At 37.5% G+C, this 936818-nt stretch overlaps 5 protein-coding genes and 2 long non-coding RNA genes across 41 annotated transcripts; 3 read left to right on the top strand and 4 right to left on the bottom strand.

Moving 5' to 3' along the window:
• The first annotated feature begins 75235 nt into the window (after window positions 1-75235).
• LOC129211566 (uncharacterized) lies at window positions 75236-119694 on the top strand. 4 transcript variants are annotated; one of them, XR_008578867.1, is made up of 7 exons: window positions 75236-75560; window positions 87129-87209; window positions 87574-87717; window positions 97958-98148; window positions 100980-101065; window positions 111137-111233; window positions 119263-119694. It is a non-coding gene; the product is annotated as an uncharacterized LOC129211566 (long non-coding RNA). The 4 variants fall into 4 exon arrangements; XR_008578868.1 differs by lacking the exon at window positions 87129-87209; XR_008578870.1 differs by lacking the exons at window positions 111137-111233; window positions 119263-119694 and adding an exon at window positions 106692-108071.
• A 50091-nt stretch (window positions 119695-169785) lies between these two features.
• Window positions 169786-185389, bottom strand: WNT5A (Wnt family member 5A). Of its 3 annotated transcripts, none has more exons than XM_054838603.1 (5): window positions 184354-185389; window positions 180762-180895; window positions 179347-179612; window positions 174234-174526; window positions 169786-172641 (listed from the first exon to the last, which is right to left on the bottom strand). In XM_054838603.1, the coding sequence occupies exons 1-5, from the start codon at window positions 184357-184359 to the stop codon at window positions 172183-172185; spliced, it is 1158 nt and encodes a 385-aa protein (XP_054694578.1). In that variant the 5' UTR covers window positions 184360-185389; the 3' UTR covers window positions 169786-172182. The 3 variants fall into 3 exon arrangements, with proteins under 3 accessions (XP_054694578.1, XP_054694579.1, XP_054694580.1); XM_054838604.1 differs by lacking the exon at window positions 184354-185389 and adding an exon at window positions 181679-181874; XM_054838605.1 differs by lacking the exon at window positions 184354-185389 and adding an exon at window positions 181308-181788.
• Window positions 185390-201165: 15776 nt separating this feature from the next.
• On the bottom strand, window positions 201166-710365 carry ERC2 (ELKS/RAB6-interacting/CAST family member 2). Of its 16 annotated transcripts, none has more exons than XM_054838820.1 (22): window positions 709942-710365; window positions 692969-693771; window positions 639147-639170; window positions 638092-638508; window positions 593619-593693; window positions 582017-582172; window positions 576009-576176; window positions 536443-536610; window positions 508368-508505; window positions 500805-500945; window positions 500115-500255; window positions 496644-496679; window positions 491016-491045; window positions 489945-490138; window positions 484800-484811; window positions 470256-470391; window positions 427440-427600; window positions 351180-351327; window positions 333358-333492; window positions 317710-317775; window positions 261323-261513; window positions 201166-202669 (listed from the first exon to the last, which is right to left on the bottom strand). In XM_054838820.1, the coding sequence occupies exons 2-20, from the start codon at window positions 693623-693625 to the stop codon at window positions 317749-317751; spliced, it is 2964 nt and encodes a 987-aa protein (XP_054694795.1). In that variant the 5' UTR covers window positions 693626-693771; window positions 709942-710365; the 3' UTR covers window positions 201166-202669; window positions 261323-261513; window positions 317710-317748. The 16 variants fall into 16 exon arrangements, with proteins under 16 accessions (XP_054694795.1, XP_054694796.1, XP_054694797.1 ...); XM_054838821.1 differs by lacking the exon at window positions 709942-710365 and adding an exon at window positions 707819-707948; XM_054838822.1 differs by lacking the exon at window positions 484800-484811.
• LOC129211558 (uncharacterized) lies at window positions 708107-718925 on the top strand. Its single transcript, XR_008578862.1, has 3 exons — window positions 708107-708330; window positions 712561-712634; window positions 718898-718925. It is a non-coding gene; the product is annotated as an uncharacterized LOC129211558 (long non-coding RNA).
• Window positions 718926-737250: 18325 nt separating this feature from the next.
• CCDC66 (coiled-coil domain containing 66) lies at window positions 737251-760783 on the top strand. 6 transcript variants are annotated; one of them, XM_054837782.1, is made up of 20 exons: window positions 737251-737370; window positions 738629-738693; window positions 741046-741068; window positions 741869-742286; window positions 742620-742755; window positions 742921-743024; window positions 744031-744155; window positions 744969-745145; window positions 745964-746095; window positions 748730-748983; window positions 749421-749505; window positions 750266-750427; window positions 751937-752084; window positions 752535-752657; window positions 753905-754383; window positions 754932-754969; window positions 755242-755528; window positions 756003-756130; window positions 758929-759013; window positions 759655-760783. In XM_054837782.1, the coding sequence occupies exons 1-19, from the start codon at window positions 737360-737362 to the stop codon at window positions 759010-759012; spliced, it is 2979 nt and encodes a 992-aa protein (XP_054693757.1). In that variant the 5' UTR covers window positions 737251-737359; the 3' UTR covers window position 759013; window positions 759655-760783. The 6 variants fall into 6 exon arrangements, with proteins under 6 accessions (XP_054693757.1, XP_054693755.1, XP_054693760.1 ...); XM_054837780.1 differs by lacking the exon at window positions 759655-760783 and adding an exon at window positions 759136-759611; XM_054837783.1 differs by lacking the exon at window positions 759655-760783 and having other exon boundaries at window positions 737299-737370; window positions 740992-741068; window positions 758929-759611.
• Window positions 760784-760806: 23 nt separating this feature from the next.
• On the bottom strand, window positions 760807-793274 carry TASOR (transcription activation suppressor). 7 transcript variants are annotated; one of them, XR_008578767.1, is made up of 24 exons: window positions 792770-793274; window positions 785341-785486; window positions 784113-784205; window positions 783695-783767; window positions 782230-782321; window positions 781721-781879; window positions 780285-780412; window positions 779582-779613; window positions 778778-778883; window positions 778249-778352; window positions 778034-778137; window positions 777746-777818; window positions 777527-777601; window positions 775225-775941; window positions 773007-773449; window positions 770403-770547; window positions 765496-766439; window positions 764638-764760; window positions 763910-764069; window positions 763179-763287; window positions 762825-763003; window positions 762577-762735; window positions 762018-762211; window positions 761804-761942 (listed from the first exon to the last, which is right to left on the bottom strand). XR_008578767.1 is itself a non-coding variant. In XM_054837774.1 (23 exons), the coding sequence occupies exons 1-23, from the start codon at window positions 793125-793127 to the stop codon at window positions 761380-761382; spliced, it is 5085 nt and encodes a 1694-aa protein (XP_054693749.1). In that variant the 5' UTR covers window positions 793128-793274; the 3' UTR covers window positions 760807-761379. The 7 variants fall into 7 exon arrangements, 6 of the variants coding, with proteins under 6 accessions (XP_054693749.1, XP_054693751.1, XP_054693752.1 ...); XM_054837774.1 differs by lacking the exon at window positions 762018-762211 and having other exon boundaries at window positions 760807-761942; XM_054837776.1 differs by lacking the exon at window positions 762018-762211 and having other exon boundaries at window positions 760807-761942; window positions 765496-766316.
• Window positions 793275-799131: 5857 nt separating this feature from the next.
• Window positions 799132-933932, bottom strand: ARHGEF3 (Rho guanine nucleotide exchange factor 3). Of its 4 annotated transcripts, XM_054838447.1 has the most exons (13): window positions 933715-933932; window positions 921027-921122; window positions 889434-889500; window positions 863168-863230; window positions 818750-818857; window positions 811699-811869; window positions 809863-809925; window positions 809429-809525; window positions 809251-809327; window positions 807488-807745; window positions 805119-805289; window positions 802385-802571; window positions 799132-801430 (listed from the first exon to the last, which is right to left on the bottom strand). In XM_054838447.1, the coding sequence occupies exons 1-13, from the start codon at window positions 933747-933749 to the stop codon at window positions 801084-801086; spliced, it is 1740 nt and encodes a 579-aa protein (XP_054694422.1). In that variant the 5' UTR covers window positions 933750-933932; the 3' UTR covers window positions 799132-801083. The 4 variants fall into 4 exon arrangements, with proteins under 4 accessions (XP_054694422.1, XP_054694423.1, XP_054694425.1 ...); XM_054838448.1 differs by lacking the exon at window positions 921027-921122; XM_054838450.1 differs by lacking the exons at window positions 889434-889500; window positions 921027-921122; window positions 933715-933932 and adding an exon at window positions 876807-876962.
• Between the last annotated feature and the right edge of the window lie 2886 nt (window positions 933933-936818).

The following is a 936818-nucleotide window of genomic DNA, read 5'->3' as shown; positions in this document are numbered from 1 at the left end:
TAATTCTGGTGCTTGAAGATTGCAGTTTCCGGATCGGGAGTAAGTGTGGTTTCAGCATTAGATAAGAGCTAAGCAGATTTGCTGTGTATCCTAGGTGAGAATAGGGAGCTAAGCCACTGAGAGGGGCTTTGTTTTAAGGAATACTATCCAACTTGTAAGAGGAAGAACTAGTAAAATAAGATTTCCACTTCAGTGCTTTAACAGGTTAAAATGCACTGGTACTTCCTCTGGTTCTGAAGCCATACAGATCTTTGTCTGGTCTCACAATTTTCCTTTCCTCACCTTTTTTGGTTAGGAGTGTTTTCCTGCAGACTTCTCTGTCCTTTCCTGTTGGTCTCAAAATCGCTCACTATGGGAATAATTTTCCGGCTGACATTCAGTCAATCTGTTGTCCTAGCGACATGCTCTGGTTACTAAGCTAATTGGGAATTCAAGGCATTTTCTACACTTGGACTGACACAGATATCCTGCAGCTTTTTGCTCAGTTTTTCTCTGAGCACCGTTCTCCCTTGCACTCCATCATTCTCTCCAAAATTAATCTCAAAACCTTATTTATAAAGTATTTTAGTTTCTGATTTTCTTGATGAGCTTCCAGAATGTACCACGCTGCAGCCTCATAATGCTTTTGTATGTCTGATGCTTGTTCTTTCTCAATGCAACTTAAATGGGAAATGTTCATAAACCAAGACGGTCCAGGTGATTTTTCCTCGTTAGCAGAAAGTGAAAAGAAAAATCTTTCTGATTAGACCCATTGAAACGCTCTGCATGCCTGTCCTGTCTGATGTATAAATCATCATTGCTCTTACAAAGAAAAGAAATACATTGAAGGAGAAAATTTATTTCTGCTGAACCAAGATGAAAATGCCTGATAATAATTCATTTTAAATTTTGGAAAGAGGTGGACAGTTTTGTAATTAGAAAAGAGCTGGGGAGTAATAAGAGAGATTATAATATGACAATCTAAATTAATATTGTGAAAGAGATTAAAATATGGGTATGTAAATGAATATTGCTAAGAGAATTGTGACAGTTCATTTTCACACGTTAAGACAAAATTATAAAGCAGAATGTATTGGTGTACACAAACAAGTTACTATGTAAAGCAGAATAATCCAAATAACTTGCTATGTGTAAAAACATTTTTTATGAGTTGCCATTTCTTTGTTAATGATGATGTCTTTTTAAGTTTGTATTTATTCCTTTACAACTTTGTGATGCAGTGTGAATTCAGGTTCATAAAGCCAGTAGTTTAGGAGGAATGGAGATGTTGCCTTGGGTTCGCATTTGTGGATCTTTGCCTGTGCAGGTCCTCGTATGCAACTGAGTATGTTCAGTCATTGATATTCGTGTTGCTTTTTCTGAATTTCAAACATCAGTCGTGAATGCATGAAACATCAACGGTAGGCCGCTGATAATGCTGAGAGATCTCTATTTATTTGAACTGATTGGCTCCATCTATACTAGGAAAGTGAGTGTGTCTGGAAACATTTCTTGGCACTGAGGCCAACTGGCTCAGAGCGGTGTGTGTATACGCTAGTAAGATCTCTTGGTCTCCAAAACGGAGTAGCTCCAGTACGAACAGCCTATGTCCAAACAGAAACAATGATTGTATGTTCTCTGTGACAGAGCTAGCTGACACAGGCTGAAAGTTTTACAGAAAAGCCGATCTCATTCTAATGCAGAGGAATGTTCCTGATTGTCGTTGTTTACTGGTCTGTATGTCATCATTAGCTCTGAAAGACTGAGAAGGTGTGAAGATGCCGTGAAGTGGGTCTGTGCTGTCATACCATAACCTGTGGTAGGTCGTAAAAGGTGTAATTAAATTTCATAACCTCACTAATCATAGGTGCTACTCCTCTCAAATCCTAAAAATATCATGCAAGGTCTGATCCGAAGCCCATGTAGTCAGTAGAAAAACAGATGCATATCTGTAAACTATATGATGCATTTTTAATAAACAGGAAATTCAGACATCGTCTATATTTTTCATCTCCTGAATCTGAGGTCAAATCCAAGCAGAACCAGGACAACCATAGAATGTTTCCACACAGCAAGAGACATAGCTGAAAGTTTCAGCTTCTGCAGGGCTTGGATTCTTTTTCCTTTTTTACTCTCTTTGTTAATGGCATTGATTTTCATCTTATTAGCCCCAGCTGCCTTGTCTTCCTTTAATCTTGATACAGCAAAAGCTATTTAGGGGCTCAGGACTGGCCAAGGACACACCAGTTTCTAATGGCTTTGTGTGGGAAAACTGTCTGCCTGTAACTGTCAGTGCTGCAAACGCTCCTTTAAAATCCTGTAAGCCAGAGAGCCTCAGGCAGGTTTCTGCAGCTGTGCTATCTCCTCTCATTGTTTTTGTGACACTGAGACTGCCTGACCCACTGCATTTTGCTGCCAGGGCCAATTCTGCAATATATATGCTAGGCGAAGCAGGTGGTTGCCTTGGGCAAGAAGATATTAAAAGCAGCAGTGATTGTTTCATTGCCTAAATGGCTTCAAGAGACTGTTTCAGTTTTCTTCTGATAGCAAGAGCCCCAGAACAAGGCACTGGCCTGTTTAGCCCTTTGGGTTCAGAAGGCAAGATAGAAGTTTGGCTCAGAAGTTTTGTGGCTAGAAGACGCCAGATACTTCCATTTGTCTCCTGAGCCCTTTATGGCCTCCAAGGACTTCTCTATCTCGGGACTTCCTATGCCTCAGAAATTCTGACTTTTGCAACTTTAATGTAAATAGGCATTCACAATCCGAAAGTTTTCTGTAGAAGAATGCATCAACATCTTGCAACTGTGGAAAATATTAAGTTTATTCAATTTTCCTTCTTGATTATTCTTTTCCATTACTATGGTTTTTTTCTTCTTTTCCAAGTTCTTCCCCATGGTTCTGAAGGTTTCAAGTATGTATTTAGCTGACTTGCTATTTATCTGTTTTACAACAATGTACTCTCTCTGACAGGTCCAGCTCCTATGTATCTACTGAGAGAGGTATGGTTCCATATACAGCATCTTCAGAAGATCCCACTGGAGTTTATCACAATCCAGTCTGAAGGCAATTTTCTTCTCTCTCCTCTTTAGCCTTTGGCCATTAGGCTCAGATCATATTTCTTCCAATATAATAATATTCTTGCTATAGCTCCTTGGGAGGATTTACCTAATCTTCAAGAGTCAGTCGTGTGTTTCTTCCCGAGGATACTTTTGGAGCTGGATGTATGTTATGACTTGGATATACCAAGTGATAGTACATTCTTGTGATGCTCTGAGTGGAAGGAGATGTTTCCAACTCTTTCAGACTTTTTTTCCTTCTTCTTCCCATAGTAACTGTGGTCAACTAAGAAAATGTTATTTTTACTGTTTGCAATTCCAGTACAAAATATTTTAAAAGCCCAGAGTTCTGCCTAGCAGATGCTTTGAAGAATTTCAAAGCACATTGGTAAGCTAGGAAGAACCCATTGACTTTCATTGGATTAGAGCTGGAACAAGAGGCACTTTTGCATTATGGCTGAGCTAGATCCCAATTAAAGATGGCAAAACAAAGCTATATTACCCTTCAGTAACTAGTATTAACAAAATGTATGTAATACATTTTAAAACAAAAATTATACCTTACATAACATTTGTTAACTGCCAGATGACTGCTTAATGATCAGTTTTAAGAACATGAAACTTTGCTTACAGAAATAGATCTGATTACAACTGAAAGGAGTGTAAACAAGGCATGCTCTTTCATTGTGAAAGCATTGCATTCCTGCGTACGGACATGTTAAATATCTAGTTACTGAGACTTTAGTTGTGTGATTTTTAAAAAAGGCACTCTTAATTGAACAGGAAAACAAGCAAACAAACAAAACCAAACAAAAAATAAAAAACCCCCAACAATTAAAGAGTGGTAACTGCATTCTTTTATGATTTTCTCCTAAGTCTGAAGGTGGCCTTACTTAAGAGTAGCCAGTAGAGCTGTGAATTGATCCAGCCATCCAAGTGATGAGATGCTGAAACCTTAAGAAGACAATTTCCATTTCAACAGTTTTAACAGATTTGATTGCTCATCATTGTGGCAGAAATAACCAGGTAATTGGGTTTATGTCAAGCTACCCTCTAACACCTCACTAGGTGTTGAAAGCTCACATTTGTTCTCTGCTCTGCTGCTAACAGTTTCTGGCAGCATATGGGGCACCTTATCTATGCAGAGATTTGCGGGTAATTCACCCAAAATTGACAAAATAGTATTGAAAAAAAAAATCAATGCAGTATCAAGATAAATGACTACTGTATTGCCTGTGATATTTTCATTATTAATTGAAAGTCCTCTGTTATCTTTACATTAAATGGAATTGAAGCTAAATTTCCAGTTTGTCATGTCAGAGTGCTGTAGAATCCAAGATGCTTGTTGAAGAGTCGAGCTCTAGTTCATTCAAGTTGAGCAGAGTCTGGTTATCTCTTACTTGAATTCTTTTATCAAAAGGTTATAAGGAGTTGACAGCTAGTAGGGCCTCTGTAAGATCAAACTTGAAAGCTGACTTTTTTGTTCCAGATGCGGTCTGGAACTGCACTTATTTGTGTTTAAAGCAGCTTTGTAAGAAAAGGTTACACTTGACAATTCTGAGTCAAATTTGAACCTTAACGCCAGAAGTTCAAGTGGTTAATGCTGGGTTTGTTTGACTATGTTAGGATTTAGTTTGCAGCTTTAACACACTGGGTATTTCACTTCCAGGAGAAAGGGAAGATCAGATTTCAGTTCATAGCAAGAAGTGTTTTGAATCAGCTATTTAAATGTCTTAGGAAGAGTGCTAAATGTTTAATAGAGAAAGCTAGTTGGGACTAGTTGGGATAGCTGAACTAATCAAGAATGCTTTTGGCAGACATGCAAATGTGCAGATGGCTCCTGAGACAGGAAATAAAGAATTGTTTTGTTTCATATCTTTGTTAGTGTTTTGGCACTGGTCAGTTGAGTTTAGCTGGAAAATGAAAGATTAATTTTCATTTGCCGGTGTTATTTGTGGGGAAAAAAATAGATAGAATTAATTTGTAAGCAGCCAGCTGCATTCCTGGATCTCCTAATACCGCCTCTGAGACATTGCTGTGATATGTGCAATGGTTAAGATAGAATCCCAAGTTCCTGTCAATATTTTATTATCAGTTATAGTTAATGAAGCTGTTTAGGTACATCTGTTTCGTGTCTACAGATGTGAGTGAAATATTTCGGGGGGGGGGGGGGCGGGAATCTACTTACATTGCTAGTTTCCAAGTATCAAAACCAAAACAGAGCCACAATTAATTTGTAATTTCATTATCTCTAACAGACTTTAAAAAGCAGGACACAAAACCTAGTGATAAAGACTCTAACGGAGACTTGTGATTTCCCATCATCAGATCTTTGTGGGTTTCAGAAAGGCATTTTGTTTTAAAGCAGACATTCTTCCTGCTTTTTCTTCTTCAGTCTTGCAAAGTCCAAACCCAGATAATTTCACTAACTCCCAGGAAATTGATAGATTTCTCTGGAGAAATGGTGAACAAAGAGTAGTTTGAATTCAGCTTAAAACCTGAAGTTAATGTGATACACTTAAATTCATACAAGCATGGACTCAGTAAGGGATATCTAGTTAATATCCTTTAGGTCCACTAATAACGATATAAGCAGAGATCTCTGTAGGAAGATAAATATTCTGTGAGATATAGGAAGGTCAAGAATTGTTATTTTCCACTGATAAAACTTTTCTTGGCAGAAAACCACCAGATTTTATTTAAAAGAAAAAACTTTAAAAACTTGGGTTTATGACAGCTTAGAGAGGTATTGTTGAAGTCCATTTTTTAACCATGAAATCCTTTTGGCATATGGCAGTCATTATGTATTTGCATCTGTGTATCTTGAAAGATTTTTTTCTAATAGAAGGTACTTAGAAGTTTCACATTGAACATATTTTTCAATAAACACTTGAGAACTTCTTAACAGTAAACAATGATCTTAAACTGCCTTGCCAAGCATGTAAATGATCTACAACTCCTAATGTACCAAAGATTGTTGCATAGTTTCAGCTCTGCATTTGAGACCTCTAGGCAATGCTGTTTCAGATTAGGACAAACCATGAATTTCTTAAATGTTTCACTTGAGAGAAGAAGGCTCTTCTGATATTCGTGGCAGAAAATCTGGAAATTTGTCCTGCCCATTCCTTTCCAAATACAGCAACCCTATCTTCATTAGCATCTGACAGATTTAAGATTAGTGGAGGATACCCTAATGAAAAAAAATTAAATACTCTATGAGCAAAATAAACAGGAAAAACTCCTCTATGCTTTATACTGCTTTTCCCCTGCCTGTCCAGCTTCTGCCTCAGTCTTACACAAGAAGAAAAATCCCTTGTAACATGGCAGGCATAGAGAGGAAAGATTATGGCCTCTTGAAAGCGAAGAATGACACATTTTTCCTCTTGTCTTGTTGTAACAGTCAATAGAAATATCCGTGCCATGTTCTTGGAAATATTCTTGCTTTCATGCAGACCTGCAGGTAAAACTACCTATGAACAGGTAGGGCATATAAGATTCAGCTTTTTTAGGTGTTACAGAGTGAAATGAAATTTTGTTCAGACAGCATTTTCATGGCTTTAGTACAAAGCAGTTATTATGCGGAAGGACGAAACCATATCTTATTAAAATTAAGGAACCTAGTTATGCACAAGCAATGTAAAGGTACAGCTCCAAAGAATTTTACCTATCAGTTTCATGTTCAGCCTTGTCCTGAGACAAGATAGGCTGATTGTTTAAATGGACAGAATAAGAAATCAAGTGAAAAATCTCATATCTGTTGCAAATGCTACTAGAGTCTTATCCATTTTTTAGTGGAAATAACACGGATATGGGTGCAGGTATCTTTTCCATAGCTGTAGTGAACTTTAGCTTGGAGCATATAAAGTTCTTCATCTAAAATATTTGTTATGTTAAGATTAATGCTATAAATAAAGAAGCTGATTTGAAAAATAGTTCTTAAAGTATGTTGTGTTTATCATGCTTATCAGAAGTCCCATTTTCTCTCAAAGAGAGAAATCTTGAATAGTGCCTGTAAGACCTGAAGTGTAATGTCCTAAAAAGTCTGCTTTCTGGAAGAAGAGAGTATTAAATTATTCTTAAAGCCTTAACATGTCTAAGTAACTGTGTAACATTGCAAAATACTCCCAATAAGACTCTTGGCCCATTTATTACTGAACTTCTAGAAACATTAATTTCTATTACCTGCACTGTCTTCTGGGAGAGATTTGCATCCCATATAAATGAAAAAACAGGTGCTTATCAAACAGATAATGCTTTAACAAATCAGTAGATCAGGTTTTGCATTTTTTTAATGGCCGAATAATCACTGGAGAAGCACAATCACAGCATTCATGAAGAAGAAAAGAGAAAGCAAATGGATATAAAATTGACATACCATGTCTTTAGAGACTGCTGTACTCCACATCTGTTTCTTCTCCATAGTTTTATCATGATGGATCTTTTCTGCTATAGCTTATAGGGCTCTAGGTCCTTTTAAATTCTTCCATTTTGTGTTTCTATTCCTACTTACTTTTTTTTCCATGAGTTCTGAAAAAAAAATCCTAAACCACCCAACAAACCACCAAACCCTAGCATCAGATTGAAGAAGATCAAGAGCTCAATCTCTTTGGAGTTTTGCACACAGTCAGCTACCATTAGAACCAGAAAGATCAGTTTCACAGTACTATAGGGGATATGTGTACGTGTATGCACCTATAGAGGTATGTATATTTGTATATTTTATAGTTCTGGAAAAAAGTTATATTGTGAAGAGCATTGTTTTACTTATGCAGATATTGATAAGCAACATGTCATACTAGAACATCCTTACTTTCTGGTTCTGATTACACCCTCTTAACTTAGTCTATACCTCTGCACTGGAGTGCAATAATTCATGGAATATTATGGGCCATGTATATTTCAAGCTGGCTTCTCAAGTGACAGCATAACTCTTTCACAATCTCCTGGTCCAGTCTTCAACAGAGAATGTAAATCCTTGTCTCCTTTCCCTCCCCGATGAATTTGAATAGCGTGGCAGCATTCCCTTTGTCCATGCACTGCACAACAAGGCTCCCTACACTTCGTTCCATCTGTCCTCCCTACATGGACTGCCTCTAAAGTCACTAATGTATGGGCTGGGGGGTGAATTAGGAAAGAACATCTATTGAGAAGCCTCAGGTAACTATTTTTTCCAGTTCTGTTTACTTTTACTTGATATTTTCCAAGGATTTGTTGGAGAGAATTAGCTTCAGTTCCTATTTATACTTTCACATAATGTGCTTTTAGCACTTGTGCCCTACTTGAAGTGGCTTGGCAGGACCATTCAAAGGTATTTGAATTCCATGGTGCACTTTAAAATTATGTTCTTAAATGCAATATAGAGTATAGTGCCTTAAGATTTACCTGTCAATTCATCTTTCCTTTAGATTCATGAAAAGACATTGGATTTACCTTGAGGCCTGACTGTAACAAAATGCTATTTTTCCTTCTGTTTCCACTGAGTTTGCTGGAAGCTGTATTGGAAGGGACCAATGACACCTACTTAGAGCAATTTCAGCAGGAAAAAAAGTACATATGGACCTGATTCTGTATTCCACTGCAAGCAGTGGGTGTTTGAGGTGACCACTGGAAGTAGGACCGGAACCTCGCTGTTTCTGGGCTTCTGAAACTTAGAGTTTGTTCTTCTTAGCAGAGTTTTAAATCATGTGTTAGCCTCCTGGCTCTTCTTAAGATCTGTTAGTTCAAGCTCACTCCTGTGCTAACTCCTTCAGTTGCAGTGAATTTAACCTTTTGGTTAACACAACTGCAAGAAGAAGTGCTATTTGTATCTGTGGGGCTGCTATGTTTTCCCCCTTTTCTTTCACCTACACAGTTCTCAGAAAATGACCGTTCTTATAAAGATTGGAGGCCATGATTATTCTTTTTTTCTTTTATTCAGTTGTCTCAGGTTAATATATGACCTTTTACCTTTACTGAGGAATTTCCCCATATGTCTGCTCAAGGAATTTCCTTGGATGATTCTCTGTGGATTTCATTCCATGTTTTGTGGAAGTGAATTATGATTGGATTAGAAAGGCGTAAATCTTCCTGAGTTTTCAGGAGATGATTTCCTGGATTTCCAAAGTTAGCAATATGTCATTCTATCTTCACCCATGCCATGGGCTCTGTATCCCTGTTCCAGGTGGAATTGGTTTCTGCCTGGCTGAAATTAATTTGCTTTAAGTTGGAGTTCTTAAATTTTAGCAATCAAAAGCAACTGAGCTCATGCAAATATAATCAAATAGGTTTCGAACAGAACTATGAAAGTAATTCAGAAAGCCTACTGCTGAGAAAACATAGTCTAGCTAATTTTCTGTCTGTAGAAGACAGCTTTCTACTAGGTGAGATCTATTTGGTCCAATGGGATAAGGAGAAACATTCAAAGAGCTAAAGCTGTTTAACTAATTGACAGCAAATGATATTCTAATTTTTTTTTCTTTCTTCTGAAAGCCCTACAAGGCATTGCATATTGCTAGTGTTTATCAGTTTTTTATAAAGACAAACGTGTTCTTCAGCATTCACTTAGAACTATTAATGCAATTATTTCTGATGATTTTTCTGTTGAGAAAAATAACGGATCATGCCCAGTGCAATGCTAGTTTAAACATGTTTCTTCAAGAATTTGGAGGAGTATTCTCATAAGTTTTTCAATATTCAATGAACACATAAAGATTCCAGTTTCTGTGCATCTCTGTCAATATGAAGAGCAACATTAATTGTATATGGAGGGGCCCATCTGTGCATAAGAATCTGACATGTCAGGAACTTACTACTGAAAAAAAATAAATAATAGAGATGCCAGATTCACACTGTAGATGCTTCCTAAGTAGAGGAAGTCGAATATTAGAGCTGCTTCCTAAGTACACCATATAAGCTTATATTTTTGCCTGAAAGTCTCTCAAGGAGCGCTGAGCAGCTAGCGTGCTTCCCTGCTCTGGGCTCTTACAAGTCAGCTATTACAAGTGCTGCTACTTCTCTAAGTGAGTAGAATTTTTGATCAATTTTGATTATCGAATGCTAGTGCTTTGCACAACTACAATTGCCAAGTCAAAGTATTTGTAGCTGATGCTACCTATATCACTCGCTGTAATTTTCAATATTATCTCGATTGTCAGTCTTTGTCACCTGCTGCACAGTCTCGGTAAGTGATGAAGGGCACTTCTTTCCCAAGGACACTGTCAGGTGGGACTCCACAGGCTTCCTTCTGCTTTCTCATCCTCTTAACATATACACGAGCCTGCTAGGAAGGACTGTCTGCAGGGGAACATTCGTTGGCTTGGTTTTACTGGCATAATTATATCAGTCGTAATTACACCAGTCTGGCCAGTATAGCTCCTCCTTTGGATATATTTAGTATGGAATAAAGATATCTTTTTCTCCTTAAACAGCTTTCAAAGTGACATAAGCTAAACCAGAGATAAGCACTCGTAGTCCTTATATGAATGTCCAAATAGAGAGTTATATTTTTATCCCAATTATAACAGTTATAATTAAGCCACTATAACTATGCTGGTAAATTTCCCAGTGTAGAGAAGCCCTTAATTAGGAGGTATAGTCTGAAAAGTTTTCAGTTGGCTAATGCCACCCAGCTTTAAAAAAACACCGTGTCCAATTCAGCCAGCAGCATTTTGTGCCTAATTCAGTGTGGGGTAAGCCTGAGGTCAGGGGGGGACCTTTACGGGCTGAAAACCTGTTCCTAATATAGCTGAAAGTATAGCTGTAGAATGGGGGGGGGGGGGGGGGGGGGGGGGGAGATGGTGTGGCCAGTCTGGTGTTTCCACCTTTTTTAAAGGTGCTTGGTGAGGGTTTGTCTTTGGGCCGGATTTGTGCCTGGCAAAGAGCGTAACTGTTTCTTTCGGCTGTGGACCAGGAGCCTCGGCCGCTCCCAGAGGAGGCTGCTGCAGTGCCCCTTTGGTTAGACCATAACTCCAGGAGAGCAGGCTGATAAAGGAGGCTGTCGCCTACCTAATAGATGATGTTGTAAGAACACAAAGTCCTGCTGCTTTGTCATCTACAGGTATTAGCTCCCAGGCTGAATTTAAGACGCTGGTTTTGATTTAGAGAGCTCCAAACAGGTTTGGACTATTCTATATAAGAGGCTGACTTTCCAGCACCATACTTTTATAGTTAAAATGAGCAAAGGCATCCCCTTTCACTCTAAAGAAAGGAGGTAGGTGTCTATAAATCCTTTGTTAATGTCATCTCTTACTAGAAAAGCTTTAGTGTGCTGATCTTGAGGGCATCTTGCGAAATACATCCTTTTCTACGAATTTTGGAGCTCATGGGTTGTGGTGGAAATTGGAGGTCTGTAAGGGATAGAAGGTGGGGGAGTTTTGCACAGGCGTAATCCTGATGGTTGTTAAGGAAGGATGTGGATATTTAAATTTTGTCTGGGTTGTTTAAAAGGTACAGAAAGATTTTGGGTAAGTGCTCACTCTTTGTGACAATTTCTATAAATATTTAAACATATACTGTCAGAGGCACTGATAACCTTTGACCTCAGAATTGGTTATATTTTAGTTGTAGTTAGAATAGTCTAATAAACTGTATATAGAAATTATATACACTTAGAGAGCTAGCTGTTACAGGAAACACCCTTTGATTTTTTTTCATACATTCAAATCAATCTGTGTTCAGGATCAAGCATTGTACTAAGCATGGAAAAATTGCTAGAGGACATGTATATTTTTGGAACTCTAACCCTGGTTTTCTATTATTAGATTTTGGCCACTGAAAATAGTGTAAAACATCGATAGAGATTTGCAGCTCTCAAAGAGAGACCAAAAAAGTGAATAAATCTTCTAAATTGCTGAACGCATTCAGAAGGGAAGGAGTTCTAATCACATTTCAGCTAGTGCTGCAGACAGTAAGTAATGAATTGGGGAAATCAGATAAAAACTGTTGCAACATTTGTAGATAAAATCTAGAGCTGATAAATCAGGCACACGTCTTCTGCTGATGCAAAGAGAGGAGAAGCGCGTGGCTGACGATTTACAGAGATTGATGCTAATGCTTTAATTCAACTCTCTGTTGCTTTTCTCAATAACGCTTGAAATGAGAAATGTCTCGTAGTCAATGATCAGTATCTGCCTATCGTTTGTACAATGAGAAATTTTCCACTGCTGGCAGAATTGCGTGTGATACACAGCGGTGTTCCGCAGGGAGCAATGCACTTTGTTTCATTCTCCAGCTACAAACTTAGTTACTTTCTCATAATTTCATCTTTCCTGACTTGATTGTGGGGCCTAATTCTAACTGCCTTTGCACAGGCACATCTCCAGTTGAAGGTAAGGAAAATTTGGCTGCTGTGAGACAATCGTGGAGTTAGTCTGATAGCTTTGTGAAGTGCTTCAGGATCCTTTGGGATGAGATGTGCTATATAACTTCCAATTATTATGTTTTAAACTGTTCATTTAGAAATGCCTGCTTGAGCTTTTGGCAGAGAGAGGCAGGACTTCTTGAACCAAAGTTGGAGGCATATGTAAAAGCAATAGTGAGTGGCTTTAATGAAGTTCTCCCGAGGCTCTACAGCTTGAAGAGCTTCTTAGAGAAGTGTGTACTGCCAGGCTGTTTTTCCCCAAGCTCTTAGAGCTCGAGTAATATGGTTTGAAATGAAAATAAAATACAGAAGCTTAGTTAATTTATGCCACTTCCTTAGCTGTGTTTAACACACAGGCTGAGTCCTGAACTTATTTGGTCATTTTGATGATTGACCAATTATGTATAATACACGGTACACTTTGGCTTTTTATTTCCTGTTCAATTCTGAAAAACAATTACCTTACCTCTCTAAGAAACTCTTGTAGTCCTTTTAAATGTCACAGCATATTAAATAAGCCTGTGTTTTGGCAATTGTCACAATGCATTACTACTTAAAAAATCATTTATGCACATTACAGATAAAAGACACAATAGATTTTGTGGAAAGAGTGCATGCCACAGGAATAAGTGATGGCAGTTGTACAACAATACGGGTAGCTGTTAAGTTGTATTAAGTTGTGGTCAACATTTTTGGACAAAACCTTTTAGTATGGTTTTGTTGTAACCTTCTTTCCATGGAAAATATTTTTTCCTTGAGGGAAAAAAAAACCCAACAATTTTTTTCTTAAAAAAAAAAAAGTACAATCCAAAAATGTTTACTTTGAACTGACATTATGAAACGAACAGTTTCTTTTCCACTAAAAGTGTGTAATTTTGAATTTAATGTCAACGTGTTTATCAGAATGGGAAATGCTATCTTTTTGTTGACTATCTGTTCTTTTTTTTTTTTTTTTTAACTTGAGAGCTGTTAAACTACATAACATTTTAAGTATATATAAGTATCAGCATTTTGAATAAGGAAGCATAATTCAGATCTGTCTGATTCTTAACGTTAGGAAAAGCAGATGAAGAATGAGACACTTTCCTAAAAGAAAATGCTGTTTCTGTTCAATAAGTTTTCCCTTTTATATTGCAGTATAACAGTCAGTGGCCCTGATCCAACATGCACTAAACTAGAAGGTTTGTTCAGATTCATGCACAGCTCCCTCAGCTTTGGTAGAACAGCTTTTTTGCTAAAAGTCAAGCATGTGCATGAATGCCTGCTGGAGCAGAGCCTAACTTAGCAAGGGACTTTACCCCCTTGAAGCACAGTGCTTCACAAACCCAGTTCTGTGAGATTATATGCACAATGTGTTCCAGAGCCATGCTCAGTGACTGATGCATCGTTTGACTTCAATATGTGCTCATTTTGGATTCTTTGTTCCAAAATGTGGATCTGAATACAAATGGGCCTGAACACAAGCCAACGGAGGGACCTCTTTCTGTCTTAAACTATTAAATGCCTAAGCGTCTTCAATTAAAAAAAATAAACAAGGGACCTGACACTAACTGGCCTGAGCTGTAACAGACATGTGCTTATGTGGCTTTATATATTTTTCACATGTGTGTAATTGAACACTATCAAGGCAAGCCCACGCTAAAATACAATGGAACTTCAACATTAACATCTGTTTGCCCCATGCTGCTCAAATGGAGACAAACAAAGTCTCCTTTTACATCAATATCTCTTACACTCTCCTTTCCCCTTAAGGGAAGCAAGTGAGCATGGACTGGGCTTGGGGCGTGGACCAGCTTTTGGGCATCGCGCTGTTGGTTCGGGTAGGAAACGGAGTGCCGGGTGTGCTTTCAGCTCATCTGCTCAGCCAGACACCCCATGATTTGTATACGCTCTCTGATCTTGAATTGCAGATCAAAGGAAAACGCAGGCTGGTAATGTCAGAGCACGCAGCTCCCAGACTCTGAAAGCGAAGAACAGCACCTTGAGCTGCAACCGTCAAGCAGATCTGCCATAAATCCTGTTGTGGCAGTGGAGCAGGATAGGTGAAAGCCACCCAGTTTGTTTGACTTGTAGCTGCCACTTGGGTTTTACAAAGCCTCTTCACTTTTTTTGTTTTATTATTTCAAGATACTTTGTTGGTCTCTGTTCCAGTCTCATGTAGTTCAGTACTCTTATAAAAGCAGTGACTTGCATGCTCTTTGCTAGATGATGAGAATTTTTGATGAAATGCACATTTATGTCAAGGGAGTGACAGGCATTAGTGGCAGCAGTTGAGACTTTCCTTTCAGTAAAGAAAGGGAGAAAATCATTTCCATTCCAAGGCCTGATGCACTATTTAAACCTTGCGTTTGGACCAAAACCCTGGCAAACTATAGGTAAGTGGCAAAACACTCAATAATCAGGATTAGGTAATAAAATTGAAATGGTTTATGGGACCTTTGTGGGTCCTGGGCATGGAGACAAATTTCCCTCACAATTTCCATTGAATTAAAGCATCTGGGGAGAGAGGCAGAGTGCCTGAATGGAGATAGACGCAAGGAGAAAGCAGTAAATGGTGGCCCGAGAGGAGCTGCTCAGTGTGCCCGTACGATTACACAGCACTGCCGCAGAGCCGCACAGCAGGTAGAACGGGTCCTCAGAAACGGGAAACTTTGGCAATACGGATTCAGCGCTCTAGGAAGAAGGTGTAAGCTTACCATGGTACAACCCGCATCCCCTTAGTAGGAAAATCTTTGATTGCACTGCAAGAGGTAACCTGGGTGTGGAGCTGAGGCAGAGGGCAGTGCAGAGTTAGCCGCTCTGGCTCTTTCCCATTCTCTCCCTTGCCTAAATTCCTACGGAAATTTTGCCTGGGAGACAGCAGATAGACAAGAGGAAGAGTATTTCTCTGGGGAAAATGATGCTGGGAGGAGGATGAAGCAAGACAAGACAAGACAACGCCTTGATTCTTTGGTTGAAGTCCTTTCAGCTTTGTGCGAGACACAAGGCGGAATGGTTATTTAGCCACCCTCAGCCCTGCAGTTGAGCGAATGAAGTAGTTGCCTGCTGCTTTGGGGAGTTCCTTTGGTGTCTTGGTGACTTTCCTTGTGTGATCGTTACAGGCATTTTCTATAATCCCAAAGATGAAGCACAACCAGTAATGAATCAGGTAGCAGAAAGAAACCCCAATGCCGGAAGTCATGGTGGACTCCAAACCGGTTCAATGATGCCCCAGACCAGAAGCTGTTAAGCTCGGTTGGGTCGGGTCATTTCAAAAATGAAATGTGTAAAGATACTTCCTGCAGGAATCGCCACGCTGTAGTGACTGGTTAAAAAATGAAAACAGACGGGCTTTTGTTCTGGGTGCTTTGTAACGGATAATACTCAAATGATTAATGAGTTACTGGAGAAGAAGTATAGGCCTAACTATTATTCTGTATGGCATTCACGAACTGCATGAACATAGCTGTTCGGCTGGAGAAAAAAAGTCAGAGCTTTGAAAAGCTTAAGCGCATAAAAATGTTACACTGTTTTGTGTCTCCAGGAAGCACACAGTAATGTGAAACATCCACCACATGTTTAAATTGTGTAGGATTATTTATATATGTGCATGTGTGTGTATTTATAGGGAGAGAGAGAGAAATAAAACGATGTGATATTAGAGTTTTAAAGCTGTTTGCAGATATTCTATAGCAATTTTGTAAAAGGAATGTTTAGAATGAGAGAAATGAACATCCAGCATTAAAAAAAAATTTAAATCGGATTGTTGGATATCATGCTGGTCAAAAAACTCAATCTACATGAATTAATGGAGGAACTGGACCATGAAAGCCAAGAAATGGGGTCTGAAAATAAACTTGATTAAGAAGATAATGCTCAAGATGTACAAAGGAAGACTGATTAGCATAGATGAGAACATCAGTGAACAAGCAGAGGAATAAATCTAACATAGACAGCTGCTCAGATCAGATCGGAACATATTTAAAAGATGAAAGACAACATAAGGAGCAATTTCTCATTTAGACTGGAGAGGAAGGCCTCCAACTGATGTATTCCTTCCATAAATGGCTTTTGGCCAAGACACAAAGCTTCGTCCACAAGAAAATATGGTAGTTGGTTTGCTTTTATCCTGAAAATCTGTAGAAAGACCATGACAGGAATTCCATTATGAGAAAGGGATACAAAATGATGAATAAACCAAACAATCAGCAACTACATTTAAAGGCAGAAAAGGTAGTAGACTGGGGGTATGAGGGTGAGAATGAAGTTATGACTGATAGCTTATGCACATACGAAGTAAGTGGCCCCACTACCTCACGGTGGCTTTGGTGGAAAAAGCCCAATTGTGATTTTTTTTTTTTTTTTTAAGGGAAAGGCCTTCAACCAATTCAAACTGTGAAAGCATCATCAGAGTGCAGATTGCTAGCTGTTTAATAATTATTGTGATGAGGGTTTAAGAGTGAGGGTAAGTCTCTAGATGGTGGGTCATTCTGCAAAAAACTGAAATGCATCATCTCTGCTCTGAAAGACAAAATTAGAAACAAAACCGCAAGAAGGGTGGCGAATACATATACTACAAGGAAATATTTATGATACAGACAAAGTTAGCTACAAGAGCTGGTTTATTTCATTTATTTTTTTCATTGGGAATAGAGGCTTAGAGGAAGACAATAGAAGAAAGACCTGAACTTGTCACCTGTAGTTTACCCAGGGTGAGTAATCAGACATTTTTTTGTCCTGAGAGAAATGAATAAGGAGAGAGAGAAAATCTAATTTGGCTAATGGTCTGTTATCATTGCTATATAGCTTTTTGGTGAGCCTAATTCTGAACGGACATTGCCATAGGGTGGCCTCACCAGCTCGATGTGTCTGAAGGGGCGCAGGGTTGGGTATTTTCGGTCAGGCATAGGCAGTCACGGCTGTTGCTATTTTTGCACTGACTCCTCTCTAATCACTCAACACATTTTAAAACAAGATATAATGATAGACTATGTTGCCAAGACAGAAAAATCAACAAAGTATCTAAGGGAATATGAAAAGAAATGAAAATTCAAAATGTATCTGGAAGAGAAATATAACAGACAAAAAAACTTTTGATAAAGGTTGTTTCTATAAACTTGGCAATGTCTCTGCTGTAAGTAAATATGACTGTCTGCCTGTCTTGCTTTATGTTCAATATGTCCAAAATGGAGGGGGGGAGAAGGGGAGGAAATACAAGGAAGTCTGTTCTCTTGGTATAGCCAGCTGAGTTTTCAGGCCTAATCCATTCTGAAATTAAAATTAGCTCAAATGGTTGGATTCTATCAGGAAATTTAAAATGGAGAATTTCCTTCATAAATATGGATAAGACGACGACAACTTTTTGGATGTTCTGCACAGTGACTTCCATTAGAAAAAAAATATTTAAAAATATATATCTTTTCCCAACAGTTTAACAATGCCATCTCTGAATTTCAGATGTTATTTTATACATGACTTAGGATAGAAGTCCCAAATCCCCGCTACTACTTATGAAGTATCTGTGGGTTTATATTGACATTTTTAATGGTAACCATTGAATCATCTTAAATGGAACTCAAGGACAAAGTTCCATTAACTTCAGCGCTGCCGAATCAAACATGAGAAGTAGTAAAACCCCTTTGATTTAAACGAGTTAGGAAACACCATGGTTTAGCACTCCCCTTCTAAGTAATAAAAGTCTCAATCCAAAACAAACTGACATAAGTAGAACAACTTGTGTTTCTGATATCAAAGGGTTTTGGTTGCAACCGCAAATCATGGCGAATTAGGCATAATCTAGCTATGCTTCTCTTTCCTTCGTTGTAAATACTGTCTTTCCATCTCCATTTTTTTGAGGGAGTTTGGGGTATTTTTGTTATTTTTTTGGTAAATACTAGTATTTTGAAAAACTAAAAATGTTTTCTGGCAATTGTAGGACAAATAAATTCCATCGTACTGGCAAAAAAATAGATCTCCTGCTGAATCAGGTACTCCATTTACCAAGCATTGTAGAAGCTGAAATACGCGACTTTCTGGAAACAGATCGCTGGTAATTAGTAAGACTATATAATTTATGTTTGAAAAACATACACCGCATCTACATTAGCAAGCCATGTGCTCAGCAGGAGAAAGTCTGTAACATGACGCAGTTGGTGCAGAGGATCTGTCAAACCAACGTATAGATAAAGCCGGGAGCTTAACTCTGGGCAAGGTTCAGCCCAATCCCGTGGGCAGATCACCCATCAACGGCTCCAGTACTTTACTGGGGCTTCAGAAGCAGCTTCCTCCAGATCGTGGGCTCCTCCACAGCTTCACAGCGTGAAGCCCAGCTGAGCAAGTCGGGGAGCTGCTTCAACAGGTACGTGTCTGATCCCTGAAAAATACTAATGCAAGTGCACACAAAACAGCTTTTTTTGCTGTCGATGTTGCTGTTAGACGTTCTAAAATAGTTTCTGAAGACAAAGCCATAGTGTAAAATATGTTTGTGGATATTACTCGCCAGAGTTCTTTATGAATTGACTGCACTGCCTCTGAAGTACAGCTTGTTATTACTTATAATAAGAGATAGACGGATTACACTGAAAATATGTGAAAAAGTCAAAAAAGACTGTGGTTTACAGGCCGTGTAGGAGGTCCATACTAAGTCAACATGGAAGTTCTTTAATTTTATATGTAAGATTTCATAACTAAAATATTGTATTGTTTCAAGTGATATAATCAGAATTGTTTTGCTTCAAACCTGTCTGATTTACTAATGTTGACTAGAACTAGTCACATAACTGCATCTCAGGCTGGATTTTTCATATGATGTTGATGTTGGATGCTATTCTGGTTACTCAGAAATCTTACTATTAGCCACAGCGACTGCTTGGAACTACCTGAAGGTATTATGTGAATTATGCTTTTCATTGCTTTGCTGATGCGGGGGTAAAATTTGGGAGTGTTGTGTTTCCCAAGGTATGCAATTAACACCCTTCCTTGTGGCACAGATGGTGATGGCAAATCCAGGCAATATGTGCAGCTTTGAGCGTTCATTTCTTTGAAAACTTTTCCGGTACATCATAGTACCAGATAAGCTTTTGGCTGGGGACTGTGTTTCTGTTTTGTTTGTATAAAGAAATGTTTATATAAAGAAATAATAATAGCTGTTATTCTTATCACACAACTAATCCTGAAAACAAGCTTTTGGATAGGAGGGTCTCAGTAATGACCATTAGAATAATTTACATTTCCCTTTTATTTTCTAATTTAAATATCACTATTTTCTACTATAAAAATGGATATTAATTTTGGTATTTTTCTTGTTAGTTACACTTGTTTTAAAATGCCCTTAGGCACAAATTTGTACTCTATACCAACGCGAAAAGAAAATTTGATATATAGCAGTCCTTATTTTATCAAAATAAAATAATTTTAGTTAATTTTCCTAATTAATAAGATTTGCAATACAAATAGCACTGACTTTTTTTTTTTGCATACAGATATTTCAAATATAAATATTTTTCCCTTTTGCAGAATTTAATTTCTCTATGAATACTTACTGAAATCAAACCCCAATGTGAAAAACATGCCAAAATATTTTAAGTAGAATATAACAGGAATGTGCAAACAAGTAAGTAGAAACAGAGCTCCACAGGAAAGATCACTACGGATCCTCATATTAAGTAAGACAATTCAGTCTTATTGACATATAGCTCAAACCTGAAAATAACAAAATAACTGAATGGTTTTTTCCTCAAGTGGACAAATGCTTCTCACTTCTTCATAGTTTTTATTGCAGTTCTGTTTCCTGAAGAATGGCATTGCCTGCGTAATACACCTGCTTATCATAATAAGCCACACTTGGCACTTTTCTCTTACGTTTCCCAGAATGAAAGCAAATCTGCAGCTGTGAATCTAAAGTGTGTATTTAAAGTATTTTAACATACTGGTACTTTTTCAGATCTGTAACTTTGCTTTTGCTTCCAGAGGCCACCTACACGTGGCAGGACTGGTAACCCCTGAGGTACCAATCTGTCTCTTGGTTCCCCGCTTGCCCAGACTATGAAATCTCAACGAGTGCCTGGGTCGCTGCCTGAGCCACGTGCCTCAGCTCCGTCCCAAGGAGACCAGGTTGTCCCCACCTCTGGAGTCGAGGCACAGCCAGGAACACACCTGAGGTCAGGACTCACTTTCTGGCTGATGGCAGAGTGTTATCTTGACCCGAGTGCCATTCAGACCAAAGGATAGGCTCCTGTAGACTTTAATGAGCTTTAGACATGCACCTGAAGACTGGAGTTCAGGTTGGGTTACTTATAGAAATGTTAAGTATTCAAGGAATGGCAAGCATTGATATTCGATCTTGAGTCAGTCTGGGCTGTTAATGCATATATTGCATGATCATGGAAGACTCAAGCATAAGCTGATCAGGTCACATAATGACTTTACTTACTTGGCAGGGTTGGAAGCAAATCCTTCTGTTTCAGTAGCTAGACACTCTTTTAATACTTGGAAGTATATCCCAAAAGTCTTTAAAGACTTGCTTTAAAAACAAAGGCATAGCATGTCCCTCTTACGTACCTATGAAACCAGTAATACCCACTATCACCACAGCAATATTATTACATCTACGTTATCACATCTATGTAATGTTGTTGGGAGGAAACACAGGTAAATATTTCACATTCTTAACCGTGCTGTATCTACTGTCCCTCCAGGTCCCCCATTAAATAGCTGCAGGATGGAACAGGAATAATCTCCTCTACCTCTTTCACTGCTGGGATTTCTCAGTTGCGTTTTAGTTTGGGCACGCAGTATTGAGGATCTTGCCATCGACTGATGAGAATAAATCTCAAGCAGGCACACTTGTAAAGAGTTTTATAGGGTGGAAGATGAGTGTCTGATTCATCCAAAAGCCTGGGTAGGGATCCCACCAAGCCACTGGGATACAGATTGCAATTTATCAGACTTATGAAGATCTTACAGGTAAGTGGAACAAAAGAGGTGAAATACTTAAAGTCAAATACCTCTACATAAAAGTGAGTTTTATAGGAGTATTCACTGTGTGTGTTTTTTTCACATTCAGCCTTATTCTAGATCTTGTGCTTCACTTTCCTATCTAAATTGATTTTTTAAAAATGCCATGTTAAAATTATGTTTATTATGCCAAATGTAAGGGGAAATATTTGCTAGATTATTTTCTTTAACTGCTTCATATATTTGTTGCAGCTTGAGACAAGAAAACTAAATGGCTAAAATTCCAGTACCTAGTATACACCTACATCTTGTTATGCAAAGTCACCCTCAGGTAATACCTGTGCTCATATAAAATAATGAAAGTTAAGGCAAAAAGGAAAAGAGTATATAAAATAGCAACAGCATGTGACACCAATTATGTTACAGCCAAAAATAATATTTCTTGGCATGTTATGCTTAAACTATGTTCTGTTAATGTTACTTGGATATAGGCAGTTTTCGATGTACACTTAGAAATATTTCTATTTGAGAACTATTAGGAAAATATTTTGAAATTACGATGTTTGAGCATGTGGAATGAGTTACCTCCCACAATTATGTGAACTACTGTATAGTAGAGCTACATTAGCTTCCCTGCAACTAATGAACCATGTCATTAATTACAGACATTCAAAATAAAAATTGCTCCAAGGCAAGCCAAATATTTACTATAAATAAAAGGGTCAAGAACTACAAAGTAGCCATTTCATTCTAAACCAATTGTGTTTCATTTTTACCCTCTTTCTCCTCAAATTTAATTTGAAGCAGATTAACTTGATTTTATATGTCAAATTTGACAGCTGTAGGTGTACCCCCAGCGAGACTTCCATCAGGGGCCAGGTTCACTGGAAGATTTTCCATGTAAGTGTTAACTATTTTAAGGATGTGTTTATTAAACTCACGTGACTTGTTCTCAGGATAGGTTTCTCTTGGATGTAGCTAGGAAACATATTTTCACAGGTTTCCCTTTGATTGTCTCACCGGCAAAACCGCCTTCAACTTTCAGCCGCAGCACCAGACTGGTAAATAGCCCCATTGCCCCATCTCAGAGGGGCTCGTGGATGGAGGGCAGAGCCCTGGGACTGCAGACAGGGCTGCTGGGCAGAGCCTGCAAAAGCCAGAGCTGGTGCTTGCCACAGCGGTGGGAGGAGGAGCCCTTAACCCTCTCCATTTCTGCTCACCCGCTGGAGTAAATGGGACCTGGCGGGTGCCACCAACTGTCTGACATCTGTGCACGGGTGCTCCTCAGCGTTCATTCGGAGCTGGGGTCCTGCAAGGCTTTGCGTGGTTGAACTACTGCCGTAGCGTTAAGGTACAGCAAAATGCCGTGCAGATCCTAGAAATTCAGGTAGGGCCAAAAGCTGACCACTGCTGATTAAAAGTGCTGGGGTGGAGAACGCCCAGAAAGCTCCCTTCGGTGCATGAGACAGAGTCTGGCTATTGCCTTGGCGTTGGTTGCTGCAGCTGGTTTAAAAGCTGCCGTACCCATTGTGCCTGCAGGAACCATACTGCACAAATGGTTGCTTTCCTCCTCATTTCAGGTCGTCACTTTGCTCCTCTATGTGCTGGCTTGGTGGCAGAGTGGGGCAAATGATTAAGATTTGCATGTAAATCCCTCTGTGGAGGAGAGTCTTCCTTGCCAGGCATCTAAAGGGAACCCTCTCAGGTCACCCAGCGCTTTATGGAGCGCGATAGCGGTCAGCAGCCGAGGGCACTGCCTGCTTACGGTCCTACGAGCTCCACTGCAGGCTGGCTGACCTGCAACGTCTGCCCAGGGCCAGGTCCTCTTCACTGCCACTGTAATAATATTTCGCTTGTACGTTTGCTATTTTCTCTAGGGTTATTTTTGCTTGCTTTGAGTGATTTATTTCTTTTTATCAGATAATATAGTCCTAAATAATGTAATAGCATTTTCTTCTGTGAAATCATTATAATGGTTTGTGTAAGTCACATCATGTTACAGTATTGCAAGTTACATCCCTGAATATTTTATATCAAGCATAATATAAAATATTTTCCCTCTACTTTCTTCTGTCTCCTCTTTGAACCACGTTGTTAATTCTCCAAAGTCAGGCATGAGGGTAGACAGATGCACCGACCATACAGATAGCAAGCAAGAAGTTTCCCCAACGACACAACCACATGAAAGTTCCCCAAACGTCCCCCCTTATGTTTGTACCTTAAGCGTTTGGCATAATAAAGATAAGAGCAGTAGATGAATAGTTTATCTAAATGTATTGCCAAGAACAAAAGCAGACGAGATGGTGAAAATCAGGGAGCCAGAAAGTGCCAGCGTCCGGCCAGGTTCCGTATTGCGTTCAGTTAGCTTCAGTTGTGTTCACAGAGATTTTAACAAAAGTGAAAAGAACAAGAAGAGGAATTGGGTGGAAGGAAATAGTTTAAGTAGGCTTTGCTGGAATGTGGGAAAGTTGCTAAAAGTCATATTAAAATCAACAAAAGCATTCAATACATGTCTCGGAGAAGGAGGTTGTGTTTAAGTAAGAGAAAGGGTCAGCTGTTAAAAAAAATATTTGGGCAATATGAAAAATTACAAATCCTTTCATCAGGAGTTTGGGACTGATTGCATGAGGGTGTACAGACTTAAAAGTGACAACTTTTACAGCTGAACGATGCTTTCACAATGAAATCCTGGCTCCGTTCAAATCAATGGCAAAATTCCCATCCGCTTCAATGGAGCCAGGATTTCGTACATATCTGCCTTTTTTCATTCTTCCTTGATATTTGTATCACAACTATCTGGCAGGCTATTGTCTGCACAGGTCAAAATTACAGCTTTCTATTCATATGTGTCAGGGTTACTGTCTGTTTTCTCACAAAAAAAAAAAGGTGAAAAAGTGTTATACATACTTCTAGTGCTATATCATTCCCTTCTTTGCTCAGAGTAAAGGGAAGAGAATTGTCTGCTGCATCTGGTAGGAGAAGGACAAAAATGCGAGCAAAAGGGCTAAATGCTGCTTGTGTGTAATTCTTACCTCCAAGGCTTTTAAAGAGCTCTTATTTTCAGCTCTACGTGTATTGAGTTTCGGATATGGGTGTCACGGGATTTAAGTAGGGGCAGAATTACCCCAGTGCTGTCTCCTCTTAAAAATGCTTCCTGAATATGGAAAAGTATTGCATGGGCAGGAAGGAAGGTGACTTTCATCAAACAGATCTGTCATGCAGTGAGACTATTTAACTCATCAAACAAACCCTGGCATTCGTGCCTCTGAATATAAGCATTAACCTCAAAAAATGAGAGAGATTAATGAAAATTCAAATCGAGAGAATGAAAATAAGAGATAAACCACTACTTCGCAGATGAATGAATTTTTAAAAATGCTTAAATTCGCAGAGCTTGTCAAAATGCACCAAAAAGTGCTCTGGTAAGTGAGAAATGACACAGAGAAGGCAATAAATGTGAATGGGGAGCTTTGTGTTCCCCCAGTGCACTATTTGTACACTACAAAAGCTTTAAAAGAATTGTAATTCTACACTCACTGTTGCTTATCTTGAGGAAAGTACATGCAGTCTGCAAAGCGGCTATTGCTACTCTGGTTTTAAAGCCCATCTGAGAGCACATGGACATTACCAACCAGAACATTTCACAAATATAATGGGGAGCCTTAAAAAAAGTAAAGAAACATTCAAACAAGCGAAAATCCTTTAACCGTAGTCAAAGAAAGTTAGAAAAGAGGCAATACATCAGCTGACTTTAGTTTGTGGACAGTATCATGGTAGATGAAAACGATACCCATGGTAGTGCATGTGTATCTATCAAAGACAAAGGAATATGTCGATAGTGAGTGAATCCCACATAAGAAAATTATAGCAGTGTTGATCTCCCAGAAGAATTCAGCTCCAGGCTAGATACAGAGTGAATCCAAGAACAGTTTTGTATGTGGTCAGTAAATAAGAACATGTTCATAGTTCTTCTGATATTTTCTAGCTTCTTAACTCTTCTTGTTGCTATTATCTCAGACAAAGTACATGAAATTACATCAGAAACATTACTGTGTCATTAACTTACTGGACAGTTTATCTGACCAAATATATTTGTTATTTAAAATAAATATACACATAAATTCTCAATTTGGTCATAGTTAAATCTTGCACAATCCATCCTTCTTTGGTGGAGTGCGTGAGCACGGTATTTGGTATGCAAGTGCTGTTGCAAATATTTGTGAGTACATCATTAACATTCAATACCACAGTGGTCATTTCTGAAAGCTGTATCAGCAAATATTTCTGCTAGCAGTCTTTTTCTGCAGAATATTAGAAATTTAACACACTTGGGAAGTGCAAACAGTGGCAGGGTTGATGAGCCTGGGATCGGTGCCAGGTTAACGCAGCTACACAGCTTTTGTACCAGCCAGCTTGGAAAGCAGCTAAGGAGAACGCATCCCTCCATCTAAGATGTACTTAAACAGGGCCAAGACACCGAGGCAAACGTCATAATTACTGATGGAAAAGGATGCCAAACATATCATCTCTCTTTTCAGCTGGCCAGTAGAAGAGAAAAATATATCCTTTCTGAGTAGAAAAAAAATCATCCTGTATTTCTCTTTTCTGCTTCTTCACGGTCTGTCTTCTGATTTCATTGTCTTTCTTAAAGAGATGCTGAATGGTGTTTTGCAAATTGCAAATGCGGATCATGAAACTGTCCTTTTTCCTTTGGCATATTTGCTTTTTTTTTTTTTTTTAGTTTTTTTATATATATTGGTAATGATGAGAACTTTATTAATGCTAGATCCTTAGTTTCAAAGAGAAAAACTGCAATAAACATGGTTAGGAAGCTTGCTGTAAATCTCATTGCCCAAATTTAAGCTGGAAGCCACAGGGAGGCAATAAACATGGTAACCCCTGTTGCCATTTGTGTTACTTTTCAAAGTACAATACGATCATAGTTTAATTGTGTTTACCTCAAGAATCTCTTTGTGACTATTTCCATGAAATTCAAGATAGTGAAAATTAGTAATTCTGTTTTGGGAGCAAAAGTTACCAGCTGTTGCCAAAGAATTGCGTGCTGCTTAATTGAGTTTTGAAGTTCTTGCTGCTGTCTACAAGTCCAAATTTTCAATGTGACTTTCTGATGAGATCTAAATCTCTGTATCAAATGTTGAAACCCATGGCACTTGCAAAACAGAAAGATTTATGTAATGAGCAGTGGTTGGGGAAAATAAGGTTGTTCTCACTAGGGAAGGGGAGTCATTGTGGTGATCTAATTGATGTTTTTCCTCATATGAAGACGACTGATAAAAATGACCTAGACAAAACTTTCCCACTGGCAAAAACACAAAAACAAGATGACATAATGCACTTCCTAGGAAATTAGGAGCAGATAGGAACTTAACATGAAACTACTGTATTTCATCCAAAGGGAAATACACATATTGAACGGATTATAAAAAAGGTCCAGTAAGAGTGGCAAAATCAATTCTTTCAAGAGGTAGTTAAAGAAATTGTAGACAAAAATGATTGAAGGGTGTAGGAAAAAGCAGTATCTTTAAAAGGACAAAAAGGCAAAATAGGTCCTTTGGTTTTCACATACCTTGATTTTCTGGTTTAAAAAAGATGCCAGTTCAAAAGCACAGAAGCAAGAAATTATATACTGAGATATTCCAAGTGTAACATCCCAATTCTGAAATTCATCGCCTTGCTCCTATTGTATGCTGACCTTGAATATATATTGAATGAGACTTATATGGTCCTTTTGTGGGGGAAAGTCAGCTTTCAATTGGAAGAAAACAGTAGTTCTAACCACTTTCAGATGACTGTGCTTCCCCTGTCTTTCTTCAAACTCAAAACGATGGAGGTGAGGCAAGCACATTTCAAAGTAGTGAAAACCTGACCATGGAAACAAGTTACAAAATTGCTACTGTTTCCCAGTCCTGACTTTTAATGAGGTCAGAATCTGTTGAATGTAATCTAGGTATTTTGACTGAGTTTAATTAGGTCAAAAGGAAGTTCTTTTGATTTAAATGTTCTTTTGGCCATGAATCTTTCTTCCAGCTGTGAAGATACATATTTGTAAGCCCCACTGACATGTGAATTAGCTCAGAAGTGAATAACATAGTTCAACAGTTTGTCTTCAATTCTCTGAAAAAGTACTGCACTATGTCCTTCTGAAGTCAAGGTTGATAAATTTGCTTTAATTGTGTCATCCTCCTTAAAAGCGTTGCTTCAATATCCCAAAGAATTTATATGCATCAATGAAATTGTATTCTTCCTTCTAGAAATGGACAAAATTCTTCCAATGATCCATCTTTAAACTGGTCTTAACATAGGCAGGATTGTAGTTTTGTCCTTCTCACCAGCAAGACTGCCTCCTGAAGTCTGTCTCAGCATCACCTGGGCAGCTTTGCTCATCATTGTCCTAAGAACGTGTCCTAACTCATCTTAAACTTTTGAAATGACAGCGTTTAGCCTCTGAACTGAATAACACAAGTTGAGTGACTGCAGCAAAGGCTCCACAACACATGATCTCCTCACACCGGAGATCATGAAACACTGTTAAACCTTCCCAAATTCCATCCAGGTGTGAGCTTTTTAGAGCAAGGGAATGACCACATCTCATGTCAGTTGTTTGTAATAAATCTGAAGAATGGGAAAATCCTTGAATAGGAGGAGGAAAATATAGTCTGAAATACTGAGAATTTTAAGAAATTTAAGATGAGTTCAGAAGGCTGGAAAAAATGCTGGTATCTTGGACCTGAGATTTCTTTTAAATATGGGATCAAATAAAGACACTGGTCAGTGAGGAGGAAGTTTGGTTTGATTTGCCACAGATGTCTGGTGAGAAAGCACTGTGCAGAAAGGGAAAGGGACTAAAGCTCTAGCTTAAGCAAACATTGCTTGAAAATGGTCAGGAATCTTGAAGGACAAAATGTGTATCTATTTTCTGTTGATGAGCTGAGATCTTGTGCTACTTTGTGAAGTTGGTCATCTCCATTTACATCTACTACCAAGTGTCCCCGAAAAGGACAACTGTAGAGTTTGACTTTTGAACCAGCATCACTGGGCATTCATTAGCTAGGGTAAGTCTAGGCACAGGAGAAGGCCAGCCAGCTCCTGATACACCGGGCAGCAGATAGACACCAAGTCCCCTTTCCCGAAGTACCTGTATACTGTGTACCTGAGTACTTGTGCAAAGGACATCTGCCAGAGGTAAGAAAGAGGTAAGAAAGCACCACTGGTTCCTGTTCAGATCAAAGGGAGTACTTTAGAGACTGACCAATGGGGTGGCCTCATCAGGGCTATTCCCACTTTAACAAGTCTGAGTTTATTGGGCATGAGGGACTAAAATTACAGAGAGAAGCATATGCTTGCTTACTTCACCGGCTGAATCAGAGCCTAAGTACCTGAAGCAGTAGGGTATGCAGGAAAAGCTGACTGATTCTTGGGGGTTTTTTTAATCTGCTTGTAGATAAGGTTTGCTAATCCCCACAATTAACTACAGAGAAGAAAAAAGGGTCTTAGCCCTAAGAAGACAATGTTTCTTCTTCTTACGCTAAGTGTTAAGGCTTCCCTGGCAAGGAATACTGGTTTTTCTCCTGGTCTGGCAGATTGTCTGAAACTGAGAAGCTGCATTAGCACTTCTGGAACAAGGAATAAGATGAGGAGCTGAGAGCATGGAAACTCATTGTGGAAGCCTTTCTGCCTGAGACACTTAAAAATTAAATGACTGAAGCTTTTAGAGACATAGTATAGAAGATTGACACCCAACTAACGTGTAAATAAAAGAGATTGCCCGGGAGTCCTTTCTGAGTTGCAAAGTTTTGCCATTCTCTGGTGCTAGCTGGGGCATTTGGCTGAGTTGTTCCCAGGTGAATGACTCTGTTCCTGCTCCTACGGCAGGCTTCAGGCAGGGACTGGCAGGAGGAGGAGGCAAGCAGAAGGTCTCAGAGGTCATAACTCACTGAAGGAACAAGCTCGGTTGGATCTGGGGTGAAAGCAATCAGTGGAGACGAGCACTTTCACTGTTACAGGGTGCAGCTGAGCTTTGAGCATTTAGGTGTCTGTAGTAGCAGGACCAAGGGAGGCCAGTTTTGCCAAGATTGTAAAAACTGAATCTTCTTCCCCCCATCCCCTCATCTTAGCACAGAAGAGAAGCTAAAATCGAGAGTATCTGCTTAATATGCCGCAGTGCAAAAGGAGTCGGTTCGTTGAGAGCCTCTGGAGACAGGTCCCGTGCAGCTCTCGGGGCCGGCTGGCCCTGCATTACAGTCAAGGACCAGGCTGCAGCAGGTCAGGAGCTTTGGAGGCAAGGTGTCTGCTGGAGGCAATGAAGATCTTCAGATCCATTGGTTCAATAAATATAAATCTTTGTATTTCCAAAGTAATTATTTAGGGATTCTGGTATCTCTTGTAACCGTATATTCAGGCCCTGGACATTGTTCATTGTAGTTATGTTTCTCACAGTGTCAAATAAACCTTCACCCTGCTATTTAGCCTCATCTGCCGTGTCTCGACTTGTCTATGCATCTGAGCCAACAATGAGGGAACTTTCTGCTTAAGCAGATGTTTAACTTTCAGCACCTAAGCTGACCTTTTGACTTGGGTTTGAAATTCTGGCCCTGCTGAAATGGGTGGAAGTTTTGGCACTGATTTCGATAGAGCAAGCACTTCATTCCAGGTGCTTTGCTCAATAAAGCATATAAAATTACAAACCATAGGCCTTTCCTCTTTCTCAACTCCTCAGTCATCCTAGGTATCACTAAGTGATAAACACAAAAATCTTGAGGAAGCAAAATGGCATCTTAAAAAAGGCTCCTACATGAGTGACTAAAATACCTTTTAATATATATAATAGGTACACACATGCACACATGCACGCACATATATAAGATGTCAACGGGATCAAAGCTTTTCTCCAGCACTTTAATAGGTGGCATGCACCCTCGCTTATCTGCTAAAATCAAAACTTGTACATGCATGTGCAGGTGCTGGGAGCTGCTTTTTCATATTGTTGGCACAGGGCCACATAGTAGAGCCATACACCTTCATTTTTTAACAAGCCCGTGTTTTCTCAGGTGTTCATTTATCTCTGTGAAGAAGTTTCTCAGACCTGTAACCTCAAGTTTCGTATGCTAATAGGAAGAGGTGCTCTTACTGCCACTAAACAGGCCTTATACTTAGATGCAAGGATATAACCACAGAGTTCTTTTTATATTGTTTATAAATATTCTTTGCAAATGTAGGGATCATGCACACGGAATAGTAACAATCAGCATTTGGAACAGATTACCAAAGGTTGTGGTAGATTTTCTACCACTGAGTTTTACCATCAAATTTGGATAACTTTCTAAAAGACAAGTTTGGGTTCAATCTACAAGATGCTGTCCTAGAGGTATGACCCACTGTCTGAAACGTGTGGCCTGTGTTGTCATGGCTCTTTTTGGCCTTAAAAATCCATGAGTCCATGCTGGTTTTGGTGACAGAAAGATACCATGGACAAAGGCAACTAAAGATTATTTTCTTGAAAAAAAACCCCAAACCGAATTGCTTTGAATAATGAAGCAGAGCTAAGGAAGGTGGATATCACTATCCACGTGATTAATGTAAGCACTCTGCTCAAGTGGGCCAGTCTTTTAATTCACCGTTAAGTTTTAAAAGTGCAGAGTGGATTGACTGAATTTTTGAGTGATTGAATTGTTTATATTAAATATCTTTTTGGCAATTTAGGAAGTGACTCTGTTCTTGCTACTTAAGCCCCATTACAACAATTGTGATTTTTCTGCAGGCAATATTGTCAGCTCCCATTTCTCTCAATCCTTTGCATTTTGACAGCAATGCAACCTAGGAGTCATATTACTGGTTTTTTCATTGTCTGAGAGGCCTTTGCTTTCCTGCTGTTGTCTACTTCAAGGGCTCATTCCTTCTCCTCTGCAGTCAGTAGAGTTTTATTGTTGCCTCCCACAGGCCAGGGACGGGGCTCTGGTTTTTCTTTTGTGCATTTATTTGATCCAAAGAGCTGGCGCTTGTTATCTAAACTGAAAGTCACTTTCTCATCCATTAGTCAATGTATGTTAAAGATCAAAAGTTTGGGGGATTTGTTGTTGATTCTAATCTCACTACATTTTTCTTTATTTAGTGCTCTTGTAGATTCTGTATTTGAGAATTTGCAAAACTTGTTTTCAATGTCAACATCCAAGTACTTCCCATAAATAAAAGAGCTGGAGTCACTTAAAATAGTTTCAAAGACTTCCCCGCACAATCTCAGATGGAATAGTCTGTAGTTTCCTGGTATTAATCTATGTTTTTATTTTACATTGTAGTATTATGTTGCCATTTCTTTTTTCTAGTCCTTTTGGATCACTGCTGAAATGTATGAGGTTATGAAAAGAAACTATATCTTTAAAGAATGCTAAACCCCTTCTAATTTCTGCTTGCTTTTATGGGTACTCTGGAAGATGTACTATTTTCAAATCTTATTACGATCAAAAATGTTTAACTCTTACCTATTTCAGAGTTTCTTGTAAGAGCCTGAAAAAAAACCCCAAAGAACAAACAAAAACATCGATTACTTAAAACCGTATATTTTTCTAAGTATTAAAATTAGAATAACTTTCAGAGTCATCACTTACTCCCAGGAGGAGGACATATGACAGAAGCAGGCTTTCGAGAGGGAAGTTGGTGTGCAGGACATTTCAGCTACCCGAGCGACCCAGCGTTCTGTGGACAAGCTAACATCCCACGTGTCCACTGCATGGACCAGCAGGAGCCATTAGAAATGTTCCGAGCTGACCCCGGCACTGCAGGAGCTGCCTTAGACAGGTACAAAAGTGCTTCTTCTGCACCTAGAAATGTCCTCGAATGATGTATATGGCCCCGTTCCTGCCTTTGCCTCCTGCGCCCTGCTGTCACTCGTGGAGACGCTGCTACATCACCTGACAGCAAGCGACACCCACGAGCACAGGTAGATACTGCAGACGCTATTTTCCAAAGCCACGCCGCAACGCACGTTGCATTGTCAGCGGGTCACCCATCGCCTTCACGTTCGCATCTCCCAAGGGTCGTCTCTCCGAAGCCGATGACAAACGTGTGTCTGCTCTCTCTGGGCTGTACAGAACCACAGCTGCGGGGGGACACGGCAGTGTGACAGCCTCCTGCTCTCGGGGCACCCCTGGATCCTGCGTGAGGAGGTTTGAGGTGTGTCCCCAGCAGCTTTGCAAATGAAATCTGAGTTGAAATATGTGATTTTTCTTAACATGCTGTTTACAATCTTCCCTTTTAAATTAACAATGCTTTCCTCAAAACTGTTGTGGTACGCTAAGGGGCATCTCAGAGCAGCATGACGTTGCCACTAGACCCAGCCCGAGAGCCGGGCAGGTCTGAGACCACCCGGGTCACGCTGCCGTGTTCACTGGTCATCAGAAAAGGCAGGAGCCATCACTCACGGTAGGAGCCATCCTTCAGTGTCAGTCATCTTTCCTCTCTTTTTCCTGCTGTTTTACAGTAATTGGTTTTAGTAGCTTTTATGCCTCAACTCCTCTTTTCGATGGACTTAGTGGATCATTTATTCTCTAATTTCTGGTGTGGATTACTTTGGTCAAAGTGCATTTTTCTCTTAGTACATTCTTTAAATAAAACAAAGTGAATACTGCTTGAGAAAGGATTTGAAAAATTCTGTTGGTTTATTTTTGTATTTGCAACCACTTCACTCTTTAAACTTTCATAAAAGGGATTTTTAAATTATTATTATTTGTGGGCACAGTGATAGGAAGAATAAAGGCTGTAAATATTTATAGGTGCAATATTTATACTGCAATTCTATGTCTGTTTACCTTGGATGCGGAATCTGAAATAGGTACTCTCTAGTCTAGGAAGGGAGTGATAGCATGGGGCTCAGGCGGACAGTAATTATCACGGACAATTAGTCTGAAATATTGCCCATCGCCAATAGATTTTCAGCAGTCCTCAAGGTGAGTTGTAGTTTCATTGAGCTAACAGGACATTTTTAAGTAAATGCATTGGTAAAAAATGCTAAAGTTGACTTGGAAATAGTTTGCTAACAAAATAGGGACTGTGTCATACGAAATATCAGACATGGATAACTAGCCAAGGTCTAGTTGCAATGGTTTTTAAGTTCTGATACACACAAGCTTCATTTCTACAGAGGAATTTGCATATAATCCTCTTTAAACTTCCCCTTAATTTTGTTTCCAAAGAATGACCATCTATTTGTATTTTTCAGGTAGTGCCTTTATAACCTGCTTTAGTCTCTCACTAACGTGTGTCCCTCCCCAGTAAAAAACCATGAAGCAAACCGTAGATTTCAAAACGCATATCTTCCTAAGTACTTTCATAGGAATTTTGCTGAGCTTAAATGTCTTCAGTATGTGTGAGAAAGTAAATATACATGTAACAAAGAGTTCTTCCTTCCCTGGGCAACAGCATGTTATATAACGGAAGAAATATTATTCTTGGCATGATAATTAAAAAGAAATAGCACTTTTGAATAGTACTAGCCCACAAACTCCAGGGCTTACAGCTGGCAAGCCATATAAATTTATTCTAGGGTGATTTTTTTCCTACTACGCTAGGAGTTATATGGGTGATAATTCATGAGCCTTTGGCTTTTGTTAGTTTTTGTAGTAACATTATTACAACTGAAACCATGAAATTTTATTTTCCGTATTAATTTTGCAGAAGTCATTTTCTTCTCATTTCAGCTGGACAGAATTGAATTAAGTCCATAAGTACCAAATCCAGAACTGTTTCATAACAGTATGATGATTTCTTAATTTTTCTATGGGATTTCTTGCCCCAGCATATTAGAGGTTATATGTTTATGGAAGCTGTCTTTTCTCATCCTTCTTTCTCATTTTGTGCTGTAGCAAGGCTAGTGTAGTGCTGGTTCCCACTCTCCTCCCAGGCAGCACGACCCTGCCGGGAGACGCGGTTCTGAACACTGAAGTATCTACCACTTTCAGGGGTTATTTGCACTTTTATTAAAGATCCATAAGAAGCCTTCAGCGTCCTGCAGGTCAAGCATGGAAGCCTGGGGAGGCTGTGAAGCTCTGAAACTAAATGCCCTTTTTTTTTTTCCCCCCCAGTTTTTTTTTTTTCTTTTGAATGAGTGGATTTGCAAAATGATCTCGGTATCAGCAGATGGATAAATACCACAATTTTGCTGTAAACGACTATATTGCCAGAGCACATAGTCAGCATCAAGCACTTTCTCTGGGAGATCCTGTTGAGGCGAGGGAGCAGTACCGCTGCCAGAAAGAGCCAGAGATGTCCTGGCCTCTTTGTCATTCTCTGCTTTTCCTGCCCCGCATTCTCATGTCCCCCTAGTGCAGGTGTAATCACAATCTCCCCTTAAAAGAACATTTTTAACAAAAGGGAGGAGAAAAAAAACTTCAAATCCATTCATTTCAGTTCTAATGAAACTAATTATCAGATAATATAAGCCATCTGGAGTCATATACTTAATTATTGCCAAGTCTGGGAAATGAGCGGGGTTTCAGTGATTCTCGGTTCGAAGGGGACAGGCAGACACGATGGCTGTGTGCGCCAGCGGGCGTGCTGGGGAGCGGTTGCAACATCACCTTCTGGTGGAGAAATCTCTGTGTTTACCTTTACGGAATGATCTGATCCACAGCCCACGGATTCTGCTGCTGGGTGGCTGGCAAGGGCATTCCTCGCATGCTTCTGAGTAAGTGTTTGGGAGGAGGGTGGGTGGCCGCACCTGCCAGCAACCGCAGAAGAGGCCCGTAGTTCCTACCTGCTAGAAGGGTAAGGGCTCTTCTACCTTATATTGCCATTGTATCTTCCTCCACTGCAGTTTATTGCAACTAGTCCGTAAAAAAAAGGACGACCAATATGAAACCTTCCTGATGGGATAAAAATTGTAAAAATATTCTTCCCCACTCCGTGATATAACAGTTTGAAGTGTTGCTGAAGATGCCAGAAATACTGGGAGAAAGAAGAGAGGTAGCACAGGTCACCCTGTGAGATCTTTCTTCTCCTCCGCTGCACGCAGGATGAGCTGGGCTCACACCAGCCCGTACGGCGGCTCGGGGCTTTCAGGCTGAGGAACCCAGGGAGGGATGGTCTGTGACAGAAACTCAAGGGACCCTCCGACTCTGCGGATCGTTGAAGGGCTCTCGGTTTCCAGTGTGCATGAGTGTGTGTGTGCAAGGCTGGTGGGTTCCTCAGGCACCGATAGCCTTTTGGAAGTCACAGTGTATTTGAGAAGGTTTGCTTTTGGCATCATGCAGCCGGAGTCGTTTGGAGCCCAATCGCGCACTAAGAACATGTCAGGAAACCACAAGACATAGTTTCTCTGTGTGGCGATAATCTGCAGGGAGCCTGCACAGCCGTAATGGTACATTGCTGCTCGCTTTATGTCTGGCTTCGCATTAACTCTTCAATTTGCTTGCTTTGGCTTCCCTGACTGTTAAATACATACACGCAGGGTCACTTCGACATAGTAAAAAATCGGTTTCTGGAATCGGCTCCTTAGTCTCCAAACCCCGGAGCTCCTCGCGCCGGTCCTGCTCCCGCGTGCTGCGTGGGGTCGCATGCACCGCGTCGCCGGGGTAAGTCACCATCTCGCCTTCCCTTGCTAATTTGCTGTGACAGTGACTAATTCCAGAGGCACCAGTAATGAGCTAGGGATTTTCACCTGAATAAAAGTTACTATAAAATTTACAAGGATTATTTTTAAGTGTTATCAATTGAAAAATAGTTTTAAAAGGAGCTCTGCCTATCACTCCTGCTTTGCTGTGCCAAACTCCAGTAAGCACGGGGCATCTGGCTTTTTAACCCTTTTTACAGTTTTCTACTTTTAGATCTCGTCTTCTACTAATGCAGAAGTTTTGCCATTTCCAGCAGGCCTGGAGTATTCCACTCTCCTTTTCTCTAGTTCTTCTCTATTTTGATCATTTAGATTTAAAAAGACTGGCCAAAACCGGGTAGCTGGAACATCCGAAATCTGTCTTTGGGAGAGGGGATCGTTGTCCTCCTCTCCCCGCAAATCAGGTCAGTGCTTGCAAGGCTGCAGAAGCACCATTTCCTCTCACGTCCACAACATATTTACAAGATTGTATCTCAGGCCCAAGAGATGCAAAATGTACCTGGGAAGTAAGATCCCCATGAATTTATGCTGTTGGAGGAAACTTTGAGTAATTGTTGGTAGATCTAGTTTTGGTTAGTATTTACTGCAGCTTTTATTTAAGCACGTGTGCTTTACGTACATTATATTCCTTGCTGATTGCATCTAGTAAAAACAAACAAAATAATATTTGATAAAAAATAGCCTGTTATTTGAAATACATTTTTCTGGAATGACTATCATCAAAAGTAAGTGAACTTAAAAAAAAAAAATCCATATTTTTCCATACTAAACCCATCCAACCTCAGATTTACACAGTCTGTGATTTTAAAATTAGATCAAAGAGAGACAGAGAGGCAAAGAACCACCAAATATTAACAACAGCAAGAAGAGAAAGAAAGTGTCTGGCAGAGAGCACAACAGATGCTTTCCTACCTAACCTGCTGTTTCATCTTGACTCATAAAATGGAAACTGGCCTTAGAGCTAGGTGACCTGCAGGAGCAGAAAGATGCAGCATAGAAAAAAAAATAATCAGAGCTGCGATGTAGCTACATATACCAGAAAATATTTGGTTTGGCTGGAGTGTCAGTTTAAGGTTTAAGCAGTTCTTGATTTTTTTTTTCCCCAGGTTGGTTTATGCATCATTAACAAGGACCGTACTATAGTTAGCTCAGTCACACAGAAGCTGCTCCCAGGATCTCGATATCTTCAGCTATGCTAAAGGTACAAGTCAGAATAAATATACGATGTTTAGAATTTATACTTAAAGTGAATAATGCTGCATTGTCAAATCTCAATTACCCGTGGCTGCTTATTTGGTCTAAGGATTATCTTTGCCGTGGACCCCGAGCACTTGAATCTGGCAGATTTCTTACCCGAGATAAAGTATTGTGCAAACAGGGCTCTTCTGCCCCAGGGCCGGCTCGGCTCGGTCACTGCCGGGGCTCGGTCACCGCCGGGCGCAGGCCCCTGGCCAGCCCGGCCGGGCTGCGGAGCGGGGGGAGCGCAGCCCCTTGGCACCGTGTCCCCGCCGCGGGAGGGACGCGCTCGGTGCCGACATCCCACTCACCGCCCCCCCGCTCCCACCCCAGCTCCTCCGACCCTCGTGGCACTCTGGGGCTGTGCCGGCGGTGACCGAGTCCCACAGGGGCACGGGCCGTCCGTCCGGAGCGCAGCTTGCTCCTGCTGAGCAGTTGGTGGTTCCCTGTATGGCCCCCGCTTCTCAGGGGGCTTTTGAGTTTAACCCTTGGCTTGGGTTTGTAAATATTGGTATGTCCAGGTCAAGTCAGCCCGGGCTCCTGGCAGGGACACTTTCTACGCAATTCTGTGCAATTTTGGATGGGATTCTTTGTAATTTTGCTCCTTAGAGATTTCCTCCCAAGCCCTCATGGAAAACCCAATTAAGGATAAAATAACGATTGGCAATTATTGCATTATTATTGGAGAAAGAAACAATGTAGCTCATGAATAGTAAACTACCAGAGAGGTTGTTAGCCTCCTTGTCATGTGTCTCTTTGGTAAGGGTGACAGTGCGGTGGCAGGAGCGGAGGATCACATTCAGCTGATGTATAGATAACCGTACAGCCCTCTGGGAGGCATTATGCCGTATGCGTATATGGCACAACCTGTTGTTTCTCACACACCAGGGATTTCAGTCATAATATGAAGGCTTGCACTTAAATAAAAAATATATGCAAGAACACATATTAGAAGTTCATATCATCTTAGCATATTAGACAAACGATTTTCCCTTGTAAATAGAAACCTGGATTAGAACTTAACAATACCTTCTATAAAATACTGTCCAAATGTAAATGTTTTTCTCCAGATAATGCAGATGCCTTAAGACTGATTAATAAAAAAAACCCACCCATTTTAAAAATCCCTTTCTAGAATTCTGTGGACGGATTTAACACTAAATGATGTTTCTGCAGCGAGGAGGGGTTAAGCAGGCTCGGCTCTGATGGCTTTATTTCCAGCCCCAATAATATATTCCAGAGTATCTTGCAAGAGATCCTATAAATATGAGTATAGAAAAAGTGAATGTTCTTTTACACAGGCAGGTCTTTTCCTCAAGCATAAATATTCTTAGTCTGTTTTGTTGAGATAAAGGCTGTATCATTACCAGACCAATGGCTGGAATTTCTCTTTGAAAAGGACTCCTTGTAAATGCTTGTCTCTCTGAAGCCAAATGCTTATAACTTCCAGTGAAAATTTCACTGAATTTTCCATACAAATGGCAAATTGTAGTAACTAACATCTTTCAAACTTTATGTAAAGTTAATATTACATCATTGTAAAAAAAGAGAAAGCTACCTTCTGTGTATAACTTGGAGTTTTTACGCTTAAGGAGATGTAAGTCCCTTCAAGATTTTTGAAATTATTGATGCATCTAAATCCCATGGAATTAAATGGAGGTTAGGACCATAAATATAAATGTGTTTAATTTTATTGTTTATTATTAATTTTAACCTGAGCTTCTTCTGAAGAAATTTTTAAAATTCTTCAACTTTTTCTTTAATTAAAAAGTAAAAAAGTGAATATGCAAGCAATCCTATTCCTCGGCGTATGCATGAAAACAAATCCACTATGAAAAGCTCCATAAAAATAAAGTCAGAAGTCTAACATGTTACCATCATGTATAATATACCAGAATATCTTACAGTAGTTTTAAAAGCTTATTTTCAACCAGCATTGAGCTCTAAACTACACAGAAAAATAAATAATAATTCCATTAGATCTAGATCTTTTTTGAGTTGTTTGTTTGAGGATGCTTGACTTGATTTAAAGAGCTTTAAGATATTCTTTTCCTTTTCTTATGACAAGTAACATAAAAAATAAAAGATTTCCCCATATAACAGTAGCCGCTGGTGTCCTGTGTCAGGGTATTAACCTTTTTAACCCTGTCAGTTGGCTGGGGCCAGGAAATATAGACCAGTCTTTTACTACTCTTCTGTGTGTCACAACTTTATTACACATCACATTTTTACTCTTCTGAAGTGTCTATAGTACTAGAAAAAATAGTCTTGTAAAGAGAATGCAGTGTTACATGGCCAAAAGGGTATATATTTTATCAAAGCGATGTCCTTCTTCATCCAGAGTGCATTATTGTTGCTCTGTAAAATCTTAACATCAAAGGAAGACTCAGGGTTCTGTTTCATATTTTGGCAAGGTGATCTCTGAGCATTTCTAGTTGAATTATTCAGTAGATTGCTGTATATCATTTTGCTGATGACAAGAAAGCTGTCCTGTACCTTTAATGGTGTCTGTACAGAGTTGGCTTGTCTTTCAAGTTAGTATAAAGTCATATATAGCTGATTAGCAATAAATATTTCAACTGCTATTAAAGAAATATTAGTTTCTACAGGCAATAGTATTGTCCATTGCTTATGCATACTATACTCTCCTCAGAAAGTTTGTGCATATCCTCTATTATGAATAATAATGAAAATTATACGAGCACTTAAAAATCTTATCACAGTAAGATGGCATCATATTGCTAGGAAAATCAAAGACACCCTTTGAGTCATAGCAAAACATTGCTTTATCACTTAATTATAAATCTTCAGAGACTTACACATTATTTTCAGTAATCCAGATGGTGGTGGAAGAATGTTATCTTCCAGTAAATATCATTTTGTTAAATATGTAACAGCTTTGGGCATTACACGGCAAGTTGCATCCAAGTCTCTTCTCACTGCTGGGGTTATAGCTGGTGCAATAGCTTGGCTTCTTGCTCCTTACTCTTAGTCCATTTTTTCCAGATTGTCGCCATAATTTACTATTCATGTTGGTGCAAAAGGTTTATCACCTCACGCACTATTTCTTCTGACAACCATGGTAGCAACTGGTTCAAGTTACTTAGAGGGGGTGTCCTCAAACCATAGCAGTATCTCCCTGCCAGGGGCAGGAGCATTACAGGAGGAGGAGTCCTTTCCCCACTTTTGATCCTGACCTTGGACCCCTACCTGGTGCGGGCAGGTGGCCCCAGCCATCACCGTTGGCTGGGGAGAGCTGCCTTGCTGCCTGCACCTCCTGCCTGCACTTCCCTAGGATCCCTTCACCCTGCTCGCACCTCTGCCACCACTCTCCTCCCTTGGAGCCAAAAATGTGTAAGGTTTCAATCCACCTCTGATGCAAAGTTTACGTCCTTTGGTGGGCAAACCCAACTGGCCCACAGGGCACCAGGTGGGCTTCCACTTCCCAGGTCACAGCCCAGCCCCTATTACCTTGGACCCTCCAAGTTCTTCCTTGTTTTCTTTTTTTCTTTCTCTCTCTCTCTTTTGGTGGGTGGGGTGTGTGTTAATTTGCTTTCTGCCTCGGCAGCCTCCTTTGATTTAACTCCTGGCAGTCAAGCAGGGTAATGTCACACAGATAACCTGAGAGAACTGTGACATTTATTCCCCGTAACTGTCATCCTCCGCAGCAGGGTATTGCTTCGAGGAAACTTAAACATGATCCAGGGAGCATTCAAATGAGACTTCATCGCTACTAGGTGGAATTTGGTTCCCCAAATCACTCCGTTTCTCCTTAGCAACGTTAATCCTTTAGAAAACAGTGGCAAGGACCGTGGCAACGCTCCCTGTGAGGAGGTTTTGTGCGCTGCAGTGGGATTTCAGCTTCGTCCCAATCCCTCTGTGCACCTCTGGCAGCCTTTGGTAGACAGCTTTTTGGGAGATGGAGGTTTTGGGGGTGAATTCAATCAGGAGAGCAGTAAGAAATAAAGTGAGGGGAAGTTTTCCCATGTGGTGAGACGATGCGACACTGCAATAATCTGGAAATAGATGGACTGAACAGCCTTTTGCTTGACTGATTTATAAGTGAAGTAGACAAAATAAAGGAGAATATACTTTCAAGAATAATCCTACCTCAGACTTTTCATCTGAAACTAGTTTGAGTTGGTCACTGTTCACATTTTCCATTTCTTAAGCTAATCAGTATTCACAGATTCCAGTTTTTTAAAAAATGCTTAGTATTCAAAATGCCCAATTCTTAACAAATGTTAACTCATTCTGACCTGAAATAAAAGCACAGCATTTTTAAAAGTTTATAAAAAATCAAAATTCTGGGAAAAAGATGTTTCCCCAGCATTTTTATTCCAGAATTATGAAGTGTGTTCTCAACCTTTGGACATATTTATAATTTAGCAACAGATTAGTTCTTAGAAGCCAGTTGTGTTCCTGGTTTGTGATATGTCAACACCAGTAGTAATCTGATAATTTAGTAATCAGTATGGTCTCTTCAGTTTAAATTAAGGAGAAGAAGTGCTCATCTGATTAAAAACATCATCTTTTCATTCACAGTGGGTATATCTTAACCACCCCTGAGAGCACTTTACATCACCAGAAGAAACTCCGTAGCGACTGGTGTGTCTGTATGGTCCAGAGAAGAGCGATGCCGAGAGGTTAACGAGGGTCCTAAACTCAACGGAGCTCTCCTGGAAAAGTTAGAGAGGCAAATGCAGCAATGGGTTGGGTCTACTTTATAATCTTTTGTGGACCCCTTAGAAGTAGTCCAAAGACTTCTGAAGAGACCAGTGGAATTCAGGTTCATCTCTGTCTTTTCCTTGTGCTCCACGCCAAAGAGGAGCAAGCCATCGCAATTACTTTGTGCCGTGTTAGGCATCAGTAGGTTGTACACTGCGTACTTCTGCTGACTTACCAGAAACTAAAAATTAAGAAAAGAGCATTATACAAATTGCTGCCTGAAAAATTGAAATTATAAATGAAATTTCAAAATATACTGAGGTAAAAAAAAAAAACAAACCTCAGTGAAAATTTAGTCCTTTCAGAATATTTTTCTTGAAAAACTTCTATCAAAACTTCTGAGATTTTATCAAGCAAGTTTATGGCGAAGGAATATTTGACTAAAATCTCACAAGCCATCTCATATATGGAGAAGGACCAGACATATCTGGTCTAAATGAATTGCAAATAGAGATGTAATTTAACTGAAATTTCTGATCTAAGGAGTTTTAGTTGTTTTAGTGGGAAGGACAATTTGTTACCCTTCTTTTTTCTGTATCACAGATCTTGGTTTTTTGGGGAATATGCTTTAAACTTTCGCATCATGTTTTAGATGCAAATAGTTGTTGGGTTTTTTTGGTGGGGTTTTTTTTTTTGTTTGTTTGTTTGTTTTTTTAAACACTATACATGCTATATAAAGAAATACCATCCTGTTTTAGTAAGGTAATCAATTTTACCCATGCCAAAAATGGAATTCCCCTGTTCTGCATTTCTAGCTGAAATAATTTTTTACGTTCAAGATTTCACTTTCATTTTTTAACCAAGTGAGTGTTGTGGTAAGAGTAATTAAAATTGCAACACATTTGGTTTCAGCAGCCTCTTGGGATGCATTTCATGCGATACATGCCTCTGCTTTGCCTGGCCTTGCCTCTCCCTCTCTTACTTTCCCTATTGTCTTTTTCCAGCACAGCAAATACAATTGCTTTATAGCAAATATCACATGTGACTTTTTTTTTTTTTTTTACAAAGGTTATCCCTTTCTGGCATATTTTTCTAATTTATAACATGTTAGCCCATCTTCATTTTCTTCGTATTTCTGGCACGACTGAGAGTTTGGAGCTTGTTTTTAGATTTTCATCTATATGCAATTAAATACAATCAACTTCCAGTAGTAAAGTTTTGGTCACTTAGTTGAAAATGCTGAAACAACATCTCTTGTTTTAAGGTTTTGGGTTTTTTTCAAGGCACTAATATGGTGTTCATTATCAAAGGACAAAGGGCACTCTGAATTGTAATAAGGACTTTCTGGTTTTAAATTCCATTACTTGCATTAAAACCACTTACTGCCACTAAGAAAAATGAGTATAACTTTGCACAGTTTGTGGCAAATAGGCAGGCTTTTGATATCTTATAGCAGAATGTTTCAGTTAATAGGCCTGTACTTGAGAGTACCCTTTCACACCAATGGTTGCAAGTGCATTCTGCGTTTTTGTTTAAGTCTGACATCCATGGAAAGACAACCGAGATCTGTTTCTTATTGTGCATTAAAGAGGATTCTTTGGAAATTGCTGAATAACTTAGCAATATGCTCTGTATCATTTTTACTGATGACAAGAGAGATGTCATCTCTGGTGCATCTGTCTAAAGTATCCTCTTGGATAACTTCTGTATATCGCAATCTGCTTCATTTCTTCAAATAGGAAGCAGTTTCAAAAGCCCTGTTAATTGGCAAATACCAAAATATTTAATTTATTTGCAAGAAACAAAAATGGAGCATGATGACTCTTGGGAATCAGTTCCCAATAATACTAAGTATTCCATTAAAAAGAAAAAGGAAAAGGAAAAGAAAAAAAAAAGAGAGAGAGAAAGGAAAAAAGCCACAACACTCTTGCACTTAATTCAAGAGCAGGACTATTTTTTTCAACAAAAATATGTTGTATCATTTCAAGCATTCAGGTCTTTGCCTTGGTGTGTTTAGTGATCACAGCTGTACCAAGTTGGTTTATCTTCCAGTTAAGGTCAGGACAGCTGGTCAGGCCTGCAGACTGACTTTTATTATATTTTAGTGTTTAGATTAATTTTATTCTGTTTATCGCTTTTGTACTTGGAACAAAAAAGGGGTCCTTTCCAAATAAACAATGTTTAGTGAGATGTGAAGAACCTAACTCTTATTGCTACCTTCCACGCTTCTTTCTCCCAAAACAAAATGTAAAAGCTAGAAAAATCTTACCATTTAAAACTTTAAAGACTGTCTCTTTTCACTTTTCTTTATGGGCATATACTTTGTTTTCTTTTTCTAACTTCAGTTCAGACAACGTCTCTGTCATCCCAACTTATACTATGATTTTAAGATGTCATCAGAAACATTTCTTTAAGTGACTGCCAATCATTAATTGCTTCTCCTGCATGTCTCCATAAACATTACATGGAGATCTATTGGTATATAATATTCATGTGTTTTATGTTTGTATAAACATACTGCTAATACTGTGTTTCTCCAATTGAGACCTCTATAAATCTAGACCTCCAGAGATACCTTATAATGACTTAAACATTACACCAAACAAGAGATTCCAAGGGGACATGATCAGGATGTAATAATGGGCCAATGTCAAAAAGGATTTATGATTATTATTCATATGATTCAACCATATGCTCCAGCTACTGCTGTAATCTTGCTAGGCTTGGTCTGACATCTGTAGTGATAATGAGTAAAGTTGCATTACACCACAGAAAAAAAATCAAGACACTTAAAAAATAACTAGTGGGCTGCCAGAGGAAACATTGACCTCCTCTGTAGGGTCAAGAGATGGTTTTAAAATATGCTGGATGCTCCTGACAAAGTTGAAGCACTCCAAGGATCTGGCAGCCAGCTGTTCTAGCTTTATTAGAGAAGAACTTAAATATAATTGAATTCCTAAACCATATGTGTTTATCACTGCAGTTAAATACATGCATGATCCTATTGAGTTGACTTTTTTTTTTTAAAAAAAAAGGAAGTTACTTATTTCATTTTATATAGTAGGACAAGTTGTATCTGTTCTAAATAATGTGAGATTGGGGAAGATAAATAATGTGTATTTCCTGGATCACCTGAACAGTCATGCTACCTGTTTGTGTCTCCTGGTTAAGCATCGAGCTTCCAAGTGACTCTAGTGAAGAGACAGCTATTTCTGGTTTGTTTCCCTCTAACAGTCTTGGTCTGTCTTGGGCTTTTATGGAGCAACCCTTGGCTCCGGCAGCAGCTGAATCTGGTGCCAGCTGGGAAACCGGAGCTTACCTGTGCCATTTCCAGGCTTCCCCCTTCAGCACGAATCTAGCAAACATGGAAAGAGCTTCTGGAGAGATGTCCAGACCCCCGAGAACTCCTTCCTGCTTGTGGACTAATACATAGTGTTGTGCAAGGTAAACATATGAGCATAGACTTCCTTAGTTTCTGTCAAAGTCCGTTAACGTTCCATTATTGACTGCAGCACTCGGGTGGGAGGTGAAAACTCATTCGTTTCTCACTGAAAAAGAGAAAACTCAGGTGAAATGGCCTGATGTCAACCCTTCCAATCCTGCAGTGGGGATTAGCAGATGGGCAGCAAGCAAAAGTCAAAGGAGCTCATGCATAAAGCGGGCTAAGTCACAAACCACCAAAGTTGCTATAAAATCATGGCCAAACATAGCAGTAAAGGACAAATATTTAGGCAGTGTCAGTCAGTCAACTAATGTATGTATCAGCATATTAGCGAGGAAATCCCCAGAAGCTCTGTGGGAGTTTTTCTTTTTGATCTGCCACCACCTGCCAGGCTGCTGGCATTGCCGGCGCAGTCACCAGGCAGGCGGGAGCAGTTCCCCTGGGACGCGAACAAGTTGCTCCTTAAGGCAAATAGCCACTTCATTAATTCAAAGGCAGACTGAGCAATGCGCAGCAGGTGAGGAGCAAAAGACAGGGAACCAGACTAGAGGCACGCTTGTCTGCCTGCCCCAGAAAAGCGACGGGAAAGCTCCTTCTCTGCTTGTTACTAGCAGCAAATGTTCTTCATTGCTGTCAGACTTGCACAATCTCCATTTTGCTCACACTAAACTCTGGTGCCTCTCCTCATCCTCCTGCGATCCTCAGCCAAAAGACACGTTCGACATCTGTGAAGCCTGAAGTCTTGGCTCACACGAACGCAAGCACTGGTAGACTTGGGATGTTGTTTTAAGCACCTGACATCCTCCATCTGTCTTCTTTATTTTTAATTATTTCTAGTCTATAGGGTGACCTAATCAAACAAGCTCCCGTCTGATGTCAAGGTTCTTTCTTTGCTTTAATCTCTTCACATTTCTATATAATTTCTTTTTCCTCTGGAACTATCAAAGTATTTTCTTTAACAAGCCCGTCAATGAAAAACAAAGTCTGCATTCTTGAATTCTAAGTCACACATAAACCTTAAAGATGCTGTTTGCTCAGTGTTGACAGAAGCAGTCGTCTGCCCTAATTTACCTTCATCGTGTGTTTTTATTAGAGCTGTGAAAGCATGCATAAACTCACCAGGGGGACATGCACGTTACAGGGCTCTTTTCTTAAACTCTCTCAGTTCTAATGAAAACACACAAGCTAAAGCACTGTCCTGTATTGGGACAGTAATACCTCTCTGTCCTGTGTTCTTTCAGTATCAGAACAATTGTCTCTGAGAATATTCACTCACTTAAAGTCGCCACAACCAGAGTCAAGGAATGGCCTTCAAGGAATGGTCTCTCTTCTTTTTATGTTCTTCTGCTCAGTCCTACCAAAGAGCTTAGCGCTGCTTTACCTCTAACTCAGGTGTCAAGTCTGATATCCCTTTTCTAACCCAATTGTTTTTCAGGTGCTTATGGGGAGAGAGTGGTGCCATGGACTAGCACTAATGGACCTCCAGAAGTAACTAAAATGGCTGACCTATTGCTATAGACTCACATTTTCTAAACAGGATTTTCAAATCCACTGTGAATTTTTTGAATTTGTGAATTACCAACCGACAAATATTAGGTATGGATGTATATATACAACCACATGCATAAACATCAAATGGAGACAAGGTAAGCTCAACAGTAGAAGGGTTATCACTGTGGCTGATCAGGGTGCTTCACATTTAACTTGTAGAAATTACTCAGATTAGAGAAAGGTGTCATTTAATCTTCCATTTTTCCACAGATGCTGCCAAATAGTTTTCTAAATCAGTCCCAAATGTGGCCTGGTCTCGGTATTGGGCCAGTGTGAGTATAGTAGTGGTTTTGTTCCTTCTTGCTACCTTTTCTTCTCCCCCCATGCTTCCTCCCAGAGTTTGGGGCGAGAGCACGGAGCCCCAGAACATCACGCAAGTTAGACAAAACAAAGCTCCAATGTGCGCTAGATGTAATAACCTGCAATGTCTCCCCTGTCATCCCAAATTACTGGAACACACTGTTTCAGCCCTGCCTACCTACACGCCTGCCGGTTGGAGAGCAGTGCCTCCTCCTCCTCAACTGGCCTGGTGCAGGGTCAGGTGTCAGCTCCTTCTTGCTGAAATGTGCTTGCCTCGCGTTCTGCTTGCCTCCGAGGTCATGGGCAAAGAGTGCTTACGCTGGTCACCTGTGGTGCTCTTCATGAGTTATGCGGCTCCTCAGAAATGTTTTGGGGTTTGCTGGCTGTACCCAGTAGTACTGGGGAGATTGGTCACTGCCAATAGTTATTGGAGTCAGGGGGAAATTTTTCCCTCCGTGCCAGGCTGGGAAGGCTGCGCATTTGGGAGCTGTGCTTTGTTTAAAACATAACTATTCTATGACGTGGTACGCAAGCTATTTCTGAAAAGATCCTGGATGTGCATTTAATAAATGCTCTGGTGTCATAGGGCAATAGGTCTTGGGTGATGTCATTGATCTCTCGCTATCTTAATGAAGTTCATTGTAATTTTGGTCTTTTACCTTACTTCTTGGGTTTTGTAGTGGGTGTTCAGAAACCACTGCAGGCCAGGGCGGATGGGCTGTGTAGACAAATACTCTCTGGGCTCTTCTGTGCAAGACATGTACTGCTGCAGTCTCAGGTGACTGGATTTTAAGAGCTAATGTACTGTTTCCGCCTTATAGTTCTCACAGTCCTAAAGTAAGCTGGATCCATTGAAATAATTTATGAAGTTAGTCTTTGAAAACTCATCTCAACCAGGCAGAAACAGGTTAGAAATCCCTTGTTAAAGTGCACAGCGAGCGCTAACAGCCAAGTGACCGTGAGTAATTGAAGGTAGTAGACTCTTCCATTGGATTAGATGCATCCAGAAGAAAACATTTTCCAGAGCCACAGTGAGGGAATAGACGCCTACCGCTGTATTGTAGCCCTGTGTGCCTTAAAGAGGGTTGAGGCTACACAGTGACGCATCTGTAATCTATCCCGGTGTACTCGCTGGCATAGTTGAAGGTATAAAACTAATATTCCAGGTAAATCAATGGAAATATGGCACAAAGTGATAAAACAGGTGTTTTCCTGTAAATCAGTGAATTGCAACATAACTTGTATTTTTTTCTCCCCTTATCCCCGCAAATACTGTGCGCTGCATCCATCAGAGGACTGAGTCCTCAAATAGCCCTGAGATTGCGTACGTTCTCGCACGCGATGTTTTTAATCACTGATAGTTTGTGCTCTGTTTCACTTACTGCTGCCTTGTTCTTACATCCGGCTGGCTTTCTTAGGAAGGTTAATGATGGAAAGGAGTTTGATTATTTTGTCGGATGCCATTTGCTCTCGCCTTCCACGTACTTTTTCCTCTCTTTACCTGATAAAAAAACCCAGCAAGCACAGCAGAATCCCGTAGGTATGGCCTGGCACAGCGCCAGTGGAGACCCCACCCACCCAGAAAACCAGATTTTTTACAGTACTTTCTTGAAGCGCGAGTATATACATTTGGAGAAAACATTGTGGGAAGAACTCTAAGGGATTGAAAGGGCTTGTTTTGGTTTTATTTGGTTTGCACAATGTAATTTTTTGCTTGCAGCAATCTTATTTAATGATAATCGTGGCAGAAGTAATTCCTAGTGTCAAGCAGACTCTTGCTTGACTCTAGGAAAAAAGTCCTGTTTCATCTTGCATTTATTTTAAAGCCTGTTTTAAAAAACATCAGTGGAACACTAAGTGTTCAAGAGAACAACTGGAAAGGCAAAGTTCAGGGCCTCAAATTCATCTCTGCTCCATTTTCAGGTGTGAGCTGACTAACACCTGGCTAAGGACAGGGATGCAAGTGGAAAAGAACATGTGTCATTTTTCTGAATATCCAAGGTAAGATACAGATAGTTCTAAGAGGATGACTAGATTTTTACAGTAACAGTTGCCTAATTCACTTCTTAGAGCCTGCCTGTCTGGAGATTATGCTTCTAAAGGAGGAATTTGGAGGAAGAGACTTGGAGGACCAGACTGGAAAGCCATACCGTGTTCAATAGAGCAGCATGAACACAGGGATTCCGGAGGGTGCGGAAGCAGACAATAGGGCTATAGTAGTTGGCGCTGTGGATAGATTAGTTAAGATAGATACATGAAGGGATTATAGTTAAAAAATAGGCAACGCTATTCTGCTCAACTGTGCTTGGGTCACATAACTGAGCTCTGTGAGCGGACTCCATATCAGGATTGCACTGTCCTAAGCCAGGGGCTCATGGTGACACCATGGCATCTGCGTGTTATGTGGTGGAGAATGGCGTGAGAAAGATTGTATTCCCAAAGCCTGAACTGGACTGAAGAGAATGTCTGTTAGTGCCACTGCTTCTTTTTGATGTTTGCTTTTGATAATGTCTATTGGCGCCATTGCTTTGCTCGGCATAGAAGTACGTAGGAATGCTTAAGTATCGTCAGAGGTGATGGAAAGAGAAATCCCATAACATAAAAGTGTATTTGCACATTGTTAACCAAGGTCTTTTGGTAGAATGCAATCTGTATGGCTGCTAATCTACCAAAGATGTCAATCCAGGAGCAGTGTGTCCAAAATCAACGCAGGGAAATTTCCCCGCAGTGGTCACAGTGCGAGAATAATCACTGCCACCTTTGTATCACAGGGATTTCCTGTCTTTCAACAGACTTTTCTATCATCCTGGCAGTAGTGGTTTGTGAAATGAATGAGGTCCCATAAGTGAAAACATAAGTAGAGTAAGTGACCTTCATACACAGAGGTATAAAATAACAAATCAAACATCGCAACAAACAAACAGCGCAGTGTGCACGGATGGAAGCAGACAAAATAAATGAAAACAATGTTGATATCTGCTGTATTCCCCAGTATCTCAGAGGCTCTGAAAAGTCATCTACATTTTTTTTTTTTCCCATTGTGTATATTCAGGTTTTAAAAAGCTCAGAATAGATGTTTTCCCTGTCATTTAATGACAAATTGAGGGAGGGACTACTATAACTTCAGTAACTAATTGAGCTAGTAATTTAATCATAAGTTAGACAGCAAAACTTTTTTTTTTTTTTCAGTAATAAATTTAATTCTATTTTGTGCTCTTTAAGATTAAAACCACTGATTTAAACCCCCATCTTAAAACTCAGAACAAAAAAGAACTTATAAAAGGAAGTAGCTGAACACTAGTTTCAGGATGTTTTTATTAGAATACTTTTAGAAGAAATTGTTGGTGAAATATTGTTCTTGTAGCTCAGTTTTCCTTACTACTGAGGAAAATCAGAAGCAGAAAAGGAGGTGGTTTCTGGTCACACCACAAGTCTAGAGAATTAGGGCTCAGTCTCTGCTTACTGTTTAAACTCATAAAATGCGTAGGCTCGTCGCTTAGTTCAGTGGAGTTGCTCCGATGAGCTGGAAGCCGTGCCAGCCCAGTCACCCAGGTTCTTTCTAACCAGAAGTACAAGCCCATATTCTGCCTTTCCGTACCTGCGTCGCAGTGCCGACAGGAAGGAGCCAACGCGTCCTTCTGTAAGCAGAATGCAGCCACGATAGCGTGTCACGCCAGAAGAGATTTCTTTATTCCAGAGATTGATGTGTTTTACAATGGTAACGGAAATGCCTTTCCGTGCAAACTCTAGCACTGACACACTGAACTCAACAGATTTAAGCCAGGAAAGAATTTGACCAATACATCTAGAGTAGAAAAATCAGAAACAGAAAAATGGAGTGGTTTTTGTTGTTTGTATTCTTTTTCATTTAATTTTACCATTTTATATGCTGAGTTCCCAAAGTTTCTGGAAGTTCGAATGCCTCTACCGGGGGGAAGAGGCCCCAGCAGAGGCATAAACTGGGCACTTTTGTATACCTGGTCCTATGTTTTCACTTAGTGCATGTATGACACTTGACATACAGCTAACTACAGATACAGCTACACAGCCAACTATCTGTGCAAGCAACATTGCATGAACATTTTTGTTTTCTGTGTTTATTAATGTTTTCCACATCCTTCCATCACTTGTGGGGGCTTAAAGTTATGAAAAGCACTACTGCTGCACGAATACTACAAAACTCCAAGACAGAGAAAAAGCTAGGTTACTGCCCTAACAATTCAACGACCTGAAACATTTTCTCCATGTAATCAAATGTGCCTGCCTCATTATCAGGCTTACGAAAACAGCTTAATAGGTGTCTTAGTCCAAGGGTGCACAACCCAATATAAGAAAATGCAGCTTTGTAGCCTGTCTCATGAAAAGCAAAATGCAGATTATGCTCTGGAAGTTGTTTACAAAATTGCTCTTGGTCTGACCTGAAGATCAGGTTGGTTTTCAGCTTTATGAGCCTCTCGGCTTAGTTGCTTGTTCATGTTTCTGTGCTGCCCAGAGCACTCGTTTCCTGGAGAAATAAGAGTGTCCTCTGGTGGCTGATACCCCGCTGCAAATCCCGCGGGTCTCGCACCGAGACAAGGGGGGGTCTGTAGGGACTGTAAACTGGTGAAACAAATTACCCTTATTTTTATTTGGTAAATCAGATAGTCGTCTTTGCCATGCAGTATCTTATTTTCCTTGCAAGCACCCTTGTTATTCGAAACGTCCTGTGATTAATGAAAATGCTCGAGCGGATCCCACAAAGCGTGTCGTCTCCTCGTGAGTCCATGCAGTGGCCCTGATGCTCTCGCTGGTGCAACCGTGGCGTTCGTACCACTGTGAGGGGGCATGACAGGATGGGTTAAATGACTTCTGCCGTGAGATTTTCATAACCATAGGTTGTGTCTGTGAAGGCTTGTAACTCAGCTTGCGTGCACCCACATCACACAGTGCTGTGGGAGCTGCTTTTGCCACGAGGGCTAAGATTACAGAGCAGCTTCCTTCCCAGCCTCGTGACTCTACACGCACACACATGCACATTTCCAAAATACTCCATTCTGAGGGATGAGGGGTTTTTTTGGTGGACTTGCTCTATGCCAGAACATTCAGCAAAATCTTTTGAGCTTTTTGGGGGTTATGAGAGGATAGCAATGATGCTCTTCCTATTAGTCAAAAAATTCCAACCACCATTTATTTCAGCAAGAAACAAATAAAACTACTGTCGGCACCCAGTGTATCTCTTCACAAGCCTTCTCTTCTCCAGTCGCTCTCCTCTTTCCCAAAAGCATTGCTTTCACTTTCCCCACTGCAAAAACTATCTCCCTCAGCTCTCTCTCCTTTCTATCAAACCTGTTCTTCCCTTTCCTAGCAAATCCTTGCTTCTCGTCTTCCCCTCAATCTTTTTAATACCAGCTGCTCCCCTGCTTGAACCTCTTCCTTTTCCCAGTGGCCAGAGCCCACAGTGTCACCATCCGTTGGTAAGACCACAAATGAGTGGAATTTGGCCCCATAGTGACCACCTGGACAGGACCCCAAACGCAGGGTTCACAGGAGTGCCCCTCTGAGGATGTCAGTGCAAAAGGCCCTGGTTTATTCTCTTCCCCGGCATTTTAAGCAAAGGGCTGGATCACCCAGATACAGCAGTATCTGAGCCCCAACGGTCCCACAGTTTCCATGAGTTAGCTGGAGTATGCCTGAGAACAGTCCTGTGCTAAAGCCCCTGAACTGCTAATTATTTTCTTCCGTTAGCATGACACTTTCATTCAGCGGAGTCAAACCCTCTCTCTTCACTCTGCCTGTCACTCAGACGAGTGGAACTGGCCCAGCTGGACCGCAGAGCAGGATCTGGTTCTGTTACTTGGTGCTATCTTCCTCTGTTTGTAAATTTTGCCTTCTGTACTTCAGCCTGCGTGAAGTGGTGGCATCTGACATTTTAAGCCAATCTCTTTGTAACATCTCTAAATTAAACACTCTGTGTTGTTTGTTAGCTTGGTTTATCTTTACTAGCGTCAACCATGAAGCTACAAGCTCCCCATCCCTTCAGAAAACAAACATGACTGACAGCAATCGTTATAGAGAAAAGCTGAAGCAAGCCATGCTTTGATGGATTTTCTGTTAGTATTCATAATAGCATGGAGTTAAAAGAGAGAAAATAGGTGCTTTGGAGCATAAGATCGTAAAATGCTAATTTCAGTGACACAGTGGTGGACTGAGTAAATATAGAAAGGATTTATTATGAAGTTCTTTAGTGTTGTTGGCACTGGCAGCAAATTGCTGGGCAACATTATATCGCCAAAATCCAGGAAATAGCACAAACATTGAACCACTGTATTTTCAATGACAATAATGAGAGAAGCTTTGGTATTGGTTGGCATCCTCACAAAAGGCACATGTTGGCATGTTAAGGAATGTAAATGATAGATCTGCTGCTTGAAGTTTATAATTATTTAATCAAACCCAGACTGCAGAACCTGGAGGGACATCGTGTATCCTTAAAGGAGGAGAAAGAAAAGAAAGTCATACTTTGCAAATGATGGAACGTATCAGTCCCCTGGGTGTGCCTACCATGTATTTGTGATTGCTGCAGAATTTGTGGGTGATCTTTTCTGCTCACTACACCACCATATATTTAAGTAGCCCTGCAGAAAACAAATTGCCGACAATCTCTTTTATGTGCTGATGGAAGTCAGATCAATTATCTCCATTTCCTTGCGTGGAAGAAAGAAAATCTACAGATCAGGACAGGAAACCACTCATTTGATGAACTATTTCTACACTACTGTACACAGACACACACACACACCACCCCCCCTTCTCTCCTGCAAACAGGCATGCACACAGCCACAAGCCCTCTCTCTTCTGGACACACAGAGAGGCAGGTTATTTTCAGCTTACATTTCACGTTTAGATTATTATTATGGAATTTCAAGACAACTTATTTTGTTTCCATTTTTTGCAAAAAAAAAAAAAACAAAAAAGAGAGATAATGAACATTCCATTTTCTGAAATAAATCTCCTGGCACTGTGTGTTCTGGCTGGTAACAGGCTGAGTAGCAGAGGTCTGCTACGTTCCCAGCCTGGGCTTTGCTGCCGACTCAACTTTCATTTTAGTCTAGCGTGATGGAAAAAGAAAAAAGTCTTTCAAAAGCAGTAATTGGGTGTTTCTGGGGAGAGAGAACAAATTACTAAATCAAATTAGCATTACATTTCATTCCTAGACCCTAGGAGAGTCAAGGATTTACATAATATACTTTCTTAAATTATGTTGTTAGTATAAACATTAAGATTCTGCACAAAATCCCTGAGAAATGATGCATCATCAAGTGATGTCATGCAATATTTAAAAAAAAAAAAAGCCTTGGCTGCACATATCAACACATGATTGCACAATTTTTAAAAATAAAAATGCAAGATTTTATTATATTCTGAAGGATTTAACGTCATTAATCCATTCACTGTGTGTGCTAGGAATACTTGCATTGTTTTTTCTTTTCTCTCCTCACAGCCAAAAATATTTGCTGTAGGGTATTCATGGCTATAGAAGATGAAATCCAGGCCCCCCACAAGGCTGTGAGAGAGTTACCAGGGATTTCCATGGGGTCATCACTTGACTCAAAGAGGCTAAATAAGGGTCCTCAATATTACTCCATTTCCAACCCCAAATTTCTATATCTAGTGATCTCCTCCTTTGTATCACCAAATTCTCTGTAATTCTAACTCAGTTTATCGATGTCTTTTTCGCACCACTGAGGTAGAGTGAAGTTTCCGCGTGGGGCTCTGCAGCTCGTTACTGCCCTATGGGCAGGCGCGCTCCTGCGCGCAGCCGCAGCCGGCTGTGTGGCGTGGGGCTGCTTCTAGCTCGAGTTTTAAAAGCCACTCTGCCAAAAACAATGGTGCAGTGATCAAAAGCAAAAGGAAAAAAATGGCTTCCATGTCTAGGGCACGTGCATTTGATAATCACTTGAAAATTAATCAGAATATAACGTAGAGGATTTTATTGTTAATTTTTACGAGTTTCAGGGCCACCAAAGAGCTGCAAATGGTAAAAGGAGAAATGAAGTAAAACTTACGTCCTAAGACAAAAAAAGGACAGTCAGGACTGTTGTAGTTGTTGAATCAGAACTGCCCCATTTGAGGAGCTAAGCCACAACAGCATAAAGAGGTATGCAACTTATGTTTAATTCTTTTTAATTTAAAGGTGACTTAAAGAGCCATATAAAACAAGGACAGCATTAAAACATATGCAAGTCAAAAACCGTCATAACTGTAAAAAATTATTGTGGTGTTTGGTTTTTTTTGAAGTTGGACTAAACAGTTCTGTTTATCTTAGGACTCTCTATATAAGTTTTCTGTGTTTCAGACAATAAATACACCCCACAAATTTATGCAATAATATGTAATATATTCAGGAAAACTAATTACTGAAGCAATTTATGTTTGGAAAGTTATCTCTAAAGCCAGAGGGATATAAACATTTTGTATAATGAGAGTTCACATCCCACACATAATTTCTTTTACTTAATCTACTTGTGCATAGAAAACTATTATTAAAAAAATAATTGGCAGAATAAATTCAGCAGTTGAAAGGCATACAAAAATATGCAAATTGTGAAATAAACAGCTAAAATTACAGGTATTTTAAAACTCCTTTATTAAAAATGAGTATGAAACTAAAAGTTGAGTATATTTCATAATATGCTACCACTCTAAATGCATCTGTCCCCTACCTCAAAAATGGGCATTTATATTAATAGTGTATTGGGAAAAAATGAGCAATGACCCCTTCTTCTTGTCATTTTTTTTTTGGGGGGGGGATGTCTTTTCTTGACCAGGAATGTGGAATTTATATTTAAATTTCCTGGGTTTTGTCCATTTGTTAGCACTAGGGCTATCTCTGTGAATTACATTTTTTGCACTCAATGATTTTCTCAAACAGAATAAGAAACTCTCTTTTTTAGTGCTCCTTTTAAAATCTCCAGTATTGATAAGTTTTAAATGAGATCTATGATTAAAGAAAGCTGTGGGTTGATTTCACTGTTCAGACTTCTTTTTAAGTATAAATAATTAAAAAAAAATAAATCAGAATCACTTGGGAAAGCCTTCGCTCATTCATTAATCTGTAAGGATCAGCCAGAAAGGTGAAGGAATACTACAATATCTAATTATATTCATATGAAAACCATAACCCATGCACATTTTTTTCTCTGTGTTGCAAAAAGTTTCATTTCCTGCTAAAGTTTCCGGGTGCGCTGTTTAGCTGCTGGTCTTTCTCAAAGCCTGAAATTTCAAATGAGGCAAATCTATTATCCGAACGCGTGTGCTCTCTGTAGCTGATCCTAAATCCAGTGAAATCAAGGGGAGACCATGCGTGAAGATCAGACAAGCCAGCTGCTCCACGCAGCACGGCTTCACTGAAACCGAGGGAGCCGCATCACTTTGCACCAGAAGCAACACTACACAGAGGTTGTTGTTAACTGATATTTTAAAACTCGCTCAATTTCCCTATACACAGAAGTCTCGGTATTTGAAACACGTAGAATACGTATTTTGTATGCCAGTTGGTTCATTGCTAAATAATATGTCAAATTGTATCCCTAGGTGTGTTGAAGACACTTCCAAGGTAGGACTAGGAGTCACACATTAATACAAATAGACAGAACTGGGTTTATTTACTAACTCACTATGCTCCAGAAATGTGTTTCTACCTCAACACTTTCTTTTTTCTTTCTTAATCTTTCCATCAGTCTTTCCTCAAATTATATGCCATATTTGTGAGTTGGGTTTTGTTTGGGTTTTTTTTCCCCAAAGTCATCATTGTGTTCAAGGCCAGGTTGGATGGGGCTTCAGGCAACCTGGTCTAGTGGAGGGTGTCCCTGTCCATGGCAGGGGGGTGGAACTAGATGATGTTTAAGGTCCCTTCCAACCCAAACCATTCTGTGATTCTATGACTGTGACTACGTCAGCTTTTTTATGCTGCAGTTGGAAAGCCCACACAATTCTTTCCTGATTCTCCAAGAGAGCTGTGTGCACCAGCAGTCTCTATTTTGGGAATTAAGAAAATGCAATTATATGCTTAGATATCTTACATCCCTAACTCATTTGCTGATAAGTAGTTGCCAACTTTTAGCCCTGTATTCTCTGTCCTCTCTAGCACTGGGAGCTTTGTCTGTGTCAGGGGGAGTTTTGGCATGTTCCCATGGAGTGGCCAGCTGTGCTTGAGCCAGCTGCACTTCTCCCTTCTGCTTCTGTATCACTGCATGCATCTTTGGACACTGAAGTTTTTGATGGCAAATATGTGGCTTAGTTTGTCCTTCAGCAGCTTCAGTTAAATTATAGCTCCTCTGTTAATAGCTATCTTCCTTTTGCTATTTAGGACAAAATCTGTTCTTCAAAACATTCTGTTTGGTTAGAGCATTTGTGTACGATCGTTACCCAAAATTTTGTCTTACAAGATCTCATTTTGACAGGCACATATAGAGCATGCAATATGTAAATGTGGTGTATTTATATTAGATGTATACATAGTAATTCATTCATATCTCTGTACATCAGATAGTTTTGTGTATAATGTAAATAGCACATCTTTTCCAAACAGCACTTATGCTTCAACAGCCTAAATCTCCATTCATCCCTATGTTAGCAACATGAATAAATTTCTCCAGCCCTTCAACCCAGAAAGCTAAACATGCGGTTGAGTGGTGAACCCCTAAATTAATGACATGGTCAATGCTGATGTCACTGGACATGACAGTAATTCCACAGCGTAAAAATCACCCAATATAATATCAACACACACAAGACAAAGTCTAAACTGAACCCTTTTCTGTGAAAAAAATCAGTGTTTCACAGTTGAAGTATTTTGCAGAAATGTGCTTATACAAACAAAAATGTCAATGGAGAAAAACCTACACTGTTAATTTCATTTCTTTTTTAATAAGAAACATGTTACAATAAGAAATGATTCATCATTTTAATTAATCTTGTTTTTTATACCACATTACTAAATATCTCTTTAACATTGTAACATAACACAATGATGAAAGACACTCAAAAAAGAATATTTCAGTGGCTGTAAGCTACAATGTCTTGCAGCTTTCACTCTCATGTCAGTGTTAATGTTTCAACTCATTTTAATGTCTTGCAATAATTTATTTTTGATTCCAGAATAGCCATTAAGTTGGAAGTTCCGATTTCTGATCATCTTTAGAAACACAACATCAATATCAGGAGGAAATTATTTTCAAATTTGAAGAACTTAGTAAATATTATAGACATATATTGATATCCTTTCTCTGTGCTTCATTTTCCCCTTTTTTAAAAGGGAGAAAGATAGGTCTTCCATTGTAAAGTACTTTGACTTATGACGAATTGTTTATGAAAAATTGTTTTGGTCTTTCTTACGTGTTCTTTTTTTTCTCCTCCTCTATGATCAGATTGTCTCTCAGAAGCATGAAACTACCCAGAAGCTGACTCACCCGCTGTACCTTGAGGCTTCTTCCTGCCTACAAAACTCTTGCCACCATTTCACCTCATCTTTCCAACTGAGTGTGTATCATGCTCGCATTCACCTGACTCAGCTGTAAGTACCCTCATCGGCTGGAGCAAGAGGCAGGGCATGCACCTGACTTAATTCTTTCCCAAATGCTATTGCAGTGTGTGCCATAGGACAGACAAGATCAGGATCCCGGGCTGCATTCTGAATCAAAAAGGCTCTTGGCTGAGCCCAGTTAGAAGCAGTATGCCTTTGGTAACAGAAGTGTGGGCACTGGGCAGCACGAATGCACTCATTTACTGAGGCAAAACCATGCAGATGTACCTGGCGTAGATAGATTGAATGCCACTGAATGAACCAGTTTACACAATCGAAACACTCAGGAGATTTTGGCTATCCTCTTGCTCTGGAAGGTAGCATTGTATGGCAGTGAGCAGATGACCCAACAATACAGTGCCAAGGACATCTCACAGGTAACATCCATAACGCTGGGAGGTTAGGATCTGTGCCTGGGAGGACAGGATGTGCAAAGCATTTAAAAATCTTGTAAGGTTGCTGTTAAAACTAGGAAAATAGCAAAATTGCTGTTAAAGTCCTATTTAAATTCTACTCTGTACTGTTTTCCATTGTGTCTGAAAACCTGGTAATAGCTCAGCAGCCTATCAAAAAAAAAAAAGAAAAAAAAAATATTACTTTTCTGTAAGTGGGAGGACTGACAAGATTACAGCAGCTGGGTGTCTATTACTCCAGACGACATTGTACAGAGCTAAAATGGATCTTCCTACAGAAAGCTAATCAAGGTGGAAGAGAAAAATTGGGTTCATTAACAATCCCCGTCACTGAAAAGTCAGATAATTTTTCACTCTTCAGTTCAGTCCAATTACAGAGATATTACTAGAAATTGTTTTTCTGTGACAGAGAGCTTTGACGGTGGTTTTTCTTTTTTGGCACTTTGCTTATTGCTCACTCCCATTGCACCCATTGCTGGGTGGAGATTAACACCTGTTACTGTTTTAACAGAAAATGATGAATGGTGCCATTACCGGCACAGCTTTATGTGAACAAAATTAAGCTTGCGTGTGTTAACTTTTGTAGTTACAGCAATTACCACAATTACTTTCAAATTATAGTTTGCACAGACCCTGCACCAAAGCTGAACAACTGAGAACAACCATCCTCCCATTTTCTTGGAAAGGGCAGTAGGCAAAATGCAAACTGCCAGCTCACTCCATGTCTCCCTTGAGTGAAGGGAAAGCTATAAAGCACCCCCCTCGTTTTGCCCTCTCAGCTAGTGATTTTCATAACAGTCCTCTCTAATATATGTATAAGGGTCTCACATTTCCGTTTATAGCTACATTTGACTCAAATATGAAATAGATATTTATAAAGCTTGAGTCAAATCTCAAATGCTTATCTGGATTTTTGAAACCTGACCCACGTGACTAAATTAATGGGCACAGTTGCACTTTGGTTTTAAATATATGTATCAGTTGTACCACTTGTTATAATTCATCTCACCTGGTGCTGACTGTCGAAGGTTTGAGTTCCAGTCTAAGCTGCTCATCGAGGTTCCCTCTATAGTCATTGGGGATCAAGGCATGTCACTCCACCGAAGACAGACAGCTGGTATCAATGAGATCGGTTGCCATCCAGGAGTGCCTATTGCTTTCCTTCGACTATAGAGGGAGCCAAGACAACTGGCTTAGACCAGAAGCACAGCTTTTATTTAGGATTAAATTCAAAGCCATGTAGACGAGGTGAAGGAAAATTGCCACCCTCAGATAGTGACTTACTGCCCTTCAGCTGGACCAGCCAGTTAAGCCACTGTTGCACAGTAGCATGTTCTGCTGGGTAAACTTCTGTATTAAAACAGAGATGCCTCTGAGGGCAACTTTTCTGTTTCTTTTGTCGGCAGGCTGAGTTCCTTATAGTGACATGTACAAAAATCATAGACCATACTTTCTGAAATGTGATACTTAAAAATTTAGTTGTTAAGAGATCTAATAATCTTTTAGATTATTAAACCTATGGCTTATAAAAACATTAATGACATTTTTAAAAATTTTCTATCCTGCAGCAAACCATGAAACTCAACATCCTTTCTTTGTTTCGTGGTGAGACCAGAAAAAGTATCTTTGTGATTTAATCTGATATAAAATGTTCTCTAAAATACTTTACATAAAAATTGTTCTTACAAAGAAATATATTTTCCAGAAATAAAAAAACCCAAACAATTCCCATATCACATTTCTTGGAACTAATTATCACCATTCATACAAACCAACCATTATATCTTCCTGTTGACAGCACTGTGTTTTCTTTTCTTTTCTTTTTTCCTAGTATATTTGTAGCATGTGGATCAAAGGTTTATGGATTTTGTCTTTTTTTGAACCCACAAGAAAAGTAGTAACACAGCCAAGTTTTAAAAGTTTGCAAATCATTAAGAAACGAAGCAGACAAAACATAGAGTGTTCCCAAGAGACCTGAGACATGAAAGCATCTGTGTTGTGATATACGTGCACAAAATTTGTTGGGACTAGACTTAGTTGTTCAGTAGGACTTGGAATGCACTATGATTCAGATCTCCTGTTGTAACTTTAAGGAATCAGTCTATATATTTTGCCACAAATCCCCCAAACACTATGTCTGCAATGCAGTTGAACCTGTCCATTACTCTGGACGGAACTTCAGATTTTAGGACACTCTGATCTCCATCCAGATTTTAAGTACATGTCTCACAATACATGTTCTACTTGAAGACAAACTCTGCAGAAGTTTCCTAGGTTTTGGTTTCTTTACAAACCTTGTATGAAAACTATCCCTATTGAAGTTAATGCTGCTGCTTTCAGGATTTCGTTCCTGTTTCTTGTTGGTTTCTTGCCATGGTGCTCTGGTGGGAGACTGTTTCTGGTCTCCTTTCCTGCTTGCTTCACCTGACAACAATTAGCCCGACTCCACAGATAGCAAGAGCAATATCAGGCAGGAAACTGGCATGTGCTACCATGTGCAGGTATTATCCTCATTCTCCACTCTTCCCATAAACTACTATCCTCAGTGCTAATGCTTTAATCAGGCTATAGTGAGTTACTGAGACAAGTGTCTTATGCAAGACTTACATCTGTGTAGTTACCTTCATCAAATTGTTTGACAAGACTTATTTTTCCATAAAGCTGTCTTGACTGGCACCAATTATACTGTCATCCTTTAATTTTATACTAATTGAATCCCTTATCAGCTTTTCCATTACTTTGCTTGGGACTGATGCCAGACTAACTGACCTGTAATTACTGTGATCATTCTGCTTCCTCTCTTCAGCTTTTGGCAACGTTGCATATTTCTACTGTTCTCTAGCAACCTTTGGATTTCATCTCTAATAAAAGGATTTTAACAGTGACTTCCTGGGCAATGTGATGCAAGGGAGTTTATTATCAGTGTGCATATGAATGTGTCATCTTTTTTCTCTTCAAATATTAAACAGCAGAGTATGTGTGTGTGTCTGCATATGTCTATAATACGTATTATTTCTGTCTTATCGATAATATTAATAACACTGTTGATTTAAACAATCCAGTAATGTGTTCATACCATTTTCAGGAATTGCAGTGGAGACAGTATAGTCCTGAAAAACGTTCTTATTGTTCCTAGCAACACATATTTCCTTAGTTTTCTTTATCATATTTCTGTATTTTTTATTGATAATTTATGCAGACCACTGTCTAATTTGATATACGTATATGTACATATAAACAAGCAAGAGAAGGTTTTCCATGTTATGCAGTAATGTCATGTTATGTTTTGATGTTTTCTGCCAAAAAAAAGAGACATAATCACAAACACTGCTCATATGTAATCAAAAGATCAGAAAAGATGTTCTGATTGAATTTAATCCATTCTGTGCCGAATGGTGCTATTTTACAGCCCAGAGCATTTATTCTAGTATGTTCCAGTAAAGACCACAAGACACCCTCAACTCAAGCTCCTCTTTGTTTCCTTTTCCATTGTCCTTTTTTTTCCTTTGTTTAAACATGAGCTGTTTGGACTTTCTACTTATTCTCATAAACTTACTCATTTTTCCTTCAAATGGTCAGCATACTTATGTCACTGCACCGATGCATACCAACATAGCAGTTTGAAGCTTACCAATGACATCTTGAGAGCCAAAGCCTGCACTCTTGATTTACTGGGTTTTGTATCTCTCCTGTTTACTGTAGCTTCACAAGAGAATGATATTTTATAAACACCTGGTAATTTAGTTAAAATAAGGAGTTGGACTTTTAACAAGAGATTGCTTTTTTTAAGGTTTGGCATTCAGATATAAAACAGATGTTTATTGTGATTTTTAAGTGTCCAGAAGATCTTGTCAAAAGTGTCTGGCATGTACAGTTATTTTTATGTTATATGTAAGTGTATATTATTCTTTGTTTTCATGTATTAACACATGTATATTATTTCATAAATGAGTTTTGTTTTCTTATTATGGAATAATACTTTCAGTAATTGCCCACAGCTCTGCATATAAATGTGGTCTACAAAGGTGTTTGGATTAAAGATGTCTGGCTGCAGCTTTATTAAACAGTTAATTAATCTCAAATATTATCTAGCATGCCAAAGGCTTTCCCTTTGTAGACAATGTAGGTTTATCTATGGAATCTTCAGTCGCTTGGGCTTTCTTACCTCTTATATGCCAAACCCACTTCAGCTGTTTCCCCATACAGAACACTGGGTGTAATAACGCATGTGCAGCCCAGAGCTAAGGTCTTGATATGCAGCTTCGCATTGCCAAATCACATTATCAGCCCGGACTGGACTATTGTCTTCACATTGTGGAATGCAGATCTCACCTTTAAAGTTGCACCAAAGAAAAGCACAAGATCAACTTTTTAATGGCAGTTTCTCTTAGGACATCAGTCCTTTTCAAGTATTATTCTTAAAAGAGAACAAATCTTTGTTAAGGAAGCAAAGCTCTGGGAATAGCAGCCACAAAAATGTTCCCACTAGATTCTGCAGAGTCCACCAGTTTCTGAGCTCTTGGCTCGGCTCTTACTCCTGAATAAGGACTGACAAAACCAAGAGGGATTAGTTCTTAAAACCCCTCAGAAGACACACTTTAGGGCTAGACTAACCATTCAGTGTGCCAGTGTCAATCTTCGTCAGATTCTGTCCTTGTTTATGCTAATTTAAATCTAGTGCAAGACTGTTAACTTCAGTAATGTTCTAACCAAGGAAATGAAATTCTGAATTTTGACCTATTTTTCTTTATGCCGCCATCTCTGTTCTCTTTCATGCTGTTTTGTCTCAGTCTATGTCCTCTCCTTTTGCATCAGCCACTGAGTCCCCTCTGTAGCTTTATTTCAGCTTTTGTTTGCCTCTGATCTTTTTCTCATTCTTCAAAAGGTCGTGAAAAGGTGTTTTTACTGACTAAGCATGAATATACATGAGACAGGTATAATACTTCTCTCTGTGTCTTCTGATTCAAAAAAAAATGCTAATTATGGAGCAGTTAGTGGAGGAAAAGGGACAATTATAAATGAGCCTAAATTTAGAATTATGAGTTTGAATCAAAGCCCACTGAAGACCATAAGAGTCTTTCCACCAACTTCAAGAGAATGTGAAACACACCCAGTCTTACCTTGCTACTTAACACAACTTTGGGTTAGAGCTGTACTAACAACCTAGGGAAGCTTCCTTGAAGGTTAATCTCGCCTTTATTTTCAAAGGGAAAGTTTGACAAATTTTGCCAGACTCTGTAACTTAATTAAAACACTGGAAAATTTCAAAGTGACAACTACTTTAAGACTCTTTTTTTTTTTTTTTTTTTTTTACTATATTCCTTCTTGGGTGGATCAAGTAAAGTAAAAGAAAAAGAGTGTCTTTCATTGCTGAGAAGTTTTTCTTTCATTCAGATGCTTATCCAAACTCCATTCACAGAGAGGAAAAAATATTACTTTGACCTCCTCAATATCTTTTGCAGAAATTAAGTTATGGATTATTTATACATGTTGCCCTGATATTATACCAAGAACACGTCTGCTGCCTTTAAAAAAAACCCCAAAACATTACCAGTCACACTGCTCCTGTGATGATCTTGTGTATCACAATTCTGTTTACAAGTACCTGTTGCTTTAACTGAATGCAAAATTAGTCTGTAATTATGGATTTTAAAACTAATTTATTGAAAAATTGGTTACTCTGATCCATTATAAAGGTTTCAGGCCTACTCATGTTCCCCTTTTGACAGGATCAGCCACTCATTTGCTGCACTACTCTAAGGCAGAGATGGAGCTCCCATTGGTGTCATTGGGTCTCAGATCAAACCAGTTGGAATTTCCTGCTTGTAAGAAATACCTTTCTTTTTTTTTTCTTTTTTCTTTTTTTTTCTTTTTTTTCTTTTTTTTTCTTTTTTTTCTTTTTTTTTTCTTTTTTTTTTTTACTTTGGGCATTGTTTTACTCCAGAGCAGTAGGCATTTTTAAATGTCTTTGAGGAAATGGAGATTGTGAAAAAAAACCAGCTTGAAAGCAATGCCTCATGGTACTGCTGAAGCACAGCACACACATGACGATCCAGAAGGCACTGAATGAGGTGACATGGATCATGCTGACTGTGCTCATCCACCATAAACTGATTTGCCCTCCAAAGTTATAAGTCTGTGTGTGTTGGATTTGTGTGCACAGTATGTTTTAAAAATGCTGTGACATGGTGGGTCTCCTGGGGAACTGTGGAGAGTTTTACCCTCCAGCTTCTTCCTACTTTTCCTATTTCAGCAGTCAGCGTGGGGTGCTGTCCCATGTGTCTTAGAACTTTGTCTTAAGACATATATAAATCTTGCATGTAGAGATGTGTGTAAATGTAAGATATGTATACAATAAAAAATACTGGTGTGTGTATACAGACATGTATCTAACTGTATTTAAAACTTTTTCCTAGCATTGATCTAAATTTTTGAGCATTTTTCTGTGTTTAGATTCCCTTTATCCCATGTGCAGATTCACTATTTTCTTGAATCAGAAAACAAAAAAAAAAACCCAAGAGTAAACTGTTTTCTCATCTCAGTTTACGGTATCATCTGATAAAATGTAGGTTTCTTCTCCAGATAAACTGTACAAAAAGTCAGCACTTTGCCAGAATCCCTAGAGCGCCTGTTAAATACTTAACAAAAGGCTTGTTTTGACAAAGGAATATCACCCCTAATTGTCAAATCCATTCCAAACAAAACTGGAAGAAGAAGAGTGGTTAATATTTTCAGTCAGCAGTCAGGCCTTTGAAAACTTAATTGTGGACAGTCAGAGCTAATGCCGCATTTTTGTCTTATCAGTCACAGTTTCATGGATTTCATTATTTTCACGGGTTGCTTTCGTTCGATACTTTAAACATTATGTTTGACATGTGGGGAAGATGGACGTGGCAGGACAGCATTTAGAAAGAAAACCACTGAGCTGATTTCCTCACGGTGCGTGCTGGTACGTGCTGGTGCAGGCTGCAGAGCGGCGGGAGCTGGGCAGCAGCGGCCTACCTGACAGAGAGGGCCGGGCCCAGGAGTCCATCTACAACAAGGTTTCCTGGGCTTTTTTGGAGTAACATCTGTTGAGAATGAACTAAGTTTCTCCTGAGTTTCTCGCTGTCCCACAAGGGTACTGTCTTATGGTCTCTGTCTCAACTCTTTTTCACTTTGTTTTGTAATCCCTTTGAGGCCTCTTCCCCACCCTCTTTTCTTTTTCCAGTACTGTGTTGCTTAGAGGTATTATTGTCTTCCTTCCTCTAAGGTCTTTGCACTTTTAGCTAGAATTAATGACATTTGGGTCAGACAGCCAAGAGAAAACAGGATCCTTCCAGTTTAGGCACCAACTTTGTTGGCTTTGCAGAAGGACCAGCCCTGGAAATAGTTGAAATAAAAGGAGGCTGCACACTCATCTCTGCCTGTATATTTTAAAGGCTGTATTTTCAAACAGGACTCTGGTTTTGGAGAAAAGAAAAAACCACAGGATACACTTATGAGGAAAATAATTTCTAAAGCCATGCCAGATTCTCAGCTCTTTCCTCTGGCCCAGCACTAAGAAGCAATCTTTAAGCTGCCTGCAGAGGACATCTGGTGATCCTGTGGTATAGGGGAGTCATCATGCTGCTTAGCCACTTTAGGACATCTGCTCTTTTTAGCTATTGGAGACAGCCAGAATTTGCAGTATTTCAAAATAGATCTGTCAGCAGAATAGTCCCTGGAGAATTTCATTCCTGCTGGTGTAATTTCAGGTTGGTTCTCTCTTTGCTAGTTCTGAATCAAGCAGAAAAGACCCAGTGCATCTCCAGATGAGATATCAGAGAGGTGTTTTAAAGCAGCTTTGCCACTTCTGTGGACTCTGCCTAAAAAGTAGGTTTCCAGACAGGAGGACCTGTTCTGAACACTGAATGTAAGTTTTTCCAGGAAATATCTTAGTCACTAATAAGGATAAGAAGTGTGTAGCTTTATTGAGTCAGCACAAATCAAGAGCTAGGGATTATATTAAGTCATTGAGAGCACGAGGCAGTCGGTACGGCTCTGAACTTCCCTGGGCATGTCCTCTATGTGAGACGATTGCAACTGCCTGCTGTGCTGGTGATGTTTCTCTATGTCAGAAATACCGAAACTCTGACTGTCAGCACTACCTGTCCGGACCCTCATACCACCTACTGCTCCACTATTCTTGGATTCAAAACATCAAAGACTTGATTGCATGTAGTTATGCTTCATTTTCTACAAAATAGATACACATAGTCTTAGTCTCACTGTTCCTACCTGAACAAAAAAGCAGAGTAAATCATTCACACATCCATGGCGATGGAAAGAGAATGGCTCAGAGGTAAATCTGCCTGAAAGGTGGGTGGATTGTGAATTAGTTGTCTTCTGCCACTTTCTGCTGCCCTCTTTTTTGCTAAAGATGGCCCAACCTCTATCAAGAAAATATGATAATAAAAAGATAACATAAGATAAACTCATTTAGTATGAACTCAAAGAGGATGACATAGAAATTTTCTCTCCCATGCTATATGTGGTAGCTGCATAATTAGACAACATATTCTGTCACATTTCTAACACATTATTCTGTTTCATAAAGCAAGTCTCATAAGTGCTTAAAACATAATCTGGATTGATCGTCTGAAAAGTGTGATGTTTTTGACTTCTAGATAAATAAGCACTCATGGAGTACACACTGCGACTTCAGTATGGACAAGACAGACTGGGACCTATGGAATGGTATCATCCCTCTTAGCACAAAACTGAGTTGGTATGTACTAAATTATTTTTGCTCTTTAAATATTATAAGCACGTCTTCTTTTCATAGCTCTAAGTAGAAAAAAATTAAAGCGACTTTTATATTTATATTCTAGAATGCCAGCAAGGGAGACCTAGGAAAATCATTAGGAGGATTGTGTCTAATGTATAAGATATCCATGGAAAGTACAGACATTTTTAACCCTGTCATGAACAGATACAAATTCTGTCATTAAAACAAACAAACAAAACTCCCACAAAAATGTTTGTTTTGGTCATTATGCAAAAGAGTAAAATATTCCAATTAGTTTTCAAGATGTCTGTCATGTTTGGATTTGTGAAAGAAAGACATTAAAATTACAAGGAATATCACTGTTTGTGTAAATGTGAATTCCTCTTCAAGCATCTTAAGCACTGAGACATAAACTGAGTGGTGGAATAAGGAGGTGTAAAGCCTGTTGCCTTCAAAAAAAAAGATTTGCATCGTTTATGCCGTCACTGAATTTGGTGCAGAATCATTTAATCCGGTAGATCTGATCTCCTGAAATCATCTTTAGATTTAAGTCTCTTCTGTAGCTCTTCTAGAGACAGACATGTATCCAGAGACATAAGCATCAGAATTTTAGTCACTTTTTAAGACTGCTGGCACCAGTGATATGCATAATTCACAAGTTTTGCATTGCAGACATGTTAAGGCAAATGAACTATTGCAAACATGTAGCTACTTACTGTGTACATACAAATCCAGAAGTAAATATTATTCATACTTCACTGTGCAGTGCAAAATGCCTTTTTTACTCTTGAAATACAAAGGCAGGATTTTGTGATTTCCATGGCTATGAAGAGATATGAGGGTGAATAGGTGGATTTCAGTATTTCTGTCATGATGGAGAATGGCAACTCATTTTCCTTTTCACAGGTCTTAATTGTTAAAATACATAAATCTGAACAGCGGTTAGAATTTTAATTAGAAATGCATCTTTTAATTAATTTTTTCCTCTGCTTTCATTCTTCAGAATCCCAGAGCCCTTTTCGAATTCAGTTACAAATATAGTAGAGGTTTTTGAAGCAGTTCATTTGCAAATCTCAACCACAAAAGAGAAGCAGTCACTGCTGAGATACCTGAATGACCTCAACGAAAATGGTAATGTCAACGTTTACCAGGGAGGTGAATGATTTTTTTTTTATTTAGGGCACCCTTAACTTTATTAAAAATCCCTTTGTCGCTTCAGTGCCTGTGAGGAGAGCCAAGATGCTGGTTGTTATTCTTTGTCTACTGCTCATTTGTTCATTCCCATTTATCTTCTGCATAGCATTAGCTGATACGTGAAGCAAAGCACCTTCCCATGTGCTTGACACATCGTGAAAAGCCACCCATGTTTCTGAGAGATGCTGCTGGCTTCTGTAGCAGTTCAGAGCAGGGAATGGAACAAAAGGGTTTGAATCAGGCAAATTAAGAATGATCTCTAAGATAAACATATATTATTCAGTAACTTTATTTAAATTCCAGGAAGTCTGAAGTCTATAGCTCTTGCTTTGTGTTGCCCAAAGCCTGCTCTTTGTCTGCTGTCAGATTTTCAACGTACAGCTGGGGATGACTGACTTTTCCATTCATCTCCAGGCATAACTATTTTCTCACTCTTCAGCAATGCCTTCAGATGTTTGTCACAATCAAACTTTGTGACTGTTGGCATGAATTCCACCACATCTGAGGAGGAGGAAGCTGTTGCACATTTTCACCAAGACAACTCTAGCCACCCTTCTCCTATTTCTGCTGCACTCCACTGTCCCTGTCTAAAGTGATCAGAAAACTTTACCTTTTGCACCTTGGTGATACCTTAATAGATTCACTATTTCTGATCTTTTTTATTTTTATATTTTCACATGTACTGTCTTCCTGTTTAACAAAGGAGGTGGAAGAAGGAAAAAAATAACTGCCTTCAGTCGTTCTGCAGGGACTGAAGATGGGTAAGCTTTGAATTTGACATACCAGTGGCATGAGAATGGTGCAGGGAGTATGCAGTTTTCATGTCTTGAATATGAAAATATGAATGATGGGTATAAAGTACAAGCTTGCTGCAGTTATTGCTCAAGTGGAGCTCACTTTCGACAAGGTTCAATGAGTAAAACAGGGGAACAATTGTTTACCCTTTGGGTTTTTTCCATTCATGGTAGAAAAAGATGCAAATTAGAGCTCTGTCAAATATAGGAGATTCATCTCATGCAAGGTGTCGAAATATGGCTTTGTTCCAAATTGCATCAAAGATCCAAACTTTCCAAATGTTCAATGAAGAAAAATGTCAGAGAAAAATAATTCACACTGGGTTGGCTGAATCATTTTACTTTGTCAAAACTGAAGTGTTCTATTTTGACTTTGATTACTTTTGATATGACGCATCTAACCTGATGCAAAATAAAATACCTCATTCAAAACTCTTAAGTCCAACAATACTGGAAAATAACATCTGCTGGGGATACCACTTTGAAAGCAGAGTTACCAAAATCTTCACAGATATCTACAGATATTGTTGAGAAGTGAGTTTCAGTCGTTTATTAATTTGTAATTGCTCATTTAGAATTGTTTATAACCATTTATTCAACCATGTTGAATGAGTCACCCATCATAGTAATGCCAAGAAGCAGGGAGTCCACCTGACATACACCCAGCCCTCCCCACTAATGCCATCTGAGTGTGGTCCCAGCAGCACCTAGGGAAGACCATGCAGATGTGTGGGTTATCATGGCGCAGGCTGAGTGTATGCCTCTAGCTGAGTGCAGTCGCCCAATGCTTCAGGTCACGAACCTTTTTAGCTGAAGGTGAACAGTCCTGGTAGACAATGTTAACAAATTTCCTTCATGATTTGAGTTAGGATGGACTGCAGGTTGGGTTTTCATAACCTTGGAAGGTAGTCCTGTGAATTAGCCTTGATTTAAGACCAGTGGGAGCAAGGTCAGCAGGTGTGCTCAGACCATACAGGTAGATTTTACGTATCCTAGAACAACCATTGACCCTAATGAAATATTTAATGGCTACATTATCCTTTTTTTATTATTATTTCCAGTACCTGGCTAGAAAACAACCTGGGTGCGTAACTGGGAATGTATGTTTTGAAATGATCGAAGCCAACACTGGGAAAAGGGTTGCCCTGCCCCTTCTCAGCTGCCACAATGTTGATCTTATGGGGCTTGTTTGGTTTTGTTTAGTAATCAAGCAGGGGCCTTTTTACTCTTTCTTTAACCATCAGGGCACAACTTGTTCACATGTGGTCATGACTCACAGCTCCATCACAATTCCTTCCGACTATATATAACAATGTGTGAGCTCAAACTACCATGCTGCTTAGAATAATTTGTTGGTAGAGAGTAGACCTCTAAAATGTAAAGCATTAGGTTAGAGAGTTGGTCAATTCCTGCCATTCATTTTATTTCCTTACGGAGCGCTGGCACAGTGAAACTCTCATCACAAAGAACTATCATTAACTAGTGCACATTTATTTGCTTAAGGAGTCTAATAATCAATCATCAAATTTCTCCACTTGTTTTGTGGCATTGTATTTCATCACTTGGTAGGGTATGAAACATTATCATTCTTTACACAAGTTTGTTAACGGAATATTTATTTGAGGAAGGTTTAATATAAATAAAGATTTTCTACATATATTTCTTTAAAACTGATTTATTTTTATTTCAGCTATTTGCTTTCCTATGAAAAATTTATGTGAAAAAATAATCCAGAAGTGTAAATGGCATGAAAATGGAATTATCCATCAGATGAAAGGGGTGATCACTCCAACTCAGGTATGTGGGTTTGGGTGGGGTACAGCAAATGGCTTCATTGGTTTATATTTTTGGAGGATTTCTCTCCATGCCCCTCTCTCCCCACTACTGTAGATCATTTATCCTTTCAGAAAGAAAAGGAAGGCTGGTATAAATTAGAAATGGTAATGTAAAAGCTTATACCCACTGCATAAAAGTTTTTCAAATTAATACAAGCATTAAATTGCCAAAGTTTTTTCCATATACTGCCAATATTAAACATGACATGCCTGCTAGGGTTGGTATAAAGTTTTGTCAACATTTTTTGGCATACAAGGTCTCAGCCTGGGGTCAATATTTTCTTGACCAAATTTTGTTGTTTCAGTTGCCTTTTTACACTCATATATTGTAACTCAAACATTTCCAAAAAAAATGAAATTTGGCAGGCTATTAGTCCATAATGTGGTCTAATGCCTTTGGGTATTTTTTTAAATGTAAATCATTGAGATATTTAAGGTTTGAGGTTTAGGAACTGTGCACACACTTTAACAACTTCTTTTAAAAATATTTAGTATGCATATTTACTACATATGTATCTTATAGAGACTAGAGATTAAACTGGAGATTACTTGCTAAAATATGCAAACTGCTGTCCATGAATAAACATCCTCATGAACTCGTATTGAAAGTTTCTTATTTAAAAAATGTTGTTTAAAACTACAATAAAAGCAAAGGGAAGTAAGATGGGGGGGAGGAAAAAGCAACGTTTAAGTACCTTTAATGGTTTAACTTGGCCACAGAAAATAAAGACGTTAATTTTTTTCTCCTGGGATCTAATCCAAAGCCCACTGAGGTCAAAAGAAGGCTTTCCACCTATTCCCACGTGCACTGGATCCAGTCTCTGCTCTGTTGCTCCCTTACTGTGCTATGCAGCCCATAATACAGTAGCCCACTCATCTGCCATAGGCATTATATAGGTTTGGGCTAAGTTACTGGTGGCAAAGGAATTCTCCTCCGGAGTGTCCTTCCTTCCTCTGTAAATTTGAATCAGATTTCCAGTTTTGCTTTGATGTATCAGTGCTTACCAATTATTCGTTACAGTCCTCACACAGTAAAATATGGAAGGAAAGTTGTAGCATCCTGCAAATGTGCAAATGTCCCAGTGTGCATGTGCACATAACAGTGTTATGTATTGCACAGCATCCCTCAGCCTGAGGGTTCTTCTAGGTATTAACCTCATTTCAAAGTCATTTTTAACATCAGCCCAGGAATACGTTCTATAACTTTTGTTAGTTACAAATGACAGGATTTGTGTAATCAATGAGCACTGGCGCCATCGCATGCAATGCTCGTTAGAATGCAATTCCTGCAGTTCGTGGACAATCTGTTCCTTATGGTGATTTCTGGGAGCTTGTAAACTCTCACTAAGACGCTGGCAACATCAACCAAACATCTCAGACACATTGTCTTTCTGAACCTGAACTTTTTAAATGGTGGTTAAACATGTTGTCTGCTTTAGTTTCCTGTCTATCTTCATCATAAGCCAGCACCTGTTTCCAATAAATTATACACAGAGCTGTATCAGCAACACCTTGGCAGCAGCTGCCACCCTGAAAAGCAGAATGCCCTTGAGGACAATACACCTGTGAACACATACAGTGTTTATTTAGCTGAAAGGCAAAACTTTAAGTTACATAAAGCAATTATCTACAGCCTAATGTATGCCCATTATTAACACAAAATAACCTTGTTCTTAAAAACCAATAAAAATCTATTTAAAGGCTTTTTCCAAATCCCAGAGAAACATGTACTAGCACTGTGGATCTGCTATTAGTCTAGGACTTAAATGTCTGATGGTGGGAAGACATGTAGGGGAGGCTGCGTGTGCAGAGTTACAAAGTAATAGGGCACAGATTTGTAGTTCATTATACACCGAGATGAGAGAAGAAGCCAAATCATTTTCAGAGAGACTGTTGAACAACAGACTTTTTTTCTTTTTGGTTCCGCATTATGAAGTAGCATTTTGTTGCCGAAGCATAGAACTATTGTGTTTAAGATGGTGTTTGATCTTTCCTTCTTATGAAACAGTAGGAAAAAATGGTCCTGAGAAAAAGGTTTTCTTATTACTAGAACAAGCCTTTCATATCCAGTTCACTACCAGCACTATCCTTTCATGTAACAGCGAGCCTGTTTTAGCAGCAGTAAGTGGAGTTGGTTGTTTGCAGCAGATCACAGGATAATGCAAATGAAAAAATTTATGATTAAAATAGAACACAAATCTGAGATCAGTTTTGGTAAAGCGACATGTAACATTAGGAACTCTGTAGTTCAAATAAACTGGAAAATACATTTTCAGTTCAATATGCTTACTTTAAAGATTATTTGGCATGTGAACCTTATAAAAGGGGAAGACATTTTCTACTTGGTGTTTCCTAAATTAACACTAAATATGAAAAGTTTATGCATGTGTGTGCATGTACATATCTGTTCCTGTATTAAATGCTCATAAAATGCTTACATTTTTAAGTCATATGCTGTCTGATGCTTCCCAATGCCATTTAAGTGATCAACTTGAATGCTCGTAGGTGAAAATGTGTTTTAACACTTCTGTTTGGCCAGACCTGAAAGCTGTGGAAGGACTTGCTAGTGAGTATTACAGCTTTCATAGGTGTCATTTTTTTTAAACCCTTACAATGCCGAATGTAAATACACACAGAGTGGTGACACCAGCAGATATTCTCCCATCAATAATTCTGTACAATTAGATCCAATGGGTTATGTTATATTTTATAGAATCATAGAATCTTTAAGGTTGGAAAAGACCTCTAAGATTATCAAGTCCAACCGTCAGAAGTGCAAAATAAAATTTTAAGAGAATAGCATTAGCATAACCTCACAATAATGCCTTGTCTTTCAAATGTTGCTAATAAATGTAACATATTTTGTTTCACGCTTTATTTTTCAGATAGCTTGAAGTTTAACATAGCTATATTTTTTCCAGTTGACTTTCATAAAACTGCTCTATTTTCATCTCAGAACAAGCATAGTACGTTTCAGAGATCCAAACTAAAACATATGGATTAAGTCAATGATTCAGTTTCTAAACCTCCAAATGACTGTTCTGATTACTCATGCAAATCTATATTTTTGCCAGGTTTCCTTAAGACTTTAATACAAGTAAAATTAATAGGAATGTATTTTATTCTCCTAATACATGTGAGAATATGATAGAATGATGGTCTCCATATACAGATACAAGCCTGCTTCTTGATTTCAATTTTCTTGGCTGTGTTTGATTCTAATTGAATATAAATGCTAGGAGCACCCAGCTACGATTCCAACCAAAAGGAAATTTAGCTATGGCTACAGAATAAAAACTATTTATTTTCCCCTGGAGTGTTTAGCTTTTATTAAATGTCAACAAATCTAAAAACATGCTTTACTAATCTATGGTGTATATGGGAAATAAGTCACAAGCACAATTCAGAAGATAATGTTTGCTTTGGTTTAGATAAACAGGTTCCAGAGAACTGAAATCTCTCACAAGCATTTAAAACCTACCCCTTGTTTTCCTTTAACATTTGTCAGATCTCCCACTGGTGATCAAAGAATGTCAAGCTGTGATATAGCATGGGGGCTGAAAGCAGACCTATGCTTGTGATTGTTCACTGCCCTCTGTGATAAGTTTATCGATTATTTTCTGTCCTGTTGACTTTCATGCACGTTATTAACCCAGGACATTGCATGTTCTCAAACAGCAAATGGAATTATGAGTGGAAGATGCTGCTGCCTGGAAGGTCTGCCGCCATGCTGCCCATCAGAGAATCGCCTTAGGAGTGAGGATCACAAAAACAACTTGGCACTGGGACCTGCGGGGAGCCCCACCTTGCTGCAGTGTCAGCTGGATTCCTCCTGACCTCACATCTGTGTTCACATGAGTTTTGCTGAGATTGGGAAGTTAGAGTGAAGGTAAGCACTGTACATAGGAGAAATGTGTTAGTTATAAAAGAGAGCACACAACACCATGCTTCCTCTGGCACAGCTTCTCATAGATTCAAGGAGGGTAACAGGAGTGCGGGACCATGTGGATCAGTCTAGTCTCACCCAAGGGATCCCAAGTTCTGTTCAATTTGGTGAAGACTGCTAAGGCTTTATAAACCTGGGTTGCCTTGGGGAGGGAGTGACAGGGCAAACCATTACTAACAAATAGCATTGCAGCCAATATATCCAGGACAGAAGTGCTGAGCCAACAAAAGAAGGAGGGTAGAGCTGTAGAAACCTGTTAACCCATCAACAACATCGTTGCTGCAGTGTGGTCTCTTCTATGCATTAGCTGTCATCACTTGCTTTCTCACGGTATGATGTTTAAGCCAGGCAAATGTAGGGCTTGGCTTTGGTCTCCAGTCAGATAGCATCCACAAGTAAGTATCAAAAGGCACCCACCTCTTTTTAAAAAGCCAGACAGAAGACAGTACAAATGCAAAATACAATTTGGGTATACAGTAGACAAACTACTACCAATGAGGCTGGGTATCTATCAGATTGTCTCCTTGGAGAACATTTTATCTCAGGCACAGTAAGGTGGGAAGAGAGCAAGTGGTATGAGAGTTTCCCTTACTGCAATGCTTCATTAAATTCTTTTTCACCCATGGAGATACACAAAACAATAAAAGAAAGCAATATGAAAGTTCACAGTATGCAAGATTCATCTTGTATTCACAGGATTTGTGTAACCTATTTTAAACTGATGTTTGCTTGTTTAAGAATGCACAACTGCACATTACCGCTTGTGGTAAATAAGTTTATTAGCCAAGGAATGTCTGAATGCTTGCTGGAAATCCCATGTAAATGCAGTTATGTTTTCTGTTAAGATCCCTCTTTGGTAAAAAATGCTATCCCACTGCCATACTCCAGGGGAAAAAAAAGCAGTAAATGATGTACAAACATGCAGGAAAGATACAGGTGAAGAGATTCACAGAGCTTAAAAACATCATATGCCTGATGATTCAATGTGTCTTTCCACATACGATTTAAGCATTCTGTTTCACATGATATTTATGTCAGATCAAATGCTCCACTCAGAGACTGGAACTTTATTAGTGTCTCATTTGTATTTGGTTTTACATTGAATTAAAACCTAAAGGTGGTGACAGAAGAAATTCTGATGCTTGGCGTAGGATTAATACTTGAGGGCCATTCAACTTTGCTAATCATCCGTTTGAAGAGAATTTCCTTATGCAAAGAGATTGCTCCACTTAGGACAAAACCGTTTTTTCATCTCTGAACTCCAAAAGAGCAGAAGGGTGGAAAGAAAGTGAGGGGAGGCAAAGGAGCAAAGGGAGACGGAGCAAAGTGGGAAGCTTTGATCCTTTCACCAAGGGGCTGAGGCAGTTCAAAATGAAAGAATCTCTCACCACCTTTAAAAAAAGAAAAAGAATAAAAGAAAAAGGAAGAGAAACAGAGAATGCAGTATGACAGGAGACAAAAAGTGAAGCAGGAGCCAAAGCCTCAAAGGGTTGATGCCAGGCTCTGAAGGAGAAGCTTTGCAAGGAACAGAAGAGAGGAAGCATCTTGGCTTCCTAAACCCAAGGAATTTCCAAGACAAGTAAAGAAATCATGGGAAGAAAATACATTCAAGTGACTTCTGATTTCATCTTGCTCATTAAATTTCTTGCACTATCTAAATTATAAAATAATTGTGCCATAAGCAGACTGAACAGCCTGAAGCTGTGGAAAAACCCATGCCAAAGCTATTGGGCAATCTGCAAGAAGAGCACTGGCCCCAAAGCCTTCAGCAGTAGAACTGAGAGACCCCGTTTCTAGAGCAGAGAGATGCAGCCTAGGTGTCTACTGGCGTTTAGGGAAGGGGCAGTCCTGGAGCCCACTCGGCTCAGGGTAAACTTAAGAGAAAAGGGGTCTATCAGCAGCTGGTTCATGACCCATGTGGGACAGGTCTAGTACAGCTGTATCTCTGATTTAAAATGAGCAGAAAATTAATTAATATAGCATATGAGTATAATGTCATAGCAAATTTGAATGGCACTTTATTCCACCCCAATGAAATGAGTAGGACTTCCCACAGAGCAAAGCACTTACACTCGAGGCAGGACCAGTGTTCTAATCTGCTACCCTTATACATCCCAGTTTTCTTTGTTGACACCTTTTAAGTTACATCACCTATCAGTAAGCATCCTTTTGGCAGACCAACAAATTGAGGTGGATATACAAAAGAGCCAATTTATCTATGCCTGTGCTTTTGCCAGGGATCCTAATGGAGTATGAACATACAGCCCAAACACTGCAGTATGCCAGCACTGCTCCTGGCAGTATGTACTTAAGCATGAACAATCTGTGATTTGTTGAAGACCAATAAGAGACTTGAGTCTATCTTAATGTGAAGTAAAATCAGTTTTTGCAAAATAATGATTGCTATATAAGTATGCTTAGTATGCTTTTATTTTTGCATGATGGCAACCTCTACTATCATAATTTATTCTTGAAGAACTACAGTGTTTAAGTAATTATAAACAGCATATGAATTCAGTGCCTGAATAACTGCCATCTTTTTTTTTCCTACTAACAGCAGTCACTATTCAGACATTTGAATGATAGAAAGAGAATACACACCTACCCACTGTACTTTATTTCAGTCATTTTCAACAAGATGTCCTCTTTAAAAAAAAAATTCCCTGAAAAATCCACGTCAATCCTTCATCTCTCCTCTGAGGAATGTGTATTTATATTATTCTTGAGCCAAGAATGGATCATCATTCACATATGCAAAAGAAACATTGCATTAGTTCTAGAGTTTGCCCGTTCTTATTTTATTCTCTTTACTCCACTTATATGCAGAGTTATACATTAAACCAGTTCATCTGCTAAGTGTAACAGGACTACCTGGAACCTTACATAGAAAGGAGTACTAAGACTGGGTGAACATCACTGCTTATTTTTGCAAGAATCTGCTATTTTTATAAAGAAACAATACAAAGACAGTCTTGGGCAAGCTACAGCAAGGTACTAGTCTTCTGAATCCTTCTGGAAATACTACTTTCAAACATGCCAGACCTTTTCTTTGTCTCATTCAAAGTCCATGCTCAAAGAGAACAGGATTTCACATTAATTTAGCTGTATATGTTTGTTATTTCAAGTTAAAATTCTCAAAGCATCAAAAGACCTCTATATATGAGGTATTTCAAGAAAGCAGACACAGGCACACCAGATCAAAGGTACAGAATACAGTCTGATTAAACTAATTTTTTAAAAATGCATCCGAAGAAATTTTCTTTGATTCAGGGAGTATGAAAACCAAACTACCTTTGAACAAAAAGTTCCAATGAAATCCAATATTTTTTTATAATTTAAGAAATTCAGAGGTTTTAATGTTTCTTTGCTTTTGCCTTTTTATATGTCAATTAGAGTGGGACAAAGCTATTGCATGAAATATATATGGGGTCAAAGCCTAAAGTAGAGCCATCAATAATAACGTCTGCAGAACATCTGAATTTTCTTTGAATTTCATGCCACTTTCGAACAAAGATGTTTGCAAAAGTCTCAGCAAGAAGCAACACTTTAGGTTGTTTACTTAAAAAATAAACAGATACCAAACCTTTGAAAAGCACACTAGAAGTACAACTATCCATGTTAATAAATTTGGAAACTTCTTTTCTGTTCAGCATTTATCCTGTTTAGTTATCATACGGCTGGTCTCACTTGATGCAATCCTGCCAGTCTCACAAGATGTAAAGCATCCCCAATATCCAGGGCATGAGAAAAATTCTGGGAAAATTTGGGAGCACATTCAGATTGCGACTTATGGTAGCAGTTAGGCCTCTTGTCAATATCTTGTTTTAGGTAGAATTATAGTATCTGCTCACTGTATGCTCAACTTTAAAAATTTAGTTAGCTCCATCCCTACATCTTTATGAGTTTTGATGCTTTGGTAACCAACCAACATGCTGCTATAGTTTCTTACCCTTTTTTAATTGAGAAAAATGAAGAAATGAAGAATCTGAAGATCTGAAGGTTTGGGATTTTTCTTGTTTCCATTGACAAGAATTTCTCCAGCTAATGGCACATACCTGAAAGTTCCCAGCCCTCACAAGCTTTATTCCTGAGCTCTACCAACGGCAGCACTCTTCTTGGTCATAGTTTCAGTAGCTTGTAGGTGAAAGAATCTCCAATAATACCTAGTTTCTAGTCAAGATTTGGAACCAGTCTGGAAAGTAAATGCTATCATCCTAATTTATAATTTTTCCCTTTTCCTACAAGAAATTGCCTGAAAACTGGTTGTCTCTCCATCAGCTTTGGTTTCCTGACTAGCTGGATTATTTTTATACTGTTCAGTTGTCATCCCTTTCACTTCCACAGTTTCTAGACTTTCATCTTCAAACTGTCCCTCAGAAGCTCCTGAATTCTCTGAACAGATCAGCCTTTCTTATGGCATTTGTACATTCCTGAATCTAGCTCTTGTGTTCTGGTGAAGGCAACTTCTACAGAGACTCTGCTTCTCTAGAATGAAAGGTATGGTGCCTGTTGGAAGTCCTGCACATAAAGTCACAATAGCAAGTAAACTAGTTATGCTTACAAAGATGTGGTAACTATAATCAGCACGGAGGCTATGAGCTTTCAACAATGGCAAGCACAAAAAATGCAGATAAATGGGTATCAGTGGCTGTTAATGCATTGCCTGGCATCATGACAGAAATAAGAAAACATCTGTTTAAAAGTGTATTTTACCTATTTGAGAAACATCTAATGACAGCCACCTTGACCACCAGTTGCCTGGTCCTTGCATATTTTCAGGATATTGATGCAAATATCGGCTTTGGACTGCGATTATAATAAACAAAAACCTAAAGACTCACCAAGGCATTGAGTGCAAAGGGACTGAAGAAGCTGTCAGACATTCTCATGTGTTGTCTGTGCTGTAATTGTTTCCAGTGGTCAGCAAAAAACGAAACAGACCCATAAGGTTTTAAAGATTAGGCTTAATGTCTCCCGCATAGTCTTATACATGATATGGCCCTTTCCTGGAACACTCTACGCACTGAAAGAGAATGATGAAGCAGAAGAATGGGCACTATGCCATTCCATCAGATGAAAGGGACGTTGGTGGATATTTGCCATGGGAATACTTGACTGTTAAGCACTTGATCTACTGTCTGTTAGCTCATGGGAATGGAACTAGTAAACTTGGGAAACCTCAAATAAATTCCCATTGTATATATAATATAATCCAAAACAGAATCTTCTCAGGAACAATTGCTAATGATACTGGAAGTCATCCTTGTTTAGTGGAAGAAGAAAGAATTTTCTATGATCCATTTCAGTACAGATTTTTATACTGAAAATTTTTACCCAATATTTAAAGGATGGGAAGTCTGTCATTAGTGAAATCTCCATTTTAGGCATCAGCTTACTAGGGCACTACAAAGAATACTTTTTAAAAAGCCTGCTTCTGCCACCCTTGCAATAACATGAGGAACCTTTAAAATTACCTGGATGATAAATTACTGTTTCAGAAGAATTCTTGAATGAGCTCATCTTTGTACCCTATCCACCATAGTCATGGTTTCTGTTACAAACCAGATGAGCTGAACGTTTACCTTAGATCTTTTTTCTAATTTATGAAACAAATGTGTAATAAAGACAAAGTTAGTTTCACGTACAAACATTTTAACTGACATCTAAAACAATCCAACAGTTTTGTCACTGTATGTTCAGAGATGAACCTATTTTAAAATTCTTCCTCAGCCCAAAACTGCTAAATTTTTTCTAATCAATCATCTGCAGATACCTCACACTGAGTAAGTCATGCATTTCTAGCTGGCTTCCCTAGAGGGGTTTTATTCAGTGTTTAATAGAAACCATTAAGTCATTGCAATCAGAATATACAGCTAACGTATTAACAAGCCCAGAATAGAATAACTGAAGTCGATCTGTAAAGAATTTACCTTTTAGTTACTAGACCCCAAACAATGAATCAACATAGACTAGTGAATGACATATCAAATATACCAGGTTTATAAGGTACACATAAATACTTAAATAGTGTGGCATTAGAGTTGGGGACATGAAATATAATGAAATCTTTACATACATTCTTTTAGAAAGTAAATTGACCAGTGTCAACTTAATAACAGTTTTCTGTTATAATAACTGTTTAATAAGTTTTCTTTTTTGTCTTGCAAATTTGTTGTTTTAAGTTGTCTTCTCCAACCCTTGAAAGCATGTTTCTGTATTCACTGTCTAAACTCAATATCTCCATTCAAATTTTATCTCAAAACATCTTTCTTGCCCACTTCTTTTACTTTCACAAGACATAGCCAGAGAATAATGTGTCTCAGCTGCCACAGAATGCATTCCACCAAAAGAATGCACCCAAATTTGACCCAGGGAACAAGATACACCCCACAGTATATAAAAACCTTAATATTAAGTTGCCAGAAGGGTATCTGGCAAGCTCCAAATTAAACGTCTTTTCAGCCGACTCTAGCTACTCTGTTACTCCATAACCTTCCCATGGCCCATTACTTGTATGTACTTTAAAAAAAATAAATACCAGTTTGTTGGAAAGACAAGTCTTTTCACAATAACTCCAAGGTGCAGGTGAAACTCGGTTTTCCTATTTAAATTATGCTCAGTTTTCATTCCCCCTTTGTCTACATTCTTCTCCCTTTCCCTCTCTTTTTCTGTCCTTATTTCTGAATGGATTAAAATTAAATTAAATTCTTCAGAAAAGAAGGGAGAAAAAAGACACACACACATGCATATCTTCTCAGCTGTTTTTTAAAAAATTCTCACAGCTCTAGGAAAAATACTATATACCTAGGCATTGCAAACCAACATTATTTTTGCTGTAAAAACACCATGTGCATGTTCTTAGACACAAGTCCGCTGTGCAAGATCTTTTCACACATGCAAAAACAGCTGACATTTCATCACTTTCATGCAGGGATAAATAGAAGAATCGTGGAAGAGAAATCCACTGCTGTTCTCATCTATTTTTCTAGTTACACATGCTGCTTCTTTAGCATCAAGATTGTGCATGCTGATATTAATTATGAAAGTCATTTTCTTATATACTCTCTACTCTAGTGGCTATTACTGCAGAAGTTTAAATGATTTCAGTGTGCCCTGCAGTTGTCGCAAACTTCTTACAAAATGAGAAGAAAAACTCACTTCCTGGGCCAATGTCCCGCTGAATGTAATACAAGTACTAATCTACTATCCTATTTCACAGAATCACATAATGGTTGAGCTTGGAAGGGAGCTCTGGAGGTCATCTGGTCCAATCCCCCTGCTCAAGCAGAGCAACCTAGAGCCAGTTGCCCTGGACCATGTCCAGATGGCTTTTGAACTCCTCCAAGGATGGAGACTCTACAATCTCTCTGGTCAACCTGTGCTAGTGCTCGGTCACCCTCACAGTAAAAAATGTTTCCTGGTGTTCAGATGGATGCTCCTGTGTTGCAGTTTGTGCCCATTGCCTCTTGTCCTGTCACTGGACACCACTGAAGAGAGCTGCTCCATCTTCTTTACACCCTCCCTTCAGGTATTTACACACATTGATGAGATCTCTCGTGAGCCTTCTCTTCTATAGGCTAAGCGGTCCCCGCTCCCTCAGCCTTTCCTCATGAGAGATGCTCCAGTCCCTTAAACATCTTCATGGCCCTTTGCTGATCTCTCTCCAGTATGTCCAGTATTTGCAAGTAAGGGTGGGTTTAAAGCAAAGCACAGCCTAGGTTAAACATGCTTGAATAAGGCAGCAATGCAGCAAGTGAAACAGAAGATAAAAAAGCTGAGCAAATAAAAAGTATCACAGATAATCTGTTACACCCTGGATTTTGTACATAAAGCCTTAGCATACAGGAATACAACTGGCCTGGGGCACGTTCTGCTTTGTTTCTGATGGGGAGCACAGAGGGAAAACCAGGCGTCACAGAGAAGAACTAGGAGATTGGACAGAGCAGAGATGTTTAGAGGTAACGTGCATGTGTGGATGCATAGGTCCATGTGTCTGTCTGTATGCATGCCTATAGATAGTGGTCTGCTACTGCTAAGGCACTGTAATCTGATGCAAAGTGTTTCATATATTAAAAAGCTGCATTAGTAAAAAGATCTTTTCAGAAATAGACAGATGTAGTATCTATGCCAAAAAATGACATTGCAAAGGGATTAACTGTTTAAGTGGTCAAATTAAACAAGACAGAAATAGTTAGCTTCCCTTGGCCTGTAGCTCCTCTGCATGAGGCAGCTTGTCTCAAGTTGCCAATACCTCACTGCTACTAAGGCGAGGAGACAGTAACGTTAGGAATTGGGACATTTCCCAGTCTCTCACTGTCTGACCTTATGCCTTGTAGTCTTATCTGCACTAAGGCAGGATCTCCCAATCTCCCTATGCCTAAACCTGGGCCATAGCAGAGTGCTTTCCCGATGTAGCTATTTCTAGAGAACTGTCCTAGCACTTGGCGTAGACATGTTTATTCTGGCAAAACTGCACTTCTGCTGCGTAATATGGGTGAAATAAGCTACCCTGGTGAATACTCAGTTTTGTCATAACTAAGTCCACAGCAGGGACTTCTGCTGACACAACAAGGGATAATACTCTCTGACTGATATTGTAGTTTGTAGAAGCCTGGCCTAAGTCCAGGACTGGGACCTATAACCTGCTTATTATTATTCTTATTAACAATCTTATTTAGATTAAGGCACTGGCCTGATACTTGATTCAGGAGATTAGGAATACCAATGTGCACATGGAAGAAAACATAGGGGCATGCAGAGGTGCTCCAGCCAAACTGAGGGCTATTCCAACACAATTGTGGTGTTTCTGGCACTCAGCTTTACTCTTCAGAGCAAGCTATCTTTGGACAGCACTGCATTTTGCCATGAGACTAATAGGTCTCTTAAAAGAGTATTAGCTGGTATGAAAGAGCATCAGTTGTGGGTTTTTTTTTTTTTCTTCTTCTTCTTTCTTCAGCAGGAAAAACTCACTTTATAATTACCTATTCAGCTGCTTGCTTTAGTCTCAAGTTCCATAGCAAAGTAAGTGAAATGTGCTTTAGTCCTGTGTTAGCAATACCAATTTACAGTATAAAATGAAGGAAGCAGCTCTCAAAGTCAGCCTAATATTTCCAAAGACTGTACCTGGTCTCTTCTCCTTCCCTCTTGCCCAACTGTTTTAATTTTCCCAACCTCTGTGTACACAAGTCCTGTCACTTCACTGCCTACTGTGCCAATGCACAGCTCTTGGAGCATCTTGAGCTAAGTTGTTTAACCCGATCTGCTCAAAAACACAATGGCTTCATAACCATGGGAAGGTGTGCTCCTTCCCACTCCCATTTCACCTATCAGCCACAGTGATACAGTGCAGTCATAGGGTTTTGTGATAGATATAGGCATTCCCCACGTGGCATCCCTATTTCTCACACAACGTATCCTAGATGGTTCACTGACCCTACCGTGGACCATGTATAATTATCATGCCAATTTAAATCTGCCAGACTCTTCACTACCAAAACATAAAAAATAGATTCTGCAAACCTCCTGCAAATCTTAAACAAATTGCCAGAGATTGTTAAAGTCCCTAAGTAGAGAAAATTGGCTTTGCAACCACAGTAAATCAGAAAAGGAATAACAAATGAGTTAGCAAAGTTTGCTACTGATACCGGGTTCTGAAAGATAACAAAAACATTTGCAGAAGAATTGTATGGCACGGGGTGGCTGGATGCTAAAATGGCAATGAACATGCAGCCCTGCACAGACCGAAAGGGAGTCACTGAAGAACGTACCAGCACTCCCAAGGAATGAGATCTGGAGCCATAATAGATGTGTTTAGGAGAACCTCAGTTCACAGTCAAGTTAGACCATAATGAATTATTAGGAAAGAAAAACAAAACTGAGAACACCCTATAGAACTAGATCTGCATGGCCTTGTGTAGCTGGAAGAAAACCTAAAGAACAGGCCAAACAGAGAAGAAGAGAAAACAGAACATGTCCACAAACTCTGAAATCACCAGTCAATACAGCTGGAAAAAAATGTTCTGGATAAACAACTGCAGCCAGTAGAAGTGGTGAGGTGCAGTTACATGAAAGTAGAGCAGTTCTGAGTGGACTTTGTCAAAAACATGCTTGCACAAGCAGTATCTTCAGCGTCATTCACAAAGCTGCTAGTTTCAGAGAAGCTGACCTTACCCAAAATAATTATGCATTTTTCTGCTTTTAAATATTCTCTAGATTTACAAAAGTAGCAGCAGCAGCTCCAATCTTCTACAGCATCTATCTCAAAGTCAGCTGGATGTACAGACAGGGATTCACACACGTGCAACCACTGGAGCCGCATCCGAAGTCTGGTGGGGTACAGCGAAGGCAGCGGCTGCAGAGCCTGCAATGATCCAGGGGCTGTCCCAGGTGTCACGTGACCAAACCACTAATTCAGCAAATTGCTGGAGAAATGCTGAGTACAATACATCATTGATTCTGTATTATTTGTGCTACATTTCTCATTTATGGTGTCATGTCTGACTATCGCTATAGCTTTGATCATAGAGGGACCTGGCGAAGGACCCTTCTAACTACATTTTGCATCGCTCTTTCCATGAGCTGCCTCGGCATGGTCGGTATCTCCCTGTACAGGTTGCCTGTTTGCCACATGTTATCCTTATGTATACAGACATATGCACACGTCGATTAATAAGTTAATTTAGCGCAAGAATTCGATGGTGAGACAGAAGACCCCAAGAGAAAAGTTCTTTCCTGTTGAGATAAAGCAGCAACTCTGTTAGCTTAAGCCAGGAGAGACTTTTTTTTACATTACCCAGAATTGCTTAGACTGAGATTTTCTGAACATCTATGCATTTGAAAAAGACTAAACTATTTGAAAGGAGCTATTAGCATGCATGCTTTAACTTCACTTCTTTTTCATGTTTGGCTCTTACGGAAAAATACCAGATTTTGATACGAACATCTGTTTCATGTTTTTCTAAATGTGAGCTTAGTATGAAAATTAACCCCTGAATTTTTGGTTTCAGCAGCCTTCTAGCTCTTCAGCATGCATTCAGGAGCCTTGTCTTCCTAGTATTGCTAGGAACTCATCTCACCCTATGGCTGCTTTGTCCTCTGGAAATAACTTGGTCATCACTGGGTCTGTTCAAACGTTTAATGAAGGTATTTTTCACATAGTTACCATTAGCAGTTTTCACTTCTTTTCACTGAGGCATTCCAATAGAAGTAACTCAGCAGTCTCATGCAACCTCATTGAACTTTTATCCCAAGAAAATGTAGGGAAATAACAATCATCATATTTGCTCTTTCCAGAAATGTGTTTTAGTAACTAACAGGCCTAGCCAACTCCCGAGCCAACAAAACCAGACCTTTGGTACCTCCTGCTTCAGGCTGGCTCAGGAATCGCTCAAATGTGATCTTTCTTTTCGACAGATTGTCAGTTCCCATCCAGAGTTAAAGGGGGACTATTCAAGGGGGGAAGAAAAGAACTAAATAAAAAAAAAAATCTTTTATGCATTTTAAACTCTTCAGAATGTTTGACCTTGACCCGGGTGAGTTTCCAGTTTGGCTATCTGTGATCATAACAAGGTTCTACGTCAGCTTATGGAAACGGTAAGTATATTATCCTGTTACTATGAAACCATTTTTCTTTTACCACAGTGAGAAAGTTTTGCACATATTTGCACTAAGGACTTAAAAACTCCAGCAGTAACGTGTTTCAAAGCTAATGAGACACTGTTTATCTCCCCTTCAAATGTATAGATGATGTACAGGGTTTTCTTTTAATACCTGTTCATGGGGTTTTTTACAAACTACCATTGTATTTCTGAGGCTATCAGTGACATCCAGTGGCCGACTAGATTAAGCCTAGACATGTTTTATAGACATCTGTCTACTGCTTTCCTTAGTAAAAAAAAAAAAAATCAATAAAAATGTTAACCATGGAGCTGACTTGTTTAGCTTAATTCTCACACAGGTGTGATGGGAATCTGCCTGAAGAAAAGCTCACAGGATTGGATCCTCACTCTGTTCCCTCCCTTTGAACTGGTGAAACCCAGATGTTTAACGAGAGGCACAAGGATATGATTTGGGCTCTGCCTTCTGTGCCAGTATCTCTGAGGTGAGTCAAAACTCAAGCTGCAATCTCTCGGGATTTGGTGCAAAACTATAACTTGACTTTTTTCTTCTTGACGCAAACAAACATGAATCTCAATATAAGCGCGTCCTGTCCTCTCTGCTTCATTAATGAGATTTCGGGTTTACTATTTTAAATTAGCCAAATCATACATCTGGATAAAAAACAAGTGTGAAGCACTACAGAACAGGTAAAACTTAGCACTACAAAAATGTTAGTCACACTGTATCTTACAGAAATGTGAAAACAAAATTAGATGTGCTAACAAATTTTCAGTGCTGAATTTTAAGCTTGCTTGCAGTGAGTGACTGTGCTATTAACTCCGTTAATATCTGTCATTGGGTAAAAAAAGAGGTGTTCTGGAGAAGGTGGTTGATGATGTTCAGTGGTGACAGCAGGGCAGCCCTCACTGGGGGTGGTGAAAGTGCATGTCCACCCCCAGGCACCCCCTCCTCCTCTCTATCCCTGGGGGCACCCAGGGTGCTGAGCTCAGCTGAGTTTTGCTGTCCACAGGGAAGTATGCTACACGTGGTGTAAGCTAACAGGGGTGATGTTTGCCCTCACATGGTTAGCCCATGCAGAGTATAAAATGATTATATTTTTGTTTGTAAAAGATCTCTTTAAATAGAAAGGATATGAAAGGAATAGAAGTTAAGGACCAAAACTTTTGGCATGCAGTTCCCAGGGACTTCAGTTGCAGATTTAGCACTATGAAGCATGGACAACAGTACCAAGGGTTGCTGCCATTGTATTCCAACAGCAGCAGTAGTCATCGTGCTACTAACACGTCTGTTTTGTGGTGCCTTTCATCTTTTACTAGCTAGACAACTTTCCTGTGACATCTGCACTTTGCAAAAAGTTGAAGAGCCAAATGCAGTACATTGGAAAAGGACATTCATGCCAGCTATTACCATTGTCATATTTGTGATTAATTTTCCCCCCATTATCCTTTCTCCATAGCTGGCACAAACTAAAGAAACAGGGCTGCTTATGAAAAATAGTTGCGGTCATCAGAAACAAGAAGAAAAAATAATAAATTCCAGAACTCTAGAATAAAGTGGTTTACTTCTGGGAAACACAGTATAAGTATGAAGTAGTAGTGAACAAAAGCTAAATGTCTGTTGTTCATTAGTCCACCAGATAATGAGTTAACAATACTTCACGGATGATAGCATGTAAAGATGGAATCTGTGCTCATGTATACTATTGATGAGGGGGAAGAGCATCAATGAAACTGAAACTCCCTATTTAGACTGATATTGTCGGAGAACGAACCGCCCCTTCGTTTACAGTATTTTAAATTCCTATAAATACATAAATAATCTGCATTTAATTGGTAAAGAGAGGCCAAAACCAAACTCCTGGTTTTATAAGCGTACATATTTGAAGTGCACTAAATAGATTTTAAATTAAAAGGTAATGGATGTTTACTAAGCATTTTTGGTTCTTGCCAAGGACAGACTGACTTACAGGGCAGACAGCCATAGGAAATATGCCACCTTCTCATTGTAGGCAGAAATTTTTCGTTGTCTCTTCATACAATCACAGTTCCACTTTCACCTCTACCCTTTCCACAGTAGCCAGCAGCCACTTAAATGGCAGCCTTGTGCACCTGGCTGCCAGTGAGCAATGGTGAGGAACTGCAAATACAAACAAATAAATACTTGTAGATATTTTTTCTATATATATATATTGTATATGCATAGAAATTGTTTTTCATGCCAAGCACTTGTCCAGAAAAAGGACTTTAATGACTCTGTTGAAGGTGTCGTTACAAATATCAGCATTCAGATTCAGAGTATGAGTGCCTTCATTTTTTTCAGTGGGAGACCAGCAGTTTCCTCCAATTTCACAGCAAAGAGAAAGGGCAAAGCTTGCGGAACTTCTACAAATGAAATACAGGAAAATTGTTGTGGATCATTTCTGTAGTAATTGCCTCTGAAAGCCAGTAATACATTTAGAAACTAGCAATTATACGTGCAAGGCATCGTTACTGGCAAGTAGCACTGCAATGAAAGGCTGTATAGTTGGTATTGCGGTTACTGACAGTTTGCTCTGTTCTGCTATATGGTTTCCTTTTTATGTATCATGTAAAGATATTTTGATGATGTTTCACCACTGTAATATACAAACATCACTTTCTATGAGGCAGAAAATTAAAATCCAAGGTAGATACCCAAAGGCATTGAGAAAAATATGTTAGCTACTTTCTTTATGCAGTTAAAGAATCTCATAAGAAAACTGGCATAGCTAAGCCAACAGTACTCATTTGGACAGGATAGTTGAGCTCAAGATCTTCAGCTCACCATCAGCTGCATATTCAGCTCATTGCATGGAGTTTTTGCAATGCTTTCTTTGCACTGTGATGATAACACACAGTTTAAAAAGGTTTGTCTCAGGTTAAAGCAATTATGGAATTAATTATTGGCTGTACAGCCATTCTCCCCACACCCTGCCAAAAGTCAGCCTAGCATACAGTCTTCCTTGCACAAAATCCTGGTGACAAAGCAAATCTAGCATGCTTAGTGCAGTACAGAAACAGCAACTCCCATCATATAGCCAAAGCAGAGGATTACAAGCAAATGCTTGCCAGGAAAGCTGCCACACACCCAGCATGCCTGTCACTCTGCAGCCTTTAGGCGTGTTGTGAACACACCTCTGGGATCTGTAGCATGTAATATATGAGAGTCAGAGATGCAGATTGGTTTATCCTTACAAAGCATTTGCCCCCTCTTTAGACCACCAAATCCTCAGCCCCACAAGCTGCCTGCAGCCAGGGAGAGGGACAGAGTGCCTGTCCCAGACCTGGTGCTCCCAGCATGGCGAGGCTGCTGTGGCCACATGCTGCCTGCCTCTGCCCTCAGGACAGGAGCTGACAGGAGCACCCGGCTCCTCTGCAGGAACAAGGTGTGGGCACAAACCTAACATGTGGCTCTTGACTGCATTTCTCTTAGTTTGGTTCCTTTGCTTTAATCAAAACAGCCAACATGCACCTTTTTCTGCTAAGACCCTGTAAAAGTGCCAAGCAACTTTGATGCTCTCAGAGAAATTCAGGAGCCTGCGGGACAAAACACAGCTGCCATGAAGAAGCAAACTGGGCTGAATTTAAAGCTGCAGCTTAAACAAATGTCATCTGCAAGCGCTGCAGTTCAGCAGAGCGCTTCCTGATGGCTCTCACCAAAGAGATCGTCTCATTCAATAGTCCCCACAGCATCTCAGCAGAAAAGCATATACCCTTCCAGTGTGCTGCACATTATTATCACCACTTGTAAATGGAGAACTTCAGGCGAACAGGGATGAGAAGTCAGACTTTCAAAGATAGCGCTACTTCTCCATTGTTACATTTGCAATTTGCAATCCATTGGATTATATAAATCACCCAATCGCAACCAAAACCAATACCACATCGCTTCAGAAGCTAACCACACCGAGGCTTCTGACATTTGAATAGTGAACCCTTACAGTGAATAGGTTGTGTACTATTCAAAAAGCAAAACAACATTTTGAAGAAATGGCAAGTAATTTTGAATGAATAGACTGGACAATTTAAAAAAAAATGTGTGAACAAAAAAAATAACTTCTTAATTGTAGTTCATACTCTCAGCCTTAACCTCTGTACAACCAAATCACATAGCTAGGTGTTTGCACTCTGACTATCCTCACCATAGCTTTACTCAACAGCTAGCAGAATTGTTGGTGGGGTTTTTTTTCTTTTGAGTATTGTTTTCATCTGGAAGAATTATATTAGGTACAGAAGTGGTAATAAGGATCTTTTTGGAACAATATATTTGTTTTCTAATGAAGTGCATTTTATTATTATACTCATTCTCCTCTGTAAGTGAAATGTGAATTGGCCCTATAATATCTGTGAAGTTGTGCTTCCGTGTCTAACCCTCACATCGCTTCTAGCTTTCAGTGACTTTCAGTAAGTTGTCCAGTGGCTCCCTGCCAATCTGAAAATCTCTGTGAATGCAAAGCAACTCTCTGAGGATCATTTTGGAAGCACAAATGCTTTTGGTTTCAGTAATAGACAAGGCAGAATCTAAAAAAACATTTTTGGATATTTATTTATACAGCACAAATGGGCATAACACTGCATATCATGCTGTTGGAGTTTTAATTACCAAACTGCGTCTTGGAAATTCAGAGCTTTTTCCCTCCTACCGTGAAGCCTGACTGTTGCAGAAGCAGAGAGAAGCAAATGAGATTTTTCTAAAATGGTATGAAAGTTATCAATAACTAAGAGACCAAATTTCACCCCTCTGGTACATATAAATCTGAAATGACCTGAGTGGTTTCAGCTGAGTCATTTCCAGTTTGCACTGACATATCCGACACTGGAATTCTGCTTCTCAGTGATATTCATCAGCCGCTTTTCCTATCTGCGTTGGTCATTTTGGGCACAAGGACGGGACTTGCCCCCACATGTTGCATCGTACCTGCAATCTGAGCACACATCTGCTGTGGTCCAGTAAAACAAAATAAGCTTTATAAATAATGTGCACAAGCCTAAATTTGTAGTCCAACACTCACTGGCTCAAGCAGCCCAGATTACAGGTGAGGTCTGTAGATGGTAACACCTGCTTTCAGTGGGTGTTTGAGGTGAGGACTGGACAACCAGGCAATTAACACTGGAGTTTTGATGTTGCTGGTTGGTTGGTTGCTTGCTTGCTTGGGGTTTTTTACATCTCTGAAGAGTGACAAAAATTTGTAAAGCAGAACTGGGCAGACAGTTTGCTGGCATAACAGGAAAATAATGGGAGTGAGCAGATATTAGGACTGAATTTTCAGCTACCCCAAAACAAGCAAGAATTAACTTGGATAACGCTCACTCTTTGGAGCCAGACAAGTATTTCATTCCAAAACCTGAAGTGTTTAGGGTTTAGTTTCTTTTTTGAGCAAAATAATTTCTGTCTAGCTTTTGTTGACCTGAAGGTGGTGGGAGGAGGATTAATAAACAAACTGCTCAAAAACTTCATCCACCTCACTTGTAGCAGTCAATTTTACACAGAACTACTCCTTGCAGAGCAGTGGAAGTTCATCTATCATTCCTCCCCACTGATGCAAGAGAAATAGTGGACCCCACCATGCCCAGGACAGCATCTCCGTGTGAGTCCAAACATGTGAAAGCACTGATAGTTGCAGGGCAGCCGGGAGGGCTGGGCACCCCCACCTGCCCATTCACTTGCTTTTTCAGTCATAAAATACAGTGCCATTTGCTCTGAGCTCAGATCAAAAATAGCCAAATTAAAGAGGAGAGCAAATAAATAGCAGTAGTTACATAAAGTGTGTCAGTGAAAACAGGAAGGATTTAGATATCTATTTTAGGAGGATTGCGTTGCTTTCAGTGGTTTAGATTAAGCAGCTCTAATCCAGAGAGAATCTGGGACTGAAATGCAGAGGTAGGGATTTGTTTCCTTTTTTTTTTTTTTTTTTTAAGATCCTCACAACCACTCCTTTCTCACTACTATTCTTAATTAAGAACAGTACCTCCTCTGAGGTTTAAATGTAAATGTATTAGACTGCATCATCAGCTTGAGTAAAGGAAGATCTGTCCCCATATGTTTTTCCTAACTATTCCTACTATGAGAATGCACGAACATCAAATACCAAATACACAATACTTTCTTCTTCAGCAGATAATATACTGTCCTATTTGATCACTGTTGTAACAAATTTTGCAAAATCAAGAGACATGCAGAAAGAGTTCGTGCTCCTGAAATAAAGCCACACACTTAGCACCTGTTAATGCTATTACTAAAGACTAATGAATTCTGATTAGTAAAAAGGAGACAACTGCAGCAGACACAAAACTAAAATATGTTTTTTTCCTGCTGATATTTTCAACAGTGCTATTTTTATAATCATCTTGGAAAACTGCTGTAGACTTAAGATGGAGAGCTGGCTGAAGCACATGGAGTATCCAGCAGATACACAAGACCCAGTGCTTACCTCAACTCTAATAATTAAACTGACCTCTGTGGCAATTCTTTTTGCTTCGCACTCCAAAAGGACTGCACAGGCACTGGTTATAATAAAACAAATATCAGTTGTGCTTGCCACACCATGCCAGCTAGCAGATGCACTTTAAAAGACAAGTAATTATAAACTTCCAAGATTATTAGATTAGATTAGCAAAAATACAGCTGCAAAACAAAGTAGACACGAATTTAATTACCATGCTAATTTTCTCTTGGTATGAGAAATACTGACTGTACTCCTGTAATTACTTGCTCTACACATCAAACCTTGCTAATTTTACTATTTAAGTTACTAAAGCATTTTAAAAGGTGGAAACTGCATTGCAGTTGTGAAGTATTGTGCTGAAACAGCCTGTGAGTATTACGCAGTTCTGAAATCTTAAAAATGCAAAACTAACTTTCATCCTTTTTAAGGGAAAGAAAACCTGGAGCTGCTAAGCACTATGGAAAATACAAATATATTTTACCTAAATATGTCCTCTCTTCTATTAAGAACTTCTGAAATTTTTAGTAATTGGTGCAAAATGAAATAATTTTGTGAAAAATCTGGGGATTTTCTACTCCCCCAATTAGCATTTTAGCATTGATTATGAAGGAGTCTTTCTAATGAAAGGAAAGAAGGAATCAGAGGGACATTTACCCAGACAATGCTCAAATTGGACCCAAGCCCCGGATATTACTGGCAGTTTTACTCAGCCAGGAAAATAAAAAGTGGAATTTGCCCCTGAGATCAGTATGATTTCCATCATATACCCTTTAACAATGAAAACTCCCTGGCTGGCTGGTGACAGCCCCAACGGGCTTGTGTCCAGGGCAACTCATTGCACCAGTGCCTATGGGTCCGAGGCTGGCACAGAGGGTCCGAGAGCAGGAACCCACTGCGGGGGCAGGGGGGTGGTGAGCCCAGGGGGGCTGTGCTGGCTCGCTGCAGCGGTGCAATGCACACGTGCTTCTGCCGCTCCCGAGGCTGACTCGGCTCCACTGTGTGGGAAGGGGAAGATGTGACGTGAGATTGGAAAATGTCATGTCTCTGGTGTCAAAGGAGATGTCAGATCAACTCCCCTAGGAGATACAATCCCATTTGTATATCAGAAATATCTACCATTCCTCTAGAAGAACACAATTTTTTAGCCTTTTTTGTTTCTTCTTTTTTGGAGATTAATTTTAATGCCTCTTGTTCCATTTAGCTTTACCTTAGATAGCAACAACTACCACTTTTTCCATTTGGGAATATCTGCTATAGCTGATACTAATATTCAGCAGTGAAGAACTGTGCAATATGAGCCTTCAGGAAACAAACTCTGCCCTCAGATGTTCCATTGAACCTGGGGCATAATTTCACCTTATAAAGTAGTTTTATCAGCGGCATAATGTTTCTCTATAAACTGTTCTGGATCGCTAGAGCAAGTGTAAAGTGCTATTTCTGAGCAGCAAAGCTATTTCCCCCCAGAAGTAGAATATGCTTCTATTTTTGGCAAGAAACCCACTCTCTACCCTGGGATAGCTTGAGTGAGTAAAAGGAACAAACCACTATGAACTGAATACTTAAAGAAAGAAAGAAAGAAGGAAAACTCTCCTCCTGCTTGCGAACACAAGATCGGTTCACTTGCACATGCTGTGTAAAGCTTGCCACAAAGTCCTTTGTGCCATCAGCATAAAAAGAATCCTTTGCCCAGGCAGGAGATTAGGGTGGCCAGCGGGAATCCCTGCACCCGAAATTCAGATCAGAATGGGTAAGTTCATGGGAAGTTGGGATTTTAAAGGGATTGTTCTGATGATGCCAAAAAAGCAGCAGTAACAACAGCCAACTCCACGGGCCCATCCAAATTTCTGTTTGCTCTCTTCAGTAAAGGTATGCTGAGGAGACGGAGTGCAAGGGGCTGGTTTTGCTCACCTTTAAGGGTGCTCTACAAGAGTGAACCACAAAGGTGACAGCAGGTACGTCAGGCATCTCATCTGAGACCCCCAACCGCAGCCTCTCCCTCCCCTTTCTATCAGCAAACCCTGAGAGACTGGTGCCGGTGCTAAAAGCCCTGCAAGGAGGTAGCGGCGGCAGCTGAACACTATGGTCTCACGCAGCACAATCAATGCATCAATCTTCCTTACATCAGTGTCTTATCTTGGCTCCCAGAGTCGTAGTCAACTCCAGAAACTCTAAGGGCAGCAGGGAGCGGGCGCTGAGATGCGGGCGCCGCAGCTGCCACTCCCCTCCTGCGCCGGCAATTGTGCTGCCACCTCGGGAGCGCTCCCGGCCGCCCGGCCTGGTCAAAAGACCTTTGAAATAACCTTTTCACTAGAAAAGAGATTGTGGCCCTATAGAAAAGTATGAATTCAGAGCAAAGCCTTTCTGCAGGATTAGTCCATTAGAAGCAAAAAGGAGAAAGGTTTTTTTGTTGTTCTGCAAAATATAAGTGATTACGGGATTTAAAGAAAAAAAAATAGTCTCTCTATAGTGGGGAATATCAGCGTTGGAACAATGCGCGCTCTTATCCTCCCCCTAAGTCCTTGTACTGCCCTTATCTCCATCACATCTGACTGCCTGCCAGGAGTGTGAGCTAAGAGATATAGTGTAACCACTGTCCTGTGTGGTCCGTTCCTCCGTCCTGTCTCAAGAGAAAAAGGTGTGTGTGAGATGCAGATCTGCTTTGCTACAGGATTTTTTTAGGGAAGGGAGAGGGCTGTGCTAAGATTTTATATCAGAGGAAGAAAAGCCAACTAATTCCCTGTCAGTTTCTTCTTCTTTTTTTCCCTCTTTTTTTTTTTTTTCCTTTTTTTTTCTTTTTGGTAGCCTTTTCTTTTCCTCCCCTTTTTGAGTTTTTCCCAATCAGTTATTTGTCCCATTAATAGCCAAAGCACCCCCCAGCAGCCAATCTCACCTTTGGGTGAAAAGTAAAAGACTGTGGACTGCAAAATACAACGCTCTCCTCACCACCTTAGAAACAAAGGACTTCTTTGTAATTTTTTAATATGGTATCCATACACATATGCTTAGTACACAGGATATTTTTTTTAATGATCAATTATTTGGGAGGCATTTTCAGTTTGGTGACATATTAGAGTAATTTTAAGGGAGTGAGATTTTTTTTTTCCCCCCAGCAGTTGTAGAATAGCATGCATTTACTAAGAAATCTGTTCCCTATACAGTATTTAAAAGCTGGTAGAGAGCAAACAGTGAGCACCTCTGTTTTAATTCAGCATTCAACCTTAAATAAAGCTTAGGTTCTTATAGGCCCCATAGTAACTAAAGGTAAAAGGCTTTTCAAATTTCAGATCATGCAGTCCTTATGTCAAAACTATTTAGTGCGGACCTTATGATCAGACTTTCAAATAGATTCTGATCTTTGTTTAGAAACCATCTGGCCAAAGAAAAATAGCCAACTGTTTCATCTCGCTGTTTGGGTTTTTTTCTTCTTTTTTCACCCCACCCCAAAAATATGTTTTGAGATCAGCATTCCACTTTTCATCTCTCTTTGTCAAATGTGATAAAGGACTTTTAAACATCCAGTGCAGTGCATGTTCATTACACATAACAAAGTTTGTGTAATCATGCTTGTAGCAGGAAAATCCCATATTCCTTTCCTTTACAGATGGTGCAGTAATTATAATTTAGCTATCTGAATATAACTCAGGGTGTCGAAAAGATATGCAAAGTTTGCATGCATGCTAGCCCATCCTTTTACAGAATTTCAAATGTAACCAGTTTTTTGGTTGTATGGTCACATTAAAATTCCCCTTTTGCAACACTTTATGCAAAAAACAAACACCTGGATTCAGAGTTTCCTAAAGGAGTCATCTGAAAATAGGTACTTTCTGCCAAAATGTCACGAAGATTTATGTGCTTACATTCACGGATTAAATTGAGGACAGGTGGGAGAACATTCAAGTATGAGAAGGAATGATAGCAAATTTATGTGTAAAAAAAAAAAAGGGAGGGAGGGTAGTTATTATGATTTCTGGTGGTTTAGATAAAACAGACATAGATTTTTGTAAAAGGGAAGGTACCATGCCTGGAAAGCCATCCTTCAGCAGTGAAATAATTATCTATGGGATTGTATTTCCTTAAAACAAAAATAGAGGCATTCTGGAATTCAAAACATACTGTCTCGACTACAACCGCGGCACTGAATGGCACTTGGATGCCGCGCGGTGTGTCGGAACAGATGTTCACGGGGAGGACTCGCAGTGTATCAGCACGGTGCACGCAGGCACTATAACACTGCCGCTTGCTTTCCTTCCCTGGCCAGGATAATTGTCCCTCTCCCAAGGACACCCCTTCCCACCACAGAGGAGACAGCGACAACTGCCGCAGAGGAGATGGATGGTACCGCCATTCCCCAGAGCCCCTCAGACAAGGTGACCCTGCAGAAAGCCCGTGCACAAGTCATGGAGCACCAGTGCAACAGCTTACATCAGGGTGAGAGGAGACTCAAACCAGGTAGGCTGAAGTCAAAGCAACAAGGACACCAAGTCATATGTGAATTTTTTTTTTAAAAAAACATCTGATTAGTATTTCAAACACCTTTGTACACCTAGGTAATCTTAAAGTGTGATCACCTAATGACTGGCCTGCTAGAAATGGATGCTGGAGTCTGATGAATGTCACCTTATCTGGATTTGGGGATGGGGGGCTGTCCATTCCAAGTCCTGCTGTGTCCAAACCCTATATAAGACACTTACAAACCACATTTTACACCGAAGAAAACTGTAACACAGCTCAATAGTCAGCCAAGCCGACTGCAGTTTTAGTCTCTCTAAAACACCATCCCAACTATTATCGGCATCCATAGCTAAGATACGTTGTAAATAAAGCTGTTCAGTGGGCACTAAATTCCTTTTAGATTAAAATTAACATTATCCCAATCCATGCACCAAAACCTGGGCGTGTATACATTACGTTCCTTTAAACAGTGGTGCAATGAAGATCAACATATTCCCAGCTTTTAAATCACAAAAGATGATTACACTGAGGCGAATGAAAACTGAAGCATATCGACAAGCTTGCTTTTTTTTTTCCGCCCTGTAGGAAATGACTGTAGATGTAGGCAGTCTAGTGTTTCACAGAAGTACTGTGTTTTATCTAAATAAATATATAGCTAGGAACAGTCATGAAGGTTAAAGGGCATCTGTAAAGAGAAAACTATGATTCCCAGACTCTTTGTTAAGTTTATTTAGTAGAGGGACTAGAGAAAGTTTCAGATTGGGCTGTAAAGTGCTAATAGTCCAACTAGATAAATGTTAGCTTCCCAAGTCTGGATGCCAGAAGAAACTGTAACATGGTTAAGAGCTGACACAAAATTCTTCTATCCAAGAAAAACATGTTATTCTGCACAAAAATTAGGGTATAAAGTATTATATCTCAGTATAACATTGATGTATTATTCTTTTTCAATTTCTAGCCTTCAGGACGGTGCAGTGTTATTGGTCTATATAAATCCTCCCATGCATAAATTTATTTTTAAAATTGTTAAGTGGAAACCATCAACCTAGGCTTCATAATTTAAAATTTATTTTTATTCACTGTTGCCTATAATTACTTCTTAGAAATTTAAAGCTGAAATAGGTTTCCTCTCTAAATTTATTTTTCCTGTATCACACATCCATAAAGATTTATCAACATAGAGCACTTGCACAAATTCTGAACCACTGGAATTGCTCTTCTGTCCAGAATTGAATTAATTTACACAGGGACAGCGATGGCGGGATTAGGCCTTAATTACAGCAACACTTTCACAAGCAAAACAGGTTGAATTTAACAAGTTTATCATTGATAATCATTAACAACAACCTGCTCAGTGAGTATTTCACAATTAATTTCACAACATGCATCAGGTAATGCTCCAAACAGGGACATTTTTGCCTGTTCAGTTACCCTGTACCAACAGAGTTTGCTTCCTGACCACGATCAGGATAACACCAGGCCATCTGGACCCATCTGTTATCTCTGAAATCTGAAAGAAGGGTTATTTTTAAAACTATGTCTCGTCATTTCATCCTCCAGGTACAACTGAAGCTTCTAGGAATTAATTATTCTTCAGATAACACAGCATTTCCTGTCTAAGGCTCACTGGTTTAACACAACCTCTGGAAATATTTAAGTTAGACTAATATGTTATAGCTACGTTGTTTGCAAACTCTTTGAAAAGCGGCAAATCAAAGCATTCTCTCTCCCCAGCCGGATGTTAAATTTTGTATCTCTTTACACGGTGGGACCAAATCATGCCCCCATTTTCACCTGTACAATCACACTAAAAACAGTGGAAAAAGGTAAGTGAAAAAAAGCAAATGTTAAGTGAGGTCATTGTTCCTTTCTTGCTCAACAATAAGAAGATTTCACATAGCAACGCTCTCTGGGAAACAATCCATTTTAGACCAAATTAGTCCCAGCGGTAATGTTGATTTTTAGCAACTGTGTTGCACCAGGGATACATTTAATCCCACTGTTCTTTGTTGTTCTCATTAATAAGCCACATTATGTCACTCAGTCTGCATGCAAAAGTATCATTACTGTTATTTAATTACTTTGTTTTTGTAAGAAAAACTACCAGATTTGGTTGCGTATAACCAGTAAATGTGGCCAAATCAAAGTTGTGCACTCCAACCCAAATATTTTTTACTTTGTTTCTACACATATAATTGCATGTAATTTATAGTTGTGTACAGAATTTTTACGATAAAACCTCATTAATCACAAATTCATCAATGCAGTGAAAATACATCCAAGCAAACGTGCTATAATGTTACAAACATAAGACATGTTTTAGCATGGAAAGAGGCCAGGATCCCCATCTTCATCTATCCCCTAATGTTACATAAATGACTAAGTCATCATATCAGTGGTTTTCACATGGAAATATAAACACCACTGAAATTCCATACGCTATAAATGGCCGTGACTCTAGAGTGCTTAAAATTACCAAGAGTACCATAAGAATAGTGTACACAATATCCATTGAAGGATGAGAACAGCCAAGGCAGCGCTGGCAGCGTGGTGCAGTTGATACGGGGCATTAATTGCCATCCAGGCTTCTGCTCCCGGGCGCGTTGCCACCTTCCCCTGTGCCCTCACACACAGGTTCCTTCAGACCTCTGGCCGTTCAGTTGCCTCCAGCTCCTGCAGCGCTTGTGGTTATACTTCCGTCACTCTGGTTATTTAGCTCTGAAGACCTAGCATGCATGTGTACAGCTCCTGAGAGAATAGGGTCTTGAACTTTTTTTTAGCTCCCGAAGCCCTACTCTAGCACTAATAAAAAATAACCTCTCATGTAGGGCACTGTGGACCCAGCTTCGCAATCTTCCGCAGCACCTAAGAGCCGAAGTCAGCGGAGTTGCTCCTAATCCATAGCAGCATCCAGGTGAGAAAAATTTTGCTTTTGCAACTGTCTGTGCTTTTGCAACTAAACCAAAGCCAGGCTATATTCTGATCTAATTATAGTCCTTAAATCAGCAGCATGTTACCAGCTCAGGGTCTTTTTAACTTCAGAGTCTCGCGAAGACAATTCACAGACAAGCGGTGGTTGTGAAATCCAGTCAGGCAAGACATGCCTCTAATTTTGAAGCAGAAATCCATTCTATGTTGATGGCACTATTGGCTCAAATATCATATTTACATTCTAGTTTTTAATGGCTTGCAGTTAGGAATCAGACAAGCTGTTCTGTAGGTGGTCTAAATTATATCCTGTGTGCACGCTGCATGCTGAGAAGCGTTTGCTGATCTAACAAATGATAAAAGACTAAGCAATCACCCACTGAAAGTCCAAATCTTTACCCTGGCAAACCTTACACTGATTTTTCACAGGAGTTTTGCTTGAGTAATGACTGTAGAATTTGGCCCATTTTGACCACACCAGCATCAGGACCCCTGTCTCTCCAGGCCATTTTAGGTATTTAAAGCTGATTCACATTACTGCAATAACCAATACAATCTTTTAGTCTTTTTTAACCTCAAATTTCTCTGTGATGAAGGTATTTTCTCCATTTAGCAGAGACTTAATACAGTTTTTAGCTATATCTGATTACCTAAAAATGTAGATGCCTGCCTTGCGGGATTTTCAGGAGTCTCTCACTAAAATCAATGTGAATTAAGTCCTAAATGTCTTTATTGAGTCATACCAAACTGACTGATGAAAAAAAAATCACATTAGACAGCTTCGACAAAGCAGGAGACTTATTCTGCCGCCCATATGGCAGAACCGCTACTCAGGTCCCTGCACTTGACTTTTGCTAAGACTGTCATTCTCCTTTCTCTTCAACTCACTTCATTTCATGCACTTTAAAAAAGGGATCTCTAAGATACGACCCGGTCTTTCAATCTGTGCATAGCTCAGCAGTGAAGATCTTAATCCTGACTGAGACCAGAAATTACTGAACTGAATTCATTTAATTCAAATTAATGGTAAAAATGTAGAAATTGTAGTGGCATCAGTGGAAAGCTTCCACTTTCCATTTTTGTTTTTAATTTCGTATTTAACATAAAAATGCTTGCAAAAGGGCTTTCTTATTTGGGATGGTGGGCGGGTAAAATTTAAACAATGATTCTATGACAGACCCCTAAACAGTATCAAAAACTAACACCTTTGTGCTATAAAAGGTCCAAAAGATGCTAGAAAAGCCTCTGATGCTCTGCTCCCTGCCCAGAAGCGAAGCGGCTCCGGCTGCAGGCTCGTCCCCGGGTGCGCGCACATCTAAAACCTTTCACCTGAAGGTCCTGAGGGCAGAGCAGGCTGCGGGGCTGCGGCTCCCACCCTTTCTGTCCTGGCGTATTCATGCCTGTATCTATGGCAGCAAGTAAGCAGTGCAGGCAGGGTGGATCTAAGGTTGTGGACCCAAAATCAACACTGGGTGCATTTCTGGGCAGAAAAGGGATTAGCTCCGGGCCAGTCCTGTGGCCTGGGCTCATAGTGACAGCAGCAGCCCCGGAGGTGTTTCGGAGCATACCTCCCAGGAACGTGTACTCAGAAAACACACTGGCTAGTGGGAACAATTGGGAGATTTACATCCTGATCCAAAGTAACATGAGACATCATGTAAGAATAAGATTAAAATGATTAATTTGAGGCAATCACAGGAGAAACAGCCCTTTTTTATGTTACTTTTTCATAATCCTCAAATAACCCCTGGAAGAAAGTGATTTTCAGTTTCCTTCAACACCTGCTAATATGTTTGAGATACATGTTGTAACCCTTATTCCCCCTTCCTCTATCTTATTGGACTTTAGCTTTTGGGGATAGATTTCTGTAGCTGTTTCTCTAACTGAATATAGTTCTGCTTACAGCCAGGAGTTACCAACACTGTGAAAGTCCCTACAGTGTCTCAGCTCTCCATCAGGCACAACTTAACAGTTTAGCAGATAAGGTACTTGCTTGCTTCCTCTCTTTATCCCATCACCTTCCTACAGAGCCAGAAAAGAGCAGAGAGTAGGAATACCTGGGCTACCTCTTCCTTCTCAATAAAACAACGCTATGCTTGTGAATAACCATGGAACGACAGGAGCAAATGCCCCAGCAAGTCCAAATCTGCTGCCAGCCCTAATGGTCAGGCAAAGGAGGGAGCTTGTGGGTCCCCGAGCACGAACCCTGTCTCAGTGGTGTGTGAGCAAGGCGAGTAGGCAGCGAACCCTGCCCAGGTCTCACCTGCAGGAGCTGCTGCCACAGTTCATTGACAGTCCATGGAAATGCAGCTCCCGCACCTTCTTGGAGTACTTATTAGCAGTATAATAGTTAAGATTACTCCTTTTTTTTGCTGTTTTTCATGAAGAGCACTACTGAAAGCACATTGGTAGTGTATTGATCTGGATGGTATTTTCAACCTGGGCGCAACAATCTGTTATTTTCCTGCCCAAGACCTTGGAGAAAGAAGGCAGGACACCTGCACCATGCCGGTTCTGGCGAGCAGGTGGGTGCTGCCCTGCGGGAGGTCAGAACCCGCAGAGTGGCAGCTTTTACTCAGAGAAGGAAGTTTCTTCTTCCAGGAGCAATGTCCTCATCTTCATGCCTCGCAGGCCCTCACCAGCAAAAACTATAATTCTCCACAGTTGTGTTTTTCCCCTCTTTCCCCTCCCTTGTCGGCTGCCCACAGCCCGGCCCTGCCAAGAGGGTGCAAGTTACTGCCTCCGCCCAGCACCCCGGATTGAACCGTGAGCTGTTGAACTGTTAAACGTGCTTGTCGGTGGGTGCACACAGTCTTGTTTTGTCTGCTGCTCCTTCTAACTTGAGTTCATTTGTCTTGGTGTTTCTCACAGATGGTTACAATAAGACTGTAAATGGTTTCCCTGCTTCAAAAAAAAAAAAAAAAAAAAGGCAACAAAAAAACACTCTCCTTTTTGGTTTCTTAAGTGAAACTGAGATATCGTTGTTAGGAAGTATACTCTGGATATTATGTTAAACTATTCAGTGAAGTCATTTTGGTTTTGCTCACCTGGATTTTTAAACAGTCAAATCTCTTTGGGATGGAAATGTTCCTTCTGCAACCCAGGAAAGAAAAATCTTTTCTGCAGTGTCTTAGGTGGAAAAGGCTATATACAAACATGGTAATATTTTCATCACTATCCTTGGTCATTGCATTAATCATCCCTATGCATAAAAATCAGTAGGCTCTCTGATCTGCTTATATATTGCTCTGCATATTTGTTTCACATTTATAGCTTTTTTTTTTTTTCATCTAGCTTGCTAGATCATGATGGGATAATTTCAGGAAGCCTACGGCTAGATTCCCTCCTGCTTGCACTGACTCTCTGCTCTAAACAGCAGGACATCTATTCCACACTAATATAAGACAAATAAGAACAAGTTTTCACTGCAAGTGGTTCCTCTCCTAATTCATTCAGACTTTCTGGGAGAAGGGATGAAAATGGCTTTTGAAATATAAAAGCCTGCTATAGCTGACTCTTCACTAGGGTTTGTCATATCCCATTAGCAGCGATCTAGAAATATCAGTGTCATAATGTGTTGGCAACGACTCATCTTTACTAGTATCATATGAATGCCTATTCATGTTAACGTGCAACCTGTCACTCAAATAGCTACAAAGACATATTGTGTAACAGGAAAAAATTGCTAATGCACGTAGACTTTCACATTACCAGTACGAGTAATGGAATAACATGCTTTATCCTGTAGAGACTGGTACCTATGTCAGTGTACACAAGACCAGAAAATGTCACCATCACAGGTGCTTTCACTACGTCTACAGATTTTACATTTTAGATATTGTTTCAGCGCCATTAAAATCCCTTGCTACACATGTATTTCATGGCCACAGTGTTCATTACAGTTCAGATGTAAAAACTATCATCTCCTTTGCCTAATAACACCTCGGGTTTTGCCACTTGTATTCAATTAGGCCCATTTTATTATAGAAACCTCTATGTTCAGTCATTGTAAAGGATTACTGTTACATATTCCTGTAAATAATTGTTCATTTTAAGGATAAAATGAGTAGGAATTTGCTTCCAAAGCATTTTCATCAATATACTGTCAGCTTACTGTTGATAACTTTTAATTACATGGGCTTTTTTCTGGAGATTTACCCTTAAATCTCTTGATAATCCCAGCAAAATCTTGATGTCAACTAACGGACCACTCTCCTTACAGTGCAACTATATCAAGCAAAGAAAAGGATCTAAATGGTTCCTTTCCTTTTCCCTCAATTTAATAATATAAAATTGTTATATGGGAATAGAATTTAGGAAATGCCAGTCCACAAACAAGAAAACTCCCAGTAAAAAAGATTGGGTTACACGCCTTCCTCCGAACAGAAGAAATTCAGCTGCAAGTCTGTGGCATGCAGTTTCATCTTTTAGGAATTTTATTCAGGCTCACAAGTGAATACGCATTATTCAGCTTTTGTCCGCAAATGAAAAAACAAAGCCAGCCGTGCCTACAAGAGTTCGGAACAGGAAACAGAGAGAAGGAAAAGACCAGTCTTGAATTTTGAATGAAATCTAGATGTTAGGTGGCTGAGCCACTTGAAATATAAATGCAGTTGCAAATATTCTAGGGTTGCTCGGTGAAATTTAATAAATAAATAAGAAATCGGGTGTGAACACGGCGTTGATCTGGGCATTCGGCAAAGTGCCATCTCTTACAGACCTGCGGAGGTTTTGTGCGCATTCTCCTGATTGAATGCTATTCTCCCAGTCAGTCAGAGCGCAGCACGAGTTGCCAGAAATCATTCATCAGCCCCTTGCAGAAAAGGCTGTCAGCTAAGGCTACAGGCCTAGCGCCAGGCTGTCAAGTTTTGGGCTTGCAGCCAGTCTGTCATGGTTTGAGGCTGGTAGCCAAGCAGTAACTTTGATGTTTAAGGGGTTAGCCAACTGGTATGTGAGGGTGGCCTATCAGCTCAGAAATAATATACCGCACTCAAAGGTCATGAGTTCTGAAACTAATCTGGCTGTTATAATATTTCTAATAAAAACTGAGGTAGACATTTTATATTGTAAAAAGTGTTCAAATTATTTCAGTATTTGTTTTGATTAAAATTTCCATTACACGTGCTTTTCATTATGCAACTCAATTAGTATATAAAAGATTTTCTGTTTAAAATGTTCAAATGAGCATAATTGTTCAATTTGGAAAGATTACAATGCTTTTATTTAATTAACACTGCAATAAATACTTCATTTTGTAATGAACCCCATACTTTTGGGCCATTAACCATTCAATAAATTTACAGTATGGAAGGCTCTTTATGAGGAAGAAGATAAATAAAGCTATTTAAATGAATGTGCAACAGCTCTGATGCTAAGCAGCAAATTATAGCTTTTTGCTTCCCATCCACTAGAGTTGTACCTCGATTACAAACATATGGGAATGTAATAAACACTATACATTTCAATTACTATTTTGAACATGAGTTACACAACACTCTTTCAAATCCGCTACGTAGAAATGCAGTCCGCGTTCGTGGCATCTTCCCAGAAAAAGAAGATGAAGTAAATTTTCATCTGCCTTTCACCTTCCCCTTCTCCCACCCCATCCACAGCTTCTTCAGTTCTGCAACCCCGTGTTGGAATTTCCTGATTTAGATCCGGTCATTTGTTTCTTCATGGGAATAAAAGGAATCAAAAAATCTCCCAGCTCTTCGACAGTTCATTATTTGCAATAGCAATACGATGAAGGAAAATCCCCTGGTAGCAGTGCAGCACAGTGCACTCAGGTACACACCAAGGAGTGAAATAACAGAGAAGAGGGTTCTGACACGGTAGCAGGAATGCAGTGCAAACCCTAGCACTCCCGTTGGATCACCTATTCACATCCCTCCATCCTGAGGCCTACAACAAGCGTGTCTGAATCAGTAAATCAGAAAGAGACTGGAGAGGTGGAAGTGGCTCTTGCCGGCAGCGGAAGCACGGTGCAGAGTCAGGCGGAAAGCAAGAGCCTGGAGTCCCCACACGCGGGGTGATCCGAGCCCGCGGTGCCCGACGTGACTGACCGCAAGGTGTTAAACGCCTTCAAATCCCAACAAAATCAGCGGAGCGGGGTGCTCTCAGAAGCTGCTGAGCATCCTGTTTCATCCCAGGCTGCCGGGGAGCTGCCGCCGGGGCCGCGGCCGTCCCCCTGCTGGGTAGCTGTCATGGAAAAGGGGCTCACTCCTGTCAGTGTTTTGTGTGTTCCATGGTTGTAGGCAAAGAGGTAAAATGGGAGGGCAACGCTCTTTCGGATTTACAGGGCGGCTCAGCCAAAAAAAACCTCCTAAAACTCTGGTTTGCCAAAAATGGCAACGTAACCAGGAACAAAATCTAATTTGTGAACTTCAGTGGGAAAATATTACAATCCAGAATCTTTAAATGAAAACAAAACAAAAAAACCCACCCAAAAACCCAAACCAAACAAACAGAAAAACAAACCCAAGAAAATACTTTGTAAATGTGTTAGACTTTGCTTTTTCACACTTTTAAAAAAGGCTGGACAGCATTTTTCTACAATGTCCATGGGAGCCCTTTCAGATGTTGCGCTGTGTTTACAGTATCAATTGTTTACGATAATTATGAAATTAAAATAAGCCACATAACCATGTATTTAGGCATTCCTTATGAACTGTAACCACTGAACAAACTACTTGGAAAACACAACCACATGCTGTATTTCTCAGCTGTTATTTGAAGATTTTTTTTTCCTAATCTGAAAATAATATATAAACAGCACAGATATAAAATAAAATGAGATGTAGATTTAGAGAATATTTAAAACTACAGGTGAAAAGAAAAACTACTACTGAGACTTGACTGAATAAAAAGTTTTTCTTAAGAGCATGTAAAATTCCTAAGTATACCTTAAAACAAGTAAACATTTTAAATAGATTTTTCTCAGGAAATCTAGCCACCTGTTTTTGTATATTTACTGGAGAGGGAAAAAAGATAGACTTCTGTTGTGCAAAAATAAATTGTGCAGTTTGTGGTAACTTTATTAAAGATGAGTAATTTTTAAAGCTAGCAGTGAGGCATAAATGTTTAACACAAGAGTCTCTTTTTCATGGAAGCTTTGAATAAGGACATGCCTGTTTTAAACTGTAGATTTACAGGGAGAGAAAGAGCAAAATTTTTAAAGTATTAACTGCACAGTCTGGTCAATGAAAACGTTAAAATTAGATTCAAATTTTAATAAGCCACGTCCTGTCCTATACAAGCTTCTTAGTCCCTGGCACTTGCAAACCTAGTGAACCAGGATACGCGCCTCCCTGTATTTCAGTGAGGCTGGTCTCACTCTAATAGGGGTAAAAATACACTTAACGTTTCTAGGAGAAGAAAGGATATATCCCTTAAAGTCTGTTTTGAGGGGCTATTTCAAGGGCCTGATTGATAATCGATACACTTAAGCACGTGCTACATTTCATGCTACTTAAACACAAGTATATGAAGTAGTTTAAATCCAAATGTTTCTCTCCGATAGTAATCTCTATCTGATGACTAGTTTTCTTTCTAATTTCAGACTATGAGAACTGCTTTTTTCTTGCTTAACTGCATGATTTAGGGTCAATGAGACTGAGAAATGATAAAGGATTCCTTCATAATTAACTGATGTTATCAAACTCCAGACATAAAAGTCAAACAGTCTGAAAAATCAGGTCCTCCAGTTTAGTTCTGCAGTGCTGTCGCTGAACTCTCCACCTAGGGAGGGAGGGAGGTGTCTCTGGTTTAGAGCTCAGGTACCAAGGAAATATGACATACCTACCTTTCATCTATATGGTAAATTTAAAAACATTAGCCATAATAGTCTAAAGGCTAAGTTATTAATTTCCTGCTTTTGACTGTTCTGGCAAAATGATTGCTGTTTACACAAAAGAGGTTGATTTTGTTTTGAAACATTTTGTCTTTACCATTCTTATCCCAATCCTGCAAAACTCTTCACCCTTCTCTTTTTATGGCAACATAAACATTGAAAGTAATGATGATACTGTCTCCAATGCTGTCTTCCCTTATATCTGAACCTTAATCTACCTACTTACAGCATCTTAAGAAAATAATTGAAATTAGCAGAATGGGGTTTTCTCAGCTCATTCAGTACATGATTATGAACCAAATATACTATTTTATGAAACATGTGTTGTAGGACCCTGGCACTGTCCTGGAGAGTAAGCTGGGAATACGGTCAAGAGTGCTAATTTTTTTCACCAAGCTGTCTCATAACAGCAGTAGAAAGGGCTGGGGTTTTGTGGGCGGTTGTTTTGGTTTGTTTTTTTTTTTTTTTTTTAGTTTTGCAGAAGTCTGAAACTATGCCGTTAAGACACTTCTGAGTTACATGACCAACAGACAGTCTTGTCTGGTGCCTTAAATGAATGTCTGGTCCTTTAGTAGATGGATCAGAAGTCGCAGTATCACACATCTCGTACGCACAGCACTCAGCACTCGGTGCAAGCTCTTCTGAGATCCTTGTCTGTGAACCAGTTTTTCTTCAAAGTCATAAACATCTGGCAATTGTGCACTATTCTTGCTGTAGAAATCAAACACGCGAGTCCTTATTTGATCTCCCAGGGAACATTCCCATTGCTTTCTTCTGTTGTGTAGGTGCCACAGGATTTGGCTCTCTATTTGACAGCTTCTTTTCTTAGGTGACTGGGAATCAGTCAGACAAGGATAAATTAGGTCTTTTTGTGCCAGCTGCATTATTTAACTGACTAAGTAACAAAATGTTCAGGAGACAGTGGGAGCTTTATACTGAGATAAAGTTGTTACGAGAGAAAAGGTGAAGTCTCATTTGTCCTTACGAGGCACAAAGTGCCCGGTGCCACCCAGGCTTTACCTGTCCCAGAAAGCTGTGGGCCATCATGAAACCCAAACTCTTAAACATGCTTCTGGTTGTGGGTGAGACATATGCCTAACATAATGTTTTGCCTGGCAAAAATGGATAAACAGGGCAGGTATACAGAAGAAGAAGCCCTTGCAGCTTCTGACAGTATCAGGGTTTGGGACTTCCTAAGTTGTTTGGTCATGAATTAAATTAATTTTCCCAAGTTGAGTCTGTTTTGCCCGTGTTTTGCCTGTGACGGTAATTGGTGAGTGATCTCTCCCTGTCCTTAGCTCTATCCACGAGCCTTTCATTATATTTTCTCTCCCCCGTGCAGCTGAGGAGGGGAGTGACACAGTGGCTTTTGGGGGTCACCTGGAATGACAGAGCAGCTTTTGGGGGCACTTGGCATCCAGCCAGGCTCGACCCACCACAACATTCAATACTGTCACGTAACTGAGACATTAAGAGTTTTTTCCAAAAGAGACAGATCTTGCTTCATCTGAATGCGGTAACAGTTGAGCTTGGCCTGATGTTTAAGAATGGAAATTTCCATAGCAGCTTCTTAAAAACAGGTTTGCAGAGAAGACTCTCGTGTGTGGCCACGGCTCGGCTTTAAAAGGAAGAGCTTTAAAGGATTATTGGAAAGTTTTTACTATCTCATCCTGATTTTCCCATTTTCTCTGTTACTACCATCAGGTCATCTCGGGATAAGAAATTGAATTTAGGATAGTTGTTTTAAATTTGTCAAAAAAAAAGCCATGGTATATGTTACATCCTTGATTTATCTTTAGAGCTATGTGCCCCATATCATCGTGATCCTACTGGCCTTATGGTTAAAATCCTGTTCCCATCAAAGCCGAGCAGCCCATATTCCCTAATAACATTTTATTTGATGCTCTTCATTCAGAGAGATTCAGCTATTGTCATGAACCACGACAATGGCTCAGGAAACAAGGAGCATGTGCTGGGTTTTTTATGGAAAATACAGTCTGAATAAAACATCATGAAAATAGAAGCATGAACTGCATGTTGGAGAAACAAATCTTCCATTTTTCATGTCAAACACATCAATTTCTCATTGAAAAAATGGAAGTTTTCTATCGAGTTGCTTTTATTTGCCTGTAATGTTGTCTTCAGGAGAAGAACAATTCTGACCAGGTCTATTTTTCTGCATGCTGAAATATAAAATTTCCTTGGCAGCTTTGCACCTGCAGGATGTGGCCCCCTCCATGGAGCGGGAGTTGCGGGAGGAGCTGGCCCATTAGAGCATCTCATAAATAGGAGAGACCAGCACCAGGTGAGCAAATGTGCTATGTTTCAGATCTCAGTTTATCTTTGTGCTCTAAAAGCCTGAACCTGTTTCATATAAATGTCTTAATTGTAAGGCTGTAAATAAGGTGCACCTGATTCTGAAATGGAAGTTATGAAAAAATACATTTTTTAACATGTTATCCCACATCGTTAAACTTTCTGAAGGACTGTCTGTATTTCTTAATTTTTTTTTTTTTTTGCACAACCCCTTACAAAACATTTAAGTCTTAAAACTCATTCAGAAGATATTTATAGTTATGATGAAGAACAACAAGTTTCACATGGGCATATGAATATTTGGGAAAAAAGCAGCGAATCAGACTGACAATACACTGGTGAAGCACCAAATATGTATTTACTTTCATGAGTTCAGGATGCCAAGCTAGTTTATGAGCAGCTGCCTGAAACAGAGCCATAAGTGAATTCAAATAAGTGATCATCCCAGATAAGTAAAAAAAAAAAACAAACCAAACCATCACTACTACCCTCGCATTTAGCCACTGGAGATGTTGCCTGTCAAGTTAGACCATGTATATTATCTGTGCAGTATGGAACAAGGGGAACTTAACGCTCTTCATGGGGTCTAAAATGTACATTTAGTGGTATTAGTAAGCAATTGTGCTGCAGGAATCTTCGTGGCTGTCTGTCTTGTTCTGGTGTGGGAATTGTCAATCTCTCTACAGCACGTGAGAATAACATGTTGGGATGCCACAAGTATGTGGGTAACATTTATGTAACCTTCAGCCTTAGTGGGAAAATAAAAGCCTTTGTTACTTGGATTTGACTCTGTACCAGATGGTATGAATAAATGTTTGCAATGCCAGTGTTGTTCAGCTTGGCTGATCGATTCTGTCATACTCCCAAGGAGGTAGAGAGGGCTTAAATAACTGATTCAGGATGTAGAAAATATTTTCCTTTTCCTGTTGCAGTAGTATTATGTAGAAGTGATGCTAGTCTGACTGCCAGCTTCTCACTCGGTGGGATGCATGAATTATGTAAATATTGGTCAGGTTTTTAGCAAAGTTCACACAGCTCATTACTAATCCTTTCATGTATTTTAATTAATTCCCAAAGATGCTTAAAGCACAATGAGCACAATGGGCACTTTTTTTTTCCCCCCTCAGTATTATTGTTGCCTGGAGTAACCAGAGCTGATGCAAAACCTGTGTTCAGTTCTTGATCAAATTCTCTCAAATTTCCAGCCTGGCCAACGAATGCGTTCTTATGGCAGAACAATTTGGCAGACCTTTCTTTGGCCAGTACGAGCCTGATGACAGCAATCACCTTATTTCTTATGTGTGGAATATAGTGCCTAGTGCACTGGCCCGAAGCTGACTCAGGGCTTCTCGGTGCACACTATGAATAAAAACAACAAAGCAATTCATTTTACGGAGTTGGCATATCTCTTCTTCTTCTTTGAATTTTCCCCCTTTCTTTTCAGGATCCAAGGTGGTGGATCTCACAAACGCAGGCACCAGACTTTTTTTTTTTTTGGAAGGGTTCAATCCCCTATGCCCTGCATCCCCAAAAGGCTTCAGCCCTTGAAGTTTCATCATGTGCCAAGCTTTATGTGGCCCCTGATAAAGCTGGGCCACAGAGCCCAAACTGCTTTTTTGGTGCAAAATTGCAACCGAAAAACTCACCGATTTTTCATAATTACCAAAAGCATGTGCTACTTTCAACTTCTGTGCTACATACAAAAATTTGCTGAAACACCTATTGTGGTATCAAGTGGGAAAAGTAAATTTCTGCATTTTTTTTATTTTTTTTAAAAACATTTTTATTTTGGCAATGTTGCATGAACAGCTTTATGTTGGTTTTCTTCTTCAAACTCGTGGTCTATTTTAACCCAGCTCCTCCATTTGTGCTGCACTGAGCCATGTAGAAAGCTGTGAAGCCTCCAAGGGTTTTTCAGCCCTTTTATATCCTTACCACAGTACGTATCAGACCTGCTCCTGCAGAGAATTCCTCACTGCTCTTATCAGACCACAGCAAAGTCTCAACATAATCTTTCTCCATGTCTTAAAGTGGGGGAGATACCTAAGTATTTAAATATTAGTGTCTACAAAACTATTATTACAAGAAAAAGAAAAACCTCTGGGACAAATTCACATATGAATAATTTCATTGATACCAATAGACCAAAGCTGTATTTACAGTACTGTAACTTAGAAAGAAATTCCTCTGTCTCTATCCTACCTGAATTTATAACAGATGCGTAAGTACTCTTTGGGACATATACATTACGAACACAGAACTGTCATCACGACACTCAGGACTACATTTTAACCTGTACATGTGGTGTACACCTGTGCTTTTTCTGACAACACACTTGATTTGCAGTGTGGGAAACTCCCAGGTTCAAAGCTAATCTAGTGTCTTTGTTTTCTCTTATGAGATCTTTTTAAGCTTTCCTCTGTAATTCTTACACAGCTTCTGGGGTAGCTGCATCTTTAGTTCCACCTCCTTTAAGAATATGGAACTTATTTTCACTAATACAGAGTTAACTACTAAGAAAAGAAGGACCCATTGCAGAGCGCAAAGGATTATGATGTGTCACAGCAATGTTGTTGTTCAGATGCCCTACTCTATATATTTTCTCTCCAAGTCAATAATGTCCAGGAAGAAATCAATTTCATCAAATTCAAAAAAAATGATGGAAAGTCAAACCCCACACCTAAAGGTAGAGCTTCTTCACTGTTTCACTTCAAAACCCATAATCACTGTCTCTGCTGTATTCACCCCGCAAACAACCCTTGCACTTTCATGTGAAGAGCACTGTGGAGACATTAGAGAACTCTCTTTCCATGTTAGTCATTCCAAAAAAAGATCACCAACCTCTTCTCTTCCTCATTTTCCCAAGCCAGACTGCTTGTGGACAACCCACCTCCCTTTCCTTGTACTTCTCTCACCCTTGCTTGCTGTACTCAAGACAGCTGCCGCATCCTGAACTCAACGATAACAGAAGTTGGCTATCTGGACTTTTACAGGCAAAATGGCTATATCCTATATATGGCATATACTAGCCTCTTTGTAATTTAATGCTGGCATCTTTGACAAGGTAGCTGCATACTGTCTCACAGCATGTTGTATATTTTAAATGCTGTTGTACAACTGCTAGCCAGACCGCACAGTATAAAGTAACGGCTGAACAAAAAAGAGATTCAGTACTAACAGGCAAACCACAAAAGTTTTGGCTGAGCATCCAAAACTGCTAATGCTTATCGGGACCTCCTGAGAGCCCCACTCCTTCCTGCAGCACAGAAACCTCCACCGCCAAGTGTCCTGATCCTCATTAACTTCACATCACTGTCATTTGCTAGTTTTTTGCAGCAGCAGCCTCCGCAAGCTGCTTGGCACTTCCCAGACACAGTAAGAGACATGCTTTGCTATTGTTTTCTCCTAGGGTTTTTTTATTATTATTTTTGGGGATGGCAGGACACATGAGCTGTGCTGGAGAAATCATAGAATGAGTGCAAACCCTGCTCTGTTTCTGTGCAGCAATGTGGTGCCCTCTGACGAGAGCTGGAATCTGGCCTCCCCAGCCCTTTAGGGGTCCTTTATTATTTGTCACCCCATCAGGCCTCCAGTCCTGCCAGCTTAGTCTGAAGCACAGAACAGCTCCATTAAGTTCAAAAAGATGCATTTTAAAAGTTATGCCTGAGAGCTTATGTCTGAGCAGGGACAAGGACTCTTATACACATGATGTGAGAGTGCATGGAAGTGTAGTGCAGCACCATTGAAATATAGCTCCTCACGTTAGCTTGCGCCAAGCATTCACCTCCCAGACAGCAACTTCTCAAGCTTTTCCCTCCCCTCCCCATTCCTGCTTGGTCTGCATCTGCGGGAGCAGGACCACAGCTGCCATCCACAGCCTAGCTGTCAAATGCAGTGCTAAGACTCCATACATACTTCTTGACAGAAATACCATCGCTGATCCTTTCCTTTGCCAATAAGCACTACTGCAAGATCGTCTGGGGGTTTTATGCAGTTTCTTAGAAATGGCCTGGGACCACAGATGAGCTTCAGGATGCACCAGGTAATCTTGGCTTTACCTGAAAACTGCAATTACTCTCCCAAAGGACAGAAATTAGAAGAAGGCAACACAGATCTATCGCGAGATCAACATTTTCTTCATTAATTCTCATTTTCTTTCTTTTCTCTTCCTCCTTATCTGGCTGTTGTTCTTCTCCTACTGTTATTTTCCCATTTGGCTTCCCGTGACAGACTGACCCGCTTCCTGCCCCTCCCTCTCCTCTCTGTGCCTCTCCCATGGCTTGCAATGCTTTACTCCTACATTACAATTTATGAGTTAGATCTGCAATCACAAGACCCAGTGTCTGAATGGCCAGTCAGGTACGATGGCAGATGCATGACCTATCACCAGCAAAAAGATTAGCAAAACTGATTTTCCTACAGATCATTAAGAATCACAATTTTACAGGAAAGCAACTACTCCAAGTCTTAACAAATCTGTGACCTGCCACTGCCCTGGGGAATATCTGTTAGGTGTCACCAACACTCAGATAAAAGCGCTTGCTAACATGATTTCACTCACTCAGAGTGTAACAATATGATGTTATCCCTTGGCTCTGATCTGCAGTGCCAAAAAGGGTGAGTATGTATTGAGGGGGTTTGTTTGTTGGTTTTTTCACAATAGCAAACATAGCTTCTGGCTTCCTTGTGGGTGGTATATTAAATTTGAATTTTTTCTCCCTAAAGAGGTTCAGCTATGAATTTATTTTCTCCCCACCCTGCTTGAACCATAACTTGTGCTAATATTAGTTATACCTTGGGGTTGCTACAAATCAGATATGATGATTTTAGGATTTTCTTCTTGTTTTGTGCCAAGAGTTAGGAAAAAAAAATAATTAGCATATAATCTAGCACCAGAAAAATCCTGATTCCCAGGATTTTCATAACATGCAATGTCTTCCTAGAGACATAGTCTTACTGTAGAAGATAATAAAATGGTATAGGTTCAGTAGTTGTAGTGGTATTCCTTAGCACAGGCTAGCAGTGTAGATTATCTATAAAACAGCAAATTGTCAGAGGTATCATTAGAAAATTCTCATGATTCCCCAGATCTGTCTCCATGGGAAATGAAGTGGCACAAGTACCCATGAAATGGCTCTAATTAACAAAGTAGTGCTTGTTGGCAGTTGAAAAACTAAATAATCCTTTATTTTAGGAAAGAAGTTGAATCCAAATAATAATTCCCTGAGGAACTCCCCCCCATCAAGTACATCCTTCATTGCTGTTTCATTTCGCACTTTGATAAAGAGACAGGTTTTTCTTTCCCCAGCTGGCAAAGAAGAAAATAATGCACAACTCACAAAGCACATCTGTCCTTTTTAACTACATATTAGAATTACCAAATCATCTAACATGCTGCATTATTAACAAGAAATTGAACTTAGGGGTATTTCTGAGCCGGTGTGTTAAGAAAGAAGAAGAAAGAACCCCCCCCTACCTGAAAAGACGCTCTTAGAGGCTGGCTATTGCTCGTGTGAAGCTGTGACCTTGCACTAACTGCCATCAGCAGACACCATAGTTAGGCCTGGGATTACTCGCTGACTGCTGACATGTTTCATAACTATATATTATTGCACAGATACTTCATATCAGCTCCACCGCTTCCACTTCCCTCATCTGGCCACTCTGCTGTATTACCGTACAGTGGAGGGGAACAAGGCCTTTGCTCTGTGTTTCACTGAAATTCTGTTTTATTTAAGCTAAAAATATGTGTTCAAAATGGCTAGCAGAGTTTCACGAGCAGGAAACTAGACACCGTGCTTTCTAACTCATGCCTCAGAACCATCAGAAATAGTGACTTCCCACTAAGAAGTCCCCTCCAAGCGCTTTGGCTCACTGGCTGGGCAGTGTGAGAGGAGTTTATATATACACTGGATTATATACAATCTTTGTCTGGCTAAGTCTTTTGCTTTTAAGTTTGTTAATCCTGGTATCTTTGGGTTCTGACTCACAAGTCAGATAGTTATCTTAGGATGTCTGTAGTGATTCCTGCTCTTTGGTGCCTGGACCACCCGCCTCTCGGAGGTCTCCCCCCATCCCTACCTTCCTGCCACGGCAGCGTGACTCACCGGCTCGTGGACCAGCTGTCACAGCCCCGCATCTTTCAGCGAGGAGGGAACGGCAAAAACCCACACCGCCTCCAGCACAGCGCTCATCTGCAATATGGGCGACGCAGACTTGTGCTTTCTGACACTTTAAAGGAAGTTAAACTCAGTTATCTGAATTCTGGGCAAATGGTAAAAGGCCATCGCTCATCTCCTCGTCTCCCTTCCCAGAGGTTTCAGCGGCAGCAGTTTGCTGCGCTCTGTGCGAGGCCCTTTGCTATGAGACCCGGCCACACGCCCGCGTCGTCTCGGAGGCTGTCGTGAACAGAAACGCACACAGCGCATCCGCTGTCAGGACCTGCGAGGTCTGGCTGTGTTCGGAAGCAGCTATTTAGGTGTTTAGAGGTTTTTACAGTTAGAAATGTACTCAGGTAGGAACTCAATCAAACTGAGGTACAAGCTGCAGGGGAATTTTTCCGGATCTACAATTTAAAGTCCCCAAGTCCCTTTAGACAGCTTCCCACACCAATCAGTGACACTTTTAGAGTTAATGAGTAAGGAAGCAACAAGCATGAAAAAACAAAGTTTGCTGAAATGTGCGTGTCTGGCACAGGATTCAAAAGACTCTGGTAAGCGATGTAAGAAGCAGAATTTCCTTTCAACAGATGCAGCTTTTGGGTACTGTTTTTGTGATGATAGAAGTTAGTAAATATAAGTTTGCATCTTGTAGCTGATAGTGGACAACCCACTGGTTGTGAAGAGATGGACAAATATCGCAAGTTTGTATGAAATGTTAGAAACTGTCCCCGAGGCCAATTCACGCAGACTGTATCAAGCTATTCGTTTTTCTCTGGGGGAAAAAAAAAAAAACAAAAACAAACCCAAACAGATTTTAGGGAGCACTGACCTCTCTGAAAACCTTCTCTAAAAGCTGCCAGTGTTGATTTTGATCCCATGGAACAACAGAAAGTTTTATGTTGTTTACACAAATCTTCCCAGTATTTTTGTTTGGTAATGGAATGTGTATTAATACCAAGTCTTCTGTATTCTCACTTGGAACAAATCATCCCTAGCACTGACATTCAACCTGGGAAAATCTATTAGTACCTTGCCTAGTACCCAGAGCTTTTCTATTCTTGACTTTTTGACTGCAGACTTTGTTTCAGCTTTTCATGTCATGGCGCTCTGTCACCTGTCGAAGAAAAATTATTTAACAGGGTTTTTTTTTATCCTCAGACAGTTCTTCATTGAATTTTGCCATCTGGCCATCATGGCCTGTTTTTCTGCATGTCATCTGTTTTTGATTTAACAATTCTAGTTTGTGGTTTAGAAACTCTCGTCTGTGACCTCCGTATCTTGAATATCCTCTGTGAGTCACCTTCACCATCAGTGTCTTCTAATTCCTCTCATTTCTTCTGATCTCCTCTTCTTATACCTGTCTAAATAGATTTGTTTATTTTGGCTCTAGTTTAGCCTCTGATCTTGTGCTTATTTAATCCTTAATCCTTTTAACACCTCAGTTGAGATACATATTTCTTTTGGGGCTGTCAGTTCTTTCTAAATGACTTCTTAACTACAGTAGTGTCTCAAGCAGCCACTTAATATTTAGATTTTCCTCCTTCTTCAACACTAATAGCACAAATAATAATTTGTTACTGATGTTAGTAACGCAGTGCTCAAGCAGTAGGTGGAAGGCAGCGCTCAGCTAAACCAGGGCTCCTGTAATATTTCCATTGCTCACATAAACGCAGCTAGACAAATGAGCTTGGGCTCTGAGACAGAAATTTCACCAACATAAATTTTGCAGCTGACAAAAGGAGATACAAGGCTATCTTTGGTTTGACCTTTTGTCCCTCAGCACCACTATGTTCAGGTTTCCCTGTATTGCTTGTGAAGAGGCAACAGTGTAGTAAACACAACTCTATTTTTTTTCAGTACAGAACTCTGCAGACCACTGGCCAACTTTGACTGTTCCAAAAAGGATGAGTGATCCCTAATATTTCTTCATTACCCCTGTGTGCAGTATTAAATTCATAAAAATTGTATGTATACCTGCTGGACTGCAAGAAAGATTGAATTCACTTATGCATTTATTCACCGATTTATGCTACTTCCTGACAAGACTAAGGATCAGGACACAACTTGGATCATCGATATAGTGACTGGAGCTACAAAAACCTCCTTACGGATGAGCTTTGGTGACAACAGCATCTCAACTATGAGAGATCCTGGTTAAGGAGGAAAGGCACACTTTAAAAATCTGCTTTCCTTTATATATATGCTGGAAAAATGATTCTATACCAAGAGAGGAAAATACAATTGAAATGGTATGTAATGCAGATAGTTCTTGAGTATTCAAGAACATAAACTGACAGTAAATTGCTTTGTTAGAGAAATATGTATTTTTTAGCATTCCTTTCCTTTTTGGTCTTTTTTTTTTTTGTTCTTGTTCTTGTTTTCTAAAGGCTTCATATAATCATTTTGTACATGGCAGAACATGTAAAGAATAACAGTGACTGAGCTTGAAAAGTAGAAATTCTCTGTAATATATGAAAGTTCTTTTGTTGTTCTGGCAATTTTAATCAAAATAGTTGATCAAAAGAATAACTCTACAAGGCTGCTAAAGGCACGTATGAGGTAGCCACAGTGTCACTTAGTAATTTCTGTCTTCATGATGAACATTAAAGCTTACTTAGTTTACAAACACCTTCCATGCTTACATACATTTTATTAGCGATTAATAAGAGTTTGTGTTTCTTTGTTTTGCCTTGAATTAAAGTTGACTCCTGGAACGTGGCACCACTGCTTTTGCAAAGGTAGTGGTAAAAATTCATGCTCGTACGCAGATCAGCGAATGTAAGCAAACATGCTTTACCATACCTGGGCACCGTGAGGACTGTGTTTGCTGTGAACTTGAATTACACAGACCCAAACCTTGGCTACAACTTGGCAGAGGGAGAATGCATAGAAATGTGTGGATAATTTTATCATTCCATCATCTGTGGCTTTGGTAATGGCAATGTAAAATCAATGATAAATCACATCTCTGTGTGAAATTGTCACTGGGCTGTCTCTTGACTGTTGCGGTTTTGGAGTCAGGCAACATAAATCCATTGCTTCCGCACAGATCTAACATCTTTAGAAAGAAAAGGACAAAACTTCTCCTGAAAGGCTCCCTTTTCACCCTTCAGTTGGCACTTGAGTTCTTTGTGAGAAAACATTACTGAAACAGGTGTGTACAGCTTGATACTGCTTGGCTCTATTGTATAATATGAAATATATATGAGAAATATAAATCCTGCTGGTCTCTTCTAGACCTGGTAGCTTTACAGCAAGCTGCTGGCAAATTTCAAGTCTTCTACTTTGACTTAGGCTTCCCCCCTCCCCAAGTAAGAACAATGATGCACAGCTGCTTGTCTTTGGACCTTTGGAACTGGCTGGAAATAAATACAGAAATACATAACTACTCTGCCTTTAAGAAAGGAGAACCTCAACTTCTGCGTAGCTTTTCTAGAAGAGCTGCTGAAAAACTTATGATGTCTTTTTTTCCCAACAATTGCTTCGTAACTTCTTTAAAAATTATTATCTCTGTTCTTATCTCCTTATTAGGTAATTTTAATCACTTTGCAGACATGGCAAATTCACCCTATTACTGAGAACATAAAAAACCCCATGCATAGCTTTCACAGTTCAAATGAGCCATGCTTCAGAAGATAAAAGCAAATATTTTCTACAAAAAGATAATTTCTTATCCAAATAAATACAATTAGAAGCAATCTGGTGAAATAGCACTCACAGTCCCAATTAGTGTATAAGAGACTAAGAGAAAATACAAAACTAAACAGCATCTAGATTCTTTTTTCAGTGTTTTTGTCTAATTTATTCTAATTCATCAAATTTTAGAAGTGAGCAATGCAATCATACTCTAGATTTTTAGCCAGAAACTTGAAGCAATCTTGCCATCCAAACTACAGACCAAGTCTGGGATGTAATGACTTCTCTTCCTCAAAAAATATAGTAAACAATTTTGCAGTGTATATGACTAAGTTTATCATTGGCCATGCTAACTGGTATATACTTTACCATAGCCAGCTCAAAGAAAAAGCATTACAAAAGTGAAAGATGCAGAAACGGCCCTCATTTGTATATGTTATATACACAATTAAATGTACCAGCTTGTAGTAAGAACAGATCCGACCTTCCAGGGAGCATTGAGCTTTTGTGAACTGTTCAAGCACTCATTAGCTGTTGACATTCTTTAGAAATGAATAATTTATTTGAGTTTGGGAGAGTAGCACATGATCTAATAAAATAAACAAGTCATTGTCATCTGCAGGTAGTGTGCCAGATATATGACTTAAGCCTCGGTGGAAGGAATAGTACTATTTGCATACAATACTCATTTAATGCTAATGTTCGGAAAGCTCTGCTGACAGGTCTTGGCCTCTGCAGGGAGATATGAATCTTCACCTGCTGTCTGCTCCCACCTGCTGTTGAGGTCTCTCGTAAACTTAAGGACAGCCCTTGGCTCCTCTAAAAAAAAATTAATCATTCTATATATAACTACTCTGCACCGGTCATTTAAAGCATAACTCGCCAGCCTCAACTTCTTTATCAGTACTTATACGAGTATGCTAGACCGCGTCTTTTGTGAAAATAAATATGAGGGGAGTGATTTGTGATCGGTGCCTTCTGCTCTACTCAGACTGAGGACAGGGTTGCATACAACATCCTATTCCCAGGCAGCCCTCCTGGCTGAGCAGATGTACCGGAGGACTCCAACTGGCACGTTCAGCACTTCGTGGTGAAAGGGCGTCCCACCCGAGAGGCAGCCACTCCCATATTTCAATCCTTATCTCCAGAGACAGCTGAGTAGTCGTATGGAACCGAGTATGACTTGGCATAGATATCTTTTATACCATCATAGAAAAACTGCATCAGCTCCCTCAAGCACATTACGTTTACTCAAATGCTCACTATTTAGCACACTGAAGGGTTTTGTTTTGCCCAAAGGACATTAACAGAGAACTAACTAGAAGGCACATTTTAAAAGTTGATGGATTTGTAATAAAAGTGCATGTTTCGCTAACAGTTACACCATGGGAACTGATAAAATGTACAATATCAATTAAACCGACTTGCAAGTTGTCATACCAAAAAAAAAAGTATGAGCTTTTAAATGTTCAAAGCATCAGCTTACAGAGCAGGAACTAATTAAACATGCACTAATGAGGCATGATCTTATGAAACAAGAATTAATGAAACTTCAAAGTGCTACCTTTTGAAGTACAAAGCTGGCAAAAACAACTCCAGAAAATTGCCTAACTACTCGGAGTCAGGTGCCAGTCCAGGCTCCAAGACTGGCCTAAAAAATCAGTCGTACCCCCTCCCATAGCCACAAGGAAGTGAACAATCAATCTGGACTAACTTCTGATGGTGGCATTTAAGGACTTGTTCCCCAATATATAAATTTATATAATATGGACAACCTCCATCAGGAAGTGAGCAATACCATCACCTCGCCAAGAGGAAACAGCTGGGGGCTAAACTACACAAAGCTGTTAAGTCCTGTGTCTGCAGGAGACTGTTATGAAGTTAACAGAGAGAAGACAAATTCCTGATCTTGGCAGCTGGAGCCTTACAGCTTTGCTATCTGGAACTTCGTAAGCCAGTGTTTAGGAGTTTCTCTAGTTAATTTACCAAGGGAGTGACAAAACCAAGGGTTGGAGTCTCCAACTCTTGTTGCTTCCCTCCCTGCCTAATGAAGAGTTAGTTAATACAAAGCAGGACAGCTACAAAATAAAAATCAGGGACACATCCAGAAATAACAAATAGTCTGGTAGCTAAGGATGCTTGCCAGACATGCAGAAGACTGCCTTGTAGGTCCTGGCTCTGAACCAAGGCCAAGCAAGGACTCAGTTTTGGTATCCAGCACCCGTACCAGCAGGTTACAGAGGTCATAGGAGCACTTGTTTTCTCCATCAGCAAAATATTTCACTAGGTTAGAGAAACACTGTGAAAAATTACTTTTTGGGGAATTTTTCAGAGGTTATGAGTGTGAGATGTGTCCTTTCAAAAAACCTGGGGACAAGGCTACCCAGGGCAGAGAATGAATTTTAAGATACTTTTCCAACCAGTAACAACTGATAAACTGCCATTTGCAACTGTCTAGACCTTTTCAAAATGTACTTAATCCAAAAGATGCTGTTGCCGAATCTTTGCTTTGAACACAAATCATGCTTCACAAGAATCAGTCCCTGACGGGTCTGCAGGACCATGGGAAGAATGCATGTAATAATAGAATGAAAAAATGGCTTATGCACTGGTAAGGAAAATACAACTGGGAAATGATGCAGTCTAACATGTTATCTTCCAAATACTTCAAAGTCACTTACATGAAACATAACTCTATACTATTAAATATGATCCCTTCACCCAGAGTTCAGAACATTATTCATAGAATCATAGAATGGTTTGGGTTGGAAGGGACCTTAAAGATCATCTAGTTCCAACCCCCCTGCTGTGGGCAGGGACACCCTCCACTAGCCCACGTTGCCCAAAGCCTCATCCAACCTGGTCCTTAAACGCTTCCAGGGATGGGGCCTCCACAACTTCTCTGGGCAACCTGTGCCAGTGCCTCACCACCCTCACAGGGAAGAATTTCTTTCTAACATCAAATCTAAACCTACCCTCTGTCAGTTTAAACCCATTCCCCCTCGTCCTGTCACTACACTCCCTGATTAACAGTCCCTCACCATCTTTCCTGTAGGCCCCTTCAGGTACTGGTAAGCCACAATTAGGTCTCCCCGGAGCCGCCTTTTCTCCAGGCTGAACAACCCCAACTCGCTCAGCCTGTCCTCATAGGAGAGGTGCTCCATCCCTCTGATCAGCTTCGTGGCCTCCTCTGGACTCGCTCCAACAGGTCCATGTCTCTCCTGTACTGGGGCCCCCAGAGCTGGATGCAGTACTCCAGGTGGGATCTCACAAGAGCAGAGTAGAGGGGCAGGATCACCTCCCTCGACCTGCTGGTCGCACCTCTTTTGATGCAGCCCTTTATTGACTTTAATCGGAAAGACTCTAAGCCCTTGTGTCACGCAAAGCCTTTATAGGAACTATGAACTCTAGCCTCTCTCACAAATATCTCTATAAATATGAATACAGTTTGCATACTACCAGTATTTAACATTTGCCTTGAGGAAGAACCTCAAAGTCTAACATATTAAATGCACTTTCTTCCTCTAGGTACTGTAGGAGAGCAACAAATGACATTCCTAGCCTCTGATCTGAAGCTTATTATTTGAATAGATCTCAGGTGTCTGTGTGTGAAGTGTGAAAGGCATTGCAACTTCAGTTTGGGTTCGCTTCACACAACACTAGAAAATGGTGCTGCTCAACAATACAGGTCGAACTTCCCAAAGAAAATCTGCATACTGGATTTTAGATAGAAATAGATAATTTTCACCATTTCATAACTTGTTCATGCATCCCAAATTTGGATTTAGAATATTCCATTGTTGACCTACTCTACTGTACCTTGTCATTCACTTTATGTTTTGCTTTGTGAACTGCTGCCCCCACCACCCCCTTTTTCTCTATGATGTCCACTGTGTAAAATAAAGATTTTGAACCACACCTGAAATGTCTGGAACTTTAGTCTTTCTGAAATCACCGTGTCTTTACTTTCTTCAACAGCTCTGGTTTTGATCTGATTTATAAGTACTTGTCCTTCCTATTTTTACTACACTTTCAAGGAAGAAAATGAAAACTGTCATACAAATTATTGTTCTCATACATATACTGGAAAGCCAGATAAGGATGCTGGATGTAGATTTGAAGCCCCTTTCTTTTATTTAAAAATACTAGGATTATTTTCATTAGAACGTCTATTAAAGTTTGCTCAACTTTTTCGTAGATATGCTTTTTCCCTTTTTTTTTCTGATGGAAAAATATTTCCCAAGGACATTTGGATATGCTTTAAACAGACAGTCACGAAATATGCGGAATCATATCCTCAGCTGGTGTAAACTGATGACAATCCATTTCCTTCAAAGCTAGCTTTGTGCAACCACCCTGTTTTTCGCCAGTTGTGGCTCAAGAACTATCTGGAAAACAACCACTTTGGAAATGTTTACATGCTTGGCTGGTCTTATTCTATCCTCTTTTGTTTATATCTTAAATATTTTGGACCATATATGTGATTAATTCAGTGGAAATTTTACCCTGGCTACTCACGAGTTGCTTTACAGTGGTTGATTTAACTTCAGGGAGTGGAGAGATTGTGTTTACTGATGGAGGAGAAAGAAACAGCAGTCATAAACTCCACACTTTGACACTGCCGATGCGCAGGAATGCTGCATACCGCCCTGTCAGCATCGCACCATGCTTTCATACTTCTCCTCTCACAGTTTAGCAGTGAGATTCAAGATTCCTACAATTCCCAAAGTGCCCAAATATTCTAGACTGAGTCCAAAATCAAGTTATCACAGTAAACTTCAATGAATTGTTGTAGCTTTTCAAACTGTATTTATAGGTCAAAAGGAGGATTTGTTTTGGTTTTCCCTCTTTGAAGCTTCAGAACATATACTTTTTAACAAGATATTATCTTTTAATTAGAAAAAAAGAAAAGGCTTTCTGGCCCTAAAATCTATGGTGTGCAAAATAAACATACAAGCTTTCTTCTTTCATGTTTCCCAGACCAGACATCTTTACACTCCTGGGAAGCTCCTACCTCCTGTTCCTATCAAAGGAAGACAGTAAGGAGGGGGACAGGGGAAGCCGGAGCTTTCAAAATTGGTTTATTGGGGGATCAATTGTAGACTCCGTGATGCTGCTTTTGTTTTACACAGATACCAGAACTTGCGTCTTCCTTCCTTCCTTCCACAGAAACCAAACCTCCCTTGTCCTCCCCGCCACTTCTGGGGCTATCAGAGCTTTCAGCTACACAGAAGCTGTAATGAGAAGAGAGATCCAATCTCCAACGGAGCCCAGCTAGGTAGGGAAATAACTTTCTTAAAAAGCTAATTCAAGCCCAAGCCATTCTCCCAGCTCAGGTCAAAAAGACACCCTGCCACTGCCTACTCTTAAAAGACTGGGCAAAAGTCACTTCCTTTTGCATTTTAATGAACAATTTTAACATCACAATACTGACATTGGAAATGATCTTGAGACAGATAGCTTGAAAATACTTCATTGTATGAAACATAAGTTGAGAGAATATGCCACAGACAAGTCAATGGGTAGGGAGAAGATGAAGAAGTGAATTCAACTCCCACAATGTTGTTGAATAATGCTTAATGCGCTGTAATTATTGCTTATAAGCAATATGATGTGAAAGCAGGTCAAGTATTTTTAGCTGCCTTTTAATGAGAAATTGCAGGTGGAAATAGGGAGAGGAGAGAAGTAGCAGTTCACCACAGACCACCAGAGCACCACAGACCACAGACACCTTCTGTCAGGAGGCATCAACTCTGTAAAGCTCAATTAGCTTCCTGGTATTCAGTATAGCCAGATCTACACACCCAGAAATTATGAAAGACACCCCCAAAATCATGAGACTGGCATTAAAGTGAGATTTAAGAAAAATATGACTGTTTTATTTGCTTTCTGGGTGTTCAGCCTCTAGGGTTAATATTTCCAAGCTTCTGTTTGTAATCACAAGGACTAGAAACCCACTATTTAAAAAATGGAAACTGAGATTTGTACATGCTTCAAGGGCTGAGGTGTGAAGAAAAACCCTAAGCCTTGTAAGAGATGTGATGAAGTCGTCATAGTTGGCAATGCTGTGGATATTATATAGTTTGGCCTTGTCCAGGAGAAAAATATTCTCCCCAGCTGCTGACCTTACAAATTCTCCTGGTCTCTACTGGTGACACGGCTCTGTCTCCGGCAGTTCCTACACCTCTGCACAACTCTTCTGAACTCCGAAATGTTTAGAGTTTATTCCACAGTAAACTGAGCTCAACCCTGAACGGGCTGATCAGCCAAGGAGCCAACATCAATAGCTTTTCATAGTTTGGTTGGCCCCAGGAGTGTCAAATATGCCATAGCAGATAGAAATCTGAGACATATAATATTTTTCTAAAAAGAGAGCTAATTTTCTCAACATCTAATTGAACTCTCTAGCAGTTTCACTGAGAAGTCTTGTGCAGGTTTCATCTCAACATTTAATGAATACTGATATTTTAAAGAAATTGTTTATTTGCATTAAAAATTTACTTCCCCACATTCCCCAAAGTATCAAAAGAAATTGAATGTTAGATTTATAATTAATGTGGTTTGGATTTTAGAAGAAATTTTTTACAGCAAAGAACATTTCCATAAATCATGTCCATGATTGAAAAAACATGGTCATAACTGAAGACAAAACTGCTTCATTTTGCATCTGGTTCACATATATAAATGTGTCAGGTTTACATAAAACACACTGATAAAGATGAGAAGAAGGGAAGAAAATTATAAAAATAGCCTAGGTTGTATCGGTAACACCTCTTTTATTATAATTCTTTCTGATACTATTGTGACCTAACTCATTACTTTTCTTACCTGATCCAGTCACTTAAGCTATTAAAAAGTTAAAAGAAAAATAACTTTTATGGAATTAAGCTTTTACTTCAACCCTAGAAAAAAGCTGGCGTGCACAATGCGTCATTACCTTATTTTCTCCTGACCACAGATAACAGCCCTAAATGAATTCATCTCAGAAGTGATTTCTTTCTGCTCACACCAAATGTGGTCATATCAATAGCTTTGATTTCAGGGCCAGACACCCGCCTGGGGTAAACCAGCCCTATTCTGCCAGTGTTGGCACGGCAAAGCCAGTTTGCACCCAGAAAGGATTTGCCCAATGCACCCAAAACGCAGCAGAAGTGAAGCAGTTTGCCAACAGAACCACTTATCGCATGCAATGTCCTACTTGTAGTATTACTCCACAGCATAACATATGTCTTCCGAATAAATAACTTTGCTGCCTAGTTGGCCAACAATCTGCTGTTAATAAAAAAGGAACACTAATATGTTTCTTCTAATATTTTTAATTAAAATATACGTCTTTAATATACTTGACTTCTTTTTACCGCAGTAGTTTGGCATGAAACATCAGAGAGAACAAGAGTATACAGCAAAAATAAATTAAGTATTTAAGCTACCACCATCTTGATGGGAAAGCATATGTACTAAATTTTTCAGAGGTAAAAGTAATGTGCGACATAATTTTTTTCTTCTAACAAGTGCGCAGTTGGGGTGGCTAATGCAAAGTGTATCTCCTTCTTCACACAAGAAGTCCCTTTAAAGTTGTTTTCAGGTTCTTTCCATTTATAGTTGAATCTCCTTCACTTTACTCAGGACTTAAGTGTTTAACTGTTCAGTGTGCTTAAAAAAAATATGCAATTCTTATTTTCTATAGCTTATTCTAGCAATAATACACTATTTAGAAAAAAAAAAACTCTGTGAGAAATTTCTGCCAATAAATTCCCCTGTCCTTCAACAGCGAGGTATATTTCTTTTTGTGATATGTCCATTCATTTACAAATTAACAGGAAAAAAAGAAAAACCCTTAAACATTCTTCATGAAATGGTAGGTAAGAAGTAAAACCATTCCTCTGTTTTCAGGTGTTTCAATGAGGCAAACTTACAGGCAATGTGCAAGCTGGAGGGGATCTAAATGAGACTGCCACAGTATATGTGGGGTTTGCTTACTGATTTTTAGCAAGTAAAAATCTTGGAATCTTACTGATTCTAACTTTGGTCTGCCTCTGCCTTCTCCACACATTAGCGATGCGGAGTGGCAGCTTTCACTTCCAGACGCCAGCCCAGCACCATTGCCTGTGTACCCGCAATGGCCATGGGGCCTTTGCTCCCTTTCTGGAGGCGGCAGCCTGCCCTCGCTGGCTGGGGGCCACCTCCCGGCACGCCAACACGGCCACGGGGTGGAGAGGCCCCGCGGTGGCCCAGCAGCCAGGGGCAGGGTTCGGCCCTTTGCACTCTGCTTTCCCATCCAGCCTCAGGAGGCTGCTAAAGCTGCCGTGTGGCAGGCCTCATTATTGTTTTCTGCTTCCTTTTTATTTTAGTTGGCGTTTATTTACTTGCTGAGGGCAAGGTAGCCTCCAAACTAAGGCAAACCGCATTTTTAGAGGCACAGAAAGAAAGACGCGATACAATTTGTGCTGACAAAATGGAAACTCGATTTGCTTCCCCACAGACCCTGCAGCTGCACCGCTCCCTAGCCACAAGGCCCCGACATGGCTGCCCAGCCGGGGCCGGGCCTGTGCTGCAGCCCTCACTCTTGGCCGCCTGGACACCCAGCATCACTGTGGCCACCAAGCACAGACACACAGGAATATCGTGGCCATTTGTGAACAGCCTCCCCTGAAATGTCCTGTTCCCTCTTTCTAAGGGTTTTCAAAGGCCCTGCCCCTTCCCCACCCACTGAGGGTGAGCCAGGCCCAGTGCCCACCAAAGGCTGTGCCGTCCCCAAGGCATTGGCCACAAGGAGTCTCGCAGCAGGGAAGGGCTCGGCCCCATTCCCTTCCCTGAGGCCGGGAAGCAGCAAGCCAAGAGCGGAAACGCAGCTGCCCTCGCTGGTGTGGGCCAGGGGTCCCTGGGACCCTTCCTCCTCCTGCCCAGCACCTCGCTGGCACAGCCCAGTCCCCAATCTGAGACTGAGGAAAACATGAAACCAGATAAAATAAGTGGTGGAGGGGAGGGGGAGAAGGCAGGACAAAGAAAAGAGACAAAAGCTTACATAAATATAAATAAAACAATGAAGCAACAGGCACTGGAGGGCGAATCTGACAAATGACTCGGCTGCTGACAGCCGGCCTGGCACTGGGACACACGCTAGAGCAGAAGGGCTTGTACACGCAGATGGGCTCGGCCATACTTTGGGAGAGCCCTGGCTGTGCTTCCCCCCGTGGTGTCCCGAGCAGCCCTGCCTTATGGGCCTCCGTGCTGACGGATTTCTTGCGACTTCAGCCGGCGCAGACAGCACAGAGCGAGGAGGCAAGCGAGGAAGGACGCACTGGGGTCCCTTACTGCCTGAGAAATGTTCATAAACCTGAAAAGCAAATCGCCCAATCATGATATTTTTGCCCTAACGTGAATAAGCTGTATGAGAAATTTGTTTTGCATGAGCAAAGACTGCAGGACTGAGCCTAGGGACCACCTTATGAAGATGAAATATTTCTTCTGATTTGGTTTTTATATTCCAAATCCTTGCATTAGCCAGTCTCCTAAGTAGCAGCAATGCCAAATTTCCTTTTACTGAGCCTCAGTCAGCTGGCTTTAAGTGCCAAGCCAAAACCAAAAAAAAAAAAAATTTATTGTGTGCTGCTATCTCCAGCTCCTAACAATATATTACTCAAAACCTGAAAATTTTAACTGTGCCAAGCATTCTTTATCAAGGAGGTACCTGGATAGGAACCTTAATTTCTGAGTGTTTCTGCAAAGAATAAACTACTGCTTAATGGTAGGAACATTACAAGATGGATATATTCTGGCTCTATAAATTTGAATTCTGTGCTGATTTAACCCCATATACACAAGAACAGACGAACAGCCATACTGGGGTACATCTAACCTGTATCCAGTCTACAGCAGTCTCTTGGCTGCCACACAGGGAAATTTAGGAGAAAAAAAAAAAAAAAAAAGGCAAAGGTGTTGAATACTCCAACTATTTTCAGCTCTCCCGATTCTCAACCCCAGTCTGGTTTGCTCAGTAACCCTCAGAGGGTCTCTCTCATGAGTCCTTCACCAGTCTTGGTTAGAGCCCATGTGGATATCTAACATCCAAAATGTCCTTGGTCCAGAGGTTCTTCTGCTCATCTCATGGAGAACTTGGGGGTTTGGACCTGGCCCCACAGCCCTCGCCTGCGAGCCCTCATTCTGCTCTTAGAGACAGGCAAGAATCAATCCCAGTCCACCTACTCACAATTTTCTAAACTTAAAAGAAAAGCAAGTAGTAAGGCACTGTGCTTTTAAGAGGTGGGGGGCAAATGAACAAAAAGGCAATTAGGAGGTAATAGCTCTACTGGGTGAGCTATTGAAACACTTTGATTTCCACATTAAACCAGCAAAACTCTGATGTTTCCAAGTTCACTGGGATGTGTGTCCAAATTGACCTTTTATTGCATATGGTCAAGTGCTGTGAAAAATCCCACCACTTAGCATCTCGCTGTTATCTCAGCCACAGGCAGGGAAATTCTCCCCTTCAAAGAGAACCATAAAAAGAAATAACAGAGACAGGGACTTCTGTGCCATCAGCATTTCAAACTCCACATCCCCTCAGGAAAAGAGGGGGGTGTTTGTGAGGGAAAAGAGGGTTATTTGTAAGAGTAAACTGATCAATGGCAGTAGTTTCTCACCCACCAACTTTATGCAACACAGGAGAAAAATGCCTCTGGGCTCTCCACCTGGAAAATGTAGTAGCAAACTAGTCAGGTACAAGTCTTGGAGTACTAATCTGGCACCAGTGGCATTGGTAAATCACCTTACCAAGCACACAAGCTTACAATTTTCCCATATAGTTACAGTGCAAACACAGGTTTCTACCCAATACTTACACAACCTCCTTTCGGTTCCCTTTTTACCGAGGAGCATGATTTTTTCTTACACTAATAGATCTATAGTCAAAACTTCTGCTGTATACTGAACGCCAAAGTAGATGCTGCTGTATGTGGGTGGGAGGGGGAAGGAGTCTGCCAGTATAGCACATTTCATTCAGGGAACTGGTATAAACTACATACAGACAAAACACTAGCTTGCCAGTATAAGCTGTGGCTACACTAGGAACGTTTGCCAGAATAGCAAACTGCCAAATCTTTTCTAGCATAGAGAATCCATGCTATGCCGCAGATAAATGTTGCTTCAGACATTAACTCTCACTAGCCTCACCATACTGCACGTAGGAGCTGACACCACTGATAGATGGCTACTTCTTTTCTCCATAGTCTCTCTGAGGTCAGCAATTTCGGGAGGCCCAAACTCTTCTGGGTGGGTGGGACGGGAGAAAGCCTTTGGAGGCTGGGTTATACCCCTGTACGTTTGCTGCGATGGGACAGATGCACTGGGGCATGGCCGCTGCCGCATCCAGGGACAGAAGACCTGGCTTTGCTGCATTAGAAAAGACAGGGGCCTACCATTTCATTTCACTTAGGATCCTCAGCTGAATTCATTGAGCTGTCTTCTGTCGTAAAACGTGAAGGAAATGGATTTTACTTGCAAGTGAGAGGACTGGACAACAGCCTGACAACGAGTTGGAAGAAAAGCATGTTACTACAGTAGGGGAAAAAAAAAAATCATCTGGTAACAGTCATCATTTCACAGGGTTTCCCACAGGCTTGTGCAGGACTTCTTCATGTACCACCTGTGCCATCTTTCCTATACTTTTACCCAGAGTCAAAGCAATGATGGCTACGGTCCTTCAAAGACTTACACGCTTTACAAACTAAGAGTAGACACAGAAAGACCAGAACATCTGGCACAGCAAATAGCATAGGTGCAGAAGTGGGATTATCAATCTAGCACAGAAAACAAAATAAGTGCATTCCTTACTTTTTTTTAGGTGGCACTTCAATATAATGCCAAGAGCTTTGATCCAAGAACATGTGTAATATAATATAATCACATCTGAAAACACAACAAAAATTATGTGAAAACACAACAAAGATCATGTTATATTCAAAACATTTGTCACAGCCTGACAAAATTCTTTTTATTGTTCAAAGTAATGGTTGACCTCAGCATCTGAAAGCAGATAGATGGAGGTAAAGTCAATCAATCATTTAGCAAAGTAGAGTGTTGCATATATGGCTTTTTCTGTGCACGTTGGTTTTTTTAATGGAATTTTCCTCACATTCACAAAATCTTGATAATTAACATGCTAAGAACATTTAAACACTATTTGTCTAGAGCACAGAAAATGATACCATTGAAACCACCAGAAATAACCTCACCTTACAAAATTTTGGAGGTGATTCCCCAAGGCCATCCAACAGTAGTTCATGCTTTTCACCACAGTGAAATAATTAATTTCTGATATAGGTTTAAACTCCAATCCCCTTCCCTATTTCTTTTTGAGAATTTTTCCTTCCTTTTTGCAGGTAGTTGCTTTGCTTTCTTATTTCATACATGTATTTCATTCCATTTGCTCCCATATCATCCTGTCTTTTATTAATCTGATTTCTGAGAAAAACGAAGTCTTCAGATTTTCCCCGCATCCCCAGGCTGGCTGGCAATTGGTCCTACACCGTTAAAGGAGAGATGACAGATTATTAAGCAACAAGTTACAGACTAATGAGTTCTTGCCAAAGCCTGTCAGAATTAATTCATTTTCCAGTGAAGTGAAATGAGTGGCTGAATGGATCAATACAATTGCCTGCAATCAGTGCTCCTCCACAATAAATGCAGGAACGCGCTGCCACTAATATGCTGCTGTATTTGCCATTAGTGACTGAAGTCTCAAATTCCCCAGCTTCTCTTCCGGCTGCTTTTGAAAAAGAGGTTTGCCAGGGAGGGTGAGGAAATTCAGGCAAAGTAAATAACAGTGTTATTAACTAATTTCTTATTCTTGTCCAACATTTCTCCCCCTATTGCCCACATTTGCCAGAAAGTATCAGATTTCATGTCTCCTTTGACTTTCAGGAAGAAGTATTTCAGTTTCTCGTAAGGGCCAAACTTTGGCTATCTTACCACTGCATGGGATCTGGCTTCAGAGATAGTCCCGCAGATTTCTGGGAGGGGACCATAAAAACACCAACGGTGGAGAAGGGCTTCAGACCAATGGAAATACACATTCCTGGGTTAGGCAGTCCTCAGTGTGAGCCAAGGCATTAACGTGTTGCCACCAGGTTGTCTAGACTAATTAACTTAAAACACCACTGTTTATTATTAACATTTATTTCACAGCTTTCGCTGTTATTCCTGAGCTCCTGAGTTGGTCCTTGTGACTCATTCCTCTGACTGCTCCATCCCCTCGCTATTAAAAAAAAATATTAAGAAATCCCCCTTCCCCTCTGCCCTGGCCACCTTTCCTGAGCATAGCGTGACCTAACTCACACATCAGCTCTGGAAATGCAAAAGGCTCTGGGACCCCTTTGACATAGCCACTGACTGATTTAAGAGGCGATTCTTATTTATTATACATTATGGTAATTCATTTTTCATTGTTTGGGAGATTCAGGGGGCTTTGTGTTACCTTTAAAGAAAGTGCTGACAAGCTACCACAAGTGTAAGGAGAGAGGCCACACAAGAGGAGGAAAGGAAAACTGGTGCTAATGGCTGTTTGCTTGAATATGGCTGATATTCTTCATTCAGTCTGTATTTATTTAGGAACTCAAGGAATATTACAATTGTGGCAACTAGTTGGGGGCTACTCCATTTTATAAATTGGTTCACTTATTCATATCAAGTGCTCAAAGCCAATAAATGTCCTGGTTTGGGATGTATGACACCGAAGTGCAGAGTCACCGAGGAAGGCAATGAGCGCTCTCCCTCACTCCAGCACTCAACACTTAGCAATCGTTGGCCGCTACATAAATACCGCGTTGTGTTATGACATGTGCTAGGCACAGCCTTGTTCTCTAGTTGAGCCCAGCACCGCCGCTCTGGTTCTGCGCAGAAACAACTTAGCTCCTCTCTTCAGACTTGGCCATAGGAAGCAGAGCCCAGCTTTCCTTTCCTGTGTTTACTTATTTCTTGTGTCTTCTTACTTTTAGACAGATGAAATTTATTGGTTTTCTAGGATCAAGAATGTAAAATGTTGATAATGATCCCGTCTCGGGGTATCTTCGTAAGCAAACTCCCTGGGAGATAACAGTGTGCTAACGGCAGAGCCGGTAAAGCCTGCTTTCCTGAGAATTTGTGCCTGATACTGAACTGCTGCATGGATGCGCCGTTATCTGTAGTAAGAGATTAACATTCACCACAACCTGTCCTGTGGTAGGGATGCCAGTTAGGTCCCTTTTCTCTGCTGGGTCATTTTTATAAAACAAATAAAAATGGAAGCTATTTTAGAACTCTCCCTTTCTGCAAAGTTTGGTTTAAGCATCATTGGATGAGAAAGGAGGAAAACTGACACTCAAAGCCCAAAATCCCCTTCAAGAAAGATCATTAGGTACTGTGTAGAGCAAAGGTTGGGCACTCTAGTCAATTCTAGTCCAGGTAAGAAAAAACTGGAATAATTTTTCAAGGACCCCACGATTAGTATTTAGCCGATTAATAACCTATATGTAAGGCATTTATAGGATTCAGACAAGGAAGAGGAATATGCAATTACAAAAATCCTCATATTAATTGCAGAATTACACCTCATTCACTGTAAAGTGGATATAAATATAGTAGGTGAGTAGTGATAGTCTCTCATTTCTTTTATACTATTTCTACGTATCATCAGTATTTGTTAGTCCTAGCTAATTCTAAGGTACATTTTTATTTCCTTTCAACTCTGCATTCTGTAGAGATAACATTATAAAATAAATCTTCAAATCCCAAGCTCCATGTTTCCCTATGCTCAAAGTTAATATACACATACATGTGCATTATGCACAAAAAAGGGGACAAACAGCACATGTTTAAAAGAATAAAGAAATCATTACTTTAAAGCCAATATCTCAATCCTTTGAGGGAGATGGAGGAAGGGGAGAACAGGGAAGATGAAAAGGACCAAGTCACAGTTTTAGAGGTTTTACAGATACTGTTATATGTAGCAGGCTGAAATAAATCGGCTGAAACCAACGTGCTCTTTCAGCAAGAAAGATACCCACATTCAGAGTGCTCACGATGTCTGTGCTTAGAGCCAAAGCTGACTTTATTTTTTTAATCCTATGTTTTTTCCAATTTCAAATCAGAGCTCTGCAACTTGGTTAAAGGTCTGTCAGATATAAACTATTGGACTAAGTAACAGAGCTCCCTCTAATGGTGCTTCTATAGTTATACTGATTTATAGTGTATTACGTCGTGTTCTTCCTACTTGTTGCTAATAAAGTTCCATCAAGCTCAGGACTGCCTTGGCTCTATATATTTGTGTTTATTCATTCCCATCTGGTACCGCAGCTTTTCTCCCTCAGAAAAGAGCAGCTCATTGCAATGGAGTCTGAATATCGAAGGGGGCTTGTGCAGAAGAGGATCATGATTATGTATTAATCAACCCAAAAAGGGAGCAAAATCTAGATAGTATTTCATAAGGCTTTTTTTTCCTGTTTGTAAATATTGGTTACTCGCTTGCAAAAAGCATGCATTAACAACTATAGTAATGCTTTCTTTGCGTGTTTGGGGTTTCTTTATTGTTTTCTCATCCTGGCATCCCGTCATGGGAGAGGCTGCTGCTGTCTTTGGGATACTGCCAGGCATATAATTGTTTAGGTGGGTAGAAGACAATACAGAATTCAAAGAGAAATTTGAGGAAAGAAATGTAAGCACTTGACAAACCTAAAGTAAGATAATATGAAAACTTGCTGATGCAGAACATTAGTTCATTCACTTGCTTTTCATCTAGAAATTGGCCAAAGCCAGGCTTATTTCATGTAATTCTCCCTGCTCCACCCCACTTGTTGCAAATTCAAATGAAACAAGACCCAAAGGCAAGCCACTCCTAATTTTGATCTGGAAAAACAAAAACTACGATGAAGATTCTGTTTGTTTGTTTTACCCCCAAAGCACTCCAGTTTTCCCCAGAAGAGCTCTGAATATTCCAGTTTGACCACAAGTAGAAATACTCCACAGTGCTTCATCTTTGCCTTCATTTGTGCACATCACCAAGCTTAGTAAATTAACAAAATTACAGCTACTCAGTGAAGGACTAAGCATAACATGGAAGGGATATTGCCAGCATGAAATAAGAGGTGGTGACATTGTTGTGCAAAGAAGTCGGCACCATTAATTCCCTCTTTAGTATAAGTATGAAACTCATGCGTACATCTTAAGCAAAGATAGAATTGGACAGAAGCTTTACTACGTAGTGTTGAAAGAATAATAAAGCAAGGACAATCTGTCCAACAAAAATTAAAAAATAAAAAGTAAGGGCGGGAGAGAAGGGAACGGAAGCTATTGGAAGGAAACCTGGCTTCGCAAAACTGTAACTATGCACAGTTATGTTTATACGTATTTTGTACTTTATAAAAAATTATGAGTATACACCACATTGGTTTAAGAAAAAAGAGCAGCAGAAGTACTGAGAGAAATAAAACACACCCTTGGCTAAGTATCTCGTTCTGTCTCCCCAGGGAGAGAAAGCATTTTTGGTGGTCAGGCAAAAAGGAAAGCAGGGATTCATTATTATTACTTTTGTTGAACTACATTCTACATGCAAAAGGCACTTATTTTAACTTGCCCATGTACTTAATCAGTAGCACAACTTTAAATAACTCGTTCTCTTTCTGCATAGTACCTGCCTATAAAAGGGTTGGCCGGTAATCAGATCCTGTTTAAATTCTGGGTTTTTTTCAAGTTGGTAGTGTTGAAAAATCCATCTCCTTAGAAAATCATCTTACAAGTTCAAAAATGTGGCAATCCAGAGCTAACAGAGGCGCCGTTCAGCAGCGGGGGCACGGCAGGTGTACGGGTTGCGAGCCCCTCTTAGGTCGCAGCAGTGGGTGGTAGTGGGTGGCACTAGTGGCGCCTTATTTCATCCTAAGCTACCATCTTACTTGAGTTTGAAAAAAATGCCTGTTCGTGGTTTTCAAATTATGGAATGAACTTAATTAAACTGAAAAACATTAAACAACAGTAGGAAAGATGATATCCTTGTGGGGAAAAAAAGAATAAATCAAGTGCCTTAGTGACTTGGAGAAAATAAACATAAACTGGTTGTAAAAATAAATCGACGGTTTCTGGTCCCACCCAGCACCTTTTTAGCAGAGACAGCAAGGTGAGTTTGCTTTTTAGAGAAAAGTTTCTTCAAGAAAAAGAAAAGAAAAAGCTGATATATAGATGCAGGTCCTTGAGAAAGATGATATCATCTCCTTTCTCTTTTTTTCTTTTCTCCTCCCCCTGCCCCCACCGCAGTCACTCTGTCATGCTAAGAGCTGCACACTCCAAAGAGTTTAAATGTTTTTCTAAAGCTGAAGAAACATGGTAAACTGTGGAGCATTACAACATTACCACTCTAATTTATCAAAAGTTTGGAATGTTTCTCGATATGTGAGAGTGGGAAGACAGAAAGAGGCATTTTTGACATGTAGAATCATGATTGGAGAACTTTATAGAAAAGTGCAGGCGAAAAGGAGAGCAAAGAAAAAAAAACCCAGAAGACAACAAAAGGAGAAAAACTTATGGTGGAGAAGCAAATTCACAAGCATATCTGACATTAATTTTTAAACAAATAAAAAACTGTCATGAATTGTAAAGATTTCCTGCATGTAATTGAAAGGAAAAAAAATTAAAAATCAGATGAAGTCTTTTACATGAGACAAAAAATGTGTTTCTACCAGCTGTCATGAAAATATTGCACAATGACTGGCACAGAAAACTAACCCTCAGCGGTTTTGGGGGTTTTTTCTGGTGGTTTTTGTTTGGGGGGTTTTTTGGTGTTTTGTTTTTTGGGGTTTTTTTAAATGTATAATCAATGCATCAGAAAAGCTAAAGTGGAAAAAGAAGCTACCACATTGTATTTAACTTTCAAACAAGCAAAAGCCTGGTACTTCTCTTACTCTGTGCATTGGAAAACTACTGAAGACTGAGAGATTGATTCAACACCGTGCTTAACAGTGTGCCCGACTTCAAATCAACGTGACTGCTCAGCTGGGTCAGTGAAATTCTCCGAGTCAGGACTGCAGCAAAAATCAGGGACAATCTTAATATCTTCTGTAGAAGAAACTGTCAGTAAGAAGTCCTTGGTCTTTAGCAGACTCTTGGAACTGAGTAAATCACAGAGACTGACCAGGAATGTGAGGACAAAGACTGTCAAAGAGATAGGCTGAGACTATGTAACACCTTACAAACAAGGAGAGCGATTTCAAAACCAGTATGGTATTTGACTGGCAGCCAATACATTTTCAAAATAAATCAAATGTGCTCCTGTCGTCTCCTTTTCATAAGAAACCTGGCAGCCACATTCTGTGCTAGTTGGAGTTTATGTAAAGTCCCCGGTTCCCTTAACATAGTGAAAACCCAGCCTACGCTACAAGTATTTTCACCGGTCATCTAAACCATATTTGCATCCTCAAACACCACTCTGTTTTCCCATGATTTTTCATCATATTGCATTCACGAAGAGTCTTTAAAAGGTTAGATTGCACTGATGAAAAAAAAAAAAAACCCACAAAACCATTTCCTTGCAGTGTGTGATCTCAGGAACATCATAAATTGAAGATTAATTCTGTATGTATAATTGAATGCTAAACCAAACCTGATCATTTTCAGAAAGAAAATTAACATATCTCATTAAAATTTGGAATGAATTATTCCTCTCTGAGATTCATTTCACATTAGTAGATGAACAGTTTTTTAAAAATGGTACTATTCCTTTCCAAATATAGTGTATTAATATTGCAAATTAATATTTACTATAACAGAAGAAATATTTCAGTGTCATTGGAATTCTGAGTAATAACTGAGTATTTTCAAAAGATTAAGCAGAGCAGGAATTGGCAACAAGTTGGGGAGGCAGGAAAGCAAAGGTATTGTTAGGCATCGAAAGGGAGGGAAGAGATGCATGCAGGTATGGTGCAATAAATCTACCTTTAGAAAGCAACGAAACGAGCAGCCAGAAAGGAAAATGAAGAGCCTTGCCACGATGGCGCGCAATAATCAGTGGTGATCAAATCTGTAAGTGGGGAAAATCGTTACACTGCTTTATACAAGCTAACAAAACCAAATTACAGTAATTCAATTAGGTTTTTAAAAATCCAAGTATATACAAAATTTCCAGATTCTTAATATCGGACTCTTGATTGTAATTTGTGGAAGATTCCATTAGAAACAGCCAAGATTGATACAGCGGCAGAATTTTAGGTGAGGAAAAAAATGCAGTGGATATAGTGTGTTGTCATAAATGTCTTTATAAGGGCAAAGAGCGAGCGATTGCTGGATAAATGCTAGAACCAATTTTATTTAACATCTTTATTAATAATCTCTAAGAGGGAGCACACAGCACATTAACTAAATATGCACAGCACATTAATTAGAAAGTGCTACAAACATCAGAAAGGACCTAGAGATGCTTAAAACCCCAGAGAGCAAAAACCAAGTGAAGTACCACCCGGACAAATGTACGCAAATATCCTGGGGAAAGAGGTGGTTCAATTCTGCGCTGAACTTGGAGGTCTAGTGGCTCTTGCAATATATGCTGAAAGCAAATTAACTGCGCAACACTTGCTTCACATAATGCTGCACGGGGCAAAACCGCCTCGAATATTTTGCATGCCTCCTTTTAGACAGGGAGAGATCTTCAGGCTTCATTGTGGCAAGGCTAGCTCTTCACAATGATGCGTCGAGGGAAGAATGTCACATTTGGCTAGGATTTATCTAGATAACCAGATGAGTTATCATGCTTTTTCCTCTCTAATTCCTATAGCTTACATCTTCCTCCTTTTTAAAGCAGAAGAATCCTCCCCCGATCCCAAATATGAATTCTAATTAAAGAAGAGAGTGCAATGCAGCCTGATTACTGTGTTTTACAAGTTATTTGTCTAAATTATGTGGCCTGTGTATGAATAATTACTCTTTATCATTCAGTATGCTCTCTATAAAGATAGCTGAAAGCTAATTAGAAATTGTTCAGTGGTTAGCCAATGCTGTCTTTGATCACTCCTTGCTTTTAAAGTTTGTGCCTGTGCCTGTACTGCATTCCCAAGATGTTTTCATTTACCATCAGGAAAGGAGATAGAATTAGATCATGTCACAGGAGAGGAGTGCTGAGAGGATGAGTAAAATCAATGGGGAAAAAAAAAAAGGCAGTTACAGTTTATCTCATGAGTTTAAAAAAAAAAAAAAATCCAAATTGGATATTTTAGGATTTTTTAGTACAGAAAGGAAATTGGTACAGTGCTTCCAACATGCTTATGATCAAACCCACAATGTGGCAGCCAAATATCCAGTGCTCAGTGCTCATTGCTTCAATAGCTCCTTGTTAATTCACTTAACTCAAATATTGAAGTTATGTTCGGGAAGCCCCACTCAAAATTTACATGGCCAACTGACTCAGAAACGTCCCCCTGCTTCCATTAACTCTTTTTATATCTTCCTTTCAAAGCCTCATCACTCACGGAAAATGAGGCACTTGTGGCAGGCTCTGATTTTGGCGGGAACGCCCCGGGAACGGTGATGCACACATAGGCAGGGTGGGCAGAGGACTGTTCACGGAGAACTCTCCAAAGCTCTCGTGGATCCTCCTGGATTCAATACCACGGTAAACAAGGAAGTTATCAGGACGGACTCCACACCACTGGCCATTCGATACCTGATTATGCAGCAGGCTCGCCAGCAAGCTTGCTGAATAGGCTTTAAAATGTCTTATATGGCTCAGTGGTCCCATAATCCCCATTATACGAGACCTGGAACATCTCTTTTGGAATTCACCCCTGCTTCGCTCAGTGTAAGTCTAACTGTCTTCAGCCTAAACAGAACATATTGATCCCATTTGATTCTACCATACGTCTGCTTCAAAGAGATTTTGCCATTATAGCTTTTATTGGGAGGAAGCTTCACTATAAAGGGCAGCCTGCTGCCTGCCCAGCATTTATCAATACCTGTCTTCAGGGAAAATGAGCTCGTTAGCAGTGCGCTATGTGGAAGGTCTGGAAACAGGGAACTGCATAACAAATGATAACCCATAAATTAGAAAGTAAAACATGCTGTAAGACTGGTGGACAAATTTGACATCACAGCAATGTCCCTGCCCACGCCCAGTGAGGAAAGGAGGTCTGCACTGCGTTTGAAGTTTATTCTAGAGAGCAAACAGTAAATGCTTCTCATGCAGTTGTCTTGCAGAATTAGCAGTGTGGCTAGAAATTGCTCTTCTGGGAAAAGCTTTGCATTTTATGTTCCACATCTTCCTGAGAATTGTTGGCACCTCTGTCTAAATCTTATCAGTAGGTTTTACCAGCTATCTCCTTCCTCACTCCGATTAGCATAGAGAGAAAAGAGCATTTATCTTTGTCTTCTTCAGGGGCTGAACAAGATGACAGGAGTGGCAGATAGCACTGGACGCATTACGGGAATTTTTAGACCCATAGTTGCATGCACTATGCCCTGCAGCACAGGTTTTGAGTTCCTGGTGCTCTCCAGCCTCTGAGATCTTCTACAACACATAGCCCGTGGGATGGTAAACAGGGATGTGGATTTCAAATAGTGTGAGTGGCTGCTCTAATTTTTTTAACAGAAACTGGCTTACCTCCTTAAGACGACAAGACCCAAGCTTTTCCTATAAAAGTGTCAGCACTGGATCGGATCACAGACTCATCCAGCTCTGTATTCTGCCTCTGACAGCAGCCCCTGGCAGGCAAGGAGAAGACGGTAAGGATCATCTGAAGCTACACTTCCAGACGAGAGTGCAGTGGTACTCCCTGCAGCATCTGCCCTCCTGCCGGCCAGTCCTAAGGTGGCACGGGGACATCCAGAGCTGGGGGCTGCACCTGGGCCATAGGCTTTAACAACCCCTGAAGGACTCAGCCTCCACTAACGTACCTAGTTCAGTTTTTAATCTATTACACCTTCCAAAACACAGGCCCAAGGTTCTCTTCTTCTCCCGATGAGCTCACAAGGAAGGGAGAGACAGTCCGAACACGCGGCCGCTGCTCTCTGCCTGCTTGGCTGTGCCTCTTTCGGAAATTTCTTATGATTGCTGAGGTGACACTTGAGAAAGGGGTAAGCAGGACTTCTGTTTTCATCATGTTTAAAAACAAACTTCCACCACCACCCAAGCAGTCCGGCAGCCTACAGTAAAGGGAATTGTATCCACTCTTGCAAGTCCTGTGTGGGAGATCGGTATATTAGATGTGAAACAAGTAGAGCTGCAGAGCAGGATGTGATACATGAAAGACTAGACTCCTCACAGACTGTCTCTGCTATTGAAAATAAAGCGGAGTCTTTTTCTAAGAGATTAGAAGGTGCTGAAAACAAGTTTGCTGGTCTGCAAATTAGCTGTGCTGGATATGTTGGCATGTTTAATATGTTGCTTAAGGAAAATAAAGTGCTACAATACAAGATAGACAAAGTAGATAATGAGGCTAGAAACGGGAATTCTAAGAGTAGTTCTGCACGTCTGAGAAAAACGAAACAGGGAAAGAGGATGTTTTCTCCGCACAGCGGCCTGAGGATCTGTAGTACTGGGGGAGCACTGGGTGCTGATTGCTTTGATCTCTGCCAGAGGAGCACCACGGAAAAGCAATCTATTCTGCAGGAGTCTGTTACCTGGCGCAGGGGGCCCTTCCACACCGATGGGAAGCTCCCAGAGATTGGAATGTCCCAAAGGCAGCTCTGGGCTGGGGAATTGACTCCCCCATCTGCTCACCACTTCTGCTCCCAGGGTAAAATACAGCTTTTTGACCTCGTTTTCTCTAACGATTGCACATAAATTGCCACAAAGCTGCCGTGGTGTGATCTCTTACCTTTGGGAGGGGACGAGAGAGACTCTCCGGGGGCTGCTGTGCTTCATGTGCAAGTGGAAAGCACCCACAAGGTGACAAGTGATCCTCAGAGCCTCATTTACGTGCTCCGGTGTCTTATTAAACTGACTCACCGTCCTGCTGCACGCAACACCTAGTTGCTCATTTCATACACGAAACTCTTGTTCCAGTCACATCAAATATTCACCTTGAACTAGCTCAGAGGTCCTTTCCTCAAAACATTTCTCTCTCAGACAAACATTATATCAACCGCACGATATTAACCAAAGGAAGCAGAAATTCTCAAAATCTGTGTTCTTTTACACTCAACTCAATAGCACGTGCCTCTGACATCAGCGTGCCCATTTTTCCAAAGTGCAATATCTATTGAGTGCAGCGATTTCACATTTGAGGTAATTACTCCGACAAGAGGGGAACTCTCTTGGTTTGCATGTGAGAGTAAATATGCACAAATTTCTATCATGAAATCCTTTTTTTCCTTCCCATTTGCTGCTGCTTCCCCTCTCTTTGCCCTAACGGTGCGATGGGGACCTAGTTCAGCATCTCCTGCTCATGAACACAAGTGAAGCAGCTGTTCAAAATGCCCATGTGGTTTCTGAAAAGAGGCCAGATAAAATGCATGGTTAAGTCTTTTTAAATCAGGGTGTTACACTTAACACAGGCCACTGTGCAAAGCCTTAGCTGGTCAGCTTGATGTAATAGGGACCACTCACCTTTTTTCCGGTGCTAAAAACACTGGGTTTCTAATCCTGATTTGGTTTAACGTTGCATTAAAAAAGACCTTTTGGTGCCTGGTGAACAAGAAAAGTTTTGGTGCATACGGCAACTGCTCTACGCTTTCAGCTCAAATCCAGCTTGTTTAGATAGCCACAAGTCGCATGCGAATAGGTTGGTTCCCGGTACCCTGCCGCAATCTTGTCCCTTCCGTCACTGAATGCTGTTGCAGTGGATGACAAACAGCCCCCCACATCAAAGGAAAGCTAAAGGTCATACTGCCTCTTCATTCCGAAAACACAGCACTCCAATTCACTTCCTACGAGAGACAACACAGTCCTCTTCACGAGAACGCTTTGCTAAATCCATATTACTTCGGCATAGATACAGAGGGTGGGAAGCGGGGGCATCATCTTGCAAACCCCGGCACGCAGCAATAACCTGACCCCGCAGGCTGCTCCAAGCCCGACTGCCGGGTTGCCAGGCGCAGCGGCTCCCGCACACAGCGCCGGGCTTTGGGGATCGGCGAGACGCCTTGGAAATTGTAGGAATGACTTTGGGAGAAGGGTGCGGAGGGGGCATTCAAAATTCAGAAACATCTACTTTGATGTTGCCTGCTTTTCCCCTGTCATTCAAGCACATGTTTTTTTGTTTAAGGATGATTAATATATTTTTAATGTTTTTCCTAACTGAAGGGAAGCCTGGGCTATATATTAAAAGAGGCTAGAAAAACACCCCGAAAGCTGAGCTGGCATAAGTGGGTAGCCTGTATGTGATGTTTATTATGACTTTTCCTTAAGATCCTCGTCTCCTCATTTTTCACTGTTTCTTTTTGCATTTGTCACTGCCCTGTTCGAGGCATCTTGTCTTCACTCCCGTATTAGTCCAAGTCCCAAGAAGAATTCAACCCAAAACGCTCTTTGAGAAACCTTTAACAAGCCCAAAACTGAGCCAAGCTCCCCGCGGAGCTTCGTGCCGCTTACAGAGGGCTAACCCTTCTGCCACTGCAGGTCGACTTGCCAAAAATCTGGGTTTGATAGCGCAGGTCTCGGGCTGTTTGGCAGGTGCCTGGCTGAGGGTACAACCTGGGCCACTCAAGCCTGGGTCTGGGAGACCTGGAGCTGCAGGGGAGGAGGAAGATGAACCAGCAGAGACGGGCCAGGGCTCTGCGCTTGCCCCGCACGGCAGCGGCGAGGCGCCGGGGAAAGCCACCTGCCCCGGCAGCCCCGGGGAAAGCGCTCGCCTCGCCTCCGCCTGCTGCTCAGGGAAAAGCCATTTCGGTGTCTAACCCCGAGCGCAGGCAGGTACGGCAAGTCCTACCGCAGGCAGGGGGTTTATTCTCTCTCTCATGATGACATTTTTCAGCGTTAACCGCAGTAACCGCAGGCGACGGCTGCGCTTGACACGGGGAGCAGGGGGGGAAATGGCAGAAGAAAAGTTTGTCAGCAAATGGTCAAATGTGAACGGTTCCTGGGACTGGATTCATGGCACTTGTTAAACACTGGAACTGGGGGAGGTACCAGGTTTAGCAGCAACAGCTAAAGCTGTGCTCAGGCTTGTGGGTCAGATGAAACAGCTGCTTAAATGTCCAGGAAAAATGACTGCTCCAAGGGCATGTGGCACAAGCTGTAGCATTTATCAAATAAATAAACAGTGGTCCGTGAGCTCCTCAGATTCATTCTTTTCTGTTCCTATTATTTTCACCTTGCAGATAAGATGAAAAACCTCATTATATTTTACTTTCCTAAGTTTTATGGCTCTGACATACACTCAGAAAGATTGCCTTTGCCGCTGTTAACTACCTGCCGGCACGCTCATTAAGGTTCATTTAGGAATAATCTATTACCAAAAAGGAAAGGTCCATGTTTCAAGGATGGATTATTTAAATCACAGCATGCCATTCTGCAGGAACAGGAAAAGGGCCAGTTCCCCCCACCAGCACCTTTCAGAGCTGCTCAGTGGGGGAAGAGGCAGCCCATGGGACGGCATATTGAATTTCCAGATGGGAAAGTAATGGCAGAAAATTCAGGCCGCCACAACTCTGGACAAGTGCAAAAAAGCAGTATTTCACTCTAGTATGAAGAGTTATCTGTAAAGAATATACATTCTGCACCGCCCCTTAAAAACTATCCAGACGGATTTTAAGAATATTTAAGAAAGCATGTGCCATGTAATAATATTTGCGTATATTGTATTCTTCTTACTTGCATGTATAAAATAGAGATACAGAAATTACTAATATATTCCTGGAAAAGATACAAACATTGGCAGAATACAAAGCACGAGGCTATTCTAAATGACACGTAATAATACATACACCCATTTTGCTTTTCTTTGATTTTTAAAAACTTCTCTAGAAACTTAAATGTATGCTTGCATCAAAATTTAACAAATACTATAGTTCATATTACTATCCAAGTACCTTTGATGGTTCACTTTAAAATATTTCTCATCTATTTTACCTTTAAAAATGCATTCAAGTACAAATATTTTAGGAAAAAGCAAAAAAAAAAAGCTAATAGAATAAGAGGGGGAAAAAACCAAGTAATGTTGACTGACACATAAGAAGTAGGCTTTGTTAATGTTATATTCATTACCTTAGAAAACGTTTTACAGGAAGTGTAGTAAATCCACCACAGATGTGATAAAGATTAAAACCTCTTTTAAAGCAAATCTGTCCATTTAAAATAACCCAAAAGGCATGCGCAACATTTCTCAGCAGTTCTGCAAACAAATAGCTGATGAAACAAACTCCATATTAAACTGAAGCATTTCATAAATTCTACGCAAATACAGTCCTGTTAATCAAGATGAAAATCACAAAGTTCCCATTTTCCCCTTCATATCCAAGAGCTATTAAAAAGCATTTAGAAGCCACTTTGAAATGGCAGTCCATTTGCTACCTACCACAATGACACACAAAACCACTTGCAGTGCAACACGCAGAATCCAAGCACTGCATTTCCCTTAGAGCACTACTTAAATTAAAGAAATAATAATAATTGTGAAATACAAGTACCTAAATCAAGAGTACATTATCTGATACATTTAAGGGAGGAAATGTTACTATTTTATCCACCATGTTTCATTTTGGTTTTTAATAGACCATCTTCAGATGAACCAGGATTAAATATTTGCATTAAGCGTACCTATAAATGCCATCGAACAGCTGGGTCCTATCAACCCAGACATCACAAATGGCTTGCGAGATTCTGATTACTCCATGCATATTAAACCAGCATTAACATTTTTTCCTGAAGAATATATGACAGCGCAGTAGAGTTAAATGAGAGTTTAAAAATAAAGAATTAAACCAGCCACTTCATCATGATAACATGTTGTATTTCATTCTCCTCCAATGAGTGTCCCTGTCCTCCAATTTTCATTTAGGATTTCTACCATTCTCCCGTATATTTGATCAATGTTTTAAAGCAGGTGAAGTAAAAGGAATATTTAGATCAACAACAGAACCCAGAAGAAAAATAATCACTTCTTCTACATACGAAAATATTTTGCTATTGCTTTGTAAGACGTGGTATAACCCGATCATTACATACTACTCCCACACAGGAGGGCTATAAGAGAATACAAAAAAGTTGAAATGGTGCAGCTGAAGAGGAAAAACAGCCTTGGGACCCAAACCTGCAAACATTTTTTTCCCATGATTAACTACTCTGCCATGAGGACTCTCATTTGAATCATTAAGAGCGCTCAAAGTACCAAAGTTAAATACATACATAAGTATTTACAGGCTTGGACTTTGATATGACCCGAGGAAGCAGCAGAGAAACTGTCCCTATTTTTCTCTGTCCTCAGCTGAGCTAATTCCCATCGCTAACAGGAAGGATTTCTTCAGGAAAAAGAACAGTCATTGGATGGCAGCTTCCTCTGGGTACACGGAATTTTAACTCAGATTTTTAATTTGAAGAAAAAGTTATCTCTTTCCCAACAAAAGCAGTATAAAGAGAACATGTGTGCAGATTACAGCCCGTAAAACAACTATATCTAACATTAAATATTTGCATATCTTCTTATGTGAGCTTGGCAAGAATTAAATTTGCTACTCATGAGTATTGCTGACATTCCAAGTTCATGCCAAGAAATGTATTTACTACCACACACTGCCATCTTTTATATAACATAACATATGTGTGTGTTTATATGCATATACATATATGCATGCATAGTCAAAAAGAGCTGTGCCATAAATAATAATAATAAATCAAGTGAAAATAATATTTAACACGCACCCCCCCGAACTCACTAATAAACACAAGCAATGTATAGACAAAACCTATGCTTGACTTTCATCATGATGTAATTGCTATTTCAGATCAAACTGAGAAAATTAACATGCTAGCCAAACTAACATGAAGTAGGCTAATTTGGCCCAAACACTCAATTTCTCACTTTCTCTCTGCAATAAAAATATTACTGAAAAAAATCCAATTATGTAAATAAGGTAGGAATAAATAAAGTGTTAAAATATAATTCAGTTCCAATGGAAGGGGAACATACAAGGGTATGAACCCTGCTTCTTAATCAGGCTAATTCTCTGCTGCAAAAAAGAGTGCGCAGGTCGGGATATGCCAAAAAGAACACAAGCGATCCAAACACAGCACCGTGTGTTACAAGGAAAATGCAACCTTTTTTTTTTCTTAAAAGAAAGCAATGCAGTAAGTACATAGACTTCAATGCTTAAGAATTTTTCCCCATGGATGGCATACATAATTTGATATATTATATGTATTTCCTTGTACATTTCCTCAAAATTCCTCTACTCGAGTCGAGTCAGTTGTAATACGGTATTTCTCAACAGGAGCTTTAACAGACATCACATCTTTCATTCCGTCTGTGAGTATGCCGTTTTCTCACAGAAATAACCAAGAACCAAACTTACTTCCAATTGATTCCCCGCTGTCCCATGTCTCGGGAAGAACAAGGCCCCAGCGTAAGCGGAGCCCTCGGCGCGGTAGCCAGGGTTCGCTCTCGGACGAAGCGCAATCCCGCTGCCCCGCCGTTGTTGCGATACATTTGCGTTCTCTGCTGCCCAGAAAACGGGACGTGTTTGGCGCTGAGCGAAAGAGCCGCGGTTTACCTTTCGCATCTGCATCAGGGCTGAAGAGGGCCGCGTATCCAATGCCGGGCGGTGTGCTCTGTTGGTACCAGATGTCCTGACGCAACGCTGTTGGGCCCCTGCACTTGTTTTCTTCCACGAAAAAGGGCATCTCTTTGTCTAAAGGGGTTTCCGCCTGCCGAAACAGTCCCCGGGGTCCCCAGGGCCACTTGGCATAGTACAGAACAGCAAAAACAACCAGTGCAGCCCCCCGAAGCAGTTATGAGTGGAGACACCCACGTCTACACCATGCGTGCACCCGAATTGACGTGGCTTTTCTGAGACGAGCCTGGCTCACCTCTGACTGCGCCCGTAGCCCTGCAGGAGCTGCCGCGATGCTTACGGGTCCCATCGTGGCAACTGGCAGAAAGAGAGGATGCTCCCCACTTCAATAGGGCAATAGCAAATGTTTATGTAGTCCGAGACCACATTGATGATACAAATTAATGTAAAGTTCAACATAAAAAAGGAAATAAAAATGTTTGGGTCAATACACAAAATTCTGCAGAGGTCACCCTCAGGATTTCTGCTAGTGAGACAGAGAAAAATGCCCAGAAAATGTAGACAGCTGGTAGTAACGTCATGGCAAGGAAACCTCTACATATTGCTTAGAAGCTCAAGTACATTTCAATTCGAAAATGCTTAAGCAAACTACATAAACTTAGTGCAAATCATATTGCAGTAATTTACCTTCTCAATAAGAAAACCAACTTAAAGGGAGACTAAAATACACAGTATAAGAATTTGTTTGCGTAAGAAAGACACATCCTGATTTTTGTAATGTATAATGTTAATAACATATATTTAAATGAGCCTCTATAATCTGTCATCCTGCTACTTTAAGTGTTTCTTTAATCAGCAGAAAGGGTGGCCTGGATGTCAGCAATTCTGAGAAAGCGCAGCTCCCTGTCCTTCTGCGAGAGCTGTGCAAAGCTCCGTGCTCTCCAGGAGGTCTCTGTGGGGCTGGGCTGCCCTCACCCTGCTGAGAGGTGGTGGCTCTTGCTCCGGCGTAGCCGCCACCGCTGCACACCACGCTGTCTTCCTCATGTGAAGGCCTCAGAATTTGACCTAATTTTAATTTAAGTTGGAAAATGACAACCACTATTTTAATAATACACTAAAACCAGTTCTAAACCAGGGAAGTATTGGTTCCTGTCTGCCGTTCCAGATACAAGTCAGCTACAATTTTAGGAACAAAATGGACACTGCCCACAAAACTCTTGTGACGTTGCCAAGAGCGGTAAGTGCAGCAACCAGTAGCTCCTATAGTAGGAATTCCAAAAATCAGCATTCCAAGAAAGAGCTCATAAAAAGCATCCATCTATTTAATAACAAAAATCCATTGTGGATTTTTTTTTAACTTCGAAGTAATTTATCAGCTCCTGAGAGGTATTAGGATCGAATTTTGTGACGCTGCCCCAGCACGAAGTTGCCCAGGAGGTAGTTTAAGCAGTCAGTGGAGAAGCTTCATCCAATGCTTCGGGGTCTTTGGGATCTCTGGAGACACCAAAGCATCGCTCAGGCCCCACTGATCTTTGCAGCAGGATAAATCGCAAAGGGAAAGGCCCGCGTCCCCTCCCGGATGTCCCCTGCACACAGCCAGGGCTGGCTGCCAACGCGGGCAGAGGGGCTGAAGAGCAGTGACCCCGCAGGGTGGCACGGCGGGGGCAGCAGGAATGGCTGAGCCGCTCACCTCCCTCCCCTGCTCCGGGCGCACATCCTTCCTGAGCTCTCCACCTTTCACAAGGCACAGGAGTTTAAGCCAAGACGTGTATTATAGCGGGTTTGGGAACACAGGAATCCCCACCCACCCAGAGATGATCCTTCCCTGCACCGTGCCGGCCGGTCACAGGTACCGGTGCGGCAGGAGGAGATACGTAATAGCTGTAGCAAGCAGCTATGGAGCAATCTTCTTGTAGGAACAAATTCTTCCAAACCCTTAGTCTAGGATCCGAACGTCTGCACTTACATCTGTTCTGAGTTTTTAAGCACATTTGGCTATATTTTAATATATGTAATAATTTAATTATAATAGCTGTCTATGAGATGTGCTTTTTGTGTAAGTGTCAGACAAGGCTCGGTCATTTGGGGGATTTAATTAACGACTACCTGGAAATTCTTACTTGAAAATTGCACAGTTAATGAATGCGCAGGTGACTGTCACCAGTGGGGTTGCTAGAGAGTCATCGAAATCATTTAGGAAACTCGAAAAAAAGGAGAAGAAACTGCCCCCCCTCAGTTTCAAGTTGATGAATGACACATGTGAGTGCCCTTAAACAAATAAACAAAACAAAAACACAAAAAGAGAAAAAAAAAGGTTTCCTGATTAACTAATGAGCTATTGCCTGGAACAGCAAAAACACATAAACAAATACAGTGACTGAGAGAGCTAAAATGAGGAGAGAAAGACAGTTTCAGGAAAGCCCAAGAGCCTCTCCAGAGCACAAGCTGTAAGCAGCAAGCCAAGCCCACGTCACCAGTATGGTTGGCACCAGTTACTGCCGAGGTCATTAGGTACCAAAATGCGCTGATTTATTTTTTTTTTTTAGCACTGACCCCAGCGCCTTCCATCTCCCAGAGTGCATTTCTTTTTTTTTCTCTTTTTTTTTTTTTGTTGTTGTGAGTTTGTTTTGGTCGGGGTTTTTTTAAGTAGCAACGCAAAGTAAAGGGGTGGAACAGGTTGATATGGTGATGGCATTGGGTTTTGATCTCTTGCTTCAAACAAAAGATGCACGCCCAGCTATCAAAATAAAGTGAACATTGTTTAACGCTACTTGCCTGACTTTCCCTCGCCTTTTACCTTGCATAGTCATATAGACCTGAGCCAACAGGATATAAAATGTTACCCAACCAGAACCATCCACAATGCAGATATTTGAAACCCATGTTGCCTCTTCTTGTTTCTGAAGTCTTTTTATAAATGTCCTTTTTACCTTTGTCGTCTTTGTAATATTTAAGTCATTTTCAAAAAAATAACAAACTCCCATCTAACACACAGTGTCAGAAAGGGGAAGCCTTTTTCCCAGGACAGCTTCCCTCCCTCCCTGTCAGCGAACTGCAGGCTACGATGGGTCCCAAAGCAGGTGACTGATTTGCAGAAATGCTGTGTACAACTAGGAAACCCCTCTCTGTTCACCAAGAATAACTGCAGCTCCTACAAAGGTAGCAGCAGCAGCAGCAGCATTCTACGCAGCATTCTTTTAAATGGCATAGTTGTAATACTGGGTGTGCAATCAGTAGCTTCCACACAGCCTCTTGTTTTAATTTTGTCCAACCAGAAATATGGCAATGTATGTATTATTCATAAGGATTCCAAACTTTTAGCTATCTCTAGCTGGGAAAAACAAACAACAGCTCCCCTGCGCCCTCCAAGCCTCCCATTTCCTATTCCTGCAGTGCAATAAAAATGCTTGCAAAAGTTTTTGGACAGTCTCCTATCTTTTCTCCTGTTTGAGGAGAAAAATAAATGTTCCTCAGACTCCTTATAACAGAGAGAGGTTTAAAATAGTTTCTAAAAGATTTTATAGCATCTTAAAATATTCTCTTTTATCTTTTATATTTTTCTTGCAGTGTCTGTAGATTATGGGCCGAGTTTAAAAAACCCTTGGGTGCTACTTTTGGAGTTGAGAGTATGCATATGGTGCACACATTTCCAACTAAGTGATGACTTCCATGAGACGTAGTACTATATGTGGGTGGGATGCTGGCAAGTAACAGATTTTAATGTACAATTCAAATAAGGGCATGAAAATCCAAGTTTTGCAATAAAAGAAACATGTCGAAATTCAATGGGAGAAATTTAAAGTTATTTATTCTCTGCCTTCAAAAGAGCTGGGATTTTTGGTTCTGTCCTGAGGCTGTACAAAATGGCTACATGGAAAATCTGTCTCCAACCAAATCTGTCCGGGACTGCAGGCATTAGGCTGGTTTTGTGATGTCATCTAGAGTATTGTTTCACACAAAATATGGAATTGATTGCATTTTGCTAAGTGAAGTGGAAACAAAAAGATTTCTCATGCTCAGCTGTAATCACTTCAAAATTAGGGCTAAATATATCTTTTTGCTCTCGACAGAAATCTCTTTACCTATAAGCTACTCCAGCGGCCTCGAATGAGGTGTGCTGATACCATGGTGCCGCCTAAGAAGGGGGCTCTCGATGTTAGCCGGGCAATAGCGGTGGCCGCATTAGGATGCGGATAGTGTGGTCTTTCAAGCTGGAGTAGCAACACCATAAAAATTCTTTGCCCAAGGCCCTAGCATAATTAGGGATGGCTCTGATCATTAGTGCTGGAGAAGCAGTTATATTGTTTTGCAATTTATCCAGTACCAGCAAAGTTCTCAGCTCTGTACAGTACATAGTTCACATTTATTTCCTTCCCCAAGGAAAGTATAGATTGACCACACCACAAAATGTACTGGGACTGGGACATTGTGTCCCAAATATGTTATAACATGCTCTGCTCTTTGTTGTGTAGACAGTTACTGAATTGTGTTATAGCCCTACATTAATAAAATATTTTTAGGTCTTTAAGTGTGCTGACAGGATAGTACGTAACAGATAACCACCAGATTCTTGAAAGTCTAGGATCGAATTTGTATGGATCCAAGTGATTTACCAACAAAAGTCTTAAAGGAAGGATTTGTTGTAAAGACAGTTCCTGATGAAAAGAAAAGTAGGTGTCTGTTTACTACAAGAATGGGAAGATGTTCTCGCAAACAGAGGGGGTGGGTGGTGACAGCACAAGGCATAGGAACGTAAGTGGGAGAAGGATGAAAAGTTTGGGGGATGCGGTATCAGGAAAGAGCAAGAGGTTATGTAAAACTAATGAGACGTGCAGAGCCCTAAAACCACATGCTATTAGCCAGGGATCAAATCCCACAAACATCCCATGCAATTTAAGAAAATAATTTTTTCTCATTAGATCTAAGACATACAATATAGTAGGAAAATAGCGTCTCTTTTTTTTTTTTTTTTTTTTTTTTTTAGCTTGGCACATCATCAAAGTCTGCTGTGAAGTCAAAGAAAAGCACCTCCACCCTAAACTGAGGCTTCTACGCGGGGAAAGAAAACACATTCCCTTCACTGGCTGTTTCCACCAATGAAAGCAGAAAGTCGGTGCGAAACACAGAGAGCCGTCAGCTCTTCCCGTTCCACCTTAATGAAGCTGGAATTCAGCCAGGACACTACTTTCACAAAAACGCCACCGAAACCTGTAGCGATCCAGTCCACCTCTTCACAAAGATGGCACCTCTGGAAGTCCACCGCTACCTTAAGCGCCAATTTACCGCTGTCTCGGAAGGGCTCTACCTCCCGGTAACCCACCGCTCCCCGATGCGCCGGGGCTTTGGTGGCTTCCCAGCCAACTCGCCTGCGAGCTGACGGCTCCCACACCAACGGGGAATGGCTGCGGACTTGAAAGACACGCTGCTTAAAAGGCTCTCTCATGTTTCAGCTGACCATGTGTTTTCTCTTAGTACCCTGCGAGTTCAAATACCTCTGTATAACAGAAGTCAGACTGAAAAGGCATTGTGCATAAAATAATTCTTCTCCGCATTGGTACGAGCCTTTGTGCTTTTTAAAAGCATATACAAGTAGGCAGGGTACTATTCACGCTACTTGGTGCGTAGATTGCATCTTGTTCAAATTCAGTGATTAAAAAAAAAAAAAAGAAGGTTTGTAAAGGTTTTCTTTTAAACCCGATCTGTAGCAGCACAGAAACATTTAGCAACATCCACATCATTCATAGGTAACTGTCCTTTGAGAAAGACCAGATTTCTCTCTCTTCCCATGTAACACTGCTAACTCGAGTACGTGTGCCAGCTGCAGGATCAAGCTCACGGTAACGACACCGTTTGTAACAGCATCCTACTAAGTCCTAAAGCCAATGCCAAATCACACAGCTGTTTTCTAAAATACATTAAAACAAAAAAACCCATTAAAGAAATTTGTAGTACTAGTTCTGAAGTATTGAAGTAGTATTGAAGGACACGAGTCTACCAGTGCCAAGAAATCAGAAATGCACCAACAATGTGTTAGGTGAACACACTCTAGTTCAGAAAAAGTGTTTGTTACCTCTGCTTTTTATTACTTATCTAAAGGTACCGGTTTTACAGTTTATTCAATGCACTCTGAATGCCACTAAACCTATAGTCACTGAAGTAAAACTTCCACATAGCAGGAGCAGTCACTGTCACAAAATAAGGTGGTATTGATTCAACTCAGAAATTGAGACTTCTTGAGGACAACAGCGTAAGAAAGTATTTTGATTAAATGGAGAGGCTCATATTTTACTCTGCTTTGCTTTCTACCATGTTATTCATTGTCCACGAGCAAACATTTCAGCAGCACTCCTCAAAGTCTTTGCGTTTATACTGCAAACTCTGGCATTTGCTCATAGGCATCATTTAGGACAATGTGATGGACTCTGCATCTTTGATCTCACCGTCTACTTACCAAACTCAGCCAGTTGCTCACTCGTTGGTGTGGGAGTTAGGAAGCAGCTGAGAGGTGTCTTCATTGATGATCTTAGGTACTAACACAGGGGAAAAAAAATGATCTTTTGGTGGTGACTTTCCAACACACACACACAGAGTAACAGGATTGCCAGCACTGCCCACAGGCTAGTCCAAACTCCTGCAGACCTGCACTTAGATTAACATCAGGCGTTAGGGATTTAGCCCGTCATCCGCACGGGTCAGAAATGACTCCTCGCCTCTCCTGCCTCCCTACTCCTGCTTAATAGCCAAAGTCCAAAAACCGGAGAGGTCAGGGATGCGTTTTGAGGCAGTGCAAATAATCCTCTCTTAGGCTACCCGGAATCCTTTCCCCAAACCAGGTCAGAAGGTCTGGGGGATCTTCATCTTCTTCTGCACCACGGGGCCCGTTGCTGCTGCATCCACTTGAGCAAACCGTACTGCAGCAGCTGCAGCTACCAACAGTGTCTTGTGGAGAGCAGCACTGGGGGTTTCCTATTCTCTGCCTGCAGTTTAATTTCCCAATTTCCCCTAATCAGCTTCTGTGGAGCATCTCACTACTACAACCATATTATTCTGAGTCTCCAGGTTGTGCTGTGGAGACTAGTCTTAACAGTCTGACTGCATGACCTGATGCTCTCCTATGGGTTTTAGGAAACTCTCAATGCTTGTAAAACCCATGTTAACATACTGCATCCCATTGTCACAAAAATTTTTATCATACAGAAAAATTCCAGTGCCATGAGAGCATTTATGGTAATCATTTCTATGTCAGAACAGTGTTTTACAAAAGCCTTTCTCATTTGATAAAAATCAATCTACTTTGTTAAATAAAACATTCCCAAGCAAAGGCAAGTCTAATTCAAGAACAGCAAATAGGACTAGAGCTTGTATTGTTTGTGTTTGAGCCAGAAACAATTAGTTTTAAGATGCTTATTAATGTATACCTTTACTACGATGCTGACTCAGGCTTCCATGCATTTCCTTTCCTTATACCCCACTTTACACCATCCATCCGCTCTGTTCGCACAGAAACCTGAGACTGGCAGCCCGTAAGAAGTGCGTTAGCTGGAAGAGCTAGAGGTATATATTTGAGATTTCATCTATTAAATTCCCTCAGCCTGCTGACCTTTTCCGCTCTCGGGGAAAACGCAGGCTGCATCACTGGGCAGGACTTCCAAGCAATTAGGGACAAGGATTAGACACTACTGGACTAGTCAGGGTGAAGATTGCCTTTCCTTAAGAAAATCGACAAGACTCATGCTTCAGTTCTCAGCTGCAGTTTTGCTGGAGCACGACGTGTCCTGTGTTGCTATGGGTTATGAACACGTGTTAGGGAAATTAAATAAGTACCTAATCCAAGCACTGCTCAGTTAATTAATACTGTGCTGTTAACAGGGTTATAACTGCATGCATTTCATGAGAATTAACAAGATTTGTTTGCATTAACATGGTCTTACATCTCCCAGGTGACAGCAGGGACCATGCAATGGGGATTTACACTCTGCTCCGCCAAAGGGGCTGGGCAGGGACCCCAGCGCTGGTGCACGGGGGGCTCCGATCCCCCCCATCACCTCCAGCGCCCGCTGAGGAAGGGCACAGCTCGCTCCCCACCCTCGAAGCCAACTGTACTTTGCACAGAAGAATTAATGATGGCTTGGCACAGAGAGAGGGGAGATGACCCTCTGGCCTACTGATTAAATGGACTAGAACTGAACTTGCAACAAAAATAAACACAGCAAGTACACAAATCAGCAACACTTGCGTGACTTCATGAAGGCAAAAATCAAATTACTTCAAGATGATCTTTACAATTACGTTAGCGAGTTCAATAGAGCATCAAAGTTGACAGCTGTAGCTTTCTGCGGCGAGGAGCCCACAGAAGGAGGTGACAGAGCTTCTCCGGGCTTCAGCAGCAGCAGCGCTGAGCCCCTCTTCCCTCTCATTCCTCAGCCGTTACTCACATGAGTACCATGAAGATATTCATTCTACAGTATTGGGAAGGAAGTAGGGATAGAAATGGTAGTCCTGCTTTGCATTTGGCGCTGGTTAGGTGAGACTTCTACTATTTTCAGTTCATGATTTCCTCCCTTTGCTCCTCTTCAGTTGTCTGTCTCACCAACTTTGCAAACTCCTGCGTCTAGAGGGGAGATGCACCTGCGTTGCTGCCTGCGCACTGCCGACAGCCATGCCCGGAGCCTTAGCGATGGGCCCGGGCTGCTGACGGCAAAACTGTGGACATAACTCTGCAGTAATAGATGGGCTCTGCTGTCTGTTGGTCTACACGGCTATTCATGATTAAGAGAAATGATCTTGCTTGCTTTTATAAATCTCAACCGTAACAATATTCTGCATTAAATCGTTCACCTCCAAACACTGGTTTTGCCTCCATTACTAAGAGTTAAATTTATCTGTTTTCAGGAGCAAGTAGGACAGTAGGACCCACAACAATTTATAGATGAACACCGTGCCAAATACAAGCTTTAGACCCTTGAAAGGTCAGTACTACACAAGGTTTCATGTGAACTACACAAGGTTTAGCCAAATGGTACAGGCCACATTATGGGGCAAATTTCTGTAGATCTAAGATGAGGTCCACATATTCTGCTAGTTTGCTCATTTGCAAACATCTGTAGCAGAACGCACTGATCTTCCACTAAAAAAACCACACAAATGGAGTCAGTTCCATTTGTTTTCCATATATGGGAAGAACCATCTCTAAACAATCTTAATTCTTGACTCCAAGCGGGATTGAAGATGCTTTTCAGATAAGAAGTGGTAAAATAAAATCGCAAGAGATCACAGAAAATGATGTTGTTATTCCCTTCCTGCAGCATTCATCTAATTTTATGTTTCACATTGGGGCAGTTTGGCCTTCTCATAAGACCAGAAAGACAGAAGACAAACAGCAGTTGAGCGGTGGTTAGACTGCACTCATGTAACCCAGCAATCATAATTCAAGGGAGAAAATGATTTCCTGTCAGAAATACAGACTGAAACTGCCAAGAAAATCTCTCCAAAGCTACAAAGTTATCACCATTCACCCATTAGACTTGTGATGGGGAAAAAAAATCAAAATTGCACCACTTAGTAAACCATGGATAGAATATCACACAGAGAGGAAGAAAAGAAAACGTACCCATGAAGTCAGCTTGAGTTCTACTAAATACTTTGTTTTGAAATCACATTTCTAAAAAAATCAGAGAAGTAGATAAAAATACAATTGCACGGACAGCCTACCCACTGTAACACGTTTTCCAGACAACTGGCAAGATTTTGTATTGGCTACAAAGCCATGTCTTAACAATCTTGTGGATTCAGCCGTCTCTCCACCCTTGGTGCCAGAACTATCGTGTGTGATGAACAGCGGCATTGGCTTTAGGACATCGTGCGTCCGATGTGCAACTTGGGGGGACAGCAACCTGGGAGCGAGTGCCTGGATAACTATTCAAACCTCCCCAGCTGCAGTCCAGCTTTCATAAGGTTTATACCAGCATTACAGTCCTTTTGAGTTAAAATAACCAAGAAAGGAAAGTTTGAGAGGTGACATTCCTTGAGCTTTTTCAAAAGTATTTGCCCAACGACAGCGAATTTCTCTCCCCAATATAGAGTGTTCTGCACCTTTGGCACCAAGAGTAGGAAAAGGGAAGAAAGTCTGCACAGTGTGATTTCCTGATTAAGCTGCTTGTAACTTGTAACCTTCTTGGTCTATTTTAATCTACTTTGTTCTGTTGGTTTTTGTTGGGTTTTTTTTTTTTACAGTTTCAACCGCTGAGCCCAAAGGAGAGCCATGTTAAAAATGGATGGTTGGATCATAGCAACATTACCTTATGCAGCACCGGAGATTTTCAGATGTGAAGCCTTTGTCCAGTTTTTTCACACTGGTGGCTATAGCAGATAAAGCATCATCACTAATGCAACAGCCCATGTATTATTCCAGCCTCTCAGAGGAAAACAGACTGGAAATTCAATTATCTATTGCCACGAGTCACTTTGTTACACTGTGAAAACAAAACCTAAAGCAGATCAATTTTGTTTCATAGAGCTCCAGAACACAAACCTTATCAAGAAATGAGAAGCACAGTAAGAGCTGAATCTAACTATAAATTCTGACATATCTCCACTAATAATGATTAATGACTAAGAAAAAGAAAAGGGAGGCTGCATGCGCAAATGCCAACCTGAACTGACATTAAGACATACAGCTATTTTAAATATTTTTCCCTTCTAATTACATGTTTCTTACCACTGTAAAATATCCAGCATACAAATCCAGATTGGCTCTATTGCCTGTCTTAAAAGCAGCAGGCAGTCAAATAAGCTCTGAAAAGCTAATTCAAATGCCACAAGTAAAACAGCACTGCTGTTTCTTCCATAGCAAATACAAATAAAGCTCATTTACTTCTCTCGTGAGTATAAGACAAAGGCATTAACGCCACAGTTGAGTTGTTCTACAGGAACATATGAACAAGGAGACTGAATGCCCAAACCTGCAGTCCCTACTACAGCCTCTGATATTTTTACTTCCATTTCAGTGGGAGCACAACTCATTTGACTTGTGGAGAGGGCTGTGGCCACGCTAACTCAGCTTGTTCACCATTGCAAGAGCGATCTCCAAAAGAGAGAGCTCAAGAGCGTCCTAGTAAATGGTATTCAGCGTATGCCACTTTGTTCATGACTTTCCAAGGACCGAAATTACTTTTCCTGGGCAGAATGGCTCTTCTTAAGACAGCTTTACAATTAACACATAGCCCTTCACGTTCTACATGACCTGAGTTTCACCATTCAAGTGCAAAAAATGTAAGTTTTAGTATTTCCCTGTTTCATTGACAGGTGTAAATGAGAATGTTGGCGTGCCAGAGAGCATATTTGTACAGAGCTATGCACGCAGCAGCAAAGGCTGTTGGAGCTCCGTGGGTCCACATAGCAGTGGGTGTTATACCAGCACCACGGCATCAGCAGGCGGCTAAACGCTTGCGGTATAAAACATACCGATGTTATTAGCGTGACGCCAGCATGATGCCCCACTCTGCAGCCCACCTTCGCCTCCCAGCCTGGCTCCCGGGGAAGGACGATGTCACTGCGGCAGCGCAGGAGGGCAGCGTGGCTGGAGGGGGGGTTGTGGCTCTCCTCCTGCTCTCCGGGAAAAGTGCCTGTGCAAACCAAAGCTGCTGAGCACCCAAATTCAGGGGCTGGTTAGGGGGTTTGGAGGTGGGCGAGGGAGAGTTTGGGTCATGCCAGGGGTCGCAGCTAGGACTGGTTTCAGCAAGGGCGCATCTGGCAAAAAGCGGCGTCTAGTGACCGAGAACAAACCCCAGCCCTTAACGCCACTGACCTTTCATACAAAAAGTTTCACAGCGTGTTGGTATTTGGGGATATCAAGGTGCCCTCTTTGCTGTCGGCTATCATGCAAGATTGAAACGGCATCATTTGTCACTGGTTCAATGCCACGTAACACATCTGGAAGCAGGGTGTTGGTGGTGGTTGCGTTATGCTCTCGGTGGGAGATGATTTGCTAGTAGAGACCATGACAGCACTGCTGGAGATGAAAACCCCCAAAAAAGTGTCCATGACTGGCAACTTTTATTTTGCAACATATGTGAAACTCTTGTCTGTGATGTGGCACAACTAGCTATCGCATGATGTAAGTGCAATAGCGCGTATTTTAACATACAATGCAATTGTCTGGGAGAAGTTAATTTCACTCCCCGTTGCGAGATGCATTACGTGACAGCCAAGTCCTGAAAAGTGCTCTAAGTCCCCTTAAAACAGCGCTGGGAGCTGAAAGGGATTCGCACAAGGCCGGATGAACTGGGCAGAAATTTCCAGAAGTGAACTGTAAATGGAAAACCTTGAAACAAACACAAATATTAACCAAAGTGGATGCAGAATTACTAGTTTGGGTTGGGCCTCCTCAGAGTAATGAAGCAATTCCCTTAGCAATGCCTCTATATGTTCAGAGCCTGCACTTAAGGCGGATTAGCCATGTTGTCATCTTATGCGAATACCAGTCTTTGCTTGGGAAAATGAATTAAGACCACACCAAAATTACTCCAGTGAAGAGTTTTCAACAGCAGCCGTAACCTCAGGGATGCCGTTATAACAGCAAAAGGAACCAGCAAAATACAGACTGGTTTACCAACGCTGTTTTACTGCAGAGCAAAAACACAGTTTATGAAAGTGAAACACACCAAGGAAATACTTCGCTCAGCCCCCAGCGTGGTGGTGCATTTCCTCAAGAGAAGAAAGTCCTTCTTCAGCCCTTCCAACACGGAGCTTAGGAAAAAATCACATCTGACGTGAGTCATCTTCTCATTCAGACATGAATTCAGTTTATCCTTGCTGGAAGGATGATCTAACCCCTACCTTCTCCAGACTTTCTCAACAGGGGATGCAGGCACAGGGATAGAGAGGAGCTCGGTGACAGAGGTGAAAAGAGGAAGGAAAAACATACACAAACACACAGAAAAGCGATAATTCTGGAGCTTTCCTCCAGGAAACCATGTGCCACTGCAGAGCAACAAAAATAACCCAGGGGTTCCCTCTCTGCTCCGGCTCCCTGCGAGGAGCCACTTTAAAGCTTTTAGAACATTTGCAGAGTTCGAGAGAAATGGTTTTTGTTTAACTTCAGCTACTTCAGAAATGCCTGGGGCCTGAAGAAACATATTTTTGGATTGCTCTTAAAGAACAGGCTGAACTTTGAAGTTTGGGGAATTTTTTTCAGATCAAATGTTAAATTAATAAACACCAACATGACAAATCGGTCTGAGTACTGGGGGAAAAATTAACAATCACTAAAAAATCTTCTTGGATTAATTAATTGTGGCATATTGTTACTTATTCCAATACGTTGATGGGTCTGGCACTTCAAGCCCTATAAGCCACGCTGCATCATGTGTTTTTGTGTCCTAACTAAGCACGTTTGATATTATTGCCCATTTGCCTCTAGAAGATAAAAGGCATATCATCGCCATTGAATACATCTCAGTTTGGCTAATAATGAGATCACGAATAACTAGTTTACTTATGGATCGTTTAAGTTTAAGAAATGCACACAGAAATTCAAAGCATCTGGAATCTAAATTACTTCTTTGTACGCGGCTTCTTTATAACAGAAGTTTCATCAGTGCCACTGAATTTACCCCGCACTTTCTTGTTAATTGAGGTGCTCAACCAAAGCGTCCCACGTGACTCATTTATTCTTCGCTGTATTGCAAGAAATGGCTGGGTAAGGAAACCCTGACTCGCTGGGAAGTCGTGGGTCAGTCGGCTGCAAGCCACACACAGACTATTAATTACCGCTACGGGGTTGCGGAGTCATCTGCTAACGCTGTACAAACAGGAACAGTATCATGCCAGCATTGCCACATCCACATTTTTGTATTCTCGCCTCAATTTTCCTCACCCTATTTTCGGAAGAAAAAACATTATTCATTCTTAATAGGTGCCCTGTTAAGTACTTAAAAAGCAATAATGTAAAACAACCTTCCTCTATAAATACCGGTAAACAACAGTTCACTCCCCGCTGTAGTTCCTTACCGTCCCAGTGAAGTATAGAGGGGGAACTATTCAATGCACTTTCCTGAGATTTCAGGGACATTTTTTCAGGAATCTGTGGACTCTAATGCTTCAGCAGCCCAGAACTGTACCTGCCACGGACCACAGGAATGAGTTTGCTTCTCACAAGTTAGCTTATTTGGTTAAAAAAAAAAAAAAAAAAGAAAAAAAAAGAAAAAAAGAAAAAAGAAGGAAAAAAAAAGAAAAAGGGAACCCCTCCAGATTCTAGTCTATTCTCATTAATGCAAGCCAAGTTAATTGTACCAGGACACTTCTACTGTGGGATGGAGCTGAGATGGGAGAGTTACTACTGGTTTTATCCCCAGGGAATCCTACACCAGAATCACCTCCCTGAAAAAACGTGGTCCCTGCAGAGGGCCAGATCCTCAGCGGGCACTGCCGGACAGGGCACTTTGATTAACACCACAAGCTCCTGACCCAGAACATCAGCGCCCTGAGGAGGATTCCAGCAAACATCTGTTACCATTAAAGATCGCTGGTTGAGATCTACACCCAGAGAGGGCCAGGGCTGAGGGACTGCATAGTTCCTCTCTGAGGCCCGAACAGCACGCAGATTTGAATGTTAGTGGAGCAACATTTAAGGAAATCGCCTTCAGAATCAGGAATGAGGAATGTGAAGCTAGTCATTTAGTGGTTTCTCTAATGCTTCTCCATTTAATATTTGCAAATTTAATATTTACACATGCAAGCCTTACAAAAATCATGTTACGAGGAACAGCTTCTGTACTTTTCATAATAAACAACCAACCAAAAATACATGGTATGTATAGCAGGGGTTTACAGCTGGGATCCTATATTACTTCTTAGAGCCACTTATCTAAGATCTAGTATCTATAAAAAGCCTCTCTGTTTGCTATTTACACAGGTGTCCTGGAGCATTATATAATCATGTAGCAGATCAACATAGCCTTAGGATCTCAAAGTATAACAAAAGTACATTAGGATCATGACATAGATGGAAAAAGTTGGCTACTATTTGACACTGGTCTTTTACTCCTTCCAGAAGTTCACCTAGACATGGAGAATAGATGTCTTCAGTTCTTCATGAGAATAAGGCAAAGAAAACACACCTTTTCCTAATCTTGCTTGACTAGATTTTTAAATGTAGAGTCAAGCTGTCTCCTCACATAAATGTTTAAATTTTGCTGCTCTTATTTATGCTAAGTAGTTCCACTAAACTTGACAATAGATCTCCTACAGCAAGGTCCACTAAGCCAGAGGTCTTACAAGATGTCTACTTGCAAGAATCAGCCTTTAAAATAGTCATGCCATAGTAACTTAAAGTATTCAAAATATACACCACCAAAGAGGACAGTAAGACATGAGAGATGACAGAGTCTACACAAGGCATAGATGTTTCCACATATTCTCTAACCACAGAGAGGAGCAGAAACTACATTACAAATTAAAGCAGATCCTGTGATAAAAATGCCCTCCAGAAAACCATATATCATCCCTTAAAAAAAAAAAAAAGTATTATCCATAACATTCCCCACAATGACTAATCTATCATTTCAGTCAGCCAAATCCTGAGGACACGGTTTGAATCCTAACAAGGTAACAACCAAATCCACTAGAATGTAAGAACAAGGGACATAGTTCCTATTACATCTGGCTTCATTAGAGCTTATTCTGCTTTTAATCTGCTATAATAAAGACCGTACGTATGAGTAAAGATCTTAGAATTTGACATATTCATATAGAAATATATATATTGCATGCAAATGACATGGCAAAGGCAACACTAGTACATCAGACCTTGTACTTACTGTGATGAATTATGTCCTCGGTTCATGAAGTCCTCCCGTCATTCTTTTCCAAAGCATCTGTTATGCAGGATCTATACACACTGCCTTGTTATAGGAGACAACATCAGGATGGGGAAACTTCCACCTCACATTCCCTAGGCTGTGTACAGCTGCTGCTTCTGCCAAGGCGTCGCACCCTCTCCCACAATTTTTACCAGCTATTCAGGTGCCCATGTATATTAGGAGGCTGTAGCAAAAAAATAAATTCTTATATATAATGCAATGCAAATCATAATACTTGTACACATTAAAAAAAAAAAAATCTTACCACCTATTTTCAGGTACAAGCATGCCATCATGCATACTGAGTGAGGATTGCCAGAGGTCATAACTAGCAAGCATTCCGTATAATGCGCGTAACTAGGAAGGAATTGCTCCCAGACTACTACCATTGGCGTTTGCCTAGTTGTACGTGTATAAATCGAATGGCATGTTGCTTAAAATGGGCATGCTATCTTTGACAGAAGTAACCATTTGCCTGCTTCAGAACTATAGCAATGCTACTTTTTTAAAAAATATATTTGTTTGACACATCTTGCACAGTTCATTTTCTTTACAGTGGGTTTTGTTGGGGGTTTTTTTTGAGATGTTGCTTTGGTTATGGTTTTACTTCTAGTTCATTAAGTCCTCGGACTTGATTTACTTACAGGCTCTTTACCCACAATTGTACTATGTAAGATGAAAGTATCATCAAGGGAATACTTACATCCAGAAAGCATAAATGCAGAAATACACAGATCTTCAATTTTATATAAATGTCAATCAACACCAATGAAAACTGCTAACAAAGTCAATGTATTTCCCCAGCATACTTTGGTCATTTCCCCATTTTCTTCAGATATTTCCTAGTTCATGTCTTGCAGAGTAACAACTTTCTTTTTCCGGCCGTGAATCCTATCACCCAAAGGAAAGCACGAAAGTACAGCTGAGCAGTATTTCACAGCATTAATGACCTCAATCTCCCTGCCCCGAGCAATGGCCAGTTCAAGTTTGCTCAGGGATTACTATCCTTTGCTCCTCCAAGGCTGCCATTTCACAAAGCAAAGAGATACTTGAGAAGTCCTAAAACGATTTGTCTACCAAGCATTAGCTCTTCTGAAATCAATAGTCATGGAAAGTAAATCCCAGCCCACACTCGAGACAAGCTGTGTAAAGATGTAATTCTCTTTATGAAAAACAACAGGAAAACCTAGCAGAGGGTGGGCTTGCTTCCCTGGTTGAAAGCAGAGGCAGAAAGCAGCAGCCAACGATGTAATGACTGGCAAGCTGCACTTGAAAAAAAGAAATTCTTTAAAAAAAGGGAATTTTGGAATGGGCTGCTTTATAAAAACAAAACAAACCCAAAAAGAACTGTGAGCCACGCTATGAACTCGACACTACAGTTTGCATTTTTTAAATTCCTCGCAATGGATCTGGAATAAATCAGCAGTGGGTCAAACCGGTTCAGAAACTGTTTGAATAACTGCCCATGGAGTGTCCAGGGGTTCTCCGTCAGCTAAGTATTTTGACTGCTGCTGTTCAATTACCATTTGAGAAAGCAAGACTGCTGGGAAAGACAACACAACGTAAACCAACATTGGCTATAAAAGCATACAGTGTACCAATATTCACGCTGCACAGCCCGGGGTTCAGAGACGTTACCAAAAGCAGCTTCACATCACACCGCTCAGTGACGCTCCTAGCCAGCAACATTCAGTACAGCCAAAGGTAAGCGGTCTTCCAGAAATCACGAGCACCCGAAATACCTAATTTTATCTCTATAATAGAAACAGTAATTGACAAATCATGATTTTACATTTATAAAATATGTGATGAGGAACATACCACATGCATTCTAGACTTTCTGTCTGCACTGGAAATCAACTGGGAAATTAGGAGGTATGGCGTAGAAACATCACTACGAATATACTGTATTACTGCTTTTGCAGCTGCAGCCCTAGAATTTGTTTCACAATAATTCAGTTACCCATGTTTAAATAACCAGCCAGCAGAAGAAAGGCTGATATATTTCATATGCATTCTCTTTGAGCAGGGGGGCCTTCACGTCTGGTCGAAAAATGTCAGGCTCATATGACACCACCGAAGTCAGGAGAGATGCCTAACCATAACTAAAAGCAGAATTTGGCCAACACAATTGGAAAATACCAGCAGAGTATATACAAATGCACACACGCAACCTCATATAAGAGCAGAGCATGAGACAAATTGGATTTTTTTTAATCACACCTTTTAAAAAAACAAAATTTCGTGTACAAACCCCTCGCTGTGCTCCTACGTGGTTCATTTATCCCACTACAGCATAAGCGGACATACCAGAGCCTGTAGTAGGGGAGAAAGCTTTTTTCCTGGGGGTTTTTTTTTTCCCCATTGAGGATTTTAAATACAGTTGGAAGAGCAAAAGAACAGATCTTCCAAACTGACTTCAATAATAGATAAGCAATTTTAAGACTACAACGGTCAGCTAGTATGTACATAAGCTATACATGAATGTATTTATCTGTATTTTCAAGAGAGCTTTATTTTTCCCCTTTGTTTCCATAGTTTCCTCTAAGCACATAGTCCAGAAGAAAAAAATAGCTATCTTTCCTGATTCAGCAAAGCCACCTTTTTACAATGAATATCCTCACGGTTTAGGTATCATTTCTCAAGAACCCTTACCCAAAGGCAAGCAGTCTGTCAGCTTCAGGATTGATTTCTACAAGTTTTGTATCATCTTTGTAAGCTCGCTCTGTGAAACACGTCTCCTTCAGAAAGGAAGGATTTCAGCTTGCTTTCTGCCTGCGGTGCCTGACCCGAAGCTGCCATTCACTGCTCCGAGCTTCTCGCCTGTTCTGGTACGCATCCTGCTAACACCTGGGGCTTCAACCCTTTGCAAAAACAGGGTGAAAATCAGTACTGGCAAAGCCATAACCCGACAGAAAGATTTGAAGAGATTACTAAAAATACAAGATTCTGAACCAGGGGATAACAGTATTTTTAACAAAATTAAACAGATAAACTTTGCTGCAAATTAAAAACAACTCTCTTGTATCTGAGCCCATAATGACTATTTTGAATACAGATATTTACTGCTGCCAATAAAGAAATTTTTTGGTAACTTTTCTGTTATTGGGAAGAGCTTGAATACAATCCAGTCCAAAAAAAATGCTGACTTTCCTAAATAGGGGCTGTGTTTTTGCAATAAAGAATACTGGTCAATATACAAGTGAAGGAAAACTGAACCAGATGTCAGTAATAGGACCACAGAACGTTGCATTTGCCCAGAATCGCTATTTTAAACACACGATGTTGGTCTACTGGTTTGTGGGATAATACATTCTTGGCAGCCAGAAGGAGTTTCGATATGTTAGAAGGTTATCCTTGAGAAAAAAAAAAAAAAAAAAAGAAAAAAGAAAGGAGCAAAGAAGCAGAAGAGAGGTAGAGAAAGGCCACTAATTCATCAAGCTCCCAATAGCACAAAAAACCGATGATGTACTCAGGAAATCAGTTCAAAGGAAAGCCAGTCTCAAAACAGGGAGCTTGGGATTTACATCAATTTTCATTTTCTGTTTTACTTCTTTACTACTAATACTTCGTTGTACTTGCCTTTTTTTTTTTTTTTTTTTTTTTAAAGGATTCTTCCCTCCATGCACGCTGACTTTCTGGGCAAGCTGTCCAAGGAAACACTGGTGAGCTCTCACCTCGCAGCTCCCGGGCAGTCGGACTGGTGGGGGGCACAACCGCACCCCGGCGACCGCACGCGCAACCCAAACCGCACAAACCCCAGTCCTGGAAACTCGTTGCCTTGGAAACCTTTGCTCACACGAGGATGCTGCGGCTGTCGCTGGGTTTACGGGAGGAAGCTGTTGGCAGGATCAGGCCCCGCTGACCCGGGATCCCTACGGGCAGCCTGGCAGCCGTATGCACACAGTTAGCACGGGCTCAGGTCCTTAGCCACTGCCAGTTAAGTACTTACCCCGCTCTAAAATGCTTTCTAGTTCACAGTTGCAAGGATTTGGGATGGGATTTGGGGGTTTTTTTCCCCCCTTTCTATTGAAGAAGTAGTTACATCTGTATGCCTGCTTAATATAGAAATAAAACTGCAAGATGTACTTTGTATGTTTGGCGAACAATCGCTTCCCTGTTTTACCACGTAGTAAATTTAAAAATCAACTCTGTTCGTTGTTTTAACAAACCCTTCTCTGAAAGATAATTAAAACCACTTCCCAATATACAACCAAAGTTTTATTTTTATAGTCTATCTTCCATTATGGCATAATCCTTTCTTTGTTTTTTAAACCAGTGAAATATACAAATCACGCAAGACAGAAATATGTACATTAAATGTACAGAACAGAGGAAAGGACATAGAAGATTTACATATCTGAATGACAAGTAAAATATTTTACATTAAATAGTGTTTTAATAGCTAGGATCATGAGATTCAGTTCTGCTCAGACAAAAGTCACTAAAAAGGAACATGAGGTGATTCAGCAAATGAAAAAAAAAATTATCGTGGTTTTTGTACAATAAAAACCAAAGTGACATATTCGATGAATTAGTGCTTTATTTATTTATCTTACTTTATTCTTTGCAAACATCTGAAGATGAGGGGTAAATATGTCCTTGTACAATAAATTAAGAGCAATAAAGCGCCATTTAAGAAGCTGATAAATGATCAAGATGAACTTAACGATACAGCTTAAAGGCTCATGAAAAGTTAAGGCTTTAGTACAACCAGGCTAAAGTGAAAGATTTTCCTCACTTGGTATTTGCAAAACCATTTTCTTTAGCTCGTTGGATGGGACTGAGTTGGAAAGAGGCACCTGAACCAATGGTGAAATCCTGTCTGACTACACAGCATCGGGGGGAACGCATGTTGTCCAACAAAAAACAATTTCCATCGCAAAACCTGAAAAGCAAGGGCCAAATGCAGCACGTTTTAGAGTTGGAAGGTGTCTCCTTTCAGCAATAATCAATAATGCCCTTAACGTCAGAGTGGAACAGAAGCGATCTCCAGACCAGTATCAGTTCAAGTGCAGGGTGCTGCCTCTACCAACCACCCAAGAAAGTCCTAACGCTGGGAGGAGGCTTATTCCTTTGTGATTATCCTTAAAACTTTTGAATGATAAAAGCTTTTAAAAAAAAATTTAAAAAAAAAACCCAACAAACCACCAAAAGGTTAGAATCAATCTAAAAACCTGAAGAGATCTGAAAAAGAAAATGAGGGATGAACTGCCCCTGTAATTTAGACATTTTATTATTATTCCTTAAATCATTAAAATATATATGTACAAAAAGCTTTGAAATATCAGACACCAGCAGACCACAGTTCTCCCATATATATGTTACTGCTCAAGTATAGGCTGAACAGTTGTAGTGTATATCTGCAATATATTATCTAAAGCATGTGTATTAAAGACATAGGATGATAAATTTGGTATTGCTGCAACATTTCATTGAACTATAATAGTCAGTTAATGTTATTAAAATATGAAACTATTGTCTCCTTGAGTGAAAGCGTTCCCAAAATCTGCGAAAAAAATAAAAATCAATCATTCCAAGAGTGGCCATCTAATGATTTATTTTCTCACATAAAATTAGAGGAGTTATTTGTCAAGCTGTGTTTTGAAAGACAGCCAGCTATTACACTGTTTTTAAGGCATTTTCAAATTTGAGGAATTCTGTTTTCTATGGGCTTTCCAGGCTGGGAGACCAAAACTGTTTGCAAGCATGCAGCTCCCCTCCGCCCAGCTACAGCGCTCCATGCAGTCTGCACCTCGGCTGCTCTCCACACTCGCTAGGAGCGAAGCACTGCTCTGCAAGATGAGACACGCGGACGTCACGATTAGCTAATAAGGCCGAATGCTACCTTGAAGAATACCTTTATTATTCATCAAGGCAGATTTTTTTTTTTTCTTTTTTTTGGTCTTGTTCGGTTCTGGAAGCAGGCACGGTGACTCAGGAATAGCGCAGTTGAAGCCTTTACGATCCCTTTGCTCTTTACCTTCCAATGACATTGCGTACTTAAGATTTGCAACTGACACCGCACTTCATGATGAATGTACCCCTTATTTACAGAGCCCTAAACGTACTGAACAGCTTTATATACCCTATTCTGATAACTTCTAGCGTCTGAAACTAAAAGTCACGGACAGGTCTGTGTGTTCCTCACATCCATAAGGATTGTTCTAACATCCCAAGCACGTTACATGGTTGCTCTGCCTACTGCACGTGTATTACATCCCATGGGACTAAATTAGGATATGTTGGATTTTCCCCTCAAGCTACTCTATTGTTTTTAAGAAAAGTCAACTTTTTTTTTTTTTTTTTACTTTGTAAAATAAATATTCTCAAGTTCTCCCCCATTATTGCCAAAAATATAAGCCGCACACAGTTCTGGGATGGACGCAGAGAGGGTTTCCAGGCACTTCTCTTTGCAACCTTTATATTTTTCTTTTTTCTTTCTTTTTTTTTTTCCCCTTCCCCTACCTTTTTTTTTTTTTTTTTTTTAAAATGAAGACAACTCGTTGGACTCTATAAATAAAGTGGAGATAGTCCTGTGGAAAAGGAGAGGGGCCTGCACCCCTTGCTGGCAGGTGGCTGCAGTTCCTCCCACCTCGTCCGTCCCCTATTTGCACACAAACTGGTCCACGATCTCTGTGCACAACTTGCATTTCACATAGCAGCACCAGTGGAACTTGCAGTGGCAGCGCTCTCGCTGCACCGTCTTGAACTGGTCGTACCCCCGGCCGCAGCACATGAGTTCGCAGCCGTCCATGCCCTCCGAGGTCTTATTGCAAAGGCGGCCCTGGGTGCCCAGGGACCCGGTGCTCTCGTTGCGCACGCAGTAGTCAGGGCTGGGATCGATGTAGACCAGGTCGTGGATGGTGGGTGCGTTGAAGCGGCTGTTCACTTGCACCAGCTTGCCCCGGCTGTTGAGTTTCATGGCAGCAGCGCTATCGTATTTCTCCTTCAGGGCATCGCCTACCTTGCGGAAATCGGCAAGCTGCAGCCAACAGGTCTTCAGGCTACAGGAACCAGAGACGCCGTGGCACTTACAGGCCACGTCAGCCAGGTTGTACACAGTCTGGAGAAGCCAGGGAGAGAAAGCAGAAGGGATGATGAAAGAACAGCATGGCTGTGAAAGCTTTTATTCCCCTCGGCTCCTGCCCTCCGTTACATTCCCACTTGCCCCTCCACAATATTCGCCTCGGCATCCTCATCCCTCCTGCAAGACGCTGGGAGGGAAGAGCGAGCGAGCAGACACACGTGCACCCCCAGCACCCCCGTTAGCGGGGAGGAGGAAGGGAGCGCTCTCGCCAGCCTCTCCCCGCCACAGAGACAGCCGCAGCAGCACAGACGCAGCCCAGACAGCAGCATCAGTCAGGCTGCGCTCGAATTTTAGGAATTCGCTCTCACGCCAGCAAAGGATTTTGCTGTTTCATTGAGAAATGTAAAACATCCCTTTATTTTCTATCTGAGTTCCTCTCTCTATTGATCTCTGCTTGAGGCTGCAATTAGGGAAAGAGTTAAGATTCCTCTTGCTCCTGGCTCGGCTGCAGCTGATTGTCTACTCTTGGCTCAGCATCCTCCTCCTATCCCAAATACTGCTCTGCAAGAGAGACTTCATCCAAGAAGAAACCCCCAAACACCTATGGGTGGGAGACAGAGCTACATAGCAATATCCTCTTTACAAAGCTTTGGCAGGGAAATATCAGTCGTTTGCCCTGTACAAATAGAAATAAGAGTCAGTGTTGACACTTCCCCAAAAATCCTGGGGTCTGACACATTAGATGATACTGTAGACAACTTCCACCCAGCAGTTAGAGAGTCTCAACGCTGCCAAATGGCACTGCAAAGATGGGGCTGAGGAAGGAAAAAACTGCTCGAGTCTCCGTAAGCAACTGTGAAAGTGTCATTTTTCTTCTTGCTAATAGTAAATTGGCGTGCCCATTGCTTTCAGACACCCGCCTCTCACATTTAAATACTATTAATTTTCAATTATCTTTCATCCTTCTTCACCTTAGAACACAAGTGTAAAGTCTCCAGCCGACTATTTCTGGCACTTCAAGCTCTAGGAAAATAATGATTTTGGCTCTTCATATTCAGACTATTAAAAAAAGAAAAGTTTACACCCATTCATTTAAGGCATTTTTGAGATTAAAGAAACCATAAAGACATGTTTAACCACAGAAGACCATGTTTTCTAATAATATGGAGGAGCTTTTCACATCCTCTTAAAGCAGGGGAAAAAAAAAAAAAAGTCAGAACAATCCTGCGGCACAATTCCAGCCTGGGAAGCCCAGCGTGTCCCTCTTCCCTCTGACACACACTGTCCTGGTTGGAAATGCAAACTAATAAAATTCTGTTCTGCAGAGGAGCCACAGCGAGCAGGGCACTTTTAATGAAACAACACGGAGGGAAACACAACACGCTTCGGTCCCAGTCCTCCCCCGTGGGGAAGCAGTAGGGCTGTCAGACAACCAGAAGCAACCCAAATTCATACCCTCCCCACCCACCTACACCCTGTATTTGCTGTTTTCTTGCTTTGTGCGTCAAAACGGAGACAAGTAGGGGTGGGTGGTCACCGCCCCGCACTGCTCTGTGCCCCGCCGAGGCACGGCTTGCCCCCAAAGGAGGGACGGGGACAGAGGGACACGCTGTTTCACAGCCACTTACTCTTCTCCCGGCCTCATTGTTGTGCAGGTTCATCATGATGCGGGCGCTCTCGTAGGAGCCTCTCTGGTAAACCCTCTCGCGCTCCCGGGCGTCAACAAACTCCTTGGCGAAGCGGTATCCGTATTCGATGTTATCCCCGCAGCCGCCCCAAAGCCAGTCCCGGGGCAAGTCCTTGGGCCGCGCTGCTCGGCTGCAGCCGCAGGAGGAGAGCTCGCCCTCCCGGCAGGCACGGCTCATGGCGTTGACCACCCCGGCCGCGCTCACCGCATAGGTGAACGCCGTCTCCCGGCTGCCTGCGCGGAAACATAAGCGGTGTTAGGGGAGAGCCCACGCGCACCGCTCCCTGCCCGCTGGTGAGCCGGGAGGGCAAAGGCTCTCCAGGAGCCGCCAAAATTCATTCGCCTACTAAAAAGGTAGAGGAACCCCGAACCGTGCCGCTCAAAACGTCTTCGCTCTGACAAGACCAAGCGAAACCAACCCATTAGAGCGCACGGGGTGTTTGTGAAGAGCAGGAGGCGTTTCTCGTTCACGTGGGTGACAGCTTGGACGAGGGAGCGGGGAGGAGGTGAACTGGGGCCGGAGCATGATGCCAGCAGGGCTGAAGCAACCGTGCCTGCGTGTGAGGGGCGGAAAGGGAAACAGACACCCTGTCTTTCAGAAAAAAGAGATGTTAAATACAACTTTTAAAAGTCTGGTTCTTAAATTACTACTTCTCAAACATGATTTATGCCGTTCACCCACTTGTTCCAATTTATTTAAAGTTCCAGTGTTTTACAAAGCCTCCTGGTATCAAAAGAAACGCGCGACAGAGTAACACACAACTTTTCACCCTACGCATAAGCCAGGCACTTCTGTAGGAGGCTATTTAAAACTAACAACAACCTGTGCTGTTTAGTATCCACCACTCCAGCTCATGTGAATATGGCAAGTGACTCCATGGACAATCATCTTTACAAATTACAGGGAAGAAAAAGCCCTTGGCACAGCGCGGCCTTGAAGGTTTTCTCCTGCATCTGGTGCCCTTAAATGGAAATTGAAAACCTCGAGTTTCAAACTTTTGGAAGAAGTTACCATACCCACAACGCAAGATATGGCCACGTACCATCCCCTTGACACTATCTAACCCCACCTTTATTTAGAGCCTGACTTCCCCTGTCGCTTTTCCAAGGGTGCCACAAGATCTGACTACCAGTAGAAAAGCTTTCAAACAACCAACAAAAAAACCCCACAAAACTTGCACCAGAGAGCCCACTTCAAGGTTTTATTTTTTTCTTAAGAAATGCTTAAGAGACAGCATCCTACTGGGTCTTTTCCAAGAAAGTTCCCAGAATGACTGAGAACAGACTAATTTCTTTTTTTTTTTTGTTACTTTTTATATGAGTTAAGTTTTATTCCTAATCTTTAGTCCAATCGCTAGATCAAGCTAGTTTTTAATCTTGATTTTACAAGATTTTTCTTAGGGAACAGCATGGGCCTTTGTAAAATTAGGGCTTTAAGAGGTTACATTTTGGACATGTCATATGTATTTAGGCAGCAACATTCTGAGGCAGAAACTCTTTGTACAAGACCTACCATAACAGGTCAAATCTAACAGGAGCTTTTGAGCACTTCTGGAACATAAATAATTTGCAGCCTGGTCCACATTTAACGTCAAGATGACACCACGCTCAGAGCAGCCTTTAGTAAGTAGCCAATTTTAGTAATAGAGGCTGGTTTTAAATGGGAAAAATCAGAAGTCTTATGTTGGGAAAGACCAGATTTAAGGAAGATGAGAAGCACTTTGCTCCCTTGCTTACAGTGGTCTGTTCTCACAGACACCTGCTCATGGAAGTACTTACATGAATTACGGGTATAAAGGTTACAGGAGCAGCCTTTTCAGTTAAAAAAGATTTGGCTTTATGCGGTGACTTATGCCTTGTATTTACTGCAAACTATAGCAGGGGGAACCTCATACAGATTTTAATGTTCCCGTTTGTTCCGTAACACGCATTTTTGGATTAATTCCTTAAGAAAAATTTCCACTAGATTGAGAGGAAAGAAACGTGGTCTGCTTCGGACCACAGGACTCGCCTCTTCCGTTCCGTTTTATTCTTTTTCATGTTTAGTTAGCTCATGCTTTCGCATGGTTAACTACGCCATTTACTGCAGGACTTAAACTCATAAAGCTGACTTTTTTTGACTAGTTTTCATTATTATCCTGGAGCATATTTTAAAGAACTTACTCTTAGTGGGAAGGAGAAGGAAAGGCTGGGGTACAGAAAGGAGAGTTGGCCCCCAAGTTCCCTCCTTGAATATTTAGGCAAATTCTAACCAGCATCAGCTGCTGAAGCAGATTTCGAGCCCCCGGAGGTTGCAAACCAACACTGTCTCAAGTCATTGACCCCAGGAACACATTAAGAGTGATGGTTCCACATGGATGAGTTACTCTGCCATTTTTTTCTTTTTTTTTTTTTTTGTTTTTAAGCCTTTAGACACAACTGTGCTCTCCTTCACTGTCAGACATATCTGTCTTTTCCCACAGTCCAGCATTTCTCTCCATTGTAGCCATGGCAAGGAAACAGACATTCCAAACACGTTCGAGTCCCCTCTCTCCCATATATATAAAACATAGAAATGGAACTGTTCAATATACACGCACTGTAAGAAGCCACCCACAGAGCAAGGAGCTGAGCTTTACACTTGACATGAATAAGTATGCAAGAACAGAACAATTTTTTTTATACCTGAACACAAGATACAAAATGTTCTTTGTCTTGTATTTTAAAAGCATTCACCACCAGGCAAGCTGGCATCAGTGAACTGGACCCCAACTACACCAAGATGTTGGGGAAGGATCCAGTTATTTTCTTTGATGTTAGCACTTCTCAGCCGTTCGCAAAGCCCAAGCTCAGCCAGCCCTGGGCCGACCATGGAGCCAGGAGATGGCGCAAGGCAGAGAAGGCAGCAAGGACCATGGCCTGACCCGGGAACCAGCAGCAAAGAGCAGCAGAGAACAAAAGCCCTAAAATTTTGCCGTTCATAAGCCACAGAGCAAGTTTCCAAACCCAATGCTAGGTTTATTTGTACAGCTTTAGCTAACTTTGCAGGATAAATCCTGGAAGAAAGACTGTCCATTTATTCACTGGGGTAATTACTGTGCTGTCAGTCAGTGCTTCGCCTAGGCGCTCTCCTGCGCACAGCCAGCGACCGACAGCGCGTCCATAGCTCGGATGACAAAGTCCTCCCAAACTATGTGCATTCAGATCCTGACTACCATCTTCTCACGTCAGTGAGAGTAAGGAGTATCCGACAGTCCCTAACATGCCAGGGTACTGCAGGCTGAAGGAAAACTGAATCGGGGTCTAAAAGTACCCATTTTTCCTTCTCTCTGAGGAACAGCAACTGGTCGTTACCGAAGGTCAGCATGAAATAATACAACTGTTACCCACAACACCTTTCTTGTTCTCAGTGAATACGCTCTTTAGGCTCTTTAACTCTTGAATATGGCTATTAACCTTGCTTCCATCTGCAATTAGAATAAGTGGCTTAATTACATGATGAATTGCTGTGTAGACATCAGCTAATACAGTCATATTCATCAGAAGGGTGCGGCAAAGTTATTTAACTTGAAAGAAACCACCTTTAAATAGATCTGTCATACTTGGGGAGGGCAGAAACATCTACTCCAGAGACAGACACCACAAATCACAGGCCTAATCCTGTGCATTTCTTCACACCAACAGTCCCCTTGAGCTAATTTTCACTTGCTTGCATAATAAATAAGGGCTGAAGGATGAAGGTCTAAATTTTAAACAGATTATTTTTCTGACATTTGTTAGATTATTAGAACAGAAAGGTGTACAGAACAAGTTTTCTTTTGTGTTTCATATGCTTTTAGACTTTTGCTCAGGTAGGGTAAAAAGAACCAAACTCGGGGGGGGGGGTTAATACTGTACTTGCAAAAAGCCTAGGGAAGGTAATTTATCTAAAATCAGCTATTTCAATTAGGTACTTTCATGCAATAGATTTTTTTTATTTGTCTGACAATCTCCAAATAAAAACTTCTTCTGATATATTCCTTCAACCTTAACTGGAGTTAGCCCATTTACAGATAAACCTAGCTTGAGTTTGATTTTAAAACTTTATTTTTTTAAAGCAGGACAGAAAACCACTGATGTAAAAGCTTTACTTTACATCTCTAACTAAAAAGCACTGCTGAGTTTGTCAGTGTACCGATCACTAGGTAAAAGATTACAGCTGTCACCCAGAAGAATAGGCTTTTTTCAGTTGCATACACAGAATCAGCAATCTGACTTGGGAAAGTCAGAGGAAGGTTTCACCATGGTTCAACAGCACTGGTTAAAATTTTGCCAAGGACTTTAAAATACGATGAGGTCCTTAAACGACAGGAAAGGCAAAAGGCAGGCAGCACGTGAGCATCGGAGAAGCCCATTTCAAAGAGGATCTGATAGGGAAGGGGTTGGGTGCCCACCAAATTGTGATAAGCTGTTAAACAGGAATCTGGCTCTCTTACCAGCCACGTGATTACATTAAATGCGAGTTACAAGGACAATCACATATTTTGGCCTGATAGAACTGATTTCATAAAAACTCCCCTGCTACATTATTTTTAACATAAATCTACCTTTCTCAAAAAGGGAGAAAAGTTACCAGATCTGGAAATAAGCAAGAAGGAATTGCCTATAAACACTAATAGACAGAGCAGCTAATTTTCAGTTAGCCTCCAGACCAAGAGCAATTTATTATGCAGCCGCTAACTTTGGAACTAGACATGGACATCTTTAATTTTACAAGACACTCCTGTTTTTAATTCTCTTAGGTTGCCTTCATTTTGTCCCAGGTTTTCCAAAAGCAGATTTCAGGGCCGCATTTTCCTTTCTCCTCTATTCCCATATGCAAATATATATTCCTACTTTGTTTTCCAAGACACATGGCTGGACAGCGGTGGGAAATCACCTCCAGCTAAAAATAATTAAACTCCTTTGCCAACTTTTAAAAACACTTGATTGTATACAGAACTCAGTAAGAACCTGGCAAGAGTTTCAAGTGCAGAACAGTACGTGCCATACATATCCTTAGACAAGAGTTTAATCATAAAGATGTTGCTTCCTACCTATCTGCATGACTCTGCCAAAAACAGAGTTGTTGTCCACAGTGCTGCAATTCCATCTTCTATGTCTGAACTGATACTGGCACTCCTTAATGCCCGTCTTTGCACCCTCTCCAATGAACTGCATATGGTCCTGATACAATTGGCAGAGTTTCTTCTGTCCTTGGGAAAGCCCTGCTAGCTGGCTACATAGTGGCTGGGCTCCTATTATATATACCTCTGACATCTGAACAGGGTTCATGGGGTTCATAGGGTTCATCCCTAAAGACCTGCATAAAGAAAGATTTGGATTAATAAAGAGAAGACTCAAAAAAAAAAAAAAGAAGAAAAAAAAAGCCTATAAATCCAAAAGAAAACTGTATCTTATACAGCAGTATACAACTCCTGGTTTTGCTAACAGGTGAGAAAAAAACCACTTAAATATGAAACTTTTGTTTTAAAGATAGCACAGACCAGAAGTTATTAGTTCCCATCCATGTGGTTATCAACAATACATTAGGGACTGAAGTAAGACGCAGACTTGGAAGACTTGCATCTACACAGTCCTTTACTAACTTAAATGGACGTAGTAAAAATAACAGAAGCTGCAAACAACTGCAAGGCCAGAAAAATAAATAAAGCAAAACCAAAAAAAGCCCCCCAATTTATTTTAACACACATTTTAGATTTAAGTCTGGATTTTTCAATCTGTTCTACCATAAACAAACAGAGAGACCTTTAATAAGCTAGAAGTTAGAAACTTGCTACAGCCTACTTCTAGCTTCTTCCGAACGACACACAAAACCACGGAGGCAAGTATATTCACTATAAACAAAATCAACTTTGTTTTCTTAATTCTTAAAGTGCTCTTCACATAATACATTTCAATTAAAAAGTGGCCTTTAATCTGAAAAGGATCATTTGAAACAGCAGAGAAACACCTATTTCAAGAACTCCCAACATCGCACACTTTACAGAAACAATTTGCCAAAGCAGAAATTTAAATGTGCTTCTTTGTACCAAAGTATATTTATAAACATTTAAGTTACAGAAAAGTTCAAACCGAAACTTTAATAAAAGTTTTTACTTGTAAATCAACATTCTCTCTTATATACACAAAATTTCTAATCTAAGGGAGTTGAACCGACTCTTTTAAAAGAGAAACAATTCTGGTAATTTAAGGATGATCAAATCCATAGAGAATCTACCGTACAGCATTCTAAAAACTGAATTTTACAACATGAGATGTTGCACGTTTACACTTATTCAAGAGAGCCGTTCATTTTACTACACAACGTATTGCAACTAAAACATTACTCCCCTGCTGTCTCCTTCATGCGGTACTCCCTCAGAAACAAAGTACATAAGAAGTAAATAGACATTTAATCAAGCAAATCTTGACACCCCCTTTTAAAATCAAGTCAATACAAGATGCTTACCACCAAGAGCTGGCTTCTATTACAACCTGGGTAAAAGAGGAGAAAATGGCCAGAGCCACTATGAGGTACTGAGAAGCCATTGTACTGCCAACTGTCCCCAAAGCACCTCCTTGGATTAATACTGCAGTGGATTTCTAGAGGGGGGAGAAAAAGGATCAGATTGTTTATTGCTTCTCAGACCATTTTCGAGCATTCAAGTTTAAACAACGGAAGTATCCGGGCCCCTTTTAACTTGACTCTGACTCGCCTGCCCTTCTCCCCGCCGAGGCTCTGGTGCCAGACGCAGGCACGTCGCTGCTCCCGCTCCACCGGGCAAAACCCACCCACGCACCCCCACCCCCCCGCGGACACCGCCTTCCCGGGGCGGCCGCAGCACCGACCCGCGCCCGCCTGCCCCGGCCCCGCCGCTCCCCGCACCCCGCCCGCGGCGGGACGGGACGGGACCGCCGCTCCGGACACGGGGGACCCCATCCCCGCCACCCCGCCCGGCCACCCCCTCTGCCCCGGGGGCTACAGGCGACCCACGGGCCCCGGGCCGGGCATTACCCCATCGCTCCCCGCTCCGGAGCCAGCATCGTGGACACGAAACGCTCCTAGCTGGCTAAAGGTGGCTTCAGGTTTGCAAAGCCCGAGCGGGAAGGGGGGAGCAGGCCGGTGCCACGAGGGAGTCGGTGCCGCGGGGGGGGCCCGGCAGCTCCCACCCGGGGACGATGCGGCCGGTCCTCGCCCTTCCCCGCCGGCCGGGGAAGGCGCTCCCCCGCTGCCCCCTAAACCATCTCGCCGCAGCCTCCGTGCTGCGCCGCCGCCCGCTCTCCGCGATCGCCGAGGCAGCCCCGAGCTCCGCGCTGGCGCCGCGGTGACAGAACCGACGGCGGCCCCCGGGCCCCGCCGGGGTCGGTACCGGTCCGGGGAGGTACCAGGAGCGACAAGGGGCGGCTCCGCGTCCCGACCGGGGCCCTGCAACAACCAGGCTGCCGTCTTGGAAGTCAAACTCTTCCCCCGACAGGTTCCGCGATCACCATCTGCGTCCTCACACGGGACTCTTTAACTTGCTAACCAGTGCCATTCACGGATTTTTATTTCCCCTCCCCTCGGAAGGAAAAAAAAAAAAAAAGACAAAAAAAAAAAAGACATTTCGACACTTGGGGGCTCCCTATTCATTCTCAAAAAGCCCTGAATGCCGAAATGAAGGTGCTCTTAATTCTAATTTATTTCTGTTTGCGAAGGGTCGGGAGGAGAGGACCGATCGCAGCGCCGCGGCGGGATGTGGGGCTGACAAGAAACCTGCCCGGAGACACGCGGGGAAGCTGCACTCAGCGTGGGGGCCCGCACGCGTGTGCGTACGGAGCACCGTGCCGCTCATCGCCGCCGCGCCGGGGCTGCAGCCCGGGGACGAAGCCTCCCTACGGCCCTGGCCGCCTCCTGCGGGTTAAATAGCTCCGGCCCGGGGGAGCCCCCAGTGCCTCGCTGCTGGGGTGGGGGAATGGGAGCCGGTCTCCCGCAGCAGAAGGAGCCTGTCCGGTGTAAATGAGATCAATCCCGGGAAAGTACGAAAGCCGAGGGCATATTCAGCAAGGGACGAGGCGAAGCAAGGTGTGCGAGGAGCTCGCTGCGACACCCAAAAGCCAACGTGTTGGGGTTTTTTTTCTTACATCTGTTAGGTCTTAAAATAGTAACAATAATAAAGAAGTGTCGTGGAACAGCCCGAGCCCTAAGGATGTCGGAGACGCCGATGCCCAAGCGGGACCCTAGCAGACGTGCAGCTCCCCGACCCAGCAGCCAGCCGCTGCACGCCGAGCTGCCCCGGAGGGGCGGGCAGCCGAGGCCCGCCGGGCGCGGAGGGAGCCGGTGGCCGGGGTACCGCGGGGAGGGGGGGCAGTGCCGCCACTGCAAGACCCTGGCGGCGGGGCCAAAGCCCCTCTGCCCCGTTCAAAGGGCCCGGGGAGGGGCGGGGGGGGGCTGGCCGACGCCACAACCAGCGCTGCATCGGCCCGGAGCCCCGGAGCCCCCGAGCCCCGTCCCGGCGGCCCCGGGCGAGCTGTGCTGCCCCGCTCCCAACAGGGGGCGGCCTCGGCCGCCGCAGCCCCGGGAGGCGACAGGGACGGGCGGCGGCTGCCCCTCCGACGGCACCTCCCGCTCCTCATCATCCCTGTTATCGCCCTCCTCGTCCTCCTGACACGGCGCTGCGTGGCGAGGTGGGACGAGGCACCTGCGCCCGGGGCCGCGGGCGGGGGCCCGGCCCCTGCAGCCCGTCCCTTCTGCACGCAGCAGCTGACAAACTACCATCAAAAACAAAACAACAAAAAAAGCCAGCGAAGGAAAAAAAAAAAAAAAAGACTCGCCGGCAGCATGGCAGCATTGGCTATCAGGAGTGTGAGGCACCATTTCCAACTTTGTAGGGCCGCGGAGATTGGGTTTTGGTATTTAATGCACCCCATGCGGAGCCCGCGCTCTTTGCTGAGATGAAAAGGGAGGTTTTTACAGATCTTGCAGCCGCGGGATCGCCTGTGATCCTGTTTTACACGGGGTGTCTGGAAAGCCTGCTAAGGCATCTGGTTTTCTGGGAGCACTACCTGCGGGAAGGCGGCATCCAGAGCCCCGGCTCCGGGGGGCTGTAAACCGCGGCGGCCTCCGCGGGAGGCGCAGCGGCTCCGCGGGGAACCCCCCCGGCCGCCCCCTGCTCCCCGCTGCGCCTTTACATCCATTTTGGACGGGCGAGACCAGGTTTCACGTTTGCAGAGAAAGGCACTCGCCGGGTCCCCAGCCCAGCTCTCTCCTACCGGGGATGCGGAGGGGGGTGTTTTCCAGGGGGGTTTAAGGCGCACCTCCGTCCTCCCCTCCGCGCCAGCTGCGGCCGGGGAAAAGCCTCGCTTCTCGGCCCAACTGAACTCTCCGTGACCCTCCGAGCGCAACCGATTTAGCATACAATTGGCAATTAAAAACAAATAAACAACAAAAAGCCAACAGCCTTTCCAACATGGAGTCCTCGCAGCACGAAGGGGACCCCGAGGAGCCGCGCTCCTCCGCTCTGACCCAGGCGGGACCCTCTGCAGATGCAGAGTGATAATCTCCAGAAACTTAGAATAAAATTAAAAAGGAGGGGGGGGGGGGGCTGACTCTGGGTCCTCCGCTGGCCCCCAGCCAGCTCTCCTTAAAGGTACAGGCCACCATTAGCGCCGACGTTGAGCTCCTCCATAGCGATCCTCCTCGGGAAAGTTTGGGAAGTTTGGAAAGATGTCTTTAAACTCGAGTTAGGAGCCGCTGCCAGAAAGATGCACCGGGACGCGGCGGGCAAAGCGAGCCCAGCAAGTGTCCCTGCGGCGGGCAGCCTCTCTTCGGGGGGGAAATTTAAAAAGAGAAGGAAAAAAAGAAAATAAAGGAGCTTTTTTTTTTTTTTTTCCAAGCGGGGAGCAGCACTCTGCGCGGTGGGTGAAAGCGGAGAGGTGGGAGCGCCCGGGAAGGAGAGGGCCGCCCCGCGGCCGGGGACCCGCGCCCGCGCAGGGCCGCGCCCCGCCAAGGTGCTGCCCACCCTGCGCGTCCGCGGCGGCGGCCCCCTGCGGCGCGGAGCCACCCGCGCCCCGCGCGGACTCACCTCCATTGCCGCGGGATCACCGAGCGAGAGCAGCCAAGTAATCCAAGCAGAGCAGGAGGGGAAAGGGCGAGGCGAAAGTAAAATCCTGGATCGCAGGAGCCGGGCGGTATCCTCCCAAGCAGCGGACGGCGGTGGCTGCCGAGGGAGCGTGGGGGCCCGCGGAGCTGGCGGGGGGCGGCGGGCGAGCGGTCGCTCTGTCCGGCGTGGGCTGAGCGTGTCCGACTGCGGAGCGGGGCAGCAGTGCAGCCTTCTTTCCAAGGTCCATCAGCAATCACAGTAATTAGGGCTTTCCACCACCAGAAGAAGAAGGAGGCAAAAAAAAAAAAAAAAGCCAAAAAAAAAAAGCCAACCCAACACACGCACACAGCGCCCGTGGGCGTGATTGTGCGGAAGCAAATAAAAATCTTCACAAGCGGCAGCGAAAGCGCCGCGGGCGACGATCCGTCCCACCAGCCCAGGTGGTGCCGCCGCGGGGCTCCCCGCGCTCCCACCCGGCCCCCGGCAGCGCTCGGGCCGCCGACGCGCCCCCTCCGCGGCTCGGCGCGGACCGGGCAAGAGGGGACGAGTGGAGCCGAGCGGGCGCAGGGCTCCCCCCTGCCCGCCCTCCTTCACTTGCTTAAAGGCTGGGCGGTGCGGCGCCGGGCGTCCGCGGCTGCAGAGCCATCCTGGGGCTGGCTCCCTCCATTTTACACAGAGAAGAAAAAGCCAAAAAAAAAAAAAAAAAAAAGCCCAACAGAAAAAGAAGTTTCTGCACAACCGGGGAAGGGGGAGGGAGGGGGTCTTGTGCACGCGTGTGTCTGTCTTACGGGGCGACTGATCCTGCAAGGCGAGTAGGGGCAGGGGGAGGGGAGAAGTCCGGGGCTTCAGGCGCTGCGGCTCCCCCAGTCCATCGCTGGCAAAGGCACCCAGCGCCGGGGAGCAAGTTACGCGCGGGAGATCGAGCCGGAGCAGACGGCGTCGCGCTGCAGCCGACCCTTCCTCCTCGAGGCTCTGCCCCCCGCCCACTGCAGGCGGCCCGACTCCCCCCGTGTCTCTCCCTCGCTTCTCTTCACCCCACTGCTTAAAACTGTTTTAAAAAAAAAAAAAGAAAAAGAAAAAAAAAGTTGGAGAGCCAACGGCAGCTGAAAAACTTTCCCCGTAGCGCATGCGCCCGGAGCCGACCTATTGCAGCCTGGACTGGATTTTAAAGCTGTACGGCAGCGAGCGGGACCCCGGTAGAGCCCCGGGGCGGGCGGGGGACGGTCGGTTTCTGCGGCCGCTGCGCGTCCCTGGAGCGCGCCCGCCCGCCCCGGCTGAGCCCCGCGCCGCCGGGCCCTTCTCGATGGCCAAGCCCGGCGTGAGACACCGTGAACACAAACTCTTCTCGCAAAAGCGGTGCCCTCCACGCTCACCGCGTCCGGACGTGTGGGTGCGGGAGTGCCCGGCCTGCCCTGTGCCACCAGCACCGCCGGCTGGTTATCCTGGGGCGGGGGACACACGCGCACTCACACGTACACACACACACACACACGATAATCGGCCGTGCCGGCCCCGCAGAGCCTCCCCCTCGCATACATGTGCGTGCAATGTGCAGCGCACATGGCCGAGCCGGAGGGGGCTGCACCAGCATTCCTGATGAGTGGCTCATTTGACAAGTCTTGTTTATCGCACGCTCCGAGACACGAGAGGCGGCTGCCGCCTGCCAAGCGCTGGGGGACGGAGCGGGCCCGACGTTTGGGTTCCTCCTTCAGCCTCTTTTTTTCCGCTGTAAATTTGGCACGTTGTTGACAAAACAGTTTGAGTTAAATCATGTAAGACCCAATCGGAGGTACAGGCGAGGAGGGCTTCGCGGCCCCTTTGTACTTCAGAGTGCTTTCCCCGCTCTGCAGTCCTCATCCAAAGGTTTTTTTATTGCACATCTCACATGCACCCAAGCGCAGGAAATGGGAGCGTTCCCCCAGCCATGCCATAACTCCGCATTATTTCCCTTGTATTCGCCTGCGACTGCGGGTCCGGGGAGGCGGGGGGGGGGAGGGGGGGTCCGGGGGAGGGAGCACATTATCAAAGCAGCCCTGGGAAATCCAAACAGGCTGCGAGAGCAGCTCCGCTATCAATAAATGCATTCACTCCTTCAAAGCCATTCCAGTGCAAATAAAATCCCTTCAGGAGCCCAACGAGGGGAAAGGCACAGCTCGGCCGGCCTGAGCCCGCTGCGGCTGCACACACGCCTCCGGGGCCAGGAGCTCGCCCGCCCCGACGGGGCGCTGCCCGCCAGGTAAGCGCAGCCCTCCCCGGCATCAGCGACCGCTGCACGCTCTTGCCCCGACCACTGACCGGGCAAGCTCCCCTCCTCGAGACGCGATCGCTCCGCTCCCCCCTCTCCCCAGCGCCCCCCGGGCCGCCCCCTCTGTCGCTCTGCCCGGGGCGCCGCTCCCCGCCGAGCCCGGCGGCGCCCGCCGCCTCCCCGGCAGGGAGACGCGCCGGAAGGGCGGCCGAGAAGGGGGTACCCGGCTCTGGGAGCCGAGGAGCGGGCAGGGAGCGGGACGGCGTGGAAAGGGGGGCGCTGCCTAACGGAGCGCTGGAGGCTTCAAGGCAGCCCCGGGGGCGGGCGGTCACCCCGGGACCCTGCGCGCCCCCGCCGGCACCTGCCTGCCGGGACGGGGCCCGAGGCCGCAGCATCGCTCCCGGCAGGTTTATTTACTCCCTGATATCCGAGGAGCCTTTCCATTAGGCATCCTCGCAGCCCGGGCTGCGGCTCATTCCTCGGGACGGCTGGTGAGGAATTTATAAATTAGGTGTAGCACCAGGTCCGGGGGGGGGGGGGGAGGAATAAAGGGGTTGTTCGTTCCTTTTAGGAAGACCAACCTTAGTTTTATGCCTAGTAAATAATATTTTATTGCCTTTGGTTTACTGTGGCATTTCAATTATCCCCTTTAGGAGTCTGCAAACTGCGTGGGTTAAAGGTCATTTCTCAAATCACTAGAATTAGTAAAGAATAGCAGAAAACTGTAAAAAGGGGAGGAGCCGTGCAGTAAAACAAGAAAGATCGCCTGAAATAAACTAATAAAGAGCCCCGAGCTGTTTACCTCTCGCATTTGTATTCCCGAATGATGTTTATCATCATGTAATTGCATAATGTCATCGGGCACAGGAAAACGCCTGGCCCGGGACGATCACTACAGGCGGGCCAGCAGGCAGGGCTGTGAGCAGCAGCTTGGCAATAGGCGAAGCCAACACCGGATCATTTTCGTTGCCGGGATTCCTAGTCGTTGCTTTTAAAAAGAGAACTGAACAGGGAATTTACAAATCGCAGGCAAATTTTCAAGCCATGGCGCATAGAAGTGGAAATAAAGGGCAGAAATCCAAACATCCTGCAAGGCTTTAAGAATTTTAATTTCTCGTCGCTATTTAAAACAGCTGGGTGAAGCTAGAGCGGGCAGGAGGGAGAAGTATTGACAATGTTACAGGCATTCGTGCTGCCCAAGCTTTTGTTTTCCAGGTTTGCTGGTGATGGAGCTCTTAAGTTAACTGGACAGTTGATCCGGTGTGCTTTACTGCCAATGTCAAAGTGTTTTCTGGAGAAAAAAAAAAATAAATGCTCAGAGTAATGTAATAGGAAGTGCAAAGGTGCTGTTGAACATCAGAACAGCAGAACCCCAAACAGCAACGCTGCAGGATTTTAGAGATGAAGGTCTGCTATAGCTCTAAGACAGAAACAGATTATTTCTGGTCTTTTAGATGTGTTTCTGCCATTTTTCTGCAGAGTAGTGCATTTTAAGAAAGAGTAGTCACATCAAAATATTGCATGCATGTGTTCATTTTAGCATGTAGTGCTGTGTGATTTATATCTTTACACCTTGGCCAATGGCAAATATGCAGTCAGAGGCCGATAGACATGGTTTTCCATCATGAAGAACCTGTTTGGGAAGCAGAACTTTCAAGGGAAGGTATTTTCCTGTATTTCTTTTTTAGTTCATCATGGCATTTGAATATATAATATAGGAATTATTACACATAATACATTATTGCACTGAACCTTTGTGAAAGCATAGCACATCTGCAGGTACTTCGGTATTACTATGTATAGTGTATCTGCATATATGCTTTTTTAGGTGAGGGCCATACGTAGTACCATAACAACCATTTGACAGAGCAAATATGCCATGTTATTTTGGACATGTAACCTGCACTCTGCCCACCAGCACATCTACTCCAGGGATGACTTTTTCTTTTAAGCTCTGAGGAACTTTGATATAACTGCCTTGAAATTGTATATGTACTTTCCCAGGGCTGTTTTCTTTCCTAAAGCATACTGTTGCTTTCTTGTACATACCACCCTCTCATCCAAAAGATGGCTAAACTACAAAAGAAATGCCAAAGATGATGATTTTATGCCCAATCTTGCAATAATTGTTATTTTCCTATATTCTTAGCCACTAGAGCCTAACTGCTGAAGAAACTTTGACAAGTTAAGAGTGTAGAAGACAAAGACAAGAATGTGGACATGTGTGTCCGTGTGTCATGTCTCATCCTCCCCCCCGCCCCCCCTCCCCCAAATCCCAAATCCATGATGTTGAAAGAAGCCAGGATATTTGGGACCAGCAATAACCACTAGACAGGAAGAAATAGAGTTTAGATTAGCATCTGTCTTAACCAGGTGAAGACATATTTTAGATGCAGTGAGACGCAAATAAGAGGCAGCAGGCAACAGAGGAAAGTGTACAGGGTAACAAAGTGTCACAGATTCTGGTAAATACACCGATCTACAAACCTGCAAAGTCTGTAGAGAAAAAAATATGCCATTTTATAGTTTAATTGATGATAACTATACCAATTTGTTATTACTGGTAATGAACTGCATAACAAATAGCCCCCTCAAAACACTCAGCATTTGTCTGCATTATCAGCTGGAGAAAGACAGTTGTGGACTCACTTTTTACTTTTAATGTGCGAAATGCAGGTGGGTTCTTTTCATTCCCTCCTCCTGAGGTCTATAAACCTCACCGCCACGCAGAAAGCACAGCCCAGGTACAACACGTGTGTGTGCTGGGTCATAGAGGAAGATAAAGATATGAGAAAATTCTTTACGGAAATGAGAAGTAATTCTAAAAGCTGTTGAACTGGGATGCCGGTCTGGTGCCGCATCTGTTGGAGCATGGGACTTGACTGCCGTGAGCTAATCCAGGTGGAAGATGGTCAAAAAATGCCCTCTCACAAGAGCAGGGAAGGCTGTGTTTTGGTGTCCCACAGTGATGATTATTTTACTGTTCCTGGGAGACTGGTGCCACAGGCAGCTGCTTGTGCCCAACCCCGGCTCTGGCACACTGAGCTCAGTGAGCTGAAGGTGCAGGTGTGGACGCTATTGCAAGTGTCTGAAGGAGGTGTTCAGGGAGGACGTGGCTGTCCCACAGCCAACAGGACACTGGAAAGCTGCCGACACCTCCATTTTCTGTGGTAATAGAGACCGTGAAAGGGGAGCTTCTGACATTTTTAGCCACATCTCTGGAATAGCAAGGTTATTGAAAGTAATTATCAAGGGGATAACTACGCCTCCAGAAGCATTTGCTGTTTCTTCTCTGTCCTGCTTCTCTCCGGGGGCAGGCGTCCCTCTCCTCACACCTTGTGCCTCTGCCGACAAGCTGCGGGTCTTTATCTCGGTGATCCCTCTCCTGTCCACATCTCGGCCATACCCCTGCTGCCACCATATGTCATTGGAATGTTTCAAGTAGTGAGTCTGGTTTACTTAAAGAATAGTGCTTTTAGAGGAATAATACTTTGCTTTGTTTCCATTAGGACCTTAAAAAAAACGTTTATGGGAGGAAAAATAAACAATCCCACCACCACTCCTTAACAACAGAGTACTTTCCCTCTCCTAATGCTACCAGTTCCTTCTTTCACTGAGGCCAAAGGCACCTCCCATAAACTCTGGAGGGCTCTTATATGTTTCTTCTGAGTGGCCTGAACATAACTCTCCCCAATGCACACACACAAAGGCACACACAGAGTTCATTTTCCAGAGATGACCAGGCAGGAAGCTTTGTCCCACTGAATGCGGACCAGCACAGTGTCCTGTTTTTTCCTGAGAGCGCCGCAGAATAGCTGAGACATGGAAGGCCATAGCTGCAGAGAGGGTCTGCACAGGAGACAACGGGGAAAGGGCAGGACAAAGCTCTTCTCCACAGCCTACGTGTGTCACTCGCATCTAACAGCCCTTGACCCATGGGTCTCTGCCTTGTGGCTGTGCTTCAGGTCCTCAACTGCAGGGGCAAAGAGAAGGCAGAAGCAGCCCAGCACCAGCTGTAGAGGGGAGGGCCCACGCTGGGTAGTCCCTGCCCTTTAAACAGACACCCCTGTAAGCAGATTGCCGTTGCGCTCCATTTACACTGCTAATACACCCTAGAAAGCCTGAGACATGTTTTGGGGCTGCGCATACGGTGCTGGGTGATACATCACCACGCTTGTTTCACCATTCTCCTTGGACCGTGTAAGATGGCACTCCTACCTTAGGAAACTTTTTCTGCCTGGCATCTTTTCATGGTGTGGCTGTGATTGTGGTGCCATGCTCATGACCCACAGGTAACTAGGACTCTCAGGAGATTTTACTGATGGGCATGAATTTACATGTGGGAAGAAGAGAAGAAAGGGCACCACAGACTTCCCCTGAGCATGGACCACTCTGACACCCAGTCCTGACATGGTCACAACCATCTGTGGTTGCCTGGGGCTGCGTCCACTCCTGAATAGCACTAGTTAACTCTGAGACGATTAGAAGATTAGGCTCGAGTTTATAATTGTAGCAATATTAGATCCTCAAAGTCTGCATACCTCAAGGAGGAATGTAGGTGGATGCTGTCTGAAGCTCTCACCTGAAATATCACTAAGCATTTCTTTAAATATGTACACACACATGTCATCAGTAAGGTGTGTTTGAGTGAGAGGAGGGAGCTTGATTAGCCCTTATATGACACTTATCTTAAAGACTACTTAGCTAATTCATCATTTCCTTAGGACTAAAGATATGTCATAACAACTAAGCCAATGTATATTTGTCTATGACTGCTTAAAGCCAATATAATTCTGGACCTAGCTATCAATCTATGCATCATGAGCAACACATCTGATAAATTTAACCCTATCTTTCAAGCTCTGTAATAGTCTGTGAATTGGCCTTGATTCTTACCAGATTATTTAGAATATGCCATTGTTTGACAACTCATTTTACAAAGATATTTAAGATTTAGATTAATTTTGAACGCTTCATATTAAGTATCTGATTAGGCAAACCTTGTGACTTGTCGCCCCAGTGATACTATTGTCTTTATTTTTTTCATGGAATGATTAAGTTACCATTTTAGTTCTACATGATTTTCCTCAATTTAAATGAAAATTGTGAAAAATTTTGAAAACAGCACTGACCGTGAATGTTTGCTTACAGTGAATAACACAAGGATATACCGATAGCACAGCCGTGGGACCAGGCTGAGTAGTATGTATTAAGATTCTATGCAGAATAGGTGCGATGGCCACATGTGTAGACCTGGCAATTATGGCAAGTGCTTCCCCTGCTAAAATCACTAACCCACCCTTGAAAAGTTGGAAATTAATTTATCATGGATGACTTCTCATTCTCTTCTGCTGTTTAGAGTCTGTAGACTGTCACTTTTTGAGGAGTGACCTGACAAAAAAACGCTTATAGTATAATCTTGGAAGAAACAAGGACCATTGTGGTTGAAAGTGTATTGTGCTTCAGGCAGGACCTGGCAACGGAGTGGATGAAGGCTTCTGCAGTGAGGCCTCTGCTGCGCTCCAACCTGCCTGAGTTCTGGTATCGCAGTCCATAGCCTGTGTACGTGTGACTCCTCTTGCTCTGCTGCTCCATTCGAAAGCAGAGAAAGCCCATCCAAACATCTTACCGTGCCATTGGAGCTGACAATCCCAGGGAGATGGGAGATGGTCCTTCTGTTCGTTGTACTGTCACAGAACACTGGAAGCTTTTTTTGTCAAGCGGCTGTAGTTTTGCTTCTGGGAGAGCATGACAGGTACTCATTACTGCCCAGTGTGCTGCTTTGAACAGCTATGGTAATTGCCCAGCCCTGCCTCGCTGGCATCTGTCCTGGTCACAGCATTTCTTCCATCCAAACAGTAACAACCTATAATTCAAAGCACGGTAGCGACTCCATGATATCACTTTTAACAAAGCAGCCACAGCTACAGAAGTAGCCACTTAATTGCTTGATAATACTCCTTGCTTTTCAGTTTATCTAATTGTCTTTATTACAGGTTGCCAGTTTAGCAAATTTTCTTGATTTAATCAGCTGTTTTGCTAATATTTTCATAAAACACTTCCTTCCGGAACATCTGAGGCTCACAGGGTAACTTACCCACACAGAGGCGGATGTCCTGATCTACTGCTGGTTGTAGTGAACTCCACAGGAAAACAAAATCTCATTCCTTTCTGTAAGGGTTTATGCAGAACATTGATTGCATTTTCATGATCAGTAACGTATTTCTGTGGAACGATGGAAATCCTGGCGGCTAATACCCTGCTTACTTTTCAAGCAGACGTGTGTTTCCATGCATTCCCGTCATGCTGTGACTTATTTTTTTGACAATGTGATACGAAGTTATTGTGAGAGCTGCATCATCATGAGTAGGATATCATGAGGAGGTTCTCTATTTCCATAGAAGCTGACGGTATTTCTGCCCCATCCCACAACACCAGCTTGTGTTTCTTGGGAAAATATTCCCGAGTCTTTCAGTATTTTCTTTGTACCTCTCCTCTTTATCAAAAAGGTGCTTTAGATCTAAGTCCCAGCTTGACTCTGTAGGCAGGAAGACAAGGAGTATAGAATATGCATTGTAAAAGTCACTTAAATAGTTAAATGTGACACGGCAGGGCTTTTTGCCACTAAGTAGGCAGGGTGCTCCCCTTCAAAATACTCTATACTCGCCATTTGTACCGGAATGAATATTGACAGTCCTGTGCCTGAGACTAGAATGGTTTTGGGGAAAACATTCCTTGTCTGAAATACAATTTGAGCAGTATTTTATTATGCTGTGACCCTGTGAGTATACAACCAGGAGGGACTCCGGGGTTTCTTTCAGTTGATTGTGGAACACAGAGCAGAATACAGCCAGTGACCTCTGTAAATGATCACATATTTGACTTTTGGATAAGAAGTCATCTAGTCATAAATGATTTATCTAAAAGATTCTATCTGATCTGAGCCTAAGCTTCACTCAGCTGCATTAGCAAAGCATGTAACAATTTATGAATTTCACATACTGTAGTACTTTAGAAAATATATTTACATTTTATATTCTTTACATAAATCTGGACTGGATTTTGAAAGCTAATTCAAAGTGAAATCAGATTTTTAAAATATTTGTTAAAAAGCCCTTCCTAAAAATCTGGTATTCATTTTGAGTTGATATCCTGTATTTAATAAGAATTGTTAATATTGTCTGTGTAGCATAATTACAAAACTGTACTAAGATGTGGCACTAGAAAGAAGTGTCCTTCTCATCTTCATTCCTGTGGTGCAAGTAGGATGTGCATAACATCAAAACTATCTCTTCAATTGCCATTTTGTTTGTAACATAGTTTAAAGCAGCAACTTTGAAATGTTTTGAATATGCAAATAGAAAGACATTTAGCAAAATAAAAACATGTGATTTTTTTTTTTAATTTGTCCCGTTCCTCTAGTGTTTGACCTTCATGAAAGTACTAGGCTATCACACATCAAGGCACCGTTCCTTTCATATGAATTACTCAGTTCAAATATCTCTTTTACTTTATTTTCAGGCTGCAGTTTAATGTCTGTGTTGCTAAGTAATCTAAATTCCTTGCAGAACTTGCTGTGGTGTCAAGGACCAACAGATCAGCTTCAGAAAATGCCTCTTCAGCCCGATTTCTCACCAATCACTCGGAGTTAACAAACATGCATGGTCAAATGTGTCCCAATTTGTATTTGGAATTTCAGAAGTAAGAGGGGAGAATAATCATTGAGCCAAGCTGATTAGGCAAGTGAATTCTGACAAAAACAGCACTTCTAAGCAACCTATTTTAAAATTTCCTGATTTACCTGATTCTTTGGGACCCTAATGATGGCAACCTAATGTGTATTAGGAAAATTTTATAAGGTTTTCTATAAGTCACTGTCCTGCCAGATGCTGATGATATTGGTGATATTGAAATCCCACAGCAAGCACAGGAAGGAGAGCATCCCCAGCGTAACACTGCAGAGAGCAGGACCCAGAGGTAATCCAAGCCTGAAGCGTGTGTTTCATTTCAGACAGTCTTACCTTAGGTGCCTCCTGCCACCTCACGCCATGTCCTCTGCGCACCCCCAGAGAAGATGGCAAAGCAGCCGAAGAATCGCAGGGCTCTTTCAAAAAGAAGTTTTCAAAGAGGGCATACGGCACCTCTGCGCGAGGGAATTTAGAGCGAAAAAATGTGCAAAGCACTGCAGAAAGTAGAAAAATCAGTCCCGTATGCCCCCATGGGTGCAAGGGAGAAGAGCAAACGGAGTAGCAGCAAAGCGTAAACATTTTAACTGAAATCATTCCCTGCAATGTATATAGAGAACAGAAGTGAATGAGGATTGCTCTGAAAAGGTATCGTATCGGTATGACCATGAGCATTCACATTGCCCCAAAAACATTTATAATTGATTTCAGGACCTGAAAGCCTTCAATAAGCTATCATCTGGCCAACACTAGCCAAAACTGCCAAGCACTGATATCCCGTACTCACTGGAGGAGGACTGGGAGTAATTCCTTCCAACTTCAGTAGTGTTACTCATGGAAACAGGGTGCTACTTCTGCTCTCTGATTTTTAATTCTTAACCTGTTACAAAGACTAATGAATATAGTAACATTTATAGTCAGATTCCTAAACAGTTCTCTCTATTTTAGAAGAATAACTGTATCCAGTGCAGTATGCTTCACACAGAAGGAAGATTGTGAGATATTTCAATTAATTTACCTATAAATTGAAATAACTAATGGTAATCTTAAAGAAAAATTAAGAATACCTGCACAATACTCAGGTCTGAAAAAGATGCTTCCACTGAAATATTCATGTTCTTGTAACCACTTAAAAAATCCTTATCATATGAGCCGGACAGGTCTTTTCCTGTAGTTTTCAGACCTTGATGTTTTATTGACCAAACTCCTTGCTTTAGACCTGAGCTCATGTTCTCCGAGGAAGTACAAGTGGTAATTATGCAAGTCTTTCCTTCCCTGTCATAGGCAACATTCACAAGGGAGATTTACAACCTTCAGCTTTCCGATACGGAGACTGGTCGTTTAACTTCAGTGAGAATAGCTCTGACATGGTGAATGGCATCAGAATTGGAACAAATCCTCTAGAAACTGGCTACCCGGACAGCCCTGGGAGTTAGTTGTTACGGGGTCTTTTTTCTTCTTCTTCTTTTTCCTGTAGTAACCCCAACTGAAAGATTGGTCAGAATTCATTTTGTTTTAGAAAACAGACTCCTTAGATATAATGCATTTTTCTCCCTGAGGCAATGGCAAACCTATCTATAGCAATAGCAAACTAACCTATAGACTGAATGACGCTTACTCACTTGCAACAAATACCATGAGAGAGGTGACCGTAATGTAGGAATACGGTGTTGACCTAGAAACAGAGTCAGGACAACTAGAAACAAAATACATTGTAAATGACCTTCAGTAATGAAACCTAAGATACGTTTTCTTATCACAAAGCATTCAAAAAGCCAGGCAGTTTGTTCATCTAAATTACTTTTAGCTCAAATTCTGATATATTGAGGAAACGGTCTGGCCCCATGCTCCTGTAAACATATGCATTTGCTCTAGAAAGAAGCAAATGGGATACAATCAGAAACTTACTTTTAATCAATAGTCTTTCAGTTCACGTCAGTAAAGTTTGGATTAGTCCCTTAACGCACACCCTTATCATGATTGACAACAATTCTGCCTCCACACGTTTGATTGATTTAAGACCGGAGAAGGTACAGAGGGCAGGAGAGTTATGCACAAGGAATATGGTTGGTCCGTAATGACCGCATTTCTGTGACCCTTAGTGGATTGTAATAAGGATCTTTTTATTAAAACAAAACAAAATAAAACTGTAAGAGCTCCAGGGCAGATCTCTGTTCTCTTTTGGCCTGTGTTAACCTCTAACCAAAATCTGGCCATTTAAAAAAAAAATGTACTTCAGCTGGTTTACTTTATTTTTAGAAGTTTAAAATGAAATATAAAGCCCATAATAAAATGCATATGAGGACACAAATCAATAGACTTGAGAACTACGTTAAGAACTACCCAACCATATAGGTCTTCATTAACAAGGGTGTTCTCCTCATGAAATTCAGAAAATGCTCTTATTCGCTTGTACGCATCTTGTTGTTCATGGTATTATTTATTTCTATGGTAACCAAAGCAGTAAATACAGCAATATTAGACAACAGTAATCAAAAAAAAAAAAAAAAAACCTTATTGCAAAAGAAGACAACTCAGAGCCAAAACAGAGGTGTTTAGATGATGGTGTAATTTGCTATAATAACTGTTTAGCCACATATTTGGCAAGCCCTGGATAACTCGCTTATGAGTAATGCATTTGTCCAAATTATATTCAAATAAAAAATAGTTACCATGCTACATTATCATGCATTCTGCACAGATACTTCCTTTCCATCGATTTTCCCACGCCAAGAAGACTTCTTACTGAACTCAGGTTAACTGTGGATTGGTGCTTATTTCTCTTGTGCAGCCTCTCGAAAGTTGGTTAGGTGATGTGGAGCCACACATCATCAGTCCTTTGCTATCTGGAGCTATCTAACTTCCTTGTGCAGCCTCCCACTCGCCTCTCCACTGTCTGCTCCATCTGGAGTGAGCTGGCTGCTCTCCTCCAGCCCCGGCTCCCCGAGCGCAAGGCAGCCTGCAGCTGCCAGAACATCTGCTGTCTCCTGGCCTCGCTGGGGTGAGTACCAAAAGCACTGCCTTTTCAAAGTTGGACAGTCGCCTCCATTAGAAACTGGATGAGTTCAAAGTTCTTGGATTTGTCCTGAGACTTGTAGCTGCGTGGGAACGTATGGTATAACTACCTGTAACGCAAATTCAAGTGCGCGTTTCAAAGGGATACACGTGTTGTCTTTAGGACGTGCTGGCATTTTGCCTGCTCTTCCCCCGAGTCTGTGGTGATCTGGTTTTAGAATAGTCTCATTCTGAAGGCAGAGTCATTTTGAAGAGCAAGAAGCGGAAGGAATGTAAAACCAAACAAAATCAGTCCTTGACTGGCGATTGCATCCATCGAGGCTGGGCTTCTCAGTGGGGCTACTGCTGCATCAGCACCTCCAGGCCACACCAAATTGGTAGTGATGGGTCGCAGGCTACTCCTGGTGAAGGCAGAGGTTGCCTCTTGTTTGAAAAGGTGCATTTGAAAGAGAGATGTCTTGTTTGAAAAGGCAGGAGCATGAAATAGCATCACTCTAAGGAGGAGTCTCACTCTAAAAACGTCTCACAGGAGGAAAATCTGTACAGCAGCCCCACATCAGCTGTCCTTTCCGTACACGGGTCAAATCATGCCCTGGCGACGTGCAGGGCTCCCACTGACTTCATAACGGGAATGCATTACTTATTTAGAGCTGACTTGGCTTTATTTAGAACGATTTAATACATTAGTTATTAAAAGTTTTGTGTTTTGGAGAAGCAGTATCAACAGGTGAAATCCAGTCCCGCAGTTCTTTGACCCTCTGTTTTGTACTTGCTGACAGGTTTCTGAACGGGGCAGGACGCAGCGTGTGCAATTAGTGCGGCTCTTTCAGGATCAAATCCTGGAGCGGGAGCACAGAGCGAACAGCCAGGAGATGCAGTAGGTGTTCTGCAATTGGCTTTATCCAACGCATGCTGGCACTGAGCTGTTTGGGGCTCTCAGAGCGTGTCTGAGTTGACACGTTGGCTTGAAATGCAAGCTGGCACATGGCTTCATCCCCTGAACGTCCCCTGCTGCTTATACGTTTGCTTGCACAAACCTCGAGCTACTTTGGCTTCAGTCCGGAGTGAACCAACAGGCTCTGCTAGGAAGAGACTTCAAGCTCAGGAGAGGCTGACTCTGCTTCAGGCTCCCTGCTGCAGGGCTGGGGGAGCTCTTGACTGTATGAACTCAAACTTAACTTGGGATGTTCCTGCAGCCAGAGCTGCCCTCTGGGGAGCTCCCCTCCCCTGGGGCACCCAGCAGGCACAAACACACGGGTCCTGGGTCCTGCCCCTTCCCCCCGGGGCCCTCACAGCAGAGGACAGACTTGCTTTCCTTGCCAAAAACAATCTTACAGAAAATGGGGCTCAAGAGCCTCTTACAGTTTCCCCAGATCCACTGCCATCCTCCTGCACGTCCTTAGCATGACGCGTTGGCACGTACTGTCCCCTTCAGCGCGCAGGGAGGCAGGAGCTGCCTTGACAGCAGGAAGTGATTAACGCTGCAAATCGAGTAAAAAAAGCGTATTTCCAATGGAGGGGGATGGAGAGTCCCCTAGTACGCGCGCTGCCTGACTACAGAACGAGACCATTCTGAAAAATTGTGCAGAGAAGATAGAAGCAATTGCTACTCAATTTATAGTATTACAACTCAAAGCTAAGTAGGCGTAAGTAGAATACACAATAAATGTATATTTAGCTGTAGTTAAAAGTGAAACTTAATATCCTATGTTAGTGCATAGTACTCTCTTACCAAGAAAACTAATTTATAGGTAAAGAAACAGAGCTTAAAAATAAGAGACTGTGTGTTTTTAAATAACCTAAGTAAAATGCATACTTACTTACCTTTTATTCTCCTGCTGTGTGTGCCCTGAGCTGGTCCAGGGAGTTCTATGAGGTAAGAAATTCCTGTTCAACAAAAGTTCCTTTTCTAAAAAAAGTGAACATAATGGAAACGGGGAACCACTTACCAGGCAGCTGAAAAAGGAGCTGACTGTGCAGAGAATTTCACACCTTATGGCTTTTGGTCAGTAAAGTACATAAACAAAATGTAATTTTCTATGCAATTACACAGGGTCACACAAGAATATTATGTTTTAGAAACCCACTCAAAAGCATATTGCTCTCTAAGAGCCCAATCTGGAAAATGGTTCCTCACTTCAGTAAAGTTGCTCGTAAGCATTTCTGGGAGTGAGGCCTAGGAGACATTTGCCTTTTTATGCTTTCTTAAACAGTTTATGTGATAGTAACAACAGGAAGATAAATTACTTTGAATGGTAGCAATTAGAGAAATAAGGAGTCTGATAGATTTACCATGTGGAAAACATCTCTCACACATTTTCTTACAGTCATTAAACCTACTTTTAATGACACAACACTGATTTCAGAAAGAAACAAAGTTTATTTGATGAATATAAACAAGCTGATCAACACTAAATACTTCCCATACACATGATAACAATGTTATGAACTCTAAATACCTTGGTACTTTACACTTCTACTAGACGTTAAATTACAATGACTGTCTAATACATGCCCACTGGTAATTTCTAGGAATTCCTTAGTTTCATATCAATGTCCTTAACCACATATCAATATCACAATCCAGAACATGCCACTCACTTGAAAAAATTATTACAAGAAGCACTATCAAATGAGGATCTAAGGTAAATAGGGAATACTGACCCATTGCTGCAGAACATCACATTCAAACGTCACCCTACACGCACAAAAAAAACATTGCAGATATAGTTTGTGTCAATACATCTGAGGTCTTTTCATAAACACTGTTTAAAAAGTAAATTGAAACCCACTTTCAAATGAAAGTCAATGTGCAGGTACGTGCATTCTGGATACACAAAATTCATTAAATACAAAATTCATACTGTACACTTAAATGAAAGAAAGAATGTGCAGTACAAGACTGATCTCACATTAAAATAATAATCATTATCTTAAATGTTAACCAAAAGTTGGTTTGCTTCTTTACAGTTAAAGAGGGGAAGAAAACCTACTAAACATTGCTCAAATAAAATATTTCCCGACATCACAGTGTTTATTGTAAACCCCGAGATTCTATTACAGTATATGAAAAGATTTTCTCCAAACATCATAGAGTATCACACGAAACGAAAAGAAAAAGAAAGAAAGAAAGAAAGAAAGAAAGAAAGAAAGAAAGAAAGAAAGAAAGAAGCAATGTTAGACAAAATTTTCCTCTTTAGGGGCTAACTTGTTGATAAAGTTTAGATCAATACTCTTACAACATGAGTGGAGCAAAAATGCCCCTAAAATAATATCTGTGACAAAATTGGCACATACATATAAATATCTAACTATACAGCTTTGTATCTGTGACCCTATTTTCCCCCTAGTTTAATTCCTACTTCAAGTATTCAGTTGCAGAGTTAAGGTAAAGACCTGATTGTAAGAGACACAGACGATTGTCCCCTACTGCGACAACAAATTTGTCATGAGAAACTAGTTTTGTTGTCTGAGTTTCCAAGTGCAACATTTGTCATATGTGCTAAATATACTCCCAAAAGCTTTGCTGTTTCAAAAACAAAGATCTAAAATGCCATTGATAGTTAAAGGACAAACTTTTTAAACATGAATGAAATTTGGATTATCTATGCTATACTAATTCTATACATTTTACTCTATTTACTGAAGACAGTAGCATCCAGCAGGACTCCTGCTCGAATAAATTGCTCTTTGATTGCACCAAGAATTATGGTACAAATAAATAAAATATCATCTCTAGACAATAATTTTAAAGGGGTTACTATGTATGGCTCATGTAGGATGTTTAGGGTTAATCGCACCACAGGTTCAAAAAATAATTTTTCTAAATTCAGTGCAAGACTTTAGGAGTATCCATTTAGATTTTTTTTTTTTTTTTTTTTTACAGCAGCAAAGAAAAACTACTAAGGATTAAGGCCACCCATGCTTAAATTTATTGTTTGTCCTTTAAAAATGCAGATATTCTATTCCCACTCCCATCAACATGGAAGCATTTCTTCCATGGACAAAAAGATGCCTCGATAAAACAACCAAACATTTGCACGTTTGCCAGACTGACTGAAAATGTTCGTGGAGTCCTAAGGATCCTCTCCTTGAGAAGTGGTAGAGATTTGACTATCAGGTATCTTCTCTCGCTGAATGTAATAGCTTTGCATTTTTATTTTTCATTGCATGTGCTTTAAATTTATTTTACTAGACACATTTTGTTGATACAAACAGCCTTTAAGTGCTATTTGTTCATCGGTATTTTCTTCTTTAACATCTAAGATTTGTTGGGATCCATGTTGGAGACTTTTTCCATGTAGAAAACAATAACAAACAGTTCCTCATTTACAGGAGACCTAGTGCATATACTGTATTCACAGCAATCTTATCTTTATTTTTGTTTTTTTTAAGAGTCCCAGCTTTTATTTTTGAAAACCTGTATGCATTTGGATGGTAAAAGGTTGAAACATCCTTGTGTATATGTCCATATATATACATACATTTGTATTTATATACGCCTCAAGCTTTTACCATCCAGGAATAGATACATCTTGTATATAATCTTATATTTATGCTCAAATTAGATGTCCTATGCATTGTCAGAGACACACACCATATTTTCATAAAGCCAATCTTTGTCATCGGTTATTAGTACCAAAAATTGATTTCATTTCCAACCTGGCCCAGAGCTTAATACCGGTTATACCATCAATGTTTTTTGGGTTTTGTTTTGTTGGAGTTTTTTTTTAATTATTATTTTATCAGTAGATGTAAGAAAACAGAGGAGGGTAAAGGCTTGGATTTTATTTTTTGGAAAAGCCCACATCTAACTGGGGGTAAGATTACTGCCAACACCCTTATATAGCATTTTACTAATACCTCTTTGATAATCTAGTGCAATAGAAGTGATACGTTAGAATAGACTAGGTAAAATCAGCAAATGCAGATACCACACCTAAGAGAATCTGAATTACTTATTGAAATCAATATCAATTTACCAAAAATTAGTTAAATAACCTGTTTAACTGAACTGCATTAAACAATAATATTCTGAACAGATGGTTTCTTTGTGAAAACAGAATAACTTGCAAGACCCATTAAAGACAGAAATGAAGCTCTTATAATTTCTGCTTGAGTCTCCTTCATTATTTTCCACAGTATCTAATTTCATAGTAGACTACAAAAAATAATGGAGAAAATGCCAATTAATGCAGCATTTCATTAGATATCAACCTTAGCATTCATTTTTCTGCATCTGTGATCTTCTCCAGGATATCATGGTCATGTTTGGAGATCCAATGCAATAGATTATCATCGTTACCTTCCAGTGCTACATTTTTTCTTCCTCTTTCGCTAGTTCCTCTGACAACTGTAACAAGGGAACAAATATTCCAATTAGTAACATGATTGAAGCATACAAAACATCCTGGTTCTCATCTAATCAAGCTTCTTATAGACATCAGTGGATATATTGCTTCTCTAGAGACTACGGATTAAGTGAGGATTTAAATTTGATTTGAACCCACTTATTCTGTTCATAGGGTGGCAATTAGTTTTACAGCTGATTTGTATGACAAGATTCCCCATTAATGGGAAAGATTTTCATTTCCAAAGGTGTGAGATTCTATTTTGCTTGTGATTCTGTAAACAGTGAGTCTTCTGCTCGTATCTATAAGCACAGTAGCTTTGAAGTGGAAATGCTATTAGTAAAACTAAATTTTTTTTTTGGAAACCAAAGGTATCATCCATTTATTTCCACCCAGTTCCATGGCAGGTGGGAATAGGTAATGCCTCTAGCAACTCTCCAGAACTGAAGGTACTGAAAGCAACGTTTTATTGTTATAGTTTAAGCACTTTAAGTCCACTTTAATTTACAAAACAGTGGAGAAAGGTTTTTATGAGTACAGGAACCTCAGGTTTATAAAGGGTAAAATATACAACAATCCGTTACGAGTTTTTCAACCGTGCAGTCACTAATCAATGACTGTTGGTCTTCATGGCTTGGCTGGCATTGCTGAAACCCAGGGGACTATGAGAGACAAGTGGAGTAAGCCCCGGTCAGCCAGTGGAAAGAGTCTTCCCTCTTTCCACAGGCTCTGGATGAGGCTCCGTGTCTGACGGCGAGTGACTACAGAGTGAGGCCTGAATGATTTTTATTGTTACACTAGTTCTGCTGCAAGCAAATGACGCAGTAGTCTTGAATAGAGCGCAGTGAATTAGTCTTATTCACATTATCTGTGTATCAGATAAATGGGAGGAATTAAATGATTCCTTTACAGGTGTCGTGGTTTAACCTGGCCAGCAGCTAAAACAACCGCACAGCCGTTCGCTCACTTCCCCCGCCTCCCAGAGGGATGGGGGAGAGAATTGGGGGAAAAACCAGTAAAACTCAGGGGTTGAGATAAAGACAGCTTAATATGAAGAAAATGATGATGATGATGATAATAATAATAGAAGAATATACAAAACAAATGACACACAGCACAATCACTCGCTACCCACCAATGCCCAGCTAGTTCCCAAACCACAATCCCAGCCCCTGGCCAGCTTCCCCCCAGTTATATACCGAGCATGATGTCATATGGTGTGGAATATCCCTTTGGCCAGTTGAGGTCAGCTGTCCTGGCTGTGTCCCCTCCCAACTCCTTGTGCACCCCCAGCCCCCTCACTGGCAGGGCAGTGTGAGAAGCTGAAAAGTCCCTGACTGCTTGGCAACAACTAAAACATCAGTGTGTTATCAACATTATTCTCACTCTAAATCCAACCCACAGCACTATACCAGCTACTAGGAAGAAAATTAACTCTATCCCAGCTGAAACCAGGACAACAGGGCAGTTGTTCATTTATCTACTGACTTTGTTCCTAGAAAAGTAGAAATGCATTATGGATGGGATTCTGCGTCACTGACCTTGCATTTATGTAACCTTAGAAGTTTCCAAAACATCCAATTTTATGAAAAAGAAATTGCCATAGAATGCTTACACTTTTCTATACAGCTGAAAAACTGTTATGTTTTGTAAACAGAACTAGTTGACTAAAATGCCCCTTTAAATTCTAGAAGTTAATATTAATCAGAGTAATTATACTGCCTAAAGTGACATGTTTACAGAATAAACGTGCAAATTATTCTAAATACCTATTTTCAAATTCATGTCTGTGTGGCAAGTACATATAATGGTTTATATAATACAAACTTAGATGAATAGTTTTACTTTTCCAATGGGAGGTTGGTTAAAACACTTAGGGACTAATCCAAAGCCCACTGAAATATGGAAAGGTTCCCACTGACTTTAACAGGTTTTGGATCTGGCCCTTGCGTGGAGAAAAAAAATGACTTCTGCAGAGCTGGAAAGCCAGGGAGTTCCTAAAGTAGATCATGTTACTAGTTCTGGCACATAAAATCTTTGCAAACTTTTTATGAAAACTGTAAGTCAGAGCATGCATTACGTTTCGTGAACTGTGCATAGCTGCCATTCTTTTGTGTGCCGAGCATTTCTTAATCATCATTCAAAGAGATATATAGGCATAGGAAGCACCCATATAAATTAATGAGGAGAGTACATTCCAGAAACCGTAGCACAAAAACGTCCATATTTTTTAACAGGTTTGCTAAAACATAATCACAGCAAATCTTCAATATACTCGATATTTTACAAGCTGAAGTTCCCTTGCAATTAACACTCATTTTTGCTCTTAAAAATAAGAGCCCAGAATAAAGTGTCCAATCTGAGGAACAGCAACAAATCACAAAATACAATCCCTCTCTGATTGGTCCCTAATTTTTCATTGGGGTTTTAGCATAGAATGAAGCCCCCAAATAAACCCCACCCACTTAATCAACCCACCCGTTCATCAGGAAACCATATATGTATTGGAAGTGCAACAAAAACTTGTTCACCACAGGTAGGAAATGCAAAGTATTTCTCAAGTAAGTCAAATAAATATATAAAAGGATATTGCTGTCAAATACCAACTGAGGTTGAGTAAATTAAATTTATATTTGTTTCTTCAATGCTGTACTTGGTCTAGGTCACTGAACCTCTAAAACAGAAATAAAATTTGGTAACATACATTGGGCCTGAGATTCAGCAGTGCTCCAGCTGAAATGAATGTCTTATGAGTTTGGCACCTCTGACAGTCCATTAGATACCAGTCAATGAAAACAGCAGAAGGATGTGAAGATATAAAAGTGTAGTAGCCCACAAATATTTGTTCAGATTGTTTTTCCTTTGGATAAAGACACCTGCCTGATTACTACTTTTTACCCCCAATCCTTTCCTCTCAGCAGTGATTTGCAGAAACAAGCTGGAGAGGGTGGGTAAACACAAAGGGGTTAAAGGGGAAACTGTTTAATAACAGTAGTAAAATGCAGGCTATTTTTGACATCTGGGTTAATGTCCATTATGCTCCATATGCTTTCCAAATGTTTGCAACAAGCACCCAGATACAAAAACAGATACCCATTCACATAGGCTTAAATTGCCCTCTCCTAACCTGTTACACATGGTACCTACATAAAAGGCCAACAACTGATATGGTAATTAGTGAGTCAGCAAGAGAGGGAATAGCCACTTTATTGCAGGGAATTGGTATCTGACCAAATGTTAGTAGAGAAGGATATTATTATTGAAAACCTGTTAGGGCTATTTCTGCTCCTTAATCTATGACAAGGCAGCTGCATTATAATGTGACATCTTTTAAAAAGCTGTCAGGATGAATTCCTCAGGTTCCTTCTCTAGACTCATTCATCGTTACTGCGATCAGAGTACTAACAAACGATGGGAAATTATTTCATTTTCTGGAAACAACTAGCTAGACTGAAAAGTAGTATTTAAAAAATAAGGCTATAAGTCATAAAGTCTTTCTCAAGTGACCTCCTGGAACTCAACTGTGCCTCTTGCAACAACAAAATCTAAGTGACATCCAGAAAGAAAAGAAAAAGAACCCCATTCTCAATTTTTACTCTCGTCTGTGCAAAACTATGAAAAGAATGGCACGATTAACTAAGGCAACGCCCTGGCACGGCACTGTTCTGAATTCTGTCCCCGCCACTGGCTTATTGTGTGACTAAGGAAAAAGTCGTACCAGTTTTCTGTGCCTGACTTGCTCTCTGCTATATAGTAGGGATAACATCAGGCTCCTCGTAGGACTTTGCAAGGCTTAATGTTTGTAATGTGCCTTAATAGTCTTGGATGAGTGCTAAGTATTATTATTTTTCAGTTCCCGCATTTGATTAAAACTGAAATAACATAGTAAAAATTAAATTAATATATTAAGTTACAAGTAAGGAGCAAGCATGTGGTTTGTGGAGCTACTTGTAACACTTTTAATACAAGCATATACTACAGACTAGGTGATTCCCAAGGTCTGTAACGACATGTACCATGTGGGCATAACTTAACAACTGCAGAATCCCCCCAGATGTCTGACTCGGCCAAAAATCTGTTCGTGGCTCCTGTGCAAGCCCAGGGCTCGGACCGGCGGGAGCACTGTGGGCTGCTCTTCCCCTGCCCCTGAAGTGCAGCTGTAAACATGACCACGGTCCAGATATTTGCAGCTCGGCACAAGAAACAATATTGGGTAGCACAGATCTGCTGGAGGGCTCACCACTACACAGTTCCCTTAACACAGGATATGAAAATGGCACGATGTGTACTATTTGAACTTCTCTGTCATTACAGTCCCAACAATAAATCCTGGTTTTGCTACTTCCTCCTGGCCTAACTCTCATGGAAAGAACAAAAACCCACCTCTCACTTTCTAAAGAATACAGTAACCTGTTAAAGCCTGTTATACCAATGTGAAAAGCTCTAGCGAGGAGGGCCAAGAAGAGAAATAATTAAGTCATAAAGTTGTATCCAACCTACGTAGAAAACTTTCAGTGCTGAGATGCCAAAGACACCTAAGACACTTGTTGAGCTGAGTGAAAAGGTAAAATCTAGTTTAAATTTATAGCATTCCTTCAGTGTCCCTCTAGGAGTTTGGCTTTTTGCCAGTGTTCCTTGTTAAAAATTTGTTAAACGTGTTTGGCATTAATGCAAACACAAAGTGCTCATTTGTTACAAATTCTATTGGAATGCATTCATTTAAGGCAATGAAGTAGTTACCAGAAAAGAAAAAATGTTCATTAAGTACATTTTAAAAATACAATGATGTATGCGGTGCATAACTATGGCGCCCCAGTGGCTATATAAATATCTGACAGAATAACCACAAGTTGTGTTTGGTTTGAAATTGGAATCTTTTAAACATAACCAATAGAACAAAACCTGGTTTTGTTTGTTGTCAAAACTGATGTTAGTCTTTCTTGTTTAGAACTAGTTAAAATAACCAAAGTTTTGGCATACAATTTCTTCCATCTCAAATCAATAAAGCCCGCAGGTTAAAGTAATGCTAAAGGAAGTTTCTTGATTCGAACGGTAAGTGCCGCACTGCACATTATCTGGAGAACACAGAAAGTAAACACCCTGCCTGGAGGAGAACAAATTTTAGTCATTCTCAAAGACTCCACTTAAGGAAATGTTACCTGGGAGATCTGTCTGACAACATTCAGGTACACCTAGGCAAAGGTGTCCTGCTCTGCTCTCAATGCACTAATCCTTTCACAAAATAAATAGTTCAAACCTAGTTTACAAAATCCTAATTAAAAAAAAAAATATATCTCTTTTATAATAACATGAAATATCCCGGATAATGATAACTCTTGATTTTGAAGAAGCAATTCTGAGGCGTATTTCTTAGAGGCTAGAAAATATCTTCTTAGCTACATTGTAAAAGTAGAACCTTTTTTCTTTTTACTTTTTCAATGATTTATAGTTACTTACAATAAAGCTTAAAAGTGGTAAATACATAAGTAAAATATACTTTAAAAGAAAGATCCAGAAATTGTGTGATTTAGTTAAATATTGAAAGGTTCACAAGAAACATCAGTACAAAAAAGTTATTTATAAAGACAGAATTAACTTTGTTCCAATTCTGGCAAAGAAATTATTTATCCCATTTGTTGCTATTTATGTTTTAAATTCATTATACAGTAAACTTCAGAAGGATCTGCAGCTGGTGGTAGAATCACTGCATGAATGTGATGAACTTTCCATATTGCTATAATGCCAGAATTGTTAATCTGAGTTAGGGGTAAAGGCAGATTCCATTGGGATGAATAAAATCAAATGCATTCAAGCCCTCTAGAGAGTGAAAGTCCTTGAAAACTACTGTACAATTATATGATAAAATTAGCTGAAGTTTATGAACCTTGAGACTATTTGGACAAGGATGCCTCCTCTACTGGGAATGTTTATAAATCAAAATTAGACAAGTGGTATATGAGTTGAAAGATTTTTTTTTAATAAACTGTTTTTTTCTTCATAAAACAAGCCTAGTCCAAATCAAAGCTCTTCAGAAATAGGAGAAAACTCAGGACATGTTCTTCAATCTGTCACTTTCACACTGAATGAAAAAGAGGGTTATGGGAAATATTAAGGATGGCTTCAGACTAGCGCTCTTAGATGGGCTGAGCTGGAGCGTACCGAAGATGATGGAAGACTTTCCATCGACTCCAGCGCACCCGAGAGCCGCTCACAGAGGCAGCAGTGACTCAGCAGCGCAGGGCATGGAGCTCTTTGTCAAGACATTTATGACTTCCCTACGATGCAGCATGCGAGACCATTAAGACTTTTTTTTATTATTACTATTTAAATCAAACAGAAGCGACAAATAAAGAAGAGTTCTTCGGTAAAGTCATTCAAACAACAAGAGTTCCCAATGTGATCCGAAAAACTGTCAATAGGAGAGATTACTTAATGAAATTTGAAGGAGCCTTTTTCATCCTTGCTGATGTGGAATGCCATTTATTCTCATGCTAGGGACTAATTAGGGGCCTTTTTTGAAGATCAAGGTTTTGCGATCTCTGCTTCTTAATAACATGGTTTGCCTGTCTGCCACCTGGGACAAGGCACGGCACTCTCTCTAACTCCTGAACAGCAGGCACTGCCTTAGGCCATTGCAAGTGCAGGCAGGAAACTGATCCTGCCTTTCCAGTCACTTAACCCGTTCACTGCCCGCCCTCCACAAGCCCACTCAAAGTCCCGAGCAGGCAGTGACCGATCCAATGGGAAAGCATTCATTTAATATAATAAAAAAATCCTGGGGCTGGAAAGCTGACATTAAGAGCAGAATTAACGTATCGGTATAGTGATAAGGATGGCATCAGAAATCATGCTCTGCTTGCAGACTGGATTGAATGCACGTGGCGGCGCTTGCTGCAAATCCACATACCGCTTGCTGCGCTCCAAGCAGACAGACAGTTCGTGTTTCTGGTGGCTGGGAAAAGAAGTGGTTAAATAAAAGCTGTGTCAAGCCCCCAATCTAATAAGTCATCTTATTAGGAAGTTGTGATGCCCTGTTTGCCCTAGCCTGTGGCTTGTCTGCTCCACTGAAAGGTCTCCTGCTGGGACCTTTGTGGCATTATATGAGGTAGAGAAGGCTGCTGCAATATATGAGCCTTGGTTTTGAGCAGCCAAAACAGCAGGAGGACTAAGCTGCAAAGAATTAAACGTGTAACAACTTTGTAAAAGCACAGACAGTGATTGAGGTTGGCCCTTTTGCTGTTGACACATTCTGGCCCCTGTAGGTTGTGGTCACTAAGCCCATTAGAGTTGCAGTGTGGCAACATCTAGTTCAGCAAGTTCAATGTGTTTCTGTTTTATTTCTAAATACTGGACGCAAGCTGGCAGTGATAGGAGAGCGGAATATGGCACCAGAAACATGTCATAAACACAGTCGTCATTGTCAGGGATGTCAAATTACTTTTCAAACTATTTTTGGCAGCTGGAGGTTGGGTGTATTTTTGCATTTTGTTAACTGAAATTTAATTGCAACTTGCTGCATGTTTTGTTTAATTTAAAAAGAAAAAGGAAACCTCAAGATGCTCTTTTCTCTTAAAAGAGAGAATTTTCACTGGATAGAGAAATCGTTGTTGATACAAATTCACTGCAAAATGAAAACAGAAAAAAACAAGCCCACTAAAATCTCAGCTGGGATAAGTTTCACTTATCTGCTTATTTAAATCAACACCCCCCACCGCTCTTGTTTTTTTCATTTGTTTAAGATAAAACATCTATTTCAGATTTTAGAAACTGGATTGTGAAATGGACAAGAAAGACGAATTAATGAAAGGAGCTATTACAGACGTAACTGAGGGGAGGATTGAAATTATAAACTCTAATATGAGATACAAATTAGAAGAATACCTCATCCTATCTCCCTAAATTTTTTTCAGGGAACAGTGCAAGGTTGCTATTGCACTTTGATGGGGACGCTCATGGTCCCTGAGCTCTGAATGTTCTCTTTGCCTTTCAAAACTGCATTGCGGTCCCGCGTTTCGTAAATCCCTGCAGATTCATCCCTTCCAGGAGTTACCAGTCAGTAGATATGGAGCAAATGACGAGTTGGCTGAACACTTGTGTATCTGAAACTTTTGTCTCTCTCTCAAGCCTGTTAGGTGTTGCCGCTGCCCTCGTTCCCAAATGAGCCACAGCCGATGTAAGAGGTTAAACGTGCAGAGGATAAAGACGGGTCGCAGCTGAAGGAGGGAAGGGGTTGGCAATCTTTAGTTCCTTCTGTCCGCACGCATTTCCCTGGTGCCCTCCCCTGTTTCTTCATGGGTGCGGTAACAAGGTTTTTGCTCAGGCGTAGTCACCCGTTGGGTGCACCCAGCTCACTGCTGCTGGCAGCACCGCCGAGGGCTCAGTACGTTCCGACTTGCTGATCCACAGAAATGACTGGCCACTCCTTTTGGAGGGACAAAAATGATGTCAAAGGCAAAGCACGTTCTTTCTTTGGCCATCAGTGATGAAGGAGTGTTTCTTTTCTGTTCTTAGGAGTTCCCTGAGCCAAGCAAGGTCATAGCTGTGGCTTTTCGCTGGATGAGGGGAATTTCTAGAATTTCTAAGACTTATTTTTTCTTTCGTCTTTTTAGATTTGCTGATACTTTGGGACTAGAGGGAAATTCTTAAAATCTCATACATAGTTCTCTGGTTGTAGAGAGTATGACTTGGTTTTCACCTCATGCATCCTGCCAGAGTCAGTCAATATTTAATAGCTAAAATTGGCTGGCTGTTGTGCTTGGATAACCCTAGTTACTGTGGCTGTCACCACACTCCGTTGTTAGAAGCATATTGGTTACTAGATGTTGTACCAGAGTACATACTAATAAATTTGGTGGTTGTGGTGAGGAAGTTTAATCCAAAAGCATTCCAGCCAATGAGCAGACATACAAGGGCTGTACTCCTCCTTTTGAAGTACCCAAAGGCTGGATGGAGTCGGGAGGAAGAAAGGTGGTGAGGGTTGAGTGCAGGTTTGAGGTACTTCATGTGTGGGCCTATTTCTTCCCTTAGGAAAAGACTGAATTCTTGGCTAGAGAGGACAAGTCTTCTTGGAAGTGCTGGGCATAGCATGGTGTCCTTAGGGCAGATGACTCCAGTAAATTGGCAGAAGTTTGCTGGGATTATCTTTTTCTTAACCAAATAATAATAAGAAAATTAATAAAGATGCATCTAATGGCTTGCATGTGCTTTTCCAATCACCTTAGATTGCTTATCTTCTACAGTTGAGAATAAACTAATGAGCTTCAGAGTATTGCTCTGTGGATCTGAATATTTGTACCAACAGCTGTATGTCCGTATCTGTACTTCATAACTTAGGTAAGCCATTAACATGCCATGTCATTAGTTTGTTCTGCTAGTTAATAGCCCTGTATTCTTTAAAGTTATCCTATCAGTTATATTTAAATACTAATTGTGCTGTGGAGGGCATTGCGAGGTGTGCTTATTGTATTACTAATAATATAAAAGAAATCAATACGCTAAAGGATAGGTCTGACTTCTGCTAGACCAAAAGCCTATTTTACAGTACATGAGAGACACTTGCATCTTCTCCCCCTCCAAATGATCCGAAATATTTTTTAATTTACGTCGTTCATGATATGAACCTACTCATAAAAGTGAAATGTGATATTTACAGTTGCATCTTTTAATGTGAAGACGAAAGAGATACAGCTAAGGAAAGTGTTAGTAGGTTTGGTCTATTTGAAGTGAGACCAATGCTGGATCCACTTAAAACTCCTTGAACTGCTAAAGCATTACAATGACTGTGTGTGGCAGTGTGAACATGACCATACATGCTCGACAGCTACTTATTTTTTAAATACCCATCCAAACAACACGCAGCATTTTGAAATCTAACTTGTGTGGTCTAATTATGCAATGATTTTTATACTTTAGGTCCCAATATTATGAGCTTCTCCACAATTATGGGTCTGCCCACGCACTTCTCAGTGCACGATATGGAAGACTTAGGGACCAGTTCTGGTAACCATACAAGCATATGTTTTAGTTTTCACTCTAAGTGAGACTTAAATGTGCACCTAACATTAAGAGAATGCTTAAGAGTCTATCCTGAAAGGGACCTTCCAGGCTATCCTTTTACTAAGGGCATGCATACAATATGCTACGCAGATCGAAGACCCGCAGTTATCAGCATACCAACGCTAACCACTCTTGCATAAAGGGAAATAATAGAATAGCAGTAAGAAATTTGTTTAAGCAAAATGTTGCTCTCCCCTCAATCTCCAAACAAACACCATCTTTTTAACGTTTATGAAATTAAAAGCAAGCGAGTAAGAGTTAGCGAGATCAGAGGCTTAGATTGCAAGAGTTCCACAGGAGATACTCATACCTTCCATGCAAGTGTCAAATGACAGGTAAACATATACAACCAAAAATATGAACTTCATTATTAAATCATGTAAAATGACAAGGGCAACATTTTCTGCTTGATGCATTTACGAAAATTTGATGCATTGCAATTAAACTAACTATGGTTAGAAATACAAGATTAATAACTTTATGAGCAAAAATAATCCCTATAATCCATCATTAATCACAGATTACACTATTAGTATTTTGTCTAGAGAGCTCCATTTCTCTAGGCCCATTTTCTTTCCCCTCTCAATCTCCCATTCCAACTGTGCACAGACCTCTGTTTTTTCTCTCTATTTTTCTGCTTGCCAAGCTTTATTTCTCCCCACTCTTTTTTATTTAATTCTCTGCAGTAGTGCTCTTACCACTCTGTCAGTCTCCACTGCCGATCTCGGACCAGCTCATTGCTGAGTGATGGTATCGGACTATAGCTGGTAAATGCGTGATATCATCACTGTCTACTTTACCTGCATTTTGCAGTTCTTTTGGTTGGAACAAGATAAAACACGAGAAAAGTAATGCACAAAAGCATTTTTGAGGTCAACAATTTGATAATTAAAACCAGCAAAACAAAACCAGAAGATATTCCTGTGCTTGCACAAATGCGTCAAACCCACTGAGGAAAAAAGTGAAGCCCAGAGTGGAACTTAATCTATAGAAACAACTTGGAAAATAAGAACAATGATGGCAGTCCAAACTTTGTTCATTACTCCATTAATTTGAGAGGGAGTAATAACAGAACTGGTACTTAAAAAAAATATCTTTTCCACTGAAACAACTATATTACAAGAAAGACAAGATAGTTTCAGGACTATTTTCCAGAAACTTTGTTCTTACTGGACTAATTCAAGAAGAGAAAACCAAATTTGAGAATACAGCCTAACTTCTCATTAAGTATTCTAAATGCAAATAAAATTATCCAGTCTATTTAATTCTAATGTTCTGGATTTATTATTTTCCTCACAGTTACATACCGTCTCTCTTTTTCTACCTGGACTTATAATATAGGTCCCCACTGCTGCATACACCCCCCACTTTCATATTTATACACTTTGGATATGAGACATAGTGGACTGCGCAATATAAAGAATACTAGAGTTGGACACAAAGATGTGGGAAATTCAGCAAAAAGCACAGCTGGACCATTCATATTTGAATTTAGTGTACTGGGTTTTGAGGGCTAGAATATAAAATGTGAGGATTAAGTCAAAGAACGTGGTTTCACTGCATTTTTTTTTGTTATTACAAACATTTGCATAGATCAAACCAAACTAACTTTTTATTAATTTGTCTAAACCATTTGTGCTTTTGAACAAGCCAATTTTTGTAGCATATACCTTACCTGTAATTTATCAATTGTTTTATCATCAAAAGCAATTAACTAAGCCAGGAATAGCTTTTTAAGAGTTTGAGAATTAACAGTCATGTAAACTACCAAAAACCCCACTAATTTTCTCATGCAAGTCCTGGGATCACAAATATAGGACATAAAAAAGGAAGAGGAGCATTACCCGTGTCCTTTGCATGATTTTTTTCCAATACAATGTTTTGGGATCTTTACTTTCATTTAATTAAATGAAATTTCATTTTTAATTCCCCAAGATATGTTTCTTCCACCATTAGGCATTGACACAGCAATGAACACAAATGGGGTTTTTTTGTAGGCTCATAGAAAATGTAGCTTGTTCCAGGAATAATTTCTAATTCCAAAGTTTGAAGCGTGGACCGGGAACAACTCCCACCTTCCACTATCCCTATGCAGAAGGAACCAGGGCCTGCCCTTCCCCTCGGGGGAATGCATCCTCCAGGCTCCCCGCAATGCACGTGCCCCTGAGAGCTCGGGGCTCCCCGCTAAATCCGGAACATTGCATTTAATAAGCCTCAATAGGCCAATACCATCCACAAACCATTTAGCACTGTGCTCATTTCTTTTATACTTGCGGTCTCCGCAGTTGGCACGGCAAGCCTGGGCAACGGTTACGCGATATTTGAGCAAGTATTGCCTCATGCTACATCGAGAATCCACTGCCTGCTCATTCCCTGAGTGCCCATCTTGTGGGAAAATTTGCCAATCATTTCACATTCACACCCTCCAGACTATTCATGATTTTAGAGACTTCTCCTATTTCTACTTCTTTTCCAAGCTGAAGAATTCTACTGTAACAGTCTCTATCATCTTCATAATCCTTTTTTCTAGCCTTTTCTGCGCTATTTGTTCTCAGGTACAGGGTTTAGAGTGGCTTTGTGCTTAGGCATCTATTTCTTTCCTAAGTATTTATACTATTGTTTGCCTTTTTGACTACTGCTGCAAATAAAGCTAAGTTTTTGGAGGACTGTGCATAATAATTGCAACATCTCCATCCCAAAGAGTAACGGATAAATTACATCCTGACGTTTGGTATGTAGTCTTAGGGCTGCTTTTCTCCCATATGCTTCATTTTACATTTATCTAAAGGAAATTTCATCTGCCGTTTTACTGTCCAGTTCCTCAGTACCATCACTATGTCACTGCAACCTAGATTTTGAATTTTCAGAATTCCTTCAATCCTGCAGAGGAAATTCCCATGAAATATATCTGGTTTCTCAAAAGCACGAGCTGAAACCTGCAGGGCAGCTGGGACCGAGGGAAGGCAACAGTCGTATTTTCATTCTGTGCATAATTCAACAAAGTGCCAATCCATGCTTGTGGAATCCTTTTCTGTGTTGGTGTTGCTGGCTGACAGTGTCAGCATTTTTTCAGGATCATGCCGTTATCAGCCTGTACATGGACCCTTTAAAACAGCTGAAAAAAAGAGCACGTTGTGCATATTTATGCCATCCTGCTCTGAGCACTTCCTGTTGGCCCCAGTAAATCTCTTTGCTAAATTTCAATTGACTCTCGTGGTGTTCCAGCTGTTAGATAAACTTCCAAGGATATTTTTGTGACAGGTACAAACCTAGACAGGAAATCTCAAGAAGAAATCCTAAATTAATTATATGTCAACATTCAAGCCACAAGAAGGAGCAATTGTCATAAATTCTTGAAAGTTAGAATCCAATTTTAGTTGTAAGTGCAAAAAAGTTCACTGACTCAGTTGTGAGTCAGTGCCAATAAAAGAATGTATTTCACATTCTTTAACAGTTCACTTTGGCTAAACATAGAAGGGAAGAAGCTAAGATTAGTGAACTGTATATTTAAATCACATAAAAAGACTACAGACACGAACCAATAACAAACTGTAGATTTACAAATTATAATTCAGTACTGCCTAATCTTACCTCACCTTTTTGAAAACATGTACAAAATATAAACTACTTTTGTGATAAATGAAAACATCTTCACAGCCTGAAAAGCTGATAACGATGCCAACAAAATCTTTCTGCAATACCACACAACGTGTATCCCAGCTCTCCTCCTCTACCCATACGCCGTTTCGTTTGCTTTATGAACGCTAGTAGTATCAAGCAAGCCAGGGGTTGAGAGGGCACAGAGTGTTGAAACAGAACCGGCCCACAGAGGGTTGCCCAAGTTTCTCTGGTTTTAGCATTGCTACGGATTTCTTGACAGCTTTTCCAGTTCCTCTGCGACACATCCTTGCAGAAACTCTGAGGCCGCATCCAGGACACACAGGGAGCCTGAGTGCTCGGCAGCCGCCACCGGCTGTGCAGGTGGCAGAGATTCCCTACCCCGTTCCCCCAATATTCAAAACATTTTCCTGGGAACGCTCTCGAGTGCCATAACCCTCACTGTGCTCCTGCCCGGCAGCGCTTTCCCGGCAGCGCAGAGAGCGGCAGCGCGCATCCTTCCCGGCCCGTCAGCTGCGTGCAGCTGGGAGCCGAGCTCTAATCCGCACCCAGCTGAGAACAGCTGAAAAAGCCAACCGCTGTGTGTCACGTCAGGTTCTCCAACAGCAACCTTGTGCTCTAACCTGGTAGGGGGTCCCTTCCAGACCCGTCTGCCTAAAGACAAAAGGAAGAGTTTTGAGATACCTGTTGTCTCAGTACAGAGAGACATGTGTCGTGGGGGTAGGGAGAGAGGGGGTGGGAGAAGAGACGTTAGGCTTTGCAAGCTGCGTTTCTCAATGCAGCACTGGGGCACACATGGGAGATGCTTGTGGGCCTCTCTGGCACCAGGTCTGTAACAAGCTCAGGCAAACGGCAGAGCAACGCAGCGCTGCTCTGAACCTGGCGGCGTTGATGCAGACCTCAGGGCGCTGTCTGCCAGGTTCGGAGCTGGGGGTGAGAAACTGTCCTGGGCACGGCCATTACTCCCACCCTTGGCAGAGCTCTGCACCACCAGCCGTTGCCCACATAGACCATGGATCGTGAAAGAAAAACCCAAGCCAGGAGATGCAGCCACCTTCCTCACACAGAGGCACGGCAAAGGGAGCAAGCTGGAGAATCTGCTTTAGAGCCGGAAGAGTTACAGGCCAGAGGGAGAGAGAGACTCAGGCTATTGACAGGAGAGGCTAGAAAACAGTCATCTCGCACAACGGGCACGAGGCCACGGTGAGTATTCTGTTCATAAACAATACCCTTTTACAACATGCAGGTAACGTTCCCCCTGCTTTACTGAGTGCTTTCTCTTCACAGATGAAAGACACTGAAAGGATCCATCTAAAGCCCAAGGAAGACAGAGTCTTTCAAATTTTTTCAGTGGAGCCATGTCAAAATAGTCCCAGGAAGCAAACACTCGGACCCATCTGCAGGCAAAACTTGGCCCACGGCATAAACACAAATGCATCAGAAATCCAGCAAGGCACCAGCAGGAACATACTGCACTTAACTGACCACCTTGATGCTGTGTCTCTGAAATACTGTGGATAAATAACTATTTATGTCACCCTGGGAGAAAAGGAATGTATGATATGGCTATGAAACCACCTGGACTTTTATATATAAAAAGTGTTTTCACTACTTATGGAAAGCCAGACATGTAAATTACGCTACCTTTAGCAGGAAAAAATATGTGCCAAAGACCATGCTTAGGAGCAGAACTCAGGAAGAATGGGGGTATGGTCATGCCAGTTTTGCAGTGTTTTCTTTTACAAGCCTGTTTTACTGCTGAGGTGGGGGAGACTAGTGTTATTGCTTCCTCAGAAAGCTGTTCTCACAGGATTTGACTATTGGTCATGAAAATCTTACAGGGTCAGACAATCCTGCAAGATTTTAACAAATTGAAGGTTTAAATGCGTTCCCAAGATTTTGGCTATGTCCGTTTCTAAGACGGAAAGTAATCCCCTTACAAATGTGTATCCCCTGGGAAACCAGAATTAAATAAAAGCAAATCTGGAGATCGGAACTAAGTTTCCTTGAAAGTTTACATAAATTTGTTATCAAATTATTTATCTACTTTCAGCATTTCTGTATGGACAGATAAAGCTGGCATTATCAGCAAAACTACATCTGCATATTTAGTATGGAAATAAATAGACTGAGCCTGTTTTCTTGGTGCTGAAGGCTGGTCATTTTGCAAGACCAAGAAGGCACACAGACACAGCATCCTACGCCATTAGAGGTCCCCTCAAGGCTGACTGTTAGCACTAGAACATTAGCAATCTGTATTTATCAAAATGTGGACACTAGAGTGGCTTGAAGTAGTTTCACTTCCCCTTAAATGATAATAAATTGGCAGCGTGAGTGTTGACTGCCTGAAATGCAACTTCATTACTTCAGAGGTTAATGGAGCAACCTCTCTCTGTTGATCTTCCTGTCACCATTGGCTACAAAAGACTCTCTGACACAGTGCAGTTTTCAGGAGAGGCAGAAGTATAACGGAGATTAACCACATGAAAAAGAACACTGTCCCACTCCATTATATTCTGCAAAGCTGGTGTGCAGTAAATCACAGTGGCCAGCAGTGTGATCTGCTTTGTCTGAAAATAAAATTAGCATAAAAAGAGGTGATGATGTGAAAGAAAGAAAGAAAGAGAGAGAAAGGGAAAAAGGAAAGAAGGGAGGGGGAGGGGGAAGGAGGGGGCAGGAGAATGAGAGAGGAGACGAGAAGGAAAAGAGAAGGAGAGAAGAGAAAAGAAACAAAATGTAAATACTTTAATTATGATGTAAAGTATTAGGAGCTACTGACCTTGAGCTATTTTGCACTAATTCTATAGAATCCCTCTTGTATTTCTTACAGAAAGCTACACAGTGATTTAGCCAAACTACTATTCTTTTGAAGGCTGAATTCATGCTTTTGCAGGACATGAAGACTGACAGGAAAAGAGTAGGAGGTGGCCACTGAGATTCAAAGAGGATTACATTTAATGCTGGTTAAGTGAATAACCCACTGAATGAAAATGTATTCATTTAGGGAAATGTGCCTCTTCTTGTTATACATTACTGCCCTGAAATGCCTGGAAGGTGTGATAACTTTCAATAATTCATAACTCCTGTTGATCACTAACACCACAATGAACATGCCCCTCACAACTGTGAACAGAGAATATCACCCAAGGAAAGAGAACATTCTGTACATCCTATAACACAAATAATTGAAAGTCACTTCCAAGAAGGGAGATTACTCCTGTCCTACAAGCAGCATCCACTTTGTCAAGAGCACTAACCTAAATTCACAATACATGCAGGTTAGTTTTCTTTTTGTGAATATTTGGATGCAATAAAATTTCTCATTAGAAATATTTCATTTTGTTCAATATTTCTGCTCTCTTCAGCAGATTAACAGATGAATACATAACTAAAAGTACATCAGACATACAGTTACAGCACTGTAAATGCATGCACATATCAAGTAATTATATGTGTAGTTGTGCAAACAATTCGGGTGTGTTTCGGGTCATTTGTATCCACTCTCCACTTCCCACCCCTGCCAGTGGCTGGGATGGTGTTGAGCAAGTCTGACAACATGTCTACAGCAAATATATCAAATTCCCTTGTTGAACCCTTATCTTTTGGAAGTTTCAATTAGAAGTGAATACTTTTGAGCATGAAACACATCAACCTGAATGCAAGCATCCACTTCCTCCACACAGTGGCAGGTACCTGGACTTCTTATTAGAAGGCAACACTGATAATAAGACGTGTCTGCTGATAGCATAAGGGAGGAGAACCTACTGGAAATTATGGGAGATAAGGAAGATTGGGATTTCTTGCTGGAGAAGTAAACTGGGCTGAGATTCCAGGAAGAAACTCCTCTGAATGCCAGAACAACTGTCACCTTCCCGGCCTGTGATCTAAATGTTGTGAAGTACAGGACAGGAGTTCAGTGTTCAGCTCCAATTGTGTTAGTGGCTCCTTTTGAGACCTTGGGCAAGTTGCTTAATCTGTCAGTATCAAGATTTTCTCAACTGTGAAAATCAAAAAAGCAGCTACTAAACCTGGAGAAGTCCCTTAGAACCTACAGATCAAAGTTGGATGCAAATGCTAAGCTTTCTCCCGTGCTACTACACCATTTTCAATTTCTTTAGGTCGAAAAGCATGTGCAGTGTTATCTGAATTCAGGGTGATTAGGAACCATGGCTTACCTTTTAAAAGAGTGAATAGCGGTTCTGGGTGACAAATTTGAAAAAATTAAAAATGTTTTACTTTTACAAAGTCTTCAAACTTTCTCTTACTATCCAAAAATGCGGTCCACCAACTTGAAGTTGTGTTTTGCAATAGCTGCTATGCTGCTGTAGAAAGATAACCCTTTGGGGAACGATTTAAGAAAAGAATTGAAGAGAAAAAATTGGTAGTACAATGGTATGTTGACCCCATGAATGTCAGAGAGTTGAGAACATCTCTTCCAGAAATATATCAAACTCAAAATTGATAATTAAGGTGACAGCGTTGCAGGTTCTAAAAGACATCATTTATAACAGCTCAAAAAGTCATTGTCCCACTGGAAAAAATTTGAGAAATTGTATGTTGCATAAAAATATGACAGTGTAAGACAACTCTTAAACATGGGAAAACTCTGCCTCTGCATACACAGAGTATCAGAATGCACAATATATACGTCAAAGTACATATTGCTGCAGACAAAATCAGCCGCATCTCTCTCTGTAGACTCTCCTTTGAAGAAGGAACTTTATGGGTAAGTGGGTGAGAGGTATAGCTGCCACTTGTAGCTACACAAGCAAAGTTGTCCTTCCTTATCCCAGAATGCTTCATTTTTGCTCCAGTCAAAAATGCGCTATGGAACGTCAATGGTCTACAGGTTAAGAAAACATTTTTTAGTATCAGTGAGAATTTCATTGCAGCTTTTCTTCTATGTCCATAGAAATTTTTTTTATTTATTTTTTTGGATCTCTAAATCACAGTTAAGGCTCTGCTGACATGTTACTGCTGCAATGCAGAAGTAATATACAGCTAATATAATGTTTAGAATCACATAATTCCATCCTGCATCATAATGAATACTGTTGTGGATACATTGATATAGAAGCACTTCACTTGAAAAACTCGGAGGAAAAAAAATCAATCTATTATGTATTGCAGAATCTATCAGTAACACAGTCTAAAAAAATCTGTGTGGCTACAGATGATCACCTTGGACAAAGGTAAGTTACAGGAAATAAGAAACTTGTAACAGAAAGTTTTGTATTTTCTGAAATATTAATTTCTTACTACTCATATCAGGCATCAGTTTTTATTCATGTTGATGTGTATATTTACAGATGCCTTACCACCCAACATTGTAGCACAACAGTGCATTTTTATCTAAGTATGAGAGCGAGAAGTTCCCATTTTCAGCACATCACTGGAATTAAAGCAACATCCTAATTTACAAAAGTAATTGAGCATAGATAGCTTCTAAAACAGCTACTATTAACTGCATTTTAATGACATATATGGTTTCCAGAAATGCCTATGGTAGGTAAAATAATCCTAAATATTTTAAAAATTTCTAAGGAAATATTCTAGCTCTTTAAAATAGATTCTGAACTTGCATCCTGAATTTTTTTTTTTTTTAATAAAAACCTCTCAGTTCTTTCTTAATTAGAATTTTTATCAACAAGGGCAGAAATCTTAGAGGGAAACCTGTTCCAATGTATTTTTCAATGAGATGCAAACTTTAGAAGGATTTTCTTTGTAAAAAAGCAACACTTTTTAGATCTTTATGTCTATTTGCATGGTAGAAGTGTTCAAAGGAGTGAAGTATTGCTATCATTAGTAAGTAAAAGAGGTATCAAGTGTACTAAAATTCAGAGATTATCCATCAGAAATGAAAGAAAACAAAGCCCCTACAAGTATAAGATAGCCTCTTTTTCTGCTGGCTGAAATCTTTCATATGGTATGTAATGCTGGCAAAACAGAATTTTTCTATTCACCTTTTTCCCTGTTGAAAAGTAGTGCTCTCTTTATCTAACCTTTCCTAAACCACCATTGAAAATTGTATTTTCTGATTCAAACAAAACATTGTTTTTCCTTCTGCCTCATATGGCTAATAATAAAGACTTGAGGTAAATCTCCCTACAGCTGCTTTCAGTTCATTTTAAGTCAATGAAACCTATATAATCCTGTAATACAGTCAATTGTTTCTTTTCTACTGGGCCTGAAGGGCTGCAAGCTTAGAAAGGGAAGAATTACTGTTTTGCTTTTAAGCACCTATTAATATTTTGCCCCTCCAGCAGTTCTTTTTTTCCCCTTTGAAGCCTTTTCCCCACTAAATTAATGTTTAACAATTAAATCAAGCTGAAGGAGATCTTAAAAGATCTAGACAATTACCGATTGGGTAGAAGAACAGGCCTTTAATTTAAATGGGAAACATCTCTGAAATGATGGTATGAGACCCCACAACTAATTACATAATTTTCTGCATCTGAGAAAACACGAGCTGAGAGAATGCAAATAGAGCCACACATGTAATATCAGGAAGAAAAGCTGGAACTCTAACATCTACCTATTATCTTTGAAAATAGAGCAACTTGTAGAAAAACAAGCTTTGTGCTACTAGATATACAGAGTGAAAATATAACTTTACAGAAAAAGAAGAAAATCCAAGGGAGGGCATCTCTTTTTCAGGCAAGTATTACCAATACACCTAGAAAGGCAATACTAACTCTCTATGTAAACAGCACAAGCAGGCCTAAGAGCCCTTTCCAAATTGTATATTCTTTGTATACATAACATACTTTTGTGTACTTGTAAGATACAAGTGTTCTGAGTTTCTCCCTTTCTTCTATAGCAATGTGTATGTTAACTTAAAAATATATCCACAGCTGAGTAGTAAGGTATGATAAAGGAGTTCTTCTGTTAGGCCTGAATAAATAGGGTTTGTCCTGAACAAAAATCCTTAACCTGAACTCCAAAGCTGGTCAGTGACCGCCTCCTTTGTCAGATCCTCTGAGCACCCGGTCAGAGAATTGTCTGCCCCCTTCACTCAGATCGTCGTTTGGGTACCGAGACCTACTCGGCTCCATCACCTCGTGTGTCTCTCCAGATCTCACAAATACACTAATGTGTGCTAAGACCCCAAACACTGTTCTTTTTTCCTCCTAACACAAGAAAATTTCATCTTCTCCAAGCAGAGTACCATGACTAGCCTTGCTTCTTAAAAAGGGTCAGACCGAACTATGACCAGGGAGTGTTTGGACCAAATGTGCATTACTAAGACCTAATTAACAGTCAATGACTTCATCCTACTTCCAGTGTAGGTGTAGAAGCAGCTATGGGCACCTACTAGAATGTCCAAGAAAATGATGGATGATACCAGCAGAAACCAAGTAAGTCCACGGTGTGAAACTTCCAAAAAATGGACCCATGCCTTTTAAGTCTGTCCTCACGGAACTATCAGGGACAGATGTTCAATGAACTAGACACCTAATTTCTCAATAGGTCCTCTAAAGTATTTCCAAAGGAACCTGACTCCTACTGATTCCAAATATATGAGAAAACTGCAGTTATAAGAGAGATCCTCAAAGTTGCTTCTACTTATATGGTTGAACTCTCAGGGAGCTCGAAGGGTTTGTTTGCTGTTTCAATGTTCACCAAACTATAGCTACTCCTTAAACATTTCAGGAATTGCACATTGTTCTCCTGTGAGATTTTGAGTACTTCCTACTACAAGACGAGCCACAGGTAAATGAATTAAAAAAAAAAATCCCAACAGATTTTCACAATTCAAATACTTGCTTAGTATTTTAGATGAAGCTTTCTCTAATTCAACAGTTTTACTCATCCCTAGATAGAATCAAAACATGATCTGAGGAAAAAGTGTTATTCAATTTTTATGAGTCATCAAATCATTTTGAAACACCAAGCACATTTTAGCTCACCATCTGTTATATAACCTCAATGCAAAGTAAAAATTATTATGCTTTTGGCTAGGAATCTGAATTCCTTTTTCAGAAAAAGATTGAGATGACAAACAGACTACTATGAAGGACACATTCAGCCAACCAAACACTCTCTAGCGCTTCCAGGAATTAAGCCTCTCATTCCTGTAATAACAAAAAACATCACTGACATAAGAAGGTCATGTCCTTTCCTGCTTTTGATATTATTTTTTTAAAATATAAATTCTTTAATATCTTTCTTTTATTCATTTTAAATGTTTCATTTCACCAAGCCAATTATATCGACAATATCTTTCCGAATACAGACTGTAACTGATTCATGAATGTGTGCGTAGCTGAGGCATACGCACTAAAAAGCTATCCTCAGTCAAATGCCTTCTTTTTGTCCACAGAAACAACAAATAGGTAACGACGTCACGTTGGTGTAATTTACACAACATGTCGTTAAAATTCAACAAAACCGGAAATCACTTGTATCTTATGCAAAACCTCCCCCCCAGGACAATCTATGGTAACATTTCATTTACGCTCCTGAAAGGAATTGACTCTCTCAAGGAAATATATACGCTGAGGATGCACGTAAGCACCAGCCCCTTGCAGACAGCCGAGCGCGGGCTCTGCTCACGGGTTCGTTCCACTTAGTCCCTGTTTGAAAATCGTCTGTGTGCGAGCTGGTGGGAGGGGTGACAACCTCGGGGGCTGCGACTGAGCAGGCAGCAAGAGGAGGAGCCACAGCCGGGAACATCAGATGGGAGCTCAGGGGCTCCCGCCACCGCTGGCATCAGTCGGGTGCAGAACGCGTTGGCGGTAGCTCTCAAATGACAAATCTGAGGTGTGGCTGTAAGTGCACAAGTCTCTACTGAGTAACCAGCACTGACTCCAGCACACTCTTACCTGCTGCCACTTTTTCTTCTCTGAGTCATTTTAAGTGCCGCCAGAAGTATCTGTCTCACACATCCAGTAAGATGCTGGAGCTCAGCCCATCCCCGAGGTCTCCATCACCTTCTGAGGTGTTGAGGGCCCTACGCAGCCATACAGCTCGAGAGCTGCTCCCTCACCTGAGCATGACGCAGTCACCAGGGAGCAGAGCAAGGCCTCCCGCAGCGCCGTAGCAAGCAGCAGCCGGTGACTCAGGAAGGGGCGCACAGGACAGATGCCACTAGGAAGGAGATGTATGGTGGCTCCCGGAGAGCCTAGGCCAGCCAGTGGCAAACCTGAGCTGCACGCAAAAGCCCGGTCCTGCTGAGCGGCTGTGCTTTACCTCCCCATTAGGGAGCAGCTCCTGTTACCAGCAGGCTGTGAACCATGTCCTCACTCTTCCCCCTCCATTTCACGCACCAAGCAAATCTGATGAGGACACTGTCCTCTGACGCCTTCTGTTTCAGAGAAACTACAGAACAAGCACAGATGTTGCTAACACTTCAAGAATGTGCTGAGCTGGGCAGCAAGTTTGCTAAGGATTGCCTGAGAAGGCAGAACCACCCTCCTGGGGCAATCTGAAGGGAGCACAGCATTAAACACTGTTTTTAAAAGCCATGAAGATAGGGTGGGTCAAGAAGACAGATGACGCAAAAAGTAGGAGAGAGATGAACAAAGGCACAGGCTTTGGGCCAAAGAATAAACTTTCCTTACTGTGTAATGGCAAAGGTGAAGGGGAGTGGACTGGCAGCAAGAAACAGGCTGCAAGTTTCTGAAGAGGGACTGTGCCCCTCTCTAAAAGCTGTGTTCCTAATGCAGGAAGAAAATGATGCAAGGACGTAAAGATGTTTCTTCCTTTTGGATTCAGTATATTTCTTACAGTGTCAAAAGTTCAAAGTGAAAATTTCCATCTCCGTCTGAAGAAGAACAGTGCAAAGATCTGAGCTTTGGGAAAGCATGAGGATCATCCTGGAGATACAGGCCTAAGCAACAGAGAGCAGGTCTGAGCAATTAGGAGAGCATGTCTTGAGAAGGCGCGTAGGAGCCCCGAGCCAAAGGCAGTCCCGGGTTCTGCTCAAAGTCAGGAAGATTGAAAGAGCACAGCTCCAGCATGGTGGGACCTAAAGACAGAGCTTGGGGAGCATCCAGCCAGGGGAGCTTGTCCAGAGCCGTGACACCTAGTAACAAATAAATAGCAAACAAAGATATACCGATGACAACAATCAGCTTTAGAAGCTAACAGGAGAAGCCTGGAAAGTGTAAAACGTATTTGTGTTGCTAGGCAAAGGCAGTGAAACTAATTCTAGAGTAATGCGGTGTCAAGTAGAGTTTTGCGCAGAGGAATTCGAAGACCAGAAAACAAGGAAGATGAATTGTTATTTAAATTTCCAGATTTGGATCCTTCCCATAAGCCTGAGAATGAAAAATTAATAATACAGATTCATGAAGATTGTAATAAAGAGGCAGATATTATGTTCTCAACAAACATTGGCTAACGGGCATGGGAAGGTTTAAACTGTCACCATTCAGAGCAGTGATGATGAGTGAAAAGTGACACGGGAAACTTGGGGACTGTTTTTAATCACCCTTGCATAGCTGTTAAAGGCACAATAAAATGGCAACAGGACATTATAAATAGAGCATGTAAAAGAGCCTTCTGTGACAGGGAGAACTGTTACAGGCTCCCTTATTAGACAGGTTGGCTTAAGCATTCACTCCGTCACCTTCCCCAGTTGGTCAAATGCTCTGTCCCATCTTAGAGACAGCTGAGCTTGTTCAGCTTGGTTTGGCCCATCTCTAGCTTCATATAAAAAGGGTGATTTATCGGAAACTTAGTTTAAAAAGCAAACCAAACAACAACACAAATGTGTTAAAATGTTTTCAATTTCACAGAAAGGATGCCAGCTTTGTTTTAAAAGCTTCACATGAATTGAAATACAATTTGAATGATCTGGGATGTTTGGAAATAAATTTGTTTGTAGAAAAGAAACCTTTCTCCCCACAAAGATGCTGGGAGAGGACGGGGCTTCCTGGCGATTTCTGGTTGTGTCTGAACTGAATTTTTTGCACATCTGTCTGCAAATTGCTCCACAAACAGCATTGCACAACATTGTCTTTTGGCCTAATTTTCAAAGGTCTTAATACCAGTAATTCCCACTGAAGTCAGCAGGACCAGAGAACTAGCGAAAGGAATCTGAACATTTCTGTCATTTATGAGGAATAAATGATAATCAGTCCATTTAGTCTTGAAATGTAGCATGCAAACATATTAAATTCTAGATGCTATTCACAATTTACAGCAACAGTTTCAGCAAAGAGCATGCAAGCTTACAAAAATAATCAAGACAAATGTTTCTGGTTTTTGAATAACTTAGTTTGGATTCTTATTTCACTGCAAGTCATGAACTGTAATACTGAGCATAAAATCAACTATCATTCAGAGTGAGCACTGAAGAATTACAAATTTGTTTCCAGCATTTACTTCTTTTTTTGCTATTATATCACAGATGTGCACGCATTTATTTTACTATGAGTTTTGTGCATTTAAGACCACAGTTAAAGAAAATGGGGTCTCCTTTAATGACTTCTTAGCAATACATGCCCTGTAATCATACAACAACAGACAGCATGAATCCCATAAAAAGGAATATTGATGCTCATGTCATTTAAATTTCTGATTCATCCTTCCTTTCCCCAAAAGTGTACTGTGTTCAGCTAATCTCACTTGTCATTCTCAGAAATGTTTAAAATAATGAAAAGAAATTCCTTAAAGAGAAAGATGATTTCCCTTAAGGCTAGGCATAACTGAGGTATTCCAAGGAAGTAATATCTGTAGTGCTCAAAGACAAAGGACTGTTCACAAGACCTACAGTTTTGGACATTTTAACTTAAATTCTTCTCCCCAAATGAGCTAGAATATCAATGATTAAGAACAATGTATTATTTTTGGGTCTCCCAATGGAAGAAAAAAAAATTAATAATAAAGAGCACACCGAATGTTGAGAGGGAAATTAAACAGTAAATAAATACATAAATATGATTAGATTTAAGCATGCACTTCATAGATGTTCAGAATTCTTCACTCATACTTGACTCTGTTATTGCACAGATCACCTTTCCTTTACCCTTCCCCCTCTGGAAATGTAATTAATGGTATGGATGAGAGATGCTCACTAGGCACAATGAGATGTGCGAAGGATGTACAGGAGGAATACGCTCCTTGTTGTAAATCATCCCAGGTTTTGTAAACAAATGAGAGTGTAAATAAGAAGTTCACATACAAGTCAACCACACCGCACTTCTGCAAACAGACAAGCCTCCCCTCAGCAGCAGGCAACAGCCTGCAGAGAAGACCAAACCTTCAATATATGTTATTTCCTAAGATGAGAAAGGATCATGCAGCAATGAATCTTACTGTTAGTATTTTTAGGTTTTTAAGTTTGGCAATTTTGTTCTCTTGCAAACTACTCCATTCTCACGGCTTTCAATAGCTGCAGGCATGCTTTAAAATACCACTACCTGCATGTCTTTTCCATTTTACTGTATTCAACTGGTTTTAAAGGAAAACCATTTGAAAATCTTTTCCCTCAAAAAATATCTCCTTATACAAAGACCATCTCTGAAAAAAAAAAATAAGATTGCTCAATGTTAACCTAGAAAAGGATTGCACAACTCCAAGAAATAACCCCCTAGATATAAGGACATGGTAAATGACAGGATGTCAAAAGCAAAAGGAGGGAGACACCTGCAAATTAATTCCGTCATCTGCTCACTACTCACCCACTCACATCACATGGGGCTGAAGAATGAGGGACCTCATCTCCGTGGGGTGGTGAAAGGATCAGAGAGAAGAACAAAGCAGCAGCTGATCATAACAGTTGCAATCAAAATTTGGAAGGGAAAAGCACAGGGAAAATTGAAAACCCGAATTTAAATACAGACATGGAGAAAGGCCAAGATAGAAGAGATAAAACACCCTAGGCAATTAAAGAGAGAAGACTACACTAGAAGAAAACCACGGTTTAACCCGGTGCGTTAAACAAAGGCAGACTGCAGACTCTGCACCCGAGGGCCCCTCTGTGCCGAAGTACATTGAGGGGACTGATGGACGTCACTGCTGCTTCTGAACCTGCAGGGAAACCTCCCCGGTTCTGGAAGAGGAAGAAGGCAGGTACAGGCATGAGTGATATCCACCATCCTTGCTGAACTCCACTGGAAGGCTGCCAAAAAGCGAATGCAGTTGAGGATTAATTAAACTATGAGCAAACTACCATTGCTGAGCAAATCCTTCTCTCCTCCCTGTGTTTGAGAAACTGAAACAGGGAAGACTGAAGTGCGGAGGTAGCACAGAAGCACCGATCACCCCTGAGGATGGCTTTGTGGCTCTGGAGGATTCCCTGTCACCTCTGCAGACCTCGCTGCTCACAATGGAAAACTACACTGCTCCTACTGCGCTACAGGCAAAAACATAAAAAATTGGAGTAACCTACAAGGGATTTTTCCATATTTCTTGTAAGCTTTTTTCCATGAGAGTTAGCAGGTCTTAACTTTAAGATGCAGATGTCTGGCTTGAAAGTCTGCAAAGCTGACCTGACAGCATACCTTTAAGGAATGGTTTGTGTGGAAAAGGGCTGTGTATGTTGGAATCTACCCTTCTTCAAAAGTATATGCATCCTTATCAATGCACACTTGCCTTCCCTCCTTGGGAGTAGGTACAAGTATCAATGTAAAATGATAGCTTGACTGTTCAAGCATTTACATGGTTTTAATGAGTAGTTGCTTAAATGGTCCAGCAATTCCACACATAAATATTTGACCCCAGGGCTACAGTAATTTATGGACCTTCCAGTTAAGGAAAGTATTCTTTTTTCTTTTGCATTGCACTTGGATTGTTCCTTTTATTGCTTACCCCATATCCTTTCCCACTGTTCCCCTACGGAGCTTCGGGTGATTGTGGGAAGTGACAGAGGGATCTGTACATTACCCTCACACATGAAGGAAAAGGGTCTATTTAGGCTGTTTAAAATCTAGGCAAACAAAATAACAAGGAATTGTGGAAAAGTTTATGTCAAAAAGTTTATGTCAAAAATTTCCACATAATTTTTATTTTTCTAGAACATTGTGAAAGGGAACCTGGGCTTAAAAATGGGGTCTACAGCTAGAGGTTCAATATGTTATATATATTTGCCCCTAGTTAAAAGTCAAAATCCTGGGCTTTCAAGTATGTGTCAATAACTACTGTAAATGTTTATGAGAGGGAAAATGGAAATTCTCCTCTAATTCAAGCCATGCCAGAAACATATTTGCATTGTCTATAGTGAAGTGATATATAAACTGTATCAACCACAGACCGATCACATTAAAATTTTAATTACAAAGTTCTATGTAATTATGAACAAAGTCTTTGGATGTTTCTTCATAAAGTCCAACTTAAGACACACATTCCGGTACTTAAAAATTCTTGCTGTTTATGGCAGGGGATTAATTAAAGTACTTTGAAAATATAAATTCTATATCTTCCACAAAATATTTGCAAAATCTGGTTTACGTGTGTGTTTCTCAGTGCAGGCAACATTACAACAGAATTGGAAAAGAAGAAAGCCAAAAGTAATCTCTGTCCAATTAATAACAATGTTTTCAACTATCTGGGCTAGCTAAAAATACACTGCTTGGATGAGGAAGGATAGCTTTGAGGTAAAAATAGCAGAAACAAAGAATATTTAAGACAAAACAAACAAAAAAATCCTAAATCATTCTTAAGAACTTGTGCAGAGCTTTAATATTTATAACCTCCTTTCCCAAGTAGAGCTTCAAAACACAAAGAGGACGTGAAATTGATAACAAAGGAAAGATGCCAAGAATGTACAAAATAGAAAGAATTTCTGCATTCCTTCTGTGAACATGGAAGTCCTCCCTCTGAAGCAATTTATCTTGGCTGATGAGGGATAAGTGGGTGTGCCCAAGACAAAACTTGTCAGACAAAGACGTGTTTGTTTGCTTTTTATTTATCTTAAAGTCAAAAGCACAATACATTACAGTGCTAATGTGGGCCTTTCCAGATCTTCACTCTTCAGTGGGATATGAGATGGAGAGAAATATTCATTCCAAAGGGAGGATAGATCTGTAACTAACCCTATGGTTATCATAAATTTGTATAGTAAGTAGCCTTTGAAATGGCTGTGCAAGCATATTGAAAAACATTCTAGGCAGATAAGACAAATAAAGACGGAAAACGGCAGCGAAGACAGAGGTGCAGCAGTGTGTTCCACCTCCTGCAGCAGAATAATGGCCCACTCGCTGCTGGAACCATTAGACTCTAGCCCTCACTCCCTGCAGTGAAGTTCCACCCCAAAGAAATGCAGATCCTTACATTAACAGAAGTTAGTCACTCAGAACACACTCCAGCTAAAAATTAAGGCTTAACTGGAAGACAAACTTTCTTACTGTTTTCAATTCCATTCTTGCATACACTGAAAATCTGTTTTTGAAGGCTCATTATTATCCAAAAGTAACAGCTTCAGGAGTGTGACAGCAGAAAATGCTGCTTAGGGAGTAGTTCTCACTGGTAGGAAGATGAAATGGCTGAACATATATATACACACACACACATATATACACACAACCCCCCTTCTATTTTTTTTTTCCAGTTTTTTAATAAAATTTTATAAATTTCTATTGTCCATGGCTCCAAGTGGACAACAATTGACCTTGAAAGCTGCATTCCTAGCAAGATTAAACAGAGTACAATGAACTTTCTGTTTACAACAAGATTAAAGAAGATCTCTGGAAGACAGAGAGTCAATGCTTTACTTCAAAGATAGGTATGAAAATTTATCCTGACAAAACAAAACAATATCAAGTGAAAAGTCAGGAAAAAATGGTCTTGGATCTCTACTAATCAACATTGCTTTTTTCCAAATGGAAGTCCAGGAATTCCATCATCAGGAATTCTTTGTAGATGAATTACATGTTAAATGACCAGTTCAAATCAATTTATTCATGCCACATGTCTGGATTTTCATGCATTATATCTGATATTATTTTATATTTTTAACTGTAGCTTGTTTTAAAATGCAATAGGCATAGAGTTAACGCACTGGACATACATTCTTCATTCTATTTATATAGTCACAATTTCAAAGTAGAACTTTTGAAAATTGGGAAGTTTTGAAATGCTGAAGTGTTGCTACATCACTCTGGGGTAAGTTCAGCCTTGCATATTCTTTTGAATGATTGACAAGAAGAATAAAAATAGTACCATGTTAATCCTTTCTCTTGATTAAACTTGATTAATTCTAGTTACATTTATAATCTTATTAATCTCTTGGGATTACTAGTTTTAGGCTACGCAAGCTAAAATGTATTATCTGATGCAATCATTTGATGAAAATAATGGGCCGAGTGATTACTATGGAAAATGAGTGTTCAGTACCTCAGGGGACGAGGGCCTATCAAGGGGATAGCAAGGCAATGGGTTTTGTCCAAATCTTAACAGTTACATAATATTCACTGTTACCCACCCTTATACTGAAAACACCTAATGCAGATGGTATTCCTAACTTGAATTTGTCTCATTCTCAGAACAGCTCATGGTGATTTTATTTATTTCCAAAAAGACACTGAAGAAAAAAGATCTTCACCGCACTTGCATAATTCCTGGTCAAGACCTAGGGTTTGCTTTAGGCTGCATGAGGTTTAGAGGACTCGCACCCTCCCTCATGCTGGAGTTTGCCATATCCTACCAACGCCTGAATTTTAGTCATGTTATTCTCAATCCTGGACAGACTTCTATTGGTTTTGTTTTTGTTTTTTTTTTTTTAAAGAAAATTGGACAGAGGGAAAATGGGAACACCTGGAACTCTGTGCTAATAAATGGCATTTGATAGTTTGTCCATGACCTATTTACAATAGGAAGAACCTGTAGAGAGGGATTCTGCGCCTTCCAGCAGCAAGGAGTGGGAAGAAGCTTCTGCCTAAATAGGATGCTACAACAAATTTATCATTTTCTCCTCAGTCTCACGAGTTTCAGAAGAAACAACAGCACTATACTTTTTTTTTTCTTACAATCCCTTTTTTTTGTGTGCATTCAACCAGTTCTATCTCACATAAAAGATTCCAACTACCTAAGATCATTATAAGAAGCATTTCCATTTTCAGAGGTAGGTCAACAGCAGAACATTCCATATGAAATGCGTACTCTCTCATGAAACAACATCTGACATTTATCTGTTAAGCAGACAGTGACTAGATGGTACAAAATAAATGTAATTAAGTAGCCAAGTCCAGGAACAGTGGGATCAGAATGAAATCTTGAACAGTCTGCAGTGCAGCAATTTATAATTTTCTATAGGTTTTAGTCCTAAAGTAGAGAAATCCTGGAAAGTGATATCTTTTCACGAGATTCATATGAAATGTAAAACATTCATAAATATGGTTTTAAGCTCCTCAAAATATAATAATGTAAATCTTATTACAGACTTCAGATGCAATTGTTCTGCTGTTTGTCTCATAACGCTGTGCCTCTTAACTTTATACGGTTACAAAGGGGATTAATTTTGCTTTAGTTCTTTGTTTTCTTTTGCTAATAAAGACCAGACTTGTTTGTTCATTTTCTTTCAAGTACTTCTGTTTCTCATAGTGTGAGCTCATATAGATGTAATATAGAAAATCGGTATAAAAATCTAGATGGTTCAGGTAAAGCCCAAAAATTTGGACAACTTGAGAATAATTGAAAGTTTTTGAGGTCATCCATTCATCTTTTATTTCTCATATTTCCTCTTATATTTCTCTTACTCTGTATTTTCTTTTTCTTTTGAACTAATACAAACTTCTCTCCTCTTAACTTCATATGCTTTCCTCCCAGAACCCATTTTTCCCTTTCCAAAATATCCCTGGCAATTGAGAATACTTTCACATCACATCTTCTTCAAAGGTTGTCTTGCCAACAAGGATGTACATTTCTAGAGAAGAATACCTGACCCTCCTGCCAGCTGAAGGGACAGGCCCCTCTGTTTGTATAGACCTTTGCTGGTATGAATGTGTAGGTGTATGGCAGATTTCCCACATAGCGTATCTAGATCAGGTCCAATAGTAATAATTCCTTTTAAATACAGCATCACTTAATAGGGCACAGAATATAGGCTTATAAATTTAAAAAAAAAAAAAAAAGAAAGAAAGGTGAAAGATGTTTTGGAAAGTCAGCTGGAGTAGAAATGCCTTGACATTTTAAAAATAACATAAATAATAATTGAAATTATTTTGTACCGCGAGCCCCTAACCTGTGCTGTGAACCCAAACACAACAGCATTATGAACAAAAAGACCAGGGTAGGTAATGCGTTATTGCCAAAAGTGAGAGCAAGCAGTCTCATCATTCAGCCTTAGAAATGAATTAAATACAAATGTGCAACTGAACCAAATTTTAGAGGCAATACAAATTTTGGTAATCCCTCTGCTGCAGAAGCCCAAGATATTAATAACAAAGTAGGAGATATATAGTTTACCTTGTCAATATTCCCTTACATTCTCTTGTTATAATTCTATTTAAAGGAAGAAGTACTGTTTTAAACAAACATTTTCATGAAAACAGCTCCTTTCATTGTACTCTTCAGACAACACAGGGCCCTCTGACCTGTAATTTCCTGGACTACAGCTTATGTACATATTAATGAAGACACAATAGCTCTGACTTACTACTGGCAAACATTTTCATCTACTTACTCTTAGAATGTAGATACCAGAAATACCAGAAAGCTTGTTTGTAGGTATTTTTACCCATCTCACACAGTTGTCCAAGGCAGGATGATTAAAGTTCAAGCATTGCCATGCTGTTTAAGTAGACCTTCATACAGTCTTTCTGACTTCATCTTTCCTTCCCCTCTAAATATATAATATTCCAAGCAGCATACAACTATGCTTGTATATGCACTTGGTACTAATAAGTTTAAAGTAGGAAATGATGGTGATGTGATAGCAAATGAATGTTGGCAAAATGTCAAATGTCCGGTGTAAAATTTTATGAGCGTGCACATTCCAACGTAATGTGGACACAAGCCATCCACTGTAGTTCATTTGGCAGAAATATTGCAAAAATATAATTTTAGCATATATTACAATTCACTTACGGATGCTTAAAAACACATTCATCAACCTCCCAAGAAAAGTCAAAGAAACACATGGGTATGCCATATACAACAGGAACTGGTGTATCAGAAAAGACTGGTTGAAAACTGAGACACAATAGATGCACCAAAGCTATTGCATGGGTTTCTTAATGCTGACTGGGCTAAAAGTAAAGTCCGACAGTAGGGAAAATGTAAGGGAGCATGGCTACGCTGATTTTAGCGGAACTATAGCAATTTAATCCAAGTGACAATCAGGCCATTAATATGCAAAAGATTTAAAACCCTTCTCATCAACTTTAAATGTACGACATTTGATGCTTTCTGATGATACATATGTAGGGCCATGTTTATAATCATATCTGAGACAGTATCCAGGTTTTTTGCATGGAATAACCTAGTGGTTTAATTTGTGTATTAAAAAGATTGAGTAGTGCAGTTAGTTGTGTGTGTTGAATTATGGGTGGAAACTGGAAATCTGTTCTTGTAGTGGAAGAGCTGGTTTTTTTAATAATGGACAGAGAAGTTGTGAAGAGATGAAAAGGATGAAATTATATACGCTATTGGTGTACAGCTGCATGTCACACTGGCACAAACGTAAGCATCAAACAAGCAAACTTCGGGGCAGGACAGTACATCTAGAATCCACCAAAAAGAAAACTACTTTTACATGATGTCTGAGCGAGAGCCCCTGGTCTCAGAGGGGTTTCTCAGTGTGTACAGGGCTTATGGCTCTCAGCTCAGTAAGAGTCCAGAGGTACTGTGCTGACACAGGGGGTTCTGCCAGCACGTTGGTGTGCAGTCAGGCACTTCTGAACCTCTCTAAACAAAACCTCTGTGCACCAGTGACTAGACTACAGAATGACACTCAAATACGCCTCAAAAATATATTTAAAAATACGCTTAAGTCTACTCTGTATAATATGGGCACTATATGGTGGACACTCACGTCATAGCAGCAGAGTAGCAAGCGCATTACAGTGTTGAAAATTTTGTTAAGTCATTTGAGCTGGTAGGTTTTGAAAATAAGACATCTTTACTTTACCTGATTTCATTGGGAATTAGAAGTTTTTGGGATGGATGTAAATATTTGCTCTTATATTAATTACTATTTATACAATCAATTCAAATTCATTAACGGAAATACAGTATTTGCCACACCAAGAATAATCCTGTGATATGCAGTATTTCTTCAAGTCCCAAAAAGCACGTGAATTCATTAATTTGCAAAAAACCGCCTGGCACCTGGAAGAATTGCTTTCTTGGGATCTTCTCTGTACACAGTTTCATCACTAATCATTATAATATTTGTGAAAAAGGAGAAGCTAGTCAAGGCTTTCAGATCCTCTGCGATAGCTTACAAACCCACTAACTCTCAGACAAAACTCTCCTTTTAGAGAACATATGACATCCCTCAAAGCTCTACATTTCCCAGACTCATTAGCAGTAAGTGATAAAAGACATTAACAAGGGAGATAGTTTTAATGAGTTTGCACAGACATCTGTGGGTGTTTGCTAGCAGCCCGACCCCTTGTACTCCTGGGCTCCTGTCTTACCAAAACAGATCTTTTCTGAAGTGTGATTCTCTTCCTTCAGCTTTTGTCATCACTTTACAAGCTGTAAGTAAGCACGTAAACTAAAAACAAAAGAGAATTCTGCTAAATACCAGCTGAAGTCTTCATTATGGCTGCTCAAGAGTCTCCAAACACATCAATCAAGGTGCCCCAGATGGCAAATGGTAAAGTTGCTGTCACAGCAGAAGTCATATCGCATGTGCAGAGAACATATGATATCTGCTGCTAGTGACTGCTTAATACTACACAAAACCAAATACCCAATGTCCTTCGCTGAGCTTTGTGTGGCCAGTATTATCTCTCCAGGAGTGGGAACCTTCAGCTCACAAAAAATGGGAAAAGCGAAGATCCTTAAGACTTGTGACTGGAGTGGCCACGAGAAGTTAATGAAACATCCTACTGAATCATACACCCACAAAATCCCTATCATAAACATTTGCTCGTCCATAGGGTTAGCTTCAGGCAGAAGTTAATGGAGAAGACCTCTAAATGTGGAGCGGAAAAGTTAAAGTAACACTGATTGTCAAAGGTGCCCTGGGAACGCTGCCCAAGACACTTAAGAACCACCTCAATGACTTTTTCATTAGTCTCCAGAGTTTCCAAAAGTCTAGACTTACTATCTTGAAAATGTCAGTATCAGACAAATTTATGGTGAGAAGCAAAGTTCATGAGATAATGGGGGTGGGGAAAAGAGGATGCTGGGGGAGAGGGGGAGAGAGAGAGGGTGGGAAGAGAGAGAGATAATAAGTCTGGACTTTACTTTGAATATATCTTCCATTTTGTGAACAACATCTTGACTTCTAAGCATCTGGTTGATCTTGAGCTCCGGAGGAAATAAATCCAGTTCACAGACAATGGCATCAGTTCATCTGATTATGATACAAACTAATAAAACCAACAATCCTTGATTTTATCCAATTAGACTAGCTAATGACAAGGGATTCATCGTGATGTACATATAGCTAATTCCTAACTCAAAAAAAGTATCGATTCAAAGCTGCAGACAAAGAGTAGAAGACGGGGGTCATACAGAAATGAATACGCTGATAAACTAAGAGAGTTTTCTGATGTGTGTCCTTCAGTCAAAGTTTTACACTTGGGACTAAAAGTAAGGTAGATGACAGTCCTGCCTAAGGCTCCTTCCATTCTTATCATTCTTCAATCCTTAATTCATGGGTGTCTTGAACTGTAGTTTTACTGTACATATTAGTTCCTATGCAGCCTGAAAGCAAGTAATGCTTAATAAATTTGCCCATTTCACCTGATGAACAGGCTGACCAGAACGAGCTTCCAACCTGTCTGATCAAACAACGGAGAAAGATAGACATGAAAACATTAAAGGGCTTAAAAATCCACTTTGATTGTCATTAGCTGATCTGCATCTGGAAAAGGCATTAGAGAGCATAATGTGATAAAACGAAAAGGTTAAGATGTTTGCAGAACAAGAATAATCCTTATGCTATAGACAGGAAATATTCAACTCAGAATAAAGTTTAATGAGGGCAACATAAAGCCTAGGCATGTGGAAATGCTCCTCTTTGAGGATATTCTTTATACCAATTACTCTTCAAAGGTATTGCATTAATGTTTTTGGCAAAAGATTACAATTAAATCAGATGAATAGTTTCCAATGTTTGTGCATCTAATGTGCTCAAAAATGTTCTTTTGCTCATATTATGAATCTGTCATCCTTGTATTTTATTTTGGCAATTCATATAGATACTGATTTCAATTACGTCAAGAATTTAAAAACATCTCAGCCTATTAATCTAGTTTATGACATGACAAATAATTAATTGGCTTTCATTATTGTTTTTTGTTTTCCACGAATATCGCACGGGGAGAAAAACTGCCAGTAAGTTCCTACTTCTTTCTCTTTCTTCCAAAAAGACTTTTCTTTTTAATTTTTATTATTACCATTTTCCCCTTAAGGATTAACCACTGTCTTGAACTATACAGTCTCTCCTAATTTCATTCTAAAAACTCTTTTGCTTTGCTTTGCTTCTGATATTAGCACAGTAACAAAATTATACAACACATTAATTCCCTCATAAAGCTAAATGTTGGGACACAAAGGAGAACATTTTTTGAGCAGCAAGTGCAAGATGGAAAGGCACATCTGAGTTGGGATATGTGTCAGTGGGATTCATGTGTTTGACTTCCCACATATGCCCTCAAAAATTTAACCCTGCATTTCAAAAACAATGCTGTAAGCACAATGTTAATAGAAATAAGCCTTTTTTTATCCCTCCCCCCCCCTCCCCGGATAGAGAGATCCCTTTTCTCCAAAAATCTACTTAATCAGGTGATAAAGATCACCTTGCAAAGATTTGGGAGATGAAGTGCACATCAAAGTAACGATCTCTCCGAATGCAGTTAAGTAACAAGGGCAGGGGCTGAAATCTCCTCTCTCACGCATTCATAGAAACCTCAAACTCTGGATTCCTCCTTTCCTCACCCCTTTCCCTATTCTGCCCATACCATATCTGGAAGTTCTCCTATGGCTGCCATACGCCATTCTGCATAGGAAGCCCCACCTTTGCAGGACTCGGTAATTCAGCCTTTTTTCTGACCCGTTTGTCCCCAAAACACTGCCTCACCCAGTGGAGCTAGCTGCCGCTGAAGGGTCTTGCGAGCTCTTTTGGGTCACAGAAAGCGACCTGAGGAAGCAAATGGCAGTTGTGGGCAGTTAGGAGATGACGGAAATTTATTGTAAAATTTTTGAAAACTAGAAGAAAATTGTGACATAGGGGAGAGTCATGGAGAAGAATCCCAGACAGGAGGAAGGTTTACCATTCTGTGTTTTCAGACAGAACTACTTTTTAAAACTCCCTGCCAGAAGAGTTGGAGGAAAACATGTGTTGGGTAAGGATGCCAAGCAAGGGACAGCCCGGGCTGGGAGAAGGCAGCCTCTGGCAATAGGTGCTAATGTAAGGATCCCTTCATACTAACTCCCTTGCAGTTTAGCTCAGGAAGACACTTGTCCCTTCCAGATTATCAAGACTTTGAATGAAACAACAGCCTTAAATAAGCAGGTTGTTCAGAATTTTTTTGGTTAAAAAAAAAAATTATAGTAAGAATAGGTCACCGTAGTGTTTAACCTTTCATTTTCAAAACACCTAAGTGAGCAGATAGGACTTTCTTATTAATCTGGTTTTGGTTTTTTAGAGATTAACTACCTAAGCAATGTATGCCCAAAATACCCGTACAAAAGACACGTTACTGACAGATCAGACCTGCTGCACCAGCACCTCGCCAGATTTGCCCTCCCCTCACTGGAGCCCAGTTGCTTTGAATTACAGTTCTCAGCTCTTTCTGTTTCCTCTTGCATTACTCCATGTACTAGTGTAACCTCTGCTAAGTGCATACTTATTTCCACTGCTATGCTCTCCAATAACAAATCCTCATTTTAGCTTTTTATGTATCATAATTGCTTTATAGTTTTAGGAGGTTTGCTAAAACAAAGGAGGACAAATCACCATAATAACCACAGAATATACATTCCCATTGTTTCCTAGCCATTATGAAGAATTTAGAGATGAATTCATGGATACCATCAGCATTTTATTCCTCTGATATAATGGCTTTTGTGCTGTTCTCCCGGCAATTACAATGAAAATAAAATAGATGTGCTATGTCAACTACCGAACGAAAGGAAAAATTCTGTACCTCTCTTCTGTATAACAGTATATTAAATTAGGAAAACAAGATGGATTTGAGTGGAAACAATGTAGCTGTTCTACTCAAACACCGCCATAAATCTGACTCAACTTAAGTGCTTAGTTCAGAATTAGCGTTAAGGAGCCATTACTGCAATTCTCCTACTCCGTTTTTCCATCCCACTTCCTCAGCACTGGAGAGCCCTGGCCCATCCCTGCGCTTTGCAGCGCGTGCTGAGCCAGCGCGACCCGCTGCCTGTCCCCCCCGGGGGTACTCTGATGCCATTCGCCTTCCGCACTGCACCTCCATTTCTTTGGGTGATCTTTCCAGGCAGCCGAACGATCACGCCTGTTACCAGGACTAGTAAAGAAAATTTTCGGAGTCCCAACAATATGAATGGGGGCGGTATTCCTGCCGCAAGGTGTACAAACTTGCTGCCTGCAGGTACGGAGCGTTCCGGTCTGCACGTGGAGCGGGCGGCAGCCAGCAGGCAGCCTTTTATGGTGGCGTACAGGCCCACCAGTAATGACAGCAGTAAAAAATGACAACACAGAATGCCTTTTATAACGTGGCTAATTCGTGGCAGACTACAAAGCACATGGGCATGCAAAAAAGGGAAAAAAAAATATACATTGCATATACTGCTAACAACTCTTGTATAAAATAGAACAGTATAATTTGAAAACAGATATTCTAATTATAAATAGCTGGAGAGATTTCAACACTAAGGTCTTCCAGTATTATTGCTGCTAATTTAGAAGAAGAGGTTATTGGGTGAAACGGTCTTAAACCACGTCATCAGTGCCTATTGCTACTCCTCATTCTTTTTCACTATACAGTCTTTTGGGCATGACTGTAGTTCTCTGGTTTTACCTGAAGCAGAGGAGCCAAGCAGCGCTCCTGTTTAATCACTGTGGCCCCACTGTGCGTAATGTCGATTCCTGGGATCTGGAGGGACCAGAAGCTGGAGCTCTGCGGGTCACTTTTAGCTCACGGGTTGAGTTTTTTGTGATAGGTGTATATATTTCAGGCATTAATCCCGATTTTGATTTTCAGGATATTCAAGAACTTTGTGGTTCAGCTGAAAGCAGCATATTGTCCTGTTATAGAAAGGGTGGGACAGGAGGGGGAAGCGTGTAGAAATCAGTTTTCTGAAAGGCAGCCTCTCTTCTGCCAGTATAATTTCAAAATTCCAGTTGAATTGCAAGTACAATTTCTGTTCCTTGCACCTTTAAGTGGACTTGACTGTGGATACAAAAAAAAGGTACCTGTTTATTCTCTAAGGGAAAAGACTATTTAGAATAACTGTATGCTTACAATTATGGTAATGCTCAGAAAGCTCAGTTATGAAAGGGTTTGGGGTTTTTTGTATATAAGTTGCAGTGTAATCTAATGAATTGTATTGAAAATGTATGATTTTTGCATTCACAACACATTGCTCCTTCTCTGTTCGCAAAATCTCATAAATGTAACTAAGACAGATCAAGTTTCACAGAGAAAATTAGCCTAAGAAAAAAAGCAGAATTCCCTTCCACTACCACCCTTCCTGCTTTCCCCATACATTCACGAGAGAAAGACTGGGGAAATGTCAGTTGTACAGAGAAGAAAGAAATTAGGTCCAAACTTGAGACTTCATGCTACGCGTAGACTATATATTTAGAAACAGAGCTTTACGTGTCCTGGTATTTGTCAATAAAAATATGGCTCTATTTAAATTCAGGGAAATTGTGAAACACGCACCATATTTGCCTTTAATTTTTCCTTATCCTCTGAAGTTTGACTTCATATGTAGAAGAATAAAGATTACCTGTCAAAATAAAATGCTGTAAGAATGAAATATACAGCATGTACTGTGGGAAAGTACTTGGTTTACTTACAGATGCCGCAGCTGGTGTGCACTACTGAAAAGTGCTTAATTTAATCACCAGGAAAAATAAAAGAGTTTATGGCATATTTCAAGCGACGACATCTTGAGTTTTTCACATGCTTAGTATTCAGTATTTATTTTAATATTCATAAGTCTTCACTGAAAATTAGCACTTCATATACTAGGAAAGTTTCATTTTTAACTTTCCCATTCAATGTAATATGCTATTACATAGCAAGGAAATCAAGATGTCTTTTAAATCCAGTTTCAAGTATCCACACATTCCACGTTAAGCTGCAATGCTTAATTTAATATCTGTACAGCACTGGTAAACATTTTAAACAATAGATTATGTAGCCTAAGGGACAAAGCCACAGTGTTCAGAAGGTGGTATAATAGGTTTGAAGGATGACTGTACACTTGAGAGGAGGCAGAAAAACCAAAAGCAAGGAAATCTTTACCACAATTGCCAGAAAATAATGCAGTCACTATGCGAGCACACCCTCTGGCACTCTCTTCTGTCAGGACAGGAGAGAAGTCTACAGTACTGTCATGGTCCACAGGCTGCAAATGTTCCCAATGTAGCTTTGTATTCAAAGCTTTTGACAAAAAAGGTCAACAGCTGTGGTTCACTGAAAGTCTGGGGGCAATAATTCTGTGTTTTAATGACATAAATGACAATAGTTTTTCAACAAGAGAAAGAACAGAGAGAGAAGAGAGACAGCAAAAATGGAAAATAAAATTAGTCTTATTTCATTTCCTTTATACATTACTAGTTGGAATAAAACATAAAATATCGTTCCAAATTCCCTCAAGTGCTTGAAATCATTCTTCAAAATGAAAAGCGTTAATTACCTGAAACAGTTACGTTCACATAACGTAACAAGATTTCATTTAGCCTGTCTTAATCTCCTCAAGACTGTTATTGGTCTTTTATTTGTGCAGTGAAGGGAGGGCATGAAGGTTGTTATTAAAAGATTCAATCCCAAATTTGCAAACAAAAATTCCTCAAGAACCAAAGGAAATAAGATCATTAATAGCATACTTGCGCATACATTTAAAATTCTGTTGCTAAATACTGGCACCGATAGCAAAAAATTCCACAACTGCTGCACGTGACACTGCAAGCCGCATACAGCACTTCCAGGAGTGAGGTACAAGGCAGTGTCTAGGGAAGACAAAATGTTTCCTAGATGATATTAACATTACCGGTTAGGATGAGCCAAAAAATATCCTTCTGCAGGTTCAACTAAACAGCTTGGGAAACTCTGGCATCAAAATAATTACTAGATCCAGATGTTAAGAACTTAACAACAACAAAAAAACCCTTTTAATCTTTCCTTCTACGCTTACTCTACTGTTTTCCTACCATTCCTACCATTTCATGATGTGCTTGTGATTTTTCACAGGACCTCAAAAGGTTCAGCTCAACTAGGGAACCAATGGACTAACTTTCCGCTCTCTTGTTCTCCATAATCTCTTTTATCCCCAGAACACGCCTTCCACCACTGACCATGCGTGTCACCTGCCTGATCCTTTTCTCCTCCAGTGACAACCAGCAGCCCGAGTACCAAAATTTGGTCTCAGATACGATCCCTGAGAGCTCAGTTCTGCGGTCCTAATGCAGATTTTCCTCTTCCTTTTCAAAGATTCATAACGAAGCCAATAAAAATGGAGGGCCTGCTCATGGAATCAGTTCCACACGTACTTGTCTTATGGAGGTGAATAATCCTGCTGATTTCAAAAGAATGACAAATGTGCATGAAGTTCAACAGAAGTGTAACTGATTGCAGGCTCGTGGCCTGGATGCTGATCCCAGGATTTGGCTCCAGCGGCACAACCTTATGCAGCTTGTGCTGATAAGTCTTATTTTAATATTAGTAAAGGGGATATGGCACAGAACGTGTCTGTTAAAAGGTTTAAAATACATGTGTATTTTATTTAAGTAACGTTGAATTTCTGGGCAACCTCCCTAAATTCCTTTAGTTTGCTGAACAATTAGAATCAGCTTTGGCATTCTTGTGTAATGACGCAGCGGAGAATTAAATGACAGACCATATGTATATGAAATGTATGTAAATTAATACAAACATACAGTAAAATTAGACATATTATAAAAGAAAAAAATGCAAAAGTATATGCTGCTTTGTGCACACAAGGTTCGACATTGTGGTAGAAAACCCGCTGTGCTTGTCTCTGAATTCATCCTAATTTGCTTTCGATGTGGAACAAACGTTTAAAACTTTTCAAAAACATTTCTAATAAAAAAGCACACATCTGTTCACCAAATTTGACCTGAAGTTGCATACAGTATTGCATCCTTCTAAACATTTTTTTGGAAAAAAATTTAGATTTTTCAACGAAAATGTTCCTAATTATCCCCGTGTAAAGATCATTTTTCTACACTGTAAGACACCAAAGCCCAAACTAGCAACTAATCGTGAATCCTAACAAAAGGAAGCAGACCTCTCTCTTATCTGTGTGCCCAGCCACTTTTCTACAAGAGTTTGAAAGCCGCACAAACACACACACACACACACACACACATATACACACACACAGAGGCACTTGTACATGCAATCGGGGGCAGTGCTTAGATACAAGATCTTAGTCAGAGTGTTACCCGTATATAACTCTTCACTTACAGAATGTCACAAGTATTTTAACACCCCTAGCAAGATGCCACGCTGCTTACAAAGCAATCTCTCAGAAGTACAGGCAAGCCAGGTGCTTTGCTTTCCATCATTTCACTGGTGTTATTCTCCTGCCATTCACGTTGGGACGCTTGACCTAGGGGCTGGTGTGATCCCCATGAGAGCAGCACGCCGGACAGACCTGCCTCCTGCACAGGGCTTCCTAGCAGGAGGGACGGAACTTGCATTGTCCTGCTTCTGCTCCATGGGCAAAAGCCAGCTGCAGCAGCTGTCCTGGTTCTCCTGAATGCACCAGCCTGACAAAACCCTACGCTTGCAGCAACGCTGATAATACTCAGAAAGAGAGCCACAACTATCACTTGCGTAGCTGCACCGGTGCACGGGGAAGTGACCGGTCCTGCTGCGCAGTCGCCAGCAGAGCCGCGGCCAAAGCGTGACACCTTTGAGCAGGGAACTGCCTTGGCTCCCAGCGGCTCTGGGCCAGGACTAGGAGCGCTGCATTCCTGCTCCCCTGGAGGCTGTTATTTGCAAGTCACATTAGAGTTCCTGAAACTGGCACCGTGCCATCTTTCGTGTGGGGGAATGGTTTCGGAAATAAGAACGAAACTATTGTATTTGCAATCACATAGTTTAGTCGTAGGTTATCTTTTTAAAGAAATAATCAATAAAAGCTTTGCTTTCATGCAAAGTCAACTTTGAAATACATCAGTAGTTTTGCATAGAACTGGAAAAAAAAAAAATTAGTTAACCTGCACTCTGAGAGAAATCACTGGAAGAAGAAAAGAGCTCAGCAGATTTTGGAAACATTTTCCAAAATACTTCAGGCCAAACTTTCCACAGGCTTTCTGAACCATGATCATAGCATTTATGCATGTATGATGACTTATTACAGATTTCCATCTAGCCCAAGGCATTTACTTTCTTAATTTGTTACATATCATAACAAGGAGAAAGTGAAAATAGTTTGCAGTGACCACCAATGAAGATGATTTGTCAAATACGGACCACATTGATCCATGACAACAGGGAACACGAACAATAAATGGACTGAAAGCAATTCTCTCCCAAAACACAGTGCTCGGAAAACCTCTTCAAAAGCAACACTGATTTATCATTAAAGAACAAGGAAATGTTAAAATGAAAGTCCATCTCTATCCATCCTACATCAATAAGGAAAAGAACAAATCAGTATGGTCCATCAACTAGATATACATCTGCTAAAATAGTTTTGTTAACACTTCTATAGTAATTTACTACATTATAATTAATTTCTAATTACCTTCGCAACTTGAGAAACTCCTAAGAAAAAAATAGCCAGATATTAACATTGGCTGAACTCATTAGCAAAAGCAGTCACCCTCATTGTGGGAAATTCATCATCACTGTGGACAATCCTAAATAAGTAAGGAATATTTCCATTGGCTTCTGGTAAGCAGTAACTAAGGTAAACTCAAATTAATTTGTATTTGTTTTTTGCATACCTCATTTTCCCATGAACTGGTCCAAGCTCTCATTTGCTACTGCAATTCCCAATGGGTCTCGAAATCCAAAGAGACTTCTTGAATTGATGAGTCTCTGTTAGGAAGCTGGATGGCTTCCAGGACACAAGATATGAACTTGACCCTCTGACCTGCAGGCAGCAGTTCAATACTTCTAAAGGGAAGTGCTGTTGGAGTGGTCAGTAAGATCTGAAACTTGCATACACCGCACACGACACTCTCTGTCCCCCTAATCCTCCCCAATAATTTCCCAGCCTATAACCAGACAAACTAACACACATTAGCAAGAGCAGGGGACAACAGCGTGCAGTTTGCATCCATTCTTTCTCAGTTGTACGGCGACTGGGAAATGCAGCTGACATCTGAAAATGATCTGGAGAGCAACGAATATTTAATACTGGACCTGGTTCTTCCTTCAGAGATTTTTATATCCATTCAAATGCAAGTTGAATTGTAGGGCTAAAAGAAAAGATATCACACTCCTATGCAAGCCATAACACTAAGAATTCAGTTTTTTTTCCAACAAGGATTTAGTAGGTCTCATACACAGCAGTAAATTTTTTTCTGAAAGAAGTTGCTCTGTTTGCATATGCGCTGCAATTGCATGGACTGGTGACCACAAAGTAACGCTGGTCACAGATTTTGCCGAAAAACTATTCAGTTTACCAAAAAGGTAGGGAAAATCAGCAATTTTCCTGTTTGAAAATATTTTTCTAACAAGCTACTAAACCAAAATATAGTTCTTTTACTTTCATAAAAAATGTCAAGTGGCTTTTAAGTGTGGAACTTTGTTCTTGAGCAAGATGCTATAGATATACAAATGATCACTCAAGGAAAAAAAATCCACTAATGGCAGATCTCTTCATCACAGACATATGTCACTGTAGATTTATCAGTTTAATTATGGCATCCGAGAATGTCTGTGCAGCTGTTTTTGTTATTAACTACGTATCCTGTGGTAGTGCTAAGTTAAAAGCTTTCAAAAGAATGTCATTTAGCTGTTCGCTAACTGCTCAGCAGCTTGGATTTACATAGCACGGCAGAGCTATTACTGCATTTGACAGCATGCTTATTGGAAGTCATACATGACTGGGCTTTGATATTTATGCTATGCACTTTTACCCAGAAAGAAAGAATGCAACCCGTGTACCAGCTCATTTCCTGTATTCTATAATCTAGATATTCTCTTAACGGTTAGTTTCATCGTATGTAGATAATATTAATCATTACTAATCGATTTATGATGAACTAAAAAATTATTTTGTTAGCGTCAAGAAACTTAAGATTTGCCATTAGTTATTTCCAGATCTGTTTCCAAACTGAGGGTACGGAGCAGAAATACAGAATATAAATTGAAAACAGATAACAAGTGCTTTTCTTGTGAATGACACAAAAGCAGGGAAGGATTTAGATGGCTTTGTGATTGGCATTGTTTCAGTGCTTCAATAACTCATTCCTTGTTTAGTACAAATGTAAAGCTGCCAAAGAACTATATTTTAGAGATTGATTATGTACGGTATTTTTAACTGGTATATTTCTAAGTCTTGTTGTGAATGGATTAAATAATTAACTAAGTGTAACTAAGTAATTCGGCAGCCTCAGCCATCTTCAATTTATATTTTTTTCTGGCTGAAAGGAAAAACAATTACTATACTCTGTATTACTCCTAAATCTTAGAACACGCATTGGCTAAATATAAACTTAACATTAAATAAATGCATTTCAAGCATGGATATTCTGTATCAAATACATTTAAAAATATTCAGTAATAATTATAGATCAAGTTTTTCATTGCTGATAGTCTAATTGATTAATGAAACAGTTACTCTAGAGAGTCATTTGAAATTCCATTCATATTTTTCTATTAAAAGACATGCAATCCCTGGATCCTTGTTACAGGATCATGTAAAACCTCATATACGATGGAAGATAACATCATACAAAACAGACACTCTTTTGACTATCATCAGAATTCATTTTTTTATTAACTACTTATATTTAAGACATGCAAGTTCGAAGGCTTAGGTCTGATTGACAAAACAGTTCTGCACATTCTGTATTGAATAAATACTGATTTCTGAAAATTTTGTTAAAAACATGATATAAAACTGTTACTGAAAAAGGAGGAGTTTTTCTGTTCTTACAAACTGGTAGACCTGCAGCACATGTAAATATTTAGTGTATGTAAGTTCTACTACCAATATGACCAGTCTACTTACCAATACGTCAGCCTTTTCTAGTATCTTCAAAAACTGAAATGATCCAAAGTATAACAAAGGTATATAGAAAATGCCTCCATGACTTTGCTCCTAAAGAACCTGAGTGTCCCAGAATAATAATTGTCTGGAGGAACAGCAGGTTGCTTTGCTCTTCACATACGTGCAGATAGTATCATTCACTGATACGCCTTTTCATACTCCTTAGACACTATTATCAAAATCATTTAAACCTTGATTTTAGAGTCAGGTCTTGATGAGTAAAATCATGTCTAGAACTGCTTCAGTGATCAGAGAAATTCCTATATGGGTGTATATGTAGAAAATGGGCTCTTTAAGTTCTCTATAGGAATAGTAAATCTCTCAATACAAGGATAAGGGGAGATGCTGAAGTTCTGACTTGAATAAGTAAGAGAAAGTAAAAAACAGAAAAAGAGAGAGAGATAGAAAAACAAAAAAGTAAATAAATGCAATCAACACCAGCTAGGAGAAAAAGAAATTAAATACTAGGAAATCTGAATATCCCACACAAATCATTACAGGGAAAGCTTTGGATTAGGCTTCTAGAAACCATGATTAAAAAAACCAACAGCTGCCAAACTGGTACCAGACATGACAGCTATTTCCTGTCCAGTGATGTCCATTATGGAAATAAATTTACTAGATTACTAAATCAGTATGAAAAATGCTGTTAAATAAGTAATTCTAGTGGAGACCTTTTTTCCTCCCTATTTATTATTTACTTTAAAATAATGCCCAGAGGCTGTAAACAGAATTGGAACCTAGAAACAAGTTTAGACAGCTCTTTGCATAGTGTTGTCTAAGCTTGCTTAATAGGTACGTATACATAAAATGAACATGTGTGTATGTATGCACACATACACAAACGCAAATCATCCTTCCTTAGTCCATATACAAACATACAGACCTCACTTACATACTCAAACCCATTCTTTAACACTATCAGGATCACAAATATATATATATATTCATGTAGTATATAATGCAATGACCTCCTGGTCCATAAGTGCATGGAGTAGACACTTCCTTCTTATAAAAAGCGATCTAGCACATAATCATCTGAAATCTGCTATTTCTGTAAGCAAAGTCCATCGTACTAACAGAAATAGATGTCATACACCTTTTAGTATTGTTAATTATTTTTCTACCACTTCTCCATTTTATAAATTCATTATATACAAAGAAAAAAAACAAGTTATACTTATTTGTTAATTATCTGATCAGTATTTTGCACTTGGGATAAAGTAGACATCTTTTTTTTTTTTTTTTTTTTTTTGGCTATTTTCTCATCTCCATGGCACTGTAGTAAATAATTGATCAAGATTATGGTAAAAATCCTTTAGGTTGGATTTTTCCTTATATTTCATGTTAAAAGACATGAAGACGTGGTTTCAGAGCAGCTCTGCTAACTAGGCAGGTAAGAATGCTCTTCATCTCTGCCCGGAATTAGAGTATGATGTATTGCTGTGGCTGTCAAATCCACAGATACTCTCAGTCTAGACACACAGCTTGCTCTGTAGATCACTTTGCACCTCGTGACAATTTAAGTTTTATATCTGTGTCTGCAATCTGAATGGGAGGGAAAGCAGAAAGATAAATCTACAATACATCTTAGTCCCATGTTGAGACCTCTGTTAATTAGGTCTTCCTCAATCACCATCTCCTTAATTGGCATTTTTCTAATATCAGGAAGAGACGCCTAACGTTTAGGTGTCTGATGCTGCATCAGAAGGCCACTGATAATGGCACAGCCCTATTCCAGTCGGACAGAGCGTGCTGTCGACAGAATTACTTCATGTTCTAAAAACAAAGACGAAGCAATGAAGAACTTACAACGTCACAAGTGAAAAAACGCTGGGGGAAGAAGACAAGCAGGAAAAGTGTTACAAGCTGACTCTGAAAGTTAGATGATGTTCCCTAGCTATGTGGACATACCATCATCAGAATAGAAAGACAGAAGAATAAAAGAGGACAATATCATTGGAAAAACTCGGATACCAAATGACTCTGAAAGCTTTTTTCTCCATCTGTAATTTTCACATGTATTTTATAAGTAAAGGGCACATACTTAAGAAATTCCCCTGTGCTAGTGATTAGAAGCTCATGATGTAGCCAATAGAACTGTTTGTCTGAAAATCTACACATCTGTTTAATAGAGAAAGAGAGAACAAGGGCAGGAAGGAACAGTTTTTGGTTATCTAGAACTGGCTATATTTAAACTAAAGGGTTGTTTAATAGCATCTCAGGCTTTGATTTATTTTACATTGAAGGGATTCTGTCCCACATCAAAGATGTCTGTTAAAGAAAAAAAAAAAAAGAACCCTTTCTTAAAAAAAAAACAAAACCCCCCAAAAAACCTGTGGCGGAACAAATAATTTTCAATTTAGGAGCAGGTGACAGTAAGATATCTCCCAAGGGCAGAGTATTTAGACTTACATGGAACTAAACAACTCTGTTATGATGAAAGCCGGACATTCCTCAGTGCTGGGGTCTAATGAAAACATCAATGTTTTACTAAGTTTTGAAAGTGACAATTTAACAGTTTTACAAGAACCATTTAACATTTATCATCACTTTCTGCAAGTTACATTTAGACAAGGGAAATAGTTACATAAAGCAAACAATTCTTGCATATAGTAAAAAAAAATGCACAAACTTCTTAAGATGAATGTACATTTAAGAATGATGCCTCTTTGCAATAAACTGTCAGCAATAATAGGTTCCCATAAACAGGAACCCGTTTTTATAAAAAGAGGAACAGATTATTATCATCTCTGATGACAGAAACTACATTCTTTCTTTTTCCCTGACTACGCTCGGCGCAAAGTCCGTCAGGCTGAGCACTTGCATGGACCAAATAACAGGAAATTGTAAGGTCAGAACAGAACTGTGAAACTTACTCCAACAGAACTGTTACAAACCTCGTGTGCCACTGGAGAACAGTAGGAAAAAAGCTGAAGAGGCACAGATAGATGATGTAACCTGGCAAAGTGGGGGTTTAAGTTTCGAAAAAGAGAGTTTGAAGACCCTGCAGGTTACTAATGAGGAAAGAGGAAAGAAGGGCAAAGAGGCTGGAGATAGGCTTGAAAATAAATCAAATGAAGCTGAAAGCCTGGAAGGAATACTGCAGCTGGAAAAGGCTGTAGAGGGAAAGGAGAACAGAGCAGACAGACCGCATATAAGAATGAAGAGCCACTAGAGGCTGTGAGAAAGGACACACTGAAATACTGGATGAAAAATGTTAAAAGAGCAAATTGGCAAAATAAGGATAAGGTGCTTCCTTGAATTAGGTTGCCAAAGCTGAATATAAGGCATATCCATACAAGTGCTGAGATAGTAGTAACCGGAATATTGCAACATTTGTCATTTAGATAATTTCCATTAATGACATGAGGCACATTGTCTTTGACAGGAGTGGTTGGCAGAAGACAAGCTCTAGGTGCTCAAGCAGACAGCTGGAAGACAAATTTGGGGAGATATCACAGTTCAGGATTTCTGAGATGTCAAGAACGTAGAAATGATGAAAGGGACAATACAAACTGATATTGTTTGTCCTATAATGCCTGGAATGGGAAGCTGCTATGTTTTAGAACTCTGTCTTACAAATATTACAGGTACTAAATGACATGAAAATTAGTTAAAGGAAATAGAAACAGTTTTAGAAACACATGCTAACTTTTAAATATGACTTTAACTGCCTATACAAACCATTACGATAAGGGAAATTGCATATGTCTGTTTTGCAAAACACCATTTCCAGAAGTGGAGCTTGCTCTCATTGAAACACATCTAAATATTTGCGTTCAGATGATGAATTCATTTGCTTGTTCTAAACATTCATTATTTTAGATTCTGCATCTATAAGAAAAACAAATTTGCCCAGAGATTTATCGCTATACCATTTCATTAGCACACAGAACACTGAAACTCTTGGAAACGCGCAACTGTGCCTTATGCAACAAAAGCCTATTTATGAATTATGACTCTATACACAATATGCCTTGGGGATTGTTCTTGTTCTAATCAAATACTTTTGCAAATTTGTTGGCCAGGAACTGATAAAGTATTTACCTGCAATAGCTAGGTAAAAGAGTGATACTATCAAGTAAAATACATTTTCATATATACTTTGGATGTTTTATTTACTCAGTACCCAGCTTCCAAAGGTTCCACAACGAAATTAAGCCGCATAGCTTAAATATTTGTCCACAAATAACACTGGTTAAATAACTCTGCAACATCTGGTTTCCTTTTCTGTTTGCTATTTGAGCACTTTTTCTGAGTATAATTAATCCTTCTAAAATGGGAATAAAGCAAGTTATTGTCTTCTGGAAACTAATGAAGTATATTACAACTACAGACAAAGGGACTATACTTCATTCTGTACAGCAGAGTTAAAATGCCCACAAAGAGAAAAAGAGCTTATGTTCATGTGAAAATGGTACTTGGAGCTCAGAAGTCTACATTCACTTCACAAATTTAGTAAAAGGAAGTACTTAGAATAACTGCATAGCTGAAGTGGAAACTTTCAGAAGGAGGACCGTTCAAAGAGATGGGAAATAAAAGCACAGGGAGATGCGACAGGACACTTTCCTGCTGTCTTGAGTTTTCCATGTTGAGGGCTCTGTGCCAACACAGACTGAATTTGTGGGCTGGTACAGATAATCCAAGTGGGGAAAAAACCCCACCAGTGGGTGAACAGTGCTTCTATGGGAGCTGTGGTAACATACACAAGTATTTGCATTTTCATTACAGTATTGATCTAAGACCAAAGAAAGGTTTTGTTCTCCCTGTATCTGCCAGTGTACGCAGGAGAACAAAACAACTCTTAGGAAATCATCCCTGAATTTAGGATTAATGACTGTAACACTTCAACCAGCAGACCTTGAAGGTGTAGCTCCAGACCGAGCGGTTTAAAAACTCTACAATGAAAAACCATCTTTTTGATATCTAATTGCAGAGGGCAAAACTAACATGTCCCAATTTTTCTTTTATAAATCAATAAAGCTTTTGCCATTGATTTCCATGAACACAGGTTTAACATAAAAAAGTCAACAATAACCACTGAATCTTGTTGAAAATACTGTTCTACCCTCCTGTTTTCCACAGGAATAGAGATTAAACCATTTTATGTTCTCTCACATCATCTTTTTCTATTTGATAGAAAGACAAAAGAAAAAGGAGAAGCAATGCTAAACTTAACTAAAACAGTCTTTACCACTGGTCCAGTTCAGGCACTTGGTCTACACATAAAAATCAATTAAAATAAAGGGTGGATTTCTGTCTCCCCTTTAAAATTAATTCTGCAACCTCATCAAATTCAACAAAGGAGATTCATATTGATCAGTTAATTACGTCTCTGTAATGAATAATAAAATATTATCTACTTTCCATTTCTCTTTTAAGGTTTGGTCTGATCTTGCCTTGTAAACACGAAGTGCTATATTTGTAACTGTCTGTTTATAGAAGATACCTTTTATAATCAAAGCTTATTTTATGTTTCAACGATATATTACCCACAAAAGGATCCAGACTTTACTGAAAGGGCTGGTCTAACCCATTAGCTACCTACACAAGCTACAGTTTGAGCCACAGACTCCAAAATATAACAAAGAGCTTGTCTTTTTTTTTCAAGAAAGCCTCAGTGGAACTGTGCCTCAGGATGTAACCTTCAGCATCCCTCAGCAGTTCAGATTGTACAATATATATGGAAGGAAAGTGAGGAATATACATAGCAGAGTCACACAGTCATAACATCACAAAGCACAAATGCCCACTATTCACTGTATTCAGTTTAATGAAATTTTATTTTTACAACTCTCTTAATTGTATCTTAAGAATAGGATCTAGACCTGCTGCATACCTAGACTTGTATTGAACTTTATTTGCGTGGATCAAATTAAAACCATGAATTTGCATTACTAGTTTCGACTGGCAATAAAGCCAAAATTAATTAAGTACTCTAGGTATGCCACATTATGCCGCTTCCAAAACCCAGTTTGCTAAAGGAAATCTTCCTGGAGAAGATGTCAGTTGCGTACCTTTCAATATGCTTCATATTTCTGCATTTTTCTGCATCAATTTGTTATGGAACTATCTTTCAGATTATCCCTGCTTTTGTTTTGTTTGGTGTTTGTTTTTAAGCAGAGTCATAAATGTATTTCCATTTCATGCTATTCCCAGTTAGGAATAAAATGACGGTACTTCCAAGAAAGAAAATTACCAGGGAATCTGGTCTGCATTTGTAGGCAGGAGTGAGGCACTTTGAATGGAGAAGAAGAATTAAATTAGCCCCAGATATAGGGGCTGAAATCTAGCCATGTGTTTTTGAAGTAAGTATCTGCAAAACCTTTCCTATAGATCCTTTATAGTCTGAACTTTATACATCTAAATATAACAATATAGGTATAATCTGGTAAAAAGTTTGCTGCCCTACAGCAAGCACAAGTCTATCAATTTTTAGGCAAAACACTTTTTTTTTTTTTCCCTCTTCCAAAGGGACCACTGGTCTCTGAATAAAATATTTTTACCTTCCCCCACAGCCACCAGTTTAGAAAGAAAGCATATTCCATGTTTAAGATTCTATATTTACTTAGTTTAAATATTTATGGGTGAGATGTATATACAATATTGAATAAAACAGAAACCAGATTCATTCCTTAATGAGTGAGAAAGAATAGACTTCATATGGGGCAAAAAGTAGTGTTAGGAATTGTCACTACTTCTTTAAAGTCAGCAACCACAAGAAATGTTAAGTCTTCTCAACTACCGTACAGAATAACAAAACCAAAAGAAAGTGTTATTAGTTTTTCTTCTATATTATCAGATTTTTATGACAAAGGTTAGAATGTTCAAAAATGTGTTTAAATTTATTCAGCTGTTCTCATAGTTTCATGTTTCACTGGGCTGCTACACTGCATTATGTTCCCATATGACTGGATTAAAGCTATCTAACAGGCTGGTTAAGTTATTAGTCCAGCATCTGAGTACTTGTTCAGAACCTTCTTCATCAAGTATTGACAAGCTGCAAAAGTCATACTGAAACCTTTTTTTTTTTTTTTTTTTTCTCCTTAGGAACATCAATGGTATTTGTCAGATCAACGCTTCTAAAGACTGCTCTTCGTCCAAAGCCACTGATAAACTAAAAATGGTGTGAAACCCAGTTGTAGGGGGACTGGACAGCCCAAGGGAGAGGTAATGGGATACAGAGACTTTAACCTTTAGGTCATCAGTGTAAATTCAGCTCAAGTTGATCAGGACCAACATTCCCACATGATGAATGTTTGTTAGCCTGTGTAAAGAAATAGACACAATAAATATTGGTGGACGCATTACCAAGGTAACTGATCCCTTTTGGTAATCTCAGAAGAATACCTACACACTGACAGGGCACAAAACAATCCTGATTCCTGTACTTTAATGGAATACATCATCAACTCCATTTTCCAACACAATGTCCCAATCACAATCAAACTACCTATGACAGGGTTTGGATTTTTTTTTTTTTTTAGTAGGTGCACATTTCAACTGGAAGCATCTTCAACAGTGATCACCACTGAGTTCACTTTGTCATAATAAAGTATGAGGTGCAAAAACAGAGATAGAAAACTATATTGAAAAATGTAATTAAATTCATTGCTGTTATATCCCAAGTACTACTGCTAGGCAGATTTGGTTGAACTGTTAAATGTGTGGATATAGGAAAAACAGAGAAAAACCTGAGACAGCTGACAGGAATAACCAGAGGCATGGAAAGACAGCTCTATATGGAGTCTGAGATTGAGATTTAGTTTAGAGTCCAGATTAATAAATGTTGCCTGGTATGAATATATAAAATAATGATTATTACAGGCATTTCTTCAGAGCCTGGGGGTTATTAATAAAGCCAGGCACAAAGGTTCTTTCCTAGCCTATAAGAATTCTGAAGATTTCAGAAAGGTCTTGTTAGTATTAGGACAAATCCTTTCACAATTTCCACAAAAGCAGAGATACCCAACCTATTACAAACAATAGTCCAGTGGTAATGACAGTTGCCTTGGATGCATTAGATATTCAGCTGGGTTTAAGTCTCTATTCAGCTGGATTCAGAAAAGGAAATTGAACCAAAGTCACATGTCTTAAAGGATAATGCCTTAACTATTAAGCTCTGGGTATTGTAATGCAGATTTCTCTCAAAGTTTCTTATTGAGCAGTTTCATTTTCAATAAATTAGTTATTTGCTATTTGAAATTAAAACTTCCTAAAGGAAGTTTCTTTAAACTGCCCTTGATATGACAGAGGTTTCAGGTTTGATAAAGCAACAATTTCTGTCAAAAACTCTGTTAACGTGAAAAATTCCCTAGCAGCTTCGGTATTTCCAAAAGCAAATGCAAATAAGTTTCAGACATTTGCGCACAGTCCTTTTTTCCTTTGTGGCAACCATAAAGAGGGGACAGTGAGACCAGGCCATGCAATCTTTTCCTGTTCAAGATATCAAGTAATTTAAGGCTGGGGAATCATCCATCAACAAACCTCTCATAGAAAATAAAAAAAACCCAAAATATGCAATAAAATGAAAACCATTTTAATTTAAAATTGATCAAGGGAAAACACAATAGCATTCATATTACCTTTTTTTTTTTTTGCTAAGTGACAATGTAGTTGACAATTTTTATAACTGGGAGGATAAAGACTTTAATCTGAGCTTTAATTAACATATGAGTCATCTTTACTGTGATTTCCTTTTTATTTCCTATCTGTACACTTGAAAATATGCTGTTCCCAAATTAAATACTAGTTTTCATGTGATTTTAACCATAAGTCTGTTTTTCATTTCTATAGCTTGTCTTCCATCTGACTGTTACCTGACTCTCTGAAGATGCTTATTGATCACAACTGTTTAATATTATAATTGCCTTATGCAAGGCTTCCACTTCAAAGCAACTAGAATCTTGTAATATAGTTTATCCACAGTTATAAAAAATTATTCATTCTTGAGGACATCAACTTACCTCCAAAGTTTACCACTCTATCAAATCATCGCTTTTAAAAATTTTCCCTTCAGTAGAAATGTTTCTGTTTTCTCCACTCTCCTACTTAATTTTCCAATTCCAGTTTTCTTTCAGTCCTCTCTATCCTTCTTTGTCATTATGTGGGTTATTACAACGGGTTTTTAGCAATTTATTCATAACACTGGTATCTAAGCACCCATAGATTTCCTCCTTTCACATACTGACAAACAGCCGCTTCTCTAGAGCGATCAAGTAAACACGGTGCTAAGCAGTTCCCTGCGCTGGTAGGTCCCCACGCACACAAAATCATTAATTTGATGTTGACTTATAGTCTTTATCAATTGAACTTCTGTTCATTGTGAAAGGAGAGATAGTGCTAAATTGTGTAAATGGTAGTCCTTCTAAAGACAGATTATGAGACAGGGAAAGTCCTGTGTGGGGAACCATAAATGCTGCCAAATGAACCGCACATAAAAATCGACTCAGTCAATAGCCAGGATACAGACTGCATCCTTCCTACTAGTGCTGAGTGCTATCCTACTGTATGAAAAGCTCCACTGCAATGAAAATAGACACTAGCGAGGCAGAAAAAGACTCATCTTTAAAACCAACAGCCTGTCATGAATATAAGTTTCTATTCCCACCACTCCCAGCCCCAATTTACCATATTACAAAGCAGCAACAGTTCACAATGTAATATATTTGGATACCAAACTAGGTCATACATCTACCGCCAGAAAACACCTCCAGTGTTTTAAACAGGTAGAAACAATACTAAAAGAACTGCTAAGGAAGTCCAAAGTTCTAATTTTATACTGTCTGTAGTTCTTCAGACTAAAAATAATTTACGGAAGTAATTTTCAAAATTAACATTTCTCTTAAAAAGAACACCAGACTCATCCTAGTTGATCTTAGACTTGACTTACCAGAATAATTCCACTGAGGCAGATAAATGCATTTGCATGAATAAGGACCTGCACTGCAGGACTTAATAAAAACGTACGTACTGGGGGGGGGAAGCCTAGAATTAAGTCAGAAATTTTGACAAACATTTGGTTTTTAACTGCAATGCAGCTAATTTAGTTGACTTCCTGAGTTCAGATCTAATGCACATTGCTCTACAGAACTGCCTGAAAAGCATTAACACATTTAAAGCAATTTCACTTTTCAGAGCTTCAAAACCCACTGTGTTTGTCCATGGTTCATAACTGTCAATGCCCTTTTGAACCACAAATTCTTCCTATCACCTTATTTAATAATAACACATTCTTTTAAAGTTAACTTATGTTTGACAAACAGGTTCATAAAAGCCCTCAGTTCAACATTCAAAGGAGCTCTTAAATTAAAATAAACTAATTACAGGACTAAAAATATGGGAATTCAAAATGGGACATGAGGAGAATTTAGGCACCTCCAGCCAAAATGGTGATCCTCAAGGCCCCTACCTCATCTATGCTCTGAAGCCAATACAGTTTTCTATGGTAAGACAGGCCAGACACAGGAGCTGCGTCTCCATGCATGGCCAGAGTCTACGTCCCCAGCCAGGTCAGAACCTCTCCCTGCACAGCTTATGTCTAAGCCCGGCTGGCATCTAGAAATGAAGCCCACCCCTGCATAGATGATCTGAGGAGTTTGATCCAACAGGTGTTCTCAAAGCCGGCCTAAGCCAGCCTAATAAACACCAACCAGGTGGGTTTCCTACAAAATTCTTCAGGTGCTATTTCTTTGTAAAATGGTACATAAACAGCAGTCGTTCCTAGCCTAGCAGCAGGACTACTCATCCCAGAAGCAAAATCCCCAGGTTCAATTCCTTCTTCAGTCTAGAACTCAAAGCAATGTCTCTTAGCAGCATGTTCTAATCAATAGGCTACAGGCTGCGTTAAACGCGGGGGTGAGGATAGGGATATATTAAAGCTCTCCTGTTGAAACTGTATCATTGTACAGAAAATAATTCAAGATTCATTGGGCCAGAGAAAGAACACAAGAGGGAGCAAGAGTCTGTAGCCTAGTGATTTGGGCACTCAGCTGGGAAAAGGAGTCCTGGGCTCCTGGCCTTTGCTCCTTAGAAGGTTCCTGCAATTTATCTAACAGCCTTTCAATAATGTAAGTCCTAGCTTCAATCTGGCTACGTTTTCCTTCTTGATCTAAGTTTATAAATAACATTTTGTATAATCACATTTATCATTTTGAATTTCACAAACATCAACAGGTCTTCTGTATGCTTTTAGAGCTAAATTTTAAATAGAGAACATTAAAAAAAGTGCCAAAACCCTAAAGCTTATTTCATATTAACTTTGCTTTATATGTACAAAAAACCCAAGAACTTACTTGAGAGCAGGTTAAAAATAATATTAACATGCAAATACATTTATTTACCTGTGTCAATAATGCTGCTTTGAATTACTAAGTTGGAATTTATTTTTTTCATCTCATCTTTCTCAGGATGTGGTAAGATTTTTAAGAAGTTATAACAATAGTAACAGACTTCTCGTATATTAATTCTGCTCAGTTTCAGTTTATGATTCGCTGTTAATAGTATTTTCATTTGCTGGTTCTCATTCCCTAGCACAACAGTGCAATGTCATGCAGGCGACTGTTTAAATCCAAGCAAGTTTACCCTGAAATTCCCACTCCAACAATTTCATGGACATATTTCCGTTTTTGCTAAACGTTCTTTTTATAATAGCTTCATTTTGGGCCTAAGCCTACATAACAGGGTCCTTTTAAATAATATTCCATGCCTTGAAACATATTACAAAAACTGTTGTATCAAGGCAAGTTATGCAACAGCTCTATGGTTTTAGCATATTTACTCTGTCACGCCATATGTGAGACTACAGCCTCCACAACAAAACCTTTACACACTGAAGTCATTATCTCTGTGAAGTCTGCAACTGGCATTTAAAACTTATTGATGGCCTGGGTATTGGTGGCTCAGTAGGCAGCACTCTTGCCGGAGGCCCAGAAGGTCAGAGGTTCACATTCTGCTCAAAGAACAAGTTGGACATATTCCAGGATTGTGTGTGGGCTGTGCTAGACTCCTAAAGGGGCAGTCCTTAGGACAGTAAGCGAAACCTTGTCTGGTTTGTGGATATCAAAGTCCTCTTGGAAATGGAAGAGGAAGAGTAAGAAGCAAGTTTAACTTGCCTGAAGCAAGTGAATGAAAACGAGCGTACTTGCCAGGGACCTGGATTGAGCTGTGTGCGCTACATACGGAATGGTACAACTACAGTACACTGAACAGTTTTAAACAAGCCATTTTGGTCTTTGTGGTAAACACATGTTCAAGAGACAGGTACAGACTGCCAGGCGTGCTCAGCACTAGCTAACTTCCATAAAGCAGAATGACTCACGCCATGGAACTACCAAAAAAGCACGTGTCGTTTCGGTAAGTGAGGAGTCTAAACAAAAAAGGTTTAATGCTGGTAAAACTTCAGAGCGTACTATATAATTACTGAAAAAAATTTTCGGCCAAATATCCAAGTCAATACTAACAACATATATAGAGAAGAATATAAATTGAGATTCAACCTGCTCTGGTGTTAAACTTTGATACTTGAATATCCCAGATGTCTCCCTCCTCCTCTTCTTCTTTATAGACAGGTAAAGATGGATCTCTTGAAGGAACTGGGGATCACACTCTAGGCAAAGGTTGGACAGGTGATCAATGTACAGCATGAGATTTTGCCGTGGCTATGTGCCTCCAACAGTGACTGGATCATCTGGTTTAGAAAAACAATTAAAAATTGTAATACTTTCTAAAGAACTTATTTAGGGAAAAATTAGCAGAAGGGAGAACAAATTATTTTTATAACATGGAATGTATCACAGAACTTCTTCCCATATAGTTCATTCTAAAAATTCATTTATTTCTTATTTAACATTTAGTTCATTAACTCTTTAATTCCTTAGCAGGTAGTCTTTAGAAGCTTGTATCCCATTTCTATTGGCAGAATATTCAATAGTTACCGATGAGATATGAAGCTATTTTTAGAAGTTTCAGTTTCTTTTTCTGGTGTTTAATACAACCATACCAAGTGCCAAGGCCATGCCTGGCCCGTTATTTAAACAGGCTTTGGAACAAGCCACTACTTATTAGCCAAATGGGATTCTACTCTGTAGTGCACTTCAGGGAGGTATTCACAGAGGTTAATGTTTGTTAATGAAGATTCATCTCCCAACACTCCCTCCACAGACCTTCAGTCAATAGACTGAAAGAGCATTTTCTAAAGGACCACTCAGAGCACATAAAGTGAGACTGCTCCTTCTAGCATTTAGGAACATCATCTTTTATCTACCTATCTTGTACATAGTGGGGGTTTTTAACCATCACAGAAAAACAAACAATGCCCTCCTTCCCAGAAATATCCATTAATGTAATGGACCTTTAGGTTTAAGTTTGGTGAAATCAACCTGTATTTAAGCAACAGTGTTTACACACAGTAAAAGAGATCATGAATTACAAGCATCATGACATCTATAGGTTATCACACAATTAATGTGTAAGCAATGAGTTTCTTAAACAAAACAAGTTAATGATAGCATTGTTTCTAGTTTAGAGACAGAGGAATCCATAACATAATCCCAGTGCAGATTTGCAGAGAATTATGAGTTCATTTTGTCACTAAAATATGAAAAGAAGCTATTTCAAGGAATGAAGGATGTCCTCTTAACCTGTGACAACAAATTTGTTTGCTTTTTTCTCTTCTCAGTAAGAAAGCAATTAGGTTTTTTTCCAATAAAAATATCCTTGTCCATATATAAACACTCCTGGTAATCATGTAATTACCTTACCCAATCAGATTAAATTGCTGTCAGTTGAGTTCCCACTGTTGATTAACTTTCGTGTACTCTAAACCTAAATGAAGTCTTTGGTAAAGTCACTTAGACATTTACAAAGGTGTCTCTATGATTCCAAAAAGTATAACAGCAATATATTATTTGCTATAATCATCAAATATCCAAGGTCAAGGATAGATCACAGTGGACCCCTTTTTTAAAACCCAAAGAAATACAGAATTAAACTGTGTTGCTTATTTTTGTGTTTCTTGCCATGACTTCTAAATGTAATAGTAACCTTTGACCCACACACATTAAACACCATAATTATGTAATTAAAACTAATTATGCAATTTAACATACATATTTTTGTCCTACAACAGGCAGGTCAATTACCTCACTCATTGACCTTGGAAGCTTTCACAGTTTAAACAAAACAATGAGGCTTTCAATTAATTTTAAAGTACAAACAGAGAAGGAGCAGCAGAACCACAAGTCTTCAAGCTAATATTGCAGAGACGGATCGCTTACAAATCTCTTCATTTTGTATTACATAAAATAAATCCCTTGATAAAAACTTCTAAACATCTTTCCTTCTTATATGATTCTATCATTAGAAATGTTAACACATTTGTGAAGAAATTGTATACACATTACTTGCCAAATGCAAGCAAAAAGGGAGGCCATATATTATTCTTTTCTTTGTCTCACTTCTTTTCTTCAGTATGGTTTCCTTTGCTTCCTCCTGTATTTCTCTAGCTCTCTCCCTGTTTCACCTTCACTTTCTGTAGTCTTTTTCTTTGCCCCTTTTTCTTCGTTGTCTTCGCCGTTCCATTACTAGCTGTAAAATTTGATAGTAATTTATATATTATCCAACTGCTGTAGCCATTGTCTGTTCCAGTTTCCGCTTCCATCTCTAACCCCATTCATGGGACGGTGTTTCTCGTCAGATCCTGGCTCCTGCCGCTGATAATCCAGCACACCGAAGGAACTCTGGACTGCAGAAAGCTACAGCTAGAAAAAACATGGTACATGCTCTAAAAAACATTCTAAATTTTCCAGTGCTGGAAGCTTGGTACAAGTGAGAGATGCTTGATGAAATTATTGAAATAGGTTTTCACCTGGGTAATGTCTTTATTCTCTCAATACACTTAGGTAAGCTATAGCTACTGCCCTGAATTTTTTTAAATGGTACAACAGAGACTCATGCAGTATTACGTTGTGTCCAAGGAACTTCTTTCTTTTCATAGAGTAAAATGAGCATCATAATTCAACCACATTTTTATTTTTCAGGAAACTAAATCCCATGCACTAAAAAACAATTCTTAAAGCAAGTGTAAGCCTAGGAGCTCTACCTTAAAAAGGATCACATTCTGCTGTCCTGTTTTTTCAATTGCTGGTTTAGCCACAAATAGATCTACCAAAGTTAACGGGCTTAGCTGTGAAGTGACAGACAACGTATACACAGGTATAGCAGTCAAGCTTTAAGTTGTTTTCTCTAAACCTTGTTTTATGTGGGGAACAGAAAATAGCTACTGGCAAAATACATACGCAAATCTTTGCTGACTTCTTGAAAGTAAGGCAAAAATCTCTACAGTGCACTTCGTGTTTTGGTGTCATTTTTAACACCGTTTTTGGAGTCCTTTCAGTTCTCTGCTTTAATTAGGCCTGACTTGCACAAGCAGCTCAAAAAGGTATCAGTAAACCTTTGACAGAATGGAAACAAGGAGCACTGAACTCTGAATGAGGAGTTACAACAGGAAAGAAACAATTTAAGATGGTAGCAGGCCTTACTGCAACATTAAACCTCAAATTGGATCTGATTTATATAAAGTAAAGCAATATTTTGAAATTGTGCCCCAAACTTCTGGACAATAGTTTGAAGGAAAATAATATAGTGCATGTACAGCAATTCTGTCCAAGGGAACGGAGGAGATTATTCCTTATACTCCGATTTAACGAAAAGGTTCCTTCTGTTTTGAACGGAACATTAAAATTCTATTTCAGCTCATAGAGCATCCCAAGCAGAGCAGCAAAAGAATGTGTGAAGGAGTCCAAATATGGTGCTATTGAAACAGAGCGGATTAGAGGAATTGGGACAGAGTCCTACAAGTGGCTAAACAGCAGCAGGAGATCAGCTTCACAAACAGCAGGATGCTGTGCTTTCCAGACGTGAGTGACATAATACAGGCAAAACAATCAAGATTTCAGCTGATAAATGTATGCATTAGGAAAAGGCCTCGCTGCAGAACTTTCATACTCAACAAACTTTTAGGTAAATTCTGTAGACGTAATTTACACTGGAGAGCATTTTGTCTTATATGAACATGTTACGTTAATCATGTAAAACGGAATCCTTTATAACATAAAGACAATAATTTTTAAGAGCCTAAATGCAGAAAACACAAGAGTATTTGCTTAAGGATTCAGTAAATGGATAAAGACAAAAGCTTTTGTAGTTTGACACAGCTTCAATTCTGTCCTGAGCAAGTTTATGTATATTAGATTAAACAGACATAAAAATATTAGCACCTATTATCTAGGATATCTAGAATGAATAAGTAACAGAATTTATGTAACCCTATTGATTATTCATAAATTCCATATTATAGCAGTAGCACTAGAGAGGTTTTAAGGTTCCGAAGGGAACGGTTGCATTTGTAAAGAGATACATTGAGATATTAAAATAAGATGCACTTAATGAAAAAAGGATCAATAGATCATTTTGATTTCTAGATTTGATGGGATTTTATAAAATCACACTTTCACTCTAAACATCTATTTTTCAATCACACTATTTTAAAAATATTTTTAAAAGGCTGAGATTCCACTTATTTTCCATCTTATGCCATAAGCAACCAGAAGAAAATTTATTCAACTGCTTTTTAGCTAGGGAAGTGCAAAATACTATGCATAAAACATTCCTTTGTCTTCCCCAAATTCTTCTCTGTCCTCCACAAAATATTCTTGTGGACTAATTACTTTAGTAAATTTGAAAAAAAAAAATATAATTCTTAGGTCAAGAACAGATTCCAGCCTGGAGTAGAGGCTGAACTTCTCCTTGACTGTTAGAACATTGTGAGACAAGAATTTCTGAGTGGTGAGGTAACTGCAGGAGGCCTGGTAGAGAGCTAAAGAACATAGGAGCACACCACCGGTCCATCCACCACAGCACCTTTCTCCTGTGGTGGCTCCTGGTATAGTCTCCCAGTTTAAGCAACCTTCACAGCATAGATTTTATGCATTGCAAACGATCTCAGCGTTTAATAGCCTCTGATCAATTTCCACCCACCCCCCATGAATTAATCAAATCTCTTTTTGAACCAGTAAAAACTTTGGCACTCACAGCATCATGTAGCAAGAAGTTCCATAGATTAATTGCAGTTTATAGAAATAAACACTCCATCCTTCCCTCTTCTTTTTTTTTAAACTCATCAACTGCTAATTTTATTTGATACTGAGATTAACTGTAATATTAGAGATTGTAAGTAGGTGTTTTGAATTCACTTCTTCATCAGGGATGGCTTTGTATGTTCTGGAAACTCACAGGCATTTGGTTAAACCTTAGTAGTTCTCCAGTTAGCAATTATCCAGTTGACTGTTCTCATTCAGAAATCAGTTTAAGAGGTAGTTGTGCCTTTGTGAACATGAGCTATAGTGATTAAAGAGACAGGACAGAGAAAAGGCCAAACAGAAGCACAAAGACACAGAGTTCCCCTGCCATGGCTTGGGCAACCACATAAGAACATCATGACATTTGCAGAAGACACCTAAAGACTGTATTCCCTGAGCCCTTTCTCAGCACATGACTAGAAGTTCACCTATCATCTGATCACAAAACAGGCATTTTGCATCACATGATTGAGGGAACATGACAGATGATGTCTGTATTTTGATCATTTGATGGACATATAAGTAGATTTATGGTCACTTCTGAAGAAAGACCAGATTACACAGCAGATCAAGTTCTAGCTAGCTGGCTCCAGTCTATGGATCTTGTCACAAGTTGGCCATCTGTGTATGATGTGCGTGATTTCTGGAGATCTTTCATAAAACTGTACGATCAGGAACTTGAAATGGTGTAGAGATAACCATAGTACTCAGCTCTAGTCCCCTGCTCAGCTGAAAATCAACTAGACGATTCTGCTTCTCTATTACCTGCAGCATCGTGCAGTTATTGAAATATGTAGTCATCTTGTTCTCATCACCACAGGGAGTGTGACTTATTTACATGTACGGATGTATTGCACATTTATAGCATGTTTGGTACAGAGCAGAGCAGCTCTGTAAAAGCTGATTAAGACATTATGCTGAACTAAAAATTGGATGCTTTGCGAATATCTGTGTTTTGGCCTTTCCCCAAACGTCTTTCCCCCACAAAGTGAGAGAGGACAGCTGGAGTAGACTAACTTTCTGTACACGAGAGACTTTTTTTTTCTTCCCTTTTGAAGGTATTACTTGCATGTTATTACATTTACATAAAGGATCTTTATTTTTTCCATATATAGCAAATTGCACTCCAGTATGTGAACGCTGCATAGCCATTTCCCCCCCAAATACAAAATAGAATTATCCTCACTGTCAGTCAAGCTTTTTTCCCCCCATTACAAAGAATTGATGCAAATCTATTTTTGTTTGGTCTGTTTTATGCTGACAGCAATTAATTCTAAAGCCTACAGCATAAAGACATACAACTATCACATATGTTTTTAATCTACAAGCAAGTTATCTAATTATTTTAGGTAAACTTTATGATCACAACCATTCTTACCAACTCTGATATGATAGGTTATTTTCTTCTTAATGGCTTAAGACTCATATACACTGCTATGGGGAATATACTCAGGAACATTCCTCATGTTTTACCTCCTGATCTTGAAATAATAATATAATCAATGAGCACGTATTGTTTATACTTATTAGTAAAAAGCCACTAAAAGCATGCTGGGAAATAATATTCCATGCCTTAGGACTCAAACAAGTTCTCTTTATAAATAGAGCTTGTGTAAATCACAGACAAAGTTGACAAATTTCATGGATTAGTCATGGTGAAAATATCAGATTTCACGGTTTAAAACAGATTAATAGGAAAATCAGAATCCTGATTATCCAAATTCTGCATGTTGTTGAAGAATAAAATGAAAAATAGTGATAGTTCTGGAGTCCATTCACTTATTTACACTTGCACTGAGTCACATATAGAGTATAAATCTTCCTCATCAACCAAGTGCCTTGTAAAATCTCTGAGATCTATATTTAGCTACATTAGGCAAGACACACTAGAACCAGAACATCAGGAATTATAGAGACTATATTATATTCAAGCTATTTCAATACATTTTTCCATCAAATTATCCTAATGTGAAAATATTTTGTCACCTTATAGAAAAATTTTAACTAAAGGAAGAAACAGACTTTTAAATTAAATCTGCTATTTTTCACAATTACTTACATTTGGTGCATTTAATTAAAAACTAGGGAAAGAATCTACTAAAGAAGTTCCACTTTAACAGAATATCTTGGTATTCTGGTAAAAATATAAAATTCATGCCAGTGAAAAACAACATTTGGAGTTAAGAGAAACTATCAGTTTTCATGTAAAACTTCATGGCTTTTAAGTCTTTCATGATGATGTAATTTAAAGTGAGGCCTTATTTAAAAGAGAGGTTACATATAACCATGTGATTCAAAGAGACTTGTTGACTATATAACTATTTGGCTTGATGCCTACATCTCTTCTAGTTAGTTGTATAGACCACTTGTCATCTTTGCGTATGAAGACAGCCCATTTGTCAGACATTTGCTTTAATTCTTTTTCTTTGTCTTCTTTACAATATCCTTCATATACATCCTGGTCATCAATATCATATATCTGACTGGAGGATGGAAATTCATTTGTGTCTCCGTCTTATTTCCTTTGCATGCAATCCTCCTGGGTCTTATAGGATGTACTTAATAAGAACCACATTACTCTGCTAAAGGAAGTCCTTGAGCAGACTTTGAGCAGCAGTATGGCAAATTAGTTTCAGAACGTGGAAGGTCAGGTTGGAAATAAAAAGCTGCACTTATCTGCAGTATTTTCAGCAGTTCAGAAAGTAAGAAAAAGAGGTCTAACTTTCGAGAAAGGATTTGTTTGATGTTTTTCCTTTAGAAAGCTGGACTAATTTAGCCACAAAAAATAATGTGATGGACATTAGCTGAAACAAATTAAAATTAGCTTTTAGTTAAATTCACATTTTTAATATACGAGCAATCACACTTCTCTTCCAAGTGTACTTAAGTGCTTTTGTTGCCACAAAAGGAACACATAGAACATTATCTGCAACAAATTCTACACCATTCAAACATTTAATAGTGTGTTTGAGTTTGAACATAAATAGCCCTTTAGATGGCTGGAAATGCCAGGTTTATAGCTGTCCTTGCAACCTTAATTCTGCCCCCTGGTGTCTATAAATTATGGTTATTTCTAACTAATGCTCACACATTATTTTTCACTTTAGGATCCCAGTGTCATTCTGTTCACAGGCTAAATGTTTCTTACAGAGTGAAGTTGCCTTTCAGTACTACCAAAGGTTTTAAAATGCCGCCTTTGCTAAGCATCGCCCTGAAACTCTGTTACAATTTGCTTCCGGGCTTCTCCGTGCTGCTCCTCACCCTATCTGGATATCTCTGGAACACTAACAAACTGCTTTCTACATCTTCTTTGTGATATGAAGAGAGCATTATTATCTGTGTGGGAAAAGATGGTGCACAGACACTGGGCACAGTTTCAAAAGTCTTTCTTTGTTGCAGATGTCTTGGTCGTTTGCTCTACTGCATTAGGCTTACTTGTGTAAAATTATTTGGGTTTTATAGTCCTGTTCATTTCTGAAACAGTTGTATAGACTTTAACATGTTATATTTGACACATCTCTATAAAATAAAATTGTACATTTTATTTTCCTCATTTTGGAGATGGTAAAAAGCGACTTTTGCCTAGAGGCAGCCCAGAGAACTGTTAGAAATGGCCTAAAACTCAGCACCATTCCTGGTGCTTCAGCACTGGTCTTGTTCCTGATGCCCAGATACTTTTACTACCACAGCTGCGGTGTTGCCATTGCGCTGAGGTACTTTGAATGCTCTATACATCTGAGACAGGTCATGACTGAAATAAATAGGAGTTCTATATCTATATTTTGGTCTACACAATTTGTTAGCACGTAAGAAATCTACAGCAAGAGAATGGATAGGGCTAAGTTGGCCAATAACATCATTGCTTGTCTCTCCCACGGTCACTGTCTCATTTAATATGCAGCTCAAGAATGTATTTAGCATAATGGTAGCAACCATGGAAGAGCAGTGAGGTGCTACAGAACAGGTAGGAAATGGCTGCATAACTGGAAAGCGCTGTAACATGTACCAAAAAGGGCACCAAAACAAAAATTGCACGAGCTACTTTAAATCTGGCACCTCCTAACTTCCAGACTTTTGATTTACAGGGTAATGTCCATTTAATGAAGCCATTTTGGTGACTTGCAACATGAATTTGCTGTATTAAAAGACCAAAGTTACAGACAACTTTAATGACGGCTCATCAGTATTGGAAGCAAAGTTTGAGCTCTTACCAGTGACAGCTGAAGTACAGATATTCACCACTGAAAATAAGGCTGTGGTTATTGGGGATCACTTCCAGTTATGGGGTTGTGCACTGAAAGGAAAAGCTGCTAGCTTACATACCTAGGCAAAGGAAAGCATTTTGGTTTGCTTTGCTCTGTTTATTGTCAAAACGCACCGGAGCATTAATCCCTCGCTTATTCGCTGAACAAAATCCGAGTGCCTTCTCCGGAATGGCCATGCAAACTAAAAAGAGTGAAAGTATGGCTTTTGACTCTTTAGACCTACCAGCTTTTCCTCCCTATTTTGAAATGGATCTGATCCACAAATCGGCTGGACTTTTGGAGCCTTTCTGTTGATTTCACAGTTAGGTGACATACAACGTGGAGGAGTCTGAGCAATGCATATGGTCAGGTTAAAAATAGGCGATCTACCCTTTGTTTTTACCATCTGGTTTTCAATCACACAGACCTCAATGGTTTTCTCATTATCTGTTCTAACATCAGTAAATTAGAATCAGCTACAAAATTTAATTTAAAAAATTTCTTCATAGAAGCAATGAATGCATCATTAAGACCCAATAACAGTCTCAGTAAGTCTATCAAAAACCTGCCATTTTCTTTGGCAAGAGCAGATTAAAACCGAAATACTATGAAAATTCCAATTTACTCTCCAGTAATGAGTTTATGTGTTCTGTGTCTGTATTTCATTCTCCTCAGTGATGACAAATTATTATGATCAATTTTTGGTTCTTAACATTTTTGGGGTGTAAGAACTGCAAAAGACATGTTAGATTTTCTAGTAACACTGAAATGAGAAAAACCCCCCAAAATATTTCCTTTGCAATTCTAAAAAAAAAAAAAAACAAACACAAACCCAAAAAAACCTCCAAAAACAACAGAAAAAACCCCAACCAAAACAAACACCACCACAAATTTTTGACTAAATTTGGTCAAAACTTTGACATAATAATCATATAGTGAATGAAATAATTAATCCATGTTTGTAAAAAAAAATGACCTCGGATGAAAATTACAGAAATGAAAAGCAAGTATAATTGTTGTTATTATGATGAAAACGTATAGTTCTACTCACTATGTTCATTGCCTTAAGTAACACAGTGGGTAGCCTGTTATTACTAAAGGAATAAACTTTTTCATCAAACACTCTTTATAAAAATATTTCCCTGGAAATGTAACACAGCATGTAGCAAGACTACTACAATTTTCCATCAACTATGAGTACATGCAGCATAGGTACTGTATTTAGATAATTTTACTTGAGCTTTTTGGCAATAGCTCCTCTCAAGGAAACCTACATTAACCTGAAATTTAGAGTCTGTTATCCCCAGGCCAGCTTCATTGGAATTTTTAATATGGCACTGTCTATTCAACAGTTGTGTGTAAAATGCCAATAAACTGGCCAGAAAAGAGCTGAAGGGCTAATTGCCTTTTAACTCCACTGTGATGATAAAGTCACGTAGAAAGAAAGGAAAAACTCCCACTGCTTTAACAAGTTTATCTGACTGCCACTTTAACATTCTCTGTCTGCATGCACTTTAGTGCATTCACCAATAAAAGGATAAAAGCATTCAAAATCCTATACCCTCAATAACTAAGAAAGTCCAGATTCAAAACGTCTGCTCTGCTGGAACCAGCCCATTAGGTCAGCTAGCTTTTTGCGTGGTGCTTGATTTCCACTACCCAGTATATACCAAGAAAAATTTTCCTTTTGATGCAAGAGATTATAAATCCTTAGGAAACCGGAATGAGAGAAGAAAAGGAAGGACCGTTTTGAAATAATAAAAAGCAGAAACTGCTTCTCACAGATGAAGGGTGAAATAGTGCCCATCAAGTCAGTGGTGAAATTCCCATTGACTTTAATAGGTCGAGGATTTAATCTCAAAATAAAATACAACACAGGGAAATACAGCATCGTTTAATTTCAATGCTGGATAAATACATAATTCCAATTCTCAACTACTCTCTGCTCCTTCAACCACATTTTATATTCTTCTCTTCTATACTCCCCTCTTCAAAAATCCAGTTTTAGAAATGCAATTTTTTTCATCTGATTGTGCATGAGATTTTCTAGCTACCTCTGGTTTTCTGTACTTTTTGCACGGTGTTATTTCTTATTACTCCATAATTAAAAGTAGGCATCGAATAATGTCAGTTATGGAAGTCAATATTTATACAAAAAAAGGCGTATTTTCCTTTGCCAGCTGAGTGATAACCATTCTCGTCCTACTTGATTCCACAAAATGAGATGGTTATTAAAAGACATTTCGCAGAACGATTGCAAGGAAGAAACCAGTGGTCACTTAATTTTTTGTTAGACCTGTATTTTCACTTTGACCAGCGAAGGAACACAATCAGCTCTGATATTGAATTGACCTGTTCCACTTAATAAAATAAAAGCAGCAGCAGAGGCATTGTGATTGCCAGCTGAAAACCACTGAGTGTTGTTTTTCTATTAAAAATCTTTTCCATGTTTTTCTTATTGTAACCTGGAAAGAATACAAAATCTGAAATCCAAAGGAATTTCTATAGAAAAGAATACTGTTAACACTGAAAGTTCCTCAAATACTCACCAAAGCAAATGTTATATCATATTACAGTAAAATTTAAAAGCAGAAGTTCAAACTAGAAATGAAGTGTCCTTCAAAACAGACTTATGTGCATCAGAGCCTATGCATTAATGTACTTATTTCCATAGACGTCTGCATTTCCCTTCTCCATCACTTCATAATTTGTTCCATATTTTGTTATTTCTTTCACATTTGAAGGCACATTGTTCCACATTTGGGTGATAAAAGACTGAACTGGATGGAAGTACAGTGAAATGTTAGAGGGAGAATAAAAACAAAAATGAAGTTAAATTTTCAACTTATAAGGTAGTAGCAAAACTAAAGAAAATTCAGTGCTCAGGGAGACCCAGTACGTTCATGTTCACAGTACAAAATAAACAACTTTGTTATCCTTCCAAACTTAAAATGCCAATACCTAAGGGAAGTAATGAATTTAGCCATAACAATACACTACTTTTAGGCTGTCACTGCAGTTCAGGGGTATTCTTAAGGCTTAGATCTTCGTTACTAGATTAGAAGGCAGAGTAAACTAAAAGATCAGGCTAATCTAGGATAAACTTCTTTTCCACAGTTCAAAGGCATTGGCCTTTCCACAGGTTCAATTGCAGGTTTCTTTGAAGATGTGCCCTAAAGTTCATTAAAGAAATTTCACTGACTTGAACTGATTTCAACATTAAAAAGATAATGCAAGGGCTTCATTGCCAGAAAGAACCTGACAGACAGACTTTGAAGCTTTTTTAGGTGGCATTAGATTCTTTTTTTTTATTCTTCCACTAAAAGCCTACGTTATTTAAACAGATCTTTATGTTTAAATCCTTAAGAAAACTTTAAAAATTAAATGAAAAAAAACCTTGAAAACATAGATTTTTAAAAAATCTATTAAAAAAAAAATCATTACTTAATTCTTTCTACAGAATCCAAACTCAGCATCACTGATGGTTTTCCCCCTCACTGACTGTCCTTACCACTGTTTCCAGGTGGTAGCGCACACGATGAACTGTCAGTTATTGCTCATGCAGCATCGAATCTGTGCATAGAGCTCTGCAAAGAAATATAATTGCAAGAACAACTGCACTCTTTAACAATGTAAGATTTAGAGAGATGTACGTCTTAATAATAGGTGCTCCATAGCCTGTGCCAATAGGAATATGAAGAGGGAAACACTGTTTAAGATTTTCTCAACCTCTGCTGAAACAGACACACACACATTTGCTGATTGTAACTCTAGAGTTATACTTGGTTGTTAAGATAAACATTTGTTTCTTGCACTAGGCCGAATGCTAATCTCCTTATTCAGAAAAAAATAGTAATTGTTGATAGGATAGTCTTAGGAAGGGGACGTTTATTAATAAACTAGCTGAAAGGGAGCCTCTGCCTAAAGAACGGCACTGCACGTACTTTCAAGATTTGGTACAAAATAGCTTGCAATGTATTACAATTATATGCTTTTTTAGTGCACAAAGCTGCCCCCATGATGTGAACAAAATTAAGACACAGAAAATTTCCCAAATCAAGAGTATGAATAGCAGCATCAGTTTTTAGAATAACCAGGCACCCTCTAACTTTGTAGCAACACAAGCTGTAGAACCTGGTTACTATAGACTTCAGATTTCTGCGCTGGACTCACAAAATGGTATTCTTGAATTTCATTTGATTTCATGTTGACTCCGAATACTAACCTACTAACCAGATCCTGCCAAATAAAAACCCCATCATGGACTCTGACAACGGTTATTACGTAAACACTGCTGATGCATGGAACTTGCCTTCTTGGACAACAAATTCTACATATTTAGGTCAATTAAATACTTGTATCGCCTCAAAAAATTGCCTATGGGACAAGTCAAATATTCTGACAGTACTCTATTCCACCTCTAAGTTATTCTACCATGAACCTTTATGAGAAAGTCCTAAACAGAGAACTGTCATATGCACCAAGGTTTACTTGAGACACATCATCCGTGGCTTTTTGATGTACCTTTGTTATTCCTTCTCTTCATAAAAGCACACAGCTGTCTCTAAGCCTGTTTATTGTATTTACTTTGCTTTTTTGAGTTCAAGATTTTATCTTGTAGATTAAAAAAAAAAAAAAAAAAGACAGAACTACCTGTCAATGTTTGCACATTTAGGCCTTGTAGTAAAAGTTGTCAGGCTATGCAGCTGACTCAAGGAAACTGTGTTTTATCAGAACAATAGAATTGATTTCAAAATAATTATTTTAAAAATTAAAAGATGACTGATACGGGTACACACACTGCAGATAAAACACTGAAATTCACATTACAGCTTTTGTCATTTAGCAAAATCACTTGCTGTGTATTCAACCGCTTGCAGTGATGAACAAGCAAATATTTTACTGATTAAAAAGATATTGAGAAGCTGATCCTTCTTTCTGTCACCTATCTTAATGTTAATTGCACAATGTGATTAAAGCCTAGACACACATCAACTATTTTTTTTAAATTTACACAATGAATTTCCAGAAGTTTGTCTACTACCTTGCATACAATCTACTTAACACGTATTACCACACAGAGATAAAACTTCTATGGTATAACAACATTATCAGTTTACAAGTTGAAACAAGCAAAATGTAAAACATTCCAGAATTAAGATTATCTGTTCAACTTGAATTTTGTACCTTATTAGATATTAGTTATGATACAGTCCTTAATTCTGCACATGATGTTTTCCCTCTGGACTCCTGCGTCAATCAGTACACAGAATGGATGTCAGGCCCTCGCCCATGACAAACTAGACGTACATCTCATTTTCAAGCTTGGTTAATTGAATGTTATCCAAACATTACTGTCAAAACAAAACTAATAATTTCATTCAGGCTTTTCCAGAGCATTCTTTATTATGACATTATTGCATTAATTTACCTGAGTATCAGCATCAGCTACTTGGTCAACTTGTAGCTATCCTCATCTCTCTGGACTTTCTTCAGTTACTACCGTTAGGGATTTTGCTCAGCCAGTTCCAATTTCCTCTCCATCTTCCCTATTCAATCACTCTTACTTGCGCACTCCAACCTCCACCATGCTCTCCAATCCCCATCTCACAATCCCCTCCTTCACTGTTTAGCAGTCCCAATTTTTCTCCTTGTCTTCTGAACTACCAACAAGTATTCTCAAGTGTTCGCACAGCCACCTCAGGTCATAACATCACAGAATCATAGAATCACAGAACGGTTTGGGTTGGAAGGGACCTCGAAGATCATCTAGTTCCAACCCCCCTGCTGCGGGCAGGGACACCCTCCACTAGACCACATTGCCCAAAGCCCCATCCAACCTGGCCTTGAACACTTCCAGGGATGGGGCCTCCACAACTTCCTCATAGTTCAGTTTATCAAAATAGAAATATAATAGTTCCTCTTTACAAATTACTTTGTGAAGTTTAACTTTATTTTATTAAATTTTAAAAGAGCACATGTTATTAGTAGCAATTAACACCAGATATTGATTATGATTAAAGATGCAATCAACGGCCTCTCAGAGGAACATAATGCATAACCCATATATATACAAAATACCTAAAAAGAATGGGCTGCTTGAACAACACCCTTACACTTCAGCAGTGAAGGTAAAACTTGCTTTTATAGTTTGATGTAAAAGGTAATGGTTGACTTTCAACTGACATTGATGGATTGTAGATCACACCTTCCAACCTAGCTGGATGCATTCCAGTTTTCATAGGTGTGATATCACTATCAGTATTGCTGCCACAGTCAAATAATTGACCAGTGACATCACACTCAAATTGTAAGATTTTATTTTGAGTCTATGGGCTGCCATGTGTTTAATACTACAGTGTACCATGAGGGCCCTTAAAGCATTTCCTTTTATTTTTTTTTTCTTCTGTTAGCCGGGCTATTAACTGTATTAGCAGTATTTCCTATTCTGCATATAGGAAATACCTGCTCATACCAGTAATACTTTGTCTAACTGTAAAAAAATCTAAAAGGAAACTATCCACTATCCACTATCCTACACTCCATAAATACATCAAGCTCTTAGGCACATAAAAGTGAGACCCTGCAATCCCTGGTTAATACCAGATAGATCTCTGTTAGAATATTTTGGCTCCTTCTACACATATCCCACTATTAAATTTGATTCAACTTAATCCAGTTTAAAATTAAAATAATGGTCACCTGCTATTATTTGCTTTATTGACTGTGAATGCTTACTATAAGAGGAGAAAAAACAACTAAGTAGAAGAAATGACAGCAATTGCAGCCATTTGAAATATAAGTATTTGACAGTTTTTAACATATAATTATAAAATTAAAAGATAATATTTTTAAAAATCAGATTTATTTGCTGACAAAAAAAAGGTTATCAGTTGTCTACAATATCTGCTGAATTCAGCAAGTGTACTGCATTATTATGTAGGGCAAGGACCATTCATAACAATGCAAACACATTTTATCTTCCTTGGGCTCTTGGGAATGACTGTTCTTTTGCTAAGATACTATATATTTTATTCGATGAGAATGCTATGAAAATTCAGCCTCATTAAATTAATGCCTCACATAAAATTCAAAATTGTTGGTTCCCAAGGATGATGGTGTATGGAGGATAACTTTGTTAGCATATTGCATTTCCCTTAACTTTTAGCCCATTAATTTCTGTATCAAAATTCCATTTTTTAAAGAGTGTAAGTATAAGATACTTTTTTTTTTAACTTTATGAAGTGAAATAACAAAAGCCTTAAGGTTTTTCTAATTTCAAAGGTAAAAAGCCCAAACACATTTTAGTGCATTTACACCTTGAGATCAACAGTTTGAAACCCCAGCTAAGTCCAGGATACATTGTCCCACTGAAAATCTGTATTAATTAAATATTTGAAAAGTGCATCTTTATTGCTACAAAGATTACTTTTAAATAATAACAACTTCAAGAATCCCTTGGCTGTAGATGTTAAGCTATATTTAGAATTGTAAAGAACTTTCTCTTTTCCTCTTAGAGGAACACGAAGAACTATATACATCTGAAAACATTTTATTTATTAAAATTTAGCCATCTCATTTCTGGCTTTTTGTACCACAAACAGATACAGAAATGTATAACATTCAGTGTAGAAGTGTCTAAAAATGAAAGGCAACAGTGTACAAGCCAGAGTCAAATTCTTTCTCAGCATTAATTCCACCCTGTTTTCCTCCACCATGCATTCTTGCCCCTTCTACAACGGTCCTTGAAGTTTAGCAGCTTGAAATCATATGTCTGTCCGTTAAAGCTGCTAGGTATGTGGAAACAAAGTTTATAGGAGACCCATAAAATCAAACAAGATCAGACTAAATTATCTGCTGCTGATCTGCACTGATACATTACTGCTAGTCACTAAACCAGCCGCCTTAGATCCTGCAAAAAAAAATTCAAGGGGTAATGAACCATGATATGCAACTTCATTGAAAGCTAGTTAAGCACATTATCTGACAGAAAAAGCATTTTCAACCCCCTTTTGGTTGTCAACTTGGAAAACAGTAAGAGCGATAATTACCTCTTTAGCACTAGTAGAGACCAACTGAAGTATTACAGCACGAAAGCTCTTTCATTACACAAACTAATCCACTGACTAGGAATGCATTCAACTATTTGTAATTCTGGGATAGAAATTACGCCACAAAATTTGTACAGAGGCCTACTTGAAGAAAGTAAGGCTGCACTTCAATCACTTTCTCCACCATCATGCCTGTGCAGATACCTTCTCCCACATGCCAAGTATCTGAGATCAGATCAAAACGTGGGCGTTGGGCTTTCACTGCTCCTTCTTTTCCTTTTGTGAAGACAGTATATCAGACATTGCTCTATTTACCTCCCACTACAGAGCTGCCACTGAGCAACTATGTTTTCTTCTCACTCCTCTGTTCTTTTTCCTATATCACACACACAGTCTGTTCTCCTCTTAGGTTTATACTTTCTAAGGCAAAAAAGGGACTGCAACAGTCACTTAAACAGTGTTTCCAAATGTTTTCAGGTCACCTGCTAATTCTAAATGAAATCAGAATTAGCTACAATTCTAAAACTAGCCACAACTCCCTTACAGTTGCTGTTAAAGAGAGTATGAAAAGGTGTATAAAAAATAGACTGTATTTGTGCACGAGCTTGAAGGATAGCAGCATGCAGGTGGTGAGGAAGTTAAATCTTCCTTACTTTATGATGAAATTCTTAACACTTCTCCAGGTCTTTTGCTTTGTATAACTTCCCTCATGGTTAAAGTCATGAGAAGACAACTGATAAAGCCAATGTCCCTCCATGACATTGTGCAACAGATCCAGAATTTTTTGTTTAGATGGAACACACTGTCTTAAATGAAGGTTTTCACAACGACGGAGAATCCACCACAATTTTTTCATGTTTAGTTGTCTTCCCTGTTACAAATTTCTCTCTCATCTGTCCTGTCAGGTTTTTTTGGGTGTGAAATATATGCTATAACTAGTTCCATCACAAGTTTCCAGCCATCCTAAGTGGCCTCATCTTCATGGAAGTGACTCATTAGGCTCCCATGATGGGATGTGTCAGGTTGGATGAGGTGTACGAAGCAATCTCCTTGGCCCAGGCTTCTCCAAGCCTTGCTTTCTTCTGGCTGCCCAAGCACTTGCTCAGGTCTCTGAACAGTGCTGAATTTCTTTCTTGAAAAATTGTCAATCTATTTTCCCCCTTTCCAGGATATTTGCAATTTCTAGCCCTTGAATGTCATGCCAGTGGCTTCTAAGTGCTTCATCCCGTTTTCCTTCACAGTCATGACTGATCTGTCCTGTCCGCTTTATGCTTTTCAGTTATCAGACTTCTTTTATTTCTGCGTCCTGCGAGAGTCATATTGCCAATTTCCACTTTCTCTGTTCCTGCTCTCGCTTTGCAAAATATAACCACAAAAAACCTCACATCCATACGGCTTCCTTTCTTACAAATTTGTTCTTTTTGTCTATTTTTAATGGGCTTGCTTTGTTAAAATTATTTGCACTAGCCATGACTCGTTCCAAGATCCAGATATTTATTTGTCATTTCTCAAGTTTACCTCCCAGTGTACTGTCACTATCTTTGCTCTGAATGGTCTTGTCACATACTGTCATATAAGTTAGCTGACAATATGGAAATACCAAAAATTAAAGATGGAAACGAAAAATATTTTAAAAATATATCTATATGCAGATGTGGGTCAAAAGATTAAAGGTTAAAGTGATAAAAACTATGTCACTTATAATAAATGATAAAAAATAGAATCTTCTAGGTTAGATACATTAGTTCAGAACTACCAAAAATATTGTTTCTTTTCTCCACTGTTTGACCTATACACTTACATGAGGAGGGAAAATAAACTCGAGAAACACAAGAATCATAATCTCTTTTTTTTTTCATAAGAAAAAATTAGACAAAAGAATTATTTCAAGTACAAGTAAATCCTGACTTACTCCCTAGTTTCCAGCCACTGTATTTCAACTTGAAGAGTTAAGAATAAAACTGAATAAGAAATGAGAGCATTAATGTCTGAATGATGTGATGAAATACTAGAAATTATTAAATGCATTAAAACTTTGTCTGCTATTAATAGATTAATAGTCAACTATAGCAATACACTTAATATACTGAAATCATTATTATAAATTAAAATACACAAAAGCAACTGGCATGCCCTGGTTACGTATTGCTTATGACCTGAATTATGACAGTAGAGCATTAAGGGTCTGGGTTAAAGGTATAGCTACAAGAGATTTGAATCATGTTCCTAGTTATGAATCTTGCAAGCCAGTAGCTCCTAATACTGGAATAGCCACCCTTGATATTAATATCCTAGCTTCTTTATGGACTCAATTTAATTACCAACATTTGAAAAATATTTTGGCTTCAATAAAATAAACCAAAACTTGTTTATTGTTGTTCCAACAGATATATCAACCCAGTCCTCAAAGACTCCAAAACCTTTGGCTTTGAGAATAAGCATCTTTTAAGTCTTTGATTCTTTGAATACTTATCTTCTCTGAGTACATCAAGGAAAATGGCAAATAAATAAATAACCCAACTTTGAATTGCTATGCCTAAGACCTTTAAGTAGCAAACAAAAATATTTGACTGAGGTACGTTACAGTAAGGAGCCAAACTCTGTGTATACAACACCATGCCACACAGGAAAATGACAGCCACTACACACAATAATACTTCTGCCTTTTAATTCTCCCTAAACACACAAAACATTTTATACATCAATATGATGCACAATAGGTGTATGTCTTTATCCTTTTTTTTCATATTTTGTTTCTGATCATCAGCTTGGAATACTTTCTTCTTTTTAAGTATAAGGTGAACGGAAAAGCACCACTCACAGATGGGTTTACAAAGCAAATGAGGTGAGAACCGTAGAACACTTTCACGCACTGACCTTCTCCATCACTTGCACGCCTGCCATGCCTGATTAGCTCCCTATATTCTCAGAGCCATTATCATCAGTTATGAGGCAGACACAGTAACTAATTGAAACAAAAAATTCTTTTCCACTCCTAAATTCTGGAAGCTTTTCCCACATCAAATACTTCGTGGGAGACATCACTAGAGGAGGCACAAAATGATCCAGGATGCCATAACATGCTCAGTAATGTAAACTACACATTAATAGCTCTGTTACAACTACACGGCATGTGGTTGGAGTGCACGCAACAAAGCCAAGGAGCGCTAGTTGAGTTGTGGATCTCACCCGAGTTCAGCCTCTTGTTTCAATAGTCCTCTCCTGTGTCCACATTCTTCATTGAGCAGCGACCCTCACTGAGAGGGATTATTCACCACTGACTGTATAAATAATGACAGCTACGATTATCGTATTCCTCATTTCAAAAATTAGTATTCCTGCTAAGGTTTATTAGATAAAGACTCTTTTATCTTCTGTTGTGAGAAAACATTTAGTGTGCCTACAGCTTACACCCTACAGACCTTCTCACTATGAACAAGAAAAACAAAGACACTATCTTTCAGAGACAAAAAGCCTTAACAGCAAAACTAGATATCAATCCTAGCAATTCACACTTTTAGAAATAATACTATTTCTACACCTACACACAAAAAGTGAAGTGTATCAGGTAATGATGGCTTCTGGAAGAGCTATTCAGATTAAGTAGCTATTTGCCCCATGCACCTCAAAGACAAAGTTTACTGACCAGCTGTCATCCTCAAACGTTGGACTCTAATTTTCTACTGCATTAATGGCAGATGCTCTACAGAAAGCAAGCAGGTATGAAGATAGAAAATAAGGAATGTTCCTTGAGAACAAAACTACAGCAATATTTTGATGCACAATGAATTCCCAAAGACCTAAAGACTACTATTTAGAAATCTGATTAGGTTAAATGAGTTGATAAAGGATATTCCTAATACATTTTGTAGTAACTTTACCAGAGATTCAGGGCCCAAACTGATATGCTTATAGTATAAAAATAGCAACCACTGTATGTATAACACTACTGTAATACATATTCCTCAGGCATGTCAGCATTAAGTTTTCTAAGGGGTTCAAGAGGTTCCTATGAAAACCTGCCACAAAAGTTAATAGAAGGCGCTTGGGCAACATATTTCCAAAGCTGGTGATCCTGAAGTGTGTCTTAGGTTTCAGACAGCAGACCTGGGAAAGCTCCAGGACAATCTCCAAAATGCACATGTGCATGTTGGAAAAAAGGAAAGCCATTTTGGTGACTGGCGTTTGAGCTAACATACATGATGGAGGAGCAGCAAAACCAGCACAGGACCAACATGAGGAGAAAGTAAAGCACAGCTAGAGAGACTCTGACCTGGACAGCTGTGTGGACTGAATGCTGCCCAAACCAGGATAGGACATCAAGCAGGGATGGCACTTTGACTTTATTTCTTCCATGCTCAGGAAAAAACAAGCTCTGTATATTAGAACAGAGATAAACAGGTCTGTAACGACAATTCGTTATCAATTGTCTCTGTTCCTGGATTAAATGCACTGGGCCCCAAACATTGACAAGTTAAAAGTGGCAAGTTTGTCATCATGTTGAACAGCTTGGATATTCATAGCATCTCACCTTCGTGGAGATGGAAGAGCCACTGATATCAGAAGAGAGTAGAACATCCTTTAAAAGTTCTAGTAATAGATTTACCTTCGAAGAACAAAGGCAGCTGTACGTACTGCTGTGAAACCTTATGTACACATCTGGGTAACATTTGCTGCATACAAAAAGATATTTTATTTGTACTTCATACAAAAGATATTTTATTCCAAATTCTTTACCTACTTTAGTAGGTGCATTTATTCAATTCTTGCTTTGATTTAAAAAAAACAATAAAGTAACTTAGAACTGAAATTACCCAGCATTCATTTAAAATTATGCAGTTTGGTTTGGGTAACATTTTGAAATGCACAACTTTTCTCTTGTACAAGTGCAAATAGAAGCTTCCCCAAGCACATGCCAGTAACTATAACTGCCAAGTCTCATGTGCTAAACACGAAATTCATTCTTTTGGCTTCATCTCGTGCTCTCCTGCTGCAAGACCTCATGCATTTACAGCATGGTGCCGCTTCCTCTCTCCAAATCCATAACCTAATACGCCCCATGCAACTGACAGGCTTATCAACCATGTGTATCCAGCGCGACTTAGGTGGCAGCAGGGAAGTGACAAGGGCAAGTCATGCCGGTGAAAAAGCGTGCTACCAGGCCTGCATGGGCCAGGCTGTCTCTATCAGGTGAGCAAACGCCCATCTCCATCACCTACACAGCTCAGACGTCGGGATTCCAATAAACTGAAAGGGCTGGAGTGCGTAGGAGGGATTGACATGTGGAAAATCAAATATGGAGGGGAAACACTTCTTTTATGATACACAAAACCCGTTGGTGTGGTCAACAGATGGAATGTAGCCAGATGCTCATTACAGCAATGCTATTGACATTGCTACAATTAAGGTAAGAGTCACTGTTTCCACTGTAAACTCCTGTTTGCAAGACCTTATAAATTGGCCGTAAAACTTCACTTCAGGCAGAACCTTAACACACAAGCTCTCAGCATTAAAGTATGTTTCACATATATTAAAAAAATGGTGTGCCTTTTAGATTACATGGTAGCTCAAAACAGGTTTCCCATTCTTGTTCTGGTATTCTCTGCTCTCCTTGTACTCAGAAAAACCTTTGTGTCTACTGAGTAGAATGATGGAATTTTCCATTCTAATTACAATTTTCCATAGTTGGTAGCAGTTTCATTTCTTATTTTACTATCGCATTAATAAGCTGTTAGCTTTGGAAAACTGGATATCATCTTTTGAAACGGTATTTTTAATTCACAACACCTCCTATATATATACATATATATATACATCTAACATAATCAAAATAAAGCACCTTGGTTGAAAAGGATGCATTATAGTTTTTAGTCTATTTTCCTCACGTAAATACTCCCCCCGCAATGTAAAACAAATTCAGCCAGCTAATACAGTATGTTATCCTTTGTCCCTGAAGCAAGAGGGAAAAATTTCCGTGGATTTCAACAGGAGCAGACCCAAGCTTTCAAAATACATGGGTGCATAACACTATAATTACTTCTTATTTATAGAGTGCTGACAGTAGGCTCAGCACTATACAAACAAAAGAAGACATGGTCCCTGCCCCTTGGGGCTTACAATCTGAAAACACAACAACTGAGGCACATAAAACATCGAGTGGTGATACAGTCCACAGTGGAACACTGACATGTTTGTTTTCCCATAAATAAATTCTTCTTTGAGGGTAGAGAAAAAAGCAGTAGATAGTCTTCTTCAATTTGCTTTTTAAGAGAGGATTCGAAAGAATTCATATTCCCAGCACCCAGGCTTCTAAAGTCCCCATCAAATAGGACTAGGAGAAAAAATAATCTATGATATGTAAGGACTTAGTAGCCAGTTATTGTTACAGAAAAAAAGTTTACATTCCCTTTAGAAGGAGCTGAAATGCTACTGTATATCTGGTTTCCTCAGCCACTGAAGAGCACACATCATCCTTCTACTCTTCCACAGAGCGTAACCGTGTGTTTGTACGTACACAGAACAGCGTAACTAACCACAGTTAGTCCTCTGACCGGTGAAGTTAGCTACAGCAGGACAGGGTACTGCACTTTTCAGCAGAACTTCTGTGCTTACGACACTTGGATTGAGGTATACAAAACCAGCGCACTTTCTTTTTACAGAACAAATGCTGGGTTTTCCAAGGCTCAGGAATGACAACTGGTCTAACCGCCCTAAGATAGGGTCCCATTTCAGCAGCCCTCCAGCAGAAAGAGACCGTTTCATTCCATGCCCTTCCAGGCCCTTTGCTGGTTACCTTCCCAGCAGACACCGAGTCAGACTCATCCTGTTCTAGTATCAGTAGTTTTACACTTAATTTAATCCAATCAGCTACAATGCAAACATCAAAGGAAAGCGAACCACTCCTTTTTCCTAATTTCATCTCTTCTGGGTAGCAACAGCTATCCAGTGTGCCCTCTGTGTCTTCCTACTGCCAAATTAAGTTAGGAAAAATGCTGAAAACAGGAAGACAGTTTGGCACATGCAACACTGAACCCTAACTGAAGTGCTAATGTTCATGCTTGTGAAGCACTCCCCGATTGTGTATACGACAAAATCCAGTCAAAACTTTGTAAGAGCTGGATCCTGCAGCTAGTAAGTTCCACAGTGCAAGTGCCTGGGACTATGGCTTTGCATTCTTCACATAAACTTCTTATGACCTATGGCTTCATGACTGGATACAGTTGTTAAATTAATCTAGCCTTGATTATTTATCACACTGGATCACTGACAAGTTTTTTTTTAAAAAACTATTCTTTAAATAAACATTTACACTGTTAACTTAATAGACTGTAATGTCTTCACAGAATTACAGGGTGGTGGTCTTGGTGGGTTTTTTTGAAAGTGACAGATCAAGACTGGAAGACCTAAAATTTTACCTATCCTGGCATTGATCCTCCTTTCCATTTATTTATTTTTCTAACCTGCTTGCCACTGGTAAAATTAAATTAATCAAAGGCAAGTGATATTAATACCAAAATAATCAAATTAATGTATAGAGCACATGAAATAATATATAAAAATTAGCAATAATATAATAATATGAAACAATGTGCAAGCTTCTTTGTTTACTGCAATGTCCAAGTAACTTGTGCTTTTCCAAAAAGTTATTTAATTGAGGGAACATTGAGATTGTAGAAGCAGAATGTGTAACTGCCATCACACACGTGAAAAAGAAACACACCTATACCGCACGGATATCCACCGCCTATCTGAACAGCATCCTGTTAGACAGAAGCTCTGCCAAGGGAGGCAGTAGCCTTGACTTTAAGAGTCAGCTTCCAGGACAGAGACATTTTAGTTGGGTGCTAGTTAGGATAGCCCTGATGAGTTAGGATCAGCACATCACGGATGCATGAGTTGTTGTTGTGGTCCCCTAGGTCTAAAGGAAGGGTATTCTAAGAAACATGAGTGCCATGGTATTTGCAGCTTTGTTTGATGTTTTGGCAGTTACTGACTATAAAACTGGACAGAAAGATTTTTACCATAATTGTGTAGGGGTTGCAACTGAAAACATTTGAGATCAGAATAATGTTACACTTAGAGGAACCTCTCAGGGGAGAACAGACGTGCAATGCGGTATTGTGGAAGGCGCACACGCGGACACCAACTCAGGTATGCAAAATGGGGCTTGTAAAATGAGCACGTTGTAACTGCAGAGCAGGATGTTGGTGGAGGGGAGATGATGTCCCTGCCTATGGTGGGGTGGGAGGCGACTAGATGATCTTTGAGGGTCCCTTCCACCCAAACCATTCCATGATAAGGAACCTACGGCAGACTAACTCAAGTTTTCAGTTTTTCTCATACATCCAAATATTGAAATAGTGTGCCAAATTAAGTATAATTGCACTAGGGTTGAATATCAGATTTTAGAAGAAACAGAAAAAAAGGAAGAGGCATTTAATTTTTGATCATCCAATCACACTGAAGTAGAATTTGTGCTGACAGCACCTTGCAACTAAGTACTTGAAAGAAAATGTAAGTGAGCGCCCTCCCTTCATCCACATTTTAGCACACATGTTCCTGAGAGTTCTCCTTCTTCTATTCCCCAATATTATGATTAAACCCACTTATGCTACTTAAGACATCTTTGCACTGTTACTACATTCAGAGGCAATGAAGAGCGTTATTTACACACTGAGTGGAGGTGAACACAGATGTGTCTAGAAGTATAAAGTGGTACAAGGGAGCGCTTAAGGATAAGAGATGAGATTTAAGTCAACCCAGATAAGACTCTATCAAGACTTAACTAGATCCCATCCACAAATACATATTTGCAAAGTAGGTATAGATTGATATTTATCCTGAAATATTACAGAATCCTTAAGTAGTTTGAAGGGATAGTGAAATAGATAGCAAAGAAAGAATTGAAAAGTATGTGGTATGATAGAAGATACAGGACGTGCTTTGTGCGCTCTCAGTGCATTTGATGTGGTTGTGCATGCTATAATCCACAGCCGGTTACAACAGATATGCACGCAGCCCTCCGCTCTTCTTGCTGGCAACCAACACCTGCCTACCGGATCTGCCTTCTCATGCTCCCAGCTCCAGTGTATTATGGACAAAGCCCACTCCTTTCTGCTGACCTGTCCTGTTGTGATGATTTTTTTATTTCCAAATTTTGTCTCGGTTACATTCCTCTCAGCCACTCCCCATTAAAAATAGTTATTCATACATGCAATATACATACATGATTTGAATATAAGCATTTGGTAAAGATTCATTCATAAGCAAACAATGTCTAAATCAAACCACTTCAAAAAAACCCCAAAACATTTTTCTTGGTTTTATTGAGCACTGGAGGCTTTACAGTGTAGGTCACCTATTGGAACGTAAATTACAGCAGACCAACGGCTGTCACTTATTTATGTATTTTTGGTTTGTTTAAGTTTCAAATCCTTTTTTCTATAACTGGTATGGCTTATTATGTAGAACTAATTCCATTTTCATCAGCTTTGACTTCACTCATTCTGTTGCTCAGTGTTCACTGAAAAGGCTGTACATATTGATGATTGTGTAGTTGTGAAAAATGGAAGACACCAGCAATTTCACTTTCTATGTGTTTAAAAACAATGCTATTTAAATCCAATACTAATTTAATTGTAAGCATATTTAATAAATTTAAACATTAAAATATGTAATGCATTTCTAGGTAAAGACATTGTTGCTAGGCATTAAACTGCAACTGAACAGAATGTTTTATTAATGCCAAATGAAAAGCAATTGACTTTACCTGCAACAGGATACAAAACTCTCTTACAGAAGTCCCCTATTTGCTCCTTGCTGGGGTTGGCTCAGTCACAGGGAAAGGAGGAATCTTATCTTTTCTTTGATAAAAGGCTATTGCAGATACCCTTCCGATATCCAGGAAATATCATGTCTAATGAATAGGCACTTTGTTAACAGAAGTTCAACTTCTGGTTAGAAATAATTTTTCAAGTGCTATATATAAGAAATGACAACTGAAATCTATCCAAAGCAAGAATAGTCTGTATGATTTATCGCCCGCATTGATGGGAAAACTCCATTTTCGTTATGCTGAATCAGTAAAGATATTACAGGGTGAATTTGTATTTGACCTTTAAAGAACTGGTTATGTAGGTAAAATGCAAAGACCTCATCCTGGTGAACTGTTTACAGGAAACAAAAAACCCCATATTGGTTGAACATGTTAGTATTCCAAACTCCTTGGATTTTTTTGTTTGTTCTAGCAGTATATTCCTACACCAGCACAAACATTACAATTGATGCCAATGGCTATCATTTGACAATTGCCTTCAGTTTATCTGCTCTCCCGCTAAAAGGGGACATCCTGCCTTCCTGTGCCCCCTCTCGCTGCTCCTCCACCTCCCAGTCACAGCCATGCAGTTCTCCTCATTGGCCTTTTTCAGCATCACGATTCGTTTGGCTAACCGGTGAGCTGGATAAGCTCACTGATTCAATACAGCAAATTTTTTTTTTTTTTTTTTTTGGGGGGGGGTGGGGGGTAGGGGGTGGGTAAGGTTTAGTGTTCAGCCAGAACTGTAAGCTGTGTGTGAGTACTAATAATGGCAAAAAGACCACGCAGCCAGGAGTCAAGGAAAGGGCAGGAGCATCCTTCACAGCAGCACCAACAGACCTAGACCAGCTTTCGTGGACAATAAAAAAACCTCTTGGATATTTTGTACTTTCCATATTCACTGTTCTATCTCTGTTTTTTCAAGCACCATCACTGTCTTCTGAGATGTATTTTTTAGTTTTTTGTATCATATGGCTATAAAATAATAAACTAAGATTAATTAGAATGCCTCACCATCCTATGAAATATCTCTAAAATTAAACAGTTTTGCAAGTTCATTTGATTTCTATTTTATGAAGCTAGGAAAATGGACAAGCCAGGCTATTGATAAAAGAAGTTCTCCTCCTTTAGAAGAATTTAATAATTATTGCAAAATTACTACAATCAAATAGCCTTATAGCTGGCTAACATTAAATTAGTTACTATCATCTGAGTCCTTAACAGACAGTAAGAAGTACTGTATAGTTGGCCAGCACAGTGCTACTAGTAACCTAAAGGGAGAAATGAAGGCAGAGCAGACAGGATTCAGGGTTTCCAAATATAGAGAAGAGGTCCATTCATAGGGTTCTCCTGACTGCTCTAATAAATTCACATACCAAAGTGTATTGGCACTGGTGGAGTCACCAGGAAGGTACGTGCTCTGTTCCTGTCACTGCAGTTCAATCTCCTACAGAAAAAGGGCATTTAATGATCTCCAGATATGCAGGTAAGTTCGATTCTTAAAGTCTCTGTTCCTGACTGACTGCTGATGAATTAAAGTCTCCTTGATACAAGCCCCAAGTCCTCCTGCTGAGAAGGGATCATTTACACAGCACTTGTGATGCCAGCAAAGACCTTTCAGTTACATCTGGGAGTTTACCATCATCTCCACAACATCCTGCTACATCCTTGCTTGCATGAAATGCAGATAGACAAATACATAAATTATTCTTACTTCTGTATTACCTGTTTATAATTTTCCATATATTTCACTAACCATATACTGTGAAGTCTCAGTAAAAAAACAAATCTCAGTCCGAACAAGGGCCTGAGCAACCTCATCTAAGGCTGAAGCTCATGCAGCTCCACACAGGAACATCATCTTAAGTAAAAATCTATTCATGATAAGGCATAGTGGAAAATTTAAACAAAATATTAATTTCAAAGCTTTATGTAACATTTTGATTTAAGCCTGAAGCCTGTCAGGATGGGACCAAGTGTTATAGCAATACTGAGCATTAGCCAAGTTTGGCTCAGAAAGTATTTATTCCCTTTTGTCCACCAATGAACGTGCTTTTAAAAATGATCTGAGCTGCCACTTGGTTGTGAAGTGCCCCAGACCTGAGGATGGTTTATATACAACTGCCTATTCTCTAAGAACATAAACCAGCAGTAAATTTTTTTTTTTAATATTACTTTTTATGTACACATGCACTATTCAAATACATCATCTACAGATTTCCCCTAGAGCTGCTTGCTACACGTGTATATGTTAGCTTTTTCCATGAAACTGAGCTACTCATTTTCTGCTATACCACCTGAACCATGTCTATTAAAAATTGTCACTCCCATGTAACGTAATCCCAGCTAAAATTCACATGCAAGATGTAATCTTGACAAACCACTTGGAATCATCTCTAAAATAAGTAAAAGCCTGCATTCTTCCAAGGGAATGAATCAATACGATAAAAACGTCTCAGATGGATGTTTAATCTGTTCACATGAGAACCTGTCAGTAGAACGCTCACTTACACTGAAAGATTAAACCATCTTCATAATCTGTCATTAAAAGGAAGAGTGATTCATTTAATTTCCAAAACTGCTCTTAGACTCCCAGTTAAAACCTTTCTTTCACATTTTCATGTTTGCATGGAAACTCCAGCAACAAAATGCATTAAAAAAGTAAAAAGCAAAATCTAATTTTGTTCACAAATTCCTGTTTAGTTTTGCCTCTAAAAATCTACATCATTCAAATCCTTCCTCCAGAACAAGTGTATAAGATTTAACTACTAAAACAAGGTACCAAGAGCTCCAATTTATGAGAATTTTCTTTAACTTGTGTCAATTTTTCTTTTAAATCAACACACACAGATCTGAAACTACAATAGTCATCTTCATGCATTCTTAACACTGATCATATGTCCAAGTAATTATTAACAGTAATATAGAAAACATTCTATTTCCATGACAAACTTCAGATGAGGAATCCAGATATCAACTTAGTTGCTTTGTAGTGATTAAAGATATGGTTGGTCATTTGATGAGTTTCTGTAGAGTTCTGTTGCATGTGGAACCTTAGCTAGCCTCCACTTAAAATAATTTACTATTTCCAAGAAAAATATATCTATAGCACAAAGTAACCAAAAATATTATTTTATTATGTCTTATGTAACAGATTTTTTTTTTTTAAATTTTACTTTAGAAAATCCTTTCCACTGACATTTTTCTCATTACTATTCTTTAAAGGTAAAGCATTCATACTTCAAAAACTACCTCCTGGGAAGCAGAGATCTCTGCCTTATCTCCCTACAGGAACCAGAAGAGATTGCTACTTTAGAATTAAAGAGACACAAGTCAGTGGCTTAAAAAAAGCTTTCTAGACTAGGAAATAAATATAAGCTAATTCTGACAGCTCTGCTAATCACTTGCTAAATCATCTTTAGAAACAATATTAGGGCATATGACAGTAGTTTATCTTTGTAACGTCTGTCATCCAGAAATGGTATCTATCCACCTTTAAACGATGTATATTTGAACCAAGACACGTCAAGCCACACCTCATTTTGAGTAAAATCACCAAGAGTTAAATAAAACTAGCAATGTGACTGAATAGTTTAGGAATAAATTAAAACATACTGATTCCAGCAAAAAATACAGTGGAGACTTTTAAGTGAGGCAGCATATCAAGAAAATGACTGCCTAAGTTAGATATGAAACTAAAGAACTCTATCTTCCTGAAAAATGTGGTAATTTGGAGACAAGCTGACAATGGCAATACCACTAGTATGACAGCAAGCAACCTAACTTTTTTCGTCAGAAGCAGTGGTATCATAATGATTTCACAATGGATAAAGCAATATATTGGAATGAAAAGGAGCTGGCTTGAATTCTTCACAGGTAAGACCGGGATAGCAGTAACCAGGATATGTGTCTCACCTCACACATGTTGGATGCTTACACACGTATTCTTTAGAGCAGCGTGCATCTCGGTGTTGTTTTACCATCGCTTATCCTATATAAGCAGCACCTTTTGCCTGGCTAGAAAATGTCAAAGCTTTCTCCTTATCTATGACTCTACTGGGCACCACAACACAGGCACCATGTCCTCCAGAATGGACTGCTGCAACCTGGAAGTAATTTGGAAACATTTCGCTGATTTCCTGTCATGGAGTGGGCTGCTGTCGGTACATAAGCATGGAGCTCCAATCTCCCAGAGACTATCTATGCCTATGTCTAGCTCAAAATGCTAAGCCCAGCTTTAGCCCTGGACCAAAGGCATATCTAAGTAACAATGCAGTACCTTGCAGCAGCATTAAGTTCTACCTGAATGTTTGACCACCACCACCAGAAGCAGCAGAGCTTTGCAACCTGATGAACAGGATAACTTGGCGCTGTAGAGTGACACGCAATTTCATCTCCATAAAGTATTAAATCCTGCATTAAATTCTGAATAGTCCTGTCACTGTTTGTTGGTTGTGTTGGTTTGGGGGGGTGGTGGTGGTGGTGTGACTTCTGGCAAGAAAATGTTCTAAATGAATGTCATACTAAAATCTAGAACAAAAATTAGCATGACAGAGTAAGTGGTTAAAGAGAAAGCCTATGAATAGTCAAGATAATCTGCATTATAGAATCACAATTTGTGAGCATTGACATTGAAAATTACATAAATTCCTGTTCCAATAAGAAGCTAGAAATTAATAACATGCTGAAAGAACCAACTGTTAGCATTCATCTTACCTCGGGTGAATTTTCTGTGGTCCTTATTTTAGGCAGTATGAAAAAACATACAGTAAGCATCTTTCCTTGCTCCAAGAAACATAGTGAAATGTCGGCTCTATTTCATTAGGACTGATGCTATCAGAACCGTGCAGTTACCCATGGCAGAGGCCACCTGGGAAATGGGGTCTAGGTAATACTTAAAGACATGTTACTTATGCCATAAGAATAGGGACCAGTTCATAGTCTGCACAGTCTGTGCAGCTATATCAATTCCTAAAAGTATAAAATACAGCAGGATGCTATTTCTAACCTTTAAAATCAACAGTGTATCACTTTCCTCAAAGGATCCCTGTAATAACTTATCCAGGATACATAAGGTTTCTTGTATTCTGGCTCACATCTGCTTCTAAGTCTTTTATCAGTCACTCCTCCATACTGTGCACTTTGTTAAATCATCAAAAATCCCTGATTTGTGTTTCAAAGGAAGCACCATACTGCTTAAAAATTATGCTAAAAGATGAACACCATAGATGAGCCTACTAACTTGAACATATGCCTTTTTCATTCCATAGACTTTTATTTGCATAGTTTAAGACACAAATATTTTTGACCGGGGAAAAAGCAAACAGGGGGAAAGCAAATGATTGTGATAGCAATGCTACTGAGAATCTCTTTCTTAAAAAAGCACTATTTACAGCACGGAAAATAAAAACCAGAGGCCAGCTGAGGTGTCAGTCTTTTAATTCACAGTAGGGCAAAATGATTACCAGGTTTCAATCCAAACAGGCAGTTGATGGGCTGGATTCAGAAATCAGGTGGGATTTTTGCAAACTGTTTTCAGAAATTCAGATGGATTACTTTAGCCCCATGAACTGAAGTCCCACCAGAAAATGCTACCCAGCTACAAATGCAACCAGGACTTGAAAATAGACCTTTTCGAGATTTGCATCCCACCTAGGAACAAAGCAGGGGCACAGACCGAAACTGGGTAATAGAGTCAAAGCTACATATAAAAAATTTCAAAATGGAATTTCAACTTTAAATTCTAATACTGGCTCAACTTTGGAAACAGCAAACAAAAGAGATATTTCTTTTAAACAAGGTCTGAATGCTAACAATCTATGCGAATCATTTTTTAGACTAAAATATGCAAACAAAACACATAGGTTGGGGGTTTTTTAACCACTAGGATATAAATACAATGTAATTAAATACCATGAGACCTGTTTTCTACCTTATTTCTTACCTTACCTGTTTTCTGCCTTATTTAGGGCACTCAGCAATCTCCTTTCAACACTTTTAATTATTGTTATTATTTAATTAAATTAGAAATTTGAAAAAGAATGATTTATCATTGAAGAAGATTCAAGCTAGGGGAAATTTTCTTTTTGTTTAAGAAACAGAAAGGGGCACTTGCCTCATCTCAGCCCCTTGCCCCCATAAATAAATGAATAAATAGTATTTTTATGTTTATGGCAAGTTGCCAAAGCTTAAATTGGCCTCTTTGAGAGGCTGATAGAGCTGGTTTAGTCACTACCACATTGTTTGAAAAACTGAATGAAAACCAGGGAGGCTAAAAATGTCTTGGTTTACATTCAGTAATATGTAAGAGAAAAGAAAGAGTGATAATGGATACAGTGAGTGTAGCTATGCCAAAATACTTTAGAGTCTGTCTGCTTAAAAACAATGAAGAAGGAAAAAAAGTCTGAAAATTCTCTTTGCAAGCTTGGATGTTCTAATTGCTTTTCATTAGGCTAAGTGGTTGGAACTGACACTGGACCTTTTCAGAAATGAACTAAAGTCTTATTAAAGTTGTGAAGGATTTTAAATAAAGCATAATTTCTTTATGCGCTCTAAATGTACTGTAAATTCTTTGCTTTCCTAGAATGATCTCACAGTATTTCACCAAACCCTTCTCAAGATTTTCCCACTAAGGGGGCTCTACTTCACTCCCTCTTTTCATTCCTCCTAGAGCCTCTGCATACTATGAAGTTCTTTACAGACAGAAGGCTCTGTGAGTCCCAGAAAGGAACAGAACGAAGAACCTAGATTAGAATGCTTTCTTCAGATTTGTAATTTGCCCTGTGGCAGCTAGTCACATAGCAGTCTGCAGGTAGCTGAAATAGGCATGTTCCTTTAAAGTGTTGCAATGGGTACCTTCTCGGTCCAAGGGCTCTAACACACCAACACAAAACTCTTACTTTAAAATGTTAGTAGAAACAAGCATCTTTAGAGAAGACAAGCTTCTACTGTTACTATGGCTATCAGTAGTAGTAGCAAAATTACAATTATTGCTACTATTATCATAAGCCATCATATCTACGTTGTGCAAAACACCAAGACAGGTCTCTTCAGTAGGGCATTGGCAGAGACAGGAGGAAACGGAGAAAGGAATTTTCTATCTATTAATATTTTCTGGACTGTGAACTTTTCATGTTAGTTTTCTGTGCGGTATTTTCTTCCTATTGTGTGGTTAATCAGTACCTTCACATAGGTAGACCCATATACATTTTTTAAAAATTCTCATCACTAGTATGTCTTTCATAAAAATACTACCAATGGTCAAGCATAATCCTCTTATCTCTGAATAAGTTTTAATTAAATTAACTCCTACTTGTATTTTTGAAAGATCTTCTAAATACATTATTTAACATGCATTTGGATCAAACCCCATGAAGAAATCCCTATTTAAATTCCGGTTGCTTAAATGATTCCTGATGCATAAAATGAGGCTGCTTTTAAGAAGATGACCTCCCATTCGGTTTTATGCAATGTATCAAGTTTGTACAAATACTGTCAGAGGAGCCTCATGTAAGATATGGTTTGATTTGGGTGTTATCATCTTAAGAAGAAATATGTCTTGTTCAAAGTTTTAGCCCTAAGAATAATTTATCCCAGACTACAGACAATGTATGAGTTAATGATTCCAAGGGCTAAAAATGTACTTGGGGTAATGGTCAAAGTTATCTATATGTACATCAATAGGCAACAGTTAATTTTTACGACAATACAGACATCAGGCAGTTCACAAAGATTCAAAAATCAGCTTCTGCAAATGTCAGAAAATACTAATTTGAGTGTGTTTTAAATTTAAAATACCAAAGTAATATATTTATTATTTTAAATACAATAGAAAGATGAGAAATAGATCATCAAGGAGACCAGCTAAACCCTATTTAAAATAAGTTTAATTTTTTTTTTTTTAAACTTCAACTGCAACTGAGTATGAAGTTTTGTTATTCTGAAAATGCTTTGATGTTTGTTGAACTAAAACTGAAACACAATTTCAATCACTTATCAAACCCAGACTAGAGATGAATTGAAAAGCTTACTGGTTCAATCCCCTGGCAAAAAAAATTTAGCAATGACACGTATTTTTTAGTCACTAAAAAGCTGGGAGATTAGTTTCTCATCTCATGTATTGTTTGGAAATATACCTTACCAGACGCATTTATTCCTAATGCAATTTAAATGGCATCCAGTGGATTTAAGCAGACACTAGAGCTGGTACTCTGTTTTTAAAAGAATGCCATTCACCATTGTACATAACCAAAACTCAAATGAGATCAGAAGAAACCAGATATGAGCATTTCTTTAGCCCTACTTAAATTCTGAAAAACTTCAGTATCTGCCAAAGCACTTGGGATCATTTCACCAGCAGATTATTTGCCCTCTATACTTCACAGCATTTAAAAAAATAAGAGAGAGAAAGTTTCATGTAAATTTTCATGTTGCTTATCTTCATTAGTATTTTGTATCAGTAAGGCTTAATTTTCATTGTGCAGAATACAGAAGCAGACTTGCTATAAGTAATTGTTAATTACGAGTATCACAAAGTATGAAATGGTCTGTGAAAGAAGGCCCATTTGGCAGCAACTGTGAAAACTGAACCAAGGTATTTGAGGATTAATCTCCTGCCGAATGTGGTCTTACAAGTGCAGCTTTGGAAATGAAGGTAAAAGAAACTACTGCTGTCCAACCACAAATCACATCAGATTATAAAAAAAAAAAACAAAACAACCAAAAAAACCCCTGACTGATAAGTCATCAAAAAGGCAAATCATAATCATAAGGAATGACAAGAAAAAAAATCCTACCGAACTACTGCCAAGGGTCAGATGATGTCCTCTTATTCTGTGTCTTTTAGTTTACAATACACACGTGCATTTTGTCTCAAAAAGCAGAGATACAGGAAGAAAAATTTCTTTAGATAGATTTACACATATCTTGTAAGAGTATAATTTAAATCAAGTACAAAGCTCAATTTCAGCATTCCTTATTACTAGCCCTGTTACAAAGACCAGCAAATTGGGAGGTAAAGCTGCTTTAGCGGTGATGGTTATCTGACTTCAACACATCTTTCTTCATGTTTCAATCAAAGAACGGCTGCTGTCACCCTACTGAGAAAACAGTGATAGCAGAACACATAGCGAGCCTTAAAAACTGCTAACACAGGAGCCTTATTGTGGAAATAACTCATCTACAGTTAAACTTCACATACAGGAAAGCTTGTAACGGAGGTGAAAGGATGGATTTAGCAGTAACATTCTTTCAAAGTCCTGTGCTCCCTTTCCAGAAGGACAGCTGTGAGCCAAAACAAGGCCTTGTTCTACAGGTGATGCACCTTGATCTCCTCCAGATAACTGCAGAGATGGTCTTTCAACAGCCAGGCTGTTGTAATGATTACAAATTACTAAATACAACACTGTCCCATCAAAACCCTTTAAGACAAACTGTGGTGTGTCTTAATGTTGACAACAACATGAAAAAAAAGGGGGGGGGTTGTTAATAAAATATTTCTATTTACCTTAAAACTGCTATTTGGTGCAAGGGGGTTGTCTGTTTTGGATAAGATTACAACAATTTTCTGTTTGTTTGGTTTGTTTTTTTTTTTTAAATAAGAGTAGGAGTTAATTTTATCATTCAATGAATTATTTGGAGAAACATGATCCTTTAGGCAAAAGATTTAAAACATAGTAATTTCAATAAAAGTAATGTCCTAAATCAAATGCAGTAGTGAAAAGCAATCACCTCAGCTGTAGGACAGGTTATTGAGACATCATGTCCATGAGAGGAAGGGGAGAATTCCCTGCACTTGCTAGCTTAAATGAGGACCTGCTGTAGCTTTATGTTTGGTGCAAATGAGAAGAGAGTAAAAGTTTTGTAAACATAACACTTCAATTGATCTAATTTTGTTCAGGTTTTATATGAATGAGATCTGTGTACTTTTTAAAACATATTCACGTTTTCTTTAATACATGTAAAATAAAGTCTTCAGAAGTTATATGAGCATAAGAAGGTGAACTAATGAAGCATAAGAAATGAACTAATTTTAGGAGGACGAATACCATTCTCCTCTAAAAGGAAGATAGGGAAAATGAAAAGTGAAAATCCTTCTAGGATTTCACATCATTCCTATTGCTTCCAGGAAATAGCTGCTAATATGTAAAATCTCTAAAGATTTAAACAACAAACCACAAGGACCAACATATTGACCTTCAACCTAAAATAACTTTTACTGTATATTGACCTTACTCATACAGTTGTTACTTTGCCTGATAAATAGAATATTAAGCACACTGCATACTGTACCTTTGCTAACACAAGAAATTCCCATGAAGAAATGTGCGTAAGGAACACCTCGGACCTGGATGTGCTCACTTTGCCAGTTGCTAACCACTTTGGTAAGTAAAACTTCCTGCCAATATGAACAACTAGATCCTTTGGGAAGGAAAACTGGCATGCTCTACCTCATCACGTTGGCCCTCACACCACACAGCTAGTTAAAGAGACATTCACTAACACGTACACCAGCACGTTATCTGCTTAAACTGCAGATGAAGAGCAAACTGAGGTATTATTCCTGAGTATGTCCTCTACACTCCCTTCTTTCTTTCACTGGCTCACAGAGGATGCTACTGGTCAAGCTAGTGTCACAAAATAACAGACAGCATTTGACTATGCCTACAAAAAAAGATACAAACCATATAGCTAAATATGCAAATTAAATGGGATGGGTAAATGCCAAATGGATTTACATTCATGTGGGTTTAGTTCAGGTATGAGTGATTGGAATGATTGACTCTGAAAGCTTCCAGTCACTCTGTGTAAACAGGGATGAATAAAAAACTTTGGCACAACTACTCATTCCCCTGACCCTGGCAGGAAAGTCAAGCCAAATGACCAAAGGAATTTAGATTTAGACTTCCTTGAACATGATAGGATAATAAAATGGTATATTAGAAAATATATCTTATTCACTAAACAAAGAGCCATGTCATTTATTCTTTCAACCCCAAACAGATATATTTATGTTTCAATGCATGTCAAATTGTCAAGCATTCAGAAGCTAAACCAATGAGGAACTCATTAACCTTATCAGCACAATATATTTACTTTTTCAGGCTTACAGTGTGCTTGCAAACATAAAAATAAACCGACAAAATGTAGCATGTATGGCAAGGCAATTAATGAGTTTTCTTTGAAGTTGTTTTAAATAGGAATAGCAAATCAAAATATGCCCTTATAGAACCAGGAAATTATGCCAGAAGCCATCTCGTCGTTTTTATAATATTGTTTTAAATAAGCAGATTGACTAGTTGACTAATTTCCAATGATGACACTGTAAGCATCTTGATTTTTTTTTAGCTCAATGGCCATACAGTAATTTATTGAGTGCTAGATAACCTACCAGATTCCTACCTGGAAACTCAATAAACAGCACTGTCCTAACCACAAAACCAAAATAGCTGAGTTTATACTTTTAAGGCTTCTGCACAACAGGCCTTCTTTTTACTAAGTGGCAAACCCTTGGGAAAACACTACAGACCTGATCTGGAATCTGGTAGACCTGATTTCTGCCCTGACATAAAGAAAGCTTAAATCTGGTGAATCAAACCCTCTCACATTTTTTTAGCACTGGGAATTCTTTGATGGTGTACTGGCATTTTGGTCATATTCTTTACCATGATACACCTCTTACACCACAGTAATGCAAATAGTGTCCAATTCTAAGAAAATCAGAAGAAAAGGGAAATGTGCTAGATTTCAAATGACAAAAATGCAGCTATCAAAAGAGTATATTATTTCTTGATACCTCTAAGCATGTGATTCATTGATATGTTGTCAATGACATTTTGTAAAACAAATTGATAATAAATGTAAATGCACCGAGTCCCAGTAATTTAGAGAAATCAGTATTTTCAAACCCAGGTGCAAAATACGTGCACAAAGCTTTGTTGAAGCTTGACTTACATTTGATTCATTTTTTCAATCTGCATGTACATACTGGGCTTTGTGTTCAGGAAAGGGTACATAAAAGGATTTGGAAACGTAAGCCTCGGTGTGCTATATCATACTGCATTCCAGTTTTATGTTAAGATTTTTTTATGACATGTTAATTTTGTTTTAAAAAGAAATTCCTTCTCCTAAATCTGCAAAGCTTTTGATTATTGGCTCTAAAGCACATAGATGTTCACATCGTAAAGTTATTTAAACTATGTGCACACCCTACAGATTAATAAATACCAATTCTCACATTGTTTCCAAATTGTCCTGTTTTGGGTATCACACAAGATGTCCTATACAATAGAACTTCATCTCTGCCAGAACTTGCTAAAGCGAGAACAAGTGTTTAAGATTGATTTCAGCAGTTGCTTTGGAAATCAGCAATAAGGATTTAGAATTCTTACTCTGCCACACAGCAGAAGTCTTGAGTTATTCCAGATTTCATAGGAGTAAATTTATACTGTGCACTCTATACTAACAGGTTCTTTTTAAAAATCTCTTCTTCATACTCTACAGCAAAGTAGACAAACAGAAATCATGATGCATCTGTTTGGAGGGAGAAGAGTCAGATGGATTCTTATTAATAAGCTATATTTGGAGTGGACCTAAGTTTCTGCCCATCACCTGCCCTTAACCTTCTTTGTAGACTAGATAGACCAGCAGAGAAAACAACTGGCAGACAAGCCCCTGGCCCTTTTAAATCAAAACCATAGTGTCAATGATGATCCACCCACACTGAAGGAAAAAGTAATGGACTTTATCTTCTATACAACTTTCTACACCTTTCCTGAGTCCTCCTTACCTCCTGAAAATTATTTAGAATTTGTGAAATTCTGGAAAGACTTTTCAAACTCTTTAAGACTCTATTCTACCTTTCACCAACTGGAAAACAGATGACAGGGTATTATTAACCTTGAATTTTCATCTTTTTTTTTTACTCTCACAGTTTATTACATAATAAAAGTGAAAACTTCCTTAAAAGTGACTGTTCATGCATAATTTTCTGCCTTAATTATTCTGATTGTCTTCTTAATCAGAAAGATTTGAAAAATACTAAGAACTGTAGAATAAAAAAAAAAAACATTTTCCTCAAATCAAAATTGGAATGTAATATGATATATATGATTTAATATGATATGTAATATGACCTCATTATTTGTTCACCATCTCAGAACAGCAGTTTCTAAGGAATTTATAACATCATCACATGTTTCATTATATTTTATATTCTATATCTAACCCCATTATATAAGTCAGAATTCTCCATCCACTACTGGATAATTCTTAAAAAAAAAAAATTGAAGACCTAAATGTGGCCTGCTTATCTGTCTTGTTTAATCTAGATATCTGACAACATGAAAAATCAGATAATATGTGTTTTCCAATGTCGTTTCAATTAGCTTTGGAGATCAAAAGAACAATTTTTCAGGCTTTTCTGAGGCAGTAAGGCTTTTTTGAGAACTGAAAAAAAGCTATGAAGAAAGAAGAAAAGTTTTCTCACTGCTCATATGCTACGGCTAGCTCACAAAAGCAAATAAAAGCATCTGAAACAAATAATAGCACTTACAATACTATTGGTTTAATAGTTTGGTGGGGTTTCTTGCTTAAAATTTGACCTGTTCTTCAGCTAGAGGACATGAATTAGGTATTCCTTAACAGAATTCATGAGGCAGAGACGTAAATCCATTGTAGGAAAAGAAGAATTTTAAGTCTTGAAAGATGGTGTTTGAAGACTTCAACTGTTGAATTGATCTTTTGAATACCTAGGTAACATCCCTGTCCGCCAAGAGTGGGATTTCTTTAATCTGTCCACTTGACATCTGCTATACCTACACCATTCCCTTTTTTTTTTTTTTCTGTACTCTGGTCTGTAGATGAATGAAGATAATTTAACTCACTGTGCCAATTATGACTATTTCTTTCTACTGCAATAGCTTTGGTTATTCTTTGTTACAGTAACATAACTAATATATATGGTCTAACTCACTGGAAAGACCCCATCAGAAGATTCTTTTGTGGGCTGGCAAGATGATGTGTACACTACATCTCCATCCAGACTAAATTCCATCCAGTTTATTTTGTATTAAAACTATCATGCGGTGACTCATCTAGAGTAGCAGACGGTTTGTACGTGTTAGGTATTACCTTTAGCAATGAATGAAACAACTGTATTCTGAAAGCTGGAAGCCAATTTCCTAAAGGGGCTTTCACATTCATAGCCTAAAGTAAACATCATCAAAACAAAAGCTGCTCTGGCACAACACAGGCACAACAAAGAGAAAAAGAAAACTTGGTCTTCCTCCGTGCTCTAGACCTCACCTCCCTCCACTTTCCTGCTTTGAGGTTTCAGCTGTGTGCAGCTCGTTTTATGTGCCTGCAGAAGTAAGCTACAGGTCATGGTAGTCTGGCTATTTGGGGAATGGAAACAAATTAATTAATAAATAATATTAGAAAAGTCAGATTATGATATAATGATAATGAAAGTAAGTAAACAGAAGCAGAAGGTAGCTTACCTGTTTTAGACGTATTTCCTCAAACTAATAACTAGATACCTGAGGGCTGCAACAGCCATGATTTTAATTTGGAGGCACTTAGTTGGACCTGGAGTGGGAATGCAGATTATGATCTATCAGCAAAGATATAGTAAATAAATTGGGTTTACAGGTGAGATTATCCAAAGATTAATGTGTAGAGATATAAGAAAAGGGTAAGAAGAGAAAATGGAAACAAAAGGAACCTCAAAAAAAGTGGTGGTGAAGATCCATCAAAGAATAACTTGAAGAGAGTAAAGAAATAATGACTATTTTTATGTGTCTCAGCACTTTGTTGTTCTCCCCCTATCCTAATTCCGTCCCTAAAGCTAACTGTAGCATACATTTTACCTGCCACTTTCATTGGACATAAACCAAATAACCTGTTTTGTCATTCAACTTTTCACTCCATCACCTCAGATGTTCAACCTTGGTGAAACAAACTACGCTCCATCCTGGTGCTAAACCTAGCCAGGTTGTTCAGCTCCTTCCTACTTCCACCTGCCTGGAAACATTCACACCAGTCAGCAAGTCTGTCTCTCAATCACATACAACAATCGCAGGTTTGGAGAAAGCTCTTTTTGTCAGTCTGCCGAATTCCCATTTCCGAAAGCCATTCCCCACTTCAGAACCAGTCTCTTCCTTCTCACTGACATGTCACCAACCCCAAACTATCTTCCCTTCCTGATTACTGACAGCAGAAATGAAGAAGCAGAAGCAAAATACAGCACATCAGCCAAAATTGTTAAATTTTGATGCAAGCACAATTGATACAGTTATTTGGTGAAGTTTCAGTTCCTTTACGAGAATGGCAAAACTAAAAATAAACTACCGTTCTACAAGGAAGAAAGCATATTACCTGCCACCTCATCATGCTCCATCTCTGTTCCTGGGGACAGCTGCATCTTGCTGTGATAATCTTCATTCAAGGATCATTACCTTATACGAATTGTAGCGTTGTCACAGGCATTGAAACATTTAGTAATTTGACAGAATCCACACAATTCTTCAGGAATTTAATTACTACTAAGTTTTAAAAGAACATAATTTACTACCAGAATCTGCACCTCACCATGTTACTCATACATTGGCCCATGTGACTAAATTAGCCAAAAAAACCTCCCTGCCAAACCATAAAAGGGGAGAAAATGAAATAATTTCAAAATGTAGATTTAATATCATATTGTAATATAAATTTGCACACATTCCATATATAAAAGCATTGATTGCAAGAAGATACGTGGAAATTAAACCAGCCTCCTGCATGATCCCACTTCCTGTAAGTGGTTTAAAACTAATTTTTTCCATTTTAATCCAGTATTTCAAAGCAGCATCTGGGCAAAATACGCTTTTAAAATAGCCAAGTGATTTATTTATTGCTTGCAACAATATTTGGCAATAAAAATACGCATGCAACAACTTCACGCAATACTGTTGCAAAGACATTCGGAAAAGCAAGTACTTGTAAAGGGCAATTAGCTCGCCAAGGCGGCAGGCAGTAACATGCAGTTTGAATGACACGTCTAAGTTTCAACAGCAGCTTCCAGGAAACATTTACATTTGAAAAATCCCTACTTTGACCTCCTTTTTCCCCAGTTTGCTTGCTGGCAGATAGGAGTACATGACAAATGAACCTAATTTAAGTGGGCTGAATGCCAGATTGCCTGTTAAAAACGAGCACCTGATTGTACATTAGGTGAGAGGTCAGCGACACCGCACACCAGCAGGTGTAATAACAACCGCAGGCTTTTTGTAAAGGAAATGCAAACAAGAATTCACCCCCAGGACAGTCAGGATAGTGCCTATCTGCTCAGGTACCAAGTGATTGGCAGTGGGGATTGCACATCAGGACACGCGGTGATGCTTTGTTAAGCTGTATCATAACAAGACTTTCAGCAGTATGGCACGGAAGATGGAGTCTTTAGCTAAAATCTTAAAAACAACACAAAACTAGTCACTGAAGAAGAAAGCAGCTTTTCTACTATTAAAAAAGCCTCAAAATACACAGAATAAATCGTTCTGCATCTCACCACCTGTCTTCTCCTTGCTACAAAGCCTTTATTAATCTTTCATCATTGAAAAACACCAGTGTTGGAACTACCTGATCATTAATCTTTGAAACATTTGCCAAGAGAATATTAGGTTCTTGCAAACTCTGCACGCTCTGCCCACCATTTGTGGGAAGAACATAGAAAAAACCAATAAGTAATTAAGATTTTAAAACACTGTTATTCCATCTTACTAAATTACATTAATTTGTCAAACACCTATCCTGCAGATTTGGAGGTTTTATATTCCAACTACTGCTTTTTGACCTACATGACTGGTTGATAAACAATATTTTTCTTACACAGAAGCTTGCTGAAATGGCATCACAATACCAATACCAAAGCACACAATTTGTAGCAACCACAGTGCAGTCTTGTAACAAAGACAACATCCAGTACAGCTTTGATAGATTTTGGGGCCTTATTTTCTGGAATACCACATCCACACTTCATTTCTGGAACGTTTGCATCTCTCTTGGTTAAGATTTATTTATTTATTGTTGGTTTAGAATTTGACAATGCATCTTTGTTTCAAAAATTTAATCATGATATTAATAAGAATTGGGTAACAGGATAAATACTACAGTTAATTATTGTTAGCGGGATCCTAGCAAAAACTGTATGTGTGATATGTATACCTACATTTGATCTCACATAATAGAATCACGAAAAGGAATAGTTTGCTTAGTAATTAGCTTACTGCCTTCCATTTTCTGAAATACATTATCTGAATGATGATATGTGGCAGATTCCGCTTGGTGAGAGAGATGGCTTGATTATCTTTCATATAAAAATATTTGTGCTACAGTGAATTTTGAATACATTTTTTCTAATGTTCTATCAGACATCCCAAGTCAGGCTACTTATTAAAAAGACACTTACTGATGAGATTTTCCTATCATACTAGTAGTGAAATACAGCAGAGGTGTTTTATATTTAGATTTCAGTCATTATATTCTGATTTGTACTGGAAAGCAATTCATAATCACGAAAATGAGAACATCACAGCTGACATACTCTCCATTTTAAAAGTTCTTGCGTGAAATTTTGTCCTCCAAGAAGTCAGTGGGACAACAACAGTTTATTGACATTAGTGTGTTACTGCACTGTAAATTCTTGAGGACAGTGGTGGCTTGATGTGCTACGTCCTTCCTCTTCAACAAACGTGTACTTGGCATGTTCTAAATAAAATTAGATGAAACCATAAGAAAATAGAGATTTCTAAACCCAGTATTATACTTCTAGAACCAAAGTGAAACACCCACTGTCATTACTTTTGAAGTAGAAAACAGACCTTGGCTTACAGATCTTCCAGCTGGTCAAGTCCGCTTCTGAACGGCTTTTGCGTATAAAACCATGCACAACCATGCCCTACACCATGGTTTCACCATACTCAAAATTCATGGTGCAGTTGACTATTAATGAATTTCTCCAAATACAGAAAGCATACACAACTGAAAAATATGCAACAATTTACTTGTGGAAAGAGCTTGTTTTCTGAAAATAAAAACACAGTTTCACAAGGTGCTTAGTAATTCTTCCTTTAGAGAATTTCATATTCTAAGACAATTTAGTAGCACCTTACACGCATCAGATCACGTAACTTCGTGAATACGGATGCACAAACACAGGATTTGAACTATGTCTAACACCAGTTTATTAACTGATGTTTGCTTTATGGGTTTTAAGCGGATACTTCGTTTTGTCCAATCATCCCATTTAGGGGAGAATGTACTTCTGCGTTAATCACCTGCTGGGTGGTGGTGGGGAATCTATCCTTTGATCAAAGGGAGACCTACGGGTTTTACTTTACATCCTGTTTCTCTAGCTCTCAACTGGCCCATAGCTGGAGGGATTCATTTCAGGATTTTTCTTTATTCCAAGTATTCTGTTACTTGCTGCATACCACCACCCAAGACATCAGGGCTAAAACCAAACACTCTTTGTGGTACACCCATATGACAGACTTCAAAATGGAAACAATATTTAAGTTAAACCTGTAAGATCAAGTTTGCTGAAATCCTGCAACACATGCAGCTTTTGATTACTTCAACATCAGAACAAAGTTTGACAGACAGAGTCAAGGAGAGAATCAGGACATTCAAACCGATCAATCCTCAAGGAAAAACAGAGTACATTGGTAAAAGTACGGTTGACAGTATTCATTTTGTCTTGGTGCTAACAGCAGTTAAATATACCTAGAGAGCTCATGGTTTTTCTCTGTAGGGTATCTTTTTTCTGTAACTAAGGCAGGGTTCTCACTCAGCGTGTCTTAAAATACATTCTTAGAAGCTACACTGCTTTCAAGAGGGAAAGAAAGAGTATTTTTCTTCTGATTCTTATACTGAAAGACCATTTTGAGATAAAACTTCCCCAATTTTTCCTCAAGCAATAAGACTGTATCCGTGGAGGATTCACATACAACTTTAGCAGTTTTCATAGTAAGACTCCTCTTTCCTACAAAACCAAAAGACAAGGTACTCTAAGACATTGCAGTATTTGAACAAGAAGTCTTCACTTCTTCCAATTAAAAATTAGTGAACTTATTAAACAAGTAAAAGAGATGTAATCGAAAGAAAGAATTACCCCTCTGAGAATGAGCCTTCTCTCTCTTGCAGTCAGTTGCAAGCATTTTTGGTTAACAGGTTCAATTCTAAAACTTTTACGAGTAGCAGATATTTTTTTAGCATTTATCATTTTTCTTCAAATGAATAGCAATTGGAGTTCTAAATATTTTTCCATCTGTTAATTACACAGTGGAAATATATTACAAGCCTCAAGGTAAACTGATTTGCAAGACTGCAATTCTAAAATAGTTCATTTGAATTATAAAATAGTTAATAATAAGACAGTTTCTTATTAAAGTTTCTGCTGCTGATTTTAGAAACTAAGCAAATTTACAAATGAAGAAAAAGATCTCCTAGAAGATGAATGACCACAATTGCCTAAAAGATGGAATAAAAACTGAATCTGGTTTGGTAAACAAACCTGGGAGAAAACAGTAAACATTTCAAGCATGTTTAACCGTTTTTAAAAGGATGACCTACCGTTTGTCAATATTTTACAAATGAGAGCTGCAGGATCTATGTAAACTTCTCAACAATTTTGTCAGCCTCAGACAGAACGTGACTGAGGGTAAATTAAATAGGGTGGATAAGGAGTTATGTTTCCATTAATTCTAACCACAGATTTAAATGATAACTACAGCATAGTTGGGTAGAGAAGAAAATTTAGAGAGTTGTAAAAAATTCTTTCAGTGTCATGACACTGAAGGCAAGTCCAACTTGCCAACCAAGTCCAGTCAGGAACTAGTGTAAAAACAATTTGCAAAAGGAGTAAAGCTTTTCACCTTTATCCTTTTCTTCCCCCACAATTAATGCAGGTAGGATATAATACTCAATTACATTAAAAAATGTAAGGGCAATCACAGAGCACTTTCAATCCAAAAGGCTTGAACACAACTTAATTCAATCAAAATGTTAGGATCTGTTGGTACTTATACAGGTATAAATTCCTATGGGGTATAGAACCAATGTAAGTCAGACCTAAAGCCTCTAACTGCCATAATCAAAATCATCCTAGCTAACAGAATTCCTAAATCATTAAAAACTTGCCTCAGCGTTTACATTTGACCCTATCCATATTCTTAGACCTAAAATGAATCCTCATGAAAAGCTCATGTGCAGGAGCCAGGTCAACAGATGTAAAACACTACACAAAGAATGTGACTCTACTGTGCTGCTTTGATGGCTCCAACAAATAAAAATTTAGGTCTCAGCCACATTAGCGAACAGTAGTCATTCGTAAACACTCATAGATAGACTTTAAGATCTGCTATAAAGAGCAAAGCTTTCAGCTTTGAGATTTATCGCCTAATGCATTTCAAAGTCCTAGAACTATGTGTGACAAAATTAATCATATTATTAATATGACTGGCCCAGCAAAGACTTACTGCAAGATCTATCTAAACTGGTTTTCAGTTGTTTTTTTCTCAGAACTGTTTTTCCTAAAATTTAACACAGATTTACTATCCAAAATCATAGCTCCTATATAAAATGGAAAATATCATTTATTACCAATCTCCATGCTTGCATCTGGTAAAAATATGTCTATCTGCAAAATGAACAAAGAGGTTCTGATTCTGATTAGTTAAAGAAGAAAAGTGCACTGGTTTAATTTAAATTATTTTAATAACCTGATTACCTAAATTGGTGCAAGAGCCTTTGAAGATAAAGTGATTTCAGCAAAGGTCTTTTTGTTTTTAACTTATGGACATAATTCTCTTCCAGACTGAGTTTTTCCACTTGAAGATGTTACCACCATTAGCTGCTCTTCACTAACCATCAGCTGGAAGTTACTACAGAGTCAGAAATGTCAGAGCGCTCTCTAATCCACGCCAGGCAACAACAAACGGGCTTGCCTGATGAATGGGCACTCATCACTATTGAAGCTAACCTGGCTCAGTTTGCTGGAAGTTGATATGGGCTTGATGGGAATGATTTCTTCTGTTGAGAGATCTGGGAGGGTAACAATCTCGAGCAGAAAAGTAGTAATAAGCACATAAGGGTGGGTGGTAATAACGTCATCAACTGGCACAGCTGTTTGTAGAGTGCTCTGCCCATGGCCTAAGGCTGTGGACAGATATCCTCATCTACATCCAGATATGCTGTTCAAAGAGATTCCAGCTGCTTGTCCCTCTCCCTTCTAAGACTATTACTTCTTCAACTGTTCCAGTAAAGCTGTTCAAATGAGTAGCTTGCTCATTTTAGTCAAAAAGATCTGGTTTAAAATAAAACTAATACATGAACCATTTAGCTAGCTTGGCTCAGTTTGGAAGAACTCATAGCCAGGCTGAAGAAGAGCCCATGATCTGGCCAGCCAGAGGATCTGAAAGGCTCCAGCAGGGAACCAGTGAAATCACCGCTGCTCTCCTGGAACACAGACCTATAAACATTTTCACTGGTGAACTGTCTCTAAAGCAAAGATCAAAACAGAAGCAAAATGAAGCAGCAAGACTCTGCCATTTGTGCTATGCGGGGATATTCCATCACAAATTCACTCTTCGCCTAATGGTATCTTGAAACGGGCAATGAACACAATAGTTTTTGTTGAACAACTGAGAACATTGATACGAAAATGGATGCCTAATTAGAGCGGGACGGTATAGAAAAATGAGGAATATTAACAGGCATTCCTTAACTATTTCTAATCCATTACATTAATATTTGCTATCAGAGCACAAGTATACAAATAGCATAATGTTGTCAAAGCAACGTTCCCAAGATGCTTGATACTGAACTTAATTAAATCACATGAATAATTATTTTTCCTAGGTTTTTGTATTGTACTCTTTGTTATAGAATTATCAATAAATTAATCCTATAAACAGGGAGCCACTGCTTCAAGGCTCAAACTCAAGACAACTCCATCCCGCCCAATGCCTCTTCTTTGGCAGAAAAAGGGAATGGCTATGCAAGTAGTACACATCGGCTGCAACAGCCAAATGCCTTTTTTTATTTGTTTCTCTGCATCTACAACTCACTCAGCTCAGTCTGAGCTCCGGCCACCACACCCAGACAAAGTGCTTCAATTATTGCATGTGTGTGATCTGAAAATCTGCGTTAGAAACCACTGCCAGAATAACCTGAAGCATAAGAGACAGGGATGTGTCTCTAAACTGGCTCCAGGCCTTGTGGCTGGTAGGACTGGATATCTAGGATAGCAGTCATCACCTATCCAAGCTTTTCCTTGAGGAAATCAAGAGACATATGCAATGACAACTGGTATTTCATTGATGTTAAGTAAGTCAGCACAGGAAGGTTTTTTCTTTTCTTTTCTTTTTTTTTTTTTTTAAGCAGCATTATAGCATTGTAACTAACAGAGATACTACATAATTTTTATTAGGCATTATTTTCTGTACTCTACTGAACATTTTCTCTTGTATTTTTCATAAACTTCCCACAGCAATTTATATAAATCTCATGTTTATTCAAAATCGACTTTTTTTTTTCAAATTTTAGTATTCAATTGTAAAATCCTACATTCAAAAGTTTAAGTCAGATGAACTTTGATTAGGTCTTTAAGTCAGGTGGCACTTCTGCTTCCAAATGATCCAAGAACTTCCAAGAGGAATGCTGTGCTGTCAGTCCCATATTCACATACTCTAATATTCACAAACAACTGCGTGAAACTGTTTCCGAAACAAATAATAGCAATTTCACATTCACATCAATATGTGTAGAAGTGCAATCCAGCAAAATGCAATTCATCATTGAATTCATCCCTTTAAAGCAGATTTTCACTACTATTTTCAAGGTGTTGGCTTAGCTTCAGATATTAAACTATTTCTAGATTATCTGATTACTTCTTTCAGTGTGAAGTCAGTGATAACCTACTCCTGTTTACAGCAACTATAACATTTTGAAACAAAGTTTAGCTGTGAAAATACATACTGCCTTTGCTCACTTTCTATGGTGTTAAAAATTGCTCTAGTATGTTATTTATTTTTCTTGTGGAAGATTATAAAAGAGGAGAGCTGCTGATTGCAGGCCCCTGTGACTGTTGTCTTTAGGCTGACTGCACCAACAGCTTTGAAGTTCGGCTCAGCAGCTACCTTGTCAGATTGTTTGCACACCTCCTGCACCTGCAGTAAAGAAGCTGAGGCCAAAGTTCAGACAGAATGGCCTGGCTCACACAGCTAAAATACAAGGGACAGACAAAAAAACTATTTAATTTATGTAATAAAGTTCTATAGCTAGACGTGAGGGTGATTTGGTGTCTCATAAATACCAAGGATAAGATAAGATAAATGCCTGTCAGAGTAAAGTAAAAGACATCTACTTTGTGCAAATCGCTTTGAGAATACATATATATGTACACGCACACAGATGTTTTTCTACTAAGATTATGAACAAATCAAAAGACAGAAACTACTCTGAGTGAAAACTTAACAGTATGAAATAAATAACAGGACTCTCACTAACTTCAGGGGGCACAGGGTTTCAACTTCTGACCTTAACTCTAATGTATTTGACCATAGAAGTGTTGCAACAGAAGGATTTTTTTTTTTTTCAAAAGAACAACGCTGATCTTCTTTACTTATCTTCCATTCCATAGGAAACACAGAAAAAGTTTCATGTTTGTCAAGCGATTCATGTATTTCCAGTGTGTAATCAAGAAAACATAACCAAATACATACAGCTAAATAAATTTCCATGTACTTTTAATGAAAACCCTCTGTCTTCGACGGTGGGCAATTAATACCCAAAAATACTAGCAGTAGTAATGACATCTTTAAGAAAAAAAGAAAGGTAACTTTTTAACAAACATAAAATTTCCCAATTAAAATAAAAACTATAAATGTCTGCCATTATGAATAAAAATATTTTAACAGGAATGAGGACTAGTCATAAATCTGTCCCTAGTTTGCAAAACAAACATTCCCAGGGAGGTTCCTCCTTTTGTTTAGTAAAACCCAAGTTGCAGTCAAACAACAATCATGTCTAAAAATTCACAAATCCAAAACGCCCTTGGGCTCCCGTCAATGTAGCAACACCCATTCAGCTAATTAAGCATAGAGCTAGTATTCATACACTCTATGAAAGAATTAAAATGAACACTGCAAACGCTCATGCTCCTTATTTTTCAATTGCTTTGCATGCTACTGAGACACATTTCAAAGTTAACATGTTTTTTTTCCAAAACAGGCTAAACAGAATATCCAAACATAAAAAAAAAAAAAATAAATTATTTACAAAAAATCTTGACTTGAAATAATGAAAACAAAAAGCAGAACAATAGCTAATAGTTAATGTCTTTAAACATATCCTTATATAGTAACATGACCAAATTTTGTTATGCTTTATACTGCTATTAGTAAGGACATCTTGAAAGAAAACTGTTCACCACAGCTCAACAAAGACAAAGCTAGGCACCACATTTGCTTTAAAACAGCCTTTTCCTCCTCCTCCCTGAAAACACATCCAAAACACATCCAATAGTTTGAAATGACTGGTGAATATTTGCCTGAGCAATAATTAAGCAGCTCTACTCTTTCACCCATTCTGTACACAATTTCTGCTTTGAAGGGTTTTTGGTTTTTTACTGAATGACACTGATGCCTCCCAAAAAAATGCCTCCACAGTGACTACTAAGGCAAAATCTTACAATTACAGCTTTATGTTCAGCTCCTAAATCCAAGTTTAGCACACTAGCTTTATGATTTTAGTTTCAAAACCACCAGACATCATTTGCTGCCAGACACAAGCTTCAGTTTCTCTTTGCTTCAGGTGGGAAGGTAACCCTGTTCTAAGGATATCACAGACAATAAACTTGTCCAAACACTCCTCAACATCTTTTAAAACATCTGATTTACTTCACATCTGACAAAGAATAAAGTCTACAGCACTGTACAAACAAAATGCGGCATAAACAGCTTTGTGTTGATTTCTGTTACAGACACAGCTGGACAGCTTGTGGCAAAGTCCTAACCCTTTTTCCAGTGTCTGCTGCACGTCACGGGTAGGAACGGGAAAGGAAAAAACAAGCCCTTGTGCTCTCCCTGCACACCTCAGCTGTGCCACCAAGCAGATTTTCTGCAAGTCAAATGGCTTCAGTTACCCATGACAGACTGCTATATGCGCTTAATTCTTAAAACCATCATCACCCCCTGATTTTCTTTCTTTTTTTTTTTTTTTCCCCTTTGTAAGGGCGAGGAGAGGGGAAGAGATCCTGTTTCTAACAAGCCCCAACCAGTGCAGCTACATGTGCTACTGAAATTGCTGGGCAGGGAGATACCCCTGAACACCTCGTCTGTTCCTTAATGAGTAACGAGCTCTCTATAACCTTACAGCACATTCTTGTCCTGCCGCTCCACATTTCCACCATCATTTCATGTCACTCTTCCGGAGTATTTGAGCACTGAAGTGGTAGTGTTTAAAAGGACTTCACTGAGTTTTAACTTACTGCTTTTTAACCAGAACTGGAGGACCAGCCTGCACTATCCTTACCTAGGCAGAGCGCTATCTCATGGCGTCAGGAAAACTTTTGATTGCATGAGGCTATCTGCATGGTACCGACAATGTTAGTAAGACTATATAATCAGGGTAAAATTAGACTTGAAACAAAACAAGTTCAGAAGCTAAACATTTTGCTGTCTCAGGTGCTTTTTGTTTTGTAGGAAAAAAAATCCTCTTAAAGAGAAATCAACTTTAATTCAAAAGCATATCAGTTACTTTATACTACTGTAACCAAGTTTAAATTAAGATTCTCTTAGTCTCTTGATAATCAGTTTTCAAAATTATTGTACACTTTGTATACAAGTTTTTTAAACCAAAACAACTGTGTCTGAGACTCTAAAAGGACATTGATATGCTCTGGTTCATAACCAAAAGTGTGTGTCGCAATGGAACTGCTGCACCCATAGTTTATATAATTTAAACTGTATAACTAAATCTTATGGCAAATACACAAACTACAGAAAAGTAAGGTGAAGGATTTTTTTTTCTAAAAATCCACATTCTTGCAGTTCAAATACTTTTAAAATTAAATTGTTGCTAAAATTTTATTTTCCTCTCCAACATAAAATATATCCCTCATGTTCATTCTCGTTGGGTCTCTTGGTTTTCTCATGTTCACAATTAGCTTTTGATAGAAGTCTGCAGTAAAAAAAAAATACAGAAAAGCTTTTCTGAACAAGATATACACCCAATGTGATTGTATTGTCTGTGGTTTAGTATACACTCAGCTGACTGAGAGATTTGATTTCCTTCAGCCATACTACTTCTTATGACAATCAGGAGAAAGTGAGAGGAAGAATGGTAAAACCAACATGAATTAAGGTCTGTTCTAAGAGTCCTTACATTATGAAGAGTGAAATCAGCTTCCTAAGATGAAATCTCCATCTCCTTCCCGTTCCATTTATCTATTCTCCAGATCTATTTCAACAGGCTGCTGAAAGTTCACTAGTTCGACCACTCATCCACTCTACTACTATCATGCAAAGAGGGTCGGACCCATCCTGCCTAATCCTACAGCCACAGTGCAACGAAGATAACCCAGTGAACTGTGCACCCCTCATTCCTGGTGGTGAGCAACTGCTCAGGGAGTTTTATCACCTTGCTTTGGTGAGAAGAGCATCCAGACTCCTCTTACATGCACTGTCAGAAACACAGGGTAGAGTGCTCTGGAGTGGTTTATGCCTAGAGGTTTATAACTCGGCACAGAAATGGATTCATTGTAATCACTTACTTGGATATTCTAGTCATGTTAACAATGCCACTTTTAAATAGTAATGCAACATTCAAGACAATTCATTTCACCCTGATTACTAACCATTTGAGCTATTAAATTCATTTAGCCTTGAGCCATAAGCATCCAAGACAAATCTTGTGTGTCATATTTAAATAGCAATAGAAATTATTAAAATGTTCCAAAATTAAATCACAGGCATCATAAAAGTTGGTTATAAAAGGAGTGTCATACAGTAAGTTATAGCAGCTGCTTATAATGTCCAGACTTTTTACAAAGCAAACAAATGTGGACAAACATTTATTTTACAAAGACAAGATTCAACTGTATCAACTTTTGATTCTTAGTATTGATTGTAAGTAGAAACAGGAAATGATCCAATTATCCAAAATTTTCATTTCCTTAACAGATCCAGGGCTTTAGTCTATGTGGCAGAAAATACCATAGAGTTATCTTACAATCAAGTAATTTTTAACTGCTGCTCCGCTCAAACATCAGAAAGTAGGAATAAAGACCTGAAAAGTAGTTTATGCCATAACTTTTACTCCTCAAGAATACTTCTGAGAACTAAACCCAGTTTTCCTCTCGTTTATTACAACTACGTAGCTCAATTCTACCTGAAGGACCCGCACTGCAGAGCTACGTGAGTGGAGAAAGCCAAGTCCAGCTGTTAGCTCTCAAGGCTGTGCAAAACAAAAGAGGTCATCCATTATTTTTTCTAAGCATATCTTTTGTAAGCTTCTCTTTTGTAAGATATACTTACAGCTCTTAACAGGGAATATGAGAAAATTTAGTATTACCACCTGTATTTTCAGAAAGTTTTATAGGTCTGGGACCTAAATTATTTCTTCCCCTCGGGAAGGAGGTCTATGCCATGAATTTTCACCTTGCGATAGCCATTCCAGCAGGCTCAGGGCTATTCTGCCTACAAGGACGCGTCTGCCCATGAGTTCAGTCTGGAGGACAGGCTATGCCGGCTGCCAGCTACTTGTTGTACTACCTTTGCAGTGCTCCCCCACCCGAAAAAAACCAGCACCAAGTTATTCGTCAAGGATCTGGTATATAATGATACCCGATAAATTATGTTGGCATTCGAACAAAAGAGTCAGAGAGGAATGCCTGTTTTGAAATCGGAAATATATATGGGCCTGGAAAATAAACAAAGATCTGCTCTCCACACCCAAAACAGAAGAATGATGCTGACAAACAGCTGAAAATTACATTACTTTTAAATAACATCATGAACTGCTATTAAAATATCATGCAGCTGCGGTTAACAGAACTTGCTAATTACTTCAAACACAACACTAAGAAAACCCATAAACCTTTTTTACATTTTTATATGAAAAAGAACAATTCCAGATTCTTTTCAGGGCTGCTTATTTTCAGGAAAGAAGAAAGTGTAAAAAAATTTAGAATATTAGTCACATCCTTTCCTACTGTTACCACTTGCAACGTGGGCCCATAAACACAGAAGTTGTCTACACATACAACATGTACAAGTATGACATTTAAAATTCAATCAGAAAGCATAAAACTCCCAAAGGTTTAACACTATACTCTGAGAAACCAAGGTTGCTTTCTTTTAAATGTTCGTGGTATCAGAGTGCCCATTATTTTATTTTAAAATTTTTGAATCTTACACTTCTCTGTGATAGAAAAATTCAACAGCTTAATATTTTAAAACACAATACAAATTATTCATTATGGATAGCACTAATTTTGCATCTCACAACTATTCTAAAAAGTACGCATATAACAACAACAATTATTTTGGAGATGTTATTACTGTCAAATAGAAGGACTGACTTGTAATGTGGCTTATAACACTACTGGAAACAAAACAAATCACAGAGACTTCAACTTGGGGTGACAGGGGCCAAAGTAATATAAAGTATGGCAACTTTAATAACACATTAAAAATGTGATAAACTCTACTTATGTGAGTAGATTTTGTCCTCTGAACAGTCCCACTGCAGCAGACAGATTTGTTCCAGTAAGAAGTAGTGACATGAGCCACATTTTCTACGAGCGAACCACCAGGCCTGATGGTCTTAGCAATGCTGAGACCACAGCAATCATGAGCTCCAAATCACTCACAGCTCCAAAAGCAAGCACCAGAAAAGTGGATAGGCATTGATCAATAACTGACACACAGCGACAATATTGTATTTACTCATAAGTGAAAGACTTAAACAAAATAAGCTGCACTTTGTACTCTTAAATATCACAGCCAAATTGTGGTATGGAAGTTACTCCATCAGATGATTTCAGGCAAAGAGCATTTATTGCATAGACAGATACCTTCCTTATTAAGCATCTGTTGCTTATTTTAAAATTTCACTAGAACATTTTAGCTTAATAGGTAGTCTCATTTTTTCCATGCATATTATAAATTCTATTCCAGTAAAATTGCATGCTTAATCTGTGGCAAACTTTCTTAAATATCAAACTTCCATACTCATTCTGCAAAGATATTACAGCATTCTTATAGGGATTTTTGAGATGATACAGCAGATTAATACAAGTTTAAAGAAATGCTTTTCTACTGAAAACAGGAAATTGTTTAGACAGATACAAACAGATACAAATACACTCCTCCTAAAGTTTTGTATCTACCCACACCTTTAGCCACAACAGGTTACGAAAAAAATTAAACCATTAAACCATAGACATAGTTTCTCATTGTTCGTTGCATATGAGAAAACATTTTTTACAGAGTTCACAAAAACACTTGTCAAAAAACACACAGCTCCATACGGTTTAAAATAAAACAATAAAAATCAGACTGCAACTTGAAAGAGATAGAAAAGAGAATTTCTCACCCCTCAAAACAAAACTGGAACTTTGGTTTATAGGAACGGCTATGCCCATATACCCTCCTCGTCATCCTGTGTGCCAGACATCAGGAGATGCACAGAGAAGATGTCAGCATTGGAATGAAAGAAGAAAAGGTTAGTTACTTCCATGCATATAAAATACAATTTTCTTGGCTTTTTTTCTTTTTTTTTTTTTTAAATGCAAGCCAGCGAAAACAACTGAACAGGTTTGTGTTACATATACAAGAACCTGCATCTATAGCAACCAAAAAACACAAGAACAGTGACGTAAACATTTTTCCCACCCAGTTAAAACAGTGTGTAGGAAGTAGGTTATACGATTAAATATTAAAAGATTATATATTTTTTAATTGCATGCAATTCAAACCAACATCGACAGCAGAAACAGATCAAACCTTTTAAGGAAGCAAAGTAATTGCTATAATCACATTGTCTTACATTCTGTTAGGTTAAAAGATACAAAACTGCTGAAGAATCAAAAAATCTATCATTAGCGAAGTACACTTTTCTAACACACTATTAATTAAATCTATCTTTTTAAGCAATCCTCAAACACTGCACATTGTTGAATACTATTAGACAGTTTCTCTCATTTTTTCCATTTTTGAACCATTAGGATTACTCATTTATTTAGAGTTTTAATGATAGATAACATACTGGCAAATACAAAAAATCATAACACGTTCATGAATTTATTTTTAAAAGGGATCATTTTACTGTAGACATGCTGAAAGCAGAAGGTCTGTCTTTACATTTATTAGAAACCTGAAGTTAAAAAGAACAAAATAAAAACCCCGAACTAAATGAGGAGAGCAAAGCGTTCTTCTCTGGATACGTTTACTGAAGACTACGTTTTTTACAATGATTCTTTATCTATGCCCACACAGATGTGTATGTGCATATCTATATCTATCTATAGCTCTGCTATGCCAAATTCTGATGCAATACTCAGCTTCTAGAACACAGAGGTGCACAACACAATGTCTTTCATTTAACTCAGCATTTCTAAGTCAATTCAAATCTTATCATTTTAGATCTTCTTAAAATTCACCCACTAATATTTTAGAAACGTAAAAAAATTAAATTCTATAGTTTCAAAACTTTGAAAGTTAGCTGGTATACCATATTCCTGGCACTTAATTAAATCTAAAAACTAAATAAAATGAATGCTAATTAATTATGATTGAAACGGACAGGAATTTCAGCCTGAAAATATACACTGCCAGTATCACTACTGTTCCTAGTCCATTCTTAGAATAAAAAAGAGCTCCCAGATGTCAACTGTTATTAAAAACCAGATGTTAAGATAGATGTCTTGCATGTTGCTGAATTAAGTAAAGAAATCTGACAGTCCACTATAAACTTAGCTATCATTTAACACAGAAGAAATGTGGGTAAATTTTTTACAGTTGACTTGGAACACCGCAAAGACACAGTAAGGCCTCAATATTCTTATTTATTTTTGAAACAAAGGGACAAATTCTGTAAAACTTCCAATGAGCTGGGTTCACCTCACTGAAAATACAAGTCCTTCCCCCTGAATTCTACAGGCGCTACTTTAATTCAGGCCTGCTAATGCTAATTGAACTGACTTGGAAGTTGACAAGTTTTTCCAGGGAAAACGTTGAAGAAAGACTGAAGGATTTCTTTTCCACTGAGCAGTTTGATCCGATTTCACTAACAGAACGCATTAGGTTAATCTTTGGTGATATCTTTAAAAACAGCAGAAATCAACAAAATGGGCAACTGGGTAGGTTTCCAAATGACTCCTCCTAACCGCATACAGCTGTTGTGCTGCTGAGTGCATGGGAATTCTTCAAACAGGCAGAGGTTCATTTTTACTTCGATTATTTGTGTGATCTCTTTTTGGCAGAATTCTAGAAGAGTTTAAAAAATCAAATATTGTCAAACATTTTTAAAGAGTATTATGGGAAAATACAGACTATGCAGTTTGACACTGATCCTGATATACAATAAGCAATAAATTAAAAGCTGGAGCTCAGTTAATGTCAATCACCATCGCTTTATTGAGTACTGGTCCTGTCAAAAGAACTTTCTATCTCTTTCAGTTATGTAGAGACTCTTTTTGATAAGGTAAATGCTTTGAAACAATATGCTGAGAATTCTGTAAGGCTGATTATGTGCCACAAGAGGCAGTGTCAGCAAAATTAGTTCTATACAGAACGAATATTGCTGGAGGAGGAAAGGGACCTGCAGATACCTTTTCTCATCCCAAACGGGTTCTGTATTCCCACGATCTGAAAGAAAAGACTGACAAAGACTGCTTGGAAAAGCAAACATATTTGGGATTAGCTGCATAAACGTTATCAGACACATACGCGTACGACTGAAATCATGTATAGAGAGTCGTCATTTGAAAACACATAGGGCAAACTTAGAACACAGGGGAATGCATCTGAAATCGATGACGTCAAAAAGGGCTTTACAGATCATGGCGGGAGTGAACATGTGATACAGTGTTGAATTTACAAGGACCAATACAGGCAAAGAAATAAAACCCCAAAAGTTTGCGGTGTCTCTATGCAGTAGCATAAGACCATTAATATAATTACACAGCTGGTGCTCAGGTCATACTTTTCCGAATATTTGAAAGACTGTAACCAGATCAGGAAGCAGCTACAAAATTACGGAAAAATAAACTTGGCGGTGAGAAACAAGAGTCTCAACCTAACTGGTCATACAGAAAATATGAAAAGATTGTTTGATCATTATTAACTAACACATACTGAAAAGGAGACAGCTCTTTTCTCTAGCAGAAAAAAAAGTTAGATAGAGATTTATAGGATGTAATTAGGCTGAAAATATGGTACATATTTTTCAATAGTGCATCAGTTCTGGAAAACTTGAAGATTTTATATCAAGACTTAGACACTTTCTAAAAGATATGGCTAACTATTCAAAATAATTCAAAAAAATTACAGATGTAATGAAGAAATTATTGAGCGGTCAGGTCCACATTATGGTCATGGTCCACTTCACCTTCAACACCTACAATTAATAAAAATCCTTTTCCATCTTTTTCTTCACATCTGTTTGAGTGAGAATGCCTGTGCCATGATCTTATTCTGTACACAGAGTTCATTACGTATTTTCCAATTTTAGTGATTAGCAAGTTCATAAAAATTAATTAACACAGTGATCTGTTTTGACACACAACTGAATAGCAAAAACAAACCCTCAATGGATTTTAAATTTTTAATACTAAGAGCAACCTCAAAACCAGTCTCAACATACTATCTTGTTTTAAAAAACTGTATCTATATAGTATTTTGACTTGATTTATACCTACCCCATAAAATAAGTTCATATCTCATTTTTAATTCCACACACTAATTATTTATAGAAGATAAATAGTACTTTAAGACTTGCACTAACCTAAGCAGAGCTCACCCACTTAGCATCCCTATCAAAAAAGCCCAATATTTCATAATTATGTGAGAAAAGTAACATTCTTCCAGATATCAGAGAATGTCAACCCTCTTTTCCATTAAAAAAAAAAAAATTAAATCAAAGAACCCTAATTTTATTATATGTGCAGCCACTTTTTAATGGAACAGAAGCCAGAACATCCAGATGCAATCATAAAGGAATATTAAAAGAACTCATTGATCACTTATTATTGCCATTATGCAGACAGGTTGTTTTCAAGCGTGCCCTTCCTCCTTCCAGTGCATTGGATCAAAGTACTGAGATAAGACTCAACTATCCTTGTCATCCTGCTACCTCTTACATTTTGAGGAGTGGATGTTTACTGGTGTAATTTAGTGTTACGGGCTTTACAGATTTTTCTGTATAGATAGGAACAACTACCCAAAAGCACCATCAGTCAGGATTATAGTTTTCCTTGGTCTTATGAATAAACTATTCTATCAAGAAACTAAGGTTTGGTACCTCAATGCAAACAGATAATGTAAGAGAATACAGAATTCCTCACTGATATTCTGAGACAAATTATGTTCATTAACTATTTTTGCATTCTTGACATACTGTGAAGCCAAATAAAAGCTGCAGTTATGCCTTATCATTTATTAATATTGGTTCAGAGGCTTCCAGAAGAATGCTTAGTCTTTCATATCAGTGTGTATCCTACAGAATCATTAATCTATGGCTCTTTCAAACAATAAACTATAATCAAGCAATTCTTGATTAATGTTTGTGTACATTAACTGCTTTTTAAACTTGGATCTTTCATTGGTTTATAGGGTCAAGAATAGCAGTTCAATGACAAAACCTGCAAAGCAAAATCTCGTTTACAGATAAGCAAAAAGTGAAAAAAATATTCAAGAAATACCATTTGAATTGATAAATTAGTATGCATGCTTAATTATTATAAAATTATTATAAATTCAAAATAGTTAAGACTGAATGCCTTCTATTTTTAGGACTGACATCCAAGTCTCTAATTTGGACATAGATTTAGTACAGTAGAGTGGTATAAGCTCAAATGCTATGAAAGCCTTTGTACATGGGCTATTTATAGAATATTAATTCATTGATTTTATCTCATCCTTTTGCTAATCCTTTCTTTTGTCTGTGTTACTACTAATCATATTTTCTTAACATCTTAAAAAGAAATATCTGGTGTTAATAAATAAGATTTACTGTTCTGATCCAATTGCCACAAAACTTAATGTCGAAACCTCAAAACCAGCTTCAAACTTGCAAGAGGAGGAACTTAAAGAATAGTGATTGGAAAATACTACACAGATGTAGAAAGCCTGTATAAAGATGTCTTCTGTTTTATTAGTGTATCTCAATACAAGGTTGGCAGGCGTATTTCTCAGCCATCAATCCTTTAAGGTTCAGCAGTTTCACTAGTAAATTTGAGACAGTGACCTTCAGATAAAAGAGGCTACATTACACAGCATTAGAAACAAAGGAGAACTTTAATCATGGTCTACACGATTAAGTATATCTAAAAAAAAATGTAATAATCAGGTGCTAGAAATTATAAGCCTATTCATAATCATTTTGCATCTAGCATACTCTTGAATGTGAAATGGTTGCAAGCAGTTATGTTTAGCAGTGCGGTGCAACAGGAACAGACCCATAGCCAATACAACTGGTACTGAGAATCGGCATCCGTACAATACACCTATCTTGGGGGGTATTCTGGATTTTCCTCTATCTTCAAGACTGATTTCCCTTTAGCAATTTCGCTGTGTTGAGGGACCTCCTGGAATGCATCTTTCAGTTAAATTTAATCAAAAAGAAATTCAGTGTGCCCACTCCAACACCACTTCTAGATATGAACCATAGTGCAGTAAGTGGGAATGATCAGGAGATTTGATTCGAATCTGCACTCGATCAGAACTAAAACCCCAAGGTAGATGCAATCAAAGATTGCAGGATTCTGCATTACTATGAAGCCTGCTGGTGTATAAAATTTGGTTACCTGAAATGAAGAATGTAGTGATTCTGATTCAAAAAACAGACAGCAAATACTTCGATGAAGCTGAAGTACTGCATACATCCCCTCACTTTTATGGGATGCAAGTATCTTTATAAAATCCTTTCTTTAAATAAATAAATTTTTTTTTTTTAAAAAAATCCTAATCTCCTTTTAGACAAAAGCTTTTGCAACACAGGCAACATTAAAAACTTGATGAGTTAAGCTTTTCTGGCTGTCTTCCCACAATAGAAGACCCTTCCTGACAAGGCTCATCACATTTCCTTTCAAGTGCCGGCATGCTAAGAATTAATGTCTTAACTTCAGTTAAATAAATCTAGTGATAACCTGCTCATCTGTTGAACTGACTTTCTGATGACTGATTTACACTACTCTCCTTATTATCTGTGGCTACTAATGGGTCATTAAACATGTAACTACTGGCTCTGGACTGTGAAACTGTCCTACTTACAGCAAACAATTACATTTACAAATATTAATTTCCCCTTGTGACACAGAAATCTACCTGCTAAGTAATGACATTTCTTTCATATCAAGAACTTAGCCTAAAATCAGAATCTTTCAGACCGCAGAGAGACTTTTATCTGCTACTCAATTTCTAGGAGCAAACAGCTGAGGACTAATCTCACGAACTCTCCATACACGGAACAATTGACTACAGGAGAGTTTTGTGCATGAATGATTTGCAGAACTGAGCTTGTAACTGGAAAGGGGAAAGACTAACAGTGGGTTCATTTAAGGCTTTGGTGTGCAGAGTTTTAGAAGGTCTTCATTTTATGTTTCATTTGTACATTCAAAATTGAATAAATCTTAAAAATGGCTTCAGTAATATGGATTTATGCCACAGGTCTATTTTCAAACCTATCCATAACAGAAGGGGTCACAAGTAACCATGTATCATCCAATTATGAAAATGACCATAAAACCCGTCTCACCATTTGTTCTAGTTGTATATAGTTGGGTTAAAATCAAACATAAATACTGGTGATGGGGGTAAGCAAAAGGTTGTTTCTGACCACTTACTTTACAACACCCAGACTAGCATTAACATGAATAAGATGTTTCACCAGATACTCATGCATTCTAAAGCTTTATCACTAGATGAAGCGGAAACCCAATGCTTCTTACAAGAAGTGGTCCGTGAAATCAGATTTGCAATGCAAAAATTTATGGTCCCCTTTGTAGTGAAAGTCTGTGACATGTTATCTCACTTAAGTAACCAGCGCCAGATATGCAACTTTTGTTATCAAGTTACTGTCTCCCAGAAATGCATTTTTGGCTCTTTCAGCTGGTCTAAAGACCTATTTTAGACGATGATGGTGGCAGCTAATTTTTCTAGTAAGAAATAGAAGATAAATGTAAACCTCTATATAAGTGTTGTATATTCTAACACACACATTCAGGGGAAGTGAGGGGGAGAGGTTTCTATAGCTAAACATGATCTCAAAAAATTCTTCCATATGTGGAAAAGACTGCAAAGCTAACATATAAATATAGATATATATAAATATACACACTGAGCAGTATGTATACATTATATCACATTCACTAAACCTCAAAACATAAAATAAATTCATTTCTGTAAGCAAAGGAGAGGTATAACTTTTCAATATACAAAATCCATCTCCTGGAGGTATCATAGACAGCAAAACCTATTTTCTACTTCTAGCTTTTAATACAGCTCCAGTTTAGCTGGCCTATTATTCAAATTACAGATTTAATATAATTAAAAGGTATATGAAAAATCATCTGGCTACAATATAATTATGATTAAGAGGTAGGAATAACAAAAGCATTAACAAATATTACAAACTTCTATCCGGTCTTACTGAAACAAGAAACCTTGCACAGAGCACAATGATTGTAACTGTAAAACAGCAGTACACCAAAATCAAGAACTAGGGTGCTCCTGAAAGGTAAATTCAAAGTCAGAGCAGACTCTTCCAAATTTCAAGGCTCTTTCTGTTGTTCCATCACAAGTACAATGTAATCTACAATGAACTTTAGCTTTGAAACCAATCATATTATCCTCAAAATGTGGGCAAGCCTCTGTGGAAGACTATTTCAGTTTTAGGGTAAAGTAGAGAGCAATCCTAGATAGACGTCAGAGGCAGGACAAATTCTCTGCATCTACTGAAATAAGCATATGATAACACTTACTGACTTTTGGGAAATGCTTAGACAGAAATTACATACTTATTAGAAGAGAAGTATTTGCCATTCAGTAGCGTGTGTATAGTAAACAATATAGCAATGATAACTGCATACAATTTCATTGAAAAATTGACTTTTTAATGGTGACTGTGATACAAATAGGATTTTATTGCATTCAGTTCAACAAGTCTGAACAATGTGTGATATGAATCACAAGTTCTTTGTTCCGGAGAGAGAAAATGTGTAGCAAAGATGAAAAATTAGAGGAAATACTTAAAAATGTGAAAGCGTTTATATGACTAATTTGCACTGCACTCCTGAGATCTCAAAACTCTAATTAATTCAGCACAATACTAGTTATTCACAGTGGATATGCCTGGGATTGTTTATACCGAATGTACCGACAAGCAAACCTTGCCCTGCCCAAATTCCTAAATTAAATCAATCCATGTGACTCCAATGAGCTTAGTGCAGGCTCAGCGCTGTGCTAATGCAATTGCGTGCTTCCTTGCAGCTTGAGGCACCAGCAGAACAAGTTCACATACATTTAGCGAACAGACAAGAGCAAGCTCACACCTGCCCAAACACAACGTGTAAACATACATGGTAAAGAAACACACCAAAATCTGCGTCAGGGAGGGAGCCAATAATTCCAACTTACTGCATTAAACAGCTATATCATATCACTGATATACTAAAATGTTACTGGTGCTTTGGGTTTTCCCCTTATTTTAGTTTCCTCTTTCCTGAACAACTAAAAGACAAAGTTTTAATGTTGCAAAAAACTCCCAGAAATGATATTTCAGTTTTCCAGATACTAAACTTCTGCTCAGATTGAACTTTTGATTCACAGTCCAAAGAAATTTGAAGAATTTTATGCTTTTCAAATAACCATGGTTATTTGAATAAGCTAAAATAATCTGTTCTGGTTTATGTTTGTCCTCCTTCTAAGTTGTGTTGTTTGGTTTCGTGGGGTTTTTTAAAGACAAATCCCAGTTTCAATATTCCTGAGGCCTATTCAGGATTTGAGGTTGGCAATTTTCCAGTATGGCCACAGAATATAAGGCATTGTGCTAACAGCCAGGGCTGCCAAAATATACAAATGCACTCCTTTCCCCTAGAATTATATATGGATCAATACAGTGATTTGCAGATCAGAATCCTGACACTAAAATAATAATCGTTGTTTGACTGTCCTGTGGCTCTGATTTCAAAGTTATCCATCTCAAACAAAATCCCATCTGACCTGTTCAGAGTTTTTCACTTATCGCCTTTCAGCGACTCCAAGGATATTTAGGAGTTTCAGCTGATGAACAAAGACCTGTTGCCAAGACCATTCACCACTTTACAAACCAATAAACGCTTTTTTTGAGAGCACACAGTCTTCTTCAAAAAGTTAGTTTTTAGTGGCATATTCCTACTTTGCAACAGTCATACTGTTTTGTGCATCATTGCCTGTGATTTCTTTTCTCAAATGAATGACTTTACCAGCATAATTTAAAAAAATCTTTTTAAAATGACACATATTTAATACTAAGACAGTTATCAGATAGTTCTTTAAAAGTTGGCTTCCTGATGGAGAGTGGCATTAAGGTAAGCTTCATAGAGACACACTCCCCCACCACTGTCCTAATAAGGAGGAGTTTTCGTTTAGATAAGAGGATAGTTCAGAAACCTTGAACTACCTTTTAGGCTTCTTTGATGAAAATTAAGAGTAATGGAAAACCTGACGGTGAGTTTATGACAAATTACTTCTAAACACCACCGTCTTGTTGAAGGGCCATCAAAAAGGTTTTAAATAGGAACAAAATTTCTACGTAGCCAGACTGGATTAAAAGACGTAAAAGGACATGCTACGTGCTTATGACACCACGTGACATTCCATCCTCAATTACAGCTTCTAAGAATAGGGCCAACTTTTTAGAAAGCAGCCACCTCCTACAGCCTTATGGCACACCCTATGATATTCGTATTTATCTAAAAAGCAGATTCTTTTTTATGAGAATATCGTCTCTTATCATGAAACAAAATTAAAATATATCTGTAGCTAAGGTGACCATGGAGTAAAGCATGTGATTCAACCACAGCTTGGGAATTCTCTTACGAGATGAGAAACACCTTACATTTTATGTTTTTAAAAATCTCCAGTACTATGGGAAGTAAGAAGATTTGATAGTTCTTCTAATCATCAGCATTGACTATAAAGTCCTAAAGTATGAAAATTCTTTGGATGTTATACCTTCAGCCTTCCACTGTGTGGATGCAGAATCAAGTTCTTCCATATGCCCTCTCAAATAGCATCACTTCCCATTAAGAACACCATCAAACTAACTTAAGTACATCCTAGAGACATACATGTCATAGATTACCTATGCAACTTCTTTTAAGTCCCTTTTTTATGTAGAGATGCTGCTTTTAATTTAAATAATCAAGTACAGCTTTTTACTATGTAGTCCATAAGCAGCAACTTGAACTTAGGATATTTTAACCACATAGCAAAGATCTCATGAACTTGAACAAGAAAGTCCTGGGTGACAGCAAAAGAATGCTCTTTGTTATGTGGAGACCATCCTAGACTTAGAGATCTGTCATACGTGCCAATAAGTTAGGGACTGTTTCAGAGATAGCAAGGAACGTCAATTACTCACAGAAATTAATAGTAAGTGAATATGGGTGACTAGAGCCTGAAACTCAGAACAGGATACAAATATGGAGGGGCAAGAAAGGCTTCTGAGATTAGAAAACCAAAAGGACTGAGATGTCTCAATTTGACCAGACTTGTCTTAGCCAGACAGAATTCCCTATTGGTTAGTAACTCACAGGCCTCTTACGACACTAAAAGTGCAAGAAAAAAAAAAGACAAAAGGACTGCAGTACAGTAAGGCAGCTGTGGCAGGCAATACAAATGCGCTAATTCCTATCAACTTTCAACAGCAACAGCAATTTGCTTCAAGAGCACGCAGTCACTTGTGTGACACAAATAGGCACTTCCTTTAAAACATTTTCAATACCAGGAAGAAAACTGAAAGATGAGGTAGGCAACTGAGGCCAAGAGAAAAAGTTTTTAAGGAAAAACAGTAAGTATGTAGAGGTGAGAAATAAGAGAGGCAGGGAGATGGGACAGTAGACTTTGTGATGAAGTCTACGCTATGGGGCAGGACAGCTTCTAAATCTGGAAGTTCAAATTTATCTAGCCATGGGATTTTTTTGCTCCAGACAGATCTTGGATGTAATGATCCAGATTAGATTACTGTAATGCACTCTAGAAGGGCTACACATCACAACTCCTTGGAAACTGAAGCTAGTACAGAATGCTTATTAAGCTCATTTTCATGCTAGGAGTATTATACCCGCACTCCAGGATACACTCTGACTGCCAAAATGTTTCCAGGTGGAATTTAAGAACGATTGCCAACTCTCAAGCCAAAATTGAAGAGAAAAAATTTAAGTTTTTAGTGCAAAGCTGCAAAATTATCTTTTTTCCAAGTTTTTTAAAGACTAGTAAAAATGGTTAATATTGCAATGTTATTGACGTGGCAGCACTCAATCCCCAGAAATTTATTTATATCAAATAAAACTCAGATGCATCAATATAACTAGGGAACACATCATGACTCATTGTAACATGGCCATGTGTATGGGCAGAGGAGAGTTAGAGTCTTCCTACTGCTTGTGAAGTTTTCTCACATCTTCCCCAGAGTTTAGGTCCAGACATACAAGGGCAAAAAAGGTTGCCAACCTCTATCTCTCTCTAAACAGAAGAGCAAAAAAAGAGGGGATAAAGGCAAGAAGTGGCTGGAAACTTGGCTTTGCTCCCTAGCAACAGCCAGAAGACCTAAACCCTTACATCTGAAAAAAGATGCCCAACTAGTTCCTTCAAGAGAAGTCAGAGATCCTATCCTTTGCTACATCTAGAACCATGCTGCCACATGCTGCCAATAGCAGGATATGATATCGAGTACCAGTTATAACAAAAATATGACCATTAAAATAAAGGTCAGTACCTGAACTGAAGAGCACCATGTAAAAGGTAAGCATATTTCAAGCAGCATGTGTGCGTATTTTCCTTCCAAGACACTGGTAATACACCATTCTCTTTAAAGGAGGTATAGACTCACAGTAGCATATACACAGTGTTTTACATCAGTAAGTGGGAAATGTCTTAACGTTCCTTACAAATATGTACTCAAATGCACAGGTACATACTTTTACAGCAGTATATAACAACATACATGTATTTCTCTATATAAATGTAGCAGATAAATTAGAAAATCCAGTATTATTCATAGAAATGAGAAATGTTTCAAGATTAACACTGTACATTCACCTATCTCTTTCTTTTCAGAATTTGTGAGGAAACTTTCAAAACCCCTCCCTAGCATTCACTAAATTAAATGGAATTTATGTTACAATATGCACCACTTTCTTGTCTCCTTACAAAATTAAAAATGCCCTCTGATGATTTGCAAGTTTATTATTTTCTCAATTTATTCTGTGGTTTCGAATCACTAGCAGGATGTTGGATTATGGTCATCAAAATCCACTATCCAGAATTTGTGTGTAATACACTACTGAATGGAAAATTCAGGTTTGTATGACACATGGTAATCAAATTGCTGTACAAAAGAATGCTATATGGAATGGTAAATAATACAGAAATTAAAAAATGAAAATGTAAGCTAAAGCAATGACTAGAATTCACTCAAAATTATCATTGACTGTGCTGTTCTCAAAGATTATTTCAGGAAGGATTTTGTTATGGATCTCCTATTTGCTTGCTTTACAAGTAAACATTTGCTGAGCTAACCCATTGTTCACAGAGTCTGTGGAAATTTAGAGGCTTTAGAGTACTTCAGAAGAACACATACTCCAAGCCCAATGCACCAACACAAAACGAAATAAAGCTATTATCACGTGCCATAGATATTCATCCAACCTGTTCTTAAAAATCTCCAAGAAAGGAGCTTCCATTACATCTATATGAAAGAATGTCCACATTTTCTTTCGACTCACAGATTCATTAGACTCATAGTGAAAAAGGTTCTTTTTTTTTTTTTTTTTTAATAACTAACCTAGTTATTCTTGGTATAAATTAAATTTACCACTCCTCCTCTTTCTCCAGTGGGCACTGGAATACAATTGATCATCGTCTTCTTTACAACAACATTTTATGTATTAGAAGACTTATGTCTCCCCTTTAGTACTTTCTAGACTAAACAAACTCAGTTCTTTAAGCCTTCCTCATAGGTCATGTTCTCTAAAACTCCTATCATTCTTGTTGCTCTCCTTTTGTCCCTTTCTAATTTGTCTATCTTTCTTAAAGCATGGTGATCAAAACTGTATACAGCTTTTCAGATGAGGTCTCACCAGTGCTCGAAAGAACAGAATAATTGCTTCCTGCTTCTTTTCCAGTATTACATCTATCCCAGAATTAGATCCAACTTCATTGCAATGGTATTCCATCGTTGCCATATATTATGTGCAATCCAGATTCCTTTTTCCATGATATTGCCTTATCAGTACACGTGACTTCTCCCTCGTAAATGGACTTGTCTTTACTGAATTTCAGATTACTTATTCTAGACTTTCTCTCCCGTTTATTGAGACTGGAGCAGCTTATTGAGCAGTTTAACTGCTCCTGCTATGCCTGCAGCTTCTCACAGCTTGGTTCACTGTCAACAATATTCATGGTTTTTTTCTATTTCATCATTGAAATAATTTCTAAAAACATACTCCACAGAGGCAGAGAAAGACAGACCTCTTTGGAACCCTGTTGTAAATGTCCCTCCTGTCTGACAATGAGTAACAGAAAATTGGTCTGTAGCATGTTATTTGTAACAGCTGCACACCCATCTCATGGTGATTTCATAATTAATGACATTAAAATAGTATTATTTATAGTTACAGATTTTATTATTATAATGCATTTTACATTACATGTTAATTACATTATAAGTTAATGCATTTAGTTGTATATTACAAATATATGGCGGGACAGTGTTAAAGGTCTCATGAATTCAAAGTATGTCACTGCTACCACTTCTTTAGCCCCAAAGCCAGTTACCCTATCGAAGGAAATTAGATTTGCTTGACATAATTTGTCCTTGACAAATACAGCCAGACTAAATATAGGATGGGTATGCTATGTAACAGCCATCTAGACCTGCATTCTGTCTTAGAGAGTGGCCCAAAACTGTCACCTAGGAAGGAGTGCAATAATAAAGTGAGTACATAGCGATAACCAATCTCATATCTTCGAGAATGTAATGTAAAAATAGTTTATCTGCTCTAGGATAGGAACCACCAGTTGATGATTAGGAAAAGAGGAAAAGGGCAAAGCAAGTATAAAGTGATCTGATATACACGGAGATGGACAGAGAGATCCCTTCATACAGCCTGATACAGACATCAAGCTGCTGAAAACAAACAGTAAAAAGGCTACTGCGTTTCTATGGATTCACTGATTAATAATTTATTCCATAACTTTCCAGGATCTAAAATAAGTGCATGCATGCACGTACACGCTGTTTTTTACCATAACAAATTTTTAACAGCATCAGACCCAGACACCTCAGAAAACAATTATGAAAACATGTTCGCTGGCAGAAGGGTACTTTAAGGATGAGATAAAGTTGTCACTAGAATTTGAAATACTACTTTGGTGTGTATATCTACAAATATAATGTATATTTTATATAATTACATAATGAAGTAATTTATTATTTTCAAAACTATAGCTTTATAATGATAACTAACTATAACAAATAACTGTAACATTATTACTAATAGCTATAGCAATACTACACCACTATTCTCAATATTAGAAGTAGAAATTTAAAGCAGATACTTTATTTTTGGTGGATCAGGTCTTTAAGCTTTCCAGAAATAAAAGGCATGGCATTTTCTGTCTGGAAACACTGGTTTCAAACACATCAAAAAAATACACTTTTCGGTCAAGGTGTCTGCTTCACCCAGTCTATGAACCACAAGTACTGAGCTTGTACGCTGGACACTTAGCAAATTGCTGCCTATTGACAGCAACATTATCTGAAAAACCACATTGAAGTATTCCAAAAGACAAAGTGTTGGAATGCTAATAAACCACAGAACATCACGACCTCCTCGTTCCAAACATATACAGTGTAAGTATTAATTTAAAACTATGTGACAATAAACTTGTTTTAATAATTTTGTATTTTAATTTTCACTTAACTTTCAAATAATTAATATTTTAAAATATTGTTAATAAAAGCAAATGATTGACATATTTAAAATATTTCTGTTTTTCTAAAAATTTATTCATTTGTAAACAAATATTGAAATTTACAAACTCAAACCAGTGTTGGGCTTATGGATGTTTTGTCAACCTGGGTGGAGAAAATGCCAGTTTAATGCTGGCATGCTGAATTAACGTACTCTAGAAGACTATGTTATCAGGACAGTTATTCACCCTTTCTGAAAAACAGGACTCTAAGAAGAATAATATTCTAAGAAGAATAATACTGAATTAGTCAACATTTTTAAATTAAAACATCTCTGGAATTTGGCTTATCTTACCTAATTAAAAATGCATCACTACTGATTTTCAGCTATATCTGTTATTTGAAAGCTTCAACAGAAAGATACTTTCAAAAACAGTTTAGAACCATTGGTTTACAAGTTGCCAAAGGGAACTGCTGCACATTTTCAATACTAATGATTAATCCATTTACTTTAAATGAACAAAAAATTATTCCAAAAAGTGTGTACTTCTGAAATCACTAGTAATCACTAAATAGGAGATTTTTCACCAATTTTCTACTGAAAAAGTTGACTTATGAAATGCTGAAAATAGCTGCAAAACTTCTAAAGAAAGATAGAGAAGAAAAATATAAGACACCAGACAAAAAGCCAAAAAGTTGAAATGTTTTCAGGGATGGAAATAAATACCAGAGCTGTCAGTTTCAGTTCAAAGAACACATCTCATTATTTCTTTGGAATATTTTTTTTATCTTGAAATATCAAAATAGTAAAATTATAAAACTGAAGTGAAAAAAGAGGTGACTAACCTGATCTGGAGAGGGTCTGTGGTTGGAGTGTTGTGGCCTCCCAGGAGATCGATGATGGTGGTGGTGGTGATGGTGGTGGTAGTGGTGATGGTCATCATCGTAGTTATCTGCCATCAGTTTCATTCTGTTTTGTGTCTGTTTAAGAGGTAAAGTGAGACAATTCTATTACATGCTGGAATAGGTTATTCTAACAGAAGATCTTAGCTCTTTCTTATCTCTCTCTCTTTTTTTTTTTTTTTTTTTTTTTTTTTTTTTTTTTTTTGGTAGCTGTAAGGATCTAACAATAGAAGTCCGGACTGCTGGCTCACAAAGAAAAGGAAACAGAAATAGAAAAAGATAACAAAGTATGTGAACACATCTTCTGTCTCAGTTTTCACATGAGTAGAATTGCACAAAGAAGTCAGAAAAGGATATGATCAAGGATGTTATGTTCGAAGGGTGTCAACAAAGACATTCAGCTTTTCTGAATTTACTATTTTAGAACAGGTTTTTATTCTGTCCAGTCTATTACTACGTCTTGCCCATTAACTTATAAAATTTCACTGAAAGGAATATTATGTGTAGTTCAAATATTTACAGTTAGCTACTGAGGCACGTCAACCACAATCATGAGTAGTTATGCTAAAAGCTCTATTTTGCCTTAAATATTTTAATTGTACACCAGGATCACCCTGGTAAACAGTAAGTCAAAAGAATCTGAAAACTAACTGATATAGACACAAGCACTTTGAGAAATAAGTGATTATGGAACCTGACACATTACTGAATGAAAGTAAGCCTTAGATATAGATCTTGAAAAAAAGATTGACACTTCAACTACTGCCGTGTACAGATAATAAATCCTGTGTCATCATGAGATAACGAGATACATCACTGCTCTTTATCAGTATTACAATTATTCCATGCCATGAAATAGATAGACTGAAATAATTCAAACCTGGCTTATAATACAAAAAAATATCTTACACCAATTGCCCAGTACCAGTGGATACAGTACTCATTTTTTCTGTTAGTAGGTCTGAAGGCTGTCTCAGGCAAACTTGTTAACCTGTAACCAAGTTGCACTTATTTTTGCATGAACAAAACTCGGAAGAAAATGCTATCAACTCTCAAAGACCTCTTCCAAAATTAGAAGAATCAATTACAGACATATACAATTAATATCATGCTGATGACTGAAGGAAAGATAGCCTAACCCTATAGGAGAAAGGTTGCTCTTGAAGGAACATTATCTACTTTGTGCCAATTCTCTATGTGGCCATCATTTGAGCTGGTCCAGCACAAACAAGTCTACTTTGCACATAGACACTTTTGGTGAACAGTAAAAAAAGAAGAGATTGAAACCAATTGCAAAAAGCCACAGTTAGTTCTACCCATGCTCCAAGGCAGCAGGATTCGTGCTAACTCCAGTGAGGACGCTAACTAAACACGTTACCTCAGGACTCTGCCCAAACTAACGAGTTCTAAAGGACCAATTTAAACAAATGAATTTAAAAACAACTCGTTTGGGTATGCTCCTGTATTAACAGGTCTAACTGGCTTCCCATTAGAAGTACCCATGAGATAGCTAGGGTCCCATAGCTAGTATGTGGTAAACTTGCTTCCAGGACTATTGTAAATTGATTTTCCTATGAGAACAATTCTATATCAAAATCTCCATTGGGAAAATTTCACTGGTAAGTGTATTTTAACAGAAAATACAAAAACTCACAGATTGCTATTACATTCCCCAATTTTAATGTTTTTTGCTAAAGTAGAAAAGATATTTGGGAAAAAATTCAAACTAAATATTCATACTACACAATACTTGAAGTATAACAAAATGTAATGTGAGGAAAACTATGAACCACAGGGATCACAGGAAAGCCTGATGGGTCTTTTTAGCAATTAATTTTGTTTTAAATGTCACGATGCTTCTCAAGCACTTCACATGATGTCCATTAGAAGGATCATAGTTTTACAGGAGGAGATGTATACTCAGTTCAAGTAAAAACAACCAACCAACCAAACCAAACCCAGAAGGCATCCACAGTAACAAGACAGAGGAACAACCACAGACTGGGTGTGCACACGCTTTAGCCACTGTCAGACTCTTTCTGAACATCTCTATAGCACTAAAAGAACATCTTCTCAGGGTGTTACAGAAAAAAATGTTCTCCACAGGTCAAGTGGTGAATTCCTTTGAACAGGAATTCCGCTGGAACTGTATGGTATCATTCCACATTTTTTAACACTGCACACTCGGAGCCATTTCATTTTCTCCCTCCCAGATAGGAAGATGAGAGCATAAAGCTGTATGCAAGCTACAAATTTCTACTGATTTTGCCAAAAGACCAACTCAGTCAAAATCATCATAGCTGGTCTGTTTGTCTTTAGATTCAAAGAGGAAGGCCTTTTGAACAAAAGAGTGGAAAAGATGGAGAATTAATAGACAAATAATAACCCACTACTGTAAACACTGTAATATCCTGCCTCTTTGGGGAAGCTCCTAACATTTTATTAGTTTATTTTCTTATCAATGAACAGCCTTAAATTTCCTACCTTTCAACTGTATTCCATAGAAGAATGCAAAAGTTAAACAAGATGATATATGCAATCCTAAAAGTGTCCCCTGTAATGAGGTGTTGGGGATTAGACGTGTCATGGGATAAGAACTGTAAATGAATGATGTCATCTTTCTAATTTGGTGCTGAAATATAAATAAACCACTTCTAATGTTTCTTCCTTTTGGATGCCAGATTGCAGTAAAATGTGCACAAAGAAATGTTAATGCTGTAGTAGGCTTCCTTCAGTGTGCCTGTTCTGGAAGCAAAATATATAAGAAATGTGAAATGAGAATTTCTTTTCCACTCAAGTGATAATCAAACCATCCAAACTTTTACATGACTTGTGATTGCCATTAATTTCTTAAAATGATGTTAAATATTTTGCAAAATATTATTTTTAAAACTTTTTAGTTTTATTTGTTAGCTCCTCACAACAATAACTAATATGATTCTGAGGTTCTGTTTGTCTTTGCTGTAGCTGCTCTCAGAGAACTGTACTTCTGCATTGAACTGCATTTGCTAGGTATGCTTAGCTTTCATTTAAGAGGTACAAAACGTGGTATGATTTCAAACTTTTAAAAGCAGGACTTTTGAGGAGGACGAACAGGAGGATTTCCAGAGGAGGAACAAAAGTAAAGCCATCCAGAGGAACAATACAATCCTTTGTAGGTCCTTCTAAACAGAAATCTGTAATACTACTTCTGGTTGCTTACCTTGCTAACTCTTTTAATCTTTCGCAGGCTTTGAAATGCCAGGTATATTTTTATCTGAGGGAGAAATTAATTAACCACATTGGAATTTGTTCAGGACCCCAGGGCTTCACATCCTCACACTTACATACAAGCACATACACCAACATACAGAAAGGCATATACATTTTAGGACGTTGGTTTATCAGACAGATAGTAAATCCTTACGGTCTGGGTCCCATATCAACACGTTGGGACGCTGCTTCAGTACTGACTGCGTGGGAGAAATACCTCCTACTGACTTGGCAATGTCATAATTTCCTGCAGCATCTTCAGCATACTTGAAAATTTCCTATTCAAGAGCATCCAAGACCTTTTCTTACATTACTTTTGAAAGCACAACAGATTATTCAATATGACTTTTCTGAATGATCGCGAAACTCGGTCTTGGAATGCACAACTAGTGAAAATTAGTGATGATTGTACACACATTTAAACTGTGCCGTATATATTTTGGATCATATATTACTCTGCATGAGTTACTCAATATTTGAAATATCTATTTTATATAGTTCAAAACGTTGTTCACATTTTCCTCTCAAAACTATTATTATTGATATGGTTTTCCTGAAAATGGAGTTTCTCAAAATTTACACAACCACAGCTCTGACAACAAAATTATCATACCAACAGTCCTTTTTGAAAATGCCTGGTGAACACCAGGCCCACACCTGAGAAGGAGCAGTTTTTAATGTGGATTTATACTAGGAAAGAAAAAAAGTTAACTTGTAAAATGCAACAATTAATTAACTGCATCTCCCACAGACCGTGCATAGCCTTATTAGTTTTAACCTAAACAGATTTTTCTTCAGATTTTTTTACTTTAAATTTATTGACTACATTCAATAAATACTGCATCCATTTTGAAATAAAGGAATGATAGAGGAATTAAAAACAGCTTAAATCTAGGTGCACAGGTATATTAACCCTTAGGGCTTGAAACAGTTGTCTTTGATCATTCAGTATCACTATTTGCTAAGCTGTCAAGGTCATGAATGGTATGTGTAACTGAATTTTTAACCCACTTACCAAAGAATTTATGATCTAGCATTGTAAGAAAACTGACAGATATTTCTTGTCCTCCTAAAATTCTGCTGAGTTTAAGTAAGGATCTACTGAAGTGAAATGAAAGTCTTTGATTGACTGGTAACAGACTAAATAGCTTAACAGCAATCTGTAACTGTAAAACTATAATATTAAAACTGTCTTTTAAAAAATATTTTAGCAAGGTGACAATAGGGAACTATGCTTTGATCTGTCATCTGGATCAAGTTAACAACAAAACTCTCATGAATGAGGTTCAAATGAGGAAAAATAGTAAGATTTGTTGCTCTAGGATATAGGTGTAATACCATTCAATAGTTATTACTTTACTTTGGATTTTCTTCTCAATCTCTCTTCACTAAATGGAATTTGAAACATTTCTAGAATATTCACTTTCAATAGGGTAGGATTTTTCCCTATATAATATGAGAGGGAGGTAGATACAAGGCCTACAAGCTATCCTGGAGATATCCTGTGGTCTAATTATTAAAGCATGGAATTTAAAATCTAGAGTCCCACATCTTAGCTTTGATTCTGCAACGGCCTCTTCTTGTCTTCAATGACACAGAACGCCTATTTCTTGCAGTCTCACTATTTGAAAATAAGCATGCTAATATTTCCATAAAGCATTTTGAGGTCTTCTTGTGGCAGACGTTTAGTTCCACTTTTCCTGATTTTTACTAATAAATTATTTAATCTGAGCTTTTTTCCCGCCCCCCCCAAGATGATAGTTTTAGAAAACAGAAATAATTTTTTTTTTAACTTTGAAATCCAGAAGGAAAGGATCTCAAAAATTGTGTGCTTAACACTATATAATTCACCAAGTTTATCCAGAAGTTGCATAAACTTAGTGGACTTACCCTGGATTTAATGAAAGCATGTGCAACTGCAATTGGTTTTCCAGTATGAATCCACTGCTTCAGGCCTGAATTCCATTAGCTGAGGGTTAACAAAATGCTTGCTAATTAAGCAAGCTCTGTACTTACTCTCTCCAAATAAAATCAGTTTTCATGTCAGAACAATAGTTTTATACATTCTTTGAAAACTGTTATCGAATGAAGTGAAGAATTTCTTATCATTTCTACTGCTGCACAACACAAAAGCTGCTAACTGCCACAGAATACAATTTATAGCTGATTTGTTATTTAATAAGTTACAGTTAATTAAATATTGGACAACTGATGCTGTACTTGGCCTCAAACATCCCTAAAGTTCACCAAATTACATTCATCACTCACAATCTGTAAAAGGACTATAACAGTTTGCACAAAATGAAGACGTTACGAAAACAGCATATATTTGTTCATTAAAAATTACAAAATATTCCACAATGTAGACTGTTAATGCTTGTGTAACAGAGGAAGACAGTCTGGGAAAGTAGCTACAAAAGCCATTTTAGAAGGCAACACAGAATGTTGTGTTTCTAAGTAACTTATGGTGATTTCTAAGACCAAAGAAGTCATCACAGGCTACACTGAAAATTAAAATTAAATGCTATGTAAAGCCTGTATTTCTAGAACTCGATCAAGTTCACTGCCTGGTTTGGGGTTTTTTTTTAAGTCTTCATCAAGTTTCCATTTATTTCACTTCTGTTGTCTGATCATCATTAAATATTTTTCTGAGATCAAAAACAACAAGGTCAAGTTCCAACCTTGGAGCCTCTAAAACCATGTTCAACATCACTGCCATTTAGTTCCACCTTCTCTGAGCACCTCAAGCTTACTAGAGATACATGCATCCTGCATAAGTCATTTGGTAATAAGCCAAATAGTGAGCTTTATTTGCCATCTGGGAAAGAGATTGAAGAGAGATTCCATTGCAAAGTTCCAGCTGAAATTTCTTTTGCTTAAACTTCTTGATATACTTAGAGATTTTTGAGCACTGGTTCACTAATTATCTAGCTGAAGAAAAAAAGATAATTCCAAGGCTATTACTGTTAAAAAGCCTAACCTTGAGACTGCTCTCAATTCTTTTTAATGGTAGCGCACTTCTTGAATCAACATACGATTAAATTAGACAAATTGGTAAAATATATCCACCAACTATGGTATTGACAGAAGGACTTGCGTCATTTTTCCACAAGCCGAAGGATCTGTTAATTGGCCATTGCTTTGAAGGATCTTTTGCCAATACTAGATAGAGCTGTATGGAAGAAGTGGACTTCAATATTCTTCAATATACTTCAAAGTATCCCAGAGCTTGTATTACTTTATGCTAATTATTCAGGCCACTTCTAACAGCATAATACTAGCAACATAATGCTAATTATTTCCAGAATAAATTATACTCTTGTCTTTAGAAATGTATGATAATATTCAATTCAGCCTTTTGTGTTGCTTATGCAGTGAGTTTTTAGACACCAAGAAAAGTCCAGTAGAAAAAAAACCCCTAAGTTATGAAGACTATAAGTTTGCAAGCACTCATCAGTAACCAAAAGATAACAAAAACATTACAGCATAGTAACTAAGTAGGAACTCCAGATGCTAAATAACTATCATAATCATAACTGTATGGGTGTTGGAATGCATCACTATGGGGTAGAGTTATGTTTTACTGAGTGCTTTAATTATGCGTTTTCTTTTTATAACATCCCTGTAATGTAATCTATTCTTATATTCTTACTCTTAACTGTATTTTAACATGGGTTTTGCTGCTTTGTTTCCCGCCTCTATTGAAGAACAAAATTAATTTTTTCCCTGTTAAAATTCCAAAAGGGCTAATAAGCATGTCTTTCTTTTCCTGTTACAGTATATGACTTGTCTTGGAAAGTGTGAGAGACAGGATGCATGCAGGCTAAAAGTGTGCGTGACAGCTTATTGGAGAAAGGTTTGGCTACTCCTCCTTTAACTCTCTTTATTTTTTACCTCATTAATGATATGACTGTTGCATATGAAGTAAAGAACACAGTAAAGATTTTATGCTAAGAAAGCATACATTTTTTTCTTTTTTCCTATCCATATCTAGTTATACATTAAACCTAATACATGTAATGTTTTACATTAAAATCTTACAATTCTTATCATTTGTAACATGCATGTAACCAGAACACTTGTTCCTCAGGCCCTGTCTGCCCTCCCCAGTTTCATAGGACAGAGAACAGGGACTAAGAAACAGTACTGAGTGTTTTTCCAAGTTTTCGTAAAATCCAACCTTCCCCCCAGGTGAAATACAAAAGCGACTGCTGGCCAAATTAGATACTCTGACTTCTGTGCAGCAATGGAAAGCAGCTTCCAGTGTAGATCTTTTCAAGGACTTGGATCTGATAATTTAGTGTTGAACACAAGCATAAAAGTTTTACATATATTTCAGTTCTTTTTTTAATTAGAGTACTGTTTAACTGATATTAACAACCATTACACCTGCTGTTTTGCAAGATTACAAAATGCGACTGACTTATCCTGAAAGAAGTTAGAGCTCATAGTAAGTCTCCCTTTTCACGAGCTGAAGGATAACAGCCTCACAAACACCAGCTGGGATATTAGACACTTGGCAGAACGAGACAGGCAGCAGCTCCAAGTGCCAAGCAGACACTTATCTAAAGTACTAAGGCCAAATTTCAACTTTCCTGACGCTTGTGATTGAACAACGTTATGTTGATTTGAACATGGTCCATCTGACTTTTTAGCTGCGGTCTCTGCATATAGAGTTTGTGTTTTTGAAGTCTTTTTAGGTTATGTGAATTAAAAGTATGGCTTGAAGCGCAGGAAATATCTTGTAATAATACAGCATACTCAGTAATGTATAGGCTAAAGTCATGCTGAAAGTATTTGTCTGAGTCCTACTACTAAACATGGTAATTACATAGAAGTATGTAAGAACACAGACACAAAGAAGTGGGTTAAAAGCATAATTAAAGCTCTGAAACAGTGCCTGCCTGAGGACATCTCAGGCCAGGTCCTACTAAATGAAGACAAGCAACATAAGAAGGTGAGGTTCTCTGGTTTTTTTCCTTTTTTTTTTTTTTTCAACAGGAAATAACTCATTAAAAAGATACTTCTCCATAATAACTATTTAAACCCAGACATGAATCAGAAACTTCAGTAGCTAAACAAGACCTTGGAAACTGCAAATCTCTGGTTAGGAGCACTGATTGTCTTTCAGCGTCTTTAATGTCTGAATAGTTCATTTCAGCTGTAATTTTTGCAATTTCATTACCAAGCCCAGCTCTCTCATTTGTACCATACACAAAATATAGCCTAAATTACCACATTTCTTCCATTGTATGCAATAAAAATTGATAAATAAAATTTCAACACATGGATGGTATATTGGAACATGGACCGAAACAGAGATAACAACACTGTCTTGATATGTTATATAGAGACACCTACCTATAATTAATTTTTGTTTGATGCTAGATTGTAGAAATTATAAGTTTCATCCACCATCACAGAAGCAGAAAAATTTGACACCCAATTTTTACAATTTTTTTTAATAACTGGCTACTTAGGACTGTACTTGAGATCAAGTGTTAAACTATATTTAGCTTTATTATTATGGGTACTTTGTAGTAGAACTTAAGGATTTGTTTGAAAAATATCTCATGAAGAAAAAAACCCCAAACTTTTTGGCTTGGGAGTTCACTAATTGATATAATAGACATATTCACTATTCTTATCCGAGATACTTAATTCTCATTTTCACCTATGGAGCTAGCCAGATCAAAAATTACAAAAGTTGCAGTGTTAATATGTACTTTATTTTATATGTACATTACCTACTTTTTCCATTTAAGATTTGCAGTCTCAGTGGAGTTAAACCATTTGCCCGAACAAAGTGCGTTATGACAGCGATAGCTACTGAGAGGTTCTAGTATAAATTCACAATGAGATTATCACCAGTGAAAAGGGTGCCGTTAGGCATGGCCATGCTTACGATATGATATAAATTTTTTAAGAATAAAAAGCCCCTCTGAACAGAGAACAAACAGAAACAGATTTTAAAGCAGATCACCAACTACAAAGCAGGAAAGGACTCATGTACCAGGCCTGTGATGTCCTCAGGGCCTCACTGCTATAGGCTACAAGGCAAAAAAAAGCCCCTCTCATTGGAAAATGTTTGTGTAAAAATACCGTCCGAAAGAATTCGGATTCCTGAGAGCGTAAAGAGGAAAAAGTGATGCCATATCCAGTTATGACTTCAGTCCTTCGAGTTTTATAATATAAATTGTCAAATCTTACTGAGAATACGTGAAAAGTGTTACGTGAGCACTGCCAACATTTTCAGTACTTTTCCAACACAGAACGTTTCTTCTGAATTCACTAATTTGATCTGGGCAAAGGCTATTAGCTGCACACACACATTCTCGTTCTTCCCTTGTGCCATATGGAGTCTGCTGCATTAGGGAGCTACAGGGAGAAGTGGGACTCTGCTGTTTCACCTCTACACTAATCTGTCCATGTTGGGCTTCTATCTAAGATGCTTCTACTCAGCAAAATTGAGAATTACAGATTCAGATTCAAAAATACTGATTCAAAATTTAGATTACAAATGAAGAGAATAAGACCAAACATTAAGACATGCAGAAATACTGCCTTAGGATATTTCTCATTAATAGAAAAGTAAATAACTACAAGCATTTTTAAGATAGCAAATTTAAGACCACTGAATGCATCGGCTGCTTGTATTGACATCAAATGGATCTGAACAGACACATTTACAATCAGGGATTAATAGCCATCTTGCTATATTGCCTGAGAGTTTTTAAGGAAAAAATGACCAGACTGATTTTCCTCATATGAGAGTTCAATATATGAAGTTATTAGAACATCTTTTCTTATCTGCCCAAAATAAAATAAAGAATTTATGTAGCATAACTGCAACAAAAATAAAACTCCTAAAATTTAAGGGTTTCAGGTTACTCCTTTGCCCAAAGTTAGGTGCTTAAAGCTTGAGTAAGACCAATATTATGAGTGATACTAAACAGCATAAACAGAAGAGGGAAAAAAATAGCACAGTGGTCAAATATGTCTGCAGTACCCCTGTGAATGGCTTCATTACATGGATTCTGTTTACTGTGCAGTAACATTTAGACTCAACAGTACAATAAATCTCTGTCTGAAGTAGATCTGTGTAAATAATAATAATAGTAATAATAAATGGTAATAATAATGTAGTATTCTGCGCTCCTATAATATCGACACCTATGAAATTAAAGGAAAACAGAAACATTAACTTAGTCTGACAACATCAGAAACAGAAGCAATAGTGATTAGGAACCAACACAGTACCAGGACAGCGCTACTGATCACACGGTCTACAGATGATAATGTCTACAGACGCCGTACGAAAGCACTGCAAGGCTTTTTTGCTCCCATACTTGTTAAACATTGGAGGGTTTAAATGCAATTAATTAATGCACAGTGTTGCAGAAGAACGCTTTGGGTTGCCAGAATAATCACAATCACAACAACTTCTAATCCTATTCTTTTTCTTATACAGTAACATAAACACTTTCAATATCATAAAATACACAATGCCATACAGCTGAATTAATCTAACAGGGAAAATATAACTTGGGGCATTTTGTTATTCTTGAGTGCTTGATGTCACCACCATAATATCACATTAGCACTATTTCTGATGTACTTCACTATATAACAGTATATATAATGCAACAATAACTATAGAACAGTATATATAATGCAACGTGCTGCCTTCAATTTCATTTTGCTCCTTTGCTGCTGAAAGGGTTCTTTGAAATATTTGGATGCTAATTAGCAAGAAATACTTCTATGTATTGCATGCAGGAGAAAATATTGCTAGTGGTTAATTTGCTGAGAAACTAAGGTTACACAGATTTTTAAAATTCCTTGATTGTTTCTCTCCCTTTTTGTTTTATTAGCAACATGTTCATGCGATGAAATATAGAGTAGTGAACTAATAGACTAGAGAAGACTGCCAAACACCAGCTTTGCCTCTGGCCAGAGTATTCTGTACACCTGCAGTCTCGAAAACGCTGGAAAGGTTTCTAATTTCATGTTTTGAGAAGAAAAATAAAATGCTCTCAAGGAGTTAGAAGACCTTGCATTTTGGCCAACTCCACTTACATTTTTGGCTCTATATCCTAAAAGTGAAAAGAGGCAACTGGGAAATTTCTTGCAGTATCCAAGTTCAGAGTGAATCAGTAACACAGCAGTGTCTTCTGCTCTTACCAAAATCTCTTGAGATGTTCTAAAAATGGACTTGAAGCTAATTACTTAATGAAGGATTGCATCACTAACCAAATTTCTCTAAAAATAGCTGTCTCAGAATTCTCAAAAGGAATCTTGGCCGGGGTGATTATAAATATTATGTAATCACTCAGCCAAGCCCTCGTGGTGATCTTGCTTAATACTGTATTTCTGAAAGGTTTTTTAAGCCTGCTACAAAGTTCCATGGCTCTCAAAAAACAGCATTTGGTGCATGAATGAAAACAATTCCAGTGGTTCTGTTTTTCTGGGAGTGCGTTACTATGTTTCCCATTTATTTAAACCACTAAACAATAAATATTTAACTGACAGATTGTAGCTGCTCAATTGTATTGAAATCATTAAATATGCTCGTTTTTTATGGGAAGGTGTTTGCAACACAGAGGTCAGTATTATTACTACTAATTTTACAGGTGGATACACTGTGATACAAATATTTTTCCTAGGTTATCAAAATATAATGTGAAAAAACCTGTAAAAGCCAGCCAGCACTTGAGATAAAACCAATGCACTTCTTCCAGCTTAGAAATAACAGGAATGTAAGTAAAAGTCACACAGTCACAATCCATAAAAAGACTGCTCAACTCATTCACATAAATAATATTTTGGTCTTTAATATATGTACATCTGTAGCTTCATATTTAAAATAAATCACCTATGTTCTCATTCCCCTACAAAGGCAGTATATTTCCTTTCTTTGAGATGCTTCCTTTTTTGTGTGTGTGAAGAATTGTGACAAATTATGTCAAAAATCAATGTCTTCGTAGTTTACAATCTGTTTGACATTCCCAAAGGCCAGAACAATTAGAATAGAAAAACTGGAGAAAGGCATTTAACTGCATATTTGGTGCTATTTGAGTCATGAACTATTTAAAAAGAGAAAAAAACCACGAAATTTGCAATTGAGACTTAAACTGTCTTTTTTGAACACATTCTATTGCTGCTTTAATTCTGTTTTAGTTTAAATTACTATTGGGATGTCCTTTGTCAGTCTGCAGGCACTGTCAAGCAATGGAAATCAGTGTGGAAAACATTGACATTTTATGACTAAAAAAATAATTGATTCACTGGTGTCTTTTTGAGTTGGGAGGGCACGTGCATTTGGGAAGTAAATACTTTGCCTCCAAACTGAGTCATAACTGACTTCGCTGTTGTAAGACAAACCACATTAAAAATAAAAGACATAAAATAACATCAAGTTTATGCCACGGATACACTAAGATGAATATTCATGCCTAAGCAGGAAGTGCACTGTATTTGTTGTATCTTTGCCAGGGTGGTGCCTCTGTAGTCGATAGCCTGTTACTCCTAGATAGTGAAAAGCTCTTGGTACTTCTCTTCCTCTCATGGAATTTGTCATGTTCATTGCCTGCGGCACAATGTTAATATTCTTCTGAAGTAATCCTAAGGAAGCTTACGGAGAGCCAAGAAGCTTCCAGTTGAAATACAAAATACACCAGGATGCTTCAGGAGTCTACCAGAGTGATTAGAAAAGTTCTTACACAGTGTAACTCTGTGGTAAAAGCAGCCACATTTGCACTTAGGCAATTCAATCTCAGTGCAAGTCTGCGATACATTACAGCGCAGCGATAGAATCTGTTTTTCTGGCCTTAATCCAATAACAGTAAAATTCTATGAGTAACCTCAATACTTTGGGTTACTCTGCCGAGTTTAATAGAATTGACCTTCTGAACCTTTAAGACATCTACTACTTACTGCGCCCTGTCTCTTTAAATGTGAAGCAGGCTTTTGATGCCTACAAATGACCTCGCATGGTGGGAGCCACCACAGCTCTTGTACAGCATTCCGAGTAGCAGCAGATGAACTTGCAAACATTTTGATGTTCTAACTAGGTAAGCACCTATAAATGTTACAAAGTACATCCAGTAAAGCCCTTCCCTTAAATTGCGACCCTTATTGGCCTCATCAGAGTTAGGGGAAAGAGCAGTAGTTAGCCCTCTCCTGCGCAGGGAAATATAAAGGAGGAGTATTCACATTTTTTGTATAAAAGAAAATTCTGACTCTAAGAAATTTACTTTCATCAACAGGATTTTCCAGAAGAAGATAATGACTTCCCTTCTTACACCAGGGGATATTCCTGGGCATTTTATGTACACAATCAGAAATCTTGGATTCCAATGAATTTGCATGCATACCTCTCCTTCTCTCTCGCTCTCAAGAAACAGCCTCCGTAGCTCTCTCAAAGAAAAGCCCTTTGAAGTCACTTATTCATATCAGCAGAGGACTTTCCAAGCTACAGCGATCCTACCTCAGACACTGAAGCCACCACTTCAATAGCAAGAGCAAACCAGCATCCTAGGCTTGGAGTATAATGTTGCGCTTTTTTAGGTATTATCCATTGCAATGATCCATAGTACAGCATGATTTGAAATTGCTAGAAATATGGAATTGCAGTTTATCAACTACATGACAAAGTCTAGGATGCCACTGAAAGAGCCAGAGGCAGAAACAGACTCAGAGAGTTTCTGAGATAGAAAGAAACTCCCGAAACTACAAACAAAAGCAAAAAGCAAATCAAACTGTCAGATATATGACGATACAGCGCTATGGTTGAAGTTACACAACAGCTTATCCAGCCCAAAGTGATTTACCTGTCTATAAAGATCACAAAATAAAACTTGACTGAAACAATAGTTTCTCTTTCAAATGGTAACGCTCATCCTGACTGAAGGCTAATTTCAAATTATTGCTTCTTTACTATAATGACAAGTCTTTGAAAAACAAGATGTTCTTGGGAGACATGCAGGACATAAGGAGAACAGATGCAATTAGAAGCTCAATCGTAGCATCACCACATGAACTCTGCAGTATAACGAGGAAAATATAACAAGATGATCTACAGAAACTCTAGGACGTTGCTTCTATATGAGCTTTGCTTACATCTACAACAGTGCATGTAGATTTCCAGGCAAGGTGAAATTATGTTCAAGCAAATTTCTAACTTCTGTTAGCACTCTAAAATAATTACAAATGATTTCCCAATAGCTCGTCTACATGATTTAAGACATAATCCCTATTAACTGCTGCTTTACACTGTAACAACTGCCCTTCTGTTTTGCAGGTCTAACACAATGGTGAAATGAAAGTCTGGTTCTGAAGAGAACACTTCTCAGCAAAATTTGGAGAACATTAGAAGTAGCACAGAAATAGTGAAAGGAAATCAGAAAAATAAGTGGAGTAAACCAACTTTCTTCTGAAACAGAGTAGAAAATATTTTTACATTTAATGAAGAAATCTCCTAAAATTGATGCAGCTGTAATAGTAGCAATTTTGTAGCAACATAGAACAGATACAACAGTATTTCTCATGTTCAGGAGATGCATTATTTGATGTGCAAATCGAGAATGGGACTTCCTCTAGGATATAAATATATCAGAATAAATGTCTGAATTGCAGATGCTGAAGGAGAAAGGAGGAGTTTGCAACACATTTACTCTTATCAGCCGATGCCTCTTTGTGGAACAGGGAAAGCCTACTCTTTCTGATGCTCTGCTAACAAGATTTTCAGCCACAGTGCCTCATACACAGCCTAGCTTTCCCATCACTAACTGAAAGACAGAGAACCTTTGTGAGGAGCAGCACGAAAAGGAGCAACATAAAAAGAAACTCCTTGGATTATTTAAGGTCTGCATTTCACATCCTTTGCCCGGCTGCCTTGATAAGTTCTCAGACTCCTGTAGCCATGAACAGAAGAAGGCTTCCTGCTCGACTGGATAGGTAGAAGCATGAAAAATCGATTTGCTATTGTGGATATACATGAAGGGAATATAGATTTTTATCATTGCCCACCATGTTGTTTTGCCACTCAAAGCAAAAATTCCTCCTACAGTATAGAACAGGAGTGGATCTGGGGGCCTAATGTTTAGCATTATTTAGTGAGTCATCTTCTAATTTTTATAAATCTCTCTCCTCTCATGATCATATTAGGCTGGAGAAGTTGGGCCTTTTTTTCTTCTTTCTTTCAGCAGTATAACAGCTGTGGAAATGGGACAAATAAGGCCGTAAGAAAAACTTTGATGCTGCAGCTGATCATTCCTTGAGGTTCTCGTGAATCAGAAATAGATTGAGACACAGCACCTCTCAAAGAAACTGAGGAACAGGGTGGATATATCACACACTGTGGATATATCACACACTGTGGAATCTGTCGCTTCCCCCCACCACCGAGTACAAGGAAGAGTAGCACTAACAAGCCTTTGTGTCAGATGCACATATGAAAGCTTTGGGGGTTGACAGTGGTTCTCCCCAAAGGGATTAAAGAAGTATGAATGATCTCTACAACCTCTATTATCAGATAATTCTTAAGTGTAATAAAGTGGTGACCTAGTTAAACCACATTCCTGTTCCTGGTGTCTCTTTTTTTTGTGGTGTCTGAGATAACAGGGAGATTATTTTGGCATCAATTTAATCTAGTTAAATAGCTTTACTGAAGATCTTTATCACTATAAATAACGGAGGTATTTGAAGTATTTGGTTACAATTCTAACTGAAGTTATCCAAAACAATGCCTCTCTAGCAATCCTCTTCTGCTGTCCCTTCACTCTGTCTGAAGAAAGTTATGAATGTTTTGAACACTTTTCAGCAATAGCTTAAAGGTACAAATTCAAACAAAACAAACAAAAAACCCACGAAAAAAACCCCGGTTTGCCCAAGTCTCTGATGAACCTTTTAAAAATATCCATGACAGGTATGATGAAACATGGCAGAGTGGTGTATTCATTTACTCTTTAGTAACAAAAGATAAAGGTGAAAAGAGAAGGAATCTAAAGGAGAAAATAACTGCCTTCTCTTTTCCAAAGGAAACCAAACCAAAAATCCCTAAAATTATCTGGAAGGTAACATCACCTGCTCTGATGCAGCACAGTGGGATGAAGTACTAAAAAGCGTAAAACACATGTGCCTATTTAGCATCTAAATTTTGGGTGAAATGTCTCCTGGCCAGCTGACTGACCTGAGACATGAGTGCATCATGACTGGAACACAGGTACTTGGCTGGAATGTCTCTAATGAAGTCAGCATCACGAGTGGATGATAAATTCATGCTCAGGGGCTGTTTCCTATTTTTATAGACCTGTGGGAAAAAGCTATAATGATTAGATGCATGAGGTCAGAGCTATTGGGAATTTAGCATAGCAGCAAGGGTTTTCCTTAACTTTCTGTTATTGACTGCATGGAGTTCTACAGTACGTAATGCCTGATTCAGAATAAAGAATCATAACATTGACTATGCAGTATGTCCTAAAGATGATTAACACGGCATGCTCATTTGTAAAGTGGCCCACTGCCTGACAGCAGAGTGGTTACTTGGACAGGCTAAGGAGACCAGAAAGATTTTGCAGATGGTATTCTCCTCCTCCTCAAGCAACAATCACAGAATTCAGTAATATCACACAAAGCAAAACATCAGATACAACACCTTCAGACACGGTCTGAGAACATCTTTCTCATCTTTTTCACCTATTCTGAAAGAGGAAAGGTGTTTAATGTCACACAGTACAGGTCTTTAGTACCTAGGCTATCTGCACATCCTTCGTCCTCTCGCCTACAGTACCTCTTCTGGCTATGACTATTACCTTTTAAAAACCAGGGGGAGTACCCACTGCACAGTATGCAGACTTCTGTTAAATATTGGAAGTAGACGGAGAAGAGACCTATGTACTGGGTCTGGCACATGTGTACCGTGTCTAGGATGGTTATTTTTCTCATTAATAAAGCAGAACATAAATTAAATTTGCTTGTGATAAAATCTGTTTCTAGAGTTTGTAACTACATGCTTTTTTATTAAAACCCCAAATGACTTACAGTGTTGAAGATAGGGTGATTTTTACTCATTTGAGAACTTCTTTTAAGGATAATCACGATTTCCAGATAACCTCTCAGAAAGCCTGAAACCTTCTGAAAACACAATTATTTTACAACAGATAAGCAAATAACTGAACGGAAGAAGGTTAGAAAGAGTCAACGGAATGGATAGATCTTGCTCTATGGCAAGGAGCATCTGCTCCCCTCTGTCCCACACAATGAAGAAGGTTGGAAGCTATATGAGGAGGGAAAACAGAAAGCGTATTGGCTGCATGTAATACGAGCCAAGCAAACGTGCAGCTAAATGCTTATCAACCACAGAGAAGCCATACAGAAACACACTGAACACCTCCTACCTTTCATAACTGCTGTCATATGTCAGACCTGGCTTGAAGACTTTCAATATGAGGTCAAAATAAAATAGTACAAATGAAAATGCCACGAAAGCATGAAAATGAATGCCTCCCCACCTGCTGTTTTAACTGATGTACTAATCTGTCCTTCTCTCGCTTAAGAGCCATTACTTCCTCTTGAGTCTTCTTTTTCTTTGAAGCAGACAGTTCAAGCAAGGCAATGTTTGCGTCTTTTTCACTAATTGCAGCAAGTAAAGCTTCCTGTCTGATAAAATAAAATAAAAAAAAAATTGTTATATTCTCATTAAAACAGAACATATATTACTATTGCATACTACATTAGGTGTTTCTTTTAACCATTGGGAGAACAATCAACTACCTTCTGAACACTCTTTTAATTGCAAACACTCTCAAGTCTTTTTTTAGCCAAAAAGTTCTCTTTAAAGATTTTTCATTATTTAACTATTTCATACAACATTTACCTCAGTCTATTTTACTACAGTATGATATCTAACAATATTTCTGTGAAATGTCTTGCTTTTAAAAATCTTCGGTGTTTATTTTTTTTAATTCACTTTCCCAAATTCTAGAATATCGTACATAAAACTGTTATGAATTATTCAAATCATGCAGATTCAATAATAAAAAGCAAAGTGATATGGATAAAAATATTTTTATATCACCCTGTTAATTTGGTACCCTAGACACCTCAGTACAGAGATCTCTGGACATCGTCCTCACATTTACTTACATGTTTTCCTACAGATTTATTACTATTCGTTGTGTTACCACAAAACTATAATTCTAGAAGTAAAATACAACATCTAGAAAAGAAGTTCCTTGATCTAATTGTTCATGAGGAATCTTTTCCTTTGGAATCTTGACCCCTCAATCTCCATAAAGCAAACAGAAACTTACAGCACTCAGAAACATACAGAATTACATAGAAGGTAGCAGGGTCACATCATAAATAGTTTGTGAGGACATATGACAAAGGGAATTTTTACAACATGCAGTTGGAAACACAGATCTTGCAGTATCTTATTATTTCTTATACTCTAAAATGCTCACGTTGGCAAGGCCATAACCGGTCCCTTATTTTCCTAAATAAAAGAAATATATTCATCTTCTGCAACGCATTCAATGACAGACCATGACTTATCAGCCGAGAAAAAACATATAACACTTAATAGCTTTTAGAACAGAATGTGTTATGGCCTATGCTTTTCTCCGGGACTATATAAGATCAATCATTAAAAAATAAACATGGATAAATGAGCCATAAATTAACCTTAAGTTCCAGTGTAAGAATATGGCTCCTGAACTTCGTACAGTCAAGGTGAGCTAGGAGTTTGGAATTCTCACAGTCCTTCAGCTTGCCAGCAAAAATGTCAAGAAAGCTATTTCACTTTTATTTCAAAGTTCCTTATGTATTAATGTAAATATTTAAAGGACAATATTTCTGATGGAGTCAAAGAAAAACAACTCATTTATTTTACTCTCAAAGTTATGAGACATGGATCAATTTTAGATAAACAGTTGCATTTTATTCATACACTTAAATAGTCTCATTTATTATTCTGTCTTCATTCTAATCACAGTTAAATGATGTTTAAAAGAGGATGCCATAAGTTTCCAACAGTCCTAATTTAAATGAAAGCTATTAATTACTTTAAATAACAGGTATTAAAGAAAAAATAATATATCAAAGGGTCACATGTCCATAATGCTAATCTGAAATGAGATACAGGTATATTGTTTTCTGTAAACCTCATAATAATAAAACTTGCTGTGTGGTAATTTGTAAAAGACTGTTGGAGTTTTCATGTGTTGTGATCAAATACAATATCAATTCCTTAACATCTGCATTAAAATCTTAACTTTTTAATGTGTTGAAATAGAAGAAAGCTGATTTGCTACCATATTCAACAATTCCTCTCACCTTGCAGAAAGCAGAGAATTTATGCACCATATCCAATCTCAATATGCCCTCTCCTGAGCATCTGGCTCAAACAAAGAAAAATGTAACACAATTTCAGCTCGCTCTCCGCAGTACCTTTGATATGCAAGTCTGTACTTTTCTCTTTTAGAAATGTCTCCTAACCCTCAAAGGTGGGTTTTCTCCAGGGGTGATAACATCAGCTTTCTGACAGAAAGTGTCAGCAACAGGTATTCTGTGACTTTAAAGCCAAAGGAACAGCACACTGCATTATTACGTAAAATACTCCTCTTCTAAAACCTTCTCTAAAAATGGTTTCACAGTGTTCCTCTGGTTTTCAGGATACACAGGACAAACATTTGACCTGTCTGCAACACCAGTGAGGTTAAATCCTAATCTTTAATTCATGGTAATCATTGCTGTAAAGTAGGAACCTCTCGTAAACAGCAAAATACAAATCTATTTATACCATAATTATCAGTTGAAATATAAACTTATTTAATATCTGAAGACAAACATTTATGTAACCATCAAAACCCAACAAATTCAGAAGGAAAACAGGTAAAGAAATCTACATCTCAGAAATTCCAAGGTTTTTAAATATATTTAGATTAATTCTTAAGTTATGTAAATTAACTCCATCCCAACCAGACCCAATACATCTGCTCATCTAATCCCAAACATCATGGTAAATACTTGCCGTCTATGAGGTTTCTAATGATATATAATGTTATTTTATTATACGTAACACGTTACAGCTGTAAAAAGCCACAAACAGAATAAAGGTTTTAAATTGACTTGAAAGCTACATGAAGCTATACTGAAATTTTACTTCTCCTCCAAAGTTTAGATTATTTCACTGCCTCAAAATCGGCAGCGAAAACACAAACCTGACCAGTGAGGAAGAAGAGTCAGAACTCCTGAATTCTTTGGTATCTTTTCAACATCTGATAATGGGATTCACTCACATCCATCTTTTTTGTATTGCCAGCCACAATGACGACACGTTCTTGTGGTCGTTCAACTGTGCAACACCCTCTAACCCCACTTTAAAGTAGCAGATGAGGTAAAACCTTCCACGGGAGAGGAGAGCCAGTCAATACACTTTGAAAAAATCTGCACTCTGGATTCTGCAGCCACAAAACCACAAGATTTTGCAGACCCTAGCATGCTTTTTCTCAGCTGATGGTGTTGAGGGATTATGAAAACCAACCAAAAGTTATGAGAACATTTTTGCAAGGGAAAGCTAACAACATTTTTTTTCTCTATTGTCTTGGGGCTCACAGGATAATTCCATTCAGTACACTACTTCTCCTATCTTGGGAAAATACTTGGGAAAATACGTAACCAAACACTTAATTCCAGGAAATAATGATTCATACCAAACACTTCCAGGAAATAGTGGTTCACAGCCATTGTAAAATAGCTGCTGTCATATGACTCCATAAGTGCTCCACTGAGACGCTCTAAGATTTGAATCAAACCCACAACACATACACAAGTTTGAACTGGCCCTACAAAATTATTGTCAATATATTTTTAAATTCTTATCTTTATAGTAAATGTAAGTGGAGTTAGGAGGCCTTAAACCTACGAATGTTGAGAGATGACTGCACAAGAATACAAGGATGGAGATTTCTACTGAAGTCCTTCCACAGCAACGTGGAATGATGAATATATCTACACAGATGGGCAGCTGAATGCAAACTCATGCTGCCAGTACTCTTGAAGTGGCCTGAATGTGAGTCAGCTTCAGTTCAGAAGCTGTAAAGCCTCATTTATCTAAAAGACAAGGTGTTTTAGCTTGGGCATAGTGCCACACAACAGGCTGATGGCTTCCAGACTGGAACTGGCTCACATACAGCCTGCTCAGAGGGTGGGCAGAGCAAGCTTGCATCTGTCTGCACAGACGTACTCCTGGAGTATGTCGGCATATTATCTGTGTCTATTATCATGGATAATCTGAACAGTAATATCCTCAAATATATAATCCAGTGGCATTTAACCAGGCATCCGGGTTAACAAGAGTTCAGCAGAGCAGGACTGTATATTCTACCAAATAATACATGTTGGTTGCTTATATCCTTAGCAATTAACTACTACAATACAGAGGGAAGACAGAGAGACCCAACAGTTTTTATTATTATTTTACAGAGTACAAAATAAAGATGCAGGTTGTGACAGGGCATCTAAAGAAATCGAAATGGCTTCCTTTACTTGTGCATGGCCTAGCATACCACCAGGGTTACAGTTCCTCCACTAAGACCCTGGGAGATAGAGGTTGAAAAATACCTTGCTCATGCTGTGAGGCATCATAAGCGAAGAGATCCAAGCATTCATGAAGCAGCCTGTGGGGGTAGACCCAGAGCTCTACATCATCATTTCTCATTTATTACATAGCACACACAGGTTTAGCAACGTCTCTGAAAATTGCTGTGCTACCCTGTCAACATACTTCAGGTTTCCTATGGAAGAACAAAATCTGGTGAACAGAAGCAATTTGTTTTAGCTACCCCGTGACCCTGCTAAAAATTAAGATCACCATTTTTGTAGGAAACATTTGAAATTAGATTATCCGACCACTAGGAACAAGGCTAAGATGCCAGCAAAACAGCTGACAATAATGACTTTCTCGCTTACAAACACGAAGTAAACTTCATTCAGAAACGTAAACAGGTGGCAAGGTCTTCGTCTAAATCTCTCAGGTGAGTAATACACTTTTGCTTCACTGCTAGAAACTGAAACTCATCGTGCGTTTCTGTGCAAGAATTTTTGAAATTTGAGACCTGAACCAGCACCAAGAACAACATACAGTCTGATATACTCTCCAGCTAACATGCTGAAGAGTGTAAGCATAATTTATAATTCCTAATTATCTACTGTGTCAGGAAAAAAAAAAGACTATCCAAATACAGCTCTATAGAGATGTTATCATTTGCAGCCAAAATGTCTCCTTATTGTTTAATAAATGATGGTAATAAAATACATTTTAAAATAATTTATTAGAGCACAGAATTAAATGACATTCTTTAACAGTAGTATTTATAAAGAGTAATCCTTTTTGCTATTAGTAGTTTTTCCTCTTTTTTGGCAAACTAATCTGTTATACAAATAACAGGGTAGTACTCTTAATACCAAGAAAAATCACTCTAACTGTACACAGTAAAATTAGGTAAACTCTCAGATTAATAAAACATATGTTAAATCTAACAGCATTTGCTCCACATTGGTAATTATTCCGTACATTTTCCTTTGACACACATAAAGTAATTCCTAGGATTCCAAATGTATATATCCTCCACTATAATATGGTTGCTCATTACAAGGAGAGGAGAGAGAATTTTCCATGGAAAAGCAAAACTCATGAAATGAAACTTCGCCTCTCCTGGCAAAGGAGGACTGCATTCCACTCCAAAGCAACGTACTACCTCAAGTCAGTCTCCTTAATACAAAGCCAGTGAATATAACAGTGTCTTAATGAGCGCACTTGCAGCTGCGAGATCAGAGCTTAAGGCACTAATGATTCCAGTGAGAAGTACCAAGAAACTTGCACAAATATCTTAGTCATAAGATTTATTATTATTTATTATTATTTATGCACAAATATGTCATTTCATACTAAAATACAAAAGAAAAGACAAAAGAAACAGTCCCTTCCTAACACCAGGAATTAATGTATTTATGCAAGTGGTATTCCACCCAAAACTATTCCAGATTCCACTCTATTTAATGTTTTCGTTAACTATGTGGATGATGGACTAGAAAATCTACTTATTACATTTCAGTGAGACTTGAGACTGCAAGGATCTTCAAGTGCCAAGAAGACAAGAATAAAAATGTCTTGACACACCGAAGATGCCATCTAGAAAACTAAGGAGAACTCCATATTAATGATCTGTTGTGAATAAGGCAAACATCAAACTGTGAAGTATAAACAGAAATAGATTGCAAGACAAGTGAATCTTTTGATCTACGTGACTTCACAGAGATCTTAGCTGAAATACTGAATCCAGTTTGGATACGATTCTCCATGAACAACTTGGACACTACTCAAGGGAGAACAACAAAAGCAGCCAGAGAAATGACTGACGAGAAAACTTTGGAAAAAACTATAATTAATAGTCTATGAGTGGCAACATGGCAATGAGAACATAAAATGCTTTGTCAAATTAAAATAGAATATTTTTTTTCCACATCCATGGCACACAGAACAAGAAGTAATGTGCATAAATTGCAGTAGAAAAAGTTGTGGGTTTTTTCCTCCCTATATCTAGCAAAGGTCTAACGACAATGGCAGGGAAGTATGAATAGCAATTGAGTTCTGGAAGAAATTGCTGGGGAAAGACGGTCACTGCCAGTGGAAGTCTTTTTGAACAATTTAGGCAAATGCCTGTTAGAAATGACATGGGTATAGTTAATTTTGCCCCAAGACATGACCTTACCAGCAATCCAATTATTCAATGATTTGATGTTTTAAAGCTGATTTACTCTGTGTCTCAAACGAGACAGTAGTCCTTGGAGTTAATGTCACGTTTTATCTTCTTCCACCACATGCTTGCTAGCCTTCCTATGACTGGAAGACCTTTTACATTTAAATTTCTACATCTACAGTAACAAAGAACAACACAAAACTTGAGAATTATCAAGTTTCTGTGAAAAGTTCCATGACAGCCATTACAGATAAGAATGACTTTATACTGCATAGGCCATTCCTCAACGACAGTGGAACACGGAGATGCCTTTCCTTGGATGATCTGTCAACTATTCATCTGATAATAGGCATGGCTTTTAGACAAACAAAAAGTATAATATCGTATAAATCTTTTAGTAAAGTCACTAGAAGAAGCATTAAAGAACAATTTGAATTAAAGAAAAACACCATACATAGGATTAGAGAAAGCAGATGATACCAAAGCAACTCAATTATAAATGTAACCTAACACCTGAAAAACGCAATCTTGTAGATCTCTAGCAATACAGACATAGAGTATGCATTTGTGAAAGCGTCTGTCTTGGAGTGAAAAAAATTACTTAATATGAAAAGGAAGCCTTAGCATACTAGAAGGGAAGATAAGATAATGCGAGAAGAAATAAATCCATGAAAGACCCTGTTGAATGCCAAACTGAAAAAGTATATTGTATACAGTATTTTATCAAACTGCAGCCTAAACAAATGTCAAATGGAATAATTTCTTTAACAAATATGGGCAACAACTGAGAAAAAAGGGTTGTTCGCTAGCATATATTTAGTCAAGATTAACTATGGATAAAAAAATGTACTAAGAACAGATTTAATAACCCTAAACTGTCATTCAGCTTGTAGGAGGTATTCAAGATACAGCTAATAAAACACAAAAAATGGTTCTAACCACCCACAAAAAAATCTCAGTAGTATAAAACACTGAAGGATGACCACTAAGATAAATGCTTTCTTTTGAGAGCTGCCTTGCAGTTAACCTTCTTAAAGAGTCTCCCAGAAACCTCTAATCATAATACATTGCATTGCCACTTATCACAGTCAATTTAGAAGTGAACTCTGTAAACACTCCTGCTTTACTCCCCACCTCTGTTAGTCTAAGAATAATATTCTGAGCTTTAATAAAAGAACTCATGACAACTTTTTCGGAGGTGGGGTGAGTTCTTAGAAACAGTCCAATTGTAATCCAGCAGAATTCCAAGATTAAGATTTATAGAAACAAGAACTTTTACTGCCTTTACTACTTAAGCCGTTCTCCACAAAATACAGAAATGCAACATAAAAAGTCACCATTAAAGTTAAATCAAGTCAGAAATGTTTGAACTAATGATATACAGTAGAGTACTCAGCCAGCTTCTCACATGCTAATCGTACTGAAGGAGAAAAAAAACAGCTCAATCAACTTTTTCCCTTTAATTATTGTTTTCTTTCCCTCATGACCCCCAGTATTCAACCTTAAGTTCAGTAGGAGGTGACTAGAGATAGACGGTGATGAGAGATCCTGTTTGAAACAGCTTCTCTTTGTCACTCCTAAAGCAAATAAATGGTTTGTTAAAACATGCTGTTAATCCATTATGGATGTGCATGCATTTTAGAAAATAAACTTCAGAATATTATTAGTATTTTAAAGCTTTTTCTTTAAAAACAAGACATACTGATCACAAGCATGAAATTTAAAATCTGTATATTCAACGACAGTTGTTAGACTAAGCTAGTTGTGTGACACAAACATGTAAATTCAGTCACTATTGATTTTAGATGATTATCCAAAAATTGTATGTCTGAGGTAATTGTCTCCAATTACCTGACTAAATGTGCTTTACAAAAGCATATTCATAGCTTACTTTTTTTAAAGGAACAATTAATTTGCACTGTTTTCAAAGAACAATCCCTTCTGAAATACTTTCAGAAGAAACAACCAGCATGAAATAGCACTTCAGACTGGCCTGGCGCCCTTACAGCAAGCACAGAGACCTACTGACGCTCCACAGCCCAAACACACCACGAAGCGGAGAGGACGCTCCATTAACTATGGGACAGAAAGACGGGGGGCCCCGCTCTCACACACCCCCGTCCACTAGTCCAACCCACCAGGCACTTTTTCTCATATTATCTGAGTATCAAACCTTGAATGTACCGTCTGCTCAAGACTTCTGCTGGGAGCAGGTGTGAGGAGGAGATCTCAAAGCTTACACTGTGTGAGACAGACAACAAACAGTCTCTATATTACACCTGTATTAGGCATATATTTGCATTAGGCTAGAATCAAGCAGCAACAGGAAGAAGCAGCTGTCCCTACTGTGGAATTTGAGAGTAAATGCAAAGAAGGAAAGGAGAGGACTTGATTCTGAATAATCACGGAGGAGTTTCTTGAAAAAGCTGCTTTCTTTATCCATTTGTCCTTTTCCTCCAGTTTACCTCTCCAGCGCCACAATTCAGTGCTTCTTCCCTATGTTTCACTATTCCCAAAACCACACCTCTCCTTGCATCTCCCACTAACAGTATTGTCTTTAGATTGCCAATTTTAAATTATTCCTTTCCTTTCCCCTTATCAGCAATTTGGAATGTACATATAGGTCTTTTGATAAGCAAACAAAAATCATCCAGTATAAAGGTACAAGTTCAGAGAGAAATTTATGCCCATCTTTTGGGGCTAATTTTCAAGTAAGGAGTAGGCACTCAGCTGCCCTTTGAATTCTCTGAACTTTTTCAAGCCCTGTAACATTGCACTTCTGATGTCTCGATGATTTATGTTCTAGAAATGACAGCTAAGTAAAACAGACCTCCTCAGAAAAGACATATTCATCTGTGAAAGCAATTACATCATCATTTCATAGCTCATGCTTCAATAACTGCTGCATTATCATTTCATTCAAATGGGCGGCATTGCTCACACATGAGTAGATGTAACAAGCTTCGGACTCTGAGTAATGCAGAGAAAAAAAATGAATTCACAGCGCTGCAAAACACAGCTGAAGTTAGAAGGTGACAATTATTTCTGGGTTTTGCAGCTTTTTACTAGAATTGACTCCTATTGTTCATTTGTCTTTGAACGCTTCTCCATAGGAATGCAACCAGCGCTCGGTTAAAATACCGCTGCCTGTTTCATGCCATACCACAATACGGCGCAGAGATGGGGACTGCTGCGAACAAGAACAATGGCATCCGAACACATGGGATTGTGTTACAGCAGAACATAGCACTGCACAGGGTCCACCTAAGTTAAACAGGAAAACAAAACTATAGGTAATCTGTCATTGTCAGCCTCCTCGTCCTTCAACACTGCTTTTTGTGTTTATAGAAGACAAAGATAAAAGTACTTTGCAGGATGGATGGCTGGGTCTCTAGAATATAGTTCTTGGTAACGTTTTTGAACTGCCAAATAAACGTTTAAGCTTGGAAAAAAGTTACCATTAAGAGTTACTATTGTTTTAATGAATTTGCAGAGAACTCAAAATATTTGAGTCAAAGACACATAAAACTCAGATGCAGAGACAGAATATTAAAAAGCTCATAAACTTTTGTTAATTGCATTCTGTTCTTAATTTGAATGGACAATATATTCCAAATGGCCATTTGTTACAAAGTAGATGTTTATGCTAAAGAATGAGAAGGGCTTTCTTTCAACTTTTAATAAATGCTGATCAACAAAACTATCCTTTTGGCAAACAGATAACACAAATAAAAAGATACTAAAATCTATTTCCTTCCTTTCCATGGGAAATTTAAGGAAAAGATTGGTCCGATTTTGAAAGAAGTAACTTAAGGCCCTCCCTCTAATTTCCACAAATTTACAGGCAGCTGCCCTTTGAATAACATATATAACAAAACTCATAAAATCCAATGTAGATTACATTGAACTTTAAAGTATATCACAGAGGGAATAATTAGCTCCATTTTGAAACAACATATAGAAATCAATATGAATATGAATATGTATTAGAATTTATGCCTTGAGCTTTACAGTATATTAGAAGGCAATTTCAAGAATAAAAATTGCCTGAATATGTATGATTAACAAAATGCACTCTCTTGGCAGTGCATAATTCATATTTGATAACTCATTGGAGGGCACAGTTGAAATGCTCACTCACTAAATAGGGTGTCGGACAGAGATTATGTCAACCAGCGTCATATAATTTCCACTAGGCACAAATATGTCAGAGTACAACTCTGTATGTTAGCCTTAAACTAAAAAACTCCTCAGAATTTTGAACACACACCCTCCAAATAGGCTGACGGTTTTAATATTTTAATTATTCTTGTGAAGTCAGAATCATCATTACCATTATTAACAAGATGATGTCCATTGCTTATTGCTACACTATGAGTATGTTAAAACCGTTACATAGCTTAATTAGATAGATACAGGAAAGACTACAAATTACTACACCTCAACATTTTTTATTTTTTAAAACTACAATATTTTTGTTAAATTTGCCTATTTGATAAGGTATTCCTAGGTACAGAATAAACTTAAACATATCGCTCCAGACATACCGTTTCTGAGGATTTTGTTATATTGGGAACCATTGGATATATATTTATGATCAAGCCACAGAAAAGCAACTATTAACCTTAACATTAAAAAATGTTCAGCATCTGAGTAAAGGAGATAATTAAGATATTTATTCTCAAACTAACAGGCCACCATTCCTTTAGGTGTGGGATGTCTGAAGACCTAAGTGCCTAAAGGCATTTGGTCAGAGAACATTTATTCAAACCCTGCCTCCATCATTTTACCTCAATTAAAAAAAAACCCTTCATTTTTAATAAAATACTACATGCCCAAAACACAACATATGAAATAATAAATAGAAAATAGAAAAGTATCAGTAAAGACAATGAAAGCCTAGAGCAGGCATAAGATATTTTAGGAGGAAGGAGAAAGGGAATTAGACAACAGTACAGAAATATTTCTCCAATTAGTATCTTAAAAGATTGGGAATGAAAGAGATAGGATACCACATGATGTTATTTAATTATACGACTTCCCTGCTAACAGAGCTATTCACAAGCATTGCCAGGAGCATGAAGACCATCATATGATTCAACTTTGCATAAAGAAGTTTGCTCATTGATCTTCTTTGGTGGGTTAACTGTTTCAAAATTTGTTTCAGACTAAGGAAGCATTTTAAAAAAAGGCATATGTACAGTCTTAGAGCTCTAACATAATACACATTGACTCACAGTGAAGACAGTTCATATCGACTTTCTCAAAGCTGATGAAAGAGGCATAATGTATATCACTGAGCTGTATCAGAGAGAAGGCATAGTGCCCAGCAAGATGGATGTCTGAATGGCAACAGAGCCATCGCAAGAGAAATAACAGTAGTTGCATATTTTAAGATAGTTCCACAAAAAATTGTAGCATGTTTTGTCTCGATCAACAATTAACTTCTTACATAGCATACTAGACTAACAGGACTAATACATGAAGTTCTCTATTGATTTGAATATTTCTAACCATCTTTAGCAAAACTTCTAAAACTGAGAGACTTTCATGCTGAGAGCAAAGAAAGTCTGCTTTTGAGCTAAGATCAAGTTAGTTCAAATTTTACTACAAAAATGGATAATAAAATTACTTAATCCATAGGACTACATTGATGGAAAAATTCTTTGATGATACTTTTAAAATTATTAAAATCAGTGAACTAGAAATAAAAACTATACGGCACTTACTGTTAGTTGGGTGGGTCTGCTGGTTTTGGCTGGGACAGTTAATTTTCTTCATAGTAGCTGATGTGGGGCTATGTTTTGGATTTGTGCTGGAAACAGTGTTGATAATATAGAGATGGTTTTGTTATATAGAGATGTTTTAGTCACTGCTGAGCAGCGCTTGCACAGAGCCAAGGCCTTTTCTGCCTCTCACCCCACCCCATCAGTGAGTAGGCTGGGGGTGCACAAGGAGTTGGGAGGGGGCACAGCCGGGACAGCTGACCCCAACTGACCAAAGGGATATTCCATAACATATGACGTCACGCTCAGCATATAACTGGGGAAGAAGGAGGAAGAGGAGGGATGTTCAGAGTGATGGTGTTTGTCCTCCCAAGTGACTGTTACACGTGATGGAGCCCTGCTTTCCTGGAGATGGCTGAACACCTGCCTGCCCATGGGAAGTAGGGAACGAATTCCTTGTTTTGCTCTGCTTGTGTGCATGTGGCTTTTGCTTTACCTATTGAACTGTCTTTATCTCAACCCACAAGTTTTCTCACTTTTACTCGTCTGATTTTCTCCCCCATCCCACTACAGGGGGAGTGAGGAAGCTGCTGCGTGGTGCTTAGCTGCCAGCTGGGGTTGAACCACGATAGTAGGGCAATCAAACTGCTTCTCCTTGTCAGTGTTTTAACTAGCATTTTCCATAATTAGATTACTCCCTTCTGTAGATATCAGCTGGGTGTATGTCAGAAGGTATCTGTTCTAGTTGGGTATTCTCAGGTATATGTTAAAAATAACTGACTGAGGTGAATCTTCTTGGGGAAAGGGGATATTAAGACCTTTTCCGAAGAAGCTACTGAGCCTGCAAGGTGGGGCACAGAAAGATAGCACAGCAGGGAGCTGGGGACCAGCAGCTTGCACAGACACCCAGGTTACAAGCAGGAGTGGCAGGGGACAGACAGTACTTCTGAGGAACCAGTGGGAACTGGATAGAGTTTGCCGCCATTCAAAAGTCACTGAGTTAGCTGGAAAAGGGGCATGTCTGCAAGGGGGGAGTTATATGTAGATCTTTTAATTTCTGATAAGATGTTCCTAGCCTTTCACTCATCTTTGACGAATGCTTAGGGGGAAAAAAAAATAAATAATAAAAAAAAAAAAGATCCATGTCAAAACTATGACCAAGCTGTGGCCCTGTCACAAGGCATTAGACTTTCAGACACTTATGTGTGTAGTCAATTCAGTCATGTCTCCATCAACCGTAGGATCTGAGATCCATCCAGATGGCACACAGCTGAGTTTACTCATCAGTTAGACACATATATGTTGGCAATGAATGCACTGCTGTAATCTTCAAAGTGACAGTGGAGTTAACAGGACCGTGTATAGTGGTCTTTTGTATATTTTCCAATCTTTCCTTCCTAACAAAGAATGCGGTATTTTCCTCCTCACTCTTTCTGCTTTTATCTTATGGAAAACGACAAGAATAAGCAATGTTTCCCTCCCACCTCATTGTATCTGCAAGATTTGCAAGGTCTGAGAGTTCCCCTCCTCACTGAATTTCATTAATGGGAGGATACAAATGACTTTTCTGTTAGAAAGAAAATATGTTGAGATCAGTGTGCAAAGTCTATTTTTAAGGTAGAGCTTTAGAAAACAGAGAAGTTATCTGAAAAACCATCAATAATTAAAAAAACCCCAAAATACTTTCAACAATAGAACTTCAAAATACTATCTAGATGTTATTTTGCAAACTTTTGATGGCTGTATCTTAGAAAAATATACAGATCTGTTGCAGAACACTGGGTAAAGTGATGTTTATGATCTTATTAAAATTTAAGAACTCTTTAATAAATCAACAAAAACTACAAGAGGCTTTAGTATTTGGCAGCCAAGCTACTTAAACCTGTATTAGACATTACAAGAGCAATACAAAAGCAGAAGATAACTTGTTCCATTAAAGAAACAAAATCAGAAGGGATTGAAAGAATCAAAATCAAAAGGGATTATTATTAGAAACCCTGATGCTTAGATCAGGATGGATGACACTTTTCGGCAAAGAGGATGTGAAGATATTATCGTACGCTTGAATTTTAACACAGGTATAAATTTCGTAGCTTAAAAGAACGTTGCAGTAGAAAAATAAAAGCACAGCACAGAAGCATCATGCAGGATGCAAATCATTTCAATTTTAAATTTTCTTTTTCAAATCTGACATTCAACAGTAATGAGAAACTTTATCCCTCCAAATTTAAACTCCACTTAAAAAAAAAAAAGCAGTGCAGATTTCAGCACTGAAAACTGGAAAGTACTCAGACAGTTCAGACAGTAAATTCATACAATCAGGTTTCTCCAGGGATAGTCCTACAAGAGATATGTTTGCAAGAACATTTAAATTAACAAAGATTGCTAAATTTCTACTGTGGCTATGGTACAGCCAAAAACTTTAAATTACTTCCAAAACCTAAGGCAAGGTAACAAAAATCAATAGTGCTTTTGGAAAAATAATAACCAGCCAATTCAAACAAAAAAAGGTTTGCTTAGAATCAAATGCAGGAAACTTGCTAGTTGATTTGATTTTTTTTTTTTAAACTATGTACAAAATTGTACACTTACTATAACCTTGGATGAGTTCTAGATTCCAAGACAACAGAAAAATAAGATGTTTCTAAGCAGGATTTTGAACATCACCTGAATCAACAGCACATCTGGAAAGAATCGTGACAGAAAGCCTAAGGAGGAGTTGCTATGGAAAATGCTCTCTTAAATTGCTATCCGGGTGGCCTTGTGACTCATACAAATAATATGATCGATTTTAAGATGAGCTGCCACTAGAAGGAGGAATGCTAAGAGAAGTGAGTGCCATTGCTACAAGAGATGAAACAATAGCTGTTAATGTCTGCAATGACCAGAGATTCTGTACAGGAACTAATAGCAGCCCAGCAGCTCAGAGAAGCCAGAACCAAATCAAAGCCTAGATACAAAAGCAGATGTAGGGTTTCTTCCTGTCATGCAAAAGGGAACTAGTTAATTAGTACAACTCAACTCCGCAGGTAGCTATGCTGTTGAATGCACTGTCCAAGACAAAAGAAAATGCCCACTCTCAAAATACAACAAAGATCTGCAGTATTCCAGAAATTATTTTAAAGCATATGAGTACCATGTTAGCTGGCTATTTCCCCAAATAAGAAAATAAAAAACTTGCCAAAAAGATGCTGAAAGACAGAATGCAACATTAGCCTTTCTGAAAGAGAAGATTAAACAAAATAAAAAATTCAGGTCAGTATCAGGTGCTAAGAAAGTTTACCTATGTCTGCCTTAATTCTTCCAAAAAGAGACACATATATAGGCTATTATATTGTATTCATTACAAAAAACACTTGATTTAACAACAGAAACCAATTATTTGGTTAATAAAGAACTGATGTATTTTTAAAAGTAGGAAACACTATGTAAAAATCTAATAAATACAATATTTAAAACATTAAAAGCTACAATCAAGTATTTAAAAAGTGGCAAAGACATAATTGGTTTGGCTGTTTTGCTCATTTTAAAACTATGCTACGTGAACACTGCTCGTGGTTCCACAGTTAATGTTGACTTGAGCTTATCCTTAAGGCAGAGAGTCATGTTATTTAAGTACAAAAGAACAAAGTGTATTTCTCCCCAAATTACTTCCATGATTCTGAACATTAGTAGAAGTTACTTTGTAATGAACAATTCCTAACAGCTACAATTGTTTGGGAGGAACAGAGTGCATATGATGTTTATAAAGGCTGACATATTCAGTTCACATTTACAGGAAGCAGACTAGCTTGAAGCAAGAGAGCTGAAGAACACGGAACTTAACATATCGGTGCTGACTACCTAAGTGAAAAGTAAATCAGTGTAGTGTATGGGAACATAATTTCACATATGTTGACAATATCTCCAAAATACGTAGTTTCTAATGTTTTCTAAGAAGTTACTGTCTCAGCCACTCATATAATACAGTTATTTGTTCTACTCTGCAATCAATTCAATCTATAAGACGCATGTGCATTATAATAAAAGGGGGTACCGCTAATAGATATTTCCTCAGTTTTTTCAACACATAGAATAGCTATTACTGGTTATAATCAAATCCTATGCTGTTAGCCAGTGAATTTTTGTTGGAGCTGGAGTGCTGAAGGTATAGTAATTTTTTAAGTCTTTCCATCCAAATGTAATCTACATCACTAGTTCCCAACCTTTTTGCAGCTGAAAATCTCTTGAGTAATGCCCGATGGAGTGATCCACCTTGACGTTCTTCCCTGGGCTGTTGCCACCTGCCTTTTTTCTTAGCGGGTACTGCTGCCACTTCCACTCACCTCAGTACCAAGAGCTCTTCTGCATCCTGCAGTCGTGCCCGTATTGTCACTAAGCCAGGATGCCGGCTAGCCTGAAATCTCTGCCCCATGCACCCCAGTATCCCCAGTTCCAGCCAGCTGATACACAGACAATTGATGGACAAACTGGACAAACTTAAAACCTACCTGGCAGAGTGGCACTACCGTGTAGTACCTCATCATTAGGTTTATGTCATTATCTGGTAACTAAACATCAGGTAGGCATAGTAGTCAACTGAATAAATCACAGCACAACCAATATCAGCTGAAAACAGTTCCCAAAAATCAATGCCATACCTACAAATGACCAATTCTTTGAGCTGAGAGGTGGACAGAACCCCAACTGTGCCCCCACCTCCTTTCAGGAAACAGCTTAAATTCCTCAAAGAGACCCAAGTTTGTATTGTTGAGGGAGGCCATAGTTTTTTCAAGTAACAGAGTAGAGTCTCAGCAATTATGACTTTTTCCAAGTCAGCAAAGAAATGATTACTGACAATGACTACTGTTAAAGATGTTGATAACATTTTCTAGTTAAAAAGCTGTGGCCTTCATTTTCTAAGGATGGATCTAACACCAATCACCTTAAAATAATTTATTCCAGCAGTGAAACCTCAGCCGCTACAGGAGAGGAGAGAAGCAGATGCATGTTAGCTACCAAAAGAACAAATAGCATTTACCAACAGAACAAATAGCATTTACCAACTTTTACCACTTCATAGATCAATTTTTAGTTATCTTCTTTGAGGTGACTTACTCAAACTTTGTTCTTAAACATACAAATACAAACCCACCAAATTACAAATTATTTCATACTGTACATGTGGCAATAGGAGCCTAAATGTTTTTTAAAAAGCTGCAACTTCTTTAGCCTAATGAAAAAGGAATTTTTTCAAAAACATTCAAAATATCCTGCAGATCCCTTTTGCACAGAAACTAAAATGGTGACAACCCTACAAAAGGATATGGAACTCTTGGATTGGGTAAATATTGCTTATTCCAGTCAGCAAAGATCACTCTTAGGAAACCCTACTCAAGAAAATATTTTAAGTAAATCTCATTAGTCGTAGACTGTGCCATTACCAAGGACAAAGTCGCAGGTTCCAGGTATTGCATTATTATAGCCCACAATAATGAAGAGAAACATAACCATAGCTCTCAGGAGTCAGACAAGGTCAACATCTCTGATTGAGCAGAATGCCTATAATAATACAGGAAATAAGAGAGCTTGCTAGCAGGCTTTACAGCAACCAGGTAACACTCACACATGAGAAACAGAAGTCCTTTGCTCCTTGCTTGAAGTACCACTGGCCCATAGACTTGAGATAACACTCTTCTGTATCTTCTCTAGCCCTAACCACAGCAATACATGAGCTAATCTAGTACTGCAGAGCTTGAGGTAGGGATTAAGTTTCATACTGCTCCTGCCAGGAATCCCCAGAAAAATTATCAGAATGTGTCTTCTGAGTATAATAAAATAGAGATATTGAGAATTCCAGACCTGGTCTTTTCCTATTCAATACAGACAAGCAATAGTATAGCTAACTAAACCACAGCAACCCTCTAGTGTAAACAAAATCCAGCTGTTAGATTCGGTCCAGGTCTAATTCTGAAAAGGGACCCCAAGGACTCTAGTCCTCATAAGGTCACCATGTGGTATTAATTGTGCTAATGTGCCTTTCCAAGCGCCTTTTTTTGTCAAAGACTCTTGGTTCCCAATGCTACATCTAGACTGCACAGCTGGCGCACATTATTCTTCGGCTCATCCAGATTGGAGGCCTGGTTTTTACAAGGTCACAGGATCAGAGGGCACAGCAGCTCTCTTCTATCTTATATTCTAGAGTTTCCTTCCTGTGGAAGTATAAAGGTGAGTTGATGGGATTACACACAGATCTCATCCTGCCATAGTTCAGAGGTATTCCTGGCTCTCATACTTTCAGCACTGCCCATCAACAAGAGGCTCCCTTTGAGAAGTGCAAAGCTCTGTTTTAAGGAAACAAGTATTTTGAGATGCCAAAGGAAAAGATCTCATGTGTCCAATTCATTCTGGTTCTGGCTTTGTCCATTCCTTGCAGACTCTCGTTAGAAGGTACACCTCATACGAAACAAAACTGGGCAGGCTATGTGTCCAACAACAGACACTCTCCCACAAAGACGGCCTTGCTCTGTACACAGTCAGTTTAAATGAAAAATATAGCCATCCTATTGAGGGCATCTGACTGCATAAAGCCTAGGGATTGCAGAGATTTTGGCAGTGGAACAGGATGGGTGTCAGGGTCAGAGCTTAGGTGTGAGTCAATGAAGTCCTAGGAAAGTCAAGCAATCGCTTCAGATTAGCATCACCATGAGCATTATCTTCTAGAGCCCTTCCCCATTTTCTTTTGCATGGTGAGATGCTATGGGCCTAAATTATACACTGGAATAACCAGAATTTCTGTATTACAGGCATCAGGAAGAAATGAACTAAATGAACTCTATGGCTGAATCACTGTTCCAGCTACTAATAACATCTGTTTGTAAATTAATTTTATTGCATGTATAACAAACTGGTATGTTCAGTCCAACTCACAGTACTTTTACTTTCTAAATACTAATATTTCTCTCACTAGCAAATGTTTACACACCATATCTCAATCAACAAAGACAACATGTTAAGAGATTACAAAGCAACTCTCCAACACGGCTTCCATTCTCTCATAGTGTAGCTTTGTCCAAACGTTTTGTACACATTTGGTGTTATTCAGTTTTATTCCTTCTCACTTTTTAAAACAATTAAAATCTGTGGAAAATTGTAAGAATATTTATAGTCATTCATAAAATATGCAAATACTATATCAGGAAACAAAAATTAAAAGGAGTATGAAGGATCTGGTGACAACTATAATGAAAATGTTAATTGCATCCCAAACCAAGGACTTCTGTAAGCTGCAAATTCACAGCTCTTTACTAACTAGAAACGATGAGACTCATAACTGCAGTAGTGAAAATATTATTGCTTCTGTAAACTCCAAGCTCAAGTATAAAGAAGATATGTAATCTCCAACTCCCTACACACTCCAATTTGGCCACTAAAGATGCTGTTTTACATTTCCAAACATTTTCCCCTGTCACTACTTTTTATACTTCAGTTCTCAGGTTGTAAGTATTTGTTACTTGCAAAGCAACTCCTTTTGAACGCAGAATCATGGGAGGCATTTGTTACTAACTGCTAATGCAGCCTGCCAAACAAAAACTCCCTGCTGGTGACATGACCACCTAGTGACCTCTAAAAATGTTTTAACAATGTGAAAAATATCTCCCTCTTGTAGGAAACAGCAATTTTTTAAATTAAATGTACATTGAATGTTCGCTTACATACAGATAAATGGTATTCAGAGTCACCTTCTCTGTTTCCAATTTCAATCTTTTGAAACCCAGCCCAAACCTAAATAAATAAACGTTGATACTAAGAGGAAACTAAGAGCTCAAGAGCCTTGTGATTTCACAAACAGCTTTTTTCCATTTTCTAAAATCTAAACTTCGAGCCAGACATAGAACAGGTAATGAAAAGAAACAAGTTTGGCAGCCCCTATGTGGGTCTAAGCTGAAAATATGTCAGGCAAAAATAAGTGGCTATAATTTGGCAGATTTAAAGTCTTTAAAAGTTTGCAGCTTGCTAGACTGATTTTTTTTTTTTGTATGTAAAATTTGCAAATTGAAACACTATAACTGTGTTGAAAAGTGACTGTTGCATAATGTCACTATAATCAAGCTTTTAAACATCATTTTACCATTATCTGTCCCTTATGCAATAGCATCACAAAGAGAAATATAAATTAGGATATCTATTTATATGATAATGAACATCTAATGCTTAAATACGCTATGTTTCTTTAATACTCTCTGAGATTTTTTTTTTCAAGATACCAGGACATTGGCACCTTTCAAGTAAATACTTTTTAGATAACTAAATCTCATTTATTTCTTTTTTCTTATTTGGAAGACACTGGACTAAAATATAATGCTACCTGATACCTTTTTAAAAATATGTAACAGTTTCTGGAATATTAGCCTGTAATTACTTTAGATCATTCATAATAAACAAATTTGCCAATCTCACTCCATCAACATTTTACGATTTTTACTAAAAATAATAAGCTAGCTAAGGTACTAGTCTTGAATCTCTCTCCTACCCAGAACTACTTGGCCCTCTGTCACAGTGGTGTATCAGGTTAAAACAGGCTTAGCAGGCTAATGCCACAAGACTGACAGAAGTCATGGCTCCTTCCATGTCACTGACACAACTGAACATAACTTCAAGCATGCCATGTAAATTAAAGGACTTTAGTCCTATTAAAAGAAAACATTATAACCTTTTCCCATACATAAGCTGCAAATGAAAAGTCAGAAAAGCTGAGATATTAGAGCCGAACAGTTGAAATACTGACACCACTAATAATCCAAAGGAACTGCCCAGGGATTCTGAACACATTGAGTAAAGTCCACGTTACATCAACATGCTACATCAATGCACAAAGTCATATATTTGCTAAGATCTAAGTACAGCTTTCAAAAAGTTTCTACTGCGCTAATCAGTGGTCACGTTCACTATAAAGCATGGACCACTTTAATGGAGTCAGGAAGAACGCTCTTTCAAGTACTATGATAACAGAACTTTTTATCCAGATAAAATTTTATTTCAGCATATAACATAATCAGGAACTTATGCAGGTTTTATACACAGCTAGTGCATGTAGCTACTAACAGCTTTTAGGTGAAGTACTCCTATAAGGAGTTCCAAAAGTGTATTCTTCTAAACCTTATTCATAGGCTACAGCATATACCTACTTGATTCTTTCCTTTGTTCCAAAGCAAAAAGTGTTATTTACACTTCTATAAGTGCAGCTACTGCCCGAAAGGAAAAGCATATAATTCAAGTTCTGAGTCACAGAACAGAATGCTCTTCACAAGAATAAGACCCAAGGCACTGAATTGTTTCTCATCTTTGACCCTGACCAAATACTACCGTTATCTGGGCAGCCTTATGCTGGTTTCCACATCTGTCTGGAAGCGATCTGGAGCAAGGTGTTCTCCATTTAGAGGCACTCTCTCAGATAATATTCAATATAGACATCTGATATAGCCTGTAAGATAAATATACTTCATCTTCTTATTCAAACTTGTGAAAATAAAATCATAAACTGATGAAAAAAGAAAAAGAATCTCTGTATTGCAATATTTTTGCACCAAAGTAGAATTTGCTGACTTACGTGAAGTGATGCCCTTTTGATATTAGTATAAGAACATATTCTCAGAACCAATTCTCACCTGTAATTTAAGCGCGCTTTTAGTGGTGAGGTGTACAGGTATACATAGGGCTCCTTAAATCAGATCTCCAGCTGGTACACATTTTGTAAATTCCACTAAAATCACAGGGACTGTCCTAGTTCAAACTTAATGGTCTGGTACATAAACCTTGCACTGAGTCCAACTACCTTAACTTAAAAGTTGTAAAGATGTTATTATGATTGTTAGGCTTGTATTTATTGATGCAAAACAATAAAGCTAAAAAAGAAATATATTTTAATGTTTGAGTACACTTATTAATATTTTTTCTGACACTTTTTCTCTACACTGTTTTTTCATCGGTTTGATAACAAACTGAGGCAAGACATCTCTCAAATCCATCTCCAAATAACAGTACTACTGACTCTCTGCCTAATACATTATTAGGTTTTATTCATCCTGCTAGGACTACTGCACAGGAAGAACTACTCAAAGTTTTCTTTCTTCTTTTTTTCTTTTTTTTTTTCTCACAACAGTGGGAGACATGCCAGCTGGGACATTTTAAGTCTCTTTCATTAAAAAAAGGTTAAGGTCAAAATAAGTATGATAAACACGGTAGTTCATCTTCTCAAAACTGAAGATGAAAGACTAAACAGAAGAGAATATTTTAACCTCACTAACTGTAATTTTTTTTTTTTTCCTTAGAGCATAATTAGAAGCAAAAAAGACTTGGGAAAAAAACATTTTTGCTATAAATTTTTTGTCTTTAAAGGTACTCAGTAGTTAATTTAACAACTATATAAGTCTTAAGTTTATTATATGTTTTCAATTATCTAAATGACTGACACTTTCAAGTTTTATGGAGGATTATGAAGAGTAACACACTTAAAGAGAAAAGAAATACATTTTCCCACTGTAAAAGAAAAAAAAAGTTTAAAAGAGAACTCACATTGTGTTTCGGTTAAATGAGTTGTCCTTTGTCTAAAAATGTCTAAATGCTATGTCTCAGAGTCCCTTGCCTGTAGGGATATATTAAAATACAGTAAATCCCCATACTTTGGTTTCTTATACTAAAATACTTTGTTAGAAGAACACTGAACTATGTTTTCACTCACTTTCTTACAGAAAAAAACAGCCCAAAGGTTATCAGACAAATGGGGACGATAGATTAACTTCCAAATAACTATATTCTGTTTCTTGTAAAAGAAAAGTAAATTTATAGCACATCAAGCTTTTATTCCCAAGTGAATATAATAACTGGAATGCAAAAGTCTAAAACTGGCAACAAGTAGAGCTGGTCAAAGCATATGTAATGAAACTTGAAACGAGGCAAAGAGATTTGAGAGGTTAAAGGGAGACAGGGTGGGAAGCTAGCAAGGCAGACCTGTTCTCCCTCAAAACTGTAAGAAAAATCTTCAGTACAGTGAAAGCAGCACGGGTTGCATAAATTTGAAATGACAGTGTCTTTTGGACTATGGTGTTATTTAAAGTGGGAGGATAGTTTGGGGGGTGGCAGGGACCCGTGGAGCACTACATGGGAGCAGCTTTCTGACCAGTCCTATGGGTTACAGTGAAGGGAGAAATATCAAATGGAGCGTATTAAATTAACTTTACCTCAGTGACTGGTGCAGTGAATTACCCATGGAGAGATAAGGAGAACAAAAGGCTCAACTAGCTATTTCCCAAAATGCGCTGCCACAAAACCCCTCTGTTAACCCAAGAAAATGCATTGTTATTTTTTAGTATTCCTTTAAATCATAAAAAAAATCTGAAATCATGGAAGTTTTAATAGATCTAGTAACTATTCTTAATGGGTAACATAAGTCACGTAGCATCAGTGAGTAAAATGTCCACAAACAGCAGACATACAATTTATTAAAGGACGAGGGGAAGGCTTCTAGTTAGTACAGTTATAGAGAAAAGGCAGCTCAAAATGGTGCCAAGTGTCAACAACTAACAGCATAACTCTGTTCTGATTTACATTCCATATACGTTGGGATGACGGGCACTGTAGAGGGCGTAAAATTAGGTAAGAATTTAGTCTAAAGTGTCCTCTCAGGCTAATTACTGCAATGTGCTCAACATGAGGCAACTCTAGCACTGATGCAAGGGGAAATCTGAGCTAATGCAAAGGGCAGCAATCCATTTAGTAAGTCATATATTTTAGACAGAGATCTTAACACCAATACTCCATGACCTGCGCTGGCTGTCTGCCAACTTCTGGGTGAAACGGAAAGCGTTAGTTTTGATCTACAAACTCTTAAATGGCTTGGCACCTGCCTACTTGAAAGATTCCCTCTTACCCTTCCTGTGTGCAGGGCAGCACATGAGACCCGGCAGAGGCTCTTCCCTGTGGAAGTGTGAGTGCATCGAGGGAGGGGGGAAGAAAGAGGAACAGGGATGAGTGAAGAGGAGAAAGTATTAAGGAGTGTTCGCTTGTTGAAAAAACTGCACTTCTTGATGAGAAACAGTCCATGAGGTTGGTTATCCTATAAGGACCATCATTTTATTTGGGTGCCTGAAGAGGGTATGATTTCCTATTCGTGACTATTTGACGAACACACTAACTGCACCGGCAAAAACTCAGCCTTTGACTTCATGAAAGGTGAAGTTATTCTGAGGTTTTCTTTATTCCTTGGCTTCACTTATGGAGCTTCCTTAAAGAGTGACAAAAAAGCACTTGGAGTGGTATATGATTTTTTTAAGCCATCACTACACAGCTAAACAATGAAAATAAAATAATAACAAGGCTTTGTATTTTCACATGATGTCCTAAATCCAAAGCAAAAGGATGTTACTAAAAATCCATATTCTTATCAATGCTTAAAGTACACCTTACTTCCAGGCAACTAAAGTCTCTGCATTCAGTGGTGCTACTCTGGATTTACCGCTATGTTTTAAGATTGAAGCACTGCACTTAATGTAAAGACAAGCATTAAGATATAAAATAAATTATATAGCAACAATTTCCAGAGAAATGCTGTGTCCACAACAGCAATAAAAAAGATTTAAGGATTTTGTAACTGAATGTTTGGAATGGTCAATGAATAGAACACTGGTTTTATGACTGTTTAAAAGACACTTTCACCACATATCACATAATGCTTTTGTACACTTGGCAACCAGCTCTTACTTTAGCGTGTAAGTAGTTAAAAGGTACTGAATCAGGATAAGGAAAAAGTAGCCATAAAATTCAGTTGTTATTCAATATATTATTGCACTATTTTCACATATACCCTCAAGGAAATGAGAGCAGAAACATGCTGCAGAGTTAATACACAGTTCAGCTACGAGACTACTGTATTCAAGCAGTAGATAAAGTCTGGGGGATGTCCCATAGGATATCCCTATTAAATACTCATCTGTGATTTAATCTAGTTAGCCACAGGGTGTCAACACTGGTCCACACAGAGGCAGGCTCACTGAATTTGTATTTGCCAGTTTAAAAATAAATCTTAAATAAAACAATCTAGAAATAACAGTTTGAACAATTTGACACGTACAATAAACATATGGAATGACTTACAAGGGAAGGAGACTGAAGCACTGAGCAAAAGTGAGTTCAGGAGACACCCTGTCCTGTTACTTAAGCAAGCAGTAAAATTGAATCAAATTCTTTTTACTTAGAGCCAATGGGACTAGGTACACGACTTAGACCAAGAGGGTACAGATAACAGGGAAAAAGCAAGATTAGATAAATAAGAGAACATCAGGCCTTTTCTTCATCCAGTTATACTGCTGTTCTCCAAATTGCTTCCCCAAAGACAGCATGAACCCAACTTAATTTTTCAAAGCTGATTATGGTATATAGTAAAACCGTAATTGCACAGCTTGTGTTCAGCTGATTAATCTGCAGTGCAAAATCATCCAAAATAAAAGTTCCATCTTAGTGATCTCATGCATGTAAGACGGCAGAGCTGTGTTTACCCTTACCCATTACTGAGCAAAACAGCTGCATTTAGCTGAATGAGCTAAACATAGATCCAAAGCTTACTAAATCTTCAGGTTTGCTTTATATAGAGTACTTTCTTCCAAATCTATTGATTCTGTGATATCAGTTAGATGTGTATGATGCAGCAATAAAGTATATATTTGCATAATCTATTTTAATAATAGAGAATAAAGCAAAAAACCCACCAGATAAAATGCAATCTCTATTACAAAAGTTAGAGTATTGCCAGTTCCACTTAAAATGAGCATTTTTAAATTAGTAATTCCAACGGAAAGAAATTAAACATCACAGAACTGCCATTATTTCTTCAGTCATTTTGTGATCTCATTGATTGAGAAACTGCTTGGTATCAGATACAAGTGTAGTACTATATTTATGCTGACATTTTTTAAATAAGTGGGAGTTAGAGAACACTCAGAAAAATATTTTCTTTTATGTGAAAATGTTCAGAGAAAGAGGAAGCAGAACAGAGTCCTGAAAATATTCTCTAAATTAACACCCAGCTCTTCCTCCCTTTATCTCAAAGAGGAGGAAAAATAGGAATAAAGGATGAAACTGACTTTTCTAAAATAATTTTTAAAATAGCAAAAACCAAATCAGGAACAACATTGAAGTTTTATGTTTCTAGAGTGCAGCTTTATTCACTAGCCCCACTGTCTTAAGATTGGGTATGGATTATCGTGTAATGTAACAAGTTTTGGTAATCTACTGCAAGCCATCCCTATGTACAGATCCTACTGAATTTCACTGCAGGGGAAGAACTGCTAAAGAACTGTAGCTAAACAGAGATGGATTTTAGCTCCCAAAACTCATTTATACAAACAGTTCCATCATTAGTGCCACTTTCTGAAAGCTGTAATTTTTTCTTTACCCCAGATGCATCCATAAAAGTTAGTGAAAAAAAAAAAAAGTAGAAGTGATAAATAGCTACTTCAATACTGGAAGATTAATATCTATCTATCTATATATAGCACATTGGAGAAAACAGAAATTAAAATAATGTTTGCACATTATCAAGAATAACTTGCATGTTCTGTCCTGGAGTCACAGAATATTATAAGGAAGAGATCCATCTAAAACCTGAGAATTATAAAAATTACTTCACAGTGTTGTTTCAGTAAAGTAATAATGTGGTAATAATAACCACGCTATGTACTAATCAAGCATTTAATGGTCTATACAGACTAGGGAAAATAATTAAGATCAAGTGAAAAATTGCAAATACTTGATTTTCATTCATTATTCTAAATGGTCCTGTTTTAACAGTTCAGACCTCTCCACCAGAGTCCCTGACTGCATGCGCCATATACAGCACCTGAGAAATATGCAGTCTGGTCAGTGGGTTTTCACTGTCATGACTTGGAGCAAAGCTGCCAAAATCATTTCTCTATCCAGAATTTCATTCACTGCCCAGAATGTCCATCACTTCCCTATTCCAGAGATTCTGAAAGGGAACTGTTTCATTATGTAATATATTTGAAACACAGCAATTAAATATGGTCCTCTGTTCACCCTAAATGTGGTGTTCTCCCCTGCAATGACAAGACCTCTCTTTAAAAAAAAAAACAAAAAAAAACACCAAACCACAAAAAAATCCCTAAAAACCAAAAAAAAACCCCAAACCTAGTTTGCCTAATTTTTCCATCCAGTGCCACTTAGTTATAACTAGCAAAAGAAATTTTATATCTGTTATTTGAATTCTTCCAAATTATTGAAGACACAACTGAGAAAAGTGAGAAATACTGTAAGAGTGATGCATACATGTACAAGTCAGAACAGAAACAAGTGACCGTAATGGTTCATTGAGTCAAGGGTGTAGAAATACCTAATCAAAAACCTGCAATCACCATTAACAATTATACTCCATGTCTACAGAATCCCTTTAAGCTTATTTTCCTTGACTAATAGGGTCAAGTCCTGAAAGCCGCAGAGTGGTCTGCTCCTATTCACTAAAGCATTTAAACATATGCTTTCTCATAAGCAAACCCGATTTGGATTCAGCAGAACTACCCACATGCTTACAGCTAAGCATGTGCTTAAGTGCTCTGCTGGTCAGGAACAGCAAGATTCTTACTTGTAAGATCCTCCCTGAAATCCCCATCTATTTGTGGTTGTAGGAGTTGGTAAAGGGTCACAAATAGTCTGTGACATTCTTCGTGTTCCCCAGAATCTTATTTAATCTGCAAGTAAGAGCAACTATCAATCTTTTTAGCATTCTGACATCTCTATTCTGTTCCTTGACTTAAAAGTACATTACCTCTTTGTCTTCTACCTCAGTAATACAAAACTAGTATTTAAAAGTTTTAGAGAGGTTGGCGGATCATTGGAAATCCACCTGATGCTGTAAGGCAATATTTTTTCACACCAGAAAAACAATAATTACAAACATTAAAAAAAAAAGAATTATCGACTTAAAAAATGACAGAAAAGATGAGGAGAAGGGGAGACAGATTTCATATATGGAAGAGTAAGACCTGAAATATGGAGTAACGTAGCATGTTAAGGACACTTTAGAAAATTAAAACACTTCTAATCCTTCAATACTTCCAGTGGCAAACCTCAACATCAGCAGGCACACGTGGCACTTCTGCCTTTTCCACAGTGGATGTTAATTCAGACCCACGTAAGAACGCATCCATCAGAGCCACTCCTCTGTGCTGTCCACAGGAGACAGGCCCGCTACCCATTGCAAAAATGCGGGGAGACACAAACTGAAGTGTTCCAAACTGAAGTCATGCTGGTAATAATTTACAAGAGGTGATAAACATACACATTTGACACTGATGATGCCTGACTGCTCTAAAAATCAATACACCTAAAGTAAACCAATTTTATATTACAAATAAATGGTAACTTCTGATGCTGGGGCCAAAAGTTGAGTTCAAGGAGTTTGGGATTTATTGCTACCTTAGATCAATTATACTGCACTAGTCCTCACCTGGGCTTCACTTTATGTTCCACTTTAAAGCACAACATAAATCTATAATCCTAGCAAATTTAGAAACTTCTTTAGGTTACAGTAATTCATTTCATAGGTTACAGTAATTCATTTCATCTTGAAAGTCTAACAAGGCTTTACACTGACCATTAATTCTGAACTGGAATAACACAGCTGATTATTTGAAAGTGTCATCTTTCTAGTCTCCTTAAGCAACTTAACTTTATGCAAAAACCTTCCTGCAAGAATGATCATCCAGTCTATATGTCAGAGATCATTATTTCTCTGCAGAGAGAATTTATAGAGAAGCAGTGAATCAATTTTAAGATCTTCTGCTAACAGACAGTGCTCTGCTTGACCTTGCTTTTTGCTCTATCGTGTTTACATTCTCTTCTACAGTATGTCTCTAATCCCCAAAGTGTCCCTAAGGGAACTTTACTGTTTCCTAAGTCATGCTCGACTGCTGAACTTTGCAAAACACAGCCAGAGAAAAAAAAAAATTGTGAACTAACAAAAAAATTGTTTTCTACCTTAATTTTGTCCCAATTAAATATTAGCAGGGGTTTTGTTTCTTAATTTAAAAAGACCTACAATTATGATAGTCATTCACTTTGTATTTTCCTCTCATGAAAAACTTTACTTTCCAAAAATTTATTATCTCATTATTATTTATTTATAAATTACTCACTACTATGCTGAGTAGTAAAGAATTGTGGCATAAAAATAAGAAATAATTTTAATTCACAGAAGTAACATTCAGAATTGATCTGCAGTTCACAGCTGTTAGAACATAGATGTGACTAACTGGCCTGCTAAGTACTTAGAATTTCTATCAATAAACTCCTTCAAGCTACCTCTGAGATAGACTACTCTCCACTAACATTCAGCTATCTTGTTTGTATATATATATATCTTGAAATGATCCTGTGCGAAGTAACAACACAGTTTCATTATTAATCTCTTACAATACCACAAGAAAATCTTGTATTGATACCACTGAAGATTAAAAAAAATAAATATACCCTCTCTCCATGTTGCAATCATAAAAATACTTCCACAGAGGTTGTATCACGTCTCTCATCTGTGATATTGCTGCATAAGTTAATGCTACTTGGAGATTTTGACATTGTATAAGAAGATACAGTTTTATATTTCTTCTATGTTCTTATATCCTTGCCTACATATGCAAAAGAAATCTAGGCTATCAAGGAAACAATTATTGTCAACAGGCAATGCATTAAGCACATTTGAAGGCAGATGATGAAAACAGGAAAATAACTCACCACCTCTTACAGTGCAGACATGGTATGCTAGAGTTGAGGTAATGAATCTTTGTTAACTGCAGGCAGGGCAGGGCTTTCAGAGAAAGCCGAACCGTTAACATAACACGCGCAGTAAAAGAGCCGTTATGTGCCTGTGGACACAATGACTGAAAATTGGCATACATCTTTGATCTCCTCACCTGCTCTCAGCCTTCTTATAAATTTCTCCAGAACACTGTTTCACTGTTTCACAATGTTTCACATCCTCATGCCTGGTACTAACTAGTCTAGTACTAACATGTTCAGTACTAACTGTCTAGTACAGTTAAAACATCAGGCATGAGATAATGATGTGCCTCTTGCTTCTGTCCCACATTCTACAAATTACTTTGGAAAAGTTACTTAAAGGCAAGTTAGGAAAAAGAGTATTTAAGAGTTTAAAGATACAGTTAGGAACTCGATGAACTTTCTGAAGAAAATACCCTGGTAAGTAATAGCCAGTCTGTGGCATCTCAACTGTTCACCAACTGGCGTGCTGGAAACTCACATGCTTTCAACACGGTGCTACACCTTGTCTTCAGCTTTTCTACCAAACATTCCCGAGAGTTTGAGTAATGAAGACACCTCTGCTTCAGAGGAAAGAAAAGCTTACCTAGATTCATTAATCTCTGTTACATCTAGTGATAGATCTCATATAGGAACTCGCTCATGACAGGTGACCCAGGGCATGAATCACAAAAGCTAGTACTGATAAAACTTCCAGAATACGTCATTGAAACGTTTTCCATCATTGACCCAGTCATTTTAGAAAATTCCACTGATCTGTTGTTTAATTATGTAGATATATGCACAATTTTAAAAATCTGTCTTGTCTCTATATCACTTCTAATCTACAAAATAGGAACATGCCGGGCATGTTGCAAGAGTTAACTACACAATGTTATACTATAAGAACTTGGACAGCAATTTTTTCATGCTTATATGTGGTACTATGATTCAGAGACCTGAAGCTTTTACCTAGTAGACATCATCTGTCCATTAGAAGTCAGTGCTTGCTCCTCATACAGCAGACCAGAAATACTAACCTTAACACAACACATTGTACAACTACAAAAAATTAATCCTGCTTAAAGAACTTAGGAAATCCGGCTTTCACAAACCCCTATACAGTAGGACTGATTGTAATTTAAGGCATTCGGATTACAAGGGATGCAAAAATATCCAATGTGAAAGTTCTTCATTGTTTAGAGTTCTACCTTAAACATTTTATTTTTTACAACATCTGGCATACACAGAATGAGCAATAGTATGTTATGGTAACTTTTGTCAAAAGGCACGTAAAATCAGCATATATATACATAGATACACGATGTTTGGCTATATTCTGATACAAGAGAAGGTGATGGGTTTAGGAGTTACAGTTGAGGAATGGGTGTTTTTGTAAGGGATAAATTAATCCCTAGTGCCATTCTACTGATCTACTAGAAAAAAAACAGGGATTAATCTGGCCCAGGACACCAACTGTAGTAGTAAAATTATTTTGTGGCTGCTTTTCTATGTGGATTTATTATGCCTTACTGTGCAGAAGTATATTCTCAATAAATAATGTCTCTGTTCACCTAGCACAAGGCATTTCTTCTTAAAAAACTATATATGGTAAGTCCATATTCTAGCACTTTCAACTTTTATAACACCATCTTAAACAGAGAATTCAAAGCTTCCTCTGCTAGTATCACAAAAAACCACTGAATTTTGTTTTTCTTCTAAGAATCATATTAAGCATCATTTGCTCTATTAATAATGATGTTTACGTCTCTCATTTGGGAACATTCATAAGCTTTGACTCTGCTGGGGGTTACACATGTACTTGACAAAAGTCAACAGAAGTATTTGCATTCTAAAAATTAAGCAATATTTAAACATTGGCAGGAGTGGATCATAGTTTGGTTCCATAGAAAATTTTAAAAATAGTATTTACTTACAAATATTTCTTAAGCAAAGTGTAAAATTAAGTCAGAAGAAAATTTGTAATAACATAAAAATAAAATGGTGAAAAAACAGTTGCTTTAAACCAACAGAAATTATAACAAAGAAACAAATGAGACAATATATTTAAATGACCGTACCTTCCATCTTTGAGCTCCAAAGTATGGCAGCATTATCATGATAACAAAGTAATTCAAAGACCACATAAATTAACTATAATTTTCCCGTATTTTATCAAAATAATTGTATTATATTTAATTTTCTTGACATGTTACATAGTCCCACACAGAAAAAGCTGAATTTCATCTTTCAGTCCTATTTCAATTAAAATAGGAACCCAAACATGAAAACCAGTATATACATAGCAGAATATCTTCCAAAGGAGTACATGATTCAATAAACTCAAGTAAATGAACTTCTACTGATCATTACACGTGTTAAAACAGGCAAAGCATTGTGTCAATGCATCTATGCCAAGAGAATACAAAGAACCATGGACATCATCTATTTTTCTGAAACTATGACAGGCTAATTAACTCATAGTACAGCCATTATTGACGTCTTAAGGCTTCATAAACATATGTGCCATTTCACAGACAAAGATTGCTAAGAAAAATCTTCCCTTTCCTGTCCCCTGTATCCATACAGGCCCAGGATTTCTGGGTTGGTGCAGAATCCAGCCAGTCTCCCGTGCTCCCTTGGAAGGGTCCTTCCTTCTCTCTCTCTCTCTGAGGCCTGGGGGCTGCTTTCTGCTCTGCTCAGCAGTCTCTGTTTAAACTGCTAACTCCTGCTTCCTGCTGTGTCTCTGGTCCTCACCAGAGATCCCCTCCAAGCTTTTTCCTCCATCCATGCTTAGCTCTTCCACATGGAAAAAGCTATCTCCACTCACCTAGAAGACAGCTCCATATAACCCTGTCTTTTCTTTTTTAGAGGAATGCAATGGAAAAGGAGAATCAAATAAATCAAAGACGTGTCAGTGCTGCACCTTTCAGGTGAGGCAAATCCATTGGATGTTTGCAGTAGGTGTTTGTTTGACAACATACTTCCTTTGAAAAGCCAACCTACTGTTAGGCATGGGACTGGGTTTTATCCTCACTGAGGACACTTCCCATGTCATCTTTGAACAATATTTATTTATATTCAAAATATGATCTTGTTTTATGGAAATATATATGCAAATATATAATCTAGAATGATATTTAAATATATGCAAGCAATTCTATTTAAATACAGTTTCACACAAAAGAAAGCAATAAGAAATTCTTCACAAAGAGAATTCAAGAAGAGAAACTAGCATCTCCAAAGTAATTTCATAACTTATAAGCAGTATTCAAAATGCAGTAGAAAAAATTAACAGGTCTTTACGCAGAAGTACATTCATAGAAATTCTTATCAATTTATACAATAAGACATTTACTATAATTTGATATTTTGCATTGGAGAAATAGGGGTTCAAAGTTCATTTTGTATATGAAAACTATGACACAATATTGGACAAAATCCTGAAATCACAAAAGCCATGGTTTTAATTTCAGGGTAGGAAGAGTTTCTATTTTCAGCAATTCTGATTTCTTTTGATCAAAAAATATGGACAGTGGACATAAACTTTTCACTTTTTTTTTTTTTTTTTTTTTTTTTTTTTTTAGAAAGTGCAATACTGAAGTTGTATTAGGAGGTCATCGTTTTATCAAACAAACTTTCTCAAGGGGGAATGTTATTTTCACCACAGTTCGTCAAGCTTTCTTTTTCAGCCATCAATATATAATAATTTAAAAAAGGATATATTGCTTAAGCAAGGAATAATCATATTACATTGCCTGGAACATCACCCTCAGCTTGATCCTGAGATCACTGCATAGGAAGACAAATGATATTTCCATTGCAAAGTCTCCACAAATAGTTCAGTGTTTTAATAGCTTGCTCTCCAGACAGGCTTTTTCCTTAGCCTTTCAAAAACTACAACTTCAGACAATATGATAAACATAGTAATACAAAGGTGAAATTCACTTTGTAAACCAAGATCCATAGGTAATGCAGTTGAAAAATTAGGCGAAGGCAAGAATGGAGTGAAGTCTGTCTCGCTTCACATGATGTTTGCTGCCTCAGAGGGCTTGTATGCAGCCATGACCTAACACAAATTAAGTAACTCCAAAGTAGGACGACTGTGGCTACATCAGCAGAGTGCTGCATCCCAGCTAACAAGACCTGACAAGGTTAATTGTTTCAGATAATGATGTATTGCTGCAGTTAAACTGTTCCTAGAATTCAAACTTGCACTGCTCTATAGAACAGGAAGATCATCCTCAGTTAATAAGAGTGTTTCTGACACTGCACTCCTGCTAACCGTCCTAACGACCTTCCACTAAAATTGAGCTAGCATTTGTAAAAATAACTTATGTCCATCTTCTACACCAGTATGCATATACCAAAGCTTCACAGGAGAAGACTGGTCTCAGTTATTCATTATCATGCCATCCATCTTGATAGAAAAAAACCAACCTACAGAACCAACTACTCATAACCTTTTCTTGTTGCTAACATGGACATTTCTACACCATAGCAGAAGGCCTATTCTGTACAGAAAGAAATTTATTCTATGGAATAAAGTATTTTATGATATTCACTTCATAGCATTCACTTGGCCTTCTATCCATTGTTGCAAAATGCATTGCACTTTCAGATTCTGTCGGTCAGTGCCCATGCACTTTACAGAAAGGAACCTGGAGGACAAACACACCTCCAGTTAGACCTTCCACAACTCTATACTCACGAGGAGAGCCCTACGTTCAGGGCTGCTCATCTGTGGTGTAGGACAGGAAAGTAGCCGGATTTTCAAATAAACTGAACAGCCAAATGATACCCACACTAACTCTGTAAATACAATCACCTTCCCCACGCAGACTCTCACTAGAGCTTTTGCTAGCACTTCTGGAGCTGCGCACCGCGTCAGAAAGGCAGGACCAAAGGGAGACAACACAAGATTCCAAATTTTCTCTATGAACTCCACTGAATTGAAAGTTGTCTTTGGACAGATTGCTTACTTGGTTCGGGTTTGTTTCTGGGATTTTCTTTCTTTTTGTTTATTCCTCTATCATCTTTGACAAAACTGCAAGGATTGCCCTGTCACCTCACTTAAAACTTTAATAAACGTAGAGGATTACACTTCCTCCACTAAAAGTCCAGATTTTTTTTTCTTTAATCTTCTTATATACATCTCCAAGAAAGCAGTGATTAGCTACAGCAGTACACTGAAACAGGAGTGGTCCATAACAACATCAGTTTGCCCCTGACTTCCTTCATAAACCATAAAGTAAAAGGAAGCCACATGTGAAAAATCTAAAATACATACAGAAAGTAGAAGTCAAAAAGAATTTATAGACACAGTAGATTAGTTTAGCTTTAGTCTTTCTCTATTTAACAACAAAGATCAAACTGCTGAAAACTTTTTGCTTTGTAAATCATATATATTCATACTCTGATATCAAATAAGTGCAATTTAAACATATGTAAACTTAAGAGCACTTCATATGCTGCACAGACTTGTTCACTAATCTCATTTTTAATACTAGAAACACAAACTGAGGTGTAGTATAGTATGCCAATCAGCAGTACACTTTGTCAAATGTTTTGCACTGAACACGACAGCTGTGTGCCAGCAGGATATGGTGATATATATGTATTTTTTTAATGTTTTGGAGTTGCCAAATAAAATAAAATAGAAGCATAATGAGATAACTTCTTCAGTTTCTGCTTCTTACCATTTATTAAGGCTTCTAGACCAGTTAAGGAGTGACAAGATACCAGAAAAAAACAGGGATGTGTTATTTTTTATGTTACAACCACTATTATTAGTACTTCTAGTGCTGCACTTTCTCTCAAGACCCTCACCCACGATTGTGTATCTTATGTATCCATGCACATGGAAGACATAAAATATATGTCAAACAAAATAAAGCAAGTTATTAAGTCAAAATAGACCCTAAATCTTAGTGGAAGTCAACAGATAAACATACTATAGGTCTAGTATAGCCTAAGTACACAATGCATAATTCAGAGCTGAACAAAGTTTATAACTTATTGCAATATTTCTTACTCAGAGAGAGGTCTGGTATATTAAAGCATTGTTCACTCACTAATTCAGCAAAACTCATGAGAAACTTCTTTCTTTCTTAGACTTTTTTTTTTTTTTTTAAAGCCAGTACAGCGATATCTCTCCCATGATAGGCATGCCTGGGAAGAAAAAAAATCTGGTCTGAATCTGTCTATAATTAAACACAGAAATTTATTGCTAAATTATTTTTACACAGTGCTCTCACTGCCACGTTCATACACATATCACTTTATGTAATTCCATTATGATTGTTAGCAAAGACTTTTTTTCCTTATCATTGGCTTTCCCAGGCATCCATCATTATAGACACTGTCATATAAATTTTGCTTGCCAGTATGTAGAAAGTTTAAAATACTTTATAAAATATTTGAAAATATAATGTGAAGTTAAAAGCATAACAGATTTATGGAAGCATTTATCATCACCACCATTAAAAATTTCATAATATTCATTACAATTTCCATCACTACAACATACTGAAATACAGAGATAATCATAAATATTAATATCTATCATCTGATTCATAATGTGTGAAATCCATGCAACAAACCTAACCGTTCTCTGCTCTCATACCTGTCACTTTGCAATGCTGAGAAGGAAGAGTAGCTCAGTTTGAATGTAGAACATAAGGAATTCCCTTTGCTCCCAGCTGAAAAGAAACATCCTGATAAAACCAGACATGTTCATCTCCAGAGGGTACAATATAAATCCATCATGCAGACTAGCAAGATGTTAGGAGCCCATGAAGGAACAGTAGTATGTGGGAATCAAATCAGAGGGAGACGGACCGTTGGGGTGGAGACAGAAGACTGTAATTTCTACTTTACACTCATCTCCTGAACCCAAGCTAGGGCCTACCACTCCTGAACAGTTCAACTTTCTGTTCTCCAGACATCATTCATGGTTCATTTTAGTCCAGGACCTTGCACCATAAATGCTTTCTCTATGGGATGAAGGTTTGGCACTGGTGACGACAATGTGGCAGTTTTCATGGAAAGTCATAGGCCACATATCAAAGATTTATAAGGAAATAAATTAATTTTTTTTTAACCATAAAAACAGGATCACATGAGAAACAGTGACCTTACGTATGGTTCTTTATTGCTGACAAAAAGACTAGAACTATGTTAAGACTTCGTAGTGAAACAACTCCAATACGTATTCACTTAACTGATAAAATGCCACTGCATCAGTCCAGAGTATTTATTATAATCCAGTGAATGACTGAAAAAGGTGGTGGTTACTATTTACAAATAAAGTATCACTGTGGTGAACAAAATTGGTTTTGAGATATTTTACATTAAAATAAGCACTTATATAGAAACAGCGCTGCTGTTTAGTACTGCCTCCCCCAATTCTTTTCCAGCATCACAGTACTAACCTTTTTTTCTCTCCAGTATTTCCTCACTGACTCAGCTTTATAATTGGTATTTCCATTTTCCATACAAATCACGAACAATTTCCTCATCCTAACATTTCTCTTGTCTCATTTTCTAACATTCTAAAATCCTTTAAGCTACCTTTTTCTCAACATTTACTCCACTTCCTAAATAAACTTTAAGTATCTCTAGTTAGAATACCTACAAAATTTCACTCAGTAAACATTGTTCTATGATTATTGCCTCCTCAATTAATTACTGTGTGACAGTACTACTTCAGCTTGTTCCAGCCATTTAAATTGAACTGCAGTGGTATTCCAACTTAGTCATGATATGCCTGGCATATTTCCATATTTCTTCCAGCCTGCTTTCCAGACCATTGCCCATGAGCACAGCAGTTGATTAGGATAATAAACACATGCTGAAAATTATCTTTTATAACCTAAATTACAGGATTTATGATTAAAAAACTATTTAATGTTGTTTTCCATTTTTGACATCTGAGATTCGTGAAATAGGGAGCAGTTTCTGATCAAACATCTTTTAGGACATCCCTTATTCATGCAATCTTAAAATTAATATTCTATTATAAATTTCAGATACAAGAATTGAAATTGAAAGAAGAATAGAAGTACTAGTCTTCCTTTTCTTTAGTGTCAAACTTCTTAATAAAAATTTCATGTTAAAAGAAAAAAAAAAGTTGAATAAATGCATTACTCACAAGGCAAACCCAGGATATGACAAATTATGGGACAATACTTAATTTCATGCCAGTGCCCAAATAGCATATTTTCAGTGACAGGCTTGTCATCATTATTAAGAACTTCCCCTGTCTCCCAGTGATGAAGAAACACACTACAGACAAACACATTAATCTTTCCACACAGTACAATGTAAAACCTTAATTACAACCTCATGCTTTCCCCCACAAACACACAACATACCACAGACCTAAACCGTACATATGTCAACCCTGAATATCTGTTGATGTTCTTAAGATTGCAGTTAAGGGTTTGCGTTGAGCTATGAGGGAGATCACTATAGTGAATACAGTATGGTTTTTATCAATCGAAAGTTTAGAAAAGAGCCCAGAAAATCCAATCTGTTCTCACGGATTGGGGCTGGAGGTTTGTACACTTACACAGACCCCCAATACAGAGGTTTCCAGCAACAGGACTAAATTCTCTTTTTAAGTTAAAGACAGAACTCAATACGGAGGTGCAGTTCAGTGGCAAAGCGACAAAACGATAGAACCAACATACTCAAATGCCATCTGTGCACTGATCATAGGCAACACCTCGTATCTGAAACAGAACTCGGTATCTCAGTATTCCTCTGTTTTCCCAATACCTTAGTCCAATAGAAGCTTGGACAAAAACTGGGACTCAATCCAGATAAAACAAAATAAATGTTTCCCAGGGAAGTAACACAATTAGAGTAACTGAAGGATTAGGGTTAAATGTTTTTTATTTTTTTCTTTTAATCCACTGGCACAAGGATTGGAACCCAGGTCTCCCATAAACATTGAGTGATATTTCTTTTTTCTTTCCAGGACATTGTTGCAATAGCTCTAGGAGAGACTGACTGCCATCACACAGGTTACAACATTCTCCTGGCAGGTGAAGGATGTGGATTCAACCACAACCAATCAATTAAATGAAGTCAGTACCCCTTCTTCTCTGATACTGTGAGAACCTAAGCCCTACCTTTCTTTCTGTTACAATGAGCGAAATGAGTGAAACGAATGAGTAAAAAACCAAAACAAAACTTGCTTGTTTTGAGAAGAAACCAATCCCTTCGTTCCACCACTGGACAAACTGAAAAATAATTCCATAGCTATAAATATGGAAGCTTATTTGATTAGTAAAATGTGGTCACACACTGATGCTTTTACTAAAGTAATTTTGATTCCTGCCTGTTGCTGAATTTGCCTGCACTTTACAACTCATTTTCCATTACGGCAAGCCTGTATTGGCCTTCTGCTGCTGAAAAATTGCAGGTCATCACTCTATTTGACCTCCATCCTGTATTATTGCAATGCTACGATTAAGGATTACCCTTGAGATCACTAAGACATGTCAGTCAACGTACTTCAACATTGGAAGCAAGGATTCCCATGGTTTTGTTACACAAAAGTACAACTTAATAAATGAGACAATAGACAAGGATTGGATAACGAAATTTGTCTGCACAATGTTCAATATATGTAACAGGATATGCCTTTCACATACAAAATTGTAAGAGAGAACTCAGGAGCATTACTTTATTTCTACTTGAGTAAGATACATGCAGCTTGATTTTTTTCTGCCTATCATCTGTGGTCCTAACATATCTAGAAGATACGCTGCAAACATTAAAGCTTCTCGAGTCAGAGAATGCCAGAACAGAAATGTTGATTTCTTAAGTACCAGAGACAAACACAGTCTTGTCTACTAGTTTACACAGATTTTAAAGAAAAGCTGCAGATCATGCTATAGCAAAACCTACTGCTGCTGTTTTATGGGTACATGTGTACAAAAGGCAAAATGTGCTTCTTTATTTACTTTTCTAAAATATTTTTAAATATTATGAGGGGACAGTAAAAAACCATGCTGTCTGCAGTGCTGTGCTGAAATTTCACGATTCATCAAAATTTTCCAGGGAATGAACTGATTTTCACAACTACCTTAGAAGAAATACATTTCCACAGAGCAATTCAAAATCATATTGAAAAACTGCAAGTAGAGACCTGTTCCTGTGACCTGCTCAGAACCTGTAACTGAGCCTTCCAGCAAAAGCATTATGTTCAGCATCCTACAGGACACATTCAGCACATCAGCCTGTATGAAATGAGGCTATGCTATCAGGTTCTGGTCATTTTTACAGGGTTTTAGTAAGACAAAGATCAAAAGAAATGTTTGTCTCTGGTCCTCTGTAGATTTACATCACTTCAACTGCCAATATTTCTTAATTCACAATGAAACTGTGCAGGGCGCCCTTCATAAATATTTATTCAAAAAGTTAGACAACTGAATTTTAGTAGTGTGCCAAGCTATAAACTAACTGAAAGACTATTTGTTCCTCCAGGGAACAGATGTCAAGGTACCAAACTTCCTCTTCACGTAGCAAATCTACAGGCGTATCAGCTCCATTTTTAAAGTTACTTATTACTAAGTTGATGAGTAATTATTTCAACTACTAAATGTGCTGGAATTCAGATTGTGCAGTAGACCTACTATTTGTATTGTTAAAGGATAGACCTCGATCTCTTCTTGAACATGAAAATTACATGTAATGAGGAACTGCCTGAACGGAAGAGTGCTTTATAGAGCTATTTATCCATTATAGTAAGTTGTTTCTAGTGATTACCTTAAGTGAAATAAAATTCCAAAAGAAATAGGAATCATGCATATACTACAATAGTTTACTTAAATATTATGTAAGCATCATGCATTCCATAAAACCTATGTTATAAACATCATCTACTTTGTGCCATATGAAATATCTAATCTTTGGTTCTCAACTTATACTGAGCTCAAAGGTGAGTAATTCCACCTTAAGAAAAATGTCACTAATAGACTCCGTAGACGTGTAAATGGTATTAAAAAGGTCAAAGAGACCAAAGTCTGGCTTTCATGAGGTCTCACAGCTACAAGGCGTTTGTCTTTGTTGTTGGTGCCAGTTAAGGCATGTCTGGCTTATTTGATCCCCCAGATTAATACAAAGAAGATATCTGAACTGTGAAAAAAAAAATACACAACAGGAAGCTTAAATGCAGCCATATGGACCATCTGATTCTTTCAACCTCTTAACAGATGAGGGTTGAAATAACTTCCTTTGCTTATTAGCTAATTAAATCGTCCTAACAGTGTATAAAATGGCTATAATAAAACTGAGTTTAACCATAACCTCCAGCTATGTTCCATTAAGTCTCACATTCTAGGTCATCTAACCATACAGTATACAACATATTGCTAACTGAGGTATAAATATATATTTTCTCAACTTAAAAAAAAAAAGTCTCATTTTAAAACTAATACAGCTCACAAGAAGACAAGAAAATATAAAAAGTACTTTAAAATATCCATTAATATATAGTTAAGATTTTTACCAAGATTAAATAATTACCTTTATATGGCATTAATACAAAGTCAGTTATGCTTTAGCCCCTATTAAACTTTCTAGTAATGATTACATGTCAGTACCCATAGTATCTAAACCAGCCTTCTTTTTTGTTGTTTTTTAACACAAGGAATAATTTGGAATCAGTCATAAGAGAATTGAAATCTCTTTTTTAAAAATAAAATGTTGTGCTTTAATGTTGTGCATTACATGCATGCAGATACATGCTCCTCCTCCACAATAGCTACTTTATATGTTGCTTAATTATTTCATTTATTATTCTGAAATGTACTTCCCTTTTCATGATGCACAGCTAAATGACTATATAAAAAAACCAAAACGTATCAATGATTCTAATGCATACATATCACCAGGACAGCAGTTCCTTTTTCAGTTTTCCTTTGCCAAGTTCAGATGAATTTTAATTAATGCAGCTGAAAGGACTCTACAAAATACATTCTCTGAACTCGAGCAAGGCCCACGACTCTTTCGAGAATGACTGAAAGCTCCTTTATATGCTGTTATCTCCAAATGATAACTCTACCTTTCAATGTATATTTATTTCTCCTAGATAGGAATAGCTAAAGCACATTTCCACAACATATGACTTCCATTAGAAGATGTGATGAATGACCCTCTCTCAACAGCCCACGGAAGAGCTCATCTGTGCATACTGAAGTAACATGACTACAATGAAATTTTTCCTCACTTCACCATATATTATTGAATTGACATGCACTCTAATTTTGCTAGGAGATACCATACTGCCCGAATAACAGTAAAAATAATCTCCAATCTGCAGTTTTCAAGGGTAGTACTTCTTTTTATTGCTACTTTGAAACTACTCTTCCTTAAAATGTGAATTAATTACAATTCGCTTGACAGTGCTACCAAAAATTGCTAGTGATAACCTGTTTTCTTTACTCAAAGCCAAATTTGCCAATGACTTCATGGTGTACTACTTCCACACTGTCATTTTAAAAGCAGTGATCATGAGAAAAATGCAGCATTTAGTGGCCTATGAAACAGCAATAGATTGAAAGAAGAAAATTGTCCTTGCAATTGAATATATTAACGGCATAAGTTTACCTCAGCTACAAAAGGTGATATTCAGTGAGGCATGAAGAATCAATGCAAAGTACCCTGGCTTGCTTAGGTTTGCACTAACTTGCCTTGACAAAGTTGCCGGTACAAAACTAGAGGGAGGTGCTTCTATATTTATGGCATCTTAGTAAGGTAGGAGAACATGGATGGACCAAGAAAATATTTGGAAAAAAGCAAGTCTTTTGTGATGATGCCAAAAGAAACAAGAAGGACAGTGGGTTACAGTAAATGAGGAAGTCATGCCCTGTGGAACTGGGAAGACTATTCTCTTGTCACCAGCATTATGAGCTGGTTTACTGTGAGTTAAGATGAAAAAAGTGAGTATCACTCACAAAAAGAAATTAGCTCTCTGGAGTTCCTTACTCCAATAACAAAATATATTCTGCTATATAAATATTAAAGGCTCTATTTTTTCACATCTCACATTTGGAGACTTGCCTGTGCAGCCCATTTTCACTTCAGCTTTCTTTAGCATTTCAAAACTCACAAGAATAAACATCCATTACTTCAGGAGAAAAAACATTCAACTCCCAACTTTTCATAATTTTTCTGGCGTTTCAGCTGTTCCACTACATTTTTTAGGTTAGTAACAAGAAAACAGTAATCGTATATTTCAACTTTGGGTACACAAATAACCTCAATAAGCACAGCTGTACTGTCTGGATTTTTTGAATGGTTGGGTTTTCAGATAATGCAGTGTTACCTTTCCTAAAAGTGATAGTTTTTAATTTATTCTTATTTTACCTTTATTTCCTGGAGTGTTTGAGGCTTTTCACAAAGAGTCAGCTCATCTTCCACTACAAAATAATAGTCATGAAATATTTTAGAGCTGTTTAGTTCACCAAGATTATGGGAATAATAACAGTTACCATTGCGTATATTTTAGGTATATGTGCATACATATATTTTTAGGAACATTATATCCCCACTCAAAGCCTGAAAAAAACTTAAAAATCATTTAGAGTGATCACATACAGGACACTTTTTTTTATATTTCTTTTGAAAGTCAAAAAGTGAGCTAAACAATGATTATGCAATTTTCTCACAAATTGCCGAGACAGAACTAACAACAGAACTAACTCTCTCTACACAGTGGCCATGATACTATTCTTTTTCTCTTCATCTCTTTATCATGCAAGCTGATATGCTTGAACAATTTACTAACAGAGCAGGATGAAGATTAACGGCTGGTGGAGCAGTAATATGTCTGTTTCAATCAAGCAAGCCATGGACAAACACCAGCTACAGTACGAGCTCCTACGTTACCTTTGAGAAAATACCCACCTGGGTACATGAGTTCATTTCCACATATGCTAGCAGCAGTAAGCAAAAGAAAATATTAAGGGTCTACGCTGCAGGAAGAGATCTTGATTTAAAGTATGTCAAAACAACTGATCAAACAAACAGATTGGTCCGAGAATCACAGAATGTTGGAATGCCTAATGGATCTGTCAGTAAAGGTTTACTGGATGGGGAGACCTTCTGCCGAGACTTTTTCAGCTATTGTACTAGAGCAGACCATAAAGACATTCTTAATGTTTTTTAGGAGATTACACAAGCCACTCTAGAACTTCCAGAATGGGTAGTGCTGATTACAGCAAAGAAATAATTTCCCCAGATTAAACCTTTTATCTCCCATCACTGTAAAGGTGACATTTTTTTCTTTTTTACTACTATCCACCCAAACTGAAAGACAGCTGCTACTCTAAAACAGTAGATTGCAAACGTTTAAGTATATATTGAGCCTGTCCTATAATACCAGATATTAGCTGTTAAAAATATCCAGGTTTTCATTCCATTTCTCTTTGATAAAGAAACAACATTATAGCACATATGTGCTACATGTAACAACAAGCAATCACAGTTGGTTTGAGTAGTGAAGAACAGTGAAAAAAGCAGTGTTTTAAAAAGGAAACTTCTTTTGCATGCACCAGTTGGGCTTGCAAACACAAACGAGTCATGCCAAACATAACAAGTGATGCCGTAACAGCATCATTTTTCTCATTTGCTACAAATCAGAAATGAGTACATATACGACCAGTAAAAAAAGTTAAACTTCTTTGTGAAGAGGAGTTCCTACCCCCTGTAGGCTTGTTACCCCATCAGAGCTTAGGAAATTATGCAAGTTAATTGACTAGAGTAGCCATCCATCCGCTGCTTTTCTGAACCCTAACTCTGTGTCCAAGGCATTACTGCTTCCTACTACTAACTACGTAAGATTGGACTCCATCTTCTACATGCTCTTCATCCTAGTTTACAAACACTGCAAGATTCAGTAGAGTAGCTCTCCAGCTCCTGATTTCTCTGACTTTAACCTTTACAGCTACCTAATGTACACTGCAAACATGGCTTTCAGTACAGACTTTAACATTCACTTTGGCTCAAAGGATTCTTGCAAGTAAATAATGACCTAAAAACGAATGATCAGTTCCTCCCCTTCATAGTGTGTGCATACTTCCTCCTGCCAGTCTATCCAAAATCCGAACCATCCTCTAACACTCTCCTCTGTCCAGAGGACGAAAAGATGAGGCCATCTGTACTGCTGACATTTGCCCTTATTTTGTATTGGTAGAATAACCAGTATTCAGCAAACACACTGATTTTTCAGCTCATGGTTTTGTAACTTCATTTCAAACACTCACATGAGCACAAGCAGACCTACCCTATTCCTTGCTGACTTTCATCACCAGCCTCACTTGCCGCAGCACTGAAGATCCTGCTAAATGAGCTGCCCAACTTCCATTTTCTAATCTTAACTGCATACCTTCCCTTCAGTATCATGTGAGGGAACTCCCACATCCCCTCAGATTTCATACTAAAACTACAAATGTAATTGTAAATCTGGTTCTATAAAATGATCTGGTTTAGAAAAAATCCTTAAGCATTGTTAAAGAATTTAAAATAACTTTGATCATTTTGATGGAACTAGAGTAGAAAGGAAACCCAAGTACAAAGAGATTAAAGGACAGCAGTCTCCTCTAGCAGAGCAGAAACATGCAGTCTTGAACTAGAGGAGGGAACTTCATAACCAGACTCAGCTGCAGCCAGAACAGGGTGTCTGAAGGGAGGCTAAGACATGCAAGAGGGTTAAATCAATCATGGAAAACTTACCAACATTTTCACTCCATACACTGAGATTACAGTACAAAAGTTTAACATAAGACTTATTGACTATTGCATTTTCAAACTAACTTAAAAACATGCCCTATTAAAAATAAAGAAAAAAACAATACAGTTAAGATAAGTCATTTCTAAATAAAACAGAGGCAGTGTATGCCTCTACTCCTTTTTTCTTTTTTTTTCAGTTTTATCATAATAATATTTCAGGTCTACTACTCTGTTAGTACAAGGCTGTGCTGTCAACAAGTTGGAATTCATTCCGGGACAAATGCATAAAGAAATAGTAATAAAAAAACTATGCTATAGCCAGGGGGAGATTCCCAGTGCTGAAATAAGTCTTCAGGAAATCAATAAGAAAATTCTAAGCTGCAGTGACTTACTATGATAGCATGCAAGCAGCAGGATAAAACAAACTTTATATTACTTGAATGAATTCTTGCTTCAAGATTATCTTATTAGCGCTATTACATAAAAGAATAAAACAAGAATATTAGAAGTTCAATCATCCAGTCAAGTAATTTACTTATTAGGTTACTTTTTCCATATTACCAAGGTCTCATGCCCACAGGGCAAAAAACCCCACTCTCTAGTTCAAGTCCCTTTCACTGCCAATCACCCACCACAAAGTTTAAGCAACACTATTTGCAGTAGATTCTAATGTAAACATCAGCGGCAGCATCAAAATTATCATATAACACAGAAGTTACATAATCCTACTAAAAATAATGAGTGAAACCGCATTTGCGATACAAAACCACAAACACATACATACTGATTATGACACAAGAAAGTAGTGTACGTTTCCTTGAGTAGGAAAACATTTTAGCCTTGTTTTAACAAACCTAACACCACAGCTATAAAGGCCCTAAGATCTGTGCAGTGCTGGAGCCCAATGGTGCAAAAGTGCTGAAGTGTTAACAACTGCATTTCCATCTCATCCGCTCATTATGAAATACAGTGTTTATTCCAATTTTAAGTTACTCGGAGGAGGACAGAAATGCTTCTTTTAAAATATGGCAGGGATAGAATAGAATGGAATAGTTCAGTTGGAAGGGACCTACAACGATCATCTAGTCCAACTGCCTGACCACGTCAGGGCTGACCACAAGTTAAAGCATGCTATCGAGGCCATTGTCCAGCTGCCTCTGAAACACTGACAGGCTTGGGGCATCGACCACCTCTCTAGGAAGCCTGTTGCCGTGTTTGGCCACCCTCTTGGTAAGGAAATGCTTCCTAATGTCCAGACTAAACCTCCCCTGGCACAGCTTTGAACCATTCCCACGTATCCTGTCACTGGATCCCAGGGAGAAGAGCCCAGCACCTCCCTCCCCACTTCCCCTCCACAGGAAGCTGCAGAGCACCATGAGGTTGCCCCTCAGCCTCCTTCTCTCCAAACCAGACATACCCAGAGTCTTTAGCTGCTCCCCACAGGACGTGCCTTCCAGCCCTTTCATCTGCCTTGCTGCCCTCCTCTAGACACATTCAAGTACCTGAACATCGTTCTTAAATTGTGGGACCCAGAACTGCACGCAGTCCTCAAGGTGAGGCTGCAGCAATGCTAAATGCAGTGGGATAATCACCTCTCTTGAACTGCTGGTTGCACTGTGTTTGATGCACCCCAGGATGCGGTTTGCCCTCTTGGCTGTCAGTGCACAACAGTCATGTGGTCAAACAATATCTGATATGGAATAGGGTCTGCCAGAAAAAATACGATTACAAAAAAAAAAAAGAACCATAAAGGTGAGTTTGTACAGCATTCATACTTTATAACATTATTGGTCTGTTAATAACTACCCTAAAACTGCATTTACTGTCTCCTGAAACAAAAATCCGAGTGTGACAAAGATCTGCAACAGGGCCATACTGCTTCCTGGTAAAATGGCCTCGAATTTCTGCTCAGAGAGGCAAGTTTTGGGATTATGCATCTCTCACAATCAGTTATTTACTGGCAGGACTTCCTAAGCATGATATCTCTGAGAGTCAGTAGTTCGCACAACTACACATACTCCACTGTCTTTATCCATCCATCCTTCTTTAGAAACTTTACATTGCATTGCCATAACACTTTTCTCACCTTTAAGATTCTGCTCCTTTACTGTTATAGATTCATTGTGCATATTTGCAGACTTTCCACATTGTTTGTAGCACTGTCTACAGCATTTTTACGATGCAAGTTGAACACTCCGCTAACCCAAGCTGTATCACACGCAAACTGAACTGGTCACAGTGACCACAGCATATACCTTTTCAAGTCCAAGCCAGCCTTCTCTTTCATTCTCCTCTCTGCTTCCTCCTTGTATCTTTGTGTCCCCAGCTAGTATGAAGTTGGTTCATTCCAGTCACGCGTCAGAAACCGAACCAACGTGTCAGTCCAGACAAGAACTACAGGTTTGAGTATAAGACAATTGTCAAGATGACAAACCTAAAAAAATTAGGATTAGAACCTTTAAAAGTCTCTACTAATCTACATGCTTTCTTTTTTTGAGTACCCAACTTTACCTACAGCTGCATGTAATCAGCAGATGATAATATTTTTCTACTAAAAACCTCAAGTTGAAAAATTATTAAACTGTGACTTCAAAATCTTGAGAAAGCTGTAGAAAAACAGAACTAAAATATCTTAAACTTTACTCTAGTATCATAAATACTCTGTTGAGTTTTTGCTGTTCTTTTTCAGTCGTTTACCTTGGTCTAACTTATACCATCAGAGATACACTCGGACTTTAGATATTATTGAATTTAGAATGCCGTATGTACTAGTTAGAAATTTTGGGCCTTGGCTAGCGTATACAATGCCTAAGTTCCCAAACTAAGCATTTTGTTCTTTAATATTTATCAAACTCTTGTTACCATTTTTAGCTGTTTCTAAATATACAATAATTTCTATCAAGTTGTATCGTGAAATACGGATGTAGAATAAATTCTATATAACAAAAGCTATATTGAATGCTCACTTTATAATGTAAATACACACTACATTGTAGCTATAGACATTGTAAAATTCATACAGTATGAAACAAAATAATTTAAGCATAGATCTCCAGGTTTAAAAGTTACAAAAGAGCAGCAAGGGCACGAGCATATGCACACAGATCGGCTAAATCACAAATATTTCGGCTACAGATTGGCATTACATTTCAGCATACTATATTTTTCTCACTTTAACTTTGTTTTCCATGTTGACTTTAAATTTTTTTTATTTGCTTGGTATATTGAACCCTGGCTTGGAATAAATGGATTCAAATAAACACAATTCAGTGCCAGAATTGCCACAGGCACATATTTTTCTTTCAGTGGTCCTGGGAAGTGGTTTGTTAAGCTATTGTTCTCAATTAAAAACTCATGTGTTTGTTCAGTACAATATGGGTCGCTGCTTTGAGTGAAAGATTCCCTTGACATGGCAAAACCTCTAATTGTAACAAGTCTATGCCAAGTATGTTTAACCAGATGCAGCCCCGGGTTTGATTAGCAGCCACTGGATTCCATGTACAATCAGATAATGATGGTTTTGCTTCTCTGCTGAGCAAACATCCTCAGCTTTTAATCAAGTATGTATGTGTATCTATATATGTATGTACGTATATGTGTATATATCTAAAAACCTCTATACACATAATTATGAACAGCACAACTATTTTAAAACTATAGTTCATCTCAACTTATTTGACCTTTGACTGTTTAATCTTAGGAGGACCTGTGCAATACCAACTAAAAATAAATGGAATAAAATATTTATTTTGGCAGATACCGTACAGATATAGTAGAGAGACATGTGGTGCACGGAAATTTTTTACCGCACATGTAGAGAGCAGAAAAGGCTCTGGAATACATTTTTGTTTTCCCACTTGTGGGATAGTATCTATTGGATAATGATGATATTAGAACTGCAAAGACACGTGCCATTTTGGAACAACATTCCAATACTCTTTAACTATGCCTGAGGGAAGGTGGTGAAGGTTGGTGTTTGTTTTATATAAGAGTGGATATTAGTTAAATTTGCTAATGTGACTTCAAGAATATTTTGGACTTCTGCTATTTGCATTTATTTTTATTTGCATGTATTCAGTAAGGGCTATTAGTGGAAGTTAATAAAACAAAATTCTACCCCTTTTTTTTAAGCCTGGACTACTTTTTTTTTCTCCAGAAATAAATATCTTAAATACCCCAAACAATCAACATTTATTTTTCTCTTTGTATGAGAGATAACGTCCTTCTTTCACACACTATATACACAAACATCTTTAATTTTATCTTATTCTGTTCTGGTTTCTTTTGTTCAAAAGCACAGAACTGAGTTCAAAAGAACAAGGCAAAAAAGAATTAAAAGTCATGTGTAGCGAACTTCAGTCTAGAATAAATGTGAAACAAATTTTTAACAACTTAAATGAAGGCTACACTGAAGAGTGTTAGGGAGAAATTCTCCTGTATCTTTCAAATATTAATCTTCCACAAACAGCAACAATACATATTCTGCAGTATTGCCAATGGCATATTTCCCTCTGTACTAACATAAAAAAGCATATTTATTTATTTCTATATAAACTAGCATTGTTCTTTCACTGCGAAGCACGTGTGTAAAATTAGCTTCATGAAGTACACAAAAAATAATTAAAAAACTAAACATAAAACTACGTGAACAGTTGGTAATATGACTTTTTTTTTTTTTAAACTTGCTTGCTGAAATTAATAGAAGTCTCAATTTACTCATCACTTCAAGGATGCTGTATGTAAATGCACTGGTGTCCTGGCTTCTGTCATTCCCATTCATAAGCAGCTGAGAGAGATACGGGAAAGTTACTTGCACGTGCTTTCTACCAGAGTCTTTAGATCAAAGCTGGTTCTAAGACATCGTGTCAACTTTTCTATTACATTAATATGCACATAGTGAGAATAGAAAGAAAAAAAAAACCTGAAGGCACTATACAGCTCACAGTACTGGGCTACTAAAAATCCTTGCCTCCAACAACAAACAGAAAATAGCACAGAAAACATTTCTAATTTTCCTCACTTAAGCTTTTCCTTTTCCATTTTCACAGTGAAAACTAATGCAGTGCAGTGTTCCAGACTGGAGTTACACTTAAAGTTTTACAGACATTTGAAGAGTAGCAGCATGTCCTTATCATATGCTTCACAATGAATTTTCACCATGTAGATAAGCAGCTAAAACATGGTTGAAAAATCACTCAAACGTCAATACACAATTATCTTCTTCAGCTAAACTTCTTTCTTGTGTTTACTTTGCAAAGTAGAAGATTTGGGGGCAGGGAGGCAGAATTGTACCGCTTTGTATCTACATTACAGTACCACTGCTGTGTTACGCTTCTGTGTCGTGCTACCTCATAACTCCATGGATACCTATTAATTCCTCCTTCCTGGTTCTTTCTTGATTCACATATCTGTGTTGAATGTTATTTCCACTGTGTGGTCTTAATTTCCTAACACGCTGTAAAGAAACCACGTTGTGAAATAAGTCATGTTGTGTTTAATTTAGTAGCTCATAATTTGAAATATGTATAGTAGTACCAAATGAATGATGAAGATTGCAGATTTCACCTGATTCTAACGGAAACACTCAACTTTAGGATAAAAGATTACTGTCCATAGATAACTTGGGAGAAGAGCATTTCCCCCTCCACCTCCATGAGGCATGATACCTTGCAGCTGTGGCCTGGTGAAGTAACACAGTTCTCTTTGCCACTGCAACCTGACTGCTTGTCATAGCTTGGTTATTTTTTCACAGTAGGCTAAAGTGTTTCTAAAATGTTTTCAACACAGACATATTTTATAGGTGTGATAAAGCTGAGAATAAGCATTGCAGAATTACACCTGCAAAATAAAAATTAATTTTTTTGCATTTTCAGGAGATTAAAGAAGCACTCTGGGAAATTGGGCAGTTGAACACAGGCTCTAGGATGCAGAACAGGAGAGCATATACATTCTGACTTCCTATCTCCCAGCTGTGTGCACCTCTCTGTAAAACTGAGATAACGTGCAAGAACAATGAATTCCCAGGGAAGAATAAGAAATGTTTCCAACACTGCACTCCCTCAAGGGGTCTACTAGTTCTGGAGAGCTGGTGAAGAACACTAACTGACATTGGGGAGCAGCTCGTCCTCTGCCATCGCTGGCTATATTCCCCAAGGACAGTTCTTGTAATGCAGTACTGGATGCCGGCGGAACCGTCAGCAAATGCTGCTGCCTGGGAAAGGAAATAGCCTTACCCTGAGGATAAAGAAACTTTGGCTTTGTTAAACGATGTATGTGTCTGTGTAAGAGGATTCCACAGTCAGCGGACCTCCACTGAGAAAGTCCTGCCACCAGATGTTTAAATCAAGGGACTGTTAGTGCACCAGCTGATCTCAATTGCTGGTGGTGGTAGTGGAGGCACTTTTGGCTCTCTTCTTTGAATCGGGCTGTTGTCTCCCTAGGTGGGGCTGTCATTTTAATAATAGATCATTGTATTTCCCAGTAGGAGGCCCACTGTCATGGTCCAGAGTAGGATGGAGAGAATTAAGCTCCTGTTTAATATTTTGTTGTTATGTCATATCTCACAAATAGCATTGTTTTACTCTAGTCCATGGAGAGATCTCATGCCTAGGACTTATTTGGAAGAAACAGAATTTTCAGATTTGCTTACAAAAAAGAGTTAGCTTATAAGCCCATGCACACAAAACACAGAATTTAGGAACACTGCCAGAGATCCGACATATTATTAAAAAAAAATAAATCATAGTGCAGCGTATGTGTGGTCTATTGAATTGAATAAAGGTCTGGTAGCCAGGAACTATTCAATTCCTCCCCACTTAGCCATACTATGTGGCTAAATACAACATTTTAATTACAAAGCAGTTCTAACCCAAGCATTACATGCACTATATATGTACTTCATGGAGTTAAAAAAAATCTCATTTATCTAAATGAATGCCAATGTGATGAACAGAGATGCATATTTGCATTCCCAAACCCCAGATGCACTTCTGTGGAAATGCACAGGCAGTGAAGAAGGAAATGCACAGCCTGAAGTAGTGTGAAAATAATGTATTGCCTAATTCTCACGTTGAAAAAAACTTCATAAAAAGAAGTAGCTTTATATCTCTGTTTATCTGTAGAGTAAAAACTGCAGAAGCACTACCTCTCTATCACATCAGAATGCTTCAAGAATATGTCCATTATTGATCGCTTAATCATCAAAATACTACTCTATAAATAGGTAGGTGATGTTGCCTCAGATTCAATGCTGTTTGGTTCCCACAGATTATTATTTTTAAATATGACCTTAGCTGCAAAACACGACATTTTCAAGCATTTTTAACATTAACATACATTTTCAATTCAGGTATTTTGCCTCTAACCTGTTTACACACATTTGCAACTCCAATATATTATTGCAGCTGCCAGGCCACTTGTTTATCACATGTATCATACATAATGCTTCTACACTTGGAGTACACTGTGTAAATTATGTAATTTTAAAAAATCATCACACAAATCAGGAATCAAGTAAAATTCTACCATAATGTAATCAAAAACTTTAAAAGTATGACTTTTCTCACAACCAAAACGTTTTCAAATATTTGACAGTAACTAAAGCATAACGCATTTTATTTTTTCTTCTATTAAACATGGATGGTCTTTGTATTCTGTCTTTATACAGATAAAAACCCCTTGGTTTGTTCCATATTTGTTAAGTATTCTTCATATATATGTCTTTTAGCATACGAGTCAAATGTCAATAGAATAAAATGAATGAATGTATTATTTACAACACTTAGCAAACACTATTCACGGATTAAAATAAAGTATAACTTGTCCAAGAGGACTTAATCCATTAAAGACATAGGAAACCAGCTTAATTTGTCAGAATGGCAGCCATTAACTCTGCAAGGTTATGCAAATACAGCAGATGGATGAGAAAGTGCAGGCCATCCCCACTGCGTCAAACGTAAATAAACCCGGTATGGAACTGGCAGCTAACAAATTTGTTGTGTAGAGAAGGCAGGTAAGGAAACACAAATACTTTTATCCCTTAAATAGGAACAATTTAAATAATTCTACAAATGTTGTTAATGTTTCCAAAGTTATACAACTACTTTTGTTCTAAATAGTTAATACACTTCTTGGTCTCTGAGGTTCCCTAGAGGGAGGAAAGCTTCAGAAGCTCTTGACACTTTATCTGTGTGGAATTGGCATGTCAATTGGTAATTACAGACCTATAGGGAGTACTTAAACATAGTCTAAATATAAATTTAGATAAATGAATAATACTGCTAATGAATAATATTGCTGACATGGAAAACCTTTGATTTTAAAAGTATGTGATTTTACTGACACCATCAGGTCAATAACTCTTTTTAAAAGCAGTAATTTCTGAACCTACTAGATAGCAGAGGGGGGTTAAAGGATCTTTCACATCACTGACAAACAAATACAAAAATCTATGTGTGTGTGTGTGTTTTAAAGATGCAGATAGACACAGACAAATTGAAAAAGATCTTGCAAAACTAAACGAAAAAAGTTCTGAGGTGAATCATACAGGTTTACAAGTCAGTACACCACCGCAATAACTTCAAACGTGTGTCGTTGCTCTCTATTGCTATTGTTATCTGGATCTTTCACGCATGGAGGCCCCTTCTTCTAAACATGAGTGTGGATAAATACCTAGTCAAAGAACTTGTGAAGGGGGCAGAGTATATCACCTGGGGAAAGACACCTGAATGCCTTTGTAAGAGCTGCTGCTAAGTATAAACCAGGTCATTAAAAGAAATACAGGAACATGTAACTCTGTGATTACTATTTATGAGGGAAGAGAAGGAAAAGGAGAGAAAGAAGCACCCAAATCAATTTGAACAACAGTGTTACAGTCAGAAATACTGGAGAAAGATTACATTGTACAGGAGTAAGATCATCATGACCTATCATGTAGCATTAGGGAAAGAATCGAGCATAAATTTCAGGACACTAAACACATGTGCAACCAGTTTTACAATTCTGCTTTTAGGTTGTTTTGCAAGGAACAACTTACATTGCAACTTAAAAAAAAAAGTGGGTCACATAACTAGCCACACGATTCCAAAAGATGACTACAAATAGCTTTGAGGTAATTGCTATATATTAGGCAATACATCCAAACAGAAGGTCAAAGAGAAGATAAATTGTGAGAGCGCGCTTGAAGCAAGCTCCTAGCTTTCACTGAGCAATTTCAGAAGGAAGACAGAGGGACCAAAGTTGTTTACATCCTCTGTTTTTTCAGCGCTAGATTGCTGAACTCTTTAGAGGACTGACTGAACCCCCCTTAAGTAACATCAGTTCAAGTTATCATTACCATTGAACAACCCCTAGCGTACCTCTTGACCAGTGACCTCTTCTTTCCAGTTGCCCATCTCACTTTTTTTTCCAGATCTTCCACAACTACATGAAACAGAATCTTTCTAAGGCTGAACTTCTTTTTTTTTCTTCTCAGCTTGCCCTCCCCTGTCTCGCTATTCTGCTTCCGAAAAGGGCATTTTCTCCCACTCCAAATTTGCAACTTTGTTTATCCTTCAACATCACACACACAACTTACAGTGCACGAACTTTTCCTGTGCTGTCAGGAAAGCCCTTCCTTGGATCACTCTTCCTTAGGTTGGCCCCTGTTCTGCAGAACAGGAGAATTTGCTACCACAGCCCTAATACATAAGAATGAACATAGTATCACATACGATCTACTAGCACTGCTGCTCTCAGTGGGCTACAACATGAACGAAAGCATAAACCACACAAGACGGTTCTTATTCTCTACCATATAAAAAGCACTTATCAAACAATTTAATATATTTTTCATCATTAAAATGCTTAAATATTCTCTTTGCCAAAGTAATCCAAGATAAACTCTTCCTTTTATCGATTCATTCCACTACTTCCTCCCCCTTCCCCCTGCCCCCAAGAACTCAGTCTACACATTCCTGCTAACAACTTTTCTTAAAAGGTAGAAAAAGATATGGAGCCATAGGAAATGCTTCTCTGAAGTTTCACTAATGAGGAAGCAGATCTTAAGGCTCTTGCTGCTATTGGGCTCATTTGTATTTTTTATGAGCTGATGTACTAGTGGGTAGAAAAGAGACAGACTCTCTACTGGCAGATTAACCAGCCCTTTAAGGGTGCCTGCTATTAATTTTGGTTATTCATCTGCACATCTGTCTCTGCCCAACTGTGTCATGACTATTGCTCCTTGCAGCTTACTTCATTTAACTAGAAGCTTTTCACCACTGAAATCTGTGAGCTTGTTTTCTTCTCTTATAAGACCTAAACTCTAGTTATAATCTAGTTGAATATCAGATCTTTCATTTCCACTAGTGGGAATAAAATGATCTCCGATACTAGAAATTTTAATGTAATAGTTATTGACCACATGTGTATTCACCACGTTACTGACATGATGGTTCCTGACAACAATTGGTACCTCTATTATTTTCCTTAAGAAAACACACTTTGCTAAGCCCAGACTGTCCTAGCTGTGATTCTAAGGAGCTAGTCATACTGTCAAAATCTCTGAGTGGAATACAGGTTAAACCCTCTGTTGCCTTAAAATTTCACAGACAATTCCGCTATCTTCCAATGGAAGAAAGACTAGCTTGTACCAGCTTTCAGACAGCAGATACTGTGTTCTCAACTGGAGAATATTTCCCTTTGTTTTGCCAAAGTGTGTCCCTCTTCTGCATCTTAATTCTAAAGGAACAAGGTATATGATCTGTCTCTTTAATGTGTTCACTTTCATCTTCTAGACTCTATCTGACTATAATATAATTGACTTTGGATTGTTACTACCACATACCTACAAAGTGTAGCACATTATCATTTCAGAAGGAATATACAGCACATTACTGTGCAGTTCATTTAAGCTGTGCTCCCGTCCCACTACTGCTTCATTCATTTAGGGAACCATAAGAGTTTTCTCAAGCATTCCATACATCAGGCAAGTAGGAACCTGGAATCTGCTATTCTTTACCTTGTGCCACTATAAACTCTTGCCTATACGAACAAAAGACTTCTAATACACTGTATATTATCCATGCCTGCCCTTTATGAGACCTCAACATAACTGCTTTGTGGTTCACCTGATGTAGCAGAGTTGGGATTAGATCACATTGATTTTTTTTTTGTGTTTACATTTGCTTTCATATGACTTCTACATTAGAAGTACTTACGGTCTCTCCCATGTAAAACATGTTCCAACCACAATGGTCAATGTCAAAAGAACTACTTGGTACAGAAATCAGTTCTTTCCTTAGCGAGGCAGGATGTCTGCTCTCAATGTGAATCTTTTATCTGGTGTTCTTATCAGTCTGAGGGTTAACCACCTGAAGGAACATAACTGAAGAAGACTTTCTTCCTTTCATAGTTTTGCCACATTTACAATACAGAGTTCTCCAAATCAGGCTATCTTCCTTACACTCTCTTTAAAGAACCCCCTGCTTGCTTTGCAATGTCAGAATAACACAATAAACCACAACCTCTGCCAGACTTTGTCTGTGGATTACCATTTATCTATCTCTTCAATAATATTTTCAATTTATTTTCAGTAATACTTAATATCTATTTAGTCAAACTTGGTTATCTACACAGAAATTTTAGCATTTAGATTCATCTAGCCTAGATGGAAGCAGGCACACTGCAAAGTTCTAACCATTAGCAGTTTCTCACAAATCCTACCACACCACGTCTCTTTGGTGCCACAGCAAATGGAGCCACTTTATTATGAATGATAGGTAAAACTGTCAGTCTGCCCAGATGTATTAGATCCGTTAGAGGGCTGACTTGCATAGGATCAAAGAAAATAAACCGCCATAGATACACTTACACTATTTCAAAACCTAGGTACTTTTACAAAATGCAGGGTAGGAAAGAAGCTGTTTCTTATAAAAGTAGGCTTCCATATCACCTATGTCTGGGATTTTTACATACCTTTCCGTAGACTGGGGTAGAAAACTTTTATATTCAAGTTTCAGTCAAGGATGCACACATACAGTCACCGTTATTTAAAACAAGCTAAAAATTTAGTGGTTTTGTGAACACTTCTACAAGTGAATTCTTTTCCTACAATATTTATAGAAGGCAAGCAATAACTTAAATAACTTAAGATGAGCTGAGACAAATTCAGTGTCTTATTTTAGCAAGTATTAATTTATTTTTTGAGGTCCGAACAGATTCCATGTAACAGGATGTTAACATGGACATCCCCTCTTGAAAATATTTTTCTCCTCCTAGTGTCTCTACTTGATTCAATAGCCATTATTATGGACTGTGAAATAATACTTTCCCATAGGTGAAGAAAACAAAAGAACTTATTTCACGATTTCTCTGTCTTTCTGCTATCTCCAACACAGGTGTTCAGATGAACTCCCTCTGTGTATTTGTATTCTATGAGGAATATAAGGGCAGCGGCTGCAGGTCAAGATTTGCTCTATCTGATTGGGGGTGTGTGGCTTCTGAACTGAGAGTTAATACTAATATAGATACCCCAAAGAACAGAGGTTTTATTCACGACTTTCCTGCAATTTTTAAATGAAAAAAGTCATTACGTGTAAAAGATTAGATCTTAAATTAATTTTTAAAATAAACCCTGAAACAGACCAGAACAAACAAGCTTCTCATATTTATTGCCAAGCGTACTAGTAAATATGATTCAGAACTGCAACTGCTTTGTAACATTTATACACAAAAGACCAGCTTTGAGACACCAAATTACAAGGACCAGCCCCAGTTACAACACCTGTGCATTCCTCGACATATATGAAATGATAAAAATAAAGAGCAGCCTTAAAGTTCTACTCTTTTTGACATATCAGTATAATCTTTATGGTAAAATTACGAAGTCTAGTGCTCTCTGAAAACAGAACAATTTTATGTATTATATGAGATGTGGTTTGGTCTTGAAAAAGAGAACAAAAAGGAAATTGTTAGATTTCTTTGTCAAGGGCATGAGAAGGAATAAAAAAGAAAAGAAATTACTCAAGTGACTCAGAAGGTAGCTACAATCTTCAAGAAAAAAAAAACAAACTGGGAATAAAATGGACAGGAACATGGATTCAAAGAAAAATCCTGAATCAAGTCTGGTTGCCTCTGGAAACCAGAAAAGGGGTAAAATTAAACCACAGGTTGATTCTTAGGGCATAAAATTGACTAAGGACTATTCCCTTCTTTATGTCAAAAACCAGTGATTTCATGTGGAAGTCTTTCAGAATGTCCCAATTACTACTTGACAAAAAGGCCCAGAAAACAAACATGGATCCTTCCCTTTGAAGGGGCACCTGAATCTTCTACCTGACACAGAGACTGCTGGAAAAGTATTATCAAAAGGAGAAAATTCACATATATGAAAATGCTGGACCCATCTTTCTGCTGTATGGCTCTGGCAAGGTAACAATTATGTAAATGGGACATACAGTGTTGAGGCACTTCGAACAATACCAGCATTCAAAGGAATTTTTTATATCAATCTTTCATGCTTATGTTCAAGAGATTTTGTTTGGTTTGAAGTTTTGTTTCGTTTTGTTTTCAACCTGTTCAAACTCTGGAACTCTTGCCTGAATCAAAACACGTGACTAAATGTATCACTTTCCAGTGGCAGAATCAACATCTGGAATTATTCTAAGTAAGCCTCAATTGGCATACTACTGTCACAGGGACCCTCCTAACGTCACACAATGCAAAGAACATTCTGGAGACACGTAAGAATTGCTCTGGCTACCTCGTGTTTTATTGATCACAGCTGCTACAAAACCTGTTTGAAAATGCTAACAAGATGCCCAAGCAATGGCAACCCAAGAGGTGTTTGACTCAGTACTGCACTAGAAGTAGCTTCAGAACTGGGGAGAGCACGATCCTCAACTTGGGAGATAGCTCTATGTTAAATGGCCTGAGTGAACATTAAAGTGTCTTAGTGATGTAATATAATGTTATAATTAAGGTAGCCCAATATTAGAACTCTCCTCTTACTAGCATGCTTTATTTTACATTTCTGACAAATAAGTTACACACATGAAAATAACATTGTAAGGTAACCGAAAGGAAAAATAAACACCAGTTTCAGGCAATGAAATATGGCTATCATTAATTACACGTATTTAGTTTGAAAAAATAAAATTAAAATGGAATTTATACTCTACCCCCGTTCAGAATTCCTATGGTAAGTATGCATGGCTCACAGAAGTCTTTATGTTCTCATTTTTGAGTTTTACAAATGAAAGTAGTGGCACTATGCCTTTCTTAGGGTATTGCTTTGACATGGAATGATAACAGTCCCTCCACTACATATTCGGAAATCTAAAATAACAAAAGTGATGGGGTTCATTTTCTGACCAAACACCACCACTCTTGAGATATTTTATGGACATATATTGACAGTCTATGTTTTCACATGTGTGAAGAACTTTTAAAAACTTAGAGAGATTACAGCAGTTTTCATTAAAACAGCTTTAGTTCACAAACCAGAAATGACTACATGAAGCTAGTGCAAAGGTAAAAGAAGACAAATATTTCTATTAGGGGAAAAGTCAGTATTACTGGTGCAACTGAACATTTAAAACTTATATTAAAATAATCTAATTTTATTGAAATAATATATAGTCCAAACAGCAACAAGATTTATAGAGTTCACAGTTTCTTACATTCTACTATCTCTCTGATATTAAATAAAAGCAATCATTGTTGCATTTATAATGTTATTTAAAGCTTGCTATTTTCTAAAGATACATAGCCTTTCAGGTTTAAAATATGTATGTTCAAAATCTCAGAAAAAAATACTTCTGCTGTCAAAAAATGAGTCATTTTTTCTTTCTCACATGCTGGTTGTGATCCACATATTTTGTCAAAATTTATCCTCACAAAACAGTAAGATCAATAGAAAAAATTCTAGTGAAAGCCATCTGCAATGAAGTACAGAATGAATGTTGTTAATCTGCTAAATAAGAAAAAGGAAATTAGGGGTGGACTGGCTGCTGGGAGAAGTATCATCATACATTTTAATTAATATTTTCTTAATTAAGTTTATTTGTAAACAAATCTTCAAACACAGTGCATCATTTGTGTTCCAATATTTTCTGAACAAAACGAAAGTCACTGTAATATGGATTTTGACAGCTAAATCCACAACATAATTAAAAGGTAGCAAATGAAAGACTATAGTCTACAATAAAACGTGAGCTTGTGAAACGATTACCTCCTTTAACTGGGGTTATTATACCTTTCTTTAGAGTTATAAATCAGTCTTTAAGCTAATAGAATTTTAGATTTGTTCCGCACTTTCGAACAAATTATTCTCAGATTGTTTCATATTGGTACCTACCTTTCTGCTTTGACTTCCCACAGCACCACTGAACCATATGAGAGGTATTGAAATAATCAACATTTATTCTGATCAGCAAAATTCTACCCTCCACTCCACGTTCATTTTAGGTTGGGTTCCTTAGATGCCCACATCAACGGTTATGATAGACAGTTAGTATGCGCACTTCCCCAAAACATGCCAAAATGTTGAATGTTCTCCATCAGACTCCTGAGCAACTCAGAAATAGCTCAAAAAATATCCTTAAATTTCTATCCTCAGACCTTCCTTCCCCAAAGGAATGAGCAGTGCGAAAAAACAACTATAGTTCTATTTACATTTAAAAAAAAAAAACAAACCCACAAAAAAAAAAAAAAAACCCACCAAAAAACCCCCACGGTTCCCCAGGGATGTACTTCTGTAGCAGTGGGAATCAGCATGCATTACTTTATAGCAGTACGTTCTGCATGCTTAGCTCTTTAGTATATAAAGTCACTTCATCAACCCAATTATTTCTTTTTTTTCCTGTTTTTTCCCCCAAAGTAACTCTAAACTACTTTAAAGCACCTTCATTACAGAAATGATTCAACCAGCACTGCTGCAAACCATGGAAATGTAAAAGCTGTTAAAAATGTATTAAACGCTGTCCATGCCACAAGGGTACTAGTGTAAAATGACCTTAAGTTTAAAGGCTCCCTATGAAGGCAGAACAGTAATCTGCTCTGCTTCTCCTAATGAATAACAAATGGGCCTTCACAATTCATTTAGTTCAGTACAAGCTGCCATTACAACCCATTTTGTTTTTTTAACTTTGTGGTAATGTATCATCTTGCCTGACTCTATGTCATCTTCTTGAAGGTCACCAAAGGTATGTAACTCCACTCTTAATAATGAAAAAAAGGAGGAAGGAAAAAGAGATATGACAAATTTTGACAAAGCACCGACCAGTCCATTCTGATATACTGTATCACACAGCGAGGCTCATACTTCCTACACAGAAATGCTTCTTGTATTCTAAAGAAAGTCAGAAAACCACTGAAGTCTTCAGAATAATTCTTTCTTTTCAATTAATAACTAAAATACAACAAAACCTGGGAAAGAATTCTTTGGGTTTCTATTTACTTCCTCTTGATTTCTGTTATGCCCTAAAATACAATCTGAATCTGAACATTTGGAAAGGAATTAAAAGACCACGAATATTTATCTTTATTTCACAGGTATTTAGAAACATGTATTATGTTGCTATGGACAATTAGCCTTTTATCCAATTTTAGTTGGTAGTTTAACTCACCCACCCTAAGGTTTTAATTATCTCCTCAGTCTGCATGCTTAGGCCTCAATTCATGCAGCTGGAAATCTGCCTCAATGATGTTATAACCTTGTTAATGTAACAAAAGAGGAGTTTACTTAAAACTGTACTGACTGTGGACTTAAGCCAAATTTACTTGAAAGAGGAAAGAGACTGTCAAAAATCCTACAATAAACACAGAAATGCAGTTCTTTCATAACCTTCACCTTAATTCATATAGACAAGCAATTTACATGTAAGTGGATTCATATGGCCTGCGAGGGGCCTCCTCTCTGGAGCTGGACTATTCTTTGTACCCTACCCCCATCCTTAACAAAAAAAGCTCCAACAGTTCACTTTACAGAAATGGCAGAGTATCTGCAATCTTTTTTAATCACAATAAAACATGATTAAGATAAACATTTGTAAAGCTAGTCAGTATCAATAAAGGCAGCATAATTTCAAAAAGGCAATTTCAAGTAAGTTCAGCTAGTCCTTTGTCAAATACATATTTTAAATTCAATAAAGGTTTTATTGGTAGAGTGTAAAGTTGCACTTCTAATGAGGTAATAGTTACATTAGCCTTAAGTGGAAGTTGCTTGTCATATACTGATATCCCTCATTCATTTAGCTGCCAAATTACAGTAGGGATTTCCTAAGTTCATCTGTTAATTAGATTCATTTTTAGGCTAGATACTAACAAAAACCTACATTAGACTAAACAAAACATCACAGTATAGAAGTGTTGAAGGGAGATATTTCTAACAGAGAAAAAAATATAAATTATATTTCTTAATACAACTGTGAAAATGCTGTAGGTAATTTTCATCCTGACTGGATCCTTGTACTATTTTTTTTAAGAGGGGTCCGATGGGAGGGGCAGCAGCGGGTAGCTGGGCGGTACACATGTATGCATAGCCACAAAACCTCAAAAAGACTCTGTTTTCATTTCACCAGTTTTCTTCCAGTTTTTGACAAAATAATCCAGGGGGACAAGGAGGGTAAATGGACACCCAAAACAAAGCTGGAAAGCAGTCAAGTTTCTTCCATGCATGCTGAAAGTTTAAATATTTTTCAATAAGTGAAAAGTCTTTTCTTTGAGCTCATGAATGTCAGAGTATTTTCCGCTCTGTTAAGAGGGTATCAGGTTGCTGGATGTCAGATGATGTACCACCACACTTCTTGGGCTTCTATTCTTTAAGTGTTATGTAATAATCTCTACTTTTTTGCTACTGAATTTCACGCTAGTCTGAACAGCAGCTCCTGCTCTAAACCCCACGCATATGAACTACTTACCTTTTGTTTACAGACCACACAGAAAACTAAAAAGAGTTTCTCAAGACAGTCATATAAGACCTGGATGAGGTTGTCCAGCTCACCAAAATAGTCAGAAGTTATCAAACACGGTAAATCCCCCAAATACTGATGAGACAATTCCATATTTTGGAGCTTTTACGGGGTTTAAAAGTTCAGATCACTCTTCCTATTAATTGCATCACTCCCTCCTAATCAGGCTTTGGACTATTGCTTGCCATAACATGCTGACAGCTGAATGCAACTACCTCGAAGTCCCCTCACTGCCACTCACTGATAGATGCAATAAGGTCCTATGCTCAAACCTGACTGCAGAGTTTTATTCAAAACTCTTCCAGCCTAAAGAAATAAGACAGAATATAAAATTACATTCTTATGGATGTAGATTTAAGTGGAATTTTGTTCAATAAATTATATTCACAATCCACATAGTGTAAGGATTTGAAAGTATCTAGGCTAGTTTTGATTCTGTGTTGCACACAGAGGTGACCCACCTTTCCTATCCTACAAAACCTACCTTCAACATTTTCTCCTCAGTACCTATCTCTGTTTCCTAACCATAAGAAAGCTCAGGAGGGTTGAAAAGCATAAGAACAAAGTTGTACATTTAATGACTATTTCTGTTAGACCAATCTACATTTTCCCTACCACCTAGAGGATGAGAACAATGTAAGCTAGTCTTCAAAGAATGCAAGAGGAGTTTCTTAGGAAGCAAAAAAGAAGAATCCCTTGTAACTAGAATGATTTTAGCAATATGGTGATTCTCAGAGGCCTGTGTGGCCTAATTTTGGTCAGAGTCAAATGCAACAAAGATAAACTACATGTTTGAGGTAGGAATGGTTAGAAACCGGGAAGAGTTTAACCACAAAAAAGTATTTTTACATTTCTAATCTAAGCCAGTGAATCACAGTTTCCCCTTTAGTATCTACATATTCACAAAACTAAAACTGGATGGGTTTTGAGAAATTCACTATTAAACATGAGGGGAAAAAATATACCAAGTCTTTCACGTGCATCCCCCAATATACTTTTAAACACTAAAATGCAACATAATAAGCATAGTAATCCTATTAGGATTATGCAAGCTCCACTACACATGCCACATTCCCATTTATCAACAATTGAAAAAATCTTTCCACTACCAATATTCTGCATAAGTTTGTGCTGTCACCAAGCTTGTGTTTGGCCTTGAAAAGTTTATCTATTCAGTTGAAGCCACTTCACCTTAAGGAAGTAAGCCAAGGTGTCCTTTTAAGGTGATGTTTATCTTGAACACAACAGTTTGACAATAAGATGTAGCACAGACTTATATAATGTACCTTCTTAAATAATGTACCTTCTTAAATAGGGCTTTTCTTTGCTGGTACACTGCACAACAGTGTGGACATAGCCAAGTTTGTTCACAATCAGAGAAAATTGAGATGATCTCATCCTAATTTCCACTGTCATCCCCTAAATCACAATCTGCCAGTCTCTGCTAAACAGCACAGCATTGAAAGGAGAGGTGCTGCTCATTAGAAATTCAGTACTTGAGCACTTTTTTGTGTGCTATGCCATACTTTACCAATGCTATTTGAAGAATTCTCTTCTTACTACAATCTTTCTACACTCACTTTGTTTAGTGTTGACAGTGATAACATATGTTTTTATTATTAACTTTTTTATTATAGTAATGCTTCATGGCCAGTGAAGGATGGGAGCCTATTATGCCTGGCACTGTATTAATAAAGAGTATTGATCAGTCTTGTCAGGATAGTACTCTAAATCAGTAAGCTATACACAGTTCAGTGGGAGGGCATAAACATCACCAGAACAAATAGCATGAAGTTCTCTTGGATTTAAAATACAGTATGAGTGTGTTTCCCTCCCCAAAGGACAGAAACGCTTTGACTCATTTCAAGATAGAGGTACAGACCTCTATGACAACAAATTCTTACAGGTGTCATTTTATCAGTTAGAAAAAAAGAGTAAATCTTACTTATGCCCTTACAGACAGAAAGGCTGCCCCATGAGCTTACACCTTACAAAGCATGAGAGAACGCACATTACAGAGCCTTAATGATGTTCTCAGACATGAGAGCAAAACTTCAAGCACATCTTGCATGTTATTAGACATGAGAGAACCCAATCAGGGGAAAGAAAGCAATAGAAACTTGGATTTATTTTTCCACAGCCCACTGAAAAGTACTTGTTTTGCTGGGGGCATGGGGAAAGGGAGGAATGAGGAAGCACAGGAAGGAGGCAGCAGTGGATTTACTTCATAGCACCTAAGGAGTAATGGGAAAGCAGAGAACACTAACCAAACCTTTCCCTTCTGCTCTAAACAAGCTGTTCCTGTCTGATTGCTTCTGACTTTATACGACCTTTTCCTTTTAATAGAAAACATCATCATATACATTTCTAAGCATGTTTCATATTTTTATACAATATTAAACAATAATCCTGTAATTTAGTTTAAGTGATCCAAACCTTTAAATTTCTTTGGTTCTCCCTTTTCAAAGATCTGAGTTTACATTAAGTTCAGCATTATCCCACTGGGGAGACCCTCAGCTCATAATTTCTACCATTGAATCGCGTGTCCTGGATCTCAAGTATGCAAGATTTGCCACTGGAAAAAAAAAAAAAAAACAAAACCCAAAAAAGCTGACCCATCACATTTTGAGGTCTAAAATGCAGAAACATCTGCTAGAATCATATTCAGTTGGCTGAGGTTAGGAATATGGGAGCCTGCAGTTGATCAGCACTGCCCTAGGTGTCACGGAGGCCAATGGGAATTACACTAAGAGGTTTTCAGTAGACAAGGGCGTAATTCAGTCAGCTTTAAAAAAAAAATCCATGAAACAGAAGCCTAACTTTTTCTTTCTTTTTTTTACTTTCAGCCTCCTACTCCTTCCTTTCTGTCTTTTGAGCCACTTGTTGTTTTGAGTATATTATCAGAGGTGGAGGCCTTCGCATTCCCATGCTGGCTGAACTTCAGAACAAATGCCATCCTATTTCATCATTTTTATCATTACTAATTTTTTAACTCATATAAGCACTTTTGAGGTAGTTTTAAAATAAATATAGCTTTGTCAAGATCAAGACTACAATTTTTTTTTTATAGTATTGTTCTTCTGGTAAAATGATTTTGTTGCTTATATTTTCTCACAATAATAATAATTAAAAAAAAAAAAGTTGTTGTGCAATAGAAGCCAGACAAAAAGTTTTTAATGCTCAATACAGCATACATACTACTTCTTTGTCTAAAAAGTTAAGATTGCTAAACTCCCCAGTAAGTTAACTTTAGATAAAAATAGTAAATTTCCTTCAAAATAGAAACATACTTCAAACTAGACTTTGCCTTTTGAAGAGTCCAGATCTGGATTTTCATTCTTCAGGTTTGTGCAGCCCTCTTCCTTTTACCATTGTCCATGTTTCACTGAATACTAACTCAGAGGCCCTTCTCACTGTTATATACTATCCTTCTCATCCCTGTCCCTTTCTGAATACTTTTCCACCTCACATGAATTTAGAATGCTACAAATCAAGATTTATCATAAACTGGTGTATTTTGAACCCTAACACATTTATAAATTAACAAACAAACAAAAACCAGAAAAGCATTTTAAAGAAGTTGATTTTTTCAAAAAGGAAAAAGAAGGAAATGTAATGATTTTCAATTGCAATTGTTTCTTCAAATTTTCATTTGCACTCAACAGACTAGACTGCAGCACTCAACAGACTAGACTCTGCATCTCAAAGTCCTTCAAGCAGCTTGAGACACCTGTAAACCTGAAGCACTGTTAATTCTGTCTGTCTTCTAAGTGATTGAACCACTAAAGAATGTAATGTAACTGTCATCTCTCACTCTTATAACCTGCACTTTGAAACAATCACTTGTCACTTGTATCATCATGTAAATCTACTTATACACTACAGGGCAACAGAAGATGCAAAAGGCGATTCAAAGTGTGGTCTTTAATCTTTCCAGAATGTATTAGTTGACTTCATATAACTGGTTCTCAAAAAAAAAAAAAGTTTAAAAAATCATCTGATCATTAACTATGTGTGTTTCAGTGTAAAGGCGCAATGTGGGAGGAAAGAGCTAATACTTCAGAGAGAAAATAAATGTTATTAACATAGTTCAAGAACAACAGTCAAAGAGTATAAAGAAGTAGCTATTTGTGGATCTCTTGTCCATGAATTTGTCTAACCCATTTTTGAACCAGCTGATGCCACTCTGCCTTCTGTGGAAGCAAGTTCCAGAAGGTCACCAACCAACCACTCCATAAAGCAGCACTTCTCTCTCTTTCAAATCGATCACTGATTAACTTCAGCAAGTGCCTGATGTTCCTTATGCTGGGGGATCTGATAAACAACAGTTCTACGTTCAGTTTATGCCTTCCTTTGAAATTCTGCAAACTTCAAACATATCCTCCCCTTGCCTTCCCCTCCCTAGAATGAAGAGTCTTTAAGTCTCTCCCTCATAAACCAGCTGCAGGATCCCCTTGATCTCTCTACCATTCAAGTTCCGGGGAAATACTCAAGGAATAAAACCCTTAAGTAGTACTGTGGAATTTCCGACATAAAATGTTTGCTAGAGTATTGACTGTTATTTTTCTACTGAGGCAAGGTACCTGCACGGGAAGAGAAAACCAGCAACAAAATCTCAAAGAAAAGTGCAGTACTAGGATACAGAGGGGCAACTACCTTCAAAGTCCCATTCTGCCTCAAACCATACAGATCATAGGAACCTGGAAGATCATTTTTACAACTAGAGAGCCAGAAGCTTAAATTTCTATACTTTCTTGATAACATTATTCATAGAAACACATGATAATTAAGCCAAAATATTTAGGAGAAGAAGAAAACAAGCTGGTCAAAATCCAGACCCATTTTCTCAATCAGAAAAGTACACCAATTTATTATAACCACAGTACACATTGTCTGGAATATGTTTGAATTCTTTCTGGTTCACCTTAAAGCAATGTTTCTGTTTCTGTGACTACAGCACTACTGCCATTCCATAACAGAGAGGAAGACATTGCCTTATTGGAAGGGAAACACTTTGAAAAGGTTGTTACTGCACTTTCCCACCATCTACAGGGGACAGGAAACATGGGAGAGGCTCCAGCTTCCTTTGCTTGGATACCCACATAAAAGCAGGCAAAATATGGCCTCTCACATTGCATCTTGGAGAAATCCTAAACTGATCTTACTAACTAGCCTTCAGTAGCAGGTGACAATCTATTTTGAAAGTAAATTATGACGTTAAGAACAAAATGAAGAAAAGAAATGGCACACTTTCTTCCCATGCTGATGAAATTTCAAACATCACAAATCTTATAAAATAAAATCAAAGTATACTATCACTTAGTCTGAACATACAAGACTCTCAAGTGAATAGAAACTTGGTGACACTCATATGTCTTTAAATAAGAGAAGTGCTTTGCCAAGTAAACACTTCACTCATTCTATTCTCACAGAGAGAAACATTTTATTGCTTTGTGCCCCTTCGTTGTTTACAAAAGAAAAACATCTCTTCATTTTAGTCAAGAAAGCTTCTGTTCCAGAGAACAAAGCCTTCATTTGGGTTTCTCTAATCTATATGGTGTTTGCAAGTTGGTGTCAAAAATGTTAGTCAAGGCATGCTGTGTTACAGGTCTGTGGGGCAAAAGCAGTCACAAGAGACTTTCCACCCAAGTTAGAAGGAGACCACATTACCATTCTAACTACTTCCTATGGAAGTCACAGTTGTATCAACATCCTGCTGTTTTGTTTGTATTTAACTTGGGATATGACTCTCTACACTCTCAGCATGAATCCTACAATTAAATGGAAGCAGTCCACAGGTTACTAAAAAACAGTCCAGTGTTCTACATTCGAAATGGTACAATTTTTGAGACAATCGACTTGCTAACCATTCACTGAACATGTTTATAGTATACATTACCACAGTTGAAACAAGTCAAAATAATCCCTCTAATAAAATTACAAAAAAATACTAAACTCTTTCTGAAAATTATTTTTTCTCCACAGCTATTTATACACTACTCTGTTATCTAACCTATTAAGTAAAGATGTGTTAAAGAATTCACGTTAGAGAAATTATCATAGCTATCTTTCTCAAAATGTAGGCTGTACTAGAGCTGACCAAGTAGCAAAAATGATTTTAAAATGATCTTACTTTCAAAATAATACTTTATTAATATAGTCTAAGAAATCTGACCCTGGTATATTTGCTTAAACTTCAATTCAAAGAGTATTCTTTAATGTCATGCAGCCATTACTACTAATTTAGCCTAGAACTATCCCCAAGGTAGGTGTTGGTTCTTTTTAGAATATGCTAGCATTTAAAAAAGGAGCATAAACTGAGCATCTTTGCTCACACGTTTTAGTTAAACACCTCAGTTTCCAGTGTAGGCAAGAGAAACGGTTATCTACCTTCTCGCTCTCCTTTCTGGAAAGGGGGCGGGGGGCACGCGCTGCCTGACTGCAACACTGAAAGCAGACAGTGTCTATAGGGAAGCTATCGTTTCAAGTGGTTTTAAAGAGTGAGTTCCCAGCAATTTCAAAGAGCAGTTCCGACATTAAATCACCTTACCAATTTCTCCTACCTCACTATATTGCTTTCCTTATCCTTGCTGCTGTATGGAAGACCCCAAAAAAAGGAAATTAACTTCATGACTACATGCAAGTAGAGTCCCTACAATTTCAACAGGGATTTTCCCACCAATGAGTGTCATGGTTCTGGCCTGTGTTTGCACTGAACAGGTGAATTGCATACACAATTACACTGAAATGTTCCAGATGCACTGGATTTACTACTCACACAGAGATTTCAGAAGCGCTTTTGACCATAGCTGTACCCACAGCAATGAGAAAGAAACCACTATCCTGTGGGTGACAGAACCTCTCGGGGTGGAGTAATTAGGGCATAAATAAAGGAAAACATGCAGAGCTCCTCTCCCTTTTCCTCCCCAAGTACCAGTCTGAGATGGTGATGGATGGAAATAGCAATAGGAGAATGTAAGGCAGGGACATGAGTTGATTTGTCCAGGTGCTGGAAACATGTCTAGATTCTCTGGACATCCAACAGCCCTTGTCAGAGCTGCAGCTCCTGCTGAGCTGCTACACAGATGTGAAATCCCCAACTTCTACTCCAGTAAAATTTATAGATGGAAAAAAGGGGTATATCTGCAGAAAACCAGATGAATGGGAAACTTCCTTATACTTCTGCCACTAGTACTTCATAAAGCATTTTGACTTCCCTACAATCTCTGACTGTGACTCTCTAGTTTTACATGTTACACAGTCTTCCCCTTAGGCTGTGATCCCTGACTTCCAGTATCCATTCAAAGACCCTCTTCATCCCCACAATATCCTCAAAATTCCACTTCAGGCCATTTGTATACTTGCCCATGCTTGAATTTCCTGCACGAAAAGGAAGGAGGGGACTAGTGAGACCAGGGGACAGACAAACCGACAAGACATATCCTCTTCCCTGCAACAAGAGAAGCTTCCTCCTCACTCTGTGACGCTGCTCATACTCAGTTTGTTGAACCAAGCAGATCAAGACCATGGTCTTGCACCCGAGACTGGCATCTAGTGGCAAACAGAAGTGCCCTCTCCGTGTTTGGCCGAGCAGCTGAACCCCTAACCCAGCAGGTAAAAGTGCAGAATGTAGTCAGCACTTCTGCAAAGAGCAGCAGCTGGTGGGACTGAATGCTTGCAGAAAAAACATTTTTATCCCCTTCTGCCCACAAATACTTCATCCTTGACTATACACAGGTGCTGTTAAATGAATAAACATACTGAAAAACAGAGATAAGCAATATTCATTTATTATTTTCAGTGAAAAAAAAGGTGGACGTTCTTAAACAAAGGAAAGGATGTTTAATTTTATACTGTCACTGTAAAAAATTTACTGCAAAATCTAATTTAAAAATAATTTTTTTTTGACAGCACAGCAATGTTCTATTTTTGTTATTGAATGAAAGGACTAGTAGCTGGTTATTTTATTAGGAGATCTTAAATGCTTCATTACTGAAGTAATCTGATTTATTCCACATAAGGGAAAATATATATTCTTCTGGATATTTGTAGTGAATTTCAGGGCAAAGTTACTTCCAACAAAACTGATTTAGCAATACCCACAGGTGATGGCATGAACTCTATCAAAGTAAAGGAAATTACCTTTCAAACTCCTGGCAAGAATTTCATTCAGGATACTCTGAAAGCTTCAGAGCACTGAGCGTACTGAGTTGACTGCTATAAGAAACACTCGGTAATTAACAGCTGGATCTCAAAAATTAAGAATTCACAGTCAAAACATGAAGCTCAGTCTTTTGGGGGATTAATTCCATGGTCACTCATTACTAAGTGCATTGTTTGTCACATGTAACTAAGTCACTGAAAGATCAAATTAATGCAAAACCACAAGGAAATAATTTTATCTTGTTTTTAAACATATTTCTGAGTAAACGCCACAGAAAGTTAATTTAAGGCCTTTTAACCCAGAAAACCCCAAGTTTTGGTTACAAAATTTTGGGGGGGTTTAGGGGTTGGGGTTTGTTTTGTTTTTAACTTTGGTGGTTGCACCTTGAAGATTACATGCATATAATTTAAAAGTTGAAATAACAAAAAAGGTGATAATAATTTTTATACCTTTTCCCTCACATGCCATTAGACTTTCTTTTACAACTATTGGCTCTCAAGGTCGAACTTTATATCTTTCAAAGGGAAAATAATTTCAACCATTTCTTTAAAAGATGATCTATTCCACAATGTAAAATCCACATTCCATTAGGACAGGCATTTCTTTCATATAAAGCAAATTTAATATTACATAAATACTCATTTATCTATCTATTCAGCTATCTAATTTTGTTACAAGCAGGTTTATGAGTTTTGGAAGGAACCACCATATAGGAAAGGAACCACCATATAGGAAAGGACATCTGTATGAAAGCATTGTGGATGCCTTGTGGTCATGAAAAAATGCTCCACAAACACGGCATTTCTGAAACATCTGAAACAAAACCCACCACATCACAGCACAAACTTCTCCTAGCCTCAAGCTCTTCATATTACAAAATGAATAAGCTTTTCCAGGCAAGTCTTGTGAAGCTCTCAGTAGGCTGTGCTCCTTCTTGAGGACTCTCAGAAAACAAAAACAATGTCTAGGAAAAGTAGTCTTGATACATATTTCTAACTACCAATTTTTAAGTTCAGGCCAATTGAAAACTTTCTATAGATGACAAATGCATTTTTAAAAACATTAACATGCCTTTTGTCACACTGCAATACAGTATTTGTTTTAAACTATCACTTATTAAAAAATAAGTGCATTGATATGTTTTTTTACGCTCAGAGATAGAGCACAAAGCATTAAGACAATTAGGCAAAATGATGGATTTGAACACATGCTGCATTTTACTGTTAACATGTATGCGTAACTTCCATTAATGTCAGTATGAGTTATGTGTGCACTGCTAAAATAATATGACCATAACAAAAATATTTCCTCCAGAACTAATATAGTAATATTTTTAATAGACATTTGGGGGGGGGGGGGAATCACATATTTAGAAAGTAACATGCAAATGCAAATCCTTCTCCAAACTGAACACTTTGGAATTCTTTAAAATAAATCTTATTTTTTCACATGCTGGCATCAATTTAGGAGTAACTTGATGTTTATCTCCTTCCATCCAATTACCTTTCATTTAATGGGTACTTATCCAGTTTCCAGTTCAAAAAGACCAACAAGCTAATGAACAAGATTAAGCTGCTATCCATTCTTATTCTAAACTTCCTTAAATAACTGAATGTATATAGGAACATGTAATGACAACTGAAGAAGTTATCTAAAACTGACAACTGATTGTAGCCAGTAAATTAAGACGGATCTTGGCAATGTCAGCCAGATGGGCCTAGAATGCAGAGTTATGTTTGGAACTTGAACATAATATAAGCATAGGAAATCATCATGAATGTTCTTAAACACACCGTTCATGCCTATTTAACTGGAAGCTAGCAGCCAAAAATCACACAATATTGAATTAAAAAAATGATAAATAGAAGTTATGGTCAATGCTGCCAATTAATAAATTATCTTAAAATATCTGAGAGAAGACACACTATTTTACTATATTACTACAACACAGAATTATTATTCTGTCAGTGGATGGCTGGGTCTTAGCTAGCTTCTACAAACTGTTTTTGAGAATACTTTATTCATTAGAAAAATGTGATGCCATATTTAGCATATTCTGTTGTAATGTAACAGTTTTATAAAGTTTGTCATACACTTATTTCAGTGAGCAATTTCAAAAATTAAACTATTGTGATGAAATATCTGAATTATCTCTAAAAGATGTGTACTAATACATATGTATCAATTTATGTTGTTTAGTATATCTTATTAAAGAATCTGAAATTCAGATTTACATTTAATTTATATGTAATAGCAGTCAAGTTGCCCTTTCCCGTACATAGAGCTCAAAAAAATGAATAAGTATGTTCATTTTTGCTTCTTTGAATACTAATGTTGTTAAAAAGGCAATAAAAAGAAAAAAGGAAACACGATCATGTGAATTTCTGTCATCATTCTATTTGTTCTCTCTGTTTAGTAATATTGTGTTGTGATTTTCTGCATTTTGCTTTGTTCATTAACTCTATTTCCTATTTCCTAGACAAGCAAAACCATCCTGACATCTGAGCACCATATTCATTTCTTTACGTCTCACCACAAGCAATACAAGTTCTGTCTGATTCCATCTCCAATATGAACTCAGCTTTGTAACACATTTTACAGAAACTAATAGTAATAGTAATTGAATATATGGTTTTTTAATGAAAGTTAGTTCTAATTCTAAGTTATTAGCTGAATCATAGATTTCAGGGGGAGTGATTTGTGTATGAGAGCATCAGACTCTTACAAGTAACGACACAGGGCTAGGTAGCTGGGAAAGCTACCTAGTAGAGGATTAGGTAACCCTCTGTGGCCTAAGTAGGAAGAAGCATGCATTATAATTAATTGCACTTTATTATTACAGGTTAGAAGGGTTTGTTCAGGATTAAAAAATGAAAACTGTACATGAACAATTGTTTCACTTGAAGATAGAAAAAAGGTAATGGCAGAAAAAGTTTATATACTTACAAAGCTAACAAAGTAGTAATTAAGAAATCAAAGGCAAAAAAGAAAAATAAGTTGTTTACAAAAAATATATTAATGACTACTCAAAGAAAACTAAGACACCAGAGATTTGTATTAATTTAATTTTTAGATGCTAATTTAAAATTTTCTTCTAATTTTACTATTTTACTTTTAAAATTGTTACTGTAAAAAGACACTCTTTGTTTATATCTCATTTTAAATTTCAAACTCTTCCTAACTTGGACCTTTGATACTGGGTCTTTCATCACTAGTACCATCCACTCAGTCCTTTATGGATAAAATAGAACAGCTTTTATCAAGACAATAGTCAAACTTCACCAGTTTTTGCCAACCTCACTTCCCAGACTGAAGATACTTGCCTTACGCAGTTCTGTGACGTTCTGTGTACCCAAAACAGAATTAAAGATACTGCTTTTTTTTCCCCTTTGTTGCTCAATAATTGAAAATTATGATAAAAAGAAACAAAAATCTTACCATTAGGATGAAAAACAAGCATGCACTCAAAGAAAGCACTACAGAGAAAATAGATGATGCATGAAATATACTGGCACTGAGCATCTGAGTGATCATAGGTGAATTAATATATACAGATAAAAGAAAATCAGAAAACTAACCCAATGCATCTATTATAGAATATAATATCATATACTACTCTAATTCATATATGCTCCCATTTTTCTGTATAGATATAGACCTCATTAGGAGAAAAGCACAAGTTCTTTTGATTTCACTGGAAACCATGCTTACATTACAGTATTCTTGCATCTATATGATATGGCAACGATTCTTAAAACCTACTTTTATAAAACTCTAGTAAGCATAGGTCTCCATTTCCACTTTGTCTTGTTTACAGCCACATCATTAAAATATTTTTTGTGATTATTTCCCTTCCTTTAAAATGTGAGGGTATCTACAACAATTTAGCTGAAGTCATATAGGACTTAACTGTTTTGGGTTTTTTTTTTCCCCTTCCTCAATAAAAAAGTTTCGAAATTACAACTGTGAATTTTCTTTGTTGAATGTTAACCACACACTTATCAGCCTAGCCAAGTCATAACAGGTTCACTCGTTTTTGCCTATTTTAAACATCATGTCAGAGTTTTAACATATCATAATTATAGATATTTACCTTTATTGTGGGTAGAAATTTAGATTTAAATTATAGGTCTATCTTCTTTTTTTCAGTTCTGTACATTTATACATAGTGATAATGTGTATGCAAATAGAGTTTTGTGGGTTTGGAGTTTTTTTAACCAATTCAATGCAATAAACTTTGCACCATCCATATAAAGTTAATAAACCCCTTTCCTTGAATTTGACACTAACAGAAATTCCAGCATAGAATTCCCACTGAAAGATGGGGCTTTAGACCCTCAATTTCTCATGGAAGTTATACCGTGCTGATATTTTATTTGCATGTAACAAAGGACAGCTTTAAAAAAATTCTTTTCATGTCAATTATTGAGTACTTCTAAAATGAAGAGGTTTGCATTTCCATATTTTAAAAGGAATTTAACAGTCTCACAACCATTAGAAGACCTTCGATTCAGACTTAAATATATACATAGAAAAAAAAACCACTCAGAAAAAACCTCTTCTCTTACGGCAAGAAAGTAGTAATTTTAAATTTTCCAGAAATTAGATAAATCAGTGTACTTACTTCATTTCTAGAATTTCTTCAAGCTGTTTTCTTCGCTCTATTCTCAGGTTAGCCAGATGTGCTTCTTTTTCAGCCAAAGACTGCTGTGTTGAAGCTAGACGAGCTTTGGTAGAATCTAATTCTTGTCTAGTCTTTTCCAGTGCATTCATCAGCTCTTCCACCTAAGAGAGAGAAATTTTTTAAGCTCCATATTCTCTACAATAAGTAAATCTTAAATCTATATAAATCCAGAAAAAAAAAAAACCAAAAACAAAAAAAACCCACACAAAAGTAAATGGCTGTTCAAATCCATTCCTATCTTAACTGTTTTAAAAACTAACAACAAAAGTAGTCTTTCGATACCAAAAAATCTTAATGTTTCCATGAATCCACCAAGTAATAAGCAACACTTATACAAAACAGAATTAACACAGATTGCCAGAAACCTATTTAACCTGGGCCACTGCCACATACAGACACAATCTATAAATATTTTCTGCACCGTTTATACTATTTAAATTCAGGGTAGTAGCAACTCATCATAATAGTAATTTCAGAAAATTTAGATGCATAGATATATATTTTAATATGAAACTGGTCATGACAATCCATATACTTTTCATCAAAAGATGCACAACCCTTCTGTGCAGAACAGGTTGCCCAGGGAAGCTGTAGACTCTCCGGTCCTTGGGTATTTTCAGATCTTGGCTGAATGAAGCCTGGAGAACCTGATCCAACTTTGAAGTTATCCCTGCTTTCAGCAGCGGTTTCGACCGTATTGCCTTTAGTGGTCCCTTCTAACGCAAATTGTTGTATGATTCTGAACTTTAAATGTTTGTTACTGCTGTAATAACCAAGTTATTTTTCTCATGACAACTGTGAGAATCTCTGAAGTATGAAATAAAGGATAGTTAGGGTGATCCCACTCTTTCTTTAGCATTAGTAAATGTCAACTGGATGTAGGATAAATTACTTATTGCAGGAATTAAGAAAACCTTCATCTTTTCAGAAAACAGAATTTAGAAGTAAAAAAATTGTATGACATACTCTATCACATTATTTAAAGAACACATTAAAGAATGACATGACACCTGTCTGGCAGCAGAAAATTTACTTGTGGGGTGAATCATATTTACAGAACTAGAGGGTCACAAACAGTCTCTGGCAACCAGGACACCAATATGATTTCCCACTATTCAAATGATACAGTTTACATTAAAAGCTGCAAGTAAACAACAGATTTAATTTGTTTTTATGACATATAATGATTTAAATAATGAATGTCCAATTTCCTGTATTTTCTTTCTCACCTCCTTTGTACAAATATTAACATTTTATAAATTAGCCAACACTTCAGGAAGAACATCTAAACAAAATGAAATGGGAGAGAAGATATATTCCAGTTGTTCATGTTATGCAAGTCGTGGAAAAGTGTTCACTTTTGCTGCTGTATTGAAAGTCTGACAATACTCCACTCCAGTCATATAATCAGTGTGTCTACAGAGAAAATAAGATGTTTCCTCCCAAGTTCATGCTTAAGTGTTTGTTATCTACATCCTACTAGCATGCAATAAGTGTTTATAAGCCACATATTGTTGTTCAAATTGAACACACATTGCCTCCTATATAACAGGTTCAATAAAGCAAAATTAATACAGTCTTCATCAAATTATAATGAGGACTCACATCCTGTTTGAAAATGATACACTGATTACTTACACCTTCTACACTGGCTTCATCTGCATCTTTATAAACCCTCTAATAAGATCAATGAAATACTACAACACACCCGACACCCTTCAGTGCATAAGAAGCTGTATGTCATGAATGCAGAATCAGAATTACCAATAACATTGAAACTACTGATGTCAACCTCCCACTCAGACTGTAAAACCAGTGTAATACTGATATAAATGAAGTAACAAGGAGTGCAAACTGCGCAGTAGAGTCTGTGCAGGTGTAAGATTCCACTAAAGCAAACATGAAAAAAATGAAGGCTTTAGGTATCTTTGTAAAATTACTATCTAGTGAACTTTCACAGTAGAAGCAGCAAAGCGAAAATATACTTGAGGGAAATAAAAAAATAAAAAAGCTGGATTTGCACTTATATCCTAGGGAAAAAAATAAAAAAAGAGATCATATTTCTTTAAAAATATACTCAATTTCTAATGTAACACCAGATACTTGATTTCTGGTTTAGTACAAGAACAGAAACCCATGCTGTCTCCGACAAGAACAAGCTTCAACTACTACAACCCTGTTTTCTTGGGTTATTTCTTAGGCTTGTCCTTGTGTTTTTTAAAAACTGCATAGAGTTTCTGCTGAGCCTCCAGCCTATTAGTTAATTCCAGGCAACATACATTAATGGAAACGGTAGTAAGGATTCAAGACTGCACAGTCATTCATTCATACACACTCTTGCTTCGAGACAGTATCTTTAAACACAGAGTCACTCCACACTTGCTGATTTGTTTGGCAGATGAGAACATAAAAAGGCAGAAGAGTAGCACTTCCATTATCTTTAGTATCATTGCCCTCCTTTTCCTACAGGTTCAGCTGAATTTAGTACCCGACCTGTTGACTGACTGAATGCTCACCTAAGTTCTGATGTATCACATCAGTTACATTTTAAAATATTTAAAGGAATTAAAGACTTGTGGAAAACAAAGCTGTGGATTTGTTAATGTATATTAATAACATACTCTTATATTACCAGACAAAAGAGATCAAAGTTTAAGAGAGAGAAAAAACCTTTAAAAATTTAAATATGAAAACTTTTTAAAACCACAAATCGTTAACATGTGTAGACTTGAAAGTTATACTTTCATTTACACTTTCAACACAATATTTGCCAGCTAGTTCTTCCTTCTTTTTTTGAATATGACCCAAGTTCAGAGTTGTATGTTTTCCTAGTTAACTCTCACCAACACCTACAGCAGAATTCAACTGGCAGGAATGTGCAGAAGAAACTGATTTAGGGTTTTTTTAATCAACTACTATCAAATGTAAATGTGAATGCTGAAATTGCACACGCAGTCATCTTAGCATGTTTATTACATAGCTGTAGCACATTTATAACAAAGGAAAATTAACTTTAAAACACTGAAGGCAGTATTATCTAGATATAGAAGAGGGGAAAAGCATTGTAAAATGTCAGTTGAATTCTTAATGTAAGCACATGTTCTCTTCTTTGATATTAGAATTAAAATGACAGCAAAAAAAAATTAAAGGTTAATGTTCATTTACTACCTCTTAGTTCTACTTTAAGAAACAAAAGGAATCCAGTACTACTAGTGCAAAATTTTAGCTTTTTGACCTATGGCAAATGCTTCTTTTGCTGCATTTAGGGCACTTCATCTAGAGAATAATGTGCGTCTGGGTCCATTCCTCTCCAAAGCACTGGTATGGTCCTGCCTTCCAGTTTCTTTTCAGTTTTTCCACTCTCCAGCTATTGGACTGAGTTCCCTATGGAAGTATCAGTTCAATCATGACCAAGTAGCACATTTACTTAATCATTGTACAAAGGATCAGGATAAAGTTTGTATTCATGACCGTATTCGTTACCTGTAATATCTCATCCAGCCATTTTCCTCCAAAACTGAAGCATCTATTCTACCTTAATTATCACATACGCATCCTTAAGACCTTTATTTACGCAGAAAGACAAGTCCCTCAAAGTCAGCGTCGCTGACAGTAACACATTCCAAAGTCCCAGCAGCACCTTAAACGCCTCCGCGGGCCGGAGCCAGGGCGGGCTCTGTCACCGTGCAAGCGACGCTGAGGGTTTTGCAGGGCGGCGGTTGCCGGGGCAGCCCCTCCCGCGCACCCCTGCCGTGCAGCGACACCTGTCGGGGAGGCTGACCTCATCACCCCCGAAGGGCTGCGGGGGCACTCGGCGTCTGAGAGCCTGCTCAGGCCGTGCCTGCCGCACCTCTCAGCCTAACCACCGCTCATCACAAACTTTGCCATTTTAGATACCAGCCAGAGAATCAATCAGAATTCATGTTTTGAAAGAGTTTACCGTGAGAACCTCATTGCCCACCAAGTTCTTTGCTAGCAAGTACTCTATGCCCGGAATCCATTATTAACTGGGTTTTCTTCCCCTTTGGAAGACAACGGCCTCATTTTATCCTTTGCGTTTCCTAATAAAAGCCATTATTTTTTCATACTTTCAGAAAGCCTCACTGACCTCAGCACTTCAAGGATTTTATTAAAATCAGTACTAGAATTAAGTTTACATTTCAGAATGGCAGAAAACCAGCAAACTAAACTACTACAATTCTTAGTTGTGAGTCTATTTTAAATGAACACTTTCCACTTCTTCCACAGCTTCACATTTCCCAGTCCAATCAGCAGTGTTTCACACCAAGATAAGAAAAGAAAAAGAAATTAATGTGGCTGAAGCGTACATCTGTGTTACCAGATTCTGCAAATTAAAAAAGGTTAGAGTTCAAATGAATGACAGTTTATTAAAAATGCCCTGGAGCATTCTTAATTCCAGATTGGATTCGGCTCAGCACAACTCATGCTAACATAATACTGCTCCAGTTTGTGGGAATGGGCGGGGGGAGAGACGATTGCATGTTTTCTCGGTTCAAGTATAATATATTTCTGCAAGATGATGAAAAGCTGGCAACTTTCCAGCAATCAAGGTTAGTATTATTAGTATTACTATCTTTAAAGGGTTGGCACTTCATTTTAGCAACGATATTAGTGATAAATACAAGAGTTTTGGATTTCCATAACTGACTTTTTCAAGTATCAGTAGCTATACAAAAACTCCATAACAACTTTAATTTAAAATCTAATCCTGTGCTAGTACACACAGATCATTTATAAATTTTACATAGTAAAATAAAATAAATAAATCCTACTATATACTTACAGTATCTTCACTTTTCTTTAATACAAGAGTATTAACCATTATAGATAATAATAATAAAAAAAGGTTTAACAAACTATTACATTCATCCAGTATGGGTTTATGCAAGCTGCATTTTTATAATAAGCCAGACAGCGTAAAAATCCATCCAGTTGTTTTCAAAGGTGCTTTCTTTCTTCCATTTACTAAGGAAATGCCTTTTTTTTTTTTTTTTGCCAAGTTACGCACTATATAAATTTCAGTTATCTTCAGTGCTGTGAAGATTAATTAATAAAAACTGTATTTGGGGTTTTCCCCCATGATTAAGTATGAGATTGCAAAAAAGGAAACACTGTATTCCTTAAATTTCTCTTTGTGGCTTTCCTACAGATTTAATCTGTCACTGGACTAAAAGGACATAGGTAACACATTCCCAGAGATGAGGGAAAACAGATAAAAACCTGAATTTGTACACACAAATATCCACTTACCAGTGCTTCTGACTCACAGGCTGGAGACTTCAGCTTTTTAACTAATGGACTGCCTAGCTTTGCACAGTGAAGGATGAGTGCCAGGCATCCCAGGATCCCGTACCAGCGGCTGCGGGCCACGCAGAGAACCACTCTATCTCATGACTAATGCAATTACACACCTACAGGAGGTCCAACACACATCATGTGGACCCACTGCTCTTAAAATTGCCAACACTGTCCTGCAATATGGTTTGTAAATAACTTGTTTCTTTCTGTTTCTAATGGGAATTTCTCCAGTGTACAATGCCTAAACAGCTTCATTACAAAGGTGTTTTTTACAAAAGCAAACAGACATAGCAAAGTGTCATACTGAGCTTTGCAAGACATGGAAATAAACTCTTTGTCACCCTCCCCTTCACTCTCCTCCCATCCCATTGGTCATCCATAGCCAAATTCCTCGCCTCTGACTTCTTCCATCACAGCTTTTAAACCCAGGAAATAGGTCTAACAAAATCAGTATATCTATGGAGGCTGATGCTCCTGAACCTTTCCGAATGAAGAAATCAGACACATGTTGTCTCTCACAATTTTGGATATTGTCAGAGAAGAAAAAGGTAACCATAGTCTAGAATGTATATAAGCTTTAAAATAAACATCGCAAATGAAGGATTTGACAGAAAATTAAGTAGAACATTTATAAACTCCAGGATAATAGTTCATTTCCAACTTGGGGTTGGTTTGGTTTTTTTTAATATCAAAATAGACTAAGCAAGTAGTGCCTACTGATATCAACCAGCAATGCAGTGGTAATGTAACAGAAATTACGAGCGCCACTGAAATAGCAATCCTCATGAAATGGCTTGCCATCTCCATAGGAACGCCACAGCACGGTTATCAAATGGGATGCCATGCTGCAGAATTTGAAATGGGAAAACTTATTGAGATTACTTTATTACATGTAGGAGGATTTAAAATATTTTAATCCTCTTGCTAAGTGCTACATTAATGATACATGAGGTTCAGTTTTACTCAGATAAAGAGAGACAGTATAGATAGAGCACGTATTTCCCATCTAGCTGTGTAGGGACCACAGTCAGGGAGAGAAGGTACTTTAGTTTCCTTACTAGTTCTTTGCTGGCTGTCCCATGGTAGCTACCAGTCACGTTAAATGACATTAGCATGGTGTTATGACAGAGACGTGTCCATCTCTACATAAAAATATTCTAGAATTTAGCAGAGTCCCATAGATTAAAAGAAAAACATACCCTAAGTGGAAAGACTAATAATGTAATAATCTTTATTAAGTTAATCTAAGGTTTTGCAAGATAGTTCTGGGAACTGTATTAAAATTATTAACTGTCTTGATACTGGCAGTTAGAACATTGATCATCTTTTATTCTAAACCTCAATAATTCAGTAAAATACAGGACCACAATAATGTAATTCTTGGATTCATTATCTTGTCTTCCGATTAATATAGTGATTTCACTTATAACTGAAAAACATAATGAGATCATTTTGGAAAATATTGGTAATAATCAGTTAAATAGAATTAATAATCAGTTTAAAAAGCCAAATCAAAACAACAACCAAAACCAACAACAAAAACATTTTAATATATATACATATATATTTTTTCAATGAAATCAAACAAAAATGATGGTACAAATAACGTTAACCTCTGTGCTCTAGGGTCATGTTTCTTGACAGATGAAAACAAAGACTATTCTCAAGTGCAAACAAAAATTATGCTTCTACTGCAGACCCAGGAATATTATCATCTATTTAAACACTTCATCTTGTGAAACACAACTGGCCTCCAGTTATAATATTCTCAATTAGTTTCAACTAGAAAACACTCTGTGTCACAATGTGAACGTGACCTCCTGCAAAACTGAAAAGGATGGGCAAAACGGCAGAATACTCCTCGCAGATGCAGTTGGAATGTTTTACCCCAAATAAAAGCTCTTTCATTAGCAGCAAAATAAAATTATATGATGGAGTAATATCACATTCTGATTTTGCAATGCTATATAACTTAGAAAAAACCTCTCAGACCATGACAGTAAAGATACAGTATTCAAAGTGTTGCGAGAATCAGTCAACAAATGTTCTTTGTCCAAGGTAAATGTCACACTGACAAGGCCTAATTCACTGTTGGCCTCATTCAACTCTAGAAGTCACCCAGGCAGGCGCTGTAACGGAAACAAGACCAAGCACCTAAGCAGTTGTGTAATTCTACTTCTTACAAAAAAAAGTAGCATCTCTATTTTTTTTCATTTATTTTGAAAATGAATTATTTTCTTGACATATCTTACTAGTTTTCTCTCTTTTTCCATTGACCTTCATTTGAGCAAGTCTGTGATTGCTTTGAACGACTGGTGGCCTGAGTTCTGCTCTAACTTACACTTGTGTGATACTTTGCAAACCTAATTACAAAAGTAGCATTAAAGGTGTTTTATAGTTGTGCAAATGAAAGCAGATTTAGATATAATATACTGATAAATCACAGAGCTCAACGTAATGTTTTCAGAAGTACAAAAAAATATGTAATCAAATTACCTATTGAACATATGTTGATTTCAGTAGGATACTCGATTGTCTTACAGGATATTGTATCTGGAAGGGAACTCTTGTAGACTGAAAACAATTACGCTGTGTGATTTCAGTGTTGAGTCTTTTTAGATAAACCATGCAAGTAGAGCAGAGCAACTCTTTAGCTGGTGTTAAAGTACAGCGCTGTCAGACTGGCCTCTCTGGTTAATGTCAACAGCACTGCGTATAAAAGGTGACTAAAGTGTGTACAAATGTTGATCTTTGGAGAAGGCATGCCTAGAATCATACACACATCTACTATTTCATCCACCAGGTCAACTTCAGGGAGAGAGGGCAAATTGGGAGTTTTCTTGCCAAAAGTTGATTCTTAGCACACTTGTTAGGTTACACTGCACAAAGCTACTTCCCCACTGCTTTTAATCCTTAATCCCAATATATTATTAAAGTTAGAAATGCTTCTCCCTTAGAATATTCCCAGAGATTCACATGGTATTTGTAAGTCTTGCTGCAAACAGGTAGTTTATGTACATAAGAGTTTCTCCACACACTACAATGTGTTTACATATTGTGAAATAGCAATAAAGATGTATTAAAGTGAAAATGTTATTGTATGAAAATACTTGGATAGTTTTATGTGAGAAACCTCAGAAAATACGGTTTCCTATCTAGTTTTGACACAAGCTAAATAATATTAATATGCAGCAACATAAAGACTCATGCAACTGGTAACAAGCTATAGCTTCTGCACCAAAGAAATTTGGTATCATCTTCAGTACACAGTACATAAACATAGTGTTGGTGTGAGTACTGAATGCCCAAGGAAGCTGTACCTGCCCTCTTCTCAATGCAGATAATCTTTCCATGTTTACTTAATTCTATAGCATTTTTACTATAGTAATTTATGCAATATTTTATTGGTTTGGCACACCTACAAAAGGCACATCGGCATGGATATGCTACATGCTTAAAAACTAAAATTAATTCCTATTGTATAGAATGCATTATCAGTTATACAAATAACCTTAAGAAAAGTCATGCTATGGTTGTACATTAAAGAGCCAAGTTCTCTCTGGCATACCCACTGGCAGATCACTGTTATCAAGAAAAATTTTAATACTTGGTATAGCAATTGGTAGTTGCATCCTTACTCAAATTTGTCCAGAGCCACGGGTGAAGCACAGGAGAACACGTGGAGCATGACTGCAAACAGTTGAATAAGTTAATTGTTTCAGACATGGTATGAACATAAGCAACACAAGTTTACCAACATGGCTCTGTCTTTATAGGCCAAATAAGCTGCAGTTAAGCTCTAAAAATAAAGGTTATATATTTTGTGTTATTTCTGGTACTTTTCTGAGGAAAAAGGTTCCTTAGCAGGAAATCTTTCTTAGAGGGAAAAAAAAAAAAGAAATTAAAACTTGCTTTGGATGGTCACTTCAGAAAGAGACCAGTCAATAGGAAGAGAATTGAAGTGCTTATGAGTGCCCAGGACAGAACAGCCCATCGGACAGTCACGGGAGGCCTGCGGGGAGCAACAAAACCTCTGACAACTGGACTCCGTTATTAACACACGATAAGCTAGGACTGATCACACAATGGAGCAAAAATGTCAACCCAGAATTTGTCAGCGGGAATTCCTCCATGAAGGCAGTTTAAAATCAGCATGTCAAATTTTCAGAGCATTAAATAGAAATCTTACTCAAATAGTAGCTCCCTGTTCATGAAACTATCCCCACACCTACCACACAGTAATAAGCTCACTGGATAAATCAGTCACAGATCACAGTGCCTCCCCTCAATCAACACGCTGGAGAGAAATTCCCTGTGGGAGGAAGAAGCAGTGCTGGAGGAGCAGGATGCCAAACTGAACTCAACAACAGTCTCAGGAAATACTACTTGTGCAAAAAGGGAGCCAGATGTGAGGGTGGTTGCACAGCCTGTGCCTCCGAGAGCAGGGCTGCCAGCACTCAGCAGAAGCCGAGAAGGCAGTAACAGAGCCTAGAGATGCCTCCACAATGCTGCAGCACACTAGCTCAGGAGGAAACTATGCAGCAACTAAACAGATCCTTACACATAATTGCACAGGCAGCATGCGATGCTGCAGATCAAAGTCGCAAAGAGACAGAACATGCAGAATTATATACACATGGCACATGCAGAAAAGAAACTCTGTAGGAATGGCTCGCTATGTCTACAGAGATGGGAGAAGAAAATCAGGTGAGGGGGAGAGCGCTGACAAGGGCAGGAAGATAGCCCAAGAAACACTGTCCTTCTGAAACTGAAAAATTTTACTCAATCACTATCTGAAGGAAGGAAGAGGAAGTAAAGAGACTTTATAACAATGGTTTTACTCCAGGTTAGCTCCTAAAAAATTCATCTCCATCTCTTTGTTAACTGCTGCTGTATTTCACAATTAATAAAAACATTATTGGGAAAAACAAAGATGCTGAATTACAGAACTTGCTCTTTTCCAAGCAACAAAACCACATTGTCTGACTACCACTGAACCAAAACAAGGTTTAGTGAGGATGCCCAGATGAAGAAACAGAGCTGTCAAATAAACAATTCCATCACCTACAAAGAAAACAAAGATTTCAATTCTGCCACATCAGTGTGTGAGAGTTTGGCCCAAGTATAAAAATGCAAATATTTTAACTCAAAGTTACACCACCTAGACTTTTTGTTTATCTCCCCTTATGCAGTTGCTGATATAACAGCCAAATATGCATTTGGCAATGTATTTCTGAGTGATAGATTTTGTTTCACTAGACTGAAAAAGGGGAAGAATATAATACTTGCACTCCTAGTCACCTTATCACTATACTATTCCAGAGTACTTATATTATCCCAACATCTACCAGATACAAGAAAATAATAGAAAAAGGCAATAGAAAATGGTGCTTAGTGCTCTGTTCTATTCAGTTGCTTCTTCCCTCTCATAACTGTCCATGAGTGCCCACTACAATGCTCTGCAATTCAATTTTCTATGTCCATTCTAGTCCCTTTTGGCTTCTGATGGAATAAATATCATAAAGCTGCCTCTTTAGCAAGCTCCCAGACTTTGCTGAACCAACTCTCCCACTTCATCCTCCCAATCTCCTGGTTTAGGTCATAGTGGGACATTTCCCCCTATTATTCTTGGAGTGCTTCAGTTCCAAATTCTGCTCAGTAGTCACTTAACTAAATGTCTTTGCCTTTCTTTCTTCTCAGCCCAAAGATGTGACAGTTGAAATATTCTAACAGATCTTCCCTACAGAATTTAATTGATTTCCCAACTATTACCAAGTAGCTATTACTCAGCCTTTCGGGGGCTATATGCTCAACAAGCGGGGTAAGACAGCTTCTCCCATTTAGTGATTACAAGCAGGTTTTACCATCTGCTAGAATAAATATTGAAGAACAGCAGCTGTCAACATTTAGAAAGAGCTTTCATGCTTCCTCAACTGCACTTCAGGTTACATTACAACAGGAATCCTTATGAAAGGCAGCCTCATTAGATGCAGAAATTCTATTTACAGGTAGTATGAAGAAAGTTTATGTATAGATAAAGTAATAATCAGTTTATAATAAGAAAACTAAGAGAAACTGCACTATAAAGTCTTGGCCTGAACTGGGCAACCAAAATAATTGCTGTATGGAATTTACTAAAGATTTTACTATTGTAACTGTTCTTGTATGAACATTATTTAGATACCAAAGCAACGGGCACTTCTATAAGAGCCTAAGTTTTATGCAGCTATAAATACTATTTTGGGCAACATACATTAGGCATAGTTTGATGAGAACAATATTTGTCACCAGATGAAAAAAGGAAAAGCAGTAACAGAATCTTTAACTAACATAAGCTGCCTTTTATTCCTCAGCTAAAAGTTTGTTTTCCTTCTTAGTCTCCCAAGCCTCTTCCCACATGAGGCAAAATGCAAGACAGCAAGAGAGTATAAACAGAAAACATGCAGATCTACAAGTTGATATTATTCACTCTATTTCGAGGCAAAATATATGGGCATTAAGAAGATAAGTGACAGAACTTGGAAAATGTACAGCTGGGAGGCTTAAACTGGCCTTGATGAGAACTGTATTTTGAATCTGCTTGACCTTTCATGTAAACTAACATCCTTGCCACTGTTCCTATTCTGTATAATAATTCTCAACAGGACATATCTTTTATTATTCTTAAGTCCCTCTCATCCAAAGACAGGTTCGGTTTCAGAGCATAGAGATTACGATCCCACATCAAGCTGTGCATTTCAAGTATTTTTTAAGATCTAGAGACCCAATCCAAGGAACACAATCCCAACAAGTGAGGATACATTCAAACTATATTAGAGTGCATTTACATACATACATATTTACGTAGCATGTTATAAATTAATGCTTGCTTGCTTTCTCAACTTCGTGCCCACTTTTGTCCCACAGATAAGCTTTATTACAGAAGTCTCTGCTATACTCAGCAGTTAAGTCCTTTAAAGAATCAAATTTCTATTTTACTTGCACAGGTAAAACTTATGAAACAAACAAAAAAAATCTTACATTTATCATCTATTAAAGTAAGCACTTATGTACTATGAATTACATAGGTAGTGTTTTTAAGGTAGAAGAGCTTTTCCATCCATTTCAAGGTGTCTGATACAGACACATGATTCTTTAATGGTGAACTTACATACATACTGTTTCAGATGGGCTATTCGGTGTCTCAATTTAGCTCCAGTACACGATAGAGTAATTGAAGTTTCTTAAGCATCTGATCTGCATTATGAGCAAAATCCTCAACATCGTATTGATGTGTTTTAAGAGCTCTCACCTCCAAAATGTTGTTCAGCAAAGAAAAACTTATTCTTTCATCCACAGTCTAACAAAAATAGTAACATCAGCAATATGACTGTGTGCTCACAACATATGATGTTCTTAGAAAACTGCCTACAATGGCTGAAATTATGACGCCTGTATAAGCACACAGGACTCTAAGAAGCAGTTTATATAGTTATTTAATTATTTTATTCTTTGTATTTCCAGTTGGATACAAATATTTTTTGAAATGTTTGGGAATGAGGATAGTTTAAATATAATATATTTCTAGTGGAAATAACATTTACTCCATTTAGACCTCAAGCACTGCTGATGGCAGAACAAGATTGGAATGTGCAGATAATTATCTTTGAGGCTAGTCAACAGCTAGAAGTCCCTCATAATATCACCTTTAAGATCAAGCCAAGACATTCCAGTCTGAATCAAGGTTTATTTATTAAAGGATTTAGCACTTTTAGATCCCATATTGCCTGGAAGACCACCAATTTCCATTCCCAAATATCTAATTTCTCCAGTTTCTCACTGCATTCATAAGACCTTCAAAATCACTTCAGTGAGCACACACACATGCGCATAAATGACATACAAATTCCTTCTCCTCTCTAAGATGAATTCCACAGCAAAAACCTCTACAAAGCAAAATGTCCACAGAGACTGTAGGAGATTTTAATAATTCTCATTCATTTAGGCAACACGGCTTAGACAAATTCAGGCTTTTTTTTACTGAAAGTTGGATTTTTCTTGATCTTGATTGGTATAAGGGTTACTAAGAAGAATAGTGTTTTAAGGCTAGTAAAAAATAAAATGAAATAAAATGGTATATGAAATCATCATATCTGTCCATTTTCCTTGGGCTAACAAGGACAAAAGACACAAAGACAACAGTGGTAAGCAAATACATACCAGATGTGCTTTGAATATTTTCTTACGTAGGAAGAGAGCTGGGCACTTAAAACTTAAGAGTTTAGGGGGTTTTTTTCTTTTTAAAAACCACTGTTTACAATGATTACAATGTTTACAAAATTATTATTCAAAATTAGAGCTCAACAATTCTCCTGTTGTAAGATGGCTTTTTCAGTCTGGGGTCTTTTTTGTGCTGGTGCCACTTATCTAAAATCTACTGTTCATGACAAGATCAAAAGCAATGGCTTATAATACAACATCTGTTCAGTAACTTCATGTGATAGTGTGATATTAAAGAGGCTTTCTATAAATGAACAAAAAAGAAATATAGCTAGCCTTTCTACATATAATGGATTTGGTCAGCAAAACCCCTAAATACTCACAGTATGATCCTGGTTATCCAAACTTCCCTGCTGTTCATGTCTTCCTGTCTGAGAGTGACTCCTCATGATACAATCTCTGAGTCACCCAGACAAATTTAGTATCATACAAGTTGTGTGAATAACTGATATCCTACTGTACTGCATTATGAATCTGAGATGTATCTCATGGTGCTTCATGTAACGTTATATAACATTCCACCTCAAGAGGAGGGGAGAATCAGCTATTCCAAAAGAGTAATCCTCATTGCTATAAATGCACAGTACCATACGATAACAGAAATAATAAGAACTATTAACTTACTATGCTGGTGTAATACTACAAAAGCACCAAGTATTTCATATTCAAAAACCCCAAAATACTGGCAAAAAATGTTTAAAGTTAAAAAAAAGGGAAAAAAAAAAAGGAGAAAAGACGACCACCATCTACTTTTCCAAGACAATAGCTGTAATATCTGTCTCTACTTTAGTTGAGTTAGTAGTACAGCTGCAAAGAAAGGTCCAGAAGAGAAAAGATTTCCCAAACCAAATGACATAAGTTTCCTAGACATAGGAAAGAAGATTCAAGCTCCTTATCTTAAAGGACAGCAACCTTCCTCCATGCCCCCTGCCTTCTCCAAATAGGCTTTCAAAGAAAAAAAAAAGAAAAGCCAATTATATCCTCTGCCAGAAGGATTTATTTCGCTCCCCCATACTGCCCTTGGCTTCAGCAGGGTAGAAGCAGCATAGTTAATACAGATAGCAATCCCCTATTATTTTTATTCAGAGTTGCATTTATAAACTAGAACCATTTTAATATTCCCAGCACAGGCTTATGGTTAAAAGCCCACATGGTCCCATATACACTGTAATATCTAAAATGAGAGTCTTGAAAAAACAAAGAACTGAACCAAAGCAAAGAGCATTGCTGTCTTTACCAGAGAAGTCAACTCAGAAATAAACACAACTGTTCATGAGAAAGATATTAGAAGCAGTAAATTTTCTAGTGATGAGTGGTTTTAGGTGTATAATTTATGTGTGCAAACACTCACTGGTGGTATGACCAGAAACACAGATATCATGGAATGAAAAGGAGAAAAAATAGGAGAAAGTAGAAGATGTGGATAAACGCTCTACTGGGCTGATAAATAAAACTAGCAAACTTATATGAAAGACTAGATTGTGACATATTTTCACAAAAGCAAAAACAAAAACAAACATTGTTGACTCAAGAATGAACGTTGGCAGGAAGCTGCCATTAGGTCTTCTGTAGTTTACACTATATTTTTTTCTTCCAGACACTGCCAGTGGGAGGTTTTATAGGATAATGATATACTGAGAAACTTATGACAAGCATGTCCAAACAAAGTAAAACATATTTTTCACAAAATAGTAAACTCTGATAGCTTTAAATCCGTGGAGCCAGAGGTAGCCTGAAGACTAATTATAGCAGAATTGTTAACTTGTAAAACCTGTTTAAGGTATTTAAGTATTCTTGACTTTTTTCCAGAAAATATTGTTATAGCAGGAAGTTACTTCTAAAAAACAGAGTTGAAATAGGAAAGGCATTATTCACACAAAAATGCTGAATAGTAATATGTTTAACAGCTTGATAACAGCAAAAATAGACAAATATCATAACTGGCATCAATTAAAAAAATGTATCTGGCATAGTAAACAGAATTTTAAAGAACTGTGTAGGCATAAAACTTGAATAATTTTTTCTTCCTAGGAGCTGTCTTTTCTAAGTCATACTTAGAGTTTGTTAGCAGAACAGTACATGAGGGTGTACCTAAGTTTGAATATATTTAAATGTGTTGTGTAAATGGGGATCATTACAGTCACCCATGCATTCATTTCTGTAACTTTTATTGTTCAACCACATGACTAATTCCTGAAGTACCAAAGCCCTCTAAGAAAACATAAAAGCCTTTTTACATATTAAAAACAAGTTTATCTGAGCCTGTATAGAATAAAAAGATTGCTGAAGAACCAAAAATACGTTAAAAATAATATAAGTATGAAAGAACATTTTAAATTAATGGCAACAGAAGTTTTTCTAATCCTTTTCTTCCTCTTAAAACACAATCTTGATACAAGAAAAATTTCTCATCTGAGTTAGACAAAAAGGTCAAATCAATATCTTATAATTCTCCTGACACTTTCAGATAGAGAGGAGGAAGTATGCAACATTTCTCTGGATATACAATTCAGTCCCAAATCTATGCCATAGACTATTAGCCACTACTTGGGCACTGGCGTATGACAAGAAGTGCTGAGTATGCGCATTATGATGATTTTCCTCCTTTCCTCCTAATATAAGGAATTACTAATTCTTTAATTCTAATAATCCCTAAGAGGGGATTCAATAGGTCATAGGAACCAAGATGTAGCTTTCCCAATAGAGAGAAGGAACTGAATTCTCAGCAGTGTCTTGGGAGGACAAGGATAATCTCCTAGCATATTTACATGCCACATCTAATCACAAGAAGGAATTTAATTGTTTGTCCATCTTCTTCCATGACCGCAACAAAAGGAAATAACGAACAGTTTCAGCCATACCCAGACACAACAGATCCATTCTGTCTTCTACCTGGTGCATAATTGGTCTCAGAAATAAAAAGGCTAACAAGCAGCTAGGATATGGGACAGACTAATAATCTAACAGCTATAAGAGATTATTTGAGCAAGTTAACTATATTTTTCAGCTACTCCTTTCACACATAGTCTTAACTGTACTGATGGCATAACACTTACATTCCATGTGTATCATTCAGAGTTTAGTCCGTAAATTCTCTAAAGTCATTTTTCTGTTGTTACTGAAGTACTTCTTTAAATACATATTGACTAATCTATGGTTTCATACATCAAGTAGACTATTTTTCATATACAGACTTAAATCTGGCTTTAAAAACTGTACAATGAATTGTAAAAACAGTTTAAAGTTATGATTGGCTGATAAAGTGAAACTCTACTCCATTTCACTTGGATTAGTGTGCAGCTGCAAGATATAAATTCTGTGTGAGAAACAGTACATTTTTTAATGCTCTTTGAATTATCATGTTTTTGCAAAATGAAAGACAACTGGTTTCATATGCAGGTAAGAAATATTGGCATAAGGAATGTTATTTGATTTTAACTGAGTCATGTTGCCAGAATGCATGAAACAGCTGCATGAGCCGAGTATCTGCCTGAGGCTACAACTATATTTCCCTCATCCTTTACCACCTGTCTGTGCTAAAGTTACTGGATGCTGGTAGATATCAAGCCCCACTGGGATCTTTAACTCTCATAATTATAAAATGCATTCTCTACTATCCTATTGACTTTTAATGTCCAGGCATTTTGTACTACATGAGACAGCATTATCCCTTTCATTTGCAAACTTTTAAAACAATGTCATAAATCAACTCAGATACAAACAAAATTACTAAAGCTGTACTGAAAGAGTAAGGCTTAACTCTATTAAGCTTACTTTCTTTTACACATCTGTAAATTTATTAAATGAGTATGCCAAGACCACCAAAAGGCTGATGCTCTTTTATATCACTCTTAACGTAAGGGTAGCGCTGATGAAATAGCTAGTAAAAAAGGAAAAATATCACTGTTCGTGGGGGGGAAAAACCCAACAGATAACAGAATACTGAGATGTTTTAATATTAGCTATAGTAAATTTTGTCCTAGGAATAAAAACGGCTGATAAAATCTCAGCACTGTAGAAAACAAAAGTTATTGAGAACTCTTGGGGAACAGTTGTGATAGCAAAAACACTAGGGAATGACAAGCATAATTTTGATCTTATCAGAAAAAAAGGAAGATTGGAGAATTATAGATAAGTCAGTTTTGATTCTGAGAATTACTGGAACAAGAAATTTGCTTCAGACTATTTGTAAACACCTAGAAGAATCAACATGGACTTCCCGAGAAGTTATGTCAAATGAATCAGACTTTTTCATATGACAGAATAATTGGCTTTGTGGAAGGACAAGAGTAGCAGTCACATTTGGTAACAAATCTCAAGATATTTACATAAGCAAGCTAAAGAAAAGTATGATCCAAGTGAAAATTACATAACATGGATGCCAAACTAGTTGGGAAACTGTAGTGAGCCTTCAACAAATCACTGTTAAACTAGACGGATATTTTAAAAAATGGGATTTTGCAGGGCCATATGATATTTGTTTCTTTTATTAATAACCCAAAATACTAAGACTATAAATTTGCAGATGGCATTAGTATGAAAAACAAAATTGTAACTTTAAGACATCTTCCCAAATCTGAGAACTGAACTGGGAAAAAAAATATGATATGTAATAGGGAGAATAGCAAGGTCATACATTTCAGCAGAATTAATCAACTCCACAAATCCAGGAGGAGAAATAACTGATGAAGAAGTCTTTTTCTACTAAAGAAAAGGATCAAGACACTAAGGTGACAAGTCAACAGTGTCATGTTGTTGCAAAAAACACAATATGAAAAGATGTATATATAGTAGTAATCCTGTTTTCTTTGGCGCTGGCAAGATCTCAGCAGGAGAACTGGATCCAATTTTATCCACTCAAAGATGTGAACAAACTGGAAAGACTACAAAGAAAAGCAACAAGGACAATAAGAAAACTAGAAAACATAACCTCTATGGTAAGATTGAAAGAATTAGGGTCTATCAACTTCAAGAAGAGAAAACTAAGAAATATGCTATGCATTTTCAGATACAGGCCATCACAGAGGAGGAGAAAAAAAAATCAGCTCACTATGTTCACTGTGGACAAGGTGAGAGATAACTGCCTGAAATTACAGAAAAAACAGACTAAGTTATTAGAGAAATCTTTTAATACCTGTGGACAATAATTCATGAACAAGGTTATTGCAAAGATCACTAAGAACAAGGTAGACAAACTTCTCTCAGAAATAACAGTAGTATAATTGATACTCACTTCGTACTATAGGTACATTAAAAGATACCTTCACATCCCTTCCTATTCCTATAGAATATCTATGATATTCTAATTTAAGGTATATATAAAACATGTTTATCTTATTTTCTAGCATAAAACACACAGAAGAATTGCTAGAAAAAACATTCCAGACCTGCCAAAAATAATTTCAGAAGAACCTACTCTCCCCGTTAAGAAAGACAAGCAACTTAAAAAAAAAAAAAACTATCGGCAATGAGAAAAGGCAGACTTTCTAGCAGGACTTTTCAGCTTGGAAAATGCACTATTAAAGAAGAAGTGAGAGACCATAAATGCTATAAGAGAAGGTGAACCGGGAACTATTGTTCACTATTTCTCACAGCTAAAGAACTATGGGTACCTAAGGACATTACTAGGCAACAGGCTTAAAAACCACGTAAGAGGAAAAACTCTTAATATGACATTTTAAATTGCACAGCTCAAGGATCTGCGGTAATTCTCAGCCCCAAAATGACTGCCAAAAATTTTTAAACATTTTATTGATTATAAATTCTACAGCTTCTAAACACAACAATATATATGCTATTTCCAGCTCAAAAGGTCCCTAAAACCACCAACTGGTAGAACCTGAGACAGTATACTGAGGAAAAAACACTTTGTCTATTCGTATTTTTTAATGCCCTAATTCTTGTATTATTCCACTTAAAGCTTTTTTTTTCTGCTGACCAGGACAAAAAATTTAAGTAGATGCATCTCTTATCTGATCCAGTGTGTCAGTTCTCATGTTGCAAAGATTAACGCATTTTAGTTGCATGAAAGAAGGACAGGAATGATGTCAAGGCTCATGATTCCTTCTTTGAAAACACTGCTGCCAACAATCATTCTCAATTCATCAGGAAGGCATAATTATTATAATAATACCCACAGAGGGTAGCTGTGATGCAGAATTACAGAACTAGTTCCCAAGCTGCAGGGACCAATCACAAAAACTGCAGACATGTTAATTAAAGCTACTGCTGTGCGTGGCTCGCAGCCTAATATTCATTCTGGGGAAATATCTAAAAACCACTCAGGTATGTCAGACAGGTTACTCTAATTCAGCCTCAGAGTATTAATAATGCAATGTATAACCTTATATGGAAACAGATTTTTTTTTAAAAAATTAAATCTCAGGGTGAAAAGTGCTTACAGAAATGCAGAAAGATTCTTATCTAGAAGAAAATTCTCAGTCATTCTTTTGCACAGAGTGAAGAAATCACTCTTGCCCAGACCACTACAGTTCTTAATCAGCTAAGGATACCAAAATAGGAAAAGAAATGTAAGTCAAATTCCTCTATGTTTCTACTTAAAATCAGGAAAGTCTATCAAAGAGTTAATGAATAAAAGTACTAAAAGCACTTCTCTGTTTCATGAAAATAAAACAAATATTTAGGAGAGGATAAAACGTATTATAAATTGAAAAGGATTCACAAGTGTTATGGAGAGTAAAATGGTTAGTACTGAACACCAAAAGCCATGACAGGAGCCAGAAGTTTGTGATCTCCCCACTAAACTAAAGAAGAATGACATGTCTCCTACCCTTCAGGAAATCTTTATTTCTCAGTGGCCAACTTTGTCTATAAATCAAGCTGTTTATAGAAATGTGTATTAGTTGCTTAAATACAGCTGTGCATAGACAGATAAGAACCGACATACTCTTGGTCCTCTAATATACAGTAATGTGGATAGAAGTGCCCTACCGTAAATCACAATATGTTACACTAATGCGTGCACATTTTTCCTTGACAACACTGGAAATTAAAATGTATATATACTGTATCATTACATTCATAATTACTTACTGAAGTGTAATGATCATATGAAAATCTCAGGAAACAATTTGTCTCCAAAGACACTGCAGCACAGTTCAGATGGCTCATGAAACAAAGTTATTTGAGCTGCCATTTTGGATTCTTTCCTTGGAAAGTAAGACACCAGCTGGCTGGATTATGGGCCTTGATGTCTAGAGTTTACTTTGGGCTTTTACAAGCAATCAGTGACTTACATCATGAAGTTGTTTTCATGTTCAGGATATGCTGTTGTAGCATGGGGGTGGGGGGGAAAACAGAGAAAATCTTACAAATTATTCTCCAGGTACAAAAGTTTAAGGCTTTTGTTCAGATTTAAAAGTAAAAGAAAAAAAAAAAAAGCTCTGTAAAAAATAAATGTCTTTCACAGAGTCTTACAAAGATCCAAGCATAATATTTTTAGCTTTTTCCTTCAGTCCCAGATATTCTAAAACATTCTCGTACATATTTCTGTAGCGTTTTAGAAAGTACAGAACTAACTGGTGGTATGCAAAAGGATGTAAACCAGGAGTCTCAAACGTATTATATTAATCTTCTACTAAAGTCCTAAGTAACTGAGCAATTGACCCTATATACCTGCGTAGCAGTTAAAGCACATCCTCCTTAAGTATTACTCATGCACTGAACGACTCTTAAGAGTTCCGAGACATGGCAGTACCACATGCATCCATTTTACTTTTGCAGATATTAAAAAAATATTAATTTATTTCTGTTCTGCATAATTGAAGGGCCAATGAAATCAGTGAAATATCCTTTCATTTTAATGGGATCAGACTTAGCTCAGTTAAATTTCATATCCAAATTCATGCTTGCAGAGAGCAGGAGATGCTTAGTTCTTCCGTTAAATGAGTTTCCTCCTTTGAGTTGGGTTTTTTTACTGTCTTTAAAGACATAAAGAGATACTTGTCAAGACTTATACCTGCTTATCTTCCTTATCCTAAGCCACATTTTGGCTGTATGTGAAATGAGTTTCCAGACTGTGACTCTTGAGCCACATGTCTAGTGGATAGGTCAAAAAAAGTTCCCGTGATAGCGTTTTATTACACAACTGATAACAGTGCTTTGCAGTAGGGATACAGCTGGGTAATCTGCATCCCTGGCTGGGAAGGAAAAGAACCAGCTAAAATTATGAGATTGATTTCTATGCCAGCTCCATAGCTAAAGCAGATTCACCTACAGACCCCCTACAGAGAGAGTCATTTCCTATATGGTAAACAATCCCAAGTGCCTATCTTACACCTCCTTACTTTTGATTTTCCAAGGTGTACCTCTTGTGACTCCCATCCATGAAATTTTTGGTCCACAGGTTGTAAGATTAAGGAATCCAGTCAGCTCTGGTATACAGTCTCACCCACCCTATAGACAAATGTGTATCTTTTTCTCCTTTCTAACATAATATTGTACCTTCAACTAGTAAGTACAATGAGAAAAAGGACAGCTTACACCCATCGTGCTTCTTTCCCATCTCAAGTGATGAGATCAGTTCATTATGCGTGAAGTGCAAATCTTGATTCTTGATGTCATTCCTGATTCTTCTGTTCAGCTGCTAACTTTCTTAGCTAAGCACACTGCACAGAATTAAGTCCATTATTAAAAGCTACAGAGTTGTATTGGTGTCTTAACTAATGTTTCACAAAGAAATAGACATTTTCATTGTTTACAGTAGGTATTTCTGTAAGTTAAAAAATAATTAATTTTAAAAGGCTGTATGTTGGTAACGTGACATTTCATATAAACCCTGTGTATTTCTAGTATTCCATATCTCTTCAGAAACTTTCACCCCAGTTCCCCCAAGACTACAATATTAAGCATCTGACTCTTCTTTCCTACAGAGTTTTCAGTGAGACCCCTCACTGATGAAATGTCTATTTACTGGGCCAAACTGCCAGAAGTGTTACCATAAGAGTGCAGAAGCCTTTTATGTGTTTATGAATCTACATAAAGTCTTCACACATAGAATCTTCTCTCTGCTGCCTGACCCTGGAGAAGACGATGCTGAGAAGGACATAAAAATAAAGGTGGAATATAACTTTTTCCACATATGCTTCAGCATCAGTGTGACATGTCTAGAAGAAAAATGTGTAGCATCTTCATGGAAAGAAATAGCTGTATATTCCACATGTAACATATCTCTTCTGCTTACAAATTCCACACAGATCTTTCACTGAAAAACTAATCTTCACTTAGAAAATCTAACAAAGGAAACATACTTCCAGCTTTTTTATTCTTAGTTGGAGCAGAAATCTACTGGGACCTGCCCCACCCCATTCCCCCCTCCCCCCCCCCCCAAAAAAAAAAAAGGCAGAAGGGAGTCTGCACTGACCTAGAGAGAGCATTCAACCACACAGATGCACGTAGCATGAAAGGGTCTCTCTCCCTAATCTGTTTCAGCTATTGACTTACCATGGGAAGGGGACACAATAATAGAGCTGCATTCCAATGCACTCCAGATATACAGTCCTTGCTTTCAAAACAAGTACCAAAAGAGAAATGAGGTTGGTTATGCAGCATTCAGAGTAACAAAATCTGTGTGTCTTCCCCTCTCCTCAATTCCTGACAAACTTTGCAAGGAGTTTGTTTTCTAGTTTCTCCCTTAGTACCCACAGATTTCTATTGCCATAATTTACTGTGGTCACTGCTTTGCCACTTTCTTTTAAACTAATTTCAATTTATGGGTAAAATTAGAAGAATTTTGTCATGTTAAAGTAAGTGAAGAAGAGGATACTAAATTTATAATTTTTAGATAAACACTTGACAGTTCAGCTGAGGATACCAAGTTATTCCAGTCTACAAAGCCAACGTAAAAAAAAAACTATCATGAAACTGCATATATAGTCACGATATTGTCAAGACTGCAACTATTCTTTCCAGATAACATCTTCATGATACACACAATAAAATTCTGGAAACATAAGTTTTCAAAATGAAACTTAAACTCAGCTCTTCTGAGCTGTAATATTTGCCTAAGGTTACATGTGAAGTTTTCAGAACTCTGTAATTCAAAAATTGGCTGAACTTCTGCAAACTTCACACACATACACCCTTTTTTTTTTTTTTTTTAAATGAAAACCTGAGTGTAACCAGGAAAATTTTTAGGCCAAAGGAAAGCTTAAAGCATGATCAGTTTTGTAACCTTATAAATGGGGCCACAAACATAACCCCTTAATAATGTGAAGAATAATATGTTTTTGATTTGACCATACAATGTAAGAAAAAATAATGGGAGGAGGAATTTGATAGTCTTAACTTCACAAATCCCATATGGTATGTTTATCATTTACCATATGTATAGTGTCTGATGTGCATACAAAGACTACGGATTTGAGACGCTTTCTCAGACCGGCAGCTTGAACATATCGTATCCTGCAGTTTCATGAGATCCAAACGAGATGCAGAACATGCACCATTTACTGTACAGGCACGGCTGTCTCCATGGAAAGTGGTATTTATATTACCAGAATTTAAGAGATACTTGTTAATAAGTGGTAGAAAGAATCCAAACTATATCCCTTTCTTAAACTGTTCAGTGCTTTGGATGTCTTAATTATGTCATTTCATATTCTGAAACACACAAGGAAGGCCAAGTATCTAATATTGTCACTTCCAAAGAGACAAAATATTTCCAAAATGGACATGAAGACATCTCAACATTTCAGATGGTATCTACAACCTTCTTGTTCAAATTCTGCTGTAATACAAAAATGAGACACAAAACCTTTGAGCTCTCATTTTTCATCTCCTTAGGCACATAAAGAAACTTTTACTGGATATAGAGATTCCTATCCATTAAGATTCAGAAATAGAAAAGCAGGTCTGGAAAAAAGTGTAAAGAAACAAAGAAAGGGGAAAACCATTATGATAATTAGAGTTGTGTGAAACTTGGCTGTTATGGTATGCACGGTTCATCCAAACCTTTTCTTTGGCTTTGGTTCATATCCCAAATGTTGCTTTGACTTCTGGGCTTAAAGGAAGCCAAAAACTCCAAGTGAAACATTGCCAAATCCAACATATTTTTGCAGGTTTAGGGTCAAAACCATGCAAACCCACAGAGTTCCTCCTACCATCATAAATCAGCCTGAGTTTGCCAAAATGTTCTTTTCTGTTCTGCATAAGCTTTTTCACTACCCTCTTCCCTGTAACATTTAAGCTTTTTGCCAGCAGTACTGCATTTAGTAACATGATTACATAGCTTCATGTCTTAATGGCTTTCTTATTCTATGACAGTTGTCTTTTTTTTTAAATGACTCTTATGGGTTTTATGTTTAAATACTATCCAGTTTCCTATGATTTTGCAGGGAGGCACAATCAAAGAAACAATCCTTGGTCTTGGAGTGGATGATGCTGAATTTCATTAAACTATTCACTCTCTTTTTCCAGGCCTTTTAAAAACACACCGAACAGTCGCAACACAGATTCTTATGGGACTTTTGAAAAATATCATGACTTGTGAACACATGAGGAATGAATTAATTTTAGGAAAGACATTTTGCCTCTTCACCAACATACTATGTGCCCACTAATTCTGCTTTTTTAACACAATTTCTCTTGATTTGTCCAATAGAGATGTCATACATAGAGGTAGTTTTCCAAAATTTACGTGGAAGCCGTTTTAGAAACAGATGTCACATTAGCCATCTTCCAGTCCTCTGGTAAAAAGGAAATTTTAAACAAGTTATACACTGGGGTTATAAATTCACATATTTCACCTCTAATTTCCAAGAAGTTTAAAATGAAAACTACTTGGTTCTGACAGCAACTTGGCCTGACCACAGGCTCACCCTGCTTTGAACAAGAGGTTGAACTTGATGGTCCCTTTGAGGTCCCTTTCAACCTGAATTGTCCTCTGATGCTCTGATCCACTGATGCTATGATGATGGCATTGTTAATTTTGGTAACTAGTGTGTAATCTCTTCTACCGTAGCCTTGCTCCGAGATAAATCTTCCAATACTTTGCCCATAAAAAGGAGTTCCAGAAGCAGAAACTAACCAAGCTCCTCTTCTGTGAGCATAGGAGAAAAATTCCCTTCATTTTTTGACCTCATGACCTTATTTTCTGAAAGCACTCTTTATATTTCTTAATTATCTTTGGCTCTGTAGATTCTCTGGCAGGCTTCCGCCTTCTGGCACATTGGAAAATTACTAGTTTGAATGCATTTCATGACTTACTCCTTATTGTGCTTCATGCATGTCATGGTCTGCCTATTTGTGCTTGTTTACTTGCCAGGTTTTATGATTCTATTTTTCTCAATTGGACAAATTTCAGTTTTTTTGAAAGGTTTGGGGTCTTTTTTTTTTTTTTTTTGCTTTTGATAGCTTCCTTTATCCTGCTGTTTAACTATGCTGGTTTCCATTTGGTCCTCCTAAAGTAGTTTTTGATAGGTGGTATCCATTTAATCTGAGCCAATATAATTTTCTTTAAATATCCTTCATGATGCCTTTAAAGCTTTTACTCCTTTGCCTGTCCTTTTTAATTTCTTTTTGACTAACTTCCTTAATTTTGTGCATATTTATTTATTTTTTTTACACAGATACAATGTATTTCTTGGTTCTTGTAGTGAGTCCAGGTAAAATGTCAACTGCTACAGCATCGCTCTCGGTTCCTCAATTTTTAAATCAGGTTTCAATTTCATTTTATTTAATCAGCATAGGCTAATATTCAGTTTCTTTATTTGACTGAAAATACTGAACAACTACAGAGACTAAAGTGCCAGCAGTTAATATCAGTGCTAGTCACCACAGCTGTACCACATTTGACAACACAAGCTGCATTATACTTGCTTTCAAACTTTACCTCAGGAATTGTGAAACTTCATTTACACCAAGAAAAAAAAAAGAACTTGGCAGGTTCTCTGAATGGGGCATCTGTCAAGGATGTTGCAGTGGTTTATGAAGAATGATAATGTGTTGATTGTTAATAACTACAGATGCACCAAAACAAAATTCCTTAGGTACTCAACACTGGGAATCAAGACAAAAATATGAAGACATGATACTGCCAACATACATAAAGATATTTGGATCATTTAAAAGATATGAACAATAAAGACAAGGCTTTGAGTGAACGTTAATGAAGTTTTTGACAAAACTACATGGCTGAGAAACTGTAGAGGAATAAATAAACCTTTTATATATGTAAAAGACAAATCAGAATAAAAATTGGTTCAAATTTTAGATTTATATACTTTTAATAGTGGACAAAATTTTTAGATGGCAGAAAAAAAAAGTAACAGCAATATGGATACTGAATGTGACTGAGACTAAAAGCCTCAGAAAATTCATGTTCTCTTAAGCAGACTTCCATTTGTCCGTATTTCAAATATTAATTCGACCAAAGAGAGATTCTTTCCAGAACACACACACACAAAACCCCACTTTTTTTCCCCCCACAATTTGTAACTGCTACGTATATGGAAGTAGTCTACATAATTTATTAATGATAAATAAATTTGTGGCATTCAGGATTCATACTAATATGTAAAAGCTCACATATTCATATTATGAACCTAGTTTGACTCAGATTTTGTTCAATTATTACATTTCAGAAGTAGTTGAAAAGTTATTTTTTCCTTCCGAATACATATTCAGTGCTAAACATCTCAAATGTTAGGAAAACACTGAGCTATTTTGCAGCATGCTAACACTGTGAAAAACTTAAGTTCTTTCTGAATTTATTATTGATTACACTTTCCTTTAAAGCACAAATGCTGTAGTTACATTCTGCCTGATTTACTGACTTTCAATCACTATATGAGACCTCTGGTCAGCTGTTTTTTACTCAAGAACTAGTCCTGGGAACAATGAATTTGAGGGGAAAAAAGAAAATTTAAAAAAAAAAAAAAAGGACAAGAAAACGAAACAGACACCCAAAGACACCAGACTTCAGAACCTTGCTAGAAGAGACAGATAGGTTTACATTTGCTATATCCATATCTGCGTTAGAGGACAGATAGTCACTGCACACGTGGTATAACCTGTGAAGGAGAATTTAACACATGTGCACCAAACAGTGTAATTACAGCATTAATCCTGGAAGAGGAGCAAGAAAAAGCACCTGCAAGATGAAAATGTAAATGTATTATTAAATCATGAGCACATTCAATATTTGAAACTGCAGTTTTCTAATTTCTCGTAAGACTCCTTTCACAAGGAAAAAGTGCAACAAAACCACAAGATAATGTGCTGTAATGCTTCAAGGTAGCTGTGCATGTCATTTTCAACATATGCAACAGAGTCTACCCACCAGTTGTTTACTGCTTTAAAATCAACATTACATACCTCAACCACCGGGCATGCGAGGGCAAAGCTGCACCTATATATGAACTTTGACGATGTATATTCAGAACTGTAAGAAAGCTGATTTAAATGAAGTACTTATGTCTATGTCCTTTAACTAAATCTACTGTAAGGTGCAGTCTAACACAAACAGATTTAAAGACTACCCATTTAAACTACTTATTCCTTTCTCAGAAATCTCATGTTAAACTATTAATCTGATAGCTCTTCATTGTAAAAGGGAAAATAAATAGACTATATAGTAACTCTTCAATTACTTAAAATGGTTTAATTGAATGATTATTATTCAACTATTTTAAATTAAAGCATCGTTTTTATGTAAAATGTTCCCTTTTTGTTCTTGAGGCTTTTGCTTTGTATTTAAGTGATGTTTCCAATCAGGTATGCCTCAGCGGTACAGGGTATTTCTGGTAGGCACTGCCTGGCTAAAATAGTAAGAGTGGACACAAACAGAGAAAAGGACATACAAAGGCTCCAGAAAGTCTTGACCTTTCAGCACTTCCCCTTACAGACTAAAGGATTCCTATGCTTACTTTTTTTTTTTTTTTTTAGGTTTTCTGTAGGAAATAACTTGGTCAAACCAACAGTGAGGTGAAGGAAGCAGTTTACAGAATATATAATCCCTCTGCCAGTACTGTGATGTAGGTTTACCTGTCTCCATCCCTGTTACCTGGACAGAGCTCAGCCCTCAGCTGTCAGTATCTGATCTCTTGAGCGGACCTGGAGGGTAGATGGCAGCACCTTGTCCCCAGCCAGGCCTTGGCTCCATCTCCTGCTCCTCCTGCCTGGCTAACAATGGCCCTTAGACCCAATTCACCACCAGTCACACCTGGGACTGTGGATAGACCCTCTCACCAGCACGCAGCTTTGTCCACCATGTTGAGATTCATGTGGGACGGGACCAGCTGGTGAGGGCACAGCTGGTGCCTCATGGCCTTGTGCTCCCGGTCCTCGAGGAGGCGGCTGGCCTGCCCTGCGGGTTGGCGCTGAGCCCTGGCCTGCTGCAGGCCTGCACCATGGAGCCTGCCTGCGTCCCTCCTCCTGAGGGCCTGGGCTCTGATGTCCCCGCAGCCAAGGCCCTGCCCAGCCCCAGGCTCCTCAGGGACTGCCCTGTCAGCGTGTGGTTGGAAAATGGAACAGAGCGCCTTACAGAACCAACAATACACAACTTACCTTATGTCAGGCAGCTAAGTATAGTTAATAATTCATAGCCTTCCACAATGGATTTAGGATACCTTCATCCAGGTATCCCATGAAAGTATTCACAGCAAAGTTTTCTAGGTAGAAAGCTATTAGGTGCTGTTTTATATGCTAGCTTTCTGGTACTCTTGCAATACACTTATTTCACATTTAGAGAAAACATACAAAAGAGAAAGAGTTTAAGATACCAGTTATCCTGCTGTGCTGGTTTTGGCTGGGATAAGAGTTAATTTTCTTCATAATAGCTAGTTTGGGGCTGTGTTTTGGATTTGTGCTGGAAACAGTGTTGACAACACAGGGATGTTTTAGTCACTGCTAAGCAGTGCTTACACAGAGCCAAGGCCTTTTCTGCCTCTCACCCCACCCCATCAGTGAGTAGGCTGGGGGTGCACAAGGAGTTGGGAGAGGGCACAGCCAGGACAGCTGACCCCAACTGACCAAAGGGATATTCCATAACATATGACGTCACGCTCAGCATATAACTGGGGAAGCTAGTCAGGAGGCGAGATCGCTGCTCAGAAACAGATTGGACATCAGGGTTTGTCTTCTTTCTCCACAGGTGGTAAGCAGCAATTGCATTTGTGCATCGCTTGCTTTATATTTTTTATTATTATCTTCCTTTGTTATCTTATTAAACTTTCTTTATCTCAACCCACAAGGTTTTTTTTCCATTCTCCTCCCCATCCCACTGGGGGAGAGGAGTGAGCAAGCAGCTGCATGGTGCTTAGTTACCAGCTGGGCTTAAACCATGACACCTGCTTATAGTACCACTTTTGTGTTTATCAGTTTTATAAGAAAAAGGGGAACAAAGCCATCATGCATAAAGGATAGATGCCTATGCTGAAAACACCAGAACCAGACAGCAGCCTTCCAGCAATCTTTTCTAATGTCTGTATTAAGAGAAGTAATGATATTTGTTAGGACTTGGCAGCCAAATGTTCTTAAAAACGAACACCCAGACAGAAAAGCCAATCTTGACAAACCTTACAGCTGACTGCAGAAGGACTTTCTCACAAATTACAACTGCCATCAACAGATCAGATGTAAATGATGAATGACAATGGACTGTTTCCATTTGTACTTAAGATCTGCTTTCTCAATGACCTTTTAAGTTTATTTTTTGTCTGTACATGGTTTTTTTAATTATTTTTCTCTTCATGTGAGAAATCTTTGTCTGACAAGGCAGTGGCAAAATTCCCATTAACTTTACTACAGCCAGAAATTCACCCCATATGCAGGAAAACACAAAATTCTTTCTTCAAAATGGACTATAGCACTCATGTGACACACTGTTCACATTGTTATAATGTCCCTTTGAAGTTTAAAAAAAAAGGGGGGGATCACATACACCTGGCTTTTATCTTTGTCATAGCTTCTAGATGGATAAATTATGGTAGTTCTCAGTATGACAAAGGTATGTGACAGATAAAGAGTAGGTGTAAAATGCTTCTTTCACTATGCCAATATGCAACTGTGAAAAGAAACGTGACTGGCTGATACCAAATAATATTGCTTAATAAAACTCCACCCTACTAAAGAACAAATGCATCGGTAAAAGCATTTCTAATTCATGTCACTAAAATATCCACTGAAATAAAAAGAATAACTCAAAATGAATTTTTTAGAAGGCAATATGAAAAAATTCTGTATTCTGTCATAGTTTTGCTGTTTCAGTTAACATTTTTATAGTTCATCTTCATCAATATTTTAAATTAAGTTAATTTTTCCCTATTGACAATTATGAAAGGTGTCGTGGAAAAAAACTCCAGCTGTATTAATACATTTATATAGGAAAAACACTGGGACTTCAAGAATATCCAAAACCTATCAGGCTTTCTCCAAGGTATTTCTAGTGAAGGCTGCAGAAAGCTGAACAGACTGTTTCCCAACGAAAAAGAGAAATGGAAAAATACAAACAGAAGTAGAGGATCAAAGAAATGCTTGCTGAGGTAAGGACCCTAGCTGTAACGAAAGAACAGATAAACCTCAGCCTTCTAAAAATTTGATGTAATGCACTCCAGAGCTGTTGTTGAATTATCTGATTATCTTGATAATCCAGGTTAAAAAAAAAAAAGCTGAATCCATTGTAAAAGAAATCTAAACCACAAATGGCAGTACTCTTTCTTCATATGCAGCTATCCACAGAGAAGCCAGAGACTAGTAAAACCGCCCAGTTGCTGCAAAATAGTTAACATGGTACGTACCTGTCTGTCTTTCACATGTTAAAGACAAATCTTCCAATCGCCTACTGGATCAAAAACTATAATCAAATTCACCTGCACTAAGTACCACAATCAGTAGCAATTCATTACCAAACATTTTTAGTATCATGAGTAACACACCATTTCAAAATCTTATGTTAACAGTTCAGACCAGCAAATGGAATATTAGATAGACTAAGACTAAGTGTATGCTCCTTAATGGTGCCATCAGCCATCTGGGATGCCTTGCACTTAAGCCTTTATTCCTTATGCCTCAGTTTCTTTCAAAATATTTGTTACATCTCTACTCTGTAAAATACTTTGAGATCTATTCACAAAATATGCTATGTCAATGTCTGGTTTCTTAATTGAACACTAAAAGTTTTAACTTTACCTTTAGTATTTTCTGGCAGCCTGTGCATACTGTTTTAACTTCCATGTATTGCAAAACAGCCAGGAACCCTGAAATACGACTTTGCTCTAAATGACTACAGATTTCAATAGATGGCCAATACTTGTTTGTTTCTAATTGGGTTTAATCTGATCACATTATATTTGTTTAAATTAGGAGTGAAGTATATTTTCTTTAACTCCAAGATCCGATGGTTCAGCTTGATTTGAAAATCACCTCCTCTTTCCCCTGACTTATCACTAATTTTTTCTGGCTATATTCTGCCCAACTAAAACCAAACAATTCAAAAAAAGGTACTAGCAAAGTATTACAGTGAAATTTGGTCCCAAAATCTTCTAATGAAATCTATCAGATGAAAGCTTCTCAAAGCAAAGATGCGTTTAAAATAAATAATTTTAAGAAAACTTTCCAAAGTAGGCGTGTTCTAGACAAGATTATGTAAAGAAGCACCTTCACCTCCCTTCTCTTTTCAGTCTGTAACACAAGGTAGTCTGTAAGTAATAGTGTATAGGGTTATTACAGAACACTGTAATGACAGATAAGTGGTATAAATCTGGCTCATTAGCAACCAACCAAAATAATTCTACTTAGGCTTACCTCAAGCAGAACTTTCGTTACTGACCAGATGTATTAGTAACAGACTTGCATGCTATTCAAAACGATCCATGGAGAGTGACAAACAGCAGCAATAGCTAGCACTGGTTACAAACAGGTAAATACAACAAGACCGAATTATGAAACTAGCTAGAAATCTGAGCTTGATGCAGACCACAAGCAGGTTTTTGAAAACCTTTTTATATTTTCATCCAGCCTATCAAGCTTTCAACAAAAAAAATGTTATACCCCATGGATAAGCTACAAATGTAACAAAGTATATAGAGATACAATTTGCATAGAATTTAGCTAATTGGTTGTATTTCTAGAACACAAATACTTTTTTACAAGTTTATAGGTTGGAAAACAGCTTTCATTTGTGAAAAGTGAAAATAAAAAAAGTATAGGTAACATTTTTAAGCAATGCTTAAATTGGAAAATCTACACCAATACAAATTTCCATTATACTGCTTTTATATTACAGGGTTAAACCTCCGATATTCATCTTATATCAAAGACAGCTACACAAATAGGGTCAGACATTTTATTGCAATTTCACTTTGCAGAATTTCAATCTAAATCATTGTTTTTGTCATTGATTATAATTTATGTAATATAGAGTGTTTAAATACATAAGTTAGTAAAATATTAGACAAGCTATAAGTCAATGTAAAAGTTAAAAATGAACTATACATGGAATGCTATATTGGACAGTCATGTGCTGAAATACTAACATCTATTATAATGAAGTTATTGATGTAGAGTTGACATATGACTTGATTTGCAGATGCCCTACTGACTAACCTTTTGCAACTATATCTCAGTGTAAACCTGTGGTAATTATTGCTGGGTAGGGAGAGTTGGTTTAACTGAACTATTTCTTTTGATGCATGTTGAATGTGATTGCCCCCTGGAGACTACAGGAGTCCCACATGTGTGAGTTATTACTTAAATATTGAGGGGGAGAAAAAAAGGTGTATCACATTAAATTTTTCCTGTTTCCTATTGTTGCAGTTTTGTTTTTTCCAGCAGGATCTTTTTCTTCCGCTGCCTTGCCATATATGCCCTTTTCAACTAACAAAGCACTTATTAAAGCACACAGTAGAAACAACTTACATAATCTAAACAGAAGATACTTGTCAATAATTGCAGTTCACAGATTTCTAGAAAATTATATTAGAATATACTGATTTAACTTTGCAAATCAAGATGCCCAGGTTTTACTCCTGGGTACTGAAGTCAGTGAATTACCATTACTTAGACAACACTGAAAAACACTGTGTGTCTGACTTAACTGTAGAAACTCAGAAAGATGAGAAAATCAGTATTCAGACTTTCTGATATGGGATGCTCTAGAAGTCCTTGTAATAGTGCAAAGGTTGTATTAATAACTATATTCAATGTTCTATAATACTGCGTACTTGCTTAAAAATCCAAAAGTAATGAATTGGGACAGTACTAAGAATAAAATTCATGTTATTTTATACATACTTATATAATGTAATACTCTAGACAAAAGAAAGGGCATGGCAGCTATGTACAACAGTTGTACTAATAATGTTTTGCCCACTAAACTTTATATTATAGCTGGTTAGAACAACATCGCACAGAACACTGAGTCACTTCTGTCAGTCTACCAATTATGACAAAAAAAAAGATTTAAGAGACTGTGAGTCTAGTAGAAACTGATCTTCAAGCAAGATTTTCATAGATTGTCTATAGGGACATTTTATAACAAGAGTAGTTTTGGCTTCTGGGGATTACACTGCACAATGAAAACAAATGTCAAAGTAAATCCCCAAAGAAAAAAACCACTTCTGGTATTGATCCTCAGACCTACCAATCAACCTTCCTGCCCTCTGTAGACTCTCAAATACTTTTCTTCATCTGAAACCTTTTAGAAATATTTTCTTCAACATAATCTTAAACTACTGGCTGAAGTTCAACACACATTTCAGCAACACATATGGAATTTATCCACAACTTATGGAACTTCCACAGGCCAAGGAAGGAGAATTCCTAAATGTCCATCCATGTTTGGAATCTGAATTTATATTATGTTAGAAATCTGAAGATAAGTACACTAGCTGTGTCTTCAATAGACTTATGTGTGGTTGAATTGATTACTCTGATTTTTGTAAGTATGCACTTTAACCTGATAATCTTTTTTTAATATATTGCACTACATCATCACAGGCTTATTTATTTTTTCTGTTACCCACTGCCTGAGTCTCTGCTCAAAGATTTTTTTTAATAGATTGGTTATCAATTCATCACAGAAAATGATATTTTTCTTAAGTTTTACTTTTTCAAAATGTCTATTAAAAATTTATGTTCAGCTACATGAAAATGACTGCTTTAAGAAAATGCAGTTCCTGCATTTTTCCTAGATATTCACAAGAGAAAAAAACTTCCCTGAACTGTGTGAAATTCATAATAAGCTATACATTTTGCTGAAGGCTGGACATTTTTGAGGTTGTAGTTATTAGCTACACTCTATCTTGGCAAACTCCAACTATAATTAGAGAAGCAGAGAAATGCCAAAGGAAGTACCTGTGAACATATCACTAATTCACACAATTGTGTAATCTACTGTGCTAGGTTCTCTCCATTTGCTAGTACATAACTCTTGCTTTATAAGGGTAAAACTATTTGATATGTACACGAAAACTAATTTTCTTACAAATTGACCAAACTTCAGCTTAATCACTCAAAGGCGAAACTTTACAGTCCCCAGGGAACCTATAGTTCAAAAACAGAAGCATACAAGAACATATTTTAGAAGTAGATGTGTTACAGAAAACTAGCATAAAATATTGACTTTTACATTTCTTCATAGGTTAGTTCATTAACTTAATAGACTATATATGGAGAACTTAGACAAAAATTTAAAAAATTGCTCACTTGCACTTGGAATCAAGTCACTCATTTAAAAGTATTTGCAACAGCTTGAACAAAAGTATCCAGTCAAAAAAACAATTTAGTGTGAAACTTTGGAAATAAGCCTCTTGCTGAAAATATTTCTGCATGGGCTACGATATTCAATAGAACATCTACAACACAAGACCATCAGAGTCTTCAATCTTAAATGTCAGGTGCATCATTAAGCTTCTGCTTTAATTGTAGAAAAGTTCTGGTAAAACAAGTTTTTAACCCACTACAACCATAATAAATATAAGCGTCTAAGAGAACTTCATTCTAGCTGTAGCTTACCCCATCATCTGAATGTGTCACTGAGCTGGTTCCAAAAACTTATGATTCTTCATTATCTTACACAAAGACTGAAAGAACTGTTGCAGCTTACTCTTATACAGACTTGCAAAAAAATGAACTTTTGCTTCAAAATATTTGTATCTGATAGCAGAAACCTTAGCAAGGTAAGATCTTCACAAGCATTGCAGGCCATGGCTTATCCCTTCTCTTGCCTCTGTACGTATATCTCCATCATACCTCATCTGTGTGTTCTGTCTACTCCCAATATTGAGAAAGGAACATCAAGAGTGGTCACCTATTTCCTCTTAGCCCCTGCCCACAACTGAATGAGAGGTAGGGAGCAATTCTACTCATCAGAGCTAGACCATAATGTGCAATTCATGCATGCACATTGTGGAAATCAGAGAGGAATGTTGTAAAAGGCAAAAATCTCAATCTCGCCTCCATCTTCCCCCACAAAACAACCTTCTGAAGACAGGAATATACAGAATCTCCTAAACTCTCAGAATTCTTAAAGCCTTCCAGAGAGGTATAGGTCCACCTTTGGATGCATGCTTAAACTAGAATTCACTTTTAATACAATAACTCATGATTTTAACCTCTTAGAAGGTTGAGTTTTCTCACTGCGTATGTATTTCAGCACTAATAAATACAAAGCTGTGTGTTTATGCAATGAATTCTCTCCTGCCTTATGTCAGCTACATACACTAATGCCTGTCTGCATAAGTCACGACTGTTTCCTCTGTCTCTGAACTGATTACACTGCTCTGTTCTTTTTTATTTGCAAGACCATCTCGTTCCCTAGCTTCATCTTTTTATTAATATTATAGTTTCGAAGTTTTTGAGACAATGGAGTAGGAAATACACTGCATTAAGAGAAAAATCATAATAAATTAATGTTGAGTATACCCCTTGTTTATGCCATGCTTCTATTTTATTTTAAAAGACACAGACATAAGATACAGCAGTGTGCTAGGTCTTCAGTATATTTTGTATTTCTAGAACTATTATGGAGATTAAAGTTATATGCTGAAGCACAGAGTGAAAAATAAAGAAATGAATCCAAGTTTAAGGATTCACACTGACTAGCTGTGAAATCTCTTGGGAGCTATTTTCAGTAAGATACCACAGATATTCACATGGCAAGAATCAGACAGCAGTACCATTAACTACCTAGTTTTTCTATCTCTTTTGATAGTACTTTCTCCTGATTCTGTTTTATTCATTACCTAAGACTAAATTTCCAGCCATTACACAACTCTTGAAAAACTAGAATTCTTGCCTTGCCTCAGTATGTCCAGTGACAAACCAAGGCTGACATGCTGGCTTGTGTGTAAAAAGTGAGATATTTATACCTGGAAAATGTACATGCGTACACAATCTGTTTCACAGTACTTCAGGCTGAGAGCATTGCTCAAGTTCCCTATGTATGATATTTGAAATCAATGAGAACTACACATTGTCTCACTCAAAAACAATTTTTTCAGTAAAATATCTCTTTTCAGCATGTGGATTTCTGCCCAAAGAAAATCCAAGCTACCTAGGAGAGAACTGTAACAAATAACCCAAGCATTTAAAACATTAGGAAAGTTAAAGACTTTTCCAGCAGATAAATCAGAAGAAAAGGTGGAAACACCCAGAAGCTGTGTAGATCAGAGCAGAATCAGGTATTAAACTTTTTAACTTCGTTTTCAGGCTCATCCCCGCACCTCTCTCATGACATGTATGCATCAGATAGTTTGCAAAAAGTTCCCACAGAGCAATGTTTCTGAACTTAGTACAGATATGATTCCATAAGGTTCAATTCACTTATTAAATTGATACTTTAGATTTATGAAAAGTATAATCAGAAAAAAAACATACATTGAATTTCCTTTGAGGCTATGTGATGAGACATATGGGACGATTATTACATGCACATTCTTATTTACTCTAGAGAAAAGAAAGGACTTTGTTGTTATTACAGCAGGTTTGAAAATCAGAATCAAAACCAAACCAACTCAAGTTCTTAATGTTATGCAAATGTTTTCTTTCCCAATTCTATTGAGGTAACAATGTTACTGGAACAAACATGTTCCATATAAGAATCAAGAAAAATGCATCTCAGGAAATAAACGTGTCTCACATCTATAACATTTCTAGATCCTGCAAAGAGATTTGAAGAATTATGCACAAATTTATGACATGATATCTATATATTTCTTAGCTCAGCATTTCTCAAAAAGGCTTATCTTTTTAAGATGGACAAAAAAAGAGAGAAAAATGAAGGCATGTTAGATACACCATTCTCAAAAAATTTCATGATAAAGTGTTCAAGGGCCAGCTCTCCTGCTGCGATGCTTTATGTAATATATGACCATCACATTTGGCAAGATTTGCACAGGTCTGCCCTTGATTTGTGGAAGGAAAAAGCAAAAAAGCTCACAACTATTCTTCATTCCCAAGAATTAATCTGAAGTCTGGCTCCCTGATGTTTCCAATTTTACAGTGATCCAAATAACTCCCCAAAACCACACCTGAAGCTTCACTCAGAATTATAGCTGATAGCTGAGGGAGACCAAAGTGAATTCACTCCCTGGGCATCCCAGGGCACTCTCCATCTCAGCAGTGGCTCTGGAGTACTGTGAGATGGGGCCATCAGAGACTCAAACTTGACCTGCAAACGCTGATGCTAGGATATGAACCAGCTTTGAGAGGCTTTTATCTGAAAAGATAGTGAAAAGTGTCACGAACATACATGATGCTACGAGCCTCAGGATCTATTACATACTATTGACGCTTCAAAGAAACTCCAGACTGAACTTCTTCAAACCTACCAGAAAGCAAGTGGACAGCTGAATGCCCCTACTTGAGCTGTACAAAATGGATGGCACTTCAACTGATTGCTTCAGTTTGCCCTGAATGACTCCCCGAATGGCCCATGGACAATTATACTAGCTTTCTTATTGCATCTTTTCCAGTACTTCTGCAAAAGGGATGGAGACTTGACTGGAGTAAATGCAATTTGACTAGTCTAATTGCTCTTCGTTTCTCAGCCGAGCTTATCACAGCTAGCCAACAAATACAATCATTACATCAGGCCAGAGAATTTTAGGATATATTTTACCCTAACAGCTCAATACATCATTCACAAATATAACAAGTACACTATAGACACAAGCACTGTGTGTTATAAATGCCTATAAACATAGGGTGTTTACACTAAACATAGTAGAAGGTATTATAAAAAGTAACAAGAAAAGGTGGTTGGATCCCTATGGTTTACTAAGATGTTAATTCAATATTTATTGAAATACCAATTCATTTTATTTTTAGTTAGCAGATGCATAGAAATTTGTCCTTCAAAGTATAGCACATATCTCACATGATGTGTCTCCCCAGAAATCCTACCTCACTTAAATCCTTGGATCACTACTGTTACAACATTTTATTAACTTTATAGATTATTTATAAACTGAAATGTAATATCAAAAGTGATCAAGTATTCAAGTCTGTCAGATTATTCATTTAGTCAATTCTTAACATCCCAATTTGAATTCGGTATCTGTTCGGTATCACTAGAACAACTTCAGTTTGTATTTTGCTTCCTGGGGAAAACATTGCACCACTGGGTTGGTAGGAAAGAAAATAAATTTACCTTTTACATACTGCATTATACGTATCCTTCTGAACACATGCATAAATAAATTCAGGTCTAGAACACTCACAAATGTAGCTGCATACTCAGACCTGTGGAAAGCAGGCGTGTTCCATCCCTGCACCCAAGCATTTGTCGATAAATATTACAGGAGTAAATGTTCATCTTATGCCAAATGCATTCAACAGTTTTATGTGACCAGGTACAAAAGCCTCAAATCAAAATCACTCTGAAACGACAAGCCATATAGGCTAAAATCATAACTGCATCCACCAGTGCTCCTGGATCAATTTTTTTAAAGGTAAAAAATTGCATTTTAAGAGATACTTGCTCTTTCAACAACTCCATGGAGAAGGAAGGGGTTTTTTAAACAACTCTTATGAAAAAATTTCCTTTGTATACCAAGGCTGACTGGGGCTTTAGAGTTTGTTTGGCTTTTTAACCAGTCAACCACCTACTTATCAGATTCATATAAGAACATGACTTGATGCTCTCACCTAACATTTGTAACTACCTTACACATATAAAACAAGTAAATCGCACTGGTGAAAAACTTTAAATCAAAATACTCTCCTACCAGCAGAATAAATGCACATCAGAGTGATGTTACCTCCACTACTCAGTGTCAAACTATTTGCTTTACTTGCAAGGTTCACTATGGCGTTTATGTAGAACAACTAAAAACTCCCCAAGTTTTGCAATGATAGGTAAACCTCAAGCTCCCAATATGTGAGGCGCGGACATGTTTCCATCAGATTTAGAAGCAGTATCATAAGCTTTTATTGGAACAATGAATTTTGTGATTCATTTTCTAAAGCAAACTCTAAGGAACTTCCACAGAGAAAAACAAATCCTTTACCTCACAAGAAGAACAGAAAAAAGAGCCCCAGATACTACCACCACCCCATCTTCCTTAATCATATGAAAGAAGCAATCATACAAGGACACACGTTACCAAGACCATTTTGAAAAGGGTCCATTGAAGCAGTGAAATGGTATCTGTCTCCTGTACATGCTAGACCAAAGCAACTCTGTATCTTAATTTACTGGGGAAGAAAAAAGCTGCCAGACGCTCATCAAGTTTGGCCGCTTTTCTGCGGCCCTCTCCACTCACTTTGTTTCCTTAAGGATTTACTTGAACACAACATAATGCTGTAAAGTGAAACTTCTATTTGCAACTGCACATCTCCAGGTATTTTATGGCTCAATCTGTAAAGTCAAACAAGTCATTTTCGTTCAGGTGGATTTGCCTCCTCCATGATCCACGCAGTGCGAGCCAGTCTAATTCACTAAAGCAGCAAACCACAAAGAGAGAACACATCCAGCGCTGCATGAATGCAATGGTCAACACTAAGAAAGGCACGGGAAGAAATAAGCCAAGGAAATGAGGAAACGTTTATAGACGTAGGAAATCTAACAACTAGTTATGGCAGTGCACTGCTGAGAGCAGCAGATTGCCTGTTTTGCTCGTGCCAGAGAAGGCAGGATTGGCTGTTCTGGCACGCCGGCAGTGCAGACAACCAGCTCTCACTTCGTCCCGCCATTCCTGCAGCTACTGGAGGAAGAGTTGGGGAATGCAAAGCATCTACTGATAGGCAGACACAGCTGGGATCCTCTCTTTTTCACTTTCCCAGCAGGTCAGCAAGTGTAGGATGGGCCACAACATATACACACATACATAACTGAAAGTAATATGTTGGAGTACACGATGTTAAAATATTAACATTTTAAGGCATAGTAACAGAGAAGTAACAGTTCTTAATTAACTGGGTTTTATAAACTCTTCTTAGTGTGTAAATGCTTTACAGCAAGTGAACGGCACAGAAGAGCTATACACCAGACAAGGTTTTCTCTTTCTAAATTCAGGCTATGCAGCCACACTGCTTCCATTTGATGTGGCGAGAATGGGTCTACCACTTGAAAGCTCCAAGTATAGCAGTTACATCAAAGACCCTAGGAGTGACTTCTAGTGATTTTCTAGTGATCACACCACTCTGACAGATTTCCAAAATAATACTGAAAAAATAAAGCTCTAATATATTCTTTTTACTGAACTACATCAATTACAAATAGCTGCTCATCACTGAAATTTAATTTTAATATATCACATTGTCAGACCAAATACTTCACAAGGTTTTATTACTATATCACAAGCAGGAGAAAGCATGGTGATGAAATCAGTATGTAATGACCAAGGTTATAAAGTATACATAACATTACACAGATACATAAATGACGTATCATTTCCTGAACTTGATTCTGACATACAGTTTCACCAACACAAGCCTGAAGAGAGGTGTGGTGTTAATTTCTCCATTTTGCATATAGGAACACATGAGAAATACAGGACCATATGAAGCACGTGAGGGTCAAATTCCCATCTATCAGAAATTTTCCAGAAATCCATTACATTAACCAGATCAAGGCAAAATCGATATTTTCTATGGTAAATTAGACTTGCCTATAAACACTCGGTATGGAGACATTGATGCTGTTTACAGAAATCAGTACTTCTCTTCATAGTTTTTCATGGTCAGATCTCAGAGAATAATTTTTAAGTCCAGCATCAAACTTGTTTTGTGGCCTTTAATACAAATTACCTAGTATGTAACATACCTTTTAACCAGATCAACTCAATAACTTACAAACTGCAGAAATTCTCCTAGAATAAGGTTCAAAGTCCTTCTTAAATAAAAAATAATAATTATAAAAAAAGATAGGAGAACCTTTTCTTTCCAACTGTAAGAAAAAAGTTGTTGATGTAGTAACTGTGCAGTAATTATTGTAAGAGATGTGTCAAATGAGACAGCTATAGCTCCAGTGCTCCTTTATGTTATGTCTAAGTACATAAGATAAAAATGATCTTTGGTGAGGATTCTAAATTCACCATTACCCTGTTAGACAATCTATCCTCACTTTTTTAACCCACTACATATGCATGTACATAGAGTTAATAAGATTAAATTACATTCATTAAATGATCTGAGTATGCAATCAGATGATGATATCCCTGTTGATATAGAATTACACTCCCAGTCAGTGGAATTTAATGGGAAGAGCTACATCTATAAATATAGAACAAGAAGGGGATCATGTATCTCAAATGTTGCCGCCTTCAATCTCCACACTAGAAAATATGGCAGAATTTCTTTATAAAATTGTATGCTCTTGAAAAACTAAAATGATATTCAAACGTGCTGAACATTCATTACCACACTATATAACCTCACTATGGCTTGTGGATATAATGCTATGAATAGCACAGAAATACAATACAGAAAGGATAATTATCCTTTTGTTTTCTGACTCTCCTCAAAACAAGCTATAATAAATAAGTAAAATACAGTCCTTGTGAGGAGAGGGCTTCAAATTCTATTGTTTTTTCCTCACCCTAAATATTAATTATTTCACGGGTGCAACTGAAGTCAGTAGTGCATTCTCTGTCAGGAAAGGAGAAAGCCATCAGGTCTTAGTGGGAAGAGATTCATTATACATCCTGGAAGACACACAGTAAAAGAGAAGTGTATTGTCTTTGATGATTTTGAAACACAGTTGAAAAATAAACTCACTTGTAAATGTTGAGAGTTGTCTGTCATATTATCCTCTCGCCTACGAACTTCTTCCAACAACTGCGCATTCTTCTTTTTCTCCATTTGTTGATTGTGCTTCAGATTGGCAACCTTCTTGTTTTGGTCCTTCATATGTCTACGAATTGTATACGCATAAGCATTAGTTTTAATGACTGCAATCACTTCTTTTTCTCTATCAATTGACTATGACACAGGACATAGATTCACCAACAGATACAAGCATGTCAAGTATCAGATGTAAACAATAAAACTTCATCTTGTTTTCAAGCTGGCATATCAAAACACCTTTAATACCATCAGATTATACAATGGTAAAGCAATTATTTGGGCCTATAAGATTTTTTCTTTTTTATCATCTGCTCACAAATACTCATCCATGTTCTAAGCACTATGCAGAAAAATTGTTGCTGTAAAATAGGGAGATTATCCAACATCTTTACATACTCAGTGAGTTCAGGAGCAATTTTAATGGGTGCTTTAAGTAGCATTAATTTCAGAGGAAGCAGAACATGAAGGTGATGAATAATGTATGTTCTGAAATTCTATTTTTGAAAACCTGGACTACACATACAATGTTTCTGAGGATTGAAGCGTGATGGGGTAGGAGGTCAGGTCATAAACATGCCATGAAGAATAAAGGCTGCCTTTACAAATAGCTTTGTACATAACAAAAACATCACATTTCTATCTTTTTTAATAACGGACTTCTTTCTACAGATATTATCAACAAGTAGATTTATGAGTAACTTCTAATGAAAATGAAACAATCTTTACCACCGTTATATATTTTCTTTTGTTAAGACTGTACTCAAAAAAAAGTTTCAATGTTTAATTATCTTTTGTTGTGGATCTTACTCATTAAGTTACCAGAAGCTTTCCTGATTCTGATACTTAGCATACATCCTGTAAAGAAAGAAGGCAAGCTAATTTTGCCTGCCAGGCACTGAAAAAATATCCTTGCAGTAATGCTTTCTACCTGCTTGGATTCTTAGATATTATTTTCCCAACTTTCTTTGACTTTGAGGAATTTGCTCCCTTTTATCTATATAAAAATAAAGTCATGTGCAAATTCCTAATGAGATCTACTCACTAATCCTATTTTGGCAAATGAAGAGAATAATATTCAATGCCCAAAAGGATCACTGAAAATATCTCTGTTGCTTCCACACTAGAACTTTCAGTGAAAAAAAAGTAAAGTTATAGAATATATTTCTTGCACTGATTTTATTATGCTAAAGAAATGAGGTTAAATTTACTGCTATTACTGATTTCTTTGTCCTACCACTGTGTTTTTCACTACTTACTTATACTGAAAAACTAACAATGAATCTCTAATCAATAAATGTTGCCATGGTATTAAAAATTCTTAGAAAATATTTCATATACAAGTTTGTAGGTACAGTACATAACAGAAAAGCTAATCTATTATTACTAAAAAAACCTTCAACTTGTCTAGAAAAATAAAAGTGGGTACAACTAATGCAAAGAAAAATCTTTGCATTTTAAAAGAATCTGCATCAAGCTCACAGATAATTTTTTAAAAAGACAAGTATGAATTCCTCTATTTAAAAACCAGATTTAGCCTATAGTTTTGTTCAAGAGTTTGCATCAGCCTCTTAAGGTACAAAAATACCAGATTATCCTAACATCGTCTGTTTACAGCGTTTGTCTTTTGTACTCATTTTTTAATGTTAGAAGTAAAATTCATGAAGATTGTACATACCAGAAAGTGAAAAGAACTGTTACCAGAAAAGAGACCAGTTTCAGAAAAAAAAAAAAAATCAAAAGCCATCATTCTAAAATTTATTAATTTTTAGTACAATCATTTTTATATTACACAAAACAGCAACTGGAAGATTAACAGCTGAGCTTCCCCAGGTCAAATCAACTCTAGTCAGGAGTTAGCATTTTGCAGTGCTAGAGACTTTAAGACCTTAGCTAGTATCTTCCTTAAATATTCTCAAATATTTTTTTAGAGCACCCAGATATAGTTCTAATAAACTATACACCTAAAGCTCTCCCCCCTTCAGACATACCTTTAACAAAATGACAAGACTCCTAAGAAATAACACCTTTTTCCCCAGCTCAAAGGGACCACCAGTACAGCACTACAGCTGTCTCAGTAGATTTCTGGCATTATGTTTAAATCCCCAAATTAAGCTCACTTGAGAACAAAAAAAAATACACTACACGATGGTCAGAGGAAAGCTGCCTACATGATACCTACTTCATCAATAGGCCTGGGAGTATAGCACAAATCACCAGTATTTTATCATAGTGTTTTTCAGAAAATTAACCTTTGTTAAAACACAACACTGTGCCATAGCTAACCAATAATAATCAAACAACATGACAGTGCTAAAAACAGCAGGGATATTTCTGTCAAAGTTACACTCACAGATTAATAAAAATCAACCACAAATTGCATGTTCCAGGTTAAACTTGTTTCTAGTACTTAAAGAATATAACTGGTTTAGCTATTGGGTTGTCTATTTTTCACTAAATTTCCTCAAGAACTTTAGAGTGATGCCCTTTCTCTTTCTAAATCAAGTATTGAAATACACATTAGATGCACTGTGCAACTCTAAGTGAAAATCAGTTCTCTTTCATGGGTCTGTGTCGCATAATTGTAAGCATAGACATAAGCAGCATAAAACCAAAATCAGTATTAGAAAAAATACTTTAACAACTTCATATATAAATGTGGTATTTGGCAGAAATTTTGGTGGTGTAATATGACTTTGTGCTATTAAAATATAAAATGGTTTCCAATCTAATGCTGAGTAAATGATAAATTCATTTATACTTAATCTCTGTAAGAAGTTAAATTTTATGCCAATGCTAACTGCTTCTTTCATCAGCCTTCCCTCTCACAACTTCCCACTTCAGTTTCTGTCTAATGCCACACTGAAAAGCAGAACATGGCAAAGCTGCAAAGGAAAACATCTGGTGCCTGTGATATGCAAAATCTTGAAGAGAAGGAAATAAAAGAAAGCTGTGTCGTAGCCTCTCTTTCTTCCACAACTGACTACATGCCTATGGAAATGAAAAGAAAATGCTACAGTTAAAAAAAACCCTAGCTGAGCAGTTTTCTTTTAGGCCTGTATTAAAGGTACAGGAGGAGTTCAACAGAGGAATAAATACAAGAACACATTCCCCGTCAATTTTTTTTTAAACAGCAAATATATCAAATATAATCCTTGACCCAGTATATTTTTTGAGTATGCCTGCTCTGGTATTTTTTCATATGGCTCTGTTTCTAAAATGCTTTTGATTAAAATAGAAGATTAGGATAAGTAAAAATTGTGCATGAGAAAGAGACAAGTATTTGGGAACACTACACAATCAGCACAAAATATCATATGCTATTACCATATAGGATATAAAATATCCACATAGTTTACTAGTAGCTATGCTGATATGCATAGTTGAGTCTACATTACTCTTTATCATGAGGAATTAGTTTCACGTGTTCTGTTACACTGTTTCAATTTAAAGTTATAAGACCACAAAATTCATTAGACAGAATAAAATAAATAAAAAAATTACTGTTTAAAATAAATGTCTTCAAAATCTGAGATGTATGCTGCAGGGGTCTGGGCAGTAGAATTGATCTTACCATCACACAATAATCATATTCTGGTTATAAAACATGCAAAAGTACTCTCTGATAGTCTAACTGTCCCAAAGCAGTAAGATAAAAGCCACAGCTTTCTGATTTTCCCCATTGTTATAGTTAATTTTGAAGTTGGGTATCTATTATCTTATAGTGAGCTAAATTCTTTAGCCACTGAACTAGGCACTACAGTCATCTCAAACTAGTTATTACAGAATACTATGTTGTGTTTGTAACTTTACAAACTTCACATAACTGGAAAGGCAGTCTTCAAACTAGTTCTAAAGCACCCGAGCCCAGAGCACGCTGAAGTAGGGCCAACACCACATTTGCCTTAAAGAAATTATGTTCTGAGCTCATAACATTTAAGAAGCAAAAAAGCAGTCTAAAAAGCAGCACAGATGACTAACACTTTACACAGATGCTTAATCTTGGCCAAACATTAAAATGGCTGGTTAATGACACTTTTTCAGATAACAAATTTAAATTTCTGTTTGTGTTCCTATGGTTATAGCCAGTCAGCAATTGTAAAAAAACAATAAAACATCTAGCAATGTCATCTATGGTGTGTTGGGTTTGCATGGCAAGGTTTTGGTAGCGGGGGGGGGGGGGGGGGGCTACAGGGGTGGCTTCTGTGAGAAGCTGCTAGAAGCTCCCCCTGTGTCTGACAGAGCCAATGCCAGCCGGCTCCAAGACAGACCCGCCGCTGGCCAAGGCCAAGCCAATCAGCGCCTCTGTGATAACATATTTAAGAAGGGAAAAAACACTTAGAAAGAGAGCTTTTGCAGCCAGAGAGAGGAGTGAGAAGATGTAAGAAACTCTGCAGACACCAAGGTCAGTGCAGAAGGAGGGGGAGGAGGTGCTCCAGGCACCGGAGCAGAGATCCCCCTGCAGCCCGTGGTGAAGGCCATGGTGAAGCAGGCTGTCCCCCTGCAGCCCATGGAGGAAGGATGAGGGGGTGGAGAGATTCCACCTGCAGCCCATGGAGGACCCCACGCTGGAGCAGGTGGAGGCACCTGAAGGAGGCTGTGGCCTGTGGGAAGCCCACGCTGCAGCAAGCTCCTGGCAGGACCTGTGGACCCATGGGAGAGGAGCCCACACCAGAGCAGGTTTGCTGGCAGGACTTGTGACCTTGTGGGGGACCCACGCTGGAGCAGTTTGCTCCTGAAGGTCTGCATCCCATGGGAGAGACCCACGCTGGAGTAGTTCATGAAGGACTGTCTCCCGTGACAGGTACTCCATGTTGGAGCAGGGGAACAATGAGAGGAGTCCTCCCCCTGAGGATGAAGAAGCAGCAGAAACAACACATGATGAACTGACCGTAACCCCCATTCCCCATCCCCCTGTGCCGCTGAGGGGGGGCAGAGGTTGAAGCTGGGAGTGAAGTTGAGCCCGGGAAGATGGGAGGGGTGGGGGGAGGTGTTTTGAGATTTGACTTTATTTCTCATTCCTCTACTCTGTTTTGCTTGGTAATGAATTAGATGAATTTCCTCTCTCAGTTCAGTCTGTTTTGCTCGTGACGATAATTAGTGAGTGATCTCTCCCTGTCCTTATCGTGACCCACAAGCTTTTCGTTATACTTCTTCTCCCCTCTCTAGTGAATGAGGGGAGTGACAGAGCAGCTCTGGTGGGCACCTGGACCCCAGGCAGGGTCAACCCACAACATATGGACAAGAAAAGAATTCAGAGTTGAGCTAAGCTGTCTTCAAAATGGAGCTAGAATGTAAGCACATCGTGAATAGTTAAAAAAGGAAAGGGAAAGGGAAAAGAGCTGAAAAGGGAAAGGGAAAAGAGCCAAGTTCCATCCTATTCCATAGTTACAAACTGAAAGACTTCATGGGCATCTTCCAACTCATTTGATCATTCAATATAGAGAAGCAGTATCCAGCAAACACCCATGCCACATAAATACTAGATAACAATGACATTCAAAGTTAATAAAGAAGAAATGCAGAACACTAGACGGATGAAAAAATTCTAAATAAAATTTTATTCTTCTAGTACATTAGACATTCTCTCATTCTGAATGAAGAGAAAAAGATTATATAAAGTAACATACTTCTCTAGAAACTACCTTACTGTACATCAAACTGAGTTAATGAATTTTTTTAAACCTAGATCAAGCCATTGCTCTGAACTGTAAATGCACAGTAGACTGCAGCTATGATACTCCAGTAAAAATCAGCCAGTCGTAATTCCCCATTATTCTTCCTAAATCTTCCTGATCTGGGAAAATTTTCAATAATCTTTCCCAACACATAGAATGCTCCACAGCCATTAATTTCCACTTCATCTGGGCACTAGACTAAAAATAAGGTATCTAAACCACAGCAATGCCTACGTCTGTTTTTCTCCGCATCCAAAAACTTGTTCAGAAAAAATGGCCTTAAACTTCCAACACAGGAATCAATACACTGTAGCAGCTCAGATTTCTGATACTGCTGAAGAACCACCAAACCATGACTGCTAAATACTCAGGTACACTTAGAATATCACAGATTTGAACAAGACAGGTAAAGGGAAAAGCCAAAAAATTCCTATACAGCCCTATAACTTTGTGTCCTATGAAGTCCGGACCAAAGAACCTAGAACACCTTAATCTTTCTGTGCAAAGAGCAAGATGCCCTTACCTCAATTACACTAGCCATTCATTCTATTTAGTTTTTTAATTTAAATGTCTTTGTAAGAAATAGACATCAGCGTCATGGAGACCCAGACTCTGGATCAGCAGAAAGACAAATATCAAAACAGTAGTAGCACTTAGCTCTTACTAGAATGAATATCACTAATTGTAATGACTACATTTAACCACGTGTGTTTGTGTTTTTTCCTTGTTCTTCTGGAATAGCATACAAATTGATCTTGTAGTTCTAACTACAATACATTTAATTCCTTCAGTCCAACTTTTTAAGACAAATATTATCATTTAGTTTCTGCATATACGTATCTTTCAGCTTTCATTTTACAGTAGTGCATAACTGTTGTCTAAACTCCAATGCTTTCATCTCTGATAGCTATAGAAAATCATGCTCTTTCACTATTTCATTAAATTCCTAGCTTTAATTAGCCACCTGGGTACTTTGGCCAAAAAGTTGGTAACGTCAGCCAAAAATAAGTGTTACATGCTTAGTATAGCCTTTACTCTATTTCAGAAAGATTTTTTTTCCCTCAAAGCATCCAAAAAATGCAGACATGCAAAATACTCCCAAGAGCAAAATCTGTAACATTTTCTAAAGGAGTATGTCTCTGTAATAATTTTCATCGCATTAAACATCATTACAATGGGACCAGCTGTCTGAAAGTCAATCAAAAAATTATCCAGTATGTTCGGAACCTGTACTCCTGAACAAATTAAAAAAAAAAAGTGTAATAAACTTACCAAAGCATGTTTTTGGGAGGGGTGAGGCGAGTTATGAAATACAACGTAGTCTATAAAATAAGAAAGTCTTAAAAATACATTTTAAAATTTAATCCTGTACACGTATTTTAAATAATCAAACACCTTCACTTATTGTTCTAGGCATGCACTGAGTAGCACAGGTTACACCTTTACAAACAATTCATGTATGTGAGCAATAAAATTAATCTTAACATTTTACTAGGCACTCTGGATCTTAGCAGCTAGTCATGCAGCAGACCTGATCCGGTAAATCCTGTCCATGTGAATGTCCATTCTGAAGTACATTACCTCAGTAAGACTCGGTAGAAATATTTCCAACAGTTCAGTTCTCACTGTCTTAAAAAATGAGAGTACACGTAGGTACAGATCCAACTAGGCTGAAATCAATCTAGTTTGGTACAACTGCAGTACCAAAAAACAAAAAGGGAAAAACAAAGGTACAAAGCATCTGCCTGGTTCTCCCAATAGGGAATCTTTAAAACATAGAAAAAAATGCATATATGTTGCAGGGCTAAATGCACCAGTGTGAACTGTTTCAGTAGTGCCCTACCAAAATTGATCCACGACCCACACCAAGTGCATATTCGCCTCCAATACAATACACACCCACAAAACAAGCAACATACGTAGAATGGAGCCTAAGAAAGTCCCAAAGCTATACTTAAGCAATTTACCACTTCTAATACCTTACCCCCTCCAAAGTAATTATTTCATTTGGGGTTTGTCTCTCTGGTTATTCCAACAGTCTGATGATGAAGCTGCTATGAATACCTGTTACTTTGTTAAAAATGGTGCCAAAACATGTAATACTGTCTCTGTGCAGCCTCTTTATTCCATTTGATAACACTATACAATGCACCCAAATTCTGAGAATAGAAGCAGCCAGATAATTGTCTGCCTTAAGCAGAGCATGGCTCATACTGATTCATCTGGAACTAAAGTATAACATTGGCGTAAATCAGCTCCATTCTCTATTTAAAAGCTATTACATCATTTAAAAAAAAAAAAAAAAACCCCAAACATTTCTTCTGCTCCTTTTGAATTTGAGAGTCTTCAAGATTCCTTGATTTTTGTTTAGATAGACCCAAAAGAAAAAAACCAGAATTTTTTCCATGTCTGTTATCATAAAGGGCACATTTTGGAGGAATACTTCATCCCCAGATTCCAAGGGATTCCTTTCTTTGCATGCCTGTTTAACCTATTACCATCCTATAGAAAAAAATCCTGTCTGTCCTGTCTCACCTTTACCCTTCTTGCCATCACTATTCCAAAGCAGAAAATCTAGCAGATCTTATTCCCACTCTTTTCCTTTTCTCTATAGAAGAACTATATTTTCGCCTCTCTACTTCCCACTGGAAAGGAACAGGGGCAAGACTTCAGCTGCCTGAACTAATTGCCTTTATAATTGTTTAAACTCCTAAACTGTGTAACAACATAACCCACCACCCTACGGCTGACCCTGTGACACAATTTCATTTTTACAGTGGTGCTATCTGATCTTGTAAGTGAAAAAAATATCCATTCTACAGGGACATAAATGGGAGTAGCTCAGCTTCCATAGCATGTCTATTATAACACGAGATGAGAAGGAAGGTTTGAGTGGACGCCTCCTAGAAAGATGGGAAAATGTTGTCACACTGGGCCTGGATTGCCCCTGCTGCCAGGAAGGCTAACGGGGGACAGTAAGACCATCCCTGATGAAATAAGCTTTTGACAACTGCGAAAAACTTTGTAGTCTTCTATAGAAGAGAAGAAGGAAAGTAAGACTCTCTGGTTAACTTTGGCCAAACTGACTTTATCTTTTGGTAACAAAGGCCACTATTCTGCTACACACCTCAGAGAATATTATCACGAGAAGTTAATATTCTCATCTCTTACTGAAGAAGAATGCTTGGTGGTCTTTCTGCCAGTCACCTGAAGCTGAGACTACAACAAACTCCAGGTCACAGTTCATACTCCATCTACTCACCAGGAGAACTATGAAGCATCCTCTGTTCTCTCTATATTGATATAAAGGACTGGAATCAAAATGACCAGCACAAACAACGGACCAAAAAAACCCAAAAACATCCAAACCAGACAATATTTTAAAATCTCCAAAGAATTTGATTCCCACATCCCTAATTCTGCATTTGAATGCAAAAACGCTGTAAATACCCAGAGTTATCAGTTAAGAAAAATGAAGTTTAGTATATTCGATGTTTTCATTACATTCCCAGCTCCTGTTACCAATGGATTACATAGCTATTTCAGTTTCACTCAAAGCAGCAAGCTTGCAGCCCACACAGATCTATAGGTCTCAAAAAACACAAGGCAATTCTATTACTGGGTTAAAAGAAAAAAGCCGTAAGTTCAAATAATCTTTTTTCTTTTTCTTTCTATCTCCCCGCCCCTCCAATCTCATTATTTCAGATGTTTGAAGCCTGGTTTAAGATTTCTAATACTCAGATTATGACAGTGCTTCAGTGTGACAGCTATTTTGCCTCCAAATGCACCACAAAAAGATATTGTTGTCTTGAGAGAACCAACAACTCTGCCTGGTAGAAATAAAGCGAGTGTCACAGAAGTCACTGAAACATTTCTCGCCTAAAAGACAAAAACATGGGAGGAAGGGTTTACCTAACACACAATCTGGGAAGTTTTCCAAAATCTTTGTTTAAGTGTTTAGTCTGACACAGTTCCCTCCAAAGCCCTAGAGAGATCCTAGAAATATCCACATGAGGATAACGCATGAATGAAAAAGACCTACTAAAACCCTGTTCCAAACTATGGTTCATATCACTTTGTTTCAACACATATCTGCACTGCAACCACTGAAACTCCAACACAGTGCACTGCCCTACTGTCTTTCTCAGCACATTCTTACTGGATGATACTTTATATGAACATGTGCAAAATCCGTACCAGAAGACTCATCTGTCACACATCTCTCTTGCACACCAAAGATTGTTCTGCATTGTCTTCTGATGTTGTTTTTAAGAAAAATAAAAAAAATACCACTGATGACAGGACACTAGATGAGAAGGATATTTGATCTGATTTAATGTGGCAATTGCTTGCTCAGCTATTTTATTAATTGATACCGTTAGCGATAACTGTAACCAGTAACTGGAAATAGTTTGTTGCCTGATATTTGCAGCCAAGGAGCTGAAGTCCTGCTGCTGCTTTATCAGGTCCTTTCCAGCTGCTGTCCAGATAAGCTTTTTTCTTTGTGGGTTTTTTTTTTCTTCCTTTAAAAACACACCAAAAAACACCACCAAAAACAAACAAACAAACAAAACCCCAAAACCAAATCCCACAAACTCCTGATTCTGTCCAATTATTCTCTGGATCCAAGTGCTCCACAGCATGTCCAGCTCAGCCTGACAGCAATCAGGATCAAACCTCCCCTGCTGCACTTCACGTTTCATTGCAATTTCCTTCTGAATCAAATCTTTCAACTGTAACGCCTGGCTCAACCTAGCAGTTCTCAGGATCAATCCAGCCATTATCATTCAATACGTAAATGAAACTTTCCGTGCTTTTGCAGTAGCCTCTTCAGACCTCCAAATAAATCAGGAAGACTTTGCATGATTTCTTGTTCTGACATACTGACTTCCCCTTATTATAAATTCAATCCAGTCACAATCACGTTGTCCAGGCACGTTGCTCCTGCATTATGGAAGCAAGCAATGCGAGTGGAAGAAGTGGTTCTACCAACAGCCCAATTCCTAAATTTAGTTCCCCTGTCTCTTTTCAGTCACAGCTTTTTGAGGGTAAGCTGTGCTATCTCACAATGATTCTTCACACACACACCCCTCCAGCACACAGAGGGAATCCTGACAGCATCGTGCCCAGGCAGTCCCCAAGCTCCCCAGAGGACTGCTGCACAGCTACTTTAGTCACACTTTCTAGAGGTAAAGAAACGTGCTCTGTGGATCTTCCCCCTGGGGAAAACTAGCGGAAGCAGCAGGTCTAGAGAAGCATAGGAAATATTGCTGTCTTGAAAGTAGTAACCATGAAACAGAAAGAGTAACAGTTCCTTATGTTCTCTCTTCCCCAACGCAGCGTTGTGGTGTCAGGTCCAACCCAGTCCAAAGTGGGGATTTTTCCTGCAGGGATGTAGAGCTCTCCTCATATCCAGTTTATGCTGCATATCCATTTACTCCCACAGAATGTCTACACTCCAAATCAAAACCAAAAAAACCAAGCACATCATTGAAAAATTACAAAATATCCTTCCTTATTTAAATAATCCATTTCTAGTTGTCTCAAATTATTATTTTAACCTCTACATGCCTTTAAGTAAACTGAAAGGGCAAAGTATAGAAATAAGCAGTCAGGTTGAGGTGTAAGTCGGATAGGAATGAACAACAATGCATTATCCCGTCCCAGGGACTTGTGTGTATCTTTTTATTGTTTACAGCATGCTTTCTGCTTATTTTGTAATGTATTATTATTTTATTTTTTTTAAGAAAGCAGAATTCCAAGAAAATAAGCTTTCTACTGTAGTATTTCTTAAATAAAATGAATGTGAATTTACACAAATTCAAAACCACACCTGTAATCAGATAAATTTAAATAACCTCTTCTCAAAACGTCATCTCCTTCAAAACGTTCAAATGTTAAAATGTCCACAATGTTAAAAGGTTGATTCTGTATATGTAGCAAACAGACTAAAACAGAAAGACATGACAACAATCTGCCTGTTATCCAATGTGACAACTATGTTTCTCACTCAGAATAACCAGTCTCTCAGAAGAGTAATGTATATCACAGATTCTCTCAGTTTTCATTAGTACACTATCTCCATTTCTCCAGGGAAATTATCTTTGAACAACATATCGCTCTGCCCTTGGAACCATCAAACTGACATTTGACAAAACTGTGGAAGGCTCATAAGTTAAATTTAAAACTCTGTTAAACCTTGCCTTAGACATCTCATTGAGCTCTAGCCTCCCACGGAAACAATTAGGAAGGCCAACATCAGAGGCTGGTGGGAAAATTTCTAGCACTAGTGAGTATATTATACATGGAAAAAATACCCATCTCCTCTTTATCTGCAGGCAGAGAAGTTCAAGAAGTATATAACCTGCTGTAATCTAAATGGAAAAAAGTTACTGTACTGATTCTTATGCTCAGAACATTTTTTTTATTGTACAGGAAGATGCACATGGGGGCAGAAGGGGTGGTATACCAATGTATTCAGTTTTCTTGTTTGCCATCATGCCATCAGTATCAACAGCCAGTCATGTTATAAAACAGAAGCAGCATTTTTCTGATCATTCTAATCCTATATAATTACAGATGAACAGAATGACAGCTCGAGAACATATTGATTAGCAGAAATTAAAGAAATTAATAGATCTGTTTCTTAAATTAAGTTTGGGCCTTAATGATGATTCAAGCTGTGAAAACTTAACACTTCACTGAAATCCCACAATAAACTCTAATCATACGCTAAAACTTATCTGGGACTCTAGGGATGAAAGCTGGCAGGGTTATGAGGACAGTTTGCTTCAGCAAGGTCAGCTGGTTTTTTAGGTCAATAAAACATAACAGAAATTGCACCTCCAACTGCTGAACAAATGTTTCTGCATACTAATCATTGAATTCCAGTGAAATCAACCATAATGACATAGCATAATACCCTTCTCTAAGCTCTCTCTGGCTAGAGAAATTTTCAATCGATGTTGAGTATGTTCTGATAGAAGTGCCAGAGTGGTCACATTCAGACAATAATTTCATCACAGTCAATTCCAGAGTAAATGCATTTAATTAATTTCTGGCAGAAAGAAAGATTCTGAAAATAAATTAAGTATTTTTATAATTCAGGTGTTATAATTATCCATTCAAGCACATTAAAATGTGCTTGTAGTAGATGGACAATTAAAAGAAAGTGTTCATCTGATTCATTACTACAATCAATAAGCCTCAAATTTCAGAAACACAATTTTCCAGCTGGAAAGTAACTTGTGATTGTGACGTGCATTAAAGCACATCAGGAAAAAACCTCATCAATCTTTTCATAATGAGCCATCTTTTGCCATACGGTTCGAAGGCATCCACATCAGAAACTACTCTGACACATCTGAACTGTGAAATGTGAACTGTGTTTGGTTTTGAGACTCAGATATCAAAACTCTCTCAAACTGGCAAGCGCTGCTCTATATGAATAGAGAATGATGTTGTACAAAAGTATACATGGACATAAAAATTCTGAAAACTTCAGATCTGAACACATCATAAAGGCAGACTGGACATTTGCCATGCCTCTAGTCAAATGTGCTGCATGGCAACCTGATACCTGAACGGTATCTGCAAATGCAAAGCTTCGCTACCTGAAATCCTCCTGGGAAGTCTTTGCAGTATACACCCTCCTTTATACTCCAGTCCAGTTATGAAGAGGTAAACACTTTCTGCCTTGATAATGATTGAAAATCAGGTCTGCTCCTGCCTAAAGCAAAGCTTCTTCAGCACAGGAAACAAAACTTTGTGCAAGTTTCAGTCACCAATTTCAGAAATTGAAACATAAGGGATGAGCTTAAGAATACAGAACTGTCTTAAATATCTGTCACAGGAAAAAAAAGCCACACTGTGAAACAAATGGGGAAAGGAAGAAGCAGATGAACTTGTAGTCCAAACCATTTAAAGTTATTAGTTTCTAAAATACCAAGTAGATGTTTCAAGACTTCACTAATTTACACTTTACAGCCATTCATAAGCATGAGAAAGAAAAATTAACATCAAGGCCTACTAAGAGAAAAAAAAATGTTGACTAGATCAATTTTTATTTTCAACAAGCACCACCAGACATGTAGTAATACTTGGTAAGATGACAAGATTACTCAAAAACAGTGCACAAGCAAAAACACTAGCAAACGTGATCTAAAATCCGGAAGAAAGACAAACATGAATCTGACTAGATGATGCTATATACAAACACAGTATATAAAACATACACATACATACACCTCCCCTGCAGTTATGTGCTGGTTCGGAATCTGGCCAGCTCAAACAGCTTAAAGTTTCTGAACCAGAAGCTGAACCACTCCAACTCATCCTATTACATCTGCAGTAACAGTAAAAGTGATGACAGTAAAATATTGTCTCTGATCTTAAGTATAAATCTCCCCGTGTACTCTTGTTATTGTTCAATCCATTACCTGCTGGGTTGGGTTATCTACCAAAAAGTTATTCCCAATGTTGAACTCACTAAACAAAGATAATAAATGTAAAACCAAAAGAAGAAAAAAATCTTCACACAAAACAACATATGAATTGAGTATGTTGTTAATAAACATTTTTTTCTTACTGACTTTTGATAAAAGCATTCATTTACTGTAAAGTTTCTGATCTAGGAGTGGAATGACCAGAAACTTCACAAGGACAAGCAGAATAAAAACAAAAACCAAAAGAGACCAACAGAAGTTATTAATATGGAATCAAAATGGCCAAATAAATGAAGCATCAATGAAAACCTTCATTGTGGAAGGAGCAATTAAATAGGAGAGCAGAAAATACTGACCTGGAAGTCAAGCTGGTTGGAGTAGGGGTGAAAGCAGCAGGTTGGAGAAAAACAGATAGGGAGGAAGACAGCAAAAGAGAATAAAGGGAGGAACACATTAGTTCTTTAAAAATATAACAAGCAGATGTTATATCAGCAGATTTTATTTAAAAAAAGAAAAGGAAAGGGAAGGGAAAGCAAGAAATAAAATAAAATTTCTGTAGCAGTATCCTTGCTGTGCACTGAATGAAACAGAAATTTTAAAGCGGCACCTTGTCATTTGTGGACTGTGGAAAATCATCCATATTTATAACCGCCCAAATGCATGCACACACCAAACAGAACAAATAAATGAGTTGGATATTGGTAGTGTTTGTTGCCACACAAATGTCTCATCATATACCATGAAGTCTTTTTTTTTTTTTTGAACCAGCATAGGTTTGATGACCCACATTCATCAAGTCTTTCCATGAAAGCCAAAACAGCTAAACAATTTGGTAGCTTGTCCAAAGATATCATTTAGAAGTTCACAAAGCACTGTACTTAATAATCAAAGACAGAGATTTGCCTCCCCAGGAAATACAGCCCCTTCCAACTCTGACAGCAATTTTCTTCTTCAGTCTGACAAATAAGATTAATACTTCATAACTGAAAATACTCCAATGTTTGATAACTTAAAAAATACCTAACGTGCCCTTTCAAATAAAGACAGAAAAGGAGGTAGGTAACATGCTAATCCTGCTCTATCTCTTACTATCAGCCTTTGCCCAAACTCTTTCTGTGTCCCTTGGCACGACTACAGTTAAGAGACCACTGTGTCCTGAACTGCGTTAAGCAGCTTGATAGGCAGTCTGGTCTCTCCGGTAAAGGCACTCAAAGCAATTGGCAACAAGGGATTTTTAAATACGGCCCTGCCTGAGAAAGTAATTACTAATCTAGCTCTTCTCCTTTACTACTGCTTTACACTACTTTCCTGCATGGAATTTGTTGTCCCATTAAATGAGGTTGCAGAGAACAGCTGGAATGTTGTTTGCAGTGTCTGGACCCATGAGCAAGGGTGGCCTCTCCGCACCTTTTTCATCCTCAGTTTCACACACGCCCATCCAGTGTCCTTTTTTCTCCCAGTCATTCTGATTTAATCCAAAGGGCACAACGCAGGCGACTGGATACCTGCATTTCTTGCATTCTGAGAGCACTCGGTTATAGTGCTCATCCCTAAGAAACCACTCAATATAAACAGTGAGGTTGCATAGATATTTGTAGAACGTGAAGGTAAAGTTAACACAGAAATGACATGCACACAGGTTCCTAACGACATACTATTCTTGTAAGAGGAATAATCTGATTCTGAGGACTGAACTTGAGCACGCAATTGCAGGCAGCCACGTGTCATAATCAGGTTCAGAAATTTATCAAGCTGCATTTTAAAACGAGTTAGGTTTCTCATTCCCTTTGTTTCTTTTAGAAAGCTGTTTCAGAGCCTTTATTCCTCTGAGAATTAGAAAACTTTTTCTCCCTTTCTTTCTCCTTTCAGTCCATATTTATTAATGGATAATTTATACCCATTGTATTATGTGTCAACACTCTTTTACTTAAATCACTCTTCTTTCACCGCAGTGCTTACCCCTTCACATATTTATAGAGAACAAGCATCCCTACTGAGCCTTTGTTTTGCCAGAGAAACAAACCGCCGTTGTTTGGACTCCTCCCGTGACATGAGCACTCCGTTGCCTTAATTACCCTACCAGCCCTCTCTGCACCTGTTTCCAGTTTTAACTCAACCTTCTCCAACATGACTGATGAGAAGTATAAAGCAGCGTTCCACACGGAGTCTTGCTAGCGTTTGATGACATTAATACCTTTCTATCCTTACTGCAGACGTTTATTCTGACATATCAAGATTCGCACCTCATTATTTAAATCTCTGCTTCATTATTTAGATGGCTCATAATGACACTGCCACATGCAAATTCACCCAATCTTCCTAAACCATAGCAAGGATTATCCTTAGCTTACAGCAGGCAGTCTTACTGGTCCTAACTTCACAATCATGCATTTTGTGCCATTGTATTTCACTTAATTTTATTATTCAAACTCCCTAGCATATGTCATAAATATACTTTTCATTCTAACACCATTAATAAAAGCATTAAATAATATACTCCTTCCATCCTGACAGTTCCTTTTCAGCTGCAGTTACCTCCCTTTGGCTAGGCCCTTCGCATTAAAATTTAAGCTGATTACTATCTTACCCAGTTTCATTTACATTATTAAAAAAAACCCACCAAACATTTCCTTTGTCAAGAAAACCAAAGAAAAACATCAAGCTAAGTTTACCGAAAGTACATTAAGCTGGGATATACTGCATTTAATTTTAACGTGTTCTCATTACAAACAGATAAATCATGAAAGATGTAATAAAAGTTATCAAACAGCTTTAGTATAGGAGGAGGAATTGGTTCTCCTATGTAGTAATAAGAAGTCATAAAATACAAAATTAATATATATATGGAGTAATTTAAGAAACAAACCAACATGTTTGTATACACAAGGAGTAGTATGAATCACGAATCTTAAGTGATGCAACTCAGAAGTGTGATAGCTGCTGAGGCAAGAAAATCATATTAAAACCAAAAGAATTACCATTCATATGAAATCTTCAAGATTATTAATAATGTTCATCTGCCAAATAGCATATACTTGTACATTTAATTGCCCATATCTTGAAGCAGATATTTCTGCCCTTGAGTATTTCACACTTTGTGTCAATACTTCCTAATAAATAGTAGAACATTAGTATTCATCATCTTGTTTTAATTATTTGAATTTGTAAATAACTTTATTACAAATGCTTTTACTTTTCAAACTGATTTATACAAGTACACCTCATTGTGCTGATGAATTTATATGTGAAAATAATAAATATTGTGAAGATACCATAGCTTGCAATACTCTAGATTACAACTCCTCAGAAATTTCTGTTTATAAATTTTCAGAATTTATGTTGTTGCAAATATCTTGCAATGTAAAGATGTTGGCATAGCAGCGAACATGGATCCCAGCAGGCTATTAACCAACAAATACATTTCAAAAGGCATTCATTTTTATATAAAACCCCAGAGAAGCATTCGCATCTGAAGTTTGGGGAAATGTTGAAGATACACTGTTTCTGAGCAAGAAAAAAAAAGGAGAAAAAGTAAGGAGAGAAAATAGCAACCTAGAGCACACTATATGAATTACAAAACAGCGGGACAAGAAGGAAAGAACATTTTCAAATATGCTTCTGTTAAAGTTGCAGTCATTTTCACAATGCTTTATTCCCATAAAGTGGGTGAACTGAGCTTTGGCTCCACCTCTTCCCTTCAATAACGAGCCAATCAAGTAGCCATTACGTGCGGAAAAAGTGGTAGCACTTCCTAAAACGTTACAGCAATTTACACTCCACCTAACTCCCTAGAAAGGGGAATTTCAGCACCAAAGTTCTCTCTCTAGGGACACCAACAGGTGGCACAGTTATACACAGATTTAGATCTTTAGGCCAATGTTTTTAGAAAATAAGGAAAAGAGAGAGAAAATAAATTAAATTTTAGAGAAACCTAAGTTGAGCCTGATTAGTAAGAAGGGTTAGATACCCACTCTCTAAAAATATGTCCCTATTACACCTTTATATTGCTGGCAGATTGCTAGCCTTACTGTACCAATCAACAAATTTGTGCCTGTGCTTATGCATGGTGGAAAATAGCTTTAAGACTCCATTACCAAGTAAATGCAGTAACTTCTGTTGATGAAATCAACAATCAACAATTTTTATGTAAAACCTTTTTTTTTTTTTCTAGTTTACAATAATTAACTTACATATACTGTGTGTATAGGAATTTGGAATTAATCTTGAAAGCTGTACCTAAGTTAAATCCAGTGAGAAATTACATTAAAATTAATAGAATTCACAAACAAATTTTAGAGCATGATGATTCCCAGAAATTGCAACATACTGGTCACGCCACAGATATCTTATTGTAAGCATTACAGAGGCACTTAAAGGCTCATAGCAAAGTTTAACTACTCCATCACATTCAAAGTACAGTATATCCTGTTCAAAAAGTCTGTACTTAGTGGTGCCAAATTATTTTCTGAAAAGTTACTTCAGGATCAACATTCTCATCAATGATAACAGAGTGGAAATTGGTGTCCCAAAATTTCACTGATAAAAATTAATACAAAAATAGAAAATTCTGTCCATTATATAACCCATTACAGGGTTCTCAGGCAATAAGAGCCTGTACGCTGACAAGGTCATAGCTACATCTCTGCATCCCTTGACTCCTTGGTTGTTTGCAATCATTGATTTGTAATCAATAATTCCCAATTTAATTCAAATAAATCTACTCATCTATATCAATTCTTTATCTCTTTTTATATGAAATATTTAAATCATATTAACATTTACTAAAAATTATAGATCACAAGCTTTCCTACTTCATCATGTTCACCTTTTAGATCCACGGAAATTGCTTATCAATTAAATAAATTGCAGCATACCATATGAGAGAAGGTTTCAAGAATCAGTTATGAAGGGACGTGAGACAAATGGATCCCCAAACCCTCCTGTCCCCATTAAAGAAAGACTGTGCAACCTTCCCAGAAATAAGACAAACACTGCCTGGCCAACGTCAGAAAATATTAATTTGAAGTGGACAAACACTACAGAACCAGTGAGAAATAATTACAAGTATTATTAAATAGTTACGATACTGGTTGCAAATACTTACCAATTCTTTTCAGGATCTCTGAGAACTAGTGATGCTGTTCACACCAAAGAAACACATGTGGGGACAGTTTTGATTTACCAGTTATTGAAAAGCAGGGTTGTTCCCCAACAAGGTTTTCTGGGAGGGTTTTTGTCACTGTAAAGTGCCTATGGCTTTTCCTATATGTGTTCCTTTTATGACGACTACTTAAAAAGTGGAAACCGTAAATTGTTCCAAAGTCAGCAGACGGGTGATGCAATTCTCAGGTAGCCATTTTTCTTTCATTTCTGATTCAATTTTACAAGATATAACAAATACTCTCTTAAAAAACATATTCTACTCAACTTCTCTGCTCTGCAATGAAGATCAAGTAAATAAAAACGCTGCTCAATGTAAAAAAAAATCATACAAGAATTACCTTTCTAACTCAGCAATTTTCTTATCTTTGTCATTCTTCTCATTCTCTACTTCCTTGAGTATTTCTAGAAGTCTGTCAACCTCAGCCTGAGCTTTGCCACATTCTTCTCTATAGTACGATGCCTCTTTGTCAAGCTGTTTCATTCTATCTGCAAATTCTGGATTCATCCGTGCCTCCTCTTCAGCCTCATGAGCCTTCAGAATCAATATTTTTAAAAAAAATAAGGATGACAATAATTTATATAGCTTCAAGAGCTTTGATTCTTCAGTCTTGGAGTTAAAATTTTCATTAAAAAGGATTATCGGTATTTCTGTCTGATGACAATATTTTCTGCAGAAGCATTATAAACAGGAATGAAAATATCTTCATAGTCTAAAATTATATCAAATGCTATCACTCTGAGGGGAGAGGGATTTATTAAGGTTTTTTACATATCAAAGTGACATATTTTAAGGGTGTTTTTTAAATTAAAAAATCACCTTGTAATTCATTTAATTCATATTAAGCTTTTAAAGTGTTTCAAATATATAGGAAAATTCTTAATAAAGCATGTTCTCTCTCTTTCCCCATATATACACACACATTTTGTCCAGGTATATATATACGCACACACAGAGATACATATATACATATAGTAATCTGTATCACCAGGTGTTTCAAATGCAGTTTGACACAAAGAATTTTAAAGGAAGAAATTGTTTTTATGCAGTGCTGTTTTTAAAAAGCCAAACCAGTAAGCCAAGTAGTTGCTTTCAGCAGACATTTTACCCAATAATCCTTTTTCTCTTATTGTGAATACTTAACCTGAAACATCGGAAGAACAAGCCCATTGGTGAAAACGGCACAAACCTGGCAAACACATGCATGGATGGGTGGCAGTTTCACAGACAAGAAAGAACGCAATGAATACAACAACAACAGTGCAGAGCCCAATCTTACTCCCATCAAACCTAATGGCAAAACCCCAATTAACTTCAACGGGAGCATGATCTGGCATCAAGTGCTTTAAACTGTTGGCTGGAATAATCACAGACAGATGGAAACAACAATGCACTGCAATGCTTAGCCTACCCCTTGCTTCCCATTATTCCTAATTGGCATCTTGAAAGAGCAGGCAAGGAAAAAACAAGTAGTTTAAGGCAGTGCACATTAAACATAGAAAATTCAGATAACATTCTCTTAATATACAGGAATTTTATAGAAATTCAGGATATTTAGAACTGAAGGTCCTCCAACTATCTTATTGCGCAGAGAAGACGTGGACTTATTTATCTTCTTAATTTCAGGGAATAGACAATGCAAGCAAGCAAAGAAAGAAATGCAGGTCAAAAGAAAACATGCGTGTTTTGGAAAGAATTAATACAAACTAGATATACTAGAAGGTTCGTATTCTTTGCAATGGTTAAAATTTTCTGTATAAATAAAGAGCACATCTGAGTTTAGTATAAATACAACAATTAAAAAATTGAAATTACTACAGAAGAAACTTAGGGGGTTTGCATGTAACATATCATTTAAGCATGAGGATAATAAGAAAAAAGATAGTAGATTGTAAGTGTTATTTATCCCACTGCAAAATTTTTATTCAGAAAAAAAATATTTAGTTACCAAAATAAGCCAAGGGAATGACATGAGAAGCTTTCAAATTCTCTATTTTGGACAATAATACATACTCCAGCCTGAATTCTATGCAGATACAGGACTTTCCTAACACTGAGCCAGTTTCAAGGTAACATCCAGTGAGTATCTTGACTTTACTGTTTCGGTGAGATGCTAGCAGCAGATTGCTTTTCATCCTCATAAATCTTTCTGCTCTAATAATCAACTTTGATTTATAGTGGGTGTTAATTATGTCAAGAAATTTACTTTCAGCTAGCTGTGTAATTTTTTGAAGTAAATGCAATATTCAGACTCAGGGCCAATTATGTGAAAGACTGTGTACCAATTTCCAGTTGCAAACCACTTCAATTTTCCATCAGCTCTATTAAGAAATTAAACAATGTTTAACTCTCCAAAATGAACACTAAGTGTTCTTTTGCAAAGAATAAAAATAATTCCAATATGTTAGTAAAGGTAAATTCACTCTAGGGAAAAACAAAACAAAACAAAAAACAACAAAACAACCCAACTCCCGCCTTTAAGATACCAATAAAACTATGCAAAGAGCATGTTGTTCCCTATTGCTCTTCAGATTTCTCCTCCTCTCCTAAGGGTAAATGCAGAATTTCACAGTTCCCCTCTAGAGGCTATCCCTCTTTCATATTCCTCCCTGTCACCTTTCTTTCCCTTCTGTTCATTTTACTGTATAATTCAGTCATTTTCCTGCCTTGCTTTCATCATTTCATAAACAGGCAAAACACCCACCTTCCTGCCTCTAACCAGTCTTTGCTTTACTTTAGCATAGAGGAACTCAGCTTCAGCTCAATTTTTTTTCCATAGCACCTCTACCCTAGTTTTAATCCAGGACAAGAAGCAATGCAGAAGAGATAGAGAAGTCGGGGAGGGTGGGGGGGGGGTGGTGTGGGTGGGTGGGTGTGTTTATCTTTTTCTTTTCATTGCCACACTGGGCTTTCTATGATGAAAATACATAATTGGGCAAGAACATAATAGTGTCACCAATGCAAAGGTGCCAAATGTTCAACTATCATAGAATATCCCTGTCACACAGCAGCTCAGAAATGTACTGAACAAATTATCTCCTGCACATCTTATAACTATTTCATCTGAAATAATAAATAGAAATTATATTCTTCAGTGTAGCCCTATAACCCCTGCTCAATAACATGCTAAGGAAATTAACATTACATTGCAAAAGCATTTCAATTCTTCTGCTTTCTGTGGTACTCATCCCATTTATGGGATGTGGTTTTGGAAAATTCTGTAGCACAAATTTGGTAATTGTATTTCCCTATGGTTCTCCACAGGAAGTGGAACCTATAAGATATGATTAAATCTAATATGATTAAGTATCTGAGCTATACGGGGTTTTGAGGTGCAGCACAGTTATCCATAATGTCACATAATAAATCAATTAAGTTGGCTGCCTCTACTTTTACAAGCACTTCCTATAGAATATGTTTGGACTATTTGCAGACATCAGATTTCTACAAGGGCATTGCCTTAAAAAAGGAAAGGAAAATTAGTTAAAAAGGGAGAGAAAGAACATAAAACATTTTTTTACAAAGAGCTTTCTGCAGGTGGTAACTTGCAATGAGTCCCTTAAAGGGAATCCTCGTGTTGCAAACAAAGCTGCTGATATTACAAGAGCGCAAAACAATCCATCTGATGTTCCCAGGACAAAGGCATAGAATTACTTATAAGAGCCCCATTATATTTTATGGCTTTGAAAGATGTATTTGGATTTGAACTAGGCACTTTTTTTTAATTGTTATATACAGATCAGAGGTGCTTTGTTGACAGATGGAACTTGACTCTTGAGGTCAAACAGTAGGCCCAAAGGAGATGAAAGGCAGCTCAGCTGATACTGACCCTGCTCCCACTCGGACAGGGCAGATTTCTTTGCCTTTTTTGCAGGCTATGGGAGACAGGCTTGGATCACTTCTGACCAGAAGCTGCATGGTTATCACATGAATCCGCATGCAAAGTAATTGATCTCAAACTGTATCTGTAAATGATAATACTTGTGTGTGCAGATCAGGCTAGTTTTAAACTAGCACACTTGGTTTACGATGTTTCGTCTGTCAGTCTTTCAACTTTGTTCTATGTTATTTTTACAATTCAATAAAAATAGCATATCACTCTACTATTAGAATTTCACTAATTCTTACAGCAATTATGTGTCTGTTCTGATATTTGCTTAATAAGTCCTAGAAATACTTTAGAAGTAAAGTAACATTTCCTTATGTAAACCACAAATTTCCTACAGAAACACTGTAATAGTGTGGCACAGACATGCAACATGAATTATTTATCTATTAAAATTTTATGCTACAATCATACATGCATTATTCTGCATAACAGAAATGGATGGATATAGTATTTCAATTTTAAAGCTTCAGACACAAACATACACAGAAATCAACCAAGTACTTCGAAAAAAAATAGAACAGCAGAATTTACATGCAAGAAATTACTTTGTAAGATCCTTCAAATTGTATTACTTCCAATAATAAACTTAAAAAAAAAAATTGTCACTTTAAAATTTACAGTACTTGCAGAATCCACTCTACATTGCTTAGAACAATCCCTGAAGTTAAATAAAAGCCCCTTGAATTTTAAGGAGACTACGAAAAAATTAATCTGACATTGCTCTGATGGAGCATTTGGAAAATTAAGTCTTTACTATTCAGAAGAAGGTTCACCAGAACTCCAAAGTACATCATTATATTTTCATTCAGGACAAAACCAATCATGTAACTTCTTATAATCAATTTTGCACAAGAATTCATTGGGTATTTCAAAAAGTTCACCTTGCAAAACAAACATGAAGAAATGTGTGCCCGATTCTGTTGATATCTTACTCAACTAGGTGAATACATTGTGAAATCATTTACTATAGAGTACGCAGGATTTGCATCCCTTCTGTATCATCTCCACTTTGGTACTCTTGGTCTAAGAATAAAATACTTCTATCCATTGCTGTATTTTAGAAACATTAGATTCAGCAATAAGTGAAAGTCTTGGAGTTGATACTTCTATGACATAGTAGAAAAAACACATTCCACCACAAAAAAAATGCTATATTCCTGCATGGGCTAAAAGAGGTCAGAGATTGACCGTTATTTCTCTGGCACATGTAAGCAAAAGAGCATTAAAACTTCAGTGGTTTAAGATTAGATTGCCATCTGTTTTTTTTAGAACACTATTATTCTCAAAAAAAAAAAAAGCTGGCAAGGAAACATTCTATTAAATAAAGTATCATAATGATTTGCAGTACAAAAAAAAAAGTTTCAAGTAACTGCTATTATGCCATCTCAAAGAATCTTGACCTTGTAGAATTCAAAGAACATGTTGCCATTGATTTCAATCAAATCACAATTCCATTTGAAGACCTTAGGTGGTTTTGGGGGAGAAGAGGGTCATTACTACTTATGTTGTTAAAAGTAAATGTGTATATATATAAGTAGGAGAAGAAAGAAGATGAGCAAGAAAAGTTTATTTAAGAAAACCTGTCTCATGGATATACTACAATTTCTGCCTGGTGCCAAAGGAAAAGGATCTTGCATCCATTATTTCGGAACTGGCAACAGGCTGTCCTTTTGAAAATTAAGCACGTAACAGTAGATATAATAAATTAAAAAAAAAAAAAAAAAACAAGCAAAAAACTGACTGACTTTGGAATACCACACACGAATAGACTAGGAAGTAACAAACGAATTCCATACAGCAGAGTCACTAATATTGAAATAATGACTGGAAAGCATTTATGAAAATCAAGAGAAAAACTAACACAAAATACTCTAGTCTGAAAATACATGCACAGTAGGAGTGCAAACAATATGAATAGAAACATAACTATCACAAAGATGATCCAAGATGAAACAAAAAAAGGGGGTTATCATTCAAAGGGAAAAGCTCTTTGACCAGAAGAGTGCTGGATGGTAGAGGTGATAATATCAGGTCTTATGCCACCTAGGATCTATTTCAATTCTAAAAGCAATTAACCAATAAGTTTAAAAGTAAATACACCACATTCTGTGGGACACTCTTTCCCCATGCATAAGTCATGACATATCCATTACATGGTTAGAAGCTACGAAACTTAGCAATAATAGACTCCAAAGCCGGATTCCTGGGCCACTGACATTAATGGCAAAATTCCCACTGACTTCAGGGAAGGCTATACCTTCCCTAATGCAGAGCATCACATTACTTAAGCTACAAAACCAGTTGTTCTATATATACTGTCCCAATGACATGGTAATTCCAACTATGATTACTATGTAAACTATAGCTTGTAAATTGCTATTACAGTTACATCATGTTTTCTGTCCTGTGATGCTCACAGCACTTTAAATGTAATGGTCTCAGCCAAAAAAAAAGAAAACTGTTCTCTGCAGAGAGAATGTTTGTTACTGTTCTTCCTCAAATTGGAAGAAGGAACACAGTCAAGTCAAAAGGGTAGATATTGTACAATTAAAGCAAAGTAATACTGTTTGGCTTTTTCAAACACTACCCTTCACGTTCATAATTTTATATTTCAGCATTTTCTTTGATTAAATACAATATTTCCATATTCTTAACATATATAAAGGCCCGTATGCATTCAGCATATGAGTAAAACTGATCTGAATGATTTTAATCATATAGACTCTTGACAATAGAACCAGTCACTTCCTAAATATTATTATTCACCTAATCAACTCAGTCACTTAAGATAAGATGAATAAATTAGAAGTTATTTAAGTTTGAAGGATCAAATAAAGTACTGCAGAAGGAGGAAGTAAAAAGCAAAGCAAAAAAATAAATCATCTGCATGCTTTTTCTAATGGAGAAGTTGAGGACCTAAAGGCTAGGATGTTTGTTTCCCAAAAATACTGTATGTACCTATTTAATACATTTCGTATTCTTAAAATGGCCTTGAAGTCCACAAAGTTCATTTATTTTGATATAATGAATAGAGCATAGTGAGCATCAGAAGTAATTTGCAAAGCTCCACAGAGGAAGAGCACAACACAGTAAAGTAACAGATCCTCATGCTTTCATATGTTACAGCGGGCATTTCAAAAAAGAACTTACTGGATTGTACATCTGATTGAACAACTGTTCAGCTTGCTACATTGCAAAGTTGGAAGGGAGTGAAGCACAGACAGGAAAAGAAGGAAAGATCCAGGAAAACAGCATTAGCTCAACAAAACCAGTGCATTTGCACAGAAGAACTTGTCATAAAAAAGTAGAAATTTAAGATTCTAAACATTCCTTGGTGAAAGTGAGAGGCACTGAGGAAACATAAATGTTGACTTTGGCTCCTAAAAAAGAATAGCTGGAGTAAGAAATTTAAGGTTTGTGTTACTTTCCCTTTCTCAAGTTAAATAACCCATGAAATAAAGAAAGGTGTCCACTTTTGATGATACATTAAGTGCTGGTCCCAAGCAATGAATCACGAGAAGTGCTTTTGGCTGAGGCTGCAATTTATCACCAAAGCTTCAAAGATGGTAATAATAAAAGATTAATTAAATTGTATCATTAAATTTATTACTTTCCTTTTGTTTAACACAAGACTGAATTTTCTATGCAGAATGACTTTCAAACAGTACAGCTTAGCAAAAAGTACTTTAGCAACTGCAAATATGTCAGTAAGCAAGTAAATTTAAGATAATGAAAAACAACAAAAGGAGGAAATTCTAGAGTGGATAATAAGATTATTTTTATATATATACACACACACATATATATATAAAACGCTTAGCTACCTATTCGGTAATTCCTGCTGTTCTTTCACTAGTAGCAATACAAAATAAGTCAAAAAAAAGTCTGTGGAATTTTGGCAAAAAAAGCATTGAGCATTCTTCTGGGTTTTAAGATTCATTTTTTTTTTAAATTTTATGAATTTCAATCCATAAGCTTTGTCACAAAAAGTTTAATAAGCGTGTCTATGGTTTTAAACATTATTCTGTGTACCAAAATATGGCACAATCACATGAATAATTACTCTTTACAAATATCCTATTTATTACTTTTTGAAATGTGTCTACTCTATAAAACTGAACCAGTGGTTTTAGAATCAGCATGTTTTCTCCTGCTGTAATGCAAACAATCCAGTTATGTAATACTGAAAAATATTTGGATCTAATCAGACCCATTCAAAAACATCTTTATTATAAATAAATGAATCTTATTCTCTACAAAAACAGGAAGGAGAGGAAACAAGGGAAGAGAAACTTTAATTTTTAGGTTTTTTTTAATCTACAGATTTTGTTTGGACTTGCCCCTTGTACATGTTTTCTTTCAGGCATAGTATTTACTACCATCAGTGCTCATGGAAAACTAACTCACAGCAAATGTGCACAGAATACTGTCTTCATATTTATTAGTATAATTTGTCAAAACATATAAATCAACATTAAACTATGACGATTTTACAATACTGTAGTGAAAAGTGCCTTCTCTATGATATTTTTAGAGAGAGAAGTGTAAGCTGCATTCAGATTTCTCAAAATAACAGACAGGCTTTTGGAGTCACTTTTTCAAAAGAGATATAAACTGTGCCCATTCCTTCTAGCTTCCTCAGTGGTTAATGTTCATACATAAGTACACTTATGGGACACACAGGTTAATTTACTCCAAACTGTGTTGATGTTCCCTCCTACTCTAACGCAGACATATGCAGGAATAACCCCAATTTCTGTTTCAGTTAGTTTCCTAAAGAGTGAAAACATGGTGAAGGTAGATTTCTGGGGACCAATTACTTTTAACACAGGATATTTACAGGTTTGAACATAAAGTATTTTATTAGAGAAAATGTGAATTGAAAATTACTGTTTGGAGTCTACTATCATTAACAGTCACTGTTTCTGTTCAACTAAACATGCCCACAAAGAAGGCTGTAACTACATTTTATTGTGGAAATACCTGGTCTCCTACAAATGTTGGGTGAATTTCCATTGGGGCTTTATGCTGTATTTATGATATAATAAAACTATTATGTTTTCAACTTTCATTTAATAATCCTTTGTATTTATACATAGGGAACATACTCCCTTTTTATAAGAAAGACGTCCCAGACACTCTCTGACTTTTATAAGTGCTTATTTTTCCATGACTGTATGATGTGTTTATATGTACAGTCATAAAAGATTGACTTAGGATTTCAAGTCCTTCTAGAGGATTTTTTAAGTGATCTGTATTTTAGGGGGTTTTTAACTTTTTTTTTAAATGAAAATAAGATATTTCAGATTGTAATGAAGTACATTTTGTAGTGAAGTGCAAAGTAAACAAACACATTTTTAAAATGTGTTAAAAGAAAACAAAATAATGGGGTTCCAGAGAAATAGCTGCTTTGGATATTTTAATTCTGACATCAACAGCACTTATAAGCTATCAAACATTTAAAGTAGTTGTGTTTCCATTAAAAGCTTTTGTATATGTTTATTGAAAAAGATTCCCTTCCTTCCTCTAGACAGCTAAACATCTAACACAGGCACCTAATTGCACATATTCGTTCTGAATTAAAAAAATAATAGAAGTATAAGGTTTACATTCTGGTATCCTTTATATATTTTGCAATACCTTCTTCATAGGTAAGGCTATTGAGACACTGCTTAAACACAGAGCAGGACACTACTCAACCTGGGTAAAAAGAGTGTCAGAATATTATCCTAACGGTGGTAACATTAACAGAACAAATAAATATTCTTTTCTAGAAAATGAAACATTAGATATCAATATTAAAACAAAATGTTTGACATACACTTAGTCATGAATTGCAGAAGGCAAACATAATGCCTCAACCCATCAAATACGTCATGAGATTGGTGTTCGAACAATGAGAGCAGACGTTACCAAATGACACAGAAAAAAGTCAAAGAAACAACACATGGTAGAAAAGGCATCAACAAACTTGCAAATCATTTCAGCAAAATCTATTTTAATGCATCAATTTACATAAAACCATGTTATAAAATATAGGATCTTGTGGTTTCCTCTAAATGCTTGCTTCCACTACTTGCTGAATAGAAATACTGAATTGCTAGATGAGATAAACTACGCATTATTTTGCTTAATTATCACAAATGCGTTCACCAAAGTAAAAAAAATGCCAAAATAAAACCTGGCTAGAGTTTCTATTTTGGAAGCAGAATTTTTTTGATTAAGAAGTACACCGTTTCTTGGACGAGCCTTTAATTTTTTCCCACACTACAAACATTTCTAGTCTACGTCTAATAGCAGTATAAATTCGTATACATACAAATTGCTGGTTTGATAATTTCTTTCTGCCCTTCTACTTTCCCTCCAATGTCCTGCTCCCAAGTTCATCTATTTGTAGCAGCTTCTCCAGATTCCCTCATATAGGTAATTCAAGGCTCACTAGCGGGTTCGGTACAAGCCTCTTAAGAAAAATTTAGCAGCAAGCATCAGCAAACAGCATAAGATGGGTAGATTTTAGATTTACTCCAGAAGAGTAAATAAGCTCATCTTTTTGAAATGAGGGGGTGGGATGTTGATTTTTGATTTTCTGATTGTTGTCGTTTGTTTTAAGATGGAACTTACCTTTTTCAACTGTGCTTCCAACTTACTACACTCTTCTTTCTTTTGTTCTATGGCTATTTCTAAAGACTTAAGTTTGGAGTCTCTTTTCAGCCCTGCTGATGCCAATGAAGATGCATGTTCTTTGAGATCGATTAAACTAGACTGAAAAATGACCAAGAGTAAAAAGTTAATTCCTAGTCACCAGGACACTAACTTATTGCCAACTTAGTAATCACTTGGATCCTGTTCCCCCTCCCCTTCCCCAAAAAGAGTTGACACAAAGATAAGCATTGATAGCAAAAGACACCATTTTGAGAATACAACCAATTGGAACCACAGGAGCTGGCATGCAGTGAAACACAGAAACATTCATAATAGACGAGTTGACATTATATTCTGGAGGTACAGTTACTTTGAAGTCTATTGCTCTAACTGACAAATGAAAACAGGAGCAACAATGGAATATTTGAGCCTACCGAAGGTTTATGTAAAGGAAAAAGTAGAGATAATGACACACGACTATGCCACAACTGAAGCAATATTTCATGTACAAAAGTGAGGACTATGAAGAATGCTTAAGAAAATAGCAGTTCAGAAGCTGACCATGGAAGTGGCAGAATTACTTAAAATTATTCAAGAGTAATCCTAATGCACTTTCTTTCATCATAACAACATAGATAGAAGAACATAGATTTTACTGAAAAGACTGACCTCTTTTTCTGTCAGTTCAGCTTGTAAAGCATTAACTTTCTCCTTCAGGTCTTTGTTTTCTTTCTTATAAGATTCAATTTCTTCAAGTCTTTCTCTGTCATCTCGCTCCCTTTGCTCCTTCAAGCGCTCTATTATTCTTTCCTAACAAGGGAAAGAAATGCAAAATGGAAAAGTTGGGAATCATTTTAAGAAAAGACAGAATAAAATTTCTTTACATTAAGTAGCACTTAGAAAAAAATAAACCTTCAGAAGCACAGGATGATTGAGTTAATGGTATTAAAGTCAATGCAAGATTTCCCCTGATTTCAGAAACATCACAGCAAGGTTTTAAATACTTGGTAAGAGTAACATAGTAAAGAAACTTCACTAAATATCTATATGGATATGAATATGTTTAGTCTTGTGATAGATATAGAAAGTTATTCACCTCAGCATTGTATTTCCTGTATTCATAAGTGATTGAAATCTCGAATAAAAGTTCAAAACAGAGAGGCCAGGACTGGTTTACTCACCTTCAATTTGTTTGTGGCTTTTTTCAATGCTAGTGGTTGCAAGAAGTTTTAAAGGTTCCAAATCTAATTAGAAATCAATCACTTGCTAACTATCAGTACCTTACAGTTCACATTTATTATATTTTGAGAGGATAAAAAAAAAGGTTGTCCAAGACACAGAAAAAGTACCCTGATACAACTGATGATATCGACAGGAAGTTTTTTCTCCATTTAATTAACCAGTAACCTTACACACATTTAACCTCAATCACTTTTTTAAAATATTTTGTGGACTTCCAGTTACTATTATAAGGATTGCTGAAAATCATCAGTCAAAGATTGGGTGACAAATTCAAAGGGTGAAAAGTAAAAAGCAGAAGCAGTAGCATGGTTTCATTGAGCTTTGATTACATTCTTCAAAATCACTTTCTACCACTACTGGAAGGGTGCAAATACTAATCAGAGAGCAATATTTAGGGCAACATAAAATAACCACTTGAATTGCATTTGTATTGGGAATAGGCCAATTTCAGCAGAGTATCAGGTGAACTACTAGTATCATTTTGGAAGTGGTAGTCAAGGGGGCAGTGGAAGCAACATCATTTAGGAAAGTTAAATCGACATGGGACAAAATTACATCCTGACTGATGAAGTTGTACACTGCCAGTGGCATGTCTCAGGTAGAACCATCAGCATGCTCACAGATCCTATTCGAGTCCTTTTGTACTTATGCTTGAAATCTCCAAGAAGGAGTTTAAGAGTGGGATCAATACTTAAAATACTATTTCATAGAACAGGACAAGACTGAGGGAAGGAGGAAGATCTTGTGCTAATTCCCTCTATCCATGATTCCTTATACTGCCATATGTATATACAGACACACACTGGAGATAGAGAGATACACACACACACACACGCACACTACACATATACATAAAGTTTACTTTTGCCCATATCAATATATTCTCAGCTGTGGTTATTATAGCTCAACAAACATTACAATGCAAGCAACATTTCAGCAGTTGTGCATCCCATTCTGACTTACAATAAGCTTAGTCCTTATAATGAAAGACAAAAAATTCATTATCAAAGTTAGTTTAAATTGTAACAGCACTTTTAAAAAGCACATATTGTTCAGACAATCCTGGTTATTCATTCATTTTCTCCATACACTGGGTATGATGTTCCTCCAAGCCCTAAAGGATCTTCTGAAGACTGCTCCTGTGCTTTTTAAAGCCCAAGGCATATTTTACAAAAAGCCAACTGTCAACACTTATACGCATAAAAAGAGCCTAAAGTCAAGGCTGTGATTTTCATCCCAGCAGTCTCCAACCTTGGAGATACTCAAAATGCAGCTGGACAAGATCCTGAGCAAATTGTTCCAGATGACCCTGCTTTGAGCAGCTTGGTTGGACTAAATAACCTCCAGAGGTCTTTTCCAGTCTCATTGGTTCTGTGGAATAGGCAGAGACAGTTTCTAGATTCTGCACGTCAAACACTGGCTGTTTCTCTTCTGCCTAGTCTCTGTCCCCCCATTTTCACAATTCATACCTTTGTAATACTGACCACATCAGCAACTTTGCTGACAACTGTCCATTCCCTCTGCTTGTTGTCTGCTCCTCCTTTCATACTGTGTAGCAAAGGAACTAGTTACTAGATAAATGGAACCCACATATAATGTTTTCAGAAGACTGGGAAGTTTTCCGTAAGTGTCCCCCTGTATTTTCAGCTTCTATATATCTGCCTTTTACTAAGCATCTGTTGAAGATCTCCCATTTATTCACTGTCCTATCATTTAAATGCCATATTTATCTGCATGTTTACAGTTTAAAACTGATAATCAGTTTCTGTATTAACTGAATAAATATTATTTTAAATTACCGATTCCTTCAGCCCAACGGCAAAATCTCCCTTGGACTCACACATGGCAGGGTGTCAGGTAGAAATATGTTCCTACAGAATGAAGGACCTTCAGCAGCAACATTGTTGAGTATTACACAAATGACAAACCACCAAATGTACTAGTTGTGGTTTTTTTCTTTTAATCTTACTATTAGCTGGCTTTCACTATATAGATTATGCAAGAAAAGGATGATATGGGATATTAACTTCAAGTTTATTCCTAGTAACAAATAATATAAATTCTTGATCCCTTGAATATTAACATAAAATGCCAGTCTCCACTAAGTGGAATAGTTTAATAACCATTCAGAATCTACCTAGTTATATTCAGACTTAGTTTTACACCAACTCCTTCTTGAAGATTTATTTACCTAAATGATTTCTTTTTCCTTCTGTAACAAATGAAACGTAACACTAGTTCATCTTATTAATGAACAGTATACATTTTTTCTCAGTCAATCACAAAAGACGACTAATTTATCTGTCAGCTGCATAGGGCTAAATGTCAAAAATGTGTTAAAAGGCCCTAATATACCATGTTTTACCTGATTAACAGCTAACTTGCAGAAATCCCAACAATGTGTTCTTGTTTCAGTCTTACTTGCATTGGCGAGCTTTACTTATGCACTAATCTAGGACCTCACAGGTCTAATCTATTTGCACTTTATCACAGAAGCAGGAACTGAATTGCCCCAGCATATAGCTCTATTATCAGACATACTCAATTGCTTATCTACTGTATGCTGCTACAGTAGGACCAACTTTATAAATATCAGCTTCATGAAAGCAACCTCTTGAGCTGCTTTGGGCCAGTCCAAGAGCTGAGATATTCTTTGAAAAGTTTCTTGTTAAAACATCAAGGAAGCTGATAGCAGTTTTGCATATTCTGATTTTCAAACTTTTTTTTTTTTTAATAAGAGTGGACTTATTTTTTGTTTATTGCAATGTAACCTTTATTGTTGTTAAGAATTTTCATGGCTTAGGAGAGGCTCCAAATTTAGGGGTAAGCAATTAAATTAATACTTTTTTTTCAATTTAGTTCTAAAATGCACTCAGAAGCGACTGAAGTTGCACTGATTCATTTCTGATTCCTGACAAGAGAACAAATTATATCACCAATATTGCTGAAAAAATATAAAGATTAAAAGGATTCCACTTCAGTAAATTTTGATCTTGTCTTATGATGTCAACAGTAATTTCTCATTTAATGCTACCAAGCTACCCAATCACTAAATATAAAAGAAAAAGAAAATCAGAGACATATACTTGGAAAAATCTATTTTCATTAAGAATAAGGAGCCATATTTTCTAATTCAGAGCCAAAATCATGATCTGAGTATTTTCAAGCACAACGCAGGAAAACCATAAATGCTGAAACATTTGAGTTTTGGATGTTAAAAAAAAGCTTCATAATTCATTCATATCCTATGATCATGTTTTAGTACTTATTTCTTCCCACAGAAACTAAGAAAAGCAATTAAATTCAGTTTTAGTGAATTGTGGTTAACTAAACTGGTATAAAAAAAATTCTATTTAAAAGAGCTTCCCATTATGCTCTTGGAGTATCTTCCTTTTTTTTTTTTAATTAAAATTCTAAAACCTATTGAATTTGCCTAATCTCAGAGTATAAAGATGATATAGCTGCAAACTAGGCAGCAAACTGTTGATAAAGTCTGTAGGTTTTAAGAATGCTACTGCAGATGGAAACAAGGATAAGAAAGGTTACTCCCTGACAGCAGCTAGAATTAATTGAAATAGGAATGAGACACATACATAAAGATAAACTGTTAAGGTATTTAGCTGCCAAAGGATAGAAGAAAGCTGGACGTAATAGTTCACTTGGAACTTCTAGAAGACGCATACTGGCTTCTTTCAATGTGTAAGTACATCCCAGAGACTACACTTAAGGATCGAGAAACCTACCCTTGAAAGCGTGGCCTTCAAGAAACTTACAATGGGAAAGAAATTGTACATGATTTCTCTGTACAATAAAAATCATACAGATGGATGCTTTTACCTTGGAAACTTCCTCCTCATTGTGTCTAATGCTCTAAGATCAAGTACCTTGTTTCTCAAAAGCTCATATTACTTCTATTCTGCAGTGTTGCTTTTCTCCTTCCTTTTTTTTTTTTTTTTAATCGATTATACTAATCATTCCCCAACTATAAAAAGATTTCCCAGTAGCACATAGTGACTGGTCACACATTAAAATAAAAAAAAAAATATCAGAATAATCACAAAGTTGAATTTTTATAACATGGTTCTCTCATAAGCAAACTTAGCCAATGAACTTAAAGGACAGGACAATATTTTAAGTCTTTTGGAACTGATATTCTATATTCTAGATTTTAAAGTTTATCATGAATATTGCTACCTAGACTGCCAGCCACTGTAAATCATGCAGTAACTGTGTAGGAGCTATATTGTCATGTATCTTTTCAGAAACTGGACAAATATTAATGATTTAATTAATAACTTAGTTAACCTTACAGATCTCAAAATACAGAAAAATGGTCATAGGAAAATTACACAAATTCAAACAAATGAAAAGTTTCTGTAAAAACTCAACCCACATATTCCTATTCCAAGAGAGACTAATGCCAACTTGCATAACGATTTGGGCATGCTATAAAATAATTGACACTCTAAGGTACAAAGCTCATTTGTGGAAAAAGGCTATTTAATAATTCTGTGTATCTTTTCCTTAGGTTAACAAAGTAGTATTTCTGAAGTAATACAGAACGATAAGCATATCACTTACATATAGAGTTCTTCTCTACTGCCACCTAACTTTTATACAATCTCTGCATAAGTGATTGAAACAGTCACCAGACACCATGGCACAACTCAGCTTCACGCCACTTCACAAAAGCATTGGCTTACAAAAGATCCCATTGCCTTCATCAGCTGCACAAAGCCAGAAATCTCTGTGGCAGAGGAAAACATCCCATAATATTCATTGCACATGTGTCTCGGAGTAGCCTGCAAACACTGCAGGAAAGATGCCATTCTCAGCTGACTGTATGGAAGCAAAGTGATTACTTTGTGCAGAATTCAACCTTAGGGACCTCACGTGAGTTCTAATCAATTCCACTTGGAAAAACCACTAATCACACTGATTTTTTTTTTCTTTTAAAATGTCTGTTCATATATATCCATGCAATTCCAAATGAAGTAGACATGAATTGCAAAAATACATTTCAGAAAAGGATCTAAGTTTATCTAGCTTTTCCAAAACATTAAAAGTAGCATCATTTATCAGACTTTGAACCTTTATTACAGCAATCAAATTAAGCTTGACATAAAATTTCCATACCCTCAGGGTCTCTAGTGTTGTCACATTTCAAGTTATCATATACACAAAGAAATTCTATAGCACAATTTTTAAACAAACACTGGGACAAATCCTCACTACAATATTCAGAAATAATGCATCTTGAGTTTAGTAAAATTTTACAATTTGTATGTCTGAGAACAACAGACTATTTTCAGATACATACAAAACTTCTTCAAAATTATAAAAACTTTTACATTTATTTATTAAATTTATTTCAACAGATTTTATAATGGTGCTGGTACAGAATGACTTGAAAACAATAACTGCCATTCATTAATTTGGGTTAGGTTTTAACCCAGTACTACTTAACATTTTCTATTTCTGGTAGTGAGAGGACTACTATACATGTTCTTTTCAATACCTCCACACTTGCTGTTTCTACTATGAATCCTGGCAAACTGTCATTACTTTAGTATTTTCAACAGAGAAAAACATTACAATTGAAGTCAGATTGCAACCTAGCAAATTGCCCCAGCTAAGAAGTATTGCATAAGTGCATTTTCTGTGAAGAGCTGCAGATATAGCTGAGGCAGAAAGTGGGATACAAGATATCTTTGGCTTTTGACGATCTGCTTCATGCTCAGTTGCACAGGAGAACTTTGCAGTGTGACACCCGCTCTGCTTTCTGCATTGACAACAGTAGCATGATGGTTAAAGGACTGTTTTAAATGCTCAGCTGCCTCTATGGGCATTTTGGGAAAGTGACAATGTAGACCAATCCAGAAAGACAGTTTATGAGGAGGAAAACCAGGTTAAAATGTATTTTGTGTCATTTTTTAATGATATCCTGTGAGATTGGTGAGCACTGTGTCCAGATTAGCAGTGAAAGATTAACAAAATGCATATATGTTCTCTACTGCATAAATGCTGCAAGCTTATCCACACGAAGCCACAGAAGTAATAGTAATGCCAACTTTTTTCACTGTTGTTAACCAAGCAAATGTTAGTAAGGTGATTAAACATACAAAGAAATCAAAAATCCAACATTAGCATTTCAGGTGTTAGTGCCAACACCACAGTGGCATTTTAAAGTCATGTACAGTTATAAACACCTTCCTAAGATTACACACTGCAGAATGGCACATAATAGTTTAACTAGTTGTACTCACCTGTGCACATGTAAATGATACATATTAAGATCAGTGAGCTGCAAAAAGTGGATACTCGTACTAATTTTTTTGGCATATAAATTCACTTGGATTACCTTGTATTCAGAGACAACTGAAAGAAAAACCCTGACCACACTGAAACGGGTAGGAATGTCGCCACCAATTTAAACAGTCCAATTTTATTCCTTCTGCTAGGTATTTATAAATTAAGGTCATATAGTTTTCAAAGAAAAAAATAATTCTCCACTTTTTTATGAAAAACAGTTTCTCTTATAAATTAAGTGCAGGAAATCAATAGCGTTAACAGCAAGCCAAGGTAACCATTGGTACAGTCACTTGCTGTTGGCTCTTAACAGACAACAGAATAATCAAGATGACAAAGCCATAAAAATAGCAAAAATTCTACCTTTTTTAAGTCAGGTGTCCATGCCTTTCAGTTCTTTCAGGGAACAACCACTCATCCCATTGACTAAGGGAAAATCTTCCCACATCCTGGGCCATTTACTGTGTCCCAATTTAAAAGGACATCCTTTACCTCAGAGTCCTGTTTCAGTTCATCAGCTGGGAATCACTCTTTGCTCATCCTACCAGAACAGAGGCACCTGCTTTTCTGACAACCCCCATAGGCTTTGTTACAGGTGCCAGACCAACTTAAAAAGACATTTTCTGGACAGGCTTCACCCACAAGAGCAGCACATAATGCTGTTCCATGAGAAAACGTTACCTTTTCTGACAGAGCTTCTTCTAAGGTTGCTAGTGCCGTGTCTGTGTTACTAGAATCCGTCTGCAATGACTTCACTCTGTCTTTTAGATTAGTTAGTTGTTTGTCTTTGTCCCTAAGTTGCTCCTGTAGATTTTCAATCTGAAAATAAAAACAGATGATAATATTCATCAAACTTGTCTTAACATTCGAAGAGGGACTTGGGTGCCAGGATCAATTGAATGTATACATATCATGTATATGATAACACATGCAGTATATTGCCATGGAATAATATCAACATTTTTTAACTTCTGTCCTTTCTATTTTTTTTCCTTTGCTAAAAAGTATCATTTTCTAATAAATTCTAGGAAAAATCTCAGCGCAGTCAGGTATTCTATTATTTAAATATTTTCTGATACTAATCACTTTAGTTTAAGGTCCTGCATTACCTCAGAAATTCAAAGCATGTGTGGAATTACCCCTTTAGATTATTCCAGTTGCAATAAGGAGGACAAAGAAAGGGAGAGGCAAAGCGAGTTCAGTGAGCCTTAAACTGAAGAAGATAGATGATAATCTACCTATCTAAAAACCTCTTCTTCTACGATTCCCTGCTGTAAAGGAAACTCACCTGGACAGAGATCAGGATGTTTATATTTCAACAAACCAAACCCAGAAACAAAACCAAAAAAACCAAACAAACAAACAAACCCCAACAACCCCCACAAAAACCCAACCAACCCAAAGGCCACCATTTCCAGTCACCTTTTTCATCTCCATAAAGACTTAAGGTATGTCACTCCATTTTGGACAGTAAAACTGCTTTAAACAGGTCTAGTTCTTCCTCTGGCAAGTATTTAAACATACTGCTAAGATACCTATAAACATACTGGTTTGTTAAAGACGCCATGATTTATAGTGATTAAGTCAGAAAATTTTTGCACAAAAAATTATCCACAGGACCATGTGGATTTTGGAAGCAAATCTGAATAGAAGCACTCAGCTTCTGATTGTCACGGAAAACACCTTCTATGGCTGTAAGACACTATGATCTTCCGGGCATAATGCAGAGAGGACATGTGGTATCTCACATGTGTACAATTTTATTAATTGTCTGTTAGAAGACTCAAACTCCCTTCATCCTACACTCTCAGTGCCACTCACTATTATGCCACTGGCATAAAACCAAAATTTGTTCCATAATACTTAGCACAAATAAACAGTAACAAGAAAATTAACTAATTATTTTAGTATGCCACTTCATATAATATGACAAAATATGCCTAAATCCATAAGGTATCATTTGTTCAAAATTGGTTTTAAATATGCTGTTAAAATTAGACAAATTATTACTGTCAACAGAGATTCCAATTATTACTTTCATCAGTGATTTTACTCTTTGGATCATGTTCTCTTGCTACTGAAACGAATGGGGTTTTGCTGTTCATTTCATAAAGTAATGCAATTTTTCTCATGGCCAATGTCATTTCCATTTAAAGCAATTCAGATTTTAACAGAAGCAGGATCCTTCATAATTACTGTTAAACTGTATTTTAAAATTCTTTTACAAACCTGAAGCCAAATTCAATGCATGTCACGAAGTCAACAGTCATGTCAATAAAAATTTGGTCTCCATATGCAACAATGCATCACCATAATCAAACACACTTTAATTTGGGGGATACTTTGGTAAAAATTCTCGTCCTACTACATTATACATGTGCAGGAAAAAAAGCCTGAAGTTAAGTTTTGATATCATATATATCTATAACTAAAAAATCATAAATTCCACAGTACAGCTGTGTGCACTGTATAAAGTTTGTTTAAATAAATTTAAATTTTAAAAGAACTTAAAATAAAAGCAAAATAAAATTTGAAAGTACGTTTGGAGGAGCACATTCCAGTTAGAAATTATAACAGTATGGCAAATACAAGTATTGTACTTTTTTTTTTTTGTATGCATAGTTTGGTATGTCAGGTTACTGCTATGGGTCAAAGATTCCACTTGCTCAGTAACCTATAAAATACTAAGATATATATAGAAAGGTTTTTGGGGAAGATGTGACAGAATAGTTCACTCTTGTAAATGACCTCTTGTAATATTTTTCTTCGTGTGTATGTTTTATACAGATACAGAAATAAGATACATGTGTTAATGAGTTAAGAACTTTTTATTTTATGGCATGTGTATTAGTCACATCTAAAATTACATTAACTGGCATTCAGAGGACTGCACACTATGTTTCTTTCTTTACTTTCATCCAAGTATTAATGATTCCAACAACTACCTCATGACACCCTGTGGAATACTTAAGCAATTGCACATTTCAGTTTCACCAAAATAAATTCTCAAGCAAAAAGGAAATAAAACAGGAGAGTGAATATTGATTACATATTCTTTGAAACAAAGTTAAGATCTGGTCCTTTATTATCATCAGCTTGACCTACCAATTCTAGGCACCCTAAATTAAAGTACTTATTTCCTATGCACAGTGCTTATCTGAATTCCACAGCATTTACACGATTTCCTTCCTCTTAAAACTAATTTAAAATATGATCCAACCCTTAACCAAGAAAACATGTTCTAAAATTATTCAGCATTTACAAAATTCTTTCCTCAGAGGTAAAGAGAACAGGCAGCAAATTAAAAACATCCCCATTGAATCACAACTGCTTTAAAATAAGTCATTCAATGCATAGTCCATAGATAAAATAAGAGGAAAGGATCTGATTATTCTTCTATTTGTGCCATATAAATCTGAAGGAAATACTTTGATGGGAACAGGACCACACTGGGGTACGTGCAAGTAGAATCAGTACCGCCCAGTATTTGTTTGCTTGTTGGGATGGGCACGGGATTAGTAAAGATCTGCTAATGCAGACAATATTTTATGACCAGTTCATCACAGAGTTCTCTCAAAAAGATTACAGGAGACAAAGAGATTGAGCAGTCTCACATGCTAAAATCTTGGAACACCAGATATGATTTAGTTCTTCCCAGGTTTTTTTAAACACAGAAAGAACAACCACCCCTCTGGTAACCTCTGTCATTCTCCAACATATATTTGGGTACAGGCATATATGTAAGGATACAATTTTATTGCTGAATAATGACTTCGTTTTGAGCATGCCTGAACCCAATTTATGACAGGGACTGTTCAGACTTTCTTAATCCTCAAGCACGTATATTTTTATCTGATAGGAAATTAGTTACTGTGGAGTTTTGTCAACATGTAATTCTTACCTCTGTAAACTGCTATGTCTCTGTGCCATGAGTTGTATGAAAAAAACCTGCTCCACTCTTTCTGTATTTCAGAATGTGTGGTAATGTGAGCTCCCAGAGCTCAAGACAGACTTTATTCCTTTTTTAAAAAAACAATACCCTTACAGATAAATGTCTTTTCTATGAGGCATCCTGTCAATAAACTGCAAGTGCTAATCTTGTCACTTTTTGGCGACAGTCTCAGGAATGCTTCTTAAATACTTAAGGGATTAAATTAAATCTCACCCGCAGACAAGCTTTAAAATTCTACGGTAACCCAAGTTCTCAAAACAAAATTACTTTCATTATCAAAATTAAGGTACTGTACTATGGAATTTGCAAGAAAATAATATAATTAAAGAAAATGTTCCATGCTATAACAATTTGCCTTTAGAGATATGCATTAAAGTATAAGAGAGTTCAACACAGTGTAAGAGAGAATTTATCAGAGACTTCCTAGGCCTAGCTAATGAAACCATGAAGCCATATACTTAGACTTAGTTCCATATATTTTCCTCTCTGTTCTGTATTTGCATTTTAAATAACTCAGACAACAAGTATTTTCTAACACTGGCTTTTTTAATCCTAAAATTCATTTTGCTCTATTCTAAATTTCTCTAGGCAGAACTCTGAGATTTGTTTCGTATTAAAACACAGGTCATCTCAGTGAAGTAGATCAATAATATAAGATTAGTTTAAATTTAAATTTAAAATTGAAACAGTGGAGCACATAGAACTTTTGTATATATCATTTTCATTTTTTACTAAAAAAAAAGTCTTACTATTTTAAGAAAACAAATTCTACTGAACAATTTCTCAAGCACTGTTACATTTTACTTTAAACAGTTAATTATGAGAAATATGAGAAAAAGATTTAATAAACAACAGCATTCGCATTCATCCAACCTGAGCATTAACTATGACTACTTTAAACCTTAGTATTCATTCACAGACTTCAGCTGGTGCCTCATAGATAAACATAACAAAAGACAAAAATACATAACTATTAATCAAAACAGAAAAAAATAGTTAGGTGTAGTTCAAATGAAAATACTCTAAATATCTACTCACACACAATTTATTTTTATTAGTAAGACTCATGATAAATGTTCTGTCTCCTGTGGTCCTTTTCAGAAACATCTCAGTATATAACAGGACATAAAACCAGCTTTGGTAGTGACTCAGTAAAACAGATATATCTTCAGATGTCCTAACATCTCCGTTCATTTATGTGTGTGTGCACGTGCATAGTTTGTAATGCCCAGAAAAAAACTGAAATAATTTTTCCCTACCATGTCTGTAAAAATATTACTACCTGAAAGCTCAATATACAGGTATAGGTTTTGGAAAGCACTATAGACTTTTAGCCAGAAATGTTTAACAAATTACGTACAGTTATCAAATATCAAGTCAGTCAAAATAGTTTAAAATTAACAGGTTTTACAGCAGCTATTTGAATTTCAGAGGGAGAAGCTATGGCTCCATAGCTTTCCACTAACATTCATGATTTGACCTAAATATATTTTTCAGTTTAAGCAGGATTTCAATTAACAAAATGAGTTCATTGAAGGACAACTTCTGGTTCAACAGTTTGACATTGCAGAATTGTCTTTTGTTTTGAAAGAGACCAGCCCCCAAAGTGCTTCGTCATTCAGTACCACTAACTTTCACTTTGGTTTTCTTCCTTTTAAGTAGGTAGACAGACGAGCACTAATTAGGAATATTTTTTCAAAAGTCAAAATACATATATATTTAGATTCTAAAAATTAAATTAAATTTTACATTGAAAAATTATACTATAAAACCCTTTAAAATATTATAAAATGGGGTTTTGCTGCTTGCAACTAAATATATTTATTGAAGTGTAAGGTTTGCACTAATCTTTGGCTTTACCAAGGCAACTGTAGGAAAGCTTGCTCATCTTATTGTGACATGATAAAATACTCTTGGAGTTCATAAGCAGTTCCAATAGCTACCGGAATGCTTGATTATTTCTCAATAGAATAAAGCTTCTTACCTATAGTTGCCTATTGCACAATATGTTCTCAATTTAAAATATTTCCAGAGTGCCTTCCTGTTACTGCCTTCCAAATTGGAGTAATACAGCAACATCGTACTTAATTCGGATTACAACATACCTCATGGTTCAAACAGTATCTTTTAGCTTTATAGTCTTTTGTTATTTTGCCCCACAAGTCCTTCTTAAACATCAGATATTTTAGATGGCACAAAGCATATGACCAGCTCAATCCTACACTGTCACTATGACAGCGGATTACTAAATCAGAGCTGGTAAAGGTATTTGTAAAGCTGTCCATAAATTTTACATAACCTTTTAGGTTATGTAAAATATTTTCAACCATGGATACAGTGTGTGGCCAAGGAGAGAGCAGTCTCCAAACCAATGGGTCTGTAAGGTTTTCACAAAAGACGAGTGATCTCTCCGAATAGAATAGGTTTTACCTCAAACTTCCTTCAGGACTACAGTTCAAAGTAGCAAAGTGCAGCTGCACAGTGACTGTCACAAAGGAGCTAATGAAACAAATGCTGCTTCAGACATCAGCCCTCACATTAACCTGATGACAAGAGCAATAGAGAAGTGGCATGAGCTAGTAATTACCCTACTGCTACCTTCCCAACTCACATAATCCAAGCAGGAAAGAAAACAGTCGTTCAGAATTTTGCTCTACTTTACAAGCTTAAAACACAGATGTAAGCCCATAATAAAAAAAATAAAAAATTTTTAAAAAAAAAACAAAACCAAACCCCACCCACAGAGAGAAAGGTAAACAGAATATGTTTCTGGAGGTACCCTTACATTGTTTCCCTCCAAAGTCACAACATTTCTATACGATGCATTTTCTGCTTCTTCAAGCTCACTGAGTTTTTGCGATTAGGATTACACAGCTGATCAGATTAACACTGTGGTTTGAAAACTTACTCTCATAGTTGTTCATTATTCTTATACCACCAAAGACTTTTTTTTTTTTTTTTACCCACTACATTTACATTACTAAGAACCACCTGGTCATGCCCATTTTATCCAACATAACAGAATCATCTTCCCTTTTGCTTCATTTGCTAATCTCTACATGCGAACTTGTCTCTAACAAAGTAGCCAGTTCTTTGGGCCAGGAGGATGTTCGTTCATACAGTGTTTACGCAAATAAGGCTTCAAATTCTAATTGGTGCCTTCACATAAATAGTGCAATATAAAATATTACATCATTTCACAAATGAAATTGAAGCATTTGTGACATTAATTTTTTCTCAGTGATATCAGTTCAGCTCTACTTTTTAATCATATTTTGCTGGGTAATGTTATCACATTATTTATTGTATTAATGTATATAATGTCATTTAAAAACAATTCTGTATAAAACAGCTCCAACAAAACAACACAAACTAATAACTTACCTAAGACATACCTTTCTCTATACTTACAAAATGCTGCTATTGTACAGTATTAACACTGACAACCAAAAACTTATGGGGAAACTATACCCCATGGATTTACGCTGTCCCTTGTAATATGCACTGACATGCTAAGTAAGCCAAGTGTACCATTTCATAGAGAACAAATGTCAGGTCTTGGGATGACATACTAAATACATACTAAGTAATTTTGTTAGGCAAAACTCTGTGTAAAGACAGTTGTGAAAGGCTGCATCAAAATTTGATCTTTGCCTTGATCAGTGGCTAGAATAAATTCTCTTAAAAAAAAATGAGCACTCTGATTTCAGATGAAGTTCTGAGCTAGAGGAAAGAGTGCTTGCTCCATTTTTGTTACCATTTGTATTCCAGTACTATCCAAGATTTATGAAAGCTCTTCACTCACATATTTATCTCCAATTTCTTGTTAACTTGCAAAAACTGTCATTAACATACTAAACAAAGCATTAAAATGCATACTGCAAATTACCCCACATAAAAAGTTAATGGAAAAACAAATTGATATAATGGGCATGCATATTATATGTTTGCATCTGGTATGAAATAATGCAGAAAAGAGAGGGCAACTGAATTTTATTTATTCACAAGCAACAACTTATGAAGCTGAACGCGTAAAGGTACAGTAGTGTCAACAGGACATGAGAGAGATTATCAACTGCATACACTCTTCAAAAGAAATAAGCTATGCAGTGTGTATGGCTAACTCCTTAGGCAACTGAATAAGGAAAAAATATCTGAAGATACTACAATTAGAGAGAAAGAGGACATGCAAGATGACAGGTAAAGATGACATCACACCTCTAAAAGAAAGAGTTGGAAAATATAACAAATATGCAACCAAAGACCAGAATACAGAAAACAATACTTCGGATGAAAAAATAATGTTCTTACTACTGAATATGAAAAGCTGTAGTAGCAACCAAATACAAAGAAAATATCAGACAAACAAAAACAAGAGTTTACACGGATGCTGACATCTGGAGACGGGAATTTTCAAGGAATGAAATGAAGAAAAAAAGAACGGGAGGCAGGAAGAGAGAGGTATAAAAGCTATGAAGGAGTAAGCAACCAACATCAGCAGCAGCAAACACAAAAGAAAAAGTAGAGGGCAGTTATAATTTGATTTGATCAGAAGGATCAACATTACAAACCTAATAATCAGGTCTAAAAACTTTTCTAAGAAAAAGATGAGAAATGGTGTATTCAAGCTTTCTTGGGATTAAATTTAGTTCTACTTCAAAATATAAACTTTTTTTTTTGTGTATGAACAAAACCAAAACCTACAATTCAAACAGAAAACTAAAATAATTTCAAAGTCAGTGCACATATGTTTTGAAAATGGTCTGAAATATTTCAGCCACTTCCATCACTATGTCATCAAATACCTTTACTGCAAAAAATTAATATCATCATCTCTAAACAAGAGACACTCAACAAAAGACTGCCCAGAAAAAATACTGTACGGATACATAAATTTCTAAGAACCACGAAGATAAAAACTAGAAGAAGATGGCAGCACCAGAAGTGACTCTCTCATCCATGAACTGCCAAGTCTGTCACCAGAACTCTACCAATTCCTCTGTTTCATGCTGAATTCCCCACTAGCACCAACAAGGCCTCCAAGAGGAGAGAGCAGAATAACCAGGACAGGGCATTCCTCTGCCTGTAGATGTTACACTTTCCGTTCAAATTATTAGTAATGGCAGCAAGCTCTGCAGAAATATCTTTCATGTCTTTTTCTCTCAAACCGCAAAGTTTGAGATATTTTCAAAGCCATTAATGAGAATTCAGATACTTATTTTCCAATGTGGCTTTCAGTCTCAATTTGCTTTTCTCTTGAATTTTAAATAAATAAATAAGGCTGAAAATTTCATATACAATTTTTATACCTAGGTTAACAGTTGGATTCGATGATCTTAAGGGTCTTTTCCAAACTAAATGATTCTACGATTCTGTGAAATGTTAATAATTGGTCCCAATATTTAATTGTTATTCTGGAAAGGGAAAGCAGAACTCATTTTTATTAATATTTTTGTATTTTTACAGTGTCTGAAATATAGTATGATTGTAGTAATATATTAAACTTGATTGCAAATACTTTATCAGAACTCCATAAAATAATAGGGAAATGCATTTCTTACATTTCCTTTTCCCATTAGTTGATAACTAAATGAACTGCTTTCAGAATTCTCAGATACTTCACAGGTACAGTAACCTGAAAAGAAATAAGGTCTTCACAGATTTGCAGTACCTTAAGTCCAGTTTCCACAGAAGCTCTACAAACAAAATTTCAGCCCTTGAACCCCTCTTAGCTGTCACAGAAACACATAGCTGTAGGGCTCTGTCACCTGAATGGGACTAATAATTGTTTTTATATTGTAACTTACTACAAGTGCTTTGTCTGGTTTGCTTACAACTAATCTCTGTCCTAAGGAGCAAGTGATTTAGGATACAGGGATATTTTAAGGTCTAGAAGACATTCTTGATACTAGTTTAGTCCCGTACGTTCACTCTGTCTACCCATCCATTTGATAGTCCACTGAAGACATGCACTACAGTATGGTTGTAAAGCTGGAAAGAACAAAAAGGATATGATTAATGAAGACATGAAATTTCCATTGATATCAAAATTCTGAACAGATGTTACACAGTAATTAAACTTTCCTAAAAGTAGGCTGAGGAAAGCAAATAAGTCAGTGGTAGAATCAAGAGATCTACTCGCATAACGTGCAAGTATTTCCCATGTCAGTATATGTTCTGTATGATTCAGTTTGTTAACCATATGGAGTAACAACTGAGTATTAGTAAAATCTTGGGAAAAACAATACAGAAGCATAAAGTATCATTATGGTATCTAAAAAAAAAATCCAACAGGATTGGAGGTTTACCTAAAGAAAAAAAAAAGAAAATATATTTGCCCCTTAATTCAGGAGAGGAAAAAAAAAAAGATATAAAGAAGGAAAAGAACCTATGAATTGTTGATGACTAAGAAAAAATGTATATAATTTACTAGGAATATGCAGTCATATTCTCTGGTCAGTACCTGCAATAAAGCGTCATTATATGCGACAAGAAAAAAAATTCTCTATATTCTATAATTGGAAACATCAGCCTACTATCTCATGAACATGTTACATGTAGAAACTGGGAGCATCCTATAGCATCAATAAATAGAACCAAATGCAACTACAATGGGGGATCCAAAGTGATAAATACCTTTTCTTCTTCAACCAAAACAAGCATGTTTGCTTGTTTGATTGTGCAATCACTGTAGGAAATATTTCACCCATTTTTACTTAATGTGAGATTCTAGATTACTTCCACAATACATGATTCAAATGTACGGGTACAGGAAGGATTCAGAGGAATCAACAAGCATTAAAAGAAAGAAGACGTGTGCTGAGTTTTCATACAGAGAGAACAAAACTTCCCTCGGGCTGCTTAGGAAGGGATCTGCCCTCAAGTCAGCTGATACTTTTACAGGGCTATAAAAGCAGGTCAGTGGGCAAACTGAGCCAAGAGAGGAGAAGGCTGTCACACAGAAAGGAGCTCCTGGACTGAAAGCTTGGCTTCTGTTGCCAGACTCCAGCTGAGAAAGAGCTGGAACTTAATGCTAAAATTAACCTTCACCAGGAAGCTAGCCAAAAGAAGCCTGGGCTGATAATATCCACTTGTGTATCTGGAAATACTCAGTCTCTGTCTCCTTCTCTTCAGGGACCAATAAATTCTCAGAACAAAACAGCTTGACTCTTGGACTCTTCTAAGCAGGACTCACAGTCTTGTCAGACATCCATTGAAAAGTTTTTTGCTCTCATTATATGTATTTATTGTGATATAATTCAAAATGCAATAGGTATTTTCCAGATAGTAAACATAATAATAGAAAATGGGCTAACACATAATTCCAGTTATGACATACGAAGAGGTGGACATTCATTTTTAACAAGCTAATGCTTCTTATAACAACCGTCTGTATATAGTCAGGGCCAGATTTTCAGGCTGGGTTGTTTGAGTATGAATTCCTACATCTCACAACATTTTACATGTTACAGGGTAATGACAGATTGCTGAACGTTTTTGAAGTCGAGCCCAAGTGCACATTGAGAGCACCCAAAAAATATGACCTGTATTACATCTCCAAGCTAACCATGAAAAATCATACCTTTCTGCTCAATCCTACGTTTCAGCTATTTGAAGACATCTGACAATTTGTTACTTAGGGCCAGTTTTGTATTATTCAGTATAGGTGCATATAAAATAGGATATGTTAGCTTACACAAGAATTTTTTCAGGAAGATTTTACATGGAAAACTGTTACGCTATGTAGTATGCAAGCCAGAGAAGTATATATACTCTAACATATGCTAATGTAAACTCACATGTAGAAAAAAAAAGCTGCTTTGGCATATTTATACTTCTAATACAAAGCATTTAAGATGAACAGTTTTTATCTTGTCATTCCTATTATGTCTGTATCGTTGGGAAGACTTGGGGGTCTCTGTCCAGATCCAAAAATTACAGCAGGTCTCAAAAATTAATAGATGGTGGGAAGAGAGAGGTAGCAGATGAGTTGTAGTCAAGTATTGGGCAACAGAACAGGGAGTACGGAAAAGGGAAGCTACAAAGGAAACAGAGTAAGAATAGGCACCCCTAGAGCTGCAGAAAGAGAGCAAGAGACAGTTAGACAGTAGTGTGGGAAGTCTTCCACACCAATGAACACAGAGAAATCAATATGCAGGATAACATGAATGGGAAGTATACTACAAGAAAAAAAAAAGGGGGAAAAAACCCACCAAAAAACCCCAAACCCCAATACAGATGCGTATGTTGTGTGCGTTCTTTTAAAATACAAATATATAAAGGGAAATACATATAGAAATAGAAGAATAATATAAGCTTTAAAATAGATGACCAATCTGTTCGGAAAGCACATTTAGGTTGTGGTATCCAAAGTATCACAAAAAAGAAGCTAAAAAGCATATTAACTCATTTTAAATAAAATTATTTCACTTTACAATATGTTATTAAAGTCAATGTAGTTATTAAAGAGCAATATAGTCCTGATAAATTAATGAGAAGCATTCATCAGTGAAAACAAGGCAGTAAAACAGAAACAATCTCCATCAGTAAAAGACTAAAAAGAGTTTAGAAAAACAATAGAAGAAATTATTTGGCATAACTTATCCTGAGTTATGATTTTACATACTTAGGAAAATTATTAAGATAGGAAAACAGAGAGACATGCAGAAAAATTATTTATTTTTCGTTACAGAAAAGAGCCATCATCTAGAGTTCTGAATAACAGGTAGAAACCTTACAAACTCTACTTCATTTCGAAATGAAAAGGTTGAGCAGGCTGTGGTGTAGAGAGGCTGGAAGCCTGGCATAATCCCCAGAGAAAATGCAATGTTTTCATTCACTGTAAGAATCTCCTTCAAATCCTGCTTGTGGGCAGTGGAACACACTATGATAATCTTAAGATCCTTTCCAGGACTGTGCCTGTGTTACACCTAGCATTGAAAAACCTATGGTAATTGAATTTCCTTCCCCATTTGAAGGCTATCCAATCATTTAACAGATCTCCTCGTCAATCTAATTTCATGCTACTCACTTTCTAAGTTTTACACTGTCCAAAATAATTTATCTTCTTTCATGATATTTATAACTTTATAATATTAGAGTAAAAAACTAATTTCTATTAGTTTTAGCCAGATATCTGTCCCTGTCAGGTCTCTAACTATTCTTTTTGTCTAACTCTTTCACATTTACATCATTGTTCTGACAATGAGATTTCTGAAATCAAGCATGTTTTTCAAGTGGGATGACACAAAGGCCATCTAGAGAGAAGTTATCTTTTGTTCTGCTACCCACTATTTCTGCAGACAGAAATATTGGCAAATTTTACTACCACATCCCATTGCTAATACTCTTCTGAATTGATATTAATCACTCTGTTCAGACTCCTGGGCATTAACACTCCACATTTCTTTTTCAGGCTAATCACCATTTCTTTTTCCCCATATTAATTTAAACTTTTCTTCTTCCCTAACTGAAATACTGAAGAATATTTTCTGAATTAAAATATTGAAGGTGGCCATATCTGAGATAAAAAATCTGCTTTCTCACTCCAAGTAAGTCCCCCTCATCTTAACTGTTGCCCATTTATCCTTTTTCATACTTCTTCAATCAACTTCAATCAATGCAGTGATTTTTTTATTACCTGAAGGATTTTTTTTTAATTTTTATTCTTGCTTTCTTATGCTCATTCTTTCGATATTCGCTCTAGAACTAATGAAATATTTCTAGCCTAGACAGTCACTGCTCCATTGAGATATCATATACATCTATGCAGACAATCCAACAAATTAACACCAAATTTAAACTCAATCATAATCTCTAATCTCCCAGTTTTTCTTGCCTATTTTTCATATACTTTTAATTTAGGTATACATGTATTGTAATACTCTCAGAATATCTGTCTTGTTTTTACTAACACCACTATATATTTCTATTGATGGCTTGGGGTTACCATTTAAATCACCAGCATGAGTGAAAGAAAAGAATACCTTTATTTGCTTTCTTGGAAAGTTTAAAAAGATATTTAACATGCTTTGTAAGGTTTGAATTTGAAACTCAATACATCTGTCATTTAAGCAACGCCTATAGTTTTGATTCCAATGAAGAACTATAAAAGATAGAAGAGTCTAGACAAAAGCAAAATAAATGCACATTTAAACATCCCACTGTTCTATAGGACAGTGTAACTCAGACCATTTACAATTACGAGTATAGCAAATGTCTAACATTTACCGGTGCGTGCTACAACTAATTTTGTTAGAAGACTCTGGCCATAAATTACATTATAACAGTAATTATATATCTCCTTATATTAAGAGTTTCATAACATGCCTTTTACATAGAACTGTATGACAATATTAAACATATTTGGTATAAAGACTTCAAAAGTACAGACAGATAATTCACTTGAGAATCAATGTAAGCTTTATTTGATTGTTCCAGAACAGAGAGAACTCTCAGCATTCTTTCTTTAATACAGAGACTTTCAGATAAGTTTACTGCTCTTAATTCTAACGGATAAATTGATTGTATAGAAATCACGGACATTTCCTGATGGGAAAAAAGTGCAAGCGCAGTGCTTTAAAACTGCTCTGTCATCTTTAATCCTTAATTACATACCTCTTCCTACAGCCTTATGAAATTATTTCAGAGATTTCCAATATTCTCTCATTTCCCAGTTTTTCTGTAAAATATTCTAAATAATAATATATACTTCATCAAAATCAACAGAGGAAAAATATTAAACTTTACGCTTCCTTACTCTCAGAGTAAGGAATAAGGGGACAGACAGGTTGAAGAGGGAGGAGAGAAGCCCTAAAAATGGAAAATAATTTTAAATGGAATAAAAAAAAAAAAATGTAATAGCAAAAATTTTTACATTGAAAGTAAAACTAACAGGCCTGCCTCCTAGCTACTGTCAATAAAGGATGGCTATATGAATTCAATACAGCTATGTTGATTTGTACTAGAAGACCATCCTGCCCTTAGAAATTGCATTCAAGAGCCTGTAATAGAGAATCCAATTTCACATGGTACTCTTGCATATGAATTGCCTTAAGTGCCAGTGGTAAAACGTAGGAAAAAACCATAGCAGCACAGCTTAAACGGTTAGGCAGGAATTAATCAGAAATAATAATATCCTTTCTATTGGAAAGTTTCCTTTAAGCTCCCTGGTACAGAGGGCGTCTATATTCATATAAGGGACAGTCTAATGACTTCACATGAAAGAAAAGATTTGCAGAAGGATAACATATCTCCCTGCACCCTTCTTTTAAAGATGTCTTTTCTTAATCATTCTAAATTAACATATGGTCAACGTAGATAGGTTTATATCAATTAAGAGTTGAAGTGTTCAAAATGTTGTTCATCAGAGAACTAAGATTCTTATTACTATGAGATGTAATTTAATATTTGCACTATAACTGCACGAAAGACAATGCACATATTGAGTTTCACCATTAGTTACTGCAGGCCAGACACAGCCTTTCTACGTCTAAACTATCAAAGCACCACTGAATTTAAACTGAAATGTTAAACGCAGCAACTTGCATGTCTTTAATCAACATCTGCTGAACAGTTTAGATTTTCTATAGCAGCAAAGGTAACACAGCAATGCTTTCATATAAACGTCTGAATAGGAAGTAGAAATAATCTGAAGTGGTTCTGTGTTTAAGATAGTTTGCTTTTAGTATGAAAAAATGTCTTTTCTTTTTTTTTTAATCTGTCACTGAATTTCCTTTATCATGTATCTCCTCCTAAAACCAGCAGGTTTGTATGTATAACTTAGCCTCATTCTAATATCATCAACTATAAAAAAATAAAGGAAAAGTATTATACAGTAGATCTATGACAGAGAAATACTTTTTTCCCCAACTCAGTTCTCATTGGGTCATTGATGCCTGGGATTTATTAATCAACGTAGCCTTGATGAAAGGATCCATGAAGAACGCTCATTGTCCCTTTGGCAATTACAGGAAAATTCACTGTAATATACTGAAGATGCATTTGGAGGTCATCTGCTATTGCAATGTCAGTGACATTGACCTCATACTACACTAAAACTGATAACACACTTGTAATACTTTTTCTCTGATGTATATTTCTTTGCTTTTTAAACCAGATATTTAAAAGTTTATCTTAAAGATTTACATAGGGTGCTGAGAAGTTTCAGCAACTTTCAGATGCAGTTGTCTCTCCCATAGAGTTAAGTCCTTGTAGCTCCATGTTCACTTCTGTTACTACCTGAAACACATGCCTCGCTCATGGTGGGATTTGACAGGAGAGTGGTGACTTAGGAGTTTTCAGTTAAGGACACTTTGAAGTCCTTTAGAGATGACAGCTATATCAAAATATATTACACAGATTGACTACTTTATCTCTGTAGTTCTGCAAGCATTAGAACTGTTACAGAACTTAATTTTTGTCAGGCTTTCTCCTCAAGAATATGTGCTTAACTTTAACTAAAAAATTCTTCTTAAAATTTGAGCGCTGCTTAACAACGACACTACAATAGTCTGACAACACTGCCATTTTCAGTGTCTCCCATTCAGATGATGACAGATACTACTAATGGTCTGGACTTTTTAAATGATTGAACGATGGCCAGCTCAACACTAAAAACTGTCAGACACAGGGAAGAGCTTATTCCAGAACTAAGCATATATAGAGATTATTTTCTACAGCTCTACTCAGATGATTTCTATTTTAGCTTTAGTACAAAAAGTTAACACTCATAGACTATCAGGTATTCTGTAAATAGTATATTAAAACTTAAGCAAAACCAAGCAAATCTTCCTTTTCTGTTCCTGTGCCTTTTTGTGGTGTGGGTTTTTTTTTTTTTAAACAGGTTTTCCAGCAGAACACTTAAGGCACAGTGATAACCAGTGACTGCAGCACTGCCCATCCTCCCCCCATCCCTGATCCCCTCCCGAAAAGTAACAGGATTTGGCCCTTACTGAGAAATATGTCCTGCAGCATGACTTGTAGCACAGGTCTCAATAAGAAAATATGTTTGTCAGCATTAAACACTGCTGTCAGTATTACAATGTGCCCAAAGAAGGAGAAATGCTCTTGCCTTCCCAAAGGGAGGCAATTCACAAGGATGATGGTATGAATCGGTTCATTTTGCTGCCCAGCCTGCAGCTAGCTGTCTATGAGGTGGCTCTTCTTCCCCCTGCCCAAAGCTGGAATGACTTATAGGGACTCATGGAAGGTGTTGCAATTCATACATTTCAAGGCAGAGGCTGAATTATATTATATTTCATAAAATGACAGTATACAAAAATTAATAACGGTTGAAGAGTGCTAACAATGAAAACTGCTGAACATGTAAAATGTCATGCAAGAAATCATGTTTTGTGAATCTAACACAACTTACAAGACTAGCTCCCATGGATAGTTCACAGGGATGCTCTCTTTTGCAACTAAATTAGCAAACTCCTGTTTTCTATTACCCTCCTAAGTAGTCTAGATTCTATACTTTGAAGTTCTTCACATTTGTTCAGCTGCTTACTATCACATCCACCTCCTGACATGCAAAAAATCTGAAACTCTCAAAAAAATCACGGATTTTTTTTTTAAATAAACATTCAAATCAAGCTATTTATGGCTCCCATGACAGCCACAACAAAAATCCAGACTTAACCATAGATTAAGATTTTGGGATAGGTCACAGCAGGTATTTCACTCAAATTTAAAATGGGCTTTTACACACTCTCAATCCTGTTTATCAACAAGCAGTTGCTTTAGATGAATGAATGGTTTACAAATTCACGTGGACCTTTAGCAGCTTCTCACCCTCACTCAAGACCAGCAGTAGGCATTACAGAAGCATTGTATAGAAGTTCCCATGGCATACAGTCACTTTGGCATGGGGTTAAACACAGAGCAACAAATGACACCACCTGTCTGGGGATATGAACAGAGATTTCTGCTGTCAAATCAAGGTATCTCTTAGGCAATACATATAGCGGGCCTGATTTTTCTCCCAGATAAATAAAGGTTTACACTGGCATCATTACCTTTAGTAAATTTACTGCAGATTTATTCCTAAGTGAATGGCAAATAGGCCCAATATTTCCTTCTTATATATGAAAGATTATGCAATGTTATGCCATTTTTCTTTTTACTTTCCAAGAACTGCTTTACTCCATTCTCTTTATTGCACTTTGATCTTAGCACTATGCCTGGCTAGGTGTTAAAAATTAAAGTCAGGTGTGCTAGAAGGAAGTGAATTAGATTCAGATTCCATTCTAAAGTCGGATTTATTCTACTCATATTCAAACATACCACTGCTGATTCTACCACCAAGAAATACATACTACTTGGCAACAAGAGAATTATCAAAGCAATCTGACCAAATTGGCACCGCTAGCTCTGGCTACATCTGGTAACAATAATATGAAGGGAGAAGTATGAAGATAACAATTCTCATTTATTGTTACCATTAAACTTATCTACATGCGTACTCTTAAGTCTTTGAACTTCATGCTTTCATAAAGCCAATAAGAGCTCCACTCAAAGGTGAGGGGTGATGCTTTTCCAAGAGTGATAAAATATCCAATTTACTAAGGTATTAGTCTCTAGTCACAGAGCGCTCAGTCAGAAGGACAGCAATGGAATACCACCAGGAAAGCATGACTGCCAACATCAAGGAGCTCTAGCAATGCATAAATTAAGGTGTTTGATTCTATGCCAGCAAAAGAGTAGAAATTTAATATACTACAAAATTGGTAAAAACCAACTGCTAATGCATAAGTCTACTTTTTCTGTTTATTAGGAAATGTCTCTTTTTATTTCCAGATATAACAAACTTGGATATACATTAGGTCAAGTCGTGGATCAACTGTAACTGCCTACCCTAGCAAGCAGATGAACAAGGGCAGTGGGATCTATTTTCTTATTTCAGAATAAGGTCAGGATGGTTTATCACATTAATAAGTTATTCAATCACTTCATTGCTAAATATTTCACACATGAGACTGACAAAAACATTCATCTCAGTCAAAATAGGTTCAATATCATACATAAACTGTAACATTTCTGAATCACTCAAGATTTAAAATTGTCTTCTCGTGGATTTTACTGCATATAATTAAAAAGCTGATGATAATTAACAAGCTGATGAAACTTATTTTCCTGGGAAGCATTTCCTGAAACTATGATTCACAATTTTCTAGCAATTCTTAGCTACAATATGCTAGAAAGCAATAAGGATCATTAATAAAAACCTGGTAGCAACATGTTTGAAACAGCGTACTATAACCATGATACAGAATCATATGGACCATTTATTTAGATTTAAAATTTATCATTATACTTTGCATATAGGGAATGTTAGTAAACTTTGAACTGTGCCTGAAATTCAGTTTTAATACACCAAATGCCAGTATAAATGCTGCTTTGGTTCAAGTGAAAACAAATAATATCCAAATATTCTGTTTGCTCAATTCTGTAAATGACATCGTCACTTTACTTGAGCAGGAAGTAATTACAGCTTTGAAATACTTCTAGCATTAACAAAAATCTCCCCAAACTAGTAGCATCAACAGCTGTTCCCTCTATGCACGTAGCAGTAAGAAGTACATCTAACATCTCCAAATATACTAGTCTCACAGGATGCACAGTTCCCAGCTTCACAAAGGATTATGTTGAAGGCGACAACTTATGTATCCCAAAGGAAAAAGATAAGAGTTAAACATCTCTACCAATATTGGTGTAATCACAGTTATCCCATGTAAGAAAATATCATATACAGAATGAAACAACTGCTGCTTCAGTTAAAGCATTACTTGGCATCCTATTCCCAGCTTGCCACCTTACATATTCTGAAGCTAGAGCTATGCTTTTAATATATATCTATGGATTCTACTGCAGAATATGTCCAAAATAGTAATCTAATCCAGCAGATCTAAATTTTGGACCCTGGCAAAGAGTTCTTCCTATACTCAGTTACAACGCACACAGAGAAATGAATGCCCATTCGGAGGGGCATCTGCAGCGTGTCCTGTGAATCCCCTTTTCAAGGTCTGTGTGAGTCAGAAAAGGTGAGAAGCCACCCGATCTCCTGCCTCCCTACCACAAATTAGTCTCCACGGAGCTTGAAAGGGCTTTCAAGAAAAAGACTCACATGTAAATCTTGTGAAAAACTTTGTTCTGTGGGCTACTTTTTGAAGGATGTGGTTTTGTGTCATTATAAACGAGTTGTCAAGGATTCAATGGTAAACAGCCGGCAGGTGTCAAACCAGCTGAATCTGTCACGTTGAGATAGTCGGGAAGTAGTCAGGCTGCCACTCAAAGGTGCAGCTCCAAGAGCAGTGAATCACATGAATGCACACTCTGTCAGCAGCTGAAAATTCAAAAAAAGTCATGACTTGATTGCGAGTACATCTCACTAGAGAAAAGGCACAGCAGCCTCAGCATTTAAAATGCTGTAATTTTGTTTTTTCTTACAGATATGGTATTTGTTCCCAATTTTTCAATTTTCATTTGGATAGAACGTTAATAATCATCCATATAAATACCTAAACATATTTAAGGTTAAAATTGCTAGTTTCTCCAAAAATAATCTAATAATTAGTTCAGTTTAAGAAATTATCCAACAATTATTAGGAAAACATCTGCATTTGTTTACAAATGACTGTTATATACATTTTTTCCTTTCTAAATCAATTGTCCTGTCAATGTTCTGACAGAAAAGTCAATAGCGCTTAAGTAGTTAATTCATCTCAGTTTTAATTGGAGATATTATTACCTTTAAGGATCTCTGGGCTTTCTGTTGTAAGTTTCATTTAGCAGGCAGTTGTGAAAAACTGATTATTTCATGTTTTGAGGGGGAAGTTGGGAGGTGGTGGCTTTTTTTGCAGCATAGGGTGAAAACCAACATGAAGCCAACAGTAACTGTCTGACTTCAGTGAAAGTAGGAATTACTCTCAGCATACAATTCAGCATCTGAACACAGGGGGAAACAGTGGGATACCTCTCTAATATAAAATTATTCTCAATTACATTTTTAACACTCTCCCTTATTTTTAATTCCAATCAGCAGGCTTCTATTACATTTCTTGGAACACTATTTCACATTCAAATATATTTCTTCTGTTAAGCAATTCTGATTCTCCCTCATTCTTCTTCGGATATGTAAGTAGTCATCCATGTTTCCTTTGTGTTCTGCACCTCCCAAATACGATAACCTCTACTTTCTTTTTGCCCAGGCACACTACACATAATTCAGCTCTTTCACACTTCAAAAGAAATTTCCTCAAACTCTATTGAAAAGAAAATATTACTCTTCACACAGTTTAAAATTCCCAGCATGTGAGTTGGCTGCTTTCTTGGCATGAATAAACTTAGAACGTTATTTAAAGATAACTTTGTTAATTAGTATTGACATTTCAGAGCTGAATGGCAGCTTCCTTCCTCGCCAACAGCACTGGTGTCACACTACCAGTGTGAAGCCCTTATGTAAGTGTCTCATTAAGCTCAGTCCTACTTTGCAAATGGCATACTGCTTTTAAGAGCACTTCTGAGTGCTACGTATAACCCGAGTCTTGAATTATTCAATTGTCTTAATTTGAGCTGCATGTAAAGATCCCTGAAAACTAGCTAGCATAACTTGATCTGGAATAACTTTATTTACACTTAAGGATTTATCTTTAAAATTCTAAATACATGTGATCTACACATACACATTTACTATTTCCCAAAAAGTGATCTCTTATCTCTCATTTATATATTGTACTACTACATATTTTAGATCTTACAGCTGATTGCCTCCTTTCTGTATATATAACATTTAGAAAGTTAATAATGTATTAGTTAATAATCTATGCAGTAATAGTATCATATTGCTCTGCTAAAAACTACACAAGCATAAATATATGACAGCATCTCTTCAAAGCACTTATTTCAGCCTATTTCTTCAAATAACTAGTACTTTTTTTCCACAATCTCTTAACCTATAGCTTCCAAATTAATTGATATATACAAAATGCCCTGTTTTCCATAGGTGGCATACAAAGGCAGCCAAATTATTATTTTTAACTTTTAGGATTTTAAAATACAATTAGGATTTTCAAACATGCAAGCAAACAGGTTCCTTTGTTACCTCTTCACAGGTGTGTATTACTGGTACATGAACCAGACTAGTCAGGACCAACTCCAGTCTGACCCCGTTTCTTGAAAACCTGCATACATGTTGCTTCTTGTAGTATTTCTGACAACTAAGTGAAGGCCATCCCAAAGAACAGATGCTTCCCCCTCATATTGGGGAAATAATTACTGTAAACTAAGACATACTTGCAGTTTCAGCTACTTATAGTGAAACCAAGTGACTCTTCTGAATTTTTTCCAAAAAGCTGATAACAAACATCTCCAGCCATTTCATGAATTTGTCAGCTGCCACTGATAAAAGAGGAGACCTGCTTAGACGTGATTATGAGCAGATCCCCAAACAACTTTAACACCAAGGCCAGGTGCAGTCAATATTTCTTCACTTACTTGAGGGTCCATGATTTACAATACACCTGATATTCAAAATTACCATGTTTACAGAACTGGCATTAGATAAAACAGTTTTTAGATTTTGCAATCTCATGAAACTTCATTTGAGGAATTCAGTTATTTTCTCCTATAAAGGTAAGTTCTTACTTCAAATAGGTCAGTAAGCAGAAGGGTGTGATCCAACTATTCTGCTTTTGAAGTGTAGACGAACAAAAACAGCAGTAACAAGCAGGTCATCAGCAGGGGTGGGGGGAACAACAAAATGCTGGGCTTCTAGCTTCAGTGGGTAGCAAATTCATAGGAAAAGACAGGAGATTCAATCACAGCCTGGAAAACTTTGGAATCATCATGGATTTCAAGGTACAAGGATTTACCTAAACTCATAGCGATGTTTTTAGGTTGGATGATCATTCAGGTTGGCTTCACTAAGTGAACCTATATTAAGTCACATATTTCCAGTGACCTTTTATAACCTGTAAAAACTTAGAAGTGTAATGTGTTACAATGAATAGGAAATTAAAGAAGCTAAAGGAAAGTGAAAATGATCACTGCCTCTGATCTTAATGACATTGCTCTCTGTGTCTCAGTGTACAGGCCAAAAGCATCCAAACAGCTGCACTGGTTAGGCTTGAGTTTCTTCTCTATTGATTCAGATAACCTTGATGTATACCACATGCAAAGTTTAAGGGTCCCAAGGGTGCATTTTATTGTGCAGAATCATTGAGGATCCATTTTTTCGACAATATATTGGGATCAATATCACCACCACCCCAGATGAACAACTGATTATATTTAGTTCAATCTCACTTTCAGACTGCCTTATCTGAATAACACAATATGATTTGGCAAAGCTGCAAGCATAAGCAGCCAAAGTACAATTTTCTAATACGCAGTACACTGAATGCTGTATCCTTAAAGTGGGCATATATTATTAGAAGAAATATTTCTTAATGTAATGCACAAGTCAGCAGTCACCACAGCAGCTTTGAAACATCAAAACTTTCATGTTACACCAGAAAGGCTCCCTAATTTTTTTTAGCAATACTGGTAATTTGCAGTTGAAACATTGGTCTGTTTTACAGAACAACTAATTAGTTCATAATTTGTCATCTCACTCCAGAAATACAATAGAGTTCTGATTTGGTAATTGCAAAACCTCAGTTCACATAACAGTCTATTTACGGTGTTCTGATAGAATTTGATGAAGTTAATAATAATGTCCTTCATCATGCCATCATGACTCCTTTATGGAATTATGAAAACATGCTCCTAACAGATTAAAACCATGAAAAAAAAAAATCAAAGGCATCTTCTATCAGCAATGTGCTTGCACTTTCTACTTGTTAAGACCAAATGAAAGAAATTGATCTTTCTTGATCTTGAAATGGATCATTCTGAATTCAAAAGTTTCCATTTCAGTGGTGCTCTCAGCCAGAATTCCTGCATCAAGTAATAATACTGATGCAAATTTCTAAGCACAAGGACTCATTTCTTTATGCTAGTATACTCCTAATCTGACCGTATGTAAATTTCCTCTTTTTTAGGAGACAGCTAACAGTAATGCATACAATTAATTCTACAACACATTTTAATTTAACACAAACTGGACAATATCACCTAGTGTGCACAGTCCAGCCACTCCAAGTACAGATTCCAATTATTACATGAGAACTAAGACTTTATGACATTTCCTACAAATGCTAATTAGCTGGTATGTTAGGGCCCTCAGTCATGTAGCACTTCATCAATCACAAAGCTTAAACTATTAAAGATGGAAACTGTAACATTTTACATGAAAAGTTATGTTGCAAGTCAAAGTAGAATATTATATTAGCCCCCTTTACATGGTGTTCTTTTATAATAGTACCCATAAAAGAATTTCCACAAGCTGTTGTCCTAATATGATCCAGGTCTACATCCTCTACGCTGTTCTTGTCTCAACAGCTACTGTTTTCAACACCGAGACTCTTACTTCAAAGTGCATAATTGGTTCTTTAAAAATATCTACAGATTCCTACAGGCAAAACACACCAAGTAGAGCCACTGTATGAAAGAGAAAATTCAGGAGCAAAAAAGGGACACGAAAGAATCATCACTCAGTTCAGCGCTTCTCCCTTCAGCCTACAACTCACCCATATTCATAGAACTTGCACATTCTGGTAAGAAATACATAAAGATTTCTGAGGTCTGCCCCTCTGCATGCTAAACTGACAGATATGAGGTGTAAGACTAGCTTTGCCAGGTTAAACAAGGCTATTAAAACAGCATACCCAACTTTACTGGCACTAAAATGGAACAGTGGTGCCAAAGATTCTAAAAGAAAGAAATATTAAGTAATATTGCACCTCTGACATTGACATAAGTTTATTATTACTCCATGCCAATCTACCTTGATCCAAATCCTCTAAATGCATGCTGTTCCAGTGCTGGGCCTCTCTCATGCCTCCAAATTATACTGAATAGTGTAGCAGTTTTTCAATTTGGTCAAAAATTACACCAAAACCACTGCATGGAAGGAAAATGCATCATCAGCTCATTATCTAGCCCATTATTTTTTATGCCACATGTTGTCTTATGTGTGTTCCTATGCCATCCTGTGGGACTCACCACAGCTGTTTTGTTGCCAATGTTTTTGTTTCTTCCACATCTTTGGTAGGGAGCCCTCAGCAGAACCTGTCCTGTCCTCCAAGTGTTACAGCTATCCAGAAAGGAGAAGAAACTATTCCAATTTTGAAAGGGAGCTTTCCTGGTTTTGGCTTGGTCTCTTTCATATTTTTCAACATGGCAGATAACAGTCATGTACACAACAGAAATTCAGAATTAGAAATTGCATCTTTCCAAGTTACATAATCCTTCCTACTCAGTTTCAGGTTATTACTGACAGAAATATTTTTAAGCACTATATATAAATTCTTCCTTCTTCAATTACTTGAATACCATTCAATAAGCATTAATGAAGCACTTCAGGCTGAGTGGAGAGAGATGTAGCCATCTATCTTGCATCAACAAATGAAGGCACTAAAATAATGGTTATTCACAAGTCCTCATATCAAAAGTAAATAAAAATACACAGATAGAAAAAAGAAAATAGAGAGGAGTGCTATAATATTACAGTCAGCAGAATCTAGAGAGAACTTGGGAAGAAGAACGAGAAGCAATTCCTTCACTTTCAGAAGGGTTTTCATGAGAATAAGACAACAACCAGGGCAATTGTCCTGAAAGAAGGTATGTCAAGGCAGGACAATCCACTAGAGGGCCCGGTAATTGTTGCTTTCCACCCACTGAATTCTCCACACATATGTGCATGATGAGGACAAATTCATTTCTAAATGCTCAACACAAAAATGTCTGGCTGCCATCACTTGCAAACAACAGTGGAAGAAGTGGCCAAAAGGTCAGAAGGAGAAAATGAGCAAAAACTGGAGGAATGCAAGAGGCACGTGTAATCCAGCAAGGACTAAAGGATAAAAGTATAATTAGATTCAAGTAAAGGATAAAATTATTGCAATCAATATAAATTAAATACTTTTGAATCTAAATTAATTCTTATATAGGGTTGCTTTTGGAAAGGTATGTTGTCAAAGCTGGAAAGAAAAGATGTACATCAGAATCTTTTTCTTATAGCACAGCATCCGCTACTAGACTATCTGAAAAAGTTACTGTTCAAAAATATTACAATAAGAATACTACAGCACTAGGAATTACTACTATACATAACCCAATGTATTTCTGAAATAACTCATGACTGAATGAACAAGCTGCCTATGGTCAAAAAGGAGGTGTGATCCCTTTGCCTTTGACAGAACATAAAGACTCTATGAGGTATGAATGCCCTGGGACACATAACTTCATGTAGTGAGGATAAGATTATCTAGAACAGAAAGGCACTAATGCCAGGAAAGCTTCTTGAAAAAAAGTAGACACTAAATATCTTCCCTTCTACATGCAAGAATTGTGGTCCAGAGGTGAGATTGCATATGCTGCCAAGGATGCTGGGACACTCAAGAAGGTTAACCATGAGAATTCATCATCTAATAAGCACTGCCAAAATGAAGTTGAACACTTTGGTTAACTAGACAAGTAGATTTATTGTTTTTTAGATTAATTTAAAAGCCTGGATTTCCATTGGTGACATACAGAATTTTCTACTTGAGAACTGTACACCAGACACATGAAAAGTAAACAGTGAAAGCATCCTTTATAGTATCATACTCTAGATTTGTTTAAGTAACAGGAGTGAGTAGAGCAAGACAATAATTCAATCAATTTTTTTTCTAGTCAAATTATCTGTGAGTGAATTTATGTCCAAACAGATGGGAAGTGAGGCACAAGTAAAATAATGATCCAAAGCTGAATATGTGACCTAGGGGTAATTTTAAAAATGTATTTTCCAAATATGATATTATTTTCCTATAAACAAAATAATGGTGTAATGATGAACTGATATTAGTATTTTGGGGCATGCTAACATCTACATATTAAGATAATGTGGTTATTAAAAATGCTTCAGAGAAGCAAATCTATGCATAACTTTTACATGATGTAAATGAACTATTTTCCCGCCTTTTTTTAAACCCAGTATTTAGCCCACAGCAGAAAAACTGAACTTCAGAAATCCCCTGATGAAGCACATTTACCAGAATAAAAACCTCAAAAAAAATATTCAGATGCTACTTCCAGTTTTAAAGAATCAGTTTAGTACCTACTCTGATTTTGCACCTAGTAGTCAGCAGGATTTATTTATCACATTGTATACTAGAGCTCACAAGGCTAATCTGTCATTACTCTGATTTAGTGAAGAGAATGCAGTTTGAGAGTGATTAGTTTCATTAAGAAGCAGGTGCAAAAGAGGCAAGACCATCTGCAAGCTCTAATAAAATAGACATGATGTATTAAAACCAGAAAAAACACACCACGTTGCATATTTCTGAGCACATAGCCATGACAGATAGTGCTGACAGCTCTGTGATACGTTATATTTATCGCACAATTTTAATCACTGAATCCACATTCCTCCCACTGCTCCATTTCCTCAAGATCTACATACAAGACCAATTGTAAATTGTTGGTTTGTTTGGGGTTTTTTTAGAATACAAACCGTAAGAAAAGACACATTGTTTTCTTCAAATTCTCAAGCGATGTCCAAAAGTAATTAGTATTCAGCACAGGATAAAAGGCTTGAAGTTTGTTATCTTTACCTCACCAGCATTGCTAACAAGGCAGACATTAAGAAGTAAGATTGAAGTAGATGAGTACCTATATTCCAGTTTTGATAGGCCTTATTTCCTGGGCTTGAAAAAGTAGTCTTCTCAGTTTCTAGAAAATAAGGACTTGGCTTTTCAAAGACTGCATTTAACCAATTGCAGAAAGAAGCACAGCTAGACCATGTGAACACTATACGAATGCTGGAGGAAAACCACAGTGACATGAACCACCTACATAATAATAGAGAGTAAGGACTAGACATTCTTTGAGTGGCTGTAAAAGGAGGGGAGAAGTAATAGTAAAATGGATTTGATGCCAGGAACTTTTCCTACATATATCTGTATGCTCACAAGTGCATCTATATACGATAAACAGTGATACACACAACACACACAGAACATACCTACTAGCATAAATGTTTTTGTGAGTGTGAGCAAAAGGATATGGTAAATAAACACTCTCCTACTGCAAGCAGAACCCTTGCAGAGCTGCCTTTCCAGGAAATTCCCTCCGCTTCCCCACCCCCCTCCAAGTGGAAATTATAATGACTAAATCCAACTTCCCAAAGAGAGTAAATGCAGTTAGCTAAATTTGTGGAAAATTAGAAATAAGACTAATAAGGCTGTTCGGAGAGAACCTCCCTTTTTAATGTCTTTAGATCACAGGAAAAGCAGATAATTGACTTAATTTACATTCCTTCCCCACTCCCCTCCTCTCTCTCCAAAAAAAAGTCTTTAAAGAAAAAAAGCAGTATCCTAATCTTTTAGCAGTCCCACACATTTTATTTACATTATTTGGAAAGAGTAGCAATCAGTGTTAGTAAGGATAATGGTATCCCTCATGTTGAGGAACAAGAAGTTTTGTCAGAATTTTTAGGACTTTCATTTAACTCTCATAATTTTGTGGAAACTGCAGCATCTAATATTTTTGTGATATAATATAATTAAGATACAGTACTATAGAAATAATCCCATGGAAAACAGAAACACATTTTATATCCTTGCATTTTTTAAATATATTAAAACGCTATAAGAAATAAAAATATTTCCTTTAAACATGCCTCAAAAGTTTTACAACACATCCTTTCATCAGTGATCTTACCTTTTTTTGAAGGACATTAATTTTTCTTTCTTTTACGTCCAACATGTCTTTCATATCTCGAATCTCTCCAGCCAGGGTTCCTTTCTCTTCTGTGAGGTCTTGAAGTTGTTTTGTTTTTTTATTCAGAAAGGTTTCTTTTTCTTCCAATCGTAACCGCAAAGCATCAACCTACAGTAAGTAAATCAAACACATTTATGTTTTAATGAAGGTCATTAGCACATTTTATTTTTACGAATTCCCTTTTTGTCACTTAAGAAATGTTTTATTTCTTTTCTATGTAGATTTTCCAACTTTATGTTGGACCGAGATTCTTTTACTTGTTAAAATGTAAAAAAAATGAAAGCACTTTTAGCACCAAAGCACAAATAGAAAAAGTAAAATAGTCAAAATATGAAATAGCATTAAAATAGTCCTAACTTGAAATGTGCATAAAGGACTCAAAAAAACCCACCTTGAATTATGAAATATATAACTCATTGAAAATAGTGTTCTGTATCCTGTATTTAATTTACCCATTAAAGCCATGAAGTGGGCAATCAGATACTACAGTCACTACACAGGTTTGGGCACAGAACAGTAATCTAGAAACAGAATTATTTAACAAAGACATGTCAAATAGGGAAATGATAAGGCTCTCCACTTTTCTCCAGTGTATATCACATAAGTCTCTTAACAAATGGGCCTTACTGTACTTTTCTGTAGTCAGCACAAATCCCTATCAACCAAAATAAGGGATATTCCAAGGATTTTCCTAAGCAGAAATGTTAAGAACCTCACCAAATTGCTCTGCATTGCATAACTGCTTTTTTCCTTTAGAAACCCTAAAAAAGAATTTAAAAAGCAGTCTAAAAGCCCAGAAGGTGTACGTAGCCTTGATTTTCTCATTTCTTGCTGTATAAATGCTCAAGCATGCAATTTTATTATTCTCTTAACACAATTCAAACAGTTCTCAAATTATGGTCAGGCAAATACTTGCTGGTGGTCTGGAAAAAATCCATAGATCACTTGATACTGGTTATTATTTGTACACAGCTGCTTATACAAGCAGCTGTACTGCTAATTGCAATTAAAAGCTTTGGTACTCATAAAAGCATTTGGAAATAAGGAGGAAAAATAGCTGTTTCTCCTCCATTACAAGGCAGGAGGAGTGCGGGAAGAAAGCAGCAGCCACCTTCAAGGACAGCAGCATAAATATTATCATCAAAAAAGAGAAAAATATTTGGGGAAGCAAGGAACAAAGTGGCAAGAAAAAGGAAAACGTAAATGGCAGGGTACCTGTTCAATGAACTGGAGGAGGAGGGAACTGGCTCTTTGGGGAGTATAATGAAGAAAGTATAGACAATATGAATAGACAGACAAGGCCACAGCAGCAGGCGTATACGCGAGGATCCAGGTGGTGACACACAAAAAACGTCAAAATAGGGGAAGAAACAAAGAGCTAGATAGGAAAGCAACTTTTTTTCAAGTAGATTTAACAATCCTACTTCATAGTGTCAAAGTCCTAGCACCTTTTTTAGTAATACCTTTCTACATAAGCACTGCCTAGAGTAGTTACCACAAGGCAAGGTATGATTCCAAATGGAAAAGGTGTTACTCTTCACACTGTGAAGGGGGGAGGAAGCAATCACTGTCAAGATGTTCACTAATACAATCTTTGAGAATTTCTAATATACTATTCTGACTACTGGCTCTCAAGAACTTTCAAAAAGGTATTCAAATTAAGAGATCTTGTCACAGTTTCCTTAAATTAAAATATAATGATGAAATGGAATAAAGCAAATACTTAAGTGGTCTTAAAATGGTGAAGTGGAGGTGAAACCATAAGGTGAAAATGCAAGCAAAAAGTAGAGCTGGAAAATGAGGTTTTGCAAGTTTTAATGGTGCAGCTTTATATAGTAGAGAAGAACAAGACAATTAGGAATCAATACTATAATAATACAAGAATATAAAGATACTGACTGTAGAACGCAGGGGGTTCAAAATATGATGCATGTAATCTTTGCTGACCTTGATAATTAGCAAAATGAAAAATTATACATTTCACTGAAATGTATAAATATTCTACAAGAATGTTTAAAAGAAAGTATACGGAAGGGTGGGCTACATTGAACAGACAAATAAAGAAGAATTGTAAAGGAAAGAAACAGAAATTAAACTGAATTGAAATGCATCTCTCTAGTTTAATATATTTATCAATCTCTTTGTCTAACCTAAATATACTGGGGGGTAGGGGACAGAATTTAATTCATTAATCCCAAAGAAAGAATTATCCATCACATAAAATTCTGCTCCTAATACCTTTGTAATAAAAGGTATTTTTTTAATAAAATAGTAGACAATTCATTAAAGCAACCGAATATGTCTGCGTTTAATCACCAGTACTGCAAGAATTGCACTTTACATGCATTGGTCCCTTCAGTGAGCATTTCCACTAAATCACACCTGTTTCCACATTCTGGTTCAGGTATGCAGTTACAAATGAATCCCTGAGCAGCTCACAGGCCACACAGCATAGAACACTGAGTGGGGATATTTTTGGGTAAAAAACAGATTTCATCATATACCAAGTTTTTAGAGAAAGACACTTTTTTTTTTTTTAAATGTTAACCTCATATTACTGAAGGCTTATTTGTAAATAATACAAGAAAATATAGTATACCCATGACATTTTGGCAGCACTTCTAAACATCATAAGAGATCAACAAAACTAACCCGCTGTTAATGTTAAGCATTATGGATTCAATTCTGCATTCCTTGCGCAGTCCCAAACTCCCAAATTCAAGCCTGGGGTATGGAAATCAAGGAGTTTATTCTTACTGAAATGTTTCAGTTTTCCAGAAGACTGGTTAACACATCGAAACTTAGAGTCCAGGAGAGGAGATACTAAAAATACTGCTATAGACCTACTTCTACATTTGCCCTTCCGCTCCACCCAGAGAGAGAAAGCCGCTATGTAGCACACAAAGCACACCAAGGTGGCAGCACGGGCATGGAGAACCTTCGCAAGATTTGCAAGCCATTAGAATGACATTATAATTTCAGGCAAAGTAGACAACTAAGATAAAGAGAGTGCAATTATTTGTTATTACACAGACAAGTTTCCTTGAATAGGGGCCATTTTTCTGATACTGTTTTCTTCTGCAGCTCTGAAACCATGAGGTGTTCACATTAAGTGGACCCACACAGGCTTGTTTTGGCTGCAAGGTACACCATTGAGAAGACAAGGTTTGGATTGAAAATATATGATGTGGCAACCTAGAATAATTCTCCATCTACAAGAGAGCTGCAGGAAGTCAGGCAAGTGAGAAATTTTAGATTGACTAATCCAAATTTCAAACATACAAACGTCAGAAAATAAAGAACAAGGGTTTAAAGTTCACATTACCTAGAAATTCATAAAGGTTATTCATAAAAAAAAGCTAGACGGAAGTAACTGAAAGGTCACAAATGTTAGTTTAGCATTTTTAAGTTCTGCAGTTGGAATAGTCAGAAAGGGTCATACGTATTAAGCACTTTTTTCCTAGTTAATCAGAATATTAGTAAAGTACAAAACAATCAGCAGATCTAATTTGTTTTTATTTATATTCAGAGTTTTGTAATGCTAAATTTATTCAAAGCAAAAGTCTTTGCAATGCCATTTTAAAACTTGGTTTGGGACCAATTTAGATGATCTATTGGATCTCAAAATGCATGTTCTTCCTGCTCTTAAAATGGCTCATTGCTTTTCTATACACTGGAAAAGAGATTTATATTCTACTGGATTTAAGACTTTTTTTTACAATATTACAGTAATAGGATCTTGCAGTTTGTAAGCAGTGTGCAGTACAAGGTTCAAAGATGACCTTTTAAGTTAGAAAACAAGAAATAGTAGTAGCAGCTAACTTTCAGACCTCTTTTAATAAACATAAGAGACCTCATCTGAAACTCATTACCACATCTTCTTTATACTTAATCACTTACTTGCTTCATGTCTGAAAGCGATCCCTTAAGTCAAATCACAAAAATCTCTGTTGGGCCTTTAAGCTGCAGCTGAGAAGCTCGTCATAACATTGCAGCGGGAGCTCCAAAAGGGCTTCTCTTCAGTCAGGGATTGCAAGTCTCATTTTCCAACTGCCACTAGGCAGAAGCTTAATGCTTGAAGTCAAAGGGAGTTGAAGGTGATTAGACCCCCTGATTAACAAAGCACTGATACCATTCCCTAGTGACTGGATAACACAGTAGCTTACACATGTGCGCATACAGGTCTTTGTTGCTTGGCTGAACCAGACAGTTTCTGAGTTAATGGTCTTTTCTTCTCTAGTCGCCCAGTCCCCACCCTAAGGGCCAAGCAGACAATTCTCACTCTTCTTCACAAATTTCTTCCCACACACCCTGTCATCATCACTCACTGGATTCAACTCCGGAACAGGGATTTTAGGCATTACAACTCAGGAGCACAAGGAGGGTTGAGAGGATGAGGAGATGGCACTGAAGTCCAACTCTGTGAGTGACAACCTGTGTGGGAAAAGGGAGCTGAGCCCCGTCCATTCCAGTTTCTCAGACCCCAATCCTGCCCTCACACAGCTGTTAATTAAAGAGCACCACATGACTGAACCTTTCTGCATTTCCTTTCACCACTAGCCAGCTCGTAATGCAACTAATACATTATTTCTATTCCCCAAAGACAGACATAAATTCGATGAGAAGGTGCATGGTGCTTTCCTTCCACAGCAAAAAGAAACACACTCGGAACTCTGCAGCAAAGTCGTAATCGCCATCTTTCCTTTCACTGGTTTAGCATTCAGGCCAGCCACGTGGAAACCTTTAAGTTAGCACAAGGGTAATAACCTCAACTGTGCCACAGAGTACCAGGCACCTAGTATTTCAAAGTTGCCTGGACTGACTCTAAATGCAGAAACAGATTGTTTTGTTGTTAATGCCATAAATAGATTACTTTACAGGCCTTCATGTAAATAGTTGGCACCTTAGATCAATTCTTACAGCTCCATGGTAACTTTTCAACACTTACTAATGAACGCTCATGGGTTTGAGATGAATTGCATTCTTCCATAAGAAGTTGCACATGCACTTAAGATCTGAATATATTTAGATGTAAGTGGTAAGTAACTTCTGCCTAGAACCCCAGTTACCACAAAAGATTGTTCTTAATATGAGACTCTCGTTTTTCATTTAGGAATTCATTTCTAGCCTTGGTAACTTGAAATAAAAGCTTAAAAGCAAAATTGAAGTGCAGCTTCAACTGCACTGAGAAAAATGTTCAAAAAGATTTGAAACAGCCAAGGAATCTCAATCCCGGCAACCCCACTTCACACAACGACAGTGCAAGCACTGGGAAGGAAAGAGTAAGGCTGCGGTTGGACGTGCCGTAGGTGGCAGACCCTCCATTCCTGGCCTAGTGTCTCCTACCCCGACTCCTCCCTCTCTGGCTGCTCCAGAGCTGAAGAGGCCACCCTCGTCGCTAGGACAGAGAAAGAAAAGACAAGCTTACACCACACATTCTCTGTCAGGGACTCTGACACTTCTATAAAAGTCCGTGATGTCACCTCCAAGCTACAACAAAGCCAATGTCATAATTAGGAGTTTAAACTAATTGATTTCCCAGCCCTTTCCCGATGAACCATAGGTCAGCAAGTGTTCTACTGTTCTAGCTAGAATTTGAGTTCCACAGAATCATAAAGAAATTCCTTCTTAAAGGAATTTCACCTTCCTGGTAAAACAGAAATCTTTCTCAAATATGATGAGAAGCTGCTGGTGACCTGGGTTACTGACATAGCATTTCCCACATTTAGTTTGAATCTCTGATCCAGACTGAATCTTTTGCAAACCATACATCTTCCTGTTCGTTTCTAAGACAATACCTTATTTGATGCTCCTTTTTTCCCCCCTTTGTGCAGAAACATTTTAACCATTATATATTATAATTAAAACCAAGTCCACGTGAGAGCTCAGACTAAAACCTTTAAGATCAGAAAAGGATAATATTCACAGCATGGTCTTTGATCTGTGTCATCCTTTTCTCCTTGCAAGTACAGGAAACAGAATTACCTCTAGCTGTCCCCTCCAGAAGCTATTTTTTGTGGAGCTCAAATTAGACTGTGTCCTGACACCAATGTTGGGAAGAAAAAATTTTTAAAAAAATCTGCCAAATATATCTCTGTTTGCTTACATCTCCTCAACCAGTGGCCAGATATCTTGAGACCGATACAGCAGAGCACTTTAATTCAAAAACCCACCTACAGAATGAAGCCCAGGTATTTTGATAGAATAGGTATATGATCCCCCAAACTAACATACAGAGTGAGGAGCCATTCTGAAATCAGTGCTCTATGTGAGTTTTCAGAGGCAGAACTCGGAGCCAGTGCCAGCCTGGGAGAGTGAATAGGCAACTCATACTGTGTGTGGTCTTAGGTGTACAGATTTATTTTCTATTCACAGGAATGCAATGCGGAGGTTTACAAGAACATTGGCTATGTCAGTCATTTTCTCCTTCCCTAAATTCTTCTTTCTGCCTCCAGTAATCATGAACCAAAACTTTTATATTTCTCAATGTGAAATAAAACTACCTCAGCCTGAACTGCATGTGACCTTTTACTATGTGGTATCTGTTTGGTGCTAAGCATGAATGACATCATTTCTTAAGTCAAATACGAACCTCCAGATGGTGTAAAATCAAAAAGCTGTTAAATCAGCTTCTGGAAGACAAGAAGCAAAATATACGTCATTTATAGCCAGGATGAGTTTGCCAATATTAGAAATTATCTCTACCCTGAAAATGGTAATGTGAAATCACATCTCCCAAAAATAACATAACAATGAAGTATTCTAAATGGAGCATGCCAGTACACTGAGAAGTGTCTGCCATTTTGTTACTCCTCCTTTTACATCTATGGCATTTTAAATATAATCTGAAAGGAAATTAAATATGGGTCATTTTACAGCATCAGATATATATTCTTATATTTGAAAGGATAAGGACTTCTGGTATACAAAAACCCTCTCTTTGGCTTTTCACTCAACACTATGCAATTTTAAGAGTCCTTGACTTATTTTTCCCAAGCTTTGGCAGTACATTTACTAGTAAAACTTGGCAATCTGAAGAACACCATCATTTTCCAGAAAAGTAAAGCAAAACCAGATCTGATAGCTAACGCATAAAGCATTTCAAAGACCTCCGTCCAAGTAAATTGCTTTTTAATTTTGCCTAACTTCTTTCTCCTCAGCAACTACTTATTTCAACTATTTAATACAATAAACTCTGTAACTTGCTCTGGAAATATACAGCACATTGCAAAAACTTCAGAACCAGGTTATACATTAGAAAGAAAAGAAAAGTTCATGTAAGTGACAAAAATTGCCAAATTCAAAGTCGAATTTTATTAATCGTCATGTCATCACCTGCCACTCATGACCAGCTCCAGAAGTGACTTCTATTTCTTGAAGTTCCTTACTGTTAACTGTTTAACTTATTGCTATATTATGTATAGCATTTATGAAAGTAGTTTTAGTGTTATGGACCTCTGTGAGGAAGTAAAACATAAAGAAGCACTACTGTGTTTCACTGTTAAGATTTATTTTACCAGCATAAATAAATATATCTAAAGCAAAGGTTTGCCTGTATTTTTTTAACCAAATTCTGAATTTACTAGTCAAGCACTAAGTGTACTATAGTACCTAGGGTAATAGTGAAGGCAAAGTGTAACCCACTGCCAATCTCCCTCCTAATCCCACCTCTGTTGCAAGTGCCAGTCTTCTCCCCTTTCATACTATCATTCTCTCCCTTCCCAATAACCACTACAGGCTTCACAGGGCTGTTGACACTTTTCTATGCTACTGTTTGCTCTCTTAGTGTATCATGCAGCCATCCTTTAAGCGACCACTTCAGTTAATAATAAAAAAAAAAAACCCCACACCCAACCCTATTCTAAAATACAACAATAAAATGAAAACTATCCCCTTGTCATATTCATCCCTCATTTTTCAGTCTGATGTGATAAACATAATGTTTTTCAAAGCAATGGCTGTACCTGGTAATCCACAGTATAATATATTAATTTCTTTCAAAAACATCTGTTCTACATAAAATTCAAGGTAGAAAAGGCAGAATGTGGCCACATTTTGAAGCTGCAGACACTTGTATTTTATACAATTAATATGCTTTACATTCTTGTTCCAAACTGAAACTTTAATGAGTTAGCTAGCTTTTTCCCTTCTTAGATGAAAACTCCGCTTTCAGGCATTATTTCAACAATATTCCCACCCTTATTACTCCAAGTATTATGGTTGCTCTAGTTTACATTTTAATTCAGTAAATTATGTTATTATAGAGCTGATAGTTAACAGGCTTTATATTCTTTAAAGGATATCCTATACTACCATCGTCTTTCTACTACTTCAGTATTTAAAAACTGACAAAATGAGAGGGTGTTTAAAGCAGCTGAGTACATTGTAATCGAGGGGAGCAGACAGCAAGCAGCACTAGAAGGTGGTTCGTAAACAGAAGACAGTGTTGGCTGTTTCCATCAGCAAAACACACGCGTACAATCTCATACCGTTTCCCTCACAGAATCACTATCACAAGCTCTTTCAATCCTTCCGTACAACAGGAGAACCACCTGATGCTGTAATGCAGCAAATACAGTTACTCTCCTTTACTTACTCCTTGAAAGATGGCACCTACGTTTCACAAAACCCCCAACCTCCCTCCTCGATAGCTTAGCCAGCCACCGTATCTACTAATCAATCTTGATTTTTCTTTTTTTTTTTTTTTTTCACTAGACCAGATTATGCTGCTCTTCAAAAGAGAAAATTGGTATTACTGATTGGTCAAACTACACTAGAAAAGGCTTTAGCTGAACCAGGGATTGTAGCCAAGACATAAATGGTTCCCTCGGGCAGTTTGAAACCCATCCCTGCAGAACATTATATGCCACAAGGAATTCTGATCACGTGTAGCTTATCAATGCAGCCAACTGCCTAACAGCTGTTTTATTCAAATTTATGTCTTTGCCTACTCCCACCACTAAAATTAGGTAGTTTAAAGCAACCAGTGCAAAGTTCAGAATTTAATATTCAGCTCAGTTCCAACAAATTTTGGAAAACACATGGGAATTGTAACTTAAGTGCTAAAACTTAAAGTTTTATTAATAAAACTTCCAACACTAACCTTACCTCATTGAACTTACCTCACTGATTTTTATGCTCACTATAAAACTATAGCTGTCATAATATTTTTGAATTACTGCAAAAGGAAGTCAGTCACTCCAGAGTCAATGTTATTTAGCAACATAATGATAGTTATAAATTCAAAATACTTAAAACCAAATTACAAAACTATCAATCTTGCAAGCTTTTAACTTTCGAAATTTCTGTCTCCAGCAACATCCAAATTTTATTATACTGTAACAGATTAATAGAAAGTGAATTAAAAGGCCACAATGTTCTTTTTTAAAGTCATGCCAATGCATTTAACTGCTTCACGAAAAAAATATGCAGAATTCCATAATAGTGTAAGAATCATCAGTAAATATCTCATAGCTTTATACATCACATAAATAGAATTTTTGCATGAACTGTTTTTCTCAGTTTAATTTTTTTTTTTTTTAATAGTAGAGGTCAGTTATTACAAATAGTTGACATAGCCATGAAGATGTGTTTTTCAAAAAGCACATACTCAGAACATTCAAACAAAGGAGGTGCCCGTAGGTAAACCTCTCTCCAGCTGAGCTAGAGAGCCTGTGTTACACTTGCAGGGGTGAGCTATACCTGTGAGCTCGCTTTCAATTTCACATGTTTTGAGTGAGACACATCTCTCAGAGGACAATCTTATGACTCACTCTGTTCTGAGACTGGAACACCTGTCTGTGCCACCCACTTGTTTATCAGACATTCCTGCATCAGTAGGTCCAGCTGGAATCAGCCTGGCTACAAGCTTATCTTCCAGGATCTATGGCCAGCTCATAAACCAGGAGACATAAAACAGCTTGGGCAGCTTTTTTTTTTTTTTGTTCATGAGAACGCAGCGAACAGAGAAGGAGGTTAAAACAGTAAGATAAACATATATTGTTTACTTTAAATATAACACAGCATTTTCTTCAAGAAATACTCCATTTTGGCTTTTGTATCTCTCCTGCCTGCGTTCTTCCAGAGACCAAGTTATAGCCTTTTCTCTGCAAACCGCTGCATTTTTTTCAAGAGTGAATAAGCTTCTAACTACTTGTAATGTCTCTGATTAAAAAATGACCTCTAAAATTTTCCAAATATAAAAGCTGAGAGTGAAGTCCTTTCTCCCCCAACAAGCCAGGCTCCATAATCTCCTAGCTGGAGATCATCAGCTGGTTGGTATCGGCTTTGAGTATCAGCAAGTGTTACAGGTCTACTTAGTTCCAATCCTTCTCATTCCAAACCTTTGGTTCTCTAGGGCCTTCTACAACAAGCAAAATACTACATTGTTATAATGGCTTTGATAAAACATTTACAAAATAAAAAGTAACTCTAATCTATAGCTGACAAGCCTTTATTTTAATAAACAACATTGAGGTTGCTAGCAGAAATATTTTTATGAGATTATGATATTATATGTATCAGACATGCGCGCTCTCTTTCCTTGGCTGCACCAGTTCACTGTCGTATCCCCTTTCGTGTCTCTCCCCAGTCCTCTGTGATTACAATGTCCAGTTTAAGGACTAGCAATACTTGAGGGTAGGTTCAAAAATAACAACTCCATCGTAAGAATTAGATGACGCAACCAAACTGAATGTACTGGGTCTGAACCAAATGGCATAAAGCATCTGTGTAGACAAATCCTACCTAAAGTCTGTGAAACAAACCCTAGCTGGCTCAATTCTGTAAGTATTAAATCTGAAAAATGTGCTAGCAGACAAAGTTGCAAATTAACTTCAAAAATGAAATTACATTACTTTACATTCTTTGTTCTGTCAGGCCAAGTACACAAATTTCATAGCATTCAGAAGTTGGGTCTGCTAAAACAAGAAATAAGAGAAAACTAAGAGACTAGATAATTAAATTACATCTTCTAGAAATAAAATTAGAAGTTACGTATGAACAGATTACCTCAGGACAGATCTTTATTTCCATACACAGAGTTGAACCATACCTTCTAAAATGTTTGATGCAAGTAATAATTAGTAATATTAAAAGCTTTTTTTTTTAATATGGACTGAAAGTGCCATAAATGGACACTAAAAGGACTACTCTGGCATGTAGTAAGGTACATTCCTGGTAAAAGTTTGCCTCTGTATCTACTAAACATTAATAAGATTTTAAAAATGATAGAGATCTCCCAGCAAGAACATTCTCAGCTATTCAGGATATAATAAATAGCAATAAATAATTCTTTGAGTAGCAAAGCGCATACCATTCTCAGAGTTTTAATGGGAAGTCTGTTTCAAGCAAAGGCAATGTGAACTCCATCTACAGCAAAGTCTTTTGCTTCCTGCAGGTGGTAGGTTGATTTAGGGGATAATTTAATAAGTGCATGTGTGTGTCAGATCAAGATTAAAACCTGGTATTGATCCCAGCGTTTGTAAGGATTTTTTTTTTAATATGAGGTTTATTTCTGAACTAAGGGAAAAAAATTACTGATTATTTCTGACCAACGAGACCCCTAAAGAAATGCTTCTGTATCAAGTCCATAGTAATCTCAGTGCTATAAATGATCTAAATAGGCATTTCGAACTCAGATGATGACGATGATTCTTTTTAGCAGTGTGGTATAACCTTAGTTTTCCAGTTATGGCATCTTGAAGACTAAAACATCTTTCCAGAGGAATGAAAATGCTTAATACATGCAACTCACATAAAATCTACTTCTTTAGCCGAAGGAGGAACAAGAGTTGAGATTCTGCTTTGGGAGTAAATAAAACTTGACATATGAACTTCAGAAAAAAAATTAAGACCAAGACCACAAAGCAAAAGAAATTTCAGACTTAGCTCTTTTTGATAACAGGTGAAAGAGATGAAAAAGTTAACAATATAAATACATATTTATAGTTACAATTGGCAAGGTTTTAAAAACTCTTTAAATACACAATTATAACTGTTTGTCAGCATTGCCTCAGTGTGATATCTGCACAAATCACGGCTCCTCATGTGAATGGTAGTGTTGACTAGTCTACACCAAAGATAAACCAGGAAAAGAACAGGATATCACTTAATAGCTCACTTCAGGAAAACAGCTGTGTGCTGAGAACAAAAGGAATAACAAAAGAACCAACATTCTTGTATGACCTGACATTATAAGAGAAAAAAGCTACGATTGTAAAAGCAAACTATTGCTCAAAATTAAGGACTCCGATACAAAAATCAAAGATATAGGTAGCTGACCTCTGTGTCACAATTACTTGATTTTTGCAAATGGTCAGCTTGAAAAAAATCAGAAAAGTGACCCTAATATAGCTTCACTGTAGCAGTGCCTTTGGATGGATCATCAATGTGCCAATGGGTCTAGTCTTGTAAGAGTTCAGTTACATACAGTTCTCTCAACTTTCCCCATCAGTGCCTTACCCAGAAACAAGTTAAACAAGCATCAACTAATAGCAACAGCATTGCATTTGTTACCTAATGTATGGAACCTCCCAGAGTGCCAAGAATGGCAGTATCTTTTCTGGAAGCTTATATCTATATTATCGATATTAGGAGATGATACCTGAACAGCCGTATGTGTTACGTCAGTTAGTTTTGAGACCAGAGAATAGTCAGGAAACATCTAGTACGGCCAAAGCACTTGATAGTGCCTAGGACAAGTAACTTTACTAGGCTAGCTTGCAAGTGGCTTGAGAACAAGATTAAAAGCATATTATGAGTCATGTGATAACTACTTTTTTTCTTAAAATCTCAGTTCCGAAATAATGTGTTGACACTCTTACAAAAAAATCTGGTCTTTATGATAGTGTAGAAAAAACAAGATCTAAAAAACTCAAAACAAAATCATATAGAAATATAATTTAGATCACATTTGAAATGTTATGATTTTAAGACTCAACAGACAAGTCAAGATTTAAAATGTGAAGGCTCAGTAGTTTTCAGATTTATGGAAACTAATAGCTTTTCAGTGATATTCTGAGCCCTTCAAGAAATTGCTCTGTGAAATGCTGTAACATATATATTAATTTAATCCTGTAAGTCTTACAGACAGTAGACAGCCCATCAGCTGAAAATGACAAGGCTTGGTAATATTGCTAGCATTAAACTATTTTATTAATAACAAGCATCTCAACCAAAAAAGCAGACTGTACTCCTACTGAAAGAGAAGTCCAGCCATTTTGCCTATCTTAGACATTGCACATATATTTACTTTTTATGCTGGGAACAGACTCCCAAACTACTTAGAATCATAGAATCATTTAGGTTGGAAAGGACCTTTAAGATAAATCTACTCCAAGCATTAACCTAGCACTGCCAAGTCCACCACTAAACCATGTCCCTAAGTGCCACATCTCTGTGGTCTTTTAAATACCTCCAGGGATACTGACTCAACCACTTCCCTGGGCAGCCTGTTCCAATGCTTGATAACCCTTTCAGTGAAGAAATTTTTTCCAATATCCAATTTAAACTTCCCCTGGCACAACTTGAGGCCATTTCCTCTTGTCCTATCACTTCTTACTTGGGAGAAGAGACCAACACCCATCTGACTACCATCTCCTTTCAGGTAGTTGTAGAGAGCAATCAGGTCTCCCCGCAGCCTCCTCTTCTCCAGACTAAACAACCCCAGTTCCCTCAGCTGCTCCTCATCAGACTTGTTCTCTAGATGCTCCACCACCTTCGTTGCCCTTCTTTGGACACACTCCAGCACCTCAATGTCTTTCTTGTAGTGAGGGGCCCAAAACTGAACACAGTACTCAAGGTGCAACCTCACCAGTACCGAGTACAGGGGGATGATCACTTTCCACAGATTGTGCTGGCTTGTGATAAGAATTCCAGACAAAGAAAGATTACTTAGACCATGAGAGGCTGCTTGAGATGCAGTGTGTCAAGAAAAGATGAAAAGGGCAGTTTCAGATTCCAAATTGGTAATTCTTTTTTGTCATCTTTGCAGCAACATTCTTTAGGCATTTTACGTAGAACTGGAGAAGGCATTTTACTCTAAAAAAAGGTCAGTCATCACAGAAATGGTAGAGCTTCACTTTGTATTTTAAGTGTTTGAAAAGTCTAAGATAATGAGACTCAGAAAAACTGCAAAGAAATGCATGAGATGAGAACTAGGGACATAAAGGCAACAACTTTATTCTTTGTCTAAATAAAGTGCTTATAATAGAGGTCACGTGGTAAATTAAAAATAAAAAGTTATGCAAGAATGAAATCAGACAGAAGTTTCAGTTGCAGGCTTCCTAACATACTAACAGAGATTAGCTTGCCAAATACTTTTACTGAATCCAGTCTGCCAGATCATCTAGCAGCAAGTCAGAGACGTGTCAAGATGTGATCTTGCGTTTATTTATTATTCAGCTGGAAGCTATACGTTTACTAGTTTACTACAATTATATTCCATATGGGAGACACTCAGGACAGAATAGCATCTGCATGAGAAAGATAAAGCAAAACTGATATGTGTTGCTTTCATAACAGTCTTGACACTAAACAAGCTATGTAAAGTTAGATATGAAAACAAACTGTCACAGAAGTGGTCTTACACTGTCAAATATGTAAGGGATACTCACAGAAAAAGAATCAGCAATGAAGTAACTCTCAAAAACTACTTTCAGAGAAAGAGCCCTGCAACCTACGAGAACCAAGAGTGACAGCCAAGACACAGGGACTAAAGAGAGTCCTCAACTGAGCACCAATTCAATAAGAATACAAGCCAACTGATTCTTCACAGTACAAGAAAGTCTAGAACCCACAGATCTCAACTGTAATTTCCAGGACACCATCATATTCTTTCCTTCCTGAAAATGTGCAAGACAATACGAGATATCATGTCCAGTTTATTACATTTCAAAAAAGAGAAACTTCATTGACTATGTATCCACGCTCATCCTGCACTGCAGTAGAGCCAGCATGGAAAAATCATTAAACCACAATCACCTACACTGGAATAGCATGAAAGAAATCTTTCCTTCTTCCCCCTTTCCCAGCTCTCTTCAAGGAATCTCCAATCTATAAAGCTCATAATCAGAAAAAAAATGTGGCTAGTATAGATCTAATACAACCAGAGTGCCACAACACAACAAATCCCAGACTTGTAAAACATGGCCCTCTAAATCCTGCGGAGGCATCCCAGATTGTTTTTTTTTTTTTTACATAGACATGATTCAATGTACTATTTGCTATAAGGAAAAATACATTTGTGAAACATAACTAGTATTATATATCATAATGAAGATGCAGAAACAATCAATGGGGCAGTAGGAGAACTATTTAGCTACCAGAAAACAATTTTGCCCAGGGCAAACAATGTGTTCCTCAATCTCATTCCTCTAGAAAGTCCTGCAAAACAGCTTCAAATGAAATGCCTAGGAATAAAATTCATAACTCTGTTAGATATTAAAATGGCCATTAAAAATGGTTCACAGCACAAACCTACAAAATAACATCCACAAACTTTTCAGCTAGTTTTGTGTGATTAAAATGGTGGTCCCTAAGAGAGCCCAAGGCCAGTTACAAATCTGGCAATCACCTCTGTAGAATATCCAACATACAAAATAAGACCATATGACTGCACCTAGTTGGCAAAAAAAAAAAAAAAAACCATTTTCCAGAATAGCCTAATTCTCTCACAGCAACCACCAAAAGTATACAGAACTGAGCTTATCTGCATTATCCTTGGCTTGGGAGAGCCTTCATCCATAAAATGGATTAAAGCCTTCCCTAAAATAAGACTCATCAAATGAGGACTACTAGAATTATAAAAGGATCAAAAAATAACCACTTTAAAAGGCTTTTCATTTTACTGTACTCAGCTAAAATTTAAGTGTGATGCAATAAAATGCTAATTCATTGACCTTCCATCCACTACTACTATTATTTTTTTAAATCTTGTTAGCACAAGTCTTACCACTAATTTGAGTAATGTTTGTCAAATGTATAATCTGTACATTGGATATGTTTCAACAGAATCTATAAAAGAGAAAGGTGTCATAGCATTCAACATAACTAATCAGAAGATCAAAAATATAATGAAATAAATACAGTAAGATTAAAATATTATGAATACATGCTTTTTAGAGAGTTTAAGAATTAGTTCTCTGTTCAGACTTCCTCCCAAAAGCATGTCAACAATCTCCCATTTAGAGGAAAGGACAAGATACAAAACTGATGTTGTGGAAGAGCTTGTGTCAAAACTAAAACAAAAACTCTAATTATATTTGATAAATGATTCATATATATTAAATTGTGGTCATTATACATCAGAAAGTGAAACATCATTGAATTAATTTGGATATATAAATACACATATAAGCTCCATGTGTTTTCTTTTTCTTTTTCCTTTTTTTATAGCAAAATTTTGTCACCAACAGGAAGAGAAAATGCAGGAGGAGAAACAAAATGTAGTCAATACAATAAAGTATATAATCATGTAAGGGTCCACATGACATTTTCAATCATTTTCTGTACAAGAAATTAGTGTCTTCAGAAAATACCTCAAGTAGGCAATCATCAGCAAGATGGTTCTACTCTGTCCTGCTCAGTTTTCCAGTCCATAATAACATAGTAATTGCTATACCTGTCTCTCAGACATACTATGAAGTTCCAACATTTTGTTAAAACCTTTGAAAAGTACCTGGCACAAAAAGCCAGAGGTGTGTCATGCCACAAAGGCAAAAAAGAATAAGTAGATGGGGTAATGGAGTGTTGAATCAGGACAGCAGGCAGGCAGCTTCAGCCGTTTCTGGAAAGACCTTGATTCCTTTAGGAATTCCCAAGGAAAGATCCAGAGTCCCATAATGACAGTTCTCCCATTGAAGTCTGAAGTATTTTCAAGACTTCTGATAGACACATTAAAGAACTGCTATTCTACTTTAGAATAGTAGGCTGGAAGGAAAAATGCAATATGATGTGCAGCATCCTAAGAGTAGATATCCTCCAGACCAATTTCTGCTAGCATTATTATTATAAACACTATGCAGAAATCTGATCATTATCCATAGAAAGGGAAATGTACCCCTACTCAAGTAGCCTGTGAAAAATTTCCTGTTTTAAAGCTTGAAGCAAAACTTCAGCTGAGCCAAAAAAAAAATGCACAAATGGACATTTAAAATAATTCTTTTTTTCAGGCCTTTCAAAATGAAACCTATTCTTGACTCGGTTTGCTCTAAAAAGTGAATTTGGGAAAAGTTTGAACAAAAATTTTATGACCATTTTTGGTAAAGACAGATAGATTCTATTTTTTAAAGGAGGAAGGAGAAAGAAACATTCTACAGATTTTTTCCACGCAACAAACCCAAATTGTTGGAATGCTGGACTGTGACATGTAAATCATACTAAATGATCAAATAACACATAAGCTACAAGATTCTGAGCACAGACTGACAAGTCTACCGTGTAAAAAATAAAATAATTTTTTTAAAAAGTATTTTAGAGTCTGGTCAGATTACCACAAGTAAACAAAGTTGAGATTCCTGTTGTTGTTCCCTGAATTGGAAATTACCATTCCTTAGCAAATATATAACTGAAAGAAAGAAGAATGTCACCATTTCACAGTAGTGATAAGCAAAATGAGTTGGCTGAAATTATCCCTGCAAATGAAACAAGACAATGACACGTTTGAGCTGAGCCTTTTTAGCATAAGAAAGTTTTTCCATTTTCCTGATCATCCCTGTAACCTTCCTCTGCACCTTTCCCATCCTGAATTAATCTCTCTTAAACCTGGGTGACCAGAACCATAAACTGCATTTCAGATGAGGTCTCACAGAGTACGTTAAAATATTCCCCATCAGTATCAGAAATCTCTCTCCTGATACAGTTTAGGATCAGATTTTCTACAGCCACATTTGATTGGTGACTAACAGCAATCTTCTAACACACTATTACTACCTTTTCCTCAATCTTTATATTATAGAAGTTCTAGTTTTTAGTCCTCAGGAGGGCAGAACCCTGCATTTCATAACAGCACATCTCATCCATTTTTCTCACTCCAGAATTCAGGATCACCCAAATCTCCTCAGCATCGCTAAAGGCTCCAATCTTTGCACATCCATGAAATCTTATGATTGTGCTTCCAAAGTTTGGTAAGTTATGCAATGAAAATATTAAATAAGGCTCATCACAATATCAGGTCTTGAGATGCTTCAACAATAATTTCCTCCAACCTGGTCTTTCCTCTTCCATACTATCTGTATTATTTCTCTATTAGCCAATATTTCACCAATTCTACCATTCTTGGACTGGCCTCACTCTTCTCCCACTTTAATAACTTTCAATATGATACAGCATAAAAAGCTTTACTAAGGTTCAGCTAGATTAGACATAACGTATTTTCTTGGTTTACCAATATTAGCACTCTCATCAAAGAACAATACTGCCTTAGTCTAATTTAACAGGTTTCATAAGCAAAATGGATGCACAGTGGCTCTCTAAAAATGGCTAAATTAAAAGGTTTTTTCCTTATTCCAGAGAAATAATTTTTTATAGCAAATTGAAAGGGAGACACTCAGAATAATGTATGTTTTTACTTTAGATACAAATGGAATTTTACTATTTGTTTCAAGCTTGCAATCCAATCTGGGAATGGAAGTGGTAAAATTCTATTCTAAATCCCATGTTAGCAATGAAGTTGCAAACTTTAACTATTTTGTTCTATACAAAATATCACCTGAATTTCTGCTTTTTTAATAGAATATGTTCAAAAGACTTTTATTGAATGTTTCTGTACTTGAAAGTATGTCTTTGAAATACTTCTAGGATTGAACCTTCTAGGATTTTAACCCTTTCAACTGATGTTATCCTCAAATATGAAGACATAAATTACTGTGAAAAGGATTTTGCCATTACATCATAGAAAACATGGAAGAAACATTATTTTTTTTTAAATGCTTACTGTTTAATCATTCTTAATATTCTTTTTAGTGGATACAGTATATATATTTAGTGTATATTCTTTTTAGTCTCTCTATATAGTGCATGTATATAGATGTATATGCATATTCATGTATAAACAAATATTACTGCTAACAAAATTAGGGTATAAGTAATTTAAGACAGAAGCAGAGGCTTCGAGAAAGAAGATTTACTAGTCATGGAAATGAAACCTGAGTATGAAAATTCATTCCCCAATCTCTGTCAGTTGACATTAACATGGAGCCTTATAAACCTGCTCTTTAAGAAAATTCTAAAAATAAACAAACAAACAAATAAATAAAGCAAGTATCAATCCTCATCTGTTTTTCTTTTCCTGGAAAGCATTCTGAAAGTAATCTTTTTTCCAGACATAGATTATTCTGCACATGGGTGAAATTCTGCTGCTTTTTCCAACCTCCTCAAAAGACTGGGAAAACAAAGATACATTTCAAGAAACAGGACAATGCCCACACACAAAAGGCATCTTAATGTAAAGTTTACCATAGATTAACTACATAGGTTCCAGCACTATGCAAATTTAATTATATTTATCTGCACATATAAGTATCACAGTATCACCTCAAGGAGAAGCAAAAAAACCCCACCAAAAAAAAAAAAAAAGCCCACCATAAAGCAGACCCCCCCACCTTTCCATCCCAGTAAGGTAAAAAGGACATGTTAAAGAACTGCTAATGTTTCTCTCCATAGCTGTCAAGCTGTCTTAAATACTTAGTGCCTTTCCCTATATAATCCCATGCAGTGACACACATATCACACAGTTCAACTGAACGGCAAAATGCTTAAGCACTTTGGAGCTTAAAAAGATGTTTCAGAGAATTTAGTTTCCAAGTACTCCTTTAGTGAGGAATTTTTTTAAAAAAGTGAACAGCTAGCAGTTAAAGAATAAAACGAACCACGTACAATTTAATTAAATTATTAAATATAGATATACCTTAAGATTGCATTACAAAAGCGTATTTGTAGATACATAGGTGTATTGGCCTCTTTGATTTCCATCTCACTTTACAAAAAACAGGGAGTTTTTTAGGCCTATCATTCCTGAAAATTAAATCTAGGATGGGAAAGTCAACCTTTGTTCTTTCTGCATATATTATACCCCAGTAATACCTCTGCAGTCTGCCTGTAAACTTGTGCAGATGCAATTAAGTGCCCCTGTAACTGAAACTTTCTAAGCCCTTCTATTATTTATGCAAGAAGAAACATAACCCTCTACCCTCATTCATCTCTGTACTGGATTGCAAGACCTAATAGAGGAGTAAAGAAAATTAAAACTTTATTTGCTGAATGATGTATATAGATGTGGTTTTTAATGTTAACAAAGAACAAACCTGAGGAGCACAAGGTGTCTTTTCATAGTAATAAAATAAAATAGCTCCCATACTTTCTTGGGATTTCTTTATATATATGTACAAACTTTCATATTTTATATATATGTATATATAAATGTTTAAGGTTTTGCCTTTAACAGGCATTCAGCCACTGAAATTGTACCATTAAGTATGCCCTTAACTGGCTATTTTTGCATTTTGAACATCTTAATTCCACGAATCTGTCTAAAGAATTAAACTGGCATCATTATCCTTGGAACGTGTAAAAGTATATCAGTCTAAAGAATAATAAAAGCTTTTGACCTCAGGTGTAGGCATCCTGTATCAAAAACACTTATAAGCATACAAAAGATTGACTTCAGGTAATCTCATTCTTTAACATAATCTATTGCTTGGCATAACAATAAGGGTTCTTCTTCAGCATGATTGCTGGCTATAATGACAGTAAATGATACAAGTTTTATATGCATTAACATTTTTTGTGTGAATTAGATAACATTAAGCATCCAAGGAATACAAGGAAGCACTTAATTAGCCTCAAGGAGACATGCTATATAAATCATTAAGCCACTGAAAAATAGCAACCTTTGAAATAAAGACAGGATCCTGAGCTTGCAAGCAGTACAGTCCTACAAAAAAAAAAAATTCAAATGGACATCAGATATCAAAACTCAATATACGGAACATGGCCTTTAAATAACAGTAGCAGCCTTTCCCTGGTCAAGTTTTCAATACTGGGTTGCAATCCTCAGCACTGGCCTAAAATTTTTTGCCCTTATTTAGAAAAAAATTTATTTTTACATACCTTCAAGATTTCTCTTTCAACCATGTCACTGGTTGAGAGCGCGAGACAATTGTACATCACACAAAAAGTTCTAGTCTTTCTCTTTTAGCTTTTAACAGCAGATGCCTGATTATGCCACTATAACAAATATCTTTGAAATGTTTAACTTACTAACACAGTTAAAAGGAAAAATACCAAAATCCTAAATATGTAATTCATAAAGCAGCATATTTTCCTTAATTAATTTTCTCAAAGTTTACAATATCTGTACTAATTCTCTGTAACTAGATATGTTCTGGATCCATTCTCAGAGAATCTGTGTAGAATAAACATTTGAAACATCTTAAAGACTAACTAAAACCATCTTTCTACTATACTGCAAGGCAAATGATTTTTGGATGTTTTGCATTTTTATGCTAAATAGTGCAGCTGCAATTGATAAAAAGCAATCAAGTTAATTTAAGTCAATCATGTCCAGGAGGTTCTCATCACTTGTATAAAAATGCTCTCACACTCTAAGGCTTTACCACAGCAAGTAGCTTCTCTTCCCCCACCCCCAGTTTTGGTACCTTAAAGTTCTGTCTGCATCTTATGCAACAAAGAAAAGAAAATATAATTCTTATGGAATAATAATCTTTATTGGTTTACACTTAAATCAAATTCATATATCTCATTTGAATAAAAACTTAGGTTGATAGTAGCACTTGAGCACAAATACAGTTTATCACAACACAGTCTCACTGTACCTTTAGTGTACACTGAGGCATCAGGTCAAAGGCACAGTAAACTTCTAGTGCTCAAAAGCACAACTGTAACTCTCTAATGCATAATCTGGATTACATTACTGAGATCATAACATATGTTTTGAATTTATGATTTTGATTTATCAATATGGCACATCACAGCTGACATCCTGAGTTCCCTCTCAGCTGCTGCATTTGACATTTTAAATGATGTTTGTTTATATTTTAACATTTTGCACTAACTATTGCCACCACGTTTCAGAACTATAAAACTATTATAGACATGCTAGAACTCTTTCCTAGTTGGGGAAAATCCCACATAATGGATCTGAATTCTGTTATGATTCCTACGCATGTGGCCAACCCCACGTGCATGTGACCGCTGACACTTCTCAGCCAGCTGAAAAATTATGAAACAAAGAGAGGCCCTGAACTTCAAAGTACACCATGCCTTTATTCCTGTTCTCTATGAACTGGTTATGGGGTTCAGTACAGTAACTGGAGATGGAAGCAGAGCGCCACATATCCATGCCCTGGATCTCTTTCTCCTTCTTGAAGAGATGAAGCCAGGTGACAGCAAGTGCTGTCAGATTGACTTAAATTGGTGTCATGGCTTTTCATGTGCTCTTTGAGCAGCTGCTCATCAAAACCATTTGCTCACTGTTCCCACAGAAGCAAACAGGGAACACACAAAAACATCAAGAAAACTCATCTACCAATAACACTGCAACTAACCAAGGCAAGGTTTGAAAAACATACCCTGGTCTTCAAATCATAAAAACTGCATCTCAGTGGAGGAAAATAAGATACAATCACTGAAATAACTTTCCTAATAATTTTTATTCTGCAGTTGAGACAAAGTTTTTTATTGGATAGGAAAGGTTCTCTTTTTATTGACAGACTACTACGTTGTTTTTTTTAAATACACTGAACTGTTATATGACATCAAATACAAGCTTTTCATCAAACTTTATCTTAGAACTGTACGTGGATAATAATTCTTGGACTTACGTATGACTAATAATAATTATTGGAATTGATAACACATTGCAACTCTGAAACTATGTTCTAGAAATGCTTCTCTTGATGATGCATCAGAACACAAAATTCTTCACAACGATAGTGTGGTGGGTTGACCCTGGCTGGGGGCCAGATGCCCACCAGAGCCGCTCTCTCACTCCCCTCATTCACTAAACAGGGGAGAAAAGGCATAACGAAATGCTTATAGGTCGAGATAAGGACAGGGAGAGATCACTCACTAATTATCGTCACGAGCAAAACAGACCAAACTTAGAGAGGGAATTCATCTAATTTATTACCAAGCAAAACAGAGTAGAGGAATGGGAAAATAAAATCAACTCTTAAAACACCTCCCCCCACCCCTCCCATCTTCCCGGGCTCAACTTCACTCCTGGCTTCAACCTTCCCCCCCTCAGCGGCACAGGGGATGGGGAATGGGGGTTACGGTCAGTTCATCACGTGTTGTTTCTGCCGCTTCTTCATCCTCAGGGGCAGGACTCCTCTCATCCTTCCCCTGCTCCAGCATGGAGTCCCTCTCACGGGGTGCAGACCTTCAGGAGCAAACTGCTCCAGCGTGGGGTCCCCCACGGGGTCACAAGTCCTGCCAGCAAACCTGCCCTGGTGTGGGCTCCCCTCTGCACGGGTCCACCGGTCCGGCCAGGAACTTGCTCCAGCGTGGGCTTCCCACGGGCCGCAGCCTCCTTCAGGTGCCTCCACCTGCTCCGGCATGGGGTCCTCCATGGGCTGCAGGTGGAATCTCTCCACCCCCTCATCCTTCCTCCATGGGCTGCAGGGGGACAGCCTGCTTCACCATGGTCTTCACCACGGGCTGCAGGGGGATCTCTGCTCCAGCGCCTGGAGCACCTCCTGCCCCTCCATCTGCACTGACCTTGGTGTCTGCAGAGTTTCTTACATCTTCTCACTCCTCTCTCCGGCTGCAAAAGCTCTCTCCAAGTGGTTGGGGTTTTTTTCCCTTCTTAAATATGTTATCACAGAGGCGCTGATTGGCTTGGCCTTGACCAGCAGCGGGTCCGTCTTAGAGCCGGCTGGCATTGGCTCTATCAGACACAGGGGAAGCTTCTAGCAGCTTCTCACAGAAGCCACCCCTGTAGCCACCCCTGCTACCAAAACCTTGCCACGCAAACCCAACACAGATAGGTAAACCAGCACCAAAAAAAAAAGCCAACAGGAGGAACAGGCAGCACTTGCCTTGGAGGTGTGGAGCATGTCTCTGGAACTCATGAGATCATAGTCGGACCTCTGTGCCCAGTTTGGACTTGCCCAGTACAAGACAGACACTGAAATACTGGCGCGAGTCCAACTGAGGCCCCACCTGGATGATCATGGGACTGGGGCACAAAACATACCAGGAGAGGTTGAGCCCCAGGTTCGTGGATCCTGAAGAAAAAGTAACAGGGAGATCTTACTGCTGACTTCAATTACTTAGTGGGAGGATGTGAGAAGACAGAGCCAAACTCTTGTCAAGGGTGCACTGGGGAAGGGATGAGAAAACTGCAACATGAAAATTCCACTTTGACATAGAAAAAACACATTTTTTTACCACAAGCTTGGTCAGCTACTGGAACAGGTGCCTAGAGAGGTTATGGAATCTCCACTCCTGAGATATCTAAAACTTGACTGGACTGAGCAACCTGCCCTAATTAAGCCTTGCTTTGACCAGAAGCTTGGGCTACATGACCGCTACAGCCCCCTCCCAAGGTACGTGATTCTATAGTTCATCTGAACTTATGCCTCAATCTGTCAGTGTCATATACCTCCTGTAACTAAAAGCACAGACAACAGACATGCTCGCACTGAGCCTGGCACTACAACACACCAAAGCAGGAAGTTCCCACTGGAAGAAGCAGCACTTGGAGACCAACCCTCCCCCTGAGGATATCCCCAAAGTCACAGAGATGGACATGCAGCAACTGGGCTGCATGGGCTGAGTATGAAATGCATTGCATAAAAGAAAGTTAGAAGGTCTCAAAATCCCAGCTGTCCTGTGATTTCATGAGTTAAGTGGTGAGAATTATGTAACTGTGCTTTAACCATTCTTTCCACAATGAAGTTAAACAAAGATGACCTTCCAAGGTTCCCACTTGCGTAAAGCCCATTAGAACCACTATAGACATGAAGTATTTAAAAAAAGAGTTTGCCAGTAACTGCAAAAGAAAAATACTCAAAGAGAAATGCCTTAAGAATTATCCAACACAAATACTTAGGACCTCACCAGCATCAACAGTAAATGCTAATGTGCAACCCTGGTAGAGGCAGTTGCCTCACTGTGAAAGGCTAGGAGGTTGGTCAGGCATTATTTCCCCTTCATAAATCCATGCTGGCTACTCCCAATCACTTTCCTGTCTGTCGTATATTTGGAAATGGCTTCAAGGATTATTCCTTCCTGATTATGACCCTCCCAGGAATCGATGTGAGGCTTACCAGCCTGTAGTTCCCTGGATCCTCCTTCTTGCCTTTCTTATAGAAAAAAGTGACATTTTCTTTCTTCCAGCCCTCAGAAACCACGCCCAAACACCATGAACTTTCAAAGGTAATTGACACAACGCCACCAGCACTTTTACATGCATTCCAGCAAGGCAAAGGGACATGCGTGTGTCCTGTTTAAGTATCCCTGCCCTGATCCTCCTCCACCAAGGGCAAGTTTTCCTTGCGCTGGACTTTTCCACTGTTTGAGACCCAGGATTGCTGAAGGCCAGTCTTACCAGTAAAGAACAAGGTGAAGGGGGCATTCAGTACCTTGGCCTTTTCCATGTCCTTCAGGATCAGGTCCCCCCTCCCATTCATCAGTGAGCACAGATTTTCCCTCGTCTTTTGATGTGCCTGTAGAAACCTTTCTTATTGCCCTTCACGTCTCTTGCTATAGTCAAGTCCAGATGGGCCTTGACTTTCTTAACCGTATACCTGCATGCTCAGACGTGGTATCCCTATTCCTCACAGTCACTTGCGCCTGCTCCCACCCCTGTATCATTCCTTTTTATTTAAGCTTCATAATTAGAGGAAGATGAATGAGAACTAATTTCAGTTATACAAAAGTGATCATTTATAAAAATGCATGGTACCAAAACATTCTCATATATTTTAACAATTCCTGAAAGCATTTATTGTCCAGGAAAAACATAGAATCATGGAATCTTTAAGGCTGGAAAAGACCTCTAAGATCAAGTCCAACCGTCAGCCCAACACCACCATGTCTACTAAACCATGACCCGAAGTGCCACGTCTACGCAATGCATCATTTAAGCTTACCCTCTCACAAGGTATGTGACAGACTGCTTCAAAATTTATGACAGAAGATGACACACAGTAAACTAGCCCACTGCCAGACCACCAGTACACAGAATCATGCTGGAAGAGAAGATAACAGCGGCAACTGGCACTTCCGTGCAGATAGGCCTGAACTTTTGCATGGCTCATAAACCAACACAGCTGCAGGGCTGGGCAACCACCATGAGTCACCAATGTATATGCGTCTAGGTCACGTCTGGCAAAGATTTCCTGCCCGATTTAAATTTAGTTTATTTGGTCCAATGGCACTTTTCCTAGAAACGGAGGGCAGGTTGACCACACGTGTCTGTCTGTATTTGTGGCCTGACACTTGGCAGGATAAACTTCATTATGTTTATGGTTATGCTTAGGAAAACTACTCTCAATTGTTTCCAGTCTGTTGCAAACATAAACCTACAAGCTGTATTAAATATGTACTATTGTATTTACCACAACCTCATGAAATCACGCATAAAATCCTAAAATGGGATAAAATAAAAGCAACTTCCCTTTTCACCCTTCCCCCCTAATTTCTGGCAACATTTCAAAATAAACAAGGAAGCAAACCAATCCTTCTATTGAAAGGTCATCCAGGACCTTATTTACAGGAAAGATAAAACTGGCAAAAAAAGCCCAAAAAACCACCAGTAAGAGAGAAACAATTTTCTCTTATATCAACTATGTAGAAAGATGAAACAGCTCCACAATTAAGTATCTTCATAATTATCTGTGTCTATTAATGAAGAAAATTTAATTTCTTCTAGCCAAGAGTGTCAAATGAAATTTACACTTGCCTCAAAAATGAAATTAATGAATAGTAAGGGAAAAGATTACTTCATTGCAAGTCAAATAATGTGGATCTGACTAGGTATTGCAGAGAATTCAGGTTTCAACCTTTTACTTTCATACTCTCTAATCTCAGGAACTTTAATGCTCCTGACATAAAGCAGAGAAATGTAGCTATAAATATTCAGAGACAGAAAAGAATGTGGAATAACACCAAGCACAAAATACATGTTCTGTTTGAAATTCAATGTAGCGCAGAGTCCATTAAAAACTGTGCACTATGTTATGTTTTAGAGTTCTGAAACATGTAAAGGATCAGTGTAATCTGGAGCTCAAATATACCTGAACACTTTTTCCTCTACATTCTCCTTCCTTGCCCTGTAAGGACTCTGCTTATCTTTACTTGATTTTGCTATGTATCTAAATTTGAAGCTGAAGGATGAACCTCCAATAGAAATCTTTCCAGTAGTAATCCATCTTCCATGCCAGCCACTGACCAGAGAATCACTTCTGTTAGACTGGATATTGCAAGCAAGCATCATGAACATTTTGCACAGAAATGCAAAGAAAAAGAATCTTAGTAACTTCTATTACTACTGGTAGTAATTTCTACCAGAAATTTTCTTCTTATTACTTTATTATTTGTCCTACATTTTAAGGCAACATTAGTGGCCTTAGTGAATAATATTTCAACTGCAATGTTCCTCCAAACTTACTACTGAAAAACACTGTAAATGTTTTACAATAGGAAGTAACTTTCTCTGATCTTGCTACAAATATGTTTTAAATCCAACCACAAACAGTACACATACTTGGAAAACAGCAAAATATTATGAATATATGGAAATGGGCAGATATAATAGATACTGATTTTCATTTCAATTAGGTATTACAGGAAACAGCCATAGTATTTATGAATACTATAATCTATTCCAGAATCCAATTCAGTGTTGCTCTAACAGTGTTCAAAACAATGAGTAAATGATACTGTGTAAAAGTAATTAAACTAATGGAAAGTATTTTAAGTGTTTTCTTGGAACTTCAACAGTTTAAAGGGGAAAATAAGCATGCAGTTCACATGATCCAGAACTGTTTTTATTTACAAGCTCCTCAGTCTTTCCCACCCTATACAAATCTTGTGCCTGAGCTCACAAAGTACGGCAGCTGGAAGAAAGTAGTCTTTAAAGATAAGAAACAGCTGTAATGCTTGTTGGACCTGAGGAAGAATTTGAAAGACAAAAGCAAGAGGACATGAGAAAGAAAACAGTCTTCATAAATACAGTATCTGCAGAATTGTTTCAGCCTATTTCTAGCCAACTCTGGTAATAGTATCTGACATGCACCTTGCTTGCATCAAACTTACTTCCACTGAAACACAGAGCTGAACCTAGCAAAGGCAATGACAACTCACAAGCCATATATGAGTATCTACAAAACCAACCTATTTTGAAGGAAAATTATTACTGAACTTGGAAAAAAATCAACACCACACATTAAAAAATGTCAGAATTAAGGTTTGCCTCTGCAAATCCAGTTTGATTCCTTATGTTAAAATAGGCAGCCAAAGAATTCCTACAGAAACCAAAGCATCCTTATCCATTTTAGTCTATCTTCTGATCTATTTCTCAATCCACTTTACACTAGTATGAACATTTTCAAAACTCTCTAAATACTTGACTTCTAACCCCTTGATTTTATCTTGTTAGGGCTTAGTTCTACAATACTTAAATACATTTCTAACACTAATCATAGCAGAACTCTACTGGCGCAGACAATGTTTAAGCAGCTCTATACACCAGCGCTGATGTTCCTATCCCAGACCTCTTAAGTAGTAGCATCTTCTGCAATCCTTCTCCACAGTGCCATGCTTCTTTTTCAGTCATTTTCCTCTGATTCTGTAGAACATCTGATTTTCTTCATGAAGCTTTAGATTATTATTAATACTTGACAAAAATCTCCTCTTTCCTTCTCCTGTAACTGTTATTCCTTCAAATGCACCAGAAATATTTGTGTGCGTTTTTAAAACCCTTTTTTCCACTTTTCTAAACCTTTATTTCTTCTAGCATGGCACTGCTTACATAGTTTCTTCTCTAAAAATAAAAGTGCTATCACACTGAAAATATTCACAGTTACTGTTAAGCAAGAACCTTCCAAAACCAGAGACACAGATCTGTGGCAAAGAGTATACAGTAGGAATTCATCAGGATGCACGCAGTCTTTAAAAATTACAGCTGGTGAAATGGACACAGATATGATCATGTAAGAGCAAGAAACCTAAAAATATATGGTGTTTATAACAACATCAGCAAACCTTGGCATTCTCATCACTTTTTACATCCCACACTTCCTTCTCAAAAATATGGAAATTAACATTGAGAATGATCGGAGTAAATTAATCTGTGTGAGAAAGAGTGCACATTCAACACAGAAGTACAGAGGAAACAATTCAAAGCCTTTCTTCTTTATATTTCACAGAACAGATAATAAACCAAAGGCAATTATACAGATTCAAGTTACTTAATGCCACCTAATGCTGTTTCTTTAACAAGTGTTACTGCATTACAAATTTTATTGCATAGAAATAATGTAACTAATGCTAGCAGGGAGAAGGTATATGATCCTGTACGGGAAACACAAATATGCAAAGCATTTGTTTGAAGAGCTAAGATTGAAGTTATAATGCCATACATTAAAATAATCACAGGAACAGTATCAAAGAATCAAACAAATGGAGAACTGCACCAGTCAACTAACTCAACAGTTTGCTAACATTGTTAACCACTTACATGACCAAAGAGCTAAAAAGGAACATTTTTCAGAGACCGATAACTTCAGAAGTTTGTTGCAAGCACTTCTACCTAGTCAAGTCCAGCAAATGTTAAATAGCATCCTGCCTTTGAGAATATTTTGGATTTTAATTAATATAAATTCACAGCCTTCTCACTAACTTTGTATCTTTGAAAATTTTTGCTCTAAGGACATTAATATCCTTATTTAACTAGGTGCTACTGTGCGCAGTAGTTGTTTAGCCCAGCTTCTTTTTAAGTGTTTGAGCACTATTTTCATGGCTCACTGTGCACAACTGCAGTTCCTCCCTGCAACAACTGGAAGCCAAGACGATTGTTCCCCCATGTCTGTGCCAGCTGACAGTCCACAAGGCTTTTTATTTACTATAGCCTTAAGGTTACACAACTTAACTGCCATGACTTACCATGGTAGAGCTGTAAAGTACCAAATCTACTTCAGAAAGACTGCTTTTGCCACCCACGTGTTATCCTTTGCTTGTCTAAATGAAACAGTATATTTATGCATGGGTTTCTATTTCATCCAATTTATAAAATGAAAAAGCAGCTTTCAGTTTATCAAAAAACAAAAATGGAAGCCACAAAACTGGAATTCCATTAAGTTTACCACACCAGCTAGTTGAAGACATACCAAAAAAATGAGAAAATCAAATTATTTGGGAGTAAATGCAGCTGCTAATTCTTTTCCAGGAGATAATTTGTAAATACTTTTTACCTATAACAATGACAAATCTTTCAAAAATTCTCACAGCCTGCATTACTTGATGACTTTAAATATGGAAAGTACTAAAGGAATGTAAATTATTATGTAATTATATTGTGTTACCACTTAGGACATGAAATATACAACTTCTGTTTACCTTAGCTGGTCTTATTTAGAGGTTTTCCTAAATATTATCAGGTCACCTGTGAAACCATTGATCCTTCACAAGCTTAGATTCTTACTTTCATTTTCCACTGTGATACCAAGACCTAGAGATTTCTTTCCTTCTAAAAGTTAAACAAGGGGTGGGGGAAAAAAAAAAAAAAAACAAAGAGAAAAAACCAAAACACACATCACATAGCCTATAAGGACAATATTATTGAGAATCCTACCAAGACAAGAATCAAAAAAGCCATCTGAGGTCCACTGTCAGTATGAGCATATCCAAAGATTTCTCGATAGCCACAGCTGCAGAAGTTTTTTATCCCAAATGAGCCATATCTCCTATTTTATTAAACTCTGCTTCTGCTGTAAGCACGATTTTTTCCTCTGCAGAGATAGCGGGCAGGCTGAGAATGCATCTTTGCACCTACTGCAGGCTTGAATGTTGGGGTTAAGAGCAATTGTGAGCTAAGACTTCTGTTATCTATGTTAGGAAGAGTAGATCTCTTCACTGAACAAGGATGCTCCCAAACTGAATCACTAATTAAAAATAAGACAGTTTGCAGTGTCTGGCCTTAGTCCCAGCACAAAGGCTGAACTGTCCCACATTACATCCCTGCATTGCATTCTTAATACCCACATAAAAAAAAAAAAAAAAAAAAACCCCAAAAACAACCCCCACACAACCCTTACACTGGTGCTATGGAAGAAGTAAAAAAGCTTGCCTTGTCCCTACCTCTGTATAGCAAACTTTTACCAAGCTGTATGTACCCTACACAAGGATCAGATTCATTGATGATTTGCTATCTTCTTTCATTTTTATCCCAAGATAGCAGACACAAAATACCAGCCACCATTGCCCATTCCCTCTTTCACTTTTATAAACATGAGATCCACTTGTCTCTGGCCTTAAGGCCATTCATGGCTTATTCACCAAACCATGGCCCCCCCATCTCCCTTCAGTCACCAGACTTAATTCATGTCTTCCTTTAAGTGGCTCTAGCCCTTTTTACGCAGCTCTGTCAAGCGTAAAACCCAAAAATATGCAAAATTACTTCAGTAACTTCTCCTCACACTTCATCATTGTAGCAATATGCACAAAACATGATTAACAGTTTCAGACTGGGGGGGTTATGCCTAGTAGTTATTATGCTAATTACCACATCTACAAATTCTTTCTGTTCCCCTTGGTTTTGCATCTACCTGGTGAAATTTCAATACTATTTTGAGGTTGGTTTTGCTTTGCATTTTTGCGTATAGTGCCAATACACTAGGATCATAACTGGACCCCTTTAGACTTAATCACAATATAAGCAATAGTTAAAGTATACATAGAATCGTTTCTGAAGCAATCCTATCAAAGTTACTCTCAAAACATCTCCAGTTAGAGCAAAGGTTTTAAATTAGTAGATAACAGTACTAATATTTTTCTAATCATTTCCATCCACTAGAATCAAGCCTAAGTGAAGTAAAATTTATGATAGTAAATTTTGCTCAGTTATAAAAACCCATTAAAGCTGTCTAAATGAATATGGTTTTAAACGGCATCCAGGTAATTTTCTGTAAATCTAAGAACTGGGGGGGGGGGCACGGAAATGACACAGACACACCACAGTTATTTATCACTTAAATAAAATAGATGAAAATGAGAAGTGTTTTGACATTAAGATAAATCTAACATTTATTAAACTATTTGTGCCAAACAACTTATATAAAGTCTTTACACAGCGAGTATACAGCCTCTTTGTACTTTCATCTTTGCCATTTTCTTTTTATCTGCATTTTCCTGTCTCCAGGCACTAGTTTCTAATGGAACTCTCCACTCTTTCAGTCGCCTTTCCCTCAGGCAATTTCATTTCAATTTTTTAATGAAATAAAAATAATGGTATCTCCAAAAGAAAGACAGAACATTGAAAGCTATTATCAAGAATGGATTCAATCTGGGGGTGGGGTGGTGTAAATAAATCAATTGAGATTTAATCTTTCTCTAGATAAATGAATGCTAGTATATAACTCACAAAGCAGAAAACAGACATCTTTGGGACAGCACTACCTATCATGTATTTGAGAGTGCTTCATTTGTAGTACCATAAAGTCACTGAGGTTGGAATGGGTCTCAGGACATCAACCAGTCCAACCTCCTGCTCAAAGCACAAAGGTGACTAAAATCAGACCATGCTATTTGATGTGCCTTTGAAGAGTCAAGTCTTAAAATTCTCCAACAGATAGTGGGGAAAAAAAACCCCACAACCCAACAAAACCCAACTTGGCTTCACCGTTTACTTTTGTTTAAATACAGAATTTTGCTCACGTAAGTGTTCTTTCAGTTTAACTCCTTGAATTTACTGCCTTGCCACTATGCTCCTCTCTCCAGTTCTGACCTGTCACAGGGGCCCTCAAAATGCGAGAGCTGTATAAAAAGTGAAATGGCTGACAAATTCCACCTGAGATAAAGCTCAGTTTGAAATATGCAACACTGTCAAGAAAGCTGTGAACAGCTGTGGAGTAAGAGAGTAAATGATACGCAAGCCTCCAGAATATGGGTGATCTTTCCTTTGCATGCACAGCAGATCTACCAGAACAATACACTGGCAGTACAGCAGAGACCACACTGAAGTATCTGACCCAGCCTGATTTGAAAAAAGAAAAAAGAAAAAAAAAAATCACAAAACAATAGCAAAATACAATTTCAAAGTAAAGCTCTAACTTAGAAAAATAAAAATGTGAGAGTGAAAGAACTGTAGCTATGCCATTATTATCGTAAAATTAATAGCAGATTTACATTTCAAGCAACATCAAATATCAACATTGTAATAGAAAGAAAAATAAAGCATTTGTATTTGTTTCAAGTATTTTGTGCTTTTTTTTCTACTTTTATTTGCTCTTTATGCAAACTAAGAACTGCCAAGAAGTCAATCATTTCACAGCCCTTCTCTATAAACAGATCTGTTTAAAAGAAAAAGCAGATTGCAATAAATACCTTCTATAATCACCTTTCCTCTTCATTTTTATTGGGTTTTCTATATTTATACATATATGCTGAACACATCAGTATTCAGTTACAGTACAGACTTCACATATTTTTCTAATCCATTTTCTCCATTGACAGGGCTATGCTCACAATTTACAAAATTTCTTTGTAGACATTTACTTATTTCACAGTTGATTAACCTTCAAACAGCACACCTGCCAGTTTGTGGGTGTGTTATCTAAAGCAATGATACACTAACTAATAAAGTGCTAAGTATGTTTGTGTCAGAATTGCTTATGAAATGAATGTTTTTCTCCACTGAGCTACCCAGCTGAAATTAATTTATTTGCATCAATTTATGTAAATTTTTCCCTGATTGTAAGAGCAGTAGTTAAGTGCCAGTCATTGCAAATATACGCAAATATAGTCTCAAACTGTACTACCACTTTTTAAAGTATACAAATAGTAGTGTCTCATCTTTTTAAATCCTCAAAAAGGATCATTCATGCTGTTTAACCTCTTTCCCTCTGCAGTAACACTACAAGGCTTCATTTAAAAATTAACACCGATAGCTTTTTCACAACAGCAAGGAAAATCTCAGCAAGTCTAATATTCTTCCTTTTAACAATTCTCTGTGGAGCAGAGTGACATTTTTCAGTGTTCTGTAGCTGGAGTAGCCTGACCTTGGCTCATTTTTATCTGACCTCGGGGTTTTCACATCATTAATAAAGAGATAATCAAAACAAAGGCTATATACGTTAAGGTAGGAAAAGTTTGCAGAGTTTGGCACTATTATCACATATACCCTTAAAATGGAACAAAATGAAATGCACGTAGCAGAGGCAGCGAACCTTTTAAGGACTGGTTCCAAACATTTTTCCTACTGGCAATAAACCATTTTCAGACCTCCCAACTCTGGCCACCATGATAGTTATTGCTTTACAGGATTATATCTTTTTGTTTCAGCTGTCAATAAAAACTTCAAATGATAGCTTTTTAAGTCAAATAAATCTATAAAAAAAACCCAAACACACTGACATCAGTGGGACAACAGGAACTGTGCAAAAAGCACATCATGTTTAAATCTAGACTTATTTACTGTTGGTTTTACATTTTCTCACATCATGTGACAAAGTGCCATTGTACCTGAAATCTGATCCAATTACCATTGTTTGAAGGAAATTAACTATACTCATAAAAAAAATCCAGATGTCTCTTTATTTCTGATGATCTGCTATAATACATGTAAAAGTACTAACTGAATAAACAGATACACTAGTCATGCCTCTCAATATTAGCCACCATTCTGCAGAGATTAAGAATAACTCTGCTTACACTTCATTTCTGACTGTTGAAACCAACTATGTAAGAATTAGCTCAAACTTAAATTATACTTTTAAAAGAAGAAATATTTTCTGAGCTAATTTTGTTGACATCATGAAAATTCCAGACTTGAAATGATGCAAAAAATAATTGGATGGGACTGTTTAGCCTAGAAAAGAGAAGGGGGCATCTTATCATTGTGTATAAATATCTGAAGAGAGGCTGTAAGGAAGGTGGAGCCAGGCTGTTCAGTGGTGCCCAGTGACAGGACACGAGGCAACGGGCACAAACTAGAAATTAGAAGGTTCCCTCTGAACAACAGGAAACATTACTGTGAGGGTGACCGAGCACTGGCACACGTTGCCCAGAGAGGTTGTAGAGTCTCCATCCTTGGAGATATTCAAAAGCCATCTGGACATGGTCCTGGATAATGAGCTCTAGGTGGTCCTGCTTGAGCAGGAAGGTTGGACCAGGTGATGTCCAGAGCTCCCTTCCAACCTCAACCATTATGTGATTCTATGAATTACATCCTGTTCCATCATATATAGCTGCCGTCTCCAAAACCTGAAGATAACCTGCAGAACACCATTATTAAGCTGAATAATAATAAAAGGGTTGTTATGAAGTAACTGAGATCCTGTTGAGGATTTTTTTTTTAATTACAGGATTTACTATGCTGATTTAATTACAACAAGGTGATTACAAAGTAATCCTATTCAGGAAGTTGTCACTGCAACTATCAATACCTTAGCTCAGGATTAGAACTGGCCTTTGACGATTAAGTTTCACCTCCAGAAAGAAGCCCTTCAAGGCAGGTTATGAGCACGTTTTAGGACAGCATAAAATTCTTCAGTGATAATTAACAAAAACTATCTATTCTACAAATAGACAATATGGACATGCAGGAAGAAAGGAGCGTGGCTTAACGCAGGCCAAAACATTATTAACTTTACTCATCTGGGAATGACCAATAGCTTGTCCAGTACAAAATTCCTTCCATAATGATTTCCACCTGCTGGAGCACTCCCATTCACCCTGCATCTGCCTGCAGCTGCTTTCCCATCTGCTGCTGGAAGCCCATTGCCCTCCCGTTAGATAAGACCTGAGGCCTGGAGACAGAAGATTCAGTTGCTCTAAGCAAACAAAATCTTTTCCCAATTCCCAGTTGCAGAGAACAAAGCCTGCAATGTCTAGAATCATTGCTGGATTGCTCCGCAGCACAGTCTAAGCCTTAGTTTTGTCAGCCTAAAAGCCAGGTCTCAGAGAGCCAGCTGGCAAAGCAGTATTTTTATTCGTCACCTATCTACACCAGCAAGCCACATGCTTGATCACCACATAAACGACCCTTGCTCATTTTCATGGTAAGAGGTTTTAGTGCATAGAAAGCCCCTCTATCCTGTCATGGCTCTCTTGTTGCAGGGATTGTATTTTCTGCAGGAAACGTGAGCATCATTAGAGGAGCTTTTGATTTGTTGCTATTTTGTAATTTAATTTAACACAGCTTAATACATACACCAGAAACAAAACATTGATGGCCTCTGCTGATACTTGGAATTAGCCCACATTTAGCCTCTCACACATAACCAAATGTAACGTTTTCAGTAAAGATTCATATGAGAGATAAACATTCCCTCTACTCCCCCAGAGTTCTCCAAACTAAAGATTAAATGGAAATGTAAAAGGTGCTTTTGAAATACAAGATATTTCTGAGTACTGAAGACAGACATTGTTGAGCTATATGAAGTTGATATTTGCAAAAAGTGATGACCAACAAGGCTCCCCATAAAACTAAGAGTAGGTATGACGGGAGTTCATGAAAATTTAACTCTAAGATATCATTTTTAATTTTCCTTTCTTGCTGTATCACATTTAGGTTTTGCAGGATGTAACAGGAGAATGTAGCCTGAAGGTATGAATTTCTTAATTGAAACGTACAACAAAGCATACAATGAAATAAACAAAAAAATTACTTAATTCTTATTGCCACATATTGGCCCACTAGTCAGTCAAAATATAAGAAGGGCAAATAAACAGGCAAAAGAAATAAGAGAAAAAAAGAAGCCATTTCCATCCAGAATGAGAAAAAATGCAAGTAGAAAAACCAGCCTGTTTTTAACTATCTCATAACTGACTAACACTAGGAACAAGATCAGCTCTCAAACTTATGGCATCCAATGTAATTAATTTTTACTGAGATGTCTTCTTGTTGCTTATGTTAAGGATGTATTCTTTCTGGTTTTGTTTAAATATTGATAAGAAAAATGAACTTTGGCCTACAGGAGTAGACGTAGAAATCTACAAATTCAGCTGCTGTCCAGCTTTTGTGTTGCTCAGAGCTCCAGCACATTTCTCCTGAACGCTCACAGTTTAACAGACTCTCCAATAAACTGCACACCCAGTCTGGAAGTTTTAACATAACTTGTAGAGAAGAGACATCCTGGCAATCATTTTTAATCAGAAAAACTCCCTAGTATACGGCAGGGTGATGAGGAACATGTCGAAATCCTGAAAGTCTTAAAAATATTTAACAATAGAACATCATTAGAACATACACATCAGCCTTGAAGAATCTTATTTTCTAATCTATGAAATTGTTTGGACACAGAGATCTTTCACTTGTTTTCATGATCATTAGAGAAAGCAAGTAGCATTCTCATACAGTTACACAGCAATTTATGACAAATCCTGTGTTTGGTTACATGAGTGCATTTCTTATGAGCTGAAAGCTGCTATAAGATTCTATTCCCGGAAACAAGACTGGATAGCTCAGTAGTTTTAAGGAGCTCTTGATTCAAAGTCTATTCGAAAGAGGTGAAAAGTATGTCCAGACTAACCATATATTTTTGCGACCCTCTATATTATTTAACTCCAGAAACCCTAAATATCTAATATCTAACCCTGAATATCTAATCTTCTAGATGGAAAGCTGTACAGCCTGCGACATGCCTACAACAACCCTGAGGCTTTAAAATAACAAACAAAAGTACTGTTCTTTCCTGATAAGTCCTGGTTTGAGAAACTAATGGGTACACAGTGTGCTTTATTTCTAGCTGTAACATAAAAGTAAAGATCTTTTTCAGCAGATTTGAGATGCACATCTCCACCACACATCTCACCTGCACAGACAGGCAATTACAGCTAATTTTAACTTAAATTGCTTCATGTAAAAGGTTCAAGCCCAACTGCCTTATGTAGAAACTGGGAAGAAGAGGAATTGAATACTCGTCAGAAACCAACTGGTTCTCCACTAGGACTGCACAATCCCAGCAGCCCTTCATCAAGAGCACTGGAGATTCGGTTCTTTTTACCACTGTGCATCTGCCAGCCATAAGACTGTAATGCCTTGAATAAATATCGATCTGATAAAGAATTAGGAAATCAAATTAGTAGAGAGCCAATGGAATTCATCACCAGACTCAGCAACATGACAGGTAATACAAACCTTGCAAAACAGATTTGCACAGACAAAAATTTAAAATATATAATATTTACTACTCAAAAGCTAGATTGAGATCTCAAAATTGCTGGAGCTTTTACTCTTGTTCTATTATGATTATTTTGTATTATACACACATGCTGGCTGGCCCATTAAACAAAAGCTGGAAATTCCAAGATTTCTTCTGTATCTTCTTAATGTATGGAGGATAAGACCTACAGCACAGAGGGATAATCGGAATCTTAGAGATATTTGTTTCCTGCTTCCATGAGAATGAAGTGTTTAGGCTGTTTTTTTCTCCTAGAGCTTTGTAAGCCAGAAATTTGAAACTTTCTGTAAGATTCCTGTATACCTTAAATAATATACTTCTCTGAATAGAAACTATTTGCACTGTATGACTGAATTTCACAGTTCTGTTTCTTTAAAGGGGTACACGCATTAAAAATAAAATGAAGCAGTTATAATAGGAACCAATCTAATCAGTATTGTGTGCTCCAAGTCTATGAAGTTTTTTTAAAACCCCAGGAAATGAACTAATGGACAAGATTTTTAACACTGGACTTACACATTACATGAAATGTGACAACCATCTCAACCATGTATCCATTACCCGTATTTTTATGATCTGACTTTGTAGATACCTGCATAACTAATGCACTGGTCTGTTTTGAAGATTGAAAATATTCCTATTTTAAAACAAATGTTGATTGCACTCAAAACAATAACCACAGATTAATATCATGCACCCTTCAACAGATCCCTTCAGAATACATCAGTGGCTTCACTCCTCAGAATAGAAATACACAGTAGAAAAGCAGCATCAAGCCAGAGCAACCAAAAGAAAAACTCAGTCAACTAATAGATGAAGAAGCAAGGAATGAAATCACAACAATCAAGTCATTAAGGCCCAGCTCCCCCCATCGAAGCCAATGAGAATTAGGCACAAGCATTTTCTTAAAATTATGATTATGATTCTTATAAGTGCTTCTAAAAAAATTCTAGAATAAGAGCTGGTGTGCTACCAAAAATATATACCCAATATATTGGCATTTAAAGGTGTTTAAATTATTTCACTATTCTTTAACAAACTGCCTTCTACACAGACTTGCAACAAACAAATCATCACCTTGACACATGCTATTAACTAACTATTTGTATTGCATTTTATGATTAGAAGATACAATACCTCTGTCTGAAGTATGGCAGCTCTCTGTTCTTTGGCAGTAAGTGACTCTTTAAGCACTTCAATGTGTTGCTTGCAATCTGAATTCTGATTGCTAAGGGTTTCAAGCTTAGTTTGTAAGGCAAGAAGTTCTGATTCTTTCTTTGAGAGTTCTTGTTTCAGTTGGTCAATCTGTAATGGGGGGGAAAAAGTTTAGATCATTAATTTTATTTCGAATTCATAGTTGCACTCGAAATCTGAGAGGTGTGAACAACCATGATGTGACAACTCAGACACCTGTAAATTCTGGAAGAGAATTAAGATTCAGACTTTTGACACTCATAACTTCACTTTCTTGTAATTTAACATACTCTGTCTTAAGAATGATTGCCCTGCTGTTGCAGAAGTTAAAAGGAAACTCTTAAAGATTATACATGATGATTTGGCCTATAAATTCACCATGAACCTCACTTAAGTTCAAAGGAGTTTATTCTGTGTGAGGCAAGTCTGGCAGGACAGCAAAAAATGCATAGGAAAAAAAGTTTTCATAAAAGTATAAAATTCAATAACCTATTCCTTCAAACAGCATGGTTCTTGTGAATTATCACTGGCCAGATTAAATCAAGGTTTTTTAGGAGCCTGATAAGAAAAGCAGGCATCTTAGTAAGAAAAGTGGAATTTTAACGTTGCTCTTCTTGCAAATGTGTTGCTGCCCACCATTCCCACCTCCTTTTTTCCTCCCTGGCAGTTCATGTGGAATTCTCCAGTACTAACAAAGTCAAGCCAAAGAGATTAACTTAAGAGAAGTCTGGGGAAAACGTTATAAAAAATTCCACACAGTGAAAGGTCTGTGAGATTTTAAAAGCATATCCTATGAAAAACAGCAGAAACCCAGTCACTAAGAAGGAGCTTCTGAATTTAAGCAAATTTAACTTTCATCAGTAAATGTCATGGAATTCTGATTATTCTTTCCTTTCCACAATGATAAATGGGAAGGGTAGCCACAGAACACAGAAGTGTGATGGATTTAGAATAAATGAATCTGAACAAAGCACTGAACAATACATTGAATGATGCTAAATGATGGTGGATTAGGTGACATATAGCTATTCCTCTTAAAGTCCTGTGAAGTAACACTGGTCACAAGATGAGTTCAGATATATCATCTCATGAGGACTGTTTAAAATAAAATGCCTCAGTGAATCTGCATAACTCAGAGAAGCCAGACTTCCTTTATATTTGGGAAGTTTTCTTGATGACTGTAAGGCCTAGATATTTTTATTTAAAATTCAAGTTTCAATTCTGCAACAACCAGAGAAGTGCTAGAAGAGCTCTTGCCATTGTCTCCCAGTAGTTGCATCCTAACAGACATTGGGATGCAAGGAATCTAGAAGGGCTACATGGAAGGTGACTCAAAAATCCCCAGGAAAAAAAGAATGTGAACAGGCTGATCCTATTCAACTACATCCTAAAGATCCACATACTAAAATATTTCACAGATTCAATATTGTATGACACAGTCACTGGAAACATTTTCTGCTGATCAAAATATTTCTATTTTGTTTTGCATTGCAAGTGTATCCTTACTATAGTCCATATGCATGTCCCAATATATTTATTCCTTATTTCTCTTCCTAAATACTGTATGTTTGTCTAGCTAGTTAAGGTACTTGGCTAGCCACCTCTGAGCTACTGTATAAAATCAAGAATCTATACTGGCACTAAAAGCAATCACCTTCACAGTCTGAGAATATCAGAATAAGAAAAGGAGCGTACAACAAACAGATGTCAAGAAAATGTAAAGAGTGCAGTTAAGAAACTGCTAGAGAAAAGTTTCTCTTGAGAGCAAACCACCTTCCTCCATCCCTTGCCAGAGCATGTAAGCAAGTATGGCAACTGAGACAAAAATGTATACAAAATCAACAATGGGAAAATCTGTCTACAAGATATAAAGACAAAACATAGATCTGCAGCCAATCTGAATTACATCACATGCTTTATACGAGACCCATGTGAGCATCACAGACACTTAATCTCTCCTAGAAATTCGCTGGTTTTTTCCATGACACAACCCACACCCTGAGAAATAATCAACAACAAAAAAAACCCACAAAAAACCACCACTTCATTCTCATTGCAGGTATGTTCTTTGTGGTTTAGAAACAGAATCTGTTTAGTATAAAGTTCTGGCTACAAGACCTACAAATTGCCAGGAGTTTAAAAATGTGTTAGAGCTTGCAAATAAAAAAAATACAAAAAGCCACCACACAAAAATGTATTGAATAATTATGCTTTTGGTTGTGTTTTATTAAAATATAATGCTGAAAATGTACTAAAACTTCAATTTAAAAAAGTTAAGTATCAAAAACACCGAAGGCATAACAAGAAACCACATAACTTTTTAAAAGACATTTTTAGACCTGGGTATATTTGATTTTTTAAAGATCTGCATTATCTAGTTGTGTGTAAAAAAATTAAAACAGGACATGAAATAAATTTGTCTCCACCAGATGTGCAAACATTTCCACTTTGCTATATCTTAAGTGCTGTGGAAGACCAACAGTCACAATTTAATGGGATCTCCTAATCTCAAAACAAAAAAAGACAAAGGCAAAAATGGTTTTGTACTTTATAAAGACTACAGCAAAGATAACCTATGAGTCTAAGTGCTGTAGCATCTAAAGAACTCCAAGTTTGTCCTCTGATCCTGACCTTCCCACTACCTCACATATGTCATATGTGCAATTTGCCTGTCACCACTTTTTCAACATTGCCCAATATGATCTTGCTTTACCTCCTTTCCTGAAACCCTAGTTCCTTTGTCTTCCTTCTCAATCTATGATCCTCTGTCACCTCCCACAATTTCAGTTCCTTAGATAATAGCATTACCAGATAACCATTATCCTTTTTCTTACATTATTATTTTTCACCCCAAAATCTTACATGACATTACATAGAGTAACTGGGAAACAAAGAAAAACAAACAAACAGAGCTCTTCCGCTGAATATTGTGTATCAAAATTAATGGGCTAAATTCCATTAAACTATGCTGATTTACGCATCATAAGGATCTGGTCTTATGTGACAAATGACAACTGCTTTTTAAAGTGAAGGATTTAAGTAAAGAAAAAACAGTAGCAATGCAAATGAAGTGGCTGCATACAGTAGAGTGTACAAGTCTATCTGTAGATTCTACAGGTTATACTGGTCAAAGTCTATTTTTAAAGTGTTTATCACATTTCCGGGTCTATCCACAAAAAAAAAATGCTGTACTTCTTTTCCTGTATATTTATTCTACAGGATCACCTAGAAGTTGCATGCTTCCTTTCTACAGTGCGAACAGTTCTTATACACTTAATGTTAATGACGTTAATGACAGACTGCCTGGTTAAAGCCTAATCAGTTCTTAAAACTCATCGTAACGGTAATTTGCTGAAGTTGTGCTGAACTACCACTAGATTTTCATACTCATTCCTGTAAATAGCATAAGAGTTCTAATACTCAAAAAATTACTTCAATTCCAGAGTGCAAACTGACATCTGAAAAAATTCATCAGTGTTCCTTTAAATATCTGGCTGCTAGTCAAAGGACGAACTCTTGTAAGAGAAGGAAGTCTTGCAAAGCAGAAATTATTTTTTTAAATGCATATCATCCTATATGTTTTCTTCATTAGCTGAATGAAGATATTTCAAACTTCATATCCCGTAGTCATGAAAATTTCAAGACTTGTTTTGCCAATTTCTATATTGTGTGAGTGATGCCAATTTTTGTCCCTTCAAAAAAAGAGCAGGGAGATTCCTCATCAAGTGGGCAAGGGAAAAAAACCCTAAGCAAGTTTTCTTTCTCATTTCTACAACTTGTATTTAACTGCAAGTCAAAATGAAAGCCTATATATTGGGAAGGAGTGAATATTACTAAGAATTAGTTAAGAAAAGGAACACTTCTTAGCATTCTCTGCCACTCACAATAAATAATATTCAGTATTGGCCTCCATTTAACACCTTCCCATTTATTTAAATCAAGAAGAGATTTAAAGCAAGTTATACTTCAAGAATAAATGTGAAGCATTAAGAGCTTTATAACACCTAAGACTGTTAGCTGTGAGAAGAGTTTTGTTCTGCTCTTTGCCATCAATCAAGACTTCTGTTTATCAGAATTTATCAATAATCTCAAGTTCAACAGATCAGGTATAATAAGATCTTTTTGCTGACAGCTACATAAATACTTTTCCACCTTGAAAGGTTCTCAGATGAATGATAAAAATAATATCTTAGGCTGCAAATCTCAATTTTAAGTGGAAGAAAAGGACTGGTGAAAGAAAACAGACAAAGTTTTGTCAGAATGTGGCATTTGTCAAAGATCAGAAGACTGTGACAAAACAAGGCATGTTTAATCGTCTTCTCATTCATTTGCTTTCTGTGCCACAGAAATATGCTAAAGCTTTTCCTCTCAAAAACATTAGAAGATTGTTAACAAAATACTAGGCTTTGTACATTATTTTTATATCAACAGATTTGCCAAGATGCATTAGGAGTTTTGCTGTAAATTACTGTCACGTTTTAATCCGGCAGACAGCTAAAACAACCACACAGGTGTTCAATCACTGCCCCCCTCAGTGGGATGGGGGAGAGAATAAAAAAAACCCTCATGGATTGACATAAAGACAGTTTAATAGGACAGAAAAGGATAATAATAATAATAGAAGAAGATGATACAAATTATACACAGCGCAATTGCTCACCACCTGGCACCAATGCTCAGCTAGTTCTCAAGCAGAACCACCTCCCAGCCCAGCCCCCAGTTGTATACTGAGCATGACATCATATGGTAAGGAATATCTCTATGGCCAGGTTGGGTCAGCTATCCTGGCTGTGCCCCCTCGCAGCTTCTTGGGTGCCCCCCTGCCTTCTTGTTTGCAGGGCAGTCTGAGAAGCTGAAGAGTATTGGTGGTGTTCAGCCTGGAGAAGAGAAGGCTCTGAGGAGATCTTATAGCAGCCCTCTAGTACCTAAAGGGGCCTACAGGAAAGCTAGAGAGGGATTGTTTACAAGGGCATGGAGTGATAGGACAAGGGGGAATGGTTTTAAACTGAAAGAAGGTAGATTTAGATCAGATATTAGGAAGAAATTCTTCACTATGAGGGTGGTGAGGCACTAGTGGTAGGCTCTGGTTGCCCAGAGAAGTTGTAGATGCCCCCTCCCTGGAAATGTTCAAGGCCAGGCTGGATGGGGCTTTGGGCAACTTGGTCTAGTGGAGGGTGTCCCTGCCCACAGCAGAGGGTTGGAACTAGATGATCTCTAGGTCCCTTCCAACCCAAACCATTCTATGATTCTATATATTTATTAACAATTTTTAAAGCAATTATTAAAATATCAGAAAACATCAGAAAAAGATCAACAATTTAGACATCAAGCTTTACTTCCAATGTATTTTAAAATAATGAACAAGTAATACTGTTTCGTGAGCTTGATACCAGGAAATGTGTTACATCGCTACACATTTACTATCTATTTGTGGTCAAGTCATAATTATCTATGTACAATAATTTGAAATGAGAGGTACTTTCTAGAAACAAAGTCATCAAATTGCAAGGTGTTAAATTACTAGAAGATTACAATTAGGCATCATCTATAGAACAGCAGTCCCCACTGTAAAACTACAGTTAAAAATAAAAAAAATGCACAATTAAATTTGTGCCAAAATGGTGCAAGTCAAAATTATGAACTAATTCAAAAAAACAACATTAAAGCACCACATACAAGAAAGTGAAAAGGGAACACAGTATAGACTCAGGATTGTAGTAGCATCTACAGAAGTCGAAAAATAGCCTGCTCCTTATCTCTTCTTAAGTCAAAACATAAACACATTTTTATTTATCCAAAATGCTTCACTCATCCATAGCTACTGAGTATTGCATAGTAGAGATTTCCCAAACAAAGACATGCTGAGAGCTGCTTGTGTTGAAAAGAGTCAAGTTAAAACTTTTGTTTCCATTATTTAAACAGCATTAAGCTATTTTAGTAAGAGATCTTACCTTATTTTTCATGAACTTGGAGTGACTCTTGTAAACTTCTATTTGTTTGATTTCTTCTTCTCGGTCCTCTGTATTCAGAACTCCATTTGTCTTTAACATCTGTATTTCATCTTCAAGATCTCTTATATTGCGCTCCAGTGAAGCTATTTTTGTATCCTAAGTTACAAAAAAAGAGAGTATTGAAAATTATATGAAATGTATATTAAAGTGTAACAGAAGTATATCTGTACCTGCATGAACATGAAGTAATAAGACAGCAAAAATAGATGGTACAAATACAGATTGCACATACTGCTATAAACCAAGAGTAATTCTATTGATTTTGACTTAAAGAGATGCAGAATTTAGACCTCTTTCACCACCAGAAAGAAATGTGCAATGCTATGCTCTCTTGCATAGTCTGTAGAGAATACATTCCGGTCAAAATCCTGACTTCATTCCTACACAGTTAGGGATGAAGAGAGAATGGAAGATGCCCTATTTCACACATGTACATGGTAACATACCTTGTTGCTTTGCTAACCATCTAAGGCCGGACTATTCTTCCAAGCTCTTAAACACAAAGTTTAGCCTAGGGAGGCCAGTGTGACATCACTGCAGGACGACAGGCCACTTCATTATGTGATTCAGCCTAAGTTTCCCTATTTCCATAGAGTTCTGCCTGCTGTCAAGAGGAAGAAAGGTTATCTCCTCATATACTTTTCCTCCACTAATTCAGCCACATCACTAGGAGAGGATTTAGCGCTTTTTATTATGAACCCCAAAATAAACAAAACCACAACCACTAAAAATTTTCTACATCACGGCCAATGGCTGCCATGTGTGCCAGCACAGCACTGAAAACATGCAGTGATTTTTTTTGTTGTTGCCAGTCATTTGGCAATTGACTGTATCTCTTCAGTGAGAGTCAGAAAGATAAAAAAAAAGTGATTACATAAACTTCTTAAAGTTTTCTGTGTAAAAGAGCACTGCAAAATGACTCATTATGAAATCTGCTTTAGGCCCTGTTTGCAGACATTTACTAAGAAATTGAAAACATTGTGATTCAAATGGTCAGGCAATCAGTTCAAGAACGTGAAGGAGCAACCACCCAGCAAAAGTCAGAGATCGGAGAGTGAAGTACTTGTTCCACTGAGGTCAATAAAAAAAAAAAAAAACAAAAAAAACCCACAACCAAACCACAAAATCTGATTCAGTAAGATCAGGATATTAACCTAGAAGGCTAATTTTTGGGAAAAATTACAAGTTTAATTGATCCTTTAAGCAAGACAAGCTAAGCTTGAATCGCTCTGCTTAACTACAACTTTGTTCCTGTTTCTTTTTTCAAAATTACTTTTATTTTCCTGAGTTCTAAGAGTACACCAGTGCTTTCCCTAGGCTGCCTAAAAGCAAGCAAAACCAGAACTCCTGTAATGCCTTTTTTCATAATATAGCTAGGCAAATTTAGCAATTTAAAACACAGAATAATTTGGACAAAGTTCCAAAAAAGCATTTGAACTTTTGGTACTAAAGCAAAAATGAAACTCAGATTCTTTTTGAGATTTAGCAACCACTGTTACAAATCCATTTGGAATCAAAGCTATGTAAGGACTAAATGTCATTTAGATGGCACACTATCATTCCTCTAATACTTTAGCTTTTATCTTTGTAATCAATAATAAGTCTCAGACTGAGAGAATTTTTCTTTTATTATTTTCTTATTTCTTATATTAGTTAAGTTAATAGAGATTTTTGAACAGGAAAGATTTTAACTATTTAGTTTGCAGTACAAAAAGCTGCTCATAAACAAGTAAAAATATTCATAATCTGAAATCCTGGAGGTTTTCCAAGATCTGACAGGAGAAATATTCATAACATGAAATTAAAGTTTGCATTTTCCTTACAATTTTTGCTCCCAGAGAAATTCCCCTTAAAAATAAAATACCATGATTTAATGTACAGCAATTGTGGTCCTTCAAGATTTTTCTCTCAGAAGGTGATGCTCTTTCACCAAACACTCTGGAGTGCATACAGATACTTTTGACTAGAGTACCTGACCAGAATATCCTTAATATCCTTTATCTCTTCAACTAAGGAAATAAAGGACACTTATTCTCAGCCAATCCTATTCCTGTGTGGGACAACACATCTCAAAGAATGGTATTTGCTGTAGTTAATACTACTATTCTTTTATAAGGTAAATAAAAACTTATTTGCCCACATCTTTTCCATTATTAGTGAGTCAAAAACAATAATTCATGCTATAGGAGTCATGTGAGAGGATTCTACGTGTGCAGTGTCAAACAGTCCCACCAAATTTCACATTAGAACTTCACAGCTTCTCTGCAAAATAATGTCACATGAACACACTCAATGAACCACATAGAGCTTTCCTATATATCTCAATGAACCACAAAGAACTTTCCCATATATTTCCATTAATGAAAGTATTTAGGATACAGAGATAGTTTGCCTAGAAAAGCAAGCTGTCACATACTTGTTTGATAAATCACAGCACAGATTGACCCAATTAGAAGGTCTACATAGAAGTAATCTACCCACGCTGTCTTCATAAAATCACAGCAACTGAGTTTAAATTAATCTAAACTATGTAGGAAACAAGTATTTGCCTTAGCCTTCAATGACAAGGTCTCTCAGGCCTCTGTGCTTAATGACAGGGTTCAAGCTAGAGGACTACCAACAGCGATGACTCAGTCAGGGCTTACTTGTGAGAGCTCGACCCATACAAATGCATGGGACAATACAGGCTGCATCCTGAGGAGCAGCTCTGCTGAAAAAGACCTGAGGATCTTGGTGGACAGCAACCTCAACAGCAGCCAGCACTGTGACCTGGCAGCAAAGGAGGGAAACAGCATCCTGGGCTGTATTAACATGAACATAGGCAGTAAGCAGATCAAGGGAAGAGATTATCACCTTCTACTTAGCATTCATTATACTTCATGTAGAGTACTGCACCCAGTTTTAAGCCCTGTAGTACAAGACAGAATTGATGAACCTGAAGTTCAGCAGGGGGGAACCAGGAGGGCTGGGGGGCTGGAGTACTTGCCCTCTAAGAAGAGTCAGAGGAAAGTGGGCTTGTTCAGCCTAGAGAAGAGAAGGCTTCAAGGGGGACCTAAAAGTAACGCCTTGCAGTACCTACAAGTGTTGTATTTTGAGTACAAGCACTGGAAATGGTTGCCCAGGGAGATGGTGTCATCTATCTCTAGAGGTTTTTCAAGATCTGAGAGGATAAAGCCCTGATCATATCTCTTGTTTTCGGCTTTGCAATCATGAGACACAATATACTGCAGGCAAATACTCATGAATTCCAATGGGATAGAAAGAATATTCTTTCTCTGTCATTACTCCCACAGTAATTGTAGTACAGCCTGAATATCTGATGCCACTGGAATGTGTTCAGCATTTCACTAGCATACTGTATTAAGATTTTTAGCACCCTTAATAATTAATGCCTTAATAATTAATCACAAATTGTTTTACAATATAATTAATTGTAGAAGCAGATGGATGTGTTTCCCTAAAGTAGGGCAGACTTCAGTGCTTCTTTCTTGGCTTTTCTCTTCTGTAAAGAACCAGCTGCATTGTTCATAACAAAAGTAATGTGAAAAATTAAATTTACAAGTCTCTAAGATCTAATTCCCGTTATTCATGTGTAAACACATTTTCAATCAAACCCCATTCCACTGAAAACATCAGAAAATCACGATTCTATGACTGTAGCAAGCAGTAGAACACAGAAATAATCTCATTCAAAACAGTTAGTTGAAAATTAGCATCAGAGTAAAAGCACATTTCTTCTGTGAAAGACCATGCCCTCATTAAACAGTTTTGTTCAATCACACAATCAAAACCACAGTAAATTAATAATAACACTATACTGATATAGGTATGTATATACCAGTTCAACCATACACAGAGAATGGCTTTAAAATGAACAGCAGGATAAGCACTTACTTACAGTCATACAAAGTGACCCGGAAATTTTTGTGTGAATCGGAACCCTGATAAATGCACAGTCAGCTCCCTTCCAGATACTTAAAAAGTCCAGGAAACAAATTTTCACTTAAATAAGTCATAAGATGTTAAGGGGGGAAAAAAAGAAGCAAAAAAGATTTGTCAAATTTTGCCTACTGCTAACATTGTGAAAGTGGGAAAAATACAGGTAGCCTGCTGCTCAGTGCAGATTCATTCACCTGCATCACACTGTGACATACTAGTTCGCACTGGCAGATATGTTTCTGGGTTGTACAACTATGCAAATAGTTCCTGTGTTTTAATCCAGACAAGAGCTCAGAGACATAAGAGGATCTAAAAGTTCTCAAAAAATCTCAAGACAAAGGAATTTAAAATAGACATTGAGGAGACCTATCTTCCATGACAGCAAACATACTTTCATGCCATATAGGCAAAGCAAAGCACTTTCAAGGGGAACACCAAACACACACTTTCATGTATCTGACAAGTTTCCAAATTAACTGCATCCCCTTTTAGAAAAGGAGCTTCAGCCAAAAGAGAAAGAAGTGCCTGAATGCAAAGGAAATAATAATAATTAAAAAAAGTCTTGGAATGTAAAACTTGCAGTTTATCTTTTACCTCACTACCTGCTTCTTTTCTGGAAAATATCCAATACTGAAAATGCTGATTATAATCTTAATCAGCAGTACATATTTTCCTTTCTTGGAGGGTATGCTCAAAGAGAAAGAGTATACCACCAAAAATGAATTAAAAAAACACAAAGGAGCTGTCTCGGGATGCAACTTTAAAAACAAACAACCAACCAACCCACAACAAAAAACCCGCCACACATACACACCACCACTCCCTTCCATCTGGAAGATTTCCAGTCATCTTTTAGTTTATATGCCTATATCTAATATAATTATGGAGTTGGATTTAATAACAACTTTTCAAGGTTTTACAGGTAAAATGCAACTTAAATTACTTAGTATGTTAGTCTAACATTATTAACATGACAGATTTCCAATAGTAGAATCCTAAAAATTTTATTAATATTTGTCCATGGAATCAGCATTACTTGTATCATAGAGCAAAGGTTGTATGACTGATCATAAAAAACAAGTAATCTTTCTATTAAAAGAGCAGCCCTTCACATGACAGAAAATAAACTTTAAGATTGACTGATCTGTTCACAAAACACTTTTCCATAAACTTTTTTTTAAGAAGAAAGTAAAATAAAAGGTTGAGATGGAATGAAAAAAAGAAAGGGGAAGAATTTTCATTAAATCTTATCATTTGGAGAAACTGCACAAAAAGATAAATACTGAAAGAAAAGAGAAAAAAGAATTTTAAAAGCTATCAAGGCTTATGCACAACAATAAATTATTGGAGCTCTCACCGATACTACAATCAAATCATGCTCCATCAGACTTGATTTTAGAAATTTTCTACTCTCATTGAAGATAAACACAAAACCTAAGTTTCACTGCACTTTGGAATGATTTTACACTGAAATATATTAATACTGCCAGGACCTGTTAACGACATGTCATCCGGGAGTAATCCTCAACAAATCTTTCCAGCTAAGTCATTCAGAGTCCAGCTTTTTGTACTGCATTTGTATTTTATATATTTGTAAATATAACATGGCAGAAATAATTTATAGCACAGCCTGCTATACTCTTTAGAAGGCTTATTCATCACAGATTAACATTTAAGCTTTAGGAGAAATATCTAACATGACTTTTGGAAGCATTTTCTGTACTTCTACTTTACCACAAGTTTGAACTCTCCAAGGAAAAGTTTATTTTTAATCAATCTCTGTATGCTGTGTAAAAACTAGTTTTCCTATCTCTAGAAAAGTTGTCACTATCAGTTTTGTATGAACTTTTTATTGGAACAGAAGGCAGAAATTTCACAAATTTTGCAGACTGAAATCTGTTTCAGAGTAATTTATCAAAACATCAGTGATGACAAGACAGAAGAGAAGCCAGACATCACCTCTGTTCACAGACTGCTCAAGGAGTCAAAGGTACTGGTCCCTTATGTATGAACACATGGCAATTCTGCAAATACACCAGACGGGCTGCTGGCTTGCCCAGGAAACCCGAGTTTTCGTGTCTGGACAACGGCTAGAAAGTGAGGAACCTCGTTGGTCAAAGACAATACAGACAGCCTGGAGCTCCCCATGGGTACTGCCACAAGGGAGCTGGGCTGACTTACAGGATGGACAGGAAGTTAGATAGCTTTGCTTTCACTCAGTTTTGACAGAATAGGCACATTCCCATAAAATCTTCTGACTCGGCTGAATCAGCATTTTCCCACAGAAAACTTCAATTGGAAAACTCAACCAGCTCATGTTGTGGCACGGGGGTCTGGCAATCTTTCAGAAACTGAAATTGGAACAGATGCAGTATTTCCTTCAAACCTCTAAGACTTATCCACATTAGCAGCATTCTAAAAAACTATGTGGGTCTGTGTTGAATCACAAAGATTCCTTTGCAGTAATATTAAGGAAGCAGCTTAGTATTAACTGGTACTAATAAACATCATCTGAGTTCTACAGCAATGCAACAATTGTGCAGATTTTTCCAGTCAGGCCCTCTAAGTCTGTTAAAAGATGCAAGATTCTATAGCAGGATTTGTGATATAGATCAGGGTACTGTCCCTCATCTATCCCCTCCTTCCAGCAGTAACCAATGCTTCTTCCTCATCTCCTTTATTAGAATAGTGTTGCAGATATTCTGTGAGAGAGGTTAGGGCTAGTTCTATGTTGGACCTAGCAGAAATCTCTCTTTTGGAACATGAAACAATTAGTATGTGTTCTGATGCTGAATAAAATAAAACTCTACAAATGAGTTTCCACAATAATGTTTCATGAATCTTACATATCCAGTCCTTACAACAAAAGTGCTATAGTACATTTCCTGAACACGAGGGGGAATAAAATGACAAAACATTTGTAAATAATACAGCATTCCAGTCTGTCTTACTCTGAAACAAGAAGTAATGAAATGCTACTCTTCATTTCAAACACCTGATAAATTTAAACTATGACTGTGAAAAATCTTGCTTGTAGGGCATTCAACAAGCAATCAGAAGCAAATATTTGAAATTTCACATTTAATAAAACTTGTATTTAAATGCACCTATGCACACATGCTATCAACAGACCACACATGACTACTCTTACTATACACTTTTTTTTAACTTTGTCAATTTAATACAGAGAATATTCAGGTTTATTTTTGAAGACAAGGGAAAGTGAAAGTTCATGCAATCCTAACAATCAGAGTATGTTGCACTGCAAAACACACATACACGCTTTTTTAGAACCAAACCCATACCTGAAATATCAAAGCTGGATCAATACATAAAGATGGTTCTTTCTGTAAGTAAGGTAAACCACAAATATTTTCATTTACTTTACAGCTTACCATTTTTAAAGACTTTTTAATTCTTTTTGCTAGACTATATATAATTTCAGGATAGTCAATACCCTATACTTAGGATGAGCTTTATTCCAGATCAGCAGGCAACTCGTTTCTGATTTTCTCTCTCAAGTAATATCACTGGATTAAGCCCAGAACTGTCTGAACAAGATCATGGAAGACATAGAATGGTTTGGGTCTAAAGAGACCTTAAAGATCATCTAGTCCAACCTGTCTGCCATGGGCAGGGACATCTTTCACTAGACCAGGTTGCCCAAAGCCCCATCCAACCTGGCCTTAAACACTTCCAGGGATGGGACACCCACAACTTCTCTGGGCAACCTGTTCCAGTGCCTCACCACCCTCACAGGGAAGAATTTCTTTCTAACATCGAATCTAAATCTACCCCCTGTCAGTTTAAAACTGTTGCCCCTTGTCCTGTCACTACAGGTCCTGGTAAGAAGTCTTTCTCCATCTTTCCCCTTTATATAAAGAAAGGTCACAATAAGGTTTCTCCAGAGCCTTCTCTTCTCCAGGCTGAATAACCCCAACTCTCTCAGCCTGTCTTCACTGGAGAGGTGCTCCAGCCCTCTCTGAGCATCTTCATGGCCTCCTCTGGACCTGCTCCAACAGGGACCTCAGAATAGAGGTACTGGGGACCTCAGAATAGAATGCTACTCGAGGTAGCACCTCATAAGAGATAAGCAAGTTTTGACCCGATTCATGTGCTCATAAGTACTTCTTATTGAACTGATGAAATAATGAAAAGTGTGTTTCCTTTTACTCTTTTTTTTATGATATTAATCAGTGTTAATCAACTTTGGGTATCACTGATATTCAAAGACATCAGTGATATGGCATGTGTCAGCACACAATACACAAAGAAGTATGCATGGGTGCAATGGCAATTAAAGGAAAGAATTTCAATGTACCGGCTTTATTTTATGCTTAAACAGACAAAGTTTTAGGCATGAGAAAAAAAATGCTGTTTGATTATGTATATCCATAGTCACAAAGTCAGTAGCAATCACTGCAACAAAACTAGGCTACCTCCCTTTTTAAGTCATAAAATTACATGAATGATGCTGTTAAATATACCGACCATATTTTAGTGTGCATTTGCTACAGCTAGCTTCCACACACTGTATTTTGTAATATATTTATTTTCACTACTGGAGAGAACTTTTTTTTTTTTAAAAGAAGATATTTCAGGTAGGTATCTACAGACTGTAATCTCTTTGCTCTGTTCTTTCCTATTTGTTAAACTACACAAAACTAAGTTCTTAAAGTTTTTCATTGTTTGGTAATATTTTTAAACGTTCTGGTGGCTCTTCTATGAACACTATGAGTTCCATGATGTAACTCGCTGTTTTGGGCAGATATACACTTCAAAATTTTTGCCTTTTTTTTTTTTTTTTAATAAGCATACAGAAGATAGAGACTTGTCAAGGAGACAACAGTTATGTAGAAACTACAATTGCTATAAGAAAAGGCAACTACTTGCAAAGTTTTCAGAGAGAAATGAAGACCATGACAGGAAAGATAGGGCAGAAGAAAAGCTGTTTAGGACCAAAAAAAAAAATCAAAAAAAAAATCACATATGAGATGATAGGTAGGAGAAATGGGTATACTTCATTGGATGAAAGGGAGGACAGACTGGGAAAAGGGACGGAAGGCATTCAGCAGTGGCAAGGGACAGAAGAAAACCACAGGAAAGAATAGAGGGATCTATGAAGGAGGGAAAGCTGCCTCCTGGCAGAGCCTGGGGGAGCCCGGGGAGGGGACTCAAAGAAAAGCTATTGTGGAGAGGGGGTGGAAGGGGTTGGGTGTGGTGAAGAGAAATGTATACTGCTTGGAGCCTCTGCATGGGGGAGTGTATGGCCTCAGATTGCCATATTAGAGGGTAATCTTCTCCCTCCTACTGCCCTCAACACTGCAGGGAAATTATTGCTTCAGTGCTTGATCATTCAAAACAAATGTTCCACATTTTTTTCAAAACAAATGCTGTCTGGATTAAGACAACCTAAATTTACTTGAAAACATTCCAGAGCTGGAACTTGTAATGAAAACTGCTGTTTAATCATGTGGATTTCAACATCTTACATTTGTCCCTTTTTCTTTTCAATATTAGGCCTATTTTAGATGGCAACCCCAAAGGAGCATGTGTTCATAGGAAAAGAAAGAACTGTGTGCCTCAGAGCCAAAAGGCAGCTCCGCATCAGAATGCTCCAGCAACATTACAGCCTCACCTGTGACAATTAAAGCCCTCATTACAAAGATCAGATTTTTAAAAAGTGGAAGATCACACCACTCCCAACCCTCCCAGGAAACAAAACAGAAAAGACTTTAGTGTCTCCAGGGACAGACACTGTCAGAGTGGCTGCAACTACAGGCATCATGTGTGCCACTTCTGTGTCATGTCTCCCCCCCACACCCCTATTCTTTTCAAAGAGCTTTGGTACAGGAAGAGGAATTGCAAATTATTTTACAACATAACCTTCACATTGTTAATAACCCATATGAAGGACCATAAATTATTCTAACACACTATCTCAGTATCCCACAACTTTTACATTTATAATTCTTAATAGAAAGAAAAAAGTTTCTCAGCCACCATCCTGCTTTCCCATATACTTAGGGTAAACACACGTTTTAGTTTTCATACATAGATTCTGAATTAAACAGGGAAGGTCCATCTTCTGATGTGTATTTGCCTTGGAATACTGAAATCGATGTACCTTCTTTGTTACTCATATAATCCAAACTAATTATTATCTATTAAAAGGCAGATACTGTATTTATGAAGTCCTGCTGTTGTTGTAACTGTGTATTTACCACAACGTTCAGACATGCTGAACTCATTTGCTCATAACAGAAGTCACTGGCAAAATGAGGCCTTTAATTTGCACTTCCTTTTAAGACTGAAATGAAAGACCACCATTAATGTATTTCAGGCAGCACTGCCAACTCACAAATTATCTCAAGTCTCATGGTATTTTTCTTAAAGTCGTACATTCCAGACTCATAGAATTATGTGAAAATATCAGGTTTCACTTTTTAAATTATTATTATTATTATCATCTTTGCTTATTGGGGGGGAAGCCACAAACTTTAGTAATATTATATATCAAAAAGAGGAAACTATATTCAGGACTAAGACAGGAGTTTCATCACAGTTTGTCATATCACTCTGCTAATGCAATGAATATTTTCCTTAGGTTAGACGTAAAATGATGGCCAAATAACCACAAGCAGAAGTACTGTTTTTAAAGATCAAGAAGGAAAACATTTTACATCAGCCTTGGACAGTTTGTGTTTGCTTCTGTTTGTCAGTTTATTCCATCTACTTTGGCTCACCTGAAACTCCACCCCCCACCGCCCCCAGCAAGTCTTTTTAAAAAGCAATATTCAGTTCTTATCATTCAGTAATGCTACACTTGATTTTTTTTTTTTAATCAAGGCTTATTAAGAAAACAGACTAGGAGAAAGAAATACTAATTATTCCTAGCTTTACAGCAAAATAAATTGAGACATAAAAGGAAATATTTAATGATTTAAGAGTAAAAGTTACAAATTGAGGTGTTGTGGGTTAACCCTGTTAGGCAGCAAAGCATCACACAACTGCTCATTCACCCCCCCTCAGTGGGACAGGGGAGAGAATTGGAAGAGCAAAAGTGAGAAAACTCATGGACCGAGATAAAGCCAGCTTAATAGGTAAAGCAAAGCTGCGCACACAATGAAAGCAAATTACGGAATTCATTCACTACTTCCCATTGGCAGGCAGATGCTTAGCTATTTCCAGGAAAGCAGGGCTTCATCATGCATAACAGTTACTTGGGAAGACAAATGCTGCAACTCCCCTCAGTTTTATTGCTGAGCATGACATTCTGTGGTACAGAATATCCCTTTGGTCAATTGAGGTCAGCTGTCCCGGCCATGTTCCCTCCCAGCCTCTTGTCCACCCCCAACCTACTTGCTGGAGGATGGCGGGGGGGGGGGGGGGGAGTAGAGTGAGAAACTGAGAAAGCTTCAACTCTTAAGCACTGTTCAGCAACAGCTAAAACATCAGTCTGTTATCAATGCTCTTTTGGTCCCAAATTCAAAACATAAACTGTAGGGGCTGCTACGAGGAAAATTAACTGCATCCCAGCTATGCCCAGTACACAAGTTCATGCTACAAAAATAATGTATGTGAAAACATGCAAAGACCATACCTTCATTTCAATAACTGTTTGAAGAGCCTTCGTCTTTGCTGGCTCAGGCTGAAGTTGGGTTCTTCTATGTAATTCCTGTGGAGGGACACGATAGAAATAAGCCTGACGACTCATCTTTCCATTATTTTAATCACTCATATGAATTTATTACAACAAAATAAAAGCCTGATGATTAGAAGACTGTAACTCCAAATGCTACAGGTGCTTCCTTCTCTGTAATCCCTCTAACATCACTGCAGTCCCTATCTTATATTACAGTCAACTCTAACGGCACATGCGCTATTTCTGAAACCCCTATCAATAATTAATGTCAATGGTGACAAAGCCAGCAAGTACTTTCTTAGTCCAAATACAATGCTGCTGTTTCTGCCTAAACATCAAAACTTAATTAATTCAGTTGTTACTAATTCAAACACTGTTAAGTCATTTAAAATCTTTTAATGTAGTTTCTTCTTAGTTTTTCCTCTAATATCTGAAATAAGCAATTTAAAGACATTTAAATTTGACATTTTAAGGATAATAATTATATAGTGGGTTGATGCAGCACTCTCTACAGTAGCAATTACATTTCAGTTTTCACATTTTCATACTATTTTTTATGCATTTTAATCCACAGGTAAAAGAAAAATAGATTGCATTAGTTAAGACATACAGTTAACAGAATTAATGTCTACTGGTCTTTATAAAAAAAGACTATGAAGACAGCAGCACTTGATTTCTTATCAAACACTGGAGTTGTATTTTGGTATGAGACATCTCAATAAAAAAAATCACATATCTACAGAGAACAATGTAAAGCTGTAATGAAACATCATTAATTTAAGAATTTGGTGATGCTTTTACCCCTCACGCAAACCATCTGAGTAGTTTATTAGAAAACAAAACTGAAACAGGACAGATATAGTCCTGTTTCTAGTCTTTTAGAGTCCTTCCTCTCTAAAGGACAAGACTGCCATAGTTAATGTCTTTCCCTGTTCTTTCTACCCCAGTGCTCTACATACACACTTGAACTAACTTCATAACCATTAAAAATACATTTATGCTTGATAGGCTGGGAAGCTAGGTTCATTCACCACAAAGATATTAGCTGACTCCAGAACCTGAGCTATTGTGTCTTCCAAATTATGCCTCTCCCAGCTCATCCTCTTAAATTCAGGGAGGAGGGAATCATCAAAAAACCCATAACACTGTTACTCCTAATTATCTTTATTCCCATCTCTCAAATCCCCTTTCCTTGAGTGACGTGAACAATGTACAACTTGACAATCAATAGACTAACAATCAAAAAATACAGTCAACGAGGGATTGTGCACATTTATTATCCTGCCCCCCCCCAGCCTATCCTAGTGCATTTCTGGGTCTAGCCTACCTTATAACCCACAATCTTAAAAGTCTTTTTTTTGTATCACAGACTATCAATCAGTTTCTCATTCTGTTTAGCAACAAGCATATCGCTTATCGATGACATTGAGAAACAACCACTCTTTAAAGACTAAGTAGTAGGAGTGATTTGGGGCATGTTAAATTAAAATCTACTGATAATAAAAATCTTTATAAAATACATTAAAAAAATTGTGTGGCCTAATATACTAAAATAACTGAAAGAGACAAGTTAGTTGTGTGTGCTCCATTTAACTGAACATAGATTACTTAACTTGAAATGTAGTATGTGACAGGACATCGTATCAAGACACGCATCCCAGAATTGTCAGGTTTGGCATGCATTTTTGGTTAAAATAAAATAAGCTGTTCATAGGTAGCAGAAAATTTTATGTATACAGAAATACATCAATACTTATGATCTGTAGGATTACAGTTAAGTAGCCAAGTTATGGTCAAATGGCTGGTAAATTAAGACCATTTAGATCACATCAGTTTGATATCATTTTTCAGACTTCTCCTGTTTGTTCGTGATCCTAGCCCACAAACGTCTAGGCCCACGGGCAGTTTTTCATTCCCTATTTGTACCAAAGCTAACAACGACACCTCAATAACTGAAGCTCTTAGCAGCCCTGGCACTATAAAGAAGAAAGAGTTGGATATGCTCTGTCTTGCCTGTTTTACCCACTCTGCTGTTTCCATAGAAAGAATGCACAAGAACATAACAGTTAGATAAACTGTTAAATTAGATTCTGACCTGAAAGAGCCTATTGATAACTTGATAAACCACAGCACTGCTTGCAAGAGTCCGATTAGGTGCAAGTGTTTGAATGCGTACCTAAAGTAGGTCTGCATGCTTTTTTTATTACATTAAATATGTTGCAGATATATGTATGTATATTTAAACTACCTCTAACATATGATGACAGTGAACTTCTAATTTTGCAGTGGGCATTTATGAAAAAGTATATCTGAATGGTCCTTTTTCCTTGTTTTTTTTTGGTTGGTTGGTTTTTTTAAATGTAAAACTAACTCACATTATAAAAAGAAAGAAATCTTTACAAATCACCTATAGAGAGAATCCCTCAATCAACACCAGCTGTTTGTCTGAGATGAAACAAGTACCTTCACTACAGAAATGTTTTAAAAAATAAGAATATGTCGTAGATTTGTCATACAGTTCTCCTACAAAAGTCACGGAAAAATAGTTGGCCAGTTATACCACTATCTGATCAGCAAAAATTACAGCTAATTCTAAGACCAGACTTTGCTCCCCAAGGCCACATAAACTGAGTTGGAATATAAACAGGATTCCACACATTACCCAGGGAGACAAACCAGAGTTTCCACACCCTTAGCCAAAGATTAATAGACTGCCAAAGATGAGTATTCCTAGATGTCTATCATAGCATGAAGCCTTGCCTCATAATACTTTTCCTGTTTGCTTTATGAATCAATCTGATGCTGGCTGACTTAAAAGCTTTTCTTCTCTATCCCTGACGGTAAAATGAAGCAGACTTTAGGATTCTGGAGAAGATCAGAAAATGACTCCCACTTTATTATTTTGTGTGGGTTTTCTTCCAATCAGATTCAAATGTTTGGAGACTCCCACAAGGCTCAGTTCTTGAATTTATGTTGTTCTATGTATGCATTTTTTCTTTTGGGGTACTTGATTCAGGGATATTCTTTTGGGGTACTGATTCAAGGATACTACCACTTTATGTGCATGATACCTTATACTGATTGTTTTACTATCTGAAGTCATCTAAGAGGGTTTCAGATTTGCCTGAACAGCAACAGATATTCTGAACATTTCAGGAAGCCCTTATAGCCTAGAGAAACCAGATTTTTATCCATTACATCATTTTTGGAACAACACTGGTTTGTCTTTTTAATTTCTTTTAATAAAAAACCTAAGGAGTCTAATAAAAAGCTTTAAAAAAAACCCCAACAAAAAACCAATACATCAGGGATAGTTTCTTTTAACCTGAACTGTATCGAATGGAACTCTTGATACTTATATCCATGATAAAGTACTTGTGCCATAATCTCTGCAATCATCAAGGTCTATACTAATAATCCCTCAGAGATGTACTCATTTAGGAAATTACACTTTCATTATATCCCCTATATAACATCTGTATCACTGCAATTGGTAGTAGTTCTGAGTAATCACTTTGTGATTGGATTTCATGATGATGCTTAGTTGTCACGGTGATTAACACACCCATACAAAATTGACAGGAAATCAAATCTTTTTCTTCAGATTAAGGTTACTCTAATCTTTACTTTTACACCAAAAAGAGTCTTAAACCAAAGCTGGCCATTGCTTTCTCCTTCTACATGTTTCTGGGATATTAGATTAACATCTTGTGTTGGCCTCAAAAGTAACTTGAGTGCACAATTTTACCACTAATTTAAACAAACATCAAAAAATCCCAAGAAGAGATAGTTTATATCATATATACTTCCTAAAATAATGGTGGAAGATGAGTCCTGTTCTTTTGTTCAGAAATTGATAGCAAGAGTTTGCAAGATTTTATTATTGACTGGCATTCAAAATCCACACTACATAGTATAGTCTGAGCCTAATACTGATTAAAAACTGAAAACTGCCTTTTTACTCCAGCTTTATTATAAGATGCTTCATCACTTGGCAGCAGGAAAGCCAAGGTGCTGCAAACTGATCCTACTTTTATTCTGTTTCTGATGTATTTTATTAAGGTTCCTAAGACAACAGTGACCATGTGTTGTTCTGATTAGATGAGATTGAGCTGAACCTCTTAAATAAAAGGCTACACCAATGCTTTTAATGCAGTTCAAGGTTTTACCTTCTATTGACATAAAATTGCCTAAAATAGCATGACAAAGTGCTAGAAAGAAAAGGACTTCAGAAAAATGGGCAGTTTAGAGATGGTATCATGCAACTGTCAGTGAATGCCTGCATTTCAGCTGGTAAGCTTCTACTGATTAAAGAACAGAAGAAAAATGGAATCATAAACCAGAAGATTTTTAAAAAGTAACACAAAATTCAAGATTTATAGAAAATAAAGACATAATAGGAACAAAAGACATCAGAATCAAATAACCATTGGAAGAAGACAGACGGATGATTAAAGATGGCAGCAACTATACCTAAGGTAATGTAAAAAAAGGCATGAGAAACCATTGTGTCAGTAAATCTAGCTTCTTGTATTCCTAGGCAAAATGTACGCATCTGTAAATCACAGCAGGCAATAGTGTAGGAGCTGCTAGTTCTCTCAAACACCTCAAAGCAGACTGCTTCCATTCTCTTGGAAAAGAAAGCCTTGGTATTGCTTCTACATGATCAGCTTGTTTGAACTTTAAAATCTAAATCAGCAGTATATTAATATTTTGATCAATTAATTTAAGTAAAAGCATAGCCACTTACCTGAAGTGTCTAAACAGTAGTGTTTCTTCAACCAAAAATACCATTAGAAAGACTGATCAAATTCTATTTAACCAGAATACTACAAAAATGTAACATACAGGAATTAATTTATTCTTAACAGATAAGCTTATCTTCTCTTTCCTGTTTTCTAAATCTTCGCATCTACCCTCAGCCAAAATGGTCTCATAGTAATTTAGATGAAAGTATATTTAAGAAATCCGGATCAAACTCTTTATCTTTCTGGAAACCATAAACTGACAACACTGAAAATTTCCATGTCTGGCTCCAGTGTGTAGGGAGAAAAAAACCCCACCCCTCTATTATTAGGAAGGATTCCAAAAATCACATTACCATTGGTCATCTTTTAAAAACCCACTACTGTAGGTATTTGAACTCTGTGAGAACCCATTAAAGAAGTTTTGTCAAATCCCAACAAATTTTATACTTTGAAGAAATGAAAGTGTGGATACAAGCATATGAAATAAAAAATTACCGGAACTATAAAGAGCTGATAGCTAACGAGTTCTGTACTGGAGAATGAGTTTCTTTGTAAATTAGGTATATTTAAATTTATTAAGTTCTCACAGTTAAGCAAAATACTCAGATGCATGCCTAATTCTCTCTCCATTTAGCATTTTCAAATAAATAGGCAAATATTAATTTTGATGAATACGGAAGAATACAGGAATAAATTGCATGAATTTGGCACCACCACCAAACTATAAAACAAAGTTCAATAGTCCAGCACCACAGACAACTCTAGCAATAATCTCATTGGCCTCAGTACTACTCTTGAACAATGCTTCTGACACCACTCCTGGCCTACATTAGAACACTCGGGGTGAAGAAGGGTAGGAGGGAGGGAGGAAGGAGTTTTTACACCAGATTAAAACCACTATATTGAATCACTAGCCAAAATATTTCTTTACAATCATCATACTTCCATTTATTCCTGAATGCATGCATAAAAGAAGGGCTTATGATATGTTTTACCAATATGCCTAAAGACAGATGATAAGGAAAAATACTCTGAGCATTAAGAAATTCAGCTTTTCTTTGACTTGTATGTCAAAAACACCTTAAGCAACCATGTATGTTGTCATGCTGGAAGACTGTCCTCTGGCAAGAGATCATATATAAAAAGTTTCAAGTGAAAAGGCGATTTGTGTAGGGAGCTTCAAATGCATGTGGGACAATTTAGTTTCTAATTGAAAGTACATAGGATGTTTCCTGAAAGCTACTGAAACTCTACTTTCACCAGAATTCTTCAAAGATTTCTTTCTTGTCTTTGTAGAAGGAACAAAATGTCTAGAGGATCATTTCTTTTTTTTTTGCCCAATATCATTAATCTTTTTTTCTCCTACCAAAATTACTTCTCCAAAGTTAAGAAAAGGGAAACGTTATTGCTTCGCAAATATCTTCAGAGAAAGAAACTTGATGATAAATAGTTTTCTCTTTTCCCCAGCCTAATTTTATTTGAAAACCCAGAACAAAGCCCCCAAGCGCATGCAAGTAAAAGAAGCACATATATTTGTTTTCGGTGTAGTCAATTAGGATCAGAAAATAAAAGTTCCAATCACAGCTAACATTCTGCAAAGCATATATGCTCTGAAAACATCCTGGCTAAAAAACTTTCTCTTTGCAGTGCATATGAAGCTCAAAAATTGCATGGAAAAGCATTTTTTTTAAAATTAAATGTTTAAAACAGATATTTATTAACAACCCAGCTGCACTAAAAGGATTCACTTAATTTACTTTAGGATACATGAATGAAATATAGTTGGGAGTTATAAACCAAGATTTTTAGACATTTTTATTTGAGTGTGTTTTGTTTGCGGGGGCTTTGGGGTTTTTTTTTAGAAAATTTTAGAAATTTTTTTAAAATCACATCTTAAAATTCTAATAATGTAAAATCTTTATTGTAACAAATCCTTTATGCAATCCATAGTGTTTAAAAAATTCTTATCCAATAAATCAAATATTTTAAAGATTTACTTCTACTCCCCAAAACTGTTTACTCCTTCCTTCCTCCTCAGAAGTTTGAACACAAAATAATTTTTTAATGAGGTTGAAAAAGAAGGAAATATCACATCAGTTTTACAATAAGCGTAACACAATACTAACCACGGAGTAATAATGAAATTCCACCTTAGGGCATAACTAAGAGTAGACTTCCCTATCCTGCCATCAGAAATAGACAGGCAAAGCTTAAAAGGGTAAAGTCACAGCAAAGCTTACCAAATATGATCCTAAGATCCAGAACACACAACAGAGATGCTGCTGTGTGCCAGCTCTGCTCTTCATAAAAAAACCTCCACATTTTAAAGCACGTACACTACTGTGAAATAAGATGTTACAAGCAGTGCCAACATACAGCGCCTGTGGTATTTCTATGGGTCAGTTCACATAAGCAGAAGAAAACAGTGGTTTTTATTAGGAGTTCTTATATTCAAGTAACTAACATCCTGCTAGTTTCCTTAAACAGTTGAAATGTAAGAGTTCTGTCCTAGAAAAGCAAAAAGACAAAGGGAATATCCATTTTAGTGCCTTCCCCACCTTCCAAGCTATGCACACACCCAGTGATTTTTTTTAATTTCTATTCTGTATCTGTGCTCCTCTTCAGACTGAACGCAGATGAAAAAACAATTTAAATGTTACTTCTTAAATGGAAGCAAAATAATGCTGCCAAAACCAGAGTGAAACTCAACTACTCAGAGCCAGAAGTACTACATATTTCACACACTTGCTGGACAGATCTCCTAAGTTTACTGACTAATGTATTAGCTGGTGTTAATATACCATGAACTTCAAACATGCTGTTCACCTTTTCTCAAAGAAATCGCTTTTATAAACTTCACATTCATAAAACATCAGTCCTTGATCAGAGTATCACTGCCAACAGCCTGAGCCAACCAGGGAAAGTGTTGACATTCCCTGTGTGATGCACATCCCCATGTTGCAGTAATGTTTTAAATTGATTAGCATGGGACTTCAATTTGGAAAAGCGTAGTTTCATAGGTGTATCTACTAATATCCATACTTGTTATTAATGGCTTTACTGCTTTGTTATTATCTTTGTGGACTACCTTTTAGTGAATCCCTTACTGTCTGTCTTCTCTTCACATTCACTCAATGAAATCGCTAGCTAAAATAATTTATGGTTTTGATTTTCAGCTTCCTAATTCTCCAGGAAGTGTTATTCTAAATACGGGTGGGTTTTACTTACATGCATTTAAAATTACTGCTGGTTTAGGCTATTTAATATTTAAACATCAGGCCTTAATCAGCAAAGCCAACAAACATCAGAGCTAATAAGACTTCAAATGTGTAAGTTCCTTGGCTCTTTGTTATAGCAACTATTTTTTAAATGCAAACAAAGTTTTGTGGTGATTTTTGTGGTATCTCTCAGGGGTCTGTATTGGGACCAATACTATTTAATATCTTGATCAATGACAGACAGTGGAATTGTGTTCACCCTCAGCAAGCTTGCGGATGACACCAAGCTGAGCAGTGCAGCTCATAATACTGGAGGGAAGGGATGCCGTCCAAAGGGACTTTGATGGGCAGGAGGAGTGGGCCTGTGTGAACCTCATGAAGTTCAACAAGGCCAAGTGCAAGGTCCTGTACATGGGTCGAGGCAACCCCCGGTATCAATACAGGTTGGGTGATGGATGAATGGATTGAGAGCAGCCCTACAGAGGAGGACTTGGAGATACTGGTAGATGAAAAATTAGACATCATTATTTTATAACATAAAGATTACAGTTATCACATTGTCATGTAACAGAATGTCAAAGCTCTTAATTAACAAAATTATCTCACCTAGATATTCAGACAAATTTCATCCCTACATGCCCAAGCAATTAATATATGTGCTGGTAAAACTGTTGGATTGCTGGATCAAATTAATGCACAAAAGGGTCACCTAAGCACTATATTCCAAACCTATAGAAATTGGGGGGGTGGGGGGGTGGGGGTTGTGTGTGTTTAACAATATATCATATAAACATTAATATTCTTTGGTTATCTTTTTCCACTACATATAATTTGAGTGTGCAATATAATATTATTTTGAAATAAATAAGTGTACATATTTGTATGGATGACTAGTAAAAAGGATCATTGGTTAATAGAAATTCTATATAGCTGTTAGATTATGCAAATATATGACAGAGAGGGACATGACAGCACTAACCCAATTCTGGATAAGAGATGGACAATTTTTCATACCATTTGGGTGCTGGGATTTTTTTTTTTTTGGGGGGGGTGTTTTCTGTTTTAAGAAAAAGCTTGTGAGCAACATTTAAGAAAATAGAAATATATTTCTTTCAACTATCTTTAAAAACCTTTAGAAGTCTAATGCAATCAAAATTTTTCAAAGTGTTAAATGATATGTTTGGGAAAAAATATTTGAAATAGCTTTTATTTTCCATTGTCTTTGATCTTTTGCAGAACAAACAATTAGAATGCAACTCTTAAAGAATCATGCTTTTTAACCTATATCTAAATTTTATACTTGCCAAAAAAAAAAGATTCACAACACACACAAAAAAAAAGGAGAAAAAGTATTTTGCATTGACCTTTTTAAAAAAATCCTATTTTGCATCTGCCAGAAACTAAACCAAACCCACAAATTCAATGCAGATCTACTTGTACTTGAGACACGCCAACCAAGTCAGTCTTTCTCAGCAGGGAAGAGGTAGAGGGTAGTGTCTAAACATTTGAGAATGCAGAACCTCATTTTACTCTGAAACTTACATTCTGCAGAAGAGCCTGAATGCATCATTACAGGAATACACTTAAATCAGAATATTGTAATATAGAGCTATTGTATATGAGAATATTGCAGTGAAGCAAACAGCACCAGTGTCATCTACAAAAACTAGTTGTGATGTATTGCTTGCCACCTATACTATGCACTACCATAACTACAGAAAAGAACCATTCAAGTCACACAGTAAGCAACCTGTACAAGTAATTATCATCCAGCTGAATATTTGTCATTCTGTGAAGTCTGTCAAGTCTGTTAAACTGAAGTTCGTACATCAGCTCACGATAATTTAAAGAAAAAAAAAAAGAGAAAATCCAGTTAGCACCTGCTCCGATTATTTTTCCATTGCCTGGGAAACAAAGTGTTGCTTGGTTACTTGAATCCATCTGTTCAAGTTTCCTCTTTCAGTCTTCCCTTTTTATCAGAACAAAAAAACCCCACCCCTTAACTGAAAATATGATCAGGAATAAAAGTTTTCTCACTGCATAAAAGATGCTACAGATCCTTATCTGCATTAAAATTATGACAGAGCTAAAAATATCTGATATTGTCTCTTCAAAACAATGCCACTTCCCCTCCCAGATACTTTTTTTTTTTTTTAAAGAAAAGCAAAAAAAGTCCTTGTTTTATTCCTTTTCCTTACCTCAGGGCAATATAAGCAGCAAGACACCACTTTCTTACCAGTTTAGAGACTGCATCTTTTCTGTAACTATATGCTGAACATGAATATCTCTAGCCCAGGGGCTAAGGCACAGATTAAAAACTATTTTGCTGTGCGTCAGTACTTAAAATAAATGCTGAATGCATAGATATCAAATATCTAAATGCTTAGTTTTCTCTAAAGATGTAAATCAAAAGAATCTCCATTGAAATTACTGGTATTATCTGTTGTTATTAAAATCAGACACTAAAGGAGAATTTTCAGGACTTTGGGAATCCATGTGATGATATAACAGGGTAAGACTGGAAAACAGACAAGTGGAGAAAAACTACATGATGTAGGATACCAAATTCTGTACAGAACACATTATCACATATAGTAAAAAAATCCCACCATGTTACAAACAGAAGCGGTAGCAATGACAAACCAGAGTTATCTAATGCTTTCTATTTTTTAGATTTTTAGACACTAAACTTACCTCAGTATAACCATAGGGTTTGTTTTGTTTTGGTAAGTTTTGGAGCCAGATTCGCAGAAGGGCTGAAGACAACAGGTATAGTTTCAACAAATAAAAACTCCTTTAATATACTGAGAAAAAAATTACATGCTAGATATTATCTGATTTCTATGTCTATATCTTCAAAATCAAAAACTTGGAATTACTGCTATTGTAAACATTTTATGTCATCTTTGTTTCAAAATAATGCCAGAGTCCGCTCAAGGCTTCTCAGAGTGATACTTGTTTCAGGAGATGTTTAGGGAGAAGAAAGGAATTGAAAGAGAGTAACAGGCAAGGGCAAAGGTTTAATGCTCTCTTCTGCTCTTATCCAGACCACCTTTCCTCAGAAGATCTCATTTTCTCTTTTATGTGGAGCACAGGACAACGTAATGCTCATGTCCAGCCTGGAGGTGCTGCAGGGACCTAAGTTCCCACCCTAGAAGCAGCAGCTTTCTCTTCCTCACCATTTCTCCTTTCTCTTGAGAAGTCCCATTCACCTTCCTGTTCCTCTCATGCTTTGGGGAGCAAAATGGATCTGAACAAGCAAAGGAAACGCTCCTTTTAGAGTTTCAAGGAAAGGCTGAGGCAGACATCATTGTCACAGGAAGGGAGCCACTCAACATTCTGAACCCTTCCCTACACAGCTGGGGACACTGGAAGGCTCTGGGGTTTAGAGCAGATGACTCACAGTTTCTCAGCATAGACAAGGACAGGCAGATCATCATCACGGCAACTGCCTGCTCTGCCCATTACTTGAACAAGCTTGAGTGAATAGACTGACTTCAGCTAGGTTTGCATAATTCATGTTTCACAATGGGGTCCCAACACTGATGCATCTAAATGCATCCATTACCTTTTTTTCCTTACACCTGAGTAACATTTTCATTTTTAGCAATCATTATCTGCTTTCACATACTGTAGTTCAGGAACACACATTGAAAGACACTGAGTCCCTTAGCCATTTAAGCCACCTACTATTGCTTGTACATTGCAATTAGAGCTTGACTTACCCAGTCTAAGGCAAATATGGTATGTATAGGCAAGATGCCATCGAACCTTTTGGGCTCTGGTTTAGGCACTTCCTAAAAAGTCCTGGATATCTTCTGCAGTATATGAACTGAGATTTTAAATGGGGCTTTGTAGTTTAATTAAACCCTTGTGTCCATTAAAACTATACCTCTTCTTAAAACCACCTTAAACAAAAACACCCCCAACATTTGGGACCACAATTTGCAAAAGCTAATATGTTTTATTACTCTTGCTACTGCAATGTTTTATGCCTAAATATCCAGCTGCCTACTATGCAAAGTATTTGGCTACTAAGCAAAGAATTGCAACAACATAGTTTACTAAAGTACAATTACCTTCAACAGATTCACACCAGAAAGAAATTGATTGGTCTGAAACTAGACTTTTCAAGTACAGTATAGTCTTAAATAGAGTAAACCATAAATTATTCTGCTGTGAAAGATCATATCATAAAGATGTCAGAATGACTGCAAGAACAGCACCACCATCTACGTACAGAGAAAGTTAAGCAAAAAGATTATTAGAACACAGTGAGATAATGCTTTGTTGAGTAACTTCTCCAAAATTATGTCTGTGGAAATCAGAAGAGTATGATAAACTTAGCTGTTGACCCATCTCATAACGTAAACTAGTGGAAAAAAGTAACCATTACACATACACGCCAGTAAAGTCCTGATCACAGTTTCTGCAGCAGTTGTAATTCAGTCCCCTACACCAACTTCTGCCATTTTGTGACCCTGTACAGAGAAGGATGGTATACACAAATATATTTTCATATCACAAACAGCAAGGTATAAATGTCTAACTGCAAACAAGATAACAGTAATTTTCTATCACATCCATAGGTTAGGTTTAATTTCCTTCCAAGGTATGTTCTAGTAACTGTTTTTACTAAAAGCTTCATAGCCTAATTTAAAAATAAATAAATAAACCCCTACAAATTATAAAAACAGTTAAAAAGACATGAAGAAATTAAGATGGTTTGTCAAATACAAGAAACTTTCAGAAAGCTAAAAGATTTACTACCTATATCTTACTAAATGCACTGCTCCTTATAGATTTGTTTCTGCTCATCAGTTAACTGCATATGCGTATTCATGAGATCTCTGTCCCACAGATGAACTGAAGAATATATTAGAAGTAGATGGGTTATAGCCATTAAAAGTCTCAACTTAAACTTTTTTCCTTTGGACTTCCAGTCCAGTTCGATAAGATCTATCTATAAATCAAGACAAAAAAAATGGTTTCTGAATGTCAAGTCATCATGTAACATTGACTAGATCCAGCTACAGCATGATTTAATAATCTGATATTATTTTTCCCAGTTTACTATGCACCAGTAACACATAGCTTTCACTATGCAAGACTTGCACATATTGGTCAGCAGCACTATTGAATACACATCTACATGGACCTTTATACACCTGTGTAAGTGTCACACTATCTTAAGTATAGACATCAGCATCAGAATAGCAGTAGTTATTCCACAAAATGAGCATTTTTAATCATCAAGAGTGGGAAACTTCCCACTATATGTAGGAAACCAGAACAATTTATTCAGCCCACAGTCTCTTCCTTTCTGCCTACTGGACAGTTATGCCAGCCTGCACACTGCTACCATTTTCCTGAAAAACTTGCAGCCCATCACTGATCATATGACCAATTGCACATCTATTTCATGAATAAAAATACAGACATTTCCCACACATAAGCAGGTACATGCTGTCACTAAGCCATGCCAACAGCATTTTGATCATGCAGTAGATCCACTTCTCATTTTAAGGTGTGAAGGTAGGTCACTATGCACATTCAGTGTTTCATATGGAGTTACATCATCTGCCCAATCTAATGATTGCACAGCCCCATAAGTTCCACTCAAGAACCATTTCTTTACCAAAGTGAAAGACAATGTATAGAGAGTCCATTAAGGACACCTTATATGACAGCAGTAGTCAGGACTCACGATTTTTAGAATCCACAGTGCTGCCTCCTCCTGAGATGAGGAAAGCACACACAGGGCTTCTCTTCAGCTTAATAGTCTCTGAGCAGCATAGCAGATACACTGTACTGCTTCCCAGTGGTGTCAGGGAAGTCTGGCACCATGGGAGGCTAAGCTGGGCCTCACTAATCGCCCTGCAACATCTATCTGTTTTGTTCCATTCTTGCTCTCACTCATGGCTACAGAGAGCAGTAGGAACCTCCTCTAAAGGTCTCGATTCATTCTGAACTGAGAAAGTAAGCAAGTCATTTTAGGATTACTGGCCAACATCAAATCTAACTTAGCCACAGAATCGTGGTATTAATAGCAATATATACCTTTACACGATTGCTGATTCAGGTTATTTACTTACATGAGTTGGATGAACATTTCCAACTCATTATTTATTAAAATATTTCTGAGCTGGAGCAATTATTTTTATGCCATTTTGATTCAATTAGCACATGTCATTTTGCTAGTAATTCCCATGATAGGTAAATGCTGGTTTTCTTATTAGTCAACAGAGATTTGTAGAATAGAAACAGAATTCTCAACATACTAAAAGAATCACGTTAAAGTTGTCTCAGTCAATAAGCTGTTTCTCCAACATGTTTGTCTTAAACTAAACATATGCCATGTAGTACAACTACTAGCTAAAATTCCCCTTTAGAACACTTTCTACCTCCCACAAATGAGCCAAGCATATAAAATACCTGCAATGTAAATGAGAAAGGATATATAGTATATGCTACTCTAGGCAAAATGGCCATTAAAATTGTTGATCTTATTTCGACATTCTAACTACGTGACATAGACTGTTTTTATACAACTGTGAAACTACCTTCAGTTTGACAAGCAAATTTGCAAGAACACAAGTTGGCAAAAGAATCTACAGTGTTGCTATGGAGATTTGCATTTGTATAGTTTGACTTAAAAAGAGCAATAATCTTTGGAAAACTCAAACTGTTGCTGAGAATCCCTAGCCATAACAAGAGAAGCAAATCTGAAAAATTCCTGATCTCTATGTATCACATAATAAATGCATTATCACCTCAGACTCTATATTGTTGATAAAATTAGTATAATAAAGATTTGTAGATAAGCACATACCAAATGATTTTTTTTATAATGTTCTATGACCTAACACTCAGAATAGAAAACAGAGCAAACCTTAGTCTGTGTGTCAACACACAGACTATAATACGTATGATGACAAAGGAGAAGCACCCTTTTCCTGCCTTTTATTTACAAATTAGTTTCAAAATATAATACATCTCACTGAATAATGTATTTATTAATGTATGTATAATAATGTATAGCTCTCTGAAATAGCTGAGTAAAAGGTGCTAAACAAGTGAAAACTACAACGCAGATGGAGTAAAATTTCACTCAACGTTTGCTTTACGTTACTTGTTGCCAAGTCTCCACTATATAGACCACTATATTTAAGCAGATGAAATAATTTTATTTCATCATTCAGTCTTAAACCTAGTTATTAGAACATAAATATTAACATTATTAACTTATTGATTATAATGTTAATAGAAAACTTCTATGCTCTGAGGTTGCAATAGGATATCAACCCTTGCTTGAAAACATTTATGCTTTATCCATCCTTCAATCCATCCGATTTTCTTCTGATACTTCTCTGTTAGGAGTTAAGCATCTGTTAATGGTGACACTTCTCTTTAGGGATTCCATAACTCACACTGACTATCATTTTTCATACTACCTTCACACTACAGCACGAACATAGCAACCTGATTTAGTCCGTTCCCTCTGGTTCATTTCTTGCAACTCTTCTTTATCTTAATACTGCCTGAGATGTTGCATTTCACATTTATTTCATATCAAGTTTTTATAGGCTTAGACAAGGTCAGTCCTACCAATCCTTTCAAACATAATAGTTTACTTTCTATACCTTCCCAAACCTCCCTGCAGGGAATTTGGTCTAGGCCTTCTGTAAATCACTAGGGAGCCTGAATCTTACATTTCTGTCACTGAGGTTTAAGTGTAGACTACTGACTGAACATGCTAAATCTTCAGTCTATGTATAAATGCCATTCATATATCTTCCATATTTTTAATTAGCTACTTACTGTGTGTTTAGAAGCTCTCAGTGAATACACAGTGTACAATACTGTCAAATAAATGACAAAAAAATTCTAATAGTTTACTTAGCAACTGTATGAATTGACAGATTTTCCTTAACTAAATATAGCAATAGACTGTTAACAACTATTAGCCAAGCTCTGCTGACATCAGATAACAAAGCTTGTACATAAAGACATTTTGGCATAAGATAATTCAAAACAAAGAGTTATAAATAGTTTAAGGGTTAAAATCTATAAGATGTAGGCTAACTGAACAAAGAAGAGAGAAACTGTGTAGAGTAAGAACTGAAACCTAGACAGTATAAAAAGTTACCTGGTGGAAACTTGCCAACTACATAACTCTGTTGACATATTACAGAAACAATTTATTTCATAGTTTACTTACTCCATTGCTTCTCAGTTAAATACTATCTAGTTATTTACAGCTCTCTCTGGACTCTCCCAGTACAGTCTAGCAGATTTTCTAGGCCCCTATGTCTTACCACATAACCCGCATTTCCAAAATCACTTATTCACATATCCTGCCAATTGATGGACTTATTCCACAAATGTCAAAAATTCTTGGCAGCATCTCCTACCTAAAAGAAACCTCTTCAATAACAGGTCCATAGTCAGTATCTCAGCATGCTAAAAGCTCCCTTTACATACATTATTCATTTACTATTTGGATCTTGCTGTGTGCCATTATTTAGAAGACAGAATTTCAAGGCTGAACTTCAGCAGTCAGTAGGTCTCTATGAACCAATAGTTTGACTCTTTCCTTATTTACATCAGTGCAAGTCAAGTGTAATACTAATCAATGACATCACTCTGTAGTAAAGTCGCAGATGAAATCATACACAAGTCTGTTAAGCATAACAGAATGGAAAAAGATACTATGAGGTATCTTACATCAGGTTCACTATATTTAGAGGCAATAAAAAGAAAATGGACATAATATTTTCATTTAGTAGCAAACATACCAACAATAGAACATCTTTATAAGTTAGGTCACATATATGCACTTGTTTCTTTCATTGTTCAAGTCCTCCATACCATACCTTTGTAAGCACGGTTTTGGATATGTATCATTTTATGAAAAAATTCACGCCAAAGTTTCTTTGCATTTGTAATAAAAACATACTTTAAAGTAACTACATTTTATATACTTTTATTGTAAGCTCTTCATCTTATTGCAATTTTGGATGATAGCAGTTTCTTTATAACAGTTTACAACATGAGGAAATATTTCTAAAGAAAAAAATGAGTGCAACATAATCCTTTTTTTCACAGGCAGCTTCTGATCCTCCTATCGTCCATGTTTTCTAGGAGGAAAATGGTGGAACACTGGATGATCTCATCACAGGGGTGATCTAAGAGAAAGAATGGTACAATGGTGCTTTAATTTTTTTTTTTACAGAGCAGTTAGGTAAAAGGATTGTGATTCTGTAGTTTGCTTCATTAATATATATCATGCATTCTAAGACACAGCTACTATATAGTCCTCATATCAAATGGGAAGAATTACAAACCAAGGAACTGTATCATTACCTGCCTCAATTTAGTCTTTCGAGCTGGGATCATCAATTTCTTTTTCTGACCCTTCTTGTACACAATGCATTTCCTACCGGATGATAAGTATCTGCAAGACAGGAAAAGGAAAAAAGAACCCTAAATTGATTTGTGGCTTGTATCATTATCCAACCCCTTAAAACAAAAGATAAACATAGAAATTGAAATATAATGATAAAGTAAATTTAACTGAAAAATTAGGAAAAAAAATATTCCAAGATACATGCACAAGTTGTTAGTTCTGTGATCACAAACGTAAATACGAGTGTAACTGACAAATAATTAATTCACTGTAGCAAACTTACCACAGAAAGGCTTGTAGGACTTCTGTGGTGCAGTCATGACCAGTACCCTGTGTTCAGCGGAAGAAGCAGGCCACCCTGAAGGCCCCCCCTTTAGTTCTTCTGCTACACCCTGATGCTCTCCCCATCTGCAGATGTATGCATACAGAAAAATCCCTATATACAGAATAAGTACCAATTTATGGGGTTCTTTGCAATTAATCAATGAATGTTTCACAAAATGAGCAATGATCAAGTTAATGAGGGTTTTTTGCTAAGAAAAGAGAACTGAACATGGTTCAAAATTTCACTTAACATGTTGGTTCCCTTTCCTATGGATAGGAAGGAGCCCTGAATCTCAATATCTCTTTTTTTTTTTTTTTTTGAGCAATATCAATGCTGCAAAATTTCTTTTACAACAGAATAGCTTTCAAAATCTATTCTTGGAAATACTCTGAATTAACATAGCTTATCTGATAGTTAACAATTAGTTTGTAATGATTTATTCACAATAAAAAATACTTTAAAAGTTAGAATTAAAGATAAGATTTAACACATTGTGGGTTTCCTTACGCATTGACTCTGAATTTCTTGGGGGCCTAAGTGTTTTGTTTTGTTTTTTTTAAAGAAAAAAAATTACAATTCATCTGGATGATTTTTACCTTAAGTCACTCAACACTCTCCAGCCTTACTCTTGACATAGGTTTTCCTGATACTTAGTTATACATGTTTGCTATACTTGCACACAAAGTTTTGTAGGCACACTGTTTAAGCAAGCATCAGCATGGTTATGCTCAATTAAACGTCTAAATATAGATGTTTATATCCATGTTTGGTTGTTAGTCATTATTTACCTTTACTTATCTAAATTTTAAAAGTTTACTTTATCTACAAATACTAGCTGACGAAAAAGCAGGATCCGTACTTCTATTATTAGATTAGCTCTATAAGGTCATTAAATATGGATCCAGGTGACAGTAAACCAGAACCTTCTAGCTTGAGAAGAGACACTGCCTCAAGGTAAGGACTAAACAACAGAGGAAGAGCAAGTCATACACAGCCACAATAAATGGAAAGAGTAGGCAAATTATTTTCCAGATAACAACATACACAAATAACCTTGCAGGCTTCTCTTACTATTCAAAGTCCTGTGACCCTTCAGAATCAGAGAAATTCAAATCTGAACTAAATGATCTGAATATTCTCATGGCCGGAAGGTAGGATATTTATAAAGTAAGGCTTTCTGAGTTTTAGTTGCAATTTGTATATATAGGTACTTAGAACCAAAACGTTTACATGAAAACTTCCTTGCAACAGTGGGAGGTACTGCAGATGTCTATCACTTCCTTTCTGCACATGTTCAGAAATGCCTCTAATACTGTCTGCACTAAGATACAAAGTGTTTTGCTCAAAATTAAGATCTGTCTGAACTAAAGAATGTTCTTTGTCTTCCTCTTGGAACTTGGAACTCAGTTTAATAAGGATGTTCAGAGTGTATTACACCCACTCCTTCAATTCTTGAGCAACTAAAAGACACATATACTGATTACCTCTGCTAAGACTGAAAAATCCCTTCTGAAAGCACCCTAGAATGGCTGGATAGCATATTGCACCTCTTCTGCTGAAAGCTTTTCCTTGAGCAGAAATCAGTCCAGATTCACTGGAGTACACAAAGGACGTACTAGTCTCTACAGCTAGCCAGGTGACTCAGTTTCAACCCTTGTTCCAAGGCTGTTTAATATAACATCATCACTGCCAATAATCCTTTTATTATTTTATTAACTTTTTGGAAGCTTGCACATACCTGTCTTCCAGAGAGACATCAAAATTATGAAGTGGGCAATGACTCAGGCTTGGATAAAGGGCAGTCACTCTAATTTTAAACATCACTGAAAAGAGTGCCTTCCTACATAAATATTATGCCCTCTCATTTTCTTAGGGACTGAATTTATTATATTAGGAAAACACTATCACACACCAAAAAAATCCTATTAGATTATTGCTAATCCAACCTTCAAATATTCCTCTGGCAAATATGACATTCCCATGAATGCAGAACTTCTGTCAAGCTGTTATAAAGCTAGTAAGTTTTCACTCCAGTACTTCTGGAAAATCCTGAGCTGCTGTGTAACAAGCATGTACCATTTTAGTAGAGCTTTGAGGACTAAAGTCTAGTGGTATACTGAGCTATGACAAAGACAACTCTCTCTCCTGTTTTTGCAGATGGTAGGAGATTCGCACATTATCTAAGCATAAATGCTGTACTTTCACGTGAATACATATAAAGCTGACTGGGCTTCAAAGGTCCAGGCCCTGAATGCATCTTGTGATGGTTTTATTTTTTTTAAATTAATTTCTCAAATTTTACTCAGTGTCCTGAGTCCTGCAAGACCAACCATAAAGAAATTAAAGATCGTATCCTATTAAGTTCCAAGTGTCCTGATATACCAGCAGAGCCTATTCAAAGAAACCAAGAAGATCTGGAACAAGTACATCTCTTCTACTTCTCTGACCACTGCACTGGTAACATTACATGAAAACAAAGAGTCTTGAACGTTCTAAGTTATGAAATAATTTTTTTTTTCAAGACTTTGTTAACTAAAATTGTAACAAGAACAGCATCATACAAAGGGGTTTTCTTCATCAGAAAGCACTGCTGCATTTTTAATGCAAGTAATTTCCAACAGAAAACATTTAACAGAAAGCAGTCTAGGTAGTGCTCGGATTACAAGTGAATGTATTTTATACTTTAGCTTTTGCATTACCGTAACACTGCATTATCTCATCTAATTAGATTTTTCCAAAACCTCTGGAAAATGAACTTTCCACATGCTCTGGATGTTGTTTTATTGACTAAACATGGTGTGCACGAACTAAACAACGTATTATAGTAATAGGAATTATGAAAGAGCAATACTACAGCCTAATGGACTACAGAGACAGTTCTGTAAAACCATCAGATTTTCTCTAGCACAATGTGTCTTAAACTTATTAAAGACCATAACTTTTATAGTTTTGATCTTTATATTTCTCTTAAAAACAAAATAAAAACTACTCCTTTGTTAATGAACAGGCCCTTAAAAGTTTTTTGACATGTAATTTAATCAAAGTGCAAATTACTGCTACATTTTGAATTTTATTCTGAAGAGTTACATATTTATTCTCCACTATTTATGTGGCTACTTCAGAAAAAATACCCTTCACAGATTCCTAACTAATAATGTTTTTATTTGCTGTTAAGTCAGGTCTCTGATTCTCATTTATGAGCTGTTCACAGCATACAAAGTGTGAGATGCCCCAATCACTGGATGACTGATTATTTCCTTCCCCACAATAAATTATCTGCGACTTCCAATGACTTCATCTGCAATTCTAAACACTTCGCATTTACAGAATTCTTAGGATCTGAAAGATGATAATCCAGAAAATCACAAATAAGCAGATATTTGCAAAAGCTCTGTCTGAAACAACTGGGCCAGCAATAAGGAGAAACACAGTGGCAGAGCCAGCAAGAAGCATCATATCTGAAGTTACGTATAACCCCTTTCATCTATAATACCACTATTTTTTATCCAGCTTCGTTCAATACACATTCTTCCAGTTTCTAGAGAAAATGACATAGAAGTTCTCCCAAAAAAAAAAAAAACCCATTGATTGACTACCTAATCCCAGTATAGAACAACTGAGCGCTGTCTATTTTTTTACATTAAGAGTTTTGTCTCATGGAAACACAGCATATACTCTGTAAAGATAAAGGCATTAGAGAGGTTCTACAGAAAACCAGTATAAAACCAGCATAAAAGCTTCATAATTTCTGAGTACCTGGCTGTTCTCTTATAACACTACTTTAGTAATATGGAAAAAAATTCTTTAAAATACTTTAAAATCTGCCTGCTTTGAGTGGAAAGAGAGTAGAGAGAGCAAAAGGAGAAACAAACATTTAACGGAAAGAGAGATACTCCGCTATCAGAGAGTTTTCTAGAATGAAAAAGAAGATTTAAGAACCTAACTGAACATTCATGAAATGGCATGAAGCTACATCAGAGGAAGTTCAGATTGAACATTAGGAAAAGGTTCTTCACTAAGAGGGCAGTCAGTCACTGGAACAGGGTCCCCAAGGATCTGGTCACGGCACCAAGCCTGTCAGAGTTCAAGGAGTGTCTGGATAACGCTCTTAGCAATATGTCTTAGTGTTAGGTACTCCTGTGAGGAGCAGGGAGCTGGACTCAATGATCCTTATGGGTCCCTCCCAACTTAAGATATTCTATAATTTTCTGAAAATTTCTCTGATTAAATTGTAAATATAACTGAACATTCTTTGAAAGTTTTTTAGCACAAGTTTCACATATAATGAGTACCTTCACTTCCAAGTTCTTGTCAAATTGTATTTTCCTTCAACATCTAGCACACTGTGAATATTTGAGCAAAAACATAAAAGCAACTTTTCTTTCTCTTGGAAGAAGAGAGCAGAGATGGGGGGAAATTTAAAAAAAAAAAAGAGCATAAATTCCCCAAAATATCCTCAGTACCAACTGTTTAGCTCTCCAAAGCTGTTCTTGTTATGCTTCCCTATTATGCTAATATCAACACAGTCTAAGAGTCAGTGAAGTGCTTGTATTTTTTACATGCCACTGTCCAAGCTGCAGTACAAGACTTTTCTGTTATCTTCAGATATTTTTGCCTTTCCTCTATTTCTATCCTTTTTCTCATTATTAAGCAATAGTACATGAACAGATGGTTCACTTAAAAAAAAATTTAAGAAATCATAGCCTGCACTGTTACAGCCCATGTGTTAAAAAAAAAAAAAAAAAAAGAGTTTCAAACCATCCTTTACTTCACTGTTATTTTATCATAACACTTAAGACATGCTGGACAGACTTTTTTCCATAGATAGAATTAATTGCTCATTTAAAAAAAAAAAATTAAGAAATCCGAAACAACAAAATAAACCCCACAACAGTTAGTCCTGATTTCTCAGTGCATTAAATTAGACAAGATTAACAGATCCTTATATAAGCACACTAATTTCATGCTTGTCTGTTATGCTATAATGGCATCTAAAACTGCTTTTGAAGGGTGTTTTCAAGACAAAACAATATATTGCTTCCAGTTATCACCTATAGTGTTGGCAATTATGAAAAATTAATGACACCTCATTATTTTCATTCCTTCCCCCAAGGTCAATCATTAACTCAGTTTCTTTTCAAGAGATTCCAAGCCAGTCCCTGACAATCCCAAAGAACTTTGTTCTTTACCAGTCTATTTCCTCCTTTTTTATCTTGCTGTTTTCCAGGTTAGGTGAGACTCTGTCCTCGAGTGTGACAAGATCTAAAATCTTATGTCTTTCAGGAACTTGCTAGCAAAGAGAAATACAAAATATCTCTTACTTAATATCTTACGCTGTTCATAATAATTTGCAATTCTGTCATCACAGTGAAAGAATCCCATTACAGATTACTTTGTTCAGGTACCAGAGTGCATAAATCCATTCTTTTAATACCACTGATTTAATACAGCTGAGAACATAATGAAAACTTTTCAAGATACTTCCTTTTCCTAGCAAAATTTTGATAGATTGTTCACTCAAGAAAGCACTGGAAAAAGTATTAAGTATATCTCCACAGCTGCAAGGCATTCTATAAGAGAATATGCACAGTTTCAACATGCTATATATATGCATTGTCTATTCTCCACAGTAAATATCAATTTTTGAATTTATTTTTATTTTACACCAAGAATCTGGATGTGTAGTGGTTCAAATCTTGAAGGGTGGAAAGAACAATTTATATGTCGGAAAGAACAATTTATATGTCTAGAGCTCTGAAGACATGCAAAATGCAGAATTAGTGCAAAATATAGACAGTCTATCTTTAATTTTATTTCTGCATACAAAATAGGTACCCTATAGAGAAAAAACCTCTACGATCCTAAATTAAACAAAACAAAAAAAGATCATCCACTTTCTTCTTTCTGCCCTTTAAATTTTACTGTGTCACTAAAGAAAAATTACTTTTGCATTTGTAAACATGGAAAAGAATGCAACAGAAGCACATGTACTATCATTTTCTCAGAATGAGTAGAAAGAACCTTTACAGATAGAAGAAATCAGAGTTTGAATTTACATTGTAGAAAAAAAATGAAATGATTGCCTAAAATATCTTTAAAAGAACATTTGGCTGTCTTCAGATTCCATCTTTTTTATATGGCATTTCAAATAGTACTATCATGCAAAAGAACTAATACAAATCATCACGTAAAACATTTTTACAGATCCATTAATACCACAAATATCACATTATATAAAATGCTACACATGGTATATTATTTACACTGAATTTTTAAAAAGATTAGTTAGTATCTGATAACAACTCCTATTCAATTGCAAAGCCACAGTGAGGGACAGCATACTTAACATTAAGCAGAAAGAATATCTTACTATTGAGAAGATATTTTTAATGAGAAAATCCTCTGACAAAAAGAATATCAATATTTTAGTCATAATTGCATTTACTTCAACAGTGGATGTTTCATTTTAAATAGATCTGATTTTTCAGTTTTTATCTGGTTAACTAAAAGGGAAGTATGTTCATTCTCTACAGTGCTGAGCAGAAGTTCTATCAATAATAATTTTTGCTACTATTCTAAAAATGCCTAAACTGCAAAGGACCTCAGAACTATTATACCAACTTGAAAATCAAATTACTAATTATCATAAAATTGAAGTAGTTACAAATACTAATATAATAGCACTTCACAAATAAAAATCTACTCATATCCTACTGTAGAGGAGAAACATGAGGGAACCCTAATGCTGCCTTAAACTGTATTACTTTAAGACTCTCATACTTCTGACAAAGACCAAAAGTTAAAATACATATGCATAAGTTCTTATTGGTGGTTCTGAAACTAAATGTAAATGAACATAAAATGAAAATATCCAGATTTCTATGTCTATGTTCCATACAGCAGGTGAGTTACAAATCTGCAGTTAATGCATACTATGACTGAAACAAGTGTATTAGCAGACTTCCCACTGCACTTCAGAATAGCATTTCTGAAGCTTGAATCAAGATTCTTCGTCTATGGATGAAGTCTATGTAATAAGCCAAAAACATCAAGGGCTGCACAAAAAGCAGTCGTCTTACATTAGAAAAGGTTTCTTTAACAGAGATTTGTGAAATAACTTATCTCTGTCAGAATTTAAGATTATTAGTGAAAAATGTTTCTCACTTATAACCTAATACCTGCACAGTCTTTATCCTATTAGTTATTCTTGAGTTTCAGCTTAAGGATAACAGAAACCTTTGCAATTGTGAAGTGTCTGGAAAAGCAAACATGCAAATTATCATACACAACAAATACACAAAGTTAATATGTAGCAGATCTTGCATGTAATTTGATGGTGTTTATTTAAACTACAGTGACAAAAACTAGAATCAGAGATTGGTTTGGGTTGGAAGGGACACGCTCCACTAGACCAGGTTGCCCAAAGGTTGCCCAAAGCCCCATCCAACCTGGCCTTGAACACTTCCAGGGATGTGGCTGCCATAATCTCTCTAGGCAATCTGTTCCAGTGCCTCACCACACTCATCATAAAAAAGTTCTGCCTAATATCTAATCTAAATCTACCCTCCTTCAGCTTAATGTATGTACATGAATGTACAGAAATATTAAGGGAAAGTAGGAAAGGGAGGCTTTGTATTTTTATGAGCTGAAGACGGATAAAGAAACTAATTTTCCGTTCTTGAGGATGGGAATTGTCAACCCCAAAAATATCTGGGTACACTCCTGAAACTTAAGGTAGGACTTTTCAGGTCTAGAGGAAAGAAATAAAAGAAAAAGGAATTATTATTAATAAACCTATAGCCAGGAAATTAACTTGAAAAAGATACATTCAAATCTCTGTTCTGTATGCTACACTGATTCTGTTGTTTCTGTTTGTATAATAGTTGTGTAGCCATCATTCCCAAGTAATTGCTTTTTAGATTGGAGGTTGGGAAGTAACTGAAGTCCGAGCTGTGTAGCCAGACAGGTGTGACAGCCAGCCAGTCCCACAAGGCTACTCATGTGCTTTATACACCTGCAACAGAGTTATAACAGCTGCTACTTAGTCTGCACACGCATCCTCGCCCCACTCACAGTAGAAAAGATACAAGAACAAGGCATGACCTTCTTTCTATGCTCTGAGTACAGATGAGAGTGGAAGTGATAAGGAGAGTGGAGCAGGAAGTAGAATACATACAGGGTCAAAGCATCTCAAAGAAACCCAGAAGACAGATATGCCGGTAAACTTTGCTTTTTTCAGTTGCTTGTCCTTGCGCGTTTCCCTGCGAATCCCAAGCAGCATGGAACACTTGGAAAAGTTCTAAACATGTTCAGAGCCAGATAATTCATAGAAAAGCCTTATTCAGAGGGACTGTCAAATTTTTTATATCAACAGCACCAACCATTTAGGGAAGGAGGGCTTCACAACCTTCAAATAACAAGGCTCTTCTGATATCTAAGAAGTGACATATAATTTCTTCATAATTTGAATGTGTCTCAGAAGGAATGTACGTTAGCATATTACCTTATTAAATGTGGAATTCTGAAACTATCTTGGGCAAAACTTTTGAGTATAGCTTCATCGAGATGACCTCGTGATGAAATAGAGTACCAAAGTGGGACAGAAGAATCTCACAGAAAATTCTCAATTGTTTTCACCCTGATACTGGCTGATACCGTTATTACTAAAGTAATTCCACTTTCAAAGGGATGGGAGACAAAGGACTTCAATACATTAGAGCTGGAATATTAAACTCAGATCTGCAAAAGGAGGGGAGGATGTTCATGTGGAAAAAGAATTCTTGCAGCTCTTCCATAAATCTGTGAGTGACTGCAACCTCAAGATGCAGCAGTCTATTGAAGGACTAGAAATGCTAATGACTGCCAAGTTTACAATAAATAATTTTTACCTAGAGGGAATACAGTCAAGTAAATTTAGCTATCACAATGGCAAATGTAATTATTCAAATCATGTACAAAACCTTTTCCAATCTAACATAACAAGCTTTATTTGTAAATTCCTTCATGCTCTTACAGTTGTCTAAATTTGACTTTTCTATAGTAAATATCTATGCAAAAAGCATGCTACTAAACATAAGGAGAGAAGACAGGTGTCAAACGGATCTGTCCTGCAGAGTCAAGAAATCTGATTTACGGGATTACTGAACGTGGCCTCTATAGCCAGCTGAAACAGCTGTGGAAATCTGAAGGTCATGTCAATGCAGGAGATGCTAGCTCAAGTGCTGCTTTGGCCACAATAATTGCAACAATAGGAATGCAGGTATTAGTTAACCTGACCACTGACTCAGAAAACCACCCCTTAGAGATCTCTGACCAGCCATAGGCCCAAGAACTCTGATATTCTTGTTTGCAATGAATCCACAGATGGATAACCCCCACAACTGGCAAACTAAATATATCAAGGTAGTTCTTTCGCTTCTCTTCCCTGGACAGTTTCTGCTAAGACTGCCAGCATGTTTTAAATAACTGGTAAGCATTTCACAAATATCACAACATGATGATGTACATACCAGTTCCAAATCCTGCTTGCTAGCATTTGTAATTACACAGCCTACACTTCCCATTATTTATGGAGTTTATCACTGTCATACTGCTCAATGATTCTAGCAGGAAGAGATTGTAGGAAATACTCAAGTACATTTTACATTAGTTAACACTCCACAATGTTAAATTGAATCAAAGATTCCTGTGAAGCTCAACCACCATAAATTCATACACTGGGAATACTCATCTTTTAATAACGTTTTTTCCTTGTTTCCAAAGGAGCAAAAGGAGAGGAAGTGTTATGCAACTTTCTAACTCTCTATTTTTCCATCAGACACAAAAAACACACAGGTTTTCTGGAGACTGAAACTAGTATTTTTAGACTTTTCTGGAATGCAAACTATTCAGAAAAAAATAGCTAATAAATTGAAGAACAAGTTTGCATGTGGCACCAGGCTTCCAACTACATGTGACAGAGACAAGAAACCCCTCCTGCTGAAAGGCTCAATATAAACAAATTAAAGTAGCCCTGATTTGGAATCCTGCCAGAAGCTCTGTCTCACCATCCTGATGTCCAGTATTCTTTTCATAAATTCTATCATCTGAGTTGGTGTCAAAATGAACTTTTTTTTTTTTTTGAGATAAGAAAAATGCACAGGAGGGAAATATGTTTATCTGTTCCCAATCTCTTGGTAAGATTTCCTTTTTTCTGGCCAGTCATGCTATGCCTTAATGATGCATATGGGATGTAAGCACTGCCAAGACCTCTGTAAACACTCACAATACTGTTGAGAGGCTGAAGAGTAACATTATATTGATAATGGTTCCTGAGATTTGTTATCAGCAGAAAATCTTTTGTCTGCCAGATGTACTCCTATGTGAAAATATGCCTTTTTCAAGTTGAGAGCTGAAAATGACTCTCTCCAAGTGAGTCAGGAATAATTGACAACAAAGTGATTGTTCTGACTAAAATATGCAGGTGTTCAGTCCATCAATGCTCTGAAATAGATCAACTTTTTTGTTGGGAATAACAATGCATCTGCAATAAAAATCCTTCCTCCTGTGCTACAATGGTATACTTTTAAACAGAATATAGATTCTACTTCCTTTGTGAGAAAGCTTTCCTGAGAGAGCTCTATAAAAGGAAAAAGTTGTTTGTGGCATGTATGTGTAACTGCATTACAAAATCAGAAAAAATCTCCAACACAAGTGCGTTCACCATTATGCTATTTGTTCAAGCTACAAAAACCTCCAAAAGCATCTTCTACATGAGGCAAAAAAACCCAACAAAGTGAAGAATGAAAGCTACATCTTATGGAATTATCAGTATGGTAATTCTCTAGGATACTGTAATTCTTCATCAAAACGAATGTTTAATAGATGACAGCAAAGGCAACAACTGAGCAGGCAGTATACTGGGTGTTCTCATCCGACACGTCCGCAATCACTTGTAAAAATGTAAATAGTGAAAAGTTGAATTACTTATATTTAGGACAGATGAATTCATCACGAATGATATAGCCTATGAGTCTTAAGAGGTAGAATATTAATATGCTTTCTCACTGAAAACATTCTTCTTTTGGATAGTAGCTTCTTCACCACAATTTTGAAACAAGGAATACGGGAGCCATAAGGGTGCCCCTGTGTCTCAGTAGTAGCTTTACGCTGCAAGATGCAGTAGCTCTCTTTGGTGCTGCTTGAACTCAAGATCTTGCTAAAAACTTGCTAACGTTTGGAATAACCATAAGTGGTTCCCTAATATGCTGTCATACTTTGCCTACACACTTGACCAGCTCATAATAATTATATTGTATTTTACTATAAAAGATTACTAAATTATAATTGTCAGACATTTAACAGTACACTTTTCTTTCAAAAAGATGCAATTGCACTCTCTACAGCAGTATTGAGAAGATGACTAAACTGTTGCTTTACTACCTTGCTCACCACAGGTTTAAAAGAAAAAAGAAAAAAAGTTTGAGGCAATCCCTATTCCTATTGCTCCAGTGTTCTGTGTATACTGACGTAAGAAACAAGGCTGTCACATAATTTGAAATTAGTTTGTTTGGGTTTTTTATGTTACTACTTTCCTGGTTTTTAGATGAGGTCTAATTTTAACCACATTACAGAATAGAGGCTCCTGCACTAAACAAAGTAAAGCACTGAAAATATTAAGGAGTAAAGAGATGCATTTAGAAACACTGAAAGTTCTCTTAATGTCTAGCAGTTTGGCCAAAAAATCTTGATGGTGCAAGGGTACAAAAAAATTCTGATTCACCTTTTTTCTGCTTTTTTCCTTGTTCTGTTTTTTCCTCCCCCACAAATAATCACTAATTGCTTAACATGTTCTGTCTCTCTTGTTATAGGATCTGGTTCTGAAATTCTTTTAATGTCTTGCATATATTCTATGCTATTAGTTTCATCTCGAAAGTCCACTGTATTTTGAGTAGATTATAAATTTTAAAACTAAAAATTTACAAAGACCTGTTGTGTGATCTAAGAGAGCCTTCATTTGAACTTTATTTACATTTTTTAATAGAAAAAATGCATCTTTTTTGCTGTTTTGAGTAAGTCCCAGCTATTTTTTCCTCAAGGAACACAGTAATTTAAGTGTTATTTACTACACAAGGATAATAAAGGAATAATGAATATCTCATGCAGATAAGAGATTAAATTTTGAATGGAAGATTTAGATTTACAATTCCTACCAGAGATAATAAGAAATTAGGTTTTTAAAAATCTTGTTGCATCTTATTATTTAATTTTATTGTATTTATATAGCCTTCTCATCTAATGACAGGTACTTTATTTTACATAATGAAGTAGTTATAGGAAGTATTTCATATATTCCTGAAGGTTATATCTATATATCGGCTTTCATGACAGAGGATCCAAAATACATCAAAAACTATGCGATGGGAAGACAGCTATACATCTGCAGCCTTTGGCTTCTTCGGTATGGTTATGTGTTACCATGCCATTACAAAAGGCAAGAAAACCTTCTGAGTAAGCTAAGTATTACAAGCTTATCTTGAAATGCAGCAAGGCGTGTCAGCATGACTTGAGATATTCTCCCACCACACACCTTCCAGGTCCCAATCACACAGTAGCAGTGTAGAGGCGTGTTTCGGCAGTAAGGGAATGAGAGCACATATTGTGGTGAAACTCCAATCCATTCAAAAGAGGAAGATGACATCTTAGTTTGCTCTTTTACTTTTCTAAACTAAAGTAAATTACAAACCTTGACTAACACATTGGGACCGAATTCCACTAACTCCTCCAGGCTGAATGCCTGATTTTGTATTTTCTGTTGAGAGCTCCACTATACTTTTTAGTCTCCTTGCTTTGATTCTTAGATGCAGCTATTCTAAACTGCATTAAGTTTACAAACTACCATAAAATCTCTGTGAAATTTTCTTTCCATCGACTTTAAATGAAGGTAGTCCTCCTTTTAATTCTATCATTGTAAAATGAGCAATGAAAAACAACATACAGGGCACGATCATCTGTGAAAAATCACAATGAAAACCAATCCTCATTCAAGAGTGCCATCTAGTGACCAAAATAACCCCACCTCCTTTAGATGTAGGATGTGAACCGATCAAGCTACGTGCCAGCTGATTTTAGAGGAATTATCTAGGCACCCTTCTGCACCACCCCACCCCCCCCCCCTTTTTTTTTTAGGAGATACTACATTTGAAACTGTTGAATGACAAAGTTTCTCAGCTCTAATAGGCTACTCTTGCTGCAGATTATAGTATCTCACTTCAAGGCCACAACAACTCATAGGACATTCTTAAGTGACAAGCATAATTTGAACATCTATGACCACAAATGCTGAATGAATTGTGTATACCTGGAAGTCTGTATCTTCATAAACCTCATAAAAACACACATCTGCAGAAGCCTAACTACTCCAGAGGAAACAAAGCAAGGTGTACGTAAATGGAAAAGCGATGTTTGGGAATGGTGCCGGGTATTAAGGAAACATGCAGCATTGATGATAAAGTACCCTACTAACTTTTCTCAGTTCTCATTACAAATCTCCATGAGTGGGGACTGGTTTGTGATATAAGGAGAAGAGAGATTAGATATTTGATTAATATTGTTCCCTATGCTATGCAATTTTATACAATATTCACTGGGACTATTCATACAAGCATGTGCACAGTTGCACTGATGTTTTAATGAGATAAGGACTATTGTGTTCCCATTGTAATTCAAAATGCCAACATTAGAACTATTCAGGAGATACTGTTTCACATCTTTGTTTTTAAGCAAGCTATATAATTAGATTTTGATCAACAGTTTACACAAGCATCTTAAAAGAAAGGTATGATTGCAGAATCAGAAGCTAACAGAAAAGTGAACCACAAAGTACTCTCTAGATAGCGAGCTACATGGCAGTAGATCATAAACCAATTGCTAACTTCAAAAGGAAAGAACTCTGAAAAAGCAAACAAATCAAACAAAAATATGCTCTACTCTTGGCCTAACATGTAGCTTTTTTTTTAATTCTCCACTCCTTGACAAGAGGATATATGAAAATAGAATATGCCAAGTTTCTCCATGCCTCCAGTTTTCATACAACACTTCCTCTAGGAAGCCATTAAAAGTTTCACGCAACCTTTCTTTTAGCATCAATAATGCTGCAAAATAATAGCATAATTATAATAGCTGTAGAGTAATTTCTAATAGAAATTTTAATATGTACTGCTTGCCTAACATGTCATTGGTTATTTGTTCATTTAACATGATAAAAATGACTAAAACCTCTTCTACATTAGCCAGATCTATGAACTTACTAAACTAAGTCATGCTTTGGAAGCATGGCAGAAACAATGCATCTTTTCTTTTTTTGTTGGCACAAACATACTTTTTTTTGAAGTATGGCACTTCAGCTCCCCCACAAGTGGGATATGTTGTCAATGACTGGTGAAGAAGCATCAAGTATCACACTTTAAAGACAGACACAACCAAACCATTTGAAGCATAATTTGACTCATTCTGCATATAACTACCACAGAAAACGCATTACTTCATTACCAAACAATTGTTTCTTGTCAAAAAAGATCCCGCAGAACAAACTAATTCTTATGGGTTATATACATTTGCAATTAAGCAATTTCACTTGAAGAGAAACCTGAACTCAGTTAAGCTTTAACCTTAAAATATCATCTGAATATGATCATAGTTACAAAAAGTTATGTGGCAAATAAGGGCACAAGTTAATAACACCTTTTTCCCCCCCAGTACTTTCAGATATCTAGTAAACAGTGTACTATTTCTTGTTCAGCATCTGAAGACCACTGCTTTAGTTAATAAACCTTGTAAAAATTCAGCTGATAATGAAAAAGAAATTTAATTAACTCACTAATTGCAGGAAAGTATCACAAACTGAGAAATTACTCAAGTTCTCCTTTTAAAGATCACATGTTAAGAGAATTTTTTTTCCCCAATGTTTATTTTTGAGTCAAATAATGAGCCAAAGAAAACCACATCTTTTAGCTAAAATTCATTGCTATAAATCTAAAACCTAAGATCCACATATTCTTATAAATAAATTTATACTCAGGGAAATAAAAGAAGTCAAGAGTCAAAGTCAATTAAAGCAGTGTGACTAAAGAAATATATATCTAGCAGCTAATCATCTATTAACAGATTAAAATAATGCATTCTGTAAATGCAGATTTTAAAGGAGAATAGTGTGTGAAGCACATTGCCTTTAATAAGATGTCCCTTTACTAACCCCATTTGGAATACTTTCACAAGAAATGCTCTTTGAAGTGAATTAGGAATCAGATTGCCAACATAGCAGAGCAACAGCAGCATAAGAATTTTGTTAATGGAGGAATACATTAGCCAGAACTCAGTGATACACCACTAAAAAGAACCTGCTTGCAATTACCAAGTAGAGCAGTAAGTTGGCTAAGCATTTTTCTCTATGTCAATTATTAGACTATTTTTCTTCTTCTGAACTATATCAATGAAACTTGGACTACATAAAAAATCTTCCAGTATCGTAAGTGTCTAGGAGAGACCACAAATGTGTATTTAAAAAGAATAAATTTAAGTAAATTGTGTAAAAAGCAGAGCAATAAATAAGATAGGAGATATGCCCTTTATACCTCCTGAGTCTACAGAGTAGGAAACACTACAGTTTTGTCTTTCTACATCCCAAAAAAATTGATAATTCTTTACAGTCTATAATAGCATGTTGCATATGCACTCCTCTTTCAGTAATTAGGGAAACATGTCTGATTCACACTTCCCTAGATCGCATATCGTTTCTATTTATCACTTCATTTCCTTCTACAAGTATGAAGTGTTATTAAAAGACCAGCAGGAATATTGCTCAACTCTTTTGTATGAAAGTGGAAGGAACAGGCAACGGCCCAAACCCTATAGATATGCATTATAGTAAGTACTCCCCTGAGTTCATATAACTGCCTATATTAATACTGTCCTTAATCTTGGAAACAACAGTCACAGGAACACACTGAACCAGTAACTATTCTAAATATATACATCATACATAAATGGCTCTAAAAAATCTGAGTGGTCTTGTCTGATGTTTTTTAAAGCTTTATACTTCAGGGAGAAGAAAATAATCTGAAGAGAAACCAACATACTTTTACATGAGCTTGATGACGTATGTGTTGCTAAATGGAGATAAGCTAAGCAGGTGAAGAAGTCAGCTCCGTCTACAGAAAAGCTACAGTGAACTACTTCCTTCCAACCAGCGTAACCAAGCAGCTACCAAGCAGTAACAAAGTCTAGATTCATTTATTCTTTCAAATCTAATCCTATTCACCTCAAGTCACTTGATTAATCCCATTGACCTCATTTGACTCACGAAAAAACACAAACAGGATTTGGTCCTCAGTACTTTCAAGCATATCCATAATTTTGGTGGGTATGTCTTTCAGAGCACATAGGGGTTATTCATCAATATTTTAACCAAATCTTTACAGTGAGATAGGATATACTGATAGTCATTATCAAATTTTATATTTGCAAATAAATATATTGAGAGCTCTATAATCATGTTGGACTATCAGGCTCAAGCTGTCAACAGAAAAAAACCTGACCTATAGTCAAGGTTATCTGACAAGCCAATAAATACATCTATAAAATTAGGATATTATCAGCTAATTAGTGACTAGCTAAGTTCCAGTTCCACTAGATCAAAGGCTATATGTTCCTTCTGAAGAAAGGGGTCAGACTGTTTCAACAAGAAATTTACATCTGTTCACTAAATCAGAAGTCTTCTTTCGTTAAATGGTTTAATCTAGCATTAAACTTTTCCTTCATCAAACTGAGTTTCAGGTGAAACTTTAGGAAGAGTTTACATTATTAGCCATATTCTATTGCCTATAATACACTTCTACTTTTATTACTGAGATAGGCCATGCATATACAAAGGCAAAGCTCATGTTGCTACACATAGTTTAAAATTTCCCTTCTAGGGTGTTATAAGACAATATATCCAGACTAAAAATGTTGACTCAGATTTGAGGTCCACCTCATAAGCATGTCTGCAATTCCTTACGCCTTCTGGCTGAAGGCCACTAATTTTAAATTGCAGTAAGTGCACCCAACATGACTGTTACTCTAACTCTTGCTCAGTAGTATGGCCTTAATTTCTTTGTAATGTTTTTAAGGAGGAAGACAGCATCTGCCATAAGAGATCATATTAACTAATGATATGATATCTTATATCCTGACTTAAACAGTGTCCAACAGCTACTGCGCCGAAGGAAGCTAAAAAAATCCCAGTAGATTCAGTCAGTTGTACCTCAATATGAGGTACAATGCAGGTAGGACTCAGCAAAAATGGGACACATTATGAGCATGTGTCCAGTGTAAGCAGAAGATTAAAGAGATGTGATTTAATTAAGTTTATTGCTTTGAGAAGTATGAGCACTAATTCAGCACGTAAGGACCCACTTGACTGAAGCCTTAATCCTTTGACCTCATCCTGAAAAACTTTTTTTTTTATATATATATATATATATATAAAGAATAGCTTAGAACCTGCATTAATGCTATGTTATCAGACCTACACTTCTTTTACTAGAAAACAGGCCAGCATGATCTTACAAGACTATGAAAGACAGTAAATAATAGAAGAAAAATAGAAAACAATAGCATTTCAGAACATCAGATCTTCCCCTCAAGAGACAGCTTGTGATGCAACAAAAAGTTATCAGATATTAAGGATGTACACTCTTGCACACATCTGGAATTTAATTGATCCCCTTAAATTTTCAAAATACACAAAATACCAACTGCTTTGCACTAGGCAGAACTGGTAATCTGATAAACTCTCCAGGTCTGGCTGGCCTGAAACAGGGTGCTTGCACTAGAAATCTTACATCTAAGAGCAACTCTTCCACCCCAAGCACTCAGCTGATCTTAAATTAACAATTGAATATCCTCTTTCTTACCCAGGGCCTACTCTTCACACAACTATCAGCACTACCCTTTTGCTAAGTCTGTTCATTTCCAGCTGTCTCCTCCTTAAAGTGATTTGACCATAGTTGCTTACAGCAGTTTCTAGTAGCTCCTGTTTTAAACAAAACCTGTTTAACACATTAATATGTTAAAATATTTTCTTCTATTTAAATTCAAATCTTTGAGTAAAGACACTCGTTTTTTAACAACTGCAGTTCCATTTGCATTGTGGACTGAAATGACTAGCAGTGGTCAGGGAATGCACGTGAAACTCATACAGGTCCTTCCCCCTGGTTTCTGAGACCTGGGCAGTTTGCTGACTTACCTTTTGCTTCATTTTCCTCATCTACAGAAGAGGAGTATTACACTGAGAAAGATACTAAAAGATAATTTGTTAAAAATAAATTGTGAGGCACGCAAACATTATCAGCAACACAGTTCAGTGGGCAGATCAATATTTTTGTTATATTTAGAGTGCTGAAGTTCTGGAAGATACATTCATGCTCTTCTGTGAAGTATTTCCTTAATTTTGAGTTGACTGATCCCAGTGAGATGCAAGAGGTAACCATTATTTATGATGAGCTAAGTATACAATAAAACTACATCTTAAATAATTTGGTGCTTTGCTTGGATTTCTGTATTTATTTTTTAATCTTGAGTGATGTTTGTTTTCTCCCCTTCTATTTATTTTCATTATATATGAACAACACAGTACCACTCATTTTATTTTTTTAGAGGCTCTGAGAAGATAGAAATATGATTTAGAACCATAGAGTAGTTTGGATTGGAAGGAACGTTAAAGCCCATCTAGTTCCAACTCCCCTGCCATGGGCAGGGTCACCCTCCACTAGACCAGGTTGCCTAAAACCGCATCCAACCTGGCCTTGAACCCTTCCAGGGAGGGGGCATCCACAGCAGCTCTGGGCAACTTATTCCAGTGCCTCACCACCCTCACTGTGAAGAACTTCTTCCTAGTATCTAATCTGAATCTATCCTCCTTCAGCTTAACGCCATTACTACTTGCCCTTGTAAACAGCCCCTCTCCAGCTTTCCTGTAGCCCCTTTAGGTACTGGAAGGCTGCTCTAAGGTCTGCCCAGAGCCTTCTCTTCTCCAGGCTGAACAACCCCAACTCTCTCAGCCTGTCTCCACAGGAGAGGTGCTCCAGCCCTTCAATCGTCTTTGTGGCCCTCCTCTGGACTTGCACCAACAGGTCCATGTCCTTCTTACGTTAGGAGCCCCAGAGCTGGATACAGTACTCCAGGTGCGGTCTCATGAGAGCAGAGTAAAGGGGAAGAATCCTCTCCCTTGACCTGCTGGTCACGCTTCTTTTGATGCGGCCCAGGATATGGTTGGCTTTTTGGGCTACAAGCGCACTTTGCTAGGTCATGTTGAGCTTCTTGTCCACCAACACCCAAGTCCTTCTCCTCAGGGCTGCTCTCAATCCATTTTCCACCCACCCTGTATTTGTGCTAAGGACTGCAGGACTTCTCCCTGAATGGATCAAGTGATTACGAAACATGGCTTCTATCAAATAGCACTGCCTCGGTGTTACATTGTGCAGAGCGACTAAGGACATGCATGATCGCTCTCAGTCTAGTTCCATTTCAGTAGGAGTGGCGAATTTCCACATTCTCTCTGACAAGTTTTTTCTTTTTCTAATGACTGTTCTAAGAAAAGTCTTAGCTATAAATTATCTAATGGGAACAGAATTACTAAATGAAAATAATTCTAAGATAAATGTTGAAGATAGTGCATAATATGACCAAATGACTTTCAAATGCACTTCTAAGCATAATAAACTGTGCTATGAGCACATAAATTCTGTGGGATTTACAATCTGTGTCTTGTATCTCCTCATGCCAATAAGGTTCCTCAGCAACGCTGGGCAATCTATTCCATGGCTTAACTACTCTGGGTACATCATCTTGCACTTAGGAGAGAGTCTACAGCAGAAAAATATATACAAGCAATCAACTCCCCTCTTTACTGTAAATTTAGTTCTGATTCTTTCTGTGAAAATACATCAACATGTCAAATCTGTGAGTCACATATGCAAGCTATTTTCATTTATATGAACAACGGCAAGATGAAGCTAGAGAAAATTAATTACATTATAATGAAGTTACTGCCACAGAGATGAGTAGCAGCATGTTTACAGAACAGACTTTAAAAGATATTAGGGAGAAGATGAAAGGAAACAAAACCTATGATAGAAATCAAAATTGAACATTTTTCTCTGTTTCATTATTGACTAGTCTCTAAAATGTTTACATGCAGCCTGAAAGTTTTAAGTGTGTGAACTGAGCAAATAGCCATGCAAAGATAGTATTTCCACATCTGGGGACAATACTAGTTTTACAGCAATTCAAGATAGTCCCCAGATTACCTTCTAAAGGATACACTTCCAAGGAATGCTGGCAGGATCAACACTTACCACCTCCACATATTTAAAGGCATAGAAAACCCAGCTTGTTAATGAATCTCTGATTTTTCTCTTACTAAAATAATTTCTTTAGTTGCTACTCTGAGACATGTTAGTTTGAAACTGACACTTTTCTCATATTCTAGATTCCAAACTACTGGTGATGTTGTCATGGAGAGCAATCCTGTCTTTAGAAAGCTTTGTTCATTTAGAAATTAGTTTGTTTAATCCTCTACATGGACTTATAGAAAATATTGCAACCAAGCACCCTGGCAAGAATATCATGAGGCATAACAAAATCTGAATGGGCTATGTTAGAAGTAATAACTGTTCTCTAGAGCATAATCAGGTTCTGTCTACTTTCTCATGTCTGGAGTAACTGCCAACATTGCAAAGTCCTTCTGTATACTTAAGAGGTCACCTTAAAAACACATATTACTATTGATATTTTGATAGAAAGTAATTGTCTTTATAGCAAATGATTAGATTAATATTTTGCGCTCAGCCAGAAGAAATAAAAGGAAAGAGGCAGTAATGAACCTAATAAAGAGGTTCAGTCTAGAATGGTTGTTAATCTGTACAACTAACTTCAGGGAAGAAACGTTTGGTGTCGATAAAGCATTTCCTTAGTAAATTACTAGTGGCTCCAGTGTAAGACATTTACAGTAAACACCAAAAGTCTGCAAGGCATCTGTTCTATTCACAGTGGAAGAAGGAACTTTGCTCCATTAATAACTTTAAAAACATGTAATAACTAATTCATGATGGCAGTTCAAATCCTATCAGCAGCCTTCGTTATTTGACCAAGCTGAGTTCAAAGATAGAGCAAGTTTTTAAAAACCCTTGAAAGTTTAAAAGTACACTTAAAATTATAATAAAGAAGCTGTGCTGTTCTTCTTTCTACTAAATATAAAAAAGCTGTAGCTTTAAATTATGTGCAACAACATTATTTTAAAAATACATGCAAAATAAGAGTTAAAATGTGTATATAAAACCCTATACAATCTCAGATTCTGTTTTAGTGAAACTGTATGTTATATAGAAAGGGCATGTGTAATATATGTGTATGTATATATAATAAAATACTTGCTGGAATTTTAACATTTGACTTTACTAGAGATTTAGTGGGACTTCGCCTAAGGCAAGTTTTTAATAGCAATAATAAAAAAATACTTAATGGTACTTAGGGTAAATAATGTGTGGTCACTATGTTTAAAAAAGTAATACCAAACATCTGTGATAGATTTCCACATGATAAAATTCCCATATTACCTACAGTTCTCCCAAAGTTATATAGAAAAAAAATGTTTATTCAAAATTTTAGAATAGACATGTGATAACTAATTTAAGAACTTTAAGGCAGGAATCTTGTGTTTTCAGACAAGAATGTATATTTAGTGATCTTCATGATATTTAATTCTGAACATGAAGAATGCCATGGTATGACATTATGGCTTTAAGACAGATTTTCAACCATTAACATACTTACAGGGAAACTGCCCGGCCCAAAAATGTCCTTTTTCTTATGTTTGTGTGTGTATTTGCAAAGACCATACAGGATACATTATTCCCTTATCAAAGCAAATGCTATTTCATTTTGTCTCAGAAAATATCAATAAGATTTAGCTACCTTTGAAAAACATTAAGAAAAATATTTGAGTGAGGTTAGTTGCAGACACAGGATTCAGTCTAACTCAGTAATGGAAAACTGAGTGCAAACTGGGCAGTAGTGCTCAGAAACCATGGAAGAGAGCTCAACCTTCTCTCCTCAACAGGCTACGTCTCCAAAACCAAAGCAGAAACATACTCACACTTTTTGCTATTCAGAGTTTTATTTTTTCTTGCTCGCTTTGTGAATCAGCAACTAAGGAAATTTTTGTTGTAACTATCACAAAGCTGGGAATCTATCCTTGTGAAAGCTTATTGTCTATATTTTAAATTCCTTAATACATGGAAAGAAATCTAATCACATTTTTTGCATAGCTTATTTCCCAACATTTTAATGAACCCTACCGACACTGCCATTCTTTGCTATTCCTGTAGAAGAGCAGGAATCCAACTTCAGCTGAAGTGTCCTCCTCTCCCTCCTGTGCAATAAGCCTCAAATTTGCCATTCCTGAGACCGTCAAACACAAAACTTGAGTAAACCTATCATCATAAGTTTGCCTCCATGAAACAAAGTTTAAAGATGTAGTAGAGTGTACACTGCAGAAAGGTACAATCTTTGAGGGCCAGGTGGTTAACATGCCAAAGTCAGTCCAAATCTGCTAAAAAATATAAAAACAAAGGAAAAAAAAAAAAGGGTTGTTTTACTTTCCGGAGTTATTCCTATGCCTCTTGTACACTAGTTCTTTGTATGTTGCTTACCTGTATATCTCCCAGAAATATAATCTAAGGTCTGGAGAAATTCCTGATCCTTGAAGGCAGTTATATTGTAAAATTCTGCTACAGCAACAAAAGAAACAATCAATAGCTTAAGAAAGTGGTAGAGACCGAAGGACAAGAATAAAGTTATTTCTCACTACCTAGGTAAGTCAACTTTGAAAAAATTACTAGCTAGACAAAAGCAGGTCTGGAATAACAAAGAACATATCCCTTACTATTCAATTCCTAGTATGATCAGAGCTCAGAGGGGTACATGTCGAGGAGATAAAATTGACAGCCATTGTAGACATGAGTGTGTAGAAGAGGGTGTCCTTAATTGCCAATGTTTCATGACCAGTCGGTTTAGTTTCTCTCATAGCATGTTAGTTTAATTCTCTGATTTGGTAAAAATTCCACCCGCCAGTGATTATTAACAACAAAATCAATTTCTTCTCATCCATCAGCTTTATATTGCACCATGTTGAGAGATGTAAAAGACTGTGAATGAACAAGAGAGAAGACAGATTCCAGCTTTGGCACTATTTGAAAGAACTAAGAAAGGAACAGCATAAGGGAGAAAGATATGGTTGTGTTAGTGGAAAACATGTTCAAAAGCCCAGAAAATACATAAAAGACTTGTCCTTTCTCCAGCTAAGATTTAAAAGGTAACACAATGGTACACAATTAGATTTCAAGAACTGAGAAACTTCAGATTGAAAGTATTTTTAAACTAAATACCAACAGCATAGCTTATGAGAAGTTGATCTATGTAAGTTTTTTAATATATCATTGAAGCTGCAGAAAATCAGTAGTCTTCAGTTATTTTTTCCACATTCAATCTCATTCCCACCATGTTCAGCTTTTTTCATAGATAGCGGTCTTTCTGCTGGAGACTGCATTGACAATCTATCATTGTAAGGGCAAATTAACACACTAGAAAACTCTGTTCATTGAATAACTTAATTTGCTACTACAACGAAGTTTATCTTCCTTAACTTGTTTCAAGTGCAGTGTCAGAAAGTCAAATGGAAAAACTAATTAAAAACCAGAAACAAGTGTTCAGGATTTGATCAAACAGTATGTTACACATGACGATATATTAGTTTCTCAGAAATATAATCAACACATAAGCTCTATACTCCAACCTGTAAAAATACAGAAAGCAGAATATTTTAGATTAAGTTCTAAAATGACAAAGATTTTGATAAAGATACAGAAAGACTGATACAATTTGAGTGAATACTAAATAATCCATGAATTGAATTAAGTAAAAATGTATCCAAGTTCCAGTTTACTTTTAAAGCATAGGGGAAAAAAAATATCCAGTAACTCAGCAAGGTCATTTACACAGTTAGGATGAAAACTTACAAACACTAGTTAAAAAAAAATAAAAATATCAATCCACTGAGGAGACTACTGCAGAAGATTCAACATGGTAATTTCTCTTTTATCATGTGTTGTGGAGGATGAAGACTACATGCAGTGACAGCAATTCAAACAAGCACTGCAAGGACTTACCAAGCTACACATGAAGATCAGAAGTTGATCCATTTGGACTTCTAACAAATAGATAAAACTATACAGAATATCTGGTATTCCCTCAAAGCATGCAGACAGCTTCCCATAACAAGACAGCAAAAGAAAAAATTTGAAAATCAGAACATTTTCCAAGAGCTCACTTGAACAATCAAATCCAGATTCCTGGAAAAACAAGCAGGCACCTACTAAACATTTAGGTTTTAAGGCGTTCATACACCCTACACATCACACTTCCAAGCTCTCTACAAAATCTTGAAATCAGGCAAAGAAAAAAATCAAAAACCATAAATACCATGTGCAAAAGGAAAAGAGCCAGAGACACAGAAGACTTCACCCAAAACTTTGAATTCTCATAATAGTAAGGAAATTGTTAGCCAAAATCTACAAATTATTAGATAGTTCCTGCCAATCTGACATGGGCAGATTCCAGACAGCAAACCTAGTAAATTTTTAAACCTTGACTAGTTACCAAGGCATATCAGCATGTCTAAGCAGAAACTCCAGTAAACTCCGTTCTATACTTGCAGTAGCCCAGAGGGAAGACAACTTCTATATCCTCATATACATCAAGGGAGAAACAATATTTTCCTGGCCCCTGAGGGTAACCCAGAGGGAACTCTGAAACATAAAACTAATTCTGTATAAATACAGGAGAAATATGCACAGTCTACAAGCAGCAATACGATCTCCTTTCAGCATTTCTTGCACTAATCAATTAATTGGATGCCCACGGACTTTACTTGGAAGCTTATGTTTTATCTACTTTCCATCCTCTAGTTCTATTTCTCTCGCTACTCTCGAGTACTGTGCCAATTAAAAACTGTCTTCAAATTTCTGCTGTACATTTATTCAAGTCCAATACATACCCAAATTAGGATTCACAAACTTAATCATACAAGTACAACAGGTGAAATACAAACAATCATGTAACAAAACAAATAATAAATAGCAAATCATCCCTCCTTGAAGCAGACTGTACATACTATGAGAATAGCAGATTAAATCCAGAAACCTGTCTGCTAGTTTATAGAACTTCTTCCACAATCCTCCCTCATCAAAAACTCAGTATCGTTAATTCCTTATGCAACTTCTTTCAGGATCCATTGACTTTCAGACTTCATTAATGGGTGGCATTACTTTTTAATTAAAATTCTGCCTGTGAAATTATTCAGGATCCACACCTTCACAAAAAAAAACTTTACTGAAATGTATCATTGTGCCTTGCAAATTTTCCAGTTTCCAAGCTTCAGATAGGCCCCAGGTACCACTGAGTCCTCAATACATATTCTAGGTTAGAGAAAACACACAAAAAAAGGGAGGAAGAAAAAAGAAAACTAAAGTAGCCATAAGCTAAATATAAAAGAATTTGTCAGTAGCAAAGAAAATATTTTGACAACATCCATAGATGAAAATAGCTGTTCTTAATCTCTAGCATTCATATGTTTAGTGATATACAGGAGCCAATAATAGTTTTCTGTGGTTTTGTACTATTTTTATCCATGCTTTGATCTCCCAGGTAAATTGGTGTTTTTACTAGACTGGAAGTTAAATCAGACTACACTGTTGCCGAGTTTAAGGAAACAGACCTGTTTGTTCTGATTTCTCTTAACGTGGGTACCTTGTACTTGATGTCCCTGCAATTTTCACCCTTCTCAGCAGGAAGCAACAGGGTCTTTCACTGTCTTGTTTGCCTGACACCAGTCACATGATAATGCTGATGGGCTGCTGGAATGTAGAGGGGCAGATGGGCTTGACACCAGACCAAATTTCCTTTCAATTGTACTAATTCAATTATCCCAAATCCAGTCCCAAAAACGCATTCACAAGTGATGTGGGCAGCTGGTGCAGGTGGGATTGGGATCAAATTAAGGATCTCTCAAAGTACAGTGCAGCCATCACCCCAGTGTTTTAATGTGGCAACATTATGTGGTATATTTACCCAAAAAGTTGCAGCACATGTGAAAATACATTAGAAATACACATAGGCATAAGCCTTTGTTTATGTGGAAGGTAAAACACTTTAAAACACTTACTTCAAACACAAGGGGTATGAAAAAAAAAATCAAACACAAAAGTATCATGCATTCATGACTATTTTGTTTACAGCAGCAGGTGTTAATTCCTTCTTCAGTAATTCTAGTCTTCATTTGCCAAACACTGATTTGTCAAAATACAAAGAAAACAGAATACAGAAACTATACAAAGCAACATCAGAGACAATAAGCCCCAAATAAAGTTACTTTTCTTCCGTAATCAGTTATATTTACTTTCAAATGTCCTGCTGTGTATTTATTACCGATGTAAAACAAATGCATGGTTTAGTTTGTGTAGGGTTTTGTTTGTTTATTTTAAGAAAAAGTGAGAGCAGAAAAAGAAAACTCTTAAATACTCTAAAGAATATTTCTAAAACAGCAAGTACTTTGACAATATCTTTTAAACAAAAAAAAAAATGTGCTTTTCCTTACCTCTCTAAGATGCATGTTTTCCTTCTCCTTCTGATCTAAAATCACTTCTAAATGATTAACCTGAGATTCAGCCTCTGCCATCCTTCGAGTTCTCTCATTGTCATCTTCCATTCCTTTAGAAGGCAAACCCTTACTTTGCAACATTTCCAGAAGCTTTTTTATTGATTCATCTCTGGCATTTAGTGTTTGCTTTTGTGTTTCAATCCTAAGCTCCATTTCTTCTAGTGTTTTTCTCAATAGGAAGAGCTCTTTAGCTTGTCTATCATGTTCTGCTTGAAGTCTTCGAAAATTTTCCTCTGTGAGCTCAATAGTAAAATGCTCAGCCCCTCGGTTTCCACTTTCTTGCTGGAGAAGATGATTAAGGTCTCTCTGGGTTCTAAGCTCATCTTGAAGTGCCTGGATTGTCATTTGCAGATGCTGCAATAAAGAAAAGAAAGAAAAGACAGACAAAAAAAATAAATTTAGGATCTGACTGTAGCATTAGAAACTAGTTTGATTAAACTTTTGTTGTACGCTGTTACAAAAATTCATTAGAATCAATGATGAAAGTATATCAAATGACCTTATAAAACAGCAAATGCATATGACTATTGGTAATGATATCTTTCAAGTGCTTCTAGAAAAAAAAAGACAACACAAAAAATAGTATCAGCTACAGATAAAATAAATAGCAAAGAAAGGTAAACGAACAAACCCAAACACTAGGCAGTGACACATCCATTAGTACAGTCAATATGTACCTATAAAGCTGAAAGACTCAGTATTCCATGTTTTCTAAATTACTTCATAGACTAAAGGTAATTCTGCCCTTCATGGTGCTCAACAGTACTGTTGTTTACAAAGTCAATCAAATCACTCACTATAATTGAAGGGGGCTTTGGGGAGGGGCTAAGTTGGGGCTGGTTGGTTGGTAGTTTGTTTGTTTTTCTTTCGGCAACTAAAGCTATGAACATGTTTAGTAAACAGGATTACTGTATCTCTAACAAGCAAACAAAAAACCACAATAAGCAACACTGAATTTTGAAAAATAAATTGACTGCAAATAGTGGACAAACCTTTGTTCTCCTGGCATCCAAAAACTGAACAGCATGGTAAATGAAAAAATGAAGCAAAATCAACATAAATAAAGGTCAGATGCAAGCAAAGGAGATTCAACAGAAAGAACTGAATTCAACAAAAATGCACCTTCAACAGAAAAAATAATTTTATTGAGTTATACAGAAAGGCACCAACAACTTCACAGTACCCAAATATATAAACCTATAGACAGACTGTAATCAATAGATGTGACAAAGAAAAATGTATTAGAAATAATTAATCCCACAGTGAATAACAACATTCCTATTTTATCTTACTGTTCTTTTACACTTTAAGGCTTTTCAAAACCTAGTGACTTGTCCTAAAATATTTGTGCTACATCTGAGTACAGGGGTCTTTCTCTCTTCAGGAGGTAAATCTTGCACTCCTTATTCAACACGAAACAAACCAAAAAAGGATTTTGCCCATGTTACAGTTGGAACAGACAATTATCCTAAATTACTATGTTTTATGATGTTCATTTCAGATTAATTTTCTTTCTGACAATTTGGTTTGCTTCTTATTTTTTTTCTACTCTCTGCCTACACAGTATACTGAATTTATAGAAATATGAACTCCTGAATAGCCACACAGTCTGCGCCAGAAGACATTTAATTACAGGAATTATAGGACTTAAATGCATGGCACCAAACTTTTTTGCAATAATGGCCATTCTGCAACTCCACATTCCAAAAAGAGAAAACCCCTACACTAAAAAAAAAACAAACCACCAAACAAGAAAAACACAGATCAAAAAAACTCCCAACACACACACACAAAAACAACAAATAATGCACACCCAAAAAAACACCACACAAAAAAAATCCACACACACACACAAAACCACCCATGCAACCACGTAACGCATTAACACATGAACTCAGTATGGGAGGCTCTTTCATTTCATTTGCTACTACCTTCATGTTTAGTACAATTACTTCTAAAGCTGTCAATTTGTGACAATAATTTAAAATACGTGAAAAATGCAAAACCTTAAGAAAATAACTGATAAAACACATTATTTCAAAAGGTTATTTCAAATGGAAAAAATATTGCCAGTGGTAGAATTCTGTACAGTTAGACACTTTGAATCTGTTCTATTATTAAATAGCAGTGTTTTAATTAACATGCAGATCTTAATTCTCTTAATATTTACATCTTATTAGTCACACACTCAGTTAAGAGCATCAAATGTAGACTACTCATTTACAGCTCTGCTTTTATTTAATGGTAATTCTGATCTGTTCTTAATCTCATAATCTTATTAATTATTTATATAAACTTAAAAACTCCAAAAAAACTTTAAAACTCCTCTAGATGTAGCAATTTTCCCACTTTAAATCTACTAATATACTGAATCTTTATGACCCCAAGACTGACAGCTTTAGCACAGAAATTCAGTGCATAAATCCCAGTCAAATTTTCAAATAGTACAGAAATTATATTCAATTATTATCTTGAGTGAATTAATGAAAAGATGGGAAGGCAGTGATTCCGCAAAGTAAACAGAATCAAATCCATTTCTTTTTAAATGCTTTTTCCACTATGTTAAATCATAGGGGCATGATTTGGTAGATAACCTTAACCAGCCAATACAGTGGTTTTGTGATGATTCCAAACTAAATGACATCTTGCATAAGAAAATATAGATTTAGTGTATTCTCTAATCCTTTGTAGCTTTGTAACACAAAGTCAGAGGAGAATAGATGCTTGAAATTACTGAATTAAAAATAATTCAGATTTTACTAAAGAGATTACAAGTTTCCTTTATACAGGAAAACATTTTCCTTCACTAGCATTAGAGCAGAAATATGGATGAAATCCTGATTCAAGATTATTAAAAAGAAAAGGAAAAAGAAACCCAGAAACCACCTTCACGTTACATTGCATTCTCCAATATACGACTATTGAGATTGAAAAGGCAAGGAAGCAGGTAAAAGTATCATTTCACTTTTTTAAAAAAGTAAAGTATCAGAAAAAATATGACAGACACCTCAAAGAATACATTGGAGTATCTCCATTCTCATCTTTGAGAACATTTTAGCTTAGTTGATGATGTTGCATTAAAATTACACTCAACAGTTTGTTTCAGTGGCATGACTGGTAAGGGATTTTTTTAAAAGTATTTAAAAATTCATAATACACGTTTCAATCTTGAAGCTGAAGGAAGAGCGTTTTTTTTTCTGTTCAGGTTTTGTTGTTACTGGTTGGGGAGAGTAGGAGGGGGTGGTGCTTAAATCCCAGCTTCTGACAGAAAGCAATTATGCAGAGACTCACAGCTTCCATTTACAAAAATACATTTTTATTCAAAGGCTTCAAAGAAAATTGTGAGTGTGTTGCAAATCTGACAAAAACATAAAATATCACAATTAACTAAAAAAAATTTATATAAAAATTTTCATTCGATCTTATAATTTAGGGAAACAGCTTCATTTTTTACAACTTCAGACTTGGAATCATAACTGACCTGATGCATCTTTACTTCTTTTTCCTGTTATGAAAGGAAGCCTTGGTTAGAGCTTATTTAAAATTTTCAGATGAGTAATTATGGAAAAATAGATTTGTATTCATTTAAAACTATTCATAACTTTGCATCAAGCTTGGCAAATAGCACTTCTCAAAAGCTCAGAAGAATTCAAGAAGCAAGTTAGAAGTTTACAGATTTAAACTTTTTCATGCTATTTTAAATTGTCTTTTTTTTTAATGGAGTTAGAATTTTTCTAAGTGAAATGCTTTTGATCAAATAAAATTTCATTCAACATTATACAAAGAAATTTCCCTTTTAATTAATTAATTTTCAAGTTGGCATCCACATCAGCATTCAGCCAGAGTTTCAGTCCCAGGGCATCTGTGTGAAGAATGAAGCTCATATCTATGCATTCTTCACAAAAATGACCGGCTGAAATAACACACACATAAAATTTACTCTGCATAAGCACAGTAAACTAAATCCTCTGCATTCCAAAGTTAATTCACTACTAAACGACAGCAATATTCAGCAACTACCAGTAGTCTAGAAATAGTCAAAAGAAAATAATTGCTTTCTCTAATCTGAATGATTTAAGATACATCCACCTTGTGTTAAATTAGACAATATTTATTCCTTGATACTAAAAACTATTTACAAATGAATATTTTCTAAAAGTCAAGCAGTCTCTGTACACTAAATGCCTATATGCCTTTAAGACTAGCTAAACAAAGGGAAACTCATTTCTAAAATATTTAAAATGTTGTAAGACAAAAATAAAAGCAAACAACATACACATTGCTAACATACAGCCCTTCTGAATGCAAGCTGTAAAAGCCAAAACTGTTGGATCAACACACAAATAATTAGAAATCAGAACTCAAACAGCAATTCTGGTTAAGATAAATGAGATAACTTCTCTTTCTATCCCACAGCAACCTATTTATGCAGTTCTTAGGTTCTACCCATAACCGTGTTTGTACTGAGCACAACAGTAGTTGTGGCTGCTTCTCAATATTTATGTTAAAACTAACAGCCTCAACTGTGGCAGACTACTGCTACTTTGACATAAGAGAATCCTTTTTTGTACACCTTCAAGACTTAGAAGTCTCTTTGAATATGATGGACCAAATTGAGACTAGTGCTGGCACAGATTTTTTTCTGCAGCTAGCTAAGAAAAGGAAAGAACAAATGTTGTGAGGGTGGAAAGAAATTGTATAATTTATTGCAGTGGGGGAGGAATGTAGGAGTGCTGTGAATATGTGTCACACTGCTGTCATTACACAGACATAGAACTTTATGGGATTAAAAAAACCCCATGCAATACCTATCATATTTTTCATAATGTCTATTAAAAACAGACCAGTTGACCAGAAATATTTCCATGCCAATTTCTTGGTAATAAATAAATCGTTCTTTCAAAACTTTTCCATTACTTTTCTATAGCCCAACTCCAAGAGGCAATCCATGGAACTACATAGGAGGTTCCAATAGTCTTTCTCTGAATTAAGAATAGTGCAGGGTTTTAAACTGTTCCCCCATAAACTGAAACAAAACTATGAAAGGAAGATCAATTAAAGGCCCTTCCTGGATTCCAATTCACATTGTATACAAGGAGGTTCCTCTAATCTGTGCCAACTGGGTATTCCCAAAGGAATTGCCTACAGAGAACTGTCCTGCCACAGTATGCCTTGGGCCAGAGCACATAAGCACTTCCAGAGCATCCCAAAGCCTTAGATAAATGGTGAACAGTGGAGGAAAAGAAAAATCACAAGGAGACTCATTGATTTAAAATTGTTAGTCCACCTACAGAAGTACACAGCTTCTTGTACTTCGCACCATCACTCTGGCACCAAAAGCAAAGAACATGTTGAAGAATCCAGTCTACTGCCATGTAAAAAATTACCTGCTACTAACATGGAAGGAAGTGACAAACCTTGTGTAAGGTCAAGAAAGAAATAAATTATATCTGAGGCTGTCTGACTGGGAAAGCCAACCTGAAGGATTTGATGGCAGAAAGTGGTCTTACGCTATCATCAAGTGATGGATTTTGAAATATACATCCATCCATATACAAATTGCTTGTAGTTTTCTTTAATGTAGCGATAATTTAACAAGCTAATCCCTCAGACAGGAATCACTCAAATTTGCACACCAGAGCTGCTGAAGGATTCCAAGTATGTCAATAGTTTCTGCTCTAAATAATTCGGTACAGCACTATGAGAAAAGGGGGTGATGGCAAGATCATCCAGTAGATTTTAAACAACTATTTCTGTATCTAGCCAAGATGATTTGATGTTTTGGTGCTTTATCCAAAAAGACCTATAGCTACTTTATTGGACTTGAATGTTTTTTTCCCCACCTAATGCCTTAATTCTCCCTCTCATCCCCCACTGTCTTTTCATTGACTTCTAGCTCCTGTCTCTCACGGCTCCATTTTTAGCTCCTGATTCTCCTGTTTCTTTCCCACTTCAAACACAAGGGAAAATGTATTAGCTTTGTCTTCTGGGATCCTCTTAGCTGGGTTTACAACAATTGAGAAGTAATAACTACTGTGATAACAGTCTCTGTCCTCTCAATGTCAGAATTTCCATATAATGTGATAGTCCAACAATCTGACAAAGTGAAAACCAACTGACAACAAAACCTTGCAAGTTTAGAAGGAATAATCAGACCAGGGAAGAGAGCAGGTCCAGCAAACAGACATCCACACACTACAAAGTGGGATGTGAGGTAAGGCTGAACTGCCTTACCTTACACCAGGCAGCTGGAACTATGGAAATACATGAGAGCACATCAGGATGTAGTCATGACAGACTTCTAAGAGAGCTGGAAATCAAACCAAACTGAACATGTCAATATACTCCTGCTTTTTTCCCTTTTATTGATGCACATAAAAGTGATAAAGGATTTTGTCAGTCATTTGTGATCTGTTATAGCCTTTGAAAAGGCATGGTCTAACACAGTATTTTTCTGAATTTGTTCTTCAAACTAGGGATGATTGTTTTAAGCAGTCTCTGCAGCTAACTTCTTGATGGGATATCTTAATAAGGAGCCTTGCATGATCACATTATCTCTATGGTGCATGCAATGAAAGGAATAAAATGTACTAACTAAAACACCCTGTGTCTTGGGATATAAATATAGAATTTACAGGGCTGCATCAGTTGATATAGTCTAGTCTCTTGACAGTGGCAAATATATGATGAAAAAAGCTTTCTTATGAACTGCAACTTAACCAATTTGTATGTTAACTTTAGTTACGCTACTGAAACAAGTATGAGCATTATACTTGTGAATATTTATAACTAAACATTAAGGACAAATGTGCAAATCTTTATTTCCTTCTGCAAGAAAAAAACCAAAAAGGGAATTAGAGATATTTTCTTCATCAGAACAAATTAAGAAATGGATTCTCCCATTTATTTGCTCATCTGTCTAATGTAATTTAAAATTCTGCCATCCAAACAACAACACTGAGAATCAGTAGACAAGAATTTTGCTTGAATAAGACAGACCTGACAGAAAGAGATGAAAGGAGAAGACAGATGTAATTTGTGAGGAATCACAGGAGATTCAGACCACGCATACAATGCATTTTCAGCATTAAAAATGCTGGAGGTGCAACAGACATAAAACAACTTCTGTACAACACTTGTTTGCTGGTAGAACCATGTATTTGAATAGGAAGAATTCTTGTTTACTGGCTTAATTTTTCTTTCCTTATGTTTTTAAATTTGGTGCCTTGTCAAATGCTATAAAGCTTACCCTTAATACTGTGCTTTGCAAGTTAAATAAGGAACTTTGTCATATACATTTAAATCTGTATTTCTTAATACCGACATTATATTTAATCTGAACTATCAGACTTCATTACTATTGAGTCAGATTCTCTGAGTCATCTCGCACAAATATTTCGGTGAAAAACAAATAAAATAGGAAAGAAAGTATCACCTAAAGACTTGAGGTCATTGTATAAAAATGCATCTCCATTTATAACTGAGGGGTAACCATAGGCTAAAATGTTTTAGTATTGCAAGTTTCATAGCAGTTTGGCACCTAATTCTTAAGACACAATCTGTAAATATATTTCTTTCCCAATTCCCTGGTTTGCTGTGGGCTGAGAGATGTCATTTTTCATTTCTTAGCAGGCCTGCTTAGAGCAAATGGCAAAGCAAAGCAATCACATATACAGTTTGTCATTCTGTCAAATAATATTTCTTCATAATAGAAATCTACAGTACCACAAATCCGTCTCTAAAGCACTGAAGTTAATTTGTTAATTTGGAGTATTTGGGGGTAGAAAAAACTAACTGTATGTCTGAAATTTTTCTCCCTATAATCCTTTCCTCCTTTCTTCCACTACATTTCTCCACCATAGCCAATGCTTTCTGTGGTGTGTGATCTCATTCTAGGTCTTTCAAATTCACCTTGCCTCTAAAATGCAATATTTCCTTTTTTTTTTTTTCCTGAAGTAAGCTAGCTGAATACTATTTGTTGAATTATTTATTCAATGAAGGATTTCTAGTATTTATCAACCAGCTCTAACCAAAGTCAGAACATAGAAAACCTATCTCTGTGGAGAGAAAGTACATTTTACCTCAGTCTACATTTACTAACAGGAATTCAGTTATGGTGTACCTTGCATAAAGTAGTCAGTATCTCAAAAGCAAAAATTCAATACAACCTTCATCATCAATTCCTTTAACTTAGAAAAAATTAATTAACCTATATGTTTTCTCCTATTGATAAAAATCACTTTAATACTCATGGGTCACATCTTGTAACTTGTAATCATAAGAACAAGAAGGCCAAGACAAAGGGACTTTTAGAAATGCAAGAAGTCAAAGCAAGCCTTAAGAGTAGTAACCTGCAAAAATACACATTCACAAAAAATGCCCACATCAAGTTTAGTTACTAAAAAAAGCTTTATTAAAACATGTAAGTCATCAGTATCATAGCAAAATACAAGGCCTGATATTTAGGTGAATAATTACTGGCACTATTACAACTTTTAAACAGTCCAATTATGCTGTTATGACGAAATTGTGGCCTCCTTTTTTCCCCTCTTCCCTTTGGAAAAATTCTGCTGTTATGTTTTTAGGGCTGAGCAATGCCAGAATGTCTAAATACTATTTTAGTAAACTGAAAATTACCTGTAACACAAATTTGCACCTATCTGAACACATCTGCAAGAATCTGTTTCAAGATACTTTTTACAACTTACTGGGAAGAAAAACCAAAATAACAAGAAAATCAGTGTTAGCTTAAGAAAAGCAGGTTGTGTTTTTTTCCCAAAAAATTTCTGTCTGTAACATTAGCTACCCAGGTAAGAATAATACAAGTTTTAGAAGTCCTGGACACTCGAAGATAAATCTTAGGCATTCCTATTTAAAAACTGTTCTGATCAGATAAAGAAACTATATACTGTGAGAAATCCTCCATCCCCTAATGCACTGCAGTTTCTCTGATACTCTTTTCTTGCCAGGATAAATCATTTCCACTCTTTTTGGGGACTGAAGCACTTAAGGTTCACAAAAGGAAGCTTTTAGACCATTTGGGACCATAAACCTTTACCCTCCCCACACAAGATTCCTCACATCGCCTAGCCTCTACATAAGTAATCCTTTCAATTTATATTCTGACTGCCTATGGTTTACCACAGATGAGCAGAATCTCAATCCTACAGCTAATGCCAGGAGTAACTGCAGTCACAGAATGGAATCCCCAGAGCTTCCCATCATCACAGCAGAAGTCTAGAAGACTGCAAAAGCACTCAAGTTCTTCTGCAAAGAATAAAGAAAATTCCACCCCTGCAACAGCCCCACCCCTAAACCCCACTGTTAACGAAGAGGTACAAGATGAAAAGAAAAACAAAAAGCAAAACATCAAATCACTCCTAGCTCTCTTCTCACAAAATAGCAGATTTCCAGTTATCTCCTCAGCCCTTTATCTAAACAGAGCAGTAAGTTTGCAATTCTGCTGATGCACTGTCTGGTACTTCTGGAAGCCTTTGGTTGTAGGATTGCCTTCTCTGCTATTAAAACTTTTCTATCAAAAAATATTTAACTCAACATCATAAATGTACTGCTGAAGTAATAATCACCTGCTTTCAGAAGGTAACAGTTTGCAGTAAATTATCAAGTATTTTCAGTATGTTCTATTCAGAGAAGATACTTGCAGACCCACACAGAGCTCAAAGTTTTATGGAAAAAAATTTTTTTAAAACTCTAAATTGTTGTTCATCAACAAAACTCTGCACTGTGTATTTAGATCTGATTGAAATTTTGTTTCTATTTTAACCAAAAAATGGAGGAAATAAAAAAAAATCCTCCCTGATTTCTAACAAGTTCAAGTTTCCATAAATGAAGTAGATTTCTTCCAGCATAGTGATGTTTGAAGTCAAGCTTTTACATTATCTGCCTCTATCAAGATTGTATTATCTTCCTCTTTTCTTATGTTTATAATTAGTGGGTCATTATTTATTTAATGCCCAGAACATCAAAAGTGCCATACCCAGAGTAAGCAAGTAAATCATATGGAATTTAGCCAACACACTAAATTTTAACAAACCTCTTTTTATGAAAGTCCATATGGGTTCATTAATGATTATAAGCGGTCAGCACCTCTGCTTTACATCTTGTTTAAGAGCCAAAAGAAACCTATTTTTTTTTCTACCAGCAAGATCAAACAAGTGTGGCCTTAATGCTTTTAATTATGTCTGGTCTATTTCATGTGTCTCATTCATCAAAGTCACTACTAAAATTATTCTTATTATCCTTTAAGGTAAATTGTTTCTAGTGTTTCCATTCTAACATTTTCACCTAGAAAACCAGCAGTATACTTTTGTGGTATTTTACCACTTTGCAGTGTTACGCATTAATCAGCTCTCATCTGCATGCCTTTGAATAAGCCCAGTGCACACAGTCTTTCTCAGAAAGGCCTGTTGCTTAAATAGAAAATTTCTTTTAGGTCAATCACTTGGTTTTGAGCTTTGCAAATATAATACTAAATATTTTAGATTGCCAACAATTACAACTGCTTCCATTAAATAATTGCCTAAAGAAAAACGTTGAGTAACTTCCAACAAATTATTTGAGAAAAATATATAAATCTTAGAAAATAACTTTTGTGCAATATATAGATGGTACATTAAAAATTCAAAAAAGATGATACCACATTACTTTTCTGCCACAAAAATGTCAAAGGAAGATTATTTAGAACATTAATGACAATCCAGAACATTGTCAAATTAAGATCATGTATAACTGAGCACGTTAATGGGAAATAACAGATTCAGTTTTATAATAGCATGTCAGAAGCCTTAAATAGGAATTCTAAGAGCCAAATAACTAAGAACAAGTGAGCAAACATTCACAGAATTTTCAAGGATATTGGTATTTCAAATATCTCTGGATATCTTTTTTTATAAGCAAAAAAAAAATATTTACATAGAATGATCTGACACCTTTCATGGTTGTCATTAAAAATTTTAACCTCTCAAAGCCTTACCCAAGGTTTACTTCCTTTGAGTAGCACTCTAGTGCTTCAGTTGTCCCTGATGCTAGGGCTCAATTCTAAACAGTATTTGGTCCCAAACATACTGGGATTTTAAATACCTCTGCAATAGCTCAGAACAGGGGATGTTCTGAACCGTTATGACTGTACCCTCCAATAAAGAGCAGGAAGATCACCAGCCTTCACCTGTGGATGACAGTGCTACTACAAAAACAACCCTTCTAACACCAAAATACTCAATACTTCAGAGTTTCCATGAGCACTTCCTATGCTAAATATTGTACATAGTGAAATTATAGTAATTCATACTGTCAATACAGGATAGCTGCCATGAAATGCTATTAACTGTACTGTATCAGTTTACTGCTTATTACTCAGAAGAGATAAGCAATAGAGATGGACTTCTCCAGGCACCAGAAATTATACAGTGTAAGAAGGGGCTATGAAGAGATTCTTTCCCGTTGTCAGCCTTGTCAAACCAATGAGCAAACCAGCAGAGGTACAAAATGAACTTTCAATAAGAAAGGCTACTGACCATTCCCCAATCTTCAAACCTGTCAACATGTAACTAATGTTTCTGAAAAATGATTAAGATGTTATTTGTCACAGTCTCACCATATCTACAAGTTTTAATTTTTTTTATTCCATAAAATCAGTTATAAATTTATGTCATCAATAGAGAAATTGATTAATCAAATGTTGGGAGAGGGCAGAACTGTGGTTTAGTTTTGTGGGGTTATTTTGGAGTTGTTTGTTTGTTTTTTTTAAGAAAAAATGCAGAACTTACCTTACAGTGAAATCACATACTATGTCCTTCATGGATCAGCAGCATATGCCCTGTCATATTTCAGCATAGATTACTGATCTGCTGGAGTGCAATTTTCTTTCTCAGAAAAACTCTAGGGAGTGCATAATTGGTTTGGGGGTTTTGTTTGTTTGTTGTTGTTTTCCAATAGCTGTAGAATGCCATAGGATCAGCGTTCTTCAATGCTGTTTTGCAGCTTGAGAAGAAATTCGGTTTAGCAGTGATCCCAGCACTCCCAGAAATGAGAGCCAAAAGCATATATGGGGAATATTTATTTAAAAAAAATCAGATTGTATGTGAATTAAAATTTACATTTGTCATAGGGACCTGAGCTCTGTTCCTGCTTCTGAGGTCACGTACAGCTGAAATGCACCTGTTTGAAAAATCTGTGAAGTTATATTTGCCTTCTTCCTGGTATATCCATGAGATTATATTCAGTAACGCCAGTTCAGTATGAACCATTGTGCAAACTTCAGTTAATGAAGAGGAAGTTGAGAATGCATTGTTTCTGATTGCCTGCTCTTAAAAAGCCTGATAAGCCAAAAAAAAAAAAATATATTTGGCAAGTAGCTTCTACTGTCCAAAAAGAGAATATATTGTCCAGCTTGCTGATTCAGTCAAAATAATAGCATACCAAAAGTCTTGGATGCTAAAAAGGCCTGCTATTTTCTTATTTCTCAAAAACTGAGGTTCAGCTGCATTAAACGAATTCCTTCTTGAGGCACTGAGTCAAGAAATTACTTAGAAAATGAAAGTATTGAGAGTAAATAAGGTCACATTTCAAACACTGGAAAACCTGTAGTATTTGATCTTCAATCCCTCCCTTTATCTGCTTGATCTTTTGCTATAAAGTTTAGGGGCTTCTGGTAGAAACCTCACTATTTGAAAAAATAAAAATAAAAACAATCCTTTTACTAGATAAAAATTGTGTGAACTGGGCTTCCTATTTTGCAGTGTGGCTCCAAAGAAAAACATCCCACTTCTTACACTTAAAAAAATTAAAATAAAATCTGAGGACAGGAATTTCTGTGGGCATAGTACAGGTTCTGCTAAAGCTATCAACGAAAAAAGCACATAAAGGAAAACTATATAGGTGTCTAACAGTGTTTCCAATAATAAGGTCATAACAGACCAAAATAGATATGGTTGCCATTGTCAGTATAACACTGAATGATGTAAATTACATTAGAAATAGTAACACAATTACTTCCATAATATATAGCATGTGTTTGTTTCTCAGGTGACCTAATATGGCACATACCGTAAGTTAACATTTTGCATATCATATTGAAGAAACAATATGGGGAAATGTAACAGCCTGATATAGCTTGTCAATTTGTCAAAAAGATTCCAGCGATTACTTTAGACTACATTCAAAGACACAGAATAGGAAAGATAGACTAGACAAAACCTCAGCACTGCGTTGCAAGCATACATGTTTAATTTACATGCAAAATGGGTGCTTGAAGTTTCTATACAGGAAATCTTCACTGACACAAGAGACAAATCCATAGCATCACTGACAGCTGTGGGAGTGGGGCATCTGAACATTTTATATGACCTTCTTATCCTCTCCACCTTTTCATTTTGAAACTTTCTAGCTATATTCTTATAATGCAGACACTAGAAAAATCATATGTTATTCACATGACAATTTCAAGCATAGCTTTTAGTAAGCCAGAAATACAAAAGTGACAAATCAAGTTCCAATTTAAACCTCTCCTTGCTATATTTTAATCAGGAAAAAATATATGAGAGACCACTCTTCAGCTTCCTTTTTTTTTCTCCACTAGGAATAGTACTGTGAGTTGATTAACCATAATACATAATCATTTCCCATTGAAACAATTTGAAAAGGAGCTTTAGAACTACGTATTCTGCTACAGTTAAAAAAAAAAAAATCAATACAGAGATTTCAGTAGCTCCCATCAAAACAGCACTCAGTTAGATCCAACAGAGAAAAATGATGCATCACAAAGCAAGACTACCATCTGGAAAGATATTTCATCCTAAGTTACTGAAGTACAGATCAGCAGGAAAGAGAAATCATCAAGGAGACAACATTTGGGGCTTAAAAGGTCTATGCAGTTCACAAAAATATGCTTTCGTAAGTTGGAAGACTTTGGTTTCACAATAAACTTTGTTAAAGCTATATTTATTCTTGTCAGATTTAATAGGAATATCTTCTTGTTCATGGCCTAAACGAATCCAGTACACTGGCATAAAAAAATCTGCAGTTATTACGTTTTCCCACAAGATGGCACTAAATCCATGTCCTGCAGAAAATTATTAACAAGCACAAAAACACAAAGGAAAAGCCATGGTCACATTCCTAAAATAAACAAACTAACTAAATTTATGTAAGAATTAGAAGTTGTAAATATGGAAAAATAAAGTTAACAGTCTAAGCCATAAATAAAATCCAAACATTTATTCCTCAATATATAATACACAGAAGTATCTGTAGAAACTCAAAATTCAACCCTGAGTCTGAAACTGGATTGCCTTGCAAAGGATAATCATTAAAAAGCAAACATGAGACACAACTGAACTTAAAATCCAGTAGCAAAATGCCCTCTAATTTGGAGCACTCCAAGTGCCTAGCCAAGTAGTCTCTCAAGAATTACTTAAATGAAGACCAGAGGATCCCTAAACTACAATATTGTTTAAATTTACATCAAAGCATTACTAGTCTGTAACTTTCCTTTAATTCTTAAGTTTAAAACCTTAACTCACGGGCCGACTTCTCACTAATCAAAAATAGCTGCTATTTTTTCCCAAAACTATGTATAAAGCTACAGTGAAGAAAAAAAAAATGTGTTTGGGTTATTTTCTCCCCATAGAAGTTTTTCAAAACTAAACCCTGACTTACAGTTCGCACTTAATAATAAATCAAGTTAACTCTGTTCCAAGTTCTGACACAGAACCACAATATTTCTAAGCTACAAATTATTTCATTCCCCTGGTTACACTAACCCTGATCAGTCAATGCTGAATACAATCACACTGTTTGCACTGCAAACACTAACAGTCAAATGCAACATTTTGTACTTGCATGTTTAAAAATGGGATGGCCTTCATTCCTAAGCAGCAATTACAAAAATAGTACAGCTTCATACATCAAAGAATTGGTAAATCAGTATGTCTCCCTAACCACCATTCAATGCTACTGCACAAAATGCTTACTTGACTTTTAATTAAGCAGTTAAGTATTTAGGACTTAAAACTTAAAGTACTACTGACTTACACTCTTTAAATTATCTATGAAATCTGTTGTATATTTCTGTAGGAAAAAAATATATCAAACTAATGGTATGATTTTGAAACTAACCCACAAACAGCAAGAAATTTCTCAGCGAAGACTACAGATCCACTATTAAACCACTACAGGGTAGCAACTGAATGCAGCAAATATTCCATTTTGAACTACTTGAAGATTCTTTACAGCTATGATGTTCCCACTCATCACCACTTTTCTTGTATGTTGATGGATTCTTTTTCCTCCAAGTACATAGCATAATCTTAATTACTACAGTGCTGAAATAGTAGTGTATCCATATGGTCTACTATTTAGTAGTGGTTCAAACTCAAGAAGTGCCCAAAAGCCTCCAGGGAGCCTTTTGATGCCAACTCCAATTAAACAAACAGGTACTAAGGGTCATTTGGGGCCAACTGCATTCCACAGTGTTGAATTTTAAATTGTTAGCACTATCTTCTTTTCTGCCAAGAGTCCAACAGTCTACTGTATCATGCTTTTTCCTTATTTCTCAAACTGCTTTTAGGTAAGCATGCTGTAAGACTATTCCATTTATACAGCTATTAAAAAAGGAGTTATTAAAGCTCTGCAATCACTTTTCAACTGGACACAAAACAAAACAACAATTAAGGCAAGAAAAGGTAAAGTGATTTCAGGATCTGGTCTGTGCTCCAAGCCTTATATTCACAAAAAGCAATGCAAGCTCCACAAGCACACCACTGCTATTGATTTCCTTTCAACTACCCCACATTGCAGATAAGACCACCACAAGATCTGTGGGGTTGGTAAGGCATTTTAGAGCCACCTTGGAGTACAAAAAGATTATTTAGTTGTAACTGCTAGGGTGGGGTTTTTTCCTCAAATCGCATGCTTACACATCTGTTGGCTACATAATGCAAACTCATTGCAGTTTAAGTACAGATTTGTGATCAGAATGAATATCCCCTTCAACACATCCTCCCTTAATCCCCTGTTTTTGCACTGTATGACCAGAGAGGATTTGTTCTATGCTGTATAAAAGGTGGTGAGAGTACAGAATCAATATTCACGTGGTCAGCCAAAACACTCCATGCATCCTGCTCAGCTGTCAGCTTCTTTCAATAATTTAATAAAATATATGGGCTCTTTCAACTTTTTAAGAAATTATGTAACCTTTTATCTTTCTACTTTTTAATTCTTGCTCAGATGCATTTTTGTAACAGAATCATTTTATCTTACTCTTGATCAGCACACAAGAGATGGAGCATATTAACCATTTGAACAGGCATTACAGCTTTCTATTTGCTTGAATCTGCCTCTGATTCCTCCCTTCTCATTCACATATTCTCTAGATATACATTTGCAACAAGTTCTCACTCTTATATCCGTCTTACTTTGCTCAACACATTTTCCAGTTGCAGCTTTCCTTTAACCCTATTGTTTCCCACAGTGTTGTATTTTCAGTAGAACTCGTATAGTAGCAAAATCTTGAACATCTGTGTTATTGTGGGTAGGGGGGCTGTTACTTCCTCAAGTACACACACACAGACATGATGACTAGTAAAAATAAATACAAAAGAAAACAAAAATGAGCACGATAAAATTATTCTATCATGTTGGAAAACAGTTTAAAACCCCTTATAGCCATTTCTGAAGCCATTTAAATGTACAATAAATGCCAGCTATGATAGGCAAAACATACTGCATAATGCACCCCAGTGTGTCTAAAGGTCTTTCACAATCTGATGGACAAAGTGACCTATTATTCAGTATTTAAATAAATATCACTACATCCACTTCACAAAAGCCCAAAGTGATGGGATGCATTGTCACTGCTTTGCAGTGAACCACTGTACACACATAACAATATCCCTGTTTGGGGAATTAAACCCATGCCTTTTTCAGAGTTTAACCTTTAGAGAGAGAGAAACTCCACTGAGATCATTAGGTTGAAGGCAAAGCATCAAGTAACGATTATAAACACCAGAGAAACACAGTCTTTGCTGTGCTACACATGCTTTTAACTTCACTTCTAAGATAAATATAACTATATAAAAATGAATTAAACTTCATGACTGAATGCAGCTAATCTACCAACTTTTATTAGACATTTGATTTAAACAGAAAGCTTCATGATCCTTTATTATGTTTGCTTTGTGGTGTTACAAAGATTTTCAAGTTTTAATGTTTCTGCTCTACACGTGTTCCAAGGCTGCATTGGCAATCATTATTGAGACAGGTGTGCCCATACAAAATGTTTCTCAAGGAAAACAGAAATATTTTTCTTCCTTTGAAGGATTACAGTGTTTTCTGAGTTCTGTTTCACAACACTGATTATAATTTCTATCTTGACTTTCATAAAAGACTGAAAATAAACTAGCAAACTCATAACTCACACATTGCTGCAGTTAATCTCCCAGAAGCCAGACTACCTAGATTCAGTCCTGCACTTCATTCATGTTCTTATATCACTTAATTATTGCAAGATAAATTATTCTTATGTCAGACATCATTCAAACTCCACACTAGAATTTTAGGAGAATTCTAGGGAAAATATACTTTTTTTCAGTACAAGTTACTTACACAATAATCTGGTCAACTGAAGACAGTATTGAAAATACAAATGAAAATAATCAAAAGGTAAATGAATTTCTATATAGAGGTTATGGGATATACATTTCTAAATAAAGGCTAAGGGAGATAAAGCTTCATTCTGTTCCTGCTCTGGCTGCCGTTTGTTGATCCTTAAGTGCAAAGCAGGTGGAAATCTGCTGAAATCACAAGTGCTCCCCTTCCCACCCCACCACCCCATAGCCTATATGGCAATAAAAAAAAAAGAGCACTACCACTAAAGGAAGAATGCAACAAGCAATATGATGCATTAGTCTTTTTCCCATATTCCAAACTAGTCTTTATAGTGTCTTCTCTTAGCCCAGCTATCACTATCAGCAACACTTACTTGTTCTCACATCAAATCCAGAAAAGCTGATTCCAAGCCCTTAATTTAAAATTCCTTCTCTAATAAACAAGAGAATCACCATTCTACAAGGTGATATTTTCACACCACATTCTTAGTAACAGAAATAGTTTATTCCACTATTCTTGAACAGTTTATGTGCACTGATTGCACAGAAATATTTCTAATATTTCGAACAACTGCACTACTGCCAGAAGTAATAAAATGTTGAATTACAGTTCTCTAATTTAGGGCCATCTAAACACACTAAGAATTGGAAGAGGCTCTGCTCTGATACATTCTGATACTGTACAGATGAGATCACTAGCAGCAGCAAAGAATTAATCACAGGGGAATTGCTCTCCAGTATGCCACATGCTACAGCTCCTATAATTTCCAGTATGCCTTCTCACTCAATCTATAAAGAAGTAAATGCATTTATGTCACCTTCAAGGAAGTGTACAGTAATGCAGATGCTCCTTGAGGTGTAAAATCTGCACCAGAATTCTTTGAATTATACCTTTATGCTACTCAGGGGATCAGAAAGCCCAATCCAAAGGAAGTTCTAAAGGACATAATCCACCATAAGTGAGAACTTGTATCAGTCACTATAACAAAACAAACCCAAATCAAGCAAAAAGAACCCCTGAAAAACAGAGGGGGGGAAGCTGGTTTAATTCTGTAAATATTGTCTGAGTCTCTTTACAATCAGAATTCTATTAGCCCAAGAAGGCAAGCTTGTATAACTCTGTATTTAAAATGTGTGAGACAACAGAATAGTTAGTTAACTAAACGGTATTATTCCAAATCAACTGACGTGTTTTATGAGAGATGCACAGAGAAACCAACATTAAACATAACACTGTTCTTTTGTGCTTCAGAGTAGACATTCTTAATTGCAGCCTGTAGATCAAGTTGCTGCTAAAACCAACAAATGGATTAATGATCACAGGCTAATTATTTCCAATTTACTCTGCAGGGGGAAGATAAAGTTGCTAGTAACAATAGGAAGCTATCCTATTCATTAGAAGGTTTTTTCTAACACAAGAAAAAATTAAGACCGTTTCTTCAGAAATGATGCTGCTTATTGATATGGAACTGTCAGTCAATGAGGTAGAAGTGCAAAAAGCAGAATGGCCAGACAGTGTGTTCAAAGACAGAGGAGAAAAGGAGTAGGCTTCAAAAAGCGTGATCAGAGAGTTCAGAAGAGAGAGATGAGAAGTCCTAGAAGTGAGAATAAAACAGAGCTTAAAACGTGTTACGCTACCTTTCATCTCTAATAGGAACACTTGCCAGAATGACAGCAGTGAAGACTCCATTGCAGGCTTTTTTTTTTTTTTTTTCATATGATCAATTTCTGTATCTGATAGAGACATCAAATGATCACAGAAAAGCATAGAGGTGGCCAATGGAACACACCTTTTGTCAAGTCTTAAGCTGACTTGAAGATTATTTTGTCTTAAATCTAAGACAAACCAGGATATAATTCTACAATGCTTTTACTTCTCTTCCTGCTTCAATTCCTCTGTATTATCATTAATTTCCCTTATTCTATTAAAAAAAAGCAAACAACCCCAAGATGACAAGAAAAATTACAGTTTTAAAACTGTAATTTTACTCACAAACATGACATACTGACCTTATTGATGTCTGCAGCAATGAACCAAACAGCTGCAGCTCAAAGGTCTATTTCATACTTTAATAACTTTACTCAATTCAAAATTCAATGGAATAATGAACTGCTTGGTATCACTTCTAACAAAAAACCCAGCACATTCAATCTATTCAAGCCATGTCAAAGGTACTCTTTGGGGTTTGTTTTTTTCCCTCTGCAAACTGTCATCTTACTGAAATACCTTGAGCAGCTACCATGATTCATCTGTCACACAGATCCTCTCTGTAATATTCCCAGTCATACTGGGAACACAAGTTCAGTCCTAGATATTGAATTTTGTCTACTAAAAGAAAAAAGGGTAGGCCATTTTTACTCTGAAACTTTTGAGAACATGAAAAAAGCCTTTATAGAAAAGTGTACCTTAATATTGCACTCTGCCAAAACCTTAGTAAAACTTATTATACTTTTTAGAGAGGATTTTTCTCCATTTGATAAACAGAGTCTATAGAAATCCTAATTAAGTGCTACCAATATTCAGTAAGAATCAAATATGTGGGTACAATGATGTCAATAACCATTCCATTTTCCTCTGTGTTCCAACACTGTTCATCACAATGAATACTTATCGACAAAGCAAATTCTAGAAAAATCTCTCAAGCACCGTTTTTATTGATTACTTTCAAAGATAAAGGCTGCACATTGCAAAAAACCCACACCCTTTCCTTGTATGCACATTTACATAGGAAAACCTCGTTAGTTACAGTAAAATGCAAACGTGTATCTGATTTAGCCTCACTCCTTTTCATCTCTCAATTCACTCAAATCCTGGAAGCTGTCTTTATGTTATAGTGTAATCTATTCAGATTACTTGTACTTGCATGGGGGAAATTGAAAGTTATTTCGGAGACAAAACAGTAGAAGGATACCCACATAGTGCACTGGTCAAAAAAATTCCTTTGGGAAGGGTAACTGGAGATGCTGTCATCACTGTAGGGGTCTGCTGGTTCTCTTTAGTTGCAAGAAGAAGGAAAAATAACCCTCTTAAGGAAAAATATTTTTTGTGGCTTTCACACCCACATCAAGTTCACAATGCTTTGTTGTCTATGAGCTTAAAGCTCTTTAATTCTTTAGACCTTTCTCCTCTTTATTCCAAGTAAAATTGCCAAATAAAATAATTAAATAATTTCTATTTCCAAGCAAGTATTCTTCTGTGACTAGTCTGTATTCTGTTTAGCACAAGAAGTATGGGGGGGGAAGAAGTTAAATTTGCACAGTCCTAAACTTTAATTAGTCAAAAAATATTTTTCTTGCTTTAAGACCATTGCTTCTTTTTTCTCCAGTGCCACAGGAGGTTTAATCAAGCTGGGCCATAGAGGATAAATTCCAGGAATGATGAAATGCAAAATATCCTGACCTCCTTGGAGAGTAATACCAACTGTTTACCTGCCCAGTGAAAAGTCTTGAGCCAGCTGGATCATATATTTTTAACTACCATAAAACAGAATCAAGGAGAAAATGGCTCCAGACATATCAGGAAGCAAAGAAAAATGATACATTTAATTACTTTTTTAATTACTTTTGTAACCTAATAGACTTTACATTAATATTTTGTTCTGCAGAAGCTTTTATCACCTTTTTTCCTTATAATATCTAGAAAGAAAATGCAACAGTCTTTATAAATTGAGGGCAACAAGTTCATAATTTCTCACTTGGGTAGTCTGACGTGACATCTCAGGAACCTGGTGTTAGAGCTCTGTTCAGCTAAATTTGTTAAGTTTAACCAAGAGTTTAAGAATAAACCCTAGTAATCAAGCTGCTCTACTCAGAATTACTGTGCAACTTCATTTGTGCATTCTTCTATACTAAATTCATTTTTTTTTAAAGTTTGTTCAACATGAAACTTGCTGAAAGTTATCCCAGTGACAAAAGTTTGATAACTATGTACTTACCTACAAAAGAAAGCATGCTTGTAGTTTTTATTGTGTTAAAATTCAATTGTATGAGATGAAATACCAGAAGACTATGTTATTACTGATGCAGAGATACGTTTTTCCGGTCCTGAAGCCTGATTCATTGCAAGCGTCTGATAAAACTATTCAATAAATAAATGAATGCACTGTAGCTAGTTATAAATATTAGCCAAATATAGCACACTTTCACCCACCAGTATTCAATTTTTTTTTCAGTAAGAAATAATGTGAATATCTGCAATAGCTTAGGCTAATTAGACTGTTCAGAACATCGATGTTTTTGCTGGCTCTTACTCCTCATTGGGAAGCAGAAAAATCTAAATTTACATTACATAAGAAAGAAACATCAAAATGAGCTTATTTAGAAGTTACAGAGAAAGGAAGCATTTTTGGCCTTTCAATTTTAAACTTAAAAACCCTTTTGACAGCCTTCCTTCCTCTGAACAGGATATTACTTTCTTAATTCAAAGTCATATGTTAAATCTGAATAATGTCTGGTACTTAAAATCCAAGGCACTGGATACATATAAGTGCTTTATAAGATAGCTGGTACCCACTTAAAGAAAGCTTTGTCTATAAAGGTCAGAATAATCCTGACCTGATGGCATACCTCAACATTTTTATTTTCCCTAATAAAATGTAACCTTTATTAAACCCAAATGTACTGTCTCCTAAAATATCCTTAACTGATCAACTTGATAGTTTTGATATTAAGGAAATATTTGATAGTGGCAACTCTTGTTTAGGGATTGAAATTTTTTAGCATTTGAACAGCTTTTATGAAGCAAGTTAACACAATTCGCCTGTAAACAAGAGTATCTGCTGTAAGTGTGCTGACAATTAATTTAGTTTCACTGTGTGCATGGCTCCAGATAGAGATGTCCTTCTGGCACTTCTTCCTCTTGATTTAGATACAGAATTCCTGGTTGAGAGAACCAGGATGAAAGAATGTCTGCAACACAGACTGATGTATATGCCCAGAAGATGTCACCATTCATTGATGACCTTATTTATGCGTATGATCACTCTGTTCTTATTAAGATCAGTGAGAGGTTTGGAATACAGTCTGCACAGGTGATTCATCTTTTAAATTTACAGACAGGGAGGAGTAACCACAGTTTAAATGTAGTTCAAATACAACCTAAAAGCTTTCTTTTTCTGTGCTTTTGTAGAAAAGATTGTGATTGCGTGATCCAGTGAGAAAATGTCTTACATACCCAACAAACAGAAAAAAAAAAAGGGATCTTTGAACCACCTTTTGAACAAGTGCAAGCAACAGTGGGGCTTCTATGCTGAGACACTGTAGGATGTTTTTGTACTGGATCAACAGCCAGCCCATACTGGATGCCTAGGGAAGAGTCTGAGACAGAAGCAGAGGGGGCTGCAGTTTCCAGTAGTCTTCAGCTCAAGGAATTCTAGGTCCAGATAGGGGATCTATGTACTTAACAGCCCTTGAAAGACCTTTATAAATCTAATGACTTTTTCAATTTGTAGAAGTCAAAGTCCTGCAGCAATGAGCTACCAGCTTAACTCCACATTTTTTAAGTCTCTTTGCTAATTCTGACCATGCTACCTTCATCTGGTATTTCCCAATTCTCATTTTATGAGAATATGAAATATTAGTTATTTCCCACTCTTTTTCCCATGCTGCTCAAAGTCTTGCAGATTTCTATTACATCCCACTTTTGTCATCTTTTTTCCAGCCTTAGTAGACCTTCCATATTTTTGTTTACCCTTCCTTCCTTAGTAGTACCTTCTCTAGTTTCACCATACCCTTTTTGAGATGAAGGGGATCTGAACTTGCAGATAACTCAGGACATAGATGAGCTACAAAAGATAACTGCCACTGCAACATTCTCTAGTTTGTGTGTCATTCGTTTTTTTCTCTTTTTTTTTTTTAATTTTTGACTGTACTGAGCAAACTGACATTTCAGTAGAAAATCTATTATAACCCCAAAACTTCTTTTCTGTGTGCTAATAGCCCAGTAAGCATCATTGTCTATCTAAATTTACGATTGTTTTTCCCTCAGGCACACCACTTCTCACTTATCGGGATTGAATTTAATTTACAGTTGTATTATACATTCATTCAGTACACTCCTGCAACTCTTTCTAGTCAGATTAAGACCATCAACAAAAGATGCCACCATACTCTTTGCTCCCTTTTTCATGTAAGTAATATGTTGAACAGACAAGATCCCTTTTGGACTCCATAAGCAATCCTCCTGATTTATTTCAACCTGTTATTATTCCATGAGAGTTATTCTACAAGTGATTAATGCATGTGAAGGAATTTTCATTTCACATCAGATTAGTTCTTTTAAGAACCTTTGACAGTTGACTCCGAAAAAGCTTTTTCAAAATACTATATGACTATACCAACTATATCATTATTATCTCGGTAATCGGTGACTCCTTAGCATACACAAACACAAGGGTGATTGAATAATATGATACAAATAAGCACGAAGAAATCAGTTTCTATCAGGTTTGGACTCTAATGACTGGGGGAATACAGTTACTCCTACATTCAATCTGGTAGAAAAACTGTAGGTTTATGGAGTTAATTGGAGTTTTCCATATTTTGTGGAATTTTTGCCATGGAACATTGCTCATATCATAACATGAAAAATAATAACAATAAGTGTTTTTAAATCTCTCTAAACCACTGTTTTCAAAACTTAGCATACTGGTTGACCATGGACAAAGAGGCCAGGAATTTACAGTATGCTGACTGGCCATAAGGTATAATTCTTTTCTATGTCTCCAACTAAAATTAGACAGTTTCTTTTGTATAGTAAAGACCACCAGTTATACAAAATAATTTGCTATGATCAGGTTGCCACAGAACCAATGAATTATCTGTTAGTAGAGTAAGAACAATTATCTGCAAGGGTATGTGGATATTTGTCAACTCTCCTGCCACCTACAGTTAACGAGTACAATAGCAGCCCATTTTCTGGTGTGCCACCTAAGCGAGAACTACACCTGTGAATCTATAATCAATAGAGCCAGGCTTACTTTTCACTTCTTTTAGCATCTCTTAAATTACTCCATTGTTACTTAGCAGACAATAGCTTGCAGAGCAGAATTCTCCAATAAAGGGGTTTTGTATAGCTCCTATACAGTCCTCTCCTTGCCAGCCTCCTGCAGATACTGAGGTACTCGGTTATGGCCTTAAACGATTAAAAAGCTGCAGGGACAACACTTGACCCACAGAGCACTCCACATTACAAAATAACACATAAGAAACAGCACATGATATTCTCTGACTATTCCATACCAAATGTCTAATAGATGTTTACCTGTAACTATGAGAGGCTGGATGAGTTTGAATACAAAACTAGTTCTTCCCTGCCCATCTTTCTATGTTATCTTTCACCATTTGTATGGTTTTATCCTTTATTTCAACTGAGACCTAAACTATTTTGCCCGACTACTCTCACAAGCAAGCCTCAGTTTTAATTGGAATCTCTTAGCAATATTGGAAGGCAAACAAATAATTTTCTTCTTGCAGCCTATACTGCAAGTCTGTTACTGAAAATGCGACACACTACAATTGTTTAAATGTCACAGTGTACCTGCCTTCTATATTTACCAAAATATGGTACATCTTTTACACCTTAGTTGAAATACACTGACACTTTGGAATAATTTGCAAGTTTCTAAAATGAACTAAGTTATTTGCCTGTCATTTTTAAGCTAATACTGCATGCAAATTTCCTAACTTGGTATTAAAGCTGCACATGAATTACATCTGAATTTATTGGTACTTCACAATTGCACATATACTAACCTAATTTTAGAATATGTTAACAATATATGCTAGTCATGTATTTCCACAGGTGGTAAACAATAGAAATGTATAACATCTTAATAGTGAAATACAAATGAAAGTATTTTTTTTAATAAGTTAGGAAAATAATTTATTAAATTGACTGGAAATTTAATCCTACTTCTTCAAAATATCAGCTAAAGTTTTCTCACACATTTCCTATTAAAGACTACAGCAATATGGTAACAATGACAAAAAATTCTAATGCAAGCCCATTCATTGCATCTTTTTCACAGTGATTTTTCCTAAATAAGAACTGCAAGACTGAATGTGATTTCATTTTTTTCCATTTATTCGCCTACCTCCTGCATTAGATTATGTCTGTCCCATACCAAATACACTGAGAGAAGAGTGTAAACAGATGATACCACAAAGCTTTCAATCACACTGTCCATGGAGGAATCAGCTATTCATAAGATATTACACCCAGAGGGAAAATAGTTTAACAGTAAAGAAGCATTAATTTTAACTGAAAAAGTAAGGATATGCATAGATCTTTCAGGCACAGAGAAACTGTATTTGTCTTTTATACTGCTCCTGACCACTTCATCACTGGTGAAAATTAAATCTCAAGTTGTCATTACTAAATATGAAAAAATGGTTCTCAAGTAAAAACATCAGGAGCCTTTCTGTCCGTAAATGCAGTTCATTATCTAACTTTCTCAGAAGTGAGATAGGGAGATTGATAGGAGACCTGTGAAGTCTCAAGAACCCCCCAAAGGTATTCCCCAAAATAGGATTCTTCAAAATAAAATATCTTCAAATATTTTAGAAGAAAATTTCTTCTGCCCAACTGCATAGGAAGACTGGATACCTACATGGTGTAACAATCCTCTCTTGAAACATTATGCCAGAATAACGTCAGTGAACAGTTTTCTCATCGACAAACAAAACCACCACCAAAAAAACCAACCCAAACAAAACAAAAAACAGTTTTCTCTTTGTTTTTTTCTTTCCTAGATGATAGGTCTCAGTTGCTTACCTAGCAAGTAACAGTTGAACTAACTGGAATACCAGTAACCTTTGGTGAAATAGCAAAGCCATAGGCGCTCAACTCATTGTTAGGTAATAATAGGAACTAGTAGGCAGGAGAAGCAGTTACAAGCTTTATACTTGGCTATAAAAGACTAGAAAAAAGGTTGAGAAAAGCAATTCTTTAACTGAATGCCATGACCTCAAAAAAGCCTGTGAAGTACTTTCTGTTGCTTCTACAATACTATATAAAGTAGCTACAGAACAGCATCAAATAACAGATCAGTCCCTCTCAGTTCTGATTAAATGCAGTCCTGCCAATCTGAATTCATTCACAAAAATAAAACACCCAAAAAATAATCACAAGGTTCATTAAATCTCAAAGCAAGGTTTGCTCATAGTTAGTGAAAAACTTAATTTCTTCTTCCTGCTTTGAATCATCTTGACTGTATTCCACTACCCCTCATTTTCTACTACAAGCAGTGAAAACTCGATTAAATTTGCTATAATAAACTTACATGATCAAATAAACTAGCCACTGAATTTAAGCTATCTATATAGGAAATTCTTAAAGTTATAATGGTATCAATCTTACTGTCCATAAAAACAAGTACTTTGTAACACGTTGCAAAGATTATTTTTACTTCATGTCAGAGTGAAGTTCTCTTGGCTATCAAGCTAAACATTGAATGAACTTCAAGATCACTTTGCACATTGGGATATTCACGTGCAATTACAACATGAACATTAGATAAGTGAAGCTCTTCTAAAGAGCCAGAAACAGCAGGGAAATCTTAGCAAATGTATCCATTTTCCAGTGCATAATAGCCATACAGGCCTTCTAAAACCCATTACTTCCCTAGGAACACCTATATAGCCTGGGATACATGTACATTTGGCCACAAATTCTGCACCTAGAAGCATGTCCCTTCTTGTTCAAATAATATTTATTACAGCTCTTCAGGGCATTTGAGGCCCATTTTAGGCCCTTCCCAACTGCGAAAAAGCACATAGAAAAAAAAGTGCAAAAAAATCATCATCAGTGATTATAATACAGCAAACACTATACTCAAGCATAGAGATAGTTCCTCTGAATTAAGCTGAAATATAAATTTGGAGCTTTCCCCAACCCTTGCAAAAAGAAATAAAATTTCCCTTTTATGAATATTTGTTATTGCATGCTCCATGGTTTTATTATAGAAAACAAATGCACAGTAACATATGGTACATCTGTTTCATATTTTTCCTTTCTCCTGTCATACTATTTCTCTCAATATTCAGTAACACACTTATGTTGGCTCATAATAATTATTTTTAAACTGCATATGAAGCACAGCCTACCTCTACCATCATTCCCAGAACATGATTGTTGTGCCCCAGCCAGCAGTTAAGCACCACACAGCCACTCACTCCCCCCAGTGGGATGAGGGACAGAATCAGAAGAGTCAAATGAAAAAACTCATGGGTTGAGATAAAGACAGTTTAATAGGTAAAGCAAAAGCCACGCACACAAGCAAAGCAAAACAAGGAATTTGTTCCCCACTTCCCATGGGCAGGCAGGCGTTCAGCATGGCTCCATCATGCATAATGGTGACAGGAAGACAAATGCCATCACTCCAAATACCCCCCTCTTCCTCCTTCTTCCCCCAGCTTTTTATGCTGAGCATGACATCATATGGAATGGGATATCCCTTTGGTCAGTTGGGGTCAGCTGTCCCAGCTGCGTCCCCTCCCAACTCCTTGCACACTCCCAGCTACTCGCTGGTGGGGTGGTGTGAGGAGCAGAAAAGGCATTGGATCCGTGTAAGAACTGCTCAGCAATAATAAAAACCTGTTTTCAGCACAAATCCAAAACATAGCCCCATACCAGCTACTGTGACGAAAGTTAACTCTATCCCAGCCAAAACCAGCACAATTATATTCTTCCCTCCCTCCTCATACAAATGTCTAGTAAAATCTTAGGTTAGCAAAACAAAAATTAAGACAAGAGAGACCAGGAGTCATATCAAATACTTTATACTCCTTCACTTACAGAAGCTTGTTTTTGCAAACGCTCCTACATTGCAATTCACAGGGAAAGCGATAGCAATAGAAAGATGACAGAAGCAATAGTTACAATTCATTCAAGTAAACCCTAATATTTATTTAGATCTGTACAAAGATATATTGTCCAACTGTATAGGCAATCTCAGGCACAAAAACCATGCTAAAATGTCTGTGAGGCAAAAAGCATGACAAGAGAACTAGAAGAAAGCACTGAGAAAAGATTAGTAAGGAACTGAAACTGGAAAATTGTCATTAGCTGGCAAAAGGCACATAAAGTGGGAAAAATAGATAATAAGAAGAGATATTAACTATAGGATGGGCTTACAGATAGAGGCAACACTGAAAGGATATACAGAAATGCATATAAAAAAAAAAGAGTTCATTGAGAAATAATAAGCGTAGGAGGAAATAATATGGCAGGTGTGGAAATGAGTTTGACCTAGAAAGAGGCATAAAAAGACAACTGGAAAAGCAAGATGGGAGCTGAGACCGAGCAGTGAATATGCAATAGTCAAGATAGAAGATAGCAAGTTTGAGCACAAACATAATGGAGACACCAATTTTTTCTTTTTTTCTTTTTACACCTGCATACATACAGAACAACCTAGGCAAAAGAGAAGACAGAGAGAAACCAACTAGTAACAATCTTTTGTGAATCATACTGGAAGTTGACGATGTCGTCATCGCATCAAAAACACAGCAATAAATGTAACCAAAAAAAAAAAAATCTTAATTTGCCAAAAATATTTTTTTCTAATCTGTCCAAGAAATTCTAAATACTTCTTAACAGCTGTCTTTTCCTATGGGCTTTAGATCACATTACACAATGGGGTACTGATTGGCAAATCTGACTACCACTTTGTTAAATAAATAAACATTCAATAAAAATAATACGGTACTATTGCTGAAATGCCAATTCTAATTGCAAGACTTCAACTCTTTACAATTAATTGTGAAGCAGATGGTAGTTTTGCTGGAAAGCGAAGGACTGAAGCTAGTTAGATTTGGCACATCAAAAATTGGCACCGGAAGTTGAAAATGCTCCATTTCAATTTTGTCACAGAAAAAGATGAACCTATGAATTCGATCATAATCTATCAAGTAAAAGCTAAAGGAGCATTTAACTCTCCAGCCACTTTACCATTGTAGAGTCTGAATAGTTTCCTCTTGGGTCAATATATTATTAAACATATTTTACAGCATGGTGTAAACACCATAAATTAATAAAGAACTCCATTTCTAACTTCTGAGGCACACCTACCATTTCTTCCCTGTTCTTGCTGCATAACCACCAAAATCACTGCATTTTAATAAAAAGTTAACACATGTATATTTAAAAAAAAATCTCATCAGGAAAGGGTTTTTAGGTATTTGTGGAGAAAATACAGTATTATTTACAGGAGTAAAAGGTTTTTTGAGACATTCATTGATTCAACTGATATAACACGGATGTGATATCATACTTCATATTTTGATAGAACTAAAACATATGGTTTTCGGTAGACTATTTTATGAATTGGACTGTTGACAAAGAATAAGCTTTCCAAATATGCCATTGCCACTACACTAAACTGAAATATTAAAGCACTTCCCCATATACTAAAACATAAAAATATCAATATGCTTCCTTGATGTATGGAAAGTCCTTTATATATAAAGAAACAGAGTATGCCTTTATATATCTTTAAACAGAAAATACAAAGTCCTACAAAATTGTTTTTATAGGATGATTCAGAATACCAATAGAAAAGCTTTTAAAGAGAGAGATCTATAAACAAACACTCCAATAAATACTCAGGTCTTGTACAGATAATTTTCCAGAAGGTTTTAATTTTTATTAATAAAAGGAGAATTGGGTCATACTTTCTCAGTATTATTTTAACAGCAAGTGAACGAGCATTACTAATATATAACATGCAATCAATTAGCAACTTTCTTCCTCCTGGTTACTACACTGCTACATTTTCATGACTGTGAAAGGTTAAGTGCTATAAAGTACATATTGGATCTCTTCTTCAAAACTTATGTTTTCCTTTAGGATGGGATTTTGCAAGACCTTAAAAGAGTTTCACAGCACAAATTCAATAGCTAAAGTTAGTGAGTTAGTGCTCCACATTTCCCCAGGCATTTTCCACCATCTCCCTTCAAAGCACAAACTAATTTTAAAATGAACATTCTTTTCTATCTGAAGAAAAGATATATCAAATTACATTGCCAACAGTGGCATTGTATGAGTAGTATTCACTCCAATTCAAGGAATGAAAAGCCAGGGCCTTCATACACTCCTGCTTTCTTACTGTATTTGGTATCAAGACTATGTTCGCATTCCAGATCTACTCAGAAGTTAGCCTACAACGTGCTATTAGACTAGGTTTTTTCTTTTACCAAAATACAAGCAGCAGTTACAAAAGATATTTAGAAATTATCAAATGATGTTCACAATTTTTCAATTCACTTTTTTTATTAGAATATATTTATAATTTCATTAATATTTTTTAAGTCAGAGCCCTCATCTCTCAACGTACGCTCATTCAATGATGATGGCCACGTTTTTCCTCAACCATATATACATTTATGTCACCAACTTCTGTGCACAGTAAGAATGATATAAGTAGTCTCAGGGCATAGTAAATTCAGTTTTAGGTGTGCATCTGTAACAGAGTATTCCTAATGAAAAAAGTTTCATTGCTTAATTAAATTTTTAAAAATTATGAACATTTTTAAAGTAATTGTTCAAAATGGCCACTCAATATTTTTTGGATTTCAGATGGGTCGTATACCACCAATTTTTGTGATAAGATATTGCCTCCTTTTTGCCATGCCTCTTCAATATCCAGAATATCTCAAAATGAGGCAAGCAAAATCCATTCCTTCCACTGAAGCCACCTTCACAAATGACACAAACCCTCAGCTGACATTCAGCTGCTGGCAAAATGCCAGCCTGGGCACACTCCAGTAATAGAGCAATGTCAGCAGCTGTAAGCTCTGGGCTCTTACCCACCATGCACAGTACCTTTGCCAATGCAATGTCTCTCCGCAAGGAGAGACACCAGCAAAAGCAGCCAAGCATGCATGTGCTTCAGCAGCACAGTAAAGTTGGCAGCTGAAAGACAATAAAAGTTTGTGTGATAAAACTTCTTAGTGGCAGACATGACCTCACCCAGCAGAAGGTTAGGGCCATGGGATTTGACCCATCAAATACACACCTCTCTCTACACCTAATGAAATGTTTGAATGAATATTTTAATACTACTCTAATATGTTGGAAGGAGTCAGTTATGCATTTAAAAAAATAAATCAAACTGCATTAATATTTTGTAAAAAATAAAGTTAAATTAGTATGTGAAATATAAAGCTAAATTTGCAGAAATTCCCTATTTCATGCTATAGAGCAAGTTACTCTAGGGATTAATTTATGTTCATATTCACAACCATTTTTCTAATACAGTCATTAAATTCTCTTTTATGAATCACTGTTCTCATCTGGGCTAAAGCAATTAAGTACTCAAGACACAACAGTAGGTGTGCTAGTGCTAATTAATATTCCCCTCAGGTGAGCCCAGAGTTTGCTTCTGTCTCCAGTACACCTGAGGCTGGCATTAATCAAGATAACTATGCTTTCTTGGCATCTCTCTGAAAGTACAAACTAGGCACTTAGGATATCAAGTTTTTCATCAGTGTATCCTCACCAGCTTTTCCTGCACTAGTACTGAGGTCAGATGTGGTGCTACATTTACTTGTAACCAGCATTTTACCTAACTGCAGTGCTTCCCATCTAAACCACAACATTGAAAAGTCATTAACATGATTTTAGCAATTTGAGTTAATCTCTTCAAGAATCTCACTACATAACTGATCTCTGCCAAAAGACAGATTTGGTAAAATCTGATAATACAACAAAGAAATGGCCTATATGTATGGCACTTAAAAAAAAAAAAAAAAAAAAACCAACTAAGAGCTAAGGAAAACCTCTCTGAGTTTGTACCAAATCCTGAAACAGTAGTTCTGGCTGTTTCTGTATGCCAGCTATATTTTTTCTCCCCCCTTCAAATGCCTTATTATCCCATTGCTCCACTGACAAAACACTAACCAAATATTTTAATAAAAAAAAAAATATGGCTTGTTTGAATATTTTATTTCACACTCTGCCATGAGGTAGGCCAAGAAATTCCTCTTTTTCAAACACGGAGAAATAAAATTTACTCTCCCCACAAGTTTTCGGTGGGTTTGTTTTTTCTTACCAACAACATTTCATTTAGGCTTCAGAAATAGTTTTATGTTTTCCAGTTATGCTATTGATGAACATACTATATATAAGCACAGACAATTAATTTTTCTCACATTGCTTTAAATTTGCAATATTAGTTTATTCTTCCTGTGTATAAAACTATACCTGTAAGCACAGGTAGAAAGTTGTACTGAGCAATAGTTTTCAAATCCTTTTCTGTTTTCTCTGTTAAATTAACAACCAGAAAATACTCAAATGTTATAATTTTTAAGTCTATAGATTTTGCTTTAGTTCATTAATTCAATGTTTTCTCAGAAAAATTATGCAAATTTTAAAGTGCAGAACATTGAGTAAAATCCTTTAAATTGTTTTAAAAAATAAAACTACAGTTACAGGGTTGTGATTAGAAATTTGATTTGTCTTCATAGAGAGTGCTTATCTGTACCTTTTTTTCTTTTTCTAAACCACAGATAGGATCATCTTTAAAATACTCCAGTTACTTCCAAATGTAAACCTGGAAACAAGAAACAGGGTAACTTTGGATTAACTTATTTCCTAACCTCAAGATCTGCTTTTCAGGAATTACTTCAGATTACACATAGTTCAGATATTTTCTATTACATCAGATTTAATTTTAAAGTGTTTGCATATTTAGATGTATGAATAACTTCTGCAGATGCTGCTGTTACTGAGAAGTTTAATTCCAGAGAAACTGTTCATTTCACAGGCTCCTTTAGAAGATGCCATGGGCCTGACTACATATTCAGTGTCATTGATGTCTCAAAGCATTCACTGATCTCTCCCTAGGAAGATGATTTTAGATCTGCACATTTCATAATGTGAATGCTGCTTTGTATACTTGCCCAGTTCCAAAGGGAACAGATCTGTATTTTCTTACAAAAATGTAAAGCTCCTATCTTCACTTTCTGCAGCTGCTTGATACAGCAGCCACTCAAGCACAAACCACTATTTAGCATTCTTACACAAAATTTGAAAATCTTTAAAGTTTCAACAAAACAAGATCTTCCATCTCATAACAGTTTAGAGAATAATAGTATGTTACACAAGACGGGGCCGGGGGGAACCAAACAAAAAACCAAACCACCCAGATCGCTAGTTTCCCCAATAAAGGACACAGCAGTCAGTCTTCAAACTACTTTTATGTGACAAGATATTTTTAGTCTCACAAAGAAGGATCCTGGAATTGCCAAAGGCTGCCAACCATCTAATGGAAGCAAAGAGCATTATAGACATCTAAGAGTCAAAACAGCCAATGTAAAACTGGATTTCAATGAACAGACATCTGAAGTGTAATTCTATGATATTCTGAGAAGTATCAGAAGACATATTATTGTTTTGGTCCATTTCATTGCAAATAATAAAGTATGAGTGACATATCATTAACATATTCATGTTTCAGCTTACAAAACACAACAGCTCACCATGAAGTGGAACAGATATGCTTTAAGGGATGTGAAAAGACATCCAATACACTAAAGCAGCAGCTATTCCAGACATTTTGTGTATGTATTGATATTGATGGAATTATCAAGGGGAAAGCTAGTTATGCTCAGGCATAACTAAAGAGTTAGTCAAAAAAAAATAGCCTTTATCTGATTAAGATTGAAAAAATTGCAGTAAAACATTCCTCTCCTATCAGCATATTGAAAATTTCAACAGATGGTCTGTTCTTGCAACCATTTTTAAATTGTTATGTCTCAGTGTCTAAAGAGAAAGCCAAAAAAGGTAACAGTAGTTCATTTGTGGGAAAGTTTCCCATTTTACTTGCTTTGTGAATTTCCATTAGAAATAAGTGGCCATAGTAAGTTGGTATTTTAAATTATATCTCCATTCATGTGTTGACACTGCTTGCTAAATATACCGGTCAGAACCCTAGACAACAGTGACTTCCTGTAGCCATGAAAACTGGATACGCATAGGTTTGCAATAGCTGAGTCTTGAAACTGATTGGAAAAGAGGAGCTGTGCATATTTTGTACCTAGGCACTGCTGAGCTGCAAAAGCTTGTAAGAAAACATTTCTAATAAAAGGTACACTGCAGCTTTTATCCTAAAAGAAAAATGGCCAGAGGGTCCTCTCTGCCTTCAAATTTTTGTTAGGGTTGAGCACTGTGGCCCTAAGGGCCTGTATTGGGTTTGCATGGCAAGGTTTTGGTAGTGGGGGGGGGATGCTACAGGGGTGGCTTCTGTGAGAAGCTGCTAGAAGCTCCCCCTGTGTCTGATAGAGCCAATGCCAGCCGGCTCCAGGACGGACCCACCACTGGCCAAGGCCAAGCCAATCAGCGCCTCTGTGATAACATATTTAAGAAGGGAAAAAAACCAAGTTAGGGAGCTTTGGCAACTGGAGAGAAGAGTGAGAAGATGTAAGAAACTCTGCAGACACCAAGGTCAGTGAAGAAGGAGGGGGAGGAGGTGCTCCAGGCACCGGAGCAGAGATCCCCCTTCAGCCCATGGTGAAGACCATGGTGAGGCAGGTTGTCCCCCTACAGCCCATGGAGGAAGGATGAGGGGGTGGAGAGATTCCACCTGTAGCCTGTGGAGGACCCAACGCTGGAGCAGGTAGAGGCACCTGAAGGAGGCTGTGGCCTGTGGGAAGCCTGTGCTGGAGCAAGCTCCTGGCAGGGCCTGTGGACCCATGCAGAGAGGAGCCCACGCTGGAGCAGGTTTGCTGGCAGGACTTGTGACCCCGTGGGGGACCCACGCTGGAGCAGTCTCTGGTCCTGATGGTCTGCATCCCATGGGAAAGACTCACGTTGGAGAAGTTCTTGAAGGACTGGCTCCCATGAGAGGGACCCCATACTGCAGCAGGGGAGTCCTCCCCCTGAGGATGAGGAAGCAGCAGAAACAACACGTGATGAACTGACCGTAACCCCCATTCCCCATCCCCCTGTGCCGCTGAGGGGGGGCAGAGGTTGAAGCTGGGAGTGAAGTTGAGCCCGGGAAGATGGGAGGAATGGGGGGAGGTGTTTTGAGATTTGACTTTATTTCTCATTCCTCTACTCTGTTTTGCTTGGTAATGAATTAGATGAATTTCCTCTCTAAGTTCAGTCTGTTTTGCTCATGACAATAATCAGTGAGTGATCTCTCACTGTCCTTATCTCTACCCAGAAGCATTTCATTATAGCTTTTCTCCCCTGTCTAGTGAAGGAGGGGGAGTGACAGAGCAGCTCTGCTGGGCACCTGGCCTCCAGCCAGGGTCAACCCACCAGAGGGCCCTATCATGCATATGGAAAGAGGAAAACAGTGCAAGACATTCTTTGTCACAGTTTATAATCATAGCCATATGGTTAAAAATTCCCCCTACTGCCCAGGCAAATCTGACCTGTATCTGTCAGAAATTATACAGTGTAATAGGATATTCCATACTGCTTATTTAGAGAGTAGGTATACTGCTTATGTTGCTGGTAAAGACACAATTCCATTAAGATATTAGGAAAAAATTCCAATTATTTTATTGAGTTATTAATTAATAAAGCTGTTAAAGGGAAAAGGAAGATACTTGTCATTAAAGGAAATACAGTAAAGCTTTGCCACTGTGCAACCATGAATGCAAATTTCATAGGACAAGAACATAATAAAAAGGAAGTATGACTCATCTATTGAAGAGGTATTGTGCTGACAATAGGTGGGGAATTCCTGGTCCCTGAACAGCTATTGATTATGGATTTTACACACAAGATTAAAGAAAAAAATATATAGAAAAGTGTTGGGTGCCTAAAAATAAGTTGGTAAATTCTTGCTTTTATCATGTATCCTACAGATCACCTGTATTTATATTTTGAAGACAGTATTTAATTTAAAAGATAGAGAACATCATCCACATCATCTAAGTTGTTTAAAAACAACTATGAAGTGAGCTTGGTAGGGGGTTATTACTTTTAGGTATATTTTTTATTCTTGATCCATGAAAAAAAATGAGGTACAAGGTATAAGTCAGAAGAAAGCCAGCATAACTTGAATGTGGCTCAGGTCATAACATGTACCAAGATGCAACTACAGATGGAATATTAATGGTTGCCAAGGAATTTAGAGTACACTGTATCTGTGCTATTGAACATTTGGATGCTTAAGTAACTGAAAGCACAAATAAGCTCTGTTTTTTAACACAGGCAATGCTAAACTAAAAGAGTAGACTATAAACAGCCTCCTAAAAGCAAAGAATCAGAAAGAATCAAAAACTTCCCAAAATGTATGCCTTTTGATACAGTAGGGACAGCATGGAACTGTTTGAACAGCAGCCTAAACAGAAATATGTATTTTAAGAGCATTAAATATTTTTCATAACTTGTTTAGCTATTCTATGAAAAGGCAGGTCTGATAATGATCAAAGTCATTAAAAATCAAATTAGTGATTAATATTACATTTTCTAGTTGTTAATTACTTTACTGGCTATGCATTATGCACTCTTAAATGCAAATTCTTAGTGCTACTGTTAATAGACATTTTAACAAATATCATTCTGTTGCATTAAATTTTTGCAAGGTAGTTTATCTTCTTACAGCAGTTTCCCTTTCAGGTCTTGGTTTCTCATCTTCAGTTAAGAGAAACTTATTGGCCCAAAGTTCTGAAGGGAGAACAATCTACTCATTCAACATTAAGATGTTATTTTACTAAAATTAAAAGTAAACTAAAATCTAAATAAGCTTTTGAGGTTGCAGCAAAACTATTCTTCTGTTCTGTGTTCCTTGCACAGAAGGAAAGGGACGGCATATAAATCAGAGCAAATCCACAATTGTTCTAAGTCAACCTGGTTAATTAGATTTAAACAAGAACTTGGAAAAGTGGCAGACATAGCTTATCAAGCACAGTATCCATCAATAGTCTATGGGCTAACCAGAGGACTAGAAGAACGTCAAATGACATCTAGGTTGAAATTAATATTCTTTACTAAGAGACTGTAGCTCTGATGCCAAACAGGGCATATTATCTATGAAGTACAGATATTACAGATATTATGTAATGGCCAGACTTCCTTACCTATTCAAAATTGATCCTGTGAGTCTGATTAGAATCATAGAATGGTGTGATTCCTCAGCAGAATCCTTTCCCCCCATGTGCATCCTGTGAGAGAAATGGTTGGGCTGTTTGTCTCAATCTGTTTTTCCCCTACCAGATGGCATCAGTAGCCACCATCTTTCCTTAATTTTATGACTGCCATTAAAGATCATTTAAAAAAAATTAACTGGGTTCACTACCAAGTGCACAGAGTTAGGGACTAGAACCGACAGACATTGCAGAAGGGGGATCTGAAAGTGCATCTTTTCACAGTTCCACTTTGAAGGCACTGAACTACTCTACAGAATGATTTGAAATCATCAGCTACAGCTGAAAAAAATTGAAATTAACAGTAAGGAATCAGATACACCAAGAAAAATATTTCTTGTAGGCACAATCACTGTTCTTGTGTTCTACTGCTATGAAACCTCCTGGTTTATATTTTGGTAATCAATGACTATAAAGAGTTAAATTTTGAACTTTCAAACAGGATAATATTAGTAAAAGATTAATGGGAATATTTATTTTGTAAAATTTATAGTAGTCTTAAAGGTCAGATTTGGGTTCAGTTTCACTGATATTTAATCATGAAATCCTTTACAGCACTGCAAGAATCCATGCAACTAAAATAGTGGGAATCATACTCTGAGCTGATGTAAAGCTGATGTGGTATTTCACACTAGAAAAATCAAAGCCTCAGTCACTAAAGTATAAAAATACTTTTGTGTGATTGATGAAGGCAAATTAAGTGATTTGATGGCAGAGATCCATATTCAAAAGCAATGCAGGAATGTAATTCATATGCTTAGAAGCTATGAAACCTTTGACAACAGAGTTTCTGAACTTCAAGATTTACACTAGATCCAACAGGCTAAAACCAAGAAAGAGCACATTTATTCTGTGAGTACTTCCAGCTGCCCATACTCAACAGAGCATGAACCTCTTTAGCTGCTGTACACGGTGTTTTGTTCCTAGAATTAAGCCATCACAATTTCCAGAAATACAGATATAATCTGAAACATTTGTTTCATAAATACTTAAAATAATTTAGCTGTTGCTGTACTAAAGATTTCTGTACAAAGAACTGAAAGAGTCCACTTTCAATGTGAAACATTACTAAAGCCTTTTAGTTTGCTGCATCATTCAGGTTTTGCCCAGCTTAAAAGAAAATGTAAGCTACAATAGAATAGCACTACAGAAACCTGTAAGACTCTGTTCAGAATTACTTAGCTCATTGCTTGGATACTACTCAATTTGAGGAGTAGACTGCTGAAGCAAAAGAAACCACATTTCAGACCACTCAAAGATATTAAAAGAAAAAAACTACATCATCTCAATAACATGTAGGCAGATCACGAGAATTGCTTCATATACAAGAATTATCAATTTGAAATGCAAAGTTCAACAACGTAGGTGTGCAGAGGCACAAATTTAAAATACAAGTACTGCAAATGTGTGGGTGTATACTTGTTCTTTATAGCATTTATCACAGACTGCTCTATTTTCCTTAAGATTCTTATCTGGCAGTTTGGTAAATGGGATTGTGAACTGCAGAAGCGTGTACAGTTACCTATCTTTGTACACTATTATAAGTGATACTAGAATTGTTGAGCATTACTACAGAATCTGCCAAAGCCACTGCTCAGATCTCCTGAATTCCCACCTATTTTCTTCTTTCATTTGTTTTACATGAGTTCATGGAAGCAGAAGTAAGTTTTCCAGTATAATTCCTTGCAATACAAAATAAACTAATGGCCTATTTGAAATAAACCTTTATCCAAATTTGGTATTACAGGAAATCCTTTTTCTGAAAAAACCTGAACAACAATTTACCCGGTGTTTTGATTACAGAGTAGCGGAGTTGTGATACATATTGGGCTAAAAAAAGAAATCCATCAACTTCTAGCTAAAATTTAATAGAAAAGCAAAAGAAAGTGGCTTTATAAAACAATCAATTAATTAAGTTAGCCATCCTGAATTATGAAGTTCTCTTTAATGGTATGGTCTGCACCACTTTTAGATATTAACAGTTGCAAATGTATTGATCTAAAGTTGCTATTAATCACAAATCTTTTCTTTGGATTACTGTTTTGATGAAAGATAAAACAGCAAAATCTGGTTTAGAACTCTAGAAATTCATTTCATATAGATGTTCATTGCTTGCCTTTGCAGGTGACATGAGAATGTCCACCTTCTCTATTCTCCTATAATAACTGTCAGAAATACAAAATTCACACACAAAACCAGAATCATTTCTTAATCTCAAAAGGAAACTACTTCTTAACTGATTTTGTTTGGGTTTTCTTATTTCACATCTAAAATTTCAAAATTTCAGAATAATTTTATAATAGAAGCATTCATCTGCTGCATACTGTTTAGAGCCTTCGTTAAACAACTACACTTCATAATATTCAAAACAAAAGAAAGGAACATCTCAAGTCATAGTTATTTTATAGACCAGTTACTGACTTTTGGAGTGTTTGGGGGGAGGGGGGTGGTGTTCTAGAATTTATATCAAAAAGTCTTCCTTACTCCATCTATAGCTTATAACCTGCAGATTTTAAGTTTTTCCTGACAAAAAAAGTAAAGCCTGATTTCAGTATTTAAATAATCTACATATATCTGTAAATTCATGCTATAAGCAGCAAGTTAAACAACTTGAACAGATATCATCTATTTTCTCATATTCATTTATTAGATAAGGTAAATTCACTCTAACTCAGCAGGACTTGCTCCAGATTATCAGGAAAGGGATGTTCTTTCCTGAATTATAAAGAAAGCAGTGTAAACACACTTCAATTAGACAACAGTTTGCCAATAGGAAAAAGTAGCCCCTTTAAGTTTGAACAACAGTTTATCAATTGTTATACTCATTATAATGGCTTAGAAATATTTACAAAGTCGTCCATTATGTCCACATCTATGTTTGCAAATAATTGCTTGTTTCAGCTAACTGATCCTGCAGTACAGCACTCCACTCCATGTACTTACTCATGGAGCTAAGTTACATAGGAAAAGGGAAGAACAAATGTCTGTGGAACTTTGAAACCTCCCTTTTTTTCCACAGCTCCTCACACCTAAGCTTTTTATCCTCCCAGATGTGACTGATGCTTGGTACAGTTTTATCTCCTGCACAGTGAAACAGAAGGAAACATTGCTTTTAATGACCACACTATTGAAAGCATCAATGCAGAGGAAACACAGTTATTCTTTTGGTATTTATGTGCTTGAGCTTGTCAGTCTCGGAAAAGCAGGTGAGTAGTCACGCTCTAGAGTGCGGTATTACTACCTCAAGATTCTGCAGACTTTAAATTTAGGAGTCAAAGAAAATGCACAGTCACAGCTGAACAGCACAACAGAAAAGGGCAGGATGATACTGAATCTGTAAGATCTGTAAATGGTATAAATAAGGAGTTTATACAAATTGACTCACTCTTCTTGATCACACATAATCCACCCAGTAGCCTTTTGCAAGCTGAATTAAAAACAAGAACAGCAGCAAGCCCTGTTATGTGTTTTCTAGAATTTTCTACCATCTGGTAAAAATGATTTAAGCAATAAATGAGAGGAAGAGTATACATACTCCATAACAAAATATATTTACTAGAATATTTTTTATTAAAAACTGTTTGTTTCTGCACAGAATTCCTCATCTGTTAAGATAATTATTAAAAACAGATAATTACTTAGTTCTAGAAAACAATGTATGAAGAAAATAAGCCTTTAAAGCTGAAAGAATTAAATTTTTTGTAGACACTATTAAGCCAAGATGTAAAAAAAAAAAAACCACTCAAGTATTCCAATGATAGTAGGGAAAGACTTATCTTAATCAAATCACTGAAAAAATCTAACCCTTCAGATTACATCAAGATAGAATAAAAATATATTCACAGACATTTGAAAATAAAGTGTTCAGGGCAAACTCCAAAGACTACATCAGAGCTAAAACACACTAATGACCTGCCAAAAAGAATGTAATTCAATGGCAAATTGTGTTGTACACTGCAGTCACAAGAATATCAGTATTCACCATTTTCTCATGATGGAAGCATGCAAGTACAAAATACCTAAGGTAGTCTATAATTCCCTCTATCCATTGAGGTATGTCTGAAAGACTGCAGTATAGTACAGATACTCAAGCTTTCTTTCAAGAAGCTTCTTATGTGCTAAAAGGCAGTCAAGCCTCAGTAGCACAGAGTCTCAGCAGCAGAATCCAAGCTGCTGCCAGAATTCAAGATTCCACTTTCGTCTCCTACTCTTGGCCACTCAACCCTCTACCTGCTTTACACCAGCACATGACTAGATGTGAGCAGTCAGGGAAGCGATCCAGCTGAAAATTAACCCACAGAAAGAAACCCAAGTCTTTTGTCGCTAACATAGCACATTTTGCAGACATACAAATTCTAATGACAAGTATTAGGAAAAGCAGCAGGAGAAGAATGTGCAAGATTGCTGGTTGGCACAAAAATAAAGTGACTTTGCAAGTGCTCTGTGACCTCTCCCACTAACATCCAAAGTGCTGTAGAAAAAGAATGAGATGGCAAAGGTCAGAAGACATTAAACCACACACATTTATCAAAGCAGATACACTTTCAGGTTTGGGTATTTAAATAGTGGAGAAATACAGTCACAACCCACAAGGCAAAGAGTAAGAAATAAACGAAGTGAAACATTCTCTAAGCAAAACTCTACAAGCTGAATCACCCATTCCTAATGGATGTCCAAAAAAGACAAAAGAATGCCCTGAAAGCTATTAAGAGTAAACCTTCATCAGAACGCAAAGAAGGAAACTCTACACGTGATGGGACTTTGTTCAAAGAGGCATACATATAATGTTGAGTTTCAGAAATTTTCAATTATCTAGTACCCACTGGAGGACTGAAAAAGTAACCTTGAACAAACAATACCACCTGGACAAGAATGCCATTCTCCAAAACTGGCAGATACATGCAGCAAATACAGAGAAAGAAGATTTGGAAGGGTAGAAAGGCAGGGGGGAAAACACACCCACACAGAATAATAATAGAAGTCAGGATTAATTTGGTGTAAGGCAAAGATGCCTTCTTATTTCCAAACTACTTCTCTACTTTTTTTTTTGAGACGTGTCAAAATATCTGAAATATTAGTAACACAACACTAATACAATTTGCCATCAAATTCTTAAGTTAATAAATATGGGACCAATTTTTAAAATATATTTTACCCCTGAGTTATGACAAAGGTTTAGTTCAAAGATATCAGATAAAGAGTAGATTCCACCTTGCGTATTTGGAAACAAAATTACTCAATTGAACACACTTGGGAAATGAACACCTAGAAGAGATTTTGGAACCACAGGTTTTCAAATTCAGTTTCTAACTGGATCAAGTTACCACTTTCATCTGAGACCACTGTGACATAAAAAAAGACTTTCTAGCTGAAACAAATATGGAAAAATATATTCCTAAAGATAATTTTGTTTTCTTGCAAATTTGCAAAATTTTCCTTCTGCTATTCCATACTATGCTTAGCCATTGATGGCACCACTTCTCTACACAGTGAGGCACTGCTTTATACAAGACTTGAGTTCTGAAAAGGATAATGGCCTACCTATTTAACCTAAAGTGTTTATTACTGGTGGCTTCAATTCATGTTTTATGGTTATACCTGTATACTTATTTAAGAAAACAAACTCTTCTCTAGAATATTATTTAGGAATATTTTTTCTTGGACTTTGCTAGACAGGCACTGCTTATTCATTTTGCAGTTCTGAAGTCAGGATAATGCAGTGTATTCACATGGAATAGTCTATCATGACTATTCTTGTCTAATTGTTCAAGTTCTCATTCTGACAGCTCTCCCTCTTCGGGGAAGAGCTGCCTGAACAGGATGAAAAATGCCTGGGTTTGCTTTCTTAAGCAATTTTTGTGCTTTCTACTCTACAGTTCCCTCCTCCCTTCCTTAACTCCACTAGGGAGTCAGAAGACCAAATCTCTCTCTAGTGTAAGGAAAGTACTAGATTATTCACACAGTTATGCAATTATGCAGCTCATTCATTTCCACATTTCAACCAAATTAAGAATATATGAGATTTAAGTATAGTTTATAAATAGAACAATAAACAGACTAAAATAATCATAATATAAAATGAAAATAAATAAATTTTATCCACAAAAGGGTGATGGTCTTATAAGCAGTTATTGTTAACCAAAGATTAAATAATTATGACAAATCTCTCAAGTTTCTGATAAACTTCCTAATAAAACTTATACCAGCATACAACACAATGTCTTTCTGAACACAAGTTTTGTAGGAAGAATTACAGATTTCCAGAATACTGTAATATCATTCCAGTGGTATGTTGTAATTTTCATGGCAGTATTAACCATCTCCAGAAATACAATATAGTTGTGGGTTTGCTTCAGGGTTTTTTTTTTTTTTTTTTTTTTACAATACCTATCAAAACAAATAAGACAATATAATGTGCAACTAGATGTATTTAGGTTAACCTCAAACTCAATGCAAACTTATTTTAACTAGTTTTTATTAGGTAACATACTCCATATCCCAGAGAGCTGTGCTGACAAGTAGGTACATTTTCAGAGTTGCATGGGAAGAAATAAAATTTTGGCTGTAAAATAAAAAGCAATTGGGAATTTTGGTTTCCCCTAAAATTCAAAGAGATAGAGCTTCGTTTCTCACTCAGAACGGTGGAAACTCTTGACACAGGGAAGGAATTTGGTATTATCACTGAACACAAAACATTCTGAATATCTCAAGATACATATAATTTTATATGTGTATGTGTGTATAATTACATATATTTTTCAACAACCAGTTGGCTTTTATCACAGATCTGCTGATTTCAAACAGTCTTTTCAATTTTGGATTGAAACATTTTATTAATGCTTTGGTACAACAAGATTTAAATAGCAACCCACTATTTCACCTCCACCTCCTACTGTATCCAGCAGAAATACTATACCATGATATTCAGGCATTTCTTCATTTAATTAGTTATGAACATTGCGCTGTATCAGTAACCATTAGCTATCTGGAGTTAATATCACACAGAGGAAAGTTCACACTAACAGGACTATTCTTTCAGACTTTCTACTTACAAATTAAAAGAGCTATACAACATCAGTTTACACATGATTTAAAACAAAATACATGGGAAGTATTTAATTTTCAAAGCACAACCCCCTGCCTCTTTCTGTGTTGTTTTTCTTTGAATTCAAATACAGATTCTGCAGTGACAATGGTACTCTGTACAATTAATACTGTAGTCGATTAAATGGAAAATTTGAGTCTGTGCAAAAAGACAACCTTGTTTCAGGGCTGCTCCTCTGAAGCTGCATCCCAACGTGTTTTATGTTTTTTCTCTATTTCTTACTGACTTTTGCTTTTCTTCTACAGAATTGTGATGTGGTGGTGATCTCACACTTTCATTCAATTCTAGATGGAACTGGAATAGAGATTACCTTATGAGACCTCAGAGTTCTCCAAGTCTAACACTGACATATTTACATTTATTTGTCTCAGGATTTTCCTTTTGGCAAAAGGATCATTTATTCTTTTTTCCCTTCAGGGTTCGAAGAGCACTTCACATGAAATCTACTGCCTTCTTTTCACATGTATTTTGTTAGCTTTGTATATCATCTTCAAACACCAAGAGTAAGAACAATAACTATACTGTGGCAGATGCTTAAGGAAATTCGAAAAGTAAATACAATTTCCCCATCCCACAGGCCAAATATTCTAAAATTACTAAATTCAAAGAGTTATTTGCTCTTGCTACAAGCAATCCAATTTGAACCAAAGCTATTCTCTATAAAATATAATAAGGGCTCCTGAATGCTAGTTTCTTTGCTAACTCAACTGATGGATATTCTAGCAATAAACGTAAGTAAAGTAGTAAATCATATCTTACAACTGACAGCTTTTACAACTGACTGACACCAGGGAAATACACAGTTCTATAGTCAGGAATGTTAAATACCTTGAACAGGGCAAACAACAGGTAAAGTCAGAATCTGACTCTGCACGATGTTAACAAACCATAACTCCCAGATATGCAAAAATTCAAAAGAAAATTTAATTAGTGGCCAACAGGTTAAGTCACCATCATAAGTTTCCCCAATCCCAACACAGCAATCTGAAATGCATCTATGAACTCAGAAACATAACAGAAAGGAGAACGGTTAGGAAGTGTCATGCAAGTTTATATTTAAATTATATAATAAACAAAAGTAATGTTTTGCAGCACAACCAAAAGGGTTGTGTTTTTCAGAAATAGCCTAGAGGGTGGAGATTCTATTGCAGGCTAATAGAATATGGCATTATTGATTGCCTGGTAGATAAAGTGGGGACAGCTCTCAGGAAATTCAAGATGAAAGGACCAAAAATCAGGGGAAAATCTCTGAAACAATAAAGACTAAAAAAGTATAATGAGAAAGAAATTGCTCTTTTTCAGTACTTCCTCCCCTTTCTCTCCCCCACTTCAGATAACTGAAAATTCTGAAGTGTTGTTTCCAGCATTATTTTTTAACTTTAAACCTCAAGGTTTAAAGGCAGGAAAGAAACCAGTTTACAGAAGCTAACAGAGAAATAAACATTTTTTTTAAAAAAACACCCCACAAACTGCAGGGACAATTCAGCAACGATAGTGTTTGATGTATTATCTACAATATCTGTGAGAAACTGTATTATTCATGAGATTAAATGTTTAGTTAAGTTCTTCAGAAGATTGTATTTTGCTTTGTAAGCCTTGCTTTCAAAATAAGTTCCAGCATTATCAATTAGTTTACTATTCATGTGATGTATCCAATACCTCCCAATAGTAACGAAACTTGAAATAGTTTCTATACAAAACAATTACCTCTCTCCCCATCTACTTTATGTCATTCTGAGAGTATGAAGTACCCTATTAGAATGCCTGCTCAGGACTGATCCCTGATTTAATGCAGGAGGCAGCAAAAACCAGCAGCTGCCATGCTTGAGCTGAGGCTTACCAGTATCTACTGAACAAACACCTTCACTCAGTGCTACAAGCATAAAGCAAGGATAACTTAAAGGTAGCTTTATCCCAACCCATTGTCTGCTAGATCTATATTTTTTTGAACTGGTCATCTCTGATACTCTGTCAGAATCCTGGCACAAAGAATTTTACCCACACAGCAACACAACAATCACTGTTGAACAGCAGAACCATGCTTCAAAAATACATCAGCATGAAGAACGTAGAATGCAGTATCCATCTGAAGTTGTAAGTGAAATTTAACAAGCAGGATGAAATTACTAAATTCAGCTAAAGTATCAACTAATAAACCTATAGCCTTTCAGAAAACTCCTCATGCGATATTTTAGTTCTAAATTTTATGCAACAGATGATCACCATTACAGGGCAAAAACCCTACAACGTAAGCAGCAGCACTTTTTGTAGTATCTCAGGGATGTACCATCAAATGTTAGCTAAGGATATGAGTATGTTCAAAACTGACGAGATCACAGTTCTGGGTCACACAGCATTACACAGTTCCAAACACCTTTTACTGGAATGCTGTTTCTGCTTTAGAGTCAATCCGTCTTTCCTTAAAACATGACTGGCCTTGTTTATGCTTCTTTATAAAGAACACTCATTGACATTCATTCTAAGACTTCAAAACACAATTGAAATAACTTTTTTTTTAAATGCTAGCACTTTGGCACTGGCATAAATTGAGAATGACCTATATTCCGCATTAAAAGAAAAAAGAAAAATCACCAAAAAAGTGACCTACCTGACTAAAGTAAGTCTTTTGTTCATGTTATTTTAAGTTTAAATCACTTTTTCAACAAATTTTAGTTTCTAACATGATGAATAAAGTACCTTTTGTTTGAAATACAATAATGCACTCCTTCAGCTGGCAGTTATACACAGCACATCCTAGAGACTAAAATCCATGCTCCTTTTTCAAATACTGGGGGGAACAGAACATAAAATCAACATTTACTTTCCTCAGATCTCTTTATATCTCAAAAATGCACAAAAGGATATAATTTATTATTACCCTCCTTTCCGAATGACCATTAACATGTGATATAATTTTCATACAGCATAGAGTATTAGTTTCTACTATATATGCATATTATTATCTAAACGAGAATACCACCAAAAAGCTTCACTCAAGACTAAGCAAGTACTTGCACACTTACAGGGACACATTCCCCTTATTCTTTTCCTAGCTCAGTACTTACCAAGCTTTTTCAGATTTAAAAACCCCACAGTTAAAAAAAGAAAAGGTTAAAAATAATTACATTCCTTATTCTCCCTTAAACACTTTTGGGTTATCCAAGGAAATTTTGAGGAAGCAGTATCTATAGTATTATGACCACCTCCTTATCTCTTTCCACTCCCCACCACAGGACTAGTAGCCTTTCCTCATTATCAATAACAACAGCGTAAAAGGCAACACACACCCTTCTAGTATAGCTTATTCCCTCTGTTTCACACCATCTATATATCATCATTCCTCAGCAGATGTGTCTTGCTATTTTAGCCTCTTCCCATTTGACAGAAACATTTTTATTTTCAAATTAGAGAAAAAGTTACTGATATACTTTTGTTTCGTTATACCTTCATCTTCAGATAATAAAGTTTTGCTCTATAATGAAAGTTTAATCTATTCCACACATTTAAATGCTTAAGCATTATAGCTCATTTAAAAAAATGTAAAGAAATATTTTGCACTTACCTAAATTTCCATCAATGTACATGAATATAAATGAAGAAAACAATGAAAACATCCAAAACAAAGTTAAAATCAACAAGTATGCATGCAGCTCTTAAGACAGAAGTATTAAAAAAAAAGGTGAAGAAAGCAGGAAACAACGGTACAGTGAAAAACAGAAAATAAGGTGAATGAATATGCTAGACCTACTGGCTTTAAAATACCTTAAAATACACTTTCACTGGTCATACATACTATATTACAAATTTGAGTTGAAAATATTTAAGTTGATTGCTTTTTCTTGAAACAAGACGTATTTAGTAAAAAATCAGGTATTTTTTTAATTCTTATTAAATTAATTGATTAATGTTATAACATCTCAGGAAGCATAGTAAAACACAAACAGAACATTTTTATTTCTCAGTTTACTAGTTTACCTTTTGTGTGTAACCTTGTACTTCAGAAATATTCACAATAAGCTTCAAAATCTGTGGCGTTGCACACATTTGCATTGAGACAATGAGACAAGCTGAAAGGTATTTATACTCCAAAAAACTACCCTGACCATCTCTGGTATTTAGGAACAATGGGGAGGCCACCATTCCAGCCACTAATTAAGTATATACTTTGATGCATAGTAAGGAATAAATACCTATCTGGGAACTCAAAGTGAAGACCCAGTTCCTAGCAACTCCCTGCATATTCCACTAGAATCAAACCTCCAGAATTTCAATGGACAAACAAAATATCTCAAAAAAAGATGAAGAATAGTCTCAGAAGTGGACAGAGTGAGGAGATAACAGATCTTCAACTTTGTTTGACTTGCATTCAGAGGATGCCAGCAGGGTCTAAGCAATGAACTGTTTGGAAACAGGCAGGGTCGATCCCAGCCACAGAAACCACTGGGTAAAGTTAAGAAGCAGTGAGCTGCTTTAAAGATGCATGCATATATAATAACAATAAATAATAATAATTTTAAGGAAAATGTGGCTATATTAATAAATATTTCCCAACTATATATAGTTTTACATGTATATATAAATAATATATACAAGTTTAAAATTTTTTTAACTCCACTGACTAGTTCCCAGATAAGCTAGTAAAGCTACAGCACATTAAAATTACAGCACTTGCTTCCTAACTTTTCTTTTACAAGGCAGAACAGTGACTAAAACATTCTTTGTATGACATGCAATGCATCAGAAAGCAAAGTAAGTGTATGGTATGTTTGGTTTGAATTTTGTTTTGGGGTTGTTTTTTTTTTTTAAGAACGTATACATTACAAAATCCTAATCAAAGTTTTACTAGGAATAGTTTAATACAAAGAAGGAAAACAACATTCAGAATATTTTTCTTAGTGTATTGTTCTACTTCAATATTTGTCATGAATCAAAGTAAAAATGAAGAGCATGTGAAATAACATTGAGTAGCTACTCAGTTCTGACTTCATGAATATGCATACCCTTATCTCCTGATTATTTTAGCAGCTCTGTTCTCTTAATTGCAGCATCTATGAGTTATTCATATTGCTACAGATACAATTTTGTATTCGAAACTATGAGCCTCTCAGAGGAACAGTTCACTATTCTTTTTATCCTTTCTCTTCATCTCATTAATGAGAAGCAAACTCCTCTAGTATCAGGACAGGAACTAAACTTCAAAAGAAGATCAAAATTTATAAAATGCTTTCAAAGAACACATTAAGCAAATTAAAATTACCTTGTTTTCTGTAAGGAAAAAAAGAAGGATCAAACTCATCATTTATTTCCAACAACAACATACAACCTTATCATGAATGAAAGAGAGCATCACTGTTCACTGCATGCAGTGGTTCATTTTATATTAATTATGTAGTATTAAATAATTACATTTATAAGTAGGCAAAAGGGGTACTATTTTGTGCAACTCAGTTTACAGTTGATTTTTAAAATGTCACAGTAAATCTAATTCAGTTATGGCAATGTCATAAAAGCAGCATGTCAACTGATAAACATTAATATGTTATCTTAGGACCACACATGGATAAGCTAGTTCTCCCCCCGCTCTCCCCCCCCCCTCAGAGAGGAAACAATGCTGGGAATGAATACTGCTGAGTAATTTCTTGCATCCTCCCAGTTCTTTCCACCCCAGCCTCCAGTTCTCCTTTGAAACCTTCTACATTAACTCTTCTATAGAATACATTCAAGCAATATTCACAGAATCACAGAATGGTTTGGGTTGGAAGGGACCTTAAAGATCATCTAGTTCCAACCCCCCTGCTGCAGGCAGGGACACCCTCCACTAGAACAGGTTGCCCAAAGCCTCATCCAACCTGGCCTTGAACACTTCCAGGGATGGGGCATCCACAACCTCTCTGGGCAACCTGTTCCAGTGCCTCACCACCCTCACAGTAAAGAATTTCTTTCTAACATCTTAGAGAGAACAACTATCTACCTGGAGGGGGGGGAATGCAAAATCTCTGATTAAGAAATTACAAATCGATGATTCCAAGATGAAAAACCACTTTATTTAAAAATATTTGGAGTATTTCCTGCCTTGATGTATATAATCAACCCATATATACAATAATACTAATTGTGCTGTGAGAAAATATGTCAAAGACTAAAAAAGATGACTAGAAAGACAACTAACTTTGGGTTGTAATATCAAAGAAAAGGTGCTCAAAGCATACATTTTCAAAAGTAAAATAACCTTCAAAAGAAGATCAGGAATGTCCAAGTTACTGTCCATAAATTTCTTTCTGGGTCTCTGTTTCCAAAAGGCTTAATTTTTATTAGTTTTCTGTTGAAATACATCCAACTTTTTCAGGCTATTTCTTCAATTTGCCAAATTTGTTTTCATTTATAATCCTATTTTCCAGCATGATTTTAACCCTCCCAGCTTGACATTATCTGGGTGCATAATACATATCCATCATTCAAAACATTGATGAAAGACTCAAACATATGACAGATCCCTACCAGATGCTACTAGACATCTTTCCAATTTCACCATGAATCATTGATAATTACACTTTGACAGAGTCTTCCAATCAGATAGGCATCCATATAATAGCAATGTCATCTCATATGCTTCCCACCACCTTGCTAATCAAAATCTTCCAAGTCAATGTAAAGAGTTTTCCTAGTGTCGTTGTTACTACTGTTTTTCCCTTATGTGTAAACCCTGTTTTCCTGTCATCCAAGAAAATCAGATTTGTTTAACACTATGAATTTGTCAAGAATGTCAGTCTTTTTTTATATTTTTCCCCTATATTTCTTATATTTTAGAATTAATGTTTTTTAAAAAAACAAATTAATACAGTTTACAAATAATTTTCTTTGATTGTTCTTACAATATTTTTCCAGAAGCCACAATAAAAATATTAAACTACTAATTCACTTTTTTTTTTTTGGGCAGGCAGCTAGATTTGCCCTTCTCCAGTCTCCTGGGAGTTCCCAAAGTTGGCTGAGACTAAGGACCCCATTCAGGGTCTATTTCATCATGCACAGCCAATCTGAAAATAGTTTTTAGTGTTTCAGTAAGAAATATCTCAGTATTTAAGAAAGGAAGTTTCATAAGCCACTAACCCTCAGACACACCAGGATAGATCTATCACTTTTTAGTATAGATGTGATAACTCACACCACTTTTCTTTAGAATTATAGCTTTTTTTATAATTTTAATTGAAATTAGTTATTTGAAAGAATCAATTGCCATGTGGATAAGTAAGACTGACGAACTAGCTGACACAGCCAGCTTGGTCTTCCAAAGCCATTCCTTCACAAAGGCTCTTCTCCAAATGCTTACAAGAAAACTAAGCAGCAATTACATGAGAAGGATAGTCCTTTCATGCATAAATATTTGATTACAAGAGAGGAAATAGCAGAAACACATGGTCAAGTCATAACACCAACAGAAGGCCCCTGAGGAGTTTTGATGGAACCTGTGGCTGAGCTTCGTGCTGTCTGACATATCCGAAGCAACCGAGCGAACAGGGTGAACAGTAAGATGACAGTTTCCTCATGATATTAGGTTATTCAAGGCAGTAAAGACAAAAGCCAAATGTAAAAAAGGATTTTACAAGACTAAGGAACTAGGCAAGGGCCGGCAGATGAAATTCAGGGAGATAAGTGTGAAGTTATGCACAAGTGAAAATAATCCTACCTTCATGCATAACAAGCTGGGATCTAAACTGATCATAACCACTGGTGAGATTCTTCAGCTATGATAAATATTCCCATTAAAATATTAGTTCAGTACTCAGTAGCAGTAGAAAAACTAAACAAGCAAATTGAGTGCTGGGAATTGTTGGGACAGATGTACAGAATAAAAGGACAAACACTATAACATCAATGCATAACCCATTTTACACCTGTATTATGAAAGACTGAGCCATTTTGGTCTCCTCACCTCAAAAAAAGAGTTATAGGTCTGAAAAAGATTTAGAGAAGAATCAAAGAAATGTCACAGTTTCATGAAAGGAATTATCACACATGCTAAGATTCTCCTATCTGGAAAAGAGCTGAGGGAGAGATGTGATGATGATGTCCTATAAAATTACCAGTCTCAGTGCCACCTAAACCAGACATCAACTATTTAATGTTTCTTCCAGTACAAGGAACAGGAAATCCTAGCAAAAGCAGCCAAAGTCTGGTGCAAAAACAAATGAAAAGCAGTGTTTCTTCACATGACCTGTTAAGCTGTGGACACTAGAATTTTACATTGGTCCAAAAGCAACTGGCTTAATTCAAAGAAAAGTCCACTGAGAGTTATTAAGCACACAAACTGTACCTGGATCATAAAGAGTACTCGGTGGAGATATCACTGTATACTAGGTCTATTCTATGAACTTTTGGACATTGTTAGCAATGCAATACTGGGCTACCCAGTCTTTATGTTATTTTATTATAGGGTAAGGATTCATGTTGAATATATAGATAAAATACATTCTTTTTCTGTTTTGTTAGGTTCACCCTTACAAGAAAATAAGAGCACTTGTTAAAAAGAGATAATGTTCTATGAAATGAGTGAATAGGAGGACTTGTAATGGAGTTACTAATTTACTTTCCCTCAAGATGAGGGAATAGCTTGTAGAAAAAAAATAGCCAAACACATAACCACTTTGGCAGGTGACAAAAGTATCTAAATACGAGATTCAGATTCAAAATGCCAATACAAGATACTAATGTGACATTTCCTTTAGAAAGGCTACCAGAACAGTGTATTATAATATTCCTCATACTGCTAAGGTGACACCAACTATCATGATTAGAATGTCTAAACAATAAGGCTTTTGAATAGCAGAACCTCCAAACATGTTCTTGATAGTATTAGTTCTAGCAGCATCCTAGTGCACCTACTATAAATAAATATTCAGTAACTACTACTGTCAGTCTAGATACACAAATTATACTAGAAAATAATAAATTAATTCACTGAATTCCTGATCCAGACCCAGTCAGTTTCCCACTGACATAACTGCTATCAGGCTTGTTAGTTCCATAGATACTTAGGTTCATGACATGCCTAAGAGCTGCAAAGTCTGGTGGTAAGCCCTGATGATCACAAACTTGGAAGTAAATTAAAAAAAAAAAAAATCAGTTGTTGCTGCCTGCCAGCAAAGAAGTTTAGACTGGGAATCTGGAAGTGAGAGAAACACAGGATTATGTTTTTGTCTGGGGAAAGTTAACAGATGGTCTAAAAAGGAGCAGCTTTAAATAAGCCCAGCAGCCAAAAAGTGTGTGGAGACAGCAACAAGAGAATTTTTTTGATCTATTCTGTGCCACTGTTCTGTATAGCTTTGTAAAACAGCATAGAGTCTCAAAGCTTTATTTTATAACTTTTTTCATCCAGATTAAAATACTTCAGTCTTTTTATAACTTTGGGAAAAGAATGTTATGTTGTGAATAGAAGTATTTGAAATACATATTTACAAGATACTCTTTTTCTAAGACACAGGTCTCAAACGTTGCTGAAAACACAACTTCATTCTGTAACTTAGAATTACAGAAGGTTGCATATGTGGATTTCATATCATATTTTCTTTTAACTTGAAAAAAATGGACAGCTAAATCCCTACACGGCTTATACAATATGCCTCTGGATGTTTGTTTATGCTTTTGCATAGGTGCCTCATTTACCTCTTCAGAAAAGGTTGCTAAGTGTATTTAGACTGTTGCTGCAAAAAAGCACTAGAGAAAGTCTCAAAAATAAGAAAGGGTAGTGACAAACAATCATTCTCTTCAGCTATAATGTGAAAGAATGCTGCATGAAGGAAATTATAACCTGCATTCAGATTCTTATTAATGTGCTTTTCTACTGTTTAGCAGCCAGAGGCAGATGGATCAAGACATAAAATTCGTGTTGTAAATGTCAAACTTGTTCCAGCATAGGCTATAGTACCATAAGCAAAACATCAAGTACTTAGCTGTAAGTCAACAGAAATAAGCTTTCAGAACTACTTACCTGATTTTCTTCATGGGAAACTCTCATTTGTTCTTTAAGAACTGACATTCGGGCTGCTTCTTCTTTCCTCAATACTCTTTCTTTCTTTAGCTCAGGACTCCAGAAAGTTTTGATGCTATTCATGGAGGATCCCAGCTTGCTGTCCTTAATGTCTAGTTCTTTTCTGAGAAGATCATTCTCCCTCTGTAGTTCCTTAAGCTGAGCCTGCAGGTCTAACATGGTACTATCTCTAACCTGTCTCAGCATAGAAGGAACCTGATGGTGGTGATGGTGTGAAGATGTGGTCAGACCTCCATGCTGATCAGTATAAGAAAGGACATCTGTGTGCGAAAGTCCAGCAGAAGCAATATTTGGACTGCTCCCCATAGCTGTGACTCGACCACCATACACAGCTCGATTTGTAGCCCTTCCAAGAGTCATTGTGCCCTTTGGGAAAGTAGTAGAAGCTACACCTTCATGGTCACTCAGATACATTGGTCCAGATGTTGCATAGGCTGCATTAAGGGACTGGATATTCTCCATTGATAACGTCTTACCTGTTCCTCCTCCTCCTCCACTATTTGTTCGCCTATGGCCCAGGCGAGGAGATCTTGGCAAACGAGGAGACCTGGAGGGACTTCCTTCTAAGTTGCTGATTGTTCTTGCACTTCCATACATTTTTCTTCTACTTTGAGGTACTATTTAGTAAGAAATTAGTAACACTAAAGTTGAATATTAAATTTATAATTCCGGCTAGAAATATTGGCAGTTTCACTGCATTCTTCCAGTAGGCAAAAATCTATTGTTCCACCAAAGTCAGAGACCTGAAAAAAGATATCATAAAATTAAATAAGTTTTCCTCTTGGAAAGTAAGTTCATTTTCTGATATATGATGATTGTAAAGTAACCCATTTCCTAGAGTAATTGCTTTTACAATAAAATTTACCATACATTTTGTATTTAGGATGACTTGTTAAAAATGCATTTTCAAACTAATTCCATTCAGAAGAAAAACCTTTTCATTTCTTTCTTGCTAGAAAATATCTTGACATTTTGAATTTAACACGTTACAATAAAAAACATAGGCCCAAAATATACCTGATTTGATATGTTAAAGGACTTAAATGACTGACCATGTGGAATTATATAAAAAAAGCTGCTGTTGACATTAAGAACTACCCAAACTAAGATATTTTCAAAATTACATTTTCAAAAGACAATATAAAAGTAGCAATTCAGTAGTTCTGTATATTCTGTAATAATATTAGATTAATCTAAGACAGAACAAGGAAATAGGCAGGGGTTTTAATTTTTGTTTGGATTAACAGAGGCTTTTGAACAGGAAAAAGAGATCAAGGAAACAGTGTTTCTAATAGTTCGACTGTAATCAGTAAAAACATTTTAATAAGAAAAATTAACAATAAAATAAAGCTAATTTGAGTGAATATTTCCTTCTAAACAATTATAATGTCTTACAACACAGTATTATTTGTTCAATGAAGTACTAGCTTGCTAATATTTGTTGTTAATAAGCTTCTCAGGAAAAGGCTGCGTGACAATAATCTAGGTTTTCATTTAGAAAAAGGAGTGTTTGTGAAATACAATTTTCTTTATTTCCTATGGATATCGTATTACTACTTTGATAGAACTATCCTTGTAATTTATTTAGCCAAACAGACAGATGTGGAACAATGCTCTGTTTTCAAATTCTTCAATACTATCATTATACATTTACCAAGTTTCAAGTAAGTTTATTAACTTTACATAGCATAAATATAAACATACAATAGGACTTTAGGTAGGCCTACTGAATTTTTTTTAAGCAAATCTGACCATTTCAATAACTTTGTGGTATTAGTTAAATTGGTGGCCACTAACCAGATCTAGTACCATTTATTTCAAAGGTAACTAGAGGAAGAACAAAAGTTGGACTCAGTCAAATCCAGTAGTCTTTAACCATACCCTCAAGGCATCTGCATTATCTATAGATACGTTATTTCCAGTGTTTTAAAACATCTGTTCTACATTTGCTCTGAAAATAGTGTTGATGCAGGGACAGGCAGAAAGATGATTTGATGTCATATTTATCAATAAGCTCTGGTATATTAAATGCTAGAACAATATTAGCATAAAACATTACAGATACTAATGATGTCATCAAACAAGAAGCATGTCTGGTTCTCCACTGACCCCTCATTATCCCACACACTAATACACCACATTGCTTATATGAATTCTAAGTAGTGATGAAAACAGCATACACCAAGCAAGTTTAACAGCCAGCATAATCTAAAGCATTTTTGTTTCATTTGAATTACCAGTATGCATCTGAATTAGCTGAGATGTTTTAACTACTATTATACAACAGTGGTCATTCTTGTGACTTTTCACTTCTTTTCCAAGAGGTCACAAGAGTCTCGTGTCAAGAATCACAAGATTCAGAAGTGGAAGGCACAGCACTACACTGAAATGTTGATGACAATGCCACTAAGAGCATGGTATTTATTCAACATGGATAATTTGGAAACACAAAACTTGGTACTGCACCCTTGCTGTGCCGTTAAAACTAATTCATTTCAATGCAAACAGTGCCCTTGGCAAAATGGATCAAACAAGCTAACATAACATCGTTCCGTACAAACTATATTAACAAGACCAGTAATTCTGTCATAAAACATTACCACTTTTCCCATGCACAAACAATTTGGCTATGCTTAAAGCAAAATTAGGGTACCTACTTCAATAAGAAAATGTAGGTTTTAAACTATTTAGGAAGACATAGATACAAAATTACATTCTAGCAACTCTTTCCTCCTTCAGGATCACATAACTCATAAAACAACATGAATATTTGTAATTCTAGAAGCAAAAGCCTGATCCAACTTCTTGAGCCATGAAAACCTCTTAAAGCTTCCAGAATTCAGCCCCAAGGCACACAGATTTAAAGGAACCAGATGTAACTTGCTGATTTGCATTTGCAAATTTTGATATTTTATCATGAGTATCCAAATCTGTCCCTCTCTTCAGTTGTCATCCAGCATTCAAGAGATGACCCACAGCTTGTTCCACAAAAAAAATGGTGCAGCTTTTCTGCCATTTCAACTTCAATGCATTGATCAATAAAAACCATATCTCACAGTGACTGGGGGCAACGCAATTACTTATCCTAATGCTCAAGTGCCAGCCATCCTCTGGCCAAATAACATCACTCAATGCACTCTGAGAAATCCATCCTTGTATATTTCTAGTTTCCTGAAAGATTTCTGTAGCTCCTTCAAAGAGCATCTCACATGATATCGGGGATGAAAATCATTTTCCTTCCACTGGCCCATGGCAGATGCTGAGCAAAAGCAACTGCCTTCTAGACTGACACAATTCTCCCCCACTTAAACAAACCAACCAACCCACACACACCCCACAAAAAAAATCCAAAACAAACCCACACAAAACAAACACTGGCCTGGTGAAAAACTAAGAATGCTAGCATAAACTGTCAATGGCAATTTAAACTGGATCCAATCAAATATTTTTAGATACAGCAGACCTGATACATGGCCAGGTGGTAGAGGTTGGTGCAGATTTGTTGATCCTTAAAAATGTAGGTGTAGGTTACCCTTATCTCATCAATACTGTTTTTCCTTTCCATTGCCACAGTCTGATAAGTAATTTATCCTTCCTTTGAGTCACTTAATATCCTACTTAGCCTTTTGTTTATGTCTCTGGTATGTATTTTTAAGTACTTGTTTTGCCTTTTAGAGTTTATCAATTGTAATCTGTCATCTTTTCTCTGCTTGTGTAAGGTTTTGAAAAGTTGTCATCTCAAAGCAGATAAAACTTTTATCTTGCTTAGCACCCCAATGCTTACCATTGAGCCCTACTGAAAAAGGGAATCATCATCCCTCATCCAAGGAGAGGCTAACTTCTCTCTGGACTACTCCTTTACTTTAATAGTCATGTTCACATACTTATTTATAATTTATAACTTTCATATGCCTGTGAAAATTCTGAAAACAGGAAGAGAGAAGTAAGACACCACTAACTAAAGAAATAGTATCTCCACAGCATTTTCAATTATTATTTTTATTTTCCCCCCTAAAAATATTCTAATCAAGATTGAGACCTCTACGTAGAAAGTGCAAGCACACTGACAATATGCTTGGTTTTCTTACTTTCATGGGTTACTAGTGATAGCACTCATATCAAAAGCTGGAAATCCTGATTTAAAGAAACTCTTACAGTTTATCTCTATTCTCATTTGCAATTCATTACCTTCTACAACCCAAATTATGCAGACTGACTTTCTTCAAACACCTTGAGAAAAGGAAAGCATATGAAAGTGTGCTTTTTGGAGGTGTACACAGGTAAAGGATAAACCTTGAGCCTTTCTTTACAGCTGTGAAAGTCTCAGACACAGTAGAAGCCATGTACCATTGTTTTAAGGAAAAGGGGAGAAAGGCACCTACGTCATTTTCTACTCTTTACTGCTTAACATGGAGCCTTCCTAGCTTCAGGAAGATTTACTGTGTGTCTCAACACATCAGGAATTGGAGGCATGAAGAAACAACATCAGCCTCAGGGCCTCAGCAATTGCCATACATATTATCATCTACTGCCTGGAGAAAAAAAAAGAGGAGGTACCTTCTCCCATCTTGCCATAGAACCTGCTGACACAGAGCCATTCTACTTGAACTTAGAGCAGGCAGGTGAAATATAGATGATTATAGCCTGAAAACAGAATTGATTTTACATTGCTATTTTAATTTATGAAGGGAAAAATTATTACTCTAAAGCAATTGTTTTTCACCTAATATTTCAAGGATGGTTTTGCTGAACTAAAGCATAACCCTTATGCACCATAGTGCAAGGGGTAGAAAGAAAGATAAATGGAATCAAGCAGAAACATAAGAATCTCATATTACTGGAGTGGACAGGAGAGCTGTATAGACAAGAACAGTATACCCAGAACCGAAGAGACCAAACCTCCCTCTCAACAGAAGCCCAGAAGCTGCAGATGTTGCAGTAGCAAGCACAAAGGAGCTCCATTACAAGTCATGAAGGTTGTATCTCCCTAAAAACTTTCCTGAGACAGTAAGTCACACAGATTCATTCAGTCTGGTCTGGGACAGACTGCAGACCCACTGCATGCATATTCCCATAAAAGGTTATTTTGAGTTTTAAAATCCAAATCAACTTAATAGTACTAGAAAAAACAGATGATCATCTACTTGACACCAGACACTTCCTCCCTCCCCATGCTCTCATCAGCCTTGAAAATCCCATAGCAAATAAGAAATAGTCTATTTCACACTAAAATACTTCCTGGTGGCTGTTCTAACTTAGGCTTAACTTATTTTCCACATTTCTGCCTCATATCCTCTGCACTCCGCAGACAATAACACCATGGGTTCACATTATCCACATCACTTAAGTCTGACATTGCATTTTATTTGCCTTTTAACTATCTATTTTTATAAAGACTTAAAACATAGCATTCTAATATGATGCTAATGGAAGGTCTGTCTCCATTTACTTTCTAAATGCATTACCTGTACATTTTACATAATTACAGTTTTCTTGAAATACTATCTTCACAGAATCCCGTAACTTCTGGTTTTCACTGGTTACATACTCTTATCCTGCCCCCCCCCCCCAATTAATTTTGTTAAGCTATTTAAATAAATGAGTATAACCAAGTTTAAAGCAAGTGAGATTTTTCTGCATTTTGTCTGTCAATCTTTTCATAAAAAGTCCAAAAAACATATAGAGGTATTTTAGTTTAGCCTCAGAACAGACTGGGGGCTATTTTGCCTGTTTCCTGAGCTCTTTGAATCATGATGGTTCAGAAAAAAATGGAAACTAGATCTTGCCAAACCAAAGCCTGTGGTGTCTGAATTAATTTTAATGAAAATATTAAGTTCTTCCTTCATTCAGTTCAGAAAAAAAAACCCACAATATGTTGTTACATTCCACGTCTCTCCTGTAAAATGTTTGGGCCTAAGCAGCCCAGCAGTCTTAGATCAGATATTTCAAACCATAGAAAACAGGTAACAGGTTGAACTTTGCTACCAATTCTGCATGTAGCCACAGTACACAGAGTTCTCAACAGGTTCACATTAGAGGTTTCACTAACAAGCAGGTGCTAGACAGCACACAGTGTAGCTAATTCCACAACAGATTTAACAACTTTATTTAAAAAAAAAATCTCAAATCACACTGTGCTGGAAAACACCAAGAAAAGTAGAAAAATTTCAGTAACTAGATATAGAGCCAGAGACAAACAGCAGCCAAACATTTTTAGTGAAGGATAAAGAGACCCAATTTCTTCCTTCTCCTGATTTTTGGAGTTTGGGTTTGGTTTTGTTTGTTTGTTGGGGGGTTTTTGATTTTTTTTTTCCCCCTCAGACTAGGGCACACTATTAGTTTAGTGAGGGTCAGCATTACTATTTATCATCAACTGATAACCAGTATTTGAACATGGAGCTACTTTCTGACTTTGTGTCAATACAGCTCACATGTTGACCATTTACACCATCTTCATAGGCCAGAACAGCCACCAAAATACAGATGAGGAGCAGAGGTTTTAAAAAAAAAAAAATCGATCCTGACAATTATGCTTAGAAAGCTCAGGGCCAATTTAGAGTTTGTGTCTCCTCCTCTGGCCAGATTCACCTAGTCAGCAGTAAGTTTGGATATTAGCCAAATACATAATGGCTTTGCACAGCTACTTGCCAATATTAACATTCAGCCAAGAGCTCAAACATTTGCAATACTACCAAAAGCTTTAAGGGAACCCCTTCCTTACAGCTATCCTCCCCAAATAATACATAGTGACAGTTAAGTGCAGAAATTATCAATCTGATTTTTAAAATACTTGATGGCTTCCAAACTGTCTAAAACTGTTTAGTACTCTACAGGTCCCCAGATATAAACCAAAAGCAACAAAATAGAAGAAATAAGAGATGTAGAAGATAATGCTCCCATATTCTCTGCCAGGACTCATCTTCCCTGTAATTTGAGGCACCACAAAAGGAAGGAAACTCATAAAGTTCTGTTCCATAAACACATGTTCTGGCAAACAGTAAGGTTTTTATTAAAATAAATTAAATCTTAAAATATTAAATACTCTCTTACCACAACAAAAACTATCTAATAATAGTAATAAGGGATAGAAACAATTACATTCCAAAACTCTGTCTGCATCTCTTCAGCTTTTTTAGTCTTCTCAACTTTCCAGCACCATACTGACCTTCTCGGGATACACAGGTATTTCTAAAGACTTGGCAAGCTTTTGTCTTTCCCGAGATAGAATTCTTAATATTTTAGTCTTTACAGGTATGCAGATGTCTTGCGTGCTAAATTCTGTATCCTCGTCTGTATTCATTGTGCCTTCCATCCTGCCAACTGTTAATCACTTGCCTCCTATTCTTTCTCTACAAGAAATCTCATTTATCAATGCAAGCCTGCATTTATGAACGCCAGTCTTTTGTGGAGGATTATTCTAAGGCACTTAGTTAGCAGACAAATAGTATTTTTAGCTTAATGACTGTTAAACAACAATAAAAAATTAAGTGTCTTAAATTTTTACTATAATAGTATCCTTTGGGGAAAATATTAAAATGTAAAAGTATACAGCATTCTTCAGGATTACTTAAAAATTATGCCTAATGAGTAGCACAATTTTGCTTTGCTTTTGCCAAAATCTACCTAACTTGCATGACTATTTAACAGTTTACAGAAACGCTGTCTTTGTTATAGATTGAATTATCTTTCTGTTTCAATTGAGAAGAGCTTAAAAATAAACATGACCTAAGAAAACTTAGAAGTTTTCTAGCAAAAACTAGAAGACCAGTCTTGTTTTTTCTATTATTTCTAAATTTAAAATGGCAACAAATGCTACCTTTCTTTCCCTTTTAAGCAATATGCTAGTTCTTATTTACACATGATAATGATAAAAGCCTAATTGTTTAGGCTTTTAAAGCTTCTTTACAGATCATCAGTAACTTCAAGAGGGACACAACAGACAATTCCAGACGTATTATTTTTTTTTCCTAGCAATACTACACATATATTTCATTAAAAACATATGTAAAGAATCAAATAAAGACATAGTTCAGCTTGAATTTCCATTTTTTAGTTACTTTTAGAAGGTAAAGAAAACAGTAGGGTAAAGGAAGAAAACTAACAAAAATTTTAAGTCAAAATATATATATATATTATGATTTAAGTAGCCAAGCTTCTTTTTCTTAGCTACAATCTCATTTCTGTTGCTCATGGAGCATCCAAGTTGTACACAATAAAAAGTGAAACAAGTAGGTTGATTCACGTTAGCAATATGAAATTGCCAATTTATCACCTAGTCTACATTTCTTCTGCCTTGTTTATGAGCAAGGAAAACTGAACCCTTGACAAAGCACATTATGGTCTAAATTCTTCAATCAAATGTGAGGGAGGTGAGGATTAGTTAAAAAAGTTAACTCTTTAAATTGTATGCATGCTAACGACACTGAGTTATGCTTCTGACAGAAACCTTTCTTTTTCTTACATAATAATTATGTGCATTTATTTTTTCCATTCACATACTCTGGACTAACACAGTCCACTGTGAGAGCAAGTAACACTCACTTAGGAAGACAAATATTATTGCAGAAGTTTGTTACATCAACTATTACATCATTATGCAATAAGGGAAGATAAGTTAAGGATCACTCCAAATATTTGGGAACAAAAAACCAATATGGAAAGAGAGATGTTGTGATTCTTTAGACCTTGCAGAAAAGGCTCTTAGAATTCAGGTATTAAAAAAACCATGACCTTCAAAAGCAGTACAAATAAGAGATTCATAAAAGTTATCCTTTATAAAAATATGGTTTTAATGTTTTTATATATGTGCGTTTATACTAAAGACATCACTTCAAACAAAGCTTTTTGTAAGCACTCTGTATGACATCTATTATCTGTCTTTCCCCTTGCTATACATAATAGCAAATAAGGTTATAAGAGATTAACAATAAAAGACACAGAATAGAGTCGTTAAATACTCAGGAATGACAGAAGAAAAATATGATATTAAACATATTTCCTTAAAAGTTATGTCTACAATAGGAAAAGTCACACTTCTGATGCACCAGAAATGTTTTGATAATGCCAAAATAAGCAATATTTTTCAAATAAGGCCACAAAGGTAGAATAACAAAAAACCTCGTTACACATGTTCCTGCAACAGCAAACATTATATTGTCAACTTTCATACCAACACTCTTTGAATCATATGGCTGTTTACCTAATAACGCATACATTTATTAAACACACACGTTAAAGACTGCAATAATTTGTTTTAGGAATAAAACCTAAGAACTTAAAATAATGTAAAAGGAAATTGACTGAATTTGTAATAAGACCTGTAAATTTGTCTATTTTCACATTAATTATGTTTAAGAATATTCTGTCATTTACATTAATGAAATGCATTTTAAAATAAAAAGTATTAAAAACTCATAAGCTTATCTTAGAAATTATCAGAGATACTTCTACGCAATGGAGTATTTTCAACTGAATTCACTAAGGCTACTTACATGAATGTTATTAAACACAGGCTTATATATTTCCAGCATAAAGCCATATTTTTTGGTTTTGCTACAAAGCTTCCATTCTCACAAGAAATCAACAAAATAGTCATAGGATCAGCTATTAAGACTACCTGTGTGACTTCCAGCATTTTCCTAGAATACTTAGATATTAGCATATTTACAGTTTAGCAAGCCTGAATATCCAGTATGCATTTGACATTTCTTGCATTCAAATGTAGTAATATACATACTCAAATAATAAAACAAAAAGCATACATTTGTGTATTCAGCATGCTTTGAAGCCATCAAACTTCAAAAACGTGCAGAACATGTCTCCTTTCTGTTCTCTTCACTAGGATATAAGGGTATGCACATGTTTTAGGATCATGCTAAAAAAAGAAACTGGCTGTGCCTCAACCACTTTAGATCAAAGTTCTCCAAGGAACTTACAGGCTCTGTAAGCAATGCAAATGATTTAGTAGATTACCTCTCAATCCAGTATATAATCAGCACCCTGGAACCATTAAAAAGCACTGCACTTCTGGAATTACCTTTTTATTTATTTATTCATAGAAAATGTTGAAGAGTGTTCCCCAACCTCAAGTTGTTGGTTATTAACAACTTGATAGCACAACCCAATCTTCCACCTTTGCGCTGACACAAAACTCATCTTAGCTGAGCACAATCATGCCAACTCACAAGTGCAATTTCTAAGTCCTTACAGGCATCTGATGTGAACATTTGACATTGATGACAGATGTTATTGTAAATGCTTTAAGGAAAAACAAATTGTCTAGGCAGATTTCAAGTGAGGTCTGTGAAAAAGATATATAAATGAAAACCAAGGTATGTCATGACTGCCAATATTTAGCCATCAAAAATAAACATCCTTTACACAGCAAACTGTCTTCCAGAGAAGCACCTGAGAGTACCCATTCTTGCACTATTATTTGACATCAGTCAACAAAAAGATCAACTATGCTTTACCGTGTCATATTTGTCCACTGATCTGAATTGTTCAAAGTGGCAAGAACTGTAGTTCAACAGCAATACAGAGGAAAAGAATGCTCTACAGAAAACTGTATGTCAGTCCACACTGTCACAGAAATAACACAGACCTATGCTGTTTTATAAGGTTATTAAATTATTCAGACATTGCACATACCATAGACATAATGAAATATGTATCTTAGCAGATTACCAGTAAATTAATTTTACTGACCATGAAGAGCGCTTAGTTAACAATACTGAAAACTGAAGAAGCATCAGCACAATCTCCAACAGGATTCAACCCATAATTGACAAACAGAAATCAGTTCCTGAGAATTCAAGTACTGTGGTCTCCAAGTCCATTCAATTTGTTATTTTCACAATGAGACAATCCAAATGGATGCCAAATAGTGTAGCCACGAGTACGGACACAATAAATCTCCATTAGGAATTGGAATGAAGTCACCAAAGTGTGTTCTGTTAGCCTCTCAAAGTCAGTGGAATGGTATGGCCAATAAGTCAGCATTCATCTCAAGCTATCTGAGCTATTTACTTGGAGGGAAACTGTCCCACATATTACCAGTGCCCTATGCAACGTGTGATCTGTTGGACTAAATGCAGGAATGGCAGAGACTTTTTGTTACATTTCTTTCACTTCCTTTGAAATAAACTGCACATTATATATCCAGCTCTGCAATCATTATAGACATTGCTTTCTTTAGTGACTTCCCACATCAACTCCACAGTTATCCCAGTAACTGCAGCACATCATTTTTTACACATACTTATACTATTTCTTTCACTGATCTTTTTACTCCTTTCACCATTCCATGGCATTTCCCCACACAATTTGAGAGGCTATTTAAGTGATTTAACTCTAAAATAAATCTCTCAGTTTTCCATTTCTGTAGAATTTAGCTGCTAGATTCTACATCTGCACTGTGACTTCAGTTAGAAGGATAGGATAATCAGCATGACAAGCAGTGAGAAGCTTTAAAAAAAAAAAAAAAAAGAGACAGTAGTTGTTGAAAGTGGGATACTTTATTAAAGTACATTGGTCATTAAGGAAACCACATGTTAACTACTCTGAAGCATTTACAATGAATGTCAGCCTGCAAGAGTGAGTTTCTAAGACAGTCTAGAAAGTCAATATCCCCTTTCAAAAACCTAATCTTAAAACTTCTCAGAAAAGCTTAGGCTTTGCTAAACATCCAAAACAAAGGCACCCACACACCCAGTCACAACTTGAAACTCTGAGGTATATCTCAAATTCTTAGACACATTCCATCTGCCATCCTAGAGCAGAAATTCTGACACTACAGTTCTCCCTCATTATTATCATTACAAATTAAGGAGGTCATAGGGATATACAACCTTCTGATCATGTAAACTGTCCATCTCTAAGTCTATACTTCTAATATTGTGAAGGAATTCCAGGTTTCTGTGAACAAAAATAGTGTGACAGCAATAAAGCCTTATTCAGAGAAGTGCTAAAACATCTTTGCTACTGCTCTCTTTGTCAGAGCTCAGCACCTGACAGACTCTGTCTCTGAAAGGAGAGGAGATTGGTGTTCCTAATTGTTGCAACTACTCCAAAACAAAATTTGGCTATTTAAGATATTCCAAAGCTATGCATTGGAATAGCTACTATCACCAAATGAATCATAAGAACTCCCCAAGATCAACAGCCAAGAAAGCAACCACATCACTTCAATACTACACTACCAATGTTAATCCATCAAAAACATTTTCATATAGAAACAAACATTGGATATCTATGCTTACGAACTTTCTTGGACCCCACAAGTAGTTCACAACCACTCTCCAAGGAAATAAGGAAATTTTTTTTTGGTCACACCTTACATGCAAGCAGTAACAAACCAACATAAATCCATGTCACTTTATTTCAAAAAGATTATTTCTTTATAAAATGCATTACATAACAAAAAAGGTGACCAATTAAATACCAAGTGCTCCAGAAAAAGATTTAACTGATGTTTCTGCTGATCTGCCTTTGCATTTTCTTATATCACCGAGAAGCAGCACTATGCAGTTCATTTAGGTAATTTCTTTTTGAGGATCACAGTTGATCAAAGGAAAGCTCAGAAACAAAATTATAATCTCATTTTGCTTTAAATTAACTCTTGCCCTTTTGCAAAAACTTTGTAGAAAATATAAGCTAATATTATGTTGCAAAATGAATAACTTGAAGCAACCTCATCATTGCTAAGTACATATAAGATCTCTCAAAAACTAAAACTTACATCGCAAAAATATTTTAAAGCAATCCTAAAAGTGAAGAAAACAAACAGAATCTCACAAATAAAAGAGCAGTGACATTCCACCAGAAAAAAAAAAAAAGAGTTCAGTATTACAGTAATATTTTCTAGGTGGATCTGACTAACCATCTCCATATATATCCCAGACATCTTACAAACTAAATTAAACGGAGAAGATAACAAATGCATCATAGTGGATAAAAATATAATAAACATCATAAGATACACAGGTGGGAGAAACATATGTTTTCTTTGGAAGTGATACACAGGCTGATTGCCTCACCCTTTCTGAGGGGTGAACCCATTCTTTTCTGTTAGTCATCCTTCAAAGGTCTGCAAGGATCATCTTTCTAAAGCAAGAAAATCACCTTGAGTAGTCTTTTACAAAAACATGCATGCTGAATAGCTAATTCTCTAAATATCAGGTATATTTGACATTCTAAGATGGCTGAATGTGCTCACTTGATATTTGGCTGCTAAGAATATGGGCCACCCCTTCCCTTACCACTTTTCTACAGCCTTCAGAGCAGGCAAGAAATAACAGGGGTGACTGGCATGGATAATTATATCTTACACTACCACTAAGCAGAATTTGACCACCAGTAAATCTGGGGAGATGAAGAACTACCCACAGAATAGAAGAGGTGGTGAGGTGGGTCTCCTCCAAATGCAGCTTAACCACAGGAGAGAGTATTGTAAGTATAACGAGTATACTAAGGCATTCAAACACTAACAGAAGGTAAAAGGAGGTCAATGCTAAGGAAGAAAAGACACGCACAATTCCTAAGGTAAGGAACTCCATTTCACACAGTAGGATGGGAAAGAACAAAAGATGCCTCTGCATGCCGACTTTCTCCTTCATGGTTCGGAAGGAGGAAGCCATTTCAGTAACTGAATCCTCTACCTACTGGAAAAAGGGTTGCATCTTAGTTCAGGACAGAAGACGCTTTCTATTCATATAACCAACTTCATGGTACAGGAAGAAAAAAATCCACACAATTAGAAAGTCAGAGCACATGATCTCAATGCTAGAGTGAAGAAGGAAAAATAAGACAGTATCATCTTCCACATTCTGGAAGACAGCATATCAGCCTAGGTACACCACCAACTGAGCAGGATTAAAATAGGAGCTATTTAAAGATAACAGCAGCCAAGCTTCCTCCAAACCTGTCTAAAAACACTGTCTCCAACACAGAAACAACCTTTCAATCTGCAGCACTACCCTTCAAAATTATTTACTCCAACTGTTTTCTGGAGTCAGTATTTTTACCATCTACTCTCTCAAGTAAACAAATGGCATTTCTGAGAGAAAGACAAAGAGGACAGTCCACATACTTGCTTTCTCTTTCACTAGCAAAACTTTATCTCCCTCCCTTTGCATATGAAATTTTAGTGGTACAAAAAAAAATGTCTATTTGAAGACATAGTACAAATGGACTAGCACTACAAAAAAACCCCAACAAATAAGAAATGTCTCCATTCTTAACTGGAAGATCCCCCTCTACTCTGGGTGCACTTTTAAGAGATACAGCACTGTTTCTCCCTAGTTTAAATATCTAGTTTCTACCTGAGCTGTGAAGCCATAAATCTCAGGGACTGCCCTTATCTCATTACTCCTTTGGAAGAAGAAATCAGAAATCATAGAATCATTTAGGTTGGAAAAGCCCTTTCAGAACATCCAGTCCAACAGCAAACCTAACACCACCAAGTCCACCACTTACGTTCCTTTGACTCACAGGACAGAAAGTCACTCCTTCCCCCCCTTCAGTTTCCTCTAGGAGGAACAAAATTGCTAACTCACCTCGATCCCTTTGAAAACTGTTTTGCACAGAGCTTTCAAACAAAAATTATAGTAATGGAAAGGCTTCTTTTAAAGCACTGAAGAGATGTGGAAAGAGCTCTTTTCACACACACCCCTTAACACAGTCATCCACAAAGCCAAGACTTACACTGTAAGTTTCTCACATCAAAAAAAAAAAAAGTAACAAAGCTTTTCTCACAGAAACATATTCCTTAAGGGAACTGGAGAAACTTACCATTACACACTCCCTGTGTGCAAAAACAGACCCTAAAAAGGGACCTTTTCCTCTTCATATCCAGGGAAAGGAAGAAATCGGGAAATGCACTGCTCAAGTAGATGAGAACACGAAAGGACAGGGACTACAAGAGCCTTTGCTCTTCCACAGAACAGGTAAAGAAAATACCAGCCAGCACTAGGAGGTAAGCAACATGGCAAAACGCCTGACCCCACGGAGCGGCTGCGGGGTACTGAGGAGAAGCAGGCGGTGAAGGAACCTCGCCGCTCGAACGCGGGCTCCTGTGGAAAGGACAGCGCCCGCCACGCTCCGCGAGCGGCAGGAGGCACGCGCCGGCCTCCGCCCTCTAGTAGCTAAGCGAGCTGGGGCGTTCCCGCCCCGCCCGCCAAGGAGGGAGGGGCGAAGCGGCGCTGCCGCCCCGCCCGCAGTGAGTGCCAGAGCGAAGCGAGCCGGGCTGCTTTTCTGCTCTCCGCGCGCGGCTGGTACGGCCGGGAGGGTCGGTCCGCACCAAGGTACATAGAGGGTGTCTCGCCCGAGCAGCAACAGCAGCGGTGGGGCGGGTGGTGTCCTTTCTATTAGGAGAATTCAAGGGAAACCCCCTCTGGCAAAAGAATTGCTTTGGGGGTTCCTGTAGAGACGCAGGTGTGGGGCGAGCGCGCTGCTCTGACACAGCCGTCTGCGGGGGAAGCTGCGCCAGGAAGGTGGTCGGGCTTCCTCACTCCTCGCTGACGAGAAGACTCAGAGGACAGTCCCAAGTTGACCCCCATCTCTGGGGCTGGAAGGCGACCAACCGTAGGGCCGCAGGAGGTATCTCCCCGCGCCCTGGAAAGAGTAGCTGAATCAACGCTGTGGAGTTGTACGATTTCCTGAGGTGGGAGGAGGGCGGTAACGGATCTGCACAGCATCCTCCCTCAGAGCAGGGCGGCGAGGAGGCTGGCGGGGGTGGTGGCAGGCATGAGACGGAGGATCTTTTCCGTCCCCGGCTTCGCCACAGGGAAATGGAAGTGCCAGCGGAGGAGCGCCTTGATGGAGGGGGGGACCTTCCCTCCCTTCCCCGCCCTTCGAAGGAGGGGGGGAGCCGGAGAAGGGCCTGCTCCCGGTGGAGCTGCCGGGAAGGGGTTGCGTACGAGGTGGCCACCCTGGACATGCACATGAGGGATGGGGGCACGGGAATCGGAAATAAAAACAAATCCCAAACAAATAGTTAAGTGAAACCACTGATTTAAAAAGCCAACCAGAAAACTAACCCTGACAAGTAGGCTTTGCCCTCCTCTTGACTGCACTTATTGGCCGTGCTTATTTGCAACGAGCTTGTATCTGCCAATGCAAGTGGTCGGTTGCTGTGTCCATCAAAAGGGAAATATCAATTCGCTGCTAAGGGAGTAGATTCCCATCCATCCATCACAAGGCTTAGCAGGTAGCCGCCTAGAAATCAATCACACACTAATAAAAAATATATATATATTCCTTCCTCATTACATTACTACTTCGTGCTCTCAGCAAAATATATATCCTTGATTAATATATGCATGGATTTTATCATATGCATCACTCTTGCCCAACCTAAAATGATCTTTAAAAAAAAAATAAAAATCACACAGCATCATAAATGAGGGTCCCCAGTAAGTATTCATTAATTATATAACTGCAAAATAATATCCTGTTAGTTTCTGGTTTCCATTTGCCAGCCACTAGAAGGGAACAGAAATCTCTCACCTTTTTCCTGACACAATTTTTAAAACACCAACATTATCCAGTATTTAGGTATAAAGCTAGGAATTTCCAAAGCTCATCAATTCTATTCTAGCAAACTTGAACAACAATAATATTTTTAAACACTGGGCACAAAAAATGAGACTCCTATGGCTGCTTTTAATAGAAATTGCAAGAGAGGTTTCTGGTTGATGATTCTGTAGGGAGAGGCACTCTGTTACCAGAATAAGATGTGCACTTGGTCCCATTTATTACAATGTATTTCTAAAGCAGTATAAAAAGACTGTTCTGCAAATTCATTTCCAGTTTCAGCTACCAGACAGTTGTAGAAAGCAATATATAGCAATTTCCTTAATCACAATAAATATACGGTACTGTATTACAGCCATATTCTTGTTTAAGCTTCTCACCTTTCAAATCATTGCATCTGTCTTTCGTCCTCACATGGATTTTACAACATCACGTTCAGCTGACATCTCTTGCGCGGAGGAAGGAGGCAGCAGGGAGAGCCGGAGCAACCGAACGCCTATGAGAGGAGGAAGAGAAGGAACCCGCTGCAGTCGGGGGAGGCTTGTGTGCTCCTGTCCCTCGTCTTTCTGTCCCTCAGCGGGTCTCCCTCAGTCAGCTGCGAGCCTGGCTGTCTGGCTTGCCAGTCCCTGACTCAACATTCCCAGCATTCCCGAGGAGCTAGGGCTTCATCAGCGCCGAGCGGCCTGCCGCCGGGGGCAGCAGCAAGCTCTGACAGCCGGCAGAGAGCACCGGCAGCAGCACACGTACCGCAAGCCCGTGGGTTTCTCGGAGCGTGTCTCTGTCCATTCATTGCAAACCTATGGGTTCCAGTCCCCACCCAGTAGACGTCTGAAAGGAAAGTGTGTTACTCATTGTGAAATAGCCTAAAAATACACCTATATCTGCGTAAAACTGCAGAGGAAAAATTGCTTTCTTGTCCCTGTTCAGTGAAGGCCAAAAATGTTCAAAGCCAGGTGCTTAAGAACATGGTATCTAAAATCCACTACTATATGTGCATACAAATACAGGAGAAAAAAAAAATCTAAATCTGTTTTGCCTTAAGTGTTAAAGTAAATTAAAATGACATCCATATTTGCTTGTGTTAAAAAATACTCTGCAGGAAAAAAAAAGCAGGAGATTAGTTGCTATGCAAAGCCTTTTTTCATCAGAAAACTGTACACTGCATTAAAAATTACTCCTGAGATTTTATTTATTTAGTTTTGTATTAAGGGGAGTGAGGGGAAACGTCTATAAATATCGCTGACTTCTCCTCATCCTAGGTAATGAAGTTTTTTTCCTCTTCTGTTTTTTTCCCTTCTCAAATTTTATTTTTTTGAGTTTAATTGCTCTTGATACAATTATAACTGATCACCCTCAGTCCTTAGCTTCAATCCAAATTCATACCTTACCCTACACAGAATTTTGCAAACGTATTTTATCTGACCCTTCTTAACCTCTTTGCTGTAACAGTGTTTTTAAGAAGCGCATCAGATCTGTAGTTATTTTACTATAATCTGTATTTTATTCCTCTCTTGCTTACATATGCATATATACATGCCACTATTAAACATTATCGATAAGAACAGCTTTTATGGAATTTCTATTAAAAACTATGTCAAAGGAAATTGATTTCAACCAATCATGTTTAAAACGAACATAATCCCTTCATTGCTGTGTATGAATTATCCAAAGCCAGTTGAAATAGTTTGTTGTCATGAATGTTTATTCAGAGATGCAAATATTGAAAACAATGCTAGGATGCAGTTTACAGTAAAAGTATAACAAGTTTTATTTCCTCAAGAAAGGGACATACTCTTACTATATCTACTTCAGCTATAATTACAATATAGGGCAAATATTTTTTCCGAGTTTGAAGTAATGGGACAAACCATGATTAAAATGCAAACCTCAGTTCCTTTTCAAACCTGCATATTTTCTTGAAGACGTTTCTTTTAAAATAATTACAAAACCATGGAAGTTATGACAGAGAAAATCTGTTCCTGGAGAAATTGACAAGAAGGGACATGGTTTTGTATACAAATAATTTCACTTGATCTAAAAAGCAAACAGAAAGTACTCTTGTGCTCTTGAAGAGTTAGCAAGTCTGCATCTGTAAGAAAATGAATAAACACTACAAAATGTGGGTCACTGCACTGAATCCTTCAAAGCGCAAGTGTCCATTTTCAAAAGTTAGTGCTTAATTTGGATTCGGTGTGCAGTAAGAATATCTTACAGACCTGTGTCAGTATTGCTAATACCAATTCTGTCTCAGTACTGTTAATGAAGATAGAAATTTTGTTCTAAGTGGTGTCAGCTGCTGACAGTTTTTTTAGACAATCTATCGCCCCATCCATCCCTGTCTATATGAAAAGACAGGAACATCAGGTTCTGCTTTATCCTTTTGTGACTCATTCACTGGCAAAGGTTACAGGCCTTGTGATAGCCTACAAAAGCCAGGATCATTCTGACAGAAGACCAGTAGCCTAAAACTCTTCTTACCCAAGAGTAATCACTGTGGGAAGACACCACAGAGTTACCATAAGGTTGCAACAATATTGCAATGTATTAAGCTTGCTATTATTCAATAAAGTTTGTGGCAGAATTAATCATAAACCATCTTGGAGCTGTAGACCATCTGCAGGGGGACCATCAGTAGTACTAGTGCCAAAGAACAGAGTATACCCTCTATGGACAAGACCATTTCATGCAGAGCTTTAGGAAAAAAAAATATTTTGCCCTATTGTATTCAAAAAGAGTTGTTAAGAAAATGTGCAGTTGAAATAAAGGGGGGGATGGGGAAAGAATAATCAGAATTTATACAGCTAAGCTACTTATTATAAAAACAACATCTATGCAAACAACTTCAGGGTCATGTAATCCAAAACCTTCAATAATATTCATTCCTTACATTCAAAACAATGCTGGAATCCAAACCCAAAGGGTAGGATAATAACAATGGTATGTATTTAAGACTGACTTCTTTGCAGCTGATGAAAGTTCTCATTTTTGTCTAATCACAGGAACATCTGTGTTGTCTTTGGTGTCATGATGCAGGTGTGCATCATTAAGCATAAAAAGGAGAAAGCCAGATCATGTGAGTAAGATAGCACTTTTTTTCCCTTTTTTTTTTTGTTATAAGAGGTTCCAATGCATTGACTACTAGACATATCTTTCAGCCAACTGTTAGAGAAAAGCGGTCTGTTGTAAAACTTAAACCAGTATTTATAATACAAGTGTCATGTGATGCTGTATCTAAGGTTTGCACTTTTCAACAGTTTCTACCTTCAGATGCATTTTTGGCTAGCATACTTTTGTTTGTTTACTGAAAAGCTTTCTGCCTTAAAAATGCAGCATATTCATAGTTCTTTTTACTTTTACATCAAGAGCTGTGAAAACCCCACTGAAGTTAATGAAAAATTCTTTTTTATTTAAATGAGAGTAAGTTAGGCCCTAAACAATTCAAGTACATATGAAATACAGGTTTTAAAGTTTGCCATTTTCCTCAGCCTATGCTATATTGATTTTGGAAACAGGAAAGCATAAAACATTCTCTTATCATAATTTTTCTGTTTAGTTATTCTGTGTATAAATAATTCAAAATAACATTAGAAAACATATAGTGTTACTGATTGTCTTCCGTTCCCATGCTTCCCTTTATCCTTCCCAGCTCTCTTCTCTTCTTACCTGTGGTAATAACACTTCAGCAGCAGCTAGCTCCCTTTCATGTTTTGGTGAAGATGTATGCTGTTTAGTGCTTCATTTTTTAAAAACAGAAATACAAATAGAAATGGAACTCAGTCACTGCTGCTTCATAATTGAAAGCAAGCAACTGCAGGTGTGTGCTTTAAAAACTGAAGAAAAATGCATTTTAGCTTTATTCCATTGAACCTGGCCCTGATGTATTCATCTGTGCTTCCCTAGTGGCAGAGTTGCTTTCAGCTTTCATTTTCTATTACAGAAGCCAAGTCAAGAACATGATGTGAGAGTCTACTTTTTAATTAAAAATTTAAAATTTAAAAATTGTAAAAAATAATTCTGGTATTACATTAATATATGAAAAACTGAATTAACTTTCTAACAAAAATACAGCACAAATAGAAACAACACAAAGACATGAAAATTACTAGAAGCATGGGAGCTTCTGAAGCAGAAATAAGAGATGATCATGCAGGTCAGCCCCTGTGTTTTGATGGTAAAAACCAGAAATACATAGGATAATGCTACATTAGACTGTTATTAAGAAATGGAATCAGTAATTCTGTTTACGCTATGTTGCAGTACAAAGCAAATAAATGTGACAGTAATCTCCTTGATAAAATTTAACTGTTTATTGCATTCACAAGCACTTTTAAAGTTAGTTATAATTGTCCAGTAGAAATCACTATTACAAGATATTACCATGATACGTTGTTTAAATAATATTCAAAGAAAAAGTTTAAGCGATATATTTATTTTTTGGAAGAGAAAGTAAGTCATGATGGATGTTGGTGCTCTTTATTCATATTAATACCTAATTGGCAGCAAGGATCAAATAAGAAAGTTACTTTCATAGTGCAAGTTCTTCCTAACTGGTAAGGTCCAGAAAGAAGAAAATTAATGGAACTGTGCAAGAAAAGTACTTTCACATGGAGTATCCAACCCTAAATTCTGCATGATTTACACTGAAGGTTCCAGAAAAAAAAAAAAAAAATGTTACATTTACCATGATGTGGTGATCAGACTTGGGGTGAGTACTTGACCCAAAACAAACAAACAAAAAAACTCCAAAGAAAATATTTGAAACAAAATTAAGTTTAAGTGTTGATTTCAGAATGAGGTCCTATTAGGCTAGTCAATGGAGGTGTTGCACCTGTCAGCAATTTATAGGACTGCTCTGTTTCCACTTTATCAGTTCAGATCTCCACCTACAGAGATATCCGTCAAATTGAATCATAAAATAGTTTCCACCAAGTGTTAGTTTCCTTCTTTACTTTCCTCATGACAGATCACTAATCAAAGTCTGCTGTCTTGGTTTTCAAAATCATTAGTATAATTTATTTATTTTTAATCTAACAGTGACACATGCTTTACAGAGGATGGAAAAATGTTACTTGGATATACATGAATGCACAATATGCTATTGTGGAATTCATTATAATGCATTATTATGCAAAAGCAAACAAGGAAAGTATATTCTTTTTTTGTAATTGCATAATTTAAGCAATTTATTATGTACCACGTTGCTAATCTATTCAGAATAGAAATAAAGCTACTCTGGCACGTGCTGTTAATTTCATTCTTGCAAATAGAGCAAAAATAGCAAAATTATTTAATAGTAAAAATACCCAGCTCCCAGAAGTTCTTTAGCTGCCACATCTCAAAATAGGGCTTGTAATAGGCTTTTACATCAACTATGCAATATATTTCAGAGACCTAAAAATATTTCTTAGAACAATTCAAACTCCAGTGGCCCCTAACGTTATTTAGTAGATCTAGCTTAAAATATCTTGAATTAGGTTTAATATTTTAAGACCTAAAATTTTATCAATGGTTCTTTATTTACCTGTTTGGATCTGTTCTCTGGAAACACAGTATTACTGCTACCACTGTTGTACATGTGACTATACTAGAGCTGCTGCTAAATGAGCACTGACTAGTAAACTCTTAGATGCTGGTTAATTTTTTTAAATCAGTTTAGACAATTCAGAGCTAAAGTCCAAATGACTTTTCAGTAAAGCTTAAGCTTTTAAATGCCCACCTTATTCCTGAAAAGTGCATCTAGATACTAAAACTTGTATTTACTGGTTTCAACATGAGCCGCTTCATCTGAAGGCAACTGAGGTTCCCCTCTCAATTCTCCAGGTGCAGGAAGCTGATATCTCCTTCCCTACTTATGATCTCAGCCACTACAGTGAAGTTGGCAGGTACAAACAAAATCAGGATTGTAGGCCTGTTCACCCACAGTACATCATCTTTCCTCAGCAGATGTACTTGTTATACACAAAGTTATACTATGTAAAAAAACATCTAGAGAACAGAAGAATATTAGATTTTTATCTGTACCAATATATTTTTTTGCTTAATGTAGAACCTAAGGCCAGATAGAAAGGAAGCCAACATTTCAGTAACCAGAGAGTTGTCATATACGCCATAATTTTCATTGAAGTAGTCTTAACTTTATTGTCCCATATTCTTAGTATTATAGTGTTAACTTATAAAAAGATCTCATAACCATTGGATTTCACTTTTGTCATCAAGATTCTTGTCAGTGCTGCAACACAGAATAACTAATGGCACATGCCATTCTGAATACTTCATTATGTTCTGGTCTTTAAAGTTTAACCTTTACAGAAAGGTTAAATATAGGCTTGAAAGTATCCTTTTATGTTGCTGTAATTAAATATCTATCAGTATTTCTATGATAATCATCTACCACCCTGACTTTATGAAATACCAGGACTTCTCCCACATTTGAGTAAAACTTGGTCACTACTTGAGGATCTAACTTCAAGTGGTTATGTCCATTTATCTTACCAATTCTAGAACTAAAAAAAGATAATGGTCTTTTTCTCTTTTTTTTTTTTTTTTTTTTCATTTTCACCATTTAGAACCAGTCCTGTAAACTACATGTATGCTGGCACATTTAATTAAATTTATCGAGAACCACTCTCTGGCATAAAGAAGAAATGGTTTATAATTATCTGGTTCATGCCACTAGACTCACTCAGCTCCCAAAATAGGATACTGCCATGTCGATTTCTTACTGGGAACATACTCAAACTTATGCCAGCTTCCAAAACATGCCTGAGAACTGGGAGGGAGTTATCTAGTCCAAAACATCATAGGTACTGTTCTAACAATTTAACAGTTAAGTCCCAGTGCCAGGAAGTGCTTCCTGAACCCGTTCAATTTACTAGCATAAATGTAACTGTAGGTGAAATTCTTTCTATCTATCTGGTTCATTCTGAAGATATTCTTTTCCGCTGTCTACAGAAGCATCTAATGAGTAAGTTCTCCTCAGAACTTGAAATACGCCTTAAAAAAAGCGTACTTCAGTATTGATGACTGCAGATGAAATGCCTTCCTTAGGGGCATTTCGATCCAGGGATCAACTTAGTATTGTCTTTTTTTTGCATTCCTCCCCTAAGAGTTTCTGCTTTCTTTATTGTCCCAATGCCACTTTTACATCCTATTCCACTAGTATAGTTTGTTGACTATCTTTCTGACTAAGAGCAATTTGTGATTTCAGTAATGGAAACACAACCATGTATTGTAACAGAAGAATTTACGTATATAACAATAATGGACATCTACATTAAATTGAACTGATGACTTTTTATTTCTTTATTAAGCTATATAGAAAAAAAGAAAACAGGAGAGGGCTTCCAAGTTAAAATACAGAGAGAGAAATGTTTTCTAATTGTCAGCTTGACATTATATAACATTTCCCTACAAATAGGTACAAAATGGCTGCTAATGTACAGAAATTCCTCCTTGTCAGTCTGGCACATCTATTTCTAGTGGACTGCAAATCTCAGCATATGCAATTTGCAAGCCTGAATATGGCCGAGGTGTGACTGTGCAATGAGGGAGAAGGTGGCTCTTATAACATAGCTCTTGCAAATTCAAGGATTTTTTTTTTCATTTGTTATCACTTGATAAAGCATTGCTTAGAGGGGGAAAAAACCATGTGTGACTATGCCTAATCTCCTTTTTCCATTTTTGTGGGCTTTCTCATTGTTTAATTGACTTTATTGGGGGGAGTCAAAAAAACCCCCAACAACTCCAACAAAAAAAAACAAACAACAAAAAACCAACAACAACAACAAAAAAAGGGAAAAAAAACAGGAAAACATCAAACTTTAAAGCTTAGTGGAAATAACTAATAATTTTGTTTCCAACCAATTCTGGATATGGATTAAATATATCATAGTAGCTTTAATTGCCGCATATTTTTTTTTTTTATTGTTTAGACTTAATCTTAGGAAGAAAACCTATTTGAAGCTGCTGAAAGATGACAAAAGCCTTAAAACATAGGAAGCAAAAATTATGCCTATAAACAGCTGTTGCTCTATCCTTCCTTCACCTTTAAGAATGAAGAAACATGTACACTTCTGTCAATCCATTAGCATTGAGTAGCACAGTATTCCTTTGGCAGATGTGAAAAAAAAAGCAGAAGAAAACCATCATCTGTGCTGAAGCCATACAGAAATGTTGAGGAGCAGATTCAAAACTCCCAGAAAAATCAGGCGGTAGAAACAAATAGAAGTATTGGTAAAATTCTTTAGTGATATTGCTAGCTAGAGGAAGAAATATCTATGCAAAAGTTCTATAAATGTAGCAGCCATAGAGAAGGTAAGAGGAAAGCAATGGAAAACCTCACAAATATAGCTTAATACCATTGCACTAAAACTATTTCTTGTTCCTTCAGGATGTAAAACACCTATATATGAGTGAACTATAAACTATAAATCATGAGATTTTTCATGTTGGGATGAAGGAGTATTTTGCCATGCAGTACTGAATTTATTCTGAAATCCTTAGGGCAATTGGAAAGCAAGTATGTATAGCAAAAGGCAGACAGGCAAACCATATGTTACAGCAGCAGCCGCTGTGAAGGGGAGGATAAATGCATTAATCACTGAAGTATAGCTCAATTAAAAAAGATTTTTATAAACCATGAAAGATCAGACTACAACACAGAGCATGATTTCTTGATCCCTGAACAGACTGTGCTACTAGTGTTGTATGAGAACTGCATATGACCATCTTTAATATGAATAGAGGAACCAGAGAGATACTGGGATAAAACAGGTGGCAGTAGTTACAGCAGCAGTATTTTTAATAACATTTTTCTGCTTCTTATTTATATGTACTTACACTTCTCTCCTCCTTATTTAAATGTACTTTGGACGTTCCAAAATATATTTTTATTTACTGCATTTCTTTTTTTTTAATACCTTGACCAGGCAGCTGCAAAGAGGAGTACATCTGGAAATGAGTAGAAATATTTTGCAGCTACAGCAATTGGTCTAAGAAAACATATTACCTCTCTGCACAAACCTTATCTCACAGGAAATATTTTGCCTGCTTCTTTCATGCAGTTAATGGGATTCATGTTTTTGATGTTTAAGTACAGTTGCCTTTTTAGGATCCTAAACAGCACTATAGCCTGTGCTTGACAGAAGGGTTAATTTAGAAATAAAAGGGAATCTGAGCAAAACTACTTTGTTGTCTTTAATGAGGAAAAAAAATAGGAACACAGGAGCATAATGAGAAAATAAAGTATTTTGGAAGTCAACACTTATTCCATTTATAATAGTTAACAATTATATTAGTTAAGTGAAATGGCTCTTTACTTCTGTGTTCTTGTTACAGAGCAGAGATTATGGTGATCCACAATGTATTATAAGGAATAGAAGTGAAGAAAGAAGATCAGGCTTAAAAAGGATTTAGTTTGGCATAGCAGCAGGTACTCGGGAATATAAGGTGAGTTCAGGTTGTTTGCACATAAACCACTAGATCGTCAAGACCTCTAATACTCGCTGTTTAGCACACTCATTATTGACCTTTCATATCATATGCCTACTAATACAAAAGGTAAGGAAAAATGCCCAATCGCAGATATTCTGCTTACTCCTTCTTTCAGGGCTCCTACCTGTGTTCATTTTTTTGTGAGTTCTCTGTAAAGCAGGACGTTGGAGTGTCCCAAAGCTATGAATCTTTGTTTCAGGTCCTTCTCAAACACTGCTCCCATCTTGTTACACAGACAAACCACTCTGGTTGCGCTATAGTACAGGTTTTCTTTTTGTTGCGAAGTTACATTCTTTGTTCTAGACTTTTTTATTTCTTGAGAAGCTGCAGGTTGTTGATTTTTCATAGTCCTCTTCTTCCTCCCAATTCATTTGATAAACACAGTGCAGCAGCAAAGGCAGCCATGGAATTGAATGATGCTATTTGTCAGTTACCTCCTGGTGTGATGAAGCCAGCAGGAGTATAAAAGCACAAAAGAATGCCTTTAAAAGAAGACTAATTTTCTTAAATATTGAGAAGTGATTCTCTTAAGATAATACTTGCAATCAGCACCCAGCATGTGCAGCAGCCATGTTCTGGAAAACAAATTTGGCTGCTTCAGGGAGTTCAGCATAAAGCAGACGGTCGGGGTACTGTAGTTCTCCTACACGAAGTTATTAAAAGACAAATTCTGTATGCTACTGAAGCTCAAACTGAGGTGTTCCAAAAATCACATAGTTCTTATATAAAACAGAAAATAGTTAAGATCTGTACGTTGCTATTTGAAATTTAAACTGCGGTCACCGAAACCATCCATATTAATTAGCATGAGATGCTTTTTTGCAGATCAGCTTGGAAAGTAGAACACTTTCAGAGGCATAGAAATGACTAAGATGCATGCAAGTAGAACAAAATAAACTAAAGAAGAAATGAATGAGGGAGGTGGGGGAAAGACCAGAATAAAATACTGCAATAATTAGAATTTTTATTTGTAGAAGGAAAAAAAAACATATCGCAATGGAATTATGGTTGTGGTTATGAAATAGATACCGGAAGAACAAGTGAAAGCTACTGAGTTACTGATGGACTAGTCTTTATTAGTCCAATTCCAGCAACGGTCAGGACTTTAAGTACAAGATGATCCCTACACTGATCACCTCTGGCAGTCAGTTTTAATGGAATTTAGGGTACAGTAGTATCCCTGAGATTGCTATTTACTTCTTGTAGTAGAACCCAAGGTGGACCAGTATCCCCAAGGCTGCACATTTCCTGTGCTCAAAAACTGGATTAACTGTTTCTAGCTATTCTAGCAGTAGCAGTGCTATTTGTTATTACAGAAACATAAACTGAAGTTTCATTCATTTAAAATTCTGAGTATCTCAACATTTTGTCCCCTCTTTTCATAAGACACATTCTTTTTATGCTGTGATTTGAAGGGAAACTATAAAAAAAATTTAAATTGTCTGAAACATTTCCATTTCTATATGCTGCTGTAGATTTTTGTTATAGAAAATAGACTAAGTGAATCTCAGCCATTAATTTATCAAAAGGTGTTACTTTTGTTGGAAGTGATGGTGGTGGAAGTGCTGTGGTGAATGCCGAGTGCTAGGGGGGAATAAATGTGCTTCACATACAGCCCACTGCAAATTAACTTCACATGCCATTCAGATTAGATGAATAGCATGGCTGGAGATTGCTTATTTTGTCATGGTAAAATTAATACAGATTTTAAAATAAATAAATAAATAAAGATTGTCTCTGAAAATAGTATGACAGTTTATGACTGTTCAAATGAAGTGAAAAACACATTGACACTTCATTTACTATGCAAAAATTGCATATTTTTTGTAAGTGGAGCTCTTTTAAGAAAATAATAAGCTTCATCACACCAGTGAACAGGAACAATTTCATTTATTCCTAAATAAATAGATTATAAGTATTTAGCTTTTTCCTGAAGCTATAGCCTCTTTTCCAGCTAAGGGCTGGGGTTTTTTTAAATGTTCGTACCACATTCTTCTGTCATCTGACAACAGCATCAGCAGGGAAGTAGCTAATTCTTTGGAGGAACTGCTTCTTCGTATAAGGTGCAGTGATGCTGCAGATCCGAGTTTCGATGCAGCCTCTTCTTGGTCTCCCAGCACGAGCATTAGCTGGTCTTTGCTCTACCTGGTCTATATTTCAACTCTTGCTTTATGGGACATTTCCAAACTTCATCTTATCAAAGTTATCAGGGGAAAAAAAAAAATCTCTACCACAATGACAGAAATGAGTGCATAATCTGATATGTATTACTTCAGAAGCAATGCCAGGTTTAGCATTCCTTGCTATCCATCTATTCAGTGATCTACCAATTCATGTATGGTGCTGCACCAGAGTTTTTTTCCCATTATGACAGCATAACTATTTGTATGGTTATACAGTGAAAATCAAGAAAGTGATCCACTGAAAATTACTCCCCTGTTTCTCCTCCCTCTGTTTTCCCCTACACAAAATTTTTGGTCAGATCAGTTCTCAGTCCAGCTCCACATGTGACAGCATGAAACACTTGTACTGACACACAGAAAAGAATAGCAGTAAATGAAGGGATAAGCTCTCCATTGAATCTTTTAACATAGCCAAGGAGCTTCTTTCTTTCACCATAGTGAAAAATACTGGCTTAGTTGTATGAGAGAGCTTCTCATGTCTTAACAGTATCAGGCTACAGTCTTTCCAGTTGAAAGTTCAGATACTAGAAACCAGAGCTTTAAAAAAAGAAAAAGAAAAAAGGTGCCATTTCACAGTGCAGATTCATGTAATAATCATGTTGCCCTCTGCTGCTCTACTGATATAACCATAGTCTTTTTACAAAAACAGTAAGTATACTTCTGAGATATTTTTAAATTTCCTAATTTATTTATTTCCAACCTGTTCATGAGTCATAATTCGAGTAAGTATATATCTAAATTATTGTTTATATTAAATACATCTCTCTCTAGGAAAAAGGAACAATTCTTATCTAGAGAGTGCTGTCATGCAGTTCGCTGGATAAATTAACAGTATACTGTGGACTAGCATTTTTAAATCTAAAATAAATGTTTGTGTAATTTTAGTAAAAAATTCTTAAGTATATGGGGAAAAGAGCCTCTCTCAGAGAAGTAAACCCCTTGTTCTTAGCTGACCTCTATGATAATATTCAAGATGGTACTGAATAAAAAAATTGAACTGAGAGTGATAAATCATTTTCCTTTTTTTTCCCTTCTGTACATATCCAGTTTGTAACAAATTAAAGACTCAGCAAAGACTATAGAACTTGCATATACAGTAACAATTAGACATTTGGCTTTGTCATCTGAGGAAAAACCCCTCTATTTATTGATTAGTCCAAGTCTTATATTTTACACAGTATTATCATTCTGTTCACTCAGATGCCAGTTGTTTCCAGCCATCCCTTGGATGATCTGTTATTATTCAGAAGTGGTGTGTCCTTAGGACAGTTGAGAGCAACCATGTTTTTTCTTAGCTGTAACGTGATAAGCATTAGATGCCAGAATTTAGCAACTCCAATAACAAAAATGGCCTCTTGTAGCAGGGGTCCTATTGCCAAGTGATTATATCAGTAGGTCTCACAGCTTCTGTTGCAATCAGCCTATTGGTTGTTTGGTTTGTAAATACAAACACTGCCACAAATCCAGAACATTTTCAATCTAAACAGGGATAAAGTATGACAGATGGATGTAGAACACAGATGGAAGGAGGGAGTAGAAAGTCTTCATTGCCACAATCCGTATCATGCTTATTAAGAAGAAAAAAATAGCTCCATTTCTGAGACACCCATAAGATTTTCTGAGCTTAGAACTCTCATAAATCAGTTGCTGATGCAACTTCTGCCCTTTAGGCAGTCAACTGTCCCACTGTCCTTATTTTTCTCCTTTTGTTTTTATTTTTCACGTGTGACAATCAGTTCTAAGTGTCACAGATATCTTCTTTTCATTCACCAAACCAAGATTCAAATGTGTAAGCATTTTATGATCTCCATGATCTCAAGTGGTTTAAAAGTTTAGTTTAATTCCATGGTGATGTTATTCGGCTTATTGAAACTTTGCAAGCATACAAAGGTCATTCAATAAGATCTTAAGTGCTCTAAGTTGTTAATTTCCTTAGCATGAAAGAAGAAAACACAATAAAATAAATAACTCCTTTTTTTTTAGAAAGAAGAAATGGAAGTGAATAAACAACATACGGACCACAGGTGTTAACCCCTTCTATGCAGTAGCTATCAGGGGTGATGTTTGTATAGCAAGGCTGGGTAAGTAATCCCTTTCCAAATAGCTTTTGTGCAAAGCTTCAATACTTCAAGTTGCCAGTTAGATAAAGCATTTATGAAATATTATATATTATACACACAAAGAACCATGTAGCCTTTCTTATACTATTATTTTCAGTATTTTGTTTCCCCCCAAGACTGAACAAAAGCATTTATTTACCTTGATAAAATGAAAAAGCAAAAAAAAAAAAAAGCCCACCTCTCACAGTTCTCCAAAAGTCTTGTTGTGTAACACCATGTAGCCATAGAGATGAGATGAAACTGCATTTTTGTCTGTTACTGGAAACGAGAGCAATGTACACGCTATGAAAGTGAGATGCCATTTAGAGCATAATCTAACATATTTGAAGAAAAATCCTACCAAATGGTTTAATAATACTACCCTATTTTGCAAATGGAAAAGTGAAGTAGGGAGGGAAAACGTTGCACCCCAATTATTCTGGCATAGCAATTAATGTGGTTTAGCTTTTCACCATAGGGCTGTTTCACAGACTATCTTTGGACATTCTATTTGAGCATTTCTGACAGCATAGTAGTAGCACACGACCTATCTAGCTCTGTATTTTAACTCCCTAAATACAAGTCAACAAGCACACACACACATACGCATTTGGCTAAGATTAATCATACAAAATTTCAGGGAAAATATTTTTAACCACTGTTAGAAACAGAAGTAGTCATCACTGTGTCAGTGTTGCAGCCTCTTCCTTTGCAACTTTACTGATACTCCTTAGACACTTCCATTGGTCTGGCAATAATCTCATTAAAACCAATTTATTTTTCATTTAATGTGCATAAAAGTGACAGAATTTGACTCATACTTACTACTGTGATCCACTAATGTATGCTTCTGAATTACCATGTTGTAAAAGCATACTCAATTAAAAACACTAGGTATGACATAACATTACAGAACACCCTTTCAGAAACTGACAGTTTTTTATAACCTGTAAAGATGTGCAGAAGTATGAAGCAATTTCTTGTAGATACTGGAATAAATGCTGGCAGATTTCATTTGTTCCAGAATATAATACAGGAACACTATCAGATGTACATTTGCATTGCAGTAGTATAGAAAAATCACTGCAGAAGGAAGACCAGACTGACCTGAGCTACAGCAAGCAACATGATGATTTGTTGTCACGCTTGTCATCACAAGTTCAGTCTCATCTTGTAGTAGCTAGATAAGTGTATTTTTCTTTGAAGCACTGAACAACATTTTTTAAAGCTATGGCACAACATTTTTATCTCCTTTTCTTAATAAAGCTCCTTTGCCTGTTCAAAAGGAATATCCTGAATTACTGGTGTCCCAATATGTTCTGTTCAAGCTTATCTAATTCAACAGTACGAAGCTTTAAGAATGAACAGAAAAGAAATACAGTATATACTCATAGAGATTTTCGTGTATGTATACTTACAAGAACAACCTCATATATATATATATTTAATATGTGTCTGTGTATACACACAGCTCCATATATATAAAGCTTTCATGGTAGAAACAAAACAGTTGGCAAAGCTTACTCATGAAGTGGGATTGAATCATAAACCATTAAAGAGATCCAGGCTGTTTTCCCAATTTTCTGCAAAACAATTATTGTCACATATAATGGACAATCTCTTCCAGGACTGATAAGGTTTACATTTAAATGAATTTACATCTTCAGAAATTCTAAAGCACATATGAAAAATGACAATATTCAGCAGGTAGCATTTGTTGAGATTTATTAAAATTATTTTGAAATATATCCAAGTTCAAGCCCAACATGGTTTAAGAAGCAAGCTATAATTATAAGAGCTTTGCTCAGAAAATTTGACAAAAGGGAAGACTTGTACAAAAGATGAGAGAAAGCATTACATCAGCCTAGGTCATCCTTTTCTTTTTTATTAAATCTCCATCCATTACGCTGCATTTTCATTTCAGCTATACCCATGGATTGGACAGGTTAAAAACAACATAAGGATAAAAGCAAAACATTTCCAATTCTGAAAGCCTTTTTATTGTTAAATGCGGGGGGGGGGGGGGAGGAATTCAGTGCTTTGGTTAACTTTTTTTATGCACCATTGAGTCAGTCAAAGATTTATAAAGTACTGCACAAAATATGAAAGAAATCCTAGGAATTTATGGAAATGGAACTGTTAGGGCAGAGTTTATAAATCTACAGAAATCTGTGAAATTTCCCCTATTGCCAACCGTAATTACAACTGTGAAATTCTGAAGGAGGGAAGGCAAAACTTTCCATTTGGGAGCATTTATGACATTGTACTAATTGAGGGACTGATTCACCATCATGTGTAACATGTAATGTTTAATCAATATCTTTGGAAAATGTACATAAAATTCTACTTGCCCAACAGAATTCTTCATACAGTTAAAGAGACTATCAAAATGGCAAGGAAAAAAGACAAGCATATCTTTTTTTTTTTCCCCCTTATATTTAGGGTTAAATATTCTCATCAACGACCATAAAGAAATAAATGATCAACCAAATGAAAACCCATGGAACCAAACAGAAAATTGGGCTAACGAGACATCTAAGTTTTTCCTTCATACTCTTCTTACTCTAGATAATGCAGAAAGTGGAGTTCCAACAATGTATCACTTCCCCCCAAACATAAGCATGAATCCAATCATATGTACAGCTCAAGGGTGAAGGAAAAGAGAATGTGCTGAAATTTTGGGAAGAAACCAGATACTGATACAGGGAAGGACAAGTGAATATGGAAATGCCTATGAAAATGGCATTGTTTACAGTGTAGAAAGAAAAGGGCAGTTGAGGGAATTTGGTAGAAAATCCTACTATTTATCCATCAGCACAAATATCTTTATAGTCTGCTGATAGTCTACTCAGATTTTTCCTAATCGCAGTAGCAAAAACACAAAAGCACCTTGAAAATGGTTGTAGAGATGTTTGCTTGTTCGTATCTGCCTCTGGCCCATGGATGTGCTGCTCTTCCCCTATCACACAAAAGTGCTGTAATCTAGATCGATCATCCTAACAAGACTTCTAAATACACAAAACAATCACATATTCCCTAAATAACACAATGGTATATTAACTATTTTTCCTAAGTCATGTTACAATAAAGTGTAATATTTGTATTTACTATGCCCTCACTGGCTATTTTAACATATATAACATTTCTGTAGTCCCCCCAATCAGAAAAAATTGGATGAAGTATACAAAACATTCACAGATTTGAAGAAAAAAGGATTTTTAACATGCTGTCATCCTGTGATAATGTCATGTCATAAAAGATGGCATGGTCTCCTTTAGTAACACTTCCCAGTTTACAATAAATGGATACATAAGATATCCATTTATAGAAATGAATATATTTATCTTAAAGCAAGATAAATGACAATCATTCCTCTCCTGTTTATACTTCCATTATTTCATTTGAAGGTAAAAATCAACCTATAGCTGATTTCTCAGTGCCACACAATTTCTAACTAATGCTCCTATTCAGGATGTTCATTTATTATTGCTATGTCTATTATTTTTCTGATACTACAGAGCTGCATTTATTTCCTGTAAAGAAATAAGCACCTTCATAACTCCCCTCACTTCCCAAGTTGAGGCAGCTATGCAACTCAGTATTAAGTTTACACTAAAATCCCTGAAAATTTGGTTTTAAAAATTCAACACAAGAAGCCCCAGAAACTCAGAACGTACTTTTCACTTTTCAGATATGATCCATTACAACATGAACATAGGCTTTTTCTTTCCCTTGGGGTTTCTTCTGCATAGTCCCTTTGCCTCAGTTCTAGAAATCAAAATGGTTCAGATTCTGAATAAGTTAAATCTTATCCCAAAAAGACAAACAATATAATACAAAGTGATGGAAATATAATTACTAACTTTCATTTGCTAAAGCTATAACTTTCTTTTATATTTCTGCCGCTGGTTTAACTTTGATTGCTTCAGTGCTTTCTCCTAGTATATCCTCTGCATGATGATTTGCCCAGGCTCTGATATACATTCCCTATTTAATTGACATAGTTGGTTTTATCCTAGAGTTTTCTAACAATTTATGGACATTTTCTTCTAAAGATAAGTTGCACTTTAAAAGTATTATGTATATAGAAGAAGGAGAGAGAAGGGGAGAAAGGTATCTGCATACCTTTCAAGTGCTTGCTCAGAAAAAATCAGTGGCTTGATCCATTTTTGGTATGAAGAGGACTTAACTTTCTCCCCCTTTTCTCCATTCTTTCAGCCTCTTTAAGATGACATTTTGAGGTTTTAAAGTATAATATAGGTTTATTTTATAAGTGTTTGATTTACTACAGTTTTTCCTTGCTTTATGATGATCATTCATCTTTGATAGCAAGTAAAATAAACATCATTACTGTTTTAATTATTTGGTTATTATTTTCTGCTATTTCTTGCTAAGGTTTTGATTGATTCAATTTAGCTTTCATTAGTGTATATTCAAATCCATACTGACTGATTTCTTATGAGGACAGTTTCTGTGGTCCTCACATCAGATATTTATTTTACATCTACTGTGAGATATTATTACATTAAATGCTTCTGCTATTTGGTGGAACCTAGTCAGTTCACATGGGACAGTTACTATGCACAAAGTTGAAGAATGCATCGGTGCAATGTGTTATATCTATCCAAAAGAAGACTCCTAGAGAAAAGTAATAAAAGATTTGACACCCTATTGGATTTTTATGAAGGGGAAAAATGGAAGGGAAAAAATCAGGCTTATTAACCTGGAGCAAAACCTCTTAGCTGTCAAAGGATAATCCTGAGATGCTTACCACATCTTAATTAAACACGACATGGGCTGATAAAATGCAGAGAACCTACCTGAACTCCCTGCTGTACAGTGAATTTCTGCCTAGACATCGAAGACTATTTTGAATTCTCTGCAGCTTGCAAATTCTGCTGAACTGTTGTCAGATTTCTGCAAAATGCATTTCAGTCAAGGCTTGAGAAGTAAGAGGCTCATTTGTAAGTATTTTGCAGGAGATGCTTTCCTGACAAGAATGAAATGTTAAGTGGTAATCTTTGCTTTTATAGTGTTTTATTATAAACTATATCAAAACACACTTTTAGGAAAAAAAGACGATACATCCTTCAGAAGAAACACTAGTCCATCCTCACTTAATAGGCTGATCATTAGTAATTTCATTTTTAAAAAAATTCCAAACTTGATGCTACATATGTTATGTAATTAAAATTGTAATCTTTTTACCAGAAAATACTGTTACTTTGATGCAAGCTTTATCCTTCCCCAGCATTTGATGGGGAATATATTTGTAAGAAATTAGACCCAACTCTCTTGTGTTTTGACAATCACTGTGTATTACAGTATAGTACCATGAGGTTTTGTTTCTTTGCTAGTAAGAATGTAGAAAGAAAACTTGGTAAAAATCTGCAGCCACTCAGGTACTTAACTTAGATCACAATCCATTCTTTGCTTGATAACCTTTTGCCTTACTATGTACTCTGTTCTATTTCTACACTTTGTACCACTTCTATGGTAAGTATAACACTACACATCTTTTTTTTTAGTCAGATAAACTTTGAAATAAGTTTTGTGATGTATTTGAGATTTTTTTTTTTCATTTAAGACTGCCAAGTGAAGAAACAGGACAGGAAATGACTGCGATACGAACCTTGTATAGCTATGCGCAATTTCAAAGTCCCACCTGCCATGTGTAGACAACAAATATGCAGCAAGTACACTTGTCTTTTTGACACTTCAAATAATGTTTCTTCCAAAAGAGGCTGCTGGAATATTCAGTTAAGTATAACTCTGAACAACTCCTACAAACAATGGTGCGTGCAAAGGTTAATATTCATAGGTGTGCATGAGATACCTGGATATAGAAAATACTTCACAAATATTTATGGCAAATGGTATAAAGCCCAAGAAGCTAATTAAAGAGTTTATCTCAATAGGAAAGTAAGATTCACTGTTTTTTTGATACAGTGCAACTCCATTGGAGCAACAGCCATTTTTGCCACCCATGAATTTGGCTGCAACCCAATCAAACTGATGGGAGTTGAAGGTTACAAAAGGAAAAGACTACTGTAGGCTTCAATTTACATAAATTTGGGTGATTTACTCCCAAGTTTGTCTTCCCGCTTTAATGTTGTTCAGTAATGCTTATGCAGTAAGCACATTCTTTTTCTTTACATTCTTTATGTGCTTCTTGGTGGCCTAAACTGTGCCTAAATTTCAGAACATAAAAGTACCAATCTTCCACATAATAATCATTGCAAGGTAACAAGTTATACAAAGACAATGCCTATTAACACAATCTCAAGCATAGCTATCATTTAACTCCATAAATATGAAGGGAGGAAATGTGTAATACCCCACACTGAGAACAAAAGTATTGTATGTATGCTCTGCACATTTCTTGGTCACAAAGGCAGGTTTCAGAAACTGCATTCCTCTGCTACATAGGAATATATTTTAGAAATATTCTAGTGTTTAAAAACTTCTTAGTGTATATAAGATATAAACTCTAATTTATGGCTATCACGTAAGCTCCTGTTAGGAATACTATTTTTAAATCAGAACATGCAGTCTTGTATCAACTGGAGCGCCAAAAAGTAACTGATTTTCTTGAAAGAAAGATTTTGTTTGATTTCAACAGTCAGTTTATTTGGCATACAGTTCATACGTTCATTTCATTAATCATCAAGTATGCTAGCTAAAGATTAACACCATCTCATGCTGGCATTTGATTGCATAAAGTTGATATGTTACTTTTCATCGTTTCACTTTTCCATGAAGCAATCAAGAGAACAAGTGTAAAAACTTTCATTTATGTTCCCTAAAACGTACTGGAGGCAAGGCCAAAACTGTTTAGGTTTCCCATTTAACTTCTGAAGACCTGGAAGCTAAGTATGAATTTGAACCTGTCTGGTGGCCTGTAAGACATCTTCAAGCTTTGAGGGCTGTTCTTCAGCAGCGATCTTTGTTTCAATGCTCCTCTGTAGAGCACTCCACAGGGATTTGCTGTTTACTCACCTGTGCACACAGCTTCTCTATAGTTCAAACTACTAAATTTCATTAAGAAAAATTAAATACACCTGAAGAACATTCCTGATTTACTTTACTGTATCTGCAATGGCTGGATATCCCAGAGAAACTACATACAAGTATTAAGAGGAAGGATGATGATTTCTGTTTGTCACTGTAGGATACACTTTCTATGAACATTATGTTATTCTGAAAAGGTTTGGGAATCCCCTCCCCGCAAAACTAAGTTAAAATCCAGAGATTAATGGACTTAAACCACACTTGCAGTGCATTCAACTATTTAAAAAATACTCCCCCGCGCAGCAACAATGCCAAGTACAAATCTGCCTGCATTCCACATGCAAGTCCCAAGGAAACGTTATTCTTAGGGGACCCTCTCAGCTGCATTTGTATTGTCAATGCATTTACAAACCCAATCTCAGGCCAAACCCCCATTGTTCTAGCTTCCAGGAGCTATCACTAACGATGTTGAATTTAATCATTGTGCCAATCCATTTATCCACCTAGAAAACAAGCATAACAATTCAGAGTGGGGGTTTCATGAGTATGTAAGTGATTGAAAAAAATCAATGGGACTTGTTCTCTTAAGTCACTTAAAACCAGATATTAATGGTATTTATGTGTCTGGAGATCAAGACAGATACCTGATGGGACTTTCATAACACCTACCTCCCCCTGAAATCTCATCCTCTTACCTTGCTTATATGGGCTATTAGAAAGTTTAATTAACGAGTGATTGAAGTGCTTTGTATAGTGTTTCATGATCCTTAGGAGAGATGCATGTAGCCTGAAAGCATTTTTATTCAGTCCTCTGGAATTATAAGTCAAGGACTTAGGAATGCTGGTGATTAATTTATCTGGAAATTAAATAGAGCCTGGTAACTCTTTTCCTGCAAGCATTCCAACAGTCTTGCACTATAGAAATAAGTATTGTCTCCTCTATTCTCCTTCCAAAAAGCATAAGCACTTTAAATAACATCTTTGGACAAGCCATAATAGGAAACATAATCTTCAGATTTCTTCAGATATTTTACATCAACTCCTATCATGCCCATTACGTTGGATTCTAATATTGACATGAAATTCTGCAGATAAGAATGGCAAGTTAGAATATAGTCCATACAATGGGACATGTCATGAATAGATGTATTATCCACATAGAGTATGGAATGCATGGCTAAAGTGTCCAATCCAAAATAAAAAAATGCCTAATGATAATATGTAGATTCCATAGTCACATATTTCAAAAATGTATGTCAGTGGAGGCAATTAATTTCATATCTAGTGAAAAGATACAGGGAAGATAAAACCACAAGTTAAGGCTGGAGTTTTACTATCTGATGCAACCTATGTTAAAACTCCTCAAATAAAATAGAATAATTGTCTTAAAGTTGAAAGGTTTCCATGATTTAAAATAGTAACAAATATTGAAAGGTGAAAAAAAAATGTGTACCAGGGCAGGATTTATCTTCAAAGACTCCTTTATTGGTTCTTAAAAAAACCCCCATTTTAAATTATAGCATGTACACTAGATAGCTATATTTCCTTGCTCATTTAAGAAAGTATGTCAATTTATAGGCTACAAGTAATTAGACTGCCTTAAAATTTGTACTATCAGCATTAGTGTACAATGTAGTCTCAGTATGAGATAGGTAACTGTCCTGCTGTGGGACAGAGTAATTCTCCTTTCCAGCTTTGATAAATAAATACTTTGATACAGTTCTTCTCACAATATATATACATTACATATGGTCTCCTTGTGAACCTGTGGTTCAGTTAAGGGACACTGGATATTTTTAGAATTCTGCCTCCTAATGTGGAAATGACACATGATATTTCAGGAGAAAATTTCCAAGGTAGTTTGAAAGGAGAGAGGGAAAAAAAAAGAAAAATAAAGGAATTTATCTGGCCTTCATGATAATACAAAACCAAGTGTGTGTTAATGGAAGCAATAATTTTTTTACAGTGTCGGAACTCCTTTTACACAAGTTACAATCTTCTTATTTGCATTGAATTATATAAAAATCTTGCACTTAACAAAACATGACCCTTCAAAAACAGCAAGTCTTTCAGGCATTTGATAAAGTAGTACACAAAATTTTTTTGGCCAACTTCATCTATGGTGTAGCTGTTAAAGAATTCATTTGACATGTTATATGCAAGCCAAACCATTTCTGCTTCAGATATAAAAAGACTTACCAAAGGGCAACAGCCTGTTCAATTCAACAGGATAATTTAAATTTAGAGGAAAAGGAGATACTTACATGCTGTATGTATTGAATTTACAATAAGACTACTAGTCAAACTAAGAGCAAAGGTACATTCCAGTTAAATCCTCCTTCTCTGACAAAACTCACTTAAACATGTTTTACTTTTTTTTCCTATTTCTTACAGAAGAGTGTATGTGCTCAAGTTCTACGTAGTGAGGAAGCCAAATTTTTGTCTCATGGTGCATATAAAAGCATTTACTTGACAATGAAATGTGCATCCCAGGGCAGAATGTAAATAAAAGTCTCTTAAAGATACAATTTTGGTGAATTAACAGGGCATTTGATACATTCCTTTGCCCTACAACAGGATCAAATATATGGTATTTTTCTTTTTGAACAAGTAAATGAATGAGTAAATGTCTTCATTTAGACTAACCAAACCTTACTTTTTTCATCCTCAAGCCTCTCCTACCCTTGGACATTTATTTTGTGCAAATAAGGTGTAATATTTGGGTTAAAAATGGTTTTAAAAAACCCCTAAAGTTTAATGACTCTTAACCAGACCTTCAAATACAGCAATGCAAAATTTTTTATTTCTCCCTGTAACTCAGAAAGGGTAGCAATAATCTCAATGACTAAAAGTTATGCAAATGTTCCCACGCATGGAAGCAAGAGTTCTGAAAACAAGGAGCAAACCGGCACACCAACAATATAATTGGGAAGTAGGGATGAAGGATGAATTCAGAGGGCTAAAAGGTGACTTTGTTCCAGCTTCCCCAATTCTCAATTTTTTTGTTAATGATACCAAAAATAAGTACATGCAGTTTTACCAAACCACAGTGATTAGCACAGGATTAACTCTTGATTCTGTAAACATCTACTGTAGAACTGGTATAACCTAAACAAAAAAGTGATCAATTTTCTGCAGCTATCAAAACTGAATAGTGATGTAGCAGTACAATTGTATTATAGCCTTCCTGTAATCTACTGTCATGTATGAATTCTCCATAACATTTCATGAGTATTCATTTACAAACAGCATTAAATATAGAACAAAATTACATACAGAATATAGGGGACAGGTTTATCCTGTTACTTTGAAAGCATTCCACTCCCCCATAATGCTACAGCCAACACCCTGATTTTAAGAGTCTGAATTGCTCTTTAATACTAGGGTGGCTTTTTGAAACAGACTTGTGATTAATTATCTATTAAGCCTGCATGTTGTAACCCTCAACCCTATCCCCTTCTGCAACCTCCAGTTTCATATGTGTAGAACAAGTTTTCTAGATAGTTTTAGTCAAAGAACAGAATTTGTAGTCAAAGAACAGAATAGTACTGTTTTTTTCCGAGTCCTGAAACCTCTGTGATTTGCATTAAAAGGACTATTTTATCTTAATACTGCTATCATCCTGGACAGCTCAGGAAAGGTTCACTATGAACAGAAGAACAACCTTACCATTTCTGTGGATCATCTTGTTAAAAGAGCAGGCTATAGAGTAGATCGGCAGGTACATAATTTAAAAATCCCTTTTATTTACAGATAGCAGTATTTGATCAACTACTATCAGCTTTTTTAAGAACCTGTTTTCACACTTATCTAGCAAAACACGATGTTTTATTTATAAAATATTAAAATAAAAATAAATCCAAATGGACTGTGAAACTTGTTGTTTCAGAAAAAACATTGGGTTTAGAGTCCTTATAAGATGATTTTCTGTATGAAAAAGTTAAACCTTTGGAGAGATGCTTGAAACTATATTGCCACCTGCTGTCTCAAACAAAAATCAGAAGAGAGGTCTGGCTGGCTATATTATTTAAAATTCTGCAAGTATAATAGAAATCTATTAATTTTGGACACCTATTGTGAAGCAGAGGATGAAACAGAAATTTTAAAATCATTAAGAATGATTTAGTGCCCACTCTCCCTTTCTTTTGCTTAGCCATGACCGGTCCAGAAAAAATTGAGATGAGTAAATGAGAAGGAAATTACCAGTGAAGATTGCATAGCTAGTCATGCCCTGCATATAAAAACCCAACATTCTCTTGCAGCTCTTATCACATAGTGACCAGATAGATAGAGTTGGGATGAAATCAGGGACATGAAATTCATGAAAGTGAGGAGCTGTTTATTACAGACTCAATCAGAGAATATCTTGAGTTGGAAGGCGATGTTTTGAGAGATTGTGAATACTGCAAGCTGACTAGGAAGAAGAAAATGCTTGTCTTCTGTATCTCCTTCAGCAAAGAGGTGATTGCATATAGGAAACTGGGATTTAGTCTCTCTATGGTAATGCTGCATTTCAATGAATTAAGTTTTGGGAGAAGCAGGATGGTGAAAAAAGTAGGGTAAGGTTAAGGGGTTTTTTAACACCTTACTTTGAGTGTTTTGAGGGCAGTAAACAGAACATAAGTTATTTGGTATATAAACACTGTTAAATTAATTGAAGGGATTATGAATACCAAGAGAGACCCCATCAAAAAAACCAGAAAGATTGAAAGATGTGCACTGAAAAGTTAGACATATGAATACTAACTCAAGTATCTGGGGAAAAAAACCAAAACCACTAGATGTCCACTAAATAAAAAAAAAATTGCATTAGTTAAAAGGGTATAGCTTAAAGCAGTATTTCTAGGACTGGGTTAGTAATAAAAGAAAATATAAAGTAGCTGTATGGAACACTACAAAAATTGCTATTTTTGGACAGTACAGAGACACATGGTGCCTGTTCAAAATGTTTTCATCCAAATTAAGCAGACAATGCCCTTCCTGATGTATAAGAACCTGATTTCAGTGTTGTTGTGGGAAAGCATTGTTCAATAGACTTTGTTAAGTATGTGTTTTTTCAGTTTTTCGTCTCACTTTTATCAAATTTTCATTCCTGGATTTAATGATGATCTTACAACATATTAGTGAGACAATGTTCAGAGGTTATTCTTGATGACATCCCAGGGAGATTCAGTGAGTAAGAGATTCAGAGACATAACGCAGGCAAAATGCAGCAGTTATCAACAATGTATCTTGTATGTGCTGTGCTTCATGGGACTTCATATGTAGTGCATTACTGAGAAAAACTTCAGGTTTTCTTTTCTTTTCCTCCCTTGTTCTCACCCCTAAATTAAAGTTTCAAAGACTCGTTAGCTGATGTATCAATCAGTAAATACCACATAAACAGCTGCAAAACAGTATTTGAAAAAAAGACATGATTTTGTCTGATTACTGACATGTTAATTTTATATAAAGACAAACAAAGCAGTTCAGCTAGTAAGGCAGAAAGCAGATTTTGTGTACACATTAAAAACTCAGCTTCTATTATTGCTTATTTGTTTTCTGTAGTCTCAAAAGGGCAAAACTTTTATTACTGTCAGCTGGAGTAAGCACTACAGGATCCACCCCATATATATGGTTCCTTTGGCCACAGAAAATTAACTACATCTAGAAGCAACGCTATTGAGGACAAATCTTAAGGTCTTAACGCCCTTTAAAATGAAGGATTTCAGTAAGCATTTGGCTTTAAGGGTAAGCTTAAATGCCATCTTGAATAGTAAAAGATCTAAACGGGCTCTGAAGCATTTTACTGAATCTGACTATACTCAACACAGCCAAATCCTCCTTACATAAGTCGAAGATGTTTTTTCTAAAAATGAGGCAAAACTTGGATTCATTTAATTTGCATGTTTACATGTCCCGTTATTCAAGAAGCTATACCAACGAAACGACAGACTGGACGGTGCTTAATATTCAGCTCCTAAAACGCTTCTCGAGAACGTCACGAAAGGATCACGGACACCCGCCAGCACCCGGAGCGCGGGTCGGCAACCAAAGGGCTGGATCACGAAGTTCAACAGGACCGTCACGCAGAAACCACTGAAGTAGCCCAAAGCGAATCAAGCCCCAAAGAGTCTACCGAGTAGAACGACCCGTTGCAGACAGCAGAAATTGATGAAAAACGCCCCCCGAGCAGACGGCCCTCGCCAGCACCCCGGTAGAGCACGCCCGGAGAGGTCCGCTGCCGGAGACACCCCACCCCGCACTCCCGACGCGCCAGCCCGGACACCGGCGCATTGCCGCCAAGCCCGCTGTCCCGGCCGACTCTGTCCCTCCTCAGCTACTTTCCGCTTTCCATCTCTCCGCTCCTGACGAGATTCCGAGGCCGCCGCTCCCCACACGGCGCCAGGACACCTGGAGGGCGGGTGAAGCTCGCCCGGCTCGAGCAGACACCCGCCTGCCGCCGACAGCCATTTCTTCCCCTATCTTCAGTCACATGGCCCTCCTCGCTATCTTGCTTGCTTTGTCAAAACCACACCAGAGGGGGAAAAAAAAAACCCAGAGAAGAAAGAGAAGACGAGCGACAAGTAGCCACTCTGTCAGGAAAAGGGGCCGCTCCGGAGGCAGCCGCCGGTTCGGACGCGGCTCAGCTGGGCCCCTGCCCTTCCCCACCCACCGCAGCGCACCCATCTTCTCTCCCTCCCCGCTCGACCTCTTTCCCCGCCTCCCTCCGCCGCCGCTCGAGCGCCGGGGATAATCCCCCTGTAACTGCCGTGCGCCCTCGGCGAGACCGTTGGCAGCACCGGACTTGCGCGAAATCTCCTGGGCGCGGGACTCCATCCCCCACAACGCCTCGCTGCGGCGGACCTCGCAGTGTGCGAGAAGCCCATTGGCAAATCCGCCGCTCCGCGGGAATCCTATCGCCTCCCGGCTCCTTGCGCGGGGCTGGCAACCGCTGTACACAGGGAGGGAGGGAGCGAGTGAGCGATGCGCGCAGCTCCTGTCCGTCTACTCAGCCTCCGCCGCCCCGAGCCATGAATCTGGGGTAAGGAGGGAGAGGAGGAAGGGACTCGCTGGGCTGGTAGCGAGAGCTACTCCCAGCGGCTGGGACGTGGCCGTGTCCGGGGAGGGACGGCCCCAGCCCCTCACGTCCCGGGAACTCGCCGGCCTTGCTCTGCGCAGCGGGACGGTGCTGCTGCTCTGAGGGGAGTCGCGCGGCGCGGCAGCGTTAAGGCGCTTAGTGTCTCGCGGCGAGGCGCGTGTGAGGGGAGCGACCTGCCTGACAAAGGCGAGGGTGGACAGCCGCTCCTCCTGGGGGGGCTCTGCAAAGCGGCTTGGGGGATGAGATACCCGCACCACCCTGTTCCAGCGGTGAGGGGACCGCCTGTACCATCCGTGGGGGTGAGCGAGGTGTACGGCTTTCAGACCCGGCCGGTCGCGTTCCCTTTAGTCAGGGAAGGCCCCCGCTCGGCGCGCCGGCAAGGGGCGAGGGCGAACGGCGCCCGCGTGCCCGCTCCTCGGTGCCTGCGCCGGGACTCGAACCCCTCCGTGGCCCCGCCGCCCCCCGCGTTCGCTACATCCTGCCTCGCCGCCTCCTGCCCACACAAAGCGTCTGCAAAGAAGAATAGGCGCTGGGCTTGGCTTAGCTGCCGTATGCCATCGGAACGTCTAGAATTACAGCTTCGGGCGCTTCTGTGCTGTCCTGTTAATTAGAAAGTTAAGTGTGAGCTTTAGATGTGTTAATTTTGGGTTTTTTTTTAAAATGAAAGGCAAATTGAAGATAAGCGTTATTTTGAACATTAGTATTTATATTAGATCTTCTCAAATTAATGCATGGAAGAAAGAAAAGCGTCCACTAAAATGTGGACTGCTTTGCATGGAAGCACAATTAAAGACTGTTTTCAGAATACAGCCCCTCTTTGTGATCTGCACTGGCATTCAGGGACACTTGTTTAGTGTTTTTTGTAGCACACAGTTTATGTTGTTGGATAATTAAATTCTTGAGGCAGACATATTGTTATGTATAACAATAGAGTGTGGCAACTTCAGCGTGAAGATTTACTTTGTAACATGCAAATCCAAATTTTCCACTATCAGTAATAAAAATATACCCTTTTCAAGACCTGGTGATTTCTTCATATTAAGTAACGTCTCCCAAATGTAGGAAGCTTGGGGTATGAAAGGGCATCTGGACCGGCAGTAATTACAATGTTATAATTAAGTACAATTGTATCAATGTAAAAATCTTACGATTATCAGGTTACTTAGTATTTCAGATTCTCCTCTTCTCTCTCATTTTACAGAGATGGACTGAAGCTTGAAACTGAAGTGCTGGATGGAAAGCCTAGGCTAATTTTAGCTGCTTCTGGTATTTATTTAATTGTTATCTGAAGTTTAACTTCAAGAAGCTTTAAAGATTACTTAAGATCCAAGCAAAATGAAGCACACCTTTATTGAAATATTTTTCAGATTAGGAAGAATATTTGTGCATTGTTATTTACAAGTCCTCTTACTCACCAGCTTGATACTAAACAGTAGGTTGATACTGAACTTCTGAGTAGTTGTGCACTGGTGAACAGCTGGCAACTAGTCTTGCCTCTTACAGCTTGTCTCTCCATTCATTAAAAAAGTACTATTAGATATTGACTGGCATAACTTGATAATTTCTGTAACTCTATAGCACCTTATTTACCAAGGAAAAAGGCCTAACAATGGGCTGATTAATTTTAAACAAAATTGCATCATTACAGTCACATTTCTGACTTTAAAGCAGCTTTGGTATTTGGCAGTTTATAATTCTCAATAAGTAGTTTATTTTGGCCAGCTCTCATTACTACCATAGACTTTTCCAGTATATGTTCATAATTAAGCATTAACAAATTCTATTTTTGTGATTTGTCAGACATATGTTTCTATACAAACACAAGTCCACTTTCCCTAACTGTTCTACATAGCAGTCAGGTTACAGAAATTCTCCATTTAATGCCCTCTAAATTGTATTTCACTTTCTGCATTTACCAGATATCTGTCTAATGAGGCATTATGGGGTATTTTGAGTCAGTAAGGAATACCAGTGTATTCGAAACAAAACCTTGCAGCACCTCTGAAACAGCAATGCTACAGCTTTCACTTTTTCCAACGATAGTTAGCATCGTTTGCTGGATAGGGACAATGTACATCCCAGAGTACTCTAAAATAAAGCATTACCTTTGACTTTGAACTAGCCTTGAACAAGCAGTCCTCTCCAGGAACTAACATGTTTGTACAACTGATATAAATAGCACTTCCTTGAATTGAACTGTGTCAAAAATTGCATCACATTGTATTACTTCTGAATTTCAGTTTTCTGCACTGTCAAATACCGTTCACAGTCTTAGGGGCTAAAGTAGGATTATTCTGTAGTAGCTTAAGCTGCTACTTGGGATAGTTGTTTCTGTTTTACACAGGAAAAAACCCAAAGAAAACAACCCATAAACAGCACTTTGGAGTTCCACATTACGTATCTTCCCCACTGTGATGGCAAAGACCCTATTTATGTTTTTTTCACCTTTCCACAGAGAAGTCGGGTTCACACAGCACATAAAATCCCACTTTATTTAATTTCTGAATATTCAGGAAGAAGTCAAAAAGTGACTTTTACCTACTCAGATGAGGGTTGAATGCTTGAGAACCCAGTGATAAACATGGCTGCAGAACACTTTCACTACTGAAATATTACCAAGATGGTTCAAGATTTAATATCTGTCTCAGCAGGATAACAGTTAAGATACTCCCAAGTTTTAAGAAGTTCATCTAGGTTGGAAACCGCTAATAGCGTGGTTTGCAGACTTTAAGAACAGTTAGTGTTCTCCAGTGTCTTTAATTAGTAATGCAAAAAAGTGTATCAGTCCTACCAGTGCAAAATGTGCAACAACCACTGCCAGAGCAAAAATTGCATAGTGCAACTGAAGAAGCTTTGTTTCCAGCAAATGTATTCGACTAAGATATCATCCCTACTGTTTTCTCCCCCTTTTCCATTAGCCAGATATGCAGGATTTCTTGTGTTGAGTACCACATTCCTTCTATTAATCAGTATTATAATCTTCATTAGTATTAAACATAGTACTTAATATTATTTATTAGTATTAAACATAGTACTTAATATTATTAATATATTAATATATTAATAATATATTATTTTTGAGACAACTCTGAATCCTCTAGGATCTGGGTTACAAGACTGAAGAGTATTTCAGGGCATAGGTAAGGAGAACAATAATAGACGGTGTGATTATGCAAGTATTGTTTCTTTAGGCTGTCAGCTATGGATACAGATAACATCATGTAGTAAGATGAGGTTGGATGCAAGGACTATCCTGGAAGAATGTGACACAGAAAGCAAACTGAAAAGTCACAATAAACAAACAAAAATAAACCATTACCACAGGGCATCTGAGAAACAGAATGATTAGTAGGGGACGATCAGACTGGCACAATAATTTTATTAGATCTATATAAAACTGGAAATAGTTCCTGGAAAATATCTTTTTCCAACGTACTTTTAATGTGTGTATACTGAAATAAAAAAAATAATTGGAGCAGATGTTATGGGGAAAGTACTTTCCCCCTGCGTTACAAAAATCAGATGAATATAACAGTTTACTAATTTCTCAAGATTGTTTTTCAGGAGGAAGTTGCTGTTAAATGCTTCTCTCATATGTTTCTGTTTGTTTCCCAAAAGATAAATCAAAGCCTACAATAAAGGTAAGTGGAAAAACGATTTTTTTTTTGTTAGAGCATGCAAATTAACTAGTTAATTTGTTAACACAGAAATTTGAGAACACATTTGAACTGTCTAAATACTTGTAATCAATGATATTTATGAAATGTATTTCTCAGGTTCATAATAGCTGTTAAAAAGGATGAATTAAAAGTTCTATGACTACTTTTACCGTTGCAAAATGCTTTAGTTTACTTTGCCAAGAACTTAGAGCATCACAAGGAATCATCTAAATCAGATCTTTCAGAGATCTTAAAGGGATTCTGGTAAATTAGTGATCTGAAGCATGTTTAAGTTCTAATTTAGTCATATAGTTTGTCTTTTAGTAAACTAGAATGAGAAGGAGAGAAAGCAGAAAAAGGTCTCAATACATAGGATATAATTACAAGTGTACAGCAAGGACCTTGAAAAGGATAAAACTTTAGTACAGAATGGAAAAATCAAGATTGAAATAATACTGACTGTATGGTGAACGCATATACCTGTTTGAAGCTAGGCTTCAGAAACACCAAAGGCAGGCAGAATTAATGTTTATTAATTCTTCTAAATGTTATGCTACATAAAGTTATTTTTCATACTGTCATTTTTAAGTATTCAAATTTAGGTGCTGTATTCTCTTCCAAGGTATTCCTAGTGCTCATGAAGATATTTCATTAGTTTCTACTGATGTAACAGAGAAGAACAATGACATTTACTTTACTTGTTGCTTCAATTGTTCTCATTTGCTACCCATGCAATTTTATTTCTCTAGTTAATATATAGTAAAATCTTATTGCTTTAACAGATGGGTAATAAAGCCAGAGCACCTAAACAGGCATTGAGAATAAGGCATACTGGGCATGTTCTGAGGTCAACACAAAATGCTTGTATCAAGCAGGAAAACCTAAAGCCAAGGAGTGAATCAAGCTTATCAATGACAAAAGGTGAAAAACTGCAAGTTACTAAACACTCCTCACATGAAGCCACAACTAAAGATCACTCTTTGATTTTCCAAAGAGATAGCATAAATGGATATCCTGATTCAGAGAATCCTAATGTTGTTAAAAAAAGTAAACAAAAACCTCAAAACCCACGTGTATCAGCTGAAGACCTAAGAAGTTTGGCGTGTTTAACACAAGAACAGCTTCAACAGATTTTGATGACTGTAAAAGAAGGAACTAGAAGCATCTCTGAGACTCATAATGAAAAGCAAGAGGAAATGGGTAAGATACTGTGGAGGTGGTCAGCTCTTTGCCACCAAGAGTAATAATAATAATAATAACAATAATAATAATAATAATAAAAGCAATTAAATAGAGTGCCAAAGTCTGAGCTATTACCCGAAAATAAGTATTTATTTTAAGTCTAGCATTCTAAAAATACCCTATGAAGTTGTAACTTACGTGCCTTAACTGTGCAAGCAGGGCTGAAAACAGTTTTGTTAAATAGTGGGGAATTTCCAAGTTTCTGCTGTTCTGAAAGTATTTACTCAATGCTGAAGAAAGTTTAGTGGTCATATATATTTTTTATATATATATATTTATATTCTACCACAGCTACTAATGAGGCATCAGAGGAAAACATGATAGCATTGCTCCAAAAAGCTTGTGAAGTTTCATCTGTTCCAGATGAAGCTAACTCTGATTCAAGCAGGAAACAAGAAGCATATCTGCAGCCAGGACAGAAAGTTGTGTACGTAGATCTGTGTTATTGTCTACAAAAATTGTGTCTCCAATAAAGATTCATATTGTAGTTCTTAATCACAGGAAGACTCTTTATAAATGCTAATTTAAAAGTTAACCTTTAAAATTAACAGATTAGCTTTTTCAGTAATTTTTTTTCCCTCCTTTTTTCTAGAAAGGATTCCTGGAAACCTGCTGACATGTTTAGTACCTTGGGTGAAAGAGAAGGGGCGAAAGCCTTATTAGAATTTAGAAAGACCCAATGGAAGAAGGAATTAGGTACTTATGATATACAGAATATATTTTTAATCCATTTATTACACTCAGGATGTCAAGAAACTTTGCATTCCTTATGATCTTTTAAATTTACTTACATCAGCACAGTTGCTACAAATTGGAAAGTACATAGTTTTATTAGTCTCCAAGACTGATAAAGATTCTTTAATTTCAAAATTTTATGTAAAGATCATGTATAAATTCTTGCAAAAATGCTTCTTAACCAAATAAATACTATCACAAATAAATATATTCAGTTATGCTTCATATTTTAGGAGCTGCTTGCTACCGATTTTGTCATATTCTGCCAGTAGTTGATAGCAATTATCATTAATAAATTTGTTTATTTTTTAATGGGAAAAGTGTCACCCTAATCTACAAGCATGACTGAATGTATCAAACTGCAATTTGAACTTGAAACAGGTTTCAGTCCTGCCCCATCACCAACCAAGGGGAATCTCTTGAAAAGTAAAAATGTTTAGGGCAATAGTAAATTCTTTCTGATGAATTAAGCTTTTTATGATTCACATGCGGGAGTGTTGTAGTTCGTTTTCAAATTGGGTGTAGACCATATGATTTCAGGGTTTGATTCTGTGTTGTCAGTAGCTTCCATGTATAGCTCCATTGGTTTTAATAATATTACTGTAGTCCAAGACTGGTATAATAAAATGGAGAGGATTTATATACTTGGTTATTTCTGTTAGTTTTCCCTCTTCCCCTGGGACTTGTTAAGCCTGCAGTGTTTTGTAGTCTTTTCTGAGAGATTCCCCAATTACTGTTACATCTCTGGGCAGAGACTCAGCTGCCATCCTCTTAAGAGCAAAGTCATGTTTACACTGATTGGTTAGACAACAGTGACTTGCTTTTGTAGTCCATTTTACAATCAAAACTACAGGGTAGACATGCATTGCTGCTTTTTTTAAAAAAAAAAAACACCACAAAAAACCCAACAAACAAACTGCTACACGTCTGTATTAGGAACTCTTACTAGAGTTTGGTTTTTTTGAAGATGAACAGGTAGCGCTGAAGAAGAAACTGAAAGAAACTTTGGAGCGAGAGGTGGGTTATTTCTGGGCAAAACCTGGCAATAATAAAGCCCATAAAAAGAACATGGAAACAGCTGACCCAGATAAGGTAAGGCTATCAATAAACACTAAAGAGCACACAGTTTCCACAGCACTGTTCTAGAACTGTTCAACTTCTAATTCATACAATATTTTCTTTTCTATACAAATCTAGTAGAATTCAGTCTCAGTGGTCACTTAAAGCTCTTTCATGGCATGAATTGCTGCAACTCCGTGTTTCACGCGTATCTATTGCTCCAATTTGTAGCTTCACAAATTAAGATCTTTGTAGTATGAACAACCTATTCCTGTCCTTTCATGCTGATTCCTAACTAAAAGGTATAAGTCTTTTTCAGTTCTATTTTGAGGAAGTCTCAAATGAAATTCCTGGTTATATAATTATTTACATTGTTCATGACCTCTCACATGTATTTGATTGCTTACATAATAAGTACAGCCATTTGACTTTTTTGTAACCTGCCTTTTAAAAAAGTCAGCTGTTGCTCTGAGAATGCTGTGTCAGATTAATATATTATACTCAGATGAGACTGCTTCTCTAGTGAAATTGATTGCTTTTAAACAGAAGTTAGGGTTGTACCTGCTATCAGTTATTACAGCAAAAGCAAATTGCTTTTTTTGTGGCATATTCAGCATTCCTAGAAAAGTTACCACTCTGCCCCATGAGAATTTGTTTCAGTGTACATAATTAAGAAATACTGGATACGAGATGCTTAGTTACAAGCTTTGGCTGAAGTTTTAATGAATAGCAGCTTCTAGAAGTATAATTTACTAGTTTATTATATGTTAAAGGTTATTTAATACAAACAAACCAGGTGAGATAAGTAAATCGAATCTTAAACAACAGTGGTCACTTTATTTGCAGATAATGTTTCCAGCTGACTCAATTATTACTGCTGAGGAAAACCGGGTCTGTACAACTGCTTTAACCACAGAGCCTAATCAACTTCCACTGAATGTTTCAAGTGCTCCAGCTGGGCAATCTTCTGATTTCAGTTCTTCTGACTTACCAGCTGTCAATTGTACGGCATTTGTTTTAGGGGTAAGACTTTAAATTACATGCAGGTGTTGTTTGTTTTTTTATTTATTGGCAACAGCTGTATCTTCAGTAGACCTTTTTGCTCTATCTAGAGAATTGTGTCTGAATTTATGTTTATCAAAATATTGATGCTTTGTAGACTGAGCATTTTCAAGACTAATGTGAAGAACAAGTACTAGAGGTGTGAGCTGAAGTGTTATTTCACTTTTAAGTAAGTGTTAAAGAAATAGAGAAGTGGGAACCTCTCAGAAATAGAAGACTTCAAAAAAGTGTATTGATGGCAGAAGGTTCAAGAAGTACTTTTTGAGGTATTGCTAGTAGATGCTGATTGAAGAGTGGTTTTTGTCAGATAGCATTGGAAGTTCTCAGTGCCACTGGAGTTTGTTAAATAATACAGATACCCATTAAAGAAGCAGGAACAGAAGAATGAAGATAGTATCTAGAATTTGAGACAGATCAGTACTAATTAGATCATGGTGCTGAATCTCCCTGGAACACAGACTGAGCAGTGAACCATAGGAAGGAGGAAGAGATTTTTATTCATGATACATATAAGTAAGGGGTTTTTTGAGTGAGGGAGTGATAGTTAGAATAGCGTTCAAAGACTGGCTCATTCAGCATCTTTCTAACAACTGAAGCATTTGTTTGGAGTAGTCAGACACTAGCTACAGTTAGAAACTTACACTCCTTTTTTTGCGCAAGAGAACAGCCCAGTGATGCCTAGCAACTGAAGGCAAAGTTTTCTGCCAAGTCCGTTATGTGGCTAGACAAGGTATTGAATTTTTTGTACAAGGAAGAGACTAGCACTTACCTTATTTCAGGAAGCTGTGCCACAGGAACGACCTTTTAGTGCTTTGAAGCCTGAGCAACAGAAGAAGTGGCTTGAAGAGCTGGACAAACAGAAGGAAGAAGCTAAGCTACGAAAAATAGAAGAAAACCTTAATTCATCAAAGGTATCTGTGGTTTAGAGGGATGTTTTGCAATAAGAGGTTTTTCTCTCCATTTTTGTTCTAAGAAAAGATGAAATTGTAGACCTAATGAAATAGCAACAGAGGTAATTACCTGCAGCAGGTCCAGGCTTTCACCATATGTCCATAGGACCATCTAATTGAACATTCAGCCAGTAGCTGTTCCAGTATTTCAGTGGCAGAGAACAGACTCTACTACCACGTGTCTGGCGTGATGTGTTAGAGTGCTTCCTGCAGGGATGAAGACAGTGATATGACTATACTTTTTTCTTTTCCACCATTGTGCGAAAGCACTAGGGTTTGGAAGGTGTTGTAGAGACACTGGCTAGATGCTTGGTAAAAAGAAATTTTCTGTAAACTACAGAAGCAGATAAGAGAGGGAAAATTATTATAGACAAATACAGCGTATCACAGTGGTGTTCAAATCCTGCTTCTAGAAATATTATTTTAATACCCTTACAAAACTCTTTTAAACACTTTTACTCCAAAAAGTGTTGAAGAAAATAGCCTTACCTTTTTACCCTTCAGTTTTTCCAGGCTGTTGAATGTGGGTCTCTTATGCTGGATCTAAAAGGAAACTGTGGCCAATGTAATTGCTTTGCAGGTGGAATACCTGGAGAGACTTTTAATGCTGTCACTATTGGCCAACTTGGTGAATATCTTTTACTCCTGGCGGTTCTTCATATAGAAGCTGACTCCTTTCCTTTACATGTTACTATTAGTAGTTTTAAGGTCAGTGGAATACTCCGCATTCTTACGCAGCCTGATACTGACACACTCTTCCAAAGACTCTGTCTTTTGAAGTGAAAAAACTTGCAGTGAGATTGTACTATTGCTAGAATCCAGATTTCCAAATTACTGTACATAGCTTTAACCCCAGGATTATATCTTTCACCATGCATGAGATGTATTTACATCACGAGATGTTCTATGTTATCAGTGAACAAGAATCTTGGTTACCAAAACTTGATTGATATGAATGTTCATAGTCTGTGGCCTTCTGAATTAAAAGGCTACAGTTTTTACTCTCAACTGAAGCATTTACAGCAATTGCACAATTCCTGGACAGAAATTCTTCATTTTAATTCAAGAGTTTGTAATACTAGAAGAGAGCTTTCCTACCTACCCTCCAAAAAAACCCCTTGTCACCAAGGTTGGTTACATACCTACTCACAACACAAGTCTTTGCATTTCCTGAGTTGTTGCCTGGATCAAATTTCGTTTGTAAGTTGAGCTTTGTAACTGTGAAGGGAACACAGCTGTGAAAGGTTCCTTCATTAGCTGCCTTGTTTTTTAATTTGATAGCTGTGCTGTGGGGATGGTTGCAGTCACCAGTGAGTAACCTAACAGTAATCTCACTTCGAGCCTCTTCTTGAAAGGAAGTTAATGCGCACTTAATCTCGTTTTCAACATCTTTTTTTTCAGGTCTTGTGTTATACTCTCAACCCTTCTGCATATTGCACCACAGACTTGCATAAGAATAAAGTAGATTTTCCAACTACTCTGATCTGCTTCTACATCACAGAGTATTCAAAGGAAACAAAACTCAGGGAACAGAAGGAAGAATAATATGGATTCTCATTATTTGGACTGTGATTTTGTTGCTTCTTTTAAAATAGGTGTGAAACTTTTCTGACAGCGGAGATTTTTTTGTTTAAGGAAAAGCCTCCCAGAAAGTCGATTAGATTATGTTAGTTTTTTTCCTGCAGAATGCAAGTTTTGAGGCAGCCATTCTCCATTCCCTCCAGGGAAACAGTTCTTTTAGTCAGAAGAGAAAACCTTCTCAGTACCTATAAAAAAACCAAAGGCCCCATAGGTAAAAATCTTTTATTAGTGATATATTGGAATGTCTTAATTGCCAACACGGAGCCAAAAAGATAAGCCTGGGTGGTTAAGAAGAGAGACTTAAACCCAGTATATTACCTCTACAGAAGTTTTAGGTACTTTGCTAGGATAGCACTGGTGGCTGCTGTGGGTGGAAGGGATTTTGAAAGAAGGTTTATTTTATAATGAGCCTGTCTATCTGAAAATAGGAAGTTAGATATTAGTATCTCTGCCCAAAGCACATTAATTCTGCTACCATCCAGAATTAAAATAGAGGGGGTGAATGTAGAACAGTGTAAAAGATGCCACTTGTTCATTTTACTAGAGGGAGAATATGTACACAACAGGAGGAGATAATGGCAGAGTGGACAGGGTACTGACCTCTCAAGCAGTTCCCAGTACTATTAGAAAAATTATGGAATGAAATAGTAATATAAATTGAAAAAGCAGTACCAAAAAGTCTGAATCCATGTTAACCTTTTTATTTTTCCTTTTTTCTTTTTACTTTCTAATTTTTGTTATTTTTTTCCCCTGAAATATAGTAGCAATATGTTTTTGCTGACCAAGTATATGGATAGCAATATAATTTCTGATCTGGCTTGCATCTTAAGCAGTAGAGAGACTTCTGTTTTCCCATTTAGGGCATTAACTACTGTCTGTATTGTAGCCCCATAACAAAGCTTTTCAAATGTATTTTACAAAATGTGTATTGGCTTGTTTTCTTAACACTACTTTATAGAAACAGTGTAATTGAGCGCGTTTCCTTTTTTTTTTTTTTTGTTGCTTCATATTTAGGCTGAAGAGCATGACAGATGGGCAATGCATTTTGATTCTTTAAAGAACCACCTTAATGCTAATGCACAACTCCCCTTAAATGGAATGTACAAAAAGCAGCCTGAAAGTCTTTGCCTGTCACCTGACCCTAAGGAGCTGACTGCTTTTATTCACCCTTTTTCACCTGCAGCTTTAGGCAACCTCATGCCCTCAAAGGTGGGAAATGCAGAAAAAGCTGCTAAAAACAGTGCTTTGGAACAGAGTCAGAAAGTTAGGTGAGTGAGCTTTGTAGTAAGGCTAACCATCTTCCCAGCCAGTATGTTTCTGATATCTCCTCAGAAATTGAAAAAAAAAAAAAATTGAATAAGATTCTTTAAATCTCATCTTTGGATCTTACTCATTTGGCTTTTGCTTTTTTCAAAAATACCTGTTGTTTCACTTTTGAAGACTTACTGCAAATAAGCTTACTTTGTTCCTTAGTAAAATCAGTATTTCATAATTGTAAATTAATACAATGGGATAACCTCAATATGAAAATATTACTTGAAATCATAGAATCATAGAATAGTTTGGATTGGAAGGGACCTCAAAGATCATCTAGTTCCTACCATCCTGCCATGGGCAGGGACACCTTCCACTAGATCCTAATTAAGAAAGGCTTTCGGATTATTTCCTTATGATTAAAAACATTTACATGTTTCTTTGTTCATAGTTTTCTCCGTTCAATGACAGCTCTCCTGGACCCTGCACAGATTGAAGAGAGAGACAGGTGGCGGCAGAAACAGTTAGAACATCAGGTTAGACTTCTGTTTTACTAACACTATTTTAATGAGAAGAAAGGATGAAAGGTAGTGCTGTCACATGAACAAAGCCTGAGATTTAATACCAGAAATCCAGTAAGGTACTTGACTTTTATGCTTCAGGTTACATGTTTACAGTTGCTTAACAGTGTTTCATTCAGTCAGACTCAACTGTTTTCTTCTAATATTTGTACAGAGATGATTGCATTTCTGTAACTGAATTCTTGCCTCAAAAACCGTACAGGGCAGTCTTTAGAGCTCTAGTAGGTTTGTGTGCATTTTTCTTCAGTCTCCATTGTCATCAGGAGGACTGATACTTACAGGTACCCACTCCATGAATCTTTAAATTTTTATCTACTTTACTGTCATTTACATTACTGCCGTGGCATGCTAACTGAAGGTGTATCTGCATGATGATGTCTGGCACAGTGTAAAGAAGTGTAAATGTAACGAGCTTTTTCTGGTCAAACTGTTATTCTGCTAGGTCGAAATAGTAGCTTACAGTATGTAAGGTAAAAATCAGACCACCATTTCTTTACAAGAAAAATAAAAGCATTTTTGAAAACATAAAAAGCTACTTCTGTTTGTCTCTGAGTATTTCAAACTGCTTTATTGGGCTGGTGGCTCCCCCCCCCCGCCCCCAAAATCCAGTTCCAAATCCAATTATTATACGTGTATATGGAAGTATATGAATAAATAGCTTATAATAGCTTGAATTTTATATCTTTTAATTTTCCTTTTTTTCTGATATTTCTAGAAAGCAATAATGGCTCAGGTAGAAGAAAAACGGAAGAAGAAACAACTGGAGGAAGAGCGGAGAAAATGGGAAGAACAAGAGGAAGAAGAGCGCCTAGCACGAGAAAAAGAACAAATGCAGAAACAGTTTGAAGAAGATATGCTGAAACAAAAACAAAAGGAGGTGTGGTTTTGCATTTTCTTTACTGCAGATGGTCTGTAATAATACTGGGTTTGAGGAAAATGGTTCTTGTTCTTCACCTTCAAAATGGTGTTGCCTCATCATTTTGAAAATGAAAACTATCTGAAATCTAGACATTTGAAACCAAAATCTGTTTCCTCAGTTAATAAACGTGTAACACCATACAAGTTTAAGGCAAGTTTCTTTTTTTGGACAAGGGCCCTTTCAGGAAGAGAAAGGGTAAGAACTGGCAAATCCAGAATTGTAGTTTTAAATAATGCAGAAACAGGCATTTTTAAGTGCAAAATTTAAATTAAAAAAAAATACCTTAAAGTATGTGATCCAATTGTTGTTGTTGGTAACTTGATGCTTTTAAGATGTGTCAGTACCATGAACTTTATCTGACTGGATGTGCTTTCACTCTTGATTAAAGACTTTTCAGAATATATTCTGGAAAAGTAATTTTAAAAGTCATTCGTGTTGTAGAGCTTTCTCCTCTGTAACTATTGCTGAGCTTTACATGCTCCTTTCGTATAAGGTTAAACCAAAAGTAACATTTTGACCTTTGGTAAGTGCAAATTTTGCATTTGTATACATTCTTACCTGTTACAGAAGAGTCTTTAGAAGATTAAAAGCCTTGTGTGATGTTTTATTCTTCCTTTCGGCACAGTAGCAGCTATTACTGTTTGCTTCATATCTGGAATAGTAGCAGAATTCCATGATGTCATAAGACAGGGGGATTCCAAAAACACACCCTCTAAAACCTGCAGAAATATGGATCCTTGATTTCCCTGCATTTTCTGGGCAGAAACATATAGCATCTGCCTGTAGATGCTAGAACAAACTGGTTAAAAAATTGGGAAAGTCATCTTTCTCTGTAATAAGCTCAGTTCCTTCAAAACATGTCATGCTATGAGTTATTCTTCTTTCAACCTGCAAATGCAGTAGGAAGTGGGGATGAGATGGTAATAGCCATTTGGAAAGGAGATTTTCCTTGGCTCAGTCTCCTGCACCTTCAACCTGCTGAGTCTGGAAACTGTAACCCTCATATTTAGAGATGTTCTGCCATTGTTAGGGAGGCTTCTGCTGTCTCCTTTCTGTGGAAGTAGGAAGAAGGTAGGATTTTAATTATTTTTATTTAGGCTTCTTTTCTTTCATTAAACCACATGATACAGGAAGTCATAAATGGCTGAAATCAGATGGCATTTAGGAAAAGATGAATTTATTAGAAAGGAGATAAATATCCAACTAACTTTGAGGGTATAGGTGCTCGCTTTTTAATGCTAGGATTGACCATCTTTCATCAGCACAGTAGAGGTTCTGAATTTATAATCATAAAAATTATGTTATATATTGTGTCTACTCAAGTAGTTTAGTTTTTATTTTTAAAAAAAAGGCTTTACCCAAAACAAGAATGTATGTAAACCTTGAGGATTATATGGAGATTAAATAATCCTATTAATTTTATTCTCAAAATAAATGATCACATCTATTTACTTTTTTTATTTAAAGGAACTAGTGACTCTTAAAACAAATGAACTTTATCAGACAATGCAGAAAGCTCAAGAATTAGCACTGAGATTAAAACAAGAACAGCGCATTCGAGACTTGGCTCAGAAGGGACATGACATTTCAAATCTTCAGAAGAATCTTGGTGGTGGCAAGTACAAGTCTTTTTATACTCAGTGTGCCTATTCCTTTGGTGTTTGCATGCAAGTTGGTGGTGGGTTTTGTTTTGTGTTTTTTTCCCCTTCTGCATTTGGGTCAGGAATTGCTCCTTCATGAACCAAATTTCATTTCAGCTTATTTAAAGAGCCTTCCAAACAAATATCAGTGTTAACTGATATGGAGAATATTGTATTTTAGTAAGCTTCAAATACTATATTACATAAAGGAAGAAATACAAAGATAAAATCAGGAATGCATAGGGAACATTCAGACCTATGTGCTGTCGATTAGATTTCCATTGAAAAAGGGAGAGCATTAGGATCTGAACCATTGTTATCAGTCTTGCTTTGAGTTCTAAACCACAATAGTCTGATAACTTGATAGCATGGTTTAAATAGAACATACGTTACTAAATTGAACAATTTTACTTACTTCTTTTTAGGTGATACAGAATTTGAAAATTGCAATACTGACATTTCACATCAAAGTCATAATTGTTGTGATGACATTAAGAGCCACATCAATCAGCAGACTTCTCCTCGGAAAGACACTGCTGTACAGACAGGTATGCAGCCCTTTAATTAAATTACTCTGATGTACCTTAAGAAAGACAGTAGAACACCATATTTGTGAAACAGCAATAGGCCAAATCATTGTCATTCAGAATGGAATAAAACTAGAAATAAATACTTGGACAGACACAGGTATGTTGGAATATTGCGATATATCACTATAATCTAAATAAACATTATGTCTATATAGCTGTTACCAGTTACAGATCAAATCACCCAGTCTGAAACGTAGTGTTGACTTAGAGTCATGGTCACAGGCCATGTAGGACTAAATTTATTAAGGCATTTAAACATGTATTTGTAGTAGTCTTCAGCGTGAATGTTCCCAGGTTTACATAACGTGGTTTGGTATCGAGTAGGGCTGGGTTCCTCATGAATCCTTGAACGTATTGGCAGAAACACTGTCAATAATTCTGGAATTAGAAAACTAGACTCATTAGAAAATTAGAGCTTACATTCAAACGTTTAGAAAAGCTTTCTACAATTCTTGCTAAATACATTTTATATTGCATCGTTAAAAAACCCAGCTCAAACTTAATCTGCAGTCATTAATGTTGTAGATAAGGTGTGAATGAGCAGATTCAGTGGAGCTTGCAGTCACTTTATGCCTTGTATTTAGAAACTTATTAGCTTCTTATCACTTGTGAAGTAGAAGCTTTATTTCTATTTGTTTGAGCAATAATTAATATTTTTAGTTTTGACAGTGCTGGTAGAAATTTTGTGGTGAATTTGGAGAGTTTACAAATTAAATAATGTTTTTGTGTATGCTCCTTAGTAAAGAAAGAAGCTGGATTGTTAGTAGTTTAAAAATTGAACAAAATATTTCCATTGGAAGTCAAGGATTAGGAAAGTAAGTTATTCCTAGCAGTGCTGTGAATATGAGCAAAACATTGGCATGGGGTAAAACTAAACAGAAGCTGTGTTTTGCTTTTTACCTTTGAGTACCATGACAGAAATAGAATTCTACATTTTAAAATAATGTAGCTTCATTTTATATAAATTTTGCTTTACAGTGACTTGACTTTGTTCTCCAGTCTTTTTTTTTTTCCCCCTTCCTTATTAAGTTTGCCTTACCCCTTATTAAGGGTATCTATCTTCCAAAAAGAATAAAAAAAATTATAAAACTGTGACAGCCGATTTTTGAATAAAATCAGTAATAGTAGATTGATACACATACAAAAGTCAAACAAGTAACTTGAATACCTTAGACTTGGAGTTAAAATATAATTTTATTTTTTAGATGACTTTAATACGTCAGCATACACTGAGTCAGCTGAGGAAAGAACTGTGTGTTGTGGATCGCCTGATATTTCCATAGAATATAAAGAAACCTCTAACAGCAAAAAATACCAGAAGGAAATGCAGTATATAGATAAAAATAAAATTTCAGGAAGAGAAACTGGTGGCATTTACAGTGATCTATATGAACTATATGCAAGAAAAGAGAGACAAAGTAAACCTTCAGAAAAATACAGCAAAAGACCTGACTGGAACATAAACAAGCCAGGGAAAAGATACATTCCAGCATCAGAAAGATACCCTAAACAGCTACAGAGACAAAGGGAAGAAAACAAAGTAAGACGACAAATGGAGCTGCTTCAGTTAGTAGAAAGAAATACTCCTGGGAATCTATGCCCAAAAAAAGGTGGTTATTCAGACAGGTCTCCTTCACCTCACGAAGAAATAAATATGAAGAATAAGGGACACAGAGTCAGAAAGGTAACTATTTGGTCTCTAACAACGATGTGTATTTTTAAGACCCTTCCTCCACACAGTTTTGCCTGGACGGGAATTCATCTCTGTAACTCAAGCACTGAGAATTTTCCTATTACCATCCTTTGTGCAGAGAATGGTATTCCAGCATTGTTTCATTCTTCATAATCAGAAGAATATATTAATATTTTGTGAATTAGCTTTTACTGTTATTTCAGTCTTCCAAAGTTTTTATTCTCTTTCATTTATTGATTTATTTTGTAAACGGGAAGCTTGATTGAAAGCAGAGTGTAGGATAGAATGACATCATTGACTTGCTCTTTTTTGTCAAAAGACCTAGAAAATTGGAGCAAATCCTCCTGTAATTTGTTTCATTTAGTTCATAGACACCACAAGTCTCTAATGCAAATCTTTGATAAGCACCTTTCTCCTGGACTCAGGTCAAACAGTCTTTTTGGAATTTCAGAACAAACTTGTATAGAAAAACAAAAGCTTTTAATATAAAAGTAAAATAAAAAGCTCCATGGTTTTTGACTCTCTTGGTTTTCTCCTAGGAAGAACAACTACATAAGAATCATTTGAATGAAGAAAGGTACGTCAATACTCTGCGTTAATGAAATGTATAAACAATAGTGAAATAGACATGCTTTTCTTTCCTGACTTTTAATTTTTTAAAAGAATTTAGATGTATCTAATTGTCTACTATTAAAAATAACACAAGACCAGATGAACTGCAGGTATAAAAGTAGAATAAATGAGGAAAAGTCCAGTCCTCTGAGGATTGTCTCTACTACTTGAGAAAATTAATCACATTACTTAGTATTGTTTGCGTTGGGTTTTTTTAACTGAAATTGTTTCATACAGATCTGAATCACCACCTGTTCCAGCAGTTAAGAACAGATTACACCAAGTACAACAAAAACAGATACATGCTCCCAGTTTCCTGGTGCATAACAACAATAGTAGAAGAGAGAAAAACATCAAGACAGATACACAGCAGAGGAGCTCCTCTCCTCCCATTACAGAAGCTGGAAGACCTCCCTCTTCACAATTTATTCCATATGTTCGAACAAATGAAGTATATTATCTTGATCCAGATGCACCAGTGACTAGACCTTCAACACATGACCCACAGTATCGACAGTTTAATGGTACTGAAATGTATTGTGAACTGATTCATGTAGAAGAGAAGAAATATTACAGTGATTTAGTTCAAAGTGCTACAATTTATTCTATTTGGTATCTGTTTTTACTGAATTTTGCAGTAACCCATGTGTTCACAGCACTGTACAGAAAGTCTATGCAACCAAATTATACTCTGTACTAAAAAAAAACCCCACAGAAAAAGTTTTTTAAAAAAAATCAAAAAAGCAGCAACATTTATTATTCTTTTATCTGTCTTTTCTGTCTGTTTACCTTTAATGATGTATGATTGCACTTCTCCAGTATTACTGTATATAGATTGGAGTTTAGGAATGTAAGCCTTGTTTGACTTTAAAACAGTGATCACAATCTGATAGTGACCAAAACCAGATTTTCACATGCTGTGAAAATCTACTGCTTCAGAATTAAAACAAAATTGATAAAGAATATTGTGAACTGATGCGATATACATTTACTTCTAGATTCTTACCAAACGCCACGACAGATTTTTAGCTCTGATCATGTTAGAGATCCTCTTCTAAATCCTGATGTAGTTAAAATCAGAGAGAGACAACAAGCAATTCTCAAAGGATTGTCAGAATTACGCCAGGTAAGCAAAAAGTTACTGGATAAACATGTACGTTATATGTACTAAAGTCAAAACAAACATTGGAAACTATTACACAGTCATAAGCATTAGTCTTTAATTACTGTTTCCATCATATATGATAAGTTTTGGGCCCTGTCCTCTACTTTTGTTCCCTCTTACTAATTTTGCTTTTCATGCATTACTTCCACCTTTGGACTGTCCCTGGAGAGAGACTACGGACTCCTTAGTCTTTAGATTAGCTATGAAACAGTGGAGTACCTGAGAAAACTTGAAACCAAGAGGAATGGCTTTATTTAGTTTCCAGGTGTTGATAGTTAGGGTTGCTTGTAGTAAGAATGTTTCCATTTCAAGGGGGAAAAGAATAGTATTTTAACAAAACACTAGAACCCTCGTTAATGAAAATTCACTTCTGCATGTCAGGGGTAAGCCAGTCATGACAGAGCAGTGTGGTTGGTGCAGAAGTTAGTGGGGTGGTACTCATGTATCAGTCCTGGAAAAATACTGCAATTTGCAAATTTGAAGTGTGAACACTTATGAAATCCTTCCGAGATAGCTATTATTGTGTTAACACATAGAAGTAAAATTCAGGATTTGTCAATCACCCAGATTTAGTAAGTGAATATAAAATGAAATTTAGTTTAATACTTCATACATAAGAGCTCCTGAGACAGAAGCCTGTGTATGTTTGTATATATTGTTCTATTTGTAGTAAATTACTGGTAATTACTAGATCTGAGGATTGCCAGAAGGATTTTGAGTATTGTGAGTCTGTCTTTAAGGATCCACATTGCCATAAATTAAAGCAGCACAAAAAAATTATAGCTGGTAACTGTGAAGTTACATATTTTCCTGATTGGGGTCAGAATACCAGGAAAAATACTGTCAGGCATCTAGTTACTAAAACACGAGTGAATTTGATACTCTACCTGCTGGCAACAAGGTGTGGCCTGTAGCAGATTCAAACCGCAGGTCTGGACAATCACACGCAGTTTCCTTTTATGCTTCTAAATGGCCTGACAGGGGACTGCAAGACAGAAAAAACAACCCACGTTTACTTTCAGGTTTGCATTCTGTTCTTGAAGAGCACTAAAGATAAACATGTATCAGTATCTTCCCTTGTTTTTGAATGGCTGCATACTAAAAGTACTTTAATGCTAGTAGCAGCACTATTTATTTTCCTTTGCCTTAAGGGAGAAAAATTTCATAAGTGATCAAAATAAAGGGAGGAAAATCTTACAGACTTAAGTACAACAAAACTGCTAGTTAACGCTATTAATTACCTGCTGTGCTTTAGACTAAAGACAGAAATTCTGCCATGCATACATGGTGCTTCAGTAGTAGGGAAGTTCCTTGTGCAAACAAAGGGTCGTGGCTCTCCCCAAGTTCCTAAGAAAAGTTGTGATCCAAGAACACTGAAAGGTTGCCAGTTTCTAATGGTTCCAAATAGGTTTGACTGGATCTGGTCTTCCTCAATGTTCATTAACATTGTTGTTAAATATCTACAACTGTTAAGTATTTTTTAATTCAGGTTTTGTTTGCCAGTGGTATTTTGATTAAGAATGAAGCCAGCTTCAAAGCACAATTTGATCCAAGGTGAACAAAAGCCATGGATATTTAAAGAGGTTTAAGGTGACAATATCCATGTTGGCAAATGAGAGAGACAGGAGGTTAGAGATATTTTTTTTTTGATGCTTTTTTTTTTTTTTTTAATATATTCAGGTCTTAACAGTGGCTAAAAATTAAGGTCAGTCTTTCGATGGACCTTGGTTCTGGAAGAGAGTTAACTTAAAACATGTAAAGTTTTAAATACCCTACCAGCTGCAAATGCATTTAGGACATTAACTGTTGAACTTAGGTCTATCTTGTATACCTACATATTGTATACTCCTACAGGTGACACCTGTTTTGCATCAGTTATTTAATTGAGAAAGGAAGAGTAATGCAATTGTTTTAAATATAATTTAGAGAGCAGAGGTTACTTTTCTATTTCAGAAGATAATCTAGTCTTGGTTTTTGTTTTTGTTTTTTTTAAATTATATATACATGCATATCTGTTTTGGATTGACAGTTTCAGACTATACACATATTCACAACATACTTGGCCATTCTTTAGTCTTCTTTTGTCGGGGGGGTGGGTGTGTGTTCATAGCATGTTTGCCCAGTCTTTAGCCTTTGAAATACACCACAACCAGAGCAACAGATCAGTGCAGTCGGGCTGCTTCAGTAACAGCCTAGCTGAACTGGCTGACCCATGAAGAGACCAGTGAAAACAGAGGGTGGCTGAGGGCCCTCTGTGCTGGGGCGGGGGGGGGGGATTCTGTCAGTGCATTTGTTACAAGGCAGCAGGTCTCTTCCTGTATTTCAGGTGAGAGCAGTAATGTGAACTATCCACAGACTCATAATTTCCTTAATGAAATTGAGAGTCGGTGGAATAAGCCTGTTTATTTATCCAGCAAAGTGAGCCAAGTATACAAGAATATGCTGGAATACCACAAACATAGTGATAATGCACAGAGGAGTGAGCAAGTTAGATATGATACAATGGAAAAAGTCCTTTTTCCTCTGCACAGTCATCCCTGGAAACTGGCTTCTGCTTCAGTCACACTTCAACTCTTTTGCAGAAGACAGGAAATGTTGAGGTCCCTCTCCATTGACTGTATTACCTTGTACCGCTTTGTTTAAAGTTGTGTATTTAAAACAATTAACTTGTTAGAGCTCAATGCTTTTTAAAGTATGAAGCAGTGACAGGCTGCATGAGGAAGACAGAACATTCACATTTATACTCCTGTTTATTTCAGGGCCTCCTGCAGAAGCAGAAGGAGTTGGAGACTGCTCTGATTCCCACTATAGCTCAAGAAGAGAACTTTATTTCGCCATTTTGAGGTATATATGAATGTCCTGAATTCTTAAAATGTAAAGGCACAGCACTTTGTTTGCTACTGTAATTAATTATGAGCATCTTTTTTAATGAAAAATTTAAATTATGTGAATTTTGATAATTACAGGGTCATGTTGCATTTCATATTGAAGATACATTAAACTAATGATGGTGTCTGTTCAGAATGGTCTTCAGTGCTGGCCTGAAGACTTATGTCCAGTTAATATAAACCACCAAAACATATGGGGTTGTGTAAAGCTCAGTGTATGTATTTTGATAAATAAAAGATTAACATAGATTCTGAATGGCTTGGGTGGACTCCGTTGGTATTTTTTACTATATGAAACTGCTTGTACTTAACTATTCAGACATCTTTTAGATTTAGATAATCTGTATTAACTCAGGTAATCCCAGATTTTAAGACCACAGAAGTGCTGGCTATAAACTTTCCCCCCCTCTCAATTAAAACAGGATAGCAGCACTTAACAAGGCCATAGAACTCAGTTTAAGGAAGTTTTCTTACAAACAAGGTCCTAACAGATCCATATTCAATGTGTCCGATCAGCATTAAATGTTTACTTTAGATTAATTTGCTTTTAGTCTTCAAAAACTAGGATAATCTGGAGTAAAACTGTTTCTCTTCTAGATCTCTGCGGAAGATGCATAACCCGAGTTCATGGTAGTTGTTCTGTGGTATCATGTGATAAAACACCACAGAACCTCAGCCCCAGTGTCCTCCCAGCAGCAACTGTCCTTAGCCATAACCTGACTCTGAAGGTACCTCTCAGCAGCAGGGAAGGGAAGAGAGGCGTGTTTTCCTCTCGCTTGGATGCCAAGTCATGCCATAGGTCAGAACCTGCATTTGGCAGTGGAACTGGTAGAAGCATCTGCCACAAAATCCATTGGGGTTTGTCAGTACAAGGGAGTTAAAAAATTAAAAAGATTTGCCGTGTTTGGGGGGAGGGCAACAACTGCTACACTACTCTAGTACGGGTTTGTTCTTAATTTAAACAAATAAATCAAACAACTGTTCATAGAAGGACATTCAACTTTAGGGAAAAGTCCATGGATTCTGTTTGTTTTTTCAAAAGCTCCCCTTTTTTAACCAGTAACATTTGTCCTAACTGATTTTGTGAGTTTAGAGTCATGTCATTTCAAACACTGTCATCTGGTATGAAACCGCACATCCTACATAAAAGTGCTAAAATCAAATTACAAATGGGACAAAAGCCCCTAAACATACGACTTTGGACAACCTAAAGACAAAAGCAGTAACCGTACGAGTCAAGCATCAGTACGTGCAGAGCCAGCAGTGTGATGGCAAGGCTAAGTCTTGAGACGCCACAGCTCTTCACCATCAGCTGCTATTCTCCAGGAGCCCAAGTCTGATGATGATGTAAGAGAGACTGGCTGGGGAAAAATAAGTTTATAACACAGCAGATATGAAATTAAAAAGGGCAAGACAGAGAAACAGATAAAACTCTGTACTTAGGACAATGCCAGTTTAAAAAAAAAAAATAAAAAGGAAAGCACCAGTAATTATTACGCTAAAGTGGGAGAGGACTGAGATTTTTGTAATGCAAATTGAACCACTACGCTCATTAAAAACAGGTTTGTCCTTCTGCCATTACAGTAATTACAGTGGCAAGACAAAGTTGTAAGATCACTCCGATGGTGCTGTAATAAGCATGGAGTATCAAAATTAAATACAAAGATAATTGCTATTCATGAAATAAAGTTTGGGTATGTTTCTCGCATACTTTGAAAACAATATAAAAACCACAGACAATACAAGGTGTTAGCAAATCCCTTGTGCATTAAGAGTTTATTTGATTTTTGTAATGGAACTGCACCATTGGTTACTCTAATTGAGGTATTTAGCCAAAATCCAGTATATAGTCATTAAAATAACTACACTGCCTTAGAGCTATGTAAAAACATTTGTACAAAAGTTGTGTCCAATGTCAAATAAATACATAACTTTTGATATTTATGTGAAGAAAAGTGATTCAGATATTCTTAACAGTTTAAAAAAAACCCTCGCCATTTCACATATTTTAGGCAAACATTCAGTTTTACATTAAAACAGACCTCAAACTGAAGCCCAGGTACAGGTCAAATACAAATGTAGAAACTTAAAAGTGCCAACAAACAAGATAATTCAAGTACAGTAAATGTTAAAAAATATATATATTTATTTCAATTTTCAGATGCGTCCAACAGGTACAGGTCATCAGGATTTAAATAAGACAAGAAAACATTTGAGATAAAGGACAAGAAACATTTTGTTCCAGAATAAAATAGAAATTGTTAATCCACCATTTTAGAAACAGAAAAGTCCACAGCAACTTATAAAAAGAGACTTAGGAGTTTATTTCTGGTTTGAATATGGCCTGGAAGAATCACAATTGATATCCCAACCACCAGGCGACGATGACTTTTCTGTATCCACACTCTGACTGTAAGCAGATAGAAAATAATTGCCCCCTTCTTGGTTTTGACTTGCAGAAGAAATGGGGTACGTTGTTCCCAGAAAAGTCTGGTGAGTGAGTACGTTAAAGTGACTGAACTGGTGGGACATGTTTAATTGTCTGCTATAAACTTGGAAGTTATTGAAAGGAGCTTGTTCAACTGAACTCTGTTTTTCTCCTTCAGCAGAGCATGTTGTAGAAACTGAAGTAATTGGTTGTATCTCTTCCAAGTCAGTTTTAGAAGTCTCTTCCATCAAGCCAATTTGTGCTTCAGGAGATACCTCTGTAACTGATAAGCAGCTTGCTTTTGCATCTACTCCATGTGAGCCCTTGGCCTCTGTATGCAAAGCTTCCAAATGAGTATCATACTTAGAGGCATCACTGCAGATTTCTATTTGTGATGTTTCATCCCCTGAATCCAGAGACATGTCCTCCTCATCCTTTTCATCGCTTTCTACAAGAACTACATTAAGAAAAAAGAGAAAATCCTATTCTATTGAAATACAAACTTTTGTTAGAAAAGCTATGCGCTACTCACGCTTCAGGTCTGTAAGTCCAATATCACTTAAGTCTTGGTCTTCTGCCACTCTTGTTCACTTACTCAACATACACACTTAACCCTCTGTGAGTGTCCAGTTATTCCGATGCTAAAAGCTTCTGCGCATTGTGTTCATGTTTAGTGTTGGGAAATCCCAACTCCCAGCTCCAAAGGGGTTAATGTCAAAACAGCATCTAAAGTTACACAGCAGGTGAGTATTTGATCAGACAATTAAAGGAGTACAATTACTGACATCTCAGTCCTTCTGTTACAGTTTCTAAAACCTATCATTAAGTTTATCCTTCTCCTGAAAACAGACTGTTACACCACTTTGGCGTACATCTGACTTTCTCAAACACCATGTTAGGCTACAACTCTGTATTTAAGATCTCCTTTGGTGCTCCATCCCAGCTGCTTTTTTCCCCAGCATTTAAAGAAGAAAAAGAGTAGCTTGAGAGTTGGGTTTTCCTTGCCATCTGTAGTGTTCACTTACAAGAATAAAGGACCTCCACCCCACACATCTAATCAACTAAAGACAGTGTAAGTGCATTAATGTTACCTGATTGTCTTTTGGGAGCATCAGAGGGAGGAAGGCTGTTTTCTTCAGTAACCGAGTTGTGATACCCAACAAGAATTTTAAAATTTTGCATAAAGTCATCAACAGTAGCAACCACTATTCCGTTATCAATGTAATTTGAAAGTGTTTTGAGATTCTTTTCTAAATACATAAAAGGAGAATTTGTATTAATATTTATTTAGCACTATTACCAAAAGAGGGAGAGAAGTGTTCATAAACTTTGGGTTTACCTGTTAAGAAGACAACATGTCTCTGCTGTATGTTTTGAGCCTGAAGCCTGATAAGACAGTCTAATTCTGGGGCATTTCGAGTTTGAGAATCACAATTATGGTAAGACAGAATCTCAACCAAGTGCTGCTTTTGATAGGTATTCAGAAGGGTCAGCAGACTCAGGGCATTAGCATTCATTCTGTAATGGGGGGAAAAAAGCACACTATTAGACAGATCATTCTAATATTTAGACTGACCCTAAATGAAGTAAGTCAAAAGACAAACATAAGAGTGAGTTTTCCTTCATTGGGCTTTGGAAAGCATAATTAAAGCTGAAGCATTTTAACAACTGGTATTTGAAGAACATGACTTACCTCCCCAGCTCTTTAAGTTTTTTTTGTATTTTACAGTGGACTTTCCACTGCCATTTCCCATCTGGGGTATTGAGATCCTCCAGAAACTTTAAGAACTGTTTTAGTTTATCTGTTTTGGAGATATTGAATAGAAGTTAAATTTTGTGGTATGAACACTGAAGATACTGCTTTAGTATATACATAAAGCTTCTTTCAGTTTTCATCAAAGCAGTGACACAACGGTGAACATTGGCCTAGTTCTTTGGGGTTTCTTCCTAGCTGATCAGCCAACATCATTCCAAAATCAAGCTGCTTTTTTGTAGGTCAGATGCCTAACGGTGCTATCTACTTATGCAGAAGCTGAATTCAGTCCTATGGGGTCTGCCTTGCTAAAATACCCGTTTAGAAGACTGGTAACTTCATTAACTATTCAATTTCAAATAAAGAACAAGTGAAAGAATGTACTTTTTCAGTATTTTTTTCCTAGCGGATTTGTGGATTGAGTAGTAAGGAATAAAAGGTTCCACATACATAACTACACAATCTAACACAAACTTAGCTCCAAGTTCACGCGTTCCCCAAACAGGCCACTGACATAAGAGACAGACCTAGGTTTGCTGAAGTTCTCAAAAAAACCTCGCAAAAATTAAAAGACTTGATTCTTCACTGCAACGAGTATGGCATCTCTCTCATATACTAAAATATTAGCCTTTTTTGTCTGTGTTTAAAGCTTCAGGAAGCATCACACTTACCTGTGGTGATAGCCTCTGGGTTAAGGACAGATTCATCTGACACAACAAAACCACCAGACACAAACAATTCATTGTAAGTGTGATTTTTCACATCATCCAAACTGTCGACACCCGCAAAGCTGACGCAAGAAAGCCTCTTCAAAGTTACTAAGCCAGGTATCTGTTTAAAAACATTACACATCAGAGGTATGCCAAACATCATGGGAAAAAAACCACAACAGAACTTTCCTACTTAGTAATACCAAACGTCAAACTTCAAAACACATTTTCAAAGAATTACTATTTTTTCTCTTGCCTGGGAGGTGCTCTCTCAGAAATGTTACAGGAATGAGACAATGGAAGTTGAGCACTTAGAATAATTTCACTTTCTGTCCAGCGCAGCTTCATAAAACACAGCTATGAGGGGTACCTAAGGGAATCCAGCAGCTGCCTTCACTTGCCAGTAGAGCATCACTGAAGCAGAACCACTCGGGCCTCTGTACACCTTTACAACTACTAAGAATAACTCTGCATTAGCACATATGTGGAGGTGGAAGAAGTTACAGGTATATGATGTGACAAGACTAGGTATTTACCACAACCGTCTTTGTTTCCTCAAATGGCAAATGAGCACAGGACCTTGTTTAAATGCTGTGTTGTTAAGAGAAAGTAGCCTTACTCAAAGTGAGCTCATCTCGCTATGTTTTAACAGTAGCTTTCTATAGTACACATTTACGTATCTGAAATACCTTATGGATGAGGTTGGCGATGTCTTCGTTTTGGATAATTATCAACAGTTTATCTAAAGCAGCTCTTCTTTTAAGGAACTGTTCCGGATGGCACTCTGTATTACCTAACTTTGTAAGGTACTCCTAACATCACAGAAAGAGAAGATGATGAAGTGAATAGGTAGTTCGGCCAAAACAATCCCCACACAATGACCACATTAAGTAACTTTTCCACCCAAATGAATCTCCGACAGACTGGTTTCCTTGTCTTTCTGATACATTCATCGGAAGGAGGCAGGAACACAGAAATAGGCTGTTGCAGCAAGTCAGTCATTCCTACAGAATTGCACATAAATGGCCAACTGACAGTCTATCAAAACTGCACAAGTTTTCAAGTAAAGCCAGAAGTTTTTATTCTTTTACTTTCAACTTTCATCTTCTACATTTAAATACAGAAGACCGGTAATCCGCAAGAGTTACCTGTACCATTTCCTGGAGGGGAAGGGAAAATAAAACCCTAACCCACACGCATTGACTTTCCACATATTCTCTCTCAGATGGTAAGCTATTGCAGTTTTGCCCTTGATATCTTTTTTCCGTAAGGCTGCCCCCAGCAGTATCTTCAGAAAGAACCAAACTACAGCCTGTTCTGCTTTCCAACTATAAGAAAGTCTCTTATGTAAAAGCTAAATATAAACAAGACTACCTCAGAAGCTCAAAGAAGAAACAGGACAGGACAGCCTACTTTCATAATTCACTCTTTTTTGAAACAAGTTTCAGACTACCTTATGTTTGCAAGTCCAGTTTTACACATTCTGATTTGAAAGGCACTCTGTTCTATTTTAACACTACAGAGAGGTTGAACTAGAACATATTTACCTTAATTTCTTTGCAAAGAATGCTTTCCTCCTCTTCATGAATATAAAATTTCACAGTGTTTTTCTGCACATCTTTAATAATTTTGACCAAACTGTTAAATACTTCAGGTTTTAACTGGCTTATAAAATCAGAAAGGGCTGGTTGGGTTGAAATGTTTAAGTTCTCTGGGGATTTCTGTGTCTTTTCTGGTGGCTCCCTCAGATCACCACTGCAAGAGGATTGATCCAATGTCAACATATCCTCTGTTTTTGCATTCACGAGATCTATTTCCTCCTTCACTAAGGGTAAGCTTGATGAATGTTGCTCATTAGAATCCAGATCTTCCACCACGTTATTACACAATGGCTCTGATAACAATGATGCGTCAGAGTCCCTGCAAACAGGTAACGTGTCGGGTGGAGGATTCAGTGTAGCATTAGTAACCACTTCTGCCGATTCGGGGCTGGAATAAATGGGTGGAGTATGCCTAATGCACGAAGAGGACAAAATAACACTATTCAACTTCTCACTCAGTGACTCTATATATTCTTGGACAGAAATCTCTGATGCCCGTAAACAGATGTACTCAGAAAGTCTCATTATCCTCTCTCGGGCAGAGGAGACTGGTGTGGACACACCACTAACATAAGCAATATTCTTTTGTTGCAAAATTTCTTGAATCTTTCTTGTAAAGAGATTATATTCTTCTAATAATATAGTCTCTATTATTGCACTAATGGAATGCTTAGTTGTAAAAGGGTGATCTGCTAGCCCACACTCATCTTCAAGTTTCTCCACTTGTCTTGTACAAAGTCCATCTTCTGCTGTCCCCTTTTGTGTGTCTGAAAATGGAGAGTATGGAAACTGATAATCAGAACTTCTCTGTCTATGTATTACCCGGGGGTCATTAGGAAAGGCATCCTTTGGCGGTAAATACACCAGTGGCTCTTCTGGTGATTTCAGACCTATATAGGAAGAGTTAATCACCATCATCTCATGTTGAAAGTCATAACACAACTGATATATTAAAACCTCCACAACACAGTTTTAAACCAGCATTACTGTTGTGCGTCCCCCCGCCAGTCAACTTAAATCCAAAGACTCAAGTGTACAGAGCACAAAAAGTTTCACAGGGCCTAAGATGGCAGAACAATAAAGCCAGAGTTTGCCCAAAAAGCAGAACACAAGTAATCTTCCCAGAGATAACACCTGATTAAGCATAGCAAGAACTGCCATAATTACCAAAAAAAAAAATCAAAGTAAAAATCAAGCAGAGTGACAAATTATTCAAATATTTTCATTTGCTACTAGTTTACAATCCTCAGACTTTCAAAAGCTTATTTTAGCCACACATTATCTTGTGGAGTTAAGACTGCGAATTGCAAGCTTCATGTCTGACCTCGCAATTGAGAACAGAAGGTTTTTTGCTTAAAAAGGTTGGACTTAAGTCTTATGGTAATTATTGATACACAGAATCAGTTATGCTGCAAGGAGTGCTGAAAGCCTCTCATAATCCAAACCTCAGATCGTTTCTGCAGCACTCAGTTTCTTCACCATCCACATTCAAAACTATGGTTTTGTTTTTAAACCAAATTTGACACTTTGTTGCAGTTACTGATATGTATACACAGACATTTCAGATACACAGAGGTATTTCAGTATATACCTGTTCTGTAAATACTTCAAAGGAGGTTTCTTTGTTGGTTTTGTTTGAGAGCTTTGGGTTTGGGATTTTGTTTGTTTAAGTGTTGTATTATTGTCAAAGCTAATCCAGAAATCTGTTTTTCTGCTTACAACTAACAGAAGCAATAACCAAAATAGTATAGACAGTTTCTAAAAGTTACTGTTCTTTTGGAATGTGGTCACTTTTGTAAAATTTCAACTCCTAAGGTTACTGAAAAAAAAAAATACAATCCACTCATCCTGATTTGATGCAAAGTTTCTGTAACAATTGTATTAGGAAAAAAGATTTATATGATTAAGAACTGATTAGGTTATTCTTCAAAGGTTTTTCCAGAAAGAAAGAAACTTTGTTTTAAAAAACAAAAGCCTTTCTTTTTACTAAAGATTTTTATTAAAAAACATTAAGCAGAATTTAAACAGAAAGATATACTGCTGAATATGAAACCCAAAATATTTTCTAACGTGTAAAAAAACAGAATTAAAAAAATAAAGTAAAAGGATGATTTAAACTAAAGTTACCCTTATTTAAATAGAATTCTCTGAAGGTGGCATCCTTCATAGATCTACACCTTTGGGTCACAAGTCTTCACAAAAAACAAATGCATGAGCAAGGAGTGAAATTCAAATAAACAAACATTCAACAACTATTAAAGCATGTTTTATGATTTCAAACGTACTCTTTGTTGGTAACACTTTGTAACTGGATATATCAAAGAAACCAAAGAGAGAACTGCCTGAAAGCAATCTTAGAAAGAACAGTTGTTTAAGAGCTGCTGAAGTAGTTATCCTTGGAGATTAAGAGTCAAATTCTTCACTGCTTAAGAGAGGTCCTTCTACAGTGACTCCAGAAAGAGGATTCTTGGGTAGATTTTGAAATCAGAAATTCAAACACCACCTGAAAAAGCCTAGAACATACTGTTTCTTCATATCCAAGATGACTTGTCATCAAAAGCCATCACTTAAGAATGTCTATTAATGTATTAATCTTTTCTTACAAGAGAAGGAAGAATAAGCAAGAGCAAACACCATGTTTGCGCTTAATGTCTAAAACCAAAGAAAAGTCTCAAATTGAAACCAGAACTGAGTTACGATGGGTTTGTTAAAGCACACATGTGCCCAAGGTAGCTTTCAAAACTAAGACTCACATTTGCTTACCATTGTCTGAAGTTGAGATTATGTAATCATGAAGAAACGAACAAGAACATGATACAGAAGCAGATCAGATGAAGACCTATGAACAACTGTCTCCAACACTTTCTGACGTTGTCAGGTAAGAAGCAAGACAAACCTCCCACTCCTCAAGTCACAAACTATGAAGAGTTAAGTTCTTAAAGTAAATTTAGCTGAACATGATCCCCGTGTCAAAAGTAAAATATATTTTTGTTTAAAAAGAAAAAACATTATATTGCTAATTTGCCTTCCTGCAATTGTAAAAAAGAAAGATTGATGCTCTCTGAATTCCTTTCTACAGCTACCTTGTTACAAAAATGAGAGACATGGAGAAACCATCAGATTTAGAAAGCAGTTTCAGAAAAGAACAAAGCTTCCTTTAAATTTGTATTACTGAATTGATCTTAATTCCCTAGAATAAAATTTCAAAGCCCTCTAGAAGATACTATACAGGAAGATATGCCCACTAAAAGTCGCATGCCAGTAGCCCAAAACATTAGAGGCTCCTTTGACTCTTGATGTACTTCAATAAAATGAGTCCACTTGCTGAATAGCGTATTACTGATCTAACTTTCTGATGAAAATTCAATACCGGGTGAGAATACAAGCTGCTCAGTAGTTCAGACCATAATGACATACACAAACCATCCCACCTACTCTTCTCACTTGTTTACCTCCATGTTTGTACAGCTGATCCTCTTGAACTCTTCCTGCCCCTCCTGAGGGACAGCAACAGTTAGCATTTGTAGAGTTTCTCAGTATTTATATAGCCCCCTTTACATGACCATATTGCAGAGCTAGTCAATACTTATTGCAGCAAGAGCTAATTTGAAGAACTGACCTCACAGGAACTCAAGAAATCCAGTGATGCTCAAGACAATCTCTTTCATCTCCAGAGAACGGCACTTCTCCCTCTCACAACACTTCCGAGAGTTTTTTTTCCTAATACGATTTGTAGTCTCACAGATGACTGTGCAATGCGTCAGTCAATTGACAAACCTTGAACTCCCACATTCAGCAACTATGATGTATTACAGTTCTTAGATGCTTAATCATCCATTTAACTAGTTATCTCAGCAACCATATCCTTGTCTATATGCACAGCATCCACTTCCTCCAGGAGTAAAAGAAAGAAAGTCCTATCCAAACAACTTCACAGTCTCCATGCTCTGTAACTTAGCACACTTTCAGAACAGATTTTTGATGTTTGGCCCTTAAAGAAAGTGTGGAAAATGTTATCCAGAACTACCCTGTCATTTTGTTGAAAGGCCTATGGATACTGTGAAGGGAAACCTGTTTCGCCTGCCCTCCTCCCTTCTCAGCCAAACAAAAAAGAGCTGCTGAACTACACGACCGGATGGATATCAGAAGTTTCAAGAGACAGATTCCAGCACTCCTGGAACATGATCAGAAATCAGTAAGTTTCTACTCAGAGAACGCAGTTAAATTCTATCTGCATTTACTCATACAATGACTTGATTTGTAGCCTTGAATTTAGAGCTCTTAAATGACTATTCCTACAGCCCAGTTTCCACATCCTTCAGATCCATGCTTTTATGCTCTTCCAAGACTTGACACTGTTGACTCATCGAGAAGTAGAACAAGCTTCTGTAAGATTATTTAAGATTTAAATGTTCAGATAAGGACAAAGACTGAAGCACTAATCATTGCACCAAGCTCTTCTGCTGGAAGTAGTAGTACTTACTATAAGGAGAACACATTATTCATTACTTTTCTGGATTACTATTTACAATTATCTACCCATCCAATCTTTTGGCAGAACCTAGCAACTTCAAACACTGAATTCAAAACAGTGATGTACCTCACCAGATAAATACTCAAGCATTCACATTTCTAATTATGTCAGTATGTACCCAAAGCAATATTCTCCACCAGGACCTGTTTTTAACCCAGCAGATTTCTGTTTTAATCAAATATCAGAAGCAACTGCATAGGCTATATATATGCTTGTGTACCAATATCTGACCCAAGGATGGGATCTATGAAAGATACAAACCTTTGGAACATGTTTTCATTCACTATTTGTAGCAACATAAGAGTTAAACCCATCTTACCTGTAATTGGAATAAGTTTCCAGTGTATTCCAACTTCTCCTGTATTAGTTGAGTTGGAATGTTGCCTGCGATAAACAGGTTCTATAGGTGTACTAGGACAGGGACTGTAGTCTTCAAAACTACTTACACTTCCAGTGCTTGCTTCCTAAAAAACAACAAAAATTCTCAGCTCAGAATTTTTTTTTTTTGGTAGCTATTAAGCTTTTACATTCTGAACAGCTGATGGTAAGAACGCACCTGAGTTCACCAGCATATTGGCAATTTTGCTGTCAATCAAGTCAAGTCAAACATGGAAATGTTTACATGAGGTACTTAAATACTTAATTGACCTGTTTGATAATTTCTGAGACAAATGTCTTTGCTGATGGTCTATCATTAAGTAAATAAGGCAGTCCTGAGCACATGCCTTAGAGTACAGAAGCTGGGTGGGGCAGGGAGGAAAGAAGGCAGAGAGAGGAAAAAAATTAGGAAAACTGCCTGCTGCTTAGCCTTTTTCAGACTGTTGTCTTGACAGCTGACTAAAGCCATGAGATGTTGCCACTACTGAGGAACTGCCTGCAAACTAGCATTAAGCCCTGGAACAATCCAATTTCATCTCACATTCCAGATGGTTAGAAGCAAAACAGCACTGAGGTTACAGGTACAACAAACTCTTTCCTGCTCCATGACTTGGAAACTGGGCTTTGTGTAGAAGTATCAGTAACAGAGATCATAGACCAACCACTCTGTAGAGCCATGTGATGGAGCAAGCAGCTGGGGCACTCTGAACCCTAAGCACAAGAGCCTTCTTCAAAGGGCGTTCTGCAAGTTACAGGCTGTCATGAAAACTATGTATGGAACACAGACACCACTGCACCAAGAGGGCACGTAAAGAGAGCTAGGCGTGTGTTTAAGTGCTCAGAATTTTTCAACTTTGCTCCCGCCAAAACTAAATAAAGCCAATTCCCCAACCATCTTCAATATCCATAGAGTATTTAAGATCTTCCCACTATGCACATTTCTTAATGCTTTCTCACTCAGACACTGCTAGAGGGACAGAAACAAGCCCATCATCTTTTCCACAGTACCAGATCGAAAGATGAGGATTGTGGGATCCTTGCTTGTGCATGAAAGTGAGGGGCGTTTTCCTGCCCTATAAAATGCCTGCTACTATTAAGTAAGAGAGAGAATACACTTTGAAGAGGCTGGACCAAGACCAATTCCCAAAACTGGAGCAGTACAATTAGAGCAAAAGGATGCTTGATGATTGTAAAGCAGTACGAATCACTTTACTAACCCTGAGGTATTGTTGCTAGAAAAGGTCACTAGCTCACACGCAGAAACAGTCAGCTGCGATAAGCTGATGCCATTGGGGTTTTTTGTTTGTTTTTAAGATAATAGTCCAGAACCCATAAAGCATATTTCATTTCCAAAGACAATCAACTTAGTTTTGCCAATCTGTTCTATCAAGACAAGACAGTCAGCTATCATTAAAAGGAAACAGCTCTCATTCTGCTTCTCTACACTAGCTATCAATCACCTGTGGATAAACATTCTTGTTTAAGATACCTCCAACCAAATCTAAATATCAAATACAGATTGCAATGTGACTTCTTTCACTTTCTTACTTATGACAAGAAAGCAACAGGCTGAAAAATGTCTTGAAATTATACAGCCTACAACTGATATATTTGGTTTTGCTTTGCATTTGGGAGGAGAAGAGGGAAGGATTCTGGCTGCATACACTTTGAAAGAGATTGTCTCAACTTGGATCTGGGAGAAGCCTGGTGAAAAAAGGCTTGTTTCTGTGCCTGAGATGGAACTTCATAATCATGACAAGCTGTCATATCCCAACCACTTATCAGCTCTATAAGGTTAAAGACTAAGTAGTACACAATCATTCATGGCCTCACCTGCAACCATTGCTAAGACAGAGTTCATATGGAACAGCAACTATCGCCTTAAAACCTACTTTCGGGAAGAGTAAGAGCTAGACAGTAATATGATGAGGAACTCTCAACTCTATCCTCACTGTGTTTCAGGTTCGGCAAGCCCCAACAACCTAGCCAGACCAAGAATCACCCATGAAGGAGGAGGAAGATGGAAAGCAGGACGCAAACTGTTACAGGAACACTACACTTATTTCATGCAACAACTTCACAGATTGCTGAAAAATCCCACCACCATAAGCAAGGTGACAGCCAGAACAGAGTATATTTTTTCTACAAGAGACAAAAGACAAATGCAAGGCTTTGGTCTCAGCAAACAAGAAAAACTACCCTCATATACAGCACTAAGCAACAGAATGACAGCAGTTTTGCTGCCTATTGCTGGAGCATCTACATATGACACTTAACGTAAAGCTAGCGAGGAAGACCGACCATGGCTGCTTTCCATCCTTCAGGTATTCTTAATTAAAATTTTATTACAGAAAGAGTAGACATAAAGAACCTGGAATACACAACTTAGAGTTAAGAAAATTTCAGTATATGCTCCCACCAAACAGAAAAGCTTCTTATCTATGTTTACCTATGTAAAGAAATAGAATGTTTTTTTATTCAGTCTCATATTTATGAAAATAGTACATTTATTATCATCATCTACCTACATGGCAGTTTCACTTACTTTTAAACGTAGCGTGTGTTCAAGGCCTACTTCATTAGCTGAAAGTCGTAGATCAACATCAACAGGGTAGGGTAAACATGCTGCATCAGTTTCCAGTATCACTGGGCTCTGTGGGTCCTTGAAGTTAACATTTTCAGCCTGAGCAGTATTAGGAAGCTCATGATCATCTTTGTCCTGTGCTGGAATGGATTCATATTCATATTTTTGTCTCATATCCTCTTCAATTTCATCAGTGCTTAGTCCTAAGGCTTGATTTACAGACCGTGCCAACGATGAATCCAAGCGTCCTGCACTAGCTAGCGTTTCTAAAAGCAGTTTAATGAGGCCATGTGTGTCAGTAACACCAGGGCTGGATACATCTTGCTGCCTCAAGTCAGTATCATGTCCACCAAGACCAGTATTAACTGAGAAAACAGAGTGTGGCGAATCCGAGGTTCTGCCCCCTTAGAAAAGGGGGAAGAGGGGAAAAGTAATCCATTACTAAGTTTAAAAAAAAAAAAAAAAAAAAAAAGCAAAACCAGCACGCACACACCCCAAACAACTGCCACATACCCACAGTCTTACTCTTTAACATCAATTCATACAGTACATTTATTTTCTTAACAAAAAATATTAAACAGGTAGATATTGATAAAAGGGCAGTTTCTAAAGCTAATAGTCTCTCCCAGATAAATAATTACATTTTTTAGGTCACTTAATACCACACTATTTTATGTTTTAATAGAAGTCACATACTACGATCTATGCATTTTATGGAAACCTTGTAAAATTCTCCATCGCTTGCCAAGAGAAAAAGATTAGTTTGAGCAAAATATTTACTTCTCTCCACCCTATCACTGTTGTTCCAGAAGCTGATAAGTATCTTAATACTTAATGTCAGAAGTTATCTTAGACTAAGCACAATCCTAAAACTTTACCATGTGTATTTATAGTAAATGTAACTTTAGAACAGAATTATTGTTCTTCTACTCATCTCCCTAGATGAGTAAATACCATAGGTATTTATTCTGCTTGGGAAGAGACCAGCCAAGGAACTACTTTACGTATCTGATGAACCCCTAACTCATTTATCATATATGGAAATATGGAACTGTTTAAGTGCTGTTTGACTAATAAAAATCTAATCACGTTTATAGATACATAAGCTCAGAATATTTTAGGTAAGATTTTTTGCAAGACAAACAAATTACTTTTAGGGCTGTAGAAAAACATGGATATCAAACCATAAATAGATGTTGCTGTTTCAGTACCCATTAAGGAGTTCAGTCAAAATTTAGTTTTAAACAGATACTGTTCTGATTACAGCCAGGTAGAAATGCATTAACATATTTTACATTAATAATCAATGTAAAAAGACCCTGAAGGTTCACAGACTTCCAAGCAGGAATGCCAAGATCTAGCATGTAGCCTGCCCTCTGTCTCTTCCATTCACACATGCCAGTATCTTTTGTCCGTCTGAAAAGGGAAACTTATTCCTAAGATCAGCCACTTCATCTTCCAAAGCGATTCATGTACACGAGAATGACTGGTGCTTGATGTAAACCCCCCTCTTCTTTGTGCCACCCTTCTCCCCAGTTTTCCCCCTGCTGAAGGAGGCCTATATCATTGCCCTGAGAAAAGGGTCAGGGAAACAGAAATCAAAGGGGGGTTTTTGGCAGATCTTCATTAAGTATCAGATAACACCTGTGATAATTATTTGACGTTTCGACGTACATAATTTCATGTACAGAATAATTCACCCTTAATACTACGAAGTTGTTTCCCCTGTCCCACTACACACATTACTGGCTATTTCAAAACTTAACTGTGCTCATGCTTAGAAGTTTAAATCTCCCCTTCAAGCTAAACCATACAGAATTACACAAATGCCTAAAATCAAACTCTGCAAAAGACATTACGATATCACGTCTGCTTAGTACTCTATATTAGAAAAATCTCTGGACAGTTCCACAGCTAAGCAACCTGTTTGGGAGTCTGCCTTCTTTCCAAAGAGGGAGAACAAAAGAAGCTTCCATGACAACTTGTCTCCTAGAAAGAGGCAACCTACATAAAAATAAACTTCATTTCTATTGATAGATCTCAGACAAATATTTAAATGAACTACCATGCATTAAAATATCCACAGTATGCAAAAAATATTCAATCTTAAAAGATTAAAAGTTAAGTGTGCTTTGAATTACAATATTTAAAGAGGATCTCTCAACAAAGACTTTCTTACCTTCATACTGACAACTATTCTCTGAAGATTCACTCATTTTTAAGTATTTCCGCAAACTTTCAGACTGTTTTTCCAGCTTCCTTTTCAGACCACTTTTATGTCTAGGGTCTTCAGAATCAGAATCTCCACCTACATTTTTTTTCCTACACTGGATTAAGTTAATAAGTTCTTTAAGTCTATCGGGATCATAATCTCCAGAATGAGGCAGTTTTTGCTTGGCAGCAGTGGCTTCATATTGTGCACAGTTTCTTTTCCTGCTTTTTGCATTGGCAAAATCAGAGTCGTCTTCTGTGGCTTCGTAATCTGAGATGGGACTGAACTGTTGAAGTTTCCGATTTCCCTCCATCAATTCCTTAGCTCTAGAAACAGGTAGTTGATATGCCTCACAACCAAAAATATAGTTTTGCAAGGAGCTGTCAATATGAGATTTATTTTTTGGAGCAGAATAAAGAAATTTTTTGTCATCCAACCGTGATTCATACCGATACAATACAAATTCTCTATATTTTCCAGAGCCACTACAGCATCTTTTCAAATACTCATTTATATACTTTTCCACAACAGCATTGAAATCTGCAGTAGCGTCTTTACGAGACTGGATTAAAGCAAAATGTAGAGACTGAATAAACTTTGTGAATTCTGGAATGATTTCCTGATTTTCGTGCAATACCATGGTAGTTGAATTTTTCTGTGTTCCAAATGGAACACTTTTGTGTGCTGCCATAGGAGAAAAGGGAATTCACAATTAAAATCAAATCATAATGCTATAAATAAATGATGACTAGTTAGCAATATTCTGTATTATACATATTTGGTGAAACACAGTTTGGAATGACTGTGGAGAAATGACCCAAAAGCCAGGAAAGAATTTTTTTTTGTGAAGTAATCAGCTTTAAAGTCTACTTAAATGTCAACCTACTCATAGTCATGATGAATTGCTCATTTTCATAATTTTGTGGTAACCTGTATCCTAGATACACCTATCATTGCCATTTGAGCCTCTTTACTGACCCTTCTAGAAGAAGGCCACTTCAAAGACATACTAAGGTTTACTGAGCAGCACCCTAACAGCTCCCTTGAAGAGTAGAGGAAGCATTACTCCTTCCTATGCAATCCCGACACATTCATTATGCTGCTTCTAAACTCACTGGACCCTTATAAAATGATTCAGCTTAGTAACCCCAGCAGAAACCTACAGAGTTTTTTTTCCAGTCCTTTGCAAAGCAATACAACTCCCTAAATCGAAGGGCTGCAACAGAGCATGTGCCAACCTTGAAACAGCAGCTCAAGGAAGCTCTAAGTTATAACATTCTTTTATTTTATTTATTCACACTCTTCCCCCCTTCCAATCACAGACTGAAACTTTTCTCCATTCAACCATCTAAGCACCTCTGAAGTCTCAAACCACTGATTAACCATGTGTTTGACAGAAACTGGAGCTCACAAATCTCTGAAATGTCACAGCAGCAAGAACTGGAGTATTTTTAAGGAACTGGCATGCACACACTTTAAATGTGTTATTTTATATCGTATCTCCTCTTACCCAATCTATAATTGACTGAATGTTCACAATTGTTACTTAAATAAAAAAATGTAATGGGGTTATTAAAATAAGAAATACAGAGGCAAGAATCTATGAAGCTGCCAAGACTTAGGACGAGAACTTCTTTGTAAAAGGGAAATGCCTGGAAAGAGCTATGTTTTGACAATATCACTTCTAACTCACAGCAGGCCAAAAAGGACTGCACTCTGCTGCTAGCACTACTTATGGCAAATTTCAGCTGCAAAAGATTAAAGTCTCATCCCAAAGCTTTAAAGTTCTACTAAAGTCAAGTCCTTTCAATCATTTTTTACTACCTGAGTGTATCGATATTTTCTTTGCTCGTTTACTCAGTTTTTGGTGCATATTCCAATGCAAAAAAAAGGAGATAGTTACAGGTACATTAAAGACTTTCAGATGTTTTGTCCTTAATGATATGATGATTAAAGAAAACCTTCAAACCTCTGAAGTGCAATGTTATTACTAACACATAGATCTCTTGGAATACCGATGCTCAGTTCTACTAGAATATACTATCAAGGTGTTTGAACAAAATTTTAATTTCTAAAACAACTGAACAACTGAACCTAAAACACGTAGTGTGATAATTACTTTTGTGAAGAAAATGCTTTTTGAACATCATCACCATAACCAATGCAAACTGTTATTCCTAGTTTACACAGACAGGCTATAACACTACAAAGTCTTCAACAGAATAAACTACATTTAAATAAGCACGTACTCAACAGTGAACAAACTTACTTAAGCTCATTATACCTCTAGGTTCTGGAAACAGAAACAATGCATGTAGTACGCGGGGCCGTCCAGTTTGGTGGTCTAGAACACAAGAAAATAAGATCAGTTGAGAAGTTGTACGCTATGCTTCAAAAGTATTCAAAAACTCAACTCCCTTTAAAAACAAACAAACAAACAAACCCAAAACCAACTCAAAAACAACAAACCCCAAAAAAGTATGCATACCATAAGGGGACATCATTTGCCAAGGAGAAAGAAGAAAAAGAAATCCTCTGTCCAGAAGTGGTTTCACAAGAACCTGTTTTCAAGCAAAAACCATTTCAAACAATCAAAGACATTTACTCACTATGAATAACTCTTACTGTCTGCAAGGTAAATTCCATCATGGATAGAGAAGTGCCCTGATACAATACTTAAGAATATGCCAACTAAGGAATTCCAGCGAGATCATGGATCCTGTAGTACACCTCAATTACTAGTTAGTAATATTATTTTTAGAAACAGGAAACTCACAAGTTTCTCTTTCTCCAGTTTTTGAAGTAAACCCTCCAAGTGACTACCAGAACGGGACTTCTCCACAACTTCATAAAGGCTACAGTACATGCCGTTCTTCAACACTGACGTGATACAAGGGTAGAAAGAGAAGGAAAGAAAAACAGAAACAAAATTGTAATTCAGAAAACTTTTTAAAATTCTGAATTTTAAAAAATTAAGCTAGAACTAATTACCTTCTCTTGCTCCTAGGTAAGTTTCTTTATAGAACAACGCTGGTGACATTTTTTTCTTCAATTGATCCATGCTCACAACTTTGTCAACCTCAAGCTTCTCAGGACTGGAGATGAAGGGTGGGGAGAGGGAGGAAAAAAAAAATAAAGATGTCTTTCCCCCCCCCCACCCCATAGTCCTACCCTCATTGACCAAATAAGAACTATCAAATACACACTCTTAAAAATCAGTTCCTTGGACTATCTGGTGAGCCAGTGTTTATTCCTGCAAAGGAGCATGTGTCACTTCAAAGGAAAAAAAAAAAAACCCAAAACAAACCAACCAACCAGATATGCTGACAGAGTTGCGTGCATGAACTAAAAGCAGCTCTGGACACGCATGACTCAAGAGTCTAGTTTGACACATTTAAAGTGTCTTGTCAATGTGTATTTTAAATTTTCATCTGAATATATCCAAGCTTCACCAGTCTCTACTAGAAAGAGATTTAACACAACCATATTTTAAACTTACTCTTTAAACGGTAATACTCACAGCTTGCATGGAAGGAAAGGACGTGCTGCTGATTTCAAGGAAGCATGGCATAAAAGTTTGCCTTTATTCCAAAGCTGCCCTCTCCATAATGTATAGTTAGATTTATCTAAATTAAGATGGAGAAAGAAAGACTAAGTGAAACCACTTGCTAGGTGGGACTGAAACAAAATGGCAGTAAAGAGGCTGCTGAATCTCCACCAAAAGCAGTTTGGGGAAAATTTCATACTATTACCAGACCAGACAGTAATAATTTAAACAGTAAGTTAAAAGGTAACAGAAAGGGTGTTTACAATCCTATCGTGTTTTGACCTGCTCTGAGCAGAGTAAAGGAGGTTGGTATGTTACCTGTACCTGTCTATATAAGCATGCCCTTGATGCCAACATCTATGGAATGATATCCTCTTTCCTTACCTTAGCTGTCAACCACTTTCATACATATTAATATTTTGCTTGAATGTGGTTCAAAAGAAAAGTAGGACAGAGGATCATATTATTTGAAGTGCCATTGAAGAGCAGATTTGGGAACAGAAAATAAGTTCTTACTATGCTATAAGTAGAAGGGAGGGGGAAAAAACATGTTTGATTTTGTTCAGTTCTGGTAAAAGAAGATACACATTAAGGGGTCTATTCAATCATCCAGTATGAGGAAGAAATGCCTGCAATCAGTACGGTACAGGATAAAACTCAGGTATGCATAACTAAGCAATCATTCCAGTTAAAAATAAGTAAAACTACATAGGGAAAAAAAGTCCAAAACTTTCCATGTCTGTATTGTAAAAGCAATAAACTTTAAATCATTCTTACCTGAACTTCTATCTGTGTTGAAGCTGTTTGATCTAACAAAAAGACAAGACATAATGACTAGGTTGAGACAGAAACTTCTGACTACTAAATTTTACGTTAAGGATATTTTATCAGTCTAACAAAATAGCAACACTGATAATTCGCTCTCTAACCTCAAGCTATCACTGCTGCAGCATCTTGTGCTATTTTAAGTATCTTGATAACTATTTTTAGCATTATATAGTACAGTCTCCACATCTGGATGCCTTCCTATCAGCAAAGGTATCATATTGTACCTGCAATCCACTACCCATTCAGAGATACTCTCTCCACAAGCAGTAAGATGAAACTAGTGAAGAATTCAGTGACAAAGTACACAGAACATTTTTTTTTAGAATACCAAGCAAGATAATGCTGTGAACATTTTTATGTCTGTGAATTTCCTCAGTTAAGCAGTAAAAATCACTTTATACAGGGAATCCACCTCAGCAGAAGGTGAGTAGGTGAAAAGAGCAGCAGAACTGCTTCCTACAGGGGCCAGCTGGCTGCATAAAACCAATTCTGTTGCATCTTGCTTTGCATTAGAAGTATTTATTATGCTAAGTCCCTGTGACATGTTTATTAATTTCAGCACTGTTCACCTAAATCAATTCTAAGCTATTGCCAAGAGCTATGAATTCTTCATGCTGCATGCAGTCTTTCCAAAACTCATTTCCTAGCTTACCTTGATGAGGGCGAAAATTTTGGTACTTGCATCACTTCATCTTTGTAAGTAAACGAAACCACAGCATAAGGACAAACATGTCTTGGTCTTCGCCTTATCTCATCAAAGCCATATTCGTAAAAATAGTACTAGAAAAAGAAGTGAACACAATGTTCAATTAAAAGTCTGGTAAACCATATTTTGCAAATATACTAACAATCCATCACCTTCCTTCACTGAAAGGTGTACTCTGATTCACAGGAATAGCTTAAAAAAAATATACCTCATGAGTAGTTAATTTAAATAAAGAGTTTGTTTGAAACTGAATTATGCCAAACATTAACTGGTGTATAAGGCAAGTTATAAATTACTATAATAAATTACATTCACGTTCCTTTGACCAACAGCCTATTTCTTCAAAAGCTGATACCTAAAATAAGGAAGCTTTTAAATGCCATTCTGATATATACTTTATAATATTAAGGTAATTTTTTCACCTCCTTCTCCCTCCTTTATCAAACACTCACAGGATGGACACTACTTCACGAGTTAAACAAGAATGAAAGAATAATTTTGCAACATTTATTTGAAAGTATATTCTTGATGAGGTAAGGGACAATTAACAAAACCAAAAAAATTTCACTGAGGAAAGTAAATATTACTATGAGTTCTGGAGTCCATCCTTAGTTCAGTCACAAAATTCTCATGTTAAAGAAAAATGTTAATTAGGCAAGTTTGTAATTAGAAATGAAACATACATTCATTTTCTAGCCATCTGACCCAGTGCCCAGCTCTGATTTAGAGAAGTCAAAAGAAGTTCTAATACTGAAGAGAATGCTTTCAAGTAAGTATCCTGCAATCTACGGACTTGATGGAATAATCTGACTGCAACAGATTACTGCAGTAACAGAGATGGAACAGCTGGAGGAACAGAGATGCCTGGAACTGATTCCATTCTCTCCTCCCTCACCATCTACAAACCTGAGAGTTTGGTAAGGTAAACAAAGTGGGGGGGGGGGGAAAGCAAGGGGAAAAAAAAAAAAAGCTATTCCCTCCTAGCCAATGTTTTCCCCTTTAGGGGTCTGTCTTAAAGCCCACTAGCCAGTTCTACTTTTACACTTCAAACTCCACATTTTATCTCCTCTCCTCCCCAGCCTACATTCCAGTCCCCATGTACATTCCTAGCTATTTCCTATTCCACCTACATCCTACTCTGAAGGAGATCCCCATCAGGTCCAGGTATATATAAGGGAACAACAGGAGGGGCTGACATGTAGTTCTGTAATTTCTAATACAGGTATCTGTGAGCTACTGCTAAACGCACCCCAGACTGCAGTTTTACAGGGCATGCTCAGTATTTGTTATATCTTCAGTGATTTTATCTCCATCATTTCAAAAGTTCTGTTCATAAAGTTCTTATACAACAAGAAGTTAATGCATGCTCAACTTTCCTCTACCTGGGTAAGCTCGTAGGCTCGATAAGCCAACAAGGAGGTGACTTTATTCGCATTCTTTGAAACATGACACTCATGCTTTGGTGTTGGATCTAACACACTCTTTACTGTTGATTCCATTGCTTTCATACCGATGTGGTCATATATGCTTTTCATTTTTCCCTGTAATAAAGCAGAAGAATTGTAACCATAAGCTTTTTCCTGAAAACTGGAAAATTGCTTCAAGTACCAAAGTAAGAGCAGGGAAATGAAAACAGGCCATTAAAAAAGCCATTTATAGAAGTACATTATTTTCATACTTCCAAAGAAAACAAGACATTTTCACCTTTTGTAAAAATTTATTATGCTTTATTTAAGCTCAGTGTCAACACTGGATTTTAAACCTGTTAGGGTTCTAGTTTCTCTATAAGCAGATAATTGTGTAAATGGAAGTTCAATAAATTAGGTGAAAATCATCTTTATTTTATCAGTAAGCAATATAATCCTTCAAGAATAAACAAGATAAAATTTACCTTTATTATTTTAAAAACAATCACATCTCCTGTTGCTCCACTTTCTAGAGGATTAGGCTGCAATAAATCAGCATACCTGGAGATATATACACCTGAGAGGAGTATTAAAAAACCCATATATTATGCTGAATGTTAATACGGTATTAGAAGTTTAAGAAGCACTACATGGGATTAAAGTTCAATGTATACCAAACAATAAAGATACAACAATCTTTCTGCAATATGATCAGAGAAAGGTGTAAGGGCATGTTCGCAATTTGCGACTTCAAGACAGCAGGATAACTGTTTACTTGCACCAACTGCAGTATGAAGCAGAGCAGGGACGCTAGCTCAGTCTGAAAGGAGCACACCCAGATTACTGAAAGCATTGTGACCAAGAGGACAAGCCCTGCCCAAAGGCTATACAGATACTGCTTTCAGGTGGCTATTTAAACAGCTGAGGTCCTTCTGTACAATGTCCCATTGCACAATGTGGAGATAAGCAGTGAAGGTATGATTGAGAAATAAGGCAGGAAAACGCTGGCATCCTCAGCAATCTTTCATCCTACACTGTTGACAAAAATTTACTGGTTTGGAATCATGAATTGACACTCAAATAGAAAGGTAAAATAATTTCTTCCTTTTCAACACTTCAACCATAATTTCAGAGATTTGAGGCCTCAAACATACACTGTCACTTGTTGGTCTAGCTGACTACCTCAGATCAAATAAGTGTAAATTAAGTCAGGTACTCAGAGGAGCATCCATTTTGCTTAGGTTCCTCTCATTCCAACTCTGTATTTAACTGCTTGGATAAATCGGTCCAAAACCTTTATTGGCTAAAACAGTAAAAAGTTATATGCTCATATACCTTTGTTCTCCCCACCCTTGTATCTGTTCTGCCTTCAACACTCATACTGGAATCTCTGTATCATGTTACTCTTATAAAGGTGACAAAATTATTTCTCAATTTTCTATTTGAAAAGTTTTGCAAAAGGAACTTTGCATCCTGCACTTTTAAATCTCTTAACACCTCATGACTCTTCCAAGTCTTCAATTTCTCTATGCTCTTCTTGGATTTGTGGATTTCAGAACTTCAGTTCTACCTACTGATAGCTGAGCTACCATTTCCAATAGGTATTTCTGACTGCATTTACATAGATGTATGTACTAACACAGAGAGGCACACAGCCATAGATTACATTAGTTCTTTGGCCTCCGATTTCTACTGGGAGACACGATATATTGGTTTGACCTAAGCCAAAATGAGAATTAGGTCTTCCCTTTGTGAAAAGAATTCAAATGAACTAGTCAAAAACAGAGTTATGAAATAATGTTCTGATGTCAATCTACTTTGCTAAAAATACCTAGCTGCAATGTTCCTGCAGTAAATACAGAAAAAGGACTGAAAGTTTACACAGCTCTATCACATTATCTGCCAACTCATACTGAATAATACCAGCACATATAATCAAAAGATAGTTACCCATGGAAGGGCTGCCGAGAATTGTTATTTTGGAATGGCCCACCTGCAGCCCTTTCTCGCATATGCTTTGGATCTGAAGAGAACAGAGATTTTTTTAAGCAAGTCTATCAAGAAAGCCAGACTATGAACAGAACAGTAAGAAACAACAGTTACAGAATTTTGATTGAGCTGAAGAAACCCAAAAACAATCCCCCCCACAAAACCCTTGCAAACAAAACCACCCAGAGGTAAGACTATTTGAATATTTGAATAAATAAGACTATCTGAATTCCTGCACAGACTGTTGAACTGTGCAAGTCAAACACTCAATATGAAGCAGTTACACAGACTCACCAGTATCTTAAAAAAACCCCAAACCCAAACAACTCTTAATTGAAAAAGAAGACAAAGCATTCTATATGCAGTTTTGGTTTCTTACCTGAGGTCGATCAACCATCAGAAATGCATAGGTTTCAGAAAGCTCTTTTTCTAGGCGACCATCAAATTTCAGCTCTCTGCGTTTTTCTGTGAACTATTATTTCAGAAAAGTTCTTAACACATGTAGACAGATTACTGCTGTCACATTCAAGTGTCAATGGTTTAAGGCCCTATCTATGTTAGCAGATCCAAGTGTACAAAAATAATCAAAAGATAATTCAAACGAGACTCTAGTATGCTAAAAATAAATTTCAAAAACACTGTACCCAGGGGAAATATCATTGGCTTAATCTGTCCAAAGATTTATTTCTTTGTTTGAAGGAAGGGACACTCTTCAAACAAACCTGTGCAGTAATGTTTTAGTGTTACATTTGTAGTATAACTATCTAGAAGCATCCAGTTCAATGCCTTCCACATCATCTTTGAAACTGCAGAAATAAGCCTTTTTCTCGTCTTAGGAGACAGACCATTCTGTCTTACGTTGTGCATGTACTTTTGCAGTTACACCTCACTGCTACGGAGGTAGTTTTCATCGGTTGCAATACTCCTTAGTTATAACCATCAATCATAAATGCTATTGAAGCATTTCTTTTTTCTGCTACTGAGTCTACCTTACAGTTTCAAGGTAATAATTATAGCAAAACAATTATACATTCTATTACTCCATAAGTGAAGCTTTTTGGCACTGAAAATTTATTTCACAGCTACGAAAGCAAGCCAAGGCTGGATTTAAGAGACACCAGGTAAGGTACAGCAGAAGTGCTTCATCCAAGCTGCTCCACTTACTAGCTCAAGTAATCAACTCTTTCAGGTACTTCTCAGAAAACAACAAAATTACAGAGACAATGTAAACATAGTACTGGAAAAATATGTCAATCTTAAGATTCACAGGAAGCATCAAGCCTTTCCAATAAGACATTATAACTCTTTCCAGCTTATTAAAAATATATAAAAATTAAGAAACTTTTTGAAAACTAAAAATGCACAGAGACAAGTGGTACCAAATACAAATTTTCCTTTTGTCTTTTTTGAGTATCTGGCAGGTAAGATTTTATAAACTTGACTAAAAAATAGCTGCTTATGTTTTGGGGCATGTGAGTTTTCAAATAAATATCAAGCACATAAGTAGAAAATAATCTCCAGGTCTTTGCCTCTCCACTCAGAAAAAAAACATTCAATTTCATTTGACTTCTACCTTATTCATAAAGAGAAGTCACAAATATACTCACTTCCTTTTCCAACAGTTCACTATGAACTAAGCTGGCTCTCTTGTAATTAAAATTGGATGCTGAACTTGGTTCCAGGTAAGATGAATGCAGAATCTTCACAACATCCTCAAATTCTCGAGAGCCTACAGCTACTGGCTGAAAGAGTGCTATAAAAAAGAAAAAATAATGAGCTCCAATACACATCTGAAAAAAATTCAAAATTTTCCAGTTCATTGCCAGTTTGTGCATAAAGACAAATGGTTCATAGTTCTATGTAGAATACAAACACCTAAAATACTTGAAAAACATGGAACTTAGGGCAGAAAGTTAAAAGTTGCTTAGAATTATAGCATGTTAAAAAAAAATCACATTTCTTTATGCTTTTTTAGTATTACTCTTGAACAACTAGTTCTCAGAAGTTAATAAGGGAAGCACCTCAAATCCAAATATACCCTTTGAAAATGTATATGTATTGCAAAACACTGTAATTAAACTCTTAGAATTTTAATTAAACTAATTAGCTCTTTTAATTAAGAACTAGGAACAAATTGTTCTAATAAAAACCTCAACAACAGTTTCATAGCTTAAGTCTCTCTCTAGAACCATTACGGGGTTTTTTCTTTGTTTGCTTATGGTAATTAGGCTAAATATTAATAAATTCAATACTGTCTTAAGAAGTCCAACAAGCTCCTATTATCAAAAAAACACACTGCATGTGTTCGTGCTTTATGATCTTATCCCTTACGATAACTGCTTTAAAAGAAAAGCCCTTCATTTGTTGTACAAATTGACCTAGGCAAATCTTTGCCTAAGTTCATCTCCCCAAGCTTCTTTATTTGTGTTTTGGTACTGACAGTGACAAACTGATCACAAGATCAAGGCGAGAGTGGGCCAGCAGCAAATCTGAGTGCAGATTTTGAGAGTAATGTCCAGGAAAATAATACTCCTGGGGGAACTGAACTAGCTCAGTAAAGCAAGTGGTTTTCTCCCTGGGGTAACTTTTAAAATACTCACAAAAAGTGCAGTATTTTTGTGGTATCGGCAAACTTCAGACAAAAAGGATTCCCAACAGATATTTCTGAGACTGCTTTTGCTCTTTTTGTAAGAGGGCCTATTTTTCTCTAGCAAAACAAACCCCCAAACCACCACCACCTAAAATTGCTAGAAGTTACAATTGTTAGGACTGAATTACAATAGTACCAGTCTCACATAAAAGACAGTCTACCATTATTCTAACAGCAAATTAAATTAATTACATCTTTAGAGTATATCTCCAACTTCATGAAATAATATGGTAGAAGATTTAGATAGTAATCTTTTCCTCATTTGCAGGAAATATTTACTGCACTAGCCTCAATATAAAACAAATGTTCTAAATGAAAATTGAACTGTGTTATCTAGTAAAAGCTGCATTTACACACACACACTTTATAATGTAATACCACATCTGCAAACTAAAGCAATGATTCCAACACCAGCAACAATGAGTAAGTGATTTTTTAAGAGTGGAAGTTATGAAAGTGATTAAGAAACTGTTGTTATATAACATCCTTTTAAGTAACAACGCCTTCATTCTTGAAAGGCTGACAGCAACATGGGAGGAAAGACAATTGGAAGTGAATGAAATTCTCAACTTAGTTTTACTAAGATTGAATGTGCTTGTACTGAAGGGAGAAACGCTTACTAATAAAATATAAAACAAGCCTATGAGAGATATACACACACTGGAAAAGCACCTCCTGTCCCGTCCCATCGCCAAACACCTCCGATCTTTCTGACAAGGAGTTATTAAACCCTAGAGTTGTAGCGCATGAGTTTCAGGTATTGACTGCTCCTCTTCAGAATGTTACCAGCTACTTGTCCAAATTTCCTGTTTCCTTAACAGTCACTACTGTACCTCACCCATTCTCCCTCCTTCCACCTAGAAACGCATGCTCAGTCAAGCCCAGCTTACTTCTTCCGTCTGGAGTCCAGGCAAGTTGAAAACTCCACAGGACTAGCTATGAAGTGACCACAAACTATACACAATGTCCTGCCTACTTCTCATATGCAAATCTAGGAATAGGCATATTATTACACCAATTAAGATCCTGTCATTCATTCAAATATTGTCAACTACATTCCCACTTGTGTTTAAACATTTCCTACTTTGTGAAACGTTCTGATGAGCGAGCCGAGACAGAGCTGCTCAAGAACAGCAGGTCTCCCTGTTCTTTAGCTAGGAGAATCTACAGAAAGTACTCTACAATTAGCTCTCAGCAGATTTAGAGAAGAGCTCTACCTAATGCTTTAAATTATGGAATACAGCAAATGAGAGATTTTTTAAAAGATTGTTGAGGGTTTTTCCTTCAATTTCTTAGCAGAGAACTGAAAGTACATTTTGCTACTACTGTTACTTATTATTCAATAATATATATACTTTCTTGTACTTCACCAAATTTACACCCCAAACAAACATCATCAAAGTTCACCAGAGATACTGCTGATGCTAGAAGTGCTGTTGCTACCTTTGTATAAGTACTTGGGCACAGAAGTCACTTCTGAGATTGCAATTTTTCAGTTTGAGAACTTCCATAACATTAAAACAAGACTGATTCTACCTAATTGATCACATCAGTCCATGAACAAGACCTTACATCCGCCTTTTAGTAGGAAAATACTTAATAATCCAAAAACTTCATGGTAAATAAATTTCTATTCCTTTGATGTGCACTGCCCACTCAATACACAGTGAAGAACAGCAACTACACATATAATCTTGCCTTAGTTTACTTCATGCATAAATTAAGAGCAACTGGCTTCATGATCAGCTGTCATCCATTGACTGAGAAAAAGGAACGAGAGTTAAATTTGTTGAATGTATAATCCTAATACATTACTTATGTTTTGAAAAGTACTTATAAACACAAAATTTTATCCTGTCTGTCCAACATCTTTCCATATACAGTAGTGGCAGACAATCCATTTAGTCTGAGAACTACACAGCACCCACTAAGCATTTATTATTCAGGGGCAGCCTGCTAATTTTTTTATCTATTGATTTCCATTTTTGAGTTGCCAAATGACGGAGGGAGCAAGGAAAAAAAAGTCACTTAGCTTTGAACTTCAGGTAAATTACCATATGCAACAATCAAATAATTTAAGTGTGTAGCATCAGCTTTTTTTCCCCTTGTTCAAGGATGACTCTTCAAACACACTAATCACATGCTTCATGACAGGCGCTAATCCACTTTCGCAGATATTCCAGAACTTGAGGCACTGCAGGCTTCAGGTTCTTACTAAAAACCTGAAACATTACCTACTGAGTTAACTAACAAGGCAAGACTTTTCAATTTGTCATCTAAGCACTGGCGCTAAAGGGCTGCTATCTTCCAAAAGGTTCAGGTCACTATAGAAGGGCCTGTACCTCACTTAACAAAGGAGTTCAGAAGCAAGAAAAAAACCCTGAAAAGCACTAAACTAGAGCTTCTATAGCAGTCACCAAATCCTATGTTCACAGGCAAAGGATGAGATTGTTAAGCTTATCTCCAGTCCTACCTCACTTCACAGACCAGTAGTGTGTGCATATGTATTTTTCAGGCTCACTAGACAAACCTGATGAGCTTTACGGGACCCGTATAAACTAAACTGTCATTTGTGTAAGGACTAACTTGCAGTATCGTTATAACAAGTCAATTATTGTGGTTTCTGCTGGCTTGTTCTACAGAAGTAAAAATAAGTAAATAAATACTGGTTTTGTTTAGTTTCTACCCAGTGTACTGGAACATATGTAAGTATTTTTAGGTGGAAACTAAGATTAAATAATATAGTATCTCTAGGAACAGACATTAGACTGGATGGTCCGATCCACGTAATTCTTCAGGGGCTTTAAGTTTCTCTTTCACAGCTGTCTGATGCTTCAACTTGAGAAAACTGAGACTGAAGTTAGTGGGTTTGGATTAGTTTGGGTTTTTTTCTTTTGTTCTTAAGTCAGAACGTGAAGAAGAGGAAGACAAGAAACATTATCTTCAAAGGATCCTGAACTAACTTCCAAATGAAGTAAATTACTTATTTCATTATCAGATAAGTTGGCAAAATGCTAGGACTCTTCATGAACAAGCACTCCTGCTACAAAAGCTCTATCAAGAAGCATAATTTTCTCTAAGTCTTCAGTTTTTAAGACTAAGACCAAAAACCTGTGGTGCTAATGAACCATAACTTGTTACTTATGTGATTTTTTTTTAGCCCAAAATGTCTTTTGCTCTCTAAAGATCTAAGTGTTTGCCAAGTTCAAGAATAGCTTAATAAAATCCCCACGTAGAAATAGCAAATAGCTAACAGCCGATACGCATCTCTACCAAAGACATGGAAAATAAGACGACAAAAGACAAGGCAAAATGAAACATCAAATACTATTAAGTAGAAAAGAGACAATGTAGACCTCCAAGCAAGTATTGCTAAGACTTCCATGGACAAAAGCAAGACCTTTATCCCACAGCCAGCCTGAGAAACAGCAGTCATTCGTTAATCTGGTAGACTACAGAAATAAACGTCAAACTTTTACCAACAAGCAACCCCTTAAGTCATTGGTGCTATCTGAGCATTCTCTGGAATGGCCTTTTGGTATGAGGACCACTCACAGAGTTCAGTAAGTCAAAAAATGCCCTTTCAGTGCTTTATCTGGAAAATTTGTTTTCCTCATCCTATTATACAAGGATCTTTGAAGTTTCAGGTAGACTCGGACATCTAAGAAGATCTGGCAATCAAATTAGAAGAGGCCATAACTGGCTAAAGTAGTAAGATTTTTTAAAAAAAAAAAAAAAGATCAGCTAGTCAAGAGAGCATAACACTGTTACTAAACTGTATGTACCAAGAAAATAGAAGCTTTCAAAACAGCTTTAATTAGGAAAACAAATGCACGCACACACTAAAAAAATAAATCCCACAAGCCAAACTTTTTTTTTTTTTTACAGTTTGGTTTCCTGAATTCTTCCACTAGGAAAAAAAAAAAAAAGGAAGTCAGAAGAAAGATTCTCTGTGACAACTAACCACAGTTAGTTTCAAGAAGTATGTTTCCTCCAGATGCATTTCTCCACATTAACAAGGTTCTTTCTGCTGACTTTCAGTCCCTTATTAGTCTTCAAATGGAGGTGGAGGTAAATTCCAGAAAGGCTAAGTAAGTAGCTAAAATCTTCAGTTTTCTAGGCTTTTTCTCCCTTACATTTTTGTTTTGCAGACTCAATTTTTTATTGCTTCATAGTATAAAATTGTTCCCAGAACACATTTTGGTGCTAAAAAAAAAAAAAGAAAAACAAACCTCCAAAAAAACACCCAAACCCCACCCAAATACCCATTTTATAGTTTGTACAAGACAGATTGGTCTTCATACTCAAGACAGCAGGTGTCTCAGAATGATATGTCCAGGAATAAAATGGAGATTTAAAGAGCAAAACAAGGACAATTCCAATGCAAGGAAGGATGGAGGAAACTTCCATGTGTATTGTTTCATGCTAGAATTTAGAATCCAGTCAAAAGAGCTCTTTTGAGAGGGACAGATAATATTTTGATTATTTTGTAATTTAACGAGATGTATTTGAACTGGTACTAAGCATGTTGTAAGCATATGCCACTACAGTGTCAGATGATCAATGCGCAGCTAATCTTCTGGTTTAGTTCCAGAACTGATGTAATTGCATCGTTTCTCAAATGCCAATACCAATTCCAATGGCAATTTGGTTGTCCTCAAAGATCACGTTGGCAGTTTTTATGCTAGCTCACTTTGGCTAGTCTTGCCTACGACATGCTCTCTCACAGCACTCTGTGTTACGGTATCGCATGGTGTAAGACCAGCGACCTTAAGCAACTACAAGACCGCAAAACAACATGGACAGAATGGAGAAAAGTGTTTTGAAAATTTTGGAAATGGTAAGTCGCTGGTATGATTAAAGTGTCCAAGAAGCTTTCTGTAAGCTGAAAGGGAAAGAAAAAAAAACCAAGTACACTAAAAAGTAAGGCCTTAAGAATGGGTCAAATGACCTTGACGTTAGTAAGTGAATTTCAGAAATAGGGTAAGAATGGCTTCCCCTTCTACCCTAGAAGCCACAGAAGCCTGATGTTTGAACTACATATTCTAAAACTTTTTACGCGCCATAGGAGATGGTTCTGCACAGGCAAATGATGAATTAGATGACCCAGAAAGTTATTTCGCAGGTTTTCATTCACATTGGAACCAAATGCTAGAGAAACTTCAAATGTCTGTGGTTAAGTACTAAAGATTTCTGAGATACATTTAAAGGCATTCAAAAGTAACCACACTTGGGTCAGACATATGGGAAGTGCAAGAAGCACCATTTATCCAGACATTTTTCTGTCAGAAGATTAAGAGACTGGTGGTTTTTTTCCCTCCAAATCAACTCGGTCTTTTTTACAATGAATCTCTGCCAGACTTGCATCCCCTGTCAGGGGTGGCAATGGGAAAGAAAGGGGAAAAAATGCAAAAGGGGACATTACTGCCAAAAATGGAAGGAGGGAAGGGGAAACACTGGATAATGAAATAAACCTACCTTCATCTCTTCCTTACAGAAGAAAGCATTTCAAGAAGTTAGATGTTAGACTCTTCTCTGAGGAACTAGAAGCCTATGGGAACGGGTATTATTGTGAGACATTCTAAGTTACTGACCTCATGCTGCAAAAGGTCAAGAATTGAAGTAAGTTTCAGGGAGGAAATAAGACGTCTTCAACGCCACTTAACAAAATCAAAGATAAGCAGAAGCCAATGGAGTCTCACGAAATGCAAGAAATTCCAGAGGCTTTCAGAGAAAGAGTTACTTGAAAACCAAAAAAAAAAACCCAAGCCCTGGACACCTGGAAGAGGAACGCTTCCAAGGCGAGGCACATGAACGTGGGATGCTCACTTCCTCCCTGCGAAGTAAGGAACTTTCACTAGATAAGAAGTCTTCTGTGTATCATCAGTGAAGGATAACTCTGCAGTGTTTGCTACTCTACCCTAAACAGGATTACACCTCTCTCCTGCAGCGAGGAGGTCAGGCGGAAAAGAAAAGCAAACCATCTTCTCTGCATGTCCATGTCCCAGAGAACCATCTTCTCTGCGTGCGACTGCATCTCCAGAAGCGGAACCAGGATCAACACTCAAGCCCACCCTGATTGTATCCAGCTTTTCCATCCTTTTAAAGCAACAGTCTGAAATTCAAGCCGAGTTTTGGGTTTTTTTCCTCCTCCTTGTGACAAAATAAAAACGAAAAAGAGAGAGGGGTAGGGAGAGGAAAAAAATGTAAAAGCCTGACACTAAAAATCTTATCCCCACCAGCCTTGCTAGTCCGAGCCATGCCACAGCCTCCTCCACACCCGCAGGATTTTGCATGCAGTTGTGTGAGGTGCATAAAGAGCCTGCCTAATGAATACGATGAAGAGGGGATTGAGGGAAAGAAGGGAGGAAAAGGGAAGGAACAACCTTTCTTTTCTCTGCTCTTCCTGGGAATCTGAAAGTTCCTCCTAACAGGCAGGTCTTCTGGGGGCTTAGGGAGAGGGGGAGGCCCCCCCGACACACCGCTGGGCGGCTGCTGCTGCTGCTGTTGTTCATTTGCCGTTGAGATGCTGCTCCTGCGCTGGCTGCTGCTAGTGATGCTGAGGTTTGGGGGGACCTTGTCCTCTGCAGCAACAGCAGCCACCAGCAGCGCCTCCTCAGTGCTACTGCTTTCAGAGCGTCCGCCATTTTGGGTGCTGTCCTCAGCGGCTCCTGCTCTATTACTCTCCACCCCGAGAAGGCCCGCGCTGGTCCTCTCCGTCCGCTGATGCTGCTCAGACTCCATCTCGCCACCAGTGGGGATCACGGCATCCGCCCTTCACTCCTATCGCCGAGAAGCGAGTGCGATAGCCCGCGCCTTCTCTTCCTGCCCCACCACACTACCCCTTCTCCAGCGCCATGCACCGCCCGCTGCCGCTATTGCTCCCCCTCCGTCCGCTCGCTTTATGGCAGCCCAGCCGCCCCCTCCCCGCTCTCTAACATGGCGGCAGCGCACAGAAATGGGGCGGGACCGGAGCCAGCCCGCCTTAGCCAATCCGCTCTCAGCAGAAGTTATAAATAGAGGGCGCCGCCACAGCTGCCTCCGGGGCTGGTCGGGGAGCGAGCGGTGGAGGCAGCGGAGCAGCGTTTATACTGGTGGCAGTCCCCACCACCACCAGCCGGGCGAGGCCCCAGGCCGTCGCCGACGCCTGAGAAAGGCCCCTCCGCCCGCAGTCTGCCGCGGATGGGGCGGAAGAGGCAGCTCGCTCGTTTCCCGCTTCCCTCCTACCAGCCGTGTGGGCGCGGAGAACCGGCAGCTCCTTCTTCCGTCTCCGGAGACAGGCCCGGAGCGGCCGAGGGAGCACTGGGCGAGGCACGTCCCGCTGTCCGTCGCCCCTTCTGGCGGGGAGCGGGGCCGCCGCGGGTCCCACGGCCGCGTTCCGCCGGCACGGGGCAGGAGGGGGTGTGGCGGGCAGGCATGCCGTGGGGAGGACGGACAGAGAATTTCACTTCGAGATAACAGCACATGCTTCGATCTACAGCTAGCAGATGGCAGGCACATCGTTTCTGCAGTGGAGTAACGGGCACACTTGTTTAGAATAGTCTCCCTGGAAGCACGCTGACCGTAAGGGTAAGCAGGCTTACCCTTCTCCAGGCATGAACCCCGGGAGCAGTCGGGTCAAGTGCTGCTTCCCAGCTGCTCCTGGCAGGAGGCTGAGCGGGCAGATCAGGATCCAGCTGCACAGGGCACACGCACTCCTGTCCTGCCAGAGCAGCCCACCTACTTACGAAGTCATCTTGACCAACTCCCAAGAACAAAAAGTAGCATTGATAAAGCATCTCAGAAGCAGCTACTGAGCTTAAATGCAAAGTTTTTGCTATGCAAAGAACAAATACTTTAACCTAGCTGTTTTATTTTATTGATGTCTTTTTAGATTACCTGTAAGTCAGAAAATGCAAGTAACCTACCAACTCACAAATGGTCTGGTGCTAATGGTAGCCTCCAGGGTGTTAAAAGAAGATAAGCCAATAATTATTAGTTTCTTCTTAGAAGTCTTTGGGGAGCCAGCCAAGTTTAAATAGGGTAAGTAGTATCTGTAACTATAATTTACATAAATTACAGAAACATAACACCAAACATTTATCTAATTGCAGAAGCATGGTGTTCAATTAGCCAGCGGTAATAAAATCCACAAATGCAGTGTTCAACCTATGGATAAATTAAGACAGTCTCCCTTAGAATCCTCTGCGAGGATTCAGTGGTGGTAAAGAGAATATTACAGCTGAGTTGATACACTATCAGAATAGTTTTGCTGTGCTTTACCTTGCTCAAATAGAATTTCTGTATACAAGAAAAAAATGGAAATACTAATCTAGTCTTATTTAAGTCTGTGTTGATCCATTATACACCTCCAAACATGTCAACCTGTTTTATTAAGTTTGAATTGGCAAAGCTGTGAAAAATCACTTCCAGACTCTGTACGTCTTCAATATACAACTAGTTCAGTTGATTGGTGTTTGGATTTGATTGTGTCTGGCTTGCCTGCATTCACAAATGAGCAGTAAACACTACAGAGCTAAGTTGGTGTCCTCACTCTCATTTTACACATAGCCCTCTTTGCTGTAACTTCTGGGAACATACCTAATGAGTCTTTTGTGCTGCGTGAATCTAAACCATTGTATGAAAAACTGGAAAAATGGTGGTGTTTTATCTAGAAGGGAGAAGAGGAAATATCCTCTATGTCCTTGGTGACTGGGATAAGGTTTAAGTTGTATCAAATGAGATTTAGGTTAAATGTTAGAAAAAACTGTCTAGCAATAGGAGTTAAGTACAGGAAGAAATTCTTTGGGGACACTGTGGGATTGCTTTTACTGATGTTTTAAAGTTAGGTAAGACAAATTTCTTCCAGAAATGGGTTCACATTTATTTAATGTGGGTCCTTCCAACTATATTCTCTGTTCTCATTCCAGAAAAAATACAGAAAAATGTATCTATGCTTTGGGCAGGGTAAAAGAATTTTCAAAAGAAAATGAGGTCTTCCAGTAGCCAGGAAGTTAATATGTATAGATGTAGTAAGTATATATGATTTTTTTTTTCTTTAGGAAAACATGATTTTAGCATGTTTGTGTATACACATGACATTTTTTTTCTTTGCTTGAATTACCATAGCTCTATTGACTTACTGTTCACATTAGATGAAGACCTATCCACGGACAGTGAATAACCATATGACAGTAAGATTTCAAAGACTTCAGAAGAAACATTGAGTCTAAATTGCATATCTTCACTGTATTCCAGTAATTCTGGAATAGAGCCACTTTGTACAAATCAACTATAGAGCCATTCCAGTAAATTCAACAAGCATTAAAGAAACAACTACAAAAAAAGGCAACAGGGTGAGGAAACTGCTGTATACTGTGAGAAGTATGCTTACTATCACTTTCTCTCTCAATGAATACTGGAAAATATGCTAAAGCATATATTTACAATGTATTTAGATGTGTTAAATAACGAGAAGTATAAACATCATAAGTGTGTATCATAACAAACCCAAACAATGTATGAAGTCTAGCTCATTTCCCAAACATACAAAGATGTTTTCCTAATGTACCACTTGCTTTAAAAAGATACATCTTTGCAGTTGTGCAAAATTATTTTATGTATTAACATAAGACTGGGAGAGATCATCACAAAAATTACTAAGTACTACTCGATAAATGATGTGACCATTCTGGATCACTGCACCACTATGAATCTTGCATCCTGACAGATATAAAATAGGTAGCAAGAATCCCAGTTCACAAAACAAAACTTCACTGAAAATCACCATAAGAAGAGAATAGTTGAATACTTTTAAGTAAAAAAAGGTTGTAAAATCTGTCACCTGTCTTTCTGGTTTCTGTGGTTTCTGATATTTGCCAAGCATTCAACCACGACTCCCTGACTTGCACCAAGCGGTTTCCCACCCAAGTACAAAGCAGCTGCAGATCCCTTTGATTCTGAAATCAGATGATATGTAATACATTAGTAATACAGATTTAGTTCAGATTAATGGCCACAAATAAAAGACATTTATAAGGGAGGGTTGCATAGGACTCCATGCTCAAGGAACAAACTTGGGTGCTTGCTCCAGATGTTACCTCAGTATTCTTTTATGAAAGCAAATTTAGAAATGCAAAATATTATTTAGTCTGAGCATATTGTTACAGTTTAATTTAAATAACTAGAAATTACTATTTCACTTTCCAGAAATTACTCTAGTGATGTAAAACACATCTCATTTCTTCAAATGTTTAAGTGCTAATTTTGAGGAAGTCAGTATTCATACTGACTAAATTTTAGGTGCCGGGAGATCAAAGACAGGAGAACTGTATAATTTAACTTTCTTCATTGACCATGCAAAGAGAGGCACCTTCAGAAAATTCAGAGATAAAACTGAATTTACACACTTGGAAAGAGCTTTAGCATCATTTACCAGCCATGGAGAAAATATGCCTATTGATAGTAAAAGGGGGAAGCACACTGGGGAAGTAGTCTTGACTTGTCTCTGTAGAAGCAGGGATTAATAGCAGAAATTCACCTAGTACTTTTTTCTAACAAATTTGTGATCCACAGGTGAAAGTATGAAAAGATCTACTTGTATTTCTAAAAATAGGGAGTTTTTCATTTTATAATTATGAATACCTATAAAATCTTAAAATATTTACAATTTAAAGTAATCAAATCAGCTCTAAAAATATGCAATTATTTCCAGTAGATGGCAGCAGCAACTTGTAGAACAGATTACAGTATTTTAAAATCGGTATTCATGAGTAAGCATTAAATATGGAAGAACTATCTGTTCTGGAACTGAACCCCTATATTCAAAGGAAACAAATCTTCTTCCATATATATAGAACTCAGTTTCTGCCTCTGTTAACAGTCAGTCTTGATTCCCAGAATCTAAGTGCCAGACAGGGTCAGCATAAAACATCAGTTTCTAAAACAGCAGTTGATTAAACTGTCATCTAAACATTCCGATATATCTTTCAAACTCTAGAAATTTCTGTGAAACCTCAAGAAACCCACTTCCTGCTATTGTGGAGGCATTCCTAAGGCAGTATCCCTGGTTCAGGGTGGTCATGCTGAATAGGAGTCACAACTGAGAAATACCTTCTCTACCTTGGAGTTCACTTTTGGGCCTATCTTCTACCAAGATTCTGCCAAGTGACTCCCTGGTACTGAGCTTCACAGACTTTAAACTAAGTGCTCCTGGTGTTTCATAGCAGACCGTTGGGTTCCAGGAGACAAGTCTTCATCCTTGCATTGTTCTTTTCAGTGCTGCAGACCAAATCTAGGGAACCAAAAACCACAAACAGTTAAATTCTCTTTTGTAGTCTCAGAGGACCCATCTATTTCAAAGACTTCAAGGGCATTCTCTTTGCTTACCTGTCTTTCTCAGTCAAGACAATGTATGCTTTTACCTTCCTGACTTCTGGTTCATCAGATCTTTCCGCACGCTAAGACTACACTGTCTGTTCTTACTAGGAATAAGAGAGTGAACAGGTTGGTAAGATTTGTCAAAAGGTACAAAACTGCCACATCAGACTACTGACTTCCTGCTTTAGAGAGCAGGATGCCTCGTCACTCTTCTCCCAGGTCATGAGGTCCAGAGCACTCGTACCTCAGATGTAGAGGAGCTGGAACTCATCCAGCATCTGCAGTCCTCCTTATTTTGCCATCCCCTCACGGTGATCTCAGAAGCCCTTTACACCTCAGGCTCGTCACTGCCTCTTGCCTTTTTTACACACTCCACCTGTTCTTGTTCACCACCTCGCCATGACACTATTCTTCCATCCAAGACATGAGCGATCGAAGATCCCTCAGAGATCCAGTAAGATTACACAGCTTTAAACTATCTCATTAGTGGAAGCACCTTACATGCAATGGCAGGCGACCTGAGAAATCTGAAGCAATTTTCTGCAGAAGAATCATGCAGAGGCCTGTGCGTACTGCATGGCTGCAGTCTGTCTGCCAATCCATGGCTGCAGCTTCTCAGACTCCATTCTGCTGACAGTAAGATCACTAACCATGATGATCACTGTGACCTATTTACTTACATTACATTTCCTCTTTGCATTCAGCATTTTACATTTTACCCATGGCTTTTGGTACATTTTATTGTCCATGCCCACCCGCCCCACAACCAGAAGTCATTCTTTTAAAAGCAATGGCATTTTAAAAGTGCTAGAAGCAAAACAAACTAACCAAATCTTGAACGATATTAGGATTCTTCAAGTGAAAGTCTTATTCCTCAAGATGTTTTGAAGAAAAACATCATGAAGCTTTATTAGATCAAATCAGTTGCTAAATGTATGTCAACTACAAAGCAAAAGTGAAACACTTGCACTGCAGTATGTTGAACACAACGCTAAATGCTAGTACACAAATGTAAATTAATCTTAGTTTCTCTGGCTGTTTGGTGGTTTTTTACATGCCCCAAAATTCATCGTCTCAGTGCTTTGCAATAAAACATATTTAGTAGAGATGTGACCCACAAGGGATTGAGAGAGAGAAACTGATGGCAGGTTATTAATTGTTGTTACACCTTCTTTCTAAATTGGTTATAAAATACAAAACTTTGGGGAATGTGCTGAATTGAGTGCAGTGACTTGTTTCTTCATTTCTATTTTGTATCTAGCAAATTGGATCCAAATATGTAACACTTCCACGAAAACCAAAATACAAGCGTTGGTCACATGTTCAGACTCACTGTATGCACCGCCAAAATCTTTTTGTAGTCATCTTGCACAAACCACCAAACCAAATAAAAATCAAAATGGTTTAATGTAATTTATTTGAAATGCTTCCAGAAAAGTTTAAGGCTATTATTTAAAAAAAAGACAAAAAAGAAAAAAGGTCAACACACATTCATTCTTTCTTCTCTATCTGAACACTTTACATGCTTTTCGTTCTTTTTAAACATTTTGTTGAACAAATTTTATGAAAATGATTCATCATCTAATATGTTTTCCTATGGCTTTTCTTCTGCAAGTTTTTCCTTTCTCTCATTTTCACTGGCATACTCATTCAGCTCTAAAAATGAAGCAGTTGAAATAAATTACAAAGCCTGAAACAGAAAATTGATTTTTTTGAAAAACTATAAATACAGAAATATGTTCTATAGGGTAAAAATGACATTTTTTTAAAAAATAAAAATACCTTGTTTTATATTGTTTATCATCTTGTCATACTGATTTCTGTAACGCGCATCAGCATATATATATGTAGGATACTTGACATTTACTATTTTCTGTAAACTTGTAGAACACAAGAAAAATGTTTTTGGCAATAACTTAGCAGTTTTTCTACTTTTGCTGGTCCGAGTACTTTGCACAGGTTATCTTGTGTAATTTCAAGGATCATTTAAATTTATTAATATATCATTTTCATAGCTTTCCATACAGCACTGACATTATTTCTTATACTAAGAAAGAAAATATTATCCAGGGATTCCTGAAAAGTAACAGGATGCTGAACTGAGTGTTTTAGACTGCATTTAAGTGACTCATCTGCTCCTCATCATAATGAGTAGATTAAATCAGCCACCAGAAAACACAGTAACATTTCCAATTACAGCATGAGATTAAATGCAACAATCTTTTAAAACAAAACTTGAGAAAAATATAAAGTATGTAATACATCCTAAAGGAAAAGCAATTCCCTTTCTGTCTAAACTTTCTCTACATAATCCCATAGGGTATTTGTAGAGCGCCATTTATATAAAATTGTCACTTAGTTTAAAAACCAACTACATGTAATTGTAAACAGACATTTACAGAAAATTAAATGTTTTAACATTAGTTTAGTGGTGTTTAAAACCAACAGTGGAGGTCAGTGGAGTGCAAAATGCTGAAGAGGGCCTATTCACAAGCAAAAGCTTTTTTCCATTCTTATCCTGTTTGGGATAAAAAATATATATATATATGGCACTGAAAGCAAACTACCAGCTTATTTACAAATACCCAGTATTCTCAGCATTTCATTTAATTCAGTGCTGGCCGTAGAGGTTTGGTTGGGTTTGGGCTGGGGTTTGGTTTTTTCAGTTGATTATTTTTAGCATTACATGCTTTGATAAATAAACCATAGCACTATGCTGACCACTTTGACCAGATTTTAATAAATTTGGTTGCTGGATCTTAGGACAGTGCTTCATTTTGAAAAATTAATCCCTAAAGAGTCACTGGTTACATGGCCCGCTTTTTATAGCTCTTGTTGATTTAACGCTGCAAGAGTTCAGATAGGTTACTGTAAGATGTTTTTCTTTTTTTCCAAGAAACTATTTTTTCCTTCTATGCCTTTATGAAAGCTTATCATCTTGATACCCATTCTGAAACTCCATATTAAGTCCACATCTTCAGCTGCCCCTATAAAAGGCAAATAAAGTACTTTTAAAATTATGAAAAGATTCTTTATGTAACGCGCGTATAAACAGTAGTTTAGAGATTCTGTTTACAGCAGGACATTGAGAATAACTGGTCAAGTACCTCTTTCATCCACCTTAGATGTTTATGGAATATAATCACAGGACATGAGTTGCAAGAGATTCCAGCTTATACAGATCAGCAGTTACAGTACTACACTCATAAGTACGAATACAAGAAGGACTGCATTGACACTGTCACAAAAAATATTTTAAAAGTGCTTCTCCAAATGGTTCCATGTATGGAATGCAAATACTGTACAGGTAAGAGATTTTCTTCCATGAACTGTAAGTTTTTGTCAAACATTGGTTTCTATTTGCTTTTCATTTTCACAAGAGTTTGTCTGTTCCATGCGTTCACAGTCGATGCTGATCTCGCTGGTGTCCATGCTACAGTCTGACTCACAGTCCGATTGGTCCATTTGCTCAAGCGTGGTTTCTCCGTGGGGTACTCTGCTTCCATTTGGTGACAAAAGAAAACGTGCTTCTGAGTTCGGCACGCCAGCTTTGCCTGCACACGTAACTTTTTCTTTGGCCTGGCGGATACAGTTAAGCCACTGTTGTTTGTTGAAGGAGTCATTGGCTTGCAGTGAGTGAGACTGGCTTTGAGATCCGTTTTTGAAGCTGACTCTAAAGAAGTTTTTGACTGAAAGAAACAATACATATCAAAACACTGAATGCTTTGGCTGAATGGACTTCATAATAAATGAGTATATTAAAATAACAGAATCCATAAAATCTTTGACTTACAATGCTTTCCTGCCAATACCATGTCAGACCAGAGAGAAGAGCCTGCGTATCTCCTTGTTTTGTGGGGCAAGAACGCAGAACACCACAAGCACTTCTAGTTATTTCTTATTGCTGGATTAAACAATTCTGGTTCTGCCGTGCATGAGCTACCTATAAAGCTTTAAGTGAATCAGCAGGATTAAGGCTTTTGCCACACTTCAGCGCTCTCCTGCTTCTCTGCAAACCAGGGACCTTCCAGAACCTTCACTGAATACTGTGCTTTGGGTCAGCTGGAGATTGCCTCATCTCTTACTTCCACTTCACTAATAAAGCAAATACATACAAAAACCCCTCAAAGCTTTCGCAAGATAAGTGAGATTCAAAGGACCTTTGTAATAGAAACATGCATCTTTATAATATGCTTAATTAGAAGGATATTAGCTCTTACCTCTTGACATTAATGTGAATAGCTGCAGTCTTAACACTGAGCACTACATTAATTATGTCAGCTGAAAGACTTAGTTATGGAATAGCAATAGCAGAGAAAAGTCATACCAGCTGAAGCTTATCTTAAGATTTCAAAATACACTTGCTTATAATTTTGTGGTTTTGCCACTACATTCTATGTACTCTCCCCATCTCAATTCAGTACAGAAGCAGGTGTGTGGAGAAATCCCAGTAGTGATATAGTGAACTTTGAGAAACAATGTAAAAGAAGCAAGTTACAATATAACAAACCAGTCTGAAAAATCAAGATGTTGGATGTAGGTTATGTGGATTTTAGAGAAAGCATTCTGATGTCTCATTGGCAGGTGTCCTAAGGTTATAATGACCCTATATAAGCAAATAAAAAATCAAGGTGTAATCATACTTCTCTCGTTGTTGCTGAATGCACCACGTATGGATCCACCCAGTCGCACTTCTCCATCTTGCAAGTCTTCTAGCACAAGCTCCCTCACCGGAATTGGTGGCCGATACAGCTGGTAGCAGAGCTGTTCATTATGGGTGATAGCTCGAGTAATCACCAACACTTCTTCAAAAAGGAAAACATGCAGTTTCTGTTAAAAATTAATAAATAATAATGCATTATTCCTTTGTTAGAACATCATTAAACACAACTTATTTAAACTCTAGTACATTATAACCTTGTGTTTTCAACAGTTAAAATAAATGAGGATTCCTCTTTTCCCACTATTTAAAAGTCTTATGGCACGACAGCGTATAAGTATGTAAATATAACAATTTAAAAACTTGTAAAATTTATTCTTCTGTCTTTGCTTTCTTATGTCATGATCCTAATTAATCTTTTAGTGTTGAGGCCTTGAAATGTTGTGCCTGACATTTCAAAACTCTCTCTACAGCAGCATGTGTATACACATTCTTCTTTCTGACACCCACTTTAACTTTTCTGTACTGCCTGTGTTACTAAGAAACAGGCAATCTTATTCATTCAAATATTTCAATGAACAATTATGAGCAATCTTTTTATAATTCACATGCTGCTTACAGTCAGCTTCACCACAGCTCTTTGAAGCTCAGAAAATTATTTTTGCTCCTAGGTGGCACAAGTCACCTGTTATCATCTTTAAATTCCGTTCCTGCTCACATTTTGCAATCTCCAATGGCTTCCACTAATAAACAAACTGAAATTTTAAATTCATTTCATTAGCTATCATGCATTGAATTTTTTTTGTTCTTCACTGCCACAATTTTCTTCCTGATCATGAGTAACTGGTTTTGCTTCTAAAGTTGACCTGACTCTAAATCTAAATAGACGCATTATTTGCAGTTTTAATAGAAGATAGATCTTCAGATCCACTGTCCCATCTTCCAGTAGCCATGCTTTCAGAAAACTATAATGAAAGAGGTAATCATAGTGGAAACCTTTCCCAATATGTCTTGGCAGTCATCTGATACTGAAAAAGTCCATCGTCATTCTGTTTTTCCACAATAGATACCTCATTTTACATCCATGAATAGTCCAATTTTCTTCCACTTGTGCCTCTCTAAGTCTTTGCAGGACACACACCTAAACTTTTTGTTTGATTCCTTATTCTACAGTGCTGTCATCTTTTGTATTAACACTGACTCTATGCAGAATCAGGTAAAAAAAAAAAATCTATCCAATATGTGTTTCAGTTTAGATGTTTGGCAAATGGCTACCCTTTTCATATGAATGAAATATAGAAGAAAGCATAAATGTGTGAGATTAAACATTTGAGGTATATACAGGTATGGATGCTTGCTTTTTTTTTTTTAATATTCTAAATGTGCAGCAAAAATATCTGGTTTATTTTGAAAATCAGTTTTCAAACCATCATCAACAAAATGTTGGGGATTCTTCATAATGTAAAGCTTTGTTATGGCTGATTTTAGTGGGAGTCACATCAAACTCTTTTCAATGGTAAGATCTCTTTATTTGCTGCAAAAGCTAATACTTTGTAACAGCAGGTGTGAAAAGGAGACTGGAAACATTAAAATATAAATGGTTTGATCTGTTTTTCACCCCAAATCAAAGAAACACAAACCAAAAATATCTCAGTGTCAATTGTGTTCAAAGAATACATCAGCGTGGAAACCTCCCAAAAATGCTTGGGAATTTTAAATATTGTTCATAAATTGGAAAGAATTAATTATATACTTAATGTTATGCTACCAAAGAAAGGCTGGGGTAGTGTGGATGGAGTAAATAAGGGTCACTAGAAAGATGAAATTTGCCAGTTTGTTCCTGCTTGTTTGCTATACGTTAACTGCCTGCCTGATCCTTATCAGGTGAACCAGAAAATAGCCTCCATTTCATCTTTCCATCTCAGCCATATGATAAAACATGATCCTTCTATTGTATATATAAACACACTACATAGAAGCGCTCCCAATGCTGAGAAATGCATTTAGAATTCTGCTTATGTTGTTTGGGTTTTTAAATAAAGCTTTCATAAGCTCAGTTAATGAGAAAAAGATCTTTTCTCATTGTTTTATCCATTCAAAATTTAATGTTGTTTCTAGTTGACCTAGAAAAAAAAATCTAAGAATAACTGGTTTCTAGTCTATTAATAGCTCTACTAATCTGCATGTTCTTTATTTTTTAAATTAGAAAGTTCAGCTTATGACACTTATCAATACTACAGACTGCTGGAGACTGGGATTTGCAGTATCAAATATCAAACTTCTCTGGTCAACAAATTCTCTTTGAACTTCAACAAATAATCAAGTAAAATATTCTTAATAATCTCAGCCTTTGACAGATTTAAAATTTGTTAGTATATTTTGTGTGCCATTATAGACATTACTATGTCTCTGACACTAGAAATATATTTCTTATTTATGGTATTTTTCCCTGCAAGTTTTACTGAAATTTATTGATTTACAATTTAGCCAGGACATTGTTAGGTCCCCTTAAGAGACAGAGACACATATAAGCTTATTATCTCCATATACAGATATCTGCTAACCAAAAAGATGAGTGTTATATATAATAGTCAATATTTATCAACTTCCTATATATGACGGTGATGTTTCTGTATCTATACTCACAGCTGTTTTAGCTGTCATGAAAAATGAAGAAATCTTTAAAAGCTATTTATGACAAAACACTTATTCCTTACCACTCCCCTGTTGTTCTTCAGTTCACCATGGCAACATACAACACGTGAATTATCAATCAACAAATCCCTGTGACCTTCTTCAAGATAAACAAGTCTCTCTTTGTAATACTGGCATTCAGATTCACCAGTCTTTATGTTGATTTCAGCCACTATGCCCTGAATTATATTTATCTACAGAAAAAAAATGAAAACATACAAACTTTAATTAGTCCAATATTCAGAGCTATCTGTTAATAACTTGAACTGTAGCTACAAGAACATACATTTTGATTTACAGTATATTTTTAAAGAATTTATGTAGACCAGTCTGTAGGAGTATTAATATTAGCCACAGAATTAAGCAGACTACAGTGTACAAAGACACTTTAGTTAGGGTTTATCATTGTTTCTAGCACAGGACAAATAACCTGCCTTAAAAATATGTATTTAAAATAGATTATAATTATCTGAAAACTGCTGCGTCATATCAGAGAACAAGAAACAGAACTATCAAGATCCTTATCCTGCAAAACACGCAACTAGCCCAAAACACTAAATTCTCAATTTTCTTTTCATTGTGAAAGTTAGCCTCTGGAAATAAGGTAAATTAATTTTAGTTTAAATGCCTATACCTACAATTTTACAATTAAAAGTAAAAATTATTTTGCCCTTTTACTTTAAAAATACATTAAAAAGAACGCTTTGCCTTTCGTATAAAATTATGCTCCCCATCTTGAACTTCCTTCTACTATGCACTCTCTAAGCACCCTGAGATCAATTTATCCAAAACTTAAAATACAGCTCCATAATTGGGCATGTAGATGTGAAGTTCTGCTGATTTCAGTCAACTCTAATAGGGAGCATAGGTTGCTTAGACCAACGAAATTCCTCTGTTAAATAAATGGAGGTGGAGCAGGGGAATGGGTGAGACATACATGCCCAAACAGATAATTCAAGAATCTACTGATCCCAGGAGATTTCTCAGGGATCAGCTTGGCCCAGTGTGCTTATAGCAGATTGCCAGACAGGAAGACAAATGTACTTCATAAGCCTAAACCAGAGTTAAGAGCCAACTACAGAGAGTCATTTCTGTTTCCTAATTTAACTTGGCAAATATACAATTTATGAAATATATAACTTCAAAGATAAACAGTGTTCTGCTGAAGTAGAATACAAAAAAACTATATAAGGCTATTGAAATATTAAGAAAAAAAATCTTGAATATATTTTATTAACAATTACCAAATACAAGTACTAGAAGAAAACATTTTAAATCTTTTTAAAAGATATTACCAGACATTATGTAGAGAAGCAAACCTTAGAAATAAGCAGAAGAATTCTTTGAGATATTTATGATTTTTTTGTTTGGGTTTAAAGGAATATGCACAAGGGGAAAATGTACCTTACAGATTACATCTAAATGCGAGTATCCAAACTTTGAATTTAAACCACGGTTGTCCAATTTTACAACAGAGAAGTTGAGCTGGGCAAGGGATTTGGGGAAGGAATAGCAGAACAGTAGCGGTCAGGTACATGTGTTTCGAAACATGCACTTTCCAAAAAAAGCAGGGCTGTCATTTTTCAACAAAGAAATACTGTAATGTACAAAATATTCAAGTCTAGGCAAATTATAAATTTTGTCCTCAAAATACTAACGAAATTTACTGATATTTAAATACTACTCAAAAGCAGTAGGATACTGATTATATTTATTTATTCATTAAATTACAAGTGTGTTTCAAACAAATCCGCTACAATAAATTGCTTCACTCCCAGATATACATTTACATGTGTGCATGTTTTATTGGCTTTTATATATATATATTTTTATATATATATAAAAAGAACAGAAATCTTAGAAAGTTTTCGGAATATCTGAATCAGGTCCCTTTCTATTAATAAGAAAGTTTTAAAGCCTTGGATTTATCCCTCTAGTTTTACTTCAGAAAGCATAATGCTATTCTGATTAAAAAAACATAATGAAAGCAAATTTCAGCAACACTCCTGCAGATGATAATTAATCTAGATTCAGAGGTTATGTAAGGTCTCAAGCCATGGAATAAAACTTATCTAAATGATCCAAAACCTGAAAAGAAATGGCCACATTACCCAACTTAGATTAGAATGGAAAACAACATTGAAAGATAAAGACAAAATGGAGAAGGATCAGAGAAGAGCTATGGAAAACCCACTCACCCCATTTTTTTTTGGTATCACGTTGCTACTGAAATAGGATTTAATTGGGGGAAGAAGTAGAAATTTCATGTATTAGTTTCGGCTGTTTGTATAAGTATTACCATTTACATATTATATGTAGTGTCCCTTAATTCATTAATAAGCTAAAAGTGCTATAATCTCCTAAAAAATTCCCAAACCCAAGAGTAACTCACAGCTTCTTCAAGGTGCTGCTGATCTGGATGATCATTTGGTGTGTGTCTCAAAATTTCTCTGAGTAGTAATGGGTATTTAACCAAACGGCTTCTTGGGATGTCAAGGAAATTCCAAAGGTCCAGTTTGCGACTAAAAGGAGACTCTAAGCAGCGCTGTAGGAAATCTTGCACTCTGTGATCTTGTTTCTTGTGATCCAGTAAGGCTTTGGCTGCTACTTGATTGCTGCAGTAGCTATCATAGGAGTTTAGGCATGGAAGCTGAGGAAAGGAATAAATTATTCTGGAGCTGAAGCAAAGCACAGTTTGCTATACAGAAAGTTTCAAGTGATTCAGGATATCAGAACTCATGCCGAGAATCTTTTTTCTGGAGATTTATCCACAATTTATTGATGATGTTTCCAACAAAGATAAGGTTTACAAGGGCCCTCTGACCACCTTGTTCATCGTTTAAATCATTTAGAAGCACTAGCTCATCCCTCTGTTCCTCGAGATCTCCAATATTATTCCAAAGCATTAAAAAATAACCGTGACTTCAGATTGAGCACTACTTATTGCAGACAATAGCTGAAAACAGAAGTCTGATTTTAATTATGAATGGAAACAAAAGCATAGGAATGAGTGCTCCCAGACCTGGCCTTTTTTAGATAAGCAAACTTCTATCGTCAAACTTCTATATTGCCCTCAAGAAACTTGACCAAACTAAGATGACAGAACTGTACCTCAAATCTGAAAAAAACCTAGCTTATATGTTGATTAAAACAACATATCCATTTACAAAAACTGCTATATTAACACACAATATATGTAAAATCTTTAACAAAGGAAATTAGACTCAGACTTATTTGGACCAAGAGAAGTTCGCTGGTGTTCAAACACACTAGAAAGTAAATATATTTAAAATTACTTTATGCAAATTAAAACCAGATAATTTTAGACACTTACAAGCTTATCATTAACTATTTGCATTATTATGTACTAGTAGTGATCATGTTTGTTATGTTTACAATGGGCTACTGTTTCACACAGAGCTACTGTCTGTTATTACTTAATCCCTTAAAAATGTCAAGCCCTTTTTTTTCCTGCTAAATTTCATTCCTTACATATACTTACAAATAAACTTTTCACATATCTAAATCCCTTTAAAAACAGCTCTTTCTAATATAATGAGCAACGTTATCAACAAAACTAACAAAATCTATTTTCTGTGTTTATGTTGTTGGATGCTAGTGAACATGAACTTACCAACTTTTTCTTTTGTGGGGCAGCAATAGCATCTCACTTGTATCCCTGTCTGCCTTATCTTAACAAACCTTTCTAGAAAACTAGTATCTTTGACAACACTAACAACTACCTATTACCCTGACTGACATTCAAAAATAATTGTAGGGTGCCCTTACATGATGTGACTGTTTAAGCTTCGTTTCCCTAAGAAACCAGAATACAAACAGGGGCAGATTTCTAAATTGTCTACATCAGACAAATTCTAGTCTGGTTCTTGATTTTTATTTAAAGCATATTAAATACCGCTCATCTCCTGAATAGCAAAAGCTTTAAAAACAACATCCTAGTCTAAATCTTTTCACGGAAAACACCTAAAAAGAGAAAATATTCTATTGTGTCTCTAAATAGTTGCCTTGCCTTTTAAAAATACTTTGAGAATATATTTTTGACATTATGCTAGATATGGAAAAGAAATTATCTGATAAAAACTATATTGCAGCTCCAAATTAAAGTCCCAAAATTGATTAAAAACTCTGCCTTACCCAACCCACAAGGATATGGCCAACATGTTCTGTTGATCCATCAGGTTTCCTGACTTCTTGAAGCCGCCTAAGAAGATCTGATCATGATTAGAAAAAGAAGATAAACTTCACTTGATGAACCAGATGACTATAAATCTATGTGCAATAGTAACACAGAAAAAGACTATTTGAATTTTACCTTCATGTAGAGGAATTAGAGAGTCCAACGTTCCAAAAATTTGGTTCAACTCTTGCTCTGTCATTATGGAAAGTTTGAGCATTGGGTCATGATAAGCCTGAAAAGAAACAAGGGAGCTCTGTAATTAATATATCATTAGTAGTTGAGAAATTAGTGATAGCATTTAAAGCTCCCTGTAAGCAAAACCAGACCAACTGCTGAAAATATCTTAAAGTTTCATAACCATATCTTAAACTATCCATGTCATATTAAAAAAAAAAAAAATTAAAGCAGCACATTTAAGTTTTTCAGAAAGAATAGGAAAATAGAAACATGTTTTGATTTTTTCCCCCTCTTACTGTCTTAGCAATTATAAAAAGCAAGGATTATTTTAAAAGGGATATGAACCAATGAATACTGTTTGTTGTGCTGGTTTTTTTTTTTCCAAAAAATACCTTTTTTGCTAACTTCAGGTCTTCTATCAAGTCCTCTTCTCCCTGGGAAAGTTCAAAGATAGCCTGTAAAGAGAGACACAAATATTATAAAATATCTTAATTTAATCTGTACTCAACTTGTTGAGTTGATGTTATATTCTGAACAGCTGTTTTAATATCATGTAGCAGAATATCCCTGCTAAATCTAATTGCAGAAATAAAGTAAGGTTTTATTCCATAGCTACAGCATGATGTGCAGTATTTTTTAAGAGCGCGCTGTATCAGATTGTTCATAAAATGCTTATCTGAAACAGCCACAGAGATTTATTTTTTTTCCCCCCAAACAGAGGTGTTTCCAGATGGGGGAGCTATCTTCAGTGTGATATTTTAACTTAATTATATCTTAACCGTTTATACAACTATTTGCATAGGAGTTTGTTGTGTTCCATTTTAACACATGCAGTGGTACAAGTTCCACGTCGTCTAGTAAGTAAAAGACAGATCTTCTTTAAAACAGTTCTGTGGTAGTGAGCACTTTTATTTTGGTACCAGTTCCTTTTTTTGTTATGAAGGCTGAGCTCTACTTAACTGTCGGCTGATGTTAGTTATTTCTCTTGAAGCAGATTTGAGACTTTAAAGCCAGCAGATTAAAAGTAACCACCACCCTAATGCACTGGCTTATCAAAATGCCATTGTCTTACTTATGGCATGATTTCATTCCAAACCAGGGCACAGTAAAAGTTAACAACATTTTGGTCAGTTACAATTACTAACTTTACAGTCAGGGCTTTCAACCTGCATAAATCATGGAAGAACATATTCAGCTAGTGCAGATTCTCCTAGCTTGATAATACGCATGCATGGAAGTCTTGCCATAGTGTGAGTTAACTGGCAGCGCACGCATGGAAGTGGTTCAGATATTCTGTTGAGGCACGCAGTATAAGAACCAATACAACCATGCAAAACTTCCTAGAATACAGCTCATTTATGTGGGGGTCTATGAAGGGTCCTGGCTTCTGCCCCAAGACAGTAATGACTGTTACGCTATGCAAACAGTTTCCACAATTTATTTTTCAATAAGCTGCCTTTGAAGTTCTCAATTTTAAAAGTTACTTCCTATTAATTCTTGTACAATGTTAAAATCTGCACAAGAAACGCTTGATGTTACTATTGTTTGATTTATGACTTAGTCCCTGAAACAGTCTCAGAGAGATTATTATAAACTTTGTTGATACTGCTACAAATTTCGGGGTGGGGGATCTTGGATTCCACAGGAGCTCTGTCATTGGCTGTAACATGAACTATTCAGAATTTGTCATGTACACCACATTAAAAGTACTGATGTACTCTTTTTTTGCTTTGGAAGATACATCTTTTGATCAATATTTCATTTTTCTAGCACTGAAAACTTCCTCAAAGACACCATTTTCCAACAAGGGAAATGACTGTGCATTTCTGTGTGTACATATCACTTGATGAATTACCTGTTCCTGAAATAGCATGCTCATCTATCATTACTAGAACAACAAAATGAAAGATCCAAGTATCCACCACCACTACAGAAACTGTCATACAGAACATTTATACCATGCAGCCAATCACAGTACAATAGATCTTAGTAACTTCACATTTATTAAGGAAATAAGATTAGTTTATTTTAAAAAAGAATATATTCATCTAATATAGCTTGAATTATAAAGACTAGAGATTGAATTCTGCTTCTAGTGGAGGAGGTGATGTTCTGTTTAATTTCAGGAATGCTTCAAGGGCTATCCTAATGCCTAGTAGTATTCCTCAACTCTGTCCTTTAAAGATGACTCTTGAATATGAAATTTATGGTTTAAAAAAAAATTATACCTCTTGACGCTTGATTTCTTTAGATGTAAGCATGTGATTGACACAAACATCAAAGGTCTCACTCCATAGTTTGCTGTCTCTCCGCTTTGTGTTAGCAGGGGGCATATTTCGAGACCATGGTCGTGGACTGAACAGATCTGGGCGGCTGTCACTACGGAAACTGATAGAACGCTAGAAATATATAGAAGAATAGTTTTTATTGTTAGAACAGTTTCACACTACGCTTTTTTTTTCCCTAAGGAATTTACATACGTAGTTCAGTACAACAAACAAACGTTATCTAATTAGTTTTTACTGTGACTTAATAGCAATGTTTAGTACTGGGAATGTAAGAGAAATTATTTTAATACATCTTTATGGAAGGCCAGTACTTCCATTCCTGCAGTGAACTATGTCCACATCCTGTTTTCAACATGTTTAAAACACTACAATGCATTCATATACCATGCAACAAGAATGAACTACAGGGATAATGGCAGAACAGTACAGCACACTAACATAACTGATAAATGCAAAGTTTCAATTCAGTAAAAAGATAGGAATTATTCATGCATTACACATCAGCCTCCTTAGATGTCTAATAATTAAAAACTTAGAATTAATGCAAATTTTAGAGACAAAATTACTATGAGTACTTTTTTGTTCCTTTTGGAACAGATTGTTACACAGAAACTCTGGAAAGCTAGGACAGCAAAATCTGGTAGATAAACTCATCTTGTTTATCAACTGAAAGTCAACAGAATTGTTGGGGTTTGTTTATTTTTGAGGGATGGGATTGTTCAAAGATGTCCGTACTAAGAGACAGTAGGTCCTGCCTTAAGGATACCAGATGAAAAGGCGCATTGCACCAAACATATTAATGGTTTAAGAAAAAAATGTTTTCTCAGTTGGGCAGAAAGAGGGTTCATAAAGTGAAAACACCCTTCAAAATCTTTCCTCTTTCCTTAATAAGTGTCTTACTACCTGATGGCAATTTTTTTTTTTTTTTTTGTAAACTGTCAGAATCATGGAAGATTTGATTGGTATAATCATTCCAGATATGTCCATAAGCAAGATTAAATAATTAGTGCTATAATGCTCTGACCCAACTGGTTTTGATACATGGAGAAACCCTTTCAACTGGTAACATCTTGCCTCTTCAGATGTATAATGAGACCAAGAAACTAATTCACATAGAAAGGTGTGAAATGGGTATCTGACTGAGAAGAGAAGAACAATCCCATTATTTTTAAGGAAAAGGTCTGTCAATATTCAGATTTTCATATTTATGACAAGCAACAAGCCAGATTCTTTTCCCACTGCTTGCTCCCACTTATTTCTTAGCATTTGAAGAAATGCGTTAAACAATCAGTGCTAGCAGACAGCAAATTGTGAAATACCAGTACTGTGTTCTACTACTGTAGAATCTTTGTTAATATTTCTGGAGTCTCTAAACTCTGATGATGCGTGCTAGCACCTCTGTCTATTACATGGTCTGGTCTTAACAAAAACAAGTCCAATTTTAGGTGAGACTTGAGAGTTCTATTTGCCTGTAGACTCTTAGAAAGAGTTCAGGATACAGATGGATACTTTATGCTCTCACTGTCCCATTTTGAAAAGTTTCCATTCTTGCTTCCTTAAAATTAGAGGCTTCTTTTTGATGTTCTACCTCTGAAATGCCTCAAGTATTTCACATTGTTGAAATACTCCACATTTTCGTTGTTATTTAAAACCTGCCTTACATAACACAATCGGCTTTCAATTGCCTTGGGTAAGAATATTTAAAACAAAATAAATTCTCTTCATTTCCAGGTTGAAACAGCACATAAAGTACAATATTTTAAATTCTCCTCTGAAGATAAAAGCCCATGAAATGCAAACGGTGCCTATAAATAAATGTTTTTAAAATATCAGAAGACATATTACATAAGTACAACCTGTGCCTTTTAACAGAAGACATTTTGAGCCCTACTTGGAATTGACAAAACCCTTAAAAATAAACACACACACACATATACCAACCTTCCAAAACTTTGTAAGGCAGGAGCTAGTCTTCCTTCAAGAGTTAAGAAGATAAAGAAACACATGTGAAATTACATGCTTAGTTTATGCTTGTTATAATGATGAATCATGGAACCAGTTATTTTCACATGCAGATGGAAAGATTGGGGAAAATAGGCAGGTGTGTTGCATCCACAAGTCACCAACCATGAGAATGCAGCCAAGCAGAACAGTTGTCATTCCATGACCCAAGGTGGAATGCCCCTTTCCATGCATTCCCATATGCATCCTCCAGTATATATCTCCTTTCTTTGTGGTAGTGTTTTCTTAAAGGAATGTTTTATGTTGAATGAAGAAAGTACTTATAATGAACAGCACCAGATAAGACTGATTTTTAAAGTAAATGCCTTGATCTTGAAACCTTTAATCAAAAAGTCATGTATTATGTTATAAAATGGCATGCACCTGTAACGGCAAACTGAAATTACACACAGTGTTTTGAGAAAAGTAAGCGTTCGCATCCACTGACAGTAATGTTTCTTTAACGCTGTATGAGAACGCTTGATACTCTTCTCTCCAGCCCTATACTGCCCTCCATTGAGCAGAAGGGACACAAAAAGGCTGAGGCTCAAAAGGAAACCAAACTCCCCAAAATCCTGCTTGCTTGCTTAGCATCTTTGCTACCTGGACACAGTAAGATTTCGCTCACACATCAGCGTTTTAATTAACCATACAAAATGTACCTTACTTAATAAGGAACATTGGATTGAGGGTATTGTTAGTGGAAAGGGAAAGAAATGTTTTGAGGTGCCATTTAACAATGAGGACAAATTTCACTTCAAGAGCAAGTGGTTTCTTTGTCTGGCATGTTCCCTTCTTTTATACACTCACACAGCAAAGGCAAAAGCAAAGACTGACTGATCCTCGTACAATGAAATCTAGTTAGGCCGGGAATGACATACTTCAGTGTGGAATCCAAGCTTATTTTAACATATATTTTCTCCTTTGTATACACTTTGCAGAAATTGGCTTGTAAAGCTATGAGGAGACAAACTAACACATCATCAGGGAAATACTATTTAATGCTAAAGTTAATACTTTGTCACTTGAGAGCCAAGCACACTTGAATCATCAATGCTGTAACAGACAAGAATAGAAATGAGATGTAAACCTGATATATAAGCCTAATTAAAGAAATAAATAATAAATTATTTCAATAAAACTCTCTCATAGGTTAAGATAAATGTACAACATCAGTTTAACCATCTCAGTTCTACTACTTTACCTGTATTTTTTGCAAGTGAATAGACCCATTCCAGTTTAGTGGCAACCTGGTCTAGCGGAGGGTGTCCCTGCCCATGGCAGGGGTGGTGGAACTAGATGATCTTTGAGGTCCCTTCTAACCCAAATCATTCTATGATTCTATGAATAGAGCCCTAAACTGAAGTTCTACCAGAAATTTTCACAAACAAGTTTAAAGGCACTCTGATGTCATCTTTGGTTGGCACTTGCCATAAAGCAAAAAAAAAAAAACCCCTCATGTGATAGAATCCCATGAAAGAATTGCAGAAATGTCAAAACAGTATTTCTATGTCTCCAGTCTTCTAAAAATATTTTCCTAATTTCTGGCTTCCTTAAAAAACATGTCCAGCATACTGGTTAAAAATTACGCCCATCTGGGATTATTAAAATTTTCATACAATTCCAAAAACTAAAGGAGCTGGGGAAGAATCCAGCCACAACCCCTGATTTTATTCACTGTATCTGACTGCAATAGCTTTCACTGGCTGTTACGGACTGTTACTATGAAGGGTCAGTGTGTTACTGATAATAATTCATGCAGTTAACACCTTAATTTCAGCTGTAGTAAAGCAAATAGCTTCAGGTACTGGGAAAAGGGCACTACAGATTAAAGTCCTAGCATTCAGAACCAGTGTTAAAAACAGTTTTCTTAAGGATTTTTAGAAATTTCTGGTGTCCTAAGATAGCTAAAAATAATTCGGACTCCCTACTTAAATTCAGGACACACTGATGGAAACTGAAGTTGCAGAGGAAGCTAGCCAGACTTTAATTTCTCTCTCCAGCATCAGCTGGAGTTCTTTTTCTGATCCTGTTTTCAGCTTTTAAGCTGAACAAGCACAGCTGTGAATAAGATGAAGCAGAAACAAGCAGATCATCATAATCATTAGTCTAGCTTGACACAGATTGAAAATACAGCTATGAAATAAAGTGGTTTTCCAGGTGGGTAAACAAATAAGAATACCTGCTTAGCATTTGGTATCCTGCAGATATACAGACAGACTCTGTCAGAGATGAAGCTAACAGGATTATATTTGTTAGTCTACAGTGCTTTATGTGACAGAAACAGAGAGACTACAAATAGTAAAAAAAAAAAAAAAAAAAAAATCAATCTAGAAAGCAAGCTGGAAAAACTTTATGTGTTCTGTTACTGGGAATCCTCGTGGAAAAGTATTGACAATAATGTGGAAAATTGTAATAAAGTAAAAAAGACACAACAAATAAAATACTTTTATAATCAATAAAATATGCAAAACATGATAAGTTGCTAAAAACATATCTTAAAAGATGCTACACAGATTTCAGGCACAGAGGTGTTTCTCTTCAATCTGCATGCAAAAAGTCCATTAATATAAAATGGAAGTTACTTGTACAGAGGTAAGGAAAATTATGCACAATAAACTTTTTTCCCCCCCTCTTACATGTATCTTCCAGTCAGAAAGAATATATAAGAAGGTTTGTTTGAAATGCCATAAAGGAAACTCAGAATTTTCTAATTCCTGTTATCGATGCTGTTGGAGGGATCTTTTTGGATGGATGTACTGTTGGCTTTGTTTTGTTTTCTTCCAGGGGAAGAAGTTGTTTTGGATGTTGTGGTGATGATAGTAGTTTTCTTCATTTTACAGATACAGAACATCTAGCAGCAATGCAAGAAGAAACATAGGGTTTGACTGAAATAACAATAAAGATACATAAAAGTTCATCCAGTAAGAAAAATCAACACTTTTTTCTTTTTACAGGTATTACACCATGAAAAAAATCCTGCTCTATACTGTTCCACAAGGCACAGTGACAGCTATGTCAATACATGATAAAGGAAAAGCACTATACGTGCTTCCCAGAATGATTCTAAATAATTCCAAATGGGGCACCCAAGCACCAGAAGGTCAGTCTTTTTTTTCCCCTGTTCTATTGTTGCTGACAACATCAGGTAAGAAGTCAATTTACAGCCAGCCATGAAAGCAGTTTTGAGACATCACCAGGATGGATTAGGCCTAGGATGTGGAGAACAAGCAGGCTGATTTCTCATTGCAGCTACTTCAAGCACATAGTTAGAGGACATGGTATGAATAACATCACTGTTTAATCTGCTTAGAAGCAGACAGTTAATTAAAATATATTCCTATAATCAGCATGAACAGAGCAAGACAGAAATACTTGCAACAGTAGGACTTGCAACAAAGCCACTGTTTTCTCTCCTATTTTTGTCAAAAATTTGCCCTGAAACACATTTATGTACCTCTCATCTCGGGAAGCTGCTACTACATGCATGAAAGGATAGTTTGTTTCAGATAGTCTAAATTAAACTTCATTAAATACAATATTGTAATGGACAACCCAGTCTCAAAGGCATTCACTACAGAATGATAGCATAGGTACTTAAATGAGGACAACAGCTGTCTAAGGCTGTGAAAAGGGACGCGCCATGCTCAGAAGCAGTTTAGCCAAAATTAATTCGCTTTCCACACTCCTCACAACTGGAACTAATGTAGTCCTTTCAGAGTCGCGCCAATTTTTTCCTGGAGGCAGACTGTGGAGGAGATTTATACGCCCCAGGGAATACAGGCATCTCTGCTCTAGTCACGCTATAATACACCTTCTGGATCCAACCCAGCCCGAGGGGAGTTCAGCCATTTTGCCTTTCCTCCAACCCACACGTGCAGCTTTTGTACGCAGATGTCTGCACTTTCAAAATCACAGGAACCGAACACAGGAAAACCAATGTTAAAGAAACCCTGTAATATCTGTTTTCTAGATAACTACCACTACAGAAAAATGGGGTTCTTTCCCATGACTTTTTGTCATGAGACTCCTAGCCCTACGGTTTTATTTCTTTCCTCCTTGAGATTAACAGATAACTTCGGTAATGCTTCAATTAAGCTAATTTTGATTAAGTAACATTTTTAATACAGGCAAGATATTTTTATATTTCCTCTCATCGAAGAAATTAGGCTTGTTAAGTAATTGGCTTTAGATCTTATGCATGCCTTCTTGTTTTAAAGAGGAAACGGTCTGGCTTTCTAGGCCAGACCCACAGCAGTCCTGCAGCTCCTGGCTGCTGGCCACTCATCATAACCATTAAGTGTTGAGCGCCCAAATGTTTTGCAGTTTCTAGGTCTGAAGGCACAAATGCTTTATAAATTAAAGTACTATTAGTCACTAAGTATGTTAAATATTACACACCTGATTTATAATATAGAATTTGAAACTACAAAATTAATTTCTAAACTGAATTTAAAATTTGCTTGCCCTTTATTAAATTGCAGCAGCAGCTTCGGAAACGTGAATGCATAACTTTTTTCCAATTGTTCGCTAACTCTTTTGTTTAGGCAAGGTCAAAGTTCACTACACAGAAGGAAATTTAGCAGTCCTACGTGACTAACTATACCCAAAATAACATTTTCAAAGAGGCCAACCAAAATTAACAGAAAGTGTCATGGAAAATTCTGTTCATCAAATTTAAAAAGCAATCGCAATCCTTTAGTATAACAACTTTTATATGCTACAGGTGCAATAGTTTTCTTACTGGTAGTTAAAAAACATCAATTATCTGGACAGAGAAGTGTCTTTTTGAGGTGAGAGTTCTGAGGTTTCTAAGCGACTCTGTAGGCATAAGTTGCCTAAACCTGTTTGGCACATCACAGTGGTGCGTGCGTGTGTGCCCATACGTGCAGTTCACATTCCCGTGCCAACCCTAGAAGAAATTGTGAATATGTATGTGATCCCCTTTTAGCAATGCAGTTCAATGCAGCAACGCGTTTACTGCGATTACCTGAAGTGTCTGGCTGAAGCGCTTCAGTGGAGTGGCTCGTACAGGAGGAATGAGACTCGCTAGTGATGTAACTCTGGAAAGTGGCTTGACCCGTTTGTTACTGGGCTCCTATAGTAGGGGAGGAGGACAAGGGAGAGGAAGAAAAATGGGGGGAGCGTGAGCATTATTGCATAAACATTGCTACCAGTTTTGCTGATTTTCTTAAGAAAGCATTTGTAAAAAGCAAGTTTGTAAACCTGGTATATAATTAGGGTAGTAAATAAACAATAGCAGTTTTAAATGTTGACAATGACAGATTACTCTTGGCTGGTACATACAGATCCAGGAGACAGCTGAAAAATGTAATCATGCAGAAGTTGGCATGGCTAGGAGCAGGGGAAGGGAGAAAGATAAAGAAAGGCAAAATAGTTTTATTATATTAACTCATTCTTAAAAAAGTAATTTTCAGCAGTGCTCTGCAGCTAATGCATGTTATGATAGACTTGTCATTGAAAGGAATACTTTCAAATAAAAATAGTTCTATTTGTTTCTTTGCCTCTGGCACTGTCAGCATGCAACTCTATTCAGTTAAATGTATCTTATTCCAGAAAATGTAGTTTAGACAGAAATATCTAACTGTAATTGTCCTCTAAGTGCATGTTCCTGGGGAAATATTTATATATACAGGCAAACACATTAATAACATGTTTACATATATTTAGTTTTTGCATAAATAGAAAGGAAAATTAAAAAATCTATCATAAAACATTCAATTAAATGCTTTCCTTTTCATATATACTTTTAACAGCACTTATAGTAATACATAACCACTTCAATATAATATGCCAATTGACCTGCAGATTTTTTTTTAAAAAACATACCACCAAAAAAAAACCCCAACCCAACCTCACCAAAAAAACCAACAAATGATTAACAGAAATCGTAACACAAGGAAAAAACAATTATAAATACATAAAAATAGAACAGTTACCCTTGGCTTCCTAACCTCCATCTGACATTTAATGGATCTTGAACAGCACATGCAAAAGGCAACTTTTGACAGAAAAAGAGCCAAACCTTCCAAGTGAAGTTAAAAAACCCGTCCAACATCATATTTCAAGGACATCCTAAAGCAGTTCATCTTTCTTTTTCAGCCATGTTTATAAAGTTTGTGTAGGCTTGCTATGCCTCCAATTTCCTAGACATAGCTGTAAGAAAATGAAGCATGCCTATTATCCTTTTGTTCACAAATCCAAATCCTTCGGGAAATAATGCAGATTTGTCATCCTTCTTGATACCAAAAAATAATAAATCTCAGCAGCAATGATCATCGTCTGTGTTACTGGCAAGAAAAATTCTCTTCCATTAGTACAGCAACAGCGGTAAGGTGAGAAGCAGCTACATATTTAATTTACTTCTCAGCAGGCAGACCTGGAAATCCATAAATGCCAGCTGAGATGAGGGACAAAGTGTTTAACCCTCTAGCAAAAATAACGTATTCTACCACACATGAAACCTGACATTAAACAATTTTAGCAGCCTAAATCAAGTTACATCCTTATCTTCACCACTGCACTGCTATTCATATTCCTTCCCTTTCAGCAACCATGTCTTTGACACAGGTTTTTCAAGGAGTATTTTTTTACGTCATTGCAGCACCACTAGCATACTTATCTACAGCATCACTATCCCCACCCCCCAAAAAAAGAAGAAAAATCTTTGAGATTCCACTATAATTCTTCTCTAACTGATGGCTCAGCCATCAGCTGCTTCTTTTTTATTATTATTCTTCAGAATGCCGGTCCTGGTGCACAAGTAATACCCCATGGCAGAGCCTGCTTGTTTTGAATTGTGCTGCACTGCAGTGAAAGGACCTAAGTCCCAGACAGAGTCAGGCAGTGTTGTGCCAGCAGCACAGCTTTTGCTAGCAGCACTACCTTAGCAGCAAAGATAGCTTAGGTATAAATATCACACCCCAATAGCAAAATCTGGAAATCAAGATTGTATGGACTTTCCAGAAGACAGGGAGAGGGGGATTAGGATTAACAGAAAAGACGACTTCTTTACTGCTGTACCCTTGCTATTATCTTACAACTTTGCTGCTCTGTACATGTTCTTTGGTCAAAAGACAAAACTCATGCAAAAAGGCACAAATTTGATCTATACAACATGACAGCCATATCTTGCTTGAAAGTTAAATATTCCTCATAGTCTTACAGACCTTTTCCATACACATTGTGATCTATTCGTAATTTTGCAGTCTTTCAGTCTTAAGTTATAACAAAACTAAGTCCAGAAGCCCTTGGATAATTTTCTGAGGAGTCTACTGACAGCAAATGAAATCACAAAAGAAGTAAATCTGTATTTCACTGCATCTCTGCAGCATTTGAGTGTGTTGCAAAAAATATGAATGAAACTTCCTGAGTAGTGGTTAAAACTCAGCAAGGAACAGCAAGTTAATCTATCCTTATTTGAATACTTCCAAATCCTGTGTGTGTTACTGCACCTGAAGTTTATTAATTACTAACTCAAAGCCTGCAGGCTAAGCACTCAGACCAGGACCTAATTTGCTCTGCTGTGTGGGGCACATAAACCTCAGGCAGCCGTGAAAATTGATGCACAGCATCAAATAACCTTGGAGAAAATCAGCCTGAGTAGAAAGAATGGAAATTACCTTCTCTCACTGGGAAAGTAAGAGCTGGGGGGGGGGCGGGGATATGATTTCCTCTTCTTCATGTCAGACAGCCCAAGGGCTTTCTGAAAACCTGCGCTCTCTCCTAGCCAAGGATGCCTACAGTTCCAGGGGGAACAAAGTAGTTTCAGCCGCCATCCAATAACATTAAGCTCTTCTAGAACTTCTTGTTGTAAGCCACCAGAGGTCAGCACTTCTCCCAGTAGTCAAAGGGAAGTTAGATCATGGGTTTTGAAGGTATGCCTGCAGAGGTCCTACTCCTGTCTCAACATCCTATTTTGTCTTCCTCATGTAGTGTATCATATCCTGATCTCACACTGAAAAAATCTGATCAGAATTCAAAACAGCTAAAATATGTAGTTCAAATTAGGAATTTAATCTTATTAAAAGAGATTAGCATTATTATAGGATTCTCTTCAATAGATTGATTTAAGATAATGAATCTATAACTTCAGAAGTCTAAGACTTTACATCTTTACCAATTAGGACTGAAACTAAATCGTGTTACTCAGAATTTCTTAATTACAGTGAAAGCTTTCTGAATACTTCTAATGTGATTTTTACCACATATTAGAAACAGTCTGTTAGGTGAAGATAGCCAGCTGGAAGTGAAAACTCATCAAACCTTAGTGTTCCAGGTGTCATCTCCCTCAGAGAACTCTAACAAGAGCAGTCACCCCCTCCCCTGTGGAATAATAAAGTTAGTATAGGTAAGGCTTTGACTGTGCAATGGAAACACAGCACTACCAGAGTAATTCTAAACCTGTAAGATAGTAATACTGAAACTGCTAGACACTCGATCACAGGATTGCTGTTGCATGGTCTACATCCATTCTGCCTCTACCTCCCCTTTCATCAATACCCTCATTCTCAGGCAGTGTTGCCTCTTGTTGCCTCTCCACACCAGTACCACAGAGAAGCTGAACAAACTATTGAGGCCAATGATCTGCACAGGGAAAAATCCCACAGTCAAGTGCATAAAAAGTAAGCTTTAAACAGATGGTTGTTTTTCTCACCAAGGGCTCTGTTCTTCACATCCAACAGATCAAATGGAAAGAGGAGAGCGTGTGAACTGTTCTGCTTTACTCAGAGATACCAACCAGAATCCACACTTGCACATTAGTCCAATATGATCACAGAGCTGCATTCCAGATGCTGCTTCCCAAGCTTCTTCAATATTTTTTTATTTTTTAAGAATAAACCACTTGCAGTTAGGAATTCCTAGTACATGTGTCCATTATTTTACTAATTTGTCTTTGAAAAATCTCTGGTTTTCCAGTTAACCAGGGGTCCCCACAATCACAAAATCTTTTGAGGTATGAATCTAAGCACATGGGAACACATCCAAAACGTGGAGCTGGTATAGGTGAACAAGTAATGTTAATCTGATGGGGTTTTAAATTTGATATAAGGCTAAATAAAGCTGAGGGAAACGTGAGTGCAGGAACTTCAAAGGCTGAACAGTCAAAGTGAAGTCAAATTAATACCTGACTGGGCTAGAACAAAGAGCAGATGGCTTTTGGAGGGAGCTGTATATTTGAACTCAAGATGACTTTGGTAACAATTGAATTCAGAGAGCAAAAAATTAAAGCTGGAAGTAACATGTATATATGCAGCCTCAAAGAGAACTCTTGAAACTGTGAACAAACTGATAAAACAAGCAAATCTGTGTCCAAAATCTGGATGGTTCTGGAAACCATACAGTGGACATTTCCAACAACTACTATGTCCTTCTGAGAGAGTGAATTTTTGTCATATACTTTTCTGGGGAATTCATCGGAAGAAAGATTGGAGTAATCGCAATGGCATAATCACTGATTATCACTGACTTAAAACAGGAAACTATCAGATAACTTTCAAAGATGCCATGCCTTGCCCTTCTAATTTGGCATGAAGGGCACAGTGCTCTAGATTGCTTCTTCATTGTAATTTATTCTGTAGATCCTATATATACTGACAATTGTATTTCTACTATCTTCTACATATTACACTCGAACATAATGGTTTAGACTGCCAAGTAAGAAAGGAAAGCTCTAGCTTTTAACATATAACTCTCCAAAAATTAGTCTTCTGCTGTTGGACAGCTGGGAAATGTGTATAGCAAGCAGCTTCAGCTGTAGGGCTACCAAGAAGCCATACGGTTCTGAGTAACTTCTGCCAACTCCCTCTTTGGTAAAATGTAAGTCTTTCTGCCTTGCATAACTGAATGAGGTGTTGCTTTTTAAAATCTCTCTGATATGGTCATTTCAAAACAACATCATCTTGGCAAAAAGATAACTTTTGTATCGTTATTTTTGGCTCTAATACACACAGATTACAATTTAAAAGCCTGAATCTCAGCATACAGCACCTGCTCCTGGGGCAAGCTAAGCATTCAACAGCCACAGAAGCATGTTAAAGCAGAAGATCCTTTTGCCCCATATGATGATGTCATCAATGTATTGCAGGTGCTCTGGAGCTTCACCCTGTTCCAGTGCAGTCTGGATCAGTCCATGGCAAATGGTAAGGCTGTCTTTCCACCCCTGGGACAGTTGATTCCAGGTGTACTGGACACCCCTCCAAGTGAAAACAAACCACAGCCTGCACTCTGCTGCCAAAAGGATGGAGAAAAACACATTCACAATATCAATTGCACCATACCACTTGGTTGCCTTTGACTCCAGTTCACACTGAAGTTTCAGCATGCCCAGCATGGCAACACTCATCGGCAGCATGGCTTCATTCAGGCCACAACAGTCTGCTGTCAAGTCTTCACTCTCCATAAGATTTTTGCACCAGCCGTATGGGACTGCTGGGTTCTGCTGATCACACCTTGGCTCTCCAGTCAACAAATTAGCTTATATATGGGACTCAGAGAGTCTTGGTTGGTGCGATATTGCTGCCAGTGCACCACTGTGGTAGTGATTGGCACCTGTTGTTCTTCAGCCCTCAGCAACCCCACAACAGAAGGGTCCTATGAGAGACTGGGCAAAGTAGACAGCTGTTTAATTTCCTCTGACTCCAAGGCAGCTATGCCAAAAGCCCACCGGTACCCCTTTTGGGTCCTTGAAATACCCTCCTCCTGAGGCAGTCTATTGCCAAGGATGCACAGAGCCTCTGGGCTAGTCATAATAGTGTGCTTTTCCCAGTTAGGCTTACTTCAGCTTCCCATACAGTAAACTGTTGGGATCCCTTCATCACTCTAGAAACACAGATGGATTCTGCCCCTTTGCAGCAAGATGGCATTAGGGTATGCTGTGCACCGGTGTCTACTAGACCCTTATACTCCTGGGGTTCTGATGTGCCAGGCCATCAGATCCACACAGTCCAGTAAACCCGGTTGTCCCTTTTCTCCACGTGGCTAGAGGCAGGGCCCCTCTGGTCCTGGTCATAGTATTCATTACCGACTAATGGATTCACGTGGTAAATGTGGGTCTGAATCTCATCCTTGTTACTCACTTGTAAATACCAATCAGAAGCTCCTTCCATAGGATCAGAAGTAAGACCAGCCCTCCTATTCTATCTGGGGAACTGTCCATGGAGACTGGAGCAGCAAGTTTCCTGGAAGAATCCCATTTGAGATTGTTTTTACTTGTAACTCATGTACTCGTGCCCCTAGGGTCGAGGTAGGTTTTCCATCCCACTTCCTCATATCATCTCTGTTTGATTTCATCTGGATCTGCGGGTAACTACACATTGTCTGGGTCATGATAAACCAACTCCCACATGGCTAATTCCCTCAGGTACCGGATACCTCTCCCCATGGTAGTCATTTGCCTGGGTGACATATAACATCTTCTTTGAAGGGATACCATTCCCTCACTCTTGACAGAAGTTGCCTCCAGAGGCTGAGGGTTTGTGTCCCTCTTCCAATCATCTTGTCAATGACCCCTTCCCTGGACAGGGATCCCAGCTGCTTGGCTTCCCTACCTTCTAATTCCAGGCTGTTGGCCCCACTATCCTAGCATCAGAGCAGACAGGTGACAAGTTGCTCACCTAATCAATGACTGAAATCCTTTCACATATCTCACAGCTCACTCAGGGATAGGGATCAGGTGGTTATCTCTGGTTCTGTCTCCTCTTCCTGTTCTTGTGATGGCCCTGTTTTGTCATTCTTTATTAAATGAGTTGACTTTCGTGTCCATTTCTTCTTGTGTATAGGGGCAACTGATACTGTTATGGGCTGGTACTCTGCAGTGCCTGTCACAGAGGTTGATCTCCACATAGTATTCTTAAATAGTTGTTCAACCCTAAACAAGACCTGAACCGCATTCAGGAGAGCTGGCAATAGAAGCGTGCTGGTTTGAACATCCCGAAGATATTCAATGTTCTCAATAGCTATTATAATTAGCCTGGAGAAGAAGGGGAAGGTGAAGGAAGGTGTCTCCCCCACATATTGGCTCTCCAAAGAGAAAAAGTAAAAAGCATAATTATTAATAGCTTCCAACAGTTGGCTCCCGAAGTACGGAGATGAAACCATTACTGTGACTCTGCTGCCACTGAATACAGATTCAGCTGCTGCTGAATACAAATACCAAACTGGTCTGACTGTCAATGATTTTATCATACCATAAGCCAGTAGTACACCAAACAGCACAACAATAACCTTAACCCAATGCCCAAGAAGTGACAAACCACACAAACACTGATAACCAGTAGGTATGGCAAGTAAGGTGTTACCTAACACAACTCTGACAACAAATAAAACAATGTTGTGACCAGCGGACCAGTGATGATTAACATAATAAACAATTACAAAAAATTTGTTTTAACACGCTCTGGTCAGATCTATCATTATCTCAACCCTTCACGCCCCACACTGGGTGCCAAAAATGACTGTTGTGGTTTAACCCCAGCCAGTAACCAAGCACCACACAGCCACTCGCTCACCCCTATCGCTCAAGGGCATGGGGAGGAGAACAGAAAAAAATCTCATGGGTTGAAATAAAGACAGCTTAATAGGATAACAAAAGATGAGAAGAAGAAGAAGAAGAAGAACAACAACAAAATAAACAAGTGACACACAAATGCAATTGTTCACCACATGCGGAAGGAAAAAAAAAACCAAAACCAAACTGTTGCCCAGTCTGTTTCCGAGCAGCGATCCCATCTCCCAGCTAGCTTCCCCAGTTCTATATGGAGCATGACGCTGTATGGTGGGGAATATCTCTTTGGCCAGGCTGGGTCAGCTGTCCTGGCTGTGCTCTCCCAGCTTCTTGTGCACCTGGCAGGGTGTGGGAAGCTGAAAAGTCCTTGACTTGGTGTAAGCACTACAACTACCTAGCAACAACTAAAAACATCAGTGTGTTATCAACATTATTCTCATACTAAATTCAAAACACAGCACTGTACCAGCTACTAGAAAGAGAATTAATTCTACCCCAGCTGAAACCAGGACACTAGTATATGTAAAGAATGGAATTTTCCAAAAGTTTAAAGCAGAGTGTCAGAGTGAGTTAAATCCATTTAATAATATTGATTAGTTTTCTATATATTTTCATTCAACAAGGCCACCCACAGCTTAATTATCACACTTTGATGGATAAATTACTCTAGCAAAAGACTGGTTTTAATTTTCTAACAAACAGAAAGGAAACAAAGAGAACTAGGCCAGGTTCTCTTTACATTGCCCACAGAACAGCAGAAGCAATGACCTGGATAACACATACTGAAGAGCACAGAGTAGTAGTCAAGGTGCCATATAAAAGGGCTTCATTTGCCAGTATCTCACATCAAAATTCTTTCACTCTATGCTCCTGATGGGCTTAGCCACTGATTTCCTCCCACTGAATGGTAAACGTATGTTCGCTGCTGGTATGATTGTTTTTCCACCTGACTCTCTTATCAGCAAATTCAACAACAATCTCCATGTCAGAGAGCTGGTGCTGAGTTTGACAAACAAGGGAAAATATTTCCCCGAGGGGTCATTATACTTGTGTCTTCAGCCCACATGCAGCTCTACTGTGACCGCATTGTGTTGATTTTTCTGATTTTATTTAAAAACAAACTCAACAAAAGACAGAGATTTTTAAGGCAACCCAGAAAATAAGTGCTATGTGAAAACTGGTATGGTAAAATTAGCATTTTAGAATATTAGGATTTACCCTGTTTACTTTCAAAGGCAAACTAACCTTCTCTCAATCCACTTACAAAACCGCTGAAATTGGCAATGCTTGTTAGAAACATCCTAATTTACAGGAATTCAACAAGTTCTAAGATAATTATTTACTGTAGTAATTCTGGATTTGGGGTTGCCAACTCTCTTGACATTTTATAAAAAATATGGTTGGTTCCCCCCCCTCTTTTAGATATACTTTCTATTTGTGAACCAAGACAAACAGATATCCAAAGCATTCATTCTGTGCTGTGGGAGCATTCGTTAGTGCAAAATGTTTTAACTTAAATTAGTCTCAAAGGAGTTAACAGTGTAATAAATGAAAGGCACTATAAATTGAAACAGTACAGTAACCTTTGTTTCAAACATAATTCACAAGCAGTGCCAGCAAACTAAAACAGAACCACTCTGTTTCAGACTTCATGTAACTGGCTAAATTTCCATACTCTATACTTTAAAGGTTATTCGTTTTTAGTCAACTTTATAAGGGTAAGTCAACATTTGTCATGGCAGGAAGCCCAACATTATTATTTTTATTAGTCTGCTACTAGTTAAATTGGCCTAAGATTAAACAGTTCCAATAAATGCCCCCAAAACTTGGAGTTTAATAAAAAAAAAAAAAAAACCACATTCAAGCTCTGTTCCACAGGATGTTATCAGTATTTAACCTTCAGCAGGATAAAAAAACCAAAATAAACAAAAAAGGTTAAAATAGAAAAAACAACCCATGTTACAACAGAGTCTCTTAATACAGCAAACACTTAACCTAAAAATAAATTAAGCCAGGCATCTCAGGCTTTTTGCACCTTCAGAGAGAAGCAAATCAAAAACTGGAACAATATTCTCAATTGTTACTTGTACTAATAAGGACTATTTTTTTAATACTTGAAACAGCAGAGAATTTGTCTTTGCTTCATAGTATCTTAGAAATATTCCTATTGGGAAATTCCAGAACATTCACTTTTCTAGAGCTGAGGCTGATGGTCAAGAAAAACAAGGTAGGTGACTCCAAAGCAGTTCTAAGTATAGTTCAGTGTTGCACAAAGGTAATCTTGGTCAGCCAATAGATTGTGTGTATCAGTGATACAACTTTCCTTCAAACGCACAAGATTCCATCCACCACCTGTGCTCTCTGATGGGAGCAGGAGGAGGTTTGTTTGCCAGTCTCTGCAAAACCAGTAAGCAAATAAAGCAAAATTCAGAGACCTTTTGTTTCAATCACAGTGTTATAAAGAACAGGACCTGCAATGATAGTCAGGGCACAATGAAAAGCCATATAGAGAAATGGTGAAGTATTCTCAGTTGAAGAAAATCAGCTGAAGTTTGCAAAAACTATCACATCATGTGTTCATCAAAGATTGGCTCCTCGCTGCAAATGGGCTGCCCTCATTAGTGACCACTCTTAAGAACTCAGATTTCATTTGTAAGACAGAACCACTGAAGTGTCAGCAGCATAAGAACAAGTTGCATCCAGACATCTTGACTGATCATTCGTCTGCAATATCCAGAAATCAATATGTCTATCAGCAGTTAGGAAATGAAGGCAAATTAACAGAAAAACCTCACACTGAGGTGAATTAACACAAGTAACAGAAACTCTGAAAACCCCAGACAACTAATGTAGAGTTGATTAAATTCTGCATTTCCTCTCATTAGAAGCTGCTTGTACAGACTACCTAAGACCGACCTTTTCCATTCTGGAACAAACTAGAGATGAAATTGGACTGCCAATTAACAAGCAGACATCATACGGTGGGTTACTGAACGGAAAAATAAAGGCAAGCTCTTTGTTTCAAATTGCCATTAAGCAGAACAGATCAGCAATTCCAAGTGCGGGGGTTTGACGTGTTTCCACCTTTAGCTCACTGCAGTTACACTGCACATGAACTTATCTGAAATATATCAAAACTGCAGCTTGCTAATACTTCATTAAAAATGAAATACATACATTTATGAAGATCAAAGAAAATTTGTGACTTGCAGCTTATCTCAATCTTTTGGCCACTCTCCCTCTGGCTTTATGCCTGGTTCTCATGTTAATGATGTGCCATAGCCCAGAGGTGTGTGGGTTACCCTTCAGGTTAGTTTTCCTGCACTCCCCCATGCCGAATTAAACAGAGCGCGAGGCAGCCTAGACCTCCTGCACATCAAACCAGTGAGCATATCAGCAGACAACAAAAGACAGATTGCAAACAGCCCGATTCCTATGTCTACGATTTCTGCAGCGTAAAAGATGTAAGCAGACGTATAACACAGTGGAGACACAAAGGAATTCTATGCCACCGTTGCGGATTTCAGAGCCTAAACCCAGGCACTGTACTAGATCCTGTACAGCTGAACAGAACATCCTTACTCTGAGGAATTCCTGTCTTCCCATGACTTCATGTTCAGACCTTTAAACCTCAATCTGTGATTGTGCGAGCTCGCTCTTATCTGCTGCCCATTCACTGACTGTGCTTCACTTTGTTTCCTTTAGAGGGGGTGATAAGGGAGTTACTTTAACTAGTGAAACAGAGAAAACGGTATGTATCATTGGAAAACATGTGGGGCTTTTTATATCTTAAAGCAAGCAAATTTCAAGTTTTACTAACCGTCTCTATTTTTGTATTACAAAAAAGCTGGAAAGACCCCCAACACCTCTGTATGTGCAGACTTGTACTACAGTATTTTACGTGGGATATGCAATAATGTGTGTAAAAGCCTTATAGTATTTCCTCTATTAACTCATTCCTCAGGCATTGCAGTGTTTTGTTGCCCTTAAACTGCATATAGAAAGAACTATAATAACTGTACTTTGACTAGAAGTACACTAGCCTTTTCCTAGAATCCATATTTCTACTGTTCACATACACTGGACATTTGTCATTGTTTCATGACTGTGCTACTTCTATGGAGTTTATGCCAAGGAAGCTGGTGTGGCTTAACAAAAGCACTGTAGAGTAGAAAACCTCTGTTCTCTTTTGTGCCACTGACTTGTTCCTCAAGAACATCCCTAGTTTTCCACTGCGGCTCAGACGGCTTCAAGTGGAGCCCAAGAATAAGGAAGAACTAATCTATTGCCTGTACGCTTCAGCTTGTTACCCAGAGACCTCCAGCTGGAAATTTGGGAACGTTTCAACAGTACATTATACGGTCAAGATTTTTGGTGAATTTCATCCCATGTAAGTACTACCGTACTTGATTTTCCAGACTATATTTTGTATTTGTTCAAAACATTAGAAGATTATTGTTTAATAAAATCAGAGGAGATATTTTATAACCATGAGTTCTGATTTAAAACCAAAAAACAGTATCTACGTAGCAGAAAATCTGTTCTATTCCACACATATCAATGTTTATGTACAAGTTAGGTTATTAAATAAATCAACCAACTTCACATGTTAATTATTAAAATGAAACTCAGATTTTCAAAGCCAGAAATTCATAACCGACACACAGCAGGCTACCTTTCTGCTGTAGTGACACAAAATTGTGATAGAAGGCGCCCAATAGCTTTATTTAGACTTGTAAATACCAAGGGGTGGAAGAACAGCTACACATCAGAGCTTGAGAAGAATCGTGGATTTCCCCCCAAAACTAACAAACTTCAAAAGAAACAGGCTGCATACATCTATCCTTATAATGCCTTTCCCAAATAGTAGTGTTTATTCCTGCTTGCTTAACCAAATCTTTGGAGTGTCAGGTGGTCTTTTCATACCCATCTAAGACAAACAGGAAAACATTTAAAAGTTTATTTTTCAGAATGCTGCAAGTCCATCATAATCTCAGAATACAGCCTGAAAGCATAAGATGCATTCTCTTGTTCATAATACACAAACTGAAAGATTATAAATTCAAAACAACTGTTTGCACATTGTAATTTTGATTGATCACATCTGTTATTAGATACTTCCTCATGCTCTAAGCTTTCACTGAGACTTTTTCTTTGAAATTTGACTATAATTAAGCTGCCCTTCCTAACCATAAGAATGCAACCCTTCAGATTTGACAATTCTATTCATTCACTAAAAAAACTTTCATGTAGTAAAGGCTAAAAACTTATTTATTATAGTTAGTAAAACGAGTACCCTTAAGAGAACCATTTGGCACTTAACAGCTCATGTTTTACAGAGATACGTATGTACACACACACACTCAGGGTTTTACTTTTCAAAAACACAGTTGGAAAAAAATCCATTTTCATTAACTGCAATAATTAAATTCCTTTATGTAAAAGTACAACAAAAAGCAAGAGTGCAGCATCTTCTTATTAGTTCTTAGCTTAAGCATCATGATTAAACAGGGTCACTTAGCTTATGTTACTTTTACTTTAGGTAAAGTCAACTGCTTGAGATAATCTTTGATGTCATTGTATTAAATGCACCCAATTTAGTAAGATGTCTTCAAGTTACTCAGCAAACAAGAGCAATGAAGAAGCTATATATTTAAGTGATAAAAACTTCCAGGGAGAAATTTTATCCTTCCTCCAGCACAGCTAGACAAAATCCTTAAGATCACTGTTTTCTTTCCAAACAAGCACATAAAGCAACATTTACCTTAAGTATCCAATATTTAAGTCTTTCACAAACATTTGTTCCTAAACCTTTCAACCATTTGTGAGAATTTTGCAAATAAGTATGTTGAAATCAGGTTAATAAGATTTTTAATGTCACTTGAAAGGATTTCATGCTTTTAAGACACAGAGTAGTCAACCTGCTGATAGGGCAGAGTTTTCAGTTAACTGTATTATCAATTAATTTCTTGGTGTATTACTAATGACAAAAAGATAACATTTTAAGACACAGTTTTCCAGATTCCCTCCCAGTTCCTGCCTAAGTTTAACAATCTGTAAGTGATGATTAGCACTAGAATAAAATACATAGAAATGACTCTAAACTACGTATCTAAACCAGGTTATTTCTCAATTAGCTACTTAAAATATTAATTTTCATTCCCTAAAGTGACAGATGACAAAAATCTGGATTCTTTGTTCCTTGCCTTATTCCAAAGGAAAGTTCAACATCTAGAGATGGCAGTGAAGGATGCCTAAACCAACCCGGTATCTATACACAGCAGCCTATTTTAAAAGCATACTGACTTTTCCCCAAGGCAATACAGATCACACTACGCAGAAAAAATTGCAACCGTATCACCAGCAGATTAAGTACCTCCGTCTCTTTAGCTGGGCTGGTCACCGTCTGCACTTCCAAGGCACAATTTGCCCTCTTGACGGACATGTAAAAAGGATAATCCTTGGCCACCATCGTGGCTGCAGGAGCGACGGTTTCGGGGGTCACAGCTGGTTCCGTCCGAGCACAAAACGTGGAGACAAAGCCTCCCCGGCACTCGGCAGCTCTGTAACGGAGACGTCCTGCCTTAGGCTCGGGAGCGCACGACCTGCAGAGCTCCTGAGCCCCAAGGCGGCAGGAGGGGCCGAGGCGCTGAGCCCCAGCCGTGCCGTGCTGGCTCCGCCCGAGCCGGCCCGGGGCGGGGCGGGCACTGGAGGCGCCCGGGGCTGCGGGGTCCCAGACACCCGCGGAACTCACCCACGCTCTGCCCGTGGGCCGGGCAGCGCGGCTCCTCTGCTGCGGCTTTACTCCCCTACTGCCCACGCTGCATTAGCAACAGGTACCACAAACGGAAAGTTTAAGCCGGCGCTCCTGTTCGCTTCTCACAGGGTCACTGCCATTCGGTTACTGTCGGGCTCTCGAGGCAGCTCCGTATCCCGCAGAAGCGCAGGGCTTCCCGCAGCGGACAGCGGCCCCAGACGGACCAGCAGGCACGTCCCAACTACGGATTGCAGTCCTACAGCCAGTCTGGGTGCAATGCTCCTGCTGCTCAGAGAAGGAATACCGCATCATGTTATGCTGCCACAACATACAGCTCTTTTTTTTTTTTTTTTTCTTTCTTTTTTTTATTCACCCATATTGTTGCTTTTTCCTGTCTGGCAAGCAGGAGTTTGTTTCTTGTGTTTTCCAAGTTCCACTCTTGTTACCATTGTTTAGTCAAAGAGCTCCCCTGCCCGCACCCCTCATTGTAACAAGCTGAGAAAGTGGAAAAATACCTTTGCCTAACATATCTCACAGGGTATTTCAGAGTCTGCGCAGCCAGGGAAATTGTTTGATGTCTACCTTTGGACAAAGGTAGTGAAAATTTCCTGAGAAGAAAGAGGAAGTGTTAGGGGCCCTGTCTGCAATACGGGATCGGTCTGACAAAAAGAGTAGATGGGAGACAAGGAAAAGGAAACTGAGGAGGAAGCTGGACAGGGGCAGGAGGGAAAGGAAGGATGTTTTCAGCCAAAGGGAAGTGGCACAACCAAGAATAACTTCACAGAAGTTTGAAAGAATTAACTGTTTTTAAAGGCAGATTGTATGATGGATGTTGCTTTACAAGCATTTATTTTCCTAAAGGTTGTTAATCAGATAATGATGTCTTTAGAATAAGCTCAGTCAAATGGCAGACATAGTCCTCATTTGGACACTTTCCTTTGACTTCACCGATATCGCAAACACATAATGTCTCTCACATTGATCCTCCTCGGCCTCTTCAGGAGCAACCACAGCAGAGCCAGATAGTATCCTGTTGCCTGTTATGCTGATCTCTCTCTCTTTTGTAGTAGTCTGCTCATAAAACAATAAACCCCATCAGTCTCCCAATTCCTGCACAACCGCTAGAACAAAATTATCAGTGATTCTAGTTGTTCAATTATTCTAGAAGAAAATGTGACATTTGAACATTTTGAGCGTTATGTGCAGTCCCACTCTCCTCATCTCCATCATAGTAGGATGGGACAAGGTTCACTGAAAGCAAAAGTGTTGCCAAGAGGCATCGAACAGCTTTCATGTAGAGTACAGTTAAGCAGACAGAACGTTTCAGAGAAGAAAAGAGAGAACTCAGAGCAGGGCGTGAAAAATCTACAAACCTTGAGTGACAGAGAAAGCAGTTAGGGAATGATTTTTCACTGCATTCAACTAGAAGCAAAAAAAACCCCTTCTCTTCCCTAAACATCTACTGCTGACCACCATTGGAGATTTGATGCTAGGCTAGATCAATCTTTACGGCAGCCCTCTTGCTTTCCATATTTCAGAAAAATTTGAAAAGAATGTACCTGTCTTACCTGAGGATTTCTGAAGCTACAAACAATTATTTCATTCACATGAACACTTGTCTTCAGCGTGACGCTCAGAAGATATATGTCTGAGCACAAGCTGCTAATGTTAAATGGTTTCTCCTCACATTTCAAGCACATCAAAACACCAATACACACAGGATGTACAAAATGGTCAAGAACCTCCTGAGAATGCTGCAGCTGCTGTGTAACCATTTAAACCCAAGAAGCCTTGATTTCAAATACCATCTGTGTATGTTTGTTTATGACTGTGAATGCTAACACCATTTTAAAAATCACCATTTAAATCAGACAAAATGCCTTCAGGGCTTGTCCTCAAAGCATTCTAATCCTGTAACATGCTTCATAGCATAAAGAGCACTTCACACAGGACAACAGCGTACAGGTTTGGAGACTGAAACAATGAACTTCAGTTTATACATGTAAAAAAATATGCCAAGAGAGGGATTCTGTCATTCCTCCATTAAACAGGCCAGTGCACTTCAGCTTGACTAAGCATTCTTGAGAAACAAGAGAAAAATCTGTCTTAAGAGGAATACAATTCTTAAAAATAGGCACGACCTTCATGTCAATAAGTTTTAGAGCATCTTATACCTACAAGATAGACTTCCATGAACATCTAAAAGAAGATTCATTAGACTCTTTGGATGTTTGTCTACCAGAAGAGTGTCAATATGGTTTTAGAACTGAAATTTAGACACAAAGTTCACTGATGAATAGCACCTAACTTTATAAGTATCATATTATCTGATGGAATAACACAATGGTACACAATTTTAAACAATTCCCTCTTCCAGAAAACTGAATTTGTCTGCAGAATGCTATGCACATTCATAATCAAAACCATGTCAGTTTATTCATGGTATTGAGTCCCTTCTGCATTGCACAACAAATAGAACACTTTGAGTATTTAATGGGAGTCCATTCTGAAAGATCTTGCAAACTTAGTCAGTACTGATTTACATTTACATTTCATTTCCACATTAATTTAGATCGCAAGGTGACTGCCCATCAATAGTCACTGGATTGTGTTGCATGTGCATGCACGCCCAAGCAAAGCCAAATGTCAATTCATAAACTTGTGGCTGAAAGTTCATAAACTTGTGGTTCCCTAGTGAACTCCAGTTATATAGTTGGAGAAATAAAGATTTCAGCAATATCACTAAGACTGGAGCCAGTGAGTCCACTCATTCAAAAAATTATATTTAGACTACAAATCTATACTAACACTATAAAAATTAGATCTGAATTGCAAGCTACTTTCAAAAAAGAAACTAATATTCAAGAAAAAACAATGCTAGTGACTAGATTGCAGAGCAGACCAGTGCATCAGTTTTGTCATTTCCGGAACAGAACAGAGGTTTTGTGGGTTTGGGTTTGTTTTAATGTTTTAACTGTGCCAAAGGCACAATTTAGTCTGACAGTTACTTATCTGTCAGGGAGAAGTAAACTATCTAGTAACTCTGGAAAACCTTGCTCAAGAAAAGCGCCTACCACCATTGACCTGGTTCAGGACTGAAATTCACTGACAGAGTTGTTCCACGACTGTTTCTCTTTAGTTGGTTTCCCCACACATTCAAAACCTAATACTGACATAATTATTGCAAAAGCGTCTGCCTGCATGGCAAAGTCCTTTGAAATATTTTAGGTCTTGAACCTTAGAAATATCTTTATATGTGGCCAGAATTCCTTTTCATGTAATGCTAATCTTTGATCAGAGTAATTTTAAAATTAAAATGCAGAGGATTAAAAATTTCTCAAAGGATCTAAAATACAGTGGCAAAAGAATAAAAAACAACAACAAAAAAACCTCTTTCCTTGTAAATATAGTTAAGAAGCCATTATGCTAAGCAGTAGCAAAAGGAACTGAAACATTTAATCTAAACATTTAAATAAGGAAAAGCCCAATGGAGTGAAGAATCTTCAACCATCGAAGTCATGGGCTTTAAGGAGTTCAGTGGAACAGAAAAGCATCAATTAAAGCTGAACTCTGCCTAAGGAAGAAAACCCACAAATAGCTTGTTTAAAGATCTGAGTTGGTGGTTTTGTTGTTTTAAGTTTTGTTTTAACATGATATTTGCCAACACATTTTAACTGCCTTTAGGCAGAAATGCAGAATCTGTGATTAAACAGAAATACTTTGAGATGTCTACACCCAGATCTCAACTACCTTCTTCCTCCTGATATACTAGTGTGACTGCTCTCCCTATTAGAAGTCAAAATCTGTTTTGCCGAGCTGTTAAAAAAATTAGATAAATGCAATTTATTTTGGTAAAATATTGGTATGCCAAGAAGTAAAATACTCTGAATGTCTGCCCACCTGCCTCTGCTTTTCTTCCCTCACCCAATGTACACCAGCCCTTGGCTTGGTTTTGGTCTGTGTTTGACTGTGATGCCTAGGCAGCCCAGCCTTAGTTGCAACAATTCAGTCTAATTTCTTATTTTCTTAATTACAACTAGCAAAGCTAAAAGAAAAACACTAACTGTATTTCTTCTGTGATTCATATTTATGGGAGCTTTCCCATTTGTTCTGTCCATTCTGATGACTTAGAAATATACACATGCACATAGGCATATATTTCATCAAGAAAGTATCTATGTGCCAAGTGTCCAGTAACAAGACAAGAATTTAAGAAAAGGTGTAATGCTTTAAAAAAAAAAACCCACCAAAAAACCCCACCCCCAAAATCAACTATGTTATCACCATCATCTTTAGATATGCTATAATTCCCAGGTGATTTTAAAGAAGTTACATTAAGAACAATCAACAGTCCATTGCTTTGTTTTCAAAACAGATTAATTGCTGTAAGAATATCAAATTATCCAGTAGTCTCCAAGTCATTCTGAGTAGAGTAGCTCTGCTGTCTAGCTAAATTATTGCAGGCTTATGGAGGAAACAAAAGATTTAAAGTGTGTCGCAGAGCACCAGAATCTCCTATACAATTTTGGCTAAGTGTGCAAAGAGTACTTGGCATATGATGTTTCTGGAAATTTTACCCACCATGAAAACCTGAAATTAAGTAGAAATATTGCATACACATTTCAAGGGGGCGGGGGGGGGAAGTCTCAGTAGTTTGCACTTTGTGGAGTATTCTGAGAGTATGCTCATCTCATATATGCACCCATCTTATGTATGTGGGTTCACACAAAAAAACCCCCAAGAAATCAGAAGTCACTGCCTTGGAAAGGTTCAATTTCACCAAAAACATTCCAAAACCCAGCTATTATTCCTACTATTCTGAAATGACCCGTGAAAGTTAGCCAAGCTAATGCTTGCACATACACACACATTTCTGTGCTTACTGAGTATCTCTGAAGTCTCTCTTCAACATACTCCAATATCCTCTTCAGGGCAATCATTAGAAAGGTTTCCTTTCAGAAAAAACAAACCAAAACAAACACCTAACACCAAAACCAAAAACACATGCCAACAACCAAAAGAAAACTTTTGAAGCAGTCATTTCAACCAAACATTGTAAATTTGAACCTGCTTGGAAGCTGGAATGCACAAACACTGACAATGATAAGTGAGAGTTAGAAGGCATATAAATTGCTAGTTAAAGGGTATTTAATCAGGCAGTTACACAGCTGTTCTCAAAACTGCAATTTCCTCATTGCAAATATGGATTGCACACATGGTTATCAAAGTTAGAATTTACTAGGTAATAAATATTAGAAAGAGACCATTTGATTAAACACATTGGTGCTGAGAAATTCCAATAAAAATATGATCATAGGATAAATGATCACCATTAAAAATGTTCTCTCAAAAACCACAGCTGTCATTTTTCCAGGTAGAGTCCTAATCCTGGAAAGATCAGTGCAAAACAAAGATAGACATCTCTGGGGAACATCTGACATTACAGGCCTGAACCCCCAATTTCTATTCTGTCTAGATTCTCCATTTGAAGACTGTCTTTCATATGATCCTTATTTGCGCAGCTTATGGAGAAACAAGAGAAGGAGAAAGTTACGTTTCCTCGCTGTTACCATGGGCTGTGCTTTGGGATTTGCAGCCAAGATGCCCTGAACTATTCCCCTAAGTTTTGTTAGATACAATTCATAAATAGCAGGGCTCTCCATTGTCTTCCACTGTGAATGATGGCTATTTCAAAATACCACCTTTACACTGAAGTACATTCATGTTGAACTGATGGAGAGACATGATTCTCATACAAATCATCATGAATGTTTTATTGTATAAACACAGTCAGTTCGTAAAGCAGTCTGCAGGCTTTCAAAGACAGACTTGCATATGTTGTTGAAGTTTCTTCACATAAATGTAGCTTGTGGAACAATTCTGCACTGGGAGACAAACTGATGAAACAATCTTCCAAGTTGTTTTGTTTGCCTGTTTTTCTTTTGCTAAATTGATGTAACTTTTGATTACCACAGAGGGTACTGTGCAGTTAAAGGACACCCTCTAACAACTACATTTGCACTGAGACAAGCACTCCCTTCATGAGCTGCCCTTAGAAAGACAATAATAATCCATTTTTAAAGCTGCCTCAGATTCGTATCTAAAAACTGTTACGGTGACTGGTCTGCAGCTCAAGACTAATGATGGCCTGCCCAGAAAAATCAGGAAGGATTCATGCTCCTCCACCCCTCTCCCACACCCAACAGTGCAAACTAATTACAAAGCAGTGTCCCCGATGACAGAACGCACAGGGTGTGGCGAGGCTGAATAAAATGACCCTTCACAAGTTACACTTATAACAAAGAACTTGGTTGAGCTTGTCTGTGTGTACTTCCCTGGGGAGAGCAGAAAGGAGGAGGTGGGAAGGATTGTACTGATTATCAATGTGGATTTTAAACAGCCAATCAAGTTCTGTAGAGGGTAACATGGTGACCCAAAGTATAGTGTCCTTTCCTGAAATTTTACATTGAAAGAGGCATTCTAGGGAGAGGAAATTACTGGAACCACTTGTATGATATTTAAATGAGATTAAAATTAATTTTAAAATACTTTTAAGTTACAGGCAGTGTGGGAGCAGGAATTTCTTTCCTGAGCACTCCTTCTGACTGGCAAATTAAGTAACAAATTTCTTTGTAAGAAATCATTGTCTCTAATGCAAAGTGTTTACCAAGACATCACAGTAGTGGTCTATTTTTTCTTTTGATCAAATTTTATTATAATAAAATGTATATATTTATGTTACACGAGTAACTCCGTAACATTTATCCTCAGAGAGGACAGTATTTTGTAATCTTTTGCTGAATGCTTAGATATGTGTGCATGCATAGATATGAGCAAGAAGAAAATTCTATTCTATTGTGAAATAACAGAAATTTTCCCCACTCCGTAACTGATCTCACATGTAATACTGGCCAAATGCCACTCAGGTTGTTCTTCCAACCATCCCCTCCAACTGCAATATGCAAAGCAAAGCTTGGGGCTAATATGGTTTATTAGACCAAATTATATAACTGGGGAGAAAAACCAAAAAAACCCAACCAACCAACAGAAGAGCTTTCAGGTACATAGGTCCTTCTTCAGGTCAGAAATAAAAGCAGCAAAAAAAATAAGACTTGGGCTTTTTGAGTTTTCTTTTCCTAGTCATTTATTTACCTAGTTGTATGAATTTCAAACCTTGTTATACATTTAATTGTGTTCAGTTTCACATGTTTTACTACATTTACCTGTTACTATGATTCTTCCCAGTTCTGAGGAGATATCCGAGTTAACTACATCCTACCTTTCATTAAGATTTTATTATTTTTATTAATTTTGGAGTAAGTTTTTACTTTGGGAAGTGCTGTACTCAGGATGCAAATAAAATCTCAATGTCCTGACAAAAGATAGGATTTTACAGTATGGCTGAAGTGAATTAACAATTTGCCACTCGTAAAAGTATAAACCTCATTTCCCTCCCCTCTACCCAAATTCCTCCTCCACCCTCTTTTCACACTCTTCCACTGGCACTGTATCCTCTCTCCACGTAGTCCTTCCCTGCCACCTTACGCCAACTCATCTCATCACACAGGTAAGACAGCAGTCCAAAACCATAAAAATACTTTCTTTTGCCAGGTTTCTTTTCTGCTGCTTTTGTGAGCTAAATAGGTTATTGTGCCATGAGAAGAGCACCAGAACTCACTGAAGGTAAATGGTGGAAAAGCACACAGGTATGAATGAAAACAGGACAGGCAAAAGAGTAATTTTTCTCCTCCTAATAGCTATAAACTGTTAGCTCAGCTTGTTTCATGAAGTCATACCCAAAGAATACTGTCAGCATTTCAGTTTTTTGGATCAGAAGCTTCATTTATTTATTTTTAAAAACAGACCCACCTATCAATTTCCATAACAACAGTACACTGTTACTCATCTTCTTGTCAGTTATCTTTGCCAATTTGAATATCTTGAAATTAAGATAATATCTGTGCTTCTCAAATAAATATTTAGGACACAAACCTTGCGACTGATTTCATGTTCTCCTGGCATGATGTATCGTATCCTTTTCTACACCATAGCCAAAGAGATGCCAGCAGTGTTTCTAGACCCCAAATTAAGCAACTTACAATTCTTTGACACAGATTACAAGACATCCATGGGAAAGAATGATGATAGTCAAGCAAAACAATGAGACTATTAAGTGCTTTACGAACAGTAAGAACAGTCTAATATCTCAACTACAGTAGAGCAATCTTGAACCTGAGATGCCGCCTGTCACACTACAATACTCATTGACAACCCAGTGTGGAAAACCTCCACGTTTGGTCCTGAGTAGAGTTTTGCAGATCACACAATGCCTTACAATCCAAATTATCACACTGATTATCCAAATTGCAATATTCCACTATTGTGGTCCATTAATCTTTTTAGAAATGTTGTTCAATTCCCATGTGCTATGACATACTGTAAAAAAAAAATCAGACAAAAATGAACACAAAAAAATAAAATCATCTTTCTCTTACCCAAATCCTCTCCCTGTGAGGGGGGAGGAAAACCATGGTGTAACTTCAAAAAGAAGTGTCCTTGCAAAAGCTGATAATGCATCAACAAATGATAGAACTATCCTACTCCCAGTACCAACAGTGTTGTAATGTATGACCTTAAAGATGATGTGGCATTAGCAACAATGTGACTAATCTTTAAGAGACAGCTGAAACAGGACATAACATCTTCAGACAGACACCTACAACTCACACTAGGACAGAACTTCTTTGTTCGTACCCCTTGATCAAGAATCAGGGACTCCAGGCACCATTCCCAGGAACGTTTTACCTCGTATTACAAAAACATTTTCTTTAAAGTTACAAAGTAACTATCTTCCCAAGTGTAAATATAATGAAGTAATCCCATATGGGACAGAAGGTACTATAAGAAGTTTTAATTGCAACGTAAAAATATAAATAAGAAACAGTGTTCCTGAATACTACTTTCTTGGTTCAAGAATGCTAACTATAATTTCTGAAGACTATCTCCTCTCTGGTCAAGTTGTTTGTGAAGCACAAACTGCTACCTGGCAAAAAGATCGAGTACATTCTACTTTCACACAAATCTCCTTTATGAAATCTGCAACCATGACCCACCATAAGTGTTCCATTTCCCAATAACTACGAATTTTGGACAGGTCCCTAAACAACCACAGTTAACTTTGTTCTGAAAATAGCAGAGGGAGTCAATAATTGAAAATGGAAAAGAAAGTGTTAGACAGTAATTCCAACCACCACAGGTAAAATATTGGTTATTAGTTTAAAAGCTAAGAAACAACTCAAAATTGCATCAGAACAGAATTTTTGCATTTATTAATCTTGAAAACATAGCGATTGATTGAAGACAAAAGCAAGATGATACATTCACATGTTTTAGCAAACATTCTGATTTTATTATATACTTGGGTTTGGTTTTAAATTCCATGGATGTCAAATATTGTATCTTCAAATCCCTACAAAAACATGAACATACTGTCCTCTTAAGACCCTAGTAAATAATGAAGTGTTAACGTAAGAGACTTCAGAACAACATGAGGAGACTTAAATATGAACCCATAGCCATAAAATTATTTTGTTCTTATGAAGAAAATATAGCAAAAAAAAAAAAAGAGAAACTGTATACTTTTAATACCAGGCATTGTTTTCAGAGCCCAAGATGATTAACAGCTGTCAAGTTTGTTCTGACCATCATTTAACTGTTGGGGAGGGTTCTTCTGAAAACATGGGGCTCTATGGGCGGGGGGAAGCACAGAGATTACAAAAAAAAAAAAAAAATCAAGTTAAGGATGAAGGCTGGTATTCTAGACCAGACAGGAACAGGAGTAAACCACTTCCATGGCAGAATGATTTGTGGGATTTGGATAAATAATTTATCTATCCTTTCAAAAGCCTTTGTAGTTTCTGTTTGATGCAAAATAGAAGTTGTTAGAGCAATCCAAAGAGCAGCAGAGCATGATCAAAGCGACCACCTAGGAAAATGGTTTCTGTAATACCATTTGGCTATATACATAGAAGGCAAAACTGGTTTTGTTCAAGTCAGAAAAAAAAGATTGTTGCAATAATCAAAATGCAACATAGTTGAAGGAGAATTTTAGTTTTGTACATAGAAAAGGCCAGAAACTAATGATGACATGGAAATGATATGCGAAATTAGACATAGGGCATATAAAAGAACCTACTTCTCAGGTGAGTCTGATGCCATTCAAGAACACAGCAAAAGAATTTTAGAAGAGATGGCATTGTGACATTAAATGAATTGTATCTGAATTTTATGTGTGGTGATACATGTTCCGTAACTGATGGGTAGAACAATTTTTGTTTTGAAGGCTACGTACTATGAATATCCCATTAGCAAACTATATACAATACTGCACACTGTGAAATTCCCAGAGACATTCCTTTCACTTAACTGAATCTTCAATCTTGCACAAAAGCAGCCGTTTAAGTAGAGATGCAAGTGATCTTGAATAAAAAAATTCCTCCCCAAAAAATCTTGTTTCACTCTTCAACTCTCAAAACGGGAGCTCGTGTATGAGTTCTATGCTACTTCAGAACAGAAGAGAACAAGATCACGTAACACTTTTCAGTAACTAAATTTGTTATAGTTATAATGGCTTGCAAACACCTTAACAAAGAACTGTTCTCTCTTTTTTTTTTTTTGGTTGTTACCTTGGAGGACAGTACAACAAAGTATGTCTATGCCCAAACCAGAGGAAAAATACCCTTTTATTTTGATTTTGTTACATCTTTTAGACCTAAAGAGAGGAGTAAACCATGAAAGAGAAACCCTAGCCATGCTGAAATCAAAGAAAGTTTTGCCAGAACTCCAAGCAGGTTGTAGTTTGCCCATATCAGAAAAACACTGCACTGGTATAATTTAATGTAATCAGAGTATCAGCAACTTAGGCTAATTTAGAGATATTGATACCAGAAGAAGGTATCAATGGAAACCATGAGCTAAGTTCCTCTTAGAAAAAAAGTGAATTAAAAAATAAAAATCACTGCACAGGGGAGGGGGGAAATAAAACCCAAAGAAACCAAAGCCAAACTTGCAACCCTCCAGAACTGCTAACGTAGGTTGAAGCAAAAATATTCTGTCACGTATAAAAGTTGAAAGAGGAAAAGGAAAGTAAAAGGTGCAATAAGGGTAAAAAACAGGATACAGGGCCGCCTAGGTACAGGTGTTCTCAGAGTGCTCTGCAAGCTCTGCTTGAATTCAGTACTACATTCCTCCCTAAAACAAAACAGGAGAGAGGAAGAGAGCATAGACTGGATATTCAAGACGACCTAAGGGAGTTGCAATGATAATTCGCAAAGAAAAAAAACAGTTTTAAGTCCTATGAAATGTCCAGCCATTGCACTGATGAATCAAAATTGAAAGGCTGAAAAGACAACTTCATGAAAGCATAGCTGTATAATAAAGATCGGAATGCAATTCATATCTGGAATAGACAAACAGGTATGTTATTACATACTGTTCTCTGGAATTTGGTGGGTTTGTTTTTCCACAAACATTTAGAGACTACCTACGTCTATTGCTTCTGTTCATAATTGCTTCCTCTAAATCTGGTATTTGTATTAAAATAAAGGATATCTATCCTCCCAAAATGATTGTCGTTTTACTACAGTAAGAATCTATCTATTTTGTTAGTTCAGGAAGTTACATTTATTTTAGTACGTGCTATCTAACAGCAGATGTGCATTAAAATGTGTCGTTGCAGGATACATTAACGACATCACATGAATAAGCCAAACAGCTGAAATAAGAAGCTACAAAGACCTTTTTGAACATGAGCAGCCTCCCTGATCTCTATGAAACTAAATCACTTGTCTGATATTACTCGCACATATGGGAAAGATACAATAATCAGGCAATAGATCTTTATGTATGGCATAGTCTTATGCCTTGCAGCAGCACACTTGTTTCACAACTGCTACCTACCCCACTAGCGTTTTTTTTTTCCTCTGAGTTATACATTTAGATATCTACAATATATCTACAATGCCATTATGATTCAGATATTATTTCCCCAAGATACAACGGGGGGGTGGGGGTGTGTGGAAGGGAGGTCGATTGCTTTGTGGTGTTTGGGTTTAGGGTTGGTTTTAATCCTTGCCTGCCTTCACACTCTTTCTCAACACCTGCAACATTTGAGCTGCAAAATCCTCTAAATTAATCAGCTTCTGGTCTAACATTTCTGTCAGAATTGCAATATCCCCAACACCCTTTGTAAGGTGCAATGCAATAAAAAAATCCTGCCAGCCAATTTTTATATTTGTATCCGGACTATGAGAAAGCAGTTTTGCGTGAGATATTGCCAATTTTCCAACATAATGGTAACAGAGAGAAACCCAAATAACAAATTGCTACAAAGAGACATAGTTCTTGCAAAAAGAGAAAACAGAGAGAGGGAGATCTTTAATCCTGATGAATCTGTCCTGATTCCATCTCTGGTGTTTAAACATGAGCAGCTTTAATTAGGACTCCATGTCCAACTCAGTAGGAAAATGCCACCAAACACCATGCTGAAAAGATGCAAAACTACTATATGATGGTTCTCATCCTCTCTCTGACCTTACAGAAGTATACAGTACACATCCAGTTTTGCCTTCTGACCGTGATATACCCATGTACGGATATCTCTAAGTACATTTTGCTAGCAAGTGGACTCAAGACTCAGACATTCTTTGGAAATGAAAGCTACGCAGATTTTACACTGGTAATCCCCAAACTTTAGGGGCCATGGACAACAATATTAAGCAAGTGGTGTGCTTACCAACAACTTCAGGCTTGTAATTAGGATTTTTTCTAAATTTCATATGGCCACAAGAACCATTAAGGTGATCTCAGACAGTGGGGTCTGCCATCTATAATCTCAGGACCACTGTTGGAGACCTTTTTCCTCTAGTAAGTAATACCAGCTGTGCCTGTGAGCTGACCAATACAAGTAAATTGAACAGTTCACACAACAACAACAACAAATCAGCTATCCCCCCCCAGTATTCACCAGTGAAAAAAAGGCAAGAATACTAAAGAAACACTTATAAGAGATAACATATTTGCTTACAGTTTTTAAAATTCTGATTTGATCATTTTGCTAAATATTTTTCCATAGGTAGATAAATTCAAATACCTAAGACTACAGTTTCTTTTCTACTGTATTCAGTTCTTATAGGATGAAGATTATATCTTGTTTGTGAAACTGGGTGGAAGTTTTTAATGGTCCTTTTCAGGAAGCATGCATCTGTTTTTTAAACCTGTTCCTTCCTAAACTTGTTAAAGTTGGGCCCAAAAATGTATCAGGAAATAACTGGAAGATGAGGGGGATGGGGGGAAAAAAACTTTAAAGACACCTTGTCTTAATTAAATCTAAAAGTGTTACTTCTTCCTGTTCAATTTAGTCATATATAGCTATAGCAGTGGCATATAGCTGTGGCATATCCCACCTGACTGGGGGGAAGGGATGTGTCTACATGGAGAGCAGGTTGGTATTTCAGCTGCCTCCTGTAATTGGCAGCCTGAAATTAATTAATGAAGTGGAACCAGGACATACTTGAATGTAGCATAAAATTAAACATGGCAAGCAGTACAGAAAAAACATTGCTGCTTTCTTCAATATTCTTATTGCTACAAAATGTGGAAAGGTAAAACAGTAAAGCCAAATGCAAATTAACAATCATATGACAGTGCCTCTAGCAGTCATTGTTACCATTTGGGTCTCTCAGCTGCTAAGTTTTTACCTGAACAAACAGGTACAGTAAGAATAGTTATCTTACCTAATAAACAATAGCCTTTAACATTTTCAGTCATTTGGGTCTTAGAATTATTTTAAATAATCTGTCCAAAGCCATATGATTCATGTGGCCATCAAAAACAGTCTCAGCTGGAAGCTTTCAGTACACAGAATCAACATTTCAACTACTAATTCAGCTGGAAAGCCAGGGTCAGGAATGCCGTCAGCTCCACGCACTCACTGATTCATGACAGGAATGTCATTTCTGTAACCCTTCTTCTTGATCAACTCTTAGCGTTCAGCCACAAGCCACCTTCCCAGAGATGAGGCCAGATATCTAACCACTGTAGTTTAAAGAACAATCTTTGGAGAGGTATAGATTAAAAAAAAATACTCAGTTATTTTTGGAGCATTTCCTTTCATTTATTTTTGTTGTTAAGTAACAGCAGATCTTATAAGAATATTTCTAGTATCCTACAAATGAAAAATGATGTGAGAGAGTGTTCAGGATGGAAGTCGTATCTGAAATAAGTTTTAGAATTTGGGAGTTCCTGATTCTGTATCTTTTCTTCCAGAGGTTTGAGCGTTTTTTTCTTCCTAAAAACTTCAGTAGAAAATTTACCTTAGCAGCAACTTAACAAGATGTCCATCGTGACCAGTATCCTAACAGCTCCTGTTCTCCTAAACTGGCCTGGATCCCTCTGCCTCTCTGGGAGCCCTTAAGTACTCTTCTGAACAGACTGCATACTTAAATAAAGGCTTATGAGCAAAGTATGCTTACTATCTTGCCTTTAACCATTCTTTCTTCTCCTCAGTCAATTTTTGGTAATTCATTAAGCAACTCAGTCAAGATTCAGAGATATTGTTTTTGAGAAATAACTATCTAAAAAATGCTTCTTCAGTGAAAAAAAAAAAAAGAGTTGAGTTTTGCTTTAACTGCTCTTACAGAGTATCTGCAAAGCAGCAGATAATTCCTTCACAAACTATGTACATAAAATATCAGCACAAATTACTTCTGTAAATTCATTGCTACATTGCATAAATAGCTACCAGAACCTAAGAGTGCCAGTGATTGCTGCTTACAGTGGAACTTGCACTGATTTAGAGCTTCACAGAGTCGTCATTGATGCAGTTTTGCTATATATGCACACCACTTTATGTAGTTATTATTAACAATTCTATTAAGGAGAAAGAAGCCATTCAAGTACTTTTCAGGTGATGCCTCTCCAAAATCACAAGTGCAAGCTTGGCAGGCTCAAACCTTTTCCGTATTAGGAAATGACAGTAACCTGAGAACAATAAATGGTTCCCTCATTAGCTGTTATAATCCCCAAGGATAACACCTACTTTTTCCATACAGAAGCTTCCACATGGAAGAGCTGTAACATTTTAGCTTTTCTGACAATTCTTTAACATAAGAAAGATGAATGTTGCCATTAACAATTTCTTCCTACTTCCATTTCTTATTTCTTTACCCAATGGTAATTGGTAATAGAAATTGTAGCTCCCTTTTTTGGAGTTACTTTTAAAAAGTGGGAAGTTATGCAAGCTATAACAAAATATGGCATAGCTTCATTACCTGTCCAGCAACACCTACATCTCCCACAGAAACTGTTTTACAAAGGCTCTATCAATCCCTCCTTTCTCACTTGCATATAGGTTTGCATTTTGGAATGACCTCACACATCAGATTAAAAGTAAGTAACTAAAGTCTGCGGAATGCACCAGTTCTTTGCTTCTTAAACTCACTAAGGGGAAACTGGACGATGAGAAGTTCACCAGTAAATCCATCCAGCACTTGTATATTTAAAACTTTGTGGTCTGTTTAATGTTAAGAACTGCTTTTTAAGATGTCCTCATCTGTATCTCTCATTTGTAGAGGTTTTTTAGCCTACTTAAAACAGTGAACACCACAGAGAGGAAGTTATTTTTAAAGAGCACTAAAAGTGACAAATGTGAGCAAATATATCTAGCAAGAGATACATCATTGCTTAACTAATGGCTGAAAAATTATTACTATGTTGACACTTTTTATGTTTTCTGCTAAGGTAAATAAATACCACTAAAAGACAGATGACAACAGCAAAAATCACAGTATAGCTATATTATTGCTACTAAAGAAATTATTTTGGAAACCAGGCATCTCATTTAACAGAAGGGAACATTCATTCTTCCTACCCTCAGACAGAGAAAAAAAAAAAATAGATGTCTCCCTCCCAGGTAGCCATGGGGAAAGTTATTCTTCCTGAGGCATACCATCTTAACTTCCCAAGAAGTTTGGCAAAAGCTGCCAGTTATGCATCTAATCCCATCCATGACCCAAGATGCAGGTCATGTCCTATTTTATTGGTCTTTTCCCCCACCCCATTTAAAAAAAAAAAAAAAATCACTGAATTTAAAAATACAAGGTAGAGGAATGATAGATGACCAATGGCAACAAAGGGGTCATACTATCCTCAGCTGGCTCTTTGGCCACTTAGTGTATTTTGGAATTTCTGTAAAGTGCCCATTTAACATGACATTCTTAAAGCCTGTATGCAGAAAAATCAAATGAGACTTTGATGCAGTTACTGGCTAGAAAATGTTCTGGCAGACAGAGAACAGTAGTCACTGATATCTCAGCCATGCTGTAATAGCTCTTATCCTTTTTTCTTTTTCTTTTCTTTTTTCTTCTTACTACATTACATTGAATTCATGCAGTAAACTGATTTTAATACATTTGTACTGAAGTACTTCCTGGCACTGTTTTTGATTTGCTTCTTTCACAGCTATGCATCCTACATCAAAAGAGTATCTCAACCACAGCAGGTCCTGAAATTCTGCAAGTAAAGCAAGCTCAATCCCAATCACATAATAGTAAAATAATAGAATAGTAGTTTCCATTTTAATAGCATTTTGTATCATCTCTTAAATTTGATGAATTAATTTTCTTCGTATCACTAAGGAAAAATAAGCTCATCAGCATTTTATAACCAGTGAAAACAAGTCACAGAACGGGTGATACATGAAGTTCGTATGACAAATGTGTGCCATAACCACAAATGGCCTCATAACTCCAGATTGGCACAAACCCAGCCTCCACAACAGTTCTTTGGCCACTTCCACATAGACATGGGCAGCAAATTCATTATCTATAAACTGTTAAAACTTTCACATGAGCAGAAAAGGGCATAAAAAGCTGTTTATCCTGACAAGAGGCTCTACTCTAAAACCAAAAAGGTCTTCAAACATCAAAATACACAAGCTGCTTGAATTCAGAGCAAATTTCACACAGTGCGCAGGAAGTCACTGTGCTATTCTAAGAAGCGATGGTACAAAAGAAAAAAAGTCACAAAAGGAGCAAAGTTAACCTGCTCTAGAGGTAAGCAAGAAACAGCAGAATATGAAACAACCCTCCCAGAAATAGCACAATGCATACAATAAATAACATAATGTATACAACATATATTCCAATACAACAATGCTCAGACAACTCTCAGCAACTATGGAGCTTTCATAAAAGAGGCAAGAATAATTTTATCCAACTACTCTGTACTACTTATAAATAGTTTCAGAACTTTACTTAATGGTTAATTAGTAAATAGTTAATAGGTATAACAAACACTAGTGCAGACTCTCAAAGAATGCTTCTGCTCTCATGATAAATCTAGTTGCATAGTTTTCCCCTTCCAAAGTCCCATCCTGGTTACACGCCATCACGTATGCATCACTGACCGCCTTTTAGATCCAGTAACAGATACGCATTAGATAAAAATATCCGATTTAGATGGTGACAAATCTGATACAAAGATATCTGTAAGTAATAAATAAGAGCATATGCATGCCTATTAAAACTTGCAACTTGTCTTTGTTAATATTTTCACACAATCAGGGTCCCTATTTTTTGGCTGAAATCAAAGTTTTCTGGAAGAAATTCCATTAACTTCACAGGAATAAGAAATTTATTGCCAGCTTCTACCCCTCCAGCTAAGGGCTTGGTTTTGTTATTCATTGCACTTCTGGAAGTCTGCAATTAATTTAATTTACTTTTAAAGTCCTTCACTACTGTTTACAGAATAGTAACAGCTACACAAACACCACCACCATCAAGGTTATATATTTAAGCCTCAACTATCATAAATTTTCATTTCCCATAATTCCAAACTAAGATAAGTGAATGAGATCTCTTGAAAGATGATATATTCAAAAAGGCCAAATAACACATAGCCAGTTTTTCCATTTCATTGAAGAACTAGCTTATAACACAGTAAAACAGAATCATAGCATTAGAACTTTGGGCTTAACCAAGTGAACTGTAATTCTAGCAATCTTGTGGGTACTCTTTGTAATTACGAGGGTATCTACATAGTTTACTCTTACACCAGTAGGAACACGTTCTTATTTTATATAATAAGAACTCTTAACAGCTTTAATAATCGGTTATTTATCCACGTAATAGTAAAACTAAACCATTATAAATTGCCTCAACTTTTCAGTAATATGCAGCTGGTATAGAATAAACAATATTCAAAACACCACCTTAATTCTTTTTTCTACTTTATCAAGCAGATAAGTCACTTATGCTGTAATACGCTATAACATCAGGTTCTTGCCCTACATATATTAAAATCAAGTTTGTTCTAAACACATAAGAATGACAAACTTGCATTTCTTTACAAACATAAGGTAATTTGGAAGGGAAAAATCTCAAATTATCACAGTTTTATGAGGAAATACACAAAAATTCTTAAAGTGTTTTTAATCAACATGCTGAAGAAAAAACAGACCAGTGGAATACTGCTGTCTTTTGAATTACATTTTTAGAAAATCAAATCAAAGGTCAATTACATTCTTGCGGTGAGTTAAAATTGAGTAGAACCATTAAGCACACAGCAGCAGATATTTAAATGTATTAAGTTACCTACAGTCAAGTTTGGAAATTAAATGCATCAGCACCTTTGACAATTATATGCAGATATATGCATCCATCACTACCAAAGCATCTTTAAAAAAAAAAAAATTGGCATACAGTTCTAAATATTGCAAAGGAATACCTTTGGCAGCTAAACTGCTTGCATTCTGGGAAGGAGAGCTTTAAAAAGATTGCAGTTCAGCTTCCAGTTCTATCAAATGTTCACTAAAGAAGCCAGATTACTGAGATAAATCAAGTGAATCCCTCCTCCATGAAGGGATTAAGCTCTTAGGGGCAAACAAAACTCAAAGGGCAACCTCTATCACCAGTACAAAGAAAATATATAGTTTAAATAATATATTCTATGTACAAATATAGCAGCATTTCCTAAGACACAGTCAAATCCTTGCAGTATTGGTTTCCATGAAAACAGTGGTGAAAAGTATCAGCTAGGTTGTTACACAACCATTGCCTTAAGAATTAACAGATCAATTAAAAGAATAGACCTTTTAATCCAACTAATGGCTGATTTAGTAGATAATACAGAAGAGAGTATAGGGGAAGTAAACAAAACAATCCTCCAATATAGCAGCAGATTTGGATTTGACCCTGCAAATTTAGAACTGAGTAAATGAAGACTACTTGTATGAACCTTGCAGGTTCACAGTAAAATGACTGTATTTTCTACTGACTAATTTTTGTAGTTATCTAAATGAACAAGTTTAAATAACTGTTAAGATCTCAGAAGTTACCACTGGAGATGTTCTGTCCTCATACAGGCAGGATGATTTTATGATAGTCCAGTGCTCAGAGTAAACTGAAAATTCTCAGTCTAATCTTAAAATCTAATTTTTGTAAGGCAGATTTGTAGGGTCCTGTAATGCCGTGTGCATTATAGGCTTATTGTCTGTAGGTCTCGATGTGACTAAATTATCTTCCTCAGCCTCCTGTATGTTAGTGTAAGTTAGCTTAACTACCAAGCTTATTGCTCTGTTTTAATTCTCTTTGTTCTACATTTTTGTTCATCAGTAGAGCTGACACACCAATACTCTATTGAGAAACACATTCACACACTTGTAAATAACAACATATTATTTTTTGTAAAATACTTAGAGCATTTCCAAACACTTGTTGGGCGCTCTTCCCCCTCCTTGCTGCTTTCCACACCATAGCATAGGAAATGGTGCAGTTGCATAACAAAGTGAGTCAGCAGCTGTAAGCAGATATCCTTCAGCTGTTCAGATTGCATAGCTACAGTAAGAATGAAATGGTAGAAGTAATAAAAAAAAAATTTCCCCCAAGAGATAAGGGGACCTAAGGGCTACCAAATGAATTGGGAAATCACTGCTATGCAGAGATAATATTCTAAGATTATCATGGCACTGAAAGATGCCCCCAGAGAAAACTAGTCAAACTTTTATGAAAAATCATGTTACACTTCTCTATCACAATACACTTTAAGATTCACCTGCTTATGTTTTCCTACACTATTCTGCACTAACGTGATCTTGGTTAACCACCTGCACTGGTATATAGCCCTTCCACTTGTAGTCATTGGCAATGGCAGTGCAGAACACTCTTCCAGAAATTTTCGCACTTCGGTCATAATGCAACTTAGGAAAACAAGCAAGCATAATTATTTGTATTTTGCAGGTATGAATCTGGTCAAGAGAGAGGTCAGATGTTTCACTGACAGGCAGACATAGTCTTGTATTTAATGAAAATCAGACCAACATACTGCTAAAATTAACTTCTCTGTTGCTGAAACAAATAGTACCTCCTCTGATTTGCCTAACCAAAAGATCAACTATTGTTGCATTTTACTTCATTGAAATTATCATCTTTAACTCTTGTAAAGCAAAAGCCATCAGCTGAAATAACTTTGCTTATCAGTAGGTTCTGGCTACAGTGAAAAGCATAGAGTGGGATCCCTTGTCCGTATCTGTTGAGTGGATTTTATAGTCTAACGTTGATCTGAACTATCATGGACTGTATAAGGCAGTGTCTTAAATTGGTTTGTGACTAGGAAAATCTTGTTAACAAGAGACACAGAGAAGCTCTAGACTAGACTGCCTGCAGAAGCAGGCAAGGCTTCTAAAAAAACTTGCAGAAATATCTGTAATGAATAACTTCATTATAATTTAATTCAACCACCGAGAGAGAAGGATGGGACAAATGCCCTCACGAGACCTATCCTAACCCAATGATGTCAGAGAGGCATTCAGGTGTATTTATGTACACAACTTAATTTCCTGTTATGCTTGGTCACTTCTACAGGCACAGCCAAAATGTAGCTGGCATTACAGAAATTTATGGACTTTAAAATATACAGCCACGCTAATTCAATGAAATCCTGACCTGACTTCCACTTGAGACTTCAGTAAGCACTGGACTATGTCACAATTCCAAACACTCCCAGCAGTTATTTGAAGATGAATGGGCCATCCTTCCCCTCTTCTGTGGAATAATTATAGGTAGACTGTTTTAATGAAAAGTATACCACAACTTGGAAAAACTCAATTCTCTGACTAAAGGGCACACACAGCACATTGTTTACATGGAGCCTTCATTTTTCTTACAAATTCTGTCTGCATGGTCCATATTATAGATTCAATATAAAGTATAGTTACCAGTGATGATGTATAAAATTTAATTTTAGAAAATGTATTGGATTACATAATATTTATCACTATAGAACTAATATCAGTTTTTATTTTGACCTCCAAATAAACCAGCCAAACTACAATAACTCTTGTTTCTTGATTCAATTTCATTATGACAATGTAACTACATCTCCTCTGCAAATCTTCATCAAGCCAATCACCACACGCATTTCTTAATGGATATCCAACTTCATAGCTGTCAATAACATCTGGCTAATTTCTGTTCACAAATGCTCCCGATTTTGCCATTTTGAAAATAAACATATGTCAAGTCTAATTCTGTAACTCAAAAGTAATTTAAACCGAACTCAAACTTCAATTGCTGTTTTCCATTATGGAGGAATATCATAAAGAAAAACAGCATCATTCAAGAAAACAATGTTCAATTTATCAGATTTCTACACTGCAATGAGATATGAACAGTAAGTAGAAAATATTGCACTGCTAACCATCATCTGCCTGTAAAGTCATTGTTCTAAAGACAACATAGGATAGAAAAGATATTAAAGGAAATTAACCAAAATCACTTGTAGTATACCATACGCAAAATAACTGCTGTAGCTTAAGAAGTGCTGGACTGCAGTTTATGTAGATGTGGCCAAGAGGGTTTACAAGTACCTGCCGCCAGCAGTAGAATATGCTACTTCGGAGCTTTGTACAAGTTGCAAGGCTCATTTAGGACCCTCAGTTAACCAGGCAGCCAGACTGAACCAAATCTAGTATATACCACTATTACTATCCAAACTAATGATTTTCAATCTAACACAGGCTTACGTATACTACTTTTGACTGAATCAGAGAGATAGAGTGTTAGGTGCAGATGTCATAAAAATAACTATTTTTATTTCTTGAAGATAAAGTTCTTCTTTGCCTCATGTATTTTTCTCATGGCTCCCTACAGCTTCCTGTGGAGGGGAAGTGGGGAGGTAGGTGCTGGGCTCTCCTCCCTGGGATCCAGTGACAGGATACATGGGAATGGTTCAAAGCTGTGCCAGGGGAGCTTTAGACTGGACATTAGGAAGCATTTCCTTACCAAGAGGGTGGCCAAACATTTGAACAGGCTTCCTAGAGAGGTGGTCGATGCCCAAAGCCTGTCAGTGTTTCAGAGGCATCTGGAAAATGCCCTTAATAATATGCTTTAACTTGGTCAGCTCCGAATTGGTTGGGCAGTTGGACTAGACGATCATTGTAGGTCCCTTCCAACTGAACTAGTCTTTCAAAAGGGCATCCACGTCAATAAGCTGAAGGAGAGGAGAAAAAGAACTAGAAAGGAAATGCTAGGAAAGGATACAAGAAGTCCTGCAGCTGTAGCACAAGCTCAGAAACATCAGTTTATGCATTCTTGCACAAGGCACACTTGTCCCACAACCTGCCTAGTCTGTACCTGTATTTTCTTTCCATTCTCTTCTGTAGTATCTTTCCTTTGACGCAAAACACATTTCACAGACAGCATCAAGGCAAGATTCAGCTGATCTCTCTTACATCTTCTTGTCAAAACAAGAACCAAATTTCAAAAGTGTAAAGGAAATCTAGATAACTCATAGCTATAGCCGTCAAAAGGTAGGTAAGATGAATCCTACCACCAAAGCACCAACCATTAAAAGACCAAGAACAGACACTGATAGATCTGTGTATTAATGCAGACATAAGCAATTTCTGCTTCCCTGAAAAAATATAATTTGCAGATTTTATTTATACCTTCTATATAACCTCCATTTAAATAACCAAGAAAAAATGCTTTTGGAACTCTTAATACATACAGAATCACTTAACAGTCTTGCATACAGGCAGAGCTGTACTGAATTTGCCATATATGTCAATTAGTCAAAGTATTTTTTTCTTCCATATCCAATTTCTGAAAAGAAGAAATAAGGGAACAATTTCCCTGAGGTCAGTGAATTCTCTGTACTGTAGGAGAGGATGTTGTATTCAAATTATGTCTTGTACATGAATTTAAATAGGAACAGACAAATAGATGCTAGCAAGTCACAGGAAGATATTGTTATAGTTAAAACTTAAAATTAGTTTTAACAATCATACTTAATTTAAGGTATCTATAGATCAGCTTTAATTTCTAGAAACTGTATGAATTCATACAAGAGACCATTTTCTTACGTAGTTCCCAGTTACACATGTATGTTTTAAGACAGTTTGGTCCATGTTTCCAAAGGATTTGGTGTATTTGCATAGACAGATTTGTACTGAAGATGTCCAACTTCATCACACATTTGCTATCTTCACCAGAATAATCTGTGAGATTTACTGGAACAATTAGCCAAAATCTGAAAAGCTGCTCACATAAATAAAGAGCAATTGTATTGCCACACTACACAAGAAGTCTGAGATCATTCTAGAATTGGGGCGGGGGGAAGAATGCAGCATAACCAGCAGTTTATACGTTTTTCCTTGTTTCATGAGAAATAGCAAGAGAACAACAAAACATAGCCTTAAGATAAATGACAGTATGTTACTCCAAATAATACCCAACAGCAAACAGTATCTAGTCTATAATAATCGTATGATGGATTAATAATGGATTAAGAACAGTGACTTTATAATAAAATCTGAATCCAGATGGAGCACTGACCGCCTAAGCGATAGGGCAATATTAAGAAGTCATGCATAATTCAAACATATGGTATACATCTTACTGGGCAAGCTGAAGCCATTTTATACTATGAACATGCAACAGACCAGAGTTTATAGAAATAAAAAGACCTAGATACAATACGTATTTTAATTATCTCTACTCTGATAAGCCGACATAGAAGTAATCCTCTCTAAGCTTTTCAAAGCTAGCTTCCCATACCTTAGCAATCAAATATTATTGAGTTTATAATTAAGTTTAATTAGGTCAAAGAATGTTTCAGTTATATTGACTCTCAAATACATAACAAATATTCACTCAGCACTAAAAGCAATCAAAATTAATGAATTTTGATGTAGTGTATGCAAATGTAGCTTAAGTCAGTGTAACTTTTTGTTTGTATTTTATATTGGGGCATATTTTATTAACTTGCAAGTAGACAGATGAGCAGTAAGACTTCTCCAGTCCAGAATGCACTAATAAATGACAATTTGGAAGAGAGATTTATTTTCAGTAATAACAATTGTTCTATGTAACCAAAATAAATATCTCTTCTGAGACTTTGCATATGGAATTTTATCTTCTTAATGCAAGTGTTTTATCTGTCTAGTTCATTGTGTATTTGTTGTATGTTCCTTCTCAATATAACAAGAAAACAAAAGCAACTTCTATGAGCTTACAACAGTTTTGCATACAACTGATTGCAGAGAAGAACTGCACACCATCTCCCTGTTTTTTCAAAGAATTTTGCTTAAATAAGTATAATTTTATTCTGAAAAGTGCAAGTTTTGTACTAGGTTTTACAAGCCTTTTGCTCTGGATAACTCTCAGAGTTCCTTATGATTTTACAGAGTTGAGAGTCGTCAGGCACATGGTATCATCTATTACCATTACAAGATTCCAACTACTTTGCAGTTACCTCTTTTGCAGTAGCCCATAAAAATACATTGCTTTTAACTACCTTGCTGAGTGCTCTATGTAAAAAATCTCCAGGTAACAGTGTCCATCACCACTTTGCTTAGTATGATATACTAACTATATGTAACAGTTCAAAATTCCCAGAGAGCACTTGGCCTACAGAAACTGAATGGATAACCTGCTTCCAAGAAAGGTGCAGAGCACAGGGAAAGAACAGGCTACCTGACCCTGACCGAGGAGCACAAGCCCTTGCACTCCTCCAGGCTCAGAGGAAGGTTGCACAGACTGAAGACCCACGTTTCAAACTTCGGGTATCAGAAAAGAACAAAAGTGGCAGCAGCAACAAGGAGTGAAAGCATAGGCAGAAAAAAATCTGGAAGCAGCTCAGAATTTAAGTAAGAAGAGACACAGTGTCTGCACAAGGAGGAACAGAGAGAATTGTAGAGCTCTAGGGGAGGTGTTTTAAACACAAAAAAGTACTTAGCCCTCTATGATCTTTGAAGCTGTCTCAGTTTCTGTCCCAACTCTCCAAGCTATTAAAAGACATCTATAAAATCTAAAGTTTGTGTAAGCCACGTTAATTACATAATGTCTGTATATCAGTATGCACATGCAAACCACTCTAGAACGTATCACCATTTTAAGAGCACAAGCATGAAACACACCACAGGCTGAGTTAACTGTATAGACTGAATATAAAGTAAGCCTTCTGCTGGAGGCCAACATGAACAAAAGCATGTTGGATAATACATATATTTTCCTTTAAATACAGACTGCAGACCGCAGTAGTCTTGTACATTCATGTGCCCAACAGCCTTCACAGCCTGCTGGCCACATCTGTCACAAGTTATCACAAACTATTTGACACTGAGGGGATTTACAAATCTACTTCTTCAAGCTGGCAATAAAATGAGCCAAGACCAACCAGTCAGTTTAATAAGCTAGTTTATCAACTCCTGAAGCATAAATACCAGTCCAGATCACTAAACAAATACAAAGATCATTTAACATGCTTAGGTTACCAGTCCTTGTCCTGAGTCAGCAAAGCTCCAACCAGCACTTCCTGTGAAAGGAAATTCTATCTTTATGACTGACTCCCCTGGAAAAGGCAGGTGTGTCTGGCAATGGTCAGTCATTATAAAAAAGATATTCTATTTTTATAAAACGATTGTAGACAGATGATGATGTAAACTGGCAGGAGACCCATATCTATGTTGCTTTCCAAGGTATGAAGCAACTCCAGGCTTTAACTTGTTAATCGCCTCTTTCTTTGCTATCCCTCACTCTCTCCTGGACAAAGGTGGTGAACAGAGACATTTACACAAATTGGAAACTTTAAACAGAGAAAAAGATGGCCAGATCTTTCCATTGACAAGTACAAAGACGAGGCATATCCCTGAGGTGATGCCTGTGAAGCCAGAGCAGCAGTGCCTGCAGCATTTGACTGACAACACTGCCTTACATCAGCAGCTAAGTGAGTTGGAAAAACCAAACACCAGTCATTCACCTAATTATGTAAACCAGGAAGTATACTGCACAGGAAAGTCTAATATGCTTAGTTGTTAAATACATATGCTATTTAATAAAAAATTACCAATTTTATTACAGAGCCAGAGAGATTTATTATCTGTAAAAATTTAATAATGTATAGTTATCCCAGTTAGAATCTAAATTCATGATAGGGAACACATGTATTCAGATTTTTGTATTCTCAGCCACTGCCCTGGAAAATAAATGCCTTCACTGAGGATACACAAATAAGCAATTTAGCACATCTTTTTCAAAGACACGAGAGAGTTGCTAGAAAAAGGAACCTGAACATTTTTACTTATTTATGTAATGCTACAACCCAAAGGTTCCAACTAAGTGTAGTGTACTCACTGTGTCATTTCAAAACTGTCATTGGAAGAAAAAAGGTAGTATATTGGACTAATTAAAGTCATCTCAGAATGGCTATGACTCAGGCTGAGGATGGATCTCTGAGGCCAAGACCGTGTCTCCAGCAATAGTAAAAAAACAGCTGTCCAGCTTTTCTGTGTGAAAGCAGAGTAAACACCTAGTGATACACACCTAAGTTCACTCTCCCAGACTCCAGAAGTGTGCAAGTTCAAGGATTTCTTCAGATGGATGGTTTCGCTTGGTCTAATAGCTCTTGATGGACTTTTCTTCCATGAATTTGTCCAAGCTGCTTTTTGAACTTCTGCAAACTTCTGGCATCCATAACACCCTGTGTCAGAATTCTGCCACTGCAGGCTAGGTGAGGAAGTATCCCAAGACCACAAAAGACACATCTCCCCCCAATATAAAGAGCATCTTCTGTGTGTCTCACTTTTCTTGTGCTTTTTAAGCATACACACAGAACAAAACACTTCTACAGCTAATAAGTATTCAGCCATGACTACTGGATTCCAACTGTCTCTTTCAGGCTGCAGCACTTCACAGTACAGCTGGAAGACTCTTGTATTTTCTAATGACGTGAGACATCTAGAACATAAGGAGCAGGTATTCAATCTAGATGTATAATCAGCCCTGCCTTTATCATTATCCACCACCAAAATATAATGTGGAAGGAAAAATAAGTGTTTATTGGTCATATCCAGAAAGCTCACAGAGGTGATAGTCCTCTTCTAAAACACCAGAATGATTGTAATCTAATTGGCAGGAATTAGAAAACGCGTAATTCTTCCTGCCCAACTTGTTTTAATATCAACAGCACCAAGTTTTGATAGGCACACTTGAACCATTACCTAAAGCTAAAAAATCTGCGGCTGTTGGTCTGAGGTCACATGCCAGGCTGATTTTCCAAACCAAAGGCACTTTCCCTCTCAGAGGAAGGCACCCTGACACTTTGAGTCTTCTGCCACAGCCAGAGGCAAACTAGCCTTAAGACCAATTATTATCAGCAATGAGAGCAGAGTATCACATGCTGAATAGGAAACTGTAGTATTATAACGTAGAACAGTTCAGGGCAAAGTAAGTTGCAAAGACACAAGACACAGTATATTCTGTCTGGCCATACAGCATAAGATAATCGGTACTTTCCGGTAACAGACAAAAGCGTAAACGTGCTTGTGGCTACCTCAAGCAAAAAATAAATCAACTAGTATTTATATAAATTGTCCATTTAAATAAACTGACCATTCTTCAACATACACTGCACACCACTACCTGTTATATCATCACGCGATATTCTCCACCCTGCTGACCTCAGTAACACTGAAGCACTGGAAGGAAAGATTCACATTTCTTCCTCTATACCTTTCTCACCCTTCCCTCCCTACAATTTTCTAAGAATACAAACTTCAGTATGCATTTAAATGTAAGTAGTGAAGTTATTCCTCGAAGACAGTGGGAATAGTTTTCTTAACAGTGCTTCAAACATTTTATTGACAAGATACCTCTAAAGTAGGTATTTACAAATATTTTCATGGAAATCAAAATTCAGTTAACTTTAATAGTCATTATTTCATAGATCAACATAGAAACATTTAGTTAATTGCTTTATCTTTTCTCTGGTTCATGTTTATATTCACTTGTCTTGCCAATAATAAGAGTTATGCAGAAAAGTAGTATCAAGGAAATAACATTTTATAAATTTTAAATAGCATGTAACAGCAGGAAATGAAGGACATTATATTGCTTATCAGTAAACCAAAACCTCACTTTGCTCTATGCTTTCTGTCGTATTGCTGTGGGCAAAATTCAGAGGCAAGATCACTTTAGATCACCCTTCTCTAATAATTCACCTATTATCAGAAACCGCACCTTTTAAGCGGTATTTAAATCTTAGGCTATTAGCCAAAATACAAGTCATATTAATCCAAGTATTTCTACAACAGCGTAACAGCTTCCACACAAGAGAATTTTACATAACTGAATTATACAAGAATAAAATATATCACATACTCTTTACAGAAACATAAAAATAGTTAAAATCAGCATTTTCCATCCCGGATCAGAGTCAAGAGCTATCAATTTGTCCAGAGTAAATAGTCAACAATTTTGAATCTTCCCTGAAGAATAACAATTCCTTTAAAATTCCTTTAAAGGAATAACAATTCCTTTGAAGTTGGGCCCAATGTAAGGTCTAATGTGATTAATTAACATTGAACTATTAGCTAACAGACAGGGTCAGGCTACTGTGAGTTTAGGATCTCTCAAATGGTGCTGGACTCTACCCAGCTGACTTGAAGTGCCTACAAGAGCTTGCATCCAGGCAAACGAACCCCCAAATTAATTGCTTCTTCAAAGAACAGGTATACTTCAAAAACAAAAATAAAATTTGATCATTAAAGAAGCCTCAGCACTAGGTTTGACACCTGCTAATAACTAAACACCTGTTAAAACAAGCAGCTTTTATTCTCTTATTTAACTTACTTTTTCTGTCTGTACTACATGAGAGGTCTACAGAAAGGAAAAACTGGTTCAACAGCTGACTGTGAACAAAACACTGAAAACAATGATACAAACAGTGAACATAAGGAATGGTAAATTTACCTACGTCTACTTTATTTCTGTGGATTTGAGATGATAAATGCAAGTGTACACTTATGTCACAACTTCACATAAAAAACACGCGTTTCATTTTACTCTGTAGTTACACTTATTAATACTTTGATTCAACATCCACCAAAATCAATAGAAAGAGTTTGGTCCTTATAGCTTATTTTCAGAGTAAGCTGACATCAATCACTGTAGTAATTATTTTTTTTTTTTAAATTCTAAAACAAGTCAATATTTCACCTTTACTTACAGAAACAAAAAATTAATGAGTCAGAAACTGACTATTTGTAAGGAAAAGTCTACATGTATTCTGATGGCTTTGTATCTGAAACGTGTAACAGAATAGCATAGCTGTATGTGATGTGCGCATCACTTCACTGGTGACATATGTAGGTCTCGCAATTGTATTAATATCACATTATACAGCTTCACAACACCAGCATTAACCACCACTGGCATAACTGAAATAAAACCTCTCATACAGCTGTGCAAGAGGATAAAAGGTCTGTTTTTAAGTCCTGCATTCACAATGCCCTTTTATCCTGATAATTACTAATAAAAGATTCACTGCTTTACAATAAACTGCCATTCTGGCTCTTTATTTTTATCTTTAAAAGTTTTACTATAGAAAAATGAAAAGCAGTAATAGATCAAATTTAAATTTGTAGTATTAAGCAGAACAAGTTATTCATGCTATGTATGAAAATAATACAGCTGAAAAGATGAACAGGTTTGTTTCAGAGCACCCATCATAGCCATATTTTCATTTGGGGAGTGGAGAGAAAAGGCAAAAAGGAAAATGAAATTACTCACACTTGTATCCAAGCTGCAGATACTGATTGTATCTTCATCTTGAGTACTCTGTTTTCGCTTCTTCTATAAGACAAAATGAAAAGAAAAGCTCAGTTTTGATGAATAGTACTAGCTTGAACTTGAAACAGGTATACATAATGAAGTCATACACATACATATACACATATAGTTAATTATTTTCTCTTATCATCATAAGCACCACACATGAATATAAACTCTATTTTCACAAGCTGAACAGCTACTTATCAGCACACTAGTAAATTAAATGCTATTCTTTTTTCTGCTCATAGTGAGCTAGCTTCACTTCAATTAAGAAACTTTATTTTAACTAAAAGCATAAGTAACTATTGTATATTGTAAATGGTACTTTGGCACTTGATATGAACATTTATAACTAATGAGATTGTCAGGAGAAAAAACTTGTAATTTGTGTTGAAAGCCTATACTTAGATTTTTTCAAAACATACATTCAGCAATCAAGTACTATTCCTAGACAGTCAATATTACCTAGTGAGGATAATAGGTGAAATGTACTGCAAGGATTAAATTAACATGTGTCTGGATTTCAATATCCATGACAGTGATTGCACTCTGCTCTAGATTCAGGTTTTGTTTTGGAAAATGGCAAGCCCTCCCTGATGTCATTTCACAGGTTCATCACAAGATTAATCTTCATGCCCTTCAAATAAGAAGTATGAAATTTCATTTAACAGAGCTCTGCATTTTCTACCAGGCCTGGAAGATTTAGGAAACAAGAGAAGTCACAGAATACACGATCCTTATTTATCCAGCTGTGTTGTCTTCCACTGGCAACTAGAGATAAGCATTCACAGATAATAATAGCTAGGATTTAGTTTCCAGTCTACAGAAGTCAAAGATGAGCAATTTAAAGAACAACAATGAATCCCACACAGATGCATATGGAGCTCCTAACTTACGAGATGACCAAAATTCAGCTAAATGGCAGGAACTGCACATTGTGCAGGTATTTTTAAATTAATAATTAAAAATACAGCTATGTATAAACTGTATCCCCCTGCCCTCGTACCCATGCCACTGGCTCTTCTGAAGCCTGGAGGTTTTATTCCATCAAGCCTGTAAAATAACCATTGCATCTGCTAGGTCAAGCATATGGTTTCTGAGGACTTTCTTTGATGAACAAAGATAAAGAATATTTATCATGAAGTCCAAAAGTTCTTATTTCATTCTGTTTTAAAATGAAACTGTAGGTGTTGAAACTTTTTATATTTCCTCACTAGTTTTCAGCAGAAATTTGACTTGTGTAATCATAATTAAATAGAATTTTGCTATTTTTTAGGAAGTAACTTGTCTCACTTTTTTCTCTCAATAATAATTTTAATGTCAAGGACAGCTGTGTTTTAATACTATTATTATTCAGAAATAGAAACTGGATCATGAGTTCTCTAACCACATTACAGTGAAAAGTGTTTTATGAAAAGTAATTCTTCACCCTCAGACTATGCACAATCAAATCCTTTCTACCATTATAGTACAGAATTTTAGCCACAAGTTAAAGGACAGAATAGAACACAGAATTTTCTGGACCAGATCACACTGAGCAACAGGCAGACATATCTGAAATAGTACTGAGTATATTTGTTTATCCTGTAGTGGTGCTTCATAAGGTTGAGATTTTTTTCCACAGGATAAACTAATGTGAATTATTATTCTAGGGTTAGTCAACGTGAATTCATGACGAAAAACACAAAACAGGGATGAGATCTGTAAAGCCTGTACTTTGCCCAGAGGGCAACCTTAAGATCCTTGTGAACACGTTGCAGACTATTCTTCAAACCAAATTAAACTTCTGTAGATATAAATCCATGTATAACCTTTAGTTTTCTCAAAAAAATTATATATTGATTCTACTTAAGTTGACACTGAGTCTTTACTTTGCAAACAAGAAATCACAAAACTAAAAGGCACCATCCCTCCCACACAGTGGACACAGGTTAAATCAAAATGAAGTGTGTTCAGATTTGGAATACAGATTTCTACAAAAGAAGGGTAAATCAAAATGGTGTGTGGATCCAGGATAGCTGAATCTATATTAACTGATGATGGCGTACAGATGGACAGGATGCAACTGCATTCACAGCTTGGGTTGGCGTTGGTCTGACACCTTTAGTTATGGAAGTATAAAAATGGTATAAACCTAAGCCTCAGTCAGCAAAATACTGAAATAAAAGTGAATTCCTAATGAATCAATATAGTAATACAACAACAGGTATTACTCCATCACTTAAAAAAAAAAGAGGTAAGTTAGGTGCTTGATTAGAGTATGTGTTCCCTATACTCTATAGACAGGTCAAATTTAAAAAAAAAAATCTATAATAAATACTATGCATTTTGGAGCCATAACAAATGTTTCCATAATAGAATAGATGCAACTTAATTGCTAATGGAGCGTGACAAATGACCACACGCACAAGAAGTAGGTAGCTCCTTTGTTAAATAACTGATTAAAAGACTTACTGGGGGTCACATGGCTACAGATTAACACAGAATGTGGCACTTCCAGCACAGGCCAACTCTAATGAAAGTGGATTGAGACTCTAAATTACATAATATGAAGTACAAGCACACTAGCAAGGCTACAGGATTAAAGTGAACTTGAATGAGACAGGACATCCCTTTACTGTAGAAGGAAAGTTATACAACAACTATGTGTGGGCTCTGACCACCACATTCAAAGGGCATATGTGGGTCCAAAACACAGAGGTATCATGGACAAAGCAGTGTCCATGAGGACAAGTGTCCAAGGCAAGGCTATTCAGGTAAAGCACGGCACAAAGTGTAGTTAGCAGTAAATATTAACAAGCTCATATCTTATCTAGAGACAACCTCTTTGGTTATATAACTAAGTCTCAATACACTCAGGAGGAACAAATAGGTATCAACTGTAACGCACACGCCAAAAGGGATGAAAAGACAGGTACATTCTAAGAAAAGCAATTACATATTGAATGAGTCTGGGACAGCTCCACAAAGTAGGTTGAGCTTGCTCTACCTTATACTTCACTGTGCTAATCAAAGGATCACTCCTCACTATTTTAGCTCTTCTACTTACTGAAAAGCCACACACACAAAAAAATAATCTAACAACGTATATATCATACTATTCTTGTCATCTGGAAGTTTGCAAGTATTATGCTACTTATGTTCTTTGTACGTTTGTCCCAGCATCTATGCAAGACAAGTCATTTCATACAGAAATTGTTAAATATCATCAACCACTACAGTTAAGATTAATGTTTTAATTTTCTAAGAGTTTCAAGGTCTATTATCAACAGGGGAGGGGAAAACACCATGGGGAAAAAAAAATCCAATAATTGAACTACCAGATAAATTTCTTTGCCCATAATAAGTGGATTAGAAGCAAAGATTGCAGTGGATATTGTGCAGGGAGCATAAGGTGCTCATTAAATTAATCCCCGCCCTTTGTGAGTGTCTTTTACCCAAAGGAGTTACCAGTCCTGTCTCGGTTGCCACAGCACAACACAGCTGACCTCTGAATCTCTCATGTTCCAGAAAATTACTCCTCAAATGTTGCTGTCCATTTTATGTTTTAAATCACACAGCACATCACAACACAAACTTCACTCCATTTTGATCTCAACAAATTCCTTTCACAAAAGATCCTAGAAACACGGTGTAATAGCTTTGGGATAAATCCAGAGGAAGAGTTATGTGATACATCATTGTACATATCACACACACTCAGAGTGGAACAAGCTTCACTGCAATGACAAGGATCTTTGATAAAATTAGTTTATAGCTCAAATACTAAAATCAGTTAAGTGACATATTAATGAAAAAGTTGAACTTCCTGAGAAAATTAAGTAAGCAGTGCTCTTGAGAGGTTCGAATATCTATTGCACATATTGTTTGAAGGACAAATAAACATATGAAACAATTCCTAACTGCATCATATTGTATTACGATAGATTTTTCATACCAGCTTATATTGTCACACAAGACTCTGTTAAGCCAAAAGCCACAATTTGTGAATCTTTATTCAGTGTGACACCTGCACTGGCCCAGGCATAGCACTAGGGGAAAAAGACTGATTTCTTAATTCAATTTTATTACCTTGCACATGAAATACCCCTAGTTCTTGTTAATGTTTCTTAGAATTGTCTATGGCTGTAACAATCACCAGTTTTAATACAAATTAACAGCTTTTTTTAGGACTATGTGGCTAGAAGAAGCATGTGCGATAGGGAGCAGCAAAGCCCACTCTGTGTGTGCTATATTAAGACGACATGTACTAACAATAAGCCCATGAGTTTACCCATGTAGACATCTTACAGAAAATTGCAGAAGATTTAACCACAAACGTGTCAAGCAATAGAAAAACTGAGGCCCTTATGGATACCTGAGCACGCCTGAATTATATACACAAGTTATGATCCTGACATGCGTAACATATCACATTCTAATATACTGGATATGCATGTTGTTTTAACAGAACCATGTCCAGATAGAGATCGTATCAGGTTTTAATTAAAATCCAGTAAGAAGCCCCAACATATTATGAATACTATGAAACAGGGGTAAAGTTGCAAGACACATGACCATTAGCACACCCCATCTTTGTACTTAGGAAGCATATTAAAGATATTAATGTGAATATTCCTGAAATTTTAAAAACTGAACTATTCAATTATAACCCATCTCTATTTTAATTCAGATTAGTAATATGAAAAAAATCAAATTAAAAGGTAGCATGCTATCCTTATACTAGACATGATCACTCTTTATCTCTAGTGTATATTAATTACATAAGTAATGCCATACTGCAGCACTGTATTAAATACATTAAATACAAAATACTGTGATCACTCTGTATCATGCTATGAGCAATGGACAAACGTCACCTGCTATCTCACTGCAGAGTAAATCTTTGTTTCATGTATATACAAATTCTAATAAACTATTGAAAACAGAAAATTGTTATGAAGCTGTTTACCTTGCTGGGGGGAAAAAAGGATAGCTTGCAACACTTTGGTAACTCCCCTTTTCTGCACAATATTTGCAGACCTTAAGAAAAGGTCTGCATGAAAAAAGCATACCACTAACACAGTATCTATTCTGAATAGGGACGTGCCTGTGTTTTCTGACTGATGACACAGATGCATTACACACGTTTGAATGTGTACCTCTAGACTGAAAGATGTTTTCTATCACATTTGATTATTTTGTCTTTTGAAATACATAAAAATCTAAGTCAGTGGACCATGATGACTGATTGTGTAACAAGCTTGAATCTTGATCCATGTTTGTGATACTGGTGCCTAAAAGGCTATGATTACATCCATAGTTAGAGAGACAGAACACTTCCTGGTCTTAACATAGCAGGAAAGAGTTGCTCTCAGTAATTATCTCACAGGAGATGAGAAAGTAAGAGATCCAATTATATATTAAAGCAGTGATTTAATTAAAGGAATTAGAGCAATAAGACATTGTTATAGGAAGGCTGGATTAACATTCTCTCTCCATCACAGGATTTTAGTTATCAATACCAGAGATTTATATTTTACCACCTGGGACATGAAATGCAAAGATGCGCAAAAATAGCTTGATTAAAAAAAAAAAAACAACAAACATCCTGTGACGGGGAAGGAAATGCTTTTCAGAAGAATTGCTTACTTTTGCTAATCCATCTAGCCATTCTAATTGCTTAGAAATGTGTCTGCACACAGAATGGCATCAAAATAAATAGTTCAAGACAATGTATTTGCATAGGCACATAATACCCTTAAACCTTTTCAGTCATAGACAGGTTAATTTCAAAATAAAACACAAAACAACTTTAAGCCCTTTTTTCACACAGAAATCCATTTAACAAATGAGGATCCATTCATTCTACCAAAACAACTTTCTCCACTCCCTCAAAAAGTCCAAACTAAAGAAAAAACAAAACCCATTTAATCATTCTGTATTTCAAATTGTTTTCATATGAAAATATCTAAAAAGTCCTTCCAGAACATGCATCTAGGCGTGATTCAACACTGCTAATTAGAAGAAAGCAACTTCATGAAAAACGCAGTTCTAATACATGATTTAAATTTAAATAGGTAGAGGTGCGTGTGTGTGTATATATACACGCACAGATTTATATATAAAAATATAATATATACGTGCATACACAAATACATGTATGTATCAGATACTTTAATTATTCTTTTTAAGACAAGGCAAACATAGCACAACATGTTCTACTACAGGTCCTTTGAATGTCCTGTTAAGATTTTGGGGAAGTACAAGATGAACTTAAAAAACATTTGGGTAAATATTGTTAAAACTAAGTTAAAGAAGCAGTCATAATTCAAAGTTTATTTAAAAGGATTTGTAGGTGGCAAAATGCAAGTTAACATACTTTTTGCAAAATTCGATAATGAGAGCAATTATGGACTCCCAATTGTCATAATAGAGCATCACCACACACTGCGCTTTCAAAGGAAAACATCTAAAAAGGCATGAATGTAAACATATTTTATATTTCTATTTTATATGCAAATGATTCCTAATAAACTGGCTACTTTTATGAAAGACAACTGAGTCATGAATAACAACCCAATGAATGCATTAATTCATTAATGTATAAACACAGCAATTTTGCTAAGTCTGTCCTATGTAATACAAGTTTAATCAAATAACAACCCCCTCCTAAAATTAACAAAAACAAAATTTGCAATACTACAGAAAAGGGAAAACTATTTAGCCAACACATTTTTTTATCATTTTTACTGGTTAGGAAAAGTCAGGAAGGGATTCACTGTTCTGGGTTTTGATCCACTCCAGTTTATGGTACACTAATATCAAGGACAATCCAAAGGACAGTGTCTCTCTCAGACAGAGGTAAAAACCAAAACCAATCAAAGAACAACAATTTTAAGAGAACAGGTATAGTCAAAAATAAAATCCAGAAGGGTTTAATGTGGAAGGAGGGGAGAAAACAGACCAAATACTTAACAAAAAGTCAAATGTCATAGGCCAGAAAAGGTTCAAGCCACACTCCAAAGGGCAGGCTACGTCTGCATGAAAAGCAGCTCTACTACAACATTTTTTTCCCCCTATTTTAAAAAGCAGCAGTATCTCCTTAGACAGCTGAGAGCTCTCTCAGTCTACAAGGAACCTTCACATCAAAAGCCTGATGATGGTCTTGTGCACTAGGAATCCAGTTGGTGTTTAAGCAGCTGGGAATAAGGCAGGAACATACCATCACTTTCTTTCTATAAAGACATCAAATCACAAGAATAATCCAGACTTTCATGCAAATTTCTACTCGCACTGTTTTTATACAACGTTCCTTCAAAAAAATCCAGTTAGCTTAGAAATTCTCTTGATATGTAAATAATTTTTATCAGCAAAATCCACATGTATATATTCAAATATGCTAACGATTCTAAGCACCCTTATAATTCTTAAATACCAAACATGTACAGAAGCTGGTTAAGTTCAAGAGAATATTCAGACACTACAATTCTCATCTTTTTTCCTTTGTAGTTTGTCAGTATTTCCACATCCATCCATAACACATTGATCCCCCTTTTAAAAAGCCCTGAAAAATACTACTTGCCAAGACCAAATTATTCCTTTAATGACTCCAAAACCTCCACCTCCTGTTGCTTCTGTGTTATAAGATTGTCCTGGTTTCAGCTGAGAGAGAGTTAACTTTCTTCATAGTAGCTAGTATGGGGCTATGTTTTGGATTTGTGCTGGAAACAGCTTTGATAATATAGAGATGTTTTTGTTAGATAGACATGTTTTTGTTGTTGTTGAGCAGTGCTTACACAGAGCCAAGGCCTTTTCTGCTTCTTGCACTGCCCCACCAGCGGGATGGCTGGGGGTGCACAAGAAGTTGTAAGGGGACACAGACGGGACAGCTGACCCAAACTGACCAAAGGGATATTCCACACCACGTGACATCATGGTCAGTTTATAAGGGGCTTGTGGAAGAGGAAGGATGGGGGCGGCGGCATTCAGAGTGATGGCATTTGTCTTCCCAAGTCACCGTTACACGTGATGGAGCCCTGCTTTCCTGGAGATGGCTGAACACCTGCCTGCCCGTGGGAAGTGGTGAATGAATTCCTTGTTTTGCTTTGGTTGTGCGTATGGCTCTTGCTTTACTTATTAAACTGATTTTATCGCAACCCATGAGTTTTCTCACTTTCACTCTTCCAATTCTTTCCCCCATCGCAATGGGAGGGGGGGGAGTAAGCGGCTGCATGGTGCTCAGCTGTCGGATGGGGTAAAACCATGACAAAGATCTGTTTCAAATTGTCACTGTTTCCATTTAAAATCACATTCAAATGATCTCAAAGGTGTCAAGCTCCCAGTTAGTTATATCACAAAGTATGGAGGATTCAGAGTCAGGACACAGAGTCCAGTAATGAGGCACGACTAGGACAAAACAGATGTTAAAAGGCGTGCAAGAAAAAGTGAGATAGGATGAAAGAAATAATGACAAACTGGACTGGGAGTGAAGTATTTCAATTCTCCAGACTAATTTAAAATGTTTCCACAAGTTTCACAGATGACACAGCCAGAAAAGAAAAAAGTTAAAATATTTCAGATTAGAAGGTAAGCACTTTGGTCTCCCTAATACAACAGGAGGAAGTTCTGACTAAACACTTTAACATTTTTCTTACCTGCTGTTATCACTCGGTTAACAAAATATGCCTTGGATCCAACTTAAATTGGGTATAAAATTACTAGGCAAAAGATTAACAACCTTCTATCTTTAGGTTAGTTGGATAATCACTAATTTAACATTTCCTGCCACAGGTGGTGGGATATAATATGAGCAAGCAGACTTCAGAAGTGAACTAGAAGAGGCAGTGGCAGTGTCACGTTACCCAGCTTCAAGCCAGAACACTAACAATACTGAAACAAGAATTAAGCCTCACATAGGATTACCCATTTTCTGTCTTATCACATTACTGTTACACTGACATTCAAGTGTCTAAGATTAAATAAAAGTACAGATGCCAAAACAAAAAAAAACCACACCAACAAAAAACCCCCAACCCAACCAAAACCCAAACCAAAACAACCCCAACTTGGGCCTGGCTGATACAATGCAGAGTTTTGGAAAGAAGTCCGTACAGAGGGAGACCATGTCGTATTAATCACATCAGCATCTCTGTCTACAATAACCAGCTAGAAACCTCTGAATTTCCTGTTGAATATGGTGTTCCTCCTAAGTTGGGTTCAGAGTTCAATTCCACAAACAAGTGATAATTCACCCCCTAGTTTAAGCTCATTCAGAGAGCGATGCATCTCCTGTCATCTGTTAAGGCGATCCCTTTCACTTTACTGTAGCCTACCACTCCCCTTCATGCCAGTACCAGTACTCCTCCCTGCTTATCCTTCACTTCCGTGGCTGTAGCACTGACCATTGCAAGAGCCTGAAGGCGTGGGAAGACAGCAGCAACTTACAGCAAGTTTTCCCAGAGCATAGTGCCTTTTTTTTAGCCGAATGATGCATCATACATGCTTTTGGGGACCATAACTTCAGAATACTGAGTTCTAATACAAAATTTTAATAAAGGAACATAACTTGTTACCCTGCATTCCAATATCACAGTTCTTTATATTGGCAAAAAGAACTTGCTCAGGCTCTAAGGAAAACCAAAAATTCCTTAGTTTCTGTGCATATTTCCGCTGCCCTCTACTGTTAGGAATACCAAAGATGTTACAGGTTTCTTTTTCTCAAGAGTGACACAAAAATCTAAACAAAAGCTTTTTTCCTTTTGAGGGAGAAGCAGTCAGAGATGACTCGATTGTGGTTTGCACCAAGTCTGGTACAAAGCTTTGCCGGTTCTACTTCCCACTCCGCACGTGTTCAGCCAGCCGGCTCTTTGTGTATGGGAGTTAATAACAGAACTTGCTTTTTCTTCATGTCCCAAGCAAAACAAACAAATGAAAAAACAGACTCTGCTCCAAGTCTGTTAGAACACAGCAGAAAACTCCCAAAATGGAGGTGAGGTCATCTACGGCACTTAAGACGCTGCCACTGAAACACGGGTATCTATTGCTTCAGAGGAGTCCCTCACATCTCTGCCAGGCAACAGGGCAGCTCCTTTTCACCTTTCCCTGAGCACAGAGAGCAAGCTTTATTTCTACAGTGCTTATTGTGATGGATTTGAGATTTTCCGGTCAATGTAATATAAAATGAACACTGAAGTGAACAATGAAATGAAAGTTATATTCAATGTGTTTAACATTAACAACAGGAAATGGGTGTGCATGTACGGGATGCTGTAAGGACAAGGATCAGCAGAGCTTTGTTTGAGGACTTGTATTTATTCTATCTTTATTTAACCTTCTTCCTTCCCCTTTTCAGAAGACGGGGGAGTATCAGTCACTGGAATCTAGCAGAGAGTTAAACATGGTAGAACTTTTTCACAGTTTACTATAAAGTCTGAATCAAATTCAGATAAATAAGTTACATACTTTTATTTCTTTCTCTGTAGGAGGGGGTTTTTACATGAATGAACAGTAATCTTTATTACATGAGCCTTTCTCAGTCAGAACTTGAAGACTGCTACATAAATTATGCTTTTAGTTAACACTTACAATCAATATCTAAGGATTCTCAAGTCACCTAGCATATAAATAAAAACTAAGATGCAATTTAAAAGTGTCCATACACTAGTTAGATTAATCTTCTCTTCTTTTTGCAAACACTTTTGAGTTGGGATCTGTCAGTCAGATACAGTTCTTTGTGGCCCAGTCAGCGTGCAAATAATCCCTGGATTCCTTTGCCTTTGGCAAGCTGACATGATGAAGTTGCAGTTCCTAGCCTTGTACATTTGTGTTGAGGGAGTTTATTATAGGTCTAGTTGTAAAAGCAAGAATAATCAAAGTTAGGCTATTTTAATACTCTAACTCTACCATTAAAGGCATGGGGACTTCCTCTCACAGGACAGCAACAACCTATACTTGCTGCAGTTGACCATTTAATCACAGCTGCCAACCACAACTTCTGGTTCCAAACCTGCTGCATCTGGATATGTAAGAAGTGGGGGTTTCATTCTTGGAACAGAAGTCACAATGACATTTTCTCACTTGAAAAGCAGATTCATTCAAATGACATTATTATTATTATTATTATTATTATATTTCTTTTTTTAGGTTTGGGGGTTTTATCATTTGTTTATTTTTAAGAATGTCAGGAATCTAATGGAGCTTCTCATTGTAAAAGAGAGCTTGGATTGCTGATGCTGTGCACAGCACCAGAACCGCATACAGCAGAAGGAAACAATTTCCATAAACGAGGTCTCCATGTGGCATTCAATTGGCTTACATTTACAGAAACTGCAGCCATCCCTTACCGCTCTAATACTCTGCTGTTAGCCTGCTTTCCCCCAGTCTCCTGCATTCAGCATCACTATGCTGATGAACCCTTAAAACCACAGACAGGATCCTGCACAGGACTTTTGATCTAAGTGCCTCCCTCAAATGCTCTTCTTCAGTGTCACACAGAATAGATAAAATGGCTGCACCCAAACTGGATTGTTCCACAGATAAAAACAATAGCACTTTTACTAAAATTACACGTTGCTGTGTCTGGTTTCGGGTTCACTATATATAAACACACACACAAACACTTTAGCTCCATTTCTCAGGAAATAACGCTTATATGGTATTGGTGGATATCCCTATGACTCCTGAGTTATATTTTATGTTTTAAAAACTTGTTCCTCAGTTTCAACCAAAATTGACAAAGGGATGAAGACTTCATTCATTTTGAATGAGGCATACGGAACAGGAGACAGAATTTACACCCAACCTAAAAGATTTCAGTTTGAGCTCAGCAATATTAGTAGACACCAATCAATCTGTGTGATGTAACATATCATAGGCAAACACGCATCTCCCTGGTGTTCTGAGAACTGTGGCATTTATTAGATTTTTTTCTGCTATAAATTCTCAAGTGAATGGTATCTAAAATACATACCCACAGCAAACATGCATATTAAGTACATCCAAAAAGACCCCACCAATTTAACACTATGGCAGTTAGTAATCACCAGTCCCCTTTTAAGTTATTTAATAAAAACTGAGAATTCGAATGCATAACACCTATTAAACCAATTTTCACTAGTTGAATAGCTCTTCATTTCTCTGACAGTCTTAATAAACTTTCTGAGCCTGTTGTAATTTTGATATACCATTCTTAGACATTATTTAAGTCAGAACTGCATAAAGCATTCTAGGTAACATCTTAAAAACATTCTGTGCAATAAATTTATCGTAGACCATCTCCCTCACTATTGAAAAGTGTCACAGGGAATGTAAAAAAAAAAAAAAATCTCAATTAACAATCCAGTTTTAAGCTTCAGTATACTTAAGTCACATTCTCCATAGCAAATCCAAGCATATAGGCCCTTTAATACCTCCCTGACTTTCTTGCCTCGCACTACAGACCCTCATCTTTATCACGTTTCTAAGAACTTCAAAGTACAGTTTTATTCAACATATACGCAAGTATTTTGAAATGACTTTGCTTCTTAAATAAGAGGAAGCTCTATTTTTCCAATGAGTGGAAAGATGCTACAAACAGGGACTAGAGCTGCAAAGTTAGGGATCAGATTTGTGCACTTGTGACTAATATGCTACTCTTATTCACATATTAACAGTTCAAACCCAAAATCCCACACAAATTGTTAAGAACGATCAAGTAGTAAATGCTAACAATTACAACAGGTAAAACAGGTTGATGTGTACAATGCAGCTCTTTCTAAATTATTCTGAAAAGTTTGAAATGACAGATTTTATAATATAATTATATACTCTGTTCTACTGCTTAATTAACATTACAATCGGGAAGTGTTTGCCCCAAAATATTTAACCTAAATCTCCCTTGCTATGAAATAGCCCACTTAGTCCTGTGCTATCCTTGGCAAATACAGAGAACAAGTACCAACTTTATAATTGTTCACACACAGATACAAATGTATACTTGTACACTATATCAAGTAATTTTTCTACATACAACGTGTTAAATCTTTTAAACTTTCTTCATAGGCTGTATTTTCTACAGTTACTATCAATCTCGCTACCTTTCCGTCCACATCTTTCTAAAGTACAATGTCTGAAACTGCACCCAGTTTTCCAGGTGATACCACATACACATGCTGCAGAGCAGAACCATTATGCACTGTAAATACACTGTAAATAGGATCTGTTACAGGTTTCACTTTGACAACGGATAGACATAGCTACAATTGTTGCCATTTAAACCCTAGCATCAGCCAAAATCCTCATTTTCACACTAGGAGACAGAGGTAGAGATGTTTACAGGCGTGTGATAAAAAGCAAAACCAAAAACATAAACCCACCAACCTGCAGCAATAAGCTACCAATACATAGAGAAAAATAAACCGTTATCCATCCCATTGGGAATATCAGAGTATATTATCTAAACTTCTAACAAATTTCTTCCCTTTCAGAAGGAAACATTCCTGCTAAGCAACATTTTGGTTTCATCAATACCCAATTTTAAATCCTGGCATGCTGGAAGCAGTATCTGTGCAATTTCAGCTTACTACAATGCCACACATGCAAACAATAAAAAGTAATACGATCTCAAATTTACACTTACCTGATGATGCACAAAAAAGCAACACCACACCATCAGGTACTTAGTACTATGCTCGGATTTTATGAGGTTTCTTAATCTTCGGCCTGACAATGAAAAGTCTTTGCTACAAAGGAGTCCCTATGTCTCTCCTTCAGTTTTCGGCAGGAACTCCTCCCCATGCAGGCACACAGTTTGCTCTCGCTTCCTGTCATGCAGTGTACTAGAAGTGTCAGAAGCCGAGTGATATGTATTGTCATGTCTATCTCTGTTGTGTTTTTTCCTCATAGACTGCTTCAAATAATATTTGAAACAGACAAAAGTGTTTTAAAAATTGCTAACAAATGAATGGCACTAATATGGTAAAGGTAAAGACATCATGAATGTGTTTTTAAAGTAATAGGTAGGTCTTTGGGGCTTTGAGAGTGAGTAACTGGAACACAGTCCATCTCCTACCTGGGCAATTCTCAGTCTGAAACAGCAGCAATGGGTTTTAAACTCAAGGGCAGACAAACCATCTCCAAACGTAGATGCCTCAGAAAACAAAACAGCTGGTAGACACCGGGTGAAACTTTTACACGTTTAGTTCACAGAAAACTTTCAGTATTTCAGAAATTAAGAGGTGTGCTAAGTGGGTGTTCTTCAATTAACAGAAGTATAAAGGCAGTACAGAACATTTTAGAATCAGCCCAGAATCAAGGCCCAAAGATGAGCTTGGCAGAGCACCCAAATTTTACATGTGAGAATGTGTCAAGGAAGTGCAAAGTTTGATTTTATCCCTGGTAATTCAATATAACTGATGAAAAACTCAATTCTTCCTGATTCTTCACCTTAAGCACCAAGAAAACATTCAACTTAAAGTTACTGCTGCCTTAAAAATATGAAATAATACTGTTGCTACATCAGTGACACAAAATTTCCCAGCCCACTTTAAATTTCAAAACTGTGGATCTCCTCTGCAAGGACTCCCTAGACACATACACACTGGCCATCAATGTGATTGAGAACTTGAAGTCAGTAAACTTAGAGGCTTAGGTTCCAGATTCGTAATTCAAACTGCAAAATATAACACTTCCTTGAGAGCTCTTATATTTGCAAGCCAAATCATTCTTCAGACAAGAACAACCGAGAGAGATCAACCTGCTAGTACTGAGTCTTCAGTGGTCTCCCTCAAACTGCCAGCTAGGTCACTAGAACCTACTAGTACGTATTTTCCTTTAATATACACTCAGTTAATTGCCTCATTTGGCCATCATATCAATTTACACTACTTAAAGGAAAGAAAAGCTAAGTTTCATGATGTGCTCATCCGCAAGTTATCAAAATATTTAACTTCCAACACATGATATGAAAATTTATATTTGCATATGATTCATATATACCAGTTTCAATATGCATTTGATCAGCACTCTTCAAAATCTAGCCATACAAAGATATTAACTTCCCTTAGCCAAAGTTAGCTAGAAAACAATGCAGAACATTGACCCTGAAAAATGGAATCCATAATCATCACAAGTGATTGAAACACAGTGCTTTATATGGCAAGTAAAAATGAGTGATCTCAAAAGGCTTTCCTTCATCTTTCCTGCATCACAAACTGAATTAACTATTTTGGGCAAGCGAAACTTGTCCTCAGAAACTAGTAAAAAGGAACTATTGAGAGATACATGAGATTTGGGTGGGGTTTTTTTAAAGCATATGTGGACTCTAATGTAAAGAACAAGTGCAAATACAGGGAAAAGTAAAATCCTGGAACTTTTCTGATCGTTTGCACGCAGACTGCGGATACACAGTGAAAAGTTTCTTGAGTGCTTGCCTTCTAAAATATTTTCTATACATTTGTAAGATAGTGGATTCTTGGTTTTAGAAAACTAATTCATTAGTGATATCAGAAGACTGAATACGTTCCTACTACTATCCCAAAGAGACCTGTTTAAGACATAAGTAGTATTTGTGTGAAAAGAAAAGGCAAGTATCTATAATGGACAAAGAGAAATAGCTGAATGTATTAGTCAACTGTTTCATTTTAACATTAGAAAAAAAATCAAGTTTTCAGTATAATACACATAAGATGAATACATTTTTGTATTACACACACAGAGATAATTACTTCACATACCCTACATATCCTTACACCTCACTCTTGATCTGTCCCTATCCTGTTGAATCTTTTGTGACTTGCTCAGATCTACCAACACTGAGATGTTCTGCAAAATTCTGCATACTTCCAGTGGGCAAGAACGTCAAGACAAATTTGAATTTGGGTAGTACACTAACAGCAATTCGAACTCATTTTTAAAGAAAACAGGTCCTTAGTGAGCTGGTGCAATCTTTCATCAGGTCAAAACTCAGAACAAAAAGTTTCTGCTGAGCTTGGTGGAGGAAGATAAAAGGTGAAACTGGTATCGGTCAGCAACCAATTCCTTTGACAAGAGCCATCGCATCTCTGCGGACAGAAAATACTAATTGAAAGAATCTTCAGAAAGCAGACGTTTTAGGTCAAGACTTTAAAAAACTACTCAAGTATTTCCCTTTTGGGGTACTGTAAATGCTGTTGGCCTATCTTCCCTGCCTAAAGATGAGCTAAACTCAAATCTAGCTGCCTTCTTTTCAGATCCTTCCAGCAGAACACAGTTTATGTTTCAAAGGAAATCCATACAAATTCTATATATAAGCCTGTAATTTCTTTCAAGGATTCTTTCCTTTCTCTATATTAACTTGTCATTAGTTATTTCTTAAACAATCTTTCACCCCATCGCATGAAATCCTAAACTTTTGCTATTGGAATTCGGTAATCCCTCATCCAGCCTCAAAAATAGGGGTGCAAGTTTTTGAAGTGTTACGGTTTTCATATATTTTTTGCACCAAAGATGAAGTTAGGTAGGTAGGCAGGCAGGCATTTTTCAATCAAATTTCCTGGTAACATCTGGATTTCCGTATTCCATTTCCTGGAGACCACAACATGCAAACACTTTAACTTGGTATGCTGCTTTATATTCACACTCGCACAATTTCTTAGATCACCTATAGCCTTCTGCCCCAATAGTCACGGGAATTTAAGAAGCCTAAAGGCAGATATCACGGATTTCAGCCCAGTGTCAGGCATGAGATTGGTCAACCAGACTTTTTCTCATCAATCTAGTAAACAACTTTTAAAACAGTCTTCCCCCTCACCCCATACCAATCAACAGTATGGGAAAAACTGCTCTCTAAAACTGCACCAGTCACTGCCCAGCTGAGCACCCTCAGAAAGTGCTGTGATTCCTCTCTCCCATGTTCTTCTAGTATCCTTCCAGTCAGGGCATGCAATCTAATTGTCTTATGATTAGTATAACTGCCCTCATTTTATGACCTTTTCACAAGGCTACTGATCTGCTTTGGACTGGAAGTGTCTCAGAGGACAGAGTGATTGTTGAAACTTAAGCTATTTTTTTGGAGGATGTTTAAGGTTATGAACCACTGAAAACTCGAAACAGTGCTTGGAAAAGAAATAAGCTTTCCAAATTCAGTAGGGAGCCTGCTGGAACACAGAAAGATTGAATCTGTTTTCTCATTGTGCATTTTGAGTGTTTTAAGGATGCTAAATTTAACTCTCTGAAAAGCTTTACAATTAACCACAATCAAGAGAGACACAGCACCAGTGTACAATTTTTGAATCAAAACCAATATAATCAATATTTTTAAATGTGCATTTTACAGAGTTTCAGAATGTTACCTCAAATCACGTTTGGATCATATTATATGCAATACTTCGTACATCTTGAATTAGATTTAATATCCCATTTCCAAACATGTAGCAGGAACCAGGAATTACAAAATCTGTCATCATGATAGCTTCAACAGATCTGCATTTTCTTTAAAAATTTAATTTAGTATTAAGAAATGTTACAATATGTTCTTCAAAAAGTTTAGATTATAAATTCTTTAGAGAAACAGTTTATTATTATGTTTACATGATATCTAGTGAAGTGGAGACCTTGTTTTCCGGTTGCTACTGTAATAACAAAATTTGTTTCCAGGCTGCTAGAAATAAAAGACATCATCATATTACTCTTATGCATTTGTGTCAGATTTTAAAAGATGACCATAACTTAATTGCTGTGTGCTTTTCTAACCACAGAAAATAGCATGAGCTTTCAAGAAGAATCTTGTTCTTACGTTTAGTTCAAAAATAATTAGGACTCATTCTAAGACTGAGATGTCTCAGAGGGAAGCTGGCTGTGAAAGCACTTTTACATTTGGGATGAACAGCAGTCTTCATACAGAGAACCAACAAACCCACTCAAAATGCTTCTTCCAATTGAAAACATCAGAGGGAATTCAAATTTCCTGTTCTTTTTCCATCAGCTCTTGAGTACTGTTTATAAGCTCTTTCAGAAGTTCAGAAGTTTTCAGAAGGCTCTCTAAGCACTGCCAAATTGGAAACTTCTACAATCTATTTAGACCAACCAGTGATTTTTTTTTTTTTTTTACAGTATGAGCACCAGGAAATTAGACAAGACACCATCACAAGGATCCAGTAAAAAAAGTAAACAGTGATGTTAACAACACACCCTTGCAACAAGTTGTAATAACATCAAGTTTTACTGCAAGCATCATGACTAGTAAAAACAAACAAAAAAGCAATTGAAGTCCATGTGTGCAACCATTCATGTCCACTAGTCATTTTAAAATAAAATTGCTAATCTGAAATAGTGTAGCATCAATAAAATACCAATATGTAATTCAAAATTGTTTCCAAAATGTTGGTTTCTCAGACCAAGTGGCATCAAGTTCAGCTGGGCTGGACAACAGCATCACCCTATTAACCATTACAAGTTTCTGAAACAAAGTCACAGGAAATAGTAATTTCACATCATGTGTTCTCAAAGAGCAGCCACTGGTGGGGTGGGGGGAAACAAATACAAAGAAATGGGCAGAGTTTGGTTTGAGTTAAACTGAACAGGGGTCAAGTTCATCTGCTGTTGAACAAAGAAAAGAACTGTAAATGACAGCAGGAGTACAAGGTAACACCCAATCTATGATTAAAGACAGGAAATCTGCTATATAACAGAACATCAAACTTAGCCTAAAAGAATGACAATTGGACCTATCTGCTTTATCACATGTTGCTTCGAGCTCAGTATTGTTTGTATGTGCAAAATAGCTGGTGTGATGGGTTTATAGCATATACAGAATATTTCTACCATAAATAACAAGCCACACCCGGAACAAAAATAAGCTTGTTACAAAGCACTTAGAAAGCTCCATAAAATAAAACCCTACAATGTTAAGATAATGACTGCATAAAGTATTTTTTGAAGAAAATATCTATTCTGTGAAAAGATAACATGACATTATAAGAAATCCTTCCAAATGGGGGATATCACAGTATTTTCATTATCAGAAAACCTCAAAATCTTAATTGAATGACTCAGCTTTAATAAACAGAATACCTAGCCTTTACAATACGAATAATGATGGAAAAGTCTTGCAGATATAAAAGCCTATGACAGCTTCTTCATTTCAAGAATGTATTAGCTGAGTGCTCTATAAGCATGCCTCAAAATTCTCATCCCAAGAAACATATCATCTAAAGTGTATTTTATATAACTAGCATGTAATTAACTGTAAGGTAGCCCTGTAAACTAGGTAATTGGACAGGTTTAATGGTTATGTACTTAAATCATTGATGATTTTAGACGTAAAAACTGTGAAAGTTTAATAAAACAGCTACTGAATTGAGTTAATGAAAACACTGCAAACTCTTAAGCATTACAGCACTCTCTAGATAGCATAAGCAGTAACAGCTCATGAAACGCGCACAGGTTTTTCTACCTGAGTCCCAAACTACTAGAAACCTGGCAAAGGCTAAATGCCAGCCTGCATCATTCTCCTTTATAACTCACTCATTTATAAATAACTCATATACATCTCTCCAGCACAGGAGAGTACTACAGTACAGTACTACTGTATGGGAAGAACCTTGTAATTTACACTACCCAATGATCCTACTACAAAAAGATACAGCCATTTATCACAGATCTAAGAACTAATATATTAACAAATCATGTTTTGCTGGAATTTCAAATAAAACATTCTGACATAACTAACCTAACATTACATATTGTGGGTAGAAATTATCATGGTAATTAAACCATGCTGAGTCAGCGCATCAGTTTAGAATAATACATTCTTGAATTTTTCAAAATTATATAACTGGTCACACTGAATTGCTTTTTAAATTTAGTGTATACATTAAGAATATAACAATTCTGATGTGTGTTTTGGAACTGCAGATGGAGTTGACTGCTATCCAGTTACGCAAATGCCACACAATGAATTTCTGATAGCATCTCTATTTGTTTGCCAATATAAACCTTGCTGTTCCAAGAGAAATTAGTCTTGTGACTAATCAACAACAGTTCCAATGGTTTGTTCAAAACCAAAACCAATAATAAGCTAAAACATTTAAAATTCTGCCCATAGATTAAGCAGACAGACATCAAAAACAGCTCTTTTACAAATAAAAATCAGTGTCCAGGCTGTCTACTTGCTACAGTTTATAAGCTTTAGTATTCTGAACTACAAATTGTGTATCACGGAAGGAATTTTTAACACTCCTGTTACCCTCTACACCACTGCTATCAACAGTCTGCTTCTTTCTTTGAAGCATTGCAAAGTTTCCCTGCTCCTGCAATGCTTCAAAGAAAGAACTGGAAGGCTACAAAGAAACTCAGCTTTTACTAAGCTCATTATACAGGCTCTATGTTTACAGCATCCATCTCCTAATACTTTAAAGCAAAAAGGCTTATGGAATTGCTTCTTACCACTTCTAATACCAGGCATGAGAGACATTCTGGCCCAAAAAAGGTCAATGCTGGACAGAGGCACAACAGCACCTCCACAAAGGCAGACTAAACTCAGGTCTGAACAAAAACAGTAAACGAGAAGTAGTGCTGGGGCAATTAAACTCCAAAACAGAAGAGCTTGCAACCCACTGGAAGAAGAAGGAGGGAGAGATCTAAAAGGAGGAAGTGGAGCACTGGAACACATAATCTATTAGAAAGGAGAAAAAGGAATATGGAATTTGTATTTTTTCTTTTCAAAGAGAAAAGGGATGAGATGGGTCAGGGATCAAGCATCCACCTAGCATCTCTTTAACCTACTGCAGGAGGTTAGAAGAAACAGAAGGATTCTCCACAGAGGTAAATGGATGAGCGTACAGTGCCAGAGCAGGCATGGGAGAGCAGGGCTGCCAGTAGGACTCCCCCACGTGGAGGAGTCGTTCTATGACATGTGAAGGAACTAGTTTCTGACTCAATAGTCACAATAGGTCTAATTATTCCACTCACAGCTATGCTTTCGATTATGCAAAGTAAACTTCTTCTCCCTCCTCCCCCCCCCAGAGGAAACTATTTAAATTGTGCATACAAAATACAAGCACATTAAAATAACAGAAAACCACATGCGCTTTTGAAGATATATGATAACCTGTGTTTTAAAATCATATTGGTCATACTATGAGATAATGAGCACATTTCATCTAAAGACATTAGCGCATAATTTTGCTTCAACAAGTATGAATAAATACCTGTCTGATACCACTTCTAATAAGTGTTACATGTAACATCATTGCTTAAGCAAACAAGTATCAGTGGATACACACGCTAAGTAAGACCAGTCAGACTCCAGCAAAGGTAAAGAGATGCTTTCTGTGGTAGTATGTAATTATGCAATTTATGTAATTAATCGAGTTAAAGCTAGGAAAAAACTTCTCTTTTAGCAACTTTTATCTTGTTTAGATTCACACACCCTGAAGGGAATGACTGAATTCTGCCAGCCTGCACAAAATAAACATACTGTTTTGTAAATACTGTCTGAAAAATGTGGAATTCTTCCCATTTGGCATGGAAGGCACCTCTCCTCCCCCCTCCTCCCCCAACACACTTGCAGCAAAACGAGCAAAGAAACCACTTACACATCTAAAATTGACCTTGAGCTTGTTTAGCACATTTTTATGTGAGGCTTCTCATAAATTAGACCAGCCTTCCTCACAGGTGACCGCATCTGCAGCTTGGTTAGTTAAATGCTTTTGAAAAAACTAAAAAGGAAACAAAAAGGAGGAAATAGGAAGAAGCCCAGTTGCAGTAAATTATCTTCAATCTTCAGGCAACTGCACACCAAACACATGCCTCAAAATATTTCAAGCAGAAAATGTTGGTTTAGATTTCACTATTTATTTATTTTTAGCACTAAAGTTCTTCAGCCAAATTTGGTGTGTAGGGGAAATAAAAGTAGAGAAACCATGATAATGGTTCAGATGCTTGTTAAAAATATGCAGGAAATTATGCTAGCTCTTGGTGGAACAGTAGAGAAAAATATCAACGATAAGCAGAGACAAAACCGGCATCCTCTTCAGTTATGCCCAGAACCCCAATATTCTTCATTAATCAGGTCACCACTTTTCTTTTGATTGTCTGGCAGTTTCTTCATAGCCATCTGACATGTCATCATATGAACATTGAGACTGCTATGTACTACTACTTTAGCAAACATATGTAAATGCATCATTAGAAAAAAAAAAAAAACATTTAAAGTGTTGCAGTAACACGAGCCCACCATTCACATATTAAGGCAGTCTGGAAAATTATCTTGCTGGCAAAACCAGAAAGTGGGTGATTTTAAGGGAGCAGGAGAGGAGACAGATAAAGAAGCTGAAATGTGGAACTCCTCAGGAGAGATTCTTAGTCTTCTTGAATTCAGAACTTTCTTATAAATAATCCCAACTACTCTTACTATGGGAAAAAAATAGCACACAAGTGTGTAATTCAAGACTGTATCATAACTAGCAAACAACCACAGAAGCTTTAATCCTGACATCTTTTAACTGCGCGTGCATGACTGTACAAACGTATACCTCATTTGAGGTGATGCTTTATTAAATAAAACTGTTTCCCACCCTATATGGCAACATAACCCATTATTTCTATAGACAGTAGGAGCAGCATATTGAACAGCTGTCTCTTTTGTATAAGCATCAAACAGCAGTGCTGAAGAAAGCCCTCTACCTGCTTCAAGGTTTTAAGGGAAGGGTGGTATGGAGATGAGAAGAAAAGGAGTGAGAGTTAATGGCAACCAGAAGAGAGAGCAAAAATAAGATTAATACCAATCTCTGTGCTAAGGCTGAGCTGTTCTTTACATACATTATCAACCTGCCTCTGAATTGCCCCACTTCACAAGATATTCATGCCTCTTCTTCCCAAGCCCTGCCCACAAATTGCTCCCCACCCACATGGTGTCTTTATCATCCTAGAGTCAATATTTGCAAAGGCTGAACTGGTAAACTTGCTGTGTTTTATAGAAGACTTCTGCCTCCACTCTGCACTTCCATCTCTCTGCTTTCACATTCACTAGCTTTCCTCTATTTCCATACTTTATCCCTCTCCACACACTCTCTACCTCTTTCACTGCTCCTTGCTTTCCCCATCCTGACTATCCCTCTTGCTAACTTGCAGCTTCCTCCTCTTTCCCTCTCCAATCCTACACCCAGTATCTTCCTTTGCTTCATTCCTCTTCTACTCCAAGCACCACATCCACCACCTAATCTCTTATGTTCCAGTTTTCCCATTACACTGTCCCTCCAATTTGCAATGTTCTTGCCTCCACAGGTTCTGTGTTTATTCCTCTGAAATTACAATTCTCACTATAAATAGCTTCCCTCTAAAATACTCCATTTCCTGGACACCTGATTATACAATCTCTTAAAGACCAAATTAACCTGATGCCTCATACATATATGCAAGAGGAGCATATAGCAGAGAGATTGCACAGGTCAGTAACTTTAAGCCTAAATTTCATATAAACTAGGATGTATTTGTTGTTGTTATTATTTTAAATCAAAATAAACTCTCTTCTCCCCACTGATACCTAATCACTGCCCAAAGTTCTGGAAGTAACTGCTACCATTATCTAAAAATGACAGCGTTGGTAGAAACACATAAATTATATCATCTTGACATGGAAATCCCCACTGAGAAAATTAAATATGATCTCTAACCATGGGGCTCAAAAGAGTTGCTCAACATGGAAAAATGCTTCTTCTGATAAAATAAATTTAAGCAACGAGAGGAAAAAAAAGAAGTGCAGAGGAGTTTCTTTGGTAAATGTTTAGCATCTGGGCCTTCCTTATCTTACTTTGAGGTTTACGTAGGTGCATGTTCAAGGATGCTTTAACACACTCACTTTATCAGAACGATAGAGACATCTAAAACCAGTGAACTGACTGCAAAATGAGAAGAGGTAGGGGAACACAATGTTGCAGTTTGGTGCCTAACCACTTTCTCTCATTTTTCACAACTGTTGAAATGATCCTGTATTATATTCTGTAATATGGAAATAGCTATGGTTTTTTAAACATCTACGCCATGAATAAGTCAGCTCCAGAGCTTGCTTTGTTACATACTCAAGCATGGCTCTGCTCCACTGTCAATATTAGTTTCATTCTTTTACCCAATAAGGTTTTACTCCTGTTTGAGAAAAGACATCAAAGTTAACCTTTTATCATTCACCATCCGTATGAAAACCTTTGTGACTTCAAGTTTGCTCACTGCGCTTTTCATAAGACAATTTTTCCATCCATCAAACTAAAGTTTGCTGACACAATGCAAACATCAACAGAGACTTAGCTCTCTTGTCCAGTGTTCAGTTGTCTGAGTTGCTGCATCTAAAGAGATTGAGCAACTGATATAGGTTCTTCCCTTGATGTAGTACTTAATTTCAAACAATTAGCTGCAACTGCCAATTACTATGCATTCCATGAAATATTACAACTATAGAACTTGACATCTGTGTTAGCATCCCATGAGTTTCCTTAAAAATATGGTGGCAGACAACTCCTACAGATCTTCATTTCTACACATGAAGGAAGCAGTTTGAAGAGCCTTTAGTCGCTGCCTGTCTTCTCTAATCAGGCTATAAATACTACCTATTCCTATCTCCCTTCAGGTTCTTGATTTCTCCTCTTGATTCTCAAGTGTATTACTCTCCAGTTCTCTGTTCTTTATGTATTAGCCCACTCTGCCACGCAGCATGGATCACTGACTTCATGACACCACACTTACCAACCCCATACACATACTCCCATTGAGCTATTGCTCTCTGATCTTGGGATGATGGTTTCTCCAGCTACAACTCATACCTACAACATTCTTCCTACTAGTTTCATACCTACCTTCTTCCTTGATTACTTTCCCAGCATAGTTGAGAACTAGGAGAAATACTAGAATCAATTTTACCTTTAAACTGGCTCTGAAATTTATAATTAACCTACAGATTAGAGGTTGTTGGTATTTTCCCCACATTCTTGATGATGCTGTTGTGAGGGAACTATTTTCTCAGTAACACTGAGAACTTCATCACTAGTTTTGTTGTGCAATGCAAAAGCTCACAGTAAACAATAGGGGATGCTCTACTTAAAATATCAACTTAGGATGCAAAAGTCAGTATCAGATACTGTGAAAAATAATTTTTGTTTTAAAGAAGTTTACCATATTATGACCAACACAGACCAGTAAACCTATCAATGTTATTTACCCTTTCAGCAAAGCATTTAAGTAATGTCTTTCTACTAAGTCTTCTGTTGGAGGAAGCTCAGAGAAAACACATTATATGCTCTTCTGAATACAAAACTGAACTCTTTAGATTTAGTATAAGTCAGTCAACATTACAGGTAATGGTAATTTACTGTTTATTATACCAAATGAAGTTTGCAAAGCAGAAAAGACCTTCCTTTGGCCTAAAGGTTGCAGTAACACTACGACTTAAATAAAACACGCAGTGATAACTCCTCCTCCTAGACTGTATCCCAAGCTACAGTACTTACACACGTGGCACACACACCATCGCCATTTGAACACTGCCACCATCCCATTAAGTTTTTCAACAAATGGTATAGAAGGCTTCACAGGTTGTAGGGGACAGAGAGGGGACAACACAACTCTTTGAAAGAATTCATCTGCATAAGAAGTGCACCTCTGAAACCTGAAGCAGACACAAATAAAAAACTTCTAATATCACCAGCAAATATTAAGGCTCTCAGTTTCACTTGCTCTCCTTTTTCATGTACCTTTCTACTCAGCTACTGTGGGAACACACATGCTTCTGTATTTCCTTCCTCAGCCAACCAAACACAAATAAAACTTAGTGCATTCTGCCTTGTAAGAAATCTATGTAATTTTTGTCACCATTCTCCAACTGTACTTCTGCAAAATTCACATATACAAGCTTTCAATAAGTAACTTTACAAATCTCTATATTAAAAAAAGCGCTTAAAAACCAGTACATATCGGTTCGGTTTTGCTGATTTATCTCCAGATACGAAAACACACCAAATTTTTTTTTTCCTTTTCAAATCACACTGTACATTAACCCACTTAAATGATCTCTCCTATCCCTCACATTAAGTCACCCAATCACATCAGCAAAAGCTGGGGTTTTTCAGACAGCCTTTTAGGAGATCACAAAATTAAAAGTTCCATTTTATAACTGTTTTGCCATAATTTTAATATTTGCAGATCATGTTTTAATGACAAAGTTACAACAGAAGTAATGACAACAGAATTAAGCATGAGGGAATGTTACAGAGTATGAACAAAACACCACCAAACTTACCCCTCTGAAATTCCAGCCCTTGGTAGAAGGAAACAAGGAAAAGTTGTTCTGTTGCTGTTGTTTCGGCCTGCAAGATGAAACAAGGAAAACTGTTTACATTTTTAGCTGTCATATCTTCTATATCAATAAGTGACAATGGAGGGAGAAAAGAAAAAACACAGGCTTCAGGTACCAAGGCACCTTAGATTTCCTTGGCTGTACTTCTGGCAGGTTTCTCTCTTCAGTTTAGTTAAATGTTTTAATTCAGATTGAGAGCTAAGGGACATGGTAGCCTTACAAGCCTTCAGAGACGCGCTGACTTGATGTCTGACAACAACTTATTACTCCTACTGATTTTCAAATAGCAGAGACAACCCTGACCTGAACAGTGTGGGTCTATGAAGCTGCAATTATGTCATGTGATGTAAGATGGCGCAGCCTGGCAGCTGTACTAGACAGGGACACTTTAAAAAGCCTTTAAGTGAAGCTAAGCAAAGCACCAACGTAAAGCAAGCTAGCCATACCTTTGTGTGACGCTAAAAACTAGAGAAGCTGACTCCAGTTTTTACTCATTCCAAAACCTTTCTCCTACCCTATAATTATCGCTGTACAATTATTTCTGAAAAGTAAACATAACATCCTCCACTTCACTCTTAATGAGTGCTTTTCACCAGTAAGATCTTAAACGACTTGCAGAGGTAGGCAAACATTGCTGAAATTTTACACATGAAGTCAGATCAAAGCTTGACTGACCTGTTGAAGTCGACGAAACCAACAAATAGTTTGACAGTGGGAACAAAGTGCTGAGCACACTGCAACTCCAACTATGCAATTATACAGATTACAGAAGCAATCACAAATAATAACAAGAATACAAAATCTTCATTAAAAACCAGCAAATTAAATGGCTGCCTGTCAAACCTCACCATCCAACAATTACAGGACAGATGTTTCGCAGTTAAAGCACTAGACTAACACATGAAAGATCTGGGAGTCGTTCCTGCTACTTATTGTTCCTGACGGACTCCTGTAACAGTGTGCTCCCGTCCCCCCCAAGTTATTGCTTAAGCAATAACCACCATTGGCGGTTGTAATGGATACGTCTGGTCACGATGGCTGCATCCATCTCAAAGTAGACTGGAGACAGCTAACAACACAATAGCCAAGGGCTAATTTGAGCAATGCATCCACCTGACCACAGTGCTGGTCAACGTCCAACTCAAGCCAAATTTGGAAGAAACTAACATCTGTGGTCAGTACGCAAATACAATTAGTCAATCATCTTACCCCCATAAACAGTGAGCAGCCCAAGAGCCCTTTAAGCTCTCCTGCACAGCAGCAGTCTGCATGTCAGGATCTCCCCTTGAGTAGGGAAGCCCCTCAAGGTTACTCCTCGAGGTTGAGAGAATCCTTATCTCATCAGGTACTCAGTAAGTGAATTGGGAATAAAAGCACGCTGAAACTTTGAAAATCTTAGCTGATATAAAGGATTGATTATGCACATGTAATCCTTTAGACATAAACCATTGACCAAGTCTGAGACTAGGATTGAATCCAGCCACACCTAGACTCCTCTGAGCAGGAGTTTAGAAAGCAAGGGGGTCCCATCTGAACCTCATGACTCAATGCAGGGTCTCCCTGACAGTTTTGTCTAACCCTGTCCTCCATGCAGTAAATAATCAAGTGTACCTTGCCATCAAATCTTGTTAAATCACTGTTGCATTTGCCACAAAACTTTGTTATTAATAAAACACATTGCTGCTTCTCTCTTGCAAGTGAAGTACATCTCTATCACTCCATCCGCAACAACTCCAACACATCATGCCACAGTTTCTTTTCTGTAAAGTCAAGATAGCAACAGTTCTTTCTGTCTTTTTCTGTCTTCTCTATTTTGGTGTAAAATATTTGGCATATGGACATTTTTCTTATGTGCATTAAAACCTATCATAGAGCTGTGATCACAGCAGACATTTCTAGATGCCAACATAACACAAATAATAAACTATAATCATGACATTTGAGTCATTTTTGTAACACCAAAGCTGGAGTTGGAAATCTTCTCATTTTTTCACTCTACCAGCCAGCCAACCAGAAAGAGTATCAATATTGAAAGCACACTGATAAAGTTATTAAAAAGCACCAGGCAGCATACATCACAGACTTTAGTGTTAAAGACTGTCCCGCAATAAATCCTCCTACTTAAATAAGCAAATAAATCCTCCTAGTTAAAATATTATGAAACTGAATTTCTAACCCAAAAGCCTCACTGGAACTTTAACTACATTATGAAAAGAGAAAAATGTGATTAACAAGAGCAAGTTACACAGATTATCAATTGTCCTAACAGCGTTTTGTACCCTTTTTATTCACAGATGATCTCACACTAGAACCAGAGTCAGATTTTCCAAGAAGTACTGTGAGCTTTCTATAGAGTTGAGCTCTGTAATCACTTTAAAAAAATCTCATGTTTAAACTTACAGCTCTGCATTTTTCCTTTATATTTTAATGCTGTTCATGCATTTCCCAGTTTATTAAAACCCGCACTAGTTCTATTTTAAGCAAGCTGAACATAGAGGAAATAAGAGACATTTCAGCTTCAATATATCAGGATTTATGATAGTTTAGACAACAGTTTCAAGGGAAATGAAAACTTCATTGAAAATTATCTCTCCCCCCAATCATCCTGTAACAAGAACTGAGAACTCTGTAATAAGTAATATGTTTGTTGTATCTTTCATCTACACTAAACTGAAGGCCATCCACTAGAAGATGACTGATGACTAACCATTTGTTATCATCAATCTGTAACTTTCCCACTCACTGAAAGCATCCCAGATGACACAAAAACAGCCAGTATTTGTAGAGCGCAGACAATATTAAAATCTACATTTTGCCAGTTTTCAAAATAGGTATCCTCCTTCCTTATCTCATCAGTCAAGGACCTCACTTTATTTTGGTGAGAATGAATCCATTATTCACAATATTATACTAACACCTTTCTTTTTAATACTATTGCAGTGTTATTAAAGAGCCTTAAATGCAGTAGCCTAATGAAACAAGCCAGTTTTACCAAAAGAAGTTAATTAAACCATATCAAAGTCATTGTATGCTCCTTCATGACTTACTGGCCTGATCTGATACATACGAGGGTGTAACAAAATTCTTCACAGACTGTTTTTTCACCCAATGTGCGCATCACTTTTCTAATGAGTGGAAATCAGGCTGAAACATTACATTCATTTACTACCTTATGGGCTACTTTAAATAATTTGTTCAAAAATGTTCAGTTTTATGCATCTAGTCTGGCTATTACTATTTTGTATTTTATCGGGGTATTCAAAGTTTAAGTCTGGCACTTCAAGTCTAATTTCCCATTACAAGAAACCATTTCATATAGCCTGTCTCACACTTATCAAGATATTAAAACTACAAAAGTACTGTCCTCCTATCTCACTGAAAGACTATTTTAGAAATCTCACTGTTCCCACAGCTAGAACAATCTAGACTAAACATATTCATAAATTATGACCACCATTCTGAACCAGCATTTTTCAGTTGAACACAGCCTTAAACCAAAATGAAGTAAAATACAAGTTCTGGTTCTCAACTGCACCTCAGGTAACAAAATATAGTTCTACCAAAAACAAGACCTCATTTATAGTTTTCATTTTGGTCCTTCACTATCCTAAAGTTATTTTGATCTCTTGATCTTCCCAACTGTCTGTCAACATCAGTGAGAGCTGGACTGAAAAAGAATTAGAGTATTGCAGATTTTTTCAAATACATTTCAAATTCATGTCTTGCTCTTTTTCTACAGGGCACTACTGCTGTTACTTCTGAACATTCTGTTTACTAGATCACTATTTTCTGAATTGCAGCCACATATAAGCTAATTAAGCAACTGCCTGCATTATAAAACTATTAAAATACTAAATTGCTATTTGAAATTTTAAATGTGAACACATAAAGCTACAAAACTGTCAAAGAATTCTATTTTTTAAATAACCAATTAATAGTAGGCTTTGACAGGAGGAATACCATATCAGTAGGTATATTAGGCCCACTTGGTTTAGAAATAAAATAATTTACTGACCAGACCAATAATAATAGCCATCACTGGCATAAGTAGGTAGCAGATAGAAGAGATCGAAACATTAGCTCCAAGATGGAAAGAGGAGACAAATTAATAGGCATTAACAGTGATGAGCGGATCTGACTCTGAGAGGCACTTAAGTCTAAAATAAATTACTCAGATATTACAGTAAGGCTTTTTCAGATGTGAAGAACAAGCCAGGGATGGTTCCGATACAAGCACTGTGACCAACACTCTTGAAATATATCGAATAGATGATCACAAACTAGATCGTGGCTGAGAAAAGGACGTACACAATGTGAGGGAAAGAAAGGAGTTCCTCCCTACAATTACTTGTAGCAGTAATCTCAAAGCTGTAGTTTACAATACTTGACCTTTCTTACAGATGGATCCTTTTTTATTTAGCTAAAAGTCACCAAAACCTTTTCTCCCCAGCACTGCAGTTTCAAGAATCAAAGACTAAAAGGTGGGACTATATAGGAACTCTTCAGACTGTGGGAGGGAGCGGGTCACCAAACCTATCAGCTGAGCTTGTGTTCTGGTTTTGGCTGGGATAGAGTTAATTTCCTTCATAGTAGCTAGTACCGGGCTCTGTTTTGGATTTGTGCCAGAAACAGTGTTGATAACACATGGCTGTTTTCATTACTGCTAAGCAGTGCTTACACAGAGCCAAGGCCTTTTCTGCCTCTCACCCCACCCCACCAGCACAATGTCTGGAGGTGCACAAGGAGTTGGGAGGGGGCATGGCCGGGACAGCAGACCCTAATGACCAAAGGGATATTCCATACCATATGATGTCATGTTTAGCATATAAAATTAGGGGAAAAAGGAAGGGAGGGATGTTCAGAGCGATGGTGTTTGTCTTCCCAAGTCACCATTACACATGATGGAGCCTTGCTTTCCTGGAGATGGCTGAACACCTGCGTGCCCATGGGAAGTGGGGAATGTTTTGCTTTGCTTGCATGCACAGCTTTTGCTTTACATATTGAACTGTTTTTATCTCAACCCATGAGTTTTCTCACTTCTACTCTTCAGATTTTCTCCTCCATCCCAGTGCGAGGGGAGTGGTGCTTAGTTGCTGGCTGAGGTTAAACCATGACAGCTTAGTTTGGAGATCGCTATGGAAAGTTTACCTTGGAAATAAAAGCCTGAAACCAAGTCCATCCACTCTAAGAAAAGTGCAAGCGGAGGTCTGCCACTTGGAAAGGCAGCCCATGAAGATACTCAACCTTCAGCCATCTCTATCTGTTTGACTGTCATTTGGAATGGGTAATTTGGAATTTTACCGAACAAAACACTTATTACTGCAGGAACTTTTGACACTGTTAACATCCTATGAGCTGTGGCTCTATCTTTAACCACGGTGCTTCTACCACTATTTTGAGCCTGGAGAGTAAATGGCCACTAAATTAAACATATACTGAATTATCAGCTTAAGATTTCTAAGGTCCCAGATTCTGTGATCCATGAGAATCACTTATTCGTGCTGACTTGGGACTTTAAAAGTTTTAGAACTTCTAGTACCCATGAGTTAATTTATATAGTTTATTAGGTTAATTACAATAAATCAACTCCCTATGTTTCTTATAACACAAGACTGTATTACACACTGCCCAACAGAAAATAAAGCTTTACAAAATAAAACCACTTGTAGAGGTGGAGAGTGGTGAAAAAAGAAAAAAAAAAAAAAAAAGAGGAGAAAGAACAAGATAAACCATGAAATAAAATACTATTACAGATAGATAAATGTTTTCTTTCTCACAGCTAAGTATGTACTACAGAAGTTTGTATACAATAAAGACATCTCCATAAACTCCACAGATAAAAGTCAGTTGGTTTTCACTGAGGAAGACTGAATTAAAAACAAAGACACATCTCTGTCAAGATTGAAGTAAGTATTATTTGTCTTATAGTATGTTTGTGTTGTCCCATCTGCTGCCTGCATTCAGAAAAAAAATCCGTTATTTCATATGAAACCAGCATCATCATAAAGGCTTGTCTGGAAACAAAATGTTGATTCTTCTTAAAATGGTTTTGCAAAAATGATCCCTATATTTTACATTTATTGAGTTTAGTAAGTATATACCTAGCATATTCCAATTCTGCCTTGGAACTTAGAATTAAAACTTGAAAATGTTTTTCTCAATCGGCAACAGTAGCAATAACATTTACAGATCAGTGAAACTGTATTTTTGCAAAGACTGAATCTGACCTATAACTATTCTTTTTGCATAAAACTCAGGATAGAACCCAGCTATGTTCCCCAGAATTTTGTTGACAATGCTAAAAAAAAAAAAAGTCATAAAATAATGCTTTTGTTCTTAAGACGTGCAGGGTCTTCTGTTTACGTTCCCTTATATACATACTATGAATAGATATCAAAAATATCTGCTGGACAGATATCTTGATTGAAATTTTTCTTTAGACACAATTTTTAGATACCAAATTAACATGCCTCTCAGAATAAATCAGAGGAGTTTTTTGTACAACCTTTACTGTGCTGTAGGTTATATATGGTATAATATAATGACAATTAGTAAGTATATAAAGACTACAACATGCACTGAATGTTTTAAAGTTTCTATTACATTTACTAAAAAAGTGTGTTATCTATCTTGAAGCATGATGATGAGATAAATGAACCATTTATGGCAGTTTATATTAAGCTCATGTAACTTTTACATCTTCATCTGATCCTGCAGTCTTTCTGCACACAGAATTACTGACTACAACAGTATTTTTTTAGATATGAATATCCAAGCTGTGTGTATTTTGTTTAAAATACTCAGCTGCTACATCTGTTTGAAGATAAAAGCGCATTTCAGAAATCTACACGAATATTTAGATAATAAAAGGAAAGCTCAAACCACTTAGAGACAAGCTGTGCTAAGTAAAAATTCTTTTCAATCTGCAAAAAATAAAAGGTTGTTACTACAGCTGTGAATATTTTATGAAGATACTGTTAAATAATAGTACTTACTGTTCAGAACTGTTCTTTGTAATGTCATCTACTCAACCTATCAGAAGTGTACACTAGTATACTGTTCATAAAAGCACATTTATTTTAACATGCTGGGATATTTGTGATATAACATTATACAAAAAAAAAATTTCAAAATGGTTTACCTGGTGAAGCCTGATATGCAAGAGTGTTTTAGCTTTGAACAATACTGATTCTCTTAGATGTTTTAACTTATGGATAATAATAAATGAATGTACCTTTGTTACTGATTGTAAAAGCAGAAAAACCCCATGGTTTGACCTACTTAATAAAAAACACTGACTGCTCCACTTGAAATCTCAAATACTATTTCTCATCTATAGCAGGCCTATGCGTTGTGGCACTAAAAGGAGATTGTGGAAAATTTTGTTTATTTTTCAGAAGGAAAAAATCAAATCTAATAAAGTAGAATTTGGCTCAGAAAAGTTTTAAGTTCATATGGAGAGTTTACTTGACACAGTTTTCTCCCTAAAGGCAAAGCATCTCAAAGATTGTGTGTATGTTTGATTTACTAAGGTCCAATCCTGCAGATATGAGCTCTTCAAGCTCCCATAGCATCTACTGACACATAATTGGGCGGGGAAGAAAAGGCAGAAGGCCACTCAGATGAGCAAGACTGAACACTTACTACAATGAGAGAAACAAAAATATCCACCAAGGAAAAAACAGATGACTGATTTTCACTAGCTGGACTGAATTCCTGAATACTAATATAATCTTTTATTGTCCTACTATCCTGAATGATGTATCATAAATGTACTAAGAAAGAAAAACAGCCCTTGAGAATCTGGATATGCACAGATGAAAGCCTGCATCACTGAAGCAGGTACACGTACCAGTGAGCTGTCCCACACCTACTCTTTTCCCATGCTTTCTTCAGAATATGTTTATTTATACTATGAATCAATGCACAGCACTGTAAAATATCCCATCACTAATAAAACCCAAAAGCTACGAAATGCATTTTTTCATTTCTGCATTTGATTAATTTCCTGTAAAAGTTAATACTAATCTTATGAAAGAGGGAAAAAAAACCTGAAGACCAAGTAAAGTTCTACATTTTGATCTAAAAATCAGACATTCCTAATGATGTGACATTTCATCTTCTGAAGAAATACAGGCTTGATTTAAAGCTTTAAACATAATTTATTTCTTCATCTGTAACTACTGTAGGTTAATGCAATAAATTACATCTGATGTACACCATTATAAAAGTATCCCCCTTGACATATATGAACTCTGTCCACAACTGAAATAGAAAGCTATGGCTACCAGCCAACAGGAGGATGCAGGCTTTTCTGCTGTTTGACAAAGGTATAGCCACATTAATGCTGGGGAGGATGAGATGAGAGTCCTGTATTATGTTTCTATAACAAAATATCACTGTTTCATGAATAGTGTAAAAGCTAAGATTAGAAAGATTATTCATTGGCTCACTTTGAATGCACAGCCTAAAATTATTCCTATAGCATTTCAATAAAAGTAGGAAGAAGAAATGGCAATAACATGTTTGTTAATTTATAGTCATTACCTATCCCACTGGTGTATCACAGATATATACTGATGGCCCCCCATCATGACACCGTCAGAAAAAGCAAGCCTCCGGACAAAAACCTCACAACAATATTCATGCTCAAGGAAAGACAGTAAGTCTATTCCATTTTGTTTTCAAAACAGAAGCAAATTCTCACTGAGAGCCTAAGGCTGGGAAATCCACTTAGTTTAGCAAGATTGGATGCTTACTGGTTAGACAAAACCAAAAATGCTCACCCAGAGAAAGGAGACACAGGATTTCTTAGCAGTTTGTGAAATCCAACCAAACAGCATTTCCAGTTAGCCTACAGAGAAGCTACCAACACCCTCAAAATGATCATTCAAGTGCCATCACATTATGTTCTTGATAAAGGAAATGGGTATTTTCCAAAAATGCATTTTGTTTGGATTCATATCATCTGGCTCTCTTTCTGAAGGTAAACATGAATTCCTGCAAAGCTGTGGTTCACTATGAGGCATTTAAAAAGATCAGAAGGACTGAACAGAGAGAGCAACACTATTTAAAACAAGTAACATTGGGGGGCAAGTCAACTCAAGACAAGATTGTAAAACTCCTGTACTGCTATTTCCTTATCTCTTAATTTGCAACTTTATCTTTCTGCATTATAGCTTGTATTTCAGCTGAAAAGGCAAAAAAAGTAGCTTTGTAACAAAAACGTCAAATATGATCGTTATGTCATTAAGCCTGTAGCCAATTTAGAGGCTTCTCTGGGTTGAAAAGTGAAAGACTCCTGCACGCCACTTACAGTGCTGTATGATACTTTTCACACCTAGCTCTCAAGGATATGGCATTAAGCCAGTCAGTCAAGGAAGGAAACCTGCTTTTATTAAATGCACTCAGATACAGAGAATTGTAACTTTCAGAATACTGTTTCATTGAGAAGGACTATTCTTGCATGAAGAAGTGTTTTACATTGAGTGACAAGAACCACTCCTGTCATTTCTATGCAGACAGACCAGAACATCTTGAGATTGTAACAGACCTGTCACCACTGGAGCTAATAAACTAAACTTCTCCAAGTGTACGCAATCATGCCCATGACTTCACTTCAGTATGCAGTAACCACCCAAAAAAGTCAAATTATACCACAAGATTTCATGTCTACACTAGTTCCATCCTCTGCTGTGCCTAAACGATCACAGGCTGTCATTGCAAATTCCCTTTAGCTACTTTGTCACATATAGTTCAATAACTTGGAAATAAAAATCTCACCGAAGGTTAAATTTCGCAGCATACTGAGACTCTGCTCAGGACACAAGCAAGTATTTTGCTATGGCATAATTAAAAGATGGGCAACATAACTTCTCCCACACTTCAAGCATTATCAGTTAGATAAAGAACAGAGAATACTCTGAAGTATGAATACTGAAGAAGTGAAAAAAGTCAGGAATTCATCAACTTATTGACAACAAAACCCTTTATGGGAATGAGTTTCAATATTTATATCAAGTCTCAAGGAAAAGCTTCAACTTTTTCAAACAACTATTCCCTGTTTCTAGAGCTTTTTATTTAGAAATTTGAAGTACCATGACTTAGGATTTTTTTTTTTCTCCTTTGGGTGTTGTTTTAAAGATAAGCACCCAATAAAGCACCCTTTTTTCTTTTAGGGGAATATGAAACCTGTGAGAGAACACTTTCAATTCATTAGATTACTAAGATCAATAGATACAATAAACACAACTGTGCTTAACAAAATATTTAGGATACTCACAGCTGAAACATCTGTAGACAAGCAAACATGTTCAGTAGTTATGTACGCAATACAACCAGTTTTCTTTAATAAACTGCCAGTATATTTTTTTCTTAATTAAGTGCACCAAAATCAACTACAAGAGGCCCTGAATCAAAGTTTAAACCAGTACATGATATATACATACAACACATCAAGATCAAACTATGCAACTTTAGGGTTTACGAAGACGTTTTCACTTGTAAGATTTTCACTTACATTATTAGCAGATTGTACACTGCAGGAACCCAAATCAAACAAACAGTGCTTTCACCTCCATTTCATCTTCATTTCCATCTGCACAGTAATACCAATTATATCGCATAAATAACTGTGAGAGCAACTATTAGCCCCCGGGCTTAAAAAACTTTTTTCTCCTCATATTTAACAAAGTGATCTTCACAATTTTCTTACTCACCTTTAACATATTTTATTAGATCTTGAAAAGAATTAGCCATGTCCTTTTAATATTTATTAGTTTAGTTTCTCTTGTCTGATATAACTCATTAGGACTTTTTATTTGTGGCCATAAATCCCCTGAGCTCCATAAGCATTTTGTCTACTCCATAACAGTAAAACTATCAAACCAAGCCCTAAAATGCTTTCAAGTTTAAAAGTTTATTCATATCATAAACACCGGTCTGGTTTCCCCTTTGTTCTGAATGGAAGTGAAATAAATGCAAACAAGGCAACTATATGCACAAAGGCCAGTTTACACATACAAGGAGAGCAGATTTAACAACAGTTTCAATAAATATTGCATCCTCTGACATCAGGATATTCTGTTTAATACAAACACTGACAAACTTGTTTCTGCAAAAATCAGAAGAGTTTTTGAAGGCAATTTATAAATAGACACTGAAGTCAACAAATGCTGGCCTCTAGCATGTGACCCTTGTGATCTTGATCTTCATTGCACAGTGAGGTCAGAAGGCTATCAAGATAGTTTTATCTTCAAGAATTATGTAAACCCATTTACATAACTTTTAACAACAGTATTATCTGATAAGTTATAATTCCTGAGTGGAAGCTTTTGTACTACAGATTTGGCATTGGAAGTTTCTTTACAACGTGAAACATTTGAAGCTGGTGCCAAATTTTACACCCAATGTTTCTAACACTCATCACTGATCTGAGGGATGACATTTCAGCAATATATTCAAAGGGTGTACACACTCTGAAATGAAACACTCATCTGGATTTTTATGTAGTAGAATGACTTCCTATTAAGTAAGCAAAAAAAAAGGACACTTTCACTAGTTCCATCATTTCTGAAGGGATATTCAACCTGAGATGCAAAAGCAAAATGTTTTCAGTTGTTAGTTGTTATTCACAGCTGGGCTCCTGTGGGAACATTTTGTGCATCACTGTTGCCATAGTAATTACTATAGAAACCCCTGAATGCAATGGAGTAAGACCTGTTGAAACTATCCTTCCATTAAAGCTCCGTTCCAAATATCAACTCAGGACAGAAAATGTTCACTTATCTCTACTGCTGCCAGCAACAAGTTATGTTTTCTAGTCTCTTCAATATAAATACACTAACCACACTACAATAATTTCAGCCCAAGACCATTTTTTTGTTTGTTTTTTTCAAGACATCCACCACTATGATGGTTCGTCTGAAACTTTTTTTATTGCAATGCCTTTAAATTAGAGCATGTTTATCTTTGCTCTTGCTCTTGCTGATAACTAGTGTATTTGGGTTTCAAAGAGGTTTATTAATTAGGTTTAGCAAGTAGACATGTACTGCATTATTTCATTATAAAAACTGAAAAGCTTGCTAATTACAAAAATAAGAGAACAGGCTTTTTCAGGCTGAACACAAAAAGCACCAGAACACAAGGACAATATTCCTACTTAACACAGCAGCTGAAATAAGAAGAGTCATAAACCACAAGGGAAGAAATCAAACAGATATTGATTTGATCAATGATGATGCAAAGTTATTTACTGTTTCATTTATGGTCATTGATAGCAGAACTACTGTTGGAAGCCATTAGAGTGACAGAAACATAAGGTAAATGGTCCTAATTCTTTTGAATATGTGAACTGTATTTCTGAAGCCAAGCTGTTGGATTTTTTCCAATCATTTATAGTATATCATTAGATTAATAAAATAGCATTTTCTGCTTTCTGCACAGCACTTTTCACTTCCAAAAGCATAAAAAATGCTGTTCTATGGTTCTATGAAAAACTGATATGAAAAGAGTTCACTTCATCCATTACTCTCCCCACCTTCAACTGAAGCAGGGCCTTTTGCATTAAACACATTTACTATTTAACAATGCTGCAAGATTTACTGGCCACATTATTTGTCCAATAGCCCTACAGGCAGATCTCCCAACCCTGACAATGTCAAACTAATAAAGAACAGGTATGCAGAGATGTGATGAGTCAGTCACTTGGGAGAAGTGGCATAGCAATGAAGAACATACAGAGCTCAGCCTTGCAAGCCTGATGCTCCAGCATGGGCTCTTTGTTAAGAGTAAGGATTAATGATAAGAAGCTGCTTTCTCATTCCTAAGAGAGTAAGGTGGCACCAGAATTAAGTGAAGCAACAGCCACATCCTATGTAGGGCATGTGACTTCATGATCTCAACTAGAATGCAAAGAACAGAGACATAGCACTGAGCATGCATGATAACAGCAGAGGCATCATCTAGTTACAAGCAGACACCACCCTGTAGCCCCACACACTCAAAGAGACTCTGCAAGGGCAGACCTGATGAAGATTGGTTTCCTGCGGAAGCAGGCCCTGTGTTTCGTCCCACATCTCAGAACACTCTCTGTCCCTCATTACCTCTGTGACACCCTTGCCATGAAGAGGCTGTGGTTAGTTCAGAGTAACACACTGCTGGTAGGCTCCTGCTAAGAGAATGTAAAACAGCAACGCTCTGGCTGCCTTCCTCACAATGGCGGTACTAACTGGGGTCTCTCACCTCCACCCACCCACAACCATGTTAAAACTTGCGTTTATCTTTATTGGATCTGATATTTTTTATATCTTTTTAAATATGAAACTGGGAAATGGGTTGAAAAGTTACTGGCAAGAGACAGACGGCACAGTCATATGCCATTTCCTGAGGAAACTAGGCTTTCTTTAAACCACACACATACATTTTTCTGCAAATCTGACTTTTCTAGGTACCTTTACAGGCAAAGTAAATGGTTTCATAACTTCTAGCTCCCCCTCCCCCTTACATCCTACTGAGAAAGATAACAGTTGGGGGGGTTTTGGTTGGTTGTTTTTTTAAACTCAAAATGTGTCATAACATTTTCCAAGTAAATCTATGGAAAGGGGAAAAAAAAGTCTGTTCTTTAAATTATCATAATGAATCAACCACTTGAGGAAAAAAAAAGTGCAATGACTTTCGCAATGTTCATAAAATCAGGTGGCTGTTCTCAAGAGAAAAAAAACCTTAAATTACTAGCAAGTGAAAAATATTTAATGTTAAACCTAAACCACAAAGAAATATATATTAACAGTGTCTGACATGTAAACAAAGAGTTTTAAGATAATAATTCTAAACTTGACTGCACTGTGAAAAGAAAATGCAGAAAAGAAACATTACAGTATTTTTAAGTTGACTTTAAATGGAAACCTGATCAAAACAATTACATCTTTGTTCTAGTAGAATGTAAACAGTTGCAGTACACTTGTAACGAACGAGTTCTACTGTGAGCAAAAGCCTCAAACAAAAATTTGCCTTATAGTGCATTCGAGATTTAACTAATTGCTACAATGGTATTATGGCATTAAATTACCATAGAAGATGTTTATTGTAGGCATGCTCTGATATCATGAGTGTAAATCTTTGCACACCAGATTACAATGTCTAATGGACAATAGCACATAATAAAAAGTGGGTGTTATGACACCTTTACAACAGTTTCACACAAAAACCTTTCCATTATTATAGAAATCTCAAAGTATATGAGTCACTGTGGAAAGAACCTGAAATTCCAGTTATCTGACTGCCAAATAAATACAGGTACATTGAATAACTGAGTTTGTTTTCCTACACAAGTTAGTACTGGCAACCAAGGAAATTCATGTGCTTTGTTAAAATTTCCACTTCATGAAGTTTGTAACAAAGCAAGACAACCAGGCATCAATACTGATCCCAAATTTTGCTCTGTATTACCAGTTTTGTTTACCTAAGTAATTTCTAAACTGCTAGATTAAGCTGTGAAAAAGGGTTAGCAGTTTCCTCTGGGGAAACACAGCTTGTTGTTTCACCAGACTACTAACTAACTTCATCCATTCACCTAGCAGATGCAAAATCCTACATCAACTGTGATCTGATGATTGATGAGACAGTTTCTGGGATTACCAATATCTTGGCAAAAGAAATATTCACAGATTCCTTGCTGGGGAAGAAAAAAAAAAAAAATCACTGATTAAAACAGCTTGAGTTCAAATGGTCAAGGAATAATACTCAAGATCTTCGATAGAACGTGATAACACAAAACCATTTCCTTTAAATAAGGACACCAGAGATTCAGAATCCAGAACAAGTTATTGCCAGTTCTAGAGTCCTTTGTCAATCTTCCTACCTGCCCTTTGTGACAAGTATGTGTTTCTGTAGGCAGGACTCAGTTGCTGAAAGGCTTGAGGCAGGAGCATGCTAGGACGTGATCATGTTTTTCTCCTATCTGTACTGTTTATTAGAAAAACAAACAGAACAGACATTCATAGACAGTGTTCCTCAGGGAAGCACGGACAGCTGCTTTAGTTGCACAAAGTTGTCACATTAATCAAGGAATACAAGAAACCACGATTCAGTTTACAACCATAAAATTACTGTATACAGTTTTTGTAAACTGCAGTGTTACAGAGTAAGGGAACATTTGACAGTTGTCTTCTTGTAAACAGGCTGTTCTAGAGTTGTAAAAAAGACATAGAATCACAGAATGGTTTGGGTTGGGAGGGACCTCAAAGACCATCTAGTTCCAACTCCCCTGCCATGGGCAGGGACACCCTCCACTAGACCAGGTTGCCCAAAGCCCCATCCAACCTGGCCTTGAACACTTCCAGGGACAGGACATCCGCAGCTTCTCTGGGCAACCTGTTCCAGTGCCTCACCACCCTCACAGGGAAGAGTTTCTTCCTAATATCTAATCTAAATCTCCCCTCTTGCAGCTCAAGGCCATTCCCCTTTGTCCTGTCACTCCATGAGATATGGTAGTGGTACTCTACCCTACCTCCTCAGGCTGACAGGAGAAAACTATGCAAAGCACACATACAGACCCATAGGACACTTCTGGTCAAAAAAGCCCAGCCTTTCATGAACAGCATACAGACACTCTGTGAGCAAAACCATAGAGGAATAACCTTCAAAGACGAAAAGAAGAAATGGTTCAGGTGCTAGAAGAATTTACCTCTTCAATACCTTGATACAGGTACAAAAACACTACCATGAAACCAAGTATTGCAATATTAACTCCTCCAAAACAAAGGACAAACACCAGTAAGGGAGAGAAGTTTGGCTAAGCCTTACATGGAATCAAAACATCACACATTTTTAAAATTAAATACCCTATGTAGTCATTCATAGTCCCCACAGAAAAACAAAACAATAAACATCTATTCATGTACAGTTGGTAAATAGAGTCCCCTGCTGTGCAAAATATAAAACCTGTAATGCAGTTACCTTTCTGTCACTCTGTTCTATGATCTTTCTGTAAATTACTGGGTACTTTCTCACTGACATACAAAATCCTGATGGCAAGTGATAACAAAAGAAATTCGATTTCCTCACAACTGTCCTACCAGAGTAAATGGAAAATGAAAAGATTCTGAATGGACGGGTATTAAGCAGCCTATCTGTTGTAATATGAGAACCTTCCCTTTAAATTCCCCTCTCCCTGTGTTTAATAATTATTTTAAAAAAAGAATCAAGTTGTAAACAGAAAAAATACAAACACTTTATATATATTCAAAACATCCTCCAAATATAATTACGTACAAATCAGTATGAGAAAAAGTTCATAATTCATTTCAAAGTTCTGTTGAAATGAAATGCAAAAGAATCAATTAAGTCTTCTATTACAGAATACGTGATCAGGCAAATGTTGGCTTGTGCCAGATGAGCTGCAGATTAAGTAAGAAACATTAAGGAGGAAAACTTATTTTTAATCACAGAAAATAAAGACCATGAAAAGGAGCTATTATTTAACCTCTGGATTAACCATATAATGCCCAACAAATTTTAGACAGCTTTATCTCCTACAAGAATTGATCAGGAATATGCTACAAAAGAGGCATTGCCATTGATTAACTGGATCATCATAGAAGTTTCACCAGATCATATTCTGGCAAATTGGAAGGCAAGAGTTGGAGGGGTTTATTATCATTCTGTTATTTCAGCAATAATAAACCAGCAGATTAGCAAATAAAAGGCAATATTTAATGATAAACTAATTTAGCCTCCTAAATCCTAATTTTTCTTCCTGCTTCCTTCTTCATTTATATGTAAATTGGTGGAGATTTCCCACCATTTTCAGTTTCACTATAGAGTGCCCTCATGTCAACAGCACAGGGGAAAAAGATGAAAGAGTTCCTTAGGTCAGTTGTCAGTTAAGAAAAGGAGGATATCTGGGGGAAGAAAAAACCCCAACCTTACAAAATTTGATGGATGGGACAGAAAGGGTGCTATATACAAGGGTACTTTAAAGCATAACATCACTTTCCCTGTCTACATTTTGATACAAATCACTTACTGATTTGTAGTTCTCGTACTGCTTTAAGTTAGACAAATAACAGATATGAGAGGGAAGAAAACACACCTAAGGAGGCCCAGTTGCAACTTGCTAGATCCAAGTTCTGCTGTAGTAATATATAATACAATATAAAGTTTTGGATATGAATGTATCTAATGAAATTGCAGAAATAAAATTGTTACAATGGTCTATTAAAGAGATCTCTTTTTTAAAATTTGAGTACTTTATTTTTTTTTTAAACCTACCTGGTCACACACAACTTGCACTATAATCTGTGGAATATAAACACATTATACAGCTTTCAAAACAGAGCCATCTTTATCTTACTGTTCTGTATGGACTGGAGTGGGGAAGATACCAAGAAAAAAAATTGAGAACTCGTGCTTCTTGGTGTAATTTTCCAAGATAAATGAGAGTCTTTGAAACAAAATCTTCTTCACACTCAGAAATATAGTATTAACTGAATTTACCTTTTTAAATATAGCTTTACAATCAATTTTTTAAATGAAGACATAACTAACTGGACAGCTAGTAAAATATAGTTAGCTTCTAGCCTTCAACACTCAGTGCAAAACATGACAGAGAAGACAATGATACAGCAGGAAACAGGAGTACCTATCTTCCTGCCATAGATCAGGTTAACTTTTCTGAATTTTAATTTATGCTTCTTACAATGATACTGAAGTTCAAAGTCAGGGGAAAACGCATGCTCATTAAGGAAAAGTCAGCAGCATGTTACTTCCCAATGAATTTAAAAAACAAGTCTCTGTATTAAAAGGTAAACTTGAAGCTAGTTATCTAAGTATTTAATGTCAGAAATACAAAACAAAATCTACAGAGAAATAAGTATGGCCAGATCTCATTGCTTCCTATGGATTGTTATATATTATCAGCACTCTTGAACATGGAGGCCTATGTTCAGATATATAGATGAAGCATATGTATATACATGTTCATTGAGGTATACACCTCTAACAAATATAAGGGGATATTCTGAAGCATTTGCAGGTATTTTTCAATACTTTGCTGTGCTCTTTAGCCACGTATTCTTATTGAGCTTCTGTTCACAATGACCTTAACATGAGCTATTACTATTAGCCCAGGTTTTCTTTTCCACACCAGAAGAAATGAATCTACAGATTTTGCTGAGGATTTCCTTGTGTAGTTTTAAGGCAATGTAATGACACCTTACTACAGAACAGCTATCTTTCATATCCATGAGATTTTCAGGTGACCAAACATATTCAGCTTGAAAGATACATATTCAAATCATCCTCTCTTACAACACTTATCTACAGATATTTTCATGGTCCACAGGAAAATGCAGTTAATTTAACCAACTCACATGTTCTCCAGCCTCCCCCTCACCAAAAGAAAGACCAAGTTAAAAATCAGCCTTTTGTTTCTGATCTTTTGTTTCCAAATACTGCAGTCTAAATGTTCCCACAGAAACATGTTTGTTTTCCTTGAAAACTTTATCACTAGCTCCCTCTACAGTCATAGAATTAACTAAAAAATATATCACTTATTATTGGGGGGGGTTAAGTGCCTTATTATTAGTATTAGGGTATTAATCAGAAGCTCAACTGTACTACATGTTGAACAAGTGTATAAAATAATAACAGACTGTTTATAAGAACACATACTGGAGTCAGTGAAAAGGAATTGTCAACAAGGACAAGAATGTCTAAGAGAGAAGCAGGGTAAGCATACAGAAAACAGATGGTTGGCAATGGTGGATAAGTGGGATTTTCTTTTTATATTTAAAAATGTGTCACATACTTCATATAGGCATGTGCACATACACTGACTCAGAGAACCAAGATGTTTCAAAATGGTTAGCAGAAATTCACGCTATTCTACATTTTATATGTATTTACTCGTGTATTTTACCGCCATTTACTTCGAGGGCTTCTTGTTTGTTTAATTTTTAAGTTATTTAGTGGGTTTAAGTTACAAGTTCTGGCTTTTTCTAAATCAGCTTAAAAGTAAAACATACTCCACCTACAATGGAATGCAACAAAACCTGGTGCGCTTCACTGAACACAGGTGCCTTTATCGAACAGTGAAAGGCACTGGCTGAGGGAGGAATTTAAACCCACGTTAAATGAGCAGAGAAGATTTTGTTAGAGCTCATCAGCCAAAAATTGCTTAAAAACAACCCCAAAAAAGTACTAAACTGATTGCTAGGTACAGATAATAAAAGCCAAAACCAAAACAAAAACCCACCATGAGACTGAAAAGATTATAGCAACTATATTTAAATCAAATATCAACTTTTGCCTTTGTGGAGAACTTTTTCCACCCCAGTTAAAGCAGCAACAGAAAATCCCCATGCTCGAAAAGGTGGTAGTGCTACTATAGCTATAATGAAGCCTGTAGGATACACAGTTGCTACAAAGGCCTGGAAAATTTTAATTATCACTGAAATGGTGTGTTTTGAAACAGTGGCAGACTTAACAGCAGTAAGCAGCTGCCCACAATGAGTAAAGGTCCCTGGAGGGCTAATTGTTCCTGAAGTATTGATAGCAGTTAATGAAGATGGGGCTGATTAGCAGTTGAGGCATATTCCAGAAAGAACAGTCAACTCCACATGTGTTTGATGAAATCTTCTGTTAAGTATGACCACTATCATCTGTTTAATGTCATATCCTGAAGCCTCTCTAAACAGAAATAGGAAAACCTTGCCTTGTTCCTCTGTTAGCTTGCTCAATAGACTTACTTGCCCAGATGTTGTAATACAATACACAGTATTTAAAGATCAAACCCATCTGAGGGATATCATTAAATCATAGCAATTTTCCTACAAAATACATAGTACGTACATCAAATATGGAGATGCGCAGCTCTAATGGTGGTGTTTAGGGGATGATTTGGGGGGATTTTGATAATGAATAACCCACCAACTCAGATATTTAAAGGCCCTTCTACTACAACACATAAGATATTCTGTATATAGTAAATGCTTATTGTTTATGATTCAAGTATCACATCATTGTATATTTAATTTAGCCAGAGTTAAACATTTTTGGTAAAGAAACAGAAATTAAGACAACCTAAAAACATTACAACTCTCTTATCACTGTTAACTGGCTATTGCCACAAGTCATTTTTACTATTCTTGGAACAGACTATGAAGGAGGGAAGGAAATATTTTCCTTATTAACATGCTTCATATTTTGCCAATAGAAAGTTTTACTATTTTGGCAATTTTTGTGGTGGTTTTTTTTATAAAGTAATAGAGAAGGACAAGAAAACATGGCAAGATGCAGTATAGCTGAATGAGAAGGTGAGACTCTACAGCATGAAAAAAATAAGATGACAGATTTTATCCTTTTTCTACACTATGCAAATTAATTTATTCTATGTTTGCAAGATTGCACTGAAGGAGAAGTTCTCACCTGCTATAATCATAATTTCAACTTGCAAGTGACCAAAACGCGTTAGGGATGCTGAGGCCTACATTGGTGATCTGAGCCTAATCACTATGCCTGTGTTATATATCTCGCTGTCAGCATGCACTTCTCTTATCCATAGAAGGGAAAATAACAATTTTAGAAAAAAAAAAAAATCTTAACATGCCAAAATAAGAAAGCCTGGTTCTTTAGATAAAGCTATACAGATTCAGCTTTTCAGTTCCAGTGATTCCTGTTGCAGCCAAGACAGTGACTACCACTGAAAGTCCAAACTGACATTCATTTTTAAATTATTAAATATTTTTTCTAGATTTCACTAATATGCCCCATCAGGAAGAAGGACAGGTAGAGTGATAGATTTTTATACTCCTTTCCTACATCAAAGTAACTAAAAATTATAATTATAAAACATTTTTCAGCTCATTGAAAACTAAATATATTTCACACTCTCCATACACTCCTTGTGAACATTCCATTTACTTGTACGTCAGAGTACAAAAGCCATGTCACTAGCCTGTTCACTAATACACATTTATAAACAAAATACCATTGAGGGCAGCCTAAAGATGGTATTGCCTTTTATCCGGAGAAAAACTTCTTGACACTGAATTGGAACCAATTAGGTATTTCAGAAATGTTTGTTCTAACTCCCTAGGCTAACAGCTATAATGAGACACACATAATAGTGAAAAAGCAGGTGGAATACAAGAGAGTCATAACCAAGCATGTAGCAAAGGTGTCAAGAAATGCAATACCAATAGAAATTATTTTAAGTATTACCTATTGACAATATAATCACATATACAAAATGCAGATGACAGCTTTATCCAGGAATCTAGGGAGTGATCTCCTTTTACCAAAAAAATGAAGAAATAAAGCCCCTGCAAAAAACTCCCACTCAATATTACCTACAAGCAGCAACCTTAGCCCAGTAAAATGGCTTTTGAAACAAGCAATCAGTAACTCTCACCTCTGCTTGTATCTTGTTATGCAGACCCAAAATAAAGCAACGGGTGGGGATGAGAGGAGGGAGAAGAACCAGAAACCGGAGGGACACTGGCGAGTTCAACACTGAAAGCAACTTGTTCCTCTGCCGGCCTAAGAAAACAGCCTTTCCCAATTTCGGATCAAGCCTGCCATCTTGTGGGATTCAGATTCAGGCCAGCATGCAAGCTGAATGCTTTTCTTTCTTTCTCAAGGCAACAATCAAGATATTTTTTGATCCCATCCAGGATGAGGAAATGCAATCCATACCAAGTTTTGCAAGACATAATGATTAAACACATGTTTAAACTTGTGTTTGCCTCTGGGGCGTATTTTCTTCAGTTACAAAGCCCATTTCATGTGTGCATGAGACTTAAGTCAGCAGTTGGCAACGGCTCTTGCTTTAACCATTTCAGCACATTCTCATCTCTCACTGTTTCTGGGTGTGCTACAGGAGCCGACATGAGTCATCCTCTCCATGTTCTACATTGCCCTCCTGGATCTTCATCCACTTCCTTTAAGGGACTGGCTCTCAGGCTGCAAGCCCCAATGCAAATGATTCCCTCATAACAATTTTCAATTCTACTACTCCTTTTATGGGCAGAGAAGTACATTAAATAAACTAGCAAAGTTAGGTGAGATGGAAGTGATTTTTTTTTTAAATCTGTTTTGTAAATATTTATCTGCTGTATTAAAATAGTCTATCATAATTGTTAGGTTGTGCTAACTACCCTGAACATTCATCATCTTTCCAAGAAGGGTATTTCCTGTCTTTGCAATAAGACATTTCTAGTAAACAGCTAATTCAAGGCCTCTTGCAAATAAGATTAACACTTTAAAGAGCTAGATAAAATTAATCTGTAATTTATGGGACTGTTTTGCAAACACTGTAACCTTGTATTTTCCAAACATGTATGTGCCTTTTGTAATCACAAACATCTGCAGTTAAACTGCACTTGACTAGAGTCATTTTAATTCAGTTCTTCAGGATGACTCATTTCTACTGATTGAACAAGGATATAGAAGAAACAGGGAAAGTTGTTAAACTTGTTTCTCTTCTCACTCTAATTCCAGACACATAATTCTTCGTTCATCAGTTAGCAGCTGGCAAAAGCTGCAACAGAATTATGATGATTTATGTCACAAAACCTTACTTCCCACATGTTAGGAGTCAGCTTGAGTACTTCGCGGTCTTTAAGCTACCCTATTCTGATCCTCATTAAGGAAGAAGGATTGTGTGATTAAAACCACATGCATTAAGGTATCTACCATGTGGTATCTGCATACTACCTCATCATGAAAATGCAGATTTTCAGCTGCTCACCACTGCTTTCCTACGTTACTTTTACTCACATTGCAGTCATAGGCATGTCAGTTCAAGTATCTTTTAATCTCAGTTGACCCTGTTGTTTCTATTTGGTTTTTAAACAGCAGGTGAATTTAAAATATATAAATAAATAAAAAGCTTCAAATAGAGTTTGACAAATGCCCTAGAATAACTACTTTTGCTACACGAGTTTCCAAAATTTAAAGCTCAGATAAAGCAATAATCAACAGACATTAACATAATCCATATGTTCAGGGAGTGATCTGATATCTAGCCACTGGGCAGAACTTATTGTAGAACCATTTTCCTAATTAAATAAAATCACATTAAAAGCTAGCTGTGTAATTGTAAACCTGGTGGGTCCTAAATAAGTGAATGACTAAAAATAGTTTTAGCTCAGCAACAGCTGTTAAGAACCTAGAATTAAAAATGTGACAAAGCTCTTCACAATTGAGATCAGAGCTCAGCCATAGTAAACCCAACCACTATGGATCAAACTAACTGTATTCCAACAGAAATGCTACATAAATGTGTACAGGCACATCGTATGTTTTTTGGAAAGTGTGAGAGTGCAGCTAACAAACATTCAGGACAGCCTGAGGCTTTCCCTCCTCCATCTGCCTTCCTTTCCCCACCTTCCACCCTGTACACTTGTTTAATTTAAATGCTAACCTGCATTTCTTGACTTTCTGCCGCCCACTATCTTTATTTTTCCCTTTGCTTTTCTGTTCCTTTTTTCCCCATCATCTGTGATATAAAACAAGACCAGCCTCTTAAAGAAAATGCACTGTTAGAAGTAGGCTAACAAAATTAGTGCCTGCAGAAGTCTAGTCATCTTTTCTGTAAAAAAGCTTTTACATTTTGCTCTTGTCTTAATAATTTACAAGTCAATTTTACAGTTAATTAGTCCCAGTAAAATCAATCGAACTGCATGGTTTTCATAATATTAAACAAAATGGTTATCTTCACTATATCAATTTTAACTATTTTTTGGTGACATGTTGTATACAGTATTTAAGAACTGACAACAGGGATTTGATTCTAAGAAGAAAAATGTCTTTAAAGTAGGCCTATATCATTCTTGGGCTGGCTCTATAAGTTCTTATAGCTTCATATTGCTCCACTGAAGTCAATACTCACAATCAGGCCAATCTGACTCATTACAGGAACCTACTTCCTTCCTTTGATCAGACAGCTACATACTGCATGTATATTTTTGAAGCCAGAAGTCTTTTTCCAATTATTTAAAACAGTAATGTTCACCTATGAAGCTCTTACAAATCCTAGAAAACAAGCATATCGGATACTGCATCCGGTTATGAAACAGCTCCAAAAATAAAGATCAAAAGACATTTTTATTTGTCGAGCTAATGTTTTTAAATAATGATTAATTATTTAAAGAAGATAAATATGAAATTTGGTCAATTTATTTGAAATTACTTTTCCTTATATATTTTATAACTCTACTTTACCATCTGAGGATAAAAACCACTAGTTTTATCAAAGAAGTCCTAGTAAAGTGATCAAACCCTGGGACTCCACACTTCCTTGGTCACTGTCTCCTATGCCATACTTATTGTAGTTTTTCACCCTCCAAGTTGTACCAAACAACTATTGGTAGGGCTGTGCTACACATAAAAATCACTGAAATAGAAATTAATCTCCTTTTGAGAAAGCTACTTTTAACCAAACTTATTTTTATCTAATTGGCCCAACAGAGGTGGTGGCAAGTAACGGTGAAAATAGGAACAGGCAACTGAGAGGCTAAAGTGTTTTTAAATTGCTTCACTGCAAAAGCCAGATTATTGTGAAGCCTCACTCCCAAGTGTTTTCCTGATTAAAAAAAAAAATCTGGTATGTTTCAATTAATTATTTCCTGTGTCTAATTACAATGTTCTAGTTCACATTTCTAGGATTGTGATATTTAGAGAAAAAAAAAAAGAGAAAACAACAATAAAAGTAACAAGCTTGTTCCTAATCGTATTCCACAGTATACCACATCCCTTCCCTAGGGAAAGGAACAGCCAAGCACCAAATGACGTGTGAGGCTTCAGTGAAGACTTTAAACCACGAACACTGTGAAGAGCCCAAAACCAAGAAGGATTCTGCTATCTTAATCAGACACTTATGATATTAAGAAAAAAAATATTTTTTTGCTGACAAAAAGTTGCATTTATTTGAACTTACACAAGCTTTTCTGGGTAACTATCACTAAGTTAGCAAATCATTCTAATTACTCGGATCAAATATTCAAAATTTAAAAAAAGCATAAGGAACTGGGACCCATGAAAGTAATTTTAAGAAGGTTTGGATTGTCACGGTGGAGAATCAAAATTTTGGTTAAAATTACTAATTTGCTTCTTATTGATGGATGTTTTTCTCACATCTTCTGACAGGCCTTAGTGACTGAAAAAAAGTTTCAGAAACTCATTCTAATGGTCCAATACAGCAAGTGCCATGTATTCATATATAGAAGCCACATTCTGGATAACCACACCACTTTAAAAAACTACTGGAAGAAAAAAGAGAAAAGTAAATTCTTGATGTAGTGTTGGGTGACCTACTCAAAATCAGAGACAGAAGGCCACTGTTGTTGTTTTTCCTTTTTAAAATAGAAAACTCAGGAGAAGTTAGTAACAACTTGGACCATTTAAAAAGGAAGTGGAAAACACCCAAAATACATCTCTTTCTGGAACACAGAACAGTACACAACTTTTTACTGCTTTACATTTGTTTCTGGCAAATATTTATGCTTTTCTTATCAGAGGTAATAGCACATATTGACTAAAGGAATGAATATTTGACTATACAGATAACATGCCTGGGAACAAACCATAAACTCACTGCTGCATTCAACATTCCTCTATTTAGAGCTGATCTAGTTTTAAGGATTGCAGAAGCCAGATGTGCAAAAGCAAGTAGGTAGTCCATATATCCCTGAATCTCTGGGTTTCCACGTTGTACTACTTTCATTCCTGCCTCAAAATCTCAACCACATTGAATTTACAGGATAAGCTTCTAAAATCCCAAGGACAGCCCTATGAAAGATGGTAATTTTTACCTCTCTGTGTCCCTTTTCTAGAATATCCCTTTAAATAAGAGCAGTGCAATATTTTGTGATGGTATCTAGCCCTCGTATAGACAGTGCTGAGCTGGAAGGACTGTTATGTTGACAGTGAGCAAGAAAAGTAGGTTCTTCCAACTTTGTAAGAAAATGTAGAGGCATCATCCTGCAGAGGTTGCGTTTTAGACATGAGGACACTGCCATATGTTAGGGCAGACACCTGACCCAAACTCATCAGAGAGGCTGCACAGCCACAGCTGCATGACAAAACCCAGTGCCATGCATCACACCAGCCAATGGTAGGAGAGAGATCCTAACAATCTCTCTGCACCCTAGATACGTGCACACTAAGATATGACAGTAAGCTTTCCTCTTCCAATTTATGCAATTGTGGACCTGGTTTTGCAATTAATTTTTGCAATACCTAAGTTCAGTATCTAAGTTTGTCTTGCTTCTTGCTATGCAGACTGGAGTTCCAATAGCTCCCCTTCCCCAAAAAGTCACCAAAAATAAGTTACAGATTGTCCATTTCTCTACAGTAAATTTATCAGAAAGCAAGTTACTCCTCAATTAAATTTTAGTGCAGAAACATGACTGTAATTCAAGCCCCTGATGAAACACAATTCTTCAAAAATGACAGAGATTCCAAATTAAAGTTTTCACAGAAGATATTTCACATTGTTATTTGCACGCCACTGCTCTCAGCCAAGATTAGCACTAATACCCACATGCCTTTATAGGCTACAAAAATACTTCCATCTCAGATTGGAAAGGAAAGCTGAAACAAAAACAACCTAGCTGTTATAGTAGAAGGCAAAAAACAAACAAAAAAAATATTTCAAGAAGTTTCTGTCCCCTAACTCAGTTTAAGTCAAGTCATAAATACAGTCAGAATGCTCTGGAGTCCACATATAATAATACTTGTTTGGTTAGTTTTAAATTTATAGATTTATTTCTTCATGACAGAGACAGCTGTCAGAGAGATTTGCTCTAAAAGTAACACCGATTTTCTCATGGAAGTAGGAGAGTGTTGCATATTCAGTAAGCAACATGGCAGAGTTTTATTTGCAAACAGAAATGGAAAGCCAAGGCACCACAAACTCAGTCACGAGAGAGATCCAGAACCCCAGATTTCAATTATTAGTTTTAAAAAGCTGAAATACTTCCTGACTTAATCCTATGTAAAAAGATAAAGAAGTAACTAGCAAGATTTCATCCAGCCCAGAGGAAGCACATTATAAATCCACACACAATAACAAAACCTGGAAAATTTCCAATTCCCCAGCACATTTATTTTGAAAGACCACATGCCAGCCAGCTACTTTCATAGTAAGCATAGACTAATTGACACAGTTCCCACTTGCTCACTTATCTTTAGTTCCTTTCTTGCAGTTTTCAACACTAAGAAAATGATAATCTGGCAAATCGGTAGCTTCTAGAATTTCAAGTCTCTCAAGCCTCTATTTGTTCAAGCACTGTTCCATACTAGCTCAGAAAGTGAACGGTCATAACATCAATAGTATCAGCTAAATTTCTCAGTATTCCTGCTTATGAAGAACAGCTTCATTTGGTTCACACATGAACTCTGCCGTGGTGCCCTCTAGTTATCAGACATTTACAGCAGTCACGCTAGTACTACTACGAGCATTTTTTTGCTGCTGTAATCTTGACTATGCATGGGGGGGGGGGGGGAAGCAATAGAACCAAGTGAAGCATTGCAAGTTTGAGAATTCAATTAATTTTATCTTGTAGACGTACCAAACTACACAGATACAAAACACTGATGAAATGGAATGGCAGAATGTGGCTATACAATCTAACTGGGAACAGAGCAGATACTTCTGAAATTCAAACTTCCAATAGTAACTAAATTTCTTGTATTTTTGGTTGGTTTTTTTCAGATGCTTTTTCATATCTTATCAGATCATATTATTTTCTGATATTAGCTGTAGGCAAAGAAAGCAGATAAGGTTTCAGATGTCCTCTTCATAGTCAGTAAACTAGTTAAACCATAGAATTCCTAGTACCCATTAGCATTTTTTGGGAGATTGAAATTAAGAGTTCTTCCCTCTTGCACTCCTTTCCAAGAATTCAAAATTCTAGCTAGTTAGTGCTGCGTGACCAGTTACACTTCATCTTCTATAAAGTTACATTATCATCTTCTGTAAAAGGGGAGAAAGTAATTTAGTTAACTATTATTTACTTCCATTTTATAATTTATCCTCTAATCTATCCCCAATATAAAAATAAATCATGCCAAAAGTATTTATGGCAGCTTTATTTAAAACAGGATACCATGCAGTAGGTAATTTATGAGAATAAAATGCTCACTGGCAGTCATTAAAATATCACTTACAATTTATAAACAAAGTATAATTACATAAAAGATTCCAACTTTAAGGAACAGGACAAAACAATTTACACTTATCACCTAAACAAATGCATCATGCGTTTACTGAGCAAGTACACAACATTCATACAACGCATGCAAATTCAGTCACAGCACTTGAGAAAACTTCACAATATACTGACGTTACGTGGATAATTCCACCACGAGTTTGTTGTACAATATTAAACTCCTTCATATTAAGTGTAGCTACCCATTGTTCACATTTAAAAATAAAATATCATTACATTGTTCACATTTTAGTAATAATTTATTCAAGGAAAAAAATTAAGAACTTTGTCTTCTGGCTGCAAGTAAAAGTCACCACCAGTCAATTATTTACTCTTCCCTCAGTTTCTAGGGGGCCTAAATACAAGGCCTTACACAACAAAGCCTTTTATATGCATCATAAGTCATGTTTAAATATTAGATAAGGTCTTGCTCAGCGCTTTTGCTCTGTAGAGGTGACTTGATTGAATAATTTACACTGTTACTGCATGCTTTTAATAGTGTACATTCCTAATCTTGCTATGACTAACACCAGTCCTTAATAATAGTCACATTTTCATTAAAATAAAACAACTGAGAACCTATCAGAACATAAAAATATTTCAAGAATGAATCAATGAAAAAATAATAATAAATGCATGATGCAGTAATGCAGTGCAACACTGCACTTTATTCAGCTCTAGTATTCACAAGCCCCCACAATACCAAGAAAGAAAAAAAAAGATTTTAGAAAACTTCAAATACTTTCCACATAGATCTAAATGAAACTTTCAGCACTGTATTTCCTGCACCCACCATGTCATAGCTGAGTAACAGATAGTAAAGAACTCAAGTTAGCCACATCTTGCATTCATTATACCAGACATGCAGACTGCTATTCAGCTTCTCCAATCAAAAACCCAAGTAAAATGCCACCGATTGCAAACATGATGCCCTTTTTAACAAACGAGATTTTGGGTTACAAAATAAGCAGCTAGCAACAGTAAAAGTGATAGCGATGGTTGATATACAGGTTGAAACACATTTAAGAAGATACAAAGCACACCTAAAGCTGGCTTAAAGATTTTTAGCTCGTAATTCAGCACAGGTCCCACAATTTACATTAAGTGATAACCTGGCTCTTTATACCACTTCTATAACCTATAGATGGTACTTAATTATAAAAGGATATCACAAAACCTGTGAGAACACATATTATTAACTGCCCACAGAAGAGTTAAATATCAATATATCCTTAACCACTGAAATGTTCATCGATTTATCTTTTGGTAACAAACACTTCAGTGTCAAGACAATTCAGTCCAAGTTTCTACTGCCCCCGATTAGCACTTTCATAAGCTGTTGCATACTTACAGCCAACAAAGTCTACAAGGCAAGATTCTAATTTAAAATTTTCATTTCACATTTATCTTACTGAAAATATTTATCAAGCATACATCCACATATACAGTGAGGACTACATGACCAGTCAGTGCAAATACTCTAGTGGTTACAGAAATCTTTATTTCCAATTGTCATGTAAATTGCATCAAACTAATCCTACAATGTGAATCTATGTTCAGTAAACATCTCAGTGACATACTGAATAACTCAGCCTAGCACTGACAGAGATAAAGGGAGGGACTTTGAGAGTATGTCTGCTCCTGCAGACGAGCATTTGGAATTGCAGGTATTTATTTAATCTGAAATCCCAAGGTAATTTTACAATGTCTGAAAAAAAAGTATCTGTTTTATCTCCTAATTAGAACTCCTAAGCATCCTAGGATATTACATTAATATTTAATTCCTGAAGAAGAGAACAATCTCTGCTTTAACCTCTGAAGGTTAGAATTGCAGGAAGGCAACAATTAAAAATATTAGCAAGTATGACAATGTATATCAAAGAAATTGTAGCCTAGTATACACAAACAATATAGACAAGAATTTGGGGGGGTGGAGAGTGGGGGGGAGCAGGACAGACCCAACCAAAAGCAAATCAAAGACTAGTAGACAAGTAAATTCTGCTATTTTCCACCATTTTCCCTAAGGTCAATTACACATTTGTAACAAATCATACCATTCATTCATGATACTCTAATACTTGATAACATGAATTGTACTCTCCCAGTATTTTAGTCAACATTACCAAGAATTGCCATAAAGCATTACAAAGAAATGCCATGAAAATTAAATTATATTGCTCAATACCACAAGCAGGATAAAAAAACCCCTAAAACAATAAAAGATAACAAGCAAAGGAACAGTATACAGTAATTCCCCACCGTTATTAGATTGGGAAATCATGATGGAAGCCCACAAGTCTTCCTCATCCCACCCCTTGATCTGAAGATTTTGTTTGTAGCTTTGAGGATGTTCCAGGAATAGTAGTAGAATAGTGGGAGACCTTTAAAAAGAAACTACTTTGCAGGTACTATGATGTTGTTAATTTAATCCTGCATAAAAAAAAAACAAAAAAAGATTCTACATGATTTCCTGACAAGCATCCAGCAGGAAATACAACATTCATTTACTAGTATTTCTTTAACTCTTTAGCTTTTCAAGAATATTTCTCAGACTACAAAAACCATTAAGTTAGCTTTTTGTCCGTATAGGTTCCTGTCATGAATTTATTTGGTTGTTTTCTACATGGTAAACAAACATGTAACAAACCCCTGGCTAAACCCTAGTGAACAATAGCAAGTAAAAATCAGCAGGCTCCCAATAAAAGGCTCTCATTAACACAGGTGAAATAGTCTCAATGCCTTCTCAACACCCTGTTCCCTTCACGAAAGCGCCAAAGTGCTAAAAATTGCATACTCAGTGGCAATTTTCACAAAAAAATTGTCCTAAAGTGTAAGCATTTGTACACATTTGTACCATTGAAGAGCATAGTATTTTTTTCTTCTCCAGTACAGAGTAATTTATTTTTTTTAAAAAAGTAGAAACTATTGACTTTGTAATGTCTCCCAGGGCATGAACCTCATGAGACTGCAAGCCTGCACAGTACTGAGGAGTACTAGTGATAGCATCGCACAAGCACAGCAATAGCATTGGGAGATTAAGACATTTGTCATATGTGAAGGATTCCATGACTAGAACTGGTGCACTGCTGAAGCGAACAGGAGTTTTTCCATTGCCCATCCCCCGTGACACCTCATCTCACGGTCATCTGCTAAAAACTCAAAACCAAAATGAAAAATTATTCCCCTTTTTCATTCTCTGTTTTTAAATAATGTAAAATTAATGCAAACAGTTATAACAAATAATTCTTTTACTTAATTGTAAAACTACATCTCCCAATACTGCTCTCTACTAACCTCTTAGAAAATTAGAGGTAAAGCTTACCAAACTTTTTCTTCTTCCATTCCTCCTCTGGCGCATTGGTTTACTACAGCAGGGCTACTCATGGTAAGTGCTGAGCTTTCATTATTCATTTTTTTTCTACAAAGGAACAACATCATCAAAAAACATGAAAAATGAAGTGAAGAATGTGTTTACTAATTCACTAGAAAACCAAAACTTTAAGACACGAACATTTAAGACCAAATACAGTATGTTTTACTCACTTAAGTAAATGTCCTAAATCAATGGGATTAATTGGATGAATACATTGGGAAGGATTTGGCAGTTTTGTGGACTTGCTAGTTATGCCAAACTCAACACTGATTGTCTTTTGTTTACTTTTCTGAACACATGCCAAAAGAGTTGATGTCAGCAAGTCTGTATCCAGGGCTATGCACAGTGTCAGTTATGTTAATTCAGAGCAGCACTCACAGCTAGTGTTGCCATGGAATGATCTACACAACACTGGGGAAAAAATTTCAATTTCTGATATGTAAAGATTTACAGAAACTTTTTAGCATATTTTAATAACTTAAGATCATACTTTGCTGATTTGCAGAAAATAATCATTCATGGCTGAAGTCATTCTCAAAACCAGCACAGACATATTCACATACTGGCAATAGCAAATCCCAAGCTACAATGCTTCCGAAAGGTCTATATGACCAAAGGTGCTTCCAGTAAACAGCTTCCACAGTAAGAACAAATGAAGTCTCTAGATAAGGCAAGTTAACTTCACCATGAAACACTATTATTTTTTGACAACAGATCTACAATGTTAACATGGAATTTCTTACATCTACAGTTGTTTGGGGTTTTTTCCCTTTCTTCTAAAAGAGGGAGGGGAAAAAATATATTTTTAGTCAAAGTCATCTTATTTGACTTGACACCTGGTTGCTATTATGATCAGCACAAAGACCTAATTGATTAATGGAGAACAGGTTCAACTGTATATTAATATATCTACTAGAACATAACCAGGAAATAGGCTGTGCTTGCTAAGATAATAATCCCTTGCATTTTGCAAGAAGGTATCAAGAAACCATAAAAGCTGGTTTAACCTGCGTGAAACTTGGGTCAAAATCTGACTTGACGGTCACTGACAGCATGACAAGTCGAACATCATGCATATGTCCCATCAGTAGCAGGCAGAGTAGGCCAATCTTCACAAAACAAGTACTTTGAAGAGAATGCCAATCTTTGTTTCAAAATTCTGTCCATGCAGGACTAGATAAACTGCCCTAGCCAGCATGTTTATCAGACAGAAGTCCCAAGATCAGTAATCAAAATTTGGTCCTGACTGGAATTAATGTATACTTTTTGCCTCCCCTTTGCTGTGAACAAAGCACGCAGCACCACCGCTCCAGAGAAAACAGAATGGACTTACAAGAACAGGCCCTTAATTCTACAATTTTTTTATTTTTTTTTTTACATGTCTCGTAATAGGGATAAAAATTCTGCACAGTCTGTTTCTGAGCAAATTTGTTTCTTGAAATCTTGTTTTAAAGATCTGGAAAACTATTCTGAAAGGGAGCACAACAAATGCCTCATCTCTGTCAGGGCAGGAACAAAGTCCGTTGGCCATCTGACCTCTTTTTGGATCCGTGCCTGACTGCGAATTCACTCCTCATTCTGAAGTTGGATCATTTTGAAAAACTCAAAAGTAAAAAACAAAACAACCCTCCCCCCAAACTAGTAATTCTAGAAGTGGCTTGGCAACAGCACGTGTTGAAAGTTAAATTATTACTTGCCTCCCTAGTCTATAATAGTGCAGGAAGAGGGGAGTTGTTCTTAAATATGTTTTGAAGGAACAATGCAAGAGTCCATACTTAAATATCTTCTGCGAAGTTCCTCTCTTTCACAAAGCAACTTCCTGACAGGGCAAATTAAAACTTTTCTTTTGGTAATGATTTTCTAATATACATTGGGGAAGCCCAGAGGATTCAATGATCATGCGAGTTATGCCAACAAGAGTTTTACCTCCTCTTACAGTCACTTGTATTAGTAAGATCAAAGGTTCAATGGAAGGTTAAAAGCAGTCCATTAATTCTCAAAGTTGGAAGCTGAAAGATTCAAATTACAAAATCACAAGGTTGCCATTCCAGAAAAACCAAAACCTTCTACTGTTCACTTGTGAACTAGTACTACAATACAAGTGTTCAATATGTGACTAAAAAAATGTTTTCAGCACCCCCTTCCTCACCATTAGAAACATCTAAGCAAACACTCCATACATATTTCTGCATTGAGACTTCCACACTGAAACTAGGGTCAAAGCAGAGGAAAGAAGTGATAAAAGTTACTGTGTTATGAACTTTTCTGTGAAGAATTGATGATAAAGGTTGACATATATCTAACAGAAAATAAATTAAATACGTCATAAACCCAATTTATGTTCTCACATGTTCTGCAAAGAAAACCACGTGAAGCAATACAGAGCGGAATAAATCTTGTCAAACTTCAACTGCCTCATGTTCCCAGTCTAATATCTGAAAATGTCAGTAACACATTGTACACCTTCCCCTTGACAACCTCAGGATCTTACAAAAATCTGCTTCTGGTGTTTTCTTAACAAACTGAGGGCACCAAGAAACCTGTATTTATTCATTCCAACAGCAAGATCTCATCCACCACACCTTCAGAAAGGTATCTATCTGCTGGATAAGACACCAGGCTTTTTTTGGATACCAAAAGTCATATTCTTTCAAGACACAAAGTCAGGCTTTTGCAGCCTCCACTGCTCATTTTCCAATAATATGAGAGATCTGCCAAGTCACCCAGTAACTAAACAATGCACTGTTCACTTACACATGTGAAAGAGAGAGGCGTAGCAGCCAGCTGATACAATGGTGGACAAGCATCCTTCCTCAGCTATTACTGACAAAAGGGGGACAGGAAACGCCACCACGCCTGCCTGGCCCTCTCCTGTCCTCTGCACTGCAGCAGCCAAGAGCACACTTCCTCAAGATGGGAGCAGGCAGTGCAAAGCATCACAACCCTCTAACTTTCCACCCACGCCAAAGGATGAACAATGCTCCAGCAACACCCACCATGTAATCCCCGCCTGCTGTAGCATAAACTCCTAGCATCTTGAATGACTTTTGTCTATTTCAGCCAGTCTCTTTCAAATCATACTCTTCCCTCCTTCCTGTCTTCTGAGATGAAGGAAATTATTGTTACAGTTTTGAGACCAAGTGTCCGTTCAGCATTGCCAGCCAGCAGCAATTCTCATTCACACTTTGGAGGTTGGACAGCAGTGAGTCAGACAAGCTTCTGGAAAATCATCAGGGATACTCTTTTGTCATCCTATTCCTGACAACAGGTCTACACGGGTCCTAGGTCACTCTCCCAGGAGCAGCAGGTAATTAAACAGCTGATCCCTACATCACTGACAAATTTTGTGGCCTTATCAAAAAAAAGTTTTTTAGTTTCTAAATGACAAATGGAAAATTGGTATCCACCTACACTTACCAAAGCCATGGATACCAAATATTACCACTACTACTCTTACTTGAAAGCCATTTCAATGAAAAATTCTCAACGTGTAGATTCTATCCTGACCCATTGCTGTGCCACAGACTGCTCCTAGGCTGCTTCTTCAGAATAACTAACTATTTTTAAACTACAAACTACCTCTTCTATTTTAAGATGTAGAAGGGGATATCTTTTTCCAAGCATTAAGAACATTTTGTGGAAGTATTTCTAGTGAGCACAAACTGCTTCAGTACGTCTGTATTAAAATACCGAATTGTTCTGTTGTGGAATGAAAAGTCATGGTAAGGCTGATATTCTCCAAAAATATTGTTTATATTCAAAGTGAACCACACAAAATTAAAGCTAAAACTGGCAAAGTACAATTTTGCTTGGAGTATACTGTTGTAGGATTTATTTAATCAGAATACTAACACTATCCCCAGAAATCAGCCTCCAGTAATAGTAACATCTTAGAAAATTAAATGCAAGTCAAGAAGCAAAGGAACAATGTTCAGAAAAATATATGCTATTCACAGGTGCCTCTTTCTGTATCACCTCCAACTCTTGTTTGGACTTGAACTTTATGGCGTAGGCACTATACATGATGAAACTTGAAGAAGGAAAATAAATCTATCATCTTCCCTCTTAATAACTTGAAGCCAGATGCCAAGGCAAGTCGATGAATATCAATTTAAGAGACTGCTTCAGACATATTCTGTTCCTCATCCTCTGTTTGTACACTGAATCTTGACTGTTCCTGATAAGGAACACGCACTTTAATTAGGTGTTGTCCTAGAGATCGTGCTCTGCTGTAATAGGAGGAAGTGGGCAAAAGGCAATTCCAGAACAAAAACATAGGAAAACAATGTCAAAGACTTTATTTATAGCAGCTATGTTTAACACTACTATCACTATCTTATTGAGGGAACAGCCTTGAAGAAACATCCTTGCTGGTTTTGAAGAGACATCAGAAATTTACCATACTTGGCCTTCTATGACTGAGTACAGATTGTTTAATACTACAGTACCCAGAAGGAAGCATGCACCCCAAAATTCTCTTATCTCCACAAAGAAATCATTAACTTTATCATCTGATGCATTTTCAGGCCATCTGCCTTAAAGCCCATTCTTACACCACATAATGGCAGAGAAAAGCCTACTAGTGGTAAGCCACCAGCTCAAGGACTGAAAAGTGTGTTATATGTAAGTATATTTTATTCATTTATATTTAGATTTATTCCTGGAAGTTCTGCAATTGCCTTTAAATGGACAAAAATAAAGGGGGGGGGAGGGGAAGGATCTAGTATAGCATAGCACTCAAGCCTCCAAACACCTGCACAGAACAGCATTATATTGAACAGAAAAAATGAGAAGGTTCAAGAAAAGCATTGAAGCCACAGCTCAAATCAGCCTGCGATTTATATCTAGGAGAGTGGTGAAAGTATTATCCAGTCCTTTTAAAATCATGATTCACTACACAAAGCCCTGTTTGTTTGGGGTTTTTTGTTTTGTTTCTTTTGGGGGGGGGGGTGTTTCTTTTTTTTTTTTCCTTTTGTTACAAAGTGTAGCTACACTTTGATCCACAGGCTAAAAATCTTTTTTTGCCTTTCCCTCTACTCCCTATTTGTATCTCTAGACAAGTAAGATATTCACAGTAGTGGTGGTTAAAAAATAACGTATCATGTACCAGCTGTTCACTACAGCTACAGCAAAAATAACCAATATCTTCTGATAAAACATGTTCCCACAGCTCCTTACCTTCACCAAAATGCTTTGCATTGTTGAAATAGTATCTCATTATACTTGGTTGATAAAAGAACTGTGAAAAAAGCTTTACTGAACCCTAAGAACCACCAATGCAGAAACTATTACTCCTTTTAATGAAAAAGAAGGCAGTAGCATCACTATAGTAATGTGCATCTACTACAAAGAAAAAAAAGTTAGCCATGTTACACACCATCATTCTCTCAAGTAGAAGTATTTATGCTCACAAAACCTGAACAGTAAATTACTGATTAAAGATGTTACGATGCATGCTTGCTAAAGATCCCATCTTCCATTTCCTTACTAGCTGCACAAAAGTCTGTAATTTCTTGTGATTTCTTGTGAACAAATACATTTACTCTTGTATTGTTTTCTGAAAAGTTGCAGTTGCACACACAAAGTTAGCAAGCACATAGTATCTCACATCTTGATAGCACTCAGCTCCCAACCAGCAACCACCTTAGGCAAATAGCTTGTTGAAGGTCAGATTTAAACTTTAAAATGAACTTCATTATTTAACTGCATAACAACACACACCAAAACCAATCTTTTATCCAAATTGTTTTTCTGAGGTTTTCAGATACTGCAGTTGCCAAACATCTTTATACCACTAAAGCATACTTCAGTAAAATCAGAGTAAAAACCTCAAGAAGCTCTTGAAGAATATTTCTCCTGATTACAACTCCAAGCAGCAGGCAGTGCTGAGAAATTTCACATTGCATAATCACTTCAGTCCAAGCCTAGCATACCATAAACTTAATTTCACACATGCTGTGATTATTTTGAGTAAGTTTTGACCTCAATGAACATGTGGCCTACCATTACTTACCTTCTTGAAGTGTTTAAAAATGCACCTGATGCACTAAAGAATGAGTACTTGGAGGACCTTTTTAAATATGTTTTTTGAAAGGGTTTTTATTCGTTTCCTTGAGGCATCTCATTAAAAATAGTCACCTGTCCTCTTAAGAAGCACAGATAAGTTTTATATAGCTACTTCACGCAAGTGTATATACAAAGATATTTGGAGGAAGTAGTTCAGAGAACCACAGGCACCGCACATAACTTTTCACTCCATATTTGGTGATTCCACTAGAACTCTGCAAGATGATGGAGAAGAATAACAACATAATGATTCTCTGTCTCATAGCAAGTATAAAATTTGGCTCCCTCTCCCATACACACACACTTGCTATAGACAGTGAGACAGTCTATCCCGTTGTATATAATGTTTACTTTTGAAATAGCATGAATGTTATATTTACTCTCAGCACAAAGTAGATTAAAAGGTAAAAGACAATAGTTAAATAAAACCAACAAGTTCATACCAGGCTGAAGCCAAAGTACTGGCATGTAACAGTGTTCAATCTGGAGAAATACAGCCTGCTACGAGACACTGTTCTCAATAGGGCTAGTCCTTTACTTTATGGAGACTTAGCTCGTTTCCTCAAAAAATACCAAAAGAAAAGGAAGACAATCTATTACGTTACAATTAATCTCACATCACCTTCATGAAAGCCCATGGAGAAGCTTACAAGCATCAAAGAGAGGATGTGGTTACACCTCAGACATCCTTCAGAACCGTTTGAATATGTTTATATAGTGAGACACCGGCATTAGGGAAACCATGAGCAGGTACATGCACATGTTTTATTCCCAAAATACAAACACGGATTTTCCTGAGCTAGTTATTGCTGTGAAAAGTAATAGTTATGAAAGAATTCAGAGTGCTGGTTTAGTCTATCCTGCTTATCAGTGTATTATACTGTACATCACTGTGATAAAGAATAGAAGAGCAAGGACTCATCTGCACTGTCCAATCTGCAAAGTTACCAGGAGCTGTGAGTCTTTTAGTGGTTTCAATTCAAACTTTAGCAGTGTAGGGGGAAATAGGGAATGTTTGTAGGCTTTGGTGTCACTTTTAGGGATGGTAGTTGATTGCCATATCAATTAAAAAAAAAGGAATTTGATGTTTCAGTACTCTGGCTTAATAAGAACATGAAACTACATCTCTCATCTGATTAGGAGAAAACCTAACATTATGAAACACTACCAAAGACAAACAGAACATTTTAAACAGAACATTTAAAATGCAGAAGGTGCACACACAAAATTAAATATACTCTTTAAGCAGAATACACGAACATTAAGTACTATATTCTATTCAACATAAACAGATATCGAGGAATTTTTTGTCACTGATGTTATAACTACATATGTCATTCTGAGACAAATCTGTTCCTCTCTGGACTAAAAGATCCAGATGTTCCTACTTCAAGTATCTGGCTTCAGCATCAGACAGTAAACAAAACAACCTATCCATTCTATCAGCATGTAAGAAGAATTATCCAGCACTGGCCACTTCTCTACTCTTTCCCCCCAGCCTCCAAGTTTGCATTTCTTTTCAACAAAACAAGAAACAAGACACAACCGTATAATAATCCACCTTCTACTGCAGACTTTCTGAAAGCCTTTAGTCAGTTTGACAAGCCAAAAGGGGCAAAAAGTTGTCTGTGTTTTTTTTTTTTTCCACAAACTGATTTCAAAGGCAAATACAACTACTTTTAAGCTAAACATACTGTATTGTGTTTTGCAGTTAACACTATGCAGCAAAACAATGCTGAGAGGTTCTTTCCAAAGACTGAGTATTTATGTTCCCAATTTAGTGACTCATACAGCTAGCAATTTCTGAGATTAATTTAACTCTATCCTCCTCAAACTTCTGAATTTGAAAGCAAGCACTAAGTTGTTATTCAAAAGTTGTAACAATGACAAAGAGTTTATTTATTATTTTTTTCATGTAGATTTTATCTAGGGGAAAACTGTTTCCAGAAATAACTGTGTGCTATTTCTGTAAAGAATATTAGAAGGGCTATACAAAGTTAAACCAATTTAAGGGACAGTTTATTAAATAAAAAAAGAGGAGTTTTCTGAAACTAGCACTTTAAATTAAGTCTTTTTCATCGTAATGGCAGACTCAGGAAAAAAAAAAAGATACAGCATGCATAGTCAGTATAAAATCAATGCAACCACTGCCACATTTTTTCATATTCTTCTCTTCAACGTATCATGAGGGAAGCAGGAATAAAGGGGTTTATCCTCAACAAAAATACATTAAGAATAAATGAAAACCAAGAGAAATCCCACCACAGTTGAAACAAACACAACTCATTTTCCCCTTTATCAGAATCATCACTGCCAGGGAATGGTAGCAGGTTCAAAATTTTATCTGCCCGGAAGTGTGTCACATTTTCTGCTTCACATTAAAATTATGAACCTTTCAGCCTACTATCTTAATAATCAAGATTATTAAACTGTGAAGTGTTCCTGAATGAAATAAGTCAATGAAGATTGTCAAGTTGGTTTTGTATTTATTTTTCTTGGTTATTTAATGGATTTGAATGCAGACAAAAAGGTGTATTGTCCTAAAATTACCTTCTTTTCAGTCATTACAACTTTGCACCTGCAATTGCTAAGCACAGTCAGAACTCAAACCTATGTGGGAAAGTTTCCAAGATCACCCCTCCACACACTTATTGACTTGCTTGAGAGAATTTTTTCTAGGATATTAATTACTCATCTGTGGAGCATCAACAAACGCTAATTTTGACAGCGTTTCTGTAGGCAAAGTATTTTAAGGCTCACACTCACTTAAGAGCCTCGCTAATCTACAAAACGATACCAGGTTTACGATACACTCATCATTGCCTGTGTCAATACAAATGTGGTGGCTTTAAGTGCTGTACTGCAACTCATACATGCCTCTAACCTCTCCCAACCACCTATCTGGACCCATCAGTTAAAGCCATATACAAGTAGCAGTCAGCCCCCTCCAAAACACGCACTGTACAAATAGCTGCTGCTTGTCTTCAAGACAAAGATGATGGTCCAGACAGAACCTTCAGAGGGAACACTAGCTGGACACACTGTAGTATTTAAAATAAAATCAGTAAGATTCCTGATACAGTATAGACAGTGTAATGGACATACTCTTCTCCTAGTTATGATCCCAAAAATTTATATTGGAAAAATGCTGAAGTGTTTAAAATAAACTAATGAAAGCTGTACTTATATTTAAAATGTTTGAGAGATGATACCAACAGAGCAGCTGTTCTTGCTCCACAGAAACCACACAAGTCCAGGTAACCCCTGCCAACTTTCCAAGTTTATACAAGCTTCAGTAATGTAAAAGCCAGTAAACCTTTTTGAATACAAGTTGTACCACACATTGATTACACCTGCAGAGTTATGAGGGGAACTGCATGACTGTGAGGGTAATTAATCCTATATAGAAAGGGGGCTGGGGGGAAATCAATAAAAGCATAGGGCATCTTTCTAGTCACATAATGTTGCTATTTCTGTTTGTATATATAATGATTTAATATGAAAATCAAAAAACTACTCTTGTATTGTAAAGAACATAAAGCTTCTGCTTCTTGGACAGTTTAAACAATTTTTTGGGAGGGGATTGCTGGATTTCACTACTGGCCACACTTCAAAGTACCACCCTCAGCAGTGGTCTGTAAAAGACACATATTACTTTGAAGTAACTCATATACCTATGGCAGCATGCTTACTCATCAGCACATGATTAGGAAGTAGTAAATAAATATGCATGTACGTATTCATATGCCCTTGTGTTTAGATATTAACAGCCTGATCTATTAGCATGCTAATCACTTCAGTGGGATTCTGTAGCATTGAGCACCTGCAAGTTAATCATTGTTTACATTTCCATAATTGACAGTGTATCACTTCATGTTCAACCCTAGTCGACACTAGATGGGAAAACATTTTTTGTTTGTTTTTACATCCTCTATGTTACATGTGCAGATGGAGGCCACCACAGTTACATCCTACATAACTATTTATTTCGGAATAGTTACTTCACAGCTATTATAGTCAAAAGCAAAGCACAAGGTGCTTGTTAATCACAGATTACTGGAGCATATTTACCAAGTCCTTTATTTTTTCAATTATTTACCTACTACACTACAGTAATTCTACATGTTCTTAGAGACTTGTGCAAGACCATAGCCATTTGTTTATTCCAGATTTCATATGACTCGGACAACTGAAATCCACAACACGCCCTCACAAGCTGAAAGGCACAATTTGGTAAAAAAATCAACAGGATTATTATTGCACCTAGAAAATATTAGATGTGTGGAGATAACAGTTTTTTCAGTCAATAAGTAGAAATGCAAACATGAAAATTTCAAGACATTTCTTCGTCCAGCAAGTTCAAGTACTCTGACAAAAAATACTCAGAAAAATTATGTTTTGTCAAAAAAGATTGTTCAAAAGCCTAAAATACTGAAAACATACAAATAAAATTCTAGCATAAACAGAATTTAAGAGATTAGGTACATTTTCTTTATCAAGATTTAACATGGGAAAAACTAGCTCCCGAATCAGTATTAAAACATTACATATAAACTCCCAAGCAGAATCAGGTGTCACCCACTTCAATTCATAAACAGCAAAACTAAGTAGATTTTTGTTTAAGGATGTGTGGTCTCGCTGGCCACTTGCTGGAAGCAACTCCACATAATACACCTCCAAATGGTGCGCACATAAGACACCCACAACTTGGAATCATGCCAGAACAACTGTCTACACAAAAGCCGTCCCCAGAAGAAGTGCGCTATTCAAAACAGCGGAGGTCTGAGAAAGTGTGCAGGGAACGACACTGAATGTTACAGTGTCTTCATGGGTCACGAGGCCTTGTCACATTGCTAACTGATACGCACAATTCTGACAGAAATTAAAAGGGATTTCTGTTCAAAACAGTATTGTATTTTGTTTACTAAAACTGGGGAATAAATATTTACTGAGAACAGTTATCAAGTCATACATATAAAAATTTTAAATAGACTAAATGACAAGCCAAAGATATTCCTGTGCATTCCCTTACTTCAAGTACACTGGGGCGGCTCTGTTTCACACACTCCCCAACCTACATTCTGCAAAACCTATTATTCTGCAATAAATATTTTAACTCCGTTTGTTTCCAAATCCCATGGCTTCTCCTATTCTGAATTCAAATTCTGTACAGATACAGCATTCATCTCAACTTGTTGCACTTTGCAGACCCCTCTGTACATGCTACAGAATTGGGTATTTAACCAAATTAATCCTCTAACAAGTGTGTGAGGATGAAGGATTTTTCTCTGCCCTTTCACTATGAAAATGTAGCACACAAGGTACTAAAGGGTAATATTTAACTATAAATTATATTAATGTATGCATGCACACATGGAAAATATATATATGGATATTTATATATTCATAGGATTTAAGAACCATACAGAAAAATAAAGATGTCAACTACCAAAGTTGAATTTCCTGCGTTAATGTAAATGGTTCCTTAATATATAACAAATTCTGGTCACCACCAACCACATCACTAAGATAACTGGTAAAACTCTGGGACTGCACTGCAACCCTGGAGCCAGCCACAACCAACCTTACAGCATTTTCACCTACACAGCCCTGCACCAGCATTAACTATTTAAATTCAAGCAATGATCCGTGCCATGCTAATTAATATTGTTTCTCTTTTACAGCCTATTCAGGGTCAGCTGTGACTGACTTCACAAACGTAAGTAATTTGGTTTTTCCACTCTCCTTTCACCCACCAGCCTCCACCACCTCCTTCCCCCAAGGTGGAGGCTGTGCTGAGTGGAGGGAAGGGCTGAAAACCGGAGACCGGCCCAGCCGCTCTCTCACTCGCCAAGCCAAACAAGCAGCTGGGGGAATAACTTATTTGTAATAACAATTACGGTTTTCAAAGGAGGCAACAGGCACCTGGGACTTCGGCCCTTCCTTCGCGGGGTTTTCCTTCTAAACTGACATTCGTGTAAGATTTGTCCTTAAATAAATGTAAAGAGTTCTTTAAAAAAAACAAATACATAAGAATAAAACGGCTGTTGAACCCTGAGAGGAAGCGGGTCAAGCGCCCGCCGCCTCCAACCGTCGCCTCGCCGGTGGCGCCCCCCGCCCCCCCAGGGCCCCTCACAGGGCTACTGGGCACGAGCGGAGCTGGGGGTCTCTGAGGCGGCGGCTCCCGCCCGCCCGCCTCGCTCCCCCCGACTGGCGTTAGACCGACCTTGGCGGCGCAAAGCTCCAACGGTGAGGTACCCCATGCCTCCCCCTCCCCAGGGCATCGCCAGAGCAGGGCGAGGAGGGCGGCGATGGTATGAGGAGATGGAAGAAGAGGAGGAAGAGGGTGCTGTCATGAGTCCTTTCCCGAACCGCCGGGGCACCCCCACTACCACTCCATGTGGAGTCCCGTAAGGGGCGACGGGTCCCTCCGGAGGCACAATGCAACCTCTGTGGTCAGCCACGGCTGCCTCCAGGTGCCCCGGAGGAGCCGAGCCCCTCCAGCTCTGATAGACAGCCGCCTCCCTGCCCAGCCTCAAGCACAGCCCAGACGCAAAGGACGGCACCTTACCTCGCACCCTCCTCCTCCTCCGCGGCTCCCGGCATGCGGCTCGCAGAGCTGCCACCCCGGTGAGGACCCGGCGGCAGCCGTCGGCAGGGGCGAGAAAGGGCGCCGGGGGCTGGGCAGGGGAAGTCGTTGGCGGGAGCGGAGAGGATGCGGGGGGCTCCAAGGCCGGCTGGGCGGCTGTCAGGGGAGGCGGAGGGAGGAGACGTGTGTGTGTGTGTGTGCCGAGCCCGCCCCTCTCCACCGCTCAGGCCCGCCCCGCGGCTCGGCGCTCCGCCTGCCGCCCCCCACCCCGCCTGGCTCTCCGCTTTTCCCGCTCGGTCTGCCCGTTCCCAACTCCCATCTGCTCCTCTGTTGTGCATCCCTCCCTTCCACTCTTCCCCGTTGGGTCCCTTCAGAACTGCCAGCCTCGGCGAGGGGCCGCCGCTCGGGCCCGGGGCAGCGGTGGCCCAACGGGCCCCTGCCTCTTCCCAGGGCTCCGGGCTTCGCTTTCCCGGCCTCCCCCTGAGCCCTCCCGGCTGGGGAAGCCGGGACCTGCGAAACGCCGGAGGTGGGAAGGTGTCCCGGCACGTCGCCTTGTTCCCGATGACCGTGCCACGGGCTTTGTGCGGCTTGTGCCGCCCTGGAAGCTCAGTTCCCACAGGCACGTTGGTGTTCAAAACAGTTAAGGAAGACGACGACCAAAAAAAGGCAAATGGCACCCGTTCCACGCCGAGAATCTCGAACGAGATTAACAGCAAGTGACCAGGAGTAGGTCCCGTTAGGTCAACAACCTGGTGACAGATAATGTACAGATGATAACAAGCATGTCTGTTTTGGAGGAAAGTGGTGTGGAAATATACTAGGAAGGCCTACTGATCACGAAAAAAAATTAGAGCTGTGAAGATAGAAGAAATAGTCCTCATCTAAAGAACTTGTAATCTATCTGGTATGCATTTGTACTGTACCTGGTAAAGATAATCTTATTTTCTGTCACCAAAGTCTATGGGCACTAGTACTGTATAATAATAAATACTAACAATTATATCACTTAACACATGCAAATTCGAGTGAAATGTAGGTGGTAGGTCTTTTTCAGTAGCAGTATTGCCAACATAAAACAGCCAATGGAAAAACAACAATAAAAGATGAAAAGTAGCTCACCACATTTTGTCGCCCAGACACCAGAAATATTTTAAAATAGAATAATTAATTGTGCTTCTCAGCTATGGTTAGGCTTTCCATTTAAAACCTAACATCTTGCAGTGAGATTCAATCTTTCATTGGCTTCAAATTGCTGAGGCTAGAAACGCAGTATAGACATACGAACATCAGACCTTGTTTCTTTTTAAGTAAATATCTTAAATTCCATTTAATTTCTCCAGTTTGGGATAGTAAAGTAATACCTGAACTCCACTTTACACAGTATGAAAACTCTGTGGAATTAAAGTCACATTTAAAGAAAATGATTCTTAAGGTGAAATATTCTTTTTAAACTAGGAACAATTCAACTGGAAAATAGCCATAGTAGTTTTATAACTACTTTTTTCTGCTCCTAAAGTAGCAATTCACATAAATTAGGCATATGGAGACCTTACCCTTTTCTAGCCCTATGGCAAAGTTAGCTACACAGGGATTTATGTTTTAATCAACACTATGTTATGGGCAAAACCCGGGCTCCCAGCATTATTGATATAATTAGCAGAATTGAGAAATCTTTGAGGCTGCTCAAATCTGATTAGATTATTTCTGATGGATTCCTGAAACATTGAGCCTTCATCATGGCTGCTGCCAAGAAAACTAGAAAACAGACGTCCCACCCCCTGCTTTGGCAGTGCCACTGAAGTGGTGCTTGTTAAAAAAGCAGGGCTGCAACAGGCAGCAAGTGCCTGTCCACTTTTTATTCAGGACTTACCATGCCTGTAAAGTGACAGCTTTAGACCCCTGTTTTAAAGCTTCATTTGGTATTAATTATCCAGAAATAGGAAGAGATGCTCTGTTTAGAGACCTTTAACTTTTAGTCTATTTTATGTGTCCTCAAAATTTCCGCTTACTTATGTACACAGGGAATGAAGGATTAGTTGATGTAAATTCTATAACTATATACCACACCGGAATGTACTCTACCACATCAACTAAAAATGTTGTCCAGGGAGATTTAACACTTTTTGGTAATTACTAATTTGTAATTCCTGTTTTTTAAGATGATAAACTATATAACGCAACTTGCAATTGTTGTTTGTTCAACATTTTTAAATCTTAATGAGCATGAAATTTTCTTTAGTATGCAAAATACACAATGCAAGTGTTAATGTGTTATTACTTCAAAACATTATCTTAAAATATAGTGATATTTGACAGTTATACTTTAAAAAGGTATGTTTTTAACAAGCTAAAATAAGGGTAAGAGCAGGAATATTCAAATAAATGTACCTGTATTTCTCAGATCTGAAGGCAGTCTAAGCAAATAGGGTAAAGTTTAGAAATAAGAATCCTGCCCTGCTTTCCTGATTCACTGTAACTATTAATCTCACTCCACCCTCAGTAGCTGAGCATTGTCCAACTCTTCTGCAGAGAGGTGGTGGTTTCCTTCCTAACACCTAAATCACACCTTGGCATGTTTGCAAAAGCTACAATAAAGAGTAGAGTTTCCTTTCTTTTGATGACTAATGACTTTTATGGGTACATCCCCTGTACTAGACATTGCTAAAGACAAGTAGGTCTAATTCTATTCTCAGTTTTAATTATTTTAAAATAAGTATGATGTAATTGACAGTAATGAAATCACTCCTGATTTTCATCAAAATTATAAAGAAGTCATTCTTGCAAACCAGGTTCACAGCAAGCAATGCACTTCTAGAGGAGAAGTAGCACCAAGGAGTGCTATGGGGCTGAAACAGGCCCCTGCAGACTCTGTCAAAAGGCGGCCCTAAGTTAACTCGCACTTCAGAGGTCTCTGTGGGATATTGTAGAGGAAATAAAACACATTGCTTAATGTCTGCCCCAAATCTACCTCTTCGTTCTCTTGCAGTTCTTGCTGTGCCTTTGCTGTGCAGCCCTCTGTTTCCCACCACGCTCCGTCAGTAGATGACTTGTTGCAGGGGTGCTACAGAACTTGTTTGGTGCGTAAA

The sequence above is a fragment of the Grus americana genome, chromosome 11 (assembly GCF_028858705.1).
Source record: "Grus americana isolate bGruAme1 chromosome 11, bGruAme1.mat, whole genome shotgun sequence".
Classification (NCBI taxonomy): Eukaryota; Metazoa; Chordata; class Aves; order Gruiformes; family Gruidae; genus Grus; species Grus americana.
The sequence above is the reverse complement of the archived record's forward strand: the minus strand, read 5'-3'. Positions and strand labels throughout refer to the sequence as shown.

Coding starts and splice junctions, on each gene's coding strand:
- WNT5A (XM_054838603.1), bottom strand. Junction 174,527..179,346: donor TGGCAGAGTCATGCAGATAG/GTAGGAAGCAAC, acceptor GTTTCCGCGCAG/GCAGCCGGGAGACGGCGTTC. Junction 172,642..174,233: donor ACAATGAGGCCGGGAGAAGA/GTAAGTGGCTGT, acceptor TGGCTTCTCCAG/ACTGTGTACAACCTGGCTGA.
- ARHGEF3 (XM_054838447.1), bottom strand. CDS start 933,749: ATGCCGGGAGCCGCGGAGGAGGAGGAGGGTGCGAG. Junction 811,870..818,749: donor GCTTCAGCCAGACACTTCAG/GTAATCGCAGTA, acceptor ATATATTTCTAG/CGTTCTATCAGTTTCCGTAG. Junction 801,431..802,384: donor ATTCAGCAACAACGAGAGAA/GTATGATTACAC, acceptor TGTTTCTTTCAG/TCAAAAACTTCTTTAGAGTC.
- TASOR (XM_054837774.1), bottom strand. CDS start 793,127: ATGGAGTCTGAGCAGCATCAGCGGACGGAGAGGACCAGCGCGGGCCTT. Junction 783,768..784,112: donor TGATGGTTGATCGACCTCAG/GTAAGAAACCAA, acceptor TGTTCTCTTCAG/ATCCAAAGCATATGCGAGAA. Junction 779,614..780,284: donor AAATTTTCGCCCTCATCAAG/GTAAGCTAGGAA, acceptor TCTTTTTGTTAG/ATCAAACAGCTTCAACACAG.
- ERC2 (XM_054838820.1), bottom strand. CDS start 693,625: ATGTATGGAAGTGCAAGAACAATCAGCAACTTAGAAGGAAGTCCCTCC. Junction 639,171..692,968: donor TTTCCCATGAAGAAAATCAG/GTAAGTAGTTCT, acceptor CATGCTGTTCAG/TTTTTGGATGCCAGGAGAAC. Junction 576,177..582,016: donor CCAAGTTCATGAAAAATAAG/GTAAGATCTCTT, acceptor CCCCCATTACAG/ATTGACCAACTGAAACAAGA.
- CCDC66 (XM_054837782.1), top strand. Junction 754,384..754,931: donor AGGGACACAGAGTCAGAAAG/GTAACTATTTGG, acceptor GTTTTCTCCTAG/GAAGAACAACTACATAAGAA. Junction 755,529..756,002: donor ACAGTATCGACAGTTTAATG/GTACTGAAATGT, acceptor ATTTACTTCTAG/ATTCTTACCAAACGCCACGA.